At 51.7% G+C, this 1,127,756-nt stretch overlaps 34 protein-coding genes and 4 long non-coding RNA genes across 93 annotated transcripts; 15 read left to right on the top strand and 23 right to left on the bottom strand.

Moving 5' to 3' along the window:
• Positions 1-39,846: 39,846 nt before the first annotated feature.
• On the bottom strand, positions 39,847-210,203 carry CADM1 (cell adhesion molecule 1). 10 transcript variants are annotated; one of them, XM_055819270.1, is made up of 13 exons: positions 210,039-210,202; positions 94,700-94,846; positions 93,447-93,599; positions 89,629-89,766; positions 87,603-87,758; positions 76,710-76,809; positions 73,551-73,723; positions 69,428-69,499; positions 58,871-58,903; positions 52,883-52,936; positions 50,818-50,898; positions 43,648-43,779; positions 39,847-42,252 (listed from the first exon to the last, which is right to left on the bottom strand). In XM_055819270.1, exons 1-13 carry the CDS (start codon positions 210,142-210,144, stop codon positions 42,134-42,136), a joined length of 1,464 nt encoding a protein of 487 aa, XP_055675245.1. In that variant the 5' UTR covers positions 210,145-210,202; the 3' UTR covers positions 39,847-42,133. The 10 variants fall into 10 exon arrangements, with proteins under 10 accessions (XP_055675245.1, XP_055675246.1, XP_055675249.1 ...); XM_055819271.1 differs by having other exon boundaries at positions 50,845-50,898; XM_055819274.1 differs by lacking the exon at positions 210,039-210,202 and adding an exon at positions 160,359-160,377.
• Positions 112,713-122,368, top strand: LOC129785729 (uncharacterized). Its single transcript, XR_008749881.1, has 2 exons — positions 112,713-112,797; positions 118,615-122,368. It is a non-coding gene; the product is annotated as an uncharacterized LOC129785729 (long non-coding RNA).
• A 19,145-nt stretch (positions 210,204-229,348) lies between the features above and the next one.
• Positions 229,349-233,110, top strand: LOC129785738 (uncharacterized). The gene is made up of 3 exons (XR_008749924.1): positions 229,349-229,414; positions 230,225-230,380; positions 232,889-233,110. It is a non-coding gene; the product is annotated as an uncharacterized LOC129785738 (long non-coding RNA).
• Positions 233,111-250,093: 16,983 nt separating this feature from the next.
• Positions 250,094-254,519, top strand: LOC129785736 (uncharacterized). The gene is made up of 2 exons (XR_008749923.1): positions 250,094-250,654; positions 254,311-254,519. It is a non-coding gene; the product is annotated as an uncharacterized LOC129785736 (long non-coding RNA).
• Positions 254,520-493,125: 238,606 nt separating this feature from the next.
• Positions 493,126-500,894, bottom strand: BUD13 (BUD13 homolog). Of its 2 annotated transcripts, XM_055819332.1 has the most exons (11): positions 500,631-500,894; positions 500,191-500,284; positions 499,566-499,650; positions 499,345-499,402; positions 497,887-498,758; positions 497,130-497,437; positions 496,645-496,753; positions 496,026-496,164; positions 495,517-495,701; positions 495,048-495,129; positions 493,126-494,680 (listed from the first exon to the last, which is right to left on the bottom strand). In XM_055819332.1, the coding sequence occupies exons 1-11, from the start codon at positions 500,756-500,758 to the stop codon at positions 494,587-494,589; spliced, it is 2,154 nt and encodes a 717-aa protein (XP_055675307.1). In that variant the 5' UTR covers positions 500,759-500,894; the 3' UTR covers positions 493,126-494,586. The 2 variants fall into 2 exon arrangements, with proteins under 2 accessions (XP_055675307.1, XP_055675308.1); XM_055819333.1 differs by lacking the exon at positions 500,631-500,894 and having other exon boundaries at positions 500,070-500,194.
• Positions 500,895-500,906: 12 nt separating this feature from the next.
• Positions 500,907-505,676, bottom strand: ZPR1 (ZPR1 zinc finger). The gene is given in 15 exon segments (XM_055819335.1): positions 500,907-501,256; positions 501,624-501,689; positions 501,963-502,049; positions 502,158-502,268; positions 502,373-502,462; positions 502,939-503,009; positions 503,295-503,361; positions 503,474-503,527; positions 503,696-503,818; positions 503,897-503,983; positions 504,170-504,240; positions 504,451-504,541; positions 504,916-505,077; positions 505,538-505,622; positions 505,624-505,676. Coding segments are annotated over 15 exon segments (1,338 nt in total). The 5' UTR covers positions 505,662-505,676; the 3' UTR covers positions 500,907-501,121.
• Positions 505,572-507,913, bottom strand: APOA5 (apolipoprotein A5). The gene is given in 5 exon segments (XM_055819334.1): positions 505,572-506,139; positions 506,141-506,771; positions 507,004-507,118; positions 507,263-507,338; positions 507,608-507,913. Coding segments are annotated over 5 exon segments (1,395 nt in total). The 5' UTR covers positions 507,899-507,913; the 3' UTR covers positions 505,572-505,857.
• Positions 507,914-509,186: 1,273 nt separating this feature from the next.
• APOA4 (apolipoprotein A4) lies at positions 509,187-510,872 on the bottom strand. Its single transcript, XM_055819325.1, has 4 exons — positions 510,775-510,872; positions 510,579-510,646; positions 510,330-510,456; positions 509,187-510,222 (listed from the first exon to the last, which is right to left on the bottom strand). Exons 2-4 carry the CDS (start codon positions 510,625-510,627, stop codon positions 509,298-509,300), a joined length of 1,101 nt encoding a protein of 366 aa, XP_055675300.1. The 5' UTR covers positions 510,628-510,646; positions 510,775-510,872; the 3' UTR covers positions 509,187-509,297.
• A 1,341-nt stretch (positions 510,873-512,213) lies between these two features.
• On the top strand, positions 512,214-512,867 carry LOC101915164 (apolipoprotein C-III). The gene is made up of 3 exons (XM_005240093.3): positions 512,214-512,320; positions 512,446-512,572; positions 512,673-512,867. The coding sequence occupies exons 1-3, from the start codon at positions 512,263-512,265 to the stop codon at positions 512,767-512,769; spliced, it is 282 nt and encodes a 93-aa protein (XP_005240150.2). The 5' UTR covers positions 512,214-512,262; the 3' UTR covers positions 512,770-512,867.
• Positions 512,868-513,341: 474 nt separating this feature from the next.
• On the bottom strand, positions 513,342-515,087 carry APOA1 (apolipoprotein A1). Its single transcript, XM_005240057.3, has 4 exons — positions 514,979-515,087; positions 514,707-514,762; positions 514,274-514,427; positions 513,342-514,194 (listed from the first exon to the last, which is right to left on the bottom strand). Exons 2-4 carry the CDS (start codon positions 514,747-514,749, stop codon positions 513,597-513,599), a joined length of 795 nt encoding a protein of 264 aa, XP_005240114.1. The 5' UTR covers positions 514,750-514,762; positions 514,979-515,087; the 3' UTR covers positions 513,342-513,596.
• A 758-nt stretch (positions 515,088-515,845) lies between these two features.
• LOC129785735 (uncharacterized) lies at positions 515,846-516,819 on the top strand. The gene is made up of 2 exons (XR_008749921.1): positions 515,846-516,183; positions 516,328-516,819. It is a non-coding gene; the product is annotated as an uncharacterized LOC129785735 (long non-coding RNA).
• SIK3 (SIK family kinase 3) lies at positions 516,633-608,631 on the bottom strand. Of its 6 annotated transcripts, none has more exons than XM_055819454.1 (25): positions 608,374-608,626; positions 559,373-559,489; positions 555,910-555,973; positions 549,133-549,294; positions 542,203-542,327; positions 541,201-541,324; positions 539,914-540,032; positions 539,423-539,533; positions 539,111-539,254; positions 538,439-538,519; positions 538,220-538,329; positions 537,250-537,403; positions 536,612-536,767; positions 535,950-536,020; positions 532,104-532,247; positions 528,605-528,755; positions 527,694-527,819; positions 527,302-527,387; positions 526,488-526,597; positions 525,608-525,965; positions 524,394-525,268; positions 520,408-520,571; positions 519,515-519,647; positions 518,964-519,131; positions 516,633-518,649 (listed from the first exon to the last, which is right to left on the bottom strand). In XM_055819454.1, the coding sequence occupies exons 1-24, from the start codon at positions 608,572-608,574 to the stop codon at positions 518,974-518,976; spliced, it is 4,044 nt and encodes a 1,347-aa protein (XP_055675429.1). In that variant the 5' UTR covers positions 608,575-608,626; the 3' UTR covers positions 516,633-518,649; positions 518,964-518,973. The 6 variants fall into 6 exon arrangements, 4 of the variants coding, with proteins under 4 accessions (XP_055675429.1, XP_055675430.1, XP_055675431.1 ...); XM_055819455.1 differs by having other exon boundaries at positions 538,439-538,516; XM_055819456.1 differs by lacking the exon at positions 532,104-532,247.
• A 479-nt stretch (positions 608,632-609,110) lies between these two features.
• Positions 609,111-617,513, top strand: PAFAH1B2 (platelet activating factor acetylhydrolase 1b catalytic subunit 2). Of its 2 annotated transcripts, none has more exons than XM_055819472.1 (6): positions 609,111-609,257; positions 610,366-610,453; positions 611,175-611,264; positions 612,127-612,243; positions 613,155-613,277; positions 613,930-617,513. In XM_055819472.1, the coding sequence occupies exons 1-6, from the start codon at positions 609,229-609,231 to the stop codon at positions 614,206-614,208; spliced, it is 726 nt and encodes a 241-aa protein (XP_055675447.1). In that variant the 5' UTR covers positions 609,111-609,228; the 3' UTR covers positions 614,209-617,513. The 2 variants fall into 2 exon arrangements, with proteins under 2 accessions (XP_055675447.1, XP_055675448.1); XM_055819473.1 differs by lacking the exon at positions 609,111-609,257 and adding an exon at positions 609,304-609,417.
• A 2,129-nt stretch (positions 617,514-619,642) lies between these two features.
• On the top strand, positions 619,643-627,224 carry SIDT2 (SID1 transmembrane family member 2). 5 transcript variants are annotated; one of them, XM_055819459.1, is made up of 28 exons: positions 619,645-620,259; positions 620,474-620,595; positions 620,740-620,901; positions 621,019-621,064; positions 621,164-621,265; positions 621,344-621,427; positions 621,649-621,760; positions 621,907-621,972; positions 622,085-622,178; positions 622,313-622,368; positions 622,650-622,661; positions 622,819-622,890; positions 622,969-623,043; positions 623,275-623,337; positions 623,746-623,867; positions 623,952-624,025; positions 624,120-624,186; positions 624,327-624,400; positions 624,520-624,643; positions 624,739-624,856; positions 624,929-625,065; positions 625,151-625,259; positions 625,344-625,420; positions 625,546-625,592; positions 625,931-626,036; positions 626,146-626,256; positions 626,331-626,444; positions 626,529-627,224. In XM_055819459.1, the coding sequence occupies exons 1-28, from the start codon at positions 620,047-620,049 to the stop codon at positions 626,589-626,591; spliced, it is 2,622 nt and encodes an 873-aa protein (XP_055675434.1). In that variant the 5' UTR covers positions 619,645-620,046; the 3' UTR covers positions 626,592-627,224. The 5 variants fall into 5 exon arrangements, with proteins under 5 accessions (XP_055675438.1, XP_055675434.1, XP_055675435.1 ...); XM_055819460.1 differs by lacking the exon at positions 622,650-622,661; XM_055819461.1 differs by lacking the exon at positions 623,275-623,337.
• An 873-nt stretch (positions 627,225-628,097) lies between these two features.
• TAGLN (transgelin) lies at positions 628,098-631,451 on the top strand. 2 transcript variants are annotated; one of them, XM_055819474.1, is made up of 5 exons: positions 628,098-628,214; positions 629,821-630,020; positions 630,150-630,327; positions 630,417-630,519; positions 630,763-631,451. In XM_055819474.1, exons 2-5 carry the CDS (start codon positions 629,841-629,843, stop codon positions 630,902-630,904), a joined length of 603 nt encoding a protein of 200 aa, XP_055675449.1. In that variant the 5' UTR covers positions 628,098-628,214; positions 629,821-629,840; the 3' UTR covers positions 630,905-631,451. The 2 variants fall into 2 exon arrangements, with proteins under 2 accessions (XP_055675449.1, XP_055675450.1); XM_055819475.1 differs by having other exon boundaries at positions 628,130-628,214; positions 629,839-630,020.
• Positions 631,452-631,888: 437 nt separating this feature from the next.
• PCSK7 (proprotein convertase subtilisin/kexin type 7) lies at positions 631,889-652,571 on the bottom strand. Of its 4 annotated transcripts, none has more exons than XM_055819464.1 (16): positions 652,470-652,571; positions 650,911-651,390; positions 650,311-650,445; positions 649,735-649,900; positions 647,704-647,794; positions 646,829-646,883; positions 644,912-645,050; positions 644,224-644,324; positions 639,214-639,381; positions 638,030-638,137; positions 636,920-637,022; positions 634,486-634,642; positions 634,238-634,332; positions 633,978-634,071; positions 633,534-633,651; positions 631,889-633,368 (listed from the first exon to the last, which is right to left on the bottom strand). In XM_055819464.1, the coding sequence occupies exons 2-16, from the start codon at positions 651,376-651,378 to the stop codon at positions 632,958-632,960; spliced, it is 2,409 nt and encodes an 802-aa protein (XP_055675439.1). In that variant the 5' UTR covers positions 651,379-651,390; positions 652,470-652,571; the 3' UTR covers positions 631,889-632,957. The 4 variants fall into 4 exon arrangements, with proteins under 4 accessions (XP_055675439.1, XP_055675443.1, XP_055675440.1 ...); XM_055819468.1 differs by having other exon boundaries at positions 639,274-639,381; XM_055819465.1 differs by lacking the exon at positions 652,470-652,571 and adding an exon at positions 651,714-651,993.
• Positions 652,572-652,609: 38 nt separating this feature from the next.
• On the top strand, positions 652,610-661,526 carry RNF214 (ring finger protein 214). 2 transcript variants are annotated; one of them, XM_055819469.1, is made up of 15 exons: positions 652,610-652,801; positions 652,881-653,121; positions 653,388-653,447; positions 653,817-653,957; positions 654,648-654,787; positions 655,801-655,869; positions 656,707-656,803; positions 657,090-657,178; positions 657,646-657,748; positions 658,199-658,297; positions 658,651-659,027; positions 659,570-659,705; positions 659,973-660,080; positions 660,468-660,563; positions 661,276-661,526. In XM_055819469.1, the coding sequence occupies exons 1-15, from the start codon at positions 652,710-652,712 to the stop codon at positions 661,339-661,341; spliced, it is 1,914 nt and encodes a 637-aa protein (XP_055675444.1). In that variant the 5' UTR covers positions 652,610-652,709; the 3' UTR covers positions 661,342-661,526. The 2 variants fall into 2 exon arrangements, with proteins under 2 accessions (XP_055675444.1, XP_055675445.1); XM_055819470.1 differs by having other exon boundaries at positions 652,611-652,801; positions 657,658-657,748.
• A 277-nt stretch (positions 661,527-661,803) lies between these two features.
• Positions 661,804-671,928, bottom strand: BACE1 (beta-secretase 1). 2 transcript variants are annotated; one of them, XR_008749920.1, is made up of 10 exons: positions 671,505-671,927; positions 667,467-667,555; positions 666,711-666,927; positions 666,294-666,431; positions 666,041-666,175; positions 665,798-665,899; positions 665,505-665,654; positions 665,179-665,350; positions 662,747-665,083; positions 661,804-662,641 (listed from the first exon to the last, which is right to left on the bottom strand). XR_008749920.1 is itself a non-coding variant. In XM_055819471.1 (10 exons), the coding sequence occupies exons 1-9, from the start codon at positions 671,748-671,750 to the stop codon at positions 664,842-664,844; spliced, it is 1,491 nt and encodes a 496-aa protein (XP_055675446.1). In that variant the 5' UTR covers positions 671,751-671,928; the 3' UTR covers positions 661,804-662,641; positions 664,809-664,841. The 2 variants fall into 2 exon arrangements, 1 of the variants encoding a protein (XP_055675446.1); XM_055819471.1 differs by having other exon boundaries at positions 664,809-665,083; positions 671,505-671,928.
• A 275-nt stretch (positions 671,929-672,203) lies between these two features.
• Positions 672,204-712,355, top strand: CEP164 (centrosomal protein 164). 10 transcript variants are annotated; one of them, XM_055819444.1, is made up of 33 exons: positions 672,204-672,363; positions 674,417-674,510; positions 674,893-675,004; positions 675,393-675,612; positions 676,421-677,143; positions 679,828-679,986; positions 680,862-680,990; positions 681,391-681,468; positions 685,252-685,362; positions 687,763-688,191; positions 689,674-689,757; positions 691,112-691,195; positions 694,455-694,540; positions 696,154-696,306; positions 698,304-698,522; positions 699,788-699,919; positions 700,610-700,826; positions 701,413-701,490; positions 701,750-701,881; positions 702,171-702,293; positions 702,862-703,005; positions 703,224-703,307; positions 704,189-704,257; positions 704,608-704,786; positions 705,341-705,467; positions 705,883-705,950; positions 706,134-706,341; positions 707,422-707,529; positions 708,215-708,329; positions 709,596-709,943; positions 710,394-710,460; positions 711,002-711,124; positions 711,974-712,355. In XM_055819444.1, the coding sequence occupies exons 2-33, from the start codon at positions 674,429-674,431 to the stop codon at positions 712,071-712,073; spliced, it is 5,091 nt and encodes a 1,696-aa protein (XP_055675419.1). In that variant the 5' UTR covers positions 672,204-672,363; positions 674,417-674,428; the 3' UTR covers positions 712,074-712,355. The 10 variants fall into 10 exon arrangements, with proteins under 10 accessions (XP_055675419.1, XP_055675418.1, XP_055675426.1 ...); XM_055819443.1 differs by having other exon boundaries at positions 687,760-688,191; XM_055819451.1 differs by lacking the exon at positions 676,421-677,143 and having other exon boundaries at positions 687,760-688,191.
• An 11,835-nt stretch (positions 712,356-724,190) lies between these two features.
• DSCAML1 (DS cell adhesion molecule like 1) lies at positions 724,191-838,117 on the bottom strand. 2 transcript variants are annotated; one of them, XM_055819441.1, is made up of 33 exons: positions 837,934-838,117; positions 829,167-829,484; positions 825,373-825,519; positions 756,560-756,706; positions 754,903-755,181; positions 753,705-753,980; positions 752,824-753,120; positions 750,525-750,797; positions 746,945-747,223; positions 746,520-746,639; positions 746,203-746,379; positions 741,095-741,294; positions 740,330-740,426; positions 740,104-740,232; positions 739,509-739,676; positions 739,253-739,323; positions 738,095-738,335; positions 736,890-737,036; positions 736,652-736,807; positions 735,416-735,555; positions 733,736-733,889; positions 733,382-733,499; positions 733,115-733,278; positions 732,726-732,824; positions 730,509-730,697; positions 730,131-730,418; positions 729,886-730,041; positions 729,721-729,751; positions 729,289-729,407; positions 728,720-728,872; positions 728,298-728,492; positions 727,540-727,851; positions 724,191-725,071 (listed from the first exon to the last, which is right to left on the bottom strand). In XM_055819441.1, exons 1-33 carry the CDS (start codon positions 837,974-837,976, stop codon positions 724,623-724,625), a joined length of 6,132 nt encoding a protein of 2,043 aa, XP_055675416.1. In that variant the 5' UTR covers positions 837,977-838,117; the 3' UTR covers positions 724,191-724,622. The 2 variants fall into 2 exon arrangements, with proteins under 2 accessions (XP_055675416.1, XP_055675417.1); XM_055819442.1 differs by lacking the exons at positions 724,191-725,071; positions 727,540-727,851; positions 728,298-728,492; ... (20 more) ...; positions 746,520-746,639; positions 746,945-747,223 and having other exon boundaries at positions 750,645-750,797; positions 752,831-753,120; positions 837,934-838,089.
• Positions 838,118-845,629: 7,512 nt separating this feature from the next.
• FXYD2 (FXYD domain containing ion transport regulator 2) lies at positions 845,630-849,351 on the bottom strand. Its single transcript, XM_027790373.2, has 6 exons — positions 848,181-849,351; positions 847,332-847,370; positions 847,114-847,188; positions 846,189-846,222; positions 846,013-846,043; positions 845,630-845,831 (listed from the first exon to the last, which is right to left on the bottom strand). Exons 1-5 carry the CDS (start codon positions 848,272-848,274, stop codon positions 846,019-846,021), a joined length of 267 nt encoding a protein of 88 aa, XP_027646174.1. The 5' UTR covers positions 848,275-849,351; the 3' UTR covers positions 845,630-845,831; positions 846,013-846,018.
• Positions 849,352-849,465: 114 nt separating this feature from the next.
• On the bottom strand, positions 849,466-860,803 carry FXYD6 (FXYD domain containing ion transport regulator 6). 8 transcript variants are annotated; one of them, XR_008749909.1, is made up of 9 exons: positions 854,060-855,573; positions 853,113-853,175; positions 852,872-852,922; positions 852,669-852,743; positions 852,510-852,546; positions 852,164-852,213; positions 852,012-852,054; positions 851,259-851,448; positions 849,466-850,416 (listed from the first exon to the last, which is right to left on the bottom strand). XR_008749909.1 is itself a non-coding variant. In XM_055819403.1 (9 exons), the coding sequence occupies exons 3-8, from the start codon at positions 853,168-853,170 to the stop codon at positions 852,026-852,028; spliced, it is 300 nt and encodes a 99-aa protein (XP_055675378.1). In that variant the 5' UTR covers positions 853,171-853,175; positions 858,977-859,159; positions 860,570-860,803; the 3' UTR covers positions 851,176-851,448; positions 852,012-852,025. The 8 variants fall into 8 exon arrangements, 7 of the variants coding, with proteins under 7 accessions (XP_055675378.1, XP_055675376.1, XP_055675374.1 ...); XM_055819403.1 differs by lacking the exons at positions 849,466-850,416; positions 854,060-855,573 and adding exons at positions 858,977-859,159; positions 860,570-860,803 and having other exon boundaries at positions 851,176-851,448; XM_055819401.1 differs by lacking the exons at positions 849,466-850,416; positions 854,060-855,573 and adding exons at positions 858,977-859,159; positions 860,570-860,803 and having other exon boundaries at positions 851,176-851,448; positions 853,113-853,172.
• A 6,744-nt stretch (positions 860,804-867,547) lies between these two features.
• On the bottom strand, positions 867,548-879,511 carry TMPRSS13 (transmembrane serine protease 13). Its single transcript, XM_027790445.2, has 13 exons — positions 878,647-879,511; positions 873,115-873,286; positions 872,655-872,756; positions 871,759-871,881; positions 871,542-871,671; positions 871,164-871,256; positions 871,041-871,084; positions 870,594-870,753; positions 870,280-870,452; positions 869,728-869,826; positions 869,292-869,434; positions 868,990-869,142; positions 867,548-868,872 (listed from the first exon to the last, which is right to left on the bottom strand). Exons 1-13 carry the CDS (start codon positions 879,028-879,030, stop codon positions 868,858-868,860), a joined length of 1,791 nt encoding a protein of 596 aa, XP_027646246.1. The 5' UTR covers positions 879,031-879,511; the 3' UTR covers positions 867,548-868,857.
• Positions 879,512-881,641: 2,130 nt separating this feature from the next.
• IL10RA (interleukin 10 receptor subunit alpha) lies at positions 881,642-888,580 on the top strand. Its single transcript, XM_005240066.3, has 7 exons — positions 881,642-884,013; positions 884,948-885,068; positions 885,192-885,370; positions 885,663-885,829; positions 886,156-886,306; positions 886,487-886,611; positions 886,733-888,580. Exons 1-7 carry the CDS (start codon positions 883,950-883,952, stop codon positions 887,702-887,704), a joined length of 1,779 nt encoding a protein of 592 aa, XP_005240123.2. The 5' UTR covers positions 881,642-883,949; the 3' UTR covers positions 887,705-888,580.
• A 112-nt stretch (positions 888,581-888,692) lies between these two features.
• Positions 888,693-894,800, bottom strand: SMIM35 (small integral membrane protein 35). The gene is made up of 4 exons (XM_055819425.1): positions 894,404-894,800; positions 892,075-892,191; positions 891,734-891,767; positions 888,693-891,547 (listed from the first exon to the last, which is right to left on the bottom strand). Exons 1-4 carry the CDS (start codon positions 894,417-894,419, stop codon positions 891,448-891,450), a joined length of 267 nt encoding a protein of 88 aa, XP_055675400.1. The 5' UTR covers positions 894,420-894,800; the 3' UTR covers positions 888,693-891,447.
• Positions 894,801-897,825: 3,025 nt separating this feature from the next.
• Positions 897,826-907,645, top strand: TMPRSS4 (transmembrane serine protease 4). The gene is given in 14 exon segments (XM_055819490.1): positions 897,826-898,070; positions 898,072-898,096; positions 901,868-901,898; positions 901,981-902,094; positions 902,247-902,399; positions 902,507-902,636; positions 903,932-904,033; positions 904,160-904,200; positions 904,774-904,933; positions 905,194-905,360; positions 905,577-905,672; positions 905,855-905,994; positions 906,167-906,316; positions 906,613-907,645. Coding segments are annotated over 14 exon segments (1,566 nt in total). The 3' UTR covers positions 906,625-907,645.
• Positions 907,646-907,744: 99 nt separating this feature from the next.
• Positions 907,745-916,209, bottom strand: SCN4B (sodium voltage-gated channel beta subunit 4). Its single transcript, XM_055819491.1, has 5 exons — positions 916,043-916,209; positions 911,988-912,151; positions 911,071-911,296; positions 910,654-910,783; positions 907,745-910,532 (listed from the first exon to the last, which is right to left on the bottom strand). Exons 1-5 carry the CDS (start codon positions 916,095-916,097, stop codon positions 910,439-910,441), a joined length of 669 nt encoding a protein of 222 aa, XP_055675466.1. The 5' UTR covers positions 916,098-916,209; the 3' UTR covers positions 907,745-910,438.
• A 4,891-nt stretch (positions 916,210-921,100) lies between these two features.
• Positions 921,101-927,990, bottom strand: SCN2B (sodium voltage-gated channel beta subunit 2). 2 transcript variants are annotated; one of them, XM_027790446.2, is made up of 5 exons: positions 927,310-927,990; positions 925,636-925,784; positions 924,444-924,610; positions 923,791-924,001; positions 921,101-923,616 (listed from the first exon to the last, which is right to left on the bottom strand). In XM_027790446.2, exons 1-5 carry the CDS (start codon positions 927,477-927,479, stop codon positions 923,417-923,419), a joined length of 897 nt encoding a protein of 298 aa, XP_027646247.1. In that variant the 5' UTR covers positions 927,480-927,990; the 3' UTR covers positions 921,101-923,416. The 2 variants fall into 2 exon arrangements, with proteins under 2 accessions (XP_027646247.1, XP_005240124.1); XM_005240067.3 differs by lacking the exon at positions 925,636-925,784 and having other exon boundaries at positions 921,103-923,616; positions 927,310-927,418.
• Positions 927,991-929,443: 1,453 nt separating this feature from the next.
• Positions 929,444-936,397, bottom strand: JAML (junction adhesion molecule like). 9 transcript variants are annotated; one of them, XM_055819375.1, is made up of 9 exons: positions 936,209-936,397; positions 934,561-934,823; positions 933,671-933,898; positions 932,176-932,339; positions 931,600-931,825; positions 931,321-931,450; positions 930,904-930,964; positions 930,141-930,236; positions 929,444-929,927 (listed from the first exon to the last, which is right to left on the bottom strand). In XM_055819375.1, exons 3-9 carry the CDS (start codon positions 933,711-933,713, stop codon positions 929,766-929,768), a joined length of 882 nt encoding a protein of 293 aa, XP_055675350.1. In that variant the 5' UTR covers positions 933,714-933,898; positions 934,561-934,823; positions 936,209-936,397; the 3' UTR covers positions 929,444-929,765. The 9 variants fall into 9 exon arrangements, with proteins under 9 accessions (XP_055675350.1, XP_055675349.1, XP_055675351.1 ...); XM_055819374.1 differs by having other exon boundaries at positions 933,671-933,957; positions 934,583-934,823; XM_055819376.1 differs by having other exon boundaries at positions 934,583-934,823.
• Positions 936,398-937,624: 1,227 nt separating this feature from the next.
• MPZL3 (myelin protein zero like 3) lies at positions 937,625-945,267 on the bottom strand. Of its 2 annotated transcripts, none has more exons than XM_055819380.1 (6): positions 945,101-945,267; positions 943,526-943,692; positions 942,295-942,505; positions 941,494-941,659; positions 940,824-940,887; positions 937,625-938,777 (listed from the first exon to the last, which is right to left on the bottom strand). In XM_055819380.1, exons 1-6 carry the CDS (start codon positions 945,108-945,110, stop codon positions 938,751-938,753), a joined length of 645 nt encoding a protein of 214 aa, XP_055675355.1. In that variant the 5' UTR covers positions 945,111-945,267; the 3' UTR covers positions 937,625-938,750. The 2 variants fall into 2 exon arrangements, with proteins under 2 accessions (XP_055675355.1, XP_055675354.1); XM_055819379.1 differs by having other exon boundaries at positions 945,035-945,266.
• Positions 945,268-945,487: 220 nt separating this feature from the next.
• MPZL2 (myelin protein zero like 2) lies at positions 945,488-952,740 on the bottom strand. Its single transcript, XM_005240068.3, has 6 exons — positions 952,092-952,740; positions 949,753-949,919; positions 948,901-949,111; positions 948,505-948,649; positions 947,954-948,041; positions 945,488-947,407 (listed from the first exon to the last, which is right to left on the bottom strand). The coding sequence occupies exons 1-5, from the start codon at positions 952,168-952,170 to the stop codon at positions 947,981-947,983; spliced, it is 663 nt and encodes a 220-aa protein (XP_005240125.2). The 5' UTR covers positions 952,171-952,740; the 3' UTR covers positions 945,488-947,407; positions 947,954-947,980.
• Positions 952,741-955,028: 2,288 nt separating this feature from the next.
• LOC101916374 (T-cell surface glycoprotein CD3 epsilon chain) lies at positions 955,029-960,698 on the top strand. Of its 2 annotated transcripts, none has more exons than XM_013301291.3 (8): positions 955,029-955,184; positions 955,302-955,411; positions 956,843-956,863; positions 957,161-957,181; positions 957,709-957,906; positions 958,699-958,851; positions 959,992-960,038; positions 960,394-960,698. In XM_013301291.3, the coding sequence occupies exons 1-8, from the start codon at positions 955,120-955,122 to the stop codon at positions 960,448-960,450; spliced, it is 672 nt and encodes a 223-aa protein (XP_013156745.2). In that variant the 5' UTR covers positions 955,029-955,119; the 3' UTR covers positions 960,451-960,698. The 2 variants fall into 2 exon arrangements, with proteins under 2 accessions (XP_013156745.2, XP_027646239.1); XM_027790438.2 differs by having other exon boundaries at positions 955,167-955,207.
• Positions 960,699-964,578: 3,880 nt separating this feature from the next.
• On the bottom strand, positions 964,579-967,930 carry LOC101916542 (T-cell surface glycoprotein CD3 gamma chain). Its single transcript, XM_005240101.4, has 5 exons — positions 967,648-967,930; positions 966,351-966,563; positions 965,733-965,864; positions 965,275-965,318; positions 964,579-964,899 (listed from the first exon to the last, which is right to left on the bottom strand). Exons 1-5 carry the CDS (start codon positions 967,718-967,720, stop codon positions 964,837-964,839), a joined length of 525 nt encoding a protein of 174 aa, XP_005240158.1. The 5' UTR covers positions 967,721-967,930; the 3' UTR covers positions 964,579-964,836.
• Positions 967,931-968,647: 717 nt separating this feature from the next.
• ZW10 (zw10 kinetochore protein) lies at positions 968,648-982,378 on the top strand. The gene is made up of 16 exons (XM_055819327.1): positions 968,648-968,855; positions 969,067-969,197; positions 970,033-970,134; positions 970,314-970,391; positions 970,517-970,676; positions 971,379-971,528; positions 972,202-972,393; positions 973,048-973,211; positions 974,008-974,190; positions 974,691-974,929; positions 975,931-976,002; positions 976,736-976,905; positions 977,541-977,671; positions 978,155-978,286; positions 979,237-979,439; positions 980,431-982,378. The coding sequence occupies exons 1-16, from the start codon at positions 968,735-968,737 to the stop codon at positions 980,549-980,551; spliced, it is 2,349 nt and encodes a 782-aa protein (XP_055675302.1). The 5' UTR covers positions 968,648-968,734; the 3' UTR covers positions 980,552-982,378.
• A 28-nt stretch (positions 982,379-982,406) lies between these two features.
• TMPRSS5 (transmembrane serine protease 5) lies at positions 982,407-987,297 on the bottom strand. Its single transcript, XM_027790384.2, has 13 exons — positions 987,025-987,297; positions 986,763-986,889; positions 986,430-986,537; positions 985,989-986,111; positions 985,388-985,523; positions 984,952-985,065; positions 984,703-984,746; positions 984,390-984,552; positions 984,103-984,281; positions 983,631-983,729; positions 983,199-983,341; positions 982,683-982,835; positions 982,407-982,518 (listed from the first exon to the last, which is right to left on the bottom strand). The coding sequence occupies exons 1-13, from the start codon at positions 987,025-987,027 to the stop codon at positions 982,510-982,512; spliced, it is 1,401 nt and encodes a 466-aa protein (XP_027646185.2). The 5' UTR covers positions 987,028-987,297; the 3' UTR covers positions 982,407-982,509.
• An 81,327-nt stretch (positions 987,298-1,068,624) lies between these two features.
• On the top strand, positions 1,068,625-1,080,125 carry DRD2 (dopamine receptor D2). Its single transcript, XM_005240069.3, has 7 exons — positions 1,068,625-1,068,930; positions 1,071,835-1,071,944; positions 1,072,448-1,072,584; positions 1,073,260-1,073,450; positions 1,074,318-1,074,404; positions 1,075,060-1,075,399; positions 1,075,946-1,080,125. The coding sequence occupies exons 1-7, from the start codon at positions 1,068,649-1,068,651 to the stop codon at positions 1,076,137-1,076,139; spliced, it is 1,341 nt and encodes a 446-aa protein (XP_005240126.1). The 5' UTR covers positions 1,068,625-1,068,648; the 3' UTR covers positions 1,076,140-1,080,125.
• Positions 1,080,126-1,103,024: 22,899 nt separating this feature from the next.
• On the bottom strand, positions 1,103,025-1,108,906 carry ANKK1 (ankyrin repeat and kinase domain containing 1). Its single transcript, XM_005240104.3, has 7 exons — positions 1,108,351-1,108,906; positions 1,107,786-1,107,937; positions 1,106,846-1,106,895; positions 1,106,593-1,106,748; positions 1,106,220-1,106,338; positions 1,105,160-1,105,205; positions 1,103,025-1,104,775 (listed from the first exon to the last, which is right to left on the bottom strand). The coding sequence occupies exons 1-7, from the start codon at positions 1,108,636-1,108,638 to the stop codon at positions 1,103,427-1,103,429; spliced, it is 2,160 nt and encodes a 719-aa protein (XP_005240161.2). The 5' UTR covers positions 1,108,639-1,108,906; the 3' UTR covers positions 1,103,025-1,103,426.
• Positions 1,108,907-1,113,970: 5,064 nt separating this feature from the next.
• On the bottom strand, positions 1,113,971-1,126,205 carry LOC114012864 (uncharacterized). Of its 2 annotated transcripts, XM_027790440.2 has the most exons (6): positions 1,120,491-1,126,205; positions 1,119,664-1,119,903; positions 1,118,623-1,118,779; positions 1,117,383-1,117,512; positions 1,116,505-1,116,699; positions 1,113,971-1,116,353 (listed from the first exon to the last, which is right to left on the bottom strand). In XM_027790440.2, the coding sequence occupies exons 1-5, from the start codon at positions 1,124,771-1,124,773 to the stop codon at positions 1,116,668-1,116,670; spliced, it is 4,842 nt and encodes a 1,613-aa protein (XP_027646241.2). In that variant the 5' UTR covers positions 1,124,774-1,126,205; the 3' UTR covers positions 1,113,971-1,116,353; positions 1,116,505-1,116,667. The 2 variants fall into 2 exon arrangements, with proteins under 2 accessions (XP_027646241.2, XP_027646240.2); XM_027790439.2 differs by lacking the exon at positions 1,116,505-1,116,699.
• Between the last annotated feature and the right edge of the window lie 1,551 nt (positions 1,126,206-1,127,756).

Here is a 1,127,756-nt window from a genome sequence, read left to right as displayed (position 1 = left end):
ACCACGCAAGGTGAGTGGTAATATCTCTCACCGGGACAATTGATGAGGTTAGAATAAAGGCAAGCTTTTAAGCACAAGATGGTCTTGGGTACCCAAAAGTCTGTCTGCTTTTTCCCATAGTTTCATCCACTAGACAACCTTAGCTTTTCCTACGTGTTCCATACTTACTTTCCAAGTCCATCATGGTTATAGCAACGTGACTGCTATTGCCCCAGCAGCAATGTGGACAGGTCTGGACTCGGCTGTCCTGTGGGTCAGGGTTGCTCCTTTGGATCAAGCCTTGCATTCACATGGATGCTGGAGTGGATCGAGTTGGGTGCCGGGACGTGCACACCAGTTGCTGGTTAATGGGGCTGCCAGAGGAAGAAAATCCCCGCAGCTCACCTTGAGGATCTGCTCTAGGTGTGGCGAGGGAGATCGTGGTGCTCTGCAAGATGAACGCTTTGTTGCCTGCTCAAAAGACTGTGCGTCCGCCTGAAAGCCTGCCATGTTCCTCTCCTGTCAAAGTCAAGTGTGTTTAATTAAGGCAATCCAATTTAGGCTGGGACTGGTCAAGTTGTCCCCAAAGCTGCACAACCAAGTTACCGCTGTTTTCACAGGATTTAAACTTATAATACGATAGCCAAAAATAAAGCGAGCTTTGTACGTGCCATTACTGCTACCTTTTTTGCATACAATTGAATAAATTACCTTTTGTTATGAAACATTAATCCTCTTTGCTAAATGGAATAACTCCCACCTCAGATGCAGCGCGAAGGCTGGAGCGCCCTTGGAGCAGACCCGGGTGCACCCTCTTGTGCAGCACAATTACAGAAGGAGCAGGGGAGCTTGTGCAACCTGGGAGGAGAGCGGGGACCTCACTGGAAGATCAAGATGCTCCCTGGTGCACCCTCAGCTAGAGTGGCTGGAGTGATTATGGGGTGCATAGGTCAACCTTCGAAGGAAACAGCGACAGGAGAGTGAAAGGGGGAGTCTACATGAAAAGCGATTTATCGCTGCTCACCACTATCATTGTTACAGGAGTACCACGAGCTGCTGGCTGAGGGTCCCTCCAGAGCCATGCAGCACATGAGGAGGTCCCTGCCCTGCAGGGCTGGCGGTTCAGGTGGGTGGCACATGCCAAGGAAGGGGCGCTGCATCGCTGCACAGGGGCTGGAGCATGGCGGCGAGCCTGTGGTGCCGGCAGAGTCCGCTGATCCCAGCTAAGCACCTTAGACTCAGCCACCCTCCTTCAGGAGCCTGTCTTCCTGTGTAACTACACATCGGAGCTAATAATTACTGGTCTAGAGAGGTTTTCCCATGTCTCCCTTCCCCTGGCATTTGCAGGTTTGCTCTACCCTTAGACACACACCAGGGTCCGTTGCTGGAGCCGAGTGGGATCCATTAGAAGGCAAACGCCACAAATCTCTGTGTGAAGCGACAGCTCCTGACAAAATGAAAGCAAGTATCTGGTTCAAATCTGCACTTAAAACAATCCAGAGGGCCATTAGTATTCATCCCGCATGATCCAGATGGAGTAATAGCAGCTCATGAATAAAATTAAAATCAGAGAGCTGATGCTGCCTCGCACTTCGGAAGATGCTGAAGAGTGAAGGCCACGTTACAGCTGGCAGTGCCGAATGCTTCAGCACGATCCTGGGTCCTCTGCCCAATTCATTTGAACAGCCCTTCATTTTAGGAACGTCTCTCTGCTTGCCACATTCAAGGTGAGCCACGAGTTTGGTTTGCATCTGAGCCTGCCAGGGCATCACACAGCTTAGCAGCTGAGCGAAGGGTGGACCTGTGATTGTGAGATAGGGCTCATTTTCAGGAGCCGGCTGCGGCACAGGGAGACGTCGGCTGCTTGTGGCACTGCATTGTGCTGCACAGGTGGCGTGGCAGCCCAGCAGCCCACGCCGTGCCAGGCTGGTCTAAGGGGCTCCAGGACATGGGGACAAGGGACACCTGCAGAGGAAGATGCCTTCCTCGGCTTGCACCTCTTGGCAAAGCCCCAGGGACCTTCTTGAGCTTCCCCCTTTGAGTGGCAGTGTGCACGAATCCCAGCTGCCCAGCTCTGCCGAGTGGAGGAAGGGACACTTCTCCTGATGCTTGCAGCCTGTGGAGAAGAGCAGGGCTACAGCAACAGAAATCTTCTCAGAGTGGCAAGTGGGTGCAATCCATAATGTTTTTAACCAAGCTGCAAGTTTCAGACTAAAGTTAATTAATTCAAAGAGATAGAATTGATATCCCTCTCCTTCCTGTCGATGGAGTCGAAGGGTCTCTCCCTGTCTCCTAATGCAGCCATCGTATTCCGATAGCTCCGACTGCCTCTGCAGAACCAGATCGTTGCTTCCTCCAGGGACTCCTCAGAGATGCCCGTAACCAAGCTGCCTAACCCATCACACACAGACCCTGTAGACACCTGGGCATTAGTCCTGCAACCCTTCCATCTCTGCCCCTGACAGCCCGCAGCCGTCACAGCCTGTCTGCCCAGGAAACAGATCAGCAAGGAAACTGCTGTGCAAGGAGTCTCCAGTTTGATTTTAATGACACGGTGGTTGTACAAATCAAACCACCATTTTTTGCCAAGAGTCCCTAAGCACTATTATTCATGGTTGCTTATGACACCCCTCATTAGCTCAAGAAGCTAATTGTTGCTGTTGAAAAAATGAGCAGTGAATCTTCAGGCCTGGCGCTCTGCCACCGTGGGAACTTGGGCTTGTTTACTGCGAGGCACGGCATCCTTCTCTTTTGCAGTCAGAAAAATATTCCCCAACAACCCCACATCTTTGCCCCCCATATGACCGACCGTCTGTCCTTTTTTCTTGCCTGCTTTTGATACACAGGAATGTTTCGGTTTGCTAGTGGAGGCAAACTGGTACTTTGGGACTTGTTTCAGATAAATTCTTCTGGACAGCGGCAAAGTTACCTCTAAAGTGCCAATATCGGGAGTGGGGAAAAAAGCCCTGCATGGAAACATCTCGCCCATCTATGAGCACGGCTCAGGATGCAGCTCCCTTACCTCTCCTTACCAGCTAAGCCATCAGCCCCAAGAAGGCAGCATCACTGTAGGGTCAGGGGCAGCAGCCAGCACGACCACCAGTTAATAAATCGTCCCTCCCATTTGGCTGCTGGGAGAAATGAGGCTTCAGTCAGGAGGAAATTATTTTGCAGGTATTGTTTTGCTAACAATAGCAATTCCTGCTTCTGAGAATGCTATTTTGCTTAATACCTTCTTTCTGCAGAGTGGCAATGAGATGGAGTAATAGCTCTGGCATCGGTACGAAGGGGTCTGGCTGGTGACAAGAAAAACAGACAGCTGTATCCATCAGAAAGGAAAAAGCAAATAAGTGCAAAGAAAATAAGTGCTGCACATAGGAGTCCCCTGACAACATGAGGTTTTAATCTTCAGGATTAAATGATGATGTGATTCCTTACTGCACAATAAAGGTATTTGAAGAGGAAAATGTGCCTATTTTCTTTGCTGAAAAAGAGAAAAGGTAGCTGGGCCTAAGGAATGCATTGCTTACCTGAAACAAAACGCAAATATGTTTTGAAAAGTTACCTGACAGAGGAGAAATCAAACACAAATCTTGTGGTCCAGTGCGGAGCCAGAGCACCCTTCCCCCAGTTATCTGTCCTATATCTGCTTTCTGCTCAGGTGAGGGACAGCGAGATCGCTCAGCAGCTCCCCAACAAACCTGAATGTAATGAAAACCTGAAAACCATGAAAAAATGGTAAATGATAAGAAAATATCTCGCCCTGTGCAGACAACAGAGGGGGCTGATGCTGTCTGAAGTCTGGAGGTGCAGCACTGGCGGTACACCCCGGCCCCCAGCTGCTGCTGGCAACCCCTACCTATCAGCAGCCTGGAGCTCTTAGAAACAACTTCCTCAAATTGTCCAGCGACCCGAGAAATCTAATTATTTGTTAACATTTTTCTGGGTTTGCTTCCGTTTTCAGAGAAGGCCATCTTATGCTGGGCACAAAGTGTTTATGCTGATGAATTATTCAAGTTCTGTAAAACTAGACATTGTTATTCTCCTGTGAGATAAAGGAGCGGTTGCACATATACATGGATGTGGATATAATACCAGCTTTAAAAAGAATTACAAATCTTGGTGTTCTCCTCCCAAACAAAAAAAAAAAAAAAACCAAGACACAACGCTCTTTTCTTTCTTTTTCTTTTTTTTTTTTTTTTTTTTTTTTAAGTAAAGAAGCAAACACCAAGCCCTGCCAGGCACGCTTATAATAAGATGCTGCTGTGCCCCACATAGTCAGCCGATAGTAGCTAACCCCTCATCCACCGGCATGGCTCATCAGCAACCCTAAACAACGAACAACTGCAGAGAGAAGCGCAGCCCTATGGAAGCTGCAGAGGAGCTGTCTGAGGCTCTCCGGCTGCCTCTGGCTCTTCCACCATGCTCTGCACTGCTGCTCTACCTCCCTGGTGGTTCAGGAGCCAGCCCACAAGCAGTAGCTCGTGTGCAGGTCTGCAGCAGCCTTAGCAACCTGACAAACGAGCTGCAGGCATCTGCAGCACCATGAGAAAAACCCCTGGGATAACAGAGCAGAGCAACATGCCTGCAGCCCTCTGCAACCCTACAAAAACAAGCTGATAAACACCGTCACAGTGCCTTTGCTGCCCAGAGCGCCTCATCAAAGCAAAGCTGTGTAGCAGCGGGGACCACAGCACCCACCCAAGTCCCCGCCCTTGCACCTTGCAATATGCCAGGCTGCTTGTCAGAGGGCCAAGCTTCATTTAAAACAAACAAACAAAAAAGTAAAAATAAAATACTTCTAAAAGAATGCAATAAACAAAAGCGAACGTAAAGGAAAGAGCTTATTTTAAAAAATGGTAAGAAATTCTTTAGCTGCTGTCCTTTTCCCCCTCCTTAGCGGCGATGGAGGGGGCCTGTGTTCTTATTGATCTGACCTGCAACACCCCTAGCAGAGCTTGTTAAAAACACAGAAAGCGAAAAACAATGTTTAGCAACACAACATCTTGTTAACTTTGTAAGTCGGGGGAGCCTTCCTGCTCCTCGGCAATCATTCGGGCATCGCCTGCTTAAATAGAGCCGAACAGTATTGCTCTTAATAGGGTTATTAATAACTGTCACATTCCAAGAAGGTGAAATAATGTGCTTTCTTTCTTTCATAGATTAAAATAAACCTGCAGGGAATCGTCTGAGCCCTCCTACCCCCACCCTTTGTATCCCGAAGCCAGAGCAGAGGAATAGCAAAGCGAGCACGGCGAAGCAAGCACAGCAAAGTGAGTGCACCGTTGACACGATGGTCATTTGGGTTGGCCAAGCCCAACTGCCTTCACCGGGACCTGCCTCTCCAGAAGAGACACTCTGACAGCAAACGCTGTGTAATGACACCTCCATTTTTGCTCTAAAAAGAATATACTTGCTGCTGAGTTGCGGTTACAGCTTTAGACTTAAATATAACTAAAAGCCAGGGAGAAGCATGTGTTTGAGAGACTGTTCAACCGCAGGCAAGAAATCTCAGTCCCTACATATTAATTTAAAGTTTGAGATTTTTATATGGATGCTGCTGAGACAGACATAGCTATGAGTAAATATGTCAAAATAATCTATCAAGTAGAAAGCTGGTCCCTGAGCTGTTTGATGGAAGAGGTAAATTTCTCTTTACAAATCTTAAATTTACAAATGATCTAAACAAAGATCATTACTTGATTTTCAAAATATATTCCAATAAAAGAGAAAGAAAGGAAAAGGACAAGGTTTGGGGTCCTTTACTGATGTTTGGAAGTTCCCATCCCTTCCCTGCTTTCCAATACCTTTGAAAGCAGTCGTTACTAGCTGAGGTCCCCACCCTTTTCGCGTTTCTTTTGGACGTCCAGATCACAGCAGAGCCCTGCCTTGCTTTTCTCTCCTTCTGTGCTGCTGCTGCCCAAGGAGTACGGACTGCAACATGTCCACGTCTTTAAACCCGAGTGGAGATGAGTATGGATGCAGTACCACGTGTGCCGTAGGCGATGCAATCGCATCCTCACCGAGAAAAAGAAAGAAAAAGCAAGTGACCCTTCCCATCTGGGCACTGGGACTCCTCCCTGAGGCGAAAGCAGCAGGGAGCTCATTAGCCACCATTTCCCCAGTCTTAATCATTATTACTGTTGCATAGTCCCGTGGCACCACCGAGAGGCTGCAAAGCATGCTGGAGTCCTGTTGCCCTGGGTGCTGCCCCCCGCCCAGGGCTGGAAAGCTCCTGAATGGGTCCGGGCTGGTTCCCCTCCTCTGAGCATCACTGAGCACCATCCAGCCCCTGCCTGCTGGGCTGGACCCTGTGCTGGGACCGGGGGGGGGGTGCTGCGAAGCACAATCAGCCTGTGCTGGAAAGCCTGGATGAAAGCTACCCACCTTGACAGAGGGCTCTTAGGCACTTGCTAGTAGAAGTGCTAAATTAATCCATTTAATAAAGAAAAAAACAGCCTTAAAGAAAAAAATATAATCAAAAAATCTATCTGAATAGTATTTCCCTTGAGGCTTACCAGCGCTTCATTTTCTATCACAAAAATAACGTACTGTAAAAGACTGATTAGTCAACTGATAATTGAGTTCTTAAATGTCAAAAACAATATAGTATGAATATTCAGCAGATCACGCCACTGAAACTTACCTGTTCAATCAACAAAGCTTAACAGTCTCTATCCCCATTGTTCTTTTCCAGAAATTATGTTAATTTGACTTTTCTGAGGTGGCGAACAAGGCTCTCTTAAAACATACCGCCTTGCAGGTTAATGTGTAATGGGCTGCTTAAAAGAAAACTGTTCGGAAGTCGTGCCTGACTTCTATCCCCTTGCATTAGCTTCGTCTCGCAGTTCAGGTAGAGGGCCAATTGAATCAAAATTGCGCCAAAGCAGACATAGTTAATATTTTGCCTTCCCAGGAGGAAATAAAACAGTATGTAGATTGAAAAAAAAAAAAAAAAAGTGATGTTTTTGTGCCGCTTGAGGTTAAACGCAGCCTAAGGGTCAAGGTCACAAAGCATTTCAGACATCATTTAATTTAAGAGGGGAAAAGATAGGCTACATTTAATTACGGGATGTATCTCTGGTTTTTAAAGGGATGCGAGTGTTAACAGAGCAGTTCAAACAACTGGCCGCTCTCTCTCCATGTCGGTTCCATTTCTAGTCACCAAAACAACCCGGCTCTCCCCAAATTCCCCTTCTTGTAGCTGGAGTGGGTTAGCACCCCAGCTGGTATGTTAGCGAGGTTGGAAAGCAGCCCTGGCTGCGCCCGGCTGTGGGTCTCCACCCCAATAAAACCTTTGGCCACTTGAGTCTCTGACATTTTTCCTGTGCGGAGTCACCGGTGTAGCTGGGTCCGGCCGTGCGTTTTCCTGTGGCATGCCGGGGAGCTGAGCAGCCCAGCCCCATGCTTTGGACACCGTCACCCAGTACACAATCTCCTGAGACCTCTCCAAAGCAAGGGCAGATACACTGCGGCCAGGAACATGATGCCTTGGTGCTTGTTTGGGACCTGTTAGCGTGCCGAGGTGCCGCAGGTGGTCACTGCCGCTGGGAGCATTTGCACTAGCTGCTGACCAGAAGCCAGCACCTGGACCCTGCTCCAGCACAGCGAGCGACCGCACATTTAAAGGCTGAAGGATTACGTCTTCCTCGGCATGTTTTTAAATTAACGTGCAGATGCGTCATCCTAAAAGGGAGCTCGGGAGCCTGGCTTTCAGTTACCCCAAACCAGATTTATGGGCTTTATGTGAAGTGGTTAGAAAAGACATTTAAAAACAATCAGGCTTTCGGAGAGGTAGATTCAAGCAGCCCAGACTGCTCTTATTATGCTGGAGAATGGGAAAATAAAGCCATTAGGCTCACCAGACAACTAGGTTATTTGTACTATTTTTTTAAATGACTAGTTTCTTTAATAATGCCTTCTGCCTGCAGTGGAAGAAACTCTTCAGCACGCTCCCATGCTCCAAGTTACTGACGGATGACACTCCCATGTGGCCAACCAAACCTGATTTTATTGTTTCATGATGCCATTGAAATGAATAAAAAGGCAGTTATCGTTTTCCTCCAGCAAAGCCTCAGATGCTGCTGAGTGCAAAGGGGTGTGGGTTCCTTGGTCAAGGACCATCATATTCAACTTGTCAGCTGAGCCCAGCTCAGGCTCCCTCATACCCTGCGCTGCGCAAGCGGGAGGTGGGAAAGCCACTGGGCCATCCCTGCTGGGAGGGAGAAGGCGAGCACCCCCTCCTCTCCTCTAAACACTCTCGTGCCACGGCCCTTCAGCTAACCAGTACCTGATTTGCAGCATGCCACGTGCCACAACACGACCTTCCCTTTGCAAGGAGCAGTTTTCTTCAAAGAAGATTTTTCTCACACACGAGCCAGCTTCCAAAATTTCAACCTTTTAGGAACAAAAGCAAACTAGAAGTTTTGAACATGTTTTTCCCCCCTCAGCTCTTGCTAGCTCTTACCTAAGTCATTTGGGGGTTGCTTAGGGCTGATCCTTCGATGCACGATACACGTGGAAGGCTCGGAGAGAGGCACGTCCCGCAGCTGAAGCACAGGTGGCTGCATCTGGTTTGGGGACTCTCCATCCCTCTCAAACCGCTTTTCCTCACGGACCTTGACCTTGGTCCACCAGCTGTCTGGCAGAGACTAACAGGACACCACATCGTGCCAGATTGGTTTATTGACTTCTCCACCGTATGGGTAGTTTTCAGGAGCTGTTACTGCATATGATATATCAAAAACCTCTTAACAGCTTGCTCTGATGGGAGCCAGAACCTGGGGAGGGTGGGGGTGGAGTCTTCCTTTTTAATGCCACTGTTTTTTTCTAAAAAATAATATCCATCTGTAGAAATGGAATATAAAGAACTCTGTTAAAACAGTGTTAATATTCCAACTGAGAGAAACCAGAAATTCAGGGAAATTTCTTTGACTCTTTGCCATCTCGTTCAAAACCCTGCATATTGTCATGGATATTGCCCTGTCACTCATGTAGTTCCAGCATGTCTTGGGGGCAGAAAAAAAAAAAAAAAAGGGACTTTTTTCTCTCATGCCAGGGCAAGAAAAGGTGACCTCTCCCACACAGACCGAGTTAATCACCATCGTGCCTTCCCTTTGCTGCCTGGACTGGTATCCATAATTATACTAACCTATTTTTCACGGGTACAATGGGACAGAGTTTCGGAGGAACAGGGCTCCGCTGGGGAAAAATTAACCACCTTACTCACACCAAGATACAATAGTTTATTCCTCCTGGCAGCACTGTAATTCTCAGAGGAACAAGAGTAATAAATGGTGCAAGAAAAGGGCGGGGGAATCTGGCCCACACATACCAGGTACTAAGTTGATTCCTTTTCCATCCTTACCCAGGGTCCATAATGACAGCCAGGTATTTCACCAGGTGTCTGTGCAGGCAGCTGTGCTGGCAGGCGAAGCGGGACTTTGGCTGATTTGTGCCCCAAATATTCCCATGCCCTTGCTCCTGCGCCTCCGGGAACCCCTGTCAGTTGCTGGCACGTCTCATTGCAAATGCAGTTGGGACTTTGCTCGTCTAACAGGCACCCAAAGGGATCCCTGCAGTCTGGATGCGCATGTGAGAGGAAAAAAAAAAGAGAAACCAGCTGTATCTCTAGGCGGCTCTGTGGCCGTTTCCACAGGTTGCCCATTTTGCAGACCCTGTGAACTTCACTGCTCACACATGTGCTGTCTGCTCCTTGTGTTATTTCACAGTGAAAGTGTCTAAAAACAACTGGGCATGATCACGAGTTACAGAGAAGTTCCAGACGCTCATCCCTGCAACATATTTCAATTACCAAGACAACTGAAATTTTAATTAGTAACACCACAGAAGTGTTTCTGACTCAGTCAGCTGTGTAAAAAACATACAAACAACCCCAAAATAAAACCTTTCATCGCTCCAGCAGGTACCGCCTTATAAATATCTGTCCTTTGCTGGCTTTTTAAAAAGCCTATTCAAGACACACTGGTTTCTAAGCCCAGCAGCAAAGAACAACTCCATCACTAATGACTCTGATTTTCCCTTATGCAAAGCTGCTGGGCAAAGTCCGGCAATCTGAGCGTGGGGGCTAGACCTCTGGGCTTGTGCAGCCCCAGGCTCCAGGGCACGATGCCCCACAGCCCAAGGAACCTTCCTCTCGGGAGGGTTACAAACAGCCAGCCCCAGCACAAAGTGGAAAGGGAAGGGGCCAGGGGTGTTGTGCACACATCGCCGCATCTCTGCGGTGAGCAACCAACGGCACCTTTGAGCCAAGTTCCCTCTGCTTTCATGTCCCGGCTCGCCCGTGCTGTGCCTGCAAGCCCATCTCTTTTTCTGCCTGCTCTGATTTTGCCTGATATATCACTTTTGCCCGGATATGTCATCGATCGCCTCGCCCCGGGTCCCTTTCCTCACTCCCTATTGAAAGGCTGGGCGCCGGGTGCCTGTTTTTGCCTTCTGCGGGCCTACACGCTGCCACATTCCTACCGCAGGAAGCAGAAAACTAGTTTAACATCTCATTTATTTCTTAGATGAGAAAGTAATTCCCTGCTGAATGATTGTCCTGAACCAACAATTCAGAAAGCAGGAATTTACAGTGCCTGCCAGAGCCAGGAGTGCATTACTGTAGTGCTGTTATATAATGGAGCTGAAATATGTTTTTTTCCCTCCTGTTAGCCTGAAGAGAAAAGCCATTAAATATGATTAAGGTTAAGAGATTGCTAAAATTACAAACAGCCGCCATTCAATTATTTTGCTCTATAAAATGCAACACAGATTGGAGTTATTTCTCTGAAATGTGTTTTTAGAAAAATAACATAACACAACTAATGTGGTTTGATGTAGCAAATCAGGTTTCAGATACTCCTCATATCGCAAAACTAAAAGGTTCATAATTTAACTCAAAGTTCGTAACTTCAAGTCATCAGGTGCTTGCTGCATTAAAAAAGTGTGTGTGTGTGTGGGGGGGGAATCAATCCCACCCCAACTAATATCCTGTGGAGTTGTCTAAAGGCAGAGAGTCAGTCAGGTTTATCACCCATTAAAGCAAAAGACAGAAAAATGCAACAACTTGGCGTAACAGTCACACATTTTTTTATCGAGAGTAAATCTCTCCAATAGTTACCATAATTTTTAATGTGACCTAAGGTGGATGTGAGGGATGTGTCAGGGCTGGGAGCCTTCTGACGATGCATGAGCAGCCCATGGAGAGATGCGGTGGGCTGACAGTGTGGCACGGGGCTTGGGGCCATGGGAAGCACCAGCTGCCTGTGCCTCACCATGCCCGGTAGTTAACGCGCCTGCAGGCTTGCGGCACCCTGAACAAACTATGCTAAAGCATATTTTCTGTCAGCATCATACAAGGAGCTGAAATAATTGGAAAGTCAGAAAAAAATCTGGAGGGGGATATATTAACAGCTAGAGACTGGTGGTTATTTCAGTTAATAAAATATGAGGAATTGCATTATTCTGCTGAAAGCAACACAAACCTCGTGGGGTCCCTGGAGGCTGGCTCTGGAGCTGTTTCCATCAGTAAACTCCACTTGAGCTCGGTGCGGAGCTGTGGATGGACTGTGGGCTGGTCATGGATGGCAGGAGGCAAGGCAGGAGGAGGCTGGGCTTGCCGGACACTTGCGCTGTGCCAGCTGCATTGCTGGCCCTGGCCCAGCAGCTGGGAGAACCATCCCACTGACCTGGCAGCATTCAGGCCTGGCAATTTCATATGTCAGGAGGATTTGTTGCCTTACGGGTGCTTGTTACTCACCTGCCAGTATATGCGTGCCTGCAGGATTTGCAGATTCCCACCAGAATTATCACGAGATCCAAAGAGTGAGTGCAACACCCATAAAACCCGTTTGTTTCCACTTGTCACAATTTGTACATGACGTCCCTTTGTGACGGATTGCAAAGGGTTAAGGCGTGAGAAATAGATCATTTGATGAGTAATTGCATGATTAGGACCCAACAGATCGATAATTTCTTATAACTGTATACATAATTCATTCCGTTAATGTGCTTATAATCATCTCACACGTGCCCACTTGCATCGCACAACAGCTATTCATTCATTTATCAGCCCCACACAAGCCAAAGTATGGCAGAGAAAATAAACATAAAGGACGTTTTCAACTCTATGCCAAGGCTCAGCTGAGCAAGTGGGGTTACTAAAAGAAACCAGAAATGTCATTAAAAATATTGGACCTCAACGTATCACCCTTACTAAGATGTTCGCAACAAGCAGTTGATGGTTTCTCCAGCCAGGCAGCAGCTCAGCATCCCACTTCTCATGGCAAACTCAGACCCAAGCCTTCTCCATCTTCCCTGCAAGCACCTTTCCCACTCTCCCAAAACAAGCCTTTTGGAAATGCTAGCTCCCATCTGTGCTTGCAGTCCCTGGTTAGACAAGACGCTGGCAAGGTCCATGCAAAGCATTACAATTAGCTCTGTCCATCCCATGCACGGGGTCTGATCCATGCGGGGACTGCGAGAGCACTAAACATGGGTGCCGTGTGAGTCCCATTCCTCACCGAGATGAGCACAAGAGAGAGGTCCAGCGTTACTGGACCTGGTTCTGCTGAATCTACTGTCCACCTGCAGTCATCCCCTTCTCCCTGCAGCACTCCCTGCATTAAAATGTCTGGGAGATTAATAATTTTATCCTGAATCAAGAAATTACTGATGGTCAGTGAGATACATCCCCTGCTAGTAAAGATAATACCATTTCTTGTAAAGCGCACAAATCACCTGCCACGATCAGAGCAGTCGGGCTTTCTATAGCTGCTGCTACTGAAACCAGGGCCGAGCACCTCAGCACCCTGTGCATTTGAGCACCAATAGCTTTTCCATGGCCGAAGGCTTTGGGACAGTGCCTGGGTTTTGCTGAGATACTGATGTTTGCATGGGGCCAGCTGGATCACCTGGGGCCATCCCAGTTACGGAGTGGGAATTTCCAGTATTCAAGCCAAGCAACATTTCCCCTCCCTTGCCTGCATGGTTTGTGTACCTGACTCCACTCAGACCAGTCTGAAAACACCCTACATCTTCCCTCCCTTTTGCCTGCTACCTAAACAGCTATTCAATGCACATGAAATAGTAGATAACTCTTTATCTGACAGGTAATTAGCTGCAGAAAAAAAGCAAATGAAAAACAGAGACCATATTAATAACAATGCACAAGCACACATTTGTCTGGAGATGCACAATGAATTACTTTAATTTACAAAAAAAGCCTGGTTTATCTGCAGACGGGAAAGGATACATCTTCATTTCTGCTCTCATTTGTGAATTTTATCAACAGCCAGGGAGCAAGGCGAAGCTCCAGCCATCTCCAGCCCTGCCGAGCCCATTTTTGCCGGAAAGTGCCATATCCACCGACAGACACTGACATCGTCTGCCTGCACCCATGCCGATACTTCAGATAAGGCAAAAAGGAAAGGAGTGGATGCATCCTGACAATAATTGCTAATTTGAGGATAAAAAGAGACAAATAGCAGCAGACAATGCAGAAGCCGTGGCTGGCACCGTGAGCCTCGCCAGGCTGCAAGAGGAGAGCAGCAGTACCTGCTGCAGCTCCTGGCGAGCATTGTGCCGAAAGCGAGGGGTAGGAGCTCTGCAAAGCAAGCGCTGCTTGCTGTGCAAACTTTTGGGGGCAAGCTGCATTATGAAAAAGGGCAAGAAGAGATTTAAAAAATAATTTAAAAAAGCACTAACAAGCCCTGGAACAGCAGAATTGGACTCAAAGCACTGGCTGGACTTTTCCTGGGGCAAATGACTCCTCCTTGTTCAGGTGGCAGAACCAAGGTAGGAGCGTAGGAGAGCATTGCAATTTCCTTCAAGGTTCATTGCTTTCAAGTTTAATATTTAACGTTGAATTTCAATTACATGACCAGTCATATTCACTTAATTAGAAGTACCATCCTAGCCAAGTGGGCTACAGCTAGAAGGAAGGAGAGTAAAAAGAAGGATTAAGCATCACTCCTTCGAGAAAGGAGCCTCACCTGCCCATGTCCTTCCTTGCTCCCAGGATGCTGAGACAGTGCTGGGGTCACTTGTCCCAGGCAGGGCCCCCTGAATCTCAGTGCGGATGATCTAACTCGAGGAGGTGGGCATTTGGAGTGCACTGGTATGAACTGGCTGTTGCTCCTATATCTCCACTGCACAGGAGCTGATCCTGGCGGTTGTTTTTACGCACTGCGGAGTTGTCCCGGGCGATATCGTGTTCTCAGGCCAGACTTTTTTTTCCTTTTTGCCTCCTTTCAAAGTGGGAGAAAAAAGCAGCTGCAGTAATGGAGCTCTCCTTTGGCCATAGCCTATACTGCAACAGAAATACCGCAGCATGCATCCCTTTACAAGCCTGCTCTGAGCAAAGAAACCAGAGTGGAAGTAAACCTCAAGGATGACAGCAAGGACCCGAAGTATGCGTACCAGGCTGCTAGCAGTGCTAGCCTGCTACCTCCCTTCAAAAGAAAGGCTGTTCTACAGCAATGCAAAGGTCTCCACGCCACTTCTGAGTACTCAAGACCATTTGAACCCAGACAGTGAAAGTCAGCAGCTAATAAAAACTCAGGGACTTCATTAAGCCGGCGCTAACAGTGGCAGAGAGCAAGCTGCTGGCTGTTTGCAGCATCCTGCAAAAAAACAGAAAACATGGGTCTCCAAAAAAGGAACTATCCACAAAACCAAAGTAGAACAAGAAAGAGGAGCAGGGTTACCCCGTGGCAGCAGCAGGGCCCTGGGGAGGGGTCGGAGCGTGAAGGCAGAGGGCTGGGTGAGGGACCTTTATGCCTTTTTGCCCCGAGGTGTGTGGCTGGCACACAGCACCCTGCCCCCTCCAGCTTTTGACTGCTTAAGCATCTCTTTGCAAAGTGTTTGTATCTTCGGCATGAATGTTTAATCAGATACCCTAGCACTCTTCCCAGCAGCTTTCCCCTGGATAGCAGCCGGAGCCGGTGTGACAGCTCCCGCCTGCTTTATTGGGAAGGATTTTCTGAACTAGAGAAGATAATTTGCCCTCAACAAGGAGCTATCAGCCCAGCCAAGTGTGTGAAACACGGAGCAGCCCTGCTGGGCTGGGAGGTGGGAGCAGAGGGCAGGGAAGAGGGAAGGACGAGGCATGGGGAGCCCCCGTGCCGGTTCTGCTGCTAGCCTGCGCCCCGTGCCTCCAGCTGCCTCCCGCACCCGGCTGGGCACCGCTCCACCTGCGGCACCAAGCGAGGGGCGCTGAGAAGAGCAGCAGCTGGGTGTCCCCTCACCCATCAGGAGGGAGGTGTTAATAACACCCCGCAGGGCAGTGCTGCGAGACACCCATCCCATGGCAGGTGCGCCAGGTCCTGAGGTGGGGGCGAGCAGCATCACAGCATCGCTCTGAGCTCTCCTTCTCCTGCTTACCCTGGGGCCTTCCTGGCTTACGGAAAAAGCCATTACTTTAGGATTAGGCTTCCATCTGATTCCCATCAAAGGCTCTGGTCACCACGTATTTGCTTAACGCTAGACCTTTCAGGCACCATCAAGTTTAACATTGCTCGACAGATTCGGGATTAAACACAAAAGCCAGACAAATCCATACTTTCACAGGAGGCCCCGGTGGGTGCAACAGGACAGGCAGGATTAGGGAAAGAAAAAGAGAAAAGGAAAGAAGAGAGAGACACACACGAAATCTGACTGCTTCTGCTCGTGTCAGGAGTTTGCTGCCCCAGCTGGAGCTAAGCCCCTGAGCTGGTGGCTCTCTGCCCACTCCCTGGGGATGGCGAGCCCCCCACCCATCTCCCCCCAGATGGGATGCTGCTCACTACATCAAATAGTCTCTTCTGTCTTAAAATCATACGTATAATCTGTGGAAAATCATAATGCAAGATATTTGCTGCCTGGTTTCCTTTTTATGGGAGCCTCCCAAAGAGAAGCGTTCCCCCGTGGTGTTCCCAGCCAGGGGGAAGCAGTGGGAGCCCATGGGGACCCAGGCTGTACCCCAGCGCCAGGCTGCCCTCGCTGAGAGCCAGGGTGTGATGAATACACACCGATATAGGGTCAGTACTGAGTCTGCAACACCTTTCCTCTAAGGCAAGGTAGGCTCATTTCTTTCCATCGCAATAACAGCTGTGGAAGGCAGGTTTGGGCAAGGAGTTCATTACAACAAGGAGATAAGAATCTGATTATTATCCCAGGAGAATTGGAGATGTTTTAAAATTACCGTTAGAAAAGAAACATAAAATATACTTTACTACTAAATGAAACTTCCTTGAGATTTTACAGGAACAACATTTTGGAATTAACAGTTCTGCTACTATCTTAGCTTTTTGTCTCACACCATGCGTGGGACTAGCAAAGTGAGTGATGGGAGCTTTGTTTGGAAACTGCGGAAAATGGACCTCTGGGTCTGAATCTTTTTTAAATTTTAAAATAAGGAACAGAAAGAAACAGAGCATTCACCTTGACAGACTGAAAGGAACGTCAATGCTGCAAATCCTGATTTAGTCATGGAGTCCTAAGAATAAATCAACACGAACCTTACAGCGTTGCGCCTGCACCGGTGGCCATCACCACTGCCCACACTTCTGGGCTCAGGGGGCAGCCAACCTGGTCTGCGAGGCTGGCTCCAAGCAAGGCTCCCTTCACGGCAGTCCAGGGAGATGCTTTGCCAGCTCTGCCTCAAATTCCAGCCCCACGCCGCTCCTCCGGCGGCACTGGGACTAATGCTGCAGTACGTTAGCGAGGCTGTGCCAGTTTTGCCATGTATCTGGGTTATTCATGCAAATCCAAAATGCTTTTTGCAGTGTAAGCAAGGGTCCTGATGCTGCAGAGCAGGCTGCTCTTGGCAGCTCTTCCTGTGCCTGGTGCTTTCTGTATTGTAAGAAACCCCTTTTGGGGTGTGGGGGAGGGAAAACTCAGCTGTCTTTCATTAGCTGTAACCAGCTACTCACGATTTTGGCTCTGACTGTGGCTGCTGCTACTGGGCTCTGCCGCACTGCTCGCTTTGCCCTCCCGTCATTCAGCACCGCTTGCAAGCAGCAACTCCCCCTGCCTGCTTTGGCACCCAGACACTATTTCCAGCTGCTGAGGGGTCTGTCCCACCCTGGTCATTCATCCTTAGCCCCCGAGCTGGCTACTGACCAGAGTGACTCCTGACATGAGTGAAGCAGCCACCAGCTTTCTGAGGGACAGGAGCCCTCCCGACACCTCCACCCCAGTGGTGACACTCCTGTAGAGCCACACCAGCCCACAGCCCGCCCGGAAACAATTTATCTGGAGTTGTAAACAAGCATGTCCATTCTGGGAGCAAATTGGAGCGATGGCCAGTCACTGATAGTAATTTCCAGTAATTACATGTGAATTAATTGATTTACCCAGTGATGCACTTGCTTTATATATGGTGTTTTTATTAAGTAACTAAGGTTTACTAAGTAATTTCCAAGGCAGATTTATTACCACTGCATAAATCTGAGTCAACAAGTTATTTTTAATGGTGGGAATACTTAAAAACAACCGTCTACTTCTACTCAAGAGAATACCCAGCCAGGGCTGTGGTTTAGAGGCTTTGTCCTTCCCTGCCTGGCACCCCAGGCTGTGCCAAGTCCTGTTTTAGCCATCCCAGGCGGTGGTACCTCATATCCCTGTACAGGCATCCCCTTGCCTCACTGGCTTCACACTAAGGGAATGTCCTCAACACGTAGTCTGCCCTCAGATTTATTTCCCACCAGAACATCTCTCGATCAGAGCAAGGACCATTCCCATGGCTCATCCTGCCCCACATAGAGCACGGGCAGCAGTGCCGCTGGCAGAGGCACGATCCTCCTCCATCCCCCTCGTGACACCTGCACTCCTCCTTACCCCCCCAACTCACACAGAAAGACTCCAAAGGAATTTTTTTTTGGGGTCTCACGATTAAAGAATTGGCTCTGCAATGCTTTATGCATGCATCTGTTATGCTAAAATAACCATCCTTCCTAACCGTGCCCACCTGCTGTCTTTTTCAATTTTAAGTATTTCTAAGTAGCAATCAAATCAGTATAATTTGTTCTTTATCTCAGAAAAACCATTGTGAAAGAAAAATGTGACCATTATGTTACATCAGGGAAAAATACAAGCCCTTTATTTTCAGCCTTCTCTCTATTCTATCAGATCTCACAGTCGTCATTATGCCCGTCGTATTTAATATTGCTCAAATGAACAGAGCTTTCTTTAATCACTGCAACCTTTCTGCCTTCCCCGAGCTCCCCCCTCCCCAAGGTTAAGGCTTTTTTTCTTTCTTTTTTAATTCAGATACATAAATACTCGTATTATGAATGCGTTAAGGGTTTCCAGGAGACAGCTCTGTGGATTTGTTTCGGGAGCTGGCTGCTATCAGCAGCATTACCATCAGCTGCTATTGTGCGAGGATCGAGGCGCCGGATCCTGGCGAAAGCAGGATGCGCCAGAGAGAACCACCACCCACCGGCTGCTCCAGAGAGATCAACATAAAAACCCAGGCAAATATTGACTCTATAATCTATTTCAAGATTAGGACTGACTGCTGAAATGCACCCAGGTTGCTGTAAAAACATTCGATTCCGTAGCTTTCAATAAAGCCTACAGATTAGAGGTCAATGATAAATTATTATTTATTGACTTGCTGCAAAGGTAAGGAGGAGAGGGAGTCCATTACGGTTTAGATTAATCCCTTCACACGCCAAGAGCTGGTTGGGGCAGGCTTTAGGAAGATGTCTCTTTGATTTAAATAACGGGGCAGTGGAACCTTTCATCCGTAAAGGAATCACTAAACGGCAGAGCAGAGTGGATGATTTTCAATAATCTGATTTCTTGCATGTTTTCCAGCCCGAGGGATAACCCTGCACGTATTTAGACTCCTTTCAGCTCATTAATTATGCAAACACCTTAAAGGATCCACCCAGATGGGCTCTAACCACCCTGAACTCCCCGAGTGCTGCTCCTTGGCACAGGACCGGCCAATGCCTCCTTGAAACTGAGCCTTGGCTTGGTAACCATCCTTCACATCCTCCAAATCAGACATTAGAGGAGCCCTTTTCTGTCTCCCTGGAGCGCTGCCTTGCTCAGCCAGCTAACTTCGTGCTCAGGTTGCATGAGAGAGCTCCTAGGAGGGTGTTGGGGGGTAGTGGTGGGAAGAAAAGTTCCCACCTTAGGGTTGGGTGCTCATACAGAGGAGACTGCTGTGCCCTATCCCGGTACCAAGAGGTAGCAGAGTGCCAGCATCCCTCCTCCTGCCCACCACCACTTGTTCTTGCGTGTCTTGCCTTCTTGGGAAGGGGACAGCCGGCATTGCATGTCCCCTTCCCCACTTTTCTGACCATGGCAGCAGCTGGGGAACCTGCGAACATGGCACTGGCCTCCTAGTAACACATCAGACCAACGTTATCTCAACGGACCCTTCCCGAGACACGGCCACAGGGGCTGAGCTGCCATCAGCACAGATGGGATGCTTACAGCATCCTGGCATGGGAGGTGTCCAAGGAATTGGGCCTCAGAGAAACACATCCTCCAGCCTGAAGACCTCAGAGCCACTTTGGTAAGAATATATGCTCAAAATAAATACTGTCCTTCCCTTCCCTTTTCCCTTCCCAAATGCCAGTTCTACAAATGAGAGCCATTTACAGGAAAATCCCCCATCACAAAAGCTCCTTTTCCCCTCTTTCTTTCTCCTAGAAACACAATGTTATCGCTGTTTAAGTGAGCTGTGAGCACATCTTCAATAGATTAGAAGAATGGCACACAAGGTTCAGATCATTAAACAGTAATCCAGGGCTGGGGGGTCAAGCATTTCTATTTAACAGCCTGCTCCCATTGCCAGCTCTTTAGGCCGCTGAGAGATCAGCGCAGAGCCTGCTTCTGACAGCAGAGATGTTCTGCTACTGTTTGTCTGGTGGTCCTGCTTTTCCCTGCACCCCTAGAAGAAGCTGGGGACAACCCCACCACTTTCCTTTGTGCACATTTAGAAAAATATTGTCTTTGGCTTCAACCATGAAGGAGGGCATTCCAGCCTCCTCCAGCTTCTGCTTGTTTTGGAGGCAAAGCAGATGCAGAGAGACCACTCATCTGTCCCCAAACCTCACATTGTGGCTGGTCCAAACCGAGGAGATGTGCTTGCATCTCAACAAACCTCACCTGAACCCAGACCTGTGCCAGGGGAACGTTGCCTCAGCCCAGAGATTTCCACACCTCAGGTCAGAGCTGGCACCCTGCCTCTGCAGCAGCCAGGCTCTGAAAGGCACCGTGTTTTTTCCTGCCTTGATGCTTCGATGTCCTACCTGAAAAAATGAGAATAATCATACTTTTAACTACCCACATGGAAACTTCAGGGTTTAGGCTCCCATCGTCACTCGGGGGAAAAGGGAGTAAAGGGGGCTCTCTGTGTTCAAGCAGTTCTTCTCCTGGGATCATCCACACCTCTGGCACAGGATCTGACCCTCAGGCTGCTGCTATCACCGTGCTTTCCGGAATTCAAAGACCAGAGCCCCCGCAACTCACGAACCACAGACAAAGCACCCGAGGTGCTTGCTCATGGGAGGATCCACCAGCACAACTGACAGAAAGGTGAGAGGCTCCTGGGCTTCCCCCATGCCAGCGCTCAGCCCTGTCCTCCCCACACGATGCTGTTCTCTGCGGATGCCTGCCGAGCAACAGCAGAGAACAAGCCTTTTTTTCCCCTTCCAACTCAGCTGCGGCTCGTACAAGCAGCAGCTTCTCCCTGAGCAAATGCCTGGGAGCGACAGCGGATCCAGCAGAGCCTGCCTGCTGTCTGAAGCCGCCAGCAAACCCTGCGTTGGCCATATGGAGGCAAACTATTGATCCACCGTGCCTGGGAGCGTGCCATTGGCAGCAGCCTCTGCCCAATGCTCTGTAACTCTCCCAGCCAATTCTGCAGTTTTGCATGGCAAAACAAAACCCCCTTACTCCTTTGGTGACCACTTTGTGCTCAGGCTAAGGAGGATGCTAACGCGGGGAATCGGGGCTGGTTTAGTAATCCAAGGTGCCAGAGACCCTCCATGGCTTAAGGCAAGCCGCTTTGGTCCTCTGCATCTTGGCTCACCTCCTGCACAATGAGGGTGATAACGTTCCCAGTTGCCTTTCTAAATCGTAAGCTTTTGGACAGGACGGTCCTAGAGATGCATGTGCATGGAGCGGGGAGGCTCTGAGCGGATTCTGGGTCCCAGTAAGGTTATCCAAACAACAATGACTGCATTTGAGGTCTCTTTCTCTGCATAGGGCTGTCAGATTAGGGATTAGGAAGTTTTGGAGGTTTGCCTGCACCACCAGCTGTGGGATGACTCGGCGCACAACCCAAATCCTATGGGCTGTCCACATGCTCTGGACCGAGGGGCTGCTGAAACCAAGCACCGCCCAGCCTGGACCCACACAGCCACCCGTTTGCTGTGTTGGCTTCCTGTTCCAGCATGTCTGTCACACATGCTCTTGCATCCAGCTCAGCAACACGTAGCAGATTCCAGTTTCCATAAATAAAAATTAAACAAACACTTAACGAGCATCATGCATATTAATACTCTCCAGGTGAAGGTTAGCATGAGCTGTGATTGTGGCAAATCCGCATTTGATTAGATTGACTTGAAAACAGGGGAGATAAACAACACACAAAAACCTAAAAAATTACAGTAATTTATTCTTTTGACCTCTGTGAGTTCCTCAGTTTTATGCAACTTCAGCCTCCTTCGTGCAATGAGATTTTTCTCTACTCAGTGAGCTTCAAAGAAGCAGGTGCTGGCACATTACAGATGACTCCATTCCCCTCGCCTCTCGAATCACTCACCACATGTACAGCATGGCATCTGTATAACAAATCAGATCTTTTACTCAGCCGTCTCATAAAAAGCTCCTTGTGAAAGAAAGAGGCTGGTTGCTGGTCCCTCTGCCGAGCCCGGAGCCAGGTATTGAGGCTGCTGGATAAGCAGGAGGTTTTTGCGGATGGGAGGACCCGAAGCCTGAAGCTTCAGCTGCCTTATCTCGCAAATTGCAGTGCGTTTATTTTGAACTGCAGCACTGCTGGGGATCCAGTGGGATGAGGCTGGCTTGGGAAGCAGCAGCAGGACTGCTCACATCCCGAATACCCGCATCTGAGCAAGTGCTCTAAGCTGCCGCCTTAGTCAACAGGGGAACACCCATGCCGTAATTCAGATGCTCGCACTGAAATAAGATGACATGCATCCCAAAAGCATCCCTCTCTCTTCTCTGGCTTTAAACAAGGTCAGGCATCATCACTGGAGATGCAGACCTCCCAGTCCTACTGACTGGAAACTCTTGACTCAAGGAGCTGACACAGCTCAATGAGGCAGATGAGGTTCTTTTTTGATGAGTTGGAGCGTATGCAGGTGAAGCGGGGGTTTGGATGGAGGCGTTCTCTCTGCAAAGCCTAGGTAAATCCTGCCCATCCAGCATTCACAGTGTAACAGCATTTCTGCTGTACCATGTATAGCAGTCTCTAACAGATCTATACCTTTGGACAACCTTCCTATAACCCACCAGGTTCAGTTCAGGGGAGCTCAGCCCAAGCGCACATCTGGGGTAGTACAGATGTTTTACGAGGCTGCTCACAGGATGGACAAAGAAACTCCAAGTTCCTCACTGAGTTTTTTCCAGCACAGCAGTCCTTAATTCCCCCTCACTCTAACCCAAGCCAAAAAGGACATTCCGGCTGTAGACAGAGCGCCAACAGCTGGTTAATAAACACTAATAAAGGCAACCTGGAGGGATCCTACCTGTGGCTGGAAGTTCTCCACAGGGTCCCTGCTCTGCTGCTGAGCAAAAGGTGTGATCACTGTAGAAGCACCGGCAACACTTTCCAGTAGATGGGCAATTATTATTCATTCATTTCCTGTTTGTGGTGACAATGTTAATCACAGCAGTCTCCAGAAGAAGGATGCTAATGAAGATGTGATGCGGGCAGCACCGTCCGCAGCCATTTCTCAATTCATTAGCATCCTGTCACTCTGAGGGGCGACCGCAGAGACCCGAATTCTCACCTTTCACCAAAACATGACAGGATAATAAAGCAATGTTATTTTCAGTCCTGGGGAAAAGGCGAACATGTTCCTGAAGCTCAGCAGTTGTTACAACAAGTCCCTAAAATGGAAAACAGAAAAACAGGACAAAACTCCGGCACCCAAATGAGCAGCAATGAAGAATCATCTTCTGTCCCTGTGCAGACAGAGTCCAGCGGCCACCTTCCTCGGTGCAAAGCACTGCTATACCCACGATGAGGCACAGGTAATTGCACAGAGCAAGCCTGAAAATCCACGTGGGTGTCCAAAGGCAGGACGTATCCTGGGGGCTGTCTGGGACAGCTCCTGGCAGCAACTGCTGCCCTTGCATCAGCAGAAATACTTTACTCGTCAGCAAAGACATGGAAAAGAGGCAATGCAGATGGTAGAAACTCAAATCTGATTGGGGGACTTGTCAACCCTGCACGGCATTTTGGTATGTCCCCTATTAGTTATCCTACACAGTTAGTTCTACAGAAAATAATCAGATGCCTTTTCCCAATTGCTGCCTGGCAGGGTGTTCCACATCTCACAAACCTTCCATGGGGCCAGAAGCATTCAGCGTTTTCACCTTATCCATAAAAAAAAAGACAACCAACAAACCTATAGTAACTACAAACACTGACACTGCTGGTTCAGTGTTTTAGAAAAACACTGAGTCCCGTAATGCAGGCAACTCCACAGCCACACAGGTTGCATGCATTAACAGCTCTCTGAAGGTCCAGGCCACTCTCCACCGACCAGATAAAGGCAAATGTCTCCTAATGTAGGTGCTCTGCATCATGCCTGGTGAACACCACCTATTCAGTGGGGCAGATTTATTCCAGCAGCTTGACATAATAAACAAGCCCATTTCACTACTGAAGTCAGAGCGGGCAATAACGCCGCTTTCTCAGAAAAGATGGAGTACGCCATAACCAGCTTTTAGGTTAGGAAATACAGTCGTCTGAGCCATCTGATGGGATCCCGAGTTAATGGGATAATAGATAAGCCAGGTTTTTTTAACGTAACCGCAAGCACTCTGCTTTGCTGGGCTCAGGTTTCTATGCTATTTCTATCACCATGATATCTAATCTCAACTTCTATGCTCTGATCGGGTGCCATATGTTACTAGCAAATATTCAGATTAGCCATGAAGCTCATGCAAGTGTTGACTGAATCTGGGGAGACACAGTTTTTGCTGATCTCCGTTCTCTTGACAGCGGTTTCATCATCCTACCGGGAAATAACGGCACAGTATGAGCCACTGCAGGCTCCAAAAGCATAGGTAGCAAACAGCTGGCATAAACGCTTTGTAAAATATACTCCATCCACCCTCAAAGCTGTCTGTCTGGCTGATTTGGGATCGACCTGTAAAACAAGCAAACAGATGTAAACATTTGCAGACGTTGGGAAAGAGTAACCCGATTTTCAGTTTGGGGCTCATTTTCACCTGGCTCCGCAATCCTCGGCAGGCAGGGAGGGGAATGAGCCATTTCTCACTCACTGCGGCAGAGCAATGGTGCTCAACCTCCTCCAACAGGGTTTTTTGGAGACCCCAAAAGGCTGCTGCAGTTGGGCAGATAACCTAAATCTCTCTTTGCACAATGGGGGCCCTTGGAAAGCAGACCAAGCCTGCTGGAGTAGTAAAAGCAGGTCAGTGGGAACCCACATCTCTGCAAACAAGAGCATTCTGGTTAGGAAAATTAAATTACATTTTTGGATGGTGGAATGACTTGCCTGCATTCAGTGCTGTCTGCTTTTTGCAAGATGCTTGCAAGTGGTAGGTTTGGCAGATGTCAGTGCGACAAAGCAGCCAGGAGGTCCCTGGCCACAGCAGCTTCCCGTGTCCAAAAGAAATCCCGTTGCCTCTTTCCCCGCTAATGGTTGAGAAGGCTCCAGCAAAACATGGTCAAGGACAAGGGCCCCCTGGCTCTGCAGCAGAGTTGGTGGCGTCCGGAAAGCACCACACGCCGCTCCTGGAGGCCTCACACCTCTCTTATTAGATTTCACCCCCTCTCCCTTGCGTACCGCCTTGCTCCCCTCTCAGCTGTGGCACAATGTAATTTCAGCTGTGAAAATGCAGTCAGCACATCTAGCTGCTGCTGCCTGAACCGGCCCTGATTTTGTCAGCTCTCCATGGCTGACAGCATTTCCTGATGTTAAATAGGTTTTGCGGATGAGTGAGGGCAAGCTACCAGGGTGAGGAATTACCAAAGGGAGAGGAAGACAGAGTGAGATGCAGAGAAGGCAAGAAAGCAAGCAGGAGCACATCTGAAAGCCAGCCCGCTTTGAAGACGCGACTGTGCTGAGGCCCCGTTTCTGCACACCAGCATCTGCTCTCCCGGCATGCATGGAGCCATCTCACAAACAGAGCTGCATGGGAAGAAACTTCTTGAACATCTTACAAGAAAAATGCCTTTTGTCCCCTCCCAGGGGTGCTGACCACCCTGACGGGGGGACCATCCTCCTCTGTGCAGCCCCGAAACAGGAGTGCGATGCAGCTGGGCAGGACAAGGGCTGCTGGGGAACAGCTTGCTGTTTTTCCATGTTTGAGAGCAGAGCTGTTGGAGTAATGCCACGCTCAGCCCAGAAAATTGCAGCAGCTTTTCCATCTTTATTCTTTCCCCTGTTAAATCTAAGAGGGAAAAATATACCAACTGTATTTGATAAGAGCTACTTTCCCTGGAGAGGGCTGTGGGGAAACGCGCTCTCACGAACGAGCAAACAGAACTCCCTTTCCTTGTTTATCTTCTTCATATTTTAAGCAAGGGCTGGGGAAAATGGAGTAATATTTGGCTGAATTCCCCGTGCCTGTCAAAAACCAACACTTCATAAATACGTAATTGTGCCTATCTATCACCTGCTGGTGTTGTGGGTTTCCAGGAGTCAGGGAATCATTGCTAACTTCTTCAGGGAGCTCAGTAATAAGTAGGAGGTAAAGCTTTGCCTTCCTTGATATTACTGCCCCAAGGATCCAGATGGCTCTCAGGAAGCCAGGAGCTCTGGGGACGTGGTATGCAGGAAGAAATTCAGCTTCAGCGAGTAGAATAAAATGGACCTTTTAGTTCTGCTTACCTCCAGCATTTCAGGTAGCAATTACCTGAACCACAAGTGACCAAAAAGGGATTCTGGCAGAGTTTTCAGGTGACTAGCTAGGTTTCCAGCTGGGCAGCACTACCGGTGCCATCTCCACGGCGCAGATAGGGGAACAGAGTCACTGCCTTTCTTCTTTGTGTCTCTGGAGACCTCACCTGGGAGGTGCTCCTGAGCAGCCGTCACCAAAGGAAGATGCTCTTGCTCCTCTACATCCTCCAGCATGCACAGGGAGCCGCCCATGCCCATCACTGTGCTCCCTGCATTGGGCTGCATTGCTTAGAGAAGGATGCAAGAAAGGAGGAAAAGGTCAGTGCATGCTCTCACAGAATGGACCTCTCCTGCTCTGATGTACATTGGTCTTGAAAACACTCAAAAAAAGAAAATGTGTCCCTCCCATCCTCCTCCTGCTCAAACTCATACAATGGCACGTGTTCTTTTTTTTTTTTTTTTTTAAAAAAAAGATCATGCACTTACATTTAATTAAAAGTATCTATGTAGGAATGAGTTTAATTAATTCTCCTTCTACCCAAGAGCCCTCTCATTGTGTTTGCTTAAATGAGGTTTTAAAATGTTGTCTCCACTGTATCTGGGCTAGTTGTCTCCAGACAACACTTGGACTGTCGTTCCAGCTTGTGCTACACCACCCCAGTTTTCTTCAAAGAAAATGAAGTGTGCAGGGCCAGCTCGCTCTCTGCTTTGAAGGGTGTTAAGAGTAAAGCTTAGGACACGTGGGCCTCTCTGGGGATCTGCTCAGCCTCCCAATAGCCCATATAGTCTGGGAAGCTGACAGCCTCCCCTCAGCACACCCATCCTCACGTGCTCAGCCTGGCAGCAGCACAACCAGAAGATGCTGTGCATGTGAAGTTTTGTGAGTCCAGGAGGCAACAGCTGAAGACGAGCACTCAAAATGCAAAGAGAGAACTGCACAAGGCTTCAAAGCCTGGCTGGAAGCACAGCAGTGGAGATGCAGCAGCTGGGAGAGGACCATGCTGTGAGTGATGGTGATCAGTGAGAAGCGCTTTGAGGAAGCACGGTGGAGGCAGCCTGCACAGCATCGCTGCCTCTGCCCGCTCCCCAGCACCATCAACCCCGACCCCAGCTTCTACCTGTGGTGCAAATCAGTGCATCAACAACCTGGGGAAGGCTGCTCTCCAACCTGCCATTTTCCTGACATGCCTGCCCGTTTCTCCACGCAGGTCAAGTGCAAAGATGGTGAAGGGTGACAGCTGGCAGAGGAACTCAGCATTTAACCCTCCAGAATAATAAGGAATATAGCAGACGACCAAGCTCTCCACCTGTGGAGAGGGATGATGCGGAGAGGTGACCTCGAGCAACACTGCCAGAGCAGACCCAGCTATTACACATGAAGAGCAACGTGTAGGCTGCTCCAGCCCCTGCTCTTCTTTGCATCCAAACTTTATTGGACACAGAGGAAACATCTCCCTTCTAATTTAACATCAGGTGGAGAGGGTGGCACACCTGGGGGAGTTTTGCTTCCAGCAGCAACTGAAGCAGGAATAAAGTTATTTACGTTGGTGCTAGATACCATAGGGACAGCCCTCAGGAGCACCAGGGTAACGCGTGTACTGCATCCTCTCAGGGGTTAGTAATAACAGCAAAAGCTCACATGTTACTGAAAGAATGAAAGGCAAATATATGGCAAATGGCACAGCAGAGATACCTTCAGCTCTCCTGCCTTTAGGCAGCAGTACTGAGCCACCTGCATAGACTACATTATTATTTATACCGAGTCTGAGATGATGTGGAAACTGCAGCACCGCATTACCCCGTGCTCTGCTTTGGGCGTGTGGGGAACCGCAAGAGAACATGGGAAGAATGAGGAGGATGCCGCAGTGCTGCTGGCACTGCCAGGCAGGGAAAGGGTCTTGGACCCCTCCAGGTCCACCCTTCTCTTTGGCACGGCTCTCTTCCCTCTCTCCCCCACCTGATCATTTCTGTTCTTTGTCTATCATGCCTTTTTACAAGCTGCCCACCTTCCCATGGATGTGAGCTCCAGCCTCCTGCAGCCAGAGAGTAACTGATGGGGAAGCAAGAGATTTCTCCTCTTGGATGAAGGGCTTCCCAGCCAGGTCCAACAGTACACCCATTAGGGTATTTACATTTCAAGTCAAATAAGAAATCACCCAGAGATCAGAAAGGCAGATGATCAGGGCGGTCTCACTTACAGACAGATCACTGGGGGAGTCAGGTGCTGTTGGACAAAGGAAGGGGGCTACTGACAGCACTGCCTGTTAGTGGGGATGCTCACCGATATGTATTTCAGTAGAGAGATGGAAACGTGGAAACCGTGTGTCCAGAGAAGGGCAATGAGGCTGGTGAAGTGTCTAGAGTGCAAGTCCTACGAGTAGCGGCTGAGGGAACTGGGGGTGTTTAGCCTGGTGACGAGGAGGCTGAGGAGAGACCTTGCCGCTCTCTGCAACTACCCGACATGAGGTTGTAGCGAGGGGGGGGGTCAGTGTCCTCTCCCAGATAACAAGTGACAGGACAAGAGGAAGCGACCTCAAGTTGTACCAGGAAAGGTTTAGACTGAATATTAGGAAAAACATCTTCACTGAAAGGGTGGCCAAGCGCTGGGCCAGGCTGCCCAGGGAGGTGGTGGAGCCACCATCCCTGGAGGCATTTAACAGATGTGCAGACGCGGTGCTTAGGGACATGGGTTAGTGGTGGGCTTGGCCGTGCTGGGTTAATGGTTGGCCTTGACGGTCTTAAAGGTCTTTTCCAACATAAATGATTCTATGACTACTTTTAAGAGACAGAAACCCACAACAGGTCTGTAATAAACTTGACCACAAAGATGCAAGCTGGAGCACATACAACGCCCTCTTGGAGCTTATATTTCATTCACTGCATTGGCCAAATAAATACTTTTTGCAGGACATGACTATCTTGCTGCTCCAGGCTCTCCAGACCCTCCTTTCCTTTCCCTGGCACACAGTTGGACACAACAGCAGTCCCCAGGCCATTTGTACACTGCAAACACAACTGGAATAGTTACTGGTGAAGAAAACAACAGCAGCATCCCACACCATCTGAGACATAACAGACAGTGTCCCTCTCCCACTCCTTTCTTTTATCTGCCTTCACCACCCGGCTCCACCGCGTGCTTCAGGGAAGATGCTCTGCACCAGTGGGCAGGCACAGCATGGTGCCCCAGCTGTCCCCCGCCCCCGCTCCCCAGGCACAGCCACGCTGCTGGGCCACCCGTGACCTTGGTGGGGAGTCCCACTCTTCCCCTCCCAGACAGTCGGACGGCTCCCCAAGGCATACCCGTTTTAAAGCAATGCATTTGCATCCCACTTTCCAGCGGCGGTTCATGTTTCACCTGAATTCCCTACGATAAATCCTTATCGGGAGTGCCCATGGCAAGTCTGTGGTGACTTTGTTCGTTCATATTAGCTCTGCACAGATTAGCTCTTCGCAGCGCTTAGCCAGTTTATACAGATTTCTGATAAATGTTTTGACAGATTTTCCTGACTTCGGGGGAAAAAAAAGAGCGAGGGGCGGGGGGGGGGGGGCGGGCGGGCGGGAAGAAAAAGAGAGTCTTTGCCTGCCTACGCTTCAGATAGTGCTTTAGACATGAAATATTCATTGCTTTTCAACCATGCAGGGTCTACAAGCTGGTAAGCATTTCCAAATCCCCAAATAATACATCATCGTTCCTTCCAAGTCCCTACTCCACCAGTAGCTTCTTCCTGTGCACTATCCCAGAGCCGCCCACCCTGGAGAAGACAGGAGTCTTCTCTGAGAGATGCTCCTCCACCCACTTCTTCCTCTGCAGCCCAAAAAGGAATGGAGGCTGTGCGGGGGATCTTTAAAACCCATTTGGGATGCCTAGGAAGCACTTATCTCCTCCTGATTTATGTCTCTGCAGTGTATATAGTAAATTCAGTGGATCACCTTTACTTTTGGCGCTGTCTCTCCCCTGTAAGGCTAATCTTTTATTCATCTCAATTCTGAGCAAAGACTTTTAGATAGTAAAGATGACAATGACAGCAGTGGGTACTTCGCTTTTCAGTCAGATACTGGGACTTGCGATGCTCTCCGTGTACCACCACAGCCTCCCACCCGCACAGAACCCTGACACCAGACTCAGACTGGCAGAGGTCGTGGCTGCATCAATAAGGATGCAGGTGTCTGAGCTGCAGCTTTGCCGGTACCCACATCGCTCCCTGGGAGAAACAGGGTTACGCACAGAGGAGCGCACCAGCCTGGCCCGAGCTGCGGATTGCAACCTTCCCGTCCTCCCCAGACACTCTGGCTGAGGATGGAAATTTCCAAGTCCCCCTTCATGCAAACGTTTGCTCTCTGCCAGATTTATCTGCCTGCTATTAGCCTTCAGAGTGCCGATTTGTCTGCCTGTCATTCAGACAAACGTTGATGGGCAGAAACAAGCAGGGCTTGCTTTTTTTCCCCCTCCCCTCTTCTCCCCTCGCTCCCCACTATCCACAACCAGCAAGAACATCAAGGGGAAAGGATGAACAACTGACCCATAAAATAAATACAAGGCTTACCATTTCTGATAAAGATTAAATATTGTAGGAGTCATGACTAGATAAAAGCTAGTGGAAGGTAAAGCCTCAGACCGCAATAGAGAAAAAAAAAAAAAAAAGCAGCATCTATATCTATATATATACACACACAGGTACAAAAAGAGGTCTTCTAAATTTCATGGAGGGTTTGATAATCCGAGCGTGCTTTTCTCCAAGCAGACTCACCTCACAAGTGCATCTCAAACATACCCCAGAGAAATCTCAGGAAAAGAAGCAAGAAGCTGAACGCTGCCCCTGAGTTATCCTGTACGGGGAGTCAGCAGCTTCTGCCTCTGGGGCTGCACCCCAGAGCTCACTCTCAGCTCCCCTTCACCCCAGCAGCATCCCCTGCACCCTATGCAGCAGGGCAGCAGCCCCAGGGTCAGTGTCCCCATGTTGCTCACCTGCCTATAGCCAAAGAGACAGCCCTTGGAAGGAGGGAAAAAAAGCACTGTTGTCTCGGACTCTTCCCACGTGCTAGAAGCAACTCGAGCCAGCCAGCAGCTCTGCAGGTGAGAAGCATGTTGCCAAGGCTGGAGGGAACGCGTAGGGCTGCCCAGCAGTTCTGAGCAAAGCCTTATGCACATGGGGGCAAGAGGAGAGCGCTTCTCCTGGTTGACCAGAGAAGCATGCGCAGAATGTGCGAGAAAAACATTGCGTAAAATATTCTTCATTGAACCCCAGGATAGACCTGTGGTTTAGAAGCCGTGTCGTCCTCGCTCTGCTCTGCAGCCTGCCAAGAGCCGGTCTTGGAGGCTGCCAGTGGCCTGTGGTGGGGAATCAGATGCTCCAGAAACAACACACCAGCTAAAATAAACTAAAGGAGGCAGCAAACTGTTCTCATCAGGCAGAGCCATGAGATGGCCTCCACCGCGGGGTTGCCCATACACAAATAATCATAACTCACAGGTGGTGCAAACGGGCTGAGGTAGATGGTGTGAAGGTGTTCACTACCGTGGTGCCAGGTAATAATGACTCCTCCAGACCTCAAGGACTTGCGATGGGCACACTTTGCAGTCTGCTTTCGACTCTGCTAGTCGCAACGGGGAAAGTTGCTGGCCCAATGGATAAAGATGTAAGGAGTTTCCATGGAACACACAAAGGCTCAAACATCCTCAGCAATCCCTGCTCTCCACTAATTTCCCTTCACATCACCGTGTAACCGTCTGCCACAGCACCCCAGTGACCCAGCTGTTGAATCTGGTGCTTGCCAGGCTACTGAAGATTTAATTTCCTTCCCACTATTTTCCAGTTTTCCAAATTACGTAGGTCCCAGGTTTGCTTTTATACATACACAAGAAATGCAGCACCCCTGCTGCAACACAGCCATATGTAAATACAATATCCCAACAACTGTAGGTACCAGATAAACGGGGGGGGCTCTTCCTCCATATCCACAACCCCCCAGCCTTACCTGCCACCCCATGAGCAGAAGCCCTTCCAGACATGCCCCAAACATCCCCCTTACCTGCAAAGCCCAGTCCCTGTGTCACCCGTTTCACCCCCAGCCCACTGCTGGTGCTGGGCTGGGCCCTAAGCACCCTCAGTGGCCCCAGCTGGGCAGGGGCAGGGCAGGCAGGGCACTGCTCCAGCATCCCCCACAGCACACACGCCATCATTGCCTTGGCTAACGCCTGTGGGGGGATTCTTGGAAAGCTGCTCCCATGGCAGGGAAGACTGGAAGTGCTTGCTGCCCCCAGGAGCTGCTGCGCATCTTATGTGAAACCTCATTTCCCTCCCTTTGTGCCAGTCCTCTTGGTTTGCCTTAAGCGTACATGCACTTTCCCAGAGAAGATGGCTCGGTTGATGGAAGAGCGCTAGCTCCAACTCTATTCAGTTCTGTTTGAAGTACCCCAGATTTTAATACTTGTAAGTCCTTACCCCTGGAAGAGTGCATCTCAGCACTTGCAGACAAACACATGAAGTTTTGTCGCACCTTACTCAGAAGCATCCCGCCAACCATGGCACGAGCGAAGCAGGTCAGCTCCCAGGGCACAGGGGGGCTTACTTGGAGAGGCATGCTGGCAAGCCTCTGCCCCTCAGCTGGCCCTGCGTCCCAAAGGGTCAGAGGCACCCTGCGCTCTCCATCCAAGCAGACAGGCAATTGGGCAAATATGAGCCAGAGAGTTAAAGTGGCGGCACAGAGAGAATTGGAGCTGCACTCGGCAGAAAATTAGACATTTAAAAACTGAGGAGAGTGACTGGTGAAGATTAAATGCATTATAGATCTGCTGGAGGAGAAGAGAGCGAAAGAAAAGGTAGATCATTGACAACCCTCAGGCAACAGGGCGAAGATTTGTTTACGTACTGGTGTGTAATCAAGTAGGAACGAATGCAAAGCACGGGGACTTAATTTTTCATTTGCAATCAAGGCCATGTACACCTTTTCTTAGTCACAGAAAAGCACTGCTGTTCTGGTGCCTGCTCAAAAGCAGCGTTACCCGGAGAAGGGAAAATTACCCAGACATAATGGGGCTGATTATGGACAGGGAGCAGCTGGGGAAGGGGAGCTCCTGGGCTGCAGGCAAGGGCTGCCTGACTGGCAGGCGCAGGCAGGAGCCTGGCTTCTCCACAGATCTGGGTCACTGTCGGAGCGATGCTCCGGGCACCGCGTTCTCCCTGGATGGGAGCGTGATACCTGCGGCGGGTCACACGGGAGCTGGGTTGGGACCATAGCTCGCTGCAGCCGCTGTGCTGGGCCGGAGCGCAGCGATGGATGAGATCCCTGGGATGCTGTGCCTGGGCTGGAGCTTGCTCCTGTTTTAAAAGGCTGTTTTTCAGTGCTGGGGTGAAAAAAAAAAATCATCCCAGATCATGTGAAGTCTCACACTTGACTTGCTGCTCTGCCAGACTCGTTGAAAGGGCTCTAGGAAGAAGCGTTGATGGCAGGGTCTGGTCTGCAAAACGTGGACGAGCCTGCAAAACATGAATGCCCGGGGCACAGCATGAATAAGGGGCATGCCTGCAGAAACAGGGCGATGGCAGAAGCAAGCTCTGCCCCAGCGAGGGGGGCACTGGGCAGCACCTCCCGTCCTGGTGATGGGACCAGGCACAGAAAACAAAAACCTGACCACAGGCACAGAAATCCACCAGAAAGGAGATGGAAATGGAAGCAGCTGCAAAGGAACAGGGGAAGAAAAACATGCAGAGAGCCACAGGCTGGAGATTACCTTCTCCATCTTATTGAAATTCCAGTGCAGCTGCCATTTTGAGGAGCTGCTGCCAACCTGTCACCGGTGTGCAGACGGGAGCGGGGCTGCAGTGCTTGGAGGCAGCGAGGTGCCAGCCCCGAGGGAGGCTGGAAAGCTGAGTACAGAGGCGAGAGGAGGGCGTGTGATCAAATATTCCCTTTACTCCTGGCAGCCTTCATATCTCCTGCTTGCTCGTTTCATGCGTGCTTGCTCCGAGCGCTCTGTGGCAGGTGAGGTGACGCCAGTGCTGCTCACCCTGCTTGTTGCAGCAAGGAGGCAGACGCAAGGGCTCCCTGGGGAGGGATGGTGTTGCTGTGATGGATGCTTAACCCGGGGTGTCCAAGCAGAGGGCTCTACACCCCAAATATGAATTGTTAACAACCAGCTGTCAACACCCAGGCTGCACAGGCAGGGTTATGGGGAAGCGAAGGCAGTGAGGGAACACCACTTCTGTGCAGTTTGCTGAGGAAAGGGAGGGAGCCCTGAAGGGTGCTGAAAGCAAGCACCTGGGGACTTGGGGCAGACACGAAGGACAGCACTGTTACTGCTGGGACATGGAGCAAGTCTTTGTTTAAACTTCTCGGAGGAAAACAAGATTTCCATGAAGTAACAGGGGTCATAACAGTGCTTGGAAACCGCCAGCAGGTCTTTAAACAGTTCCTACCCTTCCCCAGCGCTTTGTGTCTCAGGATCTCAAACACCGGGGACTCCAGCCCCCTTTGTATTCTGAGATGGATAAAACTTTCCTTACCTAGCAGGGAGGGAAATGGAAGTGGAAAAGAAAGCCTCCAGTCTGGCAAAGTGCTGGAGGGCAGGGGGACTCTCGGTGACTACAGAGCTATTTCAGCAGGAGCGCGGGTTTGCTGGCTTTCATTTTAGACTCAGGGAACTGCTGAATTGCATCGCTCTGTATCTTTTCTATCTATAGCCTGCATTCCTATTTTATCTAGGCTCTTCACTCCTACTCTACCTACATTACTCTAGGTCTACTACTCACAATACTGCTGCTATCCTGCCAAACAGGGTAAGAAACTGGAGCGGGAGAACACAGGTTGCAGGCAGACAGGCAGAGGCACACGGGCTAAACCTGACATTAATTGAGCCAGGCTATAGCTGACAGGGAAAATGGATGGAGAGCTCTGCAGTCAGCACCTGCACGTCTGCACGAGGTGCTGACAAGTTCTTCAGAGCAGAGCCAGGGAGTCTGTCAGCCTGTCTGCCTCTGGGCAACCGAGGGAGAGGAGGAGAGGACAAGCCAGGAGGGGCGAGGAGGATGGGGAGGAAGACATCCTACTGGCACGAGCATGGGATGCCTCTGTTTGGCAACCCCTGGCAGCACAAGGAGCTGGGAGCGGGGCTGGCGATGGTCCCCATCCTGCAGCATATCTGAGGGGTTTCTCCCTAGGAGTGCCTGTACAGGGAATTGCTGAACTCTTTCCTTGCTGCTTGTTTTACGCCAGCCAGGCACCGGGGTGTCCACACTCAAGGCGATCACCCTGCCCGCCCGCAGCCCTCCCCGACAGAGTTGTTCCCAGCCTCCACACCGTGGGTGCTTGGGAGGCTTTGCTGGGGGGCTGGGGAGCCAAGCACCGATGGCACGGCTCTCGGGGCAGGCCCCACACCTCCCACACAGGCTGCACGGCAGCCGAAAACCGGTTGGGATTTCTCCAGGGGCTGGGAAAACTGCGTTACTGCCAGCCCTGCCTCCTGCCCCTGCAGCAGCTCGCTGCAGACTGGGGGCTCAGCTGGGGCAGCTGCCAGAGCTCCTTTCTCCACCTTCATTTTGTTTATTTAACTCGAGTTTGTTTATTTAACTAACTGGAAGTATTTAACTAAAGTTTGTTTGTTGAACTAAAGTTTACCCAGTGCTCCTGCAGTTTGCCAGAGAGCAGCAGGGCTCCCAGAGCTTCACCCATCTGCAGAATCCCTTTCCCTACCTTCCCTACCGGCACCAGCTAAAACCCCACGGCCCCGCTAACTACGCATGGGCATTTTCAGGGCAGATCTCGGAGGTGCAGCAGGCAGGGGCTCCACAGCCGCCTTTTGAAACAGGACGTGGCTAGTTTAAACTTTTACTGGCCAGTAAACTGGAATTATTTTCTCGGTTGTACTCAGATGATGAAATACTAGCCCGAGTGCTGCTTTTTAGATGGAATTTGTTTTTTCCCCCGTCACTGAAATTATACACCCAGATAAAGCAGCATTCGTTTAAACTCCAAGGAGGGTAACGTGTGCTGCAAATGGTTGGCAAGTTGGAACCACCAGAATTCAGTGCAGGGGGCTGAGCTGCTCTGCCCAGGCTTGCAGGACTCAAGCAAAGCTCCCCCCAACTTGCACACCAAGTACCGGCCACACTGCTCACCAAGAAGTTATTGCACACTTACTGGCAGGATTCGACGCGCAGCCGGGAGGCATAGAGGAGCGGCAGCTCCAGAGCACCGGCTCCCAGCATCGCTGCTTCCCTCCAACACGAGCAAGGACCCGGTCCTGGGAGGGGGAGGATGGGGTGGAGGGGGGCACGTCCCCACCTGATTGATGCCATGTGGAGCAGATATGATCCCACGCGGCACGCCACCAGCCGCTGCCTAGAAAATGGGATTGGATCTTCAGAAAAAGCTATTAGCCCGTTGTCAGGACCCTCTGATGAGAACTGAGTGGCCAGTGTGGATCGATGCTGCCAGACGCACACTCGTGCCTCACCCCAGCTCCCCGCTGCTTTCTTCAACAGCAAGTGTATTTCAATCACTGCGCCTGAAATTCAGGTATGTTCTACCTGATGTGAGTTAAAGTGTCATTTATCACTAATTACTTTACACGGCACCAGTGTTCAAAGCCTGGACTTCTCGCAACATCAGCCTGGGAGAAAAGGCAGTCATTATGCAAGGCAGACTTGGCTGCCAAGTTGAAATCACTCCTCCATGTATTGGCATTAACAAAAGATAAATAAAAAATTAAGAATGTTATCACTTACCTGGTAAAATAATTGTGCAATGAGGACCAAATGACATAGGCACCTTGTGAAAATGTGAAGTTCAGGACAAATGCTACACTCTTTTTGTAAGTAACGATAATTTTCTTCAATTTCATAAATCCTAGAAGTGTCCTCAGATCTTTCTAATGAAAAAGGCTCAACAGCTGTAGGGTCAGGTCCGAAGGGAGTACATCTCTGCAGCTGGTCACTAGGGATATTGCATTCACTAAGTCTTGTTTCTTAATGTTACTCTTTCCAGTTTGCCCATCAATGCTTTTGTACCTTGCTGTCTGAAAAGTTAATGCAAAGCATTTTGTCCAGAAACTGATGCTGAATGTTACATTTACAGGCTCTTTTCTATTCGTGATGCCTGTGTGGGGCCGGAAGAGCAGAGAACCAAAGTGTTTAGGAACAAGTGGGAAATGGGAAGAAATGTGCTACCAAGTAACCTTGAAAAACCTGAAAGATGCAGACTGCCAATAGGATAAACCACAGACTTTGTTCTTTCGATTTCAGGGAATCGCTGAGGCCCTAGGAAGCTCGTCAGAAGCTGAGACCCACTTGGATGCTGAAGGGCTAAGCCTGTTTGGCTGGCACGTGCTACACGGCAGAGGACGAAAGAAGCAACATTGGGCGTGCGATCCAGGACACAGGAGAAACCGCTGCAACTGCTTAAGCCCCAGCAAATGAACTCAGGGAGGCTTCTGAGCAGATTTACTTCTCTGCGTGGTGCTAAATGGCTGGACAAATAGCTAACGCAAGTGCTTGTGGTGTAACTGTTCGGTCAGATGTGGGATGCTGGCAGAAGCCTGAATTGCCCGAGAGGAAGAGTTAAGCTCCGCTTGTCCGCACGGGCCTTCTCATTCCCAGGGATGCAAGGAGGCAGAAATAAGAACCTTCTGAAGCTGCAGCTAAGTAAATCTGTGATCTTTGCAAGCAGCGCTCCCTGTTTGGGTTTCTTTCCCAAACAGATGGATACTGCGGCATGAAATTGCCAAGATTAAAGGCAGCAGTGGCTTAATACAGGCGACTGGGGAAACGGCTGGGCCATTCAAGGACGGGGATCCAAAGCCTTGGCAAAGACCCTGCTCGGCACTCGCAGAAGGTAAACAGCCTGAGAGCAAAGCAGACGCGTTGCCTTCGCAGCACAGAGGCGCTGGCAAAGCCACAGAGACGGGGGAACAGCCCAATTCGGGGACAGGATGAGCGAGCCATAAATAAATCATGAGCCTCTGACACACGGCCGATTTGTTCTCAGAAAAGCTGGGGCTGGGTGCAGTTCCACCGAGCAGTGTTCGGAACTGGATTCTTAATGGGTTATTAACGTTCAGCCACACTTATAGTGGTTTAACTTTGAAAACGAGAAGCTGCCATAACCAAAGGCTCTGTCCTCTCCCCGGCTCCTGCCACAGCCCTGCTCTGCTCGTGCAGGCTGGACTTTGCCACAGTGTTCGGCAGATCGCCTCCGAGCATATTAAGTTATTGAAAATTATTGCAACCGAGCAGCAGCAGCAGGATTGTCTTTAGAGACAGACCATGGCATCAATCACAGCTCAAAGCCCTCCGGGAGGAGCACTGGCTTGAGCAACCCAACACGCCAAGTTCGGAATGACGAAGGACCTCTCCCTATCGCAACATACAGAGAGGGATACTCAAGGCATCTCATGACAAACCAAGTGCCAGTGTAACTCAGGCTGTGGTATTCAGAGTGCTCGCCTGCTCTAACATCAGTACGTGCATCGCCTAGGTAAGACGTGCGGGCCGGCTGTAGCCTCGAGATGCTCCGCGCACTCATATCCATTTCATTTAAGAAAAGGAAGAGCTGCTTTTTCTGGTTTGCCCTACATTTTTTTTTTTCCTCAGCACCATAGTTTCTCTCAGGCAACTGTTAGTTCTCACATAACTATATTAAACGCAGCAAGTGCTCAAAGAGAGCTGAACGCTGGCCTTCCAGCAGCAGCAGTCACTGCCGTCGGCACATGAGCCCAAATACATACAGCTCCTCGCAGTATTGTACCGTTTGTTTACACACAGTCCTTATGGCAGTGTCTCTCTCGGTAGCATCTCCTCAGTGGAAAGCAATTGTTTTCTCCTCCTCCTTTGCCCAAAACATAAAAGATTGATGCTTCTAATTACAGTGCTGCAGCTGCCTCATAACCTGATTTCAGGAGATGCAGCTAAGGGAAACCTCGGAGGAACATGCGCTGCGTTCATCAATAGCTACGCTGAGACCAAGCAGCCCCGGGACAGATCCTTCACAGCAGTCCTTTTCATCGGAGTTCAGCGCTTCGAGGTGAACAGGCATCACATACCACCGTTTGGAAATCCTGGACATTTTAAAAGGAGGCACAAGAAAATCTGCCAACAACCAGAGCCGAACTGGAGATAGGAACGGCGTGAAGGAGGTCACGTATTTTGACACTCACCTACCGGTATAGGATTTAAACGTGTCTGCTATCAAAAACCCATGCACCGGGCAGCCCCCAGGGCAGCTTGGTTAGACTGAAGTATCACTTACAGATCAATCTTCTCCTTAAGTAAACACCGGTGCAGGATAAACAGCATTAGAAGATGCAATCGCAGCATTGCCGGCTTCAGGCTGGACTTCCAGCTGCTCGCAGCAAGGTTAAGCCTGGAGATTAATTAACCCGAGAGGATATCCCTTACAGGAGGTTTAAGGCTACGGTGCTGGGAAAGGGAAGTAGTGTTGGCTTTTTGCCACTCTGCAGGAAGACCCGCAAGCTGCAGCACAGCTCAGCAAGGGATGTAAACCCATCGGGAAGATGAAAATAAGCTTTACCCCAAAGCGCCGAACATCGCACAAGGTGGGTGGTTTGCAAGCGCGGACCCTCTTGTCATCATCAGGCACTCCTTGGTGTGGATCGCCATCATCCTCACCTGCGCCGGGCGAGGAGCGAGGCTGCTCCAAAACTCCGGCTGCGGGCTGCAGGGATGGGGCAGAGCACCCGCCGCCCCGGCTGTCGGCAGAGCAGGCAGGGGCGCCGGGCACCAAGCCGAAGGCGAAGGTCGCTAAGGTCGCCGTCTCCGTAATGGCAAGGGATAAAGAGTGCAAAATGAGATTTTAGTTTTGTAACATTAATTTTTTTTTATTAAGAAGACAGATATTTTATAGTACTTCTTTCCTTTGTAAAAATGGTATACATGAACCAATACAAAATGTGAATGGGAACAGATGGATATGTATTTTCTTACATTGCAACATCTTCCATGGACACCTTAAAACAGAACTGGCCTAAGGGGAAAAAAATAAAAAGGCCGAGTGAATAAAGAACAAGGTTGTTTATCATCAGTTCCGCGTCCTTCATTTGTAATACTCCTTTAAACAAGGTTGTTCTTTCTTCACGCTTCAAAATCCTAATGATCTAAAGCTGTACAAAGTAATACTCAACAATACATTTCAAACAGTGCACTGTATACTGAAGAAAAAATACATAAACCAATATACAACTAAAACTTGTAATTTCCTGTTTTTTAGCCTGTTTTTTTTTCTTTTTTTTTTTTTTTTTTTTTTTTTTCTCTCCAATGTGTGGGGCCGAAATTTTGCAATCTACCTGAGACGGAAAACACCAGTCAAAACACATGAACCTGAGACATGTCAACATTGTAAGTCAAAGTTACATCGGTAACACTGCACTACGGTACACTTCCAAAACAAAGATGGGCTGCTCAAAACCAGGATGCCAATCCCGTGACCAATGACGGGTAGAAAAGCCTCCCCCCCGAACTCCAGCATGCTGACTGCTTCTCACCATGATGTGGTTTGGCAATGGTGCTGAAGGCTCAGAAAAGAGCTGTGCTCGACAAAATTTGCTAGGGGGAAAAAAAAAAAAAGGGTATTTCTGCGAGGTTCTTCTCGTGAAAAGGGGAAAGACGGAATACTGCTGGAGGATGGACTCGCTCTCTGCCGTCAGGCCATCCCGTTCCCATAGGACTCCCGCATTGTAATGGTTCTGCCAAAAACAACAATTAAAAAACCCCAAACAACAACAAAAAACAACGCATGAAAACACTCCCCCTGAAACCCCTAAAAAAATAAACCAAAAGCAAACCTGACGCTAAGATTAATGCTTCCCTTAAATAAATCAGCATACATTTTCCACAAAAACACAGTAAAAAAAAGTATCACTTGAAATCCAAGATTACTCACCAAAAAAAAAAATTCAGCATATATAATTTTAATACCGTCTTCTCATTGCGGTCTGCTACCTGTCGCTTACGATTCTAATTTACCTAGATTCTCCTTTTCACCTATGGCTTTATAAGTCAGTTAGCACTGTTGTTTTAACGCAAACTCCCACGTTTTACTTAGCGGGTACAAAAAAAGGCAGTTTTGCTTGTCGGGCCGCTCTGCAGGCCTGGGGGGGGGTCTGGCCTACCACGTCCCAGGGCTGCAGAAGGAACAGGGAGGACAAAGCGACGCTGGGCGCTCGCAGCCTCCGCACCCTGGGAGGGCTCTGCCTTCCCTAGCAAAGTGGGGGGTCAGCCCGGCCGCCCAGCGGGACGCAGCGCGCTGCGAGGCACAGGGCAGCAGTCCCTCCCGAGCCGGGGGGGAGCGGTCCCCAGGCAGGCTCAGCATCCCCCCCCAGGAGGATACGCCCCAGGTCCGGCTCTTCCCCACGGCCAACGAGCGCCTTTGCCAAGCTCCAGCCTATTTCCTAGTCGCCACCATCGAAAGCACCTGAAGCACGGGCAGCCACAAAGGGGTTCTTGTCGTCGTGTTCATCCAAGCCTTTACAACGATAGAGGGAATGGGACATGGGCACACTGAACTGCAAACTACGAAATCTAAAATGTGCTGGTTCTCCTCCAATGAACTCGAGTTCTGAACGGAAAATGGTGAAGAGAAAAAAGAAAGAGAGACACCTTCAAAGAAATGCGCCTACTCCAAGGGGGCCCGGCAGGCAACTCCAGGAACAGAACAGGAAAGGGGAAACGAAGAGCCACAGAAACCTGAAGGGAACTAACGCACAGAAGCCCCTCTTCTTCCCAGCCTCCCCCCGACCCAAACGAACAGAAATTAAACAAGGCACAGAATCTTCTGCAAATGACTTCACTAAACTAAATCCAAGCTGGACTTGGCCAAAAAAAGAAAACCCAAACAAACTGAGGTGTCAAACAGCAGAGTGTACTTTACGAGGAATATTTTTACACAGCAAATCCCGGACCCTCCCAGCCTCACAACTCTCTGCCCATTTGCCTTTTTATTTTTTTTTTTCCTTAAAAAAAAAAAAAAAAAAAAAAAGACACAAGCTGGTTGCAACTTCCAATATCACCGTCTCTTTAGCATTTAAATAGGGCCAGCAGTAACCGTCCACAGTTGGACACCTCATAGAAACCAAGGCTGCTCTAGATGAAGTACTCTTTCTTTTCTTCGGAGTTGTTTTGTCCTCCTTCTGCATTGATGATGGCTGTGTCTGCATCGGCCGCATCATCTGCTCCTTTGGCTTCGTGAGTGAAGTATGTACCTGAAAGGGAAGGGGGAGGCTGCGTGACTCGGAGCAGGTCTCCGCAAGGTGCTATGACAGCGAATGCTGGAGCCGCAAGCAGAAAGGGGACGTACAACCCCCACCACCCCCCCCTCCTGAAAAGAAACAGAGGCTGAATGCAAGGGACTGAGCAGCTGAGATGCTGTTCACCAGCAAGAGTGTGCCACCAACCCAAAGGCGCCGCGACAGGGGCTCTTCCAGTCCTGCCTTGGATAAGCCATCCCCGTCTGTTTTAGTGGGAGCTGGGCTTTTAGCTTCCGCAGACCGTGAAAATACCAGTCTGCGGCATGGAAAACCAGTTGCCAGCGACAAGCATGGCTGATGCTGCCCAGTGCCGGAGGTCCCTGCTCTATTGCTGGAAACGCCTGGGGCTGACCACACACTGGGCACCGGCATCCCTGCTCTGGAACGTGACAGTGTGGCACACTCTGCAGTGTCTCGCTCGGGAAAGAAATTAGGTCACAGCTACTTCCCCCTTTCAGAAGCACAAAAATATTGGTAAAATGGTGTTCCACGCGCTTCACTTAAAAGAAACAAATCTTTCACCTCTGCTTTCTCTCTCCCCTAATGTGCTTTAAGGTTTCTCTCCCCTCTTTCTCCTCTCTTCTCAACATTATTCACTCCGGCCCAGCTGCGGTTGTAACGAGCCTCTCATCCTCTGTCAGCTTTTCCACATATACTAAATAAACCCCAGTTAACATTAAATTCTTTTGTACAAACACACAGACAGGGGAACAGTCATGATTCTGTGTGTGGGTTTCAATTTGCTCTGGAAGCCGCAACAAGTTCCCCAAATGGACCATTTCAGACGGAGATGGTGCGGCACAGAATGTATCGGCTCTGGTCAGCCAGGTTTTGTAGAGGGACTTTGGCATTTGAGGTTTCAGCTGCGTGCCGCCATGCTGGCCGTGCGCGGCAGGGGTGCGCTGAGCTGGCGCCGCTCTGTGCAGCGTACGCGGTAACTGCCCGAAATACCTGGGGATGTAATGGAGGGAGTGGGCGATGGAGCTCTTGATGAAGAGCTCGGTGTGCCCCGTGGTGAACACTGCTGCTCCAGAAAATCAATCTGCCTTGTCTGTCAGGTATCCTGCTGCCCAGGTGCCTCCAGGGGTACCGACACCTGCAAGCCTCAGCAGCGGCACGGTGGGTAAAGCCTGTGCCTGGGGCAAAGCGCCGTCCTCCTGCCTTAAGCCCCAGGTGCACAGAATACGGCTGGGCTGCTCCAGCCTCCCTCCTTTTCCCACCACACAGGGCTTTCAGGAGACATTCTTCCAGAGCAACAAAGGGTTCTCTTGCAACAGACAGGACAACATCACGAGCAAAGGGACACACGTGCCATGTCCTTTCATTTTCCAGTTTTGTTTTTTGTCTTACCTTTATGTCTGGCAAAATATCGCCCTAAAATGATGAGCAGGCAAAGCATTGCAAACACGACCACGGCCACGACGCCACCAACCACTGCATGGTCCACGCTCCGTATTGCCCCTTCCTCACCTGCACGAGAATCTGTTGAGATCAGAAGAGGAATAAGAATTTGGGACTTATTATGATGCTCTCTGAAGGGTCTTGGCTGCAGCTGCTCTGAGGATTGGAAAAGCCACCCTTGTGCTCTCTCGAAAGGAAACAGGGTAAAGCAGGGAGCTATCTAGGCAGATGAGTTCGGGCAGAGGAACTCTGTCCAGAGCTGAACTGATCTGGCCGCTCGACTTGCGAGGTGTTTTCCGCTAGAAGCAGCAGCACTACAACTACGCACGTGGAAGACAGCTGGGAGAGGGAGAGGAGAGATGGAGTTGGTGGTGGGCACGTATTTTGGGAACTTTCCCTAGGACGCTCCCCAAACTTGAAGCTCCCCAGGGGATGGGGGCACAGGCGAGAGCAGTCCAGTACAGGACTATTAATCGTTAGCTTTGGGGGAACACCAAGTGCCCCACTGAAAACATCTCAGCTTCAGCCCGAAGAACTCCTTGACTGAAACCCAACCAACCCAGCATGGGCAATGCGTTTATATAATAATCCTCTCGCCCAGCCTGACAAAGTTACGTCATGGAACACAACCCTTGCTGTTCAACGCAGTCCACGAGGTTCAAAGACACAAAGCAATAATTGTATCGTGCCTCCAATGGCTTTATTTCATTTATTTAACTCCTCACCATACAATTAGTTTTCTTTTAAAAGCGCGTGTCCCTTAGGACGCCGTCACCCGGGAGAAGAATGACTTATTTGGCAGAGGAACAACTCCGAAATGAACCCAGAATGAGCTATGGCCATGTAAAGTGAATGTATAGCAGTGTAAACAGTTTTAATTTAAGAACGCAGCTACATCAACCCTCACTGCAATCCTAATGGCAACTGAGATTTATAACATAGTAAAAAACAATTATTCTCCCGTTGATTAATACATTAACATTTTGGAATAGAAGCTAAACCATTGTCTCTTTTTTTTTTTTCCTTTTTTTTTTTTTTTTTTTTTTTCAATTGAGTCAAGTGCGACACCTCCATTAAAATGATTTACTGGCCATACCTTACAATTTAAGCACAGCAGCAACAGAAACGGTAAAAACCTTTTAACTTTACATGATTTGTGAAGTCATATGTGAAGGATTTACCATTTAAATCTTTCACTACAAGAAGCACATGGCCTATAAATCTGTCCTGCATGCAGTTGCCCAGACACCTAAGAGAAATGCATTTTACCAGGAAGACTGAGAGTGCAAATGCAAGTCAATTTTTAAGAAAGATTTATCTCCGTCTCCCTCCAAAGAACAGAGCAAATCTCTGAAGCCTCCACCTCTAATAATATTTGAAGTTTATCGATCAAGCGTACAGGTCCCTGACAGCTAAAGGTAATGGTGCTCCTTTGAGCTGAAACCTGATACAAAGCTTTTGAGCTGCAGCCCGGGATTTACGCATTCTATCGATATTTCCAATTCTGCTCCAAGATTAAGGACTGAGGGACATAAGTAAATAACTCGTGACTGAGAGCACCATAAAGCGCCCTTTTAATTAAAACAATTTTTAAAAAAAACCCACAAAACAACCCTTCGAGTAGCTTCCAAGAGCAGGAGCTCCGGCAGACGCAGTGGGATGCTCGGGCTGAACTGGGCTGGCGTGTGCCCTCCCCTCAGCTGCTTACCCGAGGAGCTAACAACCGTGGCCCAAAACAAACCCCCTTGTAAACCAAAGGTGCTCGCTGCCACGTCAACTCAACCCGAGCCATCTGGCTGCAGTAAGAGCGTGCCAGAGAACGCCGAGCGCGTGGGAAAGGGCCCTCCCTCTCTGCACCATCTCCAGCAGGAGCAGACCGCTACCCTGAGCGCTTCCCGGCGTTTGCCGCTTGGCGAGTGGCCCAACATCCCTGTCTACCGGTGGGAAAGGAGCCCACAGAAGCACAGCAGCGTGCCAAACGGACCACCTCGCCAAGGCAAAGACTCTGTTTCTGCCCAGGGTAGCAGCTGGGGAAAAAATCAGTGATGCTGGGTGTTCCAGGTAGCTACCACTCAAATCCAGCCCTCTCACTGTGGTATTTAGCTCGGCTAATCTGGCCCTGAAGGGCTTACTCTCTGTAAAGCAACCAAACCCGGCTCAGCCGCTGGAGCAGCTGCTTTAGACAAGTTCCACTCCATATTTTAGTTGTTTTTTTTTTTTTTTTTAAGAAACTGAGCACCCAGTTCCACTCGGCTGCACTAAGGAGGAGACAGCAGCATCCCAGACTGAGAGGATGAATGTCTTGTTGACATCTAGAACAGCTGAGGGGAATAAACACACTGAGTTATGGCTCTATAATGTGCTTCAAGCAGGATTTTGCATCAAGAGGCATTTGTTCTGAATCACCATAAATTAAAGTTCTGGAAAGACGAAACCTGGGTGCACTCGCCCTGGCAGCAGTAGCCTCCGTGCCACAGCACCAAGGCACAGCTGCGGGGCCGGGCTCTGCGACGCTCGGTGCCGTGCCAGAGCCTCAGCCCGACGCATCTGTCACGGGTCCCCTTCGAGCTGCAACTGCACCAGAGCAGGGAGACGGTGTTTCTCCAGGAAGTGACGTTTGCACAAAACGTGGCAAACAGTTGTGGCCGGAACAGTTTGTTAAGTATGACTGTGTCTACTGGGACACGCAGGGCCATTTTTCTTAATTATTTCTGTTAAAAAAGATCTCTGCGAAGTGCAAGTTTGTTTTATTGTGTGTGTGACTAAATAGTTAATTTTCGAGCCCACACACTGAGTAGAAATTATGTATCCTCTGAGGATGTCTAGTGGTTGCAAACCATCTAAAATCAAGCTTGTGAGGCAGGTGACAAGGTACTCTTAACGTAAAAAGGTAGTATTTCTTTTAGATTAGCATGTAAGTTTACCCTCTAAACTACTCACAATTTTTAGAGAAAAATAAACTTTTTCTACATTTTGCAAGCCTTTCACCCATTTTTTTTAAATTTGTTTATTTCTTTCTTTTTAAACAGGAAAGTGAAAACTGAAAGGCCAGGGACCACGATTCCCACAGCAAAGCCAGTGATGCCTACAGCGCTGCTAACACTGCCTTCCTGCTCCGACTCTCAAATAACTCTCCAGTGAGGGCTCTTCCCTACACAAGCTACTCCAGCGTGACGCCGTTCCTGTTGCTAGCTGTTCCTCCTCCAACATCTCCTCTCCACCTCATCAAACTCCACACGCTCCCGTGTCACTACCCAGTGTCAGCCCAGCTGCACCCTCCCGCACGGAAGGAAAGGCGCGGGCCGCGCCTGACACCCGACAGGCAATTCCGGCACTTCCAGCAATTCCTGACGCTGCTCCAAGCAAATCCAAGCCATCAGCACAAGAGGGTCTATTCCAATTTCTGCCACTCATTATTTCTCCAGCAATTAAAAAACCCCACCAAACAACCTAAACCTGTTAGGGACTACGGAAGAAGGAATAATTCCCCAGATTCATGCCAAGAAAGAGAGACTTGACCTTAAAAACCAGGATCTGTGTTAAAAAGCTGTCTCCAATTCACAAAAGCTATTCCCGCTTCATATCTATGATTAAAAAAGAAATCACAACTTTATTACTGAAGAGGGAACAGATGAGATGGCAGGAACTGACAAAATGCCACATTATTTGCTAATCCTAATATGTTATTCTTCCTTAAGATTTGCTTTTCTCAGCACCAATTCAATTATAGATGCTACAAATCCTTCTGACATTTAATTCCCTCTTGTCAGAGAGTAGTAAATGTATACATGCAGAGCTTTCCCATTAAGATGTTAATATATATTGGAGCACACTGGCCTTTAAATCGAACAGTCAGAAATTTTTCTATTACGGCTTTGTTTCTGGGTTGCTTCTGGGTTTTTTTGCGGGTGTAGTGGAAGGAGGGAGGGAGGAAGGAAAGGCGCAGACATTGCTGCATGTTGCGAACAACATGCACACCTACGTGGCTACTCTGCAGCTACTTGACACCTCAGCTGAACCTAGTTTTGTGGGGTGGTGCTTTGCTCGATACCAAAGCACCTTAAAGGAAAACTGCAGCGATAATGGTACAATCCACTGGCAATAATGGAATATATGCAGGAAAAAAAATGAAATCTATTTTTCTTTAAAACTGCTGTGATGCCTCCCCTGGGAGCATAGCATGGCTGTGCCCCGCATTCAAGGGATGCCATCATTTTATCCGATGTAGCATCGAACTTGCCTGCACGGATGCAGATCTGTGTACAGCAGCAGAGAGCACTGTCGTCCCATCTCAAGTGGTGGCCAATAACAGACGTTGGTAGCTTTCATTTGGGGTTTGCGTATTATTTTAACCAGCTGCTCACGTAATCAACAACAAAAAAGGGATTATACCAGTGGAACAGGAACCCTGAAGTTTTCCTTTAAACAAAAAGTGGACTTTGTGAAATGGCAGGTGGACAGAGAGGAAAGGCATTCTGGGCTGGCTCCTACTCGGCACCATCCCAGCACCATACTAACAAGATAATTCCCAGAGTCAGGAGCAACATGTAGCAGATGCTGAGCTGGGTACCTTCCCCATTAAGTACCATCAACTAACAAACTAACACCTGCATTTTAAACCTGCAGGACCTTGGTGATGTGTTTTGGGGTTTTTTGGGTTTTTTTTTTGTTTTTGTTTTTGTTTTTGGTTTTTTTTTTCAGGGGGAGACACTTTTTAAAAAACATAAATGCATTAATGACCTTAAGTTTTCTAACATTTCTGCAGATACGATGGCTTAAAAACAGATTTCTGTGGACTGTCTCAAGAGTGAAAAAAGCTGGCAGATTTTAATGGCTGTATCCTAACAATATGGGTCAATGCTTACAGCAAGGTTTAGCAGATGGAAGACTTTTCTCCTCCCAACTACTCAATAAAAAGGTTCCACTCAATTCTGTTTTAATGAGGTTTTAAAATATATATATATGCGTCTACGTACATTCCAGCTTCTGCTCTTTTCCCAAGTGGCAGCATCTCAAGATTAAGAGAAAGACTAGGCTGGACCTGGCTGACTGGACTAGCTAGTATTTTAAATCCCAATTATACCCACTCTAAAAGCTTCAGACCCATTAGGGTCAAACCATTTTATTTTTACCTTCAGTCCTTGCTGAGCCTTCAGAGCCGGGCCCTGGAAAGGTGCAAGTGCCAGGTTTGGGATGCCCCCTGTGAAGGGTCCCTCCTGCCCACACAAGCATCCTCAAGTGCCCGGAGGCAGCTGCACCTCCCCCATGGCCACCAGCGCCAGAGCGGCCTGCAGCCCGCACCACGCCGGGCACCCAGCCTTCCCGGTGCTGCTAGCGCCGTTCCCAGGATTATTACCACTTCGAACAGCATCTCCCATGCTTTCCCTGTGTGCTCCAGCACCGCTCCCCATCAAGGCTCTCCATACCAACGGTGTTGAAGCAAACGCAGCACTGGGGGACGGAACCCACCCTAATTTGACTCGGGAAAGTGCATGTTTTGGTCGGACGCCTGCTGCGCAGCTGGTCCAATCTCCCGTCCTTGCTCCCCACCTTCCTCCCTGCTTTACTGTCTCTCAACCAATGCCTTGTAACATTTTGGGGCGTCTCTGAACAGCCCTCACCTTGCCCTATGCACATTTGTGCTGTAAAAGCAGGAAACTGATGGAGATCTTTGTGCAAACATACCATAGATGTTAATTTTGGCATATTTGAATTTATCGCTGCACCCCTCTGGGAATTTATCTTCAGCTTCTGGGTGAAAATTAATTCCAAACTATTGATGTAGGCCAATGTGGGTTGAATTTGAGTTGTAACTTTATACACCAACTCCATCAACAGCTCCCGTGCTTCCCAGATGTTAACGTAACATCTGCATCAAGGCAGAGAAAATAAAATCTAAATCAACGTCTTCCAAGGATTCCTAACTCGGCGCTCTTCCTCTTAGTGAAGTTTAGCTTATTAAATAATTAACACACCAACATGACTTCAGCTCCCACATCACAGCTGGTCACGATGGAGGTGCTAATGGCCTCAAGCTACTTGGGTGCTTCCAAAAACCTGGTAAGCCCCTCTGCTGCGAGATAGGATACTTAAAGCTAGTGCTAACATCTCCCCCCTGCATCTGCTGCCAGATCTTTTGTGGAACCAAGTTTTCAAAGTGATGGAGCAGTGCTAGGAGCTGGGGTTGGTGGGGGGTGCTGGTGGGCAGGGCTGGGGAAAGAACAGGCTGCTGTAATTGCATGGACGCTGTAAAACACTCAGCCAGGATATGGGAGGCCAGAAATCACTGCCTGTGTATGACGGGATGAGCAATAATGTTATGCATTACCTTAGCACGGCATTAAGTGTGCTACCCCTGCTCTAATTTATTGATGGACTGTTAAAGAGTAGCGTTTACCTGTTTGTCATATTGTAATTGAATCTGGACTAATCTAAGCCAGAGAAATTTGAGGAGTTCATCCTTTTCGAATCAATAAGCTCCCCTTCAGTGACCCATTTCAAGATTGCCTCGTAAAAAATAATGCGCATTGTTTTAATAAATTTAATCACTATGACAGGTGCTCAATGTTTCTTGGTTGTTTCTTCAGACTCCTCTCCGCTAGAAAATGGAGCCCCGCTTGCAATCGATAGCAATTGATTCATCAGCATCCCCCCTGAACAAAGGTGCTAATCAGGTTTTGATTAGTTACTCAGACCTGATGCAAAGGCTACACAGGTCCTTCTGGATTGCTCCCCATTTTACAAGATGTGTCCCAACGCCCTCGAGCAAAGCAGAAAGACCGCTGCACACCAGGGGGGCTGCGGTACCTGCGTGCCGAATTAGGGCGAGCGTGTGATTGCAACCAGAGCACGCACCAGCCTGCACATCGTACGTATATATTCTACATGCATGCACATGGAAAGCAGTTTGCCCACGTGCTGCCAGGGCTGCATCAGTCCTGTCCGCCAGGCTGTGGTGAGACGGAGAAATGCTGCAGCCGAGGAAGAAACCCTGTGTGCCTGGGCGCAAGGCCGACGCCTTCCGCACCCTATGCTCCCTGCACAGTAGGAACGAGAGGAGGTTTGCGGACACACACAGCTTGACCAGGAAAAGCAAAGACAGCTCTGGAAACTAGCTACCTGGACGGAAGGCAAGGGATGCATTACTTAATTGCACAGTTGGCAGAGCCTCCGTTGAAGCATTTAGCGGGACAGCGGTACCTGAAAGGAACAGCACACTGAGCAAACACCACGGCAGCACCGACGCATCCAGCACAGCGCGGCGCACCCGGGGCGAGCTGAGGCGCAGGCATGCACTCCTGCATCCCCACGTGCCCGCCCGTCGGTACCCAAGGCTCTGAGCGCCTGGTCCCACCAGGGCGCAGGGCAGCGTTCCCGATGGAGAGCTCAGCTCCGGCACTCACCTGGACCACCCGTCTGACAGCCCAGATTTGGCGACCCCAGTCTGCAAAAGGGATCTTATTTTGGTTTCCTGGGCATCTGGGCACGGGTTATGGGATGGAGGGCAGAGTTTTGTTTGCAGGAGAGGATAACCTGGGGCTCCTTCTCTAGTGACACCGGCACATCTGTCTTGGTACCATCACCTTTTGGGTGTCCATAAGCAACCGAGAGAGCAACGAGCAAAATTTTGGAACTCTTTGGGGGGCAGGGGGAGACTCAGTGGTCAGAGCGGGTGCTCCAAAATGGGTGTACGGTAGCGCACAAAGGGTGCTCGCTCACCTGCTTGCTGCAGGCAGCAGCCGTGCTCACACTGCTTTCTGTAAACTTTTGGGGAAATTTTGACTCACGTTTGAGATTCAGAAAAACGGAAACAGCGAGCTATACTCTGAGGAAAAGGCGCCAGCCGTGCAGCTGCAGCCTTGCTGGGACGTGCTGCCCGTGGCTGGCACCGCGTGGGGATGCAGGCACTCAAGGGAAAGGCAGACACCCATTTTGAGGAATTCCTTTGCGGAATTGTTTCCCGTTCTTCTCTTTGGATCACCAAGAAGTGCATTTTTCTTTAAAAAAATACAAATTAAAAAAAGTCATAAAGCTTTTCAGAGCAAAACAATGATCTCCCATCCACACAGTGGTATTTAACAGACACCTAGTGCTTCTTACCTATGAGATCTGGGCCCAGGCCTGCAATAATAATTATTAGTATCGCTCAGGTGTTAGAATACATACCGAATTAATAAATCATTTCTAACCTCTTGGCCAAAGCATACCTATAGTGGCTTACAGGAAGAGATGCTGCCAATTTGATCAGATAAAAGGAAAGCATTTCACAGGATGAGACGAGGACTCCGGGGCGTTCCTTTTTTTTTTTTTTTTTTTTTTTTTTGGCATTAGCTTTTGCCCTGTGCTCACACCCTTGCAGGAGCGCAAACCTCCTGGGCAGAGCCCCCCCGACCAGGGCTGCCCTGCAGGAGGGCAGCGGGCAGGGGCAGTCCACAGATACGCTCTGGGAAGAAGGAGCAAAAAAATGGGATGAATTTCTACAGATGCTCTAGAAAAACTCTGGCAAAACACAAAAATCAGAGGTTTAGACTCTGTACTGCTGGGACGACCGACCTCTGTTTTGAATATACCGACTGCATCCACTGAAGATGCTTTTATTTCTTAATCTAGATTACTGCTAATTCGCAAGGACCAGCTATAAGGATGCATTTACATAACTTTCAGTCCAGCACGGATACAAAGAGGTTCAAACCAGTTACTTGGTTTTGCCTCTGCTGGTAAAGCCATCGCCTCCTTTTTATCCCCAGTCTAATACTCATCTGACGAGAAATCAGCAAGCAGCCCAGGTTTAGCGCTGGCTGCCCGCTTTACAGGCGGCTTCGCACAGTACGGCACAGTTGAGCATTTTACAAACCAAGTTTCAACTCAACCGGTCTCCAAATCAGCATTTAGGAAATTACACACGTGGGAGGGAACCTGCAATGGCAAGTCTCACCACCCTGCATGCCTCCCGCCCTGGTGTCAGGGGTGCCACACAGAAATGGGTGCCAACCCCCCCCCCTTCCAAGAAAAGGGAAGGAAAATCCCAACAGAAACCAGTGCATATCCAAGCTGCGAGACCGTGTGTTGGAGGAATAGCTACACCACAGCAACTATACAATGCAACATGGCCAAGATGCAGAAATCAGAGTGGAACCATATCTAGCGTAGAAGAGCAGCGGTTTACCTACGTACTAGCCCTTACCTGAGAGATCCCCATAGTCCAGCTCCTCTGCCGAATTGGGCAACTGAGTAAAGCCTTACAAGTAAAAACAAACTCATTTTTCTCTGTGTTTCTTGAGCAACAAAAAAACAACACACTTAAGAACTGAGGATGAATTTCTTGGGGGGGAAAAAAATAATGTGTCAATCATTGCCACCTTCTGCTGGTTTGGGCAGAGTAACTCGTATGATAGAATTGAAATAATTTCCTTTATTATGGACAGAAACATTCCTCAGTCTACACTGTTGGCACATGAAACATGGCATCAGAATCACTCATTCATAACAGCATGCAAAGACCCCCAAACTCTGCCATTTAGTCACCACAGGGGGCAATTTCCCAATTTAGTGTGGCTCAATTTTGGTTCTGTATAACAGTTTCTTCCAATTTTCCACAATCTGTTTTGGGGGAATGTTGACAAGCCCGGCAATTTATCGATTAGCGAGTATTGCGGACTGCATTTCAAAGCTGTAAGGCATCTGTGCGTGCAGACCGCAGGCTGCGTCTTCTGCAAAAAAATCTGACAAAAACTCATTTTAGTTTTCCCAAATTGGATGTGCTTACAGAAAAAGCATCTATCCTCAAAGCTGATAAAGCAGTAGGTGAGGCACACTCTTGTGACCACAGCTGGCAGCTAACACTGTCCGTAAAGCTGTTATTTTCTGTTTTGTTTGAGTGTTTGAGAAAATGTTGGGGGGTCCACGGGAGGGCACGGCATCTAGTGGAGTGAACTTCTCAGCACAGGTTACAGGGCAAACCAGTGTCTGGAGGTCACAGAGATCTACTTAGAGGAGGAATAGTACAGCACGAACCATTGAAGGCTGGTACTTGCGATAACTTACTCTCGCTGCTGGCTGCTAAAGCAAATGCATTATCAAAGGAAAAGAAATAAATACAGTATTTCCCATGAAGAGACACCGCCAGCACTGGTCACTCGGAAACCTGGCTTCGTAAGCTTGCAGGCTGCTACACAGGCTAACTTTCTTTTAAACAGCGAAGACGTTAATGCAGTATAGTCGATGCGCAGGCTGTCCCCCATCGGATAGCAGCCAGCAACACAGAGATATATAGAGCTCATTAAAAATAAAACTCATTTTCAGTGACTGCATTTTAAATACGTCAGGTCACCTGGAAGCTATGGTCGGAATTACCTTCTACAGGGGGAAGTCGTTTAGATTAATAGCAGGAATTTTATTTGTGTGCTGCTCCTGGATTTCGGGGAGCCCTCTATGATTTAGGGAGCCCTCTATTTACCATGATATGATATAAAAAGACGATTACAGTTGACTCACAGAAGCACTGGATGTGCAAACCTGGGCTCAGAAGAGGAGCCATTCAACTTTTCTCCAAAATTGCTTCTGTAGAGTCTTCCCTTTCACTTAAAAGGAACTACATGTTCTCAATAATGAAAAAGAGCAATGCTGCATTTTTTATGAGGCAAAATAAAAAATAAAATATTTTTCAAAAGAAAATTTAACAATTCAGTTTCTACCTGCACCTGGTATACTGAAAAATGCCACCGAACAGTATTAAAACCTGTTGTGAGGCATTTTAAATATGTGGTAAATTACTTCTTGATTTTTTCTCATTAAAGTTTCATATCAGCTATTAAAGCCCCTTCTTTTCACTTCTGACCAGAACAAACTCAAAGTCTGCCGCAACCCCTGTTAAATAAATGAAAGCCAAGTTTTCACTCGGCTACCGTTTCCCTCCCGAATGATGCATCCCGGGAGGGTGCACCCGGCAAGCCGAGTAACGTCTCCTGCAGCCTGACCCAGGTGTCCAAACAATGACATCAGCACACCGGTTATTTACAGATTTCTATCGACAGAGCGACACTTTGTGCCTAAGCGTCCTAAGCTACCTCCTGTTTTTGAGGAAGAGACAATTTCTCTTTTGTATCAAGCTGTAAATAAGCAATTAGGGATTCTGTTTCATGCTGCGCTCCGTGGCCCCGCACAGCGATCTTAACATGTGCAGAGAGCTTTGTGATGTTTTATTCAATTGCCCCAAGGACTGGATCTGTAAAATATATTGAGGAATGTGTTTACTATTAGTCACACTTTTAAGTAGGGCATTTTCAAAAGGAAGAAAGGCAGTTAGACAGGCAGAGCCGATTGATAATGCTAATGCAGAAAGTACCGAGGCTTTTTCCTTGCATGCTGTTGCATTCGGCAAGATGTGCGAACTGGCTGGCGCTCCGGCACGGCTGGGCTTTTGGCTTCAGACTAGTGAAACTCATTTTCGGAGACTGAGTGCTATAGGAAAAAGCAACAAGAGCTGAACACAGTAGTGTTAAATGCTCTTGTACAGAACCCTGCTAAGGCCATGATTAAAAATTCATACTGGCCTTCGGGGATGAATTTCCAGCTTGTAAAATAATTTACCTGCTATATTATGGGCAAGGTATTTTCTCGTCACTCTTCATTCACGATTGGGATGCTTTCGTTATTTTAACCTTCGCTCCAGACTTCCTGCTTTGCCAGCTTCGGAAGAGATTTTTTTCCACCCTACCTTGTCATCAGGATGAGCAGAAATCCTGGCTGCGCTGAGGCAGCAGCGCCTTGTTTCTGCCTCGCCGGGGGAGCTGAAAAGCAGCTCTGAGCGTCCCCGTCACCGAGTGTATGCACGCACGTACAGGGCTGCACGCGGCGGGCGCGACATTGCGATGGGCACTGCCCGCCGCCTGGAAAAATCATTCGGGAGCTCTTTAAGCTCTTTGCTCGCAACGGGAAAAATCTGGGGAAAAAGCGGCCAAGTGCAGTCGTGTCTCTCGCTGCAGCCAAGGAGCATCATGTATAAGGTCATGGCTGCTTATACATGTCCTGCTAGCGCAGGGGGCAAAACGGGAGGCGAGCCCCTTGCCCGAGGGGCTCCCCCGAGGGCAGCAGCCCTGCGAAGGCTGAGCTCCCCGGCCTGCCATCGGCAAAGAAATTAAAAATTCGCCGGGTGATTTGGATAGGGGAAGAGGGGCAGGGGAGAAGAAAAGAAAGGGCATGGCAGAAAAAGTGCTGGCTTCCCAGAGCAAGCGGCGGCAGGCTCTCGGAGACGTGACTCTCCCGGCACCACCAAGGTCTGCCCATGGTTCAGCTGCAAAGCAGCAGGGAACTGGATCTCAGCCCCGCCAGCACCCTGGACACCACGGAGGGCCAAATGAGAGGGGAGGAGGCCTTAAGCTCGGTAAACCCGGCTTAGTGCGGTGCAGCAGAAGCACAAGCCTTCCTGCCGGCCATGACCATGCTGTTATTGGAGCTCTGGCAATGAACAGTGCAGAGAAAGGAGAAAGTGCATCAGAAAATTTACAGTTAAGCTCTCATTTTTCAACAAAAGAGTTAACAATGTTCGTGCTTTAAGTCACTCATGCATTGCTGCCATCAACTCCATTCCGGAAGGGAACAGGAATGGCAGGGGCTTTGCTACCGCTTTTACATGCACACACAATACAGGACTCCTTCCCCCACCCAGTCCTCTAGGATACACTCCAAAAAATTAGATGACTCAAAATTCCTTTCCCCGATTGAAGTTATTGTGCTGGTTCCACACTAGCCTTACATTTTGTTTTCTTTGCTATCAATCTGTCTTTTTTTTTTTTTCTTTTGTTTTATTTTTTCTCCCCCCAATTCATTTAAAAATTGTTTTTGGAGAAAATCCATTTGGCTGTAGTTCATGCCCATGCATTTCTAGTCATTCACAGACATGCTCACTCCCATTGGACATTGGTAAGAACAAATGGCCAACATACAGAAACACCTGGTATACTTCATACACACTCCAGCAACACAAGCTTGGAAAGAAACCCCAGAGTCTTCACGGGAAAAGCAGCCGCAAGGGCAAGTGCAGGGGGGTTTGGCACAGACCGGCTGGGTTTTAAGGCAGGAAAGTTTGTGGCAGCTCATTTGCCTGGGGTTGCTTGTCATTTCAGCTGTCAGTCTCCTTGCAGCAGCAGTCCTCCCCCACGCAGGTGGAAATATTCAGAGATCGTCCCCGAGTTAAAACCACATTTTTAAACAGCTTTCCCCAATTAGAGTAAAAATGATGAAAGCCATGGAAAACTGCATTAAGCAAATGGGCAAGGGCTGCTCAGCTGCATGTGTCCTTCTGCATCGGCCACCTTGTGCTGCAGCCCTGCCTTCGGCGATGATGCTAAGCCTTCCTGGCTTGCCTCCCTGCCGGAGATCGATGCAAGCTGTGTGTCTGAAAAGGCTCGCCCAGAATCTAGAAATGCCATCAGAAGTCACGCTAGCGCACAGCTCCCTGATCTTTCCCAAATGCAGGGCTCAACATCTGCACCTGTTTCTAGGGTTGCCTGAGGAAAACAGGACAAAGGTGTAACGTTTTCCGATACCGCAGGCCACTGTCCCGTCACTGAGTGCACCTGGCTTTCCCCAGAAAATTCCATTACTAAAGGCAGAGTGCCCTGGTCGATCCAGGGTAGTGCGGAAGACCCTGCACTGGCCGCTCCTCCTACACTGCCAAGGCAGGACAGCCTGCAAGCGCACAGTATGAAGCGCCGGCTGCGACCAGAGAGCAGGAGGTGGATGGAGCCCAGCTGCCCCCCAGGCTGAGCCCCGGGTCCCTCCCGACTTTCCCGACTGCTCTCAGATCCTTCGAAGAAAGCGAAGTGCCAGGCTGGTACTGCAGAGGAGCAGCTGGACCCTCAGCACCTGAGCAGACCTGCAGGGAATTAAACTGCGATGCCATCTTCTGTCGGCTCTTCAAGGCTTTCCCCAGGGCTTAACAACCAGGTGATTAACATTTTGCCTTCATCTGACTTCCACAATCATTAGCGTAGTGCGGGATGAGATGTCACTTGGACTTTTACTTTGCTGTGACTTTCATCACGGTAGCTACAAGATTACCCATGTTGAGTCTTGACGTTAAACATACATAGGCAGATGGGCAATGTATGGAAAGCAGACACATGCCTGACTGCTTCCTGATTTCGGGTCGGGTGGGAAACTGCACCCAGGCAGGTAAGTTATTTGGGACAAGAACTGCACATCCCTCCACTTGATACGGCGCATCACCACTTAACCACCCCTTTACTTGGTCCTCCCTTTGCCACCGCCCAAGAAATGCCTCGTTGGGCATAGGCAGGAAAAAGAGGCGGTTCTGCCTCGCGAATGTCTGTCAGTAAAAGAAACAGTCGATTTATCAGAGTTAAAAGAAACCAAAATAGCAAACTCAAATATGGATTAGCCTTAATTAAAATCGTCAGAGGTTTTGGTTCTTTAGCTGAAAAGCAAGCTTGTGCCAAAAGCTGGTATGTTCAACTTCCAGTCTGAAATGACAATCTAGGCTCGCTTTGAAACTGTAGGAAGCTAAGGAAGCTGTCAAGCTGTTAGCTAGACTGCCTTGAGCAGACGAGAAGGGTTAGTTTGCTAGACTGCTATGCTGATAGGAAAGTGTTGCTATTTGTTTTCTGAACCTCCTTCTGCAGTGTAATAATGCAAGCTTCACTGCTGACCTCTGCGGCGAGCGCTCCTCTGCAGAGCATCCCCAGAATACCCAATGCTGCTCCACGCTGGCAGACCCCCTGGACCTTAGAAACTCAAAAGCAAAGAAGAACCCTCAAGATTTCAAGCAGCTCTTAAAAAATGAGATTTCTGTTCCCATTTTCAGAAGCTGGATTTCTTCTTCGTGCGTGAAGCAATTACTCCAGTAATCAAGGTGAAAGGAGAATCACTCGCTTCCTTGGCGCTGCTCGGACACGTACACCGTGTCCGCGGGGCTTGGGGGCTTGGTGCTTGCCTGGCACTGGAGCAGCTGGCTGCAAAGCTCACAACAGAAATGACAAGACCAGACAGACTTTCCAGCCTTAAAAATGATGTTATATTTATGAGATCAGTCCACCTGAAACATGGTTTTCCCTTGAAGACTACACATTTCCCTTTTTTGCTTCCCCTTCCCAGGCTTGTCTTGCCACTCAGCAGCGCTGAGAAATAAGATAAACAGGAATGTGATACCAACCGTGAACTGCAGGTTCTGTCGTCGCCGTTGTGTCTACACACAGGAACAGAGGATTGGAGGAAGGGAAGAAACAGGAGGAACAGCATGCAAAAAAAGGGAAAATGGAAAAAATGGAACAGATAATATATGAGCAAGCTTTCAAAGAACATTGCGTGACAAGCAATAATAAAATGAAAGGCAAAAAGCATTTGAAGTGAGTTGCACTGTTTAGAAGACATGCCTCCAGTTCAAAAGCTATGAGCCTGAGGAAAACAGTAAATTTTTCTCTTTTTCCAGGACCTTGCCAGAACATTACTGGTGGTTGCAAAGTCAGGGGAACGGGAGACAGGCGAGAACACCGACACCAACACTGTAGTTGGTAGGGACCAAAACAGAAGCTCAAGACCAGAACGAAGAGCTGACACCTGGAAAACAGTTTTTATGCATTCAAACATTGCCTTCACCAAAGCCCTAAGGGCCAGGGGACAAGCTGCTCCCACCTCTTCTTCTGTTCTGTCTGATGTCGGGAACCCCCGAGCACATCAGTATGTGCCACAGCCTCAGAACCCAGGCCGTCCTGGAGGTGGCAAGTAAATGTTCAGAAGCAAAGAGGCTGCTGGAAATCTCCCACCTAGTTCCCAAGGCACAGGTGGCCCTGTGCCTTGGCTATACCAAGCCACGTGCCTGTACGATGCGCAAGCTTTTCAGCACAACAAATGTTCCCCTAGAACTGGCAGATGGACGTTACCAGCACCGCTGCTGCCACAGCTAACTGGTTAGCAGCTACTGGTAATTAAAGTATGCTGGGGTTTATTTTTTTGGTTGTTAGTCTGTTAGTATGACTTTACTCTGCACATATTGCACAGCCCTGGAAATTTCTTGGGGGTTGGTGCCCTGCCAACGCAGAGACCCTTCATCCCTTCACGGGTGTTTGCCACAGGCAGTTTTAAAGAGTGACCCAAATCTGCTGTCTTTTTCTAACTGTGTCCTGTGTTACTTCTCTACGCCAATAGATCTAAACTGTATTTATCCACGTTATCCAAACTACCGGCTTATTAAAGTTGTCAAAAGTCATCTACTGTTCACGTGGTTCTGTGTGCTACGTGCTGCCGGTTGCTTGGTTTAGCGGGCTGGCTCCCCCCAGCAGAGCTGGAACTCTGCAGACCCCTACCGGCACCCTCCAGCCGACAGCACAGTCCCAGTTTCACACAGCTCTACTCAGTTTGATGTAGGCAATGCTTCAATGACTCAAATGGTACGAGTAAGTGCAGAGAAGCACTCTACTGTGTTTAGTTCTGCAAAGCAGCCCCGAGCTTGAGTTTTGTAGCAACAATAGACAATTCACATTGGCATTTCCCCTAATTGACATGCTGTCTGGAGAACCCTAGGACGGGTAGTCCTCCTGCACGTTCAGAGGCAGCAGTGGGGAAAAAGGAGGAAAAAAAAAAAAAGGAGGACCCGTTCCTTTGCAATTTAGCAGAGGACAGCCCAGGTCTGAATTTCTGAAGCACCAGTGAAGACAAGAATCATACAAGGAATACACATTACTTACAGATACAAGGTCTACATGCTTTAATTATGAAAGCAAAACAAATAAACCCTGCACAATTTAACAAACTGCACCAAGATTTGCATAACAGATTATCAAGCTGTCATTAGCCTGTTCCCACTGCCAACATTGACTGTTCTCGTCTTGGCAATCAAATCTAACACACGCTTAAAGACGCTAGCTCTTGTTCTCCGGCTGGGAGCTCTGGTGGAGGCTGCAAGGGAAGCCCTCCAAAGCAGAAAGGGAGAACAAGAGTGGGGCTTCTCTTTGTGTTTGGGTAGCAACCCCCGAGCGATGCCCCGTTTTAACCAAGCAAACGGTGAAGGGGAAAATGGTGGTGAAGGTGGGAGGGAGGTAAGGTTGTCATTTACAAAGGGTTGTAAAGCTGGGTATTAATTCCTGAGATGGCATCTATAAATAGTCTCAATTTACTGTCTTCCTGAAATAAAAAAAGTTACGTCAGCTTTTACACTAAATAGAGAATCTGCTGAAAGCAAACTTGTATTCACGTGCTGGAAGAGATATTAGTCAAGAAACAGTGCAAACTGGACAGTGCATCTCGCTTCCCCATCTGGGGACAGAGACCAACAGGTTACAAAAAATAAAGATCTCAAGCGGTTGTAAGTGCGAACAAATATCCAAGTCAAACAACATGTTGGCTGCAGCTGGAATGACAAAGTTATGATTAGCAAATGGGTTGGATGGTTGCAATAGAAACACAGACCAGTTGAAGTTTAGAGCGAGTTTTCTGGAAGTCCTTTTCAATCCCAGAGTCTTCTTTGAGAAGATGCATTGCATACACACGGTGTGCCGAAGAGGAATAATCTCATGTTAAAGCAAAGCGCAGAATGCCCCCCCCCCCCCCCCGACACAGGCACACGACTACAGTGGTTGCACGGCAAAGGAGAGAAAAATTGTCACTGTTGCTTTGGTATGAAATTAATGAATACGGGTAAAACTGTGTGCACACCAAACTCCACCACTGTTCTGCCTTATGCAGGAAGGAACAGCCCCAGCCCTGCAACCGCTGCTGCTAAGACAACCTATAATTTTAAAATGGATTGGCGAACTTTAAACGTCATTTCCTGAATTGCAGGTACGTTCCATTGGCTTCTACTTCACCCTCAAGAACAGCCTCATTTATAAACCGGACCAGGCACACAGAACCCCAGAGATGAGGCTTCTGCCCCATGTCCTAGAAGAAAAATCATCTTTCCTCACCAAACACGGACCAACAAGAAAGTCCTCAATATGTCTCTGCCTTAACTTAAGGTTGAACGAAGCCAGTGAATGGCTTTGCCATCACCAAAAAGCACCGTTCTGGTCCTGAGCCATACGTGTGAGGAGCAGCCACACAACTGTATGAAGCTGATGCTTATCATTTAAAATGGTAAGCTGGTGCTGAAAAAAGGGCTGTGTTATGAGATATGGCAAAGCAGAGAGGATGCTGAAAGCAGATAAACAGAGAGGCTCAATGTGGTTCTTTCCATCTCAAGTTAAAGGCTTCCTTCTCTTCCTGATTTTAATCAGGAAGACAACAAAACGTGCTGTATGGGGAGAAGTAAAACAATGCAACGGCCTTTCAAACTCTACGTGTGCATGAATTCCCCAGAGGGCAGGTTTATAATTAAAGAAGGTACCTGAGAAAGGAACCACTGGCCTCTACAAAGCTGCATGTTCCACTTTATCGTGGTTTCTTTTTAGCACTGGTGCTACGAACAGACTTCAGCCTGGCCGGCTCTGGAATGAAGACACCAGCGCACATCGCCCTGCGATACAGACGGTGTAACCTGCCAGCTAAGACAACTCAGATGACGCCCAAGTTTTAGGCACTCGCTACTTCATTAGGTAGCTACACAAGCGTGCATAACACATACACACACATTTATAAAATTACTGCATGAAAGCATCTGGGCAACATTTAGTTGAGTTACGAGCTCTGCTGCTAAGCCTCCTCATTTTCTCAAATGGATTCTCTCCAACCTCAAACTGTTTGCGGAGTGTGACAGACTGGGCCCTTCAAACTCGTCCATAATAAGTCCACAGCCTCAAACAGAACGAGCACGATGGAGGAATATTAAAACCCCCACAGCAAAATTAAACTCACCAACTTGAATGCTGGAGCTGCAATGCTGCAGCCTTACAGAAGCGCATGATACACTGGAGCTTCGAAACACACAGCTATTGTAAGGGGAATTACAATAGCACATCAACACCCTTATTTTTTTAAATTTAAAGACATATTAACCAGTAGAGATATCCATTCCATCTACTGCTTTTCACATTGCTCTCCGAACTGAAAACAAAAGCCAATCTGATGACTTATTGTTACATCCGAGCTCTTATTCTTAGTATTTTTCAGACTACTCCACACTGACTGACCAGGGCAAGCAGGAATTCCTTGCCGGCGCTGCCTTCACAGTGGCCTGAGGGACCGGTGTGCAGTATTACCAACAGGATCTCCACTCTCTTTCAGGTCCTTATGGCTACTCCAAAGCCCTACAAAAATCCCCGCCGTTCCCAATGAACAAACCCCTGTTGGACACAAGCAGAGACGTTCCATTTCAACATCACGAGAGAGCAGTTTGAGGGGCAAAGGAGCCTGAACCCCCCGAGTGACAACGCACAGCAACCCTCTCCCTTGCTAGAAGCTCCTCGGGAGGATGGATGACAACGCACTTTGCATTACGATACTCTGTGACGATGCTCTGTAAAGTGGTTCCAGCTTGCTGCTGAAGGCTTTTGTGTATGGGCATGTTGCAATGCACCCCAGAGACAGTTTGATTTGCGGACCAGATGTTTCACAAAAATAATCACAATCCGTATGGAAGTTGTGTGTGACAAGAACAAAAATATCCCGAAATTAGCGCTGCGGCTCTGGCTATGCCTTTGCATGTTTTTCCATAAAGATCCGCGAGGACTGTGGTTTTGTTTCAATACCAACCTTCAGAACGACAGAGCGGCCCACGGTTTCAGGCAGGAGCCACAACAACCTGCTGGGCAGGCAGGGCTGCTCGCTCCCACCGCTCTGCCAGAACTGGGAAGACCTCAGGTTCAGAAGGCATCCCGCCACGCAGCCAGGCACTGCGCAAGCCCCGACCTCTTTCGTGCTCTGCCCCAGCCAGCTTACATTGCCAGAGAGGGGACAGGTCCCCCCCGCCCAGCTCCCTCTGCCCTCGCTCCCCTAAAGGCATGCCTTCTCTGCCCCGCAAAACGATGGTTTCTGCACCGCTGACGCCACGTCACCACTGGTGAGACTGGACATGACAGCAGCCTGTCTGCTGCTGACTGGACACGGTACTAAAAGACTGAATTTGATTTCGTTTTATTTTCTGTAACAGGCCTGTCAGCTACTCTCTCTTCTTTTATTCCCTTTAATGCGGTCACATCCTGGATGAAAATGTCAGAAGAGTGCAGTACCATCTTTAAAATTAACTTGACATTTTACCGGGGACATGCAGAAGCTTCAGCAAAAAGCAAAAGTTAAATAATAAATAAGTTGGGGGAACAACTCCTGGGGCTGAGTCCCTGCGGTGGCACCGAGCACCTGGACACGTGGCAAGCTGGCAGCAAACCAGGAGTGCCCAGCGGCTCCGGCTCCCTGCCCGCTCCCTGCCTGCTGCACGGGCATCTCCAAAGGAAGGGGTGCTTGGAAAAGTGGGAGAGACAGCCAGGACCACCGCCATCTGCCTTTGATTTGACTGGGGAAGAAAGGCATTTCCTATTTACGACTAAATTCCACATGACCATCAGTAGCAGCAAGCACAAGCAACCATACCTGCTTAGATGCAAAGCCCGCGATTCTGCTGGTACATACGTGCTTCAGTAATCCCCACGCTGCCTCTTCACCTCCCACAAACCTACTGTAAGGTAATTTGAGCAAAGAATGACTGTTATTGCACTCTTCCCCGCCCACCACCTTTTCGGATTACTGTTGGAATAAACGCCACGCAACTGTAGCTTTTCACACAACCAGCTGTAATCAGAAAAAGGAAAAAAAACCCCTTCTGCTGAGGATAAAAATCATCATTTTCCTCGTTTGGAGGAAGTTTTCTGGCACACGAATTTGGAAACCTGCTACATTCTTTCTTCTTGGAGACTTGATTTCCATGTATTATTTCTTAGGGGGCTGAGATGACACAAAAATGCGTCTTTTAAGAGAGTGCCCTTGCCAAGCAGACAGAGCTGAAGTAGTGACATGACCCCGGTCCAGGGCTGATGCTCAGACTCAGCATCAATTAACAGCTCCTGCTTTGGAGCTCGCTGACTTCTGAGCACTGTCAAGTCAACCAGAGCTCGCTCACTCCTGGTTATGAAACCTCCAGCCTCAAGATGGGACACGGGAGTGCTTCCACAGCACAGGCTCGGTGCTCACGGCTGAGTCCACCGGGCAGGCTTGAGCACTGCGGGTAATTCCGAAGCTAAACCCACCACCCACGAAGTTTCAGCCCCCTGAACACACACACGCACCTGCTGCTGTCTACTCGAAGGGGTCAGTGGGGTTGGAGAGGCCGTCGTGGGACCTGTCAGCCTGCCATCAGTGCTGCCGCAAGACGGACCACGGGGGCTCTGCAGAATCGGTAGCAGCCACTGCAAGGGTGGAGATGCTAGGAACGTGCATGCATGCGGCACCCCCAGGCCTCCACCGAGCCACTGCCAAGACACCTGCCTGATCCATCTGCAGAGGAAGCGCGATAAATGCCAATCTGCAGGTACAAATCACGCTGCAGATCCCGGGGTGCGGAGGTGTTATGTGAAGGCAGCAAGAGGATGCTTGAAAAGGCAGGCTAAATCGCTCCGCTCGCACCATGCCTGAAGATGAGGGCTTTGCTATTATGAAGAACCTTTATCTCCCAGGAAACAACAGCTGTCGAAAACCAGCATTTCAAGGAACGACTCTAGGGGTAATTCAAATTATGCAGTTTGCTCCGCTGTATCATATTGTACATCTTAATGAACAAAGCCACAAGGACAATTTGAACTGATAAAAAAGGGCTTGCCAGCGATAACAGCTGAAACACCAAAGGACGGTCAGAATATCAATGCAGTTGGAGGATATATGAAAAAGATCAAACTGTCACGCAGGAAATCTTTTCAAGCACCTACACTGAAGCGACAGCGGAAAAGCTTTAAAGGTCGCGCTCTTTTGGAAACTTTACCGCTGCTCAGCTTTTCCTTCTCCTGGAAAAAAGCATCAGGTTAGCTTTTCCTGCCCCAAACCTCCCTGCCATAAAACTGCTCTATGGGCTCAGTGTGCCTTTGTAGATCAAGCCTACAGCAGCAGCGATGCAGGATTAGGACCTGTCAAGCAAGAGGGGCCGATAAAGGGACCCTCTGCTCTGGGCATGGACCCGGGTGGGCGCGAGAGGGCCAGGAGCACGTGGGGGAGCCCACTGCACTCTGCAGGCACAGGGACCAACAGCCACGGGCCACTGTACCCCCGCACGTGGCTCTGGCGTCCTCTCCTGCTTGTGGCACCTGGCTCCTAGGTGCTGAGCAGTGCCCATCACGCTCACAGCCGAACTCCTCAGGACACGGATGAGTTTCCATGTCATATCGGAACACGTTTAGAGTAGAAATACCGCGTGTAAGCAAGTAAAAAAGATGCCTGTCATCAGAACCTGTGCAAAAGGAGTAACTCGCCACGCAGGCAGTGGCAAGTACAGCCCTTCAAGATTCCTCTGTTGGATAGTTTTAGTAGGAGTAAACGAATCCAGAACAAGCTCTGTCCAATAACTCAAAAGGACTACTTCCAAGAATGTAATTTTCTCAGGGCAGCCGCCAGAGGTGACAGCACACCTACAACCCAAGGTTTGGACACAGAAACTGTTTCAGTGCAGGCCTCTTTCTTTTTTTATTTTTAAATTTTTAAAATGTTTTACATTTTACATTGTTTATTTTTGAATTTTCAATATTTTAAAAATTATTTTCAAATTAAAGCAAGACAACTGCTTTTGGGAACTACTCTATGGTTTCAGGGGACACAAACCAGGTCAGTATAATACAAGACACGGGGGAAAAGGCAAAATAAACCAGACTCCAAGACCCCTCATCCTAAAGAAGGGTTTTCAAGCCGGCTGGCTGGCAGATGACTCGCGCCCAGCTGCCAGCAGAGACAAGAAACACCCCGTCTGCTACCAAAGCGCTTATGTCGCCCTAGAAGAGTATTTCAGCATTTCGGTGATGATGGGAATTAAGGTATCAATTGTCTCTTGAGGCTTTAAAAAGTGTTTCAACATGACTATGCTATGTAATTCCAGAGATTATGTTAATTTGACCTAATTTTTTCCAGCTACAAAGTCTCTAACTACTGAGAAGCAGAAGTTTCTGCAGCTTCACGCTGCCTGGCTGCTGGCTGGAAAACACACGCGTGCACGTCCCTGCCCAAACAGGGGAGGTGAAGCCTCAGCTGTTGTTCTTTGTGGGAAAAGCACACGGAGCTTGTGGGCAGATGTGAAAACACACATCAAGACGACTCAGCGTTAGATCGGTGTCAGGGAAGAATATAAACATTTCTCTTATCAGCATTAACTAATCTTCTGCCTAAGTATGCTGTAGTAAGCAGTAACTGCTGGAACCAGTGAACAATATTGCATTTTCATTACATTTCTAGCCACTTCAGCAGTTCAAAGCCAATACTGAAAAGCACGAAGGAGGCAGTGGAGACCCACCTGGGTCTTGCCAACAGGCTGCCAGCAAGCTGTGAAGTTTAGATACTTCATCATTGCAAACAAAAGGGAGAGAAAAACATCGGGTGGCCGCACGCGCCTGACCCCAAGGTACTTCTGCAAGGCTGGGAGAAAAGCAACCCCCAACGCTGCTTGTACAGGAAACCAAGAGCTGCCCGTCACTGCACTGTGTGGGCATCTAACCCTTTTCCAGTGCAGCCGTACCTCCCCGCGGAGCGGCACCCTCACAGTGGGCAGTGCCCAGGGCTTTGCTCGGCTCTGATGGGAAGTGACTGAGGGGCAACGGCTGGAAAACTGTCAGGCCAGCGGGTCCTGCCTTCCTGCAAGCCTGCCATCCCCCCTTCTCCATGCTGGAGGATTTCAAGAGACATTTCTTGCAGCTTGAGACACACCACTCAGCTGTAGCTGTGGTGGTGCTGAGCATCACCGACCCAGCCGTATGGCAGAAACCCTGCGGGATCCACTAGCAAACCTGGGCAGCACGACACAGCAGCCAGACCATTGCTTGAAATCAGCTGGGGGAGGGGGCTTGGCAACAGCCCTTTCTGACTTTGAGAACCACCCACAGCCCCTTCTTTAATATGAAAAAGCTAGAAAACCACTGCAGAGGAGAGCCTAGAAGCCCAGAGGCTACTGAAAATTCATGATCAATCTGCAACACTTGGAGTTGAAGAGCAAACAACAAATCTGCTGTTTATTATGAACACACACTACTTCAGAGCCCGAGATGGCAGGTGAGGCTAGCACGCGCTTTGGAAGCCAGTCCCAGGGCGATCCCTGAGATGACAGGCTGATAGCAATCCATTTCCCAGGAGAAGGACAGTCGTTAACATTTGCAGCCTCCAAAATTAACTTAACAGGGTCAATCAAGTGTCAAGACAAATTCTTCCTTTCAGCCTTCCCAAATTCACTGAAAGCATTAACAAATTACCGTAAAACAAAAGCAAACTGTATGCACGTCCATTTACACCAAGACACATGGGACTGTGTTTCTCTGCAAACGGCTCTTAAGGAGACTCTAATAAAGTTTAAACCTACTCTGAAATGAAAGCTGGTTAAGTTAAGAAATTAAAAAAACAGAACTGAAACAAAGTGACCAAACTGCAAAACGGGAGAGTGTTCACGGTAGGGTCTCAAGCATCCAAACTTGGGTGCCTGGAGTTCGGTTTTACTGATAACCACCTGGAAAGAGGAAGACAGAGAATGGCAAGGTCTGGACAACACGATGGTGGATGGCAGACGGCGCACGCACAGTGCGCATTAAGGCACGTTGGGAGAAAGACTTCAATTGCTTGTCCATGCCAGCGGAGTCTGACTTGGTTGCAAAAACCTCAGAAGGAAAGAAGCCACAAAACACCCTGAGCAGGACAGTTAAGAGTCAGCTGAGCAACGTCATAAAAGCAAACAAAATGTGAAGGCATTTACACAGGGGATGGTTTACAGCAACAATAAACGTTATGCCATTAACTATTCAATGGTCCATTCTCACCTTGGGTTTGTCACCTCCACCTCCAAAAAAAAAAAAAAAAAAAAAAAAAAAAGAAAAAGCAAGCAAAAGCAAAAGCAGCAGTTGAAATAGAAAAGATCAGAAAATGACAATGCAAATGGTTACAAATAAACCTGAAAGGCCTTCCTTATGAGTGGAGAGAGTCAGGTCTAGTGAGGAAGTATGATGGATGTGTGTAAAAGAGAGAGGTGACTTGTGATCAGCTGGTTGTTTTTATTAATATTTTCTTGCAAGACAGGGAAAAACTCACAACGCTAACAGCCAGCTCCTCAAAAAGGGTCCTACAGGTGGTGTCCGGCTCAATAAAAAAATGACTGGTGGTATTCCCTTTTCCGGGAGAGCGAGGTAGAGGACTTAACACAGAGAGAGACCAAACATCCAGGCATGAGAAAGCACCTCGAGTCACACGAGGTGAATGAAGTTACTGAAGACCAAACTTTCTGCTTCCGACTATAAAGTTGCTCACAAATTGATACTAATGGGGTCCAGGCTGAAACAACTGCCCGTATTAAATGAGTTCTAAGGCTGTGCGCATCCTTCATTTGAAAGCCCCCAATATTAGCCACCAGTAATGGAATTAACAGCTTTTCCTGCCACAGCAGTTCCCGCATTTCCGAAACACCTGCAGTAAGGACGGTCCAACCCACTGAACTGCTGGACCAGGACTTGCGCTGTACAGTGGGTGTATTCGAGAAAACAAAACCAAAACAAAACCAACAAAAAAACCTGCAAATAATTAATTTGTTGTTTTTCCCCAGGCTTCATGCTCTGCTTATATACATAAAAGACAATAAACATTCAGGACATTTCCAATGGTTATGAAGGTACCATACCTGTGATGGTGGTAGGGATGGTGGTGGTAGTGGTGGTGGTTGTTGTGGGAGGAGGGATAGTTGTGGGGGGATCTGGATAAAATATAAAAAGGAAAATAATAAAAAAGCAAATTAAGAAAAAACCAAGCAGAACACAACAGCGGTCAATCGTGATCAGAGAGAAACAAGGACGCTAAGAAGCAGCACGGCTGTCAGGTACCTGTCCTCCTCTAAAGCCAGGTGGGGGCTGCCCAGCTGGCTTTAAGGACAGTGGGCCAGATCCTCAGCAGCCAGGCACGGCTTCGAGCTGAACCTGCACCGCCAGAGCTGCGCGCAGGCTCACTCGCGCTGGAGAATCTGGCCCCGAAACTCTTCCCCCCTTTTAGCCTTCTACAATGCTAAAACCAAAATAAAATAAAATAAAAAAAACCCCAGCATAAATTAGTCAATGAGAAAGAGAGAAATGGAATGGGAGGCATAAGAAAAAAAAAATCAACGCCACACTTTCCACAACAAAAAGAACAGTTCACATGTACAAAGAGAGACACGGTGGTGTTTTGCTGTTTTTTTTCTACATATACATTTGAACATCCAGGAGGGAGGTCTGTGTGAGGGGCCCCCGCTGCGCTTAACAGGCTCAGTATCAACAAGCACATGAATACATCTCACTTTCTTCCCAGGGCCATTCACTTCACTATTCTTCCTCTATGAATACACGTCAGCAGGATGTTAAGAACTACTTCAAAGATAGCAATAGATACAAAGAAATGAGAACATCATTAATAAATACAAGGTATGAGAATTTTCACTGGTATCTTTTAATATAAAAAAAAGTCAGTATTTTTCTGATAATTTCAGTTGAACACTCTTGTTTTGGCTACTAGGGCATCGTCAATGAGAAACACGGATAATGGGTGTGTTTCTCTTCGGGACAGATAACCACTGCTCAGACACACTTGGCCTGTTGAGACTCCAAATGCCGCCGCTTTTCATAGTATTTGTGTTATGTACAGGGGCACATCCTCATCAAAATTACTGGGCAGGAGAAGGTAGATATGAGAAGATGTAAAAGAAAAAAATATGTATCAATGCCCAAATGATCAAATGATCAAACTGAACGCGCTAAGTAGTCGGGAAGACTTTGAACTACGGATTCGTTCGGCAATAATAGAGCATGAAACGTTTCATGGGCTTTTGATTGTAGGTTTCCTCTACTGCATGTCAACTCTTCATCACTAACACATCTGCTACTCTTTTTATCTCCAAGTGAGCCCTCTCAGATTCCCTAATTAAGACATCTGAACTTTAATTATATGCTGCACCTTTATTATCTTCCATACAACTTCCCAAAAGTTAAGACACATTACCTCAGAGTTCACTTCACTGCAAGCGCTTATTTACGGTTCTATCATGAGCAGTTACTGCCCTTCCCCTGCAGCTGAAGCATCCCCTACGCTTTGACGGGGCGCTCCTTGCTCGCTCATGACATGTAATGTCTCCCCAGGAGCAGTGGGGACTGCAACCGCTGAGGCAGAGCAGAACGAGGGGAAGAAAGTCCCCAGCCTTTCACTCAACCGCACGGGGACGATGCTATGCAGCAGGCTCTCCCTCCATAAAAGGAAAAAAAAATAATGTTTTTTTTAAAAAAAAATTGCACCTAATCGCACTAGAATTTTCTACTAAATATGCCTGCCCACTCCCACGGGGAGGACAGCGTGAAACGCATTTTACAAACCAACGTGTTTTCGGTGCTTGTCAATGCGACTGGACACCTCTCACGCCACGCGCACAGCCGCGGAAGGTGCGTTAAGCACACACGGCAGTGGTCACTTTGCCAGCCCTGGCTGCCAGGCGCCATTTGCACCCTTTGGCAGGGGGGCTATGCCAACCCCGGCTCTCGCGGACGTGTACCAGACCGCGGCTCTGCTAAGGCTATGGCTACTCCCCTACGGTAGCCCGGGCACGAAGGGACCGTGCCCAGCATCCCCCCGTTCCCAAGGTAAGGTGATCTGGGAGGGACCTGCACCGACAAGCGGCAAGGCAGAGGATGAGCAGTGAAACACGTTCCCACCAACTTTCATGCCACGCCTACAGAGACACGTCTGCAAGGATGCAGATTCCAGCGCTGCTATAATATTGGCTGTCTCACAGCGGGGAAAGGTGCCAAGGGCTGGAGACGTAAAGGCTTTCCCTGGACAAGTGGGGCAAGAGCAGCACACTCCCTGGCAGTGGCAGCACTTTCCCACAGGGACAGTTGGAGTTCGGTCCTGTACCAGAAGGCTTCGGATGATGCCCACAGCCCAACAGCTTCCTCCACATCAGCAGCTCTGGATCTCCCCCTTTTAAATTCAGGGTTAAAAGGATTCTTTATGCCATCCAAAGTGCTGGACCCTAGCGGCATGCTCCCAAACGAGCAGAAACTGAACGCAATGGGGATGCAAAACCCTTATTTGCCCTTGAGCTCCTGCCAGACCCTGAGAAGCCCTCCCCCTACATGGCCAAAACGTCTCCCAGGTGCCTGAACTTGAGTCCACCAGTCTGCAGCCCCTGGGACCCTGCGTCTCCTTTAAAACAATATGGTCTTGGCTCTCCTCCTGTGGATTTAATCCCAAGGGGGAGCAACACCGAGGAAGTCCCGTGCAGTCTAGTTTTCGCCCACATCCAAATGGCAGAGTAATTAAGGAGTGCGAGAGTTACACTGAGCTCTAAATCCCAGGGCAGTAACATTGGTGAGGGTCCATCTGGCACTCACTCCAGCCAGTATGTAAAACCATGCAAAGAATGCAAGCACCTCATCCACAAGTGCTGTACAGGAGCAGCTTTGCATCATTTGAATCTCATGGGGAACTGCCTCTGTCCTATTTCAACTTCTTTATTCTCCACAACATTACATTGGTGTTTAAAGAAACAAGTGAATGAGTTTGGGTTTTTTTTCCTTTCCACACCATGAGCATACAAATTATTCCATCACAAATGCATACCTGACTTCATTTTGTGAACTGAAGCCTTTTGGAACCACCTGTATGATGTGGCCGATGATGAGCTCAATTTCGGCTCAAAGCTGTAGCTTTGGTGTTTTCTTCAGCCTTCAGCCAAGTTTCTTAGACTGGGCTTAAAACTGCTCACGTGCAAGTGGCATTTGGACAGGTGATGCGACATTCCTGTCTATGGATTTGGATCAGAGCAAGTACAAGAGAATTCGGACTGCACAACTTCAAGCAGCTGTTGCATGGAATGAACTTCCAACCAAAGCAAGTTACGGTCCGGTCCGAGCAGAATCACAGAATCGTTTAGGTTGGAAAAGACCTTTAAGATCATAGAGTCCAACACCCACCACAAGCGTAGCCCAGCCACACAACAACCACTCTTAACAGATAGATTTCAAATATGCAGCCCAAGGGAATTGCTCATAATTAAACTGGGGGATCACTCTTCAAGTGCCTACTGAATCTTCATTATATGCAATGCCTTGTGGCGGGAGCACAGGGTTTAAAGCAATAGCAAAATAATGCAGAGGAACTGAAGAATTAAAGTAGGTACTTAACAGCACTTTAAAAAGATGCTGAGGCATGTTTTAGTGCCTGCTCAGCCACCACATATAGGCTCAAGGCATCTAATTCCTCCAGTTTATTTACTGGTTTGTAATTATCTGGGGATGCTGGCTGATTCTTTGGTAATTTAACTTGCTAATAGAAGACCTAGAACCCTCCCGCCCTGGACCATTGCTGAAGACACTGGAGAAGGTATTACAAAAAAAGGAAAAGGAATTCTTGGAGAAGCCCTAGGAGAACTCTGTCAGGCCAGAGAACTTGGCAGTTCTCCCCATGCCCCTGCTCTGGTTTTTCCTCAGGCTTCCCCTGCCAGCACAGGAGTGCTGCGGCAAGCCCACCGGGACAGCTCCGGAGACCGGAGCCTGCCGGACCCTGGCACAGGCTCTGCACCTGATGCGCGACACCGAGAGTCACAGAAGCAAAACAAAAGGTTTTCCAGCCCCTACCCCAGCCCGGTATAAGGTAGGTGTGTCAGGAGCTATCTGTAAATCTCGCATCAAGCAAAATGTTAACTTCTGTCAAAGCTTTCAGAGCACGGTATGTTGCAATTATGTGTAAATGAGTCTAGAAGAACGGTGGTTTTTCTCACGTACCGTATACAAACAGCATGTAATCCGCATGTGATTTCCCCACCGCGTTTGAAGCCTCACAGCGGTATGTACCATTATCTGTTTTGTTTAGGTTACTAATGAGAAGGTTTGAACCAGACACTACAACGTGTTGAGGCATCTCATCATCTACTCTTAACCACCTCATGTCCGTAGGCCTACAGAGGAGGGAGAAAAAGAAACAATCACATTACTATTTTCCTATGGTAAAGATGGCATCTTCAATAGTTCATCCACAGACAGAAAGCCCAAACCAAGAAAAAACTGTAAAGAAATAACACATACTTTTTTTTGCACTAGTCAAGCCCGGATGCTGTCGGGCTTCCTCAATTTAAATTTATTTTAACCCAACAGGAAACTGTATCCAGACCTTAAATTTTCTGAAAACACTAATGCAAGCAGGAAGAAAGTTCATTAGTGGTTAATCATTTGCTTATTCAGTAAACCTGAAATCTTTGAGGCTATGGACTACACGTGCATCCACAGGGTGCTCTGAGTGCAGACCTGGACAGCATGTGGCAGAACAGGTACATTTTAACAGGTTTGAACCCTTCCACAAAGCGATGCGATGGACCTGTTTAACCTTGGTGGTGGCCGTGCCGCTCGCTATGAGCATCTCAGCTGTGGGAGGAGAGGAACACCTTCCTCCTTCCCCCAGTCCCTCCTGGCCAACTGTCAGCCTCTCTCTCCTGCATCCCTTTGCTAGCGGAACCAAAGTGAGCATCACCTTTGCATCATTTAGGGAATTAAATTAGCCTGTTGTGTTAGAGCTAGTAAAGAAGGCGAGTGCTGCAGGCCTTGCGGGGTGTGTGTGGTTTTTTTGGTTTGCCTTTTTTTTTTAACTTTAAAAGAATTAGAAAAAAAATTTTAGATTTATCATCGTCTTTAAGCAGCAGTAAGGGGACAGATCAGCTACTCCTGAGACAGCCTTCCCAGCAAGAAAAACACAGCATCTTTCAGGGTGACTCAACAGCAAGCTCTTAAAAGGGGAGCCTCACGCAGGATGACAATTTTCAGCCTGCCCAGTTCCAGAGTCTGCAAGTCAGACTTCGCCAGGAGCTCATACTGCTGGAGGCATCTCACAGCTCAGACTTTCCTTAGCATCCAAATGGGAGACTCCTGTTGTGATGCAGAAGCTGCTAAAGTTTCAATGTCCCAGCCACCTGGGTATTGGCTGCGAAGCTGAGAGCTGGTTCTGGGCAGGGGCTCGGCACCCTCCTCCCCGCCGTCGGGCACGCGGGCCATAGCACAGGCAGCAGAAGCTCCTGGGAGAGCAGAAATGCAGTTTAACCTCAGTAGGGTGGGAAGGGTTTGGATGCTCCTGGCTACAGTTATCAAGAGGCTGTTTGCAGTTTTTGAGTCCCAGCGTTTCACACGCCACGTGCGCTACGTGGCAGCCTGCTTCCAGAGACGTGTCTCCCCCTGCCTGTCCTAGCAGTGGCCAGTTCAGCATCCCCCCACCTCTGGGGTGGGGAGGGGGGCGACAGAAGTTGCATCTAATCTAACAAAATACCTGTACGGGTATCAAAATGGAAACTTCTATTCTCTGCTCTTTTGTTTTCCTCTGAGCTTCCCTCCCTCGATGTTTATAGTGCCAAATTTCGCAGAGAAATGGTTTCATTTAACTGGAGAAACATCCCCCTTCATCTTAAACCTCTGAAAAGGGTTTTATGAAGCCTCTTTGTATTAAAAACATAGAGCTAAACACAGCCCATTATTTTCCTGTATATTTTCTTAGCTTTGAGACACACAGGTGAAGTGACCTTCATAAGCGGATTCCTAGCACATTCTTAGCATCACTGTAACGTTAAGTGGCATGCTGCTGGGGAGATGTGTCTGTTTTATTTAATGTGTGTATGTCTTATTCATAGCCTGGAAGGAGGAGGGGGGAAAAAAAAAAGTAAAGAAGCCTATTCATTAAATTCCCAGACGATGGCAAATGGGAGGAACTGCAGTTACCCATGAGAGGAGGAATGCAAAGGGGCTCTGACAGACCGAGCGGGGATTAGATCATAACATGGAATTCAGCAGGGGACATGCCAGTCTCTGACGTAAGGGGAAGGAATCGGCCTCGTGCGGAACAGAAGGAACTGGGAAGCAGGAGCCACCAAAGCGATGTGGGAGAGCAGGAACACTGCTGCTGGTGGTGGTGGTGGGGGGGGGGGGGGGCGGTGACAGCACCCCAAGCCCCCTCGCTGTTGAGTGCTGACACCCTGCCTGTCGCTGCCCACAGCGGCGGAACTGTCAGACTGGATGGCTTCCAGTTCGACTGCACCTGCATAGCTCCTCTGCTCTGGGCACGCTACCAAGGAGGCGCTGACAGACATCAGGGATGTTTGCAGAAATCTTATGAACATGACGAAAATAAAAGAAGATAGTAAATACTTGACAGCCATAAATCCAAGTGGAAGAGAAAGTATTTAAAAAAAAATAAAGTCGACAAAACTTAAAATTAGAACAACAATGAAAGTGTAGAGGAAAATCTACCCTCCCTTGCCAGGATTTTCCTGATCCATAAATTTCTTCAACTATGTAAGGAAGCCTCAAGGGCATGGCAAGAAGAGGAGAAAGAATAAAACCTGCGTTTTGTAAAAAGCACACAGGGCACCAAAAGGGAGGAAAATCATCACATAGTCAATACAAGCAGAAAGACAGACTGCCTTACCTGGGGGATCCATTCCACTTTACAACCGCTCAGTTCTGCGGTGCCAGTCCTACCTCTGCGTACTGGCACCTCGTGAGGCTCCAGTACGCAGGCCCCTGACCTCGCTTTTGCGGATCAGCTGCCACCGACTGCCACCCACGCCACTCCCTGGGCAGAGGCGCAGGGCTGCGGGGCTTCTCGCTTCTGCACCCGGGGGCTCGCTGCGCTGGCTGCCAGAGCCCTCCCAGGAGCCCTTCGGGTGGAAATCCCGCAGCCCTTAGTTACACGGGAATAAATGCAAAGCAGAATAGACGCAGCAGATGCTCAGGTGCAGAAAGCATCTCTCTCTCTCTCACACTGTCACATCGTCTTCGCAGCGGAGAATAGCACACTGAGTGTCTGCAATAGCAGCAGAGGCCAAGCGACACTTGCGCGCTTCTGCAGCGCGGCCGCGCCAGCACCGGGCCACCTGCTCCGTCCTGGGGAAGCGTCCAACTTACTGTGGTTTTCCAAAAGCTGCGCAGGTCAGTTCCAGCGGCTCCCCTTCTCTCGTGAGGCCTTGCACCGGGTAATTCTGAGAAACCCGCACTTGAGGCTTATCTGCAGGACAAAAAACGTCACTGGGTGAATTGCGGTGCCGGAGAGGCCCGGGTCGTCGCGCGCCCGAGGCGGAGGCGGCTCCGGCACCGCTCTGCCCTGGGCCGGCTGCTGCTCCCGGCCGGAGGGCGAGGCTGGCAGTGCTCCATGTGCCAAGCCCAGCGCCATGGTCCCAGGGCAGACACTTCTGCTGTGCCGGCGTTTGATCTCTGAACTCGCTCGAGCTAAAACGAATTCATTTGCTTTCATGCTGAGGTGAAACCAGAGATATCTGTGGTGCGCAGAACTGACAGGTTTTATTGTGTATCACATATTACTGTATGACAACACTCGGCGTCCACGCATATTAATATTTGGGCTTTACAAGAGATGCTTGTTAGAAACACAGAAATAAGTCACAGCCGCTGCGCTGCTTTTGTTTAAACCACAGAAGGTTTTATTTCGTCCAAATGAAGCTCTTCTAAATCCTAAAATAAACACAGAGAATTAAAGCATTTATAGTTAGGGAGCCAACTCACAAAACACTTTAGTAAGACTTTGCAGGAGGAAGAAGGAAAAAAAAAAAAAAAAAAAGCCATACCACAAACGAGCCCGCAATTAAAAAAAATCATTACCTCCTACAACTGAAACACAGATTAAAAATGCAATCTAAGCTGTAGCTAAAGTGTTATCAGTGCAAGAAATCAATTCAATGCTACAAATGCCATTAAGCCATATATATTTTTCAGGATTTTACTCAACTGTTCCTTAGGAACAAAAGGCGGCAAAAAAATCAGTATGCATAAAGGTTGAAACCATTTAAATGTTTCTATTTCCTTTGAGAGTAACTGCTACCAAAAATATTGGCTTGCTGCATTTTATTAACTGTGTTTAACTCATTAACATGCTTCCTATGGAATAATAGAGATTGGGGGGGCGGGAGGTGGGGGAGGGAAATCCATGTCAGGATTTAACCAATTTAAACTCTCATAATTTTCAGTAATGGAATAAGCTACACGAGTAAATCCTCTCCCGAGATGACTATACCACAAACATTTTATAAACTAATCCCCATTACAGATGCTTCTCGCAGCTATGAAAACTCGGGTGTCTGCAGGCTGGCGGTGGCTGCACGGGGACGGTGACGCTCTGGGGTTGCCCCGTGCCCAGGGTGCGGAGCCCCTGCTGCACCGTGAGTGCTGCCACCTCACCGTGCCTGAGCATCCTCACCGCCCTGCACGTGTGAGGGAGATGTGGAACCAGCTGGTACGTCCTGGGAGCGAGCTGAGGAAAGAAAGGTCCCCCGCAGGGGAAGGGACGTGGCACAAGCGCGTGCCAGAAAAGCATGGGAAAGCAAAAAGCGGTGCTGACAGACAGCATTGAGCCTGGTCTGCGACGCTCGGGTCTGTGCCATGAGCACTTACACAATGCATAAACGTAGGGAGATGAGTTAAACCAAGTATTATGCAGCAAGTAAATCACAAGCAGCATCTTAAACGCCGTGCTCATGCTCACCGCTCTCATTCACAACTCCCACTTCCCCAGCCATCTGCTGGCTATTTATTATTTGCTTTGCAGCAGTACCTAAGAGCCCATGCCAGGAACGCGGATGCCATGATACTCTGTGTCATAGAGCAGAAAACCTTTACAGGCCAATCTACATGGGAACAGAAAGATCACAGCACCCTGTGCTGAGAAAGCTCCGCACAACATCTTCTGCAGCTTGCCTCCCCTGCTGCTCCCATCCCGCTTTCATTAGATAAATTTCAGTATTTCTAATGAGCTGTTTACCAGCTGACAATTACTTATGGAAATCAAGAGGAACACACTGAAGGCTTGCCGTACTGCAAATGCACTGCAAACCAAGCGAGCTCTTCCAGAACCACGGGAGGGGAGCCCTTCCATTTCCCAGCCCACAGTCTTCATTAACCAAACGAAAGCAGCAAAGCGCGCCCGTACCGTTCTCTGGGCACCGCAGAGGTGTCACCTGCGATAGCAGTCTGGGCTTTCTTAGCACAGGTGCACGCACTCGGGAAGACGACAGCATTCCCCCAATAGAGTTACCACAGCGAACATCTCTCCTAAGCAGGACTTGCCAGCACACCAGTAATTACAGCGGGCACTTATGAAAATGCTTCACAGCTCTGAAGGATTCAGAAGGATGGCTGGGCACTCAGGAGAACCGAAATTTTAATTAGGCTCATAGCATACAAAAAAATTTCACTCGCTTCAACCAAGAATTTGGGGCGGGTGCATCTCTCTTTCCTTTTTTTAAAGATATGCCTTTAGACAATCTTAAATTCTATTTCCAGTGCTAAGTGCCTCACCTCAGAGTCAGTGTGTTTCCTTCAGATTACGGACTCTGTTAGCAAAGCTTTCTAAAATGCCGAGCACTTTGGGACCCTGAGCTCCATCCCTACACGGGATCATGACATTCAGTAGCCTATGCCAGTAAAGCTATGATGGTTTTCACTGCCTGGAGAAGCAGTTTGCCACCTACTACCTGCTTTCCTAAAAATGCCATGCCCCAGTGGCTGTGCAATCTGGGACAATGACTATCTCGGATGGTGACCTAGGATGTAAGGCAAGAAGCAGCAGAGTTTTTACCACAAGTGCATTCCAGCAGCTCAAAATCCTCGACTTGGAACTTTGTAATATCATACCGCTGGATTACTACATAAAAATAAATGCTTGCATCTATGCATCCAAGCCACTACATACTCCACTGGCAGCCAATTAGATCTAACAACCCAAAGCTATTTCCTAGTACGCCTATTTCTAGCAGCTTAAAAAACCAGCCTAGTAATTTAATAAGGCACCTTTATTAAGCTAAATTCATTCAAAAGCTAAGAGTGATATACAAGGTTAAATACCAGTAGTCTAAAGGTTACGCTGTAGCAGCAACCAATTTGAAAAACTTATTACAAACCCATTCTGCATTTGATGAGATTTCTTTTACAACAGGCGCGCGCCGTGCCTGCCAGTGCAGGAACCACCGCCTGCCCGGAGGGGACAGCACATCCTGCTCCTCACCCCGCCGGTCAGGTACGGCATGTGCCAGCCTGACCCCGTGCCAAAAAATGCTCCTTCCCCCCACCTCCCAACCAAATAAACCTAAGTTAATTTCTCAGGTGATGGAGAGGCTGCAGAGTCCTCCAGCTGAGACGCCGTGTGGAAGCAGAGCTCCCTCCGGCTCTCCCAGCCATCCCAGGCTGCACCCACTGAAAGCCCCGAGTTTTAAAGCTCCGTCGTTGGGAAGTTACCAGAACTCCCTAGCAGCTGCATTTGTCCTCGTTCTTCCTCTTATTAGCTGGTCTCGCAGCTTTTGCGCCATCAGCAAAGATTATTAACGGTGACTTTTTACAAACTTCAAATGCTTCGCGGGAGCACTGAACAGCATTGGGCCAAGCACCCAAGCCAGCATATTCTCTCTAAAAATACCATCGTATGCTGATTACTCCCTAATGACTATCCTTTGAGATCTGCCAGTTAGCGATTTCTTAATCCATTTAAATGTGCGCTCCATCGATAATGCTTAGATCTCATTAGTCAGCCAAGATAAAACGTTATACTGAGTTTGGTGCCTTACAAAAGCCTAAGCCTATTACTTCTACCGGTTTCCTTTCATCAGGCCGACCTGTGATCTCAAAGGCAGGCAAGCTCACCGTCTCAAATCCTGTCAGCCAGGTGGATTTGGCAAGCCTGAACTCCTTGCCTGCCTGGAGGACCAGGATGCTCCAGCTGGGTCAGCCTTGGGACCCTCCGCTGCACACCCCCCTCCCCAGCGGGGCTGTGCACACAACCGAGCCGAGGGCGAACATCCAGCCTCTCCCTATGTGCCTCTTTCCCAACGGCTGGTGTGACCTCTGGAGCTCCTGGAGGTGTGCAGGCAGCGCTCCGGAGGCAGCAGTGACATGGGTTTCTCTAACCGCCCACCCCGTGCCTCAGTCCTCAGGATGCTAACGCATCGCGGACCTGACTGTTACCCTGGAGTGTGACCATATACTTAAATAAAAGGCTGGTTTTCTTGGGAAAGGCAAGAAGGGACATGAAAGGGTGTTACGCCCTCGTCCTCATGCCTCTGCCCTGAAATGCAATCAGAAAATACATAACGAGGAAACTACATGCAATAAATTTAACTCTGTGGTCATATCCAGTAACGTCACCGTGCGCAAGAGATACTAGCAGCTGCTCTAGAAAACCTGCATTGCACTTGACGCACGTGTTCTTTGGGGCCACGCCAACCACACCAGAGTTGACTCATAGCACCACAGCAGCTCCTGGCCCTCCAGCCATCTCTGCGCAAGTGATCGGCTCCTACGATGCAGCAATCTGTCCACTCCAAGCACCAACCCTGCACCGAGGCAGCCGCTAGTAACACAGTCAAAAACATTCTGGGAAACACTACTTCTCTCCCAAAGCCCAGGTGACTCCTAACCCTCACCAGCAACAAACCAGTCAACCCCTCGCGGCTGCCGTGCTCCCAGCTAAGGTCGGAAGACAGCCCAAAGCCTTCCTCCCACATGCTGCTTCGGGGGGAAACCATGCAAAGCTACAGATGAGGAAGACCAGCTCCTGAAAGCTGGCTGGGGCTCACAGAGCTCCGACACGGAGCGGGAACGGGCACTGTCCGACAACGCTGAGGTTCCCTCGATGCTCCGGTTGCCTACAGACGCTTGGCAGAGCGGACACGCAGCCAGAGGAGCCATCTGGGACCTCGGCACGTTTCAGCACGGGGTTTCTCCCTCTCCGCTCCAAATTCCAGCCAACCACGTACATTAAGCGAATCGCACGTGACTGTCGATGGCCGGTTTGTTCACGGCAGAGGCGAGGGGACAAGGGCCCGCTCCTGCAGCGGGTCTGGGGCAGGGCTGCTGCAGCACGTGGCTCGGCACCTCTTGCAATGCCAGACCATTTGCTGACAGAGAAAGTGACAAAACTGATTCTTTCAGTGATTCAGCTGAAAACGCTCTTTCCCTGTGCTGTGAAATTAGGTACCAAATCCAAGGTTTAAAATCCATTTAATAATTACCCTATTAATTCATGATGTGCACCTCTTGGCAAAAGTGGTGACAGATGGCATCCTCAGGAGAAGGATCCCACGGGCCAAGCAGAGCTCCTGCCCACTTTAGGTAATTCCAGCTTCAAAATCTCCCAGATAATCCTTTAGACACCTTTCTTTAGATGGGCACTATTTTACCCAGCTCCTCGCCTCTGCTTTGGTCCGTGGCCCAAACCGACTATTCATAAAACCCGACTTTGTGTGGTTTCTGTATCCTACCCATGCTGGCAGGCTAGGGGAAGAGCAGGAGGAGCATGTTCTTCAATATTAAAAGAATTAAGCACTGTATATGCAAGTGTAAATACAACTGTCACCTTCATTCTACAATCAAGCAGGTTTGCTTATCAGGTACCAGTCTGCATCAGAGACAGCCCAGACTCGGCAATCCCCTATCTCCTCCTCAGCTTTGGCAAGGACAAGAGTCTGCACTGCTGATGTTCAGCCAAAATACAGAAATCTATTAAATAAATAGATTCCGTGCTTAAAATAACCAAGAAGCCTCTGACTGGCAGTTTCCAATTCGTCTGGATGAGCCTTTCGACCCCAAACACAACTTTGTAGCTGTTGCCTTCAACTGAAGCACTTGGCTTGTAGGAAAAGGGAAGCCAAAGCCAGACAGGTAAGTTGGGCATAAACACTTCAGTTTGAAATATTTAAGTGTACGCTGCTGCTTAATGCTTGCGAAAGGCAGAGTCCTGGTTGTACTGTATGCTCCTCACTCCCAACAACATTCCTCCGAGAAAACCTTATTAATGAGCTTGCAAACAAGCACCCAACTGGGAAATGTCACAAACAAGAGTGGCTAATGCCCCAGAAAATCAAATAACTGAACACTTGGCTGATTGTGGTGCTTTTCATATTCACTAAGAGAACAAAAAAAAAAAAAAAAAAAAAAAAAAAAAAAAAGAAAAAAGCTTTAAATCAAAGTTTCTGAAGGGGTCAACACCTCACTGAACAAAACAACTCTTTCATTCATTTTTAGAAATCTCAAGATGATAAATTACGTTGATGTTAATCACTTCAATGCATACTATGCAATTAATATCTTCGCTTGACAGAAACAGAAGGATTACTGGAGATGCGACAGTGCACACATATATATATATGGCCAGTTTTTAACATAATTGGGCACAAAAAATTCTTCCATTGTAAAGCAGAGGCCGTAACAGACTCCATCAGTGCATATTTTAAAAGTACAAGTGTAGATATTATAAAAATGAATGTGCAATTAATTAGAACTTCAGAAAAGCAGAAAAAAACCCCACCACCCCAAGCCAGAGAAAATGCCAAATCAAGACTTCGACACTTTCACTCACAGTACCACGTAATGAGATAAGGAAAAGTACCACAAAGGCTGAACTTAAATGTCTCTGAGAATATCTGGTTCCATTCAATTCCTTAATGATATTTTAATGCATTTTGTTGCTTCATTTCCTTTCTAAAATTAGACTCAACGCACTCGTCTTCCATCCCTCATTGACGGATTTGAATCACAAAGAGAAAGCGACTCCAGCCAGAATCAGGGGATATTTCCAAGCCAACACGATGCAGCACACTGCGGCCGCCCACTGCACAGGGTTCTACGCTCACTGGCTAGGCTATTAATCAAGCATGAAAGTGTTATCATCACTGTGAATACATGGCACCATTTGTCTAACTCCGTTTGCTTTTGAGAAGCTTTACCAGGAGGGTTTCAGACACACGGCTGAGTGCTTCTCTGCAGAGATTTCATTTTAACACCACACCCTACATTCGTGTGGAAGCATTTCTCTCCAAACTTCACAAAGGGCCAGGCTGTGCTGCATTATATATGCAACAAATAGCTTACTCCACGAGTAGGACAAATGCTCAGCACGAATCAGCCTTACTCGCAGTTTTGCTGACTGCAGCAAAACAGTCTCTCCTCCCAGCATGTGTGCTGAGAACTTGCTATTTATTTATAAAGTTTAGCTGAGGGTATAGTAACAAGTGACGGGTACGTACTACGACAGCTCCTCTGACAGCGCGGTACGCCTGTTATTTTGCCGTAGCAGAAGCCCTGCTGTGCTTGAGAGGAGGAGCGAGAGACCCAGTCCTTCCTCGCAGAGATGCGACAGCCTCGGCACACAGGAAGATGCTTGGAAACAACCAGGGAGAGAACAAGGGGCAGCCCCGCGGGTCAGCGCAGCGCAGCCAACACCAGCCCCACTAAACGGTGGCCCAGGTGACCGCGGGCTCGGTGCTGCAGGCGCATGGGGTATGCTGGGGCTGCTGCTCCAGCCGTTACAATGAACCCCACGCAGAGTTGGAAACTGCCTGTCCCGCTCCATGAGCACCATCTGCTTCCCTCCTCCTGGCACAGGACACCTGGAGCGGCCCCAGCCCGGGGCGAGGTGGCCAACAGCCCTTTGGAAACGTCCTCCTGAAGCTACCGAAACACTTAACCCAGAACCCCAAAGCCTGCCATTTTCTTCGAACTAAAACACAGAAGAAAATGTTCAAAATAATGGTTTTTTCAACCACAGGGAAGTAGGTCACTTTGTAGACTTAACGTTCTGCACCTTCCTTTCTTTTTTGCAGAGGAGAATGTTTCAATAAAAAAACCCCACACATTCCGGGTGACACCTCCAAATAAGCCGAAGTCCAAATGCTCTGGATTGGCAACGACCCTTAAGGTCCTCATCTACCAAAAGGCAGCTAAGATACCTAGCTTTAAGAAAATCACCTTAAAAAGAGAAAAGATAAATATTTACAAAGGAGAAGGAAGGAAGCCTGGGGGAAGAAACACCTCCCTCCTCCTTCCTGCCATCCGCCACCCCGCACCTGCCCCAGCTCTCCCGGGGGTGCAGCCCCCGAGCAGCACGTGAAGAACCACAGTGGTGTGTCCCTGGAAAACGGCTGGACTGTGTGGGAGTCACCTCGGGAAACACCTCACTCTCCTCTGAAGGGCGCAAATGGCATGTGGCTCAGGGCCTGCTCTCTTCAGCAGGTCACAGCTTCAGTAAGACGGAAAAAAATATATCCTGTGATGACAAATGTCCCACCCCCTCCCTTCCCCACTTCGCAAACTACACAGGATTTTTGTTTTCTGCTTGCTTTTATCCTTGAAAAGAAAAAACCAAAACCAAACAAACTAAAAAACCCCAGCCCACAACTTTTGAGTTTGCATCTTAGAAAATTTAATCGCTCCGTACTCTGAAATTTAGTCAGACCAGAAATACCTCATCTGAGAGGGCCCCATCCATCCTCCTCCTGTCCTTCCCCAACGCATTTCATGCTGGAGTTGAATATGTTAAGTGCAGAGGAATACAAAGTTTGCTGAGAAAAATATTTTCCTGTGCCTTACTGACGTTCCAAAGAGGCAGATCTGCTGTGCCCTTGGTGGGAACACGCAGGACTTAACGGGGAGAGAACCTAACAGCAGAGGCTTCAACCAGCAAGACCGCCAAGTGATCTGGAGCAACACCTCTCCGGCTGCAACAGGAGCAGCAGCATCCACACATGCGAGCGTGGGATGAACACCACGACTGCTACCGCCTTGGAGACTGGGCAGCTGGTGTGCCTGCAGGGTACCATCACCGTCAGTGGAAGCACAAACAGCAGTCAGGTGGAGTCCTTTCCTCTGGCTGCAAATCCTGTATCTAAAAAGCGATTGAGAATGTACCGGTTAACTTGATTCTAGGAGACGAAGTTCCCTGAGAGGCCAAGCCCATGTCCACGGGAGCTCTGATCTGTCTGTCTGTCTGCCAAGAGCAGAGGACCTTCCTCCCGCTCCTGCTCTCCCATCAGCCAACAAGTCATCAGCTTAAAGCAGGAGAAGCTCAAGGGTAAAAGTTTGCTCTGCAACTGCCTCTTCTGCCCTAAGTTCAGGTCCAACAGCAGGTATTAAATGCAAATGCCTGGCTGCATTCCAGCACATGAAGTCCCGAAGCTGCTAATTGCTGGGAGCCGCAAGGTTATGATGCACGACATGTTCTTCTGCTGGTACTCCTCTCTCAAGCCATCTGCTGCTGCCCACCGAAGGAACCGACTGGACTACCGTGGGTCAAGTCCCCATATATAAACATAATTACTTTTAACAAGCTCGGAGTTTAATTCAGACCAGAACACAAAACGAACCCAGTCCAAAAGCCTTTCTCCCACTCATCCCCGTTCCCTTCCGAGGAGGCTCTGCGCTAGCTCCATTCCGACAAGCAGCTCCAGAACAACCCAAGGGGAGGCTAAAATCAGCGCTAAGGGCAGAAACCTGCCCAAGGGATGCCAGAGCAGCCTCCAGCACATCAGCCGAAGATGGCATGCATCCCGTGGGACACCCAAGTAACAGCAGTTTTTTACCTGCTTTGCCTTCACTGCATGGGGAGCCTTGTAAAGGTTGCAAACGAAAGTCGTCAAGAAGGGGTTTGAGGAATTTAGAAAATGATTTAAAAATTTACAGATTATTTAAGAATGGCAAAAATGTTAATTTTTTTGCGGAAACAGTGGCCCTCTCCTACCCCATCAAATGACCAGGATTTCAGAGGCATTTCTGAAAGGAAGCCTGAAGACCACCTGAAGCCCTTTTGCCGAAGGGGAAGAAACCTGGTGCGATTTCAATGCCTCTGCATGGTAGGGGAGATGGATTATTATTTTTTTTTCCTTCCCCCCTGTTAAGTATTTGATCAAGCCTCACAAAGGTGCTAATGTATTATTAAAGCTAATGGAGCTCTACAAGAAATGTTAATGGACATTAAGTTTGCATAAATGAATTACGCATTAGCACAGTTGCAAGAAATCTAGTATCTGCCAATTTAGGTAGTATCTGATCATTTCTGTTTTCCTCATTATGGGAACATCGTTTCCCGCTAGTTTCAGAGATACAAGAATTGTAACCAAGATGTTCATAATGAAACTACATAATGAAGCAGATGAAATAAAATTAATACAAAACTTCCTCTTCTCCTTTTAACGTAATGTTGTAGTTGAAGCACACTTACAAAAACAAGCACCCTGAACCATCCTAGCACCCCGGTTTTCTGAGGCACTCCAGCCTCACCATGAGGACTGTCTGACCTGGCTTTTGCAAGCCATTTGCTGTGCAGAGGTGTGCATCTACAGCAGCTCTGTCACCTCCACCAGCTGGAAGTCAGGCACCTCTGTGTTTGGCACCACAGGTATTTTCAGGTATCTGCTCATAAAACTTGCCAACATCACATACAGTAGCGCAGCTCCTAAACAAAGTGAAATGTGTTAACACCGAACATGCTCAAAGCATTACAGAAAATAGGCTGGCTTTCATCAGCAGTGTTACTACAGATTTCACATAATTCATGTTACTCTGCTGCAGAGAAGCAGCTGGTGCTGTATGTTCACAACGCACAATACTGAGTTTCTTTGCGCAACACCAAGTTTTTGTCCGTAAAGTCGCAATGGTGGCCAGTCGCTTTGATGTGGCAGTAGTGAAGCACTTTTCAAACAGGTAAGTAGGTTGCTAAAAGAAGAATACTCAGATTTAATCTGTTTTGACAATTATAGAGCCCAGCCAGGAACCTTTGACAGCGCACATTCTGTGGACAGAAAGTTACTTCTTCAGAGAATGAAGGTGTGTATTTATCGCATCACAGAAAGGCTAGGAAAAGTCATGGCTTAGCCCATGAAGTGGTACCCAAAACTTGCAATTTTTAAATAACAGGATATAAACCTCACTTATGTTGTAGTTTTATCATGTGGCGAACAGTTCCCCCAACCCGTAAGTGAGCAATTTTATAACGTTAAGAAATTTAAAAGTTCCGCTACTCACACATGACTTCTAGGTAACGCTGCGTCTGCAAGTCTTTGACAGCAGGGTGATCCACTAAGCAGATGACAGGGACCCCGTCGTCTTCCCGTCCCACCTTCAGCAGCAGCTGGCTGGTCACCGTGTACATGTCGGACCACTGCTCCACCTCTGACTTGCCTGCCAGGGAGAGGGCAGAGCACGGGACGTGGTCACGGGAGGGAGCGTCAACGGTACCCAGCTCACCTCCCCCATCTCGGTGGAGAGGTCCCCCCTCAATAACCGTCCCCGCTCGGCAGCCACCGAGGTTGTGGGGAAGGGGGTATGTGTGCATGAAGCAGCGCACCTCTGTGAGGTTGCTGCCAACTCCAGTCCACGCTGCCTCACTGCAACGATTAACAATCCCCTTACGCTGCCCCCAAATCCCAAACTCTTAAATCAATGAGCTACAAATCCCCTCCCACCTCCGAATCAACAATTAGCTAGAAAAGTGATTACACAGCTCAACTTAATTAAAAGTAGTATTGATATGCTGAAGCATTTCAGCAGTGCTGGACTGGAAGGAGAGAACAGTGGCGGCTGCAGCAAAGCACAGCCGGGACTGGCTGCCTGAAGGATGCCGTAACGCACGGCACCGAAACCAGGAGGGAGAACGGGCAAGACAGGAGAGAAAGGATTTTTTCAGGAACTCAGCAAGTGCTTGCTGGCAATGCACCTCTGCTTCGTTTTCAAATACTCTTATCTGTGGCTTTTTATTGAAGAATTCACAGTCAAAACGTTACTAGCAACTTTTCTAGCAGAGGTCTTTCAAACACGAGGTATTTCTGTATAATATATTGAAGCAAAACAGAGGACCGATGCAGAAAGTGATGCCCTTTGATATTTAGAGGAAAGGCTTTCTGGTCGGCAAAGATGCACGTTCCTGCTACTCACAACCTACCACCAAGTATTTTAGTTTCCCTACTTCTCTGAAAAAAAAAAAAAATAAAAAAAATCCAAAGAATCAGCAGGGTGAGCGGGTACTGCAAGAAGCTACTACTCAGCTCAGCAGTCTTCAAAGAGAAAGGAAAGCCGGGATTCAATTGCCAACACAAGAAAACTCAATCAAGAAGCTGGACAGGTCAAGCATGAAGGGTCAGGTACTACTGCACTGCTGCCTGCCAGAACGGGGAAGGGAACCCGACAGGGATGATCACTGGAAGATCTGCACACCATGCTGATGACAAGTGGTGCTGGGAGCCAGCGGGGTACCACTTCACGTGGCAGCAGGTTTGCATTCCGCCTTTATCAGCATACTCTCAGCATGCGCCCCACTCGGATGCTCGTAGGTGTTGGATTTAAAGGGAGGTTTTCATCTTGCCCTTGTAGGGGGGTGGATTTGAAGTAATGAGTCTGGACTTCTGCGGAGAGCCCTTCAGTGTCTCAGACTGGGTAAAGCACAAAAGTGTTGTCAACCGGGCTCACATCTACATGCAGACTTAAACTAACAACACGTCACATGCAATCAGAGTCAGTGACTTGAATGTGCAAATACCAGGAGCAACCAGACTTCAGGGAGTCACAGAAACCCATCTTACATGAATATTCAAGCGAACACAGAGAAAACGCTCTATAAACAAGAGAGCTAGACATGAAGGTGAAATGAAAATCTTTATAGCCCAAAGCGCAGATGATCCTACTCGTACCTAAAGCAGGGCAGAAGGCTACATAAACCACTGCAGAAATAAATTCAGCGCACAGCGCTGGGGCTCCTCAAGGTCACCTGCACTTACAGAAAAACTCCAGAACCCTGTACTGGAGCCTGGCAGGTAGGCAGAGGACCAAATGGAGTTCAGCCCTTCTGTGTTAGAGAATAAACTGTCTGCCCACATATTCCTTTGTTCTTGAGCTGACACTTAAAGCAGCTCACTCTACTTTTTTTTTTTTCTTTTCTTTTTTAAATAATATTTCCACCCCTTCCCTTAAAGTGGCAACAGAGAACAAATACCCAGCATTACATAAATCATTTCAGCTCGCCTAGAAAAGCAAGTGACTGAGAGGATATGTCTACCGGTTAGCTCTTTGTTTCCTTTGAACCATCTGATGGTGGTGGCTGGTCTGCTGGCCATGGCAGTGCAGTTCAGCTCGATCTCTTCTCCCTCAACGGCGATTTCTTTCTGGATATCAATTACCAAATTGCGTGGCGGGACTACAAATGGAAAAGACAACACAACACATATGCGATGAAGAAACCCATTTGTTGATCACTAATGCAAGACAAAACCTTCGGGAATACCCATAAAATCTACTAAAGGAAACTTCGCAACCAGGATTTATTTGATCTTTCAATTGATCAAATCCTTTGATAGGCAGTTTCACAGTAATCGGCGTTAAGCGCTTTCACTCTCCACCTAATAATCATTGTAGTTTCGCAAATTATTACTTATCAAATTTGTAACTTTCTGTTCTCTCTCCCAGGCAGGCACCATTCCAAGGAAAAGCTTTAGTCTTCTGCGCTACGCATTTGTGTGCATTACTATTTAAAAAATACAGCTTGACTCCGTGCACATTTCTTGACTGCTTCTGACAAGGAGAGGAAACACAAAAGCTGACATTTGGAAGTGAATTTCTTACCGTGCCTCTAACCTCGCAAGGCAATTTTTCTCTCCTGCTGTTCAGCTTCAAGCCTCAGCCGTAAGGAGTGGAAGCAGGCCAGCAAACATCAAGCTCACTGAAGATGCTCCAAAAGCCGCCAAGCACGAGCTCGACGTGGAACGCCACCACCTTTGGAACAATGCTGCCTCCCCATCACCCCACCACAAACCAAGTGCAAAAGCATCCCCAAGAGAAGAGCCGGCTCTGCAGCCAGCGACAGGCGCTCACAGCGCAGGGCAATTCCTGCAGGATGGAGACTTGCCCCCCTCCCTGGACATGCACCTTCTACAGGAGAAGACATCAAGCTGGAAGATTATGCTGAATGAAAAATAATTGAGTAATACTGAGAAACAGGCTGTAACTTCAGGGGGTAACGACCACTGCAGCACAATCCAGAAATCTGACAAACTAGCTTCAAAATCACAACACAGGAACAAGGAATCTCTTCCCTGTGAAAGCACCGGTAATGAGGCAAAAACCAGGGAAAAAAATGAACATCAAGAGTCCGTACAGCAGAGAGTTGCAGTTTCAGAAAAAACCCAAAACTTCCAAAGGAACCTCAACTTTGCTCTGATCAATATGATTAAGCAACTGCATAGTTCAAATGTGACTAACACGTTTTTGAGCTAATGAAGAACAAATATGTATAAATACCATCCAGATGATCAAATGGACTAATTAGTCACTTGTGGCTTTTCTCTAAAAAGAACAGAACGGGCCTCATAGTTGAGATTTTCACATGTTCCAATTAAGCATGAATAAATCTACATATCATGTCACAGAAGACATTAAAGCACACGGGAGAGCGGTGGGGGGAGCATGCTGCCAAGGCGGGGGGAAGGAAGCACGAAGCTCTCTCCCAATACCGACTACAGAAATGATGCCTCGGAACTCAGCTCTGCCTTGGCTCTCCCAAGCGAGCATCATTGGAAGCAGACGAGCAAAACTACTCTTGGACAGAACTTATGATATATTGAAGTCCAAGTGACGACCACGAGATCTGTGGTGGGGAAAGTGTTCCTGGGGGGGCAGCCGCACTCTGACTCCCCTGCCCCTGCTCATTTTTGCTCCTAATTAGGGAGTCACTAATATGGAAGATGGGAAAGACATGTCACCTGCGGCGTTGCGGTACACAATCTCTCTGCACCAAGGCTAGCTATGATGAAAAGTCCCCTCCTTAGTCTTCTAATAACCCAAATTCACCTGCGCTGCCTGCTCTGTGAACTCAGCTTTGGCCCAAGCGTGTGATAAAGGTGGAGAAAACAGCCGCTGCTTTAGGGCAGGCACACACCGGCCACGCTGAAAATCCTCCTCAAGAAGAGCTGAAGTCCGAGGCAAGAAAACAGACTTCCTCCTGAATTCTGAAGCACAGGTCATGTTTTTAAAAAAAAAACCAAAACAAAATGACAAAAAGACTGCATTTTGTCTCCCACTTGAAAGACATGCAGTGCTGGCTTACGGGGGAATAAATGAAGCTGTTATTTCAAACACCTTCTTAGCATCGTTAGCAGGGACATGAAATCAGACAAACTATTCTTACATGTGCATGATTAGAGAGAAGAGCTGGCAGAGTTTCCTACTCCTGTGAATGCTGGGACATGCACTAAAACTTTGAAGATGTTGATAAACGTAATAGCTCTAGCAGAACTGCTTATAAACATCATTAAACAACGTATAAAACCTAAGAAACAAATCTCATTAAATAAAAGAAGGAAGATTTAAGCTAATCAGCGAGCGAGATCTTACATGAAGTCGCCCTCTGTGATCCAGGTTCTCCTATTAATAGTCTTAAAAGCTGCTGCTAATCAGGAATGGCTCTGGCAGCACGAGCTGCCGTTACCGGTAACCGCACCGGTCTGGCGGCTGCACAGCGCCCGAGGGAGCGGGGGCAAGAGCTCAGCAGTACCGCGCCTGCGTGGACCTGGGGGGCAGAGTGGAGCAGGCAGAATTCACTTCAGCGCTGCAAACAGTGACTTCGAAGCGAATGAACAAACTTAGGATGTCAAGTGAGAGACCTTGCATTCTTTCCCATGCAAAAACAGAATTTTGCTGAAATTAATAGGAAGGCATCACTTCCCATTAGGTGAACTCAAGACCTCACCAAATACATAAGTCAACTGACAAACGTGCAAAAACGTATGCATCTACACAACGGCAGGAGCTTTGCCACGATGCTATTGGTAATATTTGCCTGTAAGGAGTATCACAGATGGGCAAAGATGCTGTCATTCGTCATTAAAATGTAATCTCTCACATCCCCAAGCTCTGGAAGAAAAGATTCAGTATGTGATCAGAGTCTTCTGATTACTGAAAACACAAAATTCGTAAGGTGAGCAGTTTGACCATGCTACGAAGCATTCATGTTGATTTATTTTCCCTCTGCATATCAGATGACTACTGAAAGACATTTTCTACAGCTTCTACTCTCTGGACACCTTCTTGCTCTCTTCACCAAGCAAAACACAACCGCTGCAAGTTATCTTCCCTTCTTCCTAGGAAACACACCTTCTCTCGCCCCAAAGAAAATCGACACGAGGCGGGGAAGGGCTGGTCTCACACTGCTCGTGCCGTTCTGCCCAGCCTCGGGCCGGACAGCCGTTCCTTCTGGGATGCCAGCAGGTCCAGACTGGCTGAAAAGCAAAAGGGTTCGCGGGGCACCCTTACAGAGCACTGCAGCACGAACCCTCACGCTTGGGCTGCCCGCAGACCAAGGCCAGTATGAAACCCCGCTCCCTAAACGGCAGGAAACTCCTTGCAGCCTTCCCAAGTGACCTGCCCGAGCAGAAGAGAGGCTTAGAAGCAGGGACACCTCACGCTTACACCTCTGCTCAGACTTTGAGGCCAACAACTGCTGGCAAACGGGGAGGGGAAGAACCAAGAATCACACTGAATACGACGTTACCTACAAAGAGCGGCTCAGGGTGCAACCAGGATCCCTGGCGATGCGAGGGCCACGGCACGCCACCGGACAACCTGCTTGGTGTTTGCTGGCAGCCCTTGGAAATCTTGTGCCTGCAGGTCCCAGCCCCAAGCTGCACTGAGCTGCTGAAGAGCTGAGCCAGCCTCCAGCGGGAGAGCACCCCATGGTCAAACCCTCGCTGCGTTTCGTCACTGGAGAGCTGCAGCTGTCTCTGGGTGGCTGGAGCTCTCGGAATGCTATGCGGAGACCCAACCCGCTGACCCTGTGCGGCCAGGGATTGCAATGTTCACCGCAAGCACCTATCAGGTCCTTACCGAGCACTGTAATCGTGGTATAAATTTCCTGGGGGGGATCAGTGTAGAGCTGGCAGAAGTACCTTCCTTCATCGGAAATGGAGACATTTGTCAAGGACACTCGGAGCTCGCTGTTGGAGAAGTTCACCAGCTGGAACCTGCTGTCCTTCAGCGCTGCGGAGCAAGCACATCCTTAGTGACTGCAGCGAGAGACTCGGCGTCCCCTATCACACCGCAGCAAAGCCAAAGGCCTATACAAAACAGCAGCAGCACCTAGACAAGCACCTGGCGGCCTCCTGCCTGCAGCCTCCACCCTGCTCCTTACCTTTGAGTCGGGGCCTCTAACATACTGCTGTTCTCAGGTCATTACAAAGAATCAATGTAAGCAAACCACCAGGCGCAGCATCAAATCAAATGGCTGAGGGATGCGCAGGTAAAACACTTGTTGGGAGAATTCACCTCTATGTGGACCCGCTACTGACCATATGCGGTCAGTGGACTAGGGACAGTGTGAAAGATAAAAGAACTGGGAAAAGTACAGTTCAAAATCTGTTTCCCGGCCAGTAACAGCTGCCCAAATTCTGTTAAATATTTGGAAACAGAGCATTTAAAGTCTCACCAGCCGAACACAAGTTCCGTGGACAGTGATGCCAGTAGGGCGAGCCAGCCCTGCACGCCTGCACCCTTAGATCGGACAACACCTTGGAAGAGATCACGGCTGGCCACATGTGTCTGCAGCATGGGGCACAACGTACCGCTGCGTCCCGTCTCCGCAGCAACACAGACACAGTTTAAAGCATTTCACTGCAGCCACCAGGCTTTGTGGCACTGTCGCAGCAGGAAACAAAGCCAGGCTCATCCACTGGACCCGGCAGTGAAGGCAGAGTTTGTTTTGGTTACACAGAAGCATAGATTGTCTTGAAATTTTCAGTCTTTGAACCAAACAGATTACCTCTGAGAACATTGTGCTTTCTCGCTGTTGCCCTATTCAATTTGTTTGTGTCAGCTAAATATTTGGCACTCAATTGCAATTCACCCTGAATTACTACAATCAATTCCTATTGCAAAGTAAGATGGTCTGACTTTTAAAGGGGACCGTCAAGGTTTCCATTAAGGAGAAAGATTATGATTGCCTGTCTCATCTACCCTCCAAAGAACTGACTAAGCTTTAAGTGTCTAGCATTACATTAAAAGAAGAGAACTCTGCAGATGCTTTCTCTTGAGCACGAGCAAGGCACAGGAAAAATTATCAGACAAGGAAAGATAAAACTTACGTCTGAAATCTCGGAAATAAATCGTTTGTCTGTTGGGATTCAGGAGCTGAATCACCGAGTCGTCGCTGTTCTTGACGCGGCAGCTGATGGTGGCGACGTCTCCCTCCACCACCGTCACGTCTTCTGTCACCAAATTCTGACCATCACCTTCAGGAGCGAGCAAACACAGAAGGAACGTCAGCATGGTCCACGTGGGAAGGAAAAGTTCCACCACAGCCACACACCCAGCGCTCCTGTACAACATGCCCGGTGGCCCCTCTGCAGAAACGATCTTGGAATTTTCGTCCGACCAGCTTAACTGAGGAAGGACTCGTGTCTTCTGCAGGGGGAACAAGCCTCGGGCAGGCAATGGAGGAATCCCCGCTGGTGAGTCTGACGGGGTCACATGGAACCGGGACCCCCACCCTTTTACCCCACTAACCAAGCGAACAGACTGTGCACAGCCACACCTGGTTGTCGCTGCAGCTGCTGTGGACCTCACCGAACGGGTGTCATTACCTGCAGGGTGAGCAGCCATGCCAGGGAACACAACACCCCCCCCCCACGCCCCCACTACTGCCCACCCACTAACTTAAAGTGGAGTAACTGGCATGGAGCTCTGCGATGGGAACAGAGGAACAAGAACCACTGCACGGGCAACTGTTTGCACAACGCCCGCTGTACGGCTGCGCCAAGGAACACGCTTTTTATTGCAAAGCAGCCATGTAATCCCAGCACGTCCTCCCTGCTGCACTTTGAAGCATGACCGAAGGCGGAGGATGAGGGACAGATGCCCCGTGCCCCGCCATGCTTTAATACTCACAGCAGCCTCGGGGAGCAAGTTCCACGCCACGTGCATGGAAAAGGCAGAAATTCACTTCCTCTCTCAACAGACAAATTTTGTTGAATTACCTTGAAAGAACAATTCGCTGTAAGAAGCACTTATCCTTTGACTTGTGCAGATAGACTTTAGGGAACCAGTTTTTACTCACTCTGTGTAATCAGTAGGTGCTACTAATGTCCAGAGGCGGGAAAAAAAAAGAATTCGATGCAATTATGCTGTGAGAGCCTTGTAATCATTCACAGGTCATCACCTCAAAAACTCTCCTCCTAATGAATCGAATCGTTACATCACACGCACGCTGAGAAGTTTGCTTCACATGCTAAAGAATGCAGAGGAGGGGAATCTGAAAAAAGTGCTTTGCATTTCAGATTTCCTGTAACTACTGGGAATCTCGTCGAGGTTGGGAAGTGAGCTGGAGGAGCATGGAGCCGAGGCCAGACCAGCGGAGCCCACCCGAGGGAGCCCAGCCAGGGCAGCACTAACCCGAGTCCTTCTGGTAACAGCTGGGGTCTGCTTTCCAACCACACAGGTCTGACAGACCAGGGGGCAAAGCCAAGCGAGGGAGATTTTGAAACCTTGACTGGGAATTGCCAAGCGAGGTGAGGGTGCGTGGGCAGCCAAGGGCTGGGTGGCCAGGAGAAGCCTTCTGCTGCCTTTGCACAGCAGCCGGCAGGGAGGCAGTCCAGCTCCCAAGCTAGCCATGAAAAACAAACACACAAGATTTTGATAGAAAGTTTGCAAACAATAAATCCAGGGATGTTATTTGTACTCTAGCTTTTCTCTCGCCCTGCATTCTTTTCATTTTTCTTTCTTTCTGACTTGCATTTATTATTTGATGTGCTTTGGAAATGAATGTTTGACAGAAAGCCTGCATCATTTGGAAAGAAAAAGATTGATAAATTGTTAGGCACCTTTCCACACCTCACGGCACTGACTTGAAGTCTGGGCACGTTTTTCTGCCCTCTTAGTATAAATTTTTTTTCTCCAGATTGATGAACTTTGAACAGCAACATGAAAAGTTCTTATCAAACAGGCTAACAGCCGTACCAGAGAAGAGCTCCCAGGCTCACTGCAAGAGGTACGAAAAGCCCATCACCAACACCCGCCTGGCTCCTACTCTCCTCTCGGCAAGCTGACCATGCTCAAAGCCCTCAGATCAGATGAGGGTCCAGCCATCCCACCACACTACCAGTACCCTTAACATAGTGTTCCTGAACATTTCCAACTGCAGTAACAACACAAGGTTGTCAAATAATGTAACCTACTTGATCAAAGCACTGGACCAGGCTGCCCCGGGAGGTGGTGGAGTCACCATCTCTGGAGATATTCAGGAGATGTGTAGATGTGGCACTTGGGGCCATGGGCTAGTGGTGGGCTTGGCCGTGCTGTGTTAATGGTTGACCTTGACAATCTTAAAGGTCTTTTCCAACCTAAAGGTGTCTCTGATTCTGTGGAAGGTGAGGAGCACAACCGTGTTACTCATCAAAACAAACTCACTGTCTGAGTGGTGGAATACTTCATACCCAGTCCAGGTATGACCCATACCCAAAGCTGACTGAAGACAACCGCAGACAGGACAACCCATTAAAGAATGACAATATATCGTTGTACCCGTTAGGTAGCACTGGACCCAGCGACTCCAGCCTTGCCTGATGCCCCCCGCAGCACCAGGACGCAGGCGTGCATGTGCCCTTCTGCACTCAGGGACGGGTCCCCAGACCCGTCGCCCATGGAGTGAGGGTGCAGAGCCCAAACGCTACCAACGCCTGCGCCGCATCAACCGCCTGTGCCGCATCTCGCCTCGCTGAAGAAAAACCATGGACGGACGCGTCAGAACAGCGTGGAACTGATCTGCAACAGCCACAGTCAGGCTCCAGCTTAAACGACATTCAAATATCTCAAAAGCAGTGGAAGCAAAAATATTAAATGTTACTAACTGCTTCTGGGGAATAATTTTATCAAAACCATTCAAAACAAGGTTCTTGCACAAGGATCAGCTTGATATGTTCTCATAAACGCAATATTCACTACAAATCATTAACAAAGCTATTAAGATTCGATTTCCATCTAAGCAATTATTGCTAGCATATTTTTTTACATTTACTTTAAAAGACTCAATCCTATTTTCAATTCATTAAACTGTTCCTTGCATTTACTGAATTTTACATCAGCTTAGAAGCCTATTTGAATTAATAAGAATTACAGTAGAAGTAATTTAGAAATAAATTATTTTAAGTTCAAGCCACTGAAGCTTTTCATGCTGGGATGCTGCTACATTAAGCCCGCTGACTGATGGCTTTAGAAGTCCAGCAGCTCAGTCCAGGCTGGCATCAGGATCCCTCTCAAGGCGGCATTTATTCTCCCCGAGGGCCTGGGGTTAATGACAGGCAGGGTGCACCTAAGGACACGCTGAATCTCTGGCCCAAAGCACCCAACCTCTTCAGCCTCACGGACTTTGTGTATTTATTCTGAATCAAAGGGCATCTGATCCAGCTGTTGGCTGCAAAGCTCCTCTTGCTCTGCTGACCTAAATTTGCTTGCTTAACTGAAAGCACCAGACCATACATGTTAACGCTTTTGGGTATCTGTATTCATATCTGCTCCCACTTACCAAGACAAGAAAGTTATTTCCATGAACAGCATCAATTACAAACTCTAAATTAAATAAAAATGCAACGTGAAGTGAGAACTCTTTAGACCCATCTTCATGTCAACATTTCAGGAAGTTTCTTGGTAAATATTTACTGGCAGTAAGTATTTTGAGAAGCATTAAAGTAGACACATTTATAGCATTGCAGTATATTGTAACAGAAAAGGAAAGACAAGGGGTGGGTATGGACCAAACGTACAATTGCAGAAGTTGAGAGGAGCAAAGGAAAGCTACTATCGAAAGCTTTAAATCACCTGCCAATTAGCAATACTTTTTTTTTTTTTTGGGGGGGGGAGGGGGGGGGACAGGGCATGAGTAGAGGCAACAGGGAAAAAACCACCCAACAGAATGATACAGGACAGACTTCCATCCATTACACGTGAGCGGGCTGTAATCGCCGCTGTGCACTGCCCTCGTACTAGGCAACAGGTTTTTGTTGGCAAGTCCCACACAAAGCACAACCCCCCTGCCCAGTGTGGGACACGCACCACGGACAGACTCCAGCACCTGACTCAAGAGTCCTGATCATCCTGACCTTGAGGATGAGGCACTGATTTGAGGGAGGGGAAAAGGAACACGAACGCAGCCAGCCTCCGGCTGAACTGCCGTATGTGCACAACGCAAGTATACAACATCAGGGAGCAAGTGTAACAGCTGGAACTAGGATCTGCAATGCTAGGGGAAGGAAAAAATGTGTGTCTCCCAAAGCAATTCTCTGGCCTCATTTATGGAATATCTCTGTGCAGTGTAACAAATGACATTGTATTTTATGCTTGCTGGAGCCAGGGGTAAGGTGGTGGGATGCAACGCCTGAGGAACAGCTTTGGCTGGAACCAATACAATTGGTTATTGCACTTGTCTTTCTGCCTTAGTCTAACTGCTTTCAGGACTGCAAAGACAGACATAGACAAGTAAATTGTGTTTCAAACAAGTTCCCCTTCGCCGGACACAGCCCAGGGACCTTGGCTTATATGCAGCGGTCACATTTAAAATCAATTCTTTCTCTGCTTGTAGCACACCAGGATAGAGCTAAGTGTCAGGAAGGAAAGAGGGAAAGATTAAAAATACGTGCTCGTGAGCACGATCCTTCAATTTCTAACTCAACACGAGCCACAGGTACTCTATCACAAGCAGCAGCACTGCTGACTCAGTCCACAGGCTACTGACACAAACGTTTTCCAAGGAAGAGTAATTTTCAGTATACCTGAACTATGTAAGCCCATAAATGTCAACAAAATCCCTCCTAATAAATTGAGTCAAATGAAACAACCCACACAGATACACAAACTATTTGTCCAGGTGCTCGAGGAAAAACCTGACATGATGATCAATCCACAGAATTAATGCAATTTGAATGTCAAAACTCATCTATCAGTTTCAGCTATCCAAGAGGAATGTGATGTTTAAATAACCGGCCAAAGCTGAGATAAACATCAAGCAGGTTTTACAAACACCTACCAATCCACCTACACCAGGACCTTTTCTCGTTGTTACTTCTCTCACGGAGCAGTTCATACACTCCCTCCATCCATCATGGAGATAACATCCCTTTAAAATAAACATCACGAACCGTCTTTTTGGGAAGGCTACAGGATCCAAAGAGACTTTTTGTTGTGATCAGATACAGGAACCTTTTCGAGTGGGGAAAAGCAGGAAATCAAATCGCCATCTAATTTCTCTGCAGATTTGCTACAAGGAGGGAGAAGAGAACTGAAATGCCTCGCTGGAAGAAGCTGCTGGAGCTCGGTGCATCTGGTCTTGGAATCCTGAGACTTCAAAAAAACTACAGTCATCACACTTGAACTTTTGAGAAGAATGGACAATCCATGCTAATTTTTCTGGCAAGAAACGGCAATCGCATCCTACGGCGTTAACTTCATGACATCTTTTCACAGGCAAAAGAACGGTAACAATTTTAGATCCGGCTGCCTACAAAACACACGTAAGCACGCAAGCACACAGCGTGGCTTTCATCACAGACGAGCGCTGCTGCAGCTGAACAGGTCCTGTACCGGCAGCGATGGAAAGGAACTGGTCCAGACCATAATGCTTAAAAACACCAGTCTGCATTCACCGGCACGTATTTCAAGTACACAGAGATAGGGATGTTGTCACCTGTTTGCATAAAAAAAGCTTATTGCAAAAACTTTAGGGCGAAGGGAAGGCAGGAGAAAAAGTGGCCTGCTGTTACGTACACCCATGCGTAATTCCTAACGGAAACGCCCCGATGCCATGGAGTCAGGAGCCACGTGTGAGCTCTTTGAACAAGTCTTCTTTTAATTTGATCCTTCACCCTTAAGGGGAAAATTTTGTTTTCCGCAAGATTTATGACTAGCACTTTGGAATGGCAACTTTCTCCTTTAATAAGATCTAATTACCGGTTTTGTGACCCCCGAGTCAAGCATCTCCGAGATCTTCCTGCATTCAAGTAGCTCCTATTGCCTCTTCAACATCATCTCTGTGGCCAGCAACACACTCAGTATGGCCAAGATGCAACTCCGCTTCCCAGGGCAGAAAGCTCTTCAAAAAGAAGCAACTGTGACAAACAAATAGACTTCTAGAAAAATCTCCTTTTCAAGTTTGTTCTGCTGTGCAGTCTGCAACCTCTAGTACGCTGCTATTGAGTTTTGCCCATGAAAATCCCTATTTACTGAGTACCAAGAGCGGCAGTGCCGCCTCAGAGCCAGACTGAGCAGCCCTTGCCCAAGCGCCATGAAGCACAGGGGGTATCACAGCTCTGCTTCTCACTCTGAAGCAGAGACCACCGCAAACTGACACAGTAACGCTCGTCTTGTACTAGTATTTTTACTTTCAGATTTAAGGTGTGTTACTCTTTCTTCACCGCTGCAGCCAGGTTTAAAGGAATTGCTTTGAGAAAGGACACTGCTGATGATTCTGCTGCTACCAGTGTTGGTACCACCTGATGATGTTAGTTAGCATCAGTTCCCATTTACGGGGGGGGGGGGGGGAACAAAAGAAGAAAGAAAAAAAAAGAAAAAAAAAAAAAAAAAAAAAGAGGGGTGGGTGCAATTAACATTCACAGGAACTATTCCCAAAATGTTAACATCGTGGATCTGTAAAATCCAGGTATCGCTGTCCACCACTGCAGCGCATTGCCAAGGCGAGAACCACTCCCTGGCAACACAGAACGCTTCTGCTTTCCTAGCAGAGAACAATTTTGTGCAGAGTTTCTCATTTCTCCAAAGAGGAAGTGGAAAAAGAGATGGAGGCACCAGATTAGAGCTTCATGCTACGTGACCACAGCAGCAAAGATCAGCAATGCCCTCGCCACACGTCCCCAGAAGCAGGGGTGCTGGAAGATGCTCTCCCCTGAAGGCAGCTGCTTGTCCCACCAGCTTCACCATCACACCTCGGGTGAGGAACTTGCATGTGCTTCTGGACGACTGGTTGCACAATCCAAGTGGATCCCCACTGGTGATCCCGTGAGCAGGACTGGCTGCCACAGGGGTTCTGCTCTTCACAGCCAATTTCTGTGAGCTTCCCTGACATCAAGAGTTGAAACCACCCCTGCTGCTCAGCATCCTCAGCGCCAGCTATTTCATCTTCTTGTCACAGGCCTTATTGCGACCTCTGTAATTGCACGGACCTGTTCCCCCTCTTTCTCAGTACATATTTTAGCAAGCGTGCGCACGTGTGAACACTTTCAGCACCTTTCAGCAGCCGGGCACCTCGTGAGGCAGACGACTCCTTCCACCAGCTCTCGCGGAGCAACAGCTCACGCTTCCTGCTGAACTACTCTCCGTGTTTCAGGGAGAACATGCAAGGTTGTGCTAAAAATTACTTACTGTGAGGAGCACATTTATGTTATGAAACATACACTTCAGAAAAATATACTGCAAATTCCAGCAAGTTGTGCACAGCTATTAAATTTCTGGAGGAAAAAAAAATATGCTACAGCCTCTTTTACGGCTCTTGTTGCTTAAAGAGTAAGAATAAAAAATGACAACAGCTCTGAATTGACACCAGAGACTGTGTTTGCTTTGAATGTGTAAGAACTTCTGCGTGATGAAACGGCATCAGGGAATTCCTGCTACCGGTCTGTAACCAAGATGGTACAGAGACGGAAAACGGCTGTGACATGCTGCGGAAGGCGGCGGCCGGGTACCGAGCCCAGAGGAGAGCGGCTCCTCTGCTGCACCGTGCTCCCCCTGAATTGTTAAAATGCTTGGTGTCAGGGTCTCGGGGGCTGCTGGGCGCTGCGGGTGCCCCACATCCCACGGAGCTCTCTGCAGCGGCAACCCTCCAAATCCAGGCGTTCACCGCATTTGTTACAGACAGTGCGCTAACGAGGGCTCCGCGTGCGTGTGCCGTACAGCCTGGCAAGGGCTGGCCAGGCAGCCCGCATCCCACATAACAACTGAATTAAAACATTTCTTTTGACCTGAGGAATAAAAGCCTTTTTTTCTACGATGAAAACCTACGTAAGAGCTTTCGGCCGAAAGGTTTCTCAGCCCACAGTGGTTCCTGACTTCCTGGCGGCCATCGGCGCCCCCTCCCCTCGCGCCCCTGCCCCTGCCAGTAACCACACCAGCGCAGATTTATGATCTGTCACCCGGGTTGGGATTAGATGTCATGCTTGTCTTTCTATTACCCAGATATTGATAGATAAAATTCCACAGTCATACACTACCTGTCCCTTCAAAGGTTACCGTTGGCGGATGCCGAGGATCAATACCGATCTTATCTGTCACTGACTTGGGGGTGGTGCGGGGAGGGGAACACAGCAAACGATGCTCCCTGGAACCAGGCGGGGGGGAATTCAGCATGGCTTGCAGCGTTAGTACGGGGTTTTGCAGCAAAGCCTGTTGTGCTGCAGAACTCAGGTTTTTATTCTACATTACTAACCAAACATTGAGATGGAAAGCAATTTATGACAATTGCCAGAAATCTGGTCTTTCAGAATACAATCGTGTTTCAAGTTAACAGGTTTGGACCATTTGAAGTAAGAATCCTATGAGTCATGCTCCCCACAATGAAGCTTCTCTTGTCTAAAAGCACAATTCTCACGTTCTGCCGCCACGGCTAAGTTGGAAATCTGTATGCCTGTTTTAGAACTATTTTCTTCACCCATTGGGCAGTTCTTAAATAAAAGATGATGCTACTGCTGCTCTTTATTTTATTTATACATATATATACCTATCTGTGTACGGATGCTCAAAGAGTTTAACTCAACTTTCCAGAAGAAAAGCTTTCAAGAAACAGACGCAGCTGATCTCTTGCTTTTATTCTGGAAGTCAACAGTCCACTGCCAAGACAATAAAAGGTCACTTATTAAAAGACTTGGCTTGCTCTCATAAGGTCAGAGGTTTGTCAGAGCATCATCTGAAGGACATTGGTGTGCGCACCAATCCCTGGCAGCCCTACGCAGGAAGATCTTTTTGTGGAAGGGTTTGAAGGAGGGAGGCAGGATGAGGAACTCACCCCCCGAGAGATGGCTGTCAGGGGGACACCAAAAGGAAGAAGCGAGGAAAAGCGTGGAGCAGCAAGAAAAAGCACAGAGAAGGGCAAAGCTGAACGCAGCCTTGGAAGAAATACAAGGCAGGAACCTTTCACTCCTGTTCCTCCTTACACTCAACCATCACTGCAAGCAATCATCCATCAAGGACACCACCTAAAATCCAACACTTCGGTCTCCCTACCACTACTTGGAAGCAGCGTTGGTGAGGGAGAAGTCGTTTGACAACATAAGATGGTCCCAGCAGACTGCTGCCTCCATTCAGCGTGTTTAAATAACGCTCAATTAGGATCAACACTCATTTATTATTAATGTTGCCCTAATACAGAATTCCTTATCTGCATTTTATCTTCCAGCTACATCGCTATCAAGGACACACACACTACCTAGATCTAAGGCAGGGGACCTTTGTTAATCTGGAATTTCAAAATCATGTGGAATTTCCTCTCTCTGTCATAACTTGTTCCTTTAGGAGCTGAAGTCTGATGTGCAGCAGGTTGCTGCAGGTAAGAGGAGGAAGCATTGATGAAATATTCAGTTTCCACAGACAATGAGCACATTAGGTACATTTACATTACTAGAACGACATTCTTCAGCAGCCCCTGCTGCCTTACGCTTGTTTCTGCCCCTGCCATGGGGGCTAACGCCACGGCAGCCTCTGCCAAAACCCTGAGGCGGGGAGGGAAGGACACACGTGTTTGCAGGTTTGTCACCTCCACTGCCACCTCCGTGTTTGCATGATACAGGCTGCCAGCAGCCATATGCTTGTGGCTTAGCAAGGTCACACTCTGACCTGGCAAGCGCTTCTTTGGAGGAAACTCACCCACCTGCTCCCTCTCCACCCTTCCCTGCCGCCAAACCCGTGCGGCCACAGGCGTGCACCAGGCTGCGTGGGGCACCTTCCCTCGGCGCCTCCCCCACGGCCGGCAGCACTTGCAGGGGTACCAGCCACCCCCATCCTTCACCTCCGAGATGCTCTGTCATCTCCAAGCGCTTTGTGCAGATGCCGTCACTACTACAGTCTGCTTCGGTGCCGGCTTACATGCCGCAGCACCTGCTCAAGGCACAACGCCCAGAGCCCCCAGCGCCTGCCGGTACACGACAGAATGACGGGCTCTTCCAGTAACGAGGAAAACTGCTGCAAGTCAGATGATGGGTTTCATTTTACTCTAATGAGCAGATATGTCTTATATCCATACCTGTAACCCGTTTCTTGCAGACTTTTTAACATCCTTTTTTATTTTTTACTGTCAGTAGCAGCTGTCACAACGTGCCGCTTAATAATCTCTTTTAAATCCAAGAAATCTTTATTTCCATAATGCACCCGAGATGAATTTTGATCAACATCAGCCTGATCTCTTTCCTAAAGAATGGATCTCCCTTAACTGCCTGCACACATAAGTTAAAGCCTTTCTGAAATCTTTAGTTCCGCCACTGCAATAGGCAAGAAGTAAATGACAAAATTAATAACAAATGTGCAAACCTGTAGAAAATGTCCTGAAGCACAAGGGGATAATAAATAATAAATTGGAATACAATATTTTTCTTGGGGTATTCTGGCCAATTCCCATTCTTTGGCTAAGACAGCATGCAGTCAGCTTTAAATTACACCACTTTACTTGCCGCATTATACACAGAAGTTATTTTGTAAGCCTTCAATAAAACACCTGCGGAACTTTTATCCAAAGTGTTTACCGTCACATAAAATGAGAAGGTAAAATATTCATCAGTTTGAACAACTGTACATCTACGCCACCCTTCCGTGTACAAACCCGTCAAACACTGAATGCAAAAGGACGAGTTCTCTGTGGATTAGGTTGATTTTATATTTTTATATTCTTTAAAGGGTTCCCCCCCGCCCCGCTACTTCAGATTTTTTAGAGAGCAGAGACAAGTTCTGTCAAAGACAGTTACGCACACACACACCCCACACACACACACACCCAGACGGGTGGTGATGGGGGACATCTCAGCAGTGGCGTTACAACCAACGTGAGAACTCCTTCCAACCTGTACTTCCAAGAAAGCATGAAAAGGCATGCTGTAACAAAAGCCTTTCGCCTAGATCCCTGATCAGACATGATGATGAACGCTAGCCTAAAGGGCAACATATTTGTAAGTTTTAAGTCTCCTGCAACACCAACTGTCCTGATTCATCCCCGCGATAAAGGCAGTTCTGAGAGCTATTTTACCATATTTATTATTTTATAGAAGAGGAAGAAAAACACGTGGAATCGGCCCTCAATCTGCCACCCATCGGATTTATAAATGTTGGTAAAAGACCAGTGCTAATGCCTTTAAACATTAATCTGCTCTCTACAGATTCTGCACGTCCCCTCGCCTTCAGCCTCTGCCTAGTAGTTGTTCCAGGCTAGGGGAAATAAAATGCATTTCTGGATATACTTTTTTTATTCCCCTTCATCTATGGGATTTGCTTTGAGAGAAAGGGCAGCTGCTCCCTAACACATTACTGCCTGCTGTCAGTGCTTTGCCAGCTGAGTGGAAGGCACAAAGCTCTGATCCGGTGTTTATTTTTAAAGATGCAGTTTGCCTGACACATACTCATTCTTCATGCTTGTTTTCAATAGAGAATCTGTGTCTGTTTGCTGGCTAATGGGACAAAGGCAAAGTTGGAAGGAAGGGAAAGGAAATTGTCTACTGCGTGTGAAAATATAAGCTTTTATTTTACTTTAAAATTACCCCCCCTCCATTCTATAAAAAGATTTTATGAAGTGCCTTAGCCCAATACCCCTTACTGTCTGCAGTTACGTATTTATTTTACAGTCTCATTGCTGTAAGTGATGAGACGGAACACGTTTTTGGATGCAGCCCTCATCCCACCTTCCCCACATCAGCGGGTGCAGTTTGCACCCCAAGCTCGGCGGCTGGTGCCCCAGGGTGGGAAGCGGCAGCTTTGTGTTCCCCTTGCCCAGCTTTCCCAAACCAGAGCCCAGCCGAAGCCAAACCGCTCCTCTATTACCAGGCACTTGGTAAATTTGATCACAGATTTCTTGAAGTTGCCATTGCCTTTTAAAAACAGATGACACTTAGGGCTTTGTACAAAGTTGGCCACCTAATTAAAACCTATAGGCCTTTAGGTTTAGATTGTTATTTTTCATGGACTCATAGAACCATTTAAGTTGGAAAAGATGTTTGAGATTATCAAGTCCAACCGTTAACCCAGCGCTGCCAAGCCCACTGCTAACCTGTATCGCCAAGCACCGCATCGACGTGTTCCTTAAACACCCCCGGGGATGGTGACCCCACCACCTCCCTGTCAGCCTGGTCCAATGCTCCACCACCCTGCCAGTGAAGACATCTTCCCTAATATCCAATCTAAACCACAAAAGCAAAACAATAAACACCTCTAACACGCGACACCATTAGGTATAATTAAACAATGGGCAAAGCGTACATCGTGCTATAAACGTCATTTAGTTTAACAGGTAAACTCACCAGCGTTTATCAAAATGCTGCCTGAAGAACGAACAAGACAGCTACAGCTAGTGACTTCAGTTCGCTGCTGGCTTTGAAGCTGCATGCTCCAAGACACAACTGTGGCGAGAAAAGCCTTCGCATTTCGTATCTTCACCTTTTTTGACCGAAATGTTAATTTTGCGCTATGTTCCCACACATGGCAGGGTGGGTGATGGACAGATGCCATGCACTAGCGCTGGGGAAGGGGCTCCCAGTGAAGCCCCAAGTGCAGGGGCAGGATGAGCCACCTCATGCAAAATCCTGACACAGTCCCTCACGCTATCCCCATCGACAGTGTTTCTGCTGGACCAATGCCTGCACAGGCAGCACTGCTCCAGAAACCCATATGAAAAGAGGCAGAAATTATTTACTGGACCTCGACGAGTGCCAGCAAGAACCAGCACATTTTGCTTTTGCTTGTTAGGATCCTGTTTTGTTCTGGCACCTTCTGCTTTCCCATCCTCTCAAGCTACGCACCTGCAGTGCCGAACACAGAGCACGTCTAACACCAAAGCCCATGGCCAGGACCGTGCCACTACCTCCTCCCCAGGGACAGCGTGACATGCGCCCCAGCATCGGGCCACCCACTTGGGTCAAGAGGAGCCGTGGAATGGACACGTAGCCATCCCCACGGGCTTCAGCTGGTGCGGCGCTCCTGCCAGCAACTCCAAGATAAAAGGACATTTTTGCGTCCACTTTCAGGTTAAGGGTGCGTTCGAGCTACTGCAAAAGGGAAGTGAACTATAAAGAAAGGAAGACAAGCAACAGCCGTTACCAGATACCGCTGTGTCTGTTCTATTTTAAAATCTCAACATTTCTTGTTTTCTCCTGAGAAGCATTAAAACATGCGAACTGAGCCCATTAGAAGCAATTTTCAATTTACTGCTCCGCCTTGATATTCACACGGTAAACACCGGCAGGTATCGGCTCCATCAATAAGGATCGCAGGCACCCAGTCGACTGTAAACCGTGTCGAGCTCCCTGACTTCACAGCTTTAGACAGAAGAAAAGGCAAAAACCCCCAGATTTGAAATTAATGTTTCATCATTACCCGTCATTAAAAAATTATGCTGTTGTACAATTTCAGAAGCAGCAAGGAGTGAATGTTGAATGCTCCTGCAAGTATTTATTAATTCTCCCTTTTCTGCAGTTGTGTAAAGGAGCGTTTCCAGGCGGGTGAGGTTCTCCTCCTCCTCCCTCCCGCTGCCCCGATCTGCCCGGCATTACGGCTCTGCCGCAGCAGCCGCATCTCTTCTCTTCGCTCAAACGTCTCCCTCGCACCGTGTTGGCAAGGCAACAGGCATCGCAGGGCTTGGGGAAACTCGCTCCCGCGTCTGCGCCCCGACAGGGGAGAAGGGAAGGACCGCAGCAGCCAAGCAATGCTTCAAATGCCCCAGCATTGTCTCGATTCGCGTTTGTACCGTTCCTGAAAGGCCTGAAGCTATTCCCAGCACGGGGCTGCTGCGATGCTTACAAGGAACGAGCCGGCAACCGTTCACAGCAGCTAAGGGAAACTGCTGGCAGCCCATCCAGGGAACCACAAACACTGGTATTAATCAGGTTTTTGCCAGGACTCGAGCCACTTTGCTCATGCATTTGCCCATGCTGCCGGTCTTAGACAAGCGCCTCTGATGGGATGCTGCGGTGAGCAATGGCCATGAAGCAAAAGCGATATTAGAGACGACCCAAGAACAGCGAGAGCCACGAGGCGCTTGCCATCTCTGGGGAAGAGGAAAACCACCCACAAATCAGTGAAAACCTCCAAGAAACTCGTTCTTCCCCCAGGTCTTTTGCCCTTCTGGTTCGCAAGCAAGTCTTTTCCCCCTCTGATCCCAGTGTTTTCCCATGCTTGTGGGAAGCCCTCGGCTGGCAGTCCCTGCAAGGATTGTCCTAAGTACAGCACAGCCAGGGAGGACACGCGTTGTGCCACTCATTTGCCACATTTCTAAGCTCACAGACCAGGCTTCAGAGATGAAAGGAGTGTGGTTGGTGTCCATTTGTACCCCCTCCCAACAATCCTCCTCTTGCCCACCCTGCAGCACTGAGAATTACCAGCAGATACACGTCCTGTCTGCCAGCCCACTAAACTGCCCTTAAAAAGGAGAGGGAGAGCGTGTGTGTGTGCAGGCTTACAGTGAGTGCTTGCCAGAAGTACAGCCAGGGATCTCGGAAACCCACGCTGTATCCCAGCACCAGTCCTCCAGGTCACCTTGTTTTAGAACCGTGCGCAAATACAGAGAGACCACTCCACTAAAAATCTATCCTCTTAACTGCTTGAAACTGAATTTAAAATGCATGTATGCAGCGCTTCTATCTGTTCGCTATTCTGAATTTCTCCTTTGGCCTTATGATAAAAGAATGCAGGAAATTATAACCAACCTTCCCCCCAGCCCGGAAAAGGGAATTAATTACTGCAAGCAGAAAGCCAGCACTATTCCAATAAACCAATGCAATCCATTCAAGCACCGAAAAGTAAGGAAAACATCCTAGAGGCTTGATACCTTGCTAGCCATTCATATCGTGTACCACCGCGGATATTACGGAACAGCTGTGCCCAGGACTATCACAAAGCCAACATTATCTCTACCATTATTAGAATTAAATAAAGCCTCTTCTTCCCTGCACGCAGCACCGATGTGGCCAGGATTACAAAGCAACCTCACAAAAACCTGCAGTTTTTTGCCGCGCCCAGCTTCGTGGTAGGGTTTACTTCTTTTAGCCAGGATTAGATGATCGCAAGGATTAGCGATGAAGTCGCTTGATGCGACAAGATGCACACATGTGCTCAGTGCCACCTAAAGCTGCCCAGCGCTGCAGGTCAGCTCTCCGAAACACCCTGGAGGAGCCCAGCGCGGGCACAGGAGAGGGATGCTCAGCTGGACGGATTCACCGGTCACGCACACTCAAACACCAGCTTTTCGACCTGGGGTCACGCTGGTCCCCTGCTTCCCCCTCACTGTTGCTCTCCTGCTTCCTCCCTGCAAAGTCCCACCTTCTTTGGCACCAGCCCAGGTAATGCCAGCAGCCAGAAGAATCTGATCAAACTGCTTTTTTGCTGCGGTTTTGGCACAAAACTGCTCTCTGGTGCCGGGACTGCGGAGGAGGCAGGAGCCTCTTTGCACCGCAGGTTTTGCAAACCCCCAGGTTGAACAGTGAGGGCCAGGCGGTGCAAGGCTTGCACCAAGCATTGCTGCTGTGGCAGGGGTCCCCCCCAGGGCGCCTGTGCTGGGGAGGGCAATGCCTAGCAGCCGTTCAAAGGCAGCGAGCAGGCAGTTGGTATATAAATGGCCTCACCTCTTTCTATTTGTAAATGTGGTAGCTGCATTCCAAAATCACAGCCTCTCGGGGTTTATCCTTGTGTTCCTATTGTCAGAGCTAAGCACACCCGGATCGTTCTGCTGACACGTCGCAGGAGAGACACGAGACCTTTCACAGATGTTGCCAACAGCAGCTGAAAATCTACCAGACATTTGCTTAGCATTTCTTGAAAGAACAATTTAAATTATACACATTCTTCACAGTTCTTCTCTCAAACCCCAACAGTTTAAGAGACCTGCTTACTTTTGCCAATTTTTAATGAACTGGAAGACGGGCCCCCTCGTACTGGGTGTGCCAAGGGTAGAACACTGAAAAACAAGACCCATTTTCAAAGGAAGTACTCCGCAATAAATGACTCAGCGGCGCAGCAGGGAAAGTTTAAGCGTTCAGCAGTTGTCTGTTTTATTCAGAGGCTGCACTTGCATCCGAGAGCAAGCAAAACTCCCCCCTTAATCACTGGCATTTGAAAACACTTTATAAAAACTCCTCTCACGTATAGTTAGGTCTGCCAAGAACACCCTTCCCTAAAACCCAGAACCCCTGACCTTTCAGTAACGCTGCTGTCAATGAACTGTATGACGCACCGTACGTTGGAGCTACAAACACTCAGTACGATTCAGTGTGGTTATTTTTCCAGTAAGTCACCAAAATTACAGCCTGGCTCAATCTGGCTTTTAAAAGCCATTTATAAACTTTAAAATAGCTTTTGCTGAAATGCCACTTGGGCAGCTTCTGTACTGAAGGTGCTTTTGTTTCGGGGTTGTTTATATTCCTTTTTTTTTTTTTGTTTTCAACCTGCCAGAGCTGCATATTACCAAAATATTTTTCAGTAAGGTAGGCTGGCTGTTAGCTGGAAGAGTTACATCGGTTTGAAGGTATCATCAATCACTGAATCCTTGCACAGGGTTCCACCTCCGAAGTTACGTTAATAACTCACCCAGACCTGAGCAACAGCATCCTTCTCTCTGCAACAAGTGCAAGGTGCGAGCACAGCTCCTCTCGTCAGCTCGCCTCCTTGGGTTGCTGCTTAAAATTCATTACCGTGGAATAACGATCGCGTGAATGGAATTTATTACACTCGGTTGATGAGATAAAGCACTCTGGTTTTGTGGGAAAACACTTTGACACAGACACCATATGCTTGACACTGAAAATGAGCTAGGTTACTTCAACCAGGAAAATTTCGTTTTCCTACCGCGTATATTTAATTTGGGAGCAGCTCGTCGTCCTGTCACCACCCTGAACGCGGAGATCTAAACAGCGCGCCTGGAAATGGATCAGCGAGCATGTGCTTTTCTCTGGTTGGGGATGAATTATCCTTCGCCTGCTACCCAGAGGCAGCCACGAGCAGCCTTTGCAGGTTGATGAATGGCTTCTTAGTTTGGGTTGTGTTACAAGAACAAAACAAACCATCATGAATCATAAGGTTTTATGGGTATGCTGTTTTGTATAATTTCCTAAAAAAACCCCAAACCCACTGAATTACATTCTGCTCATTAGCAAACCTGCCTGCACAAAGCAAAGGATTTTGAGAGTGCACAGCAAGCCGATTACACAGAGGTAGTGTGAGGGATAGTGGATAATGAGTGAAGTCAAATTCTGTGTTAGTATGCCCAAAGAAACAACAGCATAATCAAATGGGGCTAGGGCATTAGAAAAGCAGGAAATTCAGCTGCCATACTCTGTTTCAATCCAAAACGCAATGTAACGAACTCAGCTTGCCTCTCATTCCACCGGAGGCTGCCAAAGCCATGGGACACAGGTGACGCAGGCCGGGCTGGCCGAGCCACCGGCACCGCCGGCCATGAGCCCATCAGGTCCCTTCACTGCTGCCGGCTCGGGTGTGAGCGGCAATGACCCGCGAGTGGTGGTCCGTGGGGTGGGAAACACTGATCCCCCAAACCTCACAGCAGATATCATCAATGTGAAACTGCCAGCTGGCATTCATTTAACCCTGATTTTGCAGGGGTCTGCGGAGCTACGAGGATGCCCAGCGTTATTAGGGAAGCAGTACTGTTGCTGTATTTCAGACCGAGCCGCAATATACGCTGTACCTGCTGTCTCACTCAAATTCCCAGAGGGATGAGCTTTTCAGGCTGGCTCAGCGACTTTTTTTTTTGTTTTGTCTTCTAAACAAACATCGGCAAAACGTACCCTGATAGGCAAGTTACCTGCACAGACAGAAGCACTCCTGCCTCTGAACAGACCTGGCAATCATTAACTGCAGAAGCCAAAGGGCTTTTTACTCAGATTTCATTTCTTGTTTGGTTCCTACCAAACTCTACAGACGACATTCAGAAGCAAGCTTTAAAATACTTAAGTACAAACCCAGATCATCAACAGGTATGCTAACAGTAAGTGTTGCTTATTTACAAAGTGTATGTTGTAATACGCTTCCTCCTCTGGAAGCATCCTGCTAGCGCACCAGCCACAGGCTTGCATCAGCTTTGCACTTTAGTTCGGGATTATTTGTGACTGGGAGCTCAAGCCCAGTGACCGTGAGCCCACCCAGTCTGCAAAGCTCCTGCGTTACTCCAAGCTGCCAGATTTTCCAGCCAGTCCCCACTGATGGAAACACGAAGGTTTTGGTGCTTCAGGACCGGCGGCCTCCATCCGTGAGCAGCATCCGAGGCACAGCTGACGCGGGGGGCAGCCCGGCCGCAGTTGCCTCATGACTGATGGATGCATCCCAGTGCCTCCTGGCAGGGTGGGAGCTGCTGGTTTTGTGCACGCTAACAAGGGGGACGGGACCTTGGCCATGAGGCATGGAGGGCGGCCACCAGCCTATGTGACGCAGCGCCCATCGCCAGCGTCTGGCCCGCGCTTGTTATCCCAACTGCTGCTCGCCAAAGACCCACTGGGGTGGGAGGCTTGGGGAATAAAAAGCTCGGCCGGAGCAGCTCCTCTGTCCCTTACCATGCCATAACTAATGAGGATGGTGCTAAGACCTTCCCAAGCACCACATGATTGTTTTGCTATAATGAAGACCTGCTCAACTGAGAAAGCGACTTGCAGTACTTCTCTGGTCTGAAAAAAAACGCTCAGCCGTGCTGCATCCCCACCGCCAAAAAATCATTAACAGCGCAAACCCAAAGAGCCGCAGCTTCTCAGTCGTCTCCCCTTGCTAAGTACCACCCTCCCCCCAGGCTGCAGCCCAGGACCAGAGCTAGAGGGAACCTTTCAAATGGTGATCCCAATTAACAAGCCCACATCTATTCACGTCAAAAGGCTTTGCAGCTTTCAAAGAAAGTTTTGCTTTTGTCTTCCCGCTGTTCCCTTCCCAGAGTAAGGGCTCATTACTGATGGAGACCAGTTTTGTAATTGGTTGGGAATGCGGTTCTCGGCACAATACCCCGGAGAGGCTGCTTTATGAGGTCTCCTCATACTACTGAAGAATGCCATGAAAACCCCGAACCCAGATGTCTGGCTCGAAACCAGGGAACTTGGCGGGCCCGAGATTTCCACCGCGCTGCCGCTGTGCTGCCGCAGCGCTGCCAGAGCCCTTATGTAAAGGCGGCATTCACAGACCAACACTGTAAACAAAGTGCATAATCACTACTGCGTCCTGCCAGCCTCCTCGCAGAAAACAAGCCCTTTGGTTTTCGGCAGGAGCCTTCTACCAGCACTGCAGCCTTCCGCAGGTGAGGCTGTGCCATCTCACCGCAGAAGGGAGACCATTCCTCTTAAGGAAGGGTATAGATAATGCACGGGCTCATGCTTCATAACGTCGCTTTGATGTATCAGACCTTGGTGCACCGTTTAGCTGGAGACAACGCTCTGAGCGTTGATCTCCGAATGTATTTTTAACGTTTTCAGATTTCTGCACACAGCCTTTGCCATTCCATAATCAGTACAGAAGCCAGAAAGAAGTTTTGCCCAAGCACAGGTGTGACAGCATCTTCTTTCCCCAGGAGCGAGCAGTCAGAGCATCTCACAATTGGAGAGGGTCAGCAAATGCCCCGCTGAAGGGCAGCTGTCAGTCAGGGGTGACACCCAGATGGAGCCAAAACTGGGGCAGACTGGACAGCATGGCACGGCACGGCATGCCTCCTCCTCCACCGGGGTCAGAGCCGCTGAAGCCAAAGGACAGCCTGGCAGTGGCTCGTCAGGGGAAGCCACTGTGTGTCACAAAAAGGATGGCCACATTCCGGGTAAGCACTTCGCAATCACAGAGATCAGTAATGGCCCATTTCACAAAATGGAGAAACAGGTCAGAAAGTCTTAGAACCATGGCAAGAGAATTACCCGTGCATCAATGTTGGGGGGGGGGGGGGGAGGGGCGCAATCAATGAAACAACAGAGTGGACTTATCCACGTTATCTGCTCGCACGCGGTTTAGAGCAAAGTTTGGATCGAAGCCACACACATCTTCCAGTTTCTGCTTGAACTGGAAGATAAGGGATGACCAAGGGCAGTGAGAGGAGGCGTCACCAGAAAAGCACCTATTTCTCTGCAACAGTTTCTCACCATGCAAGAAACATGCTCCTGCCTGACCGTCCAGGATGGCTGCAGATCATGATACAACCAGCGGAACATACAGCCTAGGAGAGTCCACGGGAATTTAAATACTAAGGGTGTCTACAGTTACATCGCTTCAGTGCCAAAAGCACTCCAGGAACATAAAATAAATGCAGTGAAAGCCTCTTAGTGAGGCTGCCAAGCTCGAAAAGCCAGCTCTCCATTTAACTAAGGGAGCCATATAAGCAGTACCAGGTAGCTTCCCCAGCACGCCCCCACGATGCATCAGCACACCTGAAGAAAATGGAACCACTGTCCACCACAAATAAGAAGATTTTTATTAGTTCAGCACAACTGCTGCTGCTGTTGTTCTTTGCCACTCATGTTGCAGCTTCCCAAAATCCCCGGCTCCTGGGAGTCCCGCTGTGCACCAGAGCTGCAAAGGGGCAGCCTGGGGGGCGCGGATGAGCAGAAAAAACAACGTACAGCTCTGGGTTTGGAAAAAAACCCAAACATCGCCAAAAAACCACCACACAGTAGGACTGCAAGGCTTAGGAAGCTGAAAAAACACACAGATGCCCACAGCAAGGACCAAAGCTGTTGGTCAGCTAGTATGAACCAGCACAACCCATGTAACGCGTGCCGACACGTCACAGCTGCAACACGCATGGGCTCTCCAAGCCACCTCTCACCAGCCTCAAAATGCTCCTCCCCAGCAGCACAGGAGGTAAAAGAGCTTCTCCTGGGTCAGAGTGCAAAGCCAACCTCCCTGAGCCTTCTCCACTGTCCCACCGGGCAGGAGCGCTTCAAGCCTGGCAACGAAACTAAAAAAGGATAAAGTAGAATTACCGGAAAAAAAGAATGTATGGGAAGTCCTCAGGCTGAGGCTGCAAACCACAGGAAATTCATGTTTTTAATCATTTGAAACAAATGTGAACGTTCCTTGTTTGTCAGCTAAGATCCCATCATCGTATCCTTTCCACCCCCAGAGGGGGTTACAAAAAGGAATATTTTCTGGAAGGAACACCCATAGCGTTTGGAAGATAGTCTTTCTATGAGAAAGGAATTGTGGACTGGGCTGCTAAAAGCATCAGTCTGCTTATCAATCTAAGAGCAGCATCTTTAAAGGTCACAAGTGGGAAAAAAAATAAAAAATCAAAGATTCATTCTAATTCCTCACAAACAGGAGCTCGTTTTTCACAAATCCACCCTGCAGTGCTCAGTAACATGACCTTTCACTTACAAAGACAACAGCAGCTTTCTGTCTCTCATGTGTTACCTTCCCTTCTCTTCCATAAATTAAACAGAGTCTCGATACCATCATAACACGCTTTTCCAGCAGTCCCCCTGAAGTTTCCGCAAGCTGTTTCAGTTTTGGTGTTGCTGAGGGTCTTGAGCCCACACAATCATGGGCAAACAGAAAAAAAACAAAACCTGGATGAAAAATGCCAACGCACGAAGTTTGTGGGCACAAAAACCTGACCAGGAACCGCCCAGAGGTTTCACGCAGCACGAGCCAACAGGCACGTGCTTTGACATAAACATGCACTTTTCTGTCTGTTACAGAAGTCCTAGGTGCGAATCCGATCATCATCCCACGTTTGTTAATACGTTACTGGGATCATACAGGCTACTGGGAACGGGAATTTTTCATGCTACCTGGCATATATACGAAGACAACACAAAACGAGAAAACATGACAATGAGCACAAGACCTGTCCTCTTGAAACCTTTCAGTTTCTCAACATCTACAAAAAATATCAAAACTGGAGTAGAGTTGGCAAATACGCGGAGGCGGAGCCGAGTACAGTCTGGAGGACAGAGCTGTTCGTGGAATCCTCATGGGAGCTGGCAGCATGCCTTTTTTTAATCTTAGCCCACTGTAATTACTCCTGACTGCAAAACCCCAACCAGAGGAACCCCAAAAAGCCAGAGTCACTTTCGGCGTGGGGATGCTAACCTGTGTTCCCACCCAAGGAGGCAAAGGAACAGAGTTACTACCTCCTACGACATAGTACACCCACAAACAGGCTTAACGTGATTTGCTTGGAAAGCCACATATTTAATGTAACAGTTACAATTTGGCAGCTAAAAAAGCTGGCAACGCCAATATAGGTTGATCTTACACTTCTGTACTTACTCATAACGATCTCCATTGGTTGCATGATCTTTGCCTACTTGTTTGCACTGCTTCGCCTCTTTTACAGGAGCAGAACAGACGACATTTACCACTGCTGCTTTGCAATTATCTCTTCTTTCAGCTGAAGGTATCTGAAATGTCAGCATGGGATTCCACCCACACCCACTGCTGCCCAACTTCATTTTGGCCAGCAACGCTTGCACGTCTCCACCCTGCTTCGCAGTTTCTCCTGCATGACAGATTAGCTTCAAGAAGAGCTCACGCTGTCCTAGCACCCGTCCTTCAGCATGGAGATGATCAAAGGTGGGCTCCGAGGGACGAGATAACCTTTGCCATCCCCTGGCAAACTTTGTGTTCCAGCTCAGCGTGTAGCAGGCTGGGCAGCGGCACAGCGCCCCAAGCAAAGCTCCGGCTGTGCGTCTTGCATGCTTATAAGGAGGACCGAAGTGAAAAATACCTGTCACACTACCCTGTATGCTCTCCCAGGTGTGCTCTGAATGTTTTGCATGCTTTTTTCCTCTCTGACATGCACTGTCATCACACGACTAATACTGGTGTGATTTGCCAATTTGTAAGGCATCGCAGGAGCAGCACGCAGGGCTGCTGACTTCTGACGACTGCCACAAGCGTGACAACAGCATTTGACTATCAGCCGCAAGGTCAATTGGCTTCCCGTTGGCCAAGTCGGATCCTTCTACCATACAAACCTCCAGAAGGACTCCCTCAGCTTATGTTTTTTAATGTAAACCTTTTGCAAAGCTACAGGAACTTGAGACTTGCTTGAGCGAGCTGACTGCACTTCTGCTGGGTCCCTGCTATGAGAACAGAAGCGCTGCACTGGTGAGAATAAGGAGTTCCCGAGTGCTCCAACAGAGTTACAACAAGTGAATGCGTTTCCCCAGGTCTCTTGCAGTACAGCTGACCTCCATCAGGCATCTCCCACTCAAGGGTCTGTGGTACCTGCGAGCAACAAGGCGAAGGAGCCCACCGGCACGGCCAGGCACCCCTACACCAACAGGCACCTGCCTGAAGCAACCAGAAGACAGACAGACAGACAAACGTTCAGTTCCATGATAAGGAACAAGGTGGCACGAAAGGATCGCTTTGATCCCTTTGCAGGTTGACAGAGCCCTAAGCATATCCGTGGTTGCTTCTGTCTGCTTCTGTCTCTGGTAAATGTTTAATACAAGAAAAGCAGGGCGATGCGTACAAAACCGGCAGAGAAGCTGCTGCGCTCAAGAGCGCTGACTGGCAGGTCGCAGGGCTGGCACAGTCCCGGTCCCTCCCAGTTCTACCAACAAACAGATTCTGCAAAAACATCCCGTATTCCTCCTATTGCCAAAAATGGGAAACTTGTAGCAGCCTTCCCTCGACGATCCTCGCAGGGGAGGGCGGCGAGTGGGTTCTGCTGAGCTATCAGGACCAACACTATTTGAGTGGTTATGAGTGATGTGATTAAAGCTCAAGGCAGCAGGTAAGAGGGCTGTGGGAGGGGAGTAGCTAGCATTTACATCAAGTTTTGCGAGCTCTCAAAAGAGATCTGACAGATGACTACGCTTCCCTCCGCCCCCAGGCTTTTGGAGGCAAGTCACCACTGAGTCAAAGGCTCCGGTCCGAAGTGAGCGTGACCATGCTCAGCTGAGCTGGACCAGCATCATCATCTTTCCCGAGTCATCCAGCAACCTCATCTCGAGAGCCAATTCCGTTCCGTGGGTTCATGAATTATTGATCTCTGCCGCTGTATCAGCAACAGGCAGGCAAAGCAGATCACAGGCAATCCGCACGCCGCAAAAAGGAGAAAGCAACACAGGAAAACTCGGTACGAGCAAAGTGTCTCATTTGACAAATTTCAGTTTAGTTGTGTATTTCCACCAACGCCCTTCATCCATATCGTTATCCCCATTATTTTATATCAGCTCCGTGCTTTTAATTCTAACTTTGTCTGGAAAATATTTCTGAGAACAGTCTTTGTTCACCACCCACCACTGCAAGGCTGTTGCCAGCTCCCATAGTGGTATCGCAGACAGCATGTGCCAGATGAAGAGAATGGCACGTACCTGTCACTCTTTGTAAGAGCAGCTATTTCTGGCTTGGATTTACATGCGCAGCCTTCTGCATATTGCTTGAAATCTCCATTTTATAGAGGAATCTGATGTTACCTGAATGCTGACAGCAAGCGGGCAGCACCAGGGTGTCCATGGCTTGTGTTGGAAAGGGCTAACGACAATGCTCAGCTCACAGCTCATTTCTTCATAGATTTAATTAGCGCAAAAGGCTTTGGTCTTCACACTTGCAAAAAGGTATCTTCCATCTTAAACTAGGGATAATAAGGGCGGTAGAGCTAAACCTCCAATCAATTTAGAGACACCGCAACGCTGAATAAGAACCGATGAGAAACTAAATAAAAATGCTCTTTTGTGCTCAGACCTGTTACGCTCAGACACTGCGATTCTCTTTTGCACTTCAGAGCTCCAGCACAACAGCCTGTCCTGGGGAAGCTTTTTGGACCAGACTTTTTGATGTACCTTCCCGAAACGTGGCTTCGAATGGCTAAATACCACACAGTGAACCGCAACTGCTCACCCACGCCTGTTCAAAGGCGGCAGAGGAACCCATCTACCGCAAACAGCGCAAGGGAAAGGGAAAACAAGCCAAGGGAAAATCTGGGTTTGTATTTCGGCATGTGCAAAGAGCGCAGAAGGGATCAAACCTGGCAAAAATTTAAAATGCTTTAAAGCTACCTCTGTATAGCAGTGGGCAAAATTCCTTGCTGACAGAAAAACACGATTTCAGATCATCTATTTTAAGTGTACGGTAGATGCAAACTAACAGCTTTACTTCTATCCTGCCTAAATTAGGTTACAAATAGGGCAACTAACAACTCAACTGATCTAAGGGAAAAAAGTACCAATTTTGTATCAACAGAAAATAAATTATTGCAGGAAGCTGTACTGGACTCCGACAGAAACAGGAGCACTCACAATAGGATGGTTTTTTTTCCCCTGCCCGAACACATTTTTCCATGCAGAGAAGCATGGTTCACTTGGTTTACATGTGATCGCTTCTTTCTACAGGAGATATTTAACCGAAGAGAGCTGCTTAACAAGATGCCATGTTCAGCACCTGCGAAGTCCCAGCTCTCCTCTCCCCGCACACTGTACCGATGCATCTTTGGGATGCTAATGCAGAGGAGAACAGTCAAGACGCAGATACATGTTAACGTACACAGGAGACGTGCTGATCCAGAGACCCCAGACCCAAGGACAGGAGTGCCTTAGGAGACAACGAAGAGCTCACGCACAAGGAATAAGCTTGCAATTCCTGCTCTGCCTGCTGCAGGAGGCTAACAGACACCCGCAAGGACCAAAGGGCCACGCTGGAACTGTGGCTCATCCCTGGGCTCAGCCACCACTGCAGCAGGGCGCACCGACATGCTGCCTGACTTGGCCCCTGCCAGCCCAGGTGAGGGTCACGTCGAAGGCTCAGCTTTCCCAGGGACTATAATACCGCAAAACGAGAACAGATGACGTTATTTTATGTTTAGGTATCACTTAAAACCTTTCTGACGCTCAGTAAAAGAGTCTGCAGCCCCCAGAGCAAACGCTGAAAGCGCGAACAGCAACAGCTAAGAAAACAGGAGCTCCTTCTGCTGTGTCTCATTGCTCTCCATCACCATTCTCCAGCCACAAAGCCCACCCTCGCCCTTACTGCAATACCAGCTACCACACAGCCCAGGACAGCCTGACTGCAAACTCCTCCTGTTAAAACACCCGGTGACACCCAAACATACCACTGACCTCAAGGCAGCCAGGGCGCCGGTATCTCTGCATGCGGTGTGCGTACGCAGGCCAAGCTCCTGAGGGCCGCGCTGCTCTTGCATTGACCGGAAAACTTTCCTGAGCAAATTTACAGTGAAACCACCAGCTGCCGGGTGGGGAGGCACAGCAGCCCCTGCTAGATGCCTGCCTGCCTGGGGAAGAGCTACACAGCAAAAAGCTGGCTTTGCTTGAAGCAGCCACACCATTATAGATGGTGGAAAAAACAGCCCCCACCCTTGCTAACCACTGACTTACAGCTAAGAACGGCCACAGCTGGCAGCCAGGGAGCTGCGAGGAAAGGTGGCATCTGCTGGGAACGTGAAGGAGCTGTGTGATCACTTCCATGGGTTTCCCTTGGAGAAACAGCGTGGCAGGAGTTACAGAGCTAGCAGAGTTTGTACTCAAAGGAGTCTCCCACCCGCAGGATGCTGTGCAACCCTTTAACGATGGAAAGGGTTAAGATGCATTTTTTTGTCCTACAGCTAAATATTAGTAAAAATACAACCTTGAAAAGGCCAAGATGTCCACGTTACAAAACTAGGAAAAACCCCTCAGAACAGATTCTCACTTTAGAGAGCTTGTCCAACTTTGTGTCCACCCGCGCTCAGTCCCATGGCTGACGTGCTGCCCTGCAGGGCTCCTGTTTCGAGGACCCTGCACACGTGTCACTTGCCAAACCCACCCCCAGCTGCGGCGCTTGGCGCTGTGGGACCTGGGGACACTGATGGCAAGGCAGCCCTGGGACAGCACAGCTGAGCAACGGCACGTGATGCGCTGCCTCGAGGTGCCGGTGTCCCTGACCATGTCCCACCAGCAGTGCTGAGCAAATATAGCAAGAGACCCCAAAGCAAGAGTGACTTGGTGCGGGCACTGCTGCCTCCTCACCCAGGAGTGACCCAGTCCCTTCCCTCGCTTTCCTTACGGGTGCTCATGTTGTCACCAGACATCATCAGCAAAATGGACACCACAGATGTTAAAAAAACCAACCCCAAACCAAACACCCCTTCATATACAAGGCGAGAGATGACATTAGCAGCGCCGGGGCCGTGCAGATGACTGGCTAATACAAGCACTGCAAGTAGAATTTCACATTCCTTCAATTTCCACTTGAGCAAGTGCCTTCAAAAAGTTCCCACCATAGGAAAAGTAATGAATTCTAGTTTTCTTAGTACAGTAATAATTCTTTGCTCCATTTCCACAAGAGCTACTTCTCTTTAGTAACGGCTATAAACTCTGATCCTTACCAGAATTCGCCGGCTCGCCCGCACCAGCTTCATTTCAGGATGAAAGCTGCAAAGGTGAAAAGAGTTTCCCAACTGAAATTGTGAGACCAGCCTCAAAAATAGCATCGCGTTAACTCTGGTAGTCAGTGAAAAGCCTTAAAAGGAATTTACTTTATGTGAACTCTTTGAATCAAATGACTTCACGTTTTATCACCTCGAGTAAGACCGAATAGCAATAGAAAAATCTTTCAAATGCAGTAAAATAAAAGTTCAGAGTGAGATTCTGGATGATTTTTAGTGCTTTTCATTTGAGTCAGATGTTCCAATACCGGAGCTGGAACATCCCTGAAGTAATTGCAAGAGTTTTCCCTCCCTTTTTAAAAAGAAAAGGTGGAAACCCTGCAGTCACGCAAACAGTACAAGGCAGCTTTACACCGAGGACCATTTACTTTCTGTATCTTTAATAGAATTTAACAACAAAAATAACAGTTGTGTCTAAAAGCGCTGTGCCTGCAGGAATCACACGCCAAGTTACGGCAGGGCAACAAGCGATGCCGGCACGGTCCAAGCGCGTTCCTCTCCTGCTGGTGGCGGCACTTTCCGTGTGGGTTTTCCCGTTCCCCACAGAACTGGCTCCCACCTTCCCGAAAAGGCCAAAGGCCACCACCGAGGGGCACCCCTGTCACTCCTCAACTGCTCACAACACGTGTATTTCTTACATTTTACGACACTAGAAACAGTCAGAACCTAGCTGTATGTCTAGAAGGTACTTCTGAAGGCCAGGGACTCTACGATTTTTTTCAAGGAGAACGGTAAGATGTGCTTTTACAACACTCATCTGCACGGATGCAGCAGCCGGCGCGTGGGACAGCCGGTACCGGCACTGCTGCCCACCCAGACCCTGGCCCCCTCCCGTAGCTGCCAGCACCGGGAACGCCAGCAACTCCCGCAGGGATATTTCATGCTTTCTACTACTCCAGCCAGGACTGCTCCTTCAGCCCTCAACACCGCAAAACATTGACGAGCTGGAAAAGGAATCATCCACCAGTTTGGAACTGGAGGACGGCAACAACAAAACCGAAAAACCGAGCCCAACTTTCAGCTGCCGAGGCAAGTGCGGCGCTGAGCCGCGTAGAAGCGCCGCAGGGGGGATGCGGAGGCTGTCGCCTCCCCCCCTTCCCGCAGGCAGAGCCCGCCGGGCAGGCCACGCACGCACGCACAGCGCCGAACTAGGCTTGAGCTTTCCTTCCCCTACAGAAGCCAAAAATTGGATTCCAGGGTGAGAAAACAGGGGTACAGGCATCCCTGGGCAGCCGCCCCGCCGTCGTGAGCATCCCCCCACGCCGAGCGGCACCAGGAGGGCTTTCATAAGGGATACACTGGGTGAAACCTTTGCTTTCTATAGGAGGCTGACCGAATCTGCAGGCATATTACGTGCAAATTGTCTGGTTAGAATAATAAATAGCAGGTTCGCTTTATAATGCCAGATGCGCACAACGCGTTCATTTGTGATCCAAGCCTCCGATTTAAAGGAGAAAGAAAGGATCCTCGCCTGCCTGGAGATAAACTTAAGTAAATAATGTTTGCCATCAACTCCAAATGAAGAATGACAGTTAAATTTTATAATCATCTTCACAGCTCCAGGACTTACTTTATATTTTCTCAGGCTCATGACCCAGGGGTTGTCATAGCAACTAGGAAATCCTACCTTATCAGCCTCTTACATTTACATTCCTTACGGCTGCTTCCCTTTATGAATTAAATCCATCACGGTCTTCTATTCTCCAAATAAGAAGTTCTTAGGATTATCTCGCAGAAACAAGGATCAAATGCTTTGATTGAAACACTATGCAAAAGCTAATTCACTGGTGGTTTTCTTTAAGGGAAGATTGACTGTGCTACAAATAAATGGCTCCCATCCAAGTTTGCAGTTGGCAGCCTTCTCGCCAAAAAAAGTTGGTAAAGCAAACACGGATTTTGCAGTATGTTCATGGTGGTCAAAAACATTGCTACATCTGGACAGCAAGAGCAGCATCTGCCCGGCTGAGAGGTCTGCAGGTCAAGAGCTTCCACAGGGACCGATAAGGTGACCCTAAGCACGAGTTTGCGTGCAACGATAATTAGGCTGTTATAACCGACAGTGCAATTACACATAAGCAAATCACCCCTTTTGCAGCCAGGGCTACAGCCGGAGGGAGCAGAGGCTGAGTCCGAACAGCGTCACCACGGGGCAGGCAGGGCTGGAGCTGGGGAAAGCTTTGCTGTGCACACAGATGAGCGAAGAAGCTGTGAAAAAGGGTAAATCCTGCACGTGTCCCTGCTCTTTGTCGCCTTTAATATATAAAACCTCAGCTGCAGAGTTACCTAAGCAGACCTTCCAATTCAGCTTGTTATCTCCTGTACCTTGACAGGTTTATGTAGATTAAAAAAAAAATAAAAGTTGGGGAATTATACAGCTGCTTTCTCAAGCATGAGGAAGATGAATCCCTGAAATGCAATTAGTTGCCAGGCGGTCCAGCCCCAGGCTCAGCACCCCATCAGCCAGGTAAGCAGACGCATGCCTGGCCCCTGCTCAGAGGTGACCCAACCTCTGTGTTTTAACACACAGAAAGCAACACAAATCCAGTGCTCCAGAGACAGAAAGCAAAAGAAACCACCAAATAAACAGATGTCCATCAAGCACAGGAATGAATTTCAGACGTTTACCAGAGCCCCTACATTCAAGCACCACGCGTCAAGGAACACAGATCTCGTCGCGCACATATGCTGGCTTACGGATGCCAAGCCAGCCAGCCTGGGTATCTGTTTAGTTGCGCTAAACACGCAACCGAGTACAGCACTTGTGTTCAAAGACAAGACGTCATTAGGAAACAGCAGAAAGTCTCATTATGCAGATTGGGGGGGAGGAGGGGGAGATCATTTAATTGTCTAAATTTGATTCTTCTGCAGTCGATGGTCCCAGAGTCAGAGCATAGTTAAGTATTCAGAGTGGCAGCAACAACAATGCTCATCTCTGTCCTAAACAATACGGAAATAAAATAAACTTTAATTCCCAGAATGTTTTCTGCAGGAGTCTTTTGATTAACAGAACTCTTATAAACTGTAATGAATTTCATAAAGGCAACTCTACAGTTACAGACCTACAGGCATCAAGAGTTTAATTTAGTTAATGTACTTTTTATTCATTATTGGTCCTCCACAAGAAGCTGATCACCAACTTGCAGAGTGCATTGCTTAATTATCCATGCTGCACTTCTTAAAATGAGAACTATTTAAGCTGTCTGTCAATACGGCACGCAGGGCAGCGGCTGTGATCGATTGATGCAGTGAGAGCAATGCAGCTGGAATGCCAAAGACCGGCAGCAGCACCACACTGTTGCACTGAAAGACTTGGGGAGTATGTGTGAAGCAAAACAATCGGGAACTCCTCTCAAAGACTTGAAACTCTTTCCAATACCATTTCCTGCATTTACAGATGGGGAGCAGACTCCAGAACTCCTCTTGCATGCACCATGCATCTTAGCCGCTGTGCAAACAGCTCCTGAACATCTTGTCTGGGCAGCTTCAAGCCCAAAGTCAGTATGATTTTTGTTTTATCTTCTTCCTCCATACTGCTATAGGGAGGGCAACGGAGATGTGCATCCCAGTCCCCTGCTGGCTCCCTCGGTCCCCCAGGACACGTGCTGAAACCAGAACTGGTCCCTCAAGAGCGCCGTTGCCCTCTGCACACCTGGGAAAGCCGAGGTTTAGAACAGCGCACGACTGCACCAGCCCTGCCTCCAAGTCATCAACTCAATAAATGCGAACTTTGGTTCCCTTGACAAAGTGAATGCCGACAAAAGCTGCATTTGCAAGGGGAGAATGCCCTGGGAAACTCTAGGGCCAACCGAGGGTGCCGTTCTGCAGAGAGATCCCCCCCTCTCTGGACTGAAATCCTGCCCACTGACATCTTCATCAGCTGAAGGGTCTGGCCACCTTATCTTTCCCTTCCCCGTAACAGAGGCAACGCTGTGTTTCAGGTGGCTGAGGATCTGTGCACATGGAGCCACGTCTGCAGGGACGGCATGCAATAACCTGCCTCCGGTGCGAGACGAGGGTGACCTGGGCTGGAGGAGGCAGGGCCGGGACCTAGCGAGGCTCTGCTCGCTGGCTCCTGGGCACACAGGCAGAGCCGGCGGGGATCTGCCAGCGCCAGCCTTCCTCGGCGCGCCTTTACTGAAATATTCAAAATCGGCGGATCAATAATTCATTATATAATATAATAAAAGGTAATCTACTGTTTGAAGTCAAAGCTTAAACAAACTCCACTTCAGTTACAGCACTGTGAGGTCTTACAAATTTCAAGATGCTCAGTGCAACGGTGAAAGGCAGGAAGATGCGGTTGGAAGGGGACGGATTCGTCCCTGCTCTGAAACTTCCCAATCCCTGTTGGAATGGAAACCATGTACAGCTACGACCTAAGCCAGGAGCCCTTTGCAAAGGGACGTTAATTCAATATTAAGTAACATAAGTCAATATTCACGTTTCCCCTTTCATCCTTTCAGCCAGTATCAACTAATACGAATGGTAATGACATGTCACCCACGACCTCTTAAACACGCTCCTTATGTTAGTAGTTTAATGTTTATTCTCCCCTTCAAGCAGATGACTCAAGTTGAGTGAAAATTTACTTTGGGCAAAGGAATACCTACATGGCATTAGTGCAGTCCTCCACAAGAGCAGAGGCACGTTTAATGCCCCTTTTTAAGACGATATGCCAGGATCTGACAGAAACCAACACTTTGCTTTAACAGCCCAGGCTGGAACTCAGGCATGTAGAGCAGGAACACGGGGAGCTGATTTCAAGGGCATCGGACCAGCTTTGCCACCAGTTCCAGAGCGCTTGCCCAAAGTGTGTCAGAGCTGGAAATACAAAAGGTGTTGTAGCTACCTGACACTGAACTTCCAAACTTGTAAGAGGCAAACGTAGCCTGCGATTTCTCATGCTCCTCATCTGCCTTAAGCCTTTCAGGACTGCTTAAAAAGATAAGTACCTAAATAGAAAACATATCTGCATTCACAACACCTCACTGGCACAGTAAGTGCCAACTGTGAGATGCATGTGAAAGGCAAAATCAAGTATCCCTGCCTTCTCCAACATCCACCGAGCATCACGAATTCTTTTGCAAAGCCGGTAGCCACAATAGCAGCTTGTTCTTCGCCTAAAAGGCCACAACAGCACACAAGAAACCCTGCTGATACTTAAAAGGCACTGATCCAAGGTCAGCCAGGCTCAGCGCCAAGGCTCCAGCAATAAACCATCAGATCTGTTCTGAAGTGGGGAAAGTAAAAGACCTTTTAATTGTAGAGCTCTAGAAGTCTTTCATATTAATTTAACGTTCACCTTGAAAAGTGAGCTTTTTCAGACCCTCGACAGAGCGCGGAGGACGAGGGAGACCACCTTCAGGAAGGCAGAATGCTTTTCCCCAACGCTTAACTGCATGATAATCAAGATTATAACAGAAAGGCGACAAAAATCAACATCCCAAAGCCAGCCACCTGAAGCTCCTACAAGCCTGACCATGCCCTCAAACCCTGCCCCATCTGCTCCCACGTGTGGCATCAAATCTGCACCTGAGGATCTATAGGTGCTACAAAGATAGTTGCTGTGGGAGAGACGCCATTCATAAATTGAGTGAGAAAGTTCATTAAATGATAAAAATTCCAGCCATGCTACCAGGATGTAAATTGCATTCATACTCGGAGCTGACATCTTAAACAGTTTAATTTAGGTACAGCTCTTAGCAGCGTTGGGTGTCTGCAACAGAAACAGATGCCTTGAATCATTTCAAAGTATGCTCCTGTCAGAAATGTCCTTTCTGACACCAAAATCAATTTCCTTCTCCTTTACTAACTACTTTTCCAAAAATAGATCGGGAAAAAGTTGCCTCAATTTTATCCTTTGTGAGTGGTGCAAAACGTGCTTTTAAGCTTTAAGGAAGAAGATGGTAGCGTGCAACACATGCAACTGCGGTAATTAGTACTGTTTTGATAGAGCAACTGGCAATAAGAATGAACCTGATCCATCTTCATTATGGAGATCTATAAAACCTTTGACAAGCCTCGTATAAAAGGCAGACAGGCTGCTTCCTCGCATTTACACCGGCGCTTCTGCACAGGACGGCACGAACCACGGCAGCTCTGAAAAAAGCACCGGCAGAGCGCAGCCCCGCGAGCCCTGCCCTGCCTCTCCCCCTCCCCACACGCTTCACAGAGCGTGTTTTTGAGCAAACAGAACGTACAGGACCCGAATTATTTCACGCTGATGGTCAAACAAATGCCTCAGCAGTGGCAAAGACTTTGCTGTGCATATTTAAGCAGATTGTGCCTTTTCAGTACGTGTGCAAATGCAATTAAAACAAAAGGCATAGCTACCTAGCCATGCCGTTGGTAAAAACACCCATCAGGTAACATCCTTCGATCTCTAAAACGACACAGCAACAAACAATGTTTCCTCGTTCAGCAACAAGACTGCTTTTAACGTGGAAGCCCTGTCCTGCCCAGACTGCTGTGGAGTAAAGGAATTGGAAGAAGTGCTGCTTTTCCTCCTACAGTAACAATCTTTAAGGTTTTCCCAACCTAAATGACATCTCTGTGAAATGCAGAATGGCACACTCGATGCAGTTTGGTTTCCAACTGGTACCCGGGACCTCACCCGCCAGGCCAAGCATCCCCCCTTGCAGCTCGGCTTTGTTAGATCCGCGATCCGCCCCGCTCCCACCTCTCCCACCAGCTCCCTCACCGTTGCTCCCACCAGGAGAAGGCAACGATCCCCATGTCCTGGGTGGAAGCACTGTAACAGCTATCCATAAAGAAGCATCATCTGGGAACCTGGCTTTCTTGTGGCTAACATGACACTGAAACGCTGGAAGAGTGACCTGGTCCCCGGAATTCTTGGGAAAGCCACTCCCACTGTAGGGAAAATAAGACTCCCCAACCCCAGTCCTTCTCTCAGCCAGAAAATCTGCTCCTGAGCCCCACAAAGAGCCAAGAATAATAAATAACAGGGCACTGGGTCACACAGAAAACATGGAAGGTTCCTGAAAACAACTTGCCTAGTAATGCCAGCGTTGGCATCATTGCTGTACTGCCTTCAGCAGAGCCCCTGGCGATCCTCAGCCCACAGACAACGTGCCTATTGCTGGCTGCCTCATCCAGAGCTTTAAAAGGCTTGGGTAGCTTAACTTTTGCCCCTGAACACATAAATATATTTTCAAGACTGCTTACCTACAAACACCCCATGCCAGACTTCACGGTCAACAACTACGTGTACACTAAAACATGCAAACATGTAAACGTTTTCCACGTTTGTTTTTTTTTTTTTAATCCTGTACAACAGAAGAACCTGTAATGGCTTGTGTTCTCAAAGGAAAACCCAATGCAGAAAAGCAAGCTTGAAACAAGCTACAAAAATATAGCCCGAAAAAGCTCATATTCCTGAAAAATGGATTCCGAGGTTCACAGCTGAACCATGAATCAGCTGGGTAAGGGCATCTGCATATCAAATTAACGTGGTTGGAGAAAAAAAGGGGCCTTCAGCAGCCATAAGCAATAGCGTTCACCATCATATTTTAAGTTTATTTTTCCTTGTCTGACCAGTTCCCATAGGGCAGAAGGCTAATGATGGCACTTCATCACAAGCAGCAGCGGGTATTTACATCCATCCTGCGAGCGTGACAGCTGTGTCACCGAGTCCCCAACCATCTCCACCACCCAAACCAATTGTCTGGTGCGAAGCTGCAGGATGGAGTGCCCTGCAGTCATTATTCACCAAGCACTTTCATTAACAAACTGCCCTTAATTACAGCGGTAATTGCAAAATTATTTTATAGCAGCAATTATTCTTCTCAGCCCAATCCAGGCTAGTTAAGTGGGACATTGTCTCTGAAAATGGCATCAAGCCAACTCATCTACAGCCACGAACGTGCATTGTGTTGCACAGCTCCGAGACGGTGCAGCTGGAGCAGCAGCCGGGGGAAGCTCCCCACGGACACCAGGGATCCAGCGCCAGCGGGGGACCGCGTCCTGCCTCAGGCGACCACCCCGTGACCAGCGGTAACGGGAAACTGCTCGTTAAGCGAACCAAAAGGTCAAGCAGGGACAAAGGTCCTTCAAAAACCGAACGCCGTGCTTTCTTGCCTAACTGTTGATTTTTCAAAGTTCAGATCTGAAGTACGATCCTGGATCTTGGGGTTTTGACAGACTGAGACAAACGGGTGATTTTCCCCGCAAAGACTACAGCTATGTTAAAAACTTCTCATAGATCATCCTTATAACAACTCTACAGCCAGTAAGTGAATCTATTTCATTTTGATCATTTCAAATACTCCATTAATGAGAAAAATTGAGGCGTATTAGTCAGCGATCTAAAATACTGTGCAAGTTCAGTGCCAGGCTGCGAGCGATTCACATCTCTGACTGTGCCAGGGGCAAGAAAGGGGAAGGTTCTGACACGCCAGCGGGAGAAGCTGCAAGTCAAGTCCATTGCCTGGCACTCTGCTCCAAGAGCCACAGACTGGCCAGATTTGCTCAATTAATTCCACGCTCTTACTTGCTTCTGCTGCTTTCTAACATCCTCTGGATTAAACATGGTAGTTGCAAGTGAGAAACACCGGAATGTAGAAAATGTCACACAAAGTTCTCGTGTAGTCAGCGGGGGAAGGAATCAAACAGCAAATGAACCTGCCATGAATTTGGCAGCTTTTGGTTTCCCGAGTCCGAGTGCCTACACGCAAACCCGTGTTACAACGCATATTTAATGTCTGACCCTGCTTCATGCACGCAAATACTGGAATGACACAAGCTCTGATGGTTTGGTCGTGCCGGATCCGCAGAGCGGCAGCTGGCCGTTGGTGTGTGTCCCCTGGCCGCTGCGCTCCTCTGCCTCTCCTCGCTGCGCTGGGAACAACGCAGTCTCGTCAGACCAGTAATTCCTACAGCAAGACCTTTCTAAACAGTGAAAGCTGGGGTATTTTATTTTTTTTTTTAATCTGTACCGTTGTGGAAATTCTAGAGTCGTTTATTTGTCAATTTTATTAGAAGAATGCACCAAAGACTCACCTCCGCCCAGGGCAGTTAATAGAACAAGAATATTTCCCTGCAGAATTTCCTACTCAAACATTGCTGAGGAACGTGAAGGGGAAGCAGGTGACTCCACTCTCGCATACGGGCAGCTGGGCCGTACAAGGTAGCAGTTTGTCCAGCATCGCCCAAACACCTTGGCCAAACAGGACCAACACATTGGCACCCACTCCATGAAACACTGCAGAAAGTGCAGAGGCGCAGATGCCAGTTAATAGCACAACCGATGACAGACACCTAGCCGCAGACACATGTTCTCCGAGATCTCAGATATTTCAAGTTACAATACGCTTACGACCGTGGTGTTCCTGCACTTTCAGTCAAACCAGAGACATTCAATAATCACCCAGAAAAGCACCATCTGTTATGCCTTATTGCTTAATTAAACTAAAATACAGAACTCCTTAATTCTCACAGCTCATAAAGATAAAGGTCATCACACAGCTTTAGTGTCAGGTAGCCTGTACATAAAATGCGGAGGTTGGAATTTCTTTCACCCAGACATCACTCAAACACGGCGCCGTCCCCCCGACATGCAGAAACGTGACTCCAGCAGCGCAACGCCGGATCGATGGCGTGACTTTTGGACTGGCAGCTGGAGCGAGCAGACTGTAAAGCTCAAGACATTGTCCGCTCCCCCGGCATGTGTGTGCTGCCAGCGAGCCTCGACACAGCCATGGTGGGCATCCCGCCTCTGCCGGTCTCTCTCAGGCTCCGAGCACCTGGCAAACACCGGTCCAAAGACCTGGAACATCAGGACCAAAGGCCGTGCCTGTCCACAATATCCTGACAAAAAGCTTTTCCCCAGGCTACCCAGCTGGTTGTCACCCCATCGATTTGCATGCGACTGCAACTCCGACATTTGGAAGTTGCCCAATGCTCCAGTACACTACACCCTACAAGCCCTCCGTATGGGGCCATCCCCAACAGAGAACTGTTATATTGAAAAGTTATCCTGGTGTTCCTGTTGGAACAACTTATGTGCACCCCAACAGGAGTGACTGGTCCGAGACAGCGGTGGAGGCGGGTGGAAACTAAGCGGAGCTGCTCAGTTTTGGAAATGAAGCAGGAACCAAGAGGTTCCCTGCAGAGAAGGCAGAGGAGTCATCTGCCCTTTGTTACCTTTCTCTTCTGCATTCACATGCAGAGGAAAGGGAAACATAACTGTAAATACGGAACATGATGGAACCGGCACAACTTAACCTGACCTGAGCCTGACCAGCACCAGCACCTCACCTCGCCCAGTTCAGCTTCCCCAGCGCTGGCTCCAGGACAGACAGGGCCTTCCCATGTGTCCCGTCAGTAATCTATAAGGGATTTCCAAGCACTTTTGCTCCTCTGAAGCCCCTGCCTGGTGTGACAGATGTGAACAATCGACCCCAGTCCACTTTTCCCTTGCACGGGCAGCAGACTGAGCCTGCTCCTGTGCCACTCACCTGCCAACTGCTCCAGCCGGACCACGCTCAACACCCCACCTTCCCCAAAGCCGCTCTTTCCCCAAACCCTCCAGCACCACAACTGTTCCCCTAAGAGCTATGTGCTTTGCCTTTCAGCCACGAACCCCAGCAGAAGCCTCACTCATGCCAGCCAAAATTCAATTACTAGCTTGTCACTTTCGCATGTTTTCTTTTCGAGGCTTGGGTTACAAGAAAAGGTGAATTAAAACCTGTCTAATGGGTAAGAAGTCTTCAGACCGCTGTGGCACCTTTCAGGAGCACGTCCAAGTCCTTTACGCAGCAATGGAGACTGATGAGATGCTTTACGGAGCTCCTCTGAAAGATGAGGACTAACAGACAGTATCGTGTGATTACAGAGTTGTTGGTGTGTTTTTTTTTCTTGCTTTCTGCTTCCTGTAGGTGGAGGCAAACTCCTTGCTGAAAAGAGGAGGATGTACAGAAAACAGAGCTGAAAGGTACCTGCAGCAGCTGCCAGGGAAGTGCCAGCGCATCCTTCTTGCACTGACGGCTTCTCCTGAAGGAGAGCACCTCGCTGGGGCCGCGGCCACACCGTGCCAGCTCTGCAGCAAGACCCCAGCGCAGGAGCTCGCCCCAGCCCCACGCACGATGATTAACAGACCCCAACGAGGCGGTTACCCAAAGCGCTCGCTGCAGAAGACCTCACGTGGTGTTTCAACCTCATAAGCCCGTGGATCATCATGGCATCTGGGCAGATGCTGTTTACCCACTCACGCCGTGGCCAGTACCATTCTGCCTCCCTGAGCACTGCCATCCCGTTCAGGGCGTCCTGCCCTTGCTCCCACGGCACCTGGCACAGACGGGCTCTCGGCAGCACAGACGTCCCATCCACCAGCCCCATCCTCTGCCCAGGCAGAGCTGCAGCACCCGGGGACCACGGACTGATGCTTAACAGACAAGGCTCTGAAGCATGGGTATTGCCAAATCCCTGACGCTGAAGGCCTCTTTCCCCTTAAAACCATTAAGATGGCTGTGAGCACAACTACAGCACTCTAATGAGCTGCCTAACCTTGCCCCTCTTCTCCACCCAGGCTTTAAAATTTAAAGCTCCAGCTAGCTCAACATGAATAGATGAGCAAGAACATCACACTGCTCTCAGTGTAGGTGCAGTGCTTTATATCTTCATTAATATTTCAGTTTCTCCCATCTCCTCCTCCTCCTCCTCCTGCAACTGCCCTCATTTTATTTATATCTGCAGGATACCACTCTTAATTCTTCAGAGTTCTTGTTTGCTTGGAAAAACACTCCCCGTCATGGGAGTGCACACTCTCGATGAAGCAAGCCCTCCCCCTTGAACTGGGGTAAGCTGCACTAATTGCTCCCCACCCCGTTAAGAGGTGCACTACAGATCAGCACAGCATTTGGGCTCGCACACTCCTTCAGCCTCAGCCACCCGGGCTGGTGCATCGCCCCGAATTTCGGGGAGGAATTGCTTCCCTCCCGGCGCTGCCTCCGTTTTCCAGCATGGGGAAGACTCCTGCCCCAAAACCAGTGGGACCAACACAGCATCGGTGCCTCAGCAGGTATCCTCACGTTACATTTGAGGTGCAGGACACCAATATGCCTGTTGAGCGCAGGTCATCCAAGTGAAACCAAGGAAAGGCATCTGTGTTACCAGTCAGTACACCGAGGCACGCCGGGCAGGCTGAGCAACGGAGGCTTCCTGGGCCCCGTGGTCAGTCAATACTCTTCTGACTGGATTATGAAGAAAATTAAATTATACAAATATTTCACTAAATATCTTCTTAAGCCCATTAATATTAATATCAATTCCGCCTCTTCTGTGCTTGGCATTTAAAAATCCATTTTAAAATCTCAAACTAATTTAAGATTTACATCTAGAATACAAATTAGCAAGATTCCCGGCTCTCTATTTTGCCTGGCACCCGTATCTGCCCAGTTAGTCTTAGATGTCACTCAGTGACACCCAAAGAAGATGAATATTCAAAGCATGCTCTTGCCTGCAAATGTTTTACAGCTTTCTGGCCACTGAATTTGTTTAAAGCTGCAATTATACTGAACAAACAGTCCCTAGAAGACCAAAGTATTCTATTCATTTGCACGTCACCACCTAACTAGCACAGTGATATGGTTTCTAATTAATATTCAGAATTCCGTACTGAAGAAAATAAATGGTGTTATGCACGGGTGTGGATGTGTTGGCGTTGCTGTGTGTGTTAGATAGAACCTTTACGGGATACATTACGAGATGCAGACTACCTGGCTTCCACGCGACAGCCTTTCCTTTTTTCTCCTCCTCTACTGAACTACCTCCGATTTACACACATTTATTTTAGTTATTCCAAGAGCCACTTTTCCTGCAGCCATCTCACAAGACACACAGCTTATTTTTGTGATGGTAACCATCCAGAACCACAGGGGGAAATAAATAGGAAGTAAGGAAGTAAGGAAGTAAGGAAGTAAGGAAGTAAGGAAGTAAGGAAGTAAGGAAGTAAGGAAGTAAGGAAGTAAGGAAGTAAGGAAGTAAGGAAGTAAGGAAGTAAGGAAGTAAGGAAGTAAGGAAGTAAGGAAGTAAGGAAGTAAGGAAGTAAGGAAGTAAGGAAGTAAGGAAGTAAGGAAGTAAGGAAGTAAGGAAGTAAGGAAGTAAGGAAGTAAGGAAGTAAGGAAGTAAGGAAGTAAGGAAGTAAGGAAGTAAGGAAGTAAGGAAGTAAGGAAGTAAGGAAGTAAGGAAGTAAGGAAGTAAGGAAGTAAGGAAGTAAGGAAGTAAGGAAGTAAGGAAGTAAGGAAGTAAGGAAGTAAGGAAGTAAGGAAGTAAGGAAGTAAGGAAGTAAGGAAGTAAGGAAGTAAGGAAGTAAGGAAGTAAGGAAGTAAGGAAGTAAGGAAGTAAGGAAATGAATAAAATAAATAAATACATAAATACCTTTTTTGAACAGCTATCCAACAAATGAAAGAAGAACAGTAAATTAGTACCGTTTAAAAACCCGGTAGATCAAGAACGACAACTGGAAGAGCCTTCTCACGCTCTCCGACCTCTGTTTGCCTTCCCAGATCCCCCTCCCAGTCTCCCTTGGAAAAAGGGTCGGTCAGTATTCCCTGGCTGGAGCTATTAAAATATTTCCAGGTAATGTAATTTCCTTTCTGGTTTTTAAGTAGTTCTGGCACACTGTGTCATTCTGCCGCTCTCCCGCACACACAGCACCCCCCCAACACCTCACAGAGGACTAACGAGCTGCTCCCCCCGCTCCCCTCTTTATTTACAGAGCCTTTATTAGCGAGTTGAGCGCCAATCTCCACAGCACCTCGCGGGCTCTTTCCTCCAGGTATCATAAATTCTGATTTAGTATTATGCCAACCTGCGTGCCAGTCTTTGTAATAAGATCCAGTCTCTAGCCAATTTGGAGTATTATGGGATAAACCCACCAAGTTTTACTTGAGTTTAGATATGCCATCACTTGGGAAGCATCACTTATGATCGAAGAACTTACGTTTTACGTGTTTTCTGAATGTGACGCCTGCACAGACAGAGGAGGGGACTGCGGGGAGGGCACTCATCCGTTACAGAGACCATGCGTTTATCATGTCTTTGCACAGGAAGGGAGTCTGTACTGGATTACAGCTGAGGGATGCTCAGGATCGATCCAGACAGCATGATGGCAGCCCCCGGCAGATGCTGCAGCCCCACTTGTTGGGAACAGCACAGGGGACCCCCGCAGGTACCTCGCCTGCCCAGGCCTGGGGGTACCGGCATCACAGCACTGGCTGAGCCGCCCCTCAGACCTCGGCCCCGTCACGCCGTATTTCAGATTCAGCTTCTCCCTCCACTACTCAGGAAACCGCGTGCAGCTCTGGTGCTCAGGCTTCCTCCCTTTTATCTCCGATGACTCACGAGCTCCTATCAAAATATTTTCTTTATAGCTGGCAAAATCCAAAGCCGAATTTCCCTTCCCTCTTACAAACAAAAGTATAAGCACTGTAGTCGGGGAGCTACGAGTGTCAGTTCTGCATTTCAACAGAGTCACTCCATTTCGCCAACTGAAAGGATCATACCATGTACTTTGAAGGGCAATACCCAATTAACATTGTGCTAAATAACACTTCATTTCATGCAGAAAAAAGCACACATCAGCAAACCCCACGGACCTCACACCGGTGTTGCCTGACTTAAATCAAGCCAGAAGAATACAAACAGCGATACCATGGGAAGAAGCTGGACCGGTACCCTCACCTCTGTGCTGACCACATCCACTAGAACCTTGGCAAAAGAGGAAAGGAGCCAGCCTGGGGAGCATGGAGCCAGCCAGGATTCAGGGAAGGGGGTTATTCCCACCACCACAGCTGGCAACACTTAAGGCATTGCTCTACACCGACTCATTTCGGTTTCTGAATGTCCTCTCTGCTGCTTCTATCTGGATCAGCCAAGGAAGGCTCAGCTCTTTGTGTGGCTTGTGCTTTAAACCAAACACCATTATCCTTAGCAGACACGTGGCTAAAAAAAGATATTGCTTGAAAAGATACTCAAATAACATTCTGCTATTTGCTTTATCTAACCAGGCATCCCCACGGCCCGCCTGCGCCAGCGCACACCTTGCCCCAGAGCCGCCTTGCGAGTGCTACCAAAGCCGACGCCTCAAGGTGGGCACAGCACGATGCCCAGCGCGGGGACCATCCATCCCCACGGCTCCCTGCTCCACCAGCCCATCCGCCCCGCCAGGGCCATGCTGGGGGACCGACCCCTCTCCACTGCACCCACCAGAGATCCTGCAGCTTCATCCGCAGCGAGCTCACACGGCAATAAAAAAAAAAAAGGAAAGGCAATAAAAAAAAAAAGGCAATCTTTAGCTCTTGGATGATTTGCTCCTCCTATCTTAAGCCCACAGCAACAAAAAGCTGCTGACAAAGTTTGTCCGCCGAGTTTCACTTTACAGCACCAACAACATCAGAAACAAATTCTCCGTCTTCTTGTCAAGTTAAATGTTTCAATACCTAACTCTGTGTTCCCAATCTAAAAATTTATGAATTCGGTGGGAAGCCCATGTAATATCTTCACTTTATAGCCATCCACTAAGGAAAGAAATTACACCAGCCATTTGTCGTTACCGTCATTCCAAAGATAAGTAACAATTGAAATAACTTACCTTAAGAACTACGGCTACCATAAAAAACAGCTGTATGTGCAGGTTCTACCATGCTATAATAGAAGATCACTTTAATTTGATTACTTGGGAACAAAGTTAATAGAGAACCTAAAAAACAGTGCCATTCATCATGCTGGAGAGCCACGGCTATGTTTTGCTCAAGAATGTTATCAGTGCAGTAGCTACAAAACATATCAGTTGTGTAAGGGAATTCAGAGAAGCCATAATTTTCTGCTGAATAGTAAGTAAAAAGGCAACGAGATCTGGGTCGGGGAAATCAAGAGTTTCAATCCTAATTCGAAATACTACATATATTCCCCCTTTTCTTTCAAAAGCAAGGAGCACAGGTAGTTGTTTTTTTTTTAAAAAAAAAAAAAAGCAAAAAGCTTAATGGCCCACTGAAATTGCCATTATTCAACAAGAAAATGCCCAGCGCATCTCTCAGCCCTGACACCTGAAACTTTTCAGCCAGGCTTTCAGCAGCCACGCAGCGTTTCCCCGGATGGCAGAGGAACTCGCCCCCTGCACCCCTGCAGACACAGCCCGCCGCCCCTCGGGCTCTCCCGTCTGTCCCAGCGGCCACTGGGAGCATTTCTGGCTCGTCCAAGGAACCGGCTGGCAGCCGGCACGTCCCACTTCGCAGGGGAATGGCTCCGTGCCAGCCTCGACGGCAGCTCAGGGCTGGCCTCGCCTTTGCTTTGCACCGCGCATAAAAGTTACGGTATTTACACAGGTGCATTTTATTCCAAGACAGATGCGTGCAAGTTCAAGTGGCTACAGAAGGAGATAACAGGACAGCAGTCTCATTTTTCAGCTGCATATTTAAGCCTAATAATAGAAACGCACACTTGCCATCGAAGCAGCATTTTAACACTCAAGAGGGCTTAATTTCACAACCGATGGGGGTTATTTAATCCTGAGATGTCACCAATTTCTCCTTATTAGAAATGCAAACCAACTGGTGCGAGATGAAAGGCTGGAGAACAATGAACAATCAAGTCACAGCAGAGAGACAGGAGGGCCGATGAGCAGACGCTGGCTCTTCACTGGCCCCACCGTGCCGGTCAGCTGCAGGGACAGTTCAGCAGGGTCTCTTTTGGAAAGGACCAGCTGCACAAAATCCTTCACAATCCTCCCTGGGACAGAACGAGACGGCCAAAGACATGCGCATCATCTCAAGATGCTTGAGTTTCCCTTTTCAGTGGTACAAGGGGGAGGTTTGGGCATCCCGCTCCGCACACCCCATCCATTTATCCGCCCATTTCCAGGGGCGGTGGAAGCAGCCGTGATCTCTTTATTTGGAGCAGAGCTTGGAACCATCAAAGGTCAATTAATTTGCTTGTCCAAATGCAAGTACAAGAGTGTAAATCTAATCTTGAGGCTCAACTACCTTAAAAGATTCCTTCCACTGAGGGCTCAAGTTTGAAAAGCCATCACAGCACAGCAAAATAATTGATCTCTGCTCAACCAGCCAGCCAACCATGGACTGCGTTGGCTGGAAACCACCCGAGGAGGTTCTCGGAGGAGCAGTGAGGACCAGCACGCACACAGTCTGCCCGTCCTGTGACGAAGCACTGGGTGCTTGTGGGTACTAGTTAGGAAAGCACCCGAGGTCAGTAGCTGCGCCCTGTCCCAGAAAAAGCCCCTCATGTACAAACACACCGGGGGTCTTAAGTAGGACGACAGACGAGTGGAGACTGGGGTGCAGCCTGAGGAGAAGAAGCAGTTTCTCTGCAGATGCACATCTGGAAAGGACTGAAAACAACCTCAAGTCCCCTCCACATCTGGCACCCTTCCCCACTAACAAATACCGAGACATGGTTAACCCATAGAGGAGCACCTAAAGCAGACCATAGCCGTAACCCTCCCACCGGGCGCTCTGCTGCCTCCTCGGCCGTGCCACAGCGAGCCCTCGGTGTGGAGCTGGACGCACCGTGGCTTCCCAGGCTGGCACTAGGTCGCCGGTCAGACAGCTGCGCTGCACTTGTGCTAAGGGCTCACCTAATAAAAAAAAAAAAAAATTAGGCTTCTTGTCAGCATCGCTTTGCAAAACTTCGCATCTGAAGCGGAAACCAAGGGCAAAACTAATGAAAAGGATACAGACGCTACGCCTGGAATGGGTAGCATGGGGGGAGGAGGAATAGGGGGCTTCGCTCCCTGCTAAATTTAGTCTGATTTTCATCTGCCTTGAAAGTGTCAGCACTCAGCAAGGAACAAAACAAGGTTAAAGAATGTGAAGTTGAAAGCGGATGTCTTCGTGTTTATCTACAAAAGCAGCACAACTTTTAACAGCATCATCCCAAGCGAGTGCGATGCAACTCTAAACTGCAAATTTGCATAATAAATCGCTCCGCTCGCCGCTCAGGGTGTGCCTCGGCAGGGCCTCAGCAGCCCACAGCCTCCCCGCGTGCCCCCTGTATCACCAGCAATTTCTTCCTCTGTAAAATCCTCCCGACGCCTTAACCAAGAGAATTACATGTCCGGCAGCAGTCGGTTTTGTGACCTCCCAGCACAGCCCAACGGCAGCCGGTGACCCCAGGACCAGCTCCCCAGTGACCCCAGGACCAGCTCCCCCAGCCACGCACCACGGGGCAGCCAAGCCCCTGTAACTGGCTTCCAGCACATCAGCACTGCAGATCCAAGTCAACTCCAATGAGTCTTCAGAAAGCTTCGCTCCACGGCTTCTCCCAACTTTTTGACAAGAGTATGCTACATATGGCTACTATTTTCTGCGCAGCATGTTTCATACCACCGCCTGATAGAAACCCAGAAATCCCACATAAAATCTGTGGACAGGCTTTAAGTCGTGGTTCACCACCGCGTATTGTCTCAAAAAGAAATCTTGGGGGATTTGGCAAAGCACACACAGAACTACCAGGAACTGAAACAGGCTCGTGAGTCATCTGTGGCATATAACTAGAGAAAGGCACTGGTAAAAGTGAAATGGATCCCACAGCCTTAACAAGCTTCACTGAAGACATGAACACCAGCACTTTTTTTCCTGGGAGGAGGGGGGGATAAACAATACCAGCTGCTACAAAGTTGCCCAAAGAGAGAGGCTTCTACTGAGTTTACAGGTTGGTTAATAAGGACTGCAGATAGGCAAAACCTGCCATTTACATTGTCCAGGGAGGTGGGAGTCACCACCCCTGGGGGCGTTTAAAATAAATGCGCAGATGCGGTGTGTGGGGACATGGGCTAGTGGCGGGCTCAGCAGCGCTGCGTTAACGGCTGGGCTCGATCACAAAGGTCTTTTCCAACCTAAACGATTCTATGATTCACTCATCACATTCAATACTCATTTTCTTCCTACAGACACAAGAGGAATTACCAATTCCGGTATTTCAAGAGCGGTCTCCAGCGCTGCAGGAATTGGATCTCGGAGCTCACCCTCGGCAGCTCTCACAGGGGCAGCCACAGCGGCCAAACTTCTGGGCCAGCCCCGGTGTTAAAAACCACGGGTCATGGCACCGAGCAGCCCGCAGTGCTGACTTTAATGGTTCGGTTTGATCTACAGCAAAAAGACCAAGCGCCGAGAAGAAATACCCCTGCCTGCATATTTCAACAGCGCCATGCATCTGACAGCTCAGAAGTCTCCAAGCTTTGGAGGCTGTTTTACTTCAGCCTCTCCTGAGCACCCCAGTGTTGTAATGCCAGGAGTAACTCTCACAGACAGGTCTCCCTGAGCAGCTACTCATGGGCATTCCTGAGGCTGGGGAGGAAGGAGGAAGGAAACTACTACCCAAGTATTTCTTTGGAAAAAAAAAAAAAAAATAGTATAAAGAAAGATAGCTTTAACCAAGACTGTTGTAAAAAAAGTCATCAGATTGCAAAGTTCAGGAAAGCCCGAACTACGGTCTCAGCACCGGTATTTGTTTTCAGTGCATTAGATGAAAAGGGCCATGCTAATGTGACATTTTGCTATCGCGAAGAAAACCCAATACTAAAATTAGAACATAAATCAGGCGCAAATATTCTTCCAGACATGCAATCAACTTTGCTTTCCACTTATCCTCCTTTATGCATCAAGGGGTTATATTGAATTCTATTATGTATTTGTTAACTGTAAGCATTGGTCCTTTATAACATCAACGGAGGTGCTGAAGCAGTTACAGCACTGCAAAATACTCTAGGTTCACTGCAGATAAAACAAGGCGATTAGAGCGCTTGGAAATATTCATTTAAAATCAAGATTGAAAGATAAATCCTTTAGAGGCTGGGATATTTATCTCGATGCATTCCAACCGCAAGGCACTGTGGGGAAACAAGAATGACTTTAAATGCAGCATCAGCTCATAAAAGCAATAGTGTTTGCACCGAAAATAACATTGCAAGCCAAATGGCTGTTTGGTAAGCAGCAAACAGCTTTAAGTATAGATTGCACATATATAAACTTTTAATTAATACAGTCAGCTTGAGCCAAGCTCTATAAATTATTACCCGAACGCATACAAATACAGCCAGACCTGCCGAGCCTACGAGCCCCGTGCGCCCTGCCAGGGCTTCTGTTCCCCCATCCTGGAGGCAACACATAGCTCCCCAGAGGCTGGCTCATGACGTCTGAGGAACGGGAAAAAAATTATGTCTTATCCTCTGAACCTAAGAGCCATCCACCTGTTCTCGCCGAGCATCTCCCCAGCAGAGGCAAAAGCCAGGGAAGAGCCCACCAAACCCAGCTGGAATTTCAAGGCTATTGGGGAACGATACTGAACCTAACACAAATACGAACTCTGAATCAATATGCAATGAAATATAAATAGGCCACAACAGGCTTTGCAAATTAAACAGTGCATTTTATAGAATATCAGAAATTTGCGCATTAATAATTAGCATTTCCTTTGTTTCGAATTCAATGAATTTATATCATCCTTCAACACTGTTTAGCCAAAGCAAATAAAAAACAAGAAAATCACATTACTTTTTCCAATCCACACAGAATGATCTGGATATTCACGTTCAAAATTGCTATCATGGATTAGCTGAAGGCAATTACTTGACTTGCCGAATTCTTTTACAATAATTTAAAAAGCGAACTCAAGTCTGTTCTAATAAGAAAAATGAAATCCCATTAGCTGCGTCTCCAATGTATATTAACGTTTCTTTTGTTTAGAAAGGTTAATATCCCCCAAATAAAGGAGCACAGACTGCCTGTTAAAATAATTACATCATGACATTTCGGAAAGGTTGGCAGATAGACGTGGTTTCCAGCAAAGAAACAAATAAAATGAGTAGGCTTTTAAAAAAATTATCCAGACTTACAATATGCAAGGCCAGCTGCACCAGCAGCTCTTCAGGAGGTTTTCTCCTGCCATACCTTTTGCCCTGAAGGCAACGCTTGTGGATCCCAGCACCCGTGACGCAAAACCAGTCTCTTCTAGTGGTGTGGTCTGGGGAGGCTGGAGCTGCAGCTACAAACCAGGCAGGTTTCCCGTAACCCACATGAGAGGCAGGAGAAGGGGAAGCTCAGCTGGGTGCTCCCACCTGCTGGAAAAGCTACCTGCGGCTCCGCTCAACCCGTGATGTCAAGCAGCACGAGCTAAATGCTTAGTAATTAGAAGCCCACAAAGATTTAAAATACTGTGATTTGAAGAATTCCGATTTGAGAGGCGAGTGCTCATAGGCACTAGCGGTGGTACCGACCTCGGCTCCCTGCATGGATGCAAACCCTTGCAGCTGATGCACGGGAGCGCAAAGTGGCCAGACCACCCCGAGCAATAACCACCGTGCATCAATTAATCTGTAATTGGAAATATTTCTTGGTAATCTCCCCATTACTTGTTTAACAAACTCCTACCGAGGAGAATAAACAAATGCTCCACCTGCTCGGTTTTCATCTGGGATTACGTGCATTTGCAGCAGACGGTGCAGACAGGGAAGCCTCACAATCCAGTCCTCCCCCCTCCCTTCTCAGAGGGCCCAACGGATTTGCTTTGGGCCACCTCTGAAATCATGTCTGGCTTTAATGCCATTTGTGGGTTCTTGCAAAAATCAGTTCTCTTCATTGCGTGAAATATTTGCATATTTTAAAGCATCTGAAAAGCAACAAATGTTACAGTTTCCAAATGATTTTGGAACATGCACATATAATTAGCCCTGTCTAACAAATCTGCTCCTGACTGCAGTAGTAAACAAATGAATTTAAGCCAAAACCTGTTTCAGAGACATCAAATGTCAAGGTCTGACTCCTGTTCTAACACCCAGCTGAAGCCTGGCAGGTAATATTTTCTTGGGGCTTATTTGCTTTGACTAAGCTGTGTTAGAGGATAAGATGCCCTTAATTCAGCAAGTTCTTCCACGCAGTAAAATGCACCATTTAGTTCATGTAATCTACTATGGTTATTCCATTGCAATGGTTCACAGGGATACTGGGACTACAGGAACTGCACCAAACGCTCTCAAGAGCTCTCAAAGGGTCCCTTCTCCTCTGTGGGCACTGGTACGAGGGCGGGAAGCCAGTGATTAATATATTACTGTAAATTAACTCAATGCTATTGAATTTTAAAAGTTACTCAAGCAAATCCGCTTATGATTATAGCTACTGGCAACTGATTTCAAGCCAGACCTGTTTTGGAGACCTCCAGTCGAGGTCCCGCTCCTACCTGGCAGCACCTCAAGGTGCAAGCCACCTCGGCACAAGCCACCTCGGCACAAGCCACCTCGGCAGCAGGGCTCTCCAACACGCCGCACGGCGACACGGGTGTCTGTGCTGCAAGAGGGTGCAGAGCTGAAGAGCTGCAGCTTCCCAGCCAAGCACTGACTTCACCAAACAATGACATGAAACGATGACTGAAACTGTGACAACCTCCAAACTGGAGACACCCAACAGCTTCAGCAAAGATGCGTTCATCATTCATAAAATGCCAATAAAATGCTCAACAGCCTCCAAACCCATTCTATTGCTAGGAGAGGAGACTCTCCGTAGCAAGTCATCCACAACACAGGTAGAAAACCAAAGCCTACACCTGATTTAAGCATGGGGGTCTGCTCCCAAGGCTGGATGCTGCGGAAAAGGCACAACCTATCGCCGAGGTGAGAATGGCTTCCCACGGCAGAGCCAACACCACGGCTCAAGCCAGCCTGGTTACAGAAGGTGACACAAGGGGTAAGAACAGGAGGGTAGCTGGCAGCCACCTTCCCTTTCGGCTTCTGAATTAGGAGAAAGAAAACGGGACTTTTGCAGAGGTCTGTCAAAGATGACTTCCACCAAAGCGTTATACCAAAATACTGAATGGTAAAGATGTTTAATACTGATGATGAAAATCAATCTTTTCTTATTGCCTCTTCCATGGGATGGGAATAAAGGCTGCCTTCATCCGAAAAAGGTCATGTTTGCATTTCTGATAAACACAACACTTTGTTTTTTCCTTTCCATCCAATATGCTCAAGTGAGTCACATCTGGCTGACTTGTCAAAAGATAGTGAAAGTTTGAGGAAATGGTGTTCCACAGATGTTACTGACTAAAAATAGCCTTTCCACAAATGATAACAATTTTCCAGCTCAGTGGCCAAATATACTGCTCAAAGGCATGTACTGCCAATAGAGATTCATTGCAGATGGCAAGTTAAGTAACTTGTTTCTTGTCCTGTTAAAACTTCCCTCCCCTACCTCCTTCAGCGAGTGTAACCACATTAAATCACTCCAGAGTTTCAAGTCCCACCTGGAAGCCTACTCTGGACCTTCACCCGATCCAACAATCCACCTCATTACTCTCCTCAGAAGCGACCCCTTCCCAAGCAGACGGGGCATCCTCCTGCTGCCCACACGGACACCCTGCCTCCCCCGCTGCGGGAAGCAATGCCAAGAGAAACTACTCATCCCAGCCCATTCCCACCCAGAACTGGGCCGGCAAAACAGCAGCACTAGGTTTATGAAGAAACACTCATCTGGGAAAGATCCCTACGCTGACAAAACCGTTGTTTGAGAAGTTGGAACCCAACACAGGCTCCTCTCCCGTTTCGCCAAAGTCCAAGGGAAAAAGACCAAGAGGAGCCACCCCGATGGGGAAGTCCCCCTCCATGAGCCGCAGCCCCACTGCCCTCAACCTCAGCGGAAGGCTTGTATCATTAAGGGGTCTGAAAAGCATCCAGATTATGCCCGCACCTAGTACATCTCAGGAGGCAGAAAACTTCCAGACACTCCTCTTGCAAGAGCTCAAAAGGTTTTATTTTCAGCATCGGGTTAGATGGGCTCTCCCTTCCCTCCCTAGCCTCTCCCTTTTTATAAAAGAAACTGTGTCGATTGCATATATTACCCCAAAGGAAACATCACTACTATTTCATCACAGATCTGAGACCTACCTTTCATAAATATAAAAAAAAATAATACTCAACACTCCTTAATCTTCAGCTTCCAAAGGAATAATTTTCAAATCAGCTACCTACAATAAAAACAGTTGTTTCTCCTGCAAATTCATCGGTAGATGAAAAGTGCAGATTTTGCATCTTGGGACGGTATCTTTCAAAGCTGTATCTTTACCAGGGACACAGGAAAAATAATCACATTATAGTGTCAACCAATAAATAATGGAAGAGCAAAGCACAGACAACGCAATTTCTGCAAACTCTGCTAGGATCGCTTCTAGAGTTATTGCTAACAGAAAAACTGAATGCAAACAACATCAGACTGGCAAAATTAGGAAAAATATCTTCTGGGGAAAATTCTATAAAATGAATACTGATATCCCATTGCCATCTAAGTCAAAACTCTGCAGAGGATAAAAATACTTCAAAACCCGATGCATTTACTGTTGAAAATCCTTTACATTCCATGACTAAATCATAAACGCCACAGTGGTATTTCAATCTCAGATTCTGCTGATGTTCACAAACAGAACCATGCTCGTGTGGTTCATGCCGTCAGCAGAACCCCTTGACTGAACACCATGTCATTCATAAGATAAAGTGTCCGAGAGGCAATTCACCAGGACTTAAAAAGGAAGGAGCGATGACCTCAATCCCCTTAGGAAGAAGACCGTCTCCCTAAAACACCTTCAAAAAGTAGAGAAAAAGGGATTCTGCAGGAATCCATCTCCTACTTAAGTAGCCTGCCTTAGCATCTAGCCCGCTGCACTCTTGCCTTAAATTATTCAGCATTTAAATTGATCCCTGTCCTCTGTGACAGCTGCTCACGTCGCGATACACAGCACACATCGCCGTGGATGCAGGGGGTGAAGCTCAGGTCTGCCCGCTGCTCCGCGGGCGTTAGGGCAGCAGGGGCACTTTGGGCCAGAGGCTCCACTGCATGACGCTGGTACCCACCTGCGCACCTCATCGTGCTGTGTGTGCGGCCGGCCCCCACCTGCTCACCATTTGTACTCGGCGGGTTCGCTTCTGATACAAAAGGGGTTGTTGGTTTGTTACTCTATGCAGCCCTTTGTGTTTTGTTTTCCGATGATTGCTTAAATTTGCGATCACGATAAACTATGGAAAAAAGATATTTGTTAAATCTTTTAAAAGCATCAATTTAACTGATGGAAACAAGCAGATATTTTTCCTCTCCACTGCAGAAATAAAACATAAAAGAATAAAAAAAAATTAAAAAAATCAGAGCAGTTCTTTCCCTCCAGGGAAGATGGGTATTTGATATTCTAAGTATTCCAGCAGCAAAAGTGTAGGAAAACAAAAATGCGGCATTCTCAGGGGGGCTGCATGTGCTACACAGCAGAGGAAAGTACCCTCTGCCCCATCTCCTCAGCCGATACAAGCATCCAGGCAACACGGTCCCAACAAACGGAAAGGCGGGGGCCAGCACAGGAGCGGGAACTGCAGCAAGTTCTTAATGGAAGTTAACGATCGTGACATGACTGCAGCCTTGCTAGGATGTTCTGCTTCCTATCCCGAAGCCTCAGGCAGACGCCCAGCACCGATGGATGAAACTCCTTCACGCGGCAAAACCGCACTACCTGCTGGCCACCGATGAAATACACAGTTCCTGGCCTGGCACATATTTCTAATACATGGCAAAAACTCCCAGGGCTTTCTGGGAGGCCATTTACAAGGCAACAAAATCTAAGAGGAAAGGAACGTTCACAGCCCTTGATAGCCCTGAGAGCCTCCAGCGAAGCCACGGCATCCCAGCTAGCTCACTGCAGTGGCAGCCGAGCCTATGGTTTATTTGTCCCCAAGAGCCAGGGAGCTGCAGGAGGCGCAGGGACACTGACAGCAGAATGCGCCAGAAATAAACATCTCCAAGAGAAAGTTTTGTAATATCTACTATGCCTGTCACATCCAAATGTTCTCTGCAGAGACAGATGGTCTAGGCTTCTATTAGCAATGAATAATGAGATGTGAAGTGGAAGGTGTGAGATGCTATTTAACCTTGCTTCCCCCCAACATCATAAGTCTCGAACTGCACGGCATTTAATATTTTTGTGGTTATAAACCACCAAGAAACACAGCAGTAATCATAAGTTAGCTACGCACCTGTTATTTTATCTTTAAAACCAAACTTGTTCCTATTTTAGCCACCTTCAAGATCAGCAAAAGCTGAACCGTCTGCAATAAAAGCATGCAACAGCCAGCTGCGATTAAAAGGAGGTACCCAGCAAGCAACCCACCACCCTGGAAAGCAAAGCCGAGCCATAGCAGCTACTTCTTCACCCCTCATATTAAGCCATCATCATTAACCAAGGGGTCCTGGAACAGCCATTTCGACTTTACCCACAGGTCAGGGGATCCGCTGAACCAGTGAGAAATGGTGGCCCCTCCCTCCTGCCCATGCCGCGGTAAATGTGCCGGAGGGATGTACAGGGAATCGGCATCGCGGGCTGAAAACCTCGAGAGCTGTCACAACCAAGCATCTCCCTTCAGCTGGATCAGTGCCTTGGCTCAGCTCGCTCCAGCCGTGTGCTCTCTGAAACGACACCACCTGTGCAGAAAGACTAAGCAAACCGAGCTTGCTTGCTCTGGAGAAGACACGGAGAAGATAACGCTCTTCAAACCTGGAAGAGGCAGCTGCAAAGGCAAAGAAAATACATTGTTCGGCCCATTACGGACCTGGCAAGCTGCAACAGGTTAAACCACAGCCTGGAAGGTTTATGTGAGTATAAAGAAGTTAAACACCAAAATATATCGTTTAAGGCAGTTGCGGCTGTTTTAAGAGAAGCTGATGACGGCCTGTCAGGAATGGACTGGGTATGCTGGATCCCAGCCCAGGCAGTGAGGGCAGTGACCAGGTGACTCAAGAGACCAAGAAATCATCTCCAGTTCAGTACAGCATCCACCCAGCCTCACTCCAAACCAGAGGCTAGGAGCCAGCGTCGTGCAGCCCATGAATCTTCCAGCTTATGCAGCTTCAAGCTTCAAAACTGCCCAGCAGTAGCTGCCATCCGCACCCAAAGCCAAGCGACTCCCAGAGCCCCGACGAACATGGAATGCTGCTGGACTGTGCCCCAGCTAAGAGCACGCGTGTCTGCATATCGTATGCTATTCGGTCACACAAACAGGCTGAGTAATCCCAACGAGCGAGCGATAGCCCTTCTCCAACCTTTGTGCACATCGCCAGCAAACGAGCAATTCAACGTGCTGGCAAGCCTGCCGCGGCGCGCTCCTGCCGCGCGGCTCCGTATCTGCTCCAGGAGAGCAACGGGATGCAGAATTACAGCTGCAGTACGAGCCCAGGCTCCTCTCAAGCCCATCCATCGCACGCGAGAACAAGCGCCGGCACATGAGCTCATCTGGCACTTGTTGCAGAGCAAGCGAGCTTTCAGAAGTAAATAAAACTATTTAAAATATTTTGTTCAAATTAATGGGGTATTTAATACAAAAGCACGTTCCCTAGAGTCATGTGCATTTGCAAGCATGCTTGCATAACCGGTTTTAGCAATTTGTAGACAAAATTTTGGCAACATGATACATTTACCCAGGGAATACACATTATGTCTTACTTAGATAAACATACACAATAGCTATTCCCCGTCTCTTTTCAGCACCTCTATTACCAGTTGAATTGACTAATAACCACAAAGGTTCGCTGCCTTCGCAGAGAGGAAGGTCAGACCTCCCACGTGGGGAATGGCGTTCCGACTTAGGCATACACAGACTTTCAACAGTGTTTCAGGGATCACCAGACACACGTACAAGGCTGTAAATGATCTAAGTTGCCTCCAAAATCCACTAATAATAATGCTGCTGGCAGCATCCCTGCTGCCCTTTTTCCTCTGCATTTCGATGACAGTAATCCAGAGGATCTATTTTGGTTTGTCTTGTCTTTATTAAGAAGTAGTGGTTTTCGGGAGCAACTTGCATTTCTATGGCAATCCTTAGGTATCCACAGATTGCATTCGAACAGGGAAATCCGTGAAAAGCCATACAGTAAGCATCCTCTTCAGAGAATGCCCTTCATCCCAGAAATACACTTTTTCTCTCAGACCACTGTTCACAGTAAAATTGAAGAGACTATAGAAAGAGTCTACATCTGTAACAACGACATCATTAATATCAAGATGTTTTGTTAGCTTCCCAATTTGGGAAGGTTCGATATCACTCTCATGCCAGTGAAAGACTAACTGGAGACTTTCATTCAGGAGATCAGCAGGAGGAACTGGAATCAGCAACAACTTCTGCTAAAGCAACCCACATCTCCAATTCTGACAAAGCCGAGACATAACAAGCAAATCTTGCACATGCCTTCTTATCCGTATACACAAGCAGACTTATATATATATACATGTGTATTTATGCACACATATATGCACAGGTGTTTACGTTAACAGCAGAGGGCCCTGGGAAGTATAGCAAATCCTTTCTTCGGGGCAAATAAAACCCTCTTGCAGGAGTAAGTTTTTTAAATCCAATTTGCCACAACAAACAAAGGCATGAAACAAGTTGTTACCCTTACACATCATTTACATTCCTTATTGTTAATTTAAAAAGGGGAACAACATTTCTTTCCGGCAGGTGAAACTGAGATCTTGTGATCCTGAAATACATTAGAGGTAGAGGTGTTCCGCCTGAAAGATGCTTCCTAAATGCTGCAGTCGATATTAATAGGCCTTTAAGTCTCACAGGACTGGAAGCAAACATGAATCCAGTTTAACAAAGTCTGAGGCTGTTGGGTGCTGCTATAAAGTCTTCGAAGTTCATCTGAAGGTAATCAATAATTTTACAAGGCACTTCCTACCTCTTCCGCACTGGAGACTACAAGGACGCCAGACAAAGTGGGTTGGTTTTTTTTCCTGTAGTATCTTCACTGACATGCTGCTACAAAAATTCCATTTCCAAGCAGCCCGATATTCAATACTGAGATGTTAAGATCTGACTTATCCCTTTCAAAGCAATCTCCTTGCTAATGCATCTCTCCCCACCAGCCTTCCCTGTGGCTGATCCCCTTCCTACAAAGTTGCTCATGATTCAAGCAGATAATTTCTGTCTTTAATCTAGACTCCAGTGGAAACTAAATTAACTTCTCAGTGCCTCAAATAGAAAGCACTGCATCAGAGAACTTGCATCTGAGGAGTTAAGGTTGTCAGATTTGCCAGTGTACTATAAGAAGGCATTTACGGAAGCACCCAGCCCTCTCAGCTGGGGTACTCGACAGGCGCACAGGCAAACCTGTGCGGTTCTCCCATCCTACCTCACCTTCCTACACAGACATCGGCCCCCAAAAGCCACGAAAGTGCTGAATCTGCCAAGAAAAATTAAAACACATGTGCTCTTCCGCACAGCAAACAAGCTACGAGCAGCTCAGCGGGCAGCTTCCCAGTCGTCCACCGGTAAATTCAGAGGCTCGGACAGATGATGCGTTGGCAACTCTGCTCCACACATGCCACGGGGAAAGAAAATCCCTGCGAGAAACCAGGGCTATGAGTGGCCAGAGAGTGATGCCTTCCACGGCCGGGAAAGAGACGCAGAAACCTGAGCAGGATCAGCAGCTGGGCTCAGCACGGAGCCTGGGGTCTGCACCTCCCGCCCTCTCCCAGCACCCTGCCTTTTAAGGGGTCTCTCAACTGCGCTCAGGCCATCGTGTTTATAAATTCCACAAACAAAATTCAAAGCCACAGTTACACGTCACACTTAATGCTTGAACTCATTCACAGCCCCCTGAGTACAGAACTCGAACCAAAAACGTTCCCGCGATTACATCCCCCTGACCGCCGTGGATGCGGGTATTCCAAATAAAACAGGAAGATTTTGAGATGGGAAGGGAAACAAATGTCTCCTCAACACCACGTACCCTCTGGGCATCGGGAGGCCTCATGCACGTGTATCAGCCAAAAAGAACCCCCAAAGCTGCAGGATGAGAGGCTCCACTTTTCGCTAAGCTGGTGTTTTGACAATAGCTTTTTTTATGAGACATTTGTCATTAACAAACTTTAGACAAGGTTAATGAAAGTTCTGTCACTTTAATGTCTAGCCTGCTTTAAATTACAGATGTCATCTGCCATGACTAAAGAAAGGGCACCGAGCAATAATACCATAAACTATCGTCTCCAGGGACACACAGGTAATTGCATAGCTCATTAAAAAACTGTTTTAATTATTAATTGACCGTGTCAGAGTTGTCCTTTGAAGTCAGTTTTAATTTTTTTCCTTGCAAGCATGATGATTCCAAGCTGACCTACACAACTTTCTCTACCACCTCCAAGAACCAGAAGGGAAGGCTTGGGACCTGGCTCACAGTACCGTGACCGTGTCTCAACAGCAGAAGCATTGTGCACCCTCAAACATACCGAAATGACATGGGGAACAGTATCAAAGAAAAAAGATTTGTGCAATGAAAGGAAAAAAAAAAATATATATATATACCTTAAGCATTAGCTGGCCACTGAACCGGTAGAAAGAGGAAGAATCTGAAGAGTTGATGAGCCACTGATTAAAAAAAAAATAAATAATCTAGGTTCCTAGGTTCTGTGAGTTCCTACTACTACAAAATCATCTGGCTTGCCTTCTGCTGAGAGGCTAAAACACTCTCTCTCGAGTTGCAGGACTGGATTTCGAGAGGTCCATTCCACCCTCCGTGATTCTGCAACTTGCACGGTAACAAGGACCAAAAACCAGGTTGGAAAACCAGAAGAAAAAATAAAAATAAAAATCAAATCCACACAGCAGAATTAAAACTTCTTCTTGAAAGTGACTATATTCATGTTGCTGCCTTGGGAAATCCCAAGGACCCTAAGGAAGTCGGGAAGGCTTCTGGAAACACAAGCACCCCAAGGCGTCATCCGCTGACACAGGTCACTCAGAGCTATATGGAAATGAAACAGAAACCACCACCTCCGGACAAAAAAATCTTGCACAAAACCTGCCCAACTAGGCACGTTTATGGACAGACACACAGACAAGACAAACTGGTGAGGCAGCACATGCAGAGAAATTCTGGAAGGGGAGAAATCTCAGGTAAATGCCTGTGTGGGTTGGGGTGGGTTTTTGTGTTTCGTTTTGGGGTGTTTGGTTTTGTTTTTTTTTTTTTTTTGTTAAACACACAAGTGCAAAACCAGAAAGCATGCCCCAGAACGAGCGCACAGGTCTCAGCCATCACCAGTGGGGCCTCTCCTCCCACTGCACTTGTCCCAACAGAAGGTATGTGTACCACGGAGAGGACCTGAGCACAGTACAACCTACAGATGTCTTATGGAATGAGTCACAGCCACCCCAGCTACTTACCCCTTCACATACACCTTATTTCACTTAATCCTAATCTCATTCAGCATTCAATACTGAGCTTTTCATATCTGTCAAAATGAGGACTAAATAACTGAACACGGAGAATAGCAACCAGAATTTGGAAAGAAAAAAAAAAATCATTAATCTTCAATTAAAATAACCACAACTGAGAAAACAAACACATTAACCCTTCACTGCACTGTAATTCCCCCCAAGAGGCGCATTAGCGGAAAAATCAAGTCTTCTGAAGATGGGAATTTCACCTGAGTAGGTTTTGGGGGTTATTTATTTTTGCAAATTTGGACATAAGCAGTCAAAGCGACACACAGCACCACTGGAAAACACCTTCCTGACAAGGCACTGCCATATCAGCTTTCGGTCTTAGCAATGGTTAATACTTCCCCTTCCCTGAATCACAGAAACACCGAGATTTCAGAAACAGGTAAAGATCAAAGGGCAAGCATCATATGGCCTCCTTAATTGCCAAGTGCTAGACTGGGAGGAAAAGAACAAAGTTTCAGCTACTGTCGTTACGTCAAGTGTAAGAAAACAGCTCAGCAGTGAGCACCAGCTGTAACTACAATCCCCAAGTACAGCGGTAGGAAAGGGAGCTCACAGCGCCGCGCTGCCGGCACGTCCTGCTCTCACTCCCTCTGAACTTCATATTGTGGCAGACTATACTGTTCCTTGTTAACATTTGTCTTAGGCACTAATTAATTTTACAATGAAGCAATATAACACAGCTGCTTCTCCTGCCTTTACCTTTTAAAGCACGTCCTTTACACATGGAGAACATGACTCTCTTCCCATGCTTCCAGCGCATAACCAGCACCACCACCCGCCCCGCTCCAGCTGCATTAAAGCATTTCAGAGACACCCCCCCTGAGTGAGTGCTGAGATCGCCCAAGGGTTTAGTCAGGTGTCTGGCTCTCCTGCTTCTGTGCACCTTACGAGATACAGAATGCCAACATCACCTTTCAGCCACCCGTTACACCACCGTCCCCACCGCTGACATGATCTTGCTTTAGGAAGAGAATATTCAGAAGCAAAAGAAGGAGAGGCATTTGTTTTAAGAGGACAGATGTTTTTGTTGTTTTAAGCAAAGCCAAGCACTAGAAATATTTGCCTGCAACCCAGACTATTTGGTGCTGCACTTGCCGGTCAGGTCAGCAGAGCAAATGCCAGAGGGTTTCAGGTACAACACAAGCAAAGCTGAGCAGGACGCGTGTTCCCACTCTGCGATCCCCATCGAATCGTATCTCCAGCTGGAAGGGACACACGAGGATTGTCGGGTCCAACCCCCTGCTCCTCACACAACCCTTAGTTAAAAAAAAAAGAAAAAAAAAAAGATTACAGTCTCTATGATCACGGCAAGAACTTTAAAAGCACAAAGGTTCAAAACCAAATGGCATCTACAAAATCTGCCTTTCCTCAACCACAATGGCAAATGCTGGGATATTGCCCAAAAGGCACCGGCAACAGACGCAAACCCCAACCAAAATATGCTCAAAAAAAATCTCCAGTTTCATACAAGCATTAATTAGGTGTGCCATGTATGCAAGCTATTGCACGCGTATCAACACATGTAAAGCAGCATAAAACCCACTCAAGTAACTTACAGGTATGTCTCTATAAAATGCACCACACAAGCAAGCAGCCTGTAGGATGTTATGTGAAAGGGAGGGTTTAACGAACACAATGTTTTTATCTTAAAAACTATATAAATCCGCAAGCGGCAACCCGCTGCCTTATGAGCTCCCTCTTTACCCAGTTCTTGTTCAAGCTATTTGCCAACGTAATTGAATCCTTCTTCAAGAGCCTTTATATTCCATTCTGGTTTGGGGACAATGCTGCTGAAATACATTCACCATCCATCTTTCTTAACATGCTTAATCTAAATAGAAGACTCAAATCCAAGATTGTGCATTTGATGGATAGCCCACCTTCTTCCAACAGTATGCCTTAAGTGCGTCCTAGTATTGCTCTCAGAAACCTTACAGAAAACCTGCATTCACAGCGATCGCAGCCTCTCCTAAGCCAGCTATCGTATATACTTATTACAGTACGGCACGATTAAAAAATGATATGGTTCAAGGAGCTACCATTTACAAGACAGAGACATGTGAACATGCTTAACAGATTCACAGTGTCATATAAGACTTTTACGAATTCCAGGCTGAAGAACGGAACTCACTGCTCCCCCAGGTCACCCACTCAGTACCGGCAGTAGTTCTCATTATGGCAAAGGACCTTCAGCTTAAAGGGCTTAAAAGGGGGAGGAAGGAAAAAACACCCAAAACATTCTCCATTTACTTCTCAAATAAGGCAAATAGAAACATACCTCTCACCTACCTTGTAACAGAACACAACACGCCCCACAAAGTTCCAAGCAATTCCTAACAAAACCTTAAGTGTGAAGCTAGTAGAGGTGACGACACTGTTCTATGTATTTAGATGCAAAATTTGCATAGCAAAAAGGTGTTACATTTCAACCAACAAAATCCATTACTAATGCCGCGCAGTGCCAAAAAGTGCACTTTTATATAGTCAATATAATCTGGTATTCTGAGAGGAACTTGGATATTCTGGATAAAAAGCACGTATACTCATGTCTCCAAGGGGCTCAGAGTACCACAATGTCACTGCACGTATCACCAGGGAAATGCCACCCCACATTTCTCAGTTTGTAGCATCATACAGAACCACATGTTCCCAGCTTTCAAAAACACACGTGTTATTCTGCATGCAAAACCGCAAAGCAAACCGCCTGCTCTTCAGACCACGACAACGTCATCTTCTGGAGTAAACAGCTGGTGGTACTCCATATCCCATGGATTTACTCCCTAATCGCTGGTTAATACCCGCCGCACCCTTGTGCCCAAAGCACGGAGATTACAGCCCCGTCATGCTGGAGAACACGAGGCGTGGGCCGCGGTTGCTGCTGCCCTAGTGACGGTGTCAGGCATCGGGCACACCGCCCCGGCCAGCATCACCATCCTCCTGCAGATGGGCAGACCTGAGGCTGAAATACGCAACACCTGGAAGAGTGGCTTCTGCCACAAACTTCCATCTTCCCGGGACATGCTGCTTTATGGGTAGGACAGGGCTAGGCACCCTGCAGAGCTGGGGAGGGGGCTGCAGCGCCTGCTGCCACACGCTGGCTGGGAACTCGCTGCATGCCGCTTTGTGAGCTTGGGCGCTCGCAGACAAGACGCTCACGTGATGCCTTTTCCAGCGTTTCACCAGGGCTGGGCAGCTGTGCCAAGTAAGCATCTATCCGTCATCCTTAACGTATCTGGCAGCAGAGCAGCTGTGAACCTTGGCCTAACACGGGGTGTGGGACATGGAGTCACAGAATCAGACTCGTCTAGGCTGGAAACGACCTCTGAGATCATCAAGCCCAACCGTTAACCCAGCACTGCCAAGTCCATCACTAACCCACATCCCCAAACACCACATCGACACATTTTTTTACACACCTCCAGGGATGGTGATAAAACATCTGCTAGCATCCTGGAGACTTAAACGAAGTAACCTTTGCTAGTATTCGAGATTTGCTGGAATCTTTCTGGAAAAGTTGATTATGTGAAAATTTAAGCGGCACTTGAGGTTTGTATGACACACAGCCAAAGCAAAGGCAGTGCCACGCTGCATGTGCTGTCGCTCCGCTTAAAGAGCGGGCAGCAAGGACTGCCAAGAGCCAAGACAGCCAGGCTGCTGTAGGGAGCCTAAGCCCTAGTAGCGTACAAAGCCGGGCAACCTCAGGGCAAAGACAGGGAAGGCTGAGGCAGCTCCATGTCTTTCCCATGAATGGAAAGAAGCCCCTCTATCCCCAATCCCTCCGAGCCGCAATTAAAGTCACGTTCTCCATGGCCAGCGTGCTGCGCGGTCTCACAAGAAGCCTGCGCCTTGGGGACATCCAACGGCACGTCTTTAGGAGGGCAGCGATACAGCGCCGAGCGGCGAGGATCATTGCACCGGCACGCGTCGGAACCTGCCAGATAACGCTTCCCAGGGGAAGGAGAAATACAGCAAGAGAGAACTGCAAGAATGAAAGGAAAGCATTTTTCATTTCTGGGAACAGAGCAGACAACGCTGCTCTCCTCTCTCATCCCCGCTTCCATAGAATAGGGAAGAAAAGTCTGAGGAGGTCAGTGCCTTGCATCAGTTTCGCAGCTTCTCCGCAGTCAATGAAATAGTTAATTATAGTTTTTCTACTGGTATAATTCAGATAGAAGAGTCAAGCACTTCATTTAATAATTTAGTTGAAATGTGTCCACATGAGAACACACTAATTTCTCATTCAGTTTTAAAATTGAATCAATTTAAAGGCTGCCAATAATACAGCAGCACAAATGCAAACCCCCCCGCAATTGACAGTAAACCAAAGTTAGTCGTCCTTTATAAATTGACTATTGTCTCAAAGCCTGTGAAAGAAATCAATGTACATCACTGCCTAGAAACTATTAACCTATCTGCGCTAGGCTGTAATAATTGAGCACAATTAGACATACCATTCAGCAAAATGAACAAAAAGACATTTTCCATTAGATTCTCACTCCTTTTCAGAAGTACGCTGCCTTTACCGCAGCCTTGTGCTTCAGCATCTCCCTCCTGCTCTCACATCCATCAGCAAAGGCTCACCAAGGACCACGAGCCCAGCGGCGCGTGCGGAACGCCAGCTCCCCGCGCATCGTCAGCCCTCCTCGACACCCTTCACAAAGACGGGTCCGACCACTGGCCTCTGTCACAGACCCACGATTTTGAAATGCAGCTTCCCAAGCTAGACGTCAGGAACCGTGTGGACACACACCAGCAAGCAGCTGACTAACCCCCACTTAAAACAAGATTGGCACGTAATGATTCATCGCTGTTGTCGGCCGTTCCCTGGATGTTTTCATCGTAAGAGCCTCAGGAATCCAGCCCAAACACAAACCTGGGTCAAGATACAGTTCAAAAAGCCCCTTCTCACACACAAACACCAGGCCTCATATTCTTTAGAAACAAATCGACATGGCAGCCCAGCGCATCAGCTCAGACCAGGTTTCTTTACCCAGTAAGTCTTAACACATCCAGGAAGCCATAACACGCCCAGCTTATTGCTGCCCCCCCGGCGCCTGCAGCCCACCACCCATCCATCTGCAGTATCCCCAGCTCTCCAGGGGACAGTCCTAGGTCACTTTGCCTGGACACAGTTCAGCAGGGACGTTCTGTCTCACCAGCAACTACCTCACCTCTGTGCTTCTTGGACTTTGGAAAATACCCAAAACCAGCTCTTTGAGTGACTTGAAAGCCAGCCTCATCGTGCACTTAGGATCCATATCCTTTTCAAGCAAAAATGTATGTCATCTACCACTGGAAGCGACCTCTCCACAAAACCCACTACGATAACTTTAGACCGAGTGCTCCGCTGCAAACCTCATTGCTTTTCTACCCCTTGTTTCTAGAAAGGTTTCTACCTACAACCAGTTTGCTCTAGAAGTCAAACAACATGGAGCAAACACGGTGTATCTCCAGCCTCCTTCACCAGGCAACCCAAGCACCAACTTAATTTTGCCCTGCTCGCTGCTCCAGAGAGCTCCTTCGCTTTGCCAGGAGCCCGGGGGTTAGCACCCCGGCAAAACTACCAAACTGAAAGGGGAGGCAGGGAAGATAACCTGAAGATCATTTGTTGATGGGTGCTAAACCCACAGCTGCCACAGCAGCGACATGATTTCAGTGGCTGCGCTCAGCCCATTGCCCCCAACAGCCTCATCTCTTCTACAGCTTTGGTGCCTCGAGTTCAGCAACCGCTTGTCGCAACACCTTACCCACGCGCTGCAGATCTAAACCGACTTCTGAAAAAATTTTCTATTCAGAGGTTGTAACCGTGAATTTCACTGACTTTGGATTGCACCCTTAAAAGGCAGTTACTGCATCATTCTGAAGCACTGTCACATTTTTGGACACAAGCAGAAAGAGAGTAAAGTTAAAAGTAAAAATCATTGCTTCCCAGTTCATATTTCTCCCCCCCTTCCATCTTCAATTGGAAAAGCTCAAGACAAGATTAAAAAAGGGCTGAGCACAAAAAGGAATACACCTCGATGTTTTATGTAACTGCAACCCCATGCCCTCCGGCTGTCTCCCAGGAGGTGGAAATCCGAGGTACGCTTACAGTTGCAAATCCTAATCTTCCTGAACAACACGCCTGGTTCAAACAGATAGAGGGTAGGAGAGAACTGACTAAAGGAGGAAAGACAAAGGGTACTTGTGATGCCAGCACTCCTCTTCCCAAAGATCCACTTCCTTTTATATTAAAGCAAGTCATTGATAACAAATGTATTTTTCAATATATCAGCCAAATATAGAATCGCACTGAACTCAGTCATAAATTCCCCAGCAGGCAGAGGGCTGGCTGGGAAGGGAGAGGGAAGGCTGCAGTTACACAACAGCGGCAGAAGCGAGGATGCCCTACTTTCAAAGGATATTTTTCTACTAACTGCATCATTTCCCTCGGCTGCAACGCACCTGCGAAGGCTCCTCAAAGCGGACGCACACCCCCGCAACAAGTGAGCGAAGTTTTCAAACCGCGGGAACCCGCTTCGGCAGCCGCGGGAAGAAACATCCAAATCCCTCGCAGAAAGCGTTACGGCGCTATAATTTTACAAAGCTGTCTTGTGAAGTCACTGTAGGCTGCAGTCTAAAACAAACTTAGACAGCACACATTGCAAATGGAACAAAGGAGGAGCAGGAAAAAACCTAGCAGACCTACTGCTGTTTTTCTTTTGAAGTCACAGATTTCTTAAGGCTAAGCAGGAGACAAGATACTGATAACAATACTTTTCCTTATAGCCTCTTTTTTAAGTCTCTCTCTAGAGGAAAAACTCTTGTTTGTTAAAACCTAACACATGTGAAAAGCCACAACAAAGCAAATAAAGAAGCGAAGGCTTAAGTTGCAGGCAGGACTCTTTATGGTTTATGGATCGCAGAAATCTGTACTTACTCATCTCTTCTAGTATTACCAACCGCAAGAGGAAAATGATGCTTAAGCTCTTCAGAGGCGAGAGGACGGGGAAACTGCTTAAGAGAGAAAGAGAACGCTGAGATACACGCTACAAACCACTGGAGCCCCTCGTTTTATTCCCAGCAAAAAACCAACAGGGTAAACCAGCAAGGGGACACTGCCCTTGCGAGCGCCACCCCGCACACCGCAGGAGAAGTCCTCAGCAGGGTGTCTGCTGGCGAGCTCACCCTGCCCCTGCTGGGCTGGCCGGCTCTGAAGGGACCGTCGCCTGCCCACCTTCCGCCTCCCCTACCAGCCCCTCGAGGGGTCATGCCACGAGCCAAGGCATCGCCCGCCTGCAGCACCAGCATGGAGCGTGTGCAGAACCTGTCCACGGCTGCTGGCCACGCATGAGCCACACACATCCCTTCGTATATTGCTACGGCCGCCAGCACTCGCTGAAGTTCAAGGTGCACAAAGATCTTATTAGTACTATAAAGGATTGTATTAAAAAGACATGAAATACACAGACAGGCACACTTTTTCTAGGCGGCTTCACTGCTTTAAGCACCCGCAAAGGGAGATAACAGTCGAGCAGCAGCACCTGTCCATACACGGTTCTCTATTTTTATCATTTGGCTTGCTGCGGGCTTGATGTTTAGGCAACGGTCAAGCTCAGGGGCGGTGTAATACAAGCACCTGCTCCGAGTTCCACTCCAGCAGATCCATGGCAGCACACCTCGGTCCCTCGCAGCCCTTCCCACGGAGCCTTGGTCAGCCTCCGGCACACGCACAGCACCGGCACGGGAACCAGAACCTCCCTTTGGAGGCTCGTCCTCAAGGCTGCTAGCCACACTTACTCAACAGACACCAAATTCCTTTTTGATTAAGGCATGGCATTGGGAACAGGGAAAGATGCATCAAAATCCAAAGACCTTGTCTGTGCTCCTGCCATCATGGGACGTGCTCACTTCAAGGAAGTGGCCAGGGGAAGGCAACACAGCCCAGCAGCAGCAGGCAGCCTCCTCTGCCACTGTCTGCCAGAGGAAAGCACTTGGAAGATGCTTTCACATCTTCTGAAACCGTCGGGCAAGCCGTTGGCCAAAGCCCCAAATGCCACCTTTTTGTCCTCGAAAGGGAGACACCGGCCTGCCTGCCCGGGCAGGCAGCGGTCCTGATGCAGCTGGTGTTAACACCTACACCAAAGCTCCCAGGCCCGGGGAAGGGCACCAGCACTTACAGGGGAAATTCCTCGCCTTGGGGAATGTATTGTGTCAGTCTGGTCAGCACAAACAAACGAACAGCATCATCACCATAAGCTGCAACATCTACTGATCAGTATCCCAGCTATGCAAAAATTTTCTATTTCATCTCATTGCCGTGACATTAGTCAGCTGATATCCCTGTGACAGATAATCAAACCTCTTCACTACCTTTCCTTTATTAATCCTTGCTTAATCCTCTTTGAAATTTTAGCTGCAGCTTTCACTAATGAAAGTCTGATTTCTTAAACGCATAAAAAAACGTCATTTTGAAATCCATTCCTCCAGATCACCGTGAAGTCGCCTTTTACAGAGTAATGGTGCTGCAGCAAAACCGTGGAGTTACTGCTTTATCCTCATCCGTCTATGACACATGGCAGAGAAAAGATTCCAGAAGCTAAAAGGACAAACGTTTGACACTGAAGAGGTGGCGTGACCACCCAGCTCTCAGGCCTGCCATTCAAATCACAAACTGAAGGCAAGGATCCGTTCCTCCTTCAGATGTGCTGCTGCCGCCTCAGAGCCCTGACGCTGCCCTGAACCTGCCGGGGTAAACAACAAAGTTCAGGCTTTAACCCAGCTGTTTCATCAAGTTTCTGCAAACCCGAGATGAGGAGGCAAAGCAAGCGTGGTCCTACGCTCACGTGCATGCATGTGCAAGCACACCCATGCACCAGCCGTCGGATAAACACACTACAGCCCCTCTCCCCGTCCCTGTTGTGCTACATCTGCTAAGGCTCGGCGTTGTTTTCCTTCTTTTGATAAGCATTTCTAACATCGCCTTTCAGCCTACATCTTCCTCCTTTGCCATCCCGTTGTGAGGTCATGATACATTTGTGACAAAGTTTCCATGGCAACAGACTGACGACATAAACATAAGATTAGGATTTCTCTGCAAAGCAGGAGATGGGTTGCGAGGGAGCGGGGCTGCTACTCAAAGAAATCTCTTCAGTAATAGCTGTGGGAATAGAGAACATTACTGGCAAAGTAAATTGCTTTTTGTAAAAAATGTTCTCTTTTTTTGAAGTTTGCCCCCATGTGAAAGTCTCTAAGTCAGAACCTTAACATTATTTTAATGTACTCTTCGGTATTTAATAATCTTCTGCTTCAGACACTAGTCTGTTACCATGGGAATGACAGCCGCACAAATACAGGATTATGGCTATCAAGCAGAAGGAGAAGAGAAATTATGAATAAGCTAGTTATGTTCAATAATTAGCAACTATACAAAAAAATTCAAAATCATGAATTTAGATTGATGCATTTATCTCAGTGTTTGAATACAACGGAGAGGGTGTTACAGCTCAGAAATGGGATTCTAACACATCACACAAGTATTTTTGACTAAACGGGTCCTACTTGGAACAGCAATTTATCTTGCTCCCATTCGCATTCCTCCCTTCTCCCTCGCAGACTCTCTGTAGGTCTGGCTCCTTGTGAGAAAGGCAGGTGCCCAACACCCGCTGAGGCTCACGCCCCGGCTCCTTGGGGACGCGGTGGCCGAAAAAGGGCACCCGGGCACCGGCGCTCCTGGGCTCCCCAGCTGGGGAGGGTACTGCTCCCTTCGGGAACACTCCTGGCACTCTGGACCAGTCTGCCCAGCACAGCCCACGAGTGTGCCACAGCGCACGGCAGTAAATTGAAGTTTTTAACATTTTCATTTTTGTTAAAACAGAGAAAAGCTTTCTGCCGTAATCGGGATTAGCGACAGCGCCACCAAATCACTGACCTCAAATGCACCCGCAACAGAACCCGGTGTTATTTAGCTAGGTTTCAACAGACAAAAAAAAAAAAAAAAAAAAAAAAAAAAAGATACTGAGGGCATCTGGCACCCAGTACAAGATTTCCTGTAGTGTGCCCGAGCCTCAGCAAAAGGAGGATAGCAGCTCTGCATTCAGATGGCCGACCATGATTGCATCTCCATTAAAATGCAGCAGCCTCTCTAATGACTAGCTGCAGTTAGGGAAGTATGTCAAACACAGGACACTCCTGGAGTTCAAATGTTCTCCTCTGTCATGGAGGCTCTGTAATTAAAGGAGTCTGGTACTTGGAAGTGGAGATGCAAAACAAATCTGTTTACCCAGTCGCAGCCTGCGCCATCGGAGGAGAGGCTGCTGCAGAGAGGTTTGGGCACTACTGCTTCATCCCGTTTGTTCCTGGTGGGAGGCTCTCACACCAGCAGGCACGGACTATGAACCCTCACCACCCCAAAAGCTCAGGGGAGCAGATTCCTCCAGCTTCGCTGGGGAAGGCCAGGTTTTGTGTCTGTGCCACAAAAAAGTTGCGTTTTTCATGCACAGAAATGATCCACCGCTCACCAGCCTGCATTCTTTATTCACTTGAGATACCTTCCTCTTTGCATATCTGTTGCTATTAAAATTCCCCTTCCAGCATATAAATCCCTCTACTAGCTTCTCTTCCTTATTAGAGAAGACAAAAAGTATTTGGAGAATCTGATCAGAGAGATCTTATTTTCTCCAGGCACTCCTCTGAATTTAATTCTAGATTAAGCATTATTTAAAAAAAAAAAAAAAGAAAAGAAAAAAACACACAAAAAAAAAAAAACCACCAACTTCCTGCCTGCTACCTTGAAACTGGAGAACGCTCCCAAACCAAGTATTTAAAAATCACTCTTTGAAGAGTAACGCTCCTGAATACACTATGGGAAAATCAGAAATAAAAATCACAGAACGGGAAAGGCTGTACGGGTCTGCAGCACAGGGCTGGGAGAGGAAGCGTTTCCAGTCCTCCTTTCCTAACCCAAGCAGGAGAACTCCAGAAAGCCTCCTGAAACTACTGAAGCATTTTTTTTCCCTTTTTTTTTTTTTTTTTTTTAATTGCTTATTTTACATGACAGTGGGCCACGTGAGGTTATCAGCCCTTTGCAGGCGGGAGGAAAGGCTGCTGCCTGCCCCACCGGGCCAGGGGCACCCCTGCCGTCCAGCAGGTGGGTGCTCAAGTGCCCAACATCTCCCTGGCACCCCTGGGGCTGGCACAGTCCATCCTTCCTGGACTTGCTAACTAAGCATCTCTCGGCTGACAACTGGCTTACAATTTCCAGTGTCCGCGCCCGGTAGCTGCCCGATGCAGAACATTGTTGTTTAAATTATGTGTCTGAACGTATTCACTTACCTACAGAAAGTGGGGGAAATGTAACATTAATACAAGTGTAGCAACTCAGATACAAGAACCTGGGCAGACAAGCTTCATTCCATGCTTTCACCATGAATATTAAAATGGAACAAACACAGCCCCCAACTCCGAGCTGCACCTCGGAGGTGCAAAACCTGGCGCTGTTGGTCACTCCAAGCGGGCAGCCCCTCAGCTAGGGCCGGCCGCGCGCACCGCGCTGCTGTCGCCGGAGGAACGGTGCCTACAGCTTCCCCGCGGTGAAGCAGCAGGGACTATGGATCCTCACAACCCCAAAGCCCGGGAAGCGGACTCCTCCAGCTGCACTGGGGAAGGCCAGGACACCTTTTAATGAGAGAAGGGCACGGTGAGCAACGGCGGCCACGGTGGCAAGAGGGTTTTGTGGCCCTTCCTCCGCTTCTCCCGTTCCACAGATGGGGAAGCAGAGAGCTAGCTACTTACAGCCCGACCGAGCTCTGCAGCCAAGTTACGCCCCTGAAGAAGAGGAGAGGTTAATAAATACTGAAACAACCTTTGAGGCCTTTTTATTTATACCTACATACATATTAGCATAGGGATTTGATGAATAATACTTCTCAAATCACTCCTACGATGTTAACACTCTGGAGTATTAACTTCTCTGTGCCTGAAGGAAATGGGTCACTTTTAATTCTTCAAACAATTCTTACCGGCACAATAACTCATTCTTCAAGCTACAGATAGCGAGTTGTGCTCTGGCATTTGGAATCCCAGTATGATGCAAGCTCTGGGATGCAGATCAGCGGGAAGGCAATGAGGAGATGCTGTGCCCCCCTCCGCCGATGAGGAGCCACCAGAGGAGGTCTCGCCACCTTATCAGCCAACGGAAAAATCCACTCAAAACCAAAAATAAAGGAATTACAGTTATGGCAACTCTTGAATACGGGTATTGTGGAAAAAGCAAAGACGTATAAATACATGCCTTTGCCAACACAACTTTTCATTGCTCACAGTCACCTCTAAAAGCATGTTTCTGTGACTGGTGACATTGAAAACCTTCTCCCACCACGGGGACTCTGACAAACAGTAACAAACACTTCAACACGCTCCCAGAGCAAGACTCTGATATCCTCCGTATCGGAAAACATCTCAGAGCCACATCCATTAGGACAGCTCAGATGACCTTTTACCAAGAGGACAATTTTGGCAGGTACCTTGAGGTCAGTGATTCCCCTTTTAAGCTCCTATTCTGGGGGGGGGTTGGTTTGGGTTTGGGTTTTTTTTTTTTTTTCAGTCTTTCTGCAGTACCAACTGAAAATGCAGCAGAATGCGTCACACAGAGGAAAAATTCCCATTGCTTAAATGTTATGAGCTGTGTGCACAAAGAGATTAACAGAAATTAAAGCAGACAGAATAAGTTCCCTGGAAAAAAAAAAAAAGTTTCCTTATACTTCAAAGGCTACCTGTGTTGTGGCGGACAAGAGGAGGAATGCAAGTAGGAAGACTGAAAAATCATCTGGCTAGGAGAGCAAACCAAGGGTACCCCAGAACTGAAGACGCTGCCGTTCGTTAAGGGTACGCGGATGGTAAGGAAGGGCATGCGTGCATCCCATAAACTGAATCACACACAATATTTTCAGTCTTCTAATAACGAGAAGGCTGAATACGCGTGGAGTTCCAGGCACTGAAGGGAAGGGTCTAACCTGTTAACACTTTGGGGAAGACAGCCACGGGGGTGCTGTTGCTTCTCACTTTCCCTGTTAACAAAACCACCCCGAGGTCAGTCCTAACGCCGGCTGCCCAGGGGGCACCCCCCCCCCCCGCCCAGCCACCCAGCAGCTCCGCTGGCGCTCCCCTACACACCTTCGCACCAGGCAGCATCAGGATGCTACAAGAGCACTCTGTGGCCTCCCTCTTTCCTCCATCTTGTTTTCTGGATGCTGTGGGCATCAGAGCCTGCGTCCTCGCCGCTACGCAGACAGCGGGTTTCGTGTAACTCCGCTAGATCTGCATCCTTCCCCAGTTCCTTCTTTAGTACAGGGAAAACCTAAGTTGAGGAGGTTCCTCAAGTCCCTCATTGGTATGCTTCCAGCAGAAAGAGTATTACCGTTTTATCTGCTTCATGGTAGCCCTCTTCAAGACGTTCCCCCCAGGCATTCTTGTTTCCTGGCCTCCACTTCAATGGAAAGGAGCTAAAGCAAAATCATCCTCACAGCATCGGAGTAAAAACATACCAAAAGGAAAACAGATCTCATCTCTAGACACCCCTACCAACCAACCCCAGCCGTCCTCGGAGCCAGGGAGTTAAGGCGCCTCTGCACACCCCACGCCGCGGCTGAAGAGGTAGCCTGGAGCCACCCTCTTCAGCAACGCTCCACGTCGCACAAGGCTTTTAAGCGGTGAAGACGGCTCCGCAAGGGCTCCCGCACGCCGCCAGCAGCATCCCCGCGTCTCCGAGCATGAAGCTTCTCCTGCCCCAGCCCTGCCCGGCACCGCGAGCCCCTACGGCAGCGTGGCACACCGGCTGCGACAACACATTTTTCAAGCCGTAATTACACATAGTAATTACACATTTAATTGTTGCACATTAATATCACCTCAGCCTGTAATTACAGCTTATTCATGTAAACCTAATCAAGGAAAACCAGCGTATTTGCATAAAAGTTGTAATGAAAAGTATAATGATTTCACTAACAAGACGTGGATAAGAATGCATATCTGTGACAAACACTTTGTGTCAAGAAGAATAGAAAACGATTTTCTTTCCTGAAGATTATTTCAGGCCCATTTAACACAATCTGTACCACTCCGTTGATGTGCAGTATCTTACACACATCAAGTCGTATCTGGATAATGTTCTTGACTTCAAATAAAATTTCATTACTGTATTTAGTTATAGAATGGTGGGAAATGGTTGCATTGTTAAACTTAATAAAAATTGGAATTTGTGAAGTATTAGGCAATCCTCAGTGCCCATTTTTCTCCTTGCTGTTCGAACACCACAGCGGTTCTACCCCAGCCTCCTCGCACCGCCGTTTACATTACAGCTTAATTTTCACCCATAAAACAAGCAATTAAGAATAAGTACAACTGCTTCGGAGTTCCTGAGGCCACAGATAAAAATAAATTGGCTTTTATAAATTCACTTTTTGCAACGGTAAAACAAAAAGCCACACTAATTATCAATAATTTGTCACCTCTAGTTTAAGCAGACATGCCGATGGGCATGCATCTGGATCCCTCCTCCAAGCCCCAGGTGAGGAAGGCAGGTACCTGCCTAGGACGGCACCTCCCATGTCACCCACGCAGCCCGCAGCAGAAGGGCCAACCCTCCAGCAGCTTGGCCGCCCTTTGCTCAGAGACACAGGCAACAGGCGCCCAAACCCTGGGAGTCGCGTTACTTTCGACGGCTGCGTGTGAGGTTTAAGGCCCTGGAATTAACGACCTTAATTTCAATTTTCTACAGAAGAAAGTGGCACTCTCCCAAGAGCAAAGCGAGGGTAGCAGCACCCTGCTGCAAAGGGCAGCCGGGGCCAGGGGCTGCTTTACCATCAACTGCTTTTACACCATGGCCTCTCCCACTGAGGAGCGGTAAGAGTTGCTCAAGGGCCGGAATTTCCAAAGGCAACGTTATGGAAATCACTTAGATCCATTCGGGCAAGGAGATCGAGAAAAAAACCACTCAGGAGGACCGCAAGTCTTCCACAGCGCCCATGCCAGCAGCCTCGCTGCGCCTGGCTGGGGACCACCGTGGCACCCCACTCCCGCGAGCACCACTGCAGTCACGGGGCTCTGCTCCTCCTTGCGGCAGGGGGAAGCGGCACACAAGAGCTCACACGCCACCATTTCCTAATTTTCCTGTATCCCCTCAGCTGCAGGTAAACAAACAACATAAAGGAAAAGGTAAAAGCAGTAAATAAATGCTGGAAGTTAAGCGCAATTTCCTCTGTAGTTATACCAAGAGCTCCTGCTCAGCAGAGCTGCTGGCAATTTGCAGATGATCCCTCCCCTCCTCCTCCTCAAAAAAAAAAAAAAAAAAAAAAAAAAAGCAGCAGTTAGGTGAACCTTGGATTTAAAAGGCTGATTATATATTATTCCATATGGAAAGCATCTTCAATTTCTCACTTCTTAAATGTTATTTCCTTTCCAATTACAACCTCTGCACATCTTGTCTCATCTTACCTAGTCATTAACAAGTGTGGCTACTTAGAAAACTGCATTATCAAGGTAAACAGAGAATTTCCTAGGAGCACAGATAAGAGGTGGGAGAATGAGTTTGCCTTTTTGTATTCAGGTATGTAATTTTGAAATCTGTATTGCAAAGGCAACAGCTGCACCTAGCATCTAGAAAACTTCACTGCCTCAACGTGCTTCTAGAATTAAGAGGAAACATGCCAGTTTCTCCAAGACAATTTCTGTGAGTTCAACAGGCTTTATTTGTCTCCTTGACAACATGCAGTATGACTCAGTCACCAGGTTCCTTAGTAATTAAGAATTTCATTTTGAGCAAGAGGTCAAGACAAGGGAGGTGCCATTACTGCTATCAGGAGGGCGAGTTAGCAGCTGCCTGCAAACCTCACTCTGGCTGCACTTCCACAAGAGACCAGCTCCGCAGCATTTGCTGCGTGCCCAGCCCTGCTACGGCAAGAAGAGAAGCCACTGCTGCATTTCAGGCAATCTGTAGGAGTACATCTCTCACAGCGAATTTCAGTTTCATGCTGTCTATTGCTCCACCTGCCATTCTGCTTCAATACGGTAGCTCAGTCATCTTCTGAGAACCCAGTCAAACAATTAGCACGCGACATCTCTGTGGCGTGACAGAGCTGGGAAGTGCTCTCAGTTATTGAAAAGCTGTAAGTAATAGCACAGAAAGAAAAAAAAAAATATCTTCTTCAAAGTCTGCATCTTTGGTCAATGCTCTGCCTATTTCCTCATTAATCCCCAGGAACAAGGATGTATGAAACAACACAAAGCATTCCTGCTTCTGCTGAGCAAAATAATTAAACCTTGCTATGAAGCTGGCTAAGAATATGGAATGAACACCATCAAACACCACCACGAAGCAGCATGAAGTCAACAGAAAGAAGGGTCTAAAGCCAGTGACGAATGTTACTGGAGAACAGAGGTGACCTGAAGGCACGCTGCCCGCGGCAGCACCAGCACAATCCATCCCTTCTGCCATACCAACATGCAATTCCCAGAGAAGAGCAACGCGTGTCCCGGACTAGGATTGATCCCTGCCCTAAATATGACACGGACAGTTGGCAGGACTAGCCGTGGTGACCCAGAGCTCCCACCCAACCTTCTGCTCCTAACAGCAACCGCACCAGTCTTCTGCGGATTAAGCATTTTACACCATCTACACTCACCTCATGTGTTTGTATTTTGCCCGTTACCTATTATGAAACTGTGCATATAATCTAACCATTAGTTCATCAAGGGAGAATTTAAACATGACATACTAGTAATTAAACTACAGGAGAACCTGGCTAATTCACATCAATGATTAAGAGCCACTGCAGACTAGCAAATTTTACAAGCGAGTGAACATGCAATAAAAATCTTGCTCATTTATTTTGACAAGTGTCACTTCACATTAAAGGTACGCTTCACCATGAACTCCAGTCTGTGAGCATAACTCTATTCCCAACATGGCACCTCATTAATTTCTAGACTGAGCAAAACATTTTGCCATGTGCTTGGCTTTAACCACGAGAGCCTGGCAAACCCTGCACAAACGCATCAAGGATGGGACCTCCGTCACCGAGGGGAGCCTGCAGATTCCTGTACACACAAAAACCCACCTTGTTTTCCGTCCACACATCCTGAGCGGGCAGCGTAGTGCTGGCACGCTGCTATTACATATAGAAGGAGTCCCAGAGCTGCACGGCAAACGGTGAGCACGCCTGCCTCTTGCTTCGCTGGGGAGGAGGCGCCTGGGCCAGCATCCTGCCCATCCTGCCCATGGGCAGTGCCAGCGCGTGGCCCGGGTTGCCCAGCATTTCCCTCTGACGCCACCTGGGAAACATGTTTTGCACTTCAGATGCTCACTAATTGCAATGGCTTCTGCAAAGAAAGAGATAATTGATCCAATCTGTTTTGTTTACAGCTTCCTACCAGAAAGACTACTGTGCTTCTACAGAGCATCAGCCATTTCAAAACATTTGATTTTTCAGATGACACATCCCTGCGCCCTTTTCTCCTTGTCCATTTACCTTATTAGGGTCAAAGCAGACTCGAGACTATGGGCGGGAAGGGGACTGGGGGAAAAAGAAAAAAAAAAATAATAAAAAAAAAAATCTTTCAGCATACATTACTATTTCCCAGGGAACACTGCCTCAAGACCGAAACGCAGGCGTCTCACAGAAGTGGTCCAGTCCCTCTCGATTTATGATATATGCCAGAAGCGTTCTACTTCTCTTAATGCTGTGTTTCTTAGCGCTGAGTTATTTACACTGAAATCATTAATCGTCATGAAGAACGCTGCTTGCCTGTTGGCAGGCTGATGTTAGAGCAGCATTTCACTACCTGTTTCAAGACAACGCTGGAGTCACAGCCAGAAACGCGTGGTCGTCAAAGTCACCTTCAGCGCTCAGGGAGCACGAGCCCTGCAGCCCGCGGCAGGTTCGCAAGCTCACCTCCACCGGGCGCCCGCCTGGCTGGGGGGCTCACTTCCCTGGCATTTAGAAAGAATGGGCAGCAAGCCTTTTTTTTTTTTTTTTTTTTTTTAAACTATTATTATTATTTATTTATATATTTGCCTAACAGCCTTCAAAGCTCTTCCCCCGCTGGTAGAAGTTCCCTTCATTTGGATTCTGGGGACAATTTCTCAGTGCGTGCGTAGGAAGTGATGATCCAACTAGTTCAACCATTTCTGACTCGGCTGCAGCCTGCTACGGTGCCGTGTGTCAGGATGCTCCTACTCAGTCAAAACAAGTAGGGAGCCAGTAGCCAAGAAACTTGTCCGTCTCTATGACAGCAGATGGGGGGGCACAGACAGATTATTAAAGCTGACATGGAAACATTTTCAACAACGAGGCTCACATCCCTGTTTTTTTTTATTTTGTATTTTAGGACAGACTCTCCCGTTCCAAGAAACAAGTCTGCTGCCTCAAATTGTACCGAAAGCACATACTCCGAGCGTGCAGACACTCGCTGGGGAGAGCAAACGGCAGCTGTGCCGCCATCCCCGCGCGCCCTCGCATGCCGAACTGCCTCTGAAACATGAAGAGGACAGCTTCAAAAAGCCAATTCGGTTTCCACTGAAAAAAACCCTCATTCTGTGCTACCGCCTGAACAAATTGTACAGCTTTCCATCAAGCACTTTCATACCAAAGTACTCTACAATTTCAGAGATCGCTTAAAAAGAAATATGTTACCACAGTCCTGCCAACCACAAAAAAGGTCTTGTGACTCAAAAGGATCAAATCTGATAGGTAAAAAAAAATATTATTTTTTTTTTTTTTTATACACAAACCATTTGAAGTGTAAAAGTTCAAAACCTAATATTTTTACATGCCTGCTCACAGGCAGATGCCCCAAGGTTATTCTCTCAGTCTCTACCTACAGTATCCTCTCATAATGTGCTTTGCCTTCCTTGCCGTATGCATCCAGTCAATTAACTTCAAAATTTTGCCACAGGCATGAAATGCTTTGAAAATAAACAAAAACATTTTCAAGAACAGACATAAGGAAGGTAGGTAAGGAGAAGACAAGTTCACAAACAGACTCAAAGGTAAATATCCTCACCACCCTGCCAATCACACCTTTTAATTCCCTGACGAGGCCAGCACACGCTCTAGGAGACAACCCACCGGGGCAACGGTGCCGCTTCCCACTCCAGCTGGTTTTACATACATACGGAAAGACATGGCTACGTCAGAGGTATGAAGGTACGCACGACCTTATGTTTGGCTTTGGAAGCACCTGGGACAAGGCGCAGAGACTGCAGAAATGGCCAAGGCACACGAGTTTCTTCCCACACTGCAGTGATTTTGAGATGAAGTTGGGAAGCACCTGCTGTGAGGTGACTTTCCAGCACAGTTTTGACCAAAAGCGATGGTGTAGCAGAGGTATCTTGGCCGATACGCTGTACGCTCACTTACACAAAACACCACTGATGAGCTTTGACGATACAGTCCTGTAGGACTATTTGGTGGACTTGGCAGCGCTGGGTTAATGGTTGGACTCCATGATCTTAAAGGTCTTCTCCAACCCAACTGATTCTGTGATTCCATGATCTACCATAAAATTCATGACATAAGGTTTAATGCTGCTATAATTTTTTATATTCAAAGCTCTCTAGTTGCTGTACAACCCCATCTGAAACAAAGATTAGCCCTAACGGTCGAAAAAAAGCAGCCCTGCTAATAACATCCGTGTCTTGAGTTGCAAAGCTGGGCTTTCCATTACCAGCTACTACAGCTCTGGCTTACTGGTTCCCACCTACTTGAAGCTGCTCTAATTTGCTCCAGCAGAACACAAAAACCCCTTTGCAGTTATTTTCTCACGCATGAGCCTCTTGTGCACCACAAGTCCCTTCGGCTTCCTCCTTCAATATCAGATGTCCAAGCTCTGGAGACTCCCCACCCGTGGCTGAAAGTCCTACACAGCACAACGCCAAGAACTGCACAGCCCAAAGGGGGAAGCAAGCAGTACAAGGCTCTTAGAAGAAGGGATGAGGCTGAAAATCCTGCATGTTCCTCATAAGATGAGGCTGCCTAACAAGTTTGAATTACTTGGCCGTACTTCAGAGCTAAAGTCGATACCCTTTCATATCACAAATCCCAGGCTTCTCCTATTTTGCACCTTATGTTTGTATGGTACATGGCAACATAAGTCTTGCAAAATATTCCAAATTACTTTCAAAAGGGTGATGAAAAGAGAGGCAGTCATCAGAAGACTTAAGCCTGAGATGTGCCAGAGGAGAAGGAAAAAAAAAAAAAAAAAAAAGAAAAAAAAAGGATTAACCTTCCTTGTTGGCAACTTAAGAATATTAGTAATTGAAAAAAACAAAATCTCATTTTCTGTCTTTGACCCAAGAGGAATAAAAACATGCTTCTTTAACAGTATTTCTGTCACCCTGTCCACCAAACCCCAGCCTTTTAGAGAAAAAGTCTGCAGCCAGGATCAACAGGGAATTTTTAACATACCTTTCATAAACCTTTAACTTCTCCAGCACAAATTTATTGGAAACGTGGAAGGCGTACGTATTTTAGGCAGGGTTTACTGTGCGTGTTACTCTCATATGATTTATCCTGCCAAGCATGAAAAGCAAGCAGCGGAAGGAGGCTGCCAGGTGTTGGTGCTAACCCTTCCACAGCAGCAACAGCCGGGGCTTAAAAGTTTTGTCTCACTCCAGGCTTCCCATGAATTGCAAATCTTCAGGTTGCCACAGAAACTCTCTGTGCTGACACACAGCCATCAGGAAGCATCACGGTCATCTTTTCCATCTTGTTTGCTTTGCATCAGAGCACTTTAAACTCCCTGTGGCATTGGTGCTCCGCAGAACGATTCCCTCCACGCAGTTATTCTTGTGCGGTGTCCAAGCCGCAGTGATTAATCATTCCTGCTTCCTCGGCTGACATATCGAGGTGGGGAAACGACATCCTAAATGAGCAGAGCTGATTACCTGGGAAAGCAATTCTTCAAGATAGCACAGCTAACTAATAGCTCCATCTGCTACAAAAACACATTCCTGAGCCCCAGAAGTAGTGTCAGGATACAGCTAACAATTTCGTTGCATCTGCCAAATTTGAAATTGTTTGTCACAAGTTGCCACAGATATGTGGGGAGCACCTCACCATTTCTCTCCGCGTCGCCTTGGAGAGCAGGGAATCTCAATCAGAAGGTCGACAGTGACTCGTGACAGGGAAGCTCAAGGTTAGATCTGACTGAAAAAGCAACCCAATATCATACATCACCGGGACAATCCTTTGGTTTCTCTCACACGTCCCCATTTCAAACAGGTTTAGCACATGTGTGTCCCCACGGATGCACAGGAGGGCTTCGGCCACAGGAGAAGGGACAGGGTGTCCCAAGGTGTTGGTACACTCAGGTGAAACGACGGCGTGGCACAGACGGCACAAGACACACCACACTGATTAAGCCTTGCTACAAACGAAGCTGCCCCATCACTGTGTGATGCTCCCAGGAACGGCTGGGTTGGCAGACTGTACCACACCGAAACGGAGATAGCCGCCTGTTCCCGCAAAACACAGAGCCACAAGCGAGGACCCCCAGCACCCACTCGGAAACCTCAGGTCACAGCCACGGCCAGGCCAGCCCGCCCTGCCGGAGCCATTCCTCCCTGCAGTCCCCCGATCCCATCCCAACGAGAAGTACTGCTACTGCAGCCTTCTCGCTTTCGAGTCAACCCAAATTTTAACAAAAAACCCAAACCCCACCCACCTGGCGCTGCTCGTACCCAGGTCCACAGGACCATGAGCACCCGCTGCCAGAGCGGCTCCGCTGAGGGCCGGCTGCCCTGCGCAGCTGCTGCCTTGAGCAAGGCCTTCGCTGGGCATTAAACACCAGCTTTGCACAATACCCATAAGCTCATAATTAAAGCGTTTGCTTCTTGTTTTTTTTTTTTTAAAAAAAAAAGAATTTAAAAATCTTATATTCAGGAAGTGCAGTTTCATATCCTCACAGTCAAATAACCAGTCTCTGGAACAAGTCACAGGGAGGACCAACATGTATGTTAAGACTTTGGTAGTCATTCAAAAATGTGTTTTTACAAATCCTATCCAAGATGCAATCACTTTTTACAGATTCAAAAAAAAAAAATGGCATAGATACTAGAGCAGCAAACCGGCAAATAGACCTTTTGGTGGATCCCTGTCCCACCGAAGCCACTTGAGCTGCTGCTGGGCCAGAGAGATACCAGGTACGTCAATTTCGTTTAGGTTTTCTAAAGCCTGTTGATGTTTTATCTGGCAACTATGTCACAACCCATGGCCGTTCGCACCCTTCGGCACCACTTTCATTGTCACTCCAATACAAACAATGTCTTCTTCAAGACTTGGTCAGGCACTTCTCAAGATTTTTCCCAAGGATCATAACATCAGGGTACTGCTCTACCTATTCCCCTCACCCCCTTTCGGAATCGCAGGCTCAGGTATATTCAAATGATTTAAGAAGCTGAAGCTTTAAGAATAGGAGTTATGGTGAAACACCAGCTACCTGCAGAGCCACCAGCTCCTGTGACTGCCTGTCATCCAGTTAACACCCACCTGGGGCAAAAATCCAGTGACAGCCTCAGCTGGTCCAGGCCGTTTCCTGTAGCCACTCAGTCGAGCCAGAATTTGGTTTTATCGGTGCCGTTCGCGGCACTGGCTTCATCTGTCAGGGCGCACGATGCTATGGGCTGAGCACCATCGCGGCGGCAGACCGGGAGCGTTTCCAGCTCACGCTGTGCTGGCTCCCCCGTCTCGCCAGCCTTCCCCGCACATCACTCACCACCTGACAGAGCCACGCTTCCACGAGAATGATTAGAGAAACTAGAGCCGTTGCGCAAAACATATGCATCGCTGCAAATGGATGGATTGCAGCAGTGCCAAGCAAAACCTGAAGACGTCGCCGTGACAGAAAATATTTCATACACACTGAGAACACCGCGTGCGGAACGTCTCAGGGTGCCTGACCAGCAGAACACACCTCAAGGCATATTCCTGAACTTAAAAAAAAAAAAAGCCACAACAGACTGCCAAGTCACCTTGAGCCTTTACGAAGCCCAAGCTTAACAGAGCACTTACAAGAGAGTTACACAAATCATCTGACTGTTCTCTTAGTAGATGTCTTCTGTATCTTCATCTACCTGTTGTATCTACCTCTATCTCCTCATCTACCTTTCCTCATTCCAGGCTCCTGGGAAAAACCTTGCCTCAAATTAAGGCATAACTGGAGGTCTGATTATCAAGGCAGGTGTACGCCACATTTCCCAAGGAGACGCAGCAATCCCCATTTTAACAATGAGGTTTCTTGTTTGGGTTTGGTTTGATTTGTTTTTTAAGGTTATATACGAGAAGGCTGCGGGGGGGGGGGGGGGGGGGGGGGGGGGCAGGGGCGGCGGCACCAACCAAACATGTAAGAATGTCATCAGATCTAATGGCAACAAGCTGGTCTTGGAAACCCAGGTTTAAAGGCTTCATTTGGATAATACACTGAATTCTGTCATGAGACAACCTTAAATATAACTTGCCTGTTTCACCCAACATTAACGCTCCAGCAAAGCTGTTTATACTGGCACACACTCTCACCAACTCACATCACTGCAAAGCCATCAAAACATTAAGATATTTTCATACTTCAAACTGCCTTGCTCTCCTTCGCTTCACTGTTGTGTCCTCAGCGCTCTCCGCTGCGCTCAACCAATGCATCAATTTCCCCGATAACCATGCCACACTTCCATCATGTGTCAGCAAAGGCAAGGAGCTCTAAATTAGTACCACTGAAGTGATTTGATGGCTGTGTTTTATTTATTGCATTTGTAAAGTACGGAAATGACCATGCTATCCAGTAGAATGATAGAAGTTCAATCACTTAAGAAATTAGCCCATTAAACAGAGAACCACAAGACCACGGTCTCCGATGCGCCTGCGAGCGCGCTTCCAACCTGCTTGGATCCCCCCGTGGTGTTAGGCACTCACTTCCAAGTAAGAACCAAAGGGTTATACGCTTCTGTAATTAACACAAGAAAACTGCACAGGCAAAAGCGTTTTCCAAAAATTACTTAGCTTCTATCTAAACAAATCTGTCGTTTTTCCCTCTGCCATGCAAGGAGGGAGAAAAATGCCTCAGGAGCAGAGATTTCATAATTTCATTCAAAAGTCACCATTCATGTGTTGTGCTGTTGACAGCTAATTAAGTTCTCCCAAGGCAAAATACATCTAACGTTTTAAAGTTGCCTCCTTGTTTTAAAAATCCTGACTGATATTTCAGTTACACATTATTAATCAAGGGAAAAAACAATTAACTAGGGTATTGGAATTTGCTTAAGCTAGAATCCCAGCACCTTCTGCATCCCATAAGTAGGTCACTAATCAGGTTTGGGTTTAATTTTGCTCAATTCTATTTCTTGGCACTGACAACTATCACTCTGGACACAAGTACTTACTCTGCAACTTTGGTGATTAGACAATAAACTCCATTTTGCTTTGTAAGGACAAAAGACATGGGAAGCTGAGCAAACGAGACAGAAAGGTTGAGATGCAGCGCCCATTCCCTATTTTTACCTTCGGGTTTTTCCGCACCGTGCATCACCCACCCGGAGGCCAACGGTGGCTGGCTACTCACCACACAAAGCCCCCCCTCCCCATTAAAGGAGTTTTTGAGCTGCATTTAAAATGGCTTTGAGAAAAAGCCACGGGATTTGTGCTGTTACAGAGGATCATTACAAAACCTTCCTGCAAAGTTATCGCGCACAAAGGGTACCACCTCCTATGACAAACAGGGTAGCTACGACAAGATGGTCATTTAGAGCTATTTCCAGCAGACTGAAACGTACGCTGGCAAAGCCACGACAAAATAAAATCTGCTCCCACAAGTTCACCTCAACAAACATACAGATTTAAAGCAATTTGGAGAGGTTCATTTATTTCTTCGTCTTCCTATGACCAACACTATTTCATGCTTAATACATGGGGCAGCTACTAGAACAGCTGATAGGCATTACCGTCTAGATCCAAATAGATTAAACTAAAATAACGATCCAAGCAAATAAACATTTCAAGCCAAAATTACTGGACACCTGAAAGCAGCCTTCAAAGCATCACTTATCAGATATATCTGCTGGGCTGTTGTTAAAAACGTATACAGCGAGGGGGAAATATACTGAGCCACATCTCCACATAACACCACCAAAGCATTATCACAATAGCATGTCCACAACAGTTATTGCAGCAAAGTGCCTTTTCTTCATCTTCTGAAAACCCATGTAGATAATACTTCAACAATAACCACACATTACTCCCTGTGGTATAGACACACACAAAACGCATTAGGAGCGATGCCAATAGCTGAAATGCTTTTCTCAGTGCCTCTATTCAGGCGAACGTCTTGCAGGTGCCGCAGCGCTTTCCGAATTCAGCTCCAGCGGGAGCTCCAAATCAATACGGCTCCTCGGCCACCATCCAGCCTAACTAAATCACTCCAAGGGCAAGCCCCACTGAGTTATGTGACCGTTTCTTCTCCTGCTTTACCGAGAACAGCAAGCCATAAACCAATTCAATTCAAGGTAACCCAAGCTCACCGGTGGAATGGAGCACGTGCGAGCTTCCAAGCGAGGTGGGCGCGTGTTATCGACTGCGCTCTGCAGAACAAAACTGGTGTGAACGATATCGCAACTTATGGGCACAAGGGTAGGGGTAACGGGAGCCACCCACACAGCCCACCCTTCCTCCCCTGCCAAGTGACCTTGTCCTTCAAGATCACTGGGTCCAAGGGTAAACCCAAGCAGGGAAAGATACAGGTCAGCTGCCTTCGCCAGGGCGCTGCACCACGTAAAAGCTTCTGCACACAGAAATAAACCTGTTTACTTTCCCAAATCAAGGGAACTTCATGTCCTCTTTGCGGCGAGTTATTCAAAGATGGTTTTCACATGAGCTTGCCAAAGAGAATTTGAGGTTTGTGGGTTGCGCAGCAGGAGATTTTTTTGGTTAGCGGGTGGAAGCGGTCGGGCTGGAGGCTGGTTTTGAAGTTGCCCGATTTGCTCAGATTTCCCCTGAAGTGACCTACAAAAGCAAAGGGGAGAGGGAAGAACTTGTGCTTCTCTTCTCTAGTTTACTGCTGTCAAAGACACCTTAAAAGCTTTGAGAGATATTTTTCCTCTTGTTTTCTTCCTCTGTGTTGTAAATTCAGGTCACGCCTGCACTTGAAGTTTATCAAAAGGCAAACTGGAGAAACTGTCTTCTCTCAAAAAGTAGCAGAGGCTGCGTTTTGATGTCCTGGGGGCTTCACTGGCAGCACCACCACCAGGAGACTGTTGCCCCATCTCTGCTGAAACAACTCAAACCAGAGAACTGATCTTTGTCTTAAACTGGGGGAAAAACCACCGCCAGTGGGGATTGCTATTCCAAAATAAAAATGCCTGTGAGGATCCAAAGAAAAGAAGAAAAAAAAAAAAAAAAACCCAGAAAAAAAACCAGAAAAAAAAAAAGAAAACAGAAGGAAAAAAAAAAAAAAAAAAAAAAAGACATTTGCTATGGGCTCAGCAGTCTCCTATCTGCCTTAAATGCACAAGGTTGCACCTGGGAGTGTCACCGGACACCCTGGGTAGAGCAGAGCAGGTCCCCTTCAGCCTGGTATCCCTTGCATTCCAGGCACAGATCCCAGAGGGTACGAGCAACCTCCCATGGTAATCAAGGTGCACTAGCCCAATTCAGACAGGGAGCAAGGACAAAAACCACTGGCCTCCACAAGAAAGGCACAAAGTGGACATGGGGACCACTGCGGACCAACCCTCCGTTACAACCTTCCCAGCTCTCCGACGTGCTGCAGCTGGCCAAGTCCCGGCTGCCTGAATCCCGCAGCAGCGGCCGGGTCTGCTCAATGATGCGCCGAGGACACTCCGCGCTGCCTTTCATGTTTCCCTCTGCGTGCTGGGGACAGGGGATGAGGGAATTCTTTACCCTGGAAATACTCAATTATTTTAATAGGATTACATTTGAGACTGACAACAGTTAGAACAGTCCCTTGAATTTATTATCCTGCCAGCACTCCAGATAAGTAATTTGAACGCACAGATCTCTTAAGTTTAAGTAACTAACTGGCAAAGAGTCAATTCCCACCCTCCATAGTTTCAGGCACAACACGAAGGTTTGGAAATGCCTTCCCGAACTCAGCGGGAAAATGCCTAACACAGCCTTGCACACACCTAACCCTTCCCGCATCTTTCTTCTAACGATGCTTCTGCCTGTTGGTATACACGTACCAGCACAAGGGCAGAGGCGCTAAAACCCATGGATTAATCCTTCCTCTATAAGCGTCCCATGTCAAGAGTAAACCAAATCATAAGTTAAGGGAACTTAAGAGTCCAAAACGACATGGACTAATCCAGCTCTTCTTCTGTACTACAAATACTACATGGCACGAAGCAGCAGTAGATTTGAAGCCAGAACTGGCATTTCAGAGGAACGCACCCATTTCTGCAGAGTCACAACAGAACTTGCAGGGCATCCTGCCCCGAGGGGCTACAGCCCAAGTATCTGAATGCCTCCTGCCAGGGGGCTGCATTCCTATCCCATGGTTCATCCCCAATGACCTGGCTCACAAACCTCCTTCCCTGCGCACTTGCAGAAGCCGAGGACAAGCAGGGAGTCGCAGAGTCTGGAGGAGGGAGCGGGAGGAGGGCAGCGGTGGGCAGGCAAGGCAGCCCCTCTGCCCGGGCTCCCAGTGCAGCGGCTGCAGGCAGCAAAACACCCTGGGAGGTGGCACCCTCCTGCACCACCCCGACACCCTGCCTCGCTGCCTTCCCCTGCACCAGCTTGCAGCAAGCATCAGGCATGCATGGTGTAGGTTATTTACTTGAGGGGGGAGGGAATTAATAAAAAAGTCGTAAGTGATATTTACATAAAGCTTGACATACTCAAAGCCCTGTGCAAACATTAATCCTTAACAGCCCTCAGAGGAAGGTCAGTTATCCTCTTTCCACATCAAAGAAGTCTTTAGCAGTGGCTGCAGCAGCTCCAGCCCCCGCCAACTCGCTGTACTCTACTCCAGCTCATCAGCCCTAGCTGTATCCCCTTACCTTGCTACTTCCCCTTGAACACCCCCATTTTAAAGACTACCACTCTCACGCAGGAAAACAAACCTCTACTAACAGCGCCCAGACCGACTCCCTGAAAATGCAGCCAAGACCAGACAGCACAGCCGACCGGCTGCAGCTCCGGGGGCTTGGCTGGCTGAGCTGGGGGAGCTGGTTTCTTCTTCCTAAGGCAGAAAGGAGTCAAGAGAAGGGGAACCCATGCACGTGGGTGAGAATGGGATCTCCGGCAAACTCCTTTTGCCTTCCCTTTGGAGCCAGAGAGCAGCAGCCATCACATCCTTGCTGGCGGATTTTTGCCATCGGCTCCAGCCCTAAGCATCTCGAGCAAATGTACTCAACAACGAAGCTGGGGGGAGAGGAGGGGTTGGAGCAGAGAGTTTGTCACCTTTGCGACTGCCATTTACCTCTAGTTTTGGAGGTGAAAACCTTCTGCGAGGCAGACCAGGTCCAGCCTGAGGGCACACGCTCAGGAGAGACGCAGCAGCTTTGGCAAGCGAAGCAGCTGAAGGCTCCGCACCGGTGCCCAGCCCCTTCCCACACAGCTCCCACCCACCCACCTCCAGCCCCACGGCTGCGCAGGCTGGGTGCAGATCTTCCTAAAGGCGCACACGAGGAGCCATACGTGCGACTGCCGGACCAGGGGGCAGAGGAACGGGAGCCTACACAAGCTGGTGGATACCCAGAAGTCAATGGAATAAGAAACGAGAGAGCCTGGGGTAAGAGCATGGAAAAAAAAAAAAAAAAAAAATCTCTAAGCAGAGTGAGTGCTGTTGAGAGCAAGTCCGGAACGCCGCAATCCTCTGCTGCTGTCAACAAATCTCTATAAACCCTCTCAGCAGTGCACATTTCATCCCTCAGCTGTTGGCTGCCTCACACCGAAAATAACAGCTTACCACCAGGCTTCTCCATTAGCTCCAGGGACAGAGGTCTCCTCGCAGGAATCTGCGGGTTGATAGTCCACACTGGAATAAACACACTTCAGGTGTCGGGCTCCGCATTTCCCAGCTTTCAGATTAGAAAAGTGTGTCCAAAAATTGCAGCAGGCACCAGCAGCCCTTTCTCCCTCCAGTCCCGACCAGTGGCAGGGGAGCACCTCTCCCAAGCCACCCTCCAGCCTGCAGACATTCTGAATACTGCCAGCAGTGCCAAGGCCACCAACTGCTCCCAGAGTCTTTTCTGAGCTTTCTCCCTTGAAATTCAGCTTCCTGGCACCCCTCACTGTGAGATACAACTGAGATACGGGGAAAGCATGCTACCCCCTTCCAAAGGCTGCAACACTTCTGAAAAGGCAATTTAATGCTCGCTTTGTGTTCAAGCTGGGGGAACCAAACAGAGGAAAAGAAACATGTACAGGCATTATCACACTGGCCAGCGACCAAAAAGGTAATTAAAAACCTCCCCCTGAACAGGTGGTCAACAAAAAACACTATTAATGCCTTTGATTGCCAAGCAAATGTCTTTTAGCACACTAGCTGTCGCAGCAAGACCTTAGATCTGAAAGCTTATTTCTGTGCTCCGACACCTGGCCCGTAACAAAATGGCCATCAATCCGCCAGCCCCCAGCGCGGCCACAGGCACGGCCAGGGCAGGGGAAGCACGGTGCGGGCACAGGGACAGTGACAACGCACCCGGGCCACGCTGTGGAGCGCACCACGCTGGTCACGGCGCCACTGCTGCTGCTGCACAGGGTGCCGAGGACACCGGGACCAGGGCTGCAAGCGCATCCCTCGTTATTTAGCAGAGGATCAGCACAGCCTCCCTGGGTCCTGTGGTGCCGACACCAAGCACGAGCATAAGGGTGGGATTGCTGCCAAACCCGTACACTGATGGTGTAAAAACTATTTTCAATAGACAACATGCTTTACTCAAAACAAACAAACAAACAAACAAAAAAACCCCCACACAATAAAAAAAGCAAGTTGGATGAGCAGTGTCAGAACTGCTCACCAAGATAAAAGTGGATAAAAACTCACCAGCCCCGAGTCAGACACTGTGGTTACAGAGCAATAAGCTGTTTGATTTATGGTGACGCCAGTGCCATTACAATACCTGGGCTTTTAAGGAGGAGGTCTATTAAAAGATTGCTTTTAGTATGAAATTTAACCGGAGATACATTTTTTTTTCTTTTTCTTCTCGAGGGTGGCAAATGGTCCATATAATTTTAGGCCCCTGTAGTAAACATCCTAAAAATACACACTTTTTCAGCAAATCGCATTACCTTGAATGATATTTGCTGAATTCTTTTGCTTCCCTGGCTAAGGTCGGTGAAAGGAAAAAACACTCCGTAGCCAGTGCACCTGTGCTCCAGCCCCCAGCAATTTGCTGCACATGTGCTTAAATCCCATTCAGCAATTTTACAGCAGACACCTCTTTGCAAAGAAGATTTAAACCTAATAGTCAGAAAACTAAAAAATACGAAAACTGTAAGACAGATAAGCATGTGCAAAGGCGGGCGAGGAACATTACAGGATCCCTGTAAATGGAGGATTTTCAAAACTAAATTAGAAATTATCTAATACATCTGATCCTATCTCAGAAATAAAGATAATCTCTTTCAGCTCCCTTTCTATTACCTTGGGTGCTTATACCAGGAAGAATTTTATTTCCTCAGATGGATGCTTTTTTTAAAAGGTAGAAGTATGCTTTATTCCGAAAAATGCCACCTTTTAAGCTTGCCAGTTTTAAAAGCGTGTTTTATAACTGATATTAACCTTGCAAGTGTTTTTGATCATTTTTTTTCTGCCATTTCTCAAGGGGTTCAACTTTCCTACAGAAGGGGAGCGTTACGCTGCTGCCTAGAGAGACACTGGCTGTTAAGCTGTACTAAACACCTACCAACACGGGCCTGCCTTGTGCTTCAGAGCATCCTCACCTTTCACATAACGGTACCGACGGGCACCTCTTTTCACAGTGGTGACTAACACGCACTAAGTAAAATTTGATGCACTGAAATAAGTCTCCGAGAGACCTTTATTGAAAGGTGCATATATTTTAATAATCCTCCCACACCTTCGTGCCAGGGCTTTCTCTTAAATAGTAATTTTAGCAGCTTCAGGAATTGTAGATATAATAATCCTGAACCTAGAACGGCAAAGATTAACAGTGGGACTAGAAAACAGAACCAGGTGTGAACTCCCTGCAAAAAAAATTAAATAATGCAGCCTGCAATTAGATGCCATTTCTCATTCATTCCAATCCCATTATACAAAAAAAATAACTTTTGAGGAGGACATCAAGGGCTTTCTTCACATGAAACTTTATACGTAAATACTAGCTCAACAATTGCAATTGAAATCTGACATCGGTAATGCTTGTTGTTTTGCAAAGCAAGGATCAACCCGTACCAAGGCAAGACTGGAAGCAGCTGGATACACTTGGAAAATCCCAGGTTAGTAACCTGACATCCCCCGAGCACAGGGCTCACCGCCTCGTGCAGGCAGCCAGCCCTCGCTGTGAGGAGCCAGAGGCTGGAGCAGCTCTTCAGAGCTTCCCTGGTGCACAGCGAGCACAACGCAGCACGGACGGCACCAGCCTTTGCATCCCACCGGCCTTTCTCCTCCTGCTGCTACTGAGTAGCTGAAGCTATTCAACCCCAAACTCCTAGATGGGATGCACACCTCAATTGTGTGATACAAGATGATTTGTGAATGAGGATGGCACACATGGGATGTGTATTTTGCAGTGGGTTGTATGTCCCCCACCACTTAGTTTACCCATCTGTTTATCAATCACGCAGAAAGCTGTTGAAGAGATATCACAGCACCAGCTCTCCCACTGAAATTAAGGAAACTCCACCTTCTAGGAGGGCGTGGGGGAGAACGGAGATCTGCAAAGCTAGAGGATGCACGGGAACGACGGCACTCTGAGACTGACTCCCAGCCCTGCGTTTCTTCTTCTCCTCCCCTGTGCACAAGAGCAGGGGCAAGCCAGGTCGCTGGCCTGGGCAGATGCATGCACAGGGACACGTACAATTCCGAACAGTTAGTGTGCCAAGAATATTCACTCTGCTTTAAAGATAACAAGTTTGTCAAAAAATCCCCTCTGGAAACAAAATTTTAACGCATGCTAATCTCCACTGTTTCCTCTGAAGGAACTGCCTTAACCAACTGGAGCATCTTCACCACATCAAGGGCAGCAAGCAAGGAACACGTGCCCAAGCAGCCTAGCACATACCCAGCACTGCAGCTGCTAAGCAGCTTTTGGGTTTATATGTATTTACACGCATACACACACATCAGTCTGCTAAGGAAACAGATAAACTGGGTAGGTTGTTCTGGCAACTTAGTAAGGTCATAAAAATATATATATTATATAATGTATACGCGCCACTGAAGTGCAGCATACCGAATATAAAGCTTAAGTCACTCACAATAAAAATACCTGAACTCCCTTCCTAAAATGTCTGATGAACCGTCCGAGGAAAACAAGGCAGATGTCAGAAGCACGAGATTACTGTACTCACAAATCACATGCTTTTACGGTATTGAGCAGCTCTGTAAGAAAACAGACTACGCCTGCAGGAGGGCAGGTCCCCCAGCAAAGGGAAGGGAAAGGTGCCCCTACCAGAACCTCCAGGAGCAGCCCCAAGGGAACACGGAGCCCACGCCAAGAACAGACTTTGTCAACTTCCCCTAAGGTAACCCAGCTTCCCTCGAATGACCTTTACAAATGTCACATCATCTGCAACACACCGTAACGCTTTTTATTAGAAATTAAACTAACGGCTTGGAAATCCTGCATCGCCAGGTGATGCAGGGCTTTTGTCCCCCCCTAACAGAGGGGGCAAGGATGCTTACAACTGAACCCTTAGCCGAATGCTACAGCAACCCAAAGCTATGATCTTTACTGCTTTTTAAAGAAAATACTAAGAGCAACTGGCAAAGCTCGATAATGCTTAAGCCTCTGTATGGTATATTAATGCTCCCAATGAAACGAAGGTTCTGCCAGCCTTTAAATTACAGCTGTGTGGCAGAAACCACCGCGCTGCCAAAAAGTGAAAAGCCCAAACCAGTCTATCTAGCTCTAATCCGATAAGTAAAACAAGTAGAGCAACACAATGTCACTTTGCCTTCAACATTTATGGTTCAGAGAAGAGTTTGCCTTACTTGAGGCTAAAAATAATGCAGCTGAAAGCATTAAACATACCCACTACCGATTTACCTACAGACTCTGGGAATAAAGGCAGAGCCAGCCATGGCTCTGTGCTAGTAAGAGCCTGGCTCAAGATTTACTTAACACTTTCATCTTCCATAAGTCAAGTCAACAAGCAAAGTATAAAACGGTTGCCTTGCAGAAGCCTTATGAAAAATACCTGTATAGAAACGCACACATTAAGGCTCCAGACCACTGGGTAGCTGCCAAAAATGATGGAGTACAGTATAGTTTACTTATTTCTTTTTAATGGCTTCAACATTCCACCTGAAAAATGGGTCCTGGAGCTACATAAATGGGGATAAAAATTAAGCGACAGTTGCCATTTGTCACTACAGAAGCTGATCACACACATTGCTCATACAATCACGCAGAGCGCGGCTGATCCTTGGCTTCCCCTGTTAGAAGAGAGCAAAGAGGTGCTGCAGAATAAACATTTTAATTTTAAGTATAACGTAGTATAAAAGCATGTTATTATATACCAGTACGAACATCTTTGTTTAATAAAGTATGATGGAGCTTTGCATTTTGCTTTCCACCCTTAACATCACCTTAACACATTTCAGTTATGGGCTGTTGCCTGACCATTAGCCTTTTCAGAAGGCACCAAAATAGTTTCTCAAGCTTAATGCCATTCTGTGGCTTTACCGTGTCGCTCCTCTCAACCCTCTTTTCTTGTGGTCAGCAGGGGGCAATTCCACTTTTAGAAGAGAACAAGCATTTTTGAAACAGAACAGAACACCACTGTTGTTATACCAACATCAGTAACAACCTGAAACCCTCGCCTGGGCAAGCTCTGCCAAGCACGCGGCAGCAGGAAGGTGCCCTGAGCCACGGTGGCCCCCACGCTCAACATGGGGCGTAGGAAGTTTGTCCTCTTCCTTCCTTCCCTGACCTCGGGGCAATGCCAGAAAATCGGAAGAGAGTCTTTTCTTTTTCCTGCCAAATGGATTCCCAGAGACTTGCACAAGGCCAGCCTCGTTATCCAAAGATGGGATTTAAGGCTTTCATCCCCATCACTTGAGCCCACCTTTAAATAAGACCCGCCACCAAGGAAGGTACTTTAACACCATTTAAGATGTAAACAAGTGTTCAGGGAACTGGAGTAGAGGGGAGAAAATGCACCAGTTCTTATTTACAGATTTCCCTCATTTCTGCAGATTTCCCTGTGCTATGAAGCCACATTTTCTTTCCGTTCCCATACAAAAACGCCAGCAACAGCTCTCCACTGGGAAGTTATGCCTTTATCTTTTCATTCGCTTCTGTGTGCGCTCTCAAAGGAGGCAAGGAAGTATGATAAATACTTACTAGTTGGTTTTTTTTTTCCCAGTCACAAAGCATCCCAAAATAAACACGAGAAGGCTCTGAACCACAAAATATTCTTAAGTACTTGACACCAAGTTCCCTCTAAGAACTACACAGATTGCACATTCACAGAATACTGCAATTCTTCGCACATTTTCGAGGCCGTATTTCCGCAAGTTTGCACAGTTTCTTCCAAAATATTGTGCAAAACATTATACCACTGAAATACTAACTGCTTGGCTGGACACACAAGATTTGCTCATTTTCTCTTTTCAGCCCAAGTTTCAGGTGACATTCCTATGCAATTTTTTCATCCAAGCCAACAGTATAGTAAAATCATTTCTTAAATCCCCTAAAGAGATGGAATTATGATCCATTTCACACTGAGCATCAACTCTAGAAAACCTGTTCTAGGAGAGTCTACCAGACGCACAACTCTGTTGAAGGTCAGCTTAATTCTTCCGAATGCAACTATAAGAAGTCCAGCCTCACCGGGGGGAATCACATATATATATATATACACACACACATATACACACGCACACACAGGGGCAGAATCATATGTATACATACATATGTTTCCACCCCCAGGTTACTCCTGTTTCAAAGGAGCTCCGTCTTCAACCCAGACGAACCCCGGGTAGCACTGAGGCCGAAGCTGTGACCTGTGTTCGGTAGACGACGGCCAATTAGTAAGACCAAACAGCAACGTCTATACAGTCTGTAAACTCGCTGGTCAGGCTCGAGCTAGAAGCAGAGATAAGAACTTTCAGCATTCGAAGAGACAGTCACCAGAGCAGCCGGGCAGGAGCATCTTGGATGAAGGCTGCGGCACCAGCGCCTGCCCAACGGCATGGAAGAACCTACGGAGGAGCAATTGCTGTGCACGTACCGACAGGCACGTCACAAATGGAACTTCAAGCTTCGCTGTGGGGAACCCACTCATGAGGTTGAAAGCCCAGAAACCCTTCGTTAGCTTTGTTAGCTGCGCTGCTCGCATAATGACTTGTTTTGGCAGTGAGTCCGCGGCCAGAAGATGCTGCTCAGCCACGGTGGCGAGTGCTGGTGCCTAGAGCGAGAGCATTTCACTGAAACCAGTCCCCAGTTGGAGCTACCGGACTGCTGACACAGGTGGCAGGCGCTGTCAGACACCGTGCATCAGCAGCACCAGTCTGCGCGCAGTTATGACCACAGGGCTATTTTGTTTTTATGTACAGAGGTTTACTACCACCTTATAAAAGAAGGATTTCCAGAAGGCAAATGGACTGATGTCTCAAAATAGAGTGTTTACATTAACGCTTGGCAAGCAAAGCCCTGCAAACATAGATGAATAGGGATAAGCCATAAAAACACCACGGACATTTACTTGCTGGAATAGTAGCTTGTAATCCAATTTCAAGTCCTCCTGCCAAGTGTTACACACAGCATCTTTGTGTATGACGATTTCAGCCCTCGTCCCCCACCGCCCCTCAGCGAAGATTAGCCAACAAGAAGAAACAGCAATTCAGAAAGAACGCTCCATTTAAAAAGCCATTTCAATGGGAAGTTATGATCTGGGTATATCGGAACCCACTGCCCTTCCATTTGCGGAAACATTAAAAGATCAGGAAAGGGCAATAAATACTGCCTGAGCAGCAAACAGGGATGCCGGAGTAAGGGCGGAAAAACAAACCTTTCCGCACCTTTCTGCTGTTAATGGAGAACAAATGGGCTTTCCCTCTGTTTGAAGGGCTCACTAGAGCCCTGCTGATGGAATTACTGCTTTGTAATTAAACCTGCCTGCTCGTCTCACGCACGGTACACCAAGAGCAAAGTTGAACATGGCAGGATAACGCCAGATGAACACCCAACCCTCTCCCACCGCAGCTCCGACCGCTGTTTGACAGACGCGGTCAGTTAGCAGGATGTGTGCCGGGGCCAGCAGGCCAGCCCCACGCTGCGCTGCCACGAGACCGGCAGCAAGGGCGACCCAGCTCCAAGCGCTGGCTTCATTCTAGAGACTTTCCACATGTTTGAAAACTGTTTTCGTGGCCCTGATTATGCTGGATTTTGGTGTTTTTAATGCGTGAAGCTATATTTTTAAAGCTTCTAATTTCTTCTGATGCATGGGAAGAATTCTTCTTTCATTTGATTTTAGTTTGACACAACACAGGAAAGATCCATAATTCCGTTAATCACTCATCACATAAACAAAGAAACCTCTTGAGAACCAGAGAGCAACACGTACATGTATTTGCAATGCATAAGAGGATATTTTTTTTTTTAATGGTAACAATGCAATCTATTCAGTGCGAAGAGTCTGTGAGGCCAATTAAATACTTTGGGTTCCATAATTATAATTGCAGTAATTAATAGAAAGGAGCATTACAGCTTGCACAATGCAGTTCCTACTCAATTCAATGATTCAGTTCTTGTCTGCTTTCAACTAACCTTTTGTGTCTCTTCGTATCAGATCTTGCAGATTACTTTGAGTATAATAAAAATATCCCCAAATATCCCAGGTAATGTAATACATTAAGCATCCTTTGATTATGCCTACATGCAATCTAAAGAAGGGATTATGCACTAAATGGATAGCGTTTGTATTTATTAATTTTAGACATTAATGAAAGTTTAGAGGGGCTCAGGTCATCTTCTAAACACCCTGGCAAGCCCACGACGACAGGAGAAAGCTGAAACCTGCTCTCCTGGGATTTTTTGGAGGCTTTCTCCCCCTTTTAAAGATGCTCTTCATGATCACCCCTCACCTGGGAAAGCAATTTTAGTGAAGGACTCCTCTACCTCATCTCCTTCCTGCAGAAATCAGCCTTAGGACAATACAAGAGTCACTCCCAAAGAAGTTAACCCAAACCTGCTCCCTTTCCCCTTCAAAGGGTAAGACGTACCTTTTGGGTCAGTTTGGCTTTTTTTGTCAAATATTCTTATGGCTCCCCTAATCCTGATGCCTATCTTCTGCTGCGTTCAATATATTTTGAGAATGAATCACCTTACGGGAATCCCTTACCTTCTGAGTACTTCCAAATACACCAGAGCTGAGGCAGATTCAACCCCCCACCCCAGAGAACTATCATCTTTGCTAAACCTTCCCCATGGTCTCTCATAGCCAAGATGTAGCATCTGGCATACAAATGTGTTTTTATATCCTCTGACAGCCCCCACCCCTACCACCATAATTCCCCAACAGCTGGCCCACAGGTGTCAGAAAGGAGTCAAGAATCACAGAAACACCAAGGCAGCTAGCTTCATCCCGTCCCTTTTTACACCATTACTCTATCCTCAGGTTTGGTAGGGAACATCCTCCTCCAACATTAGCCATGATTTTGCTGATCTGGAAGAGACCAGCAAGCAGAAGGCTCAGCAAACCCGACTGCTGCGTTGCGCTAGGCTCTGCGCAACGCACATGGTGCAAAAGTCACTGACACGCAAAACTATCTGGGAAACAGGAGGACAGAAGGGAAACAGAAGCAAAGACCGTCAGTGTTTGTGACATCAATACAAAGGAGGTCTGGATAGCCAGCCGCCCCTCTGCCCGTGCTGCTTTCCGGACACGCAACTGCGCCATCCACGTGCACGGTAAATACACTGAAAACATGAGACACGAGCCTCAGACTTTGGAACTACAGCAATACAGACCGCGCAGGGAGCACAGGAGCTTGTTTCTGACGGTATGGTGGTTTTAAACCCAGCTGAAAAGCCGCACTGATGCGCACACAACGAGCGAGGCTCCGACGCGCCTCCTGCGCCTCTGAAGGAACTGCGACTTCGAGCCACCCACAGCGCACCGCTGCCCTGTCTCCAAGATTTAAAGACTGCTGACCAAGGCTATAGACAAGCTTTTCCTTTACACTGTACCAATTAGCAAAGTCAAATATCTCACCCATTAGTCTTGTTTCAGTGAACACCGTGCTCCCTAAGCAGGCCAGGCGGCTCCAACTAGAGAGACTCGATGGCAGAGTGGCACAACAAAGCTGGAAGAGATATTTAAGTTTCTCTGTTTTACTTTAAAAATATATTCATCCAGCTGCAATTTACTGAAAAGGATTGCTTCCCCACTCCCCCCGACGGCCATGAATCTCTTTAGAGAGAACATTACATTACACCCATAATAGGTTTATGCAACATAGCACATATTTGATATGTTAGTCATGTCTCCAAAGCATTCTCTCCTTCATTTCTTAAGCCTCGGAGAAGCTCATTTTCCCTGAAAGAGAAAAGGGTTAACGCTGGGCCAGAGCTGCACATGCACTAATTCCCCCATTTGTCTTGAGGAAATGAAAACAAGAGATTTAAGTAAATCCAGTTTTATGAATTCAAAACTTCAGACACTACTCGCACGACAGCGAAGCAACATCCCTCAGAGATTCACAGAGAAAAGGAAAAATTAATTTTCTTGATGGAAGGCCCAAAAAAGGCAGATCCTAATCTGGGCGAGTACAAAAATCTCCCCCTATCCGCAACAAATGGGACCTGGAGCACCAGGCGCTACAGTGATTTATTACAAACCTGAGGAGACATCCAAATCCACCTCCTTCCTCAGGATTAAAACCGGAATGCTTTCGGACTGTCACTGCTCATTAGAATCTACTCGATCTGATCACCTTTCCCAACAAAAGCCCGGCACATCGCGGCAAAAATAAATACTCTCGCTGGCCCTCGCACAGAATTTCTACTTTCTTTTCTGACTCCTACGGATCAACGTTGCACACGCAGGGCGGCACACACCGTTTCGGCAGCAACTCGGGCTGCAACAGGGAGCTTCATCCCCAGCTCAGCCAGGGCCGCTCCACACAGCTGCAGCCAGCCACCCCCCAGAGACACAGCTCACAGAATCAGAAAACCTTCCGAAATCGCTGCCTCCCTCCAGAACTTCAGAAAACTCAACTGGGCATCACGTCAACCTGAGCACACCTTCCAATCACCTCCAGTTACAAATGCTTTTATTTCTCTCTGGCATTTTTCAGAAAAAGGCTGATGAAAAGAGGCTTCCCCAAATGGAACTCTAATTTCTCAGCTTCCATGATTCTAACAAACGCAGCTCGTAGAATCAGCCATCCAGAATTTAACGAGACTTACCAGGAGCCGCACGCAGTGGTGTATTTGCCTGTAACTAACACAGGCCCATAAAAACTCCAGCGCTGCCACAATCTGGTCCAAGAGCGCGCGCACGGCCACGTTAGTTGACATTTCCTGTTGACTGAATTAGAGCATCTTTTAATGAGGCTCACTTCAAAATCATTTTAAATCCATTTGCTCATGTCAACATCAATGTATTTGGCATTATCTACCAATTAGTAAACCAGAAAGTATTCTTTAGATAATCTAAAAATCTCAGTAAAATATTCAACGTGTCATTCATTTACTACAAACTGCCCTATAAAAACAAATTACTGGAACCAGCTGTCACCAAGCAACAAGTGTCTAAGGACAGAGTGCTTTTTAAACCTAGGGCTTTCCAGAACGTGTCTAAGGTGTTAGTGTCAATACCGATGTCACGTCTTCACCTCCTGCAGGAATCGGTCATATCAAATGCTGTCCGTATCCCAGCGGAGCAGGTGAAGCAATTACAGGCTTTTACACCACCAGGAGGACGCAGAGCGTTCTGCCCTGGACCACAGAAGGACATCCTGATGGTCAGAGGACAGAGCTGGGAAGGGGTTCTCCCTTCTGTGGGATCCAGCACCTGGGCTTTCCCTTTCTGGCTCCCCAGAAGCAACCCAGTGCTGAGAACACAGCATGGTGGAGAGGCTCACAACCCGAATCGAGCATCTTCACAGGCATCCAGGTAGGGAAGCCTTGCCTGCCATTCTAGGCTTATTTGAGACTGACAGATTAAGTGATGGAAAGGTATTTTCCACTAGATCAGGTTGGCAGGGATATGGAACGGCTCTCTACCTCCAAGCCAAACGCAGCAAGCCGGTGCCAGGGCTGCAGCTCAGGTAGGGCACGTCGCCAGCCCCGCACCCGCCCACCCCTGCTCGAGAAGCATTTCTAACCCAGCAAAAGCCACCCAGCCGCAGCCTCCAGGCAAGCTCATCCAATGCTGGTACAGCCCGCAGAGTCAGCAGGGTGAAGACTGATCCCCTGCCACAGCATCACCCACCTCCGTTGGCAGGACCACCCCCAGACAGCCCAACCCCACCAGCTCCCTGCCAGCAGCAGGGCCACAAGCAGAAGAAAAAGGAGGACCCTGCACACCTTTGCAAAAACATGGCAAAACCATATTGCTTTTTTACTCACTAGACACAAAAAAAACCCCAAGAAACCAACACTGGTTTTCCCTAAGTTCAGCAGCAAAGGAAGGGTGGGTTGGAGGGTGGCTGTTTGTTTTTTTTTTAATCTCTGGAGTGTGGCAGAGCAGTAAATCTTACATTATGCTCTGAAGAGTGTCAGCTCTGGGCTTCATTTTGGTCTCAGATTAGACTCCTGAAGCAATGAATCTTCCATCACAGAGGCCATTACCAACACAGTTTTCCCTCATTTTGGACTGCTTTACCCCTGATTGTATTATCAAACTTAGCTTCAACCTTCCCTTGGCTGCAAGGGGGCTCAGCAGACCCATAGGCTTTTCAGATATTCATCGACCAGAGAAGCCAAAAGCTCAAAAAGCAGGAGCTGCTACGGCAAGGCAGGCTGTCCTACACCACCACCGCTGCCGGACGCTGCGCCGCAGCGCTCTACTTTTTAGCCAAGTTCCTTATCAGTATCATTTGCCCCCTTACTAATCAATTTGACAAAACTCTCAGATTTAAATTACGCTGTCCTTTGATATTCTTCCACTTAATATCCCTGAATCCCTCCAGAATCTCACCCATGCGTTTGACAGGACCACCCTGAAGACAACACGGCATCGGGGCCGTCCTTGAGTCATGATGCTGGTGCCACAACCCAAACCGTGCCCGGCCGGAGGGCTCAGGGGGATGCAGGCGGTGCAGCCAACACAGCAGCCCAAAGCCCAAGTCCCTTCTGTCCCAATTAGCATTCTGCCATCAGGTGCAGACTAAGAAGCTGGCAGGAAAGCTGAATGACTCCTACAAGGAATGAATCTTGCAGCAAGGGTCATAGCTCAAGAACGCTTTGCTATTTGCCTTAGATTCAGGTTGATTAAGCCAGCCACAGCAATGTGCCACAGCAAATTAATGCTGCAACAGCGCAAGAATTATGTAGTAACCAGAGGCGGGGCATGGACACAGGCTTGAAGCACGCTACAGTTGATGGGGAGAAAACCAGCCTTTTGGATCATATTAAAGTCCTACAATCCCAGTCGAGCCCAGGAGCAACAGCAGGAGATTTAAACGCGATATAACCAAAACTAGCGCTCAGCCACCGTGGTGAGTGGCTCCAGTGGTGGCACGAAGGGCAGCCCAGAGCTCCGGCGGGGTGGATGGGGGGTTCCCAAACCAGGGAACCTCCGGGGAGCAGAGAGACCTGCCAGGAGCCCTGCCACAAAACCACTTCCATACAGGGGAAAAAAAAAAAAAAAAAAAACAAAAAACCAAAACAAACCAACCAAAGAACCTCCATAGAAGACTCCCTTCTGATGGGAACAGAAAGCCCGATATGCCGACTAGACCCACGTCTTCGGGAAGCCTGCTGCCTCCCTGGGGCCCGGGTTCATGATGCGAGGAGAAAGCTTCCCACCCCGGTACGGCCCTCCATCCATTCATTCATCCATCCAATATTCATTTTTCAGGTCATTTTTCAGGTCAGCAGTGATGAAGTTGCAACGAGAGGTCTGAGGGCAATCAAGAACAACTTCAAGGGCCTTGGCACAACTGGTTCAGGGATCAGGAGCACAAGTTGCCTTTTCCTCTATCCCTCCAGCCACAGGGAACGATGAGGGAAGGAACAGGAGGAGCCAGCAGATCAACATCTGGCTCCATGCCTGGCAACCCTGGCAGAACTTTGCGGTTTTGGATCACGGGTTGATCTAAATGACAGCAGCCCTGCTGGCAACAGAGGGGGTCCACCTGCCTCAAAGGGGGAAAGGGATCTTTGTGTAGGAGTTCACAGGGCTCATCAAAAGAGCTTTAAGCCAGATTTGAAGGGAGAAAGGGATAAAACCAGGCTCGCTGGAGAGAAGCCCCAGGGTGGCACACCATTGTTTGAGGGAGCGAGGTCCTTTGGCCTGTCACCTCGGTGGAGGTACGGGATCGAGATCCATGGGGCAGCAAAGACACAAGGGTTATTGATGTGTTAGAAACCACAGAAGCGCCCGAGAACGGTCACGTAGGAAAAAGTGGTGGGAGCAATAGCCCAACTGAAGGGCATCTGCAGCAACGCACACAGCATGGGCAACGTGCAGGGGGAGCTGGCTGCCACCACGCAGCAGGAAAACTACAGCACAGTCACCATCACGGAAACACGGTGGGATGACTGGTGGGATGGATGGCAGTAAATTCTTCAGGAGGGAAAAACAAGGAAGGAGAGGCAGCAGGGTAGCTCGGTATGTCAGGGAGGGAACTGATTGTCTACAGCTTAATGATGGTAATAACCGGGGTTGAGCATTTATGGTAAGAAACGGGGCAGAGTCCAACAAAGCAGGTATCGCGGTGGGAGGCTGTTGTGGTCTGGCTGAGGAGATGGAGTGCACCCTCAGTAAGTTTGCAGATGACACCAAGTTGGGTGGAACTGTTGGTCCACTTGAGAGCAGGAAGGCTCTGCAGAGGGAGCTGGGCAGGCTGGATCAGTGGCCCAAGGCCAACTGTACGAGGCTCAACGAGGCTCAGTGCCAGGTCCTGAAAAATTTCTTCACTGAAAGGGCTGTCAAGCACTGGACCAGGCCGCTGAGGGAAGTGATGGTGTCACCATCCCTGGAGGCATTTAACAGATGTGTAGATGTGGCACTTAGCACTACAGGTTAGTGGTGGGCTTGGCCGTGCTGGGTTAACAGTTAGACTCTGATCTTAAAGGTCTTTTCAAAACCAAAACATTTTTTGATTCTAAATTACTGTATGCAAATAATGACAATTTAAAAGCATTTATAAAATTCAAGTAAAATAGTCCATGAATATTGAAAAATGCTTAAGTGCCAAGTTAAATGACAATTTTCAAAACACACTAAGGAAATCTGATCGTAACAAACCAGTCCCATGAAATATCGTATCTATCATCAACTTTTTAATTACCAATTGATCAACATGTAGACAGCGTAATAGCTTTCAGCTTTTAATTACTGAACTATCAAAATTCCAACCAAAAAAGGAACCTCCAGAGATGAAACTGTAATGCTTGATTATTCATTGCTACATAATGAATGATTTGTTTTTAAACAAGATGTCAAGTTCCTCATGTAATCCATCTGGATGTGTGACTCTGCAAAGCTTACACTGCCCATACTAAGTACTCAGGACTCCTATTTTCCCTTTTCTCCTGACCCCACAAGTGAAGAACTTTTTTTGTTGTTTCCCCCCCACACCCCCACCCTTAAGGCAAGACAGTCCTGAATCGAGGGGCTGAAAGGCAAACCAACTGCCAAACTCCGCTACGGATCCAGACAAGCCCCTCCATCTCGGACCAAAGGGACAGGTTTTGCCTGGGAGGGAAAAGATATTCCTTCCAACTTGTCTGTACTCCCAAGGAAACAGCTCTAAACTGAAAAATGCATCCACCGAGCAGTGGGCACGGAAGCGCTGCTTCTCACTTCACACGTACAGTGCTGTTAAGAAAAAACAGTGCCGTGAGAACTGGGATGCAGCTCCCAGGTTTTCTTCACACGGCCTAAGCTGTAGCGAGATACACAAGACTTAAGCGTTAGTATTACAGAGAAGAGCACACCGGGGCAGGGAGAGATTTTTAGCTATGCTCTAAATTCAGCATCGAGCACATTATGAGCAGCTACCAGACCAACGGCACCTCCAGCCATCGCCATGAGGCAGCTTACAGACTGCAAACTGCTCAGGAGCCTGCAAAGTGCAAGTCACTGCCCTGAGGTCCAGGGTTTCCATCCCCTGGCAATGCAAACCCACGCCAGGCACATCCCCGCCTGGAATCCAGGCCCTGCTCCCAGCACCAGCAAGCTTGGGAAGGGGGTCCCCAGCTGTGCAAACCAGTCACACCACTACATTCTCTCCACACACAACATGACCTGCTCCTCCCTCCCTGCATGTTTTTTAACAAAATAACCATTACCACCCTAAATTACACCTCCCAAATTTTCATTCCCGTTGGTCAAACGCACAAGAAACAAAAGATTTTCAGCAATGTGAAGACATGACTTAAGGCTGCAGAGAGCCCTCTGCAATCCACACCCCCTAGAGAGGATTTTGCTAAATCCAGGCTTTTTGCATCTGGAGAGACATTTCCCAGAAATATCCGTTTGCAAATGCAAGGGATCTAGGTAGGTATGCAAAGCATTCTGGAAGTAATACTGTTGAAAACTGCAGTTCAAGCAGAGCATATTAGTCAGTTAAAAAGAAACTACCAGCAAATAACGCATTTGTTCCTTCAACCCCAGTGCAACAATTAACATCATTCATCCCAAGCCCCCTGTCCACAACCCTGCAGATGTCTCCTGTGCGCATCATCACCCAATAGCTATTCCACATAATGGCATCTGTTCCCACCAAACAAAAAAAAAAAAAAAAAAAAAACCAAAAACAACCCAAAAGAACAACCCAAAACCAAACCAAAAAAAACCCAAGAACCTTTTGTTTTTCCTTTGTTACAGCCTGGGAACCTCAGCTGTTGCCAGACAATACTCGACATCGCTTCCCCAATAAATTCACCCGCTCCAGCCACATCTAGGGTTTGATTTCTACACGGAAAGCACAAGCTCATTTCACGCACTTCCCTTGGGAAGCTGCTAGTACGCATAGCTTGTACAGATTTTCACATAAGAAATTCAGTAATCAGTCCAGTAGCTGTAAGCACTTATGACAACAATATCTATCAACACTTACCATATTTACAACTAAATCATGTAAATACAAGTCAGCTCTCCTCTGCATGCTGATAATCCGGACAAATGAAGGCTGAAAAAAGCCACTCCAAGAGGAGACTAAACATACAAAAATCACACAGGGTGAGAAACTCATACTGACAGCACTCCAAAACTGCTGAGGGCAAGAAGAAACGGGGACAGCTCGCTGTGCCCTGGCCACTGAGCCCAAGGAAGCGCCCAGGGCTACCCCAACCAGCCCCACACAAGCTGCAATTCCCACCCAACGCTTCCTCAGAGCCCAGCGTCTCTTCCACAGGACCCCTATGTTTTCCACAAAAACAGGGACAAGTTGCTTCAATACCAGCCCAGAGTTCTTCCCTCTATCTGCCTTCCAATTCCTTCTAAATCCTAGGAACCCATTTAAAACAAAAAGATACAATTTCAGGGGTGTTCTTCTCCCCACTCCTCCACCAGGACTTACCATTTTATTATGCTTATTAAACTGACAAAAAATTACTCTTTAGCTGCTACATCCAAACTTCTATGGAGGTTTGGGCAAATGATTTCCTAGATGTTTATAAATCAGCTGAGCAAGGAAAAGTTATTCTGTAAGTAAGCTGAATTTTTGGCACAACAAAAATACCAAGTTATTAAAACTTTCACATTGTTTTGGATTGCATCTCTAACAGACCCCAGCTTCTTCGACTGCTACAAAGACATTTTATTTAAAGCAAAGAAGAGCTGCGCCTCCGAAGGTTTCCCCAGTGGATTCAGTGACAGTTTGCAGCGCGAGGTTTGTTCTTTGGGCAGTGAAATCCAGGAGAAGCGGGGAGCAATCCACACCATTTTTCACCAACATCCCCTCGTCTGTGCACACCCGCCAACATCTCCGTTAATCCTGGCGCAAAATCCTTTCATCCCGACCCGGGGAGAATACCCACTCGATGGACCAGCCCGCTAGGCTCTCCCCAGCAAGGCAGGCAGATGACCAGGCTTAAAATAGCTTAGTAATCCTTATTTATTTACTGCAGGATAATTCAAGCTGCTCCCTACTTTAGGATGGGATTTGTACATAACAACGGGGAGAGGACGACGGGAGGAATAGGTACCACTTGTTTAGCCCACGACATCACAGACCCCAGCCCTGCCAGCCCCCCTCCTCCCTGGCAGCCCCCTCTGAGCAGCCCTGGCCATCATGGGAAACTGAGGCAGAGCCACGTCACAGACCGTTCAAAGGGGCAGCTACCACCGCTGTGACATTTCCTACTGAAAATCTACACGGTGTAGCAACACCCAGAAGATAACACTCCAGTTTAAGGCCCATTATTTGCACATACCACAGGCTTCTTTGAACTGCTCCCGATGTCCTACCCTCTGGATGCGCAACGCTGTCCTACCGACACCACCTCACTGCACATGGCCGTGCCGTCCCTGAGGGTTAATTCCAGGAGGTAATTCCAGGTTGATTCCAGATAAAAACACCAGGTTCCCATCCCCACCACCCATGGGCAGCTGCCTTCAGTCTCTTCTCCTGCCTGGGCAGCCTCATACATAAACCCAAAGAAGTGAGATTTCTGAGGGGTGGGAAGGAGAAGAAATGGTGGCTTCTTAATACAACAGATAGCCCACAAGATATTCCTTGCAAGGAATTTAATAAGAAAAAAAAAAAAAAATTCGTTCCATAGGCAGCGCTGAAATCACATTTAGGGGAGCTCTCACTTAAAGACAGCCTCCCCCATCTCAAACAGGAATGAGATCAGTAGACCTATCAGACCTCAACACGAATTAAAAAAATACAACCCACCACCACAAAAAAAAAAAAAGAAAGAAAAAAGAGCTTTATGTGACATATTGTGCGCACCTTCCAGAGCTGCATTCTTCATACATCACGTTGTGTTAACATACTTCAAAATCTGAGATCCAATTTACCAAAGAGAGCCCGGAGGAGCAAGTCATCCTATAATCGTGCATCTGAAATTCTCCCAGAGTGATTTAAGAGCTACATCATTGGGTTTGCTATAAAGGCTCTGTTTACAAGGCTCTATATATTCCTATATAGCAATAAATGATTTGCCTCCAAGTGTTTTCTTTATTTCTTGTCAACAAGTTTCTCCCTTTTTCCCTGAAGATGTCCGAGGGGAACAGTGTTAATCTCCTAGCTATCCCACTTTAATCTTTGCTCTTACCGAGAAACGACGCAACCGCACTTCACATGCTGAAGCAGCAATACCTGGCAGTTATGGATTCAGGGAGGTTGATTAAACGTGTACGTTCTGTTGAAGATTATATGGAATGATTGAGCGTATAAGACCTTTAAATCGAACAAGAAACCGTTGATGTGGACAGAGCTCCAAAACCTCCACGCAGGACTCACTTCCAATAGTTCTGCCTGCTAGGTTAAGAAGCAATGCCTCCCTCGGAGCTGCTTCCAGACCAGAAGCTGGGCAAGGAGGGGGAAGAACGGTCCTTAACGACAGCAAACGCAGTCGTGTGTTGTGACCCGACAGAAACACTCTCCTAATGACGCAGCACAAGCCCTCGTTTCAAGCAGTTGGTAAACTGGCAGAAAATGAAGGTCAGACGTGAGAAGTGACGTGAGAACGGAGAAATCACACTCGGTTCCTACACACCGAGAGGAACCTTCTGCACCCATGTTCCAACAGTAGCTAGGGACAGGAAGCAGGAGCAGGTGAAATGGGTCCTGTCTGATGCCTACCACACGTCACTGTGCACGTCTGACAGGGACAGGGATGGCAGGCTGCCTGCCACAGCCCCCTGCTCCGGGCAGGGACCCAGCTGTCTGCCCCTCCTTCACCCAGGAGCAGCGATGACGGTTCACAAAGCAACCACGAAACACCACCTGGCTCGGCAGGGAGCCTTGCTACAGCAAACAACACCCCCTGCTCAACTGCAAATCAAATGCTCCTGCACATCAATTTAATTTGAGGCCTCATCGGCCGGTATGCGCCAGGGAACCGTGTGTGGTTTCTCCGGAGACTGCACAGCATGGTAAAAAACAAGGGTGGCAAAAAAATTAATCTGCCTGGAGAGCTGGAGTTGCTGTCAAGCCAACTTACATTCTCCCCAGCATCATGAAAGCGCTTCGCATGGCAAGCAGGGATTTCGCTTTGTTTCATTCCTGCTGTACCCATCCTGAAAAAGCAGGCTTTCTCCGAGCAGCCCTAACGAACCCAAACCATCCTCCAGAAGCTCCATTTGAGAAAGCCGATGCTCATGTGAGGACAAGCATTCAGGGCTTTGGTGTTTGTCCACCAGCTTTCCACCTCAGGCCATGAAGCCCAGCCAGACCATCATCAGGAAACAATAACGAAGACCGGGGTCGCTCAGGATGCCGGCACCGAGCAACGTTACCGAGTTACCCATCAGCCTTCCCCCGAGTAAGTCAGGAAACGCAACCGAGGCAAGAACGCTTCTAAAGAGCTGCTGATACCTAAAGCAACGCAGCACACTTTGTTATGAGGAGCTCGTGCAGCGCATGGCAGTGCCTGTCCTCAAGTCAGCTACACTGAGCACTTCGCTTTGTGCAGACCAGGGAAAGCAGGAGAGGCACCCCCCTTAGGAGCTTCCTCGCTTCCACTGAGCTGCTAATGCCATAACCTACATCCACGCTGGCTGACGTGAATAAAGGTATCAATGAGGCAAGTAACGGGAGCACAAACAGCCAGCGCAAATCATGTTTCCAAGCCAAATAGCTTAGAACGTGAATGCAACCCAAGCTATAGCAACAGTCCTCCGAATGCAACTATTTCGGGTCTTCATTACAACGAAACCAATTAGAATTAGCTGGCCAACTTCATAACCTAACTCCATGGAGCGACACAGCGTTTCTGTCTTTGTCATGTACGCTTAAGTGACTTGGGTTTGTCCAGCACCAACCTCACCGCACCAATGGATTATCTGTGGCGTAACAAAAACCCTTACCTGAAGCGGTGTTGTAAAAGACCCGATTAGCATCTTTTCGAGCAGCGCTCCTGAAAGCAAGCCATCTTATCCGCAACGTCCAGCAAGGAGCTCAGCATCGCGTTCTGCTTTAGGAAAGCACAGAAAACAATACCCGCCGCTCTTCTGCGGACCTCGACCAATTGAGCTAATCCATGCAAAATGCCTGAGCAAACACAACTGTGTAACCAAAGGCGCTGCAGCTTTGCAACCGCACGGGTAAGCGAGTGTTCTGCTGCTATGGAGCACCACAAACACTAAGGACCGGGCTGGACACCCATGTGCCTCCAGCCAGCGTAAGGAGAGCAAGCCTTTGCAGTTGACCACAAACCAGACCCAGCAGCTTTCCCCACCATGTCTGACCCAGCCAGATTCCAACACCTTCCAATGGACAGAGGGCAGCTGTTGCCCCAAAGCTACCCTGTGCCACACCAGGGCAGCAGCAGGGGGAATGGCTTGCAGGAAAGTCACCGTGCTTTCTCAAGGTCACAGGTACACCAGCACATGGACCGCATCTCAGCGAAGGGCGACTGCAATACAAGGCATGAAGTGGGAGCGCACACCCTGCATTTAGTTAGGGACAAACATCCCTCTTCTCAGCCACAAAATAAGGGCCAGGAGGGTATGGGACGCCTTTATTTTTGTATATTAGCCCAGAGGCTCGCTCAGGCTGTACAAAGAAAGTTTGCTTTCTAGCCCAATTTTGGCAGAGCCCTACTTTACTGCAACTCTAGCTCCAAAGCTTAACATCACTAATATTTAAAGTGTTCTGCGAGGGAAGCTGCCAGGCAGCCTCATTTAAAAACAGAAAAGCGGCAACAAGCAGTTTCTCATGCTTGATCCGATTACTCTGATCTCTCTTTTGATGCTGCAGACTCAGACTCCTATTTCTATTACTGCACAGGGGGAGCAGGAGAGGGAGGGGAACATTGCTTCGCTGCTCTGTATTTCCTTCTTCCCTGTCAGACTTGGGAGAAGGGATTTGCACTGCTAAGCGCTGGAATAAAGCGGCAGAGGGGTCTGGGATGTACCCACCTCCCAGGTGGAGACGTCGTGCAGGCTGGCAGTACCAGGGGGCCCCATCCAGCCGTCGGTGATGGTGCCCACAGACCTCTTGCCACAGCTTGCCAAGCCCCAATTTGGCCTCATGCTGTCCATGAAAAGTTCATGCCTATAAATAGCATCACTGCACTAGCAAAAAGGTGCACTGCCGCATCAGGTTTTGAGGTATCTTGGGTCCAGGCTCACAAGAGCCATCACGTTCTAGACTGGCACTCGAGTGCAGCTTTGTGCATGGAAGACCACAGCTGCCAGAGCCCACCCCGGAGAAGACCGACTTGAGGGACCTGCCGATGGCTTGGGGAACACAGTGACATTTCCGTTCTGGAAGCAGACCTTTGAAGAGACTATAAATCAGATTCACCCACTGACTAACACTGCTAAAAAAGGACACAACAAGATCAGAGGCCCACTGGCAGCCGTAACCTGAACCCAGGGTTTGTACATCCCAGGCTCGCCAAGCCCAAGTGCACCTTTAGGAGCAATGCCGGCCCGGGGGGCAGCCCTGGCTCTGACAGCAACACGTGCATTTCCCCCCCCCCCCCCCTCCGCTCTGCAGGCAGAGACCACCGCTCAGCCAAGAGCTCCACAAGAGGCAACACAAGGACCACAGTTCTGCCGTCCCACTGAAGAATCCAGCCAGCAACGTAACTGCTGAGGGCAAACTTCACAGCTGGCCTTGGCGGAGACACTGAGTTTCTAATGCAACTATTTCTCACTGCCAAACACACACCTGGGTTTTAAAAAGCGCTCACCACTGCACACTGCGAAAAACCTCTTCTTTTTTCAACACTCAGACCTGACTGATGCTGCCACTGAGAAAGAGAGGGGGGGGACAAGACAGCCTTCGTTGCTCAGGCAGGACCCATTAAAAAGAAAAAATAAATAAATAAAAGGCAGTGCTACTTCAGAAAGAAAACCCATTGTGAACCTGCCAGAATGCAGCACCTACATGTGCAACTGTCGGCAAACGGACAACACCAAGAAGCTGCCAGCATTTCCAGTGACAGAAAACACACCCAAAAAACCCCAAAAACCAAAAACAAAACTGAAGAGATTTTTCAGTTCAGCTGCAGCCTACAAAAGTTTTATAGTTCTGAGTAAAGCAATGTGCTTAAGTATCACTTTGATCCTTCACACTGGCATCTTAATAGGGTCTCAAGTCTTCCAATAGATTCACTTTGAGAATTCAGTAAGGTCAGAATGTTTTTAATGCTCAAGTTTTTAAACCACATTAGAACACAATCAATTAAAACCACACCATAGGGTATAAATAGCACGCTGTCCCAACCCTACAAAGGGACACTGGCAACTTAAAATAACTGGGTGTGCAGGCAATCTAGTCAAGCATTTCAAACACAACAAGCAAGCCACCGACCACACGCAGCAGGCGAGCATGTGGTGGGAGTTCAGCACCAACTACAAGAACCGTCGCTGCTCCCCGGGTATTTCTGTCGCTCGCCAGAATACATTGGAACGGGTGAACAGGACAGACCTGAAAGTCGGGTTGTCAGGGGTCCCGTACAGCAGTTTGTGGGGCTCCCCACACCTAGCTCAGCGCCACACAGGGACTTAAGGAGAGAGCCTGATGTGCAACAGAGCAGGAAAATCAGCAAGTTCAACAGGCAACAAGCACACTAGGAAGCGGAAAAGATGGCAAGAAAGGCCAAGAGAAACCAGGCGGACACTAGTCAGATGCAGACAAGGGTCTCCAGAGCAGTCAGCCTGCGCCCACGCTACTTGCAGCTGGGGCTCTTTCTCCACTTGCAAATTAAAAAGCTGGAGCATCTAAAATCAGCCCATGGCTCAGCCACAAATGCCAGGTCATCTCAGAGCACTGTGGGCCAGCCACCACGCACCACTGATGTGTGCCCCAGCCGACAAGCTCCCCCGTGTTCCAATTACCCAAGTTTTTATTGAAGCCTCATGGTATTTTCCTTCAAAAAACGCCTGCCACACATGCAAAAAATACCCTTTTTCACCAGCACACTCCCCTTGAAGCCAAGCGCACCAAAGCACCCAAGCCCACGCTGGACAACCTTCAAAGCGTTCTGTGGTGGAGCTCCCCATTAACCACAACAGCAGCTACTAGCTGCAGCATGCAATTAAAACCCCAAGAAAGCAACTGATTTATGAAACTTAAACAAGCACATACCACTCATAATTACAACATTCCACCCAGGGTCTTCTCCTTCATTACACGTTTCCAAACAGAGTCTCTTTATTTAGCGCTGGTGGGTTTGCACCACCAGAGAACAGCGCACAGTATTCCCCAGAGAAACAAACACAAATTTGTTCCCACCCCTCCCGCAGCATCCAGTTTCTCAGAAAAGATACAGATTGCACATCCAGCTTTGCTTGTGCTCTTAAACCACTGCATAAAGTATTTACTTACTGGCCAGGTTCCAGCTACAGCAAACGCTGCAGACTCGCCGCCTGCGCTACACTCGTGGCCTCTGGGGTCTGCTAAAATCCCCGAACCACCGAAGGCAGCCTAACTTCTGGGATACAGGGAGCCCCTGCCTTCAAGACAGGAGCACTGCCAGGTGCTACCAAAACCCAGAAGAGGTAGAGGTTGTCCAAACCCCTTTTAAAAGTATGACAACAGTCCCTAGAAAAACATGCATTAAACAGAAAACATCCAGAAAAACCTGCCTGCATGCAATATCAGAAAGTGGTTTTTGTTTGAGCAAATACATTCTTAGGAGCATGTGCACGGTCCATTTAAACAGAGGGCATATCCAGGCTGAAGCAAGCCTTTTATTCCAGATGGCCTCGGGCAGACACAGGGTTAAGGAGCTGACCCATTTTCAGCCCAGCGATGGGGCAGAGACCACTGCGTGCCATTGCCCCACCGAACGAGCGTGTCTCCGGTTCTGGCACTGGCAGAGGTGGGCATGCCAAGCCACCGGGGCTTACCAAGTCAGAGCTGTTTGGTTACGAAGACACCCAGGAAAGACAGCGGAAGACAAAGACAACAGCAAGGCAGCATCAGCAAAGCAGCTGCTGATAAGGCCTGAGGGTCCCTGGAGGAGCGTAACTCTTCACTGGCCTCCTGCCCGCACAGCCGCCTTCACGAGGCCGACAACAGCCGCGGCCACCCAAGCCGATGAGCATCCTATCAGCCCGGGAACACGGACGGCACTCATACAGCCAAGGGAGCAGACAGCTGCCCCCTCCTCCACGCAGGACACGCGTGGAGCTGAGCCCTTCCCTCGTCTTCCCATCCTCAGGAGCCTCCTTGGCAGCGGTTTCCAAGCCAGATTGTCATGCTTATAAACCTGCGCTCAACTGCCTACATGCAAGACAAATGAGCCCAAGCTGCAACCCAGATGGATTACTTTATTTACCAGCCCCTTCCTTGCAACCTTCCTGCAGCGTTTGCATCGCATGCAGAATGCAACCATGGTTTTTCAGCACCAGAGCTCAGCCAAGCCTGAGCAAAGCTGCTGCAGATCAGCGGACGCGCCTTGCTTGCGTACAAAGGCTCCTTAGAAACTCACTCCATATTTACAAAGGAGCCCGGCTTAACGCTGCCTCGGTGGGAGCGCTCGCTGCCTTCACCAGGGTCCTCCTCTGGCCTGCCACGTACAGGGCTCGTTTGCTGTCGGCAGATACTGCTGTGACCGCCTCTTGTCCGGCACATTGCACCTTTGTGCCACGGCCAGGTTGCTGCTCCGTGCTGACGCTGCCTCAAAACGCTTCCCACAGCTTCAGCTGAAAAGTTATTGTTGCTAAACTGCCGTGCAACGTTGCTCTGCACCATCACAGATGCTGTGTTCCACCCCAGCGCCGACTGCCTCTCCGTACAAGCCAAAATCATTCCTCGACTCTCTCCCTACTGCACAGGGGCGTTATGAAGTTTAGTTGGCTGTACAGCATTGAGAGCAGGCAGAAAGGCGCCACGGAAACGCACAGATTCATCTCGAGTTACCAGCTTAATTTAAACCAAGTCCGAGTGTTGCCCTTCCCCGTTCCAACTGCCCCTGCTTAACACAGGCAGCAAAGCCATCAGGACACGCTCCGGATGACAGGATGCCATCATGGTGGTGACACGGCACTCGCACCGCCGAGCCTCAGGTAGCATCTGGCGCAGGAGGCGTGATGGCAGCACTCTGCAATCAGCACCAGACGTTACTGCCACCACAGTCGTGTTCTCTTCCAAGTCTATGGAAGCTAACAAATCGATAGCTTTCGGAAGGTAGGGGGAAACAGGGTGGAGGGTGAAAAAAGGAAAAACAAACGAAGAAAAAAAAAAAAGATTGGAGTTCTTCGGCCTTAAAGAAATTACGCCTAAAAGGCGTTAAAGCAGGAGGTCTCAGATTCAATCCTGCGACTCATGACAGAGCACCAAAATGGCAAAGCACTTCTCTTCTACTAGCAGCATCGCAACCTCAATTCACGTTGCACAGTGCCTTTCACCGCTGGAAAACCCCAACCATATAGGTCAGGCACAGCCATTTCAATTCCACATCCAGCCCTGCTTTTGTTTCTCTTCAGCTGCTTCGCTATTCTACATCACATCGTTGTGCCCGTTTGCTGGGCAGCGATTAAGAGGCTTACCCTATGGGAGGATCATACCAGCCTCGAGTTAAAAACTGCTCTTAAAAAACAGGATTCAAAACCCCAGTGAGGTATCGAGAGCCAGACAGCAAAACAAAGAGCCGCCGCGGCTGTCCTGCAACCAGGCTCGTGTTTTTAACGCGGGCGTCTCCGCGAGAGGGTCTCCAGGTCAAACCAGCGGGCAATTAGCTCCGCATCGAGCCCAACCAAGCGTACATGCCACAAAAAGCACCTTGTGAAAAAAAACATCTGAAAAGCTAAGAGGAGGAGGACGACGACGACGATGCATCAACTACATAAACATCTGGGCGTCTGCTGCTAGGCGCAGCAGAGTCGTGCTGAAGCGACGCGAGTGTTTCCCCGTCTTGCAGTGAAAAGAGCCGACACCGACGGCTTGTTTCCATCAATCCCGGCTGCCCTCGGCGGACGCACGGGCTGCAGAACGGCTGAATTCGGAGAACAGAGCCACCCTTCGGGTCTCGGGGAACAGGGCGCACGCACGCTCGAGAAACGGAACCGCTTCCACCGTGGAAAATGGGGCAGAAGCCCCCGGCCCCGTCGGGAGGATGCTGGTACCTCGGTGAACGGAGCCGAAAAGCACCGGCTTTTCCTCCCCATCCTACCAGCGAGGCCACTGGGGGAGACCGGGGGCAGCATGTACAACACGCCCGTGAATAAAGCTCTTTGTTCAGCCGAGCCGCCTGCGCCCCTCGCCCCCCTTTCCCCACCAGTTAAATCCAACCGCGGCTCAATGGGCCCCTTGTTCCTCCCGAAACGTCCCGGGCAGACAATGCCGCTGCTCCGGCGCGAGCCCCAAAGGAAGCCTTGTGCCTCTCCAGTGACACACTGTAAATATAAAGTGGCATTAAGGAGGAATATTTTATCACAGCCATCAGGCACAAGTGCAAGTCCCTCCTGCGGCTACTCGGCTCAGTGCAGGAGCGGTGCAGCGGCTGCCGCGCCGGGCAGGCCGCCGGCCACCGCGGGCTGGGCCAGGGGGGCACCGCCGGCACGGGGAGCCCCCCCGGCGGCGAGCCCCGGCCCCGGCGGGGCGGTCGCCTGCAAGCCCCCCCGGGGGTCACCGAGCTCGGCGCTACCGGCCGGGTCCCCGGGGCGGGACGAGGGGAGCGAAACGCGCCCGCAACTCGCACCGGCATCGCAACAGGTCCCCGCTCCCGCGGGCGGCGGTGGCGGCGCGGCGCCCCCTCCCCCCGTCGAGCACCGGGGGGGGCGCGCGCGGCAATTACTTTTTAATTGGGAGGCCGCTTGATGAGCCCGCGGGCAGCGGGGAGAAGCTGCTTCCATGGCAACCGGCTGCCCGCGCCGCCCCGACACGCGTGGCTGAGCCCGCGCCGGGGGTCCCCGCACGGGGGGGCCCTTCCCGCCGACGCTGCAGGGGCCAACACACCGCGACGCTCCGGGGTATGTGTGGGAAGGGGGGTCACCCGGGCGCCCCAGCGCCCCCCCTACGCGGCGCTCCCCCCCCCCGAAACAACCCCCGGCGGCGGTCCTCCCCCCCCAGACACACACACACACACACACACACACACACACGCACACGCACACGCACACGCACCCTGCCGGCGCCCCCCCGCGGGCGGGGCAGCCCAGGGCCAGCCGCGTCCTACCTCTGGGGATGATGGCGGCGGCGGAAAGCAGCAGCAGGAGGAGCGGGAGGAGGCCCGGGGCGCCGCCGCACGCCGCGGGGCCGCTGGGCTGGGCGCGACCCGCCATCTCCAGCACCTGCTTCGCTCTGCCCGCCGCGCCGGCACCTCGCCGCCGCGCGCGCCGCTAATGAGATGCGCGCACGTCACTGCGCCGGGGGGGCGGAGCCTCCGCCAGGCCACGCCCAGCGCCAGGGGCCGGGGGCAAAGTGCCGGGCGCGGCGCGGGGCGTAGGGGCGCGGCGCTGCGGGGGGCTGGCTCCCACCCCCGGGCCCACCCAGCCGGGCCCCGCCGCGGCGGAGCGAGGGGGATGGAGGGTCAGCGGGGAGGCGGCGTTCGGCAGGCGCGGGGCCCCGTGGCAGCGCTCCGACTCACAGAAAGGCAGGCTAGAACAATAAGTAAATTAAACAAAAAAACCCTAGAAAAAAAAAAGACGTGAACACTCCGCTCCCGCACCCCGAAAACCGCACGTTTCATATAGCTGCTCTAACCCGCGGCCACCTATCGCGACTCCTGGCGACTAGGCGACAGGCGGAGGGGCTGCGCGCACCAACCGCCCGGAGCCTTATCCCGCGCCAGCCCCCCCGCATCCTCCCTCCCAGGGTCCCTCCACCATCCTGCACACCCACCCCCCCCCCCAGCATCCTCCCTCGGGGTCCCTCCACCATCCTCCCTCCCGCCCTCCCCCCCCCCCCCCCCAGCATCCTCCCTCGGGGTCCCCCCTCCAGCACCCCGCACCCCCCGCCCCCCGGGCCGCTGGAGGCGGTGTTGAGCCTTCCCGGCTGCGGGGGCGCGGGGAGAGCGGACGGAGCCCGGCGACCCCCCCGCGGTGGGGGCACCGGCAGCTCATTAACCGCAGCCCGGCAAAAATCAACCTTTCTCGGCAGGTTTTTCATCCGTGCAACCGTTTTGACAGGGTTTAAATTGAGTAAATTAACAAGTAAACCGCAACCGCTCCCCCCACCTGCTACGCCCGCCTTAATGAATCGTGACTCGGTTTCACTCACCTGGGAACGGGCCCGATCCTGCCCCTCCCCCAGATCCCAGGAATACCACAGGCCAGCACAAGCGCTAGCAGAGTGAACGCAGAGGATGGCAAACATTTCTAACTTTATTAATTAGGTTATTCCAAGTTAACCTGAGGCAGGTGAGTTGTCAGTTTAACTTTATCACCCTGCCTTCTGCCGAGCCTGGAGTTAAAACCGCTCAGGGCAAGCGCTGAGTCACATTGTGGGCTTGGGAAGGGCTTTCACTCACCAGATTGCAAAACCAGGCAGGTTTCACAGCGCTGGATCACAAGAGAGCACCCAGCGTTGCTCCCTCAGCTCAGCTCGGATCCCAAAGCAAACCTTTCTGCCCCGCAGATGCGCCGGATGACTCCTTCCTGCTCAACCAGTGCCGCGGCCGCAGGGTCTTTGGGCCACCGCCACCACCGTCGTTCCATAACAGAGCCAGGTGTATCCCCCAGTTCCTAAGAACGTGCTTGTCTTTGCCCGGGATGCCCAGTTCCCTCCTCTCCGGGAGGACGTGGGCACGGCTGAGCGGCGGCTCCATCTGCCTCCGTGTCATTAGGCGCCCGGCTACCCTGTTTGCCTGGGTTTAATTACACGGTTTAGACCCTTTTGTACAATATCGTGCATTATGACCCACCGCGGCTCAAACATCAAATTGAAAAGCAACCCGTATTAACTAAAAAGGTTTATAATAATTTAAGTATTCATAGGGTGCGGAACAATAAGTAGCTGAAATACAATTTGCATAATAAATATCAATATCACAACAGCTAAAACAAACCATGACAAATTATCTGCTGCTAAATGACCGGGAGATCATAGAATGCAAATTGCAAATCCTGAACTCTAGGAAATGACTTCCCTAACCTCCTGCGTCTCGTTCGGCAGACAAAAAGGGACTTGAGATGTACTGAAACTGGCTATGTTCCTGCTGGAAACATCTTACTGCGTTCCATTATGCATCAACTTTAATTTCAAGAGGAAAATGATTTCCTCTGTCCTGGAAGCTTAGCCTCAGATTATTTGTCACAGTGTGTTTAGCAGTTATGGTATTGAAGCACGAGCCCCGTTGGCAGTGATTGAAAGCTGTATTAAATCAAGTCACGGGCAGCTGGGGACAGCAGCTAATAGGGGAGTGGTGGTCGGAACGAGGGGCTGGCGGCAGAAAGGGCTGATGGAGGCTGACCTCACCCACACATACAGCTGATATAATCGCAGGCATTACATGACAAGGTTGCACCCCAAGCGACACGTCCCACTGACAAGCAGCCACTCACTCCCAAGACTCACCCTGACCTGTCTCTCAAGGGAAGCTGGCAGCAAAACTGCTCCGTGCCCGCTCCAGAGGCGAGGCTCGAGGCAGGCTATGGCCCTTGAAAACCTGGGGGCTACCACGACCTGCAGGCACCTCTCCGGCACCTGGTGCCAGGAGGAAGAGAGGAGCCTGTGCCGGACCCTGTGCTTGGGCCCCGGTGCTGCTGGGGGCATGAGCCGAAACACCAGGGCACGCTGCGAGCCAGCCCGTCCAAGGGCCGAGCTGCAGACTTAGAGGCACACCATGTGAAAAACCACGTTTTCTCACCAGCTTTGAGAGGGCTTACAAGTGGCAAGGAACCTCCCCCGGGAGCCTCGCCTGTGCCACTTGAGAAGATCCTTCAGATGTGTCACTCCTGCTCCTTGCCGGCCACAATCGAATGCATCGCAAAGATCAGATTTCCATTTTAAAACTAATAATCAATTGTTTGTTAGTTCAGCTTTTAAATCGGGGGCAGAAACGAGCTCAGAAATGAGAACTCCAACCTGTGGTATACTTCCAGAGACGGAGCCGAGCCCCACAGTCTTAAAGGTGCTTACAGGGAAAGGCACAAGACGATCAGTAAAGCCAATTTGTACTCCGCCTTCCTGTAACTCTGGCGTTTGGATGGGGCATTCTTATCTGCCTTGAACGGCACTGGGTAGCAGACACAAGCCGTGGATGTGTGGATGTGTAGCGGGTGCTGCTGATGCATCGGGCCAAAGATTGAGCCAGTCCCGCAGCCGACCAGTGCTAGCCCCACCATTGCCACCCTTGGGAATGGCCTTGGCGGATATGGCATCATCCGACTGGCAGCTCACCCTAAGTAATGACATGAATTGTAGCCCTAGCAGCAGAGGTTACGGTGGAAGCTGTTTTCAGAAGGGTTTGCAAAACCAACGATCAATTACCTTTTCTTAGTGTCACACCGATGGGCAAAGGGAACCGTGATCACTCACTAGCCCAAAGGCTTGTCACTGAGTCCCTTTGCCATTTGTTCCCTCCATGAAGCTAAAGAGGGAAAAAGATCCTCAAGAAGTCCAAGTTTTCCCCTCTAGAAAAGAACAACACGGAAAGCATTTAACTTCTGCAGGTACTGTGGGACTTGCCATTCTTGCGCAGCTCTTTGAGTCTCAGATTAAAGGTGCTACAGAGACTGAGACCAAAAAGATTCCTCCACGAATGGCAGTGTTTGTTCGTTCCACATATTCTGTCAAGAGAAATAAAACAGTTGTCGATCTCAGGAAAAGCGCCTGCTCTGAAATTTTCAAAGAACTGCATGCAATTTTAGCCACACAATTCACATTAAAGCCAGCATGGGGCTAAATCCTGTGTAACTCTTTGAAAATGGAGGAGTTCGTCAAAAGGAATCTGGAAGAGGAATAATCAAGTTATAGCATTTCAGATTTAACAGTTTGCCTAAAAGACATTTCAGCGCGTCCCGGGTGGGTCACGTTCCCCTCAGCCAGCTGGGCTCCCCAGCAGAGCCGCTGAGCATCTCCTCTTACCTGTCCCCAGCCTGGGGGACCTGGTGCAGCCTCTTTAAAGACCAGGTAAAAATGCAAAGCCTAATTTCCAGTCTTTCATGTACTGTGACAAAGTTGCCATTTGCTACGCTCTCACTCTATAAATTTAGGACTTTAGTTACAGTACAAATAGCTCCCAATATATTTTATTTATCTGCTTCCCACTGTGATGAACAACAAATTGGTTTCAAATTTTTAAAAAGGTGTAAGACGGACGCCAAAGCCCCGTGCAGAACTGCCGCTCACCACTGCCACCAAGGAAAGAGGAAACGTTTTGTTGTCCAGCTCCATCAGGGCCGGGAGCTCTGCACGGCCAGTGTCCACACCCCACTCGGACCGGAGCCTGAGCACAGCAACCCAGTTCTCATTGTGTATTTTGGGTGATGTGCAACATGCAAGGCAGCTGATCTGAGGACTATCCCAGCCCTCGCTCCATGCAGGGACACATGAAGCACCAGGCACCAAACTGCCCACAAAATACGCGTTTGGTGCGCACCGAGCACTCCCAGGGACATACAGCCACGCATTTCCCAGCCGCACCATGCACCATGACCCTGATAAGCCCGTAACCAAACACAGCAAAACTCCAAGGCCTTTCACAGTTTGCTCTATCACAGAGCCGCACGTGCTACTGAATGGCCAGCACCCTCCATCCCCAGCCACCCTGGGGCAGGTACCTGCCTGCTGTCGCTGTGTGGATGGCAAAGTTGAGTTGCAAGCATTTGCTGATGTGCTGAGCTCGCCCGAGCACCGGTGCACATGGCCCTCAGGGGTACTGACACATTTTGGGCAGGGGCTGCTTTGAACTCCCAATTCCCGAGCACGGCGAAGCAAGTGCCGCAGCTCGCGCGGCCGCAGAGGCAGCGTGCTGCCAGCCCGGGGACCCTGCCCTCGCTCCTATGAGGGAACTGCAGCTCCCGTGCGGCATGTGTGCAAGCACAGGATGAACTGACAGCACGTGCATCCCGGAGGTGTTGGCCTATGGACGTGTCCAGGCATTTTGGATTTGTACTGAAAAGATGGCACGTTTCAAAATGATTCCAAAAAACACCGGTGCCAAATTAATAAATGGAAGCAACAGTCATACGAGCGTATAGTATGTTGACTTCAATTCCCTCGGGACAAACACTGCAGGCACACACAAAGACCAGTCACGCTTGCTGAGAGCGATAATGTACTCTTTGTAAAGCACATATGCTGGGCACCCACTGTAAATACAATATTTTCATTTATAATTTACAAATTTTTCACCAACACCCACTGGATATTTGCATTTGCTTTGTCTTTTTCCTGCATGTGGAGGGGCTGGTTTTGAATTTTCATTTTTGTTTCTAAAGCTGAAAGATTAAATTTAATTATTTTAAGCCACAAGTGTGACAATAAAACAAAAAAGTCTTTTGATTTTGGAGAAATCCTATTGAGGATCTGAAGGGCTGTCATCAGTGCAGCATCAGTCTTCATTATCTGATTCTTTTTTCAATTGGCAGAGCTTTACAGAGAACACCGCTCTTTCAACAAAATGATAAAGGGGTATTTGAAATAAACAGAGAGAGTCCCCAGCCAGTGAATACCTTAGATAGCTGTGGACTGTGACTTAATGCTAACTCCTATGAACTCCAGCTTTTTATCTTTTAATAAAAAAGCCATACAGATGGGATTTTTTGCTCGGCTAAAACCTTTGTAAAAAAAAAAAAAAGAAAAACCAACAAAAAACTCCCCCCAAAAAACCCCTAAGGAACAACAGACACTAAAAGTATAAAAGTTCTTTCTGAGCAAAGTCTCTTGCATGTATTTATTCAAGACTGTAAAAAAAAAAAAAAAAAAAAAAGAAAGAAAAAAGCATTTCCATACCACTAATGGCTGACGCATCACCATCACCACCCAGCCCTGCTTCTGTTTCTTGCCACGAGCAAGCGGGACCAACCCAGAAACGCACCAGGATTTTGCAGCATGCCACCTCCGACGGAGCTGGCTCCAGTTCCACGTGGAAGCTGGTGCTCGAGCCAAGGGGCAAAAGATGCTTCATCCAAGCACCCCCACCGCAGCTTTGCCCAGTGCGGGGCAGCGGCGCTTCTGGCTCAAGCTGTGGGACAGCTGCAGTTATCGGCTGGGCAGCAGCCACGTCAAGGCCTGGAGTCCTCCTGGGTCTGAACGCTTCAGGTCCTGGCGTTTAGAGCCCACCCCAAAGCGGCACATGGTTATACATTGATGGGACAAAAGCAAGCCCGCTGGTACGCCCTCCCCTGCCTTGGGCAGCAGTGTCAGCAAGGCACCAAGACCAGCTTCTCCTTCCCAGAGGACACCAAGCACACTGCTATTGCCGAAAACGCACCATGGACACAGACCAAAAAAATTGCTCCATGCTCAGTGTGGCAGCCGGCAAAGCCAGCAGCCTCCACAGCACCTCGTGCGCCTGCCGTACAAATACAAACCTTATTTTGACCCAAGAGCCAGCTTCTGCCTGCCCGTTACGATGCCCCAGCCCAGCCAACAGGCTCATGTCTTGGCACGGAGCGGCTATGCACATCAGCCGCTACAACTATATTATTTAGTGCCTGATAAGATGTATGCACAAAACACCGATCGGTTTTCTATCATCTCCAATAAGTATAACCAGAAAGGTTAAGCTCCCCAGTCTGCTGAAACAAGATGAAATATTTTCAGATGGTTTTAAAGAAACCAGATTATTCCCTAGCGTAAGGATAAAGCACGAAAAATCTAGCCAGTCTGGCTCCCCTGCCGGTATAACCTTTTTAGTACTGGATAATGAGGAATAAGCTATAATTTAGGTGGGTTTTATTTATTATTTTTTTTAAACACAGATCTAATTGAGAAAGAAGAGGGACAAGTCATTTTATAGTCTTGCATCATCTTTCCTGCAGATGAGTCTCTAATGCACCCACGCCATAAAACTCAGGAACTGTGCCCTCTGCATGTTGTTGTGACAAATTTCAAATCAAGAGGGTGCTTGAATTGGATTTATTACAATTGGAAGACAAGAAATTGTAATCTTTATGAGCCAATGACACAGAGCCTTATAATAAGAGAATGAAGTATCATTTTAAATGTAAAGCAAATTAGATTACTGGGGTCAAACCCTTCTACAGAGACATCATGTCTTCAGAGCGCCTCTTGCATTTGACATCCTCTTTTCAGGTTTCACATTAGCATTTAAGTGTTTTTTAAATGTGTTTAATATTCTTATAGGAGAAAAGTGCCTGGAAAAGTCAAGACATGGAGATCACGGGCAGGGGGAGGAAGGAAGCCATCAAAATACGTCCCAGGGGAACCTACAGCCCTGCCGTAAGGAGACGGCTCTGGGGCTGACAGAGCGCTGCTGCCGTGTGTTTCGCTCGGTCTGCTCGTGATGCTCGAGCTCTCTGGTCCATGGTGGAGCCCAGTAAGGCTGACCCACCATCCCAGCATGGTCAGAGGTAGGTCTCGCTTTTAGCATCTGCTGGGAGGTGGCTGGCAAAGCTCCAGACGCACTGTGGCAAATTACTTGCGGCTTTTCGTTTGTTTGCTTGCTTTATACAGGGTGCTGGGGGGGAAAAAAATCCACAAACCCTTTTGATCTCATCAAAGGCCATATATTCCCTGTCACAAGATGCCTGGCGGGTGTCGTCCATCCCACCTGAATTCCCCCGAACCAGTGAGGACCCGGGTGACCAGGCTCAGGGTGGCAGCCCACCATTGCAATGCTGTTTAACCGTGGGTTTTGGAAACATGCAGAAGATGCAGAGGCACTGATGACGGTTTTCGCAAGTCACCTTGCAAGGTCTGCTTGGCAGGCACAGGGAGCGGAGTCTCGTAGAAGCTTCTGCTCCTTGTCTCCACAAAGCAAACTTCATAAGACAACTTCTAAAGACACCAGAAAATCCAGTAAGATCATCCACCGTAAACATACTGCTACCAGCAAAGGACTGGTTTCCCCTCCGGTGTCTTGCTCGCACAACTCTGGTTTGTTATTCCCTTCAGCATCTCCTTTGCTAAGGACACCTCAAGCTGCAAGAGGCAGCAAGTCCTGAACCTCAAAGTCAGGCTGAGACAATTAAAATGTTGTGGGTAAGCACCTGAGCACACAATGCAAAACTTTAGCTGTTCCTCTGATTTAAGAGACTTCATGTCTTAATCATCTGTCAACACCGCATGTAACCAAGCACGGTACAGAGGAAAGGTCTCCCAGAAGGAATACAAACATTGCACATGAAAGGAGAAGTCTTACTTAGCCTAGAGGGAATTTCAAATTAGGTACAGCATTACTTCAGCTTTCACTGTCAAGAGTGGTTAGATTTTCATTGACTTCTTTTGTAACAGTAAGGCTTGCCTTTGAAGAATCCACAAACATCTTCACCTTCAACTCACATTTGCTAGCTCCTGCTCATTTTTCGCACTGCAATAGCACTTAAAAGCCACAGTCAGGGGCCAGGACCCCAGCTGCAGCAGACACCACGCAACAAACAGGAGTTTGCCACTTGCTGGCCCCCAAAAGAGCTTCCCGTCACTAAACAAAACAAGAGGAGACAGGTGACTGCAGATAAGATGCCAAGACAAACGCTGCCGGTCGGAGGGAGACACAGCTGGCCCCGGGCTGTCGCGCTGCTGGCAAGGTTTTGACAGCCCGGGACTGGAGCGGCCAGAAGTGACCCCGTTGCTGATCCAGAGATGCACACGGGTTTTAGCAGCCCCCTCCAACCAGAACCACACAACTCCATCAAGCCTCACAGTGGTTACCTTACCTGTCCTCTCCTTTCTGCCTGCCCTACTTTTCACAGAGAAGCATCCTTCTCATTTATCATCAGAAACGGCCACAGACTGCGGGCACCAGAGCAGGCTTGGAAGGCAGACGCCATTCGTTTACGGACAAACAACCAGCAGGAAAAATCGCAATGCACAACTTCGTTGGGGTAAAGTACAAAGAGCTCGGGAGAGTGTTATCAAAAGGGCCCCAAACTTATTTTCTTAAGCAAAAAGCTTTGTCTGGTTGGGGAAGAAACATGGCCCAGCTGGGGCTTTGCAAGGGCAAACTGGATCTTCAGCAGGACCGCGGACTTTGGAAATAGCAGAAGGCTTGCTGTGCTTCCAAGTCACCAGCTGGAACGCTGCAATCGACAGCATTTGCAGGTAACCTCCATCGCAAAGTTACTGCTGTTCCCCCGGTGCCGGCTGGACAGACAAGATCCAGAAATCCCCGGGCACGGCCACCTGCTCCTCAGCATTCTGACAGAGTCCTTCATCACCCGCTTCAGTCCCAGCAGCACACATGCACCAGCTCCATGCGTCGAGTCATTATGTCCCCGGCAGACGTAACTACACACATACACACATGCGCGTGCACACACACACGCGGCGTTTTCAACGTGCATCTCGGCCTAATAATTGTGGGGCTTTTGTAAGCTTGTCTCAACTTGCCGACAGCTACAGAGGAAAACATAATTCGTTAACTCTACATGAGTATTAAAGAACAAAGCTGGAACTCCCATACAATTATATTTTATCTCAGAGCAAGGTGAAATCATTAGATATTAGTGAAGTGCAGTGGCATAAAAATGATCTGTTAGCGGGGGTTCATTACATTGTATTTTCAGAGCCAGGAAGATCAATGCGTTCATGCATCATGAATTAGTCTCATGCCTTCATCTTCCCTGCTCTCCGGAAACCCAACATGATCTATCGCCAGCCATACATCATTGTTTCAGCATTGCACATTAATGACAAAGCTACAGTTTCCACTTGTCAAGCTGACCAGCTGCATTTTTCTGCACAAGACGGAAAAAATCCAGAGGAGGAGGAAGAGGGTCATTTCTGGGCCAGGCTTTGCAGTAAATTTCAACCCTTCAAACCCCTCCTTTTTCTGTAGATCCATCACTTTTATAATCTGAGCCTTAACTTGCTCTCCTCGCTTATATCCAAAGCTTGGAAGAGCTGAGGGAAATTGGAAGAATAAATCCATTAGGTGATTTTGCTGGGTCCCCTTCAGCCAGCGTGGAGCTTTGCCTCCTTAGGTGCATCCCACTGACCGGGACTTGTCTGGGCTTGTGCCTGGAGCAAAGGGGTTCCCACCACTTGCTTTGGCAGTGGAGATCCTTTTGTTCTCTCCCCTACCGAGCCAGTAAGAAAATCCCATTTTCCAAAATGCCTGTTGGCATGAGGCCTCTCGAAGAACCGCCTCTGCTACCCTGTTATTCTCCCCGTGGGCACCCCAGCCAGGAGATACTGCCTCCGCCTTCCCCACGCAGCTTGCCTTTTCTCACCACTGGGCAGGGCAAAATTCACTTTTTCCCTCCTGACTAACCTAGTCTGAGTTCTCCCTTTCCCCTCTCAACCACCGAATCATCTACCGCTGCGCGCTGCGATTAATCATGAAGCTACAAACAAAGGAGACGGCGGTTGCTCAGTTTCTCCCACCCACTGTGCACAAACCATTCCCAAGATGGCAGTGGCGGCAGAGCAGCCCGCGATGTTCCACGCCTTTACCGCCCACGGAGCATCTCCGAGATGATGCTGTCCCCGTCTTGCAGAGAGGGTGCTGAGCTGGGGAGCAATTTGTTCAGTCCCTCACAGAAATGAAGACAACACAAGGCATTGCACCTGGGTCCCCAGCACTGAAACTTTCCCTGCTCACGAGCAGCCCCCCCTTTTCCCCTCAGCTTTGTCCACTTCTTTCTGCTGCAAAGGCTGTAACCTCCGATGAGGAGCGATCTATCTGATGCAGCGTTGTCCTCCCCTTTAAGACCAGCCCTGGTGCTCATGGGGACAAGGAGGCAGTTGCTCCTGCGCTCTGTGATGGGAGCAGAAATGGCCCTTCCAGGACTGAACCAACACATAGGCGATAGACCAGCCCTTTAACAGGGTACGCTTGCAGTTTGCTCCTCTGCCAGACTTCTTAAAATGGCAGTGATGCGTGTTCCACGCACTCCAAAGGCTCTGGAAAGGAGCAGGGTCTCTGCCCCTCCTGCCACCCCCTGCCGCGCGGTGCTGCTCAGCCCCAGCCACTGCCAGGTCCCCACCACACAGCCAGCGTGGTGCCTCTGGGCACGCACGGGGCGAGGTTTTATTATTGTTTTAAAAAAAACATTGATCAGCAGCATTTGAAACATGACAATGTGCCAATACTTCCCTTGTTACGTGACAGATGACTGCACGGATGCAGGGCTAATGCTGCTTCTGCTCCTCATTATTCACTAATGCTCACAAACCAGCTGACAGTGGGCTGAGCTCTTTAGGGCAAATCATTTCTTTCCTGGCCTTGGATGCTCTCAAGGTAACGATTCAGCTGTGGCTGGGGGGTGAAGCCCCTCAGACTACATTTTGGTTTGGGTCCCACCTCACCCCAGAGAACCTGCTGGGCTCCCGGCGCCCCACCAGCAGGAGCAGCAGCATTAGACAGGTGCTGGCGGGTGCTGCCCATCCAGGCATACGTCCCTTCTGGATACGTCCCTTTCCGTTTAGATGGGGCCAGCCCTGGCCCATGGGACAGCCACAGCTCTCCAGAGGGGCCCCGAGCACCCAGCCCTCCCCATCGCCGGGCGCTGCTGATCCTGCCATGCCCTCTCCATCCTCCCAGCTCTGCCATGAGCTTGCCCGCAGCAGCAGGAGCCTCCACTGGGCTCCTCTCCCGGCACAGAGCAGCCGCAGCCGTGCCAGCCGGTGCCCTTGCCGTGGCTATTGACAGCGGCGAGCGGGGAGCCTTTCAGTGCCTCTTTGTTGGTTTTAAACAATGACTGTCGCCAGAGCTATTTTCGCTTCCTCTCCCCCGCTTTCCCCCTCCGTACAGCACTGGGGCTTTTTTTTTTTTTTTTTTTTTTTAAATCAATGGGCTCAGATAGCGTCGTACTCAAAGTGACCTTTCAAATACCAGCCGGAGCCAGGTCATCACAAACTGTGCTCTCCACCCCTGCAGAACATGAAAGCCTTTTCATTTCTGTCTGAAGGGCCGGGGAAGAGCGCGGCTGTGTTTTGAGGACATCCACTTTGAGCCTGCTCCTGGCATTAACAATAACTGGTGGCTTCCTGCCCTGAGTGGCAGCATTGCCTCGACGTGACAGGCAGCATTATCTACTGCATCCTGATTTTTTGGCCACCTTATTTTTGCACTTTGAACAGCAGCCACGAGACCCAACTGAAATGCAAACATCTGAAAGCCAGAGGAGCTGCATGAGAAAATCCAGACAAACCTGGATTTTGAGAGGAGGATGTCTCTGCAGGGGGTAGGCAAGCATCCCACTGAACGTGCCTGTCAGGAGGGACGCAGATTTGAAAGTCTAGAAGCCTTTGCAGGGTTTGTAACCAGGCAGGTATCCCATGTACTGGGGAAACTAGAAACCTCATTTTCTTGCCCTCCAGTATATAATTCCCACATGCACCGCTTAATACCTACATCTGCCACAGCTGCAGTGTTGCAGAGCATCGCACCATGAGTGACACAAGCCTGATGCCCTACGCTGCCAGTTTCTAGGTTAGAAGCAAAAGTCATTCTCCTGGGCCTAACAGAAATTAAAACAGAAGCTTCACTCTTCCTGTGAAACCCACAGGTAGGATCTGTGCTCTCGACCACGGAGCAGGAGCTGCTGTGCTGGGGGAGCCAGTAACACGGAGCAGCACACAACAGCGGTGGCCAGGAGGGAAGCAAGCATGCAGGGGCTGGGGTCTGTGTGCCCTCACACAGCCCAGGTAGGACCCCAGGGCAGAGCTTTTTTCCTTAACAAACCCAAAGATTAGACTACGCACAAAGGCAGACAATCAGAACCTTGCAGTGCACATCGGAACCAATTTCCTTCGGCAGAAGCACAGCGAGGCATAATTCGGAGGACAGGGCAGGGGCAAGGCTTGCTCCATGGGGTAGGTGGTGTGTCCATACAGCTGACTGGTGGGAGCAAAGCTGGCAGCCACTGGCCGCTTCCAGCACGCATAGGAAAGTGAAGGGACAGTGCGAGACATGCCGTGCCTAGCTCAGCACGAACAGGAGCATCTCATCTCCATGCACTCACAGGGAAGCGGCAACAAATTGCTTCTATTTCTTGAAACCTCTTCACTGGTGTACTTTGCCCTTTCAAAATGTAAAGAGAGAGTCAGCACAACACTTAACGGCGCCTTAAAAGTATCTTCTGTTATGGCACCACAGACAGCCCATATTAAACAAATCCAACTACAAACACAAACGGCCAAATCCTCGCTTCCTAGGATGCTCTCATTAGGAAGAAGTATTTCAAAGAGCACTGCTTACCACTAACATTGTGCTGGCTTTTGCTTCCCACGCCACCTGCACCAGAGGGTCAGCCAGCCGCTGCTGCCCGAGCGCACAGCACCAGGGGCAGGCACGCAGAACGCCGCGCTCCTTCACGCCTCCACCTCCCTTTCGCCACGGCACGGGGGGAAGGGTCTTGGGGCAGGATTAATGTAACAGCAGGACATCTGGAAACCATCGGTGCTACCGAGGTCAGGCTCCCGCCAGTAGAAACAACTTTTCTACAACTTTAAACAAGCACTGGATGTGCAATTGCTCTCAGCAACACCTCAGTCCCTCTCCACGATCTAAATGTGACATCAGGCCAGCTCATTACTGCTCTAAAATTAATCCACAGACCAGAAAAGAAATGCAAGCTGCACAATGGAAAATGCATAGGGCTAAACTGATGGAGTTTGGAAAAAGTTGTTTGTTTTCCACAGTAAGCATCCTGCTCTTCCAGTGGAAGAAATCCATCTTCCACTTTGTCCAGAGTGATTGTATTTCCCACCCCCATTTTACTCAAGAAGCTTAGTCTAGCATTTTCACTTGAAATCAAGGATCTTCTTGCTTTTTCACATGCAGAGCTTAAACAAATAGCTTGCTAATTATTTATTTGACCATTTATGCTTACAATATCTGCAAACAGGTTTCAGTTTTCTCACATTTTCTCATTATTGGGAATTATTCAAAAAGACACTGTGCCACTACGAAAAAATCAATGGCTTTGATCATATTTCCTTTGCCATTCTTTGATGTTTACAGTTTAAGCTGTACTAAATTACAATTGGCTTCAAAGGTCTGGGTCTTATCTGGGTGTATTTGCTTGGAGAATTGAGGAATCGCACAGTTAAACTCAAGACTTGTTGGACTTGATACCAGCCGGCTATTGATAAAGAAAGCAAATGTTTTAAAGATAGAGAAGGGGGAGAAAAAAAAAAAAGCTTTTCCTTCTCAGGACAGGTAAGTTGTGAGAACATACCCAGCAGCAGGACTGCACTGGTGAAGAAGGGCTGGCGAGCAATGCTTCTCATGGCGATGCTCCGGGAGCTGCTTGTGCAGGACCAGGAGTGGGGGGGCAAAGCCAGCATCCCAAGAGCTGCATCTGCTCCATCGGGAGCATGATTGCTGGGTCCCTGCTACTGCCCTTTACCTGGCACGTCCCACACCTTGCAGACCCCGCTCCCCACCTGTGCTCAGCAGTAAGACCCCGGGCTGAGCAGAGACCACTGATGATCATTGCCTCCCTGCCAGCCCCATTCATGGGGAATGTGCCACAGAGCTGACACCGATGGGTCCATGAGTCAAAAGAAAGCGAAGGTGAGAAATCCTCAAGGTCAGGCTCTGTAGTAGCATCTCGCAGAAGATGCAACACCTGCTCTGGACATTTTTTTCCTATTCCAAAGCCTCAGAGAATGCACAATGTACTCCAACGCTCTATAAATATTTAAAAGAAAAAAAAAAACCCTAGTCTTAATTTTGGCAGGGACCTGGCTCTCGTTGTGACTCAGCCCTCACCCTCTCCTTTCGCTGGGCTGGGATCCTGGCCACCCTGCATGTTTTACGTTAATGCATGTGGCTCACCTGCCTCCCTCGCAGCACCTTGCCTTCGGGAGTGAGTCATCGCAGGCCACCAAGCCAGGATGAACTCCTACATTTGTTTCCCAACCATCTTTCCAGCTTTTGTGTGTGATTTTGCTTCCACTGCTGCATGCAATGCTTTTACAGGTACAAGTGCAGGGGCTTTGCTTTCCTTCAGCGGTCCTTCGCAGCACTGATTTTGACTGAAGGTTGGAAGAAACAAATTCCCTTTTCTCAGGCATTGTGTTAAAAATACCTTCACCTCTGCAAGAAGCAGCTGCCTGCTCCTCACTGCTATCCTTTCCTAGTAGACCCTCAGCTCTGGTAGCTAAAAGGAACAAAAGGGTGAGTATAAATTCAAGGGACAGTGCTGCAAGGGAGCTAAATATAAGTGCCCCAAGAGCAGCATTTCATGGTTAGGGAGTTGTTTGCTGCTGGCTTCCTCCTCCCCCTGACAAAGGGTCCTTTTCACAAGCCTCCTAGAAAGTGCCAACGAGCACTCAGAGCACATGGTCAAAGGGGACGAGATGAGGGCCACGACGTACAATTGCTTTTCTCCTCAATGCCTAAAAAAAAAAAAAAAAAAAAGCATTTTACTACGTCTGGCAACACTTCAGCACAGTCTTAATGAGGCTTAATGTCGGCTGGCCGGCCCCAAAAGCACACGGAGCCAGTGAACGAGAGACACGATTAGCAAACTTGAAACTTGAGGGATTTTAAGCGCTTTTGACCAGGCATTTTCTTTCAGCACAAGATGTATCCAGGAGATCTATTATGCCTGTCAGGCAAGGCTGGGGTTGCAGAGGAAGAGTTAAGTGATGCCCAGTGACACTTGCTGTAATCAGATTTTCACATTGTTTGAGTAGATACAGTTCCTGAGCTCCCCAGCTGTCCTGCTTCATAAGCAAACACATCTCCCAGTGCAGGCGGGCCAGAGCTTTTCCTTAATTCCCAACAAGGCTACAGAACCCAGCACTAGCCTAAGCAGACACAGGAGCATGGCTAAGGCTATAATGGAAAACCAGGGCACCGGAGCCGCTCCCCTTCCCTGGTGCGTCATCCATCATCGATTCCAGCAGGGGTGGTACAACAAGCTCTGGGTCGAAGCCAGGGGATGCTCTCCCTGATGTAGCCAAGAGCTCACACCACCCAGGCAGACGGTGGGTGGCAAGCCCAGCCACAGCCCCTTCAGACAGCACATCTCGGTGGGGTCTGCTTCCCAACCACCTTCCTGAGGTCAGCAATGCAAAAAAAAATCTAAAATCCCCAACAGGTTACTGTTTGTTCTGATGGGTTTTTTTCCTTCCTCTCTCCTAGACAAAGATCTCACTGACAATAGTAGTTACCAAGCACACATTTGTGTCTCAGGGCCAGGACCGCTGCCCGCAGGTGGAACCCCGCCACCGAGGCACCAGGCAGGTGTTTCTGGTTCATTGAAGCCCCTAAGCCCGGGAGCGATGAGCACCCCTGGGCGCCCGCTGGGATGGTCGACAGCCACCAAGGGCCCCGGGCAAGAGGCACTGCACAAGCACAGGAGCATGGCCCAGAAAATACAATATTTTGTGTTTTCTAATGCTGATGGCAAGATGGGGGCATACATAAGGATGCACCAGTCACTGGCAATACATCCCTGCTGTTGGTGCAATAAAGTACATAAGCCCTTATTTTTCTTAATTATTCCTGATATTTCACCTGTCATGTTGTCAGCTTCCTCTGAGAGCAACGATAAATAGTGCTTCTCATCTCACATCCTTAGGGAAAGCTTGCTATTTATTCCTGTGATGGGCAAGACATCATGACTAATTAGGAAAAATGGGAGCCCGCTTGCACCCCAGCAGGAGAAGTGTGTCATCAGCTTCAGCTCCCAGGGAGGCAGGTGGTTTTTCTCCATGGACCTTCAGCAGCTGCCCCAAGGCATTTGTTTGCTGCAGCCTGGGAGAGGGAAAGGATGGAGAAAGGGGTTCCTCCATTCCCTGGGAGTTCCATATCCCAAGGCTTAAATAAGGGAGGGAGATGGAATTTGCAAAATGACTTGATTTTAAGTCAGGTAAGTGGTCATAAGCAGGCAGATGCATCGTCAGATGGACTGCCCAAGAGATGAGCTGTATGAAATAGGGGCGCCCCCCTTAACCCCCTCCAGAGCCCAGGCAGATCAGCCTCTGCGCTCCCATTGCCATAAAGCCCAGCCCACAGCACAGCTTCCGCAGTGGCAGGATTTACTCCTCCTCTTCCCCTGCCACCACACACACTCCGATCATAACAAGGTAATTGAGATCAGAGCTGGAGAGAAAAACTCACATGGGAACTGCAAATACCTCAGATTAAAAGGAAGTAAAATTAATTTAGAAGTTGCTATGAGCACAGAAGAGAACAACACTCACCATAACTCTTAGACCTATGCTAAGCAGCAAAAAGGCAAGACAACCGCCATCCCTTCTTCCTCTCTCCCCAGACCAGACGTGGGTTCATCCTCATGCTAATTGCTTGCAACACAGGGGCAAAACCCCTCCTGTAGATGCAGAAACAAGGCTGATGTAGGCCAGCACCAGCGCAGCTGGCTGGGGAGGGGAGGGCTGGGGGCAGAATGGTGCCAGCGCTCCTGAGACCCCCCCAACAGCAGCGGCCGGGTGCAGAGCAGCAAGGTGCTGTGAAGGCTGTTCCCACTGCTGCACGGCAAGGGCTGGGCAGAGCTAGAAATCTTTGTGTTAGGAAAAACTAATGAGGACAAAACTCCTATTGCCACTGTCACGTCAGCGAGCATCGCCTAGGATTTGCGCAATCTCTCGCACCGTCATGTCAGGTGAAAGTTATTTGGTTTTGAATTCTACCTCCGGCCACCAGCCCCTTCTAAATAAGCTGTCAGACTTAACTGAGGCAGCTAACAAAATAAAAGAGGTGTGTGCAGGGGTAACCTCCTCACAAATTGATGCAAAATAAGAAATCTCAGCTAGCAAATCTCATCACTGGAAGTGTAAAGCCACGCGTATGCGCTCAGGCAGCGCAGCCACCCCCTCAGCTCTGGGTGATGAGCAAGCTGGGAGCAGCGCTTCAGTCCTGCACATGAGCTAGGGAGCACAAGCAGCACTGGAATAACTGGGAGAGTGCCAACCCCTGTTACGGGAGCAAAACAGAGGCGTGACAAGCCTCCTGCATCAGTGACTCATTTATCCAGGATTTATCTCGGCTAACATGCTGAGGCTGACAGCTTTGCCTGCATTCCCACCCGTTCTGCCCTGGGCTCCTGGCCACGGAGCACTCTGACCTTACAGAGGTCCACTGGGATGAGCAGCTTCTCCCCATGGACCCAGGGCTGGGAGGGAGGGGAAGTAGACAGGACAGAGCTGGAAATTGGGAGATGAAGCGGCATAGCTGTCTCATTCCATCATGGGCCCCATCTTTCCAAAAGCAGCCGGGATTGTGTTGCTGCTGCTCCTGCGTACAGGACAGGCAGCTGTTCAGGTCACACGGAAACCCCACCACCAGCTATTGCATATGTTGGTCCTGGGAATGTGGATTAAAAAAAATTATATACCTTGGTTGCAATTCCCTGTTATGTTGCTTGAGATGAGCAGGGGGCGATGCACATGGCTGCTGTGTCAGTTTTACCTGCCACAGCCCCGGGGTGGAGGGCTGGGGAAGCCAGCAAAGCACCTGCCCCAGGCTAGAGGGCTGGGAAGGTGTGCTGCTACCCCGATTCCTGGTACCGACCCCCTCCTTTGGCAAACCACGAGCTTTAGACAGCTTTGGGGAGCAGCTCTGTTATGTAGCAGCAGTAGTAAGCTACAGACCAAAAGAGCTGTCCCTTAAAGCCAGGCTCTGTAAGCACCCAGGCACCCATCCAGACCGAAGGTAAGGCGGGAGCCTCATTCATTCCAGCCATTGCTGAATGTCAGCTCGCATCCTATCCCTTTTTTTCTCATGAACATTTTAGGCTCAGCATTTCTTCCCATATGCCACTGATATTCCCCATTCATAAAACTGCACCTCAGTCACATCTCTGTAGAGACACCGTTTATAGCAATAGTCAGGCACCGAGCACTGTCTGCCAAGTACTTTCCAGAAACCAGGAAGCCTCCAAGAGTTGTGAGAAAATAGGGAAACAACGTCTTTTGGAGCGCAGGCTGGCAGGAGGCAGAAAATGCCCTCCCTGCCTCTGTCATCTCAAAGCAAGCCGGGGGGGCGACTGCATGGGCCTCATGAAGGACCAGCTCACGAGCTTCCATTTCGCAGGGTCAAAGAGGCCGTGTGTCACATTTGGCACCGAGCATCTGACCTGCGCTCAGAGCATCCTGCGAGCAAAGCTCCTGCAGCCCCTAGAAGAAAGCAGCAGAAGGCAAGGAAACAGCTTCTTCCTTTGGGGAGGGGGGGGAAGATTTATGCATCCAGCATCCACACTTCTCTCCCGAGCAGAGGCTGATAGAATTCCTGCTTGCAGATACAGTTTCTTACAGTAGCCCAGTAAATTAAATTAAAGCTATTTACTCTGTATTTACAGGCTTACAAATAAATCTCAGAAAGCATTTCACTGAAAGAAGAAAGGGGAGGAGGAGAGGGAAAAAAAGCATTTTCTGGGCCAAATATAAACAAACAAGGCCACAAACCTCCTCACGATTACTTATTAGCTAAGGGAAAAGGGAGCTGAAAGTTGGTACGCTTGGAATAACGCTACACAGAGTGGAGGAGAGCAGCATTTTGTTCAGGTAACAAGAAAGAAAAAGCAAAATTTCTTATGTAAGGAAAGAACTCTCCTGAGCCTGCATCGCCAGCCTGTATTTGCACTGCTACCTTCATTTTAACTGAGTGCTGTGGGTCAATGGGAACCCTTTCAAGTTATAACTGCATGATCTGCCCAGCCTGTAATGGGAAGCCAGTGGGTTTTGTTTGATTTTTTTTTTTTTTTAAGTGGCTGATTGAGTTCTCTTTGTTTTGTTTGGTGTGTGGTGCACAATGGAGCCCAGTGCATTAGTCAGGAAAATCAATAGCTGCTTCGAAGGGGAAATTCAGAGGGGAACCCAGGGCCTGAGCTCAGAGGCACAGGAGGGGAGCAGGGAAGGAAGGAGGAGGCCAGGGGAGCTGGCAGGGCAGAGGGTCTGCTGAGCCCCTCCTGCAGGGCACTGGCCACCCTTGGCAGAGCGGAGCGTGCACCGTGCGCAACGTTAACAGTGGTGAGACCGAGCCTGCGGCACTGAAATGCCACAGCCATCGACTCTGGCCCCACAAAGGCAAACAGACCCATTGCCGCATACCTAAACCCGAAGATTTAGGAGTCAGGAGCAAAACCTGCACCTTGAAGCAATGAGTTTGGTGTTCAAGCACACACTTTAAGTTGAGTTTAAGGCTTTCGGCTTCTGCTGCATCACATCTGAAAGCCCTGCTCCAGGTCAAAGGCTGAGGTTTCTACTCATTCACTCCTTTTTCACATATGCAGAAGGACAGATGCTTTTAAAAGCTGAAGCATCTGGAGATTCACCATGCTTGCAGCTGCACTGCAGTATGATTTTTCTTTCCAGAGATGGACACTGATGTCTACCACCAAAGAGGCAGTGAGCCTATGCAACGCTTTGCCACACATTGCACGGCCAATCTCTTCTGCAAAGGGGGACAAAGACTGAACCAGCAACACCATGCTAGAGCCAGGAAACCCATGCACATACTTGGGGCATGAAGTAAGGAACTTAAAGCCACACATCTAAATGTATAGCTTGTAAATTATTAGCTCTTGTGTAATGAGGCTTCCGTTTGCTGGTGATGCATTAACCAATGTACATAGGGCCCTCCTGACTCCAAACAGCTCCTTGCACTTGCATGGTTGGGTTTCCCAGGAAATCTGAGATGAAAAGACCCCATTTTAAAGCCACTGTTCACAGACTTTGCCTGAAGCTCAGGGAGGCAGGTGACCCTGTGGTCACGGCGCAAGCTGTAAGCATGCCTCAGATAACAAGGATTTTCCCTTATTCCAGAGATTCACTTCAGCATCAGAGCTGGACGGGGCTGTATCAGACCCTGTCCTGCCTAAAGCCACACACCAAGCTCGCCAGCATTCAGTCCAGCAGAACTAACCAACCCTGGCCACCACCTCTAACCACTCCTTTCTGGTTTGATTTAGACGAGGGGAGCCCATTTCTCCTCTCCTCCCCTTCTCACACCTGAACATATCCAATACCATGTCCAGCACCTGCCCAGGTGTCCCACACAGGAGCAATGTCTATCCCACCTCCAGCAGCTGTACCAGCGAGAACCCCGCCATGCTTCTGCTGCAAGCTGTGCCCCAAAAACCTTAGTCCCATCTTCCCCCTTGATTTTTTTTTTTTTTTTTTATTGTACAAGTATGAACTCGGAGCTATATCAATCAATTCCCCACTTTCTGTACCAGGCTGCTTACCATGCCCTGCTTTCCTTTGAACTTTCCCTGCTCTGAAAAAAGAAGTCAGACTAATCTATAAAAATATTTTGGATGCTCTGTTTGGCAGCCCTGGATTTCTGCTGGTTTCTTGTCCTCCCCGATTGACACAGGTGTCTAAGAATAGTTTACATTTGATACTGGTATCACTAATGATGATCTAGCAGGCGCTTATTCGCCACATGCACAGAGAGACATCACCTCTTTAAACCTCCACCTCCTTTGTTGTGGAGCACAGAGGCTCTCCGTGTGGGTTATGGAGGGAGCTCTCATCTGGCAGGGGATGTTTGTTAATCAGGCTGGTGGCTGCAGTGAGGTAGTGATCCGATTTGGTGATAATTAGGTTCCAGTAGCTATGTCTTCAGGCAGCCGCATCCTTCTTGCTGCTGCCATCACCGGCCAGGGGTCTGAACCATAAACCTGGCAGAGCGCAGGTGGTGCCAAGGATGGAGTTGCTTCATCCCTGCACTCAGAGCTGGTCTGCAAGCAGCAAGCATCCAGGGAGACGGGAAGCAAAGTAATGCTGCTTCCCCAGTCTAGGGTAGCCATTCTGTCAGCACAAGGCTGGCCGCTAGGCCAGCAAGCTTTTCCCCGGAGTAAGACGGGAAGCAGAAGGAGTGGACCAACGGCTCCCCATCCTACAGCATTAAGTCCATCAGTAAGACTTGGCACCCACAGCTTCCCTGGATGAGCTCAGCACATTCAGTAGCACTAAAGAGCTTGTTAAGCAATCCCTAGGTTTTATGCTGACTTCTCCTACAGCTCTTCTAGATGGAGGCAGAGCTGGCACCCGTCCTAAAAACCCAGCGTCACTCTTGGCTTCTTACTCCATCAGGCACCATTAGCTCCTTTGCTTGTCACAGCTCCGTTCGCGAGTCAGACGCCCCAGATGGGAAGGCGCACAGGGAGCAGCTGTGCGGCACAAAGCCCCTCTCAGCCTCCGCAGCCCAGCCCTGGGAAGGCAGGCGAGGGGATGCCGGCTCTCAGGCTCCTGGCCGGGCATCACTCACAGCCGTGGGCCTGAAACTTAGCCTTATTTGTCTGCTCCCTGGTGCGGAGTAAATAACGCACTGCCATAACAGCCAGTATTTACTACATGTGTGTAAGGGCTGACAGCTTATCACTCTTACTGCGAGAAGGAAAGACAGTGACCTCCAACACTTGCATCCTGGGGCGAGATGCATAGACCTGCACCCCATGACATGGGCATTTCCAGCAGAGGCACCTCAAGCAGGAGCATGCAGAGAGAAGAAATTAACATTTCTGCAGGAGACACAGCAATGGGCTCGAAATCTCTCCCAGATTTTCATTGACGTGGCCCTTTGGCTGGCAATGCACATGTAATGCGGCATGTGGGATGCAAAGGCCCCACTGCACAGGGTGGTGTACCGAACAGGCTGATGGAGAGGTTGTAATCCAAGCTTAAGGACAAACAGCTGGTGATTAAAGAACAGATGGGAAGGAGGGAAAAGGGGACAGATTTCTTCCCCCTTCCATACATTTTTTTTTTTAAATCTATTCCCCTTTCAGAGACAGAATGCAGAAGAGAAGGGAAACCCCCCAAACACACACTCAAAAGCAAAGGAAGGTTTTAATTCGCGCAGATGTTAGGGAACAGAGCGCTTCCAACAGTGTTACAGCCTTTGGGGAAAAGGTGTACTTAAACTCCTCCTACCTCTTCCCCAAATCTCTGAGAAAGGCCAGAGATGCCCAAAATTGTAAACTCTCCCAAGCCAAGCTAAGAATCTGTGCTAGTGAATATGTTTTGCCTTAGGGAGCCCAGCTATTTCAGCCCTGTTGCCTCATCCTTCAAGGGATTTTTAACTTCCAAAAGAGCACAGAAAACCCCTTCCTTCCTCATCCATGGATCTGCTGATCTGCAGTAAATACCAGCACTTTGGTAAGCAAAAATGTTCAAATTCTGGGAGAAGCAAGATGCCTTAAAATGAAAGCCAGGTACCATACCTCTGCCCACCACCTCTCTTGAGATGCCTTCCTTTTTGGATATGTAAGGACACAGGAGAATAAAGTCAGTGATGGTTTTAGTTCTGTGTTTTCTCCCTTTTCTGCAAAAAGAGACCTCCTGTGCAAATGAACACTACAATAAAGTATGCAAGACAGGCTTCCCTTTGGAAATGGGAGATTACAGTTGAGGGATCACAGGAACACATGCAGAAAGCAAGGCTGCTGCTTCTTCCCCAATTATTGTGCACTCTCTGCTCTATTTTGTTGACCTCGCACATTTCAATCAGGCTTCAGCACATTCTGCCTTCACCTGCTATGAATCAAAACCTGGAGGGCTCAGATCTCCCTGCAAAGAAACCCTTTGATAAGCTTGTTACGGATGCCAGACAGCTCTGGTTTGGTGGGGAGCTTTTGTAGAACACCATTGCAAATGTATGTCGTCACCCAAGAAAGTTGTGGGATTTACTTGGCAGCAAGTGGGAAGGCAAGGGAGCCGAGACACTGCTTAATTTGCTTCAGCAACAAAAGGCTAGAGAGGAGAGCACTCCCCACCAGCCACGGGGCTGATGGGAAGAGTTGCTTAAGTCTGATGTGGGAAAAAAATGAAATAAAATCAAAACATGGAGAAAATGGGGCGTTCTGTAGAGGGTTAAAGCCAGAAACATATGGCATTTCTACCACATTTAGGTTGTCAAGCAGCCAAGGATCTCTTCTGCTGCTGCTTACTCTTAGAGGTTTTAAAGAAACACTCATCCATACGCAGGGCATTTAGCAGCGCAGCAGGGAGCGTGCCTTGAGGAGCGCCCGCCAGCCGCCGGCCCTCGCCTGAGCATCACCGAGCAGTCGGTCCCCGAAGGGTGCTCCCATCCCACAGACAGGCTGTGCCAGCAGAGCGGGGGCTGCCACCCCACAGCTGGCTTCACCCCCCCCCCCCAGCACGAGTGCCTGCCCACTTTCTGGGCCAGGTGGCATTCCTTTCGCCATTGCTCACCCCTACCTTCCCACTTTTCAGTAAAAAACTGAATATTGTCTACATGCATTTTGTCAATGTGCCTACCAGAAAACCCTTACTGGAGGCAAATAAGCATCCTGCAGGTTTTTTGGCGTTTATTTTTTAGGCTCCTAAAGTTGCTAGTAACTTACTTCTCCTATTAAGCCAGCTCACAACAGCCCACTCTCCTGCTCTGCTGAGTAGCAAAGCGAGGAAAATGGGAGTCAGCAGTCTGACAGCCTCCCAAAGCTTCTCTGTCTCGTGGAGGATCATTCAGCCCCTTTCCCCATCTGTCAGCACTTTTTCCATTCCCTAACTAGACACAGACTCCCCTCGAGACCCTCCTGCTCCTGACTTCACAGGCTTTGGTGGAAAGCGGAATGGAAATCAAGCACAAGCCCCTTCAGGAGGGTGAAAACCGCTGTGATGCCAACAGCACGAGTGTTTTCTAAGCAGTGGACTCCTCTTGGGTATCAAGAAGCCATAGATTTAAGGAACTTCAGTACTGACATCCCAAATTTTGCTACTCTGCTGAGGGACACCGTCACAAAGTCAGTCCTGCACCCAGGCACCATGCAAAATGCTGGTTGATCACCAGCACCACGCTTCCTACTCCGCAAGCGACATTGTTCCCTCAAGTGCGCCCGCTTTCCCTTGCAAGTCTCCATCTAAGCACGTATCGGGTCCAATCCTGCCTCAAGCTTGCAAGAGTGGTGATCAGCGCCCGAGGGCTGCAGCATATCTTCCCCCAGCCCAGGACAGCCAGGTCAGACTTGTGTGCACCAGGCACCCTGCTGCACCACACCAGCTACTTTGGCGAGCTTTACCTCTCTGACACCAGTTTCTATGCTCCTCACTGATGACTCTGCACTTAGACATTTTAAACATGATCGGAGCACTCAGGAAGGGTTATAAATACCCGCCGTGCAGCCTAATTATAGCTGTGGGTTGCAGAGAGTTGAGACAAGCAGCATCCCAAGGGCTGGACTGCTCTGCTCAAATGCTTGGATAGACTCCCCCACCTCTGACATGTCCCAGGCGAAGCTCGCTTATTTTTCACGTGCACGATACCACTGTCGTAGCTGGGCTGATTGGTCTCGTCCATCTGCACAGCTCCATGGGCAACGGTCACTTTCTCATGCTGCTTTCCATCTTTGTGCAAAAGCTTTCCTGGTATTTCAAGCTGTTCCCCCATGCCTTTCCTCAAGGTCTCTCTAAACACCGCCCATGCCCCACAGCACTGTATTTAAACAGTGCGACGGACACCTACCACACACCGTTCACTGCTCTGTCCTCTCGGGGAAAACCGCATGGTGCGGAGTTGGGCTTCAGTAGCTTTTAGAAACCGTTAGAGCTGTTCTGTCCCATTTTTCTCTCAAAGGCAGCAAGTCAGACAAGCTGTTTTATATGCATGGAACAGCTCCCTGCACCCGTCCCTGGCTGTGCAGTGCCATGCCTCCCCCCTCCCCCTGCCCCCCCCCCCCCCCCAGCTCCCCGCAGAGGGGTTGCTGTCCTGAGCATGCCCCGCATCCCTGCCCCCCTGCACCACTCACTTTCCCTCTGTTCATCTCTTCTGCAGGATAGAGTTTATTTTTTATGATGAAAGACAAAGCTGGATTTTATGTTTTTATATGAATGTAGATGTTGGCTGACAGACTCTATCCACAGTAGTGAGGAAATTCAGACCCTCCGGCGCTGGGTGGAATAACCCAGTGTATGCAAACTCCATGTAGTAATTGGAAACATTTGCTGCTGCAGCTCTGCAGAGCCACAGGGGCACTGGGAATGTTTTCCTTCTCCCCCAGGTTTGCTTCATGGAACTCCAGAAGCAGAGGCTGGAAGAATTTAGCAGAGTTCACGACCTCTACAGCCCAGTAAACCCAGCATTTCAGGCATTTTTGCATACTGAATCACTTCTTACCTGACTGGACTCGCACTTTTCAACCCTTTGTTCAAAGAACTGTTAAATTCTTTATTTAGCTGAAACACAGATTCCCTGGGCTGAGGAGTGAGTTATCCCTGGACTTATTTGGAGCAGCTTGCTCTAATAATAAACCCAAGCATCAGATGCACTCCAGGATGCTCTGGGTAGAGCTGGCACCCAGCACCCTGCATGGAATTTCTGTAGCCTGCTGTCCTCACGCCCAACTCATTCGCCACCCGGCATGGTGACCCTTGGCAGCTACCACCACGCTGCTCCTTGCGAAGGTCCCATCACACCCACGACTCCCAAGTCCAGGAGACAACCCCTAATTTCGCACAGTCCTAGATGAGATCACAGGGTAAAAGCACCTTCAAAGGCCACAGCGATTAAAGCTAACAGGCAGCATGAGGTTATTTTCTGCAGCACGAGGGAAGGCACTCGCGTGTTTTGGACCAGGCAGGCATCCTTGGCTCGGATGCTCTGACCTGCTGCGCTAGAGAGGCTACAGCATCGCGCCTGCTCTCTTCAATATGGAGCCCACACACACAAACACAAATATTTAGCTGAATGGTGGCTGTTTTCCAAGCACAGTGTTTCTTCTCCAGCCACACCAGTGGATGCCACCAGCGTGCCTCGGCGCTTTGGGGAGCGGGCACAGCGGAGGGTGGGGTGGGAACGATAGAGCCCGTGATCCCCATCGCATTCCCCAGCACCGGCAGCGAGAACACAAGCAAAGCAAAAGGTTGTTCTGCTTCTCAGCCTCCGAGACCATATGGAGCTAAGGCATGATTGCATTATTTCTACTGTACTGCAGCAGAACTAAACAGAAAGCTGTAATAAACTACTTGCAGTATGTTCCTCAGCACAGTGCACACAGCAGGGAAAAAAAAAAGCGGCTCAACAAACGTGTCCTTAAGGAAGCCGCGCTTCTGAAGGCGAGCTGTGCTCTGCAAAGCAAGGGCTCTGGGGCTCTGAATCACGCACATTTCCACAAGGCTGGATGATGAAATTTCTGTGTGCTTTCTCCATTCTGCTCCCTCCCTTTTCGGGATAATTAGATTTGTGTCTGGCCAGTTATAAAAGTATGATGGGTTTTAGGATGGGCTAGCATTGGAAAGCTATAAATAGAGAAGAACACAAAGTGAATTTGTAGGGGATCCGCGTAAGCAGAGCCCGCTGTCATGCCCAGATTCTGCTGACGGGCAGCATGGATGCCAATCTCGCCTCTCCCCCAGCACGGAGGGTGTCAGCACCAGACAACTTTTAGTTTATGTCTTACGTATTATATGCAGCCTTAGGAAGAAAAGCAGGAGCATGATAGACTCCCTATGATTTCCTCCTGTATAGCACTATAATATATAGGACCCATGTAAAGATAGATGATTTAGCTACTACTTTGTGCTTGCCCCTGCTGAACGGGCAATATCAGATTACACATGCAATTAAAATCCTGAGACAGATGCAAAGGCAGAGGCGATTATTTCTAACTTCAACACAACTTTTGCTTCAGCCATGAATGTGTGTGCCACAGAGTCAGCATAAGCCTTAAGCTTGCAGATGCCCCTGAATGAAGTGGCTTTAAACTCAGCTTTTCCTGCTCTCTCCACCCAAAAAAGCCCATTCTGATCAAGAGAAAAGGCATTGCCAAAGCCAGTCACGGGAAGGGATGCTTCAGTAAATGGGATGCAGGAGCCAGCTGATGGTTCCAAGTCCTCCTCCGAGAAACCAAGCTGCTTGCAAACAGATTTGCAAGTAGTGAGTGGGATTAAAAAAAAAAAAAAAAAAAAAAAAAAATCTGTCAGGTTATTCATTCAGGAGACATTCAACACAGCCAAAGTACAAAACCTCTCTACACTTTGCAACACACTGTAAAAATCTCTTCTGAGGCTGGATGCAGCAGAACCATCAGGACCACAATGTCTGAGCTAGCTGCCCAGGGATCCTCAGCTCCATCACAGGGCTCGGCTACCAAAACCATCACTCTTGGGGTCAGTCACAGTGAACAGCAGGGTACAGTTGTGCACCCACACCGCCTTCCAGTGTGCAGGCAGGGGCACCCACAAGCCACCGAGCTGCAGTGCAACTTGGGCATCAAAAGGAGCCAGGTGAAATGACAGCCTACACGCTGAGCCTGCCTGAACATGTCACTGTTGCTGAGTGAAGAGGACACCGCTCCTATGGGTCCCCAGGGAGAAATCAGCTCAAGCTGAAAGTCAGCACTGAGTGTTTCACCTGAGGCATCCTCAGAGACCTCCTGGAAGCTCCAAGTGAGCAGCAACACAGGGGGTATGGGATAAAGCGGGGCTGGAAATAGGAGGAACGAGTCTTGTCCCCTGTGCCCCCGCTGCCTGGTGACAGCCACCAGCTTTACATTCAGGAAACCCGCTCCAGCCTGCCTCGGTGAACACTCTCAGAGTTGCAGCAGCACCTCCAAAGTCCTTGTTCAACCTCGGGAATACCTGAGCAAAGCAATCACACCAGATGCAATCTAGCACCAGCTGGATCGCCCTCCCATCCCAAGGATGTAAGCTTATTAGGCTGTGGCCCACATCAGAGTTATTGTTCTGTGATAAATTTATTGGTACTATCTCACCTCATTAAATGCTTAAATAGACCTGACAAGACAGAAAAATGGGACTTTTTTTTTTCCAAAAAAAGGAATCTAGTGTTCGCATGCTTGGAGTCACCTCTAATGCAACAGCCTGCACTTCAGGAAAGGACAGGGCACAGCACCAAGTGAGGGGATGTTTTACAGCACAGCTGACTCGCGCTCACTTCCCAGAAAGCCCTTCCCTGGAGGAAAAGGCTTTTCCATCGCTCTTTAAAACCCTACTTGCCAGAGAAGTATGCATCGTTCTGGCCAGCCAGAGCAGAAGGTCAACATGAGGAAGGAGGGAACAGAGGAGCAGACAGGATCCATGCTGTCTGTGCTATTAAACGGCTTAGTGTGAGCTGAGCTTTTGCTCCCCATGTAGCTAACAGCCACGGCTCCCAGCATCCACCCCCCTTGCAGCTGCAGCTGTACCGAGTGGCTACTCGAGACCTTCAGGGAAGATTATTTAAAGCTTCCATTTGTTCTGTACTCTTAACCTTCGCTGCAATTACCCGCCTGTTTCACACCAGAGCCTCTTCTTTGCCTTGCCTGCCTGAGGACACGAGTGCTGGGAGCACCCTGTGGCAGCGATGGGCTGGGGCCAGCAGCAGGAAGACAGCCAGCACGACAAGGCTCCGCGTTCCCCGCATAATACCGCACTTAATTTTGATTTAGTAGGACAGCTACAGTATAATGGCTGCGGGAGACCATTATCCTGTGACAATGTTCTGTTCCACTGTTATTGCTTCATTAATTAAGTACCAATTGACTATTAATTGCGGAAGATATTTATTACCGGAGAGAATCAGTTACCAAGTAGTTAAAGGTCAATCAGAGGTTTAGCTCATCAGTTGGTATTTACACACACTCTACACCTACACACGGTGTTCAGAGAAGCATCTTCCCGAATTGCTCTGCGCATACAGAGAGGCGACAGCATCTTGCTGTGGTCATGCCTGGGTTTGCGCGTGGGTGCTCCTGCTCTCGGTGCAAACTGGGACGGAAGGGACGAGGTATCGACCAGACATTACTGCACCGCTGCAGGACTGTTACAGCTACGGAGGGAACAATCCGGCTGGCAGAAGCGATGAACCTCCGTCCCGCAGCTGGGCTGTGAGGTTGGGATCTGACCCAAACCATGGACCAGAGCAGGAATTCCAGCGCCTTGCAGGCTCCCAGGGCTGACTGCAGACGGCTCCGGGAGCTGCAGGGCCGGGCGGGCAGATGAAGTGCCTTGCCCTCCTCACACGCAGTTTGCGGCTGGAGGGAGTAATGAATTCAGCGTTGCATATCCCCAGACAGCACTCAAGCCCACTGGAGTCTCTTAAGGAAAAGATGCGCCTGAAATCTTCAGAGTGAATTGTCACAGAAGTATTTTTCTTCGCCTTTGGAGACTCATCACTCACTCGTGCAGCCTTCTGCAGTACCCTTCCCCGTTCCAGCAGGGACATGCACATGGAAAATGCCACGCTTAACTTCAGCAAGATGCCTCTGACGTCACTGTCACAGACCGAACATCTCCAACTCTAAGTGACGAGCCATGCAAATTCCAGCTAATTGATATTAGGTCACATTTTGTGCTCTTTAGGTTCCTCTCTGCCTTTAAAAATGTACTTTAGAGGGACTCCGGGCTAATGTGTTCCAAACCTGAAAGGAGCTTCAGTTAGGAACAGGCTGCTTTTCCTGCAGAAGAGCTCGACTCTTACAATGACTGGGAGATTATCTGAAGAGACCTTCGCTCTCATTTAACAAATTAAATGACTAGATTTTCAGGAGTTCAGCATCTGAAGTACTATGCTGTTTTTGAAAAATCTGGCTGTAAATGTCATCATGCTGGGCCCTTTAGAAAAATCTGACTGCAGTAATGGCTGGGAACTTTTGAAACCCAAATCCTGCACGCTGTTGAAGTGCTGACCCTAAATCAATCCTATTCAGGAGCAGACACCCATCTTTGGATGTGAAATTTACTCTCTACCTTCTATTTAAAGTGAGAGCATTGTAAAAGGAGTAAAATAATCAAAGGGCTGAGCATCCCTTTCCCCTTCATTTCTGATCCTACAGCACCGAACAAACTGCACCTGTCCAGATCCCACAGCCACCTTTTCCATCTCGGAGTGTCCATGGGCAGGGTCTTGCCCGCAGCAGCGGTCATCTGTTCCAGGACCACTCGAGGGGCTGTGGCCCAAGGCTGTTATACAGCGCTTTTTAATGCCATCACGGTCCCCACGTAATCTCAGTGCACGGAAACAGATGCCCTTTCCGTTAGGGAAGCCGAAGTGATGCCGAGCACTCTGGTTCCCAAGAACAAGCTAAATAATCCTCATCCAGGTTTTCTTTTTCCCGTCCTCTTTCCAAAGGGAGGTGGAGATAAGTCTGTAGGGGAAATAAGACACCTTCATGTAGCTCATCTCTGGCTACGTGTGTACCCCAGGAGTCCTGTCTGCTCAGCCAACTGACAAGAACAAGCCATTAGGGCCCTCGGCAACGCAAAGGCAATGCAGCCGCAGAGGGGAGAGCCAGAGCCTCGTTGAATCATACAGAATACATCGATCACAGGGGATCATACGGATTAACGCCACACCAGCTCAGTTCTGATTCAGAAACTGGTATTGCAGGCACTGGAGAGGCCAGAAACAAAAAGTAAAAAAAAAAAAATAAATATAATGGGATAAAGGCAGAAGCAACAAGCTTGACTCAGATTTCAGCTTGCTTTTGCAGCCTTGCTTCCAGTTTTGCATTTGCTGCAAAGGTGGGAAGGGCTTACGGGCAGGGACAAACTACTAATTGCACACACATGATGCACGGCAAGTCTCGCCTCTTCCACCTGCTGCTTTCCTCCCCTGCCCCTGAGCCGTGGCCATCTCCAGAGGCTGAAGGCTCCCTGGCCAGAGCACAGTACAAAGCAGAGGGTGGCAGCAATCCTGAGCCCCTAAGCTGCCCCTCTGAGCCAGGAAGGTTTTCCTTCTTTGTTTCATTTCAGCTGCTGAACTTCCCCTTCCAGCAACCCCAGTCCCAGATTGCTCACTTCTGCCTTCTTGGAGTTTACTATTATTATCTCTGTGTTTTGCAACCGTCTCACATGCCTTTAGCCCAGACCCAGGAAACAGCTGAACAAGGCAGCTGATGAGAGGGGGTACAAAGAAAATGCAGTCATTTAGGAGAACAGAGGCCTCACATCTGTTCCCGGCTGTGCTGGTGACCTGATGCATCATCTCAGGCGAGTCATCCCTGCTCGGTGCTTCACCTGCCTTTCTTCTAAAGCCAGCAGAGGATCGTGCCAAAAGCGAGCACCAAAAATTATCAGCACAGCTCCTGCTGCGACAGTGCTACACCTATTATACCTACCCTCATGTGGGGGAGGATGATGCTCTGAGTCTCTCAGTCCAGCATTTTCCCCCCAGCAAGCGTCAGGGTTTTCGCAAGATGGACCCATCCCTTTCTGTGCTCCCACACCTACAGACCACCCTTCGTGAGGGCACAACATCACGCCAAAATTACACCCGAGTGCACAAACCCTCCTTTAAAACTGCATATTTAATATGCGGAGAGTGAATTCTTTAAAAAGTGCCCTAACAAGCAGCTGCACGCTGCAGGAAAAGGAGGAGTTTAGCATATCGAACAATAATAGCAAGATATTATCAATGTAGGGCTGTGATTGTGCCATATAAAAAATAAAATACACACTGGTTAATCAAAGAACTACAGACACTTTTAAGTAATCCCAACCCTGGCTTTGCATAACTCCATATACTGCCAGCAGCACTGCTGTCAACCACAAGAGACCATCATATACATCAAAAATTCTCCTTTAAATTTATTTTCTGTAAAGATTGGTCTTTTGAACTGCAGTGTTGGAAGCTTAAGGGTACAAAAATCTGCCTTTTTTTGTCTCTCCCTCTCCTGGAGGATGCTGATCTGTGGGGAAAGTGCTGCCACAAGCTTCCGTGCCTTATCAAGATACCCGTCCTTTTCATGGATCACTTCTCTTATTAGCCACTTGATTAAGACATTAAAAGAAGGAAGGTGAAGGAAGGTTGTGCAGCAGGAAAAAAAGCAGTGAGAGGCTTCCTCCTCCTCGAAGGCTGCATAACTGCTTTCCTTCAAGGAGCTTGGCTTATTTGGGAACAGAAGCAGCACCTGGCTGGCAGAGCCTCATGCTCCTGCCCAGAGGGACCCCAGAAGCCCTCCAGGGCCCAGGGCAGTGAGCTGCTCCCAGCTGGGGGGAGCAGCCCGCCAGGGCAGTGGCCCAAGGCATGCTCCAGGACAGACCCCAGCTCTGTGCAGAGATGCTGGTACTCCAGGGAAGGGATCCCAGGGTCAGCTCTTTTCCAGCCCTGAGCATCGCTGAGGTGCCTGGCGGGACGGGATTAACAGCTAGGATAATAGGGTGGGGCTGGTGCATTAGGATGCAAAAAGAGGGTTTGCGGTTTTATTGGCTAAAAGTGTCAAAAATAGTTATGGCCTTAAGGCAACAGCGCGGTTAGCTGGAAGCCCTGGGGCTTGGAGGGCTTTGTGCTCAGATGTGGGAACTCTCTCTTGGAGATAAAAGTGGGACATCACTGCCTCAACTTCCCTGAAACTCTGCTTTACATGCGGTGCTCTTTACATTGTCAAAAAGAACTTCATAAAAGTTAAATTAAATACTTACACTTCCCCTGTGAGACATCAAAGAGATAGTTACTGTACCAGTGGGGAAACCAGAGGCGGAGGCAGAGCCAAGACCAGAATTCAGAGGTATGTTTAAGAACATGCACCAACACATGCCCATTATAAACATCTAGTAGAGACAAGGCTTTAATGTGCTGTACAAAGCCTTAAGCACACTAAATACCTGCTCGATCCCGGGTGTGTTACCAAAGGCATTCTGAAAAAATATGTTTCAACTTTTTTCTGCAGAACATGTTTAGTCTGGACAAAGAGATGAAGTGATTTTCTTTTACAGCAACTGGGAGGTAAAGGGAAGATTGCAGAAACATCAGGCCTCCTGCCTGCTGAAATCTGCTCAAGCACCAACAAGAAAAACAAGCTGGCTGGGAAAGCAGCAGCAGGTTCAGCTGCTGGAAGCCCTTTCTGAGAAATTAATGTCCAGCACCAAGCCAGGCTTTGTAGGTCAAGGTGCAGGACAGCGATTAGGCAATACCTGCCAGCCAGACCCAGAACAAACTGCCACGGTCCAGCCGTGAGTCAGGCTGCGGGAGGCGGTGCCTGCAACACGCCCGTTCTTCAGCTCCCACTGGAAGATGCGGGAGAAGATTAAGAAGCGGGTTCAGTTTATTACAATCTCAGATCCAATTCCCAGTAGATCATCCAGACTCCCCAGTGCAACAAGTGCATTAAGGGCAGGGGAAGAAAGCACAGCCCACCAAACGTATTTACCACCTTTAATAATTCATCGTTGCATATGCAGCCCCAGATAGAGCACAGTCCCTTGGAGAGCAAAAGCCTCTCCGACTGCATGGATTCAGCTAATGTCTTCATAAAAGGCTCTCAGCCAGACCTCCTCTCCACATCAACGGCACCAAAGGAAAACTAATAGCTCCAGCTGGCACTCGTTGAAAAGTCACTTAATATTTCACAATGCAGGGAGCTTTGTTTAATGGGACACGTTGTTTTTCCCTAAGCAGTTGGAAAACCCCTTGACATCATATTAATAATGTCAAGTTTTATTGGTGCTCTGATTTGAAATGATATTAAACTTTTCAGACTGTCTCAGCTGAAGTAGGAAGCTGTTAAGTTGTGGACAGTTTGGATAACCGGAAAAATAATAGGTCTTGTCAGCCATTTCTTCCAGACTGCAAGGGAACGACATAAAAAAATAAAATCAAGGAATAGGGCATTTATCCTCTGTGCTAGCTAGCTAGGAGATGCAATTTCTGAATACAAACACTGGCTCTGCAAGGAAGATGTCCTGCCTGCCCCCTGGCCAAGAGGATACCAGTCAGTCCCGTAACGCTTGTGCTGCAAACACAGCTGTGTATGAAGAAAACACTTTTGTTTTCAAGCTCTACAACTGAAACAAAACAAGCCAAGGAGTCAGTTATGCACAGAAGTGGCTCGACAAGCCTGGCAGCACTGCAGTCCACCAAGCACAGGCATTTCCTTACACACACACATGTCCTGCTGCTGGAATATCCTTTTATTCTCCTTACATGTGTGCAACTTACTTTTGAAGAACTACCGTCTGTGGTATGTAGCTGCAAGTTAAAAAAAAAAAAAAAAGCTAAATGCATGATAAACTAGAAACTCATGTATTATTTTCATATACATGTTTCCACCTCGCCTGCTGTCAAATGACTCTTCATTACCAGTTTATTCTGGACCACTGGCTTAAAGAAATCCAGTCCTGACAACCAAACGCTGCTCAATGCACCTGAAGGATGGTATTTTAAATTGCACCTTTTGTTTTTGCATGACATGAAACGGCGATATTGTGACTGGGTTTATCGGGAGGTTGGAGCGGCCCCTCCCCAGGTCCAGTCTGCAGCCTCTGGAGCTGATGGAATTTACTTTGCTCCATTAAGACAGTGCATAACTTGCTATGGCTGCTGCATGTCAAGCAGCAAGCGAGCACAGCCGCTCTGAACAGAGGCTGTGCGTGCACCCAGTAAGCTTATTCAGGGTATAAATTGTCCTTAGACCACGTAATAGGCAAGACTGCTCTTTCGAGCTTTCAAATGCCTTCGCTAAGGCCCAGGTTACATTTCAAACCAGCTCCTCCACAAAGAGGAATGCCACACCGCCCTAGAGAAAGCGTCCTTTATATCAAGTGCTTATTACTGATTTGATTTTTATAAAGCCTTTTTGGAGTAATAGTGCAATTACAGGTACTTCACCCATGTGGGTATTTCTGCTGCTCTTCAGACATTTCTATGCCACAGCCACAGCTCAGCGCTCCCTTTGCCTGAAGTTTGGTGGGTATTGATTCACCGGGAACCACCTGAGCAGATGCACCTGGAGCACTTGCTCCGCATCCCAGCCCAGCATCCCAGCCCTCCCACGTGCTCCAGCAGCAATGACCCCACATGCCCCACACACCGCTCCTGCGACCGTGCTTGTGTGGTCGCCTCTCTGCATGTAGGCAGCGGTTTGAAAAGGCAGGCTCTCATTTTGATTATTTCCCACAACCGTGCTGTAAATCTCGTTTCAATCATGGTTTTCCACTTTAACAGGTGAATAGACCTATTCTTGCTGACAGAATAGCCAAGGCAGAAACTCGAGCTCTGTTTGGGTAATTTACAGGACAAGCTTAGCTTCCCTCATGCAGATTCTGGCCTTCACCCCGTATCAGATTTTATCAATTAGCAATTAACAGTATAATGGACATCTCTAAAAAAGCCCCACCACAACTAACCTCTTTCCAGTGATGTCTATTTAAAAACCCTGAGCAGTTTGCTCGTTGATGTGCTGAAACTGCTGCCTTTCACACTGCAATGTCATCTCACCCTTCCCCTGCATCCCTTCTTTCCACTGCCTACTGTCCTCTGCTTGGTAGCACGAGCCACCGCCGTCATCAAGGGCTGCACAAACCAACACAGACATCCCACAATGGCTCACAGGGCGTAAGAGAGAATGGCATGCAAGAGCCAGCATTAAAAGACCCCAGGGCACCCACAATGCACGGGTCTAAACACATCGGGTAACACTAAAATGCAACAGCAGAGGACAAGACTAGGTGGTATTAAAAATTTTCTGAAGCTATATAAAGGAGGGAAGCATAACTATTGCTTTCAGGGAGTTTCAGGACTGATAAAACCAGCTGCAACGTAAGGTCCCAGATTACCTATGGCATGCCATATATCATGCATCATCCTGCTAACTGGAAAGCACCGTGGACTGCAGTGTCTTCTTCAGGTTTATACATAGGCACAGACACTATTGTTAGCAAATTTATACAGCCACATTCGCCGGTGCTGTGCTGCTCCAGAAAATTAAACAAACTCACACTCGGTGGGAGAGTTATAAATAAGTGACTCGCCTACTCAAGAGGCTGATCCTGCTCCTCTTTTCGGCAACAGACATATGGAATTCCTCTAGCTCTTCCCATGCAGGATTGTAACAGGAGGATCACACAGACGTCCCTTTGCTGTCTGCGTGGCCAGAAGCTTGGTGCAATTCCCACAGGGCTCAAACAGGCAGTGAGCTGCATTGCTATGCATCCCTCAATCCTCCAGCTGTGGCAGACCAAGGTAGTAGGAAGTTATCTGATGCTGTCAGCAGACGAGCTTCAACTCAGTCCAATGCTGCTCCCAAAGCCCACACCAAACCCAGCCCCCAGTTTCCCTGGAGGAGACAGACTGTGTGGACCCACTGGCAGGACCTATTTAAACCCACCCCACAGAATCGCTGAAAGGAGCCTTCTCGTCCCATGAGGACGATGGTGGCATCGACATCAAATCCATTACCAGTGAAGTTCAGTATATCAGAGCACCACACGAGAGAAATATTAAGAGCCTGAGGTTAAGAGAAATTACTGTTATTTGGTTTATTTAAAGCCTATTACGTGTTGTTTATCAGGGTAAAAGTTAAAAGCTCCTATCAGGTTGGGAAGCCAGTGCCACAGGAGCGGCAGGGGTTTTCAGAAGCGGCTCCTGAGGTTCAACATGAAAACTAAAGCTCTTCCAACAGCATTTCTGGAAAGCAGTTAGCACGCAGCCTCCAAAGGTCAGGCTTTGCTCAAATAGCTCAGTTTCGGACATTGAACCTGGTGTCGCTGGTCTTGTTTGGAAAATCTTGACCTGTAGTTTCAAATGAATCATTCAGCGTAACCTCCACATCTGCAACTACTGGCGCATTCAAGTCGAACCATTTGTTCTCTTAAACCAGGCAAACAATTACATACATGAGGTTTTACGCTTGCAAATAACAACAGGTACAAAGCTATGCATGCAAAGAAGGGAAGCATCATCTGAAATTAAACTAAGTACAAAATGAAAAGAAATTTGCAAGTGCTCTTCTAAATGCATGAAAATGTAATACGGACGAGGGCTGTTTGACTTAACTTCACAAAAATGTTTGACTTGCTGAGTTTTGCTCTATGTATGCAAGCGGGATAAAAACACACCTCTAGGAAGTTCTTACAGGGGCTGGGGTTTTCTCGCCCACCCCCAGCAATATTAGAAATAGTGCCTAATTATCATTACGATAAACACCATCATCTTTGTTGGGGAAGTGTGTGCTGCAGTCGAGGGGTGTGAGGGGGAGAATGGACCCCGCACATACTCTTCTTGGAGCAGTTCAGCGTAAGCAGGCAGGCTGCTCGGTTGCCTACTGAAGCAGCACAGGCACGCTGGCGATGCCCGCTCCCCGGGTGACTGGCACCGGAACAGGGAGATACAATCTACAGTTTTTCTCCAAGTGCCAACACCAGGGATATTCCTTCATCCCTCCCTGGGCAAGTCGGGTGGCCTGTCAGCTTCACCAGCACTCAGCACCCACTCCAGCTGCCCCAGCCAGTGGACCAAACACCAGGCACTGCCTCTGGGACAGCAGCCCCCCCCGGGGTGTACCTCTGCAGCCCCAGGGATGCTCCCGCACGTCCTGAGTGGGGGCTGTGGAGCAGCGTCGGTTTCAAGAGCCCCCGACCTTTAATAATCATTTCTGCTGTTATCTGAACACTTTCCTAATTCATCCCCTTCTGTCCCTGAAAATCTAAATCCTATTTAAGTTAATGCCCTTCATTTTCATTTATAAAGACAGATACAAAATAATTATTTCCTATCTCTGCTGTTTCCTTATCTTCTGTCCTAATAATTCCTCACTGTCTCTCTTTCATCATCTGTCTGCAGTACAAGAAACTTTTCTGTTAGTTAAAGCTTTCTGTGTGTTCCTTTTCCTGCTCTTTCATATCTCGCTGCCTCTGTCCTCCCCACCTGCCCTCGCTCCTACTCTTCCACAGGCCTGCCAGTGTTTTTCATGCTCACCCTTCCCACTGATCTTCACATCTTTCTGTTGTTTGGATTTCAGCTTGCAATTTTATATGCAAATTCCAGCAGGCCACCTCTTCAGGCTCTGCCTTTGATATCCGAGTAGCCCTGCCTGGCTGAAGTGCGTTTGCATAAGTATCGGCATGCTCAAAGGGACGCTCCATCCTCGCCCCTGATGAAAGCAGCAAGGCAAGCAGGAACAGATGTGTCTCCCGGTGACAATTTGATTAAAAGAAAATAAAGGTGTTTTGCACAGGAGAGCAGCCCTGTGAACACCAGAAGAAAGAGACCCTGTGCCTCAGCAGGCAAGGGCATGGATTTTGCCGCAAAGCTCACTGCCACCAGATACCAGCGACAAGAGGCAAGCGGGGCTTCAAAGAGACGCAGGCTTTGCCAGGGACCAGCGGGTTCAGCTGCCCTCCCAAACCCACCGCATTTGTCTTTGCATCCCCTGAGTGCCATGGCTCCTCTTTGGGCTCAGTCAAGCAACGCTCATAAACAATTTCTAATGACTGAGCATCCTCTCTATTATTTCTGCTGCCTCATCCAGGTTTGCCCAGGGCGCCTTTAAGCCTTTTGCCCATGAACAGTCCACAAACAGAGCCTATTTTCGTTCTGAAGTGAACATCCTCCCAGATTCACTGTAATTACCGATATTGGCCCCGGTGAAGTCAAATCACAAATGCCAACAACTCTGGTCCCATGAAGTCTCTAAATCAACACAGCAATGCTTCAGAGCCAGCTTTTGGTACGTCTGTTACAAGCCTCCTTCCTCAAAATGCTTATCCTTGTCACATACCATCCCGTGTTGACACAAGTAAAAGCTCGTCGGGTCCGTGCATGTCTATATACATTTATTAAACCAGTTTTCTCGCCATCAGCCCTTGGTATAGTCTGTTCTCTGCTCTGCACAGCGAGTTACTCTCACATTCGCTGAAGAATGTATATGTGTTTGCAATCAAAAGAAATAGGATCCTAAGCACTCAAAAATTGACAGCGGAGCTCTGAGCAGCTGAGATTCCCAAAATGCATTTCTAACTGCATTTCCCGAGAACAGCTTAAGCTCCGTTTATTTCTTCCAACTATGGAAAATATTGCATTTTCAGTGCCATAGACACCCTTCTAAGAAAACTTGTCCAGCTTCCCAAAGATGTTAAAACTGACTCAAAATCATTTAATCATGGGCAGAACTTTAGAGCCCCTGTAATTGTTCACAGTAACCACGTAGCTCTGGCAAGAAAAGAGCTCTGTCTTCTGCTTTCTAGTGCAGAGCGATCACTTCTGATAAATAATTTTGACTAGTGACTCATCAGCAGCCTATGCAGGAAGTATATATTTAAACCTGTGCAGCTTAAACAATTGTTAAAGATGTCAGTTTATCATGCAGACAGTTTTTATTGAAAGAAGGAGGAAAAATATCATTTTTTAAATTAATGAGAGCAGACCTTATCTCAGCTGCTTTTACTACGCTGTATTTTGGAAAAATATTCTTTTATTGTTCACAATTGCTTCTCTTTGTTGGACCCAGACGCCAACAGCCACATTTCAAAAGACTTTCTAAACATTAACCAACAAAACCTCAGTGCTGGGAGCTGCAAAAGCAACAAATGCAGAAAGATTAATTGACTTGCCCGAAGTTATATTAAATCAAGGCAAACTCCTGAGCAGAACCTGGGTCTCTGCTCCCCTGTTGCAAGGCAAAGTGGTTCCCGTGCTACTGCCCCAGTTTTGCCAGCCCTGGAGAATCCAGCTTCCATCGCCCTGCCGGGAACGCAGCGCAGTCACTGGGGTACTGCCCCAATACCTTGGGGCCGCAGCTGCCTCCCTGCCAACAGCAGAGCATTTCCCTGCACTTTTCACCCAGCAACTGGATTATTTATTTTTAACTGCTGCTGTCAGAACTCAGGCCAAAGATTGAAGTTTCCCCCACTTCCCCCTTCCTTCAAGATCCCTAAATCACTCAGACCATTACACGGAGGATCTTGAAAACCCATACTTACTTGGGGTGTCCGATTACAGGCTTTGATGCGCTTTTTTAGCCCAGAAAGAGGCAAGAATGACAACACCATGTGGGCAGGACAGCTGCTGCGGTTCAATGGGTCCAGGGGAGACCGAGGAGCTCCAGAGATCAGCAGCGAAATCAGGTAAGGTGGCAACAAGCTGCCAAATGCGGCTCGCTATCCATGCCGGGAGCAATCTGGGAGGGAAAAGCCAACTCTTCTACCATATGGGATTTTAAATTAATCCTGTCAGCTCAGCTAAAGGGGCTGCCAACGTTACAGACAGCTTGCTGAAAGCTCTTGCTCAGCAGTGAAAGGTAGGAAGAGTCCTCAGGCTGGGACAGCACCGCTGCAAGGGCAGCTCCTGTATCCCACCCTGGGTACCACACCCCATCTGTTCTCCCCACCGCAAAACGGGGACCAAAGAGACAGGGGAGTTCAGAAGAAAGCGGTGTCTTTATTTCAGAGTTGCCCAAGACCTTCACAGATTAAAAAAAATGAGACTCCAGCTGTGGAATGGCAACTGGTAGGAAGAGGCAATAAAAAGGCAATGGATGACCCATAAGAGGTAAACTGGGACTTCTCCACCATCTCATAAGATGTGACAACTGGGGCTTTCAATAAAATCAGGTAGGAAGAAAGTCGGGGGTGATAAAAAGAAATACTTCTCCAGCACAGTAATTAAGTTGCTGAAGTTATTGCCACAAGAAATGAGGACAAAAGCTTAGCAGGACTCCAGATGGGTCCGTGTGCTCACACAGCTACCAGGCTTGTTGAAACACATGGTGAAACGTTCCTGAGAAACATTTTAAACCTCATCTTTCAAGCTGAAGAGCACCTTGGACTATTAAGAGACTAGGATGCAGCCTCGTGCATAGGGCGGGTAATTACACATGTATTAACTTGGCCTCAAGTTTCATGAGGGAAACATAAATAGTGACTACAAAAGCAGCACAAACCCCATTGGAACCTGCTCGCATGATTCTCTGGCATGGCGAGGACCCCGAGAGCACGGCCCAGGCAAGCTTCCAGGAGGGGAAAGGAGAAGAGACCCAGCGGCTCTTCCACGGGGCAGATGCCCATTCCTCCCCTCCCCAAAGGTGGCTAAATCAAGCCCTAATGGGCTACCATGAAGCTGGCTGCTGATGAAAATCTGTGCAGCCGCGTACGCTTGAAGGGATAAGAGAACTCTTCAGCCAAGTCCCTGCTGTGCTCTTTTCAGGAGAGGTCCTTTTAACTCAATGCTATTCCCAGACCATTGCGCTGATCTAAACGTTAACACTCTCTCCAGGATACAGGCACCTCCCGCATGTCAGAGGAGGCACAAAATGATGCCAGCAGCATCCGAGAGCCTTGCTGCCAGGGGAACATGCTGTATCTGGGCCCTGGGCTGGCCGGGCAACCCCTGCCCAGCAGAGGGGGAGGCAGGAGCATCCCAGAGGAATCACTCAACTTGAAAGAGAAACATAGTTGCCAGTTTGCAGTAAATACCCCTCACGTTTACTAAACACATATTACGAAGTGCAACACTGATCGAAAACAAAGGTAATTGGGAGAAAAAAAACCAACAAGGCTCTGCAAACACAGCCAGGAAAAAGCCTTTGGGGAATATACTTGGAGATTTGAGAAGGCTTAAGTCTGGGACACAAATGCCTGTTCTTTGTCCTTAACAATAGCGGATAAAGTCTGATGTAGTTTGTCCAGTTGTGATGGAGGGATCTCACCCCTTACGTCCAGCTGAAAAGATATGATCTCGTTGCTGATTACCTGGGGTTCACATCCTTGACAGCAATTGCACAGCGGTATCAGCTCACCGTGCATTTTCTGTGGCAGCCAAGGGGCGCAGAAAAGCCCCAGTACGATGTAAGCAAGACATGGCCTGTAGGGGCAAGACTGTAAGCCATGATTTCACTAAAAGAAGAGTGTTTGTAACAGGACACAAAGGGGCAAATCCCAAATGCAGCCACTGCCAAAGGAGGTCTGGGGATGCATTTTCTCCATGCAGCTGAGAACAAGCTCATGCAAGCTGGAGATGAGCACAACGAGGCACAGACGACTGGGGCTCTGAAGGACAGGCAGAAATTTCCCTGCAGAGACCCTGCCGTGGGAAAAGCATCTCACCATGAGATGCAGAAAAGGCCTTTTATCCCCCACCTGCCTCCTGCGGCCACACTTTTGCCTCGGGGCTTTGCCCTGCTGAACTGGCAGGCAGGCGCAGCACCCATTGGCACGCTGCGAGGCGGCCGCTTCAGCTCTGCCTGCGTGACAGCATGCTTTCTGGGTGGGGAGCGAAATGACAAGGGATGTCACTATCTGGAGCTCTGCAGCCTCCTCTCAGTGCAAGATTTCCCTGTCTCTTCCCTGCTGGTGTCTGCACTGACATGGAAAGCCTCTGAACAAGGCTCCCTATAATCCATCAGAGGTGCTACTGCCCATTCATGCTCCACGGGAGCTCTGCCTCTCCACTAAATCCCTCAAGCCATCTCCAAATCACCTAATCTCCATCTCCACCACCTCCCTCTTTTCAGTGACCTTCCTCCTCACATAGAGTATCTGCAGGCTTCCAGATAACTCCCTTGCCTCCTTATCTGCAAGAGTATTTTAGCTCCTGTCCTGGCATTGCGCTCAAGCAGCAGTCAAGACGTGCGAGGAAAGCACCAGGAGCATTCAGGAGGGGCTGGAAAGGATGGCAGCTCTCCAGCTGCTCTCCTGAAACCTCGATGGCACCTTTGGTTTCACCTGCAGAACAGTGTGCATCACATCAACAGCCCACCTGCCAAACCCTCACGGCAGACCCAGCTGCACTAACCAGTCTGACCAGTTGCAGAGCACAGGGGGGGTTCTCCCCTGATTGTCTGGGAGCGTGACCCTCCACATGGGTCGCAATGCTTCGAGCCTGCCTGCACTTCTCATCTGGCAGAGCTCCTGGGTCTCATTTGTCACAGCCTCGTGCCGTCAGCCCTCCCGCTCCCCCCCTTTCTCTGCGACAGATATAAACCGGCTCCGACCTCCACCATTGCCCCTCACATTGAAGTGCCCTTTCTCCTGCCAGGCAGGGAAGAGCAGGCGAGAAGAGACACAGGAGCAGGGATGCCAGCTTGGTAGCAAAGCGAGCATGAACGTTCTGGTGAGGAATAGATCCTTCATATAGAGCTGGACCGGTTTCACAGGCTGCACATACTGGCTCTCCTTAAAGTGCCTTGGAGAGCAGTAGGCTAACCAGTAACACATCTGAGTCGTGGGACCCTCCTGGAGCTGGGAGGCTGTCCCAAACCAGCCCAGCACTCTGCACCCAGCGGAGACCCCACATAACATGGCTGCTTACCTTAATGGCCATTCAGGTGGCCATGCCACCCCGAAGGCTGCAAGCAGCTCATCTATTAAACCTGAAAGATGTGCAATTCCTAAACAACGTGGAATTCCCAGGCCTCTTACAACGCTGCTTTTATTTGTAACAATATAGAGCTTCCCCCAGAAGTTTCCCAGTGTAAACAGACGCTATAGAGGAGACAGATGTTGATTCTGCCGTGCTAACGAGGAACACCGATATTACACGGAGCAGCTGGGGCACAGAGGTGAGGACTTATTACTCCAGGGAGAAGAGATGGCAGGGCTGCAAAGGCACAGGCTTTGGCAGCGAGGTTACTCAGAGGTTGCACACAGCCTCTGTTCAGTGCTTCAGCCTTGCCTTTCTCCGCAGCTAATGAATGTTACAGGAGGAGAGGGAGGAGGCAGAGGCTGGAGGGAAATGGAGCAGAAATGCAAGGCTGCCATCTCAGATATCATCTGCCTCTTTCCAGACAGGCTCACACGGAAACGAAGGCACAGCAGCACTCACCACAGCAGGGGGCAAAGGAGGAACCGCCCGGAGCGGGCATCGGCAAGGGATGGGTCCCAGGCTCAAAGCTATGCATGCATATGCCATCTTGCACCTTGTGCGGAGCAATCTGTTTGGCAAAAAGTCACACTTACAAGTGGAAAATAAGAGGACGATACCGGCCCTGCTGAACTCTGCCTCTGTGCTTTTTGTTCAGCCTCTGCTAAGGGGGAAGAAATGCAGCTCTCACCCAGGCTCAGCCATCAGCTGCCCTCGAGCCCTGTCTGCACCCACCTCCCTGCCCGCAGCGGCTCTCCCCGGTGCGGGCACTGCACACGGCTGCAGCAGAGGCTTTCCCTGCCCCGAGTGGTTTACAATACTGAGCAACACATTGCCACGGCCAAGGCACTGCAGCCAAAGATTAAGTGATGAGCTCAGGATTGCAGAGGGGATCTGTAAACTCAGTCTCCCAAGCCAGCTCTAGTGCCTTCTCCGCACGCTCGCCCTCCTGCTCCCCCCGGGGCTGATGCCTCACCAGCAGCACTCCCAGCGCCCGCTGCAGTTCTGCACCGTGGGCACGGCTTTCCGACAAGCAATCACATCTTAGAGACTCTGGCATTTTCGTAGAACACCTCAAATTGCTTTTTTTACACCTCACTGCTCAGTGCCAACCCCAATTCATGTTATTTGTGCATTTGCTTAGAAAACATTACCTGATCAGTCACCCTGCGAGAGGCTGGGGAAGAGGCTTCAGCTTCTCCCTGTCACTACAGTAGGCTGGGCACAAGGGAGTCCATGCAAATATTTTACTGAAACAAACTGCCTCCCAGTAAGCACGGGAAGGCCCTCGCTAGGGTCCTGAGTACAAGGTGGCATGAGCCAGGACAAGGTGCAGCCAGCCCGAAGAGGAAGATCAAGGTGAGAGTATCTGGCTGCCCTGCTGCCTGCTCTCCAACTAGGCAGGGTCCGCTTAGTGGAAGCGAGTAGAGGAGAACAGTGTCTGGCACGTTCCTGTATTTTCCCTCTGCTGGCAGAAGCTGGATAAGGCAACACCCAAAAACCTCATGAAGATGGTAAGACTTGTGAAGCGCACCTAAAAATATATACATTCATATACCTGTCAAACGGCACAGCAGGTTACGGCGCGTCGGCCCCGGCAGGCAGCACAGCCTGGCTTCTACCCTCCGAGGGACACGCGGGTGCCTACGCCACGCGAGCCCCAGCCACGAGAAGCGTATGGAACAGCTCGCGTGGCTCCTCGAGATGGAGCTAGTGCCACTGTGCCCCCAGGCCCCCCAACCCTTCCCTCCACTGCATCAAACTGCCACCTATTGCAACAGGCACCCGTAGCCCTTGTTTGATAAAAAAGGCACCAAAAATTGCTACAATTAATAAATTGATATTAGCCCATCCCTCCAAGCTGTTCCTTCCCAACCATCTGCATGTCCTGAAATGTGAGGTTTTAGTCATAAATGCCAGGCCTCGTTTTGGAAATTTATAAGCTGTTTTGCTTCCATTACCTGAACAGCTTCCAACTACTGCATCCAGGCATTTTAATTCTCTGAACTCCACCACGAAATGGCACGATAAACTTCACAATACGCAGCTCCCGCACCACAGACGCTCAGTATTTCACAGTTCCGAAGAATTTCCTCCTTCCTCTGACAGAAGCCAGGTATCCAGCGACTCCAACTCAGGAGTCCATCTGCTTAAGCACATAGAAGAACAGATCCTTTTGTAGTAACATATTAGGAGCCATACTCAAGAAAGGCGACATATTTCAACTCCCATATTGCCACCACAACCCCTGATGCACTATCAATTAGGAGCAGCAATAATTACAAATGGAAAACTGCAGACCTTGGAGCAGATAATGTGTTTCCATTAGATTAAGTAGTCATAGAAATAAAAAATAAAACCTATACTTCGGCTAATTAAGCCCACTCACCATCTGATTAAGATGTGTTGTGATACCATGGAAGAACACCAAAGAGCTATTGTAAGTAAACCAACACAACTGGGTATTAATATTATATTCCTTGTCAGAAGGGATAATTGATCTGCCTAGAGGTTAACCAAGGTAATTATCGTGAGTTGACAATACTGTCGATGCTAAGCATCTTGCTCCACGCAGCAGCATTGGGGGAGAAAAAAAAAAAAAAAAAAAAAAGAGGCTAAACCCCTGCCCCTGGACAGCCCTGCATTTCTGACTCATTCCTTGGCTCTCTCGAAACAACCTCCCCATTCATCTGACTTCAAATAAAACCACACAGTGCTCATTGACACACTCCCCCACCCCCAAACCTTTCCTGCTGTAGCATATGAAGGCACGGACCCCAGGTGAGATCCTTTACCACATACATAAATGCTGGTTGTATACAATCACGTAGCCACCCAAGTTCTACCCCAGAATACACACCTTTGTAGCCAGCTCACACCCCACCAAACCATTTAGCTCCCCTATGCTCCTCTGGGGAGATCTCTTCTTCCCTGGTACTTAAGCTGTGGGGGCTGTGGGCAGGCCCCTCGCTGGGGGGCTTTGGGCAGCCCTCATTGCAGGCAGGTGTGCACGGAACCGGCATGCAGGTGAGCTCAGGGAGCCAGGGTCAGCCTTAGTTGTTTCCTCACTACATTTTAAGGGATAATCGCTCTGCAGCCCGGCACCCAGGCAACAGACAAAGCCTTTTCTCAGAAAGGGCCCTTATATCCTGCTCCTCAAAGTTCCATTCAGGAAAAGCTGAGTTGGGTTTCTCTGACAAGAAATCCCTGCAACAATTTTGATTTTGGGGGTGGGGGCAGAACAAATCATGCTGCTTCAGCTGGCTGCAAATCACACCCACAGGGCCAGGTGCTGGGACTAACCGCCTTTACTTTGGGGCCAGATTGGTATAAGGTATTTACATGCCTACCAGGATCTTTGAAAATCTAGCCCCAAGCAACCAAATCAAATCACCGGTTTTTGCCCTGACATCGCATCTGCAACAGCATCCACTGTCCTGTGCGTGGGAAGGTAAACTCAGGGCAGAACACACCACGCGGTTCCTTAAGCCCCCCCCTCCAAAGGCAGAGGTCTTGCCATCCTCCTCTTCCCTACGGAGGAGGGTTTAGTGGGGGGAGCTCTCTTTGGCTCTAACCACTGCAGCCAGACCCTGCAGCAGCAATGCTCCAGTTTGCTCCACGTGACTGCCAGGTAGATGCCTGGCGAATCCTGGGGAGAGCACAGGACTAGCATCAGAAAGCCCAGAGAGGTCAGATCCCCGCCGGGACTGAGAGTCCCACAGAGGGGTTCCTCAGTGGGAGACACCCCCACAAGTCAGCCAGCGGCCTGGGAGCTGGGCAGCTCCTGCTGAACAGCTTTGCAGGGCTGCCCACCACTTCCAAGTGCATCTGAGGAGGAACGACATTTTGGAACCAAACTCCAGGTACAAAAGAACGTCATTCAAACTGTTTCCCGAGAGCGCATTTACGTCATGGGATGAATTACTGCGTGCAAGGAGTACTTATTAATGGTCTGCTGTCAAACCCAAAGGATGTATTTGCTGGGGACACCGCTGGGGTCTGAGGTCTAGCACTACTTAGTATTTTCATTCCTGACCAAAAATGATGGAATAGGAAGAATTATGAGATTCGCAGATGACACTGTGCTCGGAGTGGCAATACATTGGAGAATAAGTTCAGGATTGATAGCGATCCTGAAAATGGAAATATGGTCTAAAAACCAGGGGAAGGTAAGGAACCTTTAAGGTATCACTAGAAAAAACAAGACTGCGGAATGAGTCTGGGGTTACTGAGGGTCACAAACTGAATATGAGTCCACAGCACCACAGCACTGCACAAAGGCATCGTAGCAGGATGCATTTACTGACGCGTGCTTTACAAGGCATGAAGGAGCTGTTCTGCCCTGGAACGACGTTGTTGTTGGACCTGAGGGAGCCTGTGCCTACTTCTGGGCATCTCCCCTGAAGGGCATCCTCCACTCTTTCCTTTAAAGTCCATGTTTCCATGAAATCTGTTTACAGAAGATCCACAGAAAATAAAGATAAAAGGGGCATGACAGTGAATTTAATTAAATATTCAAAGATTGGTTTTGGCATTATTTACTCAGATAGGACTCCAAGCTTTGGGTTCCAGGTTTGGTTGTTACTGTGGAAACGAGCTCAACGTGGATGTATAAAAAGAAAGGGCTCATGAATTAAATAATTTAACAAGTGAAATGAAACCTCGGGGAACACAACATGACAGGTTGTTCTGTATTTAGGATTCTCAATTCTGATGCTTTGCTCCGAGAGGCAGGAGATATCTAGGACACTTGGCTTGCCTGCGAGCTAATTGCTCTGGCACTCCTGTCCTCCAGGACACCTGAAAGTGCTGAGGAGCAGCAAGTCCCAGTAACTGCTTACAGGACCACCACCAGGCAACACGCTTCCCAAAAACCTGGCACCGATGGAGCCAGCCCCCGGAGCCAGAGGTCCGGGAAGCAGGGCTGCAGAGCCCGCATCCTGGAGCTCAGGCGCTGCATGGCCTTGGATTGGCTTCTGCACAGCTTTTGGTTTATGTCTGTTAAACAGAAACACTAATCCTCACCTGCTGCCTTCATTACTATTTGCAAAGGGCTTGGAAACCTTCTGGTGCAAAGAGGTGTAAAATAGTGAAAAGCATTATGTGTGTGCACACACACACACACACACACAGAGCTTGCTGGGCGAACCGAGAGCTCAGCCGCTGCTCAGAACAGCGTAGGAAATGTAGATGAAATTGGAGGTCAGACCAGGATTTACACCTCATCAGCATTCAGCAATGCTAGGACAGAGCTGGTTGCAGGGGTGAAGGAAAAACAGCAAGCAAGAGTTACCAAAAGCTGGTAAAAACCCTGTGCAGCTTGCCCCTGCTCCCTGTCTGTTCCCCGGCCATCGCTGGCCGCGCAGCCCCTGTGCTGCTCAGAGCAGCTTCGCTGAGTGTCACCATCCTCTATTTTTAAAAAGGAACACAGAGGAGATTAAGGAGCACACAAGAGGTCACGGGGTGATGGGGCAGCTGGGATAACAACACCCATCTCTGTAAAAAGAGCTCAGGACCTCAGCAGCTGCTCAGGACCCTTCTGACCTGGGCTATTCCTGTTTCCCAATGGGAGTTCTGCAAGGCCCATTTGCTTCAGCACCTGCCATGGAGCTAGAGGGGGGACACAGGATACTGGAACTTGCAGAGCTGCAGAGGCTATTTGTCTCGCCTCGCAGAGAGACTAGATCAACGATGTGCTCAGAGGAGCTAAGGGCATGTTTGACAGCATCCATAAGGTTTTCTGTCATGCTGTCCAAAGGATATTTCTTTGCTGTCCGAACAACACCATCATTATTTAACCAGCGCCAGAAGATGGATTTCCATTTTGTTTCCTCCTGTTACGCTCACTGTCCTCACTCATCACACACCAGTCAGCCCCTCGCTCCCAGGCTCCCGAAGTGAGTTTCCCCATCTGTCAGAGCAGGATCAGGTTAAGATCTATATGCCCCCCGTGATCGGCTGTTAAACCAGACCCCGAAGGGCAGCACTGAGGACGTGGCTGGCATGTGCCAGCATCAGCAGCAGATGGGTACCCCATACCCCAGCTCCACTGGCTTTGACTAGTCCTAGTGGAAGCTCAGCTCACATGCAAATCCCTCCAAAATGTCTTCATCGGAGGGAGAAGTGGCATGACCAAGGCACCCTCATACAGAAGCACCTTTCCCCAGAAGTTTGCCAGGAACCCAGCTCTCTGCATCTACTGCAGCGCTCCTGCAGCCCAAAGAAAACCTCATGTGGGACAAGTCAGCACTGGTGGACAGATGCTGCTTCAGCAGATGGCTGTCGGCAGGGCCCCCTGCCAGTGCCCCAGTGGGAAGGGGTACGGCTCCCCAGAACAGCCCGGCAGCAGACCTTTCCTCCAGCAGGAGCCAGCTGCCTCGGAGGGAGAGGAACTGGCAGCCAGCGCTTTGCATTGAATAATTCAAACATTATTGATTTTTTCTACTAGCTGGCAACCAGGCCCAAACCCCAGGCAGACCAGAAATGATTAAAAAGTAGTCTCTCCTCAGACAGCTAAGATACCGTTCTCCTCCAACGTGGAAGAAACAGATGGAAACCCAAATGAGCTGCTGGGTCAGCTTTGTTCCCAGCAAGAGGAGACAAGGGGAGCATAGGAAGATGGAGAAGGTTTACACATACAGGTGAGCAGTCATGGCTCTCAATACAATGCTGAAAAGCATCAGCACTGTGGCACTCAAGCCAATAATACCCTGAGCATCTCATAATACAACAGGTTCTGTCCAGGCACTGAACCTGTTTTGCATCGGCACGTGATGAACAACAAATGGGGAACAGTAGCAGAGTGGTTCTAAGGGACCTGCCAGTCCAGCTAGCTCTCTGTAAGCATGACAGGCTAGACAGATCTCAGAGAGGAATGCGAAAGAGGACAGTGAAGGGTTTTCCATGCTCCCATGTAGGAGAGTCATGCTTTAGAATATGCTTGCAAATGTCTAAGTCCCCTTGAGCAAAAGGAGTCTAAGCAAGTTATGCATGCTTTGGCAGTGCTCATGCCCCGAGTGCAGCTGTATTTTGACATGTGAGCAAGCTGTAAGCTGGCAGCTCCTTCTCCATGTTGGAAATCTGCAGCCACATAGTTACTCTGCTTCAAAAATCACCCTAAGCCCCCTTTTCCCTGCTAAGGGATCAACCACCTCATGGCCAGCCCGCAGGAGGGACAGTGAAGTATTTCTCTCTACTAGAAGACATGAACTTGTTATAAAACAGTTGCCAATGCAGTGATGAACACAGCAGCGTCACGCACAGAAATTGAAGATGCACTTTAATGGCTTTGTTATTGATCCAGAGATGGTGATTTTGCCTTTGACATTGGAGCATGCAATGGGAAGAGGAAAAAGGCAGCCCGCAGCCTGTTCCTGAGGGGTAGGCTGCTGAGTACCATGTCTATCAGTCGTTACGTGTGGGTTCACAGGTGCCGCTACAACGCAACAGACCTGGGCTCTGCCATGCCCAGTACTGCACAAAACTGAAACAACCCCTGCCTGACCGTGTTGGACCACTTCGGGGCAGACATACCTGAAACTACATCTCTCAAGCACAAACCCACAGCTGTTGCTCCCAGGCTCCTCAGAAAGCACATGGCAGCTGTCCCAGAAGCAATAGTAATGGGGCAGCTGAAACCACTCAGAGCTGAGGCCTCTTTCTCCACGTAGCACAAGAGCAAATCACGAACTTGCAAAGATGAAACACAGTTCAATATCAAAATAGTCCCCATACTTCATGATACTCCAACTCTGATGGAAAGGATTTAACAGTCCCCTATATCCCCCAATAACTAGAGTTCCCAGATAATTTTCTCTTTTCAATTTCCCCAGCTTCCCTGAAGAGAACAAGTGTGCCAAATGGACTAGCATATCAGGAAATCTTGATGCATTTAAATAAGAAAGCAATTAAACACTTTAATAAGGTGGGGGGGGGGGGAGCAGGAAGGAAATTATTAAAGTGATTTCTGGATGACCTTAAAACCTTCCACTATTGTAGCTGAGAACATTAATACTTAGCAAGTCTGGCTGACTCAATCAGAGCACCAGCATCCATCCGCACCCGGCACCTGGTGCACCCACCGCACCCTTACACAGCTGAGCAGAGCCCAGGGGCGGCAGGGCACAGCAGCCTTGCTACGGTCTCTGCCACAGAGCTGCACACACAACCTTCCCCAAACTGACTACTCCTACCCGCTTCCTCCCGGCTACTTCGAAAGACAATTCACCCATCATTTGGCAACAGGAGAACACAAGCTGGTACCCAAATAGTCCCCTACCTGGGCAGCCACAGCGGGCTGCAGCGCGGCATACACAAACCTCCAGCATCGCCCGAGGGTCCCTGTGCCCAGCCCATCGCAGACCTCCCTAGGAGCTGAGCAGCCACCTGATAGCCACCCATCTCACGTAATGGTAATAATAAATGACTTGTACTTCCACGGTACTTTTAACAGAGGACTTCAAAGCCCTTGTAGATTCCAAAGGCCCTGTGACACCCTTAACAAGTACATTTTTAGTTTCAGTTTTATGGATGAGGAAATTGAGGTTACTAAGGTAGAATAATTTGCCCATGTGACAGGGGGAGGGAAGAAAAGCAGCAGCAGCAGTTACGAAGGAAAAATCCAAGCACTGTCTCTCAGCCCCTTACCAGGACAAGGCTCTGGGCAGCAGCCTCCCTGCCAGGGCTAGGCAAAAAATGGAGACCACCCGCTCCAAACCCAAGCCAACACCAGCTCTAAACACTCACCAGTCTTCACAGAGCCCTTGCGCACCGAGGGTTTGAGTTACATGAAGCAGAGGGCACTTTGCAGTGATTACCTGGGAAAAGTGCTTTATTGAACAAGCATTGCACAAGGGTTATTTTTTCCCTGCACCAGTGTATCAGCCAGACGCTGGACGAGGGACCTAGAGGCATCAGCTGTTACTTGTAATTTAAACAAGCTGGCTTCAAGAGAGCAGGGCAGGGAGAGAAGGGCTGCTCACACAGATTGTCCACTGCCGGTACAGCCCAGCCCCTCCTGGGTACAGCCAGGGCAGCACGGCGGGCAGGCGAGGGGAAGAGAGGACATAAATGAGGATTTTTACAGAAAAGCTGGGGAAAAGGAGGGCAGGACAGCAGTAACCCAGGGTACAGGATGCCTGAGAGCATCTCCGTCTCCCAGGCTTGGCAAGTCACACAGGGAGGCTGCGGCAGGGCAGGGCAGAGCATCCTTGGACCCCCATTTGAACAGTCTCATTGACGAGCCTTGTCATCGTTCCTCAAGACTAATTTTTTTAAATTGCAAAATCTTACAGAGCTATTAACCTCAAAGGAGTTTAACATATGGCAGCGCAAGTCTCCCTCTTACCCTAATTATAAGGCTTGCAGTAATGGGGCTGTCTTTTAAGTTACAGCTGCTATGCTTTTGGCTTTTCGCTAACATTACATCCTATTAAGGAGCTACATTTAATGCATGCAAATTGCCAGAACACAGAGCGCCTCGGACCAGCGAGGGGATGCATTTAAGCAACAGCAGCAATATCCCAGGGTCAGGCTCACCCTGCTGAGAACTCCGTATGATCCATCAATCAAACGCCGCTCATTAATTAACTAATTCATTAAGTATCTTCATAGATGAAGGTTCATCAAGGCGGAACATTGTGTTGACAGCGACGTCCTGTCAGTACTTAGCAGTACAAGCTCCCCCTCCCCCCCCCCCCCGCCCAGTTGACCACCCGGGCGGGCACAGGCACTGCCCGCCATGCCCCTGGCCCTGCCGTGACCCCCGCTGCCGCCCCGCTCCCTGCAGCTCCTGCCTCTGCAGGGAAGAGCTGCCCCCCCCCTCCCCGTGCATCCCTTTATGTAGCTCCCCGGTCCCACACCTCCCAGCCATTGCCACCAGCCTGCCCTGCCTACCCGCTGCTCCCTGCCCAGCTGCCCCCCCCAATTTCCCTGAAGCACATGCAAAGCTGCCCTGCAGCAAGAGCAGAGCTCTTTTTTGTAATAATAATAATAATTATTATTATTATTGTTGTTGTTGTTATTATTATTATTATTAAGTTTGCAAATAAAAATAAATCCTTGCTAAAAAATTAGTACTAAAGGCAAAGTGAGGCTGTGGGTGACTTGTGGAGCAGGGGGAAGGGACCGGCTGGGGAAGGCACGAAAACCCCACTGGAGCAGCAGGTTTCGCAGCCTGGCAGTGAAAGGAGCTGCCACCGTGTTTCTTTCTGCCAGACGCAGCTATTCGCTGTGGTGGGTGTTGCTGGTAATGACAGCAGCTGAGAGCTGGGCCAGGTAGTACCCGGAAAAGCTTTCCTAGGGGATTTTTGGGAAAGCCCGCCCTAGCAGTGAATGGCATTTTCCTATCACATAAATAAACCTACGCCAGAGATGCAAGGGAAACTGCCGCATGCGTTGCTGTAGCCAGAACACCCCCGCCTGAACTCGCTTGGAGCAATGAGGCTGCGGTGCTCTGAGCCGCAGTCACCACATGTGCCCCCTGGGACCCCACCTCACCGGCACCCCCCCTCCTAGCACCCTGAAGCATCACTGCAATCAGTCCCTCAATTAACTGTGTTCCTGTGAGCTGCAAGCAGAGCACACCGGCACCAGGGCCCTGGCTCCAGCCCAAGGGCTAATTTGCTTTCCTAAGCCTGGAGTGCAACCAGGCATATTAAAATGGTGCAGGAACCACTGCCAGCCCCCCCTGCTCCCCGTCTAGACAGGGTGCTCTGACCTGGCACGTTGCAATCCCGTTTCCTATAGTAGCCAGGTATTATCCCACTGCTCCAAGGTCTGATGGAATTTGGTCGCTAAAGCCTCCTCCATCTCCTCCTCACTGTACACCCACCCTACAGCAGCTGGAGGAGAGGCTGTGCTGTGGTAGCACGCAGTAATGGTAACCTCCGCATCAATTCTTGCTCCCTGAAGAAAAGCCTCCTGGCTTCAGTGCCACAAGCTGTAATACTGAAAATGGCTGTAAATGTGAGAAATTGGCACATTGTAGTCCAACAAGACAATTTTTGAATTGCTCCATGCAGCTGGGCAGTTCTGGATGCTATGCTGCCTGCATCCTAAACTGGGAGGTGGAGCAACTTCTTGGCTGAAAAAAAAAACAGTCTTGGTTTGGTTTCTGCTTTCTGCCAGTCCAGGACCTCCGCAGTGCCACTTGTTGCACTGTGTTGGGAGGATGCTGGGCTCTGCGGCCTGCCTCCAGGGACCCCAGCCCTGTTTGGGGGAGAATGGAGGCAAATGCACTGGCGAGGGGGAAGGGGGCTGCGTGATCACTGAAACGTCCCTGTTATTCAGAGGGTCTGCAATTACGCTGCGCTGCAAGGCCTTTCTGCTTCTGTGCTCTGAAGAAAGAGACAAAATTCCAGAACACATAAATTGTGGCAAGATGAGAAAGCAAAAGAAAAAAAAAAATAAATCAGTATCTGGCTTGCGGGATGAGGGGGAAAAAAACCAAACCCTCATTTCACCAGCCCTAATGAACTACTTCACAAGGCAGAGTGAGGAGGGTTTGTGGGTAATACCTGGAAGCCAGGCACCTTTCAGGAGCCACACTTCTACTGCAACGCGGTTCTGCTGGGAAGCCAACGAGGCTGGCTCATTAAATTTTCGTATTATCTCTGTAGCCTTCTGCATTGGTTGATTAATATTTAAAAACTTGTTTGGTGGCTTTTTCTGCCTACTGTGGAGCCTCGCCCCCTCCTGCTGGCAGCCCTGTGTTCGCTGCGGGGACAGGCAGCCTTGGGGGACTGGTGGTCAGGAGTGGCTGTTTGCAGAGGAGGGCTCTGGACCCCCCAGGGGCTGCCCTTCTCAGGATGCTCTCCTGCCTGCTTTGCCAACACCAGCTCCAGGTGGCTTTCTTGGGAAGCATCATGCTCATCCTTTTGCCCAAACACCCCCTGGCTCCATCAAGAACCTTCCAAGTGGACAAAGCCATGGTAATCGGTGTCTGGACACGCTCTCCCGCAAATTGCAAGAGCTCTGAAAGCCCTGCCCGCAAAGTTCTTTCCATTCTTGGTGGCCGCTGTAACCCTACCCAGTTCTGCCTGCAAATCAGGCTGCCGGCAGGCAAGAGCACCTCCTTCCCGCGTACCTACGTACCTACGTGAGCCTTCGCACTTGCACAGCAGCTGCGGGTGCCAGGCCGTGCATGCAGAATGGGCTGCCCAGTTGCATGGAAATGCTCTCTGTGAAATTAAACGCTAAGTCTGAATGAGCAGAATGTTACCGAGGTGTCTGCATGTGCATTGAGATGCAGAACGGCCCGAAGCTGTTTGTCTTAAGAATTTAATGAAAATGCTTAGTTTATTGCAGTGTGTTGTATGTGTGAATTATCGGTGTACATAATGCCTAAAAAATGGGGCACCCTTCCGTGTCCGCTGCCTGGGGGATTCCTGCTCGTGTAGTGGTAGCAGTGACAGTAGAGATGGGAGGCAGGTAAAACACGGCCCAAACTCCAGCAGCGCATGAATCGCCGGTTGCTGGAGGCAAGCCTCAGGATCATGAGACTTTCTTCTAGCTGTTCCTGTGAGACCATCAGTGTGCGGCTTTGAATAAGGAGGGCTTGGGTTGTGCAGCTGCCCACCTCCTCTGTGTAAAACGAATTACAGCATCTAGGAGGGATGTTCTGTGTGCCACAGAGAGATCCCCTTAGGTGGCTGGGGGGGACAGTTTGCAGGCTAGGCGCTACGTGTGTCCCCGTCTGGGATAGCAGACACCCCACTGCTGCCTTGCCACCCCCCTCTCCGTGGCACAAGGTGGCTCACCACATTTTTGGGGGTTTCAGGTAAAGGGGAGTTTGTAACTGGGAGGGTGAGTGGTACCACAGAGCTCCCCATTCTGTAGCTGTGGGGACGTGCCACAGTCCAGCAGAACCCTGGGGACAACCTGCAGCACAGCAGAGCCCCGTACCGCCCTGGGGACAATGCGCACTTATCAGGCAACGTTCCACCTGACCCCCTTTTTGTGGCACTACAATGCACCTTTCTTCTCTTCTCCCTCTTTTTTCACAAAAATCTGAGGCCATTTTCAGTATTACAGCTTTTGCTGCATAAACCAGGGGGATTTTCTTCAGGGAGCGAAAAAATTGATTCAGAGGTTTCCATTAAGTCACATTAGCACAGCACGGCCACTTTGAAGGGCCGAGCTTGGCAGTGAGCGTATTGTAAAAGAAATGGGGCGTTTTCAATGCCCGACTTCAGCAGAGTTAAGCTGGAACAGCCCCATTAAGCTGCTTTTACTGTGGGGCGTGGGAGCTGGCCTCTGGAGAGCCTGGAGAAGATCAGCCAGTCGCCAGGACAGTGCTCTGCTAAGATTATGGCAGCTTTTTCCTCCGGCATCCCTACAGCTGAGGAACCCTGAGCACGAGGAGATGAGGGACTGGCTGGAGGCTGCCCTGCAAATGGGAGTCAGCTCCTGGAGCAGGGAAACAGCCACCCAGCCCTTCCGTGAGCATCCCCATCATTCTGGCAGCCCTCAGCGCTGCCCTGCAATTTCTCCTCGCTGCTCCAGTTGTGACCTGCCACCAGCTGCCAGGTCGCTCATGTTTCAGCTGGGCTCTCGGGAGAGCGGAGGTTGACGATAACACTTATCGATGCATTGAGCTGGCGATTCCCTCAGCAGCAGCTCGCTGAACCAGCTCGCTGACTTCATGGTGCTCTTGGACTTCCTCCAGACTCCTCCACGCCAGCATCCCGGCTTGCTGCAGCCCCTTCCCTTCCCACTCCCATGCGGGCAACAGGAGACCCCGCGCTGCCGGTTCCTTTTGCAGGAGGCAGGCGCAGGCAAGGAGCTGCATGATTGATACTGCGATTATGCGATTGCACCTTGGCACCGCAGTAATTGTGCTAGACAGAGCTGTTTAAATACCACCAGACAGAGTATTACTCACATGAAAATGAGGCCTTAAATGTCATTATTTGTGTCATTATTAATAGCCCCTAATTGTGTTCTCTAATCATCATGAAATTATGTTAATATTAATATTCACATCAAAACTGCCTAGGGAACAAGGAGAACTTTTTTTTTTTAAAAAAAAAAAAAACCACAACCCTACCATATGTCAATCCCCATTAATGTAAAACACTTGCCTTGTGCGTTGGCTGCAAGGATGGGAGATCCGGATAGCTGCGGGGGGACTGCTCTGCGCCTCCAAGCCCTGGAGAAGCCTCTGCACCATGACACCCCAAGGATCCGTGAAAGCATCTCAGAGACCTCACATCCTTAGACCACATCACTGTTTTGTGAAGAGCTTTATTGCTTTCAGAAGTGCTCCCGACAAGTCTGTCAGAGGGACCAAAGCCAGATTCTTTATTTGCACACAGAAATCTCAGAAGATGCAGGAATATCACACCATTTTGTAGCATTACTAGCTTTTTATATGCATTTTTCCTCTATGAAGTTCATTCTTTTCATTGCCTTCTTACCAGCACAAAAGTCCACCTGAGAGAATGGCAACAGCACAAGCCCACCAAAGAAATGTTTAGATAAAGGCTCCCAAAGGCATTAATTTTAATGGCTGTTGCTCAAGAGCTGAACTGTGTGGCTGTTCGGGACATTTTGCACTCTGTACAACCATTATAATTATGGTTACGGGTCCATGGAAGCAATATTTTAAAAGCCTTTACCCAGCCTCAGCCCCATCACAGCAGGTGATATGCCCGTACACAATGAGCATTGCGTCCACCAGCTTCCAGTCCAGAAGATAAGATGTCCTGGATGAAGAGGGTAACATCCAGGTGGCATGGACCAACTTTTTTCTGGAAATAAATGGTAATGACAATAAATCATTTTTTCTGAAATTTTCTGCAGTTCCATTTTCCAACCAGCTCTACTTGCAAGTATCCAAATGCCTTACTTAATAAAACAGAGAGGTTTCTAAGCGCCAGACTATTATGGCTTGAGTTAAATATAACTAGGAGCATGAAAATAACTTCAGAGTAGATGTACAGGGAGGTGACAGGGTATGAGTTTGTGAGAACAGCTCCAATGCTCACCTCCTTCCTGGAGCTCGAGATGGGGACCTGCTGCAGGCAGCACAGCCGCTTCCCTGACACGTGGATGAAGTTCACTCACAAGATGTGTCAGCTCCAGCCATGCTGATGCTGCATATCACCTCTGTGGGCAGGCAGGGAATATATTCTCAAGAGAGGGGCCTCACCCTGCTCAGGTGCTGCCAACCTGCCCATTAAATATCAGGATGAAGCCAGAGCATCCTTTCATAGGGGTATCTCAGCTGCTGTGGGATGAAGATGTTTTCCCGGGGCCAGGTAGGAGTCGGAGGCATCCGTGGCCCATTGTGGGATGCAGTGGAGCAGCAGCTGGTGGTGGCAGGAAAGGAGCCGGCCACGTGTCCCTGGTGAGCTGCTCTGCAGACCCGGCTGCCCACAGGTAATTTCAAGGCATGTTTCCCCTAGGGAGGGCGGGGGGGGGGGGGGGAAACAGGAAGTTTGTGAAGGTATTTAACACTTTCATGTGAATTATTTTCCCATAAAATATTACTCACGTATATATAATCTAATTGATTCCTTAGGGCAATAACCTCTGACAAAATAGCCCTGATTAGGAGATAATTGACTGCGCTGAATTTTGTCCTAAGAGAGCTTAATGTTGACAAGGTCCATTATCTCGTCATAATGACCCCCTTTTGTCAGGTGGTGGGGCCATTAGGAGAGACTTTTGGGGGAATAAATTCTTCCCCTTAACACTTTTGTCCAATTACACCAGCTACCTTACAAATCAAACCAGCGTTCAGTGTTTGCATCCTCGAGGGCTGGTGGAAACAACGGGCAGGGCTGTGGCAGCAGCTTCTCTGCCCGCTCCTCCGCAGGAGGGATGGATGGGATGAGCCAGGGTGGGATGGGATGCCGCACTTACCCCTTCAGCCAGCTGCCTGCAGGCAAAAGTATCCGAGGTCATTTGCAGGGAAAGGATGCTATTCCATTTCAGCAACACACTTTTCCTTGCTCCTGCTCTGCTGGGTTGTTTCTGCTATGCGTTAAAACTATTGCACTTGCTGCAAGAGGTGCTTGGCTTTGGCAGGATGAGTGCAGAGGGCATCGAAATGCAAATCACACCTATCACTCTGTAACTGGTAATGCTAGATTTAGAAGTGGGTTTTGGGGTGATACCTGGAGCATTTTTCCACCTGGGTTCAAGTTTCTCCATCTTAACCCTTCCCTAGCAGTGACAGCCCAGTGGGAGCTCTTGTTGCAACGTAGGATAGTTTGGGATTGCGCATTCTCTGAGAAGATGCGGGAGAATAGGGAGGCAGGATGGGAAGCCCAGGAGCTGGTCCTGGGTGCTGTGGATGAGCACAAAGCCCAGGAGATGGTGTTTTTCCCCAAAGACAAATGCCTTCTCTGTCCTCTCCCAGACGTGCACGTATATGGCCATTCAAGGAAGCATTAATGTAAAACACCATTGATTTCAATTTATATTAATACACTGTGCAGTGAACTGAGATGGCTGATTCACAATCCTCATCAGATTTCAGTGCGCTGGGTAAATCAGATCCCTTGGTTCACTGTAGTTTAATTATAAGCAAATTGTAAGTGAATTAAGATAAATCGAATCAGAACCACTCTAATACTGAATAAAAATGCCCACCAAGGAGTCTGCAAAGGTTTAACTAAACCACTTTGAAAGGTAATGTGGACACATTGGCCTGCACCTCTACCCAGCCAAGCGCCGATGCTGGGGCTGGACTGGGATGTCTGCTCCGAGCGGGCACTGCCAAGCAGGAGGACCGGCAGGAGCATGGCCATGGCACGATGCAGAATAAAGTGCAACCCCGGCAGCTCTGCTCACCCCTGTGATTGCAGCCACTTGCCCAGGAAGGAGGGCTGGCCAGTTTTGAGAGTGGCCAGCCACGGGGGAGATGGGGACCGGAGCCAGAGCATCACAAATGAGGTTGAAAGCAGGGGGGGGAAGAGGAACTGGAGCAGACTGATGAGGCACAAATTGGAAGCTGGGGTGGCTCTTTCTTCTTCTTCTTCTTTTTTCCCTCCCGGGGAAGTGTCATTTGTACAAATTGCCCATCCGTGCCAGCTTGGGAGAGACCTTACAAGGGAAACCTGGAGCCTTCCCTGCTTTTCATGTGAGCGGATGCCCCTTTTATTTCTGAGTGAGGAGTAAGTGGAGAAGAAAGGAGCCCCTGTCAGCCTCTGGGAGACAAATTGCTTCCTGCAGCCAGAGGTGCCTCAGCTCTAACAACCGCCCGCTCCCGGAGGTGAGCCGAGGTGCCCCCGCGCTCACCAGCCGCTCTCACCCCCCCAACCACCGCCTTTTAAATTGAGCCCCGGATAAGTAACTAACCATCCTTTTCATTTTTATCTGGCCAGAATGATTTACTGGGCCGCTGTGTGAAAGTGCCTGCGACTCTGCTGCTCAGGCGGCAGAAAATACCGTGCTGCCTAAATGAAATGACCCTGCCGATGCCCAGGGTTAAAGATATATGCGGTGCTCTTGTTCACTGTCTCCTCTACATCAGATGGGCTGTTATCTCCCTGTGCGCTCTCCTCTTCCGAGAGGGAGGTGGGCAGAAGGGGCCACGGCAGGACTGCAAGCCGTAAAGTTATTAAAACAGTAGAGGCAACAAAGCGGTGCGGCTTCCCTGCTGCTCTGACATTTCCAAAGGGTGAAAGGTAAAAACACAGGAAGGATCTCATGCTATATAAAAAACACAGGCCAGGGCTTTTCGGTTTCTGCCAGAGCTCTCAAGGCGGCTAATTAAACGGGAGGGACAAATCCACAAAGCAAACCTCAAGCCAGCAAATAAAAGCCTGGCCCAGTGGGGGAGCAGGGGGGCTGCGGGAAGGACACTGGCTTTTCTCCTTTGAGCCTCTTTCTTTCAGGGAAAGGTGGGGAGCGAGGCGTATTGCAACCAAACGGCTCTGTTCACAGCCCCTAATAATTCACCCTAATTCAAAGCACCGAGGCCAGGAGCCAAACCGCACATGCGGAAAGGTGCGATCGATGGCAGAACTGCACGACAAGCGGCACAGCCCCGACACCCGCCTCTGAGTCCCTGTTTACCTGTGGAGCCTGCTGGTTTCTGCCCTGGCTCGCTGGCACCGGGGCTCCGTGTCCTCATGCTGGTACTGGCCCCATTGCCCCGGGGCTCTGCCCTGCTGCCGGCAGCATCAGCCAGGGGACCGGGACCCAGTGGCAGTGGCTCCTGGGGCTCCTATGGGTGGATGACAAAGGCTGTAGGCATAGGATGTGCTGCATTTCGGCAGGGGTCTGCACCTCCTCGCTGTCTCTTTGTGCGAGCAGATCCCTTGTTTGATTGATCTCGGGTGAGCTGCCTGTCCGCCCACGCCCTATCACTAATGGCCTCATTAGTTAGGGAAAAGGGTTGCTGAAGTCAATTTATAATATGTAATAGTGAAAAACAGCAAAATCAATAGCTCTGCAGAGTCAGGGGGAGACTGAGGGGAGGGAGGGGGCCCAGGGGCGAGTTCAGATAACAGATGAGCTCAAAAACCCTGCTCCTGGCACCAGGACTTGTTATATACATGCTCACCAGCATTCAGTTCTAGTAAGACAGCCTGCACGCACTGCTCCCAGTCGTCTCCGGGGGGGTCAGACCAGCAGAGCATCATCCCATGGTTCCTGTGGGGCCGGCTACCCGGGAGGGGACATGATGCCTCAGGCTGTCCCCTCCAGACCCCGAGGTTCAGGGACACAGACAGCAAGAAGATGGCGGTGGCACGAGCTGCCTCTGGTCTACCTGTGCCAGGAAGAGAGAAATCTGATTTAAGTGGTTCACGCACCCCTCTGTTACAGGTATCCCATAACACCGCAAAGGTAACAAGCTCAGGAGCTGGAGCCAGACAGATTTGGATAAGTAACGCAGTGGAAGTTACCCACAGCAGGAGTGATGGAAGGTTTCCTGTTCTGGGGAGACTGTAATTCAGGGAGGGATTTGTTCTTCTGAAGCATGCCTGAGTTCACACAGGAGTCATTCTGGAGCAGCTGAAAGTACCAGGCTGCGCACCGAGGGATCCCAAAGATTCCTTCTGATCCGTGATCCAAAACTGCAGCCCCCCTGTGACACAGGCTGCTATAAAGCCTCTTGCCAAAGATCTCCATTTAGTGGTAATTCCTTTTATAGCTGATTTCTACCATGCAGTTGCACACCCTGTGGTTTACAAGAGCATACGAGTCCCTGGCAGATAGCCTCTCCTCACCCTGTTTTGCTCCTTTCTCAGCTGGCTCCCATCGAGCTGGTTTGCCCTTCCTCCTGTGTTTTGCCACTGAGTCTAAATCAACACATCTGTTTTTAAGAAGAGGAGTGGTAGCGTCATCTTTGGCGTACAGCACGAGGCATCCAGCCGCCACAGCCGCAGCAGGGGTCAGGCAGCAGCAAAGGCAATGCCCGAGCACTCTCTCCGCTGCCAAGCCGGCCCAACCATGGTGTTCACGTAGGGCCTACAAAAACTGAGAGTTGGAAAAAAAGCAACAGAATGTTAAAGGCGGGGGGGGGGGGGCGGGGGGCTTTTTTCATCAAGTTATGGCAACAAGAAGAAATTTTCAGCTTCTTTTTTTGTCTTCTGATTGTGCTGAGAGCATCCCGCTGAGCAGAGTGATTCACCGCCAGCCACCATGCAGCCTGTGGAGCCTGCAGCCCCCATGGCTGGGGGGCAAGGCGGCTGAGCTGAGGTGCCCAGACCCTCCTCCGCAGCGGCACGGGCAGGGCAACACAGGCGGCAGCTGTGGGAGCCAAGGAGTCAACTGAGCTGCCCTCCATCTCAGCCCTGGTGCATCACCCCCACACTGCCCATCCTGCCACCTGACCTGTGTTTTGTACTTGTTCCCTCGACCCCGCCCCTGATAATTAGTTGGTGTTCAGGTGGCTTGCAGGGAGCAGGGGAGGGTCGCTGCAAATGCTTTGCAGGGGGGGGAATGGAGACCCCAAGGGGTTTTGCCCATGCACCATTGACTGGAGAATGAGTTATGACCTCCCATTCCCAGCAGGGCTTCTGGGAACAAGCTGCCTGCCCCTCGTCCCTGCCCGTTAACCACTTAGGCTTAACGAAGTGGTTTCCCCCATTGCTCTACTTGTGTCCATACCTCGTTTCTATCTTCCTTGTCTCTCACCACTTTTTCCCCATTACAAATTTTGCATTTCTAGCCTGCTTGTCATATTTCCTACCGGATTGGGTGTTTAATTAAAATCATAATTAAAATTGATCTCCTCATTAGCATGCACCTGCTCTGCTGCTCACGTCCTGGCATTTAATTATACGCTGAAGATGTCAAGTCTGACAGGCGAGAACGAGACCCCGGCCAGCAACCTCTGACAGGACTTCCCGGTGACAACATCTGGACGCCAGGAGCCCATCTGCTGGCACAGTCCCGCAGCGGGCAGAGGGATGTGGCTGCTGCTGGAGCCAGGGGATGGCAGCCCCCAGGGGGTCAGTGGGGTCCACGCCGCCGGCAGCCTGCATGCCAAACTGCACTTCTGAGGCTTGAGTTCCCTGCCTTGTTTCACGGGGCTTTTGGGAATTGCAATGAGACATGGACTCGTCCGTAAGGAGAGGTGGAAAGGACCTGTCTGTAGCCTTGTGCCGCTGGGAGCAAAGAAGCGGATAAGCCAGTGGATGAGGCCAGGCACTGGGGCTGGATTCGATGCCGTCTCATACCGATGGCATGGGCAGGTCTGGCAGAGGTCTGCTGCGCTGCCCCCAGTCTGTGACCACTGCCCGGACAGACCCAGGGGCCCTTTGCTGTGTCCCTGAAGGCTGGCAGTAAAGTTCGTACCGCGCTGATCGGGCTGTCACACCTGTGGTCTAACACCTCCCTCCTGGGACTGGTGTGCAAGCTCTGGAGATGTCTGCCATGGGTGCGCGTGGGGCTAGTTTACCCAGCTCGTACGAATCTCTTCTACCCACTGGGCTCCCATCAGCAGCACATGTGGCTCTCAGCAGTGGCCCTGAGATCCAAGCCAGGCTCCTCCAGCAAGCTCCAGCAGCCTGTGTTGTTCTTGCTTCCTTGCTGGAAACAAAGCTCCCCTCGCCTTACCTTTGGCTGGTTATTAATGGAATTATCAAAGTGCTTTCTGGTTCTTAAACTGCATCTGCTCCTTTCCCTGCACATGACAGGCAATAAAGCTGCCAAAAGACATTTTTGGGGCCATTATAAATGAGGAGTTTCATTCCCCTGCACTTTGAAAGTCTCTAACTGATGGATGTAGGTGCAGTGGGATTTGTGAAACGATGAAAGCTGACATCAAACATACCCACCAGCTTTAAGCCTCTCCCAGTGGCTCCTCAGGGACATGGCGTGTTTTGTACGTACCCGGGGACCTGCCTCCCTTCCCTTTTGGTGTCGGAGGGTGCCTGGGCAGCAGCCGACCCATGTGCCATCACTTGTATCCAACAGGTTTCCAACTGCTGACACCTCAGCTCAGCTACACAGAATGATGTGAGCGAGGTTGCTTATCCAAGTGGCTTCTAATGAAGAGTAAAGAGGAAAAGACCTTTAAATCTGCCTCCTGTAACACTGCTCGTAAGCAATCTGCGTCATTTCTCCCTAGCCAGGAGCGGCTGGTAACACATAGCAAGGCACTTGCCTGTCTCAAGGGGAGAAGATGGGGAAACAATACCTTAAGGTGTAGTTGCCCTTACATTTTTATGGCTACTTATAAGGCTGAGGCCATCAAATGCCAGATTCAGAGACCTTTATGCAGTGAGAAGCAAAGCTGAGACTGGAGCCAAGACTGAAGCTTTATCGCAGCTGGGCTCCCTCCACGCCAGTGCTGCTTGGCAATATTCTGCATGTCCAAGCAGGGGAGCACCTGGGATGCTGCAGACACATGGCCGGAGAGACTCACCTTTGCAGGTATAAACTTCACACCTGGCCAGGGAGTGGAAAAACAGGCATTCCCAGTTGGCTTTAAGGATGTGTAGAGACCTTTAACAGCAACAACAGCTTTGATTTGAAAAAAATACATTAAAAACCACCAATCTTGCCAGTAATAGCCATTCGACTACTTCTTAGAAAGACAGTGAGTCCCGTTAATCATAAATAAGGCAGTTGAACATTATGAAGAAAAATACACGACCATTAATAGCCAGCCACCAATACAGCATCCCATTGGGGAACATTATTTACGAGGCTGTATTGTTATCAATCCTGCTGGGAAAATTCCTGCTGCACAAAATGAGATACAGGAAGGCTGCAGTGTATGTGGGATATAGCAGGGGTTAGTCGCTGGGAGCCAGCAGCGCATATCGATGGCGATGTACATCAGCCAAGGATGTGGCTCCAGTATTGACTCTGCAAGACAGAGCAGGATTGTTCTGCCAGATCCTGGGGTGCTTCATTTGTGCAAATTCTCCGAGATTTTAATGAGATTTTGCATGAGTAATAATTCATCGGCCTTGAGTACAGGCTGGGGAGAAACCAAGTGTGGGCATTTGCAAGGTCGCTGTGCTGGAGAGGGGGTGACGTGGCACGGGGCCATGTGCTCCAGTGCAAGGGCTCGCAGAAATGAGCCCGATGTGCTGTGCTCAGAGCGGGGCGAACTGGAGGCACAAGTGAAACATGGAGCCTAAATAAACATTTGTCATTTGATTTCTAATTGCACAATTACATAAATGTATGATATTAGTAGTCAAGAGCCTGGAGTTTTCAGTAAAGAGTCCCTTAAGTGCATAAACGTTTTCAAGCGATTACTTTATCGGGTTGAGATTTTGAAAAATCAAATGTTAAGAAATATGTAGGATTACACCAGAATACAAGGGGGAAAAAACCAAAACAAACTGGGAAAAGTGGCCCTTGGAGAAATGGGACTGGGGAGATGGCAGGCTCTGCAGGGAGGCAGTATATTTTGGGACCGCTGCTCCAGGAGACAGGAACTGTACTGAGAAGGCTGGCAGGCTGTTCAGCCCTTCAGCCCAGAGCTGTGCCTGGATGCCTCAGGATCTCCATCAGGGATTTTTCTCTTTGGTTTCTGGAGTTCAGTGGAAAGCCACTTTCCTGCAGTTCCTTCAACACACTGCCGCTTTGGCTGTACTGAAGTAAGGACAGCTTCCAGGTAGTTGGCAGTCAGGACCCCAAAGCAGCAAAGCAGCTCCTTGCAGACCCCACCAGCTCAGCACCCTCCTGCGCGATGGGGCCCACTCAGCCTGCTGCCCACCCCCACCCCCCCCTTTGCTCCCACATGGAACCAGCCCCACATCGGGCAGGCGGTGAAGACTGCTTCCCCGCTTCATGTCTCTGCCTATGCAAGGAGCTAAATATTCATTGAGTAATTAGTTCAGATTAGCAGTATGAAAGGATGGTTCCATCTAATTGTAAAAGATATCACCTTGAAGATGCCACACAAGGACACCAGTTACAATGGAAGTACAGAATATAAATAAATACCTATGTGTAAAACCAAACAAAAGCCTATCAGAACAACCAAGAACACAACCCAATCCCTGCACTACATTTGATAATTAAATATTTATCAGAGAAGAGGAAGTAAAATCCATTTACTCTTTTGGGCTAGTAACAATCTTTCTTTTAAAAATCCTTTGCAATTAGTTTCTTCCTTCCTTGGAGATGAGAACACTGAAATAGTCTTCAAGTCCGTCTTGAAAAAACTGCATAGCATTTTCTTGTCCGATTGGTTATGTGTGTGCACAAATGTTTCAAGGAACTTTCTTCAGCTTAGATCTTCCTGCTGAGTGTCCTTAATGACGCGTTGCTATGGGTTCTGCAAGCTGGAGGAATCACGTTGTTAATGCGTACCATTAACCCAGGGATTACTGTAAGTATGGCTTCCTATATTTCCTTTATCCTTGGTAAGGGCTACAGAAAGCTGTGTCTAAACAAGACAAATTAATCTAAGCTCCTTCTAGTCAGTCTTTGGGGTGAGGGCTGCCTTCACGGCTCGTACGACGCCATCTGATTGCAGGAATCCTTATTCAGGACACCACTCCACTAACATCTGCGGCATTAACCATCACTTAGGAACCAAAGCGCTGGCTGGAAGAGGCGAGAGCAGTGATCAGGCAGATGCACGAAGACATTCCCACACATCGGTTGAGCGCAGCAGTGCTCTGTGCAGGCACAGGCCTCCTTCTTCGGCCACCCCACCATGGGATGTGGCAGTGCCTGGCTTCTGCCTCTGGCCTGGTGTTAAACAACCCAGCCAGCTAGGGACATGAGCTCCTGCTGGCACCGGGAGTGGGGCTCAAAGCCCTGACCCGGGGGTGTGAGCACTCCAGGAGACCCCCTGCTCTCGGAAAACAAGGACGCAAAGCACTGTTATGAAATTTCACATTTGAGATAACTGCATTAAGGTAATTGCCACTACAGCATTATTTTCCATTCCTAGGAGAGGATGAGGGGAAGGCTGAGTGTATTGTGTCTGCGTTAGCAGATTAATAATTACAGCCCTTTGCAACAGTGCTAGTTTGTATAGATTCACAGCTGCCGGATCATTACGAGGCAAACCTGAAGATACCCTGTAGGAGCAATATACCGTGTGCTGCACAGTTTGTTTCTTCTGCTGCCTGGTTGTGGTTTTTCTGTGCTTTCATCAGGTTCACAGCTTGTTAGAAATAGAAAATATTTACTACCTGAAGAAACTCAGAGCTGGAATCGCGTAGAACAGCAAAGCGCCATCAGGGATTACCTGGCTAATACCTTTGGAAAGAAGTATTCAGTCCATCACAGCAACACTTGATATTTCTGGATGGCAGCACTGTCCTTGGGAGGCTCTCTGGCTGCCAGCAGGAGTTAACCGAGCCTCAAAATACCCCCCACAATGGATAAGAAGATCTACAGAGATCTTCCTCTGCTGCTGGGACACGGCCGCCGCTGCAGTCACTCTCTGTTTGCTGTAAAATCACACAGGAGAGGGAGCAGAAGGCACCCATCGCCTATTGAAAAAGATGAATAATTTAGGGAAGCTGGATGAAATTACCAGAGCGGGTTAACTTAACATCACAAAAAAAGACAACACAGAAACTCTAATGATCCCGTAGGTTGAAACGTTAATTCTGTATCCCATCTAGCAGAGCACATCCCCCACCACACCACGAATGGTGTAGTGTGAATTCATGGCAAATTGGGAGGAGGACATTGACCGTACACAGAAGAAACTGCTTTCTTTAGCTCTGCTGCCTGATTAGAGTGAGTTGAAAAATAAACGCATAAATTGCAAACAGAAAATTAGATTGATAAATTGATTTCAATTCTCACAATCCAGAATGTAACACGGCAAAGAGTTCATCTGAAAGCGAAGAACTCTGTCTTCCCTAATGGTGTCTCCTTCGTATATTGATTAATGTCTATATAAAGCATACCATCTAATTTAGGACACAGTAAAACAACATTATATTTCTTCTGCAAAGCACCTTAAGGGATTCAATATAGAATTTTAGCGTAAAGCAAGCACCGGTTGTTCACAGGCAATGTAGTTGGTGTAGTGGACCACGGAGAGGAGGCAGGTCATGTCAGGGGGGCAGCGGGTGCGAGAATGGATCTGCACACCCATCCGTCGCTGCTTTTCCCAGAGGGGAAGAACAGGGGACTTGTGAAAGCCTGGTTCCAGCACCTCTCAGGCACCTGATGCCAAACACACTGGGGAAGGCCACAGAGGACAGTGAGAGGGATGATGCCAAAATGCTGGCAAAGCTGAGAAGACGGGCAGGAGCCTCCCGAGAGGGTGGTCAGGGGGGTCCTGTGCTGCCGCTGGCCCCGCTGCCCTACACCAGCTCCTGTGGCATGCGCAGCTCATCCCCTCTGGGTCGGCCGTCCTCGCAGAGGGGCTTTGGATCAAGCCCTAAGCTGGGTAAGTCCTTGTTGGAGCCCCAGTGCACCTGTACAGCCTCATGGCTTGACCTCTGCGCTTCGGAAATTATATTCCAATCTCTCTACAACACCCAGTGGAGTACCAGGGCTGAACACCTCCAACCACTCCATGAGGGAAAGAGGATGACAACTACATCTGTAATACCCAGTAGCGGAGAGGAGACCGCTTTCACTCGCTCTTTTTCATTCTTTTTTACATACGCAATTACAGTGCTGAGTGTTATTTGGATTTGCCTCTGCAGCCGCTGCTGTCTTGCAGCGGGCTCCAGCCAAATTACATTTCAGAAATGACATTTCTACTTACAGCCGCACAGCCTGGCTCCCCTCTGAATGGGAAGGAAAGGGACGTAATGGCTTTAGCATTTGTTCTTCCAAACAAGAAGCATTTGTTCTGCCAAAGACAGAACCGACTCATGATGCGAAGGGCCGGCTGGCTCTGCCTTGCTGCTTTATAGCGGAGCTAGCAAAGACAGATCGCTTGCAGCTGGAAGCCTGGGTCAGGAGTCACTGGTTAAATAGTAGTAGCTAATCTGGCTGTTCAATCTATTAATTCCCATTTATACTTCTCTATCTCCTTACCTATCCATCGAGGCTAATTACACCAAGCTCATTATTTTAGCATCTGATGCCCTGTAACCATTTTCATACTGTCACCAGCACACTTACAAACTTTCCTACGGCGTGGCAAGCTGAAGTGGCACCTTGCCTGCCACAGAGGAGCAGCACACCAAGCAGCGGACTGCTTCAGGGAGGTGGGGGAGATCCCTGCCTGGCTCTTATTTAAGCAAATCTGAAATAATTGCCAGGGTGACAAAGATGCTGTTGCGAAGATGCAGGTTGTCAAAGATGCTGTTACAAGTTCCCAACTTAGAAGCATGAAGGCACGTGTAGTGAGGTTTCTGCCATGCTCACCATTAAATTACCTTTCCCTTCTGCCATACAGATTGCTAACCCTCACCAGAAAAAATGCTGCTACTGTTTTTTCCTTACTGTCAAAAGGAAAAACTCTAAGCAAATCCTGAATCTTATCCTGTGTTTCTAACAGCGTTTTACCTTTCTGCTGCTGTTCGCTTGAGATTTATGCTTCATGATCTGCAGGAGCCCACAGTATCCATCCCTACCTGTTTCTTGTCTATTTAAAGTGGTGAGGGCTTGTCAATGCGCGGAAGTTTCATTGATTTACTGTAAGATGTGGGATCATGCTGCTGCCGTTGAATCCCCAGGCGTGCTCCCATTCCGGATAAGGAGCAGTTCTTCTCAGATTGGCAGAGCCCGGTCAGGCACTGACAGTGCATCAGGACTGGAGCATCCTATGGATAGGAGGGAGTGGAGGAGAGGCAGGGTAAAGGACCTGTGCTGAAATGGGCCGTGATCGCATTCTCAGCTAAATCTCAGCATCCTCAACCAAATCTGGGCATCCTCAGCCAGCTCCTCTGTCCCTGGGAGAGGAACAGGGGCTTCTCTGTGCCTTGCACCACTCTGCAGCAGCTTCTTCTCCTCACCAGCAGGTACTACAGGGGACCGCAGGGGCTGTGATGGCTTGGAGCAGAAGGACTTGGGGATAAGTACGTGTTTGTTTGTTTTTACAGCTCACTGCGATCTTCAGGTGCACCGGCACCATTAAAAAAAAAGGAGCAGCATGTAAATTGCTGGCTGTATTGCAGCATAATGAAGTGTTATGTTTCCCTCGTTGCTGCATTTCATTGTACAGAATCAGGAAAGGGAATTGGCCTGACACAAGCTGCCACTTTACTCCTAACGCTGTGAAAACGAGAACAGAATTGCATACCTCCTTTTCTTTCCAGGCTGGGGAAAGGGGTGGTTTGGTCCTGGGAGCTCTGAGGGCCCCCGGGAAGCTCCAGCCAGGCATCGGGAGGAAGGGGCAGCCTGGGGGATTGAGGCTTGCTGCAGGACGAGCTGGAGATGGGCACGTGGACTAGCAGCGCCGAGGCTCCATAGATGCACCTCTTCTCTGGCAGCCAGCAGGCACTCCGAGCACGGAAGGGGTTAGAAAGGTTATAAACTAATGCCAGTTGATAAATGATTGATGCTGTCATTCTTCGGGATGTATTTTAAGCGGGAAGATTTATTGTGGTTCTGAAAAGCCAGAAGATATGGTGGGAAAGCTGCTGCAAAAGGAAGCATTTAAACCCTGATGTATTCGTGCAGGATGGATTTGATATTCCTGTCCCCGGTGCCTCCCAGGGCAAGCATCCCCACGCTCCTTCATGTACGTTGTGGTGGGCGAGCCGAAGCCCTCCCTGCAGTCGGAGCTGTGGCCTCACCGCAGGACGCTGCTTTACAGCCCCAAGGACCCTGGCTCTCAGCTGTGTTAACAGCTGATTCGAATTCCCCTTTTAAAGATGTTGCTGGCTGCACTGCTAACAAACACCGTATTGCCATGAGAGCTCCACAGCCGTGTCTTCCACGCCAATCAGGCCGTCAGCATTCTGCTCCTCTGTTCTCTGACTGGCAGCGTGAGCAAAAGAGTTAAAAGGACATGAAGAATAAAGCCCTCAAATTTAACTTTCAACTTGCAGGAAGCCTTAGACGGGCCTCTGGTAATACCATCCTCTACTGTCGTCTCTCTGGAGGCTCACCCTGAGAGCTGTCACCCTGCAAAGCTGTTCACCTCTCATCCTGTTTCCAGTTCTGCCTTCTCCTCCCCATCAGGCTGATTGGGGCAGACAGCCCCAGGTGCCTGGGGGGAGCATCCCACCACCTTTCCCTTCTCCCCCGTGTAAGGGATGCATGAGGATCCAAGGTGCTGCTCCCGGCCCTTCCTAGAGCCTGAAGTGGTGGAAGAAGGTTACCCCAAGGTCCTCCAGTGACAAATTTAAGTTGCAGCTTGATCCTCTTTCTGCTGAACTTACTGGGAAAACTCCTCTCAAGTTCAACAGGAGATAGATAAAATGTATTATTGTTACTATTACATATAAACACTGGCCAATTTGGTAAAATTCATCTGCGTAGAGTCCTGTGCCTGTGTAGGGAATGAATCAGGTTAGCAGCTACAGCCCTAGGCTTCCAGCAATCCCCACTTCGATAATATAAACAGAAAATTGGAAAGGAAATGTCATCTCGGTGAGTTCACTCCTGAATCACATGTTTGATGAAATACTCTTTATAAACCCTTAAACTGCCTGAAGGCATTCGCCTGGAAAAAAGAAAAGCAACATTCCTCCTAGGAAAAAAACAATTAGCAATACAATTAGTTTTCTAAGAGGCAGTGATAAATAATTGAACTCTCACTTTCATGGGGAGGGATGGCGAGGACAGTTCTTAGTTCCTTGTATTGACAGCAGAGGAAACAGCCCATGAAAATGGTCATTTGCAGGGAATTTTGATCTATCAGTTGCGAGCGAGGAGAACAAGAGAAGCATGAAAGATCAGCGTCGCTGTCAACCCTCCACTCGCTCCCGCCGCAGCAGCACCGTGCAGCAGCCTGCTTGGGCTGTCACACCGGCAGGCGAGATCTGCGCCTGCTTCTGCGTGAAAGGGGCCACTCAACACCGTGCACGTGCTCCCTGACAAGCTCAACGCCACACACTTCCAGAGGTTGTGCACATCTGGACGGGTACCCCAGCAACGCTGCGGCTCTCCATGGCTGGCTCTGGGACCCCCAGCTCCCAGCAGCCCCGTGAGCACCAGCCAGCATGAGGAGGGGCATGGCATGGCCACAGTGCCAGCAGGCAGCCCGAGCTGAAGCAGGAGCCTGGCAGCATTGCGCATCCTCCCCTTTGTCCCCGTGGCTCCCTGGACGGAGGGCAGGAGCCTGCCCAGTTTGTGCACTGGCATCGCGCCGTCCCCCCAGCTGGGAGGGAGGGGAGGGAGCGGAGGGATGGTGGACGTGCTCCAAGCAGCCTTTTTGCAAACTGAGAGGACAGAAACAGTGCAAGGGGTCTTCATCACAGCCATGGGCCCAGGCACATGCTGAATTGCAGCATCTCCACATCTTTCTGATGGCAAGGATGCGTGAGCCGTGCTGGGAGAGAGCTACTGCCAATGGCACTGGCTGAGGTTTTGGCGGGGAAGGGGAGGTATAGATTTGTCTCTGCCATTGAGAAATGAACTCGCACCAGCAGCACAATTTTAGGTTATGAATTTCTGATCAATAACCTGTTCTCATTGATTCCCCTGCTTACGGTAATGAACTGATTAAGAGAAACAGCTGCAAAACGGAGCGCGTCTGGCCTGCTGCTTTCTGTGGGGGCAGAAGGGCAGCAGCCGGCTCGCTCAGACAAGCGAGGCTCGCCGGTCCAGGTGCGTGTTACAGCAGGGTTGGCAGGGGCTCCCAGACCGTGCTTGGGCGATGGCCTCCAATGCAGATTTCCTACATGAGCATTGGGGATTTTTATGCCTGTCTCCCACCAAGCATGCATTCCTTCCTGGCAAAAAATTCCGGTCCCACAGCCAAGCAGAAGACAGCCCTTTCAGACCTCACAAAGACATACAAACTGATGGGGGAAAAAGCCAATTGTTACAACATCTATTAAGATGTAGCTTTTACACTGGCAGCTTGGGACCTTCTCATTCTGTTTGAACTAGTTCGTTTGTATCTGCTCTCTCATCTGTCTTTATATCCATTTGCTTTTCCTTAGCTTCCATAGTTCCCTGCCCTTTCCAAAACACGAGAATAAAAATTACATATTTTCCCCCCTTAACTACTTTCATCTGAAATTAGAGCTCACGTTGGCTGACCCTGCTGTGCCTGAATCTCAGCACTTTCTGTATTGAATTCTTCCTGTAAAATTTATTAGATGGTGCAGCATTACCCTCATAAAAATGCAATAAATGGCCCTGTTTGCGTTATGCGCCATAATGACTCTAACCTAGTGGCATTCTTAGAAAGCCCGCTTTAGAAACAAAGGGAGAGAGAGGGGAAAAAAAATCTAACAGAAATCTTTTGGATAATTAGATAGCTGGAGTGCAGCAAACTTTAAAATCATTTTAAGTCAAAGGAAAGGTAGACTTAATCTGAGGTTAACAGCATTTGGTGTAGTTACAAAACTCTAGAGCCTCGGAATCCTGCAACATCTCCTTTGCACCCCATGTGTGCTAGTGATCATCAGAAAGTGATTTTCATGCTTTTCCCTGGATTTCCCCAATGGTTCCAGAAAGCTGACAGGTCTCAAGAAGGTCTCCTTTCCTTATACTGTCTCCATCCATCCTAGGGTGGGGGCTGCACCTTGCACCGTGCTGCTGAGATGGAGGTATGCTCTGCGGAGGGTGCAGTGGGGCACAGCGTGCTGAGATTTTTGGTAGGAAATGAACAATTTGTACCTGTAAGGCACACGGTGAGTTTTTGTGCATGGAGCATTAGGCTGGGTGTGTTGGTAGGTGCGTTTGGCCGTGGGGACTGCCCAGCCGTTGTATGTATGAGGTGGTATGCGTGTTCGAGGTGACACGTGCAGAGTTATTAAGTAGTTGCTGAATTTATTTGCCTCACTTCGCTGAGCTGGAGTTTGCCCACTGCCTTCTGAAATTTAGCTACAAGACAGTATATTTCCCCATGCCTGCAGTACGTGTGCTATAAAATATTTGTCACGCTGATTTAAAAAGAGATGTTGCATTACTTACAAAATATTTAGCTCTATATGAAAGGAGTCAAATTTTACTGCATTTGATATCAATGGCGTAGTGCAATATATTCCACCGCCTACAGACTGACTTCCAGTCACTCATCTTTCATAAATAACAGCCACACTGATGCGCCTAAACAAGGCCAGGGATAAACTGCAGCTCTGCCCTGGCTCCTGCCACAGCCCTGAGCTGTACAGGAACTGGAATGGCCCTGGAGGGCCTCTCTGGTCCCACAGCAGCTCCAGAGCAGGGAGTGGGATGCTGCGCCCTGCACCGCTTGCCCTTGGAAGCCCAGCTGGGTTTGCTGGGGCAGCCAGAGCATCCCTGGGGTGCCCTCAAAGACATGCTCTCTGGCAGTGGCCTCTAAACTGAAGAAGGAAACCAGCTTTCATTCCACCTCTGAGGTTTTTCTAGAAGTCTCAGCACAGATTCTGGCCTGTTCGCTTGTGCTACGAGCATCCTTTGTATCATTACAGACATTGCCGTGGCAGGCGCGGAGGCGGGAGAGCAGCGATGGGCTGTGCAGCGTGGCTGAGCCGGAGCAGAGCCAGCCAGCAGCAGCCAGCGCCTCAGCCGACAGCTGCTCGGGAGCGGCGGAGCAATCGGGGACCCGGAGATGCTGCAAGCAGATCTGCAGGCCAGTGGGAAATGCTAAATGAATTTTTGTTCCCCAGCTATAAGCAGCAGGAAAGGTCTCCTTGATCACAGGGGAATTAATTACTCATACGACGGCTAGGAGAACCTTTCCAGAAGTTCTCGACTTAAGCATCTATTCCTCCCACTCCAGTCCACAGCTCAGCTGGGAACCCATCCTCAGCCCATCACGCACCCACCCGTGGCCACGGGGGCTGGTGTGGGGACTGCAGCACCCTCTGCCATGGTCCCCAGTGATTTACTGCTCACTGTCTGGTGCCAGCACGGGTAATGCAATAACACTTACGAGCACATCGTATGCTCACAAGAAAGGGCTTTCAGCTTCGCTAAACACTTCGCTGCTGCTCTGGTGTTTACCTGACCTGGCAGTCATTTATTGCTCTTTCAACTGCTTGCTTCTAAACATTATGGCTTAATTATATTTTCAGAAAGCGGCACTTCAGAAATATGGAGCTTGCTGTCTCAGTCAGGATGTGCATTTACTCGGCCTTCATTTCTTTACTGGCGAAAGCAATTTTATCTTTACTCGACTTCGCGGAGTTAAGTTATAAAGTGGAGACATAAAGGCACAGTGGAGGAAGAGCAAAGCACGGCTGGGTCAAGGGAGAGGAGAAGGATCTCCTGCTGGAGGCTGCCATGGAGCATCCGCAGCCCTGGCATCCCTCTCCTGCCAGGCCAGGGGGACACACCTGCACTGAGCTTCTCCCAGTTCTCAGCCCCAGAGGAGGGGAGCACAGGCAGGCGTGGAGGCTGGTGGCAGAGGACAACCTGTTTGTCAGTCCCTGCTTGTTCACTTAAGTATGGTGCAGTCCGGATAAAGCCAGGCCCTGCAAGCCGATGGCCGCGTGAGAGCAGCCAGCCCCAAATATAGTGCAATAACTGGATTTCTCCCTGCATTCCCCAGGGCAGGGCTCCCGTCCTGTAATTTACTCGGGTGGTTTGTGGAAATGAAAACAAAGAGAGCATGAAAACAACAGCTCGCTGCTCTGCGAGGCCAGTAATCGAAAACTCCTGACGCTAAACAGAAATGAAAATGTTAATGGCAAACACCCAAAGCAAATGTATTCCATATGCAAAGGATCGCCATAGGCTGACAAATACAAATGTTGCCTTAGCTACAGAGGGAGAAAACACAGAAATGCTGCAGCGGAGAAAGCAGACGTACTCCCCGCCGAGTGTGGCACAGCTCCCCGGCACCCGTGGCTCCCTTTGCTCTCCTGCTCTCCCGGCCAGGAGCAGCACGCACCAATTCCTGCGGCACCGCGACATGCGGCTGCTAGTCCTGTTTCCTGCCCTCGGCAGTTGGGAAGAGACTGGAACAAGGCAAGGGAGCCCCCACTCCTCAGCCACCTCCAGCCCCAGGGGGGTGAGCATTCCCCCTCTGACCAGCACCTTCCAGCATGGGAGGGGGAAAAAAAGAGCCGAGAGCAATATCCATTAACGCGGGTGTTTGCCACTGCTGTGAATTACTACACTGTTCAGAGGAAACATGCCATAAATTTATCCTGTAAAAGTTCTCAAGTCAGAGTAGGAGGTAGAGGCTAATGACTTGAAAAATAATACACAGAAATACAGCAAGAATACAGAACGTCTGGTTGGCAAGCCCAAGGGAAATTAGCCTAATGCTCGGCAAATGTTGGACAGCAAGGGGATTACTCTTCCCCCAGCCCCGGCTGCTGCCGCCGGGAGAGTTTATAGCACTTTGTCTTTTACAGCTGGATCTCTTTACGGCTCTGGGGGCTTTGATAGCGGTAGCAGTTCCTCCTTGCATGTGTCTTTGTTGTTGCAGAAAAGGAGATCTGGTGCTAGGGTACTAACCTGCAACTTGAGGAACTTGAACTCGGTTCAAACCTCTGCTGCTGGGCAGCTTTGCTATAAAACCACGGCCGTGTTGTCTGGCCAAGCCCCAGCCTGCTGAGGCCAACCGCGCTCACAGCCACCTTACCCAACCTTTGGTCTCACCCCGCTTTCCTGAGGTGCACATGATGCTTTCTGAAACTCCTGAAGGTTTTCCTTTCCCCCCCATTTTTTTCCCAAACTTGCTGCATGCCTCCAAAAGCAGGCAATTTTCACACTTCTTGGGTTTCACCGCAAGCATTCCTTCTAGCTCCATCTGTGAGCCTTAATTAGTGAATTTACTGACAGAAACTTTATTAACGCAGCATTTAGCTCTGCTGGCAGCGTCTTGCGCCCTTCAGAACATTCCTGTTCAGCAAAACACCAGCTCCCGGGGCAGCCGGGCTCCTGTGAAGGCAGCAGTGGTGCTCGGCAGAGCTGGCCTGGGGGTGTTTTCCTGCCGTTACTTTGCCTGCCTGGGGTCCAGGAGCACCCAGCTCTGCCCATTTGGGGGCAGGGGGTTTGGCAGATGGTCAGGCAAGGACAGCACAGACCAGGGATGGGGACAACATCCTGCCCAGGATGAGCCAGGAAGGGCAAATGGCTGCTCCTGATCCATGGGAAACTAAAACACCATGGCCATTGCGAGGCACATCATCCAGGGCAGGTCCCTAGCGAGGAGAGAGGCAGCTTTGCCATCAGGAAATGTGGAGGCGGCTGCTCCGGAGCCAAGGAACAAATGCTGCTCCCCTCTTCTTGCTGCCTGTTTCCAGGTGAAGGCAGGGAGAAGCCAGGGATGCACGACTGCCCAGGGAATACACAAGTAGCGGGGAGAGCAGTAAAACACGCCAGGCAACCCATTGGCACCCCCCCTCCATCCCCAACCGGCCAAGGAGGGATGAAACCATTGCTGCCTGGGATGCTGTGGAGAGCCTGGAGATGGAAGGCACTGCACAGCCCACCAGCTCCTCCGGGTTCCCTGACACCACCCTCTTCATCCATGTCCAAACGGTGCTGCTGCCCCAGCAGCACCCAGAATCTGCCTGCAACAAGTGGGCACAGGGGGAAGGCCAAGGTCACCCACTGACACCCAGCTCCGTGCTGTGACTGCACACCCGCACACGCGCCCACATGCCAGCCGAAACCAGAGACCAGGGTTTGGGAGCCAGGCTCCCCAAAACAGCACTCACAAAAGGTATAAACCTACAAAAAGGGTTTCCATTGGATCTGTAATTTTTTTTCCCTCCTTCTAGGTTTTTGGGTTTGGTTTTGTTCTGGGTTTTTGGGGTTTTTTTTTATTATTATTATTTTTTATTTTAAAGACATTAACCAGAAATAAAAGTTAAATGTGAAGTCAAAACAATAGAGCATGGAAATAGCAGAAATAACTTAATTAAGTTTTTAAAGATTTCCATGCTTGAATAAATTAGCCTTCCTGCAAATGTCACAACAGTCAGAAAAAAATGTGTAATCAATGGAGCACAATGTTACTTTGCTCTTTATTTAAATGAGAGCTGCGGTGGTGTGTTTTCCCTGCCGCCTCCCCGAGCCGCCCTCTCTTCCTCCGCGCTCCCCACCGCCTCTTTCCCCACACACTGAGCTGCTCCAGGGGAAAAGCTCCAGCAAGTCAAACAGCTTTTCTCTGTACGGGCAACAAGCTGGAGAGGTTCCGTTTGCTCTCCTCCCCTGAAGTGACGAGCGGCTCCACAGGGAAAGCACCATCAGCCACTGCCCTGTGCCGCTGCCATGACCAGCAAGGGGGAGACCCTCCTACTTTTTTGTCAGTTGGGCAAGAAAAAGGCAGAATCAGCAGGAACAAAAGGTGCTTTTTTCTCAGGAATACACCAAAACTTCCCAGTGCCTCTCAGGCCCCTTCCCATCCTACTGCCCCTGTCCACACTGCTGCCCAGAGAGGATGCTGCTCGCAAGAATGGGAATCTACTGGGGATGGTTTGGGGGAGAGCAGCCAGAAAAGACAGGGAGTTTAAAACACTGATGCCTGATAAAAGTGGAGGAAAATTTGATTTCCTTATTCTAGGGAAGAAAGATGAGGGGAGATGTGCAGTCTTCAAACATTTAAAGAGAAGCTCAGAAAAGAGAATAAACAGGTTTTCATGTTTCGCTATGAGGATGACAAGATAAACATAAACTGCAGCAAGAAGTATTCATGTTCGATATCAGAAACGCACTTCCAATGGCAAGGCAAGGCTTTGAGGAGAACGAGCACCCCGTGAACGCGGTTAATGGCATGGCTGGTTAAGCCCTGGGATGGGCAGCCTGGGGAGGGTGTGAAAACCCTTTTCTGGGGACAGACTGGACAAACAGCTGTCAGGAGCGGTTGGGTGGGATGATAGAGCCCTGGAGCCAGGGACAGATTAGAAGACCTCGCAGGATGATTGCCCAACCCCATCTTTTGCAATATCGGTTTGAATGCAGCCAGTAGGAGACACGTCAGCTCAGGACACCAGGCTGGGAACACATTAAAAACTTGGTGCTAAACTGACATTTCAAGAGCCTGCCTTGGTTTTTCTTACTATTGCTGAGACACCGCGACTTGACAACAATTGTGTATCAGAAATAGATGCAGGGCATCACATTTTGCACAGGGCACCACATAGGCATTAAACAATAGATGCTCTCAGTTACTTCAGCTGGGTTGGATCTGACCCCTGGAACACAGGAGGGTGCAAGGCTCAATGGTTTCTCCTTCCTCTGCTCCCTCAAGCACTGGAACTGCAGTGGGAGCATCGAGCAGCCCAGCACTGCTGGAGCCTGGCCCTCCGCACCTCTCAGCCCAAAAGCACACGCTGGGGCCATGCACAGGCAGCACCAGACAGTGGGGCGGGCAGACACATGGCGGCAGGAGCCAAGCTCAAACCCCGAGCGGTTGGTGGGGATGTGCTTTTTCAATCTGCTTACAATCCACTTGGATAACGATAAGGGTGAGCGATCGAACTGCTCTCTGCTCTGCTGGGAGCCGAACGCTGGGATGGGAGCTCTGCTGTCAGCTAGCTGCATGCGACTTACGCTTTCTAATGAAGTGAATCAGGCATGTAAGGTATCAGAAGTTCTTCTAATACTGTTTTGGTTGTCCTCGAGGAATCAGTGGCCGATGCTGGAATCCCTGGAGGACAGAAGCGACTGGCAGGTTAAAGTAAAAAGGAAGGATTTCTCTTCTTTGAATCAGCAGCCAATTAAATTTTCAGCGCAATAAAAATGAAGGACAAACTGTTTGAGTAAGGCTCTCACTTGGCTGATCCCAGTATCGGTGATGCTGCGCTGGCCTCGCCACTGCCAGGGCTCCAAGGGGGGATGCTGGAGACATCCAGACAGCCAAGGAGCCGCAGAAAGGCACAGCAAAGTCTGGGGAAATGGGCTGAAAGTGAGACAGAGCGCACAGACACTGGGTTATTGATACACATCCCTTCAGACATAAAGCCTCCTTCAGCTGCAGCCTGAACTTATCATTTTCATTTCTTTATCATTTGCAGGCCTCTTTAAAATGGTCACTGTGGTGTGGTTTGCAAAGGGCTTTCACTTGCTCTTGCACGGTGATGTGTGACCCTGGTAAAGCAGGGGAGGAATCTGCTGGGGGAAACAGCTGCAAAAAGAGCAAATTCAGTTCAAGCTGTCTCAATGGGATGGCGATCACTCTCCACCTAATTCTGACCAGCTGCAAACAAGGAATAAGGATGGACTAGCTGGGTTTTACCTGTAGTTGCCTGACTAATGAGGGCTGGTTGACAAGCTGAGGAGGGAAGGTTTCATGGAAGCATTATCTTCTTTTTTTTTCTTACAAAAGCCCCAAATAGTGTTTAATTTGACTAGAAATATGAATGAGCTCACACTGGGCTGTAAGAATCTTTGTTCCACTTGAAAGAAGCCACCTTTGCTCAACTCGCTCCTACGTTTGATCAAGAAACCCATTCCAGGTTTAAAGAGACATCCCGTGTCCAGCTGATAATGCCGCTAGCAACACTGCCCCACGGCTCCAGCAGTGGAGCAGGGTGCAGGCGATGCTGGTGCCGCCAGCAGCACCCAATGGGCAGCAGCAGGCAGGAGGAAATGCAGCCTCCACGGGTCTTGGGCACAGAGGATGGGGGACACAGCAGTCCCCCCAGCGTGCTGCCCGAAGACTCCATCTGTATGGATATAAATGAGCAGCTACGGTCGATGCCGCACACGGTAGGCAAAGCAAAAATCCTGTGGACTAAAGAGGTTTTAATTTATGGTTCTTGATTCTTTGCTGAGCTTAAAGCTTTGCAATGACAGAACATTTCTTTCCAACTCTGCCCTTCGCCCCCTTCAAGGCTACTGAAATATATATGATAGGAAGAGAGAAGATAGATCTCCCAGGTCCTCACAGATTGTTTACCAGAAAGACAAAAGCCTGGAAAGTTACATGTGTTAATTGAAGATAAATCTTCTCTCCCCTAGCAAAATTTGGGACGATTGTTACTAATGACCTCTTTGGATCTGTGCCCAGGATGCAGAGATATCATCTCCCGGTCCCAGTAATGAGGTTGCAACTGATCCTGAACAAATGGCAAACTTATTTAATAATTATTTTGGAAGGTCTGCTCATGACCTTTCAGCTCGTCAAGATAAGTAGTGCCAATTTATCACCAGTGCCATGCGAAGGGTCTTGATTATTTGAGATGTTTTTCCTGGCAGGGACTTGTGTTTTCCCCCGTTTTCTGAGCCTTTCAGGGATCCACCCACCCTCTGTGAATACAAACATGATCACAATGCATTTTTGCCTGGGGATGGGGGCATCCCAGGAAAGACATCACAGAGGAATTTCCACTGGAGATGGTGCAGGTGAGAGAAAGGTGGGTTTATTCCAGCACACATCAGCTGAGCTGCTGGGACCCTGCTGGGGCATGAGCCAGCTGTACCTGTGTTCAGCCTATTCTGTTCCCCACAAAGCCCGAAACATCGCCTTTTATCATGATAAAGAGTGTGTGCAATACCTGCAGAAACGCACGGGGACTCAACTGCGGCTCACAAGCGGCACCACACCGGGTCAGAACACAGGTCCCTTGAACTCAGCGCCCCAATGCCTGCTCTGCCCTGAAATCACTTCCCGCTGGATGGGGCCAGGGATGCTGTGTGCGGAGGTTGGGTGGCGAGTGGGAAGTGCCTGGTTCCCACTCCCCAGGACCTCGAGCCAGCTGCTGTCAAGCCTCTGGCTTCTCCCTTCAGGGGAAAGCCGCCCAAAGCCTCTTACAAAACCGCCTTTAAGCGCCCCTCGGCTGTCCTGTTTGTATAACCGTTTGCAGGCAGCCTTGCCTTTCATTTCCTTAATCTTAAATTGCATCAAAAAGGCAGAGATTAGAGGTAAAACCTCAATAAAAGACGGAACAAAAGCCTCTGCCCACATTGGATTCTCATACCTAGCTTTGCCATGGTTTTGTTCTCCTCTTGTCTGACAGGCTGAGTAGCTGAACCTTAAAAAACAAAAAAAAAAAAAACCCCTAAGATTAAAACACTATTTAGAAAAGGCCATGCCAGTTTGAAATCACCTGTGGTTCATACATTAAACATCAAATGTACATTAACTCTGAATTATGGTCATGAAAAGCAAATCCTTTAATACCATTTTCAGTGTTCCACAGGCTGGAGCTTAGCATTAATAGTCCTGTTTTTTCGCAAGCCAGTCAATGGAGTACAACTTTCCTGCCTGTTATTATTCCTCTGCCTTCGGAGGTGTTCAAACATTCCCGCTTTGGGAAGAAACATGCATGCAGGAAAGCAGAAAGCGAAGCACCAGCTGGACACCTCCTTGCCACTGCCAACTCTCCCGAACCTTTTCGAGCTGCCAGTGCTCTGCTGGCGGGTGAAGTGGATTTCCAAATGCCAAAGAGGTGGTGCTCCTGGGTCTGTGTAAGTGAGCAGAGCAATGCCAGAAGGAGAGGAGAGGGGAGGCTGGAGAAGTCCCAGACCCTCTGCATGCAAGACGCTGGGGGCATCGATCCCCAGGGACTTCCCAGGGTGTGCTGCAGAAGCGATGGATGCTCCTCACCCATCCCTAGGAAGGGCAGGGTGAGAGAACATCTCCACTTTGATGGGGTGAGAGGCTGGGGAGCAGTTCAAGTTTGACAGCTTTATACTACGTTTGCAACGTACCTCTGCAAAAAAGAATTGGGTTTATGCTTAACAGCTTGAGAGAATTGCCCGATAGGCAACACGGCAATAAGTAATAAATCCCCCAACTGCACTTCAGTCCTAAAATAACACAATAATTAAAGGAGAGAAGAGCAGCAATGACAATGAACAGAAATAAATCAAAGCATTGATATGGGTGACGCAGCCAGACACCCTCTTGGTTGATGGTGTTTTCCTGAAAGAAAACAGTGTCTTAAAAGAGTACCTGGAAAGGAGAGAGACCAACCCCCTGTGCAGAGAATTACCATGTTGGGACAGTGAGGAGCCGGTTCCTGCCTTTATTTCAGACCACTATTGAAAGTTGTCAGAACTTGCCCTGTTTTTCTTTTCTTATTATTCTTCTGATTATTAATGTGTAAATAAAGTGCCCCAGGAGTATTACAGGCACACGGAGTCTAATCCTGGGAGATTAATTTATGAGCGCAGAAAAGGACGAACCAAACCAGTGGCTTCTGCACATCGCTGCCAGCTACAGGCAGGCAGGGCTGCCCAGGGGCTGCAGCCCGGGGAGGTGACCCCAGGGCTGGCCTGGACCTGCCTCCCTGGAGGCCCCCCGGGTGCTTTGCAAGCCAGGCTCAAGCTCCCTGGTTGTCCCCACAGTGGCAGAGCTGGCACCAGGCTCCCGGGGCTCTTTGAGCGGTGTGGCTCAGACCGTGCACGGAACAGGGGGTAGGCAAGGCCTGCCCATTATTTTGCTCCATCCCAGGTGACCAGCGGGAAGGAATATGGCTCATTTGTTTCAACTCTGGTAAAAACAACAAACAAAAAGCCCTTTCTGGGTACCAAGGGACAGCACAGATGCTTCCCCCAGCAACAAGGCTCCTAAATTCTCCTCCTCCTCCTCTACTAAATCCCAGCTCCTGCAGCGGGACTTTAACCTGATTTATTTTTTATCTTCTGAACGTTTACTTTCTCATGTATAAATATTGAGTTGCATGGAGGCTGGAGCAAAGGCACGACAACAGCAGTGGCACCCTGACAGGGTTATTTTTAAATACAAGCTTTAAGAATTATGGGGGCCCCAAGATCTTTTATTTCTCAAAGTCTAATTCATTTTTTCATTTGTAAGGACATAACAAAAATGTTGCCTCCACATTTGTTGATTATTTCCCTGTCTCTGCCTGTGGTTAGGCAAAGGGAAGGAATTATTGCTTATAAATGGGAGAAATCTTCATGCAATGCATTAAGCGAGCAGCCCCTCAGCTACTTCAGCTCATGGTAAAGTATTACCTTAATAACACACTCTGAGAGGCTAATGTGGAAATCCCAGCAGATGCTTTTGGTGTGACCGCTATAAAAACGGTCACAGCCTTCGTCGTGAGTGCTGCGTTGGAACAATGGCATCTCCGTTGGCCAGGGCTGCTGCGGTCTGTCCTGATTTTATGGCATTCCTTCCTTGCTGAAAGAAACGAGCACCCTTGGGGCTGCAGCAAGGGGGATGCGCAGGGGATGAAGGATTCCAAAGGAGGACAGCGCCCCATGTTTCACCCTCATGAACACCACTATTACTTACTGCCTGCGCTCCTCTGAGCGATTCATTGAAAGTTTCACCTCTATCCTGTTGCTTTCCAGGATACCCAGTCCTTTGTAATTGCTGTTCATAAAGGCAGCGGACAGCACTGCCAAGGAAAATAACTCCTAGCTGTAAATCTTAACATTAAAAATCAGCAGACCTTTGCTTTTCTACTTAGACACAATGCCCTAGAGAAAGCCGCGTGCTGCTAGAGCCTCACCTAGCCTTGCAGGAGGCAAAGGAGCTGGTCAATCCCTCTTGCAGATTCCCACCTATGAAGCATTCCCACTCAGACATCCAAAACCAGACTCCCAAACCTGCTATTTTCTTTTCAACTGACAGGCTGGAAGCTTCCACTGCCATCTCACAAGTTTGCATCTGTCCTAAGGCAGTTATGACCCAAGATGCTAAACACAAGGTGCCTGTTTCTCAGCCTCCATGAAATAGAGGGAAATTCTCCACAAAAAAAACGGCTGTTCACACATTGTCAGCAGTGTGTGATGCGTGTGGGGTTTTTTGTTGTTGTTGTTGTTTTTTTAACCAAAACATGAGGTTGAGTTTTGGGGAAAAAAATACCCTAAACTGCTTTAAGCAAAGTTTTCTTCCCAAACAGAAATTTGTCTTTGCCTCAGAAGTTTCTGTAGGCAGTAAGATGTATTTCCTGATCCGTACCATGAGCTCCGGCAGTGGCTAAAGAGCCCCTTGTGTAGGGGAGCATCTAATCCCCCCAGCAGGCAGCACCCCGGAGCCCTGCGCTGTGTCCCCCAGGGCGTCAGGGAATTTAGTCCACGCTTTGCATACAAAATACCCTCATACAAAAGTCAGCACTTCACATGTTTGAAAGACAGGTTTGTGGGAGGTTTTATTTATTTATTTATTATCTGACTGCATGCAGTTCCCCTCAACACCCTTCTCAATCAGAAAAACTCTGCCACTGTAGCAAGCTGGGTGAGACGGAGAGCTGTCGAGCCTGAGTTGACAAAAGGGAAAGCAAACATCCCTGCTCAAACAAGCCCTCCTGCCTGCAGTCACAGCTCGCCCGGCATGCAAGATAACTCTTTTGATAATGTTTAATATGGCTTTGATATAATGATGTCATGGGTTTTGCCATGACACCAGACACTTCTGGAACAAAACCCCAAATCCACGTGCAGTGCCCATCACTTGGGTCTGGAAGGAGTCACAGCTCCCAACAGCAGTCACCACCTGCCCTGGCCAAGCTCCATGAGATTGCTGGGGGACAAGACTGTAATGGGAACAACAGTCAATAATTCAAGGGTTATTGATTGAAACCAGCTCTATTCTCTTTTAGTTTATTTTTTACCCAATAATTTTTTCTACCTTCCCCCCACCCCTTCATCAGAGGGGTCCAGGGCTTTCCATCCTGACAAAAGCCCCTGCTCACCAAGGTTGGTTCATATTCAACTTATTATTTTCTCCTATTCTTTAAATTATCCAGGCAGTTCGTAGGGCACTTAGAGAAGCAGGGCACCAGCAGTGCCCAACCGAAGTCACAACTGAGCTTGTCACCAGCTGCCCCAGCCCCGCAGGCAGCATCACTCCATGGCTTGCAGGCAGATCGCTGCCGGTCCCTGGTAGGGACCCTGGCACAGCATCCCTGGCTCAGCCCAGAAAAGGCAAGAGCCGGGAATTGCCTGGCAGCATCTGTGCACTGGCTTCATCCCACTCTGCTACAATTCAATTATCTCCTCCCCATCCGTTTCACCTTGAAGGCAGCACACAAGCTCCCCGTCACAAGCAGTTTAGGGCTGCAATGGCCACAACAGGACAATATTACCCTTCATTCTGCAAATCACTCCTCATACGTTACATTTCATAAGATCTAAATGACCCGTGGTTCTTCCCTTTACATTTTCCTGTCTCCCAGACACGGCTCTCACTTTTTTAACCCACAGTTTGGAGTATGCTTGCATTTCCTTGCCAGGCAGGGGACCCGGATCCTCTCTAGCTCAGTGTTTCTGAATTTTTGTTTTGTCACATGGCTCTGTTCCTAATGAGCTGTTAATGATATGACCATTACCTATGCAAATTAAGAGAGCAGATCCAGAGGGTGTTTTTTACCTGGAGAAAGAGACTGCTCCCTTAGCATGGGAGATGATAAATCATGCAGGCTAGTATTTTTAATAAATGGCAACTCTTATGGGACCTGGATCTCCACAAATTTCCACTGCAAGCTGCAGCGGTACAATAACACTTTCCACAGAACGGCACTGGACACTTGGGCAAGGAAGAGCCAGATCTACCTCTTAATTAGACAAATAAATAAAATGATGCCCAGATGCGGCTGGCCTCCACTCTGCCAGCAGTTGAATCCCCCCACCTTTGCAAAGGACCACTTTGCACTGCAGGATGCTCGGAAAGGCTCTGGTGTTGCTGCAGGCATGGGGGTGGGTGCTGCGGAGCATCCTCTTACCTTTGCCCCTGATGCTGGCAGAGCTGTGTTCGGCATGGTGCAGCATGGTGAGCTTGAAGCTCCCAGCCAGCCCAGCCTGCTTGCAGCTGAGCCCCCACCAGCTCCAAAGCAGAGGCTTGAGTAGCTCCAAAACCATGCAGAAAAGAACTTTTTCTGCCCCTTGCAGCTTTAACTTTTGCTTTGGAGACCCACGTGTCTCCAGGCAGCCACAGGCAGGGATAGGGCTGCCTCCTCCCATGGCATCTTCTGGCTGGATACAATCCTCACAGCCCTTTCCCCAGTTATTAATATTATTTAATATTAATATTTCACCAGTTATTAATATTGCCTCTGACACTGATATTGTGGTAACACTTCTGCAAGCCTGGAGCTCCCCTGTACTCACACAGGCAGGAGCTGCCCGCGTAAGCTCTGAACTGAGCCCGGGGCTCTGGCTCACACCAGCTCCGCTTCCGCCCATGGTACAAACAGCACAAGCGTGCACCCCCCAAGGGAGCACCAGGTTTTCTCCTGATCCCCCCCAAACCTCACCAACCTGTCCTGGGACATCTTCGGGTCGTACCCAGGCACAGAGTACACAGCTGATGCCCAGGCACCCCACCGAGCCGTTACAGGACAATTAAATCTCAACTTTCACATATCTTCAAGCCTGGCTAGGTTCTAGGAATTTATCTAGAAGTCACTTATCCTTCCTTTTCTTTTCGCAGGCTTTAATTAAATATCTCTTTGTTTGAAGGCAGCCGCTGGTGGCTATGAGCTCTCCCGTGCTTTATCAGCGACGGCAAGGAGATAACTGTCCAGAATCTCACCTGACCTTTCCTCAGCACACAAGAAACAGCATTCAGTGGCTTTGCTCTTCTATTCTTTTGTATTATCTTCTGCTGCTTCTACTCTCTGCTGCGTGCTAAGGTTTCCGATAGTGACTGATGAGTTGCTATCAGAAATATTAAGGAAAGAACCTAAAATATCCTTGGCATTTTAACAGCCTCGAAAGCAGAAGGGCTTGTCTCTTGCTGGCCATCGTAAGCAGTTGCTAAGAGCGCGGAAGGTCAGACTTTAACGAACTGGTGAGAATTAAACAGAAGAAATGGAACTGAAAGGTGCCCCAGTGGCTTGAACTGAGTTTAAAGCAACTGACCTTTGGAAAGAATGAAACTATTCCATTTCTTAAATGTTCAAGGCTTGTTTTTATTTCCTCCTTTGCAGCCTGATGTTTCTTGGATGAATGGGTGTGCTGGCCAGACCAGCAGTGCCCCAGGAGCTGGGTTCAGGTACTGGGTGATGCAGATGGACACAAGGAGGACAAGGTGAACCTTTTTGCACTTCCCAGGTCCCAGGGCAGCTGAGCCCATGCACTGAGGCTGAGCCAAGACGATGGTGAGAGGCTGTTGCAGCTCCTCTGTGGGGCCCGGGCTGGCCAGAGGAAGGTGCCCAGCGCATCCTGGCACTCAGAGCCCTCACCTGCCCGTTCCCGGGAGCTGGCATTGCCTGCAGAGCCCGTACCCACGGCAGCCTGCAGCACGGGTCCGAGGCATCTGCTCCAGGCTGACTTCGGCAGGGGAGCTGGGAGGAGAGGGCTGCGGCAGGCAGGGGTGATACCTTCTGCTTCATGGTTTGGAACATGATTTCTGGAGATTTTCTGAAGCTGTGCCTGTGCGGCAGCGACTGGCACAGGGACAGCTATGCTCTCGTGCACAAAGGTAGCCCGAGCTGGTAATTTCTCCTGTACCTTTCCCAGGCCAAACAAACAAATAAAAGAATAGGTAAAAATAATAAGGCTGGTCTCTTGCAGGATAATTGTTTCAGGCAGTTATTTATTAATGAGGAGAAACAACATGTCAACAGACAGCGGATCTAGCTGTAGAACTAATGTTAGCAATGGCACAGGTTAGAAGTGAGACAGGGCTGCTGTCAGTCCATATTTGCCTAACTCTGTGATTGCCTATTAATTACCACCATCTGGATGTGCTTGTCTGCTGGGCAAGTGGCATGGTCAGCGCTGGGTCCCTCTCCCATGCTGAGCCAGTGCGTCATCGCAGCAGGCAGCTGGGGGACTGGGAAAGGGCTCCAGCAAGGCTATAACCACCGCACCAGCGGGAGAAGGAAAACCGCCCCGGCACTTTACAACCTGAGCTCAGGGCTGTAGGGTAGAAACCTCACAGCAATCCAACAATGTAGTGCAAAGGTAGGGTGAGCAGCAATCCTACAACGTGAATCAAAGGTAGAGTGAGAGCTGCATTGACCCTGTTTAGGGGTAGCTCGTGCAGTGAGCTTTGCCTCCTTCCAGACCAAGGATCAGCTTCTTGCATCTGTCCTCCTCAGTAGGGACCTTGAGGCACCATGTGCATCTAGACAAACCAGCCCCGGTGCCAGCTCCTGGACAACAGCCAAGCCCCGGCCAGGCTGGGGACCACCGAGGCTCCCAGCTCCAGCGAGGGGAGGATGGTGGCTGTGGCTCTGCCGCTGGTGGCTAATGCCATACTAATGGCTCCTCGCTTTCTGCAGGCATTCGGGGACAACAAGGACAGCAATGCAAAGTTGGTAAAATGCAAACTTTCATTGAAAATATTTCTCAGCATGACGCGTATTGGCAGCAGCACAGTGAATAAATCCATTTTAATGGAATTATCCATTTCAGTTCCCAACTTAATTGAGCTCTGCCCTGTAACTCAGCACAAGGGTGCCTCTCTTAATTAACCCCATGCAGGCTGCAGAGTGTTTTACCACTGCTTACACACATACCCAAAGGTTAGTTTGAGAGCCGATACCTACGTGACATGATTTATCAGGGTTTGAGAGCTCAGCTGTCACTGGGAGAAACATCCCCGTTTGTTTGCAGCAGTCCTGGATATGAAATTGTGAGGCTGTAGAGCACGAGGAGGAGCTGCAGAGTCCGTCGGTGGTTGTTTATGGGATGGAACTGTCAAGTGTTGTTACTGGCGAGTTGTGTTATGAACGCAGTCCTTGACAGCCAGATCCTCACCCAGTGGAGATGTGCTCTGGCTCCAACCGCCTGTGCTTGCCTCATGCAAAAGGTAAAGCGTCAGGATAAAAATCAGCACTGCTCTTGGAAGCTCTCACCCCACCTCAGGAGCTGGGAAGACTGCACACACACTGGTTCTCAGATGGAAAAGTTGCTTGAGCTGACAAGTTTCTTCCTCAAAGACAGTATCTCACGCTCTTGGGGGTCAGCTAAGCCCAAGGAAGCCTGTCCAGCTACCTAATAAGTCATTGAGGATGTGCAGTTTAATTAACTTACCCAAAATTCCTCCTTTCTCTTTCCCATTTCTGCTATTAATATTTTCCTCTATCTGATAATGCAGCATAGCTAATTCTTTCTGGTTTTATAATGAACAACGCCGTGATGAAAAAAAGGTTAGTGGTGCTTCGGGCAGCTTTTAATTATCCAGTTGAACAGGTAAAAGCACTTTCCTCCCTGCTTTCTCCCCCTGCACAGACCATCTTTGCTTGCAATTAACTGGGGGGCTCCTTCTGCAGCCCTTTGCTTTCCAGCGGAGGAGGCTGTGATGCCCACAGCGCCCTGCCCTTCCCTGCTGCCACCAACCCGGGGCATGGGCGCAGCCGGCACCACTGCAGCTCTTTACAGGGCGAGAGGAGGGACAGGCTGCCACGTTCCATAACACAGACAAGGAGTTGGGAAGCAAAGGAAACTCTTTCCACCTGCCAGCGACAGTGCGGCTGAGGTTCTCTGGCTGCCAGGGAAAATACGTGCTTGTGCCGCCAAGGCCAGTGCACACTTGGCTCTGGCGCAGCCAATAAATCGAATATTTACAAGGCTGCATATACACAACAGCACACCCGTAAATCAGAAGGAACTCTGAGCAAAACTTTTTTTGGGTGTAAATAAATCACTATTTTTACAAAATAAATTAGGTGCCTGGAGTACTCATTGATAAGCAGGGCGGGTAAATCAGACTGGTGCAAGCAGCCGCAAGAGGAGGGGAGGCACAGGGAACATACACCCATACACCACGCATGCACTGCACAGAGGGCTGGCTGTGGGGCAGCTCTGTGGGCTGATGAACCAGCAGGTGCTGGCACCTCATTGCGGTGGCTGCTCTGTGCCTCCCTGCCTGGGGGTCCCTGAGCCCAGCCACAGAGCCCCCACAGCCCCCAGCATCCCCTCCAGCTGGCCTGGAAAACCCTGCAGCCACCTGAGCCTTGTGCTTTCCCATTTAGCTTTCCTTTACCCCAGCTTCCACCAAGCTATTTCTTTTCATTACAAGCATCACCCCAACGGGGCACTCTGCACCGTACTCGTCAGCATCGTGCAGGTAGGGAAACTGAGCCACAGGCAGATGACGAGCCCAGCCCTCCTGAACCCATGGCCACAACAGGTCCAGCCCCCTCCTGCCGCCCTTCCCCAGCTCCCACGTTGCTCCCAGACAGCCCTTGCTCCAGGCAGGCGGGTATATTTGTTTTCCTGCTGCAAGTCCTGAATGGAAATGTCACAAGGACAATCACCATGGTGACATTTCAGCAGCTCCATATAGAGCTACGCAGGAAATGAATTTTAAAAATCCCTATTAAAAATGGAAGGGCAAAAACAATTTTCTGGTGGAAATTTGTTCTGAGAGAGTTTATAGACTTTTCTAAGGAAAAAAAGGTCTCCAACAAAGAAAGTTTGAAGTGTCCTGGTCTTTGGAGTTTCATTTCTTTAAGAATGGACCTTTGAGAGGGATTTTTGCGTGTGGTTTTTGTGCAGCAATTAAACTTTCTTGAGCCATTTACCATTTTTTTTTCCTGAGAGAAGCATTTTGTATTTGGCTGCAATATAAGGTCATTGGATACAATGGAAATGCTTTCACCATGCAAAAATAAACAAGGGTGCTATTTTCATATGATGGGGCCCCAAGACAGCAGGGAAAAACACAAATGTGCTGTAGCACAAAAAACAGGTAATTTGAAGTATTATATTCAATCCACTAACATTAGAGAGAGTCGATTAGTGCCAAAAGCCTGAAACGATGGGCAGGACTACATAAACATGAACGGCATTATTTTGGAGGTTGCATATGTGAGAAAAGTTATGATAAACCTTTTTTGCTCCAACTAACCTGTTTTTTCCATAAAAATATAAATTGGAAGATATAGACTAGCTGTAAGAGAGCTGACAGTGCAATATACTTGCAATTGCATTGCTTCTGTTTTGATATTGCTGATCATCTTTACGGGCACATTAAAGCTCTTTCCTGAAGAATTAGCTCTGCGGGACACACACATGCCACCACTGCAGACAGTGCCAAGCGCTCAGGGACACCTCAGGAGCTTCTCCAGGACAGGGTGGGCTGTACGGGACCCACACTCACTGTACACTCATGACTGTTACAGGTGGTTTGGGCGAGCTGTTGTTTTCATTCAGATGAAGCAGCCGGGCTGTCTGCATCCCAGCCCAGTACAGCTGGACAGAGGCGCTGCTCCAGAGGACCGGACCAGCCCAGGGTTTATTCTCCAAGCCGGCACAGAGCTCGGCAAGGCCAAGAGAGAGGCGGATGGTTATTTTAGTCCCTTGTTCCTCAGACTGGCTTGCGCATCACAAAAGAATGCTAATGTTCATGTCTTTATGAAAGCACTCGAGTTCATCAGCTTTGCAAAGAAGAGAAATTAAATCAAGATTTAATTGGGATATGCATGTTTTATTCATGGTACTATCCACAGGAGAAGCCAGACAGCTGAAGGTAAAGAGGAGGGAAAAAAACCTCACACTCTTTTGAAAAGTTGTTTCTCTCTGATTAAATAGAGATAGTTTCCCACTTCAAAGGGAGGGCTCCTTTAATGTATTTTAAATGCTCACATGTGCCGCCCGATGCCTCCATGCACCAAGCTGGCAAGGGCAGTGTGGCCCCTCGCTCCCCTCCTCTCCACAGCCTCCAAACAGGACCTGCTGTCCCCAGAGCGGCACGCACAGCGCGCTGAGCATGTCCCAGTGAGCCCTTCACTTGGTGCAGCTGGAGAAAGGAATCTCCTCCAGCAGCAGATTTTGTGGCATCCAGGATGATCCGGTGAGTTCAGCAGCCGTGCTGATTTTTTTTTCCTCCTACTTGTTCCCTGACCCCAGCACTGGGCGTGATGGCACTGGTGCTGCACATCGCCCGCATCACTCCCATGGTCCTGTCAGTCACCTGGGGTGAGCCCATGTCAGACTGGGCCACATTGCTCAAGAAATTGGGGAATTTGGTGGCTGACAGGTTCTGGAAGGCATGTAAGGAAGAAAAACCCAGCTTGAGTTTTCAGATCCACCTTTGCAAGTTCAGTGGCTGGGAAACAAAGCGTTTCTGCCTTTTCTGTGGACACACCAGGAAGCGGGGAAAATGAATTTCATTTTCACGGCCTCACTGCTGAGAAAGCCTTCCTCTATTTGTACTTTGCATATTTTCATGTGTCTTCATTTTAAGGGCGACGGCAGGTGCCAGTTCAGAAGTAGTCGATGCAAAAGGCCACGTAGCTCTGGTAGGAGTTTTTTCAGCAGACTTTTGAGTGAGGCACATTTAGCCAGCAGTCAAAAAAGCAGTTTGCAGTTGTGCTCCTCCTTTGGGAAAGCAGTAGCCAGCAGGAGGGAGGATGAAGCCTCCTCCAGTCCCAGCTCTCTGGGAGGAGCAGTAGCAGCATGGCTGGGCAATGGACACGTCTGCTCGGGTTTGCCCGGTGCAGGGACCCAGCCCAAAGCCCCGCAGTCACAGCAGGATAACCTCCCTAGTTCATGATGCTTTTTCCCCTCCAAAGCTTAATGCAGACACTGTAGAGAATGGCTTTTTCTTATTACACTCCCTTTGGCCAGAGGAAAGAGGGCAAAGCAGCAGAATGGGAAGGGGCTGAGAGATGAGACCACACAGGGAAAGGACAAGACAGAGCTGGTGGGGATGGAGGAGGAGGTGGGAGACGACCGCAGTGCACCCAGCTAAGAGGGGACCTTGCACAAGCTTAACACCAAGCAGGCGCTCAAACAGAGCCCTGAAATGGATGGTCTCAAGCAAGCACCGAAGAGCTTTCCCCACACCACAACACTGCCACCACATTTGGTAGCTCCCACATTTTCAGTGTGTCACTTGGCTCTCGACATGGCTGGGGAGGACACTGGAGTGGCCGACAACAGCCACCCTCCCAGCTGCTGCACGCTCCACCCTGGCTACAGATGTTTTTTCTCCTTACTAAGGCATCTCTCTGCTGGGAACCTTACCCTCTTCTGCCTTCACCAGTGCCTGGGTACCACTCCACCAAGGCACACAAGAAATGTGTCCTTCCCCAGGGATGCGGGAGGGCAGGCACCCAGCGGACTGGGAAGAAATGGGGCAGGGACACAGACGAAGCAGGGAGAGGGAAGCAGGATGCACGGGCCAAGAAGCTGGGGGATGCAAAAGAGGAGGGAGGCAGAGGGATGGTGGGAAACAACACAGGAGCGACAAAAACAAGGCTTTAAGGACATAGGGAACTTCTGGTCCACTTTTTAGATTGAAATGTGTATGCGAGGCACTGAAAGATGGTGGTTGTAAGGGAGGAGGGGATCTGCGCAGCAGCTTTCGTGTCGCTCCTGGTGGGAATTTTTCTATAAAGGACAGATTGTTCGGCAACAGCACCTGACAAAAATACAATTGGAAAAGTGGAGGAGAAAAAGAAAAAGGAAGAAAAGAAAATCTTCTCTGTAACTTGTGCCCTTCAGAAGCAGCCCCTGTCGTGTTCAGTGCCTGGCAGAGCCGCCGCTGCCTTGGGAGCCTCAGGTCTTTGTTAAGAAAAGGACACGAAGAGAAACACGAGTTCTCCCGAAGGCTCATTATTCAAACTGCTCCAGACCCAGCGTCACAAGTGCCGGTGACTTTGGAAGATGAACAATCTTATCTCCTGGGTGAAAAGAACCATTTGTTGTTTGCTGTCCGGGAGAAAAAGCTCACAATAGGCACAAGAGGAAACTTGGAGAATATCTGAGCAAAACTTGCCAGGCGATGTGCAAAGCAGAATGAGGAAGGAGCGATGCTGCTGACTAGCGCAGGGCTTCCCTGGAGAGGCACACTGCCACACCGGGGGTCAGCGCAGGGAGGGGATGCTGTCCTAGCAAATGCAGCACAGGCAGCTTCCAGAGGAACAAAATCTTCCCCAGAAACCATCATCAGTTTCCACTGAGCAAGTGATGGGCAAGGATACAGCAGGAGATCCTGCCACAGCAGTCACTGCAACAACTTGTGAGCATTCCTCTTCAAGGGGAGCCAGCCAAAACCTGCCTGGCCACAAATGAAATCATGAGAAGTGCTTACTTTCTCACTGGCATCATTTGGTCCAAAAACAGGCAACATCATGCATTGCAGGATGAGGGGTGCCTCCTGCACCTGCTTTCTCTCCTGCCGCAGGTGAGCAGGCTGCTTGCCAGAAGACTGCATGGCAGAGGTGCATGGGTTGATCTGAAATCATCTCCTCCATTCATCCCTGCCATGCCCCAAATGTAGGCTCTGCTGGAGCCGCCTCCTAGAGAGAGTCAGACCTCCAGAACTCCATTTCACTTAAATATTTCAAGCTTTGTGCTTTTAATAAAGTCAAGAGTGCACTGTTATTCCTTGTTTCATTAAGAATTGTGCACATATAAATGGGCACATGGAGCTAAAGTGTATCACACATGGAACAAAACATATAAATTATTCTAGCAACTGTATAAATAGCTCCTCTAAGGAAATGGCTCTTGCCTCTGAATAACGCATCCAGGACCCTCGAGGCAAACCTCAGGGCATAGCAGGGAGATGGAGATGAGCAGCCTGAAGCACATGGAAGGGAAAAGTCAAGCTGGGTTTGTAGCTGCAAGTGGGGAGATGCACCCTACACTTTTGGCTTTGTCCTGTGCTCATAGCCAGGCTGCCCCTTGCAGCAGGGCAATACAGAGATACCCTTTGCCCTCCCTCGCTCTGTGGCAGCTGTCTGGGTCCCAGCGCTGCAGAGGGCACTTGGCCATTCCCCTGTGGCTCGCGCCCTGGGGACCAGCACATTGGGGAGCTGCAGGACCAGGTTCTGAGGCCGTGCAGTTCTTTGGTCTGGAGACCAGAGCTGTAGCCTCTGCTGCAAGAGATGCTGGTGCTGATTCAGCAGCAAGGTGCACTGGGTTATCCTGTCTTCTTGGGACAAGGAAGGGACAATTGACATGAAAAGAAGCTTTTCTGTGGACAGGCTACTGCCCACCTCCCCGCCAAGGGAAGATGGGAGCGGGAAGCTCACAGGAACATTACAGACCTTGTGGTCCTCCTCCATGGAAGAACACAGCCAGAAAAAGGAAGGAAAGCTGAATGGAGAAAAGCTCAGGCTAAGCATCCTCACACACCGCCAAAGCCCAGGCAGTGCCTGAAGCACATGTGCAGGCAGCAGCCCTGCCTGGCTGTACTGGGGCTGCCTGTGGATTTGCAGGCAAGTGTTTGCCTTTGTTGCATGTTTATTTTAGAAACTGCAGTGCCAGCAACCTGCTTTGCCAGGGCATGGCAAAGCTGGGCTTTGCAGTGGTTGGAGCAGTGCAATCCTGTCCCGTGAGGGAAGGCGCTGGGCAGAGGAAAGGCTCACCACAGGCACAGATCTCATCAAGAAAGGCTTTGCACCCCCCTCTCCCGAATGGCATCTCAATGATAAAAGTCCCTGTGGCTTATTATTAGTTTGACAACTTCACAAGTTCTCTGTTAGTTAATTATAGTTAGCTCTCACTCAGTGAGAATGCAGGAGTTCAACAACAGTATTAACAATGGGAGAACTACTACTAACCACTAACTATGAGCCAGCTAGAAAGGGTTTCTCCTGCCCACCAGGGAGACCCATTAACAGAGACATCTGCTCCCCCGTCCTCCCCCTTGCTTAACTCAAGCTCAAAACTTGCTTGGAGAGTTAAAACCAGCATTTCTGTCTGCAGGACAGCTTTGGCAGTACCAGTACGGGAAGGGAAATCCAAACTCACCCTGGGCTGTCCGAAATAGGGTTGAGATTCAGACCAGCCAGGGAAATCATAAGGTAAGGCTGCCAGGGGCTGCAGGAAGGCACGCAGCAGCTGTGGGAGGACAGGCAGCGGCCCATGGGACAGCATCCCTGCAGGGTAATGCAAGATTCAGGCCCCGTGAATTTCTTTCGATGCCCACTTTATTTCACATGCTCCACAGCTGCTAAGTCAAGGAAGTTGTAAGAGCCAGTGATTGAATTCCTGCAAAAGCCTTTCATTCCAGGAGTACACGGCACAAGACACTACCCTGAGCAAATATTAGAAAAATATCAGTTTTCAGCACCCCTAATTTGCTGAAGATGAACGGATTGACTCCTCAAACATGGTGAGATCCTGAACAGATCAACACAGCTCAGCTTTCTTCCTAATTTCCAAGTTCAAAAGTATACAAAATGTTTATCTGAAGTGCAGAAAGCTTAGAGAGGCAAGCTGTGCAAATAATTAGTTATCCTAAGCACCTTCACAACTAAAACAGAAGGCTGGAGGTTTTGGGGGGGGGTGCTTTTTTTTAATTTAATTTAATTTAATCACATCTTTACAGAGCAGAAGTGATGACCAAAAAACTTTGGGGATCAGTATTACCAGCAGAAAAAGCCTTTTGACACCAGCTTAAATCCACATGGGACCAGGGACCCTTCTTGTGGAGGAGGCAACACCAGCAGCCCCAAAGGCAGAAGCAGCCCCAGAGCCATGACACAGCTCAGCCGCCACCAAACCCCACCTAGCCCTGACAAAACCAAACAAGGCAAGGACCATGGCCCAGACAGAGAAATTCATGCACAAGAAAACATGTGCAGACCTCCAGCGCGGCCAGTTGCCTCCCCCCAGTCCCACTCTGAGCCAGGGAAGCTCTGGATTTCTTTGCTGGAAAACTTCATTTGCTTTTCAGACAAGAAGAGCTTCTACACACCGAGGCTGCTTCTGAGAAATACTCCATTTCAAATACATACATAATTTCAAACACATACACACATTTTTTTTACTTTTTTTTTAAACTGTAAACAGGTTTTGAAGAAAAGATCAAAATCACAGTGAAATATTTTGAAGCTGTTGGGATGAAGCACTTCACTGTACATGATGGGAATTTCCTTCGAGTAATTTCTATTTGAAGGATTTACATTTGCTTTTACATCCAAAAGGAGAACAGGGAAAAAAAGGTTGAAGCGGCACAGGATTTCTTAGGACGACGCAACCATTTCCCACCTACATCAGCTGAGGGAACTGGGACGGGACAGGAACACAGTGGCACGTAAAGGGCTGGGAGCTGCACCGGGTCCCAAAGCCTTTCCCAGGCCAATTACTTGGCATTCAGCCCTCTCTCCCTGCTCCACCATTAGCTTTGCTAATATATTCATGAAATTCCCCGGGGAATAAATTCTTGCAAACATCTCGACACTGCAGACAGAGGTAAGAAAAAGGCCCCGAACGCGTCAGTATATATGTTGCAAGCAGAAATGCAGAGACACAGAGGAGGAGACAGCAGGGGGTGGGGGGGATGGGGGGTGAGAGGGGTGCTTTCCTATGTGGAAAGGATCCATTCTCTTCCCAGGGAATTATTAAAGGTTTCACACTGGGGAACAAATAATTTTAAGTGAAGGAATCCCTTTTGCTTTGCCCTTACAGACAAATCACCAGTTAGCAGGAGCATCAGCGTAGAGATGCTGGGTTACTCCTCTCCCTAAGCCTTCTGGGAAACTCCTTTGAACACTTACAACATCAGAGCATAGGACCTGATTTGTTAGACAAGCCAGACTTTATTATTTTTTTAAAAGGGGGATATTATCTTCTGCCTCCAAAGGAAAGGGGAAGAGGAGAAAGCCACTGATACAGAGGGGGGTAGAGACAGACACAGAACCTCATTATTAAACAAAATAAATAAAATATACCAGCAGAAAATGTGTCTTGGCTTTATTACTATATTCTGTCCTCTAAATATTTCATTTCCAACTGATGCACAAGCCAAATGGAAAATTTCAAGCAAAACTGCACTACTTAGAATATGCTTAATTATTGATTCAGCCAGGAGGGAAAAAGGAAAAGAAAAAAAAAAAAAGAGGGGAAGAAAAGGCATCGAGCCATCACCAAATCCTCAGTCCTGGAGCTGCAGAGTGAAACCCATGCAGCTTCCCACCCTGCCTCCCAGGGGAAGGCAGCTGCCTGCAGCCCGAGCACGGGGGCGAGGGCAGGAGATGAGGTAGGATGCGAAGGGACGACGCCAGCTGCCCCAGCCAGACTCCAGCCATGTGCCAAGCGGGCTGCCAGGGGAGCCAGGCACAGCACCACTGCAGCGACGCACAGAGCCATCAGGATGCTCACTCACCCTGTCCCCTCTGCCCTGCCTAGCCAGGGATCACCTGAGCTGCTTGGAATATTTGGCTGAGAGTTTAGCTTACATATTTTTACAATCAGAAACGCTTCCTCAGGGGCTAAAAGCTGAGCAGTACATTAGGGTAAAGAGCCTTGGTGCCTGCCAGCACCCTTCCAGAGGTCTGGCACCAGCCACCGCCAAGAGTAAAACCCAGCTGAGTCAAGCCCCTGACTTCCAGCTCACCCCTTCAAAGGGACCACCAAGGCTCCCCACCACTGCCGGGACTGCGGAGCCAGCTCCATGCAGGGCAGATGCACTGGAATGGCAGCAGCCAGTCCTCTGATGCGACAGCACAGAGGGTGACAGCAGCCACCACAGCCGGACACTGGCAATTAATCTTATCAGGCCAACGGTTCACAGTCTGGGTTACATGTCCTCATGGAGGGGCCCTGCCTTCGACGCCTCTCACCAGCCCACAGTCACGCAGCCAAACGTGGGGGATAGGGAGTGACTCACCCTGGCTGTCCCCATTGCCATCCTCAAGACCAGCAGCACCAAAGGAACCCTGTCCCCAGCAGAGCCAAACTGGGCTAATGCTCCACGCCAGGCATTTACAGAGAAGCAGGAGCAGCTGGGGCCAGGAGTCGGGGTGACGTGGCTAACGGGGCTAACTGAGCACACCTGTGCTCCTAGCCATAGCAGGGAAACTGCTGCAGAAAGCAGGGGAAGGAGATGGAAAATAAGAAACTGATGACAAGTTAAGACCAGAGAGAGCAATTAGGCTTGGGATTGCTGCTGCTAACTGCAGCAGGAGTGAGATTTTGAGTGTAGATGAACTGGGTTTATGCACTTAGGTGGGACTGAAAATCTCTCAGAGAAAGCAGTGTAACAGTGCTGTCATCTGTGGGGAGAAAAACCAAAGCTGGAGTGCATTTGCAAATGGACTCCAGGGACCCAGTTTTTCTTCCACTGCTGGGATAAGTCCAAACCAGCTACATTGAAGTCATGGGAATTGCATCAGAAAAACAAAGAGGGGAGAGACAGCTGTGGCTGCAGATGAGCACAAAGCTGCCGGGGGGAGGACAGTCCCCCTGTGGTGGTCACGGTGGGGCATGGGACCAGCAGAGCCCCAGCCCAGGGCTGGCCAGGCATCCCGCCAGCCTGCCCACGGCGTGCAGCAAACCCCAAAGCTTAAGGCTGAAATCACAAGTCTAATGCCAGCTCTGGTAATGGCTTGCTGACGCTCCCAGAAGATGCTTGTTCAAAGAAGAAAACATTTTGGTCATTATATTTTCCTGCGTTTTCTCCCTCCATATTTGTGTAAAAGTCCTTTTTAATTGATCTAGGTAATCTTTTGTGAAAATCTTGTGGTCATGAATGAAAGCTAAAAATGTGCTCTTGGAAACATGGCCAAAAGCCATTTCTAATTCACAACAAAACATCCCCCTCAAAAAAACAGGAGTCTAATTCCTTACACGCTTGTCGATGCCACCAACTGTATCTGTCCTGTCTCCTACTCTGGAAAACCACCCACCTTCCTATATTCAAATCCTTTCTAATAAGTTAATTTCTCCCTTGAGATGTGGGTATATTATAGGCACAGCAGCTGGTTTAACCCTGAAATTAGCCTTAGCAGTTTTCCTGCCACCCTCTCCCTCTGGTGTGTTTAGCTTCAAGCTTGTGCCCATACTCCCAGGCATCCTTGAGAACACCCTTATCCCCATGCTCTCTGGAAGCTGAGTGCTGCAGAAGGGTTCCCAGCACCCTAGAGAGACCCCAGGAGAAGGTAGCATCCCCAGCAGGGTCCCATGTGGGAGCATCACAACGCCAAGGGGAGAAACTGTCGGTGTTGGCATGCCAAGCACATGCTGCCCTACAGCTGGGAGTGGGGAATGGCACACTTGCGAAGCGAGCTGTGCAGTCCATTAGGAATTTCACTGAAATTTCAAATTACGGCCTTTTTTTTTCCCTTTTTTTTTTAAGTGACAGAATTATGCCATGTTACAGAGAAAGTGACAGGTAATTTGGGACACTGAGGGTTTCTTGGGCTCTATAGTTAATGGGGAGTTTAGCACCAATTCCTCTGTAATTTGCACTTCTGAGAAACCGCGTTATTATAAAGTCAGAAATCTCAAGCACTTTCAACTCCAGGATCTGCCAGACTGACGATGACCAGGAACTGAGGAGGCCTGTGTCCACAGGTCACCCATTTCAATATCTGAGGCTGGGTGGCTTCCAAAAACGGCCGCTCCAACGGCAGAGCCGAAAATTGGAGGTGACATTCAGAAGTCTCTGAAAATTATAACCCTGACTTCCTCCTTGAAAAGCTTATCTGAATCCTGGCTTATCCTTTGATGAGGTTACTGAAAAAGCATTCTGCTCTGAGTACTTGAAAGATAACAGGCAATATATGTGAGCTGGTGCGCTTCTCCCTGGGGGGAAAACACTATCGAACATCCCAAGCATGGGACACTAATTAAATGGCCTGAATCATGCTGGACATTAAGGTCCTGGGGTGCCTTGGATTAACTCCTTCCTGCCCTTGCACACCCAGAGTAAACATGCATGCTCGTCCAGCCAGGCTCCCACGAGGACACGAGGACGTGCTCCTGTGGTCCCAGACTACCTGCTCCATCCTGCTCCAGAGCCTGTCGTGCACATGTTTCCACAGGGCAAAGCCTCTCGTAGGAAAGAACTGCATTCGCTGATCCCAGCTAATGGGTGAGCATCCTTAAGGAGCCCCTAAGACCTTCATTAACGAAATACTTTGCATCCAGAGAACAAGCTCACTTCTGAGAAGACACTAAGCCAGGGCTCCGGCTAATCCTGTCCATTGGCAAAAACGTGGCAACATTAACATTTTTGCTTAAGTTTAAGCAAATGCTTGGGGTTTTTGGGTGTTAAACCCATGGTTATGAGCAAATTTCTTCCTGAGCTTTGGGAAGAAAGGAAAAGCGAGCAGAGACAGAAATACTATCATATCAGTGAGAAACGGTGAATTCAGTAATGCTTAATGGGCTGGCAAAGGGGCTATGAAAATTGACCCTGCTCTATTTGTGAGGGAAAACAGTGGGGCTTCCTTTATAATGTGGAGTAGCAATCACAGCTCAAAGGTTGGAAAGGAGGAAAGATAATGCACTAAAAGATCAGGTATTATGGCAAAATCGGTATTAATTACAGGGAGCCAAAGTTCTGCCCTCGGAACAGCAGCAGCAGCCCCATTCCCAGGGAAAGGGCTGTGGCTGGCGACAGGTTGATGTCTCAGTCAGCATTCCCCTTCAGAAGGGAAGGCGGCTGCCACTGCTCCTCCCCAAAGCATGGCACTCATCTGGGTACCAGCTCGGGAAGGGCCGGTGGCAGGAAAATGTTATTCTACCATTCAGCTTTTTAATAACAGCAAATTACACTCTGTGCAAAGCCTCTTTGTAAAGCTCTAATGTGCCTTCAAGATGTGGGGCTCTACAACATGTACATTCTCATTACTCCTCTTCCTCTGGCAAAAGCCTTAAATCTTTGAATTCGTGGCAGGCAGAATTATAGTACTGTTTTCCTTTGCTTTCAACTTTGAATAACTTATGACAATTCCACACCAAATGTAAGAGGGAAGCAAGGTTTGGAATGGGCAAATTATCAGTCACTAAATAGGAAGCACCTTGCGAGGGAGGTTTGTGTGACCCGCTTGAATGGATTAATCATTGTACAAATATTTGGTATGGCTGGTGGGCAGGGGCATTTGCCCAGCACCGAGGCTTGCTGCCAGACAAAGCTGCCCTCCTCTTCCTCCTGCCCACAAACACTCGGTGTACTCCACTATACCCAGCACGGTCGCTCCACCAGGATGCTCCAGCTTTGCCTCTTCTCTGGTGAGCCTGTAGCCAAAAAGCAGGGAAAAAGAACCGAAGCTTTTAAATGGCATTATTTATTTCAAAATTAGCTGTCTTTAAATGCTGCCCCAGCCCCCAAAATGCCAATAATTGTTGTCTGGTTCCCTGCCATATCCCCAGCCAGCGCCTTCAGCGTTTCAGGTACCGCTGTGTGAGATTAGCAGGGAAGTGTTTTGAGTCCCTTACATCAAAGGGATGGAAAAACTATAAATTTAACAATGTATTATGCAGGTGAGGAAAAAAAAAACAAGTTCTGTTAAAAAGAACAACTCATTTCTTCTTTTTCTGGGGCAGGGCTTAAGGCAGCTAATATGCCTCTGGGGGGGGAAAAAACCCAAAACAATTTAAACAGAGGCAAGGCCAAAAAGCTAAGAAATACCAACAGGTGGGAGAAGCACCCAAGTTCCCCCCACACAGGGAAAAAGCATCCAGGTCTGGCAAGGCGGTGAGATGAAGCTTCAGGTGGCCAGGATGGGGTCAGGGCAGTGGCGAGGCTTCTGGTGCACCCCTGAGAGCAGCCCGAATCTTGCATCGGGTCCCTTCCTGGCAAGGCACGGTGTAAATAAAGACAGAAGGAAGAAAGGAAGATGATAAATGAGGAGGAAAAAAATGAAGCTAGTGGGATCAAAGGTTAGGGAAACGTTTTGTGAATTGCCCATGACAAGGTCCCATCATGAATACATCCCTGCCTGCCCCCGCCGCACGCCACCTGGGGTGCACTGGCCACAGGGGCTGGTGCTGGGGCAGCTGCTTGCAGCTGGGACAACAAAGCCCAGCAGCACCAGGGGGAGAAATAGCTGAAGTGCCCTTGCCTTGAATACACTGAGCATTATTTCCATGGGCTCTTAAAGAGAATAATTCATTAGTCGGCTCAGAACAATCAATATCACGCGCCGACAATTTATACACTGACTCTGTTTACCCAGCAGACCCTCTTTGATAATATTATTTATGATTCTAAATAACTCCATCGGTGTTCAATAGAGCTGGGAGGTACCTGGGGAACTGGGGCACAATCAAATTATGAAGACATATGGTTTACTCAGCGCTGGAAATGTTCAACTGCATTTCATTGCTGTTAGTCCTGCCGCAGTACCTTCCCCAATCAGTTCTACAACCTCCTTAATATCGTTTGCTGGATGGGAAGGCTTCTTCAGGGAGACGGCTCTCGCTCAGCCGACGGAGAGATGTGGCTGTAAAGGGAATTTTATTGTGGCTATTTCTGCATTCGCAGAGCTGAAGGACATGCCAAGCAGCTCAATGCATCCCAGGCCACCGTGGCAATTAAACTCCTGCATTGCCAGGGAGTCACAGAGCAGGCAGGGAAAGGCAGAGGCAGGCAGGGCTCTGCCTGTGAGCAGCTCCAGCCCAGAGCTCTCCTGGAGAGGCCGTCCCAGCGTAGCGCCGACTGATATGTATGCGGCACCGCATGCTCCGCATCTCTTGGCTGTATTTATGTTCGATGCACATACTGTGTACGTTTTAATAAAGCGCTTCTGATATACCCACAAACCGGCCAAATGCTGAGTCATTATTATCGACAGAACATCACATAAGTACTCTGCTGAGCTTCCTCTGGGCTTTGAGGGTGTATAAAGCTAACACTAATGCTATATTGCTCTATAAACTCTAGTCCTCCCTGCAGAGAAGCAATAATTAATCAGACGATGCATGATATGTAACAAATTAAAAAGATAAAACTTCCCAACAAAAATTATGGGACTAAGGAGACGCGGGCTGTGCTTTGCAGCGAGCTGTCCCTGGCATCCCATTTCCCCTGCTCTATTGGCATATAACTTACAAGGGCCGGATCCTGCACGCAGTGCGAGGCAGCCAGCTCTGCAGCTCCCAGGCACTGCCCCAGCACGGCATTCAAGCGTGAAGCGTGTCCGGTGCCTGGCTGGCTTTGGCACATGCTCAGCTTCAGCCTTTGCAAGGGACAGCCGTCAGGCTGCGGGGATCCAGGCCCAGGACGCCAGCACGGAGGATGCCATCGTTCTCCTTCTAAGCAGGGCAGAGGAAAGCTAGCACTTTCTGCTGTTGAACATGTCCTGGAAACTCTTCTCAACACCAATCCCACTTGTTCCTGGCTTGCAAATTGCTGAGGCTATAAAATAAAGTGATAACAGTTTTCACTGTGGAAATATAATCTCTGAGAAAATCCCACCAGAGTAATAATTAAAACAGATACTGAAGACCCTGACAACCCTGGATTTCTATTCTGGTTTCAGCTATATCTGCTACGCTGTTCCCGTTCAAAAAATCACCATCTCCTTTCCATAGGAAACCCAGACATTTCAGGACCCAGTTTTGTTCCCCTTAAAGCAGAATGGAGAAGTAAACAGCAATGTTTCCTGTGAAAGGGAAAGAAAAGACTTTTTCAATTCAGAAACATTGAGGGGGTTTCACTTCCACCTTCCCATGCAAACCCAGTGTTGGTGAGACCCTGGTTTCCAGCAGGAACACGTTTCGGTGAGGAAGCTCCAGGCAGCCCCTGTGCTTAGGAAGAAGGCATGGGATGTGGCAAGCCTCTCGCTATGGCTCCTGAGCCAGCACACCAGCCAGACCCCTCCGCATTTGCCATTTTTCCCTTCTTTAAAAGATTTGGAAAGAAGTTCAAATCATCTCTTTGGGTGCACATCTTGGCTCTCCCGCCACTGCTTCCCAACACAGCCGGCCTCAGGCTTTCTCCCCCAGACACGCTGCTGTGAGCAATCCCTGAAACCTGCTTTAAGCCCCAGTCTGCAAAGAAAACCTGTCGGCAGCACTCCTTGGCTGCGCTGGCAGCCGGCGGGGTCTGACTCTGAAGTCCTATTTGGAAGCGCAGCCCTGCAAGACCCTTGGGACAGCGATGTCTGGATCGGCCCGAGCAGCCCTTCCCCAGCCCTGCGTGCTGCTGCTGGGACAAGGCACCGCACAGCGCATGGGGGAGAGGGGCGAGGGTGGGTCAGTGGGCGCACAGCAGCTGCCTACCCACGCAAAACGGCGGGGGGGCCAGGCTGCCCTTAGATGCTTTGCCAGGCTCCAGTCTACGGAGGCTTTTAGGCTGCATCTATCACATTGCTTTTGTAGCCTTAAAGGAGGTGTTTAGATATCTATATTTAGTTGTCCTCACTTCCTTTCCTCCTTGACATTTATGAATTTTAGATGTCTTTCATGCTGGGCCTCTGAAGGGTGTCTTGGAGAAGTGTGTGGTGGCCCCTGCACTGTGCTGCGCCTCCTGGTGAAGCTGTACAAGGGACATCCCGTAGGGACGTAGCTTCAGCCTGTCTGCTGGACCATCAGAGCTCACCCAGCCATGGGATGCTTGGGCACCCTGGGTGCTGCCACGATGCTCTCCAGCCTTTAATAGGCGTGTGTGGCTGCTGCTGGCTCTACGGCTGCCAGGAGGAGAGAGGGAAGGAGAGGGAGAGATGACAGAGTGGTGGGAAAAAATGAGATTACAAGGGATCAGAGAGATGCTGTTAAAGTACATGGCAACTTACAGATGAAACAGGCAGCGGCTGCCTTGAGCTGAAGGCCAATTTGGCAGTGGGCTTGCGCAGGAATGCTGTCAGGGAATGAGCCTTGCCAAAGCGTGGGTGGGATGGGAGACCCTGCAGACCTCCCTGTCACTCCTTGCGCCGGGCTGTTGGGACGGGGTCCCTCTCCCCTCCTCCTCACCACGGCCTGCTTCAGTAGCACACTGGGTAATGTACTTCTCGTTCCTCCTGCTTCATACCCTGGACTCCTTAAATGGCTCTGAATCTGAGTGGTGGATAAACATTAGTTTCACAGCTCACAAAGCAGAACTGCCGGCTACTGCCGGTCTAGACGTAATGAGTTTCTCCCGGGACCCCTGGGAGCGTTTAGAGTGGGCTCTTCTTTACCCAAGCTGCCAGTCAAGCTGGTGCCAGGGGGGAAGCAGCGCCGTTAATCTCTTTCCGACCATCCCAGCCATAGCTGAAACCCCTTCGAGCATGTAACAGTTTTATTTTAATGTGCTGTCCCACCGGCACGCAGTCGGGAGCAGCATGGGCGGCCCACACACCGGCTTTCTCCTGCCTCCCTGCTACAAGCCCCAGCCAGGGGAACTTGAATTTGGGGTGCAGGATGGGGGCAAGGTGGGGTGAGCCAACAAGGTGAAACAAACAATGAGGGAAAAGCGTTCACATGTTTTACTTTCCACCCAGGCTGTTGGTGTCACCTCCTTGGGTATCCTTTAATTAACAGATTGCTGTTCTGCGGGGAGAGACTAGTTTAACACCCAGAAGAGGAGCAAGGAAAGTTTGCTTGGCAGCCAGGCACCAGCGGCTGGGGATGTCTCCCACTGCATCATGCTTCCATCAGGATGCTAAATCACTTGTCAGGAGCTTTTTCCCACCAGCCGGAGCAAATCAGCTAATGAAGGTGATGGCATGTGGATTTTCAGGAGCGCTGACAGACTGGCCATGGTGGCTGCTGCTGCTTCCCTGATAACCTTGGGTCCTCCTCTGGGAAGCAAAACACCACTCATGCCCTTGTTTGCTCTCCTTTTCCAACCACAAATTAAATCCACAGGGAAATCAAGTTGGGATGCTACATTCAGATGAGATGATCTGGGAGGGATCCTGCCTGTGCCCAGGGATGCAGGACCTCCCTGAGCTTCCAGCAGGAGACCCAGCTGAGGAAGAGCCGTCACCAGCAATGCTGTCACCTGTGATGCTGCACTGAGGATCCTGCGGTGGCCAGGGCAGAGCCACCACCTCCCCAGGGCAGACCCCACAGGGGCACAAGGTATTTGCAGACAGAGGCAGCTTCCCCAGGCCCCTCTGCATGTCTTCACATGAGCTCTGCACAGAGAGCTCAAGGGCAGTGAGCTCAGTCCCAGGTGCTGGAAGCGGTGAGGAGCAGGGATGCAGCACATACGGATGCTGTCCACAAACCCTGTGCGTGCTAACAAACACCCAGTGACAGCAAGTGCACAGAACGACTACCTCTTCCGAGAAACACTGGCTCCCGGAGGAGAGATGAAGAGAATCACACTAGGATTCATCAATTTCTCCTCTCCAGACCTCTTCCCGGAACAGGTTGGACATATGAGATGGAAAAAAGGGAAAGAGCCACTGTCAGGTCCTTTCCAAAAGACCGACAGACTAATTGCCAAACTCTAAATATATCCCCGCTCCACATGTCAGCCCAGGGCTTCTGCTCCCCCATCCTCCACGTCAGCAGAGCAGCAAAAGTGCAAGAGAGCCTCTAATCCGCAGAGACGGGCAGGGAGCCAGCATGGACTTTTCCATCCCTAACCTCCGAGAAGATGGGCACCTGTGTCTCTCCTCTCTGCCGGGCCATATTTAGCAGCCATAATTATACCCTTTCAATCTATGTATAAATAACTGGAATTCCGGGTAAAATGTTGGGTTGCTTGATTTACATCCCCAGTGAGTCGATAAGGTTGCAACAAGGATAAATCACAGCAGAAATGCATACTTAGAAGATCCGAGAGGAAGAGAGAGAAACTTCTGCCCCCCCACCCCCTGCTCTCCCATTACTCATGCTTGTTTATAAAGCGGCTGGGATAGTTTTGGCATTAAATAAACATTGTGCGATTGCCCAAGTGTTTCATCATTGTCCTAAGTGCCCATGGAGAGTTGTGGGAAGGAGGCACTTGTTTTTCCTGCCTGCTTCTGTTTTCAGGCCACCAACGAGAGAGCCATAAAGGAGGCTGACAAACTGAGGCTGCTGAGGAGGGTCCCCATTCTCTTGCCCCTGCCAGCCCCCCAGCCTCCCTGCCTTGATCTACTGGCTCAGGTTGGAGTTGCCAGAGGTGCCCAGGCAGGACCCACTGAGAGCTGGGAAAGGAGTTTCAGTTCCCATGCAAACCCCAGCCCTGCTCCTTCAACCCTCAGGCTGAGGGCTCCTGGGAATTTCCTTTGGCGGGTGACCTGGCTTTTTCTTTTCACACCAGACCTGCAGATGGGCATGCATCAATAACCTGCTCCTTGGCTGGCAGAACGTGGAGACAGACCCCCACCTCACCACTGATGTACAGCAGCATCGCTCGTCTCAAGCCAGACTGTAAATTAGTGCACGCAGCAAGCAGCCAGCATCGGGGGAACACCAGCCGGTGAAACTGCAGCACTTTGCGGTGAGCACCAGATCATCACTTGTCCCACTCCCTCCCAAGCGTAACACCATTCAGTGCGTGGCCAGGATCACCAGGCTGGGGCCAGAGAGGCCAGCATCCTCCACCTGCCACTGCATCTTAGCAGCAGGCTGGAGAGCTGCCCAGGGAGCTGGGTGGTGGGGCCGAGGGGGCTTGCCAGGGTACTCAGCCCTCCCATAAGGAAAGTGCTTCTGGGCTGCTGGGGCAGCTTTTGGAAGGAGCTGGACCAGCCAGGCAGTGGTAGGGAAGAGCCACGGCATTCACAGCGGTGACTGCATCTTTGGACAGCAGGCTGCATGGTGGGGTGTGCAACGGTAGATGGACGAGCCTGTCCTGGATGTTTTTCAAGTGGAGATTAACCACTGAGTAGGTTCTTTTTATTTAAGATGCCATATGTCTCTTCCCTCTAAATACCTCTTCCATCAGATACCGCTGCGATTCCCAGTCTCCCTTCCAATCCTGCCTTTGAGACACTATTGCAAACACTTCATAAAACCGTGTCAGATCGGAGATGGAAAATGCTTTGAAGCCTCCTTCTGTCCATTCCCCCATGTGTGTCACACCCAAACGTATACGTAGCTGCTTTGCCTGCACCAGCTCAGAGCCTTGGAGCTGCAGTGTACCCGGGAGGTAGATGCCGTTGCTGGGTCCAGGGCAGAGCGCTGGTTTGACTCCTGTGACTCATTTGATTACGTTGCAAATTCTCTTCTCCGTCTGCAAAAGGGGGATAGCGATGCTATCCTGTTCCCCTGCCGTGAGCTTCAATATATCACGGGTTGTGAGGCACTTAGTACTATGTAAATGGGAGACGTATCAGCTGTGCCTCAGATAAATGAATTTCACTTAGATTGATGGGTGTGAAGCACTTCCAAAATTAGGCCTATTCTTCTTACATCAAACAGTTTCCTCAAGCCAGTTCAGCTCCATTGATGTAGAGGAAGTCATCAAGTTGCGATTCATCATCGGGTTCAATCAAAGACCTTCGATAGACTGACCCACTGCATGCTGCCTCCACTTCGCGGAGAGAGTCGGAGTTTGGCCAGGCACACGAGGACCAGGGCACTTCACCTCTCTGCACGGGGCATCTGAGGCTTGCTCTGAAAACCCAGGGCATGCTTTTGGTACAATTAAAACCACGTTTGGTGCCTTACATGGAGCTTGGAGAATTGCCGGTGTATTGGAGGATATTCAGGCATCTTCACAGCGTTTGTCTATCAGCAGAGTTGAAGCACGAACCAGTTTTCCACAAGTAGTTGCCTGATCGTCCTTGCCCTTGTAGCTCAGTTGGAAACGGATAGATCAAACTTCAGTATCTCTGAAATCCTTGCCTCACTCCCGTGGGCCTCTGCCCCTCTCCTGCAACCTCTCTCACAGGATGGGCACTATTTCTAGGGATAAGGGCTGGAAAGGCAGCGCACAGCCACCTGAGTGCTTGCTCTGTTCAGCATAAGCATCTTTATGCCATTAAATGCTCTGTAACATACAGACAACATCATAACCCTCATCTCATTCAGTTAGCAAACAGTAAATCCCTCTCACACACAGGAGCATCACCATCAAACTGCAGCTAGCTGAGTAATGCTGTAGTAAACCCCACCAGGCCATTCGCTACAGCTTCATGTTTGCCTGTGTGACAGGGCTGTCACCAATCCTGACCTCAGAGAGGGGTCTGTAGGCAGCCTGCTCCTCTCCGGGGCTGCAGTTTCTTCTCTATGCCAGACCCAGGCCCCTCCTGCCTACAAGTATCTGCCTGGTGTTTGTGCATGGAGGAGCTCAGCTCTCTCCAACTTAACTGCAGATAATCAACAAAGCTGGGCAAATAATTTAGCACATATAATTTATTCTATGAATTTTGATTCTTTGCCCACAAGCAGCTTGTGCTTCTCACAAAGGTATTGGCCCTGTGAAATTATGCAGGGGAACTGCCGCCTTGGCCTCGAGCTCGTTCAGCCGGCTGGCAGCGAGCTTTCAACACTCCGAGCATTGCAATGCTGGCTGCTTGCTTGCTTTCGATTAGGTGCCTCGCTCACATGGTATTTCTTCTGCTGATAGCCTGGGAGAAATCTAACCTTTGAGGGCATCTCCTACGGGCAGAGCATTGTCAATAGAGACCTTACCCGCATGCCTAGGATGGCTGCTCCCAGTCCCCGAAGCAAAACTGGGCATCAGAAGGATAGGTACAACAACCAGTTAGCTGAGTAATTGTCGAAATCTGGTCACATCGTCCATGTGTTTGTATCAAACTGCCCCATACTGTCATTAAATGAGACTAAATATGCCTAGGAGCAGCAGTAAGCACAGCTGTGCTGGTTTTCCCCGCTGGCAGAGGAAGGAGAGGATGCTGCAGCCTCACACACAACCGCAGGGCCAGTTACACTTGCCTGAAATTCCGACGTTGAAGCTGCGAACTACATCGGCGTCTGCTTCAGGCCACTTTCGCTGGGCGACTCAGATCCTTTCAGCCATTCCCTGTGCCACACTCCTCTCCAGTGCCCTTGTGTGCCCACGAGAAGGTCCTTATGCGCCGGCCCTCACGCACAGCAGGGTCCCTGGGGCACAGCAGCACTGAGTAAAGCGCCATCGCTGTCACAGGTGGCAGCGTTGCCCTGTGCTGTTCCCAGCCTTAGCTCCAACTACGACGTCCCAGCAGCCTTCAGCAGTGTCTTGACGTATGACAGGTGTTGGAATAGCTGATGCAACTTTTCATTAACGGTTCTTCCAAGGTGGGAGTTAACGCATTTGTAAAAAGTGCTGCATCAATGTGTGATTGTAAATCATTCTGCTGGCTCTCTACTAATATCTTGATTTTTGCCATTACCGGCGGCAGGGTGTTCAAATGGCTGTCACTCCATGGATGCCCTCCATCCCCTTTCTTTATCTTCTACACACTGTGATCTTGTCATCCACAGGAAGAGCTACGGCCCTTCAAGTTAAATGTGCCTGCCAAGAAAAATGTTGATTTTTTTTTCCTCCACCTACCTTTAGATATCTGATTAATTCAATGCAAGGAGCAAGGAATTAAGCCTTTTTTTTTTAAAGCTGAATACAGAAACATCAATGTAGAAAAATACCACGGCTGTTAGAGCTGTCTTGTGACCAAGACAGCCTTAAAATGAGTTTTAGCCTGACTTGGCATGCTAGCTTTTAGAGGCTAAATGGAGAAGTGAACTAATCCCAGGTCTTAATGAATAATGTTCAAATCCAACTTTCATTTTCAAACACGTCCGTACATTCTAGAATGAGTCACAAGGTGTTTGTTGTGCGGTGGAAGAATAGACAAGCTGGGAAGGGTATTTTTATGTGTTTGTGAATCATTGTATATGATATTTTCCTCCACTGTGCCTCTCTGTCCTAGCAGTTTTTCTGCAGTGAAATCCATTCAGCTGTACTGGAAATGTAGGCACTTTATAGAAAATCTTTAATAGCGCTAGCACAAATGGATGGCTCTTATTTCCTCTCCGCAAAGTGGCGATTTGCAAAACCACTGCTAACAAATATTTACCCTCCTCCCCCAAGCCATTAAATAAAGACTGATGGAGATGCCTCCCAGCACAGGCAGGCAAGGCAGAGCATCCCACCCGGGCAGCGCGGCAGGCTCAGGAAGGTGAGCGCCACACGTCCCTATAGCCAGCTGCATATGTGAACGCAGGCACAGAAGGTGTGAGGTGACGTGGGGGTGCACGACCCTACAGCTTCCGATCACCCCAGAGCAATATGGAAAAATGCACATTTAAGCACATAAACACGGGCGTGTGAACACATGGATGCACAGTTGCCGCTGTCTATACAGACACATATGGGAGATACAGGGAACTGCACGGATTCTTTCTAATGCTTTCCCCATCCTGGCTGTTGTGCCTGTTTGTTTTCTAGTAGGCTCATCTTGCTGGATTTTTTAACATTTAATTAGTTGAGCCAGCTGCTCCTGCTTTGCAAAGGGCCGTTCAGTTTTGTCTCATTTTAAATGCTGATTTCTTTTGTTAGCAAGATCCGTCAAGGCTCTGGCCAGACCACACATCCCAGTCCCCCAGATCCCACTGCTGTTCCTCACTGCACTGTGCTCCCGACGCTGGGTTCAGGGACACACTGGGAGCTGCGGGCTCGGCACGGGTGGTGCCAGCAAAGCCACCCTGGGCTCTGGGCTGGGATAACAGCAAAGCACAGAGCTGCCATACGTCTCCTCTTCATCCCTCTCAACTGAACTGGAGTTGAGAGTGACCTTATGCCCTGTCGATTAGCATCCCTTGGAAACAAGATGAAAACCAGAGTGCTCACCAAGTAGAAGAAAGAGATTTCTACCCAGTCATGGCAGAGCATGGATCCCGCTCCCCCAGCAAAGCCATTCTCACTGGCTGAAGCATAATCGCTGCCTGTCTGGATGAAAGATGTTGCATTTTTAGCAAGATGCTGAATTTTTCCCAGAGGGAAGGGCCACAGGAGAGCTCTCCAGTGACAAAGGGAGGCTGCATTCCCATGGGAACCTGCCGTCCCACACCTGGTGGGTGCAGGGCAGAGGGGCTACTCTCCTGCACACAAGGATGGTCAGAGCCCACCGCAGGAGAGGAATTTGTGAGTTGGCAGTGCCAGTTACACCAGGACCCTCACCCAAGAGCAGATCACTGGCAGAGAGCTGCACGCTGACTAGCAATTTTCTACTTTGTTGGCCAGAAAACCAGAGGGGGATCAAGAGGTGTCTTTTGCAGAGCTGCAAGGGACGGTTGACACTGGTCATACTTGGTTAGCAGAGAGGATGAAAGAGCAGATCCTGGAGAGAAGGCATCACACCAGCACAGGGATGGGTGGTGCACGAGCAAAAGGGTGCTGGGGGAGCCCTTCCCATCAGCTCTGCATGCACACACAGACCCAGGCACTTCCAAAAGCAGCTGCTGCTCTGGGCTGAGCCCAGGCAGGCAGAGACAGCCCCCAGCAGGCCAGGCAGGAGCCAGAGCTGTGTTTGGTCCTGCCCCAGGCTCCCGATGCTTGACACAGCGGGCAGAAGGCTGAATGCTTGCAGGCAACGTGGGCAGAAGAGATCCCCTCGCCCAACATGGGCTGCACTGCCCGAGGTTTGCTCTGACTTGTCTTAGCCCTGGAAAGAGGTCATGGCCTGCCCTTAAATCTTTTGCTTAATTACATGGCAGGCATGCAGCTTTAGTGGATTCCTAGGTACTGAAGACAGCCAGAAGCTATGTTTGCTTTTAATGGGTGTAAAATAAGCATCATGAAATTCGGGGTGGATACCCAGGTGGCAGGTTGTTTGAAGTGTGACGTGCCCTTTCCTGGGGCTCTTCCCCCTCATGCAGCATCCCTCATTGCTGGGGAGGCTCTGCCCCTCCATCCTCAACAGCATCTCGGCTTCAAGGCTGCCTTTTGCTCCAGCTTTCCTTGAATTTTGATAAGGTCAAGGTCTGCCTTTCCTTTTGGTCTTTCAAGCCTGGACTTTGCCTTGCTTGCTTTGTCCTACTCCACATGCCCGCGTTTTCTTTCTGGTCCTCTGTAGCACATGAAATTATTTTGTTGTAATCATTTTACCTCTTTCCCTTCAGTGTGTTCCTTTTTCTCCCTGGTCCTGGTCCCCACTCCTTCCTTTGCATTTTCTGCCCGCAGATTTGGGGGCTGCTTGCCAAAGGGCTGAGGAGCACGAAGCATCTCCAGGCATCGCCACAGTCTTTCCCTCCGAGAGCCCTGCCCCACACTGACACTTGCCCACATCCCTGGCCAAGATTAAGAGAGACATGCTGGCCCCATTACAATGGTTGCAAAAGAGCCCATTGATTTCAGGGGAGCTGGGATTTCAGCCTGATTATCACTACTGCTCATGAAAATACTTCTAAGGCGTTTGCCTTTGGAAAAGGGCAGATTGCCTCAAATGTCAGGTGCCAGCAAAGCCTTTCTGCATCCCTAGGCGGACTCCCCTCTCCAGCTTCAAATGACACAAAAGGACCCTGTGCAATTCTATTCATACCAGATGCGATCACCTACCTTTAAAGCCAAGAGAAGTTTGTCTGAAAATAGGCACGTGAACTTTTTTCTGATTGTCCTAATCATTCCTTTTTCTCCCAGGAAATAAATTTTTAATTGTTCTTATTCTTCCATATCACCTTTGAAATGCATTTGCTTTTTCATTGAAAGTGCAAGATAGAAAAACACTTAAAAGTTTTCTATTTTCAGACCCCAGCAAACTTATCGCTTCTGACAGACAAACTAAGCCCAAACATGTTTAATGAAACAGTTTTGGTTTTCAAAATGAACCTTTTGTTTTGATCAAAAAACCATTTGTAGCTCCAATCCCAAAGACATTTTCCCAAAATCCGTTTAATTCGGCTTTAAAAAAATCTCTTTGGAGAGAGAGGTGTGACATACACTTATTTGCCAGCCTGGATCTGCTTCCCCCTCAGAGCTGCCAGATGTGAGACCTGGGCTTGGGGTGTAAAGAAGAGGCTGCCTGGCAGCTCGAGAGCACCAAGGGAGTGTGGTGCTGATTGCAGGCTCACCCTCTGATCAGAGAACAAAAGGAGACCCCTGCAAATGATATCTAGCAAATAATAACGAGCATTTTCCCTCCATTTGCCTTCTCCGGCTGTTGGGGAGCAAAACTTTATCATTTTCTGCCATGCACGTCCCAGTCATTGTGTGGCCAGCCCCACTCAGGGATTTTGGTCCCAGCCACACCCCCCACAGCTGGCACATCTAGCACCCGGCTTTGGCCAACACCCCTTCTCTTTATGAACTAAAAATTCATTTCTAGCAGGCACTGCCTTCAAAACTGCTGCCCATGCAGTTGTTCCTGACAGCAAACTCATTAGCAGAGATATTCATCGAGAGCAGACGTACAGGAGAAATAAACCCAGCCACCCGGGCACTACCGACACGCATGCTCCTGCCCACCCATCACACCAGATGATGGCCCTTTCCAGTCTAGACTCCAAAGCAAAGCAAAGGAAAGGAGCCCCCAGTGCTTTGCAACCCATATTCAGGAAAGACTAAGAGCAGGTCACCCGCAGAGAAGCAAAGCAAAACCCGGGTGTTGTTTTGGTACCAGCAAAGCTGTGACCTTTTTCAAGGAGCCAGACATTGCTGCCAGGTAGCTCAGCAGCTCTGGCAGGAGCTGACCCTCCGCAAGGAGGCACATCCACCCCTGTCTCTTCCCCAGCCCCGCATCCCTTCACGTACCTGCACCACTATCCCTGCACAAGCACCCGAGGGAGACCCGCACCTCGATGGCCCCACAGCTGCCTTTCCTGCTGCCGCAGAGCCGCAGCCACAGGGCAGGGAGCATTTCCTCGTCACCCATCCCGCCTCTCCACTGGCCCCTCGTTATTCACCCTGCGGCACAGCCCCTGTGATGGTGGTACCCAGGGAGCGTGGCTGTGCGCCGTCCCCCAGCTCTCACCCGCAATGACAGCCAGCTGCTGCCGCAGCAGAGCGATGATCGTTATCCATCCCAGCTCCTCAAGGGCAGCGTGGGAAATGCAGCTCGGTCTCAGTCCAAGGTGTTGCCTGAGGCTGGTCGCCTTGTCGCTGCAGGGCTACAGCCGATAATGACTCCTCCAGCACAGTTACACTTCGAAGAATCTCACTAAAAGCAGCAAAAAAAGAGCATTAAATCTGAGTGGAAATAAAGCTGAGAAGGTACAGCAGGTCTGACAAGAAGAGATGAAGGAACTTAACATATAGGCCTGTAAAAGAGGAAAGGGACAGAGGGGAGATGTGGAGAATATGAGAAAGCCAGACAAATAACAGTAATAATAAAAATAGTGTTACTTACAAATTGCTCACTTGCGGGCTCAGAGGGACCCAAGCAGACAATTAAAGCATGATAATAATAAACAATAGTAATTAAAACCTCATAAAACACATCATAGGAAAAAGAAGCAAAATATTCCAAAGCTTCTCAAATCCTGCAGAGGACATAAAATAACGGCAAGCGGGAAAACTTATCCAGGGTCGACTGAAAACATATCACAGGCAGTAATGGGTTTCTGCTGAGAAAGAAGAGACAGAGAGAAGAGGGGCTTAGACCAGGGAGAGAGGAAGATGCCGTTGCAGTGAGTAAGGGCCACCAGCAGTGACAGGGTGGCTGGGGAGGCACCGTAGCGACAGCCTGTGCTGAGATGTTAGATGCACATTTGTCCACCGCTGAAAATGCGATTGCGTGGCCAGGGATTGCTCAGGGCCAGTGGCCGCAGCAGGGCAGCAGGGAGAGAGCAGCCCTGGGCCCCCCTCTGGACCTGACACATCCCTGGAAAGCACCGCTCTCACTCCATGAAATCATTTGCTTTCAGGTAGTCTCCAATCTGCCACCTTTCCCCCAAGCGCTGGATCATGTTCCAGGTAACAGCGGGCAACAAACCCAAACCCAGCAGGACACTTTTTGGTGATGTTGCATGGGTAAGTTATGTCATCTGGTCCCCAACTTCCACACGTCTGAGGTTGGGGGGAGGATAACACCTCCTGATTAAGAAGTGAAAGACAAGCACAAGCTCTCTCTCTCTTCCTGCGTGCATTTGTGCATGTATGTGTGCTCAGATCCTTCTTGTATACTCTGCTGAGACAGGAGTTGGAGATCAGGGGAGTCTAAAATACAGCATGACTGCAGCACATACAACCGGGAGCGCACCAGAACACCTCTGACAAGTTACACCAATTATACACCCGTTATTTGTCACATCTGTTAACTCACCAGTTTGCATTTCAGGTGGGAGGCTATGTCTATAAGACGACAGCAGGAAAGCGGGGCAGATTGACGGTGCAGAAGGGTGCTGTTTGCAAGCCCTCTCCCGGTACCAGCTCTCCCCCTTCCCTGGATGATGCTCCATAAATATGCAGGCAGCGTGGCAATGGGGTCTCTCTGCATTTTGATATGTATTATATGTTGGAATAACTCTGAGGGATTTCTGCACAGTATAATAATGAGTGTGCCCAGTAATAGCTGGCTCTAGGAAAAGAGACAAAGCCAGAGTTACCACACCTGTGGTTTAATAGTTGGAGAATTGTGATCTTAGAAAACTGGTTTGACCTAATGACACTATCTGTACAGCAAAAGCCTCTTGTCCTGTTTAAGCCAGCAGCGGGGACGCTGGCAGCCAGAGGACTCTCAGAAAGGATACGTTTTCTGGCAGCAAGAAGTCACCCAGACCGAGCACTCTGCTGCGTGCTTCTGAAGCGTTGAAATCTCCCTGCCCTCCATCCAGCTCTGTGATATTGGCTAAGCATTAGGGATGGGGAAGCCAGCAGAGAAAATGCTTTTTGGGGGAGAACGAGGCTGACTGCAGGGAGAAGACACCCCCCTCCCCTTGCCCCGTGGTGGCATGTTGCAGGCACATCCAACCATGGGGCAGCTGGAGCAGGGAAGAACTGGGAGAGTCCCGAGAGGGCTCTGCGCATCCCCATTCCCTCCAGTCAGATTCATCTTCCTCCAGTTCTGCCAAGGTGGCTTCAAATCACAGATGCCATGTACTGAATATAATTACATAGACACGGCTTGAGTGGCATGTCCGTGTGCCCGGGCTGATGCCTCACCCCCAGCAGCAGCCCGTGTCCCCTGCTTCAGAGGGAGGTGAAACTGCGACTGCTCAGGGTCACCTGGGCAGCTGCATGCTGTGGGGGAAACCCTGCCGACCTCCGCAGCCATTAGCTCGCCACCCTCAGCGCGAGAGCTGATTAGCCCTCTGCCTCCTATGCACACTTACAAATGTTATTATTGATCATAAAATTAGGCAGCTCCTCTTTAAATCCAGCTGCATTTAACTTCATGACCTCAGATGGATGCTAATTCTGCAGCCGCTGCCGTGCTGGGTGAGGACACAGGTAGCTGCCTGAGCAGTCCCACGCTCTCCCGCACGGGCACTACAGGGAGCAGCTGCCTCTCATTTTATTTACCCCCTTCCCCAGTACTTAGGGCCAGCAGGCTGTGCCCCTCTCCTTGGCCGAGCAGAGGTATCCCACCTCTGCCCTCTGCAAACTGCACGTCTGTGGGGGAAGCCAGGTGGAGGGCAGGATGAAGATGCCCGCACAGGTAGGAATGCTTCCAGATTAATCCCTCTCCCAAGGTACAGAAACAGGTTGCTGTTGCGGCTTTTTAATTCCCTTTGCCACAGAACGGCTGTGTGCCTTTTATAGAAAGCCTTTAAAGACTTTGGGAAGCAATTCCAATGTTTTCTATAGGTGCGGAGAGATAATGCAATGCTTTCAAAGAGCATTCTATGGCAGGGAAAGTTCAATTTCTACAGCACAGTGCATCCTGCATTCACTGAGTTTTGTGCTTCAGCATCCCCCCTCAATTTGTATTTCCTAGAAGCTGAATTACTCTTAGCGTTCCCTGTGGCTTCTCCCTGATGAAGCACATCGGGGTGAGAAGCAAAAATGGACTAAAAGTCAACCAAAGCCCTTGCCACAAGACAGACAAATAAATAACTGGAAGCAGGGACTGCTCTGACTCCTGTGACCAGGAGAAGCGGGCGCCTGCTCCACACACAGCATCCACAGGCAGAAAGTCTCTGCTGAGTTATTTTTAGCCCTAATGTTGCAGAACAAGAAGTGGCTCCAGGCTATTTTCTTCCTCCCCCCTCCACCCCAACTCTTTCCTCAAGCTTATTCATTCGGAGCCAGAAGAGAAGTGGTGTTTCAGGAGGAGAGGGCTCTCGGTTCACCCAGCTCTCGCCGGCAGCACGGTTAGCTGTGCTTGGTAGGGACGGTTTGCACGGGCACAGCCGTATGCCGGCGGCTGTTGGCACCACCCATGAGCTGTACCTGGTGCTGCACGGAATCATGGCCTCAGAGCTGATAAATCGAGATAAATTTCTTTTCTCAGAACATGGCAAAGCAGGGTGGTGTTTCTCATGCAGTAAGGTACATACGTCCTTGTTAATGCTTATCCCTTTGGATGAAGCAGCAGGTGGAATGTCTGGGTGAAGGTTACCAGCGGACTGGAATTTAAAAGCAGCCAACACTAAAGCACAACCTTTCCCGCTCTGAGCTTCCCCTTGCTCGCAAGGGGCGGGGGGGGGGGAGGTGCAGGAGCTTTTCAGGGGAATTCGGCTTTTGCGCTCACTGCTGGAGATGGTTCCATGCCAGCTAATTGCATGCCGCTTATCTCTGGTCCAAAGAAAAGACTGATTTCAGTCTCACTTCTATTGGAAGTGGCATTGCTTATGCACAGCTGCACACACACTTCACAGGCTTTGTAGTGGCCTCTGAAATGGCAGAGAGACTTTGGCATGAAACAAGCCTACACAAAAAATAAATTGTATTATATCTAAATATTCTTTAAGTCATTTTAATGTATCTAAGTCTTAATTCATCTTCTCAAAGTTCCTTTTCACTACACTAATGTGACGTATTTGACAGAAAGATAAATGACATTATTAAAGAGTCTCTCTGGCAAATTTCAGTAATAAAATCTCCCTCCCCTCCCCCTTCTCTCCTTTTCCCGTCACACAGAACTTTTTCTTCCTTCATCCTCACAGATGTTTCTGCAAGGGGCTCCAGGACACCTCCCGGACCTGCCCCACGCAGATAATTTAACTTCACATGCCCACATCAGGATGCCAGGGGAGAGGACCTGGCTGAGCAGTGCCACGTGCCCTTGGCGAGGGGAACATTCGCACATGCGCGGGGTCCCAGCGGCAGAGCAATGCGTTGGTAACCGCGTACCCTCCTCATCCTCACTGGCAGCAGCCTCAGCCTGCTGGTACAAAGGTGTGGGGGGCGACCCAGGCTGAGCCTTGCCTTCCTTCATGCCAGCCCCGCACAGCACCCTCTGAATTTATGCTCTGCTTCCCCCTTCTATTTTGATTTATCCTTTCCAGCACACTAGAGAAATCACATACATTAATCACCCTGATTTGCAAACCATCTCCCCCAAATCATTTTTCAGGCTGGGAGCCATTTGCCATGAGCACTGGGCAGACCCCCTCTCAGCTGGACACAGCATTCCAGCCTGAACGAAGGAGCTCATGCCCCATCCTCTGCAGCCCATCCCTGCAAACGCAACAACTCTCACACGGACCCGGCCAGAATCGGGCTCTGCCATGTGTACAAGGACTGTACGCTGCACTGGGACACACGGCTCAGAAGCAGCACCGATGTAGGTGTAGCTTAAAAACAGAAATTGGGTCAAAATTACTAAGAGAAACTCCAGGCTCGACATATACTTAATATGAAATATTGAAGACGTGACTCAGAATGGAGCTGCCGCCGCTTTGGGAGTTGGAGAAAGGGCGAGGAGGATGGCTTGGCTCTGCCTCTGTATTTGTTCAGCTGTACAGAGGGAGATAAAACAGGGAGAGGTTTTCAGGGTCTCGCTGGGTGGAGAAGGAGGGGAATCCCTCTGCTAACATGCTCTCAAGAGCTGGAGGGGGAATCCTTCAACTCCGGCAAGCAAAAGGCGCCACGGACCTCGAAAAGCTGTCACAGAGAAGCAAGGCACGCAGGCAGCCTCAGCCCTGTGGGGTTTCACCCACCCACCTCCAGCCCAAGCCCTGGCACATCACCCAGTGCCCCACGTTCTGGGCACAGGAGGGAATTTATTTGCCAGGCTTTTGCCTTTGCAAGTTTTGCTCTTTGCCCTGAACAGGAGGAATTTTACTAACTTTATCTTGCAAATACTGGCACGCAGAAGAAAAAAAGAATAAAAACATGTCACGAACTCATCTGTGTGACCTCAAGCTGCAGAGGTGGGCTGCAGACTTGAATGCACCCAGAATTTTTGCTCAGAATGTGGAGCAGCAGCCAAGGAGCTGGCAGAGTCCTAGAGCCGGGTTTCCAGCTGAGACAGAGGCTGGGAACAGCAGCGCATCCTCGGGGTCCTGCCCTGATTCTGCAGGTTGGGGCGTCAGAGGGGGATTGCAGATGAGAAGAGGGAACTGCACAGGCAGCTCAGTTAAAGGCATTTGGGGATTTCAGGCTACGGAGGGAACAGCCATGAGCTGCCCCACGAGGGTCTCGGCAGCACAAAAACCCGTATCAGAGGGCAGGCTCTGCACACCCCGCTGGTGGGCTGGGGCTGTGCTGGGCAAGGCGAAGGCAGGTCGACCCCCTCTGCAGAAGCATCTTGCAACAAAAGAGGTCTTCTGCTCTCTGGCTGTTTAGGCTCTCCAAAGCTTCAGTGATCTACCTAGATTAGGCCTCAACAAGCTGAATTTCTGCTCCAGGTAGTGCAGCTGCTCCTCGCTGAATAAAACATGCCGTTCATGCTACTGCACCCTGAAGACTAGCTCCAAGAAATCTTTTATTTCTTTTTCTATTCAGGCACGTGCTTATTTTCTTGGCAAACGCCTGCAAAGAGGGGCACTGCTTGTTGCTCCCCTCAGGTTATTTCGTGCAGGGAATGATGCTGCTATTTTCATAAGCCTCCCATCACTTGTCCAGGAGATACAGGGTGCTGGATGCTGGGCACCCACACCACGAATAACAGCATGAGTCCCCCGAGCCACCACCGGTTCCTTCTCTGCTCACCTGTGGCAGCGCTGGGGGGGATTTCCAAGGGATACAGATCCAACGGCACCCGTGGAGCAGCATGGGGATGGGATTGCTGCTGTTCCCAGGCTGTGCCACTCAAATGGCTGCCTAATGACTCCCAAGGCTTGGGGCGAGTCCCAGCAAAGCCAAGGCCAGACTCAAGGCTTGTTTTCTGCCCGCTGCACGTAGCTCCATTTATGCCAGAGCTGAGGTGCAGCAAAATGCTCAGCAGGGATGTTTGTACAGCTTCAGACCATTTAAACCACTATTCATTTCCATGGCTGCGGTTACCATTTAAAAATTATCTTCCAGATAGCTTGAGGAATTTTCTGCTTGTTATATTTGGTCCAAGCTGTCCACTCAGTCTCCTGACTTGCCATTTTCATTTACTTACAGGGAACAGGGCCAGAAGAGATTGTTTCTGTTTCGTGCTGAAGTTTTTAAGTAATATAAAAATGACAATCAAGTCATGACAGTGGCAGTGCAGTTGTAATTAAGTGACCAGACAATGCAGCCCCTGGTTGGGATAGGCATTTCAGCCTGGCACAGCACCATCACTCGTAGCAGCCCGTGCATGCAAGGGGGAGCAGCTCCGATGCTGCCACGTTCGCAGCTGTGTTTGCACATGCACACGCCCCTGGACAAACATCATCCCCATCCTCCAAACTTGCCAAGGAGCTCTGAAACCCCTCCGCAGCACTACAGCAAGTGAGAGCCTTTTTATAAACACGCAGAGATCTAAGTTTGGCATCTGCTCCCATAATGATATAGCAGATCATTACAACTTGTGACATCCCACTATAAACAGAAAGCTGTAAAACCCTGTAATTTAGAAAGCTGGATCAGGTACTCATGTGTTTTGCATAATCCAAAAGATAGTGGGTTTCAGGCTGAGTGTTGCTTTTCTTTTTCCTTTTTTTGCTTGCTTTCCTTGTCTTCCCTTCTGTTTGACGCGGTTGCAGAATCCTGAGGATGGGGTAATAGAACATGACACATGCATTCGGGTAGACTCAGAAATACACCAATGCCTCCTGCAAAAGTATGAAAAGCATGCTATTTAGAGAGCATTCAGCTGCTTTGTCTTGTTGCACGTCTCTCCCTCTCTTATTTTCAAAGAGGTATTTGCATGAAGACATTGCTTTCTTTCCCTGAAGCTTTCTGCCTGCTGCTGCCCTTTCCCAATCCAAACTCTTAATTCTCCACTTGTGCCATCAGAGTCACTTACTACTGGTGCAACCCACTGCTATGGCAGAGGAGATCCAGGTGGAGAAATAACCAGCAGTAGGAGCAAGTGCTTATAAAAAATAGATAGATGGAGGCAAAATTGTTCCTAAATTGAATGTTTTTCACAGTTCTTCCAAGCGATGTCTGCAGTACTTTAAGATTATTCTCTCCCGGGGGGGCTCATAAAAGCTGTAAATACTCCGAATAGCTTTCAAGGCTAGCCTTATGACAGTTCCGTTCTTAAGAAAATATATGCTAATGTGCATTGTCGTCACCATCCGGGAGACCTTGCTGCAGACACTTTTGTGTCTATGAAGAAAAGATCTCTGATTGCTGATGTTTTGCTAAAAGTTAAATACATCCAGGCTTTGAAACTCACCGAGAGCATTTCAAAGCAGAAATCACCCAGTAGCAGTTCCCATCCGTCATATCCCAGCTCTGGGATTCGTTTAAAGACTATGGATCAAGTTTTCCAAGAGCTCTAAACCCCACTGGAGTTCCCAATGGGAACGGGATGTTATGCTGCACCACACCCTTCTGGCAGTGGAGATCCCGTGTGCCACGGCTTGTGCCCCATGTGCGCTGGGCAACAGCATGAACGCTCCTCACCTGCGGAACCTCAGAGCTGGTAGTAATGGTCTGTTTCCACAGGCTTTCTCTCTCATACCCATGGGGCTTGGGCGATACACCTCTGAGTCTTGCAGAAAGCACAGGAGGCAAATGAGGTATCAAAGGCAGGTTTCTGCAGGAACAGCTTCTGCAGCTTGGGCACATGTGGCCCTCTCGCTCCGTCTCCTGGAGAGTTTTGTACCTTGTCATCAGCAGTGACACACAACAAAAGGGAAGTAAGGCTATTTAAAGGTTCCCGTACAGTAGAGTGCTTAAAAAAAAACACGCTGAAGTGTAAATGTCAATGGGACTATGACTGTAATGCAGGCACACACTATGCTATTTTACTTAATTGAGGCTGAAGGCACTGAAAGGGAAAAAAGAAATAAATCGGGGAGACACACAGATGGAAGTGGCAAAGCCCTTGCAGATTTACCACACCTGCTCTGGCACAAGGTTGTTTGAGGTGGCCTGATGCAGGCTCGTGTCGGAGGCGGCATCCGCGGGTCATCTTTAAATCAGCACCCATGGGCGAGGGAGCGAGCAACGCTGGATCCAAAGGGAGGGTCAGGCCGGAGCGCCGGCCACTCCGGAGGCAACGTGCTGGGAAGGAACGCTGCTGTCGCCAGAACCGGAACCCAAGCCTGAGCCCAAAGCTTGAACCATCTTCCCTTCTGAAATGGGTTTGCAGCTCCCCTTGGTGGAGGGAAGAGGGGGGACAAGGGAGAGTCAGTCCAGGAGTCAGAGGACGACTTCGAAGGTCCTGTGGGAAAAGAAGTCCTCACTGGCCTGAAAGGCTCCCCAGAAGTGATTTCACCAATCCAGGAGGTCACAGGGTTTGGTGATACTTGGATCGATCTTGAGCATGGGGTCTCGTTTACGGCTGTCTCGGCACAATGGCTTCTGCAGTAATCAAGGTCTTTCATCCTGGGGGAAAACAAAGGTGCTGAGCTCGCACAGAAACTCAGTTCTTCCAGGAACCACTGTTGAGTGTCACCCCTCCAGCACTGTCCTGCTCCAGGGGAGATGGGGTCTCCACAAGGTCTGCATTAGCCCCGAAATTCCTCTCTCCCAGTCTTCTGAAGTGTCCTTTGCTTTCAAACTGTGTTTATCATGCATGATTGATATTTGACATTATGATGTACCAGGAACACGCACAACATCGCTCCACTGGGATGCAGCACTCTTCCTGCAAACACATCCATCAGAGCTGCAAGTGCCACCCCAGCAAGAGGGCAACAGAGGAGCCACGCTCTGTGTGTGTGTGTGTGGGGGGGGGGGGGGGGGGGGGGGGGGCAGCAAAGGCTGGAGTCCCACCAGGGATCTTGCTGTAAATCTGTGGGCTTGGGGAGCACGGGGAGAAGCAGGGAGTTAAAGGTTCCTGCTCTCACAGTGGAGCCCTGAGGAAAGCCTTCCCCAGCGCGCCAGACCCGTGGCATCGCTGCCGTCAGACAGGCTGAAGGATGCTGTCTGCACACCACCGCCCCTGGGCTGCCAGTGCCCTTGAAAGATGGCTGAGAAATCCTTGATGAGAGCAAGAAGGAAAGGAGGGCTCTGGCGTGCTCGCCTCTCGCAGCCGAGGGGAAGGAGGGAGAGCAGCATGCACGGAGAGCCAGAAGCGCCGGAGTCTTTAGCGGGTGGAGATAACAGGGGAAGTATCGATCCCGATTTCCCTTTGCTGTCGGTCAAGAGGCGATTGCTGGAGGACTGTATTATCTTTCCAATCCATGGCTGTGTGCGTGCGCTTCAGGAAGAGATGGGCTGTGGTTCATTAAGCAATTCTTCTAATAGTCCCAAGGTACAAGAAGCAAAGTGAACTCGGCTAAACTATTTGAGGGCCTGATGCTCATGGCCAAATGAGACCTCTCTGGCTCCAGCAAAGGAGGTGGCTCTTGTGAAGATGTAGCTTCCCAGTGCCATGGGAATAAGGCCCCACGTCATGGAGAGGATGCCTGTGCCCCAAGGGAAGGGGCCGGCCGCAGCATCCCACCAGGCTGAACTCTGCTCTGGAGAGGGCTCAGGAGCTGGCCGGAATTAACAGCTCCACATTGATTTTTTGTTTAACTTCCCATTTATTACAATGCTGTGGATAGAGATTAACTTTCGTTGCTTGGTATTTATTATTGTTTCACCTGCTTTCAAATGGAAACCGAAGGCACTTTGATATATGAACCAAGAGCTTTGCCTGGCTCTGCTGAACCTCCGAGGAAGGCACATGCTCTGCACCCGCTTTCCTGCACATCCAGGGTGCAGTTTGGCTCCCTGGGGCTCCCCTTGCGCCCGACCAAGCCGCAGGCAGTAGTCACACCAAGCTAGCACCTCCTCCTTGGCAGTTCACACTCCCAAAGCAAATTATTAATACACATTTCTCTGATGTACCGTAAGTCACTTGCAGTGAAGTGCTACATCGAATTGATTTGAGATGCATCGGCCGAGCCTTACGACCAGCTCTGCCGGGCCCATATGTAGTAAGTGTAACATGTTGGATATAGGGGAATTACTCTTGACACTGGGATTATATCTCTGCCAACAGCATCAATATTCTATTAAAGATATGCGATAATATAACACTAATTACCAATTGAGGGGCCATTAAAGGGAGCCTACAAACAGCAGTTCGATCTCACCCTTCAGATTAAAAACACCACAATGATTTCCTGTTCCTTGTACTTTATTTCTGAGTTTTCTGCCCATGCATAATGCAACAATGCAAATTGCCAGCAGATACCTAGAAGATTGCTGCCTTCACCTGCCATCCAAGGGTAATGGTTTCCTATGCCTGCACCGAGCCAGGAAGGAGATAAGTCATGTCTACAGGCTGAGAACAGGATAGAAGAAGGCCTCTCCCATTTCCATTTGGCCATGTGCCTAAGGACAATGTCATGAACAGCCGTGACTTAACAAGGGAAGAAAACTCAAGCTGGGTGGGGTAAACCAGGACCAGCCAGCCCTACAAAGCCTTCTGGTGACTCTGAATTCAGCCTGGGGAAGAAACAGTTTTTCTTTCCATGCTCCTACTCTGTTCCAAATGGTCCTGCTGGAACATGCAGCAATTTCACAGAAAACAGTTGAAAAGCCAATGGTAGTCACACTGGGGCTGATAGCCGTGCTGGAGGGTGGAGGTCCACCACAGCAGCTGAGGCAGCCAAGCACTGGTGTTGAAATGGTCTCTCCATTTCAGCAGCACCTTAACAAGCAGTTACAAACACTGCTAGGCTTGGTGGTGGGGGACGCCGGAGACCACGGCCCCGCTCCTCCCACTGCAGCCCCGAGGCAGTGCTCGGTGTCTGCCAGACCAGCGATTCCTGGTCTCCGTAAGGAGGACAGCAGTGATTTACTACTCCCTCTGTGCAAGGAACTGCAAGGGTTGAGTATTTCTGGAGCAAGAACAAGCCACTTAAGGCCTTCCAAGGCCTCTGGGCTTAAAGACATTTGTCTGGTTTTAAAGATTTTTTTTTTTTCTTTATTTTTTCCTAAGGCTGTAGAGGGCAGATAGTTTATGACAGTGGTCACAAGGTTAATGAAATTGAAACAAAGAGCAGAAACTCCAAAACCCCTCATCCTGCAGGGGCAGATCTGATCCTGCCATCAAGCCTCAGTGCTCAAAGCTGCGGAACATTTTGAAGGAAGACAAAAATGGACTCCCAGGGTACCCCTGCCAGCACCAGCGTATGGCCACAGATGCAGCCACCTCTTGAAATTTGGTTATCGGTGAGAATAACAGGAACATTATAGCTAAAGAGGGAATACCTTTCCTGCAGAGAAATAGAGGGATTAGAATCTGCCTCCCACGCCCAGCTGAAGGTAATGGCACAATTCAGCTCAGAGCATCCTTTTCAGAGGGCCGCACCAGGGAGCATGCATTACACAAACATCTGATGAAGGACCAAGCGAATCTCTGCAGGACACTACAGGAGGCGACGCAGGAGCAGCAGCAAGGAGCTGCACTGCCCGCGCTGCCATTGCCTCTCCAGGGCGGTCTCAGAGGAGGGAACTCCCCGAACATTTGTTTTCCTGCATGCAGCAGTGCCTGCCAGCCATGCATTATTTTAATGAGACACAATAATATTCTATCAGTTCTACAAGCTATAGATTGAAGCCACAAAGAGAAATTGTCTGAACTCCATATGATCAATCTTGTCAAAACATGTTCATTTAATCCCTTACAAATGAAAGGAAGATGCGTTTAAAATGTCATCCTTGGGGTCTGGGAGCCAGGTTCCTATAAATCAGTCAACCCAGGTAAACCATATTATTTAGGAGCTATTTGACAGCAGATGTGCTGAAAACATTTTTAAACTATGCACACAAGGTTTACATCATCCCAGACGTAAAAATTATATGCTTTTTTTTTTTCATTTTACCTTTCTGTGACAAAACGCCTACCATGCAGAGGTATACAGGGGAGGAGATGGATAGGCGGAGGTTACACAGGGACGCAGACGACTCATGGTGAAGCAAACACACGGATAAACCCAGGGACTAGTAAACTCACAGATCTGCCAGGAAGGGACAGCTACACATGAGATGTCAGGCAATACCTTATTCTGCTGGGGGAACTCAGCCCTCGCATTTGTGCAGCCAGCACATGGGTGCATCCCAAGCATGCCCCGGGGCACGGTGGTCCCCATCCCATGGCAAGCAACCAGTGCTGCTGGGAGAGGGGCACGGTGGCAGCTGTGAACGCGCTGCAATGACAGCATCCCCAGGAGCAATGCCTGGGGAAAACACACATGCCCTTCCTTACAGCAAGTTCACCACTCTCCAGCAACAAACACATTAAAAAAAAAAAAAAAGCAAGCAAGCTGGGACTATTCTCTGCAACACCTATGAAAAGGACTGACCTCGCAGCCCAGCCGTGGAGCCAGGGTGAATCAGGAGCATCAATTTTCTTTGCACAGCTGGGTGAAGCACTTCACCTCCTGAATCTCGTTTAGCTTATGGGCTTACTAACCTTCACCTTTGCCAGAAGTAAGCTGTAAGGCATCCCCCGACACTCAAGCCAGCTGCCCAGAGGAACTTGTGGCACATCCCATGACAGGCACTCCCAGCTGCACCCCTCAAGACCTTCCCTGGGGCAGGGGGGCAAGGTAGCAGGCTGGTCTTTCCTGAGCAAACACCCACATGCCCATTTAACAGAAAAGATGTTTGACAGCTATGACAACGGACAGGGATCAGTTGGGTTCTTTATTGGTTCTGAAGGTGCTTATATTTAAAACAATTTGTTAGGCTCCCCGTGATTTACTGCCATGCTGGAAAATGGGGCTGAGTATTGATTCTTTGCCTTTTCTATTGCAAATGGGTGTAATGTTTTATAGTATGTCAGAATAATAGCAGCGGGCACTTTATCAATGTCGAATGTTAAAAATGATCAGCTATTGTGATGTAGGAGATTAAATATGAAAGCTTGATGGGTATATAAAAGCAAAATGGCAATAATAAAGGGATTTTTATGTTCAACTCGTTGCTCTCCTGAATCTACCTGGGGAGCTATTAGAACCAATTGCGCTGATCAGTGACACATCACCATGGGTTAAAGGACAGGAAAGTGCTGGGTTTAATCCCACAGGGGGTCTTTACATGTTGCTCAGCTGATATGGGGGCTGAAAGTTGAGCCCTGCCCTTCCCCATCAGAACTCTTCACAGAGCTCCGCATCCCTCAGTCGCACATAGCTGCTAAACCAGAGGGTTGGAGGTGGGACATCCCTCCAGCACTGCAGGGCTCCAGCACTCTTGGAGCCCTTCTCCTCTCCCCAGAGGGCATGAGCCACCAGGAGCAGAGAGTTCCTCCAAGGAGGAAGCTGCAGACACGACAACTGGACATGTGGTGCAGAGCAAGCTTCAGGACTCCTAGACCATGTAGCTAGAGTGGCTTGGGGCTGCCTGCACTGTGCAATGGACCCCTCTCTGCAATTAGCTCAAACCAGACCAGAAAACCCTGTGTTTCTTATTGTTCCCACACTTCTGTAACCCAGACAAGCAAATTAATTGCAGAGTCACTTAATGTATCGATTGGAAAGGCAGAGATGCAATAACTAATGCAAAGCATTCAGCTAGGACATGGCCCCGGAACCTGCTGGGAGCAGCAGCATTGGGTTTCAGCTCTTGCTAGAAATGGTTTGCAAGATGTGAAGTATACCTACATGGCTTTTTAAACTCAAAAAGTGAAGACCTTTCCATAGGATATCTTGAAGACTAACTAGCCCTTAAATTTTTAAAATCTGAAGAACAAGCATCTGTCAGACACCTCTGATCTCAACCAAACAAAGCCCAACAAGTTGAGCAGGTTTAAGCTAGCTGCTAAAACAGCCATGGGAGAGACAGCCAGAGGCAGGAGAAGCTGTTTCAAGAGCAGAGAAGAGCTTCCCACAGTATAAGGTGGGAACCTTGAGAGGAGCCTGGACCCAGCAAGAACCAAAGAGCCTCACCACCATGTCCACATGCTGGGCTCGCTCACTGCCCTGCCATCTCCATCACCTCCTGCGGAGGAAGTGCTGCAGGTGTGCTAGTAGCCACCTTGCTGAGGTCCCGTTATCCAACGCTGCTCAAAACAATCCTTCCTCTCTGCCCCTGTCCTCTCTCCAGCAAGCAAAGCTCACCCTCAGCAGCCAAAGTGCTGCTCCCAGCACCAGCCCTTTTATAGCCATGGCAGTCCCTAATTCCTGACAGCCTGTCTGCAAATCCCTGCTCACAGCAAACAGCTGTGCTCCTCCACCAGCCAAGGCTGCCCTTAACTCCTTCCCTGCCACCCCTGCTCCTGCAGTCCCACTCAGTCTTCCAAGCCCCCAAAATTAAACAGCAGTTATATTAGAAAAAGTGGTAATTTGGCATGAGCAGCCATCTGAAGCTAACACAAGATGCGAGCGTGAAATGCATGCTGCGGTGCACGCCATGGACCATTGCTGCTCACGGCAGCTGTCAGCGGCAGCGTTCGGGTGCAGGGGGACGGTGAGGTTTTAAATGCCGATTTCTGGCAGAGTGACAGGTTTCTGGGCTGGAAGCGAAGCGTGGCTCCTGCCTCCTTAGCCCAGGAGGAGTACCAGAAAGACGCGTCACTGGCACCGCCACGTTCGCTGCAGACAAGAGATGCTCCCCGAGTGCATCCTTCCCGGCACCCCACAGGGAATCAGCTGCTGCGGCTGCTTTTGATCCGTCCCCCGAGAGCCAGCCAGCTCCTGCTCCCTGCACTCCCCACGTCGGAAAGAACAGCCAGAAAGAGGAGGGAAAACTTTCAGAACTCGATCAGCAGGGATGACTTCCACTAATAATCATTAATAGTCTCACCGATACTTTATTACAAAGGAAGAGTAAAAAAAATAAATTAAATAAATAAAGCTCAGTAATTCTTGAAGCCTGGACTCCAATTAATTTTTTTGAGTTGTTGTAAGCAAGAGGGAAAAAAAAATGCACAGGCAGGACAAATGTTCTCCTAATTACCTAAACACTTTATTAACCAACGCTAATTAAAGCATTTCTTGGAGTCTGACAAATGTCTGGAATTACTCAATTTAGAAGTTAGTTTTGACTCCAGTAATTTATACAGCCTTGGAAAGTTACAGGGCGGGGGGGGTGGAAATATCTTTCAACTAATGTTTTTTTATTAAAGCTGACAGCAATAATTAGTTATTTGCTACTAATGGGGCAGCCCCTGGAGGGAAATTTGCCGAGATGGATGGCTTGGGCTCATGCCAACAGTAATTGGTCTGAGTCTTGGTCAGATGCTGGCAGGTTGTCCCGAGCGCAGCCGCTCCACACCAGCACCCACCTTTGGTCCCTGCCTCCGGGCACCCAGCCGGCTCCATGCAGGGTGCTGGGAAGGGGCTCTTGGGCTTCAGCTAATAAGAGTCACGCTCTGGAGATAGAGCTGCTGAGCCCCAGATTTGGGAGGAATGGCAGTGTCTCAGTTTCTCAGCAAACGAAGCTGGAAGACGGGAATCGCAGCCACAGATTTACTGGGAGCGCCTGTTTTGCTGGGAATAAGTGTTCCGTGCAGTGCTGCCCTGGCAAAGTGTCGTTTCCTGATTACTGATGAGGCACTCACTCTGAGTAGAAATAATCCACATTAAAAACTCCATTTGTTTTCTTCCAGAGAACAACTGATCATCTTTTCCAAGGGCCAGTGTGAAAAGTGTTGGGCCTGACTGTAAAGCTTCACCCAGTGGAGAGACGAGGGGTTCGATGCTGAACGGTTGCCATGGGCTTTTACATTGCTGTTTCTTGTCAGTCCCCAGCTGCTGGAGTCAATCAACTTTTCAGCTCTTCTTAAAAGTGGTTTTTAGTTTCCACAGACACAGGAAAAGCCCCAAACACGGGAAAGTAATGAGCTCCGCGGATTCAGAAATCAGAATGCAAAGAGGACCCAGATTTTCTTTTCATCTCCTTTGTTTTGAGCTTGACATATAATTTTGGATGCTTGGGTTGTCAATACCTTTTGTTTCTCATCCTTTCTATAAACTGCAAATGATCCAATTATAGAGTAAAAGGTACAGAAAAGGGGGAAAGCAAGACAAATGGAATAATCTACGGGGGAAAGAAAGTAGCTGAGATTAAAAGCTAATGAAACAACAACTACAAAAAACGTACAGAGGAATTAAAGGATATTTGGAGTCAGACAGAGAGGGGAGGGCAAGCCAAGGGTGAAGCCAAGGATTCAGGTCTTGTCCTTGGCCTCCTGCATCTCTGCCTGGTCCATGCCTGAGCCCACACTGGGTGACAGGGACAAAGCGGGGCTGCCCTGTGCTCCCCCTGCAGAACGGCACCGGCCAGGCTGGCTCCATACTACAGGGATGCAGTTCTGCAGGTTAAACAGATTTGCTGTGTTGTAAAACCACCCCGCACGCAACCAGGGAGTCTCTGCAGCCTGACATGGAAAGATCTATTCTCCTTCTCTCTCTTGCTTTTTTTTTTTTTTTTCCTTTTTTTTTTTCTTTTTTTTTTTCCTGTCCGCAAGAGAGGGAGGAGAAATGTGCCATAGGCTGGGAAAGGTGCTTACACTGCGCTAGGAGAGGTTAACGGGGAAGCCTTGGCGGGTATGCTAATGCTCTCCTGTTTTGGCTGTAGGAACTGACATTAAAAGGCCTTGGTTAAAGACAGGGCTCAGTGTCTGAGCAGTGTAATGAGGTGTTTCACATCACCCGACCTTGTAAGAACGATCACAGCTTTCCAAGCATTTCAGGTTGCACTGACCATTTGCTCTGACGTCTGGACATGCTGCCAGACCCAGCGCCCCGAGCATCTTCCCCTTGCGCAGGCAGCGCGCCCATGCCCACACAAGCTGCATGGCAGCAGTGGGGTCTCTCAAGCCCCTGAAAGCTCCCGTCACAGATGAGCTCTGGAACATCAGCACGGACCCAAACAGCCCCATCCCACCCCTGCTTGCACACCCCAGGAACAGCACCATCACCTGTTCCTCCCTTTGCCACCTTTACTCCCAGTGCTTCAGAAACTGTGCGGCACGTTTTAGCAACAGGCACTGGGGACTCACGCTGTTTTGGATAAATAGATGTACGAGCGACTGTGCATTTAATATTGTAAAATGTAAAATGTAAAATCCCAGAGAATGGCACAGCATACCGCGCTTTGCTCAACTTGCACACCATGTTATTTACAGGTTGTTGCATTCCAAGCCGGGAAAGCCTCGGGGTCTCCATTTCTCTTTCCCTCCTGGAAGCTGCTGGCAGCAGTGCTGCCAGCCTCGTGGCATCAAGGAACAGGCATCTGGAAACCCTGGCTTTGGTGGAAACAGGAGCGAAGGGTGGTTTCCAGCTCTCTCAGGGGTTCAGAACCTCAGCACCCACACATTTCCCCCTGGCTTGGCCACCCACATCACGAGGGAAGCCTGAGAAATATCTTAATTAAACTTCAGTGGAGTGGCAAGAGCATAACCCAGGCGGGCAACCTTCAGCAAACCCATCATGACAGCCACGGGGTTTTCTCCAGGCTGCAGCCCCTGCACATCCCTGCATCCCCCGGTGGGAACTCTGCCGGCCCAGCTCTCCATGAGGGTCCCTCATCCCCACAGATCCCTGGAAACACCAGAAAGCAACTCTGGAGCAGAAAAACCACTTTATTTTAAAGCTTTTAAGGAATATTGAGAAGAATGGAAAGAGGGTTTGATCTTTCTTTTTTCACAAACTAAAAAAAAAAAAATAAGCTTTTAAAATAAATAGCTGACAATGTCTCTTATTTGAGTAATTCTTTGCCAGCAATAAATGTGTCACTCTAAAGTGCTTTATTTAGAAATATAAAAATGTTTTTCTTTGTAGAGTGCTCCACATTACATCAAGTTAAAGGCTGGAAGCAAAATTCTCCTCTCCCCACATACCCCTCCCTGCTTGATACATTCATATATTCTCCTATAATCTGATCTAGGTTATAAAAATATAAAAAAAGAGGAAAAATAGAGAGACATCTGGCTCTCCCACACATCTGACATTTCCCTTTATGCCTGGTTTAACTTTTTTATGACTGCCTGGGTTCACTTCATTGGAGAATTTCTCCCTTCAAATGAGTTTCCTGTTTTATGTTGGAAATTTTCCTTTAGACAAACCTGGTAATTTTTCAAGTTAAAATGTGTACATTTTAAGTACTTAGGAAGTTTAAGGATCTGACTGATGGGGACATAAATCTGAGTTTATTCACGCTGGAGTCCCTGTGTCTAACTGATCCCTTACAAAAAGAAAGAGAGAGAGGCAAGAAAGAGCCTGGCATTTTTTTCACTTGTTTCACAGTCGAAAAAGATCCACAAACCCAGACTGTCAATTCCACAAGTAATTTATTAGTGGCTGCTCACACTTCCAAACCATCATGTGCTAATGCCAGGGGAAGGCAGTGCTCGTGCTTTCTCGAGCATATACTTGTTTAATAGAAAACAAAGAGGGGACTGATGTGGTCTCCTCGCCGCCGAGTGTTCTGGGGCCAGCTTCCAATCTGGGGTGATCCACGGGAATGCCTGAGGGGCTGGAGCTCTGGCTCTGCCTGACGGGTACCACTGCATCCCTGCCATACTCATCTCGTCCTCTCTTTGGCTCCCTGCTGACGTCAAGCTCTTATAATGCAAGATCACGTAATGAATAAAAGCAGGACAAGTCCTATTGTTCAGTAATAAGGAGAGGGGGGAAAAAAAAGATCAAAAAAAGGCATGGATTTAAAAGACCAGAATTATTTTTCAAATAGAGTAGGGAAGAAAAAAACCCCAACATGCCTTATCGCAGCAGAGAACAAGCGCTGTGCAAACGTGTGGGCCCGTGAGTGGCGTGCAGGTTGTTTTGAGCAGCCAGGTGACATTGTCAGAGAACCTTCCATTGTGCCTCTGAAAGGCACTCGCACCAGCGCATGAGAATCACTCATTTGTGTCACTGCAGACCGGGGAAAGATGCCGCTGGGGCTGTGGGGAGTTTCTTTAAAGGCAGCATCCCCAGAATAAGACCTTCAAAGCTAAATAAAGCTCATTTCTGAAAGGCATCGGGAAACATGGGGAAGTAAAACTTCACGGAAGAGCAACAACCCAGGTGTGAAGAGATCTCCTCTGCCCCGAGCCTGCTTCACCGGCCTCGGTCACAGCCCCCGTAGCTGCTCTGGCTCTCCGGTCACCACGACAGCACCCAGGCACCCTCCTCATCCTCGCTCGAGGTTTCTGCCTGCAGACTGTTTGAGGAGCCAGCAGCACGTGCTGCTGGGGGCACAGGCCAACATTTTCCCCCCTCTCCTTTCTATGTTAGGAAACTGAAGATGTACGTGTTAGTTTTTGCTGGTTAGTTGATTGTCAGCAATTCAGCAGAGAAACTGCTAGCCCCTTTCCTCCAGCTAAACCTGCAGATTGTTCTGGGGGAAAAGCAGCTGTGGAGAAGCTTTTCCTGACAAATGCATTTCCATTTACATCCCTGTTCCTCCTCTGGGAGCAAAAGATATTTTCTGTTGGTGGTGGAGGTGGCTGCATGGCATTGCCCCAGGCCCTGGGGGCTCCTGTGTCCCCCCTGCCTACTGCAAAGTGGCCTGAGGGGAGAGCAGCTGGGGGTCCAGGGGGGGCTGCAGACTCAGTTCCAACAGAGGCTCAGCTTTCAGGTTTCATCCAAGTGCCTAATTAAATTTTCAGAGCGCTAACTGCTCAGGATCCAACACAAATAGCTGCAGAAGCCAGAAGGGAGACAGGGAAAGGATGGGGGGGGTAGGGGGCTAAAATAAATAAATAAATAAAACAAATAAATAGGAAGAGAAATAACAGAGGGAAAATAAACTACAACCACCAGCAGCCCTGGCTGCCTGAGCACTCATTAGCAGTGGGAGAGGAGGGAAGTGTCGCGCTGTCTGGGGCTGTCATCCTTCATCCTGACGAGCACTTAGGGAGTCGCGACCCCTTTCAGCATCACCATACAGACAATCAGCCCCTCGCATCGGTCACTGCTGCTCGCTCGCCACATCCCTGCCTTATTACAGGGATGCGTGGAAAGAAGGATATTATATCAATTGGGTAGCAGGGAGTGGAGGAAGGCTGCTGCCCACGTCGCCCCTCCTGCCTGCAGCTCTCACGCCGAAGGTGGGCAGGGAAGCGCAAGCAGCAAAGGCGGCAAGAGCTGCTGAGCCGCATCCTCCAACTGCTGCCCGCAGTCCTTGGGGTACCTCCAGCCCCACTTGCCCTGGGAGGAGATGCAGGTAGTAGCATGTCTGGTTTTGCACATGCCTATGCAGCATGCTTGGCCATCTCTGGGAGGCCGAGCTGTCAGCAAACAATGATTTCAGCTGGGTTTAAAGGGAAACAAACATCCAGGGTCATCTGCTGAGAAGGAGCCCGGGAGCAGTTTGTGGAGAGGCCGACAGATGGGCGGCTGGGGAGATGGCCGTGGCCAACGAGCAGTAGAGAAGGAGGATTCGCAGCCTGCCGTGGGTTCAGTGCTCTGTGGGCTGAAGCTTTCAGCTGAGGCCGCTCCCCAGCAGCACAGCTTGTTACCTTGCTGCCTGAGCTCCCTTTGTGCTTTATTATAATTTGAAAGCATGGTTAGCACTGGCGAGAGAGGCTGAGCTGGCAGCCCCAGAGCGATGCCTCCAGCATGCTACCCTCCTGCGCGGGTTGTCGCTGCTCCTTGCGTGTTTGCTGAGCACTGACAATAGGCGAATCACTGCCTGGATAACGGGAGCAACCCCTGGCTCGGCAGGTTCGTCGCCAAGAGGGAGGAGGACACAGCAATCCCAGGCTTGTTCTAACCAGGGAAAACCACAGGAGCAGGGGCAGGCAGCTGAAAGCCTCTCTTTTCTAATTAACTTGGCCACTGGATGACTCAGCAGCACGAGGAGCATGCTTGCCAAAGGAGGGGATGCTCTCCAGTAACTTGGGGCTGGTCTGCATCACCTTGTAAAGCAAAATAGTTAAGCCCGTGCAGCGTGCTCACTGCAGGAATAGCTCACTCCCCCCCAACAGACACTCCCACCCAACCTGTTGTGGTTCACATTGAAGACAGCTCATCTCATGCCAAAGCTGGCATCGCGTGCTGCTCGGCATCAGCTCATCTAGCAGTGCACAGCCCTCCTCTAGTCATCTGAGGATGCTGCAGCTCTCTTGCGTGGCCTTTATCATGAGACAGAACAAGCAGTGTCAGTGTTCCCTCTCAATGAAGAAAGAGCTCCGAACACACCGCAATGCCTCTGGATTTTCTCTGCAAACGTTGCTTGTTGCCAGGAACTGGTGTTCTGCTGGATTGTTTGCTCCTCGTCAACACAGAGGGAATTTGTCCGGGTGCTTCAACACCTCTAGAGCAAACAGGGTGTAGTTATTTAAGCAAAAAAAAGCAAACACATCTTTCACTGAAATGTGGAGTTAAAAAAAAACAAAAAACCAAACCCACAAGCAAGGAAAGGGACAGGCCTATATCCTGTAGGAAGATGCAGAGCATCAGGGCCACCCTGGAAGTGCTGGGACAGCCTGCTCCTTCCCCAAGGGAGCCGAGTGCCAGCAGGGCTGGGGTACTGGGTAGCAGGCAGGTCCCCCATTAGCTACACTGTACTCCTCAGGCTCATGCCACCCCAAGACACCTCAGGTTCAGAGCTGCTGCCACTACAGGTCAGGCTTTTATTTTTATCTATTTCTTTCCCTAATTTTACCTAGCAGAAATTGAATCTCTGTTCCAGTTTCTTTTGATTCCATAAAGGGGTATCAGTTACACTGTAAGTCCAATTTATTCTTTTCTATGTATTCATTAAATCCCAGTTAGTTACTGCACTCTTTAATGGAATTGATGGTGTAATTAAGCCACAGGCAGACATTAACAGCCAGAACCGTCAGGGAGGTTTAGGTTCCTTTACTACTCTGTTCCCGGTGTTATACAGCTTCTAATTTCATAACAATTACTCTAACCGGTTGATTCAAACACACTTCACGCATGCTGAATACCCAAAGGCCAGTTCCAGAGCAGACCTGGGTGCAGCGTTGTGTTGCCCTTTGCTTCAGCCTCACTCCAACATCCTCGCACACATGGTGCATCCCAGTGACGTTCTGCTGGACAGCATCTGTGCTTGCTTTGCTTCGCTCCATGTCCTCTACCAATGTCATTGAGAATGCATGTTCCTTGAGAGCAGTCTCTTTTTTTTTAATACAAACCACACTGGCTTCTTCTGAATTAGTGCCGATTTACAGCAACGGAAACTAGAAGAGCTGTAGCCCCCTCGCACACCTGTAAGCGAGACGTATGAGCCTCCGTTTCAGGTTTCATAACCATGGGAATAATTATCTCATTGTATTGCTGGGGGCTGGAATAAGTAAAGAAATTTGGGACAGTTTGCAAATTACTCCAAGATTCACAGATGGGCCGATGCGTTATCGTTCTCAAAAGTGCATCAGCTCTGAAGACATAACTGCTTCTAAAGCGTGTGTCTAACCTGATTTTTCACTTGTATTCAGGCAAGCTAATCCAGCACAGCAGGGAGGCTTGAAATGGCCGGCCGATAGTCCTGCCCAGGCATTCTTTCCTGTAAAAATATCCTCTTTTTCCCCCATAATCAAATCTGCTGGGACCCTCTACTCCTTATCCTCTGGTAGAGGGAAGCATAAACCAAAGACATCAGGTGGAGCACTCACACCTTACCTCATGGCTAAAATAAAGGCAATGCCAAGGGGGTTCCAGCCTTCCTAGCACCAGGGTGCATCCCTCCTCCCTGGGCTTGCAGAGGTCGCCCGTGTTCCCCTGGTGCCTTCCACTCCCACCAGCCACAGTGCAAACACCTCAGCAGATACATACTTGCCCGCAGAAGTTTGCCTATCACCAGGAGGACTGAGCTCAGGCTTTGCAAGCCAAGGAGGAGATGTTCATCTCTGGGCAGAGTCTGGAGCAGAAAGGACTTGTTGTGGGGCAACATCCACACCCTACATGGGCAGCTGCAGCTTCTTCCCTGCTCCCAGAGCTGTGGCATCGGTAAGGTGCCAGACACAACTTTCCAAAGGCTTTGCAGGACAGAGGCGAAGCTGTAATAATAACTGCCATCACGTTAAGAGATTGCTTCCTGGTGCCTTATCTGCCCAGAGATATCAGCTGACAGGAATCTTATCATGCTGTAATTACCAGGCCTAGATTTGCACTAATTGGCTCTCTGGAGTCAAGTTACCTCCAATCTGTGTTATGGGTGCTCAGCAGGAAGCAATTTACAGCCCAACAGGTTAGTCGCGATGATCCAATAAAAGGATTAGCTGCAGCTACCATCAAGGGAGCAAGGGACATAGGGCTCTGCTCCTGACCCTTGCCAGAGGTGTGTTTGCTCACTCCTGAGCAGGGCAGTGCTTTTGGGAAAAACTATGACTGCAGACTCTGCTACCACCCATGCCCAGCCTGGACCCAGAGGACAGAGCAGGATAGCTCATAACTCTTGCAGCAACTGCTCTCTGTGGTCACATCCTGCTGGGAGGGCAGGGAGCTGTGCTGCAGTCTCCCATTCCCATGGTTCCACCCCTTGGTAGGAAAACCAGCACCAAACCCCTTGTGCTTGTTCCCCTGGTTCATGTGCCTCACCTCCAAAAGCCTAGTGTGCCACCCCCGTGGGACAGCTGAGGTTCCCGCTGCCATGCAAAATGTGCCCAGCAATCAGACAAGGTCCCTGGGGAAAGGCAGAGCTGGCCCTGTGTGCTGCTGAGGTCGGACAGCGGAGGAGCGATGCTCCTGAGCCAGGCTCTGCCTTTGCTCTGTAATTAGAGTGTGTTTGTCTCTTTGACTTCGAGTGATATTTAGTAGGTTAGAGCTTGGGACCCTGATTACTCCAGCAGCATGATAAAGAAATAAATCAGTAATTGAGATGCTGCTCTGCTCCTCCAGGACTGCTCGGGACTGGAAACCACACCGCCCTGCTCTGGGTGGAAGAGGAGGCCAGCGCTGAGATGGGGTCCCATGGGTGCACCCTCATCTCCCAGCCTCTTTGTTAACGACCTGGCACTTAGTGACTTTTGGTTTGCATAATGGGATAATACGTGATAAATGGCTTTTTAGAGGGGGTTGAATCCAAACCAGGGGCAGGGGCATAGCAGGAAAGGATGATTCCAGCAAGGGGGCTGGGTGAGATCTCGGGGAGGGCCAGCCCGTTCCCTAAGCACCGAGACAGCCCTTTCACTGCTCATGGAGACACTCAGCCTCAGAGGCTCTTTGCCCTCCCTTGGTGGCCGGTTCCAGCATCACTCCGATAGCAATTTAACAGTTGACAGCAGAGCTACTTCACCAAGTTCAACTGATTTCTTCTTATCCTCCCCCAGTGTCCGTGGAGTGGCCAAATACCATCTTTTCATGTCTTTTTTTTTTCTTTCTTTCTAAAATACTATACTGTTCCAGATGGCAGGTATCTCATGCACAAGCCCGCTCCCTTCCCTCGCAGGTCACCATCTTCGGCATGCACTACCAGGGATGCAGCTGTGTCCTTTTAGCACGGACAAGGTCATACTCTCAACGCCGCCTGCTAAAATAGCATCATAAAATTACTTCACGTGAGCAGGACACTCCTGCTAGTCGCAGCTTTGCTGGTTTAAGTGCTGCTACACAAAAGGCTTTGCTGGCCCGATTTCACCGCTCTGCTTCCCACCTCTGTCAGTGCAGCAATGTCAACACAAGAGCAGAGAGCAGACGTGCTTTCTACAGCTGCATTCCCAGCAACCATATTTTGGGCTTAAACCTCAACAGAGAGATGCACGGGTGGGTGCCTTCCCCCTGCTGACCATACAGCTCACCCCAGACCTTCCTCTTCTGCCTTGCTCTGCCAAAAACACCAGTTCGTACCTGGCAGGAGCTGCAAGCTGCACGCTGGTGCTACACACAGGCATGCGACTGCAAGGCACCCCAAAGTGAAATGCACCGTTTAAGCACGGGAAATGACTTCTGTTTCATTGCAATTGCAGCTAAATAATAGAGAATAAGGAAATCATGCAGAGAAGCTAAGTTAGAGATGAGGGTTTTTTTGAAAAAAAATAAAATATCTGTTTTCATTACTGAAATGATAACACCTCAGAAAATCTCAGAATCATCATCTGGGCAATGGGAGCCAGTAATGTGGAGAGGGGGCTCTTCCCTGGGGTAAGATTTTTAATAACTTCCTAGCTATAGGAGGCTGTTAGCAAATCTCAGCTGGAAGATTTTTTTCACCCAGCTGGATCTTGCAGTCTTCTTACATCATTAACTCACCGAGATAATTTTTGAAGCGGAGTTTGTTTGGGGTTTGTTTGATTTCCTTCCTGACAAACCTCCCAGGTAAATCCCTGTGCTTTTTTTTGTTTGGTTGTTTGGGTTTTGTTGTTGGGTTGGTTTTTTTTTTCCAAGGGAAAATAAAGTCTCTGATGTGACAATCATTTTGTCCTGATGGACCAACGCACGGCCCAGCACGCTCATCTCAGGGTAGGGGAATGTTCATGCCAAGTTTCGTGGCTCTTCTGCCAGCCTCTGCAAATGAGCAGCAGAAAGGGGTCCTGCTTGATGGTTTCTGGCTGCTCTGCTAATTGCTGTCCTCAAACGCCGCAGCTTGGTCTCAGCAGGATGCAATACAAGCAGAGCTGCACTGATGCTGGTGCGGCACTGGCAGCTTGAGCCGCCTGGTTGCAGTGTCCTGCTCCTTAGCTCACACTAAAATCGACAGATTTGGGGTTGAGAAGATATTTTTCTTTCACATCACATTAACAGCAATCATAGTAGTCTTTCTTTTTTCTTTATACCTAAAGTAATTCCTTGCTATTGCCAGGGCCAAGGTCAATGCTTTCCTTTCTCCTGCCACATATCTGTTACGCTTCTCTTTTTCCATGTTTCTGAAGCTTATAACAGACGCTGTGAGATGTTTCATCGCCTCTGGTAAATGAAGGTTTTTCTGTAAACTCTTCTGAACTGTTGTGCGAATGCCTGAGATAATGGAGGACTTTATCCTGCCACTGTGCTCCCTCCTAGACACTGCAAAAAGTGGTCTTTGTGCACATATAACAGGTTGAGTTTTAATTTTACCTTCAGCCGAGGACTTGGGATTCCATGGGGTTTTTTTCTTTACTATTTAGTTTCAAGAGCTGAGTGTGCAGAAATCCATCCTGCAAAGACAACCCTGGATTTTGGGACCATTTGGGCATGCACCCATCTATTGAACACTGTAAGTCTGGCCAGGTTCTGATCTAGAAGGCCATTTGCAAAAGTAAAACCAGGTCATAATTTTAGTCCTTACCAAATTATTACTGGAAAATGACCCTTCAGCTGTGAGTTTCCCAGGTAATCTAACTGCTGCTCTTGCATCGGTTTTAAATGAGTTGCTTTTTAATTCCATCAAGCTTTCGCTTGGTCTTGTGGCACAGGGAAGGATAAATATTGCTCCTACTCCAGGAAACAAAGTGGCTTTGGCTGAGAAAATACACCTGGGGGGGAAATCGGTCTGGACTGGCTGTTACAGATGACACAGGTACAGAGGGAACATCTCTTTCCAACGCTGCTGCTCCCCCACATGCCCTGTCCTGTCTACATGACTCATCCTTGGCTTAGAGGGATTACTTAAGAGTGACAGGGGAATCCGATCTCCATTAAAGCCTAATCATTTGTCACTCTGCAAGGAGCAGTGACAAGGAGGACAATTAGTGCAAAGGGGGAGGCAATGTTTACGATGTAGAACCTTGTCCATTAGTCAAGTGTTTATCAGCACGGGTGTTTGCCCATCCCTGAAGGGTAATGAGAGAGTTTGGTGGGGTCATCAAAAGGCCTCTCCATCCTTCTCCAGAGCCTCAGCTTTCATTAAAAAGATCATCATAATAAAATAAGTAGTTCTCTGGCTGTCATTTGCAGCAAAACTCTCCTCAACAGCAGCAGCGGAGGCAGCCGATGCTGCTTTCCCCCCACCTGCCTTTGCAGAGAGCCTGAACCAGGATTTCCCAAGGGAGAAGAGCAGCAGCCTGGGGCGGGCAGGGGGGTGCCCCACGTTAGCAGTTGCAGGGAGGGTTCGAGGCATCGCTGTTCAAGAATGGGGAGAGAAAGATTACACAGATGTGCCTACTGAAGAGATGTTGGACTGTTAATGCCTTTAATTGCCTAGCAGCACAGGCCCATAGGAGGAGTTTAATTTCTTTAAGCGTAGACTTACTTGGCAGATTCAGCTCAGAAAATGGATTTCTTCAAAGAAGAACAAAACCAGGGGGTCGCCGCAAGAAAGCGCCATAGGAGCAAACAGCCCATCCTTCCTTTCCAGGTAGCTTTGGGTCCGCTTCTCCTGTTCTGCAAAGATCCACCACTGAGCTTTTTCACTTCATTCATTACTTTCTTTCAAGTGACAGAGGAGTTTCCCACATTTGGCACATGCAGTCGTCCTGCTCCGCTTGAATCTCCCAGCGAGGCCAAGGCTGAGACCTGGGCTTCCCAGAGACACGTCCCATTTTCTGCTTTCTGCTCTAGCAGACCTAGCGAGCCTTCAGCGTTTCAGAGAAGGATGTGCTGTACTGTTCCCTGCCCAGAGCATCTCTTCCATCAGCCTCACTCTGGGCTTCTGGTTGCTTTTGCTGTACCTGGGTGGATGCAGGAGTCTTTGATCATCTGGGATTACTGCAGCATTATGAGCTTTCAAACAGAAGTGAATGCTCTGGATACAAAAGCAGGTCATATACAGTGGTGTGCTGGAGGTGCTTTGATGCCCAGGGAAAGGGGGGAGGCCAGACAAACTGACTGGTGCACAGCCCGCACGGTGCAGGCTCCGGTATCACCTGCCCTGGCTATGCTTTAAATTCAGCTTTTCCTTGGTGCTTGCATGGCTGCACGGGGACAAAGGCTTTCTATGGAAATGCAAGATTGCCTGTTTCCAGAGATAAGGGGGAGATGTGGGAGATCAAGGCACAAACAGACTTCTTCCATGCCCAGCGCTGAGTTTCTTCCTTTCTCTTGCACGCAGGCACCAGCCCTGCAGTGCTCTGCACCCGTGTACACAATGGCAAGAGTCTCTGGGAGGCAGGAATCACAGCCAGCCGCATCCCCATCGCATATTCCCTCAGATGTGTTCTGCTGCTAATGAAATAATGTAAGAGACATCACTCTCCGTCACTTCCAGTTACAACCCCCCTGTGCAGAGGCCTGCCAGCATTCCCCTTCTTTGCAAGTGTAACAAACCTCTGCTAAAAAGAAAGGCCATTAATAATAATTACCCACAAAGAAGAAGAAAAAAAACACCCTTTCTCTCTCTCTTTTAATGAGCCCTAAAAAAATAAGTTTCTTAATTGAAAAGCTTTCTACTTTGGAGACAGCACCAACACTTCAGAGAAGTCCAGGCAGCTCCGGCAAGTGAAGATGAAATGAAGGAACGTGTCAGACAGCGCCTTACAGGGGTGCGAGGGATGGACCCCAAAGTCAGGGGTCGCACGAACACCACTGCTGAAATTCAGGGAGCTATCAACAAGGCACTAATTGGATTGAAAGGAGGCAGCAGATGGAAAGAAACAAAGCAGGAAAACAGCTTTGGAACAAACATAATTAGAAACAGAAGTTTAGGCAAGCAAGAGGAGCACACCCTGAGCCCAGGAGATAAGCGGAGCTGAGTGTCGGAGATACCCCCCCACACACACTCCACTCCCACCCCCACCCCCGGCACGTAGCCATCAGGCTGGGGTTTCTCCTGCCTCTACAGCAGGTCATGGTGGCTCAGCAGGATGATCTACCCACTGGAGCAGAGGAGAAGCTGGTGAGAAGCAAAGATGCTCATGGCTCCACAAGTAGGACCTCTCCCTTCAGGGTCTTCTGCAGAGGCTGTAATTCAATTCTGAGCAAAATTCACCGAGAGCAGGGAGTAATCTTCTCTCGCCTAGAAGGGGCCAGAGGATTTATGAACCCACCTGTCTGGTGGTGAAGTGCCCTCTTGGTAAATGGTTTGCTAAGCATTCGTTCGTCTTCCTCCCTTGCAGTGGCTGCGCAAGGATGGGCAGCACCCTGCCAGGACTGCGAAGCAGGGGAGGGAGTGGGGGAGAGGTAAGAAGAATACAGATGACAGCAGGCACACCAAGCCCAGTCCACTGCTTGCTTTATTTGCACGGGCTGGGACTGGGTATCGACGCACAAGAATAACAGGGAGCCCCAGGAGAATTAATTTAAACCATTCTTCTGGAGCAGGAAGGCTGAAACCCACAAGCCATCAGCAGGGCACACGTTGAACCAGACTGTTTCCCATTTCCAGTTTGTAACTATGAAGCTACAGCTGTATTAGCCAGCAAGCCAGACCCCGCTGCTCAGGCAGGTACCGCTCCAATCTGAACAGGTCATTGAGAATTACCAGGGACACACAACCTCTGCACATTAACTCGTCTCCCCCACCCACCTGCTTGTGCGAGGTGGCCTTTCTTCCTGTGGCCCTCACCACCTGGCAGCAGCCCAGCCCCAGGCAAAAAATGCTTCCACTGAGGCTTCATCGATCGCCTCTCGCATCTGGCTACTCACTTGCTGGATTAATGAGACATGGGATCCAGGATGTGGCAACGCGTGCTTCCTAATGGCATCGATGTGGCCCTGTCCCCCCAGGCAACTGAGGCCCAAGGCCACAGCCCTGCATGCCCAGAGCATCAGCATGCACAGCAGCCCACCCTGCTTGTGCTGGGGAGCTGTGAATGGCTGGAATCACACAGAACATTATCAGAAAGCATGGTAGTTTGAAGATAGGAGGAGGCAGAGCGGGCTCAGCGCATGGATGCTTTGATGCTCCTCTCCCACCCCTTTCCACATGTCCAGCTTAAACTATTTTGTGCCTTTGCTTGGATGCAAGACATTGCCAAGGACATCTCAAAGTCTTGCAGAGATATTGCTTGCATGCCCAGTGCAGAGAGATACCTAACCTTCCCCTTATTCTGTAAGGGAGTCTCGGGACAGCCTTCAGCAACAGGCTGGGGGATGCTCATCCATTTCCACACAGGCATTTTGCCTCCCACTTCTCAACACGCTCTCCAGATCCCATTCCAGCTCCCTTTGTGTCTCTCCAAAAATTGTAGCTCTACCCACCCTTTTCAGAGGCAGCACGGGCTTTTCCTAGAGTACAGAGAAAGGCCGCAGTGCTTCCCCAGCAGCAGATCTTCACCACTCTTCAACTCCTTGGGGACCGTGAAGATCCCAACCTGCAGCATCAATTCCTGAGCTGCTTTTCCTGGTCAGCTGCTCCAACTGTAGCCATGCTGGGTGGCTGCATCCGTGCTGGCCACTGTGGCTGCTGATGCTATTGCTATATGGTATCATTCTGGCATAGCACACCTATTATTTCCAGAAGCCCAACATACCCATTTCATTATTTTTATGCAGGCAAGTGCTCTCTCATCAGATGCCCTGGCTTGGCTGGTACACCCTTAATGCACCATTCCTTAAAGCAGCTATGCAAATTGGGCCTTAATATCATTCAGATAAACGGTACGAGGAAGAAAACGGATACAACAGTCTGTCGCAAAGTTAACATTGGGCTCTACCTCCCAAATTGGCTCAGAGAAATTAGCAGGAAGGAAGGAAGGATCAGACGAAATAATAAACCTGCTTACCTGCTCATTAATTTAATCTTTTCTTTTTTTCTTCCCCTCTTCTAGCCTTGTGGTTTCTATAACTGCAGAATAACTAGAGAACAGCAAAGTCCTAGATGAAAGGGAGACTAGGTCTGGAAGCACAAAGATTAAAGGAGAGTTTTTAGGATTAGTCTTTGATTATTATTTTTTTTTATCTTGGGTCTGTGGTGATTATTCCTGCTCCTCTCCAAGCAATCCTTCTGGGTATATCTGGGGGGAGAGGGCGGGGGAAGGGGAATACAGGCTCTCAAGTAAGTTCCAAGTGTTTTTCCAAGGACACGGCAGTAAGTGTGCATTAGCAGTGGCACAGGCAGCCAAAGCCCTGCACATCCCCAGGACCAATTGTCTTTTATCTGCGTCTCAGTTGGGATGCAGCCCCCTCCCAGGTCATACCCCAAACTTGGAAGAACCTCCAACTCCTGCTGCTTCCCACGGCCCTATAGAAACAGAACTAGCAGGAGCTAAAGAGGGGTTTGGGGGGCTGTTTATAATTGCAGGTGAACTGGAAGGACTGCAATTTGTTTTGTGCAGGGTTTGCTGCTGGTTGCAGGATGAGCTCCAGCTGGAGCAGGATGTGCCGGGGAGCATCCCACAGCCACCTCAGCTCCCCTCTGATTTTCAGGGGAGCACAGCTGACAAGGCTCACTCCCAGCTTAGCTTTTCCATAGGTTTTTCCCTAAGGGGTTTGCATTTTCTTCCATTTTGCACATCAGCCCCTTCTCCCTTTCCCCACCCTCCAGCTGGAAGCATTCCCTTCAGGCAGCTGATTTAGTGGATGGGAGTTTGCAGGCTGTTAGGCAAGCAGGGAAAGCAAAGCAATTTCTAAATCACTCTGACTCAGGTTTATGAAAGCAGGACCCAGCTGGGGATAGCAGGAGAGCCTGGCCCAGCAAAGCAGCAGCTCTGAACCAGGAGCCACTGTAGTTCCTCCAGCACAGGGAGAAGCAGGGAGGTGGGCACAGGACTGACCAGTATCATGGGGACTTCTCCCACAGCACTCCTTACCTGTTCCACTGGTGCAGTCTCCGGTGCGAAGGTGCAGACCAGTGTGAGAGGAACAGATCCCAGCTCTGCTCATCTAGAGGATGACAAGAAGAGGCTGCTTTAGATGAATTCCTGCAAGGGATGCCCACTGTGACCACGCATATACATACTGGATTCTATTTGGAACAGCATTTTCCTGTGGAATTGAGCTTTTGAGTCCAGTCTGGAAACTAGGCTGAGCACAAAAAGGAGGACTCAGGCTCTGGAGGTGAAGAATTGAAGTGAATTGGGAGATAGAAGCAGCTGCATGGGGCAGGATGGGGAGCAGAGTCTCCTACCCCAGCCAGTGCAGATGGGGTGGTGGCTGGGCAAAGGCAAACACACCAATTAATCAGCTTTTGTTTAGACAACATCCTTGGAGTGTTTCCAAAGCCATTGCCAAAACAAACAAAGTAGCAAACCCAAGTGAATTTCCTTGCTTAAAAAAAAAAAAAACAAACAAATTGTTGCCTTGGTAAGAAAAACATCCACCAAAGGAGATCCCTGGGAGCCTGGAGCATCCCCTGCCCCAGGTGAGGCAGGGCAGCCTGGCTGGGCACAGCTCAGCTCCCGCATCCCCCTTGGCCGCCTGCTCTCTCATGCAGGGGAAGCCACGGCATCGGATCAATGAAGCATCGAGAGACAGAGAAGGCTGAGCCAGGCTCGGAATATGATTTATGATCTCACAGACAGTCTGAAGTGGTGTGGCTGGGTTTCTTATTGTAACAGCCTCTTGGTGAGCAGTATCCAATTAGGTGACCCCCCAGGTCTCTTTATTGATTTTTTTGGGGGAAGGGTGTACTTGTCTCATTACACCATCGGCAGCAATGCCAGCCAGGCTGAGGTGAGAGGCCCTGGCAAAGAAGCAGCCTCTGGGGTGCAACTGCGCTATGATGGGCTCATGGGGGGTCACCTACAGCCTGGCAGGGCAGGGGGGGCTGCACACCCAGCCAGCACCTTGCCAGGCATCATCCCTCCTAGGGCCACTGGGTACCAGCCCTTGCCTCTGCCACACAGAGCTGCCCGGCCAGCTGCCATCACCACTGCTCGCAATGTCACCCAGCTGCTTCGGAACAGGCCAGGCGGTCATGTCACCTCTTCCTTCCACAAGAAGTCCTCCACTGTGAGCCTGCAAGTAAGAAGCTTCATTTCTCAAGTAATTCTACCTCCCCCTCACTCGTTAAACAAAGGAAGGGGTAGAGCCTGGAAGACAGAGTTCTTAAATTAATCAGCACAGTTTTCTAACTAATGCCCTTTATGTTTTACATGATAATATAAAGCTTTTTCCAGAGACAACAGCCTCCTACATCAAAGATCCCTCTCTCCCATTCTGAACTTTGGAGCCCTTCTCCTTGCAATTAGTGCAGAAAGATCTAAATAAAGTTACAAAGAGCAGCTTGCAGATAACATCTCGAGCGAGGAAGCAGGGCTGGCTCTGCTCTGTGGACAGAATCACAAAAAGCGGCTTTACTTGCTGTTCCCTGCCTGCAGGGACCCGTTCTGCTCTTGTTTGGCCATGTGTGCATGTGTATAAAAGCAAAATTGCTGGAGCAGCCACAGTGACCAGGGTTGCAGTGCTGTTTATCCCACCAAGCTGGCATCACCGCTTAAGAGGCAGCTCAGAGGAGGAGGAAGTTTAATTTGATTCTAGAATCTCAAAGCCCGTGCCCAGACAGCTTTGATCGTGCACCATGCAAATGCAGCAGCACAGGCTCCAGTGCCCTTACACTGCTCCCTGGCCAGGCCTGTTAATGCTTTGGAAGCTTATTGCAGGCTAATGTGCAAGGCTATATGATGAAGGGCACCAGCACTTCACTGACACAGTTACAAAGCCTTGCTGTGACGCTTGACATTTCACTTTGGAGGAGCACGTGCATGGCTCGTGGCTGCTGCTGAGGGCTGAGCAAACACAGGCAGCAGCAGGCATAGCTGCCCTGCGCCCAGGCACAACAGTGCAAGAGCAAGGTCTCCAGCATGTCTCTCCAGCCAAGATGAAGACTCCTGCTCCTTTCCCTTCATCCTCCTCACGTGTCATTCCTCTGGGGAGCCCGGCCAGCCCCAGCAGGTGGGGACGTGGCTTTGGTGAGCTCCCAAGCCCCCTGTGCCCCACACTGGGATCTCTCTCCAAGCTCCTGCGGGCTGAGCTCTGCCATTGCTATTCTTGGATCTCTGCAAAATGCTAATTGCTGTGCTTGACCTCCCCAGGATAACAAGGGAAAACCTCCCCTAATTAGCACTGCAGTCTGTGGGTGAGAGAGACCAAATGTTGACTGTAGAGCGGCTGCACTTACTGTAAATTCCAACATATGCTGTGGAAAAACGCTGCCTAAATAAGGCTTCAGAAGCACAGGGTGTTTAAATAATAATGAATACCCACTGCTGTTTATTACAGAACAGAAACGTAATAAAAGACAAAGCTGCAGCTCTGTTCCCTCCTCCCTACCAGGACGCCTTGCAAAGGGCCGGCAGTGGAGGAGCAGGAATCTCAGGGACACAGACGTGCAGCAGTGGGAATTCCAGGGGCATCCACAATATTTACAGGTGTCAGCAACAAGGCTTTCCAGCGTTCCTGCGAGCCGGGCAGCTATTACTGCCCTCATTTTGCTAATGCAGAGAAGGTACCAAAGAGCCAGAAGGAAAATTGCCTGCCCGGGGCAATGCTGTAAGGCATGATGGGGAGCTCAGGCACCCCAGGCTCCGGCAGACTGATGACCTCTTCTCCTTTGGGGGGACTGAAAATGGGGGGAGCAAGTGTGTTACAGTTCAGAAACTGGAAATATATGGAGCAAGAGTTGTGGGAAAATGCAGCAAACAGTCTGTCAGCTTCAGCTAGGGCTAAGCTCCTTTTTGGTGCAGCACCACTGACTTTCATTTAACCCTGGTGCAGAAATTCAGCCTCCACTGTCTTTACAGGTGCATGAAATCCCTCCCAGTTTTTCATCTCTTTGCACACATCCTTCCACCTATAGCATGCCAGGACATTGGAGGTACCAGCACCTCCTCAAAGAAGCAGTCCCACCAACCAAATAACCTTCAGGCAAGGGAGTCACCCGCTTCAGCACAGTGCTGCTGCCCACCCACCCGCACAGGACCCCTGTGCCTGCTTCCATCCCCTCTGCATGGATGAGGCAGTGGCTGTGGTGTCCCTTGAGGGGACCCTGTGGGGCAGCTGCAGCAAAGACTTGCAGCTGTCAAGAAGTTCTCCAGCACTTCTGGGTGTCTGCTGGTCACTTGCAGTAGTCCAAAGCATATAAAATATTTATTTGCTCCTAATTAGGAATAATTACCACTTAACCTAGAGGAGGGATGTACCCAGCGTGCCCAGCAGCTCAATACATTTACTGCTGAATAGTCTCTGCTGCAGCTAATTAAAAGAGAAGGGCTCCTGGCTGCCTGGCCTCTTGCAGACTTGCAGGGGAATGGCCGAGCACATTTGTTTTAGCAAGGAGGACCTCGAGCCACCAACGCTCACAACCAAGGTCTGCAGGCTCCACTCAAAGGTGCCTGAAAGCAATGCTGGCCTCACCTCACCTGTAATTCCAGCGAGATTATTTCCTTGCCTCCTCTGCAATTCAGCTCCAGCTCAAGGTGTCCTTCCCTTGCTCGTTTTCTGCCTCCGAGGAGACCTTCCTGCCCAGCTCCATCCCACTGGGAATGAGCTCTTTGCCTCTTCTTGCTCTTTCCTGGCCAGCGGCCACACGTTCAGGTGTGCTGCTGCAGTTGCCCTTTCCCTCTGCTGCTCCCCAGACAGCTGGAAGGATGGAACCAAATTGTTAATAAGATGCCCAATTAACATTTCTTCAATCAGAATTATGTAAAGAAAATAAAAATAAATCTAAAAAAATCCAAAACCAAGAACAAACAAAAATCCCAGGCTTGTTTACATGGTTATTGCTTTCCTGCTCAGAAATTCTTCAGTAAAAAAAATTCCTCCAGTAGGTCAAGTCTGGCTTTGCAATTCCTGCTCTGAGCTGCTCATCTCATGCAAAAAGCCCCAACATGCAACTGAGCTGGTTTTCCCAGCCCCACCTTTGAGCACTTCACTCTCCCCACAAGGCTTTACACTTCCCTGGGCTGGGGATGCTGGACAGGACAGAGCACCCTCCGCACAGACTGTCCAGACCCCTTCCTGCAGCTGTTGAACAGATTTATCCCAACAGCATCCTTTGGGATCACGTTGCCCATCATCCCTGCTGCACACCTCAGGAATCACTGCACCCAGCAACTGGCTTGTCCATGTGCAATCAGAGCAAGCTGCAAAGCCCTGGGATGGGGCCCCGCTTTGCTGGGGACAGAGGGATGCTTGTGCATCCACTGCAGTGCCTCCTCTGCTTTGGTCTGTGCATCCTTCTGAGGGTCTCAATAATAAAACCACCTCAACAGGCTTTCTTCCTGACTCCCCAGGGAAAATCCTGACCTCCCATTCAATCCCCAGCCTCCGATGTAGCCTGAATGAACAAACACACCTTGAAAGATGCCCTGGAGGTCAGCAGCCCTGGACTTTTTTGATCCAAGTGAATTCTACAGATGGAGGAGTCACCTGCAAACTCAAACTGGGAGGGAAATAACTCTCTTATGTGCTGAGAACTAGAAAGATTAAAAATAATGAAGCCCATCTCAAACTGAATCCAAAATTTGAGATCCAGAAAATGGCAGTGAATGAGCAAGCAAACAAGAGTCAGCAAACATCCACAAACACAAGCCAGCTAATATCAATGGAAATACTTTGTCTCCATGATTTAAGAAATTGTTCATAGCTGCTTTCCAAGTCTTTTGCTTCCTTGCAATCAATTAACATCCTCTCCAGAACATATACTATTTTGACATTGTTTTGAAAATTGAAAAATACATATTTTTTTTTTAGCGAACAGTATGAGTTCTCAGATTTTCAGACATACATCACTCAGCTTGGTCCCCTTCTAACAGACCATTTAAGTTGGGATCTGCCAGCATTAGCTCAAAGGGAAAGTGTCACTGAAGGATGCTTAAATACCTTTTTTGCAAAGGCTATTGCTCTGTCCTGCACAGATCTAGCAGGCACTGTGTGTGCCTTTTGTGCCAAGCCCTGCGCAAGCCTCAGCTGTAAGGAACAGGAGCAGTCCCCTACGCTGCTCCCTTTTCTGCCCCCCCGCTTCTTGAAGAGAACAGCACTGGGCGCTTAACTGAGTTTCAAGGACTTAAACGTGTTGGAGCAGAGCCGTGCAAAAAATACTCATTTAGACCAGCACACGAAAACAGCAGCTCAGGGAAAATACAGTTTTCTCACTGCAGCAATGAGGTTAGAGCAGCCTGCAGAGAGATGGGCTCTGCACCGCCAAGAAACCATCCCCCCAGCACATGGGAGCCTGCCCACGTTTCAGCCCTGTGCGACTGCATCCAGGCATGCAGCCCTTCCTGCTCCCCTCCACAGGCAGCGGCGATCCCAAGCCTGCCTGGGTCCCTCCGCCAGCTCCTGCGGCCAGTAGATGCTCCTGCCAACGTCTGGCTGTGGAGCACTGCATCCACATCGGGCCCTCGCCCTGGAGGACCCAGGTAGCCCCAGCACCATCAGTTCGGACCTTTGGGACAAACCCTCCCATCAACTCATTCCAGAACCAGCTGCTGCTAACAGACAAAGGTTTTCAAACCTTGCTGGACCCAATAAACAGCTGTTCTTCCCCGCTCTCAGCCATCAATCACAGCCGACAGCTTTACCCCCACGGTCAAGAGTGCGCTTTTCACCTTAATTTCTTAGTAGGGCTTTTTCACCAGTTGGAAACTCATAAATACCACTTTGCAAGCCCAGGTAGGGCTAATGATGGATGGCAACTTCACAGACATGCCAGAGGCTTTGACCTAATTGTCACCAAAATACTTCCTGATTAACTAATAGATAGAACCCAATTAAAACTTCTGCTCTTCCTAAAGTCCCTGCTGACTACTTTTTCTCACCTTCTCAAACTCTGTTTTAAATTAGATGCGGGCAAGCTAGACCTGCTCCGGACAGATGAGGATGCTCTGCCCGCTGCCCTCTGTGCGGTCACAGGGGCTTCTCATGGTGGCCAAGGCAAGAGGTGCTGGGAATAGGCTCTGGAGGGGTCCCGCTGGACCCAGAGGTTTCACAGCCAGTCCACAGGCATAAAAGTCCTCTGGAGAGAGACTTGAAACTAGGGAGTAGTAACAGAAGGGAGGGCATGCTTTATTCTCCCTATTTTTTCCATTTTCTTCCTTGGCTGAATAGAACCACTGCACAGAAAAGCTTCTTTAGCACATTTGCTTTGATGTGCAATAAGTTAATTACTGTAATAGGTTCATCCTTCTCCCCCAGTATTGAATCATGTAGAACATCCATATAAATTGTCGTGGAGTTCCTCATTTTGACTCAATTTGTTCTTTAAGCAGCCCTAGCAAGAGTATTTCTGCAGAAGGATTTTTTCTAAATTCCACTTTATCAGGTGTATCCATTATTATTTGTTCTCCCGATATTCATCTCAGTCCACCTTCCAGAGGGAGGCAGGGGGCTTACGGATGCCCCAGTCTGGTAGCCCCTTGGCTGGAGGAGCAATGCCAGGGAGCACAAGGCTCCATAACGTGCCTTGCTCCCGGCCTGAGGAGCCCTCTTCCAGCAGCTAACTAGCACGAGGAAAACCCAGCCCCTCATCTCACATTTTCTGCATAAAGCCCCTCTGCCCAGGATTCCTGCTGTGCTCCCAATTCCTTTGGGCTCTGCAGCCACCTCCTCACAGGGCTCGCAGCAGCTCAAGCCTGGCGAGGGGCAAGGGGCTGCACCGAGCTGTACAGCAGGTTGGAGTAAATCCTACAGCCTTCTCCACACCATCCTCTGCTATCTTCTCCCAGGCAGGGGCTGGGTTCATTTTTCGTCTTAACCCTTCGCGTGAGGAAGGCTCGGGAAGTCCCAGGCGTTTCACAAGGTGACATGAATGCACAGGGAAACTCAGCACCTGGGGTTTCACTTCCATTTTTCCCTTCCCTGCTTTTCTTAAAATAATCTCTAGGTAATGCATTCAGTCCCGCTGGGCTGCTTTATATCACTCATGGTGTTTGCCAGTTGACTCTCTCCCGCTGAGATCAAGTCTCTTATCAGGGATTAAGCCTGTAGTTCAGGAGCGCAGCTATGAAGTGTGCTGTCGGAGCAGGCAGCCGGGATGAGCAAACCTGGCAGAAGTCACCGATGCCCACGGGACTGACAGCAGCCCAGCAGAAGCAGAACTGTGCCAGCACCGGGAATGTCATGGCCACAGCTGAGCTCCACATGACATGAATGCATGATGGGGGGTCTCTAACACAGTCCCCTCTGCAAATGAGCAAGCGGTGAGGAAGCAAGCTGAACAAGTCTGGAGAAGCAAAGCAGAGCTGATTAGATCTATCTGAGGTTACATGAAATTCTCTGATCTCCCCGCTTCCAGGAGAGGAGCTGTAGTGAAGACATTCCCACGGCAGCTCTGTGCCTGGAAGGGGGCCACAGCAGAGGGCAAGAGCAGTAAATGGATTTCTCCCCCGGCCCCCCGCACCTCCCGCAGTGCCGAGCGGAGGCACACCGCTGCCTGCCCTACCGGCACAGGGCCTCAGCCGCAGCCTGCCTTCAGCATCCACACAAAGCCTCGCTACAAAATACGCTTAATAGCCGTTTGGTTCTGGAAACCATGCTGCAAATCTCAGGAGACAAGGTTTGTTATGCATATTCCGACCCAGAGGGAACATCCTGGGGGTACAGATGGAGTCCTGCCTTCAGGCTGGAAGCCATTTGCTCCGTGTTCAACATTGGAAAAGTCCCCTGGCCACCAGCCGCCCCTGATTTTGAGCTGTGTCTGCATGTGGACTTGGGAGAACAACCAGGAGGAGCAGGGCTGACCTCAAGCACAAGGCACACGTTATTTCCAATGGAAACGCACCTACCGATCAACACAGGACATGGGATGGAGGCACCTGCCCCGGGCAGCCTGCAGCCAGACGCAGAGGCAAGCAGGGCTGTCACCAGCACTGTCAGAGTACAGGAAGCTCATTCCCAGGGGAGACACAGTCACACTGGGGTTTGCTCAGCCTCCCACCGAGCTTTCCAAGGCAGAGACCAGTTTGGGCTTGCTGCGATGGCAGCCATCATAACACAACCCCTCCTTAGAAGCTTTCATTAGTTTAGCTTTGACACTGTCCCAAACAGTTATTTAGAAGAACCTCACACAGAAGAAGAAAAAGACTGAAAACATCGAGATGAGTCAGTCAGTGCTGCAGAAGAGGTGAGGACAAGCTTTCCCTGGGAGGGTATTCGCACCCAGATAGAGAGTCCGGTTCAGCAGCTGAGGCAGAACCACATCCCTGCACACAAACAGCTCCCAGCTCACACTGCCACTGCCCCACGGGTGCTGAGGCACCCCCCAACCCCACCTGGGGGTGCCCCCAGTCCCACTCCCAAGCACAGAGCAGGAAGCCCTCCAGCACATTTCTGAAGGCAGGACACCAAGCTATCACATTTTTTCCAATTTCCTGCTCTTAATCCACCTCTACAGGCAGGATCAGCTTGAAGGGGCTCATCACAGCTCTTGTAACCTCCACGGAGCTGCACCGATGGCAGCACAACAGTGGGAAATCGGAAGGAAAACACTGGTGCAGAGAAGGTCTGCAGCTCGCAGGTGGTAACTGTGCATCAGCTCCGTGTGAGCCAGTGCAGTGGTCCCGATGACCTTCCCGCCAGCATGGCGGGGATTCAGGAGGTTCAAGCCTTGCCCTTGCACTGCTCCGTGTGAAATGAGCTGCCGGCTCCCTGGCAGGCCCCCTCACTGGAGGGTCTGTCCCCCTCACCACCAAGGAGCTGGCTTACCCCGCCAGCACCGTGCCACTGCCCAAGCCCTGCTCGGCAGAAGGGGCCATCAAGGCTGTTTGCTGCTTTACACAGGCTATCATGTGCTGTGTCGCAGCAGGGGACTGTAAATGACTTTATAGTTATTGTTCCTCAAATTGGACACCCCCTCGGAGCTTAGATAATACGAGATGAAACAGCCTGCGGGAGGTTGCAGTCAAGTGGAACAGTGATGGAGGCTTTTTTTTTTTTTTTTCCCCTTCCTGAGAAGCACTCCACCTATTTACTTCTCTTCCACACCTCCTCCTCCTCTCTGCCACCATGTTGAGCAGAGCAACACCTGGCAGTAACAAGGGTGAGCTGGGGTATAATCACCTAGCAAGCAGAGCTGCCCAAACCCTGTGAGGACAAATTAATTTTGCATGCAAGGATTTGTAAAGAGAGCTTCGACAGCGAGCCCTGCAGAGGAACGGGAAGGGACAGAGAGGATGCTGCCGTTCCTTACTCCATTTCCTGCTGAAGCAGGGTTTGCAAAGAAACATTATTATGGGCAAAGCAGAAACACCATCTCATGTCATTTGGCTTCACAAAGCCGGTATAACCATACGAGTGCTGAAGCAGAGAGGCAGAGATTCTTCTGGAGGGAGTGAGAGTGGAAAGGAGGCTTTGAGGTGAGAGAGCACAGGGAAGAAACAGAAATAATGAGGGATTCGGGGAAGGAGGATGTCAGGGCTTACAGCTGTGCACAGGGAAGGCAGCTTATTACAGGGGAAGGTGGAAGCCAAGGCCTGGAAAAGAAAGGCAAGAGCATCTGAGAGCAAAGAGGTTCATGCAACAGCCCACGTGCCTCTGGCAGGGGGGAGCGGGCTGAGGCGGAAGAAGGAAACGAGCTGGATGGAGATGCTCAGCCTGGGGAAGAGAGATCCAGAGTCGAGGAACACAGCTGGGAACAGGCAGGAGATGGGGGAGCAGCATGATGGGAAGCACTGGTAATCCACAAGGAATCCAAGCCACCAGGCGCATGCCCTAAAATCACAGAGGGGAAGGAAAATAAAAATTTGGGGAAAAAAAAAAAGATCATTCTAATAGTGGCATTTTGTACATTTCCCAAAGTGCCAGGACATGAGGCCAGGTGTTTGAAGCTGATGTCCCTGCCTGGTAGGCAAGAGTTTCTGGGGAGCACACAGGACTTCCCTGAATGCATGAGCACATGTATCACCTTTCTTTAAGGGCATATGGATTTTTTTATCTTATATTACAGGTGCATTGGAGGTCAGTAAGAGCTATAAGCCGCCGGCAGGTGCCTGCACATCAGCACAGCCCCCAGGCAGAGGGAACAGCTTGCTTTCTGCACCTCTGCAGCCCTTTCGAAGGGAGCAGGGCGATGATGAAGCCAGTGAGAGGGTTTGCAGCAGGGCTGCCAGCTCCAGAGCCTCGCAGGAAGATGAGCAGAGGGAAAGCTCCCAGCCGCGGGTGAGCGCAGTCATTCTGTTTGCCTTTTTCCACAGCAGATCTGATGATTTAAATTAGGTCTCGATTCTTGTTTAAATTATAGTTTACTGTTCTGCGCCCTGCTCAGAAGTGAATTACCTTAAGCAGCAGTATTAATAACACGGTTATAATTAAGCTTCATTACTGTAGGCAGTTTGCTGAAACAAATTGCTTCTTCATTATTATTATGGCACCTTTGGTAAAAAGACATTTCCCCAGAATGCGACCTTGATGCTTTATATAGCAAAAGCTGGGAGATGATAGAGATGTAAGGATGAATTAGCATCTTTTACCTTCTATATCAAGCTCATTAAAAGGAAAGCAACTCAAGTCAAAACCAAGCAGCCTTGATGGAAATTTTAATCCAAGCAAAACAGATAATGAATAGGTCTGAACTTTTCCTGACATTTTTATGGTGGCACTTTATTTGTATTATGCTTCTGCTCAAACATAAATAAATACGGCAGGGACAGGGTCGAGGCTACCTACCCTGGGGCACGGCTCGGGGGGGACAAGCCACCCAGCTGCCACCCCCTGCCACGAGCCTGGTGGAAGCCTGCTTCAATGCCCACCGTGTCTTAGGACAGCGAGGCTCCCGAGTTACTCCTTCCAGCCCCCACATGCTTCATCTGATGTCCCCAAAAGACTCAATCTTCTCCCCATAACAGCTGTTTCCCCAAAGTGCCCTGGCCTTCCCAGGGGGCTGCTCCCTCTAGCAACTGACATCACCCTCTGTTTGATCTCCCGTTCCATTTAGCAGGACCCTAACAGTGCTGTACGCAACTGCAGCCCCTTCAGCAAAAGATCCGGACACTTAATAATGAAGCCTCCTAATGCCTGCAGGAAGCCATGCCATTAACACCTAGCAGCTGCTGGCTACCACAGCACGGAGCCATGGTAGCGCAGGCTTTCACGAGCTCTCCCTGTCCATCTGTGTCCAACCTGAACCACAGATGATGCACTTCTCTGAAGCATTCAGCTCCAAAGCTTCATCCAGTGCCTAAGCCCCCCTGAACTCACGGGGGTCTAAGAGTGCCCAGCATCCTTAAAAACAGACTCAGGCCTCTGCTCTTGTTTGGCTTCACCACCCCACATAGAGGTCCCGCAGCAGCAGGCAGGAATCAAATCCTGCTCTCCTCCCACCGCACTATTTTTGATTGCCACGATACAAGAAGTCTCCTGCTGACGCTTCTTGCGGGTGATACCCATTTTGAAAAAACCCTTCCCCATCCCTACTGACCACCTACAAGAGAAGGGCACAAATCGCCAGAGAGCAAACAGCTCCTGGGAAGACAAGGGCTTGTTTTGCAGTGGGCACAGAGGTCCAGGGTGCTGTGGCACCCAGGGGCCTCCAGTCAAAACTCATACCCAGGTAGCACGGAAGTAACTGCTGCAGCAGACCTCACACCTCACTTTCTCTGCAGCTATTAAAACTAAGTGAGACATTAATTTCTGCATTGTAAGTGCTCAGCCACTGAAACAGGACATTATGGAGGGGATGCAAATAGATATTTAGAGTCTAGAAATATAAAAGCAAAGCAGTTTTGGAAAAGATGAGATTAAGAGCGTACAGAGAGAGGAAACAACTGGTTTAAGTACTACATTGGAGGGATCATTAGAGGTTAGAGAAGGTGGCACCCCCTGAGCAGAAGCACTTGAGGAGTGCGTTCAGAGCTGGGCGAGTTGCTCAGCCCAGCCAAACCAACAGAGCAGAGAAGAAACAAGCTGAACTGAAAGCAATAACCATTCTCTTTCTTCCTGCACCCAAAAGAGGTCGCAAGCCCCATCCCCTTCCCTGGCAGGTCACATTACTGAGCAAGCCTGGACAGAAGCCCCACAGACAGACTGACTCATCCCCTGGAGCATCACTAACTGCAGCTGCTATCCCTCAGCCAGTCCTCAGAGGGAGAAACCACACTTGGCCTCTCCTTCTGTGCCATCCAAGATACCTGGTGGCCCATTGCCAGAAGCAGCAGATAATTAGCCCTCAATTATCACCATTATCACTTTCACCTCCACCACCTGCAAGCCCTTTGGCCATTTAGTGGAACTGCAGCCTCTCTCCACCTGGGCCAGGGAATGGGGAAATCTTTAACCCATCACTACAAACCTCGGTGGCTAAAGCCCTGCCCTGGCCATAGTCCTGGGCACCTCAGCAGCCTGCCTCCAGCACCACATGGGGATGCTTGAGGCAGGGACTGGTGGCTTCATCTTCTCCCTTGCAGGGGGCTTAATCATTTCCATAAACAACAGAAGCAGCACCAGAAGAATAAGTAGCAGTGACTCTTGCATACACCACCAGGCTAAAAAAAACAACCAAAAAAACCCCAACAAAACATTGCACATACCTTTATAGTAGCCTCCTGGTTTCCAAACAGGCCTTGAAAGGACCCCCAGACTCATCTTTGCTGGCAAGGACTGAAAGGAGCAGGGGGGCAGTAGGGGAGGGTGCCCCCCACCCCATGCCCTCTGTCTCCAGGACCTGGGTGAGCCATACAAGAAGGTGCTCTCGCTCCTCTCAGTTTGTGTCTCCTGCTGAAAGCAGCCTGCCCTGGGAAGCACTGTCCTAAAGGCTCCCCTACAATGTGCGGCACCTGCCCTCCCCACCAGGTGCCCTGCTTTCAGCCCTAAATGACCAGGGAGCCTGTTCCTCAGCTGACACCCACAAGCACCCTGGGGTGACACCTATGAAATACTGGCTCTACCCTGTGCACCACAGCACTTGCATTTTGCATGCAAAAAGGCTGCTGCACTGGCAAAAAGCGCTCACTCATCCCATAAATCAGCAGCATGAAAAGCTTTCCATCCCACCACCCTTCCTACAGCTGCCCTGCAGCACCGCCTGGCCAGCAGCACGCTTCTGCCTCAGCTTTGGCTCCTGCCTTGGTCGCAGCAGCAGCTCTGGGGATGCGCTGGCACCAGCCATGTGGAGAAATGCACCGTATTGAACCTGGCAACATGGAGAGTCCAACTTAAAGGATCCTTCAAGCTCTCGTCATTTGTTTCCACACAGCTCCTAGCAGCCCTCTGCATTGACTGTTAGCCTGCAATTAAACCGCCTTCTCAAAAGGTTACTGATAAAAATATTTCTCCCCATTGTTAAAAGGGGTATTTATTGGGTCTCGCCATGACCTTTACCATGACAGGATTTAACACTGTCTCCGCTGAGGCTCTGAGCTCCCTTGAACCCAGAACTGAAGGCAGCATCACCCTGCAGGGGAGCCAGACCCCTGCTCCCGATACCCCCGGTTCAGTGCCACACTGAATGCTTCGGTGTACATTAACCTTCCCCTTCAAACACACAGAGCTGCTCACTGAACGCGCTCCCAACGCAGGTGGGATTCCCCCCGGCGCTGCTGCAGGGCAGCTCTCACACCAGTGCACCCAGCCCTGGAGCCACAGCAGTGTGGGATCCACTGGTGTGGGTGCCAAGCACTCCTCAAAAATGAATACTTGTCCCCATGATTTCCTGGGACGTTCAGCCTTGCTAGCTGACAATTTGCTATTACACAAGAATTTCCCTTTCTGAAATCTCTCCCCCTCTCTGCACATGCGTGCCTCTGCCTGTGTATGTACACACGCTCATTAAACAAATGCTAGCTATCAATTTCACTGAGTGCTTATTCTGATAATAGCTATATTTATCATTTAGCATCTCTGGATACAGTTCAAGTTTAAAATCTATTATGGGTATTATGATATTTAATAACTGTGTTTTATTTTTAAATGCAATAAAAAATAAAGATAAGGAGATTTTTTTAAGCCCCCTCCTGGGCTCTGAATCCATCTCTGTCACTGACATGCTGGGTGACCTTGGAGAGGTCGCGTATTCTATCTGTGCTGGCGCTTCTGGATCATAAGATGGGAATAATCATACGATCTGCTGCCTGGGGGTGTTGTGAAGCCTCCTTCTTAATTAATGTTTATAGAGTGATTTCATCTCCCTAGACAGAAGGGGCAAGCTCTTCTTGGTGTTCCATTCAAGAGCATCTCAAGCAGAGCTGGACCCCTCTGACGTGGTGCTGCGGCCACCCTGGCTGCATGTTGTGGAGCCACAGCCAAGCGATACGGGATGCTCACCATCCCCTGGGTCACACGGTGAGAAGGGATGAGGTAGCGATGGGGCCAAGGATGGGGCAGGGCTGTGCTGCACACTCCCATGTCCTCTCCCAGCCCTTGCTCGCTCTCCCTGAATGTGAGAGGCATCATCACTAAATCACCTCTTACACTGGCCTGAAAGTCCCCTGCCCACCACCCCCCCCCGCCCCTAAGGGGAGTGTTTTATGGTGAGGCAGCAGCTGGGTGATGGGAATGGAGGCTGGGAGGAAGGATCAGGGCTGCAGCGATAAACAACGGCCTCTGATCAGCGGCCAGCACCCAGGAAGCGGCGGCCACAACATCCATCATCCCTGCAGGGCCATCATCCCAAGGACGGGGATGCAGAAGCTTAATGTCACTGTTGCCATCGTGCCTCCTCACCCGGAGGAACAAGGGAGCCAGCCAGAGGCCGTGTGCCAGCAGGGTTCACCAGAAACCCACCCTGTGTCAAAATCACCTTTTGTGCTTATACGCAGTTTACCTCGCCGGAGCGTTAGGCGAATGTTCGTCTCCTCCACCTGCCCCGAGGCAGGAATTATTGCCATTATTAGTATATAGCCCTGTCCTCAGGTGCTGGCAAGGGCTTGCAGCACTCAAACCCCCACAAACACCGCGGAGGCTGCCCGGTGCTTGGGCAGTGCCAGGCACCTGCCCGCCAGTGGCAAGGAGAGCCCAGCCCCGGGTTGCCCATGGCACCGGTGGATGGTGATGCCCTGCGGGCTGCCCAGTGCCCACCCCAAACTGGGAATACCCCCAAGCCCAGTTTCGGAGCTGCAGCAGGGTAATGAACGTTGCTCTTCGGCATCATTTATCCAGCTGCAGCTGATCAGCAGTCAGCATGGAGAGACAGCGAAAGGAGGAGACAATGCAGGAGGAAGGGCTGGAGCTATCTTTTCCACCCGGCTGCCAGCCTCGTCACGGTGAGCCCTCCTGCACAGTGAAGAGCAGCTAGTGTCGCTTTGTCTGCCTTACTGGGGCAAGCAGCAACCATGCCATGGTAACTTCACGGGAGCGGGACATGCCGGCAGGGTTTGCTGGCCTCAGGAAGGAGCTGCGGGCTGTGCCCACCTGGCCTGCCCACCGCCACGAGATGAGGCCACCTTCTGTTGAGGCTCCCAACCTGGTCTCCGCCTCAGCGGCATCTCACTGGGGACAATGAGAGCCTCTTGTAAAGGCAGCAGTGCTGCGGGATGCTCGGGAGGGAGGGATGCTCACAGCCGTGCAGGTGAAGGGTGCAGGGCTCCAAAACAGCGTGATGGTACCCTCGCAATCTGCAAGGGGCACCGGGGCTGCCCGGGGTCACCCCAAACTCCTCCCAGCATCCCCCACCTGCAGAAGCAGCATCAGGGCTGCCCTTTGGGCACCCTGCCCACTACTGCTTGGTACACTGGCCCATGGAGGGATGGATTCTGTGCCTTATGTTTCAAGCACGCAGCACAGGAGGAAAGCTGTTACCTCCCTCTGCTCCTGTGCCCCCGCTGGACGTTTAAATTTCAACACAGTAACAGCAGGCACTGCCTCTTGCTGCCTTGGCACAGCTGAGGTACCACGTTGGAAACCAGGCATCTTCCATGAGGACACGAGGCGATGCCAACTCCACCTGGGATGCACAGTGCTCAGCACACATTCAGTGAAAAGCATGAGACCCACCCTCAGGAGAAGGGGCGACGTACAAGTTCATAAGTTGGTCATTGTTGTTATTTTATTATTAATAATAATCCACCTCTTCCAGAGGCATCAGGCTTACTGCCCTATTCCCTGCCCTCAGACTGCACAGTCCAGTGGCCTTACACCCTTCCACCACAGAGTGGACAAACAATTTGCATAACGTAATTAAATTTACAGTAATCTCCACCGAAGTCAGCCTGTAAGGGATGGTGTGTACACGGTCTTAAAGCAAATCACCGCTAGTGATGAAAGAGCCTATTTCAGTTAAGCAAATTATGAGGAGGCGGGTGATGTCCTCAGTATAATAATTCCATGTGAATTATTTATATGGAATCTGCAATTACACTGAGCAAAACAGTGCATAAAGCACACTTAATTATCCAACCACCTGTTAGGAGCGCCGGCACAGCCGATAGCAGCATCCCCCATGAATTACCCTGCTGCCGGCAGCGGTATCCTGCGGGAAGAGCCACGGACCCCGCAGCAAGCGCCGGGGCTGGGAGGAGCGGGGGCTTGTGCCCTGGAGAGCCCCGACCCCAGGCAGCCTGTGCAGGGATTTTGCCAGTGGTCCAGGAAATGCTCCATTTCAGGTCAACTTCCACTGTTTCTTTTCACCCTGAGAAAGGTTCTGGTTATTTTCTTAATGCTTTTGGGGCTTTTTTTAGCTACTGTCTAATAGATGGTTTTACACAAGGATTACCTGCTTGCATCAGTCCCTGGGGAATTTCACAGGGCAAACAAACTCACTGCAGCAGAGATCCAAGGCAGGAGTCAACCCGGTACCCAAAGCAGGAAGAATCCCCTCTCCTCCTGCCCCCAGTTCCCCAGTTTGTGCTCTGACAGAGGTTTTCTCAGCAATAACTTGACTTTTTTGGTTGAGTCACTGACCCAGAGCAGCATGTGCTTTCAGCCCATCAAAGGGTGGACCAGTCCTGAATGTTTAATGGAAAAGAAATGAGTGCTTTTTCTTTAAAGATTTACCATGTATAAATGTATGAGAGTATTAAAGGCAACAATTAACTTTATTGGAAACTTTATATTCTCCAGCCTCATTAGGACTGCCAACAAGATCTATTATTAGTATTACTATGCAGATAATGTAATAAAAAGGGTATTTAAAGTAGATAGTTTTGCACTGAAATAAAATAGCCGTTCTTTCACGTGCTTTCTGCCTCTTTCCCTTTCTCCCTCCGCTGCATTGCATTGGAGGCCTGGGCTGCTGGGCTTGGCAGTGAGCGCTCTGCATGGACAGCCTCCCTCCCCTCGCAGGGCAGGCTCTGGTCTTGAAACTGGTCAGGTTCCTTTAAATGATCCCAAGTACTCATTAAAAGAGCAAGGAGAGAACAAAGGACTGGTGTGTCTTGCCAAACATGACCCCAATAACCCAAAAACATGGCCACGAGCTGCTGGAACTGGAACGACATAGATTAAGAAAGCATTCGGTGCTGTTTGCCTTTCTGCAGCAAGACTGTGAACTTGTGAGGGAAAAAGACAGGTTTAATCAGCCTGTCTATTTAATGAATGCCCTGTCTTCTGTAGGCAAGTGTCAATGGAAAATTTCCTCCTGCCTCACTGTGGCTTCAGAGCAGCAGCCAGACTGCTTGCCCAGCTGCCTGGATGAGCACTATTCTGCCCAGGCAGCTTTGCAGCATTAAAAAGCAGAGAGGCAAGCTCGCCTCTCTTAATGATGCCTAATTTTTTCCTGCTTTGTAAGACACTTAACATTTCTCACCCATGATGTCTGCTCTCCTTGCAGGGCTTCCAATTTCAGTGTTGTCATCCCAAAGCTTCCTTTTCACCAAGTCCCTACAGAGCAACAGGTAGCAGCAGGAGAAAAGGCAGCCTTTAAAGAATAAAGAAACAAAAGGTTTCCTTTTGTGACACAAATGTCAGGACTCCTTCTCCTCTCACTGTGGTTGTGCTTTGAGCAATAATTTAAAAAATGAAGTGAAAACTCCAAGCAGAAGTCAGCTGAGACTCCCGCTCGCCCCCGGCCCATAGCGGCACAGTGGGAAGGCGGGGGGAGGCTGGCAGCTTTGCCTCTCCCGAACCCCAGGAGAACCCCACGGGGAGCAGAGGGTGCCCAGCCAGGGACCCAGAGAGGTCAGCAGGGCCGGCTGGAAGTGAGAACGCGGCTGCCAGATCCTGTAAGCCGCTGGCAAACAGTGATATTTCAGCTGGTGTCAGTCCCTGAGGTGCCGCTGCATGGAGTGAGAGGTGTTCGGGGACCCACGACATGGACTCTATCATCATAAAAAAGGATCTGTTTAATTTGTGGGTTTAAATTTTAAATGTGTTGGAGCAGATCTGCTTTCAGCTCTCAACCCAGTGCTCAGCTGCACTATTCACATTCTGCTTCTGCAAGAGTCCCCGGGGGGGATTCAAATGCCATTTAAATGAGCTCGTTTCTCCTTCCTTCCTTAGTATTTCTCCAGTGCTGGGCAGGGGCAGGACAGCTCTGCCTTGGGCCCCAGCTCCCACTGTCCCTGCGATGCCCACGGGATGCATGTAGCATCATCCATCCCTGCTAGACCAAGCCCTGGGTGCACCCTGGGGTCCCAGGACAGCAAAATGCCAGGCGGTGGGTTCTGCACCGGCAGAGCATTTCGGTTCAGAGGGTCTCTCTCTGCCCCCTTGCTCAGACCTGAGGCTGCAGGCGGTGGTGGTTGCTGTCCCTGGCGTGGCTGCTCCTCTGTGCTTTCCCCAGAGCAGCTCCAGTCTCTGCCTCCCGCGCCTGGGCACTTTCCATCACGTTTATTACACCCTGCAGTCTAATTAACAGAGAGGAGTCAAAGGACCCGAAAGCAATGATTGTAATAAATAATCGCTTGGTGACCGCGGAGTTAATATTCCACCAGGGTCTCCTCCTGGCCTCCAGAAGAGATGGCAGAGAGAGAAGGGAAGAGAAATGAAGCCTTGCAGCGTGACATGTGGAGGACTGCCTGGAGGAGAGCAGCCCTCCTCCAAAGGCTTCCTGTCCTTTCCTGCTTCACCTCCTCCCCGACAACTTTAGAGCAACAGCAACAACTTTTTCAGTAGCCCTTTGACGTGGTGTTGGATCGGGATTTAGCGACGCTCTGTGAAATGTTGTAAAAATCGACATGTGCCAACTAATCTCTGCCAAAAGGATTGTCCCAGAGGGAACAGGACCACCACATCTCAGACCACCACAGCTCTCCTCATGCCAGCCTGGAGCTCCCACACACCAAGGTCCTGATCCCATGCCCGTGGAAACATCCGCAGCTCAGAGGAGTGTACAGAGGCATCGGGATCAGTGCCCTGCTGAGGAAACACAGACCACAAGGTCTTCATCCTGCCTCCTCCTCCTCCTCCAAGGGAGGGTGGCAGGGGATGCTCTGGGTGCTTCACTGCCTCCCTGTGCATCCCGCTTTACAGCAGCACTCTGGCTGGTTTCCCCCATGCCACCGCGGTGCTGGCAGCACCCCATGCTCCCCATGAGGTTCGGAGGCTGCGGTGGGACGCTGCGTGCAGCTCCATGCAATTATCTGTAGAGAGCATGGCTGTGCTGGTAATTTGTTAGCTCCACACATATCTCTACTAATTATAAATCTCAGCTGAGATTTGCATTTTTATGAAATGCTTGTGCTAGAAATCTTTATAAAAAAAAAGTACATATTAATTCAATCTAATCTCGGTCATTTCAGGTTCCATAAGAAAGCATTTTCATAAAGCTACAAAGCTAACATCTATAACTTTTCAGTTTCACCAGAGAGCATACCTCTGCATTAAGTTGTACATTTATCTTCCAAGACGGAACTGATAATGAGAGCTAACGAAGCGAGAGTCCTCTGTAGCCCAATGCTGGATGCAGTGGGCCAACCTGTGCCCTGTGGGTGCTTGGCCACGGCTGTGCCCACCAAGCTTTGAAGGAGGGAAGGTAAGGGGAGCTATTTCTAATGTTGTTTGAGATACTGAGGTGTGAGATGGAGGCAGGAGAGCACACCGATGCTCAGGAGCTACCCCAGCTCAGGCTCACCGCAGCAGCCGCCGCTCCTTCCCTGGGCAGGGCATCTCCATCAGCTTCACTCGCCTGCACAAGTCACCTCCTGTGCTTTTCTCTTTGGCTATTTCTGTTTAATCCATGGCAGTGCCCCAGAGAAGATGAAGAAACACAGTGCATGAGGCCCGGGCATCTCGTGCAAATGGCTTTCTTCCCTCTCGTGGGGACTCCTTTAAGTGGGCCTTTCCCAGCTGAGGCTCAAAGCCAGTAATTTCATCAGCAATTTGTATCTCATTCGAGATGCCTTTGTCTGGAGTCAGGGGAAAAAAAGATTAACTTTTCCTCCCTGAAATATGGCTGTCGGATGCGAGGGAATAGAGAAGGCAAATAAGCAAAGCAAAGTTAAGCTTTCTGTATAGAGCTGGAGGCTTAACGGTGCAGATTACAACAGCAGGTGATGAGCGGCTCTAGCCTCTGCTGTGTAGGCTGTGAAAAATCCTGTTAAACCGCAAAGGCAGTTTAGCTACAGCTCCCCATTTCAGAAATGATTGAGCTGAAATCCCAGGGACTGACAGCCCCCAGGAAGCACGAGCGATCTTGCTGAAGGCCAGGCAGAGTCCCGGGAGGGCTGAGCCACGTCGAGGGGTGCATGTGGGCTCGGAGCCCATCCACTTCCACCAGCACCGGCAAGGACCTGCTCCCGCACCTCACACCTTTTCGGCAGTGATTAATGAAGAGCAAATCCGGCAGGATGAAAGCACGATGGGAAACAGCAAGCTATGGAATGATGCAGGTTGAGCAACCAAAATGTGGGAGGAGAAGAGTGTCTTGGGGCAAGCTCAAGGAAAGTCAAGAGCTTTATTTATTACTTTTAATAACTTAGTAAATGCCCATCTTCAAAGATTTTGGGACTGAGCACAAAAACAAAACCAGACATATCACAAATGGGGGCAGAGGGAGCAAGGAGGCAGCGGGCAGAGCAGCATGATGCTGGGAGAGCCGTCATTTGGGAGCCCTCCTTCATTCACATCCAGCTTCCTCAGCATCCACCCAATCTGCCAGCGAAGGCAACAGATGCCGGCGAAGTTTCTGGCTGTTAGCTGCTAATAAGAAACTAATTAGCTAATTAGCTAATATTTTTGATCCTTTGGACTGGATTCTGTGGGTGTCTGCAGATCCAGGCTGATTCCAGCCCACCTGGGGCTGGCTGAAGGCAGTGCCACAACCTCCATCCACTTTGGGAGAGGGAGGCTGCCTTTGCTCCATCCCGCAGGCAAAGCCCTTGGTGGCGTGTGGCTGTGTCTGCGGCACGGCTGCTGCAACCCACTTTGATCCCAGCGGGTAGCACCAGGACACAGGCCTGGGCGCAGGCGGTCTTGGCAGGGCACCCACCGCTCTGGACATGCGATGGCTGCCAGGGTGCCAGCCGGTGCCATCTGACCAGGAAACGCTCACCATCATCTCCTTGGACTCATTTTCTCCTTTCTGTGAGGCGATGGGCTGTAGTGCTGCGAGACCCCTGCCCACCCAGGGGAGCCGGGAGATGTTCTTCTTGCAAACAAGAACATCTTGCTTGCAGACACCTGTTGCTGCTTCGCAAGGGTTCACATTCCAAGTCTCCTGGTACCACACGAAAGGCAAATTCATCTGGAGGCTGCCCAGGCTTGGTTTAAGATTGCTGGCCCCTTTACTGCAGAAGCAAGACAAACATTTACTTTTTCCTGAAGAAAAACATGCCGGAGGCCTCCCTTGACTGCGCTGCACGAAGCCAGGAGTGAACGCCGGGGCGTCCTGCCACCCACAAGGCTCCAGATGCATGGGATTGCCAAGGAGCTTTAGAAAAGCAGCCAAAGTTTTCCAGCTTATCCAAAGCGAATCTCCGGTCCCCGCGAGGTTTGTCCTTCACTAGGAATTAGAGACAAGTTTCTAGTGCTTTCCTCCGCCATCTGCCCCTGCTTTAGTTGAAATGCAACGTTTTACTCCGGCAATCAGTAGGTAATCTTGTCAGCATTACTTAGAGAACCTGGGTCTGTCCTGCCCATCTGATGCTCTGTGCAGCAGAGGGAAAATCACGGCTCCCTCTTGAAAGGAGGGGAGAAATTAAGGTTGACTGGCACAGGAAAACAAGCAATCCGGAGATGACAATGTGCCACAGGAGCTTAAAATAAGCATCAACAAATTCAAACAAAAACAAATCTGCATTGAAAACAGACTCTTTCTCAGACCACATCCCCACTTTAAAGTGCCTTTGAATTCTCCCCTGCACATTTAGAACATGCTCCCCCTTCACAGCCTCTCACTTGCTTTGTTTTGCTGTTTGGTAGCAGGCAAATGAGGGCTGAAGTTTGAAATGGTGTTTTCTTATTAGCACACATGCAAATACTAATAAATAGCTCTGCATGTGCTCTGGCTCCTGGTGCTTTGTGCTTTGCCCCGGCAGCACTCCCGCAGGCAGGTGGGCCAGCAAGCAGGGGAAGGGCAAATGGGCATTAAAAAAGTCATATTATCATGTGGGGGTTTTTTTGTAATGGCAAAAAGCCCAGCTTTGCTCTTCAAGGGGCATGACCCAAGCTGCGAGCTTCAGCAGCTTCAGCTCCAGCTCTGCCCCATCCCACCTCTCCGGAGGTGAGGGGCTGCTGGCAGCCCTTGGGAAACCGTCTTCCAGCAGCAAAATAAAAAAATGCAGAAAATCAGAAGGTCATCTTCAGGTGGCAGCTGACATACTTGAATACCACTACGCCTCATTTGCAAATGGCTATATTGGAGCTTACCGGCAGTTCGGTCCTCAAGGACTGCAGTTTATGAGCTGGTGTCACCATTTGCCCAGCTCTGCAGGGAGCTGAGATTGGCACAAGTCGCCTGGTTCGCAGAGCCGCAGCTTGAGGGAGGGACCAGATTTCACGGTGTGTGAAGGGGCTGGCACCAGAGCCACCCGGCACTGCAAGCATCCTCGCTGAGGCCCCACGTGCCGCCACGTGTGCGTGTTGTGGCTGGCCTGCTCCTCTTCGCTCTCTGCACAATTTTGTTAACTGATTTCGTTAACAAAAAGGAAATCAGGAGAAAGGAAGGAAAAAGCTCCCCACCAGCTCCCCCAGATGCCGCTGAGAGCTCCTCTGTGTGCCATGTGGGAGCCAGCATCGATAATTAATAGATCATGCAGAAGGGAGTGGAAGAGGCTGTCGGATGCGCAAGCGCTGCCGGAATCGATGAGGGTGGAGTCTGAATCGCTGCTTCTGACAAATGTATGGCCCTTTATGTGGTGCTCTCCTGCGGTGAGATGGATGAGACTCACGAGTCAGCCCTGGGTGCTCAGGTGCATCCCAACACGGGTGCCTGAGCTGCCCCATCCCCAGGGATGGGGGTACAGGGGCAGGCAGCAGCAGGCAAGGTGGCAGCTGTTTCCAGCCGAAGCTCAGCGCTGTGCCAGGCACAGAGGCAGCCGTGGCGCCATGGACACGGGGCAGGCAGGCAGGCATTGAAGAGTGGCTGAGGGTTTCTTGCTAGCTGCTGGTTTTGGGGCAGATTATGAATTGTTTGATATGGAATTTCAAATGATCGCTTAAGTAGCTAATTAGCTCGTAGCAACTTCGAGCAACCTGGGTGTAGTGTGTATTTAAGTGTTTAATGCCTTTTTTCCCTCTCTCTTCCTTTCTAATTGGCATTTAATTAAAAGAATAAATAAAAAAAGAAAAGCAGCTTTGCCTGGGCTGCTTGGGTTTAAATATTAAACAGTTTGCTTCTCCTCAAGAAGTGCTGCAGCTTGGGCTCCCGCAGCAGAGGCGAGGCAGCGGGGACGGGGACGGGTCGTGGCTGGGTGCAGGCGCAGAAGGCACGCTGGTTGACTGTGCAGGGACCCCGTGGAAGGAGGGAGCTTGCCGGCACCATTGCTGCAACACAGCCTATGGCACGTAGCAGGGCTGCCTTCTGCCAGGGGGTTGCTTCCACCGGGAGAAAGAGCCGGACCCCCCCATGCCGACACTCCGCAGCTCCTGCCACTGACCGGCCGGGGCCGATGCCTTCCTCTCACCTTGTATCCTCCTGCTCAGCACATTTTCCAGCAGAGATCGGGACTTGGCAAGGCTCCCCTTGGCTTTCCCCTGTGAAAGCAGCCTCCGTGCCCCCTGGGGAGCCCGAGAGGGGATGCTGGGGAAGGAAACGTCCATTAGCAAAGTGCTCGATAACTGCTGCTTTCTGATTGATTGTGTTCCCTAATGTCTGAAAATCGCCTAGCGCTCTGGCTTCCTCTCCTGGCGAGGGCGGAGGTGCTGGCTGGCCGGCCAGATGAAGTTGTAACAGTATTGGGAGTGTTCTGATGTCTCTACCGCTGCTCTGACAGGGACGAGGCAGTGCACAGGAGCTCCGGAACAAAGCGGTGGTTTCAAAGCCCTTCTCTCCAGAGATGTAATTACAAAAGGAGGAGCCTGGGTCCCCACCTGCCGCATTCCCCGGGAGAGGTCCAGGCTGTGCCTGGGGCTGTTCCTGTTCCCCCAGCATCTCCCTCCCTGGCAGATAAGACCACATCCCCCATCCTTGGGATGACCAGGCAGCACCTCTTGAAACACTGATGTATGAGGAGATTAAAAATCCCTGCTGTATTTGCCACCATGGATGACCAACTGCTCTGAAAAGTTGATGTCCAGAAGTTTAACTTTTCCCAGCTTCGTTAGTGTTTGGGTGCATTTGATACAAAACATAGCAAAAGTGCATGCCTATGAATACCAAACGTGTTAATGGGTTAAAGTAAATCTAAAGTAACATTTGAAAGCTGGGAGATGAAAGCAGATCACAGGGCAAAGATCAAACAATCTAGAACCACTTCTAAGCCTTTTAGTGCTGCGGATTATTAGCATTTGAAAGTGAAGAGCATTAGTGAAAGAAGAGGATGGGGGGCGCGGGAAGGAATTTCTGTTGTGCAGATAAAAAGTGAAGTAAGTGACAGTGGAAGAGGAAGAATGCAAATTATCCGGCTTATTAAGCACCACACAGAATGGCTGTGTACATGCAAGCATGTGCACGTCAACAGGGAACCACCAGCTTATTTTTAGATGGTGAGCACACGACTTGGGCTGGTCCCTGCTGGGATGCTTGCCGGGAGCCTTCCGAGTGTGCCCTTCTGCATCAGCACAGGGAGGAAAAACCTGAAAGGAGCAGCAGCAGGGCTGGGACAGCTGGTACCAACTGTTTGGAGTTTCCTGGCATAGAGGCAGGTCTCTGAAAAAGATATTTAACTGTAAAATTAACTAATGCATTTTATTTACTGGGCAAAGCTCTGGGAGGAGCCTCGCATTTTTATCCCCATGCAAGACCAGAGTGGTGTTCAGTAAACCCAGGATGGGCAGCAGCAGGGAAAGTGCAGCAGCCCCTGATGTGGTGGAGCCCAGCAAAGCCAGTGAGAAAACAAACAGCCGGAAGACAGTGGTTACACTATGGCAACATCAATGTCTGCTAACAAAGGTGTTCGGTATCAGCATATAGATATTTACAGCCTTTTACCTACAGCAAGAGCTTTCCCAGCTAGCCAGTTACCCCCTGGCCCAGAGCCACAACCAGGGTGGGAAGTGCGTTGAGGTTGGGGACACCCAGCATTGAGCCAGCTGCAGCCCTTGGGGGAGAGAGGCTCAGCACCCCCAGAGCCCCAGAGGGATGTGCCTCTTCAAAAGTGCTGTGTCCCGTAAAACAGGGGCCTTGGGAAGACTCCACAGCTGGCTGTCATTCCCCTCTTGCCTCTCCCACCTCCGGGAGCTGCTGTCCAGGGCAGGAGGGATGCCGTGGTGGGATGCTCGCAGAGATGCTTTTGCACACCCGCAGGTGCTGGCAATGCTTCCCAGCACCCACAGCACCCAGGCCTTCTGCACCCCTTTGTCCACGTGCCAATCTTTGGGTGCAGAACCACCATCTCCCTGGTGATAATCCATGACACCAAGATGTGCATGGCTAGGAACACTTATGACACTGGCAATTAGCAAAGACAACTCGTTTTGTCCTCGCAGCCTGAACCAGCCTGCTTCAAAGTCGGTAACAAAAGACCTTTTATGCCACAGCCTCTTTACACAGCACAATTGCCTTTTAACCTTCTTCAGTTAAATGCAGTACAACTCCACAGTGGAAGAAAGCTCAAGTTAGCTCATGCTGGTTTAACTTGCACCAGCCAGCATATATTCCACTGAAATATTTCCACTTCCATCTGTGGGTGGCCATGCAGTGCCTGCACTCACCCCGGCAGCTCAGCACATGCAGGGAGCCCAGGACGGGAGCAAGGAACAGGGGGCCAGGAGCTCCCCCTGCTCCAGCACTTGGAAGGGTTGCTGGGATGCAGAGGCTCCCAGCAGAGCAGATGCTTCCTCCAGGTGCTGGCACAAGAACAGCCAGGGGGAGGAAGAAGCTGTGAGGCAAGGGCCCTTGTCCTCTGCCCTGACTTACAGCTTCTTGGCATGCAACCTGTAGTGTCTTTGTTCCCCTTCTGCCAATTTACACGTATCAGTAATTGCATGCAATTAGGCCTAACGGAGTGCATGTGTATCTAGCTCGCATCGCTTCCCAACGTGGCTTTTTTTCTCTGTTTAAAGGTTGCCAAAAACTCTCTTAATGTAAGCATTGTGGGAGTCTGTTATTTAGTGTTTGCAAAAGCTTCCTGTGATATTGTCCTGTGTGTATTCATTTTGTTACCTGGGTACCAGGATGAAAGCTGCCACAGCGAATAAGCTATCAGCCAGTCCCAATAGCAAAGTTGTTGGGCTGCCCTCGGAGGAGCCTGGCCCCAGGAGGAGGGCAGCACAGCCTGGCCCTCAGCATCCCCGAGGCAGCACCCAGGCTGGGGACCCTACGGGTACCAGAAACAGCGGCACCTCCGCTTGTCTCGGGTGCTCATCTGCACGGCTGCAATTTCAAGTGGCGAATTACAAGAGAGGAGAGAGGGAGAAAGTGAATGCCATATCTATTATATGCAGCCTTGGCTGTAATAAACAGTGAAGCTGACTGTTCCCAGAGGGACTTGCTAATATAGGAGATTGATTCACTGCAGTGTAACCCCCCAAGGGCTTTACATACAAGTCTGACTAAACTTCCTATAAAATCAATCCAGCCTTTTCACCACTTTTGACAGGGTGTTCTAATATTAATCTACTCCCCTTGTCAGTCAGCTCCACTAACAAAGGCTCTAATGATCTTTAACCAGGCACAAGAAACACTACACAGGTAGGTGGAGGATTCCTGGATCCCTGAGGAAAAAAAAAATTCCATCCTTCACATAGGTGAAGGAATTGCATTGCTGCCTAAAACATTACTATTGCAATTTATTATTAATTATAGTGGCAATGAAGATGCAAACAGCTTGCAAGGCAAGGCTGGGCCCAGGCGATGAATGTGTTTTGCCCCTTGCCTGCCCCAGGAAGGCACACGCAAAGCAAGGACTTGCCTCAGTAAGATGCTGTGGAGGAAAAGGCACGGGGCAGGACGGTACCAGAGTTATGAAAGACAGTGCCTGGGAGGCAAGGCAGCCTGATGAGCACACTCTTCTCTGTCCAGGCTGCACTTAGCCTCAGGCGCCTGGAGGAAAAGAAGTCGCTTTGGAAAAAATGTAAAGCACCTGGCCCTTCTGATCAAGCCCAGCACAGACTTTTCCCTTTCTCCTGCAAAAAGCTTCCACATCTCTGCCTCTGACTCACAGCAAACTCATCCTGCCTGACAGTTAGAGAGACAGGAGCCCACCTCGCTTCCTTCATGCTGTAATTAGGCAAGTCCGTAGGTGCGTGGGGCAGGCTGCAAACACCTGACAGGATGGGGACGTTCCTGCCGTGAGCGGGGCTGAGCACACCTCCGTCTCCCTACCCAAGCCACTGGCTCACATCAGCCCACACGAGCCTCGGGAGCCAGGCCTGAACGCACCCTTCCATCGCCTCCGCACGTGCCTTTGGGTACCACTAGTTTTCTGCCCCCCAAACTGATTCTTCCCGCCCACCTTGGCAAGGTTTGACCCCATGGGGAGGATGCTGGCAGACCTCATTTGGAGGTGTCAGATGGGCTCGTTGTGGTGCTAGGTGTGTCTTAAAGAAAAATTAGAGACTGCAGCTGGATTTTTTTTTTTTTAAAGCAGAAAGAGGTGTTTTCTCACATGCTTGCTCTTCCCTCATGCAGTCGCAGGCAGCAGTGCTGCATGGCAGGGCCCTGCACGCCCCCCAGCACACAGAGCATCCCTAGGCTTAAACAAAAGCATCGCTTTGGACATGGGCCAAATCTGCACTGGTTTCAGCCCCAGCCAGTATTCATTTGTTGGCTTTGGAAGCAGCAGTTCGCTGAGAGAGGAGCCACGTGCGGCAGCGGCGTGCTCAGGCGCTGCGGTAACTATGCATTTTTTATTGAGCAAGCGAACTAATGGGCATGTACAATGCATGCAACTTGTCAGCACACTCACCACTGCCACCTCCAATGATGAGGCGGCTGCCTGGGGCTGGAGTAAATTACTCATTCTCTCCCGCCCTGCTTCGTGTTTTTGCTAATATTTTTATGACTGTGCTACTGCAAGGGCTTGGCTGCCGAGTGCCTCTGGCTCTGCTGACTCAGCCCCAATGCTGGGGACATCAGGAGGCATCAGAGGTGTCTGCTGCTTCCCCACATGCTCCAGTGAGATGGATATTTGGCCTCGCAGGGCTTGCGCCACTGGCCAGTCCCTGGGGCAGGAGGCAGGGAAGCCAGCTCGCCGTGGCAGTCTTGCCATCTAAAAGCCATCTGCGAAGCTCAGGAGGGATGGGCTGCTCGAAGCCAAGTTCCTGCGAGCATCCTCCCTCGTTCAGCCTGATGAAGTGTTTCAAACGGGCACCAGCAGCCCTTGGCTTCGTGCCTCAAGCCCTATTGCTCCCATTACAGCATCGGGCAGGGTTAGAGCAGGTTTTTCCGGCAGCATAAGCCGGCAGAGCACTGTTGAGCTCTGTGGGGCTGAACAAGTACGCCTCGGCTTTGCTTCGTTTGAACAAAGCAGATTTTTAAAGAGAGACACTGGAAATCAGAGGAAGGAACTCAAAAAGGGTCATCATCTGAATTGATCTAGTGGTTAACAAGTCCCCCAAAATCTGCAGAATCCCTTCACTGGGCTTAATTATGTGGCAAATGGAATCACAAATATTTACTCAACATTAATGCCATGCAGGCTCCATCAGGAAATCCCAGGGACGTTGCCTAAAGATCACCTTAATGCCTTTCACCGGAAAAAGAAGGTCCTGAGCGGGTATTACACTAGCCAGAATGTTATAAACAAGTCTAATGATTTGCTTTGCTTCCCCCCTTGACAGAACTCTTAATTATGTATCTTGCAAACGCGCTTGGAAAATGGATTAGCCGCACCAGCTGCTCGCTACCGTGGCAGAGCCTTTCTGAAGTGTTTGTAGTGGCTCCAAAGTGCGATCCCCCTTCCCTGCGCTGGCAGCGAAGGCATGTGATGGGGAAGGACTTGCTCTGGGTCGGTGGGGAGATTAGCTGGGCTTTGTAGCCCAGACAATTGCTGGAACTGGTCACAGCTGTCTCTGCTCACAAGATGGGAATCGGCATGATTTGCACGAGGTTGGTTCGCTTTGTTGCATGCCTTGTTTTGCAGCAGGATGGCAGGAGAGAATACAGGAGAATTGCAAAACCAAACAAACAGCACATTAAAGGGGTTTTTCTCACCAGCCTGGCAGGACAAGCATCTGCTCCTGCAAACCCCGGGTGGCTCAGGCCACCTGTAGGAGAGAGCATCCCTCTGCACAGCACAGCCCCTTCCGAGCCCTGGCTTTGCAAGAGGCTGGTGAGCCCCAGCCAGCACTGGCAATCCAAGAGGATAATTTATTACTTGCCATTAGAGGAGCCAACTTTTTTGTCCTGTGTTTATTCAGTGCTTAGCATAACAGCATCCCTGCACAACACTTTTGCTGATGGGGACCCCAGAGGAGCAACGAGTCCCAGGTAGGAGAGGTGCTGTGTGTTCATCCCTGCGAGCCTGCCGTGGCAAGCCCACTGCCCCAGGATGCTGGACACACACCTCCCAGTATCCCTCACTGCCACGGCTCCTCTCCCACGTTCATCTCCAATGCAGACGCAGAGTCATCCTTCCAATAAGCTCCCGAGGACACCCATTAATAAAATGCTACTTATATCTCCGTGCTCTGAAATCGCTAGGTGGGCAGTGCACCGTAATGGAACTTTTAGCTCAAGTAGCAGTGACTTTGACCATGCAAAATTACACTCTATTCTGGCCAAATTAACTAGGTAATGCCTTGCATTAGTGTAAAATCCTCCATCAAGCCATGAAGGCTGCCGTTTAAAACCACTCAAGGCCAAAAAACTGGGGGGGGGGGGGGGGGGGGGGGAAGAGGTCTGCTCGCTTAGCAGTCCAAGAGGCCGATTTTCCACCGCCTCGCACCTTGTGCCTGCCTGCACACGTGGGCAAAGCCAGGGTGACAACGCGAATATCCTTGCTGGGCGGCTTCAGGCACCCACCGCCTGGACCTGCCCAGCCTGGGGGGAGCAGCCCCCCATTCCCAGCCCCACTGCAGACTCACTCCTCCGTGCCTGTGCCCACCGCTCCCACTGACGAGGATCCACCTGCACAGGCAAACAGGCTTCACAGGAGCAGGACGGCACACCAGCCCCCTCCGTTAACGTTAACTGGGCACCGGCTGGTGGGTGCAGGGTTCAGCCCCACTGCCATGCAGGAGGTGTTCTTGGTGGTCGTGGCACCCAGGCTGCCACCCCTGCGGCACTTCCCGTTCCTGGCATTGTGTGCCACCTCCTGCATCCCCCCATTTTCCCCTCCTAATCTGGCAGACAGATACCTGGAGCTGGCTGTTCCTGGATGACCCAGGAAGCCTCTGTAGCTCAAGCAGAAGATATCTGGAAGAAACTAAAGCACCTCGGATGGATGGATGCGCAGACATCAAATGCAGCTTAATTAGGGGAAAGCATCTTTCTGATTAACGCTCCCCATCTGTGTGACACCGGCAAAGGGAAAGGGAAGAAGCTGACAAAGAGTTTATTTGTTTTGCAGTTACGAATGAAATAAAAAATTACTTGGTCTAATTAGACCTCTTTTAGTAAGAGAACCATGCAAAATAAACTCCATTTCATTACCGATGCCAGCACAAGTCTCTCTTGCACTTTATATGTTTAAGTGAAAATGTGGAAGGTCAATTTGCTATGTAAATTTTTGCAAATTTGGCTAAACTAAAACGATTACCCTAATATGTATGCAAATTAGCTTAATTGATAATGACTTCTCTCGGCAACTTTAAAGAAGGGGAGGGGGGAATTATTCCAATTGTGACTATACTCTAAAGCATTCCTTTGCCCAATAAAGAAATTATATCTTGACAAATTAAAGAGAATATAATGAAATCAGATTAATTAATGCTACGACAAATTAGCACATGCAAAGAGAGGGGGAGAGATTTACAGAAGCAAAATTCACTAGTGAAGGCTACGGGAATTCATCATCTTTCATAAAGATATTTAAATACCTTAATTTTCTTCGGGCTAACGAGGAGTTCTTTGCCAATACAATGGCTTGGCTTTGCTAATAGAGAGTCCGGCCAACCAGTGGGAGAAGAAAAAGGTCTAGAGGCAACAGCATTGAGGGGTGAGCCCCTTGGTCCTCGTGTCATTGTAGCTGCACCCGGGGGCTCAGGTGCCTTTGGGTTGGTGCCCTCCCTCCCCAGCCCCCTGCTTGACAGCCAGCGCAGTGCAGGCAGCACAGTGCAGGCAGCGAGGCGCAGGCAGCACGGTGCAGGCAGCACAATGCAGGCAGTGCAGTGCAAGCAGCGCGGTGCAGGCAGCAGGCCAGCTGCACCAGACCGCAGAGAGCCTTTTCCTGGCACCAGCCCAGTGTGCACCGAAATGCCTGACCCCAGCACATCTCTGCTTGGCTGCCCGCGGCGTGTGGGGAACATTAATTACACTGAAACGGGAAGTGGCAACTCAAAACTCGCCCCGCTACCACTATAAAACTCACATGAAGTAATAAAAATAATTACCAGCAACACCGTATGTAATATCCTTCTGTGTCATCTCTCTCCTGTTGGTAATAAAGCTACCTAACAAATTAACTGTAAGGGAGGGCCTGTTTATTTACCTTGTAATTAGACCGTGCTGGAAAATGCTTCCTATGAAATGTGGAATGGAAGGGAGCTGCACAGAGCACTGGCATGCAGCAAGGTCCCTGTGCAGGTGCCAGCAAAGTTCTGCAGAACTGAAGGTGGTTGGGAAGCAGCCTCTGTGGAGCCCCACGGGACCCCCACACTGGGCTGCGTTCCCCAGCCCAGCACCAGCCCAGCCTGGCCCACCCTCATCCCCCCTCAGCACGCATGGCGCCTGGCTCACACCCCCGAGGTTAACGCTGTGCCGCCAAGCGGCAAAACTCATCTGTTCTAGAAATCGCTCAGACACCTCTTTCTGAGGTACGTTAGGCTACAGCATTTATAAAAGTAAATCAATTGTACTCTTAAACTCTGCTCGCAGCCCTCATTAACCTTGAGCCCCGCTCATCCCCTGCCATGAGCAAGCGCTGGCTGCGCCCCGATGCTGGTGCTGCCGCGGGACTGAGCAGGGGGTGCTGGCTCGGCAATGGCACCCAGCCACACACACCTGCGTGCCCAGCCTTCCCTGTCGGTTGGTGCATTCGCCCCATCCTTTAGACCCTGGCAGAGCTGGGGGCTGAGCAAGGAAGCCTTTTGCTCCACCTATTCACTGTGGTCAGTTCTGTACCATGTCTCCCAGTTTGTTGGTGCCTTTCGAACAGCCCCTTGGCATCATGCATGAGCTAGGATAGGAAAGGAGCAAGCACACTGGTCAGATAGACACCCTGAAGAGGATCTGTCTCGCCACTCTCCCATTTTTTTGCCACCCTCTTTTTCTCTCTTTTTTTCTGGGGCTATTTCCTCATCTACAAAAACAAGCAACAAGAAGAGAAAAGCTGTGCCTTTAGATCATGAGCAGAAATCTCTCCTCACTCCATTTTCCTGGAAATTTGTTAAAATGTAAAACATTAAAGGAAGGACGGGGCCGTGGAGGTAAGATGTGTTTTTTCGACTTTGTCTCTCATTTGTTAATTGTGCTCATCAGCGAAAATAATTTGTGGCAGAGATGGGGAGTGAAAAAAAACAAGGAAGGAGCTGATCATATGCAGGGGAAACAACTCAGATGTGAAAACACTTCAGACTGGGAGATTGCACTATTTATTCACACAAGTGTCCTGCTGTGCTTCAGAAATGCAGTGATTAAATGAGCTGCTGCAAAGGTGTTTGCTATTAAGAAATCCCGTCTCTGGCTATTCTCTCCCATGCAATGAAGATGGAGCCCAGCAGAAGTTCTGACTTGGTGCCTTATTAAAGATTTAGAGGCTCTTCCCTCCCACTCCCATCTCCAAAGTGCTTTTTGAACCTGTTCCAGAATTAAACACAGACAAGCCGAGCAGGGGCTTGTTCAACACAGATGCCAAGCGAGAGCTAAGAAGAACTTAGAAAGGCATTTGTGTTAACAGATGTTTCTCCTCTCTGCCTTGGATCAGCAGTGAGCAGGGCTGGTGGCACAGAGCCTGGCAAGAGCAGCAGAAGGGCACGGGGGCAGCTGGAGTGCTGCTGGCCCCTGCCCAAACCCCGCACAGTGACTGCCCAGGGGACTGGGGGCTGAGGAGCCCCTTGGTTGCCCCAAATATACCCCATGTGCTGCTGAGCCTGGCACAAGGCTGTGCATCCCCACTGATAGCTTACCTGGATGGGGAGTGACAGCAAGCCCTGCATACCTTACATAAATTAAAAACACCCCCTGAGAGCAAAGTCCCACTGGCAAAGCCTTGGAGAAGGACAGACATCCTCTGCCCAAGTTAGTGCCCATGCACCGCACTGCCCACCCCAGCCCAGTCCCCAAGACCTGCCGGGATGCAGTGCTGGGGACCCATGGGATCATCCCACCATCCCGGGCTGTGCCACTGGGCTCCCAGCTGGACGACCTCTGTCCAATCAGAAATGCCCCCCGCAGCAGGCGGGCTCAGCCTCCAGCACCCGTGCCCACCTGGTGCTGCAGAGCATCCTGGCCCCAGCTCTACCACCCACACCCAGTGCTGGCTGAGCAGGTCACCAAAGCCCCCTCAGCATCAGGAAAGCAAACAAAGACTAAGGATGATGGAGAAGTCCCTGCCGTACCCCAGAGCACTGGGGATTTTGAACCCACGCCACGCAGCACATCTGCTCTGGCTGCTTGGCTGGAGCGAAGCATTGCCCCTTTCAAGTCGCTGGAGCACCGCTATTACTCTGAGGCTAAGCAGCGCTAATGGAGAACGCCTTCCAAGTTTCATTTTCCTCTGTAATGGAAAATGCAAGAGCGAGATTTCAGTCTGTAAGCCCTTCTCTGAAAAAACAAATATCTTTACTGGCACTGGACAGCCTGCCAATCAGGCACAAAATTGCTGGCTTCTCTTTCTCCCCTCAAGGAATGCCTCTGCATACAAAGATACCAGAAAAACTTCAGGACCCAGAGGATAAAAGGGCCTTCTCTGCCTTTCAGTGGGTGATTTGCAATGCATTGCTTCAGCATAATTTCCCATCTCCACCGCTCACAAAGGAAGCTCTGTTGCTATCTGTGAGTTTAATAATTTCTCTTCCCTACACCTTGCATTCAGAATTCATCTTTCAACACCTCGGCTCCTGCTCTCCAACCAGGCTGCGGCTCTGCCTGAGCTCTCCCTCTTAGTTAGAGCTAAAGCAGTAATAAAAACAGAGCCTTAGCATTCAAAAGACATCTTGAGCCAGGAGCAGGCGGGATGCTCATCTGGAAGAGGCAGGCAGCATGGATGGCCCTGCCAACACCAGCTCCCAGCGCTGAGACACGAGTGCCCATGAGCTCTCCATCCCTCAGCTCCACCTGCAGGTCCCTCTGCAGGGACATTGTCTGAACCAACACCCCTTGTCCCAAGGCAGCCATGGGCTGCAAGGCACCGTACGCCCCTGGCTCCAGCTCTCTTAGCGACAAGAAGGAGTGGCAGCTCTCATGAAGCACATCTTTCTTCATCCATGTGGCCTCTGGTACCTCCCAAGCCCTTGGCACACCCACCCAGGGCCAAGCCAGCTGCACAGTTTTGTCCTTCTTGGACTCTTTGGACCATGCCAAGCAGGTCTGCATCATCCCGAGAGGGAACTGCCGAAAACTTGTCACCACCTGCTATCAGACTGAGAGATTTGCATAAATTATTCCCCAAAGCCTTCAGTCCCCACAGGACGTATTCTTTATCCATTTAGCTGGGAATGCAGCTATTAAGAGCCTGCAGACATACAGCATTTGCAAAATTAGTACAAGAGGCTCCAAATAATCCATAAATCCATCTGTTACACAAGCCACATCTGATCATCTCTTCTCCCTTTAGCTTTCCAAGGGGAAATGCTATGATTCCTCTAGCAACAGGCAGCAACCATTTCTCACGTGGCCCTGGCATGAAACCCGCTGCTCCCCATCCCGGGAAAGGTGAATTGAAGAGACTCTGCTCCAAAACTCATGAGCAATTGCTGCTCTTCAGCCAGTGCCCATGCAGGGACCTTTGCATTTGTGGCGTGACATAAATGTCTCTTGGTTTTCACTCACCAGCGCCTGACCGTTTTATATCAAAACACATCCAAAGGCTTTTCCCACACTAAGCAGGAGCTCCTTCATAGACACAAGAAGCAGCAGCTTTATTGTTTATCCTTTCAAATTTTGGCCCAAGTCCCCAGGGAAGTGAGGTGACCCTGCCACCTCGCCTACGAGCACCCCCAGCAGTGCCATCCCAGCACTCGCCCCGGCCAGGCTATTCAGCATGAGATTTGTCTGTTCCCCTTCAGGCAGGCAGGGTGGCAATCGAGGAGCAGGGCTGTAGCAGGGGAGTGTTTGGGGGGATGAGAGCGGCAGCCCCTGGCTTCCCCAGTGAGCTCCCACCTGGGGCTGGTGGAGCATATGTGCACCAGCATCTCTGGCAAAACCGTGGTCCCCACCAGCACCTGGCACCGCAGCCACCTTGCAGGGCCAGACTGATGCTCAGCTGTGCACCGAAACCCCTGAAAAGCTGCCCCTGCCCCAGCCTGCAGCTCTGCGGCACCGACAGCCCCCGCCAAAGGTGCACGGAGCTGCAGCAGCTCGTGAGGAAGCACGCACTGGGCTGCTCCGCACAGGTACAAAGTTCTGCAAAAATGTTAAATTATTCATCTGCTGGAGCTCTCTCACCCTCCACTTGCTGTGTGGATGGATCATTAATTATCTCCCATATACAATGGAGGAAGCTGAAGAGACAGCCAAAAAACAGGAGGAGGAACTGCCGGTGCCCCCTGCCCAGTTACCTGCTTTGCCACCTGCCCACCCGCAAGTGGGATGTGAGACCTGTCCCAGGGAGACCCCAAGCCCCAACCACCGCCGTGCAGACCGCAGTGACGTTATTTATTTATTTTGGTACAGTTTGGCACGTAGCACAACTGTACGCACATAAATAATTCAGACCACTAAAGACTGCTGCAGAGGCGACTTTCCTGGGGATTTAATGTTCGCATCCCTCACATTCCCGCCACAGCAAAAAAGAGAAATTACAACTTGATCTACAAGACCGGACTCCCCTTTCCTTCTCCTTTGCAGCTGCTTTATAAATAACGGCAGAGCCCTTGCCAGGCTGGGCTTACCCTGCAGGGCTGCTGGCAGGGAACGGGCAGCTGCAAGGCTGCTGGCACAGCGGGCACTGGTGTGAGCGGTGCACTGTGCATGGGGTCCATGCCACTCCTCAGAGGCGTTTGGCTCCAAAGAGAGCGCAGATATGCTGGGGATCTGGGGACCCAGCACCACCTCCTGCCTGCTGGAGCATCCCGCCGGGCTCCCCACTGCCCAGGCAGAGCAGTCGGTCATGCCAGAGGCTGCTCCTTGCTCCCTCCTGCTCCTGGGGCTTCTCATATAGTCCTTGACATTTTCCTTCTCAAGGGGCAAGTCCCTGGTGCATCCTCACAGAGTAATTGTGAAATTATTATGATTGGTGTTTTAATTTAAATTGGATGGAGAAATGTTGTACTGCGGCTGACTCATTTGCTATGGATTTTCACTTAACCAAATTGATTAGTCAACCAACTAGACTTAACTTGAAAGTTGTAATCATTCATTATCAGATCTAATTTTCATGTCGCTCCCAGGCTACGTTCGGAAATGGAAGTGCAAAGACTTTAGGAAGGTTAGGGCGGAGCAGCTGAAAAACTTTGGGCTACAGCAGCCTGTGCCACCCTGCTGCCGGTGCCTGTGCCAGTGTCCCCTTCCCAAGCCACAGGAGCAGCAGCCAGGCTGCCAGGAACAGCCATGAAATACAGCAGCAAACACGTCCCTCCCACAGCTTATAATGTAAATTAAACCGTGGAAGGTAGGGGACCTGTAAGAAATCATCCATTTCAACCAAAATTCTTGTCTGACAATGAAATTCTCCTGCTTGCACCGGGTCTTGCTCGCTGCCCACATGCGCCCTGGGTGCTTTCAGCACTGGCTCAGTGCAGAGGAGCCAGGAGGGACAGCAGGGGTGGCAGGGTCGGATCCAGCCCCAGCTATGCGCTCACTCCGGTGACCCTGCCTCTTTGCGTGACTCACAGCACCAGCACCCATCCTCCCCAGGGATGGGGACAGAAGTCTCTTGCATGAATGTGACGCGCTGCTCCCCTCTCCATGCCTGTGCCCAGGTCTGAGGACTCCTCTGTTTAGCTCTAATCACTGCCAGGCACCGCAGAGGCCACTGCCTCTTTAAATAAGCAGGCTGCATGCAAATTAATACTTTTAATTAACAGTAAGGACTTACTGGAAGGACTAGGACTTGCTCTCCCAGATGGACTCTGCCTGTTGGCATAAACGGCAAGGTTCTGCTAGGTCAGGCTGGCCAGGACCTGCTGCCGAATTTCTCGCCATTCCCTGCTGATTAAAATGACAGGAGGAGATACCTCAGGCGGGACAGCCGGACAGACAGCGAGGGACAGCCGGCACAGGCTGGCCTCCTGCAGAGCGTGGGAACACTGGCGGGCTCAGGGCAGCCCTGGCACCAGCACTGGCAGCCTGCAGGCAGCCCTGTGCCACACTGGGGCAAAGCCTGGCCGGGTGCCCCATGCCAGCCTCGGCAGGGGCTCTTAGCAAAAGCCCTCTGTAAGCAGCTTCTTGCACTAAGGAGGTGCAGAGGGCATCCGCTGCCCAGGAGCAGGGCCAGGCAGGGACAACGGTGAAGCCACCAAGTCCATGAAGTCAGTGCCCCAGCGAGTGCAGCTCCCCACCTCTGCATCCCAATAATTGCCACAGTAGCAGGTGCAGGAGGAGTGGGCTGGAGGGAAAACCTTATTCAAAGCTATGTATGTTAACGTCTCCAAAAGCTTTTAACAGAGGCATTATTCCCACCTGGAGAATCAATGCATTTTAATTCCCTCCGAGCTATTTGTTTGGCTTTGCTTCTGTTTTTCAAGTGCACGAGCCACATTTAACAAAACAAAGGAGCCCTGCAAGAGAGACCACACATTGCATTTTCCCTTGAAACTACTGGAAGTTCATTTTCAAAGCAGGGCAGTTTTCTGGGAATCAATGCATATCAACCAAAATCAATAGTTACTTTACGCAGATGGGCTGAGACACCTAAGTCATAGCACACTCTGCCATTGGTACCCAAATCTGTATGTTTTTCAACAAGTCAATGCATTTAAGCAGCTGCTACTGTCTTTTCACTTAAAAGTAATCCGTTTGCAGATCAGACAGTCCCTGTCCATGGAGCCCAGTAATACCCCTGATGCTCTGGGGACTGCTGGTGCCCACAGCCCTCCACTGCAGGCGGCCAAGCAGAGGCCACAGCATAGATGGTGAGCTTTGAAAATCCAAACAAATCCCACATTTAGTGACGAGTCCTGGTAGTTCAGCTCCCCCTCTCAACTGGGGATGAAAACCTCCGCTGAAGAAGCATGCCAGCTCCTGACCACTTCCATTCCCACTGACATTTCAGAAGCTTTTTCATCTGGCTTTGCTCTTCAGTAGTGCAATCACCAGCGCGTCCAGGTGCACTGGCATGAAAGGCAGAACATAAGCATGTTTTTGCAGGACAGAGACATTCAATTTAGTTGAAAGGCTCTGCCAAGTGCAGTGCCTTTAAGGAGAGAGAACTGTGAGTCCCACTCATCCCAGATACTGGGGAGAACTCCAGGCAGGGAGACCGGCCAGGGCCAGCAACTGCCAGCAAATGCCTCTGTGATGTTCAGAAGCAGGCATTTTCCTCAGCTTTTTTTTCCCTTCCTTTTGCTGTATGCAAATCGCCGCACTCTGTGAGTTATTAGATAACAAAGGACTGTTTTCTCTGCAGAGGCTTGCTTGTCTCTGAACCTGGTGAGAAGGATAATTAAGTAACGCTGGAGGAAGCTTCGTGGAAGATCGTTTTCACCCCTTCCCCAGCAGTCTTCAGGAGGGAGCCGCAACAGGTTTCCTCCAGCTGATACACGGCTGGGTTTTGGGGGGAGCAGAGGACAGCACGGGCCCCTGGGTCAGATGTCCCCACGCGTCCCCTCCACCGGCAGGACTGTGGATGCTCAGTTCGAACTGTTCCTTTAAACCAAAGCAAGGCATCCGACCCCAACCTGCATCCCGGCAGAGGACACAGCTGTGCCAGGGGCTGCCGCAGCTGTGCAGCCCCTTCCCTTCCTCTGGACCCTGAGGGGCTCCGGCTGAAGCCCTCCTTGCCAGCACTGCCTGCCACCAGGTGCTCTTGCAGAGCATCCTGGTGGGCCACATCCTGCCCACAGACAGCCGTGTTGCCATGGAGAAGATTTCTGTGCCACCAGTAACACAAAGGTGCTTTCCCCAGCCCCCCTGGGTTGCACCACTAATGAGGAGGAGGAGGAGGAGGAGGAAGAGAGCGGGAAGAGGGCTTGCTTTTGGTCTTCCTTTCTTGCAGAAATCACAGGAGAAAACAATAAAAAATAATTAAAACCAAATAGCAGGGGCTGAGAGGGGCTCAGCCCTTGTCTGAACAGAGGGGGGAGCTTCTGCAGCTGAGCAGTGTTGGTTCTTGCTTGCTGCAGGGCAACACGACCGTTTTGGGAGCCGTCAGCAATGCAGTACAGCCAGCACTGAAGCAACAGGTCAGCAGAACTGCAGGAGCTGCAGCAGCTCCCTGCGAGAGCCCCCAGCCCCATCCCATTTTTGCAGCCTGTTTCTGCACCCTCTTTGCAAACAGAGGGAAAGAGGGGCCACGTCTTCACTCCCTGCTGTCAACATCTGCCTGTACAGCATGGTTCAGGTAGACTTGCAGGGGACGGATAGTGCCATCCCTGAGACACCTCTGCCAGGAGCCAGCCAGTTCCCAGGGCACAGCCAACCTCTGCAGTCATGCCAAGGCTTGCCAGCATCACTGAGCAACCACTGCGCTTCTGCTTTTCAGGGCATGAGGACATCCCCCTGGGAAGGCTGCCTGGAAGAGGAGAGTGGCTCACACATTGCTTGCACTTCTCCTCCCCAGAGGAGCTGGCTGAGAGAAGTGAGAAACCACACAGCTCTGGACCTGCTCAACAAAGCGCATTTTTTGCTGTGCCACCATCCGTCGGCGCACGTTCATTAGGCTGAACTGGGGGAGAGGAAGCAGGGGGCCTGCGTTTGGGCTAATTAGCTGAATGCAGCCCGAGCCATATGCGCAGACGGCAAGGGAGGGTGGGCATAAGGCAATGGTGAGACAGCCTGACCTATATGGTGACAGGTAAACGCTGCCAGCACCCCTGGGGCTGGTGGCACCGTGGCAAAGCAAAGGTCATGTGGCCCCATAGACCCCTTTTCCCTGCCCTCTCCCCAGCAAGACGCTGGAACCCTGGAGCACAGCAACATGGCTGCTCCTCTGCCTCCTCACTTCTGTCCTCATGGATGTGTCTCAAAACCAAGCCCTAACAAACCCCATCTGATGGACCACACAAGTGCAGATGGGTCCCACAGCTCATCCCTTCTCCCACCCTCTGCACCCACCGCACCTTCACGCCACCCAGGGACACACGGGTGTGGGGACTGAGCCAGCAGCCCCAGGGTGAGTGGCATCCCAGGCACTGCATCGCTGCCTCCGCTGTTGCTGCAGCCCGTTCAGGTTCATAAATTCTCATTTGCTCTATACCATTTGATTTTTGAGCATCTCCCAGACACTTCCTCACTTTACTACAATTGATGGGATCATGTGTAATTTGTAAATGATATTAAGTGAGGTAATAACACTCTGGGAACCGAGAGAAAATCATAAATTATTAAAAATTACTGCACTGAAATGTTACTGCTTTGCTTTTGTACCTGACTGATGGCTCACATGCTGTCTTCTCTGCCCCCGAGACCTTCAAACCCACTCTTCTCCATCCATTACACCTACACGGAAACCCGATGGGTGAAGCACAGGGTAAGCCAGAGCAGTAGCTTAGCCAGCACTTTCTTCTCTGCCTGAACTTAGGAAATGGTGCTAGAAAACTCTCACATCTTTCCCAAGACCTGCACAGGAGACGGCGCAGCCGCGCTACTGCTGCATTAAAAAACCTCTCTCTGCAGCCTACCCCTGATCTTTTCCCATCGGTAGAGCTCTACTTGGGTTTGCAGTAAGTGCGTTGCACTGGCTGTCCTGTCCCCAAGTCCCTCTCGCACCAGCTGGTCCAAGAGGGCAGCAGCTTTCTTCCCTCCTGCTCCGCACCCATCGTGGTCAAGCAGCAGAGACAGCAGCATCAGCTGCTGAGGTTCACAGTCCCCTCCCTGCAGCAGCTCATCAGCTGCGTGGCAATGGCAATGTCATAGCGGCATCGCATCCCGGCACCAGGGCTGAGCAGCATCCCTCTGCCCTGCCACTCAGGGACCGTGGTGCTGGGCTGGCAAGCTGCACTCCCCAACACCCCTGGCAGGCTGAATGTCCCCAGAAGTGCCAGGGCTTCATGGCACAATTGGATTTTTCTGGATGACATCACAGTAAGAAACCACTACCAACTACAGCATGCATAGTGTAGTGCAAGCACAGCACGGCTGCTGCAGGGCAGCGGCAGGCAGGGCTGCTCTCCCCACCTTGCTGCGTTGCCCGTGCAGGCAGAGCCCGGCTCTGCAGCCGTTGCCTGGAGTTGTGGCAGGATGCTTGAAGCCCGAGCTTCCGACGCTCTCGGCGAGGGAGCACGCTCACGTGTTTTTCAGGCCGATCAATGCAGCCAGGCACCCCATAGACATAATGACTGTATTGGCCTGAATGCAGAGACAGGCTGGGGGAACGGCTCCAAGTCTGGCGTAATAGACAGAGCCTTGGGAAAGCTGGGCATTATTTATAATTTAACTTATAATTTGCTGCTCAAACCCAGTGGTTTGAAGTGGTTGGATGTCAGCATGCCTTTGGAGAAAGGAGTGGGACGGGAGAGGAGTAGAGCACGGCACTTCTCCACTTCCCAACCCAGGGCATTTGAAAAGCTCTTCACTCAGGTTCTGACCTACTTTGCATGGCAGAAGCAGCCTCCATCGTTAACAAAAGAAGTCAAAATTGCAAAAGACAACCCAGCAGGCAGCAAGAAGGCAGACACAGTCACTCCGCACAGCAGTAGGAAGCAATTTGGGAATAACGCTGCAGGTAATGATCACAGACCCTCTGCAACACAAGGGGAAGCCAGACTGGGGGACACTGGGAGAGGAGAAATCTGCACTGGGGCAGCCTCTCCCTCAACCTCCCTCAACCTCAACCAGCACCCAGGCAGTGCTGCCCCATCCTCGCTCTTGCGCTTGGCTGCAAAAACACCCTCAAAATGAAATCGTCAGAGGCACGAGGGCCATTGAGGGGTGCCAAGGGAAGTGTTCTGATGACAGGAGAAGAGGCGACTTCCAGTGCTGATAGCAAGACAGAAGCGAGGTTACTATAAAAATGTTTTGTCAAACCTTTTTTTCTCCTACGGAAAACAAGGTTTTCAATCAAACCATTTCTGGTTGAAAGCAATCTGCTTCCTTTGAACGGCTTTCCAGATCCAGCAGTTTGGGCCAAAAACTTGTCACTTCTAAGTCAGCCCTGTTCTCATCTTCCAGCAGATAATTTTTTACCTTCAACAAAGTCATAAACGATCTTCTGCCTGGCATTAGTCAGGTTATAAGCACATAGCCATCCCAAACATTATTTTATGAGAATAAGGTATTTGAGATACCCCTTTTGCATTTGCCTTGCAGCCCCACACTGTTGTCCCCTTCCAGCGCTGGGCGAGGAGCATCCCACACCGCTGGAGACCTGCTCCCTGCCGTGGGCTTGGAGCTGAGGAAGGTGTCCTGGCCAGCTCCCAGCCGAGGAGCAGTCCAGATTAGGAGAACGAGAGGATCAGCCCAGCTCCAGTCAGCTGAACCCATGTCTGGCAGTGAGGGTTACAGCACAAGGGAGCACAGGGCTAGACACCGATGTGCAACCAGCACAGAGCAGGTGCCTGTGCCCAGCTGGGAAACCACGGCTCGTCACATATTGCTAAGTACTCTCCCTGAGGGGTGAGCCAAGCTGGATATTAGAAAGATCGTTATAGCCATTCTTGCAACTTCTCCTCTATTAAATGGAAAGCAGAAAAGTTGGATTTTCCCGCGTGTCTCACCCAAAAAACCAAAACACTCCAAAGCAAAGCAAAAGCTCACCTGCCTTTAAGGGGAAAGCAAAGGTGGGAAAGGCAGGACAGAGCTTCATTTCTGTGCTCAAAATGCATCATGCCACATGCGACAAATTGGGCAAACACACTGTAGCAAAGGCCTCAAGATGGGAGCTTGTACATGGAGAGCTTTGCTCAGCCTCATCAGTGCCGCGTCCCTTGTCCCCACTCCCAGCGAGTCACAGGAGCGTGAGGGAGCAGGACTGGGTGCAGCACCGGGGGTGCTCAGGCTTCGGGCACAGCCTGCCAACTTTTAAGACCATTTGAAAAATCAGCACCACAGACCAGAGCCGAATGCAGCCACCGGTCATCGGTGTGCCGGTCTGTGGCCACCCAGCCTCTGGCGTGGGCACCGTCAACACCCTGGCGGACCCAAAGCAAGCCCATCACCCACAGCTTGTGGCTCCTCAGCTCATGAGTGAGGCCAGAAGGAGCCACACTAATCTGGGCACGGTGAAAAGCCTCTCTGAACCATCTGGCATTGTATGTTATCGATAGCCACCGCACCTCGGGCAGCACTGGAAAGGGAAGGCCACCATGGGAAAACAGTGTGCACACAAACCCAGCCACCGTCACGTCCCTACCACAGTATGAGCCCTGCACAGGGGTGCTGGCTCCCCATTTGTCTCTTCCAGATGTTTCTCTTCTTTTTATTCCCTTCTGGACGGGGCACCTGCGCCACATGTGGGGAAACGGGGAGGGCTCCCACACACACAGGCAGAGTCGTAAAAATCTGGGACGATGAGATTGTGCTGGAGCTCGAGAAGCTGCAAAGCCAGGTCCCAGCGAGCCGGGGCAGCGCACTCCACGCCAAGCTGCGAGGCTCTCGGCGGCTGCTTGCACCGTCGGAGGGGTTGGGGTTTGCATCCTGCCCGGTCCAAGCCTAGGCTGTCAGATCAGTGCAACAGCTTATAAGCTGCCAAATCACGTTTTCAGAAGCAAATTGCTTTTATAATTAATTTAATTATTATTACAGTGACGAGGTTTTGTATTGGCTTAATAAACATAATCAGGATTTGCCCTCAGTCTCCTTCCCTACTTTTACTTCCTTTTGTGAACTGGTGCTTTGGGGAGGGGAAAGAAAACAGACACAGGCTGAGTAATTAAAGTTTCAGTTGTTGTCATTCGTTAAACGGTACACGTTTTAATTATCCTCCGAGTCTGCCCATGTGTTCGTGTCAGCCGTGGCTTGTGGAGGAGAGCCAGAGCCAGCACCAGCCCAGGGCTTGCAGGCAGCAGCAGCGGCAGCAGCAGGCTCCTGCGACAGGGCTGCTCCCTCCTCCCCAAAGGGAAGAATTTTGCATTGCCATGGAAACCGGAGGATGGGGCACCTCACCATCTTGCTGCCGCTGTTGTGGGAAGAGCTGTAAACTGCCCCAGGTGAGCAGCCCCCCAGACCCGAGGGGCCTTGGGTGCCCCCAGACCATTGGTGAGCCCCATGCTGAGGCAGGCTTGCTCCCTGGTGACACTGGGTACCCACGTGCCGCTGCAGGAAGACACTCACTCCCATCGCAGGCTTGCACCTGTGCTGGCAGCTGAGGCACCGTGGAGACCCTGTGCTGTGACCCCCAGTGCCAAGCAGGCTCTGCTGGGACTCCCCAGGACAAGTCAGGATGAACAGCAGCAGATCCTGCAGGGAAGCATCCAGCCTTGAGCCGAGAATGCCCTGCAAGGAAGAGGACGCAGCCACTGCCCGTGGAGAGCAGCTCTGCTGTTTAACTACCCTGATGGCACCTGCCTCCTAACCTGGCAAGGCGGACGCTGGCAGAGGCCCTCCACCCACGAAGATGCCACCTAGAGTGAGAAGAGTGAGACCTGTCACTCAGTCTATTTTAATGCCATTAGCACCTGCCGTGCTGCCCTTGCTGCATTTTAGCTTCTCAGTCCGAAAGCTTTCAAGCACCAACTCAACCACCTCCTGAAGCCAAAGAGCACTACATCAGCGTTATTACCTTTATCAAGTAAACTTGTAATCTAATCAAAGAGATATCAACTTAGTTTGACAAGATCTATTTTCCATGCACCCCTGTTGACTGGCATTTATTATATTACCTCCTTTAACTTTTTATTAATGAGGTCCTGTATCAACTCTTCCATTATATTGTCCAGGATTGATGTCAGCCTGACAGGGTTGTAATTACACGCATTATCCCACGGACTCGTTGGAAACGCTGGCACGCCACTAGGTTTTGTACAGACCCTGGAGCCTCCCTGGCCAGGGCACCTGGTGAGCAGTGTGCCTGCTCCTGGGGCCACCAGGGACCCACCGTGCCAGTGCCATGCCCACGCTGTGCCCACGCAGCCCACTCCCCCACCAGCAGCTCTCCACTAGGCGCAGCTACCGGGGCTCTCTGTGCTGTCATCTTATTAATTCCTAATTTCCAATTTGCAGGAGGAGAGAACCTTAGCCCTCCATCACGCTAGCCCAGCAATCACAGCGATGAGCCAAGTATCTCTGGACAGTCTTTAATTTATTTCCCAGCGCACACGGACACTGCTGAGAGACTTGATGGCACCAGCTTAAACATAATAAATTACTCAAGTACCAGAGATTAGTTAATAAAGTGTCAAGCGCCCGTAAAGTGCTGCTTTGTCAAAGATACAAAATATTCCTCTGTTTCTCCCAAGATAAATAGCTCCCGCAGAGGGAGGAGCGCCCCATCTCCCATGGCACTGCTGCCTCGTGAGCGGATGCTCCCTGCATGCAGCATCCCTGCCCTGGGACCACGATGCTGGACGCATCCCACAGACAGGGCACCTGTGCCAGGAATTCCTGGCCTCTCCCCATCCTCCTTGCCGGCTCCAGCACCTGCCCACTCACCAACGCGGCTGGCTCCCCTGCGGACAGCATCGAGCCTAAAGGACAGGTGATGCAATCCCTGCCCAAACTGCTGGAGTCCCCCAGCATTGTGGGAAACCTTCTGCTACCTCCGGGATGAAGCCAAATCACCATTCAGGCTGAAAATTCCCTCTGACTGGATACCGTTTGGAGGATGTCCCAGGCAAACAGAGCGTAACCCAGGCCAGCCGCTCATGGCATGGGTTGCTCGGAGCTGCCAACCTGCACACCGTGACCCACTAGCCGCCTGGCATGGGGGCTGCAGGTTGAGGTGAGGGGCACAGCTCTGAAAGCCCAGTCCTGCCCTTTTGCTTCATGGTCGGATGCTTCCATTAATACCAGAGGTGTTAGGGGAACCCTTGGGCAGAGCTAGCACCCTGCTCCTGGGTTCAGCATCCCCTCCATCTCCTCCTCGAGCCCCACATCCTAGGCAGAGGCTCCCAGCAGCCCCAGGAGATCGGAAACCAGAGATTAAACAGTCTGTTCCCAATGAGCGGCATTTGAGGCTGTGCATGAAAACAGAGTGATTGGCAGCTCCAAGGTATTGATGTAATGCCAAAGCAGAGCTCACTAGGTGTTTCTGCACTTGTGCTGCTTGATTTAATTATCAGACAATGGAAAATATGGCTAGCGAAGGCTAATTACAGAGTGAGGTAGGATTATTTGAGGGTAGAAAAATAAAATATTCTGCAGGGAGCTACCGGGAGCCCTGTGTGATCCCCGCCACTGCCCAGGGCTGCTCTTGCCATGCCATGGGCAGGCTGGGCTGGGGGTGATGCTCAAGGTACCAATGGCTCAAGCTCTCCCTCGCTTTATTGCACAGCAGCAGCAGCGGTAAAAGGAGGAGATAATATATTCAACGAGGCTTTCAGATCTGCCATGTTGTGGCCAAGTGTCTGCAGGTTGTGTTTTGGCTTTTTCATTACTGAAGAGCTCTGTATTTAATCAAGATGTAAGAGTGATTTCATACTGCCTGAAATGCGAATCTGCACCCGTCTGCCTCCCCTCTCCCGACCACAAATCACCCTGGCTTTTGGCCACGCCGCACACCGAGACAGCTCTTCCTCTCCGATCTCCTTTTGAGAGCGACAGTGCTGAATTTCCCTTGTCAAAGCGGTTGTATTTATCCCATTGGTGCCTATCGCAACGTCCCCAGCTGACTCACACACCCGGAGATTCATTCTGCTCCTATAAAATAACAAATGAGATAAATGGTTTCGAGGGAAGTTTCCTTGATAGGCCGGGCTTGGCTCCTGAAATCGCATCCCTCCGCTGCGCACAGGCAGGCGGGGATTTTCTCGCGGGTCTAGTGGAAGGTGCTATGTGCCTGGTGTGGGGCCAGAGCTGAGACCCACTGGATTTCCATGGGACACTCTTCCCACTGGCTCATGAACAATCCTATAATGCCTCATAGAGTATATATAATATATATATATGTATGCATATGAATATGTGTGTATTTATATGTATATGTGCATATATAGATGTAGTTGAGTGGGGACTCCCTCAAACTGAGTGAGACATTTTTCGGGTGTGAGCACTCTGCACCTACCCAGACAACTCCAGATGTCCCAGCCTGCTTCCAGAGGTACACACACACCCCACAGTAGAGCCCAAGCTGCAGCATAAAGCACCCATTCCACAAAGATCAAAATAACTGCAGGAATAAACAAGGCCTGAGATGTCCACAGAACACTGCAGCATCCCCTGGCCCCGCTCCATCACGGCCGTGCACTGGGACCCCGCAGCAGGCAGGGAGGGTGGCATGAGAGAGGTTTCCCAAGGCTGCTCAGACAGAGCAGCGTGGTCAAAGCTGAATTTAGCTGCGTGTGGTTTTCTTCTTTCCCCTCCAACTGCTGCTGGCCCTACGGTGTTGCTAAGCAATGGGGAGAGCAAGCCCAGCCTAGCCTGCCCTGCAAATGCAGATAAATCCAGAAAGCAGTGCCTAAGCCCACGGTTTGCAGGGTCCTCAGATCTCCCTGTGCCCCTCGGAGCCCGTGGCGGGTGTCCCCCCTCGCCATTGGGAAAGCGACCTGGGGCTGCCAAGCCAGCCTGCAGGGACACGGCTCCCTCCCTGGCAGCACCACTCCTGCAAGCTGAGCCCCGTTTCCTTCTGGGCTTTAAACTCCCTCCGTTTGGATCAATTAGAGTATTGACACGGACACGCTGTAGATCAAAACTGCCACCCCTGTTTACACGGTGTGTGACTCCCAGTCAATAATCCTTGTCGGAAAGATCTGGTATATTTGCTTGAGACAACCTTTGGGGCTGGGGAAACCACCAGGGCTTGAAAAAAAGCCATTTTAAACAGGATTTCCTTATTTAAGCCTCGGCACAATAAAAGAGTCATTTTCCTGCTGGTGTTTCCTCCCTTGCACAGAGGGAGAGTGGTACCGGCTCGCAGGGAGAGTCCCATTCCTCATCAGCATTAATAACCTGTTAAGGAGCAATGCCTGGGGACAAGGCATACGCAGGGAGCCAGGCACGCTGTCACCCCACATATAACAGCAGAGTGCAAAATGCTACTCATGTTCTTCATGCAACGGTGTGACTGTGAGCAGGTGATGTGGGTGCAGCTGGGATCCCACTACCTACGGTGGGCTGCAGGCAGCTGAATTGCCAGCAATTGTCCCCAGGGCTGCTCTGCTGGTTGAGCAGCACTCACTGGTGCAAGATTAGGTGAGGAGGAGGTTGGGTCAGCGAGGATGGGGTGCTTCTGGGCTCCCGTCCCACCTGCAATGCCCGGTCAGACCTTTCTCACCCAGACAAGAGATGCTTGCCCCTTCACCTCCCCTCTCTTTACCAAGTGGATGGTGGTGAGCCATGCCAGGGGATCCTCACCATGCCCTGCATGGGAAGGCAGCCATCAAGGGGCCAGAGAACTCAGGGACACAGCATCCCACGGGAGAGGATGGGTGCAATGATTCCCATGGAAATGGAGAGCGCTGCCCCACAGCACCCCGGGAAGAGAGCCACACAAGGGAGCCCCAGGGGCCACCAGTCTCAGGAGAATTTAGGACCAAACTTTTTGTGTGCACAGCATCTGCAGGGATAGACAGATTATTCAGGAGCCTAAGAAACATTCCCTTTCTGCTCAGATGCTCTTGGGAAAATCTGGTCCAACATATGCAGGCAATTAACATGATATCAGGGAAAAAAAACCCCAAAAAAAAAAACCCCAAGCCAAAACAAACCCAAAGACAAAACACAGCCCCAGCTAACACTGTTAGCATTAGGCTTAGGAAGCACAAGCGCTGCGGAAAGAAGTCCCATTGCTATGTTGAGTTTTCATTCCTAACGCTGAAGCTGGGGTGCGGTGGGAGCCACCTGGCGAGGCGGGTGCTGGCAGGCTCCGGTCCCCTGGCAAGGACCCACACGTGAGCAGCAGTGCTGACATACGGGATAAAGTACATGGTCAGCCCCAAGGAGAGCTGAGCAGCGATAACTTGTAGAGCCACTTTGAGTAGAAGTCTCTCTTTCTAGGCACTCCTGAGCAGGGCTGCACCCCCTGGGAAATGCTAGATGAGGATTGCTTCTTAAAGCAATAATCCTGATCAGATTAACAAATCCCCAAACAAGATTAGCACCAAAACAGCCTACCGTGAAATCTGGAGAATTCCAATCACATTTTTGAGTAAACTCCAGCCAGTTACACAAGAACCTGTAATTCCCTTGTGTACATCTTTGCATGCTTCAGTAGAGTTTGTGGAGTCTATTTACCACATCTAAGACCAATTTCCTTCCCTTCAGTTGCTTTGAAGATAATTGAAGGTCCTTGCATCGTCTGCTTTCGAATGTAAAAGCTGGCTAATGTCGAAATCGATGCTTCCCCGTTAATGCTGCCTCTCCGGCAGCATCGAGCGGCATGTAACACAGCCCTGGGTGACTGGATCAGCAGATCTTTGCCGGCCAGGTACTTTGTTAATCAGAGCAGGCTGGGAGCAAGCCCCGGACTCTCAGATAGCACCAGCTGTATTGAGTTGTTAAGTCCAAATGAAATATTTAATAGCTAACTTTGCAATGCCATACTGTGGGACAATCTCTCTCAGAGATGTGCCACTGAGCATCAGCCATCCCTGCCTGCCTGTGGTGCAAACTGCCAGCCCTGCAGCATCTCGCCCCGCGTCCCACTCCAGGGATGCTGTGGGTAACATCATGCCACAGCCTCCCACTGTCTCTGTTCCTGTGGGAACGAGAAGACAGATTTTCCCAAGCCCAGGATGAATTTCACATGAAGGATTGGTTTTCCACATCAAGCCGCAAGCACCAGCCGTTCTTTGTTTCCAGACAATGAAGATATATATCAAACTTAGTTACCGTTGTTATCGTTAGTATTAGAGCCTAAAGGCTCTTACTGACATCTGTGCTGGGCATCGCGCAGCGATGGAGAGAGAAATAGAGAACGTCCTGGCGAGCTCGTGATGAGAGCAGGCAGAGAAAGGCAGACAGGCGTTGTAGGGCGACTGGCAGCAGGGAGCTGGTACCAGGCAGGGGATGCCAGCCCCGCTCCTGGGCCATGCCCAGCATTGCAGCAATGACACAACTGTCCCATTCACTGGGGACGCTGCTCCTTCAGCAGCCCCCTCCCATCTCTCCAGCATCATCTCCCTGCCCCATCATCCATGCTCCCCCGAACACCCGGAACAGTTGTCATCATTAAAAGCAGAACAGGTGACATTTATAAATTGGCTTTTACACCTGCAAAATGCAAACAAAATGTGAAACTACCCGAGGCTTTTTGTGGAAGGCACAGGCAGCATGTGGCTGCGGGATGCAGATGGGGCAAAAGTCTCCCCAGGACAGCAGCCACCCGGCACTGGCCTCTGCCAGCCACTTTGGGGGCCAGCAGCCCCCATGCAGCGCACGCCAGCCGGCGTAGAGCTTAGATCTAGAGAAAACAGAAATGCTCTGGAGGTTTTGAATGGCAGTGGAAGAAAAAAACCCACTCTTTGGGGAGCTGAGCTGCCCTAAAAGAAAAGCTTTGAGAGGGAGGAAGGACCAGAAACGTCAGGCTGGAAATGGATTGAATTGTGCCACAGTCAATAAAACAAGTGACCCTCATGTGAAGCTGTAATGGGGTGGTGGTTTTGGTATTTAATTCACAGACTATCTCTCTTCATATGTGTCCATCTCCTCTGCTCCCGGTACACGCACTTCAAGCTGGATTACACTGAGCACTCCCACCTCGTACCCACATCCCCCCAGCCAGGCTGATAATGCTGCCTAATGCCAATTACCACCATTCTCTTAATTACTTACTCACCAGGTGCTCGGAGCGGCCCCCAAGCCCCATGCCCCCCCTGCTGTGTTTCTCCAGGAGCCGGCTTGCATTGTCACAGAGCTTCATTTTTTTATAACTTCCATAAAGTTTATTGCGCAGCAATGAAAACTCATTATTTCACCTGAGCCTGCTGGATAATAACGATCCATCGGGCACTTTTATGAAGGTGCTCGGCCGGCTGGGCAGCCCCGTGCCTCAGCGGAGACCCCATCCCTTTTCTTAAGTTACCGGCCGAAGGAACGCAGGCAGAACCCCGAGCCGCCGCACAGGGACCCTGCCGCAGCAAACCACTGGCACCTTCTCTTTGGATGGGCTGACCCCTTCCACATCTTTCCCTAGGGGATTATCCACTGTTACACATGATGCACAGGGCCAGCTGCAAGCCCCCCTCTCTCATGGCACCCCCACTGCCCCGCAGAGCCGTGATGGTTGCGTGGGGGGTTGTTAAGGCAGGTTCGCTCCCATGACCCGCACGCCACAACAAAGCCGGTACAAGACACAGCTGTGAAAGCTTTGAGGAGGAACTCCTGAAATCAAGTCGTCATTTGGGAGGTATCCTAGAGAGCAGGTATCTGGATCCATTTTCTTGTGCTTATCACGAGAGGGGCAGCCAGCTGCCCCCCACTCCCCTCCCTCCAAGCCAAACCAGCATGGCTTCTTGTCTTCTCTGTCTCTCTCTCCAGAGGATAAGGATCATCATCCCGGGAGCTCTTCAGTGGCATAGCAACTGCTGCAAGGTGATGTGCATGAGGGGGCCGTTAATGATGCAGAGGAAGGTGCAGGTTCTGGGAAGTGCTCCAAATTGCTTAAGGGCTTTCCCATCCAGCCATTTTTCCTCCATGTGCACTGGGGAATGGGGGGCTCGTGCAGGCACAGCATGGGTTCTGTTGGTCCAGGGGTCTGGACTGCCTTGGTGTGATCCCCTTGCTGAAAACGTGATGCTTTTCTGGGAGCCTCTTGGAGAGCGTTAGAAATGCCACCTACCTTTTCCTATTTCTGGTTGGCGACCTGTGGGCCGACTCAGGTTCTCTGGAAGGTGGCTGCTCCTGCCTCGCCTGTGGTACAGGAGTACGGCGGTGTCTCCACACCGGTGCGGAAAGGTCTGCGCAGCTGAACAGGCAGCCCTTTCCCCTCTCCCTGCGATGGCATTTGCAATCGCACATAAAGACCGACGTAATATGCAGAAAAGCACTTAAACACAGGGCATACAATTTTAATTATGACCAAGCCTGACCCAGAGCCTTTCGCATTTGTACATACCTGTTCCCAGCAATAACACCCTTGTCCTTGTGTGACTAAATTAAAAGGTTTAGAAAGTACAAAAGCGGTGCGGAAGCTAATTGTATTCCTAAAAGACACTTAGAATAAGAAGATGAGTTCAGCTTCCTTTTAATTATGCAGAGAAACCTGCTGGAGCTGCCGGAGCTCCCTGGAAGCCGTTAATGTTTTAACAGCAGCCGGACGGAGGGCGGAAAGCTGGGCTTGCCAGCCTCAACAACCTGGGAAGGGCTGCGGAACCCTGCTGCGGGGCTCTGCCACCACCACCCTGCAACTCATCCACGAGCGCAATTGCCAGGCAGCACGGCCCATCTTTGCTATTTATAAACCCCGGACAGAGAGTATGTAAATATCTCACAACTCAGTATTTATGAAGTGCTGACAGGAGCCTGCTATAAACTCCAGCAGCCAGCGTCCCACAGGCAGCAGAGCGCTGGGCTGGGGAAGCTGCCTGTGCTGCCCACCACAGCTGCCCACCACAGCCCTGGCAGCAGGCAGAGCACCAGGCACATCGTGAAGGGCTCGGCATGCCAGGGGTATGCTGCAGAGATCATCCCTCAGCTCAGCTCTCGGAGCTGTTACTGTTCTTTTCCCTAGGTGTCTCAGATGCTCCCTGCCCGTGCCTCCCCGAGAGCGGGCACAAGGAAGCAGTGAAACAGGACGAGGCGAAGGAAGGGAACCCATGCCACACAAACCCCATGCTAACGGTGGTGGTGAGGAAATAAAGTGTAACAAGTGCCCCTTCTGATGCTCTGTCCCCTCCAGAGCTGCTTGTGGCAGCGCTGCCAGTGGGCCCTTTGCTGCATGCCAGGGAGCCTGCAGCAGAGCAGGGCAGGCATCGGGAAAATGGGGAGAAAGAGCACTGCAAGAAGCTCAGGGCTGGTGGCGGGGCACAGCCTGGCTTCAGGGACCGGGTTTTTTTACTTCTGGAGCCTGGGGGGTTCTCGGAAAGAGAGACCAGCTTAGCCAAGGAGCCTGGGCTCACATCATGCCCCTTGCCTGCCTTGGTCCCGGCTGTGTTCAGGGTGCCCGTGGGATCAGCTGCTTCATGGCTTTTGTGCATGCGGGTGTCTCCAGAACTGTAAAAGCATTTTTAACCTCCATCTTCTCCTTCTTGGGCCAGCGAACAGCTGTTTAACAAAATGGATCTGCACAGAGCAATAATTTTGCTGCATTACTTAATATAGCTCTCGGCTAAAGATATAATTGAGTTGGTTAACTAATCAATCTCTCTATAAGCATAGATTTCATTTTGGTGGCCATTTACAAGAAAAAATAATAAATACAGAAAGCCATCAAGCTGAAAAGCAGTAGCAACAGGGCCTGGGGATGCTGGAGTCAACAAAGTCTGAGACTTTTCTGCAAAGGTACTCCAAGAAAACTAAATGAGTGGGATGCTACTCTGGGAAGCAAGCTGCAGTGGTTGCTGCCAGGACCCCCAGTGAGCTTTCCAGGGCAGAGGGAAGCAGAAAGCAGAAGAGGGATGTTTCTTGGCAAGGCTGGCGCGGAGAGTTGTAGTTATCTGGCTTTGTCTGGGCGATTGCCCTTTCCCAGGTCATACAGTTCCCAGGCTGGGGCAGGTCTGAGGGACTGGGACAGCCAGACACACGCCTGCCCGGCCCCAGGGAAGGGCCACCCGCCTTGATGCCCCCAGATGGAGAATCTCCAGGGGCGAACCTGCCATCGGCCAGGTCACCAGCCAGCGCAGCCTGCATCCTGCAGCTACACATGCCTGCCTATTTCCCTTCCAACAGCTCGCTGCCACCCCACCGATACTCCAAGGGAGAGCAAAGTGTGCGGAACCGAGACAGCCCTTGCTGAGACCTCCCGGGTGGCACGAAGCGTGAGTTCTGGGTGTGCCGGGACTCAGAGCTCACCCAATCTGTGAGCAAAAGCCCTGCCAGAGCTGTTGCTAAAAGCTTCCAAAAATAACCCCCTGAAGCATCTCTGACTCAAGCCATCTAATTCAGGCGAAGGATTGATCCTCCTCCAACTGTTGTTTCACGGTGTTAAAAGCAAGATTGATTGTAAATTTATGTTGTAAAAGTGCATCATTATTTCAGCACATTAATGCAGCGCCTTTCTGTGCAAATTGATGTTATTTTTATGTTGTTGTTTATGGGCTTGAATAATCGGATTGATTCTTAATTTCTAAGGCACTGTTGGGAACACAAGAGGAGACTTTGAAGCCAGACTCCATCCCAGCATCTCCACGCAGGTTTGTGGAGCAAGCGGAAGGACAGGGATCCAGGACAGCAGTGCCTCTCAACCATACCCCCGCCCACTGCGGGGACCAAGCTAGCCGCTGGGGTCGCCTCTGCCATGCTCTGGACATCTGCACTGAAAGCAGTGCTGAGCTGGGAAAGATCAACATTAACCATCGAGTACCCAGGAAGTTCGCAGCTCCCTGAACAAAGGCAGGGTGGGAAGTCATTTCATCTGGGGATGGATGACATTATTAGTGCCGGGCAGTCAATTGGCACTTCGCCACCACAGCCAGCAGCAGCACATGGGGCTGGACATAGCTCTGGCTCCGGCTTGTCTCTGTAACGCATCCGTCCCCATGCCCGATGCCAGTCACCCTCTCTGCCTGCTGGCAGCGGGGCCAGGGCTCACATCACTCCCCAAAGCGCGGCACCAGGCCTGCTGGACCACGGGAGCAGTTGCTATGGTGAGCCCATCGCTTGGGGCCAAGATACGGATGTTGAGTGGGTGGGGACTGCAGAGTATCCATGGGGATGGCCAGCTCCTCACACTGATTTGGGTGGCCTGGGCTGGCTTTGGCCAGAGCTGGTTGGGGATTGCTCCTGGGGATCAGCAGCTGCAGGAGACAGGGAGCAGCAAATGGCTGGAGGCAGCAACGGCTTCAAAAGGCACAGCTGTCTGCAGAGCCATCATCTGCCTGCAGCCAAAGATCCCAGCCTCCAAATATTCCTGAATAATCTGGTGCTGGTGAAGCTCCTCCTGCCTATGGACCTCTCGGCCATAGGGGAAGGGACAGAGGCGTCACTGCAGCATGCCCTCACAAGAGCCATCCCCTCATTTTAATTGATTTCCAGATGTACAAGCAAATCGTGCCAAACTGCTGGCCATGAATAATTAATTCCCATGTACCCACACCCAGATCTCCTTGCTGGGGGGCTGTTCCCCCCCATTTCCTATCATGTTTTTTCTCCACTGCTTCTTCTAGCCAAGATATGACAGATACAGAGGGTGAGAAGCGGCTGCTTCTGCAGAACTTTGTTATGAGGCCATTTAAATCATTCTAATTACTCCAGAAACACACCATTAACTTTTCCAATGAGGTCTGCAGAGGGGAGAAAGGGAAAAAATATATATATACATCTAATGTATTTTATGCAGCTTACAGGAATAATACAGAGGAATAAGACAAGGGCAGAGAGAAAATAAACAGGCAATGTAATGTCCTGACATTAGGAATTCAGAATTCATTAGAAAAGCATTGATTGCCACAGACTGATTTAGCACAGAGCGTGATTCTCGGGAATACAGTAGAGCCCGCAGAAACGCATTGTAATTCAGAATTACTTTTAAAAAATAACAAGAAACAGCAATACTGCAAGGAGTTACCTGAAGCACTGCTCATGCTCTCTTCTCCATCCTGGCAGGATTTTGCCCTGCTTGGAGGCACAATCTCAGCCGACATCAGATGGGACTTAGAAACATTCAGTTTCTGCCTCCTAAGATGAGCCCAGATCCCATGTTGGAGGGAAATGCCCCTCTAGGTCCCTGTGCCGGCTGGCACCCATCCCTCTAGAAAGCATGCAGCACCCAGAAGGGTGATACTGGCACAAATGCATTGGCTTCAGTACCACCACTGTTCACCCCGGCTTGAAACGAGACTTTAGCCACTCTTCATTATTAAAACTAAATTACAATAAAAATTAAATGTCCCACTTAATCATTTTCTGGAGATTTTGGTCCAGGCTGGCCCCTGTGTGGGTCATTATCTCCCTGGAATGCCCCCAGCATCCGGGAGGCAGCTCCAGGCTGTCTCCACAGCACAGGGCATGAGACGAGGCTGTCAGCACAGAGCTGGGGATGCTCGCCTCACGACTGCTCTTACCAATATATAATTACTCAATTGCCAGGCCATAATGAGGCGCTCTAAATGGGCTTTTCAAAAGGTTTAGACACAAGGTTCCCAATCAAACCCCATCAGAACGTCCCCCCAGTTGGTGCTGTCTGCTTCCAGAATGCCGGTAAGGTCGTGGCAAGTGGGGAGCCACCTCCCCGTACCCCCATACCCCACCAAGCCACCTCCTGGCACAGCGTTATTTGACAATTGACTCCATACTTCAACTTCTTCACATCCCATTTTCAGACCAGGATCGTGGGGTGTGCTAATGAGCATCATTTTTCTATATGTTCCCTAACTGTTAATTACTTCTCTCCGGCGTTCAGCATCCCACCGCTAATTAACGTGGTTTTTTGCATCAGCACATCCCAGTGGCTGCAGTTGGCAGACCCAGCCCTCCTGGCAATCTTGCGACATGCATCCCACCTCTCCTTTTGGGTCAAGGAGGGAAGATCAGCCGGTGCCGATACCAAATCCAGCCATCCCCCAGCACCTGGAGCTCCAACAAGAATCAGCATCTGACCCAGCTTAGGAAGTGGCCCCACAAACATGAAATGACATCTTTACAGAATAATTATGTGCTTTTGTAAAGGAAATAAATTGTGAAAAGAAGTTGGGGAGGGCCCCAAACAAACCCAAGAAGATGCTGCATTGGCCCAGGGGTGCAGAGAGAACTGGGGGAAGTTTTGATCCACCTCTGCTGGGGGGAGGCTGGAGCTCCCATGCTTCAGGGCAGGAAAGCCATGGGCAGGACATGTCTTCTGGGGCAGGAGAGGGTTGGGCAGTGCCTCCGCTTGCCACTCCAGCAGCTCTGCACTTCAATTCCTCACACTAAGGTGCTCAGCTCTCCCACAAAGGGCTTTGCAGGGGTTGAACAACCCATTTCCCACCTGTGGAGACATCTCTGGCTGTTTTCTGTTTTCCCCTTGAACCGCCTCTAAATATTTGGGGTTGCGTGTTCTTTGCTGGGCAACATGGCAGTGGGGACGCTCATGGCCCTCAGGGAGCCCCAGCCCTGGTGCTGTGCAGGCATGGGGAGGGGAAGGCTGCAGCTCCCTGGCCAGAAACCCTGGAGGAAAACCCCGAGTGAACATCAGCAAGTCATTTCTCCTCTGCCTATCCCACCATGGTTTCACAGCACTCCCCTACATCCACCCAACGCAATGGTCAAAGCCTGTTCAAGGTCAAATTGCCAGGTTTGGAGACATCATGCACAAAAGTAATTATGTGGTTAGTATTAAATGTGTCGCTCCTACAATTAATTATGTGGCTTTAATCAAGAACAAGACAAATCACTGGGGTTTTTAAAAGTGATATAAAAACGGAGTTGTTAAAATAATATTTTTTGGTTCCACAAAATCTATTCCTTTTTAACAAGGGCATAAATGAGCCTCCTTTGACAGCATTAGGCGTTCGGGTGGAGATGGGCAGCCTGGGGATGGCACAGGACAGTGACGTCGAGATTTAACAGACCAGGCAAAATTTGGGGGACAAAATGCTGGGGGGATTTGCTCCTTGCTCCTTCCAACAGCACAGAGGACCCCGGCCAGACAGCCCGGCCATAGGGCTCCGCACTCCCACCCCTCACCTCCTGCCTCAGGGATTCAGTCGGCCGCTTAGCATCAGGCTGAATAAGCCAATCTTTTGCTAAATAGAAAACTGGGAGATCTTGGATGTGAAGAGACACTTATTTATCCTTTTACCAGACGGTCTAATGAATAATTTCATGTTTGCAAAAGCTCATTTTGAAATTTGAAGACAAGAGATATATTGCCAAGGCGGCTGGGAGACTGCAACATTAATTTTGTGCTGAAAGATTTACTTAAAAATTAGATTTTACAATTTTAATGCCTCCATTCTTTTCTTTAAATAAGCTGTGAAATGCAGTTAATTAGACTTAAACCCTAGAAGCTTAGACATTTGGGCTGCAGCATCAGCTACAAAAGAAAACGATCTTTTTCACTTGCAAATTAAATCTAAATTCATTAGGTGGCTAAACCGTCTTTGCCCATATTGGAGCCCAAGAGCTGCTGGGGGGGGTCCAGGGGCAGGACAGGGGTGCCTGCCCCAGCAAAACCCACTGGGTGCCCCCAGAAGTGCGCAGAGAAGGGGGAAAAGAGTGAGAGATGCGAAGCCAGCACCTGGCTTGATCGCAGGGAGCTGCACACCGACACTGGGAGCCGAGGGAAGGGCGACAGGCTTTGTAACGCCGCATCCATTGCAGGGCGGAGGCTGGTTGCTGCCCCAGCCAGGACAGAGGGCTGCAGGGAGCGAGGGTCTCCTGGAGCATCCCCGCGTCTGAAGGGGTGGGTGAACCAGCAACCCAAAATCAAGTTAATGACGCGTTTAGCCCAAGAGTGGTTGCTCCCTTTGCCGCTGCAATAGCTCCCCTGGGATGTGCCTTTTGCCTGCCTGTAGTCGCTTTTCGTTCCAGGGACACTAACTAATTTTCCAGGAAATCAGGTAATGGCAAGGACCCCAATAAATTCCTCCTTGGAAGTTCAAAAACAGAGAGGGAGAGGCACTCGTTCCCAGGAGGGAGGGCTGGTGCAAGAGCTGGCTGCTACGAGCAGAGGAGGTGGCAGCCCCGGACGAGACCTGACCATGGGCTCTCACAGGTCCCATCTCATGCTGGGATAAAGACCGCTCCTGCCTGCAGTAGAGAAAAGAACTCTGGAGTCAGTGCCAAAGCTTCGGTCCTAACTCAAGGGAGCCTCAGCTTTACTCTCTGCTGGACTGCATCAGCCCGAGCTTTTCATTCTATTTCTTTGGAAAGGCTCCATTATTCCAATATTTCCTATTCTTTGCTGTGACAAGATTCACATTTTTACATGAAAAAAATCCTTGTGAATTGAAAAAACCACAAACCTTTACCTTCATCAAAACCATCTAATGTCAAAACTATGACGGAGAAGAACGTCAAAGCAGAAGCCTCCTCCCTTGGTGCAGGCACCCGGGGGAATCCCCAGCCAGCTGCTCGCTCTGCTCCCCATCCCCGCGTGGGCAGCGATGCAAATCCTCTCGCTCCCGCTCTTAACCTGTTTTCTCCCCTGTGACCACAACTGCATTTGCATCATATTTCATCAAGGCTGCAGCAAGCACGTTTTCCAGCAGGAGCATCCACGAGGGCAGCACACGGGGTGCAAGGCGCGGGGCAGACCGTTCACAGAGGGTGGAGGGTGGCTGTGGGATCAGCCCTTCGGACCAAGGGAGGCTTATTCCCAGCCTTACATCCACCCTTTCTAGAGCAATGCAGGGCCATGCACCCTGTGGGGACTAAATGGCAGCAGCTGCCCAATGCAATTTGAGTTTTCCTAGCTAACTTCATTTTTCACAAAGATTTGGGTGGGAGGAGGGCAAATAATTGCAAGTGATGCAAAGGAGAAGAGAGGTTTTGTGGCCACTGTGATGAATTATACATATAAATATACATATACAGGAGAGCCCTGGCAGCAGGAACTGGTGAATTCCCGCCGGCACGGGGGTGCAAGGGTCTCGTTAAGGAAACGGGAGGACGGGGCCAGGGGAGCTGACGTGTCGTGTGTCTTGGCAGCTTTTGTTGTTTCAGAGAAGTCAGTCCTGCATGTGTTTAACCAGGAGCCAGCCCTTGAGAGGCACAGTGGGTAATTGGGAATAGCCTCAAATAAAAAAAGGCATCTCAGGCCCCGGGGGAAATCCGTTAAAACACAAAATTATGAATGGTGTTAAACTGTAGAAGACAAAATGATGTCTCTGTTTAGATGCTGAATTTACAGTAAATACCAAGTTCTCCCTGTGGCTGCTGTTGTATTTATTAATGTTGTTTGAACACATCAGAGTGCCTGCAGTCAAAGGGGCTTCCAACAGCAGCAATAAATCTTGGCCAGGTGCCTCCAAGAGGAGGCTGCTGAGACCCCAGGGGCTTCCACCCCTGGCCCAAAGGCTGAGGGGCAGCTCTTCTTCAAACCCCACCTCGGCCAGCAGACCCTCCGCTCCCATCACCTCCCACCTGCACAACAGGCATCTGTCTCCCCTGGTTTCACCGCCTTGCCAGAGATGACAAAATACGTATTGTAATAAGCGCATGGCTCTAAGCGTGCCCAGGCCGCGTGTCAGCATCGGTTTGCGATACCGGTGGCAGAAGGATCTCAAGATAATAGGAGCCTCTTCATCTTCAATGGAGCTGGATGGGAGCAATTGAATGTCTGTGGAAGATTACAAGCAGTTATGGATATTGCTTGTCATGCTGCCATCAGCAGCCGCCTTGTTCAATTGACTGGGTGCGTGCATTTCCAGAATGGGTAATGCCAGAAATATTTACCGTGGCCAGCACAAGGTGACTGTGGCCCCAGGGGGTGGCAGGACAGGTCTCCACAAGGCGGATGACCCCCATGCCTCACACCTGCCAGCTGAGGCACCCAAAGCCCCGCTGCGAAACCATCCAAACAGCCCACCTCAAGGATGAGACTGTATAAATCATCTACAAACCTGCTTGTGTACGCACAGGGATGTTTAACCAAGTATAAATCATCTACAAACCTGCTTGTGTACGCACAGGGATGTTTAACCAATTAATGCCTTTGGTTCCGAGCCAGATAGCAACTGGTTAATTACTGCGCTGTCGTCGCTGCGATGTTAGGAGGTAAACACGGGGTTATATGCCATCTGTCTCCCAAACCCAAATGGTTAACCAGAAATATTCATTCTGTTCCTATTAAGTATAATTACCCCCTAATCTGTAGGAGCCTTTTATTTCTTTATAATTACAGGATATTTAACAAATAAGCCAGAGAAGGGTAGAATCGGTGGGGGGATGGGGCTGGGTGCTGTCTTGCTAATGTTTGTGCTGATGGGAGAGCTGGGATGGGGAGGGGGTGCCGGTGGTCCGGGGACACCCAACCCCACAGCAGGGCTGGGGCTAGATGTACCTGCACGCGGGAGACCATGTTGATAGGCAGAGCGTAAGGTCTTGGAAAGGACAAGGTTGATACATCCCAGTGCTCCTATCAGCTGTCCTACACATGAGCGAGCGTAGCTCAGCCGTTTTGCTGCTGCATCCTGGGGCAGGAAGGGATGATGGGAACAAATATCCTCTCCAGACCTGCCCCACTGCTCGGCCGGCCAAGGCACAGGGGTGTGCTGAGCAGGAGCAAGGGGAGGGGGCAACGAGAGCTGTTCAGAAAGTTGCAGAACAGTGTTTTGTTTTCCTATACGAAAACAGATCCGTTACAGGAGAGTAGAGCTAGGAGCAGAAATTGTGAAAGGCTGGGGGATAGCCAGCAGACCAGAAAGCCAACACATACATATTAGCCACTCTTTATCACACCTTCCTCGCACCGTACCTGGTGCAAACACAAAACCGAGGCTCAACACTCCCACCCGCTCCCCACGAGGCTGGTGCCACGAGGCTGCTGTGACTCAGACTCGTGCAGGATGAGAAGGATGTGCGGGCGAGACCAAGTGCTCACTGTTTGCTGTTCCTAGGGCTGGCTGGGACCCCACAGAGCGACGGCTCCTCACGGGGGGGCCACCTCCCCCAGTCAGGTACAGTGAACCTGGGTGGGAACCCCCCAGCCTAGGACAGATCCTATGCCTGGCCCATCGGCATCCTCTGCAGAGCTGTTCCCTCACCCCGGGGTGTGTTAGGCTGTTAATATTTATGAAGCTCAGTTCCTGGGATCACAAGATAATCTTTGCCTAATTTACAGCCTTGATTTCCCCCTTGAAGAGCCCAGCTATTTATTTAGCTTATTTTATTTATCGCCTGCCTGCCTCCCTCCCTTCCTTGCATCAGCTGCCTGCACCGCTGTGGGAAGAGGCTCCACTGGCTTACACTTCAGCACGAGCCACCGGCGAGGACCACAGCCATGCGGAGGGGACCTGGGATGGACACCGCATCCTGCACCCCATCTCCACCCGGAGCGGTGGCATGTGGGACCAGGGCACCGCACCGTGAGCTCTGCTCAACGCCAACTGGCTGCTGCCACCAGCAAGTCACTTGCCAGCGCTGTGGCAGAGGTGAGAGCGACTTGCTGTCTCTTAGGAAACCAGCTGAACAAACTCCAGAGCCTTCCCATGCAAATCCTGCTCATCCTTCCGTTCGGGGCTGACTTGGGAAACAGAGTTTGACACATCTTACCTGGTCACTTAAGCCATCATTCTCCAGGCTTTGCCTTTCTCCAGGGGACCACAGCAGAGCCATGGCACCCCCCTCCTTTTATCTGGGCATCTTTGCTAAAGATGCTAAAACATGTGGTTTGCTTGCTGGGCAAGTTGCCCTGAGTCAGAGGAATCCCTGTCACCCCCATACTCCATGCAAGCTCTCAGAACAATCACAAGTTTTGAACGACCTGAAGGAGGAGAAAAGGAGGGCTTTTCCATCTATCCTCAGCCTCACAGCATCACATGTAGCTCCCTGCAAACCTCACCTGGGTTTGGAGCAACACCTCTGCTGTCGGCAGCGCTGGCGCTGCCTGCACCACAGCTGGCATGGGGAGCTGGCCGCTCGCTGTGCCCACCCAGCAGTTATTAAACATACAACTGAAGCACCTTTAGCCAATTAGTGTTTTAAAAAAAAAATAAAAAATCAAGGGAGTAATTGCTTAATTTAAAGTGATTTATTCCATTAAGTAACTCTTTACCATAGGCCTTTTTTAGATGTTCCAGTGTATTTTTCATTAGTGCTGCATAATAAAATAATCGCAGACATAGAACAGAACTTCTTGTCTTTTTTTTTTTTTCACCCCACAAAAATAGTACTGCAGAAAATCACGCATATTCCTGCCCTTTCTGCCACGAGTCAGAGGTTGGCCAGGAGTGACAAGGGAGATGACTTTCTGCAAGACGGGGACCTCCCTTTCCCCCGGGGTGAGACCCCCAGCCGTGCCCCTGCTCAGGTCTCACCTCATCGACGTGCACATGGGTGCACACATCAGTGGCACCGCAGAGCACCCACTGCCAGACACCAGAGTACCCACAAGCACTGAGGAACCGGCAACACAACGCGCACGGGAGAACTGGGCGCAGGCGAGGGTGAGGATGCTGCGGCCGGGTACCAGCACCGTGCTGGGCAGGTGGCACAGCGGCAGAAGTAGCCCCCGCTCCTGCCATCATGCCGAGCACACGCACAGCAATGCCACGGATGCTTTAGGTACAGAACGCGAAGGTGGCGGCCCCAAAACGGGCGAGAGACAGACCAAGGAGGGCTCCCCCGATGTCACCGCTACGCCTTCCCTCAGCCGCTCCCAGAGACGAGGAGAAGGCAATGGGCTGAGCTCCCTCTCATGGCTCCGCGGCGGCGGTGCCTCCTGATGCCAGAGATGCTGGGGCCCAGGGATGCTGCCGACCCCAGGCTCTCAACCTCGCCCAAGTGGAAAAAGGCCTCAAGCAGCACAGAAATACAATCAGGATGCTCCAGGCAATTTGCACACAACGGAGAGCAAGAGGTGAGGAGAAACTATAAACAAGGCTTTTCCTGGGTGCTTCTAAGGATGGGGGAGCTGCAGCCTGACAGCTGCCTCCCGGGGCAGAGATGTGCCGGCAGGATGGCTTGGCAAGGGCTCAGCAGCACAGCACAGCCGTGGCAAGCCAGGGCAGAATGGGTGCCTGCCCTCCCCTCACTGCCAGTTTCCCTCAGGCCACCTGGGAGCCCCAGAGCATCCCACCCCATGAGCATCCTTCCCCATCCCTCCCTCCCCAGGTGCTGGGACCACAGGTTCCCACTGGAACAGCATCAGAACTGAAAGGCAACTTGGTTTGTTTTGGGAATGCTGAAGCATTTGGTGGTTTTGATAATTTTTTTCCTCCACATCATCTTGACCAAAGCTATTTGTCACATTTGGTCTCAACTGCTTAGCAGCACTGGGTCTTCCCAAAGTCAGTGGGGAGGTAATTTGCCAGGTGTCAGGAAAAACACCCAGTCTCCTACCTTTAGCCACCAGCTGCTTTCAAGAGCACACCTCATCCCTGTCCCTAGTTTCTTGTAATTTTTTTCTGGGAAAAGCTGCCCAGCTGCAGCTATGTGGTTTTTGCAGAAGGACAGTAAGCTGGAGTTGGGCATGCCACAGAAAAAAAAACTGTGGTGCTGATTTTTCCAGTAAAGACAAAGAGGAGGAGCAGGCAGGTGCTCCATGGAGACAGCCTCTCCAGAGCAGTTCACGCATACATTGAATTTAATAGAGCTGTTTGTTTTCCCGGTACAGCCTGTGCCAGTGTCAGGCAGCATTTGAGGGACTGGTGTTGAGCCTGACCCAGCAAATCTCTCCTTTATTGTCAACCCTGTATTTGTTTCCATGAACTAATTAGGGGAAACAAGCGATCCCATCAGAAGGGCGGGAGCAGGGAGGGATGAAGTCCCAGCAGAGTGCAGCCGCCGGTGACCCGAGACACCACGTTCCTGCTCCGGCAAACGGCACTGCCAGGTGGGCAGCGAGCATCCCAGGCAGCAGCCACTGAGGGGAAAGCCAAGATGTTCACCAGCATCTCAAGAAAGGACCAACCTCCCTGCATCCCCTTCGCCTCCCTCATTCATCACTCTCACATCTGGAGAGGGTTTTTATTTTAACCACCAGTTTAATTCCTGACTAATCTTGGGCCGGAGCATCTCGCACAAACTCACCGAGGACGCCGGGGCTGTGAATAGACTGGCAAGCCACACCGGTTAATAAAAACTCCCATCAAAGTACATCGGGCAAGAGCTCCTGCAGGGACACTGTAGGTCCCTAAGATATGTGAGCAGCTACAGTAAACATCCCTCCTCCTCCTCCCCACGGCCACCGCTGGGGCCTTTGAATGGTTTAGATTTATATATTTGCCTTCTGGATCGCCCCGTCTCACCTTGGGAAGGCAACAAAAGCTTTCAGAAACAATTTATAGGGAGACAATAAGGAGGGGCTGGCAGGGAGGGGTCAGACATGGGGAGCTGTATTTCTCGGGGAGCAGCTTCCAGTGCCATCTTGGCGTATCCTTGCTGGTAAGGTCATGTTGCAGCCATAGATGTACGCTGGAACAACAATTACTCTAGATAAGAAAAAAAACCCCACACCTAACTGGATAAAGGGACAGCTAATCAGGAGACTACAAGCCCCCGAATTGCTCAAGGAATCTATATTGATCTGAACAAGATATCAAATGTAAAATAAAGGATTTTGCTAACTCCACAGGCTGCTTCAGTCCCTGCAACCTGGTACTGGATCAGCAAGTGGAGGAGCTGGCAGTCTGCAGCTCCTCTCCCAGAAGATAAAGCTGCGTCTGCCCCTTCAAAGGCAGAAGCTGCTGCTTCAGCTTTTGCTCATGAAAAGTGCCTCCTGATTCCCGGCTCTCCCTAAGTCCCTCAATGGGGCGAGAGAAACGGCCCCTGCGGAGGGTCTCTCCTCCCTGCTGTGCTCTCTGTGGAGGGGGAGCCCACCCAGGGCTGCTCCTTCCTCAGCAAAGGCAGCTCCCTGGGCTGTCCAGCCCACCGTGAGCCAGCCCTTTGGGGAGAGGAGGGGGTCCCGCACACTCCTGAGCATCTCCTGGCAGACCTACCCTCCAAATCCCAGCCCAGCACACCACAACAGAGGCAAAACCCTACACCTTTGTGCAGCTGCAATTCCTTGCAGTGAACATATCCTGCAGGAATGGCAATTTTAAACTTTCCTCCTGGAAAGCAGAGCCCCAGCACCTGCAGCCCCACAGCAGCTGGTGCCCCGGGTGTATGCCATACCTCCCAAAGATCCTCTCCTTTCATCCCTCACCCTCCAGCTCCATAAATCGCAAGAACAATTCTCCCTCTGTCTTTCTACCCCTATCCCCGACTCCTTACTTATTTAAAGAGCTTTGGCAACTGATCGCCTCCCTGCTCTTTTCACGCTCGCTCTCTACCTTGAACCATGAGTGCTTTGAAAGATGGATGGAGAGCTTTGCCTGCTTTCAACAACTGTCCCATACACACCGACGAAATACGAGGCTGTAATTCCTCCCACCACCGAATCACGGCAGATATACTACCTCCAGGAAGAGCATCCGTCCCTGCACCCCAAACTGGAATACAGATGTGTGAAGGGCTGGGCTGCCTCTCTGCCCTGCACCAGCATAGATCAGGAGTCAGCACGCTGACATCAATGCACAAACACCAACGCAAGCGAGAGGAAACTCGGGTCTTAATAACCACTATTAATGCACCATCAGAGACCATCAGGCTCCGTGGAGCAGAGCCGCTCTCACCAGGCAGCCCCATGGGAGGCTGATCCCCCCAGCACACCCCTGCCAGGGCTGAGGGCTGTGTGGCAAGACGTCTCCCACAATGTGAGCATGCAAATGACCCAGACTATTTGCCAGGGGACGCTCCACCGCCCAGCTGATGCTCTACACCCTATACAAGGCATAAGATTTTTCCATCTGCGCCTGGGGCAGCGTCCCCAGTGGTCCCTGGCTGGTTTTGGGGAGGTGTCAGCCACCACCTTCACACTAGCAGGGATGCACTCACGGCATGAATCCCACTCCCAGCGCATCCCCTCAGCGGGAGCACAACCCCAGGGAGCCTCTCCCAGCCCTACACTGCAGCCACCCTGTACCCAAACCCAAAGGGAGCAGCGGGGCCATGCCAGCCCTGCCCTGGGGCTCCAGAGGAGGACAGCGGTGAGGAGCAGAAGCGGATGCCCTCCCCAGCCCTGCAGAGACCGTACCAGGCAGCCTCTGAATTATGTCTCTGAACCATGCACTGCTCTCTGCTTCCTCATTGATTTAGCAGGGGAGTTGGTTTATGCTAAACAAACATTGCTTGATTATTAAAAGCATATTTATGGAGGCTTAGCAGCTCTAGTAGGAAAGACATGGCTGCAGCTAGTGCCAGCAAGGTGAGCGCTCCTACTCTCAGAGCTGCCCAGCAGCAGCAGGGAGGTGCCAGTGCCAGGGAGGACCCATGTCCCTCCAGAGCAGCATAAGGAGCCACCAACACCAGGGACCTGCGGCTTGAGCCAGTGCAGAAAATTTGACATTTTCTTCTTTCCACACACTGCTGGTGCCCAGCTGTCAGCTGGCACCCAGAGGGGAAGCGACAAGGAACGAAGGTGTCCCAAGGAGCAGCTGAGCTGAGCAGCCAGCACCCTCCTATGGGGATGGGAGTGAGCACCGAGGATCTGGCCATGCAAGGAGTCGCCTTTATCTCCAATATTTCTGCAGCAAGACAGCTCTCAAAGGCGGCTGCAAAAGCACCTTCCTTCACCATTTAAACCCAGCTTCCCTTCCCGCCAGGTTCTGCCTTCTCTGGTCTGGGTTGAGTGACTGCAGGGAGGAGACATGGGAAGCCCCCTGGGCAGGCAGCCGCCCTCCCTGCTCTACAGAAAAGCATCTCTCTCCCACTTGTGTTTTGATGTTGCTATGGTGATTGCCAAGCGATAACTCTTGATTATTATGGCCCAGCGCTTTCAACCACAAGCAAAGGCAACCTTTCCTAAGCCACTGGGGTGCCTTTGTTTCCACTCTCCACCCACTGCTGGCTTTTCTGTGTAAAGCCCTCCCTCACCTAAGCACGCACCCCCCGGCCAGGTCACGCTGCAGAGCGGCTGGTCCCTGGCCCTGTGGCACATCAAGGCAGCGCAGACAGTGCCACCCCACTCTCCTGCCTCCATCCTCAGCCAGGGAGCATCGCCCAGGGCATTGGCAGCCCCCACACTGCCCGTGCCCCTTGCAGCTGGGCACCTACTCCCAGGAGCATTCATTTCAGCAGCATTATACCATTTCCCAGCGAACTCTAGATCAGCAAATCCTCCTGTGCCCATGGATTCACCTGAGCATTCCCAGATCATTTTGGTGCTGATTGCACAGCTCTAATTGATACCTTTCAGTCAGTACCTAGAGAAGCTGGGGGGTGGTAATGGGCAGTTATCAGCTCTCCTGCAGTCCTGCATGCAGGTGATGCCCAGCTTCTCCCCTGCACCTCCAGCCAGCAAAGCAGCACTGGAAATCTGGGCTTTGGACCCCCAGACCACATATGTCCCTGTTTCAGAGCAAGCTCCACTGTCCCTCCTGGACAGATGTCATTTGCAATGTATATTCTGGGCTGTGCTTTCATCTCGGTCCCTTTCGTATTTTGCCAGAATATTTCTCTGTGTAATTTCACCCAGGGGGAAACAGGCATCTGAAATTCTGCTTTTAAAATTCCCTTTCCCCTGCATCCCCAGCTCTCTCCCATGCTGGCTCTCTGCTCTGTGCTGGCACAGCCGCAACTGGCGGTAAATCTATAAGCCAGCTCCCTTCCCCTTTGAAGTGCAACCCGCGCTGCTTGGAGTCCCTGACTTTTTGCTCCTTTTATCTTCCCTTCTATTTCACTTGTGGATATTCAGATCCACAGATTATATTTGTCTTCCAAAATTGCTTTCTCAGTTGGTAGTTCCTTCTCCAGCTTGTTCGTATAGGGTTCATTCAGCCACTTCTGCAAACCTTCACATTCCTGCTAGCTCCATGCTACAGTGACACCAAAGCCCTGGCTAAGCCTGGATGCACCCCAGGTACCAGGCCCCCACCCCGATGCTGTGCCCCCACCCCCGAGCCAGGTGACAGGGGAGGAGAGCCCAGGGATGCCCCAGACTGTCTGCCATCCCCTGGGCTTCCAGCAGCACCCGTCAGGCAGCTTTCGGAGGGGCAAGGTGCTAACAGGGAGATCCAGCTGAGGCAACGTGCACAGATCGGGCTTTGGCTGCCAGCATCAAAGAAAGGTAATCATGGCTCCACACTGCTTCCAGGGAAGCAGATGCTTTCTGCTACATGTGTGTCCCCCCCTTGCTCCTCCAGCTCCCTTTTCATTGCAAAATGAGTAATTAACTGTCTGGTGGGGCTGCCGGGACAGGCTCCACACAGCATCCCCGGGCAGCAGCACTCGCCTCACCTTGCCGGGTGCCACACGCAGTGGCCAGAGCTCGGGATAAGCAGCAGGAAGAGCCCAGGAGGGAAAGCGATGCTCAGCTCTTGGGCAGTGGTAGGTCAGTCCTGTGGAGGGGACTAACCAGGTGTGGCCACTTCCCACCCTGCTCCACGGAGACCCAGGGACCTTGTCCCACACCCCCCATACAGATACTGGCTCTGCTGGGTCAGACCACCCAGGGAAGCTGCAGTGACAACCAGCCCAACGTGCCATCCATTTATCAAAGCTCCAGCAGTTCCTCTTTCAGGGTGAGCAAAACAATAAAACACATTGAGCATAGAAAGCGGCATCCAGAACACTGTATTAAATGCAAGGGAAAAAAAATAAAGTAGAGACCTGTTGGCTCATGCCATCTCTCGTTCTATATCAAATGCCTCGGTCCCAGACTAATGGTGTTATGTAGACTGTTATATTGGTTCTTTGCTTTACAGCACTGTACATCCACCCCTAATGCTGGAGATTTATTCTCCTCTGCTCAGTGATTACTTGCCATATTGTCCTCAAATGCTGCTCGCTGCATCGTGCCGCCGTGCCAGCTACCAGCCCCACCGGCTGTGCCAGGGCTTGCCGTGCCATTGCCCGGGCACCAGCCACGTGAGAGCCTCTGGGAGAGGCAGAAATGGCCCCTGCTGCCACCAGCTCCCTGAGTCACCTTGGGCCAGTCACTCCCTGCCTCATCCCTTGATCTCCTCACATGTAAAATCCTCCTTTGCAAAGCAATCACAGCACTGTGACTACGCAAAAGCCAGGTGCTCCCCTGCCCAGGGCTCCCAGTTTAGACCCCGGGTCCAACACTGCAGGGGGAAATCTGGGAGAGGGGGAATCTGCATTTGAGAACCCACCAAAAGCCAGTCCCTGAAAGCATTTGCTTGTCATCTTGAAACAGGAATTGAAGTTCGGCACCAGAGCATCCACTCCTCTGTCCCCTCCGGCACCCCATGCTGCTGGAGTAGAGCAGAGTGATGCTCACTCGGAACCCGGGGTTTATCATCTGCAGGATTATTAGCAGGTGTGCTGGGATGTTTTGTTACAGAAGGATAAATCAGTTCCTCAACACCTGACTCGTCTGAATGCCTCATTTAAACATTTATCATGGGGCATGGCGCACGAGCTTCCTTACAAATTGAGGTGTTACACGGCACTGGGTGAGCTGACACACCACAGATAGCGCCGGGAGTATTTTGTCACCCTGATATTTCACAGTGCGCTAGTGTCGCGCTTGTGACTGCTGTTTGTTCGGGAAGTGTAATGATCCTTTTTAAACAGTGCTACTATAATTAAAGTTTTATATAAACCTTCCTAAAGAAGGGGAAGGGGGAGAGCAGTCTTTGAAACCGACTTACAAAGGGATGTCACAGAGGGAGCAGCAGAAATGTTGACACGTGCAGCAATCACTGCCATGCTGCAAGGCTTCCCTGCAGCGCGCCTGCCACCGTACGAGCAGCAGCATCCCCTGCCTGCCTAGTGCCCTGCTCCAGCAGCACAGCCTGCACCCTGCCTCCCCACCCGCTGCTACTCCGGACAGTGTCCCTCGCATTAGCCACTTCCCTGCCCCAGACTCCACACAGCTCCAAAGTGCGTTTTTCCAAGAGCCTTCGTTAAAAGCTGTTCTTTCAGCATTTTACCAAGGCTGGAAATATCAGAAGGATGAAGGTTAAATTGCAGATCTGCGGCATGGTGCTGGCTGGCGCCTGGGGCAATATGTTTGGATACTTCACGGGATTAGCTGAAGCTCTTGACATCGCAGAACCTGAGCCAAAAACTCCTCTCTGCATGCAGCACACTCCAGCGCCATGCGGTGCCGCACACCAGGCTCAGTGGGGACAGCTCAGGCGGTGTGAGCTGCCAGGAGAACATGCCAGGTAAAAGCCAGTGGGACCAAACCTCACTTTGTGCAGGGAAGAGCTGCAAACCAGAGGGGAGCAGCCTTAGGCATCACCTCCGTTTATATACCAGGTGCCTGCTGGCGGCGTGCAGGATCTGGCCAGAGCTGGATGGTTTGGAGGGTGCCTGTGCCAGGGCGCGTGCCCTTGCCCTCCGCCGAACGCAGAGGGAGGGACAGCACGGAGCAGCTGTTTTCCCATGAAAGGTTGGAAGGGGCAGCCAGCAGGTCAATCCCTGGGGCAGGCAGCCCCCCACCTCAGCCCGCACTGTCATATTGACAAACACCCCCATAACGGCACACGCTGCTGCTAGGGGGGAGCAGGAATTACAGGCTTTTAAGTGCAGGAGGAGGGATTTACGGTCCAGCGCTATTAGCAGTTGGCACAACTTCTCTGCAGCACATTACTCAAGCACCAGAGCTCAAGAGATTTATGGGAGGTCGGGGTTGTGGGGGGGAGGGTGTAATCCCTAATAGCATCGCACTAATTCTCCGCAGGCAGAAAGGGCTGCAACAGTGCGATGGACTCGGTGATAAGCAGATTATCTTGTCCTGCCTCACAGAAGAGTGCTGACCCCTGACTTGCTGAGGCTGAGATTAAGGCTGAATTAACCTCCAAGAAGGGGGCTTCCCTGGCCTCCTCTCACCCGGCAGGACTCATGTGGGTCCTGCGAGGCAGATGGAGCTTCTCCTGCAGGGGTCTTTTGGGGAGATGCACCATGTCCACCAGCCTGAGACACTGATGATGCAGAACGCACTGTGAGCATTCACAGCTCCTGGGGGTGGGTGAATCACAAAAATCTAGACAGATAAGTTAGAACTCCAAGACCTGTCCTCGAACAAAGAAAGTCAACCCCCTCGGTCAGAGATTGCTGAATTATGTGTGATAACACCCACTCCACTCCAGGCAGACTCCAACTAGTTGGGAGTGATACATCATTATCAGCCCAGGGAGACAGAACCACATGAAGCAGCAAGACGGAAGAGACCATGACAATGTGGCACAAGCTGCTGTCACCCCTGCTGTGGCTGCAGGGGCTGAGCAGTCCCGGGGCACCCGGCTGCAGGGGCTACACACCCCGGGGCAGCCAGCTGCAGCAGTGCTGTTGGGAAGAGGTGCAACAGTGAATAAATCTGAAATAGTCACGCAAAGTATTGAAGGGCTGTGGAAACAGCCCTGGGAATAACCAGTATAGTGGGCCAAGCACATGTCATTCTGCATGCCAAGTGGCATGCCGACGTTTTGGGATCAAAGCTCTGAGAGCTCGCATGGTTTGGGTATCTGCTTGGCACTGAACTGTGAGTAGATTCAGCCACTCAGACTGTAAAGCCTGCAACAATAAAGTTGTCCTCAAAAGGTGAATTTCAGCCCTCTCAGATTTTTATTTTTTCTTTTCCCTTTGCTTTCTATCATTCACATAAGATTGCAGACAAAAATCAATGAGGGAAGATGCCTGTGAGTGCTGCAGCAAGGGGAAGCGGAGCTCTGACGCTGCACCCCCTGGTCCTGCAGTAGGTTCCCCCACCCCACTACCCCTTTGATGCTCCAGGGTATTCAACTTGATAATCCAGGTAATACCATCACCTTTCTGATCCGTCCATCACTGCCAAAAGCTCCCCTATCCACCTCCCAAGCCCCGGACTCACCGAGGGGATTTATTTGATTTCACTCTTACCACTGTGCACCAGAGCCTGAGCTAGAGGAGGAAAACACCGGGCAGAAAAAAACAAAACAAAACAGGCGCTTTCTTAACGCCACTGAGCACGTTTGTTACAGAGAAGCAGATATTTGTTTCTTTAACGTGTCACAATCCAAGTCAGCCTTATCTGACCAAAACACTTTGTTGATCAGACTGCAAAATGCATCCCAGGCAGCAGAGCCATCTCGGCACAGCATGGAGAAATGCTGGCGGACCCACCATGGTGTTCAGACACAAGATATTCACCTTGGAGTTCAAAGGCTGGGGAAGGAGATAGTCACCTTGGAAACCAGAGCCCTGCCAAGACATCACCGAGACCCGGCCGGTGCCGGCTGCCCACCACGCAGCAGACTGCCCAGGAGGATGCCACCCACTCACCCAGTGGGGTGACACCCCAGTGCCCCACCTGAGCTGCAGGCAGGGAGAGGGAGGCAGCTCCCCACCATGGCTGCTCCAGCAGAAGTAGCAACTGCAGGTTTCTGAGCCTAGCCTGATCTTTACAGTTACTTCTTATTCACAGTCGTGAGGGAAGGAATTTGCACAACTAGATGGCAGGTCCTGAAGGTGCATTCCCATTGCCCCCCTCCTTTTCCCTTAAACACGCGAATTGCAGATCCATCACCCAGTTCCATGAACAAAATGTCCTTTATGGGTTCTTTGCTTCAGTACTATGGGCTGACGTGTCCCCGATGGGCACACACTCAGAGCAACGTTGCAAATGGGGCTTTGCAGCCTTCATCTACCTGCAATTGTGGACCAGGGGGCCAGTAAATGCTCCAAGCCAAGCAAACTCCAAGCACAACCATGCTGCAGCCTGCTAGCGACATCAGAGTGAACCAGACCAGGTGAAAAATCAGCGTATCACTAATGAAAGCTCAGAGCAATTTCCCTCAGCTGCCCAATAACATTATGCTGGGGCGACTTTGAGCCATAACATTAAAAGTTACCTTTCTTTCTCGCAGTAACAGAAAGCACAACACAGAGATGAAAGTATTTACAAGCCCAGAAAAACTCGCCTGTGGTGCATTTGCAAAGCGTCGCTGGCGGCCGAGGAGGTAATAGCACATCCCTTAAACCTGGCAGCCCTGCCACCGCTAAGAGGATCACAGCAATCCCTGCATGGCAGAGCCTGCCCTGGAGCTGGGCCAGCCGGAGACCCTTCACCGGGCTGCCATGGCTCAAGGGCGCTGTGCCCCCCGCCAGCCTGCCTGCCCGCCGAGCCGGGAGCGCCGCACGGCACCCGGCATCACCACCGCGGGGGAAACCGAGATTAAAGGGGGGCCCTTAAAGTTAGTTGGCTTGCTTTTTCCCTGGTGAGCTGATAGGAATCATCTGCTGGCACAGAGCCTCAGTGCTGCTGCTGCTGCCTTTTATATATATATACACACACGCGCACATACATATATATATTTATAAAACCCCCAGCTTCGAATTGATGATGCCTGGTATGAAGCAGTTTGTCACCTGTGCTTTCATGATTACAGCAACTAAGGGGAAAAAGATGTCCTTTCAGATAAGCATTGAAAAGGGGGGGGGGGGGGGGGGGGGGGGGGGGGGGCGGGGGAAGGAGCTTTCAAAGGGTCTTTGTTCTCTTGAAGTGCTCTCGCTCTGAAGCCAACAGATTTCCTCAGAGGTGGGGAAGGAGGCAGGATTTAAAAACAAGATGTGTCCTCATTTTCAAACTGTTTCATATTAGCAGTCATCAATTATGGAATTTGCCTTGACTAATGTTTCAGGCCATTGTATCACCCTCCATGTTCATAATAGGATCCTGAATTAGGATTAATTCTCAAGAAAAAGGTTCTGAGCTAAACAGGTGATTTCTCCCTCTGGAGCTCCAACAACATCCTCACTACTGAAATAATCATTTGCTTTTTAACATTGATATAAAGAGACCGAAGACCCTGAAGAACCTTTCATGGGTCACCCCAGACTGTTTTAAGGATGGGATGGAGGCCAAGGGCTGGTGGGGACCCCTGAAGCTGGTGAGGATGCAGGAGCCAGGCTCAGCAAGGATGTTTGGAGGCTCTTACAGCCCCCCAGCTTGAAACGCCCCAGCAACGCTTGAAGGAACGTGGCATGACAGAGGGATGGGACTGGGGATGCTCTCACAGCATGCTGCTCCGTGCAGCCCCCTGCTCCCGCCCCCCACCAGGTCCCCCGCACATGCTGGTGTCCTTCCAACGACTAGGCAGCGAGGTATTGTTATTATTTATTAAACAGTTGGTGTGTTTCTTAATAGAAATGTCATTAGGAGCGTTAGGTACAGATAGTCACCGGCCCAGAACCTACAAGTAATTATGTTTAATTATTATGCCACTATGTTTGGAATAACGATAGCTCCTGAGCACCAGGATTAAGGAGCTGAGTCAATTGGAACAGGAGCTATTTATTTTTTTGCCTTAACAGTTCCCCTCTTTTCTTAATTGGTTTTTCGCATTTCTCAGCCATCAGTAGGAGCCAGCAAGAGACACTGCACCCAGGTCCAGCCCTGGCAGAGGCCCTTCCCCACACGATTTGCTCTCCTGAGCAGGGAACCATGGGCAGAAGGGGAAGGGAAGCTGCTTTCCTGGTGGAGGAAGATACTTAGGCACAAAGCAGGAGAGCAGGGATGGGTGGGAGCCCAGAGCGAAGCCTGGCTGGGGCAGCACATGCCAGGTGCATCGCTCGTCGGCTCTTTGCAGACCTTATGCAGCCTTCTCACACACTCCTCTTGAAAACACCAAGTATTTTACCCTGCAAAGTGGCTTTGCAGATGACTTACTTTCTCTTCAGGGAGCAGTTTGAGCCCTCAGCTTAGAAGCAGGCATCCAGAGCCAGGTCAGTCACTGCATTTTGGCTCCTAGCTGAGGAAGCTGCCCCACACGCTCCCTTTGTACCAGCAATGGGGATGCTGAGCAGGAGCATGCGGGCAGTGACACCCCATCACAGCCCCTCCACCCCTGCCCAGGGCACCCACCTTCCCCCAGCTGCACCAGACAGGAGCCTGGAGGAATTACAGCACTTGGGAAGGAAAACAGAGCTACAGAGAGACAATGTTGAATGTAAATATCATTTAAATATGCATTACCATATGCCTTTGCCTTCGCGGTCTGTTAGGAGGCAACACAAGCCAGTGAGAAGATGGAGTAAAGAGCTGGAGGCTCAGAAGAGCGTGCTTCTTCCCTGCCAGCCTGGCACCCCCAGCCTGCGCCTCAGCCCATCACTCATGGAAATAAGCAGCTGTGGATCTGCTCCTGCTCTCAGCCCCCTGCCCGCCCATCATTCTGCCAAGGCTGCGGTCACGGGGCCAGGACAGCAACCTCTCCCCCGAGTATGAAGCAGAGGAGAGGGGCAGCAGCATTGCTGTGCCCACCTGCAGCCCTAGGCGCTGTGAGCCCAGGCAGAGGACCTGCCGCACTGAGCAGGGACTGCAGCATCCCCATCCGGGAGGAAGGGGATGAGGCAGTTCCCTCACTGCTACCCACGCAGGCAGTTGCAACAGTGACCCACCTGCGAGGGACTCCCCTCAGACAGGCTCCCCAGCCCTGCCAGCAATGCCCCTGCCTGGGTGCAGGTCTGCGAGAACACAGAGCCCAGATGGCAGTTGTGACTGTCACTTGCGGACAATATTAGCCAGAAATGTTTGATTCTCACTGGAGTTTCAGAGGAGATCAGACAGCAAGACTGCTCAGGGGTGCAGGGATTACGCAAATGGATAATTTGTTAGCAGGCAGTGCTGTGTAATTCCATCTTTTGCATTGCGCTGGGTCCTGCTGCCTCTGTCTCATCCCCATACCTTGCCCCTGCTGCTGGCAGGTCGCAACGCTTTGCATCTGCATCTGACCCCCTGGGCACAGCTTGATTCTGCTTTATGCGGGGTACAGCAGGAGGCAGCTCTCCAAAGGCAGAATCAGGAGTTGCTTTGCTCCCGGAGGGCAGAAGGAGCAGTTTGGGGAAGGACATTCATCCTCCCCCTGCAAAAGCTGCCAGCCCTGCATTGCATGCCTCCCTGACTGCCATCTCCCAGCATGACAGTGCTTTTAAGACAGTAGGGGACCAGAGTGGGGTCTGGGCACTCACCATCCCTTTCAAAGGCCAGGGTTAAAAGGGAGACAAGAGCCTAAACTGAACTCTTCAAACCCCAAACCCTCCTTTTACCAGCTGCCCCACACATACAAAACCAAAGGCTTGCTCCTTACAGAAATGCTGCTGATACCCACATCATCACAGCACGTCACAGCCACCTGAGTAGCAATAAAAGTCTTTCCCTGCACAGGTCTCTGTGGTAAAGTGGCCCTCTCCATCCAGGCTGTGTGGGCAGCTAATGAAGCCTGCATGATTCACAGCGCAGGGAAGGACAGCCACTCTCCCAGATCCACCCAGCACCACTAGGTACGGACCTGGACCCGACAGTGCCACCAGTCCTGGAATACAATTATCTGCTTCCTTAAATTCCAGTGCATTTTCAAGTGCTTTCATTAACTGGAAATATATTAAACATGGGTTTATAAAAGTCAAACATGTACTTAAATACTTTGCTGAACTGTGGTGCAGAGCCAGGCAGCACTCACCTGCCAGGAGGTGCAGCTGCGCAGGGCTGCACCCCTCAGTGATGGCAAAGACCCAGCCCGAGGTGGGGGGCAGCCACACCAGGGGGCTCAGCAGGTACCACTCCCGCAGAAGCGAGCTTCAGCCCTCTATTCAGCACCCATCGGCAAGGCTGTGTGAGCAAAGGGATAATGAACGGTCATTTCACTTTATTTTGCTATCAGTGCACTGTTATTGGATTTAATGGGTGTTCTCCCAGGTGCTCTGGTGCAGCAGAGCAGCCACCTTTGCCGGAGCAGCCTCCCATGGGATGCAGGAGGGCAGCCCCATCGCACTCGCTCACGCCAGCCAAGGCTGTAACAGAGGTACCTGTGCTGTGCTTTTCTCATTATTCTTGTGTTTTCTTTAGACAGCTCCTTTTCCACAGTGGTTCTGTTTAATCCTGCAGCTCAGCAAGCGAGAATGAAAATGTTCAGCAAAGAAGGGAAAAAGGGGGGAACTATTAGCACGGCATTACAGGGTTGCAAAAGAAGCACATTTCTGGTTCTTTTTCCACTGGCTTCACGGCTGGTAGTGAGCCCCTCTGTAGCACCCTGCTGTTTGCCCTGCCGCACTGGAATGGAGGCTTGTTAGGCAGGAGCGCCCAGCAGCACGGTCTCCCTCCAGTAACCCAGGTGATGCAGAACTAACGGAGCACGGTGCATCAGTGCACGAGGAGACACATTGATACAGGCTGCCATGGCACATGGGTAGTGTGGCACCCAAATAACTTTTGGTTTTGTGCCTCAGTTGCGTGCCCGGTTACTGGGAGTCTCAGGTCCTGTCCTTGCTCTGCTAGGACGCTGGCAGAAGCTGGGATGGGCTCTCCCAGAGCACACCACCCAAAAACCAAGCTGAGGGAAGGGAAGGAGTGAAGACAGACCACTAGCCTCCAGTATCTGGAGTCCAAAGCGGCTTCTCAAGCACCACACAGCCCTGCAGCTGGGGCAACGGCACAGGGCAGCACTGCTCTCGGGACCTGCTGAGGGCCTGGATCCATCCCTCCAGCCCCATCACAGCTCTCCAGCAACACTCACCAGTTGCTCTTAGAGAGGAGCAATGGGTTTCTGAAAGAGGCCGGTATTTCTCCAAGAGCCTACTGAGCAGTTGCACTGGTGGCTGCACAGGAACGACGCACCCTTCGGTCCCCCACTGAACCTCTGTGCACAGGACTCGCATCCCTCCCACGCTGCGCAGCCGGGCCAAAGCGAGGGTGCTGCCGCCAGCCTCAGCAGCCAGCTTTGCAGTGTGAAAATACTTTATCAGGTTACACAAATAAACCTTTCCTTACTCAGTCTTGAGTGAAGGGCTTTTAAAAGGTGATGGTGAGCAGGGAGGGGGAAAAAAAAAATCAAAACAAAAGATAGACTGCAGCAACAGCTTTACACCTCTCCCCAGGGAGGGTCATCCTTCGAGAAGCTGTTCCAGGAAAGCGAATTGACACAGGCAATTACCAGGATGTCCAAAGAAGTCTGGCCCAGCGAGTCCCTGCAGCTCAGCAGCCACGAGCAGACATCACTAAAATATAGACACGTATTCACAGGGAGCACGTTTCGCTGTCCAAAAGCTCACAGCCCTGGCTCTCACAAACACGACAGGCCAGTTCCCCCTCAGCCCTCGCCTGGACTCAACGAATTTCCTCAGATCAATACACACTTCCAGACAAGTGCCAATGCTCCAGCTGGCAATCATGCCGCGCCGCTTGGTTTTTCTTGAACCGTGAGAGATGTGCTTAAGAGCTCGGGTGGGATGGATGCGCAGGCTACCCTGCTGCGGCAGGGACACATCCCATATGCCGGTCAGGGATGGGCAACGCACCCTGCTGCGCTTCTCCCTCCGAGAGCAGTGCCTGGCATGGGGGAAGCTGTGCTCACATCTGTCAGGGTGGCAGGCAGGGCCCCTGCACACTGTAATGGGCACCCATTATCAAGGTCCCAAGCCCATGCTGGCCCAGGGTACCACTCGGAGCAGTGAGGGAAGGGCTGGCCCGGGTTGCATTTACAGGCAAGAAACAAGGCTTTCCTGGCTGGAGAGCACTGCAGCGATTGACCTCGCTTTGTTCTGCTTCTCTTCACAACTCTCTGCAGTTTTTGGCCACTCTCCAGTTTCTCCAGCCATTTTTCAACTCTCCTTTTCAAAAGTGGGCTGGGGACAGCCCAGCAGCAGCAGCTCTGCAGTAATAAACCTTGCACAAGGCGGGGGGGGGGGGGGGGGGGGGGGGGGGGAAGCACCCAGCCCAGGGTGCTGCTTAGGGCTGCCAGGGATACTGAGGGCAGCAAGGGGTGCCTGTCCCACCCCAGCGCATTCTCCTCTCAAATCTTTTGGCAGGGACACAGCCAACTCTAATTGCAATTTCCATTCTGGTGGCTGCGCTCTGCAGGCAAAATAGGTTCTGTCTATATAATGAGTCACTCCTGAATATCAATCTACACAGGATAAAATGGAGACAATAGCTGCTTACATGCATAGTGAGTTAATTACGAGCATCTGCTATTAATCTTGCTATCAGACTGCTAATTGCTCCTTCTCCTCCACAAAGGCGTGCTGGAGGTGAATCAGCTCAGCTGTCCTTCCCCAAGCCCCAACTCATTCCCCACCAGGGGTCTGGGCTCACAGCCCCCCAGCTCACAGAGGCTGGGAAAGCATTCCCAGGGACAGGGCTGCACCCACATGTGCCGGCACACGCTCGGACACGCTCATCACCTGCAGGACCGACCAAAGAAATGCAGACCCCAGGAAAGCCCAACCTCAGAGGAGGGTGAGCAAGTTGATGACCTGGTTTCTGGCAGAAGGGATGCCCCACAACAGACTAAAGATGGCCTCTCTCCCCATTGAGGCTGGGGGGCAGAGGGCAGGGGCACACAGCACAGGATGGCAACAGCCCCGAAGCATGGCAGACTGGGAGGCAGAGCTGGGGGGGAAGACGGGTGGCAGCTCCCCCCAGGGCAGCCACCTCTGCAAGGACCCTGTCAGCTGGCTGCTGCGGGAGATTGAAGCCTTTTGGGGGAGGCTGGTGTGTAGGAGAGATATCGAGTTGCACTCTCACAGGTGAGGACTTGACATCTCGTGTGTAATGAGGAAAGAAAATGCATCAGGAGCATTTGGGGAAGATGACAGCAGATCAGAAATGCCTCCTTCTCCCACAGATTTATTTTGTCAACCAGTCACTCAGGGAAGTGGGAAGAAGGCACTGTCAGCAGCCAGGGCACTGGCAGGCTGAAGAGCCCAAGCCCTTTGATCCGGCAGGTGCTCAGCAATTGATTTAGACAAACTCCTGATGATTGCCTAACAGGAGAGCAGCTAGCACACCTCAATTAACTGCTGAGCAAGGTAAGAGCCAGTGGTTGTCTCTCATTAAGGAGCTGGCTGGCTTCCCCAAAAGTACAGAAATGAACTGCTCGTGGAAGGCACTGAAGTCTAAAGCAATGGGGATCAGCGGGTGGGGGACACCAACCTCCTGCTCTCCGTCCCACATATTTGGTGGCTGGGCAGGGAGGCAGGCGAGTCCACTTCTAGCTTTTACAAGGGTCTTCCCAGCTGAGGAAGGGGTTGGGAAGCTCAAACTACAGCTCCTGGAAAGGGATGCCGAGGACCTCATCAGCACGTGAATGAAAAAAAGAGATGAAATCTGAGCCCTGAATAATCAGCCGTCAGATGTAGGAAATGTTTACTCCCTGTTCTGAAAAGCCTGAGAGGAAAACAAACCCAAAACACTTTCCTTCTCCTTGTCCCCATCCCCACTGCCGCTGGCTGGGTGCCCCTAGGTCCCCAGCACAGGGGTTCAGGTGGCAGCAGGTCACACTGCACACGGAGCCAGCCAGCCCCCCCCGAGATGAGCAGACTGCATGCTTCAGGCTGCGAGCTGATCTCTGAAGGTCAGGGGGGCTTTCCAGTCACTGCCCCCCTGGGATGCTGCTGTCCCAGTGCTCATTGGCAGCCAGTGATGCTGGGAGACCAGGTCCGAGCGCAGCTTGGGCTCCTCGCAGTGAGCCAGCCCTGCTATTTTCCATACCAAACACCCGAGTCCCCCACCTGAAGCTGGCAGGCGTAATTTGCAGAATACATATAACCTTTAGGAACTGGACAAACTCATGTGCTTGTTTATTTTTAATTAGTTTCCTTTCTCCATCTGCCTGAAATCTAAGTTTCTTTGAAACTCCACAGTCCCCCTTCCCAGCACACATGAGGGCTATTTCCAAGGCTCCTGTAGCAGCTCCAGCACATCCGTATTACACCTTCCTGGTCAGCCAGCACCGACGGGCTCCCCAAGCCCATGTCTAGCTCAAGGTGTAGCCAAGAGCCTTGAGACCCCAGGGCACCAGGCTAGCCATTTTGCCAGCAGAAAGCAGAGGTTCAGGTGGCCTCCGGCCTGAGTTAACCAGGCCATGGTACCTGCTCCATCCCTCCGTCACCATCAGCGCTGCCCAGGGCTCAGAGGCAGCCACACGTCCCACGCTCCCATGCTGGCTTGAGCCCCATGGCCTGCAGCCTGATCTTCCTCACACCACAAAAAGGAGGGAATTCAGGATGTTTTAAGACACTTCGAAATCTTCCGTATCGACTTCCCCTTCTCAGTAATTAGATGTAGCGATTAGACTCTCCTTCCCACTACATCACAGGGCTGCTCTGAGCAGAGCTTACCAGCAGTGTTTACATCGGGGATGCTAGCACAACCTCATCCACATGCACAGCAAACAGCCCAGCTGTATGACCGGAGAAACCTCCCTATGAATCTGGCATCAGGATGCGATATACATAATATATAACAAGCATGTTTATCAGATGATAACACATCGCAGCTGCTGTTAAACGAGCACGCAAGCCTTGAACTGCACGGAAACTTCATGTATTATTTAAAATACTTTCCCATGAATCCTGTCAAATCAAAACCAGCTACTGTGCCCATGAGGATCGTGGTTGGGGTACTGCAGTAATGCCTCTCAATGATAATGCCTGCTGTGCTTCTGCCAGCGGGCAGCATGCTGCCTGCAGTGCTAAGCCCCACTGCCCACCTCGGCCAGGAGAGCTGGCAGCCCAGGAACACACCATGCACCCCACATCTCACAAGTGCAAAGTGTTTTATAGAGGACAGCGGGTTCATGACACAGTCATCCCCAGCAAGAGGGTTGCAATGCTGGGCTGCAAAACCGAGTGCCCCACAGCACCAGCAGTGAAATGCAATATTTTTTTTTAAAAAAGGGGCATAAACCAAGCTTCCCCAAAGCCCCTAAAAATCAATGTTCTGCTAAGTACAGGGCTGAAGAAGGAGGCCCCTCTGTTTCCCATTTGTTTCTGAAGCCCATACCTTTTGACAGAGGCTTAGGGACGTACTTGGGTACAAGCCCAGCCATGTCCACAGCTGTTAATGGGAGGATTCCCAGGATTCAACCAAGCCCTGAGTCACACATTGTAGAAGACAGGCATGAACACGCTACAGAGCCTGGCAACCAGCCAGGCTATTTGAAACACCGAGCTCCACTGCTGGCAAACACGGCACATGTTAATGTGTCCACTACAGTACAGGCTCCACTCCAGTTCTCAGTGGGAAGGAGCCTCTGTGGTCCCGAGGAACTCTGCTCCTGAATCAGACCTCTCTGTCCATGAGAAACCTCAACTGATTGGTTTGGGGCAATTTTTATCTCTTTTTTTTTTTTCTTACCACCTGAAAGATTATTTACCACTGATTCAATTCCTCCCTCTGGGGAACTTTGCCAAGCATCTCCGCTAATCCGTGCATACAACAACCCTCCCACATCAAGTGACACGCAGGTGCTCTACACAAGCCCAGCACCAGTCAAACCAGCCCCAGCTCAGCTTGTTTCTGCCTTGTTCACTGAACGAAAATCCAGTGCTCCTGGTGCTACACCCTCCCCCAGGCAGGGCAGCCCTCCGCCTGACTCAGAGAAATGAGGCTTTAGCACCAGGCTCCTTCCAAATAGCTGCAGCAGGCACAGTGTAGTATTGATCCCTGCTAATGCTAGCTGCTAGTGTAACCATGTTTGCTCAGAGCTGGTATAATTTAGAGATTATGCTTTAATGAACAGATGATGTATGTTTCAATATACAAAACAAGAAAAGCAATGGAGATTTCAGATGCGTAAATAGGAAGCATAACTCCCAATGGACATTCACTAGCCCCAGCTCCTCCAGCAGAAGGACAGGCCACTGCAGACATGAAGTCATAGGATCATAGAATCATTTGGGGTTGAAATATCTTTGAGATCATCAAGTCCAACCATTAACCCAGGACTGCCAAGCCCAGAACTAACCAATGTCACTAAGCACCTCTATGAGTTTTTTTAAATACCTCTGGGCAACCTGTTCCAATGCTAGTAGTTCATTTCAGTGAAGAATTTTTTCCTAATATCCAATCTAAACCTCCCCTGGCAGAGCGATGGAACAGGGTGCAGGGCTGTGTTCTCTCCCACTCAAGCCAAGAGCCAGACAGACCACAGGGCAGAGACGCCAAGCAAAGGACCTCTGAGAGCGGCATCCCACCCATGGTTAGGGCCATGGTTAGGAAAGCCAGTGTGCCCCAACAGTCACACCAGGTCAGGAAGACTCTGCCACAGAGGAAAGCAGCTCGAAGGAAAGCATCTGCCCAGTGCCAGGCAGCTTGGCCGCCCTCTCCCCTTGGACATTGCCTGCCTGCACTGGGTTCCGCCCCAGATGTCAGGGCTGGAGCAGGCCTGTATGCTCGAGCTCAGCAGGGAAGCAAAAGACAAATGGTTTAATATGGGCTAAATCCAGGCCCCAGCTTCAACACTTTTTTCTTCTTTCTTCTCAGTATTTCACACCGCTCCAGATAAGAATGAATGTAATACTGTTATTAAAGTCTTCCTCTATACTATACGCAGGGGTCAACGCAGTTTGCCCTGCTATCTGCGTTTTTAAAGGTAATTCAAATACAGGCTTTCTTTTTCACAGGGAAAATACACCTGTGCGCCAAGCAGGAATAATCCATCCTCAGCTGCAACTGAGACAGAGGCTGCTGCCAGCAAAGGGCAGGAAGGAAGGATCCCTCTTCCAAGCTTCACCTCTGCTCCCCACCTTTGCCTTCCCCTCCACAGGCAGAAGCAACCTCCACCACCCCCCCATTACTCCTGCATTCACTGCAGCAGCATCCACAGGGCACTGCTGCTGCGCTTGGCTCAGCCCCTGCAGGGGCTGCCTTTACCAGAGGGCTCAGCAAGCCGTCAGCGATCCGTCCCACCTTGGGCAGTGCCAGCGACGATCTCAGAAGCATTTTCCACAGAACCCTCTTCCCCAGCACACAGGGCAAAAGCGGAGGGAGAGGCTGCAAGCATCGTGGCTCATGGTCCCATTGCCCTCTGGGACGCTGCTGGGATGGGATGCACGCACCCACTGCCTCACCCCAGTGCCCGAGCAGGGCTCCTGTCCAGCCTGGTTGCTTCTCTGTTTCCCATTCAGCCACTTACAGACCGAGAGAAGCAGCTGAGGGATTTTTTTTTGTTGTTTGGGAAAAGAAAAACTGCCATAAATTTATGTACTTAAAGGATTTCTCACCAGAAAACAGCCCCTCGAGACTCCCATTTTCCAAGAGTGAATCTCTCACCTAATCACAAAGTGCTGCTATTTACTGTATCTGCTATCAAGGCAGGCAGTCTCTGTCCCGCCTTTCCTAACATCTATTTACCAAATCCATTTGCAAGTCTAAAATTTAATCAGCTAGGTTTCATCTTAGAGGCATTAACATTCAAATGGGACTCACTCCCAGAGATGGAGCCAGAGTAAACCGACACATTAATAACGGGCGCTTGTGAGCCAGGCAGCTCTCTAGCTCCCAAGTTAGGTGTGCAGCGAGTTATTCACAGGTTACCAGAAGAAAACCCCCTATGGCAAGCCTGGAACCAGGCTGCAGGGGGGTGGCAAGGGGCAGGACCATCATGTTCTGACAGGCAATGCCGGGCAGGTGACACAGGATCATCCCAAGTCTCCTGCACGAGGGACCCCAGCAAGTGGTAGACGATCATTAAAGCAGTGGTCCACACACTGTCTTAGACGCCCTTCTAAAAAACCCCATTGCTTTGCAATAACCACACACCCCCCAAAACACCAAGGCAATCCGCTCGAGGGGGATGAAAGGAACTATTCCCAAGCACCTCGGTGCATAGCGCATGCCTCATGGGAGGGATTCATTAGCTAATGCTCATAAAGCATGTTTTATGGCCTGCCCTTCTCATTGAAATGGATGGGAGGTCCGCACTTGACCTCAGAGGGAACAAGAGACAGTTGATGACAGGAGCCAACAGTATTTTATACAAACCAGATTAACAGTCCCTGTAAAGCAACCAGGCTGCCAGCATGATAGGTGGAGGCCATTCTAACTTGGAGGAACATACAGTTAATGCGAAGCAAAATGTAGCAACTTCATCAAAACCAGGAGGACCGCATCTTTTGCGGAATTTCATGGGATTTGGCCCACAGGCAGCTGCCCAATGGATGGCCCTGACAGGTGCACCAGTCCAGCGGGGCACAGAGCAATGCTACACGCAGCCCTCATCCCCATGCTGCCCACCACAGCTCTGTGCCGCCTTCCCTGAGGGCAGGCATCCCTCCCTAGGGACTGCAAGGACAAACAGCAAGTTTCAGACTGGCTAAACTTTTTTCTTTTACACCAGTCCTCACTTTGCTAATGCCCCGGCTCCCTCCAGGAGAAGGGGGATTTGGCTAGGCTGCTCCGTTGTCCCACAAGAAATCTGAGATCATTAGCTGACATTTCCCCTTCCCTGCACCTGGCCAGGGCCTGCAGCACTGTAATGAAGTGCCTGCTCCAGCTGATATATCTACGACATCAGGCATCATCGGGGCTTCTTTCATTATCCTCACCTCTCACTGTCTCCAGCCCTGCCTGACAGCTTTAAATTATTTGCACCACTTTCTTGCATATCTCATTAGATTTGCTCTGGTGCCTTTCAGCAGCACCTGCAGCAGGAGCCGGCAGCGCTCGGGACCTGCCAGGGCTGGGACTGCCGAGCAGTGCCTCCTGCTCTGCCCCACACCTGGGCTGGCAGCTGGGCTGGGGAGCCAGCACAGCACGGGGCAGCTGCATGCAGGCAATGAAATACGAGGCTCTCAGAAACTTCAAGTGTGAGCAAAGGTGACATGTGACATGATAGTTCATCCATGCTCCGGCTCAGAGAGGGCAAGCACGTGGCTGGGTCTGCAAACAAGGATGCTCCATCCAACACGGCTGGGTATTGGCCCAGCAACAGCCTCTCTCCTCTGGAAATAACCTTTGCTGTGCTTTATTACAAGCCATAAAAAGAAAGAGAGTGAGTGAAGAAAGGAGAGAGACATCATGTGTCTTACTGTGATAGCCTGAGATGTCTTCAACTCCAATAAATAAATAAAGGAAGAAATATTCCCCCGGGTCCCTCTGACATATCTAATTGATATCACTAGGGATCTTCCATGAAGCAAACAGGAATCTAATCTATTGCCTCGTACAGCCAAATGGAAGCAGCGGGGTGACTGCCACCAAGCCTCCAGCTCCTGACAGGGACGCGCCTAATGGAAGTGGAAACCGATTACGGGCAGCCTGATATCCAAATAACAAATAGGGAGCCTGGAGAGACAGTTGCTGCACTGGCCTTGGAGGGGAACTGCTGATTTTCCCACCCGCTTCCTCCACCATGCTGATTGAACAAGGTGCCCATTGAAATCCCATGCACCAGCAAGAGTGCTTGGCAGCTAGAATGCCACCACACTGCTGCCTGCACCAGTGCGTGCCCAAATGCACCAACGTCACCCTTGTGCCCTACTCCCACCTTGTTTGCACCAGGACGATTCCAGGAGCAACTGCACCACCAGGCAGGGAGGAAAGGCCTGAGACCCAGGGCATGAATGGGGGCCAGGGGCAGAGCAAGGAGCACCCAAAGCCCCAGGGGAAGAAAAAAAAAACCAACAAAAAAACACAAACAACAAAAAACCCCCACAGCTCTCCAGAGATTCCCCAGGACAGAGGGAGGAAAAGCAAGGGCTGGAGAGGAGGCAGTAGCACACCAGAATTTTCCAGCTGCTCCCCCCAGAAAGCACCGGCACAGACGTGAGCAGACAGGCTTTGCTGAAGGCTCACTCTCGTCTGGCACGCTGTCCAGAAGAGCAACGTGTGAGCGGCGGCTGGCACCGCGCAGGAGCTGTGCCTCTGTGGAGATGCCCTCAGCCACATTGGCTGCCACCTCCCACCTTCCTTGTTTAATTAACTCCCTCCTGATGTAGGTAATGGAGCTATGGAGCTCTTAAACAAAGATTTAATCAGCCCAGGCTCTGCGCTCACAGCAACTAGCTCCCTTTGTTAGATTGGTGTGAAATCCAGGGCATGGCTAGCCCGTGACAACATCCTCACTGTTAATAGCTTCCAGCATCCTGCATGTCCCTGGATAGTCCAGCACTGAGTCCTTTGGACTCTTTTCTCCGTGCATCAAAGAGTCACCTGGGTCATTGATTTTTAGCATCATGCAAATAGAGTCAGTGGGGAGCTGGCAGCTCCAGTGCATTATTATTTAGGATGGATAAACTCTTATCCCAAGTTCTCAGCACCTCGCCGAGACCAAGGAAGGGTTTCTGATTTATCGTGATTGTTTTTAGTCCTGTGGAGGAACTGCAGCAGAAAGCGGAGGGGAGGGGAAGCGGGCAAAACCGCTTCCATCACAAGGCCCTCACAGAACAAGGGCACTGCATGGGAGCGCTATCCCCACTGCATCCCCCGCTCCCCTCCGAAGGGCAGAATTTGTGACCTCCATCATTGGCTTTGCAGGGAACAAAGAAACCAGCAGAGATGGGCACCAAGGGAACACCTGACAAATGGCCACCACAGCACGTACAGCAGCCACACAGCCTTGCAAACCTCCTGATCCTCACAGCTGGACACCCCTCGCCAAGCACCAGCCACCCCCGACACGCACAGACCGCACTGCACCACACAAACTGCACCCAGAGTCACCACCAGGCTAGCAAGCGGTCTCCTTCAGCAACTGACAATGAACAAGCCTGTGATCTACTGGCAGAAACTAGGCATCCAAAGCCGCCCCAGACCCCTCTCCCACCCCCAGCCTGCTCTGCCCCCCACCAGCGGCTCCTTCCCGACCCGAAGCAAACTGCAGATAGATTGGCTCCCGGTAAATGGCAATAGCTTTGCAGAATGCCATCTTAATAAGTGCATCTCTCAGCCAGGGGTGAGAAGCAGCAGCTGAAGCGCTGGCGTGGATGTCAAGTTACAAATGAGACATCCAACTGCTTCATTTATTAGAGGGAATCAATTCGACTTTTCATATTCACCAGGAGTTTCAGGCAGGAAGGACCCCATCAGCAGCCTGCACTCAACCCCTCACGCTTCAGCTCGATGCGGTGTGCAGGGGGGGACGAAGGGAATGACAAGTCTCTTGCTGCACAGCATCGCTGTCAAATGCCAGTGCTGCTCTCCAGGTCCAGGAAGGGCGACAACAGGGAGCGCACACAGAACATGCCAGCCCAGTCCTCCCCATCACCTCAGCTCTGCAGGGGGCAACTCCAGCAGAGCCCAGGGAATCGCAGACAGTAGATGGGCTATATTCACAGAGCGTGGTTAGGCTACGTGTCCCACAGCCGCAAATGGCACGCTAGTCACTGAAAACATACAGCTGAATATTTGAAAATATAATATCACAGAAATGTGCCCCATTCCTTCTCTGGCAGAACAACCAGCAGGCTGGCGGCCAAGGCAGCAGCAGCATGGCACCCAAATATTGTGAGGGAACCCTCCTGCCCACCCTCAGCCTGGGATTGCCTCTCCACAGACTCTGAGCCCACTGGCACGTCCCGGCTCTACGACACGCAGGGGCCTCATTAGGCTAAACGGGGTGAGGGGAGACGAGCACCAGCTGCCTTTGCACCCCGGAGCTCCAGCTCTGCCCTTTAGATGAAGTGCACGCGGTTTAATCCTGCAAGAGCTGTAATTGCCACTGTACAAAAATATTACAGGTCACTGGAAGCAATTTAATGATAATAAAAATTAAAAAAAAAAAACCAACAGGAAATGAAGCAGCTGCCATCCTTGATTTTCAGGCTTCTTTATCATGCAGGAAACCTGTTCATTTCCCCACAGACAACACATCCACAACTGCAACAAGAAGTCCTCCTCATCCTCCCTGCACCCCACACTTGCAGGTGTGGGGACAGGGACCACTGCTGAGCTGGTGGGAGCAGAACGCAACCCCAGCAGCCCTGATGCAATGGTCCCAGGGCACCATCTGCACAACAGCACCTGGCCATGCCCACACTCTGCCTGAGGGAGCAAGGCAGTGCCCTCAAGGCAGTCCCATTGCCTGCACCTCCTTGAGCCCACACCGCAGCTCCCTGCCTGCCCCGATGCTGCTGAGCTCCTTACAGCGCTGCAGACTCAGCCCTGTGCCTATGGAGGTTAATGCCTGCAGTCCCCCAGCCCGAGCTGACCTCGCAGATGCTTCCCATGATGATTCAAGCGGGCAGCTGCATTTTCTCTGCTCCAAGCATAAGGCTGTGGGCAAGCTGACCCTTTTCCAAGGCAAAGGGAAAATGGAAACACCCCACTAAGCACTCTGATGGTTGCAAAGGTGCCCTGGAAAGGGGTACCAGCTCCCTGGTTTCCCACATCTCTGGTCTGGTGACAAGAGGAGGGACCGCTTTTCCCTCCATTGTGCTGCCCAGGGAGGACCTCGGACCTCAGGAAACACCAAGAGGATGCTCACAGCCAAACTTCTCACTCTGTCCAGCCCCTGACACCCTACAGCACCATTTCTTACTCAGATGCCTGGCTGACCCTTACCCCTCTGCCTTTCCCCCAGGGTCCCTGAGGGGAACCATCACTTTAAAGTGCACCTAAAACAAAATACATAATCATGTGCAGGTCTGTTTGTTAATTAACAAATGAATCAAGCCTGTCTTGCCAATTAAGAAAAGGTAGCAAGTGTTAGGCTCCTCACAGGCTGCCTTTCCCCCACTCCAGCAGATTGATGGCATTTGTCACCAGATGTGCTGCATGTGCAGGGGGAAGGGCTCCAGCAGCAGCCTGCCATCGCCTCTGCCTTGGTACGTACAGCCCAGCTCCAGACACCCCAGAGCTGCTCAAGAGAGACATCTGTAGGCAAAACCTAGGGCGAGCCCTGCAGACCCCCGAAACCCACCCAGCATGGCCCGATACGGAAACGCCACAGACGCGGCAAGGGAAGGGGTGAAGCTGGGGCTCAGGAGCGTGGCCCCATCGCTTGCTGCCACCGCGCCAAGCGGCGCCGGGTAAGGTCACGCTGCTGGAGAGCACCACCGCATCTCACCTAACACACTGGCCATTAGGATGCTGTCAGATCCTCTCCTAGACACTCGTAACAAGAAAGGGGAAGGGGAAAAAAAGCCCACCACAGAGCTTAAATTAATCCTGATGACAAAGGTAATAACAAGATCAGGAAATGGTGCAAAATGAGTCTGTTACAATTACAGCAGCAGCCCCATCGGCCACAAGGCCATCCAGCCAGGGCTGCGGGAACCAGACACACAGGTGGGTCAGCTCTGCAGCGTAAAGCACTGTCAGGACAAACACTCTCAGCTGGTAGAAGATGCCTCCTCTGCCAGTCAGGGCCACAATGATTCTTAAAGAGGGCTTTAAAGCACCCAGCAAACTCGTAACACATCTGCTTTGTCATTACATTGACATGCCAGACCCCATTCCTCAAACCCTCCTGCAACAGCTGCTGAGGCACATCCTGCACACCAAACCCTACTGAATCTGGGGTACGGTCTGGCCCAGACAAATGCAGTGAAGAGTTTTGGGGCCACTGTTGGGGTTTCTGGCTCCAGCTCCCCACCAGGTCAGCGGGAGTACATGCTTGCAGCAATCAGCAGAGCCAGGCATAACACACATGCCTGCCTCACCAGTGCCACTTTCCAAATGGCTAATTGATAGCATTTAGTGATCTTTTGCCTCTTTTCAATCTCTTCAAACACTAACTAATTAATCTTTGCAACCAGAGCTTGGCCAAGCCTTTGTCACAAACAATTTACCCGATGAGCTTGGCCCTTCACTTTACTCAGCTAACTGCAGTCAGATAGATTTTAGTGAATTGCTTTGTTACTCACAATTGCTCGATGAACCTCTAAGCGAACTTGTTGTGGTCTCCAGGTTGTTCAAAAATATTTGCTTCATTTCTGCCGTCCTTTGTTATGCCTCACTAACAGCCCTGGGGTCGGGTCCTCCAGACAAGCAGCTGCACTTTGCCTTGCTGCTTGGACAGGCAAAGTACAGCAGCTGCCGGCTGGGAAGGTGGCTGGAAAGCCCTCTGTGCAACGCCTGTGTGAGCCAGGGCTTTGCCTGTCGGATTCTTATGGGCAGGAATAAACTTACACAAACCCTTCAAGCACCAAAATCGGTAGTCATCACGGCTACTGAACAGAAACGCAGCTTGTCTATTTATCTGTCTGCAAACGCTGACACCCCTGTGAAGGAGGGTGAGGTCACTGGCTGGACAGCAGCATGGTCTGGCCACAGAGGGAGGCAGCACCCAAAACAGAAGGGCTTACATCGCCAACTCTGCAACGGGAAAGCAGCACAGCCACACGAGCTGCAAACCCTTCAGCAGAGACTTTGTGGCATCCTGGTCCAGCCGCAGCAGGAAAGAGTACTTTTTGCTAGCACTGCTCCCTGTCCTCAGTATCCCTCTGATCCCCCGCGGGCCTCCTGCACCCGCATTCCCCCATCAACCACAGCACCGCAGCTGACTGCCAAGGGCTGGTGCAGGGGCTCCAGCAGCTCTTGGCGCAACCTGAGCCCTCCAGGACAGGACTGCAGGGAGCCCCTACGGATGTGAGGAGCATACTCCAGCCATGCACAGGCACCCCCCGACTTCCCAGGGCTGGAAGCATCTCTCCCTGGCTGTGCTGTGGGAGCAGAGCAGTGCTGCCTGTCCCTGTCTGCAGATCCTGCTGCCAGTGGGCTGCCTCCTTTGATGTCCCATCCAGGGCCACTGAGGAGAGTGAGCGGGGTCTCAGGGCCCTTCTCCTGGCGCAACGCAGGCACTTGTCAGAGCTAGGCAATGGCGACACTGTTATTATACATGGCCTCAAAGCCCATCCAAGGCACTGGAAGATGAATTATGTTTCATTTATATCAAAGAAGCAATCTCAGAGCCCATTTGTGATCAAATTTGCTGTCAGAGAAACTTTGCTTTATCTCATTACATTTGATATCTCTTGGCTTCTTGTCCTTGAGACTATTAAAGTTTAATGTCAAATTCGAGATGAAATGGAATCGTTGCTGTATCATCTCATCAGGACCTGGTGCGTCCTGTCCATCCTCGTGGTTCTGACAACTCATTACACTGGGGCAGCTGGGGAAGAGGAGGATGAGGGAGAAGCAGCCTTCCACCCCACGCGCTGGAACTGCAGGCTGTGAAGAGGGGGAGCCTGGTTTGCAGGGGCTGTCTGTGCTCGCCCCTTGCCAGGCTGACCGGCTCTGCCAGCACTGGCCAGTAGTCCCAAGATTTGCCCTTGTGGCACCTGCACAGAGTAAGGGGGGCTTGGGGGGACAAGGGGAATCAGCAATGACAAGGGCTGGCACTTGCCTGGCCATGCTGGGGATATCCAAGCTCTGCGCCCAGGTAATCCTGGCCCTGAAAACCATCAAACATGTTGCACTCTAGTCCTTCAGAGACCAAGCTGGGCCCACAGCACAGCAAGGAGTTTGAAATTCAGAGCCAGGCTGGAAAACAGACCCCTTTGAGGTGAAACATCCTCCCCGAATCATTTAGTCTTTCTGCAATCCTGTTCCCTGCGAAGACTAAATGCCTTTGATGATAGGCTTTAGCAGGGTCCCAAGAGGCTTTCCTGCAGCTAGCTCATGTAACCTCCCAAACATGTGCAGAAGGGTCTGCCGGCTCTAGATTAGTTAGTCCTCCTGGGCTGATCCACAAAAGCATTCAAAGCTGAACGCACCGTGATTTTTCAGCTCTCCAGGAAAATAACCCACAGACACTGCTCTTCCCACCTCCCCAATACAGACAATGGAGTTTCTGCCACCACCAAGAGAAAAAGGCTAGCAGCAGAGCATGATGCCTGCAAGGGCAGCACACACCCTGCCTGCAGAGAGAAGGCAGTGGGAGAAGCAGACAGCAATGCCCCGGCTCCCCGGGACATGCACCCCACAGCTCCCTGGCATGGGGACACCATCTCAGGGCAGAGAGTGTGGTTAGAGGGCAGGACTCAGAAAAAAACCTCAGCCTTTTCCTGGGAAATCTGCTTCCAAGGAGGAGTTATTATATATTTTCCTACGATATTCCTATATCATAGGGGGAAAAAGGGAGGAAAAAACCACGAACAGAAACTTTCCAACAGAGTCACTAGCACAATCTGTCTGCAATGTCAAAGCCCACTGCAAAAGCAGGGGAGAAACACAGAGACGTAATGGGGCGAGTTCTCCAGATACCCTCTCCTTTTCAGGTGTCCAACCTTCGACTCTCTGTATGGGATTTTCAAAGCAGCCAGGGGACGCAGAGGCACAATTCCCTCCTCATTGCAAAAGTCTCAAGGAGTTCAGTCTCTCCAGATTAACAAAGAGAAGGTGATGAGGTGACTTGATCAAAGTCTTTAAATACCTACACAGAGAACAAAAAAAAAAAAAAAAAATTGATAATAGAGGGCTCTTCAGTCTAACAACAAAGGCGGAAAAAACCCCAGTGGCTGGAAGCGAGAACCAGGCAGACGCAGCTCAGAGATGAGCGCAGGCTTTGCCACGAGGGTAATTAAACACCGGGACTTTCGCGGACAGACTCAGCACCCGGGGAGCTGTAACCCCAGTGGGGTGTCCGGGCGAGGGATCTCCCCGGCTAAAGGCAAAGAGGTCAGGGGACTCCGCAGTCCCTGTTACACGGGATGGACAGCCAGCACGGTCACTCCCCGGCTGTATAATTTATGGGAAAAGCTATTCCTTTTGAAGTGAGGGAAGCTGGCTGACTAGATCCCCTGGGTAAATAAATCTGCGCACCTCTGTCCTCAGCTTCAAACAACGACGGAGGCCACGCTAACAGCCGGGCTAGCCAGGCCAGGCTGGGAGGCGAACCTGGGGCAATGAATCAGCCCAGGCAGCCCCCGCAAGTCCCTCTGCCCCCCAGCCCAGGCAGCCCCTCGGACCCCCAGCCTCCGCGCAGAGCTCCCCGTGGGCATCACCTCCCGCAGTCTGTCACCCCGGGGGACAAGCGGCTCACGGCAGCTCCGCCGGCCAGGCCGGCCGCGGGGGGAGCAGAGGGGCAGCCCGGGGGAAGGGCTCGCCCAGCAGCTCGCCCTGCCCATCTGTGGCCACCGGGCAAGCAGGCGGGGGCGGCTGCGCCCCTGAGCCAGACTTTGCCTTGCACGGGGGGCGAGCGTGGCCAGACCCCACTTGCATCAGTAGTTTACCAGAGAGGCGATAAGCGATCCAGCCCACGGGAGGCGATTCCCCCGAGGGAGCTAGCGCAGCAGCAGATACGGGAACACGATCACCGCACCGCCTTTTAAACACCAGATCCTACAGGCACCCAGCGCACGGCCCAGTAAGCCCAGTCCCCCCGGGACCACACGCAGCCCCAGCCCTGGACCTGGCGGGGCGCCGCCGCCGCCGCGTCTCCTCCGGGATCACCGCAGGAGCCGCCCCCCAGGGCAAAAGCTGCCGGGGATAAACACAAACCCCTTTCTTCAAAGCATCAAGCGGCTTTTCCAACCCGGGCTAAACCTCTGGCATCAATAGCCGCTAAACACATCATCATCCACACTTAAAAGAATCAACAGCAGCCTTCATTAGGGCACCCAGGCAGGGGCCAGGGCTTTGCTTTTGAGCTTTTCTCTTTTTAATGGGTTAGTTATGGCACTTTCAAAATGAATGAACTCGGAGCCCAAAACCCCCAGCTCAATTGTCAGTTATTGCTGGCAGTTTATCAGCATTAACTGATTAGGCTCAGGATGATGGATTCCCCTGCCTGCGACTGGTGCGCGGCAGAGGAAAAACCTCCTTTTCCCTCGGTTTTCTCTGTCACCGAGCAGTAATTGCCATCCCTAATTCTCCCCAGCCGCCCCCACCACCACAACTTCCAGCAGCAGCTTTTGTTTTCACCCTCTCGCAATCACCGAGAAGTAATAATAATAAAATAAAATTCAAATGAGAGGGAAGCTCAGCCCCAGCAGAATTTAATTGATGATCATTACACTTTGGAATCTAAACTCTTTTAATTTCATTGTGTTTCCCAGAGATGAATTATGAAATTACGGCTGGCCAATTATAGATTGCGTCTTTGCTTTGTGTGCCTTTCAGTTCCTCCCACCCCTCCGAACACCCAGCTCCTTCCTTTGAGCGAAGGATTGATGGGAAAAGGGGAAACACTGCCCTGCATCACCCCGGCACATCTGTCCATTGGGGAAAGGAAACGAGGGGGACAGGAGGGTTGGGGAGGTTATTTCTTTGGGTTCCCAGCAGGAACTGGGGATTGTGGCTCCCTACAGCAGCCTCTCCAACCCAGGGTGGCTGTGCTGGGGTTCGCCTGCTGCCACTCTGGGCAAGGGGCAGCCCCAGGGTGCCCAGGCGATGCCAGCCTCTGCGTCCCAGAGGCTGCTGCAGAGCAGGAACAGCAGACACCTGGCTCTGGTCTTGCAGGAACCTCCCAAACAGCCTTTTCAAGGGGCTTTCCCGGATGGAGATTCGGAGGATGGAGGCCATCATCCCAGCACAGTGACACGAGAGCGCACCACGTGCCCACACCACAGCGCCACAGTGGGCTGAGACACCGGGGTCTGGGCATCCTCAGAGAGCTCACCCACCCCCAGCTGCCTCTTGCATCCAGCTGGCTCCAAACAGGCTTGAAACCCATCTGACACAGCCCAACAGATGCAAGGTACATTCCCATAATGTCATCAAGGGAAACTTTAAGGCAGCCTGTTCCTCAGGGCTCTAATAAAGGTTTCATGCATTAAATTCCTCCTTGTTTTGTTTCATTTGCTGCGAGGATTTTACTATAAGCAGAGCTTCTCCTGCTAGGAAGGAGAGAGATTTAAAGACATTCGCGATGCTACGCACAGACTCACAAGTCTCTCCCACACTGTCTGGTCCGCTTAGGAGTTTCCATCCTTCCGTGGCACTGCCTTGCTGTGGCTGTGCTGCTGGGCAGCCCCCGAGCGAGCCCCAGCCCTGCACCCCCAGCCTGGCAAGAGTGTGGGAATCCTGCCTTCACCCTGTCCCAGCACAGAGCAGCATCCACCGGGCAGCAGATCAATCTGGGCAAGCTGATTCCACCCACCAGCTCTTCCCCCTCACTACACCCATCCCAAACCACAAAATCCTTGATCTGACTTAACAGGTAATTGAGAAAATAAAAACAAACAGATGTGGACAGCTGCTCCAGCACCAGCAGCATTCAAGGAGCCTGGCAGCAGATGCATCGCTGGAACCAAACACAAACTTATCTCCTGTACCTTCCAGTGGGGTTTGTTATGGAACTGCCTTCCTCTTTTGGTTTGGGTAGTTTTGGTTGTGGGTTGTTTGGTTTTTTTTTTTCCTTACAGCTGAATAGGAAAATAAAACTTTTTGCAAAACGTCACTTGAAGAAAAATATATGCCACCACCAGAGTCTCACTAAATAAATAAATAAGGGAAAAGTGATAAATTTTGGCTGTCTTCAAAAGACAGACCAGCATTGCTTATCAGCCACGATTTGACCAGATAGCTGCTTCAGAAAACAGACACTGGTCTTTTTTATAATAAATGAAAGCAATAAAGCCAAAGTGCCTCCTCTGAGCTATAATGAAGCACAGCAGCACCAACGGGAGCTCCCCCCTCCCCCCAAAGGGGCCGCAGCATAGGGAGCCTCGCAGGGACGGGACGGGGTGCAGGGCTGAGGGGCCAGTCCCTCTTGGGTGCTGCCCCACCTTGCCACCAAGGATGCTGCTACACAAATGCCAACCCACGGAGCCATTCCCACCTGTGAAGGCTGCTCCTGCCACCGGCCAAGCTCTCCGCGAAGGGCAGGAGGGAGCCCAGGGCTGTGTGCCTCCCTCATAAACATCCCTAGAGCGGCTTTTCCTTAAAGAGGTGCCTATTTAACACAATTTCCATCACAAGCGGCTGCTTTGCATTTCTTCTGGCTTTATTAAAACTGATTTTCTATTTGCACTATACAAGCTGATCTGATTACATTTCCATTTTTCCCCTGAAGAGAAGGGTCTCGCTCTCCTAAGACAAAATGGAGATCTGGCTAACCCCCTCCCCCCCCCCCCCAACACCTCCTGTTCAAGAGCTCTTCTGCCAGGGGACCAGGGAGGAGGACGGGCTTCCAGAGTTCGAGCTGCAAGGAGCTCTGTTCTGCAGCACCCCGCATCTGTTTCCATGGGGACAAGGAGGCAGCGATTCAGCAGGCCTGATCCTGCTTTCGCCTGTACAAATATCAGACAGGAGCCATTTCAGCAGAGGCTGCGGATCTGCCTTGCAGAGCAACAGAAATGGGTGAATCTGGGAAGAAGCAGCAAGCTGTGAGGTGCCTGCCCTGGTGCAGCCCCCGTTGGTCCGGCAGCAGGGGCACCTCTGCACCCACGGGCTCACCCACCTCAGGGCACAGACCCCAGAAAGCAGCTGGGCCACCACCAGCCTTCCTGCACTGAGGCTTCTCCTCCCTGCTTCTTCCTTCTGCCTGGATTGCATCCCATGGGACATCTGCTAAACTTGCCTCCTGCGCGTCCCAAGGGGGTACTCAGGTCTGGCATCAGAGGGAAAAAAAATGCCTGTAAAAGCAGGTGCTGATAAATAGGTCAGCAATTCATCCATCAGCACCGCTTGCTGAGGTTTGGCAAGGCTGTCAGGCAGCACTGGAAATTAAATTAAAAGACATTGCCAAATGGAGGAGCCTTCCCGGCCGCTGGCAAGGGGACAGGCCAGCGGCCAGGGCTGGGACAGGCATTCCCGCAGCTGGGGCCAGCCATTGTGTTCCTGTGACTTCCAAACCCCCTTAGAGGGATTCTGTGATTAGAAAGCAATGAGAAGTTTTGATTTTGGACAAAGATTTTTAATTTTTTTTTTTTTAATTAGGAAGCATCCATTAATGTCCCTGCCCTCTACAAGGCTTGATAATTTCTCCTCATCTTCCCCTCTCACTCGGTCACCAGCCATGTGGGAAACCATTACCAGGAAGATGCTTTGAAGTACCAACTTTATTAAGATTGATTCCATCTGCCTCCAATTTTGACAAGTCCAAAGCAAACACACAGGGCCACGGGGAGATTTGGTAATAATTACCATCTTTAATTACTACTAAAACATCAATTGCTCTTGTTCAATTAGTATCAGAGATCCAGGCATGGCAAATTTTGTTGCACAAAATAAGCTGAAAATTGATTTCTGAACACTTAATGCAGATCCAAAATTGCTAACCTGATAAGGGGCAATGGCAGAACAAGCTCACCGTCAGGGAGGGATCGCGTGCCAATGTAATTGCTTCAGCGGAAGATTAATAACTTGTATACTTACATCTTGTACATCAAGTAGGAGTTACTCATTAGGGGGAGCACAAAGAAGGGGAGAACATGTTAACAAGGACGGAGGCAATTAGAGAAGAAATCGCAGCGGAAACACTGGCGGCCCATGGGCTCGCAGGCGATGCCACAGCTGGAGAGGGAGGCACGACAGCTCCCCTGCCCAATGCAGGGCCACCCACAATGGTGACACACACTCCAGACCTCCAACTCTTCTCCCTAAGCACTAGCCTCTGGTTCTGAGAAAAATGCTGAAAACCCTCACAGGATCCACGGTCAGAGCCCCCCACCCCATCAGAGATTTCTCCTCCACTGTGAGAAGGGGCACAGGGCTTGCCCACTTCCCTGCTGTGACTTGCTGCCTCCCACAAGATGCTCGCCACCCAGAGCTTGGCCACGCAGCGCTCTGGAGCACGCCACAGTGCTTACTGCAATTAAAGTTGGAACATTTACACCAGAACATTTCAAAACTTGACTCCAACCTTACAGAATCACAAACAGATCTTTTCCCCCCAGCTGCACCACAGGTATGGGGGGGGGGGGGGAAGGCATCTCTTCCTACCCCAGCAGTGCTGAAGATACCTGGCTCTAAGACGCATTGCGGCTGCGCGTCCCCACAGCTGTCCTTGCCCAGCAGCCTGAGCTTGGCTTCAATTCCCAGCAAGGAAGAGGAGGAGAAAGGAACATCTTCCTCACCTCCATCCCATGCTGCACAGCCACCCCAAGCTGCTGAGCGCCTCGAGGGAGGCAGCTAATTGCTGCAGCCATGGGCACAGACATTTGCATAATGAAGTGTAGAAAGGATGTTTAGCTCATGTATTTTTTAGAAGGTTTATCTTTAATTTTATTTAGCTTAAGAAGGGCATGTCACTCAAACCCAGCTGGTCATTTATAAAAACATTTCAATTGTGCCTGTGCAAAGCTGTCTCCAGGCCTAAGTGGCTTCTCCAACCAGCCCCGAATACTAATGGAACGGCACCGACAAGCGAGGGAGGGAGGGATGGAACCGCTGCCACGCAGCAGGCCAGCCAGGCTCCCGTCTGCTATTCTCATGTGCAATTTTGTGCAGAAAGATCTCTGCCTTTCTACCTTGTGAGTAGCAGGTTTCTTTAGCCCCCTGCTAGGGAAACACCAAGATTAAAGTATTGACTGCGTGTAGAAGCCCATGGGCAGTCGGTTTCTGAAGAAAGCTTAAGCAAAGGCTGTTCACAGACTCTTTATGCAATGTAGAGATAGACTGCCTTTGTTTTAAACAATGAGAAAATTAATCAAGTTAGCTTGGCCCGCTCCAGCCTGTCCCAGGTGTGCCCAAAGGCCCGGCACACAGCTAGGTAAGGTGCCCAAACCCTGCTGTGCCCCAGGATCGCCCTGTCACACTGGGCACCCTCGCCCTCCAGCAGGACCCACCAGGAGCCAGCTAACACCCAGCACAGCGCCTCAAACCAGCTGGTTTTCTGTTAGCAGGAGAGCCCTGCAGCAACCCATTTCTGTGTAGGATTCGCCAATGTCTTCCCAAAAGCTGCTTGTGACCCAGCATCTCAAAGACAAGGCTTTCTCTCTCCAACCTCTTGAGACAAATACCAGGTAAATGACTGGAAAGACATGCAGAGGGAGCAGCTGCCTATTTGCTTGGCATATTTCCTCTCTCCTCTTTTGTCTGCTCTTTCTTCCATCTTCCTTCCCACACCGCTTCACCTCCCACACCTACCTGCAGCTTAAAAGGAGACACTCAGCTGAAGTGTTAAAAGCCAGCAAGGCAGTGTGTGCCTTTATCCCTACCACAGGTGGCTCGAGAGACCTTTTCTGCATTGCCCTTGGTCCCACACAACACAGCCCTTCTTTTTCCTCTCACACTCCCCCGAAAACCCCTTGCAGAGTCCATCCACTGCCTTTGCTGGGGTTCGATGCAGTCACACAGCACCACGCTACTCACCAGCATCCTGAAGCAGTCTCCGCTGCAGGCCAGCGGCACGTGCCCACGAGGCAGCCAAGACCCACACGTGGCTGCCCACTGCTTCACTCCCTGGTGCACCAAGACAGGCAACAGCTGGTGCAGCTTCTGCACAACCAAGGGCCTTTAAACACATGGATGCAGCACAGGGCATTTCTCAGTTTGGAACTCATGGAGACGCTCCGCAATGTGCAAAAGAGACAACGCCTGCCCAGAAAGGAGCCACCCCCAGGGCTCCACTTCCCCCCTGCCAGCATACACACATTTTGCTTTTCATACAAAAGCCCCACACACCGGGACACAACTTGCCTGGGGTTTCCACAGCCGTGGAGCAGCTCCTCCTGTTAGCACCAACAGCATGAGCCAGTCCACCCAGCCAGAGTCCTGCAGCCCTGAGCTCGGAGGGGGCCACCTTTATTTGAAGGCTCTTGAATTGCCCAGTTAGCCCTGGGTGCTAACGAGCAGAACGCAGCTCAGGTGGGTAGCAGGGCTCACTCTTACCTGAGAGCTTCTCCCCGCTGCACGGCTCGCCGGTGAGCTGATTAAACCGGCACGCATAGAGCACACCAAAGTTGGAGAGAGGGCTCCAAACTAATTAGCACATGCACAGCCGCTCATTACTATTATTACTATGACATTATTAATTTCCCCACCTCTCATCTGCAGCTTTTCCGTTGCTTCATTTCAATCTCCTTTAGCATCGGGAGATGGAAATTAAACCCAAGCATTTATCCCTGAGTCACGCAGCCCCTTCCCTCCTCCTCCCGCTCCATTGCGCCCAGTTCCCGTGCACCACAGGCTCCCAGCGTTCCCAGGCCAGGTCAGAGCTGGCAGCTACAGCTGTGGTTCATCCCTATAAATCGGGCTTTGCTAACACCTGCAGCATCAGGGAGGATTTTGCTAACACCAGCCACACCAGGCAGGGAAGCATCTCCGTACCAGAGCTGGTGCAGGCACAAGCGTGCACCCGGCAGCAGCCAAGCAGGGAAAACGGATACAGCAGCTGAGATGTATTTGTTGGGAGTCATTAGCTACTCTGCGTTCAATCTATTACCATAAACTTAAGCTTCCATATTCTTTCATTTTAAATGAATTTTCACATCGTATTTCCAAATGAGCTCTGCCTCTAGTCAGCTCCCCTTTATCTAATAATGCTATGCAAATATTTTGTTATATTTCAATGAAATATGTCGAAAACTATTACCCAGTGCATTATCTCAGCATCAGCAGGGATGCTCCAGTCCCAGCCACCGGCAGGCTGTCACTTGTCATGCCCCAAGCCAAAGGAGGGTGAGTGGCCCGTGCCCCAGTGAAGGTCACCTGAGGCAGGCAGCAGCGTGCCCACGGTGGCAGGGGGCTCTCTGCGGGGGCCAAAAGGCACGCAGTGCCAGTAAGGATGTGCTGAACTGCCCTCCTGGGGCAAGACATGGACAGGAGGTGGCTGCTCGCTTGGCACCCAGTCCTGCCCGAGCTCCCTCGGCTCTGTGGGGCAGCAGTGGCAGCCCCCTCAGACCCAACCCGCAGCCACACAGGTGCTTATTGAGGCAGGATGGTTTTGCTGGGCAAGAAGAACGATCGAAACAACCCCTTGGGGTCCACAGCTGCTCAATGGGAAAGGCACTGCAAGCCCCTCCAGCTTTGGCTGGGGATGCTCCTTTGGCCGGGGGCTGGCATGCTGCAGGTCTCCCCTTCGTTTTCCTGCAGTGGGAAAATCAGATGTTCAGAAGACAGCTTCACGGACATAGATTGATTTATTGATTATAAACCCTACGTGCACTTGCTAAGATCCATCATCGTCCCTTTTCCCTGGCCACCAAATTCCCCAGTCCCACCACAGCACCAGTGCTGTGTAAGGTGTAACTCCACAAGCATTTGCACAAATGGGTTTTCACACTGCAAACGCCTGCAAAAGTGCAAAGATGGTGTCGGTAGAGCTGAGGAAGCAACACAGGAGGTGGCTGCGCCTCCCCAGTGGGCGCACGGCACTGCTGCCCTCCCAGTCCCCGCTGCCCCGTGCCAGGGCTGGGAGCTGCTGCGTGCCCCACACCGGGGCAGTGCTGCTCGCAGGGGCTGCCTTGGTCTCCGTCCGTGGGGAGGGAGGCATCCTGCCTGGCTGGGTTCCTTAGGCAGAAGCCCCTCACCACAGGGGCTGGGCTGCTCCAGCCATCTGTCTCTGGGCGAGCATGGACCACATTTTATTTAGTAACCGCTGTGCTGGGCTGCAATTGCAAGTTGCTTTTTCCCTTCCCGCCCCAAGTACCGAATTCTGGGAGCGGGGCAGCTTTTCCGTCTGGGAGAAACACGCCTGTCTCTTGCAAGCCAAAGGGCCGAGACATCTGTATAAATAACCTGCCTTTGATTTCCAGCAGGCACTGCTGTGGTACCGGTGCTATATTTCTTCAGTTCTCCTCCTCCCTCCCCTCAACTTGTTATTGCCAAAGGACACGATGTGCCATCCCCACACACACGCACACAGCCCCCTCTCCTGATCTCAGAACTTGGCTTTATAGATACTTTTTTTAAAAGCACTTTTATATTTTTAATTGGTATTCTGCAAACTCCGAGCCTTCCCTAAGGAGCTAGGATGTTTGTCTTCAAAAAGCCTTTTTTTCCCCAACAAATTTTTTAAAGTACAAATTTTGCTGGCACGGATGAATGAGCTGCCATGTGCCCCATGCGACCTGCCCACAGACGACGCTGCTTCTCCCGGTTTCAAGCGCTAGTGTGAGGGGGAAGCAGAAACAGTGCAGTGATGCGGCATCTCTCCCGGCAGCAAAACCTCCACCCGTGCCCTCCCCTGGCCCCAGGCAGCTTTTGCTGGGGACCAGGGGTCTGGACCCCAGCCCTGCCACTGCCCGGCAAGCAGCTGCAGCCTCGCCCTGCTCACGCTCTCCTGCACTGGCACCAAATTAAATAACTGCAACTCCCTTTTTATTTTCCATTTGACAGTAACGTATTGCAAATGCAGCCGGTTTTGACATCCTAATATTCAGGCTTGTATCCCTTGGGATAAACACGTCATCTGTTATCTGAGCAAATGATTTGTACTGGGACAGTAGGGAGCAGGAAAAAGCAGCAGACAGGCAGAGCGGGCGGGAGCGGAGCATGCTACCCAGCCCACGCCGCACCAGCCCGGCACCTGCCTGCGCCCGTGGTCCTGCCCGGGGCTGGCAGAGCATCTCAGCGGGTTCTGCTGAGGGCTGGGGAGGAACACGTCCTCACCCCGCCGGGAAGGACAGCCCTGTGCCCTGAGCACGGGGTTAACTGTCTTTCATCGCTGATGTCGCAGGTTGCATCCTTGCCGGGTGAACAGGGAGAATGCTGACAGCCGGGTGAGGAGGGCAAGGCTGAGAGCCCGGCGGGTGCAGCCGCAGCGATCAGCAGGGTGATGGCATGGCTCCGGCTTTTGTCTTGCCCCGAGCCCTGCCTGGCTGCTTTGTATCTGCTGGGGGAAGCGGCCGGCGCGTCCGCAGTGCCCATGCAGATCCGCGCAACTGCAAGCCCGCGCCGCACACCCATGGGCTGGATCCCAAATGGCTAATTTCCTTTTAGTCATGAGTAAATCAAAGGAATCTCGGATCTGTTTTTAAGGCACTTACAATAATAAAAGGCGGAGTGGCGGATAAATTCGTTGTGAATGCTGTGACCCGTGGTGTTAGAGGCGTGAGAAAACAACGGGCATGGAAGCTGGGGAAGCAAAGCTCTCCATCGCCTGCCGGCTCCAAAGGAGCTTGCTCAGGGCTGAGAACCTGGCAGAGGCAGCTCAGCACCGGTCCTGCCTGCACCATCCCGGGCTGTGTGCCGGGACGGGCACTGACGCCGGTGCCGCTCAGGGAGGCTCAGCTGGCCTCTCCCGCTCACCATCTCCAGGGAAAGGATGGAGACACTGAGCCGTACCTCCCCCATGGAGAGGTTGGGCTGTAACCGCCAAGTGACAAGCGGTGTGGCAGGGTGCTGCGGCCACACAGCTCTTGGTGGCAGCAGCTGAGAACAAGGCACTTCCCTTGGAAAGGCACCGAGCTGCCCGTTCAGTCCCGGTTGCTGGGAATTTTAGCCGTGGCTTTTTCTGCATGTGTTTCTTTTTAGACCTTAATGCCAGCTCTACCCACTCACCATTGCTTCCCATGAAAAGGTTCACACGGCTTAGGCTGTATCAAAAAATCCATTGATTATTTTGCCATATGTTTAAGGAATAAAAGTGGTGGAGCTTTAACAGAAATCCTTTGAGCAAGCAAGACGCAACTGTGGCTCATGCCTGAGTGCAGAGCAAATGCAGGCTTTTTATTTCTCTTCTTCTTTATTTCTATGCTATTCTCCTGTACTTGCTCTGCAGAGGAAATTGGTTGTTGGATGTTATTTAATCAAAGGCAGGGGCTGATTCCTGACCATCCACCCTCCCGCTGCATCTGATAGCCAACCTCCCACTGGCTTTAATCCAGGTATCCGTGCGGTGCCGCTGCCACCCCGCCAGACCCTCCGCGCTCCAGCTCCCACACTCCCAGGACCACCGGCATCCCCTGGCCATGCTCCTTGCCAGCACCATGCCGAGGGCTGCAGCTGGACCAGCGCTGGTGAGGGGCTGCAGGACCGGCGCACACCAGGACTTGTTGCCCACCGGGGTCTCAGCACTGCAGCACCGACTGCCTGTGCCAGCACCTGCCTCCGCGCTGCCGTGCAGCCTGCTGCCAGCTCAGCAATTGCTGGGCAATCCCGGGGACAATGAGGCCTGACTCTGTTAGCTCCGGACAAAATGGCTTTTTTATAAAAAGGGCTGCTTGCTCAGGGTGATGGATGGACCTGCAGCAGCTGGGAAGGGCAGGAGCTGCAGGGCAGTGATGGGGAACCCACAGGACCAGGATACTGATGGGGGATCTACGTAGGGATGTGGGAGAAGAGGGTGGGTGGGCAAAGGGGTCCACAGCCATCTTTTAACCCTGCCCCAGGGAGAGTGGCCAGGTGGGCTCTGGTGGGTTGGAGAACACTAGCCAAGCACTACCTGCTTTGCTCTCAATTGGCTTTTTGCTCCTCCTTTTTCCCTGACTCTGAGGGAGGAGATTCAGCACCTTGCATGTTCCCAAGCCACATCTCCCAGCCAAGCAAGGCTGAGGTGGCCAGACAAGGGCTCAGCCCAGCCCTGCCACCGAGACGTGGTGCCCAACAGCATCCCGCAGCTGCAAGGCATCCTCAGCCTGGGCTCCCTGCGGGGGATGTCAGGGCTGGGACGATAACCACAGCATTTAACCCAAACTATAGATCTTCCTGCCCTGCCGCTGCCTCTCGCTTTTCCCTCCCGGCCAAGTGCTAATTTTAGAGAGGGGAAGTTTGCAAGCTGTTTGGAGGTTTTATGTTAAAATCTGCGGGGTAGGAGGAAAGAGGCTTGGTGCCCATGAATATTCTGTAGGAGGAGATGGATTAGTGTCTGAGACATATCTGAAGGGATTTGCAAGGGAATTATTTATGGTGGTAACAAGTAAGCACTCATTTAGCTTATATTATACATTATACAAACAAGGCATTGAGCTCTGGAAGTTAAGGCAGTAATGCCACTCTAAATTAAATTCATCAGTGCCTTAATTAAGATCTATATTTAGTTCTTAATTAAGGGGAGTGGAGCTGAGGGTTAGATGCTGTGCAAGGAGTGATCCTGCACAGTGAGGCATATGTGGTGGGCACTTGGTGGGTCAGGGACACACTTTGTGCGATGCCCCTGGGAAGTTTGGGAAGAAAAAACTAACTTGGCAACAATGGGACTATGAAAGCAGCCGAGGACGTGGCTTTCTTGTGCCTCTCCTGCACCTACGGCTACAGCATGCGGCTTTGATCCCAGAAATCAAACCCCCTGTCTGATGGGTGACTTGATGTTATGCTAATCCAGGTTGATTGAGCTGAGATAATTACACTTCATCCAGGTTTCCTGGGAGTTTTGAATAAATATTGATGCACAGCTGTCCCCCCGCTCAGGTATGTACAGTGGAGACGGTAGGTACATACAGCTCTTTGCTGGCTCCAGGCGTGCCTTGCGCTCGTGGACAGGCTGGGACCAGGACTGGTGGTGGGGTGGGTGACACTGGTACCCACTGGTGGCCCTCCTGGTGCTGGCATCAAGTGTGAGCTCCCTTCCAAGCACCAGGCCAGGGGCTCTGCACTCATGGTGCTGCCTCCTCCAAAGTGGCACGGCACCCAGCTGCGGGACCCTGCCTGTCCTGCCTGCTGTGTGAAACCTTCATCAGGAGGCTTTGCAGGGCTGCTTCTGCTTGGGATGCTGCGGGACCCTCAGCTCTGCATCCCCAGGGTTGGCGGCGGGCTGAGGGGCAACTGTGGCTGGGAGCCCGCAGCAAGGGGCTGTCTGAGCCGCTCGGGAGTGAAAGAGATGCGAGAAAACAAGCTAATCAAATTATACATTCCTAAGAAGCATTTATAAGCTCTGTGCATTCTTTAATCTTAATTAGAAATCTTAGCAGCTCCTGCCGACTCTGTAATCAACATTTGAACGAGGCTGACCCCCACTGCACTAACCTTGAGAGTCTTGAGCAGGTATTTGATGAGGGAGCTGGGGAGAGAGCTGGCTTCGCCACGCTCCTGGTGGCAGGGAAGCCTGGGGGTACGGAGCCCAGGATCATAGCAGAGCGACAGGGTAATGATGAGTGTTATGGCTGAGCTCTAATTAAACAGCCCGTGCTGACAATTCCAGGAGCCCCTAATAATCTCACTCATTTGGCTCAGCAACATCCCTATTTGCAAATAAACATGATTCCCTTGTGCTCCCCACAAGGGCAGGCAGCCGGGAGCTGCTGCCGGCTCGGGGGCAGCACCAGCTTTGGGGGATTCAGCAGCCGGAGATTTCTGGCAGCAGCAGGGCAGGAGGCAGTGGTGCAACCTGGTGCAGGAGAAGCCCTCTCTGGTGCTGGGATGAAGCACCAAGTGGGATACCCCCGAGCTGTCCCACCCCCGGGGACAGCCCCGCAGCGTGCATTGTGGCATCCCACCCTCGCCTGCCTGCGGCAGCTCCTGCCTGGCACAGATGAGTTCCTGCTGGAAGAAAACAGATGCCAGTGCAACCGAGGAGCCCGCGCTCATTGGGAAATCAATGGCTGGGTGGGTGCTGCCCAGTAAACAGGACATGCTGTACACAGGCCCTCTGCAAACACTGTCCTCTTCGAAGTTATTAATGGGCAGCGCTGACTGCCTCTTCATTAGTGCTGAGTATAAACAGAAAGTCATTTGCTCACTGCAGATTCCAGCTTGAGCTGAGCAAATTTGGAGAGGGATAGTTAAACAGGGAGCGGTTGCCTGGCTAGCTGGGTGCAGAGCCGCAAGCACAGATGCAGCAAACCCCGTGCCCTAGCAGATACCAGGTCTGGCTGGACCCAGCCCGCGCAGGACACTGGGCTGGGGGCTTGGCAACATCCCCCCTCGATGAAGCAGAGCCCCATGCTAAGCCCCGCTAAGTCAGCATTTCCAGGGTGCTTTATTTTTCCCACTAAGCTGATGCAAAGGATGCATTTGGCGGGGCTGGTGCCTGCAGCGGTGGGGCTGCAGCGGGTGCTGGGCTGGCATCGCCGGAGGAGAAATGAAAGCAGTCCTGCCTCCCACCATCAGCCGGGGGGGTTGTTTCTACTATCCCCCCCTATATTTTGGATGCCTTCCAGGGTTTCCTGCTCAGCCAGCCCCTCCCCACTGAGAGCTGCGCGCTTCCCAGCCCATCCCAGACCCTGTGCAGCATATACATGCATATATCTCTATCTATATGTACACACAACAGGCATACTTTATAGTAAACATAAACAAACACAAAGCTGCTCTATATTTCATACACAGAGGAAGTGCGCTCTGCCTGTCTGTGCTTCACCAGGGAGAGCACGGAGCTGGGGCAGCCAAGGTCTGCTGGCCCCACTGGCAGGGACTGGTTTCACTGGGAGATGCCACTGGGAAGGGCATCTGACATGCTCAGCACCCGATGCTGAGGTTGGGGGTGACCCCGCGCCGTGGCAGCTCTGCCCTGCCAGCACCGGGCCCTGGCTGCCACCTGAATTTCCACAATTTCTTTCAAGCTTGGGAGTAAACAACACAGTGGTAATAAACGAGTGAGCCACCATCCCAGGTATCAGTCGTGTAATTTGCAGTTATTTAATAACCTCTTTGTGACTTCAAGCAAGGCAGCCAAAATTCCTTCTCTCCAAGGGGAAAAAACTACAGGACACTGCATCCCGGGTACCACCATGCATAACTGCTAATAAGCAATAAAGACAGAGTTTTAGCAATAATTAAAGCCACCAACAGCGGACTCCCACATCCTCAGCATTAATGATTGCCACCACCCCGCGCAGCAAACGAGAGGAGCACTGCTCGCAACGCCCCTCCCAGCACGTGGATGCCCAAAGCATCGCCCCCGCTGCGCCCTGCCCTGCCCAAGCCACGGGGCTTGAGAACAACAAGACCTCACAGCTGTAATCTGTTCCATCGATCGGATCTGCTGGAAACTCACAGACTAATTAAGTCGCGTCCCTCCCTGCCCATGGACAAGCAGCCGGGCTCAGCCGCGGCCGCAGTGCTGCCAGCGAGGGTGACGGAGCCGGTGGTGGGCGAGCAATGCCCGGTGCAGTTGCACCCTCCCTGGTCTCTGCAGAGTGCCCCAGAGCATGGGGTGCCAATGGGAGACCCCCGCAGGCATGCCACCCCCTGTGCCCACCACCCCTCCAAACAGAGGAGGGAAAGGCGGGATGATTTGTTGGTATCTTTTCTTCTGGTCATGACAAAAATAAATAAATAAGGGGGGAGAAAAATCCCTGTGAACATGAGTAATGGCCCAGGAATGAGCAACCCGAGATAAAACTGAATAATAACATGTCAAAAACTACACGATGTGGGTTTTTATTCCCCAGCGGAGTTTCCTTCCTGCTAATCCATCACTGTAGAAGATGCAAGATTACTGCTTTCAGAAAAAACTCCGGGAGATAAATGTGAGTAAATTAGGGTTTATTATATTATTTAGGACAATATAATTTCAAACATTCCTTTATTAAATTATTTAAGCCCTTGGCAGTGGCTCAGCTGGGCAGCATCCCTCCACGGTAGCATCCCCCTGTGCCAGGTGGCCGCAGTGGTGGGTGAGATGAGGACAGCAGCAGTTACAGCCTCGGCTAAGCCACCATGTCCCGCCAGTGGGGACCTCAGCCTACATGGATCTGCGGGGTCCACACTATCCCACCTGGTTCCCACTCTGCACCCCACAAAGGCTGGCATCCCCCAGGGCATCACTGAGGGATGGCAGCCCCCCAGGAGCTCCTCTGCCGTCACCTGCCGTGACACATAAATGAGCCCTGTCCTGCTCCCCTCCCCGCTGGCGCTTCAACAAGGTGTCGGGCACTTTTCTGTAAATTGCAGCAAAATTACAGTCACATCAATAATGAAAGGCTTGTCCTCCTGAGGGGAGGCTGGCAGGAACCCGCCGTCCTGCTGAAAGACAAATGTACCCTGTATTTAAATCCAGCGGCAAAGATACTTGCTGGTGTATGGCCTTTCTATTAGCGCGCAGCAAAGCCTGGCCAATAGGTCAGCACTGTCAGAAAATGAAAGGAGACGCAAGGCCGAGACAAGCAAAGCAGGTAGGGAAAGGTGAACTTTGTCATGGCGGGGAAAAGAGGCTACTGACAGAAACTGAGCGTGCTTAATGAGCAGCCCCGCTCCTCTGTGTCAGGCTTGACATCTCTGTTTTCCCAAGCAAAGCAGCATCACTGCACCTCCCGCCCCCCCCCCCCCACCGGCTGGGACCGCTGTGCATCCCACTGGGCAGGGAGGCAGCGCCTGGGCAGCCCGCGGCGGGACAGCCGGACTCCATCCTGCCCTGGGCATCCATCGCCCGTGCAATTGCCAGCTGGCTCCAGAGCCAGGCGCCGGCGCTGCCAGCGATAATGTGCAAAGCTCAGCTGGCCGCTGGGAGCGGCGGGCGGCAAGCGAGGCTGAGCGGAGCTGGCAAGGAGGGATGGAGAAATCCCACCCTGGCCAGGAGACAGAGCCGACTGCGCCCACATGCCCCCGGTGAGATCACCGTTCTGTTTGCGCTGCCGTTCCGGGTAGCAGCCACGATGACCTCGGGCACCCAGCATCAGCCCTGCCACCTCCGAGGACGGCACCCGCTCCCAGCCCTTGCCGCAGCCCTCTGCCAGCACTGTCACTGGAGCTGAGGTCCCCCGCCAGGAACAACGTCACACCTGCCGTCAGGCTCCTTAGCGAAGGCAGCAGCCACGGCATCCCTTCTCGTTAGCTCTCCCAGCCCCGCGCAGCCAGCTAACTAGACTGGAGCTGACAGAGGAGGATTACCCGCTCCCAGGAAGCTGGCGTGATTGTGTTTACTCCAAAACCTGGGCCGATTTAGTTGTCGGTGCGCATCATTAATCTTCTTCTACAATCCCTTCCCCATCTGCTCCCACTTTTTAATGAACTGCCACTTGCCACACTCAATAAAATCAGCACTTCGCAAGGATCGCAGCAAGAGGGGGAAGCGAGAGGCAACACAGAGAGGGAGGGGACGGCAATAAAGATACACACTTTGCTTTGGGAAGATGCTGTCTCATCTACATGGGCAAATGAATCGCAACATCCCTCCCTGAGACACTTCTGGCTGTCTTGCCCCCAAGCAAGTTACTAATAACCACATCAGACCGCGCCGAACGCAAGCCTTACAACGCAAAATGTCAGCCCAAGTTTGATCCCAGCTACACTGTTCTACACAATTATTTTCAGCGCATGAATACTGCAGGCGGCACCAAGACTGTAGTTTTCCAGCTTGCTGGCAGCTCTGGGGATTCATCCGATATCAGGCTATTACCTTCTGATTACTTTCCTTGGCAGCCAACCCGTTCGGAGCTGGCAAATAAACAATAGGGAAGAATGTGATGGGGAGCTTAGCTTTCAAATTACACTTTTCAATCATTTGTCATACCAAAGGTACAATGAGTGCTTAATACAAAACTCAAAAGACTGCAGGGCTGGGGCAGGGGGAGCTTTTTTACACAGAGGACACCGAATTTGGGTGGAGCTCGGAAACTTCACCTCCATTTCTTTGGCTTTCCGTTTGTGGACGCAGCCAGCCCAGCCAGGCAGGACCTGCTGGAAAAGCCCCGTGCCTGTGAACGGCGCTGGGATGGCCAAGCGGGCACTCAGCTGCCGGGGGAAAGAGCCAAAAACCCACCCAAGCATCACCTGCTCAGCGGAAGGAGACAGCGGGTGACATCCTGACGCGCCTACAGGGATGCCCCTGATGGCACCTGGCCAGTGGGGGACACAGAGCCACCCACCCACACTAATCCTTAAGCTTCTGTTGTCTAATGTTACTCGCAATCAGACTACCTCATGTTAATGTGGATCTAATGTAGAAATCCATACAAGCTCCAGAGTCATTTGGTATTAATTAAACGCCACCATTATATTACTGGGATTGCTTTGCGTTTATTGCTCTCTGCAATTAGCAGACAGGACCTGCTTTGCAGCTGCACCGCCTCCCCACACAGAGCACCCGAGCTGGGTACACAGTGAGGGTGATGGGCGAGAGCAGCCCCCCAGCTCTGCCCTTTCCCGGCAGCCACCTCTTGCCCTGAACAAAGTTTCCTACCGCAGGCTCGGAGAAGAAGCTGCTTTCAGAGGCAGGAGGACACTGCTTGGCCTCAGCATCCTCCCCCAAGCTGTTTCAGTCCTGTCTCGTTATTCAGGCTCGCAGTCCCTCTGCCCACATGTCAGATGAGAGAGAAGAATAGAAATCGCTCCTTAAAGTTCACAACCCGTCACTCCGGCTTTCAGAAATACAAGCAAAAATGGCAAAGCAGTAGGGGGAAAATCCATTTCTTTCGAGATGATCTTTCCCTGGAACATGTCCTGTTGATTTGCAGTCAGGGAAAGGCAAGTGTGTTTGTCTGAGATAGGGGAATCAGATCTGTCTAAACTCTCCTCCACTCCAAACTCCCCCCTTCAAAAGAGCTTTTAGAAAAAGAAAAGCCTTGAGAAAGAAATCTCTCCTGTTCGAAGACCTTTCCTCCACGAACGAGCCTCCTGAGGACCAGCCCTTCTGCCCCTCTCCTGCGCCAGCGGCACCGGGGATGGAGCCAGCGTTGTCCCCGCGAGCACAGCCAGGCTCTTCCTGGCGGGGGGTGTTTTGGGATGGATTCTGCGATCCCCAAAGGCCCTCGGACCGTGCTTGGGACCGCGGCATCCTGCCGCATCCCGCTGCATGGCCAGGTTGAGCACCCGGGAGGATGCAGAATGAGCCTTTATTTCTAAAAGGACTTTGCAGGGACATGTCTCACCCCTGCAGCTCCTAGGTGACCAACACGGCTGTGGGCCTGGCAAACAACCCTGCCCATGCGTTCAATGCTTCCAGCATCCCCACTGCAGGGAGCCAGGGGCTGCAGCTCCCACTGGAGCCTCCCCACCCCACCTCGGGCTGCTCTGGGACCCACATCTCCCTCCTCGCTGCGGCTGTGCCACCGGCTGGGTGCAGGGAACACTGCTGGTCCTGACCCAGCAGGAGCCAGGGTGCGATGCCGGGTGCCCGCTGTGACAGCGAGGCGTCCGTCGAGTAGCCCAGGGGTCCTTATCAGAAACAATTAATAATTGCAGCAACCTGTGAGCTCGCCAGCACTTCGAGCAGCTGCGGCTGGGGACGCAGGACCCTGCGCCGGTGCAGCACTGCCATCTCCCGTCCACGCTGCCACGGGGACAGCCCGGGGCTCACCCACCCGTGGGAGCCCCACGCAGCCCCCCCTTTGCCAGGGGGTCCCAGCCAGGGCTTCGCAACCCTGTGCCACCAGCTCCTGCCTGGTTGGGGTTTGCTGCTCCTACATGTACGCTGCCCCCCGCCCCAGGAGCATCCCCCGGTCTGGCTCCCACGCAGGATCTCTGTGGCATGGGGGTCTGCTGGCACCCCAGCTTCAGGGAGGGTTTGCGTGGCCAGTGCTGGTCCCCCATGGGAGGCTGCTGCTCTCACCTGGCACGGGAAGAGGAAATGGCAATGCAGCTCTCAATTAGCAAAATAAACTGGAGAAAAATAAACCCCTCATCAAAAAGAAAGGGAAGAAAAATGTGGAGTGTGACCTATAAACATCTGCTCATGTTCCCCTCCAGTTATTGCAGAGAGAGAAGCCAAAGATATTTCAGGCTTCTCATACATCTGGGAAAGGTTTTTGAGTTTGTTTTGCTTATACCCCCCACCCCCCAATCACTTTTCAGGCTGTAACAATTGAAAGGCTCCACGGAAGGGATTAGAGCTTAAATCCCCCTGTCATTACTTCGGGGTAATGACCCCAAACCCTCACGTTGAAGGGGTACGCAGTGGGGAGGACCGGCAGGTCCGCGAGCCCCTTTCCAGCACAGGAAAGCCCCACTCCAGCAGCGCTCAGGGCAGCCACCTCGTCACCGGCTGCTGGGGGCTGCGGGCTGCTCCCTGCCCTCACGGCTGCCAGCCCAGCCGTGGCCATTGCCAGCAAATAATAAACACTGCATGTTCATCTTTGCTCTCCTGCTGCCCCTAATTTCTCACCAGGACGAGCAGCTCCTCACTTCGCTTCCTCAAAAGCAGCCCTTTGGGAGAGCCCCGCTCCATGTGGGAAGCCACGTTGCCTCGGGGAGAGCGGCTCGGGGCCTCCCCAAGAGCTGCCAGCTCGGCAGGGATGCCCCAGGCTGGTCCTGGATGCTCAGCCGTGAGTTAAGGGGGGGTCTGTCCAGAGAGAGGCCGATACAAAGTCCTGCCTTCCCTTTAACCAGCACAAGGGATGCTCTGCAAGGGGAGGGTGCAGTGATCAGCTCTCTGCCAGAAAGGTGCGGGAGAAGCTGGAAAGGCAACGAGGAACAAAACCCAAATGGTGAACAGCAGCGGGAAATCCCACTGGGAGCTCAGGAGAGGAGAAGGAAGCAGTCTGTGTAACCTTGGAGACGGAGACAAGGAGCCCAAAGCAGAGCGAGCATGGTGCCAGGGCGGCACAGCAGCAGTGCAAACACCGGAATGGGCAGCGCTGCAGAGGGGCTCAGCGAGGAGGGGTGCCAGCCCCTTCCCAAAGCCACCCCTCAACTAGGAAGAGCCAGGCAGAGGGCCCAGGAACCGAGCCCATGGAGGGTCTGGAGGAGCACGGAGTGGTTCTGCCGAGAAACATTTAGTGGAGAGGGAGTGGGAGGGTTAGGCAGATGAGATAGCAGAAGAAGAAAGAAGCGAGGTGGGAGAATAAAGGGAGCGAAGCAGAAAGGAGACGTTGATGCAGGAGAGAAGAAAAAAGATCAGATATGAAAGACGGAAGAGCAAGGATAAAAGCTGTAAAGAGGCTGCACCAGCACTCCAGCTGCCACGACACAGCCAGAATTGTCCATCTTGTTAAGTGCTGTATCTGTTTTGATAAATCCTAACCATCACCACATGCCATTTCTCTAGAGCAAACGATGTCTGCAGCTCCCTCAGCACTTACGCTGGCTTTTTTGTTTTCGTACTCCCCATCCACCCCATCCCGCTCATTTTTTGTTCTTTCCGTTTGGCACAACCCCCTTTGCACAAACCTCCAGATTCTTTCCTGCCTGGCACGAACTCAGCACGGGACCCCTTCAAAGGGACATTCCTGGGGGGCCCCAGCGGCGGCGCACCAGCTTCTGATGTCCACTGCTCCCCATCCACCACCACCGCGAGCCTGAGGATGGAGGGGGCTAGAAAACAGCAGATGCCTGGTCAGATACGTCCATCGCTGCTGGGAGAGGTCCACATTCCTCGGTACTCACTTGGGGTAGAGTTATTTAAGAAGAATGTTTAAAAAAACCCAAACAATCCATGAGATCTGGAACATCTTGGGTGCCAACAGTGGCCTTGCCAGCCTGGGCTCATTAAAGCTGCGCAGAGAGACGGTGCTGATTACGCCTTCACAAGCAACAACAGTGAGGCAGAGCAAGGAGAAAGCCTGCCCAAGTCACGGGCAGCTGACAACGCTGGGAATTGGCTCCAGTAGCAGCGTCACCTCCCGCCCAGTACCCGTGAGGTGCTCTGGGGACAGCCACGTGTCCCCTCCTGAGCTCTGGAAGGAGCAAGAGCCCAGGGCTCCCAGCCACTTCCCCACCAGCCCAACCACGCCACACTCGGCAAGGGACAACTCAGTTAATGTAGGGCATCAAACAGCCCACAATTAGCTCTTGATCTTAATTACACACATTACCAATGAGCTCATCAACTTAATCTAATTAGTCTGTGGAGCTCAATTGCCTGTCTCTTTTTCTTAAATAATGTGCTATGTAAGCCTATTATCCCTTTTGATAAAACCTTACACGATTTGTCAGCCGGGTGCAGCCCCGGCCGCCTGGCATGGCCAGCCCTGCCACATGCACCTGTGGCACATGCATCTGCCACTGTCACCCCCACATCCCTCTTGTCCCCAGGGACAGAGGAAGGTGCTTTCCCAAGGGGCTGATGTGCTCCAGCCAGAGCACGCCCGGCTCGGTGGGGGGCCAGGCACCCTCAGCAAAGCACCAGGGCTGAGGCAGGAGATGCTCCATGCTGGCTGCATCCCTGCATCCCTCAGCCTCCCGCCAGCCCTGCGTCTCCGCTCCACCAGCATACGGGCTGAGACCAGTCGCCTTCCCTGCCTTTCACAAGGCAGCATCTGGGCTCCAAAAATACCATCAGGTGCTGGCAGCAGCCAGCTCACTGAAGGGTCCCGGCGAGCCCCCGGTGCTGCAGCCATTGCCTCCTGCGCCGAGTCGGCACTTCCAGGAACCTGCCCTCACCCTCTCCCTGCTCCCTGTGCAGGAATCAATGAAATCCCCTAAAAGCTCATAACTCGGAGGTAATTATAAGAAGCATCAATTACCCAGCAATGTGGGTTTCATGAATTCAATTAATTTGCATAGTGATCGATTCAGGCAGGTCCTCTCCGGGTCCCTGGAGGAAGTTAGGACATTGTTCTGCACGCTATTGATTTTACAATGTAAAACCAAAGCGTGCTCTCCTCTTATTCAGAGCTGCTCATTCAGCCATATTAACTTTCAGATCATTTATTTTTGTATGTCTTTCAACTCTGTTTGTTGCTATCACACAAATGCAGAGTATTACATTGTAGAGAATAATTGAATCAATACAGTCATGGTACTCTGGGTCTCCCAGGCTCTCAGGAGCGCGAGCTGGCAGGAGCCCGTGCGCAGCCTGAGAGGGGTTTTTTTTTAACCTTTCCAGTTATTAAAACACTTGTCTGGCTACGTATTAACTTTCTGCACTGTGCAGCTGTTATTGTTTTGCCTGCATCGAAGTGGGAGATGCCGGCGCTGTGATGAATACACGGAGAGGCTGTTCAACTTCCTCTGAGCATCCCTGCATCCTCAGCAGAGATGCTGCTGCCCCGTGGCAGGGCTCCCTGATGGTGGGGACCCAGCCAGCCCTCCTTCCCCTCTCTGTCCTTCTCAGTTTCAGGTGGCTACACGCAAATAAGGGACTGGGAGGAAGGAAGAAGCCCCTTCAAATGAAAAGCCACCGCATAAAGGAAGAATCCTCCTTCAGATTCAAAGGCTCTGAAAAGAGATGGTTTTTAATTCTCCTTCCCCTCCCACTGGGATATTAGACAGCTAAATAGCAGTGTGCCTGTTTCCTTCAGATAACCGGTTCTCAATGAGCACCCTAATTGTCCCCAGCCCCTCGCCGGCACCGTACAGAGCAGGTCATTTACTGCCTGGCACACGCAGCTAAACACAAATCCATTTTCCAAGGGAAATTTCTATTCTTATCTGGGTTCTGCAAGAGGGTCGCAAGCAGCCCCTGTTAATTGAACCTTTGATGTTTGTTGGAGGAGGCCTCTAATCAGCTCCGCAAAGGGCTGAGATGCTGCACCACGCCTGCACCCACCCATGCCGGGCACTGCCGGGCTCGGCAGGCCATGCCAGGATGGCCGTGCCAGGAAGGACACCCGAGTAACAAAGCAAAGACGTGCACCAACACCACCTTGGCAAGGAAGGGCAATGAGCTGAGGTGCCCCACGGCACCCTGCCCTTGGCATCGAGCTTGTGGCCAGGGCACACGCCAACCTGCAGCACTGAGCACCCAGTGATAAAGCGCCTTTTAAGCACTTTGGCTCATCCGCTGCAATATCCTCCAGCAAATCAAGCATCCCCTTCTTGGGATGTTTTCAATCTGTTTTATGTTGATTTTAATTAAAGAATTTGAAACTGAACAAACAGTTCGTAGCAGGTGGCCATACAAGTGTGAAATAAGCAAACTGTTCTATCTGCCACAAACTCCACCAGTAAATTCCTTCGAATTAATCCCAGTCTCTGAAAGGCTGCTGACTCTATCTGAAATGCCGCGCAAGTTGAGCTCTGCCATTCTCCAAATATTTGCCTTCATCCCGGGGCCAGGAGCAGGTGTGGTGGGGAGCGGGGATGTACAGCGCCTAATGCGCAGGGCTGCCTGTCCGCCTGCCTTTGCTCACACCGCCTCCCACCCCTTGAGGACAGTGGATTTCCCGCTGGGAGAAACTGCATCCTGGATTTGGAAGCAGCTCCTGGAGCCTGGCTGCACCCCATAATGCCGCCAGCATCAACTCTAACCAAAGAGGAACGCATCTTCCTCCTCCTCCAGGGCAGCACATCCCACCCAAGCATCCCTGCTGCCGTCTGCTCTGCTCAAGTACCGTCCTCTGCAGAAAGGAGCTCCTGCCATAACCTTGACGGTACAGAGGCAGCGAAGGGCCTTTACCCAGGTAACGGGCGCTGCGTATTGATGCCCCCCTGGGGAAGGCAGAAGAGAAGCACAGATGCCCACAAGCTTTTCTTCTTGCAAGGTTGCGTCGGAGATAGCTGAGAAAAAAAAAAAAAAAAAAGGGAGAAGAAACACACGCACATGCTCCTCTTCATCTCGCACTCCTGCCCTCTGTCAGAAATCTTATCAGCATCTTTAAGAGATCACGTTTTGCCACCTGGAAATGCCACCTCCCTCACCAACTGAAGGCAGAGAGAAGCTGCCAGCTCCAGCAGGGTCTTGGGTCCCGTCCCCTGCCCCTGGGGCACGTGGGGTGCAGGGGGACCTCGTGCCCTTGCACTCCCCGGTGCTCTGGACACCCCTTGCCCTGGTGTGTGCCGATGCCTACACGCTGCGTCGCCGGCTGGCAAACAGCCCTTCTGCGGGAAAGCAGCCATTCGCATCGTCTGCTCTTCCCCACTGCTCCAGGCGCTACTAGCTCTGGGGTTTTGGTACTATTCTCTTTCACTCCCTGCCTCCCACCCCAGCTTTTTGTCCCGCCACTGCTTCAGGGAGGGTCTCGCTACAGGGCACGGCGGCATCATTGCCACAGCTCGGCGGAGGGACCATGCTCCTGCCCACCATCCCCACCATGGTTTTCCATGGCAGTGGCAAGTGCTGCCTGCTGCTGGCTGGCCCCCCGTGCCCTCCCAGGGAGGCTTTAGGGTGCACAGCATCTCCCCTGCTCCGCTGTCCGCCAGCTGAGGGGAGTGGGCAGAAACGGGGACCCCTCGCCCAGGCGCTGTGAGAAGCAGGCAGCTCTCACCACATCCCAGCCATGGAGCCGCCAAGCAGGAGGTTATCTGCTCCCTGCTCCGCTCCTTTTGGCAGGGGAGACAATTTTCCTCAGCTCCTTTTCCGCCAGTGACGCTGGGAGCATGTTTAACATCCGATCTCTCCTGTCTGCCCTCCCCAGTGACCCACAGCCAGGAAATCAGAGCAGCGCTCCTGGTCAGCCTGTGCTCTCGGGAGCCTGAGCGCACCAGCCGAGCTACCTGAATAATTACAAGACGTTCCACTTCCCTGGGATTACCATCAGGTTTTCTTCTCTTCCCCTCAATAAATATGGATGCACAACTGGTGCTAACAAGAATCAACAAAAGTAAAAAGGGTGCAGGCTGCGAGCCCCGCACGCTTCCCTCCCAGTATGTGGTCCCAGCACTGCCTCTGTCCTGGATTCAGGTGGGTTGCAGGCAGCGGGTGGGTGGATCAGGATTTTTCTCCCCTAATGCCAGGCTCGGGTATCTGCAAAAACAAAACAACACTAACAAATGCACTGGGATGAATACGGCATTTAACAGAAAATTAGGCAGCGCACCATCTCCTGCAGCCTCACCCCGAAGTCTGGAAGGAGACATCGAGGTTAAAGAACTGTGACACCTCCCATGAAGGCGTCACCCAAGTGCCTCATCCCAATAGTTCCTCCTGGCCTTCAAAGGCAAGGATACGCTCAACTCCATATATTAGTCTTCTAATCACTAAATTTCCGTCTCAGTTACAGCACATTCAGAGTCTATTAGTAAATCATGTCCTAGCTGCTTAGCAACTTTTGTTATAAGATTCCTATTAGATCATGTTTCAAACCGACGGAGATGGAACAGCTATTATCTTAATAAGTTAAACATTAAAGGCACTACAGCAGAGACAGGGAGTGCTCCCGCTGCTTGCAGCCACACATGCACGCGTGCACAGTCTGTGTGTGCGCACCCTTGGCATGGCCATGGCATGGCAGGGACCCCTGCACCTCCCACCTTCAGGGGAGCCCACCCCATGCCCCGAGCATCCCTGGGGCTGGCTGCGAGCCGCAGCACATGTGTCTCCTTGCTCCTGAAGCCCAGGCAGAGCCGGTCCCCTGCTGGGCTTCATTTCAAGAGTCTAGGGCTGTCATTATGGGGAGAAAAAAAAAACCAGAAGTGTTTGCTCACTCATCTGTGCATCAATTTTCATCCAAGCCCGCAGCGCATCTCCCCTGCACGGGGCACGATGGGGACACAGGGTGCCCAGCAGCACACCTGCCCTGCTGCAGAGGAGCTCAGGACCTGCGCAGATGGATGGAGCCCGGCTCAGGGTGCCCGGGAAGCACACAGGCATGCCCAGGCACCATATGTGCCCACCGAGCCGGGGCCAGGAGGCTGTGCCGGCAATCGCTCGCTGCAGATTGCCTCCGCCATCCGGCCCTCTTCCCCCCTTGCCGTGCCACACACCGACTCCTCCAGCTCATTGGCGTGAAATTTAATTTGCAACAATCAGCTGGAGGTGAGGCAGGCACCGAATTAGCTCGACGTGATGCTCTCGCCTCCTCCCAGACCCCCTCCCCAGCTGGCAGGCGGCAGAGGCACGTGGCCCCCCTGCCAGCCGCTGCCCGTCACCCCAGCCTCGCCACACCCCGGGCAGCAGGACACCCCTGCCAGGGCTGTGCCAGGGATGCAGCAGCGGTAAGAAGCTGCCACAGCCCTGTCTGGTTACACGAGCGACAGCAAAGGGTGAGTTATGGCGTGGCTGGATGCACACATATTCTGATAAGGAAGAATAATAACTTGTCAAAGATATATATGATATGTGTTTTCTTTCCAGACAGAATATATATTGGGATAATTCATCAACGCGCCTGGCACTGGCCAGGAGAGTGAAGAGAAGAAGAATCACAATAAAAAGAAGCCAAAGCAGAAAGAACCCTCGGCATCAAGCGCTGCCTCCCTGCCGGATCCCGCTGCTCCGAGCCATGCCTGGCAGGGCCCCCTCGGCTCCTCAGCTGGATTTAGGGCTGCAGCTGGCACAGGCTGGGCACTCCCTATGCCCGGCCCCAGCTGTGAGCGGAGCCCCAGGAAGCATAAAGTCACGGGAGCACCTGGGCACAGGCACGCAGAGCAGCGTTTGCTGCAGCAGCAGGGCTGCTGGGCGGGCAAAGGCTTTAGCAGCAAGCCGCCGTGTTTATCCGAACAGGCCACCTGAGATAACAGCAGCTTTACCGTACCAACACTAAACCCAGCTGAAACACTACGGCAGAGCAAAGCAGCGCTCCCTCCAGCAGGAGAGGAACAGACGGCTCCTGCTGAGCCGCCTTCGCCCCCCTGCCATGCCCACCCCAGCCTCCTGCAGTCCCCAAAGCCACTCTTCGCATGGTGTTTCCCAACTGAAAACCACATGGCTCTCGCTTTGGCAAACAGAGGTGGGAGGACACGGCTCCATCCGTTCCATCCATCGGTGGCTACCTGCTCCCCACGCCGGGCACCCGCCCGCTGTTCGCAGGCAGCCAGATGGTGAAGCCACAGAGAAGCACTCGCCACAGACGTACACGCCCACAAAAACAGCCAGATTTCCCTCCCGTGAGCTGAGGGATTAGAAATAAAGCTCCTCGCCAATTAATTAGCAATTACTTTGTTTGACGGATAAACACGGTGGTAAACAAGTCACTGCAAGGCGGAATGGTGCTGAGCAGGCACTGGGTGAAAGCAGAAGCTGCATCCCTGGCAGGGGGAGAAGGGCTGTCACCTGTCGGGTGCTTGAGCGAGTCCCGTCCCCACTGCGTCCCCTCCGTCGGTGGCTCTTTGCCAACAGAGCAACCCCGGTTGCACCGTGACCCCTCTTACGCTCTCAACAAGCCAGTGTGCATGGCTGGACTGTTCCACAGAGACAGCGTGCCATGGCCACCACGGTGCGCTGGAGATGGCCATGTCCCCAGCCACGCTATTGCTGCAAGGAGGAATAAAATGTGAGTGACAGAAAAGAAACACTTGCTTGGGCCACGGAAAAAAATACAAATACCCAGGGGCCCCAACAGCCCACTGCTGAACCCTGCTCTGAGCCAGCGCCAAGCAAGCACAACGGCTGCGAGGGGGAAAGCATGCTCCCGACACGCCTCCCTCAGGGAAGAGCATGGCACGAGCCACCAAGACACAAGGAGCTGAAAGGTGCCACATCCTGAACTGGCAAACGCAGAGACCGCAGGAAGATGCAGGACGAGTTTGTAAAGTGATTTGTCAACTGACAGGCAAAAATACGTTACCAATTTAGGACTCTGATTTGCCTGCAACATTTTTAATCCCCAAGATGTTGATGAATAGATTGAAGTGTCGGCTTTGATCCGTGCATTAGGATGGAAACATAACTATTGCCAGCATTTATCCTCCCGCCGCCCCGGTCAGCACCTTGTGCAGGGCTGGCGGGCTGAGCAGGGCTGCCCAGTGTGCCCGCACCGCCACGCAGAGCCCACACTGGTTCTGCAGTGACCCTTTGGCACCCGCTCGCCTTTGGCAGCCCCGTTTGGGCTACTGCTGGTCCCCTGGACTAACTGCTGCTCCCAGGGTTGTGCTTGTGTGCGAGGAAGAGGCCACCGCCACTGAGCATGAGAAGGAGCCGGATTTGGGCGGTAACCCCGTCTATCCTCCCTGCACGCTCAGTCAGCCTCCCCCACTGCCAGGCGGCACGAGTGGGCTTCACGCCTCCCAGCCTGGCTGTCGGAGCAAATCCTGCTCGCGTTGAGCTGTCAAGCATGGCTACGAGCACGCACGACAGAGCCTTCCCCAGCTCTGCTGTCCAGGGCTGCATCCCCGCTCCCGGGGACCTCCAGCCTACTCGCTCCAGTCCCTCCAACCTGCAGCCGTGGCACAGGCAGAGCTGGCAGCTGCCCCACAGCACAAGCACAGGCTGAGCATTGGCGACCCAGCCCTGGGAAAAGCCTTGGGAGGGGGCCAGCTGCGATGGGAAGGTTGGCTCTGCCACAAGGCCACCCAGGTGGGAGCTGCTCCGGGCCCCCACCGCTGCACCCCACAAAGCATCACTTTTACAACATTCCTGCTTCCTCCGTGACCTCCCTTTCCTCTGCTCCCCCCACCGCCTGGCCATGGCAGCCCAAGGACAGCAGGGATGCTGGCAGTCATCAGCCCTGGGTGATTTTTCCACTTGCAGGTCCTTCTCCACACCTTTATCCTTTTGTGAGGAAAACATCTCACTCTGGCTCCAGCCATCGCACTAGAAAGCCTCCTGCGAGGAGCATTAGCAAGTGCTGAGCCCTATTTTTGTTTGCTGCGAGCCCCTGGGAGCAGGCGGGGGTGAGCAGCAGGACGAAGGTCCTGGGCAGCACCAAGGCAAGATTCTTAGAGGCAGAGAAGGTCGGTGGCAAACAGCTTCCAGCAGCAGGCAATCAGTGCTCAGACAATACCCCCAGAAATGTCAGGCTAGCAGGGCAGGACATGGAATTACCCTGACATTTTATTTAGTGGAAATTGGGATGGACCTGCCAATGTTTTAATTCTGGCCCAAAAGCACAAGCTTGGCTGGAAAGGGCTGAGGGGGCTTCCGTTCATGTCACTCAGTTGGAGGCTCTGTCAGCAAATGGACACCCCTGGGATGTGGGATGTGCATCCCGGGCATGCGATGTGCCACCGGGACCTTTCCCATGCGCAGCCCCACCACCTGCAGCCCCACGGGATGTGGCCCCGTGCCATGCTGCAGTGGCACAAGCCAAGCACCTGCTCCTGAAGCAATAAGCAGAGATCAACATTCTGGGTAATTTTATGAGGCAGAAATACGCAGCATAATTCCATTTTCAGCAAGGGAAACGAATCACTCCTTGCTCCCCTCTCCTTCCCTCCCCCCCTCCTTCCCACCTTCATTTGATACCGCTCCATGTGGCAACATCAAACGATGTTTGAATATTTTAGCTCCTGTAAAATATTTATATTATAACGCAAGGAAGGAAATTGGTCGCTTCCAAGCCATGTAAACATATGCCTTCTAACAGCTGGATCCCTGGCAGCGCTCACTAAGTAAGGCAGCAGCTGCACAGCTGTCGTGCTCCCAGGTATTTGAAACGCTTGGCGGCCGAGCATCACCGGGGAAGGGCAGGGAAGGGGAGGACCAGTGGATTACTGCCTTGGCCGGGCGGCCCTGCCCCAACGGCTGCCGACGGAGCACTGCTCCATCAGCCACGGCAGCTGCCTTTGCCCTGCCGCCCCCTGCTCTGCCAAAGGGTAGGCAAAGGGGATGTGCTGAAGCCCCTAGCAGAGCGAGAGGAGGGCAGGGACCTGCCCTTCGCCTGGGCAAGGTGGCACTGCCTCCAGCCGACTAGAGATTAATTGAGGACTGCCATTAAAATGTCACCGAGAAAATTATTAAGTTAAGGTAAACCACTTCCACGCGTCAAAAGCAAAGGCAATCAGTCCCAGGCATGTCCCCCTAGGAAATTATGTGGAGTAATTAATCAAAAAGCTAATGAGAAATGTGTTTTCTTTCCCAGCCTAACACCACATCATATTCTTATTAGCCAAGGTTATTACAATAGTAATCATGCATGCTCCGAGTTCAGATTGGGTTTTTTTGCTCCACTGCCACCAATTTAGAAAGCCATTAATGGAAAAGATAAACCCTGATACACAAACCAGCCCTTTGTGTTTATTCACCTGGCGTGTGATAATTGCCGCACGCGACCTGCACCCCACCAACATATGTTCACCGTCACCCAGCCACAGGCCACCCCTGCCCACCGTGATGGGCGCCGCCTGCACCAGGAGACCCGCAGGACTGGGGAGCTGCTGGGGGGAGGCTGCCAGCTCTCCCAGCCTCTCCTGCTCTGCATCCATCTCTGGGATGGAAACGAACATCAAACTTCAGCAGGTGTTCTCGATGCGCACAGAGAGAGGGAGCTGCGCTGTGAGTACTAGGTCCCGGCCGCAGCTCAGCAGAGGCGTTGGGTGCGCACCGCTTCAGCAAATCTGGCCCCTTTATTTAAATGTGGGACCCGAGTTATTCTGTAAATCCGGTTCTAAGTGGGTAATTTGCTTGGTATGATGGGTTCCCCCTCCACCCAGCTCAGAGAGCAGCCGTCTGCCAATCTTTCCAGCCCTAAAGTGCACAGTCAGCAGCCCAGCCAAGGGAAAACATCTCTGCTTGATATTCAGCATTAAATAATTCAGTCCCCTACAGAGAGACCAGGGAGAAGAATGAGTCTGACAAAAAAAATATAAAGATTTCCTATGCCATGTTAAAAATGCATTGACCTGATTAGCTCGCTGGAGGGATGCTGAGCCATGCTGGAGCCGAGCAGGGATACCTGGGCTCGAAGTGACAGCAGAGCAGAGAGGACCTTGGTGGGGCAAGTAAAACTCTCCAGCATGTAGGAGCACCTTCACTTTGTGTGTGTTTTCTTGCAAAATCTTTTTCATGCTTGCACACACACATCACATGGGAGGTCACACTGCAAAAGGACCAGGAGACATCTCACACCTTCCCTTCTCAGCTCTGCTGGCTGCCTCCCTCCGGGCTTTGTGTTCAAGAGACGAAAGGTCACAGGCCCCCTCCCACCCGCCCCAAGGGACCACGCTGCTGCTGCTGGCAGATGCTCTGCCCTGAGCAGCCCAGCTCCAAGCCCCGCTGCACACACAGCTTGCCCCTCTGCCTCCCCTGCCTGCGACACTGACACCACGTAGGAACCCTGCACGATCTCTCCGGGATGTTTGGCAGCTCCAGCTTTGATGTGTGGATTAATGAGAACTGACACCGCTGGAGCAAAGCCTTCAGAAGCCCAAAGGCAGGGCCTGGGGCAAGGCTGGAGGGGATGACACGCTCTGTGTGCTCCCTTTGATTGCTCCATGCTCAGCTTTGCCTCCCAGCAGCGGGGCGAGGGGGCAGCATGGGGCCAGGAGCCGTGGCTTCGTGGGGTGGTGGCAGAGAAAGTCACATTGCCCAGGTCTGGCTTCAGCCAGTGCCACAGCCTCGCCAGAGCCCTGGCCGGTCCTCACTGGGCAGTCACCAGGGCTGGCTTTGCAAAGGTATCCTGGTACATCAGCCCATGCAAACACCGACAGCCTAGCAAGATGCAGGACCTGGGGTGCTGCAGGAGCCCAGGCTGGAGCCACTCAGCGGTGCCCCCATGCTCGCAGCTGACTCCCTGCTCCTCGCTGCCCAACTGTGGCACCACTGAAGGTCACAGATGCTTACCTGCAGTGCTGGAGCAGCATCAGCTGAGAAAGGGATGCAGTGTCCTCATGTCCTTGGCCCAGGATAGGGCTCTTCTCTGGGCTGGAGAGCTCATAGCACGGCACTTGAGCAGGGCTGGATTTGGCCAACGTCCTGGCACAGCACACTTGCTGGCGATGCACAGCGCTGGCCCGGCTCTGGTGGCAGGGGAGCTGGGGCTGCAGTGCACTCAAGCGCACCTAGAGAGAAAACAACAACAATGCCATCGCCATTGAGAGGGCCCGAAGAGGAGCCAACACAAGATAATAAACTCCCGCCTAATCTGCTAACTGAATAACCTCCAGACATAATGCTCCCTGGCATCGCAACAGGCACGCACGGAGCACAGCCAGGGGCGACGCGCTCTGCTCTGCGCCGAGCAGGACAAGGAAGGCTGCGCTGTGAGCAGCAGCCAAGAGCTGCTAATCCCCCCGGCAGCAGGGGTCCCTTCTGCCAGCATCCACTCCCCAAGGGTCTCCACAGCCCCCAGTCGATGTCCCCATCAGCAAGGGGTCCCTCAGGGCCGCAGCAGAGACCGCAGCGGGGTGGGAGCCCCTGTGCCACCCCCCCCCCAAAATGCTGACACCACAGAAGTGGTGGGTGGGCAAAGCCCTGGGTGCCTGCAGCACTCAGCAGCCGGGGCCCCTCTCTGCATTAAGCCCTTTAAGAAGAAATCTATTAGCTGGTAATTACATGCAGGCTAGAACACTACAATTTTATTACAGCTATAAAGCACTCCATAATTATAATCTGTAATTTCTGCTGTAGGGTGTTTACTGTTAGAGCAACACCTGATTTACAGCACTGCACCAGCCGGGCCCCCAGGGCTGGAGGTGCCACCAGGCAGAGGGTCCTGCCCGCTCGCTGCTCCCTGCCACCGCTGCTGCCATCCCTCGGAGCAGTCGAGGCCACTGGGGATGCAGCTGTGGGCTTCACACAGCCCCCAGCCCCAAAGCCTCAGCCCCACTGCCGAGGGGGGCAGGCTCTGGGTGTTGCCATCCTCACCTTCTCTGCTTGAACAGGAGCCCAGGCTGGAGGGCTGCAGCGTTGGGCTGGCTTGGCTGATGAAGTTATAATTTCTGAAGTTTCTCCAAAATGAATATGGATGCACATCTGCCTCCGCTTAGGTGTAACAAATTGTTAGAGATTGTGTTAAATTATCCCAAAACAGTGTCCACTGCTGACATCCCAGCTACCCTGGACACAGACCAGTTGTGGCCCAGAGCTGCTGGCAGAGCTTTCATTGCCTGGAAGAAAGAAGTGCTGCAGACTTTTAATTTTTCATCAGAATTGTGCAAATAAAGTCCTCCAAAGCCTCCTTCTCCTGGAGAGGATGAGCAGCCGCTCTCCAGGAGGCAGGCGGGGGCACTAGGCCGCATCCAAGACCCCTCTTGGGGCAGGGGGACATGGTGCTGTCCCTGGGGGTGGCAGCAGAGCTTGGGGGACCACGGGGAAACTGAGGCATGGGAAACTTCCCACGCCCCATGTGTGTAGCAGAGCAGCGCCCAAACCATGAGCTTGATTACTCACTGCCTTGCTCGAACCGCCAGATAACACATCTGAAATGTGTTTATTTCCATCCAGGCTGCTTTTTAATTTGATTATTTATCTCCCATTTAGCCTTTGACAGATCAAAGGCTCGGTGGAGGGGAAGCAGAGCTGGGCTGTGCATGAAAATGAGCCTTGATACATAATTAATTAACATAAAACAGTTTCATTAGGATATGGTGTTACATGGCTGTTTGTCTTAAAAATTTAAGCTGTGTAAAGAGCATGAGGCAAAACACATCTCCCCGCCGGGGCAGCTGGGAAGCCCTGACCCCAGCATCACCCACACCAGCCCTGGTCCCAGCCCGGCACCAGCTCCCGCATCCTCCTCGGGGTGCACAGCGATGGGCCAGGGTGCAGCCCCCTCTTTCTTAATCGTGTGCAACGTCTCCTACCCTTGATTATTAATCTGTTTTTAATTCTATTAAGAGATAGCCAGGAGAAAGAGTATCAATTTTAGATTAACAAGGTTATTAGCACTTAATTATGTGAGGTGTCTTTGTAATTGAAAAGGAAAAGAGGAAGCACCATAAATATCCCCAGCCCCTGCGCTCCTGGGGGTTTGCGGGTGGCTCTTTATTCACGAGGCTATGGAACCATAAATATTAAATATCTTGTGAAAAAAAATCACAAGGCAGAGAGGATGCCCTCTGGATATTCCAGCGCTGAATGTTCTTGCATTTACAAATATTCATTAACTGGGATCTGCAAAGTTATTTCCACCAAGACTCGGCGAATGAGCAAGAGAGAGAGGTTATTGAAAAAAAAAATAGAGTCTAGAGTAAATATTATTAGTAATTTTTATCTCTGCGTGTCCCTAATTATTCCATAATTAGGGAAAGTGCACATATACATATACAATCACTAACCTGTCAGTCTCAGGGAGTTTCGCTCCCAGCCCCACTGTGGGACAGGGTCACCAGGGAAAGCAAAACCAACACGGGGTGCCCGCACCCCGGGGGACTCCACCGCAGCACCATCCCCAGGTGCTCCCTGCCAAAAGCCCAGGATGATTTACGCAGCCATCAGGCTCTGCCGAGCACCCGCAACTTGGAGCCACTATCAGACAGAGAAAAATTAAAATGACAAATCTCAGGCTTTTTTAAACAGAAAATAATAGGAGATCTCAGCAGGAAACTGGTACAATAACATGTGACTTGCCAGAGCTATTAAAAACCCCAACCAATGGGCAGGCAGTCGGGAGAAGCCACGTTCATCCTTCCCAGGAGGGAGCAGCAGGACAGACGGGCGCAGGATGAATCCAGCAGCCCCTCGCCATCCACCACCGAGGGTGGTCTCTCCAGCCAGCCCCGCAGGCACCCACTGCCACAGGCAAAGCCTCCACCAGTGGGCAGGGGTCCTGGGGGAGAGGTGGTGTCACACACCGGGAATTAAGCTCTTAATCTTAACTAAACACATTACCGATGAGCTCATCAACAAAAATCTAATTATTATGTGTGAGGGCAAGCTTAATTGCTTGTCCTTGACACGAATAATGCACCACGTAAGCCTATTAGCCAGTGTAAGCCTATTATTATTATTATCGTGCTCACTGTCAAAAGTAAAAAAGTAAAACAGTCGAACATGGGGAAAAAATAATGTTGTGCAATTAGCAGCAAAATGCCAGACAAATAAGCTCATTAATTGTTCAAGAGAGCATGCTCCACCAGCCATTAGTAAGTGCCCATTTCTGAGCTGGTCAGGGGTGAAGCCTGCCCCTGCCCGCCGGGACGTGGTGCCAGCGTGGCCGGCCAGGCACTGGGAGGGACAGGCAGAGTGCGGCAGGAGCACGGGGCAGCCCCCCAGTACCCCCAGCTCGCAGCCACCCCCAGAGCACAAGTTCCTCCAGAAAGGAGGAAACCGGCCCCAAACCCAGCTCCTCTGCAGAGTAATGTCATTTAACGCCAGGAGCTAGGCTCAAAGATCGAGCTCCGTGCTGGCAGCTGCGGTGCCCAGGTGGCACCTCTCTCCCATCATCTGAAACCAGGCACCGGCCTGCACCGACCATCGACCTCCCCGCAAATGTCGCATCATTTGCTAATTAAATCCCACTAATGAGAAAATCAGGATGCAGGAGCTGGCTGAGCAACACTGCCTCCTGAGCACGCACTCCTCCCGGACTTATCACTAGTCACAGGATGTTTACAATAATTTTTAATTTGCACAATTATTAATCATTTTTCTATCTGCCTAATTTGCATAATAATTACTCTGCTCAGTGTTTGCCATGACTATGAATGACAGTGTTTTAAATTAAATTAAGATTTTAATATTCATTTTTTTTGGTTAAAGCTAATCAAAGTTGCCGCTTGATGCCAAGACCGGGGCTGCTGCCCTTCCAGAAACACTAATAGAGATCCGCTTCCTGGTGTCACTCGCTTTATCTCCATCACCCCTCTCATCCCAGAGGATCCCGCAGCATTTTCCAATTGCTCTGCTGCCAGAACCACTCAGATGCAGCCACATCTGGCACAGAAGAGCCATGGTGACGTGGGATGCAGACCAAGGGCACCGGGACAAACTCGCCTCCCTGCTCCCTGGCCAGCGCGCGTGCATGGGGATGGCGTCGGGGACACAGGCACGCGAAGGACAGCGGCTTGCGCAGGCTGGGCTCTGACCTTGTCGTTGCTCAGGGGGTGTGGAGCACAGCCCTGAGATGCCCCGCATCACACATGCCCAGCCCCAGGCAAAGCAGGGGACCCCCCCGCCCCCGCCGGGCACCCTGTCACACAGGCAGACAGCACCCCTCCTTACCTCCCTCTCGCTCTCTCCCACGACGCATGAGCCCTCAGCGAGCTGCAGGCAGCTCCACGCCTCTCGCCGCCGAGCTCAGGTGTGCTTTGCCGAGCAGCAGCCCAGCAGTCACGCTTGAAGCCAACACCCCACAAGCCAGGTCCCGGCATCTTCGACAAGAGATGCCAGCGGTGCTGCTCTGCCTTTACACACAGCGCGTGCTGGCTGCTCCTTTATAGCCACTCGGAGCACGACAGTGGAAGAGCATTCATGCTTTTTTACTATTCCATCTTAACGTTTTCCCTTGGAGCTGCTTCCTACTGTCCTCTCTCCTCCAAACTGAGGTGCCACTGCAGCCAGACTGCCTGCTTGCAGGGCAGGACCAGGCGCTCTGGCTCACAGGCAGCTGGCACTCACATAGCTCAGGAGGAGCAGGGGCCCTGCCTGCAACGTGCTTGTGCTCCCTCGAAGAGCTTGCTTTGCCAGCCTGCACCCGCCTCAGCACGTGCCCCCCACAGCGCGAGCCTGCGTTCTCCAGCAGCCCCAGCCAGAGCTCCACGGGGAGCTGCGGCAGCACCTCCAGCGCGGTGGCATCAGCAGGCACTCAACAAGGCACCAACACATCTGCGGGTCCATCGCAGGCTGACGCTGCTCCCAGCATCTTGGCAGGCAGGCTTGATCCATCTGCAGAGGGAAAGAGGCAGCTCCCCTGTCCCCTCTGAGGCTGAAGTGCCGTTTCAGATCCCGTATTTTATTAGTCCAACTGCATCTGGATCAGCCATCCTAGTTTGCCTACTTGCACCAAGGCAACAATATAAAAGGATGCATGTTAAAACATTAAAATCGCATCACCTAAGCTCTTCCATACTCTTATTGTGCGCAGATATATCCTAAGATGATGTTACCTGATAACAAACAAGCAATATATGTATTGTATAAATCAGTATTGTAATGAACATTGGTAAAAAGTCCCTATGGTAGCACCGCTAGCTAAAATCTTACAACTGCAGCCTTCAAAATAAGTTGCAAGAGGAGAAGTTTATGCTGTTTTCAGGCAGTAAACGAATTTTATGCTTAGTACCAGCATTAAAATGGCTCTGCCTTCCTAAGTAGCAGCCTGTAACCCCATCACTTGAGCTAGCCAGCTGCCGTGTTCCGTTGCTCTGTAAGAGAAGCACACTCCCACCAAGCAGGTCGAGCACGAAGGCGCCACAAGCATCTAACCAGGGCAACAACTCTCCGCACGGAGGTGAATTCAATGCCACAGTATTTTGTTTACAGCTCCAGAAGCACTCAGCTAAGTGAGAGCAAAAATGAGTATGTGTCAAATGTAACTCCTCTTTTCAAGGCTGCAGCGGCCTCAGGGGGAAAAAATAAATAAAAATAGGACCTTGGTGATAGAAGGGGAAGTACAACTGGAAAACACGCACGACTGAAAAGCAGGTTTTCAATATGCTGCGGCAAGCAGCTCTGAACTCTCACTGCTGCCTCACACTGTTGCCTCACGCTCCCAAACCATTTTCCTGCCTGACAGGCCGCAACAGGGCCCACATGAGCAAAGCCTTCCTGATGCTGCTTTGTGCCCACAAAACAAATTAGACCTGCTCAGGGAGGCTTCCCTCAGTTTGGCTATTACAGCAAAAAACCACAGCTGGCTCCCACAAGACCTGCAAACGGTGCCTGGCTCTGCCTTCCTCTCCCGGCCGCGGTCACTGGCTGTGAACAGCAGCCCACGGTTTACACACTTGCAAGCGACAATAGAGGAGCATCTGTCCCCAGAGGATGTGGTGAAGCTTAACCAAGTACCCATAAATACAGGCGGGATTGTCATCGCAGCTGGGGTCCAGTAAATTCCCACTTGTAGCCAATAGTTACAGAAGACTTTGAAAAAAAGAGGTTAGCAAAGCACAGTTTAACAGAGGTAGCCACGGATGGTGAAGGCCACAGCAGACATAATATGCAACCCTTCCAACAGCAAGCTGACAGTTATTCACCCTCCTTGTCCCTGCCTTGGAAAAAACATCACCACACAAAATCAAGTAAAAAAAGTAAGCTGTTATTTCCAAGTGTACACAGATTCCAAGACTGCTAGAAACACAACACAGTGAATTAAAAAAAAAAACAAACCAACAACAAAACACCATGGAAGGAAGTTCCAAGACTCTCCCACTCCAGAGAAGAATTTGTCCTTACACTTCTCGCCCACAGCTCTCCTAGTGCTTCAGAATCACCACGAAGAGCGATTCTGACTGGCCCCTGACCACTACTGAAGACAAGGCATCTCCATGGAAACTGCTGGCTGCATTTAATACATGCTCCCTGGGATGTCAACGAGAACAACTGTATTTATTTCCACAAGTGCTTTTTCACAAGCAGGGATTAAGGGAAGCTCTCTGCCTGGCCTCCAGCTCCAAGCCCGACAAATCTGATCACAAGAGGGGTTATGCTTCGTGCAGAAGCCCCCGGGCAGCAGTGCAAGGGAAGCGCCGGGCTATCAGCACCACTGTCCAGAGAGGAGTCTGGGGGTAGCAATCCACCACCATCAGCTACGCAGAGGTAATGGTAGGGGGAGGCAATTTAAAAAACCTCTGCATGTTTATTTCCATGAGAAACTGACCCCTAACGAGCTGCTGGGGCTCCTGAAGATTTTACTCTCAAATGCAGCGCTGCAGGTCAGTCTCTGAACCTCTTCAGGAGAGCGACAGAGGGCAACACAGCAAGCAGGCTCCTGCTCAGCCAGGCTGGGACAATTGGAGCATTCCCCACTCCACTGCGAGTCGGAAACTCCATGAACCAGAGGGCATGAGAACAACACAAACTTAACGGAAGCCCTCTGGGCACCCTGGGAAGGACACTGACAGATCTGACATCAGCTCAGAGGCAGATCAGCTCACAGTACTAAGTATTTGTAGGGTATAGTTCCTCTCTGGAACAACTGGAACAAAACAAACTGCAACCGAGCTCTGAAACAGACTGAACAAGGTTAACTCTCCCATGACCAAGTGTTCAGCATATTTTCACCATGAAGAAAAACCTGAGATTTAGGACACCTGAAGGGTTGTGAACCAACCTCAAAGGACAAAGCGTTTGGCATAAAACAATTAAGCATATAATTTCTACAGTTTGTTAGAAGACAAATGAAGAGCAGAAACTGGCAGCTGCAGCACCTCAGAGGGCAGTGCCAGGGAACGAGGTACTCCTGCAGGCAGTGGCCACCGCACTGCTTGCCGCCACAGCACACTCAGCCACTGTGCCACGCAGCACTGCTGCAATTCTCTGCGCTGGTCCCCTCTGGCTGTCGGGGAAATCCTCTTTTGGCAGCTCTCCTTTAAATTCAGCCTTGCCTCTTGGAAGACAGTCCACTGCAATGCCAAACGCTGAGGACAGGGCGCGGTCCAGGCAGAGCAAGCCCTTCCTCATGGCTCTGGCAGTGGCAATAGGCGAACCTCTGTAGCGTCAACTCCCAAGCGCTGCTTTGCATGGTTCTTCGTCTTGTCTACATGTCCTCAACACTCCATTTGTATGCAACTTCCTGAACTGCCTTCTTGTTGGCTATCCTGGCAAAGCGCTGCTGCTCGAATCCATTGGACCTACAAAGTAACACCGAGAAGCCCATGGGCTGCTGCGCAGAAGGTTTTCTGAAGCAATGAAACTTTTTAAGAGATGTTACGAGTTTTCCACGACTTGTACTCTGGCTGTTTCCACCTCGATCTGCAGTTAGCAACAGTCAGCATCTCTGAAGCCATTCACACCCTTGCTGACAGCACCAGCCTTGCTCCCTTCTGTCCCAGACAAGCACATATTCACCACCCATTTGTAACTTGGCACTTCAACCATACCATTGCTAACAATCTTATCCATCTGGTAACTGGGAACGTTACACTGCAAACTCTTTGCAGCAAAAGCTCATTCATTTTCACCATTATTCTACTAGACCATTTTATCAGGAACAAGTACCTGTCCACACCATCCCAGCGATGCCCGGGCCATATATTAAATCTGTTGAGTGGAGGTGCTGGTCCATTGTACCTGGGTTTTTCTGGAAACAGAAGGAAAAATACAGCCATTTACTTACAGTGTACACTAGCAATCACAGCGTCACATTGTCATCAACCTAAGAGGTTTAGGCACAGCGCACAGGCTGCTTAACAGCCCACTACAGCTCCCAGAGGAAAACTCCAAAGATACGCTTAATCAAACTGAAGTCTGCTGAGTTTTAAGTCACCAGATCCTGCTCTCTAAGCTACCAAACAATAGTAACTGTTACTGGTAACAAGCCTATAATACTGCTCCTGCACCGACTCCAGAGGAACAGTCCTTTAGGACTAAAACACTCTGGCAGTCTTAGGCTGTTTATTTAACAGCAGCTGCATTTCAATGCTGCTGGGGACTTAAACCATATGCTGGTGTAATTCAGCATCCAAACCTTTCTTTTCTTTGTTCTCTTTGGCCTTCCTTTTTTTGATGAAGTCAGCCATGGGGTCTCCTTCTCTCTCTTGTTCTCTCAACATTCGATCCAGATCCTGGTCATCAATATAACGGGCCAATGGTTTCTGCATCTCTTTTATTGCATCTTCCACGTTCTGCTGCTGTTGCCTCTCCTGTGCTAGCCTGAAAACAAACACAAAAGTTTCACTCCAAGACCATTTACTATGACTTGCTCAGTTTGCACGCTTGATCACAGCCCTGAACCTCCACTGCGTGCACAGCATTTCCAATGCACATCCAGCAACGGAGGGAACAGTTGTGGGGGTCTCTCAGACCTGTGGAACACGTGCTCTCCCAGTCCCAGGCTCCAACTGAGAACAAAGTGACATGCCACCACCACTGCCACTAGGAGCGGTACCAAAACTGGGCTAACAAGCAGGGAATGGAGAGTCCCAAGCTGCAATGCAAGGCCCAAACACCATGCCAGGGAGCTCTGGGGAACCTTACCCTTTCCCCCATTTGGCATATTGCTCCTCTCTCTCGGACTTCGCTTCAGCCTTCTGCTGCTGCTCCAGCCACTCCTGCGCGAGGTCCCTCCTGCGACCAAATTTGTCTCGGAAGACAGTCTGAGAGTGCCGGGATTCCTCTGGAGGGGGCAGATGCCTCAAGTCACACATTTTGGAACATTTTTGTCATCTGCAGACAATTCAGTGAATAACTGCAACTCATTTCACCATTTTTTCCTTGTATTCTAGCCTTGAAACAGCTTACCGTCCATAACCAAGCAGGACCACAGCTTTTGCTTTTAGCTGCCGCCCTACACAGCCATGCTTGTACCCTAAGCTCTTTAAGTATCAGTCTGCTTCTTCAGACTTGCAAGGCAACGCATCACAAAGAGAAAAAGTCTCTTATCCTCCCTATGATTTCACTGGCATTGCTTTGAAATCACCATTTGTAACTCTCATTTCAGTGGCTGTGACCCTACCCAAGGAATCCATGTCTAGAAGCTGCTCCACAGGGATACTCTCCATTAGCACCCTAACACCAGGAGCCTGACACAGCACCCAAAGACAGCTGAAAGCAGAGAAAGCGAGCTGATGCTCGTGCAGTGTTTTCACACTCCTACCTTCCAAGTGCTTGTTATTTCTCTCATGCCTCCTGAGCTCCTGCTGTTCCCTCCGCAGCACATCAGCTGAGACCAAGCCAGCTTTGACCCCAGACAACATCACATTTGCCTGCAAATCAAAAAAAAAAAAAAATAATCATCACATTTACCACTAGCTGAGTGCTGTCCAGCGATCCAGAGGTGTAAGGAGGGGAGACAGCCCAAAATCAAGAGAGATATGTCAGGAGAGACAACCATGTTACAAAGCCACTTCACTGGTACCCTCAGTAACAACTTCCCCACATCTCCAGAAAGAGTGGACTGAGGCAGAGCTCCCTTCCCAGACCCAACTTGTGCCTCTTCTTATTGCAAGCAGAGGGTCTGGCACGACTGCATGCATGAGGTATATGAAATTTCTACCCCACAATTTGTAAGTCATTGGACTTTTAAGGTTTTGTAACAACAGGAAGTAATCTAGAGCGTAAATGGAAAGAGGAAACGTTTACCTTCTTGGGAGATCCCTTAGTGTCACGGTGGTAATGAGGTGAGAGGTCAGGGGGGTTCCTTGAACCATGCTGATCCTTTTCAGCTGGCAGAGTTCGTCGTGGAGGAGATAAATCAGAGTCTGAAGATTTGCTCCAATTCTGTTTGAGAGGACCACGCTTAGGGGAATCACTGCGTACATGGCCTAGCCTGCAGTCTACATCAGAGGTGTTCCGGGTGCTCCTCCGTGGAGATGGAGAGTCGGAGTCGCGCCTCAGGTACCTCTGAGGTGAAGGCACCTGCCTAAGCTTTTTCATGGCTGGAGAAGCACCTGCAACAAAGATATACACCAACTAAAAGTCATGGAATTAGACAGAACTAGTCCCACAAAAGGGCTAAATATGGTGGCTGGCACATGAGGTTAACTCCTAGAAATATTAACACCTTAAAAGCTGACAAGCTGTAAGGAAAAGACAGGTACATGAAAACAGTCTTTGAATTCCCTTCTTTCTGAACATGTACTGCCTGGAGACAGGGTTTAAATCCTGTTTTCCTTTCAAACATGCTTAAGCCTCAGCCAGCTAGCTCTTAGTTTAATTCTAGTCCAGCCAATTAAAAAAAACAAGGCTTACAAGAACTAGCCTAAACAACAGAAATTACAACCTATCCACTACCATTCCGTGATCACAGACTGCCAATTCCACACCACTCCTCAGGAGCATGCACGAGTGGACAGCCCACAAAGCACGGAACAGATGAAACAAACTTATACACACTCACCTTTTGTTCTGCCCTCCTTTTTCAGACTAGGTGACCCAGCTTTCCTTCTCCGAGGTGGTGACAAATCTGAGTCAGAATCATACCTCTTCTTCCGTGGAGGAGATAGATCTGGAGTAGTCTGACGCTTCTGATGCGCCAAGGTCTTGTCAGAGACACCACGCCTGAGCTGAGATTGCTCTCCTTGGACTCCCCCTGACTGTGACTTGTCTGTGGTTTTGCAGCCCTTTTTCCCCATTGCTGAACTGACTCTCTTTGGAGAGAAGTCCGGGGAGTCGTGACGCTTCCGTCTGGGAGGTGACAGGTCCGGGGAGTCGTGACGCTTCCGTCTGGGAGGTGACAGGTCCGGGGAGTCGTGACGCTTCCGTCTGGGAGGTGACAGGTCCGGGGAGTCGTGACGCTTCCGTCTGGGAGGTGACAGGTCCGGGGAGTCGTGACGCTTCCGTCTGGGAGGTGACAGGTCCGGGGAGTCGTGACGCTTCCGTCTGGGAGGTGACAGGTCCGGGGAGTCGTGACGCTTCCGTCTGGGAGGTGACAGGTCCGGGGAGTCGTGACGCTTCCGTCTTGGGGGAGAGAGATCCTGGAAGCCATTGTGCTTCCTTCTTGGTGGGGAGAGGTCTGGGGAGTCATGGCGCTGTTGCTTGGGAGGTGACAGGTCTGGGGAGTCATGATGCTTCCTTCTTGGTGGGGAGAGGTCTGGGGAGTCGTGGCGCTGTCGCCTGGGAGGCAAGTGGTTGGAGGAATTGTTTCTCTCTTGCCTGGGAGGGGACAGATCCGGGGAGTCATGGCGCTGTTGACCTGGAGGTGATTTGTCCAGGGAGTCATGCCGCAGTCTCTTTGGGGGCGAACTGTCCGGGGTGTCATGGCGCTGTCGCCTGGGAGGGGAGGAGAAAGTAAAAATGAGAGTTAGATTTTTGTTTGTTTTGCTGTCTCCAGACTGGAAACACCAAGTGCGACCTGTAAAGCTAGCACTAGGTGTCAAGGATGAAATCACCATTCTGAACATGAATTCATACTTGATTCTGCACCTCCACGTAGTGACCTGCATCACTGAGCCACAGACTTCCCAAAGTACATCCCAGAAAACCTCCGAGGCAACCGGGATCACAGGGGAGCTGTAATTTTAAAGTCTCCGGGGACCCTTGTGACACTCAAGGCTACAAAACCCACTTTGTGCCCTTGTACCTTCTCACAAGGAAGCACCCCATCACGCTCTCTCAGAAAGCCCAGATTTCTCAGCCACTGTCAGAGAACTCCACAACAGCTGCTCCACATACCATGCAGAAACCCAGGCAGCATGCCGTCTGCCAGCCCCCCACCCCCATCACTTGAAAAGGAATCCCTGCGTATGCCACTTCTCACATTTCCCAGCAAAGCACTTAAAAAGTGCAGAACAAGACAGCCAATACTAGGAAACAGAGAGTCAACTGACAGAAGAATCTCCAGGTGGAGCCCCTGTACCTTGTGGTAGATTTGGCAGGTACTGAAATATCCGAACTTTGGGAGTCTTCGTTCTGGTCTAAAGAAAAACAATCAGAAAGTCACCATCATTACGGTTCTCCACCATTCACGATCTTTTCACAATTTCAAGGATTATTTGGTTTTCTTAACTAGTATTATTTTCACCGTGCAACACCGTTGTTAAACATTCAGGGAGAGAGGGTGGAAAGGTCTGGTCTCACCTCCTAGAAGTTTCCATTTAGTATTTGTTCGGAATTCCTCCATGAGCTTCACTTCATCTGGACGCTCATCAATAAATTCTGCCACCTGAACATAAAACACCAGAGTCAACAACACTATTTCAAAAAACGAAAGAATTTCTACCCTCTAACACAAGTAATTAGGCACTGGGTGATGGGCAACTGAAACATGACCATCATTTGGCTGCCTTCCTACAGGACGATCTCAAAACAACTTTCCAAAGCCTTCACCTCCAGTGTTTACATCTTTGCTGCTGAGATTCCCAGCATGCGCCACACACCACGCCACAGCGGTCAGCAGGCTCTGGCAGTTGCACCGTTACCTTCTGCCTTGTCCAGAGCGGCTGTTTTAAAGCTGTGAGAACCACCCTACCGGCCCTCCCACCTACTTTTGGTGCTTGTAGAAATGTAGAGATATAAAAAACAGACTACATTCACCTGCAAGGAGCTAGTTCAACCCCTGGCGCTCAGGCCAGGAAGACTCACCCATCCCTGCTGCAGAACCGACCAAAAGAGGATGCAGCGAGAAAGGGTTTGGCAAGCGCTTCCCAACGAGACACGAGGTGACCATAGAGAACGGATTTAGTTTGTGAAACTCCCCGCTCACCACAGGCATGTCCGCTTCATCCTCCTCCTCCTCCTCCTTCTCCTGCACAGCAGCAATGCTATTCCAGCTGACATCGTCGTCCACGATCCGCATCCTGGGAGCGGGGAGAGCGGCCCTGCCGTCAGGGCACCAGCAGGGAGTGGGACTGGGCCGCCGGCGGGAGTGGACATGCGGAGTGGGGGGGGGGGGGGAATTCTGGCTCGGGGGGCCTGAGGGAAGATCCCCGGCGCCGCAGGGGCTCGGAGGGGGAGGTCCCGGAGGGGGGGTGGGGGGGTTCCGGAGGGAGAGGGGGGGGGTTTCCGGAGCGAGGGGGGGGGGGGGTCCGGAGCGAGGGGGGGGGGGGGTCCGGAGCCGCTCCCACACCGAGGCCCACCGACAGGCACCGCGCAGGGTCGAGCCTACCGCGCAGGCCGCGGCCTTCCCCGTCCCCTGAAACTCACCCGCCTCTAGCGGCACCGCCCGGCGGCTTCTTCTTGCGGCGGCGGCGGGGCTGGGCAGCGTCGCTGGCGGCCGGGCCGCTCAGGTACCGCCGCAGGTACTCGGCCTTGGACAGCCCCGGCGCCGCCATGATGGCGCCAACCGGAAGTGACGGCAGGGGCGGAGTGAAATGCCCGGCGCTGGGCGGGACCGGGCGCTGGGCGGGGCCACGGCCGGGCGCTGGGCGGGGGCGGGGCCACGGGCGGGCGCTGGCAGCAGCACCCACAGGACACAGCACCTCCGCGAACAGCTTTATTGGGGGGCACAGCCCCAGGGCCCCGGCACCACCCCCCGTCCCAGCACACAGCAGTAATCCCCCAGGAACGGCCCCGACGCCCAGGCCCACTGCTGCAGCAGCTTCCCCATGGCAGGCGGGGAGCAGGGCCCCTGCCCCAAGCAAGTCCTGACCCGGAGGGGTCGGGGGGAGAGGCTGAAGGGGTCCGGCTGCACCCGGCTACCGGCCCGAGGCTCCTTCTGATTCATAGCCCTCCGTCTTCATGTCGTTCAGGCCCAGGTCTTCGTTCTGCTCAAACGTACGCTCGTAGCGCTCCACTTTCAGCTCCGGGTCCTCTTCTGGGGCATACACATTCTGCGGGGCGAGACGGGGGCCTGCTTCACACCCCTCCCCAGCCTCGGGCACCGGCACAGGCTTGGGCCCCTCAGCAGCACCCCGGCAAGGGCAAGGTGCCTTGGGCAAGACTTGTCTATCACCCCAGGGACAGATCAGATCACCACATTCCCAGCCCCCAACCCCATGGAGCAGACACCACTCCCGTCTTCCTTCCTACAAAGCCACCAACAGTTTCCTTTCCCCCGACAGAGCCTGCAGCAACCCACTCACTAACCGAGCCCCAAAGGGAACTCTTCCCACCAACACACACCAGGGAATCAAGAAGAAAATCCTCCCAAACTGCTCAGGAGACTTCAAGTTCATCCTTGAGTGCCCCATGCTGTACCTGAAGATAGCTGTTGCCTGCAGGATCATCCATGATGAAGTGAGCCTTTGTCTTTCCTTCTATGATCTGCAGAAAGAGAGCAGCACATCCAGGCATTAGGGCTCTTCCTAATCCTTCAGCACTCCTGGCACCAAGACTTTCACAGCATGCTTTAGGCAGTCCTAATATTTTCCTCAGTTCAAAACCAGTAATAGCTTGGTAAAACAAGCGAGGCGAGTGCGGAACAGCAGAAAAGGTAAGGCAACACTTGCCCAGGAGCTCAGTTAAACATGCTTCACAGCTGCAGTGACAGTGTCAAAAAGCCCACTGCGGAGCACGGAACATGAAGAGTGTGCTCACCTCATTCAGTTTCCCAATGAATTCTTGCAGCTTTTCTGTTTTGCCGGGTGTAGAGCTGTCCCCCAGAGTGAAGGGGTTTCTCTCAACCTGGAAGAGCAGACATACTCAGGCAGCTGCAAGACACCCAGCCCCACAGCCAGGCCAAATATTAAGGCAGAGGGGGTCCGAGCTCCACCAGGCAGGAGGACCACTCACCAGGTCTCTGATGTCCTTCAGCAGTCCTTCCAGCGTGGTGAACTTCCCCCCCAGTGCTCCCATACCCAGCTCAAACTCCAGCTCCGGGACTTCCACACTGCATGTCTCTGACTGCAAGGGCGTGCGAGCGAGCAGCCAGTGAATCCCTGCGAGGGACAGCCAGGCCCCACACGCCAGCCACCAGAGGACAGGGCAGGTATCTGAAGGCACTGTACCTTTAGGATATCCCTCGTCATGTCGGAAGGGTCTGTAATTTGAAGGGTAATCCTGGTGCCTTGTGGTTCGATTGCTCCTCCGGACTTCACCTAGGCACAGCCAGCAGTCAGCTTCACGGACTTTTAAACTTAAATCACACCAGGATGCTTTAGGAGGGTTTACCCCTGCAGTTTAGAGGCTGCTACAAACCTGGGGACAATGCCTTAACCCAGGGGACTCAAGTAGGGGTGCTGATGGCTGACATGCACCGAACAGCTCTTCAAGGCTAAATTCTCCCCCTTCACTTGTTTAGGAGGGCAAGCCAGATCCCACCTGACCTCGACACACATGCCAGCCTTCGCACAGCTCGTGGATGGTCTGGCCCCCACTCAGAAGCAAGGCAGCCCTACAACAGCCAGTACAACCCCCATAAATCCAGCCTCCCTCTAAGCCTGGCTTCCCAAACAGCCGCCTCATGAAACAGGCCAGGGACTCTGAGAAACACCTGCTCACTAAGGCACAGACCACCACTCCCCTCCTCACTGCTGTCCCCGGCAAAAAAGAGGTTGGTAGTTTTCCAGCTCACCTCATTTGTCCTGTGCCCACAGGAGTCACAGTTTGTGGCCATGATAATCACTTCCTTGAAGTGTGGGATTTCTGGAGCAGACAGTCAAGGAAAACTCAACAGAAGTCTCCAAGCAGCTGCCTGTGCCCTCTTCACAGCCTTGGTCCCCAAGGTAGCACAGGAGCTTGCTGGCAAGCTGTGAGCGGCACCGAGACAGGTTTGCACCCTGACAGGCTCTACTAGAAATGATGCCTTATGGGTGCAGCACGAAGAGACCTGGGTCAGCACACAGAGTGACTCTCACCACCACGCCAGCCTCCGTGCAGACACCCACAGAGACCACCAACCTGTGCCCATGCCCCCCACTCAAAGGATACGCACTAACTTCATATTTGTGTTAGCTGGAGCATTGCACTCGGGGCAGTTGGTGTTGAACTGCAGCACCTGGGTCACAGGAAAGGAAAGGAGAATCAAAAAAGTCCCAGCCAGCGCAGAAAGCCTGTCCTGGGTGCCCACCACCCAGACAGAGCCACCACTGTGCTGCAAAGTCACCCACCTCATTCCTCAGATCCTCCACAGAATCAGCTGGCTTCTCATCCAACTCCTCTCCCTGCAAGGGGACACACACCAGAAGCAGCGTTAACTTCTGTTCCTCAATTCAGGGTCTCCCGGAGAGCGAGAGGACTATCAGCCCTGCTCCCCCAGGCTGACAGCATGCATGGGACCTCCGGCCTCACGCGTGCAGCAGGCTGACAACAGAGCAGCAGCTCCCCATTACCTCCAGCCCCAGCATGGCAGCCTGCTGCGGAGTCCTCCTGTAATGAGTGACCACGAGAGCATCGTCCTTCTGCGGCGCGTGAGGGTTCTCCACAAAGCTGTTCCCTGAAGGGTCATCGATGATCTACAGGAGAAGGAAGCCTTAGGAAGCCATCCCGTGCTTCCCTCACACAGAAAGGGCTGCACTCCTGTGCGTACTCACAAAAGTGAAGGGGGAATGTACTTCTTTCAGCTGCTTTAGTTTACCAATGAACTCATCTATTTTACTTGCCACCTCTTCATCTGTCACCTGCAAGAGAGGACACATTTGAGACTGCTGTCAGGAGCAGCCCAGAACCGAAGACAATGCTGACAACAGCACAAACCAGAGAGCCCATAACACTTTTATCAGCAGGGTGCAACGCCAACGGGCAGAAGATGAACAAAACAGGCATTTGCTAAGCAGGAAGGAGCTCCCCCTTTCTCAGCATCTTACCCTGCGGATGGGCTGGTCCTGCTCCAGGCCTGCGACAGCTCTGTCAATTATCCCTTCAATGGTGGTTAGAACTTGAGAGGGGAAAAAAAACCCAGAAGCAACAGCACCGTTAAATACACCACAGTGGTGCTACCCACCCTGCCAGTGTGCGCCAGTCCCTGGCAGCCTCCATACACTGGCCCTGTCAAGCTTATTTAACTAAACGGACAGGAGTCCATGTCCTTAATCGGTGTTTACTGAGCACCTGCCGGCACGCTGAGGGGTGCAGGCCACATACCCACCTCCCTTCTGTGTGAAAGCAGGGATCTCAAAGTCCAGCTCTGGAATCCGAGCCGTGGCACAGTCTGTCTTCACCACCTCCCTGTTCATGTCCTGCACACAACAGTGGAGGAGCAGCATTAGGATCCCCAATGGGCCCAGGAGCTCCCACACACTGTGGGATCACACCGGGGTACACAGCGCCCGCCATAAGCAGCACCATTAGCTCGAGGCCAGCGTTAGCAGCCCTTCCACTCATGCAGGCATGCGCTGGGAATATTCACATTTTATGCTTTAAATGGTTACTACCAAACAAATAACACTATTTCTCAGCGGCACATGAGAAAAACACTTTATTGCTCAAGCAAGACCAACTCGTGAGGGACAAAGGTGTGCACAAGGTACCTGCAAGGCAGCTCCCCGCCGCCCTGGCACACGGGGCGGTACCAGCCCCACCGCTGGGGATGGCGAGGGGAGCCCCTGCTCACCTGCCGGGAGGTGATGGCCAGGGTGTAGCGCACACCCTGCTCCTGGATCCGGCCCGCGGACTGGATCTCCGTGTTGGACCAGGAGCAGCTGTCGCAGGTGAAGGAGCTGACAATGATCTCTTTGAAGAAGGGGATCCTGGTGAGCAGCAGCCGCGTCACGCCCTGCGCAGTGAGGGGCCTTGTGGGAACCCGGCTCCGGCTCCTCAGGGAGCTGCCCCACATTCCTGCCCACACCCCCCAAGCAGATCCCAGAGCCTGGAACACCCAACCTTCTCTCCCCTCCCCACAGGCCCTACCTACCCGCTCCCCCCACCCCCTGCCTGCCTCCCCAGCCCTCCTCATCCCTCCCCACCGCCCGTGGCAGGACAAGCTGTGGCCGCTCCACCCCAAGTCTTGCCCTTCACTTGTCCTGCAGTGCCCAGCCCCCGACCCCTGCAGGACGGCCCGGGCCCCCCCAGCGGGCTGCTGTCCTGCTGTGTCCCCCTCCCTGCAAGGCCACCCGGGCCCCCCCGGCAGGCCGCTGTCCTGCTCTCCCCCCCCCCGCAGGGTGGTCTGCCCCTCCCCCTCCCGGCAAGCCGCTGTCCTGCTGTGTGCCCCCCGGCAGGCCCCGCCGGCCCCTCACGTTGCGGAAGCAGTTCATGCACAGAGACTCGATCTCCGCCGGCCGCTGCTCGCCATCCTCGGCGCTGAGGGGCCGGAACAGGGACCCCCGCCGCCGCCGCCTGCACAGCCCCCAGCGCCGACATGTTGCCGCCGCCACCCCGCCCGCGCGCCGCCGTCACGTGGGGGGGGGGGGCGCGGTCACGTGGGATGCGCTGTCACGTGGGAGGGCGCGGTCACGTGAGGCGGCGGCGGGACTCGGCCTGTCATGGCGGCGCCTTTATTTGCGGTTCAGCCCGACCCAGCCGGCCCCCCGATCCCCCGACCTCCCTCCTCGGCCCGTCACGGGGCCTCGCCGTCCCGCTCGCTCAGGCTGTCCGCCAGGTCTCTCCAGAGGGCGTCGAGGCGGGCATGTAGGTCCTCCACGGCGGGCGGGCCTTCCTGGTGGTCCCCCAGGGAAGGGAGCCGGGAGGAGAGCTTCCGCCTCATCTTCTCCGTCTCCTGGTCCAGGGCGCGGGTGAAGTCCTGGATCTGGAGGTACGTGGCCTTCCGGAACTCCTCCACCCGTCGCTGTACCTCCCGGGCCAACTCCTCCGTGTAGCGCTCCGGGGCGGATGGCAGCTCCTCCAGGCTGCCGGGGGTAGCGGCTCAGCTTCACCTTGAGCTGCTCCAGGTTCCCCTGGATCTTCTGGTGGAGGTCCCGCGCATTCTGGGTCAGTTTTGTGGAGAGCTCCTGGATGTACTGGTTGAGCTTCTCTGGGCTGGCCTGGGTGTGAGGGACGACGTTCCTGTGCAGCTCCTCCACATTGCGGTGGATCTCAGTCACCAGCCTGTCAGCGTAGGGCTGGAAAATGTCCTTCACCTGGTCTGTGTGGAATGTGATCTTGTCGGCATAATGAGCCATGAACCTCTGGACTTCATCCGCACCCTCCAGGAGCTGAGCCGTCACCTCCCGGCTGGGCATAAGGTGCCGCCGGAGCTCCCGGGCTTTCAGGGACACTTGGTCCAGGAGCTCCTCTGTGAACGGCTGCAGCCGGTAGCGAAGATCTTCCAGGTGCTTGCCGACCTTGTGGTGGACTTCGTCCACATATGGCGACAGTTTCACCCTTAGGCTCTCCAGCTCTTTCCTGATGAGTTTCCGCAGGCTGTCTGAGTCATGGTAGAGCCGGGGCTGGAGGCCTCTGTTGAGGGGCACCAGCTTCTCCAGGAAATTTCCCACGTAGCTGACCCCATCCTGAATGCTTTCCTTCAGGTTTCTGCGTGAGACAGCAGAGGTAGTTACTGAGCACCCCAGACTTAGCACAGCATTTCTGCTATGCCCTAACACATCCATAATAAAAGCTGCTGAGAGCCGTGAGGGCTGTCCCTGTTAGCATTTCTGTCCCCAGGGGAAGAGGAAGCCAATGCGTGTTGGTGGGGCCTGGGGGGAGCTTGTGGAGTGACCCAGGATGGGCACTGCGAGGCAGGGCCCCAGCACAGCATACTCACGTGATGTCCCTGCCCAGCTTACTGCTCTGGCTGGGCTCTGGGAGGCTGTCCTTGTCACTTGTCAGCTGGCTGAGGTACTCCCAGAAGCTGCTCCTTGCCAGCTTGGCCGGTGACACTGCAGGCAGGAGGGCAGGGGTTAGTGGGGTGGCCGTGGCAGTGCCCACCCCTGGCTCTGCCCTCCTGCCCAGACTGTGTCCCAGCTCTGCCCCATCGCGTGCTGCCAGTTGTCCCCAGGTGAGCTCCTCGGCTCATCACCCACCTGTTAAGGTGGCCAGGATGGTGAGGAGAAGCACAGCCTTCAGGGCCATGGTCTGCCAGGCCAGCGTGCTGCCGCGCTGTGGGGAGAGAGCAGAGGAGTGTGTTAGCTCGTGCCTCCACGCAGGTCACACCTCTGAGCTCTCACAGGTCGAGGGTCCCTGTGCTTCGTGCTCACCCCCACCACCCCCTCCCCCGCTGCTTTCTGCAAGGACCTTGCTCCTGGGGTCCCCCGTAACGCTACCAGCATGCAGGTGGAATGACGCCCAGTCATCCAGCTGCTGAGGTTGAAGCAGCATGAGGTCCCCCTGCCCACACTGGTTTGGTGGGGCTGCCCCCCACCCCTCACCTGGCTCCCGGTCACCTCCCGCGTCCCTCCTGCCGGGAGCCAGCCTGCAGCTCCCTTTATATGCAGCCGGCAGGAGGTAGAGGAGCACAGGCGATAAGGCGCATCTGCAGGGATGGGCTTTTGGACCTCACTCCGTGTAAACACAACGTGGAGGTCCACGGACGTTCCTGAGAGGTGACGTGGGGACCGGTCATCTGACTGCCGGCTGCCCCTTCGCCTGCCCCCACCGCTCCCCTGCTCTGCAGCCAGCCCGGACGAGGCTGCCCCTGCCCTCGCAGCCGACCTTTGCATCGTGGAGAAAACGATGCTGCTGGGGTGGCGAGGGGGTGCAGAGCAGCAGGATGGGAATGGGGACACCAGCTCCTGACACAGGGGCTCACATCCCAAATGGGGGGAAAGGCAGCCTGGACCGCTGCGGGGGTGGCCAGGGTGGGTGTGGGAGGATGAGCCCGGCCCCGGCTGTGCCAGGGAAGGGGGAAACGAGCACGGTGGTTGTGTCTGCAGCCCAGGGAGAGAGCACACCTCCCGTGGGGCTGCCTGCTCGCACACTGCCAGCTGCACGGCCCCGCTCCCCACCTGGATGCCAAACCCGCTGTGCCTTGGTGTGTTTCCTTTGCAAGTTGCCTTTCCCCCAGGAAAAAAACACGGCAATGTTTTCAGCTCAGCCCCCACCCCTATGAGGAGTGCCGGCTGCTGACACCGGGCTTCTAAATCAGGAGAGCGCTGCAATGTTTGCACTGAAGGAACACAGCAAACAGGGACCCGCTGGGACCCGCATCTCCCCAGCAGGGCTGGGGTGCAGACACCCTGCGGTGGAGGGCAAAGTCCTGCGCACCCCCGGGGTGAACCTCGGGAGCGGTCACCAACACCCCTCCGGCACCAAAGTCCGCTCTGCTCCCGCGGACACACAGGGTCACCCTGAGCGGCCCTGGCAGCACTCCCGTCCTGTGCCTCGTGCCACTACAGCCCACATGGGAAATGCTGCTGTTTGTGGGACTGGTCCTGCGGGGCACCCACCAGCAGAGCTTGGGGCGCTGGCTGTGGCCATAGCTCTAGTCCCTTTTTCTTCTCCCTGAGCTCGGAAGCTCCTGGGGACAAGGGCCTGCACCCTCCCTGTCCGAGTCCCACTGCGCCTGGCCGCGGTCCCTGCGTGCCTGCATGGTGCAGGGACGAGGTGTCCATCACCCACCCAGCACAGCCTGCAGAGACCCGGCCCCCATGGCAGCAGCTGGCCCTGCTGTGGTGGGGGTACTTGACTGTATGCTGGGGCTCTGGCCCCTCTGGAGCCACTTGGGTGCCGCCGAGTTGCTGTGGCACCCCGCTGCGGTGACATCCTGGGCCCTGACCCCATGCTGGCTGACAAGCTCACCTGGCTGCAACTGCCTCCAGCCCCACGCAGCCCCTGTGCTGGGGAGGGAGACCCCCACCCAACTGTCCCCACCTCTGTTCCCTCTCCCAGGGACCCAAAATTCAGGGTTGATGCTCTCCTCTTGGAGCAGCTGGGCCAGGTGCCCCAGGCTGACCATCCTGGAGCAGGATGGCAGGATGCTGCGGAGAGGAAGGGACACAGACCAGCACGTGCATCACAAGATGGCAGTTTATTTCTTCTGTGGGCAGTGGCCGTGAACAGTCGCGGTGTGGGGGGACAGGTGGCCTCCCTGTGCCCCTTCCCCATGGCACCAGGGGAGTCTCAGTTCGCCACCTGGGCAGTGTTGAGGAAGGCAGCCACCTTCTCCCGCACCTCCTTCTCCAGCAGCTCCAAGTGGTCCTCAACACCAGTGGCGCCCGTGTCCAGCTTCCCGCGCATCTCCTCCAGCCGTTCCACCAGCTGCCGCCCGTAGGTCTCGCCGAAGGGGGCTACCTGCTGCTGGAAAGCCTCCAGCGTCTGCCCCACGCGCTCGTCCAGCTGCTGGGCCAAGGGCGCCAGCCGCTGCCGCAGGCTCTCGACATCGCTGCTCGCCGCCTGCCGCAGCTCCTCAGCCAGCGGGCTGAGCTTGGTGCGCAGCTCCTCTGAGCTGGCGGCCAGGCGGGAGCGCAGCTCCTCTGTCGCCTTCTCCATCTGCGCCGTCAGGCTCTCCAGCTGCCGGTTGAGGCCATCCTGCACCTCCTGGGCATAGGGGCTGAGTCCCCGCCGCAGCTCCGCCACGCTCTGCTCCACCTGCGCCTTCAGCTCATCGGCCAGGGGAGTCAGCTGCCCCTTCAGGCTCTCCACCCCACTGTCGATCTGTTGCTGCAGCCGGTCAGCGTAGGGGCTAAGGGAGGCCTGGATGCTCTCGGCGTTGTCCTGCAGCCGGTCCCGCAGCTCGGTGGCGTAGGGCTCCAGCGCCCGCCGCAGCTGCCCAGCCCCGCGGTCCACCTGGGAGCGCAGCTCCTCGGCGTAGGGGCTCATCTTGGCTTGCAGCTGGCGGATGTTGGTGCCGATCTGCTGGTGAACCTGGTCAGCGTAGGGCGCCAGCTTGGCCTGCAGCTCCGCCAGCTCCTGCCGGATCTGCTCCTTCAGCCGCTGCGAGTCCTGCGCCAGCCGCGCCTGCAGCTCCGTAGCGAAGGGCACCAGCCGCCGCTGCAGGTCCTCAGCGTACGAGCTGACGGTCCGCAGGTTGCTCTCCAGCAGGGTGCTGGCGAGAGGGTGGACGTCAGCACCCCGGCGTGCCCACGGCCCCCTCCCCTGCCCCACCACCTGTCTCCCCCCACCCCCGGCATCGCAGCCGGTGGCTCTGCTCACTTGAGCTGCTTGGTGAGCTCAGCTTGCTGCAGCTGGTCCACGGTCTCCTTGGCGTTGCTGCCCAGCTCGGTGAAGTACTTCCAGAGCACACTGGCCACCTCGTCTGGGTTGACATCAGCCCGTGCCCCTGCAAGTGGACGCCGAGATCAGCACAATCCTGCTCCGCAGCTCCCCTGGGGACATCAGGTCCCCATGCCTGCCCTGGGGCAGCACCACCCTCCCGCACCGGGGACCCACATGCCACCTCACCTGAGACCGCGAAGAGCACCAGGACAAGGGTGGCCGCCTTCAGATACATCCTGAGCACCGGGGGATGCCTGAGGGAGCACAGAGCCGAGATGAAGGGAGCTCCAGGGGTCCCCAGCCCCCCTGCCCCCTGCTGCCTCCTGCCCACCGCAGGGGATGCAGCCTCCAGCTCTCCCCACCCTTCCCTGCAGCCACCCACCTGGGCTGCCACGGGTGCCGGTACCTGCTGTGCCGGGGAGCACCCGGCTGCTATTTATGCAGCCTGAGCGCCCTCGGCGGCTTCCACGCAGGCCTGTGACACAGACCCCGGGCTTGGACTTTAGCAAGGTCGCGACGTGGAATTGCCTGACGTGTGCACAGTCCTGACATCACCCGCAACCCTGCCAGCTCCCGGCAGGGTGCCAGAGGCCAGGGCAGAGAGGGGAAGGGGGTACACATGGCACTCCAGGGCTGAGCCCCTCCCGAGGGCAGGGACCCTGGGATGGAGGGGACAGCACACCGTGGGGGCTCTGCTTCTCCATGAGATGCAGTGATGGCCCTGCCGGCGCCAGCTGCCCAGTACCTGGGATCTGCGGTGTGGTGGGACCGGGGGACGCTGCAGGAACCCCTCAGCTCTGCCGTTGGCTGCGCTGTGCCGGGGTGTGCAGTGGGGCAGGACATGGGCTCAGGGGGATGTGGCGATGGCTGCATGGGGACACATGGGACCGTGTACGGGCGGGACGGCATCGCTCACTCCGAGCATGGGCTCCTGGAGGAAGCCGTGCCACAGGGAACGGCCAGGAGCCCGCAGCTGTGGGATGTGGCACCCACACGGTGCCAGTGTGCCCTTGACTGGAGCTGGGAGCCACGCACGTCCCTGGCCGTGGGCATCAGGCTCTTGGCACACGCCGCAGGGATGCAGCCCGTGCCCAGCCCACCCACGGCCCGGACCTGCTCCAGGCTGCAGGTGGGCAGCGATGCGCCATGGCTGGGGCGAAGGGCACGGCTGGCGGGGCAGGGGTCAGCCAGGTGCCAGCGATGCCAGGGTCCAAAGAGCCCTCGCAGTGCCCCACGGCCGGAGGGCAAAGCCCGGGCACCCACCGCCCGCCTGCGCCTCCGGGGCAGCAGCCACCCCAGCCCAGGCAGCCACACGGTGCCCCCAGGCAGAGCCCGTCTGTTGGCATCGTGCCCGGGGCCGGTGCCGCTGGATGTCACCCTTGTGCTGTGTGTGCCCACGCCGGCCCCAGGCTTGTTTCCAAAGCTGCCCTCACCGTGGTGTGCCCTGCAGCGGGCACCGGGCTGGCTGCACACGCACCAGCACACGCACGTGTGTGCCTGTGCACACACACGCAGATGCACGCAGAACCCCCAGCAGCCTCGGTCGCTGGTGGATTTCCCAACTCCTGGCCGGGAGGCAGGCCCCTCTGCAGCAAACCTGGCAGGGGGAACGGTGTCTGCAGACCTGTCCCCTTGCCGGCCAGCCCCACCGCCCCTGACCTTTGCACAAACACCCCCCTGGGGTGGCTGTGGGGAGGGTATAAAGTGGGAGCCCCGGGCTGCCCCCACGTCCAGAGCCCGGCACAGGTGAGTGGGGAAGCCCCTCGGGAGGGTCACACCAGGAAGGGGACAGGGTCGAGGTTGGGACCCCTGTGGGCGCGTGGGCCCCCACCTACCACCCCACCCCACGTGCTCTGCTTTCTCCCCAGCCATGAGGGCATCGCTCCTGTTTGTGCTGGTCTGCGTGGCCGTCCTGGTGGTGGGAGCAAGTAAGAGCTGGGTGAGGGCGGCAGCAGGAGCAGGGGGATGGGGCTCAGGGTGCTGGGGTGCATGCATGGGGCTGGCACAGCCCCACCGCCCTGTCCCCCTGCTTCCACAAGGCTTGTGCTGGCAGGGGCCGACACACCCGAGGAGCTGGAGTCGCTGGTGAGGAAGGTGAAGGAGTATGCCCAGAAAGCCACAGCCATGGCCCAGACCGCCTTCAGCATGGTGCAGGAGTCGGAGGCGGCTCAGCAGGCCAGGTGCCCCCGCGCCCCCGCATCAGCCCAGGCACCCAGCGGTGCGCCGCTGCCCACGGGGGAGCCCGGTGGGTGCCTCACGCTGAGCCCCCTCCCTTTGCAGGCGCTGGCTGGCTGACAACACGGACCAGGCGAAGCAGCGGCTGGCCCGGCTGAAGGAGCAGCTGGCGGATCTCTGGAAGCGGGCACTGGCCCCATAGCCCCACCGGGGGCTGCATGGGACCCGGCAGGCTGGGGTCTCCCCCCCCGCTCCCCACCCACTGTCGTGGTTCTCGCAATAAAGCGGTGCTGAAGCAGGCGGCACTGGCGGTGTCACTGGGGGGGTGGCGAGGAGGAGTGTGCACCGCGGGGTGAGGAAGGGCTGGGACGGGTGCCCACGTCGGGGTGCTACTCCCTCTTTCCAGTGCAGGGGCTGCACACAGGTGTGCTGGGGCACCGGGACCCCTCACCGTGGGGCGAGCATCGTGCACCACCCCCCAGCACAGACACACATGTGCCCTGGGTGGCAGGAGCCGGGTGCTGCTCCCACGAGCCAGGGGGATCCAGCTCTGGCAAAAGCAGCCCCGGCCACATTCCGCTGCCCCGGCAGAGCCCTTTGTGCAGGGGGAGCCGTGCGTGGGGCTGAGCCAGGCTGCACCCCAGGGCACTCCCCCTGCCAGCTCCCCGTCCCCCCACTCCCCCCGGGTCTGCCCGGCGCCCCCTGACCAGAGCAGCCCCTGCCCCCAGTGCTGCCCCCCGCCAGCATCCACTGCAAAGACTGAGCGAGCTCCAATAACTTAAGTCACATTTATTTGACAAAAGGAAGGCAAAGCTGAGAGCAACGCCGGCCGGTTCGGGGAAGGGAGGCAGTGGGAGGGGAGGAGGGGGGTCCCCAGGGAGGATGCCCCAGGGCTGGCCTGGCCTGGGGCTCCCGCAGCCCATCCCCAGAGCCCCCTGAGGGGCAGCACCCCGGGCAGGGCAGGGAGCAGCCCCGAGGCGGCCGCAGGAGCAGGGCTGGGGTCAGTCCCTGGCTGCGCCGGCCTGCGGCTCAGGCCACGGCCTTCTGGAGGTCGTCCAGAAGGGTGATGAAGCGGGTCTTGAGGCTCTCGGTGTAGGGGGTGAGGCGCTCCCTGAATTCCTGCACCAGGGGCGTCATCTTCTCACGCAGGCTGCTGAGCTGCTCCACCACCTTGGCCTGGTACTCAGCAGCCTGGGGGATGCCCTTCTCCCGGATCTCCTCCAGCTTCTGGCTCAGCTTCTGCCGCAGCTCATCGCTGTAGGGCGCCAGGTTCTTGCGCAGCTCCTCCACATGCCCGCGCAGGCGGTCCCGGGCCTCCTCGGCCACCGGGGTCAGCTTCTCCTGCATCAGCTCCACCTTCTGCCTGGTGAGTTCCTTCAGCTCCTGGGCCACGGGTGCCAGGCGCTGGCGGTACTGCTCCAGCTCCTCCGTCCACTTGGCAGAGAACTGGTCCAGGAATGGTCGGATCTTCTCCTTCACCTCCTCCAGGTCCTTGGTCAGCTCCTGGCGCAGGGCCTCCGTGTCCTTCAGCCACATCTCCCGCACCTCCTTGTAGTAGGGGGCCATGTCCTCCCGCAGCTTGGCGGCGGCTGCGGCCAGTGTGTCCAGGTTGTCGGTCAGCTTCAGGCTGTGGGGAGCGGAGGAAAGTCACGCATGGCGCCCAGGGACCTCCCGCCAGCACCCCGCCACGCAGCCGCCCCACTTACTCCAGCTGTTTGCCTACGGCAGAGGACTCGAACTGGGCGATGGCATCCTTGCCACTGGCCTTCACAGTCTCCAGGTACACTTCCACCATGTCCTTGAGGCGCTCCAGGGGCGCCTGGGGTTCATCTTGCTGCGCGAAGTAGCGGGCCTGGGTGCCTGTGGGGAGAGCCCGGCACGCTCAGGATGCCTGGTGGGACCACGGCAGGGATGGCTCCAGCCCTGCCGCCTGCCTGCCGCGGCCCCGGGGACTGCCCGGCTCAGGAGGGGACCAGGGAGCCTCTTGGCTGCAGCCTGACATGTAAAGTGCTTTGGAAGCCAGGCGCTTCCAGCAGCGCTTGCGGCGGGCTTGGCTGCCCCAACCTGCTCTGTCCCGTGGGGGTTTGCAGCTCCTGCCGCCCCAGCCCCAGCCCCAGCCCCAGCCCCGCTTGGACCTACCCGTCAGGCAGAGCAGGGCGAGGACCACCACCACAGCTCTCATCTTGGCGCCGAACCTGGGGGCAGAGCAAGACAGTTGGGTGCAGGGAACCCCGGCAAAGCCAGCCCCGGCAGGAGCTGAGCCCCCCACTCCGGCACCGTGGGCGACGGCTGCCGGACGGGCACCGGCGCTGCCCCCCTGTCCGTGCCACCGCATCCCAGGAGCAGCAGGACTCTGGCCCCTGTGGTGCCATGGGGGCTCCGGAGCCCCCTGGAGCAGCCCAGGCTCTTACCAGCTCTCTCCTGCTGCTGCTGTGCTGCCGGTCGTCCTGTCTGTGCCGGCTGCTTCCCCACCGCCGCTATTTATGCAGAAGGGGCAGTTCCTGCCGGAGATAAGCCAGGCTGTAGCCCAAGAAATCGCTCCCCAGCCAGGCGATGTGGCGCGGAGGGTTCAAGGATCGCGTGCGTGGGCCAGCGCCGAGGTGCGCGGGCTTGGCAGGGGCGGCGAGCAAACAGGGGCTCCCGGCGGGACGCGGCTCGCTGGCCAAGGAGCCTGTTTACGCTCCTGGTGACCCAGATTCCCCCGCTCGCCTGCGGCTTCGCCAGGGCCTCTCGCAGCCCCCAGGGATTGGCCGCCAGCCCGGGGACAAGGCTGACACCCACAGGGATTTGGCCCGCCGTCGCCAGACCCCTCGTCCTCTGCTCGCCACCACTGTGGGTCTCTGCCTCTTCTTCCCCGAGACCCTTGCTGCTCACATCACCCCCTTTTCCCGGCACAGAGGTCCTGGGAGCTGTGTCCCCACGCACGCTCAGGCCAGCCCTCCCCGGGCACCCGGGCAGCAAAGCAGAGGCTCAGCTGGGCACAGACACCAGCCTGGCCACGGCACCCCGGCACGGCCACCCCAAATGCCCCCCCCAGCCCAAAGCCGCTCTGCAGCCAAACCAAGGTGCTGCCCCGTCCCACTGCCACCAGCACATGGACCCGCCTGGCAAGAGGGGATGGGGAGAATGGGGGCACAGCCCCTGGATGGCGCAGGCAGCAGGAGAGGCTGGCTAATGCCACAGGGAAGCTGCGGGGCGATGCTCCGGGCTGCAGAGAGCCCCAAGCCCAGGCTGGCTCCCCAGGCACTGCTCTGGCAGGCACAGCTCCCTTCCCTCACCTCTCCTCTACCAGCCTCCAGCCTCGGTCCCGGGAAAGCCCAGCTTTGGAAGGACACGCTCAACAAGACAGGTTTGATCTGCAACACATTTCCCTGCCCACTGAGGGAGGGATGCAGCCCAGACTGTCGGTGCCAGGCTGCTCCTCCCGAAGGGGATGGGGGCGGGGGGGGGGGGGGGGGGGGGGCGGGCAGGCAGGAGCTCTGCCGTGCTCCCCACCAGCCCAGGCAGCTCCCCAGGCCCCTCCGGGCTCAGGCGGGGCTCGTCGGGGTGAAAAACTGGCCCTGGAAGCAAGCAGTGATCTCAGCCTTGCACCAGGAGCTGGCCAAGTGAGGTCAAGGTAACCAGACCCAGCTGCATTAAGGGGGGGTGGGCAGACGTGGAGGAGGGCACTGGGTGCCCCCATCCCGGAGCCCTCTGCCCTGGCAGAGCCGGGAGCCGCCGCAGCAGCCGCAGGGGCTGACGTGAGCGAAACCCACTGCAGCTGCAGAGCATCCTCCGCATGATGAGTCAGAGCAGCCAAGCACCGGAGTCGGAGGTCCTGCCGCTGCGTGGGGGCTGGGCAGGCAGCCGAGGGCTCCGGGAAAGCCCACAGAAGCGGGGTGCCCCACAGAAGCGGGGTGCCGTGCTGCCCCCGCGGAGGGCAGCGCTCTGGGGAGGAACGGAGGAGAGCGTGGGCTGGGAGCCAGCGTGGCCGCGCTGCCGTGCCTCCAGCTTTTGCCCCCGGAGGTGTGAGGCTGTTCCGCCTCCACAGCGGGCATGGAGCAACAAGGCAAACAGGAGACCAGAGAAGATCATAATCATGGTTTTATTTGTCATGATCCCACTGTCCAACTAATTGACTAGTTGCAAGTGACCCACAAAAAAATGGACTGAAGATTTACTGAAACTTTTTTTAGTCCAACATAAATGAGGAAGAAAAAAATACTTCTGACATTTCCAAAAAACAGAAATAATAGCAAAGTATATTAATATACATTCAACATATACTGCGCGTATTGATTACTACAATACAAAGCAATGATAAAAAAAAGTGTGATACTGCGAAATGGCACGGTTAAGCGAGTCCCTGCTGTTTCGGATGCTTGCTGTAGGGCGGCCTTCGACTCTCCCAGAAATACAGTGTCATGTAAACAAAAGGAAAACAAACCAAAGGTACGGAGCAAAAGGCTTTCAGTGTTTCCCACTACCTCCCCGCTCCGTCCGGCAAAGCCCCACCTGGCTCCCCACACCCCCCTGGCCCGCAGGCACCAGGGCAGGGATCGTGCGTGGACGGTGGTGCCCCAGCAAAGCCGCCTGGCACTGGGACACCGGCAGAAGCGCCGGCCTGGCCACTGCTCGGCGGCCGCAGAGGTTCTCTCCTCTCTGGTTTTTGGGATGGCAGAGCCAGTTAGCGTTATTTTCCCGGGGCAGGGGAGGAGGGGGGCCGGGAAGAGGCGTGGGTAAGGATAGCAAAGTCACCTCTGCCGTGCTGGTTTCACACTTCCTTCTGTGCAAATTCAGGAGGGCTGGGTCGGTTTTTCCTTTTTTAAAAAAATATTCCAGAAAAGTGTCAATAAGAAGAATTTGAGCTGTAGCTTGTAAAGTCCCAAAGGCAATGATGACACCGAGTGCTCCCGAGCCCCGGTGGGGGGTGGGGGGGGCTTCACGCTCTATCCGTCAAGGAAAGGATGGAAAGGAGGACAAAGAAGAGACCTATGCACGTCCGAACTGTATAAAGGAGAATACCACTGTCGCCACTGGCACGAGAGAGAAAACCAGTCACAAGTACAATGTCATTAAAAGAAATAAAATACTTTGAACAAAAGGTGCAAGTCACAATTCATATAGAACAGAATCTAGTTAAAAATTTCTCTCAAACAGAAATTCCTTTTGCCTTTTATTAATAACAATAATAATAAAACAACATTTACCAAAAAACAATTCCTACATGATCAGAAGGAGAAGCTAAGAAAACAAAGAAAAGAAAAATAAATCTGTCTTCCCTACATTAAGCCAGGAAAAAGAAAAAAAAAAAACAACCCAAGTCATATGCGGATTTGAAAAGAAAAGGGGAGCAGGGGGCAGGGAGGAGGTGATCCTTTCAGCACACCGACAAACAGAGAAGGAACAAAAGCAGACAAAAATGAGACAAGAAGCATATTGCACCAGGGGTGGGTGTCCCCCGCCGGCCGGCCGGAGCCCCGGGGTGGGATGAGTGGTGGGACGAGCGCTGCGCTGCCAGCTCATGGGAAGGGCCCGCGGCTGGGCTGGCACCCACCTCGCCCCCCGCCAGTGCCGCCGGGCTGGGGTCCTGCTGCCGGGCCCCTCCCCAGTGCAAAGGGTTAAAGAGCGGAAGGACAGCATGGCTTCCGGGGAGCTGGACCCCTGCTCCGACCTGCTTGGCTCCTGCCTGCTGTTCCCCCCGGGGCAGGCTCCAGCGGTGGCAGCCCCCTCCGGGGCGGTGGCAGCTCCCTCCGGGGCGGTGGCAGTCCCCTCCGGGTGGAGGAGGGGCTGGAGCAGCCCCTGGGGCTGCCTGGCCCTGGTCAGTGACAGCCCTCCAAACCAGACTCAGTGCGCGGGCTCCGCAAATCCTCTGCCGACGTGTAGGGCTCAGGTTCTCTGGTTATTTCTGTGATAGCTGGAGTTACAGGCAAATGTGGCAAAAATTAAAGAAACCAAAGGAACAACACACTGGATGAACTGATTATGAGGAAAGGGGCCATGGTATTCCAGTTAGTCAGAAATACTACGGCAATTTGGCGCAATGCTGCTAGATACTGTTGGTTTAAAATGGACCTTTTCATTTCAAAGCTGTACATAAAACCTGCAAGAGAGAGAAGAAGCAGAGATGTTAGGAGACACCAGAGAATGGCACCTCTGCCTCCACAGCCCTCCGTCGCATTCCCAGTCCAGACCCACAGGCTCTGGAAGAGCAGCCAAGGCCTGGGAAGGGGGGTGCTGCCCCTGAACGAAGGGGGGGCCGGCAGGCAGCCGCCAGCACGGAAGCCCAGAGCCGACTGTCTCTCCTGCAGCCTCGCACCAGTGCTGAGGCAAGGGTCAGGGCAGGGAAGGAGACACCCCACCATCTGGGTGACCCTTGGTGTGCGGCTGCAAAGAGGAGGACACTGGAATACTCACCCCCTCCTGGTTACACCCCTGCCTGCTCCATCCCAAAGGGCACCTCCGGGTGCTTGTAGCTCAGTAGGACGTCTGTAATACATGTCGATGGGTAACAGGAGGTGTTTAGATGCTGGTTGCCATCACCTAGGTTGGGATGCTCTTGACCTTCCAAACTTTCCCCACATTCTGAAAGGTCAAAGAACGGCATCGGAGTTTGCACAAGGAGCACTGAGGAGTTACAGCTCCAGCGCGGGCATCACGCCAGCAGGCTGTCACAGCCTAAAGGGTCACATCACAGGCAAAGCAGCCCTGTGTTTCTTCAGGATGCCCAGACCGCTGCTCCCGCCAGCCCGGGCTCTAACAGCAGCAGCACCCAAGGAGCTGCCCTTCACCAGCACGCGCTTCCCCACGGCCCACGCAGCCCCTGCTCCCTGCCGGCACTGCTCGCTCGGAGGAGAGGTGGCTTTGCAACACAGCCTGCAAGCTGCTCCTCTCCGCTCCCGGCCCAGAGCCTGAACAACGGCTCACACCCTCCATGCCACGTCTCTGCAGCTCGGCCAGGTCCTTACCCTCGCTCTCCCTGTCACGCAGCTGCTGGCTGGCCATCAGCGACGACTGGCTGAGGACGGCATCTGACATCCGAGCAGAGCTTAGTGCTTTTCCTGCCATTAAACTCATTCCAGGTAAGTTATCTAACTGCACCTGCAGAGACAGCAGGACACAAATCAAAGAGGGCTCGGGATGAGGCACCCTGCTGCTCCCCCAGCTCTCTGACAGGCCACCCAGGAGCTTCTGCAAGCCTTCAGCGAGTTTCTATGTACACCTAAGAGCTGTACATCAAGTACAGCTTAGGTGCAGCCAGCGTCCCCTCAACACAATAATGGACTGGACAGTCCAAGTCCCTTCTGGACCTGCACTGAATTAACCAGGGAAGAGCCCTTCTCATTTATAGCAGAAAGCAGCTGCAGCAAAGAACACATCAAGATCTGGGCAGGACTGTTCCCAGCAGCCCAAAACACAGGGGAGCGGAGCAGCCACTCTGCTCTCGGTCAAGGTCTGGGCTGCCATGGCCAGCTGGTTTAGCAGCACTGCAGAACTGAAAGCTGGGCTCGGTGTGTCTGCAAAGCCGTCCACAGCCAGAGCCAGGCCTGCAGCAGCCCAGACTGTTTCATCAGAAGGTCCTTGAAGGGAAAAGAAGAGATGCCACAGCTACAGAAGCGAGCGGCCCTGGGGCAGACTGAGCGAAGGAGGAGCATTCCCACATCGGTCTCTGCTAAAACATTTTCGGTATCAAGCAAACATGATGTGCCAACTAAAGCAGCCCCCACAGCTTTTCAACCCCAGCAGCCCCGCAGAGCCGGGCGCTGCCTCTGCTGTAGGACACCCTGTACGTAACCCACACACATCGAGGAAGGTCTGCACTGGCTGAAGCCCTGCCGGGCACAGGTTTCTTCAAACCTACGTAGGCATCATCACTGTTCTGAATGGTGTGATGTCTCTGCAGGGTCCTGGGCCGCGGGTGCTCACTGGAGGCGGGTCGCACAGGGTAGCCCAGTCCGTTGTGGTCAGGCACCTGCATCGCTTGGCCGGGGGAACTCCTGTCCATACAGTTCCCTACGATGGACTCTTGAAATCAAATCAGACAGGACAGAAGAACAACAGATTAGTACAAGGAACCTGCAGCTCTCAACGACGCGCGCCACCGCAAAACTGTGGGTCTGAGATGAGATGGCACGAACCAACACCCATCGCTGTCGGACCAGCATGCTGCTGGCCAGGTGGATAGGGACCCCCAGCTGCTCTTGTTGAGGTGATGCAGCACCAGCACCCTCACCCCCCACCCCCCCACCGGCACTTGGGTAGGCTTCTCCCTTCAGCATTGAGATCCCAAAAGATCCCAACGCTAGTTGCCTCCAATCAGGTCTACAAAAACACCACCACAGCACAGGAACCAGACCCCTTCTGACTGCCTCCCAGCACCACCACCTTCCCCTCAAGCCCGAGCTCGCCCTCCACTCTCCTCCCTGCATTGCTCACATCATTACACAAGAGAGAAGGGAGAAGCATCTCCCCAGCCTACAACACGGGACATTCTAGCAGGGCCCTTTGGCAATTGTAAGCAACACAATCTTGCTGGAAGAGTTGGCCAGGATGTTCGCTTTTATCAGATGACTTCTCCCTGCCCTCCCACAATCTGGCTGTAGGAGTACATGAGTGTTCTGCCTGGCAAAGTCCATCTGCACTGCAAGCTCTTATGATCGAGGGTAAAGGCTACATTCCTATCAAGCAAAACCTCTCGTCATCAAGTACACGATGTTTTGAATTAAAAGTCCTGAGGTGTGGAGAAGCCTATCATCGGGTTTGATGTACATAAACAGCTCGCTCTCAGCGAGTAGCCCTGTGGAGCACAAACACGCAGACGTGGCCGTGAGCACTGGGGAGCCGCCCTGAAATGACACAGCTGCAGGTAGGCTCCCTGGCCAGAGCTATCGGCTTTCGTGGCGCTCCAGCCAGCAGGAAGCAATCTGCTGCTGTGCTGGGACACTGCACCTCCTGGCTGGGACTGCAACTGCGAGATGCCAGAAAGATGCTCCCCACAGAGACCTGTCCATAAAGTTACCAGGATCCAAACGAGACCCCGTCCCAGGCGCAGTCTGCCACCCACGCTCTCCATGCTGCTCGGCTAGCACACCGCTCCCAATGCCCTTCCACCCTCAGAGACATGGCAGTTCTGCAGGAGCCCCGTCCCGGGGCAGCCAGCGATGCAGCCAGCCTCCCCCTTCCTTTGCACAACCGTGGGGTTACGTGCGGTTAACAGTCAGCTTTCCCGGAAAAGCGAGAAGGAAAACATGAAGTAACAGATGTTGGCGGAGCAGTGCCACCCACACACTGCTCGGGACGCCGCTCCAACTGTGGGAACAGTTGTTTGGGCCAACAGCCTGCTTCTCCAGCTCCACAAACAGCCCTGGTGCCGAAGTGCTCCGGCAGCCAGGCCCAGCAGCGAGCCCCGGCACCGGCCCCTGCGCTGCAGGCAACAAGGCACGATGGGGCAAGTCCCCTTAGCCTGGAATGGCCTGGGCCCAAAATACAACTGCACGCTTCCCGCTGCCAGCACAGCACCTCTGGGGACGTGGCTCAGGCTGAGGGACAGGACAGCCTGAATTCACGCTCCCTGACTCGCCCCAACCCTGCTCCAGCAGCCCGAACCCGCGGCAGGAAAGCCTTTCATCCCTGCATCCATAGGGGACGGGCTCCTGCGCCAGGCGGCCTTTGTGTCGGTGAGGCATGTGACACTGGCACCGCGGGCAGGACCACCGCCGCCAGCTCAGCTCCTTCAGTGCTGAGGAGAGGCAGGTTTCCCATGGGCAGCGTTCCCAGCCCTGTGACGGCTAGGTTGGAGTAAAACGGGAGCGAAGTCGTTCAAAAGTGGTTTAGTCACATCCTAAACACAGACTTGGTTGACACTCTCGCCGTCACCAGCTGCCATCTCCAGCAGATGCTCAACAGACAAGCCAGGGCTTTTTGATCAGGGTCAACACGCTCCCTTAGAAGGCACAAATACTCCCAAGTCACTGCGAAGTTACACCCCGCTCCAGGGAAAATACACTTGGTGAGCCGGGGCGCAAGAGAAGATACACCCCGTCTCAAGAGAAGTTGCAGTTTTACAACACAGCACAGGGAAAATAACAGGAGAACCCAGGGATGTGGGTGAGAAAGCCCAGCTGTCAGCACCGGCACAGGGAGAGGAGCTACGCTCAGCCAGGGCAAGTCTCCCCGCTCATCCCCCGGTGCCTGCGCACGGTGTGCTGGGCAACGCTGGAGCTGGGCTACACACGGGTGAGGCAAAGCACCGGCAGGCTAGCGGCACGTTCACCGAGGTTTTGTAGGATTTAATTGTAGGTACGGGCACCTAGGCAGCTGAGATGTCAACCCTGCCTGGAACCGAAGCAGTGCAGGCCTGATTCCAAGTGGGTTATTGAAGCGCTAGGAGGAAAGCAGTGCAAGCGGTCACATCTCAGGACATAGCTTACTACATGAGCCCTACAAACAGCCCTGTCAGAAGGGCTTACACAATACTATTTGTAAACATTTACTTGCTTTTACTCATTTACGAAGTCTTATAGGCTAAAGTCCTTTGCCCTTGTGTAACTGGCTCTAGCACCATTATGGGGACAGAAATTCAGCTTCGGACTTCATTAAAACTTGTTGTTCATCTAACAGTCTACAGTATTATGATGCAAATTCATGATTCGGAACAAAATGCACCTCCAGAGCTTCCAACCTCTGATTAACCTGGGGTGCTTCTCCCCTCTCGTGCTTCAAGCACCACAGGGAAACCTGCGGTCCAAGAGCAAACACCTTGGTAATCCAAAATCGAAGACTACTGCAAAACAGCCGTGCCTTGTCCCTACCCCCAGCCTGCTCTCTGGGGGGCCAGGACTTGGCATGCCAGCTCTGCCCTCTGAGCCAGTCTGTTCCAACCCAGTACTTTCCCAACAAACCCGTGCTGTGTCCCCAAACAAAGCCATGCCTCCTGTGCCCTGGACACTGCTCCTCCCCAGCAGGGTCCTCTGTGCCAAGGGCAAGCTGATGGCTGCAGACCAGCACAACTCAGCCCCGCAGTGAATACTGATCCGCCCAGCTCAGCCTGGAAAGCCTCTCTTCAAAGCCCTCTTAGCAAGGGGCTAGGATGGTGTTTTTCATGCAGAGAAGGCCTGTAATTACAGCTCAGGCAGGAATTTCTTACAGCACACCGCTGCCAACGCAGCCACCGAGGAGCAAAGGCGCAACTGCTTCCAACTAGCAGGAAAGGTCTTCAGACGCTAATGGCAAGTTTAAACTCACTTTCTTCAGAATCAACCCCTTCTAGTTCAAGCAGAGCTAGAGCCTTGCTGCTGCTGCTTCCCCAAGTGCCAGGGGAGCTGCTGCAAGGCAGCCTTAGCCGCGAGACATTTACCACCACTCCTGCTGTGCGCGTTTGCGGAAGCTGTAGCAAAGCCTGGACTCGAGGGTCTGCTCTCAAGAGAAGGAATCCTCTGCTACAGTTAGGGGTACGCTAACAACTCAACCGTTTCTAGCCTGTTGTTTACACAGGATGGGGAACATCGCCAACGAGAGCAAACACATTGAGAGCACACAGCATCCCTGAGAAGATGGCGGTGCTCTGGCAGCTGGTCTTTACCTGCCTGCAGAAGTAGGTCAAATTCCAAAGAGAAGCAGCCGATCGGGTTCCCTTCTTATTTAACACTGTTTATTAGAGAGACTATGCCTGCAATTTACTTCAGGCCACAAAAGCCAAGAATCTAGGTAATTCCGTGCTATGCAAAGTATGTCACGAAACCCTTGCCGTGCTGGGTAGAGACGGTGTCCTCCGGCGGGAAGGCAGGTGGCACGCAGCCAGCACGGAAGAGCGTTTGTTTCGCCTACGCGAGCGGCTGGAAGCCTTACCTCTGCTGGGCACCTTATTCCTACTGAATCCAGCAGCGGGCTGATGTCTGTATTGATGCGTCCCCAACTCCTGCACGTGATTAGCAGTTCCTAGCAAAGATTCTGGGTCCCCGTGCCCTCCTGCATTTACAAGCAGAGGGGTCTCGTGGCAACCTTTGGTCAATGTGTTTGAACTCTTACTGTCTGGAAAGCTGTCCCTGGCACCCTCGCATGCGCAGTCCTCCTCCATGCTCTCCGAATGGAACAGGGCTGGCTGGTGTACGTATCCGTGCGGCGGCACTGACGCAGGTACCTGCTGGATACATTCTTGTGCCCTGATTTTTAAGAGATGTTGGGGGCTGTTCTGTGGGTGGTACGTGTCAGCACTCTGATAAGGCAAAGACAACGACTGGCGCTCCGAGAGGTTCTGTCCCACGCTGGGGCCCATATTCCCAGCATCCCCTTGACTCATATGCCTGAACAACTCTTGAAATTCTTGCTGCTGCTGCTGTTGCTGCCGCCGCTTGATGAGCTGTGCAAATTCTGCCTGGGGCAGCCGCATGTCCGTGTGCCCCGTGAGAGAGTGCCGGGGAGAAAGCAGTCCCTGGAGGATGTGCGGTACCTGCTGGTGTCGGCTGTAGTCGGGAGGTGTTGGGGACAACAGTGCTTGCTGTAGTGCCGATGCGGTGTAGTGCTGCTGTTGCTGATGTGCATTTTGAGGGAAACTGGGATACTGGTCAAGCTGCGGGACTTTCAGAGCTTGCTGAGCTGCAGGAAACCCAACTCCTCCCGATGGGCTGTAGCTGCTGGGGGAAACGCGAGGCTGCTCTGGGAACAGGTGGGGGTGTAAGTGCACCTGGTCGTAGTTGGCGGGGGGATACCTGTTCACGTTCAGACTGCAAAGAACAGAAAAGAGCGAGTGACTGCACTGCAGCAGCTCCGGCTCGGCTTGGCATGCTGGGCTGCCTTGTCTGCTCAGGAGGCAGACAGAGCTGCTCCCGGGCAGGAGCTGCTTCCTAAGGCACGTGAATGCAGCAGCCTGGCAGACTGTCAGAGCTCTGACCTGGCTCGGGAACTGCTGCTCAGGGGCAAGGAGACAGCTTGCTCCCAAAACCAGTGCGGCACAGTCCTGGGGTGGTGAGGAAAGCACGTCTCACCCCGAGATGCCCGCCCTCTTCTCTTCCTCCCTGCTCCCAGCTGGGGGGAAGCAGTGCAGGGACGGCTGGTGGCCTTACCTGTGCGACTCGGCGCTGTCGGCACTGAGCTGCTTGGACAGCTGCCTGTGGCCGTAGGTGAGGGAGGCCATCAGGTTAGCGCGGTGCTGCATCTGGATCTGGTTGGCGCTGGGGCTGATGGGCATGCCCCGCGCGTGGGAGGACATGCCCTGCCCGGCCACAGAGGCCCCTTGCAGGAGGTTGTTGCTGACCATGTCGCCGGGCTCCTGCACTTGGATAGTGACCTGCTGAGGCTGTGACTGCTGCTGCAGGCCCAGGCACGTCAGCCCCATGTTTGGGGGAGGGGAACAGTTACCAGACTGCGGGAAGATTGTGTTGTGGGATGGCATCCCTTGGAACTGGGACTGGGAGGCGGCACCTACAAGGAACAAAGACCCTCAGCACCTGTGCCGAGGCTCGGGAACGAGCTCTGCCCCGCACGGGAGCTGCTGCTCTTCTGGGCCATACTGGGAGTCCCGGCGGGTGCTGAGGAGCACTGCTCCCGACTGCTCTGTCATGCTGTGCCAGCGTGCAAAGGTCACAGCAAGAGCCCCTTGCACAGAAAGAGAAACAAAGCGGAGCTGACAGTGATTTGCATAAACCCAAGAATATCAGCCCTTCCTCCCCACCCCCGGGAGCGATAAGGATCTTATGACAAGAAACCCAACAGCACATTCCAGCTGGCAGCTCCTCACAAGCTCTCAACAACACAAGCCCTTGCTGCCAGATGGAGGATCTTTTACATCATCAGCAAACCGCGCAAGGACTGGGCCGCAGGGGGGAACTGAAGCCCCCGGCACCCCCCCACACTGTTTTCCCGGAGGTTTGGTAGGACCATACGGTTCTGCCAAGTGGCCCACCCAGAGGAGCACAGATGGCTCGGTGAACCGTCAGCGCTTACCGTGGGGCTGGAGCACACTGCTGCTCACGGGAGGTGGGCTGCTGTTTGGTTGCCTGAAGAGATGGTTATTAGGGTGGTTCGGGGGCGGGCTGGATGGCTGGATCCGCAACCTACGCAGAGAAACAAGCACCTTTTCATCATGTCTGCTCCTCATTAAGATGCCTTTTTCAACTGGGAGAGCTGATGCCAAATGTTGCGTTTCTCTTGTTTTAAATAAACACCACACAGCCCTTGCTTGGGATCCCAAGCTCTTTTACAGCTTGGTTTCTCTTCTGAGAGCCACTGGACTTGCCCAAGTCACACAGGTAGTAAGCATAGCCCAGTGGCTACAACAGAAACCCGGGCATAATACAGCCCAGGCTTGCCTCCTGACTCACTGTGGCCAGCGAGAAACCCTCCTTTCTCCCTTCCCACAGGTCAGCCCACCTCATCTACAAGTCAGGGTGCTGAAGCCAAGGACGATTACCTAACCAAAAGCCTGAGCAGGTAAGAGACACCCAGCAGCAGCTCTGAGTAGAAAGCATGAGAGAAATTGGCTACTGAAGGTAATAACATGTTTAAGCTGGTCAAAAGGCAGAACTGTCAATCATCTGTTGAAAGCAGGTTTGTGCCTTTGCATCATGTTTCTCTGCTTCTAAAATTCCTTCAGACAGAATCCAGCTAAGAGGACCAGGCACATTCACCTGGGAACTGGCTATGCTATTCTAACTTTATACACTTCCAGCTCGGCCCTGGACTCTCCTAAGTGCTCATCCCTGGGCTTGAGTAAGAGCAAACCCCATTGCCCAGAGCTTTGCTAAAGCTGTTCTTTTACCTCTGAAGCTGATGAGTGAGCAGAGCTGGCTGGTTTTCACAGGGAGCTTGCAAGGGTGGAGACGGCTGGGGTGGCCGGATACAGTCCTGAACCAGGCACCAGAAGAAAAAACAAAGTGTTTGCAATCAATAATGTCTCAACTAGAAAATTTAGAAAACACTGACTGGCGAAGTAGGACATATTCACCAAATTCTCAGTCCCTCACTGCAGCTCTGGCTATCGCAGCAGCTGTGCAAACATCATTGCCGACGTCCTTCAGGCTTGCTTTTCACTACAGCAAGCCGAGCAAAGTACCCTCCTCAACCCCTCTGGGACCCGCTCAGTAGCTGCATCTGCAGCAATGCGGGAAGACACAGCTGAGCCTTCAGAAGGTCTGGCTCAGGCTCCAGTACCTGAATCTGCTGATGAAGAATCTGATGGTGCTGCTCCTGCTGGTACAACATGTGCTGCTGCTGTGTCTTCTCCAGCGTCCTCTCATCCATGTGCCCACCATACATCTTCTGAAGCTGCTCACACTCCTGTAATGGATCCGATGCACCCTGTAAGTGACCTTTTCGTGCACGGCACGCTTGCTGTGCAAAAAGGCACTCTCTGCAGCCTACCCATCTGAAAAAGCCAGTAAAGAAATCCTAATCCATTTAACTTGACAGAATCAGTGTGGTAAGATGGCTAGCTCAAGCCTTAGACAACAGAAATGAGTGCACGTGACACCAAGCGCTGGTACCGTTACATTCCCTTAGAAATGCAAACACAAAGCTCTAGTAATGGTAACTTCAAGGTCAAAAGAGCATCTCATATTTCTGCTGTGTTGCAAGGTGAAAGTCCTGTCCTGGGGCCGAATCCTGCTCAAGCCATCGATAAGACGTGCTCTGGCTGCATCGGGAAGAGCATACAATACACTCCAAAACTCGGGTGGTAGGAACTGCCCTTTTCCCAGGACACCCTGGAACAGCCCCAAAACTCTACTGCCACATAAAGTGTGGGAGAGCAGCAGCCACAGCCTGACAGCGCTGGCGGGACCTGCGAGGGCAGGCTGAACAGCCCACGCACGGGCAATGCATGTGATCTGCTCCCCAGAAAAAGGGGGGTGGAAGCCCCCAAGGCTCCTGGCCTGCAGGCAAACAGAACATACGTTTAGAGGACACTCAGCAGGGTTGCTGCACATATACAGAGGGAAAGGCACCACTGCGTGTCCTCAGCCATTAGCAGTGAAGATTTCACTCTTTGCCCCCTGAGGCAGCAAGGCTAAGGCAATAAGAAGCCGTTGCAGAGGCTCTTTTGAGGACCCCCACCCCTCCCTTACCTGCTGAAGCTGTTTGATGCTACTGTTATTGCCCATCTTCTCCAGGTGGGCTTTGAAAGCCTGGATGCTGGCAGCACCATCAGAGAAGCGCCGAACTGGGGAGAAGCGTTCAGTGGGGAGGTGCAGCGTATTTGAGTCCTTGTAAATAGAACTGAACACATGGGGAAGTGGGTTAGTGATGCCAGCAAAAAAACAAACTCTGGTGCAGAGACATGTAATATACACCAGCCATGCCAAGTTCTACCTGCCCACTCACCCAGAATAAACCATGTTTTAGATCAAGAAATGAAGTGCCATCATTACCATGAACAGAAAACAGGATTACTGAGTATCCTCAGTGCCTGGGCAGATGAACGTGTTTTAAGGCTGGAGACGACTCAGCCCGAAACCAGATTCCAGATGGGCAGCAACTCACTGTCCACCCATACAGATGGATCTATCCCTCAGATGGATCTATCCCTCAGATGGATCTATCCCTCAGATGGATCTATCCCTCAGATGGATCTATCCCTCAGATGGATCTATCCCTCAGATGGATCTATCCCTCAGATGGATCTATCCCTCAGATGGATCTATCCCTCAGATGGATCTATCCCTCAGATGGATCTATCCCTCAGATGGATCTATCCCTCAGATGGATCTATCCCTCAGATGGATCTATCCCTCAGATGGAAAAGGGTTACGGAAACCATTCAGCACCATAAACATCTGAAATCCCCCTCTTCAGCTGCCACTTCCTGAGCCTTCCAGCTCCCCAGGGCCCCTGACTACAACCGATGCCTGTGGAAAACAGGAGGGGCACATGGAGAAAGGAGCCTGAGCATTCTGCAGCCTCTGAGGAGGAAGGGGGGCTGGCATCTGTGCTTAGAGATGCACTGAATCAAAAAAAGAAAGAGGGCAGGGACGTAACTCTGCACAGTAGGGGAAATCTTTCTAATGCATTAACCAAGCTGTCACTTCACAGGCAGAGCCTCCCAGCTGCCCGGATGCTTGGCACTCGGTGATCAGAATGGGGACATTTGAAAAGCAGACACAGCCAGTCTTGGAGGCAACCGTGCCCAAGGCACTACAAGCACCTTCCCTTCACAATGAGGTTTCCTCTTCACCATCAGAGGGAGCCAAATTTTTTTCAGGAGCTGTTTTCTCCCAGAGTTGGTGCTCCCCATTATCAAAGTCAAGCACTAAGCTCCTGCCCTGCCATTAGGTGCAACCTGTGCTACCATGAGCAAAGCTAACTTTCCATACACATCACTGTGTCTTACAACAAAGAAAATCAGGTTTCTCTGCCTGCACTAATGGTTCCTGTGCAAATGCAATCTATAAAACCCAGCAAACATGGAGTATTCTTCATGGTACAGGCTCCAACAGCAGCCTTTGTCTGTGAGAAGCTCACAGAGACATGGTCTTGACAGCACTGCTGACATCCTGGCACTAAACCCGACAGGAGCCCATCTGGCTGCACACTGGTGTGGCCCTGAACCACGTTACCGCAGGCAAGTCACTGCTGTGGCTACTCTGAGCACGGCTTTCCCGAAGCCTGTTTCACCAAGTGAAATGGTTTCTCCAGGAGAGGCTTCCCCTTATCAGAAGGTGACTGATGCTGGACCATTTCCAGCATGCTGGGTTCAGTTCTTGTCACTTGGCCTGCCTTAGGACCTACTTTAGTTTCTATAGATGACACACAACTTTCTTCCAAGGACAGTGCTGTGCCCCTGCCTTTCGCTGCCACTCCATCCATTGTCCTGATCCATCTGATCTCCTGCTGTAGTGATGGAAAGCAGAAGCTACAGATAAAATTATGCTGAGGTTCCCAAATCCACGTGGCCAAGGCAGAACAACTGTCCTGCCTTGTACAACTGTGGTACTTCAGTTCTGCTTTCAGTTACTAAGTTCCCATGACCAAAACCACGTGCTACTTAAGAAGATGGCTTAAAACCTGTTAGGTGCTAAAATAAAAACCCACCTGCCATTCAATAACTTCGGTCTATTTATGTGATGACACAGGACTGCTAATGGTTTCTGTGCCATACATGTCTTGGACACAACACGGGGCAATCTGTTTAGGCCATGGTAAGATGAAGTTTCTGTGATTTTGCAGGTAAAACACGAGGCAGGCTCACAGCATGTTACGACACAGAGGGTGGAATGGGCAGATACCACCCTGCTCATGATGCAACAGCCTCAGGACTCCAAAGCCAAGAGGCAGAGGTGACACCAATGTATTTACAGGACATGTTTTAATGCTCGTGTAAAAAATCAGTTCTTGCAGTGCATGAGAGACCCAGCTTACCTTTATGATTTGAAGCAATCCTTAAAGCAGGACACAGCACATTCTGGTTGTTTTGCAAGCTGCACTCCTCCTCCTATCCAGCTGTGACCCTAGAAATCTTTCCCCTCCTGCTCCTCCCATCCCCCAAGCACCTCTGTGAGGGACTAACTTCAGGGTACAGAGGTGCTTATCTTGGTTTTCCAGAGTTCCAGCGTGGCACTAGCACTGTCTCAGTCTGCTCAGAGTTCACCTGTCTCTGCTGATTACATCAGTGCTCAGCTCAGCAGGTATCTGGCTACAATAAAAAGCGCTTTGTCAAGCCTGCCAGTGTGAGCTGGCTGAAAGACTGAACACGAGCACCAATCTAGCCTAGTAGGCGACTGCTTTCTCAACAGTTGAGACCAACAGGCAGCAAACTGCAGTTTGCAATTGGTTTGCACTCTCAGCACTGAGAGGTTCAGAGCACTGGTTTTTAAGCTCCCTCTGCAGCACTAGCATCCCCCATTTGCTGCTGTGGCAAGGACCCTGCATCAAATTAACCCCTCTCTCCATCAGGAGTGCCCCACCCACACACTTTGAGTGTGTTTAGATCCAATCTGCAAAGGTTCCCTCTTTCCCAGACGTTGCAATTTTCTTCTTCCCACTCCAGCTTCCTTTCCCCACATCACTCCCATCAGGGATTCAGATTAGAAATAAAATGACTCTTGAGGAGCTTTGCAAAGAGACTTCGCAGTCAAAACACACAACTCTGGTGCAGAACAGTGAGGTTTTTAAGCTGTGGTGTAGATGACTCTTGATGCAGTCTTTTGCCTGCATCTGCCTCTGAAAACATTCTGTAGAAAATCTGCTACCTACTGCTAACTTGACACCTACCACTACAACAGAGAAAAGCTTTCCTTTGAAATGAATAGCTTATTCCCCACCCTTATGCGATGGCAGCCATTCCGGCAAGTCATCTTCAGCCATGAAAACGGGACTGGAGGGGAAGAGCCAGCTGATTCCTGCCCCCACGCTGCCTGTATCTGTGTGGGCACTGAGCCCACGCCAGCACAGAACTCCAGTGTCCCCATCATGGTCAGACACCCTCTGCTCTGCGGGTCTGCTCTTTGTACTTGTTCCTCCTCCTCACCCCTCCCTGCCAAGCGGGATGTCCTCAGTGCTCCATTCCAGACGACATCTGAGCAGGTTTCCTGGCGCAAAGCTGCCCGAACGGCCGGTGCCATTACTCACCGGTGCTGATCGGGTACCAGGTGTGGAGCCCAAGCCCGGGGTCGGAAGGACTGCTGTCCTAGCTGCCTCTGCAAGTCTGGAGGGATTTCAGCTGTAGGGTTGGTCATTGCCAGAGTGTGCCTTTTTGACCTATTTGCCAAGTATCTGCAACAAGCAGGAGCACATTTTATAAGAGACTGATGGGAGTACTCCAAAAACAGGGAGTGTTAGAAAATCCAGAGTAAATGGGAGGGAAGAACGCTGGCTGCAGTGCTCAGAACCAACCAGGGAGAAACACACCACGGACACACTGCCCGTGCCCATCACATCACTGGGTTTTCAGGGCTTAAGGGACAAGCGTAGTTTCAGCTGCTTGTGTGCTACCACCAGCCTCAGAAGGAAAGAGCAGCCACTTCCTATTCGCAGCAGGAAAGCCATGTTTCTTCTCAAGGGGAATGCTGGTATATCCCTTTGGGAATACCCAGGTGACTACCTGCCCTCAGTGTGGACTTACTCCACTACAGCAGGTCTGCCTCCCTCTCCCAAGGCCCCACTGAGCCGTGGGGAAGCCTGCTGCATGCACGGAGCCAAAAGACGAGTCACAGATAATCCTAGCAAGAGCCGGCTGGAGAACAGGCGCAGAGCAGAGCGGCTGCTCAGCTGCCCCCTTGCAGGATGGCCTCTGCATGTCAGACCTACACCAGGATGCCCTGCGTCTAGCTGTGAGCAGCAGCCAGCATGTCAGCAGGGGAAGGGGGCACGAGGGCCACCCCACCCGAGGTTACGGGTGGGTAGAGCCTCCGGTTGTCCGAGGAACATGAGAAGGGCTCTGCTGAGAAAGGGCTGGTGCCCAGCCCAGCCCAAGTGCGCCATCTAGTCCCTGCTCCATTCTCCAGGGAGCTGGGAATCACCCAGCGATTCACCGGGCAAAATCAGCATGAGAAATGGAGCGGCAAGAGGGTCCCTTCCTCTGGGGCCAGCGCCACCAGCCCTAAGGCTGAGCCCCCCTCTTAAACCAGAGCCCAGGGACAGCAGCTTAAACCAAAGCATCCTCTGCATCCCAACTAGGAGACTGCAGTCCTTCTGCAAACCCTCTAAAGACGGGGGGGAGCGTGCAGGGCTGAACTCGGAGCCTCTGCTTTGGCAAGGATGTGACAAAGGGCCACACAGCTCTGACGGCCGCTGCCCTGAGCTGCTAGCTACTGGCTGCAGCAATGCTCAGAGCAGCTGGGGGCACAGGGCCAAAAGAGATAACAAATGAAGCACCTACCCAGGATGCCCTGGCTTGTGATGAGCAGGGGAGCTAGCACTTCACCCACTCAAGGCCAGGTGGGATGAATGCCCACCTACGAACGCAACTATTTCTACTCTTGTGAACCAGTGACAGGGTGGCTGTGGTAACTGTGACAGAGATCACTTGGACAGCAACACCAGGGAACTAACAGGGAATTCTCACCTTTGCTCTTTTCCTCTACTAAGGCTCCCTGCAACTTCAACTGGCAAAGCACAGAAGAGCAGCAAGCAATAAAGTTGTTGCCTTCTCCAAACCCGGGCTCTCTCTGCTAGCTGCTGAAGCCACTTAAGCAGAAGACAGCAAGTTAACAGAATGAAAAGTGCTTAGCCTTGTGGTAACTTGCCAAAGTCTGTGCCATTAGCTGTTTAAGAATCATCTGATGCAGACAGGGAAAGTTTCCCAAAGAGCTTTACAGTTGTGGTTTGCTAAGATCATTTTATTTCAAACCTCCAGGGAACAAAACAATCATGAGCTATAACAGCATTCTGGGTGGAAGAAAGTTTCCCAAAGCTCAAAGGAGATGCGACTGTTCCCTGAACAGAGAAAAGATTATGCTCTCTTTTCAAGGTCAGATTAAGGAGGGCAAAAACTGCTCACTGGTGGCTGCATACAGAGCATCCGGAGCAGTGTTCTGAGAAGCTAAATATTTGCATCTGTCCCTGATGTTAATGCTATTTACCCTTCCCCTCTGATGACTGCTGACATGTTGCAACATAAGGGGGTGGAGAGCAAGTTAACACACAACCTGGACGGGGCTTTTTCTGGGCCATCTGGTGGAAGAAGAACGTGTGGTATGAGAGGACTAAGGGCAGCACTGCCGAGAGCAGCCAAGTGACCTCTGGGTCCAAGGAGACCTGCCTTTCAGCAGGATCTGAACGTTGCAGTGGCTTGCAACCTACAAAATACTGCAGGGGGGTTTCCAAAGGTTTCCAGCTGAGCTTACGCATTAACTTAAGAGACTTGACTGAAACCTTAGGTTTTAGAATAGGAGAGGTACAAATCTGTCCAGGTAAGATGTCCACGGGCAAGGGGATGCCCTTGCCAAGAATCAGATTTGCAATCAGAAAGACTGTCTACCAGTCTTGGACATAATGTCAGGTGGACATTATGGGCCCTAAATTACAGCTTTTAATAGCTGTCTGGGCAGTGCATTTGTGTACAGTTGTGTACAGAGTCCGTGTTCCCGAGTCCTGCTAGGGAAGACAGCACACAGTTAGGGTACAGCAGCTTAACAGGGCCTGAATGCGGCCCACAGTGCCTGGTGTGCATGCTCTTCGTCTGGTCAGTACTGTGACTCGGTCTCATTTCTTTCATGATGCTGCCTTGCAGCTGGGGCAGGTCACGAGCACGTACCTTCCCCGTATTGTGGCTCGGTGGATGAACAGCAGCTCATGAGGCTGGAAAATACTGTCCTCACTCTCACAAAGGTGAGGGTGGTGAAGAATTAGAGTATAAGGCTACACAGAAAACACAAGACGTGCTCTGTGCCAACTCAGGTAGGGCTGGAAGTGAGTTCTTCCATTTGTACCAGCTTTGACTTTCTTCTAAGCTCAGGTAGGCAAAAGGAGCCTCAGCGCACACTCTGCACAATCTGTCACTGCACACACCCACCGTTCAAATCCCCCTTCCCTCTGGAGCACTGAAAGGAGAAGAGCTGGCGAAGGCTCTGGAGTACGACTTCTGCCCAGTGTTTCTCTGCCTGCCACCAACTCCCAGTTTGAACCCTTCTCCTGAGCACAGCCCCTGAGGAAACACTACCTTACTCGAGGTGGGAGCCCGTACAAACCGGGGTTGGGGGTAATCCAGAAAACTTTTCAAGTCTGAGGTAGGAAGTAGGAGCACTCCACAACCACACCCACCACATGTAGTGCACCAGCTGGTTAGCAGAGAAGAAACTATGCAGAAGCTACTAAGAAAATGTTAGCAAGGACATGGTTAGTGTTTTCATGGATTGAGAAAGTACAAGCATATTCCACCCGCCTCCTAGTATGTGTTTGGAGCAGACAAAGAGGACGGAAGTTTCCAGCCCGATATCTAATGATCCTTTCCTTATTGGAGCAGACTATTTTAAGGCCTATTGCTGAAATCGGAAATTAGAGGTAGCTGTATTTCCAGCAAGCTCACTTTGTTTAAGGCATCAGAGTTGGATGTTTACTGCATGTCTTGATACAAAAGCTGCATTGACACCCAAGGCCACAGATGAGATCTTCCTAATCTCCATCACTCAGCAGGGAGGGGTGAATCACTTAGCACTCATTTTGCAGGTTAGTGTGTATTGCATGCTGGTGCACACTAAGCAAAGAAATTTAGCAGTTTCAGAGTTTCTGGAGAACCTACTGCTCAATTAGCTGATCATTTCAGGGGGAATCCAGCTTTGTAAGCACCTAGCAGCGTCAGAGGCGTAACTGCCTACAGTACTCAACACCCACAACAACAAGAGAAATGTTGAGCCTTCGCTGTAATCAACTTTGTTGCCTGTGATGAGGTTGTGCTTGTTTTAATTCAGCTGCGGAACACCACAGGGTGAGCCTCTTGGAGGTAGTAAGGGCAAATGTGAACAGACTGGGAGTTACCTCTGCACAGCTTCCTGATCTGGCTCCCCATCGGAGCTCTCCTCGTCCACAGGGGTGACAGCTGGGACAGCCTGCAGAGATAAGAGAGGCCATGGGTTCCAGAAAGCAGTCAGCATGGTCCCATCCATGCAGCAGACACCTGACCTTCCTAAACAAGCTTTCACAAGGATATATGTCCAGTCTCCTGCAGCACCAAGGACACTCAGCCAAGAAACCTTTCCAGCATTCTTTCCCCAATCAAAACTGCCTGTTACAAGGCTGCTGGTTCTTTTGGTGCTACCAGTAAAGTTCATTAATATAAGTGCCCCAAGGATGAAAGTATGTGCATTAATGCACGGTTTTCTCTATTAGAACAGCAAAGGAGAAGAAAAGCAGCTGTTAAAAAAATAGTTCACAAACACCATGTCAATTCCAGAGAATACCATCTCAGCTGCTGGCTACAGGAGAGCACAGCAACTCTCCCACAAAGGGAGAGAGTACCTTGCTGCTCCAGAGTGGGGAACCTTCAGAAGCAAGTGGGCACACTCCCTGCAGTGCTTCCAGAGTGCTACAGACTGAGCCTGCTATTCTGTCTGCTATGACCTGGAGGCAGTCGCCTCTGCCAGGGGGAGAAGATATTTATAAGCACACCACCAATTCTCTTCTCTCCTTCTGCTACTTACTGGCGTCATAGTGACGAGCGGAGATGGACCTCGAGGACGTTTCAACAGTTGCTGTGCGTGTAACTGGATGTTGGCTCCGCCATCTGATGCTCTCCGCCCCAGAGGACCCATGCCATTCAGCAGCTGCAGGGTGGGGGGCTGCAGCAGCGACTGCTCCTGGGAAGCACAGACAGTGCTGTTATCAACCTGTACGGCAGCTTCAAGGTCACAAACCCAGACACGCAGGCATGAGAGAAGACAAGCCTGGGCTTCAGGAGAGATTAAGGAATAGCACCAACACCTCAGAGCTGACGTGGGGCAGAGAGGGGCAGCGTCAGTAGTATTTAACTCTCCATTTCCCTGCGCTGTGCTTTAGTTGCCAGACAGGCTGCAACCTGCAGCTCCAAAGCCAGGCAAGTGCAGTCCTATTTCTACCCAGCCCATTAATTAATTTCATAGTGCAGTGGTTTTTCATTCTTCAGCTATTTAAGGAACCCACTAGAATCATACCTAAAAGGACAGCAAGAAGATACATCTTGAATCTTATGGAGACCAAGGAACTGGCAAATAGAGTGAGCAAGTGCAAGCACGAACACCCCCCCCCCCCCCGTGCTGCTGGAGCACGGACCACAGCAGGGAACATGTGCATTCGTCAGTACCTTGTACTCCAGCTGACCCGTGGGCTGCAGGTTCTGCCTAGGCAGCACATTGTGCATGAAGTTCACATTCGGGGTCACCTGCAGGAATGGAGCCTGAGGAGTGACACGGGGGAAGCCAGGCAGGAGCTTCTGCAGGTCTTCCATGACTTCCGTCCTGTGCAATCACATTTATAGGCAGGTGAATTAGCACGATGTGCAGAGAACCACCCACAGGTCCAGTGCACTCAGCTTCCCTTCACAAAAAGGCTTCTTATTGCTGTGGAAAATGGTCACAGAGAACAGCCAAGCTGCTCTTTGGTTTTTATTTGTCCCTTTTTCCCCTCCAAGTTGAGATTTACCAGAACTAGCTCTTTGCATTAACATAGATTGTATTTATCACGAAAACTTCCTCTAGGACATGACAGCAGCACAGCTTAGGTGAGAAACTGGCTTGCACACCAGTGAATGACACTACAGCTTACACAGAGCTCACCAGGAAGAAGAGGAGGAAAGCATCTCATCCTCACCCTCAGCTGAAATACTAACCAAGTTGCGCAATGGGGCTAGGACATTTAAAAGAACACTTTTGCTAAAGAGACACCTTATATTTCCTTCTCCATCTAGCAAAAATCAAGTTTGCAGAAATAACTCCAAGCCACTCACAGCAGGAGCAGGAAACCAAAGTTCTGGATACCAGCTACGACACACATACGTGCACTCATCACCACTTGGCCTGGCTAGAGTGAAGCGGGACTGAGGGGCACACTGTGAAGTGTATTTGCCAGCCCAGAAACTGGAGACCGCTGCCAGTCCAAAAGGTGTCAACTCTTACATACAACAGAGCCCAGAGTGCCCTTAAGGCATCAGCCCGTCATCTGCCAATGTAGCACAATTTAATAAATCACATCTCAGAAGGACCAAAGTCATACGCTAAGAGTAAATCTTCAGGTTCCCTTAATCCTCCCTCAGGAAGTTAGAGTCCAGCACTAACCGTGGGTCAGCTACTCCAACCGTGTGCCTTCTCATAGAGAGGTAACGAACCAGAGCTTCAGGTGATGGCTCTTCCCCTTCATCACTGTCCAAGTTCATTGTTCCGTCAGTCTGGGCAGGCAAGACATTGGAAATGTTGAAATAAGTGAGGATCAAGGAAAAGGCTTCAACCCAAGCCCGGGAAAAGAACTTGCTGGGGTTATCAAGGGGTGTACCTCACCTCCACAATTTGGTTTTCAGGGTTGATGAGCTGGACTTGTGGCACATTGATGCTCATGGTATTGCCTGTCTGTTCTGTCTGCTAAGCAGAGAGATCAAAATCGGACGACATGAAGCTAGCATCTCTTACAAGCCCTTTACAAACACTGCTGGACTAATACCAGTGCACAGACCTAAGCACTGGGGAACAGGGAGGTTACCCTAGAGCCAGTGAATATCAGTTTATTCTTAATTCTCAAGGGGTTGCCTCATTTCCCCTCCTCCCTCCCACTCAGGCAGGGTCAGCATCTCTTCTGCTTCCCTTATGACCTGGACTCTTTTAAAGCAAATACTAATTTCTTGGTCAGCAGCACAAATTGAGGAAGCAGCATCACACAGCAGTCCTGGTCTGTAAACTCTAGCTCCCAACCAGTGACCCTCACACTGCCTTCTCCTCTGTCACCAAGCTAGCAGAAGACTTTGTCCGAAGGGTATTCGCAAACCCACAGCGAGTGAACAAAGCCTTCCTAATCTCAGGATTATGGCACCCTAAACACACACCAAGTTCTCGGATGAGGAACATTTTGGTGCTCCTGCTAGGATGAGGACACCCTTAAGCAAGTCTGAGTCCAGCAGGTAAGGGTCTGGCTGGCCTTCCAGGGCTGGCAGAACACTGCCCAAGCAGGGCATCTACCTGGAGGTTAGTAGAAGTGGGGAAGGTCATGGTCCGTGGTATACTTGGAGATGCTGCGATGCGCAGATTCTTGTGTCTCTTCAGACGGTCGCAGAGCAGGCTGTAGATTGCACTGTAGTGATCATAAGCATCGGCTCTTAATGACTAAAAGAAGAAAAGTAAAAACCTGGTCAGTTCTTCTTGTCAAGCAATAAAGTATGCTTCATACTGTGCTGAGGTTGCTCTGTTACCAAAGGTGATAAGCAACAAACATGGCCATTTGATCGCCAGTGGGAACAGGCAGGTCACAACTGTCAGCTTGTGGCGTCTTACCTGAATTGTGCGTTCCTTGTCCAGCCCCATGTCCGCCATTGCCAGCAACACATCCTCGTTCAGCGGCTCCATCTGCCTCTCGGTCTTCAGGTGCTGACACTCTGCTATCAGCTGTAAGAGCACAGACACAGACTTCAGCACTGACATTCCCAAAGGCACACGGATGAGTCATAGCGCTCTGAAGAACCAATGCACCAGGCTCGGGCTGCAAGCTGGCATGAGCTTTGAAGGCTGATGGCACACCAATTCAAAATCTAGTGCCTTAGGCTCTCAACGCCAAGGGCAAAGATACAAAAATATATACAGATGAGGAGCGATGTGGAAAGCAAGGCCAGGAGACACAAAGCAGAAAGGCAACACACCAGCACTTGGAACGAGAGTTCTCAAAGAGCTGAAATGAAGATGGCACCACTACATGCTAGGAGCCTGTCTGCAGCCTGGCAGGCACCGGGCAGACCCCACTCGCACACCAGCTCACTCCTGCTTCTCACCCTGTCAAACTCCGCATCAGCCTCCCCAAGCTTCATCCACTTGTGTTTGCAGATCTGCTCCATGGAGAGCCGCTTGCTTGGGTCCAAGACCAGCATGTGGCGGATCAGATGTTCACATTCTGCAAGGGAAGAGGGAGGCTGGGTAACCCGCAGAGAGGGACACGACTTCTGCAGGAGGCAGCCTCGCGTTGCGAAGGCAAAAGCGCTTTTTTTTCTTTCAAAGCCTCACAATTCTCTGTGGGAAGTCATACAGAGCAGAAACATTGCTTCTCCTTCTGCATTTTGCAGCCGTCCAGTCCCCGACATGCCACTTTGCTGCAGACGTTTGATTTCCCCATGCCAGGAAGGAAGGAAGCCACCCGGGCAGCGGGCCGCTGTGCTGTTTGCTGGAGCCCCTAGGTGGCATGCTGTCACCCCGTCCCTCCTCGCCTTGGCGCTGGCCAGGGGACACCACCGGCTTTTTGGGGTTGAAGAGCAAAGTATCCTCTCAACATTCACCACTGGGCAACAGCTCACTGTGAACGATTTCTCCATCGTAATACGTGTGCGCTATCACCATGGGGGACTGAGGCTCTCCCTCATTTGGGGAGGGATCTAAGTGTGCTTTAAAAACACCACACGTTTTAGCAAGCATTTTCTGCACGAAGAGAACCTCTTCCCCAAGTAAGGTGGCAGGCAAAGAAGTTTTCAGCTGGGAAACTCCATGCAGTCCATGCAAAATTATTCCTTAATCTGACAGCAGCCAACCAAGAACGTACATATGACTCGTTCTTAAGTGAAGTTGGTTTTATCTGAGAATTAATCACACTTTACAAAAATGGGACTTATTGCTACAGTATTCGGAAGCATTTTTGCAGGAACAGGACACGGACATTCATCTCCGATGGGGCTACTGCTGGAAATTCATGTGCCACAATGCTGTAAAAAGCTTCTTGTCTAAAACAGGTATACGACAGCCTCTACATTCCTACATCACTATTTCGTTCTTAGCTTTTGCATCTTCAGAATTTAGAAAGAGTATATCTTTGCTAACATTTTGCTATAGTTTGCACAGTTATATACATGAAAGCTGAGATTTTACATAAAAGTATTTCCGTTTCTAAATTCTAGATTCAGAACTCATTTTAACTTATGTTACAAACCACCATCCAACGGATAAGCTTCCCGGCATACCACTTAGCTGGCATATAAATCAGCTGGCCTACTATAATTGAAGTGCTCCAAATAATCTGTAAGCAAAGATGTGACCAGCGTCTGCTCAGCGCTGCAGGCGCACGCGCCCCTTACCTGTGGACATGAAAAATGGAATGCGAAATTTCCCACTGAGCACCCTCGCTCGCAGGTTCTGCAGCGTGCTCCCGTCGAAGGGCAGAGCGCCGCAGACCAGCACGTACAGCACCACACCGAGACTCTGTGTCCAAAACAAAGGTCACGTCAGCAGTGTTAGAGGGAAAGACCAGGAGACTGCAGTTAATCGCAGTAAATGTTGTTTAAATAGAATAAAAGAATAATAAGGAAGAAAAAGCAAGTCCTTTCGGAGCAGACCTTGTGGACATCTCAGTCACAGGCCAGCCTAAATCCTCCTTCAAACTTCAAGCTCCATTTAGACTTTTCTCTGGAGCCTCAGAAGCCAACAGTTAGAAGAAGCCTACAGCTCCAGCCTGCCTGAGGCAGCCCCACAGCAGGAGGCTCTGGCCACCTGCACAGCCACACCAAACAGCTTCAGCTGACAAAATGCCACCGTAACAGCCGTGCCGTTTCAAACCCAGCTATGACCCTTCCTCCCCACTCACCCAGCCTGGCTGGCAGAGCTCGGGGAGCCCCGCAAGGAGGAGAGGCAGGACAGCAGGCAGCCAAGCCACTATTGAATAGCGGCTTTGTGTCACGGAGCTCGTGCCATGGAGGAGACTGTCCCAGGTCTCAGCGCCAATGCGCTCTCTGCAAAAACCTCATAGAGCAAAACTTGAAGTTTCCTCTTTCAGCTCTGCCAGATCAAGCCCTACCACAGCAGGTACTCTGCCATCCAACAGCACTGAAGCGAACCATATTTTTGGGAAACTAAATTAAAACGCATTTCTGGGCAACTAATATTTTTGGCACCATGCTTCCCAATAAAGAAAACACATGACACAGTAGCCAGAATAAAATTTTACAAGCATTTCTTCAAAAAACATTTTTTTGCCGTATCAGAGGCTTTTCTCCAAGACACCTACTACACATTCAGGAATCAAAGCCAAACACAGAGCAGAAATTAGATCAAAGCAAAGGAGAAAGAGGTTCATCCCATACCCAAATGTCAACCTTTGGCCCATCGTATTCCTTTCCTTCAAAGAGCTCTGGAGCAGCATAGGGAGGACTCCCACACCAGGTTTTGAGCAGCTGACCAGGTGTGAAGATGTTACTGAACCCAAAATCTGAAAGAACAAAGAGAAGAGATTAGAGGAGTATGATCCACTCCAAATGTCCTAACAAATGCTATTTAAGTAATTTGCTGAGACAAGTCACATACAATCCTGTAACAGATAACTGATACACAGAGACTGGAGAAACACGAGTGCACAAGACTCAAAAAGAGTAAGAGCAACGCTGAAATCACCTGGGCAGCATACAACTTCTCTCCATACTGAGACAAAACCCCCAAGTATTAACAGCAGCATGTCCACTTCATACAGTATGAAACACACCCCATATAAACAATCTGCTGCAAAATGCTACCGCTTACACCTGCTGCACATGCTGTAACCAGACTGCTTTTGCTTAGCAGAACACGATCTTTCAAAAAGTTTGCTCTTTGCTTTTCATCCACGCGGTTTTCACGCTGGAGCCAATACGCCAGCCATCAGACCAGCCAGGGTTGCTGCAAGTCAGGTGCATGGTCTGGAACGAGGCTTCCACCCTATATTCAAGAAATCCTTCATAAATCCTGTGTGCTAACTTCCAGCCTTCAGCTTCTCTGATGTCAAGTTTCACAACTTCGTTAGGGCCAGGGCAGCTGCCAGCAAGGACAGAATGCAGACAAGGGGGAAAAGAACAGGAAATTTTGATTTTCCAGAAAGTACTATATGAGCTGGAAACTTTGGTTATGGTGGGCAGCTATACAAACCAAGTCAAATCATCCACCAAATAATAAATCCTGAAAGAGAAATAAAAAAAAAAAAAAAGGTCTTAACCTTACAGGCAGTCAACCATCAGCTTATGTTGGCACTAACGGCATTTTCTGCTAATTAACCTGCCACCCCCTGGCACACAGCTGGGACTTGCACTGGAAAGAGCAAAGAAACTGAAGTCTGGATTCAAGAGAAGTGAGCTGCTTCTTATAAAAAAAAAGAATCACTAACAATTTCCTTCTTTCTTGCCTCAACTGAATAAAAGCAAATTCACAGTCACAGAGAGGCGTCTCCACGTCCCGTGAACACGGCATCCTCAGAAGCAAGCGCTGTCAGAAGGAGCGGTGCCACAAAGGTTATCTGCACACTGCTGCGCCTGTGTTTCTGCTAGAAGTGTGCCAGCAGGAGGGTGAGTGACATTAATGCACACGGATGGGGACCCACAGCAACATGGACATTTTCCATGGCATTTGCACCAGCAGCAGATCTTCACGGCAGGCTTGTGTGAGAAATGCTGGAAAAAAACCCAAGGACGGCCAGAAATACTCAGCTTGCAAATTCTAACTGATAAAACCAAAAAGCATCGTAGCAAAAATATACGCTACGGCTGCAGAAAGTAAAAATCTCCCATAAAGAGCTTAAGATTAATTTTGACGCCGCCACTGGTCAGAACTGCAGTGTATGTGGGATAATTCACAGCTGACTGCCTACTTGTCAGTGAAACACAGGATCCCAACATTGTGCTAGGAGAATCTGGCTGAAAATATATACTTTAATACATGTATAGAAACAGTAAAGAACATTTCAGATGCAAAAGCACTTAAGTTTTTTTCCCATTTCTTGAAATAAACACACATTCATCTTGAGACTTCATCTTCATTTTTATCTGCTTATTTCTCCTTAAGTCTCTTATCCATGCTTTAAAAGGTAAGGACTCTGGCATGCATTCTTTAGCCATCAAGAAAGGTTTGTTTTCCTAAATAATATAAAACTACAGGTTTGCCCTAACACATTCAATATTACCCTGCCAAAAGAAAATCAGTTGTTGCCTTTTAGACAAAACCCCCTTTACACCAGCACCCAGTTTCACACCAGCTTCTGAGAGTGAGCCACCAGTGATGGCCAACACCTCTGTGCAGGAGGCACAGAAAATCCCGCAGGCACTCACTGCACAGAGAATGCACTAACTGGTGACTGCGTGCTCCCGCTCACCACTTTCCTTACAGGATTTTCCATGACCTAATTTCAGGTGATTCTCCTCTCCTCCTTCAAACAGCTTCTGCAAAACTCAGCAGACCGCCTAGCACAGCTCAGCACAGCAGGCGCAGTCGGCACAGCTCCTGCCACCTCAGCCCCAGGAGGGCACAGCCAACTTTCCTTCTTCCATCCCTTCGCAGGGGCAAAATTGTCTCAATGTGAAGATGGTTTATGCTTGTGAAGAACACCTAGTGCGGCGTGTTCCTCTGGAAATACCTGGAGTACAGACAATGCTGCTGAAACCCCACCTCAAAACAGAGCAGTGAGATGGTAAGTGTTCTTTAAAAGCACGACGGCATCACAACAAGGCAGTTAAACATCCTTTAGGTTTTTACTGTTAGAAATGAAGTCATCAGAACCTCCAAAACACAAGAGCAGTCAGCCTTTGGAGGACTATTTCAGGGAAACAGTACACAGCTGCACAATTGTCTTTTCCACCTCTGCAAGCTTTTGAGCTGTTCTGTCTCATGTTTTGAAGCAGAATGTGTAACAAGTGCCTGCATTACGGCTAACAGAGCAAGCAATAAAAACTACAGCAGTAAATGTATTTCCATCTCCTAACAACAAAGCATTTGCAGTCAAGTTTAGACAAACTCTTTCTGACTGTGCAACAACATGCTGGGATTTTGGTGCTTCACGTATTTTGAGCAAATTATTCTGGTTTAGTTACTTTTATTTATCCTTGTATGTACTCAGGTGGGCTTTGCAGCACTCTGGGAACCACTTGCATTTTCAAAACAATGAATATTGCCCCCGTACAGCCCAACACCAGCTCCAGCTCTGCACAGGAGAGGAACGAGGTGTTCCCCACACTGCTGCCCTGGCCCACTAACCAGTCACACCAATGAGCCCAGTTGGACGGTGGTGCAGCAAGCAAGCAGCAGCAGCACATTCTGCAGCGAGGGCAGAGCCGTGGCATGCCGGCTGGCAGCCGCCACTGCCTCCGAACAGACACACAACAGCTGCCTCCTGCAACCTTCTCTGCTTCGTAAGAGCTGCAGGAGACTGGCCATCTTTGAAACTTTACCCTCTTTCACATCGGGTTGAAGTTAGCCCACAGGTTCACGGCTCTTTTTGGCAGCGGAGAGGTGGGCAGAGAGCGCAAGCCTGCAGAGCCTCTCCTTGGAGCGCACCGAGATGCGTGTCGGTGTTCAACCAGCAGGTCCGGGAGCTCCTGCAGTCGCTCCACGGCTGCCCCGGATTTCAGGATGAAAAACCTTTCCCTGTGGAGAGCTGCTGCTCTACCCAGCACTTTCCAGGCTCTGGGTGAGTCACGCTGCTTGTCTCTGTGGGGAGCTGGAGCCAGACAGCTCCGTCTTACACGAAGCACTGCTCAAAAGGCTGGGAACGGCTTCCAGAACCCACCTGTGCTGCACGCACCGAGGTCAAGGCTGGTGAAAACAGCAGGCTTTTTAAAAGCCCCCAAAAATGTTAAGAGGGAGGATTTGAAAACCCCCAAGTAGCAACAAAACAAAATCTAAACCAAACAAAACCCCAAACTACAACTTAAATAAACCTTCTTAAAAACTATGACGAGTCACCCCAGTCCAAGGAGATATATTAATCCAAATCCTCGGGGAGCAACCAGGTCTCATTCCACAAACAGATGCAGAGGGAAAAGAGTGTTTTTAAAGAGTAAGGTAAAAGTCACAATGACGTGATATAGAGAAAAGTATGGAAAAGAAACATTCCTGTGCTACAAAAAAGTGGGCCTAGTCCCTCACGTTTCCTCAGAGCAGCACTTCAGGGAGCTGGCTTTAGTATCTGCACAACAGGGACTTTTATCCTCAGAAGGTGAAAGAGCAAGCAGACTCTTGTAAATGAATGCAAAGCAATGCATAGATCAGATTCCTCTCTGAAACCATACCCCAGGAAGGCCTGGGTATTTAGCAATAATCTCAACTCCTGGCTGAACTCTCTGACTGGGAGCACAAGTGAACATAGTGCCAGAAGCTACCGACTCAGAGTTTGAGAAGGTACACTGGAGAAAAAGCATCCATGGGAAAAACGAGAGCGAGGGTAACAGCACTTCTATCTTACTGTTTATGGAAAAATAGTAGAGTTGCAATCAAACAAAAAAAAAACCAAAACAAACCAAAAAGCACACTTGTTGTCACCACCAAGTGGGAACAGCAGCATTAACCCACTTCAGGACTGCCATGCTATCTTCCTAAGCATCAATCAATTAACGGAGTAATCAATCAATTAACTGAGCAATTGCCAAGTAAGGGATGCAAAGCTGCAAATGGAGGTCAGTGGTAACGTGCTAGGAAATCTGCACTGGTCAGAGTCTGACAAATTCCAAAAGCTGGTGGAATTAAGCACATTGCTAAAGGCTGCGCAGATGGGCATCAGAAGCATCACAAAGCTACAGCCCCAGCCTCAGCTCTGGGTGTCTGAGGTGACACGCTGGCTCACTGCATCCTTCAGGCTACCTGTGTTGCTGTTACTTGGCAGATAAAGAGTGACCAGACCTACCAAGCGGAGCCTTTAGAAGGCACTCGAGATGTATCTATAGCTTCCATCAGCTGAACATTAAATGCATGATTGAAGAGGTTTGGGTTAGAGACAGTTAATGGGTTTGGCAGTGAAGGTTTAGCTGGTCCCCCACCCTGTGTAACAGGGCTTTGTGCATTTCTGCTGTATTTATTCTGGGAGGTCTGGTGTGAAAGAGATCAGTTGTATCGCTTCTTTTTTGCTCTTGAAACAATGGAACAACTGGCGTCAAGTTGTAATTGATGAGTTATAGGGACAAAACTTTATACTTGGAAAAATCCTATACCATAAATCAGCTTTTCCAGGCTATTTTTCAAGTCGCTACTACATCCTCCTGCCAAGTAAAACACTACCACCACCAGGGTGGGAACTATCTTCTAGAGTCCATTCTGGGAGCAGATATTTGGAAGGAAAAAAGTTTCCAACTCCCTTAGATTAAAAAAAAAAAGTTTCCACAATTTTCAGATATTCACAGAGCTTGTCAGCATGCTCACACGGACATTTCTTTAGGAAATCCAGCTGTATTCCAGTTACCAGCCGGGTTAGTTTTTAGCTTCTTTCTTTCTATTTGCTTGGCAGCCTCGCCGCCTACACACAGATTAGATTTTACCCCATGAACACAAGATGGCCTCAAACCATTAGTGCATCGGTTTGCATAGAACAGACAGCAGAAAGTGCTGCTTACAAAGACCTCCTGAACCACCTTGCTTGGAGGAGCTCCATTACCTGCCACCAACCCTGTCCATGGCAGCAGTTACTATCAGCCGCCTGCTGCTGCCCCTTCCGTCAGTATGGAGGCTCTTACCCAACGGTAGGAAATCAGTTTGACAAGTAAAAAACGAGCCCTTTTCCCCATATTGTCAGTATGTTTCTCTCTGTTTTTTCCTTTCACACAGCGCAGTCCTGGGAAGTGTGAGCTGTCGGGCTTTCAGCTGGCCACAAAACACCACACAGTGCAAGGCAGCACAGATTCACTCAACACATAGGAAACACTATGAACCACTTGTATTCATCAGCAACATGTTGTTTCTTCCTCATCTTCTGCTCCCAGAACAGCAAGGAAAAGGTTACCATCCTTGTGCCAAGGAGGACATGGTTCATACTATACAAAACTTCCCCTGGACGCCTGCAAGTCCTTCACTCCTTTCTATTCCTTCCCCATTCCCTCCTCACAAAGTGAGGATAAAAGGAACTGAAGAAATTACTAATCATTTTACTACAAATCAAATGTTAAACTCTAATCTAACACCTACAGATGGTACGTAAGAGAGCAGCAACACAACAAACAAGACTGTTTCCTCTCTCCAAGCTAGAAGAGTATTCCCCAACTCCCAGTACTAAAATTGCTCAGACTGAAAAGTTTTACAGCCCTAAGCACTTTTTTTTTTTTTTTTAAATCAAGTTACAAACCCTTGTAAAAGGTGACAGGCTTTCCAAGGAAGAAGCCTATTAAGAGAGGGGGCAACAAGTGCTTTCCAAAAAATGCTCTGATATGCATTAGGCTCTAGTAGAATTAAATGGTAAGCTCTCCCAATTCAAAATCCCATGAAATGAGATGACCAGGCCAAGATTAAATCCTCTTGTTTCAATTGGTTGCTACATAATCCCACAAAGCTAAATAAAGTCAAGTCTAGTCTGTGCATCTCAGAGCTCAGCAGCCAAGGTTCAATCTCATGTACAAAAGGATCACAGACATGCAGGCCCGTGTTAGGTCAGTCTAGAAACTGGCCAAGGCGCAAGCTCTCTGCAAAGGCAGTAATTAGCAAAAACCCCCACTGCCCAGCAAAACACTGGGAACAGACTGGAAGGGCCTGTTTATTCAGTAACTTCAGCTTCTCCCCCTGCAATGAATGAAATACCCAAAGCACTAGGGCTATTCTCTTGCTCTGCCAGAAGGCATAGTGAAACGACTCCAAGAGTGCCATTTCCCCTTCACTGCTCCACCATAAATGCTGTCATCCCTACTTCTCCTTGCTTTCTCTCTCACCTAGTCTGACCTGCTTTGAAAAAGTCCTAAACTGGCAGCATGACTCAAAACCAGGTCAATTTTTTAACGCTGGTCTCTCCCATTATCCAGTGTTGGATTATTGGAACACCGCAGTATCTATAGCTGCATGTCTGCCTATGAAGCCAAACCTGTTTTTTTTGCCTTTTATTTTGCACTACTTGAAGGGAGATATAAAACTCCTGGCTACAATCTAGCAGTTTCAGCTCTGGGCAGCTGGCCACACAGAAATCCAAAGCTTCCTTTAGCTGCACTGCGTTTCCTTCTTTCTGAATACCTGGAAGCAGCCAATGCCTACATTTATTAACTTCTGAAAGCAGCTGCCTTCCTCCTACACTGCTAGTCTTAGCTCACCTGCTATTTTGATGTTAAGGTTAGCATCCAGAAGTAGATTTTCTGCCTTCAGATCTCTGTGGACTATATTACGACAGTGACAGAAGTTGACAGCAGCCACTATTTGCTTGAACTTTCTCCGGGCTTCCTTCTCTGCCATACGTCCGTGGGCCACCAAGTGATCTGTAAGTGACAAAGTGCAGAACAAAGTGGTTATTCACACAGGGAGCGCAACCCACACAGGGGCTCCTCACACGCTTGCAGCAAACGGTGCAGAGGATGGAGACAGGGAACGATGCGGGCACCAGTGTGTTTTCCAGGTTCCCACACCAGATGGGGTCACCGCCTTACACGGAAGGGACTCCAGCTTACCAGTGCCACACCAGCCCTTACCTGGGCTGTCTCCAGGTGAAAGGCTTTAAAATTATAAACCTCCCTCTATTTAGAGGACAGCTGATGGGGACGGCTGGAAAATCAAAACGGTTTTGTGAAAAGTATAAACGTTTTAAAATCTTTTCCTATATCAAAACAAAAATAAAACTTTTCCAACCTTTTCCTTCAAATACCAAGCCTCATACCCCATTACCTTGACAGTGAGAAGCACGGGTTTGTGGCCACAGGCCACCCCTCCTTCCCTCTGTTTTTTCCACAGGGAATTTGCCTTTAGTCCAACACACCTCACCGAAGGTAACTCTTGCCGAAACCAGTGAAGTCTGGTTAGTTACAGAGACAGCCAGCTCCTCAGCCTCAGCCTCCTAGCTAGCACACCCACCAGCCGCAGAAAGAATGTCACATCACCCCTCTTCAGAGGGAAGGCCACTGGTGACCAGATCAGAGTGAAAGCCCACTGACACCCTGCAGTTCACACCTCCAGCAGGCTGTACAACTGCCTCTGGCCCAGGTTCTCCTTGCTCCTGGTGAGCACGGGGCACTCCAAGGCACACACCTTGGCCGAGAGCCAGTCGAAACACTCCCAAAGCACATGAGCTCCCCTTACAAATGCTGCAACTGCGTACGAAAGCACAGCTTCGGGAGCTTCTGCAACGCAACCATTGCAAAATCATCGCACGCTCTTCGAAACGTGTGCAGGTGTTCCCAATGCTCATAACTGGTCTCTGGTACTTGCTACTGGTTTGGTGCAAAATATACTTGGAACATCCAACAATGCATTTCATTATAAAAACCAAGAGTTTGGCTCTACTATGGAAATCTGAGTACTCTCAAATATTTTGTTGAAAAACTATACTCTCCTCAAAGGTAGTATTTGTTGCCAGCGAGGCTCTCCTCGGAAGCTAGCAATGCACACACACGGACAGGGAAGGTCTAAGTGACCACAAACAGGCACACAGCAGCAACCCAGCTGAAGTCAATCCCCTTGAAACCTGAAAGCGCCAGACTTACAGAAGCCACTCCTCATACTACTCCTCCAGCAGGGATGCACAGGCAGGAGATGAGCAGTAGAAATGGCAGAGATAAACAGAGAAAAATCATCCCCCTCCTCTGAAGCATCAGCAGAACAGGCAACAAAACTCCGCCAAAGTGTAAATGTCAGAGTAAGCTGATTTATGAAACACAATTATTACCCTTTCCTAGTAGCTCTCTACCCTATAAGCACATTGAGCTAAAACTGATGTAGTGTGGCAAGAGATACGGGCAGGGACAGTAGTTGGCCAGATAATGGAGTTGAGGACAGTGCTACAAAAAAACAGGAGAAACCCGAGAGGCATCCTGGAGAGCCCCCCGTAACCACATGCCCTGTCCCACACATGGGACCAGGAGGGTTCCCGAGTTTCCCCAACTCGCGCAAAGAACTTCAGGGAGGTTTGCACAAGCCCTCCATCCCCCAGCACAGGCCACAGGGCTGGTTAGCAGAGGCACTAGAGAGCCACAGGTCAGGGGCTTATTACCTCCTTGCCCATTTCAAGAGGGTATTTACTTCTCAGCTGGGCCAGCAAGTTGGCCTCAAAAGACTTGAGGCCAAAAAAATTCATTTCACTCCATAAACTCCATTAAACCAGAGGGCTCAATGGAAATATCTGTTCTTGAAAATAATAAAAATAAATCACTTCTGAAGGTTTCTCATCAGGTGGTTGTATTTTTCCCAGTCACCCATTAATTAAAATACCTGCGACATAATTGCCTCGCAGTAAATACTAATTACCAGGATCCATCAAAGCAGTTCTGCTGGCTTCTGACTGTGCAGCAACCTACTTCTCTACATTTGACTACTCATGTTGTGCAACAGAGTGAAGTTGTTTTTCAAAGAACTTGTCAATGAAGTTTTATTCATTGGATAAACTCATTCCATAAGCAAATCCGAACCAGGGCTGGGGAAGGAAATCCATCACCATTTCCAATTGACCCTCAATTCACTTGCTAGGAAAAGAAAAATTTACTATCTCGAATAGCCCCATTAAATTGCATTAAGTCTTCTGCACAGTCAGAATTTTTTTACTGTAAAGAGCTGGGAGACTGACAGGCAGAGTTAAGCAAGGGCCTGCCCTTATTTAAGCATTACCCCCGAACAACAGCAAGTAGCTCAGCTCCTAAACAAGTCAAGGTCATTCACATCTTTTACTGCGCTCAAATTTCGGAGCACAGCCTGCTGATATAGCAAGCGCTCTTACAGCCAAGTGCAAGGCTCCCATCTCTCAACTTTTTCGAAAATATTTTGGAGATTCTCCTGCAGGCAAGAAATCAAACCCAGCTACTGCAGCAGGTGCCTTTCTACAAGGCTCTCCTAAGTATATTTTTGCCCAAACCAGGTTCACCTGTCCCCACGCATGTTTGGTGATGCACGCTGTTAAGTCCTGCACACTTCAGGCTCTTGCTTTTAGCAGCTGCCCTGCCAGATGTCCACTCACGCAGAAAACTCTGCTGCCCCTCTATTAGTCAGCCCTGCTTAGGCTGGGGGGGGCGGAAATCTTTTTAGGTTAGGCGTGAAATTTCACTTTTCATGAAGAAATGCGAGTGCAGGCCGGTCCCCAAGCTCTGCACGTAGGCACAGCCTTGGAGACCGCTGACATTTCTGCACAAGCTCCAGAGGAAGGACAGAAACAATGAAGCTACAGAATACTTCACATACCACCAAGGGCAACTGTATGCCAAAATTAACCATTGCAAGCTTAGCCTGCATAAACCTCTCATGCAACAGAGGTTACAGACATGACCTGAATGTTCAGCTGGGAGCCAGCACACTGAGCTCGAGTGCACCAAGTCCAGCAGCACAGATTTGCCACTGGGTCATACACACGTCAGTGTGCCCTTTGGGAGCTGAAGAGGCATACGGTGTTGCTCCTTTGAGCATTTTCCAGAGAGGAACACATGATTTCATTTCACAACCCTTAAAAACATCAGTCGCTCTTCTCTGTACTTATATGAAGCTCCTAATGCTGCTTTCTGCATTAAAAAAAAAATAATAAAAAAAAATCAGTAAAATCCTACACTGAAGGAAAAGCATCTTCTGGTTAAGAGACAGGATTGATACACAAGTTTCCACTTTTTGCCTCTGGACAGACTCCTCATGCTTTTTGCTTTCTGTCCAGAAAGCAAACTCTGCTCAAGCCTCACATCTCCTCCATGTGGTGGATTAAGTCACATTTCCAGCATATTTGGTGACCTTGTGATCTCAGAAGCAGCCTGAACTTCCAGAGACTGGTACCATGTTGTTTAACGTGCCTGTCTGGTTCATGCTCATAAAGCTCTGGACAAACAGGGAGGAGGAGATGGGGAGACAGGGCAGAGACAGCAGACATGCTAACCACATTAACCAGACTGTAATTTTGTCAAGTTTTCTGAGAATTTTTATTAATCAACCAAGTACCCGTATTCTTGTCAATAAGGATGCAGATTATTTACAGTATTCATAGTAAACAGCTGAAATCAAAACAGACTTTTAGACTATATTCTGTTTGACCTCAAAAAAAGGACACTCGAGGGACCTGGAACAAAGAGCACCCTGTGTTTAAAAGGAGACATTCATTTGTTCATAATGTCAAACCAGCAACCCAACCACACGCAAAACATGCATATGGACAAAAATAACAATTTACATTTTGCTGCTTAAGCCCACAGCAAAAGCAAGTCTTCTCCCTGATCCCCATGCACCGCTATGCAAACAAAGGGAATTAGCAAAACGTTTCCAGTAACAGATGAATCAAAGACACTTACGGCACAGCTTGGCCACTGAAGGAACTATCAGCCCTTTTACTGGAAATTCAGATAAACAGGTTGTAAAGCTCTCCTAGGTGCTAACCCAGGAAAGCCTGCAGAGCTCAGACCAGCAAGGGACAAGACAGACAAGCATGCAGCACTGACTGACTGAAACCATGGCCGTTTAGAGAAACTACCCCTCTTTCAACGAAGAATTCCAACCTGTATCACTGCCTATGTATGATTTTCGGTCGTACGGTACAGTTTAAGCCTTTGAAAGTTTTTAAAGCATCAAGGGGAACAGCTTAGAATTGCTTCTAACAAAAACCTGCAGTTCACAAAAGTGCAACTCAGGTTATTCGAGGCGCTCAGCCCTACACTGAGCATGTAGCATCCAGAAAACCGTAGCTGTCAGCCCCCCGCCCCCCGCCACAGCCCACCACATTTCGACACAGGCACATTTAATACAGAAGATTCCCCAGGGCCCAGTATCAGACACAGCGACAGTGGCTGCACTGTCCATACGCACCAAACGCGGCTATCCCTGTGGCACATCCAGCAATTCCTAACACGCCTACCAAGAGAGGGACAGGCACTGAGTTGAAGCAACACGCAGGCAGTGTTTGATCCTTAGGAACAGGTAAGCCCCAGCACCCACCCGCCACACGGCAGCAGCCCACGGCAGAGCCAGAGCGGGCACGAAGCCAGCCCGGGCTGCGATAGACTTTCTCTCGACAACATGAGGACGTGAGACTCTTCAGTGCTGGAGATGCTAACAACTGCAAGGAAACCTTCCCAAAACGGGTTGCTGTTTTTTCCCTGTAAATTGCTTCCGCTGTTAGAACAAAGTCTTAATGGCTCCTCAGGAAACTCTGATTACAAAAAGCTGAGATTTTAGTTTCCCCCTCTCTGCTCTAGCACCAAGAGCGTGTGAGGCCTCGTGCAGTGCCTGAAAATGCTCAAAACTGGCTAGCAGGGGCACAACCTCTTGGCTTCGGGCTGGAAACACGTCACAGCTATTACATAAGTGCTCCCACCTATCAACAAGGATAAAATGCTGGGCAGCGTGATAGAAATCAGCCGTGCTAATGAGCTGAATTTACTACAGCATAAAATATTTCAGAAAGCAATTAGATTTTCACTTCAGCTCATGTAGAAGGCTATTTTTGTAACCAAGAGAATTCATTCCAGGATTGTATATGAGCTTGCACATAGTTCTGGATTTAAAAAAAGATGAGCCCATCTCTGCCAAATTCAGCAGAAGAGGAAGAGAAAGTAAAAAGTGATTTATACTTCTCTGCGGTGATACACACACAAGTGAACTCTAATACACATCCAAGGGACATTGCTGCGATTACGGCTTGCTGCGCAAGGCAAGATGAATTTCACAAGCCTTTGGGAACTGCTGAGCATCCAGCACCATGATTCACGTTTGACGAAGCAACTGGAAGACTCAGCTGGAGAAAGCCAGGTTTCTCACCAGGCGATCCACGCTTTCCAAACATCAGCTGCTACTTGCTCCTGCCTTCAGCTGTCACCTTCTCAGAGACGAAATCCAAACGACATAGACAACGTTGAGAAGCTGGCATGGCAACCATCTACAAAGGTACTGATGAACTGGTATTACAGTTACTGGAAACCAGCATTTTTCAGCTCAAGTTGTCTTATTTTCCTTAAGTTGGTGCTTCTCCTGCTTCACCAAGAGCTTCGTCACTTACTAAACTCAGCCTCTCTTCCAGCAAAGTGAGAGGCTCCGACATCAAAAGTGAATCTTCTGCAATGACTTCACAGGACAAAAAAGAGAGTACTTGCATTTAGCTGACAGGCCACATGTGACTGTCCTCACAAGGACACTGCCCGCAAGCAGATTTAAGGCAGCTCGCTTCAAGCACAAAGGATTTTCTCCCTTTTCCGAGGCTCACGTTAACTCAGCTAGCAAAGACCAAACTTGCAAAATTCTGACTCTGTGACCTGGCACAAAATCCCAGTGTGTAAGTAAATTTCTGTCTCTACGAGTTATCTTATTGGTCATGGCAATAAAACAAAAATGAATAAATCAGTCAACAGTTCTTGCAATTGTGCTGCCCAGATACTTTTTTCCTGTAAAGAATAGCTTCTGTCGTCAAGAAAGCTCAGCCAAAACATTGTTAGCAGACAATGGACTTTAGAGTACATGTAACTAACGCATGCTAAGATAAAATCAGCTATCAAAAAGGTAAGAAAAAACATTGTTTTGAGAACAAAATATTACAAAACTGCAGGACTGCCTGTTTCTTTGAAAGCTACTAACACACCCCAGTGTTTCTGCTATCATCACCAAGTTTCACATAACTTGCTGGGAAGCAAAGCATTCAGCCAACAGCTTAAAATCCAGCTGGATTACTCCTTCCAACATCTTTAATCCCAAAGTCAGCATAAAAGAGGAGTAGCACCATTTGTCAATGAAACCCAAAGAAAAACCAGAGGTTGTGGAAGTTATTTTCCATCAAGTTGTTATCATTTATTTCTTTACTCCTCTTGTCAATGGAAAGTTTTCATGCTGAAGGGCATCTCTCAACTGAAACAAGAGAGCGCGGCAGCTATTTTCAGTTTACTGTAGTTGACCAAGTGCATTATCTGATTAAAGAACACAATAAATGTACTTACCAAATATTTCCCCTCCACTAGCATACTCTGTCACTAGATAAATCATCCTCTCCGTCTCCATAACCTGGACACAAGGACAGAAAAGTGACAGGTAAGGAGACTGCCCTGTACAAAAAGAAACGTAACTAAAAAAATAATTTATTCTTTTTCTAACACATATAATTGCTTTCATCCATCAAAAGTAGTACTTTCCTGTGCTTTACAGAGCTGTGCAAAGAAATGGACAGTAATTGGGGAAAGCAAGAATCAAACAGCAAGTTTGAAACACTAAATCTGTAACTAAACACAACATTTCATCTGCATCTTCCTCCTCTTCTATTTCCCCTCCCATCAGCGTTTGCTCCCCAGTCTTGTTATGTTCCAGCAGCCTGGGAGACTTCTCAGGGCTGCTACAACCAAACCACTTCATCCTTCTAATTCATCAGTCCACTGCAGGCACCAAAAGAGCCAACACAATTTTGCCAAAGGGGGGAAAATTTGATGAATCTGTAAGTGACTTTCAAATTTGTCAAGACCTATTAGAAAAAAAACCCAGAGCTCAGGCTTTGCTTTGGGGAGTCCACACGTTTCAGCCAGGCAACACCCCATTGTTAACAGGTTTTAGCACACATTTTTAAGAGTCTGTTAGGATACTGGGGTTCAACGCTCCAAGGCCAACAATTTATTAAGATGGGATTTCTTTAAAAGGCCAGGCACCATGCAGACAAAGGCAGCAAGGGGCTGATGGAGAGCAATGCCACGCTTGGCACAGCAGCGGGGCTACTGCCCAGGACTCTGAAGCGTACGACTGACTTCTGAGCACAGTTCTAACACCCGTTGTGAAACCTATGCTCCAAAATGACCAGAGTCCTGAACAACTTCTAGGAAAGCCCCTGTCAGGATGCAGAAGAGAAGCACAGGGAAAGGTACTATATGCTAAAGGCAGGTCCCAACTACATTTTTAATGCTCGCGAGTGGGTGATGTACAATCACACTGAGCACACAAAAAGCACCAAACACTGCCTTCCTGCCTGCAGATTTGGTAAGGGTGGCTCCAAGGGCTGTTCTGTGACCGGGTTGTGTTTTGTGAGCCGCCTTCGGGCAAGTACACACTTGGGGTGTTTTCCAGAACCTGATGCTATTTATTTAACAGGCTTCACAGCTTTGTCAATGGAAAAAACACACTGCCTTTCACTTCCAGGGCCGCCGTGCTGAGCCTCTGGTGCCAGGCACTGCAGGTCAGTTTCGATAATCCTTGTTTAGAAAAGGGCTGGGAACATTTTGGTTTTGTTTTGGCTTTTCTGTTTCAAAGAAAAGTGAAAGTTCACCTTTTTACAGGAAGGAAATGGACTATTATCACCAACAGAGCAGCTAGGTACCTGCAGCCCAACCCTGCTCGTTCTTACCAAGAATTAGGACTCGAACACACACATTTTGTATTCTAAAAAATACATGCCTGATCCAGGCAACGGCAGCTGCTTAAACAGCTGGATTGCTATTATTCTGAATGTTAAAGAGTATAACACAAAGATGAACCTCAGTTCTGCTCAACTGCCACAGACACACAGCTCCCACTTAACGGGGATACTGCACGTCCAGAAAACCCTTAGGCAGATATTTTTAAGTGCACTTCTGTTTCCAGACAGAATCTCTTGTATTATAGACTACTATCATTATGGACACTTTCTCCTTTTTCACTTACAACTTTCAAGTTTTATTAACTCGAGAAAACACGATTTATAAATTCAGATTCCTGATGAAAAGCTGTGAAAGATCCCAAATTCCCAACTCCAGGCTTTAGTAGCTTTTATCTAAAAATAAATGCCACTGAAAGTACCCAGAAAGAATGGCCAGAACATGCTCTGCAGCATGTACTCTTCTCTCACCTTGACAAAGCAAAGCCACAACTGTCACCTGTTCAGTATCATATAAAAAACTTTAGATGGAATAAAACAGGTTGAAAAAGGATTTTTTCAACTCACCCCCCCCCACCCCCCCCCCCCCAAGCTTTAAGAAGCCCATAAGCATTCCGTAAGTGCCTTAAAAGTGCCACAATTCCACAGTGTCTGCTGTATGCATCTCACACTTGGTGGTATGGTGAAAATAGCTAAACATTAACCTCAGTACGCTTCTACTCAGTTTAACTCTTTGGAGTCCATATAAATACTCTTATCTATCAGGCACAGATGAGAAGCAGACTGGGCTTGAACGGACAAGAATTGGTTCTAGGGAACAGCAACTTCTATTGAGGGTTACCACAACTTCTCCCTTAGAACACACACACTCACACTGCGTTACAAAATGAAATAACCCTGGCATTATTTCCCACAGGATTTGAACTTTTTAACATTCTGATGCCTGCTGTCCGAGTCAGGCAGCCACAAACAGGAGATCACCCATCCTAATCAGCCTCTTGCTCCTGAATACTTCCCCAATATGAAGGGCCCTGGGCAGCCTTTTCTCTGCTTTGTGCACAAGCCCAAAGAAGAGCTGACTTTCCATCCACAGCCTGGATGGATGTTCCTTCCTTTCCCAAAACAGCCTGGGACTGTGAGCCCTCCAGCAAGTGTACTGCTGCAGCAAAGGGGCAAGTAGCTCTGCGTGAACCTGGCAGTCAGTGGTCAGCTTTGGCAGCGTGCTGGGAAGGAGCCTCTGTCCCACAGCTTCGCAGAACTGGGACCGCAAGCAACAGAGAAGAGTTTGTACGGAGCTTTTTAGCACTCTTGGGTTATACGTCACTGCTTGAGTCCTTGTATCAGAAAGGTCCAGTCTTTCATCTGTCCCACAGCTTCCAAAACAGCACGTAACATTTCAACAAGGTGATGGCCTCCTTTATTCCCTGCTCCCATCACTCTGATGTCTGTTTGTCTCTAGCCTCCTGCAACTTCCTTGCTGTTTTATTTGATGAGGCAGTTGGAGGAGCACCACCAAATACACACGTAAAAGGCAACACACACGGACACTGCCTCTGGTGGTTTTGTCTACAGACTAAAAATGCCAAACAAGCTGGAGAAAAAGTCTGCAAACAATATTCAAAAGCAGGTCTGCCGCTGTTAACGATCCCTTCCAGGAAAGCACTGAGCAGATCAGCAAGTCCTCAGGGCCATGGGCTGGGGGAGGAGAGCAGGGATGCTGCGTGCTGTCAGTCCTGTTAGTGGGCGAGACTTACTCTCTCCTTTAAATTGAGAAGGGGAGCCCGCATCCGGTTTCAACTGGGAAACTGAAAAGCACACAATAGCCATAAACAAATGGCAAGGGGCCAGCCCAAAGCGGAAGCACGATCTCCCAGAAAAGAGAAGGATTAGCCACACTTTTCCCCCTCTGCCATCCCTCTAATCAAAGTACTCCGAGACCTTGAAAACATAAAGGACTTCCCCAGTATTTCATGTAGGAGGAATGAAGGGATAACCCTAGAGAAAGCTCTACTATACAGCGTAAAGCTATAGTGCAGAGGAATGGAAAATCCACTGAAGAGTGCCCCTACCTGGTATAACCTGATGATATGTGGGTGGCAAAGCATCTTCATGATCTGAACTTCTCTAAATATCTTCTTCAGGTTCTCTTCATCAAGCTGTGTCTTATCAATTATCTTTATAGCAACCTAAAAGAAGGAGAAAACAAAAGAGAGGTTATTGACCCAATTGCACATTAGGAAAAGCATTTTAAAAAACAAATACTGCACATAAAACCCCGCCGTATTGAACATGGTACAAAAGCACAATACATTGTCCCTGCCTCGGAAATCTGGGATCTCTGAGCAGCCTCCCAGACTCCAGCCAGCTTGCCATAAAGTGGGTAGGAAGAAGCTTTGTTTCCTAGGTCTCAGCATATTTTCCCTACAGAAGGTACCTCGTTAGGAGAGCAGTGTTGCAGAAGGCAGTGGGATTTTCAGGCTGTTGCCTGTTACTGCAGTACAGCATGCTCATGGAGGCAGCCAATACTGTGCTGAAAAACCAGTTATTTCTGACCTCCTGGATATATTTCAGGCAAGCCCAAACATTTGTTCTGTTTGTTCAAAGGAACCTGCTTCCTAGATCTCACCACCCGGCTTCGCTCTTCAGCCTCACCACTGTCATGTTAACTTACTGCTGGATGTGCCCAAACACCGGCCCGAGAGCTGCAGCGCTGTGGCATAAGAGCAGTAAGACAGATGGAGAAGTTGCCAGCGAGCCACACAGAGGGGGACTGAAGTCTGGATGCAGGTGGAAGGGACTCTGTTGCATTATCCACACAATGTCTCACTATAACAGGGCTGATAAATATGAGCAGGGATGGAAATGGCAGGGGGGTTCAGGCTTCTATCAATTGAGGTATTTATTTATCTATTTTAAAACCAAAGTGCTTTATAACACTACACTAGCATAGTTTAAACAAGTCTAAGTGCTTCCAGTCAGCTGCTCTCTAGTCTCGAAGACTTCCTCACTTCTCTTCCCTCCACCTTCCCCGAGAATCCCTCCCCAGCACTGGTGGCTCCCGGCTCTCTTGCGCACTGACAGCAAAGCCACCAGACTCCAAACGTGGAGATGCTTCTGTGCTAAAAAGTACCTCCCCCTCAAGTCCATGGTAAGAAAGTAATTTGTTTCATCCACACACAGTAAGGAAAGGAATCTTTTCCAGCGGAGCAGGGGCAAAAAGGCAACCGCCAGCATGATACCTTGCCAGGGCAAACAGCTGAGAGAAAAGGCTGCTCTTACTGACAGAGGAACATTTGCACTGCTTCTTCCAAATCAAATCTCAGCCTTGAGTTAATAAGCACCCTTCCTCCCCACCAAGAAACATCAGTGCGAGCGAGAAGCTACAGCATGCCAGCCTAGTTCAAGATTTGTGAGCTGAATTAACATCCAGCAGCAGGTTTTCTCGCTTAGAGACAGTGCTCTCCCTGGGAAAAGAACCACTTTTACAAATCTTCTCCTGGTTGCTTTGCTAAACCATAATTTACAAAACTTCTGTCAAGGAAGACTGCAGAATCATGCAAAGACATGGGGAAGGGCATGCAAAGCAGCACTGCGGTAAAAAATGCTGATGATGCACAACCAGAAAGATTTGACAGAGGAGCCCAAAGCTCAATTACATAAATGCTTAGCTTGTAACAGACTCGAGCATTCACTGGGGACGAGGATGAGTGCTCCACACACAGGGGTGTGCCCTGTCCATGGACAAAAAAACCACACTGGCACACGATCCGAAACACATGTGCTTCCTAGTATCAAACCCCAAGTGCAGCACAAAACGATGCTCTAACAAGCATGGTGCTGTTTGCAGAAAAACAAACAAACAAAAAAAGGATCTTTAGGGTCTTTAAGGGAACAACCTGAAGCACATGAAAATTAAGCTTTGTATTTTATGATAAAAATCCCTGCCAGGGGAATAACTGCCCTGCATGTAAGCAGAACACAGCAGATTCCCAAAAAGGCACCAAGTACAGTAAGCTGTTTCTTTCATTTGAAACCTTTAATTCAAAGTACAGGAACGATTCCAGACTTCTAAGTCACTGAGCATGCTTCCTACATCAAGAACAGCAGCTGAAAGGCAGCCAGGTCTGGCACTCGGCACTAGGAGCTGCTGGCAGGAACAGGGCTGGAGCTGAGACACAAGGTGAAACGGCAGAATTGGACCCTGCTCCATGAGGCTGCCAGCACTAACCGGCAGTGATTAACAGGGTGACGAGCCACCGCTGTCCTGCTCTAGGCTGGCAGCATTCTGGACTGCAGCTCATCCTCTGCTGAGCAGCAGACAGGCGAGAAGCGCATCTCTCGTTAGGTACGGCTCTGCTAGATCTGCACCGCAGTTTCAAGGACAATGCTCAGGAGCGGACTGGAAAAGTTGAGAGCGCCAGAAGGTGACTGGAAAGCACTCACTACATGGTTTTCACCAAGGATTTTGTGTGCAAGAATAAGCTTTCATAAAACTTAAACCAATATATATATATAAATAAATAAATACATTAAAAATAATATATAATATTATATACATATATATATAAAGCTAAGAGAAGCTTCCTCAAAGAGTGAAGCCAAGATGTCTACCAAGAGACATGAGTCATTTTCAGGCACAAATACATAAATTAAAATCCACAGATGCAGAGTATTCCTGAGCTCCTTACTCCTTTCTCAGCTCTGTATTTCTTCGAAGGAAATCTCATTTCCCAGCTTAATTATATGGCTTGCTTTGACACTCTTGGCCAAGTTCAAGGTATGTAGAGCATCTGATTGTACACAACTTGGTCAGTAGGGCCAGAAAAAAATGGAAGAACTGAATAGTGCTGTTCTCTCTGACGACACGGGGCAGGGAGAGCCAGGCTGCCATCTCACCTGCTTGCCCGCCCCACGCTTGTCACCTTGCTACGCTGTGGGCTTTACACGCAGTGCCCTGAACCTCCACACCCACAAGACACACAACACTGAACTGGTAGCAAAGGAACACAAACACCATCCAGAAGATGTCTTCTTGTGAAGGACCTTGTTGTGAGTTTGGCCAAACAGGTGGCCCGTGAGCAAACCTAAAGCCATCCTCAACGGTGAGGAGGAGAGACCTGGCATTTCTGAAGGGGTTTCTTCAAAATGTTTTCATTCCATTCAAACGCCTCCAGCAACTGATGTAACATAAAAGGTAAAAGTCTCTTGGAAAGGCCTGGGGAAACCACCTTGTGCTCCGGTTTCAGGAAATTCAGAGCTTCCGCACAAACGTGCAAGGGTCGAAGTAGGAAATCCCCTCCACGCTCACCGCAGAAGGGAAGGCGCAGGGAATTTCAGGGGTGGGGGGACTGCGTTCCACCTGGGCCTTTGCAGAGGTACTTTATTTGGTTTCTTTCAGAGGTTTGTTCTTTGGTCTGTTTAGGAGGATTGCTTTTTTTTCCAGAGGAAAGGAGTAGTTTAAAGGCTTTCCAGAACAGACCAAGTTGGTTTCTCCATTCCTGCATTTCCCAGCTGGCTAATATTCTCCCTTCCCTTGAAAGATGATTCAGGATTTCAACAGAAGAAAAGACTGGCTGAAGTCCTCTGGTCACACCAGCCAGACTGACTTCATCTAAAACCCGGTCACAGGGAAACAGCCACAATGGATCCAGCCCTCCTAAGCACACGCTTTCCTTCCTCTGGGCAAGTCCGCCCTGCCTAAGCCTCCCAACAAGGACAGAGCCCCTGCAACTCCACGCCCTCCTCCTCCTCCTCTGGGGTTTGCTCCATCCTCCAAGCTGTTGTTGCAGGTTATGCACGCCAGTCTGCAGGTTTTGGATGGAATTCTTCCTGCTACCAGTAACTTGCTGCTGCTGTCACAAAACCATCCCATTCCAGGACAAAGCATCAAGAAAGTACAGGCAAAGAGGCTTCCCGCTCCAGCCGAAGGGAACACTGACATTTGCGGCACCATGAGAACTCGTGCTCTGTGGCAGTACGTATGCAGGAAAAATCAGTTTCAGGTAGTCTCACGAAACACTGAAGAAAACCCACACAAACCCCAAATCATGTCCATTCCCTCATGGTTACAAATACCATGCAAGATAGAGAGAGAGCAAGACTAAACATCATTAAATAAAGCACAAATTTGGCTACAAGCAGAAGTGGAAGAAAACCATGATCTAATTTCTTAAACAATGAAAGACTACAAAAAAGGAGTCTGAAAAATTAACTGTCGTTTTATCAAAAGTTAATGAAGCTTACAGGCAGTAGGATATATGCCAAGTCTGGAGCATACATGCTGCTACCAATTAACAAAATGTTCCTTCCAATTCTAAACATTTCATTTTTTCCTTTTTGGATCCAAGTAAAACTTACACTAGTAATCTGAGGAAGAAATTATTATTTGGAAGAAACGTTAAGTTGCTAAAAACAACAGTTGGTAGAGAGAAGGTAAGGTGTTCAAACTGGCGCCTGCAAATCACTGCGGAGGTCTCGCTCTTCAGAGCCAGAAGACTTGTCCATTTTATTTCCAGATTTTTCTTCTGGTGTGCTCCAGCTGAAAACTGCTCTGGGTTTGTTTGGGTTTTTTTATTCTAAAGCCATACCAGGCAAAAGCCATGTGAGAAGTAGTGGAAATTTCAACCACAGAGGCAAAAGGCGTAGTTAGGGAACTCAAGGAGAGGTACTGAAACTCTGGAAGGCCAGAAGGGCACAAGCAGTTATTGCCAGTATCAACACCTCCCATGGCACCACGTGAGAAGTCAAGCGGGACAGAGTGTACACTTGGGCCAAACCAGCAAGCTGCTTTCACTGCACCCCAGAACGCTCACAGCTGTGGGCTCCTACCATCCCCAGCGAGCCCAGGCTGCCCGCTCTGCCCCAAGCACCGACCACGGTCTGCAGCCCAGCACACGGAGCCTTTACATCTTCCACTATCAAAAACACAGGCTTCTCCTGAACTGCCCTAAGTATAACCAGAAACAAAATTCTAAGCTCCTATTTTGTCCTGAGAGACCAGATTTTAAAATCTGGTAGCCACCAGAGCTGGAAGATCATACCAAGGGCGAAGAGTCTCCTAAAGGAGGCACAAGTCTTGGTACGGGAGAAAATACCTACCTGCAGGAATTAAAATTTATATGGACATCCTGTTTATCAGCTGAGCACGGCTAACAGTCATACGGACCTCCCTGAATCAATACTGCCCTGCCGACAAGAAGGGAAATAAACTACCGGGTATCCGAATGGACAGGCAGGAGAAGAATGGGGGTGGCACAGGGGCAGGGAGAGGACAGCCACTGTGCTCTTAACTGCTCCAACTTCTTGGGAAGTGTGTAAGTGAGGGAAATAGGTAGAACACCACCGTCTGTTTTCAGTGGAAAGAAGCCATGAAATGGTGAATGTTTCCTTTTTCTTCTGTGCAGTGAACAAAGGAAAAAACTAAAGACCCTGTCCTGGGATAACATCTATTACTTCATGCCACACATGCACCTAGATCTAATTATAACTATAATTAAACTATAATTAAAATTTCCTGCATGGGTGATCATTCCATAAAGAAACCACCTTTTCCATTTCAGTTCAGTTGTTTCTATAGTGGCATAACTTAAAATAAGGAAAAAACCCACTTCTTTTGGAATGTGGCCATGTGATCAGTCTAATCAGTAATCGTTATAACAGCATAATTATGCCAGTAAGTGTTCCCATAAGTCAGCAATTGATCTTCTCAATGTAATGAGAGCCAACAGATGGCACCAAACAAATTGACTGCATTGAAAAAACCTGACATGTTTATTTAGGAGAATTTCCTAGAATTGTTCCGAGGAGTCCTCCTACTCCAAATTCCTCCTGGAAAACCCTCAATAAACACTGACTGGATGTATTCTGCTGCAGGGGAGCCTGTCCATGCAACTTGGTTCCCATGTTACTCTGTGAGGGCACTTGGCAGAGTACAACTGAATGAAAAGCTGTCCCCGGTACGGGTCTTGGGACTCATGAATGAGTAAGCCTGGAGAAGGCCAGCCGAAATGCAAGGGCAGGCACCTGAACTCCTGCATTTGCAAGTTACACCAGCTAAGAAGCCCTCTCCTTTCCATTCAGTAGAGCTACAGTCTTACTGGGTTGACAGCGTGAGCCGTCAGAGGGGCTGACAGAGAAGAACTTCTCTTTCCAGCTGCTCCTGCCTGCCAGAAACGCTTGGGAAGCACGGGAACATAGCCTGTTTGGATTAAGCAGCTGCTGGAGGGGTAAAAGTCTCTCCTGTAAGCAGATACCAATGCTGCCCAGGACCTTCAGGAGAACTCAAGTAGCAGAGACTGGAAATTAAGACAGGGACAGGGGGAGAGAATAAAAGAAGAAAAAAAAAAAAAAAAAACAAAAGTAGCGGATGCAAACTGCATGGCAGCCCAGCCCAGCGCTGGCAGCACAACACACCTCAGGAAGCCTCCAGGCTACAGTCATATTTAGATGTTAAATACAGCATCCCCCATAGCTTCTCTGCGCTGCAAGCGGGATGGCGAGCATCAAGTTGCTGCAATGCACTACCAAGGGGCTGAAGCTCTACCGTTTGCTCTTCCCAGCTGACCTGCACCACGCAACGCACTCTGGTGTCATCCCTTACCTTATGCTGCGGATCAAAGTCCACCTTTGCCTTCTTCCCCACATTAGAACTGTCTAGTCAGAAGGAGCTCTGCAGACCAGACAGCAACAAGTATATACAGAAGATGATATGCATATTGGGTGCATGTAGAGGCATTTAAATGGCATATGGACACACAGCTGTGATAAAAACAAAACCTGAACTCTAGGCTACTGTAGGTCACGTCCCTTTTTGGGAGCTCAGCTTGATAGATGTCACTCTACGGCAACGCCATGCTGCCGTATGGACAGTCGGATGGCAGAGGCACATGTTTTTCAAGGCAAGCTGTCATCACAAGTCTGCTTGTGCGCTTAGGGTCACTAAAAGTGATCTCTCCGGATGCAAATAGGCAATTTGTACAATTTTTAGTCAAAAGAAAACGCTTGACATAGAAGATGCACTCTAACTGACATTCTAGATACCCAGACAATAGCTTGTTACCGAACCGGCGAGACTTCTCTTGACAAGCTCACAGGCAAAACAGAGGCATCTCCTCCTCGGAATTAACTAACTAGCAGAATCCACCTAACTAAAAGCGATGCAGCAGAAAAAATGAGGCCATTCTGCAGCAAAATCAGTGGCTTTTGGAGGTGGCATGAACGCAAATATTGGCAGCAAGTGAAAGCAGGAAACTGTGGACCAAGACGCATATAGAAAAAGTCGCATTTGCTCAGGAAGGAAGTTATCACCTTGTCCACATCCCTCTTCAGAATCAATGCAGTGACTTGTGCCTTGCACAAGGTGAAGAAAATACTGATGGAGTTTTGAGAAAAGTCAATACGTCCAAATCCTCTTGGTCTGCTGCAACATTAATACCCTGCTTGTGCGAGCGCTGTACTCGGCTATGACCTTTCCTTGTCCCCAGGGGAACAGAACTGGCATTTCAATGACAGAAGCACAAAACCCACATTCACATCTACAGCTCAGCATACCAGCTAAACCCAGTTAAGAAAATCTCACCATTTCAGTGCATGGACAACAGCCTACAAATGTGGTTGGAACAGTTGCAGCCAGAGGAAGCTCATCTACAACATCCTCCCAGAGGCCAGCCTTTACCCATGCTGACAACAGAAACACCAATTCCTCATTTTCCAGTCTCATATTAACGCTACACTAGCAGCTGCAGCTTCTCTTTTCAAAAAGAAACTATCAAACACATACAAGAGGTGAATGCCCCTGCCGTAAACAGAGTGCTTCACAGCACACAGCTTCAGCGTCAAAGGGCAACTTAATCCTAAATGCAAATTCTTTCTTTTTCTATTCAGAAAGGTGCAAGGGATGGCAGGTATGCTCTTGTGCATTCGGCCTCAGCAGGTGAGAAAGGATGTTCTGCAGGCAACAAGCAAGCCTGATCACATTGCTAAAACTGGCTTCCAGGAACTGTATTCTCCTCAGCTTGTCACAGTTACCTTGCATCACAGCAACAGCGCGGCTCTGCAGAGCTTCTCCTAATTATTTCATCACCTGAGGTAACAGCAAGAAACAATAGAGAGAATTCAAGTTACCTTCACTGGCTGCCAAACATCCTAACAAACTACATCACAGGCTTGCTGAACAGCATTAAGTGCGTTAAGATTGCAGAGAAAGGTAAGGGAAACATAACTGGAGATGCCAATTAGATAAACAAACCATTTCAGCACATGAAGAACCTCCTTCTGCAAGTCAGAGGTGCTGCAAGTGCAGGTTCTTTGGCTTGCAGCAGGGACACACCATGAAGTGTCACCTCAGACCACAAACACAAGACTTGGGAAGAGACAGCGCAGAGGAACAGGCTGCAGTACCTTGCACAGAACTGTGTCTGCTGCTGCTGTGCTGCGCAAAGCATGTCTAGGTGGTACAGTGTTACCACATAATACTGCAAAACCTGATGGCTGCTCAGTAAGTCACCTGGGCTGCAGGCTGACCAGACCTTCAGCGGACCAAACTGTGACCAAGGAGGTCAGCCATCCACAGCTTAAGCACAGGAATCCCTCAAGCTACACCACATCCTCCTCCAGTCCTTATCCTCCTGAAAGGCAAAACTTCCAGAACCTTTCCTAGGTTCTGGTCAGGTGCTGAATCCCTGGGTCCCAGCCACTACCACTTTTTCTTCCTCAGCTCCAGCAATAAACTGCACTGGATTGAGCTGAAGGCAGAGCAAGCATTCACGAACCAGAGTGTAGCTAGCCACACCTAACGAATTCAAACAAAAGGATGGGGTATTCACACAATTCCTGCCTCTTCTCAGTTCCAGGTTTACATTGTACTGTGTTTTGCATTACAAGTGACCTCTCCAACTTTTCATTTAGCACTCTGTTACAAGAGGAGAAAAACCCTCCAGCTCCATGGCTTCAGCTGACATTTGTGCCAGTAATTTGTTTTTAGTTCAGAAGCCTTATAAAATTACTATAATGCTTAACAGATGCAAGCCTAAGAACTTCACAGGAGTCCGAACCATGAATTAGAGGTGGTATGGAAAATTATTTATTTATCCTAGTCGAGGAAAAAAAGCAAACCACACTCACAAATGCCAGCCTACAGTGATGGCCTGTACTACTACACTTAAATATATCCATCCACAGACAGCAGACACAAAAAACGGCATGCGGGGCTAACTGATTTAATTGAACTCCTTCACACCTTGACTATAAACACACGATCTCTAACAACTGGTATTAAAAGTCAGCCTAAGCCTAAGGGAAAAAAGCCCAGGTAAAAGCCAGGTAAAGGCCCCCCTCCCCACCAACGCTGGGTCCCCCAGCACAGCTCCTCCTTGACTTCTTTATGCCTTCTTTCCATCACAGGATCTTTGATCTAACGAGAGTCTTTCTATGGCAGAGATTGAGATCTCCCAAACCAGTGCAAGCTGTAATTGGTTCACAAAACTCAAGCTGCAAATTGGGCCACTATCTAGCCAAATCTAACCTGAGGTGCAGGTGTAAAAACACATCATGCAGGCTTTTAATGGGAAAGCAGCTTTTGCTTGTAGCGTTAGCAGTGGCCCCACAGTAATTACAGGGGGATCTACTCAGGCAATGCAAGTACTGTGTGGGTTTGCTGGAGTGAAAGGAATGAAAATTCAGCAATGAACACTGCTGTGGTTCAGCCGACGATCTGCTGACAGTCTGCAGCACTACCTCCATGGGTTCTATGCAAATTAAAAGCAATCTTGGCACTTACAACACAAAGACTGCACTTGCTAATTAAAACCGGTTTTTGAATGAGCTTAGTTAAACCAGTGCAGAACCTTACGGAGGTACATTTAAATTGATGTAATCTGGTTAACTAGTCAAATGTGATGTGAAAAAGCAGATCTTGGTCACGTAAGCTTGACTATTCTGTAGAGGAGGCTCAGATCCAGTCACTCTGGCCAGCAGATGTGAGCGCGGCATTTTAGCTTAGGCCTGACCAGACTCACTTGTGCTACAGCTTTGGCCTCCCAGCAACATGCACAGGAGAAAAGCCAAGAGGTGAATCAAAATCTGGGAGGACACTTGCTCACCTTGGGCCCCTTCCAATACAGGTTACTCTCCATCTTGGGGCACCACATTCAAACTGTGTTCTTAGTCGCTCTCGACCCATAAAGTAACTAAGCAGCTGAACCTTTGTCCAAAAGCACAGAAGCAGCAAGGCTGAGCCCTGTATGTGCAATGCTGGCCATCAGGACGTGGCACCGATCTCGTTTTAAATCAAGGGGAATGGAGGAAAGGTCTGGGGAAATGAGGTGACAACAGAGGATATTCCTGCCTTTACCTGCTGTGTTTCCCACATAGGTAGGGCAGCACATACCACACTGCTGTAGGAAAGGGAGCACAAAGCAGCTTGTATGTGCTTGGCTCCGCACTTTGGCAGCAACGTAAAGCGCTGAGCATCCAAAGCGGAGAGGGACAGGACAGGCAGAGCTGCCATGACACCAGGGGCAGGGTCCTGCGGCAGGCCGGGTTGCCCAGACAGCACCGGCAAGAAGAGGAGGAAAAGCCACTGCCGAGAAGAAAGTCAAAACGCCCTTCACAAGCGGAGCTCAATGCCATGCCCCAGCACACGGTCACCATGGGCAGTTTAATCAGAAAAGACATCGACATCCAACACTGCTGCTGTTGTTCCAGGTTTCTTCCGAAAACTGCGTTTGTGACTCTGCCAAAGTGTTTTGCGTTGTCACTTGTATTCAGTGTAAAGTCTCTAGAAGACTCAAATGTACGTTAGATTCCCCCCCACCCCCCAATATTTCACACCTTCTAACAACTTAAAGAAATACTGGTGGTGCATTACAGCTCAGCACACGGCAGGTTTCCACGGACCCCTACAAAATGCCTGACTGTAACAAGGTGAGACCAAACCCGCCCATTAACTACAGAGGGCATTTATGCTCCAGGTTTACCACAGTCCTTTATGTGCAAAGACAGGAGAGGGGAGGAGACTGCAGTGAATTCTTTTACAGTATCAGCCTGACACATGTGCAACACCCCCAGCGATATCCAACCTAATGCAGCAGGGCCGTAACAGTATCAGGAGAGTCGGATCACTTCTGAGAAAAGCTGTTACTTAAGTGCTGGGGTCTCCCTGACCTGCAGGAATTACACCCAGAATGATACCAGCTGGCACTGGGCTGAAGACATGACTTCCACTCAGTGCTGGTACAGGTTTGTTTTTTTTTCAAATGTGGAGTTATTTAATTTGTCCCTACCTCACAACCTCTCTCAAAAGCCCAGTGAAGGAATAAGAAAATAAAACCCATGTGGAAAAGTGCATTGGATCACCTACGACTAAAGCCATCAGCTTTTTCTTTTGCATACTTCCAGATGGGAACACCTTCTTCCACGGTCACTCCTGCCCTTCCCTCCAGCCCCCTGCTCCCACCCCTCTCGCAGCCCGCTCCAGCTGGGGGTGAGGACAGAGCCCAGCACCCAGCAGCACAGCCAGCTGGTCCGCTTCCAGCCCGCCCTGCAGCCTGAGCATTCAATCAAAGGAAGAGTCAGTTTACCAACACCTTTAATACCCATTCGTCAATATTACGACAGGAGAGTTAGTTGTACATCGCAACTGACCACCATTCAGACATTTGACTCCTAACATCTCCCGAGACTGCCATTTTAAGATTTAAAGTGGCTGTCAAAGAGCCAGTGCTGCTAAAGCTAAAAAGCCCATCAGTACCCAGCTGGTGCAGCTTTATTAACAAACATCACACTGAAGCGAGAGCATCTTGCAAAAGCCCAAGCGCAAACTCTTAAGTTGCAACTGATTTATTGTTACATTGGCCAGAACCAAGTGACAGCTGAAGCAGCAAGCACACCAACTAATATATCTAGCTTATTTCAGCAGTCAAGAACTGCTTGCAAGATCACCTGTACTCTGACAAGCCTGTTTCTTACACTGCTAATGCTCTTGCCTGCAGCCAGCAATGCTGGAGTAAATCATACTAGGCTGTTACTCACTGGCGCTGCGTTAGAGCAACACTAGACTCTTGGACAGAGTTGCTTAGCAGCAGAGTTTTGGAAATGTAGTCGCATGCAGGAAGAAATCTGTCACAGCAGGCTACGCATCAAGAATGCTGTACAGCAGCGGCCACGGGTCCGCCTGCTGCGAAACTAAGCTGTACTTGCTGCAACACAGAGACCTCGTTTGAGAGCAGATGGGGAAAGATACACAGTCTACCTTCCAGGTTTTTAGGGAAAGATCCTCTCAAACATAAATGGAAAGTCTTTAAAAAACTGCTAGGACATTAAAGCGAGCAGGTTTTAAACGCATTATTAAAAGTTCTCCTGGATTGTCATTTTGCTCTAATGCAATCATGACCTAAAAACGCCAAGGAAAAATAGTACATTTTGGATACAGAGACTCAGGCCTGAATGCAGGTGGACTGGATCATTGAAAAACAATAGCTCAGACGTAAGGAAAGTCAGTAGATGGTGTGTGTAAGGTGTTAAGAAACATACTACCCTTTTGGGTTTGACTTTTTTAAGCATCGCTTACAATGCAAAGATCACTTCTCGGATCAAGAGGTCTCCAGTGCGAAGAGGGACTGTCTTAAACTCACTCATGTCAGAAACACGTACTGAGCAGCCAGCACTGGTGCACTGCAACAGGTCTCTCAGCAAGTAAAGAGTAGCTGGCTACTTTTTTAGTGACAAGAGCATCTCTGGGTTGGCTCACCAGTCTTCCACATAGCACAAGAAATCCTACTGCCGTAAGCTGCAGTCAGAAAAAATAACTGGCACTGTACCAGGACATGCAGCAGAGCCACAGGGAGCCTTTGCACCAGCTTCCAATTTATTTCCTGAGGCTCCTGAAGGGTTAAAGCAGAGAACTTCTGGAAGATATTAAGCACTGATGTCTTGGCTTCCCTTCTGCAAACAGCAACAACCTCCAGAGGAATCTGTCATCCCATATAACAATCCCTTTCACTCAACCTCAGCGGCCCGTTGCCTTTGCCTTGCCACAGCCTAAGCAGCGGTGGCTCCATGCTAAGCCATTACACTGAATTATGCCCGCATTCCAGGGAGGAGGCCAGGTTCTGCAGCAATGCCAGCATACACAATATTTTTAATATGTAGTTATATTATATGCAGTTATATTCAGAAGCGTAATAGCTCCTGGTTAAAAAAGAAGACTGTAAGAACATTAAATATCACATGGGATCACAACAGTATCAGAGAAAATCTAAAGTGGCAGATAAGATGGAACAAATCACTATTCCACTTCATATGCCATCAAGTCCATTTGGGAATATGGTATTCCGGGCTCTGAGAAAAAAAAAAGAAAAAAAAAAAAAGCAAACTTGCAGAGATATTTTCCTAAGCCTGTAAGCGTTAGGTCTTCTCTACACCAAAGTAAATCTACTTGGGTATTCAAAATAAACCAACAGCAACAGCCAACGCTACAGCACACGCTTGCAGAAAAGGGAGTTATGCTGTAATATTGCTACAACTCAGTGACTGCCAAACACTAAACTCTTGTACTCAGGGTACGCCCCAGGGAATCACGAGCACTTCTCCACGGGTCTGCAGCTAGCGCTGCTCCCATGATGCCAGCGAGAATGCCCAATGCTCTACACTGAGGAATTGGCACCTAGTGGTTGCCAACCTCTTCCACAAGTACAAATATCCACATGTCACCATTTACAAAGGCGGCTAAACAACCAGAAACACAATGAAATCAGAGCTATGAAAAGCCACGAAAACAAATCTCACCCGACAGGCACAGTCCCGAGGCAGATGTGAGCGCTCGGCACATCAAGGTTTTGCCTACGACCCACAGAAGTTAACGATTTCAGATGCACACAGTGTTCCCGTGTGCATCAACAACCTGCTGTTAGCAGGGGCTGTACCTGCAACGGAGCTGTGACCGAAGGCAATGGCAGTGCAGCCTGGCTGCTCAGAGCGGGGCTGCCCAGCTGCAGGGCTGACACCGAACCCATCCCTCAGCACTCCAACGCGATACGGGATACGGAAAGGTACTGCCAGGGGAAGAGCTCCTTCCCCATTCAGTTTCTCTGTGTAGGTAAACACTGCTCCCTCACCCAGTACATTTAAGGTCACAATTGGAAGGCGATAGTATCGTCTTAATTACTGGATTATTTTTAAAGGTGCCAAATGCATCAGCACCACGGGGTCTGGAGTTTACTGACCAGGAAGGGACCAAGATTTTGACAGGAAAGTGAAGGATAAAGTGAATAGCCAGATCTAGATGATGTTTTCAGAATTTTTTAGGCATCACGTTTCCAGCAAGAGCCTTTGTACAGTTTGCCATGATTAGATGGCAGTTTCTATGGGAACAAATAAGCAGTGGCTCCGTCACAAGATGTCTTGTAAATGGCACTTTCTTACAGCTTAGCATGAAACGCACCATCCACTCCGTACATCAGGAGACGTAGGGTCCCAGGCTCCTCAGCATGATCACGTTTTAAGTGCTGAGGGCAGGGTACATATGCATTTATGATGAACGTCCACTGCTTTTCAAGACCGTACTAGCAGATGGGATTAATATATTCGCAGCAGCAGCCAACCCATTTGACACCTGCTTTAATTTCAGTATCTTCTCCTGCCCATATAAATGCTCATCTGGGAGCGGTCCTTTCCTTTGTGAAAAATGCAGGCAGTAGTGGAGTGCTAGTGCCACAGCTGGACTAGCACAGACCAGCCAAGAGAAGCTGCCCACCTCTGGGAACAGTACAGCAATTTGAAGACAAAAATCACCATGAAGGCTAAGCATTTCTTACCTTCTATGCCAGTCGTTAGATCTCATTTTTTTCTCCGGACCACTCCCCCTCTTCCCCAAAAAATGTCCCCAAACAGCTACAGGCTGACTGTTCACAATGACGAAGCATCTGAGCCAATTAAAACCTGAGTCTCAGAAAAATGTCTCATGTCGCAGTGCAGCCTCGCAAAGATGATCCAGATCAGGTTATTATGAGTTTCAGAATTATGACAGATAAGCCCAAAGCATTTTCACTATCAAGCCAATGTCATCGTTACGCTCAAAGGAGTCCAGTATTTGTGTGCACATAAGGCACCGATACATACGGTATCAAATAATGAACGCTGGTTTCAGCTCTCCAGGCGGTGCCGGACCTGCACACCTCCAGAGGGGAGACCCAAGCAACAGCAAACATTCGCTCACGCAAAGTGAGTCTGGGCATCGGGCCTGCAGCCAGCAGCGAGGGGTGGAGAACCACAGCATCTCTGCTGCAGATTCACTTACTAGTCAGTTCAACAAGTGCCTGCTTGGAAAGGCTGTACTTTACCTCTCAAAGACTCCTCCATCAATAACGGTATTTGTCACATGCCTGCAAAACCTAGTAACTTCAGTCGGCATTTGGCTCCAAAAAGAAGAGAAATGATCAAACCAGTGACACACAACTTTTTAGCCCTAAGCATGAGAATTTTCATCAGTCACAAGACTACAGCAGAAAGCTATTCTCTTAAAGCCACTGCCTCTATTTACTACCTCTACCCCTTAAGTTAATTAAGAATCCCCCAATCAGTTGATTTAGGGAGGGTTAACGTCATTGTCAGCGAGACCGGTTCCATGTTCCCCTGAGCCTGAAAACAACCGTGGTTGCCTCCATCCCCCCTGATGACACAAAAGAACATTTTTCAGACTCAGCAAAGGTTCCAGAGTATCACCACCCCTCACTCCAAAACTGTTATGAAATGAAGTGGAAATTTTTAGGAAGAGAAGCCAAAAGTGAAACTGTAAGGAATGCAGCCTTCAACACATTAACCCTCAACAACCAAGATAAAGAGATCCAAGCACTGGATAGCCCTTTCCTCGCCCGAGTCTCGCATGCGTTTTGCAGCAGAAGCAAGCTAAATTGTGCCAGTGTTAGTATACAAATTTCAGGAGAGCTGCCTTGCCCATGCCCCCAACCCATCCATTTCTCATTATTTGCACTGACTCAGAAAGACATTTACTAGACATGTTAAAACTACTGACCTTAAAACCTCAATCCGGTCACAGCAGCATCTCTGCCAGAAAGGAGCAGGCAGCGCAGAGGTACAGCTGTCCACAAACCAGCAGAGCCGGGGAACCGCCTGGCTGAGATCTTGCTCCACCACTCATCCTGCCCTGCAAGGAACATCCTTGGGGCACTGCTGAAAACACGAGCCTCTACGGCCGCAGCAGGAATGGCAAAGTCAAGGCTCAACTGGTCTGACACTGGCAACCTACTGATCTTCTCTGGACTCCTCCAAACCCCATGATAGGGGGGGAGACCCACTGGCTGCCTCCACCCTTCTGCTTTCAGCAAACTTTATAAAAAGGAAGATGTGAAGTTGGCAACTTATGTTCGATCTAAAGTTTTGTTTAAAATAAACCAATGTTCTGCAGTGGTACTTCCACCAAAGACTGAGGGGGGGATACCAAAATAGAGTCAGAAATTTCATTACTGAAGTTGAGAAGCTCATAGCTGGCTGAAGACAAAAACATCCTTGCAGCTATTTCCACTAAGAGCCACCAGTGATGTTAGAACACAGTACGTGCCTCTTGTAGCTTTAGGAAGCTTGCTTCTCCCCCCAGAAAAATGCAACTGTTAGATTTGTTTCATAGCAAAGCAAGCTCGACAGAAGATCCTTCCACAGCAGTAACTGCGCAGACCAACTTCTTAAAAAAATCACCTTTCACTCTGGTGTAGAACTGAATTACAACACTAGAGAAGCCTACAAGCCACTTCCAATAAGAATATCTGTTTTCCCTTATCACTAGAAATGACTTAAACCCACAGATAACACACTCGGGAGTTGAAAGCCTGCTTCAAAGCCAAAGCATGATACAGCAACGGCCTCTCAGGGAAGCATGGTACAGCGTGGTCCGAGCAAAAGGGCACCCAGATGGACACCTGCTGTGCAACAGGGGAAGACTGCTGAAGCCACCCGGGGAAACTGGCTCGCATGTGGGTCAGCGTGCTTCTACCTGTGCCCAGTGTTGATTGCTACTTCATTGCAGAGGAAGGAGCGCTGGAGATGACGGGCTCTGCTGCAAATCTCCCATCCTCAAGGACCCCAAGGTCCTCCAACACACAATACCGCTTCACACTGCTCACGCAACAAGCGAGAGCCCTTAAGATGCACATTTTCCCCTTCTTGAGGTGAAGACGAGGGGTGCTCCCAGCAGCTCGACAAGCAAAGGAGATAAGTCTTTGTCTGCAATGAGGAAAGAGCCCTGATCAAGGGGTATCGTAAGGGGCAGAGCGGAGATTGTACTTCCAGCTGTACTGGCAAAGCGGGGACAACATCATCACCCACAGACTTTTAAGAGAACCAGACCATCACAGCAACCAGGCAGTCAGATCTCATGCTCATGATTCCCCTTTTTGCGTAAGCTGAAGCACAACACAGCTCCTCAGAGGAGTTAATTCAGGCGAAGGACAGGACAATTCCAGGGCTTCATACTATAAACACCCAAACAACCCACTGCTTTCCAAACATCGTACATTGCCATTAAACCCCAGGTTGGTGACATAATGTGGCAAAGGGCCAAAACCAACCAAACAAAAAAATTTTAAAAATTCACAAATAGCAATGGGTGTCACGGTCTTAGCAGTGCTGCTCCATCTATGCCAGTTCAACATGTTACTCTATTCCAACCCGCTTCAGCTGGCAAAGCGAGAGACTGGCACCAACCAAGGGCCCCGGCAGCCCGGAGTGTTTTGGGGGCAGGGGTCTGCCCTCAGCACCGACGCAGTCCTCACATGCGTGGCAAGTAACCACCACTGCACCCCAGCTCTAAAACTTAAAGCAAGGGACAATGGAGTATTTCTGGAGCACGGAGACACTGCTGTTTTGAAAGCAGACTTCAGCGCTGTAGCACTGAAATTCTAATTGTGGCTGCTGCCTTGCCACCGTAAATCCTATTCTGAGGGAGTAAGACAGCAGCCAATACATGAGCGTAGGCATTGCACAACTGGGCTTCTACAAGCACTTGGTGTGAAGAATAATGTTCTTAAAAGATTTAATTTCTAGGGAATGTTTAAATGCTGAAGAGTAAACATTGAGTCAGAGACATGCACTAAATACAGGTAAATGCAGCAGGGGCACGTGGAAGCAAAGCCGCAGCCTGGAATTCACTCAATGCCTCTCCTTGTACATGTGAAATTCAGGGCCCGACAGAGGACAAAGCCTCTTTTATATGCGGAGAAACTGCAAGAAAACAAAAACCAAACAAATAAAGCCAATCTACAGATCCGTTTAGGGGTTTTAAAACAAGTCCGCAATACACAACTTCACATATCTGAATTTTGAGTATTTGAGCTTTTTTGTACAGATGAAGCGCAGTGGTCAGAGAGCAAGTACTTACAACTCAAGGAATTACTGGCTGTAGCTGCAACACAGAAGAAAAGATGGGTTGATGATCATTGCAAATGTCTAGGAAACTCCTGTGCATCTTTGGGGAGGTGACTCAGTACACCAGTTTCTCTGTACAGTAAGGATTGCTCCCTTCCACGCACGTGTGTGACAATCTTAAAATACAACCATCTTCCCATTTCACACTATTTCCCATTTCTTACAACAGACAGGTCAGGAGCAACTGCACCAGGAAACTGACAACACATTCTGATTTTTTTCTTTCAGTAGACTGAAAATATTTACTTTCACAGGAACAAACTGATGCAGCTGTTGAAGTATTTTACTTACCCTAGAACTTACAGTACAGCAAGATGCACATAAAAGCAAAAGAACTATATATTCAGGTAAGTCTCCAGTTCAAACAGCTACAAAGCAGAGGCGTGTGTATTTACTACATACTCTTGTTGTCTGTACACCATGTAGGTACCAGGCTTTTTCTGCTACCAAAGTACCCTTCCTGAAGCAGACCACCAGGAGATGATGCTCTGTTTGACGGTACCCGGTGCTGACCGGAGGCACCAAGCTCCCTCTGCAGCACACATCCTAGCACGTCACAGCATCTGTTAGCACCCCTACACAGCTGAACTGCTATTTCAAAACAAACTCAACAAGCTGTGACAAAAGCAGAAGGCACAGCTAGAAGCTCATGCAGCTTCTGCAACTCCAGAAACACAGACAAAGCGGGTTAGATCAGCACATCCACCCAGACAGGGCTTTCCCGATCGAATCCCGGACTGGCTACCTCAGGCTGCCTGCAGGCGCAATGCCCTCGCTTCGTGTCCCACCACAGTCCAAGCCACTCGCAGCCAAGGGATTTTTTGCCTCCTCAGAAGGGAAAGGGGACCACAGATAGCGCTCTGCAAACTTGGCAAACCATGTGGGAACTGATACAGCCAGGGTGGGCAAGCTGGAGCCAGGAGAACAGTTTTGGCTCCTAAACTAGAAGCCTGAAAAATTGGAAGTGGCACTCCATTTGTTTAAATTACCTTCTGAAACCATGCTCCATATGTGGGAATAAACAGTCACTCTGGTAGCCCTAAACACAACCAGGAGTAAATTGTTCCAAGATGCACATCTGCATTTACCAAAGATTAGACAGATAGGCTGCCAAGTCAGGATTTGATTTTCCTTACAAGACTTTTTTTTTTTTTTTTTTTTTTTTTAAAAGAGCTTTTAACTCAAAGTGTCAGCACAGAAAGGTACTGTGTATGGAACAGGAACAGATCACCATCACCCCTGCCTCGTTCAAATAAAGGCATTAGTCAGTCCTGCTGCCTTAGAATTACAGAATCAGTTAGGTTGGAAAAGATCTTTAAGATCACTGAGTCTAAAACTGTTAACTCAGTATTGCCAAACCCGTGTCCCCAAGTGCCACATCTGCATGTCTGTTAAATACCTTCAGAGATGGCAACTCCACCTCTTTGTCCCTCTCACAACGCACTTACGTAGCCTACGCCATCCTGGAATCCAAGAGAAAAATAAAATCTCTCCCTCACCAGCCTGCAGAAAGAGTGGTTTCAGGAATTCAGTTTCACATTTTGTGCATCATGCTCACACAGGCATTATTCGGAGGGCAAGAGAAAAAAAGAAAAAAGCTTTTGCATTTAATCCATGAAGCAGCAGAGTCTCTGGACCCCTCATATATGCCACCTCCCAGGAAAGAGGTCTGACCTTTCTGTAGTCGTTGCTAGTGCTGCAATGGAAGAGATAAAGTCCCGGCCGCAGCCAGATGAGGTTAGGTAGGTGAAGTCACAGCACACCGAGGGAAGTAAAGCCTCGGTCTAAGGTAGTACAGCTACTTAGACGTTTTGGACTGGACTTTGCCTAATAAAGCACCAATGCAGAAAGCAGATTAGAGATTAGCTCATGTTGATCCATTTTCGAAGTACAGCAACTGTTGATGCTAAGCACCAGAGGAGCTTTCGGGCATACAAATTCTCTTCTGCACATATGACGCTATCGACAGAAACAGCAGGTCAGCTCCACGGATTCTGGGCCAGTGATGGCATTGGTTGTACAACTGTACAACAACCAGGAGCAATTATCTTTTGTTTCGGACACATACTGGGGGATCTAGAAAGGACAAAACCTCAGCAACACACACAACAAATCTGGTGTGAGTGATGCAAACTGCAGCACAGCCATCTCCCTGAGTTGGGAATGTTACAGAAAACGGGCAAGCCTAGGTGCCTACAGCTCAGTCAGCTGCCTTCCAGGGAAGAAAACTTTTCCTGTATGGGCCAGTTCTACCTCAGTTCTTTACTCATCACTATGTCACTCAGAACAGTTTTTTCAGATTCCTGCACATCTGTAAAACACAACAAGATTAAGAGTACAGACACAAGCTTTGAAGTGATTCTTTCCTATAATAAGGACTACTGGAGTGCCGGCTTGAGGACAAGATCTCCATTCTGGAGCAAGCCTACTCAATCCTCACCAGAAATAATGCCAGCATACTAGCAGGTTTTTTTACATGCTACCTAGCCCGTGAGCTCTAATACTCTAAAGTACTCATCCCCTTGGTGCTGTACAGTCGGAGGGGATTTTAGCGAGGAGCTCATACTGTACGGATATCGAATGACACATCCAGTAAAACAAGCCGCTTGCCTTCTAAACCTGGAATATCACAAGACCACTACATAAATGTCAAGAACGGCAGCGCCCGCTGAACAGCCGCAAGCTCGCTTGTTGCTTGCTGGCTAACATTAGGATATGATCACTGAACAACTGCATTTGCAGCAGAGCAGGCACAGTACCTTGCTTACTGAAGACTAAGCACCACTCAGTTGCTCAGGTAACCTAAACCCAGTACATGCCATGAGGCCTGCAAATAATTAAGCACAGACTGCCACAGCCCCACCTGGTCTGAGCAGCTATTGGGATCATTGCAAGGCATCTCTTTCCGAAAAGAATTTCTGAAATTCTCTTTTTCCAGTGCTCTAGCAAACTTGGAAAGCTTTAGCTCAATCACAAAAACCCCATGAACGGGTCTGGCTTTAAAGCTCTTTTGGATTCATACAAGGAGGGTTAGACCTGGTTTTATTTATAAGGGCATATTCTATAACTAAGCAACATTCTTCTGCATGGAGCCTCTTAGTTTTCTCATTCTGCTTGTTCGATGATACACACGTTGGACAAGGTGTTTCCAAAATGCATCACATTTCTGAAGTGCATGATTACAAGAGGTAGGAAGTTGATCTAACAAGCAATTTACCAGTCTCAGGCAAGGCATTTATGGCAGCTGCACAAGAAAGCGTGCAAAAAGCGTAACAATCCAAATACAGTATCTTGCTTATTCACACTTGATATCAACATTTTACCCAAATATTGACTACTTGGCCTTAGGTAGCTAACTTACAAGTTAACTGTGTTCTTCCGCTCTTTAGCAATATTAGCATGCACTAAAAGTCCAAGGTCCTGAAGCAGCTGTAATACCAGAGAAAATGGTGATATTAAGGAAAAAAGAAACCTAGAGCTGCATAAAGGTTCCATAATACAAAAATCTTTCCACGCAGCTGCAGAGCTGTACATAAGTGCTGTGTAGCTCTCTGCTGAGCACATACTGAACCAATTACACAGGAGCCTCATAAGACCCACACAACCTCAGGAGCTATCACATTATAGATCCTTATGTAAGGCACAATGACGTAAATACAGTCTCCCTTGACACATGGAGGGTGCAAGATGAGCGAGCCTGCAGGAATTTCAGATCACATTTCCAATCTCCCCTATTCATTCATTTGTATCATTTGTGATGACCTTGCTCTCCAGGGACACATATTACCAGGAGATAAATGAGATTTCTATTAACTTAAACTATACCAGCAAGAAAATAAAGGCACTGCCTCACAAGGCCAATTATTATTTTTTCTCTCTTTAAATGCAGATTAAAAAAAGCTCATTTACCAACCGCAAGACTGGTAACACTAACAATCACTGCTGCTCCTGCTGCTCTCAATGCTAGAAACCAGATAACCTAGAGAGTTTGCATTTCCACTGTAATGTCTCTTCTTGGGAAGAGAGCGAGCATCCCGAGAAACATCCAAGCTACTGAAGAAGCCTCCAAGGCAACATGCTACTCCTCCCTCCACCCCCAAATCCTCCCCCTCTGCTCCCTACCTCCACAAATCCCAACAAATTTATATCTGTGCAGACTAGTTAATCTCTTATCCTCTAGACACGTCCAAGTAAATTTAAAACCACACATCAAAATCCTAACCAGCTAAGATCAAAAGATAGTGCTAAAAAAAACCCCAAACCAGACCCTGGGCTTATTTCAATTCAATCCCAGCACCATTCAAGCCCTGTAGCAGGATGCAGGAAGATGTCAGCCACTGGAAGAAAGAGGAGAACACCGTGCATGCCTAGATATTACTTTTCCCCTTGTTTCAGAGCATGCAACAGGAACAGACAGACCAGGAAGCTGACCTGCTCTCGGCAGCCTCACCCATGCATGCTTGCAGCAAACGTGCAGGGTCTTGTTTCTGCTCAGGCCAAGTGGGTGTGGAGGGATGCTGCTCCTGTAACCACAGCATGTGCCATTAGATTCCCAGGAAAATCTCTTCCAGCACAGGCATTTTTCCTGAGCATTGCCTTGTGGATGAAATAGTATGCCAAGCTTAAGGGTATTTCAGACCATGATATTCAGCAGAAATACAAGCCTCCCCTTCGTCAGTGAGCCAACAGAAAACATGCCTTGTTTTCTTTCAAAGGCCCAGTTTTTAGAAATGTCACTTCCAAGACTTACTTGCACCCTCAAAAAGAGCTAAGAGTATGAGAAGTGACATCTGCTTTCCTTACCAAAAGTCCACCAAGGCCAAAGGGACTCAGAAGCAACCGTGGAAAACCTTTTCCCAAGACAAGTCACCCAACCCTCCTGCTACCACACTGACAAGCAGCCAGGCAGTAGACAGCTCGCCAGCCACTTCGCTTCCAGTTCAGAGCACATAAACCAGAGCCATTAGCATAAGCTACCCACTTTCAAATCAGGCAGCAAAAACACCTATGCTGCTGTCCTGCATGATAGGCACTGTACAGCGTTTCCCGTGAGCAGGCAGAAACTCTCAGGCTTCCCCCTGCAAGCAGTGAGGAAGCAGCCAAGCCTCACAGAAACACACCTTGATCAAAGGGGCTTTCCCTGTCTGCCGGTTACGATTTTGCTAGAGTTGGGGTAGGGAAGAAAGCAGAGTCTTCAACAAGCCACCGGGATCTGTGCGGTACAGAACTCTGTCTCTCCAGAAAGCAGCTTCAATTGCATTAGCCTGCCTTTGTATGATTCAGATGCAAAATGAAAATTAGTTTCTATTCTAGCACATACCAAAAATTCCCTAAATGCAACAGCAGCCTCAGGGAAAATAAGAACTTTTCCCAGGTGATGGAATGTGGTAGAGTCTTAAAGAATAAGTAAGAGTGACATGTGAGATAACTATAATGGGCTAGGGCCAGTATGTGCACCTTCTAAAGAAACCATAAGCCTGCTAGGGAGTAAGTCACTCCTATCAGCAAGGCTGTACAAAACCATGTTTCTTACAAGCTACAGGTTACACTCGTTATGCTCTGCATTCCTCTTCTCATACCCAGACACAACCGTCAGGCTCAGAGGTCAAACTATAAAACCTGACTATAAAGTAATTAGCTGCACCATCACAACACGCAAATGGCCTGTGTACCCCGGGGAGTTGCAAAAGAAAGACCCATCATTCCAGCAGGATTAACAACTTCGAAATGCTGTAAAAAAAAAAAAAAAATTGCACTAAGAGGAGTTAAAGTTTAAATAATACAACCTCGCACCCTAACAGGTGAATACAGCTTCAGGGCCGGCTGTCAGGAGCGGTGTAGCCAAGCAGCGTTCAACTGCTACAGCCACAGCAGCGGCTGGAGCCAGGGCAGACAAGGGCACTAAAGGCCATCAGCACAGCAGAACACAAGCTGCGTTCACCACGATGTATGCAACACCTGCTAGAGGCTGGCAAGTTCAAAACTACCGATAGGCACAGAATATTTAAACGCTGCCAAGCTGAAATAGTTTTCCAGCTTATCGTTCAAAAACAACCAGTCCATGGGCCACAGTTTACCAGTGCCCAAATCGTGATGGTAAGAGGCTACGGCTGCACATAAAAACAGCTGCAAACCAAACAGTGAGCTAGCATAGCGCTCCACGAGTGGGAAGATGCAGCTGCTAAGCAACTCTAAGATATGGTGTGTATCAAGTGCAGCTTCACAACAACCAAGAACCCCCCGCAAAAAGACCAAAACAAAACCACATTACCCAGACTTGACGAACAGGCTTAAATTATTGTCCAGCAAACCTTCTAGGACACAATAATCTCTCACAATCACACCACTGCCACACAGGCTCTGACGTTGGCAACTGTCACACTTGTGCTGTGCCTGCTAGTATGAAACGTGCCTCATATCTGGGTAGCATTTCTTGGTAGCTGCAACACTGTCCGAAGAACAGTATCAAGAGACTAAATGACTAAACCAAGCTGCAGTAAATGGTACACGATCACAAATTTGCACAAGTGGTTACACAGAGCCTCAAGCACAGTCCCACAGCGTAATGCAAAAGCAGCTTGTGTGCTCAGCATGGCCCACGGAAACCCAAACGGAGAGCTGACAGCATACTGTCGAAACAAAATGAATGACAGCACAGCACCTCATAAGGTGAGGATCAAGCATCACAGCTTCTGCTCTGAGCCTCTCCGGTCCTGTTCTCTTCTCCTTCCCCCCTCCACATTCATCTCCCTGTACTTGAGAAGTCTTACTTTTGTCTGTCCGAGGGGAAGCTGGCTAGCTGAGGCTAAACAGTTCTGCTTAGTCCCTCTGGGGAAAACGAAAGAAAAAAAGCTTTCCAACGTCACTGAAATGGAATGTGAGGGAACTAAGTGCACTCGGGTAAGGGGAGAAAAAGGGCCTTACACGCCAATCTGTTTGTACACAGCAGTCAGCTGTGGAAAACACAAGCAGAGCATTCAGCTGCATCTGGACTTGTGCTTAAGATCCCTTTTGCTCTGAGGCTCTGAAGAGATATTTTGGTTCATAGAAAAGTTATGTTAATCAAATGAATCATTTGATAGGAATGTACAGTCATCCCAATGCAATGGAAAACCTAGAGATTAAAATGTTCAATCTACGCATCCAGCATGAAAGGTTAGAGTAACACTTCTTTAAAAAGCATTACTCACCCCTGCTTCAGCTGTACATCACTGCAGAGGCGTGGAGAAAAGAGGATGAAGAGAAGTCAATAACTTAGCAGCTGCGGTACAGAACAACCAGGTGAGAGTCATAAAAAGCATAAAGCAAGACCTAAACCCACCCCAACTGTAACAAGTCTGTGCAGTAGGGCCACTTCCTAGTCACTGAATCTTGAAGTGTCTGATATTTGAGGCAGGTTTTCAGCTCTACCCCACTCTTACTGTATCCAAAGATGTGCATGTAATGGTGGTACTCTCACACTTCTGCAAGCATTACAGGAATTTCTCTGTCTCAGAGAGCTTACAGAGGGTTTGCTGAAGTGCTGTAACTATTTACCTAATGAGAAAGAAGAAAACAATGCCAGTCTTGGTTGAAAACAGCATGAATTCTGCATTACATGTATGCTTTCCTGGGCTTCTAAAGCCACACTCAAGGGCAGATATACAGTTACAGATCAGAGTTTTTACAGTGGCTGGTTAAGGAAATTAATTTACAAAGATTAAGCACCACAGCAATCCTACATACAGCCCATTCTTTACTAGGGGTTACATAATGAAGTTTTGAGTTACCCATTCCAAATTGATTTTAAGATGCCGTGACATTTTATGATCTAAAAGGTAACAGCACACAAGCAGATAACACACAGACCAAGCTCTCTGCATTGCCATTCTGCAGCAAGTCTGGAAGACAGGCAGCGACGTCACTGTGACAGGAGGTAAGCTGGAATCTCTCCCATGCCACACACCCTCTTAAAATCCCTCCTCAATTGCATTCGTGTCTGTTGAAAAGTAATGCAATGAAAAGAGCATATGGATAGATCCAGAGATATTCTGATTCATTACTGAACGCCAGCAGACAGATTGCTGTCAGTAGCCTCTAGCTCAGTTGCAAAATTTGTTTCTGAAAAGTCTTTGAGCCAACAGATCTGGTTATATAAAGCTCAGACCCTTCCTCTTTCGCATGAGCTGATAGTCTGCTCGATGGGTGACTGGTGGTTGCTAGTAAAACATTCATCTCTCCGCAGATGAAGATGATGCATCTAATCAAAACAACTTCCCTGTCCAACAGTCTGCTGGTGGTCTAGCCAAAGCTGGCACTGCCAGCTAATGCCCAATTACAGAGTATCTGCCAAAGACCAGAGTCTCTATCAGAAGAGGTCTTGCTGTGAAAAGCAAGGACCAACCAGCCTGGCGAGCAGCCAGCAGCAGGCACTGACAGCTCTGCACAAGAAAGTCTGCTGCACCCTCACTTCCACCCAGACTGCACGTCTCCGAGCAAGCCAGCAAAACAACATTTCAGAAACAAAGCTTATTTATCATAAACCCATACACAAGTTCCTTTATGAGATACCCTGCTGTCATTAGGGTAAGGCATCGTTCTTTGCCTTAGCAGACCTTACCAACTGAACTGGCCGACCAGGCAGCCTGACAGAAAAGGTTCATTAAGTTACTGAGCTCTTTTAAATAACTACAGGTTACTGCCGAATGTTCTTTGTATCTTTTATCTAAACAGAATGTTACAGGACCGGGCTTGTTTTATGCAACAACGCCCTTGTAGCTTCTACTCCTGATAGCAAGCAAGCAGTTAGTTCTGTACACCTCATTCAACGACCAACTGGCTTCCCTTTTTCCACCTTTTACAAACCGATGCCAGAAAAAAATTAAAAGGTATCTGTCTTCTGAGCTGCACATCCCCTTTTTGGTTTCTTTACTAATAAATACATAGCAGGATTCTGCCCCCACCCTCCCTTCCCCAAGATTCTGATAAACTCCTTGTGGTTTAAGCTTTACAGGAATCCATGCTTCCTACCTTGCTAGTTTTTCATATTGCCCTCTCTCTCATTAAGCAACTTAGATACCCAAGTAGTACGTTAGAAGTGAAAGGAAGGTTTTTAATCATGAGATCTAAAGAAAGCTGGTCCGTCATCAGCTCGTAGCTCCCGATAACTACCTCGTCTTCTGGTAAAAGTTGTCTAGCGCACTACATTAACTTTACACCTTTGGTTGTCTGAAGGAGGTCAAACAAACATGTTGTACTTTCCTTGCAGATGACCGGCAGTACTCCTGTGTTGCTTAACACTTGCAGTGGAGATGTTATTAATTCACTAAGCTATAGTAACTCAGCAGTCAGCTGTATAAAACCAAGGTCCCTGTCCTAAGAACAACAGTCTAAATAGACAAGTGAAGTGCAGCAAGCCACAATGGCGGTGAAATACAGTTAGCCATCCCAACATGCCCTCAATTACTCCTCAGAAGCTCGCTGGCTTCTTAGTGAGAGTGCAGCTCTAGATGTGCTTTATCCAGCAATTCTCAACACAAAATACATCAACAGTCCCTGAAGCACAGACGGAAACTGCTGCCTATCCCCTCCCAGGGGAGTTCCCTCATCACTAAGCTTCAAAATCGTGTTCCCTCTTGCTTTCAGCCTTTGATGATACAAATCTTACGTTCCTTCCTACACAGTACCCCAGTTATAACATGAGAGTTAGAGCATCCCCTCCCTTATTAGCCTGTAGCTTAATGATTAGGGCACCCTCAGAAGCTGGAGTCACGGCTGCCCCAAGGCTCAAGGAGACGGCTCACCTCTCGTATCGCAGTAAATGTGATTTCCCATCTCCCTTTCACTCACCTATGGGGTACCAATGTTCACCCGTGACCGATAAGTTCAGGTGCAGCTAATGAACCCCACGCAAGTTCCGAGGTGGGAGACACTCCAGAAGCACATTCACCTGCCCTGTGCATAGATTTGCTGTTCCCACAAGAGCATGATACTAAAAAAAAGGGTCAAGCTCTTCAAGAGCAGAAGGAATTCAGTTCTTCTCCTTGCAGCAAACCAAAGCCATAGAACAGCAGGAGACTTGAGAGAGGAGAGGAAACCCTTAAAAGCCAGCTTTTAAATAAACAACAGAAAAAACAGGTACATTGAGAAGTAATTTCTTATATATGAAGTTTTAAGACTTAAGTCAAAACATCTGGAGCAAGATGAAACCCCATCTGCCTAGCATCTCTCTCTAACACAAGCATCTCGACATGAACCAGAGATCTGCATCCAACAAGCACACAGGTATTGCTCAAGTTTCTGCTGTCAAATGCCTAACTTCCTCCACACGTCCTGCAGCGCAATCATTTGGCAAAAAGTCAGCTATTTTTAAGGCAAGTTTCTAATCTTCAGTGTTTCAAGTAACTTCTGAAATACTGACTTTGCTCTCTAAAAATCTGGAGTCAAAGAAATCCTTTACTTCTTGCAGTTAATAGCACTCCTATACTATGAGATCCTACACAGCTGCTTTGCTGTCTGCCCCAGTGTCAAAAGCACGGCAGGATGTTTCACCAGTTACTTTTTCATTCCGAGCACAACGAACCCAGCGGTGCTGCTTCAGCCCAGGCAGTAACCTGGGTTTTCAGAGCATCTCACCCATGATCACCCAAAAATGACATAACGGCACGGCAGCTTCACAAGCTACAGGAGACCATTGCAGTGGCTGACAAAATTTGAAACTACTCAGGTCTCCATTCACTTTGGAGAAAGCCACTAATCTTAGAATTAACCATGCAGTGTACTGTTGGCATTCAAAGCCACTGCTAAGGAAATTTTCCCATGACTACCACTTTAATGAAGTTATCTGTCGAGCTGGCCACCAGATTAATTCATTGTGCCAGGATGAGATATTTCTTCAGCACATTTCCTCCAGCCTAGTTTAAAAGAGAGGAAATGATGAAAACAAAGTTGGCAAGATGAATACGACAAAAAGCTTGGGGATTTAGCAGCTTACAAAACAGTAAGTAGTTTTCCCTCTCAAAGTTTTCAAGCCTATGGCTCTACTACCCATGGAAATTTTAATATTTCATTTCACTGGAGAAAACATGTTTCACAGACATGTGAAATGAAGGACAAGTTTTTCAAATTTTTTTAGACACCAAAGAAGATGAACCAAGAAGAAGTCATTACCCAGCCAAAAAGAGAAATGGCAGATCAACAGCAACTCAGCATGCCCTCCTATCCAGGGGGGATCAGAAGAAAAACAGGAGATGCACATACTATCTCTGTGCAGGGTCCCTTCCATCCCCCTGCTCCCACAGCCAGGGCAACACTGCTGCCCAAAGCATTAAGTCAAAGCACTTTGCCAAATGAATCTTTTTTCCTGGCCAGCCTTGACAGCTGGGCTCTTCAGACACAGCAGCTACATAAGCACATCATTTCCCATGCAAGAGCAAGTTCTTGGGATAGTCTGAGGCTCTCTGGAAAAATCAAGCATGAGGCCTGTTAGCCTGGACACCTGCCACTGTGGGCCACTAACTGCCTTTATAAAATATTTATCGCTGCAATAAGCATCTGCCCAACCACCCTGTTGAATCATCTTCCTCATGGCCACCGCACAGCCCGATATCACATGCAGCATTGCTACCTTACAGGGATCACCAGCAAGCCCCCCATTAACACCTTCATCAAAACAGTACAGGTTGTACGGAGCACACGTACAGAGAGAACGGTATATGGGCATAAGCAAGGTTTGCCTCCTAACGGAAATCATCAGTTTCAACCACGAGCTTATGAAATTTCATTTACAGAACAGAAGTTAACATCAGTTCATAGACCTGAACACTAACCAGCTTTGACAATGCTGTCCTAGAGCTCTCCTTACCTATACCTTCCAGCCACCTGAAAAAAAGAATTCATCAAATTTCGACAGAAGTCAAACTGTTACACTGAACTCATCTCACTCCAAGCATACTCAGAAGCTACACGCTCAACGTTGTTTCCACTTACAACAGACATTCTTGACACTGAATCACTGCAAAACTTAACTCTCATCCTTCAAGTCCTTTGAAACAAGAAGCAAGTCTGACTCCACACAAGGAATCTTGACTTTTTCTATGGAAGATGAAAAGAAAGCGGTGCTGTAAAGGTTAGCTTTAAGCCCGAAAACACATAAGTTTTAGAGGTTTGGAATTAATTCCAGTTTTAGCATTTTTACTACCATACATTACTATCAAAAGTAAGTAAGGAAAGGTGATCAAAAAGGAAAGCGCTATTTTCTGAATGAAGTTCATCTTAAAGAAGTACTAATGCAACACTTCTATGCAATTATTGGGCCTTGCCAGCTGGCAGTTTGAAAAGATAGAATCAAAACCCACTGCAGACATCTGAAGCACCCCCAGAGCAGCAATCCTCTACAACTGTCCCAAGGGCTACAGCAGAACACCCTGTTATGGCCGAGCCCGGCTCGTAGCTGCTACCTGGGCAGAAAAAAGTTTCCTGTGATCTCAGCCACTGACCCATCCTTCCTACTGTGTACAATAACATTTCACTGGAGAAAACATGTTTCACAGACATCTGAAATGAAGGACAAGTTTTCCAAAGCTACTTTAGTGGTTTCAGACTACTTCCCCATGACTTCTAATTAGACTTCTGACTTCTAATTGGCTTTTTATCAAATGTGGATCTCAAGTGCATCACAGGTGCACAAAGCAGCTTGCTGAAAGACAAAATTCCAACCTACATGAATTTATAAGCACATATATCACAGCTGCAGAGTGAGCAACAGCTTACAGGACGTTCAGCTGTAATACTAAAGTGAAATCTCAAGCGGAGACTCAGCCTGTGTCCTGTGGTCACATGTAGCCCCAGACAACCAGAAACCTTCCAAGGCTGAGAAGGAAGGGACACATGGGCAGTCTGACGCCAAAAGCCCTAGAAAGCATCCACCATGGAGTCAGCGAATCACAGGCTGACCTGTTGGCTTGCGTTCATGCCATCAAACAAGTTCACTCTTATGTTAGGCACCTTCTTCTAGAGGAGTTACTCAAAAGCTGGCAGCTAACCGCCTCCTAGAAAACAAACTGCTGACGTCTAAAGTTATCTCGTTGGTCATTCACACTCACGCTAACATCATGAGAGCCTACAATGTTCTGCACTGCTCCAACCTTCTTCCACGCTGTCAACCAGTAGGGACCATACAGCTGCAGATTCACATGCATAGCTACTGTCTTCCCAACCATGTTTCCTGGGGCTGAGCTGCCTTCAGCAGTTTGCTTTTCTTCATCTTCACACACCTCAAACTCCAGAAAAATAGAAAAGTCAGGCTGATTACGCAGCTCCTAGGTCACTTCCACTATTCCCACGGCTTTATAGCCATGGTCTCTATTAACAAGCTCTTCCTCCCATCTTGTTTGTGCTGCATTAATCAGAAGCCTGTGCTGACAGGCCTGCAGCCCATGAAGGGACCAAAGCACATCCCTTCCTGCAAGCTCAGCCAAGCCAGAGACTGAACCCTCTGCCGGTCCACTAAGAAAACTTTAAATGAAGAAGACACAAAAGTGGCCCTGGCACACGGCAGGGGAGCCTTCTACACTCCTGGGAAGACAGCAGGTTTTGCTTGCCATAGCCTGTTTTCTTTTCAGGACTCCCACTCCAACTGCTCGTGACTTCTGCGCGGCGGGTACACCCATACCACCGCATCCGCATCTGCCCAGTCACGCCCCAGGGCATGCTGAAGGGCAAAGATGTGCTGTCCAGAAGCAGCAGGAAAACAAACACCACCCTTGCAGCTGGCATGGCTCCAGAGCCAAGCTGGGGGCCCTTGGGAAAGGCAGAGGAAGAGCTAACAAAGAGTGGAGGGCAAGCATGCCCACAGAATTAAAAAGAACTATCCTGATCCTCCCTCGCCCTGCTGCACAGCTCAGTCCAGCATCCCGTGAACGAGGAAAGGGAATCCCCACTCCAGGTATGCACGAAGTGCATGCAGTTCATGTGCTTCAGGTTACAGAAGCATTGGATCTAGTAGCTTGAATTATATTAAAAAAAAAAAATAAAAATCAAACAAATTCAAGCTCTATCACAGTCTTGTGCTGCAACTCCACATAGTCCTTCAGCCATTTGTTCTCTCCAGGGAAGACAGACAGGTTGCCAACCAAGAACTGCACTGTGGGATTAGCCAATGTTTATGAAGTGCTTTAAAGATTAGAAGTGTCACCTATGTGCTAAATATTTCTCCAACACTATCAGCTCAAGCAGCAACTGAGTATCTTGTATCTGTCCTGCCGATCTTGAGCTGGTTGCTGAAGGCGTCAGTCAACCTGACTTCCAACCACTGTGTTTGGCATTAATTCTAGGGGTGTTTTTAGACACATCGCAAGAGGACAGAATTAGGGAACTACTGAAACTGTAGCTTCTAAAAACTACTATCAGAGTAATGACAGTAATATCACCAGAAGAGGCTTAGGGATTTATGTTTTTAAAACATTCTCATATGTGTGCATGAGAGCAGAATACTTTGGCATGAAGCCCAACCATGCGAGGAGAGGCCCACACCATCGTCACCCAGACAGAACTGGCTCAGCCATGTTATGAAAAGGTACTTTGTACACATCAGCTTGATAGGAGCTAAATGGATCCCAAAGTCCTTCGTTCCCCAAACCGCTTTTTGCAATGCTCTCGCAGCATCTACATTAAGAAACCGAGACATGAGTCCAAGCACACAGGACAGCGGTACAGCTTTGCTCACACTGTGCACGCCATACAGCTGCATTACAACACGTACGGACCAAACAGCAAGGATACACTTTTCACTCCTTTCTTCTTCTTGTTCCCCTATCACCTTAATTTCTCTTCCAGCTAGAACACAAGCAGGGCCTGCCTCTGTTTCCCACTACCACCAGGCTCACACACAGAAGAGACAAGCTGTAAGTGTTCAGCTTGAGATCTCGGCATTTCCCATTCACTCACCTTTTCTCACCCATATTCCATCCATCCTCAAAAGGACCAACACCACCCAGGCTTAGAAACATCTGAACTACACAGAGTTCAGGCTTCCCTTCAGCCTGTGGGTTTGAACCAACAGCAACAGAATCCAACAACTATTACCAAGCAGTTGCAAAATGAGAAATTCAGTTCCAGCAGTTTAGTCTGTGCTGGAGAGAAAAAAAAAAAAATTAAAAAAAATAGAAAAACAAAGCTGGAAACCCCTTGCTTTATAAACAACAGCTACTCTGAAAGCACTGTCAACAGGAAGTCGTTGCACTAAATTGTGTGCACATTTGGCTCACAATTTGCCAACAATGAAGAAAATTAACTCCATGGAAAGATTCCCATAACATGAGCTCAGTGTGAAAGGTCACACCACAAACGCCAAGGGGAACATCACCCGAAATGGATGCTGCAGTGCAGAGGGGCAGTCTTTACCGCGGTGAACCAGCCTGCATCCAGACACACTTGCCCTGACCTTGGGTGGCACTGTCCTCCAACACAGAACAGGCCCCGCTCACAGCCCGTGAGCACCTGGACCGGACGGTGCCGAAGGCCAGGCAGCAGGACCTCCCCAGCAAGAGTTTATCTGCACCTTTGGTCACTGTGCCTGCGGTGTGTGCCCAGCCACGCAGCTGCAGCCCACTTGACCTTGAATTTTCAGAGCGACTCTAGACAGAACCAACAAGGTACGGCAGCCCCGTGCTTGGGCTGCACCTGCCCTCCTGCTGTGTCTGCCCTCTGACTGCCAAGGTAAAACACTGATAGCCAGAGACACAAACATATGAAGTCTGAGGACAAAGGAGCCCATTCCAAAGAAGAACATTATCCACAGTCAAAACAGTGACACCACCATGCTATCTGCTCAGTGGTGCTTCAGGAGCCAGAAAACAGACGGCTTGTTACCACTTACTCAACACAGAAACGACAGCAAGGGAACCAAACAGCAGTGGTTGTCAGTTCCTCTGCAGCTCAGGACAGCATTTTGGGGAGGAATCCCACACAAGATGACAGGGTAAGTCCATGGCAGGAGGCAGAGTGCAGCTGAGATGACAGTGCTTTTCCCACCCAGGTTTAACAGTGTGGTAAAGACTGCTCACAGGCTGGAGCCCCAGCCAGGCGGTCGGCTGAGGTGCCCTTGCTGGGGATAACCTCAGCCAGGTGTATCACACACTGCTTCGCACAGGTCGATGTGGCTGACAGCTGCCTCCGACTTCTTATCAGGTGACTCACTCAAGTCACACATCATAAACTGTTCTTACTCAAGCCATGAATTAGTAGCACAGGGAAGGCTGCAAACTCCAAACTGAAGACATAGCTCATTATAAAAAAGCCTCCTAACAACACGTGCCACTCTTGCAAAGCCACTTGCACACTCTTCTGCGTAAAGCCAACTGAAACCAAAGGATCAAAGCAACAGAAGACTGTAATTCCTGTTCAAGATCTTGGAACACATTTAACAGAAGGAAAAAAAAAAAAAGCCTAGCAAAACATAAAAAGCAGTCTTAATCACCATTTCAATTGAGAGTTGATATTCCTATTCTAACAAACAACTGGAGCATCCTAGGCACTGAATTTTGCCCCAACAACTCAGATGCACAGCTGAAGTTTCCACCTGTGAGGAGGAGGCACCATGGGAGACTCTCCGCAGAGCAGCCTTTGTTCTGGGAGCCAGCAAGGAAAACACATCTGCTCAAGCCCAAATCACTTTTCCCTCCAGCCTGATAGGATCTGAATTCGGAATTCGGAGGGCAGGAAGCAAGCTTTGTTTCAGGCAGCAAGGAAGGCAGTCTTACCACAGACTAATGCATAAGGTTTTCGACTTTGGAGACCTACACGTGGTGGAACAAAAAGCATTTTGCTGTTCACCTCAGAGACACGTAACCTGCTGTAAAATAGCCTGCTTGGGTGCCTCCGCAGAGCTCCTCTTGTTTGGACAAGCACGTTTGCTCTGGTGACTATTTAAATGATGACTCACTCAAACAAGCCAGGGCACCCCACCACAAGAAACCCCAAACTGCTGACTTGGGGCTTGGGATGCAAATCCACCAGGAAGCAGCGTTTCCCTGCCAAGGGCCGAGACACCCAGACCTGGTCACTGCTGCATGTCACACCAGGACATGCCACTACAGCCAGGCTGCCCCAGGCACGGCATGTGGCAGCACTCCTCCTGCAGCTCCAAGCCGCTGCTGAAAGAGAAGCTTTTGACCGAGTATATGCGTATATATTTATTAAATGTGACTGTAAACGATGTTTGGGGAAAGCCTGGTATCTACAATGAAACAGTTAATTCTAATGCTGTAAGACTGAAAAGTAGAAAATATAAAGCAGACTGGTAAAACAGTGCGATACAAGACAAACCCTACTTCAGCTGCAGCTCTTGCCTTGAGGACAAATTCAAAGACAAGACGACAGGTATAAGCAAATTCTGTAAAATACTTTTGCTCTCATAGCACTTCTAAAGTTGCTTTTTTTTTTTTCTTTTAACATTCATGCTCTGCAAAACTGACAGCCCGACTACAATTTCTTTGTTGGCCCTCCAAAGGCTTGCAACCGGCAGGTGCAGGGCTGCCTGCCCAGCACCTCTTCCCCTGCTCCTCCAGGGCCACATCAGTGCCCGGCTCAGACACAAGCCCATGTCCACCTCGCTGGTGGCACTCCTCCAGCCACTTCCACTTTTGTCTCATGAAGCATGTGAGAGTCACAACCCGTGACGAGCCCAGCAGTAATTGCTGTATCAATTTCGGCACTCCTCCGGACAAAGCAACGCCTGTAACTGTAAACCATAAACCTTTTAATATCCCACTCAATTATGAAGAAAACAACTTCTGAGTGGCAGCTCGGAGCCCACTGCCATTTATTCCACCGTGACCTGGGGCCTGGCTAGAGATGGCCAAACCACGTGGGGAGCAGTTGTGTTGGGAGACACTGCCAGGGGGAAAGAAGCAGAGGCAGCTCTTCCATGTGTCACTGATGATGTCAGTGCTACTCAACCCTCTTTTTGCTGACCTCATTGAAGAGCTCAAAATGCTGGAACACACAGAATGAGAAGACAGATGAACAAATTGATGGCGTGCCATCAGAACGTGATTTGGCACTAGTACAACCCGTGGACTGTTTACAAATCCAAGAAAAAGAGCCCACGAATTAAGCAACTAAACCAGTCACTGTCCTACAAGGTAGTCTTACAACCTCTCTGTTATTTACAAACAAATACCAAGGAAAGGTAAACAATCTGAATGACTGTTTGGAGTTTATAAAACATTCCCATCCACTGTAGCCTTTAAAAAGCAAGTCAGATGCTTTGCTGAAGCAAGAAGATCAGCAGAACTCACTTCCAATCCCCCACACCCCATCCTCAAGTGCATTGTCACCTTACCATCCCTTGAAATCAAAGGCAACTTTTCTTGCCCAGGAATTAAAGGGCAGGTTTTGGAGACGTGCAGGCATACAGCCTCGAGAAGGCTCCCACCTTGCTCCGTGCAGACCTGACCCGCTTTTGTCTCACCCTGCTGCGAGCTGGGCTTTGTTGCCATGGTGAAAGCTCTGACACATTTAGTTTTCCCACTAATTTCCTGCTGCACTATGAACTACTGATGCTTTGCACCTCGCTGTTTATCAGTATGGTGACGAGGAACCCCACCACTACCCATACAAACAAAGAAAGGATTCAGCCACGTGCTATCCTTGCCTGGTCACTCTGCCAACAGCATTTTCCAAGGCAACTGTAGTTACATCTCTATTAAATAAAATCTCTCTTGCCTCATCTGTTATCAGGATGGCTTACGTACTCCATTCGCGTTTTCTCAAGATGTGTGAGATTTGTCATACTTCTGAAGAGTTTGTCTTGCATCCTAAACAATTGTGCCTTTAAATTAAGCCCTACAAAAGTTCAAGAGATTTGACAACCATCCAAAAACACTGCTCTAGAAGAAAAATATGCATGGCTGTCCTCATTTTGATTGCAACAACAGATAATCCCAGCCTTAGGACAACCTGACAGCAAAACTTGGAGCGCAGAGTCCCTGCTGTCACACATGCTCTCACATCAGCTTCCGCTCCTGCACTGACTGGCAAGATGCAAGAGCTCTGATCGCTGAAACAACACAGGATTTTTGTAAACCTTGATCTGCAACACAGAATATGCAATTCTGCTCACAGAACAAAGCATGCTGACATCCTCAAACCAAACACGAATTTTAGGTCTGCCATTCCCCACAACATGTTTTAGAAAGAGATACTAACAGCTGCTTCCCTGTCCTCTTGGAGACACTGAAGCACAGTCAGTAAATCCCTTACACTTCTACAGTCTCTTGTGAGAGTCACCCACTAACCTCATGTCCCGAGAAAAAACAAACAGTATTTGCACATGAAGGGCCACTAGTTTCGGTATGTTCTCAAGCTGCTCCAAGATTCTCAGCTGAAGTTTTCCCGAAGACAATACTTGGTACGAACCTGATGTTGTTCCATGGGTTCTACCAGCACATCCTCTGAAACATTCTTTTTCAGAACTGCTTGTCTTGCTGGCATCAGATTCAGAGCAGAGCATGCAAGAGTGACCACTGATAGCAAAAAAAAAAAAAAATGGACTAAAGGATGTGTTTCTCCAGGGAACTCACCAGTATGGGACAACATACAGGTTTTCCAGGTCTCTGAAAATTTATCAAAAGGAACTAGACAATTTAATGACCCTCGTTATTAGAGGCTGCATCCCACCCTTGTCTTACAAAAAGGTGGTACAGTTTCAAATCCTGTTCTGCAATTCCTGAACCACCCTATTTTCCTTTGAGCTCACACAAAGGAACTACTTCATACCTGACTGTCTCAATGGTCAACAGCAAGTGAAAACAACGATCCAGTTTTGTCTGCAGTACCAAACTGGGACCAACAGTGCACACACACCAACAACGGAAAGTAGAGATTCAGGCCCACATTGTCTAGCCAGTGACTCAGAAACTGCAAAAACGCCTAATGAGTGGGAAAATACCTATAGTCAGTCTTCACTTGTCTTTTTACTGTGTAATGGGAGTCTCAACTTGGATGAAAAAATATTAGTATTTTGTTCTGACTAAGCACAGGTTTCCCCGTGTACCCTCAGCTGCTGTGGGAAACGAACAGCCCCTGCAACTCTGCCAGGGCAGTGGGCACACAGCACCCACGCTGCAGCAAGGTCATGGAGGTAGCTACCGTGATTTCCTTCTCCTCCACCAACTCTGTATTTTGTTTCTAATATACAGCTGAACTAACCAGCAGACAGGAAGAGCCTTTAGGTTTTTTATCTTAGACTTCCCAAAGCAGCTCAGGTGAAAAACAACCTTCGTGGAAGCTGAATATTAAAATCCTTGTACAGAGAATGAATCTGAATTATTTTTATTGGTTTCCAATGAGACTGTGCTCGAAAACAAACCATTGCTGTATAACTGACAACCACCTCACTGTGTCAAAATGCTTGAGATGCAAGAACATAAATGGGCTTTGTACAGCAAGGAACATATTCCTTAATGGCCACTGGGTAGCGATTATATTTGTTTAATGGTACGTTTAAATGTGAAAAAAAATAGCAGTACAAGCTAAGCTATACAATAATCAGTCTTACTGGGGAGAGGCAGGGGGAAGCCCTACGACCTCAAAAACTGCTGAATCCAGCTGCAGCTGTTACCAGCCTCAGGGATGCAGAAAATAACTGAGACAATAGAAGCTTCCCACAAAAAGAACACTACTGTCTTGTGGCCACCTGGTAACAAGAACACCTACCACAAATCAAGCAGCACATTACCCTTTCCCTGTTCCTGGGCAGGGGAGAGGCCAGAACAACTCCCTGCAGCAGCCCACCGGGCTCTAGCGAGCCGCACGGCCAGCGCAGGCAGGCAGCGGTTGCAGTTGCAAGAGTCAGGAGCAGCCTCGGCCGGGAGATGCTGTGCATGCTGCCAGGAGCCCTATTCATCAGTGGCACTCCAGCCTAGCTGATAACCTTGACAGAGCCACTTGCAAGATTACAGCCCAAGGATTTCCTACAAGCACATCTAGAGAGGAAAGACTAAGTACAAAGACTAATACTTTTCATTTTCAGCTGCTGCCAGTGCTACTGAGCTTAAACTAACATTTAGGAAGTGCAGATACACGGTCACGCTTGTCACAGTAACCAGCCAAAAGGCAAACATTTTTCTGCAGACTACTTATTTCAGTGCAGAGGTAACTACAGACAAGGCTGGAGATCGTGTCTCTTTCTATCACGGTAACGCGGAAACCCACAGAGCGGACATTTCAGGATTTAGACAGCCAACAGACCAGCTGGTAACGTAGCTCAGCAGTTTGGCTGGCAACTGCCTGGACTGTTTTACCTACAATGCAGTAGCAATCCCAGGCCTCAGGGCAAAGCATAAAACCTTTCCTGAAGAGACACCAGGGAGGGGAAGTGAACAAACATGCAATGAAGAGTGGCATTACTAGCTAAAGGAAAACATGAGCAAACATCTTTGTAAGGATTTAAACACACGGATGACAAGTGGCATTTTTCTCACCTAGTTTCTTCACTTTCATTGTAACGCAGTCCATACCCCAGAAGATGTAAACAACCATGCCTGCCTCCCCTTGGACGGATTCACGCACACTCACTACCCTAGCAAGGGCAACCTGTACACCAGACTCCTGCGAGCCTTTAAGAGCAGCACGACACCTGAACAAACTGTATGCTTCCATCCCACAGGCAGGAAACGGCTTAAACTAGGATCACTGCTGCAATTCAGCATGTTATCTGATCAAACTTCACACACAATTACATATAGCTTGTCAACTTACTCCTTCTATTAAAAAGGCTTAGATGTCAGGGAATGCTACAATTAGTTTTTAGGTGAAGCCTCATCAGCTTTAATTCAGCTGCCTTCACCCCTCGGCAAGAAGCCTTGGGGCTTGAAAGACACTGTCCCCCGAGAGGGACCAGAAACACTCCTGGAACTACCCGATGAGCCTGAATGCAGGCAAAAAAATTCAGAAACACTTCAGGCTAAACAACAGTAGATCCCTGAGCCTTAAAAAACACCCAACCCTGCACCCGCAGTGTGATGGCCATGGCTCTTTCACATGCCCATCACTGTTACACCTCTATACACATTACATACGTATTTCCTCACGTAACATTCTATGCACAGGAAAAGGCTATCCAGGAAGCGATACAGCTGGAAGTCCAAGTCAGCCAAAGAGCAAGCACAAGCTGGGAGACTTGCTTAGGTAAGGAAAAACCCTAAAAAAAAAATTGTCTTCCCTTCTGCTACAGAAATCCACGTGCGCTTTCTCAGCCTTGGAAACACTTCACTGGGTCCGTCTCATTCAAAACTACTTCCAATAGGACTAACCATATTTTAAAAGTTATTGGAAGGAGACATGAAACATCCATCTGTTTGCTGAAAGGCAGCAGACGTATGCAGCCTCCAAATCCAGACTTTAATTGAAATACTTTAATCTGCTGCCACAGCCCCACATTCTTTTTTTATTCCCAGTAGCACCAAGGCGTGCGTTCTCCTAATGGAGCTCTGACAGTCGTCCTGTGCCTGGCTCTCTGTCAAACCACTCTAGCCTCCAGCTCCAGGCCCACAGTCGCATGCTGATACCCTACAGACTCCTTTCCCTCTAAACGATCTTCAAAACTCGATAATTAATGTACTATAACTGCATCAGATACTTTAAGAAGTCAAAGGCAGAGCTTCCAATTGCCAAACCATACACGAAAGTAGCAAATGTCAAGGAGATACAGAACTACAATGAAAACATTAAATTGGACTGTCAATAACACAGTCATGTTCTGCATTACACAATACCAAAATTTGGGCCAGTCACTTCATCCATCTGCAGATCAAGACAATAACTCAATGCACACAGACTGCTTCTGTGAGCAAACCCTATTTAGATGGCTGAGGCAGGATTCAGCTGCCTTGCTTTGGGAAGTTGGTCATGCCAGGCTCCCACTTCAGCCACTGGAAAGAAATAGGCAGCTGCACTCCACGGCTCAGCTGAGCCGGTTCAGGGTGTGCTGAATCACCCTCCAGACAAGCCTTTCTCCCACTGGCCAACCCAAGTATTCATATCCAATGCCTGGTAAAGCACATCCCACTTCAGCTGCACCTTATGCTGTGTCAGAAGAACGTTTTGTACCTGCATGCACATCCCCACTCCATCCTCCTGCAGCACCTGCCTGCCAGCTCCTTCATACAGATTCTCAGGACTCCAGGGGTGAGGTTTTCCCAGCAAACCATTTGCCTCCAACAGCCTTCACAAACTGCCTGCACGACTGCCGCTCTGCACGACACAATGTGAATACCTCCATGCACTCCTGCCAAGGGGCACAAAACCATGGCTTGCATTTATACCTTCAATTTCATTTCATTTGGCCTTTAATGACCAAAACACTTTCAAGAAGGATATCTGCACTCCCGCCACCTGCAGACAAAGCCACCACAGCCACAAACTACAGACTTAAGCCCACTTCCCCATAGTATAGCTCCGCACCTCACGTGGAGGGATGCTGGAGCTGCTCCAAACACACCTGTACTGTGCAAAGACCAGGTCTCTTCTCAGGTTCCTCAGTGTTATGAGAGCCCTGAACCAAAACCGCAGCTGCCCAGGCTGGTAATTGTCCCCAGTAGTGAATGCAGAGGCTGCCAGGATAACCAAAAGCAACAGCAACACTCAAGCATAAACAGGACACATGCTCTGCAAGAATTAAACGCTTCAAAATAAGGTCCGGCAAGGTATGCCACCAAGTGTCATGGGAAAACCAAAGGGCTCTCAGCGAGATCCAGCTCACTGGCAGATGCTTGGGCTGCCCTAGGATCTCCTGCCCATCCTCTGAATGCTGCTGATGAGTGGAGCAAAGCTCGGCTCAGCTCCCCCCACACATGCATGCAAACACTGTGCTATTTTTGAGCACAACGTGTCAGTTCCACTGGGTGTGGGAGTTTGTTTGTGTGGGTTAGTATGATTCGACTACTTTGAAGCTTGGCTGAAGCCACATAATTCCCTTTTTATGGAACCCCTTTGATGGCCATTTAACAGACAGGGCGAGGTTTAGCCTCAACTATATAGATTTGGGGTCAGAATTACTAGAAAAGGCACATAATGACTAATAATGAATCAGCCTTCAGTGGTTTCTTCATTTAAGTGTTAATGCAGCATATTAAACCCCTGGACTGGGATCAGCAGAAAGGCCCTGTCTGTAATAAATGAGTACAATGGCTTAACCAGAAAATTTCCAAATTGCTCTACTTAAACCCGTGCAAGCTCCAAAGGGAGACACTTGAGTTGGTTTAACCCTTGCTTGCATACGTTCAGCTGAAGACAGCATCTTGCTCGTGCCGTGCAGGCGACAGCAGGACTGACAGACGACAGCGCCCATCATGCTCACAAGGGGAAGTCACAATTCACACATGAATCTCTTCAGTCAGGGAGAACTTCAACTACAAACTGTAACTTCTACTCTGATGGCAACACTGGAGCAACTTCCTAAAGCTTTACTTTTGTGGGGAGAAAACACACAGTTGTTAGGCAACTGTCTTGACAAGAGCAAGAAAGGGCAAGCTGCCTGGGCTAGCAGATTTCTATAGCAATTGCACAAGGCTGGTACATGACCCAGCGAGAGTACGTGGGGAAAAAGGAGCTTAGCTGCTGCTTCTCTGTGAAAATACCCAAGGAGCCCAGTCTCCCAGCAACATACTGCTATTTCCTTATTTCCTTCTAACATGATTCCTCCTTCAACCACAAATGAGAATACAGGCTCTAGAAACTCTAATTAGGCCTCCACAGCATTCACAAAACCTTTGCAAGACACCTACCAAGAAAAGAGGCACCAATCCCTTTTTGTGCCACAGTCATTCCTCTTCCCACTCCCGTCAGCGGCAACCACCTTTCCCCACAGTGACAATTTCTGTACCTGCCCAAAGACACCACCCCACTCGTTGACAGCATTTGTTTTGCTCCCACATCTTCATCTCATCTTCTGCCATTGCAGCCCCAAAGCTCCGGCACCTCAAACGTTTGGGAGAAAGGGATACTGGAAGGAGGTGGGAGACAGCCAAGCTGAGGAGGTACAAGAGATGAACCACCTCACCCCTCAGTTGAGCTAACAGCAACACAACTGAGAAGTAGGTACTCATTATCTTGGCTCTTTTAGACTACTCCTCCTGCCCGAAACGGCTTAATGCAGGACAGGTGCCATAGGCCCATTCACTCACCCTGCCCCTGCAGGAACACTACCACTGTCAGCTGGCTCTCCTGGCCCCGTTTTGACATGCTAGCACTGCTAGACTCATCAAGAAGCAGCCTGGTCTCAAATGTAATCGTGCTCTTGCATTAATCTCCTGGTAATCGTATGTTATTTGCTGCAGCAAATGTTGTCAAAAAAAAAAAAAGTTGTAATAAAACATATAATGTCAGTACTTCTGCCTGCAGTTGATACGGGTAATGACCTGTGAGGTTTTAAGAAATACTCCCTCTTATCCCCACTGTGGCAACTATGCCTAGCCAAAAAACATTTCTAGCTTTTAGGCTTTTACTAAAGCTCCTCACCGAATAAGAACGAAAACACAACTCTTCTGGAGCACACAAATGATGAGAACAAAGGCCACATTAGTAGCAGTATAACAGATGCCTGAGTTACTAGCCATCCACAACCAGCGGCCCTTCTTATAGCCAAAAGAAATAAGCAGGACAGGGGAAGCACCAACAAACACAGAAAAAGAAAACAAATTTAAAAAAATAATACGTGACCACGCAAGGCCTTCACACGGCTCATTACAAACTGCACAGCACCAGTATTGAACAACTTCCATCTGACACAGCAACGAATCACGGCATACCGGCACGCAGCCTACTCTGAGACGATCACATGCGGCATGCTGACTGCAGGAACTGACCTGTGGTCATCCCATAGCCATGTGCCTCGTTGCTGCGTGGCTGAGGCAGGGAAGAGCAGGATGGTGCAGCCAACAAGACCTTTCCACCCACTGGGCTCTTTGCACTTGCAGCAAGAGAAATCCAGACAAGTTGTCATGGCTTCTTAGGCCTCCCACATTCAGTGACCAAAGATTGCGAAACTGAGCCCGATTCCTTCCAGAGCGGCAAAGCCTGATTATCAATAAAGTCTACCAGCTGGATTTTTATCCTAGTTTTAAATGCCACAGGGCCCACCTCCAAGAATTCCAGTGCAAAATTTGTTCTGCCGATGACTCCCAACTCACCTGAAGACAAACCATAGAAACTAGGCTGGTTCTCTCACGGAAGGGAACATCCTCTCCAAGTAAAAGTAGAGATGCCTCCCGTTCTCCAGAAAATGCTCAGCTCCTCAAAGACCTAGCAAAAAAAATCAGCTTAATCCTAGCCTTTCTCCAGTCGTGCTTGTGATGGTAGAAAAAGGGCTGTGTTCTGCCAAGGATTAAATCATCATGGTTTGGGGTTACTATCCAATAAAACAACTCCAGGTAGCCCCTTAATCAGACTGCCACAACACGCTACTAGTCAAACTCATTCCTAACTTTGCCCATTACCTAGCTATTACTTAAAATGCTCAGGAACTCAAAAAGAAGTCAACAACCAGCCTGGAAGAAGTTACAGCAGGAAGAAGACAGCACAGCAGGAAGATCACTGGACTTGGGAGGTAGCCATGTTCTCCCAGGACTGTGAATTCTTATCTTCACTTCAAGAGAAAAATGGAGGTGAAAATGAAGACTCACCTCCTACTGAGACATTCAATACATACAGTGCAATGGTTTGAACACACAGAACAAGGGACAGCTTAATGCTTACAGTAACCTATTACTTGCAACAACATCAGAGGGGTAGTTCAACCGTGGCAGGTACGCTGGGGCAGCCTGGCTGGGTCTCTGGCATGCTGTAGCGAGCACAAGAGAAGGAACAAGAACAGCCGAGATAGCTTTCAGCATTGCACAGCAGCCACAGCAGTCCCTCTCCTCCCTCCTCATTCCCAACAGCTCCTGAAGACTGAAACGCAACATCCAAAGAGGACAGGAACACAAGGTACATGCTCCACAGTGCATTCGTGAAGTCTTCTCTGTTAACACTGATCGACCCTTGTGAAAAAAATAACAGCATTAAGAACAACTCCAGTGTCTGAACAGAGCTGGAATTCTAATGAAGTCACTCGGATTATTTTGTAAGGGGGAATTGTGTGGAAAACAACTCATTCAGTAGGTCACTCAGAAGATTTTTTTTTTAGAACAGAAACAAAAAAAGGGTTTCTTGTGAAAGATGGAGAGACAAAGGAAAGGGAGAGAGAAGGCAGGAAGCAGAGGAGAGATGCAGCAAGATATCCTGCAGGTGCCCAATTAATCCTAGTCAGAGAAGCGGCTCCAGTTCCTGTCCAGCCATCAGAGTAACTCCCTCTTACAGAGCACAAGATTCCAACTTTGCATAACCAGGGACTGAATGTAAATTGCTGGCTTGGTTAATACGTAAATTGTCATCTGTTCCCTTCTATTTCATCAGTTCCAGCAGAGACAATTATGAATACAGGCCTCCTGCCCTTTAGGATGATTAACATTCCCTTTCGTTAGTGTCCCCAACGCTGCTGACCCACATTCAACTTGTGAAATTCAGTTACATGTAAACTGCAATGTTCTGTGTCAGCAATATGTGCCAGACCATTAGAGCCAGGCATATGCAGCACACGCTCTCCTCCTCTCTGCAAATAAACGTAGTCCTCAATTTTAGAACAGCTAGAAAAATCCCGGTCTTTTTGATAGGAAAACAGGCACCAAACTATTCTCTGCTTTTCTTTTCTTTAGGGAAAAGGGGACACAAGCCAGGAATGCTCAAACTGTTATCTTCGGATGTCATGTCAAAGTCCGCTTGACCTGGTAAACATCCATAGGAAAGGAAAACAGGCTCCAGCGCCTCATCGATAGACCACCTTCAGATTCACGCTCAGCAACGACCACAAGCCTACACAGTTATTAATTTCACCTTCTGGAAAAGGTCTAAAAAGACCAGGAACAATATATTTTTCAAGCTTACACTGACGTTCACACTGGAATTCCTTTCAAGACATCAGATGAGCGTGGTTCCCAAGAAGGGGCCGTGACGAGCAAACCAGCTTTTCTCTAAGAGAATGTGACATGGGGTCAAGTTTGTGCAGGGATTTGGTGGCTATATTTGAACGCTGCCCAGTTCTTCTATGCAGCTGCTACTGGAAGAGATCACCTCTGGAAGGTGCTGCCAGCATGCTCAGCAACTGGGCTACACTTGCATTTCGTGATCAAAGAATTCTTTCAGATCTCTAAATGGGACCATTTTGCTAGGGCTTTACTTTCTCTTGAGTCGCTTCCATTAAGTCAAATTGTTAAAAGCATTACCGTGACGAAAACAAGCTCTTGGGAGCATTATTTTGTGTTCCCGCTGCCATTCAAAAAAACCTTCCCATAGATTCACCCTTTCTTACACATTTTACATCGATACCTCCCCTCTAACCTGACACATCCCAGAGCTCAGAGCAAATAGCTCCTCTCTCCTTCCCCACTACTCTCCCTGAGCCAGTAGCAACTGCCCCACTGGCAAAGAAAAAGTACCAAAACAACAGTGCTCAGAGTTCGCAGGCAAAAAACAATCCATTTGCTCGCGCTCCTTTCCACAGGCTGGGATTTGAAGGGAAACCTGACCTCAGAGCTGAGAAAGCTTCCAGGTCAAGTTTCAGCTCTGAGCTATTCCAGCTCAGCCTTTCAGGCACCGGCACAGCCGAACAGATGGCAGTTGTTCCGGCACAGGTATTTCCCCGGTTTCGGAGAGCACTCCAAGTTCAGAGGGATCGCATCTCCTCCAGGCAGCAGCACAGGGAAATGTGCAAGCATGCCAAACCCGCCACTGTAGTAAGTGGCCCACCCCACCAGGCTCAGTGGCAGAGGCAATGAGTAAGCCTACCATCCTACCAGACAAGAGCCGTGCTGCTTCCTAAAGCCAGCAATCCACCCTCAGTCACTTCACAGCAGTAGAAACAAGTGTAAAGTGCTATTTATCGAAGCCCAAGTTTTTTTGAGATTAGCATTGTCTTCCATCATCCATAAAAAACACCTAAAACTCCAGTCTTGGCCTTCGACGTCCAGCAGGATTTCCAGACACAAATTTGCGTGCCTTGTGCTGTTCTTCAGAAAAATTAACTATTCCCATGCAAAAGGCTGTCTCCACTTTGGTATTTTGCAAACCTGAGAGTTAGCACCACTCGAAAGAAACCTTGACTCAACAAGGGAGGCTGAAAACAGGAACACTGACTTGTTGCTACAGGAGCGATCTCAAGAGGATCAGTCTCCCGCATTTGAAGCATCTTAACTTATCGCCCCCGCTTCTATCAGCAACATACAGCTTTATAACGGGGAAAACAATGGCCAAGCCCTGCACAAAACAACAGTAGCCAAAGTGCAGGTAGAATTGTAGCATTTAGCACTTGAAGGCACAGAAACAGACGTCAGTTTTCACAAGGCAGGCAAATATAACCTGATTCTGAAAAGAACCAGCCAAGAGGTGGTAAGCGACTGATTTTTAAATAGCCCCTGAAATTAATTTTACTTAAGTTACCTGGGCACAAAGCCAGGGTTTCAACAAATGAAAGTTAACTTTGGATTGATTGTAATGTTTCAATATAAAGTGACTCTTGAAATTTATAGGACAGCTAAGGCGCACAAGCCAAAACCGTCCTCAACAGTCTCCATCTGCAGTGCTTCCAAGGTGCTACTACGGTAGCCAAGAGCAGGGCAACAGCACCGGTGAGCCGGATTTCATTAAGGCCTGTCTGCTCCCCGCTGCCTTCCCACCCCCAGTTCTGCTTCCATCACGATCTTCCTCCTGCAACAGTTTCTGGAGAAGACTTCGGTATTGCCACCAGCAGTCCGCGCCGGCAGATGCAGCAAGACAAACCCTCTCAGACAGCGTGGTACAACTGACAAAATCCCAACTATTGCAGCAGGATTTTTGTTCCTCAGGGATCTCTCACCACATTCCCAAGGGCTAACGGAGTGGCCGAGGCTGCCGGCCTGGGAACGAAGCCCGTAGCTGGGGGCACCTGTGCACGAGCACCGCTCCCTCAGCGAGCCCCTTTCTCGCGTTATTCCTTGTGGTTTCCTGCGTGGCCCTGGAAGACTCAAGCAGGGTAATTTCTCACAGCCCTCCTCGATACCCACGATACCCACGGCCGCTGGTGCTGCCCTTACGTCAGCTGGCATCCCCCCGTTCACAAAACACCCGCTTGTTCCACCTCCATATTTTCCCAGGTGGGATTAAGGCAAACGGACCCCCCGCTCCCCGCAGGACCCCCGCGACAGGGCGGCGCTCGGGGGGGCGGCGAGCTTCGCCCGCGCCGGTGTCACCAGCCCGTGGCCCAGGCGCAGGGCCCGGTGACAGCTGTCCCGGCGCTGCCCCCACGCTCGGACCCACCGTAACGCCGCAAACGGCATTTTCCACGGCCCGGCCACGGCGGCGGCCGCGCACGGCGGCACCCCGGCGGCACCCCGGCGGCTCCGGGCCGCGCCGCCCGCGGGCTCGGAGCCGGCCCCACGCACGGCGGGGCGGCAGCGCTGCCCCCCGCGCCAGCCCGAGCCGCGGGGCGCCGGGCCCGGGCCGAGCCGGGGCAGGCCGGGGCGGGTGTCCCGGCCCGTGGGCTGCCCAGCGCCCCACGCGTGCCGGGCCGCGGCGGGCCCCTCACCTTGGCCCGGGTCACCAGGTGCGTGGCCAGCTTCACGACGGCGAAGTTGCCCTTGCCGATGGTCCGCTCGATCTCGTAGTAGCCGATGCGGGCGGGCCCGGGGGGGCGCGGGGGCGGCGGGGCCGGGGACAGCCGCGGGGCCGGAGGGGGCCCCCCCGCGCCGCTCGCCGCTGCCGCTGCAGCCGCCGCCGCCGCCGCCATCTTGTTGCGAGGAGCAAACCCCCCCCCACGGGGCTGCGGCACCGCGTGAGCTCATCGGCGGGGGGGGCGGCTGCCATGGCAACCCCGCGGGGCGGGCCCCGTGACGCCAGCGCCGCCGGGACGCGCCCGCGCCGCTCCGCAGTGGCGGCGGGGCGGGGCCGGGCAGGGCGCCCCCGCGCGGCCGGCGGGCGACACAGCCAGCCCTGGTGGGCTGAGGGGACGGGCCACCCCCCGGCCCGCTGGTACCCGCCACGCCGCGGTGGCGTCACAGCCCGCCGCTGACGTCGCGGTGGCCCTGCTGGCGTCACCCAGCAGCGGCCTGCAGGCCTCAGGGACGCCCCCCTCCCCGAGGCGCGCGGGGGACGGGGCGGGACGGGCCCCAGGCGCTAACGGGCTCGCCTCACCTCGCCTCGCCGATGGGAGAATGACGCCGCAGACGTCACGGCCGGGAGAATGACGTCATGGCAGGGCGGGCGCCGCCTGGGGGCCAGACGGCCCGGAGGGCCGGGCGGGACTTCCGGCAGCGCGGCCGGAAGCGGCGCGGGGAGCGAGCGGTGATTGGCGGGCGGCGGCGGCGGAAGCGGAAGCGGCCGGGGCGCGCAGGCGCGGTGGCAGCCCGGGCCGAGGGGAGGGAGGCGCCCGCCCAAGAGCGCCATGGAGTCGCGGGGGGAGCCGCAGCCGCCGTGAGTCCGCGGGGCCGGGGCTGGGCGCGGCGGCCGCTCCTTCCAGCCCTGCCGGGGCAGCCGCCACCCCTCTCGCTGCCTTCGCCCGCCGGCCGCGCCGCGGGGCGGAGCGGGGAGGCCCGGGGCCGCGCCCCGCGGCGGAGCTGGCGCGGTGCCCCGGGTATGGCGGGGCGTCCGCTCCCCGCGGGAGGGCTCCCCCGCCTACTCGCTGGGAGGGTCGGCCGTGGGGGGGGGCTCGGGAGGCGGCGCTGACAGCGGGGAGACACCGCCCGAAGCGGCGGCCCCGCCATAACAGAGGAGGCGGCCCCCCTGGCGACGTTGGGGGCGGCGGGAAGCCTCCTGACGAGCCCTGCCCCGCAGGGGTTAACCCCAGGCTGAAGGTGCTGCTCCCGGCAGGGGCCGGGGGGGCCAGGTGGGCGCAGTGGGGAGGAGGGCCCGTGCTTGTCAGCTCTCCGGCTAATCGGGAACCTCATGACAGACTCGGCTGTCGCCTGAAGCCTTGGCCCCGATTGCATTTCTGCAGCCTGGGGCTGCCGCCTGCTGCGGGCACTTGGTGGCTTCGGGGGACGTTGCTGTTGCGCGGGGTGGTAGCTGGAAGCAGTAGCCCACTGTCCAGTGCTCCTGGTTGAGGTCCATTGGGATCGATACCGCTGTGATGCACTGTCCCCTGAAGCCAGATAATCCACCTGAAGCGCGGAGCTCAGGAGTCGTAAGCTGGATATCTTGATACTAATAGGGGCTAATCCTCAGTAATGTTAGCATTTACTATTCTGTTATTAAAGCCTGGCATAGCTGAGGTGTGCTTCTGCAGAACATCGCCTGAAACGATCTTTTCTTTGTTTTTTATAACGTTGTGTTCGTGTGCCTGGATGTCCGATCAGTATATGGCTTCAGGAGGACTGTCTGCAGACTTGGTCTGACAGTTGCACATGGAATAAAATGAATGTTGGTGTCGGCCAGCAGTCAACACGCGTAGGAATAGGCATGAATTGTATATTATGAATGTCAGGAAGTGCAGCAGTTTCTAGCCAGCCAGCCTCTTTTTCCCCAGTGGTAGCATGCTGTGATAGCCACCAAGAGGAGCTGGTCTGAAATGTTCTTTCCGCAGGAACAGAATGAGCCAGGGGAACTCAAACCCAGCAGCAGTTCCACATGCCGCTGAAGATATTCAGGGAGACGACAGGTGGATGTCACAGGTAAGGCTGGGAGGGGCAGTCACCATAGGAGGTTGAATCCTCTTTACCGGGAGGCTGTGGGGGGGGCATTGGGTGCGTGCTGTGTGGGCCTGTCTGGCCATGCTTCCAACCTGAGCTCGTAACAGCTCTGCTGTCCCAATGCTGGCAAGCTGTCGGTATGTGTCTGTCTTATAATGATGAAGCGGGGCAAAAAGCAGCATTGTTGCATGACCTGCAAGCTGCCCGGTGAAATCATTTCAGAAAATACTGCAGCTGGGCCATTAGCTGGGAAGAATTGCCAACCCTTTTGTTAAAGTGCAAAGCAGCGCTTTCCAGCGTGCGTCTTTTTGAGGGAGTGACAAAGCTGAGAAGAGCAGAGGTGAGGTGTCTGGACTGCCCATCCCTTCCTCCTAGACAGGGAGAAATAGCCAGAGGACACTCACTGCAGTGACTAACCGTTAATTTCTCTGTAATTGTTGAACCTAATGGGCGTCTGACAGGCTCAGGGCTTACGTATGTCATGTAGAGTAGATGAGATGCTGCTCTTATCAGAGCTGAGGTTGTTGCTGGGGCTGCTATAGTTGGGAGGAGCATCCAGCAGTTCATGGGTTAATGCAGAGAGAAACTCGGAGAATTCCCAGCAGGGGAAATTGGTTGGGCAGCTGTCCCTTTCTGTCCTGCAGCAGAGATACCCAGAAGGGAGCTATCAGCCAGAGCTTACTTTGCTGCTTTCTTTTACCAGCACAATAGGTTTGTCTTGGACTGCAAAGACAAGGAGCCTGACGTGCTCTTCGTGGGGGACTCCATGGTGCAGTTGCTACAGCAATATGAGGTATAGTTAAAGAAAGGAAGGTGGTGGGGTTGTAGGAATTAAGAGTGTTTTTCTCTCTTATCCAGTACGTGATCGTCATGAGTAATACTGACCATTTCTTCTGTTCCCATTTCACTGTCATCTCTTACTCTGCCTTGCTTCCTTAACTTCCTGGTGCTTGTACAAAGCCTTACCACGTTATCTCTGTAAGCCATTTGCAGTCTCTCTCTGAATCCACTACTGACTGCCTCCATTTTGACACACTACACAACCCCTAGCTAGTTCCTTGAATCTCAGATTCCAACCTGACCTCCCAAGGGCACAAATTTTACTTGTCTTGTCTCTAGTGTGGCCAGAACACGTTTAACCCTCTAGCACTTGGGGTGGCACTGGCACACAGGCTTTTCTCTAAAACTCTATTGGGGCAAAGAGGAGTTCTGCTGCTCCGCCGCGGTGGCAGCTGAGCAGATTTGTTCTGCCAGAGCTGCTTCTGTTTTGCCTAGTTTTTTTACCTGATGATGGAAAAGATTTCTTCAGGTCAGACACCTTCTTCAGAAGCCCCGCACTTAAGGAAGCTAGGGACATGGTGGTCTGCAGCAGATCCAGCACTCTTGTGTCTCAGATGAGTTGGGCAAATAGCTACTCAAGAGAACTTCCCCTTCCTTTGTGCCAGGACCGAGTGCTTGAACATCAGCAACTCCGTCTCTTCTGGACCTGCGAGTAAAGCCTCGTCCTGTGTTTAAATGCCCTTTATGGAAGTGAGTTTTCAGAGGAAGTCTCATGGCTACTTCCAGTGTCCTTGAAGACATCGCTTGTCTGTGTAGTGTCTTTCTTTCACGATCAGGATGCTGCTGTGACATAGCAGATTGATCTCTGATTGCAGATATGGCGAGAGCTCTTCTCACCGCTTCACGCATTGAATTTTGGGATTGGTGGAGACACCACAGGACACGTTCTATGGAGGCTGAAGAATGGTGAACTGGAGAACATTAAACCGAAGGTATAAGCAGAAAACCAAAGCAGGCAGCGGTGCAGAACTGAGTGAGCTGTTACCCTTAGCACAGCTTTTTGTTTGGGCAACTGTTGGCACTGAGTGCACGTCAGGTATTGAGACGTGTTTGGCTAAACCAGCAGTGTTTGGGAACAGAGCTGTACATCTTGTACACAGGGTTTACACTGCTGAACATGCGAATTGGAGGATGTCATCAATAAATAGAGGAGACCTCGTAGTCCTAGCAAAAATGTCAATCAGGCCAATGATTTCCCATGTAGTTTGGAGTTGCTGTGTGTGTCTCAGACCTGAGACTTCTTGGCCTCTGGGAAGGGATGCTGAAGTATTTGATAGTGTTGGTGACGTGCAGGATGCGTGGTGAAGATCAGCTCCCCAGTCTGCACCTGCAGTCGCAGCCCTGTTGCGAGCAGTGGATGTTGCACCAGGGTGCTGCTAGGGAGTACATACCCCAGGTAGGGAGGCAGTGCCTCTTGTATTCAAGCCTGCAATATAGCAGTTTACAGTCTTTTAAAATAAAAAATAGGCCTGTACAGTTGTCCCTGCCCTGAAGCAGCTCACGCTATCCTCTACAAATGTACATTACCCTCTTTTTGACCAGTGTTGGCTCCTACCGGTATGTTGGCCAAGAGGCTCTGAAATGGGATGGGCTCAGACGTCTCTTGGGCTGTCCAGAAAGGGTTCAGTAGTACCAGTTCTTCATGCATGCTGAGGGCCAGAACAGAAGGTCATAAGATGCTCTTCAGAAATGGGCATAACTGCCAGCTGAAGACCTCTTGCAGTTAGAGTTTAGCCTTAAGCCCAACTCTTCATGTAGCTCGCTGGTCACAGAGGGTTTTCAGGGTCAGCAAGCCTATTACAACTAGTTCTGGAAAAGATGCCAATGCTTTTTCTCCTTGTAGGTTATTGTTGTTTGGGTTGGAACAAATAATCATGAAAACACAGCAGAAGAAGTAGCAGGTGGAATCGAGGCTATCGTGCGCCTGATAAACACTCAGCAGCCACAGGCCAAAGTTATTGTACTGGTATGTCTCTTGCAGCATGATGAAAACAAACTGCTCTGAGGAGGCCCTGTGTTCTCTGCACCGCACCACTGCGTTGCTGGGAGTTACCGATCGTTACCGGGGAGGGCAGTCGCTTTATCTGTCTTCTGCCTTGTGCGTGCCTCCCCTTGTTCCCTGGCTTTGCAGAAGTTGTCCTTCCGGCTACTCCAGAGGCGGGTGTAATCATTCTCCTTAGCGGTATTGCTGTCCCACTTAAAAATGTGGTTGAAGGAGCCCCGTGAGGGGAAAATAGGTGCCCTGATCTGAGCTGGCATTGGAATCCCTAGTTGGCTGCCTTGCCTTAATGGCTTAGCTGATGCCTCTCTTAGTGAGAAGCTAAGTGGTGACATTGTCCACCACTGAAAGCTTACAGAAAGAATGCAAACTGATGTATTTAAAAAAAGAAAAAGAAAAAAAGAGAGCAGATGCCTTGCCAGTTGTACTTATAGCTCATCTGGCTCCTTCAGCTGCCTTTCATAGTAATCTGAATGGGCAAAGTCTGATTGAGAGGACGAGTTCCTCTTGTCATGGACATCGTAAATCTCAAAAGGCAGTCTGAATTGGAAGGGAAAGCAGGCATTGTTGTGCCATCAGAGTAGTATGAAGCTCTCTTTTTGCCTCCTTCTTGTGCCAGGGCCTGCTACCTCGTGGAGAGAAGCCAAACCCACTGCGGCAGAAGAATGCCAAGGTGAATCATCTGCTAAAAGCCTCGCTCCCCAAACTGCCCAACGTCCAGCTTCTGGATGTGGACGTCGGCTTCGTGCACTCAGATGGCACCATCTCATACCACGACATGTTTGATTTCCTGCACCTGACGGGAGGGGGCTATGCAAAGATCTGCAAACCCCTCCATGAACTGATCATGCAGCTGCTGGAGGAGACCCCCGAGGAGAAACGAGCTTCCCTGGCCTGAGCAGTTGATGTCAGCATTAACAGCATCATCCAGCCCATCAGATCAGTTCTGTCACTGGCACTACAGAATCCTTCTTTCTTAAAGCACTTTCCATTGTAGAATGTTGCCGGATGTTCGTACCTAGTGTTTTTGAGGGGGAAGGCTAATGTTTAACTGGTCTTGTACATCTGAGGGCCGGCTTGGTTGGTTTTATTGCAGGAGGAAATTAGCTGAAGAAGAGTTTTACTTTTAAACCATTCCTCATTTAAAACGAGAACAGGACTGTCACTCTGTGCCCCTCTCATATCTTGTTGCTCTGTGGTTGTCCTAGAACCCTTGTAGCCTGTCCCTGACAGCCCATGCACAGCTCCCAGCTCACCGTTCCTGGCTGTAGGGATTGTGCTCTGTGTATTAGCCTGTGAACAAGAATCACATTCCACTTGCAAAAGCCAGAACAGATGCATTTTTCCAAACTTGGTCCCACCTTATAAAGGTTTTTTGGTTGGGTTGTTTTTGGGTGGTTTTTTTTGGGGGGGTGGGTGGGGTGATGTGCTTGGGTTTAAGTGACACGTGTTGCTTTCTCACTCCTTTCTGAAGCAGCATGAAACTGGAATTCTGAAATGTAAAGAAACAAACGGTTAACCGAATTCGTGTAACACTCCCAGGTGCTTGTTCTTGTGCTTATTTCACCATGCCTGCTAGCCAGGGCACCTTTCCTCCCACGTAGCTTTCCCTGGGGGCAGTCTCATTCGAATGCTGCTGGTTGTCCAGTTCTCTGCTCCTGTCTGCGTGTGGTGTCGCTGGCTTTTAACAGTTGCTCAGTTTAGGATTTTAATTATCCAGGAAACACTGCACAAGGCAGTCGCTTCCTCTTTACTCTAGAACTGACCTTCCATTCCTCTGAGCTGCCTGTGCCACAGGGCTCTTTGCAGTGCTGTTTGTTGGTTTTTGGGTGTTTTTTTTTTTAAGTATGTGACTGTTACATCCTTTTTTTCTAAAGAAAGCCCCTATTAATAGCCCCTGCCTGCAAGGCCCAAATCAGTCTGAAGCTTTACAGATTCCAAGGTGTATATTTCTTTCTCTCTTCTGTTTTACTTGTGTAAACATTTTATTTGAGCAACTACAGCCTCTTGCAGCAAAAAGTGAAGTCAAGGTGTAGCATTTCCTGCCTTGGGCACTGCTCCTTGCCTCTAGCCAAGGGAGCTGGAGGGGCAGGTGCCCTCCTACAGGGCCTGCTACTAGGTGGAATTGTGATGTGTTTATTTTGTTACGAGGACTGGTTGTAGTCTACTAACAATCATACGAAGACAGCCTTTCATTTAAAAGTGAAAGGTTCTCTTCTTCAGAAGGGAACTGGTTTGGACCTGAAAGGCAGAGCCCTCTAGAATTCGATAACTATACTTGCAAATAAAACCATTTTAAATAAAGTCTGTTCCTCCTTGGCTTACCTGCCGGAGTTGGAGCTTGGTGGTGCTGTGCAGACCTCGCCGTGGTTTGCGCTGCGGTAGCTGGCCAAAAGCCACTGACACAGGTCTCTGTGCTTCTGCCTGTGTAGGCGGGATCTGCGGTCACACGTGCTCCTCTCAGCAGATAAACCGGAGAGGAACAGATAGCTTTTTAGCGGGCACTTCGTATCATGTTCCGAGTGAGGGGTGTTTAGGTGTCCAGGTTGCTTGCTGTGCCCTGCTGCAGTGAAGTACATAGGTACTGTATATAGTCTGTCTGCCCTTTTTTATAATAAAGGGTGCTGGTGTTTAATGCAGTCTATAACCTAGCATTAAGGAATACTTTCATGTCCCCACTACATTCCCCTCTTCCTGTAGATTTGATCATAGCAGGATTTCTGCCTGGATTGCATGCATAGTGTGTGTTTTGTTTCCAGTATATGTGATCTACACACAGATGAAGGAAAGATGAAGCGTCCCACTTGCCAGGATCAGAAGTAGGAGGTTTCGGAGTGCGGCGGTAGAGGAGGGATTATGGTCCTGTGCCCATGAGCCAGGCTGGGGACACGCTGCTCCCCGAGGCTCACTTGGCCGCTGCGCTCTAGAGCTCCGCTGCCTTGCAGGATGGGCTTTGAGGGAATGTTGCTCACGCTTGCAATAAGGTGCTTGCTGGAGAAGTTGGGGCAAGGGAGAGTGGAAGATAAAGTGTTAAAAATAGGCTGCAGCGGAGGGGTCCTGGGGAAAGGAGTTATCCCATTCCCTGTGCACCCCCAGGGAGACAGGATAAAACTCATTCTGCTCCCTGTGAGCTGTTCAGGTTTCTAGGCTTGTGTGGAAAGGCAGTGTGCTAGCTGAACATATGCATCCCTGCTTCCCTCCCCACTGCACTTGGCTAAAAGAGATGCTAACCAGGAACGTACTCTCCAGTAAAAAGCTCTGACTTCTCAACTCGGCAACCCGTGCAGCTGCGGCTGTGCTCAGCTGTGAGTCAGCCCCTCTTGGCAGGGTGCTGAGGGGACCGAGAGGTTTGGCAGGCTCCTGAGCCTTCTGCAACGTGACTGAGGACAGCTCTGCTGCTCTGCTTAGGCTTGGCTTGCTAAGGTGCCGCGCTCTGTGCTTGGTTCGGTGCTCACAGCCTTCCTCCTCTGCTCCCGTAACCACCTCCAATACTGCTGGTGCCGTGTAAAGAGGGTGAGGACAGCCTCCTCTCTGCTCAGACTTTAGCTCTGCTTGTTGTTGCCTAGGAAGGAGTGTCCCGCTCACAACTGCAGTGATGTGGGAAGGCAATGAGGGGTTCTCCCTCCTCACTGACTTAGGACTAAGAACCGAGCACCTCGTTTCAAGACAGTGAGAAAAGCTTTGGTCCCAGCTCTGGGTGACCAATGTCCCTTGGGATTGTGGCTGGGCTCCCCTTGCCTGGTGGCCAGCGGGAACCATGTCCTTGTTAAGGGTTGGCTGGGAAAGAACCGGCCCTGGGGGGCTTCACTCCGCAAACAACCCGGTTGCATTTGGCCGCTCTGTGTGGGAGCCTGTTATCTTGTCGGCGTGAGCATTGCCAGTTTCGTATTTGTTGCAGCAGAGAGAAAAACAAAACAAAAGATGTGAAAGGCCAGGAAGAGTCTCTTGTAACTGGCTGGGGGGACAGGAGGATGGCCGCAGGATGGGACCTGTGAGGAGGAAAGCGCGCACCACATGTGAAACGAGGCAGCAGCCTCCCTCTGCACTGCCCGCCCTGCCTGCCCCGAGGCACTGCAGTGGCTCGCCACCCTGAACCTTCCCCGGGACAAAAAAATTGTGATTCTGCTTTGGCAAAAATGCATCGGCTGGTAGAACTCACTCTGTTAGTGCGTATTTCGATATAAATGTCAATGTTTCACCCCACCATGTTGCAGCGTGTGTGTGTGTGTGTGCCTAGGCACCCGCGTCTCTGCTCCCCTCTCTGTGTTGGTGACCCACTGTGTTCCGTTCCTGCGGGGGCCGGGGAGGTGCTGCCCCACACAGAGCTGCCCAACACACCTCCCACCAGACGCGCTTGCTTGCAGCGCTCCCTCCCAGGGGTCTTCGGACTCATGCTCGGCTGGATCCGCACTCCTCATGGAATACCTCTGCTTTTCCCCGCTCTGTTGAGGGGCCCTTTTTTGGTTTGTTTTTCCTCTCTTTTCACCACGCAGAGCTTTGGTCCTGTACCCAAAGCTGTAAGCAGGGCTCTGCAGGTGAAGGTAGCTGGTATTTTGGCCCTTGACAGGACATCGCTTTGTATCTGATAACTCAGCCGTTTATTTGTCATCGCCCTGAAACAAGCAGGGTGTGTGCATCACCACACAATCCGACATGGAGCCATCCTGGCGGAGGCGATACCCAAATGTGAACGGAGTAGGCTGGAGTTGTGGTTTAGCTCCTGCACGGGTGTCCGTCTGTCCCCAAGCAAGTTGTTCCACCTGCTGTCAGCGTCACCACCCGTAACCTGGAAGCAATGTGCAGACTCTCTGAAAAGTGCTTTGGGATCCTCTGTGAGAGGACCTATAGAAATAAAGTGCACAATAGCAGCAGTGCTCTTGTCTCCTTATGTTTGTCCCGCAGAGAAGAGAGGGAAGCCAGCGGCAGAGGCCTCGGATGTCAGTTCAAGCCTAGGAAATGGTTTTCTATGAGGTTACGTGGGGCTGAGCTGTTTCAGGGTGGGATTTTAAACCAAAACCCCCAATCTCAGACACCTGAAGTGCGGGATAATGCCCACAGAGCCATTAGATGGAGGGCTGTAAGCGGGAAGCTCGGCAGCAGCTCGGATGGTGAGCTTTGAAGAGACACACACGGTAAAACGCTGCTGGTATTGCTCCTGCTTTCCCCATGAACGGAGCCGTGGAAAAACTTCAAGGTACTTCCAATTACTTCATGCTGTGGTGACGGAGGGTGCTGCAAACGGGAGGGAGCCCCTGCGCAGAGGTCCAGAGGGTGCCCATGTGGTGCAGCACATCTCTCCATGCCCCTAACGCGCGGGGACCGCAGTGGGCAGGCGGGCTGGGCCAGCAGCGTGGGCAACCAGTGTGCCGCCGGGTCCCACCGGTGCCGGGCGGAGAGGAGCCATCAGCTGCAGGCTGGGGCAGGGAGCGAGGTCCGGGACGGAGGAGTCCCCACGGCGAGGAAGGAGCGGGAGCCAGGGCCGGTTACGGCATGGTGCACCCGCCATCACCGCAGCAGCTCAGCCGGCCCGGCCAGCCACACCGAGCTGTCGAGCCAGGGACCCCGCTGTGGCTGCCGGTGCCAGGTGGGTCGGTGGCTGCTGGTGGCAGGTAGCTGCTGCCATGTGACAGCGTGTGACAACCCCTGAGCGAGGCCACCAGCAGCAGCAGCAAAGGCCTCCGGCGCTGCCAGCTGTAGGGGCGGCGGTGGCCTCACCTGGCCCCGGCCCCCTGCCCAGGCTGCTCCTGGGTGGGACAGGTCCTTGTCCCATCAGAGGGGCTGGGGCAGCCCCTGTGTCCTGAAGGGTGGCTTGGGGTGGGGGGCAGCCGTCCCTGCCCAGCCCCAGGGCCCCCCCTATGGGGTCCCATACAAAGCAGGGCTTCCCCTATGGGGCAGAGGCTCCCCAAGGGAGTACCATATGGAGGAGGGGCTTCCCTATGGCATCCTATACAGGGCAGGGCCCCCCCGTGGTGTCCTGTAGGGGACATGGGCTCCTCCACAGGGCAGGGTTTCCCCTCTGGGGTCTATTATGGGGCAGGGGCTCCTCTGTGGGGTCCTGTATGGGGCAGGGCCTCCCCTATGGGTCATGTATGGGGTAGGGGCTCCCCAAGGGGGTATCATACGGAGCGGGGGCTCCCCTATGGGGTCCTATATAGGGCGGGGGCTCCTCTACGGGGCAGGGCTTCCCCTATGGGGTCCTATATGGGACACGGGCTGCCCTGCGGGCCGGGGCTTCCCCCCGCGGCAGGAGCTCCCCAGGGCGGGGGTTCCCCGGGCCGCGCCGCCCCCCGGCCCCGCCCGCCGCCGCGTCACTTCCCCGGCCCGGCCTTGAACGTGAGACCGCGCGTGACGTCACCGCCGGCCCGTGTTTACAGCTGCCTGCGGGCCGCGGGGGGGGGGACGGCACCGGGCACCCGCACCGAACCCGGGCACCGGCACCGAGCATCGGGCACCGGCACCGAAGCCGAGCACCGGCACCGAAGCCGAGCACCGGCACTAAGCCCAGACACCGAACCCGGGCACGAGCACCGAGCATCGGGCACCGGCACCGAGCATCGGGCACCGGCACCGACACCGATCACCGGCACCGCAACCAGGCAGCGGCGCCGCCCCCGGAGCTCGCCATGGGGCAGGGTGCCCGGCAGCGCCCCGGCTGACCCGCCCCGTCCCGTCCCGTCCCGTCCCGTCCCTTCCCGCCCCGGCGGACCTTGCCCGGCCGGCCGGGGATGCTGGCGCGATGCCGGGCCCCGGGGCGGCCGCGCTGGCCCTGCCGCTGCTGGCCCTGCCGCTGCTGGCCCTGCCGCCCGCCCCGCCACCCACCCTGCCCCGGCCCCACGGGCCCCGGTGCGTGCTGGAGAAGGAGGCCCAGTTCAACACCACCTACGCCGACTGGGTGGACGCCGACCTGCTCAACATCTACGCCTTCAACCACAGCGTCTGCCGGAACAGGGTGAGCACCCACCACGACCGCTGCCCACGTCCCACCACTGCCCACACCCCCACGGGACCCCCGGCCCCGGGGCCTGGGGCGGGCAGGGGGCACGGTCCCCACGGCGGGGATGCCTCAACAGCCACGATGGCCGTGCAAAGTCCAGGCACCGGGGATGAGGCGGCCGCAGGTGGCGGTGCCCAGCCAACGCCTCGGCTTCCCACTCTCCCCGCAGACGGAGGGCGTGCGGGTGTCGGTGAACGTCCTCTCCGACCACAAGGACCTGCCCGTCCTCTTCGTGGTGAGGCAGAAGGAGGCGGTGGTCTCCTTCCAGGTGCCGCTCATCCTCCGGGGACTGTGAGTACTGGGGGGGCGCCGCGTGGCCCCCTGCCCGGCCAAGCCGCGAGGACCGGTGGGTGGGCAGGGGTCCTGGTGGGCGGCCAGGGGTCCCGGCAGGCAGAGTTCGGCGGTGGTGGGTGCAGCACAGCTCTGCCTACCCAGGTACCAGCGGAAATACGCATACCAGGAGGTGAGCCGCACGCTCTGCCAGCCCCAGACCAAGGCGGAGGTGGAGACCCAGCACTTCTACGTGGATGTCTCCACGCTGTCCCTCAACGCCTCCTACAAGCTACGGGTCACCCGTGTGGAGAACTTTGTGTTGCGGTGAGGGCAGCCCCGCGTCCCCGGTCCCCCTCCATGCCTGCCCACCGCCCACCAGGGCTGCCTGCCGGGGCCACGGGCTCCCCTCGCCAGCCGCCGTCTTCCCTGTGCTCTCTGCAGGACCAACGAAAGGTTCAGCTTCAATGCCACGGCCGCCCAGCCGCAGGTGAGGAGGAGCTGGCATGGTGTGGCGTGGCAGGAGGGGCTGCGCCCAGGGAGGAGAGTGTGGCCCCCATGGCAGTGACGGGCCCTTCCCCCCCCGCAGTATTTCAAGTACGAGTTCCCCGAGGGAGTGGACTCGGTGATTGTGAAGGTGACCTCGGCCATGGCCTTCCCCTGCTCCGTCATCTCCATCCAGGACATCCTGGTAGGTTTGGGCAGCGGGGTCTCCTGTCCGGGCGATCCGTGATGCCCGGCGGGGATGACAGCGCCTCTGTCCCCGCAGTGCCCTGTGTACGACTTGGACAACAATGTGGCCTTCATCGGGATGTACCAGACCATGACGAAGAAGGCAGCCATCACGGTGCAGGTGGGTGCGGGGCCACGGCGCGGGGCTGCGCCATGGGGCTGTACCACTGCCAGCCCCCCTGGTGCTGCCAGGTAGCACCAGCTAGCAGAGCTTGCACAGGCTGTCATTCCGGGGTGGCCCCCAGCCCCCCAGGCAGCCCCAGCAGCACGGGGCAGCATGGGAGACGCCTGGCTGGGCTCTGCTGACCCCTGTCTCTCAACCCTCTGGGACGGCCACTGCAGAAGAAGGATTTCCCCAGCAACAGCTTCTACGTGGTGGTGGTGGTAAAGACGGAGGATGAGGCGTGTGGGGGGGCTCTGCCCTACTACCCTCTCTCCAAAGATGCTGCACCAGGTACGCCGGGGGGGCCAGGGGAAGCGCCCACCCACCAGCACATCCCCACTGCTGTGGGCTGTGTGCTGGGGGCGTGCTGGGGATGGGGTGAGCAGCAGCGTCTGTGCAGGGCTGAGCCCCCCACCCCAGCCCATGCCTTCTTCCAGATGAGCCTGTGGATCAGCACAACCGGCAGAAGATGCTGGAGGTGGTGGTGTCACCCGCCATAACCTGTAAGCTGAGGAGGGGCCGTTTGGGGCTGGGGGTAGCTGGGCTCTGCAGGGACCCCACGGCAGGTCCCCGGCGCTGCCGCTCATGCTGAGGGCTTGTCCCGGCCCTGCGCAGCGGAGGCCTATGTCAGCAGTGTGCTCTTCTGCCTGGGCATCTTCCTCTCCTTCTACATCCTCACACTGGTCATCGCCTGCTGGGAGAGCTGCCGGTGAGTTCCTGGGCATCGCTGCCCCGGCCAGCCTCCCCTCTGGGTGCTGAGCCCGTGGGTGCTGTGCCACCCGGGCCCCAGCCCTTGCCCCTGGCTGCCGGCACGGCGCCGCTCACTGCCACTTCCCTCGGCAGGCAGCAGAAGAGGAAGGGGCTCCTGGCAGCCATGGACTCGCCCAGCCTGGACACGGGTGAGGGGCTGGGGGCAGCAGCTGGTGGCAGTGGCACGTGGGGGGTGTCCCTGGGGGTTCCCGGTTATTTTGCCCTCTCAAGCTTGTGGTGAAGCCCTTGGTTCTGCAGGAGTTCCCTGCTGTCTGCCTGAGCCCTGCCTGTACCCCGGCTCCCTGGGGACAAAGCCCGATGTCTGGGGGACAGGGATGCCCTTGGGGCTGGGGCTGGCAGCTCTGCGCTGGGTCTCGAGCATCTCACCAGCTCTGTCTCTTTCTTTCCATGACTTTCTGGGGACTCCCAGCATCTCTACTGGGTAGGTGCCAGTGTCTGCTCTGTCCTTGTCTGCGCGTTTGCTCCGGTGCCAAAGCAGGGGCACGGAGCATTGCCCCGTGCCGAATGGCCACGCGCCCCCAGGCCAGGGGTGCCACAGGAGGCTGCCAGTGGCTGACGGGGACCCTCCTGTCTTGCAGGGCATGCCCGCAGCATCCCTGACTCCTTCCTGGGCCATTCGCCCTATGACAGCTACGGTTATGGCTCCTTTGGTGAGTGCCACATGCCATCCCTCCCCTCCCAGCCTGTCGGCAGGCGGCTGTGCCCACCTGGTCTGACCGCCCTTGCAGGGAACGGCTCCTCCGGCAGCACCGAAGGCGTCACGGACAGCATGGGCTCGGCAGAAGTCCCGTACGGCTACGTGGGTGAGTCCCGGGGCAGCGGTGCGGCGGCTGGCATGACCGCAGCCTTGCAGAGCCAGCGCGCCAGGGCAGCATCCCCACACTGTCCCTCTCCATCTCCTGGGAAGGGTCCCTGGGTTGCCAGCCCCTCCCTGCAGGCCCACAGCGGGGTCTCCATCGGGCGGACATGCTCCGGGGAACCCCCCCAGGGCTCAACCCCACTCCTGCTTCGGTAACTCTTGCTTTCCTTTGAAGGGCAGGAGCAGTTCAAGCGGCGCACGCCCTCCGCCCCGCTGAGGCCGCTGAGCATTGCCATGGGTAGATGCTGGTACTGGGCGGGGACAGGCGAATCGCATCAAAATCTGCCCTGCCCCAAGCTCGGCGCCCGGGGCGCTGAGTACCCCTGTCCCCTCCTTCCCTCCCTTAGAGCCAGGGCAGCACCTGCGGGGCTGCGGGGCAGGGGAGGACACTGTCCTCCTGGCCCCCAGCTGTCCCCAGCCCGGCAGAGCCTTGGGGGACGGTGGCACGGGGCGATGCTCGCCCACGTGGGCACAGCCAGTGCGTGTCCCCGGGGCAGGGGCAGTGCAGGGATCTGGAGCCTGTCTCCGGTGTGAGTTGGCAGGGAGGCAGCCGAACTGTTAATTGGGGGTGATTGGGGTCCCGCGGGGTGGGCACCGAGGCGGTCTCGGCCAAGGGGCTCCGCTGACGGCCCCGACTCGGCTGCAGGGGAGCGGTCGCTGGAGAACGTGGCCAGCCGGCCGCGCCTGGACTCGCTCAGCTCTGTCGAGGAGGATGACTACGACACGCTGGCTGACATTGACTACGACAAGAACGTCATCCGCACCAAGGTGTGTCCTGCCCCGTGCCCCCTGGCCCCCCACTGGCTGCTCCCCACTGGCCGGGGTGAGCCCTCCACCTGCCTCTCCTTCCAGCAATACCTCTGCGTGGCTGACCTGGCCCGCAAGGACAAGCGGGTGCTGCGGAAGAAGTACCAGATCTACTTCTGGTGAGTGGGGGGCAATGGGAACAGGGAGTGTGGAGCAGTATCCCGACCTTGGGTGGGCGGCAGGGACCCCCTGACACCCCCCTGCCTCTCCCAGGAACATCGCCACCATCGCAGTCTTCTACGCTCTCCCTGTCATCCAGCTTGTCATCACCTACCAGACGGTAAGTGGGGCACAGGGACAGCAAACGGGGCTCCCGGGAGCTCTGGGGGCTGCTCCCCAGCCACGATGGCGATGTCCCTGGTCACCCCCCATGTCCCCGTGCCTTACCACCGCTTGCTTGCACTGTGCCCACGTGCTCAGGTGGTGAATGTCACCGGCAACCAGGACATCTGCTACTACAACTTTCTGTGTGCCCACCCGCTGGGGAACCTCAGGTGGGTTCAGGGGTGGTGGTGGGTGGCTGGGGGTCCCCTGCACCCAGGGCAGGGCCGCAGTGGGGTCCCAGGGAGGGAGAGGGGTCTGCAGCACCCATGTTTGGACTGCTTCCCCGCAGCGCCTTCAACAACATCCTCAGCAACCTGGGCTACGTCCTGCTGGGCTTGCTCTTCCTGCTCATCATCCTGCAGCGGGAGATCAACTACAACCGGGCGCTCATGCGCAATGATGCCCACGCCCTGGTAAGAAGGGGTGGGCGGCTGCTGGACTGTGTGCCCACAGGGGTCTCTGCCACCCAGGACCCCCTGCTTCCCTTCCCTCTCCTCCCACCCCCCAGGAATGCGGCATCCCCAAGCACTTTGGGCTCTTCTACGCCATGGGCACTGCCCTCATGATGGAGGGGCTACTCAGCGCCTGCTACCACGTCTGCCCCAACTACACCAACTTCCAGTTCGGTGAGTGTCCTCCAGTCCCCTGCTGCTCGCACCAGGGCTGCCCCCACCCTGCTCACTGCTGTGCCCCCCCAGACACCTCCTTCATGTACATGATCGCGGGGCTCTGCATGCTGAAGCTCTACCAGAAGCGCCACCCAGACATCAACGCCAGCGCCTACAGCGCCTATGCCTGCCTGGCCCTTGTCATCTTCTTCTCTGTCGTTGGTGTGGTGAGTACGGTGGGTGCCACTGGGGGGGGGTGGTGTGGCCGGTCACCCCCACAGCCCACTGCCCACCACCCCACTCGCCCCGCAGGTCTTCGGCAAGGGGAACACAGCCTTCTGGATTGTCTTCTCCGTCATCCACATCGTGGCCACCCTGCTGCTGAGCACCCAGCTCTACTACATGGGGCGCTGGAAGCTGGGTGAGGTGGGGGGCACTGCTGCGAGCAGGGTGGGTGGGGGGCAGCGCAGCGGTGCCCCCGGTGCGACTTCTCCTCTCCCTGCAGATTCGGGCATCCTGCGCAGGATCCTGCATGTGCTGTACACGGACTGCGTCCGGCAGTGCAGTGGGCCCATGTACGTGGTGAGTGCTGGCACCGCGGCTCGTGGCACCAGGGTCCCTGGCTCTGCTGAGACCCCACCTGGCAGCCCTCCCTCCCTGGAGCGGCCGGCTGCCTGCCCCTCACGGCCCCCCCTCACCCTTTGCAGGATCGAATGGTGCTCTTGGTCATGGGAAACATCATCAACTGGTCTCTGTAAGTGCGGAGCTGGGCACACGCCAGACCCCGCGACACTTCTCCCAGCCTGGTCGGCGCTCCCCGTCCCTGCTGCCACCCCCACCCTGCTCCTGTGACATGGCCCTGCTGGCTGCGGTCCCCTCTGCTGGGGCTGGGCTGAGGACAGCCAGCTTGTGACAGCTGTGAGCCGAGCATGACAGGTCCCCCCTGTAGCTGCGGCAGCCCTGGTGTCCCCATGCGCTGCCCAATCTCCCGGGGGCTGCCGGCGTGCCTCAGGGACAGTGGGGCGCATGGGCACGGCAGGCGGGGGGACCCCCAGGCTGCACTGACCCCACTGCCTGTCCCTGCCTCCCCAGCGCTGCCTACGGCCTCATTGTCCGCCCCAATGACTTCGCTTCCTACCTGCTGGCCATCGGCATCTGCAACCTCCTTCTCTACTTCGCCTTCTACATCATCATGAAGGTGCGAGCCAAGGCTGCCAGCCCCCTGCCCGGCTGTGCAGGGTGGGCTGGACAGGGACTGGCCCCCCTGCAGGCTCCTGCCTGCACATTGACCCTGGTCTCCCCCGCAGCTCCGCAGCGGCGAGCGCATCAAGCTCATCCCCTTGCTCTGCATCATCGGCACCTCGGTGGTTTGGGGCTTCGCCCTCTTCTTCTTCTTCCAGGGGCTCAGCACCTGGCAGGTGAGTGGGCAGGCAGTGCGGCAGGGTGGCTGGCTGTGGGCTGGCGTGGTGATGGCTGCCCCTGTCCCCCACAGAAAACACCGGCTGAGTCCCGGGAGCACAACCGCGACTGCATCCTGCTCGACTTCTTTGATGACCACGACATCTGGCACTTCCTCTCCTCCATCGCCATGTTCGGCTCCTTCCTGGTAGGTGCTGCCCACCGGCAGTGCGGCTGCTGGCTGCCCCCGGCCACCCCGGCTCACAGCGGCCCCGCTCCCCTCGCCCCGCAGGTGCTGCTGACGCTGGACGATGACCTGGACTGCGTCCAGCGGGACAAGATCTACGTCTTCTAGGGGCCCACAGCTGCCCGCTGCCCTGGGACTGTGCCAAATGCCCAGCCGCAGGCCCCCAGAGCGGGGACCCACCCAGGGCAGTGCGTGCCCCTAGGGAGGGATGCCTGTGCTGTGGGTCCCAACAGCTGCTCCGTCCCCCTCCCCGTGCAGCCCGGGGGTCCCGGTGTGCCTCCTCCCCATCAGCCAGGTCTCTCCCAGGTGCTACGTGCCTGTCCCCAGGCTCGTCGTAGCCAAAAATGGGACTGGGGGGCTGCTGGGGCACCCGTCCTTGGTGACAAGTGACACTGGAAAAGGTGCTGCTGCTGCTGCTCCGTGTCCATGCGCCCATGGGCACGGTGGAGGGCCGGGGTGCGCGCTGTGCCCGCAGCCCCGTGGCCCCCTGAGCACATGGGTGCGGGTCTCTCTTCAGTGCCTGAGTCGTATGGGTGGAAGGTGGGGTCCATGCCTCTGGCGCGGTGCCGGTGCTGGTGCCGGTGGCTGGAGCAGCCCCCCTCACATCTCCTTTAGCATCCCGGGGGGGTGTTGCCCACTGTGTGCCCCCCCCCCCCCACCGCTCCCCACCGAGGCTGCCGTGTGCTCTCCGTGCGTGGGTCTGCTGGGAAGGGACTCGCTAATTAAAGTGTCTGCACTTTGCCCACGCCTGCTGCCTCCTGCCTGGGCAGCGGGAGCCTGGGGGACACCGGGGGGTCCTCGGGGGGCAGCGGAGGCCGTGGGCTCTGCCCTGCCTTGCTGCCGGCGGGTGTCAGCCAGGCTCTGCTGCAGCACTGGTTCCTCCTTCCCACCAGGACTTGGGGAGCGGGAAGATGCCGCAGGGGCTCTCGGCCGCGCTGCTGCCTCCCTCCTGCACCAGAGACCCCCTGTGCAGCACGGGGGCTGCTGGGGGCAGGTCTGTGGGGTGCGGGGGACCGGCAGCCCCTGGGGGAGTAGGGATGCTCAGGGAGGTCCCACCTCACAGGCAGCAAGGGTCCTGGGACTCCCCGTAGCATCCCAGGGCTGCTACATGCCTCGCGGTGCCCTGGCCCGCTGCAGCTGGTTGCTGCCAGCCTGGGCGGCAGGAATCCCGGGGCCGGCTGCGGGATGCCCAGGCACGGTGCCCACGGGATACCCGCAGCCTCGCTGCCCTGGCCAGGCTGAGCAGGGCACGCCGCAGCCGTGGGTGCTGCCCGGGTGGCTGTGCCCCACGGCAGCCCTGTGGGGAGCCCCGCTCGGCTGCCCCAGCTCCCCGGTGGTGAGCACATGGGGAAACCAGCCATGAAGTCAGGGCAGAAACCCTCTGCGGCGGCTGCGGCCCTGGCTATAAAAGGACTTACTCCATCAGCCCCCGGCCCCGCTTCCTCCCTGCTCCCAAACCCACTGGGGTGGAGGCATGCAGGGAATGCTTGGGCACGGGCCTTGGTCACCGATTTTCGGAGTCTTTCCCCAAATATGGTGCCTGGGCTGGAGTGATGATGCGCCGCGGGGCTGGCGCGCCCCGGGAGGGAGGGCTGGGGGGGTTGGCCCCCCGGCTGCGCTGACATCACTGTCCTGGCGTCGGCCTTTTAGCGCAGGGTCAGCTCTTCCCAGCTGTGCAGTGTGCTGGCTCCCGCGCAGAGCATCGCCCCTCGCCTCCGTGAGCAGCTGCTTGTAAGTCCTGCTGCAGCGGGGGGTGGGGGGTGGGGGAGTGCAGTGGGGAGGGGGCCCGGGGTGGGGATGCCACCCCCTGGTATGGGGGTGCTGCTCCACGGGATGGGGACCCCACACCTAGGATGTCGGTGTTGCTCCTGGGACTGCAATCCTGCTCCCTAGATGGGGATTCCACCTCTCCGACTGGGATGCCGCTCCCCGGGATGGGGATGGTGTTCCCTGGATGGGGGTGACGCTCCCCAGGATGTGGATGCTGCTCTTTGGATTGCAACCCCGCTCCCCAGATGAGGGGAAGTGCTCGGACTGGGGACGTGGCTCCCTGGGGGTGCTGCCCAGGGTTCGGTGCTGCTCCTGCTCCTCAGGATTGTGCTGCCATCGGGGCTGTGCGGCTGCGGGCTCAGCGTGGAGGGGGGGGTCGGTCAAGCCTCCACTTGCCTGTTTCTGCCCCATGCCTTGGGGCACTTGGCTTGCGGGGCCGGGGGCAGCTGGTGGCCAACAGACACTGCCGTGTGGCCAGGGGAGCCATGACTGGTGAGGCTGGGGTCTGCACGCACTCCCCCTGTGCCAGAATGGGCCAGGGCACGGGGCACTGGGCAGCCAGGGCACTGAGCGGAGCTTGCTGTGGCTCTGCTGGACGTGCCTGGCAGTGCCCGGGATCTGGGCACAGGCTGCCTGTGGGGCTCGTGGGGGGCTGCCGCACCACCAGCAGCAAGCGGGGTCAGCGTCCTCTGCTGCACCGAGCTGTGCCAGGTCTCAGAGCCTGTCCTGCAGGAGCCGGGGTGCATCTGCCTGGCCGCCGGGGTGAGCCCACCTGGGGCAGGCTGTGGGTGCAGGCACCGAGCACACAGCTCCTCGAGAGCGCAGCCCGGGCACTCAGGGGCTTAATGCTGAGCAGGGTGCTGAGCCGGGGGGGTGGGTGAGGCCAGCTCCGCTGAGGGCTTGGCTGCCAGCTCACAGTGCCAGTCCCCCCTGGCATCCTCCCTGGCATCCTCCAGCCCTGCCTGCAGCCAGCTACCTGCCATCTCTGCCCGCCGCATGCCCTTACAAGGGCACAGGCACGGCTCCCGCCGTGGTCCTGCCTCGCCTGCGCTCCTCCTCGGCACCGGGACCCGCTGTGCCAAGGCCATCCCACAGCGCCACGGCCAGCGTGCCCCAGCCACCCCGCCGTGCCATGGCCACCATGCCGTGCCACAGTCACCCTGCCACCTGGACCCCTCTGCTCTGCAGCGCCCGTGGGGCAGCACAGCTGCTCCAGCTGCGGGGCACGGCCATGCCAGGGACCTCAGTGCCAACCCTGAGCAGGCAGGGATGGGGATTAGGCTGCTCTCCTGCACAGCCTGAGTTGGGGACTGGGGACAAGGCACCTCTGCTGAGACAGGAACCCTCTGTCCGGGCAGGCTGGGGGGATCTTGGCCATGCGCCCATCCTCCAATGCTCCCGGGCAGAGCTGAAGGGCCGTGGTGTGGCAAGGGAAGAGCTGGGAGGAGGGCACATCCCCACGGCACCAGGACGAGAGGTGGATGCCACAGGGTGTTGGGGCGGCTGCCGTGTCCCTGGGCAGGGGGACAGCATCTCCGCAGCCTGATGGTCCCCGTCCCGCTGCCAGGTCTCCTACCCACCGCAGATATGGCAAACAAGGGCCCGTCATATGGCCTGAGCAGGGACGTCCAGTCCAAGATCGAGAAGAAGTACGACGACGAGCTGGAGGACCGGCTGGTGGAGTGGATCGTGGCGCAGTGCGGGGCTGCGGTGGGTCGCCCCGAGCGAGGCCGCCTGGGCTTCCAGGTCTGGCTGAAGAATGGCATCGTAAGTGGGGGGGGGGGGCCGGGCACCCACGGCGCCCACCGGCCCCAGAGATGGGTGGGTGGCCGGTCGGGGGCCCCGCAGCCAGTGGCGTGTGCGGTGCTGCGAGCCCAGCCTCTCCTCTGCCGGCAGGTCCTCAGCAGGCTGGTGAACAGCCTCTACCCCGACGGCTCCAAGCCTGTCAAGATCCCTGACAGCCCCCCCACCATGGTCTTCAAGCAGATGGAGCAGATCGCCCAGTTCCTCAAGGCGGCCGAGGACTATGGTGTGGTCAAGACGGACATGTTCCAGACCGTCGACCTCTTTGAAGGTGCGGGTGGGGGGTGGGGGCAGCCGGAGGTGGGGGGTGCTGAGGCCGCTGCGCTGTGCCCATCCTCACGCCCCGCTGTCCCTCGGCAGCCAAGGACATGGCGGCGGTGCAGAGGACACTGATGGCCCTGGGGAGCCTGGCGGTCACCAAGAACGACGGGAACTACCACGGGGACCCCAACTGGTTCATGAAGTAAGTGGAGGAGCATGGGCCCGGGCATAGGGACCCCCAACCCCTGTGGCTGCCTGGGGTGGGCTCTTTCCACTGCCCGGCGGTGCCCTGGAGCACGTGGATGCAGGATGCTGAGCTTTTGGAGGGGAAGGGTGGGTGGCTGGGGCACCCCTGGGGCACGGAGGCTGCTGGCACCCTGGGGATGAAGGTCTGGCTGCCCTGGGGGGGCACAGGTGCCATATGGCCTCTCCCTCCACCCCACAGGAAAGCGCAGGAGCACAAGCGGGAGTTCACCGAGAGCCAGCTAAAGGAGGGCAAGAACGTCATCGGCTTACAGATGGGGAGCAACAAGGGGGCATCACAGGCGGGGATGAGCTACGGCCGGCCCCGGCAGATCATCAGCTAGGCAGCCCCCCTCGCCGCCCCCAGCCCTCCCACTGCCGGGAGAGCAGCCCCAGCCGGGACCTCCGCCTTCGCTCCCCCCGGCCCAGCGCGCTGCAGCCACCCAAGCACCGGTGGCCGCCCCTCACCGATTGGTATTTATTGGAAAGAAAACGCCAGCCAGCCCAACCGACCCTTCAGCGCAAGCAACGGCAGCACGCGCCCAGCCGTGGCCCCCGCGCATGGTGACGCACCCAGCCTCGGGGACACGGGGGCAGCCCCACCACGCTCGCGCCGTGCCCCAGGCAGCCCTTGCCCCCCGGCCTTGCACACCCCTGCGATCCCCACCGCCAGCTGGCCCTGCCCCTGCTGTGCTCGCTGGCACCCATGGGTGCCCTGCCGCCATCCCTGGGACGGGGGGTGGGAAGGGCACGTGCCCCAGCCGCCGGAGCCATCCTGCCTGCCCGCAGCCCCGCGCCACTGCTGCAGCGACCCTTGCGAACGGGGAGAAAAGAAAATTGGCCTCGGTTTTGTACTTTGTTTTTGTCAAAATTAAAAGGTTATTCATCTAGTGTGGCCTGAGGAGGTTTCTTCCTCCCCACCCTGTCACCCCTGGCCAGCGGTGCAGAGAAAGCCGAAGCCACCCTCCTGAAAAGCTGCTGAAGGCACCTGGGCCACATTTGCTCCTTCTTCCAGCTCCGAAACTGGGAAAACTAGAGCCGGGGCTTAGGCTTTCCCTACAGCTTTGGATGGCTCCGCAGGGTGGCTCTGCCTGCTCCCACCTGAGCCACAGCACCCACCTTCCTTCTCACTCCTTCCACTCTCCCCCTGCCCGGAGCAGCCCTGGTTACCCCGGCTCCCAGGGATCAGGGCACAGACCCCGAGCAGCCCCAGCGCCCCGCCACTGCATCCCGTCCCCACGGGCGCTGGGGCTGGGAGGTGCTGGGTGACTCACGTTTCCACAGCGAGAAAGTGTTGGGAGGGCAGAGGAGTGATGGATTGGGGAGAGGAGGGTTTTTCAGACTTTATTTGGAAAGCTACACAAAAGGGCTTTGCTGATTAAAAAAACAAACCCCAGCTTTAAAAAAATAAACCAACGAACCCAAAGACACATGAACAAGCCAACCCCGCTCACCCACGAGCCACTGCCAGAGCAACTCCATCTCCCCTTCCCAGCCCCAACCGGGCATCACCCCCAGCCTCATCCCTGCTGGGCAGCGGGCACACACCGAGGCCCCAGTGCCGTGGGGAAACAGCCCGGGGAAGCGGCTCAGCCCGCTCGTGCTGCCACATGTGCCTCTGTGCCCGCCGCAGCAGGGGCAGCCCGTCCTGTCCTGCCCCCCCGCAGGACGCTGAGGAAGCCCAGCCGCCTGCTGCCTCCCTCCCCAGCCTCCTGCCTCCCTCCCCAGCCTCCTGCCTCCCTCCCCAGCCTCCTGCCTCCCTCCCCAGCCGCACAGCTGCTCGGTGCCTGCGGGAGGCCAGGCAGGGGCAGAGCGCAGGGGACAGGGCGCAAGCGCTGGCTGGAGATGGGCAAAACGGCTCCCTGCTTCCAAGCTCGGTGTAACTGGTGGGTAGGGGCCAGCTCCGAGCCCAGCAGGACAGGAAAAGGACAGTGCTGTGGGGTCCCTGCCTGCAGAGGCTCCTGCCGGGGCTCTGCCGCACTTTCCAGGCTCACCCTGCAGAGGTCAGGGACAAAGTGACGCTTCTTCCCTGTGCCACAACGCCACAGGGGCTGTGGCGTGCTGGGGGCTCCATGAGGAGCTCTGCCACGGCTGCCACGCACCCAGGAGCCATCGTCACAGGGCCTTGCTCCACGCACGAAGGGAAGCCCCCCGCGTCGCTGCGGCACAGGCTCCATTCGGAATGGGTTTAAGGCTTGCTTTGCTTTCCAGTGGGAAGGAAAGGGAAGCTCCCCTTCCACTGCCAGCAATCCTTCTCCTTGTTTCTGAGCCACTTCCAATGCCAACCTCCGTAGGACACAACGGCAACAGTCCTTGGTGGCTCAGGAAGTCTCTGCTGCGCGTGCACGGGAAGGTCGTACCGAGAGGGAGGGACGCAGCCCAAACCCCCAGCCCCAGCTAGCATGTCTGGTGCTCCCTGTCCTCCGAGAGGAGCTCGGCCGTCGCCTCCCGGCCAAGGTACCCTGCCGCGGCTGGGGCCGCCTCGTGGAAGCTCACAGCTCTCCCACTGCTGGGAAGTTTGGGGTGGGTGGGGGTCCAGGACCCTTCCTCCCCCTCATCCTCTCGGGCAGGCTCCGGGTGCTCACACTCCATCTCAACGTCCTCAATGTCCTTCTCCCGGTAGAGGGGCACAGACTCCATCTCCAGGCCGCTCTCCAGGGCTCTGTGCTTCCCTCCCTGCTGGTACCATTTGCAGGCAGTGGAGCCATTGCAGGTCACGTCAAGCCCCACATTGTTCCTCGTCAGGCAAACCTCCAGCATGTAGTAGAAAGTCCAGAACACGGCAAAGCATCCCAACAGCAGGAGGGTCTACAGAGGAGGAAACCCCTTAAGAAACAAAGCCCTTGACCACCCCAGAGCCCGGCCCCGTTGCCCAGAGGAGAGGGCACGGCGCCAGGGGGATCAGTGAGGCCGATTCCCACTCCTGCAGAGGACAGTGTCCCGGCCAGTGTCCCGGCCTGCAGGCAGGCTCACCTTGAGGGTGTTGGCTGTGATGGTGTAGCGCTGCTCCTCGGGGATCTCCAGCCCTGGCGGGCAGGGCAGGGAGAAGTTGCTGCTCAGGTACTGCCCGCTCATGGCTTCCTCCAGCAGCCTGGGGGACAGAGGCACCATCAGGGTCCTTGCAGGCAGGGCCGCTCCAGGGAGGGTCCCAAATGCCCACCAAGGGTCTGCAGCGCCTCTCGCACCATGAGGGTTGCCCTCCTGGGTCAGACCCAGCCAACAGAGCGGTTTTCTACAGCCCACAGCTCCCCTGTGAAGTGTACTGAGGGTACCCCGGTGCCCCGTGCTAGGGACCAGCGGCCAGGCTGCAGCCTCACCCTGCCACACACCTTGCAGCACCTGCTCAGAGACTCAGGATACGGCCCCTCAGCCCTCCGCCTCCTGTCTCCCCACCAAGACAGAGTTGTGGTGTCCTACCTCTGCCGTTCCTTCATCTCTGCTGGGGACCAGGAGGAGCCGTACAGGGTCAGCTGCCACTGCTTCAAGGTCCCAGGCCTTAGGCTCTCGTCTCCTGGGGAAGGAACGGGTTGGTCCAGCAGGGAACTTGCCCACCCGGATGGGTGGCACTGCATGGACTTAACGCGCGGCCACTCAGGCACTGAGCTGCCAGCTCCCCAGGACATGGCGTGGAGCTACTGCGACCGCCCCATGAAGGACCCCGGGAAGGCAGGACTCACCGATGTCCCTGACAACCAGTCTGTACGTGCCCTGTGCCTCCTCGCCCCAGCACCGGACTGTGGAGAAGGTCCAGTCAGCAAAGCCATTGGGGTCCCTGCCAAAGGGTGAGGAGAAACAACCCATGAGAGGGCAACGCAGCCTGAGCCACAAGGCTGGATGGGCCCTGGCTCTCTTGCCCGGGGCCAGCCGGGCTGGGTGCCCTGCCCTGCAGCGGGAGCCTCCGCACCCTGTCCCCCTCGGTGCTTACGAGTCCATGCTCCTGGTGGTCCCTATCAGGGACATCATGCCGCTGGGGCAGAAGAGCCGGATCTCCAGGTTGCCACGACGGGGGTGGGTTATGGTGACGGTGACGGCCACGTGCTCCAGGGTCCTCATGCCAGAGAGCTCCAGGTCGGTGGTGGTGACTGGGAAAGGGAAGGCAGGGTTTGCCGAGGCTGGCGGCCAGAACGGAGTCGCCCACTTCCAGCCAGCCCTAAGGGGCTGCGGTGCCACTTCACAGGACACACGCTTGTCTCTGCCTCCTCAGCAAGAGGCAGGAGCCAGGGCAGTCACACCCCACACAGGGAGGCTCTGCCAAGTGCCTGGCAGCAAAGCTGTGCTGTGCTCAGCGGCCTGGCCCTGGTCCATGGTCCACGAGGAGCCTCCTTGTCTGTCCAAGCCGAGCCACCCACACACCTCCCTGGCCAGCACAGGGAAAGGTGCGCTGGCACGCTCCCTCCGGGCACACCACGTCGTGCTCAGGCTGCTTGACATGGGCCAGGGGCTGTCAGGTCCTCCCGGACCAGAGCTGTGGGAGGCACCAGGTACTGGCTGTCCTCTGCCTGCAGCTGTGCCCTCTGTCCCCTGCCTGAGTCAAGCCAGGACCAGGCAGGATGGAAAGGATGGTGAGAAAGGGGTGAGGAGTAGGTGGTGAGGAAGGAGGGGTGAAAGGCAACTGCACAGCAGTGGGCAAGCTGACTCCTAGGCATCCCCCAGAGCAGGAAGAAGACAGGAACCCACACTTTCCTCTGTTCACGAGGAGGGGGCCCTGGCACACCCCTCTGCTCCCTAATTTACCAGCAGTCTCTTGCCTGCAGCCGAATCCTCATTTCACAAGGGGCCCCAGCTTCTCCCTATAGGACCTGTGTCACTGCCCCGTGGGCTCCCTGACATCCAACCCTTCCCTGGCCCTGACTCACTCTGTGGGTTCAGGAGCCCGCCCACCCAGAGCGCTTTAGCCACTGCAATGAAATAATACCTCGTCCTTCATCGAATCCTTCCTGCCCTGGATTTGTGCCAGCTTTTGGCACCCCCAGAGGCTGCTTTGAACTCACAGTTACACCAGAGCCAGGTTCGGAAAGAGGACTGGGATAAGAAGCCTGGTGTCCAGGCTCCCTGATCCCATAGCAAACCACTCGCAGCTCCGCGGGTGCTCACAGCCCCAGAGCTGCTAATCATAGCACAGGAAACCTCGGCACGCTTCAGAGCGGATTTCAGCCTGTGGCTTGGCCTCCTCTCGGCTGAGCGGCAGGTGTTCTCCAGCCTCTTCTAAGAGGGGAGGTGGGCGCATCCCAGGACCAGGCAGCGTGCCTGCAGCTGCTGGCCAGCATGCTCCCTGAGGCCACATGGGGAAAGGGTTAACTGAGAGTCAACCTGCCCTACCTGGGGGACAGCAGTGCCCCTGGCCACACACTCCTCTGTGCATAATTCTCCAAAGCCTCTTTTCTGCCTCTCCCAAACTCTGTTTGCTGCCCACCCTTCAGCTCACAACTCCTTTTAGGGCAGAGGGAGCTGCTTCACACCCAACCCTCTCCTCAAGCAGTGGGGCTAGCCCTACTGCCAGTCTGAGGAGCAGGGTGTCACCCCTGTCACCCTTCGGTGCTAGTACCTGCAAGGGAGCACTGTGCTGCAGAGCTGGACCAGCCCAGCCAGGCAGGGACAGGAGAAAGGGCGAGTACGTGCCCAGCGCCTGCCCAGCATCTCCTCAGTCTGCAGCAAGGAGGGGAGGGACAGGACCACCTGCAAGGGGGGTGCTGACCTGCTAAGCTCCCAACTCTTTCCAGGGGTCCTCTGTCCTGGGGAAAAGCTCCGGGTGCTGCCAAGCCCCAGCACCTCTGCCAGGAGCTGCAGCTGGGGCAGCGAGGGGTGCAGGGCCAGGCCCCCTGGAACAGCATCTCCGGTGGGACGGGGAGGGGGCTGGTAGCCCAGCCTCGGTGCAAGAAGCGGTGCCCAGCCAGAGAGCCAGGCCCTGCTGCGGGGCCGGGAGGGACTTGGGGCAGAGCTGTCCTTCCCACTGGTAGCAGCCGGAGCAGCGCCTTGTTTATGTGGACAGAGGCCGGCCAAGTCGGGAGCTGGAGCATTACCTAAAATGGTCAAAGCCAGAGGAGCAGGTCTGGCCGCTGCCCAGCCTGGCCATGCTCGATAATGCCTGTCTGCTCCTCAAAGACATCAATCTACGGGACAGAGTTATGGGGAGGGGACCACATCAACAGAGACAGATCCCTTGGGGAAAAGTAGCAGAAAGAGAGAGGAAAAAGCCCAGGCAGCCCAACACTTAACCCCTTCGCAGCCTCGTGCAACCTGGGGCTTGCCCTGCCAAGCTGTCAGCATGCCCGGCTGCACCCCACACCGGTGGGAATGGGCTGGGTCCCTGGACTTGGTGTGTAAAATCATGTGCTCTCACGTGGCACACCTGCTCTTACCATTCCAGGCAACCTCCAGCTCCTGTGGGAGTAACGGGATGCTCCTGCCCTCCTTCAGCACAGGACTCACGTAGGAGGCGAGGTATGGGACGGACTCCCAGATCTGTCAGGGGAAAGGCAAGAAGATTCAGCATGAGGGTGCACCCTCCCCGCACATCCGTCTCTCAACTTCCCACCACCCCGGCACGCTGCTCCTGTCCATAGCACACCTAACGTGTGTGGGCACGGGCCCAGCCCGGGCCTCTGCCGACGCTGCGGTGGCGCACAAACCCAGGCAGCACGCACGGGCTGCGAAGGCGTGCCTGCATGCCTAACAGTGGAAGAAGAGCTACTGACTGTGGGCTAGAGGGACCAGTCAAGACTCCCCCACTCTGGGTTTGCCTCTGCCACCACCCGAGCGGCTTTGAGCAGTTACTTGAAGCCATTCCGTTTCATCCCCAGGTGCAGCAGGGCAGGAAACGTAGCAGAACCCAAAGGCCTGCAGGAGGAGAGAGCAGCCTGAAAGTCCCCGCGAGGCAGGCAGTGTTGCTGACAACCAGCAGTGACCCAGCGTGGCTGCGTGGTGCTCTATGCATGAGTGAGGACCAAGTGCCAAAGGGATATGCCCCGGTCTCCAGGCAACTGGAGGCACAGGGAGGAAGAGATGGGGATGCCCCTGCCTGCTCTGACCACACCACTCCCGTGGCAGCCCCAGCAGCCCCCGGGGTGCAGAGCCCAGAGCTGGCAGCCGAGCACGTCCTGCTTCCTTGGGGCATCACGCCCTCACTGGAGCCCCCCACACAGGGAGGAAGGTACTGGGGCTGCTGACAAAACTCCCCACGCCATGAATCAGAGCTGTTGTCTCCCACCAGCGAAGCCTCTCGCCCATGGCTATATATAGTGCTGAGCGCGCAGCAGCTCAGGGGCAGGTTTCAGGCATTGCCGAAAGCCTCATTACTTCATACCACAAGCAGCCTTACAGTGAGGGCTGGCGGGACGATGGCCAAAGCGCCGGCCCTGAACGGCAACAGTGTCACACCACAGCGCTGCCAGTACAGGAGCTGTCCCCGCCACTGGGCTGTGTCTGCTCTACCTGTCGGCCGGACACACCCGGGACAGGGAGGGAATTACCTTGGCAGCGTTGACCAGCCTCCAGGCGTTCAGCAAGCCGAAGCCGTGCTGATGGCTGTGGCTGAAGCCAGCCTGGTTGATGTCCCACTTGGCGTGACGATCCTCGTACTGAAAAGAAATGCAGGGCACTCTCATTACCTTGGGGGACACCGGCCACCCCGACAACCCAGAGCAAAGGGAGCCAGGCCTGAAGGGAAGGAGGCTCAGAAACATCCTGCGGAGTGGGGAGGCAAACCCACATGGCCTTATTAGAAAGAAACAGGTTGGTCTTTGTTTGAAACAAGTCCCAGGACAAACAGGCTTCCCAGCTCCTCAGAAAGGAAATCAAGCAGCACGAAAGGGCACAAATGCTTCTGCTCTGAAACATCCCAGCTGCTCTCTGCTGACCAAGCCATAGGCTGTGGGATGGCAGAAGCTTGGTGAGAAGGAACGGAGTCCTTTAAATCAACACGAGCCAGGCCAGGACAGATCTGGGTTCCATCACTTAACACACTGTAGTGCTCCGGCAACGCTGGCTTGCAGTTGTGGAAAACACTGCCCTATGCCAAAGCGAGTACAGTATCAGCTGGACAGACTCCTGCTCCCCAGAGGAGTGCAGAAAAAGCCCTGTCCCTACGCGGAATCAGGCAGCTCCAGTCTGCTCCCGCTCCTTGCTCTCTACCGTGAAACTGCGCTGGAGCTGAGGCCGAGTGAAAGGAAGGGCTGTGTTTGCTGCTGAGCTCTCTGTTATGTCCGTTTCCAAGAGCCCGATTCTCTGGAGCTGGAGGAAAGGCCAGAGCAGGGCAGAGCTCCTTGCTTTCCCACTCCACCGACTGCGGGTTGGCATTGCAGAGACACGTGCTGGCCCTTCGGCTTGGCCACACCGCACGCACACACACACGCACTCCTGGTGCCCGTGGGCGAGGCGCGGTGAGCCCCTGGAAGACCTGTACGCTGGCAGATGGAGGCATTCCTGGAGCAAATACCCCATTTATTATCATGACAGAGGAAAATGCCTCAGCCACATTCCTGGAAGGAACAAGGGGTGAGAGGAAAACACCATCCCTTTGCTGGGAGCCAGACAACTGAGAGATTTATAGAGGGGCAGGCAGACATAAACAAGGTTGTGCACAACAGGACCTCAGCCATCCTGCAGCATCCGAGGGGCAGCTGCAGGAGAAAGGGAGGGAGGGAGTGCCACTCACCTTGGTGGCGGTGAAGACAATGATGTGCTGAACATCTCGCCAGGTCAGACATGGCCGTACCTGCAGCATCAGTGCGATCATCCCGGCTGCAAGAGGAGCGGCAGCTGAGGTCCCCGTGTGGCCCTCTGTACAGCCCGTGCCCTTCTGCAAATCCCAGTCCGTTGTCACCTTCCGAGAAAAAGGAGAGAAGCCTCCTGTCAGGCCACTGCTTGCCATGCTAGGGTAGGTACTCGAGCAGCCACGCACACAGTCCCTACCCTGAGCCATGCCCTTGGCACACCAGCTCCACCGGCAGCCCATGCTCAGCCTGCAACACGACTGCCAGCAAAAGCCCCAGGGACACAGGACAGCGCGCCCCCCCCGCTATGCAAAGGGCAGGATAGATGGGGGCGGTTCTGAGGCCCCCCACCATCATCCTGGCCACAGCTGAGAAATGAGCAATACTCGAGCACAACAGGTAGAAACGGGGCCAGCAGCCACGCTCCTGGCAGAGAACAAGGCAGATGGTGGAGAGCTTGTGAGCGAGGGCAGCCCGGGATCCCCATTTACCATGTGAGCACCCCAAGGGCGTGCAGCGTGGTGCGCAAGCTGGTGGGTTTTCTTGGCAGCCCTGCAGCACTGGTCTACCGCTCACGCGTTTCCATCCGCAACGCTCACGTAACTGCTATTGCTCTACCACAAGCATGATGAGGAGGAAAGATCCCCCCCAGGCTGGCTGGACACATGAGGGGAATGCTTGGAAAACTGGGAAAGGGGAGAAAAGCCAGAGTCAGCAGCTCTCTTCCCCAGCAGCCTGGGTCCCCCTGGCTGGCCCTCTCCTCCAGCACCAAGGGCCCTCTGAAGCGCCTGGTTATTATTTGCTGAGGATGGTGAAAACCTTCTCCACCTCAGCACACCTTTGGCCAAGCTGACTGTCCTGGGGGAGAGAGGAGCTAATCCTGCCCCTGCTGCACTGCTGCTACGGCGATGACAAGGGTGCTTGGTGCGGCCAGCAGCACCCTTCCCTGCTCCGCTAGGCAGCCAGGTGCATCTGTCGAAATGCAATGTGGTCTGCCCCGGGTGAACAGAAGCCTTTGAGCAGGGGAGGGGGGTGAGGTCTGGAATAGAGCAGGAATCTGAGCCTGACAGCCTCGGCAGGGGAGGGAGAGCACTGCTGCATGCACTGTTGGGCCGAAGAGCTGGGCTTCTCTGCACTGTGCCAAGGCATGCTGCAGCCTTTAAAGGGGACCACAGACACTCGCTCTGCACCTTCACGCACCGTCCTAAGAGATTTAGGGACTACAGCTGAGCATCCACTGTCCCTTGCCCAGGGACACCTCCTGCCTGTCCGTGACCACAGGGAAACACAGGCAGGGAAAGGTGAGCTGGGGCAGTGGGGCAGCACCCAGTCCAAACAGCGCGCCAAGGCCAGCACCCAGAGTCCGACTCCCTCTGTAGAAAGCTTTCAGACAAAACGAGAAAGTTGTCTGAATGCCCATGGGTTCCCCGTCCCAAGCAAAGACACAGTGACGTGGTCCTTAACCTCCTGCCTGCACGAACCGTGCCTAATCTGCCTGTCTCCCAGCTGTCTCTTCCGCACGGGCAGCTTCCCCCCAGACAGGAGGGAGGAATTTGCAGCACATGAGCTTTCTTTCTCTCTGTGGTTGCTGAGATCAGGCTGGGAGACAGGAGGGGCACCCAGAGATCCCATCACCCTCCCTCAGCCAAGACCAGAACAACAACAGGGGCAGGGCAGCAGCAGGGGGAGAGGGTCAGGGATTAGCTGCTGAAAAGCCTGGAAACATTTCCCAGACAGTTCCCGGCCAGGACGTGGGCACCCAGAAAAAAACAGTACAAGGTGGGAAGGACAACACCACAGCTCCCCAGCTGCGAGGTACAGCCCTGAGCTGGGAGCTGGGATACAAACAGTCCAGTGTGGGGCTGAGCAAGGCAGCTCAGGCAGCTTCTTGCCAGCCCAAGGGCAGAGAAGCACCTTTACAGCCAGATTGCACAGTGTTTTGCTGAGGATAAGGAACAGCAGCTTTACGCTGTGCTGGACCGTGGACGGTTGCTCTGGCCTACGGGAGCAATAGCCAAGGCACAGCAGCATCCCACGCAAGCACTGCTCCCCTTGCCCCTGCTCGCAGCCAGCTTAGCTACAGAAGCTAGAGCAGCTCTTGCAAGAAGCTTCTGATTTCAGTCAACATCCCTGGGGCTTTGGAGGTGGCATCTCTGCACCCCATGCAGGAAAACCAGCAGCAGCTCACGGAGAGGCGCAGCCCCCCCAAACTCGACCACCGTGAACGCTCTCCAGGGTACCCTGGACACATGCACAAAGCGGTTGTTGACTTAGAACCAAAATACAACCTACGAAGTCAAATACAAAATACAAATTCAAACAAGCTGCTGCTGTTCAAGACTGCTGCTACTCACAGGGACCTCAAGCTCACCACAAAGAGTCCTGGGAGACCCGCACTTCAGGCACAACACATCCCAGTTGAATAGCGATGAATGCAGATATTCTCCTTTGGAGAGACAGGAACTGGGCCTGAACTAAGTAACTCTGGGGGAATCTCACAACAGTTACAGTTTGGGACCTTCCTCATCTTCACTGCTGACCACAGCATCCCTCCGGCACAGCTGAGCCTCTGCAGAGGGACTGCACAGGGCTGTGCAAAGCACATGGAACATTAAAACAGGCATCGGGAGGTTCCCAAATTATGCCACCTCACTGCAAACTGAATGTGTCCGTCTGCCCATGCCCCCCCCCACGGGGAGAGAGCCTGCGCTGCCAAAAGCTGTAGGTTTTGTTGCCTTCTATACTTGACTTGGTAACATTTTGCCAGCTGTTAACAACTCCAGCTTGCTCTCAGACGCTGCCTGCCCTACAAAGAACACCCTGAGCAGCATAAACTTGCAGTAGGAAATGCAGTGAGTGCCAGAAGCCGTATTAAATTCTTCCCATTAAGGAAACCACACAAAGTTTATAGTCTGGTAAAAGAAAAAAACCCAGCAGATGGCTGCTGAGAAGTTAACTCTGGCATCACCGAAGCACAGTTAAAGGTCATTTCGGAGCGAACAATCCTCCAGAAAAAGGGGGGTGTAAGTTTTAACAGGGCACGGGCTTGCTAAAGGAGCGATGGCAGTACTGCAAAGAAACAGGACAGCTCTCTGGCACCTGCCGTGCCTAGGCTATTTGTGGCATCTCATCCTGGCTTCCCAGCTGAGTATCAGCTCCTGCTTTAGTGTCCCACAAGGCCAGTATTTGAAACGAAGGGGCATTTGAGACTTTCAAAGCACTTGAGCCAGCAGCAACTTGGGGGAAGCTGGACATAAACCCAGAAACCTGTAATGCTTGATGAACGTGCACCAGAGCCCTTGCTTGGTGGCAGTTTCCTTTTTTCCTAGCATCAGTAGCTTCCAAACCAGTTTGGGACAATTGAAGTTATTTCTGAAAGGAAAAATTAGCTCCATTCTGGCTTTTGATTTCCCTGCTGCATGAGTCAAGCCATTGCTCCAGGCAGATTGCACCATGCTCTACTTAGGCACGAATTCCTGCCCTGGCTCTGGACTGCAAGAGGAGTTTGCAGAGTCCCAACCAGGTGGCTGAGGAACCCAGGCTCTCCCTGTTCCCCTGGTTTGCTCAGCACACAGGGAAGCCTGTTTGACAAGCCTAGATTTAGCTCCTCTCTGGCAGGTAGAAAGCCACAGCCGCACGTCCCTGCTCAAAGGAGCACCTCAGGCACCATCCTTCATCCATCTGGCCCCCCGCCCCCCCGCCCCGAGACCCTCAAGCATACACTGCTGGTGCTGATCTGCCTCTGCGACTTCGCTGCCTCATCGGCTTTGCCAGGAAAGCATCTTTGGGAACTGCCTGTCCTGATGGGAGATCCTCCCAGTGCCTGCCAAACCAGGGACAACTCAACCCCCATCAGTCAGGCCTGGGGGCCAGGGATGTTTACCCCAAGCTGCCCCAGGGTGGTTTGGGCTCTGCAGTCCCCGTTGGCACCACTGGACAGGAATGGGTCACAGCCATTTGGGCTGGTTAGGCTGACAGCCCCCTCGAGTGCACCAGCACCAAGGGAGGAACACACTGGGTCAGGCCTGGGGCTGGTGAAAACAGGACCGGCTGCTTGGCTCAGGCAAAAAGGACATTTTGTTGACAAGTAGTCATTTTTTGGCAAAAAAGGAAAAGCCGATAAAAATATTCTGAAAAATTCAGCTTGGAGAGGCACATGTGCCAGAACAGAGAAGAGGCTGGGGCCAAGTAGTTTAAAGAGCCCGATGCTGCTCCCAGCCCTCCGTGCTTGTCTGTGCTCCCACATCCCCTTGGAGCTGAGGCAAGGGGGGCTGGCTGGGCAGGGTGTGCTGCAGCCCACACCGAGCTGAGCCGCAGCTGCCCCTGCCCCTTTCTCTTCAGGAAAGCCCACAGTGGCATAGGAGCCTTGCTCCTTTGCTGCACAAAGGGGACACACAGAGCTGGGAACAAGCTTACCTGCTGCCAGCTGTCCCTGGGGCTGAGCCGAGGCAGATCCCCGGATGACATGCCCAGGGACACAGTGCAGAGGAATTTCTTAGGGGTCACCCAAGCAGCCCCTGTCCCAGAAGATGTCTGCCTGCAGGTGCCAGCAGCACAGAGCAGGGAGATAAGGGAGTGCAGCCCTGTCCCTTTCAGTCTGACATATGCCTGCACTTCAGGTGGCAAACATGACACACGCACGATCTGCGTTTGGGGCCAGGAACTCAGCATGCCTGTGAACACCCTTGCAGAGGGTCACGGCTGACAGAGGCTGACAGACGGTGACGACACGAGGAACAACTAGAAAGAGGAACCTCCCTCTCAGAGCACTATTTATGCAGGACATAGACAAAAAGCATGTTCATTTCCTGCCTCACAAAGGAGCCCAACTACCAGCCTAAGGCAGATGTGTGGCAATCAGAATGCACAGAGGCTTGTCCCTTCACCAGCCTCGCAGCCAGGTGTGGCCCACAGAGCACAGGGCAAGGCAACCCGCCTTGTGTGGTACTCACAATGCTTCTCATCATCTTGTCTCCACCGCTGAAGGTCACTGCTAACATGGAGGCACATTCCTCAGCATAGAACGGCATGGAGCCCGTCTCGTCCACTGCACCTGGGAAAAAGTGAAAGGCACCGACTGTGTGAAGTTTCATTTAAACTGCTGAAACTACAAGGTGATGAGCCCCTGAGAACCCATCCTGCTAGCTGTGCTTTTTCACAGGCTGGGAGCTGGGCAGGAAAAGCAAGCCTGTACTTTGCACGGCTGGAAGGGCTATAGGAAAGGCAGCCAAGATGAATAACCTTTCACAGTGCTACAGATCTTCTACCCCTCATGTAGCTTCTGCCCTTGAGAAAGAGGATTAGACATTTCTTTTCTAACACACATGGTGGGAATGCTGCATTTCAGGTCACTCCCTCAACATGGCAGCGTGTCTGTCACAGCCCCAGCGATGGAGGCCTGAATGCAGGCAGGAATTTTCCGGCCTCCTCTTTCTCTGCAGGTCCAAAGGAAACTGCAGGTTCGAGGGCTGAAGCCCACTGCACCTCTGCACACCGCCATGTTCATTCCCAGAGGACAGACGCCTTCCCACAGATTCCCACTACCCAGCCACCTTCCACAGCTGGGCAGGTCTTGTGCTTTTGGCACGATCTTGGTTTTCCATGCTAGAAAGGAATGAGACCGAAGACACACGCACTCACCTATTGTGACAGTGTAGATGGAGTTGGCATAACCGTCATAGTTGCAGTTGTCGCTGTGTTGCCCGCCATTGCCACTGGCCACGACAAAAATGCTCCCAAAGCCCCTGCGACCCGCTATCACGCCGTGCTGCAGGGCGGCCTGTGGAGAAGGAACCGGCACTGGTCAGGGCACGTAGGCAGGTGGGCCCTTCCCTGCTGACCCCAGAGGGTTTCTGCCAGCAGCCACGGCTGGTACGCGTGGCTGTGAGCCAGGGGGAGCAGGGTGCTCCCAGACCTCACAGTGTAGCTCACTGCTCAGCCAAGTGCAGACAGACACGTGCACCTCTCCCAAGCTGGGGAAGCATTTGCCCTGCAGATTGCTCAAAAGCACAGGACGTGCTGGAAAGCTGTGTTCTGGCATCCCCATCCAGCAACCAAAGTCCACGCTTTGAGATTTCAACAACCAGCCCTGCCTAATACTGGGGGTGATAGCAGGGTCGGCCACAACCCCTCCGGGCCGTATTTCCCCCGGCTGGCAGAGTTAGAGAGTTGTGTCTGTTACAGCCATGACCAGACACCAAGATTCCAGAGCGAGTGTGTTACAAAGGCAGCGATGTGGCCAACATCTGGGAATGGCCAGCCTATAGCTCAGTATGGTATTAAGCTAATCCTATGTTAAAAAACAGGAAAAGCAACCTTCCAGGCAATCACAGCACAAAGACTGGCCAGTATTTGAACTCCAGAGGAAGAACAGCAGGCCCAGCCCTCCCAAATTCAGCAGGGCTCAGTCCGGAGCTGCCTTTGCAGCATCAAGGCTTTCCTGTTGACAGAGACTACCCACACGTGGCTGCTGCCCTTCTGCAAGGCACCAGCCCCCACATACACTTGAGCTTTGCCTTTGCCGAGAAACACAACTACAGCAGCCCCACTTGGGAAGCACATTTCCAGGCCAACACCTCGCACAGACATCATTCCCACCTAGAGAATGGATATGTGTCTGATGGACAAGCAAGAAAGCAATCCCGCTGGAAATCAACCCTCCTCCTCTGCCCTCCCTTTGGCAGGTGAAGGCACATACTGCATTAGCCAAAAGCCCTGCAGATGCTCTGCCGAGGTAAAGCAAGCTTTGCTTGTGCTCTGTGTCCCAGAGCTTGTTACAGCTGCCTCTGCACGCAGGAAGAGAATAAATTAACTTGCAGAACTGGAAACCATTTGTCATCATGAACTGATAGCTCAGTTGTCAGCATTGCTCCGAACAGCACAGTAACTGCTATCTTGCGGTTAGCAAAGTACAGCAAAAGGTTGCCAAGCAAAAGAGAAATTAAGCAGAACCACATCCCAGTGTCAGTTTTGGGGCCCCTGCAGCAACCCCTCGTTGCGGCACCTGGGTAGCAGGAGCCAGGCGCAGGCAGGCTGGGTGCGTTTTGCAGTGGTGCTGCAGTACAGGCGCCGCAAGAACCCCTTAATGGCCTGGGAAGGAGTGGCCTCAGCTCTGACTCTTCCTCTCCCTGCAGTCCCACTGACACCAAACACAGCCATCGCCCCAGCCCCTTATTTACTCTGAGCAATTGAAGGCACGCTGCCTGCCTTGAGAACCACCCTTAGCACTGGGAACACCTGGTCTCCTGAGCAGACAGCATGCCTTGGGTTGCACAAGTTGTCACAGTAATACCACAGGTTGTGAAAGAGCATTTTTCTGCTGGAACCAGCCTCTCCTTGGAAAGCTCATCCAATACTGTCTGAACGCTTCCCTCTCGCAGCAGTGTCACCTCTCCCCACCACACAGTAACATGCAACACCTCTGCTGGCAGCAATGGAAGCAAACAAACGTGCACTGTGGCACAGCAATGTCCCTCCTTGCCTGTCCAGGCAGGCAAGAAATCACAAGCACTGGAGGGCCAGCCCAGGAGTGACCTGTGCTGCTGGGACTATTTTTACCTTTCCCAGTTGATGGGGGCCATCCACAGTTTTCCCATCGTCATCTGGACCCCAGCTGCAAAGACAGACACCATGAAGTGACAGCCCCAGGAGTCGCAGGCAGCAACTCTTCCTCCCATTACAGTTTGCCATTACAGTGAGCTACCAGCAGCCACCAGCTACTCCCAGCACCACGACTGGGATCAGAGGGCATTGTACTTTCCCATCCATCAGGTTGGCCCCTCGCTGCTGGGATATCACTGTAATGTTTGCACTGTGCCCCTGGGTCAGATTCCAGTGGACAAAATGTTTGATATTTGTTTAACAACCAGCTTCTCATACATTCCAGTCCCCATCACACAGCTCAGCTGGGGCTCCCTGACCACAGCGGGGGGCACAGTGCCCCCTCCAGCTCAGCCAGCCCGTGGGATGTGCTGCAGCAGCACATGGAAGATGGCCTCACAACTGTAGATGCTGTGCACAGCCTGAGCCAGCTCTCCAGTAACAGGAACACTGGTGTTACTCGTAACAGCAGTAACAGAGAGCACCACTGTACGCGCCCGGCTGCAGACCCCCTCGAGGTTCAGCTGCGCAGAGCCCCTGAGCTAGCCTGTCTGCAGGGCACAGGTGGGCACCAAGCCCAGCGGGGCAGACAGGGTGTTCCCTCTGGGACAGACCCACCACCTGGCAGCCTGCCTGCCAGGCACACTCACAGGACTCACAAAAGCCGTACTGATTTTGGTGCCTCAAGGCTAGCGGGGGCCACAGAAGGAGAGGAGCTGGTGTGAGCATTCAGCCACCAGCTGTGACCCTGTCCCTGTCCCCAGGCAGAGCAGGGCCCATGGCCCCTCACTGGATGTCAGAGTGGTCTGGCTCGGGGTTCCCTTGGGGCTCACCTGCAGCTGTAGATGTCATTGATCTGATAGTGCTTGTTGAAGGCGATGGCCTCCATGCTGTCGGTGAGGGGCCCATCCAGCACTCGGATGCCTGCAGGACAAAGGACAACAAACATGACCAAAGTGGATCAAAGCAAGCTGTATAAACAGTGTAAACAAATCCCTTGGCAGACTCACACGGGCGTCACTCGCTCTCCCAGCCTGACAGAACCAGATCTCCTGGAGCTGTAACCCTGCAGATCAGTACACAGCGGCTAGATGGGCATGAGGGATTGTAGGTGCACCCTCACGCAGAGCTCCAAGTGCTCTGCTGGACATGGCTTTTCTGCCAAGCAAGTCCTCTGGTCCTACTGCCAGAACCAAGCTGGTGACAGTGACAGTGCAGCCAAACACCAGCTGGGCTCACTCCTGTGCTCCCCTGAGCCCCCCTACCCAGAGTGCTGCTTCCCAGGGACTTCCTAACATCCCACCCTCAATTATCCTGCTGCTTTTTGTGATTGCTTCCCCTTCCAAGTCACCAAACAGCCAGCCATAGCTCTGGGATGGACGGCACGCTTGCCTGCTGAGGAAAGAGCTCATGAGATGCGGGACACCCCAGCTACCGTGCTCAGACCAGGAAAGCAAGGTCACTTCTCCAGCAAAGCCAATGGAGGCTCAAGGCTGAGTTTTCAGTGCCACAAACCACTGGTAATCACTGTTTTGCATCACAGTTTAGGCTGGTAAAGGATGTTGAAATGGAAACCAGGCACACACCTCAATTAAGCTTGTTTATAAACAGTGCAACCACCCACCCATCTCAGCTCTTGCCTGACACAGCACACGTGGCTTTTTGCTGCTGCATCTGAGCCACCCCAGGGAGGTGCAGAGCAGCCCAGCTAGGGATGCGCTGGCTCTCCCCACCTCGGCTGGCACTGCGCTGGCTCCAGCACTCCCACTCTGCCAGGGCAGCCCCCCTGTCCCCCGCAGAGCTTGAGGCTGCCCCCCTGTACTCACCCTGCAAGGCTGGGCACAGCTTTGGAGAGCTGAAGCCTGAAGAAGTGCCAGGTCCCGCCTGAGCAGCGCAGGGTAAACCCTCCCTACTCACCGTGCTGCTGTTAAACTATGAGCTCATCCTTCCCTCTGCCAGCCGGGCTTTGCTAGCAGTGCCTGCCCGCAGCCTCCCAGGCAGGCTGGAGCCTGGGGATCCTGCTGTGCCCCACAATCAGGGTGGCTGCTCAGGGAAGGGCCCCCCTGGGGTGAGGAAGGGAGGGAGCCAAGCCACTCACAGTGCCCTCGGGCAAGCTCCCAAGCCCCCACACGCTGCTGACACCCCGGGACCCACCTGCTCCCCAGCCCACTGTCCCAGCCGGGGAGCACGGCACCATCTGCCAGGTACAGAGAGAATCCCATCCCAGGCCGTGGCATGGCAGCATCATCCTCTGGTCTGCCCGGGATGCATCCTGCCTGGCACAGAGATATCACCTTCCTCTGTGAAAGAGCGTGAGAGCTCTGGAGACAGCCAAGGCCACAGTAGCATGTTCCCTGGCTTTGCAGAGATGCGCAGCCAGACTTTTGTCCCCCATCTGCCCACGTGAAGCAGAGCTGAGACCAAGGGCTGGGGGAGCGCGGGGGATCGGCAAACATTTGCTTCTTCAGTGCCTCCAGATACGGCCCGCAGTGCCGCACCAGAGCGGGCGCGTCGTCACATGTTTGCTTGGTTTAGGCAGCACGGCATGGCTGTGCATCTGCTGAAAGCTCTGTGGCTGGGCAGGTGGCATGCTGGGAGCACTCTGGAAAATTTGCCCCAGCACACACCTATTCCTCTGCCAGCAACTGGTTCCTCTGGAGAGGAGCTCAGGCAGGCACCAGTTCCTCCCTCCGACAGACCTACCAGCCTGAGCAAGGCACCGGCTGACTCAGAGCCACTTGGGCCAAGCCACCCCTCCCATGGAGCTTTGCCCCAGCCCCACAGAATTGGAGATGAGACAGAACTGGAGATGAGACAAGCCGGGCATGAGTGCAGCACATCAGGGTGCCACAGAGTGCGTGTACCTGCGATGCGGCTCCCATAGGCAACTCCCACCGTGCAGAAGCTGTTGTTTGGCACAGCAGCAATCTCCCCGGCGCAGCGGGTCCCATGGTGGTTGCCGTTCTCCTCATCAGGGTGAGGCATAGGGTCAGGATCGTTGGAGTTCAAGTCATAGCTGCCTTCTGGGCTCTGAAAACAGACCCACAGCCATGACTCAGGGCTCTGCCCTCCTCTCTCTGGGAAAAGGACTGAAGAGCATGCTACGTGGGCTGAAACCCAGATGGGAAGTCACGGGAACTTAGAGGCTGCTTCCACACAGGGCTGCAGCTCAACACTGCTATCTGCTGCTGCAGGGAAGGGACCAAGAGAGGCGGCTTTAGCAGCTGCTGTGGGCCAGAGGGAGGCCAGCTCTCACCTTTAAGCAGCTACCTCCCACACGTAGCACAGAGGCTGGTAACCCTGCAACTCGGGGCAGAATCTCCCAGGGAAAGGTTTGCTGCTGGCACTCCCCACCCTGGCTGAGCCCAGGGTGACAGCGCGGGTCGGGCTCTGCTGGCAGCCAAGCACTTGCACACTCCTGCTGCAGAGCTGGCACTCACGTAATTTGGCTGTATGTCTTTGATGGTGTGCTCCACGCCGTCGTCCACCACCACCACCGTCACACCGTGCCCGGTCACATTCCGCTCCCAGACGCCCGTGACATTGATGTCCTTCCCAGGGCTCTTGCGGTTGTTCTAAGCACCAGAAAGGACAGCGAGGGGAGTGGGTCAGCTGTGAGGAGACCTTTTGGGCACGCTGGCTACGATGTGCGGGGCTGGGGCTGGGCTAGGAGCACCAGGAGTCGTCACAGGATAGTCACGGGATGTTTGTTTGTTGCAGTGAGCAACAGTCGCTTGAGCCACAAAGCAGAGCGCCCAGCGCCACGGGGCTGACACCGTGCTTCCAGCCTGCTAACCGTACAGCATGCTCTGGCCAAAACCCCTCTGCCCACCCCAGCACCAGTGGTGCACAGCCAGCGGCAGGAGCTGCCTCCTCCCATTATTGCAGCGAACACATGGCAGGCAGGGCGAGCTCTTGGTGTGCTTCCTCCTTGCTGCAAGGACTGAAAGCGACTGTTTCATCTGCCACGTGACAGCTCGTTTACAGCCATACAAGCAGCCCAAGCCTGCTAGCACAACAGGAGCCAGAAAACCACTCACCAGATGCCACTGCTGGGGGTATTTGGGATCATTAAAGTGCAGGCTGCGTTTGGAGCGTTTCAGAAGCTTCTGTTCCGAGTGCCACCGCACGCTGTCATGCTGTGCAAACAAAGTGTCCACTGACCTCCTTATTGCTTCATGTTCGCTTGCCACATGGCCGTCAGACTGGTAGGTGAAGAGGTAATGACCCCTGAGCTCCCCAACGCGGCCCATGTTCACCAGCCCCGCAGTCTGGGCCAGCTCCTCTGCCCGCTGCTCCAGTTCCTCCTCAGGTGCATCCAAGCTGACAGCCCACGTCAGCCTGCTGTGCTGGGCGTCAGTGCCAGGAGCACGCTCCTCACCGCAGGCCAGTCCGTCTGATGAAGTGAGGGGGATCCAGGTGGCACTCAGCCAAAGGCACGTGTGGATACAGAGTGTGGCCTCCATCCCTGTGCTCCATAGCGGCACCCTCCACTTCCAGTGCGGCATCAGACAGGCGGGCTGCAAACAGCAGAAAATAAAACCAGTGAGAACCTCTTCTGATCAGGCATAGGGTGGCCACAGCTTCCCGTGAAAGCCCCACGGCTCCTGGCGGGCAGCGCTAGCACACCTGGGCTGGCCACCAACCCGCCGGCACAGCAGAGATTCCTTTCTGGGGAAAGCCCAGCCAGGGCGGCTCCTTCCCAGCAGCGCAGCACTGGGAGGCCACACCCAGGCCGGGCAGGGATCGATCCCAATCGCTGCCCTGCCTGCCGGGATGGTGGCCCGGGGCCAGAGCACACCGCGCTGCTGCCTGGTGGAGGGGGGCCACTTCCCTCTCTCACCGTGGCCTGGCACTGCGGAAAACTGGCAAGAAACGACCGATGCGCAGTTCCCCAGATATGCACGTCACGAGAAGTGTCACAACCCAAATGGCACCCGAGGCCAAGAGCTGGTTCCTCTTCTGGGGGAGCCCCGCCGAGCTGGTTTCTCACACGTTCGAAGGCTGGAGGAACTCACTTGCACCTGGCGTGGGTGGCCACGGCCACCGTGCCCCGGCCCCATACCCATTCCACCAGCCATGGCACTGCACGGGGGAGGCCCCTCCCAGACCCTGCTCCCACATCCACCGGCGTGCCCTCATGCCCCCCCCCAGCTCGACGCCCCCCGCCGCCCCCCCTCAGTGCCAACCCCGGGCTCTTCCCTCTCTGGGCAGCTCAGCAGCTGCGGTTCGGCTGGACACCGAGCTCCAGCCTCCCACCCTGCGGAAGGGCTGAGCTGCCCGGCTTTAGCTGGAGCCCCGCAGCCCCCCGGGGCAGCCTCGGCGCCCCCCGCTACCAGCCAGCGCCAGGGAGCCGGGGGGGACACAGAGCGCCTCGGCCTCGGGCCGGGGCGCGGAGCCCGGAGGCAGGTGCTCGGGGCGGGAGCACCGGAGCGGACCGGGCCGGGCCGCTGCCCCGGTCCCCGGGCCGGGCCGGGCCGGCCGCCTGCAGCCCAGGCTGGACGCGGGGCCGTCCTCCAGGCAGCGCCGAGCCGCTGATCCCGGCCCCAGCGAGGCCCAGGGGCCCCGGCCGTCCCGTCCCGTCCCGCCGGGCACTCACCGGGCATGGGCCGGCGCCGCTGCCGGATGCCCGCCGCCGCTGCCAGCGACGTCACATCCGGCCGCGGCGCGCGGCCTCCCCCCCGGCAGGGGCGCCCGCGGGCCGGCCGCGCCGCTCTGCGCCGCCGCTCGCTGGAGCCGGAAGGGGCGGGGCGGCGGGGGCGCGGGCCGTGCCGCTCCCGCTCCCGCTCCGCGCCGCGCCCCGCCGGGCCCGGGCCCTGCCCGCCGCGCAGCCAGCCCCATGGCGCTGGAGCAGGCGCAGGCCGACGGCCCCGCCGCTGCCCCGGCCCCGCCGCGCCTCTGCGAGCCCGGCCCCGCCGCGCCGCCCGGCAGGTAGGTAGGCGGGCCCGGCGCGGCCGCGGCCCGGTCCCGGGCGGGCGCCGCCAGTGACCGAGATGTTTGTTTCGCGCAGCGGGAGCGCCCTCGCCGCACCGGAGAGCCCCGGCGAGGCGGCGCCGGCCGGGCCCGGCGGAGAGGCTGAGCCCGCGGCCGCCCCCTGCGGCCCCGCCGCCCCCGGGCAGGCCCCGGCGCTGCTGGCGGCGGCGCCCAGCGGCGCGGGGCAGCCCGAGGCCGGGGGGCAGAGCGGCGGGGCGGCGGCGGAGCCCGACGCGGAGGCAGCTCCCGCCCGGCCCTCGCAGAACATCGCGGTGCAGGTGGGTGGCGGGGCCGGCGGGGCGGGGGGCCCGGCCGCGGCGGGGACCGTGCGGGGGTCTGGCTGCGCGGAGCGGGAGGCCGGGCCGGGCGGCAGAGCGGCTCCGCGGGGCCGCCGCCGCGGCATTGCGCTTTGGCCGGGCCGGGCGTGGGGAACGCGGCCGGGCCCCGGGGCAGGTCCCGCGGCTTCAGGGCTGGCTGCGGGCCTGTGCCCGGCCACCGGCGAGGCGGCTGGTGGGCGCTCTGACGGCACCGTCTCCCTCTGCAGACCGACTTCAAGACGGCCGATATGGACGTGAACACGGATCAGGATATCGAGAAGAACTTGGTGGGTATCAAAGCCCTGGGGTGCCAGGTCTGGCTCCGTCGCTCCCCCGCAGCTGTTCCTGGGCAGAGGAGCTGGGGCGCTGCTCTTCCCAAAGGCTGTTTTCTCTCTTTAAAATACGTCTCGGAGTTCATAAGTTATCCTCTCTAAAGGAGGAAACACAGTGCTAGCTGCACCTTCAGGCCATGCCTCCCTCTGGTCTTTTCCGATCTGGAGAGCCTGAGCTTTGAAAGTGAAAGCCATTTAACTGGTCCTTGACAGTGGCGCCTACTGAGCTCTTACACACCACTGAGCTTTTACTGCCTGTGTCCGCACTGTCTTTAGCGTGAGAGAAGGGGAAGGTTCTCCCTGAATTTCCACTCTCTGCTGCAGGACAAAATGATGTCTGAGAGGGCTTTGTTGAAGGAGCGCTACCAGGAGGTGTTGGACAAACAGAGGCAAGTGGAGAATCAGCTGCAGGTACAGCTTAAGCAGCTCCAGCAGCGGAGAGAAGAAGAGATGAAGAACCACCAGGTATTTGGCAAAGCCCTCTTTTTGTTTCACCTGCCCTTTGGTGCCGCCACTTACGCGATTAAGCGGGCTGCTTTGGCCTTGGGGAGAGCAAAGCAGGCTGTGAGAAGTGGCAGCAACATGCCATATGGCAGTTTCCCCTGTGTACGACACTATTTTATGGTGCTAAGGACTGCCCCCTGCCCAAATCGGGCTGCTGAGCAGTTCAGAGCTAATTCCTAGCACTGCATCCTGTGCACACCTCTGCTCCTGATGGCAGTCTTGCAGTGTCTCTTCAACAAGTGCAGCATTTTTTCCAAGTGAAAACCGGTGCGACATGAGGTGTGATTCTTTAGATCTCTGTGGCTGTTGATTAAGGATCATGAGGTTAAATGAGTGATTCACAACTGGCCCTATGGTAGCTCCCCTGAAGATGAAAGGGACCATCAAATCTAAACCAGATCAGAACCCGCTGCCCCTTAAAAGCCTTTTAAAGAGGCAGGAGAACCCACAGTTTAGACCGTCTGTCTGTCTCCTGGGTTTCCTCATAGTAACAGCCATATAACTTTTCTGATGTACTAAAAAGAAAGACTCTGATGATGCATGTAATTCCATAATCTCCATTCAATTAATCTGAAACAATAACAGATCTAAAGCCAAAACCAGTACTCGGGAATTTTGTTTTTTGTATGTGTGATGCTTGTTTTACTCTAGGAGATCCTGAAAGCAATTCAGGATGTTACAATCAAGCGAGAGGAGACAAAGAAGAAGATGGAGAAAGAAAAGAAAGAATTCTTGCAGAAAGAGCAGGATCTGAAAGCAGAAATAGAGAAACTCTGTGAGAAAGGCAGAAGGTACAAGCATGGAAAAGAAAGTATTTATTCTGAGCAGGGGACTAAGGTATCGTGTGACCCTGATGTATACCTGATTGAACAAAAGAGGATCGCTCCAAACTTTTTGGAAGCAGCAAGTATATTGGTGAACAGTTTAGGACCGACCTCTATGGTTTGGAGTGGGTCAGCCACAGATGGAACACTTTTTGTTTACAGAGGATCTCGCAGTGAATTTTTGGGCCGTGGGTTATTGCTTTGCCCGTTAGGTGTGTGCCCAGGCAGTGCTTGGCAAGGGTAACGTGCAGCTCGGCTCTGTGTGCTGCCGTCTTTGGGAATGCAGAGCCTTCCCGCAGGAGGCGGCACTGCTCTGTTGCAGTGCTAGGGGAAGGGTCTCGCTGCCCTTTCCAAGTTGTTCTCCTCAACTCCCCCATTTCGGTAGGCGGCTTGACTGTGCCATGCACCAAATGGTTTGAAAGACTGACCACTGCTGCCAGGCTTTGCTGCATGATGGGCTGTTTGCTCTGTGTGAAGGATCTCACTGGGTTCGGGGAGGATCTAGTGCAAGCAAGACGTGAATTTGAGACGATCTGAAGGTTCCTTTGGATTTTCAATTTGTGCTTTTACGGAGCTGTTCTGTCACATCGTAGAGGCCTGAACTTTTTTTATCCTGAGAGCTCAGTGATGTTTTTGCGTGAAGCTGCTTTAGTTATGGTTCCCAGTACTCGGCCCCTGTTTCCCCCTGAGTGAACAGTTGCAAAGCATGTGTTGTCAGAGTGGCACAGCTCCCTGCGGCGAATTCTGGTTCAGTGCCACAATCTTTGTGCAGTATCATGATACAGCAAAATCTTTGCTCTGGAGGATGCTGGTGGTTGCTTTTAAATGTTTATTGGACGGTGCAGTCTTCAGAGCGTGCAGTTACATTGGGCGCACAGCCGTGCCAGTACGTTGTTTAAACTTGGGACCTGCAGCATTAGGGGCTGGGCAGTAACACCTTTGCAGCGGGTGACTCCACCTGTCCTTTTTCTCTTGTGCAGGTTGCTGAAAGAGCAGGAGGAGAAAGAGAACAAGATTGCCTCTCTGATTGCAGAGCAGTCCGATGAAAAGTGAGGCTCTTACCGATTACCAGACTAACGCTGTTGAGTCTCTTTTTCCTTCGAGTCGTTTTGCTCCCGAGTGAATCCACTGCTGGTGGGGTGGGCTAGGGAGAGTGGTTGAACAGTGCTGTCCACTTATGTGCTCTAAAGGTTTTATCTCCTCTTCCAGCGGGCTGGGGCCCCTGGTCTCTGGATTAAATCCTCTTTGATCCTGGTCACAAGCAGGCTCCTAGATACTTGGGACATAAAGATCCCATAAGATTAGAGTTTGTGCTCAGTGGACTGACTCAGCTTGTAACTGCTACCTCTGACTGAATTTCAACTTCCCAGAGGTAGAGCAAACCTATTTCTCTGTCTGTTCCCCACAGCTGCCAAACTACTCTAAACTCTGGCACACACAGGTATTTTAAAGCTGGACAGAGAAGCTGCAGGTCCAGGTGTAGATGCTCACATAACACAGGTGGGAAGGGCCAGCTTTTAACTTCTCCAGGATCATAACAGCTTAGTTCTGTGTGCCACCTCTGGTTGCTTCCTGGTTCAGACCTGTGCACCCTTCCTTGGAGACGGACTGAATTTTGTTGAGGAGAATTCCCCACTCCCCATTTTGCACAGTGTGTCTGCATGCTGGTTGCATGCGTGCTCTGGAACAGCTCCCTCCTGGGACGGTGACTCATGCAGCCTTGTGAACTGTGGCTGGTGTCACTCTGCACTCTGGAAGGTGTCGATCTTCCACGGTTCCACTGCATCCAGAGCTACCAGGATCGATTGGTTTTGTGGGGATTTGCCAGCTCTCCTGTTTCACATCATTTCAGTGCCTAAGCAGACTTGCTGTGTTTCTGTCTGCAGGCAGCTGTGGGAGATGGAGCTAGATAAGCTGAAGAACCAGCATAATGAAATCAACAGGAACATTCTTGAGGAGACAGAACGGGCCTGGAAAGCAGAGGTTAGCAGGTGACTTCTTACCTGCAAAGCAGCTGTTGAAGAGGGTCTTTCTGATATTCCAGATTGTTAATGAATGACTGTGAGAAATTGGGAGCAGTTGAGGATGAGGCTCAGTCCCCTTCTTTGTGGGACAAAAAAAGGGATAAACGAGTATCAGTGCTGTAAATATCAGCTGGGAGCAGTGCCTTGGTGCACTTAGCATGGCGCTTGGTGAAGAGATTTCAGTCTGGCAGCAAGAAACGAGGGAGTACAAAACCTGCTCTTCATGTGGGGCCTCTCTCTGCTAGATCCTGTCCTTGGAGAGCCGAAAGGAGCTGCTGGTGTTGAAACTAGAAGAAGCAGAAAAAGAAGCGGAGCTACACCTCACCTACCTCAAGTAAGTCTCTGTAGTCTCAGAAATGGCAGGGTAACTCGAGCATCTCTATGTGCCCATCTCCTCTTCCTCTACTTACGCTGGAGGTTTGGCTGAAATAGTTCAAGGCCTGCTGAGGCCGCCTTAGTAAAATAATGTGATTCAGTAATCTTGGAAAGCAAAGATATTTGGGGCCGTGCTTATTCCCTGTTGCTGTTCACCTGCTGAACGTGTGCTGTGCTCTAGACCGAGTGCTGTAGGCACAGCATTGACTGTGCTGTCCGTGCCACTGTTTGTCAGATCAGTCCATGCTCTGGTAGCACCATGCGCTCTCTTGCCGGGTTCCTCACCCTCACCTGGGCTTGAGCTCGTCCTCCTGCCCAGCTGGAGGAGGGGAAGGAGCCCTGGCGGGGGAAGGCAGGAGGGTATGGGGTGTTAGTTGCTCTCACTTGGCTGCCAGCAAGAGCACGGTTGCAAGTGGGAAAGTTTAGTTGTGCTTGCAGGTCTGCGCCACCCACGTTGGAGACGATGAGGCCAAAGCAGGAGTGGGAGATGAGGCTGAACAGGATACGAATGACGAAGGAAAGCGTCCGAGTGAGTTCCTGCCGAATGGCTCCCTGCCTAACAGCGAGCTGTTCTTCGCACCAATGCTACTTTGCGTCCTTAATTTCAGCTCTTTCTGGGAGAGGACCAAGACCCAGAAAAAGATGTGTGCCCGATCGCACAGCACAGTCAGCCTGCCTTTGTGAGCAGCTGCAGAGATCTTCTGCCTGCCTTTGGGCTCGTGTGCAGATCAGCCATGTGGATGTGAAAGCAGTGTGTTGGGTTGATCGCAGAGCAGTTATTGTTTCTCCCTCCTGGTCCTTTTTCATTCTCTTGACTCCTGTGAAATCAAGCTATGTTTGTGTTTGGGCCTGCACCCGTTCGAGGGCTGAGAATGCTCTGCCCGGGCAGGGCAATCTGCCTCTTTTAGGTGCGCAGTGCCCGAAACTTCCTTAGGTGGAGGCTTTGATAAACGCATCCGTTTTCTTTCCTCTCTGCTAGGATCAGTTCAACGACCACATTCAGATGGTAAGAAATGGAACAAAGCTGAGCAGCCTTCCACAGATCCCAACCCCGACACTGCCACCTCCACCCTCAGAAGTGAGTGCCTCTCCAGCCCAGTAAATACAGGCTTTCAGTGCTGGGAAGTTGCTGCGAGACTCTGGGGACAGCTGCCCGATGGCCTGTGACTGGCACTGCCTGCGCCTTGAGGGAGGCTGTGTGGGATTGTGCTTCCTGGGGTCCTGTGCTTGTGCTTGTCCGTGTCTGTCTGGGCTTGCCTGCCATCCCGGGAGAGGAGGGGAAGGGTGTCTGTCCTGATGCAAGGAGTGTAGCTGCTGGTGCCTGTGGTTCAGCCCGCCTCCTGTCTGGCTGGAGAGGAAGGCACTCAGCTCTGCTTGCAGATGGGCTTATTCTAACCAGCCTTTTCTTCTCCTCCTGTTTTTCTTTCTCAGACAGATTTCATGCTGACGGCATTCCAGCCCAACCCATCCCTTACTCCCAGGCTCCCGTTTCCCATCGGACCAGTTCCCGTTCCCATGGTCATGCCAAGTGCTGACCCTCGGGCACTCTCCTTCCCTCTCCTGAACCCTGCGATCTCCAGGCCCAACCAGCCTTCCCCGCCGCTGCCTGCTTCCCAAGGAAGAAACAGCCCAGTAGTGGCATCGCTTATTGGCACGCACAGCCCTCACATGACTCCCGCTGCCTCCATCCCTCCTCCGCCAGGCCTGGGGGGAGTTAATGTCACTCCAGAGTTTCACAGGCTGCAGCCGGCTGATAAGCTGGAAAAGCTGCTGGAGAAGTTGTTGACTCGGTTTCCACAGTGCAACAAGTAAGTGTGTCGCGTCCTCCTTCCCGGAGAGCGAAGACTTGTGTGTGGGATGGGAGCTGGGTAAGAGGAAGCGGAGCTCCTCTTAGTGCGTGTGGCATCTGGAGGAAGCGAGGGAGGCCTGAAGGCGAGGAGCAAAGGCTGAGCGCTCTCTTAGGCTTGCCATGGCACTGGGAATGAATGAGAAACGTTTGGGGCTTTGTCTGAAGGACAGCAGTGATAGCTGAGCACAGCCAGGAGCACGCTACACGCGGCACTGCCTCAGGCGAGAGTCCTTCAGCCTGTCCCACGCTCCAGCTGGGGTTTCCCCCCTTTCCCCAGTGTTCTGGGGAGAGAAGCTCGTTCAGCGTGTGATTTGCCTTATTCAGAGAGTAGACAGTTGAGAGCACAAGCTCCTTTGCTGTGATACGGGCTTCCCCCGGTGCTGGGGTGGCCGGTTCGCCTGGAGCTGCGCTGCAGGCCCTTTGATGGGGGTCCCCGTCCGTGGGGGCAGCTGGACTCGCTGGTGGTGGCTGGGAGCTCTTAGCAGGCTGCTGTCCACACAGGGCCCAGCTCACCAACATACTGCAGCAGATCAAGACGGCTCGGAGGACCATGGCGGGTCTGACCATGGAGGAGTTGAACCAGCTCGTGGCGGCCAAGCTGGCGGAGCAGCAGGAGCGGGTGGCAGCTGGAGCTCAGGTGGGAGAGCGGCGGGGGCCTGCCAGGCTGGTGGGGAGCTCTGCGAGGGGCAGGCTGGGTAGCAGGGGAGCTGTGCTGTGTCCCTGCAGGGCTCACTGCTGGGACCACGCAGAGCTTGGCCTGTGCGTCGGGCATGTGCCCGGGTTCCCCTTTCTGTTGCCTGCAGCGTGTAACGCTGGGGAGCAGTTTTCCCCGAGGTGGCTTGGGGTAACTCAGCTGTCCTTTCCTTCTGGGCTTTTCTGATGTGCCTCGTTTGCCTTGCTGCAGCCTCTCAGTCGAATCAGGGCCCCCATGTTCTCTGCTCCACTGCCTCAGATCAGCACACCCATGTTCCTGCCCCCGGCCCAGGTGGCTTACCCTGGAACAGCGTCACACGTAAGGTTTTTTGCCTTTCCTACAGCACTTTGCCATCCCCAGGGAAAGCGGAGGGAGGGAGCCCTTCTGAGAGGCGACTGAAAGGATGAGCCAGTGAAGCTGGCACCTCTCCTCGCACAGCTACTTGGGGCTGGTGAGGCAGGAGGGAAGGGTTAGGGGCTTGGATCCTTTGTGCTTCATGCTGGAGAAGAGGGGAACGGCCGCAAGAGAGGTGTCAGAGGCTCTTAACGTAGCGTGATGGCTGCGTGCAGAGGGAGGAACTGGGCAAGCTGCGGCCCCTGGGTGCAGCTGGCAGGACAGGTAGCTAGGATGTGGAATACGTGATCTGAGCTGGGGTGCCTGACTTCCGTGCCTGTCTCCTTTCTGTTCCATCGCTGCTCGTCCCAGACCCCGGCTGCCTGTAAGCTGTGTCTAATGTGCCAGAAGCTTGTGCAGCCCGGTGACCTCCACCCCATGGCCTGCTCGCATGTGCTGCACAAGGAGGTGAGTGTGCTGCCCCGCTGTGTGCTGCTCTGGGGTTCCTCGGAACAGTTCCTAGTGCCGATTCCCTTCTGGGAGCCTGGGGCACATGTAGCGAGTCCCTGTTGTACTGAGATCTTGCCAGGAGAAGGGTGTGATCAATAAACAGTTTCTCTGTGTCTTATCATCCCCCCCTTTTCTGTACTCTTAGTTGGACCACCCTGAGTGGCCATTTGGTGGTGGCTTTAGGAACAGGCTGTCCTTATTCTTGCCCCCAAGCCTGTGCTTGTTGCTGTGAGGGTTAGACCCTGGCCTGTTGCCTTCCTGGAGCGGGACAGCCTGAAAAGCTCTAGAATACGGGGCGAGGAGAGAGCTGCTGCTGTTGCTCAGGTGTCTGGGCACTGTGGGTCTGGGTGTAGGAGCTCTTGAGGAGGAGACTCTCTCACCCCACAGTGCTGGCAGTGGTTCACTTGTGTAGGCAAATACCTCGTCCCAGTAGCCCTGGGGCCTTCAGCAACTGCCAAGGAAATGGGAAACCACGTACTGCGGAGGGTCTGATGGTCCTGATAGGTTGAAGAGGGCTGCCTCCACATGGAGGTTGTCTCTGAGGGGCAAAAGAGCCTGTCCCTGAAAGTGAGTGCCCTTGCCAGCACTGTTCTGGAGAAGTAATGCCACGCTATGTTCACAGTGCCTTTGGGTTGTGTCAGTGGCTCTTGACAAACTCTCTCTCTTCCAGTGTATCAAATTCTGGGCACAAACCAACACAAATGACACTTGCCCCTTTTGTCCAAGCCTCAAATGACGGCTATCGAACAAAGAGGTCCCACAGGAGGAGTTGCTGTGAATAGACAGGATCAGTTCTAAGATTTCTACAGTTCTATATTTATACGACCATGTATACACATGTACATTTTTATTATATAGGTAATGTGTGTATAGAAAGTCTGTATACATACAAATTCATAAATAAAGTGTGTATATTATGCAGTGATTTGGTGCTGCTCCTCATTTGTTAGTTTGCAGCCTTGCTGCCTGCCTTTTGAGTGAGTGTTAAAGCATAACCTGCTTGCTGGGACGCTAGCGGCTGCTGTCACTACCTCTCCCCACTTAACTTCCAGCAGCTCCTCCAGTGCCGGTGCTCTGCCTGGCTCCATGCTCACCGCAAACCATTCCCCTTGGTGGGATGCCCCAGCGGACCGGTCCCCCGCCACGTCTTGTCACCTGGTAGTTCCCCTCTTAGCAACGAATGGGTTGCAGATGAAGAGTGTTTTTTGTGGTTTTTTAATGTAATAATAATTTACCGTGTGTTAACATTCATTGTTCTTACATAGACAATAGGTTACAGAGTACTGGAGTCTACAGCGACAGCCTGCGGTAACTGTCCCCACCATGCGCCTCCACCCGGCGTTCCCTGCGGTACCTGGGCCCTGGGGAGGGAAGCGCTTGGGAGCAAACGGATGCGGCTGCGCTGCAGCTCGGGATAACCAACCTGTTGCAGTTCCTCCTATCCCCTCTCCTGTACTTTCTCCTAAAGCACAGGCTGACGCACCAACACCTTTCTCCATGGATTTCGGTGGGATTACGAGGTGCTCAGCACCACTTCAAATCTTGCGCTGACTCTGTAGAATTTCTTTTCCCCTTGTTTGCAGCCTGTGGTGCAAATTCAGCCCTGCTAGAGGCACCTGCACCTCCGGGTCGGTCAGTGCAAGCGCTGCCTGCATGCAGCACGCCTGAATTTGGCCACAGCCCCAATCTTTCTACACGCACGCACACACACACTTGCCAGCGTGTTTTAAGGCAGTGGTCCACAACAGTCTCTGGGATCCTGGGAGGGTCCTGGGCAGGCACAAGGGTGCGGAGGTCTGTGCGCGCTCTGTGGTTGTGTAACGTTCTCCTCGCGCGCCGGAGTGGGGTCGCTGGATGCTTGCAGTTCTGCAGCGGGGCATGGGAACTGGGCGCTGCTCGTGAGCGCACCAGCAGTGACGTGGGACAGTTTAGGGGTGCGCGTAACGGGCTGTTGTGGCGGTGCCCAGTGCTAGGGCTGGCTTGCCTCTCCTACACTGCGTGTGTCTCCTCCTCCCGCCCGTGCACTGGCTCCCTTGCTGCTTTTTGAAGGAAATATTTAAGCGCAGGATTTAGGTAACAAGCTTAATGCTCGGTGATTACTGCAGCGCTGCAGTGCTCCAGCCCCTAGCCCCTGTCCCCACCTGAACTGGTGGCTCGGCTCTTGCGTGTGCCTTGGCTGGGCAGCTGCCAGCTCGGCCTGGGCACCGCAGGTAGCCCTGTCCTTTGCTCGTGGAGGAATGTTGCCTTTTAATCAGTGAATCTTGGCGTTTAAAACAAAGCACCTTCCCATCTGAGTTGCAGGCAGAGAAGCAAGAAATACAGCATTATCAACTGCCCGCAAGATCAAGGGCATCTGCCCTGGGGAAGGGTGATGGTGAGCTTGCAGCGGCCCCCTCTCCCCGGGGCAGGGATTGCTGTGGGGAGAAGGGGAGCATTGTCCTTACATACCGTGAAGGTATATATATACCTTTGCTGTAGGAACACGGTGAGGACAGAAGTGCCTCCTGCGCCCAATGTCCTTTCGGCTTGTGAACCACTGTTCTGCGTGCTCCAGCCCTGCCCTCCTGCGTCCCTCCATCACTGTCACCACCTCCTCTGAAACCGACTTGGACCACCTCTGATCCATAAAGTGCTTCCACCCGAGCACGCCGCTACTGAGCGAGCCCTGGCCTTGGGTTGTGGCCAAGGCCCTAGGACTGAGCAGAGGGGCTAAAAATATTTAAAAAAACCAAAACAGGACCAAACCCCCTAATGTTGGGTTTTGGAACAGTGACTTTGAGCGCTGGAATTAAAAATATAGATATATGTATATATTGTACAGGTGAGAAGCGACCGTTATTCGTACACCTGTGTGCGGTGTGGGACCTGCTATATACACGCTCTGATTCTGCACAGCTGCACTACTAGTGACTCACATTATATATAAAAAAAAATAATAAATACAACCATGTGTTTAAAAAATAATAAATGCTGCAAGTCCCCACAGCCACTGCCTGTCCCCAGGCTGCCGGGATGTCTCACGCATGGAGAGCAGGAGCTGGGGCCGGACACATGGACTTGCGGAGCAAGCGGAGCTGCTGTGCCCCGTGCCGGGGGACTCGCCAGCGGTGAGGCAGGGCGGGGGCTGCGGGGGGGGGGCCGGCTGAGCCCGGCGCTGGCTCCCCTATGGCTTTTGAACGGGCGGGTGGGCTGGGGAGCGGCCGGGGTTGGGTAACTCGCTCTCTCCTGGCACACGATTTCTGTGTAGCAGGCTGGGGGGTGCTTGTAGTGCACGTCCCCCTTCCCCACGCCTGCAGCCCCGAGCTGGGAGGCTGTTTTCCCTGGGGTGGGAGGGCAGCAGCCGCCAACTTCTCCATGGCTGCCGCTGGAAAGGAGAGGCAGTTTCCCATCCCCAAAGGGGACGTGGTGAGCGAAAGCGGCGCAGGGAGAGGATGGGTGCCTGCTCATGCCTGTCCCAGGAGGCAGCCGGGAGAGTGGGGTGGGCAGAGGGAGTCCAGGGGCTGGCAGCAGCGGAAGCAGAGCCTGGGGGTGGCAGGGGGAACGCAACGCGAAATGCAAGAGCAAGCGGCGTATGGGTGAGCAGGAGGGTGGGAGGGAAACCCCTGCCTCTGGCTGCTCCCGTCCAGGCAGCCCCAGGCCGGCCCTGCGTGGCTGTCTCTGAAAAGCTGGGGACGGGAGGCTCCGGAGATGGGAACCCTGGAGCCTGGCAGGATCAGGCATGCCGCACAGGGAGCTGTGCCGCAGGTGCGTGCACCCACAGCTCCCTACACAACAGCGGGGGCCAGCGGCTTCATGGCAGCGTGGGCTGGGGGCGGCTGCGCAGGGATGGAGGGTGATGGGAGACAGGCGGTGCGACGGCTCATCAGCACGGTTCTGTCAAGCCTGGCACGGCTGGGCAGGAGAGCTGGGGACAGCCCAGCCCATACTGGTGCCGGAGCAGGGAAGCTGCCCCAGCCCACGGGACGGGGTTGCTGCACGCTCTCCCCCCTCTCCGCCTGCCCCGCTCTTTCTGCAGGTCCCAGACAAACACAGCCCAGGCCTGGGGCTCCCATGGCTGCTCCCGACCTGCTGGCCCTGACGGGCACCAAGTCCCCCAGGGCCAGGAGGGCCCGGGCTGAGGGTCTGAGCTCCCCACGCTGCTGCCCTGCCTCCGTGCTCCAGCCCTGGAGAAAGGACCTACCTCTCCCTGCCCTGCTGCCTCACCTGCGGCCCCGGGGCTGCCCCCATGCTCCGCCATCACTTCAGCAAGGATATGTCATCAGCAAAGTCGTCATGGTCCCGCCGCAGGCAGTGGAAGCAGCGCCACTGGAACACCATGAGGCAGAGGGGCAGCATGAAAAGGGCGCAGATGGCTGCCATGACGTAGGCGATGGTCATCAGGGTGGACTCGTCCGTCTGCGGGATGTTGTAGCCACAGTCCTCCATGTTGGAGTGCAGGTAGGGCCCCTCCACTGCGGCCATCCGAAACTCATCGTGCACTGGGGGCGGGAGAAGGCAGGGGTCTGGCCACTGCGCTACCATGGCTTGTCCACGTCCCCTCTACCTCTCCCTTCCTCCAGGCCCCAGCCCTCACCGTGGCAGGCACTGACAGCAAAGCCGATGCGCTTGCGGGCGCGGTCAAAGACCACGTAGAAGCCCTCCATGATGACAGCGCCCATGACGGTGCCTGTGGAGGACTGGGAGATGGCAAACTTGTAGCAGTCGTCCTGAGAGGTGGCCACGTCCTCCACTGGGCGCAGGTATTGCTGTAAGAAGAGAGGCACCGTCAGGAAAGGGGCTGGGGCAGAGCTCCCGGGGGCAGGTGGCTGTGCCCACCCAGCCACGGTCCTGCCCATGCGACTGGCTCCAGCCTGCGCTCCGACTCAGCACCAGGCAGGGTCTGGCCAGCCCAATGCTCACCTGGGGCAGGATGGTGATGCGGAAGGACTGGTTGGTGGCCTCCCCCATCAGGTAGAGGGACAGGACTGGGAAGATGTGCCAGGGGGTGGTGCCGACCTGCCAGCAAACCAGCTGCTCCCCCAGCCAGAAGCCATCTGGGAACTTCTCCGTCTGCCAGAGGGAAAGGGGAGGTGAGTGGGGCCGTGCCGGGCGGGCAGCAGAGATCCTCAGGCTGGTGCCAGGCAGCTGCACTGCCTGCAGCCCTGCACCAGCCCGGGGGGTGTGCCCACGGCGGAGGGATGGGTCTCACTGACTGAAGAAGCTGTTTTGATGGATTTCACTGCAGCCTCAAACACTTTCTTCGGCAGCCTGAGGTTGGTTGTCCCGCTATCCACGATACTCTTGTCGTAGTTGTACTGGGGGCAGAAGAGGAGTGAGCCAGGCGCGAGACCCCAGCCCCACTCCCCTCCCAATCCCCCTCAGATCAAAGGCAGATGCCTCCAGTGGCAGTGACAAAGCAGCGCCCCGTAGGGCAGGTTCCCCCAGGGCCCCCTCACCTCTTTGCAGTCCATGTTCAGGTCCTGACCGTTGACCTCCAGCTTGACGATGATGACCTCGTAGTACCACTCCTTCCGGATGGGTGTGTACCAGATGTCACCCACATACAGCGAGCGGTCAATGCCACCAATGATCTGCAGAGGGGACAGAAAGGCGCTGCCACCACACTCTGCCAGCTCTGGCCAGGGCACCTCCCATGCGGGCAGCCCCACCAGCCTTCCCCGGCCTGTGCACTGCCTGCGGAGCACTCACCATGCTGCCCCCCACCGATGCCAGGGCCTCTGTCTCGTTGGGCGAGAAGCCTGCCCCGCAAAGCTGGAGGGAGAAGATGTTGGGCACCCGTGTCTGCTTCACCAGGGAGTCAAAGAAGGGCTCCAGGCTGTCGTCAGGCTGGTGGGAGGAGAAAGCGGGGGCAGGACAGGGAAGTATCAGTGCTATCCCTTCTCCAGGGGCTCTCCCTACCCAGGGAGCTCCCCTTGCTGGGACCGCTGTGCCCCAGGAATAGTGGCTCTGCATGCTGTTGGAGCAGGGCTCAAGGTCATCAGCACAGCTTTCAAGCCAGGCCCCAGGGGACTGAGCAGAGCCAAGGAAAGAGGCAACCAAACCCTGCTGGGACAGGGTGCCCGTGTCTGCTGGAAGGGCCAGGCAGAGCTGCAAGCCAGGACTCACCCGGGCGATCTCGGCATACGCCAGCCCCAGGATCCCTTCCCAGTTGGAGCCGTTGATGAAGAATTTGTCCGACTCCGTGATGGCAGCAATGTTGGCTCTGACAGTGACGTTGGGGCCATGGGGGATGGTGACAAGGTCGGTGCCCAGTTCCCCTTCCCACTTGCCCTGGGTGTAGGGCACATACACACCCTTCCGCAGGTCACGATAGGTGCTGGACCTGCAGTGGTGTAAAAGAGCCAGAGTAAGGCCAGTGCAGGGGAGGAGCAGGTGCCTGCACATCGTTGGGTGATGGTGGGAGCATGCACATGCATAGCTGAGAATTTGCAAGGACAGAGGTGCGCCTGTCCTGCAACCCAGCATGGCTGGGTGAGGGCAGTGCATTTCTCCACTCGTGCAGCTGCTGGTGAGCCCCACCACGGGTCGGTGAAGCACCAGGATGGCTCCTTGCAGCCTGAGCCAAGGCTGCCACAGCGTGTGGAGGGGACAAGCCCAGTTGCTGTTTGCCCTGCACAACGGTCAGCAGCCCCGACACCATCTTAAACATCGTGGGAGGGCGGACAGGCGGTCGAGGGGTCCCTCGTTCTCTGGGCGCAGAAGGGACTGCGCGGACCCAGCCGTCCCAGAGGCTGGGCGGTACCTGGCAGGGTCCAGCCAGACCCCCAGCGAGAAGGGACAGCATGCCTCTGTGGGGCTGGGGCTGCATCACAGGCACACCGAGCAGTGGCTGTGCTGTCTGCATCGTCTCAGCATACTCACAGCTGCCGCTGGTAGTATCTCCGGAGGAATGGGTGAGGTGCAGCTCCCACAGCGAAATTACTGCTCCCTGTATCCACTAGGATATTCAGCTGGAGAAGGAAGAGAGACAGGGAGGCTCAGGACTGCAGTGAGACCTTGCTGTACCATCCACCCAGCTCTGTCCAGCCCCACGGGTGAGTGATACTTTCCCTGTCCCCACGCCTGGCACGCGGTGGCTGCCATACCATGTGCTTCCCAGGGAGCCACGGCTCTGTGTCCCTGTCTGAGTGGTACGCCTGGGTCTGCCCTCCCAACCGGGCCAGGGCATTCCCAACTCACCCCTACTGAGTGGCCGGGCCCTTTGCCAGCCCCGTTGTTGGCACCGGGTTAGCGCTGGCTCCCTGGCACAGCCCCGTGTGCTGCTGCCTGGGGCTGGCAGGGCTCAGCCCACCCTAGGTGGGCACGAAGGGTCCTTTGCCCTGCCAGCAGCAGCAGGACAGGCAGAAACAGGGCAGGGAGGTTGCCCTGGTGCCTGTTGTGTCTGGGGCGCCCCAGAGGGATGCTGTGCAGCAGTGCAGAGCCCAAGCTGAGCTGGGGCCCTCTTTTGCTGTGCCCAGGGGTGGCTCGGAGATGCTGTGTGAGAGAACACAGTGGTGGGGGAGTCAGCGACATCAAGGTGTTGCACAAAAAGCAAACATTGTCCGGCACCGTGCAAACAGAGCATGAGCTCTCCTCTCAGCACAGCCCGGCCTCGGCCCCTGCGCCCAGTGCCTCAATCCACAGGCAAGATTCGGCAAGCACCTGGCACGGTGCTGTGGGGCCAGAGCGAGCAGCAGCAAGATGGGGTGCCCAGGCTCCCCTTGCCAGGAAACCTAATTTGCTCGCAAAGCTGTTCAGAAGGATTGATGGAACACAAGCCACTGCAGATTGCTGGGTCTGCTAATCGGCCATCCATATGCCGAGCTCTGCTCCCAGTTCATTTCTGCCTGTGTCCCGGATTACCAGCTCACAGGCAGGGTTTGGCAAACATCCCACCGGTGGGGCCGGGAGCGAGCCAGGTGGATGCTGCCCCCACCTGAACCCTGCCTGCGGCACCCTTCACTGTGAGGAGCAGAGTGGGGGGACTGCTGGGGTGGGAGCGGGGCTCTGGGCCGTGCTGGACCACGTTGCTGCAGGGTGAGCTCCGAGCCCCAGTGCCGGGGCACTGCTTCACCAGCACCGTACCAGGGCTCTGGCCCTTAATCTGTGGAGTCTGAAGGGAGAGGGAAGGAGGCTAATGCGCTTGTGCTAATCGTAAAAGCGCTGGACTACAGCTGCTGGAGTTTTCTCCGTGGCTCGCTGACAGGGGACGGCTGCAGGCAGCATGTCCTGGGTGCCCCTTGCCCAGCCCTGCTGCCCTGCCCACAGCCCCGTGCTGTGCTGGGGACAGGTCTCCCCTGACCCCAGGCTGGCTTCTCACCTGGGGGGACATTTCATTTCAGGCCATGAGTAAAGACCAGAGCGGCACATTTGCCCCTCCAATATCCTCCTCGGGCAAAAGCCAGGAGCTGCCAGGCTGGCTCAGTGCCGGCTGCACAGCCCAACCTTCCCCCAGCAACCTGGCACCTGCAGCCTCGGCTGATGCACCGGAGCCGTTCCCAGGGTGGTTCTGTTTGATCGGTCATTAGGGGCCATCTGCTCCACTCAGCTCATCTTCGCTGGTCCCCGGGGTACCCAGAGGAGAAGTGTTTCCCTGGAGAAAGACCTGCTGAGCTGATGCTGCAGGGAGAGGACGCAGGCAGCGGGGAGGCATTTTGCTCTTGCCTGGCCGAGAGCAGCAGCTGTGCCAGGGAGATGAGACAAGCCGCAGCTACCTGGGACCCGCATGCAACCCCTCAGCAGCCAGACAGCCCCAGCCGGTCCATGCCAGGCCGGTGGGTGCTACACACCTAAGCAATGGCAGCAGCGGTGAGGACCTGCACCCCGCAGGCTCCATCCTGCTGACAGGAGTCATGTAAAGGACCCACGTGGAGAGGACTCACATCCTTGAGACTCAGTCTGGCCATCAATTCAGGCCAGGACGCAACGCGTGAACTGGCAAGGCCAGGACATGTGTGGCAGGGATGCTGTCTGAAACCTCTCTGCTGCTCCCTGGAAGTGACAGCCCCTCCAGGCACCTCAGCAGAAGCACTGGCTCTGCGCGGTACATGCCCTAGCGCCGCGTGTCACTCCCGAGGCGGTGAGCCTCAACCTGCTCGCAGAGGCACCAAGCCTTCGCCATCAGTCCTGAAACACCAGCTCCCAATGCTCGGCTCCCACCCTCTGCCCCCTGTATTTATGGCTCAGCCACAGTCCTGGGGAGCCCCGTGTGACCACGCAGCGGAACCAACACGCTAAGGGCCATGGAGTGCGAGAGCAATTCACCGCTGAGGGTGACTACACAGCACAGCTCAGAACCAAAATTAAAGCACAACAGAATAAAGACACTTCCTTGCCAGCACCACGAAGGTGAAAGAAAACGTGAGAAGGGAGATGGAGCTGCAGGGGAGAGTGGAAGCACATAGACCACCCATGTGCCTTCGAGAAGGACGCACACACCTCCGCGGACAAACACCCTCCCCGCTCCCTGATTTTCTGCATATGCACAGCCCTACCCTTTCATGTGAATGTTTTAATGCCATTACAACGCCTGGAGGGATTTTGCTCCAGCACACACACGCACGCACGCACATGCACCACGTTCACATTTGGAAGGAGTCCAAGGCTGGAAGATGCTGTCCAAAAGGGTGACTGGCTCAGAAACACACAAGTGCCTGGAAACAGGTGGTTCGCACGGAAATTATCTGGCAGCTGTGACACATGGCAGGTCCCAGGCAAAAGATGATGAAATCACATTTAAAACTAGATTTTAGAAATAATCTCCTCCCTTTTTTCCCGAAACATACCCTGCCAAAGCAGAGAATAAAACCCAGGCACACAGGGACAATACAAAAGCGCTCTGAGAGACCTGCTTTCTGTGGTGGCAGAATTACTCCCCAGTCCGTGCTTCACTTCTCGCTTGTGTTGCTCTCTCCCACCATGTGTGCAGAGCTGCACTGGGCACCCGGGATGGAGCCAGGTCGTGGGGAAAAACCAGCCTTTGTTTCAGACTCTGCGCAGGCGCTGGGTGTTTTGGCAGCACCAGCCTATGTGGTGGGTGGCAAGTGCGTGGGAACGTGGCCCAACGCTGGAAGGAACAGGGACCCTCGAACACCGAGCTGGCCCCCTTGAACCTGCAAGCCTGACTTCCGTATGGGTGCAAAAGGGTTTGGCGGCAGGAACCTCCATGATCTCACCCATCAAAGAGGGGAGGAGCTGGTCGGCCCTGGGCTGTGCAGCTGGTACCTGGCCCTCGGCACCCATCCTGTCCCCAGCACACGGGCAGATGGTGCCACGCGCATGAGGCAGGCAGTGCAGCTCCTGGGACTCGAGGGACACTGATGGAAGGATGGAGCAGGAGCAGAGCCCAGCGATGCACTGGGGGGTTCCGTCCCTGGCTCCTGCACGCAGCCCCCTGACTCCTGTGCTGTGAGAGCACCCAGGAGAGCGAGCTCTGGGAGATTTCCTCAGGTCGGGGAGGCCCGCCGGGCCCGGCGGCTGTGGCGGACGGTGCACTGGGAGCACCGTGCCCTTGGCCCTGCGGTGCCTTCGAAGGCGCCTGTCGGCGGGCACACGGCCGGGCACGCCGCACGGCCGCCCACACCGCGCCGGCTCCTGCGCGCTGGCATCCTTCGGCTGGGCAGGGAGGCAGCGAGGGAGGATGGAGGGAGGGATGCAGGCTTGGCACGCACGGCACGGAGAGGCGCCCGCCGCGCCCGCCCGACCCCGGTGAAGCGGGAGCCCCCTCCGGCCGGCCGGCACCCACAGCCCAGGCGAAAAACCGGCCACCGGGGGGGAAGGGGAGGGTGCAGCGGGCGCACGGCGGGCCGGGCCATGGCGGTAGCCGCAGCGCCGCTCCCCCGCACGGAGCCGCGGAGGGGCCGGAGCGGGACCCGCAGCCCCGCCGCCCCGGGACCCGCATCCCGCACGGGCGGCCCCTACCTTCTGCGGGGGGCTGCCCACCGTCATCTCCACGTAGTAGCCCTGCCCGGACTTGCCCCGCAGGTTGTCGATCATCTCCACGAAGCTCCCGGCCCTCTCGGCCTCCTCCGGCGCCCGGCGCGCCCGGGGCCCCGGCGGCAGGGCCGCGCCGCCCCGCAGCGGCAGGCGGATGCGCGGCGGGGCCGGGCGGGCGCGCAGGGCGGCCGCCCCCAGCCACAGCAGCAGCCAGGGCCAGGCGGCCGCCATCGCCGCAGCGCTGCCCGCGCCCTGCGCGGCACCGGCGGCTCCCCGCCCCGGAAAGCCCTCCTCCGGGCGGGCGGAGGACGCGGCGCCTCAACGGGCCCGCAGCGCCCAGCGCCTCGGCCGGGCGGCCGCGCCGGGGCGGGCAGGCGGCGCGGCGGGGCCGAGCGGGGCGGCGGGCATGGCGGCGCGGCCCTCCCCGCCCCGGAAAGCCCTCCCGCCGCGCCGCTCCCCGCCCGCCGGCGGAAGCGATTGGGGCGGCGGCTTGGCCCGCCGCGGTTCCGAGCCCCCGGCCGCGGCTTGGCGATCGCGGCCCGGCGGTGGGGCCGGGGCGGCGGCACCGGGGCGGGCCGGGCCAGGCCGACGCGTCGCTATGGCAGCGAGCGGCGGAGGGGGGGGGGCGCCCGCACTACAGCCCCCGGCATGCGCCGCCGCACCGGTGACACGGCGCTGCCCTCCCGTTGGCTAATCCGGTGACGGGCTGCCTGAATGCCCAATGGCGGCCCCGCGGGGGCGGGCCGAGCCGGTGCCAGGGCCGCCGGGCCCCGGAAGCAGTAGCGGGGGCGCGGCCCGGGCAACCGCGGGCGTCCGTGACTGCGGCGACCGGGTGGCGGCCCCGGTGAGTGGGGCCCGGGGCGGGCGGGTAGCGGGGTGCTCGCCGGGGGTGGGGGGAGGCTGCAGAGCGTTGCCCGGCACCGTGCTGCCCCAGGGACGTTAGTGCCGGCGGGAGCGGCGCGGGGTTCCGCCGGCCCGGCCCGCGCGTTGCTGCGGGCTTTGGCGACGCCGTGCATCTGTCGTGCCTGCACAGTCGCGATAGCGGTGAGGAGCGCTTTTTTTGTCGTTTATGCCCTACTAAGCAAAGTCGCGTCTTCCCCCCGCCAGCCTCGCTTCTGCTGCGGCCTCGGGCTGGCTTCGGTCGCAGGCCCCGGCCCGGTGCCAGGCGTGGGGCAGGGCCTGCGGCGGGGCCGGCCTGGAGGGAAGCAACAGCGGCGGCCTCCAGCGAGTTTCTCGCACCCGGCGGCTTTGACGCGGCGGGAGCAGCGCGAGCTCTGCGATGCCCTTTGGGTTTGGCGTGCCCTGAGAATATCTTTGCCTGGGAAGTGCGGGGATTAATTGCTGCTTCTGGGACTCGCTTTACGTAACAGTCGTAAGTACGGAGCGGGCTGCGGGCACGGAAAGGTGAGGAGGGCAGCGAAGGCTCGCTTACGGGCAGGAGCGTGGTGATCCTGCTCCAGGTAGTCATGGTTAGTGTATTAATGCTGCTCAGACCGTTCCTGTCACTGCTGGGACGCCTGGCAGGCACCACAACCCCTCAGCCTCATGAGGAAAGCAGAGGCATGCTCCACCCGTTGAGTATTTTGGGTGCTTTAGGGTAAAAGCTAGTCTGACCTTGTCATTCCACTGGTGTTTGAGCAGGAGGGCTGGAAGGGACGGTGCCGTCCTTGCTCCTGCTGTGGGTTCACAGCCTCCCCTGTGCCGGTGCTGGCGCCCGTGCAGCTGTGGGGAGCCTGCTCCGCCGCCTGGCCTGGCTCCCGCATGGCTGTGTGAGGCTAACGCTGGCCAAACGTGGCCGTGCAGAGCCACAGCTGGGGTGTTTGACGTGGGGAAATGAACGTAACCGCCGCCTGAACCTGTGGTGGTTGGGTCCTTAGGGCCCGGTTTTGGCAGGACTAAATCGCTGCCTGCAGGCTTTGGGTTAAATGGCGAAGCCATGCTCCTCCAGTGGTGGGACACATTAATTCTGGATCCTTCTACAGCTTTTGAAATGTCCTCTGGGAAGGTGAGGGACGCCAAGCCGAGCAGGGTGCGGTGAGAAGCTGCCTTGCCCGTGGGCAGCAGTGATTCAGCCCAGGGACTTCTTTCAAAGAGCTGTGCTCTGCGGAAACTGCTTCCTTTCTTTCTCTTTCTTCCCCTCCTCATTTCAGCTTATTTTTGGCCTGTTTAAGAAGTGCCTGAAGCAAGTGCTCATCTTCTCTGTAGAAGCTTGAAAGCCTGGGGGGACTGATTATAACTTCTGTGCCACTTCAGCTCTGCTCCCCATTTCTGCAGCCCCCATGAAATGTGTGCAGAAGGTCTTAGATTCAGTTTTGCTGTGTGCACCGCAGTGAAAGAGCACTGTAAGCAGAGCAGAGAGCTCTGCCCTGTTGATGTTTTCCTTTCTTTGGGGCGGCTCAGGCTGTGGGTGTTGTGACCAGGGCAACTTCTTCACCCATCAGCCTGGGCTGGTGTTGGACTGTAAGGTGGAGTGCTCGCAGCCGTGCCCTGCATGGCGTGTCCAAGCAACGCACAGCTGGCTGGTGGGCTCATTCTCCATGTTGCCAAATGGATAAATGGTGAAGCAAAATTAAGTGCCAGTAACCTCTGCCTCTTGTAGCAGAGGTGGGGAAACACGCTTGTAAATAACGTAATATTTCTGCTGTTAATTAATTCACTGTGAACTGCAGCCTGCTGGCCAGTACTTTTAGCTGTGTCCTCCTGCCTTTACCAGAATCCGTCAGTTCTTGCTCTTTGCCCTTCCTGTCTGCACCACGCTGGCAGCCCCAGCACGCCTTGTTCCCCTCCACAGTCCCGGTGCCGAGTTTCCTGGGGGGTCTGCTATGCACTGTGTGATCAGGAAGCTTTATTTCTGAGTTGATCCCTGTGATTTTGTGTTGCTTCCTTCACGCTGCCAGGTGCACTGAGCCATGGCAGGAGCTATGGTGCGCATTGGTGACCAGCTCATCCTGGAAGAAGATTTCGATGAGACGTACATTCCCAGCAACCAAGGTAGCCGATGCCTGTCCTTCCAGGAGCTGTGATAAGGGATTCAAGCATGCAAGCCACTTTGATGTGTATTAAGAAAACGGGGATCAGTTTTCTGAGAGCATGGGTGGACAGGGTAGAGTAAATGAGATTTCATGGAAGACAGATAATGAAAAATTAGCTTTTTGGTTGCAAAGATAAATGCCATTTTGCAGTCTGTCTCCCTGCTTTACCAGCCTGGTAGGGCATCCTCTACTGACACGTGGAGCCATGCTGGCAGCTGTGAGCAGCTTCGTTCCAGGATCAGGATTTCCCAGTGTGCCCATTCCTTTAGCTGAGGAGGTTGGCTTTATTGTGTAGTGCCTGATGTAGACAGTCTCCACAGATGCCTCTCCTGTTTTCCTAGAAATCCAAGATTTTGCACGGGAGATCGGGATTGACCCTGAGAAGGAACCAGAGCTGATATGGCTGGCCAGGGAAGGCATCGTGGCCCCGTTACCACCTGAGTGGAAGCCCTGGTGAGAACTCTTGTCAGCAGCCATCCCATTAGATTCCTGGCCTCTCCTGCCCTTCCCCTGCTGTGTGCTGCCCCCCCCCCCGCTCCGGTGCAGGGCACCAGCTGGCAAGGGGGTAGTGCCACAGCAGATGTACTTCCTGTCGAGGGGGGAACTCAGGTCTTTTTGGGGCAGGGGAAGAAGGGGAAAGAGGTTTTGGGAAGTTGGGTAAAGATGTGAGCAATCTCCAGCAATGCTGCTTCACCACACTGATGTGTCTTTGGGCTCTGGAGATGTCACACTTCTCTTTGCTGAGCTTAAGGTGGTCATGTGATCCAGTAAGGATGCTCGGGTACGTGCAGCTATATTGGTATGTGCTCTTTCATCTTTTCATGCTGTTTTTGGCACGCAGCCAAGACACTACTGGTGATATCTATTACTTCAACTTCGCTAATGGCCAGTCCACGTGGGACCACCCCTGTGATGATCACTACCGAGAGCTCGTCATTCGGGAGCGAGAGAAACTGCTGGCACGTGGCAGCTTGAAAAAGAAAGAGAAGAAGAAGAAAGAAAAGAAAGACAAGAAAGAGAAGAAAGACAAGAAGGAGAAGCAGTCACTGAAGCGACCCCCTGTGAGTAGACTCTGCTTGCAGTGCTTCTGGGGAGGGCTGGGTGTAGGATGAACAAGTGACTGTGAACTAGAAGATGATCCTGTGCTGTTACTGCTTTGGGATTGGAACAGCAGTCCCCTGACATGGGATCTGCTTCAGCGGGTTTGTGGGTTTGATGGAAATCCAATGTAAGTGAGGTCACAAGCCTACAAACATCAGGAAGTTTTGGTTTAGAAGGAGCCACCTGGAGTGGAGGTGCCGCAGCCCTGTGATGCTATTGCTCAGAAGGATATGGCACCAGCCTTGCTACCAGCCAAGGATGCTGGTGCTATTCTTAGCAGCAGATACTTGGGGCGCTGGAAAGGTTTCCTTCCTTGGAGAGGCCAACAAATGGTGTTTATGCAGTGTCCACGCATGTGTTGCTATGATATCCAGGCATTGAGAATGGATGTGTGAGCTTAGTCTGCTTTGCTCTTGGTATCTGCAAGCGTAACCAAATTCCTTTTATATCCCAAGTGATAGCAAATAATTTCTACCTTCCGTTAGTCAGTAATGAGATGAATCTCCAAGGGCAAAGATGGTGCCTTGTGTTATTGTTCAAGGCACAGATCTCCTCAACTCTGAAAGCCTCAAGCCTTCAATTTGGGCATTTTCTTTTATAGGTATACTTGTAATTTCAAGTGGTCAAAAATTTACACACGTATTTATGTACAAAATTGTGTATTAAGCAAGTATGTATCTTTAGGTAGATAAGAGTTTATATATATATATATATATACACAGTATTATGTGATATATTTTAGTTATTTGCTAATATTTATCTACTTAGGAAATGCAGCCAGGGATTCTCCCTTCAAGGTTCTTCTGTGAAATGCCCTCTGCCATCCTGCCCCATGGGCAGAGGAGTCCCGAGTCAGATCCAGATAGCCAGATTACAGGTGAAGGCTGCCCTGATGAAGGCAGAGGGAGACCAGCAGACATAAGTGATTCAAGGAGATTATTTGCAGGCATGCAGCCGAACAAACTGCATTCCCTATTTGAGTCAAAGTTTGGCAGACTATGCCAGACCTTAACTCATGTGGAGAAAAGTTTAGAAAAAGGCCCCTCTTCTGTCAGCTCTGATGTAGACATCTACCAGGACCAAGATACGTCTTCAGAAATGCCAGAAAAGCTTTGTTGTGACTCCTCTGACTCACAGTCTGATGATTTAGAGGTTAGACCACCAGTGCAACCTTTGTGTGTGTCAAAGAAATCCTGTTCACAAGTCTTTAAGAATGTCAGCGCTCTACTAGAGGCCATTGAAGACAAAATCCTACTCTTTGAGGATGAAGAGCCAAAAGAAAAGTGGAAGATGAAAGATGTGATGGATAAGTGTGTCCGTAAGCCTGATCATCAATTCACAGTCAGAGAGAAATCTACAGTATTGAATGGGCACATGGAAAGAAATCCAGGTGTGTTGCAAGCCAAGAGTGATGAGACCATCAGCAGACCCGAGGGAAAGGTTTTAAAGCAGACAGGAATAGAGGCAGATACAGAAGTACAAGGAGCAAAGGTATGCTAGAGGTATCAAAGTGTGATAGCAACGATTCAGTCAGTTCTCATAACAATAATGCAATCCAGGTGCTGCAAGTGAGCCATTGCTTTTCCCTGCCATGAGCCTGGAAGACAGAAGGATGCGCACTTTGTTGCAGGGGGAGCATCTGCTGCCTCATCCGCTCCTGGGGTCATTCCCAGCTCGGACACTAAGTCCTGCCCAGAAGTCAGAGAAGGAGTGTAACTCAGGTTATGAAATGGTGCCACGTGCTGCTTGAATTTGAGAAAGGCCCCAGCCCAGAACCTGAACTTGTTAGTCTTGTGGTGGATTTTTGTGGGGAATATGCTGATTGGAATTCTAATGGTGGGAGCACAAAGAGAAGTGAAGAAGTGGAAGGATACATCAAACTCCTGGAGTGTGGGGAGAAAAGTTTGCAGCAGACCTGCAGGTTGAGGACCAGGGGAGCAACAGGCTTGTCATCTCCACTTTCATGTGTTGACCCAAACCAGAGAAACTGCAGGGAGTTATGGCCAAATAGAGGTTGGTGAAGGAGCAGGTAGGAATGAGGTAGGAGTAAGTCCTTTGTGATGACCTTTCCACTGTAAACGTTTCTGGAGAACTGAGAGTGTGAAGTTTTGCTTCCAAGCCAAGTTTCAGGAGAAAAGGGGCAAAGACATCCTGTTGGAGGTCACATAAGCAGATGTGACATTAATTTTAGTGGCTTTCCTAAAGCTCAAGTGGTAGCTTGAAAAAACCTTTGTTTGTGGTCCTCCTTGCATGTCAAACGCTGCACAATTCACACTTTGGTTTAGCTTTGCAAGGGCATGAAGTGTTTTTTGAGCTCAAAACGAAGTGATGGGCAGTAAATGGAATGGGATGGCAACATCGAGTACAAAATCATCTCTAATTTTGGCTCTAAGACTATAGTAAGCACACTATAAAGTTAGTGTTTTCCCCGAAGAACCTGCAGCCTAAATTGACAGGGAATGGCTTATTCAGCTATCTTTAGTTTAGTTTAGCTTGCTGAATCTCAAGTCCCAGAGTGATTGAGTTGGTTAGGGTCATATAAAAAAACCTCATAAGTTGCAGCCAGCTCTTCTGCATCCATGGCCAGGACCTTGAGAAATGGGACTCTGTTCCATCCTAAATGAAAGAAAAATGGGGAAAAGTTTGAATTAGCTTTGTCGGACAAGAGAAGGAGTATTCCCAGAGGTTATGGGCCACTGTTTTGCAGGTGGGTGCAGTACCAACCTGTCTGAGCACAGTCTGGTCCTTAAGCAGCTGCTGCTGTGGTCTTAGAACACTAAGATGGCTTACAGGTGTGATGGGGCCCAATTATAAATGTAATCTTCTCCTTCTTCCTCTGAATAGCTGGACCATTTTGTTCTGTTTTGCCCCAACTTTTTCTCTCTGCTACCGGTAGCAGGATCTTGCCCTTCACTGGGAAGAACCTTCCAGATTGATTTGTCTTTGTCCATAAGTAATTGCCTCAGTTTAATAAGAACTTAGCAAATCTCCTGTTCTGGAGAAAAAAAACTGAACTGAAATGTCACTGGATGTAACGTTAATGAATTGCTTTGCTCTGCTGTTGCTGGTACCCAGCTGCGGCTCCACCAAATTACTAGCTCAGGTTTCTAATTACCAGCATGTGGTAGCGCTCAGTTAGCTGATAAGAACTATGACTATAAATATCAGATAAACTGCGGATTATCCTGAAAGTTTTAATTAGCTCTGTGGAAGTGAGTTTATCTTTGCTGAAGGACAGCTAACATCCTCTGCTCCATACGTGTAGCTAATGGCCATCTGTAGAAGATGATTAGGTAAGCCCAGAATAGGTGATTTATTCTGTTACTATGGTTGTGACAGTGACTTGGTGGGAGAAGGATCAGTGTATTTTCATCTCCCTCTCCCCATCCCGCAGCCTGCCAGTGAATTAACTCTGTTTTCAGTCTGTAATGTATAGACACAGAGCACAGGATCTGTGATTTCTGACTACACACATGCTCTGCTGAAGCAATGGCACTTGGATGTGCTGGCGTGCTACAAAGAAAATCCTGGCATACATGTGCGTGTAGTTTAACCTGTGTGGTGTGTTGCAGGGTGAGACTGCTTGGGTGGGGAATTCCACAGAGTCAGAGCGGTTGCATTTCTGGGTGAAGATAACTTGGTGTGCATTGCTCAGAGGTGAGGATGTCAGCTGGGCCCCAGGGCTCTTGCTGTGCTTTGAAAGGGAGAGGTGGATTCAGGAGCTTCCTACAGATGTGCTGCAGCAGAGCTGCTTTCTGCTGCCTGAAATTTTTCCACTGGTGGAAGGTGAGGAAGCAGCCTGGATTTTGGTCTAAGAAGAGGTGGTAATTGCAGCTTGTGGAGAGTAGGAGGCTTCTTGCCATCGGGGTGGTTGTTACTTCACGTGTTTCACACTCAGCAGAGTAGCAGGGCAGAGGCGAAGCTGCTCAGTTTGCCCTGAGTGTGGGCCTCTCCTGGAGGGTCCCGTGTGGGGGTGCGTGCAGATGTGTCAGCTGGCGTGGCTGTTGCTGTTCTCTCACTTCAGTTTTGCAGTAATGCCCATTTATTTTCTGAATTGCCAGTGAATTGAAACAGCCAGTGGTTGCACAGGGGAGCACTTTCTCCCTTTCTGAAATAAGAAGTGTAAGCTCTGCATTTGTGCTGTCCTGTCAGTGAGCCCCTTCTGCATGCTCCAGTCCTCAGGCACCCTGCTAGCACCCATCCAGGTGCCCCTGGGGAACCTCGCTCCACTGCGTGGCCCTGTGGCATCTCCAGCCAGCATCCTTCGTGGGTCACTGAACGTGGACGTGGGGAGCTTGGTGGACTCCAGCCTTGTGGCCAAAGGAGGAATGCAGGTGAGGCTCTGTCTGTGGCCAGAGGGGCGTGGATAAGGCTCTGTCTTCTCTGGGAACATGTCCAGAAAAGCACACTCTGCAAAAGGTCACAGACATGGTGATGCTTAGAAGCTTAAATTGACAATATCTGTCGTCTCTTGTCAGTTTTGAAATACTTTTGTCTGTTAAAAGACCAACATTTCCCCACTGTCTTTCACTATATTTCTTTTTTTCTGCTATTTCTAGCATGCCCAGTGCTAAATTAATGGTGAGCTTTCTTCTGCTATGCTTAGCAGATTTAAGGAAAGAATTGTTTCAATTGCTATTGGGAGGAAAAAGTTTAAGTTCATTTGAGTAGAACTTTGATTTGTGTCTAAATTGAGCATGACATCCAGTACAGGTAATGTAATCAAATAACATTTTCACTCAACTATTTGCTGAGAACAAAAAAAATAAAAACAGTTTTCTGGATGAATGTACGATTTACAGACATATTGAATGATTATTTGTAGAAGGTGACCTTTGGGTCGACAAAACAAAGGTGTTTAGTGGTAACAAATTGATCTTTTAATGGAAAACAAAAACATTGTATATGCAAAACATTACACAAAGCAACACCTGTGCTGAAGGTTTTCTTCTTGCTGAGTTAAGTCTTGTCACTGGTGACTGCAAACATTTTGTTGTCTTATGGTCTTGAATGAATCAGAGTTTTGAGGGTAAAGAATATATCATTTCCCTTCTGGACGTGGTTGTAGCAGAATGAGGGTAGCAGCGTAATCCTGAGCACCTTCTCAGAATTCAGCAGCTTCCCTACTGCTGGCCAGTGTCTCAGTGGGTTTGTGTCTCCCCTTTCTCTTCACCTGTCCTCTTACTTCCCTTTCCTTGTGACTTCACAGCCCGCAGAGACCTATAAGCACACCAGCCAGACCAAGAAGTTAACAGGCTTGGTCTGTGAAGAGAAGAGTTCCTTGAACATGGCAGCTCTAGATAAAGGGAGAAACGAAGAGGAGGAAAGTGAAAATGAGGTACTTTGTGTGCCTCGGCTCTTAATGCGTGTCGGTAACCATAGTGCATAAAGCCTCAAGGAATGAAAAACTGATGCTCCCCTTGTAATAGCTGGTTGACCGTGGTTGTTCCATTTGACTCGGGGCCTTAATTTGTGCTGCGTTTCCTCTGTCTGGCTGCCAAAGAGCATCTAATCCTGTTTTCTCATTGTGCTCCCTATAAATCAACATCTACCACGATGTAATTCCAAAATGAATTGCCTGTAGGCGTATTGCCTGGGTGTATTGCTATGGCTCTGCTGCGTTATTTCACTGATTAGGAACCACTGGTTCCTCCTGTGTGGCCTGTGGGGTTACAGGGGTCAGAACTGAATTTTGACTCTCTCTCTCTTTTTTTTTTTTTTTTTTTAAATACCTTTAGAGTCTCCATGGGACAGCAAGACTGTTCAAAAACCTGCACATGGATGTCAGCGCCCTGGGAGGCAGCTTTGACTCTGAGGTAAGACAGTGGGTGATGAGACGGGCAGGTAGAACTGCCCAGGCAGAAGAGGAGCTGTGGCACTGTCAGCCAGCGCCTGGGCTGGGGAGTGAGAGTGCAGCAGTGGTGCTGGGGGTTGAGTTTCCTGTGCTATTTATGAGCAGGAACAACCTGGAGCAGACCGATGCAGACGAAGGTATGGCAGCAGGGCTGGGGGGAGCATATGAGAAGCCAGGTGCCATCCGCAGGGGACAGTGGTGTGGGTATTGAAGGCAAGTTTGTGCTTGAGGGAGAAAGGATTTGAGGAGACAGCGTCTTTGTGCAGGGTAGAGCTTTGTTTCATTCTAAAGCAGAGAAGCCTAAAGCCATGCAGGTGTGATGGGCAAGCTGGAAATCAGCTCTTTCAAGGAACAGCAGAAAGGAGAGGGTCTCTGATCAGAGAGGTGCCACTGCGCTTGCTGTGGGAGGAAGGCTTGTTGAGGAAGAGGCACGGTTTGCTTCTGCAGTGAGCGTAGAAAGAAGGCTCATTCTCGGCTGAAGCTGCGGTGGTGGCACTGAGGAGAGGGGAGTGTACTCTGGTAATGCCATTCTTGCAGTGTCGCCCAGTTCCACAAGAATCTGGGAAGCTTCCATCTGGACTGCACGAGGACACTTTTATGTGGCAACCTAAAACCTGGTTTTTTTCTTCCTTGTACTGCTGATAAATTCCATCACTCAGGCACAGAGCATCAGCAAAGAGTTCAGTACACGCGTGGCCTTGCGCAGACATCGCGCTTTCTGTGTGGCTGTGTGCTCTCTGCCTGTGCTTTCTTAGCAGTGATCAGGCTTAAGATGGCAAGGGCACAGTGGGAAGCGCGTCGCAAGCAGCTCTGGTGATTTGGCCCAACTGTTTGTGCTGACATTAATCCTTTCTCGCCACTTTGAAAATTCTGTTCCAGTATCTGAAAGGCAAATTAATTTCTTTTCAAGGGTTTTACAGTATTTCCCTTATCCTTTTCACAGCATATGAAAATTAAGCTGTAAAGTACTTTGCTGGAGAACCCATTCACAATACTGGGCAGAAACTGCAAAGGCTTATGCTAAAGTGGATGTGAAAAAGAAAGGCCTGACTCTCTCATCTCCAGACAACAGGCAGCCTGTTGGGGCCCAATTCGTCACTGAAATGTTAATGTGTCCAGGAACAAAGGGCTGCCTTGGCATTTCAGCGCCTGGGCAGGGCTTTAGGAATCTGTTATGAAACAGCAATTGCTGCCCGACAGCCAGGCTCTGTTAACCCAGATGGGTGACATCTTAGTCCCGATAAGATATTAGTGCCCCACTGGAAAATATAATTCTTTTGGAGTTCCATGAGATGGCAGTAGAAAAGCATTCCTGTGAGCGAGCCTCAGCGTGCAGCGTGAGCCATTCTCCAGCTTCCTTACAAAAGGGAGAGGAGGAAGGGATTTGTATAGCAGGCCCTACAGGGGGAAATCTGGGCAGTAATGGAGTGAAGTGATGGAAGAACTGGCTTCATGTAGCTGTGGATCAGGGTTGAATACCTCTCTTCACCAAACCCACATGCTTCCTTTCTTTGACTTGAGAGTGGAGGCTGTATGGAAGATGGCAGGAGTCTGGGAGAGAGGGAGGAGAGATGGAAAGAAATCCTGCCCCCTTCAGTGGGCTCTTCTGGAGTGAGGTGTAAGTTAGGGAAAAAGCACTGAAACTGAAACCCAAGTCAGATACTAGAGAACTTGAGGTATGTGTTTGTCCGGGTTTTGGCTGCGATAGAGTTAATTTTTTCCTAGTAGCTGGTGCAGTGCCGTTTTGAATTTAGCATGAGAACAATGTTGATATCACACTGATGTTTTAGTTGTTGCTAAATAACGCTTACTCAAAGTCAAGGACTTTTGAGATTTCCCATGCTCAGCAGGTGAGCAGGTGCACAAGAAGCTGGGAGGGAGCAGAGCCAGGACAACTGACCTGAAGTAGTGAAAGAGATATTGCATACCATAGAGCATCGTGCTCGGTAGATAAACTGGGGGGAGTTGGCCGGGAGGGGCCAATCGCTGTTGGGGGACTGGCTGGGCATCAGTCAACTGGGTTGAGCAGTTCTGTTGTGCATCACCTGACGTGTTTTTCTTTGGGTTTTATTCCTCTCCTTCTTCTCTTCATTACAATTATTACTACTGTTGTAGTTATTTATTATTATTTTTACTTTATTTCAATTATTAAACTTTTTATCTCAACCCACGGGTTTTACCTTTTTCCAGTTCTCCTCCCCATCCCTGGCGGGATGAGGGGCATTGAGTGAGTGGCTGTGTGGCACTTAGTTGCTGGCTAGAGTTAAACGATGACAGTTCTTTTTGATGCCCGCCATGGGGTGCCATCCTGGTGTGGTGGGGGAGAGAACTGGAAGAGTAAAAGTGAAAAAATGTGTGGGTTGAGATAAGGACAGTTTAATAGGTAAAGCAATAGCCGTGCATGCAGGCAAAGCAAAACAAGGAATTTATTCGCTACTTCCCATCAGCAGGCAGGTGCTCAGCCACCCCTGGGAAAGCAGGGCTCTGTCACGTGGAGTGGTGACTTGGGAAGATAACTGCCATAAGCCAAGTGTTCACTGCTTCCTTCTCCTTCCCCTAGCTTTATATGCTGAGCAGAACGTCAAGGTATGGAATATCCCTTGGGTCAGTTGAGGTCAGCTGTCCTGGCTGTGTCCCCTCCCAACACCTTGTGCACCCCCAGCCTACTCTCTGGTGGAGTGAGAGGCAGAAAAGGCCTTGACTCTGGGTAAGTGCTGCTCAGCAGTAACTAAACCATCCTTGGATTATCAATGCTGTTTCCAGCATGAGTCCAAAATGTAGGCCCATACGAGCTCCTATGAAGAAAATTAACTCTACCCCAGCCAAAACCAGCGCAGAGGTTTGTGTAGTAGAAGGTACTCTCGGAAGGAGGGCTTCTAGGCAGCTGGGCTTGCTTGGCTCCTCATGGGGTTAGCTCTCGCCTGAACCTGGCTTTCTTGCCTTCTGAAGTCCTGTGATCACTGCAGACATGTGAGACTCAGCCCTAAAATACAAAAGGACTTTGGGATACTGCTGGAAGGGGCAAGAGGAGGAAAAGGTCTGCAAGCATCTCTGGGGGCCAGGGGAGAGGGTCCCATGGCAGCAGAAGTGATCCCCTGCTGCAGTGCTTGCAGCTTGGGAGGTTTAGTACTCTGCCTTCTGTAGAGGTCAATCTCTGGATAAACAGTGGGAGTGCAGGGGGTCGTTTGTGGTGGGAAATTACCATGCCAAGGCTTCTTTATCAGATGGAGATGTGTGAATGGAAACTGTCTCTGTAAATAAACATTGCACAACACAGCTTGTGTGTTACTGCAGAGATACATGTGCAGGAAGCAGTGCTGCTGGTTCCCAGGAAACAAAGACATCCATGAGATGCGGGCACAGGGATGACTAGTGAAAGGGGAGGAATGACTGCTGCGTTCATAGCCTTGCTCTCTCCTGTGCTGGGGGAGCATGGCTGAGAACGGCTTGTGGGGAGCCCTGAGCTGCGAAGAGTCTGGCAGAACAGCGAGTTCCTTGAGCTGGCCAGCAGAAAAAAGCAGCACCAGTAAAGCTTGCAGAGCATAAACAGTTCGATGTCTGGGAATCGGGGCCTGGGGCTCCCGAGCAGAGGTTGGAAAGCTGTTCAGCTGGAGAGCTTGCGGCTCCAGGGGTGCGTGCAGTGGGTGATGCACAGGGTGGTGACCTGTCATGGGTGGGTGTCCCTGCCAGCTTGGAAGGGTGGTGTGAGGAACCTTGCTAGTGGATGTGTTACCCCACCTACTAGGAGAACAGCAAAGCAGAGGAGGAAGACTGTGGCAGCCAGTTAGCTGATGTTGCTGAAGCTGATCTCCAGCACCGAAGGAGTCCTGATGAGGAAGCTGGCAGCCTGAGAGAGGTGATGAGTGGCTCTCTGACATCATGGTCCTGCTTGCATGATGTCAGTGAAGCTTTGTGTGCAGTAGGCAGCTTCTGGTGTTGTGGTGTGGATCTGATAGTTGCTTGGTTTGTTTCTTTTGCTGATTAAAGTATTACATGCATGGAGAGAGGTGTACACTTAAAAACAAAGGGCAAACGCTACCCAGATGAAGCCTGGCAAACCTGCCGCCCTTTCTGTACTTCTGTGCCTGATGACAGCCTGAAATCGGGGGGCGAGGGGGGAGCACATTGCCTCGCAAAGGCATTCTCCATGCAGTATGAGATTTCCCCCCCCCCTTTTTTTTTCCTTTTAAAGGTAGAAAGATTGTGTCGTTTTTTGTTGTAAGCTCTTGTGTTCAGCATGTTAGAATTCAAAGAGGTGGCATAGTCATCCTGTTTCCTGAGATAAGTAGGATTCAGTTTTGGTGGCTGCTGTTCATCCTGATTGTTCATCACTGAATCAGGTGCCTTTCCAAAACCTGCTCCTGTTGGTATCGAGGTGCTTTTCTCCAGACTTAAGCCAATTGCTGGAAGTAACGATTTGAGAGGCAGAAATTTCACATCAGTTAGTGTCGCTCAGCTGCAGGTAGAACGTGTTACAGCTTGTGAAAAGATCAGCTAAAGGCAATTATAACCTGACCGACTCATCCTGGCTCTGAAATCCATAGAAAATCCATAGTCTGGTTTTGTGTGAGGAAAACCTCCCACCTCCTCTACCTTGTGTGCCTGATTGGCATAGTTCCTTCTTCCAGAAAGTTGCATTTGTGATCAATAAGGTGTAATGTTAGCAAAAGTTTTGTTTGTATCTGTCCTTAAAATAGGATTCTACCAGCTAAAGAACTTATTTTGGGATGTTATAGTAGCTGAGGTAAACTTGCCTGGAGATAAATCCTTTTGTGTACACAGTATGATTGGATACACGAGTATATTCTGTTGTGGTGCATGTGCCCCTCGAAGGGAAATATCTGTGTACTGTTTCCAAGCACAAGAATCTGGGTTGGTCTCATTTGGTGTTTCTTTTTCTTGGGCACTCTCAGCTGTCCTGGAGAGAGGTCCTCAGGAAAACTCTAAAGTAGGCCTGTCCCAAAGGGAGCACAGTTTTCTGGACACCCTAATCCCCAGATAATGGGAAACATAATGAGGATTCCTCCACTGGACTAACACTGAAGAACGGCTGCTTGCATGTGTTTTTCTGGGTTCTGGAATAAAGGCGTTATCAAGGCCTTTGCAGAGCCTCATGCAGCTGTCTGGTGATTCAGTGGTGAGTTTTGTGAACCTCTGCTAACCACGCATGGAACTGGAAAGGGGCAGTAAGCTTTCATTTATTGCTCGGTGAATTGCGGGTGAGGCTCTGAACTGCAGGTTTTTTTGAAAATACCCAGTGATTAGATTTCTCTTTCCTCCTCTCTAGCCTGATGGATGGCACTCTTAGCCCTGAGAAGGTCCCTCAGACAAATGACATGCTAGGAGACGTTCTTTCAGTTTGCTGCAGCTCTGGGTTTAAAGCTGACAGCGTTCCAGTTGCACTTTGATAAAAATACATCGTTAAAATATGCGGTCTGTGTATGGTACATGCTGTACACAGGATGCAGCTAATGTTTGACAAGACACCACAGCATTAATAAAACAGTGAGAAAGTAGGATGTGCTAGCAGTTTTGTTTGCATACTGATGAGGGAACCTTTTCCTGCTTCCTCCTGGCTATCGTGCTTTTTGCTGTGGGTTTTGTGGGCCTCCCCTCTGCTGGGAAAGGCACTCGAACCTTTGGGTGACTAAGCTTTAATTCAGGATTGCTCTTTCCCAAGGCCAGTGGGTTCTGCCATTTCTCAGTCTGGTGTGTCAGCTAGACCCGGTTTCATTCTGAGCTCAGAGTGGTGGCTTAGATCAGTGCCTGCCCTCAAGTTTGCCCTGCTGGAAGGTGGGATGATTGCATCCTGCCTACTCTTCTCTGCTTATAACTTCAGGCAGAAGTGAAATGTCCAGTAATAGTCCCTTGCAGATTTCCATCTCTCACTGAACAGACCCACTGTGGAAGCATAAATGGCTTTACTGCAGAGCACGTAGGATGCTCCCAGGGGCTGATGGGCCTTGCAGCAGTCACTGCTAACTCTTACCCACTGAGACCCTGTGAATAAAAAAAAAAACATACGAAAAAAAGAAGTCTGAGCCCAAGAAATGAGTGTGTTTATCTTATTGAAGTTCCTTGGTTTTGGAAAGGACTCTGTATAAAAAGAAGTCAAACTGGGCTTGAAGTCACCCAAAGATTTGCTATTTCCTTGGTTGCTGTAGGAGAACCTGTGCTATTTTTGACCCCTGCATCCCCCCAGAGAGGGAGTAATGAATGTTGTAGCTATAATTGTGTTTGACTTGCTGCCTAGAAGGAGTCTTTAAAATCAAGACATGCTGAAGAAGGGCAAGAGTATTCCTTAGATTCTGATGCGGCATGCCCTCCAACTCCAGTTCAAGTCCTTCCTGGAGATGCTGACAGTAGCCTGTCTGGCCAGAACAAGGAGGAGTCCAATGGGAAACTTGCTGGGAATGTACCAGGCAAGCAAGATGCTGAGGTGGAAGGTGACATCTCTGCAGCTGATGAGCTGCCGCTGTCTCTGGAGGAACGGAGCGCAGGAGGGACAGATGTGCCCAGCGGTCCTGGGCAACCTGGAGTTGCACCTCCAGCTGCTGAGGCAGATCAGCTGGCAAGCCTGGCTGCCACCATCGACACTGTGTCTGCTGGCGAAAAGATAGTGAATGAAATGAGAGAAGAAGCAGCAGCTGATCTGAAAACAGACAGCAGGCTGGATGCTGGCAAAGTAAGAGACGTGCCTGCATGGGTTGGGTTTGGTGTGGAAGCTGCTGTGACTGTTCCCGTTTGCTTTGTAAGACCCTGACCAGGAAAGCTCTTCGAGCACTTACTTGTTTTCCGTTAAGTTGGTGTAAGTGCTTTCCTAGTCAGCAGTGTGTTCCTGGGGGGGCACAAGTGCTCTGAACTCCCACCTTGGCATCTGTAGTACCGAAATCGCTCTTCTATGCGTACACAAAGCGCTGTCCAAAGCAACCGACAGGCAAAAACCCTGAACTCTGACGCATGTTTCGAGTCTTGCAGGAGAAATAAGTCTCAGCTTTCAGTGCTGCCATCTGTACTAAGCAAGCAGGTTTTATAATGAAGTTCACACCAAGCTCAGCTGTCCGTGCTGCTTTGTTTCTCTCCTTCTGTTGTTTCTCTCAGCTTATGCAGAGATAGGGCAAAAGTGTAAAGTGAGCTGCCAGCTGCGATATTCGCGGCTCTGCGGAAGGATGCGACAGGAGGGTGTGAGGGCAGAGCGGGGAAGGACAGTACCTCGGGGCTGGCTCTGGAGCTGTAGCTCGAGTCTGCTGAGCACAGTACCTTCCAGTCGGCCCATCGCCTTCCTGCCACTCTGGGAGGAGAGCTGGCTGACGGCTGACTGCAGCCAGCTGAACCAGGGTATCTGACTGTGCAGTCTCTGGCAGAAGAACTGTGAAGTGTCGGAAGGTGCAGATGGGTTCATGGCCTGGCCCCTGCAACTGGGGTGCCAGACAGACGCATGCTACCCACTCTTGCTCAGTTAGAATGAGATCTGATAAGTTCTCTCTTCCCCAGCTAGCTTCCTTCCTGCTGATTTTGGGGATTGTTCTAGTTCCATTGATGTGTAATGCCTTTAAGGAATAAGCTATAAAGCTGAGCCTGGAAAATGTGTTCTTTCCCGAAGAGCTTAAAGTTGAAAGCTTTGCTTTTACAAACACTTACCTGCATACTCGCTTTATGCATCTGGGCAGTTCTGCTGAAGTCAGCAGGGCTACATGGGTGTTCATATTGAACATTCGCGTACCTTTTCACGACGGCTGGGAACGTAGGAGTCCTCGCTGCAGTTAAGGCGTGCCAAGACATACTTTTGAAGTCCTTTTAAGACCATGGTACTGTTATGTGTGGCTTCACACATCTGTGTGGTGGGCCAGGTAGTTCTCAGCGCTGCAGAGATCCTTGCAGAAGGAACAGAGGACAGTAAGCAAGTGCCTTTTCCCAGGGATATTTGAAGAGCAATTCTTTGCCCTCCCCAGTCCCGCCCCTGCCTTCGTGTGAAGTGGTGTTTTGTGCTTGTCTTGTGGGTCCACACCCTTAGTGTGTTTCCTGTGATGTTCAGTCACCTTTTCTTCCCTATGTTATAGAGAAGCCAGATTTGTCTTCCCTGTATCAGTTGTCATCTGGCTGGAAATGCCTAGGTGAAGCCATAGGGGTAAGGCATGTACAGGCTGTAATGCGTATCTCCTTTCAGCTTTCGAAGGCATCCGAGACCAGCGACTCTGGGGAGGACTTGCAAGTCTCTGACCACTCAGACCATGAGCTGGTTCGGCCTATGGTGAGTCACTAAAAGCTCCTTGTCCCTTGCGTGTGGGCTTCATGTTCCTCTGGGAATGTGCAACCAGTTAATGCAGTTCCCATCTCCTGTATCCAACTGCCCAGCTCCTTAACTGCTAAGCGATGACCTTAGAGCTGTGGCATGGGCCAGCAATGCCATCCTGTGCTTAGCAGGTTCTGTCTGTGGGTGAGGTAATATCCCTGGAAAAGTAGGTCACTTGGAGCTGGGACTGTGCTCAGATAATTGCAAAAAGGAAAATAATAAGCAATGTAAAAATTGTGCTTTAAGGGACTTGGCAGCTTTTCCTAAGGGGAGCCTGTATGGCTGGGAGACCTGGCTCCTGAAGGTCCCGGAGGGAGAGCGTGCAGGAGGGTAGTCCTGGGATGTGGGGGTAAGATGCCCATCAGCATCTCTTCATCTCCACAGGAAGCTGCCATTGCCATCTGCCAGTGGGAGCAGAGGCAGCACGGCCAGCAAATGGCTGAGAATATCATTATTTATCGGTGTTAGTACAAGCCTGTGTGTTGGCAAGCGGCTGCTGCCTTAAACAATACCTTTTGTAGCGCTTGCTTGTGGGCATGTGTGTGCGCACACACTCCCTGTGTGCAGCTGAGTGCAAGGACCCCCAGAGACTCTGCCAGGAGGGAGAATTATCTCAGAGAGCGAATAGCTTGTGGGCAGCTTGCTGGAGCTGACTTAAAGGAAAAATCTCAGAAAATCTGCAGCAGTATCATAAATGGGAGCAGTGGAGGCTGCGGGAAGATCTCCGTGCTTTGGACATACCATGTGTCACTCATGCCTGCTGTGGTCAGTGGCATGGTAGTGTGACGGCTCACCGCCCTGCGATCCCACCGTGTCCTCCCGGTGTGGCATTGCAGTCCCCTGGCCACATGGGGAGAGTTTCCTCGGGGGCCACCAGTGAAGGGAACCTCTGCGCTGCACGGTCCCAGTGACCGAGCCCATAGGGAATCCTGATTTACTGAGCACCTCTGTCTGCCATCGTCCCAGCAGGTCGCGCTGCATAAACCCCCTTGCCTGCCTGTACCTGTGCGCCTTGGGAAAGAGAGAGAAAACCCAATTTGCTGCCAGTTGAGCCACTGACAGAGCTGTCTGTCTGTCTGCAATACAGATACGACCTATGCTTGGATATGGGCCTGAGTCTTGGTGCAGCTGTCTCCTATGTCCTGTAAACCTTTCTCTTTGTTCAAATGCCTAGTGCTACAAAAGACTCGCTGTTGGTGGGATGGTGGGTGTGGATTCCAAGCACTGTTAGAATTTTGGTCTAGTCTCGGGATCTCTGGCAAAACTTGCACATGCTTGTGGGACACTGATCCTTTTCTGCTTTGTTCTTTAGGACTTGGGCTTCCAGACTGGGCTTTCTGAGCAGGTACTGGATGTGGAGGTTCTGTCTCCTGCTTTGGACAGCCCCACCTGCAAGGTAAATGCTGTACATGTGATCAGGGACTGGTCTGTGACCAGGCAGGGTAAAACACTGTATTGTGGTGCACTAACAACAGAACGATGCTGTAGGCATAAAGGCTTTGCAGAGGCAAATGGAAGTGATGCGTTAAGTGTCAGGGATTAGAGCAGCACTACTAGTGCATTGTTTGTTCCGCAGAGATGAGATGCGGCTAGCTACACAAAGAAACTTTGAGCGGAGGTGGCTTGTGAGAGGTGCACGCGTGCGAGCTCACACGTGTGCTTTCTCTGCCCCAGTGCAAGTGTAGATAAATGGCTTTCCTGGGGAACAGTGGGAAGCAGAGTCTATTTCACTTTTTTCTTTTGTGAGTGTATTTGTCCTTTTCTTCCTCTTAAGCAGATGGAGAGGGTTTGTGTAACAGAACACGATGGCATAAATGGGAAGAAAAGGAGGTTAGCTCCCTCTGACAGATTTTGGTATAGGGAAGCTTATTTTTAAGCATTTGGTTGTCTTGCCTGCTTTCATGTAGGCTCCTTCCAGTGAGTCTGTGGCATGTGAAGGAGTGTATGTATGCGTGCACACGTCTGCGCTTCCTGTGCCGTGTTAGCCCAGGATGTAACTAGGATCAGGCAGTTCTGACTTAAGGAGATTGCTGTGCGTCTTGAGGTTTTATCCTTGTCTTCTCAGCATGTTACCGAGTTGGCTTCCTCAGCCCCACGTTCCTATTGAGCTCTCTCAGCTACCCCTCTCCCGCACCGTCTCGGCTCATCAGTGTGTTGGCTGGAAGAGTGTTGCTGCACAGCAAGGCGGAGGGTCGGGCTCCAGCTGGGGTTACTCAGCCTTGCTCTGATTGTGAGTTGATCAGCTGCACTGGAGGAGACCCTGAGTGGCAAACTCACCACCTGTCCAGCAGAGAGGAGCAATCCAGTTTGTAAGGTTGTGTCTGGAGAATACACCTGTCCTCTTGTGCCTAATAATGAGCATAATCAGATGTGAAGGGAAAACAAAACATATGCCTGCTGAGTTCTCCCCTTCTCCCTCTCGCTGCAGCACAGTCACTGTGCATACAAATGTCTTGTTGGAGCAGCCACATTTGGACTTTTATTACAGCTCTGTCTTGAGGAGAGAGGTGGATTTGAAATGGTGCTCCCCACAGAACTGCAGCTGCTCTTTTGTGTCTGTAGACAGAGGCTAGTCTGAAATGACTCTGGGTTGTAGGAATGTGCTTACTTCCACACAGTGAGCTTGCCTTGCTTTGAATATATTGACAAAATAGTCCATTTAAAAAAAAAAGACCACCTCTGTCAGCTACATGAGCAAGAAGAGTATTGGAGGTTTCTGGTAGCGTGTTTTGGCAGGAGCGGTGGTAGCTTGCAGAGGCTGTGTGGGCTGCTTCCTGCTAGACCCGGCTTCTCTGCTGGCGGCGGGGAGGCTGCTCCTTTCACCCTTCACTTAACAGGCATTTAAAGTGCTGGCATCCTGCTTTGCTGGCCCTGCTGCTGCACTGAGGGTGCTGGTGGCGAGGAGCTGGAAGGAGGCATGCAACCTAAGCTGCTGTGTGCTGGAGACTGTGGAGGTCCCCCTGCTGAGGTCCCTTGGGAACTGTGCTGTGCAGAGGGAGGAGACGGCTTGTTATCTGTCATCCCGCTTTCCTGTGTCCACGAGAGTGGCTTTGTACCGTGAGCGCGTGAGAACGTCCTCTGTGGGATGCAGCCTGGCATTTAAGCTGGGCAGCAAACTAAGCTGCTTGCGGTACTGGGACTGCTGGGGATCCTGAGGCAACAGGAGGGGTGACGCTTTCTGCTAATTTCGCAGACAAGGCTTAAAATCAGCCCTTGTTCCCTGCAGGCAGGTGCCATCTTCACGTTCTCAAACGTGCCCAGAGATTCCTGCAGCCTGTGATTTCTGGGGAGGGACTGCCCCCCTGGGAGGGCGTGTTGGGCAGGGGCGCAGCAGTGGCCCCATGCATGGGCTCAGCAGCGTGACCCTGTGACTGGTTGTCCCTATTCCCGGGAAGATCTCGTTCGCCATTTGTCTGGCTCCTTTCCTTTCGCAGGCAGCAGTGACAGAGCCCATTTTGAGCCAGGAAACATTTGCTGAGCTCCTCAGTTCTCGGGAATTGAAGTCATTAGTTATACCGGGGCAGGAGGGAGGCTGGGAGGGGGAGCTGCCTGGGAGAGCTCTGACCAGGCTGATGTGATGGAAGGTGACAGCACTTGCAGGGAATCCTTCTGCTGTTTGCTCCACTGAACATTTGCATAAATTACTGTTGTTTTAATTCTGTGTTATTTTGGCCACGCTCCCGCATGGCAAGGACTGAGCTCGCCTGCTGTTTTTGTGATCCCCAAGAATTTATGAATGGGCTACTCTTCTGGGGACCAGAAACCTCGGCAGGGAGGATGTACCCTTGCTGCTTTCTCGTGTGGGGCTGAGAGCCCCAACTTCCCCTCCCCAGGTGAACTGTGCAGTGCGTGTTTGTGTGTGCCTACTGCAGGGACAGAGGTGCCTGGTAGCTGGCAGGTGGGAAATGGAGCAGCTAACTATTTAATATTCAAATATTTGCTATTCATACGTCAAGTGTTTGCTATGCCATAAAGAAGCCAACTGAAGTTGCTCAGTGTGTTACTGAGGGGCCTGGCTTCCTTAGCATGACCAAAACTGGTGCGTTCTGGAGCGCGTAGCCAGAAATCCCTGGGTAGGCGAGGCTGTGTACTGCCCATCACGACCTGCCTGAGAACCAGGATGCCAGGCAGGATCCTGAGTCCTGTTGTGATTTTGGTCCCAGCCAATATATCAATTTCCTTTATGGCCACAGCACATTATTTTACTTTCACGTGTGTGACATTTCTCTTTTAGGAGATTTTTGTCCTACACTTTTCAGGGAGTTTAGCGTTACTTGGATATGTAAGGTGACCTGCATGAAAAATCCAAACCTGTGTCCAAAGTGTTGGCAGGGAGTTAATCTTCTGCACTGAAAAAGCAACCCCCAAACCATAACCTGACACAGCCTGGAGAGCTGAGCTCTCAGGCCTCTTGGCTGTGCTGCTGGAAGCATTCCTGAGATGTTTTGAGACCCTTGGTTGCCTGCAGGAGAGGAGGCTGGCACATTCAGCTGGGTGTTCTGGAGCAGCCTGTGGATGCTTTTTGGTCCTTGGGCTCAGTGCTGATGTGCTGGACCAGAGCGGTGCTGCCCTTCGGCAGAACCCACTGTAAGGTCCTGAGAGGCTTTGACGGTGAAGGAGCCAGCAAACTCCACACTGTTTGCTTTTACCTGCAGGCCCAGGAGCTGGGAGAAGAGGAAAAAGACGAAAGCAAAGCCAGTGTAGAGGAAGAGCAAAGCAAAAGAACAAAAGCTGCTGAGAGGTATGGTACAAACAGTCAGAGCAACAAAGGAGGTGTGGACAGCTCTAGCTCTGGATGACTTTCCTGACTTGTCCGCTCCTGCTCTGCTCTGGTCACTGTAACCTGTAGAACGTCCCAAGACGATGCAGCTTCTCACAGGGTCTCTCCCACTAAACCTCTCGTTTCTTCTGCCATCTCCTCGTACTGTCTCTACAAATTTCAGCTTCGTTTCAGCTTTGTTCCAGCTTCTGGCTGGGTAGGCAGCAAAACTGCCTGCCTTTCATTTCCTTGTGACTGCCCCAGATGTGGAACTGGCTTATGTTTCCCTTACAGCTATCTGACTGTCCTCTAAAGCTGCGAAAGTCACGCTATTGCCAAGATGGTCTGAACCTGCTAACGTTGTGCGTTGTGCCCTGTGGCATTAAATCATGAAAGACTCAGCCACTGACTGTTGCCCAGTGACAGACCTTTCTGGTTCTGAGACAGCCCCCAGTCTCGGTCAGCGCTGGCCCTGCTGGGCTGCCAGCTCATCACGGAGCAGAGCCTGTAGCTGAAGGCTCTCCTGGCCAGCCTGCAGGGTGGCAGGAGAGTCCAGCTGCCATGGGAACAGTTCTCTGCCACTTCGTTCAGTAGAGGTGGCCTGGAGCAAGTCACTGGTTGACCAGGTGTAAGCGTTAAGCTATTTTACATCCTGGTATGTGGACAGCTCACTCTAGGGTGCACCAGCTGTTACCCTAGGAGGAATGCTGGCTTCCAGACCCTTAGTTGCTGTGAGGACTAGACTGTCTCGGGGAGCTATTTTCAGCCTGTTTGCTGAATCGTTGCTTAAAATGGTTAAAATCAGCCACTTTGCTTAAAATGGTTGAAGTACTGTGCTGAGCAGTGAGCTCCGCACTCTTGCGAGGCCCTCCCCTCCCCCTTTGAAAGCTGCAGCATGTGGCATTTACAGATGAATCGTGTCCAAACTCTTAGCCTCCACACAGTTACATATACTCTGGGGCACTGGGAACCAAGATGCTGTTGCCTGTGCCAGGAAAACTTGTGAACAGAAGAAGCTGCAGTCCGTCTTAATGACTGGCTGTGTGCGCTTGGGGTTTGCAGCCTTGTTTTCAGAGGAGCTGTTCACGTGAAGGTCCCAGAAAACTGTTCTGCCCGCAGGAATTGTCTCCTTATCACTTAGTACCTGCTTCCCAGCTGTGCATACCCTCTTTCTCTCTGCCTGTAAAGCTAGCTCGTGCCTGTAGATGTAAACATGCCTGCCAACATTTCCATTTGTAATTGGGACAACAGTGTGAGTATTGCTAATAGGGCTAACTTACCTTGGGGAAAATCTCTAAGGACCTGGAAAGAGAGTGGGATAACCCAAGGAAGAGATTCAGCAATTTGAGACTGACGCCTGTTAGATCCTCAGCTGCCTGTTAGTCTGTCAGGACTTGAGGTGGTGGGAATGGTTTGGGGCATTGGTGTGCCTTTGGCAGCCCGGGGAGGGGCAAATGAATCCTGTTGGCAGGCATGGCTCGGTGCCCACCTAAGTCAGCTGCACATCCCGTCTTCCCTGTCTTGTCTACCTGCAGCAGCGCTAGACCCTAATCTATGCTAATCTGGTCTTCTGTTACCTCTTTTGTGCTGCAAAGTGAGAGGGATCAAAGTGCTTGTGAAACACCAGAAGAGAAGTGTTTTGCTTTAGAAAATCCCAATCAGGAGGAGGCCGTGGCCCAGGAGCCGGAGGAGGAGGGATCGCTGGATAGCCTAATGAATCTGGAGGAGCTTGCTGCCCTGCAGAAATCGTAAGGGCTTCCTTTAAGTCCCTGGTGTTGTAAGCATAACAGCTTTTGTCCTTTTGTTCCCCTTTGTGGTGTTTGAAGTTAGCGTGTGAAGTCAGCACACTAGGAGATGCGGTTTGGTGGGCACAGCAGAGCTTGAACATCTCCGTATGCAAATCCAAGCAGCTGTTCCGCTGGCGAGAGTGCCAAGTGAACAGTCTGTACTGGGGAGGGTGAGAACAGCAGCTCAGCCCTTGGGGTCTGTGGCACAGGACTCCGTGGGATGGGGAAAGAGCTGTTTGCTTTGTACATGGAAAAGCCTCCTTCCTACCAGTGTCGCTAACAAGGCTGTAAGCATTCACCCGCCTTTGAGAAACGCTTTCACACAGACTACTGAGCTCACTTGCTGAGCGGTGCTGAGATTGGGAGGGGGGCGTCGACAAAAACTCCACAAATTGCCCCACTTCTACAGTCACTGGGAACGTTGGTTGCTTTGAGATAAATAAGGTCAGAGCACGGGATGGTAGAGCTCGGGTTCCCTGAGAAAACCCATGGTCTGTTGCTGTGCTAAATCGATGGTTTTTGCAGACACGTACCCACAGTTCTACTGCGATGGAAGACCTCAGTAGAAGTGCTTGTGCTGATTTTGCTTTCTATATCAAATGACAGATCAGCAGATGCAACTGGAAAAAATAGGCACTGGGTCTCTCAGGACAAAGTGGTGGAGAAGCAATCTTTGATGTGGAGACCAGCACAGCATCTCCCTTTTTCTATTAGGAATTGTACTGAGTTGTGTAAATGTGTGTGTCTTGGCTGGATCTCTTTTCAAGCAAGAACTGGGGCAAAAAGAAGAGTGCAATAAAAAGGTGGAAGTGGCTCAATGGCTTTGCAGAGCAGCCTGATAAATGACACCTTCTGCAGGCATCTCTGCAGTTGGCCCGGAGCATGTAGCATTATGGGGGAGCATTACTGAAGCGGGATTTTTCCAGAACCCAACTGCTCTTTCTTCCGTCTAGTTCTTTTTGCTAGTAGCTGCATAAGTAAGTGACCTTTTCTCTTTTGACTCAAGGCTGTATTACCGGGGCTGTTATTTCCCCAATTCCTGGCAAAACAGAAGTCCCTCTGCCTTATGCTACAGTCTCGGAGCACGACAAGACCTAGCTGCTCCAGCTTTCATTAGCAAAGAATAAAAATCTTTTTCCTAAACTAATCTTCATTTTCCCCTCCTTCCCCTTCAGCCTCTCTCAGACCTTGTAATTTTGCTGCTCTCTGTCTGAAAAAACTTAATTAGAAACAGATTGGTTTTGAATTTTTGGAGCGCTTAGGGCTTTCTGTTGCCTAGAGCTGGCAAGCTCCCAGCGCACTTTAGATTGCAATTGCAGAAAATACCTGGTCCATCAGAAGCGCACTGCCAGTCCCTGGGCTGAAAATAGGTACTGATTGCATCTGCTTTTGTGCCTGGCAGCCCTAGCCAGGGTTTCACAGCTACTAGAGCCTTCGTGAAGTGAGACCGTGTTGCCCTTGCAAGATGAGCTCTAGTGGGCCGAAATAGGAGTTATCCAGGACCTGAGTGCTGCTAGGTCTGGCTTTAATCATTTGTCAGTCAGAGTTTCTCTGGGAGTCAACGAGAGGGCGCAGCAGCAGTGCGTGGGGGTATCCCCAAGCTGTTACCTGAGATAATGTGCTACTCACAACCCGGAGTGTGTGCAGCGTGTTCCCCAACGGCCTTGTAAAGAGTGCTTCCCTGTAAGAAGCTTGTCTTCTGCTTCCACCTGCCTCCACGGATGTTCCTCCCTCCACGTGAGCAAAAGGGCAAGGGGTCCACAGCAGCTTGCGAGACGCCGCAGTCTAGGGAGGATTCTGCATGTCCTTTCCCTTGGTTTACACTGAAGCTCCTAGAGTAGGTGGTTCTGAGATTTCTTGGTTCGGAGTTGATAGTGTTTGGGGGGCTGTTGCTGTTTCTTTAATGTTACTTGGTTTTCTGTCACCTTTTTGCCAAAGGTGCTTGTTCTTTTTGGTAGGCAACCTGAGAAGGAAATTGAATGTGAGCTGTCCTTGAACCAGCCTAGTGAAGAATCCCTGGAGGAAATAGCCAAGGAGCTGGAGACTGAGCTCAAGCAAGAGAAAATGCATTTATTGCAAGCGGAGAAGGAGAAAATTCAGCAATTCCAGGAGGACGTGAGGCAGCTGGAGGAGGAGGAAGCTGAGAAGCTTCATCAGCAAAAGGAAGAATCCCTCAGGTACTTTCCCTTTTTAATCCATCTTTCCCTTATTTCTCCTCTGAGCCTTTCCTAGCTGCGATTTCACTGCTGGTGGCCACAGGCTCGTGCTGTTACAGGCCACCACCCTGGAAGTGGTGCTCCTTTCCAGACTTGTGAGCAAAGGGGGCAAGAGCAAGGCTTTTGGGGAGGAGGTGTACGGCCTTCTTTGCCTGGCACAGACAGTCCTGTGCGTGAGGGTCTGCACATCTTGAAATGAATAGCGGGCTGCTGTCAGTGCTGTGTGTACAGAGCACAGCCTGCCTCAGGAAAGCACTCTCCAGTACAGACAAGAGAGCATCTTCCCATCTCCTGCAAGATGCGCTCTGATTCAGTACACATGCAGCTTTCAGAGCTCCGAACCTGGCTCTGATGGTTAACCTGGGAAAACTTTCCAGTTCAGCGCTTGGAGCTTTGCTGCCTGGCAGATGTTCAAATCCTGGGCTAAACGGTAGTAACAGGACTGGAAATTGGAGCATTAGAGGAGATAGTTCCTCTGGGGTAACCTCATCTGAAACTCTGGTACCGTATGCTTTACGGAGGGATGTCCAAACAAGACTGTAAGGAATAGGACGTGGATATCTGTGTGAAACCCAGCCAGTGCTGAGGATCTTACAGCAATTCAGGGAGCAGAACAGCGCTGTGAGCTGTGTCCTTTCCCTGGGGGGATTTTTCTTTCAAGGCTTTTGTATATCAGGTGGTCTTGATACTTATGTTCTTAGTGGACCAAGCCAGCCACAGAAAGTATCGTGACATGGGATATGCTGTCTTGGGTGCAAAGGCAGGCACACAGATTGCACCTGAAGGGAAAAATATCTATGCAGTAATAAAACAGTGGTGAAAAGGGTGTCATATGAAAATACAAAGCTTAAGATGTACTAATGCAACTGGGTACCTTGGCTGGGAGCCTGCTTTCATTTAATAGGAGCTGATTTCATTTACCTGAAAAAAACCCAACCCAAACCCCAAAATCCAAGTGCCACCTGTGATGATATAATGCATATTAAAAATGCAGCACAGAAGTTTGATGCTTGGGGGCTGGCTGCATCTCCCATGCCAGCAGCCAGGTTCTGAAGGTATGGGGAAGAATTAATGGTCTGGAGCCCTGAGAATGCATCACTCGGGCAGACATAGCTAGTGGGAGCGGCAGCTGATCTATAGGCCTTGGGGAGGCAATTTGAAGATATTAAAGCCTCCTGAACCTTTTGTGGGTTTTTTTTTTTTTTTTCCGGCTGCTCATCTCTCAGGACTCTAAAAGAAGATTTGGCAAAGGTTTCTGAGGAGGAAGAGTTGCGTGTCAGAAAGGAAGAAACTGAGAGACTCTCAAAGCTGCAAGCCAGAATCGCCTTGGAGATCGAGGCAGAGGAGGAGAAGCTAAGGTGAAAAGTTTTGCTGCTGTCCCTGGGGCCATAAACTGTGCTGGTTTTGGGGGGAAGCATCTTTCTTGCCACCAGCAGCCACTCAAGGTGGAAGAGCTAGCCCTCCTGAGTCTCCCGTAGCAAGCACGAGGCGCTAGCTGTGATGCTGTACGTGCAGGAGAGCTGTGGGTTGCTAAAAGGCAAAACTGGCGAACCTTAACCGTAACGGCTCTGCTGCCTTGGAGCTGATGAAATTTTGCTAAATAGGCATATAGTACAGAAGTGTCCTGAAGAGAGGTGTTGCTGTCATGTTGGACCAGGCACAGCTCTGGGGCATGTAGATGAAGGAAACGGATCCCCAAGGAGAGCCGTGCTCAGCAGCGTAGCTTGGTTTGAGTGGATGTCTCTGTCTCTTAAGGCCTGTGAAAACAACTGGAGGAGGCAGATAAGGCAGGCACTGGAAAACTCACGTTTTGTTATTTCTTTCTTACTTAGCTGACAGACAGGTCTCCATCTGACTGCTTAGCTGTTTATTTCCGAGGTCTTAGACAATACACTTGTGAACCTGTGTGCTGTGGTTCTCTTTCCTCCACCTTGCAATGCCCTGTCCTCTAGCAGCGTCTTCTCTGGGCTCTGGTTCCTAAGTGTAGTCCAGCGGTAAAGCACCGAATTCTGACTCACTTCTGTCTGTTCTTGTTGCAAACCTACCAGGGCAGAGCAAGAGGTTACGCTGCAGAAACTAAGAGAAAAGTGGGAAATCCAGCAGGTAACGGAGAAGGAGAGCCTGGAGAAGAAGCAGCAGCTTGTTTTGGAGAAAATGAAGCTGGAAATCGAGGAAGCTCAGCAGAAAGAGATGACAGAGCTGGAACAAGAGAAGGAACGATTTCTGAGTGAGCTCAAGGAGAGATTAGACAGGGAAAAGAAGAAGGTGAGATCTTTAATGCTAGCTAAGGTCAGATCCATGCTGTTCGCATTTGACCTGGCTCATATTGCAATGCTAAAGTGCAGAGATTAAATAACACCTGCATGTGCTTTAATAATGACTCACTTAAAACCTAAAGGAAAGATGCTAGGCATGCCGTTAGAGGTGTGATTGAGGTGGGGAGGAATATTCCCCCAATTTTTATTGCGATAACAATTATTTAAATGGACACATTGCATCTGAAGAAAAGAAGGATCACTGTCTGTGTCTGCCAAGCTAAACCAAGCGGTTTTATGAGATCAGAATACCTCTTTGGCTGCTGCTTTAGTCCTCCAGAGAGCCTGGGGAGTTCTTGAATGGAGACAGTTCATAGTCCTTCCAGCACAGCATGACTGAGATCCGTTGAGATCTGCTGGAAGGGGAAAGCACACAGAGCGTAAAGGCACCGTGTACGTAATCCGGTTTGAAAGGGGTTTACTGTTGTGCTTTTTTGATATGCTTATGAATAGACGTAAATTGCAAATGCGTCTCGTACAGCGTGTCCCCACACATAGAGGTTTTCCAGCAGACTGTCTTCCTCATGTTCCTGTAGGCAGTAGATGAGCTAGAGGAACAGTTTGCAAATGAACTCCAGCAGCTGAAATCTGCAGCAGAAGAGAAGCATCATAAGGTAAAAGATGGTCCCTTTGAATGTAAATTAGGTTTTTCCCCACACTGTCACCAAAGGTGGCCAGGGAGGGTGGCATTAATATTTTTTTTCCACTTCCTAAATGTGGTTCTGGTCTGGCTCAGCACTTGGATGTGCTCCAAGTAGAGGGTGGTGAGACTGCACACTCTGGTCTTTGCCATGCTGCTTGCTCTCTGTAGGAGGGCACTGAATGGATCTTGTCAGAAGGGTGACAGGTCTCTGTGGGTGGCTTTCATGGCAGGTCATTTCCAGCCTGCAAACCCAGATAGCAGAGGCGCAGAGGAGCGAGGAGGCTCAGCTGCGTGAAGACTTGCAGAGAGCGGAACAGAAAGTGCAGCAAAAAGCATTTCGAGTGACAGAATATGAACATGAGGCAAGTATTCATCTTGGATTGCTGAAGGTTCTTTACCCTCTCTTCCTTGGATGCATGGTGGGGTCTGAGAGGCCACATTCCCTGCCCAGGGATGACGGTGACGCCTTAGGGGAAAGGATATCTCTGCAGCATCTTGCCTCACCAGGGTGCTTGCTTTGTGCTACCCAGGCCACAGCCTGACCCCACTTGCAAGGTGCTCTGAACTTCAGTCCTTCGGCTCGTGTGGGAGGTTGCCCTCTTGGGAGGCTGCTGTAGTTCAGAGAAACATCTTCCTGTGTCATCCCTGCAGCTCAGTGAGCTTATGAGAGAGAAACGGCAGGAAGTGGAAAAAGACCATGAGAGGAAAATGGAGAGGATGAGAGAGGAGCACCGGGAGGTCCTAGCACGGATTCAGGATCAGTATGAGGAGGAGGTACTGCCAGGGGAGAGTAGTGGACGCGGGAGGTGACTGTAGTGGCTCACTCAGTTGGGCTGTACCTGGACTGGCACCGCTGCTTGCCAGACCTGCCTATCTCAGCCACTCCTAGAACTGGAAATCAACTTTCTTCCAGGAGAACTGGGCATTGTTGCCGTGATGTAAAGTGCATTTAGCCTGGGGTTATTAGGATAACCTGTCAAAACATCCTCTGTGCAGGCAACTTCCACATGCACTTGTGGACTTCTGCATGAGAGAAGATTTGTTCGGGTTTTTTGGGTGCCTGTTTTGGAGAGTCTTTGTCTCTGGCTTTTTGGCTACACAGTCAACAGTGTGTGACAAAACCTTAGTTTCATGAGTTGTTTCTTCTTCCTTGGGACATTCCCTTAACGATGTCATCCCTGTAAGCAAGAGGTTTTAATCTGCTGAATTTGGTGTTTGCTCAGGAGCTGCTGTGTGATGGGCTGGCTTTCCAGAGGGTGTCCCCTGTGTGTTCATGTTGGGTAGCTGGAGAACCCTGTGCTTCACTCGGATGTTTTTCTTGTTTGTATTTTGCAACAAACAGGAGAGAAAGCAAAGAGCAGAGCTGCTCGAAGGCCTGCGGAGTGAGATGGTGCGTCTCCGACAGCTTCATGAAGCAGAGTTGAAAGCTCTGCGGGCGGAGCTGGATGAGCGACTTACTGCATTGCAGAACAGGCACAGGGAGAAGGTGAGGAGCACGCTTTGCCTAGCTGGTCGTTGTGATTTGGCTGCTTGGGGATGGCCTGGGTAGTGTGACACCTCAGTGCACCTGCCACCCTCTACAGCCCAGGGTGACACAAGCAGCAGGTCACACTTTCCCAGTTTCTGTTCCTCCCGGTGGCAGAGCACTGCCTGGAGAGTGAGGAACTTGTGCCATTCTCTCCTTAACTCAGCATCTCTATGCAGGAAAGAAAACTCCAGGACTCGGAAAATGAGCTTGAAATGCGCACAAAGAACATCAAAGCCAGATCAGCGCAGCTCCTTAGTCAGGTGAGAGAGCCCTGCTGGGCTCGCAGAGGTTTGCTAACCTGTGCTGCTCGTCTGGCTGCTTCCTCGTGGGGGAATTGTGAGAAGTGCTCAGCCAGGGCTTTTGCTGCCACCCAAGTTACAGGTGAAACTTCCACCACAAGTCAGAGCAGGGCAAAGCGTTCCTAGTGATGCAGCCTCATGACTGACGTTTGCAGCATAAGTCAGTGCTCTGGGTTTGCTGAGTGCATTGGGAGACAGTAAGTGGCTGTAAGAGTGATAGAGGGATCATAAAAGCCTTTCAAGGTGGCATGTCCTGCTCCACATCACTTCGGAATTTAGTCAGTCCCTTCCTGATTTACCTCCTCCCTGCTGCTGTGAAAAGGGAATGAGTGCTTCTGGATCTTGGGCAGCAGTGGGAGAGGGAAGCACTCCAAATGCTCCTGTGGAGCTGGCAAAAAAGGCTGGCTGATGCTCTTGCCTGCCAGATCTCTGAAGCCCTGGCCTGTGCCAAAGGCTGTAGATAACCTTGCTTCTGTCAGCATTTCCTTTCCAAGCAGCACTGGAGTGAGGAAATAAAAAGGGGGAGAAGTGCTGGAGGCAGCCAGAGGCTTCACAAAAGCAAGATCTTGCAGAAATGGCCATGTGCCTCGAATGCTCTTGCAGCTGAGCAGCAAGGGGTGTTCTTCCCATGGGAATGCAAATATTCCCAGCTTCTCACTTGAAGTCAAGTAAAGGCAGGGGAACTTTTGTGTGAGGGAAGGGGAATAAAGCAAAACTGACAACAATCCTCAGGTATTTTGCAATTTTCCTGAGACATAGGCCTGACCTTTGTACTTCAAGTGCCGACGAGCGTCAGCAGTCACCTCACTCTGACACTCATGTACTTTCTCATCTGTGTATAGGAGGAGTCTCTGAGAAAGAAAAGGCAGCAGCTGCTGGATGAAGACAGACGGATTAAGCTGGAAAGAGATGTATGTATGTCTTAGCTCTGGAGAGGTGCTGCACCGCATTTTTTTTGGGGGTGAGAGCAGCGTGGTGGAACTATGGCTTTAAAAAAGCAAACTGTTGTTTCTAAACTGGGAGCCTGAGAATCCCTCCCTGCCTCAGCCTGGAGGGCCATCCTGCTGGGAGTTTGATTAGCTCTGAGCTGTTTCCCAAAAAGAAGAGACAGTCTTGTCCTTCCAGGACTGGTGTGTGGTGTGTACATTTGTAGCTCTGGGTTCTCCCGTGAACTGTGCAGGCAGCAAGCTCTTGCATGTTGTCTGCCTTTAATTTTGGCATTGGAGAAATTACAGTGAGGGATTTGTTTGTTTTCTTCTAGGAAGCTGCTTTAGTTTCTCAGCTGCGCCTAGAGGAGAACAGGAAGGAGCACACCAACCTCCTTGAGTCCATTCAGCAACGGCGTAGGTCTCTTGAAGAGCTCCAGGACCAGAAAGTCGAGCTGGAGGCCCAGGTGGACTTGTTGCGGACCCAAAGCCAGAGGCTGCAGAAGCACGTCAGGTGTGTGTGTGAGAAATTTCTTCTAATAAGAGAAAAATCTTCTCTATGCCCCGAACAGAAACCTCTCTAACCTAACCAGGACCTCTCCCCTACTTCTGAGTTTCTTGTATGTTGGGCCATATTCCTTCAGAATCCTAGCGGTGGTTTTACTGCATGTCAGGGGCATGAAGATCCTGGGGTCTGTTTCCAGATCTATTAATACCTTCCTGTGTAAATTTGTCCCTTTGCCTCTGCTTGTCAGGTTCATGTTTGTCCTCTCCACATCTGTCTTGTGGGGTTAATAAGATGCTTTGAGAGGGGCGCTGAAATGCCGAGGAAACATTTTCCTAAGAGAGCTGAGCTTCTGGGGAAGGTTGTGAAGCAATGTTTCCCTGCCCAGCCAGGGGTGATGTTTGACATCGCGCCACAGACCTGACACTGGTGTCATCTTGCGCATCTGTGGCCCTTTCCCTCCTGGAAACTGGAGGTCACTTTGGACACTGCAGACAGATTACTGGGCTAAGTGGACCTGCAGTCTCCTCAAGTGCTGCCACTGTTGCCTTTTCCTGTGGCAGTGAGCTGGAGGCAGCTGTCAGGAGCAAAGAGGAGACTTTGAAAGAACTGGAGGCAGAGGAAGGTGTGGAATGTCCAAGAAGGAAAGCTGAGCTCCACGTTGAAGACCTGAGAGAAACTATTCAAGCTGTGAGTAAAGCAGAGCGTAAAGGTGTTTGCCTTGTGAGACCTGAGGCTGTAACTCCCTTGGAAATCCCAGCCTGTTTCTTCTGTATGAGCTCATTTAAGTTGCAGTGATGCATTTTTTTGTTGCCAGAAGACATCAGTAATATTTGTCAATTTCTGTCTATTGTGACTGGGGGGAAAAGGAGTGTGGGACACTTGAGTGCCCTTGGAGTCAAATGCAGGACTTGAGTCAGGGATTGAAATGTCTTTGTTACTTTTCAAAAGTCACGTAACAAACATCCATGGCACTGGTTTTGGATCTGGCCAATACTATAGTGATGCCATTCCCAATTTTTGCTCCTAATTAGATTTTTATGGGGTCCTGGGATTCTGTTTCCTACACATATTTCTTAGTTTTTGAAATGTTTCGACTCCTCAGCACTCGTCCAGAGAGCCTGCTTCCCCACCCAGTCAGAGCCACAAGGACAGTGACATCCAATTGGATCAGTGAGTATCTGTATGCCAGCTGCTTCTGGAAAATGTTTTTGCTTCAGTTTTACAAGCAAATGGTTTTGCTTGGGCTTACACACATGGCACTGACAATTCGTTTTGGGGAGGGCGCTGCATGAGGCTTGTAGGATGGCATAGTCAGCGCAGAGAGCCAGGAGCATGTCTGTCTCTTTGGTGTAGTGTCAGGAGCTACATCTCCGCAGAAGGAATCTCCATCAGGAATGCCAAGGAGTTCCTGGTGCGCCAGACCCGCTCAGTGAGGAAGAGGCACACGGCACTGAAAGCTGCAAAGCAGCAGTGGCGCCAAGATATGCAGAAAGCACAGGAGGTGGTGCAGGATCCCGACAGCTCGCAGCTCCTGGAGGGCATGCGCAAGAACCTGGAAGAGGTGAGGCCCTGGGCGCTGCCTGTGTTCTCCTCAGGCAGGGTGGCTGCACAAATGCTCCGAAGCCCTGGGACCTGTTCCTGGCTCTGCAGCTGCAGTGAGAGGCAGTTGCGGGTGCTCAGTCCTCCTGAGAATCAGATCTTGCACATCTGTTATGATAGCTCTGCAGTGTTTGTCCCTGCTTGTGCCTTTCTCATCAAAACACAAGGGTCAGAGTCCTTCCCCTCCCGGGCTGGCTGTAGGTTACTTCAGGAAGGCCAGGAGGGCTGTTCAGGAACGCAGTGCAAATGCAGCGACTGAGGAACAGGCTTAATGAGACCCTGACTTAGGCTTTGGATCACGGTGATGTTACTGCACATCAGACGAGTGGCCGAAAGTGTCTGCGTGTGCATGCGTAGCCCACAGCTAACGGAGTGTTACACGGCAGAATAGTTCCAGCTCTGTTTTGCTGTGTGCGCTTTGGACTAGGAAGGCTCTACAAAGCAGGCACTGTAGTGCAGCCAGCACCCAGTACCTTGCTAGATTGCAGGAACTTGTTGGAGCTCTTGGGACCTCAGGAGAAAGTATTTGGTAGGGGAAGAGGGATTCCTGTGCCATGCAAATCCCATAGCATTTTCTCCTCCTAGTAAAGGAAGTGACAGGTATCCATCCCGTCAGTGGTTACAAGTTTATGGTTGTAGCTTTACAATTTCCAAGCTCTCCTCTTGCTTGGAAAGGGATTCTCGAGTACTTGTCAGCTCTGCTGGTATGCCAACCAAGGACAGGGAAGGTCATAATTTCTGTCACTGGTTATAGAGAGCATTCATGTTTTCAGAACCAAAACCGTTGACCCTGCTGGATGCAGGGTTTGGAAGTAAAACCTCCTATTCCTTGGGGTGAGCTTGCTTTGAGCCGTGTGCTCTGCCCTCTGTATGCTGCACTTCCCACGCTCTCAGAGACTTGGGAGCAATTTTACACCAGCAGCATGATTTTCTGTGCTGAGGAGAAGTGAGATAATGAAAGTCACCCTAACCACTAACACAGATTATTTCCTGTCATTGTTGTTTAATTTTCCTCCTTGGCTTGGCTGTTGATCCACCGCAGGAGGCAAAGCAGTTGGACAAGATGAAGTCAGCTATGCGGAAAGGACAGGTGCTGCTGAAGAAGAAAGAAGAGAAACTAAGCCAGCTGGAGTCCTCACTGCTGGAGGAGGTAACCACTGGCATTGCTATTGCTGGGCCTGCCCAGCCGCACTCCCATCCTGCCCAGAATGGTTAGATGTCTTATTAGCTGTCTGCATCTTGGTCAAGATGGCAAATAGTGTGCTTTCCCTCTGCTGGTGACATCTTGATTCACTGTTAAGCAGGTGCTTGCAGAGTGAATGCAGAAAGCAGCCTGAAAAAGCCACAGGATTTGAGCCTAGAGAAAACAAGGGCAAGTCACCTCGTGTGAGCTGGGATCGAATCTGCTTTCCTGATCAAGAATCAGCTTTGCCTGTGACCATGTGGCCTTAGGCAGGGCAGCAGCAGATGCAAGAGCATGAGCCCTTTGATGGTCAAGCACTTGTCCTTGGTGCAAAGAGGGAACTGAGCCCATGCATGAGTTTTGAGGCTTATTTCAAGCACAAAACACTTTGACTTCTGCCTAGAATGGCCCGTTCACCTGGCTGTTGGATTTGGCCCCTAGTACGTGCATGTGCTTCTTCCAGAGACCAAGCAGTCTCTCGACTTTGAGATCTTGCTGTCAGGGACTGAAGAGGAGTCTGCCTTCACTTGGCCTATGCCTGACTGTGCAGTCTAGCCTGTGTAGACTAGCTGTGGCCAGTATTCCCGTAGCTTTTATGTGTCAGAGGCAACAGAGTAAGTTTTACTTGTGTTGTTTTCCTCCTTTTGACCAGATTTCGGATGAAGATACGCTGAAGAGTGCTGCATGCAAGAAAATGGTGACTTTTGATCTCAGCAACTCTGAGGACACAAACAGCACATCCAGTATAAATCTACATCAGCCAAAATGTGAGTGCCTGACTGGCTCGATCTGCTGCGCCCACCATATAATGCTTTAGTTCTGGCTTTCCCTCTTGCCTCTCCTGTATGCCTTCTGTTCTCACTTGTGCTCATTAGCATCTAAGGGAGGTCTGCTATCCATGGCTGGGACTGCTCTGTATATAACATTTGGTTTGAAGAACTTATTTCCTGCCTGTAGTGGCAGGTAAGAGGGATGGAATCTGTGTGTGAACGTACCTTTTAAATCTCTACCTTTGTTTTTTGGGTGGATTGTAAAATCTGGCTTCAGCTCTTCTCTCTCCGCTGTTGCAGAGCATTATTGCTCTTTTGCGCGTGTCCGGGCTTCCTCTTCCTCACATCTGTGGCAGGAGAAGCTGCTGCCATGCATTCCCTCTTGTCTGCTGCTTGTGCTTTTTTGTTTGCCTTCAGTTGTGACAACTGGAGTTGTGCAGGTGGGAAGAAGGGCTCCCCATGAACAGCCAGGAAGGCAGGAGGGTTGTGTTGCTTGCAGAAAGGCTGGCAAGGCTGCAGCTTAAAGAAAACTTAGAAGGCTTCCCTATGGCAACAGATGGACAAGCTGTCTAGCCTGGGGTCGTATATCTGACCCTGACCAGTAAAAAATCTGTAGGCACACATGAAACGTAAGGGTATTCACTCACCGTCAGCACAGTCGTATTGGTCCTACCTCCAGTCTGGCTGGTGGCCTAGAGAGCTTTGCTTTTGGTGAGCAGGTGGAGCGCTACCGGTCCGTTCTGCCTCCTGCTCAGATGTGTGTGGTGAGACTGTGGAAGTGAAGCATGATTTCCTGTGCCGGGGCCTTGCCCGAGAGGCAGGGTGCCGTCCTGGGGGTTTTGGCATGAGCAGGGCAGCTCTTGAAGGGCCTTGCTGTTCGCGGGGGAATCGCTGTTACGTTAATGGCCGTGTGGTACAGGGTACGGTAGGACTCGGAGGGACGGAGTGGGAGATGAAACACGTGCTCATGCATATTTGGACTTGTCCTGCAGGCACCATTCTTGCAGCACTGGAAGATTGTCCTTGCTGTTATGGTTCTCCTCCACTTTGTGCCCAAGCAGCCTCAAAGGCACAAATCCTCCTTGTCCATCTGTATCTCCTCTGGCTGCAAAGCTGTGGCTTTGCCTCTGTATCCCACTTGGCCTAGTCTGATCAGACTCAGCTCGGAGTGTAAGACACAGTGGAAAGTGGGTCTCCCGCCAGGGATGCAGTGTCTCCCTTGCCTTCCCAGTGATCCCTTTTTTCCCCTCTCTCTTCTGCCAGTTGATCTGAGAACAGATTTATGGCCTGTCCCCCAGCTGGACAAGATCCAGTACTTGAAAGATTCTCTGCAGCGTATCACTAGTGAACTGAATGGGGTCCTTGGCTTCTTGGGCTCTCTGAACAATCACCAGTCTCCACTCTTCACCTCAACGCCCTGCAATGATGTCCCTCTTTCTACATATGCCTCCTTGGCAGGGCTGCAGGCACGTGGCTCCTTGGTGCCCCCTGCCAGGGCATCTCTGGTGGACCAGTGGGCCTGGAGCACTGGGCTGAGCTCTAGTCACTCTTCCGCAGCTGAACAGTCAGTGGACAGCATCCTGGTAGAGAAATGGCACAAGTATTTCCCAGGTAAGTCTCTTGTCCATAATCCCATCTGCTTGCTTGCCTACAACTTCTGATTGCACAGCCTTGCAAGTTCTGGCCATCTCACCATTCCCATGCCAGTAAGGCCAGATCCACTGATAGGAAGGGTGTTAATGAGATAAGTAAGGAGAGCCTCATTCCAGGAGGTGCAGCATATGGCTGATCTTGTTCATCTCTCTTCTGGAGCGGTTCAGCCTTTAATAGACACCCAAGAAAGCAGTTGTTACTAACGAAGGGAGCAAAAACGGAGCTTCACCGGAAGCCTCCTGTGAATGGCAGATAGGGCTCACCATGTCTGTTTCCTTATCACCACCGTGACCTCGGCTGGTGGCTCGGCTTGTAGGGATGGTGTGTCCATAGTATGAGAAAGCAAATGCACCCAGAGGTAAAGGCTATTGATTTTTTGTGGGCCTGTATTTAATAACTGTTTTCCAGGTGGATTCCCGTTGCTCAGTGGAAATTTCAAGCCTCTGGACAACAAGCTGGGCTACGTGCCTGCAGAGTAAGGGTCTTGTTCCTTGTTGTTGTTTCATTGTGCTGCTTTTATTTCTCTGGAATGATTTATAGCTCACATATCATATAACAAGTAGATAACAAAATCATAAGCTACACAGTAAGTAGACAGGTTAGATATTATTATTCACTGCCACGCTCTCAGCACGGCCTTGTAGCTTCTACAGTAAAGCTGCCGTCATAGTTGCACTGGTAACCACGATACCAGGACCAGGGTTCAAGGGTCCTGGCGTTGGGCCACGCTGGCTCTGCTGTGCTGGGCAATGCTGCACGGCTGGGTGGAGTGGAGGCAGCCACCTGACCCTTTCCAATGTACTGATGAAAAGGACAGCAGCCTGATAGCGGGTGGCTGCTGCAGCTTTCATCTATGTCGTGGCTGGACAAAGGACTTTGAGCTAAGGGGAGGTTGCTTTTTGTGAAACCGTGGCTCTTCTTGTAGCAGCCCATCACTTTCTTTCTCATCTCCTGGGATCGTGTGTGCCGAGACCGCTCTTTTCCCACTTGTGCCATTTCTTTCTCGTGTGCAACAGTGAGCAAATACGGCTGTTCCAGCACTCCCAGTTCCAGAACCATGGGTCGGAGAAGATGAGTATTCAAGGAATGATTGAGACCAACAAGAAATGGCTAGAAGACTTCAAGAAGGATTCCAAAGTGTATCCTTTGCCTGGGTCTGGTCTCTAACTGCACTTCAGATTCCTGCAGCAGGTAGGAGGAGACAGCGGGAGGCGAGTGAATTGAATTAAATCATTGAACAGCAATTGCAAAGCCTTAGCTTCTATTTTAGTACGTGGTTCTGCAAAGGAATACAGTGTGCAGCAGCTAGAGCATGAGTGATCCATTTGCTCTTCTTTGAGCTGTACTTGACTGGGAATGTCTCTTTCCTTTCCCTGGATGTGCTGTGATGCTCTTCAGTGCCACAGAGTGCAGCGTGGAGGAGGCAACAGGGAAGCAGGGGGCCAGGTCTTGTAGGCCTGCTTTTGGTGCCGTTGGTACAGCCCCGGCCACATCGGGGACTTTGCTGGGGGCAGTCCCTGCTAAGCAGCCCAGGTGAGGGAGCGGTGTCTTGGTGAGGTTGCCCGGAGTCGTGTGGACCTGGCATGGGGGTGGCCATGTGGCTGGGCAGGGGGGGCTGGAACTCTGTTTTGAGGCACGTCGTCGCGTGCGGTTGGATGAAATGAGTGAGGCCTCTCGGTGCTGTTAGCGGGAACGTTTCCAGGCCTGTGTTGTAACAGCATTATGCTGGGGCTGTCAGTATCTCCTCTGCAGTGTACACTGATATTAGCAGCGAATCCCTTGGGCCTCCAATAGCGCGTGCTGTCCTGAGCACGGTGCTCCTTTGAATTCCCTAATCCCCCTTTAATTCCATTTGACTTGGATGCAGCAGGCTAAATAACATCACGTGTGCTTGAGGCTGGCTCCCTGCCCCTCAGTACCTGTCCTGTCTGCGCTTGTGCATGCTAATTCCTCATGTAAGCCCGGCTTTTCCTTCACCCAGCTGCCAGACCTCTCTTCCCAGGCACACAGAAGCCCCCTGCCAGCAGCCCCAGCCTACTTCAGCTGGGACTGGATGAAAACAGACAAATTAAGGTGTATCGTTACTAAAAGGTGGGGCTCTGCTCCGGAGAGATGGCGGTGGGGGCCCTTGTGGTCTCCCTAATGGTACATTGGCTTTCAGTGGTGCCCAGCCATCTCTGCTGTGTCTTTGTGCTGTGCCCTTGAAATAAAGTCTCTTTACGAGAGAGTGGAGGAAGGAGGAAGTGAACTTCCCAGGTGGATTCTTCTAATCCTGTGATGTGTCCAAATATGCTTTATAGACTGTTTAATCCAGTGGTGAAATATCAGGGCTTCAATAAATCAACAGTTCCCTCATTAGTATTCTAGCGATCGTGAGCCAGAGCTGTGAATCATGGAGGACTTTGAGTAACTGGTCAAGGGGGAGGATGTGAATCCAGCTGAGACTCTGCTAGAGGAAATGTGTCAGGAAATGAGCCCACACTGATGCCCAGCAAATGCTTAATTGCAGGTGGGCCAAGTCATCTGGCCTCAGGCAGGTGTGTGAGCAGGGGGGATAGGGATGGAGAAATGGCTGTGCAGTCTGAGGACTGCATCGGGGAATGGCAGATTCCAGCTCTCCGGAAACGTACCTCTTGTTTGGGGTGGAAGCAAGAGGAGCTAAAGCAGCGGAGGCTTTTCACAGCAGATGTGGAAAAGCGCTCCCTGCTTCCTCTTTCTGCCAGAGCCACGCAGCATAGCCGTGCCGTGGGACCCTTCTGTGTTACAAATGTGCTGATGGCAGCGCGGAGCAGGGATGGCAGGAGAGCGTGGGGCGGTGTCTGCTGGTGCGGGCGCTGTTAAGGAACTCAGCCTAGTGTGAATGTTGAGACAAAGCCCCAGCTGTGTCCTTCCATGCCCTGGGGAGAGACATCCGGAGCAGAGCTCCGATCAGCAGCTGGGGTCTCCTTCCCTGCAGCAGGGCCAGGGAGGCAGCCGGGAGCCCTTGGTGCCCAGCCTGGAGCCTGGCAGCAGCTCCGCTGGGCTCCTGGGAGAGCAGGTCTCACGAGAGTGTGAAACGGGCTCTGCGTGGCTGGAAACCTGGCCGAGGTGTTGGGATGCTCTCAGACCTCAGCTGCGAGATGGTGGTTCGTTGCTTTGCTCACCGGGTGGCTGCAGTGGCATTCCTCCAAAGTGGCCGTCTCCAGAACACGTCACCATCCTGCTGGGATGCGTGGAGCTGGGAGGGGGCAGATGGTGCTGCTCTAACCAACAGGGAGAAGTCAGGCTAGGCTTTCATACTGCTGAGTGGGAAATGTGGTATTTGGTTGTCTTTGTCAGTATTTCCTCCAAGCTGACTTCAAATATTTAATGCTTTAAAAAATGCTGAACCACTTGCCATTTTGTCTGATGAAGAAGTCTGCATTTCAAGGGATCCCATCTGTGAGAAATCATCTTCAAAGCCGTTCTCCTTAGAGACGGCTGATGCAGGGAGGCTGGTAAAGCGGCAGCTCCGCACCCTTTCATGCTGTTTGTGTTCCTCACTGTGGCTAATGATGTGCAGTGGAGTAAAGCAGAACCCCCTCCTGCTTTGCGTCCTGGGTGTTGTGTGCTGGCACAACGCCGCAACAACTCACGCTGTGAGCGTGGCAGGCAAATGTTTACATGCAAATAGAAATATATTTTTGATGAATGTCATTTTAAAACACTTAAGAATGTTTGTGTATACATATGTATATATATGTTGCTGATTTTCTTAAAAATTTTGTAATTACTTTGGCCAGTAGACAGCCTCATCCTCTGGTCAGGTCCGTGTTCTCCCACCTTCTGGTTGCTAACCAAGTACAGGGTAGTCTTTCTGCCGTAGAGAACATCCCACTGGTGTCCTTGCTGAGGAAACCCTAGCTAGCTCTTACCAGCTCCGGCCCGATGGGGAGACCTCAGATGCCCGCAGGGAACGGTGCCTGCCCAGAGGAGCCCCTTGACAGGAAGGGATGCAAAACGCAGGTTTCCCATCTGTCAGATCACACCGATCCCTGCCTGTAGGCATTTTGCTTTTAGTTTCCTGGCTACTGGTGGGATATGTGGCAGTCCTTTCAGGTGGAGGGACCCTATGGTTCTGGCTTTCTGTAGCGTGGGGATGCTCAGCCTGGTGGGTGCTGTGCCCAAAGCCACATGGCTGAGTCCGGTCCATGTCTTTGGAGAAGCTTGTATTAGCAGTGTATTAGCTATTTTCACAGCAATAACTTGGTTTGAAATGTTCCTTTTTCCTGTTAAAACCTGTGATAGCAGCTGTATCTGGTTTTGTACACAAATTAAATCAACGTGAGCCTGTTTTGTATGATGGTGATGTTTGTGGCTCTGTTTTTTTCTTGTTGATATGTTCCGTTGTAGCCCTAGATATCCAGCTTGTACTTACTGTTCACATCTTCCCCTCACTTGTCTCTGGGCTGCTTCATGTTTTGTCATCTCAAGGTCATTTCTGGCAATTTCCAAGACCACTTCAGCTTGCTGTGGCTTTATTGCCATTATTCTATTAAGTATCTCGCCAGGGTAGCAAATGCAGGGGCAGATAGAAAGCTGAAAAACCAAAACTACAAAAGCAATTCTTCATGGGGCTTTCAGCCAGCAGGACTGCTTTTCATGGGCTCCTATCCTGCCCTTTTCATAAAACTGTCATCCAGCCTCGTTAAAACGGTGGTCTCGCTCCGGAACTTTATGTCAAGGCTGGCGGGCAGGCTGTGTGCAGGAACGGTCCAAGGCTGCTCGCCTGGGCGCCTGGGGAGGGGCTGCCTGCAGCGTGGGTGAAGGTGCTGGGGTCTCTGTCTGGAGCAGGTGGGGAGTTCTCCCTGGGACACGGGGAGGGGAACAGGGCTTTGTTCTGGAACGGCTCTCCGGCAGCTGGGGATGTATTAAAATTGGCTAACTCTGCAGATTGGCTGTTGCTGTTGATTCTCCGTTCATTTCGGAGCAGCCGGGAATTTTCCCCCAAGTGGTGTTAGGCGCCGCTGCTGTGGCAGCGTGCTTCTGGAGTCCCGCCGGCGGGATCGCTGGGTAATGCTCTCGCCAGAAATTAGGGAGGATTGCTGATGTGCTGCTCTCTTCCCGTGACTTGTTCCTTTCCCCTTTTTGCCTCCTTCCAGCAGCCCTGGGACACCCGTAGCAGCCCTTCCCAGCTGTGTATGTTTGCTCCTTTGGGATTTTACCCTTTTACAGTAGTCTCTCATGAAAGACACCGCTTGTCCCGCGTCTCCAAGCACTGCAGCAAAGGCTGCCTCCAGCCAAATGGGGCATTTGCCACGCTGGCTGGGGACTCTCCAGTGCCAAGAGCCTGCAGATGTGTACCACGGCCAGTGGCAGCAGTGATGGGGAGAGGGGAGGCTCAACACCTGCCCTTAGTTTTCCAGCTGATTCTTCTGCACAGTGCGTTGCTCACTGGAAATCCTAGGTTCAGGTGGGTGCGGGGACCCTGGGTGATCATAATGTGATTTGAGCTACTGGTACAACAGAAAAGCCGAACATGGTTGGAGGATGCGTGAGGCACGTGGGCACGTGCAGGGTGCCACCGTGCACAGTTGTGGTCTGCCTGCGGAGCGGGGGCTGGGAGGGAAGGAGTGCGATTGCTGCTGTACGTGCTGGGGAGAGGAAGGCTGTTGGAGCTGGAGGACCGATGAGGCACGGCAAGAACAATACGTGGATCATCAGCTGGTCGTGCAGAAATGGAGGCTGATGGTTAGAGGCCCATCCTTGAAAAGAAAACGCAAACCACCACCAAATCTTGAATCACTCCAGTTCTTGCTGCGCGTGGTCTGTGTTGGCGTGTCTTTGCCCACTGGAGAGCTGCAATAAGAACTGTTGGAGGAGGTCTCAGACAGCAACGCACCCTGTCCAGGTCGGCGCTTTTGGGGACAGGTCCCATACCCCACTCTTAAGTCAGCCGCTGTGCCAAGAGCACACAGTGGCTCTGAGAAATTCAAAGTCCCATCTGAACTGTAGGTGCCTTCTGGGTGTGGGAGGCTTTGCTGTAATCCTGCTGAGAATCGGGCCCGAGCAGAGGAGGTCTGCGCTGGCTGATGGCTCTGAGCTGTGGGGTGCATGCATGCGTGTGGGCGCACGGCCTGCGTGTGTACATAGAGAAGAGGATTTGCTTTTCCTGGAATACCAGTACTGTAGATGTTGGAGGAACTGAGCCTTTAGGAGAGCAAAAGGACAGTGGACGATTACTTTGCCAAGATGAACATGGGCCTTAAGCTCATTAAGGGGCTTGGCCTCTGCCTGCCGAAGAAGGGAGCTTTCAGTCCCTGGCTATTTGGAGACCGCTGTGCGTTACTGCCAGAGCTTTGTCTTCCCGAGACGGAGGGAGCCCCTCGGACACCCCAGCCATGCTGGCGACCCTGATGACAGCACTGTTCTTTGTGGTGAGAGCATTTGGACAGGTGAGTCTGCGCTGGCCTGGCAGCAGGTGGGGTTTAATGCTTTCCATTTTATTTCTAGGTGTGGGTTATCTTATTAAGGAAAGTGAGAGTAGTGGGGAATGCGGGCTTGGCATGTGGGCTGGGGATGCTCCGGCTCCAGCATGGCTGTGCCATGAACCCCTGCAGTGGTGTGCAGCTTGGTGGGTCAGCGCATCCTCAGCAAGTTGCCCGTGGCGTTGACTTGGGAGCATGTTTGAGTTTTTGTCACCGTCGCAGCAGCCAGTGTATCGGCAGCTGTGTAGAGTGCGGTTCCCTGTTGTGGCTGTGCATGCAGGAAGAAAGTGCAGGTGCTTGGGCTTCCCAGTCTGGCAAGCAAATGCTGCAAATGGGCATATCGAGTCCTGGAGCGCTGTGGGAAGCCCCCACCCTCCCCGTCTAGGGCTGTTCTCTGCTGGGGGAAGTGGAAATGTCTGCTGGGGGGCCATGGGCCGCATCCCCAGCCTGGCTGACTCTGAGGACAGGCAGTAGTTCCTGGTCCTGCTGACCATGCCTCCAGCTGCCGCAGCCCCTTCCCCAGGGCGGGTGCCCAGGGGTCCCACAGCGCTGCGCAGCAGCGTGCCTTGGCCCTGCTGCCTGACATGGGATGCAGCGGCAGGGAGTGACTGTCCCAGCATCAAGGCGCTGAGCCCTGCCTCCTGCCTCTCCTGCAGTCTCCAGACCAGCTCCTGCCCTCTGCAGTTTTCTGTCCCCAGAAATAATACCTCGGGGCAGGGAGAGGAGGCTGAGGTCTCTGCTTGCCCTGGTGGGAACGGTCTTCTGTGCCTCCTGCAACCAGGCCACGCTGCACAGGGGGTCTGGGCCACCCATACTTCATGCAGAGCCACGTGGCCTTGGCGCTACCCCCGAGCTCTGCAGCCCCACCACCTCCTGACGAGAATCACTCAGCAGTGCGGTGCTGAGCATCACCGTGGCTGTGCTCACCGGTGATGCACGTGGAGGAGCAGCAGCTCTTCTGCTTCTCTCCTTTCCCCTTGCCTGTTACCAACCCTTTCTGTGTCCAGCTCGGGACCAGCCTGTTCCGTGAAGAGCCCCTGCCGTACCTGGTGTACCAGCCCCTGCCCTGGCAGATCCAGTGTGTGACACAGAGCCGCCGCACCAGCCGGGACAGCGAGGTGAGGGCCGGCTGCTTCGCCCGCAGTCAGCCAAGGCACCCGCCTGGGGGGCGGCAGTGCCTGGTGCAGAAGGAGCAGCAGGCATCTGCTAACCCAACAGGCTGCTCGGAGCAGAAGGCTTGGGCAAGGGGGAGAGATTTTTCTCTTTCCCTTGAAAGAGAGAAAGTAGGGTAATGCCAGGAGGCAGGACAAGCCTGAATTTCTGTACAAATAGCTTTCCCACATTTCCCAGCTTATTTTTAGGAATGAAAATATCCTCTAGCAGACCTGGCATCCCAGGTGCTGCGGTTTCGTGGTGTAGAGACTGGAGTCGAGGAAACGAACCCAGCAAGTGTGGTTCTGTGCTGATTTGAAATGCAGATCTGGCGAGGCTGGCCTGTGCCAATGTACGTCCTAGGGTGCTACCAGCACAGCTCGCAGATCCGAGTTCTGACACAAAGCTCTCTTCTGCTTCTCCTTGGATGACTTTTGACAAATGCAGATTAATTAAGCAGTGCTCTGTAGTGCTCTTTAAGGGAACAACAGTGTGTTTGCAAGTTTCCCAAAGGGAACGGCTTGTGGAAAGCTTGGTGAGGCTCACCCTGTCCCTTTCAGAGCTTCGCAGGTGCCCCAAAAGGGACTGTTATCGCTGCCTCTGCCTGAGCTGTAACTAACTCTGTTGCATTTTTGTTCTCTACCTTTCTAGAGAGGCAGAAGCTCTCGGCACAACAGCATCTACTCAATTTCTGGAGAGAAAGGTGAGTACAGAGCAGGCAGGGAGACAGCAGTGCCCAAGTAGTAGGGGAAACTTATGGTTGTGACCATGGGATGCAAGAGAAGAGCAGGCATTGCAGTACCTGCACCCTTCTTGGCCTCTTTCCTCTTCCAAAATAGCCCTTACTAAAGTCACAGAGACAGATTTTTGGGAAGTCAGCTTTGTGGGAGGGAAGCCCTCTCGGACAGCTCTCTCCAGCCTATGGCTTGCTGGCTGTAGTGTGTGTTCAGTCAGTCCTCTTCCCTGTGGAGGGCACGTGGCTATGGACAGGCTGGTGAGATGTTTGTTAAAACCTACAGTACTGGCTGAATTTACAACAGTGTGTGTGTGCGCAAATCCTGCCTCCTTCATGCCATGAAACCTGCCCCACTGAAGCACATGGGTCAGTGTCCCCCAGAGCTGCCCCTCTTCCTCTTCTTGGACTGGCAAAACCACCCCGAATTCTCCCCCCTTTCCTCCTCCTCCTCCTTGCTCTTGTCTCTGAGACTCTCCCCCTTTGCTGAAGTCAAGCACTTAGCAAAGAGGATTTGGAGCACTTCTATTCTCAGAGCAGCTGGGGTGGCAATCAGATAAAGGCAGGTGGAACGATGCTCTGGCAGCGTGGGGCTGGGCAGGGTGCTGAGCTCGGCCGTTCTTCCACAGCAGATGGGCCACTTTAGCCAGCCTGGTCGCTGTTTTGGGGGGTCTCGCTGCCCTGTGAGTGGGTGAAGGTCCCCAGGGCTGCCTGGGGTGACAGCGGCGCTTGCCTTGGCGCAGCGGTGGGGTGCCACTGATGGGCTCCTTCAGCAGCTGCGTTTCTTGCAGAGCTCCTGGCAGCCCACAGGGCGAGGGGCTCCCTCCTGCAAACATACACAGGTGCACGAGCCGGTGGCTCCCCAGCCTCTTAGATGGTGGGCAGGATTCACAGCTGACAATGTATCTTGTTAAGCAGGGCAGGGGGGAGCCGATTCCCAAGGAGGACTCCTTTTATTTATCTTCTTACTTTGCGATTTCTTTTAGGATGTGAATAAAAATGGGTTCAGGTGACAGTGGTGAGTTTATACAGCGGCATCTGGCACCAGGATTTCTGATGGCTGCTCGGGGGGTGCTTAGCAGTGACACGCCGGCTTAAAGGAGCACTGCTGAGCGCCTTTGATTCAATTCCTGTTGAATTTCACAATACTTCCCTAATGTCACATTAAGCATGAGGTGGGGAGGGCTCCCATTTGTCAGTGTGAGAGCTTTATTGCTGTACAGTGCCAGGCTTTTTTTTCTAATCTTATTTGTGTGTGTGGAAGTAAGTGAGCATCATACTCGGTGATTAAACGTGGGGAAGCTGAGGTCTTTGGGGAGTAAAGCTGTGTAAATAGAGGGCTTAGCGCTGCCAGGGAGGCTGGGCTTTTCTTTGCCTCCTGTTCCCTGCTCCATATCCTTCTGCTCTGGAGATGCTCCCTGGGAGCTGGTGGCGTGGTGGTTTCGTGCTGTGGACTCTCCAGCCTCTTTCACCTCCATAGCGGAGGGCAGCCCTCCTGTCCGTGGGTGCTCTGGGGAGAGCCGGGGTCTGAGGAGGCCAGTCTGACCCTGGGGGAGGAGGTGTGTGTGGTGCCAGAGCCCTGCCCTGCTCAGTGGAGCCTGTTCAGGGCCCCTGGCACCACTGGTGCTCACTGCAATGCTCTGTTGTCACCCCAGGCAGCGTGACCCCTGATGCCATCAGCCAGAGCAAGTTCTTAAGCGATCCTTCCGAGAAGGCGGCCGTCACCATCCAGACCCACTTCAGGAGATACCAGCAGCAGAAGCAGGAGAAGAAGTAGATGTGTCAGCCACCTGTGCCCTGTACCGTCCCTCCTTTTTATCTGTTCTGTACCCCAGAGGGATTTGCGGCCGTGGTGACCGTGAACCTGCTCCCTGTAGCTTCTGGTGCGTGCACAGCTGTAGATGCTCTGCTGTTTGTGTTGCTCGCTGCTCAGGGTGAGATCTCTTTCCTGGTCAGTCCTTCCCCAGACAGCATTGCCTTGTGGGGCAGGGTACAGCTGGCAAGGGGACCTCAGCATCCAGGGAGTGACGCAGCGTTGACAAGCCTGTCCTTGGCAGCAGCAGCCAGGGCTGTGTAGTTTAAGACCCATCAGCTGTGTCGGTGGGAGTGGGCCCCCCACTGCTGGTAGCAGCTGTGGCTGCCCAGTTGCTGCCCAGGTGGGGCTTGTTTTGCCCAGCAATAACCCTCCCCTGTGCCTCCACCTCCACTCCACTCTGCTGCTGGAGCCGGGGTGGAACAACTGTCTTTGTCCCCTGCTCCAGGCAGCTGGCTCGCGGAGCTGCCGAGCACGGTGCCCCGGAGCTGGCCCGGGGCAGGAGCTGAGCCAAGCTGTGTGCTGACCATGAGCTGATCTTATTTTTCTTGGGGAGAACTGCCTGGGATGCCCCGGTTTCAGAGCAGGGATGGGGTGGGACTTGGTCTCCTGTGGCCGCATGTGCTGAGGCTGAACCCGCTCTCTGCCGAGTGGGGCTCCTTCCTGAGACAGCCCTCTGCTACCTCTGGCACTTGGGTTAGCAAAAAACCCAAACCCCTGTCCTGGTCTTGTGGTCCAGCAAAGCCCGACAGAGCCCTATTCCCGGCCTGGCAGGGACAGGACCTTGGGATTGTCCTGGGTTTTAACGCCCGTTTCCGAGCGCTGGCTTTTGGAGGGTGCAGAGTTGAGAGGGAGTATGAAAGCGCCGATCTGTGGACCGGCAGAGAAGCAGGAGGGCTGCTGTGGGCAGGGGGGTGTGCGGTGCCGGTGGGGAGGGTGCTGTGTGCTGTCCCACGGTGGCTGCTCTGTGGGATGGAGCGGGGCACGGCGGAGCTGCTGGCTGCCATCGGCGCTGCTCTGAGCGTGGTCTCCGCTGCCGCCTTGCTGGGTCTGATGCTGGGCTTTCCATGTGGAGCTCCTGGGCTGAGCCCCTGAGCCCTTTCTGTCCTCTTTGGCCACAAATATCCGCAGCCCTTCTCCCAAGGGCTCCATCCCCAGCTGCCCCTACTGATCTTCAGCTTCTCAGCGCTGGTGTTCTGTGTCTGGCTTCTGCTCGTGCTCAGTTACTGCCTCCTGGTTGCGGTTGGCATCTCCGGCTGCTCGTCGCTTTCTGGAGGCACGTCTGGAGAGCAGGGCTGGTGGTGGTGTGGTCTGTCACTGTGGTGGTGCCAGCTGCCAGGCTCTGCTGCGGGCAGCCAGAGCTGGCTGTGCCAGGAGCTGCGTGTGTGGCATGTAACGTGGTGTCTGGGGGTTTGCTGGAGCGCTGTGCAAGGCAGCTGGTAAAGCTGGTAAACCCAAACTAGCTCTCTGCCTTCAATGGGAAATGGTCAACACACTCACACGCACCCACCCCCGCCAAGCTCAAAAATCCAGAGTTTGGTTAGTGTGGCTTGTCCTTCGGCTCCCGGTTTGTTACTGTGTGCAGCAATGTTGGGAGAGCCGCTGCTGCTGCAAGGGCAGGGGGCTCGCTGGGAGCAGGGGGTGCTGGGGTCTTATGGTTGGGTGCTGGAAATTTGGACTGTGTTAAATGATGCGAGGCCAGGGTTTGGAACTGCTGGGGAAGGGAGGGTGAAGAATTCTTGCTAAGATGTAGAAGGAAATCCATACTAGCCAATTACAATAAAGAGGTATTAATCTGTGGTAATCTGTTCTTCTTCTTATCTTGCTAATCCACTTACTCTCATGGCTGAGAACACGCTTGCCTTTTCTTGCCTCTTCTATTTAAAGTCTGGGATTGGCATTTCAGTGGTGCTGCATGGCTGCCGAGCTGTGACATTGCTCTGAGATGGGGGTAGGCACTTGGCTGTCTTTAAAACCTGTACCACGTAAAGCTTTTGAAGTCTAATGTGCACTGAGCTGTTCTGGAAATCATTGGAAAAACACTTGAGGTGCTAGTTTGCTTGGCAGCACTTTCCACTGATGTTGGGGAAAGACAGAGGGGCAGGAGGGGTTTCACTCAAAGGCGAACGTTAACCTGCGTGAGACAGAGCTGATTTCTGGATGAGGTGACATGGGCTGCAATGTGCAGGCGCTGCTGTGGGGAGCCACAGATCCCCCGGGGTGGTGAGGGGGTTGCAGCCCAGCGAGGGGCCCGGGATGCTGTGGATGATGCGAAAGGCTGAGCTGCTGCTGCCCGTCCCCCAGCCTCTCTGGCCCCTCAGCATCTTCCCTGGATGACTTGCATTAAAGGTGAGCCAAGCCAGCGCTGTGTGGTTCCGAGGGACCCGGTCAGAGCTGCGCAGCGTGATCTTCAGTGTTCAGTTGCCTTTGCTCATGTTCCGTCTACAAAAGCCGTACAAAATCCATGCGCTCCTTGCATGCTAAATTGGAAACTTACCATTTTTTTTTTCTCCAAAAAGCTGTTACAATTGAGTGAGTAAGAAATGTCATGCGTAGAAGTAAATGCTATTCAGAACAGATCTTTGGTTTGTTTCTTAAAGCTGAATCCCAAACCAAACGCAGCATGCATGCTGCAGCAGCAGCCTAGCCCTGTTTCATGCATGGAGTTGGAGGCTGGCTGATTCCTCTTGACTTGAATTCTCAGCACATCAAAACCAGAGGCTCCGGATGCAGGGCAGTAACCCAGATCCTCGTTCCAAGTGTGGGGGAAATGGCTGGCAGAGGCAGAGCAGCACAAGCAGCAGTTCAGGCAGAGGAATTGCAACGTCCTAGAAGGGGAACCAAACCCTATCTATAAACTGTCTGTCCCCAAGGAAAGCTTTACAGGGAAGTAAGGTGTTGATACGGGGTTTGGTGCAAAATCACAAGTGGGAAATATTAGCACTGGCGTTGTGGCATCAGGCACGGTCCCTGATGCCTTCCCACCAGCCTGTATGAAAGTGCAATTAGACTCCTCTGGAAGGCAAAGTTCTGCTCTGGGTAACTAAACTGTTAGTAACAGCATTAGCTATTTTTGTCTTCCTGGGGTAGCGGAACAGGTAAGGCAGGTTACCAGCCCTGGGCCGCCTGCCTTGGCTTTAGCTGCTCTTGCTTTCACTGTCAGGTGTGCACGTACAAAAGGGGAAGGTGTAACTGGCATTTCTTTGGTGGTTAATTGCTATGGCTGGTGGTAAAAGCCAAGAGGAAAGTAAGAACAAAGCAAGGTGGGGAGCCATGCCCTGCTTCCCTGGGCTTTACCACATTGTGCTGTGATGTGGTGGAGCTGCGCGGCGCTGTCCTGTGGGAGCTGTGCACTGTTGTGCTGTCCTGTGTCATGATTCACCACGATGGGAGGCAGCGACGCCATGATTCATGTGCTGGATTCACTGGGCTTCGCTGTGCTGTGCTGTGCTTTGCTGCTGCACCGCCACTCATCGTGCTCAGCTGTGACTGAGGACAACGGTGCTGTGCTTCACCTCCTGCGCCCGTGCAGCGCAGTGCAGTGCTGCGCTGCGCTGGGGAGCAAGAGCCTTCCTGCGAGCCAGTCGCTGTGCGTTGCGGGATTCACGCACGATCCTGGAGCTGCACTGCCCTTCCCCTGCGCTCCTGGAGCAATGCCACGCCGTGCCGGGTCTGTGCAGCCGGTCACCCCTCTGGTGACTGTCCTGCACAGTGGCTCATCCTGAGCTGCAGCTAGCCAGCACTTTCCAGCACTTTGGCACGGTGGGAATAAGTACCACTTACCTGGGGCGTGGGTGCTGTGGCACAGCCCAGCAGTTGCTGGGGCATCCTGCTCAGTGGTACCCATCCCAGGACCCTGCTCCCATCCCTTCCCCTCCTCCTGTCCCGGGGCTCTGCCGGTTGGCACAGCTCGGCGGGAAAGCGGGCACGGCTCGGCACCGCGTGCCCCTGGGCTTCGGCAGCATGTGTTTGACTGCCTGGATGTGTCTGGGCTGTCCCTCTCCATCCTCCTGTGACATCCTGGCCCAGCTACTGCCCTGCTCACTTAACAAACGCCCACATATAAACATAACCTTTATTGCACACAGCGCTGGGTTTTTTTTCATAGAAAAAGGTATTAACACATAAGCATTTGCAAATTGAAGCAACTCCTGCTGTTTTCAGAACAGTAAAATAGCATGCAATGTCTTTTGAGACGTTCCTTTTTAAAACCACCGACAAGATCAGGGAAAAAAAACAAAAGTCGCTGAGTCTTTCCTTGTGCCCCTTTCAAAATGATGTGAAATATATATATATATATGTTTACATATATATTATATTTTTAAATCTGTAACATCAAATTCTTTGTGCCCTGGTTTCTTTTTCTGTTCGGAGAAGAAGAAAATAGCTTCATTTATACAAAAGAGTTCATTATGTACAAGTTTGTTAATTAAATATAAATGGTGCAGGGAAACGAGCAGTGTCCGTCGCGGGTGGTCTCTCCGCTTGCCACCCTACACCAGCGTGTAGGACTTGGAGTAGGCTCCAGCACCCTGTTTTTGAGACCTGCCTACACCTGATGTGCTCATTTCTAGGAGTGAGTCCCTGGAGCCCCCCACTTTGGAGTGTGTGGGCACCCGCACCTCGGCGGTGGCAGCAGCAGCGGGCTCGGTGGCGGGGGGTGCCGGGGCGGCGCTGGTGGCGGGTGCAGCGGCGGTGCTCGTCGCGCCGGGCATGGGGAGAGTCCGTTGAGGTAAGGTGGTTGCGGCGGAGGCGGGGGGAGGCAGGCCCAGGGGCTTGCTGCCGGGCTCCAGCGTCATGTGCCGGGCTTGCGCGTGGTACGCCCGGGCGAGGTTTCGGATGGAGGCTTCCCGCGGCGGCACCACGGGGCAGGGCTCGTGGGTGTCGGGCTTGCGGAAGAAGGCTTCCGACTTGACATAGAGCGGCAGGTTGCAGTAGTCACCTGCAAAGGGAAGCAGAGCAGGGTGAGGCGCTGGGGCATCGTATATAGGACATGCAATACAACCAGCCCGCAACTCGGCACGCTCTGAGCAAGGCAATGTATAGAGCACGGCAAAACGCAACATTCAGTGTTTCCGTAACACTCGACAGGACACGTTATGTGGGTGTAATGCTAAATGTATCTGCAATAAAACGATACCGTACAACACTCTAAAAACATTCATTCTTTTACATATAATGTCATCTGTAATAAATAACACTGTGCAATATGTATTATGTATGCAGGCTATATTGTGTTATATCTGAGAACATTAGCGTGTGATAGAAACCAGTAGTATCTATGGTGGTATATATCAACCACATTCTCTTCTGTAATGTATTTTGTGTAAGTATTTCTACTGCATTCAAAACATCTATTATGGTATAACAGGCTGTTTACACCAGCACAGTATAATATTTGACATACAGTACACATCAGTGTTTTATACTATAGTGTGCTACAATAATAGATTATGCTATGTTGTGTTGTGTATCTTAATTTAAGGATATATGTATATATAAGACTGCATTATATTGTCTTATGTTGGCGTTATGTATTATATCATAAAAGTATAAACATGTAGTTTATTGGAAAACATATATAACACTATTGCTTTTAATTGTATATGTTCTGTAACACAAAAATTACTACACTAATGCATTACGCTGTCTTTTTTAAATAGCATTATAGCGTCTCCTACAGTATAATGCAATCTTTTAGTGCAAATATGTGATACTGAGTATATAAATTATGTAAACTAATATATAGAAAATCCATTTTAAATATACGTATTACAGAATTTATAGTTAAAATAAGATATGCATATCCAGTATACGTATTATTTTTTCATAGTACTTCTCAAAGGAGTATTAGCTACACTGCATAATATATTGCATCTCTAGATATAATGTGTGTAGGGTACTGAATGGTGCTGAGAGTCGGGTCCTGAGTGGTCGTAGGCACTGCCTGTGGCGTGAGCACTCCTTCCCCTGCCTCCCGTGACAGGACACCGCAGCCTTGCGCAGGGAGGGGAAGGGAGGGGGGGAGAAATGCAAATAGTAAGAAAAAAAATTAAATGGGGAAAAAATGGCAGGAAGCTAAATGGGAGGAAAGGAGAGGGGAAAAGTGCAGAAAAGAAATGTGAGGAGAGGTGAAAAGGCACAAAGTAATATGAAGATAAGCTGAGAAAACTGAAGAAAAGAACAATGAAGAGAAGAAGCCGGGGGGGGCGGGACAGAGGGGAACCGGGAGGAGAACGAAGGCAAATGGGGGCAAACAGGGGTGAACAGAGGTGAATGGGGGTGAACGGAGGCGAACCGGGGGGAACCAGCAGGAATGGAGGCGAACTGGGGGGGGGAACAGAGGCAAACCAGGGAGGAACCAGGGGGGTAATGAAGGCGAATGGCAGGGAACCAGGGCGAATGGAGGCAAAGAGGGGCGAACCAGGGGGAACCGGGGGGGAACGGAGGTGAACCGGGAGGGGAACCAGGGTGAACTGTGGGGAACAGGGATGAACTGGGGCGAACAGAGGCGAACCAGGGCGAAGGGTGGCAAACTGGGGGGAAGCAGCAGGAATGGAGGCAAACCAGGAGGAACGGGGGCGAACGGAGGTGAATGGAAGTGAAGCAGGGGGGGAATGGAGGTGAATGGTGGGGAACTGGGGTGAACCAGGGGGAACGGAGGCGAATGGAGCAGAACTGGGGTGAACCAGTGGGAATGGGAGTGAACCGGGGAGAACCAGGGGGAATGGAGGTGAACAGGGTGGAACTGGCGTGAACTGGGGTGAATGGAGGAGAACTGGGGTGAACGGAGGGGAACCAGGGCAAACTGAGGGGAACCGGGGAGAACCAGGGGGAATGGAGGCAAACTGGTGCGAACTGGGGGGAATGGAGGGGAACCGGGGCGAACGGAGAGGAACTGGGGCAAATGGAGGGGAACCAAGGGGAACCAGGAGGGGGATGGAGGCGAATGGTGGGGAACTGGGGTGAGTCAGGGGGGAACTGTTGCGAATGGAGGGGAGCCGGGGGGAACCGGTCAGGAGAGGAAGAGCAACAAGCAGTGTGAAGAGAAGTGAGAAGAAAAATGTGAAGAGAAGAAAAAAACGGTGAAGAGACATGAGGAGAAAAACCCTGGCGCTGTTTGGTTTTCATTTGGTTCTGTGGGGATCTTTTCCCAACCCCAGCGTGTGCTGGCGGGGCTCCCCGCACCACCTCTGGCTGTCACCCATCCCCGGGGCACCCTGCACCCATGCCGGGGGGACCCACAGCACGGGGAGCTCCCCCTCCAAAGCGCTGGAGAGAGCTGCTTCTCCCCGCTCCTCTCCTCCCTTCTCTCATTAAAGGTACCAAGAGAGAAAAAAACAAAAATAAAGCAGCAGCGGCAGCAGCAGCGTACAGCTACAGCTACAGCCAAAGCGCGGGCGTACGTACTCTTGCTGGCCCGGTGCGGGATGGGCACGGCCACGCTCTTGCCCCGCTCGCTGTCCTGGGGTTTGGGGGGGGAGGCTGTGAAGCGACAGATGCCAGGCTCTGAGGGGGTGCTCATGGAGGTCATGCTGTCGGCGTTGTCGGTGGTGCCCGTGGTCATCTGGTCAGAGGAGCTGTCGGAGATGAAGCACTCGGTGATCTCGAACTTGGCGTGCTGCAGCTGCTCCTCCAGCTTCGCGTGCTCGTAGGCACGTGCCAGCTCCTCGTAGGTAGACGAGGCACTCTCTGTCGACACCATGCTGTTCCGCCCCTTGTCTGCGGAGAAAAGGATGAATCACATAGCTGGGAATTTTCCCTGGGAATGCCGTTTTCCACATCATGTCACCATAGGAACGCCCAGGCTGTCCCCACTGAGGAGCCACCACAGAGCCCTGCAGGCACATGCTCCCAGCGCACACCAGAGCGGCCACATCCAGTAACCCGGAGCTCAGAAACTCCCAGCAGAGCCAGGAGCACGGGGCAGGGGCCACCCCCACCCACCCCCAACTCGGAGAGAGCACGAGACCCGGCACAAGAGCCAAGGGCCCGTTACCTGCAACTGTGTAATTAGTACAACATCATCAAACACTACAAATCGGAGCACACATCTCGGCACCGCTGCTTTTAGCCAACAGCAAGTGGCTCTTGCAGGGAAAGTCACGGTTCCACTGTCCCTTGAACTAACGGTAAATTCCCTGCTGCCTCCCCAAGCCGCGGCGTACCCGTGTCCTGAGAGAGGCTGGCACTGTAGCTGTCGCTCTCGGTGACAGTGATGCCGTGCTGGGAGCCCACTGTCCTCCAGTCAGAGGTGAGGGTCCGTGCAGGGGTGGACGCCTGGCACTTGGTGAGGGTCCACTGGCTGGAGTACCGGTTGCGGGTGCCATGTGCAGACTTCACAGTCTTTCTTGACACGGGGTCTAAGGCACAAAGGTGACAAGAGTCACAGCAAGTCACTCCAGAAACAGGGCAGGATGCTGTCCCACCTCCCTGGAGTGCTGCCTGCTCCTCCTGCCCTTACCAACTGCTGCTTTTACGTGTGGGGGGACAGAAGCACCCCTCCAGCAGGGAACACGTGGGGACCAGCCGTGGTGCCCCTGCGCTGATCCCAGCAAACCACCCCAGCCCCACATGCGCAGCCACTCACTGGTGCCGGGGCGGATGTCCGACATGTCGATGAGGGGCCCCGTGTTCTGGATCAGCGCCGGGTGATGCAGTGAGACGCCTGTGCAAAAGCTCTGGGGGTTCACTGCCTGACTGAACTCCGTGTCGGTCACCGGGATCGTGGCTTTGTCATCCCCTGCAGGAAGAACCTGCAGCTCAGACCACTTTCTCTAGCCAGGAGCTCGCTGCAGGCACCAGGTAGCCCACGCTTAGTGCTGCCGCAGGGTCCCCGGGCTTCCCCACCGGGGCACAGGGGCACACGTGGATGGGGACTTGCCTGGCGGTTCTGCAGGCAGGGCAACGGTGCGACAGCAACACCCAGCGAGGCAGAGCCTGGCCGGGGACACTGCTGCGGGTGCTGCCAGCACAGCCAGCAATGGCGCAAGGGGAGCAGGACCCGCCCTGCCTTGCCATGGGGTAGGAAGGGGATATCCTGGGGACACCACAGGCTTCTTGGGGCCAGGCAGGATGCCAGCCCATGTCCCGTCCCCGGGCAGGTGCTGCCGTGGCCAGGGTTGGGGCTCCACGCTGCAGGGAGGGCGCGGTGCTTACCCAGCTGTTTGATGCCTTCCTTGTCCTCGATGAGGAGCTGGACCCGAGGGATGTCTATGTGCAGTCGGGGGCCCTGCGGGGGACCCTTCACCGGCGTGTCAAAGCTGCGGTTATTCTTGCTGTGAGGTAAGAGGGGACGCAGACCCGGCGATTACCGGAGAGAGCCTCAGCGGCTCAAGCCTGGCAGGGGCTGGGGCTTGCCACCAGCCAGCCCACCCGGGGCTCAGCTGTCCCCCAGGTGAGCTCCAGTGTGGGTGACAGGACCCTCCAGCAGGCAGAAGCACCAGGCTGCCGTGCTACAGTGGCCAACACAACCTTCACAGGTCTGAGACAAGTCATCAGGGCTGAACCTGAGCTTAAAAGCATCTAGGATCACCCCCGCCAGCCAGCATTCCCCACCCACCGCCCACCACCCGCAGCTCAGAGACCCACCTGATCAGCATTTCAGCCAAGCTCTTGGCATCTGTGCAAGAGACACAAACAACAACAATAAAATTTTTTTTTGAGAGAGCTCTTTAGGGCGTCATGAGCTGCTCCAGGAAAGGCACAGCTCCGTGGTCCAGTCCCGTGTGCTGTGCTCTCTGAGCCCCATCTCACCTCGAAGTCTCTTCAGCCGCTTCTCCTTCCTCTTCTTGCGGATGATGAAGAGCAGGGCCACTCCCAGCGTGGCCAGGATGACGGGGCAGGCGATGGTGAACAGCTTCTTCACATCATCACCCTCCCCTTGGGCAGACTTGATAGGGGGGATGGTGCCTAGGGCAGAGCACGGGTGCGTGGGTGGTCAGCACTGCCGGGAGCCCCCCACTTCGGCGGTGTGGCCCCATCCTTGTCCCCCCACTCACTGCCATCGTAGTCCAGCGTGGCGAACTGCATGGTCTCGTTGCCGCAGCCGGCACTGTTGCAAGCCTTCATGCGGAGCTCGTACCACGTGGCCTCGCGCAGCTCCGTCAGGAACACCTCGCCGGAGCTGTTGGTGCGGAGGCTCTGCCAGACCCAGTTGCCCTTGGGCCGGTACTCCAGGACGATGGCAGTGATGGGGCAGCCCCCGCTGCTCCAGCCCTGTAGGTTGAGCCTGGCGTGCGTGGAGTTGATGTGGGTGAAGAGGTGCTGGTCCTTGCTGAAGGAAGGCTCTGCGGGAGAGGAGCCATCAGGAGGGCTGCTGTACAGAGGGGACCGCAAGTGCCCGCCTGCAGGGCAGGGACATTGTGGGGCAGGCTCACCTCTGCCGTGGGTCTTGGCTTCGATGATCTCACTGATACGGCCGGCCCCCACACTGTTCTTGGCTGCCAGCTTCACCTTGTACCAGGTGCCGCACTTGAGGCTCTCCAGCTTGAAGGAGCGCTCGGAAGAGCTGATGAACACGTCCTTCCACTCCTCACTGTTGTCCACTGAGTACTGGAGCACGAAGCCTGTGGGAGCAAGGACAGGGCAGTCACCTCTGGGCACGTGGGCTGCCAGGGAGTGGCAAGCAACAGCCGGGCATGGCGGAAGAAGTGGTTACTGCTGGCACGCAGAGCCTGCCCAGTACCCTGCACCCCCTTGGGGACATCCCGTGGCCAAGCCCGATGCAGCCTGGCAGTGCCAGGGCACCTGTTACACACCGACTCTCGCCCAACTGCACACATGTGATGGTGATGGAAAGGCAGCCCTCTGCTCTCACGCTGCTGACGTGGGTTAGCTAGCACAAACCCATCAGCAGGGGTGAGCTGCTGCCCTCTGGACCCTCCACACTCCCTGAATAGAGGTTGACTCGTCTGCCTGCTCTGCCTACCACACAGGCCCAGGCAAGAGGTGCACAGGCACCCCCAGCAGCTAGCCCCCTCCCGAGAGCTCTACCAGAGCCCCCTGGGTGCTCCCCCATGACCCACTCCCCACCTGCTCCCCTGTCTGCGCATCGCCTGCCTCCAGTGCCACCAGCACGGCCCCCATCGCTCGGCTGCACACAGGAACACGAAACATGATTGATTGGTGCGAGGCTATAAAGGGAAAGCCAGAATTAACTAGCTCCCTTGGGAAGCCGCTAGGAAGTTGCTTCTGTCATTGCATGCTGCCGCCTCTTCTCCCTTCATTAAGAATATTACGAAGCACACCGTGTCCTAGATGATCAAACCTGTTACACCACTGTCACAAGACACCTGAAGACGGATCACCAGGGTTTCCCGGGGAGGGGCAGGCACACAATCGGAGCTTTGGGCGAGCGATACGCTGCCGAGTACATCGGTGCCCCCCAAGGCAGCACATCTCTGCTGCTCTGCCTGTCCTGACCTTTTTGACTACAATCCCAAACTTTCATGGCACATTGATAGATTTGGTTCTTTTTTGCAGGTTATTTGGCAATTCTCAAATCAAAACAACAGAGAAAACAGGCTTTCTGCCTTTGCACGTGAGCCACGAGCCACGTAAGGCAGAGCGTGCAGGACCACTCCCGGTGCCAACGCCAGCCGAGTGCCAGCGCGGTGATGCCCAAGGACCCACGCAAAGGCACACGTGGTCCTCGTGGCACTGCTCTGTGAGCACCCAGCTCCAGCTCAGGCAGAGCAGGGCTGAGGGAGGGGATGCCTCTTGCACCTGCCTGGTGTGAAAGCTTCCCTGCAGCAGGGGGATGGGGATGCCAGGACCTTCCCACAGGCACATGCCTTCCTGGCCATGTCGAAGCCAGCCCCGGCACCCCCACACTGCCCACGAAGCCTGGCACCCTGGTGCCTGCCACCGGTTATTTATTTATTTTGTACATGCAGCATGTTTTTAATATTTCTAATCCAATTATAACCAAATTTATCAACAGAGTCCGCTGGAGTGAAAGGCTGCTGGCTGGGGAGATTTGCTTGTAATTACTTTCATGCTTTTAATTAATTGTAAGCGAGGTCTCCTTCCTCACTCCCCACTCCCCCCCTCTGCGTGCAGCTGTTTCAATGTCTAATTCCTGAGATGAATCAGAGCAGAAAGGAGGCTCTGGAAGGCAGTGGTGCTCCTGGAGCCCTCCTGAAGCCCCTCAGCCTGCCAGGGATGGGGGATGATGGGGGATGGGGGAAAAATCCTGCCCTGTCAGGTTCAGAGTCCATCAATGCAGGAGACACGGACCAGCCACAGGGCTGGCCCTGGCCACCAGCACCTGAGCGATTAATGACATGTCCTTTGTTAGCTACTTCAATCCCTGCATCTTGTCCAAACCACCTTATGAGCCCCTTCATTAGGACTGGCAGCCCTCCTACGAGCTCAGAGGCATCAGCTTTACTCTGGAGTATTTCTGAGGTATTTCAGAGAGGGGGAAACTGAGGCACGGAGACAAACGTTCAGGCACACCACTGCATGCTGTGCACGCAGACACACACCATGAGCCTCGTCCCCCAGTGCTGGGACCAGAGGCACCCACAGTTCAGGGATGGAGATGGGTGCTGTGGTGCTGGTGCCAGCCCCATCGCTCTCAGCAGCCGTACCTCGGATGGAGCTGCCCCCGTTGTCCCCAGGGATCCAGGCTAGCGTGATGGATGATGCTGAGGTCTTGGAGACGGTCAAGCGGGGCTGGTCTGGGGGCACTAGGGAGGAGGGAAAAGCTTGTGAGCATCTCACACGCACCGGCTGAAAGTGCCCTGAATTACGGCCCCCAAAAGGGGAAACACCAACAAGACCTGCCGCGCAGCGCTGGGCCAGCAAGAGCCCCTTGCCCAGGAAAGACCCTGGGGTGCTTCGCCCCACCGAGAGCAGTGGACAAGCAAGAGCGCAGGCTCGCCGCGCCGTCTGTGAGACGGAGTGTGTCCATGCAGGGCACACGCTCCCAGACACAGACACGGGAGCGCACAGGCCACCTCCCGCCAGCGCCCCTCACCTTGCACCAGCAGGTTGACGATGATGGTGTCGAAGCCCCAGGTGTTGGTGGCGGTGCAGGTGTAGTAGCCAGAGTCCTCCGCTTTCACCGAGCGCAGCACCAGCGTGCCATTGGCCTGGATCAGGCGATGGCCATCCACGGTCACAGGGATGGCAGAGTCCTCGCTGCCGGGAGACGAGAGGGCACATCAGCCGTGTGTGACACCGCAAGGGCGATGCAGCCAGCACTGGTCCGGGCTGCAGCACAGCTGGCAGCCCCCCTCAGTACCTGTCCTTGGTCCACTTGATGGCAGGGACCGGCTCCCCAACTGAGTTGCATGGCAGCCTCACGTCCTTCATCCATGGGGTGGTGACGGTGCCTCCAAAGGAGATGATCTTGGCAGGGGCTTGGGGGCAAGGAGGAGGTCAGCCCAGCGGGTAGGCCCCATGTGTGGACCTCCCCTCCTCCCCGATGTGTAAGGAGAGCTGAGGCTGTCCGTGCTGTCCCCCCCTCTGCCTCAGGCACAAGTCACCCCAGCTGTCCCTTGCTGCGGGCTGATACAGAGCAGCCAGAGCAACCCTAGGGAGGGGACAGCACAGCCGGGGTGTGCGTTCCGCCGCAAGCCGGTGGTCCCTGCCGTACCTTTCCCAGCAGGCTCGATGGTGACTTTCTCGCTGATGTTGCCACGGCCAGCGGAGGTGACGGCGGCCACCCACAGCATGTACTGCTGCCCGCGGTTCAGGTGGGCGATGCGGTAGAAGAGCTGGTCAGGGCTGGTCTCATACTCGCTGGGGGCCTGTGGAGAGTGAGATTGGAGAAGGTGCAGCCTCCATGAGACTCTCACCCTCATTGCCCTCAGCTCGGGCACCACAGCAGCAGAAGCACTGCCACCAGCCCAGGCAAAACAGAGGCTGGAGCAGCACCTGAGCTTTCAGCAAAGAAAAGTCACCTCTGGGCCAGCTGCCTGTCCCTGGGCATCCCCATCCCAGAGCATCCCTACCATCCCATGGCCAGCTGGCTTGTGCCCTCACTCCCACCCCTGGCCAGCTGGCAAAGAAGGTCCGCAGGTCCCTGTCACCCCACCTGGCCCTCCGCCAGGAGCCATCCCTGGGGAGCTCCCTTCGTTCTCTGAGGGCCCACAACCACCTCCTCGAGGTGCCGTGGGTTTTCTCCCCAGCGATTCAGCTCTGCTCGGTGCTTCTCAATGCCGGTGTAAACCGGCTGGTGTCGTAATTTCTCCAGGGAGCCCGAGCCGGAGCCCAAGGAACAGATGGCTGCGACGGCACGATTTGTTCTCGGGAAAGGACGCTTCCCCGGCCGCCCGCCGAGATGCAGCGGGTCCAGGCACAGAGGCAAACCCTGGCCGGGCTGCCAAGACCCCTCTGCTATTGCAGCAAGCAGCCAGGTGGTCCCCAAAACCCCACGTGGGCTCACATCCTCCATCGCCTGCAGCAACTGCCCCCAGCCCCACGGGCAGCCCCTGGGAGAGGGCTGGCTCGCAGCAAGGCTGGGTGCAGGTGTGGGCACCCGTCTCCATTGCACTGGGGCCAAAGCCACCCAGCCCCAAGCATGCCCCGTGGGGAGCACGGCACCGGCCACCCTGCCAGGGCTGCCCTGCCACGCTGGCACCGCAGAGGGGGCAGGGGCTCAACGATCCCTGCTGCACGGGATGGATGTGGTATATATGTGTGCAAACACGCCACTACACACCAGTATCTGTGCATTCACAGTCTTCAAATGCGCGCTCTTGAGAGCCCCACAGCTGTAAATGTGCCCCACAAGCAGAAACCTATATGAATATTGTACAGTATACATAATTTATTTTTTTTTTACCCAAATGACAGTTTTGACAAGATGCCAAGAAAACAATATCGGATCCCAGCGGTTTTACCAGTTGCTTTGATGAAAAGATTATGTTGCCCTGGAAACCAGAGGCTCAGATAGTGAAATGAGTTTGAGAAGGAGCTTTTGATAAGCACTAGTCTGCAGACCTCCCATCAACCTCTCCCTCAAGAAGGAGGGATGGGACCAGGTTTGATTTCTATTTCATTTTTGGTCAGCTACTGATGTATTTCCCTCCTGGAGCAAGCGCTGAGCAGGGCAGATGCCAGAGGAAGGGGAGAGAGAGATGATGGGACTATGCCCTCATGCAGGGTGCCCACGGGTGCCCTGGCAACTCTGCAGTGCACAGACCTGGCCCAGGGGACCTTTGCTGCTGCTGCCAGCTGGCATCCACCTTCCCTCCCGCTCCCGCTCGCCAGCACAGCATTCCTCCGGCACACCCGGCCCATTCCCCAGCCTTGCCCTGTCCCCATCCCGTACCGGCTGCCCTGAGCCGGGGCTGGAGCAGAAGATGGTGTACTTCCGAATGATGCCGTTGGGCTTGGCCGGAGGCAGCCAGGACACCACCACGCTGCTGGCAGAAGACGGGACAGCCTTGATGCCAGCTGGGGGACCTGGAACTGAAGGAGGGAGAGTGTGATAGAGCCGGCACCGGGAGGTCTCCGAGGTCTCTGGCCAGCTCAGCGAGGCAGCAGCACCCTGCTGCAGGACTGGTGTGCCACCCACGTGCTGGGGAGAAGCTGCAACGGTGTTGCTCCACCAGCATCGGGCAGATGGAGGCAGGGACGGGTCTGCTGGTGAGTGGTCACCCCCGCCACCGGTGGGACACCTCTCCACGGGTGGCTCCTTTCCCTGCCAAGCCAGGGGCAAGAGGGTTAATTGCAGCTAAGGCTCTGGTTTGGAAACTGTGATTGGCTTTTAATGGCCATCTCCTTAATCTGCCAGAGTGGCTCAGCCTTACCCTGCCCGGTTGCGCCTGCCACCCCAGCAGCTGGCACTTCCCGGGACAGGCAGGCAGCAACACCAGCCCACGGCCCAGGAGATGCTCTGCTACTGACTTAATAGCATTAAAGTAGGGCAGGCAGGGGTGTAAATATTTAAATAACCACACTTAAGGAAAAGGAAAAAAAGACAAAGGGAAATACCCTGCCCATGGCTGTACACGGGGTGGGGTGGGGGTGGGGGGGGGTGGGGGGTGTCCCCTGCACCTCCCCAGCCAATCCAGCCCATCCCTTGCCAGTGCAGCAACACAACGCGCTGTGGCATGAGCAAATGCTCCTGTCTCCCAGTGTCAGCCAGCTGCAGCGTGTTGCAACACCAAGTGACAGCAGCAAGACCCCAGCGGGCTGGGGCTGCCTGCAGGTGGGCTCAGGTCCTGCCCCAGAGCAGCAGCTGAGGACCATGCAGCCGCAGCAGGGCAGCGCTGGCTGCCTTCCTCCCTTCCCCGCCACGTGCGACTCTGGGCACACACGGGCGTGGGATCTGACCTCAGGTTTGGCAGACCAAGCAGGGAAAAAATAAAAAGAAAGGAGAAGTCCTGCCTGGCCATGATTGCCTGCTCCAGGGGCTGCACAGCTACCTTTATTTATTCATTGCTAACAGCTACTGCTCAGTGCTCCATCTCCTTCTAATTAACACACGTTGCCAGGGTTTATCAGCCAGGGTAAGAAGAGAGTGCGCCCACATGCACCTACTCTCCTGGGCAGTGCCACTTACTGTCCTCCTTGGTCTGGATGTAGAGCACACTGCTGCGGACGCCGTCGCCTGCCTGGGTGTACGCCAGCACCTGCACGCTGTAGTTTGTGAACTTCTCCATGCCCCGCAGCTCCACTCGCTCCCGTGTGGTCGTGATGTTCTGCATCTCGCCCCACTCTGTGGGGAGATGGTGCCCCATCAACTCCACACCGTCACCCACCTGGGTCCCTCGCGCCACCCACTCTCCACCAGCACTTGCCTCCGTCCATGTAGAGGGACCAGAAGATGACCCGGTATCCCTTGAGCACCCCATTGAGGGTGCTGCGTGGGGGCTCCGACCAGGAGATGACGGCCACATCTGACGTGATGGAGATGGCCCGCACATTCTCAGGGGGTTGGCTGGGAACTGAGGAGGGGATGGATGGAGAGAACAATCAGCAGCAGGATGGAGAGGCGACACGTGCCCGGCGGATGCAAGGCTGAAGGAGCCATGTCCCAGGGGTCAGCACCCTGACTGCACCTGCATGGGACCCCACCATGCTGCTGCCCCTCTCCCCCTGCTGCTCAGGCCTCTGGAACTGGTCCTGCCTGGCACAGGGCACTGGGGCTGGGCACATGCAGCGGTCTGCCTCCGACACCCCGTTTTGTTCCTCCTGCACCCCCTGAGGCAGGTGCAACGCCCATACTGATGGGGACAGGGAGGCCACCGGGACATGCTGCACTTCCCAGTAAGGGGAGAGCGGGAGAGCTGGCTGGATGTGAGGTAATTAGATCCCATTGCCCCGTAAGAGGTAACTCTAATTTTTATGAGCATTTAAATGATAATACATCACTGTAACGATCCTCTTTGAAAACGATTATTGTTTCATATTACTTAGGTGCAAAAATATAAGCACCATGTAATTAGGGACAGAGTATAATAAACTAATATAGATAGTCCGTTTGAACAAAATGAAGGTAATATAATTATGGAAAAGACACTATTGCTAAAACAGGGGCCCTTGAATACCCCAGGAGGAGTGCTAATGTAGCCAGGAAATGATCATGGTTTGACAGGCTAACGAGAGCCTTAATTAAGTATGAAAAACTGCTGAGCAAATGCACTGCAAAACTTTTTTCTCATTGTTTTTAAAATGACTGAGGCAACCAGTGATCTCTCCTGGATGGAAACCCCCCGGCACTATGGCAATGTCCAAATCCACCTTGACAGGTGGCTAATTGCGACAGAAACCTGGTGCCATGGGTGTCCTGGCATCCTCATGCTCACAACTCCTCCCCAGGGCAGCCGCGAGCATGCACGCACATCCACGCAGCCAAGAGCAAAACGCTGCTGGGGGCGGGGGGGGGGGGGCAGCAAGTGCCTGACGTCTGCTCAGAATGGGGCAGGGAGCACTGAGGGTGGAAGGGTTGGGAGTCCCCCAGGTGGGACCTGGCACTGGGGCCTGGGGATGGGGACAGCCTTACCATCCTCCAGTGTGGTGGCATTGATCTCGCTGGACGACGGTCCCGTCCCCGCACGGTTGAACGCCTGCACCACCACCCCATACTGGGCAAACTTCTTCAGGTTGTCCAGTGTGTAGACCTCGCTGTCTCCCGTGGCTTTCATCTCCACAATGCTGTACTGCCCGTTGCTGCCCGGGCTGTTCTCCCGGTACCCGATCTGGTAGCCACGGATCACCCCATTCTGCAGCTCCTTCTTTGGGGCCTGAGGAATGAGGGGTGCAAGACCCAGCGTCACGCAGGGCTACACTGCCCAGCAAGCACCTCCCGGGAGGCTCACAGGGCTCCCGTGCCCCAACCATCTCTCCCCAGTGGCTTTTCTCAATGCTTTTAAGTTCATGCACATGGCAGAATATTGATAAAAGAAGTCCAGCTGATCCTTGGAGGCTATCAGAAAGGGGGACATGCCCAGCCAGCACCGCTCCCTAAGTGGAGCAGCTCAACAGGAGGAGGGAAAAGCCCCAAGTTTGACAGCCTTAAAAATGTGCAAGGCCAGGTTGAGATCAATCTTAACAATATTTCTCTGAAGCATTAAAAAATCAATAGGGTTGATTGCAAATTTATGTTACAAAGCCAGGGTGATCCATCTTACTGAAATACTCTTAAAACAAAGTGACTTATCTTTCAAGTGAATCTTACTTTCCATTAATCTGTTTTTCAGTGCTTAAGGGGAGGGGGGGGGGAAGCTGGAACCATAAATTTATTGACTTACCGGTTCATTCCGAAGTCCTAACTTTATAATCAATTTTATTTTTCATTATGCACCTTTGGAAAAATAAATCCGATTCTAAGTTTTATTGATCTTTCCTCAAACACTTTGCAACCCAGTGTCTCAGTTTCTACATATATATCCTCTCTCTCCCATGGCCCCCCACGGACATCCTATGAGATAACGAGCTTGTTATAAAACATGATTAGTAAGGACCCCACATAATGCAGCTGAGCTGCATGCCCAGCCTTCAGGTTCCCATTTCACCCGGGAAATTCTTCCTGGCCCTTGTACCACTGACGAAATGCTGGGTCCCAGGACAAGCTGTCACCGCAGAGGCTTGGAATGGCGTTTGGTGCTGCCCAAGCCCCTGTGACCAGGGGAACGTCACGCACCGCCCCGGCCCCACTCACCTTCCAAGTGACCTGTATGCTCTGGGACGTCATCGGCTGCAAGGTGACATCCATCGGAGGCCCATCGGGAGCTGCAGAGAAACGGACCCAAAAGAGCATGTTGAGAAGCACCAGGGAAAGGACTTCCTCAGGAAAACACTCAGCTTTAAGGGAACTCTGCCACAGTCAGCTTCGCTCCAGGCTACAGCCCCCGTGCTGCCCGTGGCCACCCCTGGCCGCCGGCCCCAGTGCCCGTGCCATGAGCCAGGAGCGGCACCTGCTTCCTCCGTGCTGATGGTGAGCTCCTTGCTCGGCTCGCTGCGCCCGATCTTGTTGAAGGAGTACATGCGGATGCTGTACACAGAAGCCGGGTGGAGGTCCACAATGTTCGCCTGGTTGATGGTCGGGGAGATGTTGCGCGTAGACTGCTTAAAATCCCAGGAATCTGGAAAAGCAGCAGAGTGAAGCAGGAGGGTCAGCATCTGAATCCCATCCCAGGGTCCACAGCACCAAGGGGGCCATGCTCAGGCAGGTGAAGACCCCAAGCACCTCTGGCTTTTGTCCTTAGCCCCCGCAGAGGTGACACCTCCCCCCTCCTCGCTGTTGTGCAGTCTGGGTTTGGCTTTTTGCAGATGTCATCTCTTTTAATATTCCCTTTCAAATGCTCCCATCCAAAAGAAATTAACATATTTCATTAATGACGCTCTCTCCTTTCTTCATCAAAGGAACCAGGATGCAGAATATTCCCTTGGAGGCAGCGGCAGGGCAGCTCCGCACCTGCCCATGCAGCCCAACCCCAGGACACTGCAGCTGCAGCGCAGCCCCCAGCCCCGCTGCGGCATCACGGGTGGGGGAGAGCGGCCATCACCTACCCGACTTGTTCTTGTACTCGATATCGAACCCGGTGATGATGCTGTTGCCATCAAACCGCTGTGTCCATCTCAAATTCATGCTCCGGGCTTTCACCTCACGGATCTCCAGCTCCGGTGGGTCAGGGGGCTCTTGGGGACACAGGGGCAGGTTAGAAATGACAGGAAAAGAAGCTCCCCTGGGAGCAGGACCTTGACAGCAAGGCTTTGCACCCTGGGGAACAAGTACCTTGGACAGTGAGCTGGATCAAGCCTCTGTCCTCGCCGTAGGAGTTGATGGCATGACAGGAGAAGAAGACTGAGTCCCCACGGTCGGCTGGTTTCAGCTACAAAGATTTCAGGGAGAGAAGAGGAGCCAGTTCAGGCTGAGCTACCCTGAGCACTGTGCCCCTGCCTTCCCCCCATAGCGCTGCCTGGTCCCAGCACTGGCCCCAGAAGGAGCTGTGCCTGGGGAGGCAGGTCACCCTCCAAACCCCCTGTGCCCTGGCTCAGATCTGCACACAATATTTGTTCTTTGAGACATTCCTGGTGTTGCAGAACACCTTCACCACCAAAGCCCATCATACAAGCAGCTGAGACTTAATGCAAAGTCTTGTCACAGCAAGCAGACAGTGGCTGGTTTTTAATTGATGTAAATAAAATCGGAAGCCCAGCTCCTCGCGTGGGCCCAGGACAACACTAACTGTTACGGCGGTTGTAAAAGTCCAGGCGCTGGCCAGGTGCTTCTCCTGGCTGCACTGCAGCGCACTGAGGCCGGGGTAGACGCACCCAGTGCATGGTGCTGCTGTTTGGAGACATGATCCCTCCAGTGGGTTGTCTAGCATCCCTCCCTGCTGCTCTCTCTGTTGCCACCTTGGCAGCCCAGCCACAGCACCAGCCTCCGCAACACCCGCCGGGGACCACCAGCACCCTCCCTGGGCAACCCCGTGCCACCCTCCATCACCCAAGCAAAACACCGGGCAGCCTGAGTGAGTGCAAGGCCCCTACCCCTCACCTTGAGGGTGGAGATGACCTCGTCACCATTGTCCTTGGTGGTGATGGCATAGCGCATGTTGCGGTCGGGGTCGATGACAGTGTCACCCTTCTCCCAGCGGATGATGATGGGCCGCTCACCCCGAGCAGTGCAGTTCAGCTCCTTGGTCTGCCCTTTGATGGCGATGGTGGTGTTGGGGTGGGAGGTGATCATGGCCGGGACTGTGGGGAGGCAGGGGGTCACCGATGTGCCCAGGGGATGGCTGGGTGCCACCCACGGCTGCCCGGCCCTGGCACAGCCTGCAGATCCCACCGGGGAGGCGGCGGATGCAGGTCTCACCAAGAGGCCACGCAGCCTGAAGCAGAATCGTCTCGCTGCATTATACGGCTCAGGATCATAAAATAATGAAGCAGATAAATTTTATAATGCATAGCATTACACCGGGGTAGACAATAAAACGTGAAAGACAAATAACCAAGCACACACTATAATGAAGAGAAAGCCTCCAGTCTGAGACGTGCGGGTATGAATTATTGACTAAGGTTTTACACTCCCGAGGATGAGAGGAAGAATGTTTTCCATCACAGATTTGCATAATTCACTCGTATAAACCTGGGCAGAATATAGAGTGCGATTTCATATCAGCAAGGCTGCCTTTGCATTGCAGATGCCAGAGATAGTTTTTTTTCATAGCCACCCCAATAGGCAAATGAGGGTGGTGGGGAGTCCCCATGCCACACTGACTGCCTGACCGGGCTGCAGCATCCAGCATGGGTGCATCACGGTGCTGCCCGAGCAGCGGCTGCAGCACAGTCCGGGACGGCCCTTGGGACAGCGCAGTGAGTCCCTCTCGCTGCTGGTAAGCACCCACAGCCTTGGCACGAAGCTGTCCAGGCGCCTGGGCCACTGGCCCGGCAGCAGCACTACTGCGGGGAAAGCCAACACGCCAGCCGATGCCAGGTTCATTCTCCTCCTGCCCGTCCCTGTGCGCTGCAGCAGCTTCTGCCGAAGCGCTTCTCCTTGCTGCGAGCGATAGCTGTAAGAGCCCTGGCCGGCTCCATCCCTGGCAGCATCACTGCTCCAAGAGCCAAGCCCTCGTGCTGCCCTGATGCCACCGGGCTGGCCGTGGCGTGCACCGTGCAGGAAAAACGGGCTGGGGGGGCGAGGGCAGCCTGGGTAAGCAGCAAAAAAAAATGTAATGCATAAACAAACAGCACTGCTGAGTCCCGCAGTAATATATGATAATGACAATCCGCAAAGGCAACACACACTGTTATAATGGGACACAAGAGGCTCTAATGAGCTACGACTTCTCGGCTTTCTGTGGCAATGTAATTCAATTAACAGCTAAGGAAACCTTTCCTCCTGAGCCGCCCGTATTTGCAGGGTGCAGGGCAGGTGCCTGCATGGCTGGGACAGAGCAGTGTCCTGGCACCCGCTGGCTCCTGAGGAGCCCACAAGCCGGCATGGGGATGGCAAAGAGCAGGGATGCCCAGGCAGCGCTCGGACCCGTGGTGCATTGCTGCCAGACCTGCAGTCCAGGGCATGGGAAAACCAGAGCTACAAGAAACAGAGCAAGACTTCTCCTAGCTCTGCCCCATCCCACCTTCAGCCAGTCCCCACTTTCCCCCAGCCCCAACACCTCTGCCAGCCTGCAGCCCGATGCCAGGGCTACGCCGGGGAGTGGGGCAGGCATGGGAAGGGCTGGCTGAGCCCCAGCGTCCCGCACCCCACTGGGGTGAAGGCAGAGCACAAGAACAGCCGGGGGGCTCTTGCACCTATCCCAGACATGGGACCGACCGTTGCTCTGGCTCTGAGCACACAGACCACAGAATAAGGGCACTCACAGCTAGGACAGCGTCTCGGCACTCAGTTTTGGCACTACAGCAGCCCTTGCCGGGCTCCTGCCTGCTGTCCCCAGTTCCTGCCCCAAGGAAGCCATTGAGAAGCAGGCGGGGGCACAGGAGGCTGCTTCCCTGCATTCAGCCTTCGTTTAGCCCAGGCTGGAGGGCGGTGCGGTGCAGGGGGGTGCGTGGGCGCAGGTGCTGCAGGGGCAGGACAGCCCCACAGAGCTGAGGCAGCTGTGGAAGCATCAGCCCTCTTCTTGGCAACTGGCGGCCCTGGGAGAGGAGCTCCGTTTCAGGCTCTGCTTCGCTGAAATGCACTTATTGATGTTTGATTAAAAGCAGCTCCTTGGATGTAAACATATCAACTTCTCTCAATTGCCAGGGTCCCAGGAGAGTGGCATGCAGTCCAGAGTGGGGGAAGCAGCAAACCAAACCAGAAGAAAACCTCAGCCAGCTGCGCAGGCAGCACAGTCTGGGGTGCACAGGCCTCTTGACGTGGTACCCGATGCTTGCCCTGGAACATCTGTGCCACTTGCAGAGGGACAGCATCACTCAGGACTGGCCACAGGACCCTCCGAGGGATGCTGGGGGCTGCTCCTGGGTGGTCCACGTCCCCCTCCCCAGGCACAGGGACATCAGTAAGGCTGGCACCTGCCTGCCAGAGCCCCGGCTCAGCGCTGCTGTGTGGACAGGCTTCCCTCAAGGACAGCTTGCCTGCAATGCCTCCTGCGCCCACCCATCCTCCCTGTGCCCAGCCCGCACAGCCGCCCCTGCCAGCACTGCTGCCACGCTCCCCCCGTGCCTTGTTAACAAGGCCTCGACAAGAGGCTCGTCCCGCTTGGTGGGCAGAGATAAGACTAGCTACAAAGGGAGCCGACAGCCCCCCGGCACGCTCTGCCATCCCGCGCCAGGCTGGGGCACAAGCCGCTTCACAGCCCGCTGGTGACAACTGAATGAGAACGGTGACAAGGGTGACAAGGGCTGTGCCTGCCTCCCTCGCCCCCCTTTCTTGTTTGGAGCCAGCTCTGTGATGTTAATTTGATTGCACCCATTTCAGCTTCCTTTCTACACTGATTAGCTGAGTTTCACCTGAAGCATGAGATTAATTCAAATTGCATGGAAGCAATCAGTTATGCTCTTGCTGTACGGCAGCGAACTTCCAAACACGGCTGTGCCCACGACGCACAGGCAGCTGCCCCTCTCCCAGCCCCCTGGCCGGACCTCCGGCTCACCCAGTCATGGTGCTGGGCAGGACCAAGCAGAGGAGCCCACAGCCCCCCCCCGAGGACACGACCCTCTCCATCCCACACGCTCTGCTCCTGACACACGGGGAGGTGTGCAGCCATGTGCTAAATGGCATTCATCACGCGCTGGTGGTCCCCTCACCTGCGCTCAGCCCAGCGAGCCACCCCCCGGGCGCTCGCTCCCGGCCTCCAGCATTCACCGCCTTCTGCTCTGCGATGCACCCGGCCATCCGACTAACAACTAATGACTTTCTTTCCGAAGCAGGGAAGGACACGCCACCATGGTGAGGCATCCAGACAGGCGCCTGTACCGGGGGCTGAGTGGAGCAGCGCGGGTGGGCACCCAGGGACAGGAAAGCCCCAGCCCCACAGGCTGCACTGCAGGCAAGCGCTGGGCACAGCTGGGGCCCCAAGGGTTACATCCAAGCAAAGCTGGGTGGCTTTTCTTGCTCACCACCTTGACAAAAGCCATGGCCAGCTCCTTCTGGCACTGGTGGGCCCACAGGCGCTCGGCCAGCACTGCAGGTGCTTGCCTGATGCCTTCCCCAGCTGCCCCCAGAGCCCATCGCTGTGGTATTGGGGAAGGGGATGTGCAGATGTGGGCTGGCTGCCACGGCTGCTCCCCTCTCCCCTGCTGACCACCAGTGCACTTTGTTTGGGCTCTGATTAACTTTCATTTAACTCTGTCCTCAGTGGCCTGACTTTCAAGGAAAGCCGGCGCTGATCTCACTTTAATTGGCCTGACATTTCACTAAACAAACAAAAATCAAAAAACGAAACAAAACAAAGAGCCCCATATAATGCTTAATTGGCTGCAGCACTTCATCTACCTATTCATCCAAACCTTTTCAAAGGCTGTGAGGTCTCCAGGAAATGTAAAAGCACATGCATAATAAGGTTATGTGCTATTCAAGTCAGCAAGCAACCTGTCCTGGGATGCAATTACAGCAGATAGCAGGGACAAGGCAACAGTTCAGGCTCCGAGACTTCTGCACGCTCACTCGGGATTAATCGCCTCGACTTTGTACCTGCACCTTATTGAAGTGCGTTGTTTGAAGTCGCTCGTTTTGATTCATCAGTCGGCAGGATAAATTAAATAGCTGACAGGGAGGGGAGCAGAAAGCCAGGAAAGCAGGGGCTGGTGGGGAGGGGTGAAGCCCCGAGAAAAATGCCTGCCAATGCCAGAAAATAAAATGCTTGGCTGGGGAGGGCAGGCAGCAAGGGGGCTGCCCGAGCCAGAGCTGCTTTCTCCTCGTCTCTTCCTGGGCGATTCCCCAGGTGCAAGACCCTTGCCAGGACACGGCAGTGCCCAGGGAGGGACGCGCATCCCCTCTGCCCAGCCGCTCCCTGCCCTGGGGAAAACCAGGGGGTGGTGGTTCCCACAGCTCTGCTCGACACCTCCATCACCCTCAGCACAAGGCAGGAAGCCAGTGTGCTCACCGCCTCGTCCCCCCGGCATGGGCAGGACAGAGTTTAGCCCTGCTGAGCTGAGCCATGACCCCAGCCCCGCTCTGGAGACACGCTGGAGCTGCCACAGGGATGAGTGTGATGGGGCTGGTCCCCCCTCCACCACCTCCTTTTTGAGGTTTGAATGTTCAAGCAGCAACAATCAAAATAAATAAAGAGGAGGTGGAAATTATGCATTCTGCTGATAGCAGCCAGAGAGGAATCCAATAATAAGCAGTTCAAACACAGTGTCCAACAACACTTTCCGGCCCACCCTGTCAATGTAGCCCAGCTATTTCCTTTCCTCCTGTATGATGTAGATTGATTGATCAGTTTTATTAAAGACCAAGTGTGTTTAATAGCAAGAGGGAAGCAGGTCCCGGGAGGAGGGGGATCGATGCCCTCCCTGTGCCCCGCGCATCGATCAGAGGGATGTGTGGGGCCGAAGGCAGAGCCAGGCTGGCATGGTGGGAACCCTTCGCATGGAGGAGGGGGCTGCACTGGACCAGGCTCTGCTGACAAGCACCCACCCTGCAGCCAGAGCCACCCCCACTGGCATGCAGAACCCCTTGCCATGGCCCTGGCTACTTACTCTTCACAGTGAGAAACATGGACTTGCTGATGTCTGTGCCCACTCCGTTGCTGGCCTGACAGAGGTAGTAGCCGATGTCCTCCTCCAGCACGTGGCGGATGAGCAGGGAGCTGTTGGGCAGGATCTGGATGCGACCCGTGAGGGGTATGGGGTGGTACTGCTGGGGGTTGCCACTTCCTAGGAGGGGACACAGAGAGACAGAGCTCAGCCAAGGCAGAGGAGCGCTTGTGAGGCTCGGTGCTGGAGCAGCCAAGCCAGGAGGGGACTCTCCCCCACTCACATAAGGGACCCCACGTGTTGCCATGTCTCGCCCCTACCTTTTGCGTGCTTCCACATGACTTTTGGAGGGGGGTACCCATCAACGGAGCAATTCAGCACCCCGGCTTTACCGTAAATGCCATCTTGGTTGTTGGGTTGGACCACAAAACGAGGAGGCACTGAGTAATTTGGGAGAAAAGAGGGTCACCATAAAAAGAAAATACCCAGCCGCTCCTTGCAACTGCTCCCTTCCAGCAAGCACGTGAGTGCACTGGCTCAGCCCTGCTCCTCACCCTCCCCATCTGCTTCTGAACCACTCCTGCAACCGGCAAACAGCGCTATCTCTCTCTAGCCTCGTAACTTACCCCTGCTCCCTCCAATGCCATCCCTCCCTCACTGTCCACCCTCCCAAGCCCAAAACAGCAGCAGTGTCGGGGATGGAGCTGGACCACAGGCATGGCTGGGTTGGCCCCGTGGCACTCACCCCGCACGATGAGCTGCCGCTCCCGGCTGACCGTGGCAGCATCGTTGCTGGCGATGCAGGTGTAGTTGCCGTTGTGCTTGAGGGAGACACTGGAGATCTGCAGGGAGCTCATGAACTCCTTGCTCTCGATGGTGACTCCAGAGCCTGAGAGGATGACGTGCCCATCCTTCCTCCAGGTGATGTGGATAGGCATGTCCCCAGAGGAGACCACGCAGGGGATGTAGAGGAGCTGCCCGATGGAGGCTGGCGGGAACTCAAAGGGCTGGATCAGCGGAGGGACTGTCGAGGGGAGAGGCACAGCACGCTGGAGAGCCCGTCCAGGGAAAGCCTTTCTCCAGTGGGGATGAACTGCAGTGGGGCTTGGGGGAGAGGCAGCCCAGAAACTAAATCGGGCTTTTGTTTCCACCAGGAACACAGCCAGGGGGAAGTGGAAGGTGCTGCTGAGCAGAGAGCAGCAGGAAGACTTCTCCCAGCTGGCAGGGCCAGCACGTTAAGAGCAGGACAGAGCAACACTGACTCCTAGCAGAGCGGGCCCTGCTCTGGGAAAGCCCCGGCCACCTCTCACACACGTGCCAACAGAAATTCCGCCTCAGCATTTATCTGCTTGCAGAAAAGCAATTATTAGATGGATGCTTTTCTTAAAGGCTCTGGATTCAGAACCAGCCATTATCTTTCTGATAACTTAATTAGGCAACTGCAGCATCTCTGGCAATGTGGGAGGGGGAAGAAAGCGGAGAGAGGGAGACAATTAGCTTGACAAGGCTCAGCACCTGGTAGATGAGATCCTCTTTCCGCAGTCTTCATAATTAAATTAGCAGGCTGCCAATTGTCCCTTTGGCAGAAATAAGCTGCCCTCCCGTACAGGCGCAGGGAGCAGCTCCTTGCACCACCACGCACCTCCCGGGGCTCCCATCTCCACCCCATGCCCACCCAGCACATTGCAAGGGGCTGCGCCAGGTCTCTGCACCCCTGCCCAGCTGGGCAGCTCTGCGGAGCAGCGGGCAAGCAGGGGCTGCAAGCCGCCCCCTGGGCTGCACAGTGCTGCCAGCGGGCAGGGGCAGGCAGGGGCAGGCAGGGCTGGCCTGCTCCTTCACCGGCTACAGCAACGTGGCTCAAGCTGCTGGAGCCATGGAGCCAGTGCTGCCTGTTTTCCATAATTAATGAATAATTAATTGGGAATGCACTGCAGTCTATTGCAGAGAGGGGATGGGCTTGTGGATCCGCACCTCTCCGCGCACACCCCACCGGCCGCTTCAGAGCTGTCAGGAAAAGGATGGTCTCCCTCGACAGAAGAGCTGTCCCTGCTCGAGCTTCCCACAACCAGAGCTTGCAACTCGCCTCTCCTTCCCAGTTTCCTGCTGCAATTCTCCTTTCTCCCGGGCTTCCAGGCTCTCTCACAGCTGCAGCAGGAGCCAGGCATGCAGCCACAGCCCAGGGCACCGCACGAGGGTCGCCTTGCCCATGGTGCCCACCGCAGAGCCCAGCCCAGCCAGCCACAGCAGCTCAGGTCTGGAGGGGAGCCCGAGCAGACTGCTCCTGCCTTCCCATGGGGTGAAGCATCGCCCCGACAGTGTCCCGGCGCTGCCGGCTGCAGGACAGGCATAGCTGGTGTCAGCACCGCACTCCCCAAATGGCCGCAGTCACCCGAGCACAGCTGTATGAAGGTCCCATGACAGCAGCAAACCCGCACGTGATTAATTAAAACGTTCAAAGACGTTTGTGGCAATAACAAGCTGTCAGGGCACTTTGGAGAAGGCTGGGTGCTCGGATCGTGCTGCTGGGGAAGCACAGAGAAGGGGCCCCAGCAGCATTCCCCAGCAGCCACAGAAGCCCCAAGGAGCTGGGAGGTTTGAAGCTGGGACTGGGGGTCCCCAGGCTCAGCAGCAGCAGCTAAACCCCGGCGGGAGCTTCCCTTGATGCCAGGCAGGGAGCGTGGCTGGGGGTGATGCCTCGCGAGCAGGGCTGGGGGCTGCCCTGCCTGCACATCCCCACTCCCCAGGGGAGCAGCACTGGAGTAAAAGAAAAGCTTTTACTGCTGCGTGCTTGGAAAGACCTGCATAACTCACTTGTGGCACTTAATGTGGTCACCAGGCACTTGTGGCAATAAAAGCTTTACGGTGCTCCACACCATCCTGTCCTCCTCGCTCAACGCAGTTATATTTATTCACTCTGCTCTGACTATCTTCTAGGGCCTTTGCAATTCTTTTCCACAGGCCTTTTATCTGATGGCCAGAGCAAATAAGGAATCCAGCAGGCAGGGCTGGGTGTAAATCTCTGGCAGCCGTGCTGCAGGCGGAATGAAGACGTCTGGCTGCGGCAGAGCAGCGTGCTGCCGGCCTGCACCGCTCTGCCACCCGCTCGCCTTCCTCAGCCTGTCACCAGCCACTAATCAAGGCAGTAAATTCAGATTCAGAAGGGTTTGCTAGTGCTCCCTTCCCAGAATATACGGATCCTTGGCTGAACTTCAGCATCCTGCATCCTCTGATGGTCCCTCCCAACGCCTGACGAAAAGCGAACCCCATTATTCAACTTCACACACACACATCCCTACCGGTGCTCTCTCCACACCAGCCCTGCCTCTCCAGTTCATGCCAGCAGAAGACCAGCATTTAGCCAGCTCCAGCCCCTTCTCAGGCCCTGGGGCTCCCACATGGGTGGGGATTTTGTATCAGGTGAGGGAAGCAGGGCTGGCCATGCCCTGCACCACAGACCTGAGGGCAGAGAAGTCCTCCCCACACTGCCCTGAGCCAGACTGTCCACAGTCTACTCTTCCCTTTGCAAAGCCTTGGAGAAGAGCATTAACTAATCAAGTGGTAGCATCTATAATCAGCTCGATGCACTCTCTTGCTAACCTGATTCCTAATAAGAAAATGGTGGAAGGGAGGGGAAGGAGGGGGATCAGAGTAAAATCCAGTCCATAAATACCCTGCTGGGTGAGACAGAGAAAGACAATTGGCCAGCTCTGTCCCCAGCGCGGCCGTGTTTGTCTAAATGATTTACTGCAAACACTGAGCTGGCAACGGGCAGAGATGACCCGACAACTCTGAGGACTGGAGATACGGGAGTACTGCACACTCACAGCACAATCTCAGCGAGTCACTGGGAGGGAATGCATCCGGCTCAATTCATTAGGACTGATAGCTCCCTCAATGGGGCTGAATAATTGATGGCCTGGAGAAGCTTTTAAGATGTTCTGTGTGCTCAGAAGACCAAGAGTATTATTTTTTTAAAAGCTAACACACACAGAAAAACATTGGTGAAGGTGATCTGAGCAAAGGTTAGATGTTTTAATACGTTATGTTTACACCGTAAATCCTTGCTCCATCACTTGTAACAGGAAATGGATACAGTGTGGCTCAGGGCAGTTGCAGGCACGCAAGCAGGACCAGGTAGCCGCTCCGTCAGGAGCTGAGACAGCTCCTGAAGGCTGTGGTGGTGGGAGCTGAGCTCCCATCGGCATAGCGTTTATGGAGCACAGCCACTGCGTGGCCACCAAGTCCCCTGCGCGATGCTTCTCTGCCTTCATCCCACAGCTGGGACCATCCCCAATGCCACCTGGATGGCCTCTCCACCTGCTTACCTTTCACCGTGACGTGGACACTCTGGCTGATGGAGAGCTGGGGCTGGATCAGCACGCTGCACAGATACTCTCCTTCGTCCATGCCTTTCTGGACATCCATCAGCTTAAGAGTCCCATTTTCAAAGACCACTTGGCGGTGGTTATCGGGCAGCAGCAGAGCGTCCTTGTACCACTTGATGGAGTAATACGGGTACCCGATCACCCTGCAGTTGATGAAAGTGTCCCTACCCGCTACCGCTGTTATGTTCTTCATTGCTCGGATGCTCGGGGGACCTACATATTCGGAAGGAAGGAAGAGGCAGGCTAGGTTAATTCCGAAGGGCAGCTTGGTTGCATGCAGATCTGCTGCTATTTCAGAGCGAGCTTCACAGGCAAAGGAGGTAACCAGAACAGTTGGGACCCAGCCTGGTTTTGGGTGAGGAGCAGGCACGGGCTCCTCTGAGCATGTGTGGGGAAAGCCACTCATCGGCTGCCACCTCCAGCTAGAGCTACTCACGCATGCCTACAACAGCACAGCTACGAACCAGGGCTGTGGTCCTCGATTATGGCCACACTTCAGCAAATCCCACCCCCGTTTTGCAGGTGTGACCCCAGTGCTGGGGGAGCTGAGCCCTCAGACACCACTGTTGGTCCACAGAGGAGCTCAGACGGTGTCTGGAAGCGCAGCATGTTTCTGCAACAGGAACCGCGGCTGCCCAGTGCACCTCCAGCACCGCTCCTCCAGCAGTGCCTGCTGCCACAGGAACTGCTGAAGAGAGGGGGAGTGTTCCCCCACTGTCACAGCCACCCTCTGCCTCTTCTCAGAAGGAACCTGCCTGTGTTGTGCCCAACACCCTCGACGAGCTCCTACGGGAACCTCACTTCCATTGGCAAAAGTACTTCACCTCCCCAAAAATACACCCTTCTGAGCCTCCCGTGGCAACCTGAGTATTGCCAAAAAGCCAGTTATTCACCAGTTTCTGGCTGGCTCTCGTGCTGGCTTAAGGACTGGGAGAACGCTGCAGGTGAGTATTTCAACAAAAGGTTTCATGCATCAATAATTACATTGTTCTCCCAGCCACTGCATAAAATAGCAAATTAATCTAAAGATTAACCCTGTCTTGACTCCTCATCCTAAGGGCGTCGCAGGATAACAGCTTAGCAGGCACTCAGGATGAGCTGATGGACAGTGATTCTCATGCTGAGACACGTTTAGAAAAGGAGCAGGAAAAAAGAAATTAACATCTCACTCTGTAACCATCTCCTGGGTCTGTCTGAGGGACTTGCTCCGTTCCAGGGCAAAAAAAAAGCCTGAATCTTATCTAGTGACAGCCCGTCAAGAGCTGAGAGAAGGGAAAAAGGGAGACAAGGGAACATCCTTATTGCAAATGCTGCTCTGGCTTCTCATGGCTGAGGGATGAACTTGCTCCAAATTTAGCAGTAAACAGCAGCAAAATTCAGACTCTCCTGGGATCCCAGCCAAAAAGCCACTAGATCCGTTTCAAACCTGAGACACAGACAAACACAGCCCTTCAACCCTCTTTCTCAGTAGACAAATAAATGTTACCTTGTCTCTGTCTTGCTCCCACCTGTAAGCCCTGTGAGCTTTAATTGGTGATTATTAATGGGCAGGGGCTTATACCATACCCTATGCCTGAAAGTGCTCCCTGTAACACACCCAGCAACACGCTCCAGCCATAATAACACGGTGATTAACGTGGCCATGGCTTTTAGCAGACAAAGAAAACACAGACATGACAAATCAAAGCTCATTTTCCACGATTTCATGTGCTGCCTCATCATCGTTTGTCATGTAGATCCCTATGCCGGTGGGTGCATTTGCTGCCAGGGAGCCGGGCTCCTGCTGAGACCGGGGGGCAGTTGGGAGAGCATGGGGTCCTGGGATGCTCCCACGCCTGCCACCACCTTCTCTGTGCATGGGGTCCCTCTGGGGGAGGCACTTGCCACCCCTGCACAGACCCTGAGGCAGGGGTTCGGTGGGGTGAGAGCAGACCCCAACGGGGGGAGCGCTGCACTTTTGCCCCTGCAAAGCCAAGGTCCAGCTCTCCATAGGTCCCGGACTGCTTGGCACTTCGTTAAACTCCCTGCTTTAATTGGCAGGGAGGCTCAGCCCTGCGGGCAGGCAGGCGAGTGAGCAGGGCAGGAGCAGGGAGCTGGGGGAACAGGGTCGGGGCAGCCAGGGAGGCCCACGCGGCTGGGAAGAGGAGGGAGAGGCAAGGAGGAGTGATTGGCCGAGGAACAGAACAAAACCAAAAGCCCAATCAAAGTCCTATTCTGATATTTAAAAGTAGACAGGCACCTCTTACGTTTATTCGCGCTTGGTATTCGGCGCTGCCCACCGAGTTCCGCGCGGTGCACCGGTACACGCCGCCATCCTTGATCTGCGGGCTCGTCACATTCATGTGGCTGACCGTGGTGCCATCCGACATGGTGTACTGGTTGGTGCGGTGCCCGCTGTCCCGCGGGATGGGCTCATCATCCAGTGCCCAGGTGACGGTCGGCGGGGGGGCCCCCTTGGCAGCACACATCAGGGAGAACTGCTCCCCGGGGTTGACCACCTTCTCGCTGAAGGAGGAGACGATGCGGGGGGTCCCATCTGGGGGGCACCCAGCAGGAGGGGGGTCAGGGGGCAGCAGCCACAGGCAGCAGCAGTCACCCGCTGGCGGGATGGCTTTGAGCTCCCGCCCGGGGTGGGAGCCCCACATCAGCTGGCAGAGGAGCACCGCTCGGCAACAGGCATGTGGCTATGCCTGCATCCCTGCGGCAAGGAGATGCTGAGAGGGGGCAAGGGGACACGCTGGTTGATACAGACGTTGGCTCAAGGGGATACCTGGTTTGGCAAAGCCCATCCCTTGTCCAAACATCCAGCGATCTGGATCAGGGAGGGGACACCTGGCAAAAGGCAGTGCCTCAGCCCAGGGGCTGGGGATGGGCAAGTCAACCCTTAGTTTGGTCCTTCCCATCTCAGCCGTGCCGTGTCCCTGAGCTGCTTGCAGATGGCACGCGCAGCCCAGTGAGTGGGCTGGGAGAAGTCTGGCCCCAGGAGCTCCAACCCTGGTGGGTCTCACTGCCCTCTGGCCGTGCACAAAGCATCCCGACACACCCTGGGGACACGGTGGCTCAGAGAGGGGCAGAGGAAACCCCCCCCCACCAGCCCCCACCCCAAGGAAGCCAGCTCACCCTCCAGCGTGATGATGGAGAAGTCCTGTGCTGTCTGGGACTTGCGGGTGGCAAAGCACTGGTATGCCCCGGAGTGGCTCTTCTGCGCGGCCGTGATGAGGAGGGTCTCGTTGCTGATCCCCCGGATGGAGATGTAGTCATCCACCACCACGAGGTCCGTGTTGCGGTACCAGCGGATGACGTACTCGGGGGACCCGCTGAGGGCACAAGAGAGGATGACGGTGCTGCCGATGCCTGTTTTGAGCTTCTTTGGTGTGAGGGTCACACGCAGAGGGTCTGTGTGAGAAAGGGCGAGAGCGGGTGAGGCATTGGTGGTGCCAGGCAGCGCAGCAGGAGGCACCTCGTCATTACTGTGCTCTCTCTGCCTCTCCCACCCTGGAAGCACCAGCATGACTACGCATAAAATGTCACGGAGCAATAAGGCAAGTCCCCCCCCCCCCCCCCATCCTTGCTGCTGACAGCCCCTGCTTTTAACGTCAGCTCCAAGCCCCCAGCAGGGGGGCTGGCAGAGCAGGCACTGTCGGGGAGGTGGCAGGATGGCTGGAAGAAGATGTGGTTGGTGTGATGGGGACAGCACTGAGCTGGGGACGTGCCACAGTGGCTCCCAGCAGGCTGCTGGTGCCCGGTCAGTAGCGTGCTTGCCACAGTGCTGTTCCAGGCAATGCAGGCACGGTAGGCACGGTGCATGCTGGCCCCAGTGGCTCTGGTACCACCGGAATCCCGGTGACAGCAGGAACCTCCAGGAACAAAGCATGCGATGAATACTTGGCCTGCCCAGATGGTGTTTACTGTTTGGCTGGAGCTTATTTTATGTAAATCAACAAAACAAAGCGCAGAGGCACCTAATGTAAAACTGACGTTGCCATCCAAGAATTTCCATCCCCTGGTATTGCTCTGAATTTTCTCAAGGCCCCTCTCCCTGCCCCCATTGAAGCGATAAATCAGGGGATGTCTGCAGATGCGCCGCTGCAGCACGATAAACCTCCTGCGAGCTCTCTGAACGCCACATCAGACACGCTGCGTGGCAAGGCAGCGGCTTCCAGCGTGTGACACACCACGCTGAAATACAGGGTCTGTAATTCATATGGCTGTATAAAACCTTTAAGGCTTTGTGTTTCTAATGTCTTTATGTTGAGAAAGGCAGCAGGACAGAAGCCTCCCTGCTGCCATGCCCCTGCTCCTCCCTGCCGGCTCTCACCTATGACCGTGAGGGTCCCCGTGACCTCCGCGGACCCAAAGGTGTTGGTCACCTCGCAGATGTACGTCCCGCTGTCCTCCACACGCAGGTCACTGATGGTCAGGCCTGTGATACGCTTGGTCCAGCGGCTGTCAGCAGGGAGCGGGCGCCCATCCTTGATCCACCGGACAGCCGGGTTGGGGTAACCCGAGGCGATGCAGGGCAGCTCCACCAGCCAGCCCGCCTTCACCTCCTTGGACTGGAAGCTGTCTAGCATCGTGGGGATGGACTCCGCTGGGTCTAGGTTTGGAAAGGAAAAAGACTCACCTGGTGAAGAAGAGGTGGCGAGGCTTCTCCCTGCAGGGACCTGGTCCTGGGCATGGTGCCGCTGGTGCCACTGTGCCCCCTCGGCATCAGCCAGGGCAAAGCATCTCTCCCCACCCCCGTGAGCCGGTGGCTCTGCCGGGCAGGAGTGCAGGATGCCAGCTACATCCTCTGCTGGGCATGGGACCAGGGCAGGCCAGGGGTGGCTGTCCCACCTGGGGCAGCCAGCATGGCCATCGGTGGCTGGGGCAGTGGGCTCGCGGGGAGGTGAGAAGGAAAATGCATCTTACTAGCTGATAGGACGAATAAACTCAGCACCGGAGGAATTACTCAAGGTGACACCTAATTGGTGCAAAATACACAAATTCTGTGGCACATTTCAAAATTTACAAGCAAAGGGGCCCATCAGGCAGCTGGGAAAGGAGAAAATTAATCACCAAGTCTCAGGCGTGAAATTAAATTCCAGGGGAAAGAAACCTCTTTCATTACTCCCAAGCAGAAGTAAAACGCCGTGACGTGTAAATAATGACAGCGACCAGGAGGGGACTGGGCCAGATCGAATGCGCATGGAGAGGGGATGATACACCCGGCAGCTGCCTGTGCTCGCCAGGGGCTTCGTGGCAGGATGGCTATGGGTGGGACATGGGACCCTCGGGTCTCTAAGAGGGTAGGGCAAGGTCAGGCAAGCCCCAGCGTGGCCATCCCAGACTCTTTCCCTACCTGCTGTGGGGTTAATTCGAGGAGCTAGCATGGGAGCCAGAGCCTGCACACCCGAGGATGGAAAAAGCATATGGCAGAAAGTGGGCGCACTGCAGCCGAGTGGCAGGATCAGCGACGTGGCTAAGAGTCAGACGAACTCCCTCCCGAGCAGAGTAATTTGGGCAGTCAGCAGAGCCGGGAGCGCCCCGAGACACCCGGCACTACGGACTGCACTGCCTCCGCTGCAGTATCGCTTGCATGTTCGTCACATCGCGTCAGGCTGCTCACATCGCGGGCTGTCACATCGCATTGCATCGCACCCCATCGCCTCTTGCTCGGGGTACCGCGCATCACTGCCGCCCACCGTGGCCAGTGCCGGGGGGTGCTGTGTGCTCTGTGGCTCATGCAAGGCAGCACAAACCCCCTGTGCAGCCCCGATGGGACCTCCTACCCCTTACTGGGATGTCCTCTCACCGTGGGGACGGGAGGTAGCGATCCTATTGCCTCCTGCACCCCAGGAAGACAGGCGCTGCTGTGGGCAGGCAGGGGAGCAGGTATGCAGGCAGGACTGGACCCCGCCATGGGCACAGGAACCACGCCAGGTCTGTGGGGCAGGGCTCTCCCTTGCCGGTATTGCTGGCAGCCATGTGCTCACCTGAGACCGAGAGCCTGGCTCCGTTGCTCTGCCGTGTCTCCCCGCTGTACTTGTGCTTGGTGATACACCTGTAGGTGGACAAGGCATCTTCCTTCTGCACATCCGATATGTACAAACCTCCATAAGAAGTAATAAAAAACCTATTTTCTGGAGACACAAAGGGAGGAGAAAGGTGAGCAAGCCAGCCCTGACCCAGCATGTCATCTCCCAGGCTCTTGGCACCCAGGTCAGGCAGAGTCCCTGTCCTCCAGGCAGCACCAGAGCCACAGGCAGGGAGCCAGGCAGGCAAAGCAGGTCCTTCCTCCACCTCCCTGCACCCTGACCGCATCAGGGTGCGGCCTCTGGCTTCATCTTTGGGGGCTGGAGCTTTTAAGTCAGACCAAAACGGGTGAGCAGCATCACTTGCCATAACAGCCTTGTGCGTGCAACAGCAGCACATGGGTGTGCAAAAGCAGCACATGGGTGTGCAACAGCAGGCCCCCGTGTTTGCGGGCATAGCCTGCCTCCCTCCGGCATTCATCCTGCGACAAACACACCCACCCAGGCATGAAGGTGGGCTCAGGGTGTCCTTACACACATCTGCACTCCCCGGGGCTCAGATTGAGGGCAGATTTAGGTAGCTTGCCTGCCCACAGCCTGGCGCGATGAGCTCTGGCCATGGAGTCGCAGCAACACTGTGGCTGCAGAGGGTGAGGAGAGTGCGTGGCACGATGCTCCACCAGCACGATGCTCCGCCGCACCGCCACATTGCCGTGTGCTGCATAGCAACGCGGCAATTAAAAGTGAATCTGTCCCGCTGAGTTAATAATTAGCTTAACTTACTTAGAAGCATGTGAAAACAAATAAGGGCTCGAGCTGATATTTGAGCCCTGGGAGGAGGATGGCAGGAGAGCCGGCAGGGCAGCACAGCCCCAGCAGAGCAGCCCCCTCTGCCCAGCAGGTTCTGGAGCCTGGTGCATGCCAGCACACACAAGGAAAAGTCTTGGAGTCATTCATGAAGCCAGCCTGACCCCTATAATTCACCATGAATAATAACAGTAATTAACACAAATAGAAAGACCTGTGCTGTGGCACAACTTAGTGGCTACACAGAGGGCAGGGTAAGCAGAGGCACTGGAGAGGACCCCCCTGCCCAGCTGGGCACCCCTTTACCCTGCCCCACAGCCAGTGCTAACAGTGACAGCAAATGTCTGACCCCAGTTTCGGGGGGCCCTTTGGGGTTTATTCCAGCACCAGCTGCCACCAAACCTCAGCTGAGGTGGCATGGTCCACTTGCTTGGCTACACCGTGTGGCCAGCCAAACCACCCCCTACTAAACACAGCAAATGCAGAGAAGCAGAAGGTAATTAGTAAAGCTCAGCGTTCAGAGTTGAAACCTTTAGACTTAGTCTTTAAATCAGCAATGGCTGCAAATGGCTCCTTCAAGTCCTGCACCATGCCTGGTAATCCAGGATCTAGTTGATGAGGCCAATCAACTGTTTTTTCTTCCAGCACCTTTTAGAAGCACTCAGATATTCTCAATTTAGGTGGAGGAAAGTGCCGTGGTCAAACCCCTAAGTGCAGGAGAAACATGCCCGGAATACAGGACTAGAGGCACATGCTCCCAGAGCAGCCTGGCTCCCTCCTCTAGGGCAGGACCTGCAAGTCCTCGAGGCGGCAGACTGGGCTCTTCACCCAGGGAACCAGAGCACATCCCGGCCCGAGCCAAGGCAACGGCAGCCCCGAGCTCTGCTGGCACTACCCCATTCCCGCTGCAGCTTAGCGAGATGTGCACGTTTGACTCTAATTGCTTGATATGAGAGTATCAGGGACACTAAACAGGAAAGAAATAGCAGCCTTAATAAAAGACGAGCCTAACTGCAGTTAACAGGAGGCACAGGCAACCGCCGGGCTCACAGCCCTGTGCAGATTCTCCCTGGAAGCAGTGGGAGCATGAGCCAGCAGACACACAGGGTGCCAGGTGGCCGTCCCCACACCTCCAGCATGCCCCCCGTGAGCTGCAACCCGTGTGCCACCACGCTGCTGTGGCATCATGGCACCCGTGGCTCCATCCCTGCTTGGAGGGTCCAGGGGCTCCCCAGCCAAAACCTCAGGCATGGTCTTGCCTCCGCGCCACAGCACAGCAACGCCAAGGCAGCAGCACGCAAGCTGCACCAGTATACAACTGGGACCAGATGCAGGGTGGCACCAGCCTCGTGCTCTGCTCTGCAGATCGGAGGTGCCGAGGGATTCATACAAACCTCCATTAGAAGGGAAGGGGGGAGTAGTCCTGCAAGCGCACTGAAATAACATGCAAATCAAACATTAATTTTTCATCTCCCATCAAACCAGTAAGCGAAGAACATTGGCTGCACTGGAATTTGAGATGGGGGGGAGCCAGTTTCCACGGTAACAGGGGCTGTATTTTGCCAAGTGCTCAGCAGCCCCAACTGGCCTCCCCCTCCCCACATGCTGGCATGCACACACACGTCCGTGCATGGCTAACCACAGCCCTGTGCAGATGCACTGCTCCTCTGGAAACAAAGCCTTGCAAGAGCCGGGGCAACGTGCAAGGAGCCAGCGGAGCAGCAGAAACCAGCGGTGCTGCGTCCCCCCAGGACCTGGGGCAGCAGTGGCAGGGCCCGTGAGAGCCAAACTCCCACGTGTGTTGAAGGGGAGCGGAGTTTTCAGTGAGATGATGAGGAGAGCGACACGTGGAGCAAGCAGGGCGAGCATTGCTGACCGGCGGCGTGAGCCAAGCCCTGCCTGGACCTGCTGCCCTCGCCCCCCCCGCAGCTTGCTGGAGCTCCCCAGCCCTCACAGCCTGCGACAACAATCAAGCCACCCAGATGGGGCTCGAGCCAGAGCATCAGCCCCCTAAATGGGAATGGGCAGAAAAGCTGCAGGTTTTAGTAACCACCTCTCTACTGTGGAGTGACAGGAGGCATCTGCCCCCTTGCAAGCCACGGCTTTAAAAATACCATTACATTAAATGTAAGGTCTACACAACCTGACAGTGCAGCTTCCCTTTTGGTTTGGGTTTTTTTTTTCCCTGAAAAGGGATAAGTAACTCCATCGAGGAGCGTTACACTGGTTCAAGGGAGAGATGCAGGGCAATAATTGATGTAAACGGCTCTGACAGAGACCTCACCGAAGTGAATTATTGCTGAGCTTGCTAGTGAGATTAACATCGAAGGTCGCCGAATAAAATCAGATCTTTCTGCCTGCCAGGAGCTGGAAAAGCTTTACGGGAAGCAGAGGATTAAGTACATCTGTGGCCAGACTAGAGCGATGTGCCTCTAATAACTCTTCCAGCTAGACTTGAACTACTGCCTTTGGAAACTCCTCACCAAAGCCCCTCTCACCCACTACTGCAAGACAGGAGCAGGGCAGCCGAAACCCTACCAGCCCCCAGGAGCTTGCCCCTCACCCAGGGAAAAGCACGAGGGTGACAAGGGGGTTCTCCTACATGGCAAATGTTAGGAGTGTCTCTTGCTGCCTACACACACACACACGTGCGGATACGTATTTGCTGTTACTGAAATCCTCTCCTGCATCGGGCTGCCTGTGGTGGCCATGAAACTCCAGCACCAGTCCCAAGGGCCTTCCAATTTCAAGAGAAAAATTACAGTCGATGCAGGTTACCAGCTACTGCTCCATCCAATATAGATTTATAAAAACAATGGGGTCAGGGATTCAGGAGAGAGCACATTTTATAGTTCATAAGACTAATGAGATAACTTTCCCTTGGTACTGCTAGAGAATCAATAGGTGCCAGCATTTATGAATTAGCCATACTTTGAGCATATGCATCCCAAGGCATCCCGGACAAATCCAATAACTGTTTGGTGCTATTTCTGGCCACGTTTAAAGTGACAAACGCTTCCCCGGGGGGGAAGGCATGGAGGGGGAAGCCCCAAAGAATAAAGCCTGTGATTTTCCGCTGCTGCTGTAACAGCACTTTGTTGCGGTGGCTGCTGTTCTAGGATGCCATTTGCCCAGCACAAGGCTTGCCCAGGGACAACGAGCCTTTCTGGGCTGGGCCAGCAAACCCAGCCAGCAGGGAAACCCCTGCCCACCCCTGTGGCATGGTGTGGCACGGCACGGCACCGCTTGCTGCATCTCTGCCAGCTGCTGGATGGATTGCAGGCACCCCCCTCTCCAGGACAGCCTGAGCACTGGGACACAGCTCCCAGCTGGGGTGGGGACACAGGGCAGAGGAGTGGGCTGGCAGGGCACATCAGAGCTGCCTTTCATCTCAGCAGGCTGAGCCCAGCTCGGTGCCACAGCAAATGCCAAAAAGCAGAAGGGCCCAGACTGGGCACAGAGATTAAAGATCCATCTATCTATCCATCCCAGAGACGCTGAAGAGGAACCATGACTCAAGCCCAATGCAAATTTAATAAGAGCCGCACGATATCTGACAGATTTATTTACATGTTTGCCTGCAATTGGGATCCCAGGGGAGGTGTAAGGCAGCCACCGCTCCCTAGCCCTTCCAAAGGCAGCGCATCTCCTGTGGAGCTGAGCTGGCACAGCCCCACGCACCCAGCCAAACCTGCCCACCTGGAACTTCATGGGCTTCTGTAACAACCAACGCCAGCCCAGCAAGTGGGTCAGGCTTCGTGCCAGAGGGCTCTCCCTCTTCTCTCTCCTCCTCAGTCCAGGAGTAGCAGCCCTCCGCCTGAAGATAGATAGCACTGTGCCCCAGAAACCTCATCCCCAGAAGCCACGGTCCCTGCCACGCTGTGTCCTGGGGAGGGCAGGGCACAGGCAGCTGCCTGCTCCCGCGGGCTCTGGAGGCTTTGCTGAGAGCATCCCCCTGCAGACCTAGAGATCCAGAAATTAATGCAGCCCCGGCACAAGCCCTTCCCTGGCCGGCCGCAGGCAGGAGCACAGGCAGGAGCACAGGCAGGCACAGCCAGGCACATCGGCGGGCAGCTGCGGAGCTGGCAGGGGGGTACGGCAGAGGAGGGGTGGAAGTCGGGGAGTCATGACAGGCTTTCCGCCTCCTCTCCTTAATCTCCTTTATAAGCACGGCTCCATCTCCTCCCGTCACAGGATTAACACCCATCTCTCATTCTCCTCTTGCAACAAGATTTTATTTCTAATTACACTGTAATAAAACCGGGCACGCTCCCAGGGCTTCTTCCAAATGACTTGTCGGCACTCAGCGAGATTGGATCCTACTCGGCCCGTTTCCGGCACCTCTGCCTGATGTTCATTAGGCATGCATGAGGGAGAGGTTTTAAGAATGGAATTACATTTAAATGGCTTTTCTGAGAGGGAGAGATGAAACAAGAAAGGGGGAGAGAGAGAAAGAGAAGCACAAAGCAGGAAAGGTTTAAAAGGAGGATGCCATTGTCACCTCCCTGTCACACTGCTGCCCAGCAGCCGCAGTGCCAGGTCCTCCCTCCCGGGCGCTCCAGGGACAAGCCCTCTGCCCCCGTGGCTCAGCCAAGGGGTGAAGCTTGCCCTCCTCCATCGCTCACCCCCTGGCAGAGCCCATCCTGCACACGGCAGAGCTGCTGTGAATTGGCTCCTAACCCTTTACAGAATTACCTGCTGAACCCCAGTCCGCTGGCAACAAGTCAACAAACACAAAAGGAAACGTTATGTTTTTTTCTGGGCATCAAGTTTGGCTCTGACCACCAGATTTACAGCCTGGAGAGAGGCAGTGGCCTGGTGGTGTACAAACACCCTCTGCAAACAACCACAGACAGGAGCTAACTGCAGGCTCTGGATTTCAGCTCCCCCAGGATACGGCTCTGCACCAAGGGGCTCCCAGGCCCTCTCCTCTCTCCCACAGCACACACAGCCTGCAAGAGGATGGCAGCCAGGGGCATGCAGTCCTGAGGCTCTTCATCCTGTCCTGCAAAGACAGGGTGCCTGGGATGCTGGGGTATCACCATGGCCGAGGGGCACTGACAGCAGCTGCTGTGACGGCAGCCAGGTCTACCAGCAGAAAAAACCTCGGGAGACAGGGACACGTACCAAAACAAATATGGGATGGGTAAATTCTGATATTCGCATCGGCAACCCTGCTGCCCGCAGCCAGGGCGTGAGCAGCCAGCACGTGGCTCGCTCGCACGCACGCACGCACAGCGGAGCACCGGCAGTACCGTGGCCGGAGCCACCCTGCCCAGACCTCGCAGCTGCTCACGTGCAATCCCCACTGCAAAAATTAATCACCAGCAGCATGACAAATAGTTTCCAATGAAGCAGAGGAAATTAATCTGTCCACGGACACTCACATCGCAGAGAGTGAAAGTCGATGAATAAATTATTGCCTTCGCAAGGAATCTGCTGGGTGGGAATCACCTTGTCAAAGCTCCCCCATGCAGTTCCCCTCCTCTCCCTGTCCTAAAGCATGCACTATCTCCCAAAATCTTACAGTCCATGTAACAATTAGCATCTCTGTCACTTTACTCTCAGTGCAACGGCTTTACCATCTGCATCCCTCTCTCTGGGCAACAAAGGCATAAGAGAAGTTCCAGTTTTGTGCATGGGAAGGAAAAAGGCTGCGTTTCAGAGCTGCGAACACAATGCAGGTAGGTGCTGCAGGAAATCACAAATGCTTATTTCATTTCACCCAAGAAAATGAAAAATATTGCTATTACTGTACTATTTCATACATGTGTTGCTTCCACTGCACTCTGAGCGGCAGCCCCGGATGTTTTCCTTCACTCACTCACAGCGTGCAGTCACCGCTTCCCAGACACAGCCTCACAAGTCAGCAAACTTGGGAAAACAGATGTTAAGAAAGATCTCTTTCTATTAACTCCCTCGGAAGCAACGTATCCTGCAGGGCTGGTAGGAGTTATTAAATCAAGAGTAATTATTTACTGAAGGGCCAGTATTGCAAGTCATTTTCCTAGAGGTAAATCCAGAATTACAGTACCCATAGAACTGGATTCACACAGGCAGGAACGAGAGTGGAGTTTGCCTCTCTGGGTTTTAATCCACCTCTGAGTCAACAGAACTTGTCACGGGTGCACACAGTGAAAACGCCACGTGTCTGGGGACACTTCCACTTGTTTGCGTAAGCCACTTTGAAAACGCCACGCTGGCACTGAAACAAACCCAGGAGGGGGAATTCCCTGGGGGGGAGGGATGACACTCCTCCACACACCGGACCCAGGGCTGGGGCTTGCCTGCGGAGAAGCCTCCGGCCCCAGCTGCCCCCCAGCACCAGCCACGCTGGCACTATCGAAGGAGGAGGAGGAGGAGGAATTAATCTCCCGAGGTGGTCCGGAGCTGCCTGAAACCAGCAGAAAATTACAGAACAGGATGAAGAGCATTACAAAATGAATAGGAGGGGACTAGAGATTTCCATGGCTAATCCTGTTAACGAGACAATTTCTTATCAAACTCATTATGTGGCAGAAAAGCAGGGGGGAGGGAGGGGCTGGGAAGGGAGGCTGGGGAAGAGGGAGGAAAGGCAACGCCAGGCAAAAGGCATCCCCGGCCGCATCCAGACCCGAGGCTGGCAGGAGAGCACCGCAGCTCCCCAAGCCCAGCCCATGACGCTGCATCTCCATATCGTGCGCAACGCTTTAGTGAGAATTGTATTTCTATTTCCAAGGAGAGCTAAATATTACTAGAGTGACATTTACCACAAAATAGTGCCGTCTGCTTCAGATATATTACCAGTCCTCTCCCAGCACTGAGCTGCAGCGGGTAGAGATTACAGCAGGCATAAAAAAAAAAGTATATAAAATCCATCGAGATAACACTCATTTAAAAAAATTATTTTTCTAGCATAATTTTTTTTTAACCTTCTATTACGATGAGCCTGATTTTCCAGGAGGAAGCAAAACGAAAAGCTTTGGTCCACAGGTTGAAAGGGTGCCTGCCTTTGCTCCCGTGTGAGCTGGGGGCTCGGGGAGGCAGCTCCGTGGGGCTGGGGGGGTTGACCCTGCCCACCGGCACCTCTATGCCACAGGTCCCTCGGCTCTGCCTGCCTGGCACCTGCTGAGCTGCTGCCCATCTCCCACTCAGCCACGCGCGAGCGAAGCGGAGCAGCCTGGCACGGCAAACTGCTGCTGAGGCTTCGCGATTCCTGAAAAACGGCAGCACGTTCCCCACCAGCCCCTCCACCTTCTGCACCCGAGCTGCAGGGGCTTCACTGCTACTTTGTGCACAGCGTCTAATTTTTTTTTAATTTGCTATTTAAAAAACCGCGGAACTAGTCAGATTTCATGCTAATGAGCAGAGAATCTGGATCGAGGACTGTGCAAAAATTTGCATCTCAAAGAGGAAAACAGGAAGTCACTAAGAAAGGAAAATCCACCACCGAGGTAGCGTGTATGGCCATAATTAGGCTAATGCTGCCTCTGTTCTGTCAGCTTATTTCCATCAGCCCCAGGCTAACATGGGACAACAGACTCCTCCACCACCCTTGTCGCAGCAGCGAGATGTGTTTCCCTGCCGTGGCACCCAGCCTGGCGCAGCCAGCCATGGAGAGGGCTGGCGCGAGGGGTGCCACAAGCCAGCCCGGTGGCACGGGATGAAGGACAGCACAGGCGACGCAGCGGATGCAGTCCCCCGGGAAGGAGGGTTTGCAAGCAAGGACATGCATCTGGAGAGTCTTCTCCAACAGTACTGCTGACGCCACGGGCACGCATGCCCACCTAAAGGAAGAAAACATCACAGCATCCTCATGTTACCTCAACTATAACCTCCTCCTAACCACACTCCCCCTATGAATGGCCCTACAAGGTGCCAGCCCCAGCCTGCCTAGAGCAAGGTCACGGTGAGCACACAGCCCTGCCCGGCCACAAACACAGCACTGGCTCCCACCGCCCGCACAGACGTGCAGCTGCCGCTGGCCCACCCGCCTCGGCACAGGCCACCATGCAGAAACCAGCGGCACAGAACAGCTGATCGTTGTCCCCCACTTTGAGAGGGGCTGATTTGCAGTTTTTCATCAATTTTGCCCTGATTTTTTTAATTGGGTTTTGTTGCCACTGTCGACATCACTGTGCAAACAATTCCGAATGGCTCTAGATGTGATATTTGCTCATAAAAATCCATCACTAACGCCACGAATGACAGAAATGGAAAATGCCTAATGAAAACAAAGGGGAAAACAACAGGTACTTCAGTCCTTTGCCATCCATCAGCAACCTCAGGTTATTGAAAATATGGAAGGGAAAAAAATCCTCACATCTGCAATCAAATCTTAAGAAATCTTGAGAAGACAAATACCCGCATAGGAGGAAATTCTTTGCCCCCACTTCAGTCTGCAGGAGTTTCACCATAATTATAAGAGTAAGGCTGCTGGATAACACGAGAATTATTTTCCCCACTTACATTGTCAAATGATCATTTTGCCCTGCAGTGAAATCTCAATAATTATCATGCCGAACCATGAAAGAACAAAGAAATAAAAAAAGCAGTGTTTTCTTCCAGGGAGCTGGGGGGAGGGGGGGAACTGCGATCACAGGACTGAAAGTGCGTCCTTTCTTTAATTATCTTTTCCAGGGCCATGCAGCTCTCATCCGAATAGCAAGAAACCCTTGACTGCCTTTCTCCGTGGCATGAGCAGCTGGTGAGCCCCCCAGGAACCCTGCCAGAGGGAGGGGATTGCAGGGACACCTCCGTGCCCGACCTGGTGGGGTTTCCCCACCAAGAATTGAGGTGGGGAGAGCGCTGTTTGGGACAAGCACAGCTCCACAGCACCACCAGTCAGCCCCCCAAACCCCAGCCCGAGCCCCCCAGCTTTGTAGGGACCTCCCCATGCAGGCTGCTGAGGGGGCTCTGCTGTGGGACGGGGGGACTGCCAGCTGCAAAGCCCACCATCGCAAGGTGTGCCTTCGTGCCCATTCCAACATCCAACATCCATTGCCCACTGGCAGGGGAAAAGCAAGGGGAAATAAAAGAGAAAGGGGACAGAAAGGAGGGGGGGGGGGGGGAGCAGAAAGGAGGCAGACAAGAAAAACAAGACGACAGAACGCTTGCTCCACAGCCCTTGGCTAAATTACAAACCAGTTTACTGAGGTGGAAAGCTGCAGCGAGCTGAGGAGGAATATGTGGAAACCATCTGTAGATTTAAAAATAATCTATTTTATGATCACCCTCAAACATATTCTTCTGCAGAAACCAAATAGGATTTGTTGTTGTTGTTTTGTGCAAACTGTTAGGGAAAAATTACTAGAAACATGCAGGGGGTTTTGCCTTCTTGAGTACTGAGAGGCTAAATATGCCCTTCCTTATGTTTAGAATAGTAACAGTCATCTTAAAATTAACTTGGTCTGCATCAGAGCTTAAAAACAGTTGCAATTCAGAGCCTGCAGAAAGCAGGACAAACCTGCACTGGGATATCTAGCGCTTCTAGCTGACAGATGTCTTCCTACATACAGTAAATATAGGTCGTCTTTTCCTACCCAGAGAACTGTAGATCTTAATTAACCAGGCCACTAGCAGCATATGTAATGATTTTTTGCAGCTTGCTAAGTAAACCTTCCCTTGATTAGACAGAGGGAAAATAAGATGCATGTGCAAGGGAACTGCCTCCCCCTGACCCGATGTCCTCGCTCCAACCGCAGCAGCCTGTGCAAACCTCGCGCTGCGGCTCCGCTCATTATTTCATGCTACAAAATCTGTCTAACGAGATCAGAAGGGTGCGGAGTCACACATCCTCCCTTAGCGCTGAGCACAGCCTTACCCCGGCCGCCCAGCCTAGCCTAAAGCTTGGCTTTACCAACGGCAGCCAGAGGGGGTTATTAAGCTTTGCAGACTAAACCGCGCTCCTCCTCGTAAACCACTTCTGGATTAAATTATCTCCAGGCTCAGAGAGCCAGAGACAAATGAGCTAATGAAATTCATGCTGCATTATGATAAAGTCACGCCAAGCCCTTGGTGGAGGGGCAGTTGGTGCTGGGATGGGGAGGGCAGGCGGCAGCACCCATCGCTCTCGGGTGCTGGGTCTCTGCACCGGTAATGGCGAGCATGCTGCCAGCAGCACATCCTCCAGCCGGTCTGTGCAGAGGGGCCAGACCCAGCCCCGTGGCTGCTGTCCTCAGGGAAGGAGGAGGGGAAGAGCTGGATGAAGTTTTACAAGACGGCAGCCACGCGCCACCTGAATGAGGGCATCCGGCAAGCACCCAGCCTTCACCCCGGTTTTCACAATTGGATGCTCTGAATCGGATAGCTGGTGTTTCAAACCCTTGAATTAGACAGAAAGGAGAGCAAAGCCCAAGCACACAGCCTGGATCCTCTTACAGACTGTATTTCTACAGCCAGAAATACACTTGGCAGTGTAAGAATAGCAAAACCAGAACTATTTGCAAAGGCCAAACTGTTGCTGCTGTGGATGCTCTGGCTCTCCTGAAAACAGAGTGAGAGCTTTCCTAGACCCTGTGAGGGAAATCTCGAGGTCGGAAAGCTCCCTCTGCAACATGGAAAACTGCGAGAGCTGCACGTTGCTGCCCTGCATCAAGCTTAAATGAATCCTGCTAAAGCCAAAACCTTTTTTTGATCTGGTGAGAAAAAATAAAAGCCTCACAAAGGAACTCCCTTTGCCTAAAACTAAGGAGTAACGTGGAATGATCCCACACTGCCATTCACTCCCATGGCCCCATGTGTCCATGCAGAGATGTGCGCAGGCCCGCACAGCACATCCCCTCCTCCTCTCGCTACTACTCAAAAAAATCCGTGAATGTGACATGAACAAAGAGCAGAAACTTCCTCCCCGCTCATTAGTGCTGGAAAAGCAACAAAAAAAAAATCCCCAGGACATAACCTCCTCCTCGGCTCTGAAGTCTGAATGGCTTGGAGAGGGTGGTTGGGTTTATTCTTTGCCTTTCACTTTGCTCAGACACTTGGTCTGCATGTTTTTATTAAAGTGGCACAGATAGGAGCCTGTGCCAATGAGGGCACCCCCAAAAATCACCTGGCCTGTGTGCTGGGTTGGCAAAAGCCCATGCTGGGGCAGACAGATTCCTGCACACGAGCCGTCCCGTGGGCACAGCCCCATCACCACCCGGCTTTGGGGGCTGTTGGCAGCACTTGCCAGCCCTGCCCAGCCCGTGGCATGCTCCCACCCTGTCCTCCCCCTCGCCTGCCCCTCCGGGGTGGGTGACTCTGGAGGAAAACCACCTCTCCTCACCTTCTTCGCCTGCCCCATGGCCAGAAGTGCTCACAGGGGCCAGTGGTGGGCAAAGAGGGGGGCTGCAGGGTGGGATGGGGGCATCACCTGCCCTCGTCTCGCATCTGCTCCCTGAGCACCTCTGCTCACCGCTACTGGCAAGCCCATGGACTGACGTGTGGGTGAGCTACACCATCTCTTTGGAAGGGGGAGAGAAGGGAGAAGCATCCCAGCAGCCACAAAAGCCACGAGCGGGTTGCCACAAACCCTTCCCCGTTCACCCACACTCCAACGCTGAAAAGGTTCAGAGAGCGGCTGGGGAGCTGCACGCTTTCACAGGGGGATACAACCCTCACGTTGCATTAGCATCACTCGTCCCCACAGAGGTACGGCACAAATTCACTAAAGAGCATCTTCGCTGCACGTGGGGGCTGCAGCGACAGCAGCGTGGCTGGCAGGAGGAGCAGCCCCCTTCTCCTGCATGGTACACGATCTTATCAATAATTATTAAGACAAGGCAAATGTCTGTTGACCTAGTTAGATGTCCGAGAAAAAAAACAGCCACGCTAGCTTCGTTTAACAACCCGGCAGTTCTGACAGAGCCAGGACTGTCTGCTTGCTGTGGAGCCTCAGCATTAACACCTGCACCCTGCAGAGACCAGCAACACCCAAAGCACCGTGGGTCAGAGGAGACGGCAGCACGCAAAGCGTGCACTGAGCCTCCCAGTGTCTGTGCCCAGCCCTGGTTCTGCCACGGACCCCAGGAGAGGAGCCTGCACATCAGTGGATGAGCATGTTGCCAGGGGAGCCTGGAACAATTCTGGTACCTGCCCATCTAGCAGAATTTATGTACAGATTTGGCACCTGGACCGTAAATTACTGCTACACTGAGCAGAGCGGGCTGACTCAGAGCACTCGCTCAACAGCACTCAGAGCAGGAGCAGAGGTGCCGGCTCTGCAAACCGGTACAGCATGAGTGAGCTGCATCCGAGCTATAATCCCATTGAAGAGGTCTCCTCCACCGCGAAAAAGGATGAGAGCATGCTGCCAGGGCCATCTTATCGTTATTATTGTCAGCATATTTAGCTGTTCTCACAGGGCAGCAGCTTTCATGAAGCAATGTACTTGAGCGCTGCCCTGCCTCCTTTAGCAGGTCTACAAGCACTGCTGCGCTGGAGGGCTGCATGCTCCCTCTCCCTGCGAGCAGGGACCCTCTTCTCTGAGAAGAAAGGCAGGCCACCGTCTGTTCTGCCGCGATGTCAAGTGGGGCTTGTGACCAGGATGCTGAAGAGGGAGCCCAGGAGCCAGGCGTGTGGCAGAAGCACACTGCCCTTTGGTAGAGAAGGACAGAAGGGATCTGACAGCAGGGGCAGGAGGAGCTGGGGTGCCTGGGCTCCAGGGCCATGCTTGACACCCCCCCCCTTGACTTTCATCACCTTCCTCCTACTGCTGCTCTCTAGGACTCAGCCTAGATGGGTTGGAAATGGCAATGTGCCCACCAAGTCTCAACTCAGTGCTGTTGGCTCTTCATCAACCCTCTAGACACTTCTTAAAAATCCTTGTTGATAAATTTTTCCAGGTAGCACAGAGACTTACAGCAAGTAATGACCATGGTAGGACAGCTCTGCCGTGATCCCAGCAGCTTGCCAACACCGTCACACTCCACTGTGAAGCTTTTACTTCAGCGAGCTTGTGGGAACACCAGCAGGCCCTCGGAAGGAAAGCAGCAGCTCTGGGATCAGGGACCAGTGATGGAGAGGGACAGCCCCAGCAGGCAGCTCCTCAAGCCAGGGTGTTGAGGCAACACTACAGCAAGCAGAGCACCAGTGAGGAGGAAAGTGGCCCTGCAGCCATGTGCGGCCCTGATGGAATTGTTGTGCCAAATTATCCAAGAGTGTAAGAAATGCCATACAGGGTTGGAGCAATGGTCCATCCGCCCAGTGCTCTGCCCTGGCAGCAGCAAGGGCAGGTGCTGCTCTGGGAGGGCACATGAGCACAGGCATGTCTGCAGCCCAGCTCCCTCCCATTTGCCCAGCATCCCCCATCACAGCAGGGACATCCCTGCCTAGTCTTTTCAGTAACTGCTTATGGATCTGCTGTCCGTGGACGTATCTAATCAATCTCTAATCTGTATCCGCAGCCTTCTACAGTCGCAAAGCTGACAAGTCACTGCCAGCACGGGCACTTTCCATCAAAGTGATCCCCTCCCAGCATCGGGAAGCCCCACCATGCGAGCACTGGGGGATTCAGTGAGTAACATTTAAGCTTCAGAGATGGTGGGGAAACACAGTGGGATCACAGAAATCATTCAGCACTGGAAGAATTAGTCAGATGTTGTGGATACAGCACAATCCCCAGCATCCATCTGCAAGCGGTGCCTTGGTCTCTGCAGACACGGAGAAGAGAGATCCCGTGCCCTCCTTACAGCGGCACAATAGCATCCCCGGCCTGGGAGCTAAACTTAGGCAAACACAACCTTGAAATAAGATGCAATTTCCTAGCAACAAATAATGAGATGCTGGGGCAGCTTACCAGGAGAGTGAGTGGACTGCACACAGCTTGAAGTCTTGAAGTGCAATGAGATTTTGTTATGACATGATTTCACCCACCTTCTGAGCACCCAGGGGCCAGAGCGGGCTGGGGGATGCCCTGGCTCCTGACACACCTGCTAGCAGTCTGCTTGGGTTTAGACTGGGGGAGGCAAGGAGAAACATGTGAGGGCCTGACACCCCCAGGTGCCAAGTGCCTTCTTTTTGGAAAGGACACTTCCTTTGAAAGAGAAACAGCCATTTGTCAACACAACAGCACAGAGACATCCAGTGAACCCCCACACCCAGGCTGTGCTGTGCTTGGTTTGGGGTGTTCAGTTCCGGGGAGCTGGGACCCCATAATTCACCAGGGACTCAGAAGGTGTCACCTACTGCATCTCACTCGCCTGCAGTACACATGCACACACACAGTTTTATCCAACACACCCGAGCTCATTCTGTCCCACTCCTGCCCCCACTTCCCTGCCGTGACGTTCAGGATGAATCCCTTCATCTTGGGCTCTCAGGAGAGGAGCCCACCCCCACCCCTGCCAGGTTGGAACATCGCTCAGGGCAAGGGACGTGGGGACAGTGTGGACACTGTCATCACCAGCCCGGGGGGACACCTCCTCAGCCACTGGCCTTCTGCCCAAGGCTCCCTCCTGCTCTGCACGGTTCAGTGGTGCCTTTATAGCATTTGCTGTGCCAGGACAGCCCGAGGCCTCAGCGCCAGCTTCAGCAGTCACGGCTGGCCTCATCCGAGCCGGCTGCCACGGAGAGGCAGCAGCCCACGCCACGAAGACACCACGGCTGGGTCACCCCAGGAGGGCAGGTACAGAAGGGAGCCATGGACACAGGGATGCAAAGGGTCGGCCTATGGCACAGGGTGGAGGATGCCTCCCTGAATGGCACATGGTGTCCAGCCTCGCCATGCAGCACCCAGCCTCACGTGCCCAGCTCCACAGGCGACAGACCACAGGGCAGTTCCCCACAAAGGGCTTGGTGACAGACTCTGACTAGGGGACACCCCACCCCCACCCCCAAACACAGCCCTTCTGTCTAGGGCAGGGACCCAGATCTCCATCCCTTCCCAGGCTGGCAACGCTCGCACTTCCCCCCTGCCAACTCCAGTCCAGCCCCTGCCCAGGTCCCTCTGTCCCTGCGGCAACTGCAGCCAGATCTCCCCTCCAAAAAGCCTTTCAAAGCTGACGGGATACAAATTATTCATCCCTTTCAGCTGCTACTCAAGCCTTGCTGGCCACCGTTCTCAGCAGCTGCTGCCTCACACACACGCCTCCAACGCTGTGCTGGAAGGGTGGGCAAAGGGCAGCGGGGCAGCTTTGGGAGCAAGGAGAGGTAAGCGCAGCATCCGCACACAGCCGCGCAAGGAGGCTCCTCATCCACAAGTGACAAGGAAGGCAACGCGAGCACAGTTCGCACAACAAGCGGAGCACAGAGCTGTGCCGCTGTCAGGCAGGAGGAGAATGCTTTCGCTGCAAAAAGCTGAGCTCTCCCAGGGAAGGCAGCAGGGAGGGCAGCACAGGACGGGCTAGCGATGCTCCACGCATTAGCGGGTGCACAAGCTAAAGCAGCAGGGCCAATACCCAGCCAATTCACAAATGTTTTATTCATAAAAAGACTGCAAAGTTCACTCACATTCACTAATTACTCAACCTGCTCCTCTGTCAGGTGAATAATGAGGGGAAAAATAATCAGCAATTTGTTCACAGCCACATGGAGAAATTCACTGAATGCGTTATTGCAGCGCTCTGCTCTGCATACTGAAACTTGGAGCTGGCATGTCCCACGCAGCCGTGCTGTTACACGTATAAAAAACCACGGCACACACAAAAGAGCAGCCTGTATGTAACTAGTGCCCACCACCTGGCAGTGTTTTCGGCACACACACACCTACCCACACACACACCCCGCCCCTGCCAGCCAGTTCAAGCCCTGCTGAGACACGGCTGTGAGAAGCAGCCTCCAGCCCTTGCTCCCAGAGATTCCAGCCAGGTTTGCAGCCAGGGTTCAGGGCAACTGGATTCGAGCTGCTTGAGGTGGATGGCCTGGGGTGGGCCATGGCATTTGGACACCAGGAGCAGGGGCTGCAGCTCCTGACGACTCTCAGCAAAGCTGCTGGACAGGGCAACATCCCCATTTCATGTGGAGCTTGGACCAAAACCAACAGCTCACCCCTGCAAGGTGATGACAGCGCCCCTCACATGGGCACTCGCTGCAGCAGTGTGGCTCCTGCACCCCCAGCACAGCCCAGTGCCATGGCAGAGGCATCCAGGCATGTCAGCCACAGCCCCTGTTTTGCTCACAGCAAGCAAGGGACAAGGGACAAGAAAGCACTAAATTACCTTCTTCCAGCTTCTTTCAGCAGAGCATGTGCCACCCGTGACAGCTGCAGCAGAGCAAAGCCCTGTACAGGACACCCAACATGAAAACCCCTTCAGTGGATCCCATGGGAAAAGGCAACTCGTCTCCCTTTCACATTTCATTCACGCACCTGCCCTTTACTGATTTCACCCCTGCCCCCACGCAACGGGGAGAGGTGGCACGGGGCAATGGACCTGCAGCTCTGCTTCTGGGCAAGGCGCGCTGGGCGAGAGTCCCGCTTTCCTCTGCTGCCTTTGTGTTCCTGCTGCTGTACTTGCCCTGAAGCACGAACAAGAGCAGCACGGCTGGGCAAGCTGCCCCTGCTGTAACCTGCCTCCGCCGGTGCCAACCCTGCCGCAATGCCGGCTGCCAGCCTTGCTCCCCCCAGCCCCTCGGCACTCAGGCCCATGCTGGGACCTGCATGCAGCACCCCAAACCCCACGCTGTCCCAGGAGGCTGGAGGCCATTCCAGGGGGTCAAGGCACAGACTGAAGCCAGGGCTGAGCCAGGCCCATCACAGCTGTACCATGGAGAAGAAACGCCTTTAAAAAGTGGTGAGGAGCTCCTGTCTCCTTGAAGCACACGGAAGCCCAGCCAGGCCTTGCTCTCTGCAGCACTGCTAATTATCGCAGCATTTCCAGAAGGCAGGAATAATTAAAGCACCTTCCCTTTCCTCAGAGAGCAAGAGCAATGGCCTTAGCGGATTGTGCAAGGAAGGGAAACTATTTCCCAGTTTCTTTGCTTTCCTCAGGAACTGACCCTGGCAGCAAGGCAGAGCACACTGCCCAAAAGCAGTGAGCAGCCTCCGTGGGGGATGCTTTTGTCAGCACAAACCCGAAGTGGGAAAGATGGAGCAAGAGAAAACCAGCCAGCATGAGAGAGTTGGATGAGAAATCTCAGGATTTTTGGTTGAAGAGGCACTGAAGGGCCATCACGTCTGCTCCTGAGGAGGTACTTCAGCCAGGGGATTATTTCCTTTGCACACTGATTATTTTAAAAGAAAATCAACCACTAACATAGTGTCAAAAAGCATTGAAGACCATTAGCACTGGAAGCCTGTGCCCTGCACACCCAAGGATTCCAACGCACTGTCACCCCATTAGTCTTTTGTGGGGGAAAGCAGGTGTAAGGACAGGGCCATGGAGAGTGCGCTCTGTGCCCAGCGAGAGCCCCAGGGCTGGAGGGCAGATCTCTGGCCAACACCAACTTTCAGACATGGACTCTGCAACCCCAGCAAAGCTGCAGACAAGTGTTAGCACCTCCGTAGTGGCAAATGGGAGTGCATGTCTTCTGGAGCATAATCACAGAGAGGTGAGGGGAGGATGGAAACAAAAGGTAGCAATAAATCACTTCCCTGCTGCTACCCGAGGAGATATAATTAAGTTTATGCCTAGAGTGGCGTTGCTGACAGTAGTCCCGGAATGAGATAAACATAACGCATGAGGTTAGGCTGTAATAATACAAGTGCAGAGTGGCAGGTGATACATGTGCTCAGTAATGGTCCTCAATTAGGGAGCCGCAATCTCCAAATGCAAGCTGCAGGGGAGAGGGCCATTACATTTCCTAAAAGCCACACATAGGACGGCACAGGGCACTGGCGTGCATCCAGAAAGGCCTCTGCTGCCTCTGGCGAGGCGCCCGGTGCTCCTACCTGCCTCACTGTGAGTGTCCCTGCCCACGGGTGTCCCCTGCTTCCCGGGTCCCCGACCCCCACTGCCACCCATGCATGGTGCAGAGGGTGGCATGCGGAGGTCTCCCATGGCACTGACTCGCCAGCCCTGGTCCTGCCTGGACTTAAGCACAGCCTTAACTCTAAGCACATGAAATGTCTGCTGATCTCAAAAGGATTATTTGCAGGCTCAGCTGCATGTGCTGGGTGCTCTGCAGGCACAAGGTCGGGATGCTCAGTGTCACACCCCAGGGACGAAAGACAGCGATGAACCCTGCAAATAGGGGGTGTAACCAAAACAGCAGGGTGGGTCCTATCCAGCCAGCTCAGCACAGGGACCAGCACTGAGTTTGAAACTGAGCTGGTGAAACCCCCTTACAAAGGCCAAGAACACTGTGGTCAGTTCAAACCATCTTGTACTTGAACACACCTGCATGCTTCCAAATGCTTTCCTCGATTCTCTTAAAAAAAATAATAAAAAACTTCAACTAAAGAGGTTGGTTTGGCTTTCTTGCTAGCATGCAATAACTGAAGACAAACCCAAAACAGGAGAAAATTTTCAAAGCAGTCTAGTCTTGTGATATTTTTCAAGCCTTCTTATTTTTAAGCATCCATAGAAGCCTCATTCTGTCCTTCCCCACAGTATTTTAAAGTTTGCGGGCGGCATTTCGATGAACGCATTTCTGGAAAAAGTTACATGTCTCTGTTGATGCTGCCCCAGGTGATATTATGTGATGCCCCTTTCACGGAGACAAAAGTCAGACCTGGCCACCCACAAAGCTCAGGTTTAGCAGCTCAGGCCAGAGGACACCTGAAGCCAGTCAGGCGTCAGCAGGGTGGCACCTAAGCAAGAGCCTCTTCCTGCCCTCCAGCCCGACGCTGCTGCAGCAGTCAGCATCCCACCTCCAGCCCCTGTTCCCTCCCCGGCCAGGAGGAGCCTCCAAAACACAGAGTAGGGCCCAGCTCAGCTGAGAGCACCCAGCTGCCATCTGGACGGATAACAGGATTTTTTCCATGCATATATGAAAGAGGGGGTGGGGGAAGGCTGAGGAGAAATGAGGCTGTAAAATGAATTCAGCATCAATTATTCTAAAATATGCGTGTTAATACGGGAAGGGCTCCATGGCTGCATCCATCTCCACTTCTGTTCATTTCAAGCATCAAAATGTGACCTGGGAAGATGACAGCATCTCGCATCTCACTTACACAAACATGAGCCAGGAAAGGGGGGGATATTAAAAAGAGAGACAATGCTGCATATTAAAATGCCACAGATGGAGCTTTCTGCAGCCTTTGCAGTCTGCCTCGGAGATTATTGCTGGGCCATATTGTATTAAAAATGGGGGGTGGGTGTGTTATTTATTTAATTTTTAAACAAATTCCATCTCCTACTCACGCTGGATGGATAAAGTGAGCTCTTGAGCTCCAGCCAGCTTTTCCGGCAAACCCACACGAAAAATGCATTTTCATTAATACAAACTGTTTGCTGTAGGTAAATTAATTCTGGAAATGGTTTTCATACATGGCAAATTATACGTTCAGTGAAAACACTAGACAACACTCTACAGTCATAATAAAAGCCCTGCGTTCCCTTTAATGAAGCGGGATTGCCAGGTAAAGGCAGCTAGCTGGAACAATTAAACAAACAAGTAAATAGATGAGTAACAGCTGAGGGGGTTTGGTGGTGCAGGGAGGCTGTCAGGCTCCAGCAGCAATCCTGGGATTACAGAACAGGATCCGGCCCCACAGGCTCCAATTCTCCAGTGAGCAGCAGGAGGGCAAGAAGGAGCCCACACCCCTTCCCATCACTGTGGTGCGAGGGCTGAGGGTCCCGTCACGGAAACATGCAAGGGGACATGAAAGCTAAGAGCACAGCAGTGAAGAGCGCAGTGTGGCTGGCCAAGGAGCAACGCAAGGGACTGCCAACCCACTGCCATCAACCAAACAAGAAACCAGCTCAAATACTAAGCTCTCCCCTCACAAGTTTCTCTTTTGCTCTTGAATCTTTTTATGTCTCCTTTAACAGTCCCACTTCTGAGCGCCTGCTTATGGCAAAGGAAGAGATATATAATTGATGAAATGATGATGCACTACAGCCCCGGACCCAGCTAGAAGACATCTGTTCTGCACGTAGACTTGCTCAGGTGCTGTCACGCTGCATTTACCGCAGCGTATCAGAGCCTGACTGTGTATGCTAATGTCGGGCCAGCCCAGATCGGTAATATCATACGGCTTGGGGTGTCAGGAGCTAGCGAGATATTGCTGTAGGTGTTTATGCCTCTCTGCTGTGACTGTCCTGCCTTGTCTGTCCAGTATTTCAGGCTTATTTCCACAAAATTGCCTTCAGCTTCCTTTCCTCCACCCCTTGGTGCCAGCAGCACTGCTGCACCAAGCCTGTGCCCTGTGACCCAAGCTGCCAAGCGCTTGGGGTGATGGCACCACTGTGCCCTCCCCTTGCTGCATCCCTCCAGCAGAACCCCCCGCACCTGCAGCCCCTCTCACACAAGGTGCCGACTAACTGCTTTTTCCTTGGCAGTTCTGACTTCTAAAAACAAGGGCCAAACGGGAAGCAGGTATGATGCCTTGGAAGCAGAGGACCAATCTCAGAGTGATTTGAAGAGCAGAGTAAATATCAATCCCCACATTTGTCACGGGGAACTGAGAGCCATGGAAGGAGGGGGCAGCATTTCATAACAGCCTGCTGCATTAGAAAACAAAGAATGATAAAGAATCTTTTAGTCACCTCTTAATTACGTATTCTGGGTACATTAAGAAAGGAGAAATGCATCTCAGGTCACTCCTGTCACCGCGACAAAGGCCCATGATGAGCTCTGTATTCAAAATATTTGCGCTAATTATCAGCACAGTTCCCCTTTGAAAGTGCTCAGAGGGAAGGATGGTGTTTCACCCGAGGGAATCAGCTGGCAGCCTGCACTGGTTTCACTGCACTACAGACAAATATACTCGTGCGCGTGTATATTTTTACCAACTTGCCCGCATATGTATCCATGGAGAAAAACCTATAAATGCCTAACACTCATCTTGTGGGGCTGGAGAGCGGGAGCAGCAGCGGAGGGGCTCTTTTCCTCTCTCCTGCAGATGCGGGCAACAATATGGGCTGAGACATGATGGCCTCTGCTGGATTTCTGAAGGTGGGAATGGGTACTCTCAGCCCAGGGTGACCACTGCAGCCACAGCTTGGTCAAATGGAAAACAATCCTCTGCCGATGCAACCGCCCAGGGAAGGAGAGAAACGCATTGCATGCAAATGGTGACTGACCTTTAATTAGTGCATAAGTAGGCACAAGGGGGAAAAAAAACCACCAGAACTTCCCCAGGCACCTTCCCTTGCTCAAGAGCAGCAGGAATCACAGTGGCTCCATGTCAGTGATGGACTAATTTTCCAGGCAGGATCTCCCACAAAACATCCCCTCCCTCTGTGCTGGTCCTGCCACTGAGTCCACCTCCCAGGAAGGCCAAGATGAGGGTGAGGGATGGGCTAACACAGTTCCCAAGCTCCCAGCAGAGGTGCTTGCAGGACCTTATTGTAAGTGAGGCAAGAGAAGGGCCAAGGGCATTCGGTACATGCTGCTTGCCCCCCAGATTGCTCCTGCCACCAGGCAGGACACAGAGCAGAACTCCTGGCTGTGGATATCCTCCTTACCTGATGCAAACTAACCTGTGCCAAAAGGCAAACAGAGCAATCCCTGAGAGCCCCAGTGCTGCTTGGGGCCACCAAGACAACATGCTGGCCCTTCTCTCTGGGTCACATCTTGGTGTCAGTCCCACAGCGCTCTGCGTTATTTCACCTATTTGTTGCTAGCCAATAAGCCCCACAGCCTTCCCGATGCACTGCATCTAACCCATCCATACGCTACAGAGCAACTCCTTTTCCTTAGCAAGCATTTAATCCGACCGGACAGGAGCAAAACCATGTAGATATAAATGGGGCAAGGAGAAAATAGTATGCTTCAGGTTCCTCAGGAAAGCATATGGGAACAGGAGACTTATTAATAAATTCTTCTTTGTTCTGTATTGTCTGTGATAAATAGCCACACTCAGCATCAATAACTGCAAACATCCTTAGGAAAGAGAGACATGCAGAAACCCATCATGCTGCTGAAAGCAGAGAATGGATTCAATTTCAGTTTTGAAGGCAAATTTCACAGTCCTAAACAAAATTATCTGAGGGGGCTGCTGTGGCCACACATGCAATAAATGCAAGGTTATGGCTGCTAAACCAGGAGAACGTCTCCCAAGAGCTGTAATATCTTAAGCTAAAGGACAAGAAAGAATAGCCCCATTCAGGATGATGCCTTTGGAAAAATAACATTTATGTTTCCAAATAAAACCTGTTTTTATTAAGGGAACACAATGTTTCTGGAATGTTACGGCCCTAGAGATTTCTCAAACTCCCACCCCTTCACTGGCATCCAAAAGTAAATTTCCATGAGATTTTAAACACTGCTGAGACCTCAATAATTTGGGGGTAGGAGGAAAAAGAGAGCACTAGCAAGAGACACTCCTAACAGTGAAGACATGAAAAACGCAGCTTTATTTTTTGATGATTGCATTAGATTTTTTATCACAGAGATGAAAAATGAGCAGCTACCACCTCCTAATTCTCTGCCTGGGGACTGGATTCCTCTCTGCTGCTGCACAGGGAGAGACACTGAAAGCAGCATTGTGCAGGAAACGAGTTATATTTAAGAAGAGCGCACATCATTGTGGAAAAACAGTAAGGTAGTGCAAAGTGCATGTACCAAGGGCACAAGAAACCCTAGTCCCACGCTTAGGCCATGTAGCAAACTCTAGGCTTCCAGTTGAATGGCTTTAAAGGCAATAAAAATAAAGATGAGAAAGGGCAGAAACTGGAAACCATGTCACCTGGCATTGCCCAGGCTCGCTCAGCAGCCCAGCTGGCATCTCCCAGCAGCCAGGGGAAGGCAGCAGGCACGGGGTCACAGCGCGTGGCGGGGAGGGCTGGAGGCGCAGTGCAATTACACTCCGTGGGTTCGCATATAACGACATAACCCAGCCGCCTCGGCGTGGGCAGGATTTACTGCTAACACCGCAGTGCCGCTCCCCAGCTCCCAACCCCCACGGGCCGGGCAGCGCCACCGACAGCGCCCCAGCACCACGGACAGCGCCCCAGCACCACGGACAGCGCCCCAGCCCTGCCGCGTCCCTTCGAAGCCGTGGGTTTGGCTTATTTCCCTCTCGATGCATACCGGGGAAAAGGCACGGGAATTTTACCCCCAGGATACTGGAGAGGTTTTCTGTGTTCTGGGGGCTCTGTGCGTGCCAGCGCGGCAGAGGAAGAATTCAGCTTCTCATCTCTTCTTCCCTGCAAAAACCTTTCAGCTGCCAGCATGTGTTTCCACCTACAGCTGTAGTGACTTCCCTGGGAAGCTCCGAGGAGTAGGAAGTGCCATCCAAGATGGTCTGAAGAAGCAGTACAACCACCCAGCACATGCAACATGGATGTGAGGAGAAACTGTTCAGGAAAATGAAAACTATTGATTGTTTCTGCCCTGAGATATCACCTGCATATACACAAAAGTTCACCAGCAGCCACAAGCCCTAGGTCAGCTTTGTACTTGCAGCTACAGAACAGCTTTTCTCCTGCCACTTGGCTGTGGGGCAGGGTGAGTTTGCACACCCACCTGGGATCATTGGCCAAACCCAACCACAGCAGCTCTTTTCCAACAACATTAAAGCTCAGTGCTGCTGCTAGCGCTCCCTTAGGGCAACACAACCAAGTTCCAGACTATTGTCACAAAAGTGAACATGTCTTGTTGGAGTTTAACCTGACCAAAAGGCACAAGCACTAAAGGAAGCTGTTTGCACAGCAGCCTTGCAACAGGGCATCCTCCTTTTATTTCTTGTTAATCCTCTGCTCTGTAACCACTTTTTTCTCACATTTTAACTTGGAGCACCATGAGTTTGAAAGGATAAAGTGCATTAAGACTTTTAACACTGAGGAAGATACCAGCCTGACATTTTAATAACACTAATGCTCTGGAATTTGCAGAACTATCACTGTAATGCATATCTCAACACCAGTCCCTCCACTGTGATTAGTACAAGCTCTATACTGCATTAAACACCATAGGCTTTCTTCTTGCTCAGGGTCAGAAATCAGCTGCTTCTATGGTGCCTGAGACAAGACACCGATTTTCCAGTGTCATGTGCAGAGACATCCTAGGGATTACCACCTTCTCCCACATCAGGTTGTAGATGACTGTTCCTCACCCTTTTCCTCCTGAAGAGCTCAGCTACAGTGACAACTAAAGCAAAGGAGTAAACATTAGAAGCCTGCTTCTAATGCATTGGATTTTTTGTCTTGGCACAAAACCAAGCACTCTAGAATGCCAGTTTCCTAGCCTGCATCTTGCAGAATTGTTCCTAAGTCATTGCTTATACATCCTACAGTTCAGTTTAATGGTTCTCTAATTACTTGGTCCTTTGCCTATGTCAAGCCTGAAATTCACCCTAAGCCAGTGCGTGTAAATCAGCAAGGATAAGATGCAGTTTAGATGACACAGTAAGGGACAGACAGATAGGAGGGACTCAAAAGGAAAAAGGACCATTCCTGTCCACAGACCCAGGGTGGAAAGAGATGGATGTCAACAAGCTCTACTGTGACAGCCACTCGAGTACCTGCCACTGCTGCACGACAGACCCCAGTTAGCTGCAAGCCCTGACAGCCAGGATGGATGTAAGAAATGTTGGGAGCTCAGGGAATGGCAGCATCTGCCCCATACCTGTGTGTACAGGAGCTATGCGAGCCAGCAGCATCCACAGCTTCACCTCCACCCTGCCCTGCTCTCATACCTTATGTCCAGCCAGAGAGGCAGCTAAAACCATGGATATACAGAAGCAGAGACAAGCAGTGAAGGGAAACATCTGGGTTCAGTACTGAAATGTGCTCCCACCTGGATCTTCTGGTGTTTCTGTTCCCAGACACCAGCAAAGCTCTGGCCACAAAACACCCACTCAAGCCCCCGGTTCTGCTTTCTCAGAAGAAAGTCAAGTCCTTGCTCTTTCTGCCCTGTTCTTTCATGTCTGAGGAAAAAAAAAAAAAAAAAAAAAAAAAACACAACAAAAAAACCACCCCAAAACACCCAACCAGAACCCACCAAAACCCAATAAACCTAAATGATCTAAGAGCATCAGTCAAACTTGACGTAAAAATGTACATGTATTAAAAAGTTGTAAGCCCACAAGAATCCAACTAAAATACTGCCAAAGCCAAGGCATTTTGGAAAGTTATGATCTAGTGATGGGAGGGAAGAAACTGCTTCCTTTTCTGTCTTTGAAACACACACATGCTGTTCTGCAAAGCCTAATGGCAACCAGCACCAGGGTACTTTTTTGGCTTCCAAACCCCTCTCCTGTGCATGTAGCCTGCACACTGTGACTGGGCTTAATGAACAAGAATTTGAAAGCAGAGTTCGACAGAGGCTAAAAATGAGCTTTAGGTTTCACATGCAAAGTCAAATGCAAAAGTTACTAAGTGGCAGGAAGCCCGAAGAGTAAATGAGACTGTTACATCTTGTGTCTAATGAGTGACACTAGGTAATGCTGGCAAATTGCTCACCCAGAGACAGCATCACTGAATTTCTGATGGATGAACAAGCCTTTTTTTTTTTCCCCTCATCAGCACACATCACAGTGAATGATAGAGCATGTTTTTCTGATGGTGCTGGAGATTGTCACAATCATTTGCTAAATCCAGTTCTGCTAGTAATATTTTGGTAGAAAAGCAAGTAGCACTAAGTCAGATCCTCAGCTGACATAAGCTGGAAAAGTTCCCCAAGGGTCATCTAAGACCAGCTGCATGCCTCTCACAGACGTGAACCCGACTAAAAATAATCAACGTGCACAAGACATGGAGACAACATGTTCGCTATGATGCTAATGGGCAATATTAAAAGCACCGAAGTAGCTTAGACAGAGATGGTTTAGTACATAAGAACAAGCAGATCGTGGCTGATCTGCAGCCAGAGTTACGTGAAAAGCTACAATGTTCTGTGGGTGCTTCTGCCCAAAGTGGAGCATGTGTGGGGTTGGCCCTGAAAGCACCATCATGCCCAGTGTCGCTGGCTGCCCCTGCCCAGCGCTGCTGCTGGTCTGGCACGGGCCAGGCAGCGAGCGCTGCCTGTCACGTGGGGAAGCCTCACGGCTGAGCTGCGATGCGTAAAAGGATTTACAGATGTAAAGCCACATCTCGATAACGCTTGGAACAAATCCCTGACATTCTTCACACAGCTCTGCACTAACAGGTTAGGCTCTAGCAGAGTGGAAACAGCAGCTCCCCGCTATCTCCGCATCTCCATTCCTGTTAACTGTTTGAAGCCTTCTCCCCTCTGAAGCAAGGTGGAGCTGGATCAGCGGAGGCAGGACTCTCTGCGTTGACAATTATTCTCCATTCAGGACTAGCCATTTGCATGCAGTTCATTTGTGATGCAGAAAAGCTTGAACCTGTCATTATTGCTTGGCATCAGTACAGTACTGTGAAAAGACACCGCGTGGAACATGCGCACAGCACTGCACCCTATTTTCTTTAATCTAGGCTAAAATGACAATGAGAAAAAGCAGGAGGGAGAGAGGAAGAGGGAAACAGGGAATGCATCTTTCCCATACACAAGAGTGTGATTCTCCGACAAGGGGCGAGCATTCTGCTCCGGGCTTCAAAGGTTTGTACAGGGATGATCAAGGCAGGCTGAGAGTGAGGGGTGTTCACAGCCTGTACAGGCAGTGGGTGCAGATGACATTGGTCTGGTCCTCTCTGCATGGCTACAGTTTTGCTGAGCAGAATTATCCCCCGGAAAGGGTCCAGGAGCCACCATTTTGCTGTAGACAGACAGTCTGGCCAAGCAGGAGATGCCTAGAGGTCCTCCCCAACACTTACCCGCACCTAGCATCTCCTCCCTCCCATCTTCCCCAAGCATCATGAGGTGGGGATGGCAGTAAAGTCAGGGGAGCAGATGGAAAACAAAATCCCTGTGAATGCTCTGCTCCCCATGGTTATTTTCCATCTCCTCCCAATGAGCAGGGATCACAAACGCCTCCTCTCCAAGGCCAGGCTGATGCAGTGTGTAGGGCAGTGGCATTACCCTCCTTTGCCAAAGGGAGGGCTTCTGGGGAACATGGCTGGGATTGAAGCTGACACCCTCAAGAGGGCCCAGGGGACAGTGGGGGACACTACCAGGCAGCTCCAGCTCCCAACTTCTCCATCAGCAAACACTCCCAGCACCCAGGCTCCCCCCACATATGCTAACAATATTGGCGGCCATCTGCATTTCAGATGATGCCAGCACCCAGCCTCTTCAACACCTCTTGCCTCTCCCCGTGTCCAGCACCTGACACTAGGCACAAAAGCACAAGAAATCCCAGCGTGGGCAGATGTGGACTAACCCAAATGATCAAAGATCAGCTCAAGCCCTGCCAGCAGCAAGAGCTTTAACAGCTCTGTCGGAACGTACGTCAGTAACTGTTCTCACTCTGCAGCATCTCCCTGTCACGTCAATATCCAATTGCTTTTGGCTAACAACTTGACCTCTGTGACTGCTTGTGGCAAGATACTCCAGATCCTGTGGTGTGGAAAAGCACTTCCCAGTGCCAGTGCTGACCTGGAAACCCTTCAGTCCATACCGAGTGCCACGTTGGCTCACCAAGGGAGACCTCACCATCACCATGCCTGGGGGCAGCCACCTCCAGCCCAGCCCACTTCGGGAAGAGGCAGCACAGTGATGCACAGGTGATTTAGGAGCCCAGATCCCATTACAACTCATTGCCAGCAGGGAATCTAACTCCCTTGTTACCTTTCAAATGAGCAGAGCTACACATGAATATTAAACACCACATCGTTCTAGTCCCAGGGAAAAAAAAAGCCAGTCTTTGAGAATCCCTCATTAAGATGCACTGGACGCCTTGCACAGGGAGCCCGAGAGCCAATTAAGCAGGACTGTAACAATCCTAAAACGAAGCTGCATGCCTAGTTCAGCTCCAAGCCATTGACAGAGCTGGTGTGGGTGTGCTCCCCCCGGTGCCCGAGTCTCAGCTGCTCCCAGAGCCTCTCCCAGTCCATCCCAGCTCCCATGGCTCCCGGTGCCATGCTACAACACAACACACCATTGCCAGTACCAGAGCAAGGAGTTCCCTGGACAGGAGCCACCTGACACCCCCTCACCAGGGACAGGTCTCTTCCCAAACCCACCCCTCTCCCTGCCAGCCCCTTGCCTCTCCCCTCCACTTCCTGTGGGGAAAAGGAAAGGATCTTCAGCAAAGTTTATTTGCTGACTTTCAAACATCATTATTTCCATGCTGGATCGCAGGTAATACAATCAGACAAGCCCAATGTGTCTCCCGACTTTGGAAGGACTCCCTCCCCATTCTGTGGCTCAGCCTCTTCCTACCACCTCCTCCCCATCAGTGCCAGCAGCCCCCGCTTCAAAATCAATTTCTATATTTCAGATACAAAGATTGTTTTGCTCGAAAAATGAAGCTGCCCTTCACAGAGGTAATAGAGAGATCAATACTAGTTACATCAAGTTTCCTAGTGAAAACACGGAACTGCCTGCATTTTCATCCTCCTGATCCACCGACGGGGCCGTGCCTGCACCCTGGTCCCAGGCGGGCACTTGTCCAGAGAGCCCCGGCTCCCATGGGACAGCAGCTCTGCACAGTCCCCTCTCTCTGCCAGTGACAGGAGAGGGCGGCGGGAAATGGTAGAGAAAATTGTGGATATAATTTATAATGCCTCATTAATTTGACAAATGCCGCTTCATGCGTGCTCTCCGTCAGCCCGTCACTGTCCCAGAAGCCACTATATCACTAGCTACTTCAGATGGAAAATCTACCTGCAAAATCCTGCTGTTTAAAGGATGGATTAATTGCTACCAGTTCTCCCGGCAGCTGCTCAAGCCACCCCGGCCGGCAGCCGCCGTTCCTGCCCCGGCTGGCTGGGACTGCTGCAAGGGGGACAGCGATTCCAGCAAGGGAGGCAAATAGAGATGGAGAAGGCAAATATCACAAATACCTTTCAGAGAAAGCATTTGACCAGCTGTAATAGCTTTTTACCAAGGCTTTTGTATTGAAGCAATCCCATAGGAAATACTTCTTCACCAAAATGAAGCTTTTGTGGAAATTTCTCATTTTGGTCACGAACTGAATTCAATTTTGTCTTCATTTGAGAGAAAGTTTCCTTTCTCCCCATCTCTTCTCCTTCCTACAGACCATTTGTTTCTCTGCTGGAAAAGCAGTAAGATGGAAAGGGAAAAAAGCACCTTCTAATCTGGGCCAGAAGGATCAGGGAGCAGGCAGATCCTGCCCAGCACACTCCTTCAGCTCCTTCTTCCCTAGGAGGATTCAATTACCTCTTACCTGAGCGATATTTCACAGAGCCAACAGGAGAGGCAGCGGGCACCGGGGAAGGGAAACGGCCAATTTTTCCAAAGCCAGGCAGCTCCAACTGAAATCCTGCCATGCCCCACTGAGGTTGTACCCACACCAACTGGCACCCAGGATTTTAATCCCATAAGGAAAACAAGAGGAGGAGGTTGGAGAAGATGTATGTGCATAAGGCAGCATTAGCACAACTCCACTTGCTGTACATTAAATAACTCTTCCAGGGCATGAGTTAAATGGCGGAACAGAGCATTCAGGGGACAAAAAATCCCTGGTTATAAATTCTGGTACTAGATTGTAAGATTATAATCATCATCCCTGGCCCCCCAGCTCAGGGAGCAGGAGGATTCAGGGCAAGCCTGGGAAGCAGGAACGTCTGCTCAGGCCCTCTCGCTCCACTGACACCCTTCCAGCCCCACTCCCCTTCCCTGGAGACTTCTGTTCATTTCGTGCCCCACTGCAGGAACCCCCCCAGCATCACCAGGTGCTTCCTGGGGCAGTTTCAGCACAAACAGGGAGCGGGTTTCCCGCTTGGGTCCATCGCAAAGCGCCGGAGGCCACTTCCCAAACCACAGAGCAGCTCTCAGCATCCCGCTGGCCACAGCCTTCTGCTCACACCCCCACAGGGCAACTGAGCCCGGGGCACGATGCGCTTCCAACATGTTTTAAGGAGAGGGGAGAAGAGGGAGGAATACAAAGTGTCACCAATTTACCTTGTTGCATTACAGCTCTGTCTGCTTGAACTGTTATTGCCTGCAAATATATTGCACTGTGGGATGCCTGCGATATTTTATAAAGTTAATAACTTTTTTTTAATTGGATGAGTTTATAGAATCGTGTGAGCAATTAACAATAATTACGTTTAAGACACTTAAATTCCAGGATGCACGACAAACACTGGAATATTAAGCTATAAAAACCCTCAATTGTACATTCAAATTACATTAAGGGTCTATTGGAAGGAATACGCTCTCGGTTTCAAGAGCCCCGCTCTGTTCTGTTTATACAACGAGGTTACATCAGATGTGAAGATACTGCAGCGGCAGCCCTGTCCCCATCCCCGTTTAGTGCTCGAGCACCACATAGATGCCCAGCCTCGCTGGGCTTGGCTATCCCTGCCCGGCAGCCCTGAAGGAGGCGGCTTGGCCTCTGCGGACACTCGTGCAAGGGCAACGTGCCGGCTGCAAGGACCAGGAACCAGGGAAGGCATCGCGTTGGGTTGAACCATGGACACAGCTGCTGTGGCACTGGTGCTGTTCCTGAGAAGGGAGTTGGGCCAGTGCTTATGTCATTTTAATCACCAGGTGCCAAACTAAATTATTGATGCAGGTTCTCAATGACAGGTAAGGCATTTTATCACTGCATCTTTAATAATGCAAGAGTCATGATCCTTCATGCTAAAGTGTCGAGTAATTCTCAGGTTACCCTCATCATGCAGAGAACTTTTTCCCCATCCTACCCTTCCTTGTTGGTACTGAGGGCTCACCACCAGCGCCCATCTGCTCTATGGCAGACGGCGCCGGCAGCACCATGGGGCAGTACCCCTGAGCACAGCCACATTGCCTTCCCTGTGGGATTCATCCAACTCCACAGTAGCACGCAGGCCAGGAAGCTGGCCAGCATGCATTAGAGTGGCAGCACGATCAGAAGAAAAAGAAGGGATAACCAGAGCTTGCCAGTACCTTTGAGAGCTAACCCCAAATGCCTCCCTTACCCACCGGTGCGCTGCTGCCTGTTTGGCAAAGCTGTGCCAAAACATCCTCAACTGGACGGAAGCCACCAAGTATTTCCTTTGGGTGGTGAGCTGCTGCTCTCTGCTTGCACGTGGGGAAACACCAGTGGATGCTTCTGTTGCCGCTGAAAACCTGTGTGACACACCACTGTTCCCCTATGCCGGGCATTTTCACCACAGAGCCCCATCTCACCAGCAACTGCAGAAGACACATACCTGCCGAGGAGTGCAGGGGGCACGCAGCATCGCACCCGTGCACCCTGCTGCAAGAAGCTGCTGTGCCCACAGATGTGTACCCACTGCTCTGCCCCTGCTCCCAACCCTGACCACCCCTCTGGACCATGCAGGACAGGCGTGCGGCTGAAGAGCAGGCAGCACACGAGCCAGGCTGCAGACGTGCATTGCCACGCTGAAGACAGACCTTCCTGCAGCCCCCCGTGCCCGCAGGGGCGCTGCCAGGGGCTGTGCGCTGTGCCTCGCTCCCTGTGCACCGTGCTGGAAACATGCTGCTTATGGACCCATTTCATGTGTCCAAGCCACAGAAAAGGACAGTTTTAGAGCCATGAAGCTTCAGGCTAAGGAACAATAGCAGGCTAATGTCTCCATTTTGAGCCGTGCACGCACAGCTGGCGTGTGCCTCCGGCACAGGCTGCGCTGGGGAGCTCAGGGGAAAGCAGGCCATACTCATCCAGGGTAACAGCAAAGATCTGAACAGGGGCAGCATCCCAGAGGGAGATAAGCACTCTTTGGCTGGGGCAGCTCAGGAGCCAAAAGCCCCAGGATGGGAAAGCCCACCCGAGACAGGCTCTGATATGGCTGAGGGGGGCGAGTCCCCACGAAGCAGCAGAGCCAGTGACCAAGACCGGGTGACACAAAGCAACGGGGAATGGGAAAGCCAGCCTTCCCCAGCACCAAGGATGAAGGAGCACTGCCGGCAGGACCTGTGCCAGGTGCAGGCAGGACCCACAAGGGACAGGCACTGAGCAGAGGCAGCCAGCACCCTGCCCTGGCTTTGGACTCTTGCTGCACTGGGCGCAGGGTTTACTCCAGCCTTTGTATTCCAGTGGCACAGCCTGACATTTATAGGGGGAAGTTTTATTCCTGCTGTAAATAACCTCTAATAGTGTAGGTCATTACACTAATTACAGAAGATAATTAATTTTCTGATTCTTGTTAGACCGCTGCATATTCCAAGAAGAGCGCAGTTCATTATTTTCCCGTGCAATTATGACCTCCCTTCTCCTTCTCCTGCCAGCCCCGCCTTCAGGATTTTAACACTTTGTCAAGTTGTTTATCATGCAGCCATCGAGCTGTTGCAAAGACAAGGAGGCGCAGGGGCTCTTCTTTTCCTCCCACCCCATTCACGCAGACCACGAGAGCTCTGTGCTGCAGAAGCCATGTCTATGCCTTGCGCAGGCTCTTACGGACACTCCTTGGCCACAAGGTGCTTGGTTTCCAGCAGGATCGCATGCCCTTCCTTACAGCTCCAGCCACGTGCTGGGTGCGAGAGAGATGTGCCAAGCAGAATCACCACTGCCAGGGCACCCATGGCACAGGGAGCACCCTCAGGGGCTACAAAATGTCTCCCAGAGCTGCGTGGATTTTCCAGCAGCTGGGAAGGGCACAGCCCCACCCATCAACAGTAGGAAAGCTCTCTGTTCAGTCGCTTGGAAAACGTCCCCTCCAAGAGTCCGACCTGCTGGTGACTATTAATATGCAGCAGATTGATGATGGTTCTGTCTGAGCACTCGTTACCAAACGCAGCCTGTGAGCAAGAACATCTGCAGGATCTTATCCCGCCACAGGGCTGAGCATACAGGCATCTACCACCACTCACGCACAGATGGTGGAATAAAGACAACCTGGCACCCAGCAGCTCTCACAACTTCATTGTCCTCACCCCATCCAGGACCATAAACCACTGCAGTAAAACACTCTGCAGCACGAGAGCTGCAGTACAGCGCTGGCTCTGCTCGCTCCAGGATCTGTGCCCTCTGCCTCTCAGCAGGACACGCCGGAGGCACGCGGGTGTGAGAACCACAGAGGGGAAAGCATCTCTGGGGACCATGCCAGGCAGCTCAGGAACACCAAGCTGCAGCACCGGCATGGCCGAGGCACAGCTGGGTGGCAGCAGGCAGCTCCTGAGCTCTCCCTTGCCTGTTACAGGAGGGCGAAGCGTTTACCTTTTCTCGTTGGCCAAATGCCTACGGAGAGATGTCTCTAGCTGGAAGAGTGTGCCAGATCCTGGCTGCTCGGGGCTGGAGACTGCCTGGCTCTCCAGCCACACTGTAAATCTGGGTATCGACAGATTTTAGTGATAATCAATTGTAATAATGAACATGTATGCCTTGACCAGATAAGTGGAATATAATGTTTTAAGTCCAGCTGCAATTAGCAGGGGCAGATGGATGGGGGCTAAGGCAGCACTAAGGGCATTTGCCCATCCCACAAGCCAGCTCTCGGTGCTGGGTGCCCACAATGTCTTTCCATTAGCCCCTGACAGAGTCACCATCCAAACCCCACAGTTGGCATGACCCAGCTTACCCTGCCACCCTACCAGGGAAGCACATTTAAAGCCAACAGAAGAAGGAGGCTGCTTTCACCCGGTGAGCCATGGAACTCGCTGCGGCAGGATGAGTGTTGGGTCCAAGAGCGCAGCCCTGCATCAGAGGGGCCTGGGCACAGCAGCTGATAACGCACCCACCTGCTGTTATAGCAGAGAAAATGAATTTTTAAAAGGCATATAAACCCCTGGTGCTTCAAGGCATCAGCTGAGCACTAAGGAGGATTAGGAGGAAATATCTCCTGTGGAAAGCTTATTCCACATGAATTCCACTGAAGGGATCCTTTCATCTCCCCCTGGAGCATCTCTTCCCCTGGCCTGATGTGCCTTGGCACTTGCTGAGTTCCTGTGATATATTTGCAGGCGGCGATCCGCCCGCAAAGGTTGACAGCTGTCTCCGTTACGATGCTGTCTCCTGACTGACAGCGATGTGACAGGCAGCATGACGGCAGCGCGGGCACGACAGCTATCCATCCCTGCCAGGGCAGCTCTCCCCGGGACAGGCGGCTGCAGTGCCCAGCTCCAGGCAGGCAAGATGGGAACGTGCTTTGCTCCCAGGCTGGACGGCACAAAGTTGCACAGTCAGCATTTGCAGTTCAACGTGCAGCTGCCGATGCAGCCCAGGGACCAGGGGCTCCCACAGGGCTCCCCGCCATCCCCATTTCCACCTTGGAAAGCGCGGTGGCCGAGCATGTCATGCCTCAGAGCTGGCAACAAGCCTGGGGAATAAAAGCCTCTCACGGGCATCCCCCCAGCAGCTTTTTCAACCCAGCACCTCTTGGAGCACTCCCCCTGCGCCACTCCTATAGGAAAGCATCAGCCCACACTTCAGAGAGTCAGGTGAAGGGAAAGGGTTAAAATGAATGCCATCTCCCCTCTCCTTTGCCTCAGAAAGGAGAGGCACTGAGTGCATTAGAAACTGGGTTAAAAATGGCTCTGCTCTACCTATCTTATCTTCTTTGTACTAAAAGCCCTCAAAGAGTGGCAGGTTTTCACGCAGAATTTTCCTGTCTAATCCCCTTTTGTTAGCTCTGATACTGGCATTGCAATACAAACCTCGTCCAGGCGATTTAGGAGGGATTACACGCCCTCAATCCTACAGCATGTGGGAGAAAAATGTTTCCTCAAATCAAATTTTACACAAACCGGTATTTGAAAATAATCAAAGCACAAATCCCTGCTGTGGGGACTTCTGGAGGGAGGCGAGTGGGGGGTGGGAAGCGGCAGGAGCTGGTGCACCCAGCCCAGCGCTGCCATCGCCTCTGCCCCAGCACCCTGCCCAACCACTGGTCATGCCATGCACCCCAGCACCCACAAGCCCAGACCGAGATAAACTCAGAATATGCCAAAAAATAACCTGTGCCACGGCCCTGGACTGGGGTGGTGTGGCTGAAGGACAGGAGATGCACAGAGACACAAGCAAAGGGGTGGCAAGGGACAGCTGCTCCTCATCCCCTTCCCACGCCTTACTGGCTATGAGCTGCATCAGGGCACAGAACAGCAGTGCCACTAAAGCCAGCCGATAACTCTTGTCTTATACACGGCCAAATGTGCTCTACAGGGCTCTGCACGCGTGTATTTGGCTCGGTTTTCCCCATGAAATATTGCTGGTGCTGCTCCTGTAATATATATGTCACAGATGCAACCTCATTTTATTGATCTCTCCTAGCTGCCAGGATATCCATAGTGGAATTAATACATCTGTATCGCCACACACACACACACAAAAAAAAAAAAAAAAAAAAAAAGGTAAAGCCCATCTGACAGTTTCAATTAAGGAAGCGTGAAAAGCGATTTGCGTAAGAGACTCGGGCTTCATGAGGGAGAGGAGGGCAGCCCGCAGGCTGCGCGGCTGTACACTTGTGTCTGGGTAAGTGAAGTGATTTCCTACAGGAAGTGATGGAGGCCAGACCGAAGCCGTGGCCGTGGCCGTCTCCGGCTGACGAGCCCCCCAGCCTGCCTTGTGCCAGCTGCTGTGCTGAGCATCCAACCCGACAGAGGGGCTGGCACCCAGCGCCTGCACGGGGAGCGGCACGGCGAGGTGGCCTGCGGGAGATGCCTGCAGGAGCGGCACGTATTGCCGCCACGGATCCGGGACTGTCTGCAACAAACACTAAAAAAGTTGCATCCAAACTAAGCATCTGCAGCCAGGGGAAATGCATTTCCCTGCAGAGCTCCCTGGGGTCCCAGCGGGAATTTGCAGGGGTCCATCCTGCACAACCAAACTCCTTCCCTCTGCTGCATGGGAGCCCTCCAACAGCCTGAGCATCACCAGTGTGCAGCCCCTGCAGTGGGAGAAGCCCAACACAGTGCTGGGGCATGCCCAGCAGACACAGCTCACCCCTCCCCAGGACCCTGCATTGCGGGAAGGGCAGCGGGAGACCCCGGGAGTGTGGCACCTGCCAAGCAAAATTTAACCACATCCATCTGCTGCTGCCAGGCCTGCAGAGATCTGTGAGATATTCATTCTTTCTGCCTCTCACAGGAGAAGGCCTCCTTGGTGCTTCTCCTCATCTCCCACCACTTTGAGGCAGAATCAGGGAGGGATGGATAGGGAGCACTGCCATCTCTGCCCTTCACATCCCACTGAGGGGCCAGAGGCACAGCGTCTGCACAGAGTCTGCAGACTCCCAAGCACCCACCAAGGGATGTGCCATGGAGGCTCACCAGCAGTCCCAGGTCCATTTAGCCAGAGAGCTCCATGCCTGCTGCTGCCCAGCTCCAGGCATGGTGGGAGTCCTGCAGGAGCAGGGCATTTGGGACACCCCTGCCATATGCAGTCCCATTCAAACCCAGATCCCCTGTATTTATGGGTGTGGAGACACTGACCGTGTTGCTTCATTTCTCTCCCCTTCCCCCCAGTCTGGGGCAACGCTCTTAACTCCACCATAAAATTAAAAGTCATGTGTCCAGCTAAATCAATTAAGATCTTGTTTGCAACACCTACAGATAAAGCCCACCCAATCCAGGGTCTGGCCAGCTGTCTGAACATTTGGCTTATTCTCAGCAGGACGCACAACAACACGAGTGCTTAGAAGCACTCATCTATGAGAGACGTAAAGCCCCTTCCTAATCCACTCCTCCACTGAATATGGGGCTGCTGGGTGGTCCACAAAGCTGCTTGCCCTCAGAAGAGGGGAGGACAGCCTGCTGCCTGTCCCAGGCCTGAGGAGGAGAAGCAGAGCTGCTGGCAGTACCTCAGTCCAGCTGGGTGCCTTTGAAACCTGCAGTTCCTTCCAGCTGCCTCAAGCATCCTTCACCTCCAGCCACCTCCTGCCTGACAGTACACCCAACATCTCTGGCAGGCCAATCGCTGCTCAGTGCCTTGCAAAGTGCCAAACTGGTCAACCTGGGTATCACAGGGCTGGAGAACCAGCCCTGCTCAGCCCCTGGAAGCCAAGCTGGCACAACAGGCTGCCAGCACGAGCTGCCCTGTTGTACCCAGGAGCGTTCATCGCCACTGGTAAATGATGAGAAATAAAGATGCAGGTGAATGAGAAATAAAAACACAGGTGGAGCCTGCTGGCTCTCTTCAGGCACAGCAAATAAAGTTGCCCCCAGTTCCCCTGGACTTCTGCAAGCCATCAGCAGGCTGCCCCACTTACCAGCAGCCCTGGCCTCACACACTTGCTCCCAGTCATCTTGCATGCACGGCACATGCCAGCCTGCGCTCACCCACAGCTGGTGCTTCTGGCTCCAGCAACAGAATATTGCCAGTCACAATCACACAATATCTTTTTCTTGGGGGTAATTACTTTTAAGTGCATATATTCCAGTCACACTCAGAGGCCCTACCCGGGACCGGGAGCCAACCATGCCAGGCATGCCGGGAACCCTGCGCGCAGCCACAGCCCTGCCCTGAGCTCCTCCTGCCCCCAGCAAAGCACGAGGCTGGAGTTACCGGCAAACTTGGGCAGGCACAACAGACACCCTCACACATACACATGGCTCCTGGTGGGGTTTGGGGGCTGTAAATTCAGGTGTGTCAGCACCAGCTCCCTTTACACCAACACTGCCATGGAAGAGCACTGAGCTCACAGCACTCTGATGCCTTTTGCTTCCACATCCCAAAACAGGGCACCCATCTCCTTCCCGCAGGAAATCCTCTCCTGCAGTCTCTCTCATTAATACTTTTGTGTTGCATTAAAACAGAACAAAAAAAACCTCCCGGGGTGCCTTCCCATGCCACCCCAGCAGCCTCTCCAGCCCTCCAAGCAGCTCCATGACCACTGACACAGCAGGCACTGGGAAGCTTTGCAGAGCAGGAGGGGACATCCTGCAAGAAAGGGGCTCAGGGCACCCTCCCCAGGGAGCAGCTGAAACAGACCAGGTGGCTCCTCCTGGGGAGCTCCCCAAAGCCCTCCTTTCCAGAGGAGCACGAGACAGACTGCCTACAGGTTCTCAGCGTTTGGCAGCACTTATGGTAAAGGCTGACCTTGGCTTGATGGCTGGCAAAAAGGAGGATGCAGCAGCATCAAGATGGAGCCCACAAACCCCAGGATGTGCAGAGAGGGATATCAGCTAAAACACAAAAGCCCTCATCCCTCTAACACTACTCTCCCTGGAGAGGCACAGCAGCTGGCAGTGCTGCCAAGGGGCATCAGCGAAACCCCTTGGACCACCCCTGCCAGCCCTTCACACGAGTGCAGGACTCACCACCCTGGCGTGCTGTATCCATGTCCAGCAGGAGGGCAGGGTGGGCTTTTGGCCCTAGCAGCCCCTCCTTCCCGCAGCTGCATCCTGTCAGCAGGCAGACCCCAGCCAAGTGCTGGCAATTGCTGCCCTCTGCACCTGGGCTTCTGCTCAGCTCCAGCAGCCAGGGCCTAACTGGGCTTTTTCTCTCTCTCTGGATGCAGGTGATGCAAAAAGCCACTTGCTAAAAGCCAAACCAAACCGGCCCCCGTGCCTCTGCAAGGCTTCTCCTGTCCGCAGGGAAGCATCGCTGCCAGGTTCCCAGCACTGCAAAGTACACCAACAAGAATTGATTTACTTAGTTTCAACAGTTTAATCTCCTCCTTCCCTTGCAGCAGGGCTGCCTTCCCTCAAGTCCCCTGTGCGAAGATTTCTGTGTTGGACTCAAGAAAATAAAAAGGGGTAGGGGGTAGGTAAAACACAAGCACAAAAAAATCCCACAACAAAACAAAAAAAACCCACAACAAACTACATACCTTCTGGCAAAACCCAGAGCACCACTTACACAACATCTTTACTCTCTCCATTATTTATAGCACAACTGAAACATTTATTCCTACACAGAGCACCGGTGTTGCGGTGAGCAGGAGCAAGTGCTGCTGTGAATCTCCAGCAGCAACCTGTGCCTGGCCACCCGGCCCCACGCACCGGGATGGATGTGGCTCCCCATGGGCAGCCCTGAGTGGGACCGACCCCAGCTGGAGGAAAGACCAGCTCTAGGTGTCACTGAGTTAGGGCCACCCTGCACCACTGTGCCCTGGGGCATCAGCTCAGACCCCCAGGAGGCTCTGATGGGAATATTCCCATGGCCAAACCAGACCTGGCTTTGTAGCACTACTTTGAACAGTGGAAGTCATCCTGCAAGAGGTAACTCCAATATGAATCAATAAGCAGGACAGCAAAATTGCTATTAATTATGCCTGCTGGGAACTCTATCCCACCCCGGCACTGCCTCTTTCTTCAATCAAGGAGGAGAAATGTCAGCTGCATAAGACAAGTCTCACCCCCAGCACCAGGATGAAATTACAGTTTCAAAGCAGAAGGGATCAGGTGCCAGTTCACATCCAAACCCAGCCGATCCCAGACCCTCAGCATTTGTATGGCTGTGACTTGGAGCTGGTTCGCAGGATAGGAGGTCCCTCACACCCAAGGCTTTTCTCCCTTGATGGCTCAATCCTTTCCAAAGACAGCATGCAAGCCAGTGCAGTTCAGCCCCACTGCTCTATCACACAAACCCCATGCTATGCCCAAACCCGCACTGCAGGCACAGCTCTGTCCCAAAAGCGTCAAGCCAAGGGCTGCAGCCAAATGGGTACCACCCTTCTCCAGCCCACCTCTCCCACCTCCTTTTACAGGCACATAAACAGCCTCTAAGTGACCAGGCAGAGCAGCCAGCGGCTCTTGGCAAAGTCTTGTGGCAATGTCATGGTCCTGAAACAGCTAGTTGCACCCCCAGCCCCACAAACATCTTCTCATGGCAACGGATCTCATGGCAGGATGAAGTAATTACTGATGGATTACGGGCAGGCTGAAGCCTGACCATCTCAAAGCCACATAAAGCTAATCAATAGCAGTTCATCAATAGACCGATCAATCACCTCTGCTCGTAAATATATTTCAAGGAGGCTCAAATCCCATTACATGTATCTTTAGTCAAAATGCAGCGCTGGGTCCCCGAACGCACAGCCGGATTAAAGACAGTGTAATCTGCTATTCGGAGCACACAACACACAAGCCTCGTGCCAAAGCTTGCAGCTGGGTCTGCCCTGCCTGTGAGGAGGGAGAAGTTAAAAATAAAATTAAATTAACACAGGCCGGGAGCCAGCTCGGTGCGGGCTCGGGAAGGATGCTTTATGCGAGGGACATGTGGAACAATGCACCTGCAGGAGATGGCAGCTCTTCCCCTGGAGGGCATCGGGCACTACCAGGATGCCAGGCAGGGTCAGAGCTGTGTGCCCTCGAGGGAGAGTTCCCACTCTGCTCCTAGAACAAGGGCAAAGGCATCTTCATGCCTGGGAGCCACACTGCCAGCACCCTCCTCCCTTCCAGGAGCTGGCAATGGCCAGCATCCCAGGACCAGCAGGACACGCCGTGCTGGAGGTCTCCCCTCCTTTAATAGGATCTGTCGTCTGGCAATCTAATTTGATCGGGGAAAACTAATGAAAACAGGCCCTGGTCTGCAGCACGGATTAGCCCAATCAGTCCAGAGTGGCTACTTTATTGTTCAGCTCCCTGGCACCAGCTGTGCGTGTGTGCAATCAGCCCCTAATAGCCATTAGGCTGCATCCGCCCCAGCTGCCCAGCCAGCAGCCCTCCGTTTGCAAAGCTCTTCCACCACCCCGGCAGTCTGGGGGTGCGGGGCTCTTGGGTCTGGGGGCTTTTACACTCACGTGGTAAAAGCAGACTCGAGGGTAAACAGAAAGATCACACAAATAGGGAAGCAGTCTACACTAATACACGTTTTCATTAGCTTTAAGGGACATCTCTGGGTTAAAAACAAATCCCATTACTTTGGAGAACTGCATGCCTCGTGCTGGCTGGCTGCATCAAGGCCCATCGGTATTAAAGGGGCAGTTTTTCCTATGACAATACCCGTTTGTCCCCTTCAGACCCCAGCAGGACAGCAGGCACCCCCTGGCAGCCCCTGCACACAGCAGTCCCCTCAGCAAAGCCAAACCCCAGGGAAGCTTCGTGACTGCGGTACAGGCGATGGGCTTTTTCCTTTTCCTAATCTCCACAAACCCTTTTGCTCTCGCTGAAACAAGCATCACTCCACGCAGAACACCCCGCACCCACCCGTGGGTGATGGCACAGCCACAGGGTCCCAGCCCCACGACAGGGACCACGTCATGGGGCTTCTCCTCCCAGGGCAACAGTGACTCTGCAGTCCCCTGACCTGGTTTCAGCTGGGATAAAGTTAATTTTCTTGGTAACTGGTGCATCGCTGTGGTTTGGATTTCGTGTGAGAACAATGTTTATAGCACACTCATGGTTTTAGTTGTTGCTGGGTAATGTTTATACTAAGTCAAGGACTTTTTAGCTTCTCATACCCTGCCAACGAGAGGGCTGGAGGGGCACAAGGAATCGGGATGGGACACACCAGGACAGCTGACTCGAAGCACCCAAAGGGGTATTCCATACCATGGGACATCAGGCTCGGTACATAAATACCAGGGGTAGCCAGCTGATCACTGCTGGGGGACTGGCTGGGCATCGGTCACCACTGTATTGTGCGGTTTTGTTTCTCCCTTCCCTTTGGATTTTATTCCTCTTCCCTTTCTCCCTCCTTTCCATTATAACTGTTATTATTTCGTTGGGTTTTTCCCCCTCCTATTTTAATTATTCAATTGTTCTTACCTCAACCCTTGAGTTTTACATTCCCTTTCGATTCTCCTCCCCACTCCTTTGGGATTCAGGGGGGGACTGAGCGAGGGGCTGTGTGGTACTTATTTTCTGTCTGGGGTTAAACCATGACAACCCCCTACCCAGCTGGGATGGAGCACGGGGGACCAGGCACCGAAGGGCTCCTGCCAGGGGCAGAGCAGCTTTCAGCAGCACGCAGCAGCATCGCAGGGCACCACGTGGAGGACTGCGGATGGAAGAGGATAGGACAGTGGAAGAAAAGCATGGAGAACACCTAGACTGGGAAAGCCCATGTGAGGCTGTACCAAGATTCCCAGTCTGGGGCTGAGCCTGCTCTCCCCATGGAGCAGACCTCCCCGGCGGGCAGGGAGGACAGGCAACGTGCCGGCCCTTGCTCAGCCTGGCAGGCAGAGAGGCAGAAAGAAGCTGAACAGGATGGGTAAATACCTGTATCAGCACGGATTATCTTCTTCTGCCTGCAAATATTTGTTCACCAGAGCAGATACAGCAGATGAAAGTCAGACATTCAGCCTTACACATGCAATCACATGCACTCTGGCAGCTTCACAAATCGCACAGGTTGTAGGAGCTGTTTATGGCTTCATCACTTGGGCTCTGCAATCAAACGGGCACCACACGCCGGTGGTCAGGACCACAAATCCAAGCCCCATTTTACACACACAGGTGGAGCAGAAGGGAATGATGCTGGAAATGATGCTGGCTCCGTGGGGGCTTCCCCAGGGGGGAGCAGGATCTGGCACTGCCACCTCCAGCACTCTCTGAGATGGGGCGCTGTCAGTGCTCAGGGCTGGGGTGAGACCCACGGCAAGGGCCAGATGTGCTGGCAGTGCTCAGATGGGTTTCTCAGCTCCTGCCCAGCCCCAGGTCAGTTCTTTCCTCACACACGAGGTGAAAACTCAGGACAGCAAAGGAGTGGGAGGGTTTAAACGACATGGAGAAACCTCCAAGCAAGAAGTGCTGGCAAAGAACTGCAAAGCTTTAGGAATTACAGCTCCGAGCCACCTGGGACGTGCATATTGAGTTAGACCCAAGCCTTTAATAAGGCAGCTAACAGCATTGCTTTTACATTCATCCCTGCTACAAGCTGAACATGCCCAGGACGGGTTCATGTTCCAACTACAGCACTCGCTGGGCTCAACTCAGGGATTACCCAGCCTTGTAACTACAGCTCGCCTCTTTTCCCCTTTCTTCCCTTTTTCTGTTCTTTCTTGGTGTCAGGTCAAAGCAGTTCTTCCCTCTCCATGTTTTGTTTTGTGCTTTGCTTGCAGATCACACATGTACCTCCAGGTCCCTCCTTCACTCCAGACTCGCTGGAGCTGAGGCAAGATGCCTCCTGCCCTCTCCTTTTGTAGCGGGACACCACAGCCCTCCCTTTTCAAGTCATTTTAAAGGATTATACCTGGCAGACGGGTCTGTAAAGCTCTCCAAAATTCAAATGCCACACGCCAGCACCTGTTCTCTGGGGCCTCTTGACCACGGTGAGCACAGCTCAGCAGATTAATGTCACAGTTGCACCACAGAAATGTCCAGCATCAGAGAAGTGATGGCAAAGGGCAGGAAGAGACTTACCGTGGACATTAACAGAGGCTGGAGTACATTAATATTATCAACAGACTGTCAGTTAAGCTACAGAGGCTCCACCATCCCTAGGCGGGGGATCTGGTTAAAGCCAGGCAGCGTGATGCTGGGCTGGCTCAGCGCTCTTCTATCTGCACCGTGCCCACTTTTGGTCACCTTTTGCGGCATGGTGGCCGGCACCCAGAGCCGTGCTGCGCACACACACACGCACGCACAACAGCGGCAGGAGGATGCAAGACACCGGCTGCACCGGCCGCAGCGTGGGACTGCGGGCTGCGAGGCAGGAGGAGAGTGGCTGGCAGCATGCGAAGACGGCAGCCTCAGGAGCTGGGGCTGCAAGGCAACCAAAGGCCGGAGGAGAGGGGGGCAGCCGGCGAGTCCCCTGACCCGTGAAGGAGGGGCCCCAGGAAGGCCCCTCGGCTGCCCACATGCTCGCTGTCGGCTCCACGCAGGCCGGTGCCCTGATGCCTTCGCCTCCCCCTGCGCATCGCCAGCCTGCCCGCGGGTGACAGCCCAGCCCCGTGCCACAGCTGGGAAGGGGAAGGCGATGCTCAGGCAGGCTGGCACGCACAGGAGAGCACCTCCCTGTGCCCATCGCCTTGCAAGCACGCAGCAGGACACGGCATCCCGGTCCTGCCCCACTGTAGCAGGGCAGCACGCAGGCACCCGCAGCATCACGGGCTCCGGCTGCCCCAGCTTTGGGTGACGGCTTCAGGGCCAGTGGCAAAGTGTGGCCTCGCAATGCTACGGCTGTGCTGAAATACAGCGGTGGGAAGTCCCCTACTGTTCCCTGTGTAGCATTTTATCTTAATAACATTTTATCTTGGATGACAAGCCTGTGTAATGTGGTTTAAAAGCCACGGCTATGCTGACACCGTAACGGGGGAAAGGAAAAAAAAAGCTCTTTTCTCCCGTCTAATACATTTGCTAAGGTCACAACTTGAAAACCTTTCGCTGTATCTCGCTCGCCAAGCTGGGAGGCTGCTTTGTAGAGCAGCTCAGAGAGACCGGCAGGGAGCTCAAACCCTGCTCCTCCCTCTCATTCAGGGTTCCTGCAATAAAGGCTCCAGCTCTTGCCTCTCCTTTGCAGTTTTTGCTGGGGGAGGTCTTTTCTTCTCCCCCTGCTTCGTGCAGTAACTGCCAGAGGCTTTGAAGGGGTAACTGTAAGGCTTTGCTGCATGCTGAGGCTGGCAGGAGGCTGAGCCCCACCGAGCAACCTGCCTGTCCTGCCAGCAGGGTGACAGCAGCCTTGCTTGGAGGAGCGGGCAAGTCACCCGCACTGGCAGCACAGCCCTGTGCAGCCTGGATCGGCTCCAGCAAAGCCAGCTGCAGAAGACCCAGTCCATCCCAGCTGCCACCATCTCCACGGATGGTGGCACTGCATGTCCCGGTGTGACTGCTCACTCTTTGCAAGCCGCAGAGTCCCTGCCGGCTCCTGCGAGGAGCGGTGGAGTGGCTGTGGGTGCTGCCGAGCACCTTAAGCCAGAAATAGGACTTGAACCAAACCATGCTCCAGGTCCAAGCCACCAGAGCAAGCCCAAACTGATGCCTTGCCACAGCCACGCAGCAGCACATGGCAGAGCCGGGGTGTCCCATGCCACACTGACCACCCTGCGGCTGTCGGGGGACAGGCAGATCCAGCCCTCCCCAGCCCCAGCCAAGCGGCACCCAGACTGCACAGGGATGGCGTCCCTGCTGCTGGAAGCACCGCAGCGATACTGCACAGTACATTCTCATTAGGGAGACAGCTATTCTGGTCTAATTGCTGGTGGTTCACAGAAAACATGGCAGCCTCTGCCTGCTCAGAACAGATCTGTGTAATCACCCTAAAGACAAAGGATACCCAAAAGGAGGATAAAAATAGATATTAAAAGAGAAAGGGAAACATGAGTATACAGCCGGGTTGACTCAGGAGGGAGGAGACACTGACCCAGGAAGGGAGCAATGAGGGTTAAGTTCTTCTTGTGAGAGCTAATTTAAGGTCAGGCAAATCCTGCTGACAGATTATTTTTCACCTAAAACATCCAGATCAGTGGTTTGGCCACCACAGCCCAGCTGGACCTGGAAAGCAGCTGGAGGAGCTGTTAGTAGCCCCACGGCCCATGCTGGAGAATGGGGCAACGCTACCCAAGACTGCGACCATGGTGAGAAGGTCCTGATGCTGGCACGCCAGCAGCGCTGAAGACAGCCCGGCAGCCTTTGCCATGTTGCAGTCAAGAGCCCACCCTGTGCATGCCACTCTCTGGTGGTGCCCTGGGAAGAACGGGATTCTTCCCCCACCCTAGCCTGTCACTGTCACCTCTGCTTTGCTGTGACAGACAGACAAGCCCCAGCTCACAGGACCATCAATTATTCACATGCACTATTTCTGAATATTGATGTTAAAAGCAAATTCCCAGCTTGCCCCTCGCCTGCATTTCAGATGAGACGCTTATGCCGCAAGGACCCAAGTTGCCACGGAGCCATCAGGGTGCCTCGGGCACGCCACCACCTCAGGGCGAAGGAGGGACCCCCGCTGCCACCAAGCTGGTCCGCGGGCGCCGGGTCTGGGGTATGCGATTCAGGGTCAGCAGGAGAAGTCACCCTATGTGCCTCAGACAGCTGGGGCTGGGGACCATCCCCTCCCACCCACCCTGCCGCCTTCCTGCTCCTGAGGGATTCAGCCCGGCACGTGCCCATCGGCCCACCAGCAGGGAGGAAGGCTCACGGAATGAAAGGATGTGTCTAACAGAGACAAAAGGAGCTTGCTCTCCCCCTCTCTTTTTCACACAAAAATATTTGTAAATAAATGTTTCCTGCTTCTGTTTATACAACTTTAAAAGACTTCAAATGGAAGCCTGTTCCCCACACTGTATTATTACCCTTCATTATTGCAATTTTCCAGACTTAGGTGGCTGGAGAAGGAAAACAGAGGATAATGCACCACTCTGAAAGCTGTAGAAATAAAAACAGGGAGAGAAGCAAGCTCAACTTCCAGCCTCCTGGCCAAAGCATTTCAACGATCTCAGCATCTGATTTCCTCCTCTCAGCACCCCAGCAGGCACCCACAGCTTGCTGAACCCACACAGAAGGGCACCAGCAGCGCGGGGGCTCTTTATGCTCCTTGCAGCTGGCTGCCTTTTGCACCAGCCCTCAGCAGCGCTCGCCTGCAAACATTGAGCCCAGCTTCAGTACACACCGAGAGCCACGGTATGCCGGGAGGGCTGGAGGGAGAGCAGAGGCACGCTCCCCAGCCACAAGCAGCATTCCAGAGGGACACTCAAGTCCCACCAGCTGGACAAGCCCACCAGCACGAGGGTTGCGTGGTGCTGGGACCACCGAGCCCAAGTGGCCAGTGATGCTGGGCACACCAACACGTGGCAGGCGCTGGCCACGCAGCTCCAGCAGAGCATCCGCACGACAATTAGGGTCTGCACTCATAAACAAACAAGGTAGATGTCAGCACATTTCTAACGTGCTCGCACCTGCCACTGGGCAAATAAAGCCATTTCCAGCTCGGTCAACCTTCCCAGTGGCACAGGGAGCTCCATAAAGCAGAGGCAGAAATCCCTGTGGGCTGGGGCTCAGCTGAGCAACTGCACTCACAGGCGAGTGTGGCAGCAGGCAGAGCGGTGTGTGCCCCACAAGCTGGCACCCATCTCCGCGCTCCCACAAGTGCATGCGCATTGGCACCACAGCTCCCATCAGCAGCAGCCCTGGCTGCGAACCACCCGCTTGCCCCTGCGTCCATCCATGCAGCTGCCTGAGGCAGGCAGCCCCAGCACAGCACCTGCAGCCAGGTCAGCAGGCCCTTGTTTACTCTGCAGAGCAGTGAGACAAGAGGTCAGCAAGGAAGGGTAAACCAGATAATGAGGAGTTTGGTAGTGCCAGTTTGTTTAGCAACCACAAACAACCCTCCAGAGGGACTAAACCAGCCCTGTTGTACAGCAAAGACAAATCATCGCATTGGCATTCAGAGAAAGAGCGCAGTACTGACCCTACACACCAAGAAAGAACAGCAAAGTGCTGTAGCCACTTCCACCTCAATGGGGAAAGAACAACTGACCCAAAACGCAAGGGATCTTCCTGCACATGCTGTGCATCACTGGGCTGGGGCACCCCTCAGCCTGGCTCACTCCTGCCGGCAGGCAGCACCGGAGGCAGGAGGGGAAGGGGTTGCACAGAGCTCACCCAGAGCACTGCACCCAAATCAGGTCCTGGACCAGCTGCCTGTATTCAACAGACCTCTCCCTTCCCTTGTCCCGGTGGTCCACTGGTGATGGGCTGAGTATCCGTCACACGTGGACAGCTAAGGTTTCATTGACTTTGTGATTGCTAGATGCTGGAACAAAGATGACTGTCACTGTGACCACTGCAAACCCAACAAACTGTTAAAAAGACAGCTCTCATATTAGCCTAGATATCACCCTGATGGGCAGTTGACAAATGCCCACAAGTAGGGACTGCAACAGGGAAAGGCTCCAAAAAGAAATCTCATTTGTAGATCACTGCTTTGATAACTCGGGCACTTTTTTATTTTGCATTTCTGTTTTATATAGCCTTGTTTATTGCACTGATATTTCATCCTGCAGATTCATCTTGGATCGTCGTTAAGGTTCCTCCCCAGCTTGCAGAGATGCCTCTGCTTATCACAAAAATCTACGCTGAAATTTCAGATTAATTAAAAGCTGTAAATTGCAAAGCCAGATGCGATAACTCACATCTTCGCCATTCCAAAAAAAGCCAAACTGAAGAAGAGAAGAACACAAAGACCTCTCGTTTTATAGCATGGCCTGTCCCCCTCAAGATGTCATGTTCAGCCTGGAGCCAAATCGCTCCATCCTTGCTGCAACCCAGCCAGTGCTCAGGAGCTGAGCATCACTGTCTTGGAGAGCCCTGAGGGACAACGCACACATGCCAGGGGGTTACGCTCAAAAAACTAGCAGCATTGCTCCCCTTTCCCAGCAACACTGACTTGCTGTCCCAGTGAGCCCAGTGACAACGCTGCTGCTCAGCACGCCTGCCTGCCTGCCCTCACGTGCGCACTCCCAGTCCAACATGCAGGGAGGGACGATGCTGCGGAGGGCACTCTGCCAAAGGTGGTCCTGTCCCTGGGAACGAGAGGAGCCTCGCAGCCACCCAAATCCATCTGACCGAGCTCTGCTTTCTCCAAGAGCCGGGGCAATGCCAGCGGGAGCGGGTCCCACCCTGCCGCCCGGGCAGCTGCAGCAGTCTGGGCGCTGAAAGGGGACAGACGTGATCCCCGCCCAGGGCTGGGGACGCTGCTTTTTCTGCCCAAGGACATTCATGCAGCCGTGACCACCATCTGCTCGCTGACAGAGCGCAAGCCAGCTCAGGCTCCAGTACAACCGTGTCGCCTTCATGCAGGCACGAGGGTCACCCAGTGCTCCCCTGCACTTCCACTCCAAAGGAGATTTTCCTGGCACCCCACTTACCCCCCTTAAAACCACCCTGTTCAGGAGGAAGAGGGGTTATTCGGTTCCTCCAGTTCCTCCCGGTTTCCAGCTCCACTGCCTACAGCTCTCCTCAGGCACAACACCCGACTTGACTCAGGCTCCCTCCCATTGCCCTCTCCCCATCATTTCACAGCAGACTAACAGAAGAGGGGCAGGCAGCAGCATCCCACAGTTCTTGAGCTCCTGCTCGCCACACATCTCTTAATGCATTTCTTGGCCAAGGGTTAGGAGATTAAACACTCCATAGAAGGCGAGCTGACACAAGCTGACAGACCTGAATCTTCTGCACATGCATAAGTGCCAGTCCTCATCACAAGGATGCTTATTTGCCAGCCTCGTACCTATCACTTTGGCTGGGAGTCAATCCAAATAAAGCAAATTCACTTGTTCTGATGGGGAAGAGGGAGTCGCTGGGCTGTCATAAGGTTGAACTCAGCTGGCATCATTTTAAAGGGGAAGGTGCTGCAGAAACACAAAGCTTGGTATTTCCAGCCTCCCAAGAGTGAGAGGAAGGGAGTTTTCCTCTGCTTCAAAGCAACTGTGCCAGGAGGGAGCAGTCAGCCCCAGCCCCATGCCTGCAAGGAGCTGGGCTGCTGAGCCCCCTCCTCTTTAGGGATGGGAGAGATCCCAGGAACTCTGCACAAACACAGATTTCTCCTTTGGTGGTGAAGACCACAGGTGATGGGAGCCTTGCACTGCTGCCTGCTGGGGCCCAGCCTTTTCCATCCCACCCCATCTGCAGGCAGCGAGCGAGAACAGAGCACAGCCTCGCACGCGACCGACCCTCCTCCGGCCCACCTGAACCAGCCCTGCCAGCACCGCCGGATTTTGCGACACGACCTTGCTCTGCTCAGACACTCAGCCCAGCCTCCCATCCCCTCTCCTTCCCTCCTACTCTGCCAGCGGTTGGCTGCAAGGATTAAGACTCATTTCAAATGAAGTTTTCATTATTTTCTGCTCTCCTTCTTTATTCCCAAACTCATTTGCATTACAAAAAAATTAAACAAAAGCTGCTTTTTGAATCTCCGCTCGTTACTCCCATTACATTTGTTAACATCATTATCTTCAGCCGAAGATGGCAACTATTATCAAATGTTGCAGAGCTTTTGTAGACCTCTTGCTATATTACTCTGGAAAATTGCTTTAATGCTTATGCTTTTAGTGGTTTTAAAAAACCAGCTATAGCATTAGAAGCTATAAAGAAGATAAAAAAGTGCATCATTTGATAATATGCGTGGTTTTTCCCCTTTACACTGAAATATAAATACATGGTGGTAATGCAGGTCACAAAAGCTTTTCCTCCACTACAGGAACCCACCACGGATCCTCCAAGCTGACCCTTATATTCACCAGCCTCTCCCTCCGACACTTTCCTTCAGGAAGAAGCATTGCAATAAAAGCTGGGATTAAAAGGAACACCTTCCAAACACAGCACGGCTTAGTTTTTCCAGATTTCAGCAAAACAGATTTTGATGGAGAAAGGAGAGCCAAGGCTAATGGCTCAAGCCGTAGGTGCCCAATCCCTGTCTTTAGGGGGGAAGAGAAGCACTGAGAGAGCTGCCCAGGGAACAGCACAGTCCGAAATGGCTCTTGCAGCGAGAGGGTGGTGAAAAGGGAGGTCAGCTACCAGCACTGCTGCTGCAATGGGAGGTGCTGGAGCAGCTCAGGAGTCACACAGGTGCCCTGCAAGGGAAGAAGCTTGAAGTGGCAGTAGTCTTTAGACAGGAGGGATCAGTGCTGGTGCAAGAGAGGTTTTCCCTGATTTTAAACACAGATTACAGAATTGAAATTTTCATTATAATTACATGCAAAACCCTGTAGCTCAGAGCTCTAGCTACAACCTCAGGGACGCATCCAGCTCTCCAAATGGGAAATACTGGGTTTCTGTGGGCCCCATTTAAAGCCAAAGAAATCAGATAGCAAAAACCTGTTCCCACAGTGAGCCCCAACAGCAGCACACACACATCGCAAGGCATGTCCCAGCTGCACCCACCCTTGTACCCCTGGTGGCACCTGGAGACAGAGGGCACAGTCATCCCTGAGCACGCTGGTAGCACAGGGCACGAGCCCCCTTCCTGCTGCCCTGCCCAGGGCTGGTTCAGCATCTCTTAGGGCATCTCTCGACACGTGCAAGTACAGCAGTTGATACGACTGCTCCCAGGACCTGGTAGAGTGCTCGCAGCACGAAGGAAGGGACAAGACCCTGCTGCAGGTGCCATAGGTTTCCAGGAAGAGGTGACGGCATTGCATCCCGGTGCTCAGCAGCACTGGCTCTCCCGACAGCTCCATGGAGCTATCCAGGAGAGTCCCGTTATCTTTCTGGGTGCATCTCACCTCCCTGCCAACAATTCAGTGGGCCTAATTACAGAGGACGCATCTGCTGGTCCCCACACCTCTCGCTTTCAACTGGAAACCAAGGCAGATGACCTTTGGAGAGCTGATAACATCTTTGCTCAGCTTGGCTCAGCTATCCAGAGGGATGTTTTTAAAAAGAAGAGGAAAAAAAGAGTGAGCTAGATACAAGCGTGCGGAGGTTGGAGACGCAAGATTTGGCAGGGTGAAAGGGAAGCGGGGTGGGGGCTTCCAAATGTTCCTTCCAAGGAAATTATGTGTCTCCAGGGTCGCCACAAAAACAAAGGTTTCCAGCTGCAATTGCTCAGGAGCAGAAGGGGCAGAGACTCTCGTGGCAGCAGTGAGAGGCAGAGGGGGAACAGGTAAGAGCGAAGGATTCACTGCAGAACGTGGAAGTTGCTCACACGCCACAGTGCAAGCAAAGAGACTTGAAACACTTGCCTAAGCAGGCACAGGCAGCGATGCAGAGACCGAGTACAAGAGACAGAGGAAAATAAAAGCCAGGGGCAGGACTGTGCTGCCACTTGCCAGGCTCCACCACCCACCCCGGCCCTTTCCAGCCCCAAGAGGTACAATCGCGCAGCTCAGCAGCCAGGACCATGCCCGAGCCCCGCTCCATCAGCGGCAGGAGCTGATTTACTGTGGCTGCGAGAGAGGTCAGAGCTTGACAGGGTTTCATCGATCAGTTAATTAAACTGAAGCAAAACAAACAAAACGAACATAAAAATTTACAACCTCTGCCACGGGTTCAGGTGCATCCAGAGCTGAGACAGCTTCTGCTCAACCCACTCATCTTCTCTGCTAACAAGCCAGGACAGACTGGGCTTGGACAGGAGACCCAGACATCTCTCCGGAGCGGGCAGGACATGCAGGGGTTACAGTCCTATCTGCAGCACTAATAATAATAATAATAATAACCACCAATTGCAAAGACTGAGGCAGCGCAGAGGTGCTAAACCCTTCCAGAAGGAAGGTAAAGGCGCGGCTCTCCCCAAACACGGGGGCAGGCATGCTCTAAGGGCGGCACGTGAAGCGTGATGCCTAAATGACCTGCTTTAACCATGCACGAACGCAAAAATCATACAAGCCTATGATATAAGTTCACGCTTGGTCACACAGCCCACAAGACCCACACAAAGAGGTTTAAATTATCGCTTTGTTTTCCATCAGGCTTTTGGTGTTGATTTAAGCTGCCCAAACAAATAATTACAGTCTTATCTCCATCACGCAGCAGCATTAGCCGCAATTCATCATTTTTAGCTTCTTTGTTTCATACACTGTGTATATGCATATAAAAAAAGAAGAAATTCAGCCGTTCACATTTCACAGGACACCAGCATTGCAAGATGCTCTTGCCAGCATGGTAGAGATGGGCGTTTGGTTAAATCTGGTCTTGACTAGAACAAAAATATAATCTCCAACTAACTCTTCCCTGCAGGAAAGAGAAACACATGTGCATTTTTAACAGCTTCTCAAAATGAAACTATCAGATCCATAGCACTCAAGGCACTGAAATGATGCTCAACAAGACAGCACGTGGATGTGGAAAGGGCTGCCCCAAGCTCACGCTGAAACAGACCTAAAGCAGAGTGGAGAAGCCAGCCTGGAGGGAGCTGAGCCCCGGGGACCCCAAACCCCCTGCTGCTGAGCAGGGCCGAGGTGAGGAGGAGCCAGGCAGCACCACAACGAGCAGCAGTGCCACAGTCTGGTGCCTGGCTGGGCACTGGGACCAACGTCCTGCAAACAGTGGGCTGCAGTCCCTGCAGCAGCCAGCCAAGGTGGGGAAGGCTCCATGCCAGCACCAGAACTAAAAATTACAGCAGCCAGGCCTTTTCCATGGGCTCCTTACCTGCACACCCTTCCTAGAGCCGCTCTCTTTAATACGCTCCCACTGTCAAGGAGACAAAACCCCACGAAACCAAAAAAATCAGCAGGGGACTCACAGGCTTAAACACCAACATGACACCAAGTGCCGTGTGCGGAACGCATGGTGCAGGGCTGCCAGCCAAGTGGAGGGCTTCAGCAGGGGCTGCAGGGAGCCCTGCCAGACCCACTCTCACTGGGCGCCTTCCTGGCAATTGGGAAAAGCACCGTTATCCAGCGAGGTGGATGCTAAGACCCACCTCCTGGGAAGGCAAGTGTGCACAGCTCCTCCTAAACTTCCCCCTCTCCTCTCCTGCCACGTGCACGGGAATGACGCTCGGAGGAGCTGCTGACGGCTCCCACGCCTGTGCTGGTTAAGCAGCTAACTCCTTTTTGCGCATGAAGATCTGCTTTGAGCCAGCCCTTGGGTGGCTGGAGAGCCAACACAGAGAGGCAAACCCACCTCTGGGCTGTGCACTTTGGCACCTTCCCTTCCCCAAGCTTCAGGCAGGAGATCCCCCACCGGGATTCAAGCAGATGCTATGCAGCTGCAGGCTGGAGCCAGCGCCCTTGGTATCCAGAGCTTCAGAGGAGCCAAGCAGCTGCTCCAGGCTTTGCCGGATGGCAGGGAGGAATCCCGACACAGGCATTATAAAACCTCACCCACCGTCAATCTCATCCGGAGTGCCAGGACAGAGGTAACTATAACTCACACACAATCGCTAGATAAGACACGACAGGTTATGCCAGAGCTCTGCCAAGAAAGATCACGGAGATGATTATGAAGTTAATTCTTGACACCGTCATGTGCATGTGGTACATATATTGTATGCAATAGCCATAGCTCTTGTTTAAACAATGGGATGTGCCAGGATATCCGATCGATTATACAACAGCCGAGCTCGGGGAGCAGCACTAACTACATGGAAGCAGGCCAAGAGGCAGTGACTTCACCTGGAGTAGCCGACAATAATCTCCCTGGAAGGAGCTGCACGTCTCGCATCCCAGATGGCGGTGGCAGGGGGAGCACCAGGCTGGGCACCCACCACCCAGGTGATCACCAGCCGCCCAGGGGTGCAGGGATGAGGAGTGCCTTGTGGCAGGGACCATGCCCAGCTGCCTCAGGAGCTCATGGGGAGCTGCGAATTGCACCTGCCAGGGAGCAAGGGCCAGGCCAGCACGGGGATGGCTGCATCCCCAGAGCGCACCCCTGGGCTCAGCCTGCCCCATGTCCCCGACCAGCATTGCTGGTGTAAGCAGCAGCTGGGCTCTGCCCCCTTCCAGCTCCCCCTACCCCAAGTCCAGCTTCTTGTGAACACGTACATCTTTGCGCAGCTTTTGTATAAGGGTGGAAAGCAAGATGCAGAGATGTTAACACTTCTCTATGCTCAGGAAGCATTATGAAAGCACAGCATTAAACAACGCGCTGCAATTACAGGTGCCCATTGAGCACGTGACACCATTTAGTTCATAGTACAACACTGCAAACAAAACGCGAGAGATGCAAGTCAGATGGACATGAAATGACACACAACAAGCAATCTCCAGTGGTGTCACCAGCTTTGGTCGCCTGCAGCACACTGCTCCTCGAGATGCAAATGAGATCTGGTTTACAGGGAGGAGCAGCTACAAGTAATCAGTCAGGGTCTGAAGCAGGCTCTGGCAAACGCAGAGCAATAACTATCACGAAGCTTCTTATTTCAGCTGTGATCAAAATTCCCCAGCCATGGGGAAACAAAGACCCATCCTACCCCTTGACCAACACACGAAAGGCTTCAGCACTGTCACCCCTGGTCAGGCCAGTTCAGTTTGCCAGCTTCCCCAGGAACCGACGGCTCCACTGCCACACGAGGGGTCAACACCAGACCTTGACTTCCAGCAGAATAAGAGGATTTGACCATTCTCCGTGCAGCCCCAAGCCTGTTGAATGGTGCCCGTGTGCTTAGGGAGCGCAGGGCTGTCAGGGGGAAGGGAGAGCCTGGTCGCAGCTGCACAGCCATTCCCCGCACGGTTGTTTGCTTGCCCGGACCTGAGGTGGCATTTACAGCCCTGCACACTCGATGCCCAACACTGAGCACCAGGCTGGCTTGGGCAAGAGAACCATCTCCTCGGGCAGGCCAAGCTGCACGCTTGGGCTGAGCGCTGCCTGTAATGGGTACCTCGCTCCAGGGATGCCCAGCACAGAGGGGAAAGCAGGCGCAGGGAGAGGCCGGGAGCGGTGACAGCACCTGAGCAGGCAGGGAACCAGCTGGTTGTGACATGCAAACAACAGGTACAGCTTGGCCACAATGATTTATAGCTTCAAAGCTGCTTTCAGTGGAAAGACCCAGAACAGGCAACGGAGGCTCCAGAAAGGAATATTAAACACTGCAGAAATAAAAGGTATTGCTCAAGAGAAAACATAACAAGGCTGAAACCCAGCATGGTGCAACCTTCAGATGAAATGGAGATGAGCTGCGGATGAATCGCTCCCTCTTAAGGGAATTTCTGGCTTTTTAAGGAGGGAGGGTGCACCAGTGCCAGCAGGTGCCCAGGCAGGGTGGGATGTGGTCTGGGGCCACTCTGCGGTACAGGAGCAGCAGCATGCGGGAGCCCTCTGTCTGATCGTGCCACGGACTACAGCACCCACATGGACCCTGCCATCACCGTGAGAGCCGCACCGACCCACAGCACCCCGCACCCTGCCAGGAGAGCCAGCATGGCACCCATTGCCACCCTGGGGGGTCCCCGTGAACAGCTGCATTCCCACCACCGCAATGGGTTTTGTCAGCAGCAAGCCCCAGGGGCGGACTGTGCTTGGTGCCGAGGGGCAGGGAGCCCAGACGGGGCAGAAGGGTGTAAAGCAGGACAGGAGCCTGGAGCCCCCTGCAGCACAGCGAGCCAGAGGGACCCCCAGGCTGCGCAAAGGGTCCTGCCCTACCCAGCCTTTTCACACATCCCATTTCTTGGTGCCATGTGTTTAGATGGGAATCTGTTTCCAGTTAAAAATAACATCCGTTTCTAGCCCTCAAAGGTGCAGAAAAATGTGACCTCTAAAAATTCAGAAACTGAAAGGCAAAGCAAATGAGTCCCAAATTTGTCTACGCTATAAACGTCCATTTCTTTTTGAAAGAAATGAATGTTTTTGATGAATGTTTTCTTGAATGCCTGCTTTTGGCAGTGCTGCCATCTGTGAAAAATCTCTGCCATGCTTGCTATTAAGATTTCATTTCCAAGAAGAGTTCATAGCTGCTTTAATAAATGGTTAAAAGATTGTCAGGAGTCCAAAGGGCCAGCAGCTTGTTTACCACAAGTGGCTTCTGTCACCAAGTAAAGCACCTTTGACTGATAAGCTTATAGCCCGCCAGACCACATGCAGCTTCCTCCGCAACCTTCTAACAAGCCACATTTTCAGAAGCACTTTAGCTGTGTTGGGCACTTAGGAACCTAATCCCTATCGACTCTGAATGAGATTTATATTCCTGAATGGCTAGCTCACTTGTGAAAGAGGTCCCTGGGTCATTTAGAGCCTTTCAGAGATTTCACCCAACATCCCCGAGTCATTTATTAGCCTTTTAATATCATTCATCAACAAAAACCACAGACTCTCACCCCAGCAAGCCCCTGGTGCAGGCCCTGGGGTCTGCAGTAACCCCCCCCACACACACCCCCCAGCACCAGGGGCTACCAGAAACTCTCAGAAGGGGCTGAGGACACATCCAATAGTCCCAACCCGGGCTGTGCCCGCCAACCTGGTGCTGGCAGCCCTGAGGTGGGACAGAGCATCCTATTGCTCTTTGGGGCTGCCAGTTGCTGGGGGCAGAGCCTGCAGCTTCGCCTGCGTCCATGTGGCAGCACAAACGGCAAAGGGCAGCGATCTGAGGAGCCCTCCTTCAGCACGTTAGTGCCAAGGCTTCACAGCTTATGAAATGGAGTCCTGAAATGGCTGGTGTATTTGTAGATCTTGTGCGTGACTAAATCAAGAGGAACAATAAGATCTTTTTCCAGATTCGGCAAACATCAGTATAATAAAAAAAATTAATTATATGCTTGAACACATGCACCAGAGCAATGCCCTGTATTTTCTCCTAATTGTTCTCCAAGCCTTACAGAGCCACATTTAAATAAAAATGAAGCAGTTATTTAAACCGCAATTAAAGATGGAGCAATTTATTTTTAAACTAGAACTATCATCAGCAGAGCAGGAGAGGAGGAAGGGGAGCCACGCGGGGACCGCACCTCACGCCACGTTGGGCAGATGCCACAGTCCACCGGAGCCATCGGCCAGGTGCTCCACGAAGGCAGGCGTGGCAGCAGCAGCACTGCACCCGGCGGGCACTGAGCATGTGCTTCCTTGAGACCCCCTCCCCCCCAAAGCAGCACAGGCTGCATCACCCTCCATGACCAACCCTGGCAGCTGGCATGGACTGCAACCACAGCAGCCCCAGAGCCCTCTGGCCTGCTCTTGCCCCAAGCCAGCGACCCCAGAGCCTCGGTGCAGCTACAAGAAGGACAGGGATTTTAGTTGTAAGCCCACACGAAGGTTTAGCCCTTGCTCCACCAGCTGAGAGCAGCTCCTCCCTGGCAAACGTGCAGCCTCAGTGGCATCTCAAAGTGCGCCAGGACCAGGCACTGTGGATGCGATTCAGGGAGGCATCTGCACCTCTGCGCTCATTTCCCTCTACCCAGGTGCCCGCCACTGTCCACCCACCGCCCAGCCCTGCTAGCTCCGAGGAAGTTCACCCAGGGAACTCAGCCCTCCCTGCCCCAGCGAGGTGACCATCAGGCACCATCCCATGCCAGGGGCAGGGAGCATCCTCTACAGAGAAAGGCTGCTGCTGCACTGCTGGGAGGGGGCTGGGGAGGGAGGAAGAGAAGCAACCACAACAAAAACCCACCCTCTCTTTTCATAAGACAGCAGAATTTATCAGCCTGCAGCCCTTCACATCTGTCTCCTCATACAAAATGAAAGAGGCTTTGAAAAACAGAGGAGATGAAATAAAGCCGTCTGTGTTGGGAAGCTGGCATCTCTGCCACTGTCACTGTCACCATGGTAGGAATAATGACCGTGATTGTTTCTGCATCTGTGTATGTGCACGGGTGCACGGGAAGGAGGGGGGCGGAAGACGCACAACCGCACCACCACCACAGCCGCCCCCTCCCCACAGGCAAGCACCCTGACCCTGCTGCCGCCCGCTCAGGATGAGCTGGCCATGCACATGCGAGCCTCCCCAGTGGACGCATCAGCGGTGATGGCACGAAGCAGCGATGACTTCAGCTCTGCTACACACAGCGCCAGCTCCTCTCCCGCTGCAGCCCAGCACAAGGCCCCAGGGGCAGGTGGCTCAAGCTCACAAAAACACGTGGTTTGAAAAGAAGTTTTGACCTGAACAGTTTTCACATCAGTGGCTTTGCCATAGCAATGACTGCCATGCTGCCCTGATAGGTGCAGCTCCCTGGGGGAGACCCTTGAGGCAGTAGGATGGGAGCCAGCACTGTCTTCACTCCAGTAGGTGACAATTAAAAAGAAGATGTAAAAGGAAAAAGATTCAGGCAGGGTGGAGAACCTGAACATGCCAGCAAACAGCTGGCGAAGCAAACCCTTTCCCTCCAAAGCCATTTCTCAGAGCCCAGCTTGGGCATTTTTGAGGGATTTTGATGCTTTCCAAGCCCATCAGGCTGGTAGCAGCCCTGCAGAGCCTGCCAGGCAGAAGGGTGGCTCCTGACGATCTTTAGGCAAGGTGGCCCATGGTGAACATGGTTGCAGCCCCTGTAGGAAGCCCCTGCAGCATCCCTGAGCCCAGCCGGGCTGCAGCCTCCATGCCCGGCACACACACTGTCCTGCCTGGCACATGGGGCCACGATCACAGCACCAGCCGAGCTGCTCTAGTGCCTTACAGAAATTCATATCCCAGAGGATTTCAGCTCTCCTTCAGCAGGGAGGTCTTTAAAATGCACAAAAGCATTACAATTTAGCAAACGCCTTCTGATCAAGGAGACAAGCCATAGCCCTTGTAGTTCAGTGAGGACCTGTATCCTCTGAGCTCAGTTACGCAGGCAGTAGGGAGCAGCAGCAGGTTCACCAAGGCGCAGAAGGCACGTGTAGCGCCAGATTTCATTATACAGCTCAGCTCCGCTGTGAGCTGGGCCCTGTAACCTTTTCCAAGGGCTGGTTCTCAGCAGAGAAGCCTCTCGCAAGGATATGCAGCATACGGTCCAAGGGTCTCCACGCACCTCCAGGCAAGCCCAGCGAACTCGTAAGGCAGAGAACACATGTCACCACAGGAGGTTAATCAGCCGCTGGCTGCACCTCTGAACTCATCCTGCCCAGGCCATTCCCCTTCCCTGCATGCCACCAGAGGGGTGCTCCGGAGGACTTTCCTCTCGTTCCTAACTTCTTTGCAATCTCCTGCAAAACTGCAATTTGCAATTCAGAGCATCACTGGAACAGCCTACCCAGCGTGCAGAGTCACGCAGCACATCCTGCTGGCTGCCACTAGCAGACCGTTCCTCCATGTGTCTCCTCCTGCTCTCTGCACTCCAGTAACTTCTTTCACACAAATCACCTCAATCCTCATGCCAGAGTCATTGCTGAAGGTTTGTACCCAGTGGGTATCGTGGCTGTTGTCTCCAAAAAGGTGTCCTCCGCCTTGGGTAGCTGTCCCAAAGCAGCGAGTGGAGCACACAGCAGCGCTCACCACCCTTCACTCTGATGTTCCCCACGGGTCCACACGCATTCCCCTCTTCTGCTGGGACAGTCCATGTGCTGAGCTTAGGCAGCACCGACGTAACACAGGGATGTGGCACGGCCTCCTCCACACTCATCATCACCCTCACCACCACCGCTGCCGGGGATCTTGACGTAGAACCCAAGCCCTCCGCAGCTCAGGCAGACGCGGGGCCAGTGGCGTCATGCAGCAAATGAACCTCCTGCTGGGTCTGGGTTAGACGTCAGGCAGGGATTTACAGCCCACTTGCCTCCTGTGGCTGCTCCAAACCCTCATCCATCCATCCATCCATCCCACCCTCTACATGCCATTTGTCCCTTCCCTATGGCACAACTGCTCCTTGGGGTGGCTGAAGATTTACGCTTACAGGTACGCAGGGAGATGGCACCTCCACGAACAGCTACTCCTCTGTATGTCATGCCTTGGAGCTTGATGTGCTGTATTTGGCTTGTGCTCTATCATCCCGCAGGGCTTGGAGCAGGGGCAAGGACATCGTGAGGGGCTGGGATGCCAAGTGCTAGATCAACAGCACTTTTCCTGCTTCAAAACCCTCCGCATCTTTTCTTCTCTACCCTGCAGAGGAAGCAGTCAAAGACTTCCTTGCTCTGATCTCTGAGGAAGCACTCCCCTCCTGCAGAAGCTGCAGCAGCTCAGCAAAAGCAGCAAACAGCTTTGGCTCAGGATGGCCCAAGCCCAGTTTCAAGCAAATCTTCATTCGCAATCTGCTGCATGGGCAACAAGGTCGGGAGCCTGCAAAATCCAGCCTTTTACACCAGGGGAAAGCAGCTAGAGCTGCACTCGGGAAGGGGACCCCCTGGAAACCCACCGTGCCCCAACCTTTCATCACAAGCATTTGGTTGTGCGGGACTCCCAGGATCCCAGGTCTCGTCCACCCAAAGGGCTGCCTGCCAGCATCTACCCAGCAGCACCAGCACTGCTGCAGCACGGCTGGGCACCAGGAGCACCCAGCAGTGCCCCAGCCATGGGGGCACATGGACCAAGGCAGCCAGCCCTTGTCTCACCCCTGCCTGCCCTGCGTCACTTCCCGGGGGCACCTGCGGCCACAGGGTGCTTGCACCTCGCCGCTCACAGGCATTTATTTACTTGTTGTAGTCCCTTTTTTTCAGTGTGTGTGCATGCGTGTGCAAGATTGTCTCCAACGTGACTCTGCATTATCAGGGCTATAATGAGTCCTTGTTAAAGTGGATTTGATGGAATAATTATATTCCAAAAAAACCTGCGGGAAAGTGCTCTCCCCTCTTAAAGGGCAGGATCATCAAACGTTCTCGCCACATTATTTGCAGTCACACCTTCTGCTGCATCTGCTCCTTTTAAAATCTCTAACTCCAATCTGATCTGAATATATAAATCTGAATTATCACAGCGAAAGGAGATGTGCTCACACCTTTTTTTATCTGTTGCCATGGCGATTAGATAAAATTCACGCCAAGTCTCTGGGGAAGGATGAAATGATTTCAGACAGAATCTCACCCCACTTGGTGAGAATAACGCCTGGAGCTACTTCCCTCTGTAACAGGTCTGGGCACATGTCGCAGCCACAGAGGGTGGCAAGGGGTGGGGGAGAAGCCAGGACACCTTTAGAGATCTCGGGATCGACAGGGGAAAAGGTTCTGCAGCACCCCTAGATAGGCTAGGGTAGGACAATGCTCAAATAAATCACATCAGGCTGCTCCACGCTGCAAGTCAACCCATCTCAGGCAGAAGCTACAAAATTTAATTGAAAAGGCCAATTCCGCGCCAGCCTTTTGCCCAATCGTCACAGCTTTTGTCTCAGAGCTGCACACACCAGGAGGGAGCAGGGCAGGAGACAGCAGCAACCCAGGCTCCCTCCTCTCCTGGGAGAAGCAGCAGGTCTCAGCCACCAGCCCCATTGCAGGTGACACCCAGGACAGGACAACAGGTGACACCCAGGACAGGACAACAGGCTGGCCCTGTGCCTGCCGCGCTCGGACCCGCAGGCTGCTTGCTCCCAGGCACCTCACTTGAAACCAGCTGGGGTTATTCCACATTCAAGCAAAACCAAATAAAAATGCTAACAGCCGGCAACAATCCTCAGAAACTTATCTCCTGTTCCCAAACCATCTCGATGAAGACAAACACATAAACAAGGGTTGCCTTTCGCCTGGCCGTGTTTATTCCGTCCCAGCTTCCAGCTTTTTGCTAGTAACATGAGACTGATGTCCCCCAGAACAAGCCTATTGATACGAGGACAATGCTGAATTATCCAGGTCCTGGCTTTTCTGCCCCTTGGATCGTCCCTCCACATCCCCTGGCACGCAGCACCCCGGCGGGGAGGGAACGCTGCATCCATAAATCCTCGCCTGGTGTTCAATTGCTGGTAGCCTCCCACCACGTCCCTAGACTCACCACGTCTCGAGATGGATTGCAGTGGAATTTGTGTACGCTTACACTTTCTGCTATTTTAGAGAAAAATGTAACGGGTGGCAGATGTTGCAAGGTACAGCAGAGGAGAGCGTACATCTTCAGGGTGGACAGCCACATTTAACCACAAGAAAGCTACTGCAGTTTTATTTCCCACATCACTGAAGAGTGGCTGAGATAAGTTTAAGAATCCCCTAAACAGCCTTGGGCACTACAGAGGATGGGACAGAAAGGGTGATTCAGGTCAAATTAAGCTCATAGCTGAACCAATGCAAACAGATTAGCTTAGATATTTTCAAAACTCCTAAAAGGCTACAGTTCAATCAAGAACATACACAAAAACGTATCTAAAACTTCACAGAACTCATTTTTTTTCAGTTCCACCCTTCTGGCAAGCTTTTTGTTTTGCTTTCCAGAGAAAAGATTTTGTGGATATTCAGTGACTAAGTAAGTACATCCAAGTTTCTGCAGCCCTCAGAGGATATGTGTTAGGGTTGCTGAGAAAAACAGCACCCTTAGAAATGCCTGTACCTTGAAAAGTGCTGTATTTAGGTTTTTTCCAACACAATCTATCAAGTACATGACACAGAAGCACCAAATAGCAGCTCAGCTCTGGGCTTGCCAGCCCAGGAATGCTTATCGCCTCCAAAACATTGCTCTTCCGTGCTGCCCTTGCGAGTCACAGGCTACACAAGGTGGGATGAAAAACGCCATCAGCTTTCCCTCACAGCTGATGCAATGCCATTACACCCGTGAGGATGCCACTTTTGTTCTCCAGGGACACCACGGAGAGCCAACCTCGGCAACATTAGGCCCACACACCCAAGCGACATCCCACATCCCAGCCCAGCACACGACCTCCCATGCTCTCGGGATGCGCCAGAGCAGACATGCATCGATGGCCAAAGGACTGGAGCCCAACGACAGCAGGCAACCACCCTCAGGGCTGTCCTCCCCACCCAGCACGGTGCTCCTGATAGCACAATGGGCACCAGCCTGGTCTGGTGCCGTGTCTGTGCCACGAAGGGCGAAGCTGGATGCGTTTCCATCACTGAGGCAGCTGGGGAACGGCTTGGGTCTAAGTGCACAGGCACGCACGTGCTCACAGGGCTGCAGGAGCCAAGCAGTGCTTGAACGCACGCATGCAGCCACAGAGGAGGGGTTGACAATCACTCAAAAATCCACTCTTTCTAGTGTCTCAAGTAGCTCTCCACATCACCACGTGCTTTTGTAAACCGCAGCTGGACACACGCTCCACGAGCACCCACATACGTGGGATCCACACTAGCATGACTGCGACATCCCAGTTCTGCAGGGCCTGCTGACACCGAGCTACAACCGTGCAATGCCCGAAGAGAGGATGAGTCCGTGCCATGAACTGCCATTTCTGTGCCACAACAGCCAGACCACGGTGACTAAAGCAGCTTCAGTCACACATGCAACAGAGTTCCTCTGTGGCAAATCAAAGCCATGCGAGCGCCTGCGAGACTCTTCATGTTAGCCAGCCTGGTGACAGTACTTTCAAAAAAAAAAAACAAAAACCAAAACACACACCCACTGTTCACCACACTGAGTTCTTAAACTGGTTCGTTGCAGGAGTTAATCCCTCTTTCCCTACAGAAAAGGGAGAGGGGTCTGCAAAACATGCTGCTCAACTGCAGCCCTCCTACCCTTCTCCTGTTACTCCCCACAAATACATATCAAAATTCATCAACAGCAACAGAGTTTGAAGTCACAGCCTGGGTGCCAAGTGCAGTCTTACACACAGCGCCCGGTCCTGTAAGCACCACAGCTTTGCTCCCAGTCAGCACCAGCCTACATTAAATGCCACAGTCCTGCAAGCGGTGCTGCATGCTTGCGACAAGGCTGAGAACGAAAGGCAAGATCGATTTTGATGTGAGCACCAGCAAAGCAAATGGGTTTTTGAAAACCCTATAATTTCTCTGCAACCCTTGACTTCACTAAACACACATTTTTAGACTGCAGCACAGTTAGGTAGGCATTACACCAAAATGAGCTGCACTAATGATGATTTATGTGCAGGATAACCTTCCATAAAGAATTTATCTGTGATTTCAGGGTAAGTTACAGTGTTGCCAAGTTAACCAAATCATGTAACTCGCCACCCAAACCCCCTCCTGCAGCAGGGCCGCACAGGCACAGAGCACTGCCCTGCAACTGCTTGGAGACCTCTCCAAATGCAAACCCAGCAGGTGCTCCTGAAAAGACACACTTGCCTGGGACTTGGACAGAAGAAAGCCAGGCAGAGGCACCCTGTGTAAGGGGAACGCTCCTGGGCCGGCGAGAGCAGCAGCAGCCCAAGCAACGTGCATGGCATGCCCGATGCTCCCTGCACCATGCAGGATGCTGCACCTGCATCCCACCACGCCAGCCCATCCCTGGCAGCAGGGCATCGCAGGGACCTGCGTGATGATGGAGGGTTTCATTCAGGCACCTCCACGGGGAAGCAGGCGGCTCTCCAGCAGGGCTCTCTGCTGGCAAGGCACCTCCAGCAAGCGCTGCCGATGCCAGTCTGGCCCCACCAAGGTCCTTCACCCACCAGCAAACTGCCATCAGAAGAGCAGCAAGGCTTGTCTGAAAAGACACATCGCAAAGGTCCAGCAGCAGAGGTTGGGAGCCCTGTAATCCTAATTAAGGACAAAAAGAACCCAAGAAAGCGCACAAAAGGGCCACCCAGGCCACATACGGCCAGAGGCCTGAGCTCATGAGAACAGCAGCCCCCAGGGAAATGCTCACCTCAGCTGTTTCTGAGCTACAAAATATTTTGGTTTGGCAGGGGTAAACCCAGGGATGCTAAGGAAAACAGCATTTGCTGTGAAAATAGTCACTTAAAAAGAGTTTTCTGCCACAGAGCGGTGTGGATGGAGACTTTTTTCCCCACTCCTGCATGCTAGAACTGTTCATCCCCTGCTGCACCAAGCCTTGCCAGGCAGATGCGCAGCCTTCCACAGGACGCACCTAGGGGAAAGTTTCGGGAAAAACAGTGAGTTTGGCACACTTAAAGTCAGGAGAGAACGCTACGTTACACAGCCAGCTGTAAATACAGCTTGGATGTTCTTCTGAAGGAGCTGCGGTACTTCCAGAAACCTTTTCTTTTTGCAGGCTGACTGGAGGAGAGCTGTGTCGGCACAACCGCTTGATCTTACAATTCAGAAAGCATGTCTGCGGCTGAATGGAGCTATTAGGCCTCAGCACCACTTTTCAGCATTTCTCAGCCTTCACACCGTTCACTCTGAACAGCAGGGACCCCCTTGTCCTCTCCTCATCTTCCTTGCTCAGAATTAGGACTGAAGCAGAGGTTCACCAGAGGTCAAGACAAGACCACGGTTTTGGTAACAGCAAAGCCAGTTTTAGCTCTAACAGAGGCGCAATAAGGAAATAAGCTTCAGGCAGATACTATATTTGTAATCCAACGGCAAAACATGTTTGCTTGTGTTGACTCTGCACTGTAACACAATTTATATGTTCTGTCTTTAGGGTAATTATTGCTTTAGAATGTTAAAATCGTTCCACTCTAATTAAATCATCATTAAAAAATCCACTGCCACAGCAAACTTGAGAATAAGTCTGGTTAAGATCACGCAAGTGCACGAATGCTTAGTTGATAAACTTGCTGCCGAGCAAACCAGCCACGCTCTGCAAACAAGGTGCATGGGCACTGCTCTGCTCCATCCTGAAGAACCCTGTGTGGCGTGAGCAGCCGCTGCCCACCAGCAAGTGCCGCTGGAGCTGGCACAGCACCCCCCAAGGAACAAACACCACTGCTGCTCGGGCTGGTGGGCCTCGCCGTGCCCCGCTTGCCAAACAGCACAAGCGCGGGGTGGGCAGAGCATCACCACCCAAGCATCTCACTGCCCCAGGAGGTGGGCGTCACAAACTCCTTGGTCCCATCCACCGCAGAGAAACCCACCTTGGACTCACTTGTTCATGCAGACACAACTGTTTCCTGGGGCTGCACTGAGCAGAGAAGGGCTGGCAAAGCTGTGGTGCCAGCCTGTGCCCTACCAAAGGGTGCCATGCTTTTTCCAAACACCAGCTGGCCTCCAGGTAAGCCGCCCCAAACACGCTTTTAAACTGCTCTCTTAGATCACCCGGAGGTTTCTCACCCACCAAAATGAAACAGACGTTTCCACCGTATTCCAAAACACTCTGAAGTGCCAGAAGCTCCTTACACAGGCTCATGCCCAAGGAAGACATTTGTAAGCAAAAGTCTCCCTTTCCGGGCAAAAGGCTGCTGCAGGCGCAGGCTGGCTGCTGATCAACGCAAGCTCATCACTCCGAACGCCCATCCAGGGAAGCCCACATTCCCGAGGCAAAGAGTTTCACATCACATTTCATCCCAAGACTGTCAGAAAGGGGTCAGGGCTGGGGAGGGGGGGCTCTGCAGACTCGGGTCCCGACCACGAGAAGACAGCTGGCTCACAGCCCCGGCGCTGCAAACCGTGACAGGCCCCATGCCAGCCTCAGTCAGGAGGGGTGCCCAGCTCCCCTGCCACACAGGGGGCTGCAGGCAGCCCCTGCCCGCGCATCACAGCCCTGGGGGGCATCACTCTGCTTCCCATTGCCTGCCCCCAAGGGTACAGGTCACGCTGAGTCAGCAGATGAGCTGTGCTCAGGAGGCACGGGCGAGAGCCTCCAGAGCCCTCAGGAGAACCTGTCACCCCCCTCCAGGTGAAGCACTTTGGTCCATAAGCCCCTTAAGAAAGAAACATCCCTGCAAGAGGGATTAGAGCAAATCGCCTCTCATGCTTGGTCAGCGGCTGCCCCAGCAGGCGCAAGGCTCAGGCCCTGCTCCTGGTGGCATCTGCTCCCCACAACACTGCCAGCGCAGCAACACTGAGCCCTGGAGGAGCTTTGGGACTTGCTGACCTGTGAGCAAATACCAAGCACAGAGCATTCACTTTGGGCAAAATCCTTTAATTCTCTCTGGATCCTCCTGGGGAAAACAGTATTGATTGCTTTACTACTAGCTTACACATGCTGTGATGGGCAGCCAGTGCTGCCATCAATACCAACTCCAAGAAGGGAGCCAAAAGGTCACCCCAGGACATGGGACTGGCCCTACACGGTGCCCAGCACCTGCCCACAGCCCCTGCACTGCTTCAAAGCCTGTGACAAGCCAGGAGGGCACAGGAGCCCGTGCCCGCAGCACCAGCACGGCTTGGCGAGCAGTTTGCCAGGTTGCTCTCCCCTTGTGCTGAGCTGCACAGACGTGCCTGGTAGGCCGTGTCCCATCAATGCCACCTCTCCTCCCTCTGCCCCAGGGGACCGGCTGGGGGAAGACCCCAGTTTCAGAGGCTCCCTGCTCCCACAGGAACCCAGGGTGCCCTGCACCTGCCAAAAACATGTGTGGAACGACCCAGGGACAAACCCAGAGCTGCAACATCCCTGCACAGGTGGGGGCTGCTGTCCCTCCTGCAGCCCCCTTCCCCACAGATCAGTCAGCGCCGAGTGGGACATGTCCCAGGCTACAAGGCAGGCACATGAGATGAAGGGTGCCAGCAGCTTCCAGGTGCCAGCACAGGGAAGGGGCACATGATGCCGTTTTTACTGAGTTCTTTTCCCCACAGCTGAATCAGTTGTGAAAACTTGCTGGAATAGTTACTGGCGCATCACCTGACAACATGAAAACCAGCTCTGCCTGCAGAAGTCAGGACACAGACAGCAAGGACAGGCTCTTTTTCTGTTCTCCGAGCCCCAGCTGCCAGGTACCCGACGCTCACAGGCACACAGGTGAAGCCAGGACGGGGACACCAAAGATCCATGAGCCCAGAGATACACAAAGTACCAGCCACAGCACCAAGGAGACCCTGAACACATCTGCTCACACCACCAGCATTTTCCAGTACAAAGCCGCAAGACTGTCATCAATAAAAGCCTTTGCTTGGACTGCACAGGCACCGACAATAAGCGAGAAAAAAAGATCCTCCATGACAGGGAGTCTCACCCATGGCAAAGCAGGTCACTTTTTCCAAGAGAACAGTGGGTCCTCTCTTACCTGGGATGATAGAAACGGTGTCTTTCTCCCAGGACACAACACTAACGTATTCCTGCACTGAAGAGGGGATGAGGCACTTGAAAACAGCCACGTTTCCACGCATCGACCTTTGGTCCTCCACCCGAACGGTGTACGGTTCCCTGAAAACTGTAGAGAAAAGCAGATGGTTGGTAGCATGACAGTGCTGGAGAAAAACACACTTCCTTTTGCTTTAATCCCACGTTTCCCAAACAAACCAACCCACCCAGCAACAAACTGCTTCCATCCAAAACACTTGGCCCATCTTCCCGGGGAAGAAAGCGGCTCTCCTTGGGAGACCGTAGCCCTGGGCTTGGCAGGCAGGGGGTGGTCTGGCCCAGCTCCTGCTGCTGGAACCCTGCGATGGTCCCCAGCATCACCCAAACTTGTCACCAAAGCAAGCTGCTGACTTTGTAGCCAGCAAAACTGCTAAGGCAGGGGGTTGCAGCACCCCAATTTCAGTACAGGGACCACGGGCATCTCGTAGCTGTAACGTTCAACCTGCCACCTCGGGAGGTAATCATGTCACTGCTGGGTGCGTGCTGAAAATACAGCTGGGAGGCACCTGGGAGACACAGCACCCTCCTAAACCCACCAGAGGAATATTTAGGGAAGCATATGACAAATTTCCAAGACATGCCACAGTGGGAGCCATGAGCTGTCCCCACCACGCACCCTGTTCCTCAGGGAGATGCACATCCCTTTGACAGCTCCACTCTGCTCCCTGGACCAGTGACAAGGAACTCCCCAGTGCCACAACCCTCCAGTGGCACTCACTAGGTAAGGTGGATCCACCCCAGCCTCTTCAAAAAGACAAAATGATGTCACCATGCCCAGCAACACATGCAGGCACCATAAACTCCTAAAATTCAAATATAAAATGCAGTGAGTGCAGGTGCCTCCTTACTGTGATGATAATTGTGCCCTGTAGGACGTGGGCACCTAAGCATCACTATCATGAGACATGCATTCACTTCATCATTTAAAAACAGCCCTTGGCCAGAACAGAAGCAGCTCAACGAATCTCCCAAGACAGAACTCAAAAAGCAGCCCCAAAAGGAAGGTGTTTTCCCCGAGTGGAAAGCACCTGCCGGCAATGCATCACGTGTTGCACAAACAAGCAAGCAGCGAGAGGGTGACAGTATTTCCACCCTGGATTCCCAAGCTTTCAGGACATGCTGCTCTGCTGCAAAAGCGGGGGGACGGACCCAGGGGCACATGCCAGGCTGCACACCCCCAGGTGTGTGGTGACACTTGCCAGCAGGATCCGCACACCAGCTGCCTGGTAGAGGAGACCAGCAGCAGCAATAAGGTATTAAGTTCCGAGCTGCAGAGGGCTGGCTCACCCTCACCTGCCCGCAGCTCAGCCACCCCCCGGCGGGCAGAGCCCCCCTGCCCCAAGGGGATGCAGGGAAGAGGGCTCGGAGTGACCCCTGGCTGGCTGTGGTTACCCACCCGGTGCCCCGGTGGGGAGGACGAGGGTCTGCACCGCGAGGGCACAGGGAGAAGCCTACCATGGAAAGGCACTCCAGAGCCAAAGCAGATTAGCTAGCAAAAGCTTCCTTAATCACATGGAGCAGGAGGTTTATTCATGGGCTTTAGAGGCCAGCGGGGACCACGAAGAGCATCCAGCCTGGCCTCCTGCACACTCACTGCCACTGCCCAGCCCACAGCAGACCTCGTCCACCGGCACCCACACTCGCCCCCACGGCTGCCCCAGCAGCTCTGACCCACACCAGCCTCCACAGCCTGGGCTTCTGGCCTTTGGGAATAATTCCCACAAGGGTAATGTACAGCCACAACTAGCACACTTAATTTCCATTGGCTAGAGAGATTTGCTCCATGTGCTCACCAACAAATTTTCCAAAGCTTCCAGAGATTTTTCCAATTCCTTATATTTTCAACTGCATTTTACTCATTTGCTTTCTTTGTACAGCTTTAATTGGCTTCCCTCGGTGCATTGCCATTACAAAGCACTGGGGAGCGACTGGGATGCAAGATGACCAGGAGGAAACAGAAGTAGGGGAATGTTTCACAACCATTTCCAAGTGCCATAAAGCCGAAGCACTTTGAGCTGCCACAGCTGGTGCCATCGTGGTGGCCCTCGGAGCCCTGCGTGTGGGCCCCCACTATGTTGTACTCACGCCTCCTGCTAATTGCACCTGCTAATGTGACAGGGAACGCTGCGCTCCCAGCTGAATTCCCACTGGCAGCAGGCGTGCATTCAACCCAGTATTGAGAGAGGGGGGTGAAAGCCAGGACACAGCTCTGCTACTGGCTTGCTATGATCCCAAGGAAGAAGAGTGAAGCAAAGGCTGCCTGCCCAGCAGGGAGGCAAGGACCAATGCAGCACATCCAGAGCAGCTCTCCGGACAGCCAGAGCAGCCATCCTTGCTGCTCAAGCCCTGGGCACCCGCAGCCCCCAGCACCCCTTGCCAGGGAGGTCTGCAGAACTCCGCAGTCTCAAGCTATGTCAAGCCCAGGGTCACCAGCGCCAGAGGGGCCACAATCATCCACTCAAACACAAGCCACCCCCATGCAGGCAATTGCCCAGGGCCAGCTGGGGTGCCACAGGGGCTACTGAACCTGCTGCACCCACCCTGGGTTGCCAGCCAGCACCAGCTGGCCACAGCGCTCACCGCTGCCCAGCACGAGGAGGGTACCAGCTCCATGCTGCACGTCGCATTTACTACACCCTATCTGCCCCTGTCCCTCCTCCACCGAGCTGTGGTTTATAGGTAACCTGATAGCGCTGGTAAATAATTCACTCTGCGGAAGGGGGTTAATACCAATTTACTCTGCAGTACAAGGTATTAAAATAAAAAACCCTGTAGTCACTTCTGTCATGTTCCCTCTGCTAGCCCCACTTTTAATAGGTTACATAATGAAGCCATTCCTGGGCTATTAGCCCTCCTCAGCCTGGTCAATAATTTACTATAATGGCTTTTGGAATCAGCTCTTTGCTTTTTTTTTTCTTAATAAGCCTTGGCATGCTGGGGCTGGATGCTATAGTAGGAACAGACAGGCTCGAGGAGGGCTGTGGGACAGAGTGGGGGTCTCTCCACCAAGGACAGATGTGGTCCGGCTCCTCCCACAGTCATGAAACCCCCCAATGCATGGTTGGGTGCAATAATATCCGCTCAAAGGGAGAGGATCTCTCCTGCTGCAAGGCTGCAGCCACACCACAGCCTCCAGGCACTTGGTGGAGACCCCCAAGCTGCACATCCTTTCCCTGCTGGTCACCCCAGCCCTCTCCCAGCCGGTAACAGGCCGGTGCAGAACTGCGGAGGTGCAGAACCAGTGGTTAACTACAGCAGGATGCTGTTTTGCAAACAGGTACTGGCAAGCCTGCTTACCCAGCACCCTGTCCTTCTCCCTGCTCTCCATCCATGCAGCATCCACCAGTTCCCTCACAACAGGCCAATGCAGCAGCCCTGGTTCTGTGCTCTGCTCCCTGGGCAGCAGCACCATGCAGCAGGGCTGCCAGACCAACCCACGGTGCAGGCAATGCAGCACGGCACAGCAGCCCTTGCAAGGCAGCAGGCACTGGGTCCCGCTGCTCCATGCAGGATTGCCTGGTCCCATCCCCATTCAGAACAGCCTGGCTCTGCAAGTGGGACAGCAGCGGTGCTGTCCCGATGGTCAGAGTTCCTGGTCCATGCCAGGGAGGCAGAGGCAAGCGAGGTGAGCTCATCAGGCCAAGCAGCAAGGCAAGGAGATGACTGGAGAAAAGCCAGCACCTCGTCCAAACCCCAGCACCCACAAAGAGCTCCTACCTGCTTTAACACGGATATTTGGGCTCCTGATTTTGCCAGCCGAGTTCTCCGCGGTGCAGAAGTAGTCGTTGTCGTGGATAAAGCTATTGAAGGCTGATGGCGAGAAGGGGTAGAGCTGCAAAGTCCCATTGGCATGGACATGCCGGATGTGGGGCACATCGTAGATGTCGTCGCCTGTGGCCAGGTACCACCGAAGGACAGCGCTGGGTGACCCTGCTGCCGGGCAGGGGATCACCACCCCCACTGTGCTGGAGAAGGTGACCTGCTGGATAGAGTCGTTCACAAAGTAGAGGCTGGTTCCAACATCTTCAGCATGTGCTGCAGAGAAAGCAGAGGCCACAACGGCAAAGGGTTACTGCAGAAATCGCCAATCCCCACCAGCACAGAGAGCACCCCTGAGCCCAGCCCCTGGCCCCACACGCAGCAAAGGAGCATCAGCGCGTAGGCTGGAAGCATAAAGGCCACCTTCACAGGCCAGCGCTCTTGCTGGCAGCATGGATCAGGGATCACAGGCACCTAAGCAGGACAACTAGGGGCTGTGCAAGCAAGGAAGGGTACCCAGGGTGTCCCCTCCAAGGCCCCCCCAGGTGGCCGTATGCACCCAGGTGGCACTGAGCACACAGTCCCACCATGCCTCAGCACCCACAGACCTGAGGACACCCATGTGCAACGATGACAAACCAAGCTGAAGAAACCAACACCATTTCTCCTGCAAAGCACAACATCCCCCAGCCTGGAGCAGCAGCCAGGCAGCATACCCCTGCCTCATTGCTCCCCCAGCACAGCCCTGGCCAGCCTGCGGCTGCAGAAGCCCATCGGTGCCAACACCCTCAGTGCAAGCCCCCCCCAAGCAGGGCAGAGATCTTCCCCGCTGCCTCTAAACCCCAGGAGAGGGGCCTGAAAATGGGGTTCAGTGCTGCTCCCCTCTCCCAGAGGGGAAGCCCAGTCCCATCCTGCCCTAAGCCTGAGCTGCAACCAGTGCTGGTCATCCTTCCACCACCCAGCAAAGACTGAGACACCCAGAGTTCATGGGCACAGTCTGGGCAGAGCTTGCAGCCGCTCGGATGGCCAGGGGCAGCTCTCCAGGGCACCGCAGAAAAGCACTTTCCTTCTTCAAAATGAGGGAAAGGACCTCTTCACCCAACTCCTCCAGCCTCTCCTTCCCACTCTGCAGGACCACGAGCTCCCCTTTCTCAACCAAAGCCAGCAAGATTGGCTATAAATAAGGATGAGGAGGCCCCCAGTCACTTAGATCCGTTTTCTTTTTTTAGTCGCACTCTTTCCAAGTGGGCGGAAGGACAGGGATATAGAAAGCGGCCCTCGGCGGGTGTATTAATAGCTCTGGCTGAGAACACCGCTCGTGGTGCCGCAGAGCCAATAAGCAGATCACTACCGTGCCGCCGGTTCAAAACGAGTCACGGGGGACCCTCTGTGACCTCAATTCCTTAACTTGGGGAGGAGGGGACAGGAGCAGGAGGGGACAGGAGCAGGAGGGGAGAAGGAAAGCCTCATCCATACAGATAGCCTTGCCTCGGCTCTGAGGGCGAGCGCACCGCGGCTGCTCACCTGAGGAAAGGCTGGTTGGGTGTCACTGGCCACAACCACTCACATCTCCCTGCAAAGCTTTCTCCAGCGCCCAGCGGCGAGCACACGCCTCTCCTGCCTTGGTGCTGTGCCACCAGCCTGCTCCACACTGTCCTCAACCTGGTCAAGATGGGAAACTCCAAAGCACCTCACCCCTTCCCAGAGCAGAGTCCTCTCCATCCTTCTCCCAGCTGGACGTACAACCTCATTGCCTCTTTTAGCACCCATGAAATCAGAGGCGAGAGCATCTGGTTCTTGCTCTCTGCGTATTCTGCACTGAAGCATCACCTAAAAAGACAAAGTTTCCTCCTTTGCCTACACAGAGCCCTGCTGTCCCCCATCAGGGGCACTGCCCAGCCAAGCCACCCATGCAGCAGACTAGCTGACTAGCAAGGTCCAGCACTGCCACCACAAGAAACAACAGATTTACAGGTGGAGAAAGCACCTCCATATCTCCACACACATCAGTTCCCTGTGTCCAGGCACAGGTAGAAGTAGACAAAGCCATTTATTTTTCCCTCCCTCAGTGACAAGCACCAGAAGGACGGACCAGGGGAGGAAAGCGCTCCAGCCGAACCTCCTGCACAGCAGCGCCAGGCTTTGCAGAGCTACGGGGCCACAGCACGGCCCTGCAGATGTCATTTTGTGACATCTCCAGCCTGGTTTGTCGTCATGAATCAGCATTTCCCTTCATCAGAACAGCATGGTGCTTCTCCCAAATACATGAAAGAGAAAAACGCACATTTGCAGGCAGAGGAAGGAAAACAAAGCACGCGGCAGCAGCAGTGTGCTATTTGTGGTAAAGCCTGTCGCTCGAGCAAAGCAGAAGATGGCTGGAGCGAGGGCACATGGTATGCAAGGTGCACAGCAAAAGCCACCCTTCGCCCATCCTCCAGCTTTGGATCAGGAACATTTCACTGTGCTCAGCACCCCGCCATCCACCCAGCTCTGCCCCAGGCCCCATCCAGCATCTCCACCCCAGATCCCAGACCACAGCTTGAGAAGGCTTCTGCCGTAATAAAGATCATAGAACATCCATGGCCTGGCAAGGAAGTATCTTTTTGCCAGGCAGCACCCAGGAAGGTTTAGAGCTGGACGGGTGAGGAGTGGAAAAAACCCTCATAAACAAAAAAAATCGTATTACCCATAAAGCTTTTTCAGGTCAAAGGGGGAAACGGATTTTTAATAGAAAATGGAAGTTATGGGATTGGCAATAGTTATGTGACAGACGCATAGAGTTAAATCCATATAATCTCCTTTACCATTTAGCATTGAGCACCATCCTAATTCCATGTTTCATAAAACTGTCTCCAAATCACTGAGAGAGATTAAAAATTTAGAAATAGCACTGCAATATTTTTAAACCAGAAATCACTGCTCACATCTGGTCAGATGTCCTGACCCTAACCTAAATATCGAGGGCATTAATTCACATGAACCTGAAAAAGAGGAGTCTAGAGGAGTCAAAATGGAACAGTTGCCGCTGGGGAAAATGCAGCGATGCAGGTGTGCAGCACCAGTCCTGGAGACTGGCCCACCAGTAGCTGGAAGCTACACAAAGCCCAGCACACAGCCGGACACAGTCTAGCTTGCTCTGAAAGGCATCTATTTTAAGTTATCAGAGTGCAATCTTCCCAAATTGTAGCAAATTACAACCTAGAGGTATTGAAATATTAATATCTCTATCTGAGCTGGGAGAAGCAAGTCATTTTGCTATCATCCCTTCGGAATATTTACCAGTCTCGATAGCTGGACTTCCCAAACTCCACCACCATCAGCAGCACAGCCAACCTCAGCACTGCAAAGTGCTGCGCTGCACAGGTGGCACTCATTTGCTCTAACGAGCGAGCAGCCATCAACTGACCCCAGGATCTGTCACCAAGCCACATATTTCTGGAAGAGGCAGCTGAGACGTAGGTGCGAGTCCTGCACAGGCTGAAACCTCAGCGTGAGCAAGCACAGAAGTGCCATCACCTCCCAGGCGAGTGCCCAGCAATGCAAACCCTTCTCTCCTCCAAACCTCACGGAGAAGAGCCTGTCCCTTTCTACGAAGCAGATTTAGGACTGGGCTCAGACAATGACCAGCTTTGTGCCCCGCACAATTAGGCAGACGTTTCTCCTGAGCTAAGAAGGTTTTTCTGCCTGCGATGCACATCACCCATGTTAGCAAGCTACTTGCTCATGACCTCACAGCCCGTGCTGTGCCCACCCAAACCCAGCAAGTTTCTCAAAGCTGAGCAAGGTCTTCTGGACATCGGTAACTGGGTGGAAACCCAACAGAGATGGGAAAAAGCTGAACAAGCTGTGTTTCAAGGGTGTTTACACAAACCTCTGGGCATGGACAATCCAGCCTGGGCCGATATGGTTCCTCAAGGGGTGGCAGAGGTCCCTGATTGCCAGAGTACTTCTTTACAAAAGAGCAGCCACTCTAGGCTTGACTATTTGCCACAACTAAGCATGTTGCTGGCATTCAAAAGGAGGTTTTGCAGCACCTCAGAAAGGGCAGGCACCAGACTCAAGCTCACAGTACCCCATCAGCAGCACCTTTCCTGAGATCTTCCCTCTGGGCTTGGTGGCCTGAGGCTGGGTACCCACCCCAGCCTTCCTCCAAGGCCAGGCGAGATGCTGCTGAGGCAGCACCACAGCAGAAATCCCACCAAAGGGACTGCAGGAGCCAGCGGGACTTCTCCAACAACCAACTGTAATGGGCTGCAGGGATGCTGTGAAGAACAGCAGGCTAATCGCCACCTCACCACTCATTTATTATCCTCATTAAGGGTGTTTGACACCTGCCCTGTTCAAGGAGAAAGCGAACTGAAGCCTGGCACGCATAGCGGGGCGGGAATTACAGGTAGGTGGCAAGTCCTAATATTTTCTCTCTACTGCCTTAAGATACAACAGTAATTCCATCACATACTGCCTGCACACTTGTAATGCAGGAGCGGTCTTTGGCCTCCCCTGGAATGAGCTTCCTCCCAGCCCTCATCTTCAGGACATTTTTAATAGCCTTCCTCCTAATGAAGGGAGTGACCTTGGAGCCGACAGAGCAAGAAGTGGCATCTTGAAGCATCACGGAAGGGACGGCGAGAGAATCAGCTGAGAAGAGGTGAGAAACGCAAGGCTGGTACCCCTTCAAGCGGAGCACAGGAGGTGCACACACTGCCAGGAGCGCAGCACAGCCACACGGGATGCCACCCCACCGCTGGGGCTTTCCAGCCCAAAGGGTTAAAGCCACGACTGCAGCTGAGTGGCCTCCCCCGCTACACACGCCAGCAACTCAGGGACCAGTCTCAGGGGTGTGGAATTTGTGCCATGAAATGCTGAGCACAGCCTGGGGCATTCAGCTGGTGCCCAGCACAGCAGCAGCAATGGCAAGTACCTGCCATAGCACCTTCCCCGTCTCGACACTGCATTTTGGGCAGCGCAGGAGTCCCACCCTTGTGGCACAGCCCCTCTGGCCTGACACAGTGGCCACTGTCACTGGGAACTGAAGAGGGAGTAAAGGAGAATGGTGCCTCTGGTCCTCTGCGGGTAAGGGCACTGCTCAAACATGCTTGGAGTGCAGGCGCCTGCTCCTTAATGCATCTGCATGGAAATTAAGGCCTGAACCACCTCCAGTTATTATGACAGCACCCAGGCTGAGGCTGTAACCCTTGCCTGGGAAAAAAAAAGAAGCTCTCCCTGCTGATCTGCCTGGCCCCTGAACCTCCCGTGTCAGCTTGCTAGAAGTACCAGTCTCACCACCCCATCCACACAGGGGCCTGACACAAAGCTGGGCATCCCCAGCTCTGCACATCCCCCAGTTCTGCACCGCCTCCCAAGCCCCCCAACCTGCCCGAGCTCCCCCCGAGGGTCCTCTGCCTTGGGGGGCCGAGGAGCAAGCCCAGGGCCCACAGGCAACAGCCTCTCCCGCCCCTTCCACCGCCCACCTCCACATGTCAGCCATGCTGAACACGAACCCTGAGGAGCTGTAGCCAAGTCCCATGGGGACAACCGGTGACGTTACCAAGCCTGGGTGACAGCAAGGTCCCCCCCAGGGAGGCTGGGGCCAAGCCGATACGAGGGGACGCACCAGAGGCTGTGCACACCTGCTGCTGGGCTTCCTCTGGAGCCGCTGGACCATGCTACTCGGCACGCTGCAAGCCTGCCCGCTCGCTTTTCAAGGCAGAGACGAGGATTTCCACCACACAGCCGACAGGTGTGGGAAACGAGGGGAACGGATCAAAAGGGCAAGCTCTGAAACCTCGCTCACCTTCTTCCCCCCTCCAAGTTGCACTCACTTCCTTCTCTCATGGAGAGGAGCCAGCACAGCCCTTTCAAAGAGGCAGCAGCTGGGGCAGGCAGCAAGCGTTAGCACGAGTCGGGAAATGGATTTCCTAAATGTTTGGTACAGCTCTGCTGGCAGATGATGGCGGCGACATGCAGATTGTATGCGGTGGGGTTTGTTTCTTAAGGATCTACAAGCAGGGAAAGGGTAACTCACAAAACCATGATTATGTAAAAATATGTAGCTGGCTATAATCTAGATTTCAAAGACAAGAAACACTCTGCACCCAAACCTGCCACTGCATAAGCCTCCCAGGAACGCACGCGTCACAACGACTGCAACAACCGCACACCTTCCTCCTTCGTGCCCTCCTAGGAAGTTGCACTTATTCACAGCCTGCTTATCTGGGTGTGAGATGACTTCATGTTATCCAAGGCACAGCTCAGAACCCGCATGCTGCCATGTCAGAAGAATTCCTGCCACAAAGAGAGGCTTCCAGCTCTATGCTTGCGCGGGGCTCATTCAGCCACCTCAAAGGAGGATGGAGCGCTCCCCATCCCTCCGCCTCGGGACCATATAGGCAGAGACCAGAGCACGGCAGCAGAATGGTGCCCTGTGCCACAGCTGCCCAAAGCTGAGCCTACAGCTCCCAGGCAGCCCCTGGCTCCAGGAAGGGCTGCTCGGTAGCACACCCCTGGCACCCGCCACTCGTGCAAGGCACAGCCTATTCCTCCGGAGAACAAATGCACCAAGAAATAACTAGGGTTGCCTATATCAATTTTCTCATCCAAAGGCAGGAGCAGCCCTAAGCCCATGCCAGGTGCAGGTAAGGGCTCCGGGCAAGTCACCATCGTGGCTCCTTGTGCTGGGAAATTTTGGCTATCCGCAGGATAAACAAACACCGGGCATGGCGAGGAATTCAGCACTGCAGGCTTCTCCTCCGTGCATTTAATGAGGCCTCCATGTTTTATTTCAGAGACAAATGAGCGCTGTGCCACACTGGGGGGCTGAGATGGGGAAAGATTAAAAAACGCGAGCTGCATCGTTCACTGCACCCAATACAGGAACATCATGTAAATATAATGCCAATATAAATCAGGCGGCAGGGACATCCAGCAAGAACAGACAGGGAGACGCTTTCCCAGCTCCAAGCCTCTCAATTTTGACCAGTATGTTCTTCATCGCACCGCTTGCCACTCGCCTCCCCTCCTCCTCTGCCTGGCTGCTCTCGCTCGCACTGCCAGACCATCTTCCTGCTCAACTCCCCGATTGTTTGCTTGCCAACCGCCTATTTTCGGTTATTTTATAAGCAGGGGAGAAATAAGCAGCTACAGCCCATCAAGGGATTTCTAAACTTCAGTGGTCCCCTGCATCAAATGTGTATTTGCTTTCAGTTTCTACTTGAGCTCTTGTTCTACAGCAGGAACATGTTAAAAGGATGTGCTTCGATGCCCAGAAATATTAAGTATCCAAAAGGTTTATCATGCATTAAGCAATTCATTTTTTTTAGCCTATTATTATAATGAAACTTCCATTGTATTGCTGTCCTCTCTTTGGAACCATTTCACTTTAACACTTTCCATCACCAGGTCTGTTCAACACTGAAGATACATTTAATTTCTTAAAAAAAAAAAAAAAATGAGGCCATGAGGAGTTGTGCTAATGGAGGCTTTTAATTTGCTCTTCTCAGAAGAGATAGCTCTGTGGGAAGAGATCCCTTTTCCAAGAAGCTGGGGCTGAAAACATGCAAAAGCAATAAACCCAGCACAGCTCTTTATTATTTTGACTGGGGGGAGGGGGGGGGGGACGACGACGACACACACACAAATCATAGCATCCTTCACAGTTATTTATTTTCAGATCTGTTTTTTTCCTTTTAGCACCGTAAAAAATGCAAATGTAAGCAAAGCAGATGCTGGCACGTTCAGCTCAGTGGATCCTATAACACAATAGCGATTTTGGGGTAAAGCTCCCAAACGCAGCTTCACTCCAGCTCACATAAAACGGCTACTCCATAATTAATAATTGATGGAATAATTGATCATCACCACACAACTGGCCTGGATGCCCTATTAAACCTTGGTAAATATTTTTCATGGGATTAACATTCAGATAAATGGGTAATGTAATAGGCAGCAAGAGAAGTCTCATGAAAGGAGGCAGCTCCGTCCCCTTTCTTTCACTTTCCTCATCTGCTAAAATTTTCCCCTCACCGTTCTCAAACGTCAAAAAAAGCTAAATAGGGCAAGTGTCATCTTACACCCCCCAAGCAGACCATTTCCCAAAAGGTGGGCACTTCCATCACCACATCTGCAGGTTGGGTCATGTGCAAGAAGGGCAATTTATTACAGAAACATAATTAAAAATTCCCACAGATTTGGGAACGGGCAATTCCTTTATGTAACGTCGATTGATTGTTGTACCAAACGCACCGCGGTTTCACCGCCTGCCTCACGCACGGCTCCTTGCCTTGATTTTTTTAATTGCATCTCTAGCAGAGCGTCGGTTTGGAGCATTACCTCTGTAGATCCGAACGGCAGTCACTTAATCTCTAACTTTACATTAATCTCTAACCTAAGCGGGTGTCTCCTTGACACACTTGTTCCCTGGTTGTTCCCCCCCCCCCGCCCCGCACCCAACGGGATTTACACCAGGGCGCTGGGCCACCCTTCCCACCGCCTTCCCGGGGGGGAGGATGCGGTTTGGAAGGCGCCGGGATCAGCGCGATGCTGCGAGCGGTCCCGTCGGTGCGGGACTCCCGCTGCCCACGGGGAGCTCCCGGAGCGGCTCCGCCATCGCCCCCAGCCCCACGACGGGGACCTCCGGGGACAAGCAACCCGAGGGGTGCCACGAGTGGGGGAGAGCCCATCACTACCACTCTCACACACACCCCACCCCCTTCCCAGGGCCACTTACCTTTCCGCAAAGAGTACAGCAGGAAAAAAGTTACCAGCCACATGCCATAAAGAGCAGCCGTGGCCCGGGGCTGGCGCAATGTGGGGCGGTGCGGTGCCCGGTGCGGTGCCCCGGCGTGCCGCGCTCCCTGCCGCCGCGCTGCCAGCCAGGGTGAGGTGCCCGGAGCCGAGCTGCAGCCGCTCCTCCTCCCCGAGCCCGGCGAGTGGCGTCGGGAGGGTGGGCCGGGCTGCCGCGCCTGCCCCCGCCTTCCTCCTCCTCCTCCTCCTCGCCCGGCCCGGGCTGCGAGCGGCGGCTGCCCCGGCCCCGCTGCCGGCAGGCTGCCCGGCGGCTCCCCATCCCGCACCGGCGGCTCCTCATCCCGCACCGGCGGCTCCCCATCCCGCACCGGCGGCTCCCCATCCCGCACCGGCGGCTCCCCATCCCGCACCGGCGGCTCCCCATCCCGCACCGGCGGCTCCCCATCCCGCACCGGCGGCTCCCCATCCCGCACCGGCGGCTCCGGCTCTGCCCCGCGGTCCCGTCTGGGGCTGGGAACAGGGGGACAACCAGGCCACCCGCTCTCCTCCTCCCCGGCCTCTGGGATGCTTTATTGAGCAGCCCGGGGACAGAAACCAGGTTTTCCGGCACCAGCCCACATTGCTCCCATGGCAGGGGGCACGGACAAGACGGGCCTAGCGGACTTCATTAGGCATTCATCCCTCTAGCCAGCAAATAACAAATAAATACTAGTTAATGCTTTACTTTGGGGGGTGGTTACCCAAGGCTTCGCTCCAGCCTAGGATCTTACTCCCCAAGATTTATTCGCACCAAAGGCAATTTATCTGGAGCACTTCAGAAAGCCTTTTCTTGAAGTGATTGTAGCAGGTTTTCCTTGCTTTCCAAAACAGCTTTTCCAATCCCAGTTTGTTGGAAAATAAACAGGAAGATTGAAGCATTCCAATTTCAAACAAAATAACGAGTAGAATAAGCATCATGTACTGATTTTTAAAAGTCGCACTGTTCAGATTTAGTTGAAAACCTAACCATCATCACCCAGCAAATAAAAAACAAATTATATGGAAAAACAGCTGCTCCCTGGCCATTTTCAACCCACACCGGTTCATTGCAATTCTTCATACTTGGGAGTCCCGTGGAAGAACCAGAGTTCACCCACACCGCCGAGGTGGTACTTGCACAGCGTGGGTGAGCGATTCCCGTTTCACAGAGGAAGGACACGGAGAAGCTGGCAGGGCTAAGGCTCCCACACACCCACCCCGTGTGTCCCCCTTCCCCTCCCTACTCCAGGCCACCCACGCCAGAGATACCCTCATTTTAGTGACAAGCACGACAAGGCCAGCTGTCACCTAACCCACACAGACACCTGCCCAGACCTCAGGGACAGAAAGCCAGCAGCAGAGGCTGGAGCAAACACTGTGCTGGTGCTGTGCGGGTCCAACACGCCATGGTCTCTCCTCTCCCAGGAGGTGCTTCTCCTTCCTCGCTGCTGCCAAGCTCCGTCACCAACCCCCCCTCAGCCCATTCCCAGGCCACCTCAGCAGCTCTGTCACCGTGCGTGGGTGTCCCCAGCACACAGCCCTCCCACACATGCACAAGCTCCTCCCCGGGCCCCACGCTGCTGGCATGTTCGTACCCCTGCCCGTGTCACCAATGTCCTGAGAGGTGATGAGGCAGCAGCTGATGCACACCCAGTGCCCACACACCCCTCTAGGAATCAAGGTGCATTTCCATCACCACCTACATCCACATACAGATGTTAGCTTAGCAAGGAAATTGGTATTCAGGCCAATACGCCAGGCAACAAGCAAATCCCAGGCTTGGGGGACCCCCAGCCACATGCCAGGCATCTGCCCCCTTCCCTCCCCGGCAGCTGCTGCAGGATGGAAGCACAGGCCAGCCTACCTAACAGCAATCTTGCAGCCACAGAAACTGCCACAGCAGATTGCTATCCAGCACGCAATGCCATGGACTCAGGTGCAGTTTCTACTCCTATGCTCAGGGGTGAATGAAACCGGGTGGGCTGGCGGGGCACTCGCTGGCACAGCACCTGCAGGGCCTCACAGATCTCTTTTTGAGGCACATGCGCAGGGGGAGTAAATGCCACTCACCAGTTCATTTTTAGCTCCCTTGGCTGTTCAGCATCTCCAGTGAGTTTCCTCATCATCCCTAGCTCAGAGAACCAGCCTGTACCCAGAGCACTAACATCCCCCTGCCAAAGGCTCCTTCCTGCAGGGCAGGACAGCATCTGCTGGCAAGACGGGAAGCAGCACGAGAAAAGACAAAAAGACAACAACTAAAAGCTGACAGGGTGAATGACCAGCCCCATGTCACGCTCAGGGAGCCATGGCGAGTCCTTGAGCAGTCTGTGCTGTTCATTACGGCCCGGTTTGCTCCTCCATTGACTGTTCAGCCCAGACCATTTGTCAGCCTCCTGAGCCCAGACACACATGCGGGTCTGGCAGCAGAGAGCAGGCAGCCAGGTGCTCCCCGGAGCTGGCTCCTGCGAACCCACACCTGGGACTTGGCTCCTGCCCAGCAGCCACCATTTGGGGACATCAGCCTTCCCACAGCTCCCACATTTGAATACGCAGAGGAAGCATTTGTGCATGGCCTTTGCCTGAGCATTCAGCCAGGAAAGCTGGTACCCTGCTACCATCCACCCATCGCCAGGCCGGAACAGCGTCCTGTGCTTCATACAGCTGTGATCACGCAGGGCTGAAAACCATCAGGTTAATTATTTGGGCAGTGCCAGCCTGCACTTTGGCAGCACATAGGAGGCTCCCAGGAATTGAGGCCAGCGCTGACACACTGGGAGAAGCATGTCTAGCACTCCCTGTAGCCACTAACCTGCTAGCTGGGAGCAAGCAAGCTGGCAGAGCCAGCGGCAAGCCTAGCTGCACAGCTAGCTGGAAGGTGAACCACATACCAAGGAATTAATTCCCTGGGCCAAACACCACACAAGACACAGGAGAAATTAGAGCAATGCATGCCTAAGCACAGTCCTGACCCCCAAGAGGCTTCCTGCTTCAGGAGGGGGGACCCTCAGCACTTCACCACAGCAGAACACACACAGCAGGGCCTTTCCCACAAAGGACATGCTTCCACCTCTCCCCAAGGGTAAGGGACAGCATTGCCACCTCCTTCATCCTCCCCATCCCCGGCATTTTTTCTGACCCTGGGCAGCATTTACAGTCAGCTCCAGGATCCCCAAACCCCACAGCTCTGGGGATTACAGGGGTGCCCTGTGCTTGAGGACCCCGTTAGCCAGCCAGGTGCCTTCCCCCAAGGGTAATTCTTCCACTCATGCAAAAACCCACCCCCATACCAGCACGCAGAGGGTCACCAGGGAGAACAGCCAAAAGGCAGGCCCTAACAGGCACCTCCTCAGCTACCGGGGCCAGCTGCGGTCACCCATGCCAGGAAAGGGGTGCTGCGGAGGGGCTCGCAGCCCTGTGGGGAACATCCCTCACCCCAGCATCACTCCAGCTAGTGCATACCCCACCTCCCACTGGTCCCCAGCCCCATGCCCTCGGCCACCCTCCCAGACAAATCCCCCAGAGGAAGCAGTCATTAAAACAACAGGGTTACTTATCTGGCACGAGCCGATTTCCACAAAGCACTTCCCACGCAGTTGTGACCTTAGCCTGGGAGTGCCCCTCCGGTGAGCAGATCCTGCCTGCTGTGAGCCCTCACCAGCCACCCACCTCCGTCGGGAGCGAGGGGCTTTGCCCTGCCTAACAGCCGCCCCCCCCCCCCCCCCAGCCACCGCTGCCAGCCCAGTCCCACCAGTAACCCCACAGGTAAAACAAGTACCTTCAGGGCAGAGGAGGAAAAAGGCTTTGGGGGTGATTGCAGGACAGGCTGCAGCTGGGCTGACTGTGGGACCACCTGGGCGTGAAGGGGCTGGGCGCTCCCGGAGGGGTCTGTCCAGGCACCGACCCTTGCAGCGATGCCTGGCCTGACCCCCCATGCTCCTCCGCAGCCCAGGCATGGGGCAGCAGCTCCCCACCCCCAGGGCTGGCCTCTGCCGTACCCCGGGTGGTGCTGAGGGGGAGGAGGTCCCCCACCTTGCCTGCGGGTATGTCGCAGCCCCTCTCCGTGCCTCAGTTTCCCCAGCAGCAGAGGGCTGCCAGATGGGCGGTGGGAGGAAGGATGCCCCGTCGGCGGCAAGGGGCTCGTACGCCAAAACATCCTCCTTGAGCCCCTTGGGCCCTCGCACTACAGGAGGTGCTGCGTTTCCCCAGGGGGCTGCTTGTGCAGGGCTCGCCCCCCCGGGGCCAGGCGGGACCCCGTGCCGCGGGCAGGAGCGGGCAGCCGGGATGCTGCGGGACCAGCCCGCGCTCCCGCTTCCCGGGAAAGCCGCTTCCAGGGCAGAAGCTTGATCGCTGCTTCCCTCTAGTGTCACGGCGCTACCGAGCGAGCAGGGGGCAGCCCGTCCCGGGGAAGGCGAGCGCCCTGCACGCCCTGGCCACCCCAGGGCGAGCCTGCAGTCGCCAAGGGCTCTGCAAAGTCTTTAGCAGGGGCAAAGCACGGTCCTGAGGCACACGGGGTGAAGTCACCGGGATCCTTCTTTGCTTCCCACCTTCAGCCCACTGTGAAACCCGCCGCCAGGAGCCGTCCTGTCCATCCCTGGGCTCCCGTTGCCCAAGCCGAGCTGCTGGGCACCATCCTGCGGCAGCCATCCACCTCAGCACGAGCAGTCATTTCCTAAGAACCGCTGCTTCGGGGCACGTGCGACGTGGAGGTGAGGCTGAAACGTTATGTACTTTGGTTGGGAGGGTAATGCAAGACCGTGGAGCGCTGCTGTTTTGGCAGACACGTTGCCGTTGCTGGATGCGCTGCCTTTTTGGGAGCAGAACAAAGGGAGACTGAGGCGTGTGGCTGGCTCCCCGCCAGCCCAGCCCCATCTCTCCGTGTTGTCAAGTGTTCCTCTTTGGCTCCATTAGTCACCATTTGCTGCTCTCCTGTTTTAACTAATGAGGAGACATTTTGCATACACATTTCCTCACGGGCCAAATGCATCCCTGGCATCATGGAGGTGGTGGAGGAGTGCTGGCAGGCTCCAGGCTGGGTGAGCTGAGTAGCCAGCCTCCCTGGCTGATGCTCCTCCTGATCCTGGTGCCTCGTCTCCTCACATTCACTCGTGGATTAAGCACAAAAGCTGGCCAAGCCACAGGCTGGCCAGAGCTCCTCTCCCTCCTACCTGTCCATCCAGAGACCGGTGGAGCAAACAGGGAATAGCCAGTGCCAAGGGGAAGCTGTTCAGAACTGGAAGTCTTCCCAGAGGAAAAGGACACTCCATTTGTCCACTGTATTATTTACCCAATCCCCTTTGTGTCACTGAAAAGATTTACTTTGAGGAGATTAATGGCTCAAGGGACTGAGAGGGAAATCCTCCAAGATTGCCTGGTTCAGGGGAGAAGACGAACACCTCCTCACAGAGGCCACAGCTCCCAGCTGACCTGCGGCACTGGGGCTTGTCCCACGGGGCACCCTCCGATGGGGACCATGACTCCCCCCGCCCCGGTCCTGGGGAGAGCAGGAGCCTCTCACTGGGGCAGCAGCATGAGAAAGGCAGCCGAGCAGAGACATGGTGGCCTTTCCCTGTGTTCTTCCCGGCTTCCTACTCCCACAGCTCCTGGGCTCGATATCCAAAGCAAAGGACTGCGGAGGCATGGAGAAGGGCAAAGAACCCTGCCTTGGAGGTGGCTTACGCCTGTGTGCCAACCCGGTGAGCAGGGGCTGCTGGCAGCACCCTTTCCCCTGGCACGCGGAGGCCACATTTACCATGCATCATATAATTTGCTTATGCCTTTCCCCTGTTCCTGCTTCCCAGGTTCCCTGGCTACGTCCTCCAGAGGGCTGCCTGCAGTTTAACTCTGCTCATAGCCTGGCTTCCAAATGCAACCCCCAGCGCAAACCTTCAAGTGTTGGCAGCGTCCCCTGCCCTGCTGCCGCACACCCTGCCAGCATCCCCGACCCCCAGCCCCAGCCAGGGGTGCAAAGGGCTGTGCGAGCGTGCGTGCACACGTGGGTGTGCGCGAGCCATGCAGAATAATGCTATTAATGCCATCTGGTGCCGAGACAGAGATCCCCCTGTGCAGGAGCCAGGCACGGCTTTTTGCTCCCCTTAATCCCCTCCCTTGGAGCTGCAGGGGGTCTGTCTGCAGGGCTCCCCAGGGGACGCGCACCCTGAAGGGCATGCCTGTGCCCTGAGCCCTGGCACGCTCAGACGCTGGGGAAGACAGGGAGCCCTGGACCTCGAGGATGTGGGACCCTGCTGAGGACGGGCTGATTTCATACGCCGGCTGCCTTCCTGGCTGCTGTGCCCTTTTGCCGCTTCTTCAGGGGACACAGCCGCACCGCACACCTCGCCGGTGAGGATCAGGAAGCAGGCAGGACCAGCTCTGCTGCAAGCAAACCCTGCAGCTTGTCTGTGCTGCTCAACAGGCATTTTTCTCCCTCTGCTGAAGGACTCTGGTTCCTGTTCAAGCTGTGCAAAGCTGCAACGGGTCTTTATTAGTGGGTCAGTAGCAAGTCAAAATTATATTTCAAAATAATCTCCTTACTGTGTTAAATAAGCACCTCAGATTAGACAAATTGCACGGATTTTGCCTAATAACCTTCTCCCACCTAATCCTATTTTACTGCCATTGCCTGACCTCAATTGACGGCCCAGTGGACCCAGTGGGCTGGTTTGTCCCCTGGCAGTAGCACCTGGACGGTGGGGCTTGCAATGTGGTGTAGTTCATGGCTGAGCGCCCACAGGCTACAGGGGCTCCAGGAAAAGGGAGGGAACCCCTGGAGCCGAGCAGGAGCCCTTCCCCAGCTGGCCAAGCCCCACAATGGGGATGGGGCTCCCATGGGCTCCTCTCCCAGAGCATTCCCCAGCAAAGCACCCCGTGCTGCTGGAGCTGGCAGTGAGCTCCCCACCTCACCTGCCCCTGCAAGGCCTGCCTGGCTGCCGGCTCCGGGTGACCCAGGGCTCACCTTCGGCCCCAAGGGCTCCAGGGGGAGGGCTCCAGGGGGCTGGGGGCCGCCTGCTCCCCACAGTGCTTGGACCAGCAGAGCTGCCCCCCTGGGTGCAGGATGTCCCTTTCGGTCCTGCTCGCTGCTGCTCAGAGGGAGCCTCCCTCCATGCTCACCACCCATTTCTGAGAGAGCTGTGCGCTGTATTTATATATATTTTTTAAAGGACTGTTTCTGTCCGTATCCAAAGCTGAGAGACGCTGTGACACCAAAGAGGTGGATGCACCACCCCAGCCCTGTTCCTGCCCGAGAAGGACGCCTGGATCAAGCCCTCCAAGCAAGCAAGCATGCAAACAGCCCTGCACAGACAGCACATGCCCACTTCTCCATCGGAATTGCAGCCTGCACAGCGCAGGCACGGCTGTGAGCCCCTGGCTGGCTATCCCAGAGGAAGGGCATGTGCCGCAGGACTCAGGCACTCCCAGCCAGCCTTCACACTAGGTGAGAGAGGTGTTTCTTCAAAGGGTGGCTGGGGCAGGAACAGCCCTTCCTCCGCAGGCCCTGGTGCAACTGGTGCAAAGCCAGAGCGGAGCCGAGCCAGCAGACTGCCCCATGCTGTGAAGGAGCCAGCAGAAACCTTTCTTGGGTCTGTGCTGGAAGATTTCTGCAGGGCAGAAAAGTCATTGGTGCCGGGCCAGGAGAGGGTGATTCAAATGCTGCAGGCACAAAGTTTAACCTCTCTCAGCTTGAACTTTATTAGCCAAGAAACTTTTGCTGAATCTAACAGAGGGGAAAGCACAAGGGCAATTTGCGTTCCGGCTTTGCCTGGGGTGAGCAGGGTAACGGATCCACTGGAGCGGGGTGAGGGGTGGCCTTTGGCAAGGGCTTCTCTGCTTCGGATGGAGGTTTGCTTCCGTGGCGGCATGTCAGCTCTGAAACCAGAGTGGGAGGGTTACATGGCCACAGAGGTCAGCATGTCGTAGCTTCTCTCCTCCTGAGACAAACCTTTGTGTAGGTGCTTCCCCAAAGCACGGGTGCCTCGGAGCATCACTGCTGGCACAGGCAGACCCAGGGAGCCTGGCTGCCAGCTGGGTGCATCCTCCTGCCACCTACCTGCAGCTACAGGTCTTCCTCGTTTCCTTGTCTGTGGAGTGAAAAGCAAGAGATGTGTTATGCTGGGCAACACAGCTGGGATGGAAGGGAGCACGAGCGGAGACCCCAGCCTTTCAGTTGGCAGTACTAGGATGGGGAGGGGAGATGAGGCTGCCTGAAAACCAAGTGATACCCACCTCCTCTTCTTCCTGCCACAGTGGAACCGCCGGCCTGGGGGCAAGAGGAGCATTGTTGTGGCTTGTTGTGGCTGGAGCATTCCCCAGCCCACCTCATCTCACCCCCACCCTGCTCCGGTGAAGCAGTCCTGCTTGCAGGCTTGTCCCCCTGCCCGGGACCACTGGGTTTGGCTCCTGTGGGAAACCCCAAGCCCTCCTGCCTCCATGCTGGGGGTGGGGAGGCCCTACATGCCTTCCACTAACATGGGGACACACCAACCCCCCACATGCAGCCTGGCCAGCCCCCCTGCACCACCCCAGACCCCGAGGCTGCAGCTGTGGCACTGCCCAGCAAAGCGAAAGCCACAAAAGCCTGCTCAGATGTCTGTCTTTCCCCCTAAGCTGCCCTTGCAATTGCAAATCCAGGCGATTTTCTTATCTTTCTCCCTAAAACCGCTGGGCAGCATCACTGCATGCAGCAGCGATGCTGCAGCTGCCCTGTGGAGCGAAGCAGGCAGTGCCTGTGGGCATAGGCAGGGTCACAGGGTGCCCTGCACGCTCCGCACTGGATCTCTCCTGGAGCTGCCAAAGTCTGAGGGCTCTGGGAAAGCTGGTTTCTCACTCTGGAAATGTCAGAGTTTTCTCTGCTATTTTTAATTAGTGACCTTCCCTCTGAAGCCTTGACACTGGCAGGGAAATGCTAAATATTTATGTGGTCTCCTTCCCAACTCACTTTCTGTTGGGAGCTTGCCTAGATGGAAATTTCCCAGGCAGCCCCGGCTGCAGGCGATGGCCACCCCCCGCGTGGTGGGGCAGGGTCGGCAGCCCCCCTGCCCTGGCACCCAGCCAGCGCTTGGCACGGGGCAAGGAGGGAGGCGAGTGGAGAAGGGGCCACATGCAGGGGAACAGAGCTGAGGGAGGTGTCCAGCCCACCCAAGGCACTTACTGAGGATGATGAGGAGCCCGACAACAAAAGCCACGACGGCGAAGATCAGCCCCCCATTGCGGATGGTCTCATAGTCTGGGGAGGAGGAGAGCCAAGCAGGCATCAGCCGGGCTGAGGCACCTGGCTGAGCCCGCAGCAGAGAGCCTGTGGGCAGGCGTGGGAGTGGGCTGCCTGTCCCCCTGCCCACAGCCCCCTGGCTGCACGGGGCGGGCACTCACCATAGCTGAACCTGTCTGGGCTCTGCTCAGGTGCTTGCTCTGGAAAAGAGGAGAAACCCAAGTGAGAGCCAGGGCCTGGGCGCTGGGCTCGCGGTGGGCGCCTGGACAGGGAGGCGAGGTGGGAAATATCAGGAATGAAGCAAGCAAGAGTGTTTTGACTTCCTAACAGTCTAACCGAACCAGTAAAGGATTCCCAGACTCCAGTTTTTCACCCAGGAAGTTTAAAGTTCACGGTGCATTCGCAGGATGTATTCACACAGGATGCACGGGAGTCTTCAAGCTCCAGGTGAAGCTGTGGACAGGGACCCAGCTCAATCATTTGCAGCAGCTGGTGGCTGTTTGCTAAGGCTGTGCCATCAGCAGAGCCGCCTTCGCAGTGCCCTTGGGGAGTGCTGCTGCCCGCAGGACTCGGCAGGGCAGCGATGGCTCTGCTCCCACGGCACCGAGCCCTGAACAACCTCTCGGGCTGACACCTTGCACTGGGGTGCATCCTGGCAGCCTCCCTCTGTGCTGGCCAACTCGTCCATCTGACGGCTGCGTGTCACCGCTCGAACCACCTTACCTGACTGCGTGTCCCTCTGCCAGGAGCTGTTTGGAAGGAGAAATCCTCCTGAGAAGCCAAACACCAGTCAGTACCCATGTGCCAGTGGGCTGCAGAGCTCTGGGGATTCGTCCCCACATCTCCCCCAAATTCTCCTGTGAAAGCTTCCCCTATGCAGGCTTCTGCATGGCAGGAGGGACCAGCCCTGCTCCTTGAATAGAGATGCCCCCATGAAGGCATCTGCCCTCCCAGGAAAGCCCCTTTGGGATGAGGCCAGCAGAGTGCCAGCAGTGCCGGAGCACCCTTACCATCACCCATCGTGTTGGTGTGTCGTCCAGCAGGCACCTCGCTCTGGCAGCAGGCACCCACGGGAAAGCACGTTAATTGGGGGACAAACCTCATTAAACATTAACGGCCTCCGTGTAATGTTTATCGCAGTCACGAGGGGAGGCGCAGGGCTCCTGCCCGCCTTTGGGAAGGAGGCCCGGGAGGGGAGGGCAGGATGCGCACCCACCGTGCCAGCTGGCGGGGAGGGCTGGGCACCCTGGAGTCGTGGGTGTCCCAGCCGGGAGCGGGGCAGCACACCCTCCCTCACTTTCCAAATGTCAGGCCAACTGCATTTTACCTCCCGCTGCAAAGGCAGAGGGATGGGCTCGGGTACAGGCTGAGACTGCCTTTTGCTAGAGAGAAGTGGATGACATGCCCTGTCCCTGCAGCCTGGTGCCACAGGTCCCCGCGACAGTGGCATCAGTGCCTCCCAGCCCAGCACTGAGCCATTTGGGGGGCCCTGGAGCACCTCAACACAGTGATGTCTGCGTCACATCCCTGCCCAGTGGTGGGTACCACGATGCTGCACCCCTCGGGGCTGTGCCAGCCCCAGCCCTGGGTGGCGAGGCCAGCTGCCAGGCGGGCTGTTCAATCCAGTTTGGTCTAATCTCACAATCAGTGAGCAGGAGTCACGTGCCCAAGCCGATTACTGCTGTGGTGGCTGGGGGGAGCCAGCCCCAGGAGAGCGTTCCCCTTGCCATGCCCATGGCGCAGCCCTGGCCGAGGAGCGCAGGCGCCTGGAGCCCACGGCAGCTCAGCTCTTGCACCGTGGGGTGAAGCCAAGCCCTGGGAGGATGATGCATGGGGCCAGCTGGGTAGCCCCACTGTCCTGGAGCTGAGGAGGTACTCAGCATCGGCATGCCAACAGCTGCCATACAGAAGCTCCCAAAAAGTCTGAGGGACAAGGAGGCTCTGTGCCCACGTCCCTCGGGGCTGTGCAGCCGGGCTCGCCACTCACGCGCTCCCTTCACACGGCCTCTGGCTATTGTTGAAACTGCTGGTGGCTGCAAAAAAAAAGCGAGGCGGCAGGGAAGGGGCTCGGATGGCCCATTGCTGCTAGCACAAAGCCGGTCTGTGCTGCCCGGGGGGTGTGCTGCCACTGCTCCCCTCCAGCCCAGCCTGGCTGCCAGCGCTGCCCAGCCACAGAGGGATGGTGTGGGAAGCTGCTCGCCAGCTCACCCAGCCAGCCTGGCCGGCAGAGCTGGAGCCCTCGGCCCTCGCTCCCCTGGAAAACGCCACGGCCCTTGAGATGATGCAGCCAGGCACTGATAGGAACGATATTTTATTACTTTCCCCCCCTTCGGTCACAGCACAGAACACACCAGTCCTTTACCATAGCAGCACACTTGCCCATTTAAAAGGCAACACAATAGCTCCATTTATTTTACAACGGTGAGGATTTTGCCATTTCTACACACCACAGGGATTTCTTTGTTTTGGGTTAACACTGACGGCACACTACAGACAGCACGGGCACTCCGACGCGGGACACGCACACAGCTGACACTCAGGGGCTGGGCTGCGTGGGGTCTGCTCTGCCTGAGGCTGAGGAGCAGCGCAGAGGCAGGAGGCGAGCCGAGCTCTCTGCAATGGCCAGGGGAAGGGAAAGGACACGGCACCACGGTCCCTCTGCCTTGTACAGATGGGACAGAGCGTGCTTCCCAGGGATGCAAAGCACACAGGGACACAGTGGGGAGGGCATGGCAGAAACCCCTCTCAAAATCATCCTGGAGGACAAGAACATCTTCCCAGCCCGCGGATGGCACTCTGACGGGTTTCAGTGCAGCTGTGGGGATCCCCCGCTGCTGCCCAGGCTGACCCTACCCTGGCAAGTGCCCATCACCAAGCCGGCAGCCCCCAGCCCCGTCAAGACCATGGTGCTGCATGCCCCCAGGCTTGGGAAAGGGGCCAGACTCACAGGTTTGCCTCCAACTCACAAGTGGACACAAGGTGACGATGGACTCTAGGCTCAGCCCCTCTGCAGCTGGCGCATCACCGCTGTGCAAGCTCAGGCGTGCAAAGCCCCCAAGTATCACTCGCCGCCGCTTGCTGCTGCTCCGTGGGGAGAAGGGACAGTTGGCATCGGGGGGGTGACAACATGTAACCTCCACGGGACGACATGCAGAGCGCTGACGCGGGTGGCCATGTCCTGGGCCACGGCACAGGGAGCAACAAGGCATCAAGGAAGGGCAGGGAGGAAACGCCACTGCCCTTTCCCTGCCAGAGACAAGCAAGGACAGAATCTTCATTTCAGTCCATGTTTCTCTTTAGCCCTCAGAGACTGTTTAACCTGCCCACCTCTGTCTCACAGGCAGGCAGAGCACTGGCGAGGAGCTGGTTTGTGCTGGTTAGCAGGGTCACCGCTGCGCAGCCGCCCTCTTTCACAGTGTCACTGTGCTGGGGGATTTCACAGGCTTCTCTGCCCCCACAGCATTTCCTCACATTTAAAGCAGCATCCCACACACCAGCAGCTTGGTTTTAGCCAGGGACAGAAACAGGGAGTGCTGAGCAGGCGAGAAAGGGCAGCTCCCTTCAGCCTTAAATCCAGCACACAGGTGCCACCATCGAGGGAAGCCGAGCTGCAGGGTGTCCCTGCCTGACTCCCCCCACCCCACCCCACCCCCTGCCACGGCTGCCTTTGGGCTGGGGATACGCGGGAGGATTATTGCTGAAACGGCAACGTGCGGTCCAGAGTCACGCTGGGCAGGTCCCCAAAGCGCTGTGGGACTGGTCCCCGAGCCCTGCCCAAAGCCAGCCAGGGTGAACCACGAGCAGCCAGCACTGTGCAGGCTGCACCGAGTGCCTTTGGCTGTGGGTGGGGGGACATGGGGCTCCCCCCGGTCTGCAGTAGGGTTCATGCACCGCAGCCCATGCTGCCCTGCCCTGTGGATCCTGTTCCTGGGCTCGGGGGGGGGGCGGCTCAGAAGGGCAGCGCCTGCCAGTCCCACAGAGCCCGAATCACACGCACAGCACGAGAAAGGTGAAGAGAAATTCACTATTACAACATCAGCAACGACTAGCCCTAGAGGTAATGATCATCTCACATCAACATTACACACCACTGGAGGCAGAGAGGACGGTGAGCGGAGTTCAGTCAGGTTAGTAAACAGAGAACCGGTGCTGAAGTACAGAGGGTAACACAGACACAGCAGCTTTGCATCTCCTTAGAGGGACCTGTTGCTGTGATTTCAGTTTCCTCGCAGGCCACTGGCATCTGCGGTCCGAGCATCTGTCCTCGGGTCTCTGGGTCTGTGTGGGAAGGAGAGCAGCAAGTCAGGCTGGGAGCAGTGCCACTGCCTTTCCACGTGTGGGGCTTGTCCCCCAGCAGCACAAACTGCCCTCCCACCAGCACGGGCTCCAGGCATCCCCTCTCCGAATGCAGGCCACAGCCCAGGAGCTCGGGGAACTCTGGCTACAGGGGAGAAGCGAGATGCCCCAGGGGACTTGCACTCAGCTCTCCAGAGGCCCTAAAAATAAACCTACTTTGGGGTGGAGGACTGTAAGAAAAGGAAATGCAATGCAAGGGAAAATCCAGACAGATGCTTCCTTTTCCTGCTGGGCTGCCTGGGACTTGCCGAGCACAGGACACCCAGGACATCACCAGCACTGCACGCTTCCCTGCCATGGCTCCTACCAGCATTTGCTCCTGCACCATGCTGGGGATGCAGAGCTGCCCAGTCCCAGCAGACTGGTCTGCTCAGACCCTCACAGTCCCCTTCCCCTCCCTTCCTTCCCAGCACTGAGGCTGTGACAGCTCTGGTGCCACACACACATGCTGGCCTGGGCCAGTCCACAGCAGCCCCAGGACTCACCACATGGCTCTTGTTCAGTTCTCCGCTTTCTGTGCTCCTGTTGCTGCAAGGAGAAGAGTGGAGTGGTTTGCAAAGTCTGCCCAGAGCTGCATGCTCTGCAGGCAGGCAAGTGCAATGCAGCAGCAGGGAACAAGCAGGACAAGCTATCTTACCGTTCGAGGTGATCAGGTTCTCAGCCTGAGCCTCCTCATCCCCAGGAGCTCTGCAAGAAGAGGAGCACAGTGAGAGCAGCTGGGACCAGCACCCCACCCCTGGGGACGGGATGCCCGAAAGCACAGGGGCATGCTGTGGAAGGTGCCCTGGGAGCGCGCAGAGCTGTTCTGCCACCCAGGAGCTCTGCAGCAGAGCATCCTTGGGCTCTGGGCACCAGGCACCCGAAAGGGATGCTCGGAGAGCGCAGCCGCTCTGCCAGCTGCAGGAGGAAGCCCAGGAAGAGCTGAGCGCTGGGCAGAGAGACCCTCCAAGGGGGATGTTCCCCACAGGGCTCCCCTCACTCACCTGGGCTTCTGGTTGAAACTGCACCTGCACCTCCTGCCTGCAAGGGGAGAGAAACACCATGACTGTGGCCAAAGTGGGAATGGGCCATGGCCTTTCCCAAAGGCTGCCCCCCATGAGGCCGTGGCCTGAAAGCTGGGCATCGCCTGCTCCCCAACTTACTGAGTATAAGAAGAATGCCGACGGTGAACAGGACCACAGCAAACACCAGTCCCCCAATCCTCAGGCTCTGGTAATCTGGTGAGAGGAGACACAGGGGCTTGTCCCTGTTGGGTTCAGGGAAGGGAGCAGCTTCGTGTGCTCCCCATCGCACATGCACACACGTCCCTGCCAGCACACCCATCCTCATGCACGGCAGTGCTCACCATAGTTAAAGGGATCCTCCTCCTCCTCCTTCTCCTTCTCTTGGGTGGCCACTGGAAATAAGTAGACAAGGAGTGTGAGCTGAGCGACCCCCCCAGCTGAACCCCTGCAGCCCCCCCCCCCCCAGCTCAGGCACCCTGGGGCTGCTGCCCTACGCCCCACTCGGATCAGCTGGGTGGCTGTCCTCTGAGGTCCCCCAGCCTTTTCCCACACCCCTGAATACAGGAAGCACTTGGCACCTACCGTCCGCCACGGCTGCCGGCAGGAGCAGGGAGCACAGGAAGATCAGCACTGCCTCCATGGCTGCTGCGAGAGAGGGAAGTGGGCTTCAGCACCCAGACAGCTGATGGAGGGTACCGAGATGGGGCTGGGGTGCAGAGCAGGGGCTACAGGCAACCCACACCTGACTGTGCAGGCAGGCAGGGCTGCACAGCCCTTGCAGCCCACGCCGTGGGAGAAGGAGCCAGACTGGCTCTGGGAAACACCCGAGGGCCCAGACATGATACTGGTGCCATAGCTGTACCCAGCCCCATGGAGACACAGTGGCTCACAGGTGCAAAGGAGGGGAAGGGTTTGAGCGGACAGACAGCCTTTTGCAGGGGGGTTTATATCTTCAACACCTCTGCACTGCTGGCTTTGCTCCTGACATGGATTTTGGTGCAGTCTCAAAGTTGCACTGCAGGCAATGGGGCCATCACAAGGGCTGTGATCTCTCCATCAAGGTCAGTACTGCGCCCTTCACCCACAGCATACTTTAATTTGTCCCAATTAGCATAGCAATTATGGCACATTCCTACAATGAGGCCAGTGGCCCTGGTGGGACACAAGCTCACAGCCATACTTGCGCACCCCCCCCCCCCCCCCCCCAGCTCTCCATGCTCACCTGCAGCAGCAAGGAGAGACCATAAACACCTGTCTGTCCCCCATCACAGCTGAGTCCATCCCTGTCCCTTCACAAGCACCGACACAATGCCCTTGTGTGGGGGCACCCAGCCAGAGCACAGACCCTCCTCCAGGGGATGCCAGCCTGTGACAGGACTGTGACACTCCCTGCCAGCTCAGGCAGGGGTGCACATCCCCATGCCCCAAGCTGCTGCACCCATTTGGGATGTGCACCCTTGCTACTGGGAGCAGTCACCACCAAGAACTGATGCTTCGCAAAGGGAGGGCCCTGGCAGCACACACGGTACCTATTAACTGGCCCACAGCATCCTTCCTCCTCCTTTTGAGGCGACAGGCAGGAGCCAGGGGAGCGGCTGCTCTGCCTCCTGCCAGCTGGCACCATGGACCTGGCTGCCCCATCCTGCTGGCTGCACGCAGGGGTGCCTCTGGCCAGGGGGAAAGGGCCTGGCAAGCGTGCTTCCCTCGAGGGAGCGAGGCAGGGGCTCTGGGGCACAGAGGCAGGTTGGGTGCTGCCTCCCCAGCCACCTGCAGCTCGCCCGGGCGCAGGGCACTGCTTGTTTGTGTTTTGCTGCTGCTGGGGAGTCACTAAGCGCCCTGACGGTAGGGCTCGTGGCCATACATGGTGCGGGAGCACGAAGAGGGCTCGCTGCTGGCACAGGAGAGGAAGGGGGGGTGTTATCAGGCACCTTGCACAGCACTGATAGGACTGAGTGCTACAGAGCTGCTGCAGCTGCTGCACTGGATTAGTGCCGATAAGAAAGGGGCCCACGACAGAGCAGGAATTCAGCTAGCTAACGGATGCAGATCCCTGGTGTGCTGCTATTCAGCCCCTCCAGAGCCTGACCTGATTCAGATGCAACCTCCATCCCAGCCCACCCCAGCTGCCAGCGATGGGGGGAGGCAACTCAGCTGCCCCAGGCTGGCTCCTCAGGGCACCAGGGTCCCCTCAGATCCTGGCACGGCACCTCGTCCCAGTTTGTGCCACGCAGGTGCCCAGGAACGGCACATGTGGAGCGGGCTCAGCAGCACTCACCAGCCTGCCAAAGCTGGCCCCAGCAGTGGTTTGTGCTGTGACTGGTCCCCAGTGCTGCCCTCGGGAGCCAGTTCCCATCGCGCCTATGGAGGAAGCGGCCTCCAGCCCCGCGAGCATGGGGAGCACGCTTCCAGAACCCGATTTATTCATCATAACAAGTTGCATCCCATGATAATTCACATCCTTCCCTCCCCTTCCATGTCTTGTCATTTTGAAGCCAATGTGTTTTATCTGAACAGTGGAGGGTTTAATTTCCCTTGCTTGCAGCTGCCGCTGCCATTGTGTACGCAGGGCTGTGCTGCCATGCTGCGCTGGAGCATGCCACTGGCTCCCTGTGCCCAAACAAGCCCCTCATTTGCTGAGGCACGTAATTCTGGATAATTTACCAGGTCTTAGAAATGTGTACAAAGAACCCAACAGCTGGCGATACAGTAACTTCTAGTTGCACATTTTGCTATGTCCTTTATCTCACATCCTTTGTCTATTTACTGCCAAGGCTGCCAGTGCAAAATCAGTGTCATTACCCGATATGAGGGTGTTGTACGTGCACAAGGATATGCAATACAGCACGTGCCATTGCTAGATGAACAGCATTAATTGGCTTTTGTAGCATATTAATGACGCCTTTAGTTTTTAAACAAATCATTCATCACATTTTTACAGTTTATTTTCCCGTTATTTGACCACTATTGTGGCAGCAGCTCAGTGACATCCCCTGGAGAACATACACAGAGAATTTTGCATTATTCATACCCATCCCTGCCCTGCCCTGAGCCCCGCCACCTGCCAAGGCACATGGGAACCCTCTCCCGCAGCCCCGGTGCTCGCCCCACGCACGCTCCCCTCCCACACCAGGCAGCCCCGGGATGCTTGAAGGCAGCAGCATTTCTCACCCAGCACCCCGCAGCCCTCGGTCTCAGCCCAAGCCACTCATCACGTCCCAGCTGCCTGCCCTCACACCTTTCCAGTTTCAGGGTGCTCCCACTGACACCCTGTAAGGTGCTTCACAGCACAGGCAGCGCTGCCCGCAACAGTGAGAGGGTCTGACCTGCAGCGCAGTTCCCAGAGCAGCTCTGGAAATGCCAGAGCCATGTTGCTGGTTGCCTGGGTGTGTTTTGCCAACATCTCCCAGCTCCGGTACCTGCCAAAGGCTTCGCTCCCCGCTCTCCCACAGCCACCCAAGGAAGCAGGCCAATGCTAGGACCCTGCTCAGCCCCAGCCTTGTTTCCAGCCCCTCTGCTCAGCTTTTGGCTTCTTGCACTCAGCGTGGCAGAGGCCGTTTTTTCGCCAAGCCAAGCACACACAAGTTCTTTGTTTTCCTAACTCAGTTCCTAAAATTCACACGCTTCCACACGCTAAAACTTATCTCCGCACGAGTGAACCACCAGGATTGGCAGTGGCCTTGCTCAAAAAACAAACACAGCATTCTGGAGTGCAAATGAGCCCAGCTCTCCTCCAAGGAAACATATGCTTTGCAAAGTGCCACAGGTTTTTTGGGTTGTTTCAAGCTGGCCCACCCACTTTTTCACGAAGCTGAAATAAAGTGAGAAGAGCAACCATTGCAAAGGGTTTGCTGTTTTCCCTCACTCGCGCCTTCAGACAGCAGCGCTCAAGGCACAGCTCCCTGCCCTCCATTCACGCTGCATCCAGCTGTGCTTCTGCACAAAGGCAGCAGAAAAACAACAGCGATGGCAGCCCCGTGCTCAGCCCCGTCTGCACAGCCCACTCCTCACCCTGTGCCGCTGGCCACAAAGCTCCTGTGTTCTCCCCGTTAGCCACACAAAGTCTGCAGACACCAAACCCAACAGCCACACACTCACACAACCCACAGGCAACCGGCAGTGCAGCACACTTTGCATGTGACTTGAATCAAAACATGTTTTTCTCCTGTTAAAACTGCGAGATCTGCCCAAATACAGTGGGAGGCAGAGTGGCACAGGAAGCGGGGCACGGTACCCGGAGCTCTCCTTCCCTCTCGCCTCGACCCAACCTGCAGTTTGAAGAGTGGAGGCCAAATATTTATTCCCGCCCCCCCCCCCCCCGTCCACATCTACATGGCTGAGCGAGGACAGGTGTCAGAAGGAGGACATCAGGCATCTGGAAGAGGTTCCTGGGGGAAGGAAGCAATGATGCACATGGAGAGAGTACACGGACCCTGCTGTTGGGGCCTTGCTGGTGCTTTCCTTGAACCCCTCTCCAGTAGGATGGGGATGAAACCAGGCTGAGGGACTAACCTTGTGTCACAGAGGTGGCCAGGGCTGGCCCGGCCCCATGGTGAGGGTTTGCAGGTGGTGCCCACACAGCCACCCTCGCTCCTGCATGCTGGCAGGGCCCTCTGCCCAGGGTAAGCACCACCCCAGGGCACCCTGCTCGGTCTCAGCACTGGGGCTGGAGGAGCCAGCACAGCCGTGGTTGCCCACTCGGCACAGCCTGGCCCCTGCGGCCATCAGCCAGGCCTGGCAGCCGCCGGAGCAGTGCCTGAGGGCAGGCAGCACCCAGTCCCACCCTGCCCAGCCACTGGAGATGCTGTGTTGGGCTGCTCCCGCACAGGGACTGTAGCTCACCAGCATGGGCATCAGTCAGGGCTGGCAACAGCACCAGGCCCACCCCCGCCACCCCCTGCCCACGCTGTGCTTGGGCTTTGGGCAGCCGCTGGGAGCCACCCGGGTGCAGCTCCCAGGCACCGGAGCTGGCTGGCTGATTTGCTGCCCTGCTGCCTCCCTGCCAAGCTCACAGCCAACATGCTTTGCTCCATGCGAGGCACAGTCACAGCTCTCCCTCAGCACCTTGCTTCTGGATAATCCCTCCTTGAAATTCTGCGTGTCACTGGATTAGCATGTGTGCACGCATGGAGGCTGTGTGTGTGAGATAGAGCAGCAGGGGAAATTTGGGCAGACAGACCCTGTCACTCCTGCCTGCCGATCAGCTCTCTGTAGCACAGCAAATCATGCCGGAGCAAGGCAGGTAAATTTGTAATGGCGCCGAATCTTGCAGTCCCCTTTTCCTTCCCATTGTTTTCCATAGATCTGCCCTGTCAAGTCTCAGCCATCACAGCGTAATGCCGAGAAGCCTCCTCCTTCCATTAGGAGTCCTCAGGGCATCTCCTGAAGATCAGACTAAGTTAAAATCTCTAGTTTCTCTGCAAAGCCCCCCCAGACCGTGACAGCAGTGCTCGGCTGCCTGGAGCAGTTCAGAGCATACATGTGTGAATGGACATTTCCAGCTATACTTAGATGTGCTCTTCTGCCATTTCACGTCAGCATCAATCTGGCTATTAATGAGCCTGTTGTTGTGCCTCGTATTCCTAAATGAGAGAGGAGAGATTTCCAGCCCTCGCCATTCTGATATGGATGGCAATTTGGGACCCATTCAAAGGCTGACGGACTGGAAGACAGAAGACTGACTAGACAAAGATCTGATCGGCTCTTGCAGGTTTGGGGTATTCCCCCCCCCAAAGCAGAGGATATTCAAAGGAAACCCTCTGCAGGAGCCCCAAGAACCCAAACTTCAGCCCTGCTTCTGCTGAATGAGACTCCCACACGGACACCCCCAGACCAGCCCTGACTGGGTCGATGCTTCCAAGAACATGCCATCACAGGGAATCGCTGAACGCGGCTAGACAAGGCTCTGGGCGCACGCTGTGCTGCATCCCTCACCTGTACCCCAGCACTAACTTGCCTCCTGCGGGGCTTCTTCCAGCCCCAGGTAACTGGCTCTCAGACACCCAGGAGCCTCAGCCAGAGCTGCCCAGCCCCACCTGGCTCACGAGGAGCCCCCAGCCCACCCCAACAATACATGCTTCCCCAAATGAGAAGCAGCAAGGCACCAAACAGCGAGGCCAGCCCTTCATTTGAGGCAAACCTCCAGCACAATGATTGCCGAGCTAATGGCTGCCTGGCAGCACCGACATCGGGAAAGCAGGCAGGGAACCCAGCCCTTGGCTCCAGGGAAGCAGTAAACACCACCACCTCCCATCAGGAGTCTGCTGCTCCTGTTCTCTCCTCATTTGCTTAACAGATAATTGCAAAGCTAATCAGTGCACCTGCTTGAACCATCCCGTCCTCCCACCACACCCAGCTCTCGCCTAAGCCCTCGGCTCTGGGCACCGAGCAGGGCATAGCCAGGCACCAGCACAACAGGAATCAAACAGGTCAGCCAAAGGTGAGGTTACCTGGCAGGTCCTGGTGGTGAGAGAAATCCAGATCACCAGAAAATACTGAAATAGCAGCGTACGAGAAGCTGTTCCAGGCTCCCGTGTGTCCTGGGCTACCACCATACAGCCACGCTCAGCAGAGCATCAAAGAGCAGACATTTTCTCCATTCCCTCTGCTGTTGCCGTCAGTCAGGACCACCGCTGAGCATGAGGCAAACAGAAGCCCCCATCAGGTGTGGCCGTTGTCCCTGCCAGCACCGCTGCAGCTGCATGCCACAAGGAGGGACAGCCCCTCGGCAAGATGCCTCCATGCCACCCAGCACGAGCGGTGCCTTCCCGGTGCTCGGGCGGCACGGTGATGTGACAGCCGTGCAGCTCAGCAGCTTCTTTACACTTTGGAAAGACACAAAGAGTCCGAAAGACAAATGCAGGAGAACAACCAGACACACCAAGCTGCCGGGTTGCTGTGCCAGGGAGTTGTCCTCACCACCACAGTCCAAACTCCTGACAAAACTGTGGCTCTCCGCATCGTTTTAGCTGAACGAGTAAAGCCGCTCAAGGAGGCAGCTAAAATTCCGTGGTGAGGGGAAGGAGCAGCCAGCCTGCATGCGTAGGCATGGGGTGTTCTCCGGCAGCCCCGGGCTCTAACAGGTGGCCGAGCTCTGCAGTGACTGCACTTGGTGCTGGCAGCTCTCCCTCGCACGCTCCCCGTCACTCCGCCTCAGAGCCATGTTCCAACCGGGACTCTCCAGGCTTGTCTTCGTTTCAAACTGGGAATGGAAGCACTCAGTGGGGCTAAAAATCGCAACGGGACCCAACAGCACGTTGGAGCATCGTGGACTTGCTGCAATGGGTGCCGGGGACTGCTTCAAGTCCTAACCCACACGCAGCTTTTCCCCAGCGGCTGCTCTTTCATGCTGCAAAGCTTACTCACATCCACACAAACCACCTGTCACTTTCCCTCCCACAGAAATATTCCTGCAAGATCCCAAGTTCCACCACATGGACTCTGATATCTGTTTCTTCAGGAAGCATTAATTACCCACCCCGGGGAGACAAGCTCTTCCTCTCCTCTGGTATGCCTTCCCGGGGTAAAGCACTTGACTGTTTATGTGTTGCTACGGTGTTACTAAAATATTTAACAACAGAAGCCGGGATGCTGCCAGACGCCGGGAGGGAGGAGGATGGCCGCCCTGCTCGCCGAGGTCCCCACGCGTGGAGCCTGGGCAGGACGGGCAGGCAGGCTGTGCCCCAGCTGCCCCCACGGTGGTCTCCAGTGGGGATGGCTGCTCCACCGGGGCATCCTTCCTGGCACGGGGGGGGTGGGGTGGGTGGGGGGGGGTGGAGGGGGGGGGCTGGTAACCAGGCAACGGTGGGATGAGGGAAACCACGGTACCCGGCGTTGCCATGGCAGCCGCCAGGGCCGGGGATGCAGGCCGTCCCAAGCGTAGGGCGATGCCCCGGGGTACCGGGCCGTACCCTGCTGGCCTCGGGCTGCGGGACGCTGCCGGAGCCCGGTACAGGGAGCGGCGGGCACGCCGCGGCAGGACCCCCGAGGCGCCCCGCGGTCGCCCCCTCCCCAGGCGGGGGCACCGCGGCGGCTGGACCCACCTGAGCTCGCCGGGCCGGAGCTGAGCGGAGCGGGCTGGGCTGCGGGCGGTGCCGGGTTGCGGGAGGTACCGGAGCGGAGCGGGCTGCGGGCGGTGCCGGGTTGCGGGAGGTACCGGAGCGGAGCGGGCTGCGGGCGGTGCCGGGTTGCGGGAGGTACTGGAGCGGAGCGGGCTGCGGGCGGGGCCGGAGCGGGCTGGGCTGCGGGCGGGGCCGGGCCGGAGCGGAGCGGAGCGGGCAGCGTGTGCGCAGAGCGGGGCTGCCGCACAAAGGGCCGGGGCGGGCGGGCCGGGGGCGGTGCTTGCCGCTGGCGGGGGGGGGGCGCCGGGAGCGGGGGGGGGGGGGGGGGGGCGCGCCGGGAGCGCGGCCGCTGCAGCCCCAACGGCGCCCGGGACACCGAACGGGGTGAGGGGTCGGGGTGCGCTGGCAACCGCGGGACCCGGCCCCCCCCAGCCCGCCGCCCTCGGGTTCCGAGCGTGTGCGGGCTTGGCGGGCGGCGGGGCGTGCTGAGCCCCCCGAGCAACGCCGCGCTGCTCCGCTGAGCCCCCCCGAGCAAAGCCCGCTGCCCACCAGGTGCTGCTGTGCAGGGAATGCGCTTCCCAGGCTCCGCTGCATCCCTGCCCCGCAGTGGGGAGCAGGAGGGGGCTCAGCCCTGCGCCCCGCAGCTGGGCTGGGTGAAGCGGGGAGCAGGCAGGGGGCTGCTGGAGCTCGCTGAGGCTAACAGAACATCCGCATAGGTAAACTCATAAACGCGGTGCAGAAGCTTTTTCTTCTTGCTTGCTGCCTCCCGAGAGCAGAAGGGTGTAGCTGAAATGCCACGCTCCAGGTCAGGTGGCCCAGGCCATAATCACATCAGGCAGTAGCACCTGGGGGCCACTCGGGTCAGGCCTGCTGGGGAGGGGGCAACCAGGAAACTTCCAGCTTGGCCTGCCTCGCTGGTAGCAGCACCTGGTTTGTTTTCAGGCATGGTCAGGACCTGCCGCCTGCATCGCCTCCCCCAGCCCCCCCAGCACTGAGCAGCTGCAGAAAAACAGACCCTTTGGGTCTTACCCAGAGCAGGTCAGAAACCAGCATGTACTTGAGAGTCAAGGCAAAACGCTAACAGAAGGTGAGGGGCTCGACCCCCTGCTGCTGTGAACAAACATCCTGACACAGAGCTTTGTGGCACCCGACCAGTTTATTCCCATCGGACAGCTGAGCACATTGGGAGGAGCAAGATCTGGGAACGGGGTATGTGTTTAAAATAGCATGGCACAGTCTCCGGAGGGAAAGCCTGTGCTTGGCGAGCTGCTTATGGCTGGGGAGCAGCCTGGTCACGGCCACAGCGGGGAGGGAGGCTCTGGTCCTGGCTGTGCTTGGAGCCACCAAGGCACCCGTGGGCTCCAGCCACGGCCGCTGTGCTGGGGCTGTGGGCAACTGCAGCAGGAGCGTGGTGAGCTGAGGGCCTGCCCTGAGCTCCTGAGAGCTCTGCAAACCACAGCACCAAAACTGGTGGTGTCCAGAGCTTCCCACAGGCTGGGCACCGTGTCAGATGGGCAACAGGGTGCTGAGAGCGCTGGGTGGCAGCTGAATGCAGCGGGGCACTGCTCCCTTTCAGGCCAGCCTGGCACACCCATGTCTGCTTGGCTCCTGCTGCCACCCTGGAGAGCCATTTCTTCTTGAAAAATCGCCTTAGTGATGCTGTCACCACTGAGCTGGTTCATCCCATAATAACTCAAATGCATCTTAGATTGAAATCAGACAATAATGGCACATTGTACATTCATTTCCCAGTTTCCAGTAAAATATAAGAAGAAAATAAACCCGCAGTGGCATTTCAAGGCAATTATTCAGAAGGGTAAAGAGATACAGAACAACACAGAGGAGCTGGACAATGTCAAGTCTCTTTAATGCATAGAGATAACCCCGCCTTGAGTGAGGCAGGGATCAAAGCAGTTATAATCAAGTTTTGGGCTTCTCGGACCTTACCCGCTCTGCAGCTGTTATTTTCCACCACACACAACAAAATATTCTGATACCATGGTGGTGCCCTGGGGACTGCAGTGAGCGCGGTGGGTCTCTGCTGAGCCACAGACCCCGAGCCCCATGCAGGCAGCGGGGTGCAGGGCTGGCTGCGGCTGGGCGTGCTGTGCACTCTCCTTCCTTCAGTTCTTTCTTTACAAATTTGCAAAGGGCTGTCCAAAGCAAGTAGAGTCTAAAAAACTGGCAGCATATATATTTATTTTTTTCTGTACAGACTCAGGTAAAACAAGAGAGCCCACTGAATGTAGGAAGTGAAGGGTCTGCTGCGCTACTCCCACCGAGGGAAAGCAGCTCCTGCAGTTGCTGGCGGCAAACATCTGCTCCACAGAGCCACACCGCTGGAGAGAAGCGTACTGAGCAATAGTTTCTTTGCTGGCGAAACTGGGCCAAACCTTTTGCTAGTGTAATGCAGGCTAGCAGCGGTGAGGTCAGGCAGGCGATGCTGATTTATGCTAATGAAGGGGCTGGGCTGATCTCCTCATGCTATTTGAGTCAATAGGAGCATTGCCAGCAGCTCCAACAAGGGCATGATTTCATCTCGGCGTGTGTCATCTCACGGTGGAGCAGCCGTCTCCTCCCCGTGCTCTCAGAGCAGCGAGGCCTGGCAGGGCACGGAAGGAGCCGCTTGCTCTCCAGAACTCTCCCCTCTGATTTTAAGGTCTTTCCCTTCTCTGTAGTGCCAAAGCTTGCAAACATTTGCCACCTGCCCGTTCAGTGCAACGCAGCTTTCAGCCTGGCCAGGGGCACGGGAGAACTGAGCAATGACAGGAGTCGTGTGTAGCCATATGGCTGCATTTAACCCAATAACACTGTCATGCATCAGGCATAAGTCATTCCTTATGCTCCGAATTCCCTTGGGAGCAAATGACAAAGCAGCGGCCTGTGCTGAAGCTGCCGAGGGCCGTTTTCACTATTCGAGCATAGGTATTGCACAAGCTGAAGTTCAGCAACTCTGTGCCAAGTGATGATGTTACTGACTGTGGAAGGGAACCAATCCGAAACTGTGGGAAAACCATTTTTGCAGAGAAACGTCATCTCTGAAACCATATAAACAAATCACTTTTGACACAACAGAATGAAGAGCTATAAAAGGAGAGTTTGGGAAAAACACCGCTAATGGGCAGTAATTCACATGGTGCCCGCCAGACTGTATTCTTGTGATTTATGCTCCTTGGGGACACTGGCCTATGATTTCCAAGGCACAGAGGAGTGTGGAAAAGCCTGGCCAGATGTGGGGCCACACTCAGCACCCCTTGTCTCAGAAGATGCGCCAGTGCAGGATGCAGCCGAGCAAGCAGGGTGCTACGCACAGGGGGGCTTTGCAGAGCTGCAAGCGATGGCCTGGGCTGGTCCCAAGAGGCTCCTGGGGGCTGGGCTGGCACCCACCACAGCCATGCTCCCCCAGGGGATACAGGCAGCAGGACCTTTTCATTCAAATGCTGCAGGAGCAGAGGCAAAGTGGTGTCCAAGACATCTGCTACATCTGCATAGTGTCGTCTTTGGGAACAGCAAAGCACAACAGCCATGGCCAGGCAGCTTCACGAGAAACTAATCACTTCTAATCTGCTTAGAAAACTTCAGCCCTTGGGAAAACACAGCATACCTCTCTGTGGGCCTGGGAGGAAAGACCACTGGATGTCAGGTTTAGAAGAAATAAATTAAATTTGTATTAGGGGCTGAAATCCTTTCTCTGCTTTGAGCAGCTGTTTCAGAGAGCAGAAGAGCAATAACCTCTGAGGAGGTGAAATCCACAGCAGAGGAGGAGGTCCTCCACTCGCTGACATGGCACCGTCACCAGCATCATAGTTCCAGCAGTATCAGCTCTTACTGGGTTCCAATTTTTGGGGTTTTTTTCTTTCTCAAAAGATCTGTTTCTCCAGCATGCCATCAATAAAACAGCAATAAAACCTTGTGAGCTGCTGCTCTGCAGGGCCCGCTGCGCTTTTTATGAGTAGAAATCCCGAGATCCCAGAGAGCCTTTGGACACATATAAGCTGGGTCTATAACTCAAGACGCATTGAATTCACAATTTAATCAGACCAGCATAAAACTGGCAAGTCTCACAAAGCCCCTGCTCTTACACCATCTCAACTGCTTTTATTTGTCAAAAACCTCGATGCCTTCACCGCTGCACCTGCAGGGTGGTCAGATGTAACATGGTCAGCAAAGATGCGGTACCTCTGTGTGCCGGGGAGCAAGAGCCCCCGTTCCTCCCTGCTGTCTCCTCTGTGACTGGGGGCAGAGCTGACACTTAGCCCCTAACACAGGGCACCTAACGTGTCACACAGCAGCACAGATCACACCTGGATGACCCCAAGCAGGAGCCCGCATCCTGCCCTGGCAGGTCCCTGTGCCTGGAGGAAAACCTCAACCTCACAGCTGCCACCATCCCCCTGCTGCCTCCAAGCAGGACACGCACACAGGTGACACAGAGCAGTGCCACTGAGGTGCCCGAGCCTGGTGCCAGCCACGTGGCTGGCAGCACCCAGTGTGGCACACTGGCCAGGGCAGGAATGCCTTTGCACCAGCACTGCTGCTTCCCTGAGTCCAATGCCCTGCAAAGCCGCTACCCGGGTTGTTACAGCAGGGGGTGGCTGATGGCTTTGCAGCCAGCTCTGCCGAGGGACCAGCCTCCCTAAGCCACCCTGCGCTTGCCCTTCCTGCCCGTTCTCCCAAAAAGCCCTGTCTGCAGGGCAGCACGTGAGCATCCATCCTGGAGAGGATGCTTGGGGCTTGTTGGGAAAGCACTGAAGCTCTTGGATGTGGGTGACCAGGACAGCTGAGCCCACACGGGCAGCAGCACGTGCCCACCGCTGCCGGTGCAGCAGCCCCACCTTGCAGCCCCCACCCACCACAAGGCTGCTGCAGCAGCTTTGCCCCACACCATTTTCTCATTTCTATTTTTAAACAGGATTTTCAGTGGTACTCCAGCTGCACCAGCTGTGTCAGTACCCAGCAACACTTCTGGTCCAGCTTGCTGTTTTCCCAGCTGAGCAGCACCCCTAAGCCCATACCCTGCCCAGCCAGCCCCCTCCCTCCCTGGCCGTGACACCCCCCAGGCTTCACCCCAACCCAGAGTAGAGCTGCAGGACACCATCAGCACCCCTGCAGCGTGCGTGCACACGATGGAGCTCAGCACTTATGTACACATCCCCACACCCACGGCCTCTGCTCCCACTCTCAACCCTTCAGCTCTGCACTTTCTTGCCCCGTTACAACGGGAGCTTGAACAGGCTGGATTTTACACCACAGCTACAAAGTCCCTCTCTTGCCTGAGCTGCGGGCGGCTTATAGCCGGCAGCAGGTTATTCCCCCCTCCCCAGCCAAACTCACTGCGAAGCAAAGATGCTATAAAGTAAACCGAAAACAGTCCTTCGGCATCTGTGCACCCCCCTCACAGGAGGCTCACGTATGCTGTGGGAGGTTTCTGGGCTGCTGCTTTGAAAAGCAATTTGAGGTCAGGCTGACTCAGTGTTTCCCAAAAGCCAACAGCTCTTAATTGTTTCGGTGCAGGTCTAGAGCAGCTGCCAAGCACTGACCACCCTGCGCACCGGCGCCTGCTCCACGTCCCAGGGAGAGGTAGGTGTTTTCCGCACATGTAGATCAGACTAGACCTGCTATCCCAAAATTCAAATGCAAACCACAGCTCTCTGCCTGCAGATAACCTTTTCCACAGCAGGCAGCCAATTCTGGGAAGCCGAGGGATGCTCCCAGGAGGTGAGGAGGGGATGTGCCTGCAGCAGCCCACGCACCCCGAGGATTTCTCATCTTTGTTTCACAGGTAGCTTCTGCAGCTCCAGAGCCCCTGCACGGCTGGAGACTGTCTCCAGCACACTTTGGACAAACAAGCCTTTGCTGTCCATCAAGAGCCAGGTGGCCCCGCTATAAGTGATGCAGATCAGAAACCAGGCTGCCTGGCGCATGCAAGGTCCGGTACTTGCACCATTTAGGAGAACTGGTGTTTCCAGTTCCTCTGCAGGACACGCTGGATGCGGCCACACTGAGCCCTCTGCTCGGGGATTGCCCCCACACCAACCTGCTTCCCAAGGAAGGAGAGGCAGGCTGCAGTGGCTGGTCATCGGACTCCTGTGCTGAGGAGGGAAGGGGCCACCACAGCTGGAGACAGACTCATGAGGCAGCCTCAGGCTATTTCAAAGAGAATGAGTGAGCCCCCCAGAGCACCAGCCCCTCCTTTAACATTTCCAGCTGTAGGAAGATAGGTTACAAAGAACGGGTACAAGTAACTGCTTTCCTACTCCCAAGGAAAATTCAAGGCTAAATGTGTATTACTGCCCTCTCCCTAACACGGGGCAATTGCACAGCCTCTGCAGCCTTCTCAGGAAAGCATTTTATTCTGGTCCACAGCATTCACAAGCTGAGTTTTGATATGCTCGCCCCAGGGCTCGTGCCCATGGATCCCCCTCCAGAGGCTTTACCCTCTCACATCTCCCTGCCTACATTACCTCCATACCTGAGCCAAGCCCCTGTAAGACCTAAACCACCTCCTTTCTCCCAGCCAGGAGCAGTAACCCAAAGGGTTAAGGGCTTTTGTGCAAAAAGCCACTCCATCACATGTGCCTACATGAACAGCAACAGCCGCAGAGCAGCTCAGGAGCGGGTATGCATTGGGGTGCTGAGCACATCCCTGGACCCCTGCCTGCGGGCTGCGTGGGGGCACACGGCTGCAAGCTCTCCACTCGCCTGTTGCACACCAGTCCCACGGGCCCACCGCAGCACACATGGCCTTGCTGCCAGGGCCTCAAGAGCCATGAGAACGTGGGCAGCCCTGGAGTATCCCTGTCTTTAGCCAGAGCCATGCCCAGGGCCAGGCGCAGAGCCCGGGGTGGGAAGAGCTCCCCCCACTCCCTGGGGCTCCCTTGGTACCTGGGTGCTGGGGCTTGCCAAACTCCTTCCCAGCTGGTCCAAAAGAGCCATGTCCACATGGAGCACTACCAAAACATTTATTGAGAAAAGTGCAGGGTGGCCAGGCTCCCCAGGACCACTCTGCAGCTGACCGCACATCTGGGGAGACAAGCACAGCCTTGGCCATGGGCAGCCAGCCTCGGCTCACCCGACGGGTGCTCACCCTGCCAACCTGGGGATCTCCTGTAGCACCTTGTGTGCCTCAAAGCACCCGTGGGGAGATGTGGGCACTTGTTTCCTTGGGGGAAATGCATCCCTGCCGTGGCGTGGCCAGGGAGGTAAGGCTGGCTACGTGATCCCTGCGTGTTCAGCAGCCAGAGGGAGGAGGAAGCAATCCAACACGGTCACTGAACAAGCAGCTGTGAGATCCGGGGGCTGGCTCACACTGGAGAGGGGCTGGGAGCTGCCTGGGAAGAGTGGCTGCTCTGCATCACGCTCCACTTTGGCCTTTGGCTGCTGCTGACTTCTGTCACACCTCCTGCAGCCTCCCCAGAGAGCAGATCTGCCCCACGCTGCTGCAGAAAGCCTCATCAGAGCAGACAGGGGGGCAGAGACCGGCTGCGTGCAGTCCTGGGAGCGAGGGCTTGCTCGGACCATATCCACAGCATGGAAAAATAAACAAACAGGTATTTCTCTCATGGGGAGGAACACCACTTACAAGGCGCCCTAAACCTGTCTGCAAACATGAGAGTAACCACTGCTCCTCCCAGACGGTAGCGTAACTCCACCTTGGGGCTCCCCTTCACTCAACCCTTCAGGGAAAAAATAGGGAACGTGGCCCTGCGGGTGTGGGCAGTGCGGCGCACAGCTGCACGGGGCCCAGCCCCATCCTGCACCCCAAGGCAGCACAGCTGCCACCTGGCAGCAGCATGCAAAGGAGAGCACTCCCTCACCACGGGCACCCCATGGCTCTCCTGCCCCTTGCTTCCATCCTCGACCTCCACCGGCTTGAGCATGCCGCAAGTCCTGCCAGGAAGCACTCGCGACATCCTGGTCCGGACATGTCTATTTACACAAGGAGAACCACAGACACAGGGCAAGGAGGCACTTCCCAGCCGGCACGGCCAGCTGCCGGCACGGGCTGCTGCCCCCTGCGTGCCACCGGGCTGGGTGCTTTGCCCAGCCGCCACCAAGCCACCTCTCCCTTGCACTGGGCCAGGGCAGCAGAGTCGCTTTGTAGGCGCCGTATTTTCAGAGGTTGGGGGCAGCGATGGGTCCCTGGCTGCACAGACAGTCCAGAGATAGGCAGGGGGGATCTGCTGGTAGCATCATGCCCTGGCAGCAATGAAGGGCAGGGGCCCGCGCTGGCTGGAGAGGCACAGCCCAGGCAAGTGTCCGTCCGGGTTTTAGTCATTCTCACTCTGCAACGGAGAGAGGGAGAGCAAGGGTGAGGTGCCAGGGGCTGCACTGGGGAGGATACAGCCCCTTTTCAATGCACCCAGGACCACCTGATAAGCCTCCCTGCCATGCCACCTCACCTCCATTTTGCTGTATATCCAGCTGAGGAGCTTTGTCACACGTGTGTAAACACCGGGCTTGTTCTTCTGGCCACATCCTGTCCCCCAGCTTGTCACCCCGGCCACATACCAGCGGCCATGGTCCTCACAGACCAGGGGCCCTCCACTGTCACCCTGGCACAGAGGGGCAGAGCAGTGAGGAGTGGAGGCAGGGGATGCCCCTCTGCTGGTACCCAGCCAGGGAACAGCGGAATGCAGGAAAAACGGGCAGCCCTGCCAGTCCTGCACCACCTAGCCTGGTGGGACCATGTGGCCCGGCTCACCTGGCACGCATCTTTCCCTCCCTGCAGGTACCCAGCGCACATCATCCGTGGGGTCAGGTAGCCCTCATACACCTTGTCACTGTTGCAGATCTTGTAGTCAATCAGCTTCACCTCTGCCTCCCGCAGCTTGGGGGATGTGTTATCTGCAAGGCAGGAGGAGCCATGGGGCAGGGTGGGCTTTGTGTCCCCCCATCACCCCCTGGCTCCCCCGCAGCACCAAGCATTTCCACAGCAGCAAGGGGGGAAGCCGGTATTTCTTGCAGGCCTTATTTCTACAGATTTGCACAGCCAGGAGGGCGATCGCTGCAAGTCACCCCTGTGAAACCAGCCCTCAAATACCGCAGCAGAGCCACGCTTGCTCTTCTCACACGCTGTGTTCTCAGGTCGGGCTGCGGCATGCAGGAGCTGCCTGCGGAAAGCCAGCGTCCTCCCTCACCTTCATTCTCCCTGGTCTTCCCAAAGCCGGTGATGAAGCAGGACCTGCCGGTCTGGAATCGCTGGCCGTACATGGGAAGGCAGGCTGGGCGAACCTGAGCTGGAGGGACACATGTTGAAAACCAGTCAAGGAGAGAGGGGTGAGTCACCCAGGAGCAAAACAGCTGCTGTAGTCACCAGCCCTGTGGCTAGGGAGGAGCGTGGCATGCAGGAAACACTCCCCTCTGCGCCCACCCGGGCAGGGTCCCTGCCGGCCCCCGGTGTCCTACCCACACAGGGCACAGTGTGCGGCACGATGCTGATGCCAACAGCACTGGTCCTGCCAGGGGAGGACAGGCCAGTTGCCAGCCACGGGACAGGCAGGTGAAAGCAGTGTGGCCACAGCAGAGTGGGATGCTTCAGCTGGCAGCAGCCCCATGCAGCCCAGGGGATGGCTCCAAGGGGACCTGAGCTGCCTTTTGTTCCTGGCATCCCCAGGCTCTCTCTGCCCCCCCCCCGAACACCAGCCCCAGCGAAGCTCAGCCCTGCGGCATTGCAAGCTGAGAGGCATCACCTGAGAGCGTCAGCGGCCTGGAGAGCTTCATGAGAGCAATGTCGTAGTCATCGTGATCGTCGCTGTAGTTGGAGTTGATGATGACCTGGGAGACGGAGATGCCATCTGTGTGCTGCTTCAGGTCCGAGACGCCGCCATACACCTTCCAGTCATCGAGGATCTTCATGTTGTTCCTGGCCAGGGAGAGGTGGAGGCAGCAAGGAGTGAGACACAGGGAGACCTGAGCTGAGTGCCAGCACGAGGGCTGCCGGCTGCAGCCGGTGCCCCCAGGCAGGACAGCAGCACTGTGGGAGGCTGCCCACAGCAGCACTCACATGAAGAAGCAGTGGGCTGCGGTGAGGACCCACTGCGCATCGATGATGGTGCCGCCGCAGATGTGGATCGGCCCGTACTGCACACTGACTTGCCAGGGCCATTTGCTCACGGAGGTTTCCTTTCCTCCGATGATCCGGCCAGAAATCCTCTGCCCACAGGCTGGAGGGGAGAGCAGGGCTGAGAGCAGGGCTCAGGGAGAAGGCAAGCTTGGAGGGGGGCGCACACAACATCCCCACCACCCGCAGACACCAGCGGTGCTCAGTACATGCGCAGGGGCCAGTGCAGGCCAGGGGAATGCAATCTTCGCAGTTTTCTGTTACCCAGACAGTTTGCTGGAAAACGCCCTATTTGCCCAACCCTGTGCAAAGGAGGGAGGAAAGTGCTCCCAAGCATGTGTTTGGCCTTGCCCGCCCTCGGCTGCCTGCCCTGCCAGCCGGTCCCCTTACTTGTGCATCGGAGGGAGACATACTTTCCCGTGAGACACTGTGAGCTGCAGGAGAGAAGAGAAACAGCCTCAGCCCCAGCCCTACAGCACCAGGGCAGGGCCAGAAGGCAACACCGCCTGGTACCTGTTGAGGCTCTGCTGGATGGTGTCTCGCTCCTCGGTCACAGTGAGGCTCTTGCCGGAGATGTGCAGGGGGATGTATTCAGTCTGTGATGCACTGGGAGGGGAGAGGAGAAAAGCAGTGAGGGTCCCCCCACCGTAGGCACTGACTGCCTGGTCCCTGCCTTCTCAAAGAAGTTAGTTCTGCACACTAAACCTGGAGAGGGATGGACAAAAACGCCCAGAGCAGCACTGGACACAGCCTTCCACTGGAAAAGCATGGTGCTGGTGGAAAAAGCACAGCGGACCAGGCACCTGGCCAGGGGAAGAGGACCAGAGCAACACCCAGGGGGCTGGCAGAGCCCCAGTGCCCAAGCAGGATAACCCATCCCTGGGGAATTACTTCTGAAATCCCAGCTGCCGGCAGGTCTTTCTGGAGAAGGAGTCATCCCAGGCACTGCTGCACACTGGCAGCCACTGGCTTTCAGTGCTGGAGTAGACGTGGAGCAAGGACTCGTCGGATGCAAAGCGCACTGCGGGGATGGAGCAGGCAGGTCAGTAGTACCCAGTGCCCTGGGGGCTCCCCATGTTCCCACCACCCCTGGCTCCCAGGGCCTCACCACAGCCCAGCTCATCGCTCCTCTGGGAGCAGTCGACGATGCCGTCACAGCGCACGGGGTTGTCCTTGCAGGTCTCGGCTGGCTCCTTGTACACGATGCCAGTCTGCGACCTCCAGAACATAACTGGAAGCAAGCAGATGCTGTGGTGAGGCTGCTGGCAGCGGCCCGCTGTGGGCGAGGGTGCTGCAACCCACCCAGACTGGGGTCTGGAGGAGGTCTGCCAAGCCCAGGGGGCCCAGACACCAGGCGTGAGCTCGGGTGCAGGGCTGCTGTTCGAGCCAAGAGTGAGAAGCTGCAAGATGCAGGGCTGGAGGAGGACTGGCCAGTCCCGAGCATCGACCAGTGCTGCTCAGCTGCCACAAGCCTCTCTCACTTAACCCACTTCTGGCTTGCTCCAGCAGAAAGATGCATTCAGCCTGGCAAATTCTTCAAGCCCACCAGCTAGAGCAGCTGAGACTGGTGTTAGGAGGATTAAAGAGATTCCCTCGCTGCCTGTGCCGCCTACAGACCGCACTTTGCTTGCGGGGTCCTGTCTGGTAACGCTGCGCCTTGGGGAGGGTGAGCATGGGTGCTGCTGGGGCGCCCTGCCACCCTGAAGCAAGCCCAGGAAAAGGGAAGCGCAGTGCAGCACCCCCCGGCCCCCCGGCCAAGGCAGGCAGCCGAAGCAGCAGCTCTCCTCTTCCCGGGAATCTGCTCCTGCCTGTCCACCAGATGTCAGGAACACTCCGGCAGTGGGAAGAGCGCATCTCTGCCTGCTGCCTGCGGGCCAGGGATTTCCCTGGGCCATCTCCCAGCCCAGCTCCCCCAGCCTCCGCTGACCTGCAGCCCTTCTGAGGTGCCCCCCCCCCCCCCCCCCAGGGAACCCCGAGCCCCTCCCTGGCTGGGACCCCACTCACACAGCAGGATAAGGGCGATGAGCAGCGCGATGAGGACGGAGATGCAGAAGATGAGCGCGAGCCGTCGCTGGCTCATGCAGGGAGCTCTGAACATGGAGGATCCTGGCAGCAAGGCACAGGCAGGGTCAGGGGGAGCAGCTGCCTCCCCAGGGTGCCTGGACCCTGCTGCCCACCAGCACGTGCCAGGAGCTTCCTGGCTCCCCATGCGCCCCACTGCCCAGAGCACCCACAACATGTGGGAGAGCAGGGCCACGCATCCCCCCATCCTGCCACCGCCACTGTCCTCTCCCATGCCCCTGGCACCCCTCACACACCCCCAGGGAAACACCAGCCTGTGGCCAAGGCTTGTGCCAGCAGCAGGCACAGGCACCCATCCCTGCATCCCTCCATCATCCCTCCCCACCCTGGGTGGGACCAGGGCCAGGGCAGCCAGAGACCACCCTTGGCACCATCCTCTTACGTGTGCTCTCACAGGTCGTGCAGGGGGCCGGGGCTGGGCTGCACTCTGGGCTGTAGGGCTTGAAACTAATGCCGAGGACACTTTCTCGAGGCTGCGGAGGTCGGGCACCGAAGATGTTGCTGCCTGTGGAGGCATGGAGGCTGGAAGGGACACTGCTGGGTGTTGCAGCGGTCTGTGAGCAGAGGAGACCATTACTGGCGATGCCCACCGGACAGTCCCTGCAGCTGCCACCCCTCTGTCCAGGCAACTCTGAAGGCAAAGGCGAAGCGGAGCCGAGCTCCCCAGCACGGTGCTGAGCTCCCCAGCACCGCCAGCCGTTGCCACTAGTGGCTAATCCTCCGCAGTACCGTAAACTACGCAGAGGTGCCACTGCGGTGCCTCTTTCTGTACCATCAAGCCCAAGCCATGCGTCATCTGGGATGGCTGAAAACCTCTTTGTCACAGAGCTGTTCCCCCTTTAGGTGGCTGCTGGCCAAACTTCCCAAACTGATAGCTTTGCTCAGAGCGATCAGCCGAGTATTTGGCAGCGGGTCAGTCATGCTGTGGCCCAGTTCCACAAGGCTAGTGCCCCAATTTATGCATCTATCCTTAATTAGCCATTTGAAAAATACAGTGCAATTTCCAGCTGTTATTTAGTAATACTTAATAATCAGTGTTTTCCAAGCCCTGAAACGTCCTGCACTCTGGAATGCTGCTCTGCAGTTGTGTCACTCCTGATCCATGAATTTGCAAAAGAGTATGTATTTGTTTCCTTTCCTCAAGATATACTCTTCCAAGCACTCCATCAGCTATAGAAGCAAGAACCCCTCATTTTCCCTCTGAGAGGACCTGTGTACAAAGCCCAAGATAAATGCCATTTTCTCTGCCATTTGTAAGATCTCGGTTACATCTTTAGCAGTAAGAAACGGCTGTGTGCCTTACAGAAACTGCAAGGGCATCACGCACCAGCAGCACGGCAGTGACAGCCCAGCCTGGGCTTTGCTGCCGGCAGGTGCTCACTATGCTGCCTCGCTCCTCAGGCCAGCTGTCCCCCAGCGCCACGCAGCCACGACCGACTGTGTTCACACTGGGCTGTTCAAGGGAAGCCAGTTAAATTCAGACTGTCTGTCCCTGCAGACAGCGTCGCTGCTGCCCCTCAGAAGGGGCACCCAAGGGTGAAGCGGAGCCGCCAGCCTTTGGCAGCAGAGCGCAGGCAGCGTGGCACCCACACCCCAGCCCACCGCCCAGGGGGCTGCTTATCAGCTGGGGGGGTGCTCAGACGCACCCCTCTGGAAGCCTGTCTGATTTTGGGCCCTGCAGCTGCTAGAAATCACACTTCCCCATAACCACAAACCATCCCTTACCCAGAGCAGGCAGCACCTGGGCTGGTGCACGGCTCTGGAGCAGGCAGAGGGGATGGGGGTGGTGGGCAGCACAGGAGCCACCACCACCAGGTTGCCCGCTTCCAGCTGGATTTTCTCTGTCCTCGTGTTTCCTGCAGGGAATCGGGAGCCCTAATGAACACATTGGGAGCCTGCTCAGGGTCATGCTTTGTAAATACAGCTGTGCCCTTTCTTGCAATGCAGTGGTGTAACTTCCTGGGCATTATCCCGTGAGTCACGCACCCTGGCGTGGCCACACGCTCCCGGCACAGGGTCTGCCTCAGCCCCAAGCCGAACATGGCAGGGGAGACCCCACCTCTTAACTGTGCCTTGGGAACCGCTCCCAGCCCAGGCGCACCAGCCGCAGAGCCGGCGGGCACAGCACCCCGGGCTCCTGGCAAGGCTGCCTGGCCACCCGCCCTGGCTAGCAGCGGGGTGTGCAGGGCTACCCCCCGGCACAGGCTGTCAGCCCCACCGGCACAGACCTCCTCCTGCCGCCCGCAGGGCCCTTGGCAGGCACCGTTAGCCTCTCCCGGCCATTGACAGACAACAGCAACCCAGCGAGCAGCTCCCCAGCCTCCTGCACGCATGGGGAGGAGAGGCAGTTTCTGTTTCTCAGCATCACCCTCCCCTCCTCACCCCTTCCCCGGCAGGCAGCAGTAACAAGCCTGAATTTGCTCAGCCTGCAGCTGAACGACGGTTCTCCCTATTCCTGAATTTCACAGCAGCTGCGTGGGCAAGCCCAGGACAGCCGTGCTGCGGGCTTGCCTTCTCATGGGGCTCTCCCAAGGTGCTGGGGAGCCCAGGAGAGCCCCTCGGTGTGTTCTGCCAGGCTGGGTTGGCACAGCAGCCGGGAGGGCTATAGAGTGCCCTGGCAGTGTCCTTCCCTAATGAGCCTGAGCAGTCACACCGATGGGATTCAAGTTCTTGTGGCAAGTATTGCACGCCTGCTCCGTGAAACACCCCTGGGTACCCTCAGTGCCCGTTGTTAGAAAGCAGAGACTATCAGCAAGAGAGCCTGAGTTCCAGCAGGTCCCCCACCACTGCTTTGCAGAAACAAAGCAACACATCGGTGCCAGGAGCCCTTCCTAGGAAAATAATTTCTCCTCTCTATGTGTAAATGAGGTTTTTATAAATACCCGGACAGGATAATTTATGTTGGCATTTGTATGCTATCTCTGCATGTCTGATATTTCACATGCCTCATCCTGCAGCCAGCATAACCCTTCAGTCATCAGATCAGCAGAATTACAGTGCTGTTAAGGACAAACCTCTCCATTGTACTAGAAAACACAGCCCAGCTTCACCAGTAAGCTAGCGATGCTGGACACTAAAACATTCCCACCTCCAGTGCGCAGACACTGCAAATCAACACGTAAGTACACTATAGGTTAAACTGCTCTTATTATTTCTTAGCAGGAAAGAAATAATGCCCTTTCTTACACTCAGGTGAACAATTAGCTACTTATTTCCTTAGAAGTCTAAAGTTCAAGGTTTGTTTTTTTTTTCAGGTCTATCACCAAAGCTAACAAAACTTTTACCACAGGCTCCCAGCAACCTGCATAACTGGTTGCTGTAGCGTAAGCCACTGGAGCAGAGAACAAACAGCAGCGGCTTTATGAAGATATTTCTGTTAAGGAGCGTGCATTACCCTGGTGAGTGAGCTGCGACTTCTGCCCACAAAACCTTTACTCATCCTTTGCTGGCTTTTGAGTAAAAGTCAGACCCGGAGCCATGCCTATCTCACACACGTGACTGCGGTTTGAGCCCTTTTTCTGACGTCCTCTCTGCGAATGTTCCACCAGCCATGAAAGCTTTAAGCGCTGCTGGGGGCTGAGGGATGAACGTCGTCAGGCTTGGGGACTGGAGCACAACCAGCTCCTCTCTGTGGCAGGCCTGGCTTTCAGATGAGCAGGGAGGAGGGATGCTGGGGACACCAGGGGAGCAGGGATGCTGGGGACACTGGGGGACTCCTGGCCAGCTCTGCCCACCTGATGCCTGGCCCAGGCTGCTTGGGGGATGAGTGGATGGTGCCTGTCTGCAACACAAGCCCTTTGCTAAACCTGTCACGAGTGTAAACAGCACCTCACTCCTGTGCTCTGCTCTGAGGCTTGGAGCAGAGCTGGGAAAAGCATTGAAGCCACCGGAGAAGCCCACCCCATTCGCATCATGAGCTGCCATGTGCACTGACCTCCAGCTTGACTCCCTGCCATGGAGGCAAGGCCACCAGACCCATGCCAGAAGAGGCCAGTCACCAGGGGAAAGGCAGTCAGGGCTGGTTTGAGGCTCAGGATCCACGCGTGATGGGGAGGGAAGGCAGGGAAACCAGCCAGCAGTCACCCACAGTTTCGGAGTGGGAGGGAGAGAGGAAGCCAGGCAACACCTGGGGTGTTGCAACCAGACCCAGGGCCCAGCCGTGTCCCGGTGGAGCAGAAGGGCATGGCAGCTACCCAAAATCTGGAGCATCAAAAAGGGAGGGAGACAGCCTAGCTGAAATAAGCTGGAAGGAGCTGCCTAAATAGGCGATCATCTTTCCCAGGTGGGCTCAGCAGCCCGCCCCTCACCATGGTTCTCTGCAGCTCACAGCCCATTGCCTGGAGCAGGGAACTGGCTCCTTCACCTGGCTGTGGAGTGCTGATTGTCCATGGCAGATTAGCTCAGCAAGCACACAACAGCGACATTGTCCTCCTGCTTACTGGGGATGAAACCCTCCCGAGCTCATGAAAGCCCCCCTTCCCTCCCAGTGATATCCATCCCACTCCAGTGCCGCAGCTGCGTGGTGCCTCCCTGGGAGGGGGCAGACCCCAGTCCCGGGGACAAACCGGGCAGGAACTGCGAGAGGATGCTGCCAAGACTCTGGTGCTGTAAAGGGGCAACACATGGGGAAGTGAAATCCCAAAGCACACAAGGGCCGTTTTGAAAGCACAGGGGACAAGCCGTGCTGATTGAGTCAGCCCAGCCTGGCCAGCGACAGGTTGCCCTATGCCAGTGTGAGTAGTCCTTCAGGCAGAGATCAGAAAATGTTCCAGGGGGTGAGTAATCGCTGCTCACCCCATTCCATGGATGGACAAACCGAGGCAGGGAGAGATGAAGCGACTCTCCTGCAGTTGCAGTGCCGAGGGAGGCACCTGGGACTCCTAAATGGCCCATTTAATCCAAGCAACAAAGCCCAGGTGGCCCAGTGGGGATGCCCAATATTGGGTAATTGTCTCCATAGATGTGCATCCTAATTTCTGCCCTGCCCTCACCAAGATGCGGTGCTCCTGCCTGCTTTCAGGGCCACGCAGAGCTGGGATCACACTGCCATGCTGGGGGCAGGCTGCCTCTCCCTCAGGACCCTGCCAGGATCTGGCACAAGCCCACTCTGCCCCTGCTCTTGCCTGCCTCTGAGGCACCAGCATGCCAAGGGGCAGGAAGAGGATGGCTCTTACAGCTGGCCCTGCCTCCCCTGGGCCCCATCCACCCCATCATTGCACGTTCCGGACGTCGCTGGCACAGCCGACAGCCCTTGGTGCGGTAATTACCCGCTGCCTCGCCTGGGCGGGCTGAGCCCAGTGCCCAGCCGGGGAGGGATGTTTTCCCCATGACAGGATGCTCAGCATGGCCCCGCGGCTGAGACTAAGCAGGCTCCAGTCAACCCAGCCTGAAAAGAGCACAGGGAAAACTGCCAGGAGAGCGGGCAAGAGCGAGCAGTGGGGGCCAAGGCCACCAGCGTGCTGCCACTGCTACCGACATGCTGCTGGGAGGTGCCAAGGGCTCAGGAGCATGCAGCTCCCATGGCTGCCAAGCCACACCGGCTCCCACCAGCAGCACCAGCCCTCCCCACCAGCTGGTTCCCCCCAATTTGCAAATCTGTTCCAGCATGGAAAAACAGCGGTGCTGGGGGGCCCGGACACCTCCTCTGCCAGCATGGGGCTGATGTCGGGGATGCCGGCGGCAGTCCTCCTCCCTCCATGTGCCGAGGGGGTGCTGGAGGCAGCCAGCCCCACAGGCGGCTCACCCCAGGTCCTTCTCCCCACCAGCAGCAACAGGCTGCTGTGAAGGCAACACCCCAGAGAGCAGGAGGGAGAAACTGGGCCCTCCACCAAACCCCAAGGAAAACGGGTCCGTACGGCCACAGAGCAACCCCCGATACTCCGGGCTGGAGCTGGGGGAGCTGCCCGTGCCTTACCGGAGAGGTTTTCCCGTCCATCGGCCGCTGCAGGGCTGGGCTGGGGTCACAGCTCCAGCACAGCCATCCTTCGCTGCGCAGCGAAGTGCAGAGCGAAGTCAGGTCCTCGGGGACAGGGCAGAATCTGTTTGCCGAGCAGGCTTGTACGTCAGTGCCAGCGCCAGCACCAGGTGTTGGAGGAAAACCAGTCCGACCTGCTGCCCAGCTCCACCGCTGCCTGTTTCCCAACTGCTCCAGGCACAACACGAAAATTACCTGCCTCTGCTGCCGGCTGCGCCAGCCAGCCGCTGGGGAACCAGGGCAGGGGCTATAGGAGCCTTGGCTGCTGCCAAAGGTCCAGGGGTCTGGGAGCAGGGGAGGTCTGGCCCTGGGGGAGAGTGGCATCCCAGGCACCAAGGGCTCCTCACTGCTCTCCTAGCTGCCTGCCCACCTAGGGTCCCCCTTCTCCGCTGTGTGTCTGCCACACACTCACTCACACATCTCCTGCACCCGCCGAGGCTGCATGCACCAGCTGATGGGAGAGGAAGGGATGCGCAGCCATGTCCAACCCCAGAAAAAGCCCTCTCCTGAGCCCCAGGTGACCGAGAAGTCCAGAATGCCCTGTTTTGAGGGAAAAAAAAAGCCATTTCCTTCTAGTTTCTCTAGAGGCTTTTTCACTCCCTTGCTAATGGAGCAATGCTTTCACATTGTGCAAGGAGAAAGCAGCAGTCTCCCACTTCCTCTGTGGACATGAGCTAGGGATGCTCTGCTTAACCAAGAACTCACATTGGACAGGAACAGGTAAAAATATTGAGATGAAAAGGTCCAGCTCCATCATGTGCTTCCTGATACCCAGACCCCAGACCCATGACCCCCAGTGCCACACACCCTGCTCACCCCAGCACTTGGCTGCCGGGGGAGTGGTTGCAGGGCAGATGAACGAGGCTGCACCACGATCTCTGCTCTGTACTGCACTGCAGAGAAGTGGGATGGTGTCCCAGAGATGCAGCTGGTGCTTCATGTAACCCAGGCTGCTCCTAGCTTCGGCCACGGTATGGATGAGCAGCTTCTGGGATAAGGGCTCATTGCAAGAAATGGCCCCTCCTGCCTGCCCGCAAGGGCTGGCACCAGGTGGTGCGAGGGCAGCGAGTGGCTTGGCAGGGAGGAGGGTAACCTCTCCGATGGCCCGGTCCTGGGAGGCTCTGTCTGGTGGCGTGGTGCCTCCTGGGAGCCCCATCCTGACACTGTTTTCCAGGCACATTTCTCCTGGCATTATTCATAGCATAAGTCCCTTATTCATCCGGCTCCCCACCCACACCTGCTCTTCAGAAGGGCAGGAGACAAGCAGGGCTACCTAAGCTTGAAGAAAACTTTCTTCAAAGCCCCCTTGATTTCAAGGCTGAAAAGCTTGGGATGGATCCCGCTGTCCCCTCTACCCTGCCCCAGGGCTCCCCATCCCATCCCTTCCCAGAGGGATCAACTCCTGCCCTTCTCTCACGCACAGCCCGGGGCCAAACCCGGGCAGCCATACAGGAGTATCAAGGAGCTCAGAGAAGACTGACACCTGAGCCCATCCTCATCTTGGTGTTTGCTCCTGTTTTCTTCTAGCAAGTTCATTATCAAGCCTGTTGCCTGCCTCTCTCCGGTGAGCCCAGCCAGAGCCTTGCTGCCTCGGCAGGTCCCGCACGTGCACACAGGGCAAATGCTTCCCCAGAGGCGGCCACAAGCCAGGCTGCCTGCTCTGGGGATCCCCTCTGCCAGGGCAGGGTGCTTTCTGAGCCAGCCCTTGCTCTGCAGCACACTCCTCTTCAGTTTTCACATGCAGGACTAACAGCATTGTGTTTGCTTTTTGCAGTTCACCCGGTGCCCCTGAGGGCTCTGCCTTGCTGGGGTGCAGGGGCAGAGGGAGGCAGGGGCTGGCCCTGTGGCGAGCTCTGTCCCCGGACAGCCCTGAGCTGGCCTGGCCCGTGTGCCTGCACAAGCTGCCACATCCTTTTAAAAGGGGTTCTCAGAAAGTAGCTCCAGGCAACAGCTCCAGGAATTATTGCTCGCTGGTGTTTCTACAAAGCCACCTACAGAAAGCAAGTTGCAGAGCATTGTGCCTCTGAACTTGACACCAGCAACCTGATGTTAAAAGTCATCCGTGCACAACACCTCCTGGGTGAAATCCTCGCACTTTCTTGCTGGTAACTGCTGCACCCTCCCACCCTCTCAGCTAGCAAACCAAGGTGCTAATGGCATGCACAGCCAGAGCCAGCACCACCAGCCTGGAAGAGCCTGACAGCTCCTCCGCTCTCTGCTCAGACCTCCAGGCATGAGGGAATTGGGAAGGGAAGAGGATAACTCTGCTCTTCCAGGCAAGGCACAGAACCAGCCCTCCAGCCTCAGCCTGAGCCCTGCACCACATAGTGCAGCATCACCGCCTGAGCCTGCCGTGCCAGGGCTGTGCGGCCCCTCTGCTGCCCTGGACAAATCTCCCTGAGGTCCACCAGGAATCCCAGCACCGCTCCAGCCTTGCCCGTGCCAAAACTGCCAGCATTGCTGAGGCTGCAGCACCCTCAGCCCCGGCTGCAGCACAGCAGCTCCAGGATGCGGGTGCCATGTGAGGGAGCAGCAGCCAGGCAGGTGGGAGGATGGAGCCCAGGACATGCTCTGCATCCTGCCTCGCAACAGGAGCAGCCCTTTGCCGAGTAGGTGCCCAGGGCTAGTGGCTGGTAGGAGGGTCCCGGTGGAAGCCAGGCACAGGGTCAGGCCTGGGGTGGCTGCAGCTCCCAGCCCTCGCTGTCCCTCAGAGGAGCTGCAGAGGTTCTGGGGAAAGACGTGCTGTGTGGTTCTGACTCAGGTGATTTCCAGCTTTGTAAAAACATGGCTTTTCCTATTCAAAGATTAGTCAATTATTTTGAAGGTGAAAAGGAAACTTGGCAGGGTTCTCAAGGGCTGGTTTGACCCATGAACTCAACTTCTCCTGCTGACACTGAAAATGCAGGGCTACTCTTTTCTGTGATGCTTTGGTTTTAATGTGGTGTTTGGCTGGTCAGCAACGCCTGATGCAAAGTTTGTCTGTGGTTATTGCTGCATCCCCTGCCTGTGCCGGGGCTGCAGGGGCTTGGGGGTGTCTCAGCGCAGCACATGGCCACAGGACAGGGCTGAGTGCTGGGCAGAGGATGCTGTGCCCACCTGCCCTGGGCTGGGGGACGGGTCTGCCCTCCTTTCCCTGCGAGTCAGTGGCTCCCTCCTCAGGGCCCCTGACAGCAGGGCTGGCAGAAGCAGAGGTAGCATGGAGACATGAATTCTGCAGCCTCAAGGATGCTAAGTGGTGTTTCACAGAGGATGAGGGCAAAGCACTGACAAGACAGGAATGCTGGGCAGCATTTGCACCACGAGATGTGGAATGGGCAGCATGAGGGGACAACACCACCCTGCCCCAGCACCAGCTCCTCCAGTGGCACCTGGCAGTGCCCGCACCTGTGCAGCGACTCAGCTGCCACGATCTGAGCATTTAGCAGAGCTGTCATTTCTCCTCAGCCTGTTCCATTTTCCCCTAAATTGCCAACCGTTTCTGCCAAGCCTCTGAACTGTCTCACCCAAAGGACCAGCCCTGTGGTGTCTTTTCCACAGAGCTCCCTCCTTCCTCATTTTTGGTCCCGTTGCTTTTGATTTTCACATCTTTACATAAAACACAAGCTGTGGCTTTGTGTGGGGTGGGCTGTGCTTCATCTCAGGACTCCTAAACTCAGTGGCTGCCACATCTTACTCATAAGGTAATAGCAGAGTGACAGGACATCAGCTGGTCTCCTAAAGAAGGGAGAATAAAGCCAAGCCAGAGGGAAGCCAGGGAGGGGATCTGCTGCTGGAGCCATCCTCCCCTGCCCACCCCTATGGCTGTCAGCGAGGGAGAGCCTCTCTCTGCTGCTGGCTATCATCACCCCATGCCCGTATCCCCCATGGCCCTGGCAGAGCAGAGCTGAAGCCTGACTGTCCCTAGGTGCCATGAGAGCCAGGCATGCCACTGTCCCCAAGGTCCTGCCTCCTGGCTCAGCAGCGCCGCTGGATGCTCCCCGCAGCTGACAGATTTGCTGGTGTTCTGGCAAGGCTGCGAGTTCAGGCTCTGGCAGGAAGGATGAGCTGGGGGACGGAATCTGTTCTGAATCTGTTCAGTCAGGGAAAAAAGCAGAAATCTACTACTTCAGGCATTTAAGGTGGCTCTTTGAGGAGCCACTCTGCCATGGTAAAAGGACCCGAGGTCCTGCGCCTCTATGCCTGCCAAGCCAGGGACTGCTCTGAATCTTTCTGAGGCTGTCCAGAGCACTTTTGGTTTCTCTTGTGCTTTTTATCTGTGTCTTTTCCATTAATTCCTGGTGGGAAATTCCTTTTCTTGAGACAAAGCACTCTCCATCACATGAGGGCCCCTGGGTTTGCACAGGCCCTAGGAAAACCCTCAAGCAAGCTCTGTTGTCATTCAGCCTGCCAAAAGGCCAAGCAGAGGACTTGCAGTCGGCTTGCTCAGTGGCAATTCAGGTCCTAGCACCTGAGGCCAGCATCACCAGACAGGCAGGACGTCACCGTGGGGCCAGAGCCACATGCATCACAGCCGTGCTGGGGCCCCAGGTCCAGCTGACAGAGCCCCCAGGACAGCTTACGGCCCCCTCCGCTGCACCAGACTTCAGAGCTTGCGATGCCACCCCGCACGCGTAGGAGTTTGCAGGACACTTAATAGCGCAGAGATTGTCACTCAGTCCCAGAAATGGGGAAAGGCCAATTGCAGGCTGAAGAAGGAGAGTACGGGCTGAGCCCAAAGGAAGGGAAAGCAAGAACCCCCTCCTGCGGCACCAGGGCTCCCCAGGGCCGGCGATGACCTGGCTGGCTTTGGCAGGGCAGGACATCACCCAAGGGGATGATGCTGGATGGGTGCTGTGCTCGGTAAAATCCCTGTGATAGGTCACTCTAGGTGCTAATGCTCACCCCGTGTGGTGCTTTTAACACCTCATTTGATAATGAAACGGCAAGGGCAGACACATGATTTACTCCTACTTGCCCTTTCTCAGCGGTGTACAGTTTTGTTGAGAAAAGCCCCCAGAGCTTCTCCTTTAAGGCTGCTTGTAGGAAATGCCCAGCCTGGGCTGAGACATTAGCTGTGGGTGAGTGGGGGGACAGCAAAGAAAAGTGGAAGTCACCACACAGCTACTTTCGTCCCGCTGCGCTAACGCCTCCGAGACGTCACTGAGCCAGCCTCCAGGGGAAAAACAAGCGTTCGGCCGCCTGCCAGGGCAGAGCTCGGCATCCTGCTCACCCAGCCCCGCGCCCGTGGAGGATGCTGAGCCAGCATGGCCCCCTCTGCCGCAGCCCTGGCACTATGCGTGGCACTGCTCCTCGCCTCGCAGACAGACGGTGAGTCTCGCTTGCCCACACCGCGCTGGGCTCCAGCTCCCCCGCTCGCTGTGCCTGAGCCCCACGGCTCCCAGCAGGCTGCTCCGCTCCCCCGCCCCCGAGATCCCAGCACCGGGCTGGGGACCGGTTCGGGGGAAGGCAGGCAGGGCAGGCCGCGCACAGAGCTGCTGCTGTCGGGAGCTGCACCTTGGACACCTTTGCTTGGTCGGCGCTTAGGCTGGTGGTGCCCACCAGCTCCTGCCTGCTCAGAGCAGGATGGAGCCAGGGCTCCCTGCTCACTCTTCTTCACTGGTTAGGAGCCTAAAGACCCTGTAAGTCCTCAGGCATCAGCCTGGCTTGTCTCCACCAGTGTGTGGGCCATGGCGCCTTGTTTTGCAGTGAAATGCCCCAGTCGCTAGCGTGGTGCTCTGCTGACAGCCGTCCTCCCCAGGCAACAGCACAGCATGGCTTGGTGCTTGTCAGCTGCTGAGGAAACCAAGGCAGAAAGGGTGACAGATGTTATCGAGTGGTGCTTTGCTGCCAGGTGACAATACCGAAATTGAGGCAGAAGGTGTGAAAAAGTTTTTCTTCTAGATAGCAGATAAGCAAAACAGGAAAGCTGAATCCAAACAGAGCTGCTAGCAGATAGCAGGGGCAGGCAGGGATGGAAATACAGCAGGCTCCTTCCTTGGGCCCGAAAAGCACCGAGATCCTGTTGGCTGGGCTCTTTCCAGAAGAAAGAGGAAGGGAGAGGGATGAGCAAATGCTAAAATTGGAAGTTGGACAGGCCAGGCAAATCCTCATGCTTTTTGGGTGCGTGGGTGGTCACTGCTGAACACAGGGGGTCAAGCTCCAGGCAAGTCATGAAGGAGGTAATCACACGCCCGGCTCCTGTCGGCACTGGTGGGACCGGGTGCCGTGCAGCCTCGCCTAACGCTCACCTTCGGTCCTGCAGGTGAGAAGCTGGGGAGCCCCACACGCGTGCGCTTTGCTGCAGAGATAGCGCATCACTTGCTGCGGTGGGAGCCAGGACACAACAACCCCAGTGACATCCGCTATGAAGTGGAGCACAAAGTGTGAGTACAGTGATGGGGGTGCAAAGGGGTTCAGTCCCTGCGCCGGGGATCTGACACCAACGGCGGTGACAACCAAGTCCCTGGCATCTGCCCACATCTCACCCCGGGTGCTTCTCCCTGCAGCTATGGCAGGAATTTCTCCTGGACAGCCATCCCAGACTGCATGAAGATCTCAGGGCACTCCTGTGACCTCACGCGCTACACCCTGGATCCTGCCCTGCGCTACTACGCACGGGTCAGGGCTGTGTTGGGAAACCGCACGTCCCCGTGGCAAAGGACCAATGCTTTCTCCCCGCAAGAAGGTAGGTCGGGCGTCTGCCTCCACCCTGCAGCTGGGGCGGGAGGCTTTGAGGATGGCAGAGGTCAGGGTGCCAGACTGCTTGGGAGGAACTTTGGGACAGATGGGAGCAGGGATGTCTCTCTCTTCGTACCTCCCTGGAGGGCAGCTGGGCTGCAGGATGGGATGGAACAAACCCAGGGCAGGTGGCTCCAGCTGTGAAGGAACAGTCACAGCTCAGTCCAGCACTGCAAAGGCTCCTAGGGCTGCAAATAGGAGAAAATCCTAACATGTTCTTCCATCTGACTTGTTTCCAGCCAGCCTGCGCCTGTCAGGCCAGAGCCTCTCTGTGAAGGGCAACACCATCTACGTGCAGCTGCAGCTGCTTCTCAAGGCAGGGAACCTCACCGTGAAATACGATGACATACAGAAGCACATGAAGCGATACCGGGTGTACGTCAGGAGGGCGCAGGACAATCGGACGGTGAGATGAGTTGTGGGTCCTGTGCTGTCCCTGTCTGTCACATGCAGTGCCACTCAAGTTGAAAAACAAGTGTAAAGCACAGTCTCGATACTGAGCCTTCTCACAGCCACAACATCGCAGGAAGATTTCTCTGTGTGTTTTATTGCAGTAGTTTCCCCAACTCTTGGTGGGATTTTGGGTTTAGCTGCTGCCAGCTGTATGGCTAAGGACCCTAGGGACTTTCCCCAGGGGACAGTGGAGGAGGAGGAGGGAGGAAAGCACGGGGCCCAGCATTCCCACGGAAGCCTGGGGCTCTCAGGTACCAGCCTGTGCTCTGCCCATTGCAGTACGAGTTGATGGAGACCACCCCGGAGTTCAACATCAGCAACCTCTTCTGGGACATGGAGTACTGCATCAGCGTGGAGCCCGACGTGGCCAGCCGGCACACCCGCACCACGCGCACCAACGAGCAGTGCGTCACCATCAGCAAGAGAGACAGTAAGTGGTGGTGGAGCCAGGGAAGGGGGGCTCTTGCAGGATGCGGACTCTCCTTAGCCTCCTGGCCCTGGGGGTCTGCACCAGGGCAGTGCTCTGTACCCCTGCTTGCAGGGGCTCTGTGCTATGTGTGCTGAGGACTCTGTCTTTCCCCCCCTCACCTGGGCACGTCCTTTCTTGCAGGGAGTGCGGAGCTTCTCCTGAGCATCGTCAGCTCCTCCTTCATCACCCTGTTGCTCTTGGGTCTCCTGGGGGCTCTACTGGTGTGCACCTACATAAAGAAACCCATGAGGCCACCGTCCGTCCTGGTAAGGCAGCTGGGCACACAGCACCCTTTGTGCCTGGCATGAGCTTGGGTAGCTGTTGGGAGAGGCAGACAACAAGCAGGGATGAAGCACAGCTCACTCCCCTCTTTTCTTTCCCTCCCAGAAATCTTTCATAAAGCAGAGCTCGCTGTGGGTGGAACAGGACTCCTCATCCTCTGGCAGCCCGGACGCAGACCCTGTGCAGCAGCTATTCCTGTGCCAGGAGCCCCAGCAGGACAGTGGCCCCGATGGCAGCACTGGCAGAGCCCAGTTGCCCCTGGAGAATGGCTGGAGGCTTCCAGCGTGGCCCGAGGATCGGATGCACCTGCTGGGGCTGAGGTCCATGGGGAGTGGAGACAGCAGCTACACCAGCACCGACAGTGGCATTTGCCTGCATGCCTCCTCCTTCGAACTGAGCTGCTCCTCAGGCCCCGAGCCCCAGGGCTACAAGCAGCAGCTGCCCACAGCTGACGACAGCGGCGTGGGCTTAGAGAGCACCTGCCCTGGCCCCACGTGCCCCTCCAGCAGCGGGAATGCCAGTGCCATGGAGGCCAGGGAGCTCGGCCTCTCCCCTGCCGCCGGCCAGGACAGCCAGCAAGACGTGGAGTTCCTTGGATACCTGCAGCAGTCCACGGGCACAGTGGAGCCACAGCAGGACCCAGCCAAGTGGGTGCCCTTCTCCAGCTGTGCAGGACCCCCACAGGGCCCAGGCAGTGCTGACATTGTGTTGGATGTAGAGTGCTCCGAGCTGGCTGTAGCCAAAGGATATTTGAAGCAGTCCACCGCCGGGATTCCTCGCAGCCACGTGCAGGACCTTGCTCCACGGGGGCCCCCTCAGGAGCCCACTGCCTGGGACTTTTCCAGCCAGGTGGGGCCCCAAGTCCCCACTCTGCTGAGCTATGGGGATCCAGGTGCTCCCTTAGTCTCCAAAGCCAGCCCTGAGCTCCTGAAAGCTCCCTTTGACCCAAGCATCATCAACACCGACCTCCTGGGGACGCTGCCCCTCATCTCCAGCCTCAGCACCAACCAGTGGCTCACGCTGCAGATGAATCCCCTGAGCCTGCTCAACGGGGACAGCAAGGACAGCCGCCTGTGAGCTGACCCCGTGCTGGGCAGTGGGTGCCTGCCAGCCTGCCGTGCTGACCCAACTACCTCTTCTAGCCACTGCCCACAGGGAGCAGCTCCTCCGATAAGCTACCACCACCCTCTGAATGTTAATGCATCAAACTGAGCGGTGCCCTGTCCGAGACTCACCCAAGAAGCACCAGTTTAGCTCCTTCAGGGGCTGCTTTGGCCCTGGCACCGCTGTGGCCAGCCCCCAGTGCGCCCTGCACCTTCCTCCAGCCAGTCCCCAGCATAAAACCGATGAGACACAGGGATGGGCTGTGCTGGAGGGGCTTGTCCCCACCTCCTCCAACCACCAAGCCCAAGGATACACACCAGGATGTTTCCAAAGGGCAATCCTGCCTTGCCTGACCTCCCCAGCAACGCAGCACAGGGCACGCAGCCCCTGGGTTTGGGGCCAGTGCTGTGCTTTGCTTCCCTGTTTCCCCATTCCACAGGCGAGAGACCGCGCTCCTCCAGCTGACGTCAGGCTCCTCCAGCTGATGCCACGTAAACCTTTCACAACAGATACCAGAAGTGAAGAGCAGCCTGACGTCAGCCATCCTGCTGCTGGGAGCATGGAGCTCCCACCCTGGCTGGCCTCACTCAGAGGGAGCGAGGGACTTTCCTGACCCTACAGACACCCTTCAGCATCCTCTGGCAGAGAGCCAGAGCACTGGCTAGCTCTGGCAGGGTGCAGGATGCATGCAGCAACAGCCATATGAGCCCAGCACAAGCCAGGGCAGCCCTACTCACACTATGGTCCACGTTTTGCCACTATTGCATACAGACATTATTTATTCTATTTAATTTGTAAATACAGAAAGGATGTTAATTTGTAAATACAGAAAGGATGTGGTGTTATTTATTTGGTCTGTTCATCTGTACATCCTCCTCCAAGGTCAAGCCGTGCTTTCCGTTTTCAGATACGGACTTTTCCTTGCAGCAAAGGGCAATGTGCCTTTGCCTCATACAGGGAAGAGCATTCCCACGTTACAACTGGAAAAAAAGAGCAAAGCCAGCCCACTGAGAGTTTCACACTCATCTGAGGATCAGGGTGTTTGTCCCAGGCAGGTGTTGCATCGTGGATGCAGGCACTGGAGGAGCAGCAGGGAAAAGGAGCTGGGCAGCTTGGGGTGATTTCACAGGGGCGCACTGGGCATGGAGCACATCCCGCACCAGTGAGGGACAGGAGCAGCTCCAGGGCAGAGCGGAACAAGTTGAAACTGGAGGGCAGGGGGATAGTTTCTGTCAGAATGGAAATAGGCATGAGATGGGAGCAACTTACCGTGGGCTACATTTCACTGCTGCCAGGTCACTTGGAGTTTTTCCAAGAGTCACTTAGTTTCCAAGAACCTTCACGGTGGGATAGTCCCGTTAAAACTGTTAGTGGAAACCCAGCTCTGGGAAGTACTTTTTATCAGGTGAAAACAAGAATCGCTGCAGTCAGGAGAAAGGTTGTTGACGCATTGCTACATTTCCGTGTTACACCTGATGTTACACTACTTGCACTGAAGATACTTGCAATGAACATACTTGCATCACATGGAGGGCCTGGCTGCTGGCCATGGTGGGTGCCCCGCTGCAGTGACACCACCGATGCCGTCCATGTGTGTCCTCCTGCCCTTCCATCCTTCCATTTCCACCAGCTCTTCTACCTCAGGGTATTTTGGGAGTTGGTGGTTGGTTTTTTTTTTTTGCTTTCTTTTTTTCAACTTCCTCTGGAAAATGGAGTCACGAAAATTAAGCATAACATTTTTTTTTTTTCAATGCTCCTGACGTCAAGCTGTGTGGCCGGATCCCGTGCAGTGCTGGGTGCTGCCGGTTCCTGCTCACTGTGGAAAGCTCCAGCCGGCAGCATCCAGCGGCAGCACCCAAGGCTGACAGAGGCAGCGTTTCCCTCCCCCTTCATGAGCAGCCAGGCTTCTCCTTTCAACGAAACCCAGATGAGTTTGCCAGAAAACCACAGACCACACGCTTTGGCTTTGGTAGCTGAGAGTATGTACAGTCCCTCCGACTCTATGGAAATCCCAGATGCTCATATTTTCCTGAATTAAGTCACAGCCTAACACACAGAGGACATTCAGCTCCCACTCCTCTTGCAAGTGGCTCTCCTCTTCCTGCTCCTCTTCGCAGCAGGGAACACTGCACCCCCCAGCAAGGGGCTGCACCCTGCAAACACCTTTCCTCCCCCAGCACCAGCCTATGCAGATGTTTCCAACATTTCCAACAACAAGGCAACGGAGCCCCCAGCACTGCACAAACCCTGCATGGAGCAGTGTGGGGGGGCACAGGGAAGGAGAAGCCGGGAGGCTTGTGGCCAGCCCCCAGCCCCCTTGCAAGCTGGGGTGCAGACTGGAGCTCTCCACTCCATCCTCACCGGTTTCCCCATACAGAGCCGTGTGGTCTCCCGAGTCTCTTTTTGTTTTCCTTCGGAGAAAACAGTTTGCAAAGAAACAGTCCCAAAGCCCCATGCCTGGTCTGCCCCCACTTAGTGTGTGTGTGGGTCCCTCCCCAAGGGCCACAGCAATTTTGTCAGGGCTGGTCTCGTGCTTCAGGCACTTCCACAGCCACTTGCTTTGCCGAGGTTGAAGGTGGCTGGCATGAGAAAGCCATGATAAAGACCACAGGGGCTTTCTGAGATGTTTCCTTACACTATCGGTGTGAAGGACAAATTTCCACATTGGTCCAGATACTCGACTGAGAAGGGAAGTCTGAGAAGCAGTCTCATTTCCTTATGGCGTTTTCCCCTATTGCACAAAACCAGCCATCCAGTTCCGTGGCTCACCGCCATCCTTCCCAGCTGGCTCCCCACACTCCCACTGCCCTGCTCACCAGCAGCCTGGCCCAAGGTCTCCTGGGCATGCAGCTGGCTGGTGGCAAGGGCTGGGGTGTCTCTGAGCCCTGGGGAAGGTGGCTTTTCTCTCCAGGGTTCATGCTGAGGAAGCCTGGGATAAGGCAGAACCCTCTTCCTCCATCCCAAGCAAGGGGAGGCTGCACCAGCACAGGGATGGCAGCTGGCCTCAGGCACCCTCCAGCAATGCCCATGGCCGGGGCGGGGGGGGGGGGGGGGGGGAATGGGGAGCAGCAAGAGAAATGCAGCTGCAGGGAGCAGATGGAGAAGCTCTTCAAAAACTGAAACCTCCTTGTTACAGTTTCGGTAGAAATCCAGCGTATGTAGCAGCTGGTTTTTTAAAGAAGCAAGAACAGAGGACTTCCCCCCCTAGCTGATTTTGGTTGCTCTTTCTGTTGCTGCTGGAAGGGGGATGTGAGGCAGAAAGGGGAAGCGGTGCAGGGGGCACGTGGGCTCCAGCCCCAGCCCTGAGCTGCCTTCGCCCCAGCTGCGTGCCCAGCCCCAGGCTGAGGATCGTGGGGATGGAAATGGAAACCAAAACCTGCATGGGGGGAACAAAACCAGAGCCCAGGGAAAGCCCCTGATGCCCCACCGGCTTCTGCAGGAAAAGCCTTAGGACTATCCCAGGGAAAGCTGCAATGACCAGGGGCTACAAAGAGGCGTGGAGCCTCCGGGGCACAGCACCCTCACCCAGCACCTGGACTCCCCACCACAGAGGCACTCAGTGCTACAGCCACCCCACACACCAGCTGCTCCTGGGCATTGCGGGGCACCTGCATGGGTTGTCCTGGGGGAGGTACACAGCCGGGGATCCCCTCACCCACCACCAGGCAGGGAGAAGCAGGGTGATGTCCTACCTGCACACCAGCCTGGCTCCTGCCTCAAGGCCCCCTGTTGCAGAAAGGCACATAGCTGCTCCCAGCCCCGCTCAGTGAGCCGCTGATGCTGAAAGGTGGCACCAGCTCCACCGACCCCAGCCCACTGCAGGGAAGGCATAAGTGTCAGTGAGCTGCCTGCCCTCCTCCCCCAGCCCCCCTCAGGGCACCTGTCCTGGGGAGGCAGCACCTGCAAACAGCAGAGCTCAGCGGATTTGGGACTGGCAAGGGTTGGCGACACCTCAGTGCTGTGTGAGGGGAGCACCCAGCCCACCCCAGGCCCCTCACTCACCGGGTGTGATAGAGGTTGAAGACGAAGTCAGGCCCTGGGGGGGTAGGAAGGAGCAGTGTCAGAGCCACACAGTGCCACGGACTCACCTTTGCTTTGCTACAGTGACGTGGCAATGAGCAGGGCAGCCAGCGGGACAGCCAGCCGCACCAGGGCATCACTGTGCATCCCCCTCCTCGGCCTCCGCATGCTCCCAGCTTGCCCCGAAGCCACTGTGCACGCAGGTTTCCCCAGCCCAGGGGGACCAGCAAGTGTCAGGTGTGCTTCCCACATCCTGAGCACTGCAGCCCTTTTCTTTTGAGCCCTCCCTGCTGCTGCCTGTCCCCAGCTCTGCCCCTACTCACCGTGCCAGCACTGGCCCCTCTTGTACCACCGGACCAAGGTGTAGCCAAAAAGCACCAGGATCAGCAAGGCCAGCCCGACACCCAAGACAATCCCGAGCACGTTGATGGGCTCTTGCTCTGTAAAGCAGAGGGAGAAGGGGCTCTACCAACACACACCTCCAGGAGACCGGGGTTCGGATCAGCTCCTGGGAGGGACAGGACAGCTGTGGGGGTGGGATACGGCCCTCTAGCCTGTGCTGTCCCTATGGCATGGAGGGACTGTGCTCCATGATGCTGTTGAGCACCGTGGCATGGAGATTTTTGCTAACCCCAAAGCCCCACGCTGGAGACTGATCTTGGTCGCACAGCCACCACCTCTGCTGTCCCCAGGTGAGCTGGCAGGCAAGATGGTGGCCTGGGAAAGGAACCCAGAAGGGAGTGTGGGCAACTTGCTGCCCCTCAGCCTAAACACTAGGGGAATGGGTGTAAACAGGATCCCCCGCTATTCCCACTCCTGGCCTTGCTGGGAGCTCTCCCAGACCCCAAGCAGCTTTTGGCCATGCCCAGGGCCCATCACATTGTGCTGGGGTTGGGCAACTGCCCACCCTGACGATGCCTGTATCCCCACTCCTGGTCCCATGCACACTCTTCTGGGCTGAATCACCTTTCCTCAGCTGCACAGGGAGCTGCTGGCCACCAGCAGGGTTTAACCATGCAATTTGGCTATAATTTTGGCAGCAAAAGCGCAGGCAGGGCAGGGAGGTAGCAGAACAGTGCTGGGACTGAGGAGACACTTGCTGTTGCCTCCCACAGCTGGGGTGTCCTGCAGCTCTGATGCACCTTGCCCTGGCAGCACTGAGCAAAGAGCCAGAAGAGCAGCAAGGTGCCACAGCTCTGTGCCAGTGGCCATACCCTGGTTTGTCCCACAGCCATCCCTGCGCAGCCGTGCAGACCCATTTCTGGACAGGCAGTTCCCTCTAGAGGATGCATTTGTCAGGGCGAGCAAACTCCTGCTGCCAGCGCAGGGATGGGATGGGATGATGATGGGGCCATGCAGGACCCCTGTGGGAGCTCTGCACCCCCTCCATCCCTCCCACCCCCACCGCAGGACCTGGCAAAGCCCAGCACCAGCGAACATTCCTGGCATTGCCAAGGGAACACCAAGGTGCCCAGACATAGCACAGCCAGTTCCTCTGCTGACAACAGGTTGCATGCTGCACAGAGAAAGTCTTGTGCAATGTACAGCACCAGGCTGCTGTCACACCTCTCTCCAGCTGCGACCAGCTCCTGCTCTCCCAAGCCCCTGCACAAACGCCATCCTGGACCCTTCTCTTCTGTCACAGCAGGCTCCAGCATGAGCCTGTCTCACTGGCAGCACAGACTCTCACACATCCACACTGCTCCACACCACCCTCCTGACCAGTAAGCTACCCAGTCGGTCCCAGTGCAGCCCATTAGCAAAACATGAGGCAGGGAATGGTGGTGGGCACAGCTCTGGGGGCTGCTGTGCCAGGGTTTGGTCACTGCCCCGGAGTGTGGGCAGCCCCACAGCACTCCCCTGCTCATCAGGGGGCTGGGGGTGATCACCTGGCACAGAGACGGGGTGCTGTGCCTTGCAGCGTCAGGAGTGAGGCGGCAGCGGAAAAGGATGACCTAACAGCAGCTAAATTTAGACAGATGCCGGTGGAATGAGAACATTTCCCCTGTGGTCACAGTGTTTACATAGTGAGCAAGGTCTCAGGTCATCCTGCAACCCACAGCACTTGCTCTACCTGATGGTATCTGGCCAACACCCGGGGAGCCGCAGAGCATCGTGCCACCAGCTCCCAAGCTGCACAGCAGATGAGCAGGACCAGCCTGCCCTTCCCTTCTGCTGGGCCCATGCGGCCAGGATACATGCACAGCCAATGCACTCTGCCTCTGCTGGGCCAGGGGCGAGCTGGGAGCCCTGGGATCCCAGGCTCCGGCACCGGCTGGTGTGGGTGAGGTCAGGGAGTCTGCTGCAGGAGTGACTCATGCAGCAGGAGCTGCGGGACAGGAGCGTGGTGCAATAGCATCCCTGAATCAGCCGGCTGCCGAAACTGCCCTCTCCCCACGCCTACCACTGGTGGGATGACGATGGCTGCATGCCCAGCCCCTGGCCCATGCGGTGCGTGGGAGGCGCAGGCATCCTCACATCCCAGCAAGATGCCTCCAAGCAGCACTGCTCGAAGAACCACACCAGCAGTCAAGCCCCGAGCCCCAGGGCTGCAGACGGCAAAGGCGAAAGGGAAGGTTACCAAGCCATTGCCCGTGCCATAAAACAGCCCCACCTCTGCTCCGTAAGGGGAGAAAAAGGCCACCTACTCACCTGCCCGGGGGTCCATCTCCCAGCACCATGCCACAGGAGCTGCTCAGGGCTCAGCCAGGCTGGGAGCTGCTGTAGCAGAGCCCCTGTGAGTGTTGGAGCCTGGCACGTCCTTCCTGTCCCCTCCTCTCCCGGTGACACAGCCACCTCACCGTCTGTGCTGCTGCGAGGCTGGGCACCGCTCCTGGCCCACCGGTTCAACTGGTTCCCAGGGGAGAAAGCAGAGGTGCTCCAGCAGACATCACTCCGCACGCGACGGACAGTGCCCCAGCCTGGGACGGCTGTGCCCAGCCCAGCATCCCAGCCTGCTTGGGGTGGGCATGAAGCCTGCCCATGCAGGCAGCTCTGTCCTCCTGCTGCTGGCAGGGACAGGCAGCTTGGCAGAGGCTGAACTGGTAGCACTGGGAGCCCGAGGGGCGGGGATGCCCTGGACAACAGGGGTGGTGCTGGAGTGGCTGTGTCCTCCAACACAAAGCAAAGAAAGAGCAGCAGCCAGGAGGGGAGCAGGGTCCCACACAGATGGGGGCTTGGGCATCTGGGGACGCCTGCAAAGGTTATGGCCCTGTGCAGTGTGAGAGCATCCGCAGAGAGGGTAGCACCCCAGGGTGACAGGGTACCCCCCACCAGCTGCCCCCAGTCACAGACACCTCCTGGTGTGATGCACTTACGGCTGTATGTGATCATCTTCTCAAAGCCCTGAGCCACAGGGTTAGGCAGCAGTCACTGCCTGCGTGCCGAAAGAGGGGGAAACAGTCTCCCGTGGCTGCAGGTAGAAGGTAACAAGCAGAGATAACATTAACAGCTTGGAAACTGGGCAGCCAGGGGCAAAATCCCTCCCCGCCTGGCACGCTTTGCCAGGCACAGCCTCTGACAATGCAAGTGGCACAGGGTGGTCAGGGCAGAGGCCAAGACCCCGAGCAGCCCTCCCTGGGAGCCAGCATTTCAGCATCAAGACCCAGGGGTGATGCCTGGGTTCCATGGGGATGCTGGCGGGGGAGCAGAGGCAGCGGGATGCAGAGGGGATGATGCACATGGCAGACCCTGAGCTGCTGGCAGTGCCCAGCTCGGACAGAGAGGCTGGGACTGCTCCTCACGCGGCAGCAGAATGGGACGTGGTGTGTGCCCATGCAACTCAGGGATGCTGGTGGCTGTGCAGAGCCCTGGGACAGACCTGCCTGACCTCTGCCTGACCCCAGACGGAACCAGGGAGCCCGGAAACCTGCATCATGCCAGGACTCTGCCTGCAAGAGGCCAGAGAAGGGTGACAGGCTGGAAACGCAGCCGCACTCCAGGAAGCAAACCCCCGAAGGCATAAAGAGCTGTGACATAACATCTGCAAACCTCAGCTGCTTCCTCAAAGCCTTCCCTTAACCTCAAAGGAGGAAGAGCAGCTCCTCACTGTGTCACCTTCCACTCTGCGGGTGCTGCCGGGCGGCCCTCCCTTCCATGACAGGGGGCCAGGCCATGGGGTGTGCGGGGCTGGCACTGGGGTGTGCTGCGAAGACTGCCCATGCCTTGAGGGGGGTCTCTGTGGCACGGCACAAGGCTGCAGCTGTGCAGGTGGTGCTGGATGCATGAGACTGAGTTTGCCCCGGAGCCTGATCCCTGCTGGCCCGGCAGCACCCATCTCTTGAGCTGCTTTTACTCTTAAGCCGCAGTTTGTTCCCTGTCAAGGGACAGGCATGCCCAGACTGGACAGGAGAGCTCGCTCCACCACACTGCAGTTCACGCTGCATTGGGTGCATTCGCCTGTGCTGCCCCAGCCGGGACCCACTGTGGCATGCAAGTTCTGAGCCCAGCTCCCCGCTGTGGCACGCAGCCCCTCACACCACTTTGCAAGCTGAAAGCTCCCACTGTAGCGCAGGGCAACCTCCTGTACAAAGCATGTGGCTGACCCTGCTGGCTGCCACTGCCCATTCTCCATCCCGTAATCTCTAGGAATTGCATGGACCATATGGGCAGGAGCCGAGATCGCAGTCTGCTGATCCTCCTGGGGGCTAGATCCTCACGAGTGAGCATGGGGAAAGTGTCCCTTACCTGCAGAGCCACATGCAGATGTCAGGATCCCTGGTCCAGGCAGAGTCCCAGGGGGGATAACAGGATCCCTGCTGCGGCAGGGGCGAGCTGGCGCAGGTGCCTGGCCGAGGAGCTGCAGGTCCGGGATGCTCCACAGCCTCCCCACTGGTACAGTGCACACGCCTGGCAGCAGCAGCTCACCCCGTCCGTTGGGAAAGCTTGATTACAAAAGGAGGAGACAGTAATTAGCTGCTCAGCAAATCCTGCACACCCATCGCTTCCAGCATGAGTCTGCCAAGGCCAGGCTTGCCAGCCAGGGGGCCGACTGCAGCCTCCATGACCCCAGCCCGCTCCCTGCACTGGCCTTTGCCCAGCCAGAGCAAGTAGCTCCTGCACACCTAAGCCTAAACGCCCATCCTGCCCAGTGCTGCCAGCGGCAGGCTAAAGCAAGCCGCGCTTCATCCCAGAGTGATCGTTCCTGGACATGCAACCCAGCTTTGCATCAGACATGCACAGCGCCGGGAGCAGCCTCAGCACCTGCCTATGGGACAGCATGTCCCTGAAACAGGGCTGGGGGCTGTGAGAGCCCCTCTCCCAGCCCCATCTTGTGCAACAAGCTCAGCCAAGCCAGGTCAGCTGCTCTGCAAAGGGACAGAGGTTTGCCCGAGAAGGGCATGGCCATCCCTGAGCTTGCACTGCGGTCTCCCACTTGCGGACCCAGCCTCAGCACCAAGTCCACTGACCCAGATGGATAGCAGGCCTCTGTAAATCACCATGAACAGCCCAGGAGCATCCCAGTGGCACAGGAATCGGCAGTCAGCATCACTCAGCGCTGCTGTACCACAGCAGGGACAAAAGCCAGGGAGAAAGAGGGTCCCAGCGGGTGAGTAAGGGAGTCTGGAGGGGCCACGCTCCAGCCCTCTGCCCTGCCCAGCTTGCCGGGGCACCCCAGGGAGCAGTGACTCCATACAGCCTGCCCAGGACAGCAGCTGCTCCCATGCAGCCAGACACCCACCTGTGACCCCAGCCTGCACGGCAATCCCAGAGGTAACCTGCCACAGGCACCTGCTCGCTTTCCTTCAAACTTTCCTGCCAGCCGTGGCCTGGGACTGATGGGGACACACAGACGGAGTGACCTGAGAGACAGGAGCGGAAAATGGCCCGGTAACCTCACGCATAAACTCTTCTCTCCTTTCCTCCTCCACCTACTAAAACCTCTGTTTAAAAACAACCCGTTGCAACGCGGAAGAGACAGACAAAGAGCGGGATGGCCGCGGTTCCTCTTATCAGCGGGAGAGGAGCGAGGCATCCTGCTCTGTCAGTCAGTTCACTCCTGATAAGCTATTTTGTGACAGCAGCTCTGCAGGTGAGTCACCCTCCAGTGGCAGATGCTCAGATTGTTGCGGGTAATGGTGCTGCTGATAGACCGGTGTTATATTACAATACAAATCATAATTCCTGTTTCACAACTCCTGTTGCGGGTTTTAAGGAGTGCTCGGGCAGTCCTGCCCCAGTGCTAGCACAGCGCGGGCAGAGCAGCACAGGCACGGGGCGGGGGGAGCATTGCCAGCCCAGGGTTCCCTGGGCATCGGGGTATCCACAGCCCCCCTGTCTCCCACACTGGAGGATATCTGCTGGGTTTCTGCAGGCAGAAGACCGCGTCAGAGCTGGATGAATATGGTAAGTTACTGACAGCTTCACCCCCTCCCTGCGCATCAGCCCCCAGCCCCAGGAGCTGGTGGCCGGCACCCCACAGCTGGCTGCGCTTGCAGCCCAGGCCTGCCAGGAGCAGTTTACTAGTGATGAGGCAGCCCAGGCTCAAAAGAGGTGCTGCAGCTTGGCCCCAGCTTCCCGCAGCATCTAGGCACGGAATGATTTTACTTGTCTCTCTCAACTCCCCACCGTGGCTGTTGGATGTGGCGCTTGGCTCTCCCCGTGAGCTCTCGCTCCCACATTTCTCTGTGGCTTGCCTTGGCCCTCTCCCAGACCGGCAAGCAGACAGGTAAGGCAGCACGTCTCACAAGTCTGCTTGCCAAGGGGAATGTGCCCTTCTGGGGCGTCCTATCCCCCAGCCCTGGGAAGGCAATGCCTGGGCAAGAGCCTGGCCCCCCTGCCCCATAGCACACTCCTGCCACGGGACTGCTGGTCCCTCTGCTCAGCAGGAGGGACACACTCTGCTTGGCTTCCTACGGCACCTTTTGCAAGCAAAACCATGGCCACCAAGCCCCAGCCTTGGCATGCAGTCCTAGGAGGAAAAGGCTTCCTTAATAGAGTGCAGCCACGTACAGCCTGGGCACCGTAAAACCCTCCACCAGCAACACCCCAGGCCGTCAACCCCTCCAGGGTGGGAAACTCACCCCCTTGCACAGCAGTGACAGCTATATGCACCCATGGGTTAAATCCCCTGCAGCCAAGGATTTAGCCCTGGATCCGAGCACCCTGCACCCTTTGAAGCTGGTCAGAGTATCCCACCTTTCCTCACGCAGGAGCAGCTGGCACAGCTACTCAGTGCACCACAGCACCTTTCAGCCACACGCTGTGGGGGGCAAACGGCACAAGCCCAGCTGCACCCCAGCTGGCCAAGCCTGCTGCCATGGCACAGGTGCAGAAGGTCACCAGGAGACCATGGGTCATGGACTGGCATTTGCACAGCTGGAGTGGACTGGCTATAGAGGCATTAATGTGCTTCCAGAGAATAGGGCAAGGGAGCTCCATTAGTTACTGTAGCCTTGAGTTCTCCAGGAAATCATGTGCTTCCACTCCATGCAGGAGCTGGCACACGTCGCGCCTTGCTTTGAGTTAACCAGTGCAGCTCGTGCTTGTAGGGTGGTTTTGAGAGCAAGTGGGCGGTCATGGAGAGGCAGCACCAAGCTATGAATCGGTTTGAAACAGAGGAAGTTCATGAGCTGAACAAAATGCAAAAAAAAAAAAATCAACAGTGGGCAATACCTTCTCTAGGTGGGAAGGTGGCCGGCATCACAGCATCAGCCCCACTTGTGCCTGCACCAGACCTGCACAGGGCTCTCGGGAAGAAGCCCGATACCACACGACGTGATGGGCACAAGCACAGGCAGCCTGCGGGCAGGCAGGGGCAGCTGTGCACTGCGGGGCCCCTCGGCCACAGCGCTCCAGCCGTGCCGTGCAGTCTGGAGGAGCCATCCTGGCTGGGACCGTTCCCAGAGGGAACCGTTAGCATCCCATTATCCGGGCCATGCCTGGCCCAGGCCCACGGTGACACAAGAGGTCAGCATGAGGAAGGACCAGCCCCACATGCCCTCGGCTGCACCGGAGGACGTAGCAGGGAGCAAGCCGAGCAGGCGTTACAAAACTCCCAAGGCTCCTACAGGCACCGAGCGCAGCAGATAAGCAGCCAAGGTGGGAGGTCTGGGAGACACGCTCTGCTTCCCACCCTGCCCTCCTGCTGCCCGCAGGTCCCCGACTCCCTACCACCCCTGGGATCCCTGGTAGCACCGCAGTGTCTTTACAGGAGCCAAAAAGACTTGAGGGGCTGTGCAGAGCCCATCAGGGGCTGGGTGCTTGCCGCGACTTGCCCACGCTCGGCATCGGTGCCAGGCGAGCCCTGCCGTTTGGAGAAAGGCCCCGGCATTGCTGGAAGGCTGCACGCTGGGGCACAGCCACATGCCCACAGCCCTGCCAGCACCAGGCAGGAACCGGTCCTGCCCTGCACAGGTCACTTCTTGTTCCCAGCCTGGGGAGCAGCCAAAACCGGCAGCCCAAGCCATGCAGTGGGGCTGCGACGGGGAAGTGACAGATCCCGGCTGGGCGAGGGGCAGTGACAGCTGAGCTAGCAGCACATTAAATCCAAGCTATCTTTGCATTAACCCACAAATAATCGCTTGGCACTTGCCTGTAAAATCCTGCTGGTAGAGCCTTTGTGCATGGCTCAGCACACCCAAACAGTGACCCAGAGAGGAAGGGCTCCACCACTCCCTCCAACCCACTGCGGGCTGGAACACGGCCCCATTACAGCCAGACCATGTCCCCAGTCTCACTGCACCATTCTTGGTTCTTCAAAGCCGCAACCTCCGAGCCCTGGAATGGCACAGGGTCCCCTGTTGCCATCTGAGACAGCAAACGCCATCATCTCCATCCCTCTGCTGCCCAGAGAACAGTGTGCAGCTCCTGAGGCTCAGCAGCCAACAGAGCAAAGGCTTCCAAACCCCAAACTCTCCTGAATTGTGCTCCTGGATCTGTGCATTTATTGCGGTGGTTTTAATTTTCCTTACCTCTGTTCATGCTGGGTGCAGGCTCCGCAACGAAGTTAATCTTACCTGTTGTGGTAGTGTCCAGAAGTAACAGCTAAGGAAAAGAGCTCACTCGTGGGGCTGGAAAGGCGTTCAAGGGAAAAGCGAGCGTGCTGCTGTCTGCAGCCTCGGCAGCAGAGCGGGAGTACGTTCTCAAGCCACAAGATGCCAGGGAGCAGCCCAACAGCACAGCACATGCATGGCTGCAAACCAGGGCAACAGAACTGTGCAGTGCCCACCTGAAGCCCCCTCAGAGAAGCTCTGAGCTTTGCTCAGCATCAGCCCAGACACCAAGGATGGGGGCAATGGCTGGCTGCTGCAGCTCACGGGTCCATTCCTACTGCAGTTGGGCATCTCCCATATGAAAAGATATTACAGGCAAATAAAGCTGAAGAGGTCAAATGGGATCAATGCCTTATTCATCACTTGCTCCAGCGCTGGCTGCTGCCAGGGCTGTGTTTACTGCGTGTCCTAGCAGCAGCACAGCCCTCCCTCCCCACCCTGAGAGCCCTTGTTCCCACGGGCTGGGCTGGTTTCTCCGCTGGCTCCCGCAGCGTGCGGGGGAGGGCTCGGGCTGTGCCACTCGGTTTCTGACCCCGTGCTAGGGCAGCCGAGGAACACAACCCCTGTTGTGACATGTCTGGGTGCCACAGCCCTGCAGGCGCATGTATTTTGACTCAGGGTTTCGTGGCACATCAGAAAGTGCCTCTTGCATGATGCCTATGACTTTATAAGCCTCTGGTGCATGAATGACAGTAACTCCATAGCATTAATAGCCAATTACTGAAATTGCACAGGAGGCATTCACAGGAACTCCATAGTCGGTGACCCCAGGTGACAGCACAGCCAAGTGCTGTCACAGGACATGCCACCCCCCAACTACTGCCATCTCCATTCCCAACAGCTCTAAAGCAACCTCAGATGTAGGTTGGGGCCATTTCCCTGCTAATCCTCCCGGTGGGCCTCAAGCAAGACACTGCAGCCCCTCTGTGCCTGCCCAGGCTTGGCTGACCCTCCACCTTCGCTGGGCTGCCCTCCCCAGACTGGCTGGTCATGTTCACCGTGCACTTGGCACAGGAATTACCACAGGGCCAACTAGCCATGCTGCTACAGACCCTTCCCACTTGCCAATGGCTTTTTGCCTGAAGTTTCAGCTCAGTAACTGGTTTTCCCCTCTGGTTTGCAGGATTTAGCCACTGAGCAGCTGAACGGCAGAGGTAATATACCTATGGGAGCTGGGGGTGCAGATGCTGCCAGGCTGGGCTTGGCAATGCAGGGCCACGCTCCCCTGTGTTGTAGGTCCCAGCACAAGACGCAAAACCTCCGTGGTGCTGGAGTCCTTCAAGCGGATCGGCATCCTCGTCCTGGCAGCGGTGCTCAGCCTCGCCTGCCTGGTTGCAGTTGGCTTCCTGGGTATGGCTCCTGCTCTGGTCTCCTCTCCCCCCTCCTTTTGCAAGCCACATCTCAGCAAACACAGCTCAGGAGCCAGGGCTGGCTCTGCCACCCTCTCACCAAGCCTGCCGAGCAGTGTGAGCTCGGTGCTGAGCTTCCCCCTTTCCCTCTAGTCAAGATTTACCTGGACTACCACTACTTCTTCTGCAAGTCGCCTCTGAAGCTGGTGCCACTGCAGCAGGTGTGTGATGGGCAGGTGGACTGTCTGGAGGGCGAGGATGAGGCCAACTGTCCCCAGTGGGTTCCTGAGGGACCACCAGCTGAGGGTGAGTCCAGGACACCTTGCTAGAGCTCTGGAGGGGCTGGGCTGCTGTGGCAAGCCTCTGCCTGCTAAAGCCACCTGTGACAGAGCTGACTTTGTGTCTGCCTCCAGCCCGTGTCTCCAAAGACAGATCCATCCTGCAGGTGCTTAACAGAAACACAGGAGCCTGGTCCTGTGCCTGTCACGACCACTTCAGCCTGGTGCTGGCGAAAGCAGCCTGTGAGCAAATGGGCTACAGGAGGTACATGGCTGCTCTCTCCACACCCCTCTCGCCTGCTTTATCTATCCCTCTCCCACAAAAGTTCTCCTTGAGCAGGGCTCTGCTTACTTACAAAGCACTTAAAACTCCGCACTAATGGTTTCAATCCATCCCCACCACGCAGAGCACTCTGCATCCCCAGGAGCTGGCTGGGCTTCACTCTAGAAGCCCTGGCAGCTGGCCATGTCAGCACCGTACTACACCCGCTGCCCCTTGCTCTTGTCCCCAGCCCACGGGCACCCTGCCCTGCTCCTCACCTCACACACACACCCTCCACAGTCACCCACGCAGCAGGGATGCCCTGCAGCTCCCAGCAGCGTGCGCTCACCTCGCTCGAGTGGGTGCAGAGCTCAGACTGGGTTCCTCAGCCCAGGTTCCCACTGCCGATGGAGCCCACCCAAAGAGGGGCACAGGGCACTGTGCTCCCCTTTTAAAGCCCCAGGAGAGCAGCAGCTGGCCAGGGGGTGGGTGCTGCACAGCTGTGGGCAGGGCTGGGTCCCTCTAACTGTGATGGAGCTTCATGTCACCCACCTGTGTCTGCCTGGTGTGCTGCCCTGAGCTAGTGGTGAGTTTGGAGAGCTGCATTCAGCTGGTTAAAGCTGAGATTTGGGGAAATAGCTTGCTAGCCCTGTGCGTTTGGTATCAGCCCTGCATTAAGGGAGAGCTGGCGTTAAGTTGGGGGTATACTAGGGAGAAGGTGGGTTCTGATGTTCAGGCTCCTCTAGGAGCCCAGACTGAGCCCAAGATGGTATTTGCTAAGAAGTCAGGGATTGAGACTTTGAGCACAGCTCCAAATGTCACAACAGCAGGGACCCCCCCGAGGTCCCCTGGGAGCCACCTCCCCGAACAGCAGGGAGTAGTCTCCCTTCCTTCTCCCATCCCTGCTCCTGAGCTCAGTGGCCAGTCCCCCCATCCTGCCCTGGGCCCTTCAGGGCTGTGGCACTTCCCTCTTTCAGCATCCCTGTGTCCCTGTCTCAAGGAACCTCCTTTTTCTGTGGGGTCTTTTGCTCACTGGTGCAGGGTCCACATTCCCTTCTCCAGCTCCTGCTCCCTCCCTGTCTCAGCAGCTTTTTCTTGGGGCCACGGGCAAACATTTAGGACCTATTTGTACAGCTCTGGAACTGGGTGATGCCACTTTGAGCCAAACCCAGAGTTTCCAGGCTCCCAGAGATGCTCCGGCACCAGTGCCTGTCCTCTCCCAGCACTCATGTCCTGCTGGTAGCGTGCCTGGGACCTCAGGGTGTGCTTGCTGACCCGTGCCCCCCCATGTCTTTCAGCACCCCGACGTTTGGGGCGGTGCAGGCAGGTGCAGGGCAACCCCTGCCTGCCCGAGAGGTCGTGCTGAGCAATGGCAGCCTGCAGGTGCCCGAGCCGGGCAGGTGAGTGCTGGGGCTGTGCAGGAGGTGGCTGCCGTGCCCCTCGCCCTGCTCGGGACCCTGCCATGCCTGGCCACGGAGCCGGAGCATCTTCTCTGCTGAATCCAGCCCTTTTCCTCCCTCTTGCAGGAAATGCCTCTCTGGATCGGTTGTTTCGCTCTTTTGTTCCAGTAAGTATCACGATGCCGTTTACACCTCGCGGGCACACAGGGTGCCGCTCCAGGCCCTCATTCCTGGCATGGCACCGGGTGCTGTGCTGCAGCTGCGAGAGCCTGGCTCTGGCCCAAGCCCTGGCCCTCCGCAGCTCCCACACCGTTTGCCCAAGAAAAGTCAGATTTAATTACTGCTAACCTTCTTGTTAAGCCAGTATAAACCTCTCGGAAATGAAACACCTAAGAGAGGCTTAACCAGCTGCCAGGATAGGTTTACTTTTGCTAATGAATTACCCTGATAAAACTAATCCGCCTGGTGGGCTAGGAAAGGCAGGGAATGGATGAACCCATCGCCTGGGGATGATGTGCAGGGAGCGAAAGGGAGTGTTCCAAGTGGCCCACAAAGGGGTGACAGGCAGTGTCACGGGGCGGGGGGGGGGTGTGAGGCACCGGGGCCACACTGCCCACCCTGGGAGGCATGGGAGCCTCCATCCCTGCTCACCCCCGAGGATGGAGGGCAGCGCGGGTGCTCTTTCTCTCTCCACCGCCACAGCTGACGTGTTCCTTTGTCACTGCTCCGCCTGGCAGAAGACTGCGGGGAGAGCGTAAGGACGCCACGCGTGCTGGGTGGGAGCCCGGCAGCCATCGAGGCTTGGCCGTGGCAGGTCAGCTTGCAGTACAGAAAGGAGCACATCTGCGGGGGCAGCATCATCGACCCCAGCTGGGTCCTGACGGCAGCGCACTGCTTCAAGTGAGTCAGCGACCTCCCCGCTGCAGCGCGCCCCTCAGCCAGGGCTGGTCACGCGTGGCCCTCGACTCCAGCTTGAGTCCCTCTGGGTTTCAGCCACGTGTTGTTTAAATGTCCCATGTCTGCACAGGGCTTTGTGCCCCTTGGTCTGACGCAGCTGACTGCTGCGGAGCAGGGCAGTGTGTAGGCAGGGCTTTGCTGCCTGTCCCCGCAGCAGAGTCGCAGAGGGAAGCGAGGGGAGCAATAACGATGTCTGTGCACAGGAACAACCCCGTCATCCAGAGCTGGCGCGTGAAGGCTGGCTCTGATCTCCTCTCTGGTGCTGCCACCCTTGCTGTGGAGAAAGTCTTCCTAGCTGAGGTGACACCCACATCTCCCAAGGACGGTGACATTGCCCTCGTGAAGCTGCAGTATCCCCTGCGTGTCTCAGGTGAGACGTGGCACACACCTTGGAGCAAGTCCTGAACGTCTTCTGGTGGCACTAAGAAGCCGGCTAGGACAGCAATGCCCCAGGTGGCACAGCGGGGCCCATGCCTGAGCGGTGCCTTGCCAAAAGCACAGCAGGGATGCGCCCCTGACCAGTCTGGGCAGGGGCACCTTTCCTGCAAGCCCCCCCAGACATCTGCACCTCACCTCTCCCTCCCAGAGAGCAGCAAGCCCATCTGTCTGCCCTATTTCGACGAGGAGCTGGCGCCAGGCACCCCCCTGTGGGTGATAGGCTGGGGCTACACGCAGGAGCACGGTGAGTGGGACAGCATGGGGGCGAACAGGGGGCTGCCCCCGGGGTGAGGACAGAGACACCCCCCCCACCCGGGGTGAGGACAGAGACCCCCCCAGCATCATGCGCAGGAGGTGGGACACTGATAGGCTCCCTCCTCACCTGGGGCTACTGGGGACCCCGGTAAGTGGCCACGTTTTGCACAGGCAAGCTGTCGGAGACCCTGCAGCAGGCAGAGGTGGGACTCATCGACAAGGAGAGCTGCAACCGGGCTGCCTACCACGGGGAGGTCACCGAGAAGATGCTGTGTGCCGGCCTGCCCCAAGGCGGGGTGGACACCTGCCAGGTGGGGGCTGCCTGGTCCAGAAAGAGGGGGTGGGTTGCTTTGCACCCGTTAATGAAATAGCCCCTTCAGGGAAGAGCTGTCCTGGGAAATGGCTGTGAGCTGCGGATGTGAGCACCGTGCTGGGGGCCGGGGGGGGTCCTCAGCCCCGGCTCGGACGGTTTGTCCTTTGCAGGGGGACAGCGGCGGGCCCCTGCTGTACTCAGGCAAGCACTGGCAGGTGGTGGGCATCGTCAGCTGGGGCCAGGGCTGTGGGACCCCCAGCATACCCGGCGTCTACACCAGCGTCCGCGCCTACCTCAACTGGATCTACGGTGTCCGGAGGGTCAGTGCCATCGCTGCAGCAGCATGCAGGGCTGCGCTATCCTGCAGGTTTCCTGGGGACGGTGGGGAAGGGTTAGGGCCCCCTCGGTGGCTTTGCACAGAGGGGAACCACGCCGGTGGCATGCAGCGTGGCTGCAGGGCTGCAGGCAGCCAGCCCCCTTCTGTGCGGGAGCTGAGCCAGCTCGTGCGAACAAACTGTTCCTGAGCACAAGGAAGAAAGTGCTTGCATCTTCCTCCTGGTTTTGGCTGCCCTTTCAAATTTCTTGCAATTTCTTCTCTTCCATTCTCTGCTTCCAGTCGGAGTTCTGAGACCTGCCGGGACAGGTCCTTCGCGCCTCCCCAAGCCTCCCTCCCCATCCCTACGTGCCTGGCTGTCTCGGCTCTGGCAGCAGCTGGGAAATGGATCTCAAGGCACAGAAGGTGAGCAGTGCATCCCAAATCCTGACTGGCAGGCTGTGATTTAGCGTGCCAGAGGTCAGCCAAGGAGGCAAAGGGCAGCTCGGAGTGATGGCCACTGATACCGTGAAAGAATCTGACCGGCTCAAGCTCCCTTCCGGAGAAAAATTAATTTATTGCCCTGTGCTGACCCTGCTGTGGCAGGAAGGCTCCTGTGGGGCTAAGCTGCTGTTTGCTTACTACTGTTATACAGAGAGAATTTATGTTTGTGCTGTAGACTATCCGCATTAAAAGAAAGTATTTGTTTTTTCATGCAGCCTCTTGAAGGCTTTGTCCCTCTTGCTTGCAGGGGTACGTTTTGCAATACCCTGCGCTGCTGCTTTCCCAGCCCAAGGCAGGGTTTATTTGCTGGCTCTCGTGAATAAGCTGTTCCTGCACACAAGGAGGAAAATGCTGTGTGGACCTCGGCCAGTCAGACAAGCTGATCGGAACTGGGTCAGTTTAAATTACTGTAAACAAACAGGGTCATTAAGCGTTATTTTAAATCAATTTTTCTAGCATAGCATCAGCCCCAGCAGAAATCGGGGCCGTTCTCATGCAGCGTGCAGGGAGGGATCCTGCTTTCCAGGCAGCTGCGCTCAGAGCTTTTTGCACAGGGAAATACCCCCAGGCACCCCCAAAAACTGCCCCTCCAAAGGCAGCATGACAGCCCCATCCCGTGTCCCACCGGGGGCCAGCTCCCCACCTCCAGGCACCCACAGCCCCTGAGCTCCAGTGGGCAATGCACACCCGTGGGTGCTGGGAAGCGGCACCCAGCCCTCGCCCCGGGGTGTCTGAGGGGCTCGGCAGGATGAAGGCAGAGCGGTGGCAGTCACCCACCCTGGGACAAGCAGCTGCAGAGAATGGACATGACCCAGGCTCTGCACACAAGAGAAACGCTGCTGCCCTTTGCCTCGACACGGTGCGGCGTGCCTGCCCAGCGCGTTCACGGTAAGCCTAAACAGACACCCCCAGCAACCCAAACTGGAGCAAGTTTCTCTAGTAAACATAAACTTTATTTCATTCAAGGCAAAGCTAACTAAACCTCTACAGTGCAAAAATGTGCTGTAAGTCATCGCACAGCATGTTGTACACATCCTGTGTCTATTTGCAGGTATCTCCTACATGTATTTATATACGCTTATACACATACGTGCGTGGCACAGCACACGCCTCCGGCAGGGCCTTCTCCCCCACACACCCTGGAAAGCCTCTGCAGAACCCCCAAAGCCCTTGTGACAGCAGGGACCCCGCAGGCGCTGGCACAAGCTTCCAGGGCAGCCCGCTCCCCTGGAGCCCCCTGCGCTGCATACGGCACCCGCACACATATGCGTATAGAATTACATTTGAAAAACTGCTTATGTTGACTTTTTCCATCAAGCCAGAGAAGTAATCCATGCATAGTACAGCATTGCATATCCTGTGGTAAGTGGAACCGTGTCCAGATACCATCTAAAAAAGGCCAACAGGTTAGGACAGCTAAAAATAGTTCTTTAAAAAAAATCTCTTCCTCCCTTCACTGTCCTCTCCCATGGGAGGTCTCCTCCAAGGATGGGCTGGGGGTTCTCTTGGGGCAGCTGGGAGGTCTCACGCCTTCCCACCCACTCTCCTGATGACAATGGTATGTTAACGATACTTTGCATTTACAGAGTTCCTTTCGCCCCAGGATCTTGGAGCACTTTGCAAAGCGATGCAGGGAGCCTCACACCTCCTGTGAGGTAGGTCAGATTTACTGTCCCCAATTTACAGATGGAGAAACTGAAGCACAGAGATTTGTCTGAGGGTCCCACAGATCCTCAGAGAGGGGACCGAGATGCTGTGGACCTGACTCCCACCGGCTCGCCTAACCAGCAGCCGAGGAAACCTGCCTGTAGCTGCCTCCTGTCCCCAAGGCACAGCCCCGCTCCGGCGGGTGCCAGCCAGCCCTGCACCCGGACGGAGGATGCAAGGTGCCCTCCGGACCACCGTCCATCCCCACGAGCTGGCAGGCGGGGTGTGACCTCTCCCACAACAGTCTCCAGAGGAGGCAGCACCTCACCTTTCCTTGCCCACCTCACCCACCGAATCCTCGCCTGCCCTCCACCCCAGCACCGCTGTCGGGGTGCAAGCCCCTGCAGCTGGGGAGTCACGGCTCAGCTTTGATTCCCGATTTCGAGTGGGGACAGGGGCCCCACTGACAGACACCCACAAATAAAAGAGAAATAGGGAACAAATCATGTTGTAAAGGACGTTGTCAACTGCAGTTGTAGGATCAGCTCACTCCCTTCACGTCTCACGTCCTGCTACAGCCCTTGGGAAGGGGGCTGGGTTGCCTGAGTCCCCACTGCGAGTACCCTTTGAAAAGAGCCTCTGGCTTTCTGTGGCACCCCTCATCCGGGGATCTCCAAGCACTTTACAAATGTTAGCCAAGGAAGCCTCACAACAACCCCTGTGAGGTAGAGCAGTATTATTATCCCCATTTTACAGATGGGGAAACTGAGGCATGGAGAGGCAGAGCGACTTGCCCAAGGTCACCCAGCGGGCCGGTGGCAGACCCAGGAGCAGGCTGGTGCAGCCCTGGCCCAGCTCCCCTCGCCAGGGCTTGACCGTACTCCCTCCCTGCATCGCGGATGGAGTGCCACAGTTTTCCTCAGGTGAAAGGGAAACGCACTCAGCTGTTTTCCCACTGGAGTCTCATATAAAAAATATCCGCGTAACGAGTTAAGCCGTGGCGAGTCAGCATCGAAAGCATCGCTGCTCTGAGTGCCGAGCTTTAAAAAGAGGGGAGGAGGAGCAAGAGCAGCAGCACAAACCCTGGGAGCACCTCTGCAGCAGGCTGGCTGGGGGAGAAGCCCCCCGCTGCCCCCCCGGGGGATGGCCCTGTGCAGGGGCAGAACGAGTGTGACAGGTGGAGGCTACCCCACCATGGGCCAGCAGTGACACTGGGGCACCCCCAGCCCTGCCACAGGAGGGACCGAAGCACCTCGGGGTCAGGCTGCACCACGGCAGCGTTGCACCCAGCCCCTGCTGGGAAGAGATGACAGCCCTGACAGCAACGGGCCTTGCACCAATTTGGTTCTCAAGTGTGCTTAACCGGAGAGCTGAAGCCAAGCCCCCTCACCACCGCCCCACTCCCACCCTCCCTCCTGTGCCGAACCCGTGAGACATGCAGCGCAGGCAGGAGCCTCTGGCTCTGCGGCAGGTTTCGTGCACGCTTGCTCTGCTCCAGAAACCTTCTGTATGAGGCAGGCAGCTCCTGCCCGCCCCAGCTCAGCATCGCCGGAGTCAGACAAGATGCCCCAAGCTCCTCGCAGCCTCTACCCCGCCAGGCTCACCGGCATCCCCGGCAGCCCATCCTCCCACACCCCTGGGAGCGCAGCGTACGTGGCGCAGCGCCTGCCCAGCCACAGACCAGGGTACACCCCAGCACCCAGCCCCTTTCTGCCTGCCCAGCACCCTCTTGCCTTCAGTCAGAGCAGAGCAAGCGGCACCCTCCATCCTGGCGGCATCCCAATCCAAGTCCGCAAGAAGCTCCCAGTCCCCGTGGCAGCCAAAGTCTTTTCCGAGAAGCAGTGCAGGTTGCAGGCACGTGTGTAATAGAAACACGTCTCAAGCATTGGCAGTTTGGAAAGAAAACAAAAGGGAAAGGCTTGTCCCCCTGCCCGCTCTCCCCACTGCTGCGTGGGCTGGGGCTCGGGGCGCCGCTGCTTCATGCCTTTGGTGGTGCTTTTTGTTCTGCCTTGGAGCCAGCCAAGCCGTTCTCGGTGTTGTCATTCCCTGATGAACTCACGAGACACTCCTTCCTGGGGGAGAACACACAGCCCATTGATACCCTTGGCCCCCTTTGCCATGACCCCAGCCCTGTGCAGCCCTGCCCCATGGCAGCACCCGCCGAAGGGTGCTGGGACCATCACCCACACTCACTTCCCATCCTGGGTCTTCTTGATGATGAACAGGACAACCCTCTTGATGAGCATGAAGAGGATGAGGAGGCCGATGAGCCCCCCCACAACGCCCACGATGATGAGCGTCACAGTGTTGTCTGTCTCCACCACTGCAGAAGAGAAGGTGCTGAGGGGCCTCAGGAGGGAAGCACGGAGCTCCCAGCTGCACAACCCCCCCCCCCCCCCCAGAAAAGCAGCGACCCCCTCACCAGCAGCTGGCCCACAGCACAGAGGGGCACAAGGCCCAGACTTGACCTTCAGGGATGCCACCTACCTCCAAGAAGCCAGGACACCCCGTGCAGCACCACAACCATGACCCACGGTGGGGTTAGCGTGTATCTGCATGCCCACCCCCCAGCGCCACTCACGGGGCGCAGCAGCCCTGGCTGGCACTTACTCTTGTGGACCACCGTGAGGAAGATGGTGGCATTGTGCTCCGCGTTCTTCTCCTTGGGGTTCTTGACGTAGCAGGTGTATTTCCCAGCATCACTGAACTCCACGTTCTTCAGGACGATGGAGATGTTGTTTTCCTTCTTGGTCGTCGAGCCGACAAACTCAACCCGTGGGTTGCGCCCCACGAGGAAGGGCTCTGAGGCTTTGTTCTTTATCTGGCCATGGTAAATCTGCAGAGGCAGGGATGCAGGATGAGGGATCAGCTGGACAAACCCAGGGGAGGAAAAGGCTCATGCTCTCCTGCTGATGCTCTGCCCCACATCTGCACGCACAGACACGCACGGTCCAGTGTCCCGGCCACCCCGCAGCAGCAGGAATGGCTGTGGAGGGCGACCGACACGCAGCACACCCGGGAAGCAGCAGATCCCTCTGACTTGCCGTGCAGCAATGTCACGGACCACGCAAAAGGTGGGAGAAGCCCCAGGCAGAGAGAGTCCCTTTGCTCTAGGGCCACACAGGGCTGGCCAGCCCTCCTGCTAAGGAGTTGAACAGCGGAATATTCTCAGCAGGAAGGAAATCTATACACAACCTTCAGTATTTCAGAGCAAGCGCAGGAGGAGAAAATTAACCATATTTCACCCAAAGTGCAGGCTTGCACCTGAACAACTGATTTATGACTAATTTAGGAAAAGAAATGAGCCTGTGGGCAGCAGAAAATCCAGACCAGCTTTGTGGCAAAAGCACAAATGTGCCAGGAAATTTGAGTTACTCTGTTTGCACAGCCCCCTCCCCCCAGAGCTGGAGAGACTCTGAGGGACAGGCACCCGGCAAGAGGAGAAAGGGAACTGCAGTGCTGGTCTGTACTAGGAAAGGACAAAAGGACCTGCTGGGAAAACAGGCAAAGCCCGGAGAGCCACCCACCATCTCTGTCGAGTTGAAATACCACGTGAAGATCAGGTTGTGAAAGCCTATGCAGGTGGTGAAGGTGCAGGGCAGCAGGACATCGGAGTTATTTAGAGCCATCACAGTGTTGGTCTTCCCCACTGACACCTCCAAGGCAAAGGCGATGGCAACGACATGCAAACCTGGCAGGGAGAGGAGAGGGGAGAGTGAGGACCGGCATGGCACCCTGGGGGCAGATGGGGCAGGGAGAAGAGGTGCCACTTCTCCCCTACAGCAGCCCAGCCTCCAGCTCCAGCACTGGCCACAGTGGGGTTCCCCCCCCCCCCAGGGAGCACGTGGGGGGCAGTGGGACTCAGCCATCGCTCCCCTAGGTCTGGCTCCCAGCTCTGTCAGGCATCATCCTCATCCTCATCCTCATCCTCCTCCTCCCAGCAGCCTCAGTGCAGGGGCTCGAGCCCAGCTCTCCTCCCCTCCCAGCACCCAGGGATGGGTTTGTTACCCTGTGTCCCCTTTGGCTGCCGCGGCAAGAGCAAACGCGCCTGTCCCCATCCCCAGGACAGCTCGGCAGAGATAGGGGACCCGCTCCTGGAGGAACAGCAGGGGCTGGCTGGCACCCACAGAGATAAGGAGCCATCATATCACCACGAATAAAGTATGCAAATGAAAACCCTGATTTGCATGTTATCCACAAGGCCTTCAGCTAAACCTTAAAGGGGGGAATTAAAAAAAAAAATAAAAAGCCCAAAGCATAGCAGAGCTCTCTGTTCTTCAAGCAGGGAGCCCGAGCACTGATTAGCATTGCCATCCTGGATGCCTGCCACGCGGTCCGTCCCTCGCCCCAGCCAAGGGCTCTCGGCGAGCCAGTGCAGCAGGCTCCTTCCAGCGCCTGTGCAGACCTCCGGAGCGGCACCCCCTCACGCCTGCCTTGCAGAGCTTCATCTCCTGCTGTGGCTGACAGATGACCTTCAAACTGCAGAACACAGCTCTCCCGCTCCTCTCCTCCCCGTTAGCAGGGAGAAATGCATCGAGGAGCAGGTATGAGCCCAGATGCGAGAGCCGGGAGCGTGCCTGAAAGCTCCCAGGGTCCCACGCAGGGGACTGGCATCGCAGCCCTGTGCAGCAGGCTAGGCCAGCAGTGTCCACGTGGACCCTTGCCTGGGGGCACAGGGGTGCTTTGCTTTGGGTCAGGGGAACAGCCCCACTCCCCATGCCCATCCCACTTGTATGATGTGGTATGGGCAAGATGTGCCACAAGCCAGCAAAGCACCATCCTCCCCTTTCCCAGACCTCAGCCGCCAAAGGGACCCAGCCATCCCTACAAAGCTTTCCCTGGGCAACCTGGCAATCAAAACACAGGGGACACAGCTCTTCCCAGAGCTACAAGCTGGTCCCCAGTTCCACTGACACCTTAACTTTGGAACCACTGCTCTCAGCTTCAGATTCGTGTCTCTCTGCAGCCGCTTCAGCTGCTGATTTATTCTCCCACACATGCCTGTGCTAACAACTCCCCAGGCACGTCGCAGCCCAAGCCAAGCCTGAGAGCCCTGCATCCTGGGCTTCGGGCCCTGCTGCAGTGCTGCATTGCAAGCACTGCAGGGAAGGAGTTACTTAACTTTACAAAGAACCACTTTTTGTTTTGCTTGAGAGGCTGAGCTAACGTCAGGGAGTGGTTCCCACCAGATGGAGGTCTCCTGCAGTTCTCAGGCTCAAAGACCATCCCTGGGAAGGCTACAGAGGGGACTTCACAGCCAGGAGTGTCCCAGGGGAATCATACTGCTACTTGGAATAAGACCTAGCAGCGGGATGCCTGGCTCTGCAGGTATGCCTGAGCAGGCAGGGTGCTGCAAGCAGACAGTTACTTAGAGGAAAGATGATTCCTTGCAGCTTGTAACACTTTTAATCCTGTCTACCATCGTTATAACATCATGAACATAATCGGAATGTGTGGGGTAAACGGAGGCTGATCTTGTTCCTGTCATGCTGTGGTCTCAGGAAGACAGAATTGACATGTTACCGCTAAATAAAGCACAGAGAAAAACACATTGGGAGGCTGGGAGATTACTGACTGAACCTGCCACAACAGCTGCCACCGTTACTTTTCTGTGTGCCCAAAGCTGCTGCACTTTGCATCACCACAGTCCCAAGCTTCAGTCCTCAGGGCAAGCCCCTCCAGGGTTCCAGGCTGCCTCCTAACCTGCAGGCACGACCCCTCCCCAAGAGACAGCGAAGGGGAACCGGGGAGCAGTCGCTCCTGCTGTGGCCAGAGCCCTGGCTGCCTGCTCCTTGCTTTTGCAGAGGGTGAGCCCCTGGGGCAAGCCCCCCCTGCCCCAAAGGGGTTGCAGAGCCACTGAGTGATGTGCAATAGTGCTGGGCGTGCAACCCAGGACCCAGCCCCAGGAACAACAGCCCTCCAGCCCAGGCCAAGGCCCAGAGCAAGACTTTCCCCCCTGGGTTGCTGGCTGCCCCCCACTTGTCCTGCAGCCTGCCAGGAACCCCGCCTGGGAACCACTGCCTTAATGCAAAGGGCACATGGGATTCACCTGAGAAGCCATGGGACACCTCCAGCATCTGTGAGAAAGCTGCTCGGTAAAAACTCTCATTGTCCATAAAAATCAGCATGACCTGCTGGCACAGACAGCAAGCCATGCCCAGCAGGCTGGCCAGGCTCCTCTCCACCCGGGGTAGGGGGGAGAAGCCCCCAGGCCAACCTGAGCTCAGGCACTATGTGCTCTGGCAGAGGACCCGCGGTCCTCACCCCTCCCACGGGCACCAACGGAAGAAGCCGTGCTGTGGCTCCTCGATGCAGCCAGGAGCCTGCTGCCACTCCCTGGGGAGCACAGCATCCCCAAAACACATGGAGAGACCTGTCCAGATGTTCTCCCCATCCCACCCCCCCCCCCCTTCAGGCTCCCAGCCCACTGGAGCAACCTGTGGAACAAGGTTCCCACCTCCATGCCCTGGACCCCAGACCCCCAGGTGCCCGGATCTCCAGCATCTCCCCTACCACCGCACTGCCAGCCCCACACTGCAAGTAGCATGTGCAGCACCTGCCTTAGGAGGCACTTCCAGCCAGGTACCAGCACCCCGATCCTGCAGCAAGCCTGGTAATTCCACGTCTTTTCCTGTCTCCAGCTCACTTAAACTTAAGAACTATGCCCTCCAAAACGCCTCCCAAGGGAGTTTCCCAACAGCAAGTGCTGCAGAGGCAAGCCCTTGGCTCCAGGCTCTCTGCGCCCATCGACACGAGGATGACCTGCGTGAGCAGAAGTGCAGCCGGTGTGTGAGGGCTGATGCAGGTGGCTTGGAACCGGCCGCGGGGGCTGCAGCCGGGAGGGGACGGCCACCAACTCCTTCCTCCAGCCTGCAGGTCCCGGGCATCCCCGGCCACGGGTCTGGGCACCACGCTCCGAGCAGCGGCCCTGCGGTGTGGGGCTCGTCGCCGCGCCGGGGAGAAGCGCATGCAAATGGTCGCTTTAGAAAATGAACCGTAAAAAGAATGACCTGTCGGCGGGCGTGCTGGCGTTGAAGCAGTGCATTGCCTCCCTACGGCTATTGCCCCGGTTCCCGTTAGCAGGCAGGTAGCCGTGGTCCCTGCTCGCAGAGCAGCTGAGCAGAGCAGGGCAAAGCGGGATGCAGCCGCAGTGCTCACGGAGGAAAGCCCTGGCGATGTTAGCGACTGCTGCAGGCAGGGCAGGGGGCTGGAGCCGGGATTTCAGAGTCCGCTCGCGGACTCGGCTGTGAAGTCACCTTGGACAAGTCACTTATCCTCAGTGCTCCGGACACTCCGTCTGCAGAGCAGAGATAACTGCGTTAGCGCCTGTGGACGGCAAATTCATCGCAGCAGCAGCAGCAGCAGCGGCAGCAGCAGCAGCAGCAGCAGCGTCCGATTCCTTGCGGCGCGGGCGGCCCAAACGCAAAGCAGCGGAGCGCCCAGCCAGGGACCCCCGCTCGGGGACACGAGGGGTCGGCTGGACCGGGGGTGCCCGCGGGCAGGGTCCCCACCGGCGGCCCGCGGGGCGCAGCAGGACGCGGCGGTACCCGGGGAGCCCCCCGCAGCCCCCCGCGCCCCTTACCCAGGAGCGCTGCCAGCGCGGTGCGGCGGCGGGCGGCGGCTGAGCGCGGGGCCATGGCTGCGGAGCGGTGCGGAGCGGTGCGGAGCGGTGCGGAGCGGTGCGTGCTGGCCCGCACCGCCCGGCTCTGGCCGCCCCCGCGGAGGGCGAGCGGCGCCGGGCGGAGCCGCGCCGGGCGGGGCCGGGCTGCGCCCTCCTCCGCGCCCCCCCGGTCCTCCGCGCCCCCCCGCGCTTCTCCGGCCCCCCCGGTCCTCCGCGCCCCCCCCGCGCTTCTCCGGCCCCCCCGGTCCTCCGCGCCCTCACGCGCCGCGCAGCCGCCCCCCGCCCCCCCGCGCAGCCCCGCATGTGCCCCCTCCGTCGGCCCCCCCAGCTCCCCCATGACCCGCGGAGGGGTGGGCGCAGCGGAAAGGTCCCTGCGGGGCGCCACTGGCCACCTTTGGAAGGGGACAAAGTCCCGCCAAGGCTGGCGGCTGCTCCTGCTGCAGCCTGGGGACACGGGCCTGGGGCTGGGCTCGAAGCCGATGCACCTCAGCAGGGTGATGCCACCAGCCCCCTGCCCTCCAGGGCACCCCAGCGGCCCCGAGGTGGGCAGTGGGCAGCCCTGCGGCCACCAACAGGGCGCAGAGCCTGTCACCGGTGGGTGAGGCTGCGGGAATACCCCCGGCACCAAAGGGAACGCTGCGAAAACTTATTTTTCTCACCACCGGCATGTTCCAGCGTAATTGGCTGCACGTAAGTTCACGTCTCAAGAACCTTTTTGCTCCGCCACATCCATTAGAGCTGACCTCAGTGGCCACATCCAACGCACCGCGGGAGGGACGCGCCTAATGGAGGCCCCCGGTGAGGTGGTGTGTGAAGGCAGCGCTTTGCCTCTGCGGCCAGGTCCATTAGGCAGCCAGACCCCGGTGCCAAGCAGCAATTTGCTGGAGGTGATGTGTCCTGGGAACAGGCATGGCGGGAAGGGGAGGAGGTGCTGCCGCGCTCGTGGTGCAGGAACAGCACTGGCCGTTCCGCCAGGCCATGGTCCTGGCTGGCACAAGGCACGTGTCCCGGCAAGGCTCACCCCGAATGCGGCCCCAACAGCCTTGCTTCATCTCCGCGTGCAAGCGGTTTGCCTGCAGGGGTGCTGCCTGGGGCCCTGCATGTTGGGGTGCCGTGGCCGTCAGCTCCAGGGCACTTTGAGAGACACCCCAGGCCCCCACAGCTCACTCTCCTTCCCACCTGGCCAGGAGCATGAAGCGGGAAGGAAGGAGGGAAAGCAGGAGGCATGGGGGCATCCTAGGGGACCCTGAGAGGATGCCAGCAGTGCGTGTGGGTTGAGGAGTGCAGGCTGCAGAGCTGGCAGCAGAGACAGGAAAAGTACAGGCAGAGTGGGCAGCGCCGGCAGCCGACGCTGCGGGAGTGGTGTGGAGAGTACTGCTGATGCAGCAGAAGGTGTCTTGGCAGGGAGCTGTGACAGATACAGCCAGGTGATGGATACGGCCAGGTGATGGATATGGCCAGGTGAGTGGAGCCACCAGAACTGGTGACCAGGCAAGCGGTGTGCCGAGACAGGAGGAGGAGTGCTGCATCTGCTGGAGCCTTGCTAATGGTGAGGGGGGTGGCGCACCTCTGAGGAGCAGCTAGGCAGCGAGGTCCAAAGGGGTGGAGGGACACCTGTTATCCCTGCGAGGGTGCATGATGGCTGCGAGGGCCATGGTCACAGGCACTGAAGCGGGGGGTGGATGAGGCTGAGGCTGGGCCCTCCAGCATCCAGCAGGCAGGACCAGAGACCTGCAGCGCTGGGCACCAGGAACAGCAGCCCGGTACCCTGGGGCAGGGAAAGGCCATTACATGCAGAGGACTCCCTCCTGGGATGCTCAGGTGTCTGCCAAGTTTGCTTCCGAAAAGGTGGGTCAAGCTGGAATGGGTTTGGCCAAACTGCCATCGTGATCCCCCCAGCAGAGACCTAAATCCTTTTGGAAGCAGGAAGGCTGGGAACAGCAGCACCGCCCTGCTGCAAGGGTCAGCCAGTAAATGCAGAAGGGCTCTTGTGAGCACAAACTGGGCATGCTGGGCAGATGGGTACCCAGCTTCTTCAGCGATGGCACACCCTGTGGCCACACTCGCCCTGCTGAGCTTCCCTTCAGAGGCAGAGGTGGCGAGCCTGGCATCATCCTGCCCCCTCCCGCCACATGCCCGCAGCCAGCCGTGCCCTCCCAGCCCCAGGGCTGGGAGCGGGATGCTGCCTGTCACAGGAACCTGATGGAGCTGTCACACTTGGCAGCTCTGGCTGGTCTCCTCGGCTGACTGATCTCATGAGACATCTGCTGCTGCCGTGGGCCTGGGAAAGGCTCTGCTCTCCCACAGCTCGGTCTCAGTGACTGGTGTGCCATGGCCAGGAAAAGCACTCATGGCAGCTGGCCCTGGGATTTTGGCATGGTGCTGAAACACCCGGCATGGGACTCGGAGGATACTGCGGCTCAGCGGAAACTTGTTTTGCTGAGTCCAGCACAAGGCTGCTGTGTCTGGTTTCAGGGAAGGTGAGCACCCTCTGCTCGGACACTGTCACCTCCCTGGGGGAACAGGAAGAAGGGCTCAGGGGTCCTTCCAGCTAGCCGACAGCCTGATGGGGGGGGGGGGGGGCGCACAGTGGCTGCCAGGCCCCTGTGTACCTCTCACCTTGCACTAATGGAGCTGGGAGGGTTAAAATGCCAGGCTGCTCTCCGAGGAGGGCTCCAGCTCCCCTCCACGTGGGTACCGGGTAGGGCTGAGCAGAGCAGCTGGGCTGCAGCCTCACAGCTCAGTGCAGGAGGCGAAGCGCTGGCCCCGGCTGTCCTGGAGCACCCTGCCAGGGGCATCCCCAGCCACACTCCCGGCAGCGATGGAAGGACAGCCCTGGCCCCCTCCCAAACCTCCCGGAGCCAGGGGATGCTGGGCTCCCGGACCAGGAGCAGGCAGAGCCCTCCTGCCGATGTAGGAGGTGGTGACGCTGGAACAGAGCTTCCCATCAGCACCTTATATTTACTGCAAGGTCCTCTGGCTGTGACCTTTAAAAGACAAGGTGGCCTGGCAGCCCAGGAGCTGGCAGTGAGCAGGAGGCGCTGGCAGGGATCAGACACTCTGCAGGACCATCCCGGCTGGGCCAGGCACAGCAGGCTGGGAGCTGAGCGAGCGGTCCGGGCACACAGACTGCGGGTGAGTGCTTGGCTGCCTTTGTCATTCTCAGCCTTCCCTTGCCTGCAGCTCTCCCTCGGAGCAATGCTTTCCCCTCTCCCTGCCTCCTTCTCCCTGTGCAGAGCCGTCCTGCCCTCCACCTCCTTGGCACACACCGGCAGAGCTGCCTGCCCTCCACAGTGGGCAAGTTCCTCGCCCCCTTTCACGGGTCCTTTAATACAAGCGGGGAGAAAGGACCAGTGTCCCCAGGCAGCCACTGCAGAGGCATCTGCAAGAAACACTGAGACAACTGTCCTGCGTCTCAGCAGAAAGTTTCTTCCTGAGCCGGCACAGCCTGAGGCCACCTCCACCAGAGCCTCCCCAGCTCGGGCTCTCCAGTGCTGCCCCTCACACCCCTCAGCAGTCCCCTGTGGCTCTGCCCGGCGCTGGGCAGAGGTGCCCGCCAGCTCCTGACCTGCTCCCTTGCTATTCAACACCTCTAATCCCCCCTGGCCCAAAGAAATTCATGTGGTCTGCAAGAGGGACTGTTGCTGATTCTGGAGAATCTGCAAAGCCCTGGCTCTGGGGGGGCTGCAGTTCACTGGCCTTGGTCACTTGCGGTGGTGAAAACTCACCCTTGTGGTGTCCCGCGGGGCTCTCTGTGATCCCACAGTGCCTGCCTTCCGCAAGAGTTTCTTGCCAGTGACTCTCCCAGTGGCATCCCCAAACTGCCAGCCTGTGGGTCCCCCATCCCCTGTGCTGGCCCCTCCGTCGGGCTGACCCCCTCTGAAGCTGGGGGGCAGAGACCCGTGCGTCCTTCTCTGGGCAGCTGCTCCTCTGCAGCAGCAAAGCTGTTCCCTGCCATGAGCCAGGTACCAATGCTGTGCCCCCCAGCACCAGCCCAGCGCTGTAGGATTGAGCCAGTGCGGGGGCACTGGAGGTGATTTTGGTGCCCTTGCCCCAGGGAGGGAGAGGTGGGAGTTTTCTACATGGTTAATTAACCCCGTGGGCACAAGGCAAGGTGTGCAGGGTGCAGTGCCCGGGCCAGGCAGGCGGTGCAGGGAAGAGCTGAGCCCGTCTGTGCTGCTCATTGTTACTCTGCTGCTCAGCAGCAGTGGGCTGAGCGAGGTGGGGTGCTGGGGTAAGGCAGGGCGGGCAGTGTTAGCCCAGGGAAGAGGCAGTTGTAGGTGTGGGGGGCGGTGTGCCGGGCAGACCACGCTTGTGCGCCGATGTGGGATGCGCAGGCGGTCGGTGGCCCTGGTTGAAGGGCAGCCGGGAGATGCACGACGGAGCACAGCTGTCAGAGCTCCCCTCACCCTCATGCCTCCACGGCGGGTAAATTGATGGATGTGCCTATTAACTGTGCCCCAGTTGTGCCGCGCTGCTCCGGTGCATCTGCACGGTATTGCTGGATTGCTAAATCGGACAGCAGGCTGCTTATGGGTGCCCATCACCCGCCACGTGCCCTGGGCTCCGCCGGAGCCTGCTGAGCCTCACCTGCCTTGCCCCGAGCAGCCGCCGTCCCCGGCTGTCTGTGGAGCAAACATGGGGCAGTCGGCAGGGCGCAGCTCCCCGGAGCACAGCTGGAACCCCCGCAATGCACACAGAGCACCCCCGAGATCTCGGGGCTCTCCCACCCCCAGCACTGCCCTGCCTGCACCCGGCTCTGCGGCAGCTCCTGGGACTGAGCTGTGGAAGCGCAGGCAGCCCCGGGCTCCCTCGGCACCCAAAGCACCTGCCGCCACGGCGGGACCGAGCTCTGGGCACACAGGAGCCTTCTCACCCCCCTGGACAGATACACAGGCAGAGCAGAGACAAGGGACCCTGTCCTGCCCCTCTGGCAGGCAGCAGCACAAAAGCACCGAGTGCAGAGTTTGTGTTTTGTTGTTCTTTTGTTTGTTTGACTGTACAAAGAGCAATAAAAACATCCTCCACTCAGCAGAGTGCTTGGCAAAAGAAACCCATCAGAAGGCGCAACCCCAAAACTATAGTCATGACCGATAGCAGCGCCTCCTGTGTGTATATATATATATTTGTAGAGATTCTCTCTGTTGTGTACAGCTATGTACATACAGATGCATTGGCAAGTTGCAATCCAAGGATAGTGCATGAAATAAATGAAAGGCAGATGCAAGACTGGTCATGTGCAACAGTCAGAGGCCTTTGGCCGCAAAGTTGCCAGCTCAGTCCCACGTGGAGCCGCTCGCAGCCCGGCTGCAGGCAGCAGGCGGCCCCAGGAACCAGCCTTGTGGCCGGCTCCCCACTGGCACTGTACGGGGAAAGCCAACTGGGTGGGGGGCGCAGGGGCGGCAGCCTCAGCCCAGCGCCCCCCGGGCAGGAAAACCCACGGGAGCAGGGGAAGCCACATGGCGAGACACGGCACATTCCTGCTGCAGCCGGGACGGGGAGCGGTGCAGAGCCCAGCGAGGTTGAGCAGGGTGGAGAGGGCACGCGGGGCCAGGGCAGGAAGCGATGGGGGCAGAGCAGGGAGCGCACGGCTGTCCCTTCATCCCCAGGGCCTGATGGCATCATCTGTGGCGCTGCCGGGATGGCACCCGCACAGGGTCGTGGCAGCACTGGGTGGGGGGTGGGGTGGCGAAGGGTTCCTTTCTCCCCTAGCAGCGCTGCACGTGGGTGATGGGACCTCTGTCACCAAGCCCTGGGCTGTGTCCCCTGGGGCTCTGTGTGCTGCCCCTCTCCTGCCCCACGTCCCGCCTGCCATGGGAGAAGAAAAGCCTGGACACGGTGCGGCAGGGGACACTTCCTTGGGTCATTTTCCCTGTCTGAACCAGAGGAGACCCCAGGCCAAGCTCCCCACATGCTTCGGCCAGCTCAGCTCACCCACCCGGGCTGGTGCAGGAGGCCAGGGGCTTGCCCAGGGCAGGCGCTGAGCCCGAGGCAGGCAGGACCACTGAGTGCCACCCCTGGGGCTCACCGCAGCCCCCTGCACCCCAGCGGGGTGGGACCAGCTGGGACCACCGCTCCTCATGCCTGCCCTCACCACCCCCCAAGCTGCCCAGGTCACTGCTAATAACGAAGTGCAGAGGATGCAGGGCAGCTCCCGGGGTGCGCTGGCGGAGCTGCCGCAAGCAGGGCAGGCACCACGGCCCATGGACGGGGCTGAGGCAGGCAGCAGCCGGCACTGTGGGGCTCGCGGCTGGGCAGGCTGGCAGTGCTTCGCGTGGCAGTTATGGATTGTGCAGTGCTCTGCAGGGAGGCTGGAGGAGGCAGTCTCAGCATCACAGGGTTGCTCAAGGGTGACAGCACCGTCCTGCCTCTGGGCTCACGGTTGTGCCCAGTCCTTCCCAGTAAGCGCCCAAACCTCCTCTTCCTCCCAGCAGCTCTTTGTCCCTAGCAGCCACATCCTGCCGCTCCCTACCACCTCGGCTTGGCACATCAGCAGAACATTTTCCATTAGAATTACCCTCCCCAGGAAGGAAATGAGCACAAAAAAGTCAGCCCAAGCACCTTTGGCTGAGGTGCTCAGACCCAAAAATAGCCCAAGAGGCAGAAGGGTACATCCATTACACCATCATGAGCCATTAGCAGTTCCAAAAACCAGCAAAGGTCAGAGGCACCATGTAGGCTAATGGTCATTACCCAGCCATCAGCTCCTGAGCAGGCTGGGACAGTCCCCAAGGAGCATGAGCTTCTTGTCGCAGCACCCTCAGCACTGGCACACAGGACTCACAAGGAGGAGATGGATCGGGGACCCCTCAGGGACAGGTACACCAGTGCCTGTGCCCTGGGCGCAGCAGGAGCACACCTCGGGGGGGAGATGGGGCCCTAAGGGTACACAACTGCTGGCCACTGGCCTCTGTTTTCTTTTTCTAGTGGGATAGGGTACGGACACGTGGGCATGAGGCTGCCCAACCCCCTCTGCCCCTCCTGGCACCCCCTGCTCCAGCCCCTCTGTGCGTGATGACTGTGCTGTTCCCCCCTCTCCCGTGCCGCCCTGCCCCCAGCACCCCCATGGCCCCACGCGCTGCTCTGGCACTCAGAGCGGGGGACAAGAGTCCCAGCTCAGCCTCAGGGGCAGCCTCGATGCGCTTCAGCCACCCCTCCAGCCCTGCTGCCGTGGCCAGGCTCCGGGGACCTTCTCCCTACGTCCTGCTCCAGGCGGGGTTGGGTATTTGGATGGAAGGAGGGATGCTCTGGGGAGACAGAAATCCTTGCTCTGGGAAGCACATCAAGGGGGTCACGCTGTACAGGGCAGAAAAGGGAGGGGTGGGCAGGGGGGCATTACTTGGTGCCCTCGTCCGGGTTGCCTTCTCCATCTGTCTTCCCTTCCTCCTCTGTCTTCTGGTCGTCCGTGTTCAGCCTCTGCTGCTTTTTCCGACGCACACATTTCACCACCATCAGCACCAGGATCACAACGGCCAAGAAGCCACCTACAGAGGCACCCACGATGACAGCCACTGTTGAGTCGTGCTTCGGGGGCTCTAGGGAGACAGGGCACGGGCTCAGGACAGAGCAACAGGGAACAGGCAGGGCTCTGACTGCCACCGCCAGGGAGCAGATCCTGCACGTGACGGCAGGGCACGAGGCAGAGCAGAGAGCCAGCCCAGCATCACCCACGGGTGCCCAACAGCAGAGAGGACCACTGTACCACTGACCTTTGGTGAGCACCTTCAGGCTGATGCTGGCGTGGCCCCGATGCCGGTCCGGGGGGTTCAGGACATAGCAATTGTAGGTGCCCTCGTCCTCCAGCTGCACGTTTTTGAGGGTGAAGGACACATCGTACTTGGCAGGGTTCCCGGTGAACTCCACTCGGTTCCCAAAGCGGTCCAGCTGCTTGTTCATGATCTTCGTCCGGAACTGGAGGAACTGGGCAGCCCACGTGGGAGAGGAGGTGAGACAGTGTTTGGCACCCCCACACGCTTGCCTGCCCCAGCTAGGCACCCTCCTCCCCTGCACGTACTGCCCCGGCTGCGCGCCCATGCCGCACGCTCACCCCGAGCAGGGCAGCACCCACTCAGCTCCACAAGCAGCATTGGTCCCTGCTCAGCTCAGGCCACAACAGGGGTCAGGGATGGGGTCTCCCCATGGCACTGCCCCCCACCCACGCCTGCCTGTCCTACCACATCCAGGAAGCTGCCCCAACTGCTGGTTCTTTAGGCAGTGGGTTGCTATTTCTCCCTGTGGTGGAGGGGTGCCAGACAGCAGGAGCACACATTAGAGGAAGGCTCAGGACCCCAGGGAATGCAGACAACTGCTTCAAGCTGGTCCCAGGACCTCACAGCAGATCCCCAGCCCCAGTGAGACTTACCAGCTCCTCAGAGCAGTTTCTGCACTCCTGGTATGTCCAGTTGAGGGAGAACTGCTTGTTTTCCACCTTGTAGCAGGAGTTGAAGGTGCAGGAGAGCTTCACCGAGGAGCCATTCAAGGCACTGATGGTGGCGGGAGCCATGACCTCCATGCCCAACCCTGTGGGCGCTGCCACAAGCACAGAGAGCCAGAGCAGAAATGAGTTAGGATGGGGGCGCAAGGAGCCATCCTGCTGGCTGAGCCTGTCTCCCCATCCCACCCTGCAGCTGCCTGGTTGCACAGAGCTCACCCTGGGGCCTGGGACTGTCTCTCAGGCACATTCACGTGGCCAACAGGACCAGGGTTTCCCTGCACAGCAGTGACAGGGGACAAGAAGGGAGCAGTTCCCCCCAGAGCATCCCTTGGCTGGACAGAAAGAGCATCCGCCGTGCTCTGCAAGGGCTGATGACCCTCTCTGCCACGATTCTGCCCGGTGCTTAATTCTGCTGACCCGGGGCAAGCCCCGCTCCTTGCCATTTAAACGAGGCTCTCCTGCTGCAGAATCGATAACGCCGTGCAAAGGGCTGAATGCAGCGTCAGCACGAAGGGCTCAGCGCCACGTCCGCTGAGGAATTTATGGCTGCGCTCATCAGATTTCATCCCCAGCAGGACGCGCTACAGCAGCTAGGGCTGGGATCTGCCCGGGCCAGCCCCTGGGGGCTGCAGCAGGAATGCAGATGCTCCCCTCTGCTAGTGGTGATCACACAAGGATTCTCCAGCTGGGAATGACCCGGTCAAGATCTCAGTCACTCCTAGGGGCACAAGGCCAGTCCCCGCACCCCAGCTTTGCTGTGGCAGAGAAACAGGGGTGTCACCTGGTGCACTCTGCAGGGCAGGACTCAGCTGGGGCATGGGCAGGGATGGGGTGTCTGTGCCCTGCTCCCTCTTCCACCCCTTTCCTGCAGCTCCCCTGCCCCAGAAGCACCTGAAACTCAGCGCCTGCATCCGGCACGCTCTCCCCAGGCTGCAAAGGGGAGGGTGCGCACACCGAGGCAGGCTCCTGTGCAGCCGACTAGCTGCAAAATCTGAGGCAAAGCCCCGAGAAGCACAGGGATGGAGAGCCCTGGGAGGGATGAGGCTGTAAAGGGGGGCTGCTGCACCCCACGGGGTAGGGACAGTGACAATGGCAGCAGGTGCTTTTCCGATCACCTCACCTCTCCCCTTTGGCTGCTGCTCTTTGCTCTCAAACCTTCTTCCTGAGGTGCTCTTGGGTCCAGCCCTGTGGCCAAGCTGGATGCATGTCAAGGCTGCTCCGCTGGCTAATCCGCTCCGTCTGCAAGCAGGGCAGGAAAGGGGCCAGGCCCTGCAGCCAGGGAAAAGAGGCTTTTCCAAATTGCAGATATGGCTGTTTTGAGCCACAGGTCTTGCTGCAAGGTGCAAACCAGCAGCATCCTGAAGCTGGCTCTTTGGGGACAGAGGGGCTGTGGTGAGCACCCTCCATCCAGCCCCAGAGTGGGGAGGGCTCCCCACAGGGTGCAGGGAGACAGGGATGGAGAGAGCTGGTACATGAGGACAAGTCACAGCACCCAAGGAAGACAGAAGTGTCCAGGCCGAGCCGGTGTCCCAGCCTTGCTGCCCCATCGCTGCCCATACCCTTAGATGCTTTCAAGAAAACCTTGTAGGGGTGGATGAGCCAGCAGCCTGACCGTCCCGGGACCCCCGCCACAGACACAGCCCAGCAGACCTGGCTGGAGGGGTCCCAGCACAGTCTGTGGGTTCAGTGCCTGGCAGCACTGTGCCCTGTGTGCCTACAGTTGGGTGGCACGGTTTAGTGCTGCATCCTTGGGGTGCCCCAGGGCTCTGCAGAGGGCTGAGATGCCACCAGGAGCTCCCCTGGGCTCTGCAGCGCCCGGACAGCCCTGGCCAGGGCTTTGCCCTACCAGCTGGTATGGCAGGACCGCACCGCAGCCAGAGGGTCCTCGCAGGCAGGCAGCACGCGACAGGCACGTGTCCTGGGAGCGTGGGTCCAAACCCTGCCATGGCCCGGGCACCCAGCACCGCGGGACAGGAGAGGTGGGAAAAGAAACCGCTAAAATCCCTGGGACCGACCATCCGGGCTGTGTCCTTTGGTGCTGCAGAGTCCCAAACGCTCTGTCACTCTATACCCTGCACCCAGGGCTCAGAGGTAAAATTCCACGCAGCCTCTAAAGCAGACCTCACTGGGCTTTTTATCCTCCATTTCCCAGGCTCGCTCCTAAGGCAAAGGCAGCCCACCAGGAGCTCCAGGACAGTGCGACGAGCACTTCAAAGAAGCGATGCGTTCCCTTTTCCAATCAATATAGACCCGAACCTGCTGACACACGCTGCTGCTGCGGGGCAGGGCAGAATCGCAGAGACCACAGTTCCCCCCAGCAGCCCATGCAGCACCGCCAGCCCAGAGCCCGCCACAAAGCAAAGGACAGTCACAAGCCACCCGTAGCCCACCAGCCACCGCCGCGCCAGCCAGGCAAAGCCACAGCTGCCCCCTCTCCCCACCGCAGCCCACACCTCTGCCTGCCATGCAAACAGCCTCGCGCTTCGGCAAAACCTCCGGCAAGCAAGACGCACGGCTTTTTTAAGAGAAGATGCAGTTGCAACGTACCCCCGACCCTGCCTCAAAGCAGGTCACCCTGGCTGGCGGATCGCAGCAGGGTGCATTTCGGACCACCGCTGTCCCCATCCCTGCGGCACAGCGTTTCTCGCTGGCTCGCCGCATCCCCGGCGACAGGAGGGGCTTCTGGGGGCTGGGATGTGGGGAGGGGGCTCCTGGCCAGACAGGGTGCTTCTCCCCAGCCTGGGTGCCATCCCCTGGCAGCCGTGTGCATGCAAGGGGTCAGGTCGACACTTACCCAGCGAAAGGAGCAAGCTGAGGCCAGTGAGGAACAAGGTGGGCTGCGGGAGCCAAGCTTCCAGGCTCATTTTGAAGGACTTTTGTGTATGGAGAGGACCTGGTGTTGGTGTGGGTTTTGGTGGTGGTGGTTTGCTTTTTTCGAACGGCCGGGTTATTTGCAGGTGACATACAACATTAGAGCTGCTTTATTTCCACAGCCCAATATGGCTGGCTGGAGTGGTGCTGGGTCGGAAAAAATTGGTAAATGCTATGGTTGGTGGATTTCAGCTGGAGAAGTGGGAGGGCAGAAAAATTTTCCCCTGAACAGAAGGCGACTGCTCCTGGCACTCCTGCTCCTTCCTCCGAGGTCTGGTCACAGGCTGTGTCACAGCACATCTCCTGCAGCGTGCTGAGCCCAGGACAGCCGAGGAGCAGGTTTCTGCTGGGACTCCCTCCGGCCATGAAAGTTGCCCTTGGAGCAAGCAGTGCTCAGGGCTCCTCTTCCTCCCGGAGCCCAGAGACTCCACCAATGCCCCTGAGGGTGCTGTCCCGTCTGTCCGTCCCCCCTCCCCCGGTACCTGATAGGCTCATGTCCCCTGATTTCAGTGGGACCATGCAGATGTGCCACCTCTGCCCTGCTGGAGGCTGGCGACCAGCCCTGCTCGCACCATTCACAGCAGCAGTTCCCATTCTTGAGACGCTAGCTGGGCCCAGGCACATCAGGACCGTGCTCCCGGAGCCAGGCAGAGAGCAGAGGGACTGCTCTGGCCCGGGAAGAGCAGAGGGTGCCAAGGAGGCAGCTTGCACAGCAGCTCGGTCAGCGTGCCCAGGCGCAGGCACAGCCATGGGCAGTGGGCAGAAGCACAGCCAGCCCGCTGCCGTGCTGACGCGAGGGCAGCCCCCTCGCCTCCCAGGGGTGCCAGGCTGTGCTGGCACCTTCCTCCTTCCTCCGCAGCATGCTGCCCCGGGGCAACACCCTCTCCTCATCCAGCCCTTGGGATGGGGAGGCTCTGCCCAGCAGTAACAGGGCTAGAAAAGGTCATTGGTCCCTTTCACACCACCGGTCAAGGAAGCCTTTGGGCCATGGACTCCAAGCCTGGAATCAGGCTGCAGGGATGGGTGCAGGAGGGACATGCCAAATGATCTCACGGAGACCAGAAAGCTGGTGACAGCAGCTGCTCAGGCACCTAGTTCTCATGCTCTGGGATGCAGGACGGTGGGGTTTGCTGCAGCAGCACCAGTAAGGTAAGGAGAAAGGCGAGGGATGCCCTGAAGGCAGAGCACATCTCAGTTGCTGTGCATGAGAGTCTTGGGGAGGGAGGGATGAGGGATACAGAGGTGCTCTGCTGCCTGACCAGCTTTAGAAGGGGAAACTGGGCAGCCAGGAGAGAAGGCATCAGGGAAGCGAACACAGGAAAACCAACTCAGCAAACACGCTGCACACACAGCGCAGTTTCCCAACCACACTGGGCAGGCAGAGCCCACCCTGCTCTGCTGCAACGGCTCCCACAACCCCACAGAGGCAGCAGGGGTCATACGTAACCCCCCAACACCATCTCTGGTTGCCGGTTTCTCCTGTAATCCCGTTCCTTGGCTTCATCCAGGAAAAGGGAGTAGGGTGTCAACGTGAAACGAAGGAGTGCAGCCGGAGCAGGCTGTGCTGCAGTCTCCCATCTAGCAGAGCTGGGTGGGAGGTGGTCCCCAGCTCCCAGCTGCACCTGGAGGTGTCAAACATCTATATATAGTGCAGGAGAAGAGTCAACGCACGCCAAGACGCTGCCCCAGAGGCCCGGGAGGGGTTGCTGGACCACCCCCCCGGCCAGGGCAGCGCGTCCCAGGTGTAGGGTGCACTCTGCGGTGCTCACCCAGGGTGAGCAGCTGGGTGGGAGACATGTGAGAGCACAGGCACGTGGGGGACCCCGCTCCCCTCCATCCCCTGCAAAGCCGGGGCAGGGGGGGCTCAGCACAGCCCAGGTGGGCTCTTTCCTGTGGCAAAGGGCCCCCCTTTGCAGCCCGCTGGTCTTCACTGCTCCCTGGAGCTGGCAGGGCAGGCATGGGTGCTGCGTGCCAGGATGCACGTGGGTGCAGGGGCTCCCAGGCCCTGGGCCAGTCAGGTTTTGGCACACTTGGACATCACAAGCTTAAGCAGGAGGTAAAAGGAAGCCAGGAACAGGGAAGACTCCCTGAGCTTTATTATCTTCAGAAGAAACCATTGGCATTGCCTGCATTGGCTCCAGCTGTATCTCCCCCTTCCTCCCTCGGCCAGGCTGGCCTTGGAGACACATCTCCCCGGGTCCCCCAGCAGGCAGCCGGGGTGGGATGTCCCCCAGCAATGGCCCTGGACTGCAGCATGCAGTGAAGCAGCACAGCTTCTCAGAGGAAGGGCTGACAGCAGCAGAATGCTGGCCTGCCCAAAGGGACAAAAGATGTCTCACACACACCTGCTGGCTAAGGGGCTTGCATCCCCCAGCACAGCTATTTCTCCCCTTCTGGAGCCCAGAGAAGTGCTGCCTCTGGTCTGCTGGAGGGTTCCTCACTTCGTCCATTATCCTGTCTCCCCTCCCTCATCCATTCTGCTGGGATCACCCTCTTGGCCAGCTCCACGTAGACGCCGTTCTCCTGGAAGGGAGAGGGGTGCTGCAAGGAACAAGGGGCAGGGTGTGAGTCTCACCACGGGTATCACAGCCCATTTGGGGGGCTCAGAAGGCAAGGGATGCTGCTGGCTGGTGGGGGGAGTGAGGTGCTCTCGCCCTGGCGAGGGGACCAGTGATGTAAGGGGTCACCCCAGCCCTACAGCTGCATGCCTTGCTGGTGCCTGCCGCGGCTCAGGGCAGCTGCTTGCCTGCTCACCATGGTTATGTACGTCTCCTCGGCTCTCCTCTTCTTCCCTGCATCCCGTTCAGCCTTGGGAACCTCAGCTCCGGGGATTGAGGAGTAAAGTGCTTCCTATGAGGGGGAGATCAGGATGCTTGGAACTGAGTGGTCCCCAAATACACGAGGGCCACCTTATCCCAGTCACAGGGCTGGCACCAGGAGCCACAGCTGTGGCCGGCCGGCAAACAGCACCTCGTGCTCGGCCAGCGCGGGATCCCCTCCCTCAGCCTCCCCAGCCCATACACCCCATGTCAGTGATCCTTCTGTGTCCCGATGACACACAGCCTTAGCTAGTGATGAGACAGCAACCATCCTGCATGGAGATAACCCTGGCTTCAGCCTCAGAGGGAGGCCCAGGACCCCATCTCCCCCTGGCAAACCTCTTGGCTCCCAGGCATTTGGCTACTGCAGGAGCGTTTGCTCCATCAGCGCTTCCTCTTGAAGTTAAACTTCAAGCCAAATGGCAGGACCAGCAGCTCATTCTAACCACCGCATGTGGCCAGCAGCACAGCAAGGACCCTGCAGCTCCCCTGTGCATGCCATGTCCCTAGCTGGGGGTAGCCAGCCATGTGCCACGGTGTGTGCACAGCCGGGCACACTCAGTGCCTGCAGCCTTGCACGCCCCATCCCTCCCCTTCTCCCACCTCTCCTCCCTCTCTTCAGTTCCTGTGGTTGTGGCAGCGTCCCAGGGCACAGCAGGCACACCCTGCCCACCGCTCAGCCCAGCCTCAGCTCTCACCTCTGCTTTGCTCTTGCTGCCACCATTTCCAGTCCTCTCCAGGGCTGTGTTGGCTGTAGACCTTGAGAGAAGGCAATGGCGGTGTCATCTCTGGCAAGAAGCATTGCCTACTCCTTCCATCCCTGCCCTCCCTCTTCTGGGATGCTGGGATCCCTTTGCACATGCCTCGGCCAGGCCAGCCCTGCTGCTGGCCCACCAGGAGCCCAGGAGGTTTGGGAGCAAAGGGGAGACGGGCCAGGGCGGCGTGACACCAGAGGGCAGCAGGAACCTGCACCCCACGGAGATGAACCTTCTGGTTCCCACAGCCCAGCCCTGCTCGGGGCATGGCAGGCTGGCACTCGGCCGGGGAGAACAGTGCAGGAAGGCTTCAAGGAGGTGCTTTGCTCAGCCCCACAAACCCAGAGCTAGCGTCGGTACCTCTTCCTCAGGCTGAGTCCGGCCAGGAAAGCCAGCACAACAGCCACACTGCCACAGCCCACGGTCACAGGCCAAAATGCAGTGTTTCCCGGGGCTGCAGCATCCTGGGCGCCTGCTGCTCCTTGTCCTGCTGGAGAGACACCAAGACAGGGGGTATTACACACAGGGACCCCGGCTCTACTGCAGAAGAACCATAGTGGAGGTCTGAAAGGCTCCAGAGCCTCTACAGCCCCTCTGTGTGGGGCCAAAACAGGGCAATGGGAGTCACAGGGCATGTACCTCTCTGTCCCGTGGGGCTGACATGCAGCACTGTGTGGTTCTTGAAGATGCTGCTGCACTGGAGCAGCCGGATCTCACAAACGTACGTGCCGCTGTCATTCACCTGTACGTCCTGCAGCTGAATAGAGCCATCCCAGCGGGATACGTCCCCTCGCCACTGTGCCCGGTCCCGGTAATGACCCACAGGGATGCTATGGTTGCTGTAGTAATAAAGCACCACCTCCTCCTGCCAGGGCACAGACAGCATCAGCTGAAAGGAGCCCCGCAGAAGGACACTGCCCTGCGTTTCTTCCCTGCTCAAGAGCCCTCCGATCTGCACTCGGACCCCTCTCCCCTAGAGGCACTTGCCACCAGGACGCAGCACCCAGCTCTGTGGTTCCCCTGCAGTGCAGGGCCACAGGGAGTAGCGGAGGTGTCTGCTGCCACACGGGGAACCTTTCTCCCCCTCTCATGGCCTGGGCCAGGCAGATGGATTTCCCCACAGCCTCCCAAGAGCAGCAAGGCTGTCTCGCTCACCCTCCCCTGCTGCCTCCACCCCTGCCCTTCTCCACCACCCACCCCACGGTTCTGACCCACCTTCTGCGTGCCGGCTCCTGCCATGCGCAGCCAGTCCACTTTGGCCATCGTCCAGCCCCTGGCCACTGGGTCTAGGAAGAGGCACTGCAGCAGGACAGAGTCCCCAGCGCTAGCTCGAAGCTGAGGCTCCATGAACACCCAGCCAGCCAGCCCGCTGCATCGCTCTGCCAGGGACAAGGACAGCAGGATGAGTCCAGGGAGGACAGCCAGATGCAACCTGCCTATTCCCATAGATATCTCCTCTCCAGATAAGCCTGGGGCTAATGGCACTGACCAGTCCAGAGCACAACAGGGAGGCCCTGCTCCGTGTGCGGGCAAAGCCTCTCCCTGAGCCCTGCTTTTGGCGTGCCTGGGATGCAGGGCAGCACATCCTCCCAGCCGCCAGAGCAAGGGCTGCTGCGCTCGCTGAACAAGCCACACAGAAGGGAAGTGGGGAAGCACAACCCCAGCCCTCTGCGTCTCCGAGCCAAAGCCTGTAGCTCCTGCAGGGTTGTTCCTGTGAGTCACTGGCTGGGAGAACCAGTGCTGCTCTCATTTACACCAGGCCAGGGGCAATTCAGCTGCTTTGCACGAAGTTCCTCTTTCACAACCTGCTCATTTGGCTTCCTTAGCCCTTGCTCACAGGCTCCTGACCTGGGCTTAGACTTGTCTGGCCACATAACTACTGCTTAGGGCTTCTAGAGAAGCCGGACAGTGCGGGGAAAGAAAAACAAAACAGAGAAACATCAAAGAGCGCAGAGGTGACACCACCAGCATGAAGCAGCTGCCGACATGGCGGGCTGCAAAGTGTGCAACAGGAAGGGGAAACAAGTGGGGCAGAAAACGCCACTGGAGCTCGTCAATAAAAACCCCACATGCCTCAGAGTTTGCACTGGCAACACCTAGTAAGTCACCAGGCTGAGGCTCTGGCACTTGTTTGTCAAGAACTAGGTGAGCTGAGTCAGTGGGGAGCTGCTCAGACAGGTAGACTTCTCCAGGTGTCTTAGCCGCTCTGCTCAGTCTGTCCACAAGCCACCACGGGCTCGGCCCTGGCCAAGTACCAAGTACTTGTCTGATGCCCTGTAAATAATAAATGCAAAGTGCTACAGCTTCTCAAACAGGTTTCTTTTGGTCTTGACCAGCTGTGCAGCTGAAAATGACAAATATTTGCCAGCGGAGAAGACCAAGGGAGCCAGTTGCCTCGAGCAGAGCCAAAATCAATACCTTGGAAACCTTTCCCTGTATTTAGACTTGGAGCCCGGCAGAGCTAAGTACAGGACTCCATCCAGGGATGCTGTTTCAATTTGAAGCCTAGATTCTCAGAGTGTGAGCTCTGCAGGAAGGGAACATGCAGCACCCAGAGACCAGAGGGGTTAATGGTACCCAGGAGCTTCCAGCTCCGTGCGCCTGTGGAACCCCAAAGGGTTCCCACTGCAGGAAGAGAGGAGCCAAAGGTCTTTCAGCAAAGGCAAAGCAGGCAAGGTAAATAAGACCACCAGAATGGCTTACAGCTTACCCAACCATGTCAGCACCAGAGTCAGGCTCAGCAACACCTTCATCTTATTCTAAAAAGAACAGCAGAGGTGATGCCTTGCATCGGTTTCCCCTGGGGCAGGACACCAACTTGCAACACAACTGATCCCCAAGGTCAGAAAAAGCTTTCCTTCAGTTCTTCGGAGAGGGACACGGTCTTTGCTGCCTGGATGTTCAGCCTCTCAAGTTTGCCACTATTCCAGCTGAGAGCCTGAAACTCAGTGAAGCACAGATGTCAGATATGTCTCTGGTTTGAGACTGCTCTGAGCCCTGGAAAGGAAGAGAGAGCGTAGGGGGGGAGGGCTCTCAGCCTGAAAAAACTTTGCATTTTCCCCTAAGTAATGAAACTTTCCGGTGGTTTGGGGGTCGAGTCTCTAGCATCTGAACAGAGATGTTCATAGATGTTAACTCTGCTCAGAAAGCAATAGGATGTTTTTCCTACTACACGCTCAGAGAACTTGGGCCCTAAAAACGCAGACCCTGTACTCTAGAAATAACCCCCTTGCTCCAGGGCACTGCCCATGGTGAGAACTGCTGGAACCCTTCAGGGTCTGTTCAGACAGTGCCACGCTGGGTCGCTGTATTCAGTTTGACCTGTTGCACATTGCTCAAAATAAAGCCAACATCTCCTTTCCACACATAGACATCCCCGGCAGCCCGAGGAAGGGCTGGCTGTCATCATTAGGAAGATGCCAGCCAGTGCTGGCATCACAGCAAGGCAAAAGTCAGTACCCTGCTTGCTGCGTCCCTGCTCCATGATTCAAAGCTATGCCCATTCAAAAGTTATAAACATTTAAGGGCAAAAGGTTATTGAGAGAAGCCCTCCCACCTGGAGAACCTGTACATTACAGTTGAATTTGAGGCTGCCCTTACCAGCACGTTTTCCAATACATACACTTTGCTGCAGAAATAGAAAGACAACAAGAGCTGAATCATCTCTGAAATCTTGCTAGCTTCTCTCCTTTTCCTGCCATCACGCAAGTCAGAGCATCTCTAGACCAGCTTCAGTATGGCTTGGAAGTGGAAAAGGTCCCACATATTTCTCCCCAGGAAACAGCCGTGAAAGGACTTAAGAGGAAATAGGTAAGGTGACCATCTGCCATTATTCCTGTCACTCTCCGAGGTTCCCTTTGGTGCTGTGGAGCAGAAAGCCACAGTGACAGATCTGTGCTCCTGGGACACCAAGTTTCCCAGGGCAGCGCCTACGCCCTTGGCACTCCACGCAGAACCGATGGCGACAGTAACACCAGGTGCAAAGGGCAGCAGGGTGGTGAGAGGGGACGTGCCAGCTCTGTGCAGGCACTGTGGAATGGCAGGAACAGCTCCTGCAGCTCTGCAGAGTGCAAGCAGTGAGCAGGGAAAGCCTCCTCCCTGCCACTGCTCATCCCCTAAGAAAGCTTCTGCCTCTTTACATGGCCAAATGTGTTTGCTAATTCATGTTTCTTTCCAAATACATTTTTCTCGGTGAAGGAAGCTCAGAAACACCCTGAGACAGGCTCAGACTGGGATGACAGACCCTGAATTAGCTGCTGGGGGACCCACAGATCTGTTCTAGGCTGAGAAACAGTTACTACAGCTTTCCAGTCAGTGCCTGGCATTCCTGCCTGCAGTTGGTGAGTAAAACCACCTCTGCCCTTCCCACAAACAAAATCCTGAAAAGCAGCAGCAAGCCTTCTGGAATTCTCTTAAGTTTGCCTTTCAAACAAGACAACCCGTTTGGGGGTTGGGTTTTTTGGAGGTGGAGGGGGGAGCTGTGCGGTTTGACTGCGCTTTGCAGCTCTGCCATGACACAGTTTGCTGTACAACCTGCGCTTGGGCACACACGACCTACAAACACTGCAGAATTCATGCTCAGCTCCAAAGCTCTCAGCCAGTGCAGCATATCTCACTGCAGCAGGCCACAGCATCCTACTTTCCAGCTACGCTGCCAAAAGCTGCAGAACTCAAGCAGAGCTACGCCCTCCCAGGAGCACCCCCATGCAGGACCCAAAATAGGAGCTAGATTGAAAAAAAAAAAAGAAAAAAAAAAAAAAAAAAAAAAAGAGAGAGAAATAAGTCCTCAGCACACAGAAGCCTGCGTACCGGGATGTCTGCACTCAGAACTTCACGATTTCTCTGTAGCTGAGCTATTGAGGTTCTGGTCCTTACCTGTCATCAGATCCTTCCTGGACTTATTATGCTGTTTCTCAGAATAAATTCTGGTCCTGTCTGTGAAAAACATTTTTGCAGGGTTTCCCTCCGTGACATGCGTGAGGAAGTGGGTGCTGTGCATGCACCAGCTGAAGACAGCACCCACTCACCCAGGCTGTTATATATTACGGTGCTGACATATCCAAATCCTCCTGCAGGATAATTGCCTTTACCAAACACGTTGCAGGGGGAAAATACATGATAGCACACTGCCTTCACATTCTTCTGCTTTTGCACATGGTATCTGAATCCTCAGGACTTCTGTGCTTCCCTAGTTCTCTTTTCAGGAAAAATAAATGAAAAAAAAGTAAATATGGCAAACAATACTCACGTAGTGTGGCTTGGGACAGTCAGCTTGTCTCTTGCACAATGAGTTCTTCAGTGGTTAATTTGGAGTATTTTAAAAAAATCAGTTGCTTAATCGTCTTGAGGCTGTACTTGCGAGACATTTGCCTTACCAGTCTTTGGTTTCGAGTCTCTTACTTCAGGTTCATTTTGGTGGTCGCTTTCAACTTAGAAGAGGAAGTTAAGAGCTAGTCTGAGGTACTGACAAATCAGAAGGGACTGCTAGAAACGTTGAGGAGAACTACAGATGTCCATGTCTGCGAGCAGATGATGGGCATGCAGCTTCATCAGAAGATGCTTCGGAGGTACAAGATAGGGCTCGGTCCTGCCATCGTGGCAGACTGATCTGATCAGTCGTTATGTGGTAAGGCAAGGACAGAGAGATGCTTGGCAAGCAACCCTTTTGCAGCCTGTGCTCCCTTCTGGTTTGTTTCTGGGGATCAGACCTGATTAAAGAACTACCACTCCTGCAGACAGGACCTTGTCCTCACGAGGTACCGGCAACACATGACACCAAGAAACTTTGCTGAGTCCTGCTCCTGGTGCTACCAGGAGCCGCAGGCATCTTCAGGGCAAAAGGGCCATTGTCAACACACTTTTCACAGCACAGTTGGCTGCTCCCTTTTGAAACACACACAAGACACACGGCATGGACCGCTTTCAGCTGGCATCTGCCCCACCAGTCACTTTGAAAGCATGTTTTTATCCTTCCTCTTCTTCTGGAGTACCATGACAATCGCAGGTCTCTAACCCTAATATCAGTAGTTTTAATGGCACACAGAGCAACTGCCATACAGCTAGCAAAGGAAGAGAAAATTAAGTCTTGTTCGTGCTCAACACCATTCACAATCCACAGTGCTATTAGCTTCAAGGTGGCAGTTTAGCTTTGCACCAGGAAGAGATGTGCCCAGCATCTAGCCCACTCTTTGCAAAGGGCTCAGAGTTGAAGGCAACATTTTGCAGACAAGTCATTCACTTCCACAAAGAACTCAAGTGATGCGTTACTGCTGAAAGTGGAACAACAAAGCCACTTCCTCTAGGCTGCACATCCTACCAACATCCTCTCAGGCAAGTTTTGCTTGGGAGACATGGTATCATCAGGAAGCACATGCTGTTTTAAATATTGCTTTATAGTAGACAGGACAAAAATCTATTTCTTTATCTGGAGACGCAGATCTACAACTAACCTGCTTTGCAGTCAGGAGCTTCAACACACCTGTAATTGGCAGGCATCATCAGACTGCTAAAGGGGGACTCGGTACATGTTCCCTTTTGAGTTAAATCTGTTCCCTAAACACCTTTACCCATCATCATATGACAATTTCTATAGCTAAAACAACAACTCAGGATGGCAGTTTTGTCAGTTCAACTATATTTAGCCAAATAAAGCCACAGCCCAGAATGAAACAAAGGAATTTATTGGTAATGGCACATCAAAGTCCACAGTAAACTTATATAACACATACATAAGAGACTATTTGACCAACCGCTACACACAGAAAGGAAGCAGAAAACAGCAGCTGTTTAGGTATTGAGCAGGCATAAATTCCACTGCTCTCTGCCAGCCATTATTGGACAAGGTTGGTGAAAGAGAAAGTACTCTTAGGCACTTTCAGCTGTTTCCCTAAAGTGGTACCAAGAAAAAGGAAGAACATGACTGTTCTGCACACATAACATTCCTTTGGACACAGCTTGAGTCAATGGTTGAGGTAGATGGGGTTATGTTTCCCCAGATACAGAGTCCCCATTTGCATTCCTGATTTAAAAAGATTAGGTTTGTATGAATTGTGCTTCACTTCTACAAGTAGAAGGAGATGTACCTAGTAATGCAGCTGTTGGGCAAATAATAAAATTTAAAAAAAAGGAAAGAGAAAACAACGATATAAGGCAACACCACTGTGCAGTCAGTCACTCAAAAATAGGATCAGAAAACAGTAGGAACAAAATTAATCCTGTAATTAAGTGGCAGCTGAACCACGGAATAGTTAAAAAGCAGTAGGTTCTCTTCGCTCCCAGACAAAGGATGCCATATACCAACTTAATCAAACCGTTCCGAGTTCTTAGCAAATACATTCCCAAAAAATGGAGAAGGAAATATTGTCAATACCCAGTGATGATCACCTTAGAGCTGATTCACTCTGGAGTAGCCTACGCGTCAGGCAATTCAAATTCAAGGGCACAGGGATGTCACCCATAGTAAAGGAAACAAATCTGCACGTAAACCAAGAAGCATGGCACTGTCGGACTGCTGGTAGGAAACAGGCTGTGCAGCTGTAGGCACTGAGGCTTCTATAGGCACTGGAGAAGTGAGGTTAAGAGATTGTTTTTTCCAATAAATTAGAAAGATTTCAAATATCACTCTTTTGTGCTTAAATAAGACGGAATTATCCCACTGGCGTTGTTCTTCCAATCCAGGATTAGAGCAGGTCCCTCAATCTGCACCGGTTATCCCGCAGCCTTCATACCCATCTAGCCATGATTTTCAGTGCTGTAATTTTGTTCTTTATCCATAGCTTTTTAGTCTTTCATTAGTATGGGACTTCCTCATCCGTGTCCTAAACAGGGAGTATGGAGAGAGAAACTGAGCCTACATATGAAGACATGAACCATGTTATGAGTTCAACAAATTTTGAGTCTGCTAGGCTTCTACCAAGAGCTTAAACATTTCCCAAAATGCTGCTGTGCTTGAATAAGCCACAGGACTTGTAGTTGTATAAGCACTTGCAGCAAAATCTGTTTGACTTATCATAGACATGCAGATGAATTGCTACTATATAACACATGCAGTGTGTTTTAGGAGAAGTAGCAGCTAAAACTCAAGCAAAAGACAAACCATAAAGTGCAGACAGCCACCTTAAAAAGCACTACCAGTCCCTCCAGAGAAGGTCCAGAACAGCACAAGCTGTTGTTTTTTTAGCCACAGCCAACAACATACTTTCAGATCCCCATTGTCTATTATTTTAACCACAGCAATCATCTGATGGTGTCCCCACAATCCAGCTCAGCAGCTCTCAACTTGAAAGAAACTCAAGCACAACAGTTCCATAAGAGAGATCCCAACTAAACTTCCAGCCATTTCAAGTCCAAACAGATTTTCACTAATTTCCCAATTTTAATTATTTGGTAACATACTAAGCATGGGAAAAGTACATTACAGAAAACTCAAAAATGCAGAATCGTTAAGGTGACTAAGACAGGATGTCCAGAAACTCAGTAAGCTAAGTATTTCTCTATCAGAGAGTGAAGAATCAAACAGATGACAAAATAGTCAATATCAAAGCAGCAGGATTACAGCATTCAAATTTGCCTTCTCTCAAAGGATGAGAAGACATTTTTCAATTTTTAAAATCTCCAACTGTCTGACAGCATTTGTCTCACCAAATGGCGGCTCCCAGCCTTTCCCATCTCCCCACCTGCAATAAGGCAATGGTGCCTCCCTGCTCCCCAGTAGATCACTTGCAACTGCCCTTCCATCTCCTGTGGCAACTCCCCCTTTTGTATAAGGCATTTGCTGCTTTCTGCACCTCCCAAAACTCTTGCTCCCAATACTGCTGCATTGTAAGTGCTCTGTGTTATGAAAAACTGTAAATATTTCATAGGTAACTTGCATAATTGCTTGTTTTTCATTCTGTATCTAGTAAAGTAGAAACGATCAGCACACATCTATCTGAAGGCTTATGCATTTAGTACATTTTGAATCACTGGCATTAAAATAGTCAATCAAGCAACACATATTTAAATCCCCCTTAACGTACTTCCTGACCATGTACAACAGATGTAAAGGTGGGTCTGAGGTAAGCTGGTTCTGTTGGACAAAGTTGCAGGGGCAGGGGGTGGGGGAGAGAGAAAACACTCTCAAATTAGGTATCTTAGCGAGCTTACTCTGGAATGTGCCACATCACGGCTGTGGCTGCTAATGCCAGCACACAGAATGTGGTAGCACATTTTACAAAACAAGTACAGCAGGTGGCAAAAACACTCAGTAGTTTCAGCACAACACATCTGATTAACAAAAGCTTGCTGATAGGGTAGCAAGCGAAAAAGCAGAATTAGAAGACAATCAACCACTTTACAAAACAAAACAAAGAAAAAGCCAGAAACAAACAAACTACAAGAGTTTAGCAGGACTCTGTTGCAACAAAAACGGTGTAAGTAGGAAGATCTCCAAAAAAAGAGGCAACACTGCACACTACCATCTTTACAAGAAACATAGTGGATTGAGATATCACTGCCTCCATTCCCCACAGTAGCACTGTCAAAACCCAAACTGATTTTGCAGAGCCTTTAAAGAAACTACACAGCACAGCAGCTAGCCCTTAAAATTACGAGTTTTCATCTTAAAATGTCAGCTTTGATTTCAATAAAGTCAAAAGAAAAATCAGTTTGGTGGATCTCAAGTCAACTTCCCCTGCCAGTAATGCAGTATGGCCAGCAGTTCTCACCCCCTATAAGCCCATACATGGCAGGAGCATGAAGTCTAGCCATTTGGGACAGTTATTTGACATCTAGAGGTGTTACAACAAGCCCTACCTGCTGCTCTTAGCATCTCCTCTGAGAATCAAAGTTGACAAAACCACTTATGACAACTAGCTTTCACTTACCACACAGTTCAGACACCAGTCTCTGAGTTTCCCCAAGCAGCTGTCTGTCTCTGTCTGTTCGGGCCTGCAGAAAAAGCACAGGATTAGCTTGTGGACTTCAGATCCTAGTTCTACCACACGGAACTGAAGGCTTTTCACCACTTTGCACAGCAAAACCAGGAAGAATGTCAGGTCCCTTAATTTTGAAGGGAGATATTTCATTTAAGTGCCATGAGGAATACAACATGAGTTGCTATTTGGCTGGCAAATCCTACAGCACTAATCAGAACACAGGATTAAAAACACATTCTGCAAGAAATTGTGGTACTGAACCCACTGCAAGAACAATGCAGCTCCAGCAGCAGCACTGTTACCTTATTGTTCTCACTACTGAACCTTCCCAGAACAGAACCCTCTCCACTTTAGAAGGGAGTTCAGTCTCCAAGGCTCATTCAGTACCTGGCACCTCTGCTCAGGCCATCACAGGGGAACCAGTTTGCATTATTCAGTTTGTTTTGCTGTTACAGATACTTCAAACCAAAATGCAACACACAAAGCCCACATAAGCAAAATATCTTGCCGATTTAGGCTGAAATAAATGGCATTACAGAAGTGAACGACTGTCTAACCCCAAGTTCCCCATGTCAACAAGCCAAAGAAACACAGACTTTGGGTTGCAGCCAGAACTTACTCATCAGACACTTCAATGGAAGATTTCTTACAGCCGGATTTTTTTTTCTCCTTTAGCACTCCAAATTTTCTTCCCATCCTCACCAACAGCAGAACAACCACAATGATGGAAGGCAGAAAGACTAAAATGGACAGCAGTGTTGCTGAAGTTAGCTGGAAGAAAAAACCTGCAGGAAAGAGAAACAGCAGCCCAGATGTACCAGTAGTAAAATACAGTTTTCTTCAGTCTCTGTGACAAACGTCCATCCAGGACACAGGCTGCCAGGCTTTAAATATAAAACACAAGGCTGGCAGATTTGAAACAGCTTGTCACTGAATCTGTAGGATTCATATCAAGTCTCCAACACAGTAGGGTGCCATATATGCAAAAAATGACAAAGACAGGCAGGTCACAACACAGCTCTATCGGCATGTCTAAACTGCAAATTTGGGGCAGCTCTCACACACAGGGCAGAAGAGGAAATTAAGTATTACTGAGAATCAATGTTTGTGATCTGACAGTTATTTTTAGACCAGTATCTCCTAAATGTTCAGTTTGTTCTACTGCTGCAGTATGTGGAGACCAGAACTCCTGAACAAATGCACGCTTTTGATTCCTCTTATCACCACAGCTTCCTCTGTCCCTTCCTGCCCCAAATAAATTCAATAGTTCTCAATGTATTTAGCTCAGAAAGAAGGGCCGAGGTAACTCTTGCTGAAATTCACCCATTTCACACGTGATGCTCAGACTTTAAGATCCTGACAAAGCTGCAATGCAGCTGTATCACATAGATGACGACATGCTATTGAAATGGCAGCTTACCCCTCTCTGTAACTATCAGAATTGTCTGGGGAATGTTATGGTACACGTCTGGAGGATTCTTCACACTGCAGATGAACGTCCCATTGTCACTCATCACTGGGCTTTGGATAGCAATGGAAGCATCACCCCTGGCAACATTCCCGACCCAGGATATCCTGTCTTTGAATTTTCCCATTGTTGTTGGGTATGGAACAGACTGATAATGAAAAACCTAAAAGGAGGCAAAGACAATAATTGCGCCAATAAAACCTCATCTAAGAAAGCAAAATAAACTATTTTCTGGATTGTAAATATGAAGAAGTACACATTAAGAAGTCAGAAAGAATACTTCTTATACAGGAGACCTTTTCAAGTTCCTATTTGGTTATTCTGAGTCAGTCCCACTTCACTAGCTTTCCAACGCTTTTATCTACCAGCCTCAGCTTTCAGATGTCACCATCACCATTCTGACCAACTCATTCCCTTCTGCAGATCTTCAGCTGAGAAGCAGAGCAGGCTTCTTGTCTCATGCAAGACAGAACACTGCCATTCTTCAGGTTTTGCTTCTTGCACTTCTGCCCTTGCTGTCCTATGAGTAGGGACTTGGCAGACCTCACTCCATACAAGCAGCATCCTTTTGTTCCAGACACAAGCACACCCCTGAGAGTCCAAACTCTTCAGGCAGCAGAAGTCACTGATAATCTGTAAAGTTATTCATTCTCTGTTTCCACCTCGCATGAGAGATTTTCAGTGGGCTTTCAGACTTATGTATTTATGCTTAGATTTCAAAATGCTGCCAACAAAACAGCGAGTAGCAGCCCATAAACCTCAGAGGCTGTCATCATCGCTGTCTTCAGACTGTCATTGCACACATGTTGTTGCCACTCCAAGATCTATCAGCAGTAGATTGCATGACAGAACTACTACGGTACAGCTGCCTTCAAGAAAGTGACCAACCAAACGCTTCACAGTCATTCTACACATAGCTACAGCATAAAACGCATCACTTGTGTCAAACCCCAAAATTTATGTCCTTTATCATCATTATGCTATTATGAGCTTACACAGAATATTTTTTGCCCAAAGAACACTAATGAAATTTCACACAGGAAAGGTGGCAGCAACGTGAGTCCCAAACCCCACAGTGATGAAGCAGCACAGCAAGGCAAACAGAAAAAATATCATCAGATTTTTCAGCATGCACAGAGGTCTGGTCAGTATCCACTAGAAAAAGAGTCCCTGTTCCACTTACTGTCTCCATCTGACCACCTGTGAGAGGCCGGTACGTCCAGTCTACTGTCAGGCTCTCAGTCATGGGGGAACTGGATTTGAATGAGCATTTCAGCAATACTTGTTCACCGATGAAAGCTTGCACTTTAGGACTGGCTTTAATTTCCAGGGAAAGAGCACTGCAGACACCTGATGGAGCAAGCACAAAAGATGAGGATTAGTTTGCTGTTACATGTGAGGCACAGGAGTGACGATGTCCCAAAGGTATTGATGCATGTGCAGGTCAACTACAGTCCAAAGACTGAAGCGCAGTAGTGGCTACCTCCCCCATACTGAAATTTAAAGAAAAGCAGACAGCTTACCTAACCTATTCTCTGTGGGACTGGAACTAGCCCCAATTAAAGTATTTACCTGGAAAATACCACCAAAAGCCTACAGATATTTAAGTATGAAGAGCTGAGAAACGAATCAGCTGACACTCTGATGAGTTGCAAAATGCCAGCTTTGGACTTCAAGGCAGCTCTGGCTCTGCATGTCTTGCCCCAAAGTGATACCGCCAGTAAATCACACATGCACTGAGCCAAGAGTCAGCAGCAGCAATACTCTTTATTTCTTGTTTTCAGTGACTGTAACAACTTCTGCCTCATTCATCTAGTGTGATGCTCCAGCCAGGGATGAGGTCAGCCTGCCCAGCATCGAGCAGGAGCATCATTCGAGTACTCCCTTTCACAAATGTCCTGCGCCTGGCTTATGAAGATTTATTACGGTGATACTCCGCATGAAGTTCTGCTCCAATTCCTACAGCTGACGACTCTGCTGTGCAGGCTCAGAAGGAGCAGGCACAGATTCAGATTTGCCAGTTCCCGTGCAAGTTTCTGGCATCATACGCCTGTTCCGCAGCTACCAATGTAAAAAAACCCAAGGGTTTTGACAACGCGCTCCTTTCACTACCAACTGAAAGTCTAGAAATCTCAGAGAGCAGATAGCTGGGCCTTAGCAGAGCGAGCAGAGGTGGGACACTGGCACCCGCGCCTTGGGTGCTAGCAGAGGTGGGGGCCTGGCACCCGTGGAGGTGGGACGCTGGTGGCCGTGCCCCGGCTGCGGGCAGCGGGCAGAGCGCAGGGTGAGGGCACACCCGCCGCCCCCCGCGCCCTGCTGGAGGCCCCCGCTGCCCCCCGCGCACCACCCGGCTCCTGCCCCACCAGCACCCGGCACGGCGCTCACCGCGGGGCCCGCACAGCCCCGCCGGGGCCCGGAGCGGCCCGCAGCCGCCCCCCGCCCCCTCCGGTACGGTCCCTCCCGGAGCCCCCGAGGCCAGCACCGCCACGCAGACCGCCCGCGCTGCGGGGGCCGCCGGCCGCAGCCGCCTCCCCGCTGGCCGCAGCCGCCTCCCCGCTGGCCGCAGCCCGGCTCGGCTCCGGGACTCCCAGCCGGGCCCCACCGCGGACAGGGCCGGGCCGGGTCCGTCACCGCCCGCCGCCGCGGCAGCCCCCGAGGGCGAGAGGCGCCGCTGCCGGAGAGCCCCCGTTACCGAGCAGAAGCAGGACCCCCCGCGGGAGGGGGAGGAGGAGAAGGCCGCCGCCGGCCACCGCCTCACCGCACCGCATCCCGGCTGCGCTCAGGGCCGCAACATGGCGGCTCACCTGAAGGCCGCGCAGGTGAGGGCGGGGGCAGCCCCAAGATGGCCGCCCCGCGTCGCCATGGCGACCGGCGGCCTCGCACCTGGGCGGCCGCGGGCCTGGCGGGTCGCGGGGAGCGGAGCGGGGCGGGCGGCCACGGCGGGGCCCTGCGGCTCCGGGCCCCCTGCGGGCTCCGGCCCCCCGCGGCTCCGAGCCCCGCACAGCTCCGGGCCCCTGCGGGCTCCGCCCCCCCGCAGCTCCGGGCCCCCGCGGCTCCGGGCCCCTGCCTGTCGTGGGGAGTGGGCCCGGCCCGGAGCCCCCCGCGCTGGCCCGTTCCGCCAGAGCCCGCTTGCTGCTTTTCCTGCTTTTCCAAGCTAAAACCCACTCATCTGAGGTGCCAAGGGTGCGGTGGGACTGCGCACCTGAGCGTGTCCCGTGTTAAACCAGGACCACGTGTCTGAGCATGTCCCATGTCATGGCAGGATTGCATGTCAGAGCATGTCCTGTGTCATGTCAGGACTGCATGTCAGAGCATCCCCCATGTCATGGCAGGAGCGTGTTTCTCCCATGTCATGGCAGCACTGCACATCTGAGCATCTCCTGTGTCACACCAGGACTGCGTGTCTCCTATGTCACAGCAGGACTGTGCAGCTCCCATGTCACAGCAGGACTGTGTGCCTGAGCCATCTCCTGTGTCACAGCAGGACTGCGTGTCTTCCATGTCACGGCAGGCCTGTGCATCTCCTGTGTCACAGCAGGACTGCATGTCTGAGTATCTCCCATGTCACGGCAGGACTGTGTGTCTCCCACATCACAGCAGGACTGAGCATCTCCCGTGTCACGGCTGCACTGCGCATCTCCTGTGTCACAGCAGGACTGCGTGTCTCTTGTGTCACAGTGGGACAGTGCATCTCCCGTGTTGTGTCAGGACTGCATGTCTAAACATCTCCCATGTCACAGTGGGACTGTGCATGTCCCATGTCACGGCAGGACTGAGCATCTCCCGTGTCGCAGTGGGACTGGGTGTCTCCAGTGTTGTGGCAGCACTGTGTAACTTCCATGTCACGGCACATCTATGACACTGTCACTGCTTTCCACAAGGCGCCTTTATTTATGACACAGGATCAAAAATGAAAACATACAAAGAGATAATGTGGCCAGCACATTACAGTTATAAAGTCATAAAGATGTTCTTTAAACAAACGGGCTGATTTGGTTTGGTGCTGGTTAAATACTGTAACAGCTCTGCGGTTTCAATGATTTAGGGCTTTGTTTGCCTTTGAGAGACTGAGTCTGTGCAAGTACAGGGGAATGCAGGAGCGAGATGCACTGGTGGTCACCTGGGCAGTGAACAGCATGCAGAGACAGTGGGATATTGCTGCTGTTGGCAGCCCGATACCATGCTAGCAGCCACTGAGCACTGCTACCATGCCAAGCAGCAGCGGGACAGTGCACCACCGCAGCACCGCTTGCCCAGGGCAGCCTCTGAGCTTTAACCGCAGCCAGCCGAAGTTCTGGGGTGCCTGCAGCGGTGGGTGTAAGGCTGCTGAGACGGGGGAAGAAGCATCCCACCCGGCGGTGGTGTGCTCCCTTGGAAGGTCAGCGTACTGGCAGGGTGGGAGTGGGAAGAGGAGGGGGGCTGCCGAAGTGTGTGGCCACACGCTGCACAGCAGAAGGCAATGTCCTCAGCTACCGTAGTTACAAAGCCTGTAAGCTTTAAGAGATCAATATGAAAACCACACCCACTGGTAAACATTATCCCTAATAAGAAACAGCATACATTCCCAAACTGTAATACTTCCCATTTAAAGTACCAAAGAGATTCAAAGTATGTTGTAGCAACTAGCTACTTCTCTGATCCCTCATGTTGTCAGTCTTCCTTTTCATGATGACAAAGAGGATTCTGAGGGAGGAAAAATAGGGCAACACAAATGCACATTGCAATTTTTAAGGTGCAAGAGTGCATGTGCTCAGACGCTTTGAAAAACACTGTTCAGTCAGTTATCTTGGAATTTGTTCAAATCTTTTGGCATTTTTTCATCTTCAGAGCAGCCTTCTTCACATTCTGCAGGTGTGAAGATTAAAGAAAGTTCCTTGTACACGGGACAGGTTCCTCCTGCTTTGCTTCAGTGAAGGAAGTTTACAACTTATGTTAATGTCACTCTCTTTCCTTGCAAGAAATTCAGGTTGAGCAGAGATACCACACTCACAGCATGAGGCGTCTGTAATTCAGCTTTGTTCTAACATCCAAAATTACAAGCTTCCACCATCTGCATTAGAAGTACCTAAGAAGAAGGATCATAAGAAAACCAGAACAAATTCATTACTCAGGGTTATTGTTGAAAACAAAAATAGTAGAGGCAACTGCTGACCTCAGAAATGGAGTGCGTAAAAATTATGCTGAAATGTTTCAGCAAAGCAAACAAATCTGGAAACAGCGTCAGTCTTCCTGTAGCAATTTTAAAACAATAAAGATTAAATTAATCAAAAAGCAGACTCAAAACTCGTGAAAGGAAACTAATTCACTCCTCTTTATGTACAAAGCAGGCATGTCATGAAAAGCAGCAACAGCTTTCCTGCAAATGATCCCCAACCCTAGGGTGGAGAAATCTCTTCTACAGTTAAGAGGCAGTTCTGCCTCCACTGCCTGTTCAGTTGTCAGTCTCTCTGAAGGCTCCTCAGGAGCGAAGAGTGACTGTGGTCTCAGTAGTTTCTGCTTATGGCTACCAAGACCTGTTGGCTGTGAAGGAAAGTGAAATGCCCAGGTAAAATTGTCTTAGAAAGTCTACGGCAACACCAAGACATTAGTTAGAGAACATTTGAATGGATACCTGCATTGTATATACCATAAAAGACCCCTAGTCTTCTAACGGGCTGGCTTCCTTTTCTTCTCTAATCTTCAGATTCTCCTTTTCTCTACTGTTATAAAAAGGGGGGGGGGGGGGAGGGGAAGGAGAGAAAACAGAAAAAAGAATAATCAGATATCCTGAGCAACAGAGTCACATTCTGCATTACATACAGCATATAGAACATATGACAGGGAGTTACATGATAAGACAGTAAGCATGCTACATGCATGGTGACCACATGTGTCACGTTGATGGAACAGAGCGATCATCTGCCAACTACCACCACGACAGCTGGATACTTCTCAGAGTGAGAAGCCACTGTGAAGGGCAAGAGGAAAATGAGGACTCCAAAACATGTTCGTCCTGGGGCTCTGTTCTGTCTGCAAGTAAGCAGCCAATTCCTGCTGATAGTGTTTGCAGCTTTGCATTGTAGATGCTTAGTGTAGGGTCCAAGCCAAGAATTCTGAATAGCTATGAAGATGTATTCGACAAGCTTCCCCAGAAGCCTTTCTCTCTCTGTCCTCTGTCCTTACAGTTCAGTGTCTGCCACCTTGATCCTCTTCTCTTGCTCTTTCTTCTGATGGTGTCGACAGATAATCACAACTGTCACCACAATGATCATCAGAACACAAGCAGACCCAATGGCCACCGCCAGGAAGTGGATTTCTGAGAAATGCACTGCATGGAGAGAAACAGATAAATGAACAGGAGGGACACACAGGGGGCTCTTGGGATGAGGCTGGGAACCTGCATCCGTGAATACAACCTTTCCTCAGGCTCCTTTTTCCCTTGTGTCCATTAATTACCCTCATGCCTTCTCTTTATAATCCCTTTTCTTCCACACATTTTCCCCACGGTGGAGGAAGATCTGCCAATGCTTCGCACTGGCCAAATTCACATGACCTCTGGTGGGGTTCTTGGCTTCTCACCTTTCTGCACAACTCTGAGTCGCACTTCACCAATTGTGCCATCGACATCTGGTGGGTTCTTCACCTGGCAGGTGAACGTCCCGTTGTCAGTGGGCTGCAAGTTCCAGATAACGATGGAAACATCATTACGCTCAATATTCCCATCCCAGGTGACTCGCTCTTTAAACCGCCCAGCAGACAGCTTGTAGGGCTCCTTCAGGTAATAAAATACCTGCAAGAAAGAGAGGGAGCCGTCATTCCTACACACTGTGCAGTCTTTGCGATGGAAGCAGCACGTGGAATTGGAGTGGCAGTGGCTGAGGTAGGCTGTGGGGAGCTGCGTTGGCCCCGTCGCTCTCAGATAGACTCTGAGGGCATTTCAAAAGACGGTGCCTTTGCTCCAGCAGCCATGCGAGCTCTGTCCTGCTCAAGCCTAAGGCTTCGTTAGGCTGTGTTCAGCTGTCTTTCAGTTATATGGCAGTGCTAGGTGAGCTGCTTGCCCTGCCATGCTGGCCAAGCTAAAACATTCTGTAGGTCACATCAGGTGTGGGACGGCAGCTAAGACATAGAGTTCAGCCGTGGTGTAAGTGGGTACATTTTCATCAGGCCCCAGATATTTTAACCCCAATTACCCCAAACTAAACAGAATGTGCCTTTAGCCAAGGTCTGTAAACAGAACTTCTTGTTCAGCGTAGTGATTCTGAGTAGCAGGGGAAAGGCTCAAGATGTACATACTTGTGTGTTCCAGCTGTGTTTGCCCATACCCACATCTGGAATTGTCACAGTCAGTGGGCTTAGCCAGTGCTGGACCTTGGGACTGGTTTGTTTGGGCAAGTGTGCCTCCATGAAATGGAGTGTAAGGTTCCCACTCACCGGCTCGTGAGAGCCCAGGTCCTCGGGCTGGAAGTTCCAGGTCACAGACAGGTGCTGGCTAATGGGGCTGCTGCTGGAAAAGGTGCATTTTAACCGCAGGTTAGTGCCGTTCACAGCATCCACCTCCCTGGAAGTGTGAACTTCCACGGCTACCGCAGGCCACAGGGCTGCAAGAAAACAGCAGGGATTAGAGGTAAAGAAAACTACTGTCTTGGAGTAAGCTCATCACTTTTCCTTATCTGCATTTACTCTGTTTGGGAGCCTGCTTTATCTGTCCCTGTCGATGTTTAACCTGGCAGCCTCCAGAACACAGATACGCTTAGTGAGCAGGGTGATCCTGCGTATGCAGAATCCAGGAGATCCCCTGGTCTTCATGGATTTTGTCAGTTGATAAGCCAGCTGAACAGTGGGGGTTTCAAGGGAGTTTGTATTCATCTGAACTGCCGGTACAGTGCTTGCTTTGTTGTTTTGTGGCTGCACGGTTAAACGTTTACAGATCTGATAACTGGTTGAGAAGGAACTGCTGAGAAGGACTTGCCTATAGGGACAACAGACCTTGTTTTGTGGGAATTGCCTCTTTTCAGGCATGAGCAAACTTGACATCTAGGAGGTGCAATGTGGTTGTAAATGCCACCCTTCCTTAAATATCTACTCACTCCTGACTGGCACTAAAGGTACCATATAACTTTTCACGGTCACATTTTCACATGTGATTACACTCTGCTGCACTCAGTTCCCCAAGATTTCTTCAGAAGAGCGGTCCTGCCCTTTCAGCTAGGACTGCTGAGCCCCAACACACAACTGCTATTTCCCATGCTAGAACTTTCCTTTATACACTTTGTTTTATCAGCCCAAGTGTCATGCACACCATGGTGAAAACTGCCCGGATTGGTGTAAGCAGTGCCTGGTAGAAGGTTAATAGTCCAGCTGGCCAACTGCAGTCAAATGTAGTCAGGCTGAGGAACTCTGCAGGAAATCCTCCAGATAAATCAGTAAGCACTTGTTTGTCAAAGAAGCATCCTTTGTTAACTAAACCACCACAGCTGTTGCTTTAAAAATAAGTTAGCATCGCTACCTCGATGCTACCCTGAGAGAGAGATGGTCAGCAAGAGAGGGAGCATCAAGACACAGAAGGAAGGATAACGAAAAATAGGAAAGCCAAAGGGCTGCTGGTGAAGACACCTCTCACAGCTGAGCCCTAGTCCTCTGCCTTGCCCTGCTGTTCCAGACAGAGTTCAATCATTCTGGCAGGTTGGTGCTACCAAAACAGTGGTGCTGCAAGTTCTTGCTTTCGGCGCCCCCCCCCCCCCCCCCGGCCCCGATCACTGTGTTGCTTGCCTGTCTGCTTTAACTCCCCAAGTTAGTGGGTTAGTTTCCACAAAACAGCAGTGCTGGGCTAAAAATCTTGCTGCTGCCGAAAGGGACAGTCCTCCCTGTTCCTGGTCATGTCCTCTTAAGTTTCCTTTTCCTTACTGGCCAAACTAATCCAGCAGAAAAAGAAAATTTTAATAATTTCCTGTTGCTTTAGGAAGATAAGTGAACTCACCCCAGTGTGATTCAAGACAGAAAAAAAAAAAAGAAAAAGATTATTTGGGGTTGTAAAATATGGTTTCATAATAAAGATGATCAATACATTTCTTGCATTTGAAAATAATCTATAACCAAAGACTTCCTTACGAAACAATTTATTTTCTCAAAGGAGAAGGGATTTGAAATGCCCAAACATTGTTCACATTTGAAAAACTTCCTTGGCAGAGATCATGTTTCTCATCCAAAGAATCAGTGTCAAATGTCTTCATTTTAAACACCTTTAAAAGAACAAGCATGGGAAATAAGCGTGAAATACTTTTTTTCAAGACAAGCTACTGGGCGTATCCGTGTGCAGATGCATTTGGGAAAGGACGACGTGGTGGTCTTGAAATAAAAACCACTGGAAATTCAAGCAAGTTTATCATCAGCCCAGAATCGTTGCTGTGTAAAGGATCTAAACCCAGTGCTGCTTAACAATCTCTTGACTGTCTCGTAACAAAGATAGTGGAAAAAAACATCTAGGACTAAAGTCCAGATTCCTGGCAGGAAAGAGTAAGATGTGTAACCAGAGCTCAGAATGAGACCAGTGTTCTTCTTCCGCCTGAACACACCTAAACCTGTTTGTCCAAGAAACTCAATCACTTCGTGCCACTTGCAGTGAACCCCAGAGTGAAAGAACCGCAGCAATCGTCCACAGCAAACACCCGAGACGCCTACAAAGTCGCTGCCTTAATGAGGATGATAATTAAGGGATCAGAAGAGGAAAGTCAAGATGGCAATGGAGGCCAGGCAGTACCAGGTTTCCTTACCTCGGAGCTGTACCCCAAGGAAAAGCACAGCACCCAGCCACTTGGGGCCGTGCATCGGGAAGGCAAGTCCGTACGCCATGGGTTGAGCAGTGCCGAAAAGAGAAATTCCTTTCAGGTTTGGTATAACTGGACGAAAGATGAGTTTCTCAAAGCCTCCCCAGCACAGCAGAGCAAATTCCTGTCTCTCAGCCTGCAAGGCAATGTGAGCGCTCTTTCCTGCTTGAGTCAGAGCGCGCTCCCTGCCCTCGCACTGAGAGGCGAGGTGCGGCCAGCACAGCTCACCTTCTGTGTAAAACAGGGGGGTTTTCAAGGTAAGATTAATTTATTCTGCCTCCTGTATTCCTTTGTTCTTTTGTGTTGCAATCATCCCTCCTCCCAGCTTCCACCTGAAACCACTCCCCCCTTGTGGGAGGTAATTTCGCTCCTAAAAGAAAATTTGCCTCAAGGTGTTTAGAGATAGCTTGAAGGAATGGGGGCCCTTTTTTTCCTTCTTATTTATTTCAAAACCTGTAAATGATCCAAAAAGCAACCTGAAACAGTCTGTGGCAGCAGTGTGGGCACACAGCCAGAGGATGGAAATGTCCTGCTGAAACACAGGCACCTACAGTGAAACGAAGGGATCATTTTAATGTTCCTTGTTCGCAGCCATCCCACAGAAGAATCGGGAGATGGCGTTAACTGGTGCTGGTCAAGTTCTTGGAAAAGTCAAAAGACAATTACATTGGAGAGGAATCCAGCCCGGTGGGAGTCCAGGCATGGCTGGGGAAACCTCACTGTGCTTAGCAAGCAGCACAAGGCGCTACAGAAGCTCAGTGCAATACAAAGTACTTTCCTGGAGGCACGTGGCAGTTGTGAGAGCATGAAAGCGAGCTGTGCATGTGCGCTGGCAAAATACGGATGTTTGCATTCGAAAGCCGTAAATCACTTCAACAGCAAAACCTGCTGCTGGCTGCAGCTGTGTTTGTGTATGGTCCATGGTCTAGTTCCAAGAAGTCATCCCAGGTTAGGAGCTTTCATTGAGCCTGATGCTGATCTTGCTCATGGTGGTGCCGAGGCAGGGATGGGGAGGATGCCGCAGCCTCTGGGTGGCATGAGGGGCTGCCTCCAGCTCCGAGCTCAGGACAGAGGGAGGGCACGCTCTTTGTGCAGCAGTGCGGGCTCCGATCGGGATGCTCCACATTACTGGGAACACACTTGAGAGGGTGTCAGGGCTGTTCAGAACAAGGTTTTGGTGGAAAGAGGGCAGCAGTGGGACTCTCAGGTTTCCAGCTAATGAGCAACCACGTGGACATCTCTCCTCCCATTTGCTGTTGTAACATCCTTGCAGCAATTTCTATGGAGAATACTGAATTTATTTTTAACTTTTAAAGTTCGAGTTACAAATCTTGAGTTGGAAGGGACCCATAAGGATTATCAGCTCCAACTCCCTGCTTTTCATAGGAGTGATCACAGGTGTGTGATACCTAAAACTAAACCATATCATCCAGATGCTCTTTGAACCCTGTAGTACACATTTACCTTGGGACTAAGGAAGAATGCGTGCAAAAGACCAGAAGTGACCAGTTCAGAAGGTACACTGAACCTCCTTGATTTCTTTCTAGAGAATTTTTCTATCTTAATGATATTAAGATTAATAAAGCAATACACAAAACCCAAACCAAACCACAAACTGGTTATTTTTCTGTTACAGTTAAATCTCTGAACAGTTAAGACAAGAAATCTCTGAACAGTTTAGACAAGACCTAGTTTTAGTTAACCTGAATTGTTCAGTATCGTAAGAGTATCCAGCACGTCTCGTCATTCCGTAGGCAAGCCTCACCTGAATTTGGTCCTTCACCCCTTCTGTGAGACACTCCGCATGGGATGGAAGCAGCGCTGTTTAATAGCAGGAATCATGTACGGCCAAGGATGAAATAGTAAATCCCCCTGCCCGCTGCACCGCTGGAAGCAGTGCCTGGGCTCTGCACACCCAAGGGCAAGGGCAAGGGCAAGGGCAAGGGCAAGGGCAAGGGCAAGGGCAAGGGCAAGGGCAAGGTCGGGCAGGGAGCGCCCCCTAGCGGAGCCTGGGGCCGCAACCCCGCGGGGAGCGCTCCGGGACGTCCCTGCAGAGCCTCCCTGGGGGCCAGCGGGGGGGCTGCGGGGCACAGCCTCGAGGGGTGGCACAGGCCGGGGTGGGCTCAGGCTTTCGGGGGGGGGGGGCGGGGGCGGCTTTCTGCACCGTGTCCCCTTCTGCTTCTGGCAGAGCCTTCCCCCCGGCAGCCTTGGCCTTCCCCCCAGCACTGACCTGCTGTGGGGGCTGCTAATGGGCCAGCAGGCGGGCAAAGGGCATTTACAGCAGTAAAGCTGGTTGTGTTGTAGGTGCAGTTCATAACAGGGGTGCGAACGGTGCGTGACGAGGTAGAACAGCTGTTGAAGTCTGATGTCAGAACTGAGGAGGAGCAGCCACTCAATGAGGCACATTCACCCCCCCCCCAAACATGAGTCATGGAGGGGCTGGGGGTGCAGAGCGTTAGCAGCAGACCAGAGGCTTGCAACCCAGGCTGCCGCCGCGCTCCTCACCGTCCGGATGCCTGCAGGGTCTGCATGAGGAGCAGGCAAATGCCACTCTTGAAGAGGCAGCAGGAATAAATGGTTGCGTTAGAGGAAAGTAACAAAAGTGGAGTCCAGGCTGCACCATCCGTGACTAAAAGCCCCGGGTTTTACAGGTGTTACAGCCTGGCGCTTACAGGCTCACTGCTGCTGGCTGCACCGCATCTCTGGTGCTGAGCCGCTTGTAGCGCTCCTGGTTCCTTTGTTTATTCCCTCCTATGTTCAGTTGCTTGCAGTAGTCTGAACTTCAGAGACACTCGCTTTGAAAAATGCTTAGGAAGGTTCTGATGACGAATTTAATCTGGTCTCGTTTATCTCCTCCTGCTCCTGGCGCAGTCACAACGGGTCTCCTGAGGCTTGAGCCGGGCTGGTGTGAGCAGCCGCCCCTTGCTGTCCGTGACGTCCTGCCTAGACGTTTTGAGCCTCCACACTTCCTGACATGGGCTTATTTTATCATAGGTGTTCCGTGTCTTTCTTGGCTGCTTGCAGGTTTCACTGGAAACAGTGAGTCTCCCCAGCACTGCTCAGTTCGTTGCCGTACACAATTCTGGGAAAAAATTGTGGGCCTCTTTCTTGTAAGCAACAACTTGAAACGCCGATGTGTTCTTTCTTCCCTCGCAGCCACCCTCAGCGATGCCAATCTGACGTGGTAGAGAAAAGCAAGAGCAGGAGGAGCACAAGGATGGGGCTGGAGCGGTCCTTGCCCCTCGTGGGGCTCCTGCTGTGTGTGGGTGAGTAGCGCTGGCCAGGAGCCCACGGGGACCAGAGGGGTGGCCACCCCGGGGCTGCAGGGGGGAGAGCAAAGCACAGGGGCGCGTGGCTGCTTTTACAAAGTACCTGCAGCCACGTCTTCTGCAGCTGGCATGTACAGCGGCTGCTCTCCAGTGGGAGTGTTCCCCTCAGAGAGCAGGTTGCAGGGACAGAGAAACGGGGGTCCAGCAGTCCTAGGCTAGAGAAAGGAACCGGAGGTCCTCGGGAATTTTTGCTTGCTAGCTGATCCACCAAGACACTTGGTCTCCAAACGCCACGCAGCAGGGCTGGAGCTTGGTGCACTGCTTTATGCAGTGGTGTGAACTATAAAGTGTTGTGGCTTTAATTTTATTTTTATGCTTTGTTCGTCCACGTTTCCTAAACTGTTTTGTGACTGGAGGTAAATAACTTTGGATCAGTCTCACTGTGATAGCATGGGAGTGGCAACAATTTCCATGTCACCCATCTGAACTGACCAGCCTTCAGAAAGCTGGTTTAGGATGAAATGCAGAGTGTCTATCAAGACTATAAAGAAGCTGGTGACTATAAAAGGTAAGTTTGAAAGATAATTAAAAGATACTACAGTAAGGCTGGAGCTACTCTGCCAATGTGCTGCAAACACCAACTGCTATTCCTTGAGAAGATTCAAAACATTTGGTTTAGCAATGGCCTGTTCTTTTTTCACATTTAAATTGGTCTTATATAAAGAAAAAAAGCATCAGATCCACTTCTCTCCAGCCAAGTCCTATGCCTGTGGAATTTCAAATCTCTAATTTTGTTACAGGTAACTCCTATTGTAAAGCAAGCATGACCAGAGATGAGATGAGACAACAGTACTGAATACGGTTCATTCCTTTATTTATTTATGTTACTTTTTATTGACAAGTATCTTTAAAGCCAATCACAAGCCTGATTCACACCTCCCAAAAGCTGTTTCTGTAATACTCCAGCTCCTGAGACCTCAATGGAGCTACTTGTTTCCTACCAAGAGAGAAAAATCACAGCGATAAACTGCTTTATAGCATTAAAACTTGCATCAGGGTCCAGTCCTCGTGCAGAGGACAGTGGTTCTTACTGCGGAACACGGTTACGATTTTCCAGCAGTCTTTGGTCCACGATAATAAAGCAAAATTGTTGAGTATACAGCTTGCAATAACCCCAAAACTGGGTCGGAAAATCATTCAATTTTCCATTCTGCGTTAGTCTGTGTTAAAAATGGCTTCCAAAGGAAAACACTTCATTTCAAAACAACATCCTGCTGCAGCTAACAGAATGCTTCTAATGCCTTTAGCACAAATATAGGAGTATAAACAACTCTTTCACGCAGCTGAGTTCAGGATTCCCTTGAAGTAGGAAAGGTGTGTGATACCAGTAGCTAAATTACTTAATATTTACTATTCTTTCTTTTGTAGCTGGCACTGCAGCTCAGCAGGGTAAGTGTATTTTATCAGCATTCTTAACTTTTAGTATAATAAAAAGGCCAACTATGTCTCACGAGTGAGGACTAGAAGCCACATAGAAATATTTGAATTTTGCAAATATTGTAGGATAGGAAGAAATTCGGGTTCATTAACTGTAACTGATCTCACTGACTTGAAAAACTGGTTGTTGTGAATTGTCCCGAATTATTGCTAGTGATCGCCAAGCAGGGTTGGGCATTTTCCAACAGCAACAAGCAGTAAGGTAATAGTGGGCCAATTTGTTAACACTTATTATTCTCTCCTTTGCAGATGATATTGAAGCACAGGGGGGTAAGTGTATTTTACCAGCATTCTTATCTATTTAGCATGATAAAAAGACTGCAAATGCTTCACAGGTGAGGACTAAAAGGCAGAGAGAAATATTTGAGTTTAAGCAGTATTTTAGGAGGAAAAAGATTCCTGTTACGTGCTGCTATCATCACCAATCAGAAAAATCAGCTATAATGAGTTGCCCCTAATTGCCATTAGTGGTCTGTGAGATGGGTTGGCCATTTGCAGAGAGCAGCAAGCACATGGATAAACAGAACGATGCATGGCAGGTGGCCAGGCTCTCTGACAGAGGTGGAGCACTCTGTGATGGTTTTGATACTGTTTGGCATTGCAAAGTGTCAGTGTAAAAAACTGAAGAAAAACATGCATGTGGAAGACAGGTGTGCAGGGCACTTTTTTATATAATTTACATTACTACATGAAATCAAAGATTTTGCAGAGCAAACTGTCATGGTGGGATCAAGGGTGGGCAGGGAAGCTGTTTGTAATGCTGGTTTCCCTTCTCGTTGGCTCATCTTCCAATAAAGAATTCCTGGTGGAGATTTCTGGAACCACGGTGACTATCACATGTCCCTTGACTGAAGTCAGAATGTCCTGGGAGTTATTCGGGACACCAGCACCCAGCCACGAGAGAAAGTATGTTATAGAGAATCACGACAGCTCTCCCGGCTACGTGAGCTGTTCGGCAGGTGAAAAGAAGTATGAAATGTACCTGAATGTCAGAGGTGAGTGACAAAGCAGCCTACGGGCTAAAGATGAAGTTTGCACATTTCAGTGATTGATATTAGGAACTGAGACCGGATTTTCAGGGCTGGGTGAATGCAACTCTGCTGAGGCCATTCCCGCTGTATGTGGAAGTAAAAGGGTCCGAGAGCACATTTTGGGCAAAAGGAATCACCCCGCTTTCTACGCCTTTCCCTTCTGCAGTCCTCAGGCTGGCTGCGGGTCAATGGGTCCCACGTATACACTGCGCTAATCTCTTCTACGACTTCTACGGCTTCTGCCGTGCTGCAGGGCAAGAGCAATGTCTGTCTCAAGGGCCAGAGGCATTTCTTCTCTCGCAGAGTGGAAACCTCCCATCTGGAGCACACAGCCTGTGACCCATCGGCTGGGGGGAGTTTACCCCCACCCTGACACAGTGATTTAAGCCTCTGAGCCATTTGAAATTCGGGCAGCTGCTTGCTCTGCATTCAGGGCTGAAGAGTCCAGAGCAGGCAGAGGGGGCGGGGGGGGCAATGAGCTGGGAGATGTTTTGCACCCTTGGGCTCAGGCCATGCAAACAGCAGAGGTAGCGGAGGAGGTTGCACATGCCAGCCTCCTGGTTGTGCCTGTCTGCAGACCGAAGTGGTGGGATGGAGCGGGCTGTGCTGTCCCCCTTCCCTTCTGTTTGCTCGTTTCCTCTTCCCACCCAGAGCTGTATCTCTTCTAGCACTGAGCAGGTGAGAGAGACCTGGACTTTCCTTGCTTGGAAAGGAAGGGTGCCCGTCTCTGAGCACCTTCATCTCTCCTCTCGGCAGTATGCGCAAACTGTGAGGAGCTGGATGCCTTGGCAGTGACAGGGATCATCACTGCGGATCTTCTCATCACCTTCGGGGTTCTGATTCTCGTCTATTACTTCAGCAAAAACAGGAAGGGGAGAGCGAGTGCTGGCGCTGGCAGTCGGCCACGAGGTACGAGCCATTTCAGGGCTGTCTGCTCCCTGTGGCATCCGCTGAGCACTGAATTAAGCACTTGCCCCTGCTGGGTGATGGAGCATCCACTGTTTCCCCCAAGCCTCCAATACCTTGCCAAACAACGCTCCTGCTTGCCACATCTGTTGCTCCGGGCTGCCTTCTTGTACAGGATGGATGTGGCTGCCGTGTTGTGTCATAGGCTTTCTGCCCATAGGAAACCATTTCACAGGCTGCTGTGCAGCAGCCTCGAGTCTGTGCCGAAGCAAACTGTGCGGCGCGTACTCAGCTTGCAAGTGTAGCTGCAAACCCAGCCTGGCCCTGGCCCGCTCAGCTGCTGTCTCAGGCAATCAAAGACCAAGAATTATGGCCCCTCACAGAACATGTAATCAGAAATTACGGCATTATTAAAACTATAAATTTGAATTTCTGGCCTCTGAGGCCATGGTTTGGTGACCCAGTGGGTCCAGCAGTGGGGCTTATGGGTTATAAATGCTGGGGTAAAGTGATGCAGGGTGCTGACCTCATGATGCCAGTTCAGATTTGTTCAAGAAGTGTTGGCAGTGACATTTGGAGCAGGAGGCTGCCAGCCAGCCAAATACCATAGGTACTCACCAGCCAGGCTTTGTGCACATCGGGCACTGCCACTTTTACCTGAGCATCCACAAAGCCGATATAAATCTTTTAGCAAGTCTAAATTCCCTGTTGTGTGCTTAGCGTGCATGTTGTGTGCTGGGTTCAGCAGAAATGTGATGATGCGTTCGTGCCTGTGCAGCTTGCTGCGGCAGAGGAGGATGGATTTGGTGTCTGTACTGTGGAGCCGTAGCCTGGGCGTTATGGCATAAGCACAGCTTACGGGGTTTTCTTGTTTTCAAGTGTTTCTTCACCACCAGGAAAGCTAGAAATTTACCTTTTCCAAAAGAAAGCTGATTTCCTCCTAAATGATAATAATAATAATAATAAAAAAGAAAACCAAACCCAAACCCAATGCACCAGTTGGGTCTTTAAAAGCTCTAAGCTCATAACAAAGCCATGTGTGGTGACCCATGGTATGCACTACCCTGTGATCACTTCCGTGAAAGCCCCTCGTGCTGTGTTATCTGAGCCACCACCAAGGATGACCTCCTGCCTCTGTTGCAGGTCAGAAGACGCAGCGTCCTCCCCCTGTTCCAAACCCGGACTATGAGGTACGGAGCACCTGCATCTTTTCCATTCTCTTGCTGCTTGGGGAGGGATAGCCAGCACTGTGCATCTGTAGCATTTATCCTTTTTGCTCCTTTGAAGAAGCATCCAGTCAACCTCCAAGCTTTCCCGGGAGGGGAGGAAAAAGGTGGTGCGGTTGGAGCCCCTTTTCCTGGTGCTGCCACAGGGAGCTGGGGCAGAGCAGCAGCTTCCAGCACACTGTGCACGCTGCCTGAGCAGCACTGCACTGGCGTGCTCGGTTGTGGTTTTCTCCACGCATGGTGTGGACCAAGACTCTGGTGGTGTTTGAGGCTGTCTGAAATAAGGATTCCCAAACTAACATCTCTGCTGTTCCCACAGCCCATCCGGAAAGGCCAGCGAGAAGTGTATGCAGGCCTGGAATCCAGGGGCTTCTGAAATTCCCATGGATTTCAGGTTGGAAAACAGCAGCACTTCTGCCCAGCTGGGTACTGCTCCTCTGCAGGCTTGCTGAGACCCCGTGGGTCTGGGGTAAGCCAGGCAGCTACACGGGACAGGCACCCTGCTGCCATCCGCTGTCCCACCCTGATGTGCGCCTTCAGCCTTCGGTTTGATATTAGAGAAAAGAAACGAACAAGCACATTGGCAAGAGAAGTTTTCCTTCTCATTAAAGGACTGCAGCCTCACTGGCGGTTCCTGGCCTCCTTTTCCTTCACACTTTTCTCTCTGCTTCAGTTGCACGCTCTGGTTTTCCCTCCCTTCCATTTAATTTCTGCCTGGAGTGCCTCCACTTGCTCCCCGTGTCTCCCTGGGTGGCTAGTGGGCGAAGAGGAGTCCTTCCCAGGATGACTGGCCTCTGACCTTGTCCCCCTCTCACGTTCATAACTCACCTTCATTCTGCTGTCCTGGACTTTAACAAAAGGAACTGAGGCGGTCAGCATAATAAAAACAAAATGGTACATTTTCATAGAAAAGCCACTGCTTTGAATGAAAATATTTCAAAGAGAGCAGTTTTTCCTTTAAAAAACACGAGCATTCATACCCATATGTGCGGACTGACCTGTCCATCCCCCAGCCCCTCTCCTGTAGGAAATGAGTGGGGCCGAGTACCACCCTGCACCCAGTGACCTCTGTGTCTCAGACCTTTGGCAGAGCATCCTCACAGCGTCACGTGAAGATCTGGCACTTTCCCAAGCCGTCTGAAGGCCTCCTATTAGGAAATCTAAGTGCTTGGTTTAAATCTTTGTCGCTGTTAAATAGTGGGGCTCTTTGATATTTCAGCTAAGGTTTGAAGCCCCACTTAGCAACCGAGTGCCAGCCTTGCAGTCTGACTGGGGCAGCACAACAGGGATTTTCATGTTTCCCAGACTGGAACTGAGACCCTTTGGCTCAGCCCCAGGACTAGCATTCTGCTCTGCAACGGCTGCTTCACTGGAACTGAAATGAATGCGTTGCAGCCACAGAGATAAAGCGCAGGACCTACACAATCCAAAAGAGCATGAAACCCTTTTGCTAAGCTGTCCTTTGCATCCCAGAGACCTCACGGACTCCGTTTTTATGGATATTCTATAGCGTAGTCCAGGATAAACACATTTCTTTGAGTGCATTGTACCCTAAGGGGTGTACAAGTACATTTGCTGGAGGAGTTTCATTTTCCAGAGCTGTCGCTCTTAGAGATGCTTGTCTTTTGATGCTTAGAGATTTGTCCTTTGCTGCTGCCCTTTCTCTCCTCATTTCAGCTCTGTAACTTGAGTTCTGCCTGGGTTCTGTTAGGAAGACAGCAGGCTTCTTCACCACGGGTAAAGATCCGTTTTAACTTTTTTATATACATTTAAAAACTGTAATATATTAATAAAATGGGAGACAGCACCCCCAGGTATGCATTGCGAAAGATTTCCTCTGTGGTTTTGTCTCTATTAAAGAAAAACTCTTTCCCTTAAGGGGACTTCTCAGGTCAGGAGTAGTCTGAGAGAGTGAGAGCTTCTGTGGGTCTGTGTTGACTCACCTTGCAGCAGCCTACGCGGGGTCCGGGCGCAGGCTGTGCCGGCGTGGTGGGGGCACAGCTACACATCCAAAAGTGCAGTGCTGTGCCCAGGGGAGGGGACCTGAGAGTGGGCTAGGAGCAACAGGAGCTGGGCAGTGGCGTGGGGGTGGCTATCTGGGGGCAAGTGAAACAGCTGAGGTCCCACACGCTCAACAAACTGCTTTCAAATCTGCCTGATTTTAAAAGCTGTGGCTTCCAAAGCATCAGCCACGGGACAGGTAGTAACTTAGGAAGGGCCCAAGAGATGCTGCGGTGCCTGGGAACATTTCTGGTCTAACATGAGCTGAGCGAGCCCCATTTCTGTTGCTCTGTAGAGCAACAACTCTGAAGGAAGGAAGCAGCAGCAGTGATGGGGGCTGGGGGTGGTTTAACCCTTGAATTTCAGAATGGGGAGATAAACACCCAGCAAGTTTCATGCTTCAGAGTGCTGTACTTACCGTGCAGGATGTGGTTTTAAAGGGAGCACAGCTGGGTTCGCCATACAAGGCGCTAAACGTCTAGGAGGGAGATTGCAAGATAAAAAGACCACTAACCCCTGGCAGCAAGGAGATTGCAAGATAAAAAGACCACTAACCCCTGGCAGCTCTAAAACCACTCTGGGCCACGTTCTCAGCTTCTGCAAAACATCACTGCACCGGGGATGCTTGCTTAGCCCAGCCGTACGGCCCATTGCCACGAATGGGCTGTGAGACACTCGGACCACTCCGGGTGTACAAGGTCTAAATTTTGCTTCAAGCTGCACCCTGGTGCTTTGGACATCATTTACAGTGCTGCGTGTTTGCTCCAGCTTGTGCCATCCCATGCTCTCCTTATCTCGGTGGGATCAGCACCCATCCAGCGACAACACTTCCTTGCCTCTGTGCTTAGCTGTGTTACAGAAATGTTTTCTTTGTCCTCCCAAGGGTGAGGTGCTGAGGAGCCTCTCAGAGTAGAGGAGTTGTAAAAGTTGCCTCTGCTGGCTCTTTGATCGGTGCAGAGCATACCTACTCACTGCCCCCGGTTTCTCCTGCTCTTGGGGTGTGGCAAGCCACCTTTGAGAGCTGATGGTGGTGAAAGCCCACCAACTAGGCAGTTTGCTGGTCACTTTTTTTATAAGGTCCTACCTAGATGGCTTTACAGAGCGAAGGTGGGTATTGGCATATTCTACCTGCGACAGCAATAGCAGGCTCACCCTTCACTGGAGCAAGCTAGGGCAGAAAAAACACCAAGACATTATTCTGCTGCTGCGAAGAGCAAAACGTTGTTGCGTAAAGAGCCGAGATCGTAGGAGAACAGGCCCTTTGCTTGTTCGCTGTCCGCAAGGCTGGTCACACACCGGTTCCCGTAAAAGCACATGGGGTGCACCCGCAGCTTTGCACAGCCTGCATGGTGTTTGCTGTGTCAGATGTGTCAAAGATTTGTGGTCAGTTTTTATCAAGTGTTAACTCTTTTGGTGCTTAATTTATACTACTGAGCCACAAGGCAATTCACAGCCTGGTACTCTCTCAAGCCTGTCACCTGGATTTTTAGAAAAGCAGGAAAAACACAACTTACAGTTGTGTACAACCGGCACACGGAGGGTGACCTGGTTTCTGAGGTTTCGAGCTGCTATCTGATCCCCTCTGTTACCTGCCTCCTGTTTTGGGCCACATGAGCTGTTTCTGCTCCGAGCAGGGGAGCGGCGACCTTGCCAGGAGGAGCAGGGAGACCCCCGTGCTGCTCAGTGTCTGACAAGGTGGTTGAGCTGGGAAAGACTCTGAAATTGCGTGCACTGGCTAGTGAGCCTGCAAGAGGGGTTGCCAATGCCTGGCCACAAAGGTGAGTTGCTCTCCGGTGGGCTGCAGAGGCAGAGGAGGGTGGCAGAGCCCCCCAGGAACATCGGGGGTGCAGGGGGTGTGGGCTGCCTCTGGCCTTCGCTGCCTGGCCAACCCTGCTGCCACGTGTTTTGCATGATCTCTGCTGCAGTTTTCATCCTCTCTGCTGTTTCCATTTCCTCTTTGAGCCCAGCCCCCCGTGAGCCTTTCTGGGGAGCCAGCGCAGCTTGCTGCTGTGCTCACGCTTCACCCCCCTAAGCACCGAGGCACCCTGCAGCCTGGCCGGGTGCCCGGGACCTGGCAACTCCTTGCGGTTTGGAGACTGCAATTAGATGCCAACCCCTGCACGCACAGCAGAAATGCCCTTCCTGCCAGCCCCCCAGCTCTGAGGCATGCAGGCACTTTGCAGGGGTGACGCAGACCCTGCTGAGTGTCGCTGTGCTCCTGGTGCTCCTGCTCCACATTCTGGAAAAGGAGTTAAATGACACAAAGCCTCTGCTAGCTTCACAAGGTCCCCCATCCTCACCTCCAGCAACGGACTCGGATGCCATGTTGATCCTGACATGCAGAGGTGGCACAGGCATGGGCACCTGCCTGCACTGGCACAGCAGTGTCCTACGGGGACAGGCAGGAGCCATACGGCTCTGCGGGCACGCTGCATCCAGCACGCACCACCCCCAGCGACTGCACGGCTTCCCCAGCCTCAACACAACCATGGAGCAGGGAGGCTATGGGACAGGTTTGTCTTTAATGAGAGGAATACAGAGAAGTGCAAGAGGCCATGCAAAGAGCGGAGCGCTACGAGCAGCCCACCCTGGCGATGAGCCGGAGGGCTCTCTAGGCAAAATCCCGCACTGCCTTCTGCTAGCAGGGAGCTTACGAAGGCAGGCGCAGGGCAGGGTACCAGTGCCCTGGGGCGCTGCTGGTGGCTTTACTGTAAAATCACTCCTGGTGTGAAGGAGTTCCAAGCCCCAGCATCTTCCCACTTCACTTTCGGGCCTTGGCAGGTGCCAGCTGGCTGTACTGTTCATCATCCCGCTCGCCCAGGGGCTAGGAGGAAAAAAAGGTGAGATGAACTACAGCCGTGTCTGTCCAGCCCTGGGAGGGAGGGTACAGGGAAAGCTGGCCCAGCCCTCTCTTGGACAAGCTTTTGGCAAACTCTCCCTCCCCACATGCAGAGATTAACAGCTCCAGAGGGTCAGAGGCAGGGGGTGGGTGAGCGTGACCCGTCCTCTGGGTCACTCAGGGGCAGGCAGCTGCGAATACCCCCACATAGAGCAACCTCCAACACAGCTCAGTGCCTCAAGGCATTGAGTACCCCCTAGCCGTGGTGCCATCATGGTCCCACCGGTCCCACCATGCAGCCCCACACCACACCGAGGTGCTGATGCACACACACAAACACACACGTGCATCCATGCTCACCTGGTAAAGCTGCTCGTTGGCAATCAGGTTCTGCCTGTCAGAAGCTAAATAAAGAAAGAAGGTGGTCAAGGATCAGGGCAGTGGGGTGAACAATTGCAACCAAATCCAAGCAGCCAGCTACTTTCAGCCCTGTGCTTTTACTTCCTCTTGGAGGCTGGGCGGAAAGCCCCTGCAAGGCCTCCGATGTCCCTGTGTCACCAGCTGCTGTCCCTGGGATGATGTTTTGGTTAACCTTGTGCATGCACTGGCTTCTACTGGGAAGCCAAGCTAGGGGCAGGAAGGGTATGCGGAGCGCTCACGTGGATTCCTACCCCAGACATGCCAGGTGCTGCCTGCAGCTTGCAGTGACTGGGCTCTGTGGGCAGTGATGGAAAGTCCCTGGGTACCAGGCAGCTCCTGGAGATGCCCAGGCACTTCCCGTCCCCACCTGTGGGCAGCCAGCGGGGTTCTCCGCTCACCTCGTGACATGCGTCCCTTGTCCTGGCCAGTGATGCAATACACGGCAACTGCCAGGAAGATGGTGGCAACCACATCTGCGACTACGATCCCCGAGATGGTGGGAGCATCCACTTCGATGCAGTTCTGGCACACTGGAAGCCCGAACAGACACACACTCAAAGCGGGGCCACGACCAGGACCCTGCCCCGTGGCCACCTCCACCCTGCTGCCAGGTCCAGCCCGAGCCCAAAGTGCTCAGCCAGCTCCACCAGTCCAGGCAGGCTCCCAGTCCCAGGGCAAGAGAGACCAGGGATTAAATCTGGCTTGCTCCGTGACCCAAGGCAGCGGCGCGAGCTGCCACGTGTCCCAGCACTGAGGGCAGGCCACAGCAGGGCCAGCGAGCAGCTAGTGGCGAGGCAGCAGGCGTGCCGGTTACAAGCACTACAGAGCTCTCATGGGGACACCAGAAGCTGGGGAAGGTGCAGCTTGGCTGTTCCCAAAGGCAACCTGGCACAGGAGCTGGCAGGACCGCCACAAACTGATGGAGCCACCCTCAAACCCTGGGAGATCAGTAGTTCCCTCAAAAATTTGCTTGGGTGAGCAGTTCTGGCTCTAGAAACTAGGTTTGCAACACTTACTTCGATAGTGCACCTGGAAGGGGGGACTTGTCTTTCCATTTTCTATTTCACATGCATAAGTGCCTCTGGGATCGTCATACGCTGTACCCAAATCCAGCTGGGTTGCGTTTGCTATCATATCCCCATTTTTCAGCCAGATGATTGGACCTCGGCTGCTTGTTTCACAGTGCAGGAACACCTTCCCACTGGCTTCTTTCACCTTTACTTTCTGTCCTGCAAAAAAAAGAAGAGGAGAGCAGAGCTTCACAGCTGTGTTCTCAAACCCCATGGTGGTACAGAACTCAAGAGATCTCATTCACGGAGACGGCTAGTGCAGAGAGCATCACACTGGGCCGTCCCCCGAGCAGTGGAAAGGACGCTGCAAACAAAAAAACTCTGGAAAAAAACAGACTACCCAGCGGAAACGCAGATAAGTGTTCGGCTGGTGGTTACATTAACGCGGCTCTGGGTAGTTTAGAGACCCAGATTCCCTTACAGTGAAAACTAACTGGAACCAGGCATCCACCCGAACCCCATGCAGGCTGTATGTGCGTGAGCCGCATCCCGCACAGGATTGCATTGGTATTAAAGTGCAACTGCAACGAGAGACAGTTCAATAGAAAGTGAAATGTTTTCATGAGCGGGGACAGGAGCTGAGCCCAAATGGGGAGACAAAAACCCATTTGGGTTTTTACCCCCTAGTAAAAAACAACTTTGGTGGAAAGCTTGCCAAAAAACCACACTGAATTCCCTCCTTGGCCCAAAGACTTCAGTCTGCAAATGGAGAGTAGATTTGCCGTCTCGTTTGTGAGCGGCGGAGCAGAGCACAGAACGCAACCTCTCCTTGCATGTTTGGCACAAAGCCCACGGCTGCTTCGGTCTGACACCACGGTTCCACCAAGCCCGACTTGCCATGGCCCGTCATTGCAGGTCTGAGCCGCCACAGACAGCCACGGTGCCACGCACAAGCTCCAGGCTGTCACCGCAGTGGTCTAGGGCAGGCAAACCCCTCAGCACCACCTCGTCCCCAGGAACGGCTGCACTGATTCACTCCCTTCTCCTCATCGATGTTTACGAACCGCTCACCGAGGCGCCATGACGGTGAACCCCAGCGAGCGGCAGGACCTGCTTCCCGGCCACCCTGCGAGCCCCCGGGGTAAGCACTAAGGGTGACAGTCCCCACGGCCCATGGTGACGTGTGCGGGACCAGCCGCAGCCTTGCCATCTGTGCGGGGTCCTGTGGGCGCGCCACGCCGGGGGGGCACCACGTGCCACACGGCCCCAGCCCCGTTAGGGTGTCTGGCACCCAGGGACTTACCTCGGACCCCCCAGCTCACCACGGCCAGGCTGGCAACGAGCACCCAGGCACCCAGGGCCCTTCCCCTCCGCATGGCGCAGGTGGTGGCGGCTGGGCACCCTGCTCAGGGAGAGGATGGAGCGCGCTCCTCACCGCCGGGCGCCCCAGGTGCCGGATGCCGGGGCTGGAGCCGCCCCCCCCAGCACCCGAGGGTGTCGGAGGCGCCCTGGGCCTGCCTCCTCGCCCCAGCCACGACACCCACAGAAGGGCAGGGGAAGACAGCTGGGCTTGAGGTGGTGGGTTCCTCAGCAGCCAGGGAGCCCCCTGCAGACACAGAGCCTGCAGCAGCTGGGGAGCCCCACAGCACCCCAGCACCCACAGAGACCCAGCACCCACAAGCACCCCAGAGCCATAAAGCTCCAGCACCCATGGGTGCCCCTGCAGCTACAGAGACCCAGCACCCACGGGTACCCATAAGCCACAAAGCCCCAGCACCCACGGGTGCCCCCGCAGCCACAGAGACCCAGCACCCAGAGCCGTGGAGCCCCAGCACGTATGGGTCCCCCACAAGCCACGCAGCCCTGGCACCCATGGGACCCCCCCCCCAGCTACGGAGCCCTGGCACCCACGGGTTCCCCTGCAGCCACAGAACCCCAGCACCCACAAGCACCCCCAGAGGCACAGAGCCCCAGCCCCCGTGGGTCCCCCCACAGCCAGGGAGCCCCAGAACCCATAGGTCCCCGCACAGGATCGCGAGCCCCAGCACCCACGGATCCCCCATCACCTACGAGTGCGTCCCCAGGAGTGGGAGCCCCAGCACCCACGGGTCCCCCCGGAGCCCCAGCACCCACAGGTGCCCCCGCAGCCCCAGCACCCACGGGTCCCCCATCACCTACGAGTGCATCCCCAGGAGCAGGAGCCCCAGCACCCACGTGTCCCCCCACAGCCTCGGTGCCCCCGCAGCCCCGGCACCCCCGGGTCCCCCGGAGCCCCGGGGCCGCTCCGCGCCCCTCCCCCCCGAGGAAGTGTGTCGCTCTGCGGACGCCGTAGCGGCCCTGGCGCCGGCGCCGTCCCGTGGTGCTGCGCGGCGGCGGGCGGCAGCGCGGCCATGGCGGTACCCGCGGGCTCGCTGGTGGCGGCCGTGCTGACCCACTCGGGCCGCCTGGAGAAGGAGGACCTGGGCAGCCGCATCGGGCGTCTCTCCCGCCGCGTGGAGGAGCTGAAGGCAGGTCCGGGGCCGGGAGCGGGGCTGGAGGGCACGGGCGGAGCTCGGGGGGCGCCCGGCCCGTGGTTACCTCAGGCCCGGCCTGAGCGGAGCCGCTCTCGGCCTCTCTCCGCTGGGCGCTCGGGCGGCCCCCGGGCCTGGGAGAGCCCGTAGCGCAGCTGGGGAAGCACCCCCCCCGGGTGCCGGTGTCCCAACGCTCCCTCTTCCTCAGGGAGAAGTCTGCAACATGATTAACAAGAAGTACAACGAGTTCCTGCCCAGCTTGGAGAGCGCCGAGGACTTGGTGGCGCAGGTGGACGGGCTGTCGGCCAACATCGACCTGCTGAAGGCCAGGATTGAGAACGAGGTGCCGGCGGGGGCTTCCCTGGGGGCTCCCCTCGATCCTGCGGCACTGCCACCCCACACCTGTACCCCCTGCCATGTCCGCGTGGTGCGAGGGGATGGGGGGAGGAGGGCTCCTGCCTAAGAACTCTGGATGATATCACCCCTAAAAAGCGCTCTTAGGTGACACACGCTGCAGAGGTGGGGTGAGTGAGGAGCTGTCATTAAGGGATTGGCCGTGGTTTGCTCTTGCTCACTGTTGTACAGCTGCAAAATTGTGTCACGCGTCTTGCCTTCAGAAGGGGAGAAAGAGTAGCCTTGCGCGCTGCCGTGAGGCGTGGCATGGTAATCGGCTGGCTGAGTGTTGATCCCACCGTGATCTGGGGCAGAGTGGGAGCCTAAATCACACCTGTGCATGTTCACTGACGTCTTTAAGGAGAATGTGAGCAGCTGCTGCAGACCCACACTCTGTTTTTTGCTCCTTTGATTCTTTTTCCAACATTGGGCATTCTATAGCAGTGTTAATTGAGAATTAACTTTTGGCTCAGTTTAAGCATTCTTGCAGTTTAAATGGCTGCGTTAAAGGAGCACTGAAGTCCTTTTGACTGCCTTCTGAGGCTGAATTTCCTTGCACTGCCTTTAAAAAACATGTAATTTGTTAGAAGCATTGGAAACACTTATCAGCTTCTTTCTTTTTTAAGGATCTTCCTAGCAACGAATAAAATGGATAGAACCTTTTTCCTCCTCACAAAGTTATTCTAGTAACAGAAGTACTTTACATGTTTTTATCACTTTTAAGAGGAAGTGTGTCGGAGAACATTTGCTTGCTGTAAGTGAACTGAGAAGTTTTGTTATTTTAGGTTCAGCGAGATCTAAATGTCGCTGTTGCCGAATTTACTGAGTTGAAGCAGCAGTTGGAGCGAGATACGCTGGTTCTGAGCATTCTGAAAAAGCTGCAGGAGGTGAGGAGGGGAGGTGGGGGAGTGCCTTAAGATCATTAGGCAGTAGTCATCCTCTGCTCTGCAGTCTGTGGCATTATTCTGGGCTTCTCTTTTGAGCTCCTGTCTCTAGCCGTGTTTAAAAAATTGTCTAAAAAATCTAGTAGCAGATGTACAGTGACATATGAATCTATTTGTTGCAGTTTGATACAGCTATTAAAGAGTACAATGCTGCATTGCTGGAAAAGAAGTATGTTGCAGCAGCTCAGCAACTGGAAAAGGTAATAATGACTTCTTAAGCATATGACAGTATCGTTCATACATACTTTCAACAAATGTCACAAGATGCTTTTCCTTAAGCAGGGGCAACAGTTACCCATATTTTGTGTTTGTTCTTCACCATCAGGCACGAAGCATCCTGAAAATGCTGGAATCCCGCAAGGGCTTTGAGCTGAAGATCCTGAAGGCATTAGGCACAGAGCTCACAGTGCAGACACAGAACATGCTCTATCATCTAGGAGAAGAATGGCAGAAATTGGCTGTATGGAAGCTTCCTCATTCAAAAGGTACTCACAGTTCTAGTTTGTTTCACTGTTTGTGCTTCACTGTTTGAAATGCCTGATTTCAAACAACTACAAGATAGGAAATGCGGTAATGCTGTTGAACTGAGGTTGTTTTAAGGAGCTCTTCCTGCCATTTGCATAACCTCATCAGTGGGAGTGATCTGTGCCAGTGTTCTTTGGATATGGCTCCACTCCTGGTGTATTTAGGTGCTACCAAAAGCAATGCAATGTAGTCAATAGATTTTAAACAGAGTTTTCAAGGTTCATCTGCCTCATCTGTCATATTTCATAGACAATGTGGAAGCAGAGATCAGAACAGCTAATTGTAAGAACTGCTCAAGTCTGTAAGTTGCTGTCTTCATTGAAACACAAACTTTTCCCTTGGAAAAAAAACATCTTTTCCTTTCACTTTGACTTGAAATGAGGAGAAGAGGGGAATGAAAGCGATAGTCACCAATGTCATTCAATTGAAGGGTGACTGAAATGAGAATTCTGGCTCTTAGGAGGGAGTGATTCTCATTCTGTTGTCCTGCACTGTCACACAGGGAACTCTGTACCCTCTTCTGATGCTGCTTTACAAGAACTGTGGAAATGGGAAGAGGTAGCATATTGCTTTAGCTGCCTCCTGGGGAATGCAGTGGTTTCTCAGATCTGCTGTATCTCAGCCTGCGCTCTGTCAGAGAGATGGTTCTTCTTTCTCTTTAGAGGGCAGCAGCCTGGAGTCAGCGATGCATTCAGAACTGCACTTACACACAGTGCCATCAAAAGAGGAGGAGATTGCTGGCCCACCTGTTGCTTCTGTGCTGCAGGCATTTGCTGTCCTAGGAGAACTGCACACCAAGCTGAAGATTTTTGGTAAGACAGACTGTAGGTTGAGATAAACGTAGATATAGTAAGCCGAAGTGGATGAGATTTTGTAAGATGTGTATCAAGATCCAGTTCACTTCAGCTGTACACTGGAAGACTTATTTCTGTCTTAGCTTGTGTTTCCCACTAAGCATGAAGTAAATGCTCTGATTCTTATCAGTAGGAAATTATTTATCCTATTATTTATCCTTTCTTGTCAATTTACTCTGGTGTAGTTTCGATCTGTGGCTACGTGGTTTCATGGCCTAGTGTTGAAAGGGTTTTTCCAGTTACAGCCTCCTCACCTACCAGGAGTAAGACTGTTGTTTACAGGCAGCCTCTGGGCTTCAGCGTTCTCATGTGTTGTTAAAATAAATTGGTAAGCATGGCAGGTACTAGGACAGGATTTCATGCTTCCAGCTGTTTAAGTTGGTTTTCACTTTACATTAAATATACTGCTCTTTGTTAGGCCTCAGTATGTGTTTTACGTGAGTAAAATAGTCTTTAGTGGAAACTCAACCCAGTGTTTTACCCCGTTAGCTGTTCCCTGACAGAGCTAATCAAGAGAGTGTTTCTCCCACTTCATGGAAAGAAACTACATCCAGAATAGTGATGGTTGGGCCTCACTAGAGCAAACTGCCTGCCTCCTGCTGTTGGAAAACATATTTTTTTCATTTCTCAGGCCAGTTGTTGCTGAAATACATCCTCAAGCCGCTGATTCTATACCCATCTCTTCAGCCATTCACAGAGGAACAGTCAGATGTGTTCATCCTGCGTTTTATGTCCAAGGAGCCTAACTTGGGTCATTCCTCTCCTATGGAGGTCTTTGACAAGATCAAGCTTATTTTTGAAGTTCTCCACAAGTATCTGCTAAGTAGGTAGTTTCTCCCTTTTGGAATTAGACTGAGATTGGTACTTTGTTCATGTAATTGGAGTGGAAGCTTTGTAGAATATCTAGTGATTAAGCAGTACTGAATTATGTGTAAGGTCTAAGCAGCTTTTAATGTTAACTTGCTATGCTGTGCTCTTGGACAGCTTGGCACCTTGTGAAACTGGACCCAGCATTCGCAGAGCTGGGAAAATGAAGGAGGACAGTACTTTGTGTCAAAGGGATCAAGGAATTAATTTTTTGGTAAATGTTTTTTCTTACGAGCCACTCACTGCATTGAAGATCCTTGCATGCAGCAGGTCTAAAAGGCTGAAGTCTTGATGCAATCCAGGGAATTCCCTCGGTCAGGCTGGTCACCTGCAGGGTCATCTATTGGCTACAACCTGGCCTAGGCTTTGCTAGCATTTCATGAAGTAAACATGCTGGGAAAAAGGTCTCATTTTATGCAGACATTCAGTTGTCTTTTGGTTGGGTGGGCAATTCCACAGGCCCAGCACATGGCCTGAAGAAGAAGGATATGTCCTTATGGAACAGCTGGTAAATTCTGTTCTGATAGGAAGGACTGAGTGAACTGGTGAAGGGTCTGGTCCAGTATTAAATTTAATGTATTAAAATCCATTTGTGTACTCTTGAATTCAGATATACCTCTTGAGGATCCTGCGGAAGATAAAAAGGATTGCAGAGTCACGCTTGCAGAACTGCTAGGTGATATGATATGGGAAGAATTGTCAGACTGCCTCATTAAGAACTGTCTGGTGAATTCAATCCCAACCAACAGCAGCAAACTAGAGCAGTATATAGAGGTAGGTCTCAAAAATCTTTCAGATCCATGTGGTGGAAATGCCAGGTGGCCAGCTTGAACAAAAAGCTATGTTTTGCTGATCTGGATTTGTGTATTTCTCTGTTAAGTTGTGGCTTGTGCTTCCTGTCATGTAAAAGTGCGCTAGGTGTCTGATCTGTGGAAGTCAGTGCCAAATTTAGCCAAGACCTGGAGACTTTCAGGGCGTGCGCTGTGAGGCACTTTTCTGAGCCTCTGTGAGAGGCCGAAGATGATGATGTGACAGCGCTGCTTGCTCAGCTGGCTTCCTGAGGACTGATTGCTCTGTTTGTATTTGTTGCTAATGTTCGTAGGGTTTTCTTGCATAGGCCACATAATTATATTTTTAAACTACGTACATAAAGGAGGACTTATTGCTAGTGAAGAATGCCAAGGGCTCCTTTTCCTGAAGAGGGGGCTGTTTCAAACAGAAGCAGTCGTGGGATAAACCTCCCAGTCTTTTTGCCCTAGGTAGCCCAGCATAATGAAATTTGATCGTCTTGCTCCTCTGGTTTTTGTACTAGGTTGCCAGCACTAGTTTTGTACTAGGTTGTCAGGGGGAACAGACCTGCAGTTCAAACACTGTGTTATTGTGTGGTCATGGATGCTAGCTGAGCCAGATTTTTCCAAGATTGCTGAAAAGCTGTTGGATTGTTAGTGCCCTGTAAAACCTAGTTTCATCCTTTCATTTCAGCTGAGTGGAAGAATTTATACCCAACTTTTGTTTTATTATTTGATTTTACAAACTGTGTTAATGTGGTATATGTGTCTGCGCTTTTCAGGTGATTAAATCCACAGAGGAATTTGAAAAAGCCTTGAAGAACATGCAGTTTTTGAAAGGCGACATGACTGATTTACTGAAATATGCCCGTAATGTCAATTCCCACTTTGCTAACAAGAAGTGCCAGGATGTGATTGTGGCAGCCAGAAATCTGATGACCTCAGAAATACACAATACTGTAAAGGTGACTGTTGTGATACACTGTTTTTCTATGTGGAGACCAGCTTAGCTGTTGAAGAAGGCTTGTTTACAACAGTCGAGTCCTTTGGTTTTTTGTGGAGCGCTGAATACTCTCAATTATTTGGGTATCTTGGCAACCAACAGTTTCAAAACCTTTTTTAATAGTGCTCAAGAAGGTTGTTTCACTAACAAGATGTTTCTTAAAATACTTGACGTTTGCTTGCATGGGCTGTTCCAGCTAGTGTCATAAGCGTAAGAAAAATCAGAGGATTACTTACAGAGTTGCTTCTATGCATGCAACACCATATAGGCTATTTTGTGGTCTGCTGTGTCAATCTGGCTGTTGTGCTGCCAGGAGACTTCCAGCAGCCTTAGGGGACTTCTGCAGCCTTGTGTTTATCTTGAGTCTTAAATAACCTCCATCGTTCAATGTTTTGTAGTCTTGTGCAGTTTCCTTTCTATGTGCTCTAAATTACATTATACCTTTCTCTTGTTTTCCCTTAGATCACACCCGATTCCTGTGTAGCCCTACCAAGGCTTCCTGATCCTGGGGCAGGAGATCACTTAAAAATGCAAAAACCTTCTGAACTTCTGCATAACAACATGGTGAATTTGGAGAATGAGACTAAATTGAGCCCGTACACATTTTCTCTGCCTACGTGCCGCATCAGTTCATCAGTGGAGAAGCTGATGGAGCTGGCTTATCAGACGCTGTTGGAGGCTACAGTCAGCACAGATCAGTGGTAGGAATTACATACCAGCGGGTAACTCTTGGGTGTCAGATACTTACTGCCTTTGGCAGCACCAAGCATCGGTTAATAGACGAAAAGAACTTTAAAAGAACAGAAGATGCTTAAAAATTAGAATTAGTCATTCAAGTTACTCGCTGTTTCGGCTGGAGTTCGTATGGTAGACTGGTACAGCAGGAACAGCTGCGCACTATGTTCCCTGGAATACTTGGGTTAAGCAGCCTTTCAGACTGACATTGTCAGGGAATATTCAGGTACACTTTATTGTATTTTAGCCATTAAAGCAGGGAAAACATGGTAAACTCCCTAGTGGGCACAGTGTAGTTCATGGCTTCAGTCTTCTAGTTGGGAGAGATGCTGCTGCAGTGTTCACCTCAATGTTTTATTGTACTCTTGCTGTCAGTTCTTTAGAAAAACCAAAACCATCTCTTTTTTTTTCAAACCGAATGATAAGTGATAGCACCCATTCGGAGAGAAGCTCTTGCTTTCTTTGTGCTGGGTGAAAGCAAAGAACTCCAGCTCTGCATCTGGCAGGGCTCTTCAGAGGAAAAACAATTAAGTGTTTTGAGGAACTGCATACAGTCTGCTTTAAAAACTGGAGACCGCAACTCTGAAGAAGGAGAGCTGCCTAGGTACTGAATGCCCTTCAGTGTACCGTGGCAGAGAGGGCTGACTATTTATGCACACCTGGTGGGGAAGGGACACTGTCCCCTTTGTTCCTGGGGTTTCATGTATCTCACTTCTGACATGTGGTCTGAAACTTGTCTTTTCCACACTGAACTTACAAGGTCATCACAGCATTTTTGAATTTTTCCAGAATGTTGCCTTTGTTGACATCGCTGTAATTGATTCTGAACAATCTGCTCTTTGTTCCGCTACTTCACTGCCAGTGCTTCACTACTAGTAAAACCTTGTTTTGGAAAAGGTTGAGGGACTCTTGTGACCAAGATGTTAATTCCACTGACAAACTAACGTGAGTCTTATTTTTCTTGTAGCTGTATACAGCTCTTCTACTCTGTACGGAATATATTCCAGCTGTTCTATGATGTAGTGCCAACGTACCACAAGTAAGTGTGTGTGTGTGTGTGTGTGTGTGTGTAACCTAGGGCCTGTTTTGGAGAGAGAAAAATGTTACTGGCACAGCTCCACTTCTCCCCAGTTTGTCTACCCCAGCCAGAGACTACTAAAGGGCTCTCTGCAGCAGCAAAAAGCTAGTACTCTTAGTCTATTATGAAGTCGTACCTGCTGCAAAATAGGTGCTTGAGAGTTTCTGGGTTGGCAGTCTTATGACTGAGGAGATAGGTGCAGTTCTTACAATGCTGCGTTTGAATCCAGCCATGCAGCTTTGACCTGAGGTCTCATGTACAGGTTTTTCATGATGTTTTTCATGTGAAAAAGAGCAGCATGAAGACTGGAAGAATACAGTTCTGTCAGAAAACACTGGGGTATTGCTGAGAAGGACTTCTCTTTTCCTCATCGTAACTTTGCTATAACAAAGTATTTTCCTGTTTGAAAGTCCATTGCTAGAAATAATGTGGACATTACACATGGTTCAAATGTCAAAGTGCCGTTTCACTAGCTGTGAAACTCCTTCCCTGTAAGTTCTTGTGTGGATGCAACAGGAGGTTAAATATTTTTATTCCAACTGATGTCTTTATCAGGCATTGCGCACGGTTAGTTACTTGCCACATCTGTTCTGAAACAGTGACTTTCTCTAGGGTGGGCGTGACAGTTTTATTTAGCAGAGCCGAGTCTAAATAAATGCAGTTCTTCCTTTTCTCTTCCTCCTTCCTGGGATAGGGAGAACCTTCAGAAATTACCCCAGCTGGCAGCCATTCACCACAACAACTGCATGTATATTGCGCACCACTTGCTCACCCTGGGACACCAGTTCCGTTACCGCCTGACTAACATCCTGTGCAACGGACCAGCTACTTTTGTTGACCTGGTACCTGGTTTTAGGAGACTTGGTAATTTTACCTTTTAGTACTGAAATATGTCGATGGATGACGTGGTAACTGATCCTGGCGTTTGTTGCTGAATGGTGTAACGTAAGTGTGGCCACTGGCTGGAGCAGTGGATTGTTATTGAAGAGTTCTAAACAAGTAGCCAGGGCATTTTCTAGACTGCCAAGTGTGACAGAGCATTACAACTCTAGGCAATATAGCTGTTTAGAGCTTGACTTTCTGAAACCCGACTCTTCTTGTCTAGCACATAGGTCCAAAAACAGTTCGTTACCCAGTGAGATGTGGTGACACTCAGATATTTTGGGATCTGCTGCTCAGACCTGTGGTATTTTCTTTAGCTAATAAGCTATGGAATCAAATTCTGAGATAAATTTGTGTGAGCCTAATAGGAGCCTGTCATCCATAGTTAATTCTGCCACTCAGCTGTTTTTTTTCAAGTGTCGTAGCAATGCAAGCTGTGCAAGAGCTTACTGAATATGTGACTGGGCCTGGTTAAATTCACTCTATGAGACTGTTTAGAGACTGGAAATTCCTTTAAAAATAAATATTATAGCAAGTTCATTATTTGGCACTTACAGTCTCTAAATTGGTTTCATAATTGCTTAATTACTTCTCTCTGCTTGTTTTTGTTCCTAAAGGGATGGAGTGTTTTCTGGCCCAGATGCGAGTGCAGAGAGGAGAGATCCTGGAGAGGCTGTCAAGTGCCAGGAATTTTTCTAATATGGATGATGAGGAAAATTACTGTGCAGCAAACAAAGCAATAAGGCAGGTAAGCAAGATATCCCATTGTCTTTGGACATTGTCCTTGGGAAGGTATGGTATGTAGTCACAGTCCCGAGAACTGGGCACTGTTTCAGCAGAGTGGAACTTCTTAAAACCACAGTTTTCTGGCCTGATTATTTTTTGTCCCTGTGCTGTGTCTTCTGGTAAAATGGAAGCATGCTGAGTTCAGTTCCTCTTGCTGCAAGTTGAAATGAAAAGCTTCCTAATTTTGAACTTTTGTTTACAGTACATTTATAACATTTTTCATTTTTTAGAGAAAGGGTCTATCACACTTTTGATAAGCCTTAATGCAAACTGAAAACGTTGTGTTTTTCCCCAGGAATTCCTGCTCTATGTGATAGCAAGGTACTTTATTGCCTTTTGCTTTTTCAAGCGAGTTTCTGACCATGTGTAGTCACCTTATCATTTGGTGCCTCTCTTAATGTTCTTTTTGATAAGATGTAGATAATGCATAGCTGTCATCTTCCAGGTACTGCATCAGTTGAAAAGACTGGGGAAAGTCTGGCAAGATGTCCTTCCAGTGAACGTGTACTGCAAGGCCATGGGGACTTTACTGAACACCGCTCTCACAGAGATTGTCACTAGGATTGCTGCCCTGGAGGTAACTGCATGAGATGGACATGCCAGGCATTTGTGACCTCTAGAAGTTCTTTCCAAGACTGGGTTTCAGGGGAACAGTTACCTTTCACAGAAATGGTAATTGTTGCCCTGTCTATGAGAAACATTTGAGATGCCAGTAACTCCCATCTGGTTAAGACCATATTATTGCTCTTCCAGCAATTCCATGACTCTGTAGTCATGGGGAGAGTCAGGGAAGTGGCTGTGATTTCACCTTCATTTGGGTTTAGGTGTGTTACTCCTACTATAAACATTTATATGAATCAGTATCTTTTTCTTTGTTCAGAAGTTAACTGGTTGTCTCAATCTCCATCTTTCCTGACACATTTTCAATCTGTGCATCTCTAGTGAACCTCTCCACCCTATCTAGGCACCAGGTGCTGAAATACCTGTGACATTTCAAACTGAAATTCTTATCTGTTTAAAGCTCTGTTTGACTCCCAGTTTGAGTGATTGTCAGGTTACCTTGGGTCAAGTACAACTGTCCTGTTACATCTCTTAATTAAAATATGTTTTCACGGCAAATGATAGAAATACGTGAGTGCATCTGTTCTAGTTGTAGTCTACAATCCGAAGAGCCTTCCCGCTGTGCATTAGTCCAATAAGTCCTCTTTTTCCTGTAACAGCTGGTTTACAGGACACTTCCCTAGGCTATGCCTGCCAAAAAGCTTGGCTTTCATCATTGGCCTGGTGGTGCCTGAGCCATTTCCTTGTAAACCATTCAGACCTTCATCGTAACACCTCTACTTTGCAGTAAAATGCTTGCTGTTGCACTAAACCCCTATAAGTTGCGTTAGCTTGAGGATGTTAAAAGTGATCTAAACCATTGCTTTCTTCTTCACGCACACAGCCACCTTTTTTCCATTTCACTTGCTGCCTGGCACTCCAAAAACATATCTAACCGCTCCCCTGTTAACATTGGTTCAATTCTAGGATATCTCTGCAGAAGATGCAGATAGGTTATACTCCCTCTGTAGGACCATGGTGGAGGAAGGACCCCAAGTTTTCACCCCACTACCTGAGAACGACAAGAATAAGAAATACCAAGAGGAGGTTCCAATCTATGTGCAGAAATGGATGACATTCAAAGAACTGATGATCATCTTGCAAGCCAACCTCCAAGAAATAGTAGATCAGTAGGTGTCTTCCTTTCTTTCTTTTCAGTTCTTCACCCCAGTAACAGGCAGCTGGGACGTGGTCTGACATCAGCAGGGCACTGCACTCGGGGGACTCTGTTCAGATGAAAGGCAGTCACCGTAACAAAGGATCAGATAACTGCTCCCGGGGCTGTTTCTTGGCTGTGTGTTTATAGCCCGGTTCAAGGTTGTTCATACATTCAGCTGCTTCCTGGGAAGGACAAGGCAATGATAAAAATACAAGTGCCATGGGAGAGCTGACCACAGTGATTGTGCGTCCCCCTTGGCTTCTCTTACATTCAGAAGTATTTCCCGGTAAGCAGTCTGGCATTTTGCCTGCTGCCTTTGATGTTTGCTGTGCCTTGCTGCTGCAGTCGTTCCACGTGATTGACCTCTGCTTTTTAGATGCTTCCTTTAACTTGCAAGGGGTATTCATCTGAATTATACATGAGGATTTGCATAATTACTTCTCTTACTTTAGCTGCCATGAGCTGTCAGAAGCTAGACATTCCCTGTTCACAGCTGCCTCACACATGCGTCTGAATGGCAAGAACACACACGGTCCTCAGCAGGCTGAGCTGGAAAGGCACCAGCCGTGGAGAAAGCGCTTAGGGAGGGCAGTTCCTTGTCTGTGCCCTGCTCGTTGCTGCTGTTGGAACCGTGTTAGACACCAGAGGTTCCCAGCTCTACTTCCACCCATGCATAAACCACTTCCCCACCCCCGTTGTTCAGGAGGTGAGTGGGAATTTTGCAGACAAGGCTTATTTTGGAGAAGGAAAATAGAGTTTGTAGTGAGTGCAAAAATCACAGCCTGTTGCTTTGTACCCCTAGCTAAACAGTTCTGGGCTCAACTGGCACACAGCTAATAGGCTGCTAACTGGAATTGTTTTGCCTACAGACTTACTACTGTTAACGAGTGCTCAGAAGGTTTATTTTTAACATGACATTTCTGTGCTGTTTGGTTAACTAAACATCTTTCTCTCCCCTGTAGGTGGGCAGATGGGAAGGGGCCTCTCGCAGCTGCATTCTCAGCAGCTGAAGTGAAGAGTCTGATCCGAGCCTTATTCCAGAACACGGAAAGGAGAGCAGCAGCGCTGGCCAAAATTAAGTAACTCTGTGTTTACTCCTACACATTGCATCTTCTGATAAAGCAAGAGCAAACTGCGTCTTTCAAATACTTCTCGGATTTGACCCTTACTATTTGTACTGTTATAAAGAAGGTTTAGCATTAGGCAAGTGCTTCGTGGAGGCTTGACTGAGGGATAAGAAGCATTTCCTAGCTCAGTGTTTGTAGGGCAAAGAGGATGGCTCTGTGAGTCTGGGACCAGAAAAATCAAAGGTGGGTACTTCGTCAACACATGGACACTAACTGCTCCTGCTCCAGCTGCTAGGCAGATGGAATTTGGGCTCCAAAATTCAGTCTCCTGCCATGCTCCCCAGCAGTGTTCTGTCCAGATCCAAGTTTTCCTCCGTGAGCTGGTGGGTATACAGCCCTGGTGAAAGAGAGACACTTCTTGTGATGTTTGTTCATTTCCGTTCCCTAGGATTTCATCTCCTGGTTAAGCCCAGCGTAGGGAAATAAATCGACTCTTGTATCCAGCATCCTTTGGTGAGAACAGGCACTGCTGTTGGCTGGGCCTCTCATGCAAGGCACTGGGTAACATCTCAAGCTTGCTTGCTTAAGGGTCTCGTAGAGGGTTTTTCTTTCTCAGTAGTGAACCTTATCTATGCAGTTTTACAGCAGGGGGCACATAGCCCCTTTGTGCGTTACCTCTTCTGTCCCTGCAAATTACATGTGAAACCCACAGACTTGGATACCTTTTGATATCCTTCTAGGAATGCTGAAGTGCCAAATCTGCTCTTTCCCACCTCAGGTTTCCCTGAAGAGCAGGCCTCAAGAGAAGGAAAATTTGGTTGAGGGAGGAGGGGGAGAGGAGATCCTGTTCTGAGTGAACTGTTTTATTGTGTCACGAGGTTTTGCGCAAGTGGCAAAACTCACGGCTTTATTTTTCATGGAAAATACCTTAAAACTGACTTAGAATTTTTCAGTCTCACTTTACCAACTGTAAAAGCCAGTTCAGCTCCTTCCTTTACCTTTTTGGTTTGTGTGAACTAGGTAGGTCTGGGATCTGTTGTCTTTCTGGTAGTAAATTTTCTGTCCTTTAAGAATAATAAGAGAAATATATGTGAATATAAAAAGGGAATAAAGTGTGCAGTCATAGCAGCATCTTTTAAGTTACAAAAGGCTATGTTTGAGACTTTGAGAAACATAGATGTCTTTTAATTGAAAAACTCACCAAAAGCATTCATTAAAATGTAGCCCAGAGGCCGAGACGGGCTGGTTGCTTCACATGTGGAACAAAGCATTTCCTACCACATAGTGCTTACAACCTGTTTACAAAAGTTTCGATCAGAGCGTAATGTTTTAATCTGTTACCTACTGTTGTACCCTTTTTGTGTGCACTTTTGTCTGACTTCTGTTCACGCGTGCGAGCGTTCGTGCAGGGCCTGAATCGCAGCCGGCTTTCACGTTGCCCCTAAGTCACTGCGGAATGGAACAGCCGTTCTGCCTGCTGGGTCAGCCGAGCGCAGCCGTGGCAGGGGGTGAGGAGCCCTTTGGCTTCTGCCTTTACCTGGCGGGCGGGGGGGCAGGCACCGTCACGCAGTTAGACTGAGTCCAGCACATGGGAACGCAGCAAGGAAAGGAGATACTGAAGCAAAATCTGACTGCCAGTTAAAACTCCAGTTTTTTCTTTTCTTCCCCTCCAAGTAATTTATTTGAAGGCTGAGGGTGCTCCTGCCACACTTGCATCTCGTGGGATCCCCTGCCCCTTTACACATAGCAATCCAAAACACATATTTTGAAAGACACTTTTCTCATGTGGATCGTTCACAGAAATGTAATTTGCTATTTTCTTTAATAAACTATTTATACTGAGCATCTTTTCTAATGTTCTCTGGGGATTCTCTTAGGTTTGTAGTAACATGGTATGAATTAGTCCTGGACCGTTTGCCACTTACTAGGTGGAAGGGGCAAAGCGTTGCACTGTGAAGTCTCCTTGCCTTATTTCTAGTAGATCTAATCCAAAAGGAGAAACAAAATAAAGAAAGGAATCAGTACCGTGAAAGGTTCTCCCAGAGGTTCATGCATCAAGGGCGAGCGTAGGGTAGTGAAGGATGCTAGTGCTGGGATTTGTCTGCGCGACGCGTGGCTGGGCTCACGCCTTTGCTTGCACTACTTACCTCAGTGACGTGATGAATCCAAGGCAGGAGCTGGGCCACATTGGCATAAACCCCAGGGTGGTTGGGCTCCGCGCAGCCCTGCCCCCAGCTCACGATGCCTACTAAGCGCCAGGCGGCTTCATCCTGGCAGACCAGGGGCCCCCCGCTGTCACCCTGCAGGGCAGAGCAAGAGCTAGTGAAGCAGCGCAGCCCGCGGGGGTGCAGGGCAGGTGGGCTTCTCCCGCGTGGCTTTGGTCTGTACAAGAAGCTGAACTGCGGGTACCCACGGGGCGTGCCTCTGCAAGGTTTCTGTGTTCCTTCTAGAAAGAGCTACATCTCAGCCTGACATCTGTGCACCGGGGCACTGCGGGCTCCATGTTGCAGCGTAGGATGCAATGGGCCCAGCACTACCCGACACGGATCCTACTGCGAGGTATTGCCACAAAACCCGGCATTTGCTGGAGCAAACCAGGGACGTATCGGTCCTTTCCACACCTGCTGTGCACAGCCCACGTGCCACACGCTCCCTCCCGTTACCTGGCACGCGTCGATTTTCCCGTGCAGGTAGCCGGCACACAGCATCCTGGCAGTGAGCTCGCCGGCGTACATGCACGAGCTGTTGCACCGCTTGGTACCGATCAAGGGAACGAGTGCTTCCTTCAGTGTCTCGGTAACCTGTGCTGGAGAGGGAGAAAGAGAAGCCAAGAGGGAAACAAGTTGTGCAGGGAGCGAGAGGGGAAGAGCAGGGCACTAGCTGGGGTAGTCAGAAGATGGAGGGAAATGGAATTACCTGATGGGATTAAATATATCCACACGGGAGGTGTGGGTGCGGGTTGTGGAGCTGCTGGAGCAGAGGTGGGATGAAGCAGGAGGGGGGTTTGCAAGATCGCACGCGGCATGGAAGGGGCTGGACAGGGCCAGTGGGGAGCAAGGGGAAAGGGGAGCGGCAGGGGCAAGACGGGCGCTTACCTTGGTCTGGTCTGGTATAGCCCCAGCCGGACACCCAGCACTGCGTGCCCTGGAAGAGGTCCTGCTGGGCGGGCGGCAGACACACGGCACGGACGGCATCTGCTGAGGCGGTGACAGGTAAGCGCCGGGATGGCTTCGTGCGGTGTCGAGCACGAGCAGCCAGGGAAGGGCTGCGGCGCTACCGGCCTGCAGAGCCACCCAGCCTGGCCGTGCTGAAGGGAAAGGCTCTCGGGCCAGCGCTCTGGGACTTCAGCTCGCACAGCCGCCTTGCCGGTCCTTCACAGCCCTGGCATAGCTCAAAGCCCCGCACTGCTGCGTGCGCTGCCTGCCAGGGCGGCTGGACGGCCCGTGGGAGCTGCTCTCAAATGGCAGGTTCAGGAGAGACGGGGTTTGGCCACCTCTGGATTATGGGATAAGACAGACAACTCCACAGGTGGGAGAAGGACACAACAGCACCACGGCAGCATCTTACCTGAGAAATTCAGGGGGACCTGGAGCTTCAGCAGAGCAATGTCATAGTCAAGGCTGTTGTCGTTATAAAGCGGGTGATAAATTATTTTCTTTACCGATACCCCAGCCTCCTGCTTGATGGAGCCGTGGGTGATAACGCCTGCAAAAACCAGCCAGGCAGAGGCCTGAAGCCGCCTGTAACTGAGCACAAGGACAGCACGCCTCTTACCGCAGGGCAACAAGCACCAGCACCGGGCTAAGCACAGAGCCGCAGCACGTCGGAGGCTGGGCATGGGAGCCCGGCAGTACCTGTGCACGCAGTGAGCTGCTGTGACAATCCACTCGTGTGCCAGCACGGAGCCTCCGCAGTGGTGCTGGGAGCCATGGTACACGCTGACCTGCCAGGGCCAGCGCCCTGGGGGCACGTCTGCGCCCCCCACCACCCGCGCAGCCCCGCGGCGCAGCCCACACTCTGCAAGGCAGCCGGGCAGCACCGTTAGGTGAAGCTCCAGGTCTCAGACCCTCGGGCTGGAGGGTGAGGGAAGGGGGTGGAAAGGGAGCAAAGAAGCCGCTAGATCCAGGCAGAGATCATGGGGACACAGGGGAGGATGGAGGCCCTCACCTGAGCATTTCAGAGCCGCAATTCGACCTGATTGACAGCTGCTCCTGTGCAGGAATAAGCCTCTGGTCAGAATACACATGAACTAAAATCCCTGGGGCACCAAGGAGCTCCAGGGCGGCTGCGGCAGCCCCCAGCGGAGCTGCTTACCACACAAAACCAGGCTGGGCTTCTATGCTCTTACAGCCAGACAAAACCATCCCTGTCTCAGCCCCCCCCAGCGAACTCTGCTTCCTCCAGAGCTGCCCTTACCTGACCTGCCACATGTCTTCCAGGCTGCCTTCCTGGTGGGGTCTCACCTGAACAAACTCCTGAGTGTTGTTCACCTTGACATCTGTCAGGTTCACTCCTTTCTGATGGGTCATCCTGCAGAAGCAACAGTAAACTCTCAGCAAGGGGCTGAGGACCTGCTAGGGCGTCAGGAAAGTAACCCTGCCCTGGGAACAACAGTCCACAGCCCGGCCGCTCTGGTAGCCAGGAATGAACCTCCTTGGCAGGATGGGTCTCCTGCAGCTCTTCTCGCAGGTCCGCATGCCAGCCCGAGCCCCACTTTCCACCCTGCATCCACCAGGGAGCTGGGACTGCTGTCCCCACAAACCTCCCAGCCTCGAAGCACCTGCCTTTGCCAAATGAACTCCCTCAGAAAGGGGCGAGTAGGGGTCCAAGCGGCTGCTTCCACCGTGCCCACCTGAGATACCCGAGCTGCCGGCAGAGCAGGGTGCCCAGGGAGAGACTCCAGTGCTCATGGCACACCAGGAGCCAGCCGGGGTGGCCTTCCATCTGTGCTTCCAGCAAGGAGTTGGCCACATTTATCCTGAAAGACACTAAAGCCATTCCATTAAAGACAACCAGCAAGCTCCCATCCTTGCAGCGCTTTGTGCAGCGTCAGCGCAGTGGATGGTCATGGAAATCTCAAGCGAAAAAAAAAAACCCAAAACCAAACCAGCTAAAAACCCCAGAAGGAGCCATCTGAAGCAGTTATAAATGATACATAAACCCGTAAGCATATTCCCAGCGCCTGCATGGCAGCTCTGCTGAGTGACTGATCACATGCAAAGGAGTCCTGCAAGCGTTGCCTTTGCTGTAGGATCACGCCATGTGACAAAGCCGTAACGCTGGGGGATGCAGCAGGACTTAAAGCGAAACAATTGCAAAACACAGCTGAAAGAAGCTAGTGGATCAGCAGGAGGTATTCATTATTGAACAGCATCTTTTGGCAGGCTTGGCAGGCACTGGCCTGCACACTGCTCCCCTCTCCCCACCCTCTGGCAGCAAGCAAAGACGGAAACCTCTACTGGGAGCCCCACGGACCACGGGGTCTTCCTCTTCACCATCACTGCACGCTGGCATCGCGTCTGGCTCCTGCAGCAAGGTGAAGCCCTGGTCTCGCTGAGGCTTCCTCAGGTGTTTCACTTCAGCAAAGAGAGAAGGGAGGGGAGGTGGGCTCACACAGCCTGGGCAGCATCCAAAGATGCACAACATTAGGAACCATCCTGAGCTGCCCACTGGCAGAGGCGACGGGCCCCTCACTGGGTGAAGCTGCAGCTCGCTGCTGGGGCCACAGTGACCAGCAGCAGAGCCCACAGAAGCCATGTTCCCCCATCCCAAGCTGCAGTTCAGTGACCAAGGAGCTCCACCACCACCTCTGCCGGCAGCACCCCAAACTCGCTTGCCGGTTTGGCGGCTGGGCTCTGCCGGCAGCGGCAGGCTGTCCCGGAGGAGCCACTGACCTAGGAGCCATGCCCCCGCTGCTGTCCCCGCCAGCAGCCCGGTGACCCCGAGCAGCAGGAACAGCCTCTTGACGGTGCAGAGAGGTTTGAGACATGCATTAGCAGAATCTTTAAGAAACAGAGAAAGAGAGGGGATTAACACAGCCTTGCTGGTCTCTCACAGCACCGGCAAGCCCCTGGTGAAGCTCCTGGATCCTTATACACCTATTGCTAGGACTCATCTGATCCTCTCCCTGCAATGCCAGGAGGAGGTGAGCTAAGGGCACGGATTCTGTGGGAGATCAAGACTTGGAGGGCCCCCCTGTTCCCAAAGCCCATGAATGGCTCACCCACCGTGTCCCGGGGAGGCCCATGTTCTCCTTGCTTCCCTCCTTGGCTCTGACGTCCAGCTCTTGCGGCTTTGCATGGCATCCTCAGCGCCAGGCGGGTTATCAGGAAACTGCTTACCAAAGGCTGGGCTCTAGGGAGAGGAGTCCCGGGGAGCGGATCAGCAGCAGAGGTCAGGTCCCGTGGCAGGGGACAGGTTTCAAGTGATGCCACTGCTGCCCAGGCTGCCCGCTGCAGGGGGGCAGCGAGGCGGGGACACACATCTCACCATGACGGCGAGGAGCAGGGCAGCTGCTGGTCTGGCTGCTCCGCGGGAGCTGAGCACACGGGGCTTCAGCAAACCAGCTCGAGTTTCCCTTCGCACGCTCCCGGCACCATGCCGTGCACGCGCACCGTGCCCGGGGCCGTGCTGAAGGGACTCCTTGTTTCAGGGACCCCCAGCCCTCCCGCCGACAGGACCCTCGCAGCAGGTGGGGGGTGATGGCTCAGCAGCCCCCGCCTGCCCCCCATCGCCCGCTGCTCGGGCTGGGGACCCCCAAGGGGAACGCTCCTCTCCCTCCCTGGTACAGCGCCAAGCGAGATCAGCAGCTGCGGAGTTGCCTCGGCTCTCGAACCCATCTTCCACCTGCTGGGCCCCCCTCCCTTCCCCCTCCCATTATTTTGCTCGGCCGTAGGAGACACACCAAGCCCTGCCGCAGAGCAGCAGCAGCAGCCCCAGGCTGGGGGTGCGAGCAGGGGGGCTGCGGGCTGGCGGCCAGCCCTGCCAGCGGTGGGCTCCGAGGCACGGACAGACCTCAGCATGGGCAGCAGGAGGGCTGCTGACCAACCGACCAACCACCCCGTGTTACGTCTGGGGAGACAAGACCTTGGGGAAGAAAACATCCTAAACTGGAACAGATCAGAAAAAGAGCCCGCAGCTGCTCCTCATCACCCTCACATCTCACGCCAAGTGCCTGCCAGCTGTGATGCATGGAAGATGACTTTCCTGCCTGCAGGCTGCACTAGGGATCTGGTTAGGGGGTAACTGTGCAGACACAGCCCCACTGCCCTGGGTGCTGGATTTTCCCTGTGGTCTTTTGGCTGTAGGACACAAAGAGCAATGAAGGTCAAACAGCAGCTCTGCGTTTGGCTTCTGACTTTCGATGTAATTTCTTGTTGCTGGAAGATGCCTGGCTGGCAGCCTGTGGGAAGGGGAGGCTTTCTCGCCTGCGGTTTGGGTACCAGCTGGCCCGTGTTGGGGTGCGAGATGCTTTTCTTGTCAACGCAGAGCTCTCGTGGCGGAGGTGGAACAGAAATTGCTTGTGCTGTTGCATCTGCTCTTTTTTCTCTGACCCAGCAGATGCTCCGCCGCAGCATCACACCCGGGGTGGGTGAGTGTTACCAGTCCCAAGCTGGCACGCTGCACTGGGCAGGGAGCTGAGTGGGGACACCACCAGGATCACCTTCACTGCACTGCCCAGGAAAGCGAGGGGCAAACCACACCAAACCTCTGGGAGACCCCAGTTACAGCCCACAGCAGAGGTGGGTGCAGATGCCCCAGCAGAGCGCGATCCCCAGGCTCCTTCCCACTGACCCGTTCAGCTGGAGGCAGAGCTGACCCCAGAGCAGCACCGGCAGCTGCGGGCACAGGGCAGGGGAACACACAGCTCATTTTGTGCATAAAACCTGCCTCTCGCCTGCTTGGCACTAGAAACCATCCTGACCACAGCCGGCTTGCAGCCCCTGTCACACCACCAGACAGAAACACTCCAGACTCGTGGCCAAGTTTCTAAAAGTTGTCAAATTCCCAATGCCCAGATACAAGCTCAAACATCATTACGGAAATTAGATGCAGGCAGCGAGCTGCACAGTCAGAGCTTGTCACCACCAGCAGAGATGCCTTTACTGCAGCAGCATCCCTAGTCCCTGCGAAGAGCCCCAGGTTCCCAGTGCATCGCACGGCCCTGGCTGCACCAGCAGCTCAGCAGCTCTGCTGGTGCTTTCTCTGGCTGCCTGTATCCCACCCAGAAACACTAGGATGGCCTTATCCTACCCAGAAATACTAGGATGGGCTTCTCCCGCTGAGTTAGAAGCCTAACTTCCCCTTTGGGAGAGGTGAGGCTGAGTATTGATTCCAGCATGTCTCAAAACCAAAAGGCAACTGAAGCAGACTTAAATAGCTGTCTCATGAAAGACAGACTTTTCTTATTTACATACTTCTCCGTCCCCCAAAGATACAGCTGATGGCTTGCTGCTCAAAATACCAATGAATTTTAAATGCTATTTACTTAAGGAAACTCCCATGAGTGTTTTATGATAGCCCTGCCTTGCAGGTTCGAGCTGAGGTTTCACGCTGTTGATGAAGAGCACCGCGTGTGTTGTGCCACAAATCTAACCCATCTGAGCACCAGGCATGGTGGTGGCTCCCGGGGAGCAGCCACCCCAGCACCGCGCCAGCTGCGGGCTGCAACACTGCTTGAGACCAGCTACGGGTCCCTGAGGTTGGGCTCCTTCCATAGCCTGGTGGCCTTGCAACCACTCAGCTGCTGTGAAAACTGGGGAAATGTTTTGTTTGGTTTTGATCCGGTTTTCTCCAGGACCCCTACCTCATGTAGTGATTACACCAGCGAGCTGAGCAGCGATGGACAAGGCTGCAAACATCCTCCAGGTCACAGCCTTGGCTCGGCGGCTGAGCCTTTCCTGCTCGAGGTTGGGCTGTGCCTGGTGGCACTGGAGCATCTCCTCAGTCTATGGAGGACTGTAGATGGTGCTGGAGGACTAAGAAGCACCAGTGGGAAACGAGGCAACAGCCAAGGTGTGCAAAACCCAGCCTGCAATCCTTTGCTGGCAGCTGCCCTGTTCTGGGGCTGGAAGGACCCACCCAGGCTTCTCCTCCCTGCTGCCAAGGGCCAGCCCAAGGCCCCTGCAGGACCAGTTCAGGTCATCACCCTTCTGAGCATCCCAAGCCCTGGGGCTGTGGGAGAGCCGACCTTTGCAAAAGTTAAATGAAAGCGCAGGATGTGACCACAGCCAGAGAAAGGCGAACACCTTCGCTGCAAGCAATAAACACAATGAGCAAGTATCAGTCTGCACAAGGAAAATGATAAAACAGAGCAAATTCAAATAAGGTGCATCAGTAGCACTTAAAAAATAAGACACATCAATCAGTCTACACTACCTCGCTGCTCTGAGTCACGCTCACTTTTTTCTTTTAAAACCTCTTAAAAGAAGGTCAATATTTCTATCAATCCTGCTTGCCTGCAATAAGGAAATAGTGACTAAAATGAGAGCGCTTTCAAAATTAAACATTGACACCCAGATGGAAAAGGCAGGAAGGAGAACAGCAGCACAGCTTTTGCCTCCTCGTTTTCATCATTTTTCTGTGGTGCTTTAGACAAATAAAATCAAAAAACAGCAGCAGCGATTACAGACTTTGACAAGCACTGAAATGCCCATGTGTTACATGAGTACCTGACAGGTGGCAAGGATGCTGTGAGGCATAAGACATTTTCTTTGTCATTTTTCTAACTCATTCCCACCGAAACAGATTCCCCTTTCCCACCTGGGAGCAGCAAGCAGAGCACAGCTGCAGAGCAACAAGCCAGATGTTGGCTCCTCTTGCTGTACCGCCAGAGCTGATGCAGTCACAGCTATGCACAGCATCGGGAAGGGCTGGCCTGCGGTTTGTCGGATGACATCCTTTGAGCTTGGGCAATAACAAGCAAAAATCCTCTCCAGTTATTCAGTCCTGCTGAGATTAGTGAGACAGGGTCACTTACCGGCACGGAAAACTGCGCATCGAACACCTGGCCTTGGTGAGGTCTTCTCCAAGCTCAGCTCGGAGGCTGCTGAGCATTTCCAAGCTGGGATGCGAATCCAGCCCAAGCCCAGAGCTCTTCTCCAGCCAGCCACCTCCCCACAGTGCCCCGCTGCACAACTCTCCCAGCTCGCTTCCCAGCGGCCGTCCAGCTCTGGGCGCTGCCTTACTGGGGGCTTTGGGGATGCGGACGGCAGCTCCTGCCTGTGGGTGTGCGGGAGCATCCCAAACTGTGCCCCTCTGGGCTGGGTGCAGGATGAAGGAATCAAGAACAAGCCTCCCTCCACCCAGCTTTCACCCTGGCGTGAATTCTAGCCTGTATGCCTAATACATGAATTTTTCAGAGCAGCTTTAATAGCTGATTGCTGAATATCGATTGCTTTAATTCTTTGATTTAGCCTGTGCTCAGATTACTCCTTTCCCATACAGAAGCTGAGATCTTCCTTGGGGATGTCCAGAGGGACTCTAAGCCTCCAAAAGAGTGCTAGAAAGGAAAATAAAAAAAAAAAAAATCAGTTTCACTCATCAGGATTTAAAGCACCTCTCTAGCTGATACAGGTTCTGTCTCCTGTCTCAAGGAGACATTTTAAAATCCTTCCTGCAGTCTCTGAGCTGTCCCATTCAGACTGTCACAGCTGGGCAACCCTGGCAGGAGCAAACCAGTATTTCACTTTTAATTAGGGCTGGGAGCTCCCAGCAATATTTGCTGGACTCAGTGCCTCAGACTGCATCCAAGCCGAGGTGTCTGCTGCTTACCAGGTGCCAAGCAAGCTTGCCTTTTGAAAAACAATATGTGAGCTCCTGTTTTGTGCTCTGAGGAGATCCAGTGTTTAAGTTCTTGCATATGAAGCACTGAAGTGTGAAGTTGCAGACTACCAATACAAAACCCTGGAAGCCTGAAAAATCTCTGTACTTACCCCAGAGGAACTCAGGAAGAGAAGACCCAATAAAAACCAGCCAAATAAACATCAAGCAAGGCAGGATTCATTTGATCTAGGATGAAAGCTCATTCAGTCTCATGCTCCTAGCCTGCTAAAGCAAAACGCTCTGCAATAGCTGGGGGCAGGGGGTGAAGGTGGGGTGTAAATGAGAACAAATAATTTCTTTAGTCCGGTAGCTGGACTTTACAGGGTCTTCCTGCCTGTTCCATCTGCCTGGTGGGTACCATGGCACAAAACTCCATGCAAAGAGGAGCTGGTGCAGTGGCAGATGGTGCAACGAGAGCCCAGCACTGGGCAGAGGCAGCTCATTGCTGTCGGGGCATTTGTGTTTAGGAGGGAGAGCAGACGTGCACCCCAGCGCTGCACGATCCCGTACCGACTGGGAAAAAGCAGCAGCAGGAGGTTGCGCTCCTATGGATTTTAAAAAAAAAAATAATAAAAAAATCAGGTTGGACTAGACAGTCTCCAAAGGTCCCTCTTCCAACCCTGACCATTCTGTGATGAGTGGAGGAGTGAGAGAAAAATCAGATCATCTGAGCACCCAAGTGCCACAGCCCCAGCGCTGGCACGGCTGCAGCAGCAAGACCCCCCCCCAGCTCCGGGGGTCTGCAGAGGCAAGGGCAGACCCCAGGCTCTCCTGCTGCGCCAAGGCCACGAGCAGCAGCCTTGCAGGCACTGTGCCCAGCCACAGCCCCAGGAGCTTCCACGTCGGCAGCTTTGAGGAACATTGGCCAGCCCAGAGCTCCGCGGGAGGGGAGGCTTGTGTGCCCCTTGCCCAGCCCGGGGCTGCTGCTCTGTGCAGCACTGCTGGGGCTTGCACGTGCTCAGCGTTTCTTTGCAGGAAAGCTGGCCAAACCCTCTGGATTGCTCCCACCCTGGCCTAAACAGGGCTGTGTCCAGAGATGGAACAAGGCAACGTGGCCACCACCTCAGGACATCACTTTGTCTGAGCCTCTGACCCTCTGTTGGATCATTTCCTTCCCTACATCATTTCTTCTCTTTCTCCCTTTAGTCTCCTATCTAATAAAAGTGTGAGATAAGATAGCTGCTGTAAGCCTGTAATGAGAGAAATGGCCAAAAGCAACAGCCTCAAACCTGCCTGATCCTGGTAGCTGTCTGCCAAATCTCATAATGGATAATGAGTCCTGGATGTCCAGATTGTGTTTCCCAGCAGTGATGCTGTGGTCAGAAAAAAAAATTTTAAATTAACAATAAACTCCCAAATAGCCTTCCAACCCCCACACCCCCCAAGGGTTTCCTAACCCTTTGTCAGCACTACCTGCCTGTCCCCAGCCCCAATTATTACTGTCTCTAGCAGGATTTAGCTATCTCTGGAAGGAGGTAGAACAGTTTGCCCTAGACCCGCCGCTGCAGTTATGGCGGAGTTTAATCTCAGACTCACAAAGCACCACACTCGCGTCACCACAAGAAATAAGACCTGCCAGACCAGATCTGACTAACATCCCTCCCACCTTGCATCTTGTCTCTAAGACAAGCTGCCATCTCAAACCTCCTAATGGGAAATTATTCACTAAGACTCTTTTTAACCCCAGGCAGCGGGATGTACCGACGTGAAGGAAAATAGTTTATATGCTGCACACATTTACCCTGTTGAATGGAACACGCATCTTTCTGTATTTCATACGAATATCCAATCCTATGTGGACATTTCCACGGAGCAAAAAGCTGTTGCTCTAAACTTGACTCATTGCCACCATATTGCTCATGGAAATGGCTTATTTCATACCTTGTGCCGTTGGAGTGATCACCCCAAAGAGAGTGAGCGAAGTCCTGTGTCAAAGAAATTGTTAAGAAGCCAGCATAGGAACTGGCAGAGGAAAAGGCTCACGAATGCCCAGAATGAAAGAGTATGTTGCCTCCATCAGAGCTGCTGGTCCCTGGTACCTGCCCTGCCCAGTGGTTTGGGCTCTGCTCTGAGACCCCACTGGGAAGCCCAGGGGGTGCTGCAGGCAGGGGAGAAAGGGGTGACCCAAAGCTCCCACAAACGTGGGGTTAGCCCACCCTTCCCTTTCCAGCCAGAGGCCTGGACAGAGACCCCTTGCTGGAGCAGGCAGGCTGCAGCCTCGTGGGTTGACTTCGGGCGAAGCGCCCTGCACTGCGTTCAGGCTTCGCGTGAGTACTCGCCTGCTTCTTGGCCTTGCTCCATTACACCAGGATCAGGCTGATAAGAGTCAGCTTTTGGGCAGGGATGCACAGCTCGGGTAGCCTCAGCCACTGAAAATGAGAGAAAAATCTTTTTGGGACGCTACCCACTGGGTGACGCTGGGTGCTGAGCCCTGCGCGCCCTCTCGCCAGCGGAACGCTGCCCCGTGCCGCTCCTCCATGGGCAGCATCCCTGCGGCTCCCAGGGCACGAGCAGTCCTTGTCCCACGGGCAGCTGGACACGGACCTGCCTGGTGCATCTCCCGCTGCGGCACGGAGCTGCATGGCAAGCAGAAACTGGCTGCTGGCCTGTGCCAGCCCCTTTCCCCAGGTAATTTGCTATGTAATGATTATAGAGTTGAGAGAAAGCAATTTCAGGAAAATGAGTTTCTCTGCAGAAGGAATTGAATAGAGGAACTACCATAACAACCCAATACAATCATTTATTTTAAAAGCTGATGGCACTATATGAAGCAAGCAGAGACAATTTAGAGGCAATTCTCTTCTCTGCAGAGACAGCACCACCTTCCCCAGGTCTGGGGCACGGGCAGGAGCTGTGTCTTGCATGTTGCAGAGACCAGAGGCTCTTGCTGCAGAGAAGCAAATCTCAAGACTGCCGAGGGAAAGGGTGACAACTCACAGCCCCTGTGACCACACACCTGCCCTCGCTGCCCTCCCATGTTCCCGTGTCTCGGGGAACAGCAGGTCTCGCGGCTGTCATTCCCTTCAGACACCTTGCGCTTCCCGCATAAGAAGCTTTACATCCTGCTGGATGTAAAGCAAAAGGCCAGAGGCTAAGCTAAATTAAAGCCTGGAAAGGAAAAGAACTATTACAGCAGAGAAACGCAATAAGCCAGGGAGCTCTGCAGCCTGTTTCCTCACCTCTTTTGTCAGAGGAGCACAGAGAAATGTGTCCCAGCTCCACTGGACACTGTAACGATGAGAAGCGTTGGAAGCTCTCACTGCTAACCTTGAGCAGGGTATTTTCATCTGCTGCACCTTCCAGGTTATGACTGCCATTCTCACAGGTGACTCACAAGACGCAGAGTTACTCGGTACTCACGTCTTCGTGCTTCTTCAGAGGACTGGCAGTCAGAAGAGGGCTGGGCCCTGGATTCTCATCAATTGCCTAATGAATGTAGAATTTAAAGATGTCAGGGATAAAATGGTTTCATTAGCTGTATCATGTTCCAGCGCAAAGCTATCCTGAGGGAATTCTTCTCAGAGATGAGTCAAAGAGGAATCACTGTTAAGGAGCAATTAATATTATGTTCATTCTTCTCCATTCCCAAACACAGCTCATTTTGTCACTTTGTCGGCTGACTCTGTCCTTCCAAGTTGCCGAGGACCCACTAAACCCCAGGAAGGGAAAAGGGAAAGACGCAGTCAGGACACTGGCTGGCATTTCTCCCCCTGCTGTACCCGTGCCCTCTGCAGTCAGTCGCAGCCCTGGTGCAGCGCAGGGGGGTTACCCCACGAGTGGCAGCCGCGTGGGGACAGTGTCTGGGACACGGGACAAGCCCTGCAGCATCGCAGACACTGCGCTGAGCGGCAGAGTCCCGGGCACAGTGGCTGCTGCCTGACGGCTCACCCATGAGCTGGGCTCACCCGAACCGCCGGAGAGGTCCTGAAAATGGGAACGTGATGGGCATCACGGGAAAGGCAGAGGCCAGATGATCAGGCTACGCCTGTGCGGGAACCGATGCTGGAGGCTGATCCATGCTCTGGCCTCGCGCCCACCCTGGGTGGCTGGTCCTTGCAGGGCCACCTCCGCTGGGTACCTTGAGGAACTCTACAGGTGTTGCCCGAACTCCTGAATTACTGAATTCTGATTTAGCGTTTAACTGTATGTTACAGAAGTATGTGCACAGAGTTTAGGTCAAACTGACCCACCCTCTCCAGTCCTCAAAATTAATGAACAAAAGGACTTCTAATCAAGAGAGTCAGCCTTGGGAAACAGGGAAGAGGTAGTGATAAGAACACCGTTATCTAAATTGTGCAGAAAGAAGCCTCCAAGCGAGGAAGCTCTGGCTGCAAGAGGAGACAAGGTGCTGCAGCCCACAGAAAATCAGTTGCAAGTAGGACAAAGGTAATTGCGGTAACGGGAGATCGCGACCTCCAGTCCAACAGAGCTCCCGAGCAAGGGCAACCCCCCTTCCCCGCTCCGGGAGCACATGCAGCTGGAAAAAACTTCAGCAGTGCTGTCTGAGGATGCGCACTAATTGCATTAGAAGTGAGAAACTTGTAATTAATCCTTTGTGTAAATGAAAATGTATATGTGATTACTATGAATATACAAGTACTTCACTGTCTATAGTGTGCCCCCAAGCAGCCTGGGGTGTGTTAGGAGGAAAGATCCCCCATGCACCCAGTGCTGCAATAAACCGATGTCAGCTTTCTGAAATGCCATTTGGTTTGGAGAGTTCTCCTGGTTAAGATTTTCGGTTACACGGGGACCAGGGTGACAGCACAGCAGAGAAAGCCCTGTCAGTCGGCTCCCGTGCCTCAAGCTGTTACCCTGTGCTTGGTTCGGTATAATCACTATGGATCGTTAGCATCGAACAGCAGCTGTGCAACATGGTATTGTTAAGGGAAGGTTAATCAGGAAGTCCAGGAAGGAACTAAAAAAAGAAATATCTTCTTGCAAAGATGGAAATGAAACCAAACTTGCCAGAAGAAGCTGAACTGTGGTCAAGACAAGTCCATACAGGGAAAGGTAAAGGAGGTTCAGTCCTCGATCATCTGTAACTAGAGAGGTGACCACTGTCTGAGACCCCCAGAGGTTTTCTAAAAATACCTGTAAGGAGCATGCACAATGCTTAACTAATACAGTACCACCTATGGAATGAATGCGCATGATTTTTCCAAGAAACGTAATGCATAAACATATATATATGATCTGTATAATCTTGCCTGAACGTAGCACATGGCACACACGCTAAGTGGAACGATCCCCCGTGCATCCAGCACCACAATAAAGGAATGCCTGCTTCTTCGTGCTGCCCTGGGGCCACGTGTAAGAGTTTTCACATTCCTGATATTGGTGACAAGACCACGGCCAGAGGAGCCTGTGCTCGGTTTGGCTCAGTCAGGCACATCAGCAACACCTTACAGCCCCTTGCCTTCTTGGGGCACAGCCCAGCATCGCTATTGCCATCTGCAAGCTGCAGCAATTCACCACTGAAGATGGCACAGGAAGGACCAGCAGGAGACCGGGCAGAGCCAAACGGTGACCCGGGCTGGCCTCGCGTCCCCGCCAGCGGCTGCAGCCTGGCCCAGACAGGCAGCCTGCCACTGCGCTGTTAAATACAGCTCCCCTTGCTCTTCTGACAGCCTGGATGAAGTCACCCGCTGATGTAACGCCGGCTCAGGGGCTGCGGGTCTTGCCTGCTGCTGCACAGTATTACTGTCTTGCTTGCAGCAGGGAGCCAAACCTGCTCTAGCCAACTTCTTCCCCTATCAAAAAAAAAACCCACCCAAAAACAAACCACCACACAAAAAAGCGCAGAAAACACCCCAACTCTGAAGTTTTCAGCAATTTCTTAATTTGACTGGCCTGAGGTACACCAGGGAAAAATACAAGTAATCCTTCTGCTCTGCCCTGCCAAGGCTTGCAGAAGACCGAAGAGGAAACCCAGATGTGTGGCAGCCCCCTTCAGAGCAGCTATCCAAGAGCAACCAAGGGCACTGCAGCAGAATTAAGAGTTCAGCTCATAAACCCTCTGTAAGACGGCACTGAGAGCCATGAGGGAGCAGCCTGGGGTCCTGCAGCTGGACCTGTGCTACTGTCCCATCAGAGGACAGCTAAACAGATATACTTGCCTGGATCCTAAAAACATCCTTAAATGTACTGCCTGCAGGTACTGGGATGGCATATACTTTATTTTTTTTCCCCCTCCTTTCCCTGTGCATGCTGTAATTTAGGCTCTTGGCATCCTGCAGAACCAGTCTGAGCCCTGGGAACCTGCACGGTGTGCCTTTCACCACATGATTTGAGGATGCTGAGAACACCCCTCCCCCCGGGTGCTTTCCAGCAGGTGACACTACACTGTTTATTTGCATCGACAGGAGGGAAAGCTCATAATAAATTGCCTCTGGGGCTGCAGACGCGCTTGGCTTAGAGATAGAAAAACAGATACAGGACTGACAAAAAGATCTGGAAGCACCTTGCTCATACCCTGGTCAACACAGGACTTTCTTTCAGAAACTTGGCTGAAAGGCACCTCCTGCATGCTGGGGTGCAGCCCGGCCTTATCTCTGCTAATCAGCATATTATCCTCCTCTTGTCTTTATCAAATACCATCTTTAAACTGTTAGATTGCTGACTGCCAAGACTCCAAGTTAGCAAGCTGCAGCAGAGCCTTGGAGTTCTGGTGGTTCACAATGTCCTAATTTTCTTCTCGCATACACTTTATACTGGAGGGTACTTGTGTCAGCATAGCTTTATCCTTCAAGTTTTCCTTCTCTGTGGAGTTTGTTCTTCTCCTTCAAGCCCTACGTCCATTTATAACCCGCAATCATATCTCCTCTCACCCTTCATTTTACTCGGCTAAACAAGCTACACCAGGCTTAGGGGGGGTTATTCCTCCCCTTCTTTCCCAGGTTGAATTGTCTTCAGTGTGAGTGGCCCACTGTGCTGGTGAGGTTATTAACATCTGCTGCCTCCCCTGGGACAAGCTTGCTGGATAAAACGTTTAGCAGCTCATCACACTTCTATTCTTACCCACTGAAAGCCCCTCACTTACTGCAAATGTTACGCAGTGAACGCATGAACTTTCCTCCCACCAAAGTTATCTCCCAAATTTGATCAGAATTTCTAAGTAGCTTAATTTCTTCCTGAAGCTCAGTTGTTTGGGGAGGGAGTAGTATTCATCCGAGTCACCTACCCTGGCTCTGTGTTCCCTGATGTTGCTTTAACAGGGGCAGGGACGTCCTTCACGAACCCGGAGAGTGCAGTAATCTCACGAAATTGTACCCCTGGACTCTGACACCATATGTTAAACCTGCTCTGAAAACTCCTTTTGGGTCAGATTTGTTCAGTACAATTACACAACTACCAATTCCATTCCTTCGGAGTCCAGCCCTTGCCAGCACGCTGACTTTTCCACACTGATTCTCCAGCTGCAAATTTCCCCCCTTTTCCTTCCACAGCAAGTCCATCCCCAGCAGAAAGGTCATGCAATCTAAGCAATTTCAAAGCAGCAAATCCCACAACAGTCTTCCATGTCCTCACTCAACTCTTTAAAATCTTTCCAGACATGCTAAATTCCACCCTGTGATGCTTAGAGATGGGCACAAGCACCTGACGGTACAGGCAGTACTGGGCGATAGGAAAGGCCACCCAAGGTGACCTCTTGAAGGTCACTCAGTAAACACCCCTACACCCCACATTCGTGCTGGGAGGGTCAGCAGCTCGCTACGTTGCTCGAGCGATGCCGGACTGACTGCAGGAATACTTGTTGAACCATACACCAAAGCCAAAGCGCTGGCTTCTCAGGCATGCACAGCACCCAGCGTCCCCCCAAGAACTGCATTTAAATGCCTACAGAAGCGAAGCTGAAGAGTTGAATCGAAACAAAAAATTGTTTTGAATAACGAACAAAAAAAGGGAAAAAACTTGTTCTGTGCTTGTGGGCTTTAGGAGTAGGGGGAAATGGCAGGTGCGGAGGGTCTCTGGTTCAGCAGCGTGAGGTGTCTCTGTGGGCTGTTGCTTTCGTTTGGTGCCCAGGTGCAGACAAATGGCACAAATTTTAATTAACACACATCCTCATGTCAACGGCCATCAGAGATGTAGCATGTCATACTGACAAGCAGATATTAGTCTTTCCAAAGCAATCCCATGGTCAACGACTCTGCTAATCATCCCTTTCATTCCTTTGTCCTTTTGCTCTGCAAAGCCCATGGCAGTGGGGTGCTGGCAGTCACCCCGCTCCTGGCAGCCCTGCTCCAAGACTGAGACTACAGACCATTGCTCAGCCCCCCAAGCAGGTGACTTGCATGTGTTTTGTGTTTGTTTAGTGCACTTTTGCTAAAGGCTTTTTCTTGCTACCAAAAGCACATTTACTTTTGCCATTATTACCCACAGGCTGAGCATGACTTCGGGTTATTCACCATGTACTCCACGTGGTGCTGGCTGATAGTTCTAGCTGCGGTGGGTCTAAAGCTTTACAGACTTGCCTTTTTTTTTTGTATGAGAAGAGATGCTCCAGTCCCACCTCTAAGGTGCACCTCTGCAGCTAAGCCCCCCCACGAAGCTGCAAGAGCAGGAAGAGCGACTCAAGCACACAGCGACATGGACCTACTGCAAGCGAAGGAGGGAAAGGCAAGGGCGATGCTGGCACTGACCACTTGTCACACAGGAGACCCTCATCCTGCAGCCTGAAGGTGCTCCCAAAGCGGGGTGTCAGGGGGAAGCCTGACCCAGGTGGCTCAGGCCAGGGAGAGCAGCTCTGCTCATGCCACCACCTGCGCGCAGACAGATATCTGGCAGCCTCCGCAGCCTACACGTTCCCCCCGCAGGGAACTCTGCAGCCTGACCAAACCCAGCAGCAAGACAACTGCCTGACCTGCGGAGCCCTTGGCCTTCTGGCATGGAGTCTTCCACTCCATTAGCTTCTCCTCTCCCCAGGGGGCAAGGGGGAGGCGAGGGTCAGCAAAATCTTTATCAACTGTCAGAGCCTACAGTTCCAGCAGATGTTTTTAGTGAACCTCTGCCCTTGCTCTCCTGCCTTCGTGCTGCTCTGCAGAGGCCGAGCTGGGGATGTTTCTCCCGGGATTTCATCCCAGTCGTTGAACAGTCCACATTAGTAAAACAGGTGCTGTCTGATTTCCAATAAGGAGCGCTAACATGGGCTCATTTGGAACGTAAGCATTTCTAAGACACTTAGCGTGGCGCATTTGTGGCCAGCAGGGCTCCCCAAAGCCAGGCTGTGCCCTCCTCACCCTCTGCAGCATCCACAGAGGCCGATGGTGCTCCCTAACTACATCTGCGGGACACAGCTACACGAAAACTGCTCTCTGCTCTGGTCTTCTGCTCCCAGAGGGGTCACTGAAGTCCATGCCAGGGGCTGCAGAATTTTAGTATTTCTGGTTCTTTCTAAAGATTGAGAACTGTTGCATTTGCAGAACGTTTTTGCATCAAGCGCTTCCCTGGGGACCCATCCTTGGCAGGGCTGTGGGTCTGTAGGGTATAAAATCTAGTTGCAATCAAGGTCCTACTAGAACATTAGCCACCTGCAAAGATATGTAGGTCTCTTGATTCTCATTAGAGCCTGCTAAACAACCTGATAAAATTAACTCCGTGCATTCAAGGGGAGCTTTCACTTTTTCTGCACAGTTAACTTGACAGTATTCCACGTAAATCTGTCATTATTCAGCTCAGCATCTTCTCATTCAGCAAGAAAAAGCTGTATCCAGTAGTAGGCGGATTCCTGCCAACCTTGCCTTGCAAGATGTTTGAGTCAGAGGCTACTCAAACCGCCTTGCTTCTTGAGAGAGAAAAAAAATGAAAGGTTTCCCCAGCCAGCAGTGTCATTTTTCCGGTACTCGCTGCCTGGCTGTGTGACTTACTTCCCCTCCACCACCGAGGGACACAAAGTCATGGCCAGTGCCATTAACCAAAACCATCTGTCTTGAAACTCACTCATACAGCCTGGTTTTTAGTCCACAGTATGGATCCTAATTAACTAATTATACATTTTAATTAACTGTAATTGCAGTCCCTACTTACAAAATAATTTTTTGTAATTGCAGAACAAGGAGAAAGCTGTTATGAAGTACAGATTCAGTTAAAGCAAAAACCGCTTCGGAGAGCTTCTGCCTGGCCCCAGTCCACGCGGTAACCATCAAGCCAGAAAACTCCCACAACCACGAATCAGTCCAAGTGGCATCGTGGGAAGGAGCAAGCAGCAAGGATGGGGACGGAAGGATCGGGAGGGTGGATCTTACTGTGTTCTCTGTTCTCCTGGCAGAGCCAGCAGGGTCTGCTACCTCGGCTCTGAGGCCCCCAGCATCACCGAGGCCGATGGAAAACCTGGCATAACTTTGGCGTGACAGTACGAATCACTTGAATTTGCTTGTGAAACCAGGCTCCCTGTAGGAGCGCCTCGGACAGGTGAAGTAGTTGCTCTCCTGCCCCAGAGAGGCATTTCTACATGCACTGCTGTGGTGCTAGAAGGGGCAGAGTGCGGGAGAGGAGCAACACCTCTCAAACACTACAGCAGCACTTCGAAAGTTACGAATTAGCTAACTTAAGTGTTAGGAATTCTGTCAGGCGTGGGATGCACCACCATGGTAAGTCCTGAGAGAGGAGACAGGGCTGCAGAAATCCCTGCAGGTCTCAAGCCCTTTACACCCGGCTGGACCAGCCTGCACGTGTGTGCAGCCCGACATCTTCTTTTGCACCAAGGATCCCCTTGTCCCCCTGGAGCCAGTCTGCATTTCCCCAAGCTACAAAGTGAAAAATCTCTGATGCATCTAGACACAGAACCGAGCTCCCCCTTATGCCAGCAATGATGCTCTATTATTTCCCAATGCTAGGGCCAGCAGCGATGCTCTAAGGCACAATATTTAGGGGAGTAAAATTTCAAAGTAGCCTTTCATTAACCTTTCTTATTTATGTTCTTCCCATAAATTCAGATGAGGTCATTACTAAGAGCTCGGATTTAAAGCAGTGGCCTTGATTCCTCCCCAAAGGATCACCTAAAACTTGAACAAAATTTTTCCCTTGTCTCCGGCTATTTTCTTTCTGCATGCAAGCAGTTTGGCAAAGGCACCCTTCCTCAGGGCAAGCGGGCTTTCTGCAGCTCAGGAATTAACAGATCTGTGGGAGCAGTGGGTGCCAACTAGGAAAGGAAAAAAAGAAAAGGGGGGGGGGTCACTTTGAAACTGCTACAGTACCTAATCATTGCATCAGATGCATATCATCACAATTTACTCTCCTGAAACAAGAGACTTGGCTGTTTGCCAGAAGAAAAAATGCTCTTCAGAAGTCAGCGCTCTCATCAAGTGCGAGACTTGAAGGAAACAAGGACATTTCTCTACATGACAAAACATCCTTGGCACTGACTACTTCCACATGCCTTCTCAGTTCCTATCACTTTCTTTGGCTTCATAGACGTTTTCCACCTTGATGTCTTCTGGATGCAGAGCCTCCCTCTGAACTGCCCATTCCTGTGCTCCTAAGCACTCCTTTTGCAGCAAAGATACTGGATATTTCCCCTCTCCTGAGGCACCCACTGGACCCTGCGGTGCTGCCACTGCCCACCCTGAGCAGCTGCTGCAACCCTGCCCCACAGCCACACGTGTCACCCGGGTCCTGCTCCCACCAGGAGCGGTTCTAAGCTTCCTGCCATGCCGCTGCTGCTCGAGCGGCGTCCAGAGGGCACCCACAGCCAGCTGAGCCGCACGCTGGGGGGGCAATAGCCTGCTCCTGCTGCCCCCCTCCAGCAAAGCTGCCATCCCACCCGCAGGGCAGCACCTTCGCCTTCTTTCTGGCCCTGCCAGACAGTCCTTCCAGCAACCGCTTGAGGAAAAAGGATCCACCTTTGTGCTAGGGTCAGTCCTATGTCACGTAATAACGCACCTCATACTAGTCACAATATATATATACACACCTGCGGGAGATGGTGACTTTTCTTTTGCTGCACAGTTAGGGGAAAGAGAAATCATATCCCACAGAGCCTTCAGAGGTAAAAAGCGTATCATCTTAGAAAAGGATGAGGCGCTGAGCTCTGTCAGCTGGAAATGGTTCACACAACAAATTGGTCTTGGGTTGAAATACGTAACTCCTGGATGTGACTAATTGCTCACCTCCAGCCTACCTTAGGTGCACGGCTGGCTGTGTGACCGCAGCTGAGCCCCTCCGTTCCAGGCTGAAATGCAGTTTGTGCTACTAAGCAATACATCTAGGCGAGACAGGGATAGCCAAGATGCAGATGGCAAATATTAGCAATAAACTACAGCCCTGCATAAACCATGAACAGCTTTGCCCTTTCCTCCTCCGCTCTCCCAGTAGCAAACATACGCATCACTGTCAGAAGAGTCCTGGGGGCTGGGGAGGGGGGGACACATCCCCCAACACCATTCAGCCTGCATCTGGGCTGCACCACGAGCCACTGAGCCGCCGTTTATCATCTTCAACATCTTTTCTCATCACCACAATATTAAGCCCCAGTCCAGACAACAACACACCCTCAGCATTTCTCCCAGCAAAGAACAGTTATCCTTGAGGCATAAATAGCACAAGTGTAGAAAAATGGCCTATTATTTCCACCCTATTTCCAAGGCGGCTAATTATTATGTTTGTTTCACTAGGCATAATTTGGTAACAAAGCTTTGCAAATAGACTAAAGCTACAGCGATATTAATAGTTAGATTTTAAATGTGTAACAGCTTACCAGCAAACGCCTCCTTTGCGGTGAGGCTCTTGTGCTGCTCCCCTTCCTGCGAGTGCATCCAGCAGGGAAGGTCGTCGTGCATGGAGTGGAGCGGTGGGGAAATAAATTGCATGAAAACGTTACCCTGAGCTACTTCTCCAAGGATGCTGGCAGCAGAGTTAGGAGCTGAAGTCCTATGTGACGGGGAGGAGGATGCTACGCAGCATTTCCACCAGCAAGTATGGGCTCACACGAACCACTCCACTGGCATCCCACCACGGTGGGTTTGCCGCTGGTCAAGGGTGGGCAGGCAGCAAGAGTCTCGCTGAGAGCATTAACATCTCTGGTGATGCCACTGGGTGTGGGAAAGGCACCCAGCCCTTTTGCAAAGCCTAGGGCCCAGGCAGCAGCTCTCCTGGAGCCCGAGCTATCAGCCGGGGAAGGACTGTTGAGCATCAATAACAGTTAATTCTTATGCAAATGCATGAATGACACATGAAAAATATTTTCCAACTTCACCCATTTTCCAAGCTCAGTCAAGATTTGAGTTCTGCTTCTTGAAGCAGATAAAAGAAGTTTTCACTTTAAAAAGAAAAAAAAAAAGTGTGGGGGGGGGCGGAGATATTTACACATCTATAGTGAAAAACAAGAACTCATTTGAAAAACGGAGGATGTTAGTTAATCCTTACAAACAGTTCACCGAACGGGCCCGGGGAGAAGGGACAGACACCATAAATATGTCAAGCTGAGGCACAAGATAAGCTCAAGGAGAACCAAATGGTTAACGAGACTAAAAGAGAAAGTTATTTGAACTATGTGTGAACTACCCTTATTAGCACACTAAAAGATCCACCCTGGAGCAAAGAGAGCCCCCTACTACCAAAGCCCCCTCACCACAGACCAGGAGCAGTGAAAAATAAGAACACTACCTTTAAGTGGAGAGGAGGCTTGTTAAGAACCAGTGAGAATTAAGCGGGACTAAACGTAATTGTAAACAATTGTTCATAAAATGTTTTGCCACGTGTTTGCACCACCGAGCCCCCATCTCTGCGCAGACACCCAACACCTGATATTTTGGCTTTCACACAGGGGATGAAGAACCCAGGTTGGGGGTAACAAAGCCATTTCACATCCCGTCAGTCAGGGCTGCACGGGGCTGACAGAAAGGGCAAGACTTTAATTACTACACAAGCGATGGCATTCAGCAGGAAAAGCAAAATGTCCAGGGCTTATTGCCTGGACACGTGTATTCCACAGCCTTTCCTCACACCACGTTCTGATGTGGAAAGGGGATGCATCGCATCATAAAATGTTCATATTTCCACAGTGGGTATTTGACATTTTCCAGAAATATTAGTAATGACACCACAGTTAGAATAAAAACATCCGAGAAATTTGAATATTAAGAAATATTTCTTATATAATTACTCCAAAAAGTACTGAGCTAAGGAGGAAACCAAACTACATGCTGTGAGCATCAACCATTTCTTTTTTTCTCTCTTCTTTTTCCTTTTTTCTCTCTTTCTCTCCTTTCTTCCTGTGCGTTTGATATAACGAAGGATCAATGAACCCAACAGGGAGCCCCTGGGCACTGCTGGGTTGTGCAGTCCTTTGGGGCAGGGGACAGCCTTGGTTCGGCTGCCAGCTGGGGCTCGCCTTTTCGGCACTGCAGCCCTCACAGACAGACAGATCTTGTAGTAAGTCCCGACGATGCAGATATCTTTAATTTTTGAACCAGAGAGACAGTTTCAAAAGTCAGCATAAACTGTAAAGCTCACAAGGTGCTGTGTTTACACGCCCAGTTACCTGGCTTAAGGTTGTTGTGGTTTAACCCCAGGGCCTGGTTTCAGGGTAAGGTTCTTTCTGGAGTCCTGCCAGTCTCCCAGGAGCTGTGCCACAGCTAGCCCCCGTGAGCCTGCACTAGCCACTCGGACCAGCACCGAGCATCCCTTCCCACCTTGCTCTGTGCCTTGCACGGCTTCTTCACAAGGCCTCCGACCGGCAGGTCCCACACACCCCAGCAGAGACCAGTGCCACCATCTGCTGTCCCCGGCTCGGCACAGAGCCCCGCTGTGGAGCTGGCAGAGGGGGGTTGAGTGATGGGTGACAGCTAACATCACAGCTTTCCAGCAGCTTAAGCTCAGGGGATGTGACTCAGTAAAACTCACTTAAGTATTATGCTGCACTGGTAGTGCCTAATTAAATGCTAATGAACCAGAGGGCAAAGTGTTCAGAAGCCAACACTGTCAGTCACAGGATGGGGATTTTTTTGCCTGCTGTGAACAACACAGTGGCCTGAGCATGACATTTTTCTACACGGCAGTATTTATCTGCTATGTAGTTCTTTACCAGAGCTGCCTTTCAGCTAACTGGTATGAAGCTGGACGAAGGACATTAAGTATTTTGACTACTCCAGTAATGCAACCAGTGCCTGTTCTGCAACAGGCACCAGCTGCACAAGATTTACCAGATCCCTGTTATACAGCAAACGTTACTCACGTATTTAACTCACTCGGTAAAGGCTCTAAGTTTAGAAAAGCAGCTTGCCAATAAATCACCTCTAACACAACAGTGGAAAAAAATTGATGTTATTTCAGCCTCAAGATTGTTTTTCTTACTGAACCCCCAGTATTACAGCTTGCACATGCAAAAACCCCATCATTTTTCCCAATGCCAAGGGAAAAACTTTGCTTTTGTCATCTGTGAGATTATGAGTCAGCCCCATGTTTGCAGGCAAGGAAAGAAAAAAGTTCTTTATCTGCACTTACAAATCCTCTTGGGAGCTGCTTTTTGCTGCGGCAATGCGCAGCCGTAGGACTGCGGCCAGCCCCGTCCCCTCGCCGCCCAGGGCAGCGTGCTGAGCCGCGCAACTGCTCCAGGTTCAGCTCCGAGCACGCCCGCTGCCCTCGGTAAGGTTTGGGTGCCGCAGTCAAGGGCTGCCTTTGCCCGTGAACAGATTCCCCTCCTTCCTTCTCGTCCTAGCGAGGTTTGTCAGGCTTTGTGAAATGAAAGGGAGGCAACGAACAAAGACTTTTGACATTTGTCATGTTTTTCACAGCCCAGAGCTGGGTTTTGTTCCGAGCACCCCAGGGAAAGGGGTAGCAGCTGTTGTAACAGGGATGCTGTTACTGTCACCCTTTGAAAAAAGACATTTCCATAAGGCCAGAAACCACAGCACGTACAACGACGTATTTCTGCAAAGTCAGTTTTGCCTCCTGACAGGGACACATGTCTGCTGATGAGGCGCCTGTTACTTTTTTTTTTTTTTTTGCCTTCTGGCATTGATTAAAGCTTTTGAGCACCTTCTCACCACCACTAAGGCTGACCCCAGCCCCAGCGAAGCACAGCCCCCGATGGCTGCCAGCCGCAGCGCTGGGCTGGGGCACAGCCAGCTGCCTCGGAGCCCTTGGCCACGGGACGGGAGGAACTCGCGGGCAGGAGCAGGTGGGAAGCACCTCGGGGTGGCAGAAGTCCCCGTTCCCCCATCCCCAGTGACGCCAGCGCACTGCCTAGCTGAGGACCAGCAAGAGGACCGGTGCGGCAGGGCTGCCCTATAGCTCTTGGCAGGACCCTGGGTCTACCTTGACCCTGCAGAGCACTCACCATCGCGGCCACTGGGATCACCTCTGTCCTCAGCTCAGCCCACACCTGAGAGAGGGAATCCTTCCCCCTGGCCTTTTACAGGGCCCTGGTGCAGCCCCTGTTCCAGCTGAGGGCAATGAGCATCCCAGCAGCTCTGCCTCCTGCCCTGCCTGCAGGCACATGCTGCTCTCTCCTGCCTGTCTTCCCTTCAGGAGGCAAATTAGCTCCATCGCATCCCACCAGCAACACACAGATCCCCCGGGTGAGGTGGCAGGGCTCTGGGGATGATTTATCCTCTTCACCCTGCAAAGAGATCAAAAAGCCTTTGACCCTGCTGTGCAGAAGGCTGCAGGGTGCTGTCTTTAACCCACTGCTGCCTGCACCCTGTAGCATCTCCTCAGGAGCGCTAGTCACGTCACACATCTGTGGCGTGTATTTATGTCCTGAGAGAAGATCAGCTCCCCAGCCCAGAGGTCCAGTGCATGGTCCTGTCCCTGCAAAGCTCCCTGCTGCTGGCTCCTGCAAGGCTCTTCCTGATAAGCGGGCTTATTGCTTCCTGCTGGCAATTTCAAAGGTGCTAATCTAATGAGTCATTAAAGACAAATAAGAACTAGGAGAAAGAATTTGACTTAGCACTTCTTTCCAAAAAACACTGTAACTGGAGAATTTTAAGCAGAGCGAACCAGAGCAATTTTAATAATATTAAGCTTAAATTGACAGCGAAAGGAGTGAATACAAAAAAGCAACAAAAACCCAAATATATATAAACCATAAAGCACTGTGAAAAGGATATGATTAAGCTTTCAAAGTTATACGTTCAGAATTTAGACAGTGCTGGGAATGAGGTCTTTTTCTTCTCTGGTTAAGAAATACCCTACCATATAATCACGTAACAAAGACTGTATCATAATTCATACAAAGGGAGCTGCTGCTTGCAAGCTTCCTGCTGGTTTTCTTTTACTCTCCAGTGCCCAGCTCGGCAGCACCGGCGGCACAGCTGCGCTGCGGCGTGTGTGTCCTTCTGTGCACACGTGTCACCATGTGCACGCCCTGCCTGGCACACTGCTGGCACAACGGCTGGCTTGTGGGGTGAGTAACTGCACATTGACCTGGGTGCTGGCAGCAACGTGGGTGCTGGCAGCAGGAACGCTCCATGCCGTCGCAGAGGGCCAGCCTGTGGCACCGGCAGACCCCAAGAGATTCACATCTTCGCTGTGCACAGGCACCCCCTACTCTGCTACCCTCCCCGTGGGCAATAACCCACACAAACATTTCACTGCCACTTAATTCCAACTCTTTATGTCCTAAAAAGCAAGTCATCAGACTGAAAATAATCAAAATGGCACTGTTGCCCCTTCCATCCTGATCAGGGGAAGAGAGACGTCCACTTACCAGGGTGTTTGATCAGGGTCTGGTGAGCGGTGGGTTCCCGGTTGCAGAGGCTCACTCACACCGGGGGAAGGTGAGAGAGCGTGGGGAGAAGCTGCGGGGTTTGTCTGGAAGCTCCAGAAAGTTGGTGGTGGGATCCCAGGCAACTCTGTCGCTAATCAGGGGAGCTGCCCCCAAAGAATGGCTCTATTTTCTGAACAGGGAATGAAATGAGGAGTTGGATGCTGCTGTATCCTCACTCCCAACCACAGAAGGAGCAAATTTCCTCCTGTGGTCTAGGTGGTTCATCTTACATCTGCCAAATAGTAAAGGAAGTGCTGCTTAGCAGGGACACCAGGCTCCTGGACACTGCAACAAAGTCCAAATCACATGAACCAACCTCTGTGTCACTTGGCTGCTCTTTCGCAGCCTCAAGTAGAAATCACAGGTTTTATTGTAAAAATAAACGCAAGAATCCCCAGGTACATTTCCTGCGTTAGATGTCATTGTTAAAGCAAGGAAAATAACAGCAAGGATGCACGACTGTCAGATACTGATCAAATATTGTAGCTGGTGTGTCAGAGACCCTCCAAAGAGCAGCTGGGGGTGGGGTGGGGGAGGGGGGTGTCAGGCATGGACCAGCAGTCCCCCGAGGGGCCCTGGGACTGTCTGCACTGCTCGTTGCCCAGGGTCAGCGCTGCCTCATGGCTCTGGGTCCTCGTAACTCATTTCAAAGATGATGATGGAGCAAAAAGAAGGAAGGGGCTGTGACAAATAGCCATGTTTTGCACAGCGAGTGCTAAATAATGGCACAAGGTCAGCCACTAGGAGGTCTTTTTGCCTTTTGTGCTCGGTGCTGATGCTTTAGAGGTCGCAGTGATTCTCATCCCTCACTAAATGTGTCTGGAGAAGGGAAGACTCTTGATGCTCCCGTTAGAAAGGACTGTTAGGTCAGTACATGTGGAGAAATAGAGGTTGGACTGAGTCATAGGGTCTGAGGGGTCAGGAGGGTTTGATTTGGCATGAAATGCAGTGTCTCCCTCTGGTTCCTTCCCTTTTCTGTGCCGACGTTACGGAGCAGCAGCAGGGACCGAGTTCACTGAAGGATGGGATGTCTGGCACAGCTGCCCTCCTGCGCTTTTCAAAGATGGACAGAATACCGGACCACATCTTCAGAGCACCACCGCATCAAAAAGAGCTCTTCAGCCTCTTGTTTTAGGGAAATGATGGCATTTCCCACACATGAAAGGAGCCTGCAGCAGGCTGCTACCTGCTCCCTCACCAGTTTTTAAGGGCTTCTGAATTTTCATTTGTAAAATAGCTTTATTGATCACAGCAGATAATTACCTGTTAATAATGGCACTCCTGGTAAATGCTCCTACTGTGAAATTTACTGCAGTGGCTTTGTCACTTCTCCATCGGTGATAGTAAATTGCTGCTTTGTGTTTGAAAGCTTAACAAGTTTGCTATGCCCCCCCCCCCTTTTTTTTTTAAAAAAAAAGATGGTAGAGGAAGAAGAAAAGCAGAGTGCGTTTGGAGTGACATTTTCCCACAAACCATGATCATATATATCAAATCCAAATTCAACTCTAACCATTTAGATGATGATTCAGGTGAGAGAGAAAAAAACAGCGAAGCAGGGACATGGGGTTTCTGCCACCAGCTCTGGGCACCCTGTGCCCTCACCCTTTGCTCTTTGAGGGACTGCAACGGTGTGGGATCAGGTGCCTGCACCCTCCCTTATGCTGCCAGGCTCTTTCCTTAAGGGCATCACCCTGTCCCTTGCTCCGGGTGTCCTCCCACATGTGGGATGCTCTTTTGTGGATGTTGCACTGAGAGACTGCATGACACAGGGTGACAAGAGAGACAGCCAGATGTATGCAATGGTAAATAAATAAGGATGCGATTACTACAGTGCTAGTTTTTCACTGTGTCACATTAATAGGAATAATAGTAATAGTAACAATAATAACAACAACAATAATAATAATAATGATAGCAGCAGCAAAATATTGCTAGATACCTGGAGGATTAGATGTTAAATTAATATTTAGCATGATTAGGATTAAGCAGAAATAACAGCTTTATGATTAGAGTCTGAAACTGCTGCTAATAATGACTGATTATGCTCCTGCAGAGGAAGAATTACAAGTACTTAAGGACAAATAACCTTCCAAAAGTTGCTAGCAGCAGCAAAGTACTGAGAAGACCAATAAATTGTCTGCTGTAGTGAGGCTGCATGTTTTGTGGACAGAGAAGTAAGGTGAGGGAGGATGTAACAGTGGTTTGCAACAGACAAAAAAACTGTCTCCATGCCCACAGACGCCAAAGCCTCAGGGGAAAGTTAAACTTCTGAGCAAAAAGGCGAAAAAAATCCTTCTGAAGTTCCTGCTGTGCAACAGAACAAGGCAGGCTCTTCTCTCCACATGGGACTTTTATTCTTTGTACGCAAGAGACCTTGTTTATTTGATATTATTTTAACTGCAACTTGGCAGAGTCTTGCCTTGCTGCCGGTTTCCAGTTCATTAGCTTTGCCTTTATGAAGTTTGCCACCTCCTCTGGGCTCATCTCAAGGGTCTATTTTCCTATGTGTTTCTTTCCTGCAAAACCGCTATCACTTGGCAACACGCAACAAAGCAGAGGCAGCAAATTTGTCCTGTTGTGTAAAGCTGGAACTGACAGAGAGACAATCCTGGGGGGGATCCCCACCGGTCGCCTGCTGCAGGGTCAGAGACGCGGATCAACTCTCAGTTGGAAACAGTATGGAACACCGAGGACCTTTGCAATGTTCTCCAGAGGGGCATTTTTGCTGCCACCCAACAGCTTGCCCAAGGCTTGCCCAGGGTGCCAGTGAACCTGGGAGGTGAAGGACCTTCAGGGAAATGTGTAAACCCCTGGGGACAAAGCCCACCTCTTGCCATCCGTGTGTACTGTGACCAGAAGCATGGTGCGGCCAGGACAGCAATGCCTTGTGCTCTGTAACGCAGCTAAATAAACGCAAAAGAATTGTCCACCATCCATCCATGCTGACACCATCTTCTCTGTGTCCAGACAAAAGGCTTTAACGGGAAGAACTACTGTTTCGTCAGAGCTGGAAATGGTGAAGGGATACGATGATACGATTATGGGCTGGGAGCAGTCACAAGCAAAGACTAAGAGATTTAGTGGGGGAAGCTCCTGCGACAGGAGCTGGGAGAGGCCAACTCTCCTCCACACACTGCCTTAGACTATTTGTATGACAGAAGAACATTGTTTGTTCCTGCTTATTGCTGTACTCACGTACATCCCTTCTTGGCTTGTCTTTTCCCTGTCTTTCAGACTGTCTCAAAACGTCTGTGTTGGCAGGATCTGCCAAAACAGGACTCTTGCTCAACAAGATGCTCTTACGCTGCCAGTATGCAATCATGCACCTCCATCTTACTATCTGGTTCCTGCTTCCATACGACCTGTAGCAGCTAGATCCATTCAACAAGATAGAAAGCCCAAATTTCTCTTAGTCAGAGACAAATACGTCACCAGACTCATACAGCAATCACTGCACTCACAGGAGCACATTAATTCAATTGCATATGCAAATATACCTGCTGAAAACACAATGTACCACTGTGTACGCAAATCCAATCAATAGGTACTCAGCATCCTCACATAAAAGAAAATAAATGTGGGATCCTAACGGCAACATTTATTTGGGTAAGTTTGAAATTCATAGTCTCATTAGTGCAGCAAACGTGACTGTCTCTCTCTCAGCATCTGTATTAGGAACATAACAGCTCTCCCAAAGGGACGCTCGTGTAGTAGAACACAGTGATATGAAGTGTGTTCATGGAATTATGGCACGTAAACACATTTGCTAAATAAAAATCAAATAAATTTGTGATGCGCCTATACCACATCCTCTCCACTTTCCCCGCCACGTAACTACCATTTAAGAAGTTTCTTCCTATACACTCTGGGCAACATTGAGCTCAAGCACCTCACAAACATCGGATAACTCCTGGAAAGGAGGAGTGTGTTGCACTCCTGGGTTTTAGCGCATGCAGCTGGGATCGCCGGCATACCAGCAGAGATGCTGCTCCTGACTCAGGATGGTGAGGACTAGCCCTCCTCAGGAACAGGATTCTTCACTGGGTATTGCTGCCCCTGAAATCCAGTCTCATGCCAGTGGAACTGGGCTGGGAAGATGCAGTCTCATGGGTCTGTCTGCTTCCAGCACCTGGGCTGGAACAAACGCGTGGCCAAGCCTGCCGCTTTGGGACATGAGCAAGCAGCTGTCTGATGGGACATGAGCAAGCAGCTATCTGACTGAGTCGATGCCTGTTCATGGCCTGAAACACCTTCTAGGTCAGTGTTTGCAGAGCTCACCCACTTCAGTTGTCTGTTTCAGACGTTATTCTCAGATTTTCTTCCTCAAATACAAGGTAAAGGGTGTGCAGGGTAGTAAGTACGAAAAGGCTTTTATAAACACCATGGATTCTTTTGGTAGCAGCAGGGAGGTGATGCATGCAAAATACAGCATTTTTACCCAGCGGATGCCCTCCGAGAGCTGATTTTATTTGCTCAGAAGCTGGCAAGGAGAGCGGCACACCGGGCAGGAGCAGCACAGCAAGCGTGTCCCTGGCATCCTTGGCAGGCCATCGGGCATTGCAGACACTAAATGCTGTGCAGCCCCCGACTGCAGCCCATGGGACTGATGTGGGGGTTTGCCTTGAAATGCCAGATGCCCAGGTCCATTTGTACAAAGAGCTTTGCACGTCTTTGCGCTGGCCTCAGCGGAAACCATGAACCAAAGGCTTTTTTGTTGAGGCCAGAGTAAGGATTTAAAAAGCTCTGTGCGCGGGGTGGCAGCTGCAGGTAGGGGTGCTGTCCTCCCAGACCTGCTGCCATCAGCTGATCGCCCGGTTTGGCTCTCCTGTGCAGAAGGGTGGCCCAAATGTCATTGCCTGGATCAAAGAGGAATCTGGGAATCTGCTGTCTGAGGAGCAGCCAAATTCCTGGTGCTGTTGGATTCTGCAAGCACAGACGTGGTAGCGCTCACTGCCCAGAAGAGACATCCCAGGCTGGGGGATTTAATCTCCCACAACAGCCCCCTGTGCCCAGACACCGCTGCCAGATATCAATGGTAGCTGCAATTCTGCTTTGCGTCACGCCTGGCATTCTCTCAGGGCTGTAACAAGCACTGGAGCATTTCATACATTCCGAGACAATCTTTCAAATCTAATGCTCCGAGGAGCTTTGCAATATAGTTACCTTCTGTCACTCTGCATCACCCTGCCCTTCGCCGTTTCCCAGCCAGGCTGGTGGCTGAGGCTCAGCTGCAGTGTGAGGAAGACACGATGCTCAACCTCTCTTTGGTCCAGTCATACGATGGGCACATCACATCCCAGTTCGCTCAGTACGGGAAGGTTCACCGCTGCCTCGAACCACGTGTCTCCGAGTGAGGTGGCCTTGGGCTCTCTTTTCCAGACTCGTTCTTCTGGCATCTGTGGATAAGTGGAGGTTTCTGACCTTACATGCACAGAAAAGTGAAACTGAGGCAGAAAAAAAATTGTTAGAGTGCTGACTCTAAGATGCTCCCTGAAATTGGGGGTGTTAACACCCCTCTGTGACCCCAGGGAGGACTGGATGGTGCTTATGGATTAGAGCCCAGAGGGTCAGTCTGGCAGGCGATCCATCCAGCCCACGCCTTTCCAGGCTGCCGGATTTGACACCCCTCCTTTTTATTGCTGCATCTTCTTTCATTTTCCCTTAGCTGGGAAGAATTTCAGATAAACACTGCTTGACATTTTAAAGTATGAAGTTTTTTGTTCCCTGTAATTACTCTAAATCTCCAAGAAAGCCTTAGGCAGCTCTCAGCCTGGATTTCTCTTGCCAGCTGGAGTCCCTGCTTTTTCGTCAGGGATGGAGGCTCTGTGTGCTCGTTGCTTCTCCTTAGGATTTGAATTCCAGGGAGGGCTGCAACGCTTTTCCACTGGAAAACCCTCTGCTGATGGGGAAAATAAGCAAATGGACAAAACAGGAGGGAGATCCGGGAGGCAAAATGTTACCAGGTAGGGTTTCTTGGTGGCCAGATTTGAATACATCTTTGGAAAATCTTTTTCCTGGGAGGCACGCACTGCACAGTGCGGAAGGGCAGAGGTGGCTGGTATTTTAAGAGAGCTATATATGGGGTGGCTGAAATTATGGCATATGGTGGCCTGTGTGTTTGCAGCCATCAGGCTGAGCTAACCAAGGCTGGCCTGTGCTCCCTCCTGGCCACAAATTAAATGTTTAGCATTCACTGGGGCTGATGCACAGGCCAGCATGGCCAGAAGATTCTGGGCAATGCACGGAAGATGAAAGTAGTCAATTCAGTGGAAGTCTCCTTTAAGAGTGCTAGTCCCTGGCATGAGACACAGCTCAGGAGATGGAGTGCAGCGGGAGGTTTGTCAAAAGCTACCAACATGCTAGCGACTAATTGATTCAGTTGCAGGATTAATAATGAAAAGGAAGGTGACAGTAACTCCTCACTGTACCTTCTCATTGCCCCTCCATCTGTCTCTAAACAAACACCAATAAAATATTATTTGTGATGTACCAGGCTCTAAAATTAAGATAAGGGCAATGAAAACCAGAAAGAAATCAGCACCAACTTGCTAACAGAGAGAACGAGAGGCCTGTGGCAAAATGGGGAAGGGGAAACATAAGGGCTTCTGGCATTCACACTGCACTGAGTAAAGCTCTAGTTTTTGAAAAGCATTCACTGCACGCAGTAGTGATGCTTATGGTTTTGCTCTGCTGACGGCCCTGCTGGGCATCGATTAGGCCAATCCTAGTTCAAGGCACTCATAGAACAGTATTAAGCCACAAAAAGAAATTTTGATTTGCAACAGTCTGGAAGGGCAGGAGCTGGATGGTATTGTGGTACCAAGGCAATAACAGCAGCTTGATGTTAGGCTGTCAAGACGGAGAAGAAGGAAAATCTGTTTCCTTGTTTGCTGGGCCCTCACACGTTGGGGATTATCTAGCTTTCCTGTAAGACTCTGTGCAAGCACATTTCATTTTATCGATCGCTGGCTAACTTTGATTTATTTACTGTACCCAAGACAGTCTGGCCAAATGAGTTCAGCTCCTTTGGCTCCAGCTGGCTGCTGCTGCCTGTTGGAGAATTGGACCCTTCAGACCTGTTCCACTCTCCCAACCCTCCTGCTGGAGACATTCCTGAACCCCTGACCCATCCCAGTTTTATTTGAACTCCTTTTTCTCATCTTTGTCCTGTCTTGGGTAAGTGATGGAGAATGAGTTGTGCAGCTTGCATGTGGAGGGCTATAATTGATGGACTCTGCCTGCAAGACTATTTACTACAATATCGTAATTAACCTGACATGCAACCAGACTGTGGCAGCTGGGAGCTGTGATTCACGGCTGACATGAGGCCCCCAGTAGCACATAAGCAGGGACTCACGCCTCTTCCACTTAGCTAATCAAATGAAAATAGAAGAAATTAAGTCTTCAATTAATCTTCCCCTCCCCCCTGAGGCTTGCCTGTGGTGCTGAACAGATCCACATCCATTTGCCAGGAGGCACCAGGGAGAGGGAAGCAGGCTGGGAAGAGGCAGCTCAGATATTTTGCCAAAATATTGACAGTAAGCCAGAGAGAGAAGTCCAAGCTGTGGTTTAGGCTGTGACTAAAAAAAATAATTTTCAGGTGCTCGCAGTATTACTAGCTATTGGGAGCCATTCCATAAGAATAAAGTGCAGCAAAATCTCTGGTGCATTCACAAGTGGCTGGAAAATTAAACGCTTGTCTTACACCTTGGCCAGACCAAGCCCAGCACGAGACCAGGTGAGGAGAAAGGGAACGCAGCGGTGCTGGGCAAGGGGCTGCCCAGTACAGCCAGGGAGGCTGGCAGAGACAAACACCACTGCCAGCGTGGATGTGTGCAAAAACGATGCTCTACCACCCTCCCCTAAACCCATGGAAGTGTGAAGTATTTCTCCTTTGCCTCTAGATGGCTTCCCAGTTCAGGGCACTAAACTGGGTTTAGCCAGAGACAGGATAATAGGGGTTTATTCTTAGAAAATCAATCAGAGGACAGTTCGTTTGCTTTGCTGGTTGGCCGCCAAAGGCAATGAGAAAAAAGTTATAGGAAATATGGAATTAGCTTCTTTCATCCGAATTAATGAAGTTACATAACTATACATGGCTTTACCAGGCATTATTTTCAATACGGATGAAATGGTGCTGCCAGGTTCTATGAGGAATTAGGTGCATGGAATTAATCTGAGTGAACGAGACTTACAGTACCTGCCCATCCCGATTCGATTTCTTCGATCGCTGTCGAGAAGAGGGATCAATTTTACTCAAAATGGTGCATAACAAAAGCCCTTTTCCTCATTCACTGAAGGTGTATCCAGCCAGGCCCTGGATGAAAGCAACTCCCTGGTCTCTGGACAGTGCCCTGCTCACCTGGAAGTTTGCTTTTGGTATTTGTACTGGTTTTGGCTGGGATAGCCAAAAAACCATGAATGGCTGTCATCTTTCCCCACGCCTGGATTACCCATCAAAAAGGAAAGGAATCTTTTCAAGCTAAAAAATAAAGTTACCGAGATAAATGTCCCTCCACAAGCCTGAAAGATGAGATCTAGCACCTGAATGACCACTGCCTCATTCCTTTGCAGAGTTGAAGATTGTTTTGCTTAATCATGCAAGAGAGTGGCTGACCAGAACCTTGATAAGAGACGAGATGCTTGTACAAGGCTTCCCCAGGCAGCACATACTCCGTTTAGGAGGGGTCCTGACTTTCTGGCTGTAAAGCACAGTCCCAGTGTGACGGGGCTGCCTGGGGTTGAGCCTCACCTGTCACAGCACCAAGGAATCCCTTAGAGTGGAAAAAACCTTTAAGATCATCGAGTCCAAGCACTAACCCAGCACTGCCAAGTCCACCACCAACCCTATCCCTAAGCGCCACATCTGCTGTCCTTCCCATTCGGCCAGTTTATACAACAATTAACTTCTAATTTGGTTCTAGAAAGAAAAGGACAAGGTAAGGGTAACGAGCCATATCACAGAGATCACCCTCCTCTCAATTCTGCCGCACTCAGCAGCGCTGAACTTCACTCAGAGAATTTTAATATACATTTTTTTAATTGTTGTTCTGATCTTCCTTTTCAGTACCTGACATGCAACACAAGTGGGACAGTCCTTATGCTTTTGAGGTGGAAATGAGATCTCCATGAACAGCTTGGCTGTGGCACAGAGAAGAAAAGACTGAAATCTCCAGCACTGCCCAGTAGAAATGCACCAACGCAGCTGGAAGGCTTCACTCCATTGTGTCTCAGCTCTTCTGAGAAAAAGACCTGTTATGAACAAGACGTAGCAAAAGAAAGATTTCCACTGCTGTATCTGGTGTTAAGACATGGGCACTAGGCTGGATAAGCAAAGGGATGTAGAATTAGGAAGACTGGAGCGGTTGCTAGGTCCCCTGGAGAGCCCACCCAGCAGACACGCTAGCCAGGCTCCTGGCATCTCGGAGAGAAAGCCGGTACTTGCACTGAAAAACAAGGTACTGAACTTGCGAAGGTTGAAAGGCTACCTAGGAACACCAGTGATCCCAGGGCATACACATTTCTGCTAACCCAGTGAAATACTGACCAAACCAGAAGGATGTGGAGGTTTAACAAGCACTTTGAAAATGCGCCCATCTCTTACTATTAGACTGGAAAGCAGCTGAGCCCCAAGGCAGAGTGAACCTCTTCTTGCACTAGCACCACAGACGAGGTTCTGAATGGCCCTATTTCTCTCACTTTTCTAGTCATCAGCCTTTGACAAGGTCTCCCAAGTTATCACGGTTTCCTCTCACCTCCAAACCTTCCAGCCTTACCCTTAAATCATGAATAACTCTGTCTCTCCCCTGCTCTCAGGGTCCATAGGCTCCCCCTCTTGCTGCTGACACACCACTCAAGCCCATGGGCCTGGGGTTTGGTGCGATTCAGACAGGTTTGGAGCTGGGTTGTGTGAGCTGGTGGTGACATGGTGTCATGCAGGTCCGAGCAGGAAGGCTTCATGAAACCAGCTTGTCTACGTAGTGTGGGAAGGCTGAGTCACTGGAGGAAGGAGAGAGAGAGAGAGTGTGTGTGTACACATGCACACCTGTGACAAAGAAGTTGAATTATATTTTAACACGTGGCTAGGAAGGGCAACGCATCTGTGTGTGATGGGATTTAAAGATTTGAAAATTGAATATAAAACCTTAAGACAAGGTAGCCTGGGATAGTGACTGGAGCAAGAAAGGCTGGCGAACCTGTATTTAAAGTTAGAGGCATGACAAAATAGCTTGTGGCCTCAGCAAGGGGCTTAGCTAGATGGAAGATGATTCCTGAAAGATAACAGCCCCTTTCAGGCTTGTGACTTTTTGCACAAGGCTTTCTGCAAAAAAAGCTTCAGCCTTGGATGGAGGCAGCTCTTAGCAATTCTTTCCCTCCCAAAAGCCAGCATCCAAATGTAGCTGGGTGAAGAGTTCTCCCTTCTGCCTACACACATAGATAAACGTGGGCTGGCAATTAAAGGCCGGATTTTAAAATATAAATGACTTTGCATTTGATTGCTGTGCGTCAATTGCAGAGCAAATCATGTATATGCATGACTCTGCCTCCAAACCATGCCAATTCACAAGAAGCACAGGCTGAGCCTCTTCGTTTGGATCTAGAGACAGACACATCTCCTGATTCCTGGTCAACATCCTGATGTTCCTCTGTTTGCATCCTGATGTTACTCTGTTTGCATACCTTGCAACAGCTAAAAATAGCCAGTCTCAGCCTTGCATGTAACAATCTGTGAGCAGCAGAACTAGCAGAGCACATTTTCATACATTACCTTCTTTGTGCCTCTTATTGTCAAAGCTCCCCTGGCTGTAGACTGGGAGATGGATGGGAAAGGACACGGGTTCTTCTGTCATCCACGCTCACTCCCCTGCATCCTCCATTCAGGGGGAAGTGTTTCTGAAAATGGTAACTCTGCTACAGGTTCAGCAGACAGAAACATTCCCTTTCCATTATAAATACGTGGTAAAACAGAAACATGTACAAGTGCAAAACGCTGCATTCACATACCAAGTTCCTTTTCTTTCATAGGCTGCTTGAAGCAGCGGCTCGTGGAGATTGAGGCAGCCACGGGAAATCAGGCCTGGACTCATGTGCTTCGTGCAGGAGGATTGCAATTACACCTTTCATCATTATTTATATAGTTGGCTTCATTTCTTTATGGGTATCTTAGCACTTTTTTCATAGAAGTATTTGTACCAAGACCTGAACAAGCCAATTAAATCATTAGGTCATTTGCCACATTAAATCTCACGGGGGTGGAGAGTACCAGGCCTTGTGCTGATATTTTTGCTGTGCTGCTCTTTCCAAAGGAAATCACACCAGCCAGGGGGTACATGCCTAGACATTAAATCAATGCTCAATAGCTATGAAGGATGAGGCCACAAAATTGTCAGTAAAGGTGCCTTGCAAGGCACCTTCAAATCACGAGTAAAGTTGATTTCCCAATGAGCTCGGAGAAGAAAGGTAATCCCCCGTTCAGCTGGCCTCGTAGCAAGGAGCTGTCAGCGTGCTGTGCTGTCTGGCACCAGGGTCCACACGAACGCTGCTGTGGTGGGCAGGTGCAGGGAGACAGGCTCCTCTTCCAGGGAACTTCAAGTCTGACAGGTTATGGCAGACCTAAAGGTTAGAAGAGGAGCAGAGAGCTGAAGTCGAGGGTGTCCCATGGTGGGTCTGTGTCAGGTGAGCACCTTCCCCATCCTGCTCTGGAAAAGGCAGAACAGCGCCTTTCACACCTGCCTCTGCTGACAAAGGCGGTCCCGTAAGAGGGAGCTTGTAGATGGCTGAGAAAGTGGTAAAAGCAATAAATAAAACTGATAAAGCAGGCGTTGAAAGCTCTGCCCATCCATCTTGCTGTATGGCCCTTCAAAATGCTGCTATACATTTCCGCAGCGGGTGATATCTATCAATTTCTCCAACTGTGGCTACAACATGCCTTTAGAGGCTTGCACAAAACAAACCGGAACACGAGTTAAAGCCTTGACATGACATAAAATGTTTTGTAGCTTCATCCAGGAAAAAAAGGAAACAAACTCCCAGATAAGCAAAGCATAGAACAGCTGAAAATAAAACCCACCTCACTCTGTGTTAAGCTTTCTGCTAAGAGCTGAGCACTGTTATAGTCTGATCTACACCGTGCTCAGATGCTCCAGAAACTTCGCCGCTCTCGCAGCAGTAACATCCTCATTGCCATCGTCAAGTGGCTGAAAATTTCTCTGCAAGGTTTGCTAACAGCGTCCAGAGATCCTCTTTTCCCACAGAAATCTTGGAGATCATTTTCAAACCATTTCTGAGCCATGAAAGTCAACACAGCAGCTACTGCTGACTTGCTTACACTCTGGTCTTGGTGCAGTGACAGAACTTGCCCACGGCAGTGAGATGACTGTTCTTGTAAGCAGATCTTTTGAAGGGCACCTGGGAAGATTTTTTCAGTGCCAGTGTCACCCCTAAATAAATCTTAGTGCTGATTTTCACTTTGTGAGGTATTTGGTCTTTTGCTTGCGCACTGGTCTTATATGGTCTTGAACAGCTGCACATCACCCTGCAGCAATGTCCAGCAGAAAATTCCGATACTGCTCCATTGACTTGTTATTTTGGGTGGATTGGAGGTACAAACCCTATTTTTTCCCCCTAACCTGCAGACTTGAATCCTAATCCTTGTTCTTCCAGGATCCACAGACTTCATGACAAGCTGGCATTACCCTTCATCCTCAAAATCTAGGAAGAGAGTCACTACCGGAGAGGTTTCTGAACTGACAATGCCTGGAGAGATTTGGGAAAGTTTTATTTTGATATGACACGGAGACTTTTCTGGGCTGGGAGCATTACGTGAGCGCAAAGCAAGGTGGGGTCAGTGGACTGAGAGTCAATATGGGCAGTCCCAGAAAGTCCTCTAAAAATTTCCTGTGCCTTATTTTAATAACACAAAAATTAGTTATAATTTCTGTCATTTGAATTTCAAATCCAACAGAAAGATCTACCTGATGATTCTATTTTAAAATGCAATTCTTTCTTCTCTTTTCTTTTCAACTCCTTTGCAGAACCAAACATCATGTTTCATCTCCAGGCACTGAGATTAAAAAAAGCCAAAACAATTAGTGGGGAGCTGATGAAGGTGACAGGGTCATAATTAGTACCGTTCCTCTACAGCATGTATTTATCATGCTAACAGAATAAGTCGCTCACAGGGTTAGAGTCATGAGCTGCAAGAACACACATGCCTTTTGCAGCTGTAACACTGCTGGGTTTGTTCTGCAAGGAGTAGAAGCAGTTATACCAGTAAGCAAACTGGGATGGTTTGGCTACTGTCAGCGGCTCTGTTGTGCCTGACACTGTGTAGCCCCACAATTGCCTCCCTCTCTGGCATTTTGAGGGTGGTCTGTGCTAGGTCAGGAGCAGTCCTGCTGCTAATTCAATTCAGACTACGATATTTCTAAAGAAAATGGGTTTGTGTTATAGCACCAGACACTCTTGTACACAGCAGCATCTGGCACTTGCACGATAACCAGGAGACGCTGGAGGCAAATCCTTTGGTATCCCCTTGCCCTGCACCCCAAAATCACCTTTTTGGTGTGCAAGCGTTAGACAAATGTGACCAGGTACTTGAGACCTGGGGTCAGAACAGACAAAACCCAGCTTCAAGCTCTGTGTGTAGCTGCTGCATTATTGATGCTCCAAATGCAATGCATACCTTTCTCTCTGCTGCAGAAGAGCAGTGCAGGCTCCCGTCCTTCCTCCCAGCACTGCCCTGTGCTCAGGATCACCCACCACCTCAGGCCAACTGCAGGCTGCTCCCCACGACTTCCAGGCTGCGGTCCTGGGGCTTCTTGGGATGGTGGTTTCGGTCCAGAAGGATATTCCCCAAGTGGAGAAGAAACCAACTTGCCCCAAAACACAACTGCTGAAACCACTCGGCTGGTTTCTGAATGTTTACCAAAGGACCAGAAATCAGGTCCTGGGAGAGCTGCTAGTGGAAATCTGTCTAATTAGATACTCAGAGAGCTTTTCAAGAGCCCTTTGTAAATACATTCTTTTTACCCTCCCCACTCAAGCACTGATCAAGTATGGTTCAGCTACTGGGTGCTAGCAGTATTTTGCAAGGACTTGATTAAGCTTCTTAAAACTATTTTGTCTTCCTGTATTCACAGCTGAAAATGAGTAGCAATTACCCAGGGAGGACTCCCCTGTGAGATCCCTGGCTAATTAGGTCTTGTTACCCAATTAGCTCCCTTTCCTTCCTGCCACTGATTTTTGTATTTTTCCCTGGTGCTGGAAAACCAATTGGAGAAAAAAGAAACAGTCAGCAACTATTATTTGATTTTCTGCAAAAAACACATGTCCAGGACAAGTACAGCAAGTGGGAAATGGGAAGTGCCAAAGCCGTGGAATGAACATGACGTGGGATGTCCAGATGAGCACTTTCTTAACTGTGAAAATTGATTAGAAACTTGGATGCTTTAGAATAGCAACCTTCCTGCTTCAAGGTGTCAGTCCTCCACCAGCAGGGAGAAGAAAACTTCCCCTGGTTAAATAATCCTGCAACTGCAGAGGGTGTTGCACTTCCCTCTGAAATGACTGGACCTGTAGAGGACACCCATGCTGATACATTCACACGTAAGTTTTTGTGGTTAAATCTGACAACTTTCCTGCTTTATTGCTGCATCAGCTGGCCAGACCAGTGAGTCAACAGCGAGCCTGCAGCAGCCTGCAGATTCCACAGATAAAAGCAAGAGCCCCTTACTAAAGAGCTGCTCCACAGCTAACTCGTCGCTTTCGCTGCGGTTTGGCACACGTCTGCAGCCAAGGGCCCTGGGCAGTTGGTGATGACTGTAAGTCATACGAACCACAGACGCCTTGCTGCAGGATGGCTTCACATTTCAGCAATTATAACTAGAACTAGTTACATTATTGCTTTAACAAGTTGGTATTTTTTTCATTGATGGCCTGCTCAGTATGCTGAGCGGAGGTGGACTGCTGCAGGGTTAATAGAAGTCCCTAGTTTAGAGTTCTAATTTGAAAATATTTTTCTAATTAAGCTCATTGACACTGGCTGCCAATATCCATGTAGCCTATTTTGTGCACTGTTTAATGGCACTGAGATTTCTTTTTATAATATCGGGGCAAATCTTAACACAAAGGACTCCCGGAAAGTGGAAGGCATCTCATCTCCCAACAAATAATGGCAGTGCTAAAGCAATTTTCATTCATCTATGATACTTATCCAGCTGTTACCATAGCATCTCAGTGCCTCACAGCCCTGTCTGTCATCTGCACAGCACTCATTTACAGCAGGAACAAAGGATGCTTGTTGTTACTTTCATCAGTGCAGAACCAAGGTGCAGGGGGAATAAGCGACAGGGCAAAGAACACCGGAAAAGCCTGTGTCAGAGGAAGGCATCAAACCTACTTGACCCAAACCCCAGCTTAACTCAGGCTCCCCTTTCCACAGCAATTTGTGAAGCCTCTCATTAAACCAAGAAGCAACTAAAGCGGTAACAGCTAGGACCACTGTTCCAGAACAAACTGGCACCAGATGCCTGCCTACAGACTGCTCGGACACGCGTCTGCAGCGCTGGACATTTCCAGCTCACACTCGCCTGTCGAGGGTCGTGCAGGGAGCAGACAGGTCTGTGACTCCCGTGACGTGCAGTGCTGCTCCATCTGTAGGGCAGTGGGACCGACTGGTGCCCCAGTGCAGCTTTCCAGGGAAGCCATGGGAGCTTTGGTCCTGGCGTCCTCTGACCTTGCAGCTCCTTTCCTGCACAAGCTCAAGTAAGGCAGGGCAATATTCACCCTGCTCGTTGGCCTGTCTTTCTGTTCCTCTTTTCTGCCTTCCAGAGTTACTATTAATGTCAACAAGGAAAACAACACCTGAGCATTTTGGGATGTGGAGAAGGGATTATTTTGCACTGACCTTGTGCTGAACACCGGCTAGAATCAGGAGGTTCGGCAGCTGAGATGCAGGGTACGCACAGGCTATGGTGGTGAGTCACGGAGGGAAGGATGCCGTTTGCGCATGCCCTGTCGGGGTATTTCGGATCTGCTCCAGTCCTGGCCAGGAACAGGCATTTGGAAAACAGCCTGCTGGCTTTTCTGGTAACGTACCCTTCAGCTTCCATGTTTGCCAGAGCTCATATATATTTGTTCTCTTTAGTTGCTTTCCCACAGAATAACCAGTTTCCCAGAGCGGGTGTGCTTTTTGGAAATCATATTGAAATCATAGAATTGTTTAGGTTGGAAAAGGTCTTTAAGATCATCAAGTCCAACTGATCAGTACAGGCTCACGTGCTCACCAGTTCTGGGATCAGAGGCAATTTCTGACTGCCACAGGCCAGCTGCAGGACAAGAGGACAGGGGCAGAGCAGAGACAGAAGGAAGCAGGGGAAGGGGTTTTGGTCTTGTTAAGTGAAGTGGATAGGCAGCCCAAGACGTCACAGACAGAGAGAAAAGCTTGGAGATATCCTGGGTGCTGCAAAGTTGCTTGACAGAATCTCCTGCTTCCCTTATTACACCCCAGCAGCCGGACAAGAACTCTGCGTGTTCCAGTAAACTGTGCTGGCCATGAACAAACTGAGCACCAGGGATGTATTAATAGAGGAAGAGGAATCAAATAAAGGTAGCAGCTTACCTTGTGAATGCAAGGTAAGTTCCTTACACAGACAGGTGTTTCCTACACTATGTGCAGTGTTGCACAACAGCAGTGCCCAGGCTCGCAGCTGAAAGTGAAGCCTCATTTTACAGGGTCCTGTACAGACACGTAATGGGAACCAGCCCTCTTCCCTGGAGAGCCGGCAGCCCAAGGCACCAGACCTTGTACTGCCGAGCACTGCTTCACCTCCAGTGAGATTATTCCTGCCTAGGTCTCTGTAAGGTCAGAAACGTTATTGTCATCGACTTATTTTAAGGTTGGGAACTCAAAGTTTGAAGAGACACAGCCATGCGGGAAGTTCGCACCAGAGACTTTCAAATCAGCTCAGATCCCCTGCTCTCTAATCAGAAGCGCCAACTTCGTGCACAACAAATGATATGAAATCACCTACCAAAGAGCTCTCTAGCATGAATATCTCTATCACCTAATGCAGCTGTCACTGGCTAGCCTCTTCTGTAAACAGTTGAGTGAGGGGATGCTTTTCAAGGGTCAGCAGAAGACGAGTCCTCGTGGTACCCAGCAGTACACCCAGGAACATCCCACAGCAGGCAAATATCCTGAACCTTCACTGTCAGCCCAAGAGCTTCAGCCTGAAGACAGCAACAAACCCATGGAGTCCAAAGGAAGAGCAGCTCTTCCTGGCACCCCTTTCACCATTCCCAGTTGATAACAACAACAATGCTAACACCATAAAGAAATAAAGTTGGCTGCAATGAAAAATTGTTGAGCCTGGAAAGATGTGTCCAGAGTGGCAAGGAACAGCACTCCCTCTCACACAGCATTTCTGGAGCCTTGCCTAAGACTTCCAGCCAGGTGAATTTTTGTCCAGTCAGTACTGACTGCTCACACAGCTTTGCAGCCAGCTCCAAGAGAGAGAGTTTTCTTGTTTGTTGGTTCAATAAAAAGCAGCCTGTTACCATATTTATCTGCTGATTTAATCTAAATTAGATGCGAGGTGCATACTGCAGAATATTTCTCCGCAATTAGCCGTTAAATCCTTCTCCTTTTTTTAATAACATAAGTATTCTGATCGCGGCAGTGATACATTCTGCAGACTTGATGGTTAAGCCTGAAATGAATGCAAAATAAAAGGAAAAAAATGTGCAGATTATCTCCAAGCACCAATTTGCCTATTAAAAGTGATTTACTAACTTATAAAACAACCCTTTGCTCTTACCAGAGGAGGGAGGAATTGGTAAATGGGGATGGTTGGAATGTTCCTGAGAAGATGTTTTTTCCTAAATATGCTGGGTTTTACAGTTTAGCTGTGAGTTTCAACAAAACTTAAGGGAGAGAGCAGAAGAAAAGCCTGGGCTCTGGGATGCTGGCCTCAAATGCAGGACACCCGAAGTCAACTCATCTCTCAGGTAAAATCCTGCAAGTTCCAACCTAACTAATCTGGCATGCGGCATTGACCTTTACTGGCTTTTATTTAACCAGAATGAGAGTCTCCTACGGGAGGGAAGCTTGGGCTCATCACAGCAGGTGAGCTCACTGTAAACAGAGAGGAGTCTCTTCCTGAACTTTGCAGAGATTCCCAGTGGAGAGACAAAGGCGCGTGTTCGGGATGAGCATCCGAGCCCTGTAACCCCTTCATGCGTGCCCTGGAAACAAGCAGAGGCTGCAGCTTCAACCCCAGCGTGCCTTTCAAATGCAGACTGATGATTATGAGGAGAAGACTTTCTTAGCTTGCCTACCCAGCAACAGTCAAACCCAGCACCGTGTCGCATTCCCTGCCACTCTGGGAAGGACTTACAGGAAAAGTTTCATACAATATAAAGGATCCTTTGGCCCCCAGCAACATGTCACTCGTTCTTCAAAGCATGAATGGATTTACAAGGGTGAAAAGCTCTGTAGACTCTAGGAAAAGACCCAGATGGTCTACAGGCTTAACTGCTAGGCTTTTGATTTGCTATTAAAGTTAAAGCAAAAGATTAACTTTTAGGTCCGCTAAGGTCTAAAAGAGCTCAGATCTATGTTGCAGCTGCTACTTCTGGAATTGTTCTTCCCCAATATCAGGTCTGGTTTGAGAAGGGAGCTACTTAGACCTGGTAAAATGTAAATGTATAATATGTAAAAATATAAATGTCTAAAATGTAAAAATGTATAACAGGAGCTACAGTGCTAAACCCAAGGGTGACGGCAGTGCATGCCCAGCCTACCACTATTGCTCTCAGGGTCCCTATAGCCCACAGGAGTTCTCCGGTAGGGCACGCTGGTGTCAGACACAACTGCGTATTGAATGATGAATGATTTGCCACTTATCTATAGGATGATGTACTTCTGTTTATCTAAAAGTTGGGAAACGTCCAAGGGCCCTTATTGCCAACATGACAGATGTACTAATTGCTAAGTCCTTGGATTTGTCATCTTTAAAAAGGCTATCTGGTCCTAAGTTCCTGTTGTTTATACAACGTGGCAAAGACAAGGACTTAAATCATGGTCACTAGTTTAGTGAGATAAGTAAATGAGTTCTTGGAAAGTTAATGAATAGGTCCGAGTTGCTTGTATAAAGAGGGGACTGAAAAATCCCCTTGGTGTGCATGACTGTGGTGGAGCCATCCCCCACGCACCCAGCGCTGCCCAATAAAGATAACCTCCGCTCACCCGAATATTGGTGACTGATTCTTTAAATCAGTATCTCTTTGCAGAACGATGTTTCTGAAGCAGCAAAATGGTTCTTCCTGGATCTGGACACGTGTTGTCTTTGTGTGGGAAGCTGCTGGGTAGCTGACACTGATGGGTCTAAGCCACTTGAAGCTGTAGGATCAGCTATATAATTTCAAACATACCCCAAATGAAGATCTTCACACAGAAAATGGACTATAGGGCATATTGCTCATAGAAACAAGCACCGCTTTTACAGTAGAAGGTCTTAAAAGACATCCTGGTGGTTAGCCTGGGCTGTGTCCTGATCAAATCAGTCACCAATATTCGAGTGAGCGGAGGTTATCTTTACTCAGCAGCGCTGGGTGCATGGGGGATGGCTCCACCAAAGTCATGCACCCCAAGGGAACCTTTCAGCCCCCTCTTTATACAAATCACTCATACCTATTCATTAACTTTACGGGACCTCATTAACATATCTTGTACCTGGACAATTAGCACATTCCCATTCAAGGACCTAGTGCATCTTCAAGTTAACGACATTAACATATCTCGTGCCTGGACAACTAGCACACTCCCCGTGTCACCCGTTCAAAGATTTAGTATATCTTCAAGTCAACAATAAGGGTCTCCTCAGATAAACATGAGCACACCTGTTCTTTAAATAAATCATATATGACCCATTTTTCAGTCCTGCAGAACGGAGGGCTGAGATCGCCCTGCTGTGAAGTTCCATAAGCCCACCAGCAAACTTTGCTGCCTGCAGCTCCACCTCCAATGGGAGAGCAGGCTTGGGAAGGTCGAAGAGAAACCTTCCAGTTCAGTGCCCAGAGGCTGGCTGGTAAAACCACAGCCCCGTCCGTCCCTTTCGTTTTCACAGAACAAGGAGCCAAGTGAAGGGACACTTAGAACAGAAAGGTCTCTGCAGGCCAGGTGCTACCTGGGGCAGCCTCATAAGCAGAGCTAGAATCCAGCCTAAGCTGAGTTCAGACTGGGTTTTTCTTCCACTGACAAAGGTTCTTCCAATATTGATACAAGCACAATAAATAGCTCACGTCTTCTCAATAACGGAACAAGCTAGGTGGAAAGGCAGCCCCGGCTTTGTATCCTCTGCTTCCAGTCTCCCTCACTCAGAGCATCTCAGGATCCTGAGCACAGGGATTTTGCATTTCACAGGCTACGTTAGCACAACAAAATGCTCCAGGTATAACAGCTATCCAAATTGTTAGGCAAAGGCAGGAACAATAGGAGTGTGAACTTGGCACTGAATTTTCTGTGTGTGACAATGCAAAGGCATAATTTCTATGACAGTTTTCCCCTAATTAGAAGCATAATTTAAAATTACGCTTAAAAAAAAGGTTTTCTCCTACTTTCCCATTTAAGGGAATAAAAATCCTTTGAACGTCAGTTTAAAAGCAAGATTGCATGAGAAGAACTACACTGGTAAGTCCTTTGGAAACAGATATAGCTGAATTAATATGATCTTGAACAATCGAAGCAAACTCCTCTTTCAAGGCTAAGTTGTATGTCTCTATCTTCCAATCTCTTGAGAAATCATTTAAGCCTTGTCTCAGATGCTCATAATTTTATCTCTTGAAAAGGAATCCAGAAAGGCTCTGCAAATTAACACGGAGCAGGAAGCAATGCGCTTAGTGATAGGCAAGGGAGGCACACACTGCTGTGCCACATTCAAGGAATGACTTTGTTTAACCAAGAGTGCAGGTGGGCCATCTTTGACAGTGCTACTTAATTAGGATGCGAATAGGGACAGTGAAAATTAATTTTGGTTCTGTAAGAGCTAATTAACACTCATGTTACATGTTACCCTTGGCAATGTATCAAATATTGCTTTGCTCACTCCTCCAATTTGGGTAGCAAAACATTGGATAGACATTAACTCTATTATAATAATAAATAACATTGTTTCAAGGTGTGCCATTGCTTTCCTTCCTTTTTGGTTTTTTCCTCTCCCCAGTTTCTAATAAAAACACGATCTGGCTGTCCATGAGTCCACCCACAAAACGGTTTTAGTTCGCTTTAGCAATCTCTGAGCCCCTCAGCCGACTTCAAACTAACCTGACAGTCAGAAAGGACTCTCAAAGAAAGTATTTCTATCCATTTAATGGAAGTCTGAAGCTGAGTAAAGAAGAGTGCTCCAAATCAGTATCCCAGCAGAAAAAAGGCCCTTCAGAAATCCAGTGGCATTGCTGGACATCAGTGCACCCCTTTGGAGAAGTCAGGGCAAAACTCTCAGTCGCAGGGGAATCCTCTCTCAGAGCGCAAGCCAAGAACACAACCACAAGGCACAAGCGTGCAAGGAGCAAGGCAACCTGTATTACTCATTGCTCATCTTGTCTTGTAGTATCAGGACACCGGCCCTGGCAGGTCATGCTGGGATCAATGGGAAATACAGAGGGACCCTGGGAAGAAACACACACAGGGTGTCTGAGGTTGTACTGAGAAAAAATCATCTGCACTGCAGATAAAAGTATATAGTCTAGAAATCTGTGTTTTCATACGTAACTTCCCTTCTTCCCATCCTCCATAAAGTCAAGAAGATGAAACATCCCTGAATGAGTCTAATGAGAGTTACAGTTTTTGATGATTGCTGCTTTATATGCAGTGGCCTTAACAACAAACATTTGAATCAAGAATGGAAAACTCAGAGACTTCACGCAAATAAGAACACATGAATGCTCACGCTTTCATGGGAGCAACCTAATTTAATGTAATGACAAGCAGAGAGATTCAGAACACTCAGCTAATTACAAGGTGGTGGTAATTATTGGTATAAAGCCAATGCTAAAAGCAGATGAAAAGTGCTGGTGTCATTTTTTAGGCACAGAGTTACAAGGCTCAGAAACGTCAAGTCAAAATTTCATCCTAAAATACAATTCCAAGCCTTTTATATGTGTGGGTTTTAATCTAATGACAAGCTGGAATAGCTTTCTTTTATAAATTGTATTTTTTTGTTGCTGTTGTATCTTGTTTCTTCCCTGCAAGGGTACAGTCAGACTACAACTCTGACCCAGCCCTCTGTAGTAATTTTTGAGATTTTTAAAATTCTTTGATATAAAATAAAAAGCCTCATATTAAAAAAAACCCAAACAAAACAAACCCACTGCAGTCTGTGGTCACCATGACTCCTGTCTAAAAGTGGGATACCAAAAGACATGAGATAAAGCAACAGCTCAGTCAAACAGTGAGGAACGCTGCCAGGCTTCTGGGCTAGAGGGTGATTTATCAAGAGGCTCAGACAATACCAGGACTCTGGAAAAAGTGCAGAGCTGATGTGAGGGCTAAAGTTGGCAGAAGAGATGATGCTAGTAAGTATATGCAGAGGAAACCTGAACATGGAGGAAGGTTTGGTCTTGAGCATTTAATTTCTCTTGCTCAGTACATCACCAGCTGGCTGTATTTGCAAGCACCTAGAACTTCAGACGTGATCACCCTGAATCAGCAGCAGCTCAACACAGAGCACATACCGGCATCTGAGCAGTGTTCTGGGGCAGTAGATGCCGTATTATTTCCCCATTTGTGTATGACTCCAGGGACAGCACTCCATCCTTTACTGTAGCTCTCTGTGAGAGCCCTTTCAGTCGGTTGCTCTGTGCCTGCCGTAGGGAAAGCTGCATTCTCACTGGGGGCTTGTGAAACTTCAGGGGTGCAATTCTGTTTTGCTGTAATACTCTACACCTTTTTTCCCATTGCCAGCTTATCAACTAAAAGGAATAGTTTAATTTCCTGCAGTTTTTTTGAGTCATCTTTCTGGTTTACATACTTCAAGAAAGATGCAAATGCCCTTTTCAAAGGGCAATGTGTTGTTCCTTAAGATATATACTCAGTTCAGTTCTGTACAAACCATGTTTTCTGCATTGCTGTTGATTTCCCCAGCTGCCTTGGGAGTAAGGGAGCCACGTGGTGCACAGAAGTGAGCTCTTCCACACAAGGAAGCGCAGCTTACAGGCTTCTGCCCTCATACAAACCTCTGTATGGTGATTGAAAGGAGTGCTGTATACCAAACCCAAGGAAAACACGTTGCAAGGAATTCTTCTGAAATGTGGTCTCTATCTTTGTGCTCACCTCAGGCAGGGAAGCATCCCTATGTGGCAGGGATCACACACGGCAAGGGACATCACAAGGCAGGTACCTGAAGCCTCGTTGACAAGACAGAAGAGAAAAGAGCCCATCTAAAAGAAGCAAGTTTCAATATTCACTAAGGTTTGTGGCTGCGATGTGTAGTGATGAACAAGGTGATCTGTTTTCTGTTATTTTGACTTTTCAAAGCTTTGCAGACAAGACCTTTTCCAGCATTTTCTCCCCTTTCACTTCTAGGCAAACTTTACAGCTCTGAAAATTATTATTGCAACGTTGGAAGCAGTGGTCCCAGCCCCACATTTGCAGGTCCCACCCATCAGTACAAATGCCTTGGGAGTGCTCTTTTGGGTGGGCTCTGCCAACCTGCACTAAGGGAGTCATTACCTGTGGGCCTGGGTTGGCACTGGACTTGGTACTGCCGGGTTAACAGTTGGACTCTACGATCACAAAGGTCTGTCCCAACCTCCACAGTTCTGTGATTCTACCCACCTTTTCCTTCCTAATGCACACACAGCCCCAGCAGCCCCATTTCAAATAAAACTGACAAACTCTTAATGACATGCAAGGTAGAACCTTTGTTGATGGGCTTCAGAAAACGAGCCGAGCAGTAGAAGAGCAGACAGCCCAGCTGCCAGCTCTCACTGGAATAAAGCTGGTAGTACAAACGCGCCCGCACAACATAAGTTACAAAGTCACAGAGATTCAGGCATAAGATATTCCACTACTCACAACTAAATGCAAACTGAGCTGCATAGAAACTATGAAACTCCACCCTAGACAAAACAAGTACTCTTGTACTCATCAAGCTACGAAACTCATCTCTGGAAATTACTGCCCCATCCCTAAGGATTCCCTTTGCAAACACCTGGGACAAGCACATACAGCCTCGCAACTGCAAAGACTTTGATGCAAACTTAAAATTGTATGCAGCATAAATAAAAGCAGAGCTGTGCGTAAGAGCAGCTACAAATAAACCAGAGTGGAAAAAAAATAATAATTTTGTTCAGTCAACATAATATTAGCCAAATGGGAAAAGGACAGTGTTGCAGCACAGACAGGCTAGTAGGCTGCAACAAGGTTTTTACTATCAGATTCTACCATCATGGTGGTTCTCCTTCCTCCAGAGGCCAGACCACAATACTCCTCCAACCCCTTCTCCCACCAGCCTCAGGGCTATTTAACTACTTAGTGGGAACAAGCTACAGCTGCACATCCACATCGTCCATGTCAATCAACCCACCTCCTTCAGGCAAGGCCACAGCTGCATGTTATCAGTGCTAATCAACCCACTGCCTTCACTCCTCTACAGGACTGAAACTAGTTTAGGCAGCAGATATGCTCCTCCAGAACATGTTCTTCCAGAGACTGGGGCTCCACGGCTTGTGACACATGTGCCCCAGGTACAGAGCTGTCACACTGACCACGCCGCTGGGGCTGAGCGAGGAAACAGCCCTCCCCTGCAGACAGGGTGGCCTTGGGGACCAGGGAGTTCCGTTTCCCCCTCGGCTGTGGAGGCGGTGGCTCTCCCCTCCTTACAGGGTGGCCACTCGCTCCGGGCAGCCGAAGGAGCAAGGCACCAAAAGACCAACGACCACAAAAGCAAAGACCGAGGAAGGTCACCCAGCACAAAGCCTACACATCACCGGGCCCTGGTGACGCCACAGAGGGCCCTTTGCCCAGAACACCTCGCTCCTGCCCACTCTTCAGCCCGACGACGCTCCTCTGGGCTCGCTCACTCTTGCCTCGATGCTCCACACGATGCCTCTTCCTCCTTCTGTGCCAGCCACTGCCAAGGAGGGAGGGCGCAGGGCTGAGATCATCAAATTGCAAGACATCCCCAGAGGGAGAGAATTACTGTCAGAGCAGGGATGATAGAAAGCAGTAATCGTTCATGCTGGCCTACTTTTTTTTTGGTTTTGGTTTTTTTTTTTTTGAGATTTGTCTTCTTATTTCCTTTCTCACTCCCTTCCTCCAGAATCACCCCATCCCTTTCCCACCTCAGCTCAGCATGCCCCCACCATGCATGCCTACGGCTCCGACAGAGCCCCACCAGGAGGGAGAAAGTCCTTTACACATCTCCCGACAGCTGGGAAGAACCTTTTGCCCCTCAGTGCTCACCATGGGGCACAGGCACCTCAAATATTCATTTTAGTCAAGGAAAACGTTACATGTTCCTTCCAGTGCAGTAGATGCCCCCCAGATATTTTGTTTTTTGTTATTAATTATTTTCCCACAGTAACTTCTCATGTCTCTCCCTCCACAAGGAACATTCTTTTTGAAGCCAGAAATATTACAGAAAAAAGGAAAAAGACCCAATGCCAGATAGTCTTAAAGGCTATCACTTAGCCTGTTATTAAAGCTCAACAGAAAGATTTTTATCTTTCAGCAGTTTATTCCCCAAGGTTAAGCTGCACTTTCTGAACACTTGATGGGGGCCCACAGAAGTGTTCCAACAGTTCAGTCAAAGAAAAACCATACAGCTGAGATTTGGTCAGCAGCTGGGTATTTGTAAGTTGGGTGGGTTTTTTTGTGGTTTTTTTTTTCTGTGTGGTTTTTTTTTTTTTACTCAGATTGAAAAATGCACTTCATTTTACAAAAATATTAAGAAAACCAGATTTTTTTTTTTGGCTCTGTATTTATTGTGAGAAACGCAAATAATTTTACAGGAGCAATGAGAGGAAAAAAAGTAATAAAAAAAGTCAGTTTCAATAGCACTCTAAGTGGAAACAGGCCCAGATCAAAGTACTTGCATGGTGCAGCCTCACAAATTTTGTGTTATTGCAGCGACCTGATATGTCCTGATGTCATTCATCTTCTTTTCCTGCAACTGACCATAATGTGTGGCTTGTGCTGGGGAAGGAGGGGCTCTAAGAGCTTTATAGAATGTCAGGAAGGATTTTGGTATCTGGTGGTGTTCGGTACAGCTACACCAAGAACCCTTCTAAACCCAACACCTACTGTGTTAGTGACACAAACTAAGCCATAATAAAAAAAGATCCACGTACTTGTTCTGCCCGTGAATTTAGATCTTCCTGTTTTGTTCTACCAGCTTTTGACAAAGCTATTGTTCTGATTTTCCTTTTCAACTCTATCTGCTGTGGAAATGCAGAGTCCACAGCGGTCAAGTCCTCAGAGTAGATTTCCAGCTTTGTCTTGCCTGCACAGATCCTGCTGCTTACACCCCCTGTTCGGCCACAGAGATGGGTCAGGACTGCCACTGAACTGGCCTTTAGCTGGCTGACAGTAAAGCAGGAAGAATTCTCTGTGTTAATGTAAATGACGCTTAATTAGTAGAAGACAGTGAACTTTTCCTAAAGGCAAACAGATAGAGATGGAGTGCAACACGAGCTATTAAAAAAATGGGACCCTACTACACGTGGTAGGGCCATCTGCTGATAGCATGCCCTGCTCTAAAGACTTTGATACCTTGATTATGTAAATCGGGGACATTACTCCACCCTTAAGGCTCCAGCAGGATAATTACCAAACAATAAATCACCACAACTCAAGCAACTGCAAATGAATTTTGAGCTTTATCACCGCAATTGCAATTGTATGGCTGTTACTAACCGAGCAGGATAGAGGACATCAGGCCCCAGAGATACTTCCCTGCTAGTTGTGATTTACATTAGAATTATTTGGCATTACTTAGCCTGCTGAGAGGCTGCAGGGGAAGGGGTTTAGTTTTTAGTAATTTGACTCAGCTTCTCTACAGGTATGATTTCCACCAGCCTGGTGTTCTGCTTTTGGGCTGATTCACTCCAAAGACCTGATGCAAAGCACGTGGAAGCAAATAGCAGCCTTTCTGCTGACACCAGTAAACCTTGATATCTACTGATACCAAGTAAACCAAGTCCTAATCCCCCATTTATTGAAATTATCATAATCGGAGCTGAAAAACTCTTCCAGCCCCTCTTGCCCAAAGCCGGGTGGGTTGTCACCCTTAATCAGCTACGGTTTTCTACGGTCCCGAGCGTGGCTCAGCAGAGCACATGAGAACCTGTACATAAAGGTGACCTTGGCTTTCTGTGCATCGCGCCCTTGTGCAAATGCCTGGGAAGTGTCACCGTTCCTCCAGGTGGCTCTTAAAAGGAGCTCCTTATTACAGCCAGGCATCCAAGAGAAGGTAAACTCAGATAACATCTTACATTTAAGCAGAGCACAGCTGCTGCAGGAGCCTGGCAGAGCAGAGAAAAATATCTCGGGGCACGTTTTATTCTAAAGGGCAAAGCCCTGACATTTTTGGCTGCTTCAGGCTGCGTTTTCTTTGGAGCAGCCACACTCCAAGTAAGAAGGGAGCCAGGCCTGGAGCTCCCCAAAGCTGTGCTGCAGCAGTTCCCATTACACTGTCTCACAGGTGCCTGTAGTATTTCAACAAATTAGATGATGTTTCTTCTGAGGTTAATTTATATTCCAACATAACCAATTATAGGCATTTAGGACAGCCATATGTTGTGGGTTTAGGTGATAAAGGATGAGATCTATTATGAATACATTTATAAAGGGGGAAAATATCTGATGGCTCGGGAAATTTAGATATTGAAAGAAGTATTTGACATCTATATTAACTCAAAGCCCTAAATGGGCTGGGCTTGTTTACATTGCTTCAGTCTTATTACAGGGTGAATTTTATCAGCTGTCTTGCTGAACAGTCATTTAGCCTTAAACTATAGTTAAAACTGTCATGGTTTTAAGCAAATTATATCGCGTAAAGTAATTATTTCCCTAACTGCAAAGAGGATCCAGGTAGCTCGTGAATCTCATTTCTGAAAAACTGCTGGCAGGGCGCCCTCTGCGCAAGCTGCGGGAAAGCGCCGGGTTCGGGGTTGGGAAAGGTCTTTGTAATTCTGAAAAAGTAAATTTGGGTAGTTAGTATTTGGATATGAGGCAGGCAGGGAATGGATTTCTGCTAGACCAGGCTGTTAATTAAGCAGCTTGGCCGTTGATTGCAAAACACAGAAGACAAAACTTGTTTCCTTCGCAAGGACTTACTGCACCAATAAATGTTAATCATTGTGATTAATACAAACTTTATACTTACTGTGTCTGCAGGGAAATTGCTAAAAAGGCAATCTGGGGAAATAAACTACAGCAATTAGAGGCTAGCCAGGGTAAGGAAGATTATGTTTGATCTAGCAGCAATATGCAGAGCTCTCAGAGAATCTTCTTTGCAGCTGATACTCACTGTGTGCAGCAGGGCCCTCCCAGTGTGATGTGCTGAATCTGCTGTGGGGTCTGAAAACTTAATGTCATCCAACTTTTGATGGGCTTTTTCTCCCAGCCTATTAGGAGCTAGCTGTCCCCTCTGTGGGTACCAATCCCTGGAGTTTCTCCTAATATTGAGCACCTGCAGCTTTTCTGCCTGGTTGTGAATATGCTTTTCCTAGGGCTCTCAGCCTCCTCAGCTCTGCAGTACCTGAGCTGCACCCCCATTTTCCACTCCTAGTTAAGTGTTTTGCTTCTTTTACATACTGGATGATGTGTGTGTGGCACCAAGGTGGGCCCTTCTGCACTCCTTCATTCTGCTCCTCTCTAATTCACAGCAAAATGAAGAATTTGAACCCAGAACCCTGCACAGCACTGCCCAGATTACCCTGTACCTCTTACCAGCCAATTCCACCGGCACTTTAATGAAAGCAGCAATCACATTAGTTAGGGATGCATGAAACAATAGCAAAATTGATACTGCCTTTGGAGCACAGGTGTGAACCCGTCGTTGGCATGTGTCTAAACTTCTGGGACACAAACTGTAGGTGACCGCAGATGGTAGGGAGAAGATGACGTGAGCCTGTGCCTCCCTTTTGGGCTTTCTTGAGCTTGTGCTACTCACTGTGCCAGAGCCTTAGCCTGTGCTGCTTGCAGTGCCATTACTGCTAGATACAGACACGGTGACTTTTGCCCATGTGTAGCTACTTTTCTGGAGGTGGTATACCATGGCTGATGTCTGGCAGAGAAGCTTGCTGAGCTCCATGCCACATGGATAAAGACCTCTTAGCTACTGAGGCAAATACATCTTGTACCGTGTATTTACTGGCTCTTCTGTTTGGCTCATTGCTGTGTCCTTTATTGATCACTTCTTGCAAATCATTGTCTAACCTTTCTTTTGCGTAATCAGGTTTACCGACTCCTTCATTACCGGGAGCTGGCTGTGGCTCTGTTTTTCATTAGGAAGGAAAAGCTCACTGCAGATGAACATTTCTTCAGGACAGTCCCTTGTGAGGCTGAATTTGGCACTATGTTATTACCTGTCTAGTGGCAATTTAACGTTCCGCCAAACCTTCATTCTAGTGTCAGAATGGAATTTGCGTCCTATTTGTGGGCCTCATTTAAAAAGAATCCAGCAATTAATTCACCCATCAGCAAGAGCTGATGCGCTTGCTGTCAGCACGGTGAAGGGCCATTGAAGCACTGCCTTGCTTTACACTGACTGTGTTGCAGCCCACTGAGTAGCCGCTACACCAGCTCATAATGATGCTAAAATCGCTCTTTGGAGGACTATTTAGGTATGTGTTTGTTTTGGTTTTTTTTTTCCCAGAAACCAAGACAGGTTATTTAATGCAGATACTTCTGAAATTATGGTGTGTCAAAGAGGCACAACAGAGCAACATTCCCAGTGAGCTCTGGATTGGCAAAAGGCCAGAAGTCAGGTTTGGATTTGGTATATAACTGTGGGACATGGCAGGATTGTCTTTCATCCTATATCAAAGTGGTGTCAGTCTCCTCCTCTGCCTTGGGGAAGAAAAATTGCAGCTGAAGTCTTGATTAGTAGCAGAGGCTCTACCATAGATCCATCACAGGCAGCCACGAAAAGCAGGCATGAAAACCCTGAGGAAACGGAATTCCACTGGTTCCCAGTGTTGCTGCAGTGTACTCACAGCCATCATTTTCTTCAGTGCCAGACCAGCACCTTAGCCTTCCACTTTGTCAGGTGCTGACAACGTGGCCTGACTTGATCATCATGCAAATGGAGACTCCTGGGGGACAAGGTGGCATTGCCCACCTCCCTCTGGGAACAGAGCGCCAGGAGGGACTTTCCTGTGCCCAAAAGCAAACGGTGCCAGTGGCTGGACAACAGAGGATGCTGGCACAGGGCTGTGGTGGCTTGGAGAGAAGAGTGGTTTGGGTTTTTTTTCAGACTTGTAGCCCTGAAGCGTGCCCACTCATGCTCGAAGGCAGTAGCCCTATGTGAGCCAGAGGCACCCTGAAGCCATGTGACTGAGGGGGCTGTTGCATCACTGAGCAATCACAATTAACTTTAATTACATGTCTCCACTGGCTGCCGGGCTTTGGAAAAATAACAAGGAGGTGAAAAAAAGGGAAAGGCAGAAAAGAGGCTCTTGCAATCCAGGTGAATTTTTCCAAGCTGATTGCCAACACTCAAGGTTCCCAAGGGCTTTTGTTAGCAGACAAAAAGCACCAGACAAAAGATGGAGAGAACAGGAAGACTCTTCTCTCTTTAACATTCAGAATTTGGGACATTTATGCATGTACATGACAAGTGTCTCCAGCTGAAGGAGAGCCATCACAGTTTAACATGTCTCTGCTTCCCTGATGTGAAGCATGTGTGACACAGGTCTGACAGCACCTGATCAGCTCCATCGGCACTGGCATATTTAAGTACTGAATTTTTTTAAGGTTAATCAGAATTCATAAACTGCACCTAGACAGGTGCTTCTAAATCATCATAGTCTTGTCCTTATCTCTTGTTAAAAATATTGCAGTGAGATGAGTATGCAGCACAAAAGGCACCAACTGGTGAAGAACAATGGCAATGCCATGAAATCTTGACCCCTTTCAGCAGTGCATCTTTTATACTTATCCACAAGAAGGAAATTAACTGAGTTTTTAGTTTCCAAAAAGCTACTCTGAGAAAGAAGAGTGTGCTCTGCAAGTTCCAGGGTGTCAGTATGCATATTTCAACCCTTTATTCACTTACAAATTATTATTGACCCTCTGCATCAAACCTGGATTTGCTTTCTAAAGAGCTAAGCCAATATTTTTTTAACACAGCTACAGCAAATTTTATTTTGTTTGGATGTGCACTGATAGCGTTTCCCCAGTCAGGGATCCTGTGGGAATTGACCAGACCACTTTAGAGGATAAAAGCCACTATAGGAAATAGTAAATGATCAAAAGAGAAACAACAGAAGTTGTGTAGTGCTCTTCTAGCTTCAGGGATATTTTAATAAGTAAAATGGAGTGACGAAAGCCTTCAGACTACCTGGTGCATTAAAGTAAATGTGAGTTTTATTATTCTTATGCCAAGGAAAGGAAATCCACGGCAGAGAGATGAATGGCAATGTGTTCACCATATTTGCACTTACATAGTGTTTCAAAATTTTGTGGCCTCAGCTTAAAATAGCAGGGCCAAGTCTGGTCACCTATGGCTGGTTGTGCCAGGCTACTCACTAATGGCATAGAGGGCAGTTTGAGTCACGTTGTCCAGATCAAGTATTTAGCAGGAACTTTGTCTGCCAGGAGACAGACTTTATTGACTGAAACAGGGAGAGAACGCAGACTGGGCTGAATCTTGGCTGAACATGTGAGATGCTGATTAATATGTAAACTCCAAGCCCATAGCAACCCAGAAACTTGGTCCTAACTTTAGGCTAAGACAGAGAAAAGACAAAAACTTGCCCAGTGCCCCACAGTAACTTGGTGGCAGAGGCAGGTCAGAGCTCCCTTTTCCCAGTCCTCTCTCTATTATTAGAACTTTCTGGTGCTGTGTTGCCTGGCTGAGCCCCATGGCAGCCCCCGTAGCGCTGTGCTTGTGTTGGTAGCTAGAAAGTGTTTTGGCTGCTGCTGAGCAGTGCTCGCACAGCACCAAGGCTGTCTCCCCAGCCCCTCGCTCCCCTCCTCACCAGCAGGCTGGGGGTGGGCAAGATCTTGGGAGGGGACGTAGCCAGGACAGCTGACCCAAAGTGACCAAAGAGATATTCCATACCATATGTCGCCTGCTCAGATATAAAAGCTAAGAGAAAGAAGGGGAAGGTGGGGGCATTTGTTATTTACAAAATGTGTCTTCTGGAACAACTGTTATGTGTCCTGTAGCCCTGCTTCCCGGGAAGTAGCCAAACATCACCTGCTGATGGGAAGTAGAGAATAATGTCTTTTCCTTTGCTTCCACCCGTGTGACATTTGCTATTGCTTCATTAAACTGCCTTTGTTTTGACATACAAGGTGGAGGTTTTTTCCCATCTTATTTTCTCACCTCCCTGTTCTGCTGAGGAGGGAAGTGATAGAGCAGCTTGGTGGGCACCTGGCCTCCAGCCAAGGTCAACCCACCACAATTACTTTTAGAATAAATATTTTGAGTTGACTATTGACTCCTTATTCACAGGAGAAACTAGCATTCTCCTAGCGCAACTTTGGAAAAGATGCAAGAAGGTGGGAATTTATTTCCTTTCCAGAGAGATATAAATATCCATCTTGGCTTCTGAAGAAATGTCACACGAAAGACTATTGATTTCTTAAACATAAAATGAACCAATTTAGTCATTTCCAGTGTTATGTGACTAGATTGGATCTTGGCTCAAGCACACTGAGAAGGCAACAAGTGTGTTTGCCTGTTTCCTCTTTGAGGATCACAGCACTCGGGTGAAACGTGACACACTGCACCGCTGCCAAAGCCACACAGGCTCCGTGCCAGCAGACGTCAAAGGCGGCCCACTACGGGCATGGCTTTTGCTCAACTCTTGGAGATTCAGAGATGGCAGTTCTCTCATCTGGAGGGACACGATTCATTGGGTTTTGCAGCGCTAAAAGAACAAGCCATGCCCCTCGGGGAACTGCATTATAATGGGCTGTTCGTGTGCTGAGTTGGTAAGTAACAAAGCATTACCTTTGGTTTGCATCACGGGAAAAACTCTCCCAAGTTACAGCTCCTTCATATGCCACTGTGTTCCGTTGGGTTACAATAAAAGGAAAGCACAGAAAGTACTTCAGAAACCATCAGGCCAAACCTTCAGATCATGTCAGGTGAGGTATTTCTGATACAGCCCATCATTTTTACACTTTATTATTAGCTCATTCTAGTAAAAGTGCAGCATGTTTGATAGGACGCTGCCTGTGAGATTATGATTACATGTGTCTGGTTAAAATAATATCTACAGCTGTATCAAGAGCTTGAATTTCCCAAGGGTAGTTCTAATATCATGCAATTAAAGGTGAGCCCGTAACAAGTAGCAGGTACTTTCTCTGGTAGGACTAAGTTGCTCTTACACACCAGTGCAAGGCGCAGAGCTAATAATTTCCCAAGAGCTAGTTCTGACCCTAAGAATCCTATGTGCCTCTTCTGCTGACGAAAGTGAAGACTCCCTCTACACTAGAAGTGAGTACGAGCAAGAGTCTGGTAATGTTACTTGTTTTGGCAGAATAGCTGAAAAAAACACAGAGCATTCAAGTTCACAAGGCTCATTATGACTAATCTGCCTTCCTGAGCTTCAAGCCTTTTATTCAGAAGTCAGATATAGGTCTATCCTGAGAGAGAGCATCTTCTGCAAAAAATGCTAATGTGCTATTCTATGTATCTGTAATAAGGGTGGCACAACATGCAGTCAAATGACTTTGCAGCAGTCCTCTGTGAAGGAGGACTGTGCACATGATGAGAGAGAAATCCTGCTAACTTCCATTCAGCTTTGCACATGGATCCGTCTTGACCTTTCTGCAAATAGTCGAGCTGCTAGCTGGTGAGGAGATGGAGAAAGAATGGCAGCCTGAGCTGTAATCAGGCAGCGCAGGAGGAAGTGGGACGGGCATTCGGGCTCCTGCCTGGGGTCTCAGTTGCTAAATCCAGTGTGTAATATTGGCTGCAGGGGGCTGTAGGTGCCAGAGAGAAAGGAGTCGCTGAGGCTGAGTAGCCTGGCCTTGTTGTTGTGTTTCTCTGACTTTCCTCCTTACCTGCATAGCATCGGCCCTTGGAAGAATGGCATTTTTTGGGAGCCTGCAGAACCAGTGTTTTGAATGAGGTGCTTAGCAGCTCCTGTGAGCTAACAGGTACTCCACTCCTGCACTGTAACCGGCTGAGCCGGGCAGTATTCTGAATTAGGGTTTTTGTGGCACACTTGCTATGAGATCTGAGCGCCATTTAGAAGCCTATATGATGTATTTATATCAACTACTTCACGTTAAGGAGTTTTGGTTTTGTTTTTTTATATACTTGAGGAAGAATTGTGTACACTGAAGTGTTTTGCTCTGAGAATCTTCCTTGGTTTTATATTGAATGTTGATTCCAGAAAGGCAAAGTCAAAGAGATGGGCCTGACACAGAAGGCAACAGAGTTGTGATAAAGTTGCAGGAAATCTCATCCTACAGTTCTGCCCTGGAACCTAAGAAACCTCTGCCTTGTCCCCAGTGGACTCAGAAACATTTCCCCTTCTGCATTTGTGCCCGACTGTTCCTTACATCAGAGAAATAAAGTTGTCAGTCAAGACTCTATAATTTTCTTCAAAGCTTTCCACCCCAGCAGCATGTGATAGAACCATAAAATAAAAAGCTATATTGTTGTGAGGATCTTGATGACTGATATTTCATTTTACTTTTTCAGTGGTATGGTGCAGTGCAGGAGGCATCTTACCTTATTCTACTTCCAGTGCTGTTTAGATGACCAAGTTTTCTGTTAAAGAAGCAAAAAGAGAGTACACGTGTTGAGGAAATATTGCAGAACACCCATGATATTTGCCCCAGGAACTGTACTCCACTTGTCATATCCCTAAAATCAAAGAGGAGCTATGTCCTAGAAGTGATGTGTCTACTCTGATTAACCAGTAACAACTCTTCAGAATTGTCTGCTTGCAGAGAGCTGCTGTTGAACAACCTCTAACCAAAAAGCTAGTCTCGGACTTCTCCAGTGAGCAATCACAAACCAGAAATGCACCAGAAAAAATATATTTTGCTTCTTATAAGAAGGTTATACTTGTGGTTTTGAGGTTTCACTTTATTGTGGCTTCAGGTTCAGGGTTGGGGGTATTTTATGTGTCAGTTTTTCTTGTTATTGTGCTTTATTCTCTCCCATGATTCATCTAACCTTAGGGCATTTATTGAAATTCTTTATAGAAAATCCAAGGGAAATGAATCTCACTTTAAACTTCATAAGGACAGCTACATAGCCTGATTAAAACTAACAAACTAGCTGCATTTCTAGCACAGGCAAGAGATGTGATATATAACACCATCTTCCATCAGACTAGCCATTGCTTTAATTCACAGTTTCCTGGTGGACCCAATAAAAACTGTTTTCTTTAGTAGGACTGAAAAAAATATAGTGGCAGCAATACACAGATCTGACTCTTGCAAGCAGCTAAACACATCTTCAGAAGGCCTAGGCGGATGGCAAAGAGTCAGTGAGACTCAGAGCTCATCCATTAAATAGCTTGCCTGGTTATTACTAAATCACTGCTTTCCTGACTTGGAGTGTAGTTGATTTTCTTACAGATGACTGGATGGAAAGCAGACTTGTGACACAGCTGGAAGCCCAAGGAGGCTAGGAGGGGACAAGATCCTTCCTGACCTCAAAGAAAGAATAAACATTTCAGACTAGTGTTGTCCATCCAGTAAGTAAATATATTTTTGAGGCAAGTAAAATGCCATATGTAGTAAAACTTGCCTGTCCTCCTTTACAAGGAGAAATCAGTGTCCTAGATAGACCAGAACAATAATGTCTGATACTTCCTACACTGGCACTGAGTAATGGTTTAACACTTCAGAGCAATACTTCAGGGTTACTGCAATGTTGCAGCAATTCCTGTGGCTGTTTCTGGGTTTTGTGCTGAGGGTGTCAGTTCTAGTATTCATTTGGCTACCTTGGCACTGCAAAACTCACAGTGGAACACTACTTGGATAGAAAAGAAACTATTTCCATAACACTTGGAAAGTTCAAGAGTACTTGGTTTGACTTTAACAGCAAAGATGACTCAGAAAGACAAATGCACGTACATTTCACAGCAATTCATATATGCAATATCCTAAAGGGGTCAGTAGCTCTGCTGTAAAATGTTTAGGGTTCCACAGTCTGAGAAGGTTGAAAGCAGTATTTTAGATCCACTCCTTGGTAGAAAATCCTCCAGAAACAGAACGTTTTTAAAACCCGACCATAGAGGTGGGTTTCATTCTGTTTTCTCTTTGTCTGGTGTTACATGGCAATATGAAAAACACATGCAGAAAGGAGAATCAAGCCATTTCTGGAAAAAAGAAAAGCTTTCATAGGAAACACCCTTCAAATTGTGGACTCCTAATGCTTTGAAAGTTAGGTAGTATTAAAGATATTAAATTCTAAAAAGATTTAAAATATTGCAGCAGCAGCAGCTACACTGTCATTGTCCTTTCAGGAAATGGATTCTCTTGGTATTTGAATTGCAAAGAGATCTATTTACCATTACAGAGAGTGTTTAAACCGGGAGCACTGCTGCGAATTTTAGCCTGGGTGGTTAGCAAACACATAGGACCGTGCTGGGACTTTTCCACTGGGGAAGAATGCAGGTGAGTGATGTGCCTCTTTGGCATGGACCTGTTTCTTTGTAAAGTATACAAGCTGTTTACAGTAGCAATAACAACTACAGTCGGCTTCCTCACTTAGAAATTTCTGCCTGCCTATGCTATCCTATGCTATCCTATCCAATCCATGCCGGAGGGTCATTCCCTATTTTCCCTGCCTTCCGTAGGAAACCCGACAGCTCTGCACAGACATATGCAAGGGCAGCGAGCAACCTTGTAGCCCGGAGCCTGCCCAGCACCCCCAGACCCTGCAAGACACCCCCCGCACTCACCTGGGAGTGCTGCCTGCCCCGTCTCCACTGAGGGCGGCCCGACATCCCCAGAGCAGCCGGCACCCGTGCGCAGGGGAGGGCAGCCAGGGTTGGGTGGGGGTGGGGAAGGCTCATTGCCAGCGGGGGGGTCCTCGGGGCGGGGGGTGGTGTGTGTGCTGCTGCGTCCCGGGGGGCGGCTGCCTCCGTGCGAGCTCCCGCGGGCCGCGCCCCGCCCCGCCCGGCGCTGTCCGCTCCCCCGGTGCTGAAGCTGCCGCCCGCGCCCGCCGGAGGAGCGCGTCCCGCAGCCCCGGGGCAGAGGAGCCGTTTCCCCCCCGCCGTGAGCCGGTGGGATTCGAGGGAGGAAACTTTGCCCCCACTCGCCGCCCCAGCCGGCGAGGCAGGAAAGGGGAGCGCTGCGGGAAATCGCAGCCGGCGGCCAGCGAAGGGAGCTGTGGTGGGAACAGGTTGTCGGGATGTCGCCGTGGGAGGAGGGGGCGGCTCTGGTTACCAGCTAGCCAGATCTGGGCTCTGGGAAGCGGAGACGGAGCGGCTGCTTTTCCACCCAGCGATGTGCCGAAAGGAATGAACAGCGAATTACTGCAGGAGAGCTTTGCTCCGACATCGCTTCCCCCCAGGAAGCCGATACGCTCCCTGAGCTCTTGAAGTTCAAGCAGTTGCTAGCTCAGCTTGGGGTTAATCACAGCAACTTTCACCTGCATAAGTCCCAGTTTGCAGGGATCAGGCAGGTGATCTTTTTTTCTTCCTTTTGCTCCTCTGCTTGTCTGTGAGTACTGAATACCAAAAATCTGCTTGAAAGCCTGGAGAGCTTGAGAAAAGCCACGGTGGAGAGTTGTGGTGTTTTGGATATATTTGGCACAAAGTACTGCCACCTCTGCTCCAGAGATTCGTATGGCTTGAAGGTAAGAGATATGTGTTGATACTTTTCTTCAAAAAATACAAACGTGAATATCCCAGGAATGGAACAGAGACAATAATAGCTGCTGCAATCACCACTGCCTAGCAATGTAAATAAAGAGAGTAGAAAAAGAAAATATTTGCCATTATACCAAATGATCCATGTTCTCTTCTGAAATAGGGTAGGTGAAAGAGAGTTTTCAAATTTAAAAATGCAGACTGCCTTAATTTTTTCTTCTAAAACAATAACTGCAAAGCAATAAACAATTGTTACTAAATGCTAAGGAGACATTCAGAGTTGCTAAGAAGCTAGGATAATTTTTAGAAGTTTGATGCTTAACATTGCTCTCACATAGACACAATGGAAACAGAGTGACAGGGAAGACTGTAGGAGGAGGATGTGTAGCTAGGATATAATGTAGGTACATTCCGTTTCCCCAAAGAATAGCTTATTCAGTCAAATAGTTAGAGGGAGAACACTATTTTTGCTGTTAGAACACTCAATTTTTAAATATGGCAAAACATGTGTCCCTTGAAATTTCCTTCTCAGCACCAGTCTTGATGCTGAACATTCTTTCCCAGTGAAGGACAGGAGATCTGTCACCCTTTCCTGAAGAAGCCCTGGAAGGAAATCTTTCAGAAACACTCCTCTGAATGTTGCAAGCAGATTTTGTGCAAGGTTTACAGTAACCTTTGTGGTATGAAGGACATCTGAATTGTTCCTATCTGTATCTTAATATTTTTCCATTGCCCTTCAATTATAAGTTTCATCTGGCTTTTTGAAACCAGTGGAACCCGAGGAGTTAGGGCAGGGAAGCAGACGCCAGGATTGCATTGCGTCCTATTCAATGCTGACGTATTTTTGTCCCAGGTTGTTGACTGTAGGTGGTTTCTACACAGATAGCACATCCTCACATGTTAATTCTCAAGCCTCTCTCAGCCTGACTTTCCCACATGCAAAGCATGGAGCCATAGAGCTAACAGCATGTGGAGCATGAATCACTCAAGTAGAGTTCAAAGTAAAAAAGAAAAATAACTTGCTTGTTTTATAAATAACCAGCCACAAGCTTATAACATAACTGGTCAAATAGGTAACAAATGCAATTCACTGAAAAATAGTGTGGGTTATACTTCTTAGATGTTCAGTGTGTCATGGAGTTGTTCTTTAACCACACAGTGGTCTTAAGAACTCCTAATCCTGATGCTTATGGGTTTTTATTTCTTTCGAAGTAAAAATCCATTAATTGCTTGTAGCAGTCTAGAAAAAACCAGCCTATTGACAATATTGCTAACTCTGTCAAAGAAGTGTAAAGAGCACTGTCTCTGTAGTTTTTGTTACTTTTTTTCTGTTTAACTTCTTTTTCGTACTACAGAAATTCTGTTATATTAGAACCTTGATTCTTTACTTCCCGTATTTCTGAACAGAGTTTGTATAAAAAAGTACTTTCCACTGATTTAGGTACCAAGTGGTTCCCTTTTGCTTACCTAGACAGTGTATGGTATGGCAGGCAAATATGATGGAGAGAGAAAGAAAGAGAAGGGCAGACTTCAAATCTCTTGGCCATTTGAACTGGAGGAATAACTATATGCCAGCAGAATTACAAAGATAAGCATTTGGGCCCTGCCTTTTCACTTGATATTTCTAAAGATAGTATACAGCAGTCATCTGACATGAATTGTGTGAATCGCCTTATGTGATGTGTCACAGACCACAGAATGCCACCCAAATGCATTTCATGCAATTACATGTGCACAAACCCATTGTGTAAAGATCTGCCATGCTATTACATTTGCATATAACTCCCACGGGCACACATACATTGAGATTGCACGTGTGTAAAAAGGAGCTTCAACTTGGCGTACTGTAACATTTATAAAGCACAAGTGCATATTTCAGACTTCAGAGAGGAGCACATGATCCTTCAAAAGCCAGATGAGGCTGGGTTAATAGGAGTTATAAGTTATATCATAGCTAATATGGATCCTACCCAAAGCCAAACAGCTTCCTTTATCCCATACATTTTGCTTCTTTGTCACTTTCACACTCCGCATGGAAGGCTAGGTCATGCTTTAGATTAGAGAAGTGGTCACATAGCATCCACCACGCCCATCCTGATACCGCTCCCACAACCCAATCCCAAATTGTCATGAAGTCTGCAAAGCAAAGGTGATTTTTATATACGCACTCCTCTCACGAGGGAACCACAGCTTGACATCCACTCGCTCTGCATGCACTGCTTGTACGCGGGGCAGCAAGCACAACAATTGCATTTTAATCTTTCCCAGCTTTGCTGAAGTATAAGACACCCTCCTGGGAAAAATTCTCAGCCTTTCCTTTAATGGCACTTCACTGTCGGTTCAATGCAGTTTCTCGTACTCCCCCAGGCTAGCTGGCTCAGGCTATTGCTACTGTTAGGAAAGGCTCAAGGCACCGGTCAGTTGATAACACACCAGTTACAAACGTGCTGGTAAATGCAACTGGAACAGAGCAGCAGTGTTCTGCAGCTAGGCTGAGGAGACTGAACGACGGCACAGACCAGGGAGGACCTGTGACTAAGGTATGCCCCCTCAATGAAACAGAAAGGCCTAGTGCATAAAGTACAATTTCCTCTGTGTTCCTCTGTATTAAATCAGCAAATCTCCTCCCTCCCACCCCCTGTTTACTTCAGCTTTGAGCTTATAATTCTTACATTTTTATACATGTCAAAATGCCACAGAGAATTACTTTTTCCATGGTACAACTTCCTCTCAGAGAGTATAATTACCTGGTATGCCTTTGTTTTCATTACTGAATGAAAAAAGATAATTCACAAGGCACTGCCATCTTTTAAAACCCCTTGCTGCCAAATGGGTCGTTTCAAACTGACCAGACAGAAAAGGGTCTGCACTATGTAACAGCCAAATTGCCCCGTGACTGTAAAAACCCTGAGGACCAGGTATGAACGGACTTACCCCTAGGCTTTCTTATCCTTGGCACCCAAGGTATTTTATGGAATTATATTCTGAAGCTACCTCTGAAACTGCTGGGAATATCTGGCTGGAAACGAAAATCAAACCACCTCTAGAAGAAAGCAAAATTTCCTGTTACTTGGAAAACTTTGGACATTCTTATTTCCACCGTGCAAAAGCAGCCACGGAATGAACTCCTAAGCCCTATGCTCTATTTCTACAAAGCATTTGCCTGCTTCTCTTTAACACCCCTGTGCTACAATTACATACCCTTTTTCTCACCAGCAATATTCTTTAACAAATATTACATGCAAATTCTCTAAAACAGCAAGGAACTTCGAAAAATACTTATCTTCAAATGCACAAGTATCTGTAGCTCTTCAGATACGAATAAGATAAATGTGGCTCAGGAACCTTCCAAGACTTTTGTAATAACTCTTCCAATTTCACCCTCTGTGCACAGATTGCTTCTGAAGACTTAGGAAATCTGGAAATGAGTGTCTGCTTTCTCACAAGCACATAGCTGATATTTCAGTGCCAGGAGATATAGGACAGGGAGATGTGCACATAACATGTAATTTAGCTGTAAAGCTTCTTGCCACAGGATGTCTGGATGCTAAACGTTCCTAAATGTTGAATTAGGTTCAAGGGAACACTAAGCAATTTCAGTTCCAAGGGAAAGAAGTCCACCAATTGTTAGTGTTATGCATGGAAACCACACTGGCTCAGTAAATATCTCAGCTCCAAAGAGCTGGATGATGGGAGAGTACTTGCAAAAACAACATATGTACTTGCTCTGTTCTTACACCCTTGCCCAGGCAATAGCTTTTGGATACCACCAGAGAAAAATTACTGGACTGGTTGAACTTTGTCTGACCATGCAGGCCTATTTTTTTAAAGCTGCAGGAGAAAACACAGTAGACTGAACGTTGAAACATAATAAGATTTGGAATATAGGGAGGAAAGATTCTGAAAGACTTATTTGGGATCTGACTTCACTGTATTTTACAAATAAAAACTTTCAGTAACTGTATTTGCTTTGGCTAACTCTTTAGAAGCATGCGAGACTGATCAATTAGTGCCAGGGTGCTGCTAACTAGATTTTTTGGGAAAGGGGGAGGCAATTGTTGAAGTCCTGTCAAATGCATCACTCCTTGTGCTGTTACAAAACCAACTTATATTCAATCTAAAATGATTGCTAATAAGTATTAACTCCTCTACCAATTGTTCTGCTTCAATCATGTTTTCTTTTGCTGTCCTTCATCTGGATATTTTTAGCATCACAATTTTTTTTAAGACGTGACTATGTGTTCAGTTGCTTCTTTTCTGTACAGCCCTCCCAATTATCGTGGTGGGTATTTTTCTCTCAACCCCCTAGAACGGGTTTATTTCTGGTTTACTCTTCCCTGTTGGTTTCCATGTGGTTATGTGGGAGGTTGCACATTCTTTATCAAAGCAGAGAGCCATGATTAGTCCATTCAGAAAATGTAAATGCAGCCTTATGTGTTATGTAGCACTGGAGAAAAAGAGATAGACTGCAAGGAGCAGTAAAGGCAGTAAAGGCAAACAGAACACGGTGTTAAGCCCTGTAGGTAGGCCTGGCAGATCACAATGACATCCACACTTCAAAATTCTCATGGAGCTAAATAAACACACCAAACCTGCAGATACTCTCTGGGGAAAGCTAACCAGAGTGCAGCCCAGTCCTGCTGAAGTAAGCGAAAGCCACTGCGATCGTGCAGCCTTTGCAGTTAACATTCATTTTGATTTGGATCTCCCTTTCTGTACGTGTTCCATTATTTATCCCAAATCTCAGACTCTTTAGCCTCAGCTGTTTCTGTCTGAGATGTCCCAGGAGCTGGAAACACTTAGTAGTTGATAAATACATGTATTTGATTTTGCTCAGCGCTTCAGGTTGCCGACTACTAACGCTAAGGATGTATCAGCAAAATTGACACTGTTGAGAATGCACTGTGCAATTTGCAGCTTTACAGAAAAAGGAACTCTGCACCAGCATCTCAGGGTTTTGAATCATACTCCCCTGAATGCTGCAGCTGAGACAGCATATCCAAAAAGTTAAATCTATTACGTAATATTTTACACCTTGAAAATTACTTGTCTAAACTGAATCCTTGCCCCAGGTGCTATTTAGATATCTCAGGCAAGTTGGAGTTTTAGCAAATGAAGGTTCTGTGTCCAACAGGCACTCTTCTGACCTCCAGTTACCTCTGCATCTGCCTATTTCAACCTTCTACATATTCATATGCGGTCCTGAAAAATGTGATTACCTATGGGATTAACGAAGTCTGAGGTTAGATTTCAAACCTTTTTATCTGGTTTCTCTGGTGACCACTCTAGGCAAGAACACCTCTGAGTTACAGCCTTAGCTATGTGCTTGGGAGTCCAGTGCTCTGCCACATCAGAGCCAACAGGGTGCCTCCAGCCAGTCTGCTTTCATTCAGACATTAACACACCGATTCAGGAGTTGAGTTTTAGTCACCATGCTTGAAAAGCTACAATTATAAAGATCTTACGAATTTAAAAAGCATTACAAATAAAAGCACCCTGCCACTAACCCCCCACATATATCATTAAACAGGAAGAGTCACCCTGGTCCCAGTACATGAGTCATTCAGCATCCTCTTGAGGTCATAGATGCTTTACAAATCTGTTTGTGGTTGTACAGGAATACTGTAGCCCACCATGACTCTGAGTGAATGGGCTAGGCATGTTGTGTAAGCTCCTTATTTGCACTTTCTTAATGGCAAACCAACAGTAAGATCAGAATGGAGGTTTTTAATTATCTTACTAACTAGGGAATCAAAAAATCAACATCAGAATCTCCATGCTAGTAAAGATTCCTACATGTCCTTATTATTGGTTTATTTTTAGTTTTAAAGTATGTATCTCAAGTTGGTTGTGATCCATGACTGGGGATTCTAGCCCTTTGCCAGTGTAACAGGAGGTTATTAAAGCATTACAGCTGTTATTATAAAATACTGCAGTTATTATCATTTGACAAATGCACACAAAGGTACTCGTGAACTTTAGGTTTCCCCTGCTTCTTTCATCCCTAGAAAACTAGACTAAAAGAGCAGTCTTTTCCTCAAACGTTGCAACTGGTTGTAAAGTGGGCGTTAGCATTTCCAAGGATAGCACTGGGGCAGCCGCTAGAGAGAGAGCTGCCAGGTGGAAGGGATCCCTGGGTGTGGATCTCTTTCCACATGAAGGCAGGGGCTGAGAGTAAATATCAGCACATGTGGTCACATACGGTTCCCATCCCCATCGCTGGCTCTTAGTCTGGCTGTAGCTCAAAGCGTCTGCACTGTGCTTCAAAGCAGCTGAGCTTAGAGTATCTATTAATAACTACAGGGCTTCCTTCCTATCTGCTAATGAGTACTGGGCATCAGAGTTCTGCTTATAGGTACTTCCGAGTGTACCAGAGCAGGCTAATGCATTCCCATGGCAAGGCAGGCGCGCTCTCAGGGATCCCCTGGGAGCCGGGTCAGGCTCTCGGAGACACGCCGCTGGGTACTGAACTAGCAGCACGCAGCTCACTGGCTTAAATAACACGTCAGCTTTACACAACTGTGTATTTGCTAAGGGTTACGTGTTTCAGTCACATTAGTCTTTCCCAGACCTGTCCTGGCCCTTTGTGCCCTTAGGGAGTCTGTGGCAGCATGTAGCGTGTTTTATATTCAAAACAATTGGAGGAATCAATGAGTTCTCTGCAGGACAAGGGATCACACTGAGAATCACAATGACTGCACCGTAGTGAGAGCTTAGCTGGCAGAGATGTCTTTTGAGCAAGATCTGAGGAAACTGGGAAAGTTTTACTGTCCTTGTTGCGGAAGGAAGAGTGCATACAGAGCAGATTTGGTGGGAAGAGGCAGCAGGCTTTGAAAACGTCTTACCCCTGATCACAACATCAGTTCTGGAGAGCTGTAAGAGCTAGGGCTAGCTGAAAACTCCACGGCCAAAAATATTTCCATATTCAGTTGAACTGAAACAGTATTTTATAGAAGGTAACTGCCTGTCCCCCCAGCCCCCATACAAATTCAGTAATTTCTTCACTAACACATTTTGTTTAGCTGCAGAAGTTCTGAGTTCAGAGCTTCTGACAGAGGCTAATGTTCCTAGAAGAGTGAGCGTTTCTGTCACTGGCATTTTACCATTCCCTTGTTCCAGACCACCTGTAAAGTCCAAATAGTCTTTCTAAAGTACAAATATACGCATTTCCTTTGAAAGATGTTTTACTAATAAAAGGAGAAATCCACGCAATGATGATGTGCAATTATTCATTATGTAGGAGGATGTTTGTCTACATAAGATGTCTATTTCTTCAGTTTCCTTTGTCATCCTTTCCAAGTGTTATTTTTATTTATCTATAGATTATTTTTTTCCTCAGTGTGAAGTGAGACTCAATTAGGAAATTACAACAGCAACAGAAAACTACAAAAAGAGAAAATAATAAAGTTAAGATCGTTTGGGGCTACATTTTGCAGTTCAGTTTACTGTTGAATTCCTGATTCTGAAGGCCTCAGAATCATACCCACAAAACCTTAGCATAAGAGATATGGTTTGTAAAGATGACAAATATACTTTAGGAAAAAAAATGGAAAAAGAAAGAACATGTAAAGGAAACCTTAAAGTAAAGCATTTACTATAATATGCGCAAGAGAAAGCTCAATAACTTGGACATTTCCATCAGCATTCAGTGACTGCCCCGAAGATACTATTCCAAGACATCTTAATGTGTCAGGTGTGACGACATAGGCAACAACAGCAACCCATAATTCCATGGCAAATCACATCACTTAGAGATGGCAATTAATTTTTTTTTTCCTGGAGAGAACCACTGGCATATAAAAGAGAACATCACTCCTGTGCTCTGTTCCCATGCACTTCGTTAGGCAGACCAGTGCCTGCTGGAGGTTTTTCTTGGACTGCTCTGCTTGTTTCACCTTCAGCAAACAGGACAGTTCAGACCATGCACATTTTACTTTTATTCTTCTGCACCCCTGTATTTATATTGCTGATGAATTAAACAGCCGCTGAAGACAGCACTGGATTTAGTCCTGCCTTAACTTTCACAATAACTTGTACCGAGCACTCCATAATTAAAAACATTAGTGGCTCCTTGTAACGTATCATCTGAAAGAGTATCTGCTCCCTGCCAAACAGGGTGAAAATATTCATGACTTTCTGGAGCTCTGCTAATGAGTTTATGGATTACAGGAATATGGAAATAATATGGAATTCATAACTAGAGCAGGTCCAGACTACTGGATTTATGGATTGGATTCATTATGGACGTCGTGTGCAATGGCTGCACTTGAAAGCCTCAGATAAAATGAGATATTCACTGTTTTGGGTGCCAGATGTGCACGCTACAGGAGATGTGTCCTGTCAGCCAGAGCTTGTACTTCACCCCGTTGCAGGCTTGTTTTCACTACACCTGGCAACCCAGCCCAGAGAAACTCTACTGGAGGAGCTGCCAGCGCAAACAACATTCCCAGATACTCTGCTCACCGCTTCCACTTGTGACCTCAGCCCGTGGACGTGGCGGGCTGTTGGGCTGGCGGCCAAGGGTGCTGTGTCTGGGTGCTGGGGCTGACCGACCCTGCCGGCCAGGCTAGCCGCCGCGTGGGTTATCAGCGGCTTGGTGCTTGCACGGGGGGGAGGCGGGAGCAGTCCCCCGGGGGCCCAGCTGCTGCTGCAATATAAACAGCAGCGGTAATGAGGTTTCCTTTCCTGTCCTCTCCTATTGCTCCTTTCACGGCTTTAGCTTATAGGTTTTCCATGGCAAAATGGCTGTATTCTGTGCGCTAAAACCTTCTGTATGCTAATGCCTCGCAGCAGGCTGGAAGTTTTGCTGACAGTGTGAAAGGCAACAGGTAAAATTTACAAGGGCAGCTGGGTGTGTGCAGTGATCCCAGGGCTAGAGAAACACAGGCAACAAGCCCTGCTTGGCAGCTGGCCTCACCAAAGTGGCTCCATTCCACTGAAAACCACAAAACACCAGCAGCGTTTCACTCGTTCCTTGCCTTGAGACATGCAGCGCCCTCCCAGACCCCCTTCGGTGTTTATAACTGAACGCAGAGTTCATGCAGCCAGGGCTGTGGCAGAATTTACACAGGCTACAGCCCAAGCAGAACCAGCCCGTCTGCGCTGACTTCTTGTGAGAGGTGGCCAGGGTAGTACGAAGGCTTGCGCCCACTTGCAACTGTCTCCTCTGCCCCAGCAGACGTTCTGCGATTTGGAAATAGAAATGACTCAAACCGTTCCCCAAAGTGAACAGCTCTTGAGCACTGAAGCTTTCAATAGCCCTTTCCCCTGCCGAGGGATTTGTCACTGATGCTATCCAAAAGTCATGTGGAGTACAAGGGGAAAAGATCTCTTTTTTTCAAGGTTTCTACCAGCTGTCGGATTAACAGCTCTTGCTCCCCCACTGAAGAATCAGCCCCAAGCCATCAGCTGAGCAAAGGATACTCTAGCAACAGGCTGGAGACCTGGGAGACCAATCTATTCTTAGGCTGTGATCCACACATGTGCGGTAGTTAGACTTCAGAATGCTAATGAGCTTGCCTGAATTCTAATGAAGGCCTATGGGAGAAGTTCAGTTTAATGCCTTCTGCTTAGTAAAAACAAGCAGGACAGCTAAAATCTCTAACGTCTTGGCTCCGGACAAAGCTAAAATAGCCAGGCATTCCCCTGCAAAGCTGGTTGTGCCACCCACAGTGGGAGCAGAACAGCTGCTGTCCTGTGGGTTGAATCTCACCCGCACAGGTTGTCTGAGGTCTTTGAGGAGATGCAAGAAGATGGCTATCTTCTCCTTCCACTGTCAAATTTCATGTAACGCAGGAGAACTCAACACACAGTGTAAGACCCCTCAGCTCTCAGGAAGCTCGTTTGACACTAATCAAACAGTTCCAAAAGCCAGGCGCAGAAAAATATACCCCCAAATGCATAGACCCCCCCCCCCCCCCCGACCCCTGTGAGCATCCAGAGGAGCATCCTTAGGAAACCAGGACAAAACCACTGACATCACTTAGCTGGTGAAGGGTTCAAAAAACCAGAACCAGGTGGCCTATCTAGAATGTTGAGGAGCTTCAACAAGTAGTAACAAGTCGGAATGAACACTCAGTTTCTTTAGACGCATCTGAAAATCCTTGTCCTGAGACACTGGCAGGATGAAGGCCAGCTCCTCTTCCTCCTTCTGTCTCCACGAGAGGCACATCAGGGCACAGCCGTGAGGCGAGCGGAACACCGGGCACAGAGAGCGCAGGTGCCGGATCGCTACAGCAGGAGCACGAGGGGGTGCTTGGCTCCCACAGAGCCAGGGAGGGATCCGATGGTCCGATCAGGTGGGGGCAACATCAGCATCGTATAGGGTTCTCTGATCGCATATGACACTTCTTGTCACATTGCGTCTCTCATTCGCTCAGCCAAAAGGCTGGGGGGAAAAGATGCCTAGCTCCTTTCTAGTCTGCTTCCCTGCTGTACGTTTAGAGGGGAGCGGATGTCTTCAGGCACCCCGGGGAAAAGAGGGGTGTGAGCAGGGATGCACCACCATCACAGGACGTGCCCGCAAATTTCCCCAGCCTCTGAAATGTGGACACCACCAGGAAATGGCTCCTATCAAAGGTTCCAATGGCAAGCTGATAACTCTCTGCAAGATTACTCTGTAAAATTTACACTTTTTTATTTTTTTATTTTTTTTTTACAAGTGGTTCCCTGGCATTCTCAGGTGAGTTTTATTTGAAACACTGCATGTGGCCCTTTCTCACATGTCTGCTCGAAATCCAAATACACATGCTACCTCTGTTATACTACCTGAGGGCCAAATCCATTTGAAATCATGACAAAACCCTTGGGAAGAAAAGCTTGCCTAGGAGCAATAATTCTTCCAAGAACACGAGCTTTTGTATCACAAGGAACAGCAGGAAAGATCTGCTGTGTAGGGAACAAAGCTGAACAAAGAGGGGATGCAATGATGCAACCGTGTTAGAATGGAAAGACAAACTGGAAAGGAAATATATATTGTGTATATAAAAGCTAATGAACTGTTATGCATATCTGGAAGATGTTCAAGAAGGTTAGGTGAAGAAGCTAAGACAAACACCTGTCACGGACTGGCCACGGTGAGGAGCAGGAACCACAGGACTCTCCCATCCTTCCCAGCACTATGGCCATGGTAGCAACTGCTGGTTTACAGAAGCTGGTGATCCAGCCCAATTCCTCTGCGGCTGGGTGCCCATCCTTTGGGAGGAGATGTAAAAGGATAGGTTCGGGACTAGAGGCGTGTTCTTCTGCTCACATTTGACTTGCAAAGATGACAATGGTGGGTGTTGGAAGTCAGGACTAAGCTGAACAGTGGAGCTGATTTGGGTCAGGGATTAAATGATTAAAGATCATTAGGATTTGAAATTTGAGGAGCACTGGCTGGTTTGTACAGGAGGAATGCACGGAGCCTCCTCGCCTCCCCTCTGCCGATTGTAGCCTCTATTTGCACTCATTTGCCATGAGGGACAGGACAATAATTCATCCTACGTTTCCCTGAAGTTTCAAACACCGGGAAGTGGCAATTAGAGCAAGAAGGAGTCACATGAATGTTGTGCTGATTGACACATCTTCATCAAACCGTCTACAAAGAATCTATTAAAAGGGGCTTCATGGCAAATATTAGTCATACATGGTTTGGGGCACACAGGCACAAAATCTAAGAAAAGGGGAGGGGAAGGGCAAGGGCGAGGGCAAGGGGAATTTACTTTCCTCTGGAATTCACTTCTTTTGGCAAACATTTTTGCAAACAAGCTTAGTGATAGGAGTGGCAATGAAAAGAGCAGATGTTAAATGAATGTTAGATGACATAAGTGGAGGGCAAATATTTGATCTTCTCAATCTGAATTATTATTATTTACTTTTAATAAAGTATGGCTGAAAGACTCAGAGCTAAAATATCCTTGTGCTAGGTGCTGCATAAACACAGGAAGCCTGGCTGGAGGGAAAACACAAGGCTTATTCAACGTAGGAATTAACACAATCTATTTCTGCAATCAAATTAAGTTATACACTTCAAATGCCAAGCACCAAAACGTACAGTGAACACTACACACAGATAAAACTAAATAATTGCAAAAAAGTCCTTAAACATTTGCCATGTTTTAGGCAGTACTTAAAAGTAAATATTTTGTTCAAATTTCAGCTGCCTCTATACATAACTGCTGGGGGTGGGGAGTGAAGAAATCCAACCTTTTCAGTCCCTCAAAAAGAACACAATTAGCTCTACTGCTGATTAAAGGTTATTTGCAGGCACTGGCGGATGATCTTAAATACATAACAAATTCTAAAATAATATAGAACACCGGTATCATAAGGCTGGGAATTTATTAGATTAGTCAGAGGCTCAGATCTAGTCAGAGAGATCTGGCATTAGGATACACATGAAAGAATTAAGGAAAAAAAAAAAAAAAAAGGGCTTTTGCACAGAACAGGACGTTAGGTCTGTGGTAGGGCAATACTTCATAAGCACCAATGTCTTCCTAGTCAGACCTGTCTCTGCCAGCAGCCATCTCCATGGGAGAGCGCAGGAGGGAAGTGATACACAGTCCCTCCACTATTAATTCACAACCTTATCTGCAGCTGTTACAGATTTCATTAGACCCTGCAGCGCAAGATCTCATTGTTTCTACAATTTGTTTTCAAACAAGCCCAGTGTAAGACTTGGGAATGGGTCTTTGTTTTTAAGAAATAAATTCAACACTGAAAATTGAGATTGGTGTAATAGTTCTAGTTGGGTGTCCAAAATCGAAAGCACATTCAGCCAGAAATGATTTTTAAAAAAATCCTTGTCTGCCCATCCTTTCCACCAAGCTGAGAACTGTTCGAGTGGGCTGTGGCTGGAGTGGCTCCAGCTTGCAACATTCTGAATCTGCCAAATGCTCAGAAGATTAAAGCTTGCCCTGTACCCACAAATTCTGAAAGAGTAATAGGACTCCATGGCTCCACTCCAGCAGCCTGCCACGCAGGAGTCACATCTCTTCTGAATTACAGGTGGGTAGAGGGAGTGATGGGGTTTTCTGGAAGGAGTTTGTTGCTGGAAGAAACTATTTCTATCTGCTTTCATTCTGGAAGGAAAACTAGTGATTTGTGATATAAACTGCCCTTCTGCGCTTGAGGTGACTGCCTGTGGGTTTGTCAAGTCTCCTTCAAGGAAGGTTAGCAGTGAGACCACAGGCTCCGAGGCTGCTGCGATGGTTTAAGAGCCCATGCTAGAACTCTTGGCAACCTGATCTGAAGGGAAAATGGCTCAGAATTCTCTAAAAATGTTTGCAAATTATACTCTGAACTTGGGTAACCAAAATGTTTTGAGTTAGATCTTTTCAAAGAAAAGGGCATAATTGAACTACACAAAGATAAGGGTATAACTGAACTAAAATTTCAGAGCAGAGAGTTATTTCATAGGTCTTACTTTGTTCTCATTTTCAGGTGAGATATTTTAAGAGGTCTGAAATCCTGATAGATCCTAAAAAGCTCATTTATTAAAAAAAACAGCAAACCACCAAACCAACCCACTACAACTTTTTCTTGCAAAAGTTACTAGTTTTGACTGTTTAACATACTGGAATGAGAGAATTTTAAAATCAGAAAATTCCAAGTAATTTCTGATAAAACCCTATGACAAGCTGCACATCTTGAATAAAGAGAAGGCCTTTTAAAAAACGGAATCTGCTTTTTATTAGCAGTAAAACATGCTAAAGCAAGGTAAATGTGCATTTCTCCGCTTCTAGGGAAGATATTGCTGAATTCTTCCCTTCCATTAAGACATGCAAAAAAACCCACCCAAAAACCTGGCAAGACTTTAACTAAGGGTGAGATTTTTGAAGGACATGAAAGCAGGAGGCAGTCAATTCCCAGTGAAATTCAGCCTTAGAACATCCTTCTCCAAATGGTCCAGATTAATGTGTGCGCTGGTTTTTAATAGGGAGGGCAGTAGCCCCTCCGCTCCCTTTGTGCCACTTCTGCCTACACCACAGCAATCCTGGGAAACGCTTTGCTCCATCACCACAGTACCAAAGGATAATGGACAAGTGCTCTGGGAGAAAGAAAAACATCTTCCCTCTCCTCTCTGCAATGCAGTTTCAAACTCGGGAGAAAATTCATGGCATCATAGGGAAAGAGGGATATGATTAATTCACTAACACCGCCAATGGAGATCTGAGAAATCAAATGACTTTTTGAAGTCAAAAACATCAGAGCATCTGCATTAAAACCAGGAGTCAGCCCGGTGGTGCTTGAGTTACGAGGCTATCACAGTAAGCTCCTCCTGTCACCCACTCCCCCAGGAAGGAATCTCTGCATTCCTGAGAAAGGAGCTCAGGCTGCTGTGGTTCTCCTCACCCTCTGTCCCTGCGCTGCTGTTCGGGCGGTGGTGATTCACGTTACAGAATTAGTGCAGAGAGCTCTGAACAATGCAATTATTGAGAAGTAAAGCACTGTGAATAGAAAATATTGTGGCATCAGCAAGAACGGTCAAAGCTGGTGACTCAAAGGCTCTGTGGCAGGTGTGTATTCCATACAACCCCCAAGTGCTTGGATTAGGTTCTTCACACCGGGGCGTCATAGGCGCTTTCTAGTAGGAAGATCCAATTAGGTATTGCGCAAGGCCACACGAAATGCAGCAACGTTTCTGAACTAGAAGTGAGCAATAACCGTGTTCAAAATGCCTCGCACTTGTATCTTGAAAAACAAAGGGTCTGAAGAGCGGGGAGCCATGGAGAAAGGCAGGAGGGGAGGAAGCATTTAAAGAGGCTTTTGCAAGGAGCTGATGGGGAGAACTCTTGTATTAGGTGGCTGTGAAGGTTGCACAGTGCTGAAGTTCGAATTCAGCCCCCCAACCCCCCAGCCTTGTCAGGATCTTTGTCTCTGATTTCAGTACCTCTGGGCGCAGAGGTAGCCAAGGCTACTGCTTGTGTAATCTACTCATTACTGGTGACTGACCTACCACTAAGAAAATGTAAGGAGCGTAGAAAGTTAAGTTTGCCCAGTACTGCCTTCTGAGGGGATACAGTCAGTGCTCAAAACTGCCTCAAAAGGACAGACTGCCAGGAGCTCACCGGTCATGACTGTCAAATCCCAGCTGTATTGGCATCTACTGCTCAGTGCCTGGGGGACTCAGGCTTATTTAAAGCCACCAGGACGTTGCCTGTGTTCAGTACATCGCCTGATCCTGGCGTGTCAGATGCCAAGGCAGGTGGCCAGGGTTTGTCATCAGCCTTAGCAGCAGCAGTGAATACTACAGTTCTCAGGTCAAGACAGAATTTACAGTATTTCCCCAATTCCTGACCTTCCCTCCTCCTCGACACCTGCAGACACTGTCCCCTGCACAGAAACGGGTGGGAAGAGGTTCTTACTGCTATCTGTTGCACACTTTCCTTGCTCTCCAGTTAACCAAGACCTGGAATTCACAGCATAGATTGTCAGTCCTGGGCTTACATGCAAAAAATAGTGAAACTGCTCCAGAAGCTCTTTTCTTTGCACAGTGCTCACGGACAGGGAAACAAAACAGCTCCCCAAGCACACTTTTTCCTTCTCTTTCTCTTCCACCACTTCCCTGTTCCAAAAGAACATGTTCTCTCCCTCGACTGGAATGCCGCAGTCACATTCTCAGTGGAGCCCAGTAAACAGCATCAAGAAGTATCTTCAGGACAGAAAGGATGTCAGTTTGACAGCTTTCCTGTGGCCCTTTGATTCCAACATTTCAGAGGAAAATGACAAAATTCAGGGAGGCACTGTACTGTGCAGATTTCACTTAGACATTGATTTCTGTGAAACAGAAATGCCTCTGGAGCAAATCTGTCTCTAAACACCTTTCTCACATGGTCCTAGGTGAGACTTCAGTAACCTGATGGGTGCATCTGGGTAGCAGCAATTAGAAGCAATTAGGCAATATGGCAAGAATGGCAAGCAAGACTTTGGAAAAGAGAGGTGGAGATGGTTCTGAGGCTGCTGTGGGAACAGCTGCCATCAGGATATTGTTGCTGGTGGCTTTTGCTGTTGTTTTCCTGCTAGGTCTGCACAGATTTCAGTCCCTGGGGTGTCCTGGCAGCTGGGAGTCCCAAGCTGAGCAGTGTGACTGTGTGTGGAGCCCACAGGGAAGCTTTGTCCCCTGAAAGCACGCCCAGGTGACACCAGTGCTGCTGGCTGCCTGCAGCCCCCGCCGCGCTGCCTGCCCAGGGAAGCAGCTCAGCCTCTGCCCAGGCATTGCGGTGGGGAGCGGGGCACGGCGCTCGCAGCTGCGTCCCTCAGCGCCCACCTCACCCGCCTGCTCCAGGCTGAACTAAACGCGTTACATCTGGGGCAAGGCCGCAGGGAACGGCACGCTGCTCTCTGAAGAAACGAAGGCTGACTGCACGTTTTGGCAGCCAGGCCCACATGGGCACCAAGCGCCACAGATCTTTACCCACAGAAGCCAGATGCTGCAGTGACAGTGCCTCATGGTGTCTGCTAGACGCTGGCGCTAGCTCCGGGTCAGCCCGGTGAATATATCATGCCTGGGGGTGTTTGCCTGCAGAGTAAAAATCAAGAAGAGCATTATACCTTTGCTATTTCTGAAACAGAGACATTTGCACCGCATCAAGGCACCTCTGACCTAGCACAGAAGTGCACTAAGAGAACGAAGAAGAGCAGAGGGCAGACTCAGGGCACTATTCCAACGCAGACAAGCTGTAGGGCTGGAGCCTTTTAGCCTCTGCTTCCCAGCGAGCTGGCTGGTACATCCATCTCTAAACAATACAGCAAACTGCTTCTCTGCTTAATACATATTTCATGTTTCAGATCTTGCCAGAAAGACAAACGGTTTTGCTGCTGCCAGTTGTGAACATTACACATTTGCCAGGGAGATGTCGTGCTTGTTTGCCACAAACGTAATTAGATGATCAATCGTGAGGAGCCAAGGAGAAATACCGGTACTGCAAACAAACATGTTTTTCAGTTTGCTCTCTGAATAGAACGGGGAGTTAACTACAAAGGAGAGAAAAACTCTGGCTCTGCATTCGCAGCCTCTATCTTGGCTCCCTTTTCTCTGTCATTTCCAGTGGGGAGTAGCTGCCAGGCAGCAGATCTCCAGTTGCTGAAAGACATTTGGAAAGCACAGGGAGAAAGCCGAGGAGAGGCTGTTTCCCTCTGGATGGCAAACCACTTCCCGGCTCGGCATGCTTGAGCTGCGGCACTCGGGGTTAGTGCAAAGGGCATTAGCAGAAGCCAGGTACGTTAATGCAAAGGGCATTAGCCTATGCCCCGTCCGACCGAAGGGGAAGGTGGCAGTGATGCTCTGTGCGATGCAGGCGTGCTGCTGCGCTGCTGGCATCAAACACAGGGCTGCGACCTTGCTGCTCTGTCCTGCCCTTGGCCTCCCAGTAAATCCATATCTGGATTAGCTCAGCCATACCAAAAATCTGTGTGGAGTCTGTACGGGAATTAAAGTGGCTTTACTGCAGTTAATTCACAAAGGAATTCGTTGCGTTTCAGGACTCTACCCACATCTGCATCCAAAGGCTCAGCTAAAACCCAGCCCCTGTTGTGCCCCTGGCGTGCAGGGACGGCGAACCCCAGCAAGGTCCCCCAAGGACAGAGCGTAGCGAGCTCCCGCTTGTGCCACCTTTTCTCCGTATTTATGATCCCTTCCCTCTGCCTCCGTATGAAAACGCAGGTGTCTGGACAAACGCAGTAAAAAGCACTCACTTGCAGTCAGCTTTTTCAAGTGCCACTTTCTTCTCTACTGAGAAACTGTCAGCAGTAAAATAAAAAGTGCTCCTTTAAGCAATGCTGAAAGACTCACGAGGCACTCTAATGGTTACCATAATGCTTCCAAATGGTGCCAGTTCTGTGCCTGGAGAAATTAAGATTATTTTTAGGACTGAAAACTCAAAGCCTCAAAAGTTAGGAATTAACAGTTGTCCATGTAATTGTACCATATGGATGTGTACCAGATACAGCCTTTAACTGATGATCGCAAATCACACTGTTTTAGTTTCCCTATTTAATGCAAAATATTTAAAGTTTTTTTGTTTCATTTTCCTGGATTAACCCTTTTTTTTTTTTTTTTCAATCTAAACACCAAACCTTTTCATTTGTACATAGGTACATCAAGCATCCTTTTTTAACTTTCCTCATGATGATTGGCTGCATGAAAAGACAAAAATTATTGCTGTAAAAACAGTGTTACTGAAAGAAAAAAAAATACCTTGCAGAAGCTGCAGAAGGAAACAGAAGAGAACTTTTGCTCACTATATCCTCGCTGACCCCCACCAAGTAAATGCCCAATAGATGGCCATGAGAGATTAGCTGTGTACGGTTCCTCCAACTCCACCACCCAGTTGCAACAGGCTGTAAAATGAGCAGGGCTGGAACCACGTGTGTGTAACTCACCCCTGTCTCTGGCCTTTTCTCCATGAAGCAGAATTCTGTTTTGGGAACTGCAGTCAGAGCTCAGAAGAAGCCAGAATAGGACCAAGAGGCTGATCCTCCACATATTGAATCATTCCACTCCTTTTATTCTTTTAAGATATTTTTCCATTTTCCTGTGGTCTTTTTTTTTTTATCCTGCATTTTATGCATGTTTCTGCCTTCTCTAGATACTTTTGCATTATCAAAGGGCAACAGGAGAAAAGAAAAAACTGTTGCTGCATTTAGCATTGATTTTTCCCCTTCACTCTGAGTCACATAAGCTAACATTTAATTAATTTCTGACACTTTGACAGTTTCTAAGAAGACATTTGTAGAGCTATCAAGTGTCGCTGATAGCACTGTCAGACAGACACTTTTTGAATTATCAGCTATTAAGGACCCATATGCAACAAATTTCCAAGGATTATTATACAAATTGTTCTTTGAATGAGAAAAGCACACAAAAGCTCAGTGAAACATAAAGAAACCATTGTTCCCAGGTGATTTTGATATTTGCAAATGTTTTGCTATTTTGATCGCTTATATGGTTTAATAAATTGAATTCGCTTTGTCTTTTATTAAGAAAATTAAATGGCCTGGTTTGGGATGTCTGAAAAGATGGCCAGATTTCCAGATCACAGTGGTCTTTATGGAGATACAGCTTGAGAAACACAGAGTACTTGAATTTAGGAAGTGCTGAGCAGTGAATGAGGCTCCTTCAAGATCTCTAAACCAGAACCCCCCCAAACAAAAGTTGCCAAAATCTCCAGTTGCTTTTAAACACCTCTTGCCTTTACTTTTTGACCACGCTGTCTGACACATCACCATTTCTTGATGTAGGGACTACATCAGACCCAGGTACAGGTCTCGATACTTTGCTTTTAAACACACAAACAATCCTGGCAAGGGGCTGAAGTGACGGACGTGGATTAACGCCACTCCAGACACCCTCTGCAGCTGTGGCTGCCCGCTCGGGTACCACAACTCTATTCTGCCCAGCCTCGCTGTACTAATTAACCAGTTGACAAAGCAGCTCTGTTCCAGCAGACAGGACTGGGCTGGATCTCACCTTGCTCAAAGGCACAGCTCTGCCCTGATGTCAGCATCTGTGTGCCAGAGCCGTGTTATCGTGATCAGACTGCTCTGCCTGCTTGTCCTTGGAGCAGCTGGCGTTAGCTGTCCTGGTGAGCTCAGGGAACCTGTTAGCCCATACGGTGAAATTCAGCTCCGTGCCCCTCTCCTCGTGGCCTCCGTGGCTCTCTGAAAGGCACTTAGGTGCACAGCTGTCAGCGCTGAGCATCTCCAGCTCTGCCTGTGCTGCAGGCTCCGTTGTGCAGAGGACAGGGATGATTTGCAGGCTGAGGCAATATTCCCGTTTTAGCCCATACTGCCTCAGCAAACACACATCATGTGGAAATCCCATCTTTTTATAAGTGTGTAGAAACTCCAGCGGGACCCAGACATGGTGTGAAAATACCCAGAAGACGGTGCCAACCATCACGAGCACCCACTGCGCAGATCCTGCCCTGGGAGCTCTTCAGCAAGCCCACCTAAATGAGAGCTAAGAGACCCCCACCACACAGCCAGGAAAAGGTCTTTCCAGTATGCCAGGGCCAGTGGCCAAATATTCTGCAGTCTCATTGCAAATGTGGAATCTGGTTTTCATCTGCTGGTACCAGACAAAGACCCCAACACTGACACCTGCTGCCAAGGTCTGTACCATGTAGCTTAACTTTTAGCCCGTCTCTTATGATGCAGACATACACGCAGTTGGATGCCAGTGGTCCAGGGACATGCAGTGTCCCGATATCACTGCTTTGCATCACCTCCTGGCATAAAATCCATGTAATGGATATCATGGACATTCGTGCACCTTCACTAGCCTGCACCGTACAGGAGTACGTCCCAAGAGATATCAGTTCAAGATATCAAGCACAATATCAGAGCACAAACCATGACCTTCCCTGCACATCCCACATCTCACGCTTCAGCTTTGTTTATCTATCTTCCTCAGCAGAAAGCAGCTTTTTTGCTGTCTGCATTTGCAGCTAATACCCCACAAACCTCTATATCCAGACAGCAACATTTCTTTAGAACATTTTTTTCCTAATCTCTGTTCAGTTAATTTTCATTCTTCTTCCTCTTCATCCATGAAAAAATGCCTGTAAGCCTGGGACCCGATCTGTAGCCAGTGGAAACCAAAGGAAGGCTTCTTGGTGACAGCCTCCTTGTGTGCTGAAAATGGCCCAGCTAGGGAAGAACAGCACAAAGGCAGCCCTGGCAGACAGAAAAACTCCAAAAGACTAAAAGACACTTGAGCTGTCTTTGCTACACCTCGACAAAACAAACACAACCCCCTAAACAGGTTCTAGGGAACGCTACAGCAACCCCCATGATTTGTTTATATGTCATTTTTGAAAAAGCACGCAGGCGTGGCCAATGGCCAGGGAAGGAACGATGGTTTACTGTGATGCCCCAGATTTCCAAGGAGACCTGTCTTCCCAGCACCAGGCTATTGGGCGGGCACCCAGTCATGCCCCCACCGTTTCCCCCTTTGCACAGCATCCTCACCGGGAGAACTGCAGAAGGCAGGGACAGTCCAGCCCTGACTTTAGAACTGTTACTGTCAAGTTTCGTTATCATCACAACTCGGTTTGTAACATTATTTATTTATTTATTTCCCTGCTGGAGGAAAAGAATAAGGAAAAGCAAAGGGAAAAAAAAAAAAAAAAAAGAAAAAAAAAAAAGAGAACACAGCCCAAAGCCCCACGAAGCACATGAAAAATAAACAAAGTGGGTCATGACACATCTGCCCTGAACCTTGCACACCTAACAGGGAGCAGCTGGTGGTTAGGGGAGCCGACACAAAAATCTGAATTGGCCCTAACAGAGAGTAATTAATATCCCTGGCAACAAAAATCTGGGGCATGAACTGGAAATAGAAATTAACTTATTGAATCCCTGCCTAGGTATCTGACCATCAGTTCAGCCTCCCACCTGGCCCTTCATTGCATTTCCAGGCAGTCAGCTGTTAGTGCACGGGAATTCAGGGGAGGGGGAACAGCCTCCAGAGGTAGCACACGCATATTTGTTTTACTTTTATTTTACATGTTGGCCTTTGACTGTCTTTCCCACATCTTTGCATCAGGGTGGAGCCGGAACCTGGCACTTTTACCTCCATGGATCCCCTCAACCTCTCTTGGTACAACGGTGACGTCAGCGACAGGAACTGGAGCAAGCCACTCAACGAGTCCCATGCGGACCAGAAGCCTCAGTATAACTACTATGCCATGCTGCTCACCCTCCTCATCTTTGTCATCGTTTTTGGCAACGTGTTGGTGTGTATGGCTGTGTCCAGGGAAAAAGCCCTTCAGACTACCACTAATTACCTGATCGTGAGTTTGGCAGTGGCAGATCTCTTGGTAGCAACTCTGGTCATGCCTTGGGTGGTCTATCTGGAGGTAGGTGACACAGTTTTCTTTTGCAGTACTGAATGTTTCTGGTGAGTGGGTAAAGGGAGGGAAGGTTTAGCAGCCTGGACACCAGTCATTCCAAGACCTCCTGAATTTCCCCGAACAAATGTGTTTTTAATTTCCTAGCAGTTGATCAGATTTTTTCCAGGAAATGGACATGACAGCAGATGACAGGCTGACTTGAAAGTACACTGTTGTTCAGAGGGCTAAATTACAGTCCAATTGCATTGAAAATCTGGCTTTTAGAGGGATCAAGAGTGAAAGGACTCCAGTTTTGTTTTCAAAACTACATAGATTGACTGTTCATTCCCAAACACAAGAACAAGTCTGCTACAACATCATGGGTGTCACGCTAATAAACTGCATCAAAAAGTAATCAACCCCCTATTTCTGAAGGACTACAGTAGTAAGAGGAGCAGGCAATTGTAGAAGTAGGAGGTAAATTCACAGCTTTTATGATACAATATTTGAGAGAAATCACAGGTGAGGTACTTCTCACACCGCTGCCGTTAGCACATCACTTTGGTACAGGAGAGCTCTGTACTTCTGCACGCAGAGCTGTGCCCGCGTGGAGCCCTGGTTTGTGAAAGCCAAACACTCCCAAGATTGCCACCTGTTTACTTGATGGCAAACGACTCTTGCAACAGTAAATAACCTGAAAGTATGAGACGCATCTCTAGAGGGAAGACTGAGGGCAGATATACCACCCCTCTCCCTTGGCCCCCCTCGGCCAGCTGGGACCTGGCACGCTGGCGGCAACCGCCACCGAGAGAGAATGAACGGCGGTGAGAAAGCGTAAGGCTGAAACTATAGTGAGCTTACAAATAATTTTCAGGAACTTGTTTATGACAGCAAATGATAAAACAGAGAGCAGAGCCGGGGAAGAAGCCGTAATCAATTAGCCCATTAAGTATTAATGCAAAGCAAACCAAACCCGTTGACGTGACATAGGCTGTCGAGAAACCACAATACTAATTATCATTCCAGTTAATTATTGTTTTCATAGCACTTTAAAAACGTAAAGCATCGTGCATCTGCTGAAGCTTATTAACATGGCCACAGGCTGGCTGTGATTGGAATGAATGCCTCTGGGACTTGTTATGCTCTTCTATTCTGTTCCTCTTTTGCGACAACCCATTTTAAGCAGACCCTTATGCTGCGACAAGTTCTTGCTCTCTCATGCCCGGCTGTAAGAGTCTCTCAGATGCTTCTTATTTTAACGTGGAAGAATAAAGCACAAACGATGTAAGATGCCTTCCCCTTTCTGGGCTCACGTGTAGACGGAGTTGGCCAGGAACCTGAGCTGCCTGAATCTACCAAGTAGGACAATCAGGTCTCTACATCTCAGCAATACTTTTTTTACCCTTTCTGCTCCTATCCACTCTCTGTTAAATCTAGTGCTAGCCTGAAGCAGCAAAACCCATGACAAATACTCCATGCCAGAGGAGGAGCCATAGGACTGACGTGGGTTGGGCACACTGTGGTCCCTCTCTGAGTCCACGATTTGCAACCAAAACCAAGAAGAGCCCTCTGTTCTGTAAATATATTCATTTCTTTTTCAGGCTTTGTGTCACGTGCCTGGACAAAAACTAATGTCAAAAGGAAATCCTTTTAAAAATCAGCCTCGATGCAAACAAATCTTCTACCTCCAGACTTCTAAGGTTTCTCCTGCTTAAATGAAAGCACTAAGAGAAAGAACTGCTGCAGTTTACAGCATCTCCCATAAACTCAGAACTATGGGTTTGGGAAACTGATATTGCAGAGGCTTATATCTGGCTGGAAACCTTTGCCTTTGGGCAAATTCTCAGCAAAGTTACTGATATAACTGTCTCTTAAGTGCTTTTTTAATCACTGAGTATTCATCTGTCACTCAGGCTTCAATGCAGTCATTCTTCCTTCTTTATGCTGCCTATGGTTATGTATATCAGAGCAGAAATAACTGAAGAATAGGTATCTTATTCATTCTATTTTCAAATGCAGTAGGACTCTATTTTTATTAGAGGGAAATATACTTTTTTCATCACATGTCAAATACAGCAGTCCTAATAATTGCTATTAAACTTAATTGGCAAAGTTCAGTTGCAATAACAAGATAAGTGAAGAGAAAAAGGCTACTGGTAACTGGAAGTGTTATCATTAATTCTTTGTCTTTATCACAACATGTAGTGTCATAAAGAATTTTCACTGGGTTAAATTAATTTCATTCACACACACACAAAAAAAGTGAGGAATTTCTACCCTGATTTTTTAAACAAAGAGATGAAGGAAAGTTCCTGCTTCTCTACTGCTGATCTTTGCTAGGTATAACTGCCAAAAAAAAAAAGCCTAATAAAAAGCTGTAAGTACAATTAGAGATGCTCAGGATATAAAATTAATGTATTTCCTTCCTAATACCTCTTTGCAATGCTTCAGAGACCTGTTTAAGCTCTCACAGAGCTCACTCTGAGGAGACTTGCTCTCCCTTACGTCACTGGGATACGAGCCCAGGTTTGTGTTTGCTGTTTGGGCTGTCCAACTCAATGCAGTGTAACAGGATGGAATTAGGAAGGACAAAATCACACAAGCCTTCAGAGGAATGCTCTAAAGAAGGGTTTGGATGGAGCAGAGTACCTCCTTTGAGGCCATGCCATCATTTGAGACCTTCAGACTGGACAGGACAAAGCCCTGGAAGGCACTCGGTGGCAGCCCATCCTAACTGCCATGGCATGGGACTGACTGTGTGGGACCTCGTTCCAGCTGGAACTTCTGCAGACAAAATTTTGATCCCCCTTGAACCAGCAGAACTCCAGCTACCAGCAAGAGTTTCTGTCTTTGTGCAAAATTCTCCCTTCAGACCCTCTCAGTAGTGTATCTTCAGTGAGTTCTTTTGCTGACCCGATTCTCTCTTTGCAGGTGGTGGGTGAGTGGAGGTTTAGTCGGATCCACTGTGATATCTTTGTAACCCTTGATGTTATGATGTGTACTGCCAGTATCCTCAACCTCTGTGCCATCAGCATTGACAGGTGAGGGCTCCATGGCAGCAAGTCATGTCAAACCCACGGCGGCAAGTTATGGCCATCTTCATACGGTCTAATTTTACTTGTGACTCACAGACTTGAAAATGTTGAGAGCTGGTGTCATTGAGGTCTTTTGAAGAGCAATTTGTAGGACCTAAATGAGGTCTGAGCAGGGATACCATGAGCTGCTGCATAGGTGTTGAGAAATTAAATGCAATTGCCTGTACGTGTCCAGTAGTTGGTTCAGTCCTTCTGTTTATATACGTGAATGGTGGAGCAGATGTCAGTGGGAAGAGGCAGCAGCACAGAGAGAGAGGAAGAAAAATGCTGTGCTGGGTTGACCCCAGCCTCATGCCTTCCCAAACAGGGTACGCAGGCATCTCAGAGATCCGTGAAACCCTGCTCGCCCCATGTTCTCTCGCTGGAGCAGTAACCAGGTGTCTCTTCCCATGGAGCTGGTCAGCACTGGCCCAGTAACACCCGACTGGGTTTGTATCTTCACGCTGCAGGTACACAGCGGTAGCGATGCCAATGCTGTATAATACCCGCTACAGCTCGAAGCGCAGGGTCACGGTCATGATTGCTGTGGTCTGGGTGCTTTCCTTTGCCATTTCCTGCCCGCTCCTCTTTGGCCTCAACAACACAGGTGAGTGCTAAGCCACCTGCATGGCTGCTGGCATCTTCCTGGCTTCACTGGGTCCCCAGGTAGTCTGTTACAAGGCAGAGGTAAACATGGGGATCAGTTTTTAGGTGTACTGGGATGTATCCATCCCTGTTTCAGGTGTCCTCTCCCAGTGTCATCCCAGGCTACTTCTGTCAGTGGCTTCTGAGTCTGTTCATCTCTTGCTGTTCCAGACCAGTGTGTTAGACACATCAGAACTGAGGTTACGTAGGAGTTTACACAGGACTCCTCAGTGTTACATGAACATTTATTTGTCCACTACAAAATCAAAATTCCTCTTCTATTAAAACACGTGAAAAGGAAAGTCACGGGACAAATAACTTCAATGAGACAGGAGAGACAGAGAACTGGCTGTTCAGCCATCAGTTTCGTAGGAAGACTAGATTGTGTCCAGCACGGGATCAGCAGGCTTCTAGTTATAAGGCAAGCAATAGCCAGGGATTTGGGAACATATGTGACTCCCTGTGAGCCAAGGAGAGTCTGCTACCACTTCCAGCTGACATGGTGGCCCCCTCTAGAACCTGACCCCCTCCCTCTCTGGGTATCCGTGTGCCTTCTGAAAGAGGGAGAGAAGAGGGGGGAAGCTGGTGCTAGTTCCTAGCAGCAGGGACAACCACCCTGAAACTTTTCGTCTTCCAGATGAGAACGAGTGCATCATTGCCAATCCTGCCTTTGTGGTGTATTCCTCCATCGTCTCCTTCTACGTTCCCTTCATTGTCACCCTGCTGGTGTACGTGCAGATTTACATAGTGCTCCGGAAGCGCAGGAAGCGTGTCAACACCAAACGCAGCAGCCACGGCCTGGACTCAGACACGCAAGCCCCGCTGAAGGTAACTAGACCTCTGCCTTGCTCTCAGCAGTCTGTCCTTTATCCCCTCCTGCTCCACTTCATCCCCCAAAGCGCCTCCTCCTTTCCCCAAATGGCACTGGCCGGACTAGGTGCAATACTGGATCCCAAAGGTGAATGCTGTGTCCCGTGCCATTCTGGAGTCCCAGTTGCACACTCTGGATTATCAGGTCACTGGCTGGTGCTTCAGAAACCTCCCTGGATCTCAGGGGATGTTTCATCAGCAAACTTGCATTAGGAGCTGCTTCATTAACCAGACTGCATTTCCCTTGGCTTTGCTAAGTTTGGGCTGGGGTACCCAAGACTGCTGTTTTCTGAGTCAGTCCTGCTGCTGTGACGAAGAAGTTCAATGGAAATTGTTTGCGTGGCTGGGGTGCAAACTACATCGCTGGTAATGATACCTCTGCAGTGAAAACAGCCTCTCAAAGCATGAGATATGTATGTAAGTGGAGTCCAGCTGAGCGTGTTTAAGTGTGAGACTGCTTGTCAAAACGCTCCTCTCGCAGCACGTGCAAAACACCCCGTAGGAATGTGTAGTCCCAGAGGCACTGCCTCCCAACTGCATTGCCTCAGAGGCCAGTGCCATGCCAAGCAAAGACGGCAGCGAGACAGGGATAGACTGAAACACAGGAGATCTTTGTGGTTTCCTTCCTTTGGCGAAAAGCACGAGGGATAGTTGCCTCCATTACTGCTTCTTCCAAGTAGTTTTCCATCATTCTCAGCACCTTAGCCACACTGATTAATTTCTGCTTCGTGCCCTGTGTTTGTATTTCCACGTGCCTCCCTTACCAGCTTCCCTTCCCAATTACTCTCTGCTTGTGTAACCTCTGAGCTGGTGCTTGCCCCTTAGGACAAATGCACTCATCCAGAAGACGTCAAGCTCTGCACAGTTATTGTGAAGTCCAATGGGAGTTTCCAAGTTAATAAGCGCAAAGTGGTGAGTGTTAAAGAGAAGTGGTAGCTTTTCAGAGCATTTAGCTTTTCCCTTTTCTCCTCCTAGGACACAAAATGAATTTATGTAGGGTGGGAGAAAAATAAACTAAGAACAAAGGTTACCATTCAGTCTCAAAATTTAAATATTCTTCCCATTCCTTAGAGTGAAGCAGGGGGTTTAAGATCACAGAGCTCAAAAAGCCAGAGTAAGCTCACCTAAAGATCAGCTATAAAAGCCATGACATTTTAACATTTCGTGTCTTTGATTTTCTTCTCCTCTCTGTTATTTATTTTAAGTCTCGGACTGCATTGGCTTTGTTGGGTTTTGCTTGTTGATTTCAGTTTTATTTATGTATATTCTGAAAAACCTAAATAAAACCTATGGGGAGTGTAGACAGCGTCTCTCCCATTTCTTAGCCTCTCTGTGCAATAAAGGAGAGTCAATTCACTGCAGTTCTGTCGACCCCATCTACCCAAAACTATTCTTATCTGTAAAGACTTCACAGCCCTTTCTCCAAGCATCTACCAAAAACGTAGGAAGGGAGAAGAGGGATTGGTTGTTCTTCAGCATCATCCAGCTTCACTCTGCAAGGAATGTTCATTGCTCCTCTCTGTATATTTATCTGTCTTTGTGTTGTGGACATTTGATTCTTGTCCAGGAGGCGGAGAGTCACATAGAAGAGCTGGAAATGGAGATGGTGTCCAGTACCAGTCCCCCTGAGAAAACCACCATCAAACCTGCGGCACCAAGCAACCACCAGTTGGTTGTGCCAATTGCTTCTAATCAGGGCACCAACTCAACCCTGCAGGCACCTTTGGACAGCCCTGGGAAAGTAGAGAAGAATGGACATGCCAAAGAAGCACCCCACACAGCCAAGGTCTTTGAGATCCAGTCTATGCCCAACGGCAAGACAAGGACCTCTCTCAAGACTGTGAGCAGGAGGAAACTATCACAACAGAAAGAAAAGAAAGCCACTCAGATGCTAGCCATCGTACTCGGTGAGAGTGCGCGTTGGCTTCCTCTTGTGTTTCTGCAGAAAACCAGTAGCTACCCAGGATCAGGGTAGCCAGTCTGAATGTCCAGTGTAGACTGTTTTCCAGGCCTCCACAGAAATAATTTCACTTGATACCCTGGAGGACACGTAGGCAAGTAGGCAAGAGGCTGCCGATAGGAAGGCTACCTCCTCCTCAGCTGGGGTCAGTACAAAAGGCATCCCTCCGTGGGGCGTTTGGGCTGCCAAAAGATGGCTGGGTGCAGGGGCAAGAGAGCTCGCGGGCTTTCTGGAACACAAAAGGCAGCATAGCTCTGCAAGAAATCGGCACCTACAAAGGCCAGATTTTTTGAGGTAACTAGTCTAATTACATCAGCAAAGAAGTTCTTTAGTCCCTGGATACTTAGTTTATAGGCTAGAAGACTTAACAAACAGAAGGTTCATACCTCAGGGAAACGCTTCCTTTATACCCAAAAGAACCTTACTGTTCTCATAGTCTCAACATTTGTCCAGCTTTCAGCAATCAAAATCTGTCTTTTTCCTTTTCCCCCAGGTGTTTTCATCATCTGCTGGCTCCCATTCTTCATCACTCACATCCTGAACATGCACTGCGATTGCAACATCCCCCCAGCAATGTACAGCGCCTTTACGTGGCTCGGATATGTCAACAGTGCTGTCAACCCAATTATTTACACCACCTTCAACATTGAATTTCGCAAGGCTTTCATGAAGATCCTCCACTGTTAAAAGGAAAAACAGCAACCGCATTTTTAAGGAGAAAAAAAGAAACCAATGCCATTCACGCACACAAAGGGGCAGCCATGGAGAGGCCTCGAGCTCTTGTATTGGGAGTGAGGTCTACAGTGTTACAGCAGCGCCATGCCCATGCACCTCTGGGTGGGGGTGTCACGAGGACCTTCGCGTGGGAGGTTCCCTCATCCCTCGAGATGACCTTTGGACTCTGGGACACCAACCCCAAGAGCACCTTTCAGAGCTACCCTCACACTGTGTTTAAAGCAGAAGCAAAAATCAAGACACACTCAACTTGATTCTTGCCTGTGACCACCTGACCTTGAGTGCATTAAACACAGACAGTCGCAGAGCCACGTGAAGGTAGCGATCAGTCACTGCCGCTACCGGCTTGCGTGTTACATCATTGATACGATTGTCACCAAAGACAAGACCGTCTTTTCCGCTTTGCAATAGGAGCCAGACAGAGCTTGCGGAAACTCCATGCAATAGCTTTGCCTTCACCTTGAGCTGATGTACCCAGTATTAAACTGCTGAAGCTTTGAGAGAAAAACTTTAAGAGGTCCCCAGGTGGGCTAAGAAGGTTCTGCCACCTACAGATCCAATCCCTGCAAGAACGTGGGCCTACAAGCAACGGGCAGAAGGAAGAAGGGGAGCACAAGTCTCACGTGGAATCACTACAGCGTTGTAAATACAAATAAATAGGATGAATTGAACAGAAGCCCAAGCCAAAAAATAGATGGAGAGGAATTATAGAAGCGATACCTTGTATTGCATGGTAAACGTTCAGATCAAACAGGACACCAACTGCATCTGCCATCAGCCAGCCCAGCTGCAGTTTCTGCCCACCAGCATTTCATCTCCAGTCTCTTACAAGCATTACAAACCAACTAGGTGAGGAGTGTTAGTGCAGTGAATGTAGAAATATGAAGACAGTGTGTCAGGTGAGGCACCTGCAGCCATGTCCGCCTCAGATGTGAACTTGAACAAGTCTACTAAGTTTGGTCCAGTTCTTCTCACCTAACTTCAGGGTGCCATGGAGCCAAGGACCACCTCAGATATGGTTTGCCTATGTCTCTCAATAGAGAGAGCGCAGAATAACATTGTGCCTAATTTAACTCAACAGTAAATGAAATAAAGTGTGTGTTTTGGAGAAAGCCACAATAAAAGCCTAAGAAAGTCCCTTAGCTGGACCTGCTCCTGGGTCCAAGTTGGACTCTGGAAAGGTCTGGATTTTTCCAGCATCCCTTACCTTTTGTTAACTATCTTTCATGGATTAAAACAATTGAAAACCCTGAACAGCATAGTTCCACCACGCTGACTGTGGCATTGCCAAATCCACACTGTACTTATCGATTGTACTCAGTTCACAATATATTTTGTATTATCTCTGTAAATAAAACCTAGTAAGATGAAGAAAATGGCATGGAAATAGGTCTGGCTAGAAATTACCTGGGATCTGGAGAACTAGGTGATTGCAATAGCCACGCGCAGAGGCAGGCTCCCGACTTCCAGCTGCCTGCTGTTTGCTAAAGATGTGAAAAGACAATCCAGAGAGCAATAGAATCCCTTTTCTCTCTATGCAGTTTGTGGAATATTCACATAGTTTCTGCTTTAGAATAGATAAAGACGGCTGCCAAGAGGGAGTTTCTTTTATCCTGTGGTTTTCCTGTATTGCTTACAAAGCGTTTTCCTATGGGATGGACTGTGCTGGTAGAATGTGTTCCAGCTGTGTGTCAAGAAGTGGTGGTGTCAGGCAGCTATAACACATGCTCTCAGCTGTTTTCTGAAATTGAAACGAGAGTCCCACCTTGATCCAGAGCTTTCCACAATAATCCTTGTGTTCCTGGAGGAGGCTGATAACCAGGGTTATTAGTATTTAGCCCATGGGCTGGTGTAACACTTGAACGCGGCTCTTCAGGGTCTGCTCATGGCTGTAAATTTGAATGAAGAGCGATCCTACAGCTGCCTACATGTGCCCCAGCTTAGCGAAGGATTTCAGCTTATACCCTCAGCAGAAACAGGTCTTATGTCTTAACTGAACTGGGGGTGCGTGCTCATCAGAGCAACACTCTGTTGACATACGTGAACCAGGTGTAACGTGTTGCTGTCGGAACAAAACGTGACGAACGTGTAAGATGGGGCCAGTCATGCAGCTAGAGAATTTCTGTACTTTGTACGCTAATAGGATTATAGGCAAGGGAAAAAACAGTTCTTACAGAAGCACAGGAAACTTTCCAATCCTTTTTTAATCAGAAAATTGGAGATGTTAACTCAAGAGATCTCAGGCACACATTTATCTGTTGGGTTTTTTTCCCCAGTTTTAACCAAGCAAATTCACTCGGTAACGGGAATCAGTTCAGACTGGTATTACTTAAAAGATTCAAAGAATAATGTAAAGTTAGTAGGTTTTTTGGTGGATAAATAGTAACACCCTACTGCTTAATTTCCTAACATATTCACAATTGCAAAGCAGAAGGGTGCCATTTGTCTTAGTGAATTAACGGGGCCGGGGGTGGGGGGAGCTGTATCAAAATAGAAAATAATATGCATATAGACAAAAAAGCTTTAAAGTATTTGAAAGTTGCCATAGATTATATTTGCCCTGTACTAAATCCTGGTGCAAGCCCTCAAAAATAAGTGGAATGTGAATAATGTCTTAACTTTGTGCCATAATTTTATTTTGTGTTCAGCGTTACGCCAGGACAAACCCATCAACTTCAATACTGTGTACCTTGTTGGAAAACTTTGCTTCTGAATCTAGATGCAGAACCTTATAGGTCAACTCACCTGAACTACTAGATGAAAAACTCCTCCAAGATGTCATGAGGCAAAAAAGCTGCTGAAAAAAGGCTAACTTGGAACAAAAAGGAAAAAAAAAAAAAAGAAGTGTCGTTTCCTAGAGATTAAGTATTTGTTGGGAGAAATCACCTGCAGCCCATCGTTAATCCCAATGACATTTTAAGCCACTTGTTCCTAACACTCCAGACTCAAAGGTATCTTCTGGGAATATCTGTATCCCCACTGCCTTTGGAAATGTGGTAACGCCGTGTCTGTTCATCTCCTCTGCAGCAGGCTCTCCTTTCACATAAAACATCTACACTTAACGACAACAAACTGAAGCCCTTCCCACCCATGAATCCAGCCTTCATTACATTTTTTGAGAGGACCAAAGGACATCATCACCTCTGGCTTTACAGAGAAAAAAACTAACGCCAAGAGCAAGGACAGTCTTAGCAATCCGTCTGTACAGCACCTGGCACGACGACAACCAGCCCGCCGTTGTGATGGAAAGGGTGCATAGAAACTTCTGGAAATTATGAGAAGTAAGATGCATCGTATGGGACTCTGAGGCCTCTTGGCCACAGATCTGAGTCTGGCAGATACAGTCCTCACTGTCACTTCCACTCGGGAAGAAATACTGCTTTCCGAAGGACTGCCGGTGGCGGGACATGCTGATGATGGTAAGGGTACCGATATGTTTTTTAAAGCCCATTAGTGAGAAGATTTCATTTCTTCGTTCCTGAAGAACTAAAGACCCTTGATACAGTCCCTCTTTTGTGATTCATTATTTGTAATTGAAGCTTTAGTTCTGCTTACTGAGTCTTCCTGTTCCTGCTCCTCTTCCCTGTGATTCACAGCCTGCTGAAGCCCATGTGGCTCTCTGTGCCCCCCGAACAGGTTTTAATTAAGAAGCTAGTGAATTCTGCCTGCACCGTATTTGGCGCTTGCCTGCTTGCTCCTACTACAGTCATGATACTGTTTATCTTCCTCATTGAAGAGTAAACTAATTATAGTAGGTCTAACCAGCTTATTAAATCCTGCTGAAATGAAAAGGAAAGGAACAAAAAGCGCCACTACCTCTGTGGTGCAAATCTCCAGTGAAAACACGACTCCCTGAAGAGTCAGGAATGTATAATACCCATCACAAGTACCTGTGGCACCAACAAATGTCTTCATGCAGCACTGTAATTAAATCGAGACTTGCACATGCTACCCTGATGTTACATGCTTATTTCATTCTTTTTACCAGCAGCGGTGATGATGGTGTTTAGTGTAAGGGGTCAGACTCTAGGGACCTATGGTTACACTATACATCCTACAAAACAGGAAAAGATGGTCTTCAGATGAGATCTTGCATTTTTTCCGACTTGCTTTTCCATTTGGTTGTATTTTTTCTTTTTCTCCCTTATCCCAGTCTGTCCTTGAGAATTCCAGCTTTTGTCTAGACTGAAGCTAGGAGAATCAAACGTGGAATGAAAGGGTGCAGAAAGACACAGGCAGAAAAGAAAATGTTCTTAAATTTCTCCATCTCTGTTCTCTTCTAGACAGAAGCAGACTGTGGAGTATTTGGAGGAGGAAGGGATGGAAAACAGATAAATACCTAGCCAAGAGCAGTCACGCTGGCACTTCTGGCATCACAACAGCTGCCTGTATTTACTTTTTGGCACTACTCGTTCACATCTGGTCCATAGCAGTACAGGTTCAAGATGGGGATTGAAAGCCACTGCTCTCACTGGGACTTTGTCTGTAAAAGTTGAGGGCAACAAATACGTATGAGTCAAACATAAGCACCAACCTGTATCGGTTTGGTTGGCCACAATAAACAGTGGTGTGGAATCTACACACTCGCCATCTCTGCATGGAGAAAATAAATAGAAGCTGTCAGACCACTATGGCACTTCAGGCAGTTTGTATGATAAACACGGTATTTTTAATGCTGTATTTTATGCAGCAGTTGATATGCCCCCCAAAAATTAATTATGGGCTTCACTTGGCTAAGCACACCTAATGTATGAATTCACAGCAGTGGGAGCACTCCAGCTGGCCACCTCTATCGCTTGGTCTTGCAGAAGAGGTTTTGTGAAGACACTTAAAATCTTATGCCCAGGTTAAGCAACTAGTCGCATGGAGGGGTTTTTTTTTCCCTTCTGCATTTCACTTTTATGCTGGAGAACTTCATTATTTCGTCTAGGAACACTTACACTTGTATCGTGCTTGCTGTTGCACTGTTTCCTCAAGCTACCCACTCAGATGTCTGGTATTTACCCAAACCTGACCCAACAGATGCAGGTAAACCTCAGCCAGGTTTAGTCAGCACAGCTGTAAAACATCAGCTTAGGCTGCAACGCTACTGGGGTTTGTGGCTAGTTCTCACCATGATTATTTTCTTTACACAAAAAAAAGAGGGTAAAGGAAAAAAAAACAACCAATCACTCCGTTCCTATTGCTAGGATAGAAAACCATCTGTCTCCAAGAACTAACAAACCGAAATCTCAGCTTGGATCCTTGGCTTGAGCCAAAGGACTTGGTCAACTCAGTTTTGAACCAACGCAGAGCAGACAGCTAAACCCTGCCCCGAAGCCTTCAGCCCGTGCGGTAACCAGTAGCTCCAAAGCTACGAGGTTCAACTGACAGTTAATTCTCCTTGCCGTGTGATCCAACCCAAAGCCACCACAACTGATGGAAAATTAGGTGCTCAAATGACACCTCCCCCACCCCAACACAACAGAATAAATGATATTCCAAGACGAAACAACAGGACACACACCAGCTTGTTTTTAGCATGTCTAGCCCTAGCCTGTCGGGATAAAGGCCAGCTCCGGTGAGGTTCTCCCTTCCAGCAAAATCTGATTTCTGAGCCTGCGGACTGCAAAACCACCCCAGCAAGCACTGCCAGCAAACACTGGTCACACCATTAACAATAACAAAAAGAAACAGAACTGATCTGTCCATCTCCTGGCACATTTGGGCGAGTCCTATAGATTCAGGTCAGGCCTGATATAGATATGCTTTCTTCTGCACATGCAGCACAAAAATAGAAAAAACCAGTTGCACTTGTTAAATTAACTCATTCTCTTTAATCAAAGCTTCTTTTAATAATTAAGACTGCTCCCCCAACTCCTGTCTTTCTGATGATACCAGACTGTCTGCTTCATAAATAGCTTTTGACTCATAAATAACAACCTTCTTCACCAATGACAGAGTGATGATAGTGGACTAAATATAATTAAGGTATAATGAAAAATTAACAGGCCTAGAAATGCATTTAAAGAGACTTCAGAAGCAAAGCAAAACCCAGGCCCTTTAAATGAGGAAAAACATTCTGCATTCCCAAGCTGCCATGCTGGGCCCATGAAAAAAAAAGTGGGATGATGAAAACAAGTGAGCACATTTAACCAAGCTTAGCATTGCTTCCCTGCTGCATGCAATCAACGGTATCCATTGCTTTGATGAGGCTGTAAAGATTACATCACTTAAATCTCAGCTGCAGGATTTTATGCCAGACTTACTGAAGGGAAGCAAGCAAAGAGCACAGAGGTTTTGTGCTCGCTCTAGATTAGAAGGCATCACTTCTGGTTACTAACCGAGCGACTACAGAGATACTAACATGCTGCTAGGGGAGTTTGTAATGTGTAGCAGGAGTACGACACGTCATACATTAGCAAGTTTTATAAAAGTAAAGCAAAACGGAAGCCACAAATGCACAGAAAGCTGATTAAAACAGGCCCTACAGGACAATGGTGGAGTTCAGCTGCTCTCACTTCACTGGGGAGTCTTCTCGCCACGGAGCAGGCGAGGTCAATCAGCCTCTCGGGCCCACTGCCCTGTCTCAGTGGCGAGAGGTTCATCAGCTCCAGCCCGGAGAAGCCCAAGAGGGCAGGGGTCTGCGCATCCCTGCCCACCCGAGAGCCGGGGGTGCGGGGTACTTACGACTGTGAGCCTTCAGCAACATGCTGGCTCCCCACCCCAGCAACCCCCACTGCCCCTCTCCCCCAGCACCCCACGCACACCCATTTACACCCTCCTCCTCCTCGCTTTAGCTTCTCCCCAGCTCGGCCGAGGGGAACTGCACTTCCCGCGCCCTGGGACCGCTGCTCTCGCCCCTCCTGGGCCAGCAGGACGTGCCTGGCTCCTCCGGGGGCTGGGGGAGACGCCAGGTCCTCCCACGTGGAGCCTGTCCTGCAGAGAGGGGTGGGAGCGGGAATATCTTATGGCATGACAGATTCCTGACCATGGCCAGTCATGCTGCTTTCCAAAATAATCAGGCGCTGGGCTCGGGGCGAGCAGAGGGCAGGGACACGCAAACTCAGGGATGTCAGTATAGCCAGAGGACAGCGCATCCAGGCACTGTCCAGATCCTTTTTCCAGTGGGACATACTGCCTGTAGCACGGACAGCAGAAGACACGACCGAGGCATGCTCAGGGTCTGATTTCTCACCCACGGGCAACACCGCCACGGAGCTGGCACGCACAGATGCCCATTCAGCACAACATGCTGCACCGCTTCTTTCTGCCTATACACAGAGCAGGCTTCAGCATCACCCGAGCAACGTCGGAGCTGATACTCTGGGCTTTTAATAGCTACTCCTGCACGTGGAGGAAAATATAATCAGTAGAAGACAAGTGTCCTCGCGGAGCTCTCTGCTTCCTATCTGTACTCATCTGTGGTTTAACCACTACATAAACCCCACTCAGCTGCGTGCAGACCAGCCGCAAAGGGCTACAGACCTCACCTGGGAGAGAATCGGGTCACGACTCCAGGCTTTGTAATTGCATTAACCATTTCATAATCACCATCGTTAATTTTTACTTGATAATGCAGCCATGAAGTTGATTTTCGTTTCAAACCACGTGCAAAGGCAAGAAACCATGAAATTAATGTTAGCAAGAAAGCCAATCTTGTCTCCAAATAATAACAGCAACGCAGGAGCAAACAGCAACAAAAAAAATATCTCTGTGTAGATCTTATGAGTTGAGAGCTGTCAAACCATAAGCTGGAAAAATGTACAGGGCTACAGAGGAAAATCCAGGAGCTGAAAATATGATGGAATGAGACAGGTTACGAGTTGAGAGCTTGTCTGCCTGAAGAAATGGAGAGTCAGTGCTGGTCCAAACAAACACGCCCGTACATCACTTTCAGAATCCCTCGCTCCCTTCGGGACAGCTTTAGTCAAAATCACAAGTGACTTTGCTCAGGCGTAATTCTTCTCCTTTGCTAGAGAAAAGCAGCCAGAGTGCAAAGCTGCTGCTGTGGGTCCTTTAAAGAGACTTGCAGCATAATGGCACGAGAATGACTTCGCCCACAGCTGGGGCAACCAATGCCTGGTCTGAAGCTGATGTAAATGCGGTGTCATGGGCTGTGGTTAGTAGGTTAAAAACACACCAATGTGCCCGTGTCTGGCCTGGGTTAAACCCATTGCATGAGATCATTCACTGACACATGGAGTTGATATTAAAGAGCTGAACTGCTGCTTCTGCTTCCTTACGGGCCGTGGGCTGGGTTCGCCAGCAGGGAATAGTACAGCTAATGACACAGAATGGAAGGGTTTGACCCGAAACAAAACTGGTGAGTTTGGAAAAGGGCTGCAGAATCTCAATCCAACGAGTAGGCTGGCTAAAAGCAGAGACAGCAGGAAAAATGTTTATGCCTTTGTAGCACTGTACACCCACTTTGCACTCTGTTTTGCTATAAATGACAGTAGAAGTGCAGAACAACAGGGAATCAGCTTCTGCAATATGTATGAAGGCTGGAATCTAGATGCAAAAGTCACAGCAAATTAAGCTAGGGATGTAGATTCATGACGGGACTATCGTGGCTTGGCAATGTACCGTGCTACAGTAATTGAGTTTGTGCATGTTCCCAGTGGGTGGCAGACGCTCTAGGTTGCATTCCTTCATGATGTTTACATTAACATGCCTACCTTGCACTTGCTAGGAGTTAAGATTATGGAAAGAGTGAGTTGCTGTGGCTCAGTTAATGCGTGGTAACCCGTTTAGCCACAGAGCTACGCCTGCATGTCTGAGCCCACCTACCAAAGGAAACAGTCAGGTCTATGTGGCAGTTCTCCGGGCACCTTCTAAGAAGTGTCTGATTGCCTTTTTGATAAACAAGCTCAGTAAATTACTTTGAAGATGAAACCAGAATCATTCAAGAAGATTAAAGAGAGGGAAATCCTAGGAACTGGATCGTGATTCAGAGAGATCAGCAAAAGGGAAAATGCTAGTAAACTCTACCTTAATTAAAAAAAAGCAAAGGGAAGTTTTCCATGAAGCAGACTAATTTTGAGAGGCAATTCTTCGCCCAGCCAGTCTGACAAAGAAAGGCTGCCTGAATAAAGCGAGGCACTTGGGAACAGGCATTTACAACAAAAAGCCTTGGAGTAAAACTGTCACCCTGTGGTAACCATCACCGAAGTGGCACCAGCAGAGGGGTAGGGCACCCTCATCCACAGGGAGCTCATCCCAGCCTGTCCTTGTGCTAGAGGTGAGGGCACAGACCTCAGGAAGCATATTTACTGCCTGCCAGAGGAGGAGCTGACTTTACGCACACGTGTACATGCAGAAGCATGCTGGACAGGTTAATTCACGAGCAGAAAAGACATTTTTGCAACGAGACTCATCCTCCAGCTGTCTTTTTACCCTAACTATGTGTTCCCCAAAAGTCTGAAATCCACGCTTGTGTTTTAGGCATAATGAAGTGGATTTGCGATTTCCACCTCTGCCTACAAACCCAGCCAAGCCAAGGGCCAGAAGGCAGATGGCCCCGTGCGTGCACAGCACCCAGGTAGTGCAGCCCACACCCCAGCCTGGCGAGCAGTGCTTCCAAGGCTTTTGTTTGTTTTTCTTTGGAATCTGTGTAGAAAACATTTTAGTGTTTGTTTAGCTTTTAGAAGCTATTTGTTTAGCTTTCAGAAGATTAATAGTGGAAGAAACTGACTAAGCAAAACCAAACAAAGCAAAACCCAGTCCCTCTGGTTACTTAGAACTTTTGGAGAAATCTCTCCTCTTCTGATCATCCCTTAAAGCAGAAAGTCTTCAAGTAAACTCTGATCGGGAAGTTTGCACCTTCCAAGGAGTTAGTGCCGGGGACAGCCCTGCCTGAACCCCAGACCTTTCTGCGGGCAGCAGCCTCCGCTCCCTGCCTGGCAGAGGCAGTAAGGAAAGAGAAAAAACACAGAGAAAAAAAGGGACCTTGAGTCCTAAATGAAGGGATGGAGAATTTATCTCCTACCGACAGCATAGGCACAGTCCCACCCCGAGAGTTCAGGCCAGGGAATCCCCCAGGAGACCCGAGAGCCCAGCCTGGCTGTGTGCGGGATGGGCTGCGCACGCTGAGGAACGGCAAAATGAACATGTCAACGCGCCTCACTGGGGGGCCAGCACGTCTTAGATGTGACTGACGATCAATGAACACAAAGCGCACGTGACTTCTGCCACCAGGAACAGGAGAATGCATGCATTCTTCACAGCATGCAGGGAAGAGCAGACCCAGCCTCCTAGGCATGTAGTCTGAAATGCCTGTAACCTCGTCTGATCCACTTGCCTGAGCTCCCTGCGTGCTCCACACTCTCTGCACATCACCCAGCACCTTCCAGACCCTCCTGCTCCTGACCTAATCCGCTAATCCTCTCCAAAACCTGCCTTGACCCACTGCAGCACTTTTCCCCACACACAGTTTTAAACCTTTTAATCTCTGCTGAAAACCAAAGATGTGGATCTTTCAGCACTGAGCACGTGAAGAGGAGATTAACTGAAAGATATGCCATAAAAACACTTGTTTGGGAATCATTTGCCTTCGCAAATCCTCTGTCAGCCTTAGGACCAAAAAAAACCCCCAAAAAACCAAACCAGTAAAATTTGAGTAGAAAAGCCAAAGCTATCTAAAGAAGCAGATTTCTTCCTAAAATCAGATGCAGCTCCCATTCCCAAGGAACTAATCCTTGCTGCTTAGCCCATGCTGCCCGCATCGGGCGCACAGTTCACTCGCCACCAAGGTTTAAGCAGCAAACCTGGCAATGTGAAGCCTCTGTTTTGTTTGCTCGGTTTAAGGCTGTATTTTCTCCCAGCCTAGATCAACACTGAAAAGTGGCAATTTATCAGTCGTGCCGAGCTGCCACGGCCCATGAAACCCAACTGGAGCTGAAAGAATTAATTATTGCAATTACCCTGGTCGATGTTGATGGGCTGTGAGAGTGCACGCACACCCACCCACAGGACGGGCGCAGAGTAGGACTGTGGAAACTGGCACCCACAGCAACGCACGGTAGGAAGCGTCAGTCACTGTCACTTCTGGGTGCTCAGAGCAAGCATCTGGCAGTGAATGCCAGCGCTGCGAGAGGGGGTGCAGCAGGAGTGTCGGGGGCTCCGCCAGTCGTGGCTGTGTCTCATTGCTGTGGTGATCATCCCCCAGACAGTAGAGCGGGGTGGACGTCAGGTGACAGCACGGTATGAAGGGGCCAGAACTGTTTCTCCCTACGATCCTACGATGTGGTTCAGAGGAATCGGGGGTGGCATTAGTTACTGCCTGTCCACATCACAGCCTCGCTGTGTTCCCGTCTCCAGACTGTCCGCCTCTCCGCCGGGAGTTGCAACCAGCCTTATCCACATGCACCAAAACTCAGCAGAATACAGACGTCTTCAAAACCAACAGCTTATGGAAAGATCTGGGTGGTGACTAAGTATATTTATCAGTGACTAATTATGATGTACGCATATTGCTACTGCTCTGTTGTGAACATAACCGCTGCGGTGACAGTCCAGAAACTTGGTGGTCACTTGCAAACGCTGGTAGAGCTGTTGACCCATGTAAAAGAAGCATCTCTGACTTCAGCTGTGAAGAGCCTCCCTCCTGCCCTAAAGCAGGGTCATCGCAGTAAGGAGCTATTTCAGAGGAAAAGGCAACTGAAATTCCGGCTCTTTGTCCTTAATGCATTGTCCTTCTGTGTCAGGCTAGAAATTCTTCAAAGAGAAGGATTATATACCTCAAAGCAAGAACATGCAGCCATCACCTCAGATCCTGCAGACCTCACGGGTGCCTGAAGATAAACTTGGCTGCACTCTCGAGACCTCCTCTGGCCAGAAAGAGCTGAAGAATGCAAAAGAGAGGATGTCTGAGAAATTTGCCTGGCAGACCCTGCTTGAGCTGGGCATTGGCGACTTTGGAAATGTTTTGAAGGTCTAACTGGAGCCTTTGGGTTTAGTATAGAAAATCTGGGTGGCTTGCTGTTAAACGAGCTGCTCTTACAGCCCCTACTAACTTCAAGATGCTTGGCTGAGCCAGCTGGACCACAGCAGATGCAATGTATTTTCCATGTGAATCCCACTGTACCCCTGGCGTGCTGGGACCCGTATGTACCCCGTGCATGCTGGGCACGAGCCAAGAGATGCGCTAACGTACCGTGTCCCTTCCTCCCTCGCTGTGCTGCCACGCTCTCCGCGTGCCATCGAGGGCAGGCAGCAGGAAGCACCACAGGGCTGCTCAAGGCAAACTCAACGCGTGCCATGCTGAGCAGCTACGGCACGTGGCAGGCTCCCCAGGGCAGCGAGGGGGCACGTGCTGCCTTTATTTGGTGAACTGATCGTGCTGGGTAAAAAGGCCGAATGCAGTCGTACTGAGCTGGGGAGGGAACGTCAACCCCTGTTAGCATGCACAGCCGTTCACTTTAAATGAATAAAAGCTCCCCTGCTCAACGCAAAGGCTGAAGGGGGCTTCCTCCGTTGCTACTGTACGGGTATGTTTATTATATCCAAGCAAATAAGCTTCTGAAATGTCCATTTAACCCAGTCCTTCCACAATATGAAGTGCTTTGACATCCTGAACATCTCGTTAACACGACAGTGACCTTGAAAACCCCTCTTTTCCAAGAACCTCCACAGATTTTGGATGAGTTCTACTTTTTCTCTTTTCTTCATCTCTTTGGTTATTTGGCAGTTGTTTCCCCCCCAGTTACTTTTTAAAAATGTCACAGTGGGTTCTTGTCCTGTGACAATTTCCAGCATTCTCTGGGAGTCCCTAGGGATGAGTCATAAGCAGAACACAACTGTGTTCAGTCAAAAGGAGCAACACATAGGCCAGCAAACAGACCTACTCAGCTCTCCTGGGAGAAGTTGTGCTGGCTGATAGACAACAAATAATGTCTTCAAAATAAAGGCAGGTCGGTATCAGCAAAACCTTTTGGCAGACTGGAGTCTTTTCCAAAGTAACAAATTAATTCCCTGAACTCCTTATAGTTATTTTTCACCCCCATCCTGCTTGGAGCAGACAAAGAACTTTGTCCAAAGAATAGCAATAAAATCTTCATGGTGATACAAAGCCTTAACAAGAAATAAGCCTGTGCTGAAGAGCAGTAGAAGTGCTGTGCAAGGACCCAGACGTGCCCCTAACGTGAATTCTGTCAGAGCCAAGTTCCATCAGCATCCACGATTCTCTTTTCCTAAAGCAAAGGCACTGGACCACAGGACTGCCAGCAGCAAACAGAGCTCGTTTTACCCCTTACTGCAGCTAATTACTGTCCCTCTTTATTGTTGACCCTGGACTAATCTTCCTCTCTATAATCACTCCAGATGGAGATAGAATCTTTAATGTGATATTTTCTAACTAGCAAGGTTGTTTGGGTTTTGGTTTGTTTTTTTTTTTTGTTTTGTTTTGTTTTTTTTCTTCTTTTAATTGAGAAGCACAGTTGCCACATCTCTAGGATGGAGAGTTAAGCCGTGCTCTGGGGGGGCTGGCTGAGCTTTCTGTCCATTGGATGATTTTGATCTTTTACCTTCTTGATTTTTCATTTTTAAAACCAGATTTTTTTTTTTAAACAGTAATGGAGCACTTACTCATTAAATAAATGGTAGTTTATTATAGCTGCATGTTAGTTATGTGATTCACAAATTGCCTCTGTTAACTGAATTATACTCAGGCAACTCAATATATCAGAAAGGGGTATTTGTATCCTAGAGAGCAAAAAAGCTTGAGGATATTTACTCCAGGAGTTCACACGTGTCCCCCTTAATAACTGGCATTAGACAGAAAGGAGTTGTAATAAATCCAGAGTTCAGCTCTTCACACTGATCCACTGTGGAAACTGGTTAACTTAAGCTAAGCATAAGTACAGTTTAATTCATTAAGTGGTTGCACATGGGCAGGTTTGGGACCCAAACCCCCAGTCCGGTAACCCGTACCCGTCAATTCCAGCCCTAGTGGGAAAATTTGAGACTCACTTAAAGAAAAGCTACTGCACCACGACCTCGCAAAAGCAGAGCAATTTGTTACACACATCAGTACTTAGTGACTCATAAAAGCATCAGCAGTTTCTCCTGCTACCAAACAGAGCGCAGCTTTTCAACACCGATACAATGAGCAACTGCCTCTCTACAACCATTATGTGATTAATTCTGTTCTCCTAGGATTTTATTCTATTTGTAAATCAAGTTTGCAAGAGACTGTGGCCCGTGATCCAAGACTCGGTAACATAAAGATGATGTTTGATGTACTTTAGTTTGGACTGACTGACTTTTAGGTGCAATCGTTTACATCCTCATTTAAACTACAGCAAAGAAGATATACATTAAACTCTAGGTAACTTTTTTTTTTTAAAAACACCTATAACAATAGTGCAGTAGAATGAATTGCCCTTGGAAGCGATGTCTATAACTGATAGTTTTCAAGGACAAGCTAGAGGAATGTGTTTCAGGATGGTTTTATGTGGAGGACAGGATGCCATCCCCAGGGTTCCTTCCAGCTGTATTCAGAACACTGCTCTTCTAGCACCAACCGTAACCAGGAAAAGAGCGATTTTCTTTGAGTAAAGACATTGTCCTTAATTTCTTCTGGGTTTGAGCCAACCACCCCGTCGGGACAGCAGCACTCTGAAGGAGAGAGAATTGTTACGGACTGAGTCCGTAGGAGGAGGTTTGTATGGGATGGCCAAGTCTGCTTCTTCCAGGTTTTCATCCTGCTTACTCCGAAGGCAGAACAAGACACATGTCCAAGCTGAGGGACATGAGTCCTCTTTCTCCAAAACCCTAACATTAAATCAGATGTGTGTGGGTTTTGGTTTTTTTTTGTTTTGTTGTTGTTGGTTTCCCCGCCATCCCCTTTTCCTTTCCTTCCCTTTAGCAAGTGTGTTTTAGGCCAGAATTTGGCACGGACACCACACAGGGTTTGCTGGGCCAGGAGAGGCTGCAACCCAGACATGAGAGAAAGCATTCACAAGGTTTTGCTAAACACAGTGGATGATCCGCAGCACTCGGCACCGAAGCAGCGCTGCAATCGCATCAGCCTTTCGGATTCAGGTCAAGAGAGACAATGTCTTCCTCTCAGTTTAATACTCCCAGCTACTCCAGCCATTAACTCCGCTTCTCTCACCCGTCTTCTCAGCGCTCATCCTGGCCCTCATCTATACTGCGCCAGGTGGCAGCTGCATCCTCTCACTACGTACCCAACCATGAGAGCAGTAACCAGGTTGGGCGATCACATCTAACCGCTCGCCGGTCGGGTTTATTGGCGAACGCGGTGACCTGGTTGTAGAAAGGGCACAGATGCTTGCCTGGCTTCATCCACACGAGGCAGCTCTGGGACTAGGCAGGCTTTCTCACGGCATCGCTGATGGGAGTGGTCCTCTGGCCTTCCAGCATTTCTGGGATTTTATCCCAGCTCCACTCAGAGGTGCAAAAGCAGCAGTTTCCTTTCGATGAGGAAGGCTAGGCCTGGGGGCTTCCCTTGCGCAGGGTCCTTGCCCTGCACGTGGCGAACGTCCCAAGCACGGCTCCATCACCTGCTGAGCACCCTGGGCACGAGGCAGCTGCTGCTGGGAAGCAGCTTTGTGGTGCTGAACTTCTGGGGTAGCCTGTGTTACTTATTCTGGTAGGGATATAAATCTCCTCCTGCGTAGCAAAGACTTTTCCCGAGGCCAGAGAGAGTGTGAGGAGCAGAGGGCTGACTTGCCAAAGTGACAGTCTGAACCGTGGTACCCCCCTGCCAGCCTGCCCCCGTGCTCTTGAGCTCAGGCCTCCCTGGGGCTGTAACAACGCAAAGTGTTACCAAGCTTTAAAAACAATCATTGTTGGTTTGTGTGGTTGGTTTGTGGTATTTTTTCTCTCCCCTTCCCCCGCCCCAAAATAAGAGAAGGACCAGTAGCAAATTGCAGGAGAGAAGGGTTTCATGCTGTGCTCTAATCCAGATTAAAGGGAAGTAGCAGCTGATGAAAGGATCAAAAGACGTTCAGCTTGCTGGGAGTGAAATGCCTGGTAGGAGCAAACAGCGAGCACTCCTCAACACCCAGTCAGGCACCTTTCTCCATTACTAATGGAAGTTAGTGCACACCTGCATGCGATGATAGAACTGAGTCGAGAGCTGCTTTTTGAAATTATATCAAAGCAAGAGGATGAAAATACTCCTAAAGCTGGGGAGTAGCATAGGTTAGTGCTGTATAGTCTGGGAAGAGCAGCCAGATGAGGATTAATTATGTCAGGCCATGAGGAGTCTGTGAAGGGAGTAAGGCATGTCTTACACCGATGCCTGATCCAATACAGATCCTACAGTCGCCTCCTTATAATGAAAAGAAACACACAGAATTCACTATTTCTTCTTACATTAAAACCACCCCCTCCTACATTCACATCATCACTGTCAGATACATCTTGATTCTCCATACCTAAGGGGCCATGGAAAAGACACAAGCATTCCTGCTAAAAACAGACTTCCCCCCCCCACCCCCCCCCCACCCCCAGATGTATTTATTCAGATCTATTTGCCTCCAAAATGTGGGATTAATTGTAATTGAATTGCCTTTCTAGATAATTCCAGTACTGCCAAACAAAGGAACTGTATTCCCTGGGAAGCAGGAGCTCTCCCCCCTGCAGAGTTCCCACTGCTGAGAGGCAGCCACGCGGAGAAGCCAGCGTTGGAAACACCCGGAGGAAAGTAGTGACTCCCAAAGCAAAACGGTAGAACTGCCTGGAGAGCTGGGAGCTATGTGATCTGAAGCTGTCCAGGCAGGAGCACAAGGCATCACCACACACACGCACAATCTTTGAAGATCCATTTATGCAGTGAAGCAATTTGGAGACAGCAGGGGATGTAGAAGTCAAGGTTCAGACAAATTCAGATCAGCTCAAAGATCTGACGTCTTACACCAGGGTGGAGGCAGGACAGTAATTAAGGACCCTAAGTTTCAATGAAGGTAATTTCTAAAAAGCGAGAGCAACAGATGCAACAGAAAAGCAAAGCAGTGGGCATTTGCTACCAGACACTGGGATCCCAAGCAGGAGGTGCAGTTGAATGATGCTGTGCTGTGACCGTACGATCTCATGACCAGATTCACAGCAACAGAAGAGATCGTTCAGCAAGCGAGGCGTGGCTGGGCACGCAGGTAGTGCCAGGATGGATTCGTGCAGATTCACACCTCCTTCACATAAGCAGTTTCTCCTCTCCACAGGAGGAATTGATCTCCCTCCTCCCGTGTGTTTGCTGTGCTGTCCCTTTAGACCCCAGCTCCCTCAGGACCAGAAGCAGAGCTGGCACCCAGCATGGTTCAGCACCCAGCACTACGGGACGCCAGCATCTGCTCTCCACCACGGGGGCTGATCCTGCACAAGCATCAGTAACAAAACCAGCGAGAGAAATTCCAAAGGTCAGCAGAAGATGTCTGCTGCAGCGAGATCCACTGGAAATTTTTTTTTTTCCCCAGAAACACCGTGTTTCTCTGCTTTCAGGACTGTCCTTTTTCTTTTAGTGCTGTTTCCCAAAGAGCCATTCTGAGCTGTGTATGAGGAGGGATGAGCTGCAGAACTGCTGGGGAATCAGAAGTCACGTACCTGTGAGCGATGGCAGTCCTCAGTCTAGAGAACAACCCCCGATGCGATTTTTTCCCCTGGTTTTGGAGAGGGGACGAGACAATAGCAATGACTTCCCAGTCCTTCCCTCTAACCCTGCTCCTAGGAGGATCATGAGGCTGCCTCTCAGCGCATGCTAGTCATGAATTAAAACTAACCCTCCCCAAGCCAGGTACTTTCTACAGCTCTCTTCTGGAAGAAATTCCAATATTCAAGGGTGCAGAATCAGTGAAAGGCAAGCGTGTTCTGGACATCCCTTTCACAGAGGATATGCCACTTCCTTTTTTTCCCCCCAGACAAACCTTATGACCAGTCCTGCTGTCCCACAAGATTCACAGCTGCCCTACGACACTTGTACCAAGGAGACCTTGGGGGCCAGTTCTGGCCAGCCAGAAGAAATTGCAGTTGTGATATTTGCTTTCATTTCAGATCAGAAAAATGCCAGAGCACTGTCAATTTACACTGAATGTTTTTTTTTTTTTAATCCAATAGCATTGAAACAAAAGTGTTTGATCAAAGCAAAACATAAGTGCAGACAGGAAGATTTCATTTCAAAACATTTTACTGTAAAGAATTCCCCACAGAAGACCTAAACTTTCCACTGAAATGTCCACAAAGCATTTTGATCGTGACAAAACCATCTCTCCTGCAAACAAATTTTTTTTTGTCGGGAATTTTATTGCTCCACGCTGCACATGACAAGTCCCTGCTTGCTCAGTTTCTGTTACTTGGGCTGTAAATTTCTCAAGTGGAAAATTGTTTATAGTCAAAGCACCAAGAGAGCAGACAGCACTTCAGGAATCAGTAACAGTCCCGGCTTCCACCTGCCTGGAAGAGTGTGAGGTGCTGTAAGGCCGTTCCTTGGTTCTGGCGGTACCTTTCCTCTTAACTGAATTTATACGTGTGGTGTCTGTCGAGAACAGTGTCAGAAGCTGCACCCTGGCCATTTCCCCATGGATCTCTTGGGTCCAAGCAGTGGCAATGGGATGCAGGCAGCCGGCCCTGTGTGCCCGAAGTGCCGGGAATGGAATTAGCAGAGGACGGGGTCAGACAGAGCTCACAGGAGTTACCTTGCTGGTGTCTCCAGCCCAAGGCGAAGGGCAGTAGTAAAGCAGTGTGGAAAACACAAACCACCAGGTATCATACTGGTTGTGTATTTTTTTTAAGAGCTAGTAAAAGTTGCTGTGATGTAGTCTCCTAACCATATCCATACAAAAATATCTTCAGTGCCTCCCTGCCCCTATGTCAGCAGCAGGAGTTTCATTGATAAAAGCATATGAAATTGCCCGAGAACCCAATCAACCTCCAGAACTGATTCTCCATCATCTTCTACCATGCATAGTGCTGAGTAAATGAAAACCACCGTGAAATCAAATCAGTAACGAATTACACCAATTACACATGCGTGTCTACAACTCCACAAGATGACAGCGATACAGCCTGTCCAGCTTTAACGTGGTTCCAGTTTCGGAAGTACAAGTCACAGAAGCCCCAGGTTTTGGCTGCGTTACCTTTTCATACCATGCACAGAACTAACGTGAGCTGAGCATTGCTCTTTTACGCTGTAAGATGTTTCATTTCCAGCAGGATGTGAGCCAAGTCAGACAAGGTTTGGAAGAATAATCAATTTAAAACTGTCCCCGTGGTTCACGCTGGCTGGAGCTGCTATGCGACGTGGAGATGCTCAGAGTAGCTCTCCCGAGCCATCCCATCAGGGGGCACGGAGTAAACACGCTGTAGAATTCCCTGACATGAAATGCCTGTTACAGAGGGAAGCTGCCCAGGGTTGTGTTTCACAGACAAATACAAGGAAGCATTTAGCAAACCCTCTGTTCGTTTGCCCGTGGACTTTGCGTGCAGGTTCACTGTGTAAGCCAGGGCTGTCAGCAGCAGGCGCAGAGTGTCTCCCTTCCCTTTCCCAGATTTCACCCGAACAAGAAGGTTGTGGCACTGCTAGTAGAGCCCTGGATTCAAATGCTGCTATGCATTAAGCTGCTTGAAATTTGTCCTTAGATACAGAGGAAAAAAAAAAAAAAAAAAAAAAAAGAAAAAGAAAAAAAAAAAAAAAAAAGAGTCTTAAGTTTAAGAGTGCTGAGAACCCACTGCTGAAGGTGCTGCACAACTGCCCCCGAACACGGGCACGTGAGGACCATCAGTGTGTGCGGCTGCTTTTTCTCCTGCGCTTGGGGTACTGCAGGAGTGCTCAGAGCTATCCCCCTGGCTCAAGGCCACAGGCAGCCCCTCAGCCCACTCAGGGTCAGGCACACATGGCTAAGGACAAAAATCAACCTCTTGTGCTGGAGCAGCACTCGCCTTCCCGAGCAAGGTCGGTGGCAAAGTGAGGAACGTGGCTCTGCTCGCCCAAGCAACCTTGGGTACCTCACAGACGTGATTTTTGTGTCACACATAAGGGTCAACAGTTTTGGTCTTTTGGAGAGCCTGAACAGAGCACTCGAGAAACGAGCTGTTCAGAAGATTTATGTCCTGTCACCGCTCCCTTCCAAAGGCACTGCTGACGTGCTGCCTTGGCTGTCAGCGTTGGCAGGTCTCCATTAGGAACACGATATAATCATCAGTATGTTTATCAGCAGGGACAAAAGACTAAAATGTATCTGAACAAGGGGAAAAAGGGGGGGATGGAGACCTACGATTAGTTTTAGAAATAAGCTGCAAATCGCACAGTCACAAAGCGGAGGCTGGAATGCGGTTTTTCAGAGTTTGTAAAGACTCATTTAATTTCTATAGAAACTGAGCAGCAAACAGGTAATTTTCTCTGCAAATTGCTTCTATCACCTCTGTAATGCTCTGCAAGAGGAATGTTATTTCCCTTGTGTCTTCTTAATCCCCTGTTATTTTCATTATAAATTTAATTAAGCTTTTCTAGGGAACATTCTATGACATACGAGCTGAGTTTTGTTTTTCTGTCAGGAAGGAGCTGCTGAATTATGTGGTAATCTGATTTCTTTTTTCCCCCGTGTAAATATTTCAAATAATATTAAGCAGTGGAGACATTCGCTTCCCCCAGATGAAGCAGTATGGCTAAAGTTAAGAGAAAGAGCTGTACCGAGTGCCTGACGCCTGCCCCCCGCCCGCGGACAATGCCTGCAGCTGCCCTTCTGCAGAGCATCTCCAGAGCAGATTTTTTTTTCTGTGCAAATCAGGTAAACGCAGGCAGGCCTAGGACCACAGCTCCAGATGCCGCAGCTCACACAGCAGCAGCGGATCCAGAGGAATACCCTACTCTGGTGCAAAACTGGCATTTAAGGATCCTCCCCAGATCAGTGCACAGCTGAACACCCCTCCCTTGCCATCACTTTTTCTTTCTGTACTGGCCCTCATAGCGAGATGTTATTATTCCAGGGAGGGCTCTTCCCAGGGTCCTCTCTTTTACTGGGGCCCAGTTCCCAGGCAACACAGGCTGTATTATCCATGTTCCAACAGGACGACACTTGACTGGGACACTTACTGGGTTGGTCCTCTCCTTGCAGATTAAGAAGTTTTATCCCAGGCTGATTCCCTGTTTCTAACATCCTGCTCATTTCATACAGTTAGCTGACACTACCAGATTAAATTTATCTAATCACGTGATTACCACTGTCACAAATTATGTCTGAATAGAGATGTTATTAAAACTATTATTATATTACGTTACCATGTGGTGGTCCTCAAGGCAGGTTCTAGGCTGTCCTGGCTGACAACCAAACCCATGTTCCCTCCCTCCCTGCTTTTCCTTTTTAATGAAGTGCCAGTTGCAAACATCTGCCTTCGCTCCTGTCCGACACGCAGCTGCTGGGGGCACCAATACAGTGAAGCCAGAAGTTTTGCAAAAGCTCAGATTCCTGAAGACCCATACACCCTGCCTGCTGTATTGCAGCTGCAAGATTGTCAGAGCTGGACATAAACATCGAGAATAAAACCCAAAGCACCCTTAGCGATTAATGAAGTCTTTAACCTGTTGTTGTTCAGCATTTATGAGGATTCTGGTATCCTAAACCTTTCAACTTTGATTCCCAGGAAGAGGGGGAAGGAAGGAAAGTTCACATGACATTGGCTGACCTCAAGGTTGAATATGTAAAAAACATATCGATATTAAAAATAATAATATATATATAAAATAAGAAGTCCTTCATTTTTCATATCACATTAGCATGTTCTGCAGCTGCTTTTCTACTATTCCCCTTTCCTCTCACAGATGCCATCACATGCAGGATTGCAGAGACGTGCATCTGTGTGGATGAGGCACGGGGCAGTGAACTGTGCTGCTCTGAATTCTCACATCTCTGCACCTTGGTGAAAGCAACAATTGTGACCAACCCAGAGAAGCTGGGAAATGCACTGTGCACAGCAGGAGGAGTCGGTCCTCCATGTCCCACCTCCATCCCTCCCCCCGCCTGCCCCCATCTGCTATCTGGAGATTAAATGGAGTAAAATGAACACCAGAGGTTCCCATCACAAGCCTGACCCCTTGAGAGCACACAATTAAAAACCAACCAAACAAAACATTCCCACCCACAAAACAGAACCCTCAAAACAACCAAACAAAAAGCCCCAACCAAAAAAACCAACAACAAAAAGCACCCCAAACTCCTCCCTGGACTGACTTCAGTTACCACTGAGGTTTTGGGTTATTTGGGCTGTTGGAATTTATTATTTTTTTTCCTCCCCCCTTTTTAAAGGCATTACTAGTGCAGGGGGACCAGTGCTCCTGCTGCCATTCACATCCATCATCCTGCAGAATTTCAAGCATCGCTGCTAAGAAAAACAGCTACAAAGTGATATTGGAGTAAAAACGTCACACCAAGGGAGAGCTGCCTGTCTGCGCCTCGTACTTCTTTAATGTTACGCCTCTGACAGCTTAAAAAACAGCTAAACAGCTTAGGTCTCAGCGAGAGATTTCCAGGGTGCTCGAACATGACAAGTATGACATTTTAATTAGAGGCAAAGCTGCTGATTTGCTACGAACACCCTTCTGAGGCTGAGCAAGAGGAACGCTGTGGCACGTGGCGGCAGCGGTGGCCGTACGGGTCTGAGCCCTGCTCTTCCTACCGGAGCCCCTGGCACTTCTGCGGGCAGCACTACTGGTGTTACTGGGGCCTTTATCCCCCAGGGTCCCCAGTTTTCTGGCCTTAAGAGAAAGGATGCTGGCTGGGCAACCCTGGCACGGACCGGGGCGCTTTGGAGACAGCACGCTAAGGAAAAACGCCATTGCATCACAATACTCCTGTCAAATAAAGTTAGGGCACCTCACCAGAGCGTCTGAATGGGAAGTGTTGGAGGACACTCTTACGGGAGCAAAATTTAATTATTTCCATTGCAAGTGTTATGACGAAGGAACCCTGCCCCCAGGGTGGGGGTGGGGGTGCTAGCTAGACAGCCATTCACCGTTTGGCCAGTGTTGATGCCATGTAATGCAGTTTGCCTTCAGCACGCCACAGAACCCAAGAAGGTAACTACAGCATCAGCAAGAAGCCTGCAAAGGTACGGTCTTTTTCACTCTGCTGTGATACAAAACCATCAGAAATAGAAGATATTAGCCACAGTCCTGCTATCTGCATGATATCCATAATAAAATCACCTGGAATGTCAAGCTCATAACAAGGCACTGAGAAGCACAGAGAGCAAACAGAGCAAGAGCTGTATAATTTCAGAGCTCAATAATTGTGACTAGTTCCAGTGCATTAAATTGCAGGCTTTCCTTGATTAACGAGACACGGGTAACCCCACCCAGGCACCTCTGTGTGCGAGAGGTCCATCGCAGGAGGGTGGCATCCTGAGAGCCACTTGGGACCCTGGCATTTACTCTCCGATTTGCTGCCTTGTTTCAATCCCCCAGGCACTGACTTAATACAAAAGATGTCATTACCCTTCCTCCCTTCCACTTCAGCTGATGAGTAAGAAAAAAGCACCAGCAGCAGAGCAGCCTCTTCCAAAACCCTGCCTGTGTCCACGCCCTGGTCTGAAGGCAGGGCACATTTAGCAGCCAGCACCGGGAAAGAGCTCCGGATTTCGGAGCTAGGCTTCAAAGCGGAACAGATGGCTCCAGCTCTTTGGCAGGGAAATACTATAACGGCTAAAAAAAAGACTGCGGACTGTATTGAGCAAGTGACGTCCCCCATCAGCTGAAGAGCAATTCTGCAGATACTCGCGCTGTGCATAGAGCTCCACTCTTACAGAAAGTAAACATCATCCAAGAACAGGAACTAAGCTGGGAGTTGTCTGAAATAAGCCAGGTTACACGTATGCAATCTTTACGTGATGCAAGGTGCCCCTTGGGGCGGTACAACTGGGGAGGGGGAGGAAGAAAAGTAAGGAGATATTAGCACAGGTGATGGAAACTTCGCTCCATATTGTATGGTGGGTACAAGCTACACAGCTCCTTTGCCTTATATATTTATTATATATTATAGCAGCCTTCAATCCCGCTCTGTACAGCCCCTTTCCTTCCTTTGAAAACCTGCATCATAAGCTGACGCTGGAAGGTGAACAGCATGAGCAGGTAGGCAAATGCTATTTCCATTCTCGAGGAATTTCTGTATGCCTCGTTTGGTTTTGTTGCAAACGAAGGTACCTTTTTAAGCTCCCTGCGAAATAAAACCTCACCAGCATTTCAATTCATAAGCTGCAGAGCTCCTTGCTCCAGCAACTGCAAATGCTACAAATGAATTGCTTTAATACAACCTGTTTTTAAATATCTGAAGGTTTTGCTTTGGTGTCAAAGGATGATGAAGACCAGAGTTCAAATATATTACACATTAATATTCTAAGTTAATGTAAAAATTAAAATTAAATAGAGGTTGGGCTTTTAAACCTTCTCGAGATCTGGAAGTTTTCAGGCAGCACTTCATGAATCATTTTGACTTTTCCCATAAGTAACATCATCCATTTCCCCACAGAAAACATGTCAATTGAAAACAACATCAACTATATCCCTTGATAATGTAATGAAGGTAGTTCCATGTACACAGCCAGAAGAAAACCTTTGCGGCATACCGACAATCTGAAACGCTTCTGTCAGGATCTGACAGCAGATAATTGCAAAACCGTATTGCACGGACACGCATCGCATTCCCACGGGGAAGGCAGGGTAGTGGACCCCCTTCAAGCAGAAGGCAAGCCTGGAAGCCAAAGACTTCTGTGCCCTGCAAGAGGTGGGAAGCAAACCAGGCATCTCCCCACCTTCGTGGTTGAGGAGCACACCTTCCTCCCGCACTGCTGTCCTCCGGTGGCGGCTGATCCCGTCGTCTCTCCCACGGAAAAGCAGCCTGTAGCCTGCCCTCCCCCTGCCCAGCTTCTGATAACGTCCTCACAACATGTTCAGCTGCTCAAAAGGAAAATAAATGCACGAGAAGAGACTAAGCTATTTTTAATAGCAGGCACTGCCATCGCAGTCATCCCTCCGGATCTTTCATTTAGCGTAGTCCAGAGACCTTCAGTGGGTCAAAGCTAACGTAAGGAAAGGCACGCCGCGTTAAACAACAACATGCAGTTATGATTTACACATCACGATACAGCTTAGCTCTTGCAGGGCATTTTAAACCCGATGTTCTGCCCTGTCCTGCTCCAACAGCTGCCAGCTTCCCCCGGACAGCCGGCGTTTCCCAGGCACACCGAGCCTCGAGGAAGCCGCTGAGAACTTCCCTGTCCTAGAGCAATTCCAACTGCTGGCCACGGCCGAGCAGGAGCTCCCTTCCGCACGCCATTCACCCCTCTTCCCAAGGGAAGGAGCCAGCCCCACATTTCTGAACAGATGGCACCGAAACACCAGCAACCAGGAGCAGACACCGAGGTTCAGCTAGAGGAGACGGTCCCCAGCACGGTTACACTTCCCAGCTCAAGCGCAGCTCCCGGAGCCTCGACAGCTGCCTGGTCACTCCTCGGGAGCCCGTTTGTCTGGAGCCCACCAGCCCCTCGCTGTAGGAAGCACGTGACGTGTTTGCATTACTGCCCTGCTGGGACCTGAAGCGTGCTGCATGCACAAGGAGACTTTACTTCTCCACCTCTAAAGGATAAAAAGCAACACTTGCTCAAGGAAGGACCCCCAGCTAGTAACATCCATCAGGGAAGATGCACCCTCTCCCCTCCAGAACTGTGGATTACTTGTTGACATTACAGCATTTTTCCAGCTAAGGGCATGAAAGAAAGTCATCATCCCAGGCTCATTTTGGAAGTGCTTGTCGAATCACAGCAGGGCTGTCACAAGCTACGTGAATGCTACTTACTGTGATAAAAGAATCGAATCCATGATGACTGTATGTTCTCCAGTGAAGTAATGCAGCTGTAGAACATCTTCCCGACGGAGATCAAGAATTATTTCCCAGCAGAGACATGACGTAGACCTTGACCTGAAAACAGCCAGTTCTCTTGTATATCAGCTGTTGACAACTTCTCTGGGGCTAGAAAGCCTCCTTTCCAGCACAGCGAGTAACCTACGCTGCCACCTAACTTACTGTTGAACAATTTCCCTGATTCTTCACCTCTGAAACCAGCCCCCACAAAGAGGGCCAGGCATACAAATAGGATGTGTTTATCATAAAGCCGGTTCTACTCATCCGCAGAAGCATATCTCTAGCAGAAAGGATCAAAGCCAGGCAACTGAATTCAACTCCTTAAGCATCACTCTCCAGAAGACCCCCATCCCATCCCCTCTTAAAGCCTGGCCTTTTAAGCTAACACCTACAGCGGGCTGTTACAAGCCCACCTGCCCCTTGTCACTGACTAAGTACCTGCTAATTTTCCCAGCTGCTCAGGGCTCTTAAAAAAAGAAAAAAAAAAAAAAGGCGATGAGAATTTGGGGTAACCCTAATTAGATACTGCTTTCCTAAGCAGAAAGGCTTACAACCCATCTATGACAATCCCACAGCAGCATTTTGAAGTTACAACTGGAGGTTACTGGTAGCCCTCATGGCAGGGAACAGGATTCAGAGCTGCACCCACTCATTGTTTACGCTTAGAGCAGTCTTTCTAATGACAGCCTCAGTGGTTAAAGCCTGAGGTGCGGAGGCGGTCAATAAGTAATTTGAATGCTTAGGAAAAAAAGCTCTTGGCTCTTTTTTTCTGAAGGGATGGAGTGGAATTATTCTGGAATTTCTTTCCTCTGTGTTGCATCCATTTAAATACTCTCTACTAGTGATTTTTCTTCCTTCCTTGTTTTATTTTATTCTTGTTACAAAAATGAGATGTCAGAAAATCTGACACATTGCTGTACCATATGCTTAGTATCTATTTCCAGCAGCAGGTGAGAATTTCATGATTCAATTCCCACCTGTGCCAAGGCCGTTTTACACCAATTTGCTCTGTAGGGAAACATAGAATAAAAGCAATAAAATCTGCGGAAGACATGTGTATATATATGGGCTGCTGTACACATCTTCAGCATTGCCCATATGAAAAGGGAGTACATATACCCATTTCCATCACTGCACAGTAAGTATTACAACAGGAAAGCATTGCCTAAAGCCAGCATCAACAAGCCAAAATGTTCTACCATCTTGGTCAGACTCTGGAAAATAACTTGTCGGCTTCTTTCTGCAGCTCCATTTTCTTTTACTCTTTTAGTGTTCATGCTCTGAAACTTCCATGAAAAATAAAACAACTATTTTCCTGTAATCACCAGGTGACAGGATACGGTGGTTTAAGCTGGAAGGCTGAAGTGATAAATGCTGGACTTGATGAATCTACAAATCCGTCCTTCCTGGAACAAATTTGGGTCTTGAAATCTTAGCATCATTCACCAGAGTCCTGTTCCCCAATCTATTAATCAGCGAGTCCTTGCCTTGAAGCAGCGTAATGATGTTTTCTTTCTGGTGTCTGATTGCCAGCTGGAGGGCTGTACAGCCAGTGGTATCTTCCAGGTCAAGCAGAGCACCAGCCTTAATCAAGGTCTTTATAATGGCCATATTGCCCTTGAGGACAGCGAGGTGCAAGGGTGTCCAGCCCACTTTGTTCTTAGCGTTGACATCTGCCTTGCACTCCAGCAGATTGATGACAGTCAAAAAGGAGCCCCGCTGGACTGCGAAATGGAGGGGGGCCCACTCTGATTTCTCAGCGATGTTGGGGTCTGCCCCACACCTCAGCAGCTCACAGACTACCGGCTCGTCGCTGTAGCGAGTGGCCAAGTGAAGTGGTGTCCAGTCCATGCTCCCTCTGGCATTCAGCTTGGCGTGGCTGTCTTTGAGCAGGTGGATGATTTCGATGTGCCCTTTGAAAGCAGCCAGGTGCAGGGGGGTCCAGCCTTTGTCTGTCTTCAGTTCCACATTGGCTCCGGATTTGATGAGCTTCTCACAGATGAGGTACTTGCCCCTCACCACGGCCAGGTGCAGGGCGCTGTAATGATTCTGATCCAGGCTGTTGACGGAGGTCCCGTTCTTCAGCAGGTAATGGACTACCCTGAACTTGCCCCTCTCCACAGCAACGTGAAGTGGGGTTCTGTGGTTCTTCTGCTTTTTCTCCAGGTCTGCTCCTTGACTGGCGAGCAGTTTCACCAGGCCGACGTGTCCAAAGCAAGCTGCCACATGGAGGGCCGTTTTCCCATCCACCTCCTGGGTGTTGGAGTCAGCCTGGCGAGACAGCAGTACTCGGGCCACATTCTCAAAGTTATTCTGGGATGCCAGGTGCAGAGGGGTCCACCCATCATGCTCTTGAGCGTTTACCTGCGCCTGGTGGTCCAGCAAGAGGCGTACGATTCTGTCGTCCCCGTTCTGAGCAGCAAAGTGAAGAGGTGTCCAACCATCATCGTCAGGCATGTTGATGTCCGCGCCGTGCTCCATCAGAACCGAGCAGATCTCTGGTGACCTCTTCTGAACAGCCATGATGAGGGGGGTGTAGCCACAGACTACCCGGCTGTTCACGTTGGCTTTACAGCTCAGGAGAAACTTCACCTTTTCCACATTTCCCTGGATCACCATGAGGTGAAGCAGCGTGAGGCCGTTTTGCTGGACTCTGCAGATTTCCTCGGACAGGATCTCCTCTGGACTTTCAGCCTGACCGTAAGCAGGTGGCATACGAACCTCCTGATTATCAGTTTCTAAAGGCGGGGGGGGGGGGGGGGGGGGAGAAACGGGAGAGAGTAAGGTCAAGTGAAATAGTTTGGTGTGCACGAGATGGGAGGGAGAGCATGGGAATCTTTACAGTATGAAACGAAATTAAATAAGTCATTTTAGAGACAGGGAATACGAAATGAGGCAAGGCTGCAGGCCCTTAGAAAGCAGCGAGAGGTCTGCCCTCTCCCCGCCGAGAACTGTCCCTGCCGTTTCCTGTACAGTTAGTTCATTTTCCTTCATTGAAAAGGAAAAGTCACCCACATGGAAAACATTCTTGAGCCAGATCCTTATCCCTGGAGAGCAAGGAAATAGGCTACTTCTTGTAGGTTTCTCCTTCTTTATTTTTGAATTATAAGTCCCCCACTTACCACCACTTCTGGTGTCTCGGGGGAAGGTGAACTCTTCTTTGTCACTCTCATTTTCAGGAAAGGGGGGAAAAAAAGCCATAAGACAAAGTTACTTATTTGCAGTCTGTAATGTCTGCATACAGCAATTTGCTACTGCTCTAGAAGTTGGTACTATCATTCCAGTGATTTCTATCCGATCCTGTTCTGACATCTAAACCGCAGCAGAGCAAATCACGACACTAACAGGAATGTGGGAGCCTGAGAACGATCTCTGGATATTAATGAGATTTTCCTCCTTTTACTTGTTTGCTCCCAAACATGCATATATTCTGCTTCCTCCCCGCAGCACGTGCCCACGGCCGGGGGCAGCATCCCAGCCGGTCACCTGCTTTGTGGTACGGGGAACACCCCCCCACACACACACACACCTCGCCCCCCATCGCTCCCCTCCACTCAGGCACCTCGCTGCCCGCTGCCTGCACAGCTCGGCACAACTTCAAACCAGCAGCAGCTCTCAGCTCTCAGCTCCTGCTTCGCCTTGGATGAGGCTGACTTCTAGGGACAATTACCCGCTGGTAGCTGGGCTAAAATTGTGACTATCCTGAAACCTGCTTTTTTTCTTAGTCAGAGAAACACAGGATTCACTTTTTTTTTTTTTCTTTTTTTTTCTTTTTTTCTCCTACAAGACTTATTTAATTCCAGCGTCCTCAGTTCCATGGAGCTGGAAAATGGTCTTCTGCTCATGTATGCCAGTGCCACAAGCAGAACCCCTGTGATTCTGTGTCTGCCTGAGTTTCTTTTAAGGACCGAGGCCCGCCTGACATCAGAGCAAGCAGAAAGCTCTTCCTCTCAGACTGTCTATCATTCAGCACACTGGCTTGCTAAATTTATTTGCAGGTTTCCATCCCCATAAATGAATTACAGCTGCACAACCCACGCAAACAAACTGCGCCAAGGTGGCTGAGGTGCCCTTGTCTGATGCTAAACAATGACGAGGAAGGAAACACATCCTCAAGAGCTGGTAAGAGCAGGGAAAGGACTCAGTGGAATTTCCCGAGTGGTACTGGGAAGTCTTCCTCACCTGCTGGCTCCCAGAGATGGCAGGCTTGTGGGACATCTTCCTGACAAGGCGCTCGTTCTCTGGATCTACGACATGGCTCTGTATCAGTGACAGCAGCATGTCTGTTTCCACAGGGATATCTACCAGAGCAAAAAGACTTGTTAGCTGTGCAGAATACCCAGATGGCCAGAACGCAGTCAGTACCCACGTCTTCCATGTATCCTCCATGTGGGGAGGAAGGAAAGAAGGAGAAAGATGTGTTGACAGCAAATGGGTACCAAACATTTCCAAGGTGACAGGCAATTTAGCTGGCAAAGAGTTATACACAAGCTCATCGCCCGCTTGTTAATCCAGCTGGCCCTTGGCTAATACGTATCACAACCAGCTACTGCACCTGTAAAGCTTGGCCTTTGCTTAGGGTCTTGGTCCCAACACCTCTTCATCAAGTCAGCCATCTGCTGGCATTCCCCTGGCCACTCGTTGCTGATGGGTTCTAGGCACGGCCTCTTCCCTGCTGCGACTTTGACGATAATGGCCATCATGTTGGCTCCTGAAAAAGAGCAACGGGCGCTGGGCTTTTCCTCTGTGAAAATGGCTGTAATCAACATTTCATAAGCGCAGTGCGTGTAAGAAGTGTTCATATTTACCTGCGTAAGGTTTCTTCTGCATAAGGACCTCCCAAATGACAATCCCAAAGCTGCAGGCAATGAGAGATCGTGAGCAAACACCCCCAGAGGTACATGGACATAAAGGTCACTTACCGCTTTCATCTTCTTGACAAATGGAAAAATAAGGAAGGAAGTTGCTCAGGATGGAAGGATTTCAGCCCCCTCACCAAAAGGACAAGATCTTATGAATCATCACATACATCCTTGATGCCTCAGTGAAAGGGTTGGGGTGGTGAATGAGTGACTTAGGACATCGCCTGTGAAAGTCAGGCTCTCGGTGCCTTTTTTGCACTTTATTTACTTCGGGGTTTAGAGACCTGCAAATTTATGTGGCCATGCAACCCCCCCTTTGTTTCTTCTTGCGTTACTGTGTAAGGCTAAGGAGCTGACGGATTTCCAGAACGTATATATGTAGCTCGTGTAAGTGGGCTGCAAAGCACTTTGGCCCAAAGGAAAACAATGAAGTTGAAATCTTTTCTCCACCAGCTACTGACCGAAATGAAGCTGAACACCAAAGCAGGCAAGCAGTAGTACAGCTGTGTTAAAATCAGAACAAATCTGAGCAGCGACTGCTATGGAAGGGCAGACACTGTCTGTTCCGTGCTCTAAACTTACTCCTCCATGACTTCCAGCAGCCTCACAGGGTACGATGGAACTGAAGGAGCCTGCAGCCCACGTGGGCTCGGTGAGCCCAGAGGTGCATCGGGTAAGAGGCGGGTGGTTAACCACAGATAACCCCACTGCCCCTCACTCTCCACCACGGAGGCTGGAGTGCCACGCGTCACTCCCGGTGTGTTCCCCACCGAGGACACGAGGCAAGGCAGAGAGCCAGAACATAAACGCAGTGAGGCAGCGTGCCAGCCTTGCTCGGTGTCGAGCTAGGTGGCACCTCAGTGGGACCTCTGAACAGGGACCTTACCTGTACACATCGTATTTGATTCCTGGGGGCTTGCTGTTCTGGAGAAACATCTCGGGGGGGATGTAGCTCAAAGTGCCTCTCAAAGCAGAACTTTCAATATATTGCATTCGGCTAGACTGCTCCATCCATTTTGATAGCCCGAAGTCCGAGATCTGCAAGCAGAAAAATGAAAGCCTCTCCCATTTAGCTCATAATCTCACCCCTCCTTATATTAGCTGGGAAATAACCTCCATCCTTCACGGTCAGGGATGTGAGGAGGTGTCTAGCAGCTGAAACTTGATAAAACCCTGATAAAATTGTAATTTTTTCGCTGAGTCAAGCAGATCAGTGTTTCCTCCTCAGTTGGAGCCTTAAGTTCCCAGTTCCGGCACAAATTGCCTGGATGATCTTGCGAATACCATGTACTATGTCTACCAGCTGCTTCTCCTAAGCCCCACCGGTCAATCTTTCATTGAGTGCTCCTGAAGAACCTAACTCACTAGGATTCTGCACTCATTTGGCAAAAATAACCTTTCTCTTATTTGAGAAATAACTCATCCCTACAAACACGGTATTAAGGTCGCACCTTGACATGCATATTCCCATCTAGGAGAATGTTCCCCGGTTTTAGATCTAAGTGCAGCAAAGGAGGTGTCATGCTATGCAGGAAATTCATAGCCAAGCCCATCTCATGGATAACCCGGAATTTGAGCTGCCACGACATTTTGTGAGTGGGAAGAATTTTCTCCAAGGACCCTCTCGCCATATATTCCATCACTATCCCCAAAGGACTGTTGCAGACCCCGTAGATAGTGACAATGTGCTGGAATTTGATTTTCTCCATCTTAGTTGCCTCTTCCATTAGACAGTTCATACTGGTCCTGCAAAAATAAAAAATAAAAACAATTTAAAAAGTGGAACCAAAGAATGGTATCAGACGATTCACAGGCTGTTACTGTACAGTAGCTTAGTGACATCCAGCCTTTCCAAGCAGCCCTGCCGACCCCAAAATGATTAATTCCAATTTGCCTCTTGAATTGGTGATGCAACCACATCATGACTAAAATCTAGTACACAAGGTGTTATGACGTCTCAAAATGAGCCGAGGATTGTTTGGGCAAATTCAGCCACGATGCACCTAGACAAAGCGATCAAAACGTCCATCTCAGCCCAGCTCTCAAGAGACCTGCAGTGATCACAGAAAGCCTCGTCCACGTGCCCGTTCCCATACTGTGGCGAAATTCCCAAGTGACGCTTCCCTGAAAGTGCGATGTCAGGAGCAGGTGCAGCACGGTGAGCCATGCTTTTGTCAGACACCACGTGCCCACAGGGCAGCTTCAGTGACAGCCTGCACGCAGGTGGCCAGTGTCCAGGGACACACTCACCTGCTGAGCAGGACATAGGAGGCTTGCAGTGCCCCAGGGCATGCCTCGGCTGCACCTATCCCCATGCCTCTGCCTGCAGCTTTCTGTCGCTGAGCACTGGGAATGTGGTCCCAAAGGGAGTCTAGACATGCTTGTCCGTCGCTGCCTGTTTCGGCAGACCTGTTTCACTAAATCTTTACATTTCCTAACCTGCTGAACGAGTTGGGGTGCCCAGAGCACGCTGACAGCAGCCAAGCAGTGAAGTGCCAAAACTACATTTAAAAAGCACACCCTAGGAATGAATCCGAGCTTGCAACAACATCATGCCAGGCCACTAATAGCTCTAAACACAGTTCAGCTAAGCAAATCCTCCTGCCAGACTTCCTCCAGCAGGCTCCCCACAGCAAAATGTGCCTCTGTGTTGAGGACTCCCAGCCCACGGCAGGGGAAAGGCTTGACACAGGGGAGCAGTTGCAACCTGCAGCAGGGAGGGTTGCAGATCGCTCCTTCCCCCTCCCCGGGAAGTGATGGGCATGGAGAGAGAAGTGACTTCTGTGATTTCTGGGTCCCTTCCTGGGACAGACTCGCTGGGCGCAGCCCCCCTCTGCCCCCTGCCCCGGGCACTGGTGAGGGCTGACGGCCCAGGAGCTTGGGCTGGACCCTGGGGCAGCCCAGCGTGGTGGGGAGCAGTGGGGGGACGGGGTTTGGCCCAGAGGAGGCATTCGCACCATCAGCACAGAGACGTGAGAACGCACAGCAGGAAGGTGGGTGTTGGACAAGCAGAGGGAGCCCCAAGAGATGAGGCTTCCAAGGGAGAAAAGCCAGAGCCCCAGAGCAGTTCCCATGGAAGAATCCGAGTGTTTCAGCCCTCTGGGAGATACTGTGGCTGTTCTTCTGTGGGTTCCCGGTGATATTTTTTCTCTCCTCAGCCTCAACAGACCTATGAACCACGGGCCTTCACAGCTGACAGAAGCTGAGGCCAGAGCCGTCTTCCAGCCGCCCTCTTTCCTTCTCTTGGGTGATACATAGATTCAGTGGCAGCCACCAAGCACCTGCCCTCCCAGCTTTCCCGTGCCCACAGGGGCATCTTCCATCCGCCCACAAAATGCATCTCCTCTTTCCTCCTGACAAGCAAACCCACCCAAGGTTAACAAACTTGCTGTCAATTTGCCCCATCATGTTGAAGGAACAGTGCGAAGCAGCTGGTGATGCATCCGGAACGTGAGCAGATGGAAGTCACCGCACCGTTGCCTCCACGCGTCGCTCCTGCGGGGACACGTTGTTTTCACAAGCCCACAGACAGGAGTGCTTAGGACTTTCACAAGCTTCTCTGAAACGGTTGCCTCCTTCACCCCCTTACCAGACAACCGCGCCACTGTGCTTTTTTCCAACTGAGTGGCCTGGAAGCTTTCAGATTTGCATCTGGGTCTCGTATGTGGTGCTGCCGGAGAAACCAGAACCATTTTATAACAGGCATGGCAAGGCTCACGCCAGATGGATACGCCGTGCACTCGAGGAGGTTCTCTGGGGGTATGTGTGTGCCTTAGACAAAGTGCACACCGAGGGTCTGCCTCTCGCAAAAGCAGACACCTTCTAAAGCAAGCAGAAGCAGCCACTGAACCCCCCCAGGCGCACAGGACCACGGGGCTGATGCTGGCCCTTCTTACAGCCCCCACGGACAGGAGGGATTCGTGGCGCAGCCACAGTGCAGGACAGCACAGCCTGGCCCCGAAACCCCAGAACTCACCCAGGATACCGAGTAGTCTAAGTCAGAGCAGCCTCAAGGCTGTTTGGACACCTCTAAGGGGTAGGAAAGCCTTCTATAACACTGCATTGTAGTGCAAAGTTGTTTTAATGACAAAATAGTATAACTTCAGTCCCTAGGAGACCAGTACAGTAACTACTGAAGGCACATATACTGTTAGTTAGGTATTTTTCCCAAACTCAGATTTTCAGATTTAGTTTTTCAAATCCTGGTGATTGCAGGAGTAGTTAAAAAAAAAAAAAAAAAAATCAATGAACACTTTGTTCACATTCAACCATTCTTCTGGAGTGTACACGAGGACTTGAAATCCATGAAAGCTGTATGATTAAATTTACTAGAACTGATATAAACAGAACTAAAACTGATTAACTGGACTAATTTTTTTTTGCCCAAAAAGAGAATGAAATGCAAATGTAATGTCTGACAAGCACAAGCAATGCAATCTAAAGAGGACAGTCACTGCTCAGACTGAACCACCTCAGCTCTTGTCGGTAACATGACAAGATGTCATACGAGCACGTGATTTTTAACCAGGTGGGATCCTTCCAACTTGAACGGAATAAAATTTTAGAATAAATACCTTTGCTTGTTTTTTTCATCAGGATTGCCTATAGTGTATGTGGTATCAGCAGTGGTTGCGATTACCTGGCTTTATCCTACCTCCAGACCCAAGGCAGTCAGCAGAAGAGTCTTGCAGGCAAGAGACAGAGCAAAAGCAAAAGCAAACCGGGGGTGCAGATGCACCACCAAAAGGGCACGTGGAGGGGAAGGCAAGCGAGGAGGCAGAGCACTCTGTGAGCCCAGCAAAACCAGCTAGAAATTCTCCATCCCTCGGCTTTAAACCTGGTAATTTTAAGGGATAATTTAGTTTAACCAATACCCATTAGTCCCAATGTCCAGCGAAAGCTAAAAATAAGTAATCAGGCTGCTTTCATCCACATGCTCATCTTTAGTTTGGATGCCTGCTTCAGCCTCCAGACTTCAGCACCAATTACTCCAAGTGTTCCTTTCCTGCTTGCACATGCACATACACACATAAGAAAGAAAGAGGAAAGAACTCCAGCTCACTAGTGTTTTTTCCACTCCCTTTGGGATACCAAAAGCTAGGCTTCCCAGGGAGAAGCAGCCACGTGAACGTTTCCTTCAGATTTTTAGCACATCACTGTAGGCGGCTCTAAGCGACAGTGTGACCCAGAAGAGACCGCAGTTACCTCTCTACGCTGGAGTCCTGCAGCAGGTACGGAGAGCATTTCACTGCGTAAACTGTTCTCCACCTCTTGTGCTTGACTTGGTAGACATGCCCAAAGCCTCCACTGGCCACTTTAACCCAGTCTTCTTCAAAATCCTCCTTATTAAAGACAGTTAAGCCGCTCAGTTGCCGGTCTCCCACCGAAGTCATGACAGAAAAGGCAGCCTGGCTGTCTGCCTCCTGCTCGGCGGGATCAGAGAAGAATAAAGGAGCTCTTCCTACTGCTGAGTTGCATAGGGAGTTACCTGAGATGAGCCAAGAGGTGGATCCTCAGTGTCACTCCCATTTGGTATGCAGAGGAGCTGCACTACTTAATTCCAGACACTCATGCCAGGCTGCTGTGCAGAGCTCGGCTGGGTTGGGTGTACGTCTGCCTTCCTGCGAGGTTGCCCCTCATGTCCAGCACAGGCTGGGCGAGCGCTGAGACACTGCAAGATGAAAAACAGGGCGATGCAGCGGTCCTTGAGCAATGGCACTGTGCTAAGGACGGGAGTCCTCACCTGAGGCATCAGTACACGCTGGGTGAGAGTGAAGCAGACCGATACTTAAAGGAAAGGAAAGCTTTACACAGAGAAAAAAACACAAGGCTACAGTGCAGCATTGCATACGTGAGCTGGACGAAGGAGAAAAGTGGAAAATCCGCCAGAAAGCTAAAGAACAGAGAACCCAAAACTAGCAGGTGGCGAACATGAGTGCATGAAGCTGAGCAAATACTGAAACCTCAGAGATAAAGTGTGCTGATAAATGCCTGCGAGGGGCATTTGAAGAAATAAGACAACACGGAAGAGCTGGTCTGAGCAGTTGAACCATTACCCTGTGAGCACTAGTAACAGCACACATACTTTTAGTTGCTTTGTTTGTGCCTTGACTCCCCAGCTGTAAGAAGGGTTTAACGACACTCGTCTGGGTCTCGTGCACGTACGTCTTTAAGGGCTTAGCACAGGGACCATCGCTGTAGGTAAGTCAATGTCAGCCACAACGTGGTGCTGGTTTCCTCAGCACCACTGCAATACAGAAAATAATTAGTATTTCTGATGGGTATTTGTCGTTGAGGCTTGACCTGGGATTTTTAGCTATGTATCAGATCTGAAGAAATTCTTGGAGGCAGATCGATCCAGGACAGAGGGATGCTGGGTTGGTCCCCAGAGGGACCTCTATCCAGCGCCACCCGACCTGACAACTACCCCCTGCATCCCAACACCCCCCGCCTACCCTGATAAAAGCCTCACAGATCGTTTTTCTCACCGAATTGGTGCTTCCCCAGGCACCACTGCTGCCACCTGCAGAGTTCCAGCCGGTGCCAAACCAGGCTCGGAGCTGGGCGCCCTGGGCAAATGGAGCTGGGCATGTAAAGCAGTGGCCAAAGGGCCATCACAGCCCTGCTCACAGGGACTGAGCATCTGCACAGTTTTCAGGGGTTGGACTGTACACGACCCTTTGGAAACAGGAAGACCCTCCCTCTTTCAGTGTACCCGACACAGCTGCCAGCAGCACAAGATGCTGGGCAAACACAAGTAAAAATAGGAAAAGTGAATTGGCATCGGGAAGGAGATCAAGTCCAGCCTCCCTGGACCCTAGCAAAGAAAGGCTCTGCTTTTCAAAATGAGGTTTCATCACACACGTGCAGAACAGGAAGGTGTTTGGTCTTCATTAACAGGAATTTCCACATGTAGAATGTGTGCAGGTACTTGAAGCCCACACCGCCTTTGTAAGAGGCACCGCACTAACAGACAGCATTAGGTCCAACAAGAGGCAGGCCACATCTTCCAGACTGGCACCAAGCGCAGACACTGCTCAAGCACCCAAAAACAACACACCACGCTCTACCGAAGAGTTACGCGCAAGCATCGGTTTATTTCCTTCCGAAAAAGCAGCTGCACCTCTGCCACCTCCTGACGGCTCAGGGCCTTGTCACAGGACCGACAGGTCAGCCTGCAGCAGAGGCTCTACCCTCCGGTCTCTGACTGCTGGAAGCAGTCGATTAACTGGATGGATCCTTTCCCCTGGCACATGCCTGGCAATGGTGTGAAAAGCAAGTTCATCAATTCGTTCCTCATCAGGAACCCGAAAGCTGACATCACGCACATAGGAAGGTGGTCAGAGAAACACTTGAAAAGCCACACGCTGCCCGTAGCCGGGGCACTGACAGCCCCGAGAGCCCCTGCGCTGACGGACCGAACATCGCCCAGACAAACCTGGCTCTGGCTGCCACAGCCAGCCGTGTGCCACCAGCTGTGCTGCTGGCTCCTTGGCTGGCGTGTCCCACCCCAGCCGCTGCAGAGCTGGAAAGCATGCCAGACGGCGACGAAAATTCTGCTGGGACATTCAAAAGCTTTACAGCGCCAACAAACCATCTGCAAAGTGGAAGGCAGCCATACCGCAGCAGCCAGCACAGCAGTCTATCTGGTTTATTCACCCCAAAAACGTGGCAAAATGCTGCTGCTGGCCCCTCTCTGGGGTGCTTGCTGATCACCCCTGCCCTGATGACCCTGAACCCCCTCACCCTGAGACGCCTGAGTGTGTCGCCCCACTGCGGGACAGATGCTCAACACCCCTTCCCTGAGGTGCCTGACTACTGTCCCCACAAAGGCTGTTGGTCCTGCTCCTGACCTGCCCCCGAGGACAGTTGCCAACTCTCATTGCCAAGGCGGCGGCCGACCCCCACTCCCCCCGCAGCCATGGCCCCCATCGTGCCAGCTGCGGTGGCCCAGCTGCGGCCCCGCTCTGCCCACACTGTACCTGGCCACCGTGCCAGGCTCCTTCAGAGCCACAAAGCGCTTCTGTTTGTGGTTCTAGGAAGCTGCTTCCCATGTGGCTGCATTTCAGGTGCACTGCAGTGCCAAAAGCAGCACGGCTTTTTACGTTGTTATTCCTTTCGCTGCTATTCCATACAGAACCTGTCCTGTCAGTCTCCGAGACGCTGTTTACAAACTTATTTCAGGAAAGAGAACAGTCCTTTGGTTAAAGAGCAGGTCAGGGCACAGGAAAGCCGAATTCCCTCCTGGCTGCATCAGAGTATTGATGCCCACACACTTTTATTTGCTTTGTGCCTTGACTCCCCAGCTGTAAGAAGGGTTTAACGACACTCGTCTGGGTCTCGTGCACGTACGTCTTTAAGGGCTTAGCACAGGGACCATCGCTGTAGGTAAGTCAATGTCAGCCACAACGTGGTGCTGGTTTCCTCAGCACCACTGCAATACAGAAAATAATTAGTATTTCTGAAGGGTATTTGTTGTTGAGGCTTGACCTGGGATTTTTAGCTATGTATCAGATCTGAAGAAATTCTTGGAGGCAGATCGATCCAGGAGGAAGTGCAGGCTCCTTCCCTGTTGCCTTTGACACGAGGGGCTCTGGCTGTGGCCCCTTTCCTGCTTGTGTTCTGGCATCAACAGTAAAGAAACTGGACCTGTAAGTTAAATATGGTGAGTTATTTTTATGCGCTCTCAAATTTAGCCTTATGGACAATGCTTTTGCATTCCTAACTTTCTCCCACTACGTGGATTTTACCAACAGTTAGTGGAAACTTGCTTCCACTGACAAAGAGAAAATAGTAACGTGAGGATAAAGGGACTCAGCTCCTTCAGCTGAGAAAAGCTGTAAAGCTGAGAGGCTGGATCTCTGGAGCTTTTGGGTCCTGTCCACATTCCAATCAATAAACTTGGGTTTCGTCAGTTTTCCTAACAACCTATTCTCCTTGATGGCATGGCTCTAGCCTACACTGCTCTATTTTACATGGTTCTTCTGCACGCTGATTTCCGTCTGCTGTCCCATTTCTGTGAACAGTGTGCTGGTGCTTGCACACGCTGCATTTTAAGCTCTGCTCTCCCTTACAGCTGGACCACTACTACAATTCTTTCTCTACTCCGCAGTTTGTGGACTCGCTCAGGCAGAACAAAAGAAAGGAAGGAGAGACAAGCTTAAAGCGGAGATTGGATGTCTTGCTCCCTGGGTCGGCAGAAGCTCTACAAAACAATAGTGTGCAAAGCAAAATCAATTGCTTTTCTGATCGTTGTAGCAGCAGTGGCATGGGATCTGCAGGACCAGTCAGTTGCTTGTAGTTCACAGGCCATGGATTTCTCCGAGTTGTGGACAGCCTATGTTTTTGGTTTTCTGCCTGTGGTGCAGCCAAAGGCTTATGAAAGCACTGCCCAGGACAGCAAAGCCAGTAAGAGATCCCAGCAAAATGGGTACCAGCATGGCAGAATCAGGACCTGGAAATAAACAAAGAAGTAATCAAGCAGTGAACAGCGTTACGACAGGGAGGGAGAAGAAAAAGAAGGTTAAACTCCCATTCATCTTTATAGCATGCCAAATGGTAGGGCAAAGTCTCTTTCCATAGGGTAGTGCCTTTCCAAACACTACCTTCTTTGCCATAAGATCCCAGCAGTAAATATTCTTTGCATAAACAAGTAAAGACATAAGAAGTTAGGTGACTCTCAGGGATGGTGCCAGTGGATTTAAGAAGTCTCTCATGCTCATGATGTACCACGTTCAGCGTCATTCCTTTCTAATAGCTGGACAACATCTAATTAACATTAACCAGCTGCTGTATTTCACCTATGAACAGAAAGAAAAAAGAAAACACTCCTGACTCATGGCCAGCCTCATTCTGCACCTAATGTTCCTAAATTAAGTGTTTCCCTGCTGTACCAGATAACTACTTCTAAATAACCGGACTCTTCCCTAAGCTCAGTGAAAAAAAAAAAAAAAAAAAAAAAAAAAGAAAAGACTGCATCGCTCTTTCATTCTAAAAGCTGCAAAACTAACAGAAAAAAATATTTAAAAGGAGGCCCTTATACCTTGGTGACTCCTATCTCAAGCCACCTAAAACCCAGCCACTTGAAAGAAAGAGTTAGTGAATACTTCTCACAATTATTTTAATGACATTGCTCATCCTCAGTCAACATGTTTCACCAAAATACTACAACATGCAGGAAAATTCTTCTCAGAGACATTCAGCCTAATTTTTCGCCCTTTTCCTCCTTCTAAAGCTTCACTTCCTGTAGAGGATGCATTTGGCTGTGTCTCCTGTATGAAAATTTATCAGATCTGATATTGATTAACCATCATGTTTGGGATTTTGGAAGGCCACAACAAAGGTGAGGATATTGTTGGGATATCACCTAGTCATACCAAATGGCTGTCAAGAAAGTTGTTACAAGTGTGCTGTTTTTCTTAGAGCAGGAAAAGTCAAACAGAAGCTCCTGCAAGAGACAGAGGAGCAAAACCAGGAGACCCACCTTCCACAGGTTTATATAGAAACCTGTTCTTCATTCTCAAAACTGGACCAAACGAGATCAGGTTGTGCAGGTTTCCATAGGTGTTCCTGTCACTTGGCTGGATAAGTGGCTCCACACTTTCAAAGCAGTCCTGGGAAAGACACATGAAGAACATCTGAAAGCATACTGGCAGCGCCTGAACAGAACCTCCTGCTGTAGTGACTGTGGACAGTCTGCAGCAACCACAGTGCTGATGGCAGCAGGTGTCCTCAGAAAAAGTGAGGTGTCCTCAGAAAAATGCTTGGACCAGCCCATATGTAAATCTCTATTCCCTCATTCCTTTTCCCTAGTGATTAGCAACTACTGCTATCATTTCATATCATTAACTCATCCTCCAGACTTTTAACAAAAGGATTGACCAAATATGGGATGATCCTGATGCGGTGACTTTGTTACAGGAGGTGGCTAAGTTCTTTCCCAGAGGGTCCAACTCTCTTTTTAGGGCCAACAGCTGCGCCTCCAGGCCAGGAAGTACTGCCAGAGCAAGCAGGGCATACGCGAGGTGCAGATGTATCCTTCATGTGCCCATACAACTGATTTTCTAATTCCTGCCAAGGCTTCTTAAAAGCCTGACCAGCTGAATTTTTGGATCTTTTCTAGCTCTACTGTGCACCTCAACCACTTAAACTTTCATGAATGTCTCTTCTAGATCCCTCTCAAACACTTCTTTGCATGACTTCTGTAGTGCTGTGTCTTTTAAATCCACAGCATGGTCTATGGCTAAGTAGGAGACACCATGCCAAGTGTTTCACAGAAGCCTTATCCCTGAGCCCTCCGAGCTTGTGGAAGCCTGAAAAATGCTATACCCCAGACCCAGAACAATCGAATACAGAGACAGATTTGAGCCCTTTCTCATAATTCTACAATGCAAAATTACACAGTTCTGCTGAGCCTTCACCTTGCCATTCCCCTATAAGGTTGCTACTTGCTTATTTGTTGATACGCTTCTTATGCTGATTACACGTAAAGTGAAAATAAACCATTGTGAGCTCAGTTAGCTTAATTGAGAGCAGAAATTCCGCTGAGGCTTTAGCAGACACAGAGTACGCAGGAGGATTAAGAAAGAACTGTATGAGCTGAAAGAAGGTGGAGCTCTATAATCTACCATTAAGATTCTTTACTTAATTGACTGTACTTGCTGGAAGCACCAAATCTTTCCAAAAGTTCCTTAGACCAGTGAGATGGGGCCCGTTCCACGTACCTGTTCACATCCTGTTTGGCCATGCAGACAGACATTAAGCTCACAGTGCAAATAGGCCACCGAGTGATTCAGCATCTGGAACAGCTGGATGGTGAAGCTAGCAGCTCTAGAGTTACTGCTCTGCAGTAATTGGATGTGTCTGCATTCAAATGGCAACCTGACAAGGACAAATGGCAAACAGTTTCAATTTCCAGCTCTCCCTGACTAAAGGGTTGAGAGAGGGATCTGCTGACACAGGTCTGCGCAAGTTCTAAGCAAGGTATCTGCATCTACAGAGTCAGAGTTAAACAAAAATCCAAAAAATGTCAGGGTCTCAGGCTGTACCTGTCCCTGCTGTGAAGGCCACGGTCCCAGAGCAGCAGAATTGTTTCTTGGAGGCTGATTTCGCTAGAACCACCACAAATGCTGCTGTAGTGCAATAATCATTCCTTAACCCAGACAAATTCAGAAGCACTGCAGAGGGCATCTCCCCCTATGGGAGATGCCAATACGGGCAAATCAGAAAGCTCTTTTACTGGTGACAATAACGTGTAGCACTTCTAATGCGTATTTCATGCCCTCTGGCTGTACAAACACCAACTAATCAATCTTCCGATTTCCCTGTGCTCGATCCAGTCAGGTTAGGCACGAACAGCTGTGAAATGCTGATGGGGAAATGGAGGCCCATGGAGGAGCCTGGCTCCCATCCTTGGACTGCTCTGCTCCAGGCTGCACCATCCCCTAGCAGTAAGTGCAGGAGGATGCTGTAAACCTGGTATCTGTGACAGCATGGCGTGGAGCAGCAAGATGTCTTATTCACATAAATCAAAGGGTGAAGGGAGACTTTTTCCCTGAGGGTTCTTTGTCTTACCAAGCCCTTGGTATTAATTACAAGACAGCTAAGGGAACAGCACTCTCAGACTTGTTCTCGCTGCTTTGAGCTTACTCTGTACTCCAGAGATCAGACTGCAGCCACAGGCTAGAGAGAGGGTCCTCTAAGGATCAGCCAGGCCTCAAAGAGCAGTGTGAAGCTACACCCACCCCTGCAGCTCCGTGTCTGACCTGTGGAACAGGCAGCACATCGCGCCCGGTGCCCCCGGGCTGGCAGAGGGTGTCACGCAGCACGACCGGATCTGGAGTACGGGCTGGCTGCTGTTACTCTGCACAGCGACTAAAGCCAGGAAAGTGTCTTGGGAAGGTGCCAACCCTTCGACCTCAGGGCTTGCTTCTGCAACAGGGCGCAAGCTCATCTGCACAGTGTAGTTACCGGAGCCACAGACGTCATCACTCACAACTGCAAGGCTTTAGGGAAAAAGCAAAGAAGAGCTCAGGTCCAACTCAGGCTCCACAGCCTGTTAGGAGTAAAACAGCATTAGGGTGAGTCTCCGCAGAGAACCCAAACAGCAAGCTGAAACAAACGAACAACATGTAGACTGTGGCATGACAGAGCCTCCCACGACCAGAACCACCTCCTGCCCCTCTGCACAGTCAAATCTTTTGAACTGAGGGGAACTTGGAATGGTCTTACTGTGTGGGAATATCTACCTTCCTTGCTAGTGCATTCGATCACTTAAGCAGTACCACTTGCAAAATTGCATATAGATTGTTTTTGGGAGGAGAGGCAGAGCTGAAGGCTATTATGAAAAAGAAAACTAGGTCTGAATGACAGCGTTAATATCCAAAATGTGAGAAGACTCTTTTTTTTTTTTTTTTTTTTTTCATTAAATGTGAGGTCATTGCTGAATGAACTAGGTGTTTTTAAAACCACAACACAGCACACCCATGTTACTGAGCCCATGGAGCAATTTGGAAATTAGCACCCACCCCTCCACGCCCCCCTTAAATCATGCAGCATAAATACACACCAGCAACTACGCCGAGATAATTACCCATTCAGAATGGCAGCATCTGACTGCAAAACCCTCCTCTGATGTGATTCACTCAGCAGCGCACTAGGCTCCGAATCCAGCAGGGTTAGAACAGTTACCAAGCCTTCAGCCGCTTCTTCTGTTACCTCGTTTGTTCTAAGCATCTCCTCTGCCTCTGTGTTCAAGAGCAGCCTCTCAGACTGCCCAGTGTTTGCAACACCCAGCAAGGAATCCCCCTGTGGTGTAAGTGCTACCAGACTCTGGGACGAATATGAGGGGACCTCTGGGGTTGGAAGGAACTGGATTAGATCTCCGGCTAGAAGCATCTCAGCATCATTGGCAGCTACTTTATTGAAGACAGCTAACTGATTAGTAACCTTATTTACAAGCCTATTAGCAGAGATAGAAAATGCTTTTATTGTCGAGGGCTCACTGGCATGCATGACAGTGTCAGGGCTGGAATGACCGGTCTCACGTTCAATGTTATCTTCCAGTGACACCTTCTCCAAAGGACGTCTCGCTGATGCCTGATGTGGTGAAGATGCTGGTGCCCGAGTAGACAGCTGGCTAGTGGTGGCTGCATCTCCTTTCTCTAACAGGTCCTCACTCTTCCCCACTGGTGTAGAGACCACGGTTGACTTGTTGACTCCGGCAACTGTAGGCAGCGCCAAGTTTGGATCAGATTGAATAGTTGGTGTTGGCAGGTGAAACACTTTTTTGTTTGTAAGTGAAGCAGTGATATAATCATTCTTAGCTGCAGAAAGAGAAGTCACTGCTAATGGAGAATGTGATATGCTCTGTGTCAATTTAGGCTCTCTCTCAAGAGCAACAAGAGATCCTGCAGACACAGATGGCCGTACTGGGGTTAAAACCTTATGCCCTGTGGGGGTTTGCTTCGTCCTTGTGTTAAACACAGCTGACAGAGACATGCCTGTTCCCAAGAATTTACTAGTTCCTATTTTTCTTGCACTTGTGCTGATTTCAGTTGGCTTTGCATTTTCTCTCAAGTTGGCCTGTGAGAACAGTTTACTTGGGGCTTGATGGATTTGGTCCCATTTCATGGCTGACAGCAGGGGAACATGTGTAGATGCAGGTGAAGGTGGGCTCGCAGGAGAGCTGGTATACATCCTTGGATGGGTAATTGTAGCCAGAAGTTTCACAGAATCTGTTGTTTTCATTTGGACCTTTGCTGAAAATGGAGTACGTGCTGGTGCTGTTGTCAGTATTTCTGTCATTACAAAGGGCTTAGGCACAATGGGAGTAAATTCCAAATGTTTAGTAAGATCATGTTTTACAGAGGTGGTGTGGGTTCGTGTTGCTTTAGCACACAGAGCGCCTCCTCCTGAACAGGCCGTGCTGGCCCCTGCTGAATCTTTGTAATCACTTCCAGCTGGACGTGTTGAGAAGGCTGACGATGCACTGGGTACAAACTGAACTCTTGATGGCAGCTTTTGAAATGACTCGGTACTTAAGAGATGTTGTGATGTGGACTGCAATGGCACGATGCTTGTAAACATCCTTAATGGGTATTTTATGGTTCTAGCCGAGTGCAAGGTCAAACAGTCTGCGCACTGTGCACGGACAGAGGAAGGTGTGGCCACTAAGCCTTGGTGATGGCTGGTAGCTCGCAGCGTTAGTTTCTTACCGTGCTGAACCTGATCTACAGTCCCTGTGACAGTAAACAGAGGTTGGGCAGGCGTTTGAAAATCCAGGAATCCCTTTGCTGACAGTACAGGAAACACAGAAGAACGTGGCTTTTCAGTGGTGAACAACGCTTTGGGGGCAACATGGGGGCTCTGCTGTGCAGACATCACTAATGGTGGCACAGTAGAGGTGAAAGGCTCCGCTAACGTATTGTTACGTAAAAGCAAATCACTCCCCTCGGCATCTTGGGGACTGGGAGCAGGTACCTGCATCTCTTCAGGCAGCCTGTGCAGATGCAGAGCCTGCGCCGCAGTGCTAATCCTCACCCGCGGCTCCAGCAAACGATTCGGTACTGAGGTAACAGTTTGAAACAAACTAGTGATGGCTGTATGATTAGGATTAGTTAGCACTGGCTGAGAAGTTACTTTTGTTTTCTCTGCTTGTTGGTTATATGTAGTAGGAAGAGTAGTTTCAGGCCTCAAAAACTTGCTCACGGGATAAGAGGAACTAGTTTTCATTGGGATATCACGACTGCTTTCAGGGGTACCCAAATTCAGATCTCGCTTGCTTGTGAACGAGAGGGCAGTTTTGTTGTCATCTTCACTCTCAGGAGAGGGCACCATCTGTAAGTCTGGTCTGTCACTGGGCAAAAGGATAAATACAGGCTTAACCAGAATTATGCTAGAAGGACTCAGATTTTCTAAGTTTGCAAGGTCCAGCACTGAAGAATTTGACACTGCCAGGATCTGCTGAATGGAAACCAGACCCCCAACACTGGTATTTGGGAGTTTTTTAGGTAGAGAGGAATCTTGCATGGGCTGCAGGCATATCATGCCATTAGTACTTTTAAGCAGAAAAGACAAGTATGGTGACAAAGGTAGCATTGTAAATTGATCACCTCTAAAAGCACTGAGGTTTTTGGTAGCTGCATCATGTGTCATACCAAACTGCTGCACCACTGCTTGTGCCAGATATGCTGGGAGCTCAGCCGCAGCACTGGGCACCGCTAGTTCAGGATATGGTGTTACCGAGCTGGACGGGCTTCCCTGGGCATGGAGTGAGGGCAGTTTTGAAGCAGAAGCTGCCAGGCTGCCAGCTTGCTGGATCTGGGAGGCTGAAGGGGCAAGGCTGTAAAAAGGAACTTTCTGGTTCCTGTTGTCATGCAGTCCAGAGGGGCTGGAGACTGTGCTGGCTTGGGGAGTCAGGGGGGAAGACCCTGTTTTGCTTATCTGTTGTGGGAGAACTTCCTTTCTCTTGGAGTCTTCCATTGTGCTCCTCTGCAGCATCGTAGGGAAGGCTTCCCGAGATACAGGATGGGCAGAAATGCCTTGAACCCGAGATCCAGAACTAGTAGAGGTGGATGAAGTTGTGTGAAGTCCTTTCTCAGCAGAGGTGGAGATGCCCATTAGCTGCAATCCAACATAAGTAGGAAAAGATGTACCTGGTGGCTGAAGCCCTGCATGAACAGTCTCAGGAGTGCTTACAGGCTGAAGGGCTGCGTTCTCAATGGTAGACGTACCCGGAAAGGGTGCAGATGTTGCTCCTTTTAGCTCTTTAGCCGTTTGGGAAAGTTTTAATGTGGAAATCCATAACTGGCCTAATGAGGGCAAATTAGCAGGAGCCTGTGGGCTCTCGGGGGATCTGGATTTTTCAGGTTTACTTGTCATTATCTGACGATCAGTATGTCTTTGCAAAACTAGAACTGCAATTTCGTGAGAGCTCCTGTTGTTTTCCTGGGAAACATGTTTAGTACAGTTGAGAGTCCGGGGCAAAGAAAAGGGCTGTTGTCTATCGGTTGTGCTAATGGGCCCTCGAAATGGAGGAAGTGAGTCATCATGAACTAGAGCTTCCTGGTGCATCAATAATGAAGAAGGATGCACATTGCCTTGTGGGAGTGTATGAAGAGCAGGCAACTGGGTTGGATGTCTGGAACCATATATTACAGCTGCTGTTGAGTTTCTGGCTTTACTGCCTGTTGTTTCTTGCTGCAGAGATAAAATAGGGGAGAATGGAATAGCACTTGTCTGCGTCATTCTGGAATAGACTGCACTGAGGTCCCCTGAAGTTGGCTTTTGTAGGAACACAGAAGTTGTAACTTTAGCATCCATACTCTGAGTCTTCTTCAGGTATGCAGGTGTCACGCCAGCTTTGCTGTCAGGCTGGACTTGTACATTTGTGTCTTTTGGCCTTTTGCTGGTGGCAGGCAGTCCTGTCGGTAACCAGTCCACCCTTGCACTTTCAAGAGCAATCTTGACTCTGGTGGGAAATGCAGATGCTATTTCTTTTCTTGGAAGATGAAAATTTACTGTTGAAGCCAAAAGAGATGTTTTAGGACTTGGCACCTCTGTCTGCTTGATACCAGGAATGGAAGAGACAGCTGTAAACCTGGGAGTGTCTTGATGAGTCCCTCCACCGAATATGGGCTGAGGCAGCCCAGCACTAGTGCTGGTAGGACTGAAACCAGCCTCAGTAATATTTTCCCCTTTTCCTTGTAGTGACCTGTCTGGTTGCTCCAGACGTGTGGCAACCTGTGATCCTTGTGTGGAGACAGGGATGCTTATGCTACTCAAGAGCTTGCTAGGAAATGTGTGTCCATCCTGGAGTTTCAGAGCTGCTGCTTCTGAGTGTGGTTGCTCAGGCACCTCCAAGTCTCTAACCATCTCCTTAGGCAGCACGGCTGTTCTTTTTGCAGCGGCCTCTGTGTGGAGAGGAATGAAGTCAGCTGTCGTTTCATTAGTAGGATCAACTGCAGGACTCTGAAAATCAAAGGTCACCTCATCTGAGTTATCTTCTGTAACGGAAAGCACTTTGCTGGGCACTGGGCTGCTCTCAGCTCTTGGTTGGGCTTCTCCAGGAAATCTCAAGCCTAATTCTTCACCGACACGATGTTCATTCCTGGAGGCACCTAATGAACAGAAAACAAACCCGTTACCTATTCAGTTGTATATGAACTTATAACAGCTTGCAGCAGCACTTTGCAACAGGCTGAGGGGGAAGCGGAAAGTTAAGCGGCCACTGGCTCCATTCGGAACTGTGCAGGAGGGAGGATGAGCAGCTCTGGCACTGCCATGCTTAGAGCCAGCTGCTATAAATCTGATCCTCTGCCGTTTATATTCAGTGTCATATGAAGGATGACACTTCAAATTCCTGCCACACTGATACAAAGCATTAACCAGCCAGAGAGGAACCCTTTATCTTAATTGTACAAGGATATAAATGACAGCCAAAGATGCAGGGAGAATGAAACCCTCAGGCTGCCTGAGGATGGGCTGATAGCTCTTTAACAGCGAAGCAAAATTAATGTATACTTGAATGAGCCACCTCACCCGGCTCTCCTTAACCACTCTTCCTCCTCCAACATCCCAGTCCTGTGACAAGCTTTCCAATTCACACTGGGTGACCAGGCAAGACAACGTTGGTTTGGTTTGTAGAAGTGACACAGAGCGGACAGGACATAGAAACTTCTCTACTTTTAACTTCTCAAATCAGAAGCAGACACTGTCATTTAAAGAGGCAGACCTACAGTTTAAATGGCTATTGTTTTATCCACACATTTTACTTTTTTCTGTCTGCCTTCACAAGGTTGGCATTCCCAAGTAAAATTTCCAAACCGTGTACTTTCTTCTCCAAAAACTTGAAGCATTCTCACTTAGGCACCTGCCAGCAAATAAATGTATGTAAAAGCTAAAAAGTGATCATGCATTTAAATTGTATTTTTTGACAAAGTTAAAGCAGAGGTTTAGCATTTTGTTTCAGATTAAATCGTTGAAGTTGGCATCCAAGTGCAGTGCTTCAAGAGGAGATTACAACTTCTCTGCGGTCATTTGGAGAACCAGTACTACTTTCAGTCAACAGTGAGCAGAGTAAGCTGATACAAGGGAGCCCCAAAAGCTGATACATCGCTTAAAAAAAAAGAAATAGAAGTTAATGGACGATAGAGACCGGAATGTTAAATCTAAAAATATTTTGAATTGTGGTTTTGTATAAACAAATGAGACTCCCATGGTTTAGCCCCAACTCGGCAAAGCAACACAAGTGACTTATCTACAAAGACAAGTGCTTACTGAATAAAGGTCTCGCATAAAGAAAGCGGTGTAAATATCCACAAATACACCTTGCAGGGGGACAAGGTAATTTAAACAAAACCCACAAAAAGAACTACCAATTAGGTGGAAAATTCTTTGACAACCCCTCTCAAAGTTTATCTTTACTGAAGAGAACAGTCTGCCTGAAGACCCAAGACTGCTTTCATTAGCCAAGTTAATTTTAGGTACACTTGACACTTGGAGGGTATGCTCACAGGCACACAAGAGGTAGAAAGCAAAGACTGACTGGTTCCATGCAGTGAGTGACAGCAGCCCTAGGAACTCGTTTGAGGCATGACAACATTACAAACTCGTCATTGATTTCATGCTGTCAGAAATATTTGGCAGGACATCTGTTCCCAAAGAAAATGCAGAACACGGTGAAGAGGGGAGCCCATGCGTATTGTGATAAACAGTGGAGCCTAGAAACATGTATTCTGAACAAGGCTTCAGCAGACATGAGTTGGATTTTCAGTTCTGCTATGGACTTACTCTGTGAAAAGTGACTCTAGTTTTTCCTTTGTTTTCCCCCGGCTGAAGGAGACAATATATTCTTTGGGAAATGGACCGTCTCTTAGCTTGGGTAAATAGCACAGCTACGTCCTGCTTTGGGGCCACATACCAGTCCCACAACAGAACCATTTAAACCAAATCTTGAGCTTTACAGCACAGCTGCACAGAGACAAGCTGCTCCTTCATCTCACTGTTGTCACACACCTGACACTGATGGCACAATATTTAGCGTAGTTTTCCTGCTCACTGGTAACAGAGGAAAAGAACACAGAAAGACAGCAATTGAGATTAGAACAAAACACATCACTCACCAAATAAATCCACTAGTCCAGCTGCAATCAGAATAAAGATGGGGAATTTTTCCTGCATCTTGTGAAGCAGCTCCCGAGTCACCCCAATAACTATATTCAGAGAGGAAGCAGCTTGCTAAGGAGTCTCTGCTGCCTCTTAGCAATGGGCATTTGTTGTGTTTGTCCTGGAAGGGCAGAGTATTGTGTTACTTTATAAGAGCCTAGGTGAGACAGCAACCAATAATCTGTTTCAAAAAAAGAAAAAAAAAAAAAAGAAGAAAAAAAGCCTGGACCAATTGGAATCAATTGATTTTTGACAAAAGAAGAGCGTTCACGTGTGTGGCAAAGATGGAAAATGTGATTGTAAACACGAGAGTTTGCCCATGCAAGGCAGCTCTTTCTGTCTGAAGGGTTAAAATAGTACCTTGAGCACAGGGTGCAGTTCTGAGCCCGAGTTCAGAAGCACGTGAATTCTCGAATTCATCCAGAGGAGGGCAACAGGCTCAAAGCTGCGCCAGGGGAGGTTCAGACTGGATATTAGGAAGCATTTCTTTACTGAGAAGTTGGTCAAACACTGGAGCAGGCTTCCTGGAGAGGTGATCAAAACCCGTGCCTGTCAGTGTTAAAAGGTGTTTGGACAATGTCCTTAATAACATGCTTTAACTTTGTTTTACCCTGAACTGGTCAGGCCGTTGGACTAGCTGATCACTGTAGATCCCTTCCAACTGAACTGTTCTGTAACTCAACCCAATATG

This window comes from Falco peregrinus, chromosome 15, assembly GCF_023634155.1.
Source record: "Falco peregrinus isolate bFalPer1 chromosome 15, bFalPer1.pri, whole genome shotgun sequence".
In the NCBI taxonomy this organism is placed as follows: Eukaryota; Metazoa; Chordata; class Aves; order Falconiformes; family Falconidae; genus Falco; species Falco peregrinus.
The sequence above is the reverse complement of the archived record's forward strand: the minus strand, read 5'-3'. Positions and strand labels throughout refer to the sequence as shown.

Bases quoted from the DNA above. Each gene is read 5' to 3' on its own strand.
- APOA1 (XM_005240057.3), bottom strand. From the start codon at position 514,749: ATGAGAGCTGTGGTGGTGGTCCTCGCCCTGCTCTGCCTGACGG. The intron at 514,428-514,706 runs GTAGGTCCAAGC...CTCTCCCCACAG, and splicing joins CGCCCTGCTCTGCCTGACGG to GCACCCAGGCCCGCTACTTC. The intron at 514,195-514,273 runs GTAAGTGGGGCG...CGCTCCCCACAG, and splicing joins GCCGTAGGCAAACAGCTGGA to CCTGAAGCTGACCGACAACC.
- IL10RA (XM_005240066.3), top strand. From the start codon at position 883,950: ATGGCCCCCTCTGCCGCAGCCCTGGCACTATGCGTGGCACTGCTCCTC. The intron at 885,371-885,662 runs GTAGGTCGGGCG...ACTTGTTTCCAG, and splicing joins TGCTTTCTCCCCGCAAGAAG to CCAGCCTGCGCCTGTCAGGC. The intron at 886,612-886,732 runs GTAAGGCAGCTG...TTTCCCTCCCAG, and splicing joins TGAGGCCACCGTCCGTCCTG to AAATCTTTCATAAAGCAGAG.
- TAGLN (XM_055819474.1), top strand. From the start codon at position 629,841: ATGGCAAACAAGGGCCCGTCATATGGCCTGAGCAGGGACGTCCAGTCC. The intron at 630,021-630,149 runs GTAAGTGGGGGG...CTCTGCCGGCAG, and splicing joins TCTGGCTGAAGAATGGCATC to GTCCTCAGCAGGCTGGTGAA. The intron at 630,328-630,416 runs GTGCGGGTGGGG...GTCCCTCGGCAG, and splicing joins GACCGTCGACCTCTTTGAAG to CCAAGGACATGGCGGCGGTG.
- DSCAML1 (XM_055819441.1), bottom strand. From the start codon at position 837,976: ATGTGGCTGGTAACTTTTTTCCTGCTGTACTCTTTGCGGAAAG. The intron at 733,890-735,415 runs GTACGGGATGGG...CACTCTCCACAG, and splicing joins GCCCCGGCTCAGGGCAGCCG to GCCCCCAGCGAGTATGAGAC. The intron at 729,408-729,720 runs GTGGGTCTCTGA...CTTACCTCACAG, and splicing joins TTGGCTGAAATGCTGATCAG to CAAGAATAACCGCAGCTTTG.
- DRD2 (XM_005240069.3), top strand. From the start codon at position 1,068,649: ATGGATCCCCTCAACCTCTCTTGGTACAACGGTGACGTCAGCGACAGG. The intron at 1,068,931-1,071,834 runs GTAGGTGACACA...CTCTCTTTGCAG, and splicing joins CTTGGGTGGTCTATCTGGAG to GTGGTGGGTGAGTGGAGGTT. The intron at 1,072,585-1,073,259 runs GTGAGTGCTAAG...TTCGTCTTCCAG, and splicing joins CTTTGGCCTCAACAACACAG to ATGAGAACGAGTGCATCATT.
- MPZL3 (XM_055819379.1), bottom strand. From the start codon at position 945,110: ATGCGGTGCGGTGAGGCGGTGGCCGGCGGCGGCCTTCTCCTCCTCCCC. The intron at 941,660-942,294 runs GTAAGCTGCCAT...TCTTTCCTGCAG, and splicing joins TCTGATAGTTACAGAGAGGG to GTTTTTTCTTCCAGCTAACT. The intron at 940,888-941,493 runs GTAAGTTCTGGC...CTTTTTCTGCAG, and splicing joins TCCATTGAAGTGTCTGATGA to GCCCGAACAGACAGAGACAG.
- RNF214 (XM_055819469.1), top strand. From the start codon at position 652,710: ATGGCGCTGGAGCAGGCGCAGGCCGACGGCCCCGCCGCTGCCCCGGCC. The intron at 652,802-652,880 runs GTAGGTAGGCGG...TGTTTCGCGCAG, and splicing joins CCCGCCGCGCCGCCCGGCAG to CGGGAGCGCCCTCGCCGCAC. The intron at 655,870-656,706 runs GTGAGGCTCTTA...TTCTGTCTGCAG, and splicing joins GCAGAGCAGTCCGATGAAAA to GCAGCTGTGGGAGATGGAGC.
- ZW10 (XM_055819327.1), top strand. From the start codon at position 968,735: ATGGCGGTACCCGCGGGCTCGCTGGTGGCGGCCGTGCTGACCCACTCG. The intron at 970,135-970,313 runs GTGAGGAGGGGA...TATTTGTTGCAG, and splicing joins TTCTGAAAAAGCTGCAGGAG to TTTGATACAGCTATTAAAGA. The intron at 974,930-975,930 runs GTAGGAATTACA...TTTTTCTTGTAG, and splicing joins ACAGTCAGCACAGATCAGTG to CTGTATACAGCTCTTCTACT.
- LOC101915164 (XM_005240093.3), top strand. From the start codon at position 512,263: ATGAGGGCATCGCTCCTGTTTGTGCTGGTCTGCGTGGCCGTCCTGGTG. The intron at 512,321-512,445 runs GTAAGAGCTGGG...TTGTGCTGGCAG, and splicing joins CGTCCTGGTGGTGGGAGCAA to GGGCCGACACACCCGAGGAG. The intron at 512,573-512,672 runs GTGCCCCCGCGC...CTCCCTTTGCAG, and splicing joins GAGGCGGCTCAGCAGGCCAG to GCGCTGGCTGGCTGACAACA.
- PAFAH1B2 (XM_055819472.1), top strand. From the start codon at position 609,229: ATGGAGTCGCGGGGGGAGCCGCAGCCGCC. The intron at 610,454-611,174 runs GTAAGGCTGGGA...TTCTTTTACCAG, and splicing joins ACGACAGGTGGATGTCACAG to CACAATAGGTTTGTCTTGGA. The intron at 611,265-612,126 runs GTATAGTTAAAG...CTCTGATTGCAG, and splicing joins AGTTGCTACAGCAATATGAG to ATATGGCGAGAGCTCTTCTC.
- APOA4 (XM_055819325.1), bottom strand. From the start codon at position 510,627: ATGTATCTGAAGGCGGCCACCCTTGTCCTGGTGCTCTTCGCGGTCTCA. The intron at 510,457-510,578 runs GTGAGGTGGCAT...GTCCACTTGCAG, and splicing joins GGTGCTCTTCGCGGTCTCAG to GGGCACGGGCTGATGTCAAC. The intron at 510,223-510,329 runs GTGAGCAGAGCC...CCCTCTCGCCAG, and splicing joins GAGCTCACCAAGCAGCTCAA to CACCCTGCTGGAGAGCAACC.
- BACE1 (XM_055819471.1), bottom strand. From the start codon at position 671,750: ATGGCGGCCGCCTGGCCCTGGCTGCTGCTGTGGCTGGGGGCGGCCGCC. The intron at 665,655-665,797 runs GTCAGTGAGACC...TCCCTCTGGCAG, and splicing joins CCATCAAAACAGCTTCTTCA to ACGGAGAAGTTCCCAGATGG. The intron at 665,084-665,178 runs GTGAGGGCTGGG...TCCCGCCCCCAG, and splicing joins TGCTGTCAGTGCCTGCCACG to TGCACGATGAGTTTCGGATG.
- FXYD2 (XM_027790373.2), bottom strand. From the start codon at position 848,274: ATGAGGTTTGTCCCCCAATTAACGTGCTTTCCCGTGGGTGCCTGCTGC. The intron at 847,189-847,331 runs GTGAGTGCCCGC...CCTCCTCCCCAG, and splicing joins CCCAGACAGGTTCAGCTATG to ACTATGAGACCATCCGCAAT. The intron at 846,044-846,188 runs GTGGGTATCACT...TTCACTCCACAG, and splicing joins TGTGGCAGGAAGAAGAGGAG to ACAAGGAAACGAGGAAGACC.
- SCN4B (XM_055819491.1), bottom strand. From the start codon at position 916,097: ATGGCCCCGCGCTCAGCCGCCGCCCGCCGCCGCACCGCGCTGGCAGCG. The intron at 912,152-916,042 runs GTAAGGGGCGCG...TCTCCCTGCCAG, and splicing joins CGCGCTGGCAGCGCTCCTGG to GTTTGCATGTCGTTGCCATC. The intron at 910,784-911,070 runs GTAAGTGCCAGC...TCTCTTCTGCAG, and splicing joins CCTCACGGTGGTCCACAAGA to TGGTGGAGACAGACAACACT.
- LOC101916374 (XM_013301291.3), top strand. From the start codon at position 955,120: ATGGGCTTATTTTATCATAGGTGTTCCGTGTCTTTCTTGGCTGCTTGC. The intron at 957,907-958,698 runs GTGAGTGACAAA...TCCTCTCGGCAG, and splicing joins AATGTACCTGAATGTCAGAG to TATGCGCAAACTGTGAGGAG. The intron at 958,852-959,991 runs GTACGAGCCATT...CCTCTGTTGCAG, and splicing joins CGCTGGCAGTCGGCCACGAG to GTCAGAAGACGCAGCGTCCT.
- CEP164 (XM_055819443.1), top strand. From the start codon at position 674,429: ATGGCAGGAGCTATGGTGCGCATTGGTGACCAGCTCATCCTGGAAGAA. The intron at 685,363-687,759 runs GTGATGAGTGGC...CTTGCTGCCTAG, and splicing joins AAGCTGGCAGCCTGAGAGAG to AAGGAGTCTTTAAAATCAAG. The intron at 701,491-701,749 runs GTAAAAGATGGT...CTTTCATGGCAG, and splicing joins CAGAAGAGAAGCATCATAAG to GTCATTTCCAGCCTGCAAAC.
- ANKK1 (XM_005240104.3), bottom strand. From the start codon at position 1,108,638: ATGAACTGTCTAATGGAAGAGGCAACTAAGATGGAGAAAATCAAATTC. The intron at 1,107,938-1,108,350 runs GTGCGACCTTAA...TTCTGCTTGCAG, and splicing joins ATGGGAATATGCATGTCAAG to ATCTCGGACTTCGGGCTATC. The intron at 1,106,749-1,106,845 runs GTAAATATGAAC...GCTCTTTTTCAG, and splicing joins GCAGAAGAAACCTTACGCAG to GAGCCAACATGATGGCCATT.
- LOC101916542 (XM_005240101.4), bottom strand. From the start codon at position 967,720: ATGCGGAGGGGAAGGGCCCTGGGTGCCTGGGTGCTCGTTGCCAGCCTG. The intron at 966,564-967,647 runs GTAAGTCCCTGG...TTTTTTTTGCAG, and splicing joins GGTGAGCTGGGGGGTCCGAG to GACAGAAAGTAAAGGTGAAA. The intron at 964,900-965,274 runs GTGAGCATGGAT...TTTTCCTCCTAG, and splicing joins CCAACGAGCAGCTTTACCAG to CCCCTGGGCGAGCGGGATGA.
- FXYD6 (XM_055819398.1), bottom strand. From the start codon at position 854,171: ATGGGGCAGCCAGGTCCATGGTGCCAGCTGGCAGGAGGCAGAGCAGCC. The intron at 852,547-852,668 runs GTAAGTTGGGGA...CTCCCCTTGCAG, and splicing joins CGGCATTCTTCTTATACTCA to GCAGGAGGTGCAGGTGCAGT. The intron at 852,214-852,509 runs GTGAGTGAGGGG...CTCTTCTTGCAG, and splicing joins AGTTTCAACCAGAAGCCCAG to AGCTCCTGGGGATGAGGAGG.
- TMPRSS13 (XM_027790445.2), bottom strand. From the start codon at position 879,030: ATGCCACTCTCCCCCAGGGCCAGACCTCCCCTGCTCCCAGACCCCTGG. The intron at 871,672-871,758 runs GTGAGGCCCTGG...CCATCCCCGCAG, and splicing joins GAGCGATGAGCTGGGCTGTG to TGCGCTTTGCATCCGACGAG. The intron at 870,754-871,040 runs GTAAGGGGACCG...TCTCCCCTCCAG, and splicing joins TGTCTCCCTCCGATGCACAA to CCTGTGGGCAGAGGATTTCT.
- MPZL2 (XM_005240068.3), bottom strand. From the start codon at position 952,170: ATGGCGTACGGACTTGCCTTCCCGATGCACGGCCCCAAGTGGCTGGGT. The intron at 949,112-949,752 runs GTGAGTGGGAAC...TCTTTCTTGCAG, and splicing joins ACCTGGGCTCTCACGAGCCG to GTATTTTATTACCTGAAGGA. The intron at 948,650-948,900 runs GTGAGAAGCCAA...CTCTCCATGCAG, and splicing joins ACTCAGAGTTGTGCAGAAAG to TGCATTTCTCAGAAATCCAC.
- SIK3 (XM_055819454.1), bottom strand. From the start codon at position 608,574: ATGGCGGCGGCGGCGGCGGCTGCAGCGGCAGCGGCGAGCGGCGCGGGG. The intron at 559,490-608,373 runs GTGAGGGGCCCG...TCCTTCTTTTAG, and splicing joins ACCTGGTGACCCGGGCCAAG to GTTGCTATAAAGATAATTGA. The intron at 528,756-532,103 runs GTGAGTAATGGC...CCATGTGTTCAG, and splicing joins CTGGTACCCGATCAGCACCG to TTCTATTTACAAGGACTCAA.
- PCSK7 (XM_055819464.1), bottom strand. From the start codon at position 651,378: ATGCCGCACTGGAAGTGGAGGGTGCCGCTATGGAGCACAGGGATGGAG. The intron at 646,884-647,703 runs GTGAGCCCCAAG...CTGTCTTTGCAG, and splicing joins AATGACATCTACAGCTGCAG to CTGGGGTCCAGATGACGATG. The intron at 633,652-633,977 runs GTAGGACACCAC...TCTGTCCCCCAG, and splicing joins GAGATGAAGGAACGGCAGAG to GCTGCTGGAGGAAGCCATGA.
- CADM1 (XM_055819270.1), bottom strand. From the start codon at position 210,144: ATGGCGGGTCGCGCCCAGCCCAGCGGCCCCGCGGCGTGCGGCGGCGCC. The intron at 87,759-89,628 runs GTAGACATATCC...TCTCCCTGGCAG, and splicing joins AGGAAACAAAGAGCTAACCG to GCAAGTCAGAGGTGGAGCAG. The intron at 58,904-69,427 runs GTATGGTACCTT...TCCTGTGTGTAG, and splicing joins CATCCCTACCACCATCACAG to ACACAACGGCGACGACAGAA.
- LOC114012864 (XM_027790439.2), bottom strand. From the start codon at position 1,124,773: ATGGTTAGAGACTTGGAGGTGCCTGAGCAACCACACTCAGAAGCAGCA. The intron at 1,118,780-1,119,663 runs GTCAGACACGGA...TGTCCTTGTCAG, and splicing joins ATGTGCTGCCTGTTCCACAG to GTTGCCATTTGAATGCAGAC. The intron at 1,116,354-1,117,382 runs GTGGGTCTCCTG...GTTTATTTCCAG, and splicing joins TCTATATAAACCTGTGGAAG to GTCCTGATTCTGCCATGCTG.
- JAML (XM_027790442.2), bottom strand. From the start codon at position 932,406: ATGGGAATAGGCAGGTTGCATCTGGCTGTCCTCCCTGGACTCATCCTG. The intron at 930,965-931,320 runs GTACCGACGCTA...CCTTCTCTCAAG, and splicing joins GGACTCAGCCTGAGGAAGAG to GTCTACAGCCAACACAGCCC. The intron at 930,237-930,903 runs GTGAGAGCTGAG...TCCCCCTCATAG, and splicing joins GCAGCAAGAGCAAAGCAGAG to GAAGCACTTTACTCCTCAAT.
- BUD13 (XM_055819332.1), bottom strand. From the start codon at position 500,758: ATGGCGGCGCCGGGGCTGTCCAAGGCCGAGTACCTGCGGCGGTACCTG. The intron at 496,754-497,129 runs GTAAACGTTTCC...TTTGATTTGCAG, and splicing joins CTAAGGGATCTCCCAAGAAG to GCAAATGTGATGTTGTCTGG. The intron at 495,130-495,516 runs GTTTGGATGCTG...TTCTGTTTCCAG, and splicing joins AGAGAACAAAGAAAAGAAAG to AAAAACCCAGGTACAATGGA.
- TMPRSS5 (XM_027790384.2), bottom strand. The intron at 986,538-986,762 runs GTGGGTGAGCCA...TGTTTCTTAAAG, and splicing joins ATGGGCCTCCCCGGGACACG to ATTCTGCTAATGCATGTCTC. The intron at 986,112-986,429 runs GTCAGTGGCTCC...TCTTTGCTGAAG, and splicing joins AGCGGGGGCATGGCTCCTAG to TGAAACACCTGAGGAAGCCT.
- SMIM35 (XM_055819425.1), bottom strand. The intron at 891,768-892,074 runs GTGAGTAGGGGC...CTACCCCCCCAG, and splicing joins GAGGGGCCAGTGCTGGCACG to GGCCTGACTTCGTCTTCAAC. The intron at 891,548-891,733 runs GTGAGTGAGGGG...CCTTCCCTGCAG, and splicing joins TTCAACCTCTATCACACCCG to TGGGCTGGGGTCGGTGGAGC.
- SCN2B (XM_027790446.2), bottom strand. From the start codon at position 927,479: ATGTCACCTGCAAATAACCCGGCCGTTCGAAAAAAGCAAACCACCACC. The intron at 924,611-925,635 runs GTGAGGTGATCG...TGCTTGTGGCAG, and splicing joins GCAGCAGCCAAAGGGGAGAG to CGCCCACAGGGTTGGGCATG. The intron at 924,002-924,443 runs GTAAGTCTCACT...TGGGCTGCCCAG, and splicing joins GAAACTGCTCTGAGGAGCTG to TTCCTCCAGTTCCGGACGAA.
- SIDT2 (XM_055819459.1), top strand. From the start codon at position 620,047: ATGCCGGGCCCCGGGGCGGCCGCGCTGGCCCTGCCGCTGCTGGCCCTG. The intron at 620,260-620,473 runs GTGAGCACCCAC...CTCTCCCCGCAG, and splicing joins ACAGCGTCTGCCGGAACAGG to ACGGAGGGCGTGCGGGTGTC. The intron at 626,257-626,330 runs GTGAGTGGGCAG...TGTCCCCCACAG, and splicing joins AGGGGCTCAGCACCTGGCAG to AAAACACCGGCTGAGTCCCG.